Source organism: Pleurodeles waltl, chromosome 11 (genome assembly GCF_031143425.1).
Source record: "Pleurodeles waltl isolate 20211129_DDA chromosome 11, aPleWal1.hap1.20221129, whole genome shotgun sequence".
Lineage (NCBI taxonomy): Eukaryota > Metazoa > Chordata > Amphibia > Caudata > Salamandridae > Pleurodeles > Pleurodeles waltl.
Window position 1 is genome coordinate 355,395,989 of NC_090450.1, and position 1,153,433 is coordinate 356,549,421.

General features: G+C 46.9%; 1 protein-coding gene and 1 long non-coding RNA gene across 2 annotated transcripts; one reads left to right on the top strand and one right to left on the bottom strand.

Annotated features, from left to right (window-relative positions):
* Positions 1-55,607: 55,607 nt before the first annotated feature.
* AGXT (alanine--glyoxylate aminotransferase) lies at positions 55,608-935,461 on the bottom strand. Its single transcript, XM_069213665.1, has 11 exons — positions 934,778-935,461; positions 830,413-830,605; positions 754,362-754,426; positions 479,281-479,381; positions 462,265-462,335; positions 388,934-389,018; positions 359,417-359,512; positions 219,765-219,834; positions 219,358-219,453; positions 218,494-218,622; positions 55,608-55,930 (listed from the first exon to the last, which is right to left on the bottom strand). The coding sequence occupies exons 1-11, from the start codon at positions 935,030-935,032 to the stop codon at positions 55,823-55,825; spliced, it is 1,269 nt and encodes a 422-aa protein (XP_069069766.1). The 5' UTR covers positions 935,033-935,461; the 3' UTR covers positions 55,608-55,822.
* Positions 140,689-174,649, top strand: LOC138266620 (uncharacterized). Its single transcript, XR_011199579.1, has 3 exons — positions 140,689-140,869; positions 159,944-160,082; positions 172,567-174,649. It is a non-coding gene; the product is annotated as an uncharacterized lncRNA (long non-coding RNA).
* Positions 935,462-1,153,433: the final 217,972 nt, after the last annotated feature.

Below are 1,153,433 nucleotides of genomic sequence, written 5' to 3' on the forward strand. Positions count from 1 at the left end.
GCTTGTGGTGTGATCTGTTGTGCTTGAGTTTGTCTTTGCGTGTCTTGTCTGTTGACTTAGGTGCATGCTTGTCTGATTGTGTGCTTGGGATGGGTGGGGGGAGACGGCTCAGGGACTGGTTACAGGTAGTTGGAGGGGAGGGGGACGGAAGAACACTAGCTGCCATCAAAGAGGAGCCATGAGCCTGAAATGATCTCTGTAGGCCAGACAAGCCAACATGAATGCCCTCCAGGTAGGCAATGCATTGCTGCATTTGGGATGTAGCCTCTGGTTAGCATTCACTACGGTTGACTGCCCTACAGAGATGGATCTCAGGAGGTCAATAGCCTCCTCAGTGAGAGGAGCAGGGATGACTGGGGCAGGGGCTGAGGTGCCTGGGGCGAAGGAGAAGCCCACCCTCCTGGGTGAGTGGGTACGGGTAACTGGGTGGGGGGCTTCTGGGAGGGTGGTGCTGGAACAGGGGGTGGCGGAAGATGGTGTAGTTGGGGTGGTCCCAGAGGGGTCTGCCACCACCAGGGAGGTCCCATCGGAGGAGGAATCAGAGTCAGTAGTATCGGCTCCTGTCTTCTCTGTGGTGCTTCACTCGCCCTCCAACCCACTAGTCTCCTCGGCATCAGTGGACACTGCCTCCTGGGTCCCGGGGGCTTCAACTCCCCCTATTGCCGGTGCCCCTGCTCCTTCGCCAGATTATACTAATGCACACAAGGACAGAAGAAGAAAAGGAGGAGGGTAGGGGAGAAAGCTAGGGAGCACAGGGTCAATTTCAACAATAACAGCACATATAGCATACACAGCAAAATGACTCACTGGTAGATAACACTATGCAGTGACAAGCACAATACCACACCATTGCCTGGGATCAACAGCTGTAAAGAACTCAGAAGAAACTACTATCTGAACACCTACTGTGACTCCCTAATCCATGTCTGCCTGATGACAAAGGCACAGCTACACTTACTCCGTGATATTGTCTGCACAACTTGTATTTGCCAGGTCACACCACATAGGCAGTGGATATCAGAGCGTCACTCCAACAGTGGTGAGTCAGGATGTAGGCCCTTACTGAAGCCGAAATTTCAGCAAATGACTGATACTAATTGTACATGACAATCACTATAGCAGTGCAGACAAATAGAAAAATACCATTAACGGCATACCAAGGCATACACTATTACCTTGGCATCCAAAGATCATGCCAGGCATTAGAAAACAAATGTACACAGTGAGTACACATCCCCTTGTGGCTGCTGTGCTGCCCTCAACACCCATTCAACTCTGGGTTGGCCACAGCCAATATGCGGGCCATTAGGGGGGTCAGGGTCTGACAGTCACCCCTTTCTGGTTGGGGGACTTCCCCAGCTAGGCCTCCGTGGTCTCCGGTTCTCCCGCCTCTTTCTGCAGTGGGTGCTCCACTGGCTATGGACCCCCAGGGTCCGCACGTCCTTGGCAACGGCACGTCATAACCCTTTCTTCAGATGGGCTCTGACCTGCATAGGAAACACAGACAGAAGGACAACATTAACTACAAACTACATAATGTTCCAGCAATGGACTACATACTACATTGATCCCATAATCATCTTACACATCACTCGTACCTCTGTGTCCATATTGCTTACAGCAAACAACACTCCCTAAATCGCACACTGCATGCGCACACATCCATCAACATACAGCCATGTTGCATCCAAAATACATAAAACGTGCTCACCTGTTGATCTGAACGCACATTCAACTGTCCATACAGGGATAGGACCCCATCCACAAGCTTCTCCAGTTATTCAGATGTGAAGGCTAGGGCCCTATACCCTGTAGCACAGGCAATTGTGGGTTCCAGACACAGGACACAGCAGCTCACGCAGTGGAGTTCTTGATAGGGTGAAGTCAGGAGACCAGTGATCTGGACTCCTGAAAATGGAGGTTACGACCGCACTGGTAATAACCGTCACCGCCGGCAGCGATCTTCATTGGCCCCTGCGCTCCATAGACTTCAATAGTAACCAATGAGGAGTTATACGGTGGTTCAGACCACCCTCTGCCATGACGTCAAACGCTGGTGGAGTGAGGTCACTTCCACCTGTACTCTCCATGCAGGGCAGGCGGCTGCCATTTCCTGAGGATTGCAATCATGTTAGACAAAATAATGTGCATCATAGGTCTTGATGGTACACACCAAGGCAATTACTATATGTCATCATATTACATTGCTGAGAGAAACTGGCTCTTCAAAGAGAGCTCATTCCAGTGCACAGCTTGCAGAAGAATAGTTGACAAAACATGTAAAATGTGATGGTAGTTATCACGTCTCACAACTGCGACATCTGTGTAGCAGTATGACAGATTGATCAGAATGTACGGTATCAGAAGTCCATTTGCATGTAGAGTTTACCAGAGCAGATCCCAGTCACTGGTTGGCTGAAATGTATGAGACAGCTCTATTAACTGTGATTTTGTATGTTCCCATCCTTCCTGCTATCACACACTTACTATGTTTTGTGTGTACAGATATCAACTACTGCGGAGGAGGAGGCATGCACCAGTGTACAGACTCCTAGTTGACTTGGCTACACTGAAGGATCACCATATACTACTCACCTATCGTCTGGAGAGAGCCACAATCACTGAACTGTGTCAACAATTGGAACAATCTCACTCCTGCTCTTTGTAGTCCTACTGCTATTCCCCCTACAGTACACTTGCTGTCAGTGCTCCAGTTCCCGGACAGTGGATCATTTCAAGTGACAGTGGGCTTGGCTGCAGGTATGTCACAGCTGATGTTTTCTAATGTGCTGAGTAGAGTTTTGACAGACTTGCTGAAACACATGAGCAGCTATATTACATTCCCCCAAAATGATGATTTGCCCACTGTTAAGGCTGCTGTCTATTCAATAGGACATATTCCAGATGTAATTGGGGCCATTGACGGGACCCATTTTGCTTTGGCTCCTCCCAGGATAAATGAGCAGGTGTTCCGAAACAGAAAAAGTTACCATTCTATAAATGTGCAGATGGTGTGCCTTGCTGATCAGTATATTTCCTACCTTACTGCCAAGTTTCCAGGATCTGTACATGATGCCTAAGTTATGAGGAACAGCAGTGTCCTACAGATGATGGCACAACAACAGAAAGAGTCTGCCTCACTGGTGAGCTTGATGTTTCACACAATTTATGATACAGTATGTTACCTGGAGTTGTCCCCTGTGCTATTGTACACATGTAATGTGAGTTTTTCACTATTTCCAGGTGACTCAGGCCACCCACACCTATCTTGGCTGTTGACACCAGTGAGGAATCCGTGGACAGGGCAGATAATCGATACAATGAGGCACATGGATGGACCAGAAGCATTGTTAAAAGAACTTTTGGGCTACTGAAAGCCAGGTTCAGGTGCCACCATATTTCAGGTGGATCCCTACTCTACTCCCCTGGAAAAGTCTGCCAGATTGTAGTGGCCTGCTGCATGCTCCACAAGTTGGCCCTCAGACGACATGTGCCAGTCCTGTGGGGGGGGGGGGGACAATGCACCTATGGCAGCAGAGGAAACTGATGACAATGATGGAGATGGGGGAGGAGAATGTGGACAACAGGATACATCTTATAAACTAATACTTTAAATGACAGTCAGGTAAGACTGTGGTTCTGTCCATACCACCATGTCAATGAAGAGCTGTGTGGCAGCTATGATGTACAAACTCTAATGTGTGTAATCTGTACCCTGACACTGTTCCATCTGTGGTAAGTTGTGCCAGTGGTATGATGATTAGGAAAAAGCTGATTCAGCCTTTGGACTGTGTCAGCTGTTTAGCAGTGTCAGATACATGCCCATGACAAACTGTGTCTTCATTCCATACCGTACTATGCAGGGTGGTTCTTCTGCTGCTTAGGGAGGGTTCCTGGTGGTCTGTGAGTCCTGTAGCAGGTCCTCCTGTCCACTAGCTGCAGCAGATGTGGAGGGCTGGTTAGTACACCGGCTAGTGGAAGGGGCCCACTGGTGTGTTGTGTACTCATGCATGATGGTAGCCATATCACTGAGCACCCCTGCAATGGAGGCCATGGTGGCATTGTAGGCCTGCAACTGCTGCATGACCTCCTGATGGTTTTCCTCCTGCAGCCTCTGGTTCTCCTGCAAGATGGTAAGTACCTGGCCCATCCTGTCCTGGGATTTCTGGTATGCTCCGAGGACATGTGACAGTGCCTCCTGGGCAGTCGGTTTCCTGGGCCGGCCCACCCCTTGGCACACAGATATCCTCCCACTGGCCCTGATCCCCCTGTGCCTGTGTCCCCTGAACTGTGTGCCCACTCCCACTGACACCAGGACCATCTTCGTCTTGCCTGGGAGGTGTTGCCTCCGGTCCCTGTACAGGTGGGCAAACTGTTGATTGACGGTCCTGGGGACAGAGGTTTGGGGATATTGGGTGGCTGCTGCTGTTGTGGTATCCATTGTGGGATGTTCTGGGGTGGACTGGGTATTGCTGGTAGTGGTGTCTGACTGACCACTGGTACCAGATGGGCTAGGGAGATCTTCTCGATCCAGACTTCCAGAGCAGCTGTCAATCCTGGGGCCTTCTTCTGGGTTGACGTGGCATATGCAGCCGGCTGACATTGACTAAGATACCTGTGGAAATGTATGATAGTTTTATAGGTTTCCCTATGCGATGGGTGATGAGTTTTCCACCTTTTGTTTGTGATTGGTGGTGCTTCATGCTGACCATGCATTACTCAGGTGTGTGACTGATGACCTTGGAGAGGTGTGCTCTCAGTGAGTTGGGCATGCAGGGGAGAATTGTTGAGGGTGGTTATCGGGGTGGTTCTAGGTTTGGGATGGAGTGGGTTGAATAGAGATAGGGTGACAGAGAGACGTGCCATGCAGGTGTACGAGGTGTTGGAGAAGTAATGGTGACTTACCAGTGTCTAGCCCTCCAGTTATTCCAGTTAGGCCCTCAGGATGCAGGACAGCCAAGATCGTTTCCTCTCATGTTGTCAATTGTGGGGGAGGTGGTGTGAGTCCACCGCCAGTCTTCATGATGGCAATGTGGTGCCTGGATGCCATTGCACATACCTTCCCCCGTAGGTGGTTCCACCTCTTCCTTATGTCGTCACTTGTGGGTGGATAGGTTCCACTGAGTTCACCTTGTCTGCGATTCTCCTCCACAGCTCCATCTTCCTGACAATGGGGATCTGCTGGACCTGTGCACCGAACAGTTGTGGCTCTACCGTAACGATTTCGTCTACCATGACCCGCAACTCCTCATCAGTGAAACAGGGGTTCGTTTGTGGGGACATGCCGATTGTGTGGTTGGTGTAATGTGTGTGTTTTTCAGAGGGGATTATGATTGGTGGGGGTGCAGGGTGTTTGAGTATGTTGGATGCTGTGACGTACTGACTGAGTGCAGTGGTATTGTGCGTGTTTGTTGTAGTGGTATGATGTGTGGTTGTGGTGTGCGAATCGTGTAGGGGTATAGGTGGCTGTGGTTTGTGTGTGCAGTTCTGGAGATATGTGGGCTGGCAACGTGTTGCAGATTTTAGGCTTTTGCAAAGAATTGTAGGTTGTGTGGGGGTGTGTTTTATAATGCTGTTGATGGGTGTGTACGGTGTGTGAATGTGTGTCCGGTGTGGGATTTTAAGTTTTGCCAATGTTGGCTTCTCTTGTTGTGGAGTGTTCAAATCAACTGTGGCGGTCTGCACCGCCAATGGGTTGCTGCTGTTGAGGGACCGCTGTGGTGATTCGTGGTCTGTAACTTGGAGGCCTGTTTATTGTAGGCGTGCAGTGTGGGTGGTGTGACCAACATGATACAGAGGGTGGATTTCCACCTCCGCGGCGGTCATTTGGAGGCCGTCAACACGGCGGTCTTCAGTAAAGACCGCCAAAGTCAAAATGAGGGCCTTTTATCTTGAGATTCTTGAATCATTTCTGTGTGGGTGTAAAGTAAACAAGTTGTGTGTGTGTTATTGTGATTTTTGTAGCAGGTTCGTAATACCAGTCATCTGATTCGATGAGGGGAGTCAAGGGAAGGAAAGGGAGAGGGGTGTCAAAATCTCCCCTTAGATGCTAGTTACTCACCTGTAGCCTGTTATCCCTATTTCTAACCAGTTGACACCTCCCCCACCTTAACCATTAGGCAGTGTTGTGCTCCTCCTCTTCCCTAAAATGAATGAATTCAAGAGGTAGGGCGTCCAACTTCTGTGCATTGTCAGTGTCTATCATTTAGCATGCCTCCATGTTTGTCCATCATTTTACCTCAGGCCTCAATTTCTCTATTGGGCTGGCAGCCTTTCACTGAATATGCAAGCTATGCTTGGCTAATAGTTAACCTAGATCCATAAATTTGGTAGTTGTTCTCAAATATGAGCCCTTGAGCAGAAACAGGCATTAATAGAGGTCAGTGGCAGTTTTTAAGTAACTATTGAAATTTATGAACAATTTAATTTTTGTGAACTCTTAGCATGACTGCACTTGTTCGACAAAATTACCTCCTCCTCCTTATCTGGCAGATTGATGATGTGTATTTTATTCATATTTGTAATAGTTTTTACATGCTACACAATGTATAAAATTGTTGCTGCGTACAATGCATACCTACTTTACTTGCAATGTTTGCACCAAAATGAGTTAATTTCACATCCGTATGTTATGAGAGTCACTGGTCAGAGGGTGGAGTGTAAGGCTATTCAGATTTAACCACCAGCTCCATCTTGACCACTGTCTCCATTTTGTGTTTAACTTAGCTTCATACACCGTCACCATCAGGTATTTTTCAGTGCACAGCTTGTGCAACATGTTTTTGCTCTCTTTCTAACCAAGGCAGGGACATAACACTGAGTGAGGGAAAGACAAGGATGTACCAGAGAATGTTTATGGTACGGCAGGGAACGGTTCGGTCTTGGGAGCGCCCCTTGGGATGTGGCCAATTTCTAACATGCTCTTTCAACACGGACTGGTACAGCCAGCGTTTGAACAACAACTTACAATATGGGAGGGGGTCGTTTCTAGAATTCTCCTCTCCAGTTTGTTTAACCCCTTCGCTGCCAGGCCTTTTCCTCCTCCTGTGCCAGGCCTTTTTTTGCCTATTTGGGGCAGTTCGCGCTTAGGCCCTCATAACTTTTTGTCCACATAAGCTAACCAAGCCAAATTTGCGTCCTTTTTTTCCAACATCCTAGGGATTCTAGAGGTACCCAGACTTTGTGGGTTCCCCTGAAGGAGGCCAAGAAATTGGCCAAAATACAGTGAAAATTTTGTTTATTTTCAAAAAGAATTGGAAAAAGTGGCTGCAGAAGAAGGCTTGTGGTTTTTCCCCTGAAAATGGCATCAACAAAGGGTTTGAAGTGCTAAACTCAGCAGCTTCCCAGCTTTCAGGAACAGGCAGACTTGAATCAGAAAACCCAATTTTTCAACACAATTTTGGCATTTTACTGGGGCATACCCCATTTTTGCAATTTTTTGTGCTTTCAGCCTCCTTCCAGTCAGTGACAGAAATGGGCATGAAACCAATGCTGGATCCCAGAAACCTAAACATTTCTGAAAAGTAGACGGAATTCTGAATTCAGCAAGGGGTCATTTGTGTAGATCCTACAAGGGTTTCCTACAGAAAATAACAGCTGAAAAAGAAAAATATTGAAATTGAGGTGAAAAACCATCAATTTTTCTCTACGTTTTACTCTGTAACTTTTCCCTGCAATGTCAGATTATCGAAAGCAATATACCGTTACATCTGGTGGACGCCTCTGGTTGCGGGGATATATAGGGCTTGTAGGTTCATCAAGAACCCGAGGAACCCAGAGCCAATAAATGAGCTGCACCCTGCAGTGCGTTTTCATTCTATACCGGGTATACAGCAATTCATTTGCTGAAATATAAAGAGTAAAAAACTGCTATCAAGAAAACCTTTTTATTTCCAAAAAGGGCACAAGATAAGGTGTTGAGGAGCAGTGGTTATTTGCACATCTCTGAATTTCGGGGTGACCATACTAGCATGTGAATTACAGGGCATTTCTCAAAAAGATGTCTTTTTTACACACTCTCCTATATTTGGAAGGAAAAAATGTAGAGAAAGACAAGGGGCAATAGCACTTGTTTTGCTAATCTATGTTCCCCCAAGTCTCCTGATGAAAATGATACCTCACTTGTGTGGGTAGGCCTAGCGCCCGCGACAGGAAACGCCCCAAAGTGCAACGTGGACACATTCAAATTTTTGGAAGAAAACAGAGGTGTTTTTTGCGAAGTGCCTACCTGTAGATTTTGGCCTCTAGCTCAGCCGGCACCTAGGGAAACCTACCAAACCTGTGCATTTCTGAAAACTAAAGACCTAGGGAAATCCAAGGAGGGGTGACTTGCGGGGCTCGGACCAGGTTCTGTTACCCAGAATCCTTTGCAAACCTCAAAATTTGGCTAAAAAAACACATGTTCCTCACATTTCTGTGGCAGAAAGTTCTGGAATCTGAGAGGAGCCACAAATTTCCTTCCACCCAGCGTTCCCCCAAGTCTCCCGATAAAAATGATACCTCACTTGTGTGGGTAGGCCTAGCGCCCGCGACAGGAAACGCCCCAAAGTGCAACGTGGACACATTCAAATTTTGGGAAGAAAACAGAGGTGTTTTTTGCGAAGTGCCTACCTGTAGATTTTGGCCTCTAGCTCAGCCGGCACCTAGGGAAACCTACCAAACCTGTGCATTTCTGAAAACTAGAGACCTAGGGGAATCCAAGGAGGGGTGACTTGCGGGGCTCGGACCAGGTTCTGTTACCTAGAATCCTTTGCAAACCTCAAAGTTTGGCTAAAAAAACACCCTTTCCTCTCATTTCGGTGACAGAAAGTTCTGGAATCTGAGAGGAGCCACAAATCTCCTTCCACCCTGCGTTCCCCCAAGTCTCCCGATAAAAATGATACCTCACTTGTGTGGGTGGGCCAGGTGCCTGCAACAGAATAAGGCCCAAAACTTGAAGAGATAGAAGGGATAGCACAGCGAGTTTATAAGGGCATATTCTTTTATACATCTTTAGATGGACTCTGCTTTGGGGACCCACATAAGTGAGGTGTCATTTTACTTGGGAGACTGAGGGGAAAACTGGGGAGTAGGAATTTTGTGCTGGAGCGGTGATCCTATTAAGAAAAGTCAGGAAAATATACTTTTTTATGCAAATTTTGAGGTTTACAGAGGAGTCTGTGTAAGAAAATGTTGGGGGAGCAACGCAATCCACACCTCCCTGGACTCCTTGGGGTGTCTAGTTTTAAAAAATGTCTGGGTTTTGTAGGTTTCCCTAGATGAAGGCCGCACCCAGGACCAAAAACATAGGTGGGCCCTCCCCCCCAAAAACAGGTATTTTTGTAATATATCATATTGATGTGTGCACATACGTCCGTGATGTGCCAAACACTAAAATTGTGAAAAGAAACACACTTAGGTTATGTGAAGAAGACCCCTCACCCACCAACCAAGTTGGTGGCATGCTTCATCATCGGGGTCCCACCCGAGGCACCTAGTGTGTCACAGGTGTGCTGCGACGCCTGATTACAGCGGAGCAGGTTTTGTCATTTTTACCACACATACTGGTTGGATTTGGCACGAGGGTGAGTGATGGTTCAGTGGATCAAATTTTATTAACAAGAGATTTCACAAAAATGAAATGCACTGCTAATAAATGAAAGGCAAAAAACTGAACCAATGACTCACAGCTCGTGAGATGTAAAGCCGCGACAAGGCACCAACCGCTTTACAGTCCATTCACACACCTTTCATACATGACACGCACAAGACGATTCACACAGCCAGCCACGGGCCTAGCACATTACAACACTCACATCGACAGACCACGCCACTCAAGGGCCCATCACTTACATACGCCCACATGCCTGATACAAGAATCACACCAGCTGATGGGAGTGTGGACTGCCGTTTGGCTGGCACCGCCAGCCAAGCGCCACCCCACGCACACCGCCAGCCAAGCGCCACCCCACGCACACCGCCAGCCAAGCGCCACCCCACGCACACTGCCAGCCAAGCGCCACCCCACACACACCGCCAGCCAAGCGCCACCCCACGCACACTGCCAGCCAAGCGCCACCCCACGCACACCGCCAGCCAAGCGCCACCCCACGCACACTGCCAGCCAAGCGCCACCCCACACACACTGCCAGCCAAGCGCCACCCCACGCACACCGCCAGCCAAGCGCCACCCCACGCACACCGCCAGCCAAGCGCCACCCCACGCACACCGCCAGCCAAGCGCCACCCCACGCACACCACCATCACTTTTTGTGTTTATAAACAACAAAGAAACCACTAATTATAAAATAAGCACAAAACTACAAACACAAAAGCTCTAACTAAATACATGACAGAGATGCCAACCGTGAAACATATGAAAATATAAAACAGACAGCTTACGCTCAAGGTATTTCCCAGATTTTATTTTTGGTATGGTAACTTCTGTAACAGCCGGGCACACACAGCCCAGGCTTTGAAGGGCATTCGGGGCAGTACATCCGGCTGTCCCTCCGGATTAATCTCCGGGCACATACTCTACATTTCTTTGTGGGCATGTCTTTTTTGGGAGTGGGAGGAATGTGATGTGGAAAGTGCCGATCTTTCAATCTAGCCACATCCTCCACCACTTCTACTCTAGGAACTCTTGCCGGTTCCACCACAATAAGGCTTTCTATCACCGACTCCTGAAATTTAACAAATGTCATCCTTGACTCAGGTGAACAATCCTTGTATACAATAAAGGCATTAAAAGTTTGCCAAATGAAATAAATGTAGGGCCAACTTTTTATACCACACATAAGACTTACGAAGAGCAGTGTAAGGTTCCAACCTCTGATCTACTCTATCAACACCACCCATGTGCCTATTGTAGTCCAAAATGCACGCAGGTTTGCGCACTTCCGCAACCTGACCCCAAACAGCCACAGGGGAAGTACTCTCATCATGGATGGTCGATGGCATGTACACATCCCTCCTGTCTGAAAATTTCAGAGCTAGCAGCTCATTATTCCGCAAGGCACTGCACTGTCCCCTCTCAAGTTTTTTTACAGACAAGCTCCCTTGGATAGCCTTTCCAGTTAGAACGGATTGTGCCACAAGCAACAGTGTCCACCCTAAACAACTCCTTGAACAACTGCACTCCAGTGTAGAAATTATCTACGTACAAATGGTGACCTTTGTTAAACAGCCGTCTAGCAAGTTCCCACACAATTTTTTCACTAACTCCAAAAGTGGCCGGACAACCAGGAGGGTCAATACTGGAATCCCTACCAGTGTAGACCCGGAAATTATACACATATCCTGTACTGCTTTCTGACAGCAGATACAATTTAATCCCATACCGTGCCCTCTTACTAGGAATGTACTGCTTAAAAACTAAACGCCCCTTGAAAAGGACCAAAGACTCGTCCACCCTTATCTCTTTGCCTGGAACATAGACCTCTGAAAACCGATCCACAAAATGATCAAGGACAGGCCTAATCTTAAAAAGGCAGTCACAATCAGGGTGATCTCGTGGCAAGGCTAAAGCATTCTCTGCAAAATGCAGCATACGAAGAAGAAGCAAATACCGATTATGTGTCATAGTTGCAGGAAATATAGCAGTTTCCATCAAGGGACTAGTAGACCAATAAGAAGCCAGTGACGGCTTCCTGATCAACCCCATCAAAAAAGACAAACCTAAAAACCTTTTAATCTCTTCCAGATATGTGGGAACCCACTGAGTAGCTCTAGACTGAGGCTTAAGTCTGGCAGCGTTGTCCCGCAAATATTGCTCTGCATACACATTTGTCTGCTCCACAATCTCTTCCAAAAATACATCGTCCATAAACAAGTGAAAGAAATGGACAGTCAAAAAGTTTTCCGTATTAACTCTACACCCTGGGAGACCAGTAAATGCAGGTAACTGTGGCTGCTCCATGTTTGGGGCAATCCAGGTGTCAGGTCTTCCAATGGGAAACCCTTCAGCCCCAGGCTGCTGCACTCTTGGCACATCAATGTCCTCCTCTAACACAGGCCCTTCATCTGCACTGAGAGTAGCTTCCTCATCAGAAGAATACTCTCGGACAGAAAACTCACTTCCAGAATCTCCTGCTTCCTCCTCTGCCTCAGATGCAGAGTCAGTGTCGTAATCATGGTCTGAAGACGACTCAAAGAGCATGCGAACAACCTGCTGAGCGGTCACTTTGCGGCTAGCCATGATGCCAACAACAACTAGCACTAAAATAAGTAATAAACAAAGTGTAGCTTTATCACAAAGAGTTATGTACTACAAAAAACTATACCACTCAGTTGCCTGAAATAGCTACTCACCAAGCAACTGCTCTGCACAGACACAGCAATCACCAATGATATCCCACTAAAAAGAAAAAAGCAAAAAGCAAATTAGACATATGACAACACAAACATCACTGTGCTCAAATCTAAGGACAATGTCAAACACACAATACTGCATTTAGTACACCACCTACAAACATGTCATTCATGCATGTCAACAATACTCCTTTGGAGTAAATTGCTTTCACTTACCTAAAACATGCAACTATTCAAACCGCAGGACAACTACTGCCAAAACCGCAAAGATCCACAGCAAAGGAAGTAAAAGCGTTGAACTAGAAGAAAAAGAAGAAATAAATTGTTATAATCACAAATACAAATACTTTGCCAGTTGACAAACACCCCACCACCAAGACACCACCAAGAACTTAGAAGTTGTCCCTGGTACCTAAGTGGATCCTGCCCCCCTCGGGGGTAGATGGGCGTAAAAAAATTGGCCAATCTGCCCCCAAGGGGGGCAGAAATGGGCAACACCTCTGTGCCCCCTTTTAGGGGGCAACCCTTCCCAAAGGGGGCACCCTCAGCACAACACAACACAAAACAAAACAAAAAAATCCCTGCCGTATTGGTGGTTCTGCCCTCCTTGGGGGCATATGGGCCTACAAAATTAGGGGCAGAGATGGCCAATATGAATTTTCCCCACCTTAGGGAGGCGACCGTTGCCCAAGGGGTGCCCCCAAACACACACCACACACACACACACCACACAATCCCTGGCGCCTAGTGTGCTTCCAACCCCCCCGGGGGCCAGATCGTCCAAAGAATGGCTGGTTTGCCATTGTGGGGGCCGAAACAGAAAAAAAAAAATAGCTCCCAGGGGAGCGACCCTTGCCCAAGGGGTTGCCCCCAAAATAAACAATAAAAACAAAGTCCTTGGTGTCTAAAAATTGGCAATCTGCCCCCGGGGGGGGGGGGGAGGCGAAATACAAAAAAAATAGCCCCCCAGTGGGGCACCCCTTGCCCAAGGGGTCGCCCCCCCAAAAAACTTTACAATAAAAATATATCCCTGGTGTCTAGTGGTTTTCGCCCCCCCCAGGGGTAGATCCGCCGGGGGGGGGGGGCGAAATACAAAAAAGGCCCAAGGGGTCGCCCCCAAAATAAACAAAAAAGAAAATCCCTGGTGTCCTAGTGGAGATTCCTGCCCGCGATCGTGGAGCAGGAATCTTGTGAAAACAGGCACAGGGGGAAAGGAAAAACCCTTTCCTTTCCCCCGTGTCTGTTTTCACCACCCCCTGCCCCCCAAAAATGGAAAGGACTCACCTTTTGGGTCCTTCTCCGAAGACGTGCTGGAAGCAAATGGCTTCCAGCACGCCCGGCAACACTAGATGACGTCAGCGCGGATTGCCGTGGGGGGGGGCGGGGGTGGAAGGGGAAGGTCTTCCCCTTCCATCCCCGCCTGGGGGGGGGGGTGCACGGGGGGCGCGCTAGCGCTCCTCCAAGTTCCCCTGTGCCATGGACGAGATTATCTCGTTCAAGGCACAGGGGAACTGTAGCCTTGGACGAGATCATCTCGTCCAAGGCATAGAAGCGGTTAAGGTATTTAAGAGGGAAACTTGATGAATGGGCTTAGATCGAACTCATTCCAAGAGGGGGACGCCTCATTATGCAATTGGCGGTAACGGATTCACCATGCTGGTGATGGTGGATGGAGCGCCGCAAAGCTGGCGGTGCAGACCGCCATATTACCACCACGGTGGTCAACCCACTGAAATCTAGGCAGTTTGCCGACAGTACCGCCAGTGCAGCCAGACCGCTGCAGATGGTAGTTGCCATCCCCAGGCCACTGCACAGCCCACCCTAATACAACACTGCAGACTGCCATGTCTTCCGGGTCGGGACGCCCGCCAACCAAAGCCTGGTGGAAACAGCAAGTACAAAAGGACACACTCACCTATAGGGATGCAGACGAGACCACAGAGGCCATGGATTGCCACCTTGAAATCTTCCTAGTGCTCTTCCTCGCCTTTCTCTATGACCGCTGAAGCCGATGCCATTGGTGAGTACAACTACAGAGCACACAAAGGGGGTAGGGGAGAGTGACACACACACACAACATGAAAACCATGCGCTAACTACAGCGTGCACACACCTGCACACACGCAACACAATACCCGTACTGAGATACACACACACACAGAACACAGCCACGCCAAACACACACGTCACATACACACACCCCAGATCACAACTACACAACCACACCAATATCACCAACAACCTCAGACACACAAACCAATACAAAGGCACAACACTCCATACAATGCCCAAATACAAGAAAGAACAGTGAATCTGAATGAAAAATAATGCCTAGAAATGCACATTTAACAGCACATGATAGATAGATGGAAACTCATCAGAGAACAAAAATACTTGACAACTGTATGTGAAGTAAAACAACAGGAATCCTGTATTGAAAACATATGCAAACAGATGGCAAATGCAGATGAACAAGGTCATTAAGCATCAAGACCCGAAGGCCAGTCCAAAGTTTTATGGGCACAACTCTACCTGTCAAAGGCCCCAACTTGACTCCTGACAGCTTAATGGCCTCCACAAGGCAGGGGCATTAATGGGGTAGACAGGCACCTCAAGGGTCTGTGGGTGGGGGTTTGGGAGGGGAGTCCTTGGGCTTTGGCTTGGGAGGGGGCGTTTCACCCTTGCTCCTGACGGAGGGGCAGGGGCTTTAGAACCATGTTTTGGGGCAGCTTTCATCTTGGGGACAGGGGACGGCTTCTTCATGGGGGGCGGGGCATCAGATGTAGAAGGGGATCAGGGGGACTTGGAGGTGGAGGGACTTGGCTTGGGGAGAGAACCATGTGTAGGAAAGTACCATCTTCCTTGGCATGTTATCCCCATTTTTCACATGTATGCCAGTATGTTTTTACCTGTCTCACTGGGATCCTGCTGGTTAGGAACCCAGTGCTCATAATTTATGGTCTAATGTGTATGCCTGTATAGTGCCTAACTGTGTCACTGAGGCTCTGCTAACCAGAACCTCAGTGCTTATGCTCTCTCTGCTTTTAAATTTGTCACTGTAGGCCAGTGACTTAATTTACTAATTTCAATTGGCATACTGGACCCCCTTATAAGTCCCTAGTATATGGTACCTAGGTACCCAGGGCATTGGGGTTCCAGGAGATCCATATGGTCTGCAGCATTTCTTTTGCACCCATAGGGAGCTCGGACAAACCCTTACACAGGACTGCCATTGCAGCCTACATGAAATAACGCACATGTTATTTCACAGCCATTTTCACTGCACTTAAGTTACTTAAAAGTCACCTATATGTCTAACCTTCACCTGCTGAAGGTTAGGTGCAAAGTTACTAAGTGAGAGGGCACCCTTGCACTAGCAAAGGTGCCCCACATAGTTTAGGGCCCTTTCCCCGGACTTTGTGAGTTGGGGGACACCATTACACGCGTGCACTACATATAGGTCAATACCTATATGTAGCTTCACAATGGTAACTCCGAATATGGCCATGTAACATGTCTAAGATCATGGAATTGTCCCCCCATTCCAAATCTGGTATTGGGGAGCCAATTCCATGCATCCTGGGGGCTCCACCATGGACCCCTAGTACTGCCAAACCAGCTCTGTTAGGCTTGCACTGCAGCAACAACTGCTGCCACCTCACAGAAAGGGTTCTGCCCTACTGGCAGTCCAGTCCCAGGAAGGCAGAACAAAGCATTTCCAGTGAGAGCAGGGTGTTACACCCTCTCCCTTTGGAAATAGGTGTTACAGGCTGGGGAGGTGTAGCCTCCCCCAGCATCTGGAAATGCTTTGAAGGGCACAGATGGTGCCCTCCTTGCATAAACCCTTCTACACCGGTTCAGGGACTCCTTCTCCCCTGCTCTGGCACAAAACTGGACAAAGGAAAGAGGAGTGACGACTCCCCTGTCCATCACCACCCCAGGGGTGGTGCCTAGAGCTCCTCCAATGTGTCTCAGACTTCAGCCATCTTGCTTTGCAATGTGTGGGGGCACTCTGGAGGGTGCTGAGTGGCCAGTACCAGCAGGTGACGCCAGAGACCCCTCCTGATAAGTCCTTAGTTGATAAGGTAGCCAATCCCCCTCTCAGGGCTATTTAGGGTCCCTCCTATGGGTTCTCTTCAGATTCTGCTTGCAAGTTTCCTTCAGGAATCCTCTGTAACAAATTCAGACTCTTCTGACCTCGGATCAACCGCAGCCTGCTCCAAGAAACACTAACTGCAACAAAGTGTCTACAAGAGACACTCTTCCTCAGCAACCTCAGCTCCAAGTCAGCAACTGCAACAGTTTCCACAGAGTGCATACTCTGGGATTCCCTGTCTTCATCCTGCACCAGAAGGACCGAAGAAATCTCCCGCGGAGTGACGGAGTCACTCGCCTGCTCTAAGCAGGCACCTTCCAAGACGACGACCAGTACCATGGGACTCCTCTCACAGCAACGAGCGTGTTCTTAAGGACACAGAGGGTGGACATCATCAACATCGACTGTCCTGAGGTCCTGCTGACGCAATTTGGAGGAGATAAGACCTTGCCTTCCCCCAGAGCGACGGTACCCCTGTGTACTGTGTCTTCTTCACCTCCTGAGGCCTCTGTGCACTCTTTGCAAAATTCCTTTGTGAACAGCCTGGTCCAGGTCCCCAGCACTCCATCCTGTGATGCACAACTCGCTGATGGTTCTCCGGCGGCATGGGACCTTCTTTTGTTGTGCTGCATCAACCGTGTTGTGCACCTCCTTTGAACCCAGATCCTGCGACTCCTGGGGGTGCTGGCTGGTATCCTGAGGGCTCTCTAAAGTGATGAGAGCCCCCTCTTCTTCCCCACACAGAGTTGAGGCCCCCAGGTCCCTCCTGGGTCCAGCTAGCGCCATTTTGATGCACAACACACTTTTGCCATAGCCAAGGCTTGTTGGTGACTTCCAACACGAAATCTCATCTGCAACGATCTTCAAGCCGTGGGACATCCTTTGCATCATGCAGAAACCCACTGGCATCTTCATAGGGTGCAAATCTGCAGTCTTCGACTAACCATGGACTCTTCTTTTGCACCCTCTTCTGGGTTAGCGGTGGCTCCTGTCCTTCCTGGAACTTCTTTCGACTTCTGGACTTGGTCCCCTTCCTTTGCAGGTCTTCGGGTCCATAAATCCAGCAGTCGTTCTTTGCAGACTTGGTTGGCTGCTGCAAAATCCCCAAAACGAGGTGTAGTGTATCCTAAGGAAACTTGCAGTACTTTACTCCTGCTTTTCTGGGCTCTGGGGTGGGGTTATTTACTTACCTTTACTGTACTCTTACTCTTCCAGTGATTCAGCACACACTACACTTGTCTAGGGGAGAATTTGTGATTCACATTCCACTTTTAGTATATGGTTTGTGTTGCCCCTAGACCTATTTTCTCCCATTGTATTCTAAAGGATTTCCTATTGTTTGCATTGTTTTATGGCTATTTACTTGTCTAATTTTGGTGTCTAGTGTCTATATTGTGTATAATACTTACCTCCAGAAGGAGTATTGTTTCTAAGATATTTTTCATACTGTGTCACCCAAATAAATACCTTTATTTTTGGTAACACTGAGTATTGTCTTTGCTTGTGTATAAGTACTGTGTAACTGTAAGTGGTATTGCATGAGCTTTGCATGTCTCCTAGTTCAGCCTAAGCTGCTCCTCTATAGCTACCTCCATCAGCCTAAGCTGCTAGAACACTGACTACATTTCACTAATAAGGGATAACTGGACCTGGTATAAAGGGTAAGTGTCGTAGTTTGGACTCTTGCTTTGGGCAAGACTGCAGGTTCGAGGATGACAGTACTTATGTTTGTAGGTGACTATGCCTGTCCTACAACAAGTTGCAACTGTAGTCCCAACCATTCCAGCTCACTAGCAGTACCACATCTAAAACCCAAACAGTTAAAGGTGATTTGTGGCAGCCTTTACGCATGGACTCAGAAGTATGACATCTCAGGGAATGTTGTAATTAAACGGAGATTACCCCTTTCTCACAGATATATCATGTCTCAACCAAACACAGGCAATAACGAAGGTGCAGTAATGTTTTAATAGTTTTTATTTAATACAGTCTGCAATCTGTGGTAAATCACATGGGCTGCACTGAACCGGATAATGAACAGTGCAAGAAACAGAATTGTAAAGACAAGGGTCATGATTATAAAGACCCCCACCATCTTGCAATACATAAAGAGATATCAAGTGTGTGATATGTTCTAATACCCTACCATAAGAGGCCTAACCTTCTACCTAGAAGAGAACTGGGTATGTTAAACCTAATCTGCCAATGCCATATCCCTGGAAGGAGCCCCCAACACTTGTTACCTTGGAATGAGGTCTTGTGCTCAGACTCCAAAGGAATACGAAGTCGGGGTCAGCGTCAAGGTGACGTGCAGCATCGATATCAGCGATGGTATCTGGTCGGAATCCCTCTGATTATCTGTCTCAAGTGTGATGCATTTATACAGATCTACTTGGAACCCTGATGTAGGTTGTTCCAAAACAATAGATAACACAGCATGCTTGGGACGGTAATTTCTAATGTGAGCACCTACAGTTTGTCTTTGTCGCAGGAGTTGACGCCTTAGCGCGGTGACACTGATAACATAAATCTAAACAAAATGGCCTAACTATAAACAAGGCAGCCATCTTAGAAGAATTAATTAAATAAATGGTCTAAGACTGAGCAAGCTAAGTAGGTGAAAAGTCACTAGGTGACGGGGGCACGAATCTGCAAGCCAAAAGCTAAGCTAACTCCTATTACCCCATTAAAAAAGACTAGGATTCACTACATAGGTATCCAAGGTACCCACTACAAACCAGCCCAGCCTCTTACACCATGACGGCGAGGGGCAACACGGTGTGGGACAAGGTTAGGGAACAGGTCAAGGCTGGCAAGGAAAAGCTTAGGAACAAGGGGGATGGATTGGGAAACAGGTTTGGGAGTGGAGGTAGAGGGAGTGATTGTAGGATGTGTAGGTGTGCTGGATATGGGTGCAGATGTATGCAGAGTATGTATGTGTGAGGTGGAGGAATGTTGAGTGTCTGAGTGCAGGCGTTTATGTGTCCTTGGAGAAGGGGGGAAGAGAGGGTGGGAGTGGGACAGACAGGTTGTGTGGCTGAATGTTGGGGTGCTGTCTGCATGTAAGATGGGTGTGCTGCATGTGTGAGTGATGGTGGTTGTGGTGAGTGCAGATGTGGTCCATAGGGTGCATGTATGAGTGTCTGCTGTTGTGGTGACTGACTGCAAACTGGTTACAGGGACTGGGAGTGTGGAGGCAGTGCTGGCAGGTTTGAGTGGTGTTGTGACAGCAAGGGAGGAGGTGCTGGGGAGACAGGGGAGGTATTGGCTGATGTTGTTTCTGTATGTGTCTGTTGAGTGTGTGTGTATGCTTGTGATGTGATTTGTGGTGCTTGAGTTTGTCTTTGCATACCTTGTCTGTTGATTTGGGTGAGTGCTTGTCTGTATGTATGGCTTGGCTGGGAGAGGGCTTTGGGATGGGGCACATGTAGCAGGAGGGAGGACTACTAGGGACACTGGCTGCCATCAATGAAAAGGCCAGAGCCTGAAATGATCTCTGTAGGCCAGTCAAGGCACTGTGAATGCCCTCCAGGTAGGCATTAGCCTGCTGCATCTGGGATGCCAGGCCTTGGATGGCATTCACGATAGTTGACTGACCTACAGAGATGGCCCTCAGGAGGTCAATAGTCTCAGCATTGAGGGAAGCAGGGCTGACTGGGGCAGGGGCAGAGGTGCCTACAGCTAAGGAGGTGCCCACCTTCCTGGGTGAGCGGGCACGGGCAACTGGGTGTGGAGCTACTGGGAGGGCTGTGCTGGTAACGTGGGTGGTGGTCGAGAATGGTGCTGGGATGGTCCCAGAAGGTGCTGCCACCACCAGGGAGCTTCCATCCAAGGAGGAATCTGTATTATCTACAGTCTCCCCCCGTGGTGCTACCCTCCATCCCACGGGTCCCCTCGGGTTTGGTGGTCTCTGCCTCCTGGGTCCCGTAGGCTGCAGCCTGCCCACTTGCTGGTGCTCTTACTCCTTCGTCTGCTGATGCTAATGCACGCAAGCATAGGATTGTACAAAAAGAAGGGGAGGGGGTGAAAAAGATGGGAGCATAGGGTCAATACAAATACCCTTTGCACAATTGTACAAATCAACAACATGACTCTTTTGAAATTCCTGAATGCACCCTCTTCAACGTCATTAGACATATCTACACACCTACTGTACATACACTCTTATGTATATACTCAATTATGAAACATCTACAATAACACTCAGGTACTACTCTACATTGTCATGGCTCTTGTTTACAGAATTATTACTGTGAGAATTCATCCAATAAGTGACATTTGTACATTGTCATACCTACTGGTGTCACCCATAATGGGCATGAATAGATGAGTACTGGAACCAACTTAGGATCCTGTATTTATCCCTGTCATGTCCTGCAATACGCACCACAGAAGGTGTGCCAGATTGTGGTGGCCTGCTGCATGCTCTACAATCTGGCACTAAGGAGGAACATCCCATTGCTGGAGTAGGTAGGAGTAGGGGACAATCCAGTGGCAGAGGAGGGAGGACACATGAGTGACGAAGATGGGGATAAGGAGGATGTAGGCACAAGGACAGACCTCATCCAACAGTACTTCAGCTAAGCTTCTGGTAGGTACTTCTCTACATTTGACATGTCACATGTTGGTGTACAGATTGGGCGTACTTCATTTTCTATCCCTGATATCAGTAGGTGTTGACCCTATTTGGGTTTCAGATGAGTGTATACAGGAGTGGTCTGACAAGTAGGTCTACAGTGCCACTTTGATGTTAGCTAGTCCATCTGTCTGGATTACATATAGTTCTGACATCCTATCTACTTCTTCACACATTTGTGACTTCTCCATTCTGGAATCAGATGTTCATTTGCATATGATTAACTTGTCTCATTGTACCTGAACAGGGTTGTGGTCATGGGTGCAATAGCACTGGATTGTCTATCAGTGTGTGGACCTACAGTGTGAATCGTTTAACCATCATGATGTATAGGTACATACTGTTGGCAACAGTGAAAATAATGTGTGATGAACATTCTGTGCTATCACTTGCAGATGTACTATGGATGATGTTTCACCACTCTTCCCAGTCTGCCACATGAGGACCCAGGGTTGTGTGGACACTGACTGTGCTGCAGGAAGCCATATGACAGCATGATACATACATGTCTTCAATGTGTTTTAGGACTCAATTTCTGTGATATGTCACACATTTTTTGCACTATTACAATGAGTAAACACATAGCACCAAAACACGTGTGTAAGTGCATTTATTGTGTATACCAAAGGGTGGATAGGGTGCAAAGCAGTGGGGCCATGGTGATCGATTCCATCACTCTGTCAGGCCCAACAGTTGGTAGTATAGGTCCAGTATCCTTGTGGCATTAGGAAATGAGGCTATGGCAGTAGGAAGTCAACAAGGTCTCCCAGTGGCACACAAGGAAGGCAGTTCTTGAGAGGCTAATTTTCTGGCAGTGGGGTTGGTCTTGGCTTCTGTCCCTGCAAGATGTCTGGGTCCGGGGCCACGTTTGTGTGGGGGTTCCTCAGCAACAGGGGTTGGCTCAGTGGTGGCTTGTGAGTCTTCAGGCATGACCATCATCCCACTAGCTGCAGCAGATGTAGAGGGCTGGTCAGTCGGTTGGCTAGTGGAAGGGGCCTGGTGGTGGGTGGAGGACTCATGCAGGATTGTGACGAGCTCCTGCATCAAGCCTTTCATGGAGGCCATGGTGGCATTGAGGGCATGCTACTCCTGCATGGCCTTCTGGTGGTACTCCCTCTGCTGTCTGAGGTTTTCCCCTAACAAGTCTAATAACTGGCCCATCCTGGGATTGGTTGTATGCTCCCAGGACTTGTGCTATAGCCTCTTGGGCATGTGGCTCTCTGGATTGCCCGACCCTGTGACCCCTAGGCGCACTCTCACTGGCCGTAGCTCCCTGTACCTGTGTCTCCGGCATGGTGTGCCCACTCCCACTTACACCAGGACCTTCATCGTCTTAAGTGGTGGGTGCTGACCCAGGTGCCTGTACAGGTGGGCACACTGTAGATTGACATGGCTTTGAGACACTGGTGTGGGGGCATTGGACGACAGGTGTTGTAGTGCCAGAGGTTGAGGTTGTGGGGGGCTCCATGGTGTCCTGGGTGAGACTGGTGGAAGTGGACTGCCTAGTGAGCCTGGATGGTCCAGGTAGGTCTTCTAGTTCCAGACATGCTGTGTCGCTGTCATCACTGGGGTCCTCATCAGGTCGGGACTGGCTGTAAGTGGCAATGGTTGTCTGACGATTTTCTCAGTGGCACCTGTGGATGAAAGGGATTGTTGTTCGCATCTACCTGATGTACTTTACAGGGACTGCAAGCTGAGTGCTATATGTGATGCTTCAGGTGTAGTTGTGCCAGGGGAATGTGCATCGTTAGGTGGCTACAGGGTGACGCACTGTGGGAGTCATAGTGCTTTATGCTGTACATGCATTGGGTGCATTTGAGAGTGTGGACTTCGGGATTGGTGTTAGTGGGGTAGAGTGGGCATGCAGGGGATAGAGATGCATGCATTACAGGTATACTTCATATAAGGGGACTATAGGTGACTTACCAGTTTCCAATCCCCTGGGGATTCCACTGAGACCCTCAGGGTGCAGGATCACTGAGACCTTCTCCTCCCATGATATGAGCTCCAGGGGAGGAGGTAGGGGCCCACCTCCAGTCTTCATGAGGGCAATTTGGTGTCTGGATGCTGTGGAGCGAACCTTCCCCCTCAGGTCGTTCCACCTCATGCGTATGTCGTCCTTTGTGCGTGGGTGGCTTCCCACTGAGTTCACCTTGTCGACGATCCTCTGCCATAACTCCATCTTCTTTGCCATTGACATTTGCTGAACTTGTGCCCCAAAAGCTCTGACTCGACCCTGATGACTTCGTCCACCATTGTCCTTAATTCGTCATCAGTGAAACAGGTGTTCTTTTTGTGGGACATGGTCAGTGTGATGTGTGTGTGAGTGTTAATTGTTTAAGTGAAGTGTGTTGCGTGAGAGGTGTGCAGGTAGCATGGATGTGCAATGCATGTCAGTTGTTTGCCGTGGCAAGAGGTTGTGGGTTGTGTGTGTGTGTTTTATAGGGGGAGATGTAGTCTGTGTATGTGTTTCAGGTGTGGACTATTCGAATTGGCCTGTGTGGTGTTGTGTTGCAGTGGAGGTTCAATCTTGGCCACTGTGGTCCAGTCAACCAATGGATTACCACTTTGCTGATTATTCGGTCATATTAGGGGGCGCGCCCTTGTTCTGGCTTGGCGGTGTGGGGGGTGGCTCCACATCTGTGCTGTGGTCGTTCGGTCGGACGTGTTGGTTTTGTGGCAGTGTTCTGGCGATTTTGTTTTTGTGTGTCGTAATTGGGTGGGCGGATTGCAGCCGCCACTGCAGTCTTTTGGCGGCTGCCAGCACGGCAGTCTTCAGGAAAGACCGCCAATGTAATAATGAGGGCCTAAGAGTGCTGACTTGTTCGCATTCCTTTCATTTAGTCTTGTCTCAGTCTGAGGTAATGCAAAAAACTTTGGCATAGTCGGAAAGAGTGGGAAAGGTTGAAAAGGGTAAAATTTAAAAGTGAAGTATGTTTGGCAAGAAGTCAAAAGCAGCATCGCAAACCATTTCTAAAATTGCACAGGAGATTCCAGGGTAGATTAAAGAACCTTGTAATGTCTTAGCAACTGAATGGTCTTGTTTTTCGGGACTTTCTTAATCCTGGGACGAATGCCTTGGGGACACAGAGGCCCAAGATGTACTGCTATGTTTGAAAAAAGTACCTTTTGAATGTAGTGGTAATTTATCTATTTTAGGGCAGCGAGCATGGATACTGCTCTCTGCCTATAGAAAAATGCATGAGAAATGCTAGCAGTTAGATTAGGGGAATCTGCAAATAGAAAGACAGTTTGTTGAAACTCAAAATACTGTAACTATGTTGTCTTGTCAGACTAAGCTGTTGCAAGATAAGGCCAATAATTATCAGTCCTTGGCAGAGAAAGCTGCCGTTAATGTTGCCCAGAACAAATTGTGAAAATGCAGAGGCAGAATAAATCAAAAGAAAGTTAATTTAGTAATTGCCAGTGCAGGATGAAACTAGGATCCAGATTTATGTGAGACCACTGATTTTTCAAATTCCAGTGATGAAGAGGTTAAAAAAGGTGGGGGCCAGTGTGAGCCAAATGAGCAGAACGTGGTTCGTGCACAGCCCATATTTAGATGAAAAATACAGGGCACTCCACAGAATACTAGAGGAATTGAAATGCATTCTTTAGAAGATTATACTCAGCAAGAAGTTGATGATATTATGGACCGATTTAAACAGAAAGGTGGGGAAGCACTGCTTACATGGATGGTGAGGTTATTTGACACCGGTGCTCCAGGGTAACATTAGATTCGGGAGATTCAAGGAAGTTTTGTACTCTTAGCAGAGGCCCCTTAGTACAAGAGCAATTCAGGAGTTATGCGAATCAAGGAGCGACCAATTTATTACAATTGGCAGTCATGGAATGTAATAAGAAATACCATACTGAATTAGACAGGCCACCAAATAATAAGCATTGGTGCACATTAAGAGATGCCATTCAAAGAATTAAGGAAAAAAATATGAAAACTGCTATTCTATTAGACGAAGGTCACAATTTGTTAAAGACTCCACTGACCATTTCAATATGAAACAAAATTAATCGTCTCCCCCCTCCAGCTTACAAGCAGGTGATAATGACTCCTAATTAATCAGACAGGGCAGAGAATAAAAGAGGTTCGTGAGCTAAGAGATCTTGGTGATTGGAATAAACCAGGGAGAGCCTCCAGATAGCAGGGTTGCACAGACAACAACAGAGACATGTTTATGGCATTACTGAAGGATGGTATCACCAAGGAGCAGACTGATGGGATAGATACCAAAAGCCTGTGGGAAATGTACCGTAAAAAGGCCTGGACCAAAAAGAAGGTAGCAGGTGGGTTCACAGGCAAGATAATAAACGTGCAACTCAGTCAGTCACAGAAGCAGGAGGATGAAAAGGAAAGGGAAAGAAATGTCTCTTCACAAGGAAAAGAGGAGGAAGGTTGGGACAGCGAGGGGTTAACTGTTGGAAGAAGAGAAGGAGTAAAGCCTGCTCACAGATATGAAAACATATATCCAGATCTGACTTGGGCAAAAGTTGACAGGTTTCAGTCTGACTAGGAAACTGGGCAGGCTCCAGTACAGGGATGGGCTCCCAACGATATCAGACCACATGCTGATTTAGAAATGCACTGGAAACACAAAAATTTGAACAGAGTCCGAGCACTAGTTGACACCGGAGAGGAGGCCTCTTTAATTTATGTCAATCCCAAGAAATTTACCGGTCAGCACTATACCATTACAGGGTGAGGTGGAAAACACACTCCTGCCGTGCAGACTATAGTTCGAATGAAAATAGGAAGAACGCCAAAAAGAGAATAAACTGTTTTGATTGTGCCTCTTTTGGAGTACATACTGGGAATTGACATTTTAAAAGGAATTACTTTGTAGCTGGATGATGGTTGTTATCAATTTGGATCAAAGAGGTACATTTCAGTGGCAGCTAGGAGGATGGGTTATCTGAGTATACCCCCAGTGAAGGTATCCCTAGCAACCAAAGTAATATGCCTAAAGCAATATGAATCCCAGGAGGACATGATAAAATAAGGAAAACTATTCAAGACATGATTGAGGTTGGTGTAATAGCTCCAACCACCACTGAATGGAACAATCCCCTTTGGCCCATGTGTCGACCTGATGGACGCTATAGAATGACTATTGATTACCGTGAGCTGAATAAATATATATCCCCATTGACAGCTGCAGTCCCCGACACCATCACTTTGATTGAAAGAATACAGAAACATAAAGGGACATGGTATGCAACTATTGATATTGCAATGCTTTATTTTCGATACCATTGGCCCCTGAGTGTCAAGACTAATTTGCTTTCTCATATTCTGGCAGACAATTCAGACTGTTATTTTTACCTATGGGGCATGTACATAGCCTTACCATCTGTCACAGGCTGGTGGCAGAACACCTTGATGAAGTATCTGTCATTCCAGGAGTGCAATTGACCCATTACATTGATGCAATGATAGTTCAAGGAGGGACACAGGAACAGGTGCTGCCAGACTCCGACGTTGGCGCGGTTTCAATCACATGTTTTCTGAGGATAAACTATGTTCTTGTTCCATTCTGTCTATACACAAATGGTTCTCCTCCCGTCCCCTTTGTGGCAAGGTTCATTGGCCAGGGGGGAGCACCAGGTGGTGGCTTAATTGGACTCACCCTTCACACACTGTACCTGGGACTACATATCCCAGCAACCCTCAATGTTAGCCATTTTTAGGGTGTGGCTCTTCTATATAAACCAGCCACACCCAATCTCCAGTGCACACTATTCTGGAGCCTTCATTGAGCGGACTTAGTTTCCAGACTCTGCTTGAAGAACTACTAACGAGTGTTCAAACTCGTTTACAGTGAGCCCGTTCCATTGGGGTTTTTCCCTAATGGTGTTTATTTCAGTTACTAAGCAACTGTAATAGTTGCGATCTCATCTCCGACCTCCGGAGTTGAGAAATTGCATGTTTACTTAGCGAGTGGCTTTCTTTAACCGGCAACATTGTTTGGAATGTTAACTTTAATACGATGTATCCAAATAGCTGTCGCTTTGCCAAAAATAACATTTGTTCTTGCTAATTGATGTTTTGGATCGTTCGTACTGTTTGTTTAACACACGTTAAAGAGAATAAGAGAAATTATTTTGTAATTGTTTTCTTTTGCAGCATATCGTTCGTTTTTTGTAAACACAAAAAAAAAAAAGAGTGGACTTTAATTCAGAACTATTTTCTTGTGATATTAACCCTTGATTTCCTGGTTTCTATTTTTGGGATTTACTATTTCTCCTGAGTTTCTGAGCTTCTGGCATATGCTCTCTGGTACATTCTTGTGTTGGCTTGGAGTGCCAATTGCTTTAGATTTCCAAGTGAGAATAGGGAGCTTTAGTTTATTTAATATGTTTGATGGAAAACATATTTACAATTTTATATTGTCTGATTTATAAGCACTATGATTGTTGTTCTATTGCGTGTCTAACCTTTTTCCTTTTAGATCTCCCTCCTGGCTGTTCCTAGCCTAAATCCCTTCCCCCCGCCTGGCCGCTCCAGTCATCAGTGCTATTACAGCATACGGAGTTGGTGCTGCCTGGAGGTGGGCCTCTAATCATCAACGCACAGACTCCGAGGAATTGGGCCTTGACTGCAGCCTCAGTTGGAGAGGGTTGTGGAACTCTTGCAGAGCAAAGGGTGGACGAATAATCCAGATAAGATGCAGGGACCCTCTCAAAATGTCAAGTTTTTAGGGATTCAGTGGAATCAAGGACGTAGAGAGGTATTGCCAAAGGCAAAACAAAAGATTTTAGAGTTTCACTCCCTGCACTAAGCAAGAGACACAGCAATTCATCGGATTGCATGGTTTTTGGAGACAGCATATTCCTCGTTTGAGTCAGATCCTAGCCCCTTTGAACAAAGTGACATGAAAGAAGCATGAGTTTGAATGGGGTGAATAGCAGCAGTGTGCGTATGATTTGGCAAAGGAGGCATTTCAACATGCTTTAGACTTGTGGCCAGTACAAGGAGACATTGAGTTGCATGTAACCGTTCAGGAGCAATATGCAAATTGGAACATGTGGCAAAAACAGGGAAGAACGAGGGTGCCCCAGGGTTTCTGGACTAACAAAGTTACCTGAGGCTGGGGAGCGATACAGTTCCTTTGAGAAACAATTACTTGCATGCTATTGGGCTCTAGTGGATACTGAGCAAATGACCCTACGTCATGATGTGATTTTGAGACCTGAGATTCCAATAAAGCAGTGGGTGATGAGTTCACCTAAAACGCACTGCATAGGACATGCACAAGAAGCTAGAATCATATGATGGAAATGGTACATACAGGACAGGGCTCGAGCGGGAACAGCAGGCACAGCCGCTCTACATGAACAGGTGTCACAAGCCCCTGTGGAGGATGAGGAGAGGGTGTAGGAGGTACCACAGATACAAGAGACACCAGTGAGATGGGGTGAGCTATTTGAATCCTTGTCCCCTGAAGATGGGAAGCATGTATGGTTTACGGATGGTTCAGCCAAATATGTAGGGGCTAAAAGACATTGGAAGGTAATCTCATATAACTCAGTCACCAAAAATCTGTTGACCACTACAGGAGAAGGGAAGAGTAGTCAATGTGCAGAATTGTATGCTGTGTATCAAGCTTTGAAGCAGGAATTGCCTAGAACTTGTCCCATTTATACTGATTCGTGGTCTACCACCAATGAGTTAGCCACCTGGCTTCCCACATGGCATGAACATAACTGGCAAATACATTCAAAGGAGGTGTAGAGCAAAGAATTGTGGTAGGAGGTTTAGGAAATGCTTGAGAAAAGTACTGTTACTGTGTGTCATGTAGATGCCCACTGTCCCACCATTTCACTAGAACGATGGTTCAATTCTTTTGCAGATGACAAAGCCGAACTTTCAGAGGCAGAGGTGACAACAACGAATTCTGACTTGGTGGGGATGGCTAAATGGGTGCACAAAAAAATGTGGACACCTGGGAGAGAAAGCCACTTACAGGTGGGCAGAGATTAGAGGGATGCACAGTCCCATAGATTTGATAAAAACTGTAATCATGCAATGTCCTATTTGTCAACACACACAACAGAGATCTGTCCTGCAAACTGTCAGAGGTCAGTTGGAGAGATGGATGTTACTGGGGCTGATATGGCAAATTGACTACATTGGGCACTACCGACTAGTCGCAGGTGTCAATACGCTTGCACAGTAGTGGACACCTATTTTGGTTACCTGATTGCTGTTATTTGTAAACGTGCCAGAAGCATAATACCATCAAGACTCTGGACCTGTTAATGTTATATTATGAAGTGCAACTCCAGGTCCAGAGTTACAACGGGTCACCCTTAAAAGGGGTACATGATTTCTGTTTACAACACAACATTGAGCGGATATATCACATTCCTTATTAACCACAAGCTGCATGACTGATTGAGAGAATGAACGGCTTGCTGGAAGCTCAATTACGAAAATTATCAGATGGAACTTTGAAAAACTGGAGAGAGAGCATTTAAATGAAGCCCTCCAAATTCTGAACAATAGACACTAACAAATGCTTAGACACCCCTTATGAGGATGTTAACCCCTGCATTGCTCATACAACCCCATGGGGCCACCAACACCATTAGGTATTGGGAAATAAAATCCGTGGCCTCAGCTCCTTACCGAGCCACACCAGAATCTGCAAGTCTTGACCTACATGCTTTAAAAGCTTACACATTCAAATCAAGAGACATGACACTTTGTGAAACAGGTGTTGTAAAAAAAATTCCCTGGGAGCATTTCAGATTGATTCCTTCTAGATCCGGGTTGGCACTCAAAGGTATTCACGTCTTAGGGAGTGTGATTGATGCAGACTACCAAGGAGAAAGGAGATTATTCTTTTCAATAGTGGAGACACTGATTTGATTCTACAAACAGGAGACAGAATTGCACAAATTATAATTATCCCTGAGTATGGAGGAATAATGAGAAAGGGGACTGCCCCAGCCCTTCTTACAGTACGTGGGGAGGGAGGTTTTGGTCCAACTGAAAAAACCCTTGTGCTAAGGTGTGGGTGGAATCCTCAAATCACCCTCTGAACCAGCAGACGTTATAGCTAAGAGCCCAGGTAATGTTCTCCTAATCATGAAACCAGGAAAGGAATGGTGGGAACATATCCCAGCTGACAAATGTTTTTTGTGAGAATGATCATACTTATCTCTTTTACAGATCATACTACAAGGTGTCTATGCGCTGACTGTGCTGTGTGGTCTCCTTTCGGGCATGTGCATGTGGGGTCAGGAGGGACCACACACCCCCAATTTCAACCTGATCAACCACATCGAGCGACACCTGTACTGCTCTTCACTGAGAATATTCGGACTCACTTGGCATGAGTCATACTCAACAGTTCAGACTTTTGCACTGAATCTATGAACAGTGAATGTTCTATTTACATGCTTGATTGCAATACCCACACCTGCAAGTGTCCTACTGGATATTTTCCAATGCCACCAACCAGGATGGAGATGTTCAGAAACACGAGTGATATCCCATTTTAGCCCCTGAGAAGTGGGAAACTCTCACTCAGATAATTGTCTAAAATATCACCAACAGTGACATCTGTTACCACATGTCCTGTATCCTTATGATGTGGGAAAATGCCTTCAACTGCGCCTAGAGGCAAAAACACAGTCTTCTCAAGAGATGCCATTGGAACACCAAACTCTATGTTCTTATCGAACAGATAAACACTTCGAAAACGTGAGCAACAAGATGGCTTGCCTTCACATTGTGACCGCCGCTAGTCACATTGAGCATGTTAAATTACCGGTGGGCTGGCTCTTTTCGTGTGGAGATATCACTTTCACCTACTTTCCCGCTAATATAACTGGTTGACCATGTACCTTTACACGATTAGGACTGATAATGTTTCCATTTCATTCTGTACATACTCATCATTCAATAGAAGCTATTCAATTAGGTGAAGATTGTGATGCCTAAATTAAATTATTGTCCCAAGCAGAATATATAAGCTTGAGTCTTTCTACTGTAGGGGTGCCTTGCTTAGCCGTTTGTAATACTCAAATGATTAATACGTTTGCATGCTTAATAGTTAAGAATATCTATCACACTTTTATTGCTTTATCAGAATTTTTACTAGATATGCGTGGTACTAGAAAAGCCTCATTGCAAAACATACCTGCTATTGATTACTTATTCTTAAAGCATGGTCACAGGTGCTCTGAATTTGAAGGCATGTGTTGCTTCAATTTGTCAGACCACTCTAAATCCATCCAGTCCCATATTCATACTTTACACTAATTGGAGAAAGGAGTAAAACAAGATGTGGATAAAGGGTGGTGGGATTGGTTACTCCAGTGGTAGCCCGATTTCAGACAATTACATAATGTCTTGGGTGGGATACTCGTGGTAATTTCTATAGTTATAACGTTGTGTTGCTGTGTACAATGCATACCTAATTTACTTGCAATGTTTGGACCAAAATGAGTTAATTTCACATCGAATGTTAGGAGAGTCACTGGTCAGAGGGTGAAGTGCAATGCTATTCGTATCTAACCACCAGCTCCATCTTGACCACTGACTCCATTTTGTGTTTAAATTGGAGAGGCCCAGAGTAAAGTAGAGTAAAATACAGTGGTGCGGAGTAGATTGACGTAGAGTGCAGTGGCATAGAGTGCATTGGCTTTGAGTAAGTTGGTGTAGAGTGCATTGACATATAGTGCAGTGATGTAGAGTGGCGTAGAGTGCAGTGCCGTAGAGTAGAGTGGTGCAGAGTGAAGTACAATGGCATAGAGTAGATTGTTTCAGAGTAGTGTGAAGTGGCATAGAGTTGAGTGGTTCAGGTTAGAGTGGAGTGGTGCAGGGTAGAGGGCAGAGGTGGAGAGTAGAGTGGTGTAGAGTAGAGTGGTGTAGAGTGGCATAGAGTGCAGTGACGTGGAGTGCAGAGGCATGGAGCGCGGTAGTGCAGAATAGTTTAGAGTGGTGTGGAGTGATGCAGTGGAGTAGAGTGCAGTAGAATGGTGTAGAGTTGAGTGGTGCAAAGTAAAAGGCAGTGGCATAGGTGTTTGCAGAGAAGAGTGGTGCAGTAAGAGGTGGCACAGAGTATAGTGGTGCAGAGGAGAATAGAGTGGCATAGAGTTCAGTGATGTAGCGCACAATGGTTTAGGGTGCAGTGGTACCGAGTAGAGTGGTGTTGAGTTCAGTGGCAAAGAGTGCAGTTTTGAAGAGTATAGTGTCGCACAGTGCAGTGGCATAGAGTAGTGCATTGTAAACAGCACAGTTTAAGTGGTACAGTGTAGAGTGGCTCAGTGTAGAGTGATGTAGAGTAACGTGTCCAGGGTAGAACAGAGTGGCGTAGAGTGAAGTTACATAGGAAGCAATGGTATAGAGTGGCATATTGCAGTGGAGTGCAGTGGTGCAGAGTGGGGTAGTTGTAAGTAGAGTGGCCAATGTCGAGACGGGCCCACTCACCTGAAAAGCAGGATGCCTGCAGGGGCGATGGTATGCCCCTGACCTCCTGGTGCTTCCTGGTAGACACTCAAACCCCGGCAGGTGTCCCAGAAGGAAAGGGGGAGTGGAAGAGAAAGACAAAACACTGCCACGTCTTGCTGGTCCAGCCAGGCACCCTGTATATCACATATAACTTTCCTGCATGCATAAGGTTAAACTAAAAGGAACAAAAACAATCCAAGAAATACAAATGTCCATTCGGGGTTTAAACAGTTAGGGTGGCACTGTTTGGATTGGTTTCACTGTGTGAGTGAAAAACCCTTCAAAAGCAAATTCCTCAAACCTGAAGCACAGGCATAAATTACACAATTAAAATCCAAGAGTTATGCTAATAGAGAAAGAAATGTTACGTAAATGCTCTTTTAAAATTGCACTGTCACTTTTGTAAGACTTGATCTCAAGCAGATTTCCTGAAGCACATTTAGGCAAGTAACTACAATAATAATGTAGAATGTTCAGAAATGCATTTGTCTCTTCAAGATAAGCACTCTGCCAAAATACGAGGTCTGAAATACACCAGCTGTTCTAGGAAAGGGCGGCACTCAAAGAACAAACTCCCTGGGGAATACTAGTCACTTATCTGCATTCTTTTCTGGAGTGCTGGAGGAATGCCTGGTGTCAGCTGGTACAGGACTGAAGAAAGGAATTGCCTCAAAAGTCCTGAATACGAGGATGACAGCAGGGGCTGGACTGCCAAATCAGATGATGAGCTCAGGAAGCAAAACAAAGCCAAGCAGGGAGGCATGCTTCACTCTGCTATTTATAGCCAATCAGGAAAGCAGTTGAGTTTCCACATGTGGATGAGTCACCACACCCAATTAGAAGCACCTGTCTACACCACATCCAACTAGAAGAACATGTCTACACCTGCTCACATTAGCAAACAAGCATTGTTAAAACAAGCATTGGTAAAACCAATTGTGTAACACAGCACATTATGTTTACTTAGAAACATGAAGGTTTAACCAAGAACAGAGATATGATTTAACCCTAATCCCTGGGGATGCTGACATAACGCAGGAGGTACCTTGGGGATTCCTGACAGTCCTCCCCACCAAGGACCCTCTCAAAGGGCGGGGCTTGGAAGGGTGCAGGAAATGGAATTTTTTAGTGAGACGTGGAGCATGAACTATGGACGTGGGTTCCCAGGAATTGTCGTCAGGCCCATAGCCTTTCCAAGCCAATAAATAGTGTAGAACACCACGGATGTGCCTGGAGTCAAGAATTTTGGCCACTTCAATTTCCCATTGCCCTGGTACTTTTACCGGGGGAGGTGGTGGGGCATCGCGGGTAGCAGGAGAATAGGGGTGGAGTAACAACACATGAAACACAGGGTGTACCTTGAAATCATCTGGCAGTGTCAGTTCTACTACCACAGGATTGATGATTTTGGCAATAGGAAAGGGGCCTAGAAATCGGGGGTTTAATTTTCTGGATCGTGCAAGATAGAGATTTTTTTATAAGAGCCACACCTGATCTCCTATCTGATAAGACAGCAGGTCTCCTTCTTTTGTCTGCTTGTTTTTTTACTTGAGCTTGGTAGAGTTTTAAATGGTGTTGTACTTGTTTTTGAATCTCCTGTGACTGTTTATGGTGTTTCTGTACTGATGGGACTCCTGCAGATGTTTGGGACCCAGTTATAGGTAGCATTCTTGGGAGCAGTCCAAACAAACAGTAAAATGGGGATACTCCTGTAGCCATGTAGACACTGTTATATACAAATTCAACAAGAGGTAAAGCCTTATCCCACTCAGTAGACCATGTGTCAATGTAACATCTCAGGATTTGGTCCAGTGATTGGTTGGCACATTCTGTCAGCCCATCTATTTGTGGATGATATGCAGATCAGAAACAATAGTGGTGGGCAACCCATGAAGCCGTACAATGTGTTGGACAAACAAACCAGAGTTTGGAAGCCCTACCGACGCATTTTAATGGAACAAAATGAGCCATTTTAGTTAGGTAAACAACAACCACCCATATGACAGTGTGTCAATTGGAAGCTGGGAGATCAGAAATAAAATCCATACTTATGGTATGCCATGGGGTCACCGGAATTGGCATGGGAAGTAACTATCCTGTGGCTGGAGTATGTGGGGGTTTAGCCCGAACACAGGTGGAACAAGTCTGGACGTAGCTTCTGACATCCTGCACAAGTGTGGGCCACCAAAACCATCTTTGACAGAGATCTAACATATTTTTCTCACCTGGGTGACCTGCAAGGACAAAATCATGTCCCCAATGCAACACTGTATCCCGTAATTCTTTGGTAGGGACGTACAACTGAACAGCATGGTATAGTAAACCCTCTTTTTCATACACATCAGTTGAACAGGAAACCTTGCGTTGGCCTACCCGTATTTTCTCAAGGAACTCTTGGGAAGTGCACACAGTCACAATTTTTTCTGGGGGTATAATGCTTCTGACCTGTTCTAGCGCAACATCAGAGGAGAAACCCATCCTAGACAACATGTCTGCCTTTTGTTGTGTAGTACCAGGCCTATAGGTGATTATGAAGTCAAACTCATTAAAGAATTGAAGCCAGCGTAATTGACAAGGTGTCAGGGCCTTGGTTGCTTGAAAACACTGTCAATTACAGTGATCTGTGTAAATAGCACGGTGTGTCTAGCTCCTAATAGGTGGTGATACCATTCCTGGAAGGCAAGCTTGATGGCCAGAAGTTCCCACACCGCCACTGTGTAATTTTGCTCTGCGGGTAGCAATTTCTTTGAGAAGTAAGCTACTGGATGGAAATGCCCAGACTCAGGATCTCGTTAGGACAAGACACCACCCACTGCCATTTGGGAAGCATCTGCTTACACGAAAAATGGCTGAGCCGGGTCGGGATGATGGAGAATGGATACTTCAGTGAAGGTGTTTTTAAGATGTTGGAAGGCTTTCTTGGCTTCTGCATCCCTGAGGAACTTAACCCCCTTTCGTAGGAGATGAGTTATGGGAGTCAGCACGGTAGAAAAGTGGGGTACAAATCTCTGCTAAAAATTTGCGAAGCCCAAAAACTGTTGCACTTCCTTGATGGATTTTGGGGCTACCCAATCCAGGATGGCCTGTACCTTGGACCTGTCCATGGAAATTCCATCGGGAGTGATCACATATCCCAGGAATTCTACAGTTGTGGCATGGAAAACACATTTTTCCAGCTTGAGGAAGAGATGATGCTCACAAAGCCGTTGTAAAACCGCTCTTACATGCCCTATATGTTCCTCAATGGAAGACGAATATATCAAAATGTCGTCTATGTATACCACTACACAGATAACCAGAAACTCCTGCAGCACTTCATTGATGAAAAATTGAAACGCTACAGGAACATTACACAACCTGAAGGGCATCATTGTGTACTCTAAGAGTCCGAATTTAGGGCCAGATGTACGAAACAAAAAAATTGCGAGTTGCATTTTGCGAGTCAATGCGACTCGCAAAATGCGACTCGCAAATTGGTATGCCAGGAAAGAAACCGGTCCGATTTAGCGACTCGCATCCGGACTCGCAACGCTGTGTGCGAGTCCGCAGATTGCGAGGTCGCTGTTTGCGAGTGTGCAAAAAACGAACTCGCAATTAGCGAGTTGGTGTCGCAAATTGCGAGTTCCCTCAAAATTGCTTGCAGGTGCAGCAGAACACTCCAGAAAGCACACCAAAACACTCTGGAAACACTTCCTGGCACATGATGATGACATCACAGCCAGGAAGTTAACAAATACACCTGGGAGGAGGCTGGACCACACCCTTTTACAACTGCCAGTCTGCACACTGAGCTAGCTGCAGCAGCCATGGAGGGAACCCCCCGAAAAAGGAAAATTAAATTCTCAGAGAGGGAGCTTGAGGTGCTGACCGAAGAATGTTGTCAGCACCATGATGAGCTCTTTGGGAGAGCTGCCCTCACTGTTCCAGAGGCCACCAAAAGAAAAATCTGGCAGGAAATGCAGGAGAAAATCAATGCCCTGGGGGTGAGCCACAGGACAATTGAGGACATAAGGAAGAGGTGGTATGACCTCCGCTCCCGGACCAAGGAGAGGGTTGCAGAAAGGCTCCGGGAGATGAGAGGCACTGGAGGGGGACCATCATCTGTGCCACCACCCACACCCCTTGAAGACAGGATTGAGCAAACCTTTGAGCCGGAGGCAGTGTGTGGATTTGGGGACCTGGACACTTCACAGCCCAGCACATCAACCGGTGAGTACCATGTGATAAGCCTGTACCCCTATCAATGTCATACCCCCACCCACCATGTACACATGTGCATGCACAACCAAATTAGCTCCATTTCAGGGTAGAAAAAGCCAGAATGATGCATTATGGGAAATGTAGTCCAATAGGCAGTGCATAGGCAAATGTTTATTAGGAATTGTGCAACAGATACTAGACACTGACAGTGTGTTCCCCATGTCCCACAGGTCTCCAGCAAGACACCCCCTACACCCCAAGCACCCAGGCCCAGGAGGACACCCCAGGACCCTCCAGCACCCCCACATGCACAGTCAGCAGCATTCCTGCAGTTGTTACGCCTGCTGCAACAGCAACGCCAGGACCTGCCCCAGCAACAGCCAGGGAGGATACAGGTGCGAGGACAGGGCAGCCACCACTGCGCAGGCGTCGCAGGGCAAGAGCGTCTGATATCCGGAATCATCCTCCAACCAGCAGTGAGGCACATCTGCTGCGGGGTCAGCGCCTGCAAAACACAACATTGGGCAGGATCAGTGGGGTGCTGCACCGCATTGAAAGACAAAACCAGGCAAGCATGCGGCACCTCAACAGGCGGATGGACCTGATGTGCCAGAACAGTGGGGACATTGCCTCTGCCATCAGGGAACTGGCGGCCGGACTGCTGGGTCAGGCAGAGGCTGGGCGGCGCAGGGATAGGCAGATTATGTTAAGACTGGACAGGATGGCCACATCAATCGGCAGGCTAGCCATCAACACAACAGGCCTGTCGAGGAGGACAGTTGGCCTGCAAATTGAGATGGGCCATTTTGCTGGGGATGTTGCCAGGGGCCTGGGACGTCTCACACATATCATTGAACTAATGGAGACACGTGAGATGTCCAGGGCCACCGGGGAAACACCCCAAGATAGTGAAGAGGGCTCCACAGTGAGCAGTGTATCTGCCACTGACAGTAGGGTGCTAAGGAGTGGGAGGCAGAGCACCATAGATGCGGCTGGGACCAGCCAGGCTGGCAGGAGGGGCAGGAGAAGTTAGCCAACAGCCCGGACAAACAAATGTGGCACATGGCCTTAATGTGCCACATGAGTGGTTGGCATTTCCCTGCCCATGGACAATTGAATCCTGTATATAGTTCATCCATTACATTATTAAAACTGTTATTTCTCTTCCACTTAACAAAAGGAGTGTCTGGTTAATGGGTGAGTATGGTGGGAGTTTACACGTACCGTCCAAAATATTGCGTTGCGATGTGTTCCCGTCTCAGTCTGCCTTGATTAGCTAGACTGCTATCCCCATGATGGCGGTGTGGTTGTTCTTGCTCTTCCTCATCAGGATCTGGGTCTGCAGGGGTGAGAGGTAGCCCACGTCTGGTGGCTATGTTGTGGAGGATGGCGCATGCGACCATAATTTTGAAGGCGGTAATGGGGGTGTATTGGAGGGCGCCTCCGCTGCGGTGGAGGCATCGGAATCTTGCCTTCAGGAGTCCCAAGGTGCGCTCGATCAGGTTCCTGGTCCTCTTATGCGCACTGTTGTATTGCCTCTCTGATTCATTGCTGGGTGTTAAAAATGGAGTCATGATCCATGGCCTTAGAGCATATGCACTGTCACCTGTTGGGCACAAAAGTACACTGTTAGTAAGTCCAGATAGTCGTGCACAGTGACCTGTGTGTGTGTCTGCAAGGTGTATGCAGCTCTACCTAGGAGGTATCCGTCTCCAAACTCCCCACGTTCCAGGCGTTGATGGATCCCACTATGTCTAAAAATGTAGGAGTCATGGGTACTGCCTGGAAACTTAGCTACGATGTCCGTGATGACGTAATGGGCATCACAAACAACCTGTATGTTGAGTGAGTGGGTACACTTTCTGTTGCGAAAAATATGTTCCAGATTAGCGGGGGGCATATTTGAATGTGTGTCCCATCTACACATCCAATGACCTGGGGGAAGTGGGCAATGCGGTAAAAGTCCAGCTTCGTGCTGTTAATTTCTGCCTCATTCCTTGGTAAGTATATGAACTGAGACCTGTGCGCTACTAAGGCATCTAGGAATGCCCTGAGGAACCTTGACACTGCACTTTGGGATACCCCACCTGCCACGGCAATGACCCCCGATAGCTCCCTGATGCCAAGAGGTGCAGTGCGCATAGTACTTGCACATGCGTAGGGATGGCGCAGCCACGCAGGGTCTTGTGTTCTAGCTGTGGTTTTAGTAAATCTATTAATTCTAGAATGGCAGCGCTGCTAAGGCGGTATTTAGCATAGATCTCCTCTTCAGTTTGCTGGAAAAGGGTCTGCCTTGTTCTATATATCTTCTCCTGTCTGTGGCCCCTCCTCCTCCTCTGCTGGGCTGCGTAGACTCTCCTCCTCACTGCTATCAGGTATATGTCCGCCATCTTGAGTGACCCAGATGCCTTCTGGGTCTCCTTTTATACTTTGGTAATGGTTACCACCTGCTCTGAGTTAGTGGTAAATGCGACTTGCAAACTGGGTTTTTTGCGACTAGTCGCAATTTGCGAGTTGCAATTGCATAAGCTTTGCGAGTCGCAAATTGCGACACGCACATTGCGGGTCGCAAAAGGGGGTCGCAACGGGTGCGACTCGCAAACGGGGCACATCGCTTTTTGCGAGTCGGAAATGGGCTTTTTGCATCCCATTTCCGATTTTGCACTGTCGCAAATTGCGATTCTGCCCGTTTGCGAGTCGCAAACCTTTGCTACATCTGGCCCTTAGTCCAGAACGCCGTCTTCCACTCATCCCCCTTCATCACTCGGATCAAGTGGTAGGCACCCCGGAGGTCGAGTTTAGTATAGTCGACTGACGTACCTGATCTAAAAGTACCAGGATCAACGGCAGTGGATACTGATTTTTTATGGTCACTTTGTTCACTGCACGATAACCTATACAGGCGAGCAGCTCGCGATTCTTCTTGTGCACGAAGAACAAAGATGACGATACTGGTGACGTTGAATGATGAATGAAACCCTTAGCAAATAGATCATCCAGGTAGTCTAGCAGGTATCGATTCTCAGGCTCAAAAAGAGCATACACTCTACTACATGGTAGCATCGCCCCTGGAATCAAGTCTATACGACATTCGTATGACCTATTTGGCGGCAGCTGGGTGGCCTTCTGTTCACTAAAGACATCATGGAAGTCTTTATACGGTGCAGGAATGACCAGTGTGTCATCCCGCTTGATAGCCATTCTATGTGTGGACCCACAATGCAAGGGTGTCACTAGTAATGGTTTGTCTTGGTAATAGGAGTGCCTGCAATGTTTAGAGTCTAATGTCACTGTCCTTGCTGCCCAGTCAATTTTGGGATTGTGTAACTGAAGCCAGGGTATCCCCAAAATGGCACCAAATACTGGGGTATCTATGAGGTCAAAATGAATTTGTTCTGTATGGTTGTTTGCACAAAGCATAGACAAAAGTGTTGTTTGATAAACGATAAGCCTGGAGGACAATTCTGAGCCATCCACGGCTCTGACTGGTTCAGGGACGTCTTTTCTGACAGGCGTAATATTTAGGGTTTTAGCAAACCCAAGTCTAAAAAGTTTCCGGTAGCCCCAGAGTCAAGCAATATGCGAATGACTTTACGAACCTTTGGGGACAACACTAACGTCACAATAAGAGTTAGATGTCGAGGTACTGGACTGTTGGTATTAGCCAGAAGATGTGAGAACATGTTGAAAGAAGCGTTCAATAAAATGGTCTCAGAAGTTATCGAGCCAGTTTGTTTCCGGCTGGTCAGGAAGAGAGAATTCAGGCCCTGTTACAGCTCCGATGGCTTTCTTTGGAGCAGTAGGCTTGTTAGGACATTCCTGCGCAAAATACCCTGCCTTACCGCAGTTTAAACACAGTTTCAATTTTTTCCTACGTTCTTTCTCTTACTTAGATAGTGTGCCCCACACACTGCCAATTTGCATGGGCTCAGGTGGATCATGAGTGGGAATGGTGCACTCCTTGTGTGTCACCCCAGAATTTTTCTCCCTTATGTTCACTCAAGCGATGATCCAGTCGTACCACCAGGTCAATGAACTCGGAACACTCTGTTGGAGATTCCCCAATTTTGGGCTAGATCATCCTTGAGATCGTCCTGAAGGCCACAATATAAGAGGGAGGTCCTCTTCTCCTCTGGCCACTCAGTCTCTGCCACCAACCGATTGAAAGAGATCATATAGGACAGTAGATCCTTGTTTCCCTGGCACAAATTCAGCAACTCATTGTCACTGGCTTGCACGAAGAGATGTTTGGCGAACAGTTTCCGCAAGGCTTCCTTGAACCAGTTGAAATCATACAGTATAGGGTCATTGCGCTCCACCAGCGTAATAGACCAATTAGCTGCATTGCCTCCCAAATAAGAGATAATAAAAGCTACCTTTGCAGCATCGTTGGGGAATGCAGCTGCCAGACACAAAAACTATAGCTGGCTATGAAAAATGTTGAACTTGGCACTATCTCCAAAAAACCTTTCTGGAGGAGCTAAGGGCACAGGGGTTGGTGTTGTGACCATTACCTGAATGGGTTGTGTGGTGGAAGTCGTTGGGCCTGAATTGGATCTAGGAACATGATTAGACAGGTCAAACCGAGGGGCCTGTAGTACTGGAGATCTTTGTTTTAGTTTGACTCCTCCCAGGGGGTGTCTTGTGGTTTATAATGCTGTAGTTCAGTGTGCAACTCCAGGCTCTCTTGCTTTAAGGAAAGAACTTCCTTCTGTAATCCCGCTAGGGCCCTAGATAAATCTAATAAAGATGGAGCATCCTGATCAGCTGGTAAAGTCTGTGCTAAAACTTTGAAAGCACCCATTGAGGAATCCATCGCCCAGGCAGCCCTGTATGTTGTGGCTTGGCTTTATGTTGAGACAGGGCCACTCACCTGAAAAGCAGGATGACTGCAGGGGCGATGGTATGCCCCTGACCTCCTGGAACACCTCTCGGTGCTTCCTGGTGGACACACAAACCCCGGCAGGTGTCCCAAAAGGAAAGGGGGAGTGGAAGAGAAAGAGACAAAACACTGCCACGTCTTGCCGGTCCAGCCAGGCAACCTGTATCTTCGGGGGCAGGTTGTTGTTGACAGTTATAGTAAAGTTAGTGCACTCAACTTCCTTGAAACTGAATCTCTCTTTCTGATAGGGGCACAGGAGCGGTAGAAGAACACCTGGATGCTCCAGCACTTTTCTTGGATAATAATAACTGTTGACACAATTATTAACACTGCATTGCCAAAAACCCAAACTGAGTACCATAACAATAAGTACTGCGACACTAGGGCTAGCTTCACAGAGATGCACTGTTGCACACTACAATTAGAACTGTGGTTGCACTTATCATGCACATGAAAGACAAACAAGGGCATTAACCATATCACATATAAAACTTTCCTGCATGCATAGGGTTAAACTAAAAGGAACAAAAACAATCCAAGAAATACAAATGTCCACTCTGAGTTTAAACAGTTAGGGTGGCACAGTTTGGCTTGGTTTCACTTTATGTGTAAAAAACCCTTCAAAAGCAAATTCCTCAAACCTGAAACACAGGCATGAATGACAATTTTAAAAAAAGTCACGGAAATGCTCTTTCAAAATTGCACTGTCACTTTTTGTAATACTGGAGCTCAAGCAGATTTCCTGAAGCACGTTAAGGCAAGTAACTACAATAATAATGTAGAATGTTCAGAAATGCATTTGCCTCTTCAAGATAAGCACTCTGCCAAAATATGAGGTCTGAAATACACCAGCTGTTCTGGGAAAGCGCGGTGCTCAAAGAACAAACTCCCTGGAGAATACTAGTCACTTATCTGCAGTCTTTTCTGGAGTGCTGGAGGAATGCCTGGTGTCAGCTGGTACAGGACTGAAGAAAGGAATTGCCTCAAAAGTCCTGAATACGAGGATGACAGCAGGGGCTGGACTGCCAAATCAGATGCTGAGCTCAGGAAGCAAAACAAAGCCAAGCAGGGAGGCATGCTTCACTCTGCTATTTATAGCCAATCAGGAAAGCAGTTGCGTTTCCACATGGGGATGAGTCACCACACCCAATTAGAAGCACATGTCTACACAACAGCCAATTAGAAGAACATGTCTACACCTGCTCACATTAGTAAACAAGCATTGGTAAAACAAGCATTGATAAAACCAATGGTGTAACACAGCACATTATAACACCGCCAACAGCCCTACGGTAAAAAAAATGGAATCATGACCACAGCGGAAACCGCCAACACAGACAGCCACTTTAACACTCCGACCGCCATGACGATAGCGACAAACACCGCAACGGTGACCGCCAACAGCCAGGTAGAAGACAATGTACCGTCCACTCCATTACAACCCGCCCATCCGCCAGCTTTTCCGGGGCAGTCCCAACGCCATCAAAAGCACAGTGGAAACAGCACTCCGAAGGGAAATGACTCACCTCTCGACACTCAAGGAAGAACCAGGACGCCATGGAGCCCGAGCTGCAGGCGTTCCCCATGCTGGTGTATCTTCTCATACACCAGGAGCATGAACGCTATCGACAACGACCACTGTGATTACTGCACCTAGCACACAAGGGAGGGGGGGAGGAAAAAGAGAGTGACATACACACGCAAAACGCAACACCCCCACCCACAACACTATACACACAAACACATGCAACAACATGACATGTACACCCCGTAACCCTCAGGAATAACACAAGGACAAAAGGAATGGAGTCAAATGAGTGTAATATTAGTAATTTTGAGAAATACTTTCATAAAGAAAAAAACAACATGTATAATATATACAATACTTACAAAAGGCGGGACACTGCCCACTCAAAAATTGTCCGTACCTCAGCTGGAAGATGGTACAACGCCACTGCTCCTGGAGGGGGCTCCATGCCCACTGCTTTGTCCTGTGGAGTGCAAGGTCACAGTCTCTCAAGTGGTTTGTTTGCCTACTGCTTGTTCCTGGAGAGTGCAAAGCCACAGTCTCTCAAGTGGGTGGTTTGCCCACTGCTTGTTCCTGTGGAGTGCAAAGCCAAAGTCTCTGAAGTGGGTGGTTTGCCCACTGCTTGCTCCTGGGGAGGGCAAGGCCACAGTCTCTCAAGTGGATGCCTCCTTCCACTGGTTCTGGAGGGGGTATTGTGCCCAGTGTGCTTCATCCTGGCAAGGAGGGGCTGAGTGGATGCCTTCTTCTACTGGTTCTGTAGGGGGCATTGTGCCCAGTGTGCTTCATCCTGGCAAGGAGGGGCTGAGTGGAAGCCTTCTTCCACTGGTTCTGGAGGGGGCCTTGTGCCCAGTGATGCAGATGTTTTGGAGTGCAAGGTCACAGTCTCTCACCTGGGTGTCACAACGACAGCTTTTGCAGGGGCCAGGACGCACTGCAGCCCATGTGGTCACTACAGAATGCTCTCCAGCGGTGACGGCTGCTCACTGTATGCCAGTTGCGCTGCAGGTGATGGTGCTGGCAGTGGTGGTGGCCTTCACCTGCAGCCTCGGGCAGCTGCCCACTGGGGCTGCTGTTGCTGGCAGTGGTGCTGCTTGCGGCGGTGCTGGCCGCGGTGCAGGTGGCGGGGCTCACCGCGGTGCAGATGGCAGTGCTGGCTGCTGTGCAGGTGTCGATACTGGCAGTTGTGGTGGTAGACTCCAGCCCTTCACCTGCAGTCTTGGACGGCTGCCCACTGGGGCTGCTTCTGCTGGCAGTGGTGCAGCTTGTAGCGGGGCAGGTGGCGGTGCTGGCCGCAGTGCAGGTGGCGATACTGGCGGTTGTGGTGGTAGCCTCCAGGCCTTCACCTGCAGCCTAGGACGGCTGCAGTGCCATGTCTGGTGTTCTGTGCCTCTTCCTGCCCTTGGCAGATGGTGGTGCCTCCTTGCTTCTGCCAGCTGGGGTCTTAGACTTTGCCTTGCTGGCTGGTTGTGCTTCCTTCCCCTTACTGGATGCTGTCCCCTTCTTGCCCTTGCCAGGTGGCGGACCCTTCTTGGACTTGGCAGGTGTTGTGGCACACTGTCTGGGCTGACGGGTGCCTCCTTGGAGCCTCTCACAACTGCAGGAACCACAGCGGCCGTGTACTGAGAGGCTGAGGTGCCTGGCTGGGTTCTGGCCACCCAGGCCCGAGGTGAAAAATGGGGTTAGGGGTAGGGAAGAGGTCAATGTTGGTGAGGAAAAGCTTCTTAGAGACACTGGGGCAGGAAGAGGGTGAAGGTTTGGGAGTGGAGGAAGAGGGAGTGGTTGAAGGAGGTGTCAGTCTGCTGTGTTTGGGTGCAGGTGCATGAGCTGGATGCTGTTGTGAGGTGGATGGCTGTTGGGTGGGTGTGTTCTTGCATTTGTGTACTTTGGGAGGAGGGGTTACGGAAGCAGTGGGAGAGGACACAGGGGACGTGGGCATGGATGTGGGGGTGGTGACTGCCAGTGAGGGGCGTGTAGTGATAGGCGTGCTGGTGATGGAGGTAGTGGATGAGGAAGTAGTGCATGGAGGTGTGAGTAGAGACGCTACTGGGAGGGGGGTGGCGAGGAGGAGGAGGGGGACACAGTGGAGGCAGTGGATGTTGGTGTGTCTTCATGTGGATGGTGCTTGTGTGAGTGCCTGTGAGATGAAGTGTGGTGCTTGTGTTTGCCTGAACCACTTCTTTGTGTTGACTTGGGCGATTGCTTGTCTGAAGGTATGCTTGGGATAGGTTGGGGTTGAGGGGATTGGGACTGGGTAGAGGAAGTTGGAGGGGAGAGGCTGGAGACCAGCACAATGGCTGCCATCAGTGCGGAGGCCAGAGCCTTAAATGCTCTCTGTTGGGCCGCCACGCCAGAGTGAATGTACTCTAGGTATGCATTTATTTGTTGCAAATGCCCTGCAACACCCTGGATGGCATTCAGTATGGTTGACTGCCCAACAGTGAGGGATCTCAGGAGGTCAATAGCCTCCTCACTGAGGGCAGCTGGGCCTGAGGTGCTTGGGGTGAAGGAGGTGCCCACCCTCTTGGGTGAGCAGGCATGGGAAACACGTTGAGGGGCTGCTGGGAGGGCAGTTCTGGTACGGGGTGGCGGCTGAACCTGTTGTTGGGGTGGGCACAGAGTTGTCCGCCACCGCCATGGAGCTTCCATTGAAGGAGGAGTCGGTAGTGTCCCCTCCTGTCTCCGCCGAGGTGCTCCCCTCGACCTCCGTCCCACTGGTGCCCTCACTGTTGGTGGATTTGGCCTCCGGGCCCATGTGGGATGCAGCTCCCTCCGTCGCCGGTGCCTCTGCCAGATGATGCTAACGCACACAAGGACAGGGTAACAAAACAAGAAGGGGGGGAAGAGGCAGAGGATATACTTGGTCAATGCCAGCAACAACACTACCGTTGGCGTACACAACACACAGGTATCAGCCCTATGCACTAGGCCATGCACTACCAGTTACAAAACTAGTCACCAGCCCATGGGGTACATTGTCTAACGCTATTAGCTGCACACCTGAAACCCACAGGACCCTGCCCAGTAGTAGAAGCCCACTACCTCTATTGGGGTTGGAGTGCTTCAGAGCCTGCCCAACAAGGGACCTACCCTGCCATGTTTGCCCTGGCCTAGGGGCACCCACAGCCTACATCGCCCACCCAGGGAAAACCTTAATGTGCGCAAAGTCATGATTATGAATCTGTACTCACTCCCTTGTGGCTGCTGTAATGCCTTCAAGCGCCCATCCAACTCCGGATAGGCCACCGCCAAGATGCGGAACATCAAGGGGGTCAGGGTACGACGGGCACCCCTTCCTTGTTGGGAGGCCAGCCCCAGCTGGGCCTCCGCCGTCTTCCTTTCCCAGCACGCAGGTCCTCCCACTGTTTGCAGCAGTTGGTGCTCTGCCTGTCAAAGACCGTCAGGGTCCGCACCTCCTTGGCGATGGCATGCCAAATACCCCTTTTCTGATGGGCGCTGACCTGCAGAAAATTATGCATAGAAAGAGGGATTATTCATACCGTCCGGACTGGTACACTCATGGTCCACAATATCCCTCCCATCCCCTTACGCACAGACATTGACCACCAGACATGCAGCACTCTGCCCAGGACCCCTCAGCCCCCCCTACACGAGGCTTACACACACAGCAATCCATACATTCAAGGCCCACGCATCATGCTCAGTGTGCTCACCTGTTTGACTGGAGGACTACAGAGTAAAGTGTACTGTCTCTCCAACTCCTTCGAAGTGAAGGCAGTGGCCCTTTCCCCAGACACTCGAGCCATTGTCGCTTCCAGACACAGGTCACAGTAGCACTTGCAGTGTAGGTCCTCTCCTGTTTAAGGTCAGGTAGCAAGTGAGTGAACAGATAGAAAATGGCGGTCATATCCATGGCGGTGCGTACCGTTACTGCCGGCGTACATCACCATTGGCTCCTGGAACCCACAGGGCCCAATGATAACCAATGCGAAGTTGCGTGGCGGTCCTCGACAGCCGACCGCAACGGCGCACAATGCCAGCAGAATTACCTCATTTCCACTTGTCTCTCCTCACAGGTGAGGCAGCTGTCATTTCAGGGGGGGCACAGGTCATGGCACCTAACTGCACCACAGTAGACATTGGCACATCAACTGACTGTCGAATTCACATACTGTTTCTGTAAGGAAGAAATGCATTTTTATTTTCACATATGTGTGAATATGACCCTCTGCTCACCGTTTTTCACCCTAGAGTTCAACCGCTGAGGATGAATAGGAGATGGAGACATCCCCCAGTGTACAGACCCCTGGTGGACCTGGTGACTATGGATGACAGGCACATTATCCTGACCTACAGACTTGATAGGGCCACAAACCAAGAACTGTGTGCCCAATTGGAGCCAGACCTAATTTCAGTGACCTGCCACCCCACAGGTATCCCCCCTCTAGTGCAGGTCCTGTCAGTGCTCCATTTATTGGCAAATGGTTCCTTCCAAGTGACAGTGGCCATGGCATCAGGTAATGTTCTCCAACGTGTTGACCAGAGTGTTGTCTGCCCTGCTGAAACACATGCGCAGCTACATCGTAGTCCCCCAGGTGGAGGATTTGGCCACAGAGAAGGCTGACTTTTATGCCCTGGGACATATCCCCAACCTCATTGGTGCCATTGATGGTACACATATAGCATTTGTGCCCCCCGGAGAAATGAACAAGTGTTCAGGAATAGAAAAAGATTTCACTCTCTGAATGTGCAGATGGTGTGTTTGGCGGACCAGTACATCTCCCATGTCAATGCCAAGTATCCTGGCTCTGTGCATGATGACTTTACCTTGAGGAATAGCAGCATTCCATATGTGATATCTCAACCAATTCCAGAGGCACTGGGTGTGTCTAATAGGTGAGCCCATGGTCCCCACCCAGTTGATGTCGGTACATGGGTGTGGGTTAGGCCCTAAGGGGGAGTGTGTGGCTAACAGGTATCCCTTGAATATTTGCAGGTGACTCTGGTTACACCAACCTCTCATGACCCCAGTGAGGAATGCCAGGACAAGGGCAGAGGAACGTTACAATGAGGCACATGGGCAAAAAAGAGGATAATTGAGAGAACCTTTGGCCTCCTGAAGGCCAGATTCTGGTGCCTCCATCTGATAGGTGGATCCCTGTACTACTCACCCAAGAAGGTGTGCCGGATCATTGTTGCATGTTGCACAACCTGGCCTTGAGACGCCAGGTGCCTTTTCTGCAGGAGGATGAGCCTGGAGATAGTCATGTGGCAGCGTCGGAGCCTGTAGACAGTGACAAAGAGGAGGCAGAGGAAGAAGATGTGGACACCAGAAGTACACTCATTCAACAGTACTTCCAGTGACACACGGGTAAGACACTGTAACTTCACCTTCCCTTGCAGGTTTGTGTTTGACATTGAACATGGCAGCCTGATTTCCCTATTTTTATGCCCACTTACTGTACCCTTTGGCATCTCTATTTTCAGATCTCTGTGCCCCACTCTGGCTCCTGGTGTGTTTACTGCTGCCCAGTACAGGTTATACCTAAGTTAATATTACAGTAGATTAGAAGTGCAATATTTACAGTTTGTGAAACGAAGACATTTGTCAAAAAATTGACAGACTCCATACTTGAATTTGTTCAAAAGGTGTTTATTTAGGTGCTAATAAGTGGAGGGTGTATTGCAATGGGCTGGGTTGCTGATGGAGGAAAGTCCAGGGTAGACTCCAGTCTATTTGTATCACATGTGCATTGTCCAAGGGGGCATAGGAATTGGAGAAATGGCAGTTCAAGGTGGACAGTGTGACAGAAGGGTGACAATCAGGAAGAGTCTTATTTCCTGGCTGGGGTCTTGGCAATGTCCTCTGGCTTCTGCCTGGATCGCAGGGACCGTTTGCGGGGTGGTTCTCCTTCTGCAGGGGGAGGGGTGCTGGTGGCCTGTTGGTCCAGTGGCGGGGCCTCCTGTCTGTTAGTGCCGGCGGAGGTAGAGGGCTGTTCTTCGATGTGGATAGTGTCAGGGGCCCGTTGGTGTGCCACTGTCTCCCTCATGGTGTTCGCCATATCTGCCAGCACCCCTGCAATGGTGACCAGTGTGGTGTGGATGTCTTTCAGGTCCTCCCTGCTCCTCAGGTACTGTCCCTCCTTCAACCTCTGGGTCTCCTGCAACTTGTACAGTATCTGTTCCATGGTCTCCTGGGAATGATGGTATGCTCCCAAGATCCCTGCCAGTGCATCGTGGAGAGTGGGTTCCCTGGGTCTGTCCTCCCCCGTCACGCAGCAGTCCTCCCAGCTTCCCTGTTGTCCTGTGCCTCTGTCCCCTGAACCGTGCAGCCACTGACCCCAAGTCCCTGATCGTCCTGTGTTTGTGGGGTTGCCTAGGGTCCCTGTAGTGGTGGACACTGCTGATTGACGTGTCCTGGGAACAGAGGTCTGGGCCAGTTGGATGGGTGCTGTGGTGGTGTTTCCAGAGGGGGGGGGGAGCCTCTGTGGTGGTTTGGGACTGTGGCAGGGTCACCGACTGTCCAGAGGTCCCTGATGGGCCAGGTTGGTCATCGTGATCCAGGCATGCAGAGCTGCTGTCATCACTGTGGGCCTATTCTGTAGGTCGACTGGATGTGGCTGGCACCTCCTCTCCAGTGATGTTGAGTGGGGGTCCTGTGGGGATGTAAATGCAGTGTTATTGTATCTGCGTGTGCCTTCTTGTGCATGGATAGGTTTCTATCTATGGTTGTTATTAGCAAGGCAGCTTTGGCTTGTGTGAGTTGTGCTTGGTTTGGCTGACTGATTGTCACTAGTGTGCATGCTGTGGTGATGGGTGTCCATGCAGGTCTGTGATGGGGGTCCATGCATTGGTGTTGCATGCAGGGCTTGGTATTGGGATGGGTGGGTTGTGATGGTGGGGTATATGTGAGGTGGTGGTGTGATGGGGTGAGGGTAGGGGTAGGAGTTTGTGATGGCATGCAGGTAGGATAGGGGATATAGTAGTAAAGATTTAATTTGACCAGAGTCCAGTCCTCCTGCTTCTCCTGCGTGGCCCTCGGGATGCATGATCACCAAGACTTGCTCCTCCCATGTTGTTAGTTGTGGGGGAGGAGGTGAGGGTCCACCGCCAGTCCTCTGTACAGCTATCTGGTGTCTTGCAACCACAGAACGCACCTTCCCCCGTAGGTCGTTCCACCTCTTCCTGATGTCATCCCTTGTTCTTGGGTGCTGTCCCATGGCGTTGACCCTGTCCACAACTCTCCGCCATAGCTCCATCTTCCTAGCAATGGACGTCTGCTGCACCTGTGATCCGAATAGCTGTGGCTCTACCCGGATGAATTCCTCCACCATGACCCTTAGCTCCTCCTCTGAGAACCTGGGGTGTCTTTGTGGTGCCATGGGTGTAGTGTGAGTGGTATGTGTGAGGGTGTGTGGGGTGATGTGCTGGGGTGTGTGCTGTGAGGTGCGTGGATGGTGTATGGGTGATGGTGTTATGTGGCTCAAATTCAGTGGGTGCTCCTGCCTTGTCTCTCTCTCTCAGTTGGCAATTATTTTTTCGCTGTAAGGGGTTGTGGGTATTGTGGGGGTGTGTTTTATAGTGGTGTGAGTGTGTGGGTGTGGTGTGTGTATGTGTATGTGTCAGGTGTGTGTAGTTTGAATTGTCCAATGTGGTGTAGTTTTGTATGTGTGTTTATGTGTATTTTGAGTGCAGCGGTCTGTACTGCCAATGGTTTACTGCGGTTGAATGTCCGCTGCGGTGATTCGTGGGTCATGATGCTGTGGGTGTATTTCTGTTGGGTTTTGCTACTGCCAGTTTATCACGGACCTTTGGGCTGGCGGGCTTGTGTGTGTGTCTGCATAGTGGCGGATTTCTATGTGTGGGTCATAATACCTGTAGCGGTATACCGCCGCGGTCACGGTATGTTGGCGGCCGTCAGTACGGCGGTAAGCGGCATTTACCGCCAATGTTGTAATGAGGGCCAATGTTTACTTAGAAACATGAAAGTTTAACCAAGAACAGAGATATGATTTAACCCTAATCCCTGGGAATGCTGACAGATAACGCATGAGGCACCTTGGGGATTCCTGACAGCCAATAGTGCAGTCTTGCATAATAGAGTGGCACAGAGTGCAGTGACATACAGTAGAGTGGGCCAGAGTAGAAGACAGTGGCATCGAGTAGATTGATCAGAGTATAGTGAAGTGGCATAAAGTAGAGTGGTTCAGGGGAAAGTAGAGCGGTGCAGGTTAGAGTGCTGTGGTGTAAAGTACAGTGGTGTAAAGTGCAGTGGCACAGAGTGCAGTGGTGCAGAATAGATTAAAATGGTGTGGAGTGATGTAGAGTAATATAGAGTACAGTGGCATTGAGTGCAGTGGCGTAGAGTGCTACAGAGTAGAGTGGCATAAAGTGGGAGTAGTGTAGAATCAAGTAGAGTGGCACTGAGTGCAGTGTCAGAGTAGGTTTTTTTCAGATTAGAGTGAAGTGGCATAGAGTGGAGTGGCTCAGGCAAACACAAGCACCACACATCATCCCACAGGCATTCACACAAGCACCATCCAGATGCAGACATACCAACATTCACTGTGTACCCATCCTCCTCCTCGTCCACCTCCCTCCCAGTCGCATCTACACTCACACCCGCATGAACTACATCCACACCCACTGCCTCCATCACGCCTATCAGTACACGCCCCTCACTGGCAGTCACCACCCCCATATCCATGCACACGTCCCCTGTGTCCTCTCCCACTGTGTCTGTGCCCCCTCCTCCCAAATTACCTAAACACAAGCACTCAGACACCCAACAGCCATCCACCTCACAACAGCATCCAGCCCATGCACCTGCACCCAAACACAGCAGACACCTCCTACAATCACTCCCTTTTCCTCCACTCCCAAACCTTCACCCTCTTCCCACCCCAGTGTCCCTAAGAAGCTTTTCCTCTCCACCCTTGACCTTTTCCCTACCCCTACCCCCCGTCCTTCACTTCGGACCAGGGTGGGCAGAACCCAGGCCAGCAACTCAGCCACCTAGTCCATGGCCACTGTAGTTTTGGCAGCTCCTGAGGGGTGTGAGAGGCTCCAAGGAGACACCCATCAGCAATGGCAGTGTGCCTGCACCAGCTGGCAAGGGCAAAGGGCCTGCCCCTCCAGGCAAAAGGGACAGGAGGCCTGGTGCTGTGACAGGATCTGAGCTCCCACCACCAACCCTGGCGCTTCAGCCATCCAAAGCTGTAGAGGAAGGGCTGGAGCCTCCCCCCACCACTGGCAGCACTGCCACCTGCACCGCCATCAGCACCACTGGCAGCAGCAGCAGCACCATTGGCAGCAGCCATCCGAGGCTGCAGGGGAAGGGCCGGAACCTCCCCCCACCACTGGCAGCACCGACACTGCCACCACTGGGCAGCCATCACCGCCAGCGGATAGACTGTAGTCCTGCCTCCATGGAGTGTTATGGATCCTGCCCACTGCTAATCTTGTGGGTATGACACACAGGTGAGAGACTGTGACCTTGCCTCCCCAAGTGTTGCATCACAGGGCACAAAGCCCTCTCCAGAACCAGTGGAAGAAGGCATCCACTCACCCCCTCCTTGCCAGGATGCAACTCCCTGGGCACAAGAACACCTCCAGAACCAGTGAAAGAAGGCATCCACTCACCCCCTCCTTGCCAGGATGAAGCACACTGGGCACAAGGCCCCCTCCAGAACCAGTGGAAGAAGGCACCCACTCACCCCCTCCTTGCTAGGATGTAGCTCACCTGGCACAAGCCCCCCTCCAGTACCAGTGGAAGAAGGCATTCACTCACCCCCTCCTTGACAGGATGAAGCACACTGGGCACAAGGCCCCCTCCAGAACCAGTGGAAGAAGGCACCCACTCAACCCCTCCTTGCTAGGATGTAGCTCACCTGGCACAAGCCCCCTCCAGTACCAGTGGAAGAAGGCATTCACTCACCCCCTCCTTGACAGGATGAAGCACACTGGGCACAATGCCCCCTCCAGAATCAGTGGAAGAAGGCATCCACTCACCCCCTCTTTGCCAGGATGAAGCACACTGGGCACAAGGCCCCCTCCAGAACCAGTGGAAGAAGGCATCTATTTGAGACTATGGCCTCGCACTCCCCATGACCAAGATGACCAAGCAGTGGGCAAACCACCCACTAGGTAGACTGTGGCTTTGCACTCCCCAGGACCAAGCAGTGGGCAAACCACCCGCTAGACAGACTGTGGCCTTGCACTCCCCAGGACATCGCACAGGGCATGTAGCCCTCTCCAGGACCAGTCGTGTTGTACCATCTTCCGGCTGAGGTTCCCCGCCCATTCCCCTTCCCCCTGAGGTGCCTGTGTATTTTCGACCTGATGCCTCAGCAGTGTTCTCTCCGTGTTGATGCAGGAGTCAGGTGGGGCCTTGGCCTATGTGATGTGGCCCTGTAGCCCACGGACATTTTGGACTGGGCAGTGTCCCTCCATTTGTATATCTGTAAATACTGTTTTGAATTTTGGGGACGCATTTCTAGTTTTTTTAATCTTATTACACTCACTTAAATCACTTCCTTTTGTCCTTGCATTATTACCGAGGGGTACGAGATATGTAATGTTGTTGCATCTGTTTGAGTGTATGGTGTTGGGGGTGTTGCATGTGTGTATCACTCTTTTTCCTCCCCCTTCCCTTGTGTGCTAGGCGGCAGTACTCACTGTGGACGTCGTTGCTGGGGTTGGTATTCCTGGTGTAAGAGGAGGTAAACCAACATGGGGGAAGATCTGCAGTTCGGGCTCCATGGCGTTGTGGTTCTTCCTTTAGTCTCCAGAGGTGAGTCCTTTGCCTTCTGTGTACTGTTTCAGGCTTGCTTTTGTTGTCGTTGGTATCACCCCGAAAAGGTGGCAGATAGGCCAGTCATAATAGAGTGGGCGTATATTGTCTTCCGCCTGGTTGTTGGCGGTTACCGCTGCGGTGCTTGTTACTACCGCTGTGGTGGTCAGTGTGTTAAAGTGGCTGTCTGTGTTGGCGGTTTCCACCGTGGTCATAATTCAATTTTTTTTACCCCTGGCTTGTTGGCGGTATCACTGCCGCTTTATCACCAACCGCCTGGGCTGTAATGAGGGCCTATGTTTTGACTTAGGCAGGATGCTTAAGCCCGTAGTGTAAATAACATGGTTATTTCTGGGCTCTTGTTTGTAGTGTTCTAGAAAGCGATAATCTGTGCTGATTAAGTTTTTATGGCACAGTGCTACTGCACGTGTTGCACATACTACACCTCCTCCCTGCAGGCCTGTTTTAAGGAGTTTGTTAGAGCCTGGTAAACTGGAGCACAGGAAGGACATGAGCAGGCTCCATGGGGAGAGTAATCTGCATTCCTCTTGCTTTCCTATAGACGCTCTCACTTTGAAGTCACAGGAAGAAAAGTAAACAACAAGCTATCTCGAAAGAAGGAGCCTGACATTTGACTTTTGTGTTTAAATGCACAGCAAATGTGTCAAGGTAAGACTGTGTTTTAAAGGCCTGTTTACAGAAAGTGAGATCTCGGAAGGATGCAGTAATCTAGGTTTAGGCAAGGGCAGGGAAAAACTCAAGCTGGACAGCCTAGAGCAAATAGAGACAGCAAATAGAAAGCAAGGAAATGTGAGTTACAAATCACAAAGCCAATGGTAAGCAATTGGCAGAATGCATTCCCAGGGAATCTTTCTGAATGTCTCCAAGATGTCTTCAGCAAATCAGACAGCTGCAATGTATGGTAGGCTTCAACCTAAAAATGACACAGAGATAGCATACCCAAATCAGGGACCCAGACTCAAATGAACAGCAAGAATGCATTCATGGAGGAGGTTGAGGGTCACATCCTAATCAATCCCCATTATACTTCGACCCTGGGCTTTTTAGCTCATCTTCTAGGGTACTGAACAAACCATTTTGAATTTTGGAAGGAAGCTCTTAATGTCTTTAAGAGAATGTTTCATATAACTATCCTCTTGTTTCATACATATGTGCTGCCAAGTTAGCCAACATACTATTCCTTTAAAATGTGTGAGGGGCAAACTACTGGCAGTGGCACTGTGTACAGCTGCACAAACTATCACTGCAAGGTGAGGGAAACAACCTACAAATGTCAGTGAGTACTTACATAGATAATTAGGACTAGTGGGAATGAAGAAAATAAAATGATTGTGTAACTAAAAAAAGAATCTCCTGTTGTGGTGGACTGATCAAACATAGTTTGTCATATCCAATACTGTTTAAATAATAATGTCTTTCCTCATTGCTCTATGGTATAGGAGAGTGTATGTGTCATTGGTGACAAATACAAATTAGAAAATTTGATGCAAAGAAAAGGATTCAAGAAATTGGTAGCAGTGATTTGTATCTGATAACACCCTCAGAATTCAAGTCATTGGTTAACACAAAAGTTTCTTGTGAACCAGAATGAAATATTCTTCTCCCGCTGCTTCTGTGTCTACTACCCACAGTTACAAAGCATAGAGTGAACTTTCTTTTGCTGTGAGATAAAAACTAAATTTGGTCACCTTAGCACCAGAGCAGGAAAAACTCAAAGACACATCATGAACACTTCATGTGATATTTTATTGCAGCAAATCTTATACATTTATCACCATAATTAAGCACCCTAGCCGCCACTGCACACATTAGAATTAGATGAGGGGTTGGGAGATGCAAGGAGCCTCAAGTTGGAAGAACAAGATAGGGCAAGGTAAAGCAAGCTTTTCAAAGAGGTAATGGTGATCAGAGCCAAAGATGGAACAGTGATGAGATGGTTCTTTCAGATCTTGTTCTTGTGACACTGCTGCAGGGCATCTTTTAGGGCTACAAGGACCAGGTCCACATTTGCTTTGGTGGAGTTGTAACCCATTAGTCCTATTCGTAATACCTGTAAGATGAGAACAAGAGAAAATTGTGTATCTCTGAGATATTGGTGAAATGTTACAATTTCAATTTTATCAATACCTCAAAATCATTCAAGAATATAAAGGCTACACATTTGGTTTTATACAAAACATCAGATTTCTTGCTGGCATTACTTTGTTGATCAATGAGCCAATGTTTTTAGTGTAATTGCTATTGTTGCTGGACATTCAAAGAGGACCCTCTTCTGCTCCCCTTCGTGTTCCCTGTCTACAACTCTACTCGTATACTTTACCTATGGTACTATTACTCCCTACCTGAGCCCCATTCCTTTTCTATGGGACTCTTGATGAGATGATTTTTTACATGTACATAATTGAGTGAGTTATTTGCAGGCAGATTTCAGGAAGCACGATATTGAAATGTGTGCCTCCCCTTCTGGGCGTGGAGAACCTCCCAGCCATTTTATGTTCATATGACTTTATGGGGCCAATAAATGGTCTTATTCTTCACCTGGGCAGCACTTAAAAGTGGCTGCTTTCATCACTTTTGGCTCGCTGTTTATGCATAATCTCCCCTCCGACGAATTGATAAACAAATGGCAATGAGGCAAGTGCATAGTGTTAACATGCCTCTACACTACAGTGTAAGAAGCACACAACTGGAAGGCTGGGCATGGTCAAAAGGCAGGGCCGGCTTTAGCGCTGGTTGCGCGGCAGTCTTTTTGGCGCCCCCACCCCATGACCACCTCCCAGATTCCCTCACTGCCACCCGGCAAATGTGCCCCTCATCTATCCATAGCCCCTCTCTCGCATACATTAATTTGTTTTAAAGCGCTTGAAAAGGCTGGCTTTACTAATCCACTCAGCTATCCACATAAAATATAGTTCTGTTCTTTGCAGCAGGAACATTAACCCTCTGCGCTACTTTATGGCGAGTCAAAAACTGACGCTAGACAAAACTCCCATTTCTCTCTCCAGCAGGAACATTAATCACAAGAGGTATCGACATTTTAATTGCTTCCTGAAGGCTGGACACACAAGGAATGTTTGATCAGGTGCTATTAGATCGCAAGTTATTGCTAAACACAGCGCCCCCCCTGAGGTCAGAGCCCCCAATCCAGGCCAGCATCCGGTGCGGCCGTACCACTCGCACTGCCCTAAAGTCGGCCCAGTCCGAATGTATAAATAAACTGTGGAGTGCCCACTTGGGGTCACTCGGCACATAGCAGCAACCAGTGTCCATGCTCTCCGTAGAGCACGCTGCTCGGCGCAGCTGCAGTAGGCCTCACCTTAGCCCAGCAGACGATTTCACACTGGCGATGAGGCAGACTTTTACCCTGCATGCTGGGTCATCCTTGTCTCCTTGCTGCCTCTGGCTGAGACATATGCAGCAACAAGAACTGCTGCTGATTACTGTGGCCATGAGCCAGTGCGTGGCTACTGCCCCCTACCTGCAGGCATGTGGAACACTGCCTGGACCCCCCCCAACACTGTGTCAACCCTGTGAGCCTCTCCTCACCACTCCTATTCCCAGTCACTCGGCGAGTGGTGAAATCAGCAAGGCCTGGCAATCTGTGGCAAAGCAGCTCCACCTAGCAGCTGGAAAGCACAATACATCCTGGCCTGGAGGCCGTCGAGAGAGCACATGGCTCACTGTGTGCTCAGGAGGACTCAAGCTTGTTTGCTCTACGTGCGGTGGATCTTTGTGGCCTAGGCTGTGGAGTCCTCATAGCGTAACACCTGGCTGCTAGCAGAAAGGAGCACTTGTGGGCTGCTCGGAAGAAAGGACTTTATGCAGGCCTGCGAAGCAGAAGCAGACAGAAACAACCAAGGAAATAAAGAAAAGATACATAACAAAATAACTGAGAAAAAGGGGCATAGTGAAGTGTAAAAACAAAAGCTGGGATGAAAAAAAAGAAAAAATATAATTAAAGGAGAGAACCGAGAACAAGCAAAGGGAAACGCAAAAGACACCATCTCATCACTGTCCAGGTGCAGTGCCCATTAACACCACAATCCCTCATCATCTTCACACAAGTGTACACCCGTTAGACTGCGCCACCACCTGCACTCTAGCACTATGTCCTGCGACAGAGCCAGAACCGCACCACTCGAGGTAGACCCACATGAGTTGAGAACATGGTGATATATCAGCTTGTTTCGTCGAGCTCAAGCTGATGGTAGCTTGTGTGGTGATCTAGCTTTGAAAACCAGCGGGCCTTGTAGAAGTCTGCAACTATCTAATCAATGGTAGGAGTGACGTGGCGTTTGTGGCATCTTTTCTGCTGCTGAAGTTTTTCAGGACCACATTTGGGAGGTCCTGTCTGTGCTAGGTGGCATGCTCAAACATCCTGATCTACTCCAACATCCTGGAAGATCACCACACAAGGTTGAGGGCTATACTGAAAAGGCTGGCTGATAGTAGCGGACCCTCCACAGCAGAAATCCTTCTACATAAATGTCATCAAATTCTTTGGATACCACTTCTAAAGTAGTGGTTTGCAAGTCGACCCGAAGAAAGTAGAAGCCATCAAAATGGCTGCTGTGCCCCACATGCATCGGAGGTCAGAAGTTTTCTTGGGATTGCCATGTACTGAGGGTGATTCATTCCCAGTATAGCCACCCTGTCTGAAACGTGACCACCCATGGGAGTGGGGCCATAGAGACGACTGAGCATTCAGATGTGTGAAGGAAGTGCTCCTGGACAGGGAGGGATGTAGAGTGCCACACGGCTTCTACAGTACATTGTAAAAAAAGTACAGAACTGGAGGGCTGAGTGTGGCCCGAAGGTATAAATAACACATGTAGTGACTGCTTTGGGTCATTCATCATATACCAGCAACCAGTACCTCTGTCGACCATATAGTATGCTGTACAGCGCAGCCGCAGGTCTCACCTTAGCCCAGCAGGCCATTTCACAGCAAGGATTACTAATCTAGATTTCCACTGGCCCCCTTTTTCCGCTTGTTGACTCATGCACTACATCAATGCTCAGGAGCCCCCGCTCTGAGATGTTTATTAATATATGCTTTCATGAGCGCTACGGTGCGCATAACTGGTGTCTCCTTGACTACGTGTTTGAAACAATAAGATCACTTGTGACTTAAACACAAACTTTTCTTGCTGGCCTTTATCTCCTGGTTCCACCAATCCCTGCCACCAGCAGCACTTCACACATAAGCTTACATAAATATCTCACAAGTACAATTACGACCACCGCCTAACCCCACGACCAAGGACCTTGGCCACAGATGTGCCAGGGCTGCGGTCAGAATAGTACAGGAACGCAGTCTCAAGTGAAACTGGCTCAATTTAGTAATTAAATCCAGTTCAAAATTTTAGTTGGTCAATATTTCTGGAAGGTCCAGATTTTAGCTCTTTGTATTATAGTCTGTGTGTTTGCACAAGTTTTTCTTGGAGTCGCATGTTTTGATATGCAACATTACGTAATCTCCACCAGCCTATCTCATTAACCATTCACCTGAAACCACATAGCTTCTGTAGGAGGCTGGCCCTCTAGGTAGTGTGTAAACCTAGGCACACTATGCAGGGGTGCAGGATACCACATGTTGGTTTCCAGAGGTAAAAATTAGACCACCTAATGCTCCAATTTTTATCGTAGCTGGTGGAGCAGTTAGGCTAATCCAGGAGATGTGCTAAGTATTTGCTGTACGCACAAATCTAATCATGCACCACACACACACAATGAATAACTCAGGACCAGAATTTATAAAAATATTTCAGACTTTAATATACATTTTAAGACCAAGATCTTTAAGATACGTTAAGTACATTTTGAGATATGACTTTTCAAAGTATTAATAAAGTTAGTCTTTCTGTGCGTAATTATGCACCATTGGGATCAACGCACAGTCACTTTTAAAAATGCATTAAAAATCGCACAGTTGATTTACCAGTCTCTTCTTTTGCAGGATGGTTGCAGCAGTCGATGGGCACCTTGTGCCAGCTAGAGAGGCTCAGGCGGCTCCGGGTTCTGGCAGGAGCAGCGTTGGAAAGTCTCTTGGCACAGGGCCACCTGGAGGGACCACTTGGAAAAAGAGCTGGTTTGCAGAGTTAAAGATGGTGCCTTGGGGTCGCCCTGGGCTGTTGAGGTCGTGAGGTCGCAAGGGGTTGGGGACCTGGGGCACACAGCAGATCCCATGATGCACGGCTCAGGGCAGCCGGTTGCAGGGTGATTTGAAGGTCTTGGATGCTGTGCGCAAAGGGAGCTGGAGGTAAGTGTTCTTCCGTAGGCCTTGTAGGACATCGAGGGCGCTCTGGTGGAAGGTCCAGGGTGTCAATGAAGTCCCTTAACTGGGGCTTCCTCCTGGTCCAGTTGCAGTTCTGGGTGAGCTGTTTTTGGGGTTGTCCAATGAGCACTGACCAGTACCTGGGGTATTGACACAACTCGGCCACGGGAGGGCGCTGAGTCACCAAAGTTGGCACAATTGCAGGTCTCGTCTGGGCTGTTGTTGGTGTATTGTTGAGTTTGGCTGCAACTTCTGGTTGTGGAGATATTGTCCGGTCGGTGAAGTGTCCCTCACCGCTTTGCAGGTTCCTTTGGTTTGAGTGGTGCCTCCACTCAGGAGGGAGATCTCAGGCTATTTGCAAAGCCTAGAGGTCCTCAGAGTCTTTTGAGGAGGGCCCAGTGGTCAGCTCCTGCCCAGCAGCGATTGTTGGGACTCTGGTGCAGCAAGCAGGGGTCTTGGAGCCTCTTCTGGTGCAGCAGGTCCTCTGTTCTCATCCTGTCGGGTTCTTTAGTGCTATCTTCTTTTCTTCCAGATGAATCTAGTTTCTTGGCCTAGGGAAGCCCACTTGTAGGAGGCTGGCCTGGCTTGCAGTGGGTACCAGAGGTACTTACCCCTTGTGCCAGGTCCAGTTATCCCTTACTAGTGTAGAAGAGGTGTTTCTAGCAGCTTAGGCTGATAGAAGGTAGCTATGGCAAAGCAGCTTTGGCTTAACTAGGAGACATGTAAAGCTCCTACTATACCACTGGTGTCATATGCACAATATCATAAGAAAGCACAATACACAGAAGTACTAAAAATAAAGATACTTTATTTTTATGACAATATGCCAAAAGTATCTCAGTGAGTACCCTCAGTATGAGGATAAGTTATATACACAAGATATATGTACACAAACCAAAATTATGCAGGTAATAGCAAGAAAAGTAATGCAAGCAGTGTAAGGTTACAATAGATTGCAATAGGAGCACATAGGTATAGGTGCAACACAAACCATATACTCCAAAAGTGGAATGCGAACCACGACTGGACCCCAAACCTATGTGAGCTTGTAGAGGGTCGCTGGGACTGTAAGAAAACAGTGAGGGTTAGAAAAATAGCCCACCCCAAGACCCTGAAAGGTAGGTGTAAAGTGCACCTACTACCCCCAGAGAGCACAGAAGTCGTGATAGGGGGATGCTGCAGGAAGAACAAACACCAGCAATGCACCAACAGTGGATTTCTGGACCTGAGTATCTGTAAGACAAGGGGACCAAGTCCAATAGTTGCGACAGTGTTGAGTGGGCAGGAGCCCAGGAAATGTCAGCTGAGGGTGCAAGGAAGCTGCCACCTGTTGGAAGAAGCTTGGAATTCTGCAAGAAAGAAGAGAGCTAGGGACTTCTCCTTTGGAAAACTGATGTACCATGTCGTGATGAAGCTTGCAGAGGTGTTCCCATGCAGAAAGACCGTAAACAAGCCTTGCTAGCTGCAAGGGTCGCGGTAGAGGTTTTTGGGTGGTGCTGTGGCCCAGGAGGGACCAGGATGTCGCCACTTGGATGAGGAGACAGAAGGGGCCCCCAGCAACTTAGGGAGCCCTCACAGAAGCAGGCAGCCCCCACAGAAGTACCTGAACAGGAGCTTGGAAGAAAAGTGACCCGGAGTCCACCCCAAGTCACAAAAGGGAGTCCCACGACACCGGAGGACAACTCAGAAGGTTGTGCACTGCAGGAAGGAGTGTCGGGGACCCAGGCTTGGCTGTGCATGAAGGAAATCCTGGAAGAGTGCACAAGATCCGGAGCAGCTGCAAATCACGCGGTACCCAGCAATGCAGTCTAGCGTGGGGAGACAAGGACTTACCTCCACCAAACTTGGACTGAAGAGTCACTGGACTGTGGGAGTCACTTGGACAGAGTTGCTGAGTTCCAGGGACCACGCTCATTGTCCTGAGAGGGGACCCAGAGGACCAGTGATGCAGTCTTTTGGTGCCTGCGGTTGCAGGGGGAAGATTCCGTCGACCCACTGGAGATTTCTTCAGAGCTCCTGGTGCAGGGAGGAAGCAGGCTACCCCCAGAGCATGCACCACCTGGAAATAGTCGAGAAAGCCGGCAGGATGAATCGATACAAGGTTGCTAGTAGTCGTCTTGCTACTTTGTTGCGGTTTTGCAGGCGTCCTGAGCAGTCAGTGGTCGATCCTTTGGTAGAAGGTGAAGAGGGAGATGCAGAGGAACTCTGGTGAGCTCTTGCATTTGTTATCTGGGGAGATTCCCAAAGCAGAGACCCTAAATAGCCAGAAAAAAGAGGTTTGGCTGCCTTGGAAGGAGGATTGGCTACCAAGAGAGTTAAGAGCCTATCAGAAGGAGCCTCTGACGTCACCTGCTGGCACTGGCAACTCAGAGCAGTCCAGTGTGCCACACTGGAGGAGCAAGGGGCACCTCCCCTGGGAGGTGCAGGTCAGGGGAGTGGTCACTCCCCTTTCCTTTGTCCATTTTCGCGCCAGAGCAGGTCTGGGGGATCCCTAAACCGGTGTAGACTGGCTTATGCAGAGAAGGGCACCATCTGTGCCCATCAAAGCATTTCCAGAGGCTGGGGGAGGCTACTCTTCCCCAGCCTTCACACCTATTTCCAAAGGGAGAGGGTGCCTCTCTCAGAGGAAATCCTTTGTTCTGCCTTACTGGGCTGCCTGGACCCCAGGAGGGCAGAAACCTGTCTGAGGGGTTGGCAGCAGCAGCAGCTGCAGTGGAGACCCCCGGAAAGGCAGTTTGGCAGTACCCGGGTTCTGTGCTAGAGACCCGGGGGATCATGGAATTGTCCCCCCAATGCCAGAATGGCATTGGGGTGACAATTCCATGATCTTAGACATGCCCACACACTAAGTAACTTTGCACCCAACCTTCACCAGGTGAAGGTTAGACATATAGGTGACTTATAAGTTACCTAAGTGCAGTGGTAAATGGCTGTGAAATTATGTGGACGTTGTTTCACGCAGGCTGCAATGGCAGGCCTGTGTAAGAATTGTCAGAGCTCCCTATGGGTGGCAAAAGAAATGCTGCAGCTCATAGGGATCTCCTGGAACCCCAATACCCTGGGTACCTCAGTACCATATACTAGGGAATTATATGGGTGTACCAGTATGCCAATGTGAATTGGTAAATCTGGTCACTAGCCTGTTAGTGATACATTAGGAAAGCAGAAAGAGCATAACCACTGAGGTTCTGGTTAGCAGAGCCTCAGTGAGACAGTTAGGCATCACACAGGGAACACATACAGGGCACATACTTATGAGCACTGGGGCCCTGCCTGGCAGGGTCCCAGTGACACAGACTAAAACAACATATATACAGTGAAATATGGGGGTAACATGCCAGGCAAGATGGTACTTTCCTACACCACTAAATACTGAATTTAGTGGGCGTTTTAGGGGAAACCTGGTAGCATCCAATGGGACACTTTCCCTTGCGTGGCTATATCCACTACAGTGACCACTTCCTGTGGGAAGGGTCACTTCCCTAAACATCATTGGCTATTTTCCTGCCATCTAACATGGAGGAAAATGAAATGAAGGGTCCACTTCGCCTGCAAATGCCCAGGGGTGGTGCATGCTCAGTGAGGCCACTCCTACCCTTTGTCTGGTTTCCTGCCTTTGCTCTTGCCAAAGGATGGGATTTGCAAAGGGGGAAGCCATCTGCTGCTAGCAGCAGACCTGGGGGTTTGAGTTTCTGGGGCAGTAGCCCTTTGAAGCTCACCACCAGGGTGTTGCACATTCCTGAGGGAGGGGGTGTTAGCTCCTCCGCCCAGGAAGGGCATTGTTTTACAAACTTGAGAGCCAGGGCTCTCCCTCTGGAAGTGGCAGGCTGGATAGAACCAGTCAGCAACTATGCCAGTTAGGTTAGCTTTTGCAGGGGGCACCTCTAAGGTGACCCCTGGGTACATTTAGGGTTAAATCCAATACTGGTACCACTTTGGATTTAACATTCTGGGTTGTTTGATACCCAACAACTCAGGGTGCATAGTGGCCATCATGTAGCTGGAGAACTCCTGTTTGACCAATTTCCAGGCCATGTACTTAAAATGGCTGCTCTGTTCACTGTAGGAAAGTAACCTCTTTCTAGCTTGGTTACGCCCACTTTTGGCGTGTTTGTCAGTGTGTTTGACTATGTCTACTGGGATCCTGCGAATCAGGACCCCAGTAGTTATGCTCTCTCCCTTAAATTTGGTTGTCACATACTGTTAACACAGTATTTCATAGACAATTGGCATACTGATGTCTCCTTATAAGTCCCTAGTATATGGTACCCAGGGCATTGGAGTTCCAGGGGATGCTTATGGGCTGCAGCATATCCTTTGCCATCCATAGGGAGCCCATGAACAGGGTTCTGCAGGACTGCCATTGCAGACTGTGTGAAAAGGTGCATGCACCCTTTCACTGCCATTTACCCTGCACCAGGGGCCAGATGTACCAAAGTATTTTACCCATTTTGTGTCTATGGGAAATAGCTTTAGTACATATGGCCCCAGGTCACTTATAAGTCACCCCTATAGCAAGCCTTCCAGCCCTGAGGGCAGGGTGCGGAGTACCTGTGTGTGAGGGCACCCCTGCACTGGCAGAGGTACTCCCACCACCTTCAGGACCCTTTTTCCAGACTTCGTGAGTGTGGGGACACCATTTTACGCGTGTACTGGACATAGACCACTATCTATGTCCAGCTACATAACGGAAACTCTGAACATAGGCATGTTTGGTATCAAACATGTTGGAATCATATCCCAAGGCTTTTGCAAGTATTGGTTTTATGATTCCATGCACTCTGGGGGCTCCTTAGAAGACCCCCAGTAATGCAATTACAGCCTTCTGAGGTTTTCCAGGCAGCCCCAGCTGCTGCCACCTCACAGACAGGTTTCTGCCCTCCTGTTTGAAAAGGCTTGAGCACAGGAAGGCAGAACAAAAGGATTTCCTTTGGGAGTGTTACACCCTCTCCGTTTGGAAATAGGTGTTACAGGCATGGGAGGGGTATCCTCCCCAAGCCACTGGAAATGCCTTGAAGGGCACATTTGGTGCCCTCCTTGCATAAGCCAGTCTACACCGGATTAGGGACCCTCAGTCCCTACTCTGGCGTGAAATTGGTCAAAGGAAAGGAGAGTGGCCACCTGCCGTCCATCACCACCCCAGGAGTGGTGCTCAGAGCTCCACCAGAGGGTCCCTGGGTTTTGCCATCTTGGATTCCAAGTTGGCAGGGAACTCTGGGAGCATCTGAGTGGCCAGTGCCAGAAGGTGATGTCACAGCCCTCCCCTGATAGGTGCTCAACTGTTTAGGTGACCAATGCCCCTTTCAGGGATATTTAGGGTCTCTCCTTTGGGTGGTTCTTCAGATTCGGATTGCAAGACTCCAGCAGGAATCCTCTGCATCCCCCACTTGTACTTCTCACCAAAGAAACTGCATCTGGACCCTCCAAGAACTCTACAAACTGCAAAGCAAAGACGCCTTCTGCAGCATTGCATCTTCAGCTCTGCCAGCAACTGTTTCCCAGTTGTGCATCCTCAGAGGACAGCCTGTCTTCAGCATGCACCACAAGAGTGAAGGAATCTCCCTTGGGGTGAAGGAGCCACTCCCCTGCTTCAGCAGGCACCTACTGCAATGACGACCGGCTGCATGGATCCCCTCTCCTGCTGGGCTGAGTTGCTCCTGCATCACAGGTGGTGGACTGAAGTGGTCCTGACGTCCTACTATCTAACTTTGGTTGGGGTAGAAGCTTGCCTCCCCACGCAAGACAGTACCCCAATGCACTGTGCGTTTTGTAGTTGCTAAGGCTTGGTGGCATCCTTCCATTACATTTTTCATGCATCTTGCAGCTCTGGCCCTCAGCACTATCCTGCAATGCGCATCTTCCTGAGTGGTTCTCCAGTGGCGTGTTAGCCTGTGTCGTAGTGCTGCATGGGCCTCTTCTTGCACCTCCTTTGTCCCTGTGCTGTGGAACTTGTGTGCATGCTGCCTGGTCTTCTGTGGGCTCTCTGAGTTGCTGAGAGCTCTCTCTGACTCCCCCTCCTGGGTAGAGTCCACCAGGTCCCTCCTGGTCCCGGGCAGCGCCATTTTCCGCTAACCACGGACTTTGTGTGTGCCAAGGCTTGTTGGCAGACTCCAGCGACGCAAACCAGACTGCAGTCCTCCATCCCCCATGCGACATCATCTGCTCCAACCAGGAACCTGACTCTGTCTTCTTGGGTGCAGTACTGACTGTTCTTCATCGTTTTTTTTTTCTTTTGCACCTTCATCCGGGTTAGCAGGGGGTCCTGTTCTCCCTGGACTCTTCTGTGCTTCTTGGACTTGGTCCCCTTCTTCCACAGGTCTTCAGGTCCAGGAATCTATTGTTGGTTTCTTGTAGTCTCTTCTGGTTCTTGCATAATCTTCTTTCTCGTGTTTGTGTGTTCTGGGAAAGTTACTATGTTTTACTCCTGCTTTCCTGTGCACTGGGGTGTGTTCTAGTACTTACCTTTGGTGTTTTCTAGTACTCTCAGTGACTCATCTACACAGTACACTTGCCTAGGTGGGAAACCGACATTCGCATTGCACTTTCTTAGTATGTAGTTTGTGTTCCCCCCCCAGGCCCATTTCTAACCATTGTGATTTTCACTAATTGCACTGTTTTCTAACTGTTTTTATGCCTATGTCTGCATACTAGTGTGTGTAATTTGGGTATTACTTACCTCCTAAGGGCATATGGTCTCTATAGTATTTTTGGTATTTGTGTGACCAAAATAAAGTACATTTATTTTTGTTACAATTAGTGTTTTCTTTCATGTGTGTGAGTACTGCGTGACTGCAGTCGTATTGCATGAGCTTTGCATGTCTCCTAGATAAGCTATGGCTGCTCAGCTACAGCTACCCTCTAGAGAGCCTGGCTTCTAGACACTGCATACATTTCACTAGTAAGGGATAACTCAACCTGGTATACGGTGTAAGTACCATAGGTACCCACTACAAACCAGGCCAGACTCTTATATTCACTCACTATGTCCCAGGTTTGGCAGGGACACAGTGGGGGCATATTGCTCATGCAATCATGCCCTCACATATAGTATGGTGCACCCTGCCTTAGGGCTGTAAGGCCTATCAGAGGGGTGACTTACCCATAACATATGCAGTGTAGCGTAGACAAGGCACACAGGGAGTGTGCCATGTTGAGTTGGTCTTTTTAGGTGTGCCCCAGTACACTCAGCCTGCAATGGCAGTGCTGGGTGAATATAGGTGCAGGGCCCTAGAGGGTGGCACAATCAGTGCTGCTGCTCTCAGGGGCCTACCCTTAATATTCTTGCCCAGGGGCCTGGGGTACATGTTTACTAGGGACTTACAGTGATATGTAAGAATGTATCCAATTGTGCCAAGCATCACAACAGATGTAGGGAAAGAGCTCCAGCCCAGGGTACTTGATTAGCAGGGTCCCTGTGCAGTACAACTTCTAGGACACAACATCAGGCACAAAGAGGGGGATAACCATGCAAAAAGAGGCCTCCTCTCACAGCCTCCACCATTGATCACACCTAACTGGTATTAATATATCACAAAGTGTCTGGAGTAAATGAAGGCAATTCTTTTCTTGAGAGCACATGACTATTCACTATAACCAACAATAACCACTATATTAAACATTAAACTTGGGTCCCAGGTTGCGTGCTACTCACAGTAAAGCAATTAAACGATCAGAGGGAGTAAGCAATATATAAATACAAATACAATTATAGTTACAATTGCAGTTGTGTTCTATCTGACGATCAAAGGCTCAAAACTGGTATGGTGTCAATGAATCTGACCAGTGACGACTGGAGAACTTGGCTATCACGCGGAGGTAAAAGTTGTTGAGACAAATTGATGAATGTACCAATATACGTTACATTGGGATCCACTATTTTCTTTCATTTACTGGTTCCAGTGATTGTAATCTGGATCATTAAGATTTATGTTCTATTCATATTTATGACCGAGTCTCTTTTGGTGACTTAAAAGTTCTTCGATGAATCTTAGAGTTGCATTTACAAGGGGCATTTTTCAATCTGTTTTCTATGATGTTGTAAATGTAAATTAATTGGGAAGGCAGCGTGAAGAACATAGAGGCAAACTAAAAGGGACATATGTAAGGTACAAAGCAATAGATAAGTTATACTTAAGTTGTGTCAGTAAATGCATAACGCAGGACTAGGAGATTAGACGTGGCGAGGAAATAGTTACAAATAATCAGCAAAAGTAAAGTGTTCTAAAAACATATCTACTGTTTTATTATTTTTTTTCATTTGTGAAACAAACTTCAATCAATTAATGTAAAGTTACCAAGCAATTGATCACATAAAAATAAACAATACATTCTCTCTAATAAAAACATGTGGCTGGTGCATCCAGCTATTCGAGAAATTCAAAACAGTTAACTGGTCAAGGATGTTCACTAAGTGTAAAAAATATGTCTGGTAATCTAGAATAAGAGAGTTGCAGATGACAAGAATGTGCACAAAAATCTCAGGTTTTGTTCGACAAACTCAAATTATAGGATCATACCGAAAAACCCTCCACTTGCTGATCTTATCTGATGTTGTATTATGGAAGAAGCAAAAAAAGCATCAAAATATTATTTTCTAGCTACCAAACAAATCATCACATCACTCAGCAAACGTTCCATTTCTTGATATGATATGAAGATTTAAAGTTTAGATAGCATGGATCAGCACATGAAGATGGTGATTCAAAAGCAGTCACAGGTTACAGCAGTCACCCTTGGATTGAAAATATTGTAAATCATATGTTAAGCTTCTGGCCAACATGAGCCAAATAAAGAATAATAAAAAAGCAACCCCATTATGTTTGGTTAGCTAACATTGAAGTCAAGATTAAGGAGTGTCAGGTGCTGGTTGAATAATCAAATAATTATTGTGGAAAAGTGGAGTAATATGCATGGATGCTAGTTAGGCTTCACTATGTAATACTCTCACAATACCCCGAAGATGGTCCTTGGATTCACAATAATAAATCTTTAGCTCATTCCTGGTAGTGTGGCAAACAGCAGTCAGTCTTTGGTAGAGGAACATATGTTAAGCATTTCAGAGTACCAACATGGCCGATAAGTAATTCAAATGAAATCCAACATCAATTTATAAAAGTAAAGCAGATCTTTATATTAATTTAGACACCAAAACAAAGTAAGTCAGATACATATAACCGGAGTTATAGAATTTCAAGTGAAAAATAATTCAATATTGTTCAAGCTATGAAACTTTCACCGTTGTGGTCAATGGAAAAAATCACTAGTGCTACTCGTCTACTTGCTGGGTGAATTAAGAGGAAGCCACTTGTATTTAAGGTCATGCATGTCCCAGGACCAAACTGCGACAGTCAGACAAATGTTATCTGGCTCATGGGGCCCAGTTGCAGAGATGTCCTGGCTCTCCTTGGTGCTGAACGCGGGAGCCACGGGTGCTGAAAAATTGTACCTGTGATACTGGGTCACTTGCAGGTTGAGTTTGTGGTAGCCCCCTGGGGGTTATGTTTGTGTGGGCCCCTGTTCCAGGACTCACCAGACAGAACTCCAACTAGCTCAAGAGTCTCGTGTGCAGTGGTTTCCTTGGTGCTGAATAGGAGCTGTGGTTGCTGGCTTTACCACTTTGGCGGTGCAGGCATAGAAGCGTTTGCAAAAACTCAACAACGGAACCACTGGTGAAGTCAGATGCAGGTGCTGCAGTGTGCCCTCGGGTTGCAGTGTTGACCAGACTGGCCACCAACAAGCCTTGGAAAAGGTAAGGTGAAGGAAAAGCTATCTTCTCTTCCGGCGTCCTGGAAAACAGTTGCCAGCTGGGACTTGGTGGAGATCTGGACTATACTTCACGCAATATATTGGACCACCTTCTTTTTGTCAATCCCTCAGAGGGCCCGATGGCCAGCACTTCAATTCTGGTAGGTGCTTTTACCTGTGGAGGAGTTGCATACAAGCAGATCCAGAAAGATTACTGTAGGAGGCTGGCCTGGCTTGTAGTGGGTACCTTGTGGTAGTTACACCTTGTGCCAGGTCCAGTTATCCCTTATTGGTAGATTAGTAGTGTTCTAGCAGCTTAGGCTGCTAGAGGTAGCTATAGCAGAGCAGCTTAGGCTGAACTAGGAGACATGCAAAGCTCCTACTATACCACTTATATCACATAGCACTATATCATAAGAAAACACAATACTCAGAGTTACTAAAAATAAAGGTACTTTATTTTTGATATAATATGCTAAAAGTATCTCAGAGGATATACTCCCTTAGAGGTAAGTAATATACACAAAATATACACACAAACCAAAATCAGGTAAGTAAAACACTTAGAAAAGTAGTGCAAACACTGTAGAACACAATAGAATGCAATAGGAGAAAATAGGCCTAGGGGCAACACAAACCATATACTCCTAAAGTGGAATGCGAACCACGAATGGTCCCCAGGCCTAGTGTAGTGTGCAGAGGGTTGCTGGGAGTGTAAGAAAACACTAAGGGTGTCCAAGGTACCCCACCCCAAGACCCTGGAAAGTAGGAGTAAAGTTACCCTACTACCCCAGAAAGACAGTAAAGTAGGGGATTCTGCAAAGGCAACAACTGACTGCAAAGCACTGAAGACGGATTCCTGGACCTGAGGACCCGTAAAGGAAGGGGACCAAGTCCAAGAGTCACGCAAGTGCCCGGAGGGGGGGGGGGGCAGGAGCCCACTAAACCCCGGATGAAGGTGCAAAAGTGCTGCATCCAGGTGGAAGAAGCCAAATATTCTGCAACAAGGGAAGGTGCCATGAACTTCTCCTTTGGTCAGAAGATGTCTCACGGCATGCTGGAGGATGGAGAGTTTTTTTCCATGCAGAAACACCACAAACAAGCCTTGCTAGCTGCAAGAGCCACGGTTGAAGATTTTGGGTGCTGCCAGGGCTCAGGAAGGACCAGGAGGTCGCACCTTGGAGGAGGAGACAGAGGGGGAGCTCAGCAACAGAGAGCCCATGCAGAAGCAGGCAGCACCCTCAGAAACACCTGAACAGGCATTCAGAAAATCTGAGTACAGCGGTCATCTCAGCACAACAAAAGAGGGTCCCACGAAGTCGGAGTCCAACTCAGCAAGTTGGGCACTGCAGGACAGAGTTCTGGGGACCTGGGCTGTGCTGTGCACGAAGGAAGTCTTGCAAAAGTACACAGAAGCCCTAGCAGCTGCAGATCACGCAGTACACAGGATTACTGTCTGGCGTGGGGAGGCAAGGACTTACCTCCACCAAATTTGGACAGAAGGACCACTGGACTGTCGGGTGACTTGGATCCAGCTCCTGTGTTCCAGGGACCAAGCTCGTCAAGATGAGAGGGGACCCAGAGGATCGGTGATGCATAAGTTTGGTGCCTGTTTTGGCAGGGGGAAGATTCCGTCGACCCACAGGAGATTTCTTCTTGGCTTCCAGTGCAGGGTGAAGGCTGACAGCCCTCAGAGCATGCACCACCAGGAAACAGTTGAGAAAGCCGACAGGATTAGGCGCTACAATGTTGCTGGTAGTCTTCTTGCTACTTTGTTGCGGTTTTGTAGGCGTCCTGGAGCAGTCAGTGGTCGATCCTTTGCAGAAGTTGGCGAGAAGTGCAGAGGAACTCTGGTGAGCTCTTGCATTCATTGTCTGAAGAGAAACCCACTGGAGAGACCCTAAATAGCCCACAGAGGAGGATTGGCTACTTAACCAGGTAAGAGCCTATCAGGAGGGGTCTCTGACATCACCCACTGGCATTGGCCACTCAGAGGTCTCCATTGTGCTATCACACCTCTGCATTCAAGATGGCAGAGGTCTGGGACACATTGGAGGAGCACTGGGCACCACCCCTGGGGTGGTGATGGACAGGGGAGTGGTCACTACCCTTTTCTATTGTCCAGTTTCGCACTAGACCAGGGGCCGGGGGCTCCCTGAACTGGTGTAGACTGGTTTATGCAAGGAGGGCACCATCTGTGCCCTTGAAAGCATTCCCAGAGGCCAGGAGAGGCTACTCCTCTCAGGCCCTTGACACTTATTTCCAAAGGGAGAGAGTGTAACACCCTCTCTCAGAGGAAATCCTTTGTCCTGCCTTCCTGGGACTGGGCTGCCCAGGCCCCAGGGGGGCAGAAACCTGTCTGAGGGTTGGCAGCAGCGGTAGCTGCAGAGAAAGCCCCAGAGAGCTAGTTTGGCAGTACCCGGGGTCCATGCTGGAGCCCCAGGGATGCATGGGATTGTCACCAGAATGGTATTGGGGGGACAAGTCCATGATCTTAGACATGTTACATGGCCATGTTCGGAGTTACCATTGTGAAGTTACACATAGGTATTGACCTATATTAAGTTCACGCCTGTAATGGTGTCCCCGCACTCACAAAGTCCAGGGAAATTGCCCTGAACAATGCGGGGGCACCTTGGCTAGTGTCAGGGTGCCCTCACACTTAGTAACTCTGCACCTAACCTTCACTAAGTGAGGGTTAGACATATAGGTGACTGATAAGTTACTTAAGAGCAGTGAAAAATGGCTGTGAAATAACATGGACGTTATTTCACTCAGGCTGCAGTGGCAGTCCTGTGTAATAATGGTCTGTGCTCCCTATGGGTGGCAAAAGAAATGCTGCAGCCCATAGGGATCTCCTGGAACCCCAATACCCCGGGTACCTAGGTACCATATACTAGGGAATTAAGGGTGTTCCAGTGTGCCAATGTGAATTGGTGAAATTGGTCACTAGCCTGTTAGTGACAATTTGGAAAGCAGAGAGAGCATAACCACTGAGGTTCTGGTTAGCAGAGCTTCAGTGATACAGTTAGGCGCCACACAGGGAACACATACAGGGCACACTTTATGAGCACTGGGGTCCTGGCTAGCAGGATCCTAGTGACACAGGCGAAAACAAACATACATACAAGTAAAAATGGAGGTAACATGCCAGGCAAGATGGTACTTTCATACAGTTACCACTGGTCTGAGGTATCATACCTTTTGTTTGGCATATTTCTGTTGTCATCGATGCAGGTCTCCTTCTGTCCTTTCTTCGCAAGCTGTTGCAGATCTGAGGTCCTGGTGCCAGGGGGGGGCCCTTAAAACCTAGGTTTAGATGTGTTAGGGTGTGGGTGCAAGTATCCAATGGACTAGTAGCACCACAGGTAATCTGCTGGTGAGGTGACCACATCCAGTGAATTGTGGCATATTTCTACCCACAACACTATTTTGCACTTTTCAATATGGAAGAAAGCGTCCACAACTGTACAGACCAGGTAGCCCATCCTAGAGGTGTGGCAAGCTTTCTGAGGGTGTATGCCTCCTGACTAACTAAGTTTCCTGCCTGCCCAGGTGCAAATGTTCCTTGGAGCAGGAGAATGGCTTTGTCCTCCACTGGGGACAGCCTGGTTGCGTGTCAGAGAAGTGTGCCCTTGAAGCTCACTGCCTTGATGTGCTTCTTCACTAAGCTTCCTAGGAGGGAGGGAGATGTGCCCTCCTTACCATCTGGGCCTTTGTCCTGACTCTTAGGAGTGTTCACACTCTGACCAGTGGTCAGAATACTGTCTTGGTATCCTCAGCTACAAGCTGGTGGCCAGCGCACAGTAAAACTGGAGCAACTAGGTGGGAAACCTCTAAGGTTGCCACCTGGGTGCATGCCTCATTTCCCTTGACACAGGATTTGTGTCAGGGGTGAGAAGGCATGTTTGATACCAAACATGACCCATTTTGGCAGTACCATAATGGAGCTGGTGACCTCTGGTTTTCCCAGGTGCCAGCCCATGTTATCCTATGGACCGCTTTAACTTATAGTAGCCTTTGATGGAAAATGCAACTATAGCGACATAAGCGTGCCCTTACATAGCCACACCTTTAATATAACACACCCTGCCTTCTGGGCTTAGGAGGCCTTTCTTAAAGGTGACTGACATATATTAAAGATAGTGCTTTGGCCGTGCCACGCATGGTATGGGTACAGTCAAGTTTGAGTAGTTCACACTGCTCCTGCAGTCTGCAATGGCAGGTCTGCTGTCAGTAGTTTACTTGGGTCATTCAGGGTGGCACAGACAGTGCTCAGGCCCTGGTGACCCCTTTAACAACCATGCCCTGGATAACACTGGTATCATATACTAGGGACTTATAAGGGGGTTTAAAGTGATTGCAAAATATGGGTGCCAATTTACATATAGCAATTTAGGGAGAGAACACTGGCACGGAGGCCTGGTTAGCAGGCTCCCGTGCAATTTCAGATTCATAATCAACAGAATTGTAGGAAAGTGCCATTTATGGATGGTCACTCCCACACTTTTTGCTGTAGATGCTAATTGACAGTAATCTTCAGAGCAAGAACCCATCAAGAAGTCAAGCCAATTTCTAGTCTTATGTGTTGCAAGCTTCTAGAATTTGAACTCCCAAGATGTTTTGCCAGGTTAGGCCCTTTGTAAAATTAATTGTGAAGATGAAATCTGGAAATTGTGCACCTTGAGGTTAGTCGTGGGATAAAGATAGATAAGTATGCCTTTTTGAATAAGAACCAATGAACAGACACTATGATAAAAATTACAGTTATCCAATGTACCAGCCATTCAGTGTAATGATTTTTTCTTTCATTCGATAAGCGGTCTCCAGTTGAGTCTGTTATCCATTAGATTTCCCAGGTATCAAATAATTGGTACAAAAGTAAACTTTATCTTGGCAAACGATAAGATGTAAGTTTTACTTAGATTGGCTTTGAGATCATTAACACATTAAAAGACTACCTTGCAAGCTTACAGTAGTGTGATCATGTAAAAAGACATCATTTCCGTAATAAAGAGCTCTGAAGCATTGGTTAGGAGGGAAAAAAATAAATAAAGAGCCAAAGCATTTCTCTGGTGAACACAAGATTGACAGTAGAATTTAGCACATTTCAGCTAATTGTTTCACGGTTTAAGAGATGTACATGTGTCTATGTGTAATTCTGGTATTAGATAAAAACAGGTTCACACATTATTAAACATTGTATGCCACAAATGAGATTTGTTAAAACAGTCAAAAGCCAGGAAAGTGTCAATACATGCGTATTAAAGCTGTGGCTGCATCAACAAGGGTGAAAACTAAACACTGTCATTGATGAGACTATCAAGTACTGCATTTACCATAATGCAATAGGGAGAACTAGGGACAAACTGGCATGTGAGGCAGTGTGCTCCCTTCCTCCTGTTTTTGATAAGGCTCCCTTGTGCTAGTGAGTTGACGAGCTCTGGTTGATGCACCGGCACTCACTGAGTGGTACAGTGACCGGAGAAGACTGAGCAGCATTTCCAGCACCCCCAAAATGACTTCTTGGGGCGTGGCCAAGATGGCAGCAGCTGCGTCCCCACAATAGTCTTTGCCCAGCAGTGGAACCAGGGCCACTCAGTCATTCACCTAGTGGCACCCTCACCAGACAGTCCTCGGATGGGAGCGACCATGCCTTCAGTTAAAAGGGCGCTCCTGGACTCTTTATGGTGTAGGATGGAGAGACTGGGCCGGGAGCTGCTGCTCTTAAGATGGCAGCCACTGCTCTGATGGCAGGTTCGGAGACCCACAGAAGAGATGGACATCCTTGACTTCCCCCGCAGCAGCTTGCCCTACGTTGGTCCTGCCCACACCACACTGAACTCACTGTGTCTGGCTGAGGAGCATCACTGCAACTTGGCCCCTCCAGGACAGAACAGGCCCTGACCAGAGAGCTTGCACCCACCCTGCTGCACAGCCATCCAGTCCTGCAGCCTCAGGCCCTCTACAGCTTCCAAGGGTGATGGACCCGCCTATCATTGAGGCCTTCAGTGACACCAGAGAAGGGCCTAGCATTCTGCAGAGCAGATAGTGCATTTGAAGGCTTCCCCAGTCGAATACCTGGGGTGAGTTGGCCAGTGGAGCTGGGAGCCCATTGACGCAAGATAACAAACACTTTCCTACCCCGCATCAACCCCACCCACACCTCATCTGCCTCACACTGCCTGGCTGTGCCGCTGCCATCCCATCCCGACCTTTCCAAGGGGCAGATAATTAGGCTGCACTGCGCCCATCCCTCTGCACTTCTACCTCTCTTTACTGCTTGGGAATCCCTGCAACGACCATGTGTGTGAAGTTCTCCTTCCCTTAGGGTTCCCTCTGACAGCAGTGACTGTTATGGCACACTGCTGAGCACTCATCACACAGGACCTTGCACACAGGCCATCTGGACAGGCAGTAGTGCCCAAGCGACATGACGTCGGACATTTGGCTAACCACATCGCTCAGAGGTACAACAACACAGCCACTCTGCATCTGAGGAACTTTCCACTGCAGAGAACCCCCACCCACCCTGAAGGGTACGTGATCCTCCCCAACAACAGGGGAGACTAAGCACGTAGCACACATGTGCCCCCCGGCTTTATGGACCTAAATTGCATGGCAATCCTATGCTCAGAAGAACATGACGAGATGAAATGAGGGCTAGGATTGAAAGAATGCAACCTTAAAGACATGCTTACCCGCCTCACTGGCATGCCCGCAGATAACAACCATCTGGCCCACCATGGCCCTGCCACCAGGCCCAACAGTAATGATGAGGTGCCTTGTAGGAAAGTACCATCTTGCCTGGCATGTTACCCCCATATTTCACTGTATATATGTTGTTTTAGTGTATGTGTCACTGGGACCCTGCCAGCCAGGGCCCGAGTGCTCATAAGTGTGCCCTGTATGTGTTCCCTGTGTAATGACTAACTGTCTCACTGAGGCTCTGCTAACCAGAACCTCAGTGGTTATGCTCTCTGTGCTTTCCAAATTGTCACTAACAGGCTAGTGACCAATTTCACCAATTCACATTGGCATACTGGAACACCCTTATAATTCCCTAGTGTAGGAGGCTGGACTGGCTTGTAGTGAATACCAAGGGGTACTTACACCTTGCACCAGGCCCAGATATCCCTTATTAGTGTCTAGCAGCTTAGGCTGATAGATAATGGTAGCTTAGCAGAGCAGCTTAGGCTGAACTAGGAGACGAGTGAAGCTCCTACAGTACCACTAGTGTCATATGCACAATATCATAAGAAAACAGAATACACAGATATACTAAAAATAAAGGTACTTTATTTTTATGACAATATGCCAAAGTATCTCAGTGAGTACGCTCAGTATGAGTATAGCAAATATACACAAGATATATGTACACAAAACAAAAAATATGCAGTATAGTATTAGATAACAGTGCAAACAATGTATAGTTACAATAGGATGCAATGGGGACACATAGGGATAGGGGCAACACAAGCCATATACTCCAAAAGTGGAATGCGAACCACGAATGGACCCCAAACCTATGTGACCTTGTAGAGGGTCGCTGGGACTGTAAGAAAACAGTGAGGGTTAGAAAAATAGCCCACCCCAAGACCCTGAAAAGTGAGTGCAAAGTGCACTAAAGTTCCCCAAAGAGCACAGAAGTCGTGATAGGGGAATTCTGCAGGAAAGACCAACACTAGCAATGCAACAACTATGGATTTCCAGACTGGAGTACCTGTAGAACAAGGGGACCAAGTCCAAAAGTCACGATCAAGTCGAGAGTGGGCAGATGCCCAGGAAATCCCAGCTGTGGGTGCAAAGAAGCTGCTACTGGACAGTAGAAGCTGAGGATTCTGCAGGAACGACAAGGGCTAGAAACTTCCCCTTTGGAGGATGGATGTCCCATGCCGTGGAGAGTCGTGCAGAAGTGTTTTCCTGAAGAAAGACCGCAAACAAGCCTTGCTAGCTGAAAGTCATGCGGTTAGGGTTTTTGGATGCTGCTGTGGCCCAGGAGGGACCAGGATGTCGCCAATTGCGTCAGGGGACAGAAGGGGCGCCCAGCAAGACAAGGAGCCCTCTCAGAAGCAGGCAGCACCCGCAGAAGTGCCGGAACAGGCACTACGAAGAGGAGTGAAACGGTGCTCACCCGAAGTTGCACAAAGGAGTCCCACGCCGCCGGAGGACAACTCAGGAGGTCGTGCAATGCAGGTTAGAGTGCCGTGGACCCAGGCTTGGCTGTGCACAAAGGATTCCCTCGGAAAGTGCACAGGAGCCGGAGTAGCTGCAAAAGACGCGGTTCCCAGCAATGCAGTCTGGCGTGGGGAGGCAAGGACTTACCTCCACCAAACTTGGACTGAAGAGTCACTGGACTGTGGGAGTCACTTGGACAGAGTTGCTGGATTCAAGGGACCTCGCTCGTCGTGCTGAGAGGAGACCCAGGGGACCGGTGATGCAGTTCTTTGGTGCCTGCGGTTGCAGGGTGACGATTCCGTCGACCCACCGGAGATTTCTTCTGAGCTTCTAGTGCAGAGAGGAGGCAGACTACCCCCACAGCATGCACCACCAGGAAAACAGTCAATAAGGCGGCATGATCAGCGTTACAGAGTTGCAGTAGTCGTCTTCGCTACTTTGTTGCAGTTTTGCAGGCTTCCAGCGCGGTCAGCAGTCGATTCCTTGGCAGAAGGTGAAGAGAGAGAAGCAGAGGAACTCTGATGAGCTCTTGCATTTTTATCTAAGGAAATCCCCAAAGCAGAGACCCTAAATAGCCAGAAAAGAGGGTTTGTCTACTTAGGAGAGAGGATAGGCTAGCAACACCTGAAGGAGCCTATCAGAAGGAGTCTCTGACGTCACCTGCTGGCACTGGCCACTCAGAGCAGTCCAGTGTGCCAGCAGCACCTCTGTTTCCAAGATGGCAGAGGTCTGGAGCACACTGGAGGAGCTCTGGGCACCTCCCAGGGGAGGTGCAGGTCAGGGGAGTGGTCACTCCCCTTTCGTTTGTCCAGTTTCGCATCAGAGCAGGGCTGGGGGATCCCTGAACCGGTGTAGACTGGCTTATGCAGAAATGGGCACCATCTGTGCCCATGAAAGCACTTCCAGAGGCTGGGGGAGGCTACTGCTCCCCTGACTTAACACCTTTTTCCAAAGGGAGAGGGTGTAACACCCTCTCTCTGAGGAAGTCCTTTGTTCTGCCATCCTGGGCCAAGCCTGGCTGGACCCCAGGAGGGCAGAAACCTGTCTGAGGGGTTGGCAGCAGCAGCAGCTGTAGTGAAACCCCGGGAAAAGCAGTTTGGCAGTACCCGGGTCTGAGCTACAGACCCGTGGGATCATGGGATTGTGCCAATAATGCCAGGATGGCATAGAGGGGGCAATTCCATGATCATAGACATGTTACATGGCCATATTCGAAGTTACCATTGTGAAGCTACACATAGGTATTGACCTATGTGTAGTGCACGCGTGTAATGGTGTCCCCGCACTCACAAAGTCCGGGGAATTTGCCCTGAACACTGTGGGGGCACCTTGGGTAGTGCCAGGGTGCCCACACACTAAGTAACTTTGCACCTAACCTTTACCAGGTAAAGGTTAGACATATAGGTGACTTATAAGTTACTTAAGTGCAGTGGTAAATGGCTGTGAAATAACGTGGACGTTATTTCACTCAGGCTGCAGTGGCAGGCCTGTGTAAGAATTGTCAGAGCTCCCTATGGGTGGCAAAAGAAATGCTGCAGCCCATAGGGATCTCCTGGAACCCACAGGGGCCAAAGGCATGGACATAACAGACTATGGGGGTAATTATGACCACAGTGGTTGGTGTAATAGTGGCGATAGTACCGCCAACAGGATGGCAGTACATACCGCCATTTTATGACATTGGGGGTTTGGCTTTGCCACACCAACTGCCACGGCGGCTGTCACTAGGCCACCTACAGCCATGGCTTTCGTGGCTTCCATACTGCCACGAAAACCATGACGGTAGGCACTATCAGTGACAGGGAATTCCTTGCCTGTCACTGATAGGGGCCTTCCCCGCCCCCCTCCCCAGGTTTCCCCACCCCCCCCAACCTCTCTAGACCTCCCCCTTCAAACACGCACCTTCATTCACACATGCATACACACACCCATTCTCACATTCAAGCATGCATGCAAACATCCATTCACACACACATCCACACACACTTACATACAAGCACACCCACACATACACACAACTGACACACTCACACATCCATACATGCGCACACACACACACACAACACGCACACACCCACATACACGCACAGACATACACACACACCCCCCCCACACACAACACCCCCCCACCCCCTCGCATGTCGGGGCACCCGACTTCCTGCTTGCAGGGGGTCGTCCGGCAGGACAGGGCACTGCTGCCAGCAGAACACTGCCAGGCCGTATCATGGATCATGATACGGCCTGCACGGTGGTCTACTGGCGTGGCACTGCTGCTAGCAGCAGCACCACCTTACCGCCATCCGCCGGCATGACCACAGCCGGATTTCCCCCATCCTCATGGTGGAAAATCGGCTGTGGTCATAATCCGGCTGACGGCTGTTAGACGCGGCGACGGTCTTTTGGCGGCCATCGCCACAGCTGTATGTGGTTCATACTGCCATTGTCATAATGAGGGCCTATGTGTAAGTGTTGTTCCACCAGATAATAGGCGCTGATGCCGGAGCATCCATAAAACTGGATTGCATGCACACACAGAGTCAGCTGTGCACCTAAAGAAAGCATACCTCCACAGACATTTTAACCTGAGTCCATGACTTCTAGCTTAACAAACAAATCCTACACCTGGTGTGAGACGCTCACCCTGTTCACTTCAAGGGGCACAAACTGGCACTTTACTAGAACCTTATTGCTTTAACAGTTCATAAGCATAGGGGTTTACAGCCAGTCACAGAATTTCTCAGAAACAAAGGCCCCCCCAATCCGCTTCATTTTCCGCTGGGGCAACAAATTCCATCAAGTCTGCACACTCAAGGAGGTTCATCTCCTCCTGAACCTTCGAGACAACACCCTGAACTCAGTGATCAGGAAACCTCGAGGACCTGCTGACCGGAGGTGGCACTGGATCAGAGACATTCTGCAGGGCTTGCGTCTGAGCCCCACAACCACAGCCCTAGAGTGACAAGACATCATCACCAGCTTAATGGGAGATTCAGACCGAGTTGAGATGGCCTGATCCTAAGTGGACCAACAGATGGACCTTCCACTTCCTTTCAACCACTTCTTGACCCACCAAGGCTCTGGTGGTGGTAGGGGAGCGAGGGACCTTGTGCACCACTCCTGATGTGGACAGACCCACCGCAGACCTTTACTTACTTTCCAGACATTTCTCCTTATTGCCAATGTGTTTTCATTTTCAAAGTTGTTATATGTTGATGTTTTACATAACGGGCAAAGAGGGAATGTACTCACCATCTTCTGAGCCATTTTGGCCCTCAAAGCACCATAGGCTCCACACAACAGGCCTTCTTAATCCGCAGGCTTGCTAGAGGTCTCCTGCAACTTATTACATTGAGATGCACTGACAGAAGCACTTTCATCCAAACACACACATGACCATTACGATAGTCAGCCTCAATGTACGAGGTCCTTATAATCCCACCAAATGGAAGGGTGTGCTTTGCATGTGGGAGCAGATTGAGTGGGGGAGGGTCTCCACCACAGTGTCACCAAGCAACAACTAGGAGTGATTTATCAAGCAAGCAGCTCAAGATATCCTTAAGTCACACTTTAGTCACCCAGTCCGGCTATCCTCAGTGGTGGTGACCTTAACATAGTCATGAATAATCAGACCAATTGGGACAGTGATTTAGCCAAACAGGTGCTTTTTCCAAAGAGTGAAGAGACTGGCTACAAGAGGTGGGGCTGGGTGGTCTCTGGAGACAGGCACAGCCAAACACCAGGAACTACACATACTATTCTTCTGCCCATAAAACACCCACATTGACCATTTGCTTAGCTCTCTGACAACTCAATCTATAGTCCAAAAGCTTTCCTTTGAACCCATATCATTATCGGATCATAATCTGCTGGCCCTCACCATCCAAACCAGGGTCGCTGCAGGCCCCTCCTGACTATAGAGGCTACAAGACACCCTCTTCCACGACCCCGAGACAGCCGAAAACCTGAAGTGCTCCACGACCGACCTTATGACCATCAGTGATACTGGGGAAGTATTTGTGGTTACCCTATGGGAGACACTGAAGGTGGTGATGAGGGGGGAACACATTGTTACCTCCGCAGCCAGCAATAAAATCCATAAGGCAAAGAAAACAGAATTAGAAGGATGGGTCAAAGAATTAGAAATGATACACCAACAGGATCTGGAGACAGCTGGAAGCTGCACGGTCACAATGGTGTCCACTGTACGTAGACAGAGCAAAATATGCCCCATTATGAATCCAATGCACAATGTACACGGGGGAGTCAGATGTGGAAGAGTACTTTCCCACAGACTACGTGCCAAATGACAGGCTGAGGAGATCAAGACCCTTTGGGGACCAGACAGCACAAAGGCAACGAGAGACTCACACATTGCAGCATTCTTTGGGGACGTTTATAAACACCTCTACAGTACCCAGACCCTCAGTGAGGCTGATAGCATCACATACTTTTATTGTATGCCATAACTGAGATTTGTAAAAACAGTCAAAGGCTTGGGACAAGTCAATAAATATATAATAGGGCAGCGGCGTACTAGGACCAAATAGCTTATCACACATGATTGCCAAGGCCATTGAAATACGAATGACAGTGTAATCCTTGGATTTTATTTTTAGCAAATAGCATTGGTGTGGGGGTAAGTGCAGAAAGTAGTTGATCATTTTTAGAGTAAAAATGTGGAATTATAAAGGTTTCTGGATCCATGTAAAATATAGCATGGAAGCAGTTGGCCAAGAAGGCATATGTGTTCTTAGCAAATCGCTGTTAAACCCATCAGGACCCCAAAAAAATGGTAGGATTACAAGGCACAGTTATGTTAATTATCTTATGAAGAGAAACTACAATACTATCTTTAAGTGAGCAAGAAAGGTTGTTGAAATAAAAATGTCTTGTTGTTGGTAAAGGCCACAGTATATTAGATCCAAGTTGGTGAATGTTAGAAATGGGGTCTCTGGTTGGCAGTCAGTTTACACTCTGTCCACGCTAGGATACTCTCACTCTAGTCAGGGTAAGAGAGTCACACACCTAAGATAACCCCTGCTCACCCCCTTGGTGGCTTGGCACAAGCAGTCAGGCTTCTCTCAGAAGCAATGTGTAAAGTATTAGTACAAAAACACCCAGTAAAACAGTGGAAAAACCACAAAAGGACTCCACACCAGTTTAGAAAAATAGCCAATATTTATCTAAATCAAACAAGACCAAAACAACAAAAATCCAACATAACAAAGTAAAGATATCAAATGTTTAAAGTAATCCATAATTATCAATGGATATTTTGTTTTAGAACAAAGTACCTGGATTGCGTAAAAATAAAGCAGTGAGTCTGCATCAGAAAAGCAAGCGATGTATCGATTCCTTACTCGCAGTGAGGCCGTGCATCGATGCTTTCTCTGCCGGGTAAGCGATGCATTGACTCTTTCCTAGAAGGGAAGGGATGCGTTGATTTCTGGACAAGCAGCCTCGGGTCTGTGCGATGATATGGAAGATTTGAGGCCCAGGGACGATGCGTGGAAAAGCCAGATGCACAGCAGTGATGAATCTGCACTGAGCTGGCAATGCATTGATTTCTCCGGTGCTGCGTTGATTTTTCAGCTGTGGTGCAGGTGCTGCATTGATTTTTCTGCCGCTGCGCTCCAGTGTGTGAATTTTCACTCTGGTTCTGCCAGGCCTCTCCTTCCAGGGACCCAGGGCCTGAATGTGGCACCACTTGGCAAGTCAGGGGGGTTTCAGCAAGAGAGTCGACGTGCTGGCAGATGAAATCTTTGGTGTCCCTGAGACTTCTTAACAAGAGGCAAGCTTAGTCCAAGCCCTGGGAAAAACATCACAAGCAGGATACACGTAAAAGTCCAGTCTTTGTCCTCTCCAGGGCTGGAGCAGCAACTGCAGGCCAACCCAGCAAAGGGGCAGTACTCCTCCTCACAGCTCTTCAGCTCTTCTTGGCAGAGGTTCCTCTTGATCCAGAAGTGTTCTCAAATTGTGGGGTCAGCAGTCCAATACTTATACTCATTTCTGCCTTTGAAGTAGGTAAACCTCAAAGGAAAGTCTTTATAGTGCACAAGACCCTGCCTCTTCCTTGCCCTGCCCCAACCACCCACTATATTGTGTGAGGGCAGGCACAGCCCTTCCAAGTACAGGTGTCAGCTCCTCCCTCCCACTCTAGCCCAAGAAGACCAATGAGGATATGCAGGATACACCTCAGCTCCCTTTGTGTTACTGTCTAGAGTGAATACACAAACAGCCCAACTTTTAGTCTGACCCGGCCAAGCAGAAGCACAGAATGGTTAAGCAAGAAAATGTCCACTTTGTAAAAGTGCCATTTTCAAACTCACAATTTAAAAAACAACTTTACCAAAAGATGTATTTTTAAATAGTGAGTTCAGAGACCCTAACCTCCACATCTCTATCTGCGCCAAATGGGAAACTGCACTTAAGACATCTCAAGGCAGTCCCCTTGTTATCCTATGGGAGAAATAAGTCTTGCAGTAGAGAAAAACAAATTTAGCGGTATTTCACTATCAGGACATGCAAAACACATTAGTACATGTTCTACCTTTTAAATAAATGAACCCTGCCCATGGGGGTACCTAGGGCCTACCTTAGAGGTGCCTTCCATGTACTAAAAGGGAAGGTTTGGGCCGGGCAAGTGGGTACACTTGCCAGGTCGAATTGGCAGTTTAAAACTGCACACACAGACACTGCAAATGCAGGTCTGAGACAGTTTTACATGACTACTCATGTGGGTGGCACAGTCAGTGCTGCAGGCCCACTAGTAGCATTTGATTTATAGACCCTCCAAACACACGGTGCATTATACTAGGGACTTGATATTAAGTGAAATCTGCAAATCATGGATAACCAATCATAATCACAATTTACACAGGGAGCACTTGCACTTTAGCACTGGTCAGCAGTGTAAAGTGCACACAGTCAAAAATACAGGAAACCGAGGCAAAAAGACAGGGGAAACTACGCCAAGGATGCCAGGTCTAACAGTGGAGGATTTTATTTTCTAGCATCTGCTTACTTTCTTCACTGGATTGATTACCAGCCCACAAGATTCCTAGCAATCCCATGATACTTGAGAAGCCCATTTTGTTTAGACTTTCATATTGTATTTGATTGGATGTTCATCACTTGTTTGGCTATGTTGATATGCTGTGGATAGACCATAGTGCTAATGGAACCATAAAATCTACTGCAGTGAAGCAGGGGGCCTGATCTAGAGTTTAGTGGATGCATACAGGCTGTCAAAAAATCATCTATTCACCCATCCACAACAATGGGAGGTCTGTCCATCCTTTTTAGAGCATGGCAGGCTGATCTCAGCTGCCTGCTGCCTCTGTTGCATTTTTCTTACTTCATCCATAATGGTATACCCTATACACAGCCGAGAGGGTGACAGAAAGTCAATACTCTGACAGCCATATTTAAAGTATAATTTTGGTCAATGAAGACATGGCAGTTGATCCTTCACACCTGTGCTGGAGGTAAAGGAGAAAAACTAGCCAAACCCTGCCCACAACATCCACACAACCTACTCAATCAACATGTCCCTGCTACTCTGAGCCCAACAAGATAAAAGGTAATTACAATTGTTTACATGATTTTAAATTAATTGTGTTAAGTACTAATGTTACTACATTTATGTTTGTGTACACCAAAGTATATATAAGAATTTACCCTGTTTCCCTGTTGGCCACATGCCTCTTACTACATACCCACATAACTAATGACCTGACACGATTTTAATAACCCCTCAAAATCCATAAATGGATAGACCGTTTATAAAAATGCACAAGCTCAGACACATATAATACTAACACTTGCTAACTAAATTATTTTCATTTTTTTTAAAGAAAGTGATGTGTGATAGTAATACCTCCAAACTTAAGTTTTAGAATAAATAATACAACTTTGAAGAGGCTACTCTTGATCCCAGTTAGCACACTAACCTCACACTCCAAAATCATTTGATTCAACCATGTATCCAAAGTACATATTACCACAACTCACTCATTGGAATGTTACATTTTTAAATTTTACACATAACAACAAGGACAGGACACACATACACATGCCATAAATTGTATTCATATACTCAACCTAGTGTTGGTATACTTAAACTTTAGCATGTACTGTATAAGAAATTGATCACCTGAAGGTAGTCCTATATTTTACCCCCCAAATGAATAAAGTACAATGTAGCCACCCCCACTGTGAATGTCACATGCACCAGCCCCTTACAACACTGTTCACAGTTCCTTTAACTGATATGCAAAAGTTAATGAGCTACATCTCCCATGATGCAATACATAGGAAATAAGACCTGAAAATGGATGTAAATGATTAACAATGTACATATTGAAATACAAAATCTCATACAAACATTACACTTTCATTAATCAAAATCTAGAAGTAAACAGCTGGCACGAAAAGTTAAAGATTAACTTTTGTAATATTTTTTTTTTTATAAAAAGACAACAAAAATCTTCTTCCTACGAGTCATTAAATGTATTAACAAAAAGATAAATAACTAGAAGTCCAGAGATTGGGCAAAATAAACAGTGTTCTATTACAATCTGCCACAAAATATAATGTACTCATAATAAGGTGGATGGGAGCAGGGGGGGAGAGGTGCTGCAAATACTGCCTGCAGGATGGGAGCATGGAAAGAAATGCCTAGGGTAAAGTGGCCACAAGTGTATTTACAAACTGGGTGCTGGCTGGGAACCTGGGGTAAAGTAGGGATTGTGCTGATGGTAGTGGTGGCTACAGGTGCAGATATGACATTTAGGGGGTCATTACAACATTGGTGGTAAAAGCCGCTTACCGCCGTACAGAAGACCGCCAACACACTGCCGGGGAATTCCGCCACGGTCATTATGACCCACAGGTCGGAATCTGCCAAAATTTAAATACTCACACAAGTCCGCCACACCAAAGTTCAGTGATAAACTGGCGAAAACAAAACCTCCACAGTCACGCCAACAGGAATACGCCCACACTATCATGACCCACGAATGACCGCAGCGATCTTTCAAACTCGGTATTCCATTGGCGGTACACACCGCCGCGCTCAAAATACACACACTCTTACAAAACACATCCACATTGGACAATTCCAAATACACACACCTGATACACATACACACACACCATTCCCACACACCCTATACAATATAAAACACACGCCCACATCACCCACAAACCCCTACAACAACAACAACTGCGACTGAAGGCCACAGAGAGACACCACCATCTACAAACGAGCATCCACAGGCACTCAACACCATCACCCACATAACATCCACGCACCTCACAAAACACACCACTAAATATCACCCCACACATCACAACACACACCAACCCACACCACCCCATGGCAAGGCACAGACACCCCAGGTTCTCTGAGGAGGAGCTCAGGGTCATGGTGGAGGAAATCATCCGGGTTGAGCCACAGCTATTCGGATCACAGGTGCAGGACACCTCCATAACTGGGAAGATGGAGCTATGGCGAAGAATCGTGGACAGGGTCAATGCAGTGGGACAGGACCCAAGAAATAGTGATGACATCAGGAAGAGGTGGAACAACCTACGGGGAAGGTGCGTTCCGTGGTTTCAAGACACCACATCGCGGTACAGAGGACTGGCGGCGGACCCCCACCTCCTCCCCCACAACTAACAACATGGGAGGAGCAGGTCTTGGCTATTCTGCATCCTGAGGGCCTCGCAGGAGTAGCTGGAGGAATGGACTCTGGTAAGTCAAATCTTCACTACTATATCCCCACCCCACCTGCATGCCATCACATACCCCCACCCTCGCCCTCACCCCCATCACTCCTACTCCTCACAAAATGTCCCAATATCACAAACCACCCATCCCAACACCAAGCCCTGCATGCAACACCAAAGCATGGACACCCATCACCAAAGCATATCCACTACAGATACCCATACAAACCCCTAAACCATCATCACACAAGGTCCCACACAGGAATGCAAGCACTGGGGTACACGGTCAACCACCCATTGCACACCACGGCACACACAGATGCAATAATCATGCTTTTACACCCCTGCAGGACCCCTACCCAACGTCACCGGACAGGAGGTTCCAGACATGTTCACACCAACAACAGAAGAGGCCCACAGTGATGACAGCAGCTCTGTCCAACAGCAGCTCTGTCCAACAGCAGCTCTGTCCAACTGGATCTACACGACCAGCCCGGCCCATCTGGGACCTCAGGACAGTCGGTTCCCCTCACACAGTCACAGGCCACCACAGAGCTTCCCCTCTCTGGAAACACCAGCACAGCACCCACCCAGCGGGCCCATACTTCTGTGCCCAGGACAAGTCAATCAGAAGTGTGTCCACCACTACAGGGAACCCAGGCTAACCCACCACCCCAACAACAACAGGGACCTGGTGGCAGTGGGCACACCGTTCAGGGGACAGAGGCCCAGGGAAACAGGGGAACTGGGAGGGCTGCTGTGCGACAGGGGGGGGGGGAAAAGAGGACAGGCCCAGGGAACCCACTCTCCACGAGGCCCTCTCCAACATCATGGGAGCCTACCATCATTCCCAGGAGACGATGGCAACGATACTGGCCAAGTTTCAGGAGACCCAGCGGCTGCTGGAGGAACAGTATTTGGGCTTCAGGGAGGAACTAAAATCAATCAATTCCACCCTGTGCACCATTGTAGGGGTGCTGAAGGAAGTACTCAACACCAGGAGGGACACTGTGGCACAACAAGGGGCCCCTGACACTAGCCTGGACGATGAACTGCCCACCACCTCCGCCTGCGCTAGTGGACAGGAGGCACCGCCACAGGACCACCACACCAGCACCCCACCCCCTGCAGAGGGAGAACCACCCCGCAAACGGTCCCCGAGATCCAGGAGAAAGACAGAGAACGATGCCAAGACCCCGCCAAGAAATAAGACCACCCCGATTGTCATCCTTCTGTCCCACCTTGTCACCCTGTCCATCCTAAAACTGCCCCAGCTCTACTTCCTATGCCCCTTTGGACAATGCACCTGTGAGACTAATAGCTTGGACTCTGCCATGGACATTCCTCCACCATCACCCCTCACCATTTTACAACCCACTCCAATATGGAGCACTTAAATAAACACCCTTAAAGCACAAAACAATCTGGAGTCGGTCTGTGATTTCGAATTTGTGTATTAGCAATTACAGCGACAAAATGCTCTTTCAAATGCAATGTTAACATACCTATGTCACACAGCTCTAGTCCATGAGGAAACAAAATAGATGTCACACAGTGGGACCCACATCTGTGAAATCGTAAGGGAAAGTGACAACTCAGTGACCATACACTGGGTGAAAAGGACAGACAGTAGAGAGGTAGTAGTTTTTAAAGTACATGTAGCAGGAAGGTTTTTCTTCATACCTGTGTCTCACTGGAAGTATTGCAGGATCACAGAGTTCCTGTTGATGTCCTCTTCTTCTGCTTCCTCGTCTTCACTGTCCACAGGCTCCACAGCTGCCACAACACCTCCATCTGGGACCATCCTCCTGCAGAAAAGGCACCTGTCGTCGCAAAGCCAAGTTGTGAAGCATACAGCAGGCCACGATGATCTGGCACACCTTCTTTGGTGAGTAGAATAGGGATCCACCTGTCAAATGGAGGCACCAGAACCTGTCCTTCAGGAGGCTGAAGGTCCGCTCTATAACCCTCCTAGTTCGCCCATGGGCCTCATTGTAGCATTCCTCTGGCTTGTCCTGGGATTCCTCACTGGGGTCAGTAGCCATGACAGGTTGGGGTAGCCAGAGTCACCTACAAATGGCGAGGGACAACTGTTAGACACACACTAACTCTTAGGGACATCCCCAGAACCAGACAACTGTTCCCACTGATTTGGGTCCAGGTGCTCACCTAAGAGCCACACATGGTGCCTCTGTAGTTGCCCCATCACATAAGGGATGCTGTTATTCCACAGGATGTAAGCGTCATGCACTGAGCCAGGGAATTTTGCATTAACATGGGAGATGTACTGGTCTGCCAAACACACCATCTGCACATTCATCGAATGTTAACTCTTCTGGTTTCTGTACACCTGTTCACTCCTGTGGTGGGACCAAGGCCACATGTGTCCCATCAATGGCACCTATGATGTTAGGGATATGTCCCAGGGCATAGAAGTCACCTTTCACTGTAGGCAATTCATCCACCTGAGGGAAAACGATGTAGCTCCGCATGTGTTTCAGCAGGGCAGACAGCACTCTGGACAACACGTTGGAAAACATAGACTGGGACATCCCTGATGCTATGGCCACTGTTGTTTGAAAAGACCCACTTGTTAGGAAATGGAGTACTGACAGCACCTGCACTTGAGGGGGGGATTCCTGCGGGATGGCGGATAGCTGACATCAGGTCTGGCTCCAACTGGCACACAGTTCCTGGATTGTGGGATGATCAAGCCTGTGGGTGATGATCACATGTCTTTCCTCCATTGTCGACAGGTCCACCAGCGGTCTGTACACCGGAGGATGCCGCCATCTCCTCACATACCCCAGCAGACAGTGCCTATGGAAGAGAACAGCAAGCACAGAGTCAACCAACTCTGAGGTACTTAAACACAGCTTACTCCGAAAACTATTCATAAACCGAATTTTGCCTGTATGAGTGTTTGGCCAAGGCCTAGGTATGTGTGACGCAGTCAAAAATAAAGCCATGTGGGCCATTTTCTCACTGTTCAATCACTCGATACCTGATCTTCGACAGGAGAGGACCTACACTGCAAGTGCTGCTGTGACCTCAGTCTGGGAGAGACAATGGCTCGTGCGTCTGGGGAAAGGGCCCCTGCCTTCAGCACGAAGGAGTTGGAGAAACTCGTGGATGGGGTCCTCCCCCAGTACACGCTACTCTACGGTCCTTCAGACAAACAGGTAAGTACACAGGGAGCATGTTGTATGGACTATGCCTGTGTGGAGTGGGGTGGATGAAAGATTAAGGGGGGGGAGAATGAGGCGTGCATGAAACAACGGTAAGTGCATGTGCCACATGGCAAGGGTAGGGATGCGGGCCAATGACTGACGGTGCAGTTGGTAATAACTTCTCTTTTTCCCCCTGTACAATTCATGTAGGTGAGCGCCCACCAGAAGAAGCATATTTGGCGTGCCATCGCCAAGGACGTCCGGACCCTGGGGGTTTATCACAGACGGAGCACCCACTGCTGGAGAAGATGGGAGGACATTCGTTGCTGGAGCAAGAAGACGGTGGAGGCCCAGCTGGGGATGGCCTCCCAACATGGGAGGGGTGCCAGTCGCACCATGACCCCCCTGATATTCAGGATCCTGGCGGTGGCGTACCCGGAGTTGGATGGGTGCTTGAGGGCACCACAGCAGCAACAAGGGGGTGAGTACACTCTCATTCTGCCGATTCAGAGCGCAGTGGAGGGGTCTGGGTGGGGGAGGTGGACTGTGGGTTTCCCTAGGCCAGGGCGAGTGTGCTAGTTAAGTCCCCTTTTTCAGGCAGACCCTGTGGCACCCCACCCCACCTGGGTATAGTGTCAACTACACCTAGTCAGGCTCCTGTGACATCCATGTGTGCAGATATCGGCCATAGCCTTGTAGGTCATGTCCCAGGGATTGAATAGTAAACCCCAATTGCGCGGCGTAGTGCAGGGGGCTTCTGTGTGTCGTGTCCGCCAATGGTAGCGGTAATGCATGCACTCAACATGTCTTTCTTCTGTCTTCCCCCCCCCCCTTTTTTGTGGTCTCCCTGTACATGTGTGCCTTAGCATTATCAGGTGGAGGAGCAGTGGCACTGGAGCAGGAGGGAGCTGCATCGCACATGGCCCTGGAGGGCGACACTATGGAGTCAGATTTCACCAGTGGGACGGATGGCGAGGGGAGCTCCACAGCGGGGACAGGAGCGGACACCAGTGACATGGACTCATCCTTTGATGGGAGCTCCCTTGTGGTGGCGGCCCAATCTGTGCCCCGCATCTACAGGTACAGCCGCCACCCCCCCCCCAGCACCGCCCTCCCAGCAGCCCCTCAGCCTTTGCCCCGTGCCCGCTCACCCAGGAGGGTGGGCATCTCCTTCGCCCCAGACACCTCAGCCCCTGCCCCAGTCACCCCTGCTGCCCTCAGTGAGGAAGCCATTGACCTCCACAGGTCCCTCACTGTTGGGCAGTCTACCATTTTGAATGCCATCCAGGGTGTAGAAAGGCAGTTGCAACAAACCAATGCATTCCTGGAGGGCATTCATTCTGGTCAGGCGGCCCTTCAGCAAGCTTTTCAGACCCTGGCCTCAGCACTGATGGCAGCCATTGTCCCTGTCGCTAGCCTCCCCCCTCCAACTTCCTTCACCCAGACACAATCCCCTGTACCTCAGCCTACCCCAAGCACACCATCAGACCAGCATGCACACACCTCAACACACAAAGGAAGCTCAGGCAAACATAAGCACCACACATCCCACAGGCACTTGTGGGACTGAAAATTCTGGACCCGTGTTATAAACATCGTCGTATCACAACGATTTTGGTATCAGCAGACCGAGAATGATTAGAATAGTATGCACAAGTATTGTATTCATATTCGGGTGACGAAATCACCCGAATATCAGTGTTTCTGTCCTGAACCCTCGTGTTCCATTTAAACAACAGCCATTTTATGATTGCCCTCACATAGGCCAATGTCTAATGCTGAAAACGAGTCTGAAGGACACGTACATCTTTGCTGACTCCTCTGTGACCTGGGCAAGCTAACTCCACTGCCTGAAGCCAAACCTGTTCGGCCAGTTTCTTTCCCAGTGGCCGAATGAGATTAGTATCAAGGCACAACACATCATAAACCTTTCATCACACACAAACCATGCCTAATCTTACACACACCTGTCCCTGTTTCTTTCTTTAGGACTTGCTTTACAAGGAGGAGGTGCCAGTTTATATTGGGGGTCCGTCGATATCTGATGAAAGTACTAAGCCTTGCCGGGTAATTGATTGAGGGCTGGACAAACTGAAATATGGGCTTGTCATCATAACCCTGCTATTTCTTTGTAGTGAAAATATGTGAATGGTCAACTGTAAAATAAGGAATGTTTGCCTAAAGCATAATATTTTGTATAAAAGAGAAGGTTAGCTTTGCAAAGGGAGCAGTCTCCTGAGAATATACACCGTGTTGTACTTCTAGGATACCGGTTACCGGCTGCAGCCAATAAACAAGATCTTTGACTTACCAAGAAGACTGTGTTTCTGTAGTCTGAAACAGGAAGGACTCGAAGTCTTAGGGTGTGTTCCCTGGCACCACTGGGTTCTGAAAAACCCAGTACTTCAGTTGGCGCCCAACGTGGGCCGATTTCAGCAGTACCAGTCCAAGCCAGAGGTTCGTGAGGAGCTTCGTGTGAAAATTCTGGAGGAAGGCCGCCACTTCATCGACCCCTGTATGTCGACGTGGTCCGAAAGTCTTTGCTGTGAGGTTCCCTGCTCCCCGACGGCTACGAAGGACTGCTGCCCTGACTATCGCCCTGTTTTGGACCCTTGATGATTTGGTAGAGCGAAACGATAAATGAGTCTTCTGGTGACGTCATCGATACCTCAGTTAAGTATAAGTGGAGCGTCTCCCAGTCCTTAGTTTGGTTCTTAGTTTGGTATCCCCTTGGGATCTTTGATTTGGAACTTGCAAGTACCAAAGCCAAGGGAGTCGTGTATTCACGAGACTATCGTGTTCGATAATCCTTTGAAGTTTGAAGCTAGACTAGAGAGCGAAGATGCCTGGTCTTAGCAGATATGGAAATTTGTTTTGTCTTGGTTATAATAGGGATTCCCGATTGGAGGACTCGTGTCCGGTTCCTCCGATTGGAACTCCAACCTATGAACTATATGTGAAACATGGCATAGGCCCCATCATATATAATGAAGTATGGATCCGATACACCAGGAAAGATGGAGTTTTAAAATGGCCCCAATATGGTAGTTTTGACACAGATTCTGAATAATCTGGAGGTTAAACTTTTTAAGAAGAAAGCCCGGCCGGCGATGTTTGACTCTTTCCGCCTATGGCGTAAGGAAGCCAAACAGAAGGAAATTAAATTAGCAAAGAGAAATAAGAGGGAAGAGGGTATCTCGATAATGCAAGCTGCCATACACTTTAAAGATGATGAAGAACAGATGAATGAGTAGTTGCACAGGCAACGTAAATTGGTGAGCGATAAATGTAATCCAGTTTTTCCGCTTCTTCAGCAAGATGCAGCAAAAGAACTTGAGAAAGATCCTTTAATGTCACACTTGTTGAGTTCGCCACCCCCTTATGCGCAGAATGCTACAGCACCCCCGCAACCTTTAGCTGTGCAACCTCCGGTTATTTTGCCTCAGGTTCTTCCACAGCCGCCAGCTCCTCTTTAGTTGGTTCCTACTACTATGGCGCAGCTCCTTCAAGGGCCGCCGACTTCGCTATCTGCTCCATCTGTACCTCCTGCGACTTTATGTACTACATCGACTGCCTCTTCTGGTGTTCTTCCTGATACTGCCTCTGCGTCTGCTTCTGCGTCTGCCTTGCCTCCCTCGGTTTTTCCTCCTGTTCTTTCATCAACTTCTCCTTCTGTCAGACAGAGAATGACAGATACTGTTGCCAGCCTTATATTTCCTCTCTTTGGGTCGGCTGGTGTGACCCCAGATTCGGAGCGTAAGCAGTCGCGTAGTCAACTGCCTAATTCTCAAGAGAGAGAAATGTTTGACCGTATGGCGCGTAAATGGGTTGTTTACCCTTTAAGATACAATGTAGAGTCTGTTATGGATGTCTTCCGCCAATGGGAAGCACCGAAACAAAGATACGTTTTTGAGAAAATGTGTGCTTTCCTTTGTGAGGAATTAGAGGATAATGATTTGGAAACAAATCCGCCTGATTTGTGCCGTGTACGGTTTGAGTTTGCAAAGGGCACGATTGTGGGTTCGGATGTTGAGACAGCAGTTGCGACGTTGTTGTCCTTTAGGAATAAGGATCCTTCTCAGTCATTGTTCCAACATGACTCCTCTGTTAAAAAAAAAAAGGGGCGACAGTACCCAATGAGAGAAGTCCCTCCGGTATGGAAGGACGCCGTTGCGGCTGATGTTGCTAATCAAATTGATGCTGTCCCAGCTCATTTTCAGCGTGTTTGGGTACATGTTCCGTGGAAGCGAGCTGAAGTTTTAGCCCTTAAGCAGACTTTGCCTGATCCCCATAAAAACCCTGCAGGGTATTATAAGGAATTATCACAGACTGCAGACTCATGCATTATGAATTTAGCCGACATAGACATGTTATTTGGGAATGTTGTTCCACAGCCTTTGTGGGGATTGATTCGCCATACAGATCATGCACAAGAGTTAGGTGACTCATGGGCTAATATTAGTGCTGCAAATGATAGACAAGTTGGTGGTGCCAAGCCTGAGCCTTTGGTAGCAGAACTGCCTGCTAGGATCATTACTTACATGAAGACTTTAATGCCTGCGATGCATGTGAATTGGGATAAATTGTCTGCGTGTAAGCAGAAGAAAGATGAAACAGTGTCTGATTTCTTCACCAGGTTTGAGGAAACGTTTATCGACCACCGTGGTCAAGATATGAGTACAGAAGGTGGTCAACGGTTGTTCGTCGACAAGTTTGTGCACAATTTGCTTGCCGAGCTGTGTAAGAAACTGAAGGATTCAGAGAGTTCTTGGGCCGTTTCCTCTTCAGCACAAATGTTGGCTACTGCACAGTACTACGAAAATAGGGATAAAGATGAGAAGGATAGAGCAGACAAGAAAACTAAAGAATTAAAGACGAAGGTTCTTTTACAACAGGCGTATCCGCCACGTGGTGGTCAGAGTAACTATCAGCAACCTCAACAGTTCCAGAGAAACTTGCAAAGGTTCGAGTTTTCTCAACCACGTGTTCCTGTAGGTCCCAATCAGTGTTCATATTGTAAAGAAGAGGGTCATTTCAAGTATAGTTGTCCTATTTTGTTACAGCGTACGAATGGTGCTTCTGGCGCAAGAGGTCGAGGTGTTCAACAAGCTCCTAGAGGTAGAGGACGTGGAAGTTTTCCCCAGAACACGCGTTCCTTTCCGTCTCAAAACTCAATGAATAGTTTTGACCAGCAACATAACGCGTCTGGTAGAACGGCTCAGTACTATGCTGACGACTACTATGCAGAAGATGAGAACTTGGAAGGTAATAATTGCTAGGACAGCCATAGACGAAGAGAGGGAGTTTTTTTAGTTCCAGTAGATCAGAATGGACCTTATGTTAAGGTGATTACCTCAGGTGTGTCGGAGCCTTTTCTGTTGGATACTGGTGCTACAAAGAGTTCTATTATGCACTCAAAACTCCCTGGCGCACCTTTGTCTGGCGAGATGAATGTTTCAGTAGGTTTTTCTGGCGCCCCGGTTAGGAACCCGATTTCTAGTCCTATGTCCCTTTCTGTTGGACCTTGTGAATTGGAAGCACCCCTTATTCTGACGACAGGTTGTGGTGAAAACTTGTTAGGATTGGATTTGTTGAAAAGATTGTATGCAACATTATATTGTTCTCCTTCGGGAGTACAACTTACACTGGGTAGGAAAATGGTCTCTCCAATGTATTTGTCGAAGGATAAACTTCCGACCGAATTGTTGTTTCTTCCTGATACCATTTGGGCTACTGGTCCTAATGACGTGGGTCTGTTGGAAATACCGCCTTATGTTGTGACATTGAAAGCCAATGTTAAATTACCACGCATTCAACAATACAAGATCTCTAGTGAAGGTGAAAAGGCATTGCTAGCGATCATTTATGATTTAATTGAAAAAGATGTAATTGAAGAGACAAGAGGCAACGTTTGTAATAGTCCTGTTTTGCCTGTTTTTAAACGTACTGACCCCTCTAAGCCACCTGTTTACAGGCTCGTGATTGATCTTAGAGAGGTAAATAAAATAGTTGTGCCACAGTTTCCAGTTGTTCCTAATATCACTGCCCTATTGACTATGATTCCAGCTTCCGCCACCTGGTTCTCGGTGACTGACTTAAAGAATGCTTTCTTCAGCATCCCAATTGCAGAGAAGAGCAGGGATATTTTTGGATTCAGTTTAGGAGGCCGAAGTTTCCGCTTCAAACGCGCTCCTCAAGGATACTGTGAAAGTCCATCAATATATAGTCAGGCTTTAAAAACACAGCTTGATGCAATTGTTTTACCTGACGGCGCTACCCTTATTCAGTACATTGATGATTTGCTAGTCGCTACAGATACTGAAGAGATTTGTAAAGAAGCCACCTTTTTGTTGTTGCGTCATTTGTCTGATTTACATCACAAAGAGTCCCTTTCAAAACTGCAATATTGTCGACAAGAAGTGACCTACTTAGGTCATCTCTTATCGAAGGAGGGTAGGAAACTGACCTCAGAAAGAATTCAGGCAATTGCAAAATTGAGTGTGCCAAGGACACAGAGAGAAGTACGTACTTTCTTGGGCATTTCATCATACTGCAGACAATGGATACCGAATTTTTCTTTGCTGGCCAAACCTTTGGTAGCATTGACCTATAAAGATACACCAAACCCCGTTCCGTGGTCTGAAGATTGTCAGAAAAGTTTTTCCGAATTGCGTAATGCATTGTGTTCGGTACCCCCGACTACAGTAAGCCCTTTACACTGTATGTCCATGAGAAAGAGGGTTGTGCATTGTCAGTGCTGACACAGTCCTTTGGAGACAAGCAGCGCCCATGCGCATATTTTTCGTCAACTTTGGATCCGGTAGCTAAAGCATTGCCGAGTTGCTTGAGAGCCACAGCGTCAGCAGCTGTTTCTATTCGACAGTCTGCTGGGTTAGTGATGAATAATATGTTGATTGTGATGGTTCCACATGCAGTGGACACGTTGTTAAACAGGACCAAGACACAGCATTTAACTAGTGCTCGATTGTCAGGTTACGTGTTGACACTGTTAGCGAGTCATGTGCACATAAAGAGGTGCAATATGTTGAATCCAGCCACGTTATTGCCGATTTCAGTAGAGACAGATGATGTTGAACAACATGATTGTTTTCTTAGGACAGAAGAAGAAACGAAAGGGAGAGTAGATCTTAAAGATACTCCTCTTGTAAAGTGTGATGGTACCTTATGGGTGGATGGTTCATGCTTCAAGCTTCCGAATGGTGATACGACTGCAGCATATGCTGTCACAACTTTGCATACGATTGTTGAAGCTGCACGTATACCACATAATTCAGCTCAAGCAGCAGAGCAGATTGCACTTACGAGAGCGTGTGTGTTATCGAAAGGAATGAAAGTGACCATATATACCGACAGCCAGTATGCGTTTGGTGTGGCCCATAGTTTTGGACGATTGTGGAAAGAACGTGGGTTCCTGACTTCGCATGGAGCTAAAATTCAGCATGGTCAGTTGGTGAATGAGCTTCTTGAGTCACTGACCTTGCCATTACAAGTTGCGATTGTGTAATGCAGTGCACACTAGAAGGTTACTGATGTTGTCGGTTGTGGCAATGCATTTGCTGACGAAATCGCAAAAGAAACAGCAAAAGATGTGATGAATCGAATGTATGTTGCAGGCCCCGCAAGATGGGTTGGTGACGTTGGAATATGTGAAGATACGATAGAGGGTGAGAAGTCTCTTCAAGCTGAAGCTTCAGAGAAAGAGTTGTGCGTGTGGAAAGAAAGTACGGGTAAATTGGATGAAAATGGTTGTTGGGTTGACTTGTCAGAACATCAGCGATGGTTGTTACCCGATGCGTATGTGCTTGCAGTGGTGACAATGGCTCATGGAATGGCCCATATCAGTGTGAAAGGGATTTGTAAGTTGTTGGCTCCAGTATGGCAAAATGCTGGAATTCCTAAATGTGTAGAGAATGTGGTCAAGAATTGCATGGTGTGTCTGAAATACAATCCTGGTAGGGGAACCCCAACTCCAGCTGGTCATTTTGCGCCTCCAACGTATCCGTTCGAGGTTTTGCAGCTAGATTTCATCCACATGGAAAGGTGCAACAATCTGAAATACGTACTCGTTGTTGTTTGTGCTTTTTCAAGATGGGTAGAAGCATATCCCTTAAAAGACAACACTGCCTTATCCACAGCTAAAGCCCTTGCTAAAGAATTCTTCCCTAGGTCTGGAATGCCGAGAATGGTCTGGAGTGATAATGGGAGTGAATTTGTGGGTCGAGTGATGAAAAAAGTATGTGAAGGGCTAGGTATCCAGCAAAAATTCCACGCTGCAAATCACCCCTAATCAGCTGGACTAGTAGAGTGCTATAATGGCACGCTAAAACTGAAGTTGGCAAAGATACAAGCGAGCTCTGGTCTTAAATGGCCTGACGCTCTGCCTTTAGCACTCCTATCAAAAAGAATGACTGTGCATTCACGAGTGGGACCTAGTCCCTATGAAATTGTGTTCGGCTGCCCGGCCAACATATGGGGAGTGCCAAGACCAACAAAATTCAGTGAGATCGAACACCCTGTACTGCTTGATTATTTGTATTAATTGACGGCTAAATTGCGTGTTCTACACCAACAGGTTCACGATATTCTGCCTCAGGTCTCTGAAGCTCCAGGACATCTTATCGATCCTGGATCATGGGTGCTGGTCAAAAACTTCCAGCGGACAAAGAATGACCAGCCCCGTTGGACCGGCCCCTACCTCGTCCTTCTCTCAACAAGATCAGCTGTTCGAGTGGAAGGGAAAAAGAACTGGATCCACGGCATACACTGCAAGAGGGTCCCTTTTCCTCTACCGTACGACCGGTGGGTCCAGGAGGGGATCGCTGACTCTGAGACTGAGACTGTGCCTCGTTTTTTGCCATTTAGCGATGCACGTGTAAAAGGAACAATTTCTGAACGAGAAAGTGACAATAATTTGCAAGAAGCTGTGCCACCGTCAATTCGATTGAACACTACAGAGCCTGAACTCTTGTTCCATAACCAGACAGTACCTGGAAAAAGCCGTTATAATTTGAGACCAAGAACTAAGGACAAATAATTTTTTTCCCGTTCCTTTGCTATTTTTTTAAAGTGCGGCTCTCTCATCTGAGAAACTTTCTTATTTTTGTTTTTTTTCTTTTCGAACCACCATCCGGGTTCAGCTGTAGGGTCGTGGTTGCCCAAGTCTTTGGAGTGCAGCTGAAGACGTTAGGTCGATAGTTCTGGTCGGTCTAAGGGAGTTGCCCTGGACTGACAAAAGCATTCCCTAGCATAGAACACCCTACCACCACGAGCAGCAATTAGAGAGGATGGAGTTTTTCAAGAATGAGACCTGCCAGACAGATGGACTTTAAAGCCAGAATGTGTATAATAATGACAAAGAAACGATTTTTGATATTATGTATTTTCATGTTGCTTAGTGTAATGACGTTTTTAATAGGATATGTTTTATTCTCTTTTCAAGTGACATTTGCACCCATTACACAGCCCATACCTCCTTCTACTGTTTCCTCGCATTCTTTTCACCCTCTGCCTGAACACAAGTCTGCCAGAAGATTAGAATTTGTCAACAATTCATTCATTCAGCTTCTACACCAACACCAATTAGTAGTGAACACAACTAACTGTTGGGTGTGTGGTCTTATGCCTCATACTACTGATAAAGGTATCCCTTATCTGGTCCTGCTTTTCAGCCATAATGGTTGTGTATGGGCATATAGAACGGTGTTCATATACGCGTATGAAGCCAACCCCCTACGTTCTGTGAAAGATAATCCTAAGAATAGTGCTCTAGCTAAGGGTATAGTAGATATGATTAGGGAAGATATTTCCTATGAGACTATCCCGAGAGATGAGACACTAGCATATATTGGATGGAACATAACAGGATATGGAGTTACTCTGAGTGGGAACCAGCGAGCAAAGAGATCCTCCCCGATTTGGACTGTACCCCATCAGGGTCACCTATGTCTGCAAGGTAATGGCAAGAATCCCAGAGCTCAGTTAGGGAAAAGTATCTGCACTGAAACATATGTTTTTGCGTCCCAGACTTCTCCTTCGTTCTTAGCAGCTAAGGGTACCTATTTCATCTGCCATAATAGAGCCTATACATGGTTGCCCCCTGACTTCTCAGGCACATGTTTTGTTTCGTTCCTGTTACCTCCCACCTACACGGCCGCAGCAGATTACCATAAGACAAGGATAGTTAGAGGTGTCATAAGTAAAGAAGACACTACAGGACAAGAATTTGGAGATTTCGTAAAGAGTTTTCTGCCGTTTTGGGGTCCTATGGTTAACAGCAGGAACATAAGGCAATTGACAAAGGTGGTTGAATCCACGGTAGTTGAAACCGCCGGTGCCCTTGGTAATTTGACTGCTGAGCTCCAGTCGGATCGCCTTATGACTCTTCAGAACAGGGTCGCATTAGACGTCATACTTGCAGACCGAGGTGGGGTATGTAAAGTGATCCAATCAAGTTGCTGTGTTTTCATCCCAGATAACGCTCCGACAGTCTACCAGGCCATTTCCAAACTGCATAAGATCTCCGAGTCTATTCACGTGGATAAAGGAGATTGGTCATTGATGGGGTGGTTCTGGGAGCTGATATCCGCCTGGGGATGGAAGACTCTGGTAGTCATTGGGATGATCTTAGCCATTCTTTTCCTGTCCTGTCTGTGTGTACAGTGTGCTCCTGCAATATGTGGCCTCTGTGCTACGTCGTGTGTAAGGAAACCTGTATCAAGGGACGAGCTAAGTAATAGGATGATGCTACAGCAACATCTCAACGACTTTATGAATATAGACCTGGACTCAGATTAGCGTGAGTATAGGTTATTGCCTATGGAAGGGCAAAAGGAGGGTCTGTGGTACTGAAAATTCTGGACCCGTGTTATAAACATCGTCGTATCACAACGATTTTGGTATCAGCAGACCGAGAATGATTAGAATAGTATGCACAAGTATTGTATTCATATTCGGGTGACGAAATCACCCGAATATCAGTGTTTCCGTCCTGAACCCTCGTGTTCCATTTAAACGACAGCCATTTTATGATTGCGCTCACATAGGCCAATGTCTAATGCTGAAAACGAGTCTGAAGGACACGTACATCTTTGCTGACTCCTCTGTGACCTGGGCAAGCTGACTCCACTGCCTGAAGCCAAACCTGTTCGGACAGTTTCTTTCCCAGTGGCCGAATGAGATTAGTATCAAGGCACAACACATCATAAACCTTTCATCACACACAAACCATGCCTAATCTTACACACACCTGTCCCTGTTTCTTTCTTTATGACTTTCTTTACAAGGAGGAGGTGCCCATTTATATTGGGGGTCCGTCGATATCTGATGAAAGTACTAAGCCTTGCCGGGTAATTGATTGAGGGCTGGACAAACTGAAATATGGGCTTGTCATCATAACCCTGCTATTTCTTTGTAGTGAAAATATGTGAATGGTCAACTGTAAAATAAGGAATGTTTGCCTAAAGCATAATATTTTGTATAAAAGAGAAGGTTAGCTTTGCAAAGGGAGCAGTCTCCTGAGAATATACACCGTGTTGTACTTCTAGGATACCTGTTACTGGCTGCAGCCAATAAACAAGATCTTTGACTTCACCAAGAAGACTGTGTTTATGTAGTCTGAAACAGGAAGGACTCGAAGTCTTAGGGTGTGTTCCCTGGCACCACTGGGTTCTGAAAAACCCAGTACTTCACACTCACGCAAGCATCACACACATGCAGACATAGCAACATCCACTGCCTCCACTGTGTCCCCCTCCTCCTAGTCTCCCTCCTCCCTCCCAGTCTCGTCTCCACTCACACCTGCATGCACTACATCTACAGCCACTACTTCCATCACCAGCACACCCCGCTCACTTGCAGTCATCGCCCCCACTACCATTCACACATCCCCTGTGTCCTCTCCCAGTGTGTCTGTGACGCCACCTCCCAAGGTACACAAACACAGGCACACACCCACCCAAAAGCCATCCACCTCACGACAGCCTCCAGCGCATGCACCTTCACCCAAAGTCACCAAACGTACACCTCCTACAACCACAAACTCTTCCTCCACTCCCAAACCCCCTCCAGCTACCCGTCCCAGTGTTCCTAAGAAACTTTTCCTGTCCACCCTTGACCTCTATCCCTCACCTCCCCTACCCTGTCAGTCACCTAGGGCCCGACTCTCCAGGTCCCAAACTAGCACCTCAGCCACAACATCGACAGGACCAGTGGTGCCAGTAGTCACCGGATTCTGGAGTGCACCAGGCAGCAGAGCAGCCAGTGTGGCAAGGAGCCACAGCACGGACAGTCCCCCACCTGTCAAGCATCAAAAGTTGTCCAGTGCCCGGCGGGAGAGGGGGAAGACAACAGCCAGCAAAGCCACTCCCAGGGGTAGGGGTGGGAGTGTGGAGTCAGCTGCAACACCTTCCAAGGTGGGGAAGGGGCACAAGAAACCCGGCAAAACTGGGAAGATCAGCACGGCGGAGAAGACCGCCATCAGCCCCACTGGCCCAGACAGGACCACCAGCAGCCCGCTGCCCAGGAGGTGACCGCCAGCAGGAGCCCCGCTGCCCAGGAGGTGACCGCCAGCAGGAGCCCCGCTGCCCAGGAGGCGACCGCCAGCAGGAGCCCCGCTGCCCAGGAGGCGACCGCCAGCAGGAGCCCCGCTGCCCAGGAGGTGACCGCCAGCAGGAGCCCCGCTGCCCAGGAGGCGACCGCCAGCAGGAGCCCCGCTGCCCAGGAGGCGACCGCCAGCAGGAGCCCCGCTGCCCAGGAGGCGACCGCCAGCAGGAGCCCCGCTGCCCAGACAGGACCGCCAGCAGCCCCGCTGGCCCAGACAGGACCGCCAGCAGCCTCGCTGGCCCAGACAGGGCCGCCAGCATCAGCCCCGCTGCCCAGGAGGCGACCGCCAGCAGCTGAAGCGCTGCCAAGGACAACGCCGCCACAATCACTGCTGCCAAAGACACCACCGCCACAAGCACAGCAGGCCCATGAGCGCAAAAAGCACTGATGCTACTGAGGCCGCCACGAGCAGTATGAAGCACTCTGGGCACCAAGCCCCCTCCAAAACCAGTGGAGAGATACATCCACTAGCTCTGTCCTTGGCAGGTTAAAGCACTCTGGGCACCGAGCCCCCTCCAGAACCAGTGGAGTATCACATCCACTACCTCTGTCCTTGGCAGGATGAAGCACTCTGGGCACCAAGCCCCCTCCAGAACCAGTGGAGAGATACATCCACTACCTCTGTCCTTGGCAGAATGAAGCACACTGGGCACCAAGCCCCCTCCAGAACCAGTGGAGACTGTTATCCACTTGAGAGACTGTGGCTTTGCACTCCCCAGGATCGAACAGTGGGCAACCTACCCACTGTAGAGACATGTGAGACTGTGGCTTTGCACTCCCCAGGATTGAACAGTAGGCATGGGGCCCCCTCGTGGATTTGTCGTCATGCACTCAACCGGCTGAGGTGCCCCCCTTTCCCTTCCCCCTGAGGTGTCTGTTTTATTTCTATCTGATGCCACTGCAGTGTTCTCTCCGTCATGTTCGGGTATGTTGTGTGGGCCCAGTGGTCAACAGACTTTAAGGGTGGAATACCCTGGACTAATATTCTTGGTGTATATATTTGTAAATAGTGTATGTATATTATTTGACTACTGAATTTTAATATATTAAAATTGCTCAGCTCATTTCCTTTTGTCTTTGCATTCTTCCGGGGGGGTTGAGGGGTGTAACTGTAAAGTATCATGCTGTATTAGTGTGTGTGTTGTCGTGGGTGGGGGTGTTGCGTGTGTGTCACAGTTTTTTCCCTCCCTTGTGTCGTAGGTGCAGTACTCACTGTGGTCTTCGCCGCCGGCATTCATGCTCCTGGTAGAGGAACAAGAAGATAAAGGCTGGTAAAATGTGGAGCTAGTGTTCCATGGCGTCCTGGTTCCTCGTGGGGTGTGGCGAGGGGAGCCTTTTCCCTTCGAAGTCCTGTTCCCACCGTGTTTTTGTTTGTGGTGAATCCGCCCCGGAAAAGGTGGCGGTTTGGTAGGTTGTGATACTGTGGGTGGTACATTGTCTCCCGCCTGTCTGTTGGCGGTGACCGCCGCGCTGTTTGTTTGTACCGCAGTGGCGGTCGGAGTGTTAAAGTGGCGGTCTTTGTTGGCGGTTTCCGCCACGGTCGTAATTCCATTTTTTTTTACCGCCGGCCTGTTGGCGGTCTTACCGCCGCTGTAACACCGACCGCCAGGGTTGTAATGACCACCTTTGTCTTTAGCTGGTTGATGCCCTAAACCATCCTCGTCTTACTCTTGCCTGATTTGCACTTCTCCTTATGAGGGAAGAATTCCTTCTTACCCTATCTTGTTGAGACTTTGCTGTCCTATCCTGGCTGACGGCGAATCGACCGATGTCCTGTGGACGAAGACTGACTCTGTATGCTGACCCACTATGGAGGGTAAGTATATGATAATGAAATTGTAATTGTCTGTTTGCCTTTTCTTTTTAGGTACCAACTGCACTTTTGACAGAGACCATAGTTAGATGTTTTCTAAATTTGTGTTACTAAATTGTTTTGCATGAAGCCCAACATGCTGATGCCAATTAGACGTTAGTTAAGGAATTCACTAATATTGGGTGCAAATAGACAAATGACTGAATCTTTGCTTTGTTGTATGCTGTATTCATGGTACTCTGCTAAAGTTGATTCATGTTGACATCGTGCTTTGTTCTGATGTTCCTGATTTTTGCTTTGATAAAGTCTTATTCAAGTTGCCGTATTATAATTCTTTTGATGTGCTTATTGGTATTGAGACTAATAAACATGACATTAGAATTGTAACTAATAGGGAATAAATAGCTAAACCTTTATTAGTTTTGTGTGATCATTCATTGGCTGGAAAGTCATGGTGGTTTAGTCTTATTGGAGGGTATTGGCAAAGCGAATCGATTAGTTATTGCGAATACTGAAGAAGTGATTGATCTTTTGATTGAAATGCCAAGTAGCTATCTCATCTTAAGGAGTCCCCAATCAGCGTCAAAAGGTTCATTGGCCTGAAACGAGTCCCCGTGTAAATAAATCAGCTAGGACGAGACGCGTTAGCAGTTCTGGTAGCAGAGGACGGTTCCGGCCCTTTGAGGCCCTAAGACGAGGGACCATTGTTTTAGAAATGTTTTTGCGACAATGCAAATTGGAAAGATAATGTTCCCCTAAATCCCAAATGACTTTCCCGGGACCCCGGAGCCTGCCGAAGTGAGTTGGGTATGTTCTTGGTGTTCTAGTGATAGTGTGAGTGAAGTAGGGTTCGCGCTTGCACAGCTTATGCATACCGCAGGTGAATTGTGAAGTTTATGAGGATTTGTAGGCCAGGTAATGTTTTAGTAGGAGTGTGCGTACTCCGCAGTATGAGAGTAGGTAAGTCGGCGAACTTCATGTGAGTGTGGTGCTTTGTGCTAAAAAATTGTCCACGTGGTTGTTCGTGACGTACAGACCCTGCGTGGTCTAAGACTCCGAAGTATATTAATGAGTGTATGAGGCACATGGTTTATGTTGTAATTTGCGCAGTTTAATAGGTCAATCGGGCTTGGTTGATGAGTCGAATTTGAGTCAAAGTGAGTGAATGAAAACTTCGATGGAGATTTGGTGAGCTCTAAAGTGCACTAGGACAAACCATTGACAAGTCGAGAGTAGAATTTGCGGGTCAAATTTTGCTTGCGAGTGCGGGATCTGAGAAGGAGAGAGTAACGGCCGAGGCTTAAAGTGAAATCTCTGTAAAGTTCTGAAACAATTGTGTTACCCTTCCTGTAGTAAACCGGCAAATTTTAGTTTTTGGTGCTTGCAATATGTTGCATTAGTTTTGTGCGGATCGAGGGTGAGGGAGACAAGCCGCAAGACTTTGTCAGCCCCAGTGTGTGTGAGTGTGACGCCATTGGAGCCGTGCTTGGATAGGTCGATCAGTGAGACGGGTCGCGCACGGATTGGTAGCCATCCGTGAGAGGCAATTGGTTGAGAAGGTGGGCGAAGGGTGTTCTGGGAATTAAAGTCACTCCCTGATTCAGTTATAAATTAAATAAAAGACGCAAAAATTAAGTTCTTCAAGGCTCTAAGGAGCACTTCGAGGGGAGATGTGTACATTACCACGAATGTGGGGGAGCCTACACCGCCAGAGAATACTCCGGCTTATGCCGTAATGGAGGAGAAGGGAGTCGCGACATGTCTTTGGCTAAAGCAATGGTGCAAATTAACAGAAAAAGATAGGAGTTTAGCGTTTCCAGAGAAAGAGTCATTCAACATAATGATCTTAGAGAATTTGCGCAAGGTGTTAAATGAGCAAAAGCCACCTCTGAGACCAGCACAGTTTGAGGCTTTAGTGATTTGGGAACTGATGGCCATATGACAGCAGCAACAAAAATTTGAGAGGAGAATGAGGAAGGCAGAAAAGACACTAGCAGGGGCTAGATGGGATAGTGAACACAGAATGTGAAGAAGGGAGATAATAGACGGATCAGGATGTTCCCGGCAATAACTCAGGAAGCAGACACGCAAGGAAGAAAGGCCACTTGTAAAACAGATAAGGGTTCTAGCAAGGAAAAGGAGACTAAAAGGTCTTGGGCAGATGCAGATGGCTCAGATGATGATGAGTTCCTTAATCAGTTGTCACATGATCTTCCACCGCCCCATGCCATGGATGACAATAGACCAAGTACTAGTGCAGGTCCTATTAACTCAACACAGAGCCAGGGAACAGCGAATACGGCACAGGTAAATACAGTTGCGACACCAGCTCCAGTTCAGAATAGTGTCAGTGTGTCTGCTGCTCCAGAGATGCAGACGCAGTTGCCGCCACCACCAGTTCAGAGGCTCTACCCTGATGTCCCAATGTTAGAAACAACTACGAGCTTGATGGTGTTGCCTGATTAGACATATACGAGGCCCAAGTTAGTGCAGATTGAGCCAACTCCACTTTTACTGCCGCACCAAAAGATGGTTCCGAGTTACACTTCGGTCACAGGACCGCAGTTAGCTACGGCACGAATAATGAATCAGAATATGGGAGCCAACGTTCCACAGGTTGTGGGAAATAAGCCGGCACCAGCCGCCATATCCTTACCCATCACAGTTGGTCCACCAGTACCATTGTACGCGCAGTACAAGCCTAGCGTGTGTGATCAGGGAGTGATGACCCAGGGCATGACAAGAGGAGGGTTTGTAGGGAGCTCTCAAGGGATGACTCCAGTGGAACAGATGGAAAAGAGGTCGAGGTCCCTGTTAGACTTCAGTCCGATAGGGGTTCCTCCAGATGCCATGAGACACTCAGGTTTGGGACTGCTAACTGCAGATCTCAAGTGCAAATGTGCCACAAACATCAGTAATGCAGATTGGGAATCTATCTTTGCAAGGTCTAAATGCGCAACAACTGAATGAATGGTTAGACAAGTTAAATTCACCATACATTACCCCTGCAACAGCAGAGCAGTCGGAAAGAGAAGAGTACCTGAATTGTGTGAGGTTGGGCATGGAAGCAGCTGAACTAGTTGAAGGAAGCATGGGAGTGAACAGACTAGAGTCTTATACTGAGGCATAATTGAAGTATTTGTGCCCGAAAATAACTAAAGAAGTGAGCAAAGTGCATCAGAGGTTGGCAAACCTAGCAGACAAATATGGCATAGACTTAGACAATCCTGAGCATCTGAAGAGGAGCTACAGGTTAGACTTCAAGCCAAAGGATTTTGATCACATGAGGTCTACTGGGATGAAGGCACACCTCAAAGAAATACTGCAGAGCGCCAAGGTTGGGGAGCTTCAGAAAAGTGGGAAGGCAGATGGGCAAAGAAAAGAGATAAAAGAAAGAGTGATTGCTCGGAGCCGCAGCAGGCGAAACCAGCACTGGATACTAGTACAATAAAAATGCTACCCATGAGAGAAACAGCTGGAGGGGTTCTTGTTCATGTACCATGGTCTAGAGGTGACATTCTGTCATTTACAAATGACTTTCCCAGGTTGAGGGCGAAGCCAATAGAGTGGTATCAGCAGAAAGACAGGTTTGTGAAGCTTGCGAAGTGTCTCTGGGAAGACCTGAATACCCTGTTTGAGATCATTGTTCCTGCTGATTTGTGGCTCGAGTGCAAGAGAAGTATTGATTGGCCAACCGCAGAAACGGCAAGGGACAGGGTTACGGAGCACCATCTCTGGATGTAATGAAGTACTATTATAAGGTGATTGAGTTTTTGAAGCAGAAGGTGTTGCCGCAGAATATTGATTGGCAAAAGATTGTTCAAACGGTACTGGAAGCTAAAGAGTCGATACATGCCTACTATGAGAGGTTGTTCAAGGCGTTCAAGCATTACAGAGGTCATAGAGCCGAAAGACATGAATCACCTAGTGTTCAGATTTGTTGAGGGATTGAGACCAGAGATTAGCCAGATGATTAAGAATCATTTGATCTGTTGGCAAGCAAAGCCGATTGATGAGGTGTTGCAGTATGCGAAATACTGTAGTGACGAGATTGAGTTGAAGCAGAGAAAGTTGAAGGAGAAAGTGATGGTGATGCAAATTAAGGCATCACAAGCAGGGATGCAGGGAAATGGAGTACAACAGATGGTGCAACAGCCGCAAGGAAACGGGATGTTTCAGGCGCAAGCAAGAGGCAGAGGTCGAGGAGGTTTTGTGAACCGTGGTCCAGATTTGAATACCGTTACAGTTAAGAATGATGTACAGGGGATGAAGAAGGTGTTACCATGTCAGCGTGCGGGGGGGGGTCGGACACTGGAAGCGGGAGTGCCCGATGATGGTGCAGAAGGGTGTTGTTCAACAAAGCAAGGATCTCAATGCATTCCAAAATATTAAAAGGACCAAGAATGAGGGGTCCAAATCTGAACTTTCAGAATCACATGGCTCAGATGCAGGGTCTTCAACCCATGCAACAAGTGCAGATGCCACGTGTACAACCAGTACAGATGCAGCAGATGCAACAGCAGATTCCCATGGTACCCAGACAGCAAATGCAGTTGCCCTTAGCACCAATGGGAGAGCAACAGGCGATGCTTCCTCAACAGGTCACAGGTCAAGGAATGAGTCAAAAGAACACAGTACAACAGTTCCCATTGCGTGGTGAGAATGGAATAAACGATGACTGGTCAGATGAGTTCAGATAATGAGTGTAGACTTTCAGCCTCCCTAGAAGTAGACCAGAGAGGGCCCTATGTGCAAGGGAAAGTGATGGGTCACAAGGTCTCATTTTTGGTCGACACAGGAGCTACTCGCTCTACCGTCAGACGTGCAGAGGTTCCGAAATTGCCCCTTTCGGGACGTACAATAAAGGTAGTAGGAGTAGCAAACCAGCTCCTGACTAACCCAATTACAGATCCGGTTCAGGTTGAGATTGGTACCTTCCAGGGACTGCACAGATTAGTGGTTTGCGACTCAAGTCTGGTGTCCCTACTGGGAAGAGACTTACTGTGCAAGACAAGGTGTTCTATCACTTGTTCCAATGAAGGGATAAAGGTGCAGACAAACAGTGACGATGAAGGGGATGATGGTCAGATCTCAGAGCCTGAGATGGAGACAACAGATGAGGAGTACCACCTGATAAGCTTCTTCCCAATGTTCACCGTGACTGATTTGCCCGCAGACCTGCATAGGACCGTCAAAGAGAAAGAGTGGGACTTGACAGGAAAGGAAGTGGGACTGATAAAAAGAGTAGAACCAGTCAAAGTCGATGTGAAGCCAAATGCCGTGTTCCCCCAAGTACCTCAGTGCCACATGGCGCAGGCTGCCCTCATACAGGTAACGCAGATAATTGCAGACTTTGTGAAGTAAGGGGTCCTGAAGGAAGTGATGAGCAGCCCATGTAATTCACCTATAATGGGACTGAGGAAGCCTTGTAGGAAAGTTAGAATAGTTCAAGACTTGAGAAAGATCAATGACATAGTGGTGAAGTGTTGCCAAATCCAGCTGTGATTATGTTTCAGGTCCCATGTGACTCAGAGTAGTTCACAGTTGTGGATTTGTCCCAAGCATTCTTTTCTGTGCCTCTTCACGAGGACAGTCAATTTCTCTTCAGTTTTAAGTTCTTGAACAAGGTTTACAGTTGGGGTCGAATCCCTCAAGGGTTTTCGGAGTCACTTTCAATCTTCAATCAGATCCTGAAGAAAGACTTGGAGTCATTGGAATTGCCTTTCCAATTGACACTAGTGCAGTAAATTGATAACTTGTTAATTGTATCTAAAACGAGAGATGATTGCAAGTACGATACTATTGCCTTACTGAAGCACTTGGGAAAGAATGGGCATAAGGTGTCCCGAAAGAAGTTGCAATACTGCCAGAAAGAGGTAAAATACCTAGGTCATCTAATTGAGAAGGGGTCGAGGAAAATATCCAAGGAAAGAGTGACCGCCATATTACAGATGAGTCCCCCAACGACACAGAGACGTTAGGATGTTTCTGGGAATGGTGGCCTACCGTCATCAGTGGATCCCTAATTTCTCAATTATCTCCGAGCCGCTGGTGAGACTGACGGTTAAAGAAGTTAAGGATGGCCCAGATGCTGTAACTATGTCCGAGAAGGAGATGAAGGCATTCATTGAGTTGAGGGAGTGTATGTGCAGGGCTCCAGCTTTATGTATGCCTGAGTACACGAAGCCTTTTGTCCTGTTTTGTCATGAACGTGATGCTTGTTCCTTGTCTGTCCTGACACAGGTCCATGGAGGTGCAAACCGACCAGTAGCATATTTTTCAGCTACTTTGGACCCAGTCGCAGCAGCCTTACCGGGTTGTCTGCGTGCCGTTGCAGCAGTGGGTCAAAGCTTCACACAGTGTGAAGGCATAGTGATGGGACATCCTTTAACAGTTATGGTCCCACATTCAGTCTAAATTTTATTGACCCAGATCAAAACTCAGCACATGACAAATGCCAGATTGACGAAATATGAAACTATTATATTGGGGTCACCAAATGTGTCACTGAAAAGATGTACTGTGTTGGACCCGGCAACTTTGCTTCCAAATGAAAATACAGAAGTTGAGGATGCCGATGATGTAGAACACGATTGTCTTGAGGTAACCAAACTGTGCACCAAACCGAGACCTGACATTCGAGATACCCAATTGGAAGAAAATGATTACATTATCCTTGTTGATGGCTCGTGTTTAAGAGATTCAGTAGGAGTACTGAGACCCGGATACGCTGTGTGTACCATCACTGGCATCCTAGAAGCCTCTTGGATTAAAAGAGTATACTCTGCTCAGGTGGCTGAATTGGTTACTCTTACCAGGGCATGCCATGCCATGCCGCTGACAAACTGAAGGTAACTATCTATACTGACAGCAGATACGGATTTGGAAATGTCCATGATTTTGGCCAATTATAGTCACAAAGGGGTTTCCTGACCTCCTCTGGTTCTTCAGTGAAAAACGGTGAGAGAATTAAGGAGTTGTTGCACGCGATTCAGTTACCTCTTGAAATTGCCGTGGTAAAATGCAGTGCTCATGTGAAGTCACAAGATTTTGTTTCAATGGGAAATGGATATGCGGATCAAGTCGCAAGGTTTTGGGCATTGAACTGTGTATCGTTAAAGGATCAGTGGGAATTGTTACCTGAAACAGAAAATGAGACATGCACAGGTTACGCATTAAGGGTGGTTGACACGTTGGAGGAATTACGTTTGCTGCAGGGTCGTGCCAGCAGAGAGGAGAAACGCTCTTGGGTTAAGATGAAATGTGTACAAAGACGAGATGATTTGTGGGTTTCAGATGGGGGGGAAAATGGTTTTGCCAAACAGTCTTCTGTCACAGTTTGTAAGGTTCTACCATGGACATATTGCGAGAGATGCCATGATCAGGTTGTTCAAGATTGATTGGTTCAACCCGAAGTTCAGACAAGCCGCAGAAGTGATTTGTCACAGGTGCATTATCTGTCAACAGATGAATGTGGAGAAAGGGACAGTGGTGAATTTGAGCCACATTGGGAGAGCAGGAGGACCATTTAGCAAAATGCAATTGGATTTTATTGAGATGCCTGTGTGTGGAGGTCTGAGATAGGTGTTGGTGATTGTGTGCATCTTCAGTCACTGGATCAAAGCTTACCCTACACGCAAAAATGACAGTCTTACAGTAGCAAACCTGCTGCTTAGGGAATTGATTCCACGTTTCGGGTTTCCGATCTCTTTAGAATCGGATAGGGGAAGTCACTTCAACAATGAGGTGGTTAAGCTCTTGTGTGCAGCATTGAACAGAAGTTGCATTGTAGTTACCGCCCTGAAGCCTCAGGATTAGTGAAGCAGATGAATGGTACCCTTAAGTCGAGAATGGCAAAAATGTACGCAGCTACAAATTTGAAATGGCCTGATGCGTTGCCCTTAGTGTTAATTTTTATGAGAAACACACCCAACAAGAAAACAGGACTGTCTCCTCATGAAATTCTCATGGGCCGAGCTACGAGCCTGCCCGCAGTGCCTGCAAATGCTCTTGTGAATATCACAGATGATATGGTGTTGGACTTCTGCAAGGGCCTGGTTGATGTGGTCCGCTCTTTCTCTCACCAGGTGGAAGCCACCACATTGCCACCGATAAGTGATCCAGGTCACAACCTGAAAGCTGGTGACTGGGTTGTCATCAAGAAACACGTGAGGAAGTCGTGTTTGGAGCCACGTTGGAAGGGGCCATATCAAGTAATACTGACAACTACTACTGCTGTGAATTGTGCGGGAATTCCAAACTGGATCCATGCCAGTCACACAAATAAGGTGACATGTCCAACTGACGAGGAACTTGAATTGTCGAAAGTAACAGCAGAAAAGGAAGTCTCAGGGCCAGAGTGTAATCAAAGGGGAACTGAGACAGAAGGAGAGCCCATTGAGGACGGCTTGGTCACTTCAGTAAGAGACGAGACCCAAAGGGGTGAGTGTGAGCCTATCTCAACTGAGGCGCCAGGAGGACCGACACAAAGAGAGGTTCTCCCAGAAGCAGACGGATATGGATTTGAAGTAGAGCCACTGACAGACCCAGAAGGAGAGGGAGTTGAGGCAGAAGAAAGTCAGAGTGCCCGGACTCCTCCTGAGCCGCTTGCAGGTCCATCAAGAGAAAATGCCATAGAAACAGAGGAGGGCAACGAGCTGCCACCAGGAAGATCAAAGACCAAGGAGACACTGAAAGGAGATAAGTGGCCAGAATCGCAAGTGACAAAAGGAAAGGTGGTTGTTGATGAGACAATTGAAGAAGAGGTCGATACAACAAGGAAGGAGGCCTAGAGCGAAGGAGAGTTGCAAGGTGACCGCAAATTGAAAAGAAAAAGAGTAGCAAATAGAAGGCATGCATGTCCTGAATGGGTGTATGCAACATCAGCTGAGTGGCAACAAGAATACTTAGCATTCTGTTTTCATAGAGAAGTCCCAGGTCAATACTATAGTACCTGAGTTTGGCTACAAAGAAAAAGGATTGTGTTAAGTTGAAATTGAGCTAAAAGAAGCTGAGAAAAGAGACTGATAAGTTACCGGATGTGACACTGTTAACCTGAATTGACCTTCTGAAAACTGATTGTGACAGGCTGCTAACCGAATTGACAAGGATCCTGGGAGTGAATGAAAATCTGTAAATACTTGTCAAAGAGAGACTTTGCTTAGCTTTGCCAAAAAAAAAAAGCAGAAAAGGAGAAAAAAAAGTTTTAAACCATCCTCAGTTGGTTGTTTACACTTAGAGCATTCTGCTTTCTGATTCTTTACAGATCATGCCTAGCACGGGAGATGATACTGGGGGAAGTAGGCGTTGGAAATATTTGGGTTTTGCTTTGGGCGTTGTATGTGTGATATTCATTATAGCTTTGTTTGTGGAAATGCGATTGGTGGATGAGAATGAAACTAACAATGCTACAATTCCTGAGACGGCTATACTAACACCTTGGGAGAGGTTTGAGCAAGATACTAGGTATTTGCATGAAGGCACTAATACAAAGGGAGAACTGTCTACTAATGTTTTCTATTGCTTGCTGAGTGAACATGTTGATACCATGGATGCAAAAGCTTGTTATGTGTGTACGCAGATTCCTGTTTCAGTGCAAGAGGGAGTTACCTATCATAGTCTAACCTTAACCTATGGGATAAACTGTAGTTCGTTACTAACCTGGTTCTATAACCAGGAAGAAATACAATATTTCTACTCCAATCACGACCTTGTGTTCTCTTATGTGCCTATCATAGAAGATTTGAATAGCGTAGCGAAATATTATGCTATAAAGTTAGTCAAGGGGTTCTTTGAAACAACGTCGACAATTAGTACATCTTATGCACACTGCAATAATTTGACTTGCTTGCTTACATCTGAAGAGAAAAACTTTCTAGATCACACTGAAGATAGAAGGAAGGTTTTGAAGGGGAAACTAGAGAAAGGCTTGCAGCAACAATCCTTTATTAATAGTGGAAGTTACAGTGGAGTTAGGTAACAAGGGAAATTAGCTTTAGATGCACTACATGTAGGTAAGCTTTGCATAACACGGCCTAAGTCATATTATGACAATGTGTTTGTGGGAACGAGTGAATGTAAGCATGTGTTTTTGTTTCAGAATAAGTGGACGTTCATGTTAAATGGACAGGATCCAGCGATCCCTGGGTCTATTATAATTGTGGACTTAATGCTTATTACCGTCTTCCACAGGGATGGTATGGGACATGTTATTTTCCCAAAGATATATCAGCTAGAAGACTTGAAGAAGTTTTCGAAGGTTCCTGAATTACTTCGTACTAGACACAAGAGAGAGACTGCTGCTGGTGTAGTAGGAGACATATTTGGAGCAATAATTCCTCCAGTGGGAGTTATCTTGAACTCCATAAAGATTCGAAAGTGGTCTACTATTGTGGATAACATTCTGACAAATTTCACAGGAGCTATACTCCTGATGGATACTGAACTTGCTGCGGAGAGGGCTAGGACTCTTCAAAACAGGCTTGCTTTAGACATTCCTTTAGCAAAATATGCTTAATGAGCATCACTGCTGTGCCTACATACCTGACAATAGTAATGAGATTAGAAGTATGCTTACTAACCTAACAAGAGATAGCACTGATTTGAAAGAATTAAAAGAACCAGGTGTTTGGGAAAAGGTTGGAAAGGGACTTGCTAAAGTGGGAAAGCTGGTTTAGTAATATTTGGCATGGCATATTGGCAAAAATAATACAGGGAATATTGATTGTTTTGGCTTATGGTTATCATGCAAAATTAGTAAAATAATTAAAGCAAAATTGACAAAACATAATGCGAGGAGGGAAGAAAAGAAAAGGGAGAACATGTTCAGAGCAAAATATGTAAAGGCAAAACCAAGGGAAGAAATTGAGATGACCAAATTTAGGAAATGAAAATGTTATGAAATAAAGGATTTGTGTGATGACAAGAGTCATCAGAGGAGGGATTGTTGGAGTGTAGCTTTTATATTCAATATTAATATGAAAAGCTTGCAAAATAATGTATAAAAGATGCTGAATAGAAAACATGGTAGGATAAAAATGAACGCACACATTTGAAAGTGGCCACCAATGTATACGATGATTAATTAAACTAATAGTGAATTAATAATGTACGATTTTGTATTAACATTAAAAGTTATATGTTAAGGGTTTGCCAAATTAATCACTAGGCCTTAGTTAGCAAGGGTCTGGGCCTAGCGGCTGGTCTCACATTAAATGTGTTTTTCTAACGTTTGAAACTGTACTTTTTCAGAAGCTAGAGATGTGTGTGTAACCGTAGTAAATTCTTTCTCATGAGAGCCGACTTGCTCAAGGAGACATTCTTGATGAATGCAACAGTGTAATTCGCAACAGGTACAAGGTCGTCTAAATTGATAAAGATAATGGAACTACTGACTGGAGCAACGAGTGTAACTTTTCTTACCTGAAATTCTACCCGCTGAAGTCTTCAATCACAGGAACCAATAAACTGCATGAGAACTGCCTTAGGTGAAAATTCTAATAAGGTGATCAACGGATTATTGGACAGAGATAACGATGCACCAAATATTGCCCAATTGGAAATTAGGAACCTGTTAGACAAGATTAATATAATGACGTGACACCAGGAGAAATTGGCATTCTTCCTCACCACTTTGATGCCATTTTTGAGACATTACTCGCCTTCACCCTGCCACTCTTGAAGCCGTTATTCTTCTTAGCTATCCTAAGAGACTTTGGCCCTCATTACAACATTGGCGGTAAAAGCCGCTTACCGCCGTGCAGAAGACCGCCAACACACCGCCGCGGAATTCCGCCACAGCTATTATGACCCACAGCTCGGAATCCGCCAAAATTCAGACACCCACACAAGTCCGCCACACCAAAGGTCAGTGATAAACTGGCAAAAACAAAACCTCCACCGTCACGCCAACAGAAATACGGCCACACTATCACGATCCACGAATCCACACGGCGGTCTTTCAACCGCGGTATTCCATTGGCGGTACACACTGCCGCGCTCAAAATACACACACATCTCCAAAACACAGCCACATAGGACAATTCGAAATACACACACCTGATACACATACACACACCACTCCCACACACTCAATACAATATAAAACACACACCCGCATCACCCACAAACCCTTAAGACAACAAATCATGAACGAAAGCCTGTAGAGACACCATCAACAACACTAGCATCCACAGGCACACAACACCATCACCCACATAACTTCCACGCACCTCACACAACACACCACTGCATATCAGCACACTTATCACCCCACACACATCACCCACACCACCCCATGGCATGGCAAAGACACCCCAGGTTCTCGGAGGAGGAACTTAGGGTCATGGTGGAGGAAATTGTCCGGGTAGAGCCACAGCTATTCGGATCACAGGTGCAGCACACCTCCATTGCTAGGAAGATGGAGCTATGGCGAAGAATAGTGGACAGGGTAAACACAGTGGGACAGCACCCAAGAAATAGGGAGGACATCAGGAAGAGGTGGAACGACCTACGGAGGAAGGTGCGTTTCGTGGTCTCCAGACACCACCTGGCGGTTCAGTGGACTGGCGGCGGACCCCCACCTCCTCCCCCACAACTAACATGGGAGGAGCAGGTCTTGCCGATTCTCCATCCTGAGGGCCTCGCAGGAGTAGGTGGAGGAATGGACTCTGGTAAGTCAAATCTTAACTATTACATCCCCCACCCTACCTGCATACCAGCACATACCCCCACCCTCACCCCCATCACTCTAACTCCTCACAAATGTCCCAACATCACAAACCACACATCCTAACACCAAGCCTTGCATGCAACAACAAAGCATGGACACCCATCACTAAAGCATGCCCACTGCACATACCCATAAACCCCCCTAAACCACCATCACACAAGGTCCCACACAGGAATGCTAGCACTGGAGTACACGGTAACCCACCCATTGCACACCTTGACACACACAGATGCAATAATCATGCTTTTATACCCCTGCAGGACCCCTACCCAATGTCACCGTACAGGAGGGTCCACACATGTCCACACCACCAACAGAAGAGGCCCACAGTGATGACAGCACCTCTGTCCCACTGGATCTAGATGACCAGCCCGGCCCATCGGCGACCTCGGGACAGTCGGTTCCCCACACCCAGTCACAGGCCACTACAGAGCTTCCCCCCTCTGGAAACACCAGCACAGCACCCACCCAGCGGGCCCATACCTCCGTCCCCAGGACACGTCAATCAGCAGTGTGTCCACCACTACAGGGAACCCAGGCCAACCCACCACCCCAACAACAGGGACCTGGGGGCAGTGGTAGTGGGCACACAGTCAAGGGGACGGAGGCCCAGGAACACAGGGGAACTGGGAGGGCTGCTGTGCGACAGGGGGCGGACAGGCCCAGGAAACCCACTCTCCACGAGGCCCTCTCCTCCATCATGGGAGCCTACCACCATTCCCAGGAGACAATGGCAACTGTACTGGCCAAGTTTCAGGAGACTCAGCGCTTCCAGGAGGAACAGTATATGGGCTTCAGGGAGGAACTCAGAACCATCAATTCCACCCTGGGCACCATCGTAGCGGTGCTGAAGGAAGTACTCAACACCAGGAGGGACACTGTGGCACTACAAGGGGCCCCTGACCCTAGCCTGGACAATGAACTGCCCACCACCTCCGACGGCACTAGTGGACAGGAGGACCCGCCACAGGACCACCACACCAGCACCCCACCCTCTGCAGAGGGAGAACCACCTCGCAAACGGTCCCTGAGATCCAGGACAAAGACAGAGAACAATGCCAAGACCCCTGCCAAGAAATGAGACCACCCTGATTGTCATCCTACAGTCCCACTTTATCACCCTGTCCATCCTTAAACTGCCCCAGCTCCACTTCCTATGCCCATTTGGGCAATGCACCTGTCAAACTAATAGACTGGACTCTGCCATGAACATTCCTCTGCCATCACCCCTCACCATTTTACAACCCCCTCCAATATTGAGCATTTAAATAAACACCCTTAAAGCACAAAACAATCTGGAGTCCGTCTGTGATTTCGGAATACTGTAATAGCAATAACTGTGGCAAAAAGCTCTTTCAATTGTAATGGCAACATACCTATGTCACACAGCTCTAGTCCATGAGGTATCAAAGCAGATGTCACACAGTGGGACCAACATCTGTGAAATCGTAAGGGAAAGTGACAACTCAGTGACCATACACTGGGTGAAAACGACAGACGGTAGAGAGGTAGTAGTGTTTAAGTACATGTAGTAGGCAGGTCTGTATTCTTACCTATGTCTCACTGGAAATATTGCTGGATCACTGAGTCCCTGTTGTCCATGTCTTCTTCCTCTGCTTCCTCGTCTTCACTGTCCACATGCTCCACAGCTGCAACAACACCGCCATCTGGACCATCCTCCTGCAGAAAAGGCACCTGTCGTCGCAAAACCAAGGTGTGAAGCATACAGCAGGCCACGATAATCTGGCACACCTTCTTTGGTGAGTAGAATAGGGAACCACCTGTCATATGGAGGCACCTGAACCTGGCCTTCAGGAGGCCGAAGGTCCGCTCGATCACCCTCCTAGTTCGCCCATGGGCTTCATTGTAGTGTTCCTCTGCCTTTGTCCTGGGATTCCTCCTTGGGGTCAGTAGCCATGACAGGTTGGGGTAGCCAGAGTCACCTGCAAATGGTAAGGGACAACTGTTAGACACACACTAACCTGTGGGATATCCACAGACCCAGACAACCATTCCCAATGACTAGCTCCCAGGTGCCCACCTAATAGCCACACACAGTGCCTCTGGAGCAGGAATTTAAGCGTCATGCACTGAGCCAGGGACCATGGCATTCTCTTGGGAGATGTACTGGTCTGCCAAACATACCATCTGTACATACATCGAATTATAACTCTTCCGGTTTCTGTACACCTGTTCACTCCTGTGGTGGGGGGGGGGTACCAAAGCCACATGTGTCCCTTCAATGGCACCTATGATGTTGGGGATATGTCCCAGGGCATAGAAATCACCTTTCACTGTAGGCAAATCCTCCACCTGAGGGAAAACGATGTAGCTCTGCATGTGTTTCAGCAGGGCAGACAACACTCTGGACAACACGTTGGAAAACATAGGCTGGGACATCCCTGATGCTATGGCCACTGTTGTGTGAAATGACCCACTTGCAAGGAAATGGAGCACTGACAGCACCTGCACTTGAGGGGGGATTCATGTGGGATGGCGGATAGCTGACATCAGGTCTGGCTCCAACTGAGTACACAGTTCCTGGATTGTGGCACGGTCAAGCCTGTATGCGATTATCACATGTCTTTCCTCCATTGTCGACAGGTCCACCAACGGTCGGTACACCGGAGGATGCCGCCATCTCCTCACATGTCCCAGCGGACGGTGCCTATGAAGGACAACAGCGAGCACAGAGTCAAACTACTCAGAGGCATGTACCCACAGCATACACAGCACACCATTCATAATCAAAAAGTGGCCTGTATGTGTGTTGAGTCTAGGCCTAGGTATGTGTGACGCAGTTAAAAATGAAGCCATGTGGGTCCCTGAAATGGCGCTGCCTGACCTCTAAAGTGGGACAATTGGATGTGCGGTAACTGCGCTGGCGTTGTACACCATCGCGGTAGGCGGTCGAAGACCCCGGAGCAATGCTGCATTGATTAACATTGGACCCTATGGGTCCCAGGAGCCAATGATGATGTACGCCAGCGGTGACTGTACGCACCGCCGCGGACGCGACTGACATTTTCTATCTGTTCAATCACTCGATACCTGATCTTCGACAGGAGAGGACCTACACTGCAAGTACTGCTGTGACCTCGGTCTGGAAGAGACAATGGCTCGAGTGTCTGGGGAAAGGGCCCCTGCCTTCACATCGGAGGAGTTGGAGAAACTCGTGGACGGGTTCCTCCCCCAGTACACGCTACTCTACGGTCCTCCAGACAAACAGGTAAGTACACTGGGAGAATGATGTATGGGCTATGCCTGTGTGGAGAGGGGTGGATGTAAGAAGGAAGGGGGAGAGTGCGGCGTGCATGAAACGACGGTGAGTGCATGTGCCACATGGCAAGGGTAGGGATGGGGGCCAAGCACTTTGACGGTGCAGTTGGTAATAACTTTCTCTTCTCCCTGTACAAATCGTGTAGGTCAGCGCCCACAAGAAAAAAGATATTTGGCGTGCCATCGCCAAGGACGTCCGGACCCTGGGGGTCTACCACAGACGGAGCACCCACTGCCGGAAAAGATGGGAGGGCATTCGCTGCTGGAGCAAGAAGACGGCGGAGGCTCAGCTGGGGATGGCCTCCTAACGTGGGAGGGGTGCCCGTCGCACCATGACCCCCCTGATGTTCAGGATCGTGGCGGTGGCATACCCAGAGTTGGATGGGCGCTTGAGGGCATCACAGCAGCAACAAGGGGGTGAGTACACTCGCATTCTGCTGACTTTGCGCGCAGTGGAGGGGTCTGGGTGGGGGAGGTGGGCTGTGGGTTTCCCTAGGCCAGGGCGAGTTCCGTAGGCAAGGTCCCTCCGTAAGGCAGGCCATGTTGCACCCCAGCCCACCTCTGTAGAGTGCCAAGTACACCTAGTCATGCCCCTGTGTCATCTATTTGTGCAGATGTCGTCCATAGCCTTGTAGGCCATTTCCCAGGAATTGAACAGTGGAGCCCAAGAGCACGGCATAGTGCAGGGGGCTTCTGTGTCTGTCGTGTCCGCCAACGGTAGCAGTAATGCATGCACTCAACATGTCTTTCTTCTGTCGTCCCCCCTCTTTTTGTGGTCTCCCTGTTCTTGTGTGCATTAGCATCATCGGGCGGAGGAGCAGTGGCACCCGGAGCACCAGGGGGCTGCATCCCACATGGCCATGGAGGGCCACACTACGGAATCTGACTTCACCAGTGGGACGGAGGGCGAGGGGAGCTCCACGGAGGGGACAGGAGCTGAGACCAGCGACACGGACTCGTCCTCTGATGGGAGCTCCCTTGTGGTGGCGGCAACATCTGTGCCACCCCCATCTACAGGTACAGCCGCCACCCCCCCTTCCAGCACCGCCCTCCCAGCAGCCCCTCAGCCTTCGCCCCGTGCCCGCTCACCCGGGAGGGTGGGCATCACCTTCTCCACAGGCACCTCAGGCCCTGCCCCAGTCACCCCTTCTGCCGTCCGTGAGGAGGCCATTGACCTCCTCAGGTCCCTCACTGTTGGGCAGTCTACCATTTTGAATGCCATCCAGGGTGTAGAAAGGCAGTTGCAACAAACCAATGCATTCTTGGAGGGCATTCATTCTGGTCAGGTGGCCCTTCAGGGAGCTTTTCATACTCTGGCCTCAGCACTGATGGCAGCCATTGTCCCTGTGTCTAGCCTCCCCCCTCCAACTTCCTCCACCCCGACCCAATCCCCTGTACCTCAGCCTATCCCAAGCACACCATCAGACCAGCATGCACACACCTCAACACACAAAGGAAGCTCAGGCAAACATTAGCACCACACATCCCACAGGCATCTCACGCAAGCATCACACACATGCAGACATAGCAACATCCACTGCCTACACGGTGCCCCCCTCCTCCTCGTCTCCCTCCTCCCTCCCTGTCTCGTCTACACTCACACCTGCATGCACTACCTCTACAGCCACTAAGTCCCTCTCCAGCACACCCACCACCACACCCCGCTTACGTGCAGTCACCACCCCCACTACCATTCACACATTCCCTGTGTCCTCTCCCAGTGTGTCTGTGACGCCCCCTCCGAAGATACACAAACGCAGGCACACACCCACCCAACAGCCATCCACCTCACGACAGCCTCCAGCGCATGCACCTTCACCCAAAGTCAGCAAACGAACACCTCCTACAACCAAAATCTCTTCCTCCACTCCCAAACCCCCTCCAGCTACCCGTCCCAGTGTGTCCAAAAAAACTTTCCTTGTCCAACCTTGACCTCTTTCCCACACCTCCCGCATCCCGTCCGTCTCCTAGGTCCCGAACTAGCACCTCAGCCACAACACCTCCGGGACCAGTGGTGCCTGTAGTCACCGGAATCTGGAGTGCACCGGCCACCAGGGCAGCCAGTGTGGCACGGAGCCACAGCACAGACAGTCCCCCATCTGTGAAGCATCAGAAATTGGCCAGTGCCCAGCGGGAGAGGGGGAAGACTCCAGCCACCAAAGCCGCTCCCAGGGGTACAGATGGGAGCATGGAGTCAGCTGCGACACCTTCCAAGGTGGAGAAGGGGCACAAGAAGGTCAGCAAGTCTGGGAAGAGCAGCACGGCGGAGAAGTCCAGCACCAGCCCAGCTGCCCAGGAGGCCACTGCCAGCAAAAGCCCCGCTGAGCCATGAAGGAACCACCAGCACAGGCCCCGCTGAGCCATGAAGGAACTGCCAGCACAAGCGCCACTGGGCCATGAAGGCCCGCCAGCACAAGCCCGGCTGGGCCATGAAGGCCCGCCAGCACAAGCCCGGCTGGGCCATGAAGGCCCGCCAGCACAAGCCCGGCTGGGCCATGAAGGCCCGCCAGCACAAGCCCGGCTGGGCCATGAAGGCCCGCCAGCACAAGCCCGGCTGGGCCATGAAGGACCGCCAGCACAAGCCCGGCTGGGCCATGAAGGACCGCCAGCACAAGCCCGGCTGGGCCATGAAGGACCGCCAGCAGCTGAGTCACTGCAATGGAGACTGCTGTCTCAAGCACCGCTGAACAGGGTACCGCCATCTCAAGCACCGCTGAACAGGGCACCGCCATCTCAAGCACCGCTGAACAGGGCACCGCCATCTCAAGCACAGCTGAACAGGGCACCGCCATCTCAAGCACCGCTGAACAGGGCACCGCCGCCTCAAGCACCGCTGAACAGGGCACCGCCGCCTCAAGCACCGCTGAACAGGGCACCGCCGCCTCAAGCACCGCTGAACAGGGCACCGCCGCCTCAAGCACCGCTGGCCCATGAGCCCCAAGGGCACTGACGCTACTGAGTCCGTCACGGGCAGAATGAAGCACTCTGGGCACCATGCCCCCTCCAGAACCAGTGGAGAGATCCATCTACTACCTCTGTCCTTAGCAGGATGAAGCACTCTGGGCACCATGCCCCCTCCAGAACCAGTGGAGAGATCCATCCACTACCTCTGTCCTTAGCAGGATGAAGCACTCTGGGCACCATGCCCACTCCAGAACCAGTGGAGACTGTTATCCACTTGAGAGACTGTGGCTTTGCACTCCCCAGGATGGAGCAGTGGGCAAACCTCCCACTGTATAGACTTGTGAGACTGTGGCTTTGCACTCCTCAGGATGGAACAGTGAGCAACCCACTCACTGTAGAGACGAGAGACTCTGGCTTTGCACTCCCCAGGATTGTACAGTGGGCATGTGGCCCCCTCGTGGATTTGGCATCGTGCACTCAACCCGCTGAGGTGCCCCCCCTTTCCCTCCCCTGAGGTGCCTGTTTTGTTGCTCTCTGATGCCCCTGCAGGTGTTCTCTCCGTCATGGTCGGGGATCTCGTGTGGACCTCGCCCATACCGTGTGGGCCCAGTGTTCCATGGACTTAATTGGAGCACTACCTGGACTACTATGCATTGTATATATTTTGTAAATGGTGTATATATATATTTTTGCCTACTTAATTTTAATATATTACAATGGTTACACTCATTTTCTATTGTCTTTGAATTCTTCCGGGGGGGGGGGGTTGGAGGGTGTAACTGTGATGTATCAATATGCATTAGTGTGTGTGTTGTAGTGGGTGGGGGTGGGGGTGTTGCGTGTTTATGACCCTGTTTTTTCCCTCCCCCCTCCCCTGTGTCATAGGTGCAGTACTCACCGTGGTCTTTGCCGCCGGCGTTCGTGCTCCTGGTAGAGGAGCAGGAAGACTATCGCAGGGAGAATTTGGAGTTCCGGGTCCATGGTGTCTTCGTTCCTCGTGGGGTGTGTAGAGGTGAGCGTTTTCCCTTCGGAATTCCTGTTTCCACTGTGTTATCCGCAGTGAATCCGCCCCAGAAAAAGTGGCGGATTGGTGGGTTGTAATAGTGTGGGCGGTACATTGTCTCCTGCCTGTCTGTTGGTGGTGACCGCCGCGCTGTTTGTTTGTACTGCCGTGGCAGTCGGAGTGTTAAAGTGGCTGTCTTTGTTGGCGGTTTCCACCACGGTCATAATTGCAAATTTTTTACCGCCGGCCTGTTGGCGGTCTTACCGCCACTTTAACACCGTCCACCAGGGTTGTATTGGCCACCTTTGTCTTTAGCTGGTTGATGCCCTAAACCATCCTCGTCTTACCCTTGCCTGATTTGCACTTCTCCTCCTTATGAGGAAAGAATTCCTTCTTACCCTATCTTGTTGAGACTTTGCTGTCCTATCCTGGCTGATGGCGAATCAACCGATGTCCTGAGGACGAAGACTGACTCTGTATGCTGACCCACTATGGAGGGTATGTATATGATAATGAAATTGTAATTGTCTGTTTGCCTTTTCTTTTTAGGTACCAACTGCACTTTTGACAGAGACCATAGTTAGATGTTTTCTAAATTTGTGTTACTAAATTGTTTTGCATGAAGCCCAACATGCTGATGCCAATTAGAGGTTAGTTAAGGAATTCACTAATATTGGGTGCAAATAGACAAATGACTGAATCTTTGCTTTGTTGAATACTGTATTCATGATACTCTGCTAAAGTTGATTCATGTTGACATTGTGCTTTGTTCTGATGTTCCTGATTTTTGCTTTGATAAAGTCTTATTCAAGTTGCCATATTATAATGCTTTTGATGTGCTTATTGGCATTGAGACTAATAAACATGACATTAGAATTGTAACTAATAGGGAATAAATAGCTAAACCTTTATTAGTTTTCTGTGATCATTCATTGGCTGGAAAGTCATGGTGGTTTAGTCTTATTGGAGGGTATTGGCAAAGCAAATCGATTAGTTATTGCGAATACTGATGAAGTGATTGATCTTTTGATTGAAATGCCAAATAGCTATCTCGTCTTAAGGAGTCCCCAATCAGGGTCAAAAGGATCATTGGCCTGAAACGAGTCCCCGTGTAAATAAATCAGCTAGGACAGGACGCGTTAGCACTAGTGCGCTGACAGACGCATTTAAGTGAAGAGACCTTTGGATAAGGGTTCTGTGCTAGCAGTGTTGCATACGCTGGTGATTTTAGATGGTGTATTCACGGTCAGATACGCACAAATTTATGGATAGCAGTTGTGCAGGTGATGGTTACTAGACTGTTGCTTTCACCAACCACTCATGGGAGTTCATGCTTTTTGGAGTGTGTGATGAGCACTTTTGAAGATCACTGTGCCAATGCTTCCTAACTTGTAAAGAAGTTCTGTTTTCTGTCTTTTTTTGTACAAATTTTGGATCCTTTGAAGGTGAACAGGGCTCTATATAGACTCAGTGGTACTTCTGACACCGGTGTGTGTGTATATATATATACACACACACACACAAAGATTTAGATGGATGGGTATATAAGCATTATGTTTTATTATTGTTCAATTGGTACCTCTATCTTTCTATGTCTTGGACTGCGTTACAGCCACTTTGTGTTTAAATAACGCAGGAAGATTGGAGTTCGGTGGTGAATCCACTGCATTTTTATGTTATAAGTATTTTATTTTATATATACGTATGTCTTCATCTGTTGATTTATATCTTGTATTGTGTTCTTTATGAGAAACTTTATATATGTTGAAGGGTAAGATTGTGTAAGACAAAAATAAATTGAGAAAAGTGTCCTAGACAAAAAAAATGAATAATTTCCAGTGACTAATTTAGGTTTTCACTGATGTGATATTTTATATATTTTTCCCCATTGTTTGAAATGTATTTCGAATGAAGTGTGTATTTACACAAGTGGCTGAATTAATTTTGTATCAAAGCTTTTGCCAGACTATGATGTGCTAATTAGGCCAAAATAGAATTAACTTGCATATGACACATATTGGTTTATATCCTTTGCAGTGGTTCACACAGTAAATAGATTGGTTTGTGTATTAGGTATACTGAATCTTCCTAATATATTGATTTATTTTAAAAGCAAAGTGTTGTGTTAGTTTAGTGCACTTGTGTATGCAGACTAAACAATGGCATAAGAAAATAGAGGGGGCAGATTTATTATAATTTCACACAGCGTAGCACAGCAAGACAGCATGATCTGCTGCAGAAAATGAAGAGGGCAGAAATGCACAATATCTATCAAAATATTGTCCTGCTCTCACTGCGCTGGCACACTGAGTGCTGCCTAGCACTAATGCAGGCACCCTTCCGCCATTGTGCAAGGGTACCTGCAATGCAGGCAGGATTGTTTTTGTGCAGAAAGGAACTCCTTCCTGCACAAAAACAAAGCTTATTGGAGTTTTCTTCTTTCTAAGGGTGCTGCATAGTGCAGCACACTTAGAAAGAGAAAACAGTGATCAGAAATGAAGACATTGCTCCTTCTTGCAACTTTATTGGGAAGGTGCACAATTTTGACATGTTCCCAATTTTACCAGTCTTGGCAAATCTGGGTGTAGGAAAGTGTCCGTTTTGGATGGTCACCCCCACACATAGATGCTGTTGCTTATGACTCTGAAAGTGCACTGGAGCCTGTTAACCAGACCCCAGTGGCAGTTTTCTTTCCCTATATTGGTATATGTGAATTTGCATCCCCAAAGGGCAAGCACTTTAACCCCCCCCCTTGTAAGTTCCTAGTATATGGGACCAGTGGTACCCCGGGCATGGATGTTAAAGGGGTCACCAGTACCTGAAGCAGTGTTTGTGCCACCCTGAGTGACCCAAATAAACTACTGAAAGCAGGCCTACCTCTGACGACTGCAGGAGCAGTATAAACTGCTCAAGCCTGACTGTGCCCACACCATGTGTTTGGATCTGAAGGAGGTCACACCTTCCTCTCTCCCAGGAAGGTACAGGGAGTGACATTTCAAGGCAGTGAGCTTCAAACAGCCCAGTGCCTCTGATATGCAAACAGGCTGTCCCCCAGTGGAGGACAAAGCCATTCCCCTGCCCCCTTGCTTATTCCCCACCAGGCAGGTGGGAAACTTATTCAGGAGGCGTACATCCCCAGAGGGATAGCACACCTCTAGGGTGGGTTAGTTGCGGAGGCTAGTAGCCCATTGGCTACTTGCACCCACACCCTGAACGCCCCTGAAGCTAGGGTTTAAGGGGCACCCCTGGCACTGGAACCTCAGATCTGCAACAACTTGCAAAGAAAGGACAAGAGAAAACCAGCATCAATGACAACAAGAACCTGCACAAACCAAAGGCATCACACCTTGAACATGTGGCAACTTTCCTGAAACTGCTCAACTATGGCTTGTCCTAGGCCAAAGACCAATTCCAGCAGCAAGAGGGAACCCTTTGTGAACCAAAGGCAAGACTAGACTCCCTTTGACTAGTGGCACTGGTCCCCTGCCCATTGCAGGTAAAAATCAAATACCAGAACAAAAGAAGCGCAAGCCACAGGGCCCTCCAAGGATCACCCAAAAGCAGATGGTCCAGTGCATTGTGGGAAGTGTAGTCCAACTCTCCACCAAGTTACAGCCAGTTAACGTTTTCCCCAGGACCTCAGGAAGGAGAGATAGCTTCTCCTCCACCTTACCACTGCCAAGGCTTCATCATCATCATTTTATTGCATGATTACTTAAAATATCTGCAAACAAAGGAAGTTTTACAAGAGACAGAGCAAATGTACATTAAATGCTCTCCGAGAGGCAATCTCCTGGGTATGGGTTCATTAAATAATTTGTTTCAAAGAGTAAAAAGCCTGGACTGGTTGCCTTTCTTAGATGCGGAGTCAAAAAACAAAAACAACAAAAAAAGATGAGTTTTTGGAGTAAAGATGAAGGGCCCTTTGTGCGGGCTGACAATTTAGCTTGAAGCTGCTTGATTAACACTACCCGAATTTGGCCAGATTGGCAGGCTCCTTTAAAACGAAAACCATGGATATAGCCTCTGTGCAAGTTCTTAGATTATGACGGAAAAAAAAGAGAACTTAAGAGGGAGTGACGTGCATTCATTAGGGCCGGACAACAGCACAATAGGTGGGTAAAGGTTTCAGATTTGTATTCACTAAGTCTTCAACTCCTGATGATGGTAATGGAGTTCCATTTCTGGTTTAGCTCTTTTGTCCACAGGCCGAGCAATCTTGCGAAAGCAATTTGTGTCATGCAGGATTTCCTAATGGGGTGAGTAAGATATGGCTGTGGTGCCAAAATCTGTGTGATGTTATTATAAGAAGCAGCTAGTGCTTCTTGCTCGGAAGTCTTGTTTATTCTTTCCAAATTGCGTGCCTGGAAAAGTGTTTTTATCTGTCTTTTCAACACAGATTTGATTGCGATGTGTGATTAGGCCAGCCTGATCAGTTCTACTTGATCAATTTGGAGACTGGGTAAGGCTGCAGTTAAGTATTGTGACCAGGGGTTTGTACTTGTGTCACAGATGTAGCAGAGGACTGACTTCAAGGTGTTAGGTGGGTCTATGACTATCCTGTGGTAGTATTTCAGGCAGGCCCCCATCAGGGCTCAATACTGGCCCTCCAGACCAAATTCCAGCCTATCAGGTGGTTCCTTATATACTGTGGTAACTTAAAAACTCTTCTGTAGGTTTTGACTTGGAGCTTTTCTATCAGTGCGGCGGATTGGCCAGGGAATGCTTTGTGACCATAATTAATTGCCGGGAGGAAAGTGGCTTCGAGAGTTTGAAGCATTAATTCTGCTGAGGGGCTTTCTACTGAGTTATTGAGCTGGCATATTCTAGTTATTATATAGTCGGCCTAGGTTTTTCGATGTTGAAGGTGGTCTTTGGGCCTTCCCTTCGCTGAGAGACAGACTCCCAGATAGTTGTACACATCCATGTTCCTGACGGTGAGTGGCCCCAGTTTACAGCGAAAATGCTGATATTTCAGTGACCCACTGAAAATTATTACTTTAGTTTTAGTAGCGTTTGCCTTCATTTTATTTGCCAAGTTGTAGCTGTAAAATGCTGTTAGTGCTTTTTGTAGGTCGACTTTAGAGTGATCCAGCAGGACAATGTCATACGCGTGTTACAGGTAGGTGACCTTTTGATTACCAATTTTTGGTGAAATCAGATTAGCTTGTTTTAGTGCCTGTGACATTTCTGCAGTGTAGAGGTTGAATAAAAGCAGTGCCAAAGCACAGCCTTGTTTTAACCCGTTGGTAGTAGGAATCTCCTTGGTGACTGTAGTGGGTGACAGCTTGACACTTACCCAGATGGATGTATATAACAGTGTTATTGCCCTTAAACGCTTGTTTGAAATCCCCCAGTTTTTTAGCCTGTTCTATAACAGATTCCTGTCAACGGTGATAAATGCAGCGGAGTAATCTACGAAGCATGTGAAAAGTGTGGGGGAGATTTTTTTGCCACGGCCTCATGAGCTAGAAAAGAAAAGGCTACAATGTTATCCCTAGTCGCAGAATTCACCCTGAAACCAGTTTGAGTTAGTGGCACTAACTCTTTGGCCTCTGCCCAGCTTTGCAGTTCTTCCAAAAGGACTGAGGCAAATCCTTTTGCTTCAATGTCCAGGAGTGCGATAAGGTGATAATTGGCTGGGTCTTGCCTGTCCCCCTTTTTGTAAATGGGGTGTAATAAGGAGCCTCTCCAGTTCGGTGGTACTTTCAGGGAGTCAAGGCAGGAGCAATACAGTTCAGAGAGTATTGGTGACCAGAGCTTCAGGTCTTCCTTCAATCAATCAATCAATCAAGAATTTATGAAGCGCGCTATGTACCCGACAGGGTTTCGAGGCGCTGGGGGGGGAGGGCGCTGCTAGCGTTCGAAGAGCCATGTCTTGAGGAGTCTCCTGAAGGTGAGGAGGTCCTGGGTCTGGCGTAGTGAGGTGGGGAGAGAGTTCCAGGTCTTGGTGGCGAGGAAGGAGAAGGATCTGCCGCCAGAGGTCTTGCGCTGGATTCGGGGGACGATGGCGAGGGCGAGGTTGGCCGAGCGGAGTGGACGTGTGGGGACGTAGATGTATGCAGGGATTCAGTTTGGACTGGGAGCCCCCCGACGACCTTGTTCTGTGCAGAATGATGGCAATCTCCCCTTGAGAGGGAGCGAGTCCCATGGCTGTTTGATGTTCGTTAATACCCGGTTTCTCCTCCGATTGTGCCTGGGAGAGTTGGTCAGTGCATAGAGTGTTTTTACATGTTCTGCCCAAGAAGCTTTGTTTATGGCATTGTGTCGTTGGTCTCTCTGGCTAATCTTGTTTTTGATGTATCTCCGTAGTTCACCATGATTGTGTTTTCTTGTCAAAGAGTAGATGTGAACAGAATCCTTTTCCGTTTGTTGGCGCTTTGTGGACCAAATCAGCTCCTTGTGTTGTTTAGTGTATTTCTGAAGTTTTGCTACTAGTTCTTTTTTAGGTCAAGCGTTAGCGTTCGGCCTGCTGTATACTAAAGTATACATTAGAGTGAGTTCCAGCGTTTTAATTTGTTAGTTGCAATGTCCTTCAAAAATCCTTGCTTGCTAATGGTCAGTTCTGCCTCTTTGTCCAGCCTTTTTTCACTTCGGGAGCAGCACAAAGTACTGTGTAATTACGCTATGTCTTGTATCTCTTCTGTAAAGGATTTTTTTGGGGCATTTGCCTGTTTCACCTAAACAGTGTGGGTGCTTGTTCAGTCCCTCCTCCCCACCAGCTCCCTCTGCAAACATAATAAAAACAGAGGGGGGCTTTTCCAGGGCCAGCTCGCTCTCGCTCTCTTCCTCTTGTTATTTTCAGTCTGTCTGGCAATAAAAGTCCAGTCAGTAATTTACAACGCTAACTCGAGCAAACATGACCCTATTGCATTCCAAATGCTTGTTTATATTAACAGGGGATTTTAAGCTCTTTTGTGTTTTACCCTCTTCATAGACCTATGCTAAGACCGCTTCATCTTGTTCTGCGCCAGAAGTCGGAATCACGTTGAACTTTCACTTTTTATGGCTGTGCCAGGTTTGTCCTTGTAGAATGTCACCCAGTCAGTCATTCGCAATCTTTACTTCTAGTGAGGCGAGGCGTGTAGCTTGCTGGGATTCGAAGGTTTTCACGCAGTACAAATGTTTTAGTTTTTCTGTAGTCGTGGTACTTAGGAAGAATCTCATATCCAGCGATTGTATTTTCCAGACCTGTGTTCCTGGACCCTATGTCCGCACTCCAGAATGTGAAGTTAGGCATTTTCAGCAGCTATAATATGTAAAATTGGTGTGGTACTCAGCTATGCAGATTTGAACATTCAAACTTACACCATTCTTTAAAAACTTAGTGTAATGGCATTTTTATTTTGTTACATTCGCACCCATATTTACACTGTACGTGCAATTGTATGTCTTTATCAGGTGCACATATTTTTGTAGCCTAAATATTATTTCTTTCTAAAATGTCAATTTTTATGCCCATACTGTTTGCAGGATAATAAAAACATTCACAACTTGCTCTGAATTGTCAGCCAGCCGACCGAATACTTTAAACTCTTTGTGCAACTGCTTTTTTGTGATTTACGTTTGCACGCATATTTTGCAAGCGTAAACATTACTTCTTTCAGACTTGTACATAACCTTAACCTTTGCAGTACAACATAAGTTATTTCTCACCCAAAAAATTATTATGTGACTTGTTTTTTTCAGCATACCTCCGGTTTCATTTAGTTGAGACATGGGGACCATTCAGTATCTACGTACCACCGTCAGTGTTTCCAAGATGTGTGAGCCATATCCCGTAGTGGATGCATTCAATTCCTATTCCTCTCTCCTCATGTGCAAGCTTCACAGGTCCCTGTGTCTATTATGCGAGGCTGCGCAAGAGCTTCCACAAACGTTTCCGTTTAAAAACGAAACGCTCTTCTGTTCACCACTTGTTTCTCGCCTTCGCTCGTCTTGCTTCCCCTGTTTTCCTGCCACCATCCTGCTTGCTTTTTCACGATACTTTTATCTATCGCCTTCATGCACATAAAATATTTTTACATTTTACAAAAGAAAGTATTCAGGCTAATCAAGGCCGGCTTTAGCTCTGGTGGCGCCCAGTGCGACAGCCTTCTTTGGCTCCTCCACCCCATCACCACCTTCTCCTCCAAATTACCTCACTTCCACCTTTCAGCAGTCAATCCCCCTCCTCTCGCCATAGTCTCTCTCTGACATACATTTCCATTTTAGGATGAGCGCGCAAGCGCTTTAACCTGTTGTAAGTATTGTGGGCTTTTAACCATGCCCATCACTTTCATTCGTTCCTGGGCCTGCCTTTCAAAAATCACTTGTTATCCCTTCCTTTTAGTGTTCTTTTACTGCTTCAAAAGATTTCCAAGTATTCGCCTATCTTCCTAGCCCTATCCTTAACTCACAGCTTTTTTTCTGCTAGACTCACTTCTTTCACATTTCTGGAACACACGTTTCTACAATTTTACTCCTTCATATTTTAATCTACGACTGCCTCAGATTATATATGCCTTTACGCACCCTCACCCTTTTCTCTTCTGCTCTTTTGCTTGTATTCACAAATTTTTCTTCATGTTTTTAACTCCTTTAAATGTTAGCACAGCTGCCCTTGCATTTCCTCAGTCCTTTATGTTTTCATATCCGGTCTTTCCCTGACTTCTTCAATGCATACCCATTCCGTCGCTACTTCCAGTCTGCGACTTGCTTGTTGATATCATCACCTGCTCATCCTGGGCTGGGCCCAATTCACAAAGGATCTTACCACATGTACAGTTACGAATGGTGTGGATTTTCTGCATGGCGCACTCTCTGCAGCAGAAGAGCTGCACTCATAACTTTACGTGCTGCAAGTCCCTTTGTGAATCAAGCCTTTACTTACGCCTGTTGTGCTCCTCAAGACTGCCAGTAGCTCAAGCCTGGACTTATTTGTAAATTTCAGTCGTCCATTTACACTTCACTCAGCCCTTGTGTAATGAAACTATTTAAATAATTTGCTTAGTGTTTCACTGCATCACCCCTCCAGTGACTCTTCTACTTTTTCTTGCTCTTTCAGTCATTATGACTCTCACTTAGATTCACCCCTCACACACTACTGCACCAGTATTTTATTCTCTTTTCTCTTCCTTTTTCACAATTTAATTGTTTCATAATCTGTGTTTTTGCATGCATTCCAATACTTCAGTATCATTTCTAACATTGGGCATGTTTGTAGTTGGGTAACATTAGAAATTTTAGCCTCATGAAGTCAACTAAAGATTCTGATTTCATCTATCAACATGAGCCTACAGAGGAAGAAGGTAAATGGAAGTGCTTTAGTTATATGCAGGGCCACTGGAATTATATGGCAGGAAAAAATGAAATTATGAGGCAGGGTTGACCAATTTGTGTGGCAAGAAAAGTCCAGTTATGAATTTACAATGCCAATAGCTCTAACTCCAGCAAATGCGAGACCTATAGCATTGTAAAAGCTTGTTTTATTATGGGGTTGCTCTCTTTTTGTTGAATAATCTTCTCAAATGTGCCAAGATTCGACTCACTCTCTCCTATGGAATCGTGACGAGGAGTTTTTGTTAAACATCGTTGGGGAATGTTGGAAGATCCTGCATGTTGCAGGAGATCGTTGGTTATATCTGCCCATTTAGATCAGAGTGAATCACTAGTCAGTTACAACAGAGTCAGACCATTGGCGCTTGACCACAAGTTATATGCTTGTGATGCAATGGGTCCTCATTTTATTTGTCTGATTTGTGATTCTTCTTCCCCCTAAGGAATTTCAATTGATTTATATGTTTCCAGGCGAGCTGCGTGCATCTCTCTGCTTGCTATGAGAGGAAGATGGCCACTTGCCTTTAGTATTGGAATTTCAAAAGATGTTAGATAGTTAATAGCTTCCTCACTGGAGGAGATATAGGCCCTCATTCAGCCGTCCGCCAAGATCGGACCGCCGGGCGGCCGCACCCCCGCCGCGGCCATTTGGAGAACCCCACTGGGCCGGCAGGCGGAAACCTAGTTTCTGCCCGCCGGCCCAGCGGAGATCTCGGCTGCAACACAGGAGCCGGCTCCAAATGGAGCCGGCGGTGTTGCGGCCGTGCGACGGGTGCAGTTGCACCCGTCGCGCTTTTCACTGTCTGCTATGCAGACAGTGAAAAGCTGCACGGGGCCCCTGCACTGCCCTTGCCAGTGGCATGGGCAGTGCAGGGGCCCCGCGACTCCCTGTACCGCCAGCCTTTTCCTGGCGGTTTAAACCGCCAGGAAAATGCTGGCGGTAGGGGGGACTCGTAATCCCCTGGGCAGCGCTGCCCTGGCGGATTACTACCGTCGGGGCCATTGTGGCAGGAAACCGCTGGCCCCGGCGGTGCAACCGGTCGTAATGACCTGGGAAGCACCGCCAGCCTGTTGGCGGTGCTTCCGTCATAACAGCCCTGGCGGTCTTGTACCACCAGAGTTGTAATGACCCCCATAGTCTAAGGTACTCTTATTCTGGAAAGGTTTTGGAAACTGTTGGGCAGAGGCACTAACTTTTTGGGAATGCTGAATAGAGACGAGGCCATGTTTTTTTAAAGAATTGTTTAAGTTGGTGGCTGGCAGCACATTCCGGACAGACCGAGTCCACTCTTGTTCCTAATGATCTTAAGTTAAAATCTCCGCAGATTATGATGTTAAAGCCGATTTGATAGTAGACTAGTCTATCCAGTGTGTCAACTAGTTGTGTCATACTTTCTGCTTTTGCTTGGCCAAATATGTTAAAGTAGAGGTTGATTAAGATAAATTTTGACTTGTGGGCTTTTGATGTCAAGATTTCCAATCTTATTATTTGTAGCATTTGGTTAGTGGTAGGTACTATACTAACTAGAAAATCTAAATTGATATTTAAATAGATCAATAGGCCTCCCGAAAATGTTTTTTTTTTTTTTTTTTTTTTTTTAGCAGTCTGTTGTATTTCATGGAAACTAGGATAACCAATGAACAGGTTAACCAAGTTTTTTGTAGGCATAATATATCCCCATTTGTTAAGTGTTGTTGTGATTTAGGAGTCTCTTTAGGCCCGCGACATTCCAAGAGATGTTTAAATGATATTCGCTGGTCTCTGGTTGACTATTCTTGTTAGGCATAGTGTTGGGTTGTTCTGTTTGATGTGTTGGTGCTCCAGTTTGGGCTACTCGCATTCCTGTAATCAAAAGACACTTTTCTGATGCTGCTCTTTGGGGTAGGATAGATACAGGATATAGAGAGTTTGGTATAACACTCATCTGCCTTATGATGGCAATTGAGCCATTGGTTCTATCTTTATGCCCCATTCCTGCAGATATTGTTTGTTTATCAGTACCGTATCGGCTGGAGCCGGAGATCCTAGGGTCATTTTAGTGGCTTCACAATGGTTACTGTGCTCAGGCAACACCTTAAATGCTATTCTCACAATATTGTAAGGCTTGTTGGTGGGCAGTCTGGTCATCACCACCTTTACTCAATGCTGCATCCCAATGGCCCACCACAACACCTGCATCTGACATCTCCAGTGACTCAGTTGTCGAGTTTCTGCATCTGTTTCCTAGCCTGCACTGCCACAATGGCAAAGCCAGCAACCGCTGCTCCTGTTCAGCACCAAGGATAGCCATGTACACCTCTGTACCCGAGGCGCCCAAGCTAAGTGGAGTTTTTCTGCTTGGTGAATCCTAAACCAGGGGCCCAGACAAGCTTAACCCCCAGTGGGCTTCCATACTCTACCTGCAAGTGACCGAGTGTCACAAGTACTATTTTTCAGCACCGCTGCTCCGCATTCAGCACAAACGACTGCCAGGACACCTCTGCACCTGGGTCCCATGAGCCAGGTAAAATTGGTCTGACTGTTGCAGCTTGGACCTGGCACCCGCACAACCTTAACTACAAGTGGGCTCTTCTGAACTCACCCTGCATGAAACCGAGTATCAGTAGTGATTTTCCCTATTGACCACAATAGCCAAAGTTTGACTGCTAGAACTGCATTGAATTATTTTTCACTTGAAAATCCATAACTCCAGTTATATATCTGACTTACTTTGCATTAATATAAAAATCTGCTTTATTTTTATAAATTGGTATAGGATTTCTTTTGAGATGTGTCAAATACTCATTGTCCATGTTGGTACTCTGAAATGCTTAACACATATTCCTCTAGTAAAGCCTGACTGCTCTTTGCCATTATTGTGAATCCAAGTACCATCTTTTGTGTATTGTGAAAGCATTACATAGTGAGGACTAACTAGCATCACTGCAAACTACGCTACTTTCCTACACTGGGAACAAATCAAAATATATGGGTGGATGCATGAGAACACCCTTGCTCCACCCATGTAACAAGGCCCAGGACAGAGTAGCGCAAGACAGCAACTTAAGGATTGTGTTGCGCTTGTGTTACCTTCCATGACGGAAGGGCTACACTATCCTATGATAAATCATGACCTGGGTTTGATTGAGGGGGTTGAAAACCCTTCTCAACCAATAACCACAATACTTGTCAAATCAAACCACAAAGTCACTAAATTAACCTGTGCTTAACCCTCTGGTACCTTGTCAGGCTTAACCTAGAAGCTGTGTACTACGTATTCATGCAGAACACAAACAGTAATAAAATGAAAACACAACACAAGAGATAGATCACACCAATCAAGAATGAAAGAGTAAAAACCTAATAAATAAAATGAGACTAAAACAATAAAGATCCAACCAATAGAACTCCTGATAACCAATTTTAATGAGGTAATAAAAAAATGCGCCACGAGGCAGAAAATGGTAGCTGTGGGTATCTGGTTGTGCTAGACCAGGCCAAAGTCACAAGTTCAGGCCAACCACAATAGAGTGCAGGCCAAATACAGGGACAAGGTTAGTCCTGCTGAGACAGTTATCTTCTCAAAATCCGGCATGCAGAATTCAAAACATCAGGATATCATAGGAGGAGCACAAACTAAGCCAGCCGAAGGTCTAGGACCTGGGTAGGCACCTCTTGGGGACCGAAAACTCACTCCAGCAAAGGCCAGCAGTGCTCAGACAGTTCCAGTTGCAGGTCCACACAAGTTAGCTGGGCAGTTGCAGGGAGACCTTAGGAGTTTGTTGTGTCTCTGTAGCTCAGACCAGGAGGTTAGCCAGCTGATATGGTTCTCCAAATTTCATGTGGATCTTTACATTGTAACACATTCTGTTATGGCTTTTTATACAACATCATATTGCATTCTAGGCATTGTAGTTTCCCCCTTTGGATTACCATCCTAAATAAAGTGTTTTAAATTGGTAATTTTTACGACAGGGCCAGAAAGCTCAAGTGGATAATATCAATCAATACGTTGTTGTGATTATGCAATATTGTGATTAGGAAATACTTTTTAATATGTAAAATAAGTAACATGTTTGTATAATGTGTACTTGTATGGGTTTTGCTGAAATAAAACTATTGACTGACTGGCAAAAGGTCTCAAACTTAACACGGCCACTTAGCAACTACGATAACGGACTTAACTCACTAGTGTCGTGCACGCAGTCAGAGTTTCTTGCAGGTGAAAGACAAGTTAATGATTGTTGCTTCATAAAGTAATTCACTTAACACCTACTCATAGGCCTGCAAGACAACAGGTCTGATTTTCAAACTAGCAAATGTAACTGGAGAAACGTTGGCTTTCATAGGTTCCCTAGCATACATTTTTCAGCCAGGATCCTACAGGTACACATTCTCCACTGAGTGCCGAATTAACAGGCAATGAGTTACTGTAAGTATGCTTTTTTTCCACAAAAAGATAAGTCTATGAAATCACTTCCACTTTGATGCATCTTGCTTAATTCACTGTCTCAAGTCTGCCTACATGATGGAGGTGTAAATTTAGAGTTTTATATACGCTCAAAATGCACTACTAACGTTTGATAAAACGTACAACTTTGTGTTTGTCCACTATACTGGGAGGGAACTCCCATGTGACCAGCTATTTTCATGTCACATATAGGCCAGTGTGAATTTCCTGTTAAAATGGCATAATCTGGGGAATTCCCAGTATTCCTCTAATATGACACAGAAATTAATACTCTTGACAGAACTACCGAAACGACCAGAATGTGACTGTCTGTCATTCACAGCACTTGTGTTTTTGCACTTTTAAGCACAAAATTTGTCCTCGCGCCCAAAATGGACACAAGGATGCTGTTCACACTAAAAATATAGAGCTAAATGCCGGTTTAGCATTTTGCATTATTTTGTGAATTTTTTAGAATTTCACACAATTACACAAAAGCTTATTCCACACTCATTTGGCTACTGTAAATCTATCTGGCATGAAGGTATTCTACAGTAGTGAATCATTTATATGTCCTTAAAAATCTGCTGACTGAGATTCTGTGAATCAAAATCTATCACTTGTGGTGGCAGATGCAACGTTTTACGTGTGCAATTTTGACTAGCATCAACAGATTATTATTTTTTTTTAATTATGTGCCTTATTTTTAGGTCGAGCGTTAGCGTTCGACGTGTTGTATACTTGTACTGTGAAGAAAAGCTATTTGATTTGTTAGTTGCAGTGTCCTTCAAAAATCCTTGCTTGCTAGTAGTCAGGTCTACCTCTTTGTCCTGCCTTTTCCACATTAGGAGCAGCACAAAGTACTGTGTAATTACGCTATGTCCTGTTTATCTCTTCTGTAAGGGACTTTTTTTTTTGGCATTTGCCTGTTTCACCTCAACAGTGTGGGTGCTTTTTCAGTCCCTCCTCCCCACCAGCTCCCTCTGTAAACATAATAAAAACAGAGGGGGGCTTTTCCAGGGCCAGCTCCCTCTCCTTCTCTTCCTCTTGTTATTTTCAGTCTGTGTGGCAATAAAAGTTCAGTCAGTAATTTGCAACCTAAGAGCTCTAACTCGAGCAAACACACACGAGCGCTCTCCATGTTTTCATTTGTACTGCAGTTTCTGTAAACAGTGCTGCAAATCATATCTGGTCTCCGCTGCTCCTCGTTCTTTTTTGTTGTTTTAAATCTGAGGTTACGAGACAGCTAAATCTGTTTAACATTTATTATTTGAGCGCTGTTTTGTGAACAGGCTCCATGAGTCACCTGGCCTGTGTTCTCGTCACGTTCGCGTCACGTCCCACAGCCCGTCACTCAGTCCATCTCCTCCATTGCTCTGAGCACTGCTGTCCCAATCCTGTGCCGCCGCAGACTGCCCTTTGTTGACTATGTCGATGGAACCCAACCTAGCTACAAATAAGGCTTTCTTACATGGCCTAGAAGTTCCCCTAGCCGTGTTTCCATTTGTTCAGGGGCTTTCAGTCTGCACCCGAGGTGCTCTGCTGTATGTAGTCCTGGCTGTTCTTGACACATTACTTTTCCTCTCCTGCCCTCTTGTGGCCACTACCGAGAATATCACCTTTAAAATATAAGAGAATTGAGTGGCCTGCACTAGGAAGGAGCTGTTCACAGGCTGAGGGGAGGAATCGAGAGGATGCGGTGTCGGGACATGTCTGCGGCCTGAGGAGAGTGAAAGAATTGACGACAGTGCTGTGCTCCCACTCCCGTTCCATATGAGGAAAGTGAAAAAGTAAGATTTGCGATACATCGTGCCTCTCTCTTTCCCGGCCTGTGTCTGGTGAAGTGGCAGTTATTAAAAGTTTTCATTTTTAAGCTTCTGGACTTTGATTCGAATCCACCTTTATTTGCCGGAATGCTAATTGTAGCGCCCACACCTATATGGCAACCCACTTCTTTATCTGCTTTTCTCTCAAGTTCTCTGGCTATCTGAGCTTCTGCCCTCAGCAATATTAGCTTTCTTTTTACTCGATTTGCATCTTTTCACTCTCCAGCATATATATCGTAGAAATGTATACTACTTCATGCTCTCGACACGGCCACAAAGTACTCGGATTGAGATCAGTTTCCTGGGACGTCATTTCAGTGCATGCTTGAAAGGTTGTGGGGCTATGACTATGCCTAGTTTAGTGCGCGAGGATCGATCTGTGACGTGTTCCAGTCATGAATTTGCACACTGGTCGCTTTATGAGCGTGGGTTGTTGTAGAAAAGTATAAGAATAGCTGAACCCTCCCATGCACGTATCTACCATCTTTTTTAAAAATGGTCTGTGCAATAAAATATGTGAAGGGAAAAAGCCAAATAAGGATCTCGAGAAATACCGGAGGAGCATGTCAGTTATTCTTTTGCAAGAATCGAGTTCGAGAGCTGGGCCATCTTGAGCGAGGAAGAGCTCCCACAAGTGGAACACTTTTGAAGAAAGGAATGGTCAAGCGTAGAGCCAACCTAGAAACTAATGGTCCAATTTGGCAGTAGATGTAAGTTTACGCTGAGGGAAGAGTGGTCCAGTTTTCTGGGCGGATCTTTGCGTGTCGTACATCATTTTAATGGTGCTATGTACAGCCACAAGCAGCCAGGATGTAGATTGGAAGGCAAGCGAGCCGTGATTCCAGATCCAGGAGCTGTCTGGCAGCTGCGTTCTGAATTCTCTTTAGCACGTGAAGCAGGTAGAGAGGGACTACGAGATATGTAGTCAGTTGTGTAGCTGAGAGAGAAAAGCACTGAGGGTGTGGTTGTCTGAATTTATAAAATATCGAGTGTAAATGATTATTTAACACAGGAATCACATGAGGTGCAATGTTCATTTGTTTACTTGGTTTGCTCTGCAAGAGAGATTTTGGAGTGCATGGTCACGTCTGAATTCCTTACTTACGTGGAGAAGATTTGAAGTGTACTTAGCTTTGTGACCAGACGGAGAGGGGGTGCTAACTGGGTCGTTTCCTGCCTGTGAGTATGTCAGGTCCATGCCCTTTATACTCACCCTTCTCAGGTCTGCTCTCTTTCACTCTGCCTTCCACTCCCTCCCCTCAAGTAGTTTCAAGTCTCTCTGCTTCCTCTCAACCTGCTGCCACCCTGTGTCTGTGCCCTGCCTCTGCCCATCCTGTTCTGCCCCTGCCACTTTGTCAGCTACTTCTCCTCCACTTCCCTACTGTAACTGCCCATCCTCTCGTCAATAGATTCTACTTTCCTCGCCCTGTCTCCCCTCAACATTTCCTGCACCAAGAACTTTTTTCTTACATGCCCGTATCCAGTGGTGTGGGAACAGTTTTTAAAGTGGGGGTTTTGCCATTAAAGTTATAGCCCTGAAGTCACAGGGATGGTAAAATATTCAAAGCATCATATAAAAGAAATCACACAAAAAACAAGTTTAGCAAATGTGCCACTCCCATTCAGCAGGAGAGTGGTAAGGGTGTGGTATGTAGCAGGAAGTGCATTTCGGAACACTGGTGAGGTAGCACACTGACATTTACAGACAGAACATCTTCTGTCTTCTTTACATAGACACACAGTTTTACTGGTTAGTCTATGTAGCTCAAAAACGAAACTGAATGGAAATCAGGTTTCAGCATATATATTTATCATATGCACATCACCAAATAAAGCGTCTTAAATTGTTTTAATCAGATGAAAATAATTGTTTCTATCACTCTTCAGAATGACAAAAAATGCTTTATTTGTACTTTGCAAATTAATATAATTTGAAACATAGGTATGGTTCATTTCCCAATCCTTAAATGCTGCTGTGTGTTAGAAAAATGACATGCTACAGCCTTTCCTTTCCTGTAACCTAGCAGCAGGATTGTCACCTAGATCACTTTTCCCAGATCCTCTCACTTTGTTGTCATAGAATTAAAAAGTACGCCCCAGTTTCCAAATAAACAGCCAATGAGGAACATAATATTTAAAGGCACCTTTAATGCCTATTTATCTTCTGAACTCCAGGTTGATTAGATCAGGGGGTGCTACAGTACTCCTTCTTCCAGCGCCTATGGTCTTATCACCTCCACCAACTCTTCTTTCATCCTGCACACCATTCGCCTGATTTTTCTGCTTCTGCTCCTTCTTCCTATCTCTCACCCAGACAGGTCCAGGTCTCCATTTTACCCCTGAACAGTTCCTGCTTTTGCTGGGTCTCTTCTGCCTGCTTCTCCCCTCTTGCCCAAACTGTTCCTCCTGTGACTGCTTCTCTCCTGCTGCCTCCCCAGCAGGGCCTTAATTCACAATTCAACAGTGTTTCCAAAATGATACCTTCCAACACCTTTCAGAGTTAGAATGTAGAGTATATTATTCCAATAGAGCATTTCCCCCCCATACCATTGTGACTTGTACCAGGGATATACCGCATGTCTCTGCAGCCTCTGCGTTTTGGGCGGCCCCACACAGATGCTGCATTAGTTTTTATGTGGAACATGTTACACATTTACCCTACACCATCTAATAAAAGTACACATGATGAGACGGCGTAATCTTGGATATCAACAGTCAATTCACAACACTGGTTAATAATTCATTGTTCACAGTATACAGCACAGTGGGTTGCCAAGAGCCAGGCCGTCCTGTACTAACACGGCTTGTATTCGAGGGGAAGGAAGAAAATAAAATGATTATACTAGCCTGAAACCTGTTTTGCGTATCACTGGCCCTTGGGCAGGTCACAATTCCACGGTTCAAAAAGCACAAACATCTTAAGATACTCTGCCGTCAGGTGTTTTATCTATCTAGAGATATTAGGTCCTTTTATTTGCAAGCTTGGTTTTTATTTTTCATCTTTTTTAAAGTCTACTTAGTGTGTTGATATTTTTCAAATTAACAGGCTTAACTGTCCCGGAAGTTAATGCGATGTTACATCCAATTATGTCCACGGGGTCCAGCAGGAATGTAATATAACTTCAGTTACACTGTAGTACGAACAAAAGACCATGATAGCCCTATTCAGCTGGCGTCACTCAATTTTTATCCCTGCCATATTTTTTTCTTTTGTCCCCTGAAGCTATCTGTACGTTTTCATTAGGTTCAGATTAGAAGCGTGCAAGCACTGCTTTTTGACCTGTTGTAATCTGTTCTGTGGGCTTTAACTACACCCTTCTCACGCCCATCACTTCCATTCGTTCCTGGGCCTGCATTAAAAAAATCCCTTGATGTAATTGGTAAATGCTTTACGTTGGTCCTGCCTTGAGGCTGTTGTGTTACACCTTGCAGACTGACCCTATTACATGGATTATTGCATGATTGGCGATATACTTTAGTGAGGGTGAACTACTTATTTCTTTTGTGTCTCTCTCCTTCGCGCTCCATGGCAGTTATGGTGCTTTGAAGTTTAATTGAACGCGAACAGAGTAAACTCGATTACTGGTATTGGAGCACTCGTCACATTGTTCACACTGTTACCTAATCAGAGCCATTTCAATTTTGTTTTTGTCCCTTCCCTCCACACTCCATGGCTATTAAAAATTCCTTGTTATTTCTAAATGCTTTACATGAAAAAAAAAAAAAAAAAAAAAAAAAACACAGAAATCCTCAACTCGGTTCTTCCTGCACAGCAGGAGAGCCGATACTACAATATTCTCTGCACTCAGGAAACTCACCCCATAATGCTTTGCAGGGCACTCCTTTCATAATTTTGTTTGTTGCTCATAACTCACAGAGTGGTGGTCCTACAACAGCGGGGCCACCACTAAGCCATTCAGCACTACGTGTTCTTTCTGTCTAGCTCATCTTCTGGGTCCCCACACCAGGTTGCCATGGACCCCAAAATGATAACCCCTCCCACCATGCAGTGTCTTTTTATGCTTAGGTCTAGAACTTTTGTTTTACAGGTGGGAGTAGTTTGTGTTTTAAAAGTCTTGTTTTTAATAATGTTCTAATAGGTTTTAAAATGTGTACACTCTCTAGGGGCTAAATATATGGTTACACTGCATTCCGTTCTGCCATTCTCGTTTCTTGTGGATGTGCTCTCTAGGGGCTGACTATATGTTTACATTACCATGTTTCTTACAAATGTTTTTTTTATTGTGGTGCCCTATAGGGGCTTTTCTGAGCATTACAGCCAAGATACTACAATATTCACTGCACTCAGAAGCTCCTAACTCAACTTGTGGTGGTCCTAGGACAATGGGACCACCTTCAAAACGTTCATCACAACGTGCTCTTTCTATCTAGATCATCTCTGGGTCCCCACACTAGGTGAGTGAGGACCCCAAAATAATAAGCCATCCCACTATTCAGCATCTTTTTATCCTTTCTTATGGTTTGGACTTTTGTTTTTCAGATCGGAGTAGTTTGTGTTTTAAGGGCATTGGTTGCTCCAGTAGGCCTGCTAGTATTTTTAGTTATATGCAAGGACACTGGAATTAGGTGGCAAGAAAAGTCCAGTTATGCATTGCAAATGCTAGCAATTTCAGTGAAAAGTGTGAACATTAAACTGTGCATAAGAAATGGTGTGTATGCATATTGTCATGTTATACTCTGATAATGTTAATGATGCATATGCAAACACATACAAAAACCTAAGACTTTCCTTTCCCAATTATGTATACGCATCAATTAGTGGCTGCATATATAAAATAAACTGGCGTGCACACATGAAGGCATGATATATAAATATTCTGCTCTGCTTTGCTGCCTTAATGTATCTTGGTCAGACCCAAAACATTTTGGTTCATGTGCACAATCAAGGGTTTTAGACTGCAGAAGCCTTGTTTTGGTCAGGAGAGGCTCCCCACACCCCGCATCTCCTCATGTCTGCCTCCGTGCCCTGACCCTGCCCTCACTGCGAGTTCAAGGCCCTCCACCACCCGCAGGCACCCACCTGTTGCCTCATCCCTGGTGTCTAGTGGTTGCCATAGATATTGTGTGTCTATCCTGTAATCTGTCTTTTGCTTTTTCGTGCCGTTTTTCATGCCGTTTATCCTTTTTGTGCCATTATTTGCTCTCTGCCTCTCTCCCCTGTTTTTTATGCCTTTTTCTTTGTTTATTGCCTTTTTTTTTTTTTAGCTCTTTTTCAGCTTTTTGCGCTTTCCCCTTTCCCGCCGCTGCGTCCCCTACGGCCCGCCCCCCTCGTGCCCCCATTTGCCCACCGCTCCTGCCTCCCAGCTGCTCCTCCCTCCCACCTCCCCTTCTTCACAGACGCGCTGGAGGCAAGCCCGTCTGCGCCCGTCCGCGCCTGGACCGTGCCCAGCGCCAGACCCCCTGGGCCCACACGCTCCCCATGCCGCCACACGCCATTACAACGCCGAAGAACTCCACGTTCTCAACCCTGGCCGCCACACCGCCTGCGTCCAGGCCTCCCCGAGGCACACCCATTGACCCTTCTGCTGCCGGATGTGCAACTTCACCTGCACCCAAGCCACCAAGCACCACAATAGCTCCACCCACAACCACCTCAGCTGCATCCTCCTCAACACCTGCTCCGTCCACAAGCACACCGTCGAACTCTGGGACCTTCTCACCTCGACCTCCCCAGACATCCCCTTCCTCACCGAAACCTGGATGAACCCCTCCTCGGAACCAGACATCGCCATAGCCATCCCGGAAGGCTACTAGATTACTGACAGAGACCGCACCAACAAACCGGGAGGAGTCGCCGCCATAGTCCACAGGAGCACCATCAGGATCTCAACCAACACCCATGACACCATCGATGCTGCAGAACACTTGCACTTACAGATTCACGTCAACACCAACACCACCCACCGAGGAACCCTTGTCTACAGACCCCAGGCCCCCGACCACTGTTCTGCTACGCCATCGCCGACACAGTCAGCATCCACGCCCTCGCCTCTACAGACTACATGCTCCTCAGCGACCTGAATTTCCACCTAGAGAACACCAAAGACAGCAACACCTCAGCCTTGATCGACAACCTCTGTCTCAAACAACTCGTCACAATGTCCACCCACTCAGCCGGCCACACGCTCGACCCCATCTTCTCCGCCAGCAGCCACATCACCTTCACTCACACCACCGAACTCCACAGGACTGACCACTACTGTGTCCACTTCACCTTCCAGAAACCCACCGCTCACCACCACCTGCAACAGACCCTCGCCGTAGGTGGAGCAAGATCTCAGAGGACCAGCTGATCTCCACCCTTGCCCATGCCCCGCCACCCAGCACCAGTGACCAACACCGCCGCCCTCAACCTCAACCAATGGCTAGACGACTGCGCCAACACCCTCGCTCCACTTAGGAAACCACCCAACACCCGCACCAGCACGAAAGCACCCTGGTTCACCGCCGACCTTCAGGCCTCCAAGTGGGAGTGCTGGAAAATCGACAAGATTTGGTGCCACGAACAAACAGAGAGCAACCACGCCGCTCTCAAGACAGCCATCCACAAGCATCACCAGCTCATCTGGACTACCAAAAGATAATTCTACAAAGACCGAATCGACAACAACACGCATGACAGCAAGGAACTCTTCAGCATCATCAAATAACTTGCCAACCCCAAGTACTGCTCCATCGCCCCCCCACCCTCTCGCAGGACCTCTGCGACTCCCTTGCCACCTTTTTTCACTGCAAGATCACAGATATCCACTGCAGCTTTGCCTCCCCGATCCCCACGACCACCGCGGCCTACACTAACCCCAACGCACCCATCTACACCAACCTCCTGAGCGCCTGGACCCACACCAAAAACGAGGATACCACCAAGACCATGAGCACCATCCACTCCAGATCACCCGCCGACCCCTGCCCTCACCATGTCTTCAACAAAGCCAGCCAAATCATCGCCTCCCAACTCCGCACTATCATCAACACCTCCTTCGAGGCCGCCACCTTCCCGGTGAGCTGGAAACACACCGAAGTCAACACCCTACTCAAAAAAAAGCAAGGCAGACCCCGAAGACCTCAAGAATTATTGGCCCATCTCCCTCCTTCCCTTCCCAGCGAAGGTCGTCGAGAAGATAGTTAACAGCCAACTATCCTGCTTCCTGGAGGACAACAGCCTGCTCGACATCTCCCAATCCAGCTTCCGCAAGAACCACAGCACCGCAACCGCTCTCACCACCGCAACAGACGACATCAGGATCATGCTCGACAAAGGCGAAATCCTCCTTGACCTCTCGGCAGCCTTCGATACTGTGTCACCACACACAAGGCCCTAGACTGGATCACATCCTTCCTTTCCGGCAGAACTGAGCCCCCCTCTCTCCGTTCCCGTCGAAAGCCACCAATACCATTTGCGGAGTCCCCCAAGCATCCTCTCTCAGCCCAATCCTTTTTAACGTCTACATGGTGCCGCTCACCAGCATCGTCCGATCCCACGCCCTCAATATAGTCTCCTTCGCGGACGACACCCAACTGATCCTCTCACTCACTAAGGACCCCACCACCACCAAGACCAGTCTCCACAACAGACTTAATGCCATTGCCAAATTGATAGAGATAAGCCGCCTCAAACTGAACTCTGATAAGACGGAGATCCTCGTCCTCGGGTCCAACCGATCAGCATGGGATGACCCCTGGTAGCCTGCCACACAAGGAACTGCACCAACTCCCACCACCCACGCACGCAACCTCCGCTTCATACTGGACTCATCACTCACCATGACCCAGCAAGTCAATGACATCTCATCCTCATGTTTCAACACCCTTCGCATGCTTCGCAAGACCTTCAGATTGATCCCCATCGAAACCATAAGAACAGTCACCCACGCCCTCGTCAGCAGCAGACTAGACTACGGCAACGCACTCTACGCAGGAACACTGGCCAAGCTCCAGAGGAAACTTCAGCGCATTCAGAACGCCTCCGCACATCTCATACTCAATCTCCCACGCTCACAAGGCTCTCCACGATGCAGGCCCGGCCTACCTCAATGAGCGTCTCAACTTCCACGTTTCCACCTGCCAGCTCCGCTCACCTCACCCTCGCCACCGTCCCCAGCATCAACCGTACCACAGCCGGCGGCAGATCCTTATCCCACCTCACTGCCAAAACCTGGAACTCCCGCCCCGTCAACCTACGTCTGACCCAGGACCTCCTGACCTTCAGGAAACGCCTCATGACCTGGCTATTCGAGCAGTAGCTTCACCCCCCACGTGCCTTGAGACCCTAACGGGTGAGTAGCGCGCTTAACAAATGTTTGATTGATTGATTGCGTGAGCTCTACAATGAACTGTCATTCAGAGTTTAGTTTGTCTATAGTACATTGGTTTGGCTCAGTAGATTTTAAGAGGCGAAAGGATGGTTCAGGAGGACTCTTTAGGAAATAAAAAAAACACTTATCTGTGGACAACAAATAATTTAAAGAAAACATGTCAGTGCAGTTATCTCAAGGCTCAGGAGCAAGTGTTTTCCTTGACCGGGAGTTTCTTCTCTGAGGACTTTGGAACACTGAGCCACTTGCCTCCAAAAGCCTCCTGACCGCTCCTCATTTCTCTTAAAATATGCTGACTCAAACCAGTATCTTGCAGATTCAAATCAAACTTTGAATGATCAAGTGTACTCTGGTGCCCACACAAGGCAAAGTTTCTGCAGTCAAACAGTGCACACTTAAAACATGACAATATGCATACACTGCATAGCTGCCAGGTTTACAGTTTGCCTATGTGTGACACTTCTTAGTTCGCGTATGCTTATTATGTGAGACATTTCATTTCCTTATATGTGACACTTTGAGTGACACTTTATTTGATATAGAACAAAGCAGTTTGCTCATGTAATAATATACATTTTGTGCATAATAGCACTTTTGGAGTACGCCTCAAACTAAATCTGTTTCTGAGGATTCCAGCTGATAAAAACAAAGCAATACGGAAGAAGACTATCCTGATTTAGAGGAAACATTGCAAACCCCAAGTGCATCAGGACACCACAAGAATGCATGACATGAAGACAAGTGAAATATTGCCGCTTTCAAGTACAACTTGCAAGTTTATAGTTAATAAAAGAGCAACACTTTCAATGCACTCTCAGTTAATTTTCCTTCAAAAAACTGTTTAGTAAAAACTTGAAGAAGAACCATACCCCTTCGGCAGGTAACACTGCTTTTAGACAATTCGAGACAGAAAGAAGCTAGTGGTCTCATAACAAGTAGACACAATTATGGCATTGCAAATAGGGCTGGGTGGAGTTTGCGAGCTGAACTCCACAAAGTGTTGAAAAGCTCTTCTGTGCTTCACGGAGTTCCGTGAGCGGTGGAGTTTGGGTATGTTACGGTGTGTTTCAGTGCCAGGAGATTCTCCTGTGCTGTAAAATTAGCAGAAATGGCATCACGTGGAGTGCCAGAGGGTGCTAAGTTCTTTCTGCTGCTCAAGTAGATTTTCAACTCAAGCAGCAGCTTCCTAAACACGAGTGGCAGCTTTTTCAATGCGAGCAGTAGTGGCCTGCTGTGACTGCCCGCATTCAGAAATCTTGCTTGCACGCTCCAACTTACAGATTCCTCTTGCTCACCAAAATAACAATGGCGAGCCATGCAAGAAAAAAAAAAAAAAAAAAAAAAAAAAAAAACCTCTGCTTCATGCCAATTCGCTGACTTTTTCAGAACTCTGAGCTCTGCTTGTAGCGGTCAAAACTAAACAAACTGCCAGTGGAGCAGAATTGTTAGCCCACCGTGCTGTTTGCATACAATGAATTAATCAATTTTTGATATGAGTATAGGGGCTATAATGTAAATGCTTCATGTGCCTGAACAGTATATTTTTCTCTCCCACCCTTCTATCCTACCTTCTGTTTCGCAGTGTTAATAAGGAGGAGTCAACAAGCTATGTTGAAGTCCCAGTTCAAAAGCGCTCCTTCCCTGAACCCTTTTACCAGCTTTTCAAAGCACCTATGTTTCCCTCTGTTGCACGGGGTGAAATGTCTAGCAGCCAGCACCGCACTGTGTGAGGTGGACATCAGTGAATGGGAGCTTCTGAAGGCTGTGAAAGGCCCGGAGGCAGCACTAGTCTGCACACTCCAACTGAGAGACAAGGGGGCAAAAAGACACAGATAGACTGTGTCTAAAGCCCAACTTCAAAGATACAGTAACAGACACAGATGTACAGACACCGGGTTTTAGAGACGGTGGGGGGGGATAAAGACATGAGTAGAGTACCACTACGATTTAAGAGATACGTGGCAGAAAGGCACAGGGAATTCACTCCAAAACGTAGGGACACAGACATGGGGCATAAGGGTATGGGTGAATTGGCACTAATTACAAACAAGGATCAGCAAGAAAGAAACTGAAAATGAGAGAGACCGAAAACAGAGTGAAAGGATTAAAAAAATTAATGTAACCTTGTGTAACGTAACTGGTGCTCAGGTAAGTGCATGAATACTTGTGGTTCAGGGTTGTGCTACAAAAAACTGCAAAAATAAATCTCTACCTTCCACGATGACAATGCCTGTATGCCTCACTTAACCCCTTGGTTGCCAAGGATGTAACAGTTACGTCCTTGGCTGCAGCACTGTGGTGCCAAGGACGTAATCGTTACATCCTAGGACTGGCTCATGGGGGGAGCCTAACCCCCTTCCCCCAGGGCAGGGATGGAAGGGGAATCGCTTCCTCAGCCCCCGTGATGTCATCGCTCAGAGGCCACCCCCCATCGCGATGGAAGCTCAGCTTCCAGCGCAATCGGAAGAGAAATGCAAAGCACTTCTCTTCCAATCGGGGGATGGGGGCGGCACAGAGACATGAAAGGAAAGAAAAGGCATTTCCTTTGATGTCTCTGAGCATTTCTGGAGCCTGATCGTGAAGTGATCGGGCTGCAGAAATGCCCACTAAGCACCAGGGATTTTTTTATTTTTTTGTATTTATGTATAACGGGAGCGGCACCTTTGGCAAGGGCTGCTTCCCAGGAGGGCAATTCATTATCAGACCTCCCCCTGGAAGCAGATCAGCCTATTTCAGTTAGGCCTATCTGCGCCCCCCCGGGGCAGAACCCACTAGATACCAGGGGTAATTTTTTCAGTTTTTTTACATGTGGGGAGTGACCCCTTAGGCAAGGATCGCTCCCCTGGGGACAAATTGTTTTTATGCCATTTCTGCTTATTTGTCCCACAGTTGGGCAGAACCACTAGACCCCAGTTTTTTTTTTTTTTTACATCCGTTTCACGCAAGGGGAGCGGCCCCTTAGGCATGGGTTGCTCCCCTGGGGGTCAAATTTATTTTAGGCCATTTCGGCTTCCCATGGGGGCTGATCAGCCTATTTTAATTAGGCCGATATGCTCCCAAGGGGGGCTGAAACCACTGGGCACCAGATATATATTTTTTTTTTAACCAGCTGGGGAGCGACCCCTTAAGCAAGGGATTCAGAAAGCCCAGCAAAGACCAGGGAATAATAAAAAAAAAAAAAAAAAAAGAGGGTGGGGGTATGGACATATCCCCACCCCAAATAAATGGGGACAAAGTTGTTCTGCCCACCGGTGTGCAGATGGGGCAATTACCCCTGATCCACTTCCCCGGGTGGGGGGCAGAAAGCCTACTAGAAGCCAGGGAAATGAAAAAAAAAAAAAAATAGTGGGGTGGTGGCTACCAACCAGTAGGGGCATGGTTATGCCCCACCCCAACTAAAGGGGGTAAGAGTCTGACAGCTTCCCCCCCTCCTCACACTAAAAGATCTTATCCCAATGGCAAGCAAGATGACATTTGATTATTTTGGGTTTGGTTTTACATTTGGGCCATGAGAGCTTGTCTAACTCTCAGTCGTCTCACTTGGAACGGTGAGGGCTGCACTTTTTGGACTTTGGGCCGCTGCCATGTATAAAAAAATAAAATAAAATAAAAAAAATCTACGAGACCTAGACTCATCTGAAAACTAAACATCTGGGTGAGTCCAGGGTGGTGTGCTTCACATGCACCCCGCATCATTTGCCTACCGAAAATTCCTGCAAAACTCCACTTTTGCTTGAAATCACACATTTTCCCCCACATTTTTGTGGCGGAACCTTCCGGAATCCAAAAAATTCCTAACACCCAGCATTGTTGCATCTATACCGATAAAAATTCTGCCCCACTTGTCAGCCTGAAAATGTTTTTTCTCAAACTGCCCTTTTGAACCCACTTTGGTTCCGCCTCAATTTCAACATGTTTTTGGCTCTTCCCTGTCACAAGCACTTGGCCCACCTACACAAGTGAGGTATCATTTTTATCGGGAGACTCAGGGAAACGTTTCGTGGTAGGAAATTTGTACCGGTGCGGTGAGCCCATGGAGAAATGTGGTTTTTAAGCTAAATTTGAGGTTTGCTAAGGATTCTGGGTAAGAAAACACTGGGTTATCCATGCAGGTCACACCTCCCTGAACTCTCTCTGATGTCTAGTTTTCAGAAATGTCTGGGTTTCCTAGGTTTCCCTAGATGGCTGCTGAGCCCGTGATAAAAAACGTAGGTACATCATCCTCCCCTCACCCCCGCAAAAACAGGTAGTTTTGTATTTGATAATTTTGATGTGTCCACGTAGTCTTTTGGGGGCATGTGTGTCAGTGAGCACTAGGCCTACCGACACGAGTGAGGTACCATTTTTATGGGGAGACCTGGGGGAATGCTGGGTGGGAGGAAGTTTGTGGCTCCACTCAGATCTCAGATTCCAGAACTTTGCAGCACTGAAATGTGAGGAAAGTTCTTTTGTCAAATTTTGAGGTGTGTGAAGGATTCTGGGTAACAGAACCTGGTTAGAGCACCACAAGTTACCCCATGCTGGGTTCCCCTAGATGTCTAGTTTTCAGAAATGTCCAGGTTTGCTAGGTTTCCCTAGATGCCGGATGAGCTAGAGGCCAAAACCACAGCTAGGCACTTTGCAAAAAAACAGGTCGGGTTTCTTTGGGGAAATGTGATGTGTCCATGTTGTGTTTTGGGGCATTTCCTGTCATAGGCACTAAGCCTACCCACACCAGTGAGGTACCATTTTTATCGGGAGACTTGGGGGAATGCTGGGTGGAAGGAAATGTGTGGCTCCTCTCAGATTCCAGAACTTTCTATCACCGAAATGTGAGGAAAAAGTTTTTTTTTTTCCTTCAAATTTTGAGGTTTGTAAAGGATTCTGGGTAACAGAACCTAGTGAAAGCCCCACAAGTGACCCTATCATGGATTCCCTTAGGTGTCTGGCTTTAAAAAATGCATAGGTTTGGTAGGTTTCCCTAGGTGCCGTCTGAGCTAGAGGCCAAAATCCACAGCTAGTCACTTTCCCAAAAAAACGTTAGATTTCAATGTAAAAACGTGATGGGTCCATGTTGCTTTTCCTGTCACGGGCATTAGGCCTACCCACACAAGTGAGGTACCATTTTTATCAGGAGACTTGGGGGAACACAGGATAGAAGAAAAAGTATTATTGACCCTTGTCTTGCTCTAATTTTTTTCCTTCCAAATGTAAGACAGTGTGTAAAAAAGACATCTATTTGAGAAATGCCATGTAATTCACATGCTAGTATGGGGACCCCAGAATTCAGAGATGTGCAAATAACCACTGCTTCTCAACACCTTATCTTGTGCCCATTGTGGAAATACAAAGGTTTTCTTGATACCTATTTTTCACTCTTTATATTTCACCAAATGAATTGCTGTATACCTTGTATACAATGAAATCCCATTGCAAGGTGCAGCTCACTTATTGGCTCTGGGTACCTAGGGTTCTTGGTGAACCTACAAGCCCTATATATCTCCGCAACCAGAAGAGTCCAGCAGATGTAAAGGTATATTGCTTTAAAAAAATCTGCCATAGCTGTAAAAAGTTACAGAAGAAAACATGGACAGAAATGGCTCTTTATTTCACCTCAATTTCAATATTATTTTATTTTGGCTGTTATTTTCTGCAGGAAAATCTTGAAGGATCTTTCCGAATGACCCCTTGCTGAATTCAGAATTGTGTCTACTTTTCAGAAATGTTTAGCTATCTGGGATCCAGCATTGGTTTCACACCCATTTCTTGCACCAACTGGAAGGAGGCTGAAAGCACAAAACATAGTAACAATTGGGTATGTCCCACTAAAAAGACCAAAAATGTGGTTTTCTGATTCAAGTTTGCCTGTTCCTGAAAGCTGGGAAGATGGTGATTGTAGCACAGCAAACCCTTTGTTGATTCCATTTTGAGGGAAAAAACACATGCTTTCTTCTGCAGCTCTTTTTTCCCCATTTTGTTTTTAAAAAACTACATTTTAGCTGTATTTTGGCTAATTTCTTGGTCTCTTTCAGGGGAACACACAAACTCTGGGTACTTCAAGAATCCCTAGGATGTTGGAAAAAAAAAAAAAAGGAGGCAAATTTGGTGTGGGTAGCTTATGTGGACAGTAAGTTATGAGGGTCTAAGCATGATCTGTCCCAAATAGCCAAAAAAAAGGCCTGGCACCTGAGGGTTGAAAGGCCTGGCAGTGAAGGGATTAAACAGCATATAGGGGCATATTTAAGAGGCCCTAAGGCCACCAGCGCGTCACTTTAGTGATGCTCCAGTGGCGCTATGCCCTGCGCCATACTTTCAAGGTGGCGTTAAGTCACTTTTTGTGGCTTAACGCTACCTTGTAAATACAGCCCCTTCACACGCAGCCCTTTGTGTGAAAGGGTGTGCAATTGGTGTTGCTGTGGGTGTGCCACAGCAACATCCATTGCATTTTGACACTGCCTCAGATTTGAGATTGGGGTGGCGTTAGCGAGGCACAGCAAGGAGAAATACTTTTATTCCTCCTCGTTCTTTGCTTTTTTCTATGTGTGCTGCATTCTGCAAATGCCAGAAATGATTGTTTTGTTTGAGAAGGTGTCCCTTCTTGCTCATAAACAATCATTTCAAAATGACGCTTCTGCACCGGTGTGTGCTGCAAAATGCAGCACACACAGAAGTGCCAAATCTCCATTAGTGATTGTTTATGTGTGGGAAGGTGACCCTTGCGGCACATAAACAATCAAACCCCTCAACATAGACATCCTTGCACCATGGCGCGAGGATCACTGCATTGGCGCAGGCAGCTTTATTTTGCGCCAGCTCCGAGGACAACGCAGGGTGTGCCATATTCAATTAAATACGGCGCATACCTGCATTGTGAAAATGATGAGGCACGCCGCTGCCAATTTTGGCGCAGCATTGCACTCAGTCATTTTCTTTTAAAAATGGGCCATAGTGTGTTGTGCTCTGCACCACGTCGGGCGGTGTTTGCACTGTAATTCCATTTCCGAATATGTTAGACAGCCCAGCGAGGTGTGCCGGTGCTCCCCCCCCCCCCCCACTTGCAGTGTCCCAAAAAAACAACCAAAGCAGGCTTCTGTTTGTTCATTGGTGACGCCACTAGTTGCTGAATCAATGTGATCAGGGGAAGCCCTTTATTCATAGCTCAGTTTTCTTAAAGAAACGTGACATTCACATTAGCAGCTGCGCCAGAGGGTGGAGTGTATTAGCCTGAGTTGGCGACTTCAGATCTGGGGGATCTAGGTTCGAACCTCGGCGTTGGCTCAAAATCCTGTTATTCTGGGCAAATCACTTAATCTCCCCGTGCCTACAATTCAGCTCCTTCAGACCCTCACCTGTGACTTGCTGTGCTTTACAAATCATGGATTTATTTTAAATAAAGTATCAACTGATTCAGTGTCACCATAGCAATGCGAGTGAGGCATAGGCGGCTCCATAAATAATTGCCTGGCACTACCAGTAGTAACCGAGCACGCTGGGTTAATTTTAGTCATTTACATGCAGCACCTCATGATTGCACAAAAAGTATGAGCTGCTAATCTATTTTAGTACGGTGATGCCCACATCTGCACTAAAATGTGTTAGTCTAACACCTGAAGTGAGGTATTTAGCAGGGCTTATGAACAGTTTTATCTAACATGTTTAATTTTAATTGCAACCAGTGAAAACAAGGGAGTTGATTTTTAAGACTTCTATGAATGCCATTGCAACAAGGACAAGTAGAAAGTTGTTAGATCTTGATTCACAGAATTTCAGTTTGCATATTTTCATGGGCATAGGCATGATTCACTACTGCAGAATATTTTCATGCTAGATTTATTTTCAGTGGCCATATCTCTCTGAAATCTGTGTAATTCGTTTTTGCATAATTGTGTGAAATACTAAATCGCTCAAAATATGCAAACTATGAAACCAGCATTTAACCCTATATTTTTGTGCAAGATGCGTTTTTGTGCTAACTTTGGATGATAGCACCCATTTCATGCTAAAAAAAAATAAAAAAATAAAAAAAATGCAGGCATCCTTTCACCATGATGCAAGGATGCCAGAGTTGTAGGCATGATTGTTTTTGTGCAGGAAGGGACATTTCCCTGCACAAAACAGTCCTGAGAGGCATTTTTCTCCTTCTATTTGTGCTGCTAAGAAACTATAACCCTCTGCCCCGGGGCCTCCATCCCTCAGCCTAAATATTTAATTTGTTAAATCTTGGCCCCAGGGATCTCATCCCCTGGGGCACAGCCTAAACATTTATTTTTTGGGGCTGCAAAACTTTGCCCCTAGGACCCCACCCCCTGAGCCCAGCCAAAGCATTCAATATTTGGGGGGGGGGGGGGAGGAGGGCCCGCGTGGCCACTCTCCCCACCCCATCCCCCCAAGCAGGGCCAAACATTACATTTTGTATGGGGAGAGGGGGCGAATGGCCCCTGGGGCCCAGCCATGTGACCTGGTTGCCCCCCCAGAGCACCCAGTCACAATGACCTTGGGGGAGCCTGGGGGCCCCCATGGTCCCATTTGGCTCCCTGCTTGAGCCAGCATTGCTGTCAAAGAGAGGGAGCTACTAAAGCAGCTCACCTACTGTGAGAGCAATTGTTTCTTCTGTCTCCCTACCTGCATCTTCGCAGGCAGAGAAACAGAGGAAACCTCTGCTCATAGCAATGGAGAGCTGTTTGACACAACAAACTGAGTTTTTGCCCTGGCAGTGTCCTTCTGGGACCCCCACACCAGAGCTGAGGGGGCAGGATTTCTCTACACTGGCCCCCTTCTTTTCTTTTTACACTTTTTTTTTAGGGACTCAGCTGAAGCGGAGTCTCAAGATGGCTGCCTACACTTCCTGGTTGAAGTGTTGGCAGCCAATCGGAGCTGTGCATTTCCCTGCAAGAGCTCGACATGGCCCTAAATATACAAATTTATTGTCCCTTTAATATCTCAAAAACTACCGGACAGATTTACACCCAACAAGCGAAAAAGCATAATCTGTGTACCAAAAGCTAACTTTCTTCCAAATTTGGTGTAATTCCACCCAGTGGTTCGGTCTGTGGTCGTGCCTAATGATCCTATGGGAAATTAACGTGGGAAATGGAACTTTTTTGACCATCCCTTTTTCTCTGCCCCACTTGACGGATCACCCCGAAACTTTTTGTGCACAACAAGAATCACGGGGGCACCTTTTCTGGAAAATTTCATGAAGATTCATTGAACAGTGTCAAAGATATAGGCAAGTCAAAAAACGCTTGTGTATGGAAACATGGTTCTAACTATAACTACTTAGTGGCAACCACCACTAGGTATATATATATATATATATATATATATATATATATATATATATATATATATATATATATATATACACACACACACATATACATATATACACACACACATATATATATATATACATACACACACACACACACATACACACACACACATACACACACATGGGTCTCTGAGTGGGTCTGAGAGGCTGCATGAGTCTCGCATGCGCCCCCCCCCTCCCAGGGACAATTTCTGCTTTCTGCCCGGGGACTCCATCTCCTGGGGCCTGGCCATAAATAAATGGAGGAGGGGCCACACAGTTCCCTCTCCGGGCCGTTGTTTTGCCCTGGGGACCCAAATAGAAGGTGGAGTAGTGACCTGAATTACAGGCGCACCAGCACCCTGACTAAATCCAGCTTCACCATACTGCGCATAATCCTCTTCTGATGACTCCCAGCCCCCCCCCCCGGTTCAAACCGGATATAGAAGGAGATGCATTGGTTGCCCCATTTAAAGCATCGACTCAGTGTCAACACCTTAGTCTCCTTCTGTAAATTGCCAATCATGTGAGCTAGCTCAGATAGGGTGATCTCACATGTCTCCATTTCATTCGGGTGAAAATTGTATGTGGGCTTGTCATTCTGTCAGATTTCAGGCTACTAACTTTTTGCAGGAATGAGATGGACACAAAGTAGTACCCCACTTCCCTGTGAATCAAGCAGACCATACAAATGGTCAAGCCTGACCCACCGGGGAGAAGGGACGAAGCTTGATCAAGGCAGACACCAGCCTTCCACCTGACGACATTGGGGTTGCCTGTACAGCTTCTAGAAAATAAATAACATGACTTTAGAGTTTGAACATTCATGATTGTTTTTTATTTTTTATAATAATGTGACCCATTCCTGCATTACCGAATGTCCCTTCCTCCTTAGTTAGTAGGTGGTTCCTATTGGCTGAATTTGCCATATCTATGCAACAGAACTCAGAACTGTTAATTTATTTGAGCTCTTACAAGGAAACATACACTATAAATATAAGTAGGGATCATAAGCCACTAGACTGTAGGAATCTTAAGCTGAATACTATCTTAAAAACAGTCCTTTTGGAAAACATTATCACAAGATCATAGTTAATGGTTAATACCATTCATAGTTTTCCATCAATGTGCATCTCCTGGTATTATCACTGTTTAACAAACTTAATACTATTCATCAAACTATACATCAATAATATGTTACTCCTTGTATTGTCAATGTTTGTCAGTTCATCAGACCTTGAGTAAATAAGAAGGTATTTATTTTCCTTTGTGTTTAGAAAAAACAAAAGATAGTTGAATTCACCAGTTCCATCAACATTAAAAAAGCCGCTTTTATACTTTATCACAAGTTGGAATAATGTTACCCAGATTGAAGAGATTGCCACATTAATGCGATGTTCCCTTGTTCAGAAACAAGTACTACGAGGGAACGGTAAACCCAACGCCAGAGGATGAACCCACCACAATCCAGAAGGGATGGAAGACACCAAGCGCTCGGGACAAAGGAAGAAGCAGAAGACAGGAAGAGGATGCCAAGAGGTAAGAGCAGGTGAGTATAGTGGGGGAAATGCACAAACGATGAGCAAGCATCCCGGTGCAGCATGCAGCCTTAAAGGGACTGCACAGTCGGGACACTGCGCAAGTGGCACGCCCAACAGTGTCGTAGCTGTGTGCTCTTACTTGGTGGGAGCTTTGACAGCTCCCGCCAAGTCAGAACAAAACACTCTGCTTTCAGCGGGTGAGAGCTGTCAAAGTGCTCTTCCCCAGTGCAATCAGAGGTTACATATCTTTCCCTGCCTGCAGAGATGCGGGGCAGGCAGGTAAAGAGATGAAACAATTGCTAGGTCCTAACTAGAACTACCTACTGGCAACTGCCAGTAGGATATATATATAAAATGTTTAATGAGTTGGGTGAGGGCAGTCTTCATGTCGAAGAGGATCCAATCTTAAATCTTGCCAACTCTAATATATACCACTTGATTTGAATCAGCCCAGTAATTTTAGACCTAAATCATTTTTTCTCACTTCCTTACCCCATGCCGCCATTGATGTGTTTAAGAAGGCGATACTTAAAGAACTGAGAATTTTGAAATGGGTGAGGTCAATTGGGCCCTACAATGTATCCAAATAACACTATTTAGCACTAAAGGTACTTGAGAATAATCCAGGCGTAGTGATTAAGCCATCAGATAGGGGGGGGGGGTGTTGTGATTCAATCTAAACAGTACCTTTCCTGAGGTTTTCAGCAATTTCGTGATGTGACATGTTATGAACTCAGCAGTAAAAGTGAGGTATATCAGTTGAATATGACATACTATGATACATTGATGGAGTGGCAACAAATGGGACGAGTACTCATTGTAGGACTGGACAGAGTAGTACGAATCACACACAATCAGTGTGAGGTGTCCTGGATCCGTATGTTCCAGTGCCAAGATAAGAGCTTTAAGCTCTGCCAGCTGAGCGGTGCAGTCGCTCAGGGTCTGCGTGTAGGTATTCTGAGGGTGGAATATACCTCCTTCATCACTCCACTCACCGCTGTGCAAGTGGCTGAGTATTGATGTTTTGTACCTATAGTTTGTTGTACTGAGCTATCAGTGTAAATGACAGTCTAGTATCTGTCAAGTGGCAAGATGTTCATATTGGAGAAATTATTGTGTTTGAAGTTTTGGGTCAAAGATGTAATCAACATCAATGGTAGTCAGAGACGTTGCCCATTGAATCCAACATTGATGTAATGCTTTAGCGTTAGGAATGCTCGCTTTGGTGACAGCCTGTGAGGCTGGCACTGGGAAAATGACGACAATGCGTTTCCCTTCGGCAAGTGGCCTCTCCTTAATGACAGCCATCTGTACAGCAGTTCGAATTTTTTCTGTGGGTGCAAAGCGTTGTTCTGAGTTGGAGTATAAATGTGATTTTTATGCTATGGGCACTGTGTCGCCCTCCTTAAAGGTGAACCCAATGGCACCGGCAATTATTCTGATGACCAAATTTGTTTTGTTGTCACGTGTGTAAGTGTTTTGCTTGTAGCATGTCTTGCTGCAATCCTCTAAGGATGCACGTGTGTTCACCTGTCCAGTGTCGGCTTGTGAAATCTGGGTGAATTAAATCAAAGAGTTGTTTAATGCGTTGTGCATAATCAGGAATGTATGTTCTGCCAAAGTTAAAGAAACTAAGTAAATACTGCAGTTTCTTGATCATGTTTTTGGTTACAATTGAGCATAATTTTCTAAAAACTGCAGGGCCAGTCTCTTGCCCTCATTTGATAGCTCGTATCCTAGGAACAATACACTGAGAAAGGCTTTTTTAGTTTTCTAAAATTAAATTTGTAGCCAATGGCTGTGAATCCTAGAGTGCTCCGATCGACTCTGGCATGAAGTATGTTGGGGTCGTCATCTGTAAGATAGATGTTATCCACATAGGACAATGCCTCAGGATCAATATCATGCAATATTGATGTTACACAGGCAGAGAATAACCCTGGGCTGTTCTTATAGCCCTGGGACAAACCTGTTCTTGTGAGCTAACTGAGAATGCACTCAGGTCCTGACTTTCATATGTTAAGTTTTGGCAGAAGAAACCATTGGAAATATACAAGGTTGTTTTGTACTTTTTTTTTTTTTTTTTACACACTATGTTGTTAATTAGTGGGTGCTGTGTGAATTTTGTATTGTGTAGTGCGTGCTTTGTTGTTTAGGTGTCTTTGATCTAAGACTATTCTATATGAATGGTCTGGTTTTGCAGTGGGTAATAACAGGTTATTCATTGCAGAGACACAGGGCTCTATTACTCTCTGGTACTGGAGTTGAGTGAGGATCTCTCTCACTGGAGCTTTAGCCTCATGTTTAACAGGGTATTGGGGCTGAGGTTGTGGGGTAGATCTAATAGGTATTATATGGTAGAGAGAATCGTTATCTTACCCTAAGTGGTTGCGGTATAATGCAGGTGCTTGCCCCAAAGCCCAGTTAACCGCGTAGAGTTCTTTTACCACCTCCGGAACAAGATCTGAGAACGAAGGTAAAATTACATCTTCCCCATGTTGGAGCTTATGGACTTGTTCGGGTGGCCAGTCTCTTTCTGCTAATAGGATATCAGAATTATGTTTTTCCCACAAAATTACAATTTATAGTGTGCTCTAGGTCTCCCTCAATTTGGATATTTAAATCATAGACCATGTTGGGTGGGAGAACGTGCCCATCCACAGTCTTGACTGTAAGACAGCTAGTTGCTGTTGCATCCAGATGATCTTTCAGACTCTGGTGACATATCTTGACTTCTGCTGTGCTGTCCAGCAGGGTCACTGCTCACTTCTTGTTCATCAGCAATGTTCTCAAGTTTGCTGGCATGTTTAATTGAAATTGCTTTCGTCTTTTTCTTTTTGAATTGTGTCTTTTGTTGTGGGGGTTTGTCTTCTTTCTTGTCCGAAGACCACTGTAAGTCTTTCTTCTGTTTCATGTAGTCAGGGTGTTGCTCTGACCGTCCCACTCTCACTACGTCTATCTGGTGTGTCCTGAAAGGAACTAGGTCAGGAGCCTTTAAAGTTTCCCTATTTCTGAGATGATATCTCCTTTCGGAGTTCTCCAGATGCGGAGAGTCTGCTCTCTGACTTTGTCTGTCTTTATTTGGTTTTTGTTTATCCCAGGATTTTTTTTTTTTAAACCCTCTTGTTCTTGTTTAGTAACATCCTTAGGGGTGGTACTTTGAATTTCAGACTTTTTTGGCTTGACTCCCAAACTATCCTGTCCTATACTAGTATAGGTGTTGCAAATACTTTTCGGTGGTTGATGCTCCTGTTCCAGCTGTGGAATCTCCCGGATCCGCCGGTGTGTAGCCAACGCTACTGCTTCCCCTTTAATGTTACTTACTATTATTGAGGAGACTGTGTCGAAGTTGCGCATCAGTTTCATCCCCAAATCTAAGGCTGGAGCAGCCCCATGCCCATTTTTTATTTTTTTAGCACTTCCAGTAAATTGGCAAGTGTTGGGGTGCCATGTGTGGTAGTGTAAATTGCAGCAAAGACTGTACCCCATGTGGTGTAGTTATCCACTGAGGGGACCATTCCAAATGGCAAGCACATTGTTAAAATTCCATGTTTATCTTAGGGTACTATATGAGAAAACATTACTTCCAGCTGGTTAGTTTTTTGTGCTATCCAGAATGGAATCTTCTCGCATTCCGTGGCTGCTTTCCCCATGATAGAATTGACTGTTTGTGGGTTAATCCCAGTAACAGCCAATTGGTGACGTTTATAGTCCACATAGCGAATTGTACTAAACGTCTAAAGGTGTACTAGCTCATTATAAAATGAGCGTACATCAGCCATTTGCATTGCCTGTATGCCAGGATGTGGTGTGTATGTGGCAAACATGGTCCAGGTTGGACCGTCATTACTTAACGGACCTAATCTCATGGGTTGTATTACATGTGATCGGGCACCACTGAACCAATTTTGATATTCTTTATGAGAAAGCGGTATCTCTAAATACCAGTAAGCTTAGAACCGCTGCGGTACGTTCACTATTTTATATGTGTGAATTGTATGTGTTCTGTTATCTTCCTTTGAAAAGGTAGCCCAGGAATAGAATGTTTCTGTTTGGTAAGTTTCATGAGTTTCCACGATAAATGAGAAATCCCCACCCTCATCTGTTAAGCTGTGGGCTTCCAGGTGTTGTTTTAATGAGTGTCTGACATTCTCTGAAATGTCTATGGCGTTAGCCATATTGAATGATGGGTGCAGAGATGGAACACCAAATGGGGAGAAAATCCTTTTACGAGTTCAAGCTTGAAAAACCTACAGCCTAGTTAGGTGCTACCTATTCAGCTGAGGAGGATTATCCCTAAGACCACGGACGTCTCTGTATATTGGTACGTAGGGTACCTGCTGTGTGCGAGACAGAGATACTCAGGATATCTGTAAATGAGTACCAAAACACCATTGTTGGTGGCCATGTTGTAGTTGGACTCTCGCTCCTAGGTGAGACTGCTGGTTTATGAATGACAGCACTTTTATTTGTAGATGACTGAGTCACTCCTACGGCAAGTCGCAACTATCTGGCCAACCCTCCCAGCTCACAAGCAGTACCTCACCAAAAACCCAAACAGTAAAAGGTGATTTGTCAACCTTACTCATGGACTTTAGATTGCGACATCTCAGGGAAGTCGTGGTGGAACGGAAGTTATCCTTCTGTCACGTTAGTAATAAGTCTCAGTCACACTCAGGCAATAAAGGAGATGCAGGGAAGTTTTCAATATATTTATTGAAAGGACTCCAATCTATGGTAAAATGCATGAGCTGCAATGATTATGATAACGTACAATAAAAGAAGCATAATTGTGAAGATGAGAGTTGTGAATGCAAAGACTCTCACCATCTTGCAATAAACATGAAATGTAAAACTCCTAGCAAAGAAAACCTGATCTGTAACCTAATGAGAGCTAGGTATGATAAACCTAATCTGCCAGTACCATGTCCATGAGAAATATTCCCCAACCCTCATTACATTGGAATGAGGTAGCTAGGTCAGAGTTCGTGGTGACACGAAGCGGAGTTCTGCAGCAAGGTGATATGCAGTGTAGATGGCATCTGGAAGGACTCCCTGTAATGACCTTCCCTGTGTGAGATGTATTTATACAGATCATGTAGGACCCCTGACGCAGGTATGTTCCCAAACAATTGATAAGGAGGCAGACCTGTGGCGGCATTTATGTAAACAATCCCCAACAATTGTACATTATGTTCCTGTCATGTGTAAGTGAGAAAGGGACATGATGTGAATATCCATGTATATTACTTGATCATGATAATGCAAATCAAATCATTTCTATAACTATAAACTATGGCAGCCAGCTTAAAAGAAATAATAAAATAAATGGGTTAAAATGGAGCACGCTAAGTAGGTTAAAAGTCACTAGGTGACAGGGGCACAGGCCTGCAAGCCAAAGGGCTAAGCTAATCTCCTGAGTCCCTATAAAAACTAAATTGGATTTGCCACAAGGCTTTGTTTGATGTTGTGATGGTTAAGTCAGATACGGGAAGGAGAGTGCTTCACAATCTGCCGACCTGGTTGGTCCATTTTGCCCTCAGTGTCAGGGTCGGGGTAGTTTGGGGAGTGGGTCAGAGAGAGGAGGGTGAGGGTTTCGGAGGGTGGCAGGGGTGGGCAAAGGGGGGGGGGGGGAACAACAGAGCATTTACAATTACAATGGGTGGGAGGTGCTGGGGGAATGGTTAGTAAGGTGGAACAGTCCTGTAAAAATCTTCAGGAAGTGTGGAAAGCACCTGACCCTATGGATCTTCTTCTGCTCTTGGCTATAGGGGTCTGGTTTAATGTGTAGAGACATCATGGCTTTTTACCATGGAACGATGGGTAGCAATATTCTGATATGCACGATTAATATTTGTGGTCTGAATGATAAGGCGAAGGGACGGAGGACGGCATTAGGTTTAAGGCTGATGAAACCGGATATCCTATCTATCCGAGAAACGCATATCCCCTGAGGTAAAAGATCTTTTTGCAGACCTGGGGTTTTCACTTCTGGCTTGCACTTGCCAGGGTCTAGGATCCAAGGGGGGGGTAGCCGTTTTAGCTAGACAGACTAACTGCTCAGTGATTTGGAGCACTGCAGACAAAGCCGCCAGGTGTGGGTCATCCTGGAGTGTTGTGTTAGGTGGAGTGGGGGTGGAGGATTCACATTATGCTCGGTATATGGGTCTAACCTGGATGGGGATGATGCTTTTAATTTCCTAAATGTTGAATTAGCCTCTTGGCTACCGCTGCTTGTTTTGTGTGGTGATCTTAATATACACTTAGAGATTAAGAAAGAACTAGCAGGGGCCCAAGTGTATACTGGTAGGAAACTTCTGGTACTAAGGGCACGGACTAGTGGACATGTGGGACAAACATATGGATCCCAACCCAGGATATACTTTTTCTCAACTCCACACAACAAATTGGTGTGGTTCGATTATTTTTTTGTCCCTTCTACGCTTTGTCATCAGGCAACAGTCAAGAGATTCCCTAGGGCTCTATCGGATCATAACCCATTGGTATTGGAACTTTTGGACAGCGGCTTCAGCAGATCTTGCAATTACTTGTCCTTTGATAGGAAATTGCTGTGTGATGCAGACAATGTCGCTTATATGTGTGCCTGGATAGGAGAGTTTTTGGCCATCAACAGAAATACAACGGCGGATCAGGTGGTTTGGGACGCCTTCAAATCAGCTATTGGGGGGGGGGGAAACACAGAGTTATTCCTTATTTCAGCAAAAGGAGAAGCACAAGGAGATCCAACGTCTCTACGCCGCCTTGTCATTGGCAGAGGAGCAGCAAACTAAGTTAATAGTCAGGAACTTGGATTGTAGGAAAATTAAACAGGGGATTGCAGTTTTAAGATAATAAAATAATAATAATCTATTGCTTTTTCGGAAGGAAACGGCTGCCTAATTTGAGTGCTACGAGTTTGGGGGAAAATGTGGGGTAGTTATTGGCATTATGTATCAGGCAGAAGGAGGATGTAAAAGGGATAGAGGTGATGCAGCACTCTGATGGGCATATAGTTGGGTCTCCTGCTCAAATAACAATGGCCTTGGATTATCATCGAGGAATATACTTAGAAGGGGGGGGTCTCATTCCTCACTGGGAGTATGATGGCATGTTAAAGGGAATTGACAAAATAAACTTTCTCTGGGTGTTAGGGGTGCACTGGAGGTCTCAGTGGATGAAATTGAAGGTGCAATCAAGTCTCTATCCATTGGCAAAGCTACTGGCCCTTATAACATACCTTCAGAATTCTATGACTTTTTTTTTTGCAGGAGATAAAACTGGGTTTATTGTCAACTTTCTTAAATGCCCAGGCAGGAAACATCCCTCTCTCTTGGGAGGAAATGACTATTGTTATATTTAAGAAAGGGAAACCCCCTCTAAATCCAGGGCCCTATTGACCAATATCATTATTAAACTGTGATGCTAAGGTTCACTCTAAAGTTTTAGCTAATCGTCTATGTAGGGTATTTGCATCTTTGATTTCACATCAACAGCATGGTTTTGTTCCATCCCGGGGTGCCATAGATCATATTCGGAGGTCAATTACATTATTTGATATTACTGATGTTACTAAAACAGAAAGGAGTCTGATATTTAAATGATGAAAAAATGTTTGATCTGGTCTCCGCTATTTATGGGCAGTCCTTGAGTGGCAGCGCTTTGGATCAGGTAATATCCAGGCTATTAAGGCACTATATGAAACCCCCACAGCCAATCTCCGTATCATGGGTCACAAGTTGGATAAGATTTTGATCACAAGAGAAACCAGTCAGGGATGCCCTTGGTCTCCGCTATTATTTGCCCTCTATATGAACCCCTCCATCTCTCTGCTAGAAAGGAGCTTCTGAAATCTTTCTGTTTTTGTGAATTCAGTCAATAATATAGGGGTGATAACTACTAATCCCTCTGAGGCTGTAAAAGGAGCTAGAGAAATAATATGAATCTTTTCGGAAATACTCTTGGTATAAGCTTAATGTGACAAAACACATTGGCCTCACACCCCCAACTCTAATGTGACGATCTGTCACCTTCACTGTTACGCTACCATTTAAAAAAAAAAAACGTTTTCCTTTACCCTTTACAGGCTAATCTGTACAAAGGGCACTTGTTTTGGGGACTCTAGATGAGTGGAGGAAGCTGTGTATTTGGGAGTATGAATTACATCAAAGATAGATCACTTGGTTAATTGGAATTTGGCTCCCCTCCTAACTCAGACTGCGCAAACCCTTAGGAGAATTGATGACATATGTTTGCCATTGGTAGGGAGAGGTCATCTCTTGAAAATTATAAGCTTGCCCAAGCTCTTGTATCTATTCAGTGCAAATCCACTGGAATTTAGCAGGAGATGGTTGGCGAAGTTTGAGTGTGTATGTTGCAGTTTTATTTGGGAGTTCAAGAAGCCCGACTACGTTTATGGTGTTGCCTAGGGTTTGCTGGGGCTGGGCTGCCCTAAACTTAAAATTATATTATTGGGCCTCTGTCCTTCAACTTTTGGGCGTACTGGTCATGGGTAGACAAGGGAACCTGCCAATAGCTGAATCTCTGTCAATTTATGAGCTAATTATGGGTCTGGGCGTCAAGGGCGGGCTCAAAAGAAATGTCAATCCCAGCTATTACAAGAAAACAAAATTTAAGGTATTGCAAGGGACACGTAAGGTGCGGCGACTGGTTAAAAGATCAATTGGGCTACAGAAATGTGATTATTATACAATCTCTGCGGGTCCCCTGCATTACCAAAGATTTTTCATAATGAGTAGGGAAACGGTGGGCACAGAATGGTGTCACAGTGGTTGGGAATCTCTTTGAGGAAGGTAAAATGTCCTCCTTTACTGACCTCCAAGAAATGTTTGATATGGGCAGGGTGGATTTTTTTCAAATTTCTCCAGATTTGAATTTTTTTTAATAGGTTGGATCAAACTCAGTTTTCACACGATGAGGCTCCGCTGGTTGATGCAGTGGATGAAAAGGCAAGGATTGGGACACTATATTCATTATTATTGGAAGGACTGCAGGATGATTTGGAGACTCCAAATTCCAAGTGGGGAAGTAGACTTGGGACATAAGTGCTATTTCAACAGGAGTCATTAGGTCTTGGCAGTGGAGTATTGATCACAGTAGGGCTACAGAGTCGGCATTATAAAACAATATTTGATCTTTACTACACATCAGTTGAACTGTATAAGTGGGGTAGGAGACCTGACAGTAAATGTTACCGCTGTGGAGCCGACCAAGTGGATATTGTGCATATGTATTTCGCATGTCCAACCATTGCTCTTTTTTTAACATGCCATTAGCTCTTTTATAGGTGTGATTGTAGGGGAACAGATGCAAATAGCAGCTTCAATTATGTTATTAGGGATAGTCAAGGATTTATCTGCCACAAAGATTTTGTATTAAAAAAAAATGTTATTTTGTATTTCTCGCAATGTCAGTGGCTCGTATGTGCATTGTATCAGATTGGCTAAAACCTGATCTCTCTACATTTGTGGAATGGAGGTCTAGATTACTATCAATCTATTATCTGGAGATCAAATTGTATAAAGGTAAGGGGCAGAGGGCTCAGAAAAGGGGGACTCAGAGTTGGTCTTCCGTCACTAGGTGGCTGGATGGTATGCAGTAGGGGAACCCAGGGGTTCTGATGTCCGGGCGTGCTTGAAATAGTTAAGGATTATATTTTGTTTGGTTTTGTGCTCAGATAAATACCCTTAGCAATTGAGGTAAATATTTGTGTGTTTTGTTTTTGTCATTCTAGCCATGTCCTTCTCTGTCGCTTACTGTGTATACTGAGAGTCAAAAGAGTCACTTTCTATTTATGTGGCAAAGATTGTCTCTACAAATCTGTGATAGTAGTTAACAAGCAGGATATGCTATTTATGTAATGTATTACTCTTTCCCCTCTGAAATAAATAAAATAAAGAAAATAAATGCTCCCCCTGCAGTCCCAGATAGCCTAAAGGGTAAAGGAAACTTTTTTTTTTTTTTTTTAATGGTAGCGTAACAGTGAAGGTGACAGATCGTCACCATTAGAGTTGGGGGTGTGAGGCCAGCTTTAGTCATTTTCCTCTTAATTTCTTTTCAACTGCAAATATTTAGGGCTCATACTGAAATGTGATCTTACTATTTCAAATTGAGAAATATATTTTTGCACAAATTGAAAATAAAAACATATATCATTCGAAGCATATCATACATCAAAGCCTAAAAAAACTCTATTTCTCTCCCTCTCACTGTCTTTCTCAATCTTTGTCCCACTCACATACCCACTCAGACCCTTACACACCCTCTTACAGACCCACTCAGACCCTCATGCACCCACTCACAGACCCACTCACACCCTCATGCACCCACTCATAGACCTGCGCAGGCACTTGCGCACCCACTAAGACACTGATGCACACACACTCACACCCAGACAAAGCCTCTCACAGCCACTCTCACCCCAGATACACCCTCTTCCACCTATTCTCACACTCAGAGAGACAGGCTGCAGCCATCTGCCACTATGCAGGGCCAATGGACCGTGTGCAGAGTAGGGCTGACTGGTTAGAAGGGCAGGTCTTAGGGGCTAGTTGCATTCCAGGCCTTGCGTGAAACCCCTGCTGCGTACGGGCGAAGAACGTGCACGGTGCAAGGTTGGGTGAGTGTAGGGGGTTGTCCTCTGGGCTGACCGCAGGCCAGGCCCCGTTGCCAACCATTGTCGCACATGGCCAAACGCTGTGCGTGGCGGTGTTTGAATTAATATATAGTAATGAAAATTACTATATGTAAAAAAAAAAAAAAAATGAAGGTTACAGGGACATTACAGTTAGGAAATAGAATTTTAAAAAACATTGAAATTCACATAAAAAAACAGTTACAGGGACGGTATAGTAAGGCTCATATTTTAAATGTACCAAACCATGGAAATTCACCAGTTATAGTTTGTTATCTCAAGTAACTATAACTCGTTCCCTAAGTTAACTATAACTCGGGCCCTCTCCATACACTGCTAATTACCCCTCGAATTACGGCACTCATGACATCTTTGATAATATCATTGATAATGTCACTGTAATATTTGCAGTAACATTTTTGATGAAAAAACTGTGCATGGCGTTAACTATAACGTCCCAGTAACCTTCTAAGTGAATGAATATATATATGATCTGTCAAGCGGAGGGCCAAGAAAAAGAGTGATTAAAAAATATGCTAATTTCCATAGGAGCTTTGAACATGACTACAGCCCAAACTGCTGGACAGAATTACACCAATTTTGGCAGAAAGCTAGATTTTGTTCTGCAGATTGTGCTTTTGCGATATTAAAGGGAAAATAAGTGTGTAAATGTCTATATCTAGGGCCATGGATCCTTCAAAATGACTTTGTGAATAATAAGAGTTCATGCAGAGAGCTGCAGAGCTCTGATTGGGTGCCATCTCTTCAAACCAGTAAAGTGTTGACAGCTGTCTTGGGACTCGGCTTCAGCTGAGTCCCTGAACAAAAGGGGCTGGGGTAGGTACACCCTGACCCCTTAGCTCTGGTGCTGGCATCCCAGAGGGACCCCACCAGGGAAGAAAAGCAATAAAAAATAAATAAAAAAAAGTTGCAGCAAATTCACACTGCTCCTGTGTTTTTAATAAAGCCCCCGAGTGGGCCTGTTCCTGGGGGCATGTCAAAATAAGGGTGTGCACTGGGCCCCCCTATGGGGCTTGCTGATGCCCCGGTGACCACCACCTCCCCGGTGCTTTAAGTGCTTTAATGACCATGAATGCAGGGGCCCCATGTGCCCCCCGTAGCCCCAGGGACTGCTACCTTGCCAGGGCTTTAATCATATTTAAGGGGGATGCGGGCCTGGGAACTACCACCTCCCCAGGGCTTTAAACAAAATGAATATGGGGGGGGGGCACGTTGCCCTCCGCAGCCCTGGGGACCTCCACCTCCCTGCGGCTGAATTTAAAATAGCAAGGGGGTCCATCATAACCCCCAGCCGTGGGGACCACCACTCAGGGCCAGCTCTTGCTATGTCCTGGGGGTGCCCCGCCCAGGGACATGGCTGTTTGCTTGGAGGGCAATGACGGCTCCCACCAAGCAAAAGCAAACAAACTCTGCTTTCTGCAAGCAGGAGCTGTTTTGAAAGTGGAGTTCATCAGTGAAGTCTTTTCCCCCCTCACACTCTGTGGTTTGAGTGTCATAGCTAAGTCTGGACAGTGCACAGTAAGAAGTCACCCCGGTCTAGTGGTCAAGGTCTCAAACCTGCACACTGAAAGTTAAGGGTTCCAGTCTAGGTAAGTCTGCGGTCATTTCCTGCTTTAGTTTCTTTCAACTATAAATATTTAAGTTACATACTGAAAGGTGATCCCACTCTTTTTAATTGACAAAAACATTTTTCTTTTCAATTTGTCCAGAAATATTTCTCTAAGTGTATCATTCATCAAAGTCTAAAACAATTCTCTCTCTGTTTCTCTCGCTCTGTTTCTCTCTCTCTCTCCCTCACTCTTTCCCTCACTCTTTCTCAGGGTTGGGTGCTTCAGAGTCGTTGATCAGTAAATGACATGAAGCCGTCTCACAAGGGAATGCTTCCAAAACAGAAATACTCATGTGGCGATTGGAAAAATTATAACCCGCACCAGGCCTGATGATCTGGGGCTATCGCCTAAACTGTCTAAGGAAATAACACACCTAGGAATTACCATGGACTCCAAGTTAACAAGGAATGGTCAAGTGGACAAGTTAGCAAGATCAAGGTTCATCACCATGAAAACATCTTCCCCGATCTCAAATTTCCACACAAAGTGCAGGCTGCTATCACTCTTATACTATCTAAACTGGAACACACCAATGGCCTCGACCATGGATCATCTCTATCAACTATGAAATCAATACAACGCATTCAGAGCTGCCAGACTACTCCTACATGTAAAGCCATTTGCCCACATCTCCCCTGCCTTCAGGGCCCTACATTGGTTACTGGTTGCCGAAGATCCCCCTTCAGGCTGCTTTATATCGCCCACAAATCAGTACATGGAACTGGACTGTTTTTCATCAGGAATAAAATCACCAAATACATTCAACAAAGAAACTTCCGCTCAAGATTGGCATCCCGCGTCAAAACACCACCATACAAGAAAAAAAACAATAAGTGGTACGTCCTTCTCTGTTCAAGCTGCCTAACAATGGAATTCATTACCCCCAAATATGAGATCTACGGATAACTATTGTATCTACAGAAGAATACTCAAGAGTTGGCTCTTTCCTACATAACCACCATACTCAAACAGCAATGGACTGCATATCCCCATGTATATAAACATGTTATAATTTGATGGTGTATATATATGTATTTCTTTGTACAAATATGTATAACTATTTTATCTTAAAATATATACATACTCTTTAGGCTTGTTTAATCAATGTAGTAGTCAGTCAAAAATCTTTATTTGACAATTGCCATAAAAGTACAAACAAAATCGCATTTTACAGGACTACAGAATGAAAAATAATTTAAAACACAACTCAGATACCATATAATAAATTACCTAAACAGCCCAAATTCATCTAATCCAAATTCCCTTTTACAGACAGGAGAGAGATATACTAAGTATGGTTTGATGCCACTTAAAGATGTGCAAATGTACGATAATTCTTATCAAAACATTGACTGATATCAAATACATTAAAATGTTATACCTAAAATATAATAGAAATCCTTGGTCCATGTAAAATCACAAAAACTGTCTTAAGCATTTCAAATTTAAACAGAAATATAAGAAATAGCATAAAATGATTTACAAAATGTTAATACCGATTCCTAATAGTAATAGAGGATCTAATAAAATTTAATACATGATAACAAATTTGAATTTCTGTCAGTTTCTGAAAATATAACAGAGCTTCCTTGTAGTGAATGGGTCTTAGTGTACGTAAAATAGGTAGAATAAAAACATTTCTAGGGGTGGCATAAAGAGAACAAAAAAGATTTTTTTTTTAAAGTAAGTAAATCAATGTAAATATTACTTCAGTTAAATGTATATATGTAGGTGTATGTCTCTATGTGTGTGATTATATATATATTATGTATGTATATATGTGTGTGGATATATATATATATTAGTGTATATTATTCTACACTTGACATGTTCATTGGTCATTATATAGTTTCTATATAAGGTGATTGATTAGATGCTTATCAGTCTCTGATTTATACATGGTCTGTTTTGTGGTAGCCCCCCGCCCCGGGCGTTTCTTCCCCCCCCCCCCGGCTGCGTGTGCGTGGTACCTTCGATGTCATATAGACGTTGTTGCTCACTTTATCTGTTCTGTCAGTGCTCATCATAATCACAGTGTTCTGCTTTGGTTGATAGTTGTGGGACTGAAATGCACTGCCCAAATTGTATAGTGGTTGGCGCCACTAACCGATGTGCCTATTATGTTGATGATGGACTTGACCCTGTCTAATACTATAAATGGTTATTTCCTTATGCTTACTAGGTCAATGCACAATACGTGCACTTGGGTGGGGACCTCAATTGGGTACAGCTGTTGGATGGTCGACCGACAGTATATCTCCTTCAATGTTATATGTTATGATGTGCATGGTTATACGAGTCCCTTTCTATGCATAAATAAACAAGTAAAAAAAATATTAACTTGTCTTTTTATGTACAAACATTTCACTATTGAGGCGAGATAAAATGTTATAAAAGTACACAAAAAATTAACTTCAAATACTGTAATTCTTGAAAGTCTGTTTATAAGACACAACTTTAAATCCCAATATATTATATTCCTTACACACTTATTCCTTTAATTAAGTAATCATGTATCTGTATATATTTAATAATCTAATCCTACTGTACAACAGGGGAAACATTTCTCTCTTGAAAGCTCTACTCTGTCTGACCATCACCAGGTACCTCTATCAATCTATCCTGTGTCTCTACTCTGACTTATCCCATACCCATTCTACTACTTTGGTCTCCAAAATACCCCTTCCCAGACTCTTCCCTCCTCTGCCCTTCCTGGCTCACCCCAAACCTCAGTTTACAACTGTGATCTCCCAAACACCTTGTAGGAAAGTACCCTTCTTTTGCCATGGTTACCCCCCATATTCTGCCTGATGTCAGTGTGCTTGACTGTGTTCACTGGGATCCGGCCAGCCAGGGCCCCAGTGATTATGCTCTCTCTCCTCTAAATTTGGTTGTTGCATACTGGCAACCCAGTATTTCACCCTCAATTGGCATACTGGTGCCCCCTTATAAGTCCCTAGTATGTAGTACCCAGGGCATTGGAGTTTCAGGGGATCCCTATGGGCTGCAGCATATATTTTGCCACCCATAGGGAGCCCATGCTAAGGCTTCTGCAAGACTTCCATTGCACCCTTTTACTGCCATTTACACTGCACCAGGTCACTTATAAGACACCCCTAAGGCAGGCCCTCCATCACTGAGGGCAGGGTGCGGAGTACCTGTGTGTGAGGGCACCTCGGCACTAGCAGAGGTGCCCCCACGAATTCCAGGACCATTTTTCCATACTTCGTGAGTGTGGGGATGCCATTTTATGCGTGTACTGGACATAGGTCACACCTTATATCCAGATACAAAAAGATGGTAAATCAGAAAATAGGCATGTTTGGTATCAAACCTGTTGAAATCATACCCCGAGGTTTTTGCAAACCTGAGTTTTTTCAGGCAGCCCCAGCTGCTGCCACCTCACAAACAGGTTTCTTCCCTCCTGTTGCTTGAAAAGCTTGAGCCTAGGAGGGCAGAACAAAGGATTTCCTTTGGAAGAGAGGTGTTACACCCTCTTTGGAAATAGGTGTTACAGGCTTGGGAGGGATAGCCTCCCCAAGCCATTGGAAATGCTTTGAAGGGCACATTTGGTGCCCTCCTTGCATAATCAAGTATACACAGGTTCAGGGACCCCCCAGTCTCTGCTCTGGTGCAAAACCTGACAAAGGGAAAGGGAGTGACCACCCCCCCTGTCCATCACCACCCCAGGAGTGGTGCTCAGACCTCCTCGAGAGAATCCCTGGGTTTTGCCATCTTGGATTCCAAGTTGGCAGGGAACTCTGGGAGCATCGGAGTGGCCAGTGCCAACAGGTGACATCAGAGCCCTCCCATGATAGGTGCTTTCCTGGTTAGGTGACCAATCTCTCTTTTAGGGCTATTTAGGGTCTCTCCTTTGGGTGGTTCTTCAGATTCAGATTGCAAGACTCCAGCAGGAATCCTCTGCACTCTCCACTTTGACTTCTCACTGAAGAAACTGCATCTGGACCCACCAGGAACTCTACAAGCTGCAACAAAGAAGCAAGACTCCTTCTGCAACATTGTATCTTCAGCTCCTGCTAGCAACAGCCCGTCTTTAGCCTGCATGAGAAGAGCAAAGGAATCTCTCTTGTGGTTAAAGAGTCACCCCCGCTTCAGCAGGCACAGACTGCAATGACCACTGGTTGTGTGGATCCCCTCTCCTGCTGAGCTGCGTGGATCCTGCATCACGGGTGGTGGACTGAAGTGGTCCGGACAGTCCCCTCTTAACTGTCCAACTTTGGTGGAGGTAAGAGCCTGTCTCCTGACACAAGACCTTACCCCTGTGCACTGCGTGTTGTGCAGCTGCCTAGGCTTGTTGGCATCCTTCCTCCAAGTCTTTCATGCATCTTGTAGCTCTGGCCCTAGCACTCTATCCTGCGATGCACAGCTTCCTGAGTGGTTCTCAAGCTGCATGGGAGCCTTTGTTGTAGTGCTGCGTGGGCCTCTTCTGCAACTTTCTTGTTTCCATCCTGTGGGACTCCTGTGTGCGCTGTCTGGTCTTCTGTGGGCTTTCTGAGTTTTTGAGAGCCCCCTCTGACACCCCTTCTTGGGTAGAGTCCACTTGGTCCCTCCTGGTCCCAGGCAGTGCCATTTCCCGCTAACAGCGAGCTTTACGTGTGCCAAGGCTTGTTGGCGGACTCCAGTGACGCAAACCTGACTACAATCCTCCATACAGCGTGGGACATCTTGGGTACAGTGCTGACTTCTTCACCAGTGGTTCTCCTTTTGCACCTTCTTCCGGGTTAGCAGGGGCTCCTGTTCTTCCTGGACTCTTCTGTGCTTCTTGGACTTGGTTCCCTTCTTCCACAGGTCCTCTGGTCCAGGAATCCACTGTTGGTATCTTGCAGTCTCTTCTGGTTCTTGCATAATCCTTCTTTTCATTTCTGTGTGTTTTCTAGGAAACTTACTGTGATTTACTCCTGCTTTCCTGGCCACTGGGGTGGGTTGTAATACTTACCTTTGGTGTTTTCTAGTACTCCCAGCGCCCCTCTACACACTACACTTGCCTAGGTGGGTAGTGTTCCCCCAGGCCCATTTCTAACTATTGTGATTTTCACTAATTGCACTGTTCTCTAACTGTGTTTATGTCTATTTCTGCATACTAGTGGATATAATTTGTGTATTACTTACCTCCTAAGTACTAGAGTATAGTCTCTATGGTATTTTTGGTATTTGTGTCACCAAAATAAGTACCTTTATTTTTGTAACACTGAGTATTTTCTTTCATGTGTGTGAGTACTGTGTGACTCCAGTGGTATTGCATGAGCTTTGCATGTCTCCTAGATAAGAATTGGCTGCTCAGCTAAAGCTACCTCTAGAGAGCCTGGCTTCTAGACACTGCCTACATTTCGCTAATAAGGAATAATTGGACCTGTTATAATGTGTAAGTACCATAGGTACCCAGGCCAGCCTTCTACACACCTCTACTAAATTCTCCATCATTTATAATTCCTTTGACTCATCCAAAACCCCATTTGTAGGAGGCTGGCCTGGCTTATAGTGGCTACCTGATGGTACTTACACCTTGTGCCAGGTCCATTTATCCCTTATTAGTAGATTAGTAGTGTTCTAGCATCTTAGGCCGATAGAGGTAGCTATAGCAGAGCAGCTTAGGCTGAACTAGGAGACATGCAAAGCTCCTACTATACCACTTATATATTATAGCACTATATCACAAGAAACACAATACTCAGAGTTACTAAAAATAAAGGTACTTTATTTTAGTGCCAATGTGCCATAAATATCTCAGAGGATATACTCCCTTAGGAGGTAAGCAAAATACACAAAATATACACACAAACTAAAATCAGGTAAGTAAACAGTTAGAAAAATAGTGCAAACACTGTAGAATGCAATAGGCCTAGGGGCAATACAAACCATATACTCTGAAATTGGAATGCAAACCACAAATGGACCCCTAGGCTAGTGTAGTGTGTAGAGGGTCACTGGGAGTGTAAGAAAACACTAAGGGTGTCCAAGATACCCCACCCCAAGACCCTGAAAAGTAGGAGTAAAGTGATACTACTTCCCCAGAAACACACTAAACTTGTGATAGAGGATTCTGCAAAGACCGCACTGACTGCAAAGCACTGAAGGCAGATTCCTGGACCTGAGGACCTGCAAAGGAAGGGGACCAAGTCCAAGAGTCATGAGTGTCTAGGGGGGCAGGAGCCCACTAATCCCTGGATGAAGGTGCAAAATGGCTGCCTCTGGATGGAAGATGCTGAAGATTCTACAACAACGAAAGGTGCTAGGAACTTCTCCTTTGTGCAGAAGATGTCCCACGGAGTGCTGGAGGATGCAGCAGTTTCTTTGGAGAAAGACCGCAAACAAGCCTTGCTAGCTGCAAAGTTCGCGGTTGAAGAAAAAGGGTGCTGCCCGGGCACAGGAAGGACCAGGAGGTCGCAACTTGGGAGAGGAAACAGAGGGGGCCCTCAACAACACAGAGAGCCCACGCACAAGAAGGCTGCACCCACAGAAGTCCTTGAACACGGGTTCAAGAAGACTGAGCACGGCGTTCGTCTCAGCACTACAAAAGAGGGTCCCACGAATCCGGTGATCAACTCAGCGAGTTGAGCAATGGAGGACGGAGTGCTGGGGACCTGGGCTAGGCTTTGCACAAAGAATTCCATGCAAAAGCACACAGGAGCCCTAGCAGATGCAGTTCAAGCGGTGCACAGGATTACTGTCTGGAGAGGGGAGGCAAGGACTTACCTCCTCCAAATTTGGACAGAAGGACCGCTGGACAGTCTGGGTCACTTGGGTCCACCACCTGTGTTCCAGGGGCCACGCTCGTCAGGATGAGAGGGGTCCCAGAGTATCAGTGACGCTGAAGTTTGGTGCCTGCTGGAGCAGGGGGAAGATTCTGTCGACCCACAGGAGATTTCTTCTTGGCTTCCAGTGCAGGGTGACGGCAGACAGCTTCCAGAGGATGCACCAGCAGGAAACAGTTGAGAAAGCCGGGAGGATTAGGCGCTACAATGTCATTGGTAGTGATGACGCAGAAATAAAGGGTTTACATTTATTAACGCTTAAACGTAGTGCTGCAATAATCAAGAGTGACTTTAACCGAACTAATAAAGATTGTACGGGGACAAAATGTGCCCTCAGAGTAGTTTGCCAACATTTATAAGCGTGCTTTATGTAATGTGATGTATTAGAAGTGCACTAATCCGACATAATCATAAACGTGTGCTATGATTTGCTTGTTTGAAATGTTTTAGCTTAGCATTACTTTAATGGAGGCTTCGGCCTAGTTGCCTGGTCTCACGATTTAGATGCTCGTATTTTTCCAATGTGCTTATAAACGTGTATTTCTGCTTGAAGCTGTACTTTTCCACTGAGATCGTTCACATGCTTATCTTAAGGTTTCGTGCCAGCCTGGCATTTTTCTCTTAGCTCCAAGGTCAATCTGCAGGTGCGGACAATGGAAGCTCTGAAAATGAGTTAATTGGTATAAAATGTTGCAACTTACGTACCCGTCTCCAAGGATAATGTATGCTTAAGTAAAAGCTTGAGAACTGTTGTTTTTGATTGGATAATTTGAAGCCAACCTATGAACCCTCCAATGGAAGACCCTACTGGATTTGAACTGTTGTCTATTTAAACCAGGTGCACGAGAAGAAAGTAGCCATTGAAGCCATTAAAGCCATTGAAGCCATTATTGCCGTTACCCGCCATTTTGCAGCTAATATGGCCCACCTTGCTGCGACGCCATTTTGAGAGACTTTGATTCTTTCTCTAATCGAGAGAAAGAGACTTAAATGATTCTTACCCTAGAGATTTTAAACTTTGATTTATCCCTTTGCATGAAGTAGTAGTTTATTTTGCCGCCGTGAGGCAACTGCCCCGTCCACCCCTGCCCCTTTGCCCCGTCCCATGCTGATCGAGAAACGGTACCTGTGAGACGAAGACTTCCTTGAATGCTGATTCTAATTGGTAAATATGAAAGGACATTGTACAATTGCATTGTGTTTCTTTTAGGTAACCAACTGCTGATTTTTGATAAGAGCCCTAGTTAGGAGTTTTTTTCTAAATTAATGTTGCTAAATTGTTTTTGCATGAAGTCCCACATGCCGATGCTAATTTGAGGTTAGATGAGGATTCCTTTTGTTGCACGATGCAATTTGAGACCTTGTTATGCTGACTAAATGTATGCAATTAGCTCATTACAGATTATAGTTTTAGTGATTTGCATTGCCATCATCGAATGCCTTGTTATTCAAATGCTGCATAGACTGCACTTGTTTCGTCGTTATGGACAGCTATTAATGTTCATCTACGTTTATCATTTGGTGTTGAGACACATCTATATTGTGCTAGCTTTGTTAATATAGGGAAATAAATTCATTAACTTTGAATAAACTGGTGTGGTTATTCATGACCGGAAGGTCATGGTTCGCCGAAATGTATTCTGGATTAATTGTTAAGTGTTATGTTGATCAGGGCATTGCTTATGTTCGTTATTGATTATTGACTACATTAAATTGACTGATCTCGGGTGAAGAGAGTCCCACTTAGCCAAAAGATTCATCGGCCTAAAGAGCGTCCAAAATACAGGTAAATTATTAGTACGGAACGCTCTATCAGTAGATGGTAGCAGAGGACGGTTTAGACTTTTGGGACCCTACTCGAAACATACATGGTGTTGAATTAACGGTTTCGACTTTTGAGATCCCACTCGAGAAGTTGAATTAGATTTTCTTGGGTAAAACAGATTGAGAAAATGATGATGGGCTAAGTCCACCGCGACTTTCCCGGGATCTCGGAGCTTGCGAATGAAGAGAATGGAGGTGTGAGATCAGCGTTGGTGGTACTAGTGATGGTATGAGTGAAGTTAGGATTTTGCGCTTGCACAGCTTATTGCCGCAGATTGTGTGAAAAGGTTGCGAGGATTTTAGAGAATAGCGGAGGTGCGACTCCGAGTGTAGGAGTAGGGAAGTCGTCGAACTTCATAGAAATAGCGGAGGTGCGACTCCGAGTGTGAGAGTAGGGAAGTCGTCGAACTTCATGTGCATGTGGCGCTTCGTGCATAAAAAGGTCCACGTGGTTGTTGTTGTTGAGACGGGCCCTGCGAGGTCAAGAGACTCCGGAGTATGTTGAAAAGTGTATGAGACACTTGTTTATGTTGTGGTCTGGTCGGTTTAGTAGGTTGATCGGGCGTGGTCAACGAGTCGGTACGTGTGTTAAGGAAGTGAAAGAAACTTCGACTTCGGGCTTTGACAAATTCTAAGTGCACTAGAATAGATCACTGACAAGTTGAGAGCAGTCTGCGGGTCAGATTTTGCTTGCGAAAGTGGGGACCGAGAAAGATGGAATAACTGCCGAGGCTAGTGAAAAATCCCTAAGGTCCTGAAGCAATTGTGTTACCCCTCCTGTAGTAAACCGACAGATCTGTTTTATATTTTTGGTAGCTCGCGATACATGCCAGAAGTTGTTACGAGAGGAGCTGAGTGAAGGAGGACTAGCCGCGAGGCTTTGTCAGCCGCAGTGTGTGTGAGTGTGACGTCACTAGGAGCCGCGCTGTGATAGGTTGGTTGTAGAGAAGGGTCGCGCACGGATTGGACGCAGTCCGTGGGGCTCGATTGGAAGGGGAAAGGCAAGCGAAGAGTATTCCGGGAATTAAAAGTCACTCATTGATTACAAACTTTGTGAAATAAAAAGACTAGAAAATGAAATTTTTTAAAGCATTAAAGAGTGCGATGAAGGGGGAGTCTTACATTAAAGCGAGCGTAGGAGAGGAGACGCCGCCCGAAGGTACACCAGCTTACATTGTAATGGAGGAAAAGGGGGTAGCTCCGTGTCTTTGGCTAAAGCAATGGCACAAGCTGACAGAGAAACATGGGAGCGTAGCGTTCCCGGTCCATGGGACATTCAATATAAGGATCCTAGAGAATTTGAGATTCGCGATGTACGACATGAAGGTACCTCCAAGGCCAGCACAGTTTGAGGCTCTAGCAAATTGGGAACTAATGGCTAGACAGCAGCAGCAAAATAAGTTCGAGACTAGGATAAGGAAGGTAGAAAAGACACTAGCGGACGCTAGGTGGGATAATGCACAGAAGGTGTGGAGGTCAGATGTATTGCAGGGGATAAAATTGTTTCCCGCAATTACTAAGGAAGAAGAGGAGACAGGTAAGAAAGCTACCTGTAAGACAAACAGGAGGTGTTCCAAGGATAGAGAGGAAGAGGAAAAGTTGAGAAGAGGAGTCAGAGGATGAGGAGTTAATAATGCAATTGCTGAACGACCGTCCACCACCTTATGCAGAGAGTGGACAAGGTCCAAGTACCAGTTCTGCCCCTCCGGCACCGGTACAGAACAGTGAAACTCAGAGTTCAGGAGCATCATCGGGATCTAAGGACCCGAGTTTAATGTTCACCCCGCAGATACCGCAGGTTAGGAGAATATATCCAGATGTGCCCATATTGAAACCAGCAGAAAATTATCAGCCGCAGGTCCCAAGGTACTACAGCAGTGACAACAGTACGGGAATGATTCTAGATCCAACCGTAATGGGAGGACAGAATGGTCACAACCCAACACTGGCACAAGCTGAATCAACCCAGTTTTTGATGCCTCAAAAGCAGATGCAGGGGGGAAACGCACATGCTCAGATGACGGGGAGTCAGATGGGCATGCCGGCAATGATGACCCATAGTGTGGGAATGAACTTGTCTCAGAACATGGGGAATGGACAGAACCCAGATTTGATATCACTACCCATTACTGTAGGTCCACCGGAACCTTTGTACAGTCAGCCTAACTTAGGTATGAGCGGTCAGGGATCAATGCTGCAGAATGGGACAGAAAGGAGGTGCATAGAAAACACTCCAGGGATAACTCCGATAGCGGCTCAGCCGACTGGATCTGGGTCCTTGATGGAGTTTAGTCCCATATGTGCTCAGTAAACACTGGTGAGGTCGAGTCCCCCACTGATGATACCGCTATCATCGAACACTGAAAAGTTGCTGCAACCATCAATGGCAGTCGATGTGAATGCTACACTGATGGGGTTGAATGCGCAACAGCTGACACAGTGGTTCAACAGTCTGAATTCCACACAAAGCTCAGCCAGTGGGAAGGGGGAAGATTATCTGAATAGGGTCAGGTTGAACATGGAAGCACAAGAGTTGGTGGAAGGGACTATGGGTGTGAATAGATTAGAGTCCTACTCGGAAGAAGAGCTGAGGTATCTATGTCCCAGGATTACGAGAGAAGTGAACAAGGTACATAGAAGCTTGCAAGAAATAGCTGACAAAAACGGGGTTGATATAGACAAGACGAAACACTTGAGCAGGAGCTACAGGTTGGATTTTGGGACCACAGATTTTGAACACATGAGGTCAGCAGGCATGAAGGCGCACCTTAGGGAATTGTTGCAGAGTGCGCAAGTGTGGAGGTGCTTAGACAAATGGGAAAGCAGATGGGTAAAGAGAAAGGAAAAGAGGAAAGACAGTGTCCCAGAGCTCAACGAGAAAAGACCACAGAGTAGTGATGCAGTAACCATGTTACCAATGAGGGAGACAGCAGGGGGAAAATTAATACATGTACCATGGCACAGAAGCGACATTCAGTCTTTTACGGATGATTTCCCCAAACTGAGAGAGAAACCGATTGAATGGTATCAACAGACTGATAGGTTTGTGAAGCTTGCAAAATGTCTCTGGGAAGACCTGAACACTCTCTTTGAGATTGTGGTTCCGGCAGACTTGTGGGAGGATTGCAAAAGAGCTGTAGGTTGGCCGACAAGTGAACCAGAGAGAGACAGGGATACGGGTGCACCATCACCTATGGTGATGAGCCTGTACTACAAGGTGATTGAGCATTTGAAGACGAAGGTTGCCGCGAAAAATGTGGATTGGCAGAAGATCGATCGAACTGCCCAAGAGGCTATAGAGTCGATCCATAGTTACTATGAGAGGTTGTTGAAGGCGTTCAAGAACTACAGTGGCACGGAAACAATAGAGGCGAAGGACATGCTTCATTTTGTGTTTAGATTTGTGGAAGGGCTGAGACCAGAGATAAGTCAGATGATAAAGTCGCATTTGATTTGTTGGCAGTCGAAACCTATTGATGAGGTGTTGAATTATGCGAAATACTGTAGTGACGAAATTGAAGTGAAACAGAAAAAGTTGAAAGAGAAAGTGATGATGATGCAGCTTAAAGCAGCTCAGACAGGTCTGCAAGGGTTGCAAGGGTTGCAAGGGTTCCAACAACAGGTACCGCAGCCGCAGTTGCAGGGAAATATGATGTTTCAGCCACAGGCGAGAGGCAGAGGCAGAGGAGGTTTTGTGAATAATGGTCCGGATTTGAACACTGTTGTGACTCCGAATGGTGTGCAGGCATTGAAAAAGGTGATGCCGTGTCACGTGTGCGGAATTGTCGGTCATTGGAAACGCGAGTGCCCGATGGTGGTGCAGGAAGGTGCAGGTGTTGGTCAGCAAAACAATGATGTCAATGCATTTCAGACAATGAGGGGACCGAAAATGAGAGGTCCAAACCCAAATTTTCAGACCATAAATCAGCTGCAGGGATTACAGCCCATGCAGCCGCAGCAGATGCAGATGCCCCGTATGCAGATGACGCAAATGCAGCCAATGCAACAGCAGTTTCCCATGGTACCTAATCAGCAAATGCAAATACCTTTGGCACCAATGAGTCAGCAGCAAGTGATGGTTCCTCCACAGGTCTCGGGTCAGGTAATGAATACAAATGGCACCGTACAACAGTTCCCATTACACAGTGAGAGTGGAATAAACAATGTATGGGAGAGTGAAAGTTCAGGAGAGGAAGGAGATTGTGTGCTTGCAGCATCCTTGGAAGTTGATCAAAAGGGTCCGTACGTGGAGGGAAGAGTAATGGGTCATCGTGTCTCATTTTTGGTTGACACAGGAGCCACACGTTCAACTGTTAAGAGCATTGAAGTACCAAATTTGCCACTCTCAGGGAGAACAGTTCAAGTGGTGGGAGTAGCAAACAGGCACCTGACAAACCCAATTACAGATCCGGTACCAGTCAGCATTGCTAACTATCAAGGGTTACATAAATTTGTGGTATGTGACTCAAGCCCGATAGCACTGTTAGGGAGAGACCTATTGTGCAAATTGGGTTGTTCGATTATGTGTTCGAACGATGGAATAAAAATTCAGACGAGCAGTGATGGGGAAGAAGAGGACAGTGTAGAGGGGGATGAGATGGAAACTGTCGATGAAGAGTATCCTCTGATTTGTCTTTTCCCGATGATAACTGAAGAAGATATTCCATCTGAATTACGGGAAACAGTCGGAAAGGAAGTGTGGGATATGACAGGGAAAGAGGTGGGATTGATGAAAGGAGTGGAACCAGTGAAAGTGACTGTAAAGCCCAATGCAACCTTTCCCCAGACGCCACAATACCACATGGCACAAGACACCCTCATGAAAGTTGCCCAACTCATTGATGAATTTGTAAAGCAGGGAGTACTGAAAGAAGTGTTAAGCAGTCCATGTAATTCACCAATCATGGGACTAATAAAGCCGAGTGGAAAGGTCCGAATTGTACAGGACTTGAGGAAAATAAATGACATCATAATTAAATGTTGCCCTGTCGTACCAAATCCAGCTGTGATAATGTTTCAAGTCCCTTGCGATGCCGAGTGGTTCTCAGTCATCGACTTGTCACAAGCATTCTTTTCGGTGCCTCTTCATGAGGACAGTCAATTTCTCTTTTGTTTCAAATTCTTAGACAGAGTGTACAGTTGGTGTCGAATTCCTCAAGGGTTTTCTGAGTCACCGTCAATATTCAATCAGATTCTAAAGAAAGACTTGGAAGCATTAGAATTGCCATTCGAGTCAACCCTAGTACAGTACATCGATGACTTACTGATTGCATCAAAGACAGAAAGTGGCTGCACAGCCGATACCATCGCTCTGTTGAACCATTTGGGAAGGAATGGACACAAGGTGTCTCCTTCCAAATTGCAGTTCTGTCAGAAGAAAGTGAAATACTTGGGTCACCAGATAGAGAAAGGGTCACGGAGAATAATGAAGGAAAGAATAACGAGTGTACTTCAAATGAGTCCACCAAAGACAAGGAGGGAGGTGAGGAAGTTTTTGGGAATGGTAAGCTACTGTCGTCAGTGGATTCCCAACTTCTCAACTCTAGCAAAGCCTTTACTGAAGCTGACCCAGAAGGATGCCTTGGATCAAATTGAGCTGAAAGGGGATGAGATGGATGCTTTTATCGAATTGAAAGAATGCATGTGCAGGGCTCCAGCTTTAGGTATGCCTGATAACACAAAGCCTTTCACATTGTTTTGTCATGAACGTGATGCATGTTCTTTGTCTGTCTTGACTCAAGCCCATGGTGGCATAAACAGACCAGTAGCGTATTTTTCAGCTACTTTGGATCCGGTCGCAGCAGCACTTCCAGGGTGTTTGCGCGCTGTAGCAGCAGTTGGTATCAGCCTCACTCAGAGTGAAGGAATAGTGATGGGACACCCAGTAACAGTCATGGTCCCTCACTCAGTTGAGATACTTTTGACCCGCTCCCGAACGCAACACATGACTGGAGCAAGACTCACAAGGTATGAAACGATAATTCTGGGCTCACCGAATGTGCAGCTGAAAAGGTGCACTACGCTGAATCCAGCAACCTTGCTTCCCGGTGAAAATGCTGAAGTTGAGAACGCTGAAGACGTCGAGCATGACTGCCTTCAGGTGACTGAATTTTGCACAAAACCTCGACCTGACATTAAGGATACTAAGCTCGATGAAAATGACCAAATTGTTTTCGTTGATGGTTCATGTCTAAGAGATGGGATGGGAATTTTGAAAGCAGGATATGCTGTATGTACTGTAACAGGTGTCTTGGAAGCGTCCTGGCTTCAAGGAGTCTATTCTGCACAAGTAGCAGAACTTGTAGCCCTTACAAGAGCATGTCAACTGTCTGCATTGATGAAAGTCACCATTTACACTGATAGTCAGTACGGGTTTGGAATTGTGCACGACTTTGGACAACTATGGTCACAGAGAGGTTTCCTGACTTCTTCAGGATCCCCAGTGAAAAACGGGGAGAGAATAAGGGAATTGTTACACGCCATTCAAATGCCAGCCGAAGTTGCAGTGGTAAAGTGTAGTGCTCATACAAAAGGACAGGACTATGTTTCTCTGGGAAATGCATATGCGGATCAAGTCGCAAGATTTTGTGCCTTGAACTGTATATTACTCAGAGATGAATGGAATTCGATAAGTGAACCAGAACTCGAACCAGCTGAAGCATTTGCCTTGAAGGTCGTAGATACAATGGATGAACTAAAAGCGTTACAGAATAACGTCAGGGAGGATGAAAGAGATTCCTGGATTAAGTCACAATGTATAAGGAGACCAGATGAGTTATGGGTTTCAAATGAGGGAAAATTTGTTTTGCCAAATGGTCTCTTATCGCAGCTAGTGCGGTTCTATCATGGGCAGGCTCACCTAGGGAGAGATGCTATGATAAGATTGTTCAAAACTGATTGGTTTAACCCCAGATTTCGTCAAGCTGCAGAAGCAGTTTGCCATCGATGTGTCATTTGTCAGCAGATGAACCCAGGGAAGGGAACGGTTGTGAACGCGAGCCACATTGGTAGGGCGAGCGGCCCATTTAGTAGAATGCAGATGGACTTCATTGAGATGCCTGTGCATGGAGGTCTGAAGTATGTGTTGGTGATTGTGTGCATTTTTAGTCACTGGATTGAGGCATACCCCACACGTAGAAATGACAGCCTTACAGTTGCAAAACTATTGTTGAGGGAGTTGATACCACGTTTTTGATTCCCGATCTCTTTAGAATCAGATAGGGGAAGTCACTTCAATAACGAGGTGATAAAGTTACTTTGCGCATTGATTGAACAATGCTATTCACACAGCAAAACTAAATACTACACAGCATGATAAGAGCATAATATAGAGTTATGATCAGTTGTATCCAACAGTCAAGCACCACACCCTGCTTCTCCTAATGTCTCTCAGTTCCGCTATGGTTGAGTTATTTCTACAGTTCAACTCTATATGGAGTGGGTGTGTTCATCAAAGGTGCAGAGTACGCAAAGCAGTCTCCCTTGTTAAGGGAGCAACTCAGTTCAATGCCTTTTTCAACCTTTTGTTTAAAAGTCTTACACAGTCTGGCAGTCTAAATTGTGTGTCAGTCTATGTCTACTGATGTATATCAAGACTGCATTTACCTGCTGCTGGTTGAGTTACAATTCAGTCTATGGCCGGAGCAGGACATGCACCTACAGTTGCAGTGCTGATCTTTTGTTCAGGTCAGGGTTTGTGGAGCAGACTCACTGGAAAGTTCTGTGCTCTCTTTCCAATCTTTGGCCAATGATGCCTTCATGGCTGGCTGCAGAGATGTGGTCAGATTTAGCCTCCCAGCCCAATTTTCTTCAAGATGATGTCTCTTTGGCTGTGCACCATTCAGACTGATCCAACTTTCCTGCTTTGGCAGTGATGCAGCTTTTCTTTTAACTGCTGGCAGGAGGGAACAATATCTCAAGCTTACAGGAGGCTACATGGTAAGAGAAGAATCCAAGCTCTAGTACAATGTTGATACTGTTCACTTGGGAACTGCACAGAGACTGGGAGTATCCCTTGACAGCACAGGTCTCACCTGGGACACTTTCTTTGTTCATCAGCTTCTTTTGGGTTATACACATACCAGCAACATGTTGTGCTCCTCTCCTACGGATAGTCTCTCCTCTTGAAGGTCCAAGAATACTTCTTCCCTCTCTCAGGAAGCAGGCAGGCTTTTAGGTTCTTTAGGCAGATCCACAGTCTTCCGTAGGAAAGTGTATACTTCAGGTGATATCCTCTCACCTCAAGGAGACAGGCAGACAACAACCTTGGTTATACAAGAGCTCGAGTATTTTGCGGAACACACTCTTTGTTGGTAGTTTGTGTCCTGCTTTTACACACAATTTCAAGACAGTGGACATGGGCCCACTATCCAAGTTTTCAGAACCTGTTTTAGTTTGTTCTTGTAAAAATGTAAATTTCATGCAGCTCATTAGACAACGCCTATGTGGTACGTGATGGCTTTCGCAGCAGGTAGCGTGGCGTAAACGTAAACCGAGCCTTTGTGTCAACTCTACAAGGTTTTTTTTCCACACCAGTGAGTGACAAGAGTGAACTTAGTTCAGTGCCACAGCACTGAATGTGAAAGGCAGGTTAATGTTTCCTCGCAGAACTCCACACAATACATAATTTAGGTGGTGTCAATGCTTTTGGGTTACTAACAGGGAGCACTGTAATTCAGGATCATTAGAAACTGAATATTTATAGGAAAATAGCTATTTTAAAATGCTGCGGTCTGGTGCTCATAGCAATGGCAACATCACAGAAGATAAAAAGCAGCTAAGCTTTTCAAATAACGGTGAAAACAGGGAAAATCATAACATCACAATTTATGGCCCTTAACACCCTCACTGTGCTATCTCTAAGTGCTATGCTAGTTCTAGCAGATGAATTAAAAACAGGCCTGAGTTTTGGAGGTGTTGGGCATACCTGAACAAGAGGGTTTGTTGTCTGTTTGGAATAGCCTACTGGCTATTTCAAGCACAGGGCCGAAAGCTAGGAGATTGCATCCGTGCGAGAAAACAATCCTGGCACCCGTTAAGAGGCATTACAGAGTAATAGTCTTGCAAGAGGCTTCTTCTGTAGTGATGGAATCTGGTGCTGTGCTCATCTGAATCTACTTCAGTGACCTGGGTGAAGTTTCTCTTCTACGTAGTCAATTGGTAGTCATTATTGATTGTGTCCTATCTAAGATATAATTTCCAACATTTAGTTAGGAATGTCTTGACATAATAATTTACATCACTGGATGTACTAATAAGATAGAAATACATCAATAAATACTACATTGTTTGGGTTATGGTAATGTGACATTGAAAAAGGCATCTGTCACAGACTGATGTTGCACTGGGATATTTGTCTATGTTATTGACAGGAGACTATGGCAGATTTAGAGGCCAAAGAATGTGAAATATTTACAGTTCCTCAGGAAGATAAAGACCATCCTGTTTTAGACCTAGGAAGTTAAAGACCGACATTACTAGACAGGGCTATGACAAAATGGATTCTCAGCCTGCACAAGATGGAGTTTGCATTTATGTGTTCAAGAACCTAAAACTAAAATAAAGAAGCCTAAAAGCATGTGATTAAAATAAATAAAATGATAGAATTTTCGAAGGAATAGTCATACGATTTATGACATTCCTGGAACATTTTCTAAACTAGTCCCTAAATTATCACAAATGGGCTTTTGATTGTTCTTGTTTATCAGACAAATCCATTATACAGTAACAGAATATAAGCACATGCTAGAAACGTGCATATGATGATCTAGCAATTCATTACTTGTTATATGTTGAATAACACATGTCTCCAAACTGAAATAAAAAAGGGGTCTCTGTGCTGGAAGAAATGATCCTTACAAAAGGAGCGATATGGCTGGCTCCAATGCAAAGTATCCAAAATGTGGATAAAATAATAAAGTGTCAGATATCTGAACCTGGCTGTTACCAGCCTTCCCAAGTCAGTAATTAGTGACAGACTAAAAGACAGGCCTTGCTTAAAAAAACTTCTCATTTTGAACAACAGACACTTCAGTCCCACCTTCTACCATCTACCAAATTGCGAGGTTGGGAAGGACTTTAACAGCCCTTTGCTAACAAATCCTTCATTGAATTTTAATGGGAACTCCTGTTTCCATCCTCCATCATTTAATATTTGGGTCTTCACTCTCCAGCTACAGGAATGCAGGCAATACCCTTCCACTGCCTGTGGAAGTTGCCCTTACATTCCATCCTGTATGTGCCATGTTAAACCATGGGCATCCAAAATGGACCCCACTGTCCATGGTACTCATTCCAACAACACACACTCCTAATACTGTCCATGTTCCTCACACTCACTGCACACAAATGCATTCAACATGATCATAGGATGTCAGCACAAGATTCAATATTTCACATAGTAGCAGAACTTTACATTAGAGAGCTCAGTAAACTACAGTCTCACTGACACAGAGAGAACGGTCAGGTCATACTTCAGATTCACAAAATACGGTATGCTGCCACCAATACTTTTTTTGATACACCTAGGGCATTGGCTGTAGTCCATTGTCTGCTCCCACGATGCGCTTGCTGTGCCGCTCCAGATCTCAGAACAATGTCTGTACCCCACTTTACCAGGGACAGGCCTAGGCCTCACCTTACACAGTGCATTAGGGTCATACCAGGGCAATAATAAAAAATTAAAAGCTACACATTTCTACATTATGTTTGTAGAAGTTGATAGGCACCCACCCCTCTGTGACTTAATTGCACCGAGAACGTCTCTAAATGCAAAAAAGTGATCACAACTTCTAATATGAGCAACAGTGTTTTATTAGCATTAACCTTTGGGTATAGTTTCTTTGAATGCAAATCTGAGTGAGGGGTGCACATAAATGCCTGAAAAGTGGGAATACCAATTATCTTCCCGAAAGTGGACCTTTGGAATATTAAGTGAAAGTCTGTTGCAGTTTAACACAATTCACCAGAAAAAAAGGCCCCACAGAAGGTTATCATCTGTTGGAGGGATTCCAAGTTTCCTTTTTACCATTTTAACTTCTTTTGGGTCAGATCTTTGTATGCCCATATTAGCTTCCTGAATGTTAATATGGTTAATAATCTTATCCCTTTTCATTTTAAATATTAAATTGAACTTCTTTTCGTGTCACTCCTTATCATACCACCCTGCACCAACACTTTTCTTAGATGGTTCTACATTTGTGTGTGATGTGTGAAAGGAGAATGTATTCATATCATGATCTGGGTGTGGATCTCAACCACCTCCGATGTTGGACCAGATAATGGAATCACTCAAGTAAAGGTGTTGCATTAGAGAATATAATTGGCAGAGTCGGACCCAAATCAATGATACTCCAATGGAGAAGTCTGTAATTATTAGGCATGGCTGCATGCATCTCTGTGCACATAAAGAGGTATAGACAGTGCCTGTGATACTCTCAAGGTATCAATTGCTTTTAATTTTTGGATCGACTGCCATAGTCCTCTTGAGGAGTTAGAGCTCCACAATGTTTAAAAGGAAATTAATGTGGCTTCCTAAACTTTGTGCTCAATAAGTGGGGAAGGAGGAGGTGTCAAAAACTGTTCTACCCTTACAGTCCCTGACTCCATACTCTGTTCTAGTTTTGCAAAATAAATCTTCGTACTGTGCAAGTTGAGCAAAGATGTCATTGCTGATTGTAATTGCACAGCATACTGCAATGAACAACTATTTATTCCACTTCATTGGGTGTAAAACATTTTTGTTTATTACATTTTTTAACAGTCAACTTAACATATGGATCACAGACTATACAGGACCAAACTATTTATTTACAAATTCCTTTTTCCTGCTAGATTCCATCCTTGTAATGGTAATACTTTGCATTCTACTCTATTTAACCTAATTGTATTTTGTATTTGTACTTCTATCAAAGCTTTGAATAATATAAATCTGAGAGCTCATTTTAAAGTCTATCTCTGAACAGTAACTTAATAATGAATCGTGTATAAAGCCTCAGAACTCTAGGCGTTGGTGACCAGCCTAATTTTACATGGAATAAATGTCACTTTTTCACGATTGTGGTTAGATTACACGTAAAACCAGTCCCTGCTTGATCCCATGCACTTTTCTTTCTTTTAAACAGTCCTCCAACATCATGCTTTTAGTCACATCTAAGCAGTCCGTTTATCTACTACAAGCAAACATAGCAAATACTCAGTTAAATGTTGTTGAATAAGTGAAATCTTGGACCCTTACCTGAAATACTATTTATTGAAGGTCTCCCTCTCAGATGCAAATGTCATACTGAGGATGGGAGGTTGGTTCAATGAAACACACCTGAGGTTTTAGGAACCTGAAACCTATTTCAGGACAAGCCTGAGAGAGACTTCAGAGGTTACTCTAAAAATATAGGTTAACTATACAAAGGTGTACTTACGTGAAAACGTGGTTGCCCTGCTTGGTGTGTTAACCAAATTAGGAGTGCCTAAGGAGGCGGTCTCAGATAGGGGCACAAATTTTGTCTGCCTATCTGAAAGCAATGTGGGATAAGTGTGGTGTTACCTATAAGTTCACCACCCCTTATTAGCCCCAAACCAGTGGTCTGGTGGAGAGTTTTAACAAGCCCCTGAAAGGCAGGATACTGGGTTTGTCTGTCAAACTGAGGAGGAGATGGGATGTTCTCCTTCCATGCCTGATGTTTGCATACAGGGAGGTGCCACAAAAGGGAGTTGGCTTTACTGTTTGGGCACCCTGTAAGGGGCCTGTTGTGTTTGGTGAGAGAGTCTCGGGAGAAGTCTCTCAAATAGTCCAAGCAGAATGTGCTTGATTATGTGCTGGGCCTGTGTTCACACATGTCTGAGTACACGAAGAAGGCAAGCAGCAACCTGGAGGCCAGACAAGAACTCAAGAAGCTCTGGCATGCCCAGAAGGCTATCATGCCTGAATATCACCCAGGTCAGCTGGGGTTCTGGAGCATTTGGCTCCTAGGGCATTTCAGTCCAAATAGACTGGACTCTATCCACTTTTGGAGAAGAAGGGTGAGGTCACCTACCTGGTAGACCTTGACATCCCCAGGAATCCTCACAGGATCCTGCACGTGAACAGACTAAAACCCCACCAGGACAGGGCAGACATAACCATGCTTATGGTCACAGATGAGGGAAAGGAAGAGGAGAGTGAACCTCTGCCAGACCTCCTATCCAACAATGCATAGGATGGGTCAGTTGAGGGGGTAGTACTCTCTCTCCCCAGTTGACAGACCAGCAGCAGAAAGACTGCAGGCAAGTTCTGGAGAAGCTTGCTGGACTGTTCTCTCTGACCCCTGGACCCAGCAATTGGTGTGTACATGATCTTGACACTGGTGACAGCTTACCTGTCAAACATAATTTGTACAAGTTGTCAGATCAGGTCAAGGCCAACATCAAAGCTGAGGTAGCTAAGATGTTGGAGTTAAAGGTAATTGAGCCCTCTGAAAGTCCCTGGGCCAGTTCAGTGGTACTGGTACCCAAACCTAATCCCCAAGGTGGGAAAAAGGAGCTAAGATTGTGTGTGGACTACAGAGGTCTAAATGCAGTCACTAAGACTGACACTCACCCTATATCTAGAGCGGATGACCTCATTGACATGTTGGGGGCTGCTAAGTTCCTGAGTACATTTGACCTGACCTCAGGATACTGGCAGATTGCCTAAGTCCAGGAGCAAAGGAGAGGTCAGCATTTCCCACCCCTGAGGGCAACTTTCAGTTCAAGGTGATGCCCTTTGGGTTGAAAAATACCCCTGCCACCTTCCAACGATTGGTGAACAGGGTCTGGCTTGAAATCTTTTTGTGTAGCTATCTGGATGATATAGATGTAACCAGCTCCACTTGGGAGAATCGCCTGGTCCATCTTGAATAAAAAGTGCTTCAGGCCCTGATCCAGACAGGCCTGACTATCAAGGCAAGCAAGTGCCAGAAAGGGCAGAGTTCAGTGGTGCACCTGGGCCACCTTTTGGCGGAGGCCATGCATAGCCTCTCCAGCTCAAGATCTAGACTATCCTGGATTATGAGGCTCCTAAAACCCAGATTTAGGTCAGGGTCTTTCTTGGCCTGACTGGGAATTACAGGAGGTTTGTTCAGAATTAGGGGACCATTGTGGCTCCTCTGACAGAACTCACCTCAAAGAAACAGCCCAAGAAGGTCTTTTGGACCCCAAAGTTTAAGAATGCCTTTGACACTCTGAAAAAGGCTATGTTTTCAGCATCGGTTCTACTTGCCCCTGACTACAGTAAAGAGCTTATAGTGCAGACAGATGCTGCAGAAGAAGTGATTGGGGCAGTGTTGGCACAAGTGAATGAAGGGGGCCAGGATCAGCCAGTTGCCTTCATCAGCAGGTGATTACTCCCCAGAGAGTAAAAGTGAAGTGCCATTGAGAGGGAGGCCTGTTAGAAATGGGGTCTCTAGTTGGCAGAGGTATACGCCCTTGTTCAAGTAGGGACCACAATCCTAGTCAGGGTAAGTCACAACACAATTCAAATTATCCTGTGCCCACCCTCTGGCAGCTTGGAACTAAGCAGTCAGTCTTAAATTTGAAGGCAATATGTAAAGTATTTGTGCAATAAATCATACAGTAACGCACTGAAAACACCCAAAAAAATACACCACACAGGTTTAGAAAAATAGATAGGATTTATCTGAAGAAAATAAGGTCAAACAACAAAAATCCAATAAGCACAAGTTGAAATATCACTTTTAAAATGTTTAAAAGCGTCTTAATCCTTAGAAATTAACAGTTGTTTCTTTGCTACACACATCACCTGGGTTGGGTCAAAAATAACTACGCACGGGGACCACAAAGGAGGAGATATGTGGAAAAATAAGGTGTTACGTCAATTTTTCTGGAGTGGCACAGGCATGCACCATTTCTTTCCATGCTGGAAGGGTTTGTGCCTTTTTTCAGGCGCACCGTCTTGGTTCCTCACTGCGATGAGGGATATTTTGATGCCCAGGGCCGATGCTTTTAAAATCCTTGATGCGCTGGTAGAAGGAGCAGAGGCTGAGTCGATCCGGTAGGAGATGCATCAAATTTTCTGTCGCAAGGCAGGCACTGCGTCGAATTCTCCATCAGGAAGTCGGTGCTGTGTCGTTCTGGTCAGCGGTGCGGCGATTTCCCAGCTGCAAAGCAGGCTTTGCATTTATTTCTGCAGGTGTTGCATCGATTTTCGATGCATGAGGAGTTTCTTGAAGAGTTGAAGTCTTAGTTGGCCCTGAGACTTCAGAAACAGGAGGAGAGCTCAATCCAAGCACTTGAAGAGCACTTCAGGGGGAAGGCAGAGTCCTTCCAGCAGAGTCAAATGACAGCAGGGCGGCAGGACAACTAGCAGGGCAGCAGTCCTTTTCAGCAAAGCAGTCCAGGTGAGTCCTTTGGTCAGCCAGGCAGTTACTCTGACAGAGTGCAGGTGTACGTCCAGAATTGTCTGATTTGGTGGGGGTCAGAGACTCTTTGTATACCCAAAACTGCCTTTGAAGTGTGTGTGGGGGGGGGGGACTTCAAAGAGTGGTTTTGAAGTGCACAAGTTCCCCTTTCAGCCCAGTCCTGTCTGCCAGGTTCCATGTGTGTGTGTGTGTGTGTGTGGGGGGGGGGTAATCAGTCCTTTATGTGAGGGCAGGCCACGGGCCTTTGTAATTTAAGTGTGAGTCTCTCCACCCTTCCTGCCTAGGAAGACCCATTCAGTATGCAGATGTGACTGAGTGTCCTGTGTTTATGTTTGTCTGGGTGGAATGCACAAGGGGAGCTGTCAACCAGCACAGACCAGACATAGATTTGAGACAGGCTGTAAGGCGCTGATGGCAGTAAGTGCAGAGAAATGCCCACTGTCTAAAAGTGGCATTTCTAAAATATTAATGTTAAATCCAACTTCACCACTAAGCAGGATTTTCTATTACTAGTCTGGTAATACCAAACAAGACATGGCTACTCCTTCCAGATCAGAATCTACAATTGGAGAGTATAGAAGGGCAGTTCTAATGCTAGTCTATGAGAGGAGCAGGCCTCACAGTAGTGGAACATGAATTTAGAAGTATTACACTACCAGGACATGTAAAACACATAAGTACATGTACTGCTTCTTACCTACATAGCACCCTGCCCTATGAGTCACCTAAGATCTACCTCAGTGGTGACTTGTATGCAAAATAGGGGGGAGTTTAAGGATTTCAATACAAAGAAGGGACAGGGAGATTACTGGTCCAGTGTATGGTCTCCCAAAGTAAACTGTTATATAGAAAGGTACACTGTTCCAAAAAACAATTAATAAATGCAGGGGAGGGGCGTGTCAGGGATATCTATGATATCAGGAGAGCCCTCAAGCACCCAAAGGGTGACAAGTCTCATCACTGGGCTATCTCCTCGTTAGACCGGTGCTGCAATGTCTGGCGGACCTCCCCAGCAATGGGGGTGGTGCTAAACCGAAGGCAATTTGCCAGAAGGAGTTCTGAAATGAATACTAACTCAGTGGGAAGACAATGTGTAAGTGTGTAGGAGAGTGAAAGAATTAAAATTAGCTCTGTGCCTCTAACATCACTTTAATGTATCAGGGAAGAGGCGTAGGCCAAGATTAAAAATATCCAGAGTATTGGTGGGGATAATGTCCCACTGAACTCTATGGGGAAGAAAAGGTAGAGTGCCTAATCCTGCTAATTTTCGGTCAACATGTTTTGCGTCTTCTATGGGTCACTAAATGATCCCCCGACGCTTCGTCAGGACCCGGAAAACTACTTCTCCTATTTAAATCAAAAATTACTAGAGAGTGTCACTTACAAAACCGCAGACAAGTTGTCAGTGTCAGTTGGTCAATCAGTCGCCCATCCCATATTCGAGATTGAGCATCCTAGGACCGCGCTAGTCACAATCAAGGAGGTAATATTCTGTCACTCCTTAGTTGAGTAGGGAACCTGCCTGTGAGCCGCGCGCCTGAAAGTACTTTTAAATGCCAAGTCAAAGTGGCAGTGAAACTGCAGACACAGGCTTTGCAATGGCCGGCATGAGACATGGTTAAGGGGCTACTAATTTTGTGGGGTGCACAATCAGTGCTACAGGCCCACTAGTAGCATTTAATTTACAGCATTTAATTTACAGGCCCTGGGCACAGATAGTGCACTTTACTAGGGGCTTACAGGTAAATTAAATGTGCCAATTGTGTAGGAACCAATGTTACCATGTTTAGGGGAGAGAGCCTGTGCACTTTAGCACTGGACAGGAGTGGTAAGGTGTGCAGAGTCCTAAACCCACCACAAACAGTGTCTGAAAGGTGGAATGAGGCAGCCAAAAAGTAGGGGAATGACCACCCTAAGGTTGTCAGGTCTTACAAGGCCTTTTTTGGGGTCTGGTCCCTGAAGAATTTGAGGCCATACCTGTTTGGCACTCACTTCCATATTCAAAATGACCACAGACCTCTCAGGTGGCTCATGCAGATGAAAGGCGAGAACCCAAAACTGTTACGGTGGTCCATTTCCCTACACAGGATGGACTTCACAGTGGAACATTGACCTGAAAGTGCCCATGCCAACCCAGATAGCCTTTCCAGGTTTTTCCACTTAGCTGATGAAGACTACCAGAGTGTAGGTTAGTACCCATCACCTTTCATCGGGGGGCAGTGTAGAAAAGTCCTCCTTCTACCTCGGATCACCCCCAAACATTTGAGACAGATACTGGTGGTTGCTGACTCTTGGCTGTGCCCTGGGTGCTCTGTGTAAAGTGGATATGAGAATTAGGCTCATTATAATTGGAAGTCTCAACCTACCTATAGATCCCTAGTATATGGTAGGGCGTGTAGGTTTAGGGACCCCAGCATAGGTAGTGTACCCATAGGTGCACTGCTGAGGTCCCCAGTGTCATTTTAAATGCAGGTCTGCCTGCTGGCTGCTTTTGAACTAAAGTTACATGTAAATTCGAGTTTGGAATTAAAAATACTTCCAAAGTCTTAAACCTGATTTTTACACATAAGTCACCCCTAAGGTGTGTCCTACGTGCCCCTAGGGCTGGGTGCTATGTAACTATAAGCATAGACCTTATAAAAGTAAACCCTGGTGAGGAAAAATAGCCACATTTGTGTTTCCCTCACTGTTAGTGAATGGGCTCCGTAGGGTTAAATGGGGAGACTTTATTTTGAATTAATAAAGTCCCAAAAGGAGCTAACTATATCATGTTTGGTATCGAATCTATTGTTATAATAAATCCAACAACTTTTCATTGTTGAATGTAATATTACTAGATCAGGGAAAGAGTTTCAGAACTCTGCCTGAAAGTTGCCAACTTTAGATCTGTAGTGCCCTTCTGTGATTGGCCAGCCAGGTTGCCTTGATGAGGTGTGAATAGGCCTGGGCTGAAGACAGACAGTGACTGGGGAGGACATCTCCCTCAGCAGATGGTGAAACAGGATGGGGAGAGCAGCCAAACTGATTTTCAAAGGAGGGAAGGACATTTGGAGCAGCTCAGGACATCCCCCATTTCCTGCAAATCCAGAAAACCAGGTGCCCCCTTGATTAGATTAGGAGAGGGCAGGAAAGGGGTGCGTTAAGGAATTTTAGTCGCACCAGTGGGTGGACTCAGCCAGAGCGAACGTCCAAAATTCAGATTCTGCCATTTTGGATTTTCAAAGAATGTTGCTCCCTGGGATTGATTTTTGCCACACTTCACAGGAAGTGGTCATCCAAAAGGGTGGTGGCCTGTCTGATTGGACATTCCCCCCCCACCCCCCTTCTTTTCACCCCAGGAGCAAAGCGTATTGTTAGGTGTAGGTACTTACCTGCCCTTACCAATAATCCATTTTCCAACACACCTCTTCTGTGCTTCATTCATTTTTCTCTAAACACCTACTCCCAGCTGCCTCACATATGTTTCACCTATGCATCAACATTATTTTGATAGGATAATATGTGCTTTTACCCAGGTTGATACTAGAACATTCTGCACAACAGCACTTACACTGATATCGGTCATATCGACCTATTGCACAAAACCACTTATACACTGAGACAGGCAACTCTGAATCAGTAAATAAACCTATGCTGCATTAAAGGTAGGTTAGACGTACTAACACTAACATAAAGTAGTGTGTCGGTATGACTATTTTTATTTTTTTATTTTTTTACTACAGTTAATCCTATGCAGGCACTAGAACTATCTGTCATTCCCATAGGTCCTCCTCTACCACAATGGAAATTGATGGTGGTCTCTTTGAAGAAATAAGCATTGGCAATGCTGGTAGATCTGGCTTATAAAGAAAAGTGACCCCTCAGTCATTGATCTGTTAAGGCACTCAGTAAGTCTCCATGCCTGCATTTTGCCACTCATTCTTGTGCCTTTTATTCCACCAATTAACACGATATTGCAGTCCACTGCTTACACATCCACAATAAAGCACAAACAAATCCAGCAAGAGATGCAGTATCATTTCAAAAAAGAAAAGTAGAAAAAAGATATCCTGCTGCCAGTTAAACATGGTGGACATATAGGGCCTAATTCATAAAAAAAACCTCCACAGTCATTGCAGGGGTCCCGCACTCATGGCAGGACCTCTGTACAGCAGTTTTCAATTGTGGAAGTCCCACCACAAGTGCGGGACCCTGCCACAACTGCAGGGCCTCCACCCCGACTGTGGGGGCCTTTTGTGAATTAGGCCCTTACTTGCAGTAACACACAAAACTAAACACAGCAGCCGGTGGCTACCTTGCAATGGTATTGTACAAAATGTTTTATTGCTTTTATGTTCTAGCACAGCTTGCCATGCTTAGAATGAATGAATGTGGCTATGATGCAATAGTAAAATAACGATACACTAGTGACAAAACCATTCCATGATGGACACCTGGTTTAGAGGCTGTAGCTGTAAGAGGCTGGCCTGGCTTATAGTGGGTACCTGATGGTACTTACACCTTGTGCCAGGTCCAGTTTTCCCTTATTAGTAGATTAGTAGTGTTCTAGCAGCTCAGGCTGATAGAGGTAGCTATAGCAGAGAAGCTTAGGCTGAACTACGAGACATGCAAAGCTCCTACTATACCACTTATATCATACAGCACTATATCATAAGAAACACAATACTCAGAGTTACTAAAAATAAAGGTACTTTATTTTAGTGACAATATGCCAAAAGTATCTCAGAGGATATACTCCCTTAGGAGGTAAGTAAAATACACAAAATATACAAACAGACCAAAATCAGGTAAGTAAACAGTTAGAAAAGTAGTGCAAACACTGTAGAACACAATAGAATGCAATAGGAAACAATAGGCCTGGGGGCAACCTAAATCATATACTCCAAAAGTGGAATGCGAACCACGAATGGACCCCATGCCTAGTGTAGTGTGTAGAGGGTCTCTGGGAGTGTAAGAAAACACTAAGGGTGTCCAAGATACCCCAACCCAAGACCCTGAATAGTAGGAGTAAAGTTACCTTACTACCCCAGAAAGACAGTAAAGTCGAGATAGGGGATTCTGCAAGGGCAACAACTGACTGCAAAGCACTGAGGACGGATTCCTGGACCTGAGGACCTGCAAAGGAAGGGGATCAAGTCCAAGAGTCACGCAAGTGTCCAGGGGGAGCAAGTGCCCAATAAACTGCAGATGAAGGTGCAAAAGGGCTGCCTCCGGGTGGAAGAAGCCAAAGATTCTGCAACAACGGAAGGTGCCAGGAACTTCTCCTTTGGTCAGAAGATGTCCCATGGCGTGATGGAGGATGCATAGTTGTTTCCACACAGAAAGACTGCAAACAAGCCTTGCTAGCTGCAAGAGTCACGGTTGAAGATAATGAGCGCTGCCATGGCCCAGGAAGGACCAGGAGGTCGCCCCTTGGAGGAGGAGACAGAGGGTGCGCTCAGCAACAGAGAGCCCACGCACAAGCAGGCAGCACCCACAGAAGCACTTGAACAGGCGTTCAAGAAATCTGAGCATGGCGGTCGTCTCAACACAACAAAAGAGGGTTGCACGAAGCCGGTGGTCAACTCAGAGAGTTGAGCAATGCAGGACGGAGTGCTGGGGACCTGGACTGGGCTGTGCTGTGCACGAAGGAATCCTTGCAAAAGTGCACAGAAGCCCTAGCAGCTGCAGATCACTCAGTACACCGGATTACTGTCTGGCGTGGGGCGGAAAGGACTTACCTCCACCAAATTTTGACAGAAGGACCACTGGGCTGTCAGGATCACTTGGATCCAGCTCTTGTGTTCCAGGGACCATGCTCATCAAGATGAGGGGACACAGAGGACCGGTGATGCAGAAGTTTGGTGCCTGCGGTAGCAGGGGGAAGATTCCGTCGACCCACAGGAGATTTCTTCTTAGCTTCCAGTGAAGGGTGAAGGCAGACAGCCCTCAGAGCATGCACCACCAGGAAACAGTCGAGAAAGCCGGCAGGATTAGGCGCTACAATGTTGCTGGTAGTCTTCTTGCTACTTTGTTGTGGTTATGCAGGCGTCCTGAGCAGTCAGCGGTCGATCCTTGGCAGACGTTGAAGAGAGAAGTGCAGAGGATCTCTGGTGAGCTCTTGCATTCGTTATCTGACAAGGAACCCACAGGAAAGACCCTAAATAGCCCTCAGAGGAGGATTGCCTACCTAACCAGGTAAGAGCCTATCAGGAGGGGTCTCTGACGTCACCTGCTGGCACTGGCCACTCAGAGGCCTCCATTGTGCCCTCACACCTTTGCATTCAAGATGGCAGAGGTTTGGGACACACGGGAGGAGCTCTGGGCACCAGCCCTGGGATGGTGATGGACAGGGGAGTGGTCACTCCCCTTTCCTTTGTCCAGTTTTGCACCAGAGCAGTGGCTGGGGGATCCCTAAACTGGTGCAATATGGTTTATGCAAGGAGGGCACCATCTGTGCCCTTCAAAGCATTCCCAGAGGCCAGGAGAGGCTACTCCTCTTAGGCCCCTAACATCTATTTCCAAAGGGAGAGGGTGTAACACCCTCTCTCAGAGGAAATCCTTTGTTCTGCCTTCCTGGGACTGGGCTGCCCAGACCCCAGGAGGGCAGAAACCTGTCTGAGGGTTGGCAGCAGCAGTAGCTGCAGAGAAAACCCCAGAGAGTTAGTTTGGCAGTACCTGGGGTCCATGCTGGAGCCCAATTGATGCATGGTATTGGCACACCAATACCAGATATGGCTTAGGGGGACAATTCCATGATCTTAGACATGTTACATGGCCATGTTCGGAGTTACCATTGTGAAGCTACATATAAGTATTGACCTATATGTAGTGCACGCGTGTAATGGTGTCCCCGCACTCACAAAGTCTGGGGAAAGGGCCCTGAACATTGTGGGGGCACCTTGACTAGTGCCAGGGTGCCCTCACACTTAGTAACTTTGCACCTTACCTTCACTAGGTGAGCGTTAGATATAAAAATGACTTAGAAGTTACTTAAGTGAAATGTAAAATGGCTGTGAAATAACGTGCATGTTATTTAACTCAGGCTGCACTGGCAGTCCTGTGTAAGAATTGTCTGAGCTCCCTATGGGTGGCAAAATAAATGCTGCAGCCCATAGGGATCTCCTGGAACCCCAATACCCTGGGTACCTAGGTACCACATACCAGGGAATTATAAGGGTGTTCCAGTGTGCCAATTAGAATTGGTGAAAATAGTCGCTAGCCTGCAGTGACAATTTTAAAAGCAGAGAGAGCATCATCACGGAGGTTCTGGTTAGCGGAGCCTCAGTGATACTAGGCACCACACAGGGAACACACACACAGGCCACAAATTATGAGCACTGGGGTCCTGGCAAGCAGGATCCCAGTGACACAGGCAAAAACAAACTGACACACAAGTAAAAATGGGGGTAACATGCCAGGCAAGATGGTACTTTCCTACAGTAGCATGCGGTGCACTGCAGATTAAATGAAAGGCAAGCAAGGGGACTTTGCATTACCTGGGAAGCTCTAGTGTGTTCTCACATTGAAAATAAGAGGAAGGGAATAAACTAAATGAAAATGGATCCATGAAAAGTGTATGGGAAAATAAAGTACTGGCCAACCAGCCCTGGCACTGATCACATGTGAGCAGACAAATTCTGTCACACACGGGGGAATAGAGTTAATGGCTGAAGTGGCCTTACCCATTGCCCCACACTCTATTCTATCAAATACTGAAGCAGAGTTCTTCAGCTAATGGCTCTGTTACTCTATGTGTGACGTCATTTATCTGATCACCTGTGCAAATCCATCTGAAAATGAATGTGTTTTAGTTCATAATAAAGAGATCAGGCCTATGGTATTGGGCATAACCATTCCCAATGAACGAATCAGGCCCATAATCTGTATCAGTGGTTTGACATCATAACCAATTCAGAACTGCTGAGCACCACACGTACTTTTTGCATCATAGTACAAAGGTATCTGCGTGAGTAGCATAGATTGTGTACTGGAAGGGTGCAATTACTACTCGTAGACTGCCTTTAAAACTTTTCCTACTTCGGATGTGTGCTGTACAGGCAGCACACATGCAAAGTGGGAAAGGTAAGGAGGAATAAGAGCATTCCTCCTCTTTAACACCTGCTTTCAAGTGTCGTTAATTTTTGGAGCAAAACCTTTTATACTATTGTTAGTAAATAATGGTTTTCAATTAAAAACTGAGTGGTTGCACAGGAACGCCAATGTACCATTCATGGAAGACCCCCTTGACGCAGAGTAATGCAAAGCAGTGCTTCATGCTGGTCTGACTTTTATATATATATTTTTTTTTTTTTTACAAACTAAAGCAAGTGCAAATTTGCATTGGTTTGTAAATCCTGAAAACAATTTAAGAATGTTGTATCTGGTCTGCGTTATAACAGTAATGCAAATCCGACGTAAATACTTTGCAAATGTGGCCCCTATTGTAGTGATTATACACATTTCCATAAGACACATACTGGGTATTAAGTGATTAAATGCCAAATATGTGCAAAAATGCAGTGATCAAAAGGATATAAAATCCCTCATGGAGGGGCTAATAGAAACTATTGGAGTACAAAATTTCTATTGCCACAGTTTGCTCGAGTAGGTCACCAACAACCAAAGCCTTGCTTACTACCGTAATGTTTGAGACTACATGTAAAAAACATACACTATGGAAAAAACTTTAGGCAGGTAACAACAATCCACTGTTATAAACTTATTAACGTTAACAAATGTTTTTCACAATAAGTGGTCAGGCCTATTGGTCAGGCCTATTGGTTTTGTCATAAATTTGAATAGTTTCAAAGTCTTTGAAATACTTTTTTTCCAGTTACTAATACAATAATCATAAAAGCACAAAAAAGATACCAATACATTTCATAATATATCTTAAAATACAAAAAAATTATAAATACAAAAATGATTCTGTAACCTATGAAAACATCAGACACTTGTGATAATGAACTGAGTCCTTTAGGAAGTTGCAAACTCTGCTACACACAACCGGTGATGAAAATCTTTGCAAAAAAAATAAGACCACTTTCATTTAAGCCCATATTCTTTATAATTGGTATTATGGAATTTTTAGAAATAGCCAGCGGCGGCTGGCTTATTTACATAGGGCGGGGGCAGGAGTGAGGAACAATAATAATACAATTTTAAAAAACACCATTTACCTTAGAACGGACGTCCAGCATGAAAGAAGCATCTGGATTGGTGGAAGCGGCCTCTCGGTGCTCACAAGAGCACTGGAGGCCTGTTCTTTCTCTAACCCAGATGTCTTAAGACAGCTGGGTTGGAGATGTTTAATGTGTGCATGTCTAGCTGCCCATCACAAGACGGCCGGACAAAGGGACATGAGCACTTTAAACAACTGCAGAGCTCCCTGATGCCACTCGGTAGCAATTGCCCACCCCCTTCCTGACACTCAGTTCAGGATGGGGTGCTGAAAAATAAAATGGTAATAAAGAAAGTTTATTACCATTTTATTTTTCTGCCTGGGGGCATTTTTCTTAGCGGGGCAACACTCCTCTGCTCTCGTGGAGGGGCCGCCCCTGAAAAAAGCTCTACACAACTTACTAAAATAAAATTAAATAAAATTAAGAAAACTCTGTGGTGAACTTTTGTTGGTTGAAAGGCACATAGATGCTGTATTAAATTGCTTCAGAGGGAAGCTTTGTTGCCAACGAATAGAGTCCAGTTTTACCCTGGAAAATTCCCAGCAATTAATGACCAGATCAAAACATAGTTCCTATTCGTTAGAGGTTTTAAATATTTCATATTTTCTGGTCCTTGGCTTACTAAACTCACATTCAGTTCTCTTCATGCTCAGTGCCACCAAAAAAGGCTGTCTGACTCCGGTTTTGTAGGTGATAGTAAATTTCTAGGGCATTTTGAATAACTATGTCCCACCCAGGCTGTTCAAACTGGGCATGCTATAGGAAATCCGGAGAGTCTTCCTGCCCAATTTGTAGGAAAGACTGTCCGGTATTATAGCTCTGTTCAGGGTAGCATGGTCATTACTCCGAGCGGAGCACCATGGCAGCAAGGGCTCTAGAATGAGAAGATCCTCCACATAATCTATGCCTAGTTCTCCGTGAATTGCATAACTTGCAGCACTGTGAGGGACAAGTAGGAGTCGTGTCAGTAAGTGGGTTTCCTCAGCCTGGAGGCTACTCACTTCCTTGGTGCCCCAATGGCCCGACTAAAGCATAACACGGTCAAACACATAGCTGTAAATTGCTAAGTGTGGTGCTGATAGGTTTACCACCTATATTATCAGCCAGCTTAAAAAAAAGTCTAGAGATTGGGTGAAACTGTGTGTCCTGATCAATAAGCAGGGATCCTAGGTACAAGCTCCATCTAAGGTTACTCCTAAATTCAAGAAATGGTACACCCATCCTTCTTGACTGATGGTCCTTGATTGCGAAAGTCTGCGGTTTCAGGTTTTTGCAGATGCAAATCATAAACAAGGTTGTAGACAAGTTGATTGTAAATTTTATGGAAGGACTGAATCTTGCAAAGGCGTGGATCAGTTTCTTCAGGCCATTGGGGGGTCTTCGTGATCAAAACCGCGTCATTGGTATAAAGAAGGACTGGCAGGGTCTATTTATGAACTAAAGGCATTTTAAGAACATACTGGATGAGTCGAGTTTCTAAGTCGATAATATATCACAAAAACAGTATTGGTGCAAGTAAGCACTGTTGTTGAACTCCACGGACTAAGGAGAAAGAGTTAGAGAACTCACTATTCTCTCGAAATCGGACTTTAGCTTCAAGGTTATACTGCAAAACTCAAAGCAAGTCAACCAAGACTCTTTCTTGGGGCCAGATGTAGCACACAGTTTACACATCGCAAACAGCGAATTTCGCTGTTTGCAACGTGCAAATTGCACTTGGCAATGCACAAAACCCCTTTTGCGATTCGGTAACCTGATTACCTAATCGCAAAATGGGTTTGTGAGTCACAATTAGGAAGGGGAGTCCCCTTCCTAATTGCGAGTCGCAGTGCAATGCCAGATTGCTTTGTAATCGCGAACGCGGTCGCAAAGCAATCGCAGTTAGCACCCGTTTCAAATGGGTGCTAACCCATTCGCAAAAGGGAAGGGGTCCCCATGGGACCCCTTGCTCTTTGGAAATGGCATTGAAAACATTTTTCCAGAGCAGGCACTGGTCCTACGGACCACTGCCTGCTCTGAAAAAATGAAACGAAAACATTTCATTTTTTAGTTTTGTAATGCAGCTCGTTTTCCCTCTAAGGAAAACGGGCTGCATTACAAAACAAAACTGCTTTATTTAAAAGCAGTCACAGACATGGCGGTCTGCTGTCTCCAGCAGGCCACCATCCCTGTGAGTGGCGCGAGTCTCAAGGGGGTCGCAAATTGTGACCCACCTCATTAATATTAATGAAGTGGGCCTTTGCGACCCCCTTGCGAGACGCAGATGGGGTCAGGGACACCATCCTACATTCTGAATTGCGACTCGCAAATTGCAAGTCGCTCTGACTCGCAATTTGCGGGTCGCAATTCAGAATCTACTTACATCTGGCCCTAAATGTTTAGCAAGCAGGATGGACCAAAGTGTTGACCTATTTACACTGTCCAAGTTGCAAAACAGCTCCATAAAGGACAGATAAACGGGACAAGATTTAGCTATGGTGTATTTGCTAATTATCAAACGAAGATTCAAACATTATTCAAGTGCCCAAATGCCCTTCTGGAATCTGTATTGGCAGTATAGGCCATTCTTCAGGCCAATCCATCAGCCTATCCAGCACAACCGTACCGTGCTTAACAAAGGGCTTGACTTTTGGTAAAGACAGTGTGATGCTTAATAGATTGTGAGCTCTGTACAGGTTAGGCCTAACAACTACCTCTTTGACATAGATACATTTCTTGAAATAAAAATGTAGTCAATTGTGGAATTAGATCTGTAGCCCACTTATGTTAGAAGATGTGAGAAGCATTGCATGAATCACTACCCACCAAATAATTCTACAAGCCCCAGTCTCCCTCTTCCTAACCTCAACCCCCCGTCCCCCCCCCCTCCTACACCCCCCCCCAGAGATCTGGGTGATCTTCCTTTTCTCCGTGTCACAACATATTAAACATCCTAGTGATTCTAAAAAGGTACCCAGAGTTTTTGGGTTCCCCTGGAAGAGACCAGGAAATTAGCCAAAATACAGCTATAATCTTGTTCTTTTTTTCAGAAAAATTGGAAAAAGGGGCTGCGGAAGATAGCATGTGTTTTTTTTTTTTTTTTCCCTGAAAATGGCATCAACAAAGGGTTTGCGGTGCTAAAAATCACCATCTTCCCAGCTTTCAGGAACAGGCAGACTTGAATCAGAAAATCAAATTTTTCAACACAGTTCTGGCATTTTACTGGGACATACCCCATTTTTACTATTTTTTGTGCTTTCGGCCTCCTTCCAGTTAGTGACAAAAATGGCTGTGAAACCAAAGCTGGTTCCCGGACAGCTAAACATTTCTGAAAAGTAGACAAAATTCTGAATTCAGCAAGGGGTTATTTGTGTACATCCTTTAAGGTTTTCCTACAGAAATTAACAGCTAATATAAAATAATATTGAAATTGATGTGGAAAAAAAAAAAAAGATCCATTTCTGCCCATGTTTTCCCGCTATGGCAGATTTTTGAAAGCAATATATTGTTACGTCTGCTGGACTCTTCTGGTTGCGGGGATATATAGGGCTTCTAAGTTCATCAAAAACCCTAGGTACCCAGAGCCAATAAATAAGCTGCACCTTGCAATGGGTTTTTCTTGTATACCGCAATTCATTTGGTGAAATATAAACAGTCAAAAATGGCTATCAAGGAAACCTTTGTATTTCCGAAATGGGCACAAGTTAAGGTGGTGAGAAGCAGTGGTTATTTGCACATCTCTGCATTCCAGGGTCCCCATACTAGCATGTGAATTACAGAGACTTTCTCAAATAGACTTCTTTTTTTACACACTGTCTTACATTTGGAAGGAAAAAATGTAGAGAAAGGCAAGGGGCAATAACACTTGTTCTTCTATTCTGTGTTCCCCCACTAGTCTCCTGATAAAAATGGTACCTTACTTGTGTGGGTAGGCTTGCTGCCCGCGTCAGGAAACACAACACGGACACATCACATTTATACATTGAAATCTGACGTGTTTTTTTTGGAAAGTGCCTAGCTTTGGATTTTGGCCTCTAGCTCAGCCGGCACATAGGGAAACCTACCAAACCTGTGCATTTTTTTTAAACTAGACACCTAGGGTAACCCAGGATGGGGTGACTTGTGGGGCTCTTACCAGGTTCTGTTACCCAGAACCCTTTGCAAACCTCAACAATTGGCAAAACATTTTTTTTAAAAACAAAATACTTTTCCCTCAGATTTCAGTGCTGCAAAGTTCTGGAATCTGAGAGGAGCCACAAACTTCCTTCCACCCAGCATTCCCCAAAGTCTCCCGATAAAAATGTTACCTCACTTGTGTGGGTAGGCCGAGTGCCCGTGTCAGGAATGGATCACACAACTGTCAATGTTAATCCTTACATGAGGGCAAGTGTCGACCCTGGTGTGATCCATTCCTGTTGCAGGCACTAGGTACAGGCACTCAAGTGGGTTAGCGTTTTTATTGGAACAGGTGGGTAAACACTAGATGGTAGGAATTTTGTGTATCTTGACATATTCCTGTAGTTTGTGTGACAGAAATGCAAGAAAAAATAGTTTATAGTCAACATTTCACCTTTGCAGGGTATTTTGGGTAAGAAAACTTTGGGGAATGCGCACAAGTCACACTTCAGTGGACTCCGCCGGGTGTCTAGTTTCCATAAATGTCTGGGTTTGGTAGGTTTTCCTATATGGCCGCCAAGCCCGGGACCAAAAACGCAAGTGCCTGCCTCACAAAACCAGGTTGTTTTGTGCTAGATAATTTTGATGTCTCCACAATATGGATTTGGGCGGAGGAATTTGGGGATGAACTAAATTGGTGAGCTCCAAGAGAGCACTCTCTCTGTGCTTGCCACCACATGCACCTGCTCTCTGGGTTGGGATAACCCACTATTGTCCCACTGCACAGACTGTGCTTTTGAAGGGACAGCAGTACTGTCCTCATCACCTCCCTCAGAATCACTGGAAGAGAAGTTGTCGGAAATATCACTCCCAGAGTCTGCGCCATTGTCCTATCCCTCGGATGCCGTCTCAGCATCTGCTGTCTCAGTCTCTGATCCTACGTCAGAGCTGTCATCTATATCCTGAGTTAGGGCTTGAGCTGCAGTCATCCAACAAAACGCCATCTCTGCTACTGGCTAAATTCTCGCTGTAAAAGACTAGCCTACATAGACAGTGACAAGTGTGTGTGTGTGTGTGTGTGTGTGTGTTGCATGCATCAGTAAAGGTCAGTCACCTTATCTTCCCTCAATCAGCATGCTCTCTCAAGACACACAAAAAAAGACACACTATTACTTCACCTTGTCACATACCAATCGTCAGTCTTCAGCGCCTCTGGTGCCAGTCAACATTAATTATTGGTGCTCCCACACCTATGACCTCCTCCTCGGATTCCCTCACTTCCACCCAGCAAAAGCGCCCTTCATCTCTCCATAGCGCCCCTCACACATACATTTCATTTGCATTATAGCGCAGGTAATGGCTGGCTTTACTAATCCACTCAGCTATTCCCATAAAATACAGATTTGATCTTTGCAGTAGGCATATAAACCTTCTGCGCTACTTTATAGCATCAAAACTACCACTAGACAAAAGTCAGATCCTTTTGTAGCAAACATAATCACAAGAGTTACTTGACTTATTGCTGCATAAAAGCTACAGTTAAAATGCGTCAGTTGATTGAAGTATGTGCATTGCTTTGAAGACACAAGCTGCAACTGCAAGAGAACTGGTGGCGAATATATATGTGTTCTATGGCATGTGTAGCTGCAGATACACATGCTATGCATATATTCCCCCATCTAGTGTTGGGACCGGAGTGTTACAAGTTGTTTTTCTTCTAAGAAGTCTTTTTTTTTTTTTTTTTCCTCTCGAGTCACGGGATCGAGTGACTCCTCTCAGTAATAGTGCGCCTGGGCATCGACTCCTTTGTTAGATTGTTTTCTTTACACTGCCTGGTTCAGAAGTGTTTCCTCTCACTCCAGGACTTTCGATTCTGAAACTTTATATTATTTTGCCGTCTGTATTGTTTTGATCGCATTTCCATCTGTAATCAAGCCGATAGTACTGTCAGAAACAAGAAAATGCCCTTTCGGGCGCTCGCACCCTACTTGGGCCTGTTCAGTTCTACCATGCCATACCCTGATGGATCGGACTCCATTCAGATTCCGTCCTCAATGCCACGTGTAATTCCCTTACACCGATCAGCACGTGGTATGTAATCTTTGCCTTTCTTCAGAACATCGAGAGGAAGATTGTAAAGCTGGTCGGTCATTCCGGTCAAAAAAGACACTGCGTGACTGGAGAGCAAGAAGACTCGAGATGGAGTCGAAGCATACAGAGTCCACGGACACCTTAGAGGAGGAGCAGGCAAAGACAGCTGTTTCAGTTCAGGACACAGACTCCAAAGCAGATTCGGATGAAGACAGCCAACCGATCACTGCGGCTCAGCATGTGAGTACACCGTCCCCTACGCCCACTACCAAAAGACCTATTAAGGCCTTGGGTGCACCACTGCCAGAAAGCCATGGTTCCACTCAAAAGAAAATGGTCGGTGACCAACCTTTGGGTTTGGCGCCGAAAAAAGCCAAGTCACCCCATCAACAGGCCACGCCTGTTTCGATGCCGGAGCCGAGTAAACACATTAAAAGCTCCACCTCCGAGCTGAGCCAACGCCCACACTCTTCGGAGCCGGCTTCAGAGCCGAAATCACAGGCTGTATCTCTGGGACCGAAAAAATGTGGTACCATTGGAGCCGGAAAAAATCCTTCTATCCAGAAGAGACCAGACTTTTGAGCTGTTTAAAACACAGTTCAAAGACAATTACTGAACAATCCTCCAAAGGCGTTAAAACATCTGAATATCTCTGATATCCAGCCAATTCTGGAGATTATGAACAGTAGACAAAGAAGGATACATATCTATAAGGAGACGGGCAAAGTTATTGCTTCACCTCCTTCACAAACCAAGAGAAAGCTGGTGTTTCAAGAGACTCTTGATAATGCTCCACCACCAGCAAAGATATTTAAAAGAAAGGAGAAGCCATCACCTTTATAGCTTTCTCTACCACATTCGCCACAGCTTTTTCTCTCCACCACCATTGCCCTCGCCAACACATTCTCATACATATTGACATGGAGATACAGTGGACCCCTGGGACTTATGTGACCCAGATCTCTATCCGTCCAAACCTTCACCACCAGAGGATATTACACTCAGGTCATTTCTAGGGCAGCTGCATACCATGGAGTTCAAATGCATGCTGAACCTTTGATGGAGGATTTTCTTTTTAACACATTGTCCTCCATTCACTTACTCTACTAGTGTTTACCAATGCCGCCTGGTATGCTTAGACATGCTGATGACATATTTAAGGAACCTGTCAAGGCTAGGGTTTTAACCCCAAGAGTAGATCAAAAATACAAGCCTACGCCAACTGACCCAGTTTACATCACACAACTGGTACCACCAGACTATTGTAGTCAGTGCTGCAAGGAAAATAGCCAATAGCCAAATCTTCAGGGGATACACCTCCCCCTGATAAGGAAGCAGAAAGTTTGATGTGGCTGGTAAAAGGGTGGCTACACAAGCAGCTAACCAATGGTGTATTGCCAATTCCCAAGCCCTTTTAGCAAGGTATGACAAGGCACAGTGGGATGAAATGTAATAATTCTTGCAATATTTACTTAAAGACATCAGAAAAAGAGCACAACAAATTGCTTAAGAGGGACAAGCAATCAGCAATAATCAAGTTAGATCTGCCCTCGATGCAGCCGATACTGAAGCTAGAAGTATCAACACTAGCATAACAATTCGTAGATATGCATGGGTAAGATCCTCCGGGTTTAAACCTGAAATACAGCAGGCAGTGCTTAACATGCCCTTTGATAGTGAGCATCTATTCGGACCTGAAGTTGACAACTATTGAAAAACTCAGGAAAGACTGACACTGCAAAAGCCATAGGAGCCCTATATACCACACCTTACCAGGGTTCCTTTTGCAAACACCAGTTTAGGGGAGGTTTCAAACCCCAAACTACAGAGGATTTCACCTCACAGCCTAAACAAACCCAGCAGTATTATCCAAGAGGATAATTTAGAGGCTCTTACAGAGGCCAACACTTTAGAGCCAGAGGGAAATGTCATACCTCAGTGTGTCACCACTCCCCCAAAACAATGACTTACTCAACATCCCCCAATTCCACACATCTCCTGTGGGAGGAAGACTGCAACAATTCCACTCCCACTGGCAAAACATCACCACAGACCAGTGGGTGCTTTCAATTATCCGCAATGGTTACTGCCTAGAACTCCTTTCCACTTCACCAAACATTCCCCCTCGCTCTCACACTCTCCCCAAAACACAACGTTCTGCTAAAGTAGTAGGTACAATCTATTACTAAAAGAAGCAATAGAAACAGTTCCAATGTCACAACAGGGAACAGGGGTATATTCACTATATTTCCTGATACCAAAAAAGGATGGTACTCTCAGACCCATTGTGGATCTCAGACCTCTAAATCAATATATCCTATCAGAACATTTTCACATGGTCACTCTGCAGGACGTAATTCCCCCAATACAAAAACAAGATCACATGACTGCCTTAGATCTCAAAGATGCTCACTTTCATATTCCCATACATCCAGCTCATCGCAAATACCTAAGATTTGCAATAGCAGGCAAACACTACCATTTCAAGGTACTTCCCTTCAGCATAATAACAGCTCCAAGGGTTTTCACAAAATGCCTAGCTGTAGTAGCAGCTCACCTCAGAAGACAACACATACATGTCTTTCCTTATCTAGATGATTGGCTAATAAAATCAAGCAATATTATACAATGCCAACAACACACAATAGATATCCTACACACATTAGGGTTCACAATCAATTACCAAAAATCACATCTTCAACCAGCACCGGTTCAACTTTACCTAGGTGCTATTCTCAATACCCAAAAAGCTTTAGCCTACCCAAATCCACAATGCATACAGGCTTTTCAAAACCTCATATCACAGATACAGCCCAATCAAAGTTACACAGTAAGATTTATCATGAAACTATTGGGAATGATGGCATCATGCATAGCAATAGTACTGCATGCAAGACTAAACATGAGACCACTGCAACAGTGTCTCTCACAACAATGGTCTCAAGCACAGGATCAATTACAGGCTCTCGTGTTGCTAGACCGCCAAACTCCATAATCTCTACAATGGTGGAATCACAGCAACTTAATAAAAGAGCGGTCACTTCGAGACCCTGTGACTCAGACCATAATAACAACAGATGCGTCAATGACAGGTTGGGGAGCTGATCTCAACAACCTAACCATACAAGGGGAATGGAATTCAGCGCAATTAACTTATCACATAAACCATTTAGAATTGTTAGCTGTGTTTCTCGCCCTAAAAGCTTTTCAACCTCTACTCAGGCACAAAACAGTCTTAATAAAAACAGACAATATGACAACAATATATTATCTGAAGAAACAGGGAGGAACACATTCATCTCAATTGTCCCTTCTTGCCCAAACAATATGGAAATGGGCAATTCACAATCAGATTTACTTGCTAGCTGAGTACATCCCAGGGATACACAACCAGCTAGCAGGCCTACTAAGCAGGATGCAGCAACAAATACATGAATGGGAAATTCACTCTCAGGCACTTCAACAGTTCTTTCAAATGTGGGGAACACCAGACATAGACCTTTTCGCAACAAGCGAAAATGCAAAATGCCAAAACTTCGCATCCAGACACCAACACCCTCTGTCCAAGGGTAATGCTCTATGCATCAACTGGTCAGGGATATTTGCTTATGCTTCCCCCCCCCCCTCTCCCATTAAGTCTATTTCTACTCAACAAACTGCGTCACACCTCTCAGCATTATACTCATATCTCCCAAGTCGGCACGACAACACTGGTACACAACACTCCTAGATCGGTCAGTAGTACCCCATCTCAAACTTCCAAACAAACACAGAACAAAGGTCAGATCAGGCATCCCAATCCCAGTGTTCTCAACTTAGCGATTTGGCTCCTGAAGTCAGAGTTTGGATATTTGCACCTTCCATTGGAAAGTATGAGAGTTCTAAAACAAGCACGTAAACTTACAACTAGGCAATGCTTTGCTAACAAATGGAAACTGTTTGTTAACTGCTGTCAGCCCAAAAATATAGACCCACTTAAAGCATCAATATAAGATATTGGATGCTACCTTCTTCATTTTCAAAAAGCAAATTTAACTTTTTCCTCCATTAAAATTAATCTCAGTGATATATCTGCGTACTTACAAACCATACAACATACTTCTCTCTTCAGAGTTCCTGTCATAAAGCCTTTATGGAAGGACTTAAATGTATTATGCCACCAAGAACCCCACCAATTCCTGCACAGAGTCTCAATATTGTACTCACAAGATTAGTGGGACCACCATTTGAGCCCATGCATTCATGTGATATTCAATTTCTCACTTGAAAAGTTGCTTTCTTAGTAGCAATTACTTCATTAAGAAGAGTAGTGAAATACAAGCATTCACTCTAGAGGAACTATTTTTCCAAGTACACAAACATAAAGTTCTCAATTTTTGAGACGCAGAGGTCACAAAGGGTCGGGGGGGACACAGAAGCTCTTCTGTGTCTCCCATGGGTATTTAAATGAAAAAAAAATCCTCCTGTGCAACACACCAGAGGATTTTTTTAACCCCCTCCCTGGTGTCGAAGTGGGAAGACTTTGGTTGGCTCAAAACACCACAGCTTGACTGCTTTTCTCACACACTGCTGACCTTAACTATTGCTCCAGAGTTAGGAGAGCTAGAGAGGGTGGCGGTCATTTTGTGCCTTGGCTCCCTATCTCTGGAATTCCCTCCCTCTCTCCTAGAAAAATCTAGAATCACCTTCTCTTCAGAAATCTCTTAAAGCTTTGCTTTTTTCTGTCTAGCCCTTCTTTTTAACTCTTTCTTTATAGGCAGCCACAGCTCACGTGTTTTTGGGGTCTAGCGCAGGGAAGCGCTTTGGGGCAGCTACGCACTTTACAAATCATTTAACATAGAATAACATGTTAATCCAACTGCTTGTAGCATACCTTTTCAAAGGATATATGATGGAACAATGCATGCAAGAACCATATGTGCCTGAACAACGCAGTCGGAACAACGACCATGTTGTTACCAAGAATGCCTGTACCACGCATGCATTTACAATGATTTTTTGTTGTAAAAACATGCCTAGTAAAGGCATATGTGGGAACAACATGTGTGGTTCTAGCTTGCCACCCCCCCCCGCCCTAAGGCCAAAAGTACCCCACCCCTAAAACTACCCCTGCCCCTAAAAACAAAAGTACCCTAACCCACCCCCACCCAGAGCCCTAAAACCTTCCCTGACCCCCCAACCCTAAAAACAACCCCCACCCCGCCCCTAAAAACAAAACTACCCCAACCCCTGAAAACAAAACTACCCCAATCCTCCTGCCCCTAAAAACAAAACTACCCGACCACCCCACCCCTAACTACAAAACTACCCTGACACACTTCACCCACTCTATGCCCTGAACCCTTCCCTGACCCCCCACCCACCCTAAAAACAACTGACCCCCAACCTGCCCCTAAAAAACAAACTACCTTGTTCCCCCACCCCTAAAAACCAAACCACGACCCCCCCACCTCCGCCTCTAGCCCTTAATCCACCCCAGCCCTAAAAACTACCCAACCCTGCCCTAACCCCACTTACCTGACCAAACTACCCCGATCCCCCCCACCCACCCCTGAAAACCAAACTACTCCCCCACCCTAAGCCCTTAATCCACCCCACCCCTAAAATCTACCCCAACCCTGCCCCAACCCTACTTACCTAACCAAACTACCCAGATCCTCTCACCCCTAAAAACCAAACTACCCTGACCCCCAGCCCTTAATCCACCCTATCCCTAAAAACGATCCCAACCCCACTAACCTGACCGAGCTACACAGATCCCACCACCCCTGCCTCATAAAACCAAACTACCCCGATCTCGCCCCTAAAAACCAGACTACCCCGCCCCCCAAGCCCTCAATCAACCCCAACCCTAAAAACTACCCTTAACCCTGCCCCAATCCCACTTACCTGACCAAACTACCCCGATCCGCCACCCTCACCCCTAAAAAACAAACTACGTCGATTCCCCCCAGCTCCTAAAAACCAAACTTTCACGATTCTCCCCCCAGACTCTAACAACCAAACTACCCTGACCACCCAACCCCACTTACCTGACCGTGCCCTCTCCTGATCCACTCTGCTTTTTCTCTGCCTTAACCACGCATATGCATAGATGTGTGGCTAAGGCAGAGAAAAAGCCATGCGTTGTTCCGGCAAGCGATGTTACACTTACATTGTACTTGACATTGTTCCGGCGTCGTGGTTCAGGAAGTTTCACGAGAATAAACAGATAAGGCATGTATTTTAGATCATTGGATTACCATTACCACCATAACAAACACGTCTGCTTTATTAATCGTGAGCTTTCCCACAAGGCAAAGGGTGCAATACGGGCTCTCCTTTCAGTGTTACTTGTGATAGCTCTTTTTGTGTTTTTACACCGAAGGTTTAGTGACACCTGTGTTATCAAGCCAGACCTAAAAAAGTATGCATGGCAATCAAAAACTTAATGAGTCCACTGGAAAAATAAGTTAATGGATTGTCCATATCAAAGAGTGCGAACTTCCTGGCTACTAGACTAGGTATCCTGAAGTTTGTGGTAATGAAAATAAATCTATATCAAGGAAACTGGGATGAGGAAAAGGTCTGCAAGACGGACCTTGTGAGGTATAAGGACTGCAATCATATGCGCAGCTTGCAAAATTTCACTCTTTCACGAGGTAGTCCCAGACACATTTACTTATGAATGTGCCAATGAGCGGGTTGCATGGCTGGTGAAATGTCTCGGGATTAACGTATAATTAATTACCTCTATCCCGTTCTGTCTCCTCCCTCAAGGTTTTTCACGATCCCCTTCATTGTTTCAATCTTTCCTACCTTTCCTGCAGAGGGTCCCAGGCCTCCTGCGATTTCAATGCTGTAGTTCTTCATTAGAAAGGCTGTGATGTCCTTCCATTCATATCCCTGTGGTACTTCTACCGTAGTCACAGTGGGGAGCCGTATTGCCTACAATGACAAAGGGATACCTCAGACAAGAAGAGGGAACACATAAATAGATGCTAATGTGTCACACACTACACATATGAAGATTTCTGGACTAGAAACTGAGTCAGTCATGTGTTCTTTTCTAGTGTCTTTCTTGCACGTAGATGAAAGAAGCAAGAGGAGGAGATATGATCTATCGGACAGTGCCGCCGACTTTGGAACTGGGGAACCAGGTTACAGTGCCGGAGACGGGTAAGCATTCTAGCATTCTGTGATTGTGGGCAAATCATACTGTTCGTGCCTAAAAAAATAATAATAATAAAAATCTGACCTTGTGTAATGTAGCAAGGTGCTCATGCGAAGCGCAAAGCGCTCTATTGCTCAAGGACCAAGTGGGCGCTAAATACATTTGCAAAAAAAAAAAAAAATAACCTATAATGAATGTGCAGCAGGAAATGTACCTTTTCCTGTGAAAAAAAACAGATGGGGCTGGAATCATGTTCTTACTTTCTTAAAAGAAGTCTATTAAAGACAGTCTCGGCATAGTACGGCTTATGCAAATTGAATCCAAAGGGAAAAGACTTTGTCACCGTGTCATATTGTGCAGCCGTGCATTGTAAGGGAAGTTCGGAAAACGCCAGCATTCACAACAGTAGTTCGCTTCCTGTGAACTCTTCAGAATTCCAGGCAGCACTCAGGTGCTCATGTGCTGGCTCTAACTCATCCTTCACCTCCATCCACTCTGGCCAATTTTACCTCATCTTTTACGTACAACTTCAGGCCCAGTTTCTCTAGGCCCTCGTAAAGGTAAAGCGCGTTCTCCTTGTGAAGCTTCCAGGAATTCTCCAGGCCCTTAAAGAGACAAAGGAGCAGGTTACATAGATGGTGAAGTTCGCTAGCTCAAATACCAAACACCAAGAAAAACAGGTCATCAGGGAGAGTTATAGGGAAACTATTATGTGAATAATATACCGTAACACAAACAAAAGCTGAATATATACTGCTCCCATTGTGACTTTATCATCTGCCTTTTCTCACTCCTTTTCAGCTTTTTTTCCCATCATTCCTATTCTCTTTCATAAATTTAGCATATTTATCCTCCCATCTTACTTCCCCTCATATTTCCTGCACGCTCTTCCACCACATTTTCAGATAAAGCTCACCTGCTCAGCTAGCATTGCCAATCCCTCTCTCAGACTGAAGAAGTTCGTAATGGGGCCAGTGTGGTGATACCTGTAAAGATACAGTGGACGTGAATGCAGGGTGGTTGTGATCTGTTTCTGCAGCAATAGCTACAACAACAAAGATATGCTAGAGTTCTACACATGGTGTGTGATAATTCTGCATCTCTTTCCACCACTACTGATCACAGAATCGCTTGTGACTTTAGAGAGAAGTCAACTGCCCATCTTGCACCCCATTACCCTGATCACCAAATTCCTTTTCGATGTTTCAGAGAAGCCAACTGCCTATTTTCTGGCCCATTACCATGAAGGAGACCGAAAGAGATGGCACCTGTGAACCCGTGCCTCTCCTTCCCCCTTTGTCCGGGCTCCTTTGTCAAGTATCCTTCACCCACCATCGGCCATCCAATCCCTTTCCTCCATGTGCTTTGGCCAATCCCATTTCTTCCCTTTCCACCTTCGGTTTCTTGCCCTGCCCCTCACTGCACGTCCTTTGTGCCATGACACTTCGCCATCCAGTTCCGCTTTTCTATTTTCAACAACCTTCATGCCCAGTGTCCCAATATCTCTTCTCTCCTGCTTCCAGTCTTCATGCCACTTTTACCTCTACTTTCTACATTCTATCCCCTCTCTTGCTCGGTCTGTGTCACTTCTTTATTTGTCAACTTTTTCCCACATCGCAGTTTCTGTTCCATATCTTCTGATTTCAGAATAGTGACTCAAGGCTCCCCTTTCATCTTTTCCCACTTCTCATGCACCCTCTGCCCTGATCAGCTACACACCATTTACCCACTTGCAATTTGCTTTCAATCTCTTTTTCCTTCTTCACCATAGTTAAGACAATTTTAACTGTTTAATTGTGACTATCTCATTGTTTTTATTTTGTAACTTTTACGATGCCCTCTTTTTGTTTCTTTTTTTACAAGTTGTTGTGAAATACTCTATTTCATTTTTTAATGATGTTACCTTTGCAAAATCCCAATAGTCCCTTCACGCCTAACCCTTCACTGTTTACTTTGAAGCCTTTGATCCTTCACTCCTGAAACCTTCACCCTTTGCGTCTAAATGCTTCCGCCTTCACAGTTCCCCCAAACCCCTCATCTGTAGACCCTTCACACTTAAACCCTTCACCATTTACCCGTAAACTCTTCATCCTTAAACCCTTCACCTATACATCCCTCACACTTCACCTCTAAACCCTTAATCCTCCACCCATCCTCCGCCTTCAGCCCTCACCATTTCACTTTTCGCCCCTAAACATTTCACTCCTGAGCAATTCACTGTTGCACCCATTGCCATCGATCCTTAAACCATTACCATTCTCTCTTGAACCATTCATGTCCAAACCCTTCACCCCTAAATCGGTTGTCCTTCACAACAAATCTCCTAGCTCTTCACCCTTGAACCCTTCACCATTCACCATTCACTACTTAAACCTTCAGCCCTAACACCTAATCCTTCACTGGTAAATAATTCACCCATAGCCCTTTACCCCATAATACTTAACATTTCACCCCTAAACCATGCCCCTTCACCTCTAAACCCTTGACCCTTAAACACTTTACCCTTCAACTGAAACCTTTCACTCCTAAACCCTTCTCTTTTGACACACAACCCCTAAAACCTTCTCCCATCACCCTAACATACTTCTTTTTTTCACACTTAAATCATTCATCCATAAACCAGTCACCCATCATTCCTCCTCACTTCTCAGCTTTACATCCTTGACCCCTAAGGCTTTCACTTTTCATCCTTCACTCTTAAACATTTTGCCCTTAAATACTTCACTGTTCCCGCTCACCATTGATCCTTAAACCAATCACTCTTATATCCTAAACCATTCATTATGCATGCCTAAACCCTTAACCCCTCAAATACCTTACAATTCACTGTTAAACTCTTGGCTGCCCCCCCCAAAAAAAGCCTTCAGCATTCACTTCTTAACCCTTCACCTCTCACCCCCAAAAAACCTTGATCTTTCATCCCTAAACCCTTCCCTTTTTGAAAATATTTTTTATTGGGTTTTTGCATGCAAAGAGCCATAGCAAGGACATTAACAAGGACAATATTCTCAATGATAACAGTAGTTACAATACAACAGACATAACAGTTGCAAAAGTCACAGGCATAAGCTTTGTAAGATGTAGTAGGGAACAGGGTGAATGTGAGGAGAGTGAAAGGATGAGTCAAGAGCGGGGTAGGGGGAATCTATGGGCCCAGGTAACAGGTTGGGCTGGGAGGAGAATCAGTTGATTGGATGGAGGACACATATGAACATGTCTCCCTAAGCCCTTCACCCTTTAACTCTTCATCCTTAAATGCTTGACCTTTCACCTTTCACCTTTAAACTATTCACCTTTAAACCCTTTACCCTTAAACTAAAACCCCTTTGCCTATAAACAGTTCATCCATAAAACCCTTTATTCCCAGGTAAACTCTAAACCCTTTGCCCATCACCCTAAAATACATCAGCCTCCACACTTAAATCCTTCATTCCTTAACCCTTCATTAATCATCCTAACTATTAAACACATTGGCCTTAAACCCTTCACCCTTGACCTCTAAAACCTTAGCCCTTCACCCCTACGCCCTTCCTCCTTTGCCATTCATTCTTTAACTATTCACTTCTAAATCCTTCACTCCCCCACCTTTACTCTCTTCATCTTAACCATTTCTATCTAAAATTATTCATCCTTCACTATTGATCCTTAGGCCCTCACTCTTCTCTTTTAAACCCTTCCCCATTCATGCCTAATGCCTTCACTCCTAAACCCTTCAAGATTCACCTCGCAATTCTTCACCACTGATCCTAAACTCGTGCATTACAACAAAAAAAAAATACTTTATAGAAAAAGCAATCAGACATGGTGGTCTGCTGATCCCAGCAGGCCATCATCCCTGTGATTGCAGCCATTCACAATGGGTCGCAAGTTGCGACCAGCTTCAAGCTCAAAGGCAAGCTGACACTAATCGACCGACCTGAGCAAAAACACTTCTAGGGCCGAACAAGCTTTTACTGGTTCAGTTGACAGATCAGCAAGTTACAGAGATAATCAAATCAAGACCCTGGGAGAAGAGAACAAAGTGTTGCAGACGCTGGTCAAAACAAAGTTTAATATTCAACAGGGCATTTGCTTCTGTGTGCAGGTGGAAATTCACAACAACCCTAGCAATGTCTTAGAACCACCTCTTGCCTCCCGTGTCAGCTCCTCCAGTGACAGCTCACACTCAAAACAGATATGTAAGGTGATTGCATAACTGGCTGAAAGCCTTAACTGATCCTGAAACCTATGAACCCGACCCTGGCCCTGACAGGAGCAAACTGGTTGATCTGGCTAATTGCTCGAACCGCATTTCAACCCTGTACGAAGAGGATCTAGCAATATCAGAATCATACTTCTTTACTAATCTCAAAGGGCACACATTAGAGGTAAAACGAAAGTAAAAAGCACTCCAAGAAAGCCACACGTATCATTCACCACGTGCTCAACAACTCAGGCGAAGCCAATTCTATTCTTAATGGCTTCAATGTATTGATCTTTGGATGCTACATCGGGGCCTTAATATGCTAGTCATCCAAACTAGACATCCAGACAATGATACTTCAAGAAACGGTTAGGCTTCTAGCCAGCATAACAGAAGAATCAACAAGCTAGGGACAAATACTCTTTTCTTAAAACAAGTTCCAAAATTGTCACCGGGGCTTAGCGAGGACCATGAGTCTAGGGCCAATAAGGTAATTCACTGGTTACGACACCAACAAAACTGTTTATCGGTCATACGTTCAGATATCCGCAATACCAAGCGGTGGTGTCCTTCTGGGTCAACTCACGATATAATCTCAATCGAGTTTCATGACAGAACCTTGGTTGAGAGTCTCATCTTGTTTAATAAGCGAACCCATCACCTTATGGAACAAAGGTGGGTATGTATCACCCTAGAGACAGTATTGGAAGCGGAAGGCCAGCCACAAGTTTCCAGTCACTCATGTCACAACGCTATCACCAACCAGCTTAGATGTTGCGTCCCTACCCAGCTCAGCCCTGTATGACTGGCAACAGCCCAGGAAGCAACCCTAGGGGTTAACCAAGAGGAACCCAGTCTGCTGGTTTCCGATGGATCTTCCAACAAAGAGTTGATTCCTGAGAAGTCCAACTCGCAGACATCAAACTCTGTTTCTGAGGGAAAAGACCTATCAATTATGACATGGAATCTAGCCGGCCTTGGGAAGAAATTAGATGATATTGACTGGTGTTCATACATAAATACCCAAGACATATGCCTCTTTCAAGAAACATGGGCTGAGGAGAAGATTACCATAGATGGGTTCCTTTCTTTCAACATGGCTGCCCAACCTTCTACAAAATTGACGGGTTGAGCAAAAGGAGGACTTTTGATGCTAATAAACAAAAATGTGCAGTGAACATAAGATTCTAAAATTTGATAGTCCAGATTTGATGGGGTTACAAATTACGTTCCAACAGAGTTTCAATATAATCTTTATCAATGTTTATGCCCGATCGGTCCCTCGAGGGGCCGAGTCCCCGATTTTAAACCAGCTACTTGATTTCTTAGATACCCTACAACCAACCTTTTATCTGATAATAGCTGGGGATGTAAATTGTACCTTCGAGCCCTCTGTGATACTAACTGGTCTCACAGAGGATGAAGACCAAACATGGGGGATTCCACAGCTGACTAGCGATTGTTTTTGTTGTAATTCCTGTGTAGCTACCCAAATGGCATCTCTCTGTTTGAAGCATGGTCTCAGGGCATGTAATGGCCGTATGCCCTCTGACCTGGACACTGCACCCACCTTCAAACAAGGTTCAATCACAAGCGTAATTGACTATTTTTTAGTGGATGTGAGACTATGGCCCTTCCTGAAAGATATGAAGGTGGACGTCAGATGTGAAAGTGATCATTATCCCTTGTTACTTTCTATGTCAGGGGATGTTTTTGGTAGGACCTCGAATAACCAAACTACCACAGTTCCTACTCCCACCTTGAACATCTCATCTACGAAGGTCATGTGGACAAAGGTCCAGTCGAATCCTTATTTGTTACGCGAGATTTACCTGGCTTTTATAGATAATTTGGCCCTATATCACGATTGTGACTTTAATGACATTCCACTCTTATCTATACACGAAAATATGATCACAAGACTACAACGCATTTTCCACAAAAAGGTTGGGGTAAGATATCAAGGAGGCACTTCTAGCTCATGGTTTGATGAATCCTGCCACAGGGCTAAGATGGGACTAAAAAGCGCCCTTGTGGAAGGGACCCAAGGGGAAATACAACTAGCTAGACGCATCTATAAAGAATCCATTACCTGAGCTAAAAAAACCTGGGAAGAAACAATTTGGCAGGAGTTGTTGGACGCTACCCAATCCAACAATAACAAATTGTTAGGCAAGCGAGAGAAAGAGGGTAGGTCTGCTGTAAAAAAAAAATCTCATACAGCCAGAAAGATGGGTTGACATTTTTTTAAGTCTATATGATAAAATTGAGACCCCTACGATCTCCGCCACAGGGGAAGCGGGCCAAGACCCCCTCCCTATCTTGGTCGCGCATCCTGGTCTAGCTCACCTTGAAGGGGGTTTACAGGACTCTAAGGGCCACATCCGCTTCACCATTAAAGAAACTGCCGAGGCCATTGGCTCATTAAAACTCGGGAAAGCTCCAGGCCCAGACAAGATCTTTACTCTTCCGAGCCAACAGTTTGGACCTGGTACATTAATACGCTTTCTAACAAAATCACTGAAGGGGGGCAGATCCCTACGACATGGAAGGGTGCTGAAATCATACCCATTCACAAAAAGGGTAACATAAACCTCCCGACAAATTATAGACCAATCAGTCTGATTGACAATATAAAAAAAAAAAATTGCCAAGCAACTTCTAGGCAGATTAACTCACTGGGCCACAGACCAGCACATCCTTTCTCCCCTTCAAGCTGGATTTCGATCGAGGATCAGCACAGTAGACCAGGTCTTTAGACTGGCTGTGCTGTACTGGAAATATACAGCCCTTGCAAAACAACCGTTATACATTGCTTTTGTCGACTTGAGATCAGCTTTTGACTTAGTTCCAAGGGAAAAGCTGTGGGAGGTGCTACAAAAAATAGAGACTCCAGACAACTTAATCCAACTCCTGAAGCGGCTGCATGAGGACACATGTGCGCAAGTGAGATGGGGCAACCTAGGCGAGCTAACGGACAAAATCCCCATAAATAGGGGTGTTCGCCAGGGTTGTGTGTTGGCACCGTTTTTATTCTCTATTTTTATTAACGAGGTGGTACAGGTTTTAATGACATGCCAGAATGACGCCCCTACCCTATGCGCCCACAAAATCCTGATTCTTCTCTTTGCAGATGACTCCCTTCTTATCTCTAAATCTCCTATGGGCCTTCAAATTCTTGTCAACAGATTCAACTCTTTTTGTCGAGATTACGGCTTAGAGTTGAATCACAAGAAAACTAAGTTAATGGCGCTCCGTTCAGGAGTGCGAAAGAAATTTACCATTCACTTAGAAGGGATCCTCCTGGATAAGGTTTGCTCCATAGATTATCTGGGTGTAAGACTCACTGACAAGCTGAATTGGGAAGAACAGGTCAACAAAAGCGTGGGCCGTCTGCAGCACAGTGCAGCATCCATCCTGCGCTTCTATAGTGGTACGTCAGTAAAAACAGTCTCCCTGGCAATCAAGACTTATATTGCCAGAGCACAGGGTGCTGCTGCCTATGGAGCCGAGGTTTGGGGCTTCACCGACTGCAACAGGCTAACCGTTGGCGAGAACAGTTTTACGAGGTCCCTATGTGCCTGTCCCCCTAGCACTCCACTGATACCATTGTTTTTAGATTTGGGCCTGAGACGCATAGCCGACTTAATCATTTTAAGACGACTCCTAAATTGGATAAGGCTATGGACTGTTCCAGAATTAGACGTTTACAAGACCTCACTCCAAAACCTGTTAAAGTGCTCCAACTCAATCACTATTCCCTGGGTTAAACATGCATCTAGATGGTTCAATAAACTAGGACTCTGTCACTTTTGGGAGAAACCCCATAAATTAGAAAAGGCCCACTCCAATGTACTGAAGCGTGTTTACTGGTCCTATGTATGCAATGATTACATTACCCATAGAGCTTATGGTTCCTTAACAAATCTTTTCATAGATTTTAAGTGGTATCCACAATTCGAACCGTATCTAGATAATATTCCTGACATCTTGGGCGAAAGTTTATATGCCAGATTCCACTTTGGGTCGCTGCCGCTGAAGTCATTGGTGTACAGATGGGACAAAAAAAAAAACAGATACAGATATATGCCCTGTCTGCGGCATAAAACCTGAAACAGTTGAACATTTTATGTTCTTTTGCCCTGCTTATTCTCTTCCCAGGTCTAAGTGGATCCGTAACATTTGTCGTGAAATGGGGATAAGAGACTGTGCTTCTGCCTTGAGGATTTTAAAAAGCCACCACTCTATGATTTTAACACATGCTGTCAGTAAGTATTTACAAGCAGCATGGCGTACACGCAACTCCATTATTAAGACTGTTTTTTAATTACGAGTGGTCTATATTCTACTTTTACAGAACTGTAGGGGGGTTTTACAGCTGCATTGTGTATTGTTGAGGAATTTTTTTGAACTGTATTCTATGTATTTATTTCATACACTACCAGGATATTTTATATTATTATTATTATATATTCGCTTTGATGATCAATGATCGAATAAAGCACATGTCAAATCAACATTCTTTAAGATGTGGTGGTGCAATCTATTTTAAGGCAACAAACAAAATCAGAGAACTGCAACCGCTCAGCAATTCTGTTAGAATGTATAATGTTACAGCTCATCCAATTACCATGCAGGTGCATTTAACATGCATGCCTTAACCATGCACAGTTAGTATGTATATTCAATATTTTTTAAGTAACTTAATTTTGGGGGGACAGGGAAATCCCCTAAACTCTCTGTCTATTAATCTTTTATTTAGTTTTTGGGGGAAACACGCTAAAACTCCCCGTGTACTTCTAATCCACCTTTACTGCTACCCACTCTAAAACCTAAAATTACCCTTACTTCCTTTACCACTACCCTCCCACAAACCCTAAATTACCCTACCTCTGTTTACTACTGCGCACCCTAAAATTACCCTTAATTCCTTGTACCACTGCCCACCCTAAACCCTACATTTACCCTTACCTCCCTTTACTACTACACAGCCCAAACCCTAAAACAACCCTTACCTGCCTTCACTACTGCCCACTCCCTAAATAGTAAATTTACTGTTGTCTTCCTTTACTACTACCCGCACCTAAACCCTTGTTTTAAATAACAATAAATAACATCATAATTCTGATGTTTAAATATAAATCTACTTACTTACTGAAGTGGTAAAGGCATGTGTGGTAAAGACACAAATACTTACCTGTGTAGCACTTAAATTCATGTTAAAGGCTGAACTGTAAAGGCATTGCATGGTAAAGACATCATTATAAAGACTGTCCCTTATAGCTAAACTGGTTGAAGTTCCTTCAGTGATTTTTATCGTTAACAACAGATTGCTAAAAACAATACCAAGAAGGAGAATGAAGACTGCTGGCCTCTTCCACTGGTAGACATCTTTTCACCAAAGGGCTCATTAAACATCTCAGGATTTGACAGCAGGTAGTAAACAAAGATTTGCAATGCAATAGGTCTTGCATGTGCTCGACTTAGAGCTATTAGCGTTGTAAAGTCCTAACTGGACTTCTGTTGCCACATAAAATGAAAAATAAAAGTAATACAGTTTTACATAAGCAACCTGATTTAAAGCACCACATCATGAGCGTGAAGGAGCACACAAAATGAAACAGAAATTTGCTCACAGTTAAACGTATCGGCAAATGTGCAGCAAGATCGCACTGCATAAGAAATAAAAAGTAGTCCAGAAACCATGATGAAAACATGGAGCCTTGTATGTTTCCAGCAGTTGGCCGGTGCACTTGAGGAGAGCTAAACACCGAAAAAAGCATGATGCATGCATGCCTTTCACAAATAAAAATCAAGCGTTTTTTAAAGGGCAAGCCCACAAACTAACAAAACCGATGGCCGTGGTGGTGGGTGTGGTTAAAAGCCCACAGAGAGATTATAGCAACGGTATCAGGCCTAGATATACTTAATTGTCCAGATTTAATACAATTTTGTGCCGGGGTTGTCACTTTTGTATCGCAGTCCCGAAACAATATTCATTTTGGCACTTACTAAGCCATGCAAAGTCAATTTGTGTGGCCTGCCATGGTTTAGTAACTGCAAAGTAACCGAACACAACATATAGCGCTGCCATTCGTTACTTTTGCAGGAGGTAGACTTTACATGAGTGGAGCATAGACATTCCTGTGCATCCATCGATGTACTTTGACACAAACCCAGATTCACAACGAACTAGTAAACCTGGGTTTGCAGCACACATAGTAAGAGGAATATTCCACCAAGGATTGTTTTTGTTTAGGAATGTATCCCTTCCTGCACAAAAACATCAATCTTACCTGTAACATGGGCATCCTTGCACCATGGTGCAAGGGTGCCTGCATTAGTGCTAGGAAGCTACACGTACCCCACCAGCATAGAGGGAGCTGAGTAGCTCCATATATTGATAAATATGGCACTGTTCAGTACTCTTCTATGTAGCACAGCAACCTGCCTAGCTTCGCCTAGTTGAGTGAACTATTGGTAAAAATGCCCTTTGCATCTCTAACTGGGTTCCCCAGAAAGGTCTAACCTCTGAGCCCAGTGGTGTAACATAAGCCTTGCAGCACCCGCGGTACCGGGAGGCTCCAGCGACCCCCTCAGCACAGTACTCTGGCCTTAGAGCTCCTTTGTGTGTCCGGCGGGAGCCCAATACTGTGCTGTCGGGGGGTGGGGCAATGCTCAAGTTTCGTTATGCCACTGTCTGAGCCACGGTAGGCTAAGAAGCGGTTGACACTGAAAAGGTCAAGGCTATACATGATCAAAGCCTTTAAGGCCAAGAAAAAGCTTACGATGCAAGACAAAAGGGAAATGAGTGATGCCTTACACTGGTAAGGCTCAAAAAGTCCAATGTTATGTTAATCGCCTTGTGTTTAAAAACCATAACCTAGGGCTTCTACGCAATGACCGCTGCATACTTACAAAAACAAGGTGATGACAAGACACCAAAGCTATGCTTCAGGCCCAATCATCCAGGTGATGATATGCAAAGCAGCGCAAACTGATGCCTCGAGGGAGAATATAGTGTGATTTGTTGGAACTGAATGATTGCCTCTGGCACCACGCTGAGAAAGGAAGTCCTGGAGGATCAAAAATGCTTTATGATGACCTAAAATGGGGCAATATTCTTCGGGTAATGAAGTCCTTTGCTCAGTTGGACCAGATGTTGCAAGATGGCCTAGAATGGAGTTTCATGAAGACAACCAAAGGTGCTTTGGGAGAGCCACCTGAGACAGTATGGTCTACAAGCACATTGGTGAGGAAAACGCTGACCCAGGAAGTTTCCTTCTTTAAATGGGATGCCAAAGTCACCTCACACCAACAAATAACTACATTACATCATCTTATCACCAAATGAGCCTGGACCAGAGCAAAACAAAATTGCAAGCCCGAGTCACGTGCAGAGCAATATCTGGTGCTCCAGCAAATGCTCTCTTAAAGGAAGAGTGGTCTGAACTAAAAGTCAACTTTTAAGCCGCGAATGGCAGAAAATAGTAAATTATGGCACTAGCAGGGGGTAAAAACCTGCACATACAGGATGACTGGAATTGGGTAGCTCCAGCCTTAGCAAGACCTTAAGGCAAATTCTGCTAGGAATTATCCCCAAATAAAATAGCCAACTGGGACTGCTTCTCAGAGCCTAGTATTATTGCTGCAGCGATCCTACAACCACTTGCCAACTAATTAAGTTGCAATGTAGAAGGTCTGAAACAGAAAACTAAGGATGGATTTATTAAAATCTACAACGTGTTGTTTCCAGGAGGCCTGGGATGCAGAAAATACCCCAATGCACGGTTACTTATCTTTCTTTGTTGCAAATTATTGTGACAAAACAGAAGTCCTGATATTCAGCAACAAGAACTCACCCTTGGACTCCACCTGGTGGCCCACAGAACTACGCCCCACGCCAGCAAAAACATGGGCATCATCCCCGACACCTACCTCACCATCAGATCAACACCATCACTTCATATCCTCCGCATGCTCAGAAAATCATCATACAGCTTCCTCCTGATGCCAGAAAGACCATCACCCAGGCCCTCATCACAAGCAGGCTGCATTTCAGCAAAGCCCTATACTGTGTCATCTCCACACACCTGCTGCAAAAGCTGCAAACCATCCACAATGCCACCGCCAGACTCGTACTCAACCTCCTTCACTGTGCACACATCATATCTCACCTCCAACAACATCACTGGCTTCCCATTCAGAAACACCACCAGTTCAAGATGCTCACCCATGCCTACAAGGCACTACACAACCTGGATCCCACCTACCTCAACCACTGACTACATTTTCACCAACCAACCAAGAACCTCCGCTCTGCCTCACTCGCGTTTGACAACTACCCCTATATCCATAGAAGCAAAACAGGAGGCAAGGAGTTCTCTTAATTGGTGGCCAAATCCTGGAATGGCCCTCCCCCAGCATATCAGGAAAGCCTCATCTCTTATGGAGTTACACATGAAACTGAAACTCTGGCTGTTAAACTGAACCTTCTTGCATTGATTGCTTCTACTCACCACCTGGATACCCTTACGGGTTACAAGTTTGCGCTATAAAAAAAAAAAAAAGTATCTCCCTCCCTCCCTCTCTCTCTCTCTTTCAATCTTGTTCTCCCACTCACACACCCTCTCAGACACTTATACATCCACTCACAGACCCATTCAGACACTCACACACCCACTTGCAGCCCTCTCAGACACTTGTGCACCCAGTCCGACCCTCACACTCCCACTCACAGACCCACTGACACCCTCAAGCACCCCCTCACACACCAGTGCACACACTGACACACACAGTAAAACACTGATGTACACATTTTTACACTCAGACAGCCACTCTCACCCCCAGATACACCCTTTCACACCTACACACCAAGAGAGGCTGCGGCCAACACAAGCCATGCACGGCCAAAGGGCCATGTACACCATGGGGTTGGGTAAATGGGGGGGGGGGGGGGGTTGGCTGCAGGCCAGGTCTTGCGGGCAACCTCTGCTGCGCACCGGTGAAAGCCATGCATGGTGCAAGGTTGGGTGCTTATAGGGGGTTGGCCCCAGGGCCCGGCCCTTGCCTACACGCACAGCCAAAGGCTATGCACGGCGGTGGTTGGATTAACGTATAGTAATAAAAATTACAATACATTTTTTAAAAAGAAAATTCACTGAAAAAAGCAAAAGGTTACAGGTATATTATAGTTTTGAAATAGAATTTAAAAACAAAACAGAAATTCACTTGACGTTATAGTTAGGCTCCCATTTTAAACATACAAAACCATAGAAATTCACCAGTTAGAGTTACCTCAAGTAACTATAAATCATGCCCTAAGGTAACTCACGCCCTTGCCATGCACTGCTAATCACCCCAAACATTTCAGCACTCATGACATCTTTGATAACATCATTGATAATATCAATGCAATATTTGCAGTTAAAAAAATTACGAGAAAACTGTTCATTGCGGGGGCACAAGTTATAGTTACCTTAGGGCACGAGTTACAGTTACTTGAGGTAACTCTAACTCGTGAATTTCTATGGTTATGTACATTTAAAATGTGAGCCTAACTACAACGTCCCTGTAACATTAGGTTTTTTTAAATTTAATTTCAGTTTTTTATTTCCATTTCCTAACTAGAACATCCCTGTAACCTTTGTTTTTTTAGTGTTTTCATTGAATCAGTGAATATATATATGTTCAATGGCATGTGTAGCTGCAGATACACATGCTATGCATATGTCTGCCATCTAGTGTTGGGCTCGGAGTGTTACAAGTTGTTTTTCTTCGAAGAAGTGTTTGAGTCACGGGATCGAGTGACTCCTCCTCTTCGGCTCCATTGCACATGGGCATCGCCTCCATGTTAGATTGTTTTCTTTCCGCCATCGGGTTCGGACAGGTTTCCTTTCGCTCCGATATTTCGATTCGGAAAAGCTTGAAAACTCTTAATTTCTCGTCGGTATTGTTTTGATCGCTTTACACCTTCGTTCGACACTTCTGTACCGTCAAAACTAACATCTTTACTCGCCCTTTGGGGTGCTCGCGCATGCCCAATTCGGGCCTGGTCGCGCCGACCGCGTGGAAGCCTCATGGATCGGACTCCATTCTGATATCGGTGCCACACTAAATTCCCTTACACGGACAAACACCTCGTCTGTAATCTCTGCCTTTCCCCCGACCATCGGGAAGAAAATTGCGAGGCCTGCAGATCCTTCCGGTCAAAAAAAAAAAGAGACACTCCAGGACAGAAGAGCATGGAGACTCAAGATGGCATCAAAAAGTACCGAACATCGAAGAGGAAGAAATCATGCTGACCGCAGTCTTCGTTCGAGGATCCGACTTTGACCAGGATTCTGATGAGGACAGACCGGTCCTGGCAGGACAGCACGTGCGTACACCTGCCCCTGTGTCATCTAAGCCCACACATAAGGCCTTGGGGACGCCACTGCCAGAAGGCCATAGCTCGACCCAAAAGAAAACGGTTGGTGACCAACCCACCAGCTCGGCACCGAAGAAGGCCACCGCTCCGAAGCCATCGAACTCGTGCCGAAGCTCCATCTCCAAACCGAGCAAACTCCGCTCTTCCGAGACTATATCTCAAAAATAATTTTCAGAGCCGAGACCATCCTCAACCCCATCTTTTTCGATACCGAAGAAGCCAGCTTCAGAGCTGAAAAAACCTAGTTATACTGAGGAGCATGGACTTTCAAAAGCACTTCGAGAAAGCCAAAAAATCTACTGAGGAGAACTCACAAATGCAACCAATCATGGAAGCAATGGATGAAAGGCAAGCCAGGATTCGTATCCATAAAGAAACTGGCAGAATTTTAACTGCATCTCCTCTAAAACCAAAAAGGAAATTAGCCTTTCAAGAGGAATTGGACACTACACAGCCTCCAGCTAAAGTGCCAAAAACACAGAAGAGACCTCCACCTCCTCAATTTTCTCTTCCTCAGTCTCCTCCTCACTCTCCACATCTACATATCTCTCCTCCTATCAGTCCTACACCTATGCAGTCACCATCGCACTCATTTTATTCGCAGGAGGACAATGTGGATCCATGGGATCTTTATGATCCAGACCCCATTCCAGACAATAACCCAGATTGCTATCCCTCTAAGCCTTCACCACCAGAGGATAGTACAGGCTATACTCAAGTAATAGCTAGGGCGGCAACATATCATAATGTCACCATGCATACTGAGCCATTAGAGGATGATTTCTTATTTAATACACTCTCCTCCACGCACGCAACATATCAGTCGCTTCCTATGTTCCCCGGCATGCTAAAACATGCTGACCAAATATTTAGCGAGCCTATAAAGGCAAGAATAATTACTCCTAGATTGGAGAAGAAATATAAGCCACCTCCTTCAGATCCTGTCTATATTACCCAACAACTACCTCCATACTCCGTAGTGGTAAGCGCTGCCAGGAAGAGGGCGAACTCGCAGTCGTCAGGTGATGCATCCCCACCAGACAAAGAGAGTAGAAGTTTGATGCTGCAGAGAAGAGGGTGGCATCTCAGGCAGCCAATCGATGGAGAATAGCCAATTCACAGGCGTTGTTGGCTAGATATGATAGGGCCCACTGGGACGATATAATCCAGCATCTCCCTAAAGAACAGCAAAAAAGTGCACATCAGATAGTGGAGGAAGGGCAAGCCATCACTAACAATCAAATTAGGTTGGCCCTAGACTCTGCAGATACAGCAGCCAGCCAGAACCATCAACACTGCTGTAACCATAAGGAGACATGCATGGCTTGGGTCCTCAGGATTCAAACCTGAAATCCAACAGGCAGTGTTGAATAGGTCTTTCAACCAAAAACAGCTTTTCGGCCCAGAGGTCGACACTGCTATAGAAAAAATGCAGAAGGATTCAGACACCGCAAAAGCCATGGGTGCACTATACACCACACAATACAGGTGATCCTTTTGTAAACCCCAGGCTCCCGGGGAGGAGGGATGGCTCAAGTGAATCTGCAGCGGAACATGCCACGAACAGATGTACACTGGGTAAGTGACATTTTCCGTTCAATGGCATGTGTAGCTTCAGATACACATGCTATACATAGACTACAAAGCAGTTCTCCCCTTATAAGGAGTGGTTAGCCTGTCGGAGTTGACATTGTTTGAAATAGTGTTCTTAGTACAGCCTGTCCTACTGTGGCTTGTTGTGTTGCTAACACATCTACACAGTAATGCTTGGTAAATGTATGGGGTGTTGACCAAGTGGCTGCTTTACAGATTTCTGTCATTGGTATATTTCCTAGAAATGCCACTGGTGCTCCTTTCTTCCTGGTGGAATGTGCTTTTGGTGTTACTAATAGCGGTCTTTTAGCCTTTAGGTAACCGGTTTGGATGCACTTTATAGCATGTGAGGAACATGCCATGATGAACAGATGTACACTGGGCAAGTGACATTATATATATATATATATATATATATATATATATATATATATATATATATATATATATATATATATATATATATATATATATATTTATTTTCCATTAGCAAGGACATCTCTTGTCTTTATACTCTATCACTCCTACCTTACCCTCTGCGGGAAAACAATCTAACATGAAGTCGATGCCCATGCGCAATGGAGCCGAAGAGGAGGGGTCACTCGATCCCGTGACTCAAAAACACTCCTTCGAAGAAAACCAACTTGTACCACTCCGAGCCCAACACTAGATGGCAGACGTATGCATAGCATGTGAATCTGCAGCGGAACATGCCATGAACAGATGTACCCTGGGTAAGTGACATTTTATATATATATATATATATATATATATATATATATATATATATATATATTTTTTTTTTTTTTATTTCACTGAAAAAAACAAAGGTTACAGGAATGTTATAGTTAGGAAATAGAATTTTTAAAAACACATAGAAATTCACTTAAAAAAAAAAAAAAAAAAAAAAAAAAGTTACAGGGACGTTATAGTTAGACTAATTTCAAGTAACTATAACTTGTGCCCTAAGGGAGCTACAACACGCACCCCTGCCATGCAAAGTTTTCTCCTCAATAGTTTTACTGCAACTATTACACTGATATTTCAATGAACAAGTCATATATACCAAAATAGATGCTGCTATTAATGTAAAGGATATTGTTGGATGGTATGACTTGGGCAAGTTTGGTGTGATGCTACGTCCAGGAACTCACTGTCTGATTTTATGGAGATGTGTCGCTAAAGCCTGTGGAGATTTAGCAAACTAATGTTGAGAGGGTGATTGAGAAGTATGGTACTGTATTTGCTGATAAAGTAGATTATGTGAAAGGAGTCACAAATTATATTAAGCTCAAGAATTAAGCTATTCCAGTACAACACAACACAAAGGGGCAGATTTATGAAAAGTGGCAGTGCACCTAGTGCAGCGCCACTTTTCTTGCACCCCTTAACAACTCAAACGCTACCATGTGTGCGCTGTATATAATATATGGTGCACCATGGCGGTAGGTAGGGAACTAGCGTCAGAATTTTTAATGCTAGTTCAGCGCTTTAGAGGATTAGCCTCAAACATTTTGGCACTAATCCTGCAAAGCACCCAAAGGCCCATTGAAACTAATGGGAGCCTCCTTTTAACGCCTGCTCCGAGCAGGCGTTAAAATCCCAGTAAAAATGAAGCAAAGAAATCTGTTAGATTCTTTGCTCCATTTTTATGACCCCCTTAACGGGGTAATGCCCCCTTTGCATATATTATCGCTGGCACAGGCATAATGTAGCACAAAGGGTTACAAAGTGGCGCAATGCATGCATTGCTCCACTTTGTAAATGGGACATGCCTTTTTTGGCCTTCTAACGCCCCATTAGCGTAAAAAAATGACACTAATGAGGCGGTGGGATGGCACTAGACCCTCTTAAATCTGGGCCGAAGTGTGTATGGTACTGTTAGGAGTACGTCATCAGCTCAAGCAACATTTGGATGCACTATGTGCAGAAGGAGTCATTCAGCCAAACTAATAGTTAGGAGTGGATTTCGGCTGTGATCATAGCTTTGAAGAAGAATGGGGATTTGCATCTCTGTACTTATTTGACATCATTAAATAAGAATATTGTAGTTAACTGACAACCTTTGCCAAGAATACAGGAGTTACTTGCTGCTGTTAATGGAGCCAAATATTGTCCTTTTATTGATCTCAAGTCAGTGTACCATCAGCTGGTTTTGGAAGAAGAACCAAGAGACTTGACAGCTTTCATTATTTCGTCAGAGTGTTGCAAAAACATGTGAAGAACATGGTATGTTTGTGGTTGTGTTCTTCAGTCTCTTGAAAGTAGAGGAATGACTAAAATGAGTAAAAGTAACTGCAAGTTTCTTGTAAAATAAATTGATTGCTTGGGCCATAGGATTACGAGTGAAGGTATCCTTCAAAAAACAGATCTGGTCAGTGCAATAACTAATGCTATCAAACTGTATGACAAAAAGAGTCGTTGAGGTCTTTCTTAGGATTAGGTAATATTATGCAAGATCTGTACAAGGTTAAACATTTTTTGTGGAGCCATTGCAAGAACTTTTGAGGAAAGGTGTAACTTTTGTCTGGATTCAAAAATATAATGATGCTTTTTAAAGGGTCACATCTTTGATTGTACATGCTCCAGCTCTTAAAACCTTTGATCCTGGTGGGAAGTCTTCTGTAGATGTTAGTTCAGTTGGCGTGGGAGATGTTTTTAGTCAAGCCTTCAGGAGGTAAGGAAGGAGTAGTCTCTTATTTCCAGAGCTTTAGGAGGTGCAGAATTTTGTGGGACAGATTGTGCTGCTTACGGATCATAAACCTTTGGTTTATATGATGGATGGTGTCGGATCTGGAAAAGCTTCTTAGAGGCAGGTGAAGCTTCTCGCAAGGTTGCAAGAATTTAACTTTGAAATAGAACAGCTATCTGGAGGCAATAATGAGACGGCTAACTGTTTATCTAGATTGCCTCAGAAAATTAATCAAAATTAAGCCGTTTTGGATCAACATGAGCGAGTTGTTGCTGTTGTGGATTTCTTGGACATATTCTGTTTGAATCTGAGTGGTTGAGGACTTTTAAGGATGCTGAGCAGATGTTAAAAATAAAGAAGTACCTTGGGAAGGGATAGCCACCTAATAGAATTTTGGGAACAGGATTGCAGAGTTGTGTCCACGTGTGTGAGTGTGGAGAGTAGTATTTTGTTAAGACATGATTTGTTCGTGCTACCATTGGGTCTTAGGCACAAACTGATTGATCTGGCTCACTATGGCATCCTGGTATGTCTAGTATTAAAGAACTGCTCAAACTTTATTATTGGTGGTCAGGCATGGATGTGGCTGTTGATGGATTCATGGATGTGTGTTCTGTCTTTGTGAGATCAGATAAACATTTGGAAGTTTCTTGTGAACCATCCAATTCCCAAGATGTGCCATATAAACTGTGGGAGAAAGTTTCTATTGATTTTATTTCTGGTCCATAAAATGTTTTGGGACAGAAAGAGAGGTTTTTGATTGTGCTGAATGACCATTTTTCCAAATAGATCTATTACACTTTTGTGAGTAATCCCACAGCAGATGAGGTAATTAAGTTTTTGGACGAAACCTTTCAGACTGAGGAATTTCCTAAAATATTGATGTGTGATAATGGGGTGCAATTTGTCTCATCCAAAATGTTGCATTACCTAGAAAAGTGTGGTATCAAAGCTGAAAGGTGTCCTTTATATTGTCCTAGGGCCAATGGGCAAGTTGAAGGACCAAATAGATTTTTGAGAGAGGGCATACAGGTTGATTTGACAAATAAAATGTTACAGTATTTCTCAAAGAGAAACTCTGGAGTTATCATATTACTCCACACTCAGCGCCAGGTGTTTCCTCATTTTTTAATGAGAGGGAGGGAAAGTCATACCTTCATGACTTTGTTTTCTTTTGTAATTCTATTACTAAGAGTGATGAGTTTGGTGATGTTGTAAAAAGGGTCAAAATAATCTGAGTGCAAAGCTAGTTAGCAGACAAGAATATCAAGATGAAGTGCATCAGTTTAAACCCAAAATGGTTCAATAAGGAGATTGGGAGCATATTTCTAAATGGAGTGTGGATTACAAGGGTGCATCGAAGTTCTCAACACCTGTACATGTAGATCAAATGTCAGGAAGTGCAGTGTTACTACACAAAAGGGGTTGGTGGAATAAGTGCTGTATTGTGGTTCTTAATCCAGGTCAGAAGTTGTTCAGAGAGAAAAGTATTGATGGGTTACATTTTAATGATGTGTGTATGCCTGGTGAGTGTATGATTAGTTCTTGTTAATTAGGGAATTTGGCTAGTGATGGTAATACACTACCAGTAGATGAGGAAGCTTCTTTAGTTCAATCACTGGGTACTGTGAAAATATCTTTGGCAAAGTCACAACATATGGGTTTGACAATGATGAAGGAAGTGGTTTCCCCAGATGTTCCTTGTGAAAAGGATGATGTTTCCACAGATGTTCCATGTGAGAGACAGTCAAAAGAGATATTAAATTACCTGAGAAATTGAAGGATTACGTGTTGAAATGAATGGTGACTGGGATTTTGGTTTAGAGTTTATTTCACTTTTTGTGACTTGGTTAGCACCAATTTGAAATTGGTGCAAACTGCGATTGTTTTGTGACCGGATTCACAGTCACAAAACAATCCTACATCGCACCACGACTCGCAATGAGGAAGGGAATGCCCCTGCCTAATTGCGACTCGCAAACCTATTTTGCGATTCAGTAGATATATTACCGAATCGCAAAATAGGGTCTGTACATACCAAAAATATTTTTTTTTCTTTTCGCAAACAGTCCTTTGCGACAAGAAAAAAAAGCTATGTACATGTGGCCCTTAGTTTGGCGGACAGGTTACTCTTTCGCAAACATGGCAGAGCAGCATACCCATCAAATTGTTAGTCCACCCCCTTGTTTAGAGACAGACTGACCTTTAGTATCCCTTTGAATGAGCACCCATTGGCTCCACTGATGGAATACCTCCTCCAGTGGCCCAATGCAGTAGGGGCCTTCAGAGGAAGGACATTACGCCTCCAGCTCTATTTAGTTTAGATGGCGTAATGGGTTTTTCCTCTGTCTGTCACCACCTGGAAAAACCTGGAGGTGAGGGATAGGCAAAAAAATATTGAGCCTCAAATCATGGATTAAAATTCCCAGGGTGTGGGAGTCATTCATTATGTGTTTCGGAGTTTGTTTCTCAAAAACAAAAACTTGTAAAGGCTGTTAAAATTGATTGTAGATGCCCACTAGAGATTTAGTACATTGAAAGCAACCTCTGCTGAACCGATGGAGTACCCTCGGTATGGAGGAGGTAATGTCCTCCTCCATCCTGATAGACACTACTCTGTCCATCAAATGCTAAATCAGGCCACTAATCTTATAAATCACTGGCCTGATTATGCAAAACAGGTTAATAATTGAAGCTGGGGTGAGAATGTCCTCTGCTTGGTGTAAAGCCTTGTCTGCTGCACTGTCTGCTCACTATGATATCTTGTATCTCGTTTTTTGGCTTTTGGCACCAGCCATTGGGGGGAAGTGGAGCACCAGGCTTATTCTCCATAGTGGCAGATATCTGCTGTCCCTGTCAGTTCATACATGTAGCACGGTGGGGAGTTGCATGCTGTGTTTTTATAACTAGACCTTTCTATCTATGTTGCAAGAGAAGGAGCCTACTGGTCCACTCATGTTAAATTCAGCGAGTACAGATGAATTCGGACCCCAATGGCTAGATGCAGAGTGTGTGGATGTTACATATGATAAGTGTCTTACACACCAAATGATTGTCTGAATGAACCAGAGTGGCTAAGGCCTGCAGGTTCCATTTTAGGTGTCTCTGACCTGTCTCACTCAATGCACAAGATGGAGGTGAGGTTACTGATCTAGACTGTGGAAGATTATTGCTCACAATCCAGAAACAGGGGGGAGAGAATCAAATTACCAAAGAGAAACAGTCTCCTCTTTCATCATTTCAGTATCTGGATTAATTCCTTTTAATGCAGAAGGCTGCTGATTGGTTTTCCTGAAACTGCTGGTTAATGGATGGTACCAGAAAAGAGTGGGGCTACTGTCCCTGTTGTCAGAGTGTGAAGGTTCCTTTATAAGGGGGCCAGGCTTTTGTCTCTCTTCCTGATCAATGTCAGGTTTGCCTGTTATTAGTCTGGTGCAGACTGTTCATACCTCTTTGTGTCTCTATTGTGGAAGCCTGAAGATCCCCCTGCCATGTGGAACATTGCACTAGAAAAAAAGGCTGAGGCTAGAAGACAGCCTGAGAAGGACACATAAATGGAACCAACTCAAACAGATTCTGTAAGGGCAAACAAAGTATACACATCCCCTGTCAGGCATCCCTGCCTAAAAGTAGGAACTGTTGACCCACTTATTGCTCTAGTTGAAGGTTCTCTCTCTCTCTCCCCAAGGAGCGGGTGCTCCACAAACTACCCAGAGACGACTGTGCAATGAGTAGTTGTGTCTGCCTAACAGCCAGTCTCCCAGAGGTGGAGGGGCAGCACCTGTGGTCCGATTTGGAGGAAGATCGGTCTTCCCTGTCTCGGATTGCCTGGAGAGTTCTGCATGGAAGAAGGGGGAAGAAGCAAGCCATCCCTGCAAGAGCTGACAATTAGTGTGGACTTAAGTGTTAACCATCTGTCCACCAGAGACTCGTGAGAAGCATGACTGTTGTGCTCCTGACTCAAGCCAGTCACTAGGGCAGACATGGAGGATCCAAAGCACTGTAGCAGTGTGTCCAAGCGATTCCCCTCACCCTGTCACCTATGCAATTGTAACCTTGTTTTGGAGTGGTCTGCACTGTTAAAGAAGGAGATGACACTGGATTGTGGCACTTGCTTGAGTGCCTCGAGTAACCCTGCTGACTCATCCCTGACACTTGTCCAGATGTGTTGGAGCAGTGTGTGCTACTGAAGAAGAGGCCTGTGAAACCACTGCAGGCACCCAAGTTTGCCTTGCAGACTCAGACTGTGGCTAGTCCCTGGCGCTTGTCAGATGTATCAGAAGTATGCCCATGCGGACCATGTGGCTGAAAGTGAAAGCTGCTTCTTTAAGGCATTTTGCAACATGTGTCAAAATATCAGAATGGGTGCCTGTGGTGCTATCCCTAAGTGTACCCTATAGAATCCAGCTGCCACTGTCCAGAAGAGCTTAATAGTCATCTAGTCACCAACCCCAGATCTGTCTGGAAAAGGACTGTACCACCCCCGGGAAGCACCAGTGATGAGTTCAAGACTCATTTGTTCAGAAGAAAGAGGCCTGCCTGTGATCAAGTGCCCTCCTGCTGCCAACAAAATCAACCCAGCAGAGGGCCGCAGCCTGAAGACAAAGGCACACAGCAGCTGCATCCATGACAATGTAGTGTGTCCTACTCCTGCTTGTTCAGGGTGAAGTAGCTGCCTCCCTGACTGTAGCCTTTAAATTTCCTCCCAAGTAAGGCAGGGTTACTAGCTTACAGTGATAAAGGCCAACGGAAGGCTTACCTTGGCCCCCCAAAAAATAAAAAAATAAAAATGGGTGAATAAGTGAGTCCTATTATGGCCTGAAGACTGGTAACTGGTGGGAAAACTCTGCACCTTCACTACTACTCACTCCAGTGTGCCCTAATATAAGGTAGGGGTAGATGGAGCCAGATTGAGTAGGGATACAGCCTAAATTATTAGTTCTTTCCTTCATACCCCTGGTATTTGATATTTTATATATTGAGATTAACTATGTACTACATATGCTATCTTATCAAAAAGAAGCACTGGACATTCATGTTATTGCATTGTTGGGTGTCTAGTGTATGCACACCTAATCCTCCCTGAGAAGTCGGTGACTGCTTGCCATCGCTACCACTGAGAGTCAAGTGCTGATTGGATTGTACGTGAACCAGTTTGCACAACCCATACCTTACAATTCACATGGTGCCATTGCGTGTCACACAATATTGGCTCCTATCACATGGTCACCTGTGTCACACAGTCTACACGCAATTAGCTGGAAGCCCCTGCAAAGACCAAGTTCCTAGCTAATTATTAGGAGGCGCTGCTGAGCGGATATCCATTTAGAGATGTGAAACCACACCAGGACATTGGGGGCAGTCTAAAAAGCTTGGTTTTTTGGTATTGCCTTATGATGTGTTTTTTTGGGGGAGTAGATGGCGGGTTGATAGGTGGTGAATTCAAAAGTGCCTCTGGCCTCTGCTCAGCACTGATATACATTTCACAAGTTTGCAGGTCTGAGAACCACAGTAGGATGGAGCTCAGACATCAGAGGCAAATTACATAATTCTCCACAGCAGTGGCCTAATCTCACCTGCTTGCCCTGTGGCCCTCTGCATGGGGTCTGCCAAGCGATATAAGTGGTGTGAGATCTTACAAAGGCCAGATCAACTTGCAGCAAGAAAGAATTAAGTCCAAACTTTAAAACCTTACCTTCCTGTCCTTAAAGTGATTGAGGGATCATTGTATGAATAGAGGATTCACAGGAGCAAGAATATCAAGGCTTGGATGGGTTATGTTGGAAGCCATTTGGAGAAACAGTTGGAGCGAAAAGAAATAGCTGAACTGTGGGAGGGTACCAGGATAGGAACTCCGGGAGGGAGTGCTGTACAGCCAGGATCTCCAAGCCACTTAGCTCAGTATTTGCTTAGACAAACACCATGTGTACACCAAGGTTTGCTTTCCCACAATTCCTCTTGTCATTGCCACTGATTTCTAGGGTACTGTTGTCATTACCTCCAGGAGTGATTCCCTTGAGAGTGTTAGGTCTATCTTGAGACATGAAAAACTTACAGTTGGCTCTCAATAACGCTAAGCCTGGGGAAGAGGACAAGGCCAGGGAGCTTGGTAGAAAGAAGTGACGTAGTATGGGTTGAAAACAAATGAGATGAGGAATTCTCCACACACGTATTCCAAACTGGAGGATATGGGCAGGGAATTTCCAAAGATCCAAAGGGGGACAAAAAGGGAATTCTATGTTAAGAACAGAGGTAGGAAAGGGGATTGAGGGAAGGTTCTTCCAAGCCCAGGGTGATATCTTTTTTTAAAATGTCACATGGAGGGGCTTTAAAGGAGAGACTGTAAGGTAAAAGCCCTGTACCAGCGGCAATCATCATAGCAAGTGTATTGACGATGGAGGAAGAGATCCTTGAGGGCCCTATTGCACTTCACCTAGTTGGTATAATTTGGGAGAGGGACCCAGATGTTCTGAATCATATTCACCCGAACATGATGGTGTTTGTTCTGGAAACTAGCATCAGTGGGAGGAATGTTCCAGACATAAGGGATAGGGGGTCTTATACAGCTATGGTTGAGACAATATGATTGAAATGAAGCATCTCAAACCAAAGACGATTCTGGCTGGTGCCAATGGCACAAATGTCCCAGCTGGTGGTGAAGACATCGAGTGTCCAATTGACTGAGTCAAAGTGGAATTCAGTGGTAGGTGGGCCAATGTTGATGAAGGGCTGAGAGAGAAGCACGGTGCTGGTTATTTCTAGGCAATGATTTGATTGCCCCTGTTTTAGTACTAGGACCAGAAACCTGCTTGGCTTAGACCACATTAGTTGTGCTAACCACAGCACAGGCTGCATATCAGTCTCAGGATGAGACTGGGACCATTCCCAGTTTGCAGAGACATGGGCAAGGTAGTCAGCAGATCAGGGCAGATTCAGAGAAGGTAGTGGCAGTGTGATCCACTGCCACTGCTCCAGACAGAGAGGTGAGTGAGTTACCTAAAGCAGAATATGTGTTGGAGTCTGGGTCACTGCCAGAGCTACAAGGTTTGTTAGCTGCTGGAGGTCCTAGCCAATAAATGTCTCCTAGGCACAAGTTTAGTGCTCTACTCTTGTGGGACTTCAGAAAGAAGACCAGGTGCAGGTCACCAAAGGAGTGGTAGAAAGAAATTATGTTGGCATGTAGGGTGGCCTGTTATATAGTGAGCCAATGAATCATGATCCAGGTATCAACAAAAGACCTGTGGTTCTACTAGTGCAGTAGAACTTCCTGTTGTCAATGGCCCATGAAGTGCTCCTGGAAGAAATATTTGGACATTAGAAAGACCCAGGATAGGCTAGAAGCTCTGTTCTTCTGGCCAGGGATGTGTAGGGATATAGAGAGGTTCTGTAGGACCTGTTTCAATTGTCAACGGAGTGGTGAATCAGTAGGTAAGGCCAAGTACCATTAGTGCATTTATCAGTTGCAGGTGTTACATCTTAGTGGATACACTAGATATTTTTGATCCGTTTGACCCAGCCTCTGCATGAGGCAACAAGTATATCTTTGTTGTGGTGGACCATGCCACCAGGAATCCCAAAGCAGTACTTCCAAGGATGACTGCAAAAGGAGTAGCACGGCTTCTTGTATGACTCTTTTGTAGGGTTGTATTTCCAAAGACAGTGATTTCTAACTGGGAACCAATTTTATCCCCTGTAAGAGAGAGGTGGGAGAACTCTGGTGTGACATACCACTTTACCATGGCCTATCAACCACCAACCAATGAGTTAGGATAGAGGTTTACCAAGACCCTAAAGGGCATGTTGGGGACCCTACCAGAGAACTTCAGGACAAAGTGGGATCTTTACTGGCCATGTCTCCTGTTCTCTTACTGGGAGATACCCAGAAGAGAGTAGGGTTCAGCTCATTTGAGAATATGCTTGGGCACCCAGTGCAGGCACTACAGACTCTGATTAGGGTAGGGTAGGAAGAAACTCCTGAGTCACCTCAGAAGGATGTAGTGGACTATGTAGGTGGTCTCCAAAAGCTGATAGTGTAATACATGAGTCAGGCAAAGTAAAAACTTCAGGCGAGCCAAGAGCTGATGAAGGATTCTTATGAACAGAAAACCATGCTACCAGGATATTAGAATGGTCCGGGGGGGGTGTTGGTGCGTAAGCTCATTTGTTCCAGAGCTTTGTAGATTAAATGATGTGGACCATACAAGAAGTGCAGAAAGTGCCAGATGTGAACTATTTCATGGACACAGATTCCACGGGAAAACCCAGAAGGGTATCCCATGTGAACCACCTAAAGTTGTTCTTCTGGAGAGATTACCTGGTGAAAATCAGGACTGTGGCAGAGGAAGTTAAGGAAGACAATGGGCCTCTTCCTGATTTGCTGTATAGTGACATGAAAGATGGATCTATGGAAGGGGCCTCTTATCCACAAAATGATTATTTTTAGTAGGCATGGGTAAAATTTCAATTACACCAATGTAATTCGTGTAATTTTCACATTACAAAATTCCAGAAATCACACTATTATGCACCTTGTGTATTACACACCAATCTTTGGAAACAAAATGACAATGAATGGCATCAATTACAGTAAACATTTACCACAACTGCACAGGAACAAAAGAGCCCAAGTGGCTGTTGTTCATAGTGCTTTTGTTTAAAAGAATCACTAAGATATATCGTAAAATGACAGATATACATTTTGTCTCATTACTCATAATTTACTTTTAATGACTTAGAAGCAAATTATATGAATTTCGCACACACCTATTTTTTAGGACTCACTGGTTACTTCCGGAACTTTGTAGCTAACTATGGGATGATAGAGAACCCCTTTACAGCTTTGAGATCCGAGGACCAGCCCAAGAAGATGATCTTGACTGGTGAGCGTCAGAAAGCTTTTGAGAAACTGAAAAGAGCACCAAGCAATAGACCTGTACTGAGGGCCCCTAACTACCTTCAACCCTTCTTTGCACAAACGAAGACAAGGATGTTGGAGCAATAATGGCTCAAACCGATGACAATGGGAGAGGTAATCCAGTGCCTATCTCACTCCAATGCCTAAATTTTTACCGTGAAGCATAAGGATTGAATGAACCATAGTAATGTAGAAGGACTTTCTGTTTCTACTGGTCCGATATCTGTACTTCTTCAATGGTATGATGTGATTCTCAGTAGTCTGATGTAGGAGAGGCGCATGTCTGAATGGGAATGCTCCCTACATGATGTTCAGTGATGTTACCTGCTCTGTGTGCCCACCTGCAATTATCTGATATTCCAGTATTTGGATTTTGGCTCCAGCATCATGCTAATCTAGCATGTGTGAAAATCTAAATTTCGTTAGTAGCATTCTCCTACACACCTATGCATTACAGTATTACTGTTTGTGCTTATGACTCCGAATATGCCAACTTTTTATAATCAAGGATGGATGTTGCTTTTCAGTAATTTTCAGCTTCAAGTAGCTTAGGTATACTTGTATAAAATTCGATGTATTTTGGCTTCTATGCTCCAACTGACTTTCTACAGAGAGCCCTTGTTAGTTGAAATGAACAAATGTTTGTAATCATTTTGCCATGCTGCTATTTTGCATTAAACTGTAGTAGGCTTCTTGTGCGGTGTATTAGTTTTAACAAATGGCGTGTTGGCTGAGAAACACCTCAAGCAACAGAAAAAAGAGGAGCACTGAACTGAGATCCACTTGACGACCACAGGTGTAAGAGATAAAGGAGAAATTTCTCCAGGGGATATGGAGTGGAGAACAGCCCAGTGCTGGACCTGGTGAATTGGCTAGATGTATGAGCACAAACCGGACCAGAACTTTAGGTAAAGTTTAACTGCTTTGCCGTTTGCTTTTTGCTTACTTAAAGGATTTCTAGAGCAAGAGGGTTCTAGAAATAGAGTAGCAATGGTAAAAATAGGCAGGAGTCCCAAGACCCAGTGGACAGTCCTTTGAAGGCTGAATATGTGAGAAGAGACTCTGTGGTCTAGCAACCCGACCCCTTCTCAGGCCCCTCTGGGTGTTGACTGAAGGTTCATCCAATGCAAGGAGATCTTTGGGTGTGAGTGAACAATGCCTCCCTCCCTCCCTCCCTCCTTCTATGGCAGCATTTAGAAGAAATTATACCCGAAAGGAATCCTATCCCATTTTTTGTTTCTTTTTATACCTACTTCTATAGGATGACCTGCAAGCCCTTTCCCTGCTACCCAAGTTTGAGTGAACTATATGGAATGGCGATGGGGACCAGTTAATCTAAGTTTATCAATCTCCGATTGAAAAGGACTCCTGTGCTAAAATTTAAGAAAGTAGATGGCACTCATTAAAGAAGACAGGAAGACGTCCTGGTAACTCTGGTATAGAAAGGTTAGCTAACTTGCAAGAGGAACAGATTCTGAGCAATGGCCACTCTTCTTACAATAGCAAAAGAAGGAACACAAAATGTAAACATGAATCCTATGTCCGGACTATGAAAGATACTTAAGAAAAATTAGAATACTAAATTAGCCATTTAAGGAAGAGTTAGTGTTTGTGCTCCAAATGTTCTGCCTTCTCACTGAAAACCACAAGAGGGAGAAAGAGCGAGGACTCAAAAGGAGGAGGATTTGATGGACATGTTCCCCATGTCAGCTGGGGCAGCTGGTAATGCACTTGGTAACAGAGCAGCACTCGCGGGACCCCAGTGGGCAAAGCACAATAATATAACGTGCAAGCGATAGCTGCAGTGCAATCGGTTGGCAGTACAGCACCTAGGTAGGAGGTTGATATCAGTTCTGTGGATCAGTACACTTGCACCGCAGGGCTGAGATACGCACGAGAACGAAGTTCCACTATTACCTTAGAGATCTCGAGACAAACTGAAGGACAGCTGTCTAAAGATGTCCTCCCTCTCCCCATCCAAGTGATGTCCATGATGGGAATCCATCCTCTTTCATTCTTCTCCCTTAGAGAGACTGCCCTGAGGCTAGGGTAGAGTTGTGGGCCGCGGCCCCTGAAACCTTATTTAGTGAGCTTCAAGTAACAGTTCCCCAAAATTTGAGAAATGGCTAGTCAGGTCCGAGGCGAACTAGCTGCATTTGAAATATAACATTTTCGGAGGCAAGATAAGTCGCTCAGATGCACGAGAGTGTCCGCACTGAAAAGTATTCACTATTCCGTCATTTCGCGTTTCAGCCACCACAAATCGCCTTGTTGACATGAAACGAACGCCATCCTAGTAGTGTATTTTAAAGAGAATCGCTTCCTGAGTGAAAGTAAATATGAAAGACAAACTGTTTTATGAATGCAAATAACTAAAACAATCGTGAGTAATTTCAATAAAGGTTGCTCTCATAATTTCCATATTTCTCAAATACAACCACACTGAAAAATTCATTGTATTAATGAAATTATCTACTTTAGAAATTAATGCATTTTAAATTCGTTAATCTTTAATTCGGCTTTACATCGGCTGTTGCTATAGAAGCAAATAACATTATGTAAAAAGTGATAAAATCATTAAAACATTCAAATCTATAAAATAGTGACACAAAAGATATTTAGAAAGGCACAAAAACATAGCACGAGGGCGGCGTCATGTAAATTGAAAAAAAAAAAAACTAATATTAATTTCAGAGTTCCAAGACATATTTGTATACTATAGCATATGTCTATAGTTCATTCGAAGAAGCACTATAAAATGTGTGCGATATTAGGAACTGCAGGGTACAACATACGATCACACAAGCCTTGAGCACTAGTCGTTGAGCATGGACTGGGCGATCATCTTTTCTCTATGTCTCCACATGTATGTAAGAAAGTGGGAAATAGCAAATACTATTGGTTGAGCAGCGTCTCCCTTACGTATCCTAGTTGCAATTGTGTGGTTCTTGATACCCAGATTGCGGCACAATGGCAACATCTATTTCTTCCTGTATGCATGATATTGAGGACACAAATAAAGAACATGATCTACAGGCACAAGGGAGTTCAGGTCAAAGTCGGCGATGACATCAGGACATTACCACTTTGCAGCTAAAGACCGGAGTGGCAAGGTCCTGATGTGGAACTTAAAATAGAGAAATCTGGTGGCCGGGGGCTCAATTGCATCCATGTACTCTTCCAGGCAATAGTTGTTTTTAAATTCCAAAAAGGTCAAGATAACTATCCCTCAAACCTGTGGAATTTACCATCTACATGTCCAATACAACTCCTTAAGCATGGACTTAGAAGTGCCACAAGACGTTTCTGTGTGGGCCCACATATTTCTGCATCCAATCTCTTCAAGACAGCTTCGGATGTACCCAAACCATGGGATCCTGGTAGCCTGAGTACATTTTAAGATTTCTTCCTGGCCCATACGAAAGGGCAGTAGGTCCACTGAGGGCTAGATCCTTCCCCAATACAGTAAGAGTCTAAAGGGGCAGATTTAAGAGCCCCTTGTGCCATATTATTTCCACATTAGCATCATCTTTTTGACGCTAATGTGGCGATATTATTGCAAAAATTGCACCACTTTGTAAATCTTGCGCCACATTATGTCTGCACCAGGCATAATGTATGCAAGGGGGTGTTACCCCATTAGGAGGGCTAAAAAAATGGTGCAAAGAAATCTAAAAGATTTATTTGCTTTATTTTTTTCAGCATTTTTAATGCCTGCTCAGAGCAGACGTTAAAAGGCGGCACACCATTATTTATAATGGGCCCCTATGACCTGGTCAGGGTTAGCGCCACATTTTGGAGCTAACCCTGAACAGTACATCAATAGCGTCAAAGATTGTAATGCTGTTGGCCCCTTCCCTGCGCCATGGTGCAATGTATTCTAAATACAGCACACACATGGTGGCGGTGGAGGGGCGCTAAGGGGTGCAAGAAAGGTGGCGCTGCACTGGGTGCAGCGCCACATTTCTTAAATCTCACCCTAAACAGTTTTCCATCAATTCCATATTGTTGACATTGTGTCCATCAAGCTCCCCACCACACAGAGACCGCCCCCCCCAAGAGCTTGCAAGTTGTAAATTTGCAATGCAGGTGTCACCAGGCTCAAGATTGATCCCTTAGCATTTTAAATATCAGTTATAATAAATCAAATAACACCCAGATTGGGCTGTGTTTTCTGACCGATATTTATAATCATTCAACAAATTATCATCATTGTTTACTTTTTCTTACATTAATGAAACACTCCCTGTAGGAAAGTACCATCTTGCCTGGCATGTTACCCCCATATTTCACTGTATATATGTTGTTTTAGTTGTATGTGTCACTGGGACCCTGCCAGCCAGGGCCCCAGTGCTCATAATTGTGCCCTGTATGTGTTCCCTGTGTGATGACTAACTGTCTCACTGAGGCTCTGCTAACCAGAACCTCAGTAGTTATACTCTCTCTTTGATTTCCAAATTGTCACTAACAGGCTAGTGACCAATTTCACCAATTCACATTGGCATACTGGAACACCCTTATAATTCCCTAGTATATGGTACTGAGGTACCCAGGGTATTGGGGTCCCAGGAGATCCCTATGGGCTGCAGCATTTCTTTTGCCACCCATAGGGAGCTCTGACAATTCTTACACAGGCCTGTCACTGCAGCCTGAGTGAAATAACGTCCACGTTATTTCACAGCCATTTACCACTGCACTTAAGTAACTTATAAGTCACCTATATGTCTAACCTTTACCTGGTAAAGGTTGGGTGCAAAGTTACTTAGTGTGTGGGCACCCTGGCACTAGCCAAGGTGCCCCCACATCGTTCAGGGCAAATTCCCCGGACTTTGTGAGTGCGGGGACACCATTACACGCGTGCACTATACATAGGTCACTACCTATGTATAGCGTCACAATGGTAACTCGGAACATGGCCATGTAACATGTCTAAGATCATGGAATTGTCACCCCAATGTCATTCTGGTATTGGGGAGACAATTCCATGATCCCCCGAGTCTCTAGCACAGACCCGGGTACTGACAAACTACCTTTCCCGGGGTTTCACTGCAGCTGCCGCTAACCCCTCAGACAGGTTTCTGCCCTCCTGGTGTCCAGCCAGGCTTGGCCCAGGAAGGCAGAACAAAGGACTTCCTCTGAGAGAGGGTGTTACACCCTCTCCCTCAGGAAAAAGGTGTCAGGGCTGGGGAGGAGTAGCCTCCCCCAGCCTCTGGAAATGCTTTGATGGGCACAGATGGTGCCCATCTCTGCATAAACCAGTCTACACCAGTTCAGGGATCCCCCAGCCCTGCTCTGGCGCGAAACTGGACAAAGGAAAGGGGAGTGACCACTCCCCTGACCTGCACCTCCCCTGGGAGGTGCCCAGAGCTCCTCCAGTGTGCTCCAGACCTCTGCCATCTTGGAAACAGAGGTGCTGCTGGCACACTGGTCTGCTCGGAGTGGCCAGTGCCAGCAGGTGACGTCAGAGACTCCTTCTGATAGGCTCTTACCTGTGTTGCTAGCCTAGCCTCCTTCCTAAGTAGCCAAACCTCCTTTTCTGGCTATTTAGGGTCTCTGCTTTGGGGAATTCTTTAGATAACGAATGCAAGTGCTCATAAGAGTTCCTCTGCATCTCTCTCTTCACCTTCTGCCAAGGAATCGACCGCTGACTGCTCTGGACGCCTGCAAAACCGCAACAAAGTAGCAAAGACGACTACTGCAACCTTGTATTGCTGATCCGGCCGCCTTCAACTGTTTTCCTAGTGGTGCATGCTGTGGGGGTAGTCTGCCTCCTCTCTTCACTAGAAGCACGGAAGAAATCTCCTGTGGGTCGACGGAAACTTCCCCCTGCAACCGCAGGCACCAAAAGACTGCATCACCGGTCCTCTGGGTCCCCTCTCAGCATGACGAGCATGGTCCCTGGAACTCTGCAACTCTGTCCAAGTGACTCCCACAGTCCAGTGACTCTTCAGTCCAAGTTTGGTGGAGGTAAGTCCTTGCCTCACCACGCTAGACTACATTGCTGGGTAACGCGTGATTTGCAGCTGCTCCGGCTCCTGTGCACTCTTCCAGGATTTCCTTTGTGCACAGCCAAGCCTGGGTCCCCGACACTCTAACCTGCAGTGCACAACATCCTGAGTTGTCCTCCGGCGTCGTGGGACCTTCTTTTGTGACTTCGGGTGAGCTCTGGTTCACTCTTCTTCGTAGTGCCTGTTCCGGTACTTCTGCGGGTGCTGCTTGCTTCTGTGAGGGCTCCCTATCTTGCTGGGCGCCTCCTCATGCAATTGGCGACATCCTGGTCCCTCCTGGGCCACAGCAGCATCCAAAAACCCTAACCGCGACCCTTGCAGCTAGCAAGGCTTGTTTGCGGTCTTTCTGCGTGGGAACACCTCTGCAAGCTTCTTCACAACGTGGGACATCCATCCTCCAAAGGGGAAGTTCCTAGTCCTCTTCATTCTTGCAGATACCGTAGCTTCTAGCATCCAGTGGCAGCTTCTTTGCAACCTCAGCTGGCATTTCCTGGGCATCTGCCCACTCCCGACTTGATCGTGACTCTTGGACTTGGTCCCCTTGTTCAACAGGTACCCTCGTCCGGATATCCATCGTTGTTGCATTGCTGGTGTTGGTCTTCCTTGCAGAATTCCCCTATCACGACTTCTGTGCTCTCTGGGGAACTTAGGTGCACTTTACACCTACTTTTCAGGGTCTTGGGGTGGGCTATTTTTCTAACCCTCACTGTTTTCTTACAGTCCCAGCGACCCTCTACAAGCTCACACAGGTTTGGGGTCCATACGTTATTCGCATTCCACTTTTGGAGTATATGGTTTGTGTTGCCCCTATACCTATGTGCTCTCATTGCAATCTATTGTGACTGTACGTTGCTTGCATTGCTTTCTATTGCTATTACAGCATAATTTTGGTCTTGTGTACATATATCTTGTGTATATTTGCTATCCTCATACTGAGGGTACTCACTGAGATATTTTTGGCATATTGTCATAAAAATAAAGTACCTTTATTTTTAGTATATCTGTGTATTGTGTTTTCTTATGATATTGTGCATATGACACCAGTGGTATAGTGGGAGCTTTACACGTCTCCTAGTTCAGCCTAAGCTGCTCTGCTAAGCTACCCTTTTCTATCAGCCTAAGCTGCTAGACACCTCTTCTACACTAATAAGGGATAACTGGACCTGGTGCAGTGTGGAAATACCCTTTGGTACCACTACAAACCAGGCCTGCCTCCTACACTCCCATATCAGAATTCTTGCCCTGGTGGGCCTATGGTGCCCGTTTTCTGTTTTAATGTAACAACTTTGCTTATATATCTACCATGGCATGTGTTACTAAAACCAAGAATTTCTTAGCCACTGTTAGAAAGGATTTGTTTTATAACAACCATTGTTATCTTACTACTGGCTATCATAGTTGACGGGATCTTTGGGTCTCACAGGTGGGTAAATAAATCATCTTCCATACTGAGACGCTCCTGTGCCCAGGTGTTAAGTTCCAAAATGTGACAGAACTCTAGTCTACTTAACTGTCTCTCTGTTACTGCACCTAGGGTTCTCGGGCACTGAGTCAATGGTGAAATATTTCAAGTCACGATCATCAATAGTATGCACTTCCTAAAAATGATGCGTTACTTGGTAACCTTTTTTAAATGTTTTTTTATGGCTCCCACATGCTGATATATTCTTGTGTGGGCTTGTAAAATCATACTGCCCACGTACATTTTGAGATAAGGGTACATGAGGATATATACTACAAACTCACTTTTACAATGCAAAGCTTATCATACCCTGAATGGCTTTTTAGTAAGTGGTAAAACGACTTCTGTTGTATCAATGCCAAATTAGCATCCCTTACATTTATGGCATTTTTTAGAGTCACTGTTACTCAGCTACATTTTTCGTTCGGTCACTTCTGGACTTCTAAATTCATGGTTCATAGATTTCGCTCTCCTGAAGGTGGTAAGTGGCCTGTTGTAGACTTTTCGTTACCACTGGCTGGGTCACTTCTGATAAGGTGTCAATATTTAGACAAAATCCTATTAGTGCCACCCTGGTCCTCGCTATGCTCAGTGATCGATACTCCTGCTCCTTAGTCTTAAATGTAGTTTAATTTAAGCTTTATTCAACAATTAAGTCATAAAAGCACACAAAATGATAAAATAGATCAGGACAGAAATAGTCAAACATTCAAATATTAAAACCAGGACATCACAACATAAGTATAAACAGCAAAGATAATAGAACAATCAAAATATACTTTCCAAATATGAAGACCAAGACATCACAAAGAAAAAAAGAATAACCCATCAAAAATCAAGAATGAAAATAACCCAAAGTGGTTTGATCATAAATACAACTCCAGATAACATTAATTACAGAACATGAATTAAAACAGTGGGATGCACTAAGGACCCTGCCTCTAGTAACCCAGATCCACCCCAAGAATTTTGCAACAGCACGAACATAAGTGAGATTGGGGTCAGACTTAAGGATCTTCAGAGCTGAGCAGCTACTTCGGGTGCCCAGTAGCGCACAAAGTGGCTTAATCCATTTTGACCGCACTGACGTGTCACCTGGACAAGCAAAAAATACATGGCCAACTGATTCTATGAAGATGGTGCAAGTTGGGCTTAAAAGGTTGCTATTTGAAACCCATTTGGCAGGAAATGTCCTCCGAGGAAGGGTGTCAACTCTGAACTGAAAACAGTTTTCTACCTAAAGGGACAGTGATAGCGTTCCACTAGGGTTCAAAGTAGCTTTTATTTTTAAAATCTAAAAAGTTCCCAGTTAAGGAAAGACTAACAGCTGTTTGAGCCTCAGTTTTCCTGACCCAAAGCTAGTAGTGTTTTTTGATCATCAAAGAAGAATAGCCAACTGCTAAAGAAGGCTTTTCCCCATAAGGACTGAAGCCCGATAGTTATTAATATTTTTTTTTTATTGTCGAAGCCAATAGACTGTATTATACGTATCAGCCTCAAAGACATCTTGCCGGGCTAATCTATAAGGAGCCATTTCAGGTTGGGACCACAACCTTGGCCAAAACAATAAAGGGTGAAGTCTCGCTTTGTCAGCAACTGTTCTCCTTCCCAAATTGAGCATTAAAGGCACCAAAGGTGTACTAGCAAGAAGACGAGTCAGGGTCCACAAAAATGTATTCTCTGCATGTGTAAGAGGAGCAAGATTAGCAAACCACCCACAGCTCCGAGCCATACAAAGCAGTCCTAACTGCTCCTGCTTTATAAATCTGTAGGGCTGGAGTAAGGGGTTTCAAAAAAGACGAACTGTGATCTTTATTTATGTCACCCGCAGTCTGCTTGTCCTTTAGAGTCATTAAATCAATTTGAGGCTTCCAAGCCGATTCGATGATAGAGTAACACCCAGATAAGTAAATGTGTTTACCCTTTCCAAACAGGCACCCCCAGCTCAAGTCTTCCCTTAATCGTTTTTTGTTTGTTAAGAAACATGAACTTAGTTTTTGCACAATTAGGGCCAGATGTAGGAACCGGTTTGCATGTCGCAAACTGCGAAAAAACGCAGTTTGCGCCATGCAAAACGGCCATCGCGATGCTGATTCACATTTTGCGAGTCGGTACCGAATCCGACTCGCAAATAGGAAGGGGTGTTCCCTTCCTATATGCGACTTGCACCGCAATGCAGAATTGCTTTGTGACCGCGAAAGCGGTCGCAAAGCAATTCGCAGTTAACACCCACTTGAAGTGGGTGTTAACTCATTCGCATTCATGGGTCCATGGGACCCCTTCCCCTTTGTGAATGTCACTAAAAATAATTATGGACCACTGCCTACTCTGAAAAATGTAAACCAAATGGTTTAATTATTTTTTTTCATTAATATTCATGAGGTGGGTCTTTGCAACCCCATAGCGAGTCGCAGAAGGTGTCTGAGCCACCTTTCTGCATACAATTTTGCGAGTTGCAAATTGCGAGTCACTCTGACTCGCAATTTGCAACTCGCAAAATTTTCTTTTGCCACATCTGGCCCTTAATCTCAAGGCCTCGGGCCATACAAAATTCCTCAAAGCGAGACAACAAACTGAAGGCCACTAGGCGTTTTAGAAAGGTTAGTGCATCTGACCTTATTTGGTCAATTAACATTAATTTATAAGGTGACGCGTTAGAGGTTCAATGGACCTTTTGACTGTGCTTCGAGCAGTTTCCACCATAAGGATTACTACCAATACAAATCAATAGCCATAACAATCAATAACATCAATAATCTTGGGAGTCAGTAATTTCCTCTCACCATGACCTCTCGACTAGGAATACCGACACCTTTATGTAAAAGTTAGAATGTTTATTTCCCTATATTAACAATGCTAATATCACGTAACTTAGTCTCAAAATCAAATGAAAACCGTACAGAAACAATACTGGCTGACCAAATCTTCTAAAGAATCGCAATTGAATCAAGGATTGGACCACAACACATTCTTAGGTTACAGTACAAATCAATAGCAAACATAATTGAGCAAGAGAAATGGCATACATTTAGAAATCAGCAAAGAAAAGACTTCAACTGTTAATACATGTAGCAAATGACATCAGTGAGTATCCTAACTAACCTTCAAATTGGAATAGCATGTTTGGGCTTCATGCAAAATAATTTCAGTCAACACAAATTTGGAAAAAACATCTAACTATGGTTCTATCAAAATTAGTGATTGGTACCTAGGGACAAAAGCAAATAGACATAACAATCAGTAACATAGTCTTATACCTTGCCTCAGTATGGTTCAGCAAGCTGTGTCTGTATTCGTCTACTGGACATCTGTTCGGTCAGCAAAGCATTGGAATTCAGTAATAATTCAATATAGAAAATGTCTCTTCATGCAGTTCAGAAAGAATAATAACTATCTTCTCAGGACGATTACGAAAGTACGTGGAGAATGGCCTAATAGATTCTCTCCTTGGTGCAATCTGGCTAAGTTAGATTCCCTAAAACCACTTCACATGTTGCTATTGGTCAAAGAATCATACGTTTATGGTTAGTCCAATGAAAATAGAACCTCAAATCTAAGAATTTACTAGACCATTTTTCACATGTCGATGATTAGCTCCTCTTCTCCAGTTTCCATTGTTGGGCTTGTCAGGTAACAACATTGTAACAGCTTATCCTCCAGCCAGTGCATCCATTGTCTGCTCCTGGAAATGTCGCCTTTACACACACTAAATTATACAAAGTATCCTTAGCTAGTACAACATATTCTAGCAAGCAGTTCTCATGGGAAAGAATTCTAGCTACTAACATTCAGTCAATGCAATGGAAAATCACAATTTAATTCTCTAAAAAGCCATTTTATAATTAGTCTAAGCAATGCAACTTGACATGAGGCAGTGCAACTAGGCCAGAGACCTCGCTAAATTAAGGACTATTACTAATAAAGCAAATAGAAAATACATGACCGTTAATATGACATACTACTACCTTAATCCAAACATAAGCTCGAAATTTTACATTAATAAGCTGTTAATAGGTACACTTCGTGATTATTGATGGTCACTCAAATAGGCACATTTTCAAACGTGTGTATTATTTTTCTACGTTAACTCATTTTCTATGCAGATTTAACACTCGGAATACATGAATATTCATTAGCAAAATTTCAGCGTTAACAGAAATTAGGAGAGCATCATCCACAAATAAGAGAATGGGTGTCTTTATACCTGCCAACATAGATCATCTGAAGGGACACAAGAAAGCAAAAGAACAACATCATTAAGGAATAGGGAAACTAGAGTTATAGCCAGGACACAGCCTTGGCGCACCCCCTTTAGTATTGGAAAACAATCCTTCAACTCCCCTTGCCCACCCCAAGGAACCTGGGCCTAATTGCCCTTGTGTAAACAGATTGAAACTGTCCTGAAACTTGCCCATATCTAAAAGTACCTGCCAGAGTTTGTTCTAAGGAACCAGGTCGAACTCTGGTTTGAGATCAATGAAGGCAACACAAAGCTGCCTCTGCAAATCTTCACCATCCTCTAAAGCAGGAGCAAGAATCGAAAGACCTGATCTATGGTTCTTTATTATGAAACCCAGCTTGGTAGGGTGACAAACATCATTGGCCATTCCTCGATCCTACCCAAAAAAAAGCTGTGGAAAAAAACAAACAAAAAAAAACTTTGTGGGCACACTCAATTAGACTGATTGGTTGGTAATGACACAGCAGAGATTTGTCCCCTTTCTTGTATATGGGGATGATTTCTGCTCCCTTCCAGGAATCTGGTATGGGAGCCCCTTCAAAAATAGCATTGTGAGAAAGTAGCCTCTTTCTAGCGGTTACCCCCCACTTCTGGCCTGTTTGTGAGTGCATGTCAGTGTGTTTTTACTGTGTCACTGGGATCCTGCTAGCCAGGACCCCAGTGCTCATAGCTTGTGGCCTAATGTATGTGTTGTCAGTAGTGCTTAACTGTGTCACTGAGGCTCTGCTAATCAGAACCTCAGTACTTATGCTCTCTCTGCTTTTAAATTTGTCACTGTAGGCTAGTGACTTCATCTACAAATTTCATTTGGCATACTAGACCCCCCTTATAAGTCCCTAGTATATGGTACCTAGGTACCCAGGGTACTGGGGTTCCAGGAGATCCATATGAGTTGCAGCATTTCTTTTGCCACCCATAGGGAGCTCAGACATACCCTCACACAGGCCTGCCATTGCAGCCTGCGTGAAAACACACACACATTATTTCACAGCCATTTTCACTGCACTTAAGTCACCTATATGTCTAACCGTCACTTGCTGAAGGTTAGGTGCAAAGTTACTAAGTGTGAGGGCACCCTTGCACTAGCAAGGGTGCCCCCACATAATTCAGGGCCATTTCCCTGAACTTTGTGAGTGCAGGGACACCATTGCATGCGTGTACTACATATAGGTCAATACCTATATGCAGCTTTACAATGGTAACTCCGAATAGGGCCATGTAACATGTCTAAGATCATGGAATTGTCCCCCATTCCAAATCTGGTATTGGGGAGCCAATTCCATGCATCCTCGGGGCTCCACCATGGGCCCCCAGTACTGCCAAACCAGCTCTCTGAGGCTTGCTCTGCAGCTACAGCCACCCCACAGGCAGAGTTCTGCACTCCTGGGATCTGGGCAGACCGGTCCCAGGAAGGCAGAGCAAAGCATTTCCTCTGAGAGCAGGGTGTTCCACCCTCTTCCTTTGGAAATAGGTGTTACATGCTGGGGAGGGGTAGCCTCTCCAAGCCTCTGGAAATGCTTTGAAGGGCACAGATGGTGCCCTCCTTGCATAAACCAGTCCACACCAGTTCAGGGACCCCTTCTACCCTGCTCTGGTGTGAAACTGGACAAAGGAAAGGCGAGTGACCACTCCCCTGTCCATCACCACCCCAGGAGTGGTGCCCAGAGCTCCGCCAGTGTGTCCCAGACTTCAGCCATCTTGTTTTGCAAGGTGTGGGGGCACTCTGGAGGCCTCTGAGTGGCCAGTGCCAGCAGGTGACGTCTGAGACCCCTCCTGATAGGTCCATACCTGATAAGGTAGCCAATCCCTGTCTCAGGGCTAGTTAGGGTCTCTCCTGTGGGTTCTCTTCAGATTCTGCTTGCAAGTTTCCTTCAGGAATCCTCTGCAACAACTTCCGACCTCTGATCAACTGCAGCCTGCTCCAAGAAATGCTGTAAATGCAATATAGTGTCTACAAGAGACACTTTTCTTCAGCAACCTCTGCTCCAAGTCAGCAACTGCAACAGTTTTCATGGTGTGCACACTCTGAGGACTCCCTGTCTTCATCCTGCACCAAAAGGACCAAAGAAATCTCCAGTGGAGTGACGAAGTCACTCCCCTGCTCCAAGCAAGCACCTTCCAAGATGATGACCAGTACCCTGGGACTTCTCTCACAGAGACGAGCGTGCTCCTAAGGACACAGAGGGTGGACATCATCAACATAGACTGTCCTGAGGTCCTTCTGATGCAATTTGGAGGAGGTAAGACTTTGCCTTCCCTGAGAGCGATGGTACCCCTGTGTACTGTGTCTTCTTCGCCTCCTTAGGCCTCTGTGCATTCTTTGCAAAATTCCTTCATGCACAGCCTGGCCCAGGTCCCCATCACTCCATCCTGTGACGCTCAACTCGCTGAGTTGTTCTCCGGTGGCGTGGGACCTTCTTTTGTTGTGCTGCATCAACCACGTTTTGCACCTCCTTTGTACCTGGATCCTGCAGCTTTTGGGGGTGCTGGCTGGCATCCTGAGGGCTCTCTAAAGTGCTGAGAAACCCCTCTTTCCTCCTCACACAGATTTGAGGCCCTCAGGGCCCTCCTTGGTCCATCCAGCGCCATTTTGATGCAGAATGCTTTTTTGTCGTAGCCAAGGCTTGTTGGTGACTTCCAACACAAAATCACACCTGCAACGCCATGGGAAATCTTTTGCATCATGCAGGAACCCAGTGGCATCTTCCTAGGGTGCATTCCTGCAGTCTTCAACTAACCAGGGACTCTTCTTTTGCACCCTCTTCTGGGTTGGCAGGGGCTCCTGTCCTTCCTGGAACTTCTTTCGACTTCTGGGCTTGGTTCCCTTCCTTTGCAGATCTTCAGGTCCAATACTCCAGCAATTGTTCTTTGCAGACTTGGTTGGCTGCTGTGTAAATCCCAAAACCGAGGTGTAGTGTGTCCTAAGGAAACTTGCAGTACTTACTCCTGTTTTTCTGGGCTCTGGGGTGGGGTAATTTACTTACCTTTACTGTATTCTTACTCTCCCAGTGATTCTGCACACACCACACTTGTCTAGGGGGGGAATTCGTGATTCGCGTTCCACTTTCTTAGTATATGGTTTGTGTTGCCCCTAGACCTATTTTCTCCCATTGCATTCTATAGGATTTTCTACTGTTTGCATTGTTCTATGACTATTTATTTGTCTAATTTTTGTGTCTAGTGTATATATTGTGTATAATACTTTCCTCCAGAAGGAGTATTGTCTCTAAAATATTTTTGGTACGGTGTCACCCAAATAAATACTTTTATTTTTGGTAACACTCAGTATTGACTTTACTTGTGTATAAGTACTGTGTAACTATAAGTGGTATTGCATGAGCTTTGAAACTCTCCTAGTTTAGCCTAAGCTGCTCCGCTATAGCTACCTCTATCAGCCTAAGCTGCTAGAACTACTATATTTCACTAATAAAGGGATAACTGGACCTGGTATAAGGTGTAAGTACCCAAGGTACCCGCTACAAGCCAGTCCAGCCTCCTACAAGCATTTGCCAGAATAAGAAAATACCCAGAACAATTTGGCCTATTGTGTAAGAAAAGATCAGTTTGTATGCCATCTAGGCTATGGGCCCTACCTCTGGGTATAGCATCCAGAGCTAACTAAGCATCTGCAAGTTCAAAAAGGGACGCTAATGGGCCAGTGACATTGTCAGTAAGAGTACAACAACTTAACCCCTTGCTGGAAACGGAAGAATGATTAGATTAAAGCAGATAAATATTCCACCCAAGTGTTGGGAGCAATGTGACCATGTGGGGTAGAGTGAGAACCCTGCCTCCCCCCAATTAACCAAAGCCCAGATTTTTAAATGAGTCTTTTGATTAACATGTTGACTTCAAGTCCTGCCACCTTTGTTGATCCCATTCTCTTTTAGCTTGTGTTTGCGCCTGTTTACACAACTTCCTAACTATGTGGACCTGCAAAGTATCTTTAGGTTTTAGCGCTTCTCCTGATTACCTGCAAAAAAACCTACACTCCTTATTGTACCAAATATTCGTTATATTAGAAAGCTTTCATCGATTGGTATGTGTAACTGTAAAATGAAGAAGGATTTTCCGAAAAAGATTGTTATGAAACCCAATAACAACCAAATCACCTCTTGATGTGGGAGATCCCTCAGTCATATCGGCCAAGCAAAGCTGAAGATCAATGCCGATTGCATTTAGGAGATAAGGAGACTCAATAACTTAGGACCACTTAAAACAGCGTGTATCGTTACTAAAATATAAGTCCCTAGTACTAGCTGTAATTTGGTGACTAAAATCCAGTTTGTGTCAAAGTGCATTTATAGTGAGGCAGAGGGGATTCTGGTTGCTTTTGACCCTGGACTCAATGATCAAGTCATTGAGTAGCAGCCACAGGTGAAGATCAATTAGAATATGGTCAATAAGACTAGGATAAGTTGAATTATTGAAAGGGCAAGCCCCAATCCTGTCAGATTTAGATCTTCCATTCACAGATGTCACCCAGTGTTCTAGGGACACAGGGCTTGATTACGAGTATGGGAGTCCTAAGACTGCCATTGCAGTCAGACCACCAAAAGACCAATGCCAGGATCTGGGATCCCGACGCATTGGCAGTGGGGAAAGCCATGGTCAACCATGGCAATGCTGATGTCGGCACTGTCATGCTGATCATGACTTGCCTTTCCACCGGCCTTTTCACATTTAAAATAAAATACAACACTTATCTAAGGCTTCGCATCTTCCTCTGTGTTCTTCTGCTCTCCAATAGAGGAATAGCTCCCCTAACTGATCTGCACACTGCTCTCATGCTGTTAAGCAGCATGAGAGCAGTGCTTGGATTGAATGGAGCAGCCTTGCTGGATGCTTATTCAGGCCCCAAAGGCTTGTGCTTGGTATCCATCCAGCTATCTTAATAGAGCTGAGTGGAGAGTGTGCATGTCACTTTGGCCGGCGCAAAACAGCCAGCCAAAGTGACATGCACATTTTGGAGCGTCCAGGCACTGCTCCAGTCCTCTGCTACAAGCAGTAGAAGACATGGCCAGTATGTTCCTGGGTTGGTGCGCACTGCACCAGTAAAAATAAAATGGCAATAAAATCTTTTCATTGTCATTCAATTTTTTCCTGTGCTGCTTACAGTGGGCGGGGGTGACGCTACCCCGCAATCAAGAAAAAAACACTGCTGCTGTATTGTTGGTCCTGCCATCAGACTGCCAAAGTCCTAATCGAGCCCAAAGATTTTAACTGAAGAGCAGCCTCAGTCCACTTAGGTTTCAGGGGTAAATCAAGATGTGGAATACACCAGATGTCATCCTTTTCAGCCTCCACAATGCCATAATTCCTATCCAATGGCTCAAAGGTGGTATTCAAATCCCCTGCGAGTATAATAAAGGATTCCCCATGGTATTTCCACAGGGATTCTTCAAGAGTTGCCATAGTAGAGGATCTAAGTCCTCCCCTAACCCCTCTGGCATAAACATTGTAAACATGAATGAGACTTCAATGGTCTATCTTTATTTGAACAGCAAGGATATCAGGGGAATCTACATAAAGCTGTTTGGATTCAGCTAAATCTGGATTTAAATATTAAAGTATTAGGGCACCGGCTGGTCTACCTACAGGAACACATCTAGCTAGCTTAAAGAAGTTCACACAGTCAGACTTGAAGAGTGGATGAGGGGACCAGGTTTCCTGTAATGAACAGATGTCATGTGCCTCTATAAAATTATTCCACTCCTAAGAAACTATTTTAGTTTAAATACCAGCAACATTCTAAGAAACAATTAAAACTATAATTATATCATGCACATGGGCAGGCAAAGAAGGTACACCCCCTGATGTCAGAACCTCATCATTGGAAATAACATTGGCATGAGTAATAGAACTTTGATGTAAAGAACAAGAATTTGGGCCACAACATCCAATTATAGACAAATTATCAAAAAGGTAGACAGGCTTGCCTCAAACAGTCATAAGTCATAAGCTGGAGCGTAGTCTGCTATGCACTGATCAGATAAGCCTGACAACAAATAGAATCTGCTGCAATTTTAATTTCTATTTGTTAAGCAATTGCATTCATCAAGGACTTGCCATGCAATTTGTAGAGAAGATGCCCCGTCCTCAGAATGTTGAGGCTCATAGGGCCTAAATTTGAATCGAATATTTGTGTTGAACAAGATTGAAGTCCACAAATCAAATGCCACCAAGTTCTCCACTAGGTCCCTAGCGGAAAGGATCAACTCAATAGTGTTGTGAATGGAATCAATTTGTGGAAGCCTGATTGTACCAAGAATATCCTCTCTTATGCTGGAACGACAACCTCTCTCCCTCCAAAGCCAATGAATAGTTTAATTTATGTTGGGTTTGGGTACATTTAGGAACATTACCCCCCAAAAAATCAAGCTCTTACACTGAGAGAAAAAAAGAGCACTGCTTGTGACTGACAGATTTTTAAAGGTGCTTCGATGTGCCTTATTTGACCAGAATCTGCCTTATAATCAGTTTGAGGATACACAGAACGCATGGGATGTGTGAGGCATGTACAGGAGGTTCCAGCCTGGTAGAATCCCATACCCTCACCCTATTAACTTGTTCTTATTGTTTAGGCATAGATCTATGATCTTTCAGGTGGGGAGGTTTATCAGGCTCCAAGGATTTGCAACTCTCACTCGAAAGCTGATTCTCAAAGCAGTGTGGGATACTGGATTCACAACCAGTAGTGGTCCTTTTACCTTGCATCAATTTATTCATCAAATCTAAAAGTTGCACTACCATAGTTTTGAGTCCTCCCACCTCCTCTCTTAGTTCTCCAATCTGTTGGACTAGATTGATTGATTCATCAGCTGCTAGAGGCGGCATAGTTTGTACTGAGTGGGACCCTACATTAGGGAGCGTCTGAGATAGGAGCTGTGTCAATTGGGTAAGGGGGAGAACACGATTATTGCAAGGGATTGAATATGAATGTGCAAAATCATTCTTATCACTTGAAGCAATGTCTGAGTATAAAACATGGAGTTGTTTGAGTTGAAGGTAATCCACTCACTTTAATTTTTTTAGAATGACCTTTAAAATAACTGGGTATACTCTGAGTCAGAGAGGTGCACTTACTAGACAACCCAGCAGTTACATTAGCTTCCTGAAGAAAAGTTGTCTTAGGGATTGCACCCGCATTACTAGAAAGGGTAATTTGATCAGTCCATTTCTCAGTAGCTGTATCTGGGCCCATAATAGTCTCTACTTCCTCTATCAGGAGATCAATCGCCTTCAATGTGCAATTACCAACAATGGAAGTGTTTTTACATTGCCTATCGGTACCATGAACTACATCTTACGCTTTCCTTTTACCCATGGTTGAATAGAATATGACTAAGTCGCTTCAGAGAAAGTATACAAGGCACCAAATGCCAATGATAGAAAGGCAGCAGAAGCAAAACTACATGGCAAACACACAAGTGCAATGGCATAGAGAGTCATCGAATAAAATCACAAATTGCCTTAAGACCCCACAACTTTGGCAGAAAATAATTAAGAACTTACAGAATAATTTGTCTCAATAAATACCTTTGTGGTCCAAACTCTAGAAAACAGCCAAGATGGGCGTGGAGGGCATGCCCTTGGCCTCGGCTTTGCCCGGTCGCATCCCGTGCTGCCGGGCTGCAGCACGCCTGATAATAGTGATGGCGAAACACGCCTCAGGTGTGGTAGTGCAGAGGATTGTGGGCCTTGTAGTCCCCAATAACAGCAGGAGCGCCACAGCGACTGGTCCCAGCAAGTGGCTTGTCCAGTTATAACAGGGCTGTACAGATCTGTGCAGCAGGTGCCGTAGCCAGGTTCCAACAGGCTAGGTAATTCTGTTCCAGGCTCTTTGTGGCAGCAGATAGTCATGCCCCAGGTCTCACCGCGAGGTGGGGATCCCACAGTCAAACGCAGCCCCAATATATGGGACTGCAGAGCACCTGATATACTGTATCACTGGTGAAACACGCCTCAGTTGTGGTGGTGCAGAGGATTGTGAGACTTGTAGTCTCCAACAGCAGGAACGTCCACAGCAGCTAGTCCCAGCAAGAGCCTTGTTCAATTATAACAGGACTGTACAGATCCGCATAGCAGGTGCATTAGCCAGGTATCAACAGCTTGGGCTATTTTGTTCCAGGTTCTTCATGGCAGCAGATAGTCTCTCTCCAGGTCTCACCCTGAGGCAGGGATTCCAGAGTCAAATGCAGCCCTCAATAAATGGGACTGCAGCACGCCTGATATATTGCTGGTGAAACACGCCATAGGTGTGTGGTGCAGAGGATTGTGGGACTTGTAGTCCCCATCAGCGGTAATGTCCACAGCAGCTGGTCCCAGCAAGTGCCTTGTCCATTTATAACAGGACTGTATAGATCTATGCAGTAGGTGCCTTAGCCAGGTCCCAACAGGCTGGGCAATTCCATTCCGGGCTCTTCGTGGCAGCAGATATTCACGTCGCAGGTCTCACCCCAAGACAGGGATCACACAGTCAAACATGAAAAAAAGTTTCTCACAATTGATCAAACTGCTTTTTTTTTTGCTTCTCCTCTTGAGTGATTTCCTGACTGTATCCTCTCTGTTGGAAACATTGTGGTGATTCATCCTGCACCCTATGCAATTCAACACTATCATTGCAAATTCACTTCATTCTCAAATGATCTGCAGATGGTGTGCTACATTTTAGGTTATGAGGGTGGAGACTGGACGCATGTAAATAGTGTTCCCCGCTGTTGGTTTCCTGTATAATTTTGTCTGAAACCTACCATTATGTACATACAGAGACAGATCTAAAAAATGAACCTCATGAGCACTGATATCACTAATGAACTTCAAATTTATATCATTGATGTTAATTATGTTTACAAATTCTGTAGCGCTTTCGATAGACCCCTCTCCATATGATATTAAATCATGTATAAAACAGGTCAATAATACCACATGAAATTGCCATTTTGTGCCACATTGGTTATGTAGCACCTGCTCCTCCCACCAGCCCATATGCATGTAGAACAGCTAGGGCCAAAGCAGGGGCCCACTGCTGTATCTCTGACCTTTCTGAAGACCTTTTTTGTCAAACATTAAATACTTATTGCACAGACACAATTTAATAATGCTCAATAACATTTTAGCATGTTTCCACATTGATATTGGTCTTGCACTGAAATTCTCCACAGCTCTCAGTTCATCTTCATACATGGTACTAGTGTACAAGAAACAACGTCCAATGTCATTAGTAGAAAGTCACACTCCTACGGTATCAAATATCTGTTTCTGGAAATCATGTGTGTCCTGGGTACATGAAGGCAAGCTCCTTACATAGTTCCTCTTGAAATAGTCCACATACTTGGACATGTTTTCAAAGGTGCTCACAATGGCTTTTTGTAAGTACTTAGGAAAAAATATTCTTCCTGGGGCAATAGGCCTTTGTTAAGTCATTTCATCAACGCCAAATGGTATTGAATTTTTACTTGGTTTATCTCCACTCTTGAGGATTCCATATAACATGATGCATCATTCAACTGGTGATATGCATCATTTTATTTTCAAAATGCAGAAGCCAAAGCCCAACATTGTCTCCTTTGTCCGATTCTTGAATTACCACATTGGATCGTTTCTTTAAATTATTCATGAGAGCCATGTTTTGCTTCTACTTGATGGAAATTTTAGTTCTCCTATTTAAGTTATCGTTTTATTGCTGTTTCAGGTCTCGTATGACCATATTCGAGAATATGTCCAAGTAATAGCGTTGCAGTACTGGCATAAATGTCGAAATAGTTTTGGACTCTGTCAAAACGTGACTTAAAACATGTAATCCCATAACATCTATCAGTTCTGTTTCTCATGACCTCTATACCCAATGGTTCCTTCTCCAGTTGGTGCAAGGCCATTATTAACTTGACATCTGACACCTGCAGATTAGATTGATTACTTGAGGACACACTCGCTTCTTGTTTGGCTCCAGAATGCTGTATTGCATAACACTTTCTGAGCTTAGGTTTCGTAATGAATTTAAACATGTCATTTTTCATCTGTCTGTAATTAAAAGTTGCAGTTGGACAATAACAAATATATACACCCAGTTGAGCATATGGGAACCAGTTATTGGGGCAGGTGGTGCTGGGTGTGCTGAGAGAAAGACTTATGGAAAAGTGCCAGGGCCGAGAGCGGGCCTTGAGAATGATGGGGCACTGAATACTGCAAATGATGCCTTATTGACTGCAATTGCACAAACATGCCTCATGAAAATTGACTGTACTAAGATCTTGGCCTGCAAACAAAATAAGAGTAAGGCACCAGCTGATTGTTTGGACAGACTTAAGAATGTGTTTGAAAGGTATTCGTGCATTTTCTGTCTGACAAATATAGCTCCGGAAGCTGTAGGAGTTGCTTTTACACAGTGATTAATACAGGGTATTAAGAGTCAACTAACCACCATATGTACCGGATGGCAAACTAAGAAGTTGGGTGAACTGGTGATAGTCGCTAACCAATGCAAGCATCATAGGAGAAAAATAAAATGTTGGCTCGAAATTTATGTTTTTTAAACTTCACCATATGAGGAGGGTAATAAAAGGGATGCAATGAGTAGTACCACAAAGTGGGTTGGCAGATGAGGGCAGAGAAGTGGAAGAATTGGGAGAGGACCGGAAGGTGCCCAAGTACTAGGAGGTTCATGTTTTACTGATGGTCAGTTGAGGTATTGGAAAGTCATTTGTTCCAGTACTGACTCTAATGTAGCAGGACTCCTTAAACAACCTGGATATCAGCACATGACAAAAAACCTTTACCCTAAATATTAGGACAGCCATAAAGGTTCTGAATTGTGTTATTAATACCCTTATACTGGAAACCAGCAAAATGATGGATTGCCTTATGTGGAAGGGCAGTACTATCCTGAGAAAGAATGTTGCCTTTGTGATTTGTGATGAGGACTAATTTGTCCAGAAAGAATGAGGTGTATGGAGGTACCACGAACAGTGTGTGGAGCATGCTCACTCACCTGGCCAGTGTTACAGCATTGAGGAAGTATCCTGATGGTAAGTAGATGAAGTGAACAGCTGTGAATGGGTTTGAAAGAAGTGAACATCTAGTAGATTTCAACCAGGTTAAGATCCCACTGTGACCTGACAAAGGGTGTTGATGGAAACATGTGGAGCAGCCCGTTCAAAAAAACCCATCACAGCAGGTGACAAAGGAGAATGGCTGATTAAGTAAATGTAGAGAAGAGGCCAATGAGTCAAGAGGTAAACTTTAATAATTGCCATAGCAAGGCCTTGCAGGGCTAAAAACAAAAAAGGAAAACATCCTATAGTTGCACATTCATGGGTTGGATGTATCAAGAGAAACATCAGGAAACAAACAACGTCTACCTTTTTGTACAAACAGATTTGGTTGATGGATGCCTGGCTTCCAAGATGACACCAACAACTTCAAGAGAAAGATCAAAAGCCATTAACTTCTGCTGTTCAATCGCCACACATAGAGATCCAGATTCTACAGACTGAATGCAAAATCCAACCTTTCTGTAATAAATGTAGGTCTTCCTGAAGGGGGAGCAAATATGGAGGGTGTGTTCAAGTGCAGAAATTCCTGATAAACAATCACCCTGCCCAGTCTGGGGCCGTTAGGATGACTAGGACTTGTGTTTTCTTGATCTTTTTTAGTACACTAGGCAGGAGAGGTAGGGGTGGAAAAGCCTAGAGGAGTTCAGATCCCCAGTCCACGAAGAAGCTATCTTTGAGGGAGAGCAATCTTGGGAACTCCAACAGGCAAACATTTTGACACTACCCCTTCTCTGCAGTTGAAAATAGATCAATCCAGGGTTCTCCCTACTGCTGAAATGTGCCCTGTTCCACCCCCAAATGTAATTGCCATTAATGATTTGCTAGACAGAGTTGGCTGAGTTTATTTGTCCTAGTATTTAAAGATCCTACCAGGGGCTGCGCAATCAGGAAGCTGTCCTGTGAGTTTAGCCACAAAGCAAATTGGCACAGGACCCACAACTCCACTCTGCCCTATTTGTTGCAATACCACCTTGGTGGTTGTGTTGTCCATGAAAACCTGCACCTATTTTCTCATGATGGTTGGGAGGAATGCCTTCTGTGCCAAATGATTTGTTCATAGATCCTACAAGTTGATGTGGAGGTGAGCTTCCACTACAGACCAGCACCCTCTGATCTCCACCTCTCCCAAATGTCCTTCCCAGCCGCAAATCATCTGGAACAAGTATTAGTGCTGGGTGGGGTAGGGAAAGGTAACTGCTGATAATGCAATTGCAGTCGAGCAACCACCACTGCAGGTCTTTCACAGTCTCCTTTGACACCTTTATGGACTCTGAAAGGTCCCCTTGGTGGTGAGCCCACTAGGAATTCAGATGCCACTAGGTGAGGCACCTAGCGTGGTCCACAAGCACAAAGCAGGAGGCCAAAAGGCTCAAAAGTCTCAAATCTGTGCTCACTATGACCCAGGTAAAGGATTTAAACATCAGGATCAAAACCCGAATGTCCTGGACATTTCAAGGTGTAGGGATGGCTCAGAAGTGCATTGAATTCACTAATGCTCCAATGTAAGGGAGCCTTTGTGAAGGAGGCAGGTGTGACTTTGGCAGAGTGATGGAAAAGCCCAACAATGTCAGTAGAGCAGCTATCGTCTTGAGGTGACTTATGACTGTTTGAGGCAAGCCTACCTTTAGTAGCAAATCGTTGCAGTTTGGGAAGACTGGCATTCCTAACCTCCACACGTGTGCTATAATCACTGCCATCACCTTTGTGAACACCGTGGTGTGCTAGTAAGGCCAAAGGGGTGCTTGAAGAGTTGGAAGTGTTCTTGGCCTGCCTGATACCACAGTTAACGTCCATGGGACTGGAGGACGAGAATGTATAAATATGCATCTTGCAAGCCCAGTGCTACAGTCACCTGGATCCAGGGCAGACTGCACTTGGGCCAGAGTGAACATCTTGAACTTGACCTTCCGGGGAAGAAGTTCAGAGGGCGCACATCAATCATAGGGTAGAAGCCTCCATCCATTTTTGGCATTAGGGAATAACAGTAGTAATAGAAAGTCCCAATCTGTGATGTCGGCACCCTATCTATAGGTTCCTTGATCAAGAGAGTCAGAACTTCTCCTTGGAGTATGGACAAGTAGTCAGGTCAGTGTCATCCCACCCCTAGTCTGCTGAGTGAAGGGCAAGGGCAAAGATATGGTTTTGCCCATGTGTTTTTCCCATTTGTCAACCAGTCACTGTTGGTGATAATCACAAAATTGTTTAAACGCTGTTATTTTGGGGCCCATATCTGCACACTGTCAGAAGAGAAATATCTACATTTGATGAAGAGAAGTATATCAGATAGATCGATTGCTAGCTCCAGATCCTCACCAGAAGATGCAGAAAGAAAGCAACTGATATCAGCTTGGGGGGTGATGCGTATTTGGGGACCCCAACATCATCTTCGAAGTAGGACAAATCTGATGTGGAGTTGCAAGATGCCACCTAACCACACATGAGGAAATTGCTAAAGAAGTTTCCAGTCTGGTGCCCTGGAAATTCACAAGTTGAGGAATCTGTGGTTAGAAGTCTCTATCGGAAAGTATGGTACTTGCATTACTGTGCAAGTGTTTGGGTTGTCCAGAGGAAGCAGACGAGGTTGCCATGTCTCCTATTGTAACAGATTTAATTTAACAGCTACCATCCACATTGTTTACGCAGGAGCTGACGATGTGGGATTCATCTCGATGGAACCTTCAAAGGTTGAAGGTCTACCCTTAAAGGAATCTACCAGAAATACCCCAGTTCCCATTAAAACCCCAGGAGGTGGATGGAATCTGCCCTTTAATAGCCAATTTGATTAAGCAAGTGATTGTAGTACATACTGTTAGTAGATGTAATACCCTGATTCTCCAGAAATACAAGATGGGGAAAGTCACAACAAGATCAAAAGACTATTGATAATGTGGTAATCCTAGGATTCCCTGCGGTCCCCAACCCTACCACCATCCTTACTTGCATCCTCACAAATTCCCAGTGGTTTTTGATGGTTGAACTCTGTTTCACTTTCTTCTCCATTCCTGTAATGAAGAGTCAGTATGTCATCTTGTTCACATTTAGAGGGTTCCATCTTTTATCAACTCAAGTCCCTGGAGAATTTACAGAGTCTCCCTCAATCGTTTCCCAGCAATAAAGAAGGATTTGGACACTTTAGTTACCCCCCAGGACTCTAATTCAATGTACAGATGATTTACTTTTGGCATATTTTACTCTAGATCACACCAAGGAGAATTCTGTCTCCTCACAGAATTGGCTTGTAAAGGACTCACGGCTTCAAAGGAAACATTTCAATTCTGTCTTCCCCAAGTGCAATACCTTGGCCAAGTAATCTCTTGACAAGCACCACTTCTCTTCAGAATGAGTTGAAGCCATCTGTGAGTTACCCTGTCCTGTAACTGTCTCAAAAGTATGTACCATCTTTGCCAGCGTAATGTAGACAGTGGATTCTGGGCTACACCAAAATGGCGTAACCTTTGCAAAAGTATGTTAAAAAAGATATCCCTTTTGAAAACCATTTACTTTGTATTGTTATGAATGAAGTGGATTCAAACTTGGAGTGATGGTAAAAAGTCATGTGGATCAGAAAAAGCACATAGCTATTACTTTAGTTCTATACCAAATCACGGCTGGGATCCCACCCACTATTTTTATCTTCTGTGGTAGCGGAAAATCTTTTTGTGGTTTCTGAAAACATTGTGTTGAGTTACCCATAACCTGCTTTGCCCATTCTGTAGTTGTACTCCTCCCCACTACAAAAAAAAACTGCATACCTCCACAGCCAGACTGTCTCAATAGGAAATAATGATGTGTCTGCTTCCCATACTGTTTTGACCCATTGTTCCGCTTTGATCCTGCTTCCCTAATGCCCACAGGTGAGGATGGAGATCCACATGACTGTGTCCTAGCCACTGCCCAGTACCACACCCTGTATCGATTTGACTAATGTGCCCGAGAAAAATTGGGTTGTTGGTTGACTGTGGTGTGAGTCCTGGTCAAGCAACAGCCACAATCCTTGGCAGGATGAACCACAAAAGTCACTAAATCAGCTTACGCTTAACCCTAGGTAGCTTGGCACAAAAACCAGTCAGGCTTAACTTGGGGCCAATGTATAAAGTATTTATGCAGCAAACAAACAGTAATAAAGTGAAAACACAACACAAGAAAAAGCCCAAACTAATTTAGAAAAATAGAGTAAAGTTTAAGAAATTATTTGACACCAAAACATCAAGCATCCAATCAGTAGAACTGGAGTTATATACATTTTTAATGTTTAAGGTTCAAAATAGCACCTAAAAGATAAAAGCTCTAACAGCGTACATTTGGTCGCACGAGACCGGGTCAAAGTTGAAAGTTAAGGTCGACAACGATGGAGAACGGTTCGAATATAAGAAGTGGATTGGGCCCATTCACTGCTTACCTACGGACTTATAAAAAGTTTGAGAGAAAAATGTCTGAATATGTTCAGCGGGGCAAGGGTGCAAAAATGTCCAGAGAGGTGGCTTCATCGTCGGAGGCCAGCAAACTTGCCCTTGGAGTCACTTCTGGTAGTCCTGGATTCTGGTGTAGATGCTGGGCTCAAAAGAAGGGCTGGCCTCTGAGGATTCAAGGCAGGCTCCGGACAGCAAAGCAGTCCTTCCAAGGTACAGCGTCACTCTTGCAGAGTGCACAGCAGGTCACAATAGCAGCCAGTCCTCTGAGAGTTCTTCCGCAGCTTCAGTAGTGAACTGAAGTAAGGGTCTGGGAGTCCTATTTTTATATCCTGGTGCCCTGCTACTAGGAAGTGGGAGAAGTTTCTGGAAAGATTCTTTGAAGTTCTTGACTTTCTTGACTCTCCTAGCTCCTTGCTGGCTGCAGTGACAGTACAGGGCCGTTAGGTCTTCTGTGAGGAGACAGGACGTAGCCTTTTCATGTGCAAGTGGGGCTGTGTTCAGCTCTGCCCCCCCCCCCAATCCTGTCAGTTGATGGCTCATTGAGGCTCAGTTAATCCCACTATTGTGTGACTAGGTGGGAGGAATTCACAAAGTCTAACACTCAGCTACACCCTCTCCTGTGACCCAAGGCAGTCTGCAGAAACAAAAGACTAAGGGCAGGAACATGCCAACTTCCTAAAAGTGGCATTTTCTAAATTGTAATCAAACATCTGACTTTACCATTAAAAATAGTTTATTATTGCAATTACAAAGGTACCAAACATTACATATCTACCTTCTTTCAGTTAGGGATCCAGCTTATTAAATGTAATACATAATCCCCAATGTTATCCTATGGGATCGGTAGGCCTCACAGTAGTGAAAAAATTAATTTGGGAGTTTTTCACTACCGGGACATGTACAACTTAAAAGTAGATGCCCAACTTTTTACTTACACGGCACCTGCCCTATAGGTTACCTAGGGCCTATCTTGGGGGTGACATATGTAATAAAAGGGTAATTAAGGCTTAGCAAGGGAGTTTAAATGCCAAGTCGACATGGCAGTATATACCACATTCAGGTTGCAATGGCCAGGCCTGGGATAAGTTTAGAGGCCTACCTAAATGGGTAGCACAATAAGTGCTGCGGGCCCACTAGTAGCATTTAATTTACAAGCCCTGGGTATGTGGTACACCACTCTACAAGGGACATACAAGTAAATTAAATATGCTATTTGTGTATAAACTAATTTGACCATGTTTTATGGAGAGAGCCTGAGCAGTTTAGCACTTTTTAGCAGTGGTAAAGTGCACAGAGTTCTAAGGCCAACAAAAAACAAACCGTGCAAAAAGTGGAGGGTAAAAGGAAAAAATGTTTGAGGGTGACCCAGCAGAGACAGCCAGATCAAACACACACCCCTCCAGCTTAAAGTCAAGGGAGATTAATCAATACCTTGATGGACGTCCTTGCTTAGGCAATAGAATATGATTAGTGGTCCTTTCCTGCAGATGTGCTGGTCAGTTCTACCCCCATTTGAATTTAGTTGGACCCCTCTGTCTACACACTCCTGAGCCACTGGACTGACCCATAGTGCACCCTTCTCCTCACCTGTGGACCCTATCTGTGCAGCACCTAATCCTAATTTACTCACAGATGCATCCCAGTAGGCAGACAGTACCACCGTGGCCAGCAAAATGATATGGCCCATTCCACCTCTTGGATCAGACTTCTGTGCCCAACCCAAGGAAAACTCTGCCCATAAAGACAGCTGTCAGTGTCAAGAGCCAGGCCCCAGTCCTTCTCGAGGTCTCTGACCTCTAAGGTTTCTCAGGGTGGGGGCAGTATCCCCAAGTGTCTTGTACCCTTTCTCCAGTCTACCTCCCACCAGTTAAAGGGTGGCATCCTGAAACTCATCCTTTCACCCAGGGTCTGTACCTTAGGCTGAACACGTTTCTGGCAAGCTAGGGCTTCCGGGGGAACCACTACCCCCTCAAGAGATACACACTCTGCCTGTGACAAGCAAGGTTCTGCTTGGCATTAGTCCCCAGCCTTCTGTCCCTGTGATAGTGCATGGACCCCCGGGGTCGGAACTGATCTCATCAGGGTCAGTCTTGGGGTGCTCTGTTCTCAGATCTGGCAACTCCTGACCCACAGGTCCTCTCACTGTCTCCTGTGGAGTGGTACCCTTAGAAAACAGAACTGGTTCTGGGGCCACCCCACCTAGCTATCCTGACACTGTTGAGCTCCTACCAGTGGACAGTCTCTTGGTATGGACCAGGTCCCTCTGCCTCCTTTGGTGGCAATCCAAGCACTGGGCTTGGAAATAGGGCACCCTGGCCTTTACCCACCATAGCCTCCCCTCCTTTTCTTAGAAGGGACATGAGACCCCTTTCCTTCCACACCATACTGGGACCTGTTTAGGACACTGTGGGGGTCATTCTGACCCTGGTGGTCATTGACCGCCAGGGCCAACGACCACGGAAGCACCGCCAACAGGCTGGCGGTGCTTCCTGGCCAATTCTGTCCGCGGCGGTAAAGCCGCGGTCAGAAAAGGAAAACCAGCGGTTTCCCACCGGTTTTCCCCTGGCCAAAGGAATCCTCCATGGGGGCGCTGCAAGCAGCGCCACCATGGGGATTCCGACCCCCTTCCCGCCAGCCTGTTCCTGGCGGTTTACACCGCCAGGAAGAGGCTGGCGGGAACGGGTGTCGTGGGGCCCCTGGGGGCTCCTGCACTGCCCATGCCACTGGCATGGGCAGTGCAGGGGCCCCCTAACAGGGCCCCAGCAAGATTTTCAGTGTCTGCTTGGCAGACACTGAAAATCGCGACGGGTGCCACTGCACCCGTCGCACCCCAGCAACTCCGCCGGCTCCATTCGGAGCCGGCTTCATCGTTGCTGGGTCTTTCCCGCTGGGCTGGCGGGCGGCCTTTTGGCGGTCGCCCGCCGGCCCAGCGGGAAAGTCAGAATGACCGCCTCGGTCATTTGACCGCGGTGCGGTCTTCTGGCGGTCTCTGCCCGGCGGGCGGCGCCCGCCGCCCGCCGGGTTCGGAGTGACCCCCTGTGTACTTTACCCTCACTCTGATGGTGGGAACCTGAGCTACCCTCATTAGGATCACTCCTTATTGCATTCCCAGACATTCTGGTACTCACCCAAAGGTCTGTTTCTTTTGCAAGCTTCCTGGGGTCAGAGAGCTTGCAGTCAACCAGGTGTTGGTGTAGCTCTGGAAAACAGTGAATTAACATGTGCTCTCTGGCAATCAAACTGTACAGCCCCTCATAGGTGTTCACCTCACTACTCCTCACCCAACCATCTACTGCCTTGGAATATTGGTCCACAAAATACCTCAAGACTGGTGAGACAGTTTCTGATTGCCCCTGAACCTCAATTTGTACTCCTCTGGGATGAATCCTTATTTCTTGATAAGGACCTCATTCATAGGGAATAGCTCATCCTGTCTTTCTTCAATAGGGCAAGTAGGGTGTCCATCTTATCATAAAGAACATGCCTACAAATGCTAGCTCCCCAATCCTTCTCAGGGATCATCTGCATCTCTAGAGCTACTTCATATGCCTCAAGCCACATGTCTGTGTCATCCCCACCTCAAAGTCATACACCAGGTCTTTGGGTATGTGGACTCATTGGCGTATTGCTGCAGGAATCTGACAGCTTCTTGCCCTGAAATTCTAGCTCCTTGAGACTGAGCTCATTGGCCAATCTCTTCTCTGTCATGGCCAGGTGTTTTTCTTCCAACGCTTGCTCAGGCTCCACCTTTTGCTTCTCTCCAGCCAGTTGGGCCAGCTGCAGCCTCACGACCCTCTCAGCCTGTCTGTCCTTCATCCCCTCAGGAGATAGGGTGTGTGAGGGGGACACTGCTTCCTGCACTGGATCCAGCAGGGGACTCCATCTTTTTGGGCTCTTCCCTCTCTTCTGGAGCCATTGCCAAATTATTTTCCTCCTCTCCCTTATCCTTCTCATGGCCATCACCCTCTTGGGGCCCTGATTCTGGACCAGGAGTAACCAGAGCTCTGCTTTCTCTAGCCCTAGAGCTGCAAAGTAGTCCTTCTCAGCCTTTACTTCCTCCTCATCCAGTACATTCTCCTCATCCCCCTCCTGTGCTGCAGCTTGCATTTTACAGACCTCCTCCCAGGCTTTAAGGGCTATATGGTACTCCAACTTTCAATATCCTTAGGGAGTCAAAATCCCCTCTCCCTGCACAACTTACTCAGCTCAGCCATGCTGTAGCTCTCAATGGCATTGATATCCATTTCCATCTTGGCAGGCAAGAGTCACAGGTACCAAAAATGTGAGGCAGGAATCAAATTTGGAAAAAGGAAAAATAAGGTCAATCAAGAACAATTTGAAAAAGGTCAACTCTGATGGCAAACTATTTATATGGGATATTTGTGTAACACAAATCACTGTATAGTACTGCACAAAAACAAGTCCTGATCCACATCGCTGAACACCAATGTGGGAAATTGGGTTGGCGGTTGACTGGTGTGTGAGCCCTGATCAAGCAACAGCACATTCCCTTGCAGGGTGAACCACAAAAAGTCACTAAATTAAGATGTGCATAACCCCGTGTAGCTTGACACAAAAGGCAGTCAGGCTTTACTTAGAGGCAATGTGTAAAGTATTTATGCAGCACACAAACAGTAATAACGTGAAAACACAACACAAGAGGAATCCCAAACCAATTTAGAAAAATAGAGTAAATTTTAATAAACTATTTGCCACCAAAACAACTAAAATCTAATAAGTAAAACTGGAATATGAATTTTGAAAGTTTAAGGTTCAAACTAGTACATAAAAGCACCAACCGTGGACATCTGGTTGCGCAAGACCTGATCAAAGTCAAACGTTAAGACCAACGGTGATGGAGCGCAGTTTGAATCCAAGAAGTGGATTGGTCCCAGTCTACGCTTACCTTCAGACTTAGACAATCTTTACAAGAAAAATGTCTGAGAAGATAGAAGTTCAGTGGGGCAAGGTTGCAGGAGTGTCCAAGGAGGGAGCTTGGTCTTCGAACGGCTGTGGAGCTTTTCAGACTTTCACTTTCAGACTTAGTTGCTGAAATGGAAGTTGAAAATCTCCACCGAGAAGAAGCGGGAGGCTGCAGATGAATACTGTGCCACTAGGTTGGATATCCCTTTGGCAAAGAACCACTGAAACGGATTTCCTACTGTGGAGAAGAACGTATCGGCAGATGTCACAAAGTCATTCCAACTGGTGATGCACCTTGGGTGGATAGGTGAGCAGGTTGGTCCAAGTCTCCTCCTGTTTCACAGAGCTCTTTTCTGACCGAAATGGAAGTCCTCAGTTTTGGAATTTGGACATCTGGGTACCTTTAACACCACAACCAAGGGGCCAAGAATGGATGGAGACCTCTTGGGGATTTCAGGGGTCACTTAGGCTAGGTCCAAGTGTAGGTTTAGGATGGTGGGAGCCCTCTAACCTGGAGGCCAGCTAACTAACCCCTGGAATCACTTCTGGTAGTCCTGGGTGCAGTTGTAGGTGCTGGCCTCAGCAGCAGGGCTGGCCTCTGAGGATTCAAGGCAGGCTCTAGGCAGCAAAGCAGTCCTTCCAGTTACATCAGCAGTATGGCACAGTACACAGTGGGTCACAGCAGCAGGCAGTCCCCAGAGTCCTTCCACAGATCTAGTAGTGAACCGAAGTGAGGGTCCGGGAGTCCTGTTTTTATATCCAGGTGCCCTGCTCCTAGAAGGTGGGAGACATTTCTTGTAAGGATTTTTAGAAGTTTGAAGCTGGCTGCAGTGGCAATACAGGGTTGTGACACAGCCTATTCAGGTGCAAGTGGGGCTGTGCTCAGCTCTGCCCCACCATCCTGCCAGTTGATGGCCCATTGAGGCTCAGCTACTCCCACTATTGTGTGACTGTCCGGCAGGCATTCAAAAAGTCTAACTGACAGCTACACTCAGTCTTGTGACCAAATATAGGTGGCAGGCACAAAGGGCTAAGAGCAGGAAAATGACAACTTCCTAAAAGTGGCATTTTCAAAACTGTAATAAAAAGCCCAACTTCACCATTAAAAGGGTTTATCATTACAATTCCATAGGTACCAAACATGACATATCTATTAGGAATCAATCCTTAGAGGTTAGGAATTAATCTTCTCAATCAGGAATTATATTTGAATAAATGTAATAATGAATTCCCAATGTTGTCCCATGGGAAGGGTAGGCCTCACCGTAGTGAAGAATGAACGTGGACGTTTTTCACTACCAGGACTTGTAAAAATTAAAAGTACTTGTCCAACCTTTTATTTACACAGCATCCTGCTACTACTTAGGGCCTACCGTAGGGGTGACGTACATGTAGTAAAAGGGGAGTTTAGGGCTTAGCAAAGGGGTTTAAATGCCAAGTCAACATGGCTGTGTGACACTGCATTCAAGGGACAAGTTTTGGAGGGCTACCTAAGTGGGTGACAGAATAAGTATTGCAGGCCTACTGGTAGCATTTAATTTACAGGCCCTGATTATACAGCACAGCACTCTACAAGGGGTTATAAATAAATTAAATTTGCCAATTGAGTATAAACCAATTTGACCATGTTTTAGGAAGAGAGCAAAAGCACTTTAGCACCGGTTAGCAGAGGTAAAGTGCACATAGTCCTTAGGCCAACAAAGACAAATTCAGCAAAAAGTGGAGGGTAAAAGACAGAAAGGTTTGGGGGTGACCCTGCGGGGAGGGTCAGGTCCAACAGAGCCTGTCAGCAACTGTGAACTAATGTATTTTGTCGATGGATCATGTCTCAGGAACGATGTCGGTATCGCAGTCACTGTTTATGATGGATGCACTCTATATCAAATTGTGGAGAGCTGCCATTTATCTACAATGAAGTCAGATCAAGTTGCAGTGCTTATTGATCTTACCTCAGCTTGTAGCGTAGCCAAAGAAAAAATCTTTACTGTATACAGAGACTTAAGGTATGCATTGGGATTGACGTGTAACTTTGGGCTCCTCTAAATGAAAAGAGTTTTCTTGACCTCAGCCATACTCCTATTATGAATGGGAAATATGTTAAAAACCTTTTAAATGCATTGCAGTTTCCAGAAAAGGTGGCAGTGGTGAAGTGGTGGTGAAGTGCGCTGCAAACAAGCCCTCTTAGGACTAGGCCTGGGCACAAGTTTAGTTACGCTGGTGTTATTGGTGTAATGTTGGTAATTGCGCATTACATAATTTAGGCATAATTACTGAGATTATGTCATAACCCCACATTGTGTTGCAAGACTGGAATTCAGGGAGAAATTGTACCTCGAGATATAGGGAAACAACTCATCAAAAACGCTAGCAGCATCTTTTTTAACATGGCGGGTCAACACAATCTCTTCAGGTAGATGTTTTATCGGAGAGGACCGTTCAGGTGATTTCAAAGTGATGAACTACAAACCAAAATGCAAGTGGTATCAATCTGAACATTAGCTGCATTTTAAGGCAGTCAGTCCACAAACATTTTTGAGGTAGATTTTTTACCTGAGAGGACTAGTTGGGTAATTTTTGAATGCCAAACTGCATTTCTGAAAGCAAGCTGCAGTGTTTGCACACGAGCGACAGGGAAATCAACTAAAATGTACATTTTTGTGTTAAATTTGTACCTGAATGAACCATTTGGGTAATATTTTAAAGCAAAAAAACATTTTTTTTCAAATACAAAGACAGTGACATAGGTACTGAGGGTACTGTACATGCGGTAGGAACTTCCTCTTCTTGTCCTTAAGACTCCCCCCTCTGCTTTGTTCATCCCTGGGCCATGTTGGATTTGTATTTTGGAAGGAAAGCATCACTCTCTTTTTGTCTGTAATCTCTGTTGCATTCAAGTTTGTTGTTTTGTGGGAAGGCATGCACCCCTATTTTTTTTGTTGTTTTGTTGGAAGGCATGCACCCCTTTTTTTGTTCTGTAGCTCTTAGCATTGTTGGTGGGTTGGGACCCATGTGGTATTAACTATTTTTCAGGGAAACTTTTTGTACATTTTTTGGATGGTGAAAACCGGGGATTAAATATCCTTTTTCTCAATTTTCTTGTGTGTTTTTTTTAATTTTGTACTGATTGTAGGAGGCTGGCCTGGCTTGTAGTGGGTACCAGAGGTACTTATACCTTGTGCCAGGTCCAGTTATCCCTTATTAGTGTAGAAGAGGTGTTTCTAGCAGCTTAGGCTGATAGAAGGTAGCTATAGCAGAGCAGCTTAGGCTGAACTAGGAGACATGCAAAGCTCCTACTATACCACTGGTGTCATATGCACAATATCATAAGAAAACACAATACACAGATATACTAAAAATAAAGGTACTTTATTTTTATGACAATATGCCAAAAGTATCTCAGTGAGTACCCTCAGTATGAGGATGCCAAATATACACAAGATATATGTACACAATACCAAAAGTATGCAGTAATAGCAAAAGGAAGTAATGCAAGCAGTGTAAAGTTACAATAGATTGCAATAGGACCACATAGGTATAGGGGCAACACAAACCATATACTCCAAAAGTGGAATGCGAACCACGAATGGACCCCAAACCTATGTGAGCATGTAGAGGGTTTCTGGGACTGTAAGAAAACAGTGAGGGTTAGAAAAATAGCTCACCCCAAGACCCTGTAAGGTAGGTGTAAAGTTCACCTACAACCCCCAGAGAGCACAGAAGTTGTGATAGGGGGATTCTGCAAGGAAAACCAACACCAGCAAAGCAACAACAGTGGATTTCTGGACCTGAGTACCTGTAAGGCAAGGGGACCAAGTCCAAGAGTCACGACAGTGTCGAGAGTGGGTAGGAGCCCAGGAAATGCCAGCTGAGGGTGCAAGGAAGCTGCCACCGGATGGAAGAAGCTTGGTGTTTTGCAAGAACGAAGAGGACTAGGAACTTCCCCTTTGGAGGATGGATGTCCCACGTCGTGAAGAAGCTTGCAGAGGTGTTCCCACGCAGAAAGACCACAAACAAGCCTTGCTAGCTGCAAGGGTTGCGGTTAGGGTTTTTGGATACTGCTGTGGCCCAGGAGGGACCAGGATGTCGCCACTTGGATGAGGAGACCGAGGGGGCGCCCAGCAAGTCAGGGAGTCCTCACAGAAGCAGGCAGCACCCGCAGAAGTACCGGAACAGACACTTAGAAGAGGAGTGAACTGGAGTCCATCCGAAGTCAGAAAAGGGAGTCCCACGACACCGGAGGACAACTCAGAAGGTTGTGCACTACAGGTAGAGTGTCGGGGACCCAGGCTTGGCTGTGCATGAAGGAAATCCTGGAAGAGTGCACAGGAGCCGGAGCAGCTGCGAATTATGCGGTACCCAGTAATGCAATCTAGCGTGGGGAGGCAAGGACTTACCTCCACCAAACTTGGACTGAAGAGTCACTGGACTGTGGGAGTCACTTGGACAGAGTTGCTGAGTTCCAGGGACCACGCTCGTTGTGCTGAGAGGGGACCCAGAGGACCGGTGATGCAGTCTTTTGTTGCCTGCGGTTGCAGGGGGAAGATTCCGTCGACCCACGGGAGATTTCTTCAGAGCTCCTGGTGCAAGAAGGAGGCAGGCTACCCCCGGGGCATGCACCACCAGGAAACAGGCGAGAAAGCCGGCAGGATGAAGCGTTACAAGGTTGCAGTGGTCGTCTTTGCTAATTTGTTGTGGTTTTGCAGGCGTCCTGAGCAGTCGGCAGTCGATCCTTTGGCAGAAGGTGAAGAGGGAGATGCAGAGGAAATCTGGTGAGCTCTTGCATTCGGTATCTGAAGAATTCCCCAAAGCAGAGACCCTAAATAACCAGAAAAGGAGGTTTGGCTACCTAGGAAGGAGGATTGGCTACTAAGAGAGATAAGAGCCTATTAGAAGGAGTCTCTGACGTCACCTGATGGCACTGGCCACTCAGAGCAGTCCAGTGTGCCAGCAACACCTCTGTTTCCAAGATGGCAGAGGTCTGGGGCACACTGGAGGAGCTCTGGGCACCTCCCCTGGGAGGTGCAGGTCAGGGGAGTGGTCACTCCCCTTTCCTTTGTCCAGTTTCGCGCCAGAGCAGGGCTGGGGGATCCCTAAACCGGTGTAGACTGGCTTATGCAGAGATGGGCAGCATCTGTGCCCATCAAAGCATTTCCAGAGGCTGGGGGAGGCTACTCCTCCCCAGCCTTCACACCTATTTCCAAGGGGAGAGGGTGTTACACCCTCTCTCAGAGGAAATCCTTTGTTCTGCCTTCCTGGGCCAGGGCTGCCTGGACCCCAGGAGGGCCGAAACCTGTCTGAGGGGTTGGCAGCAGCAGCAGCTGCAGTGGAGACCCCGAAAAGGCAGTTTGGCAGTACCCGGGTTCTGTGCTAGAGACCCGGGGAATCATGGAATTGTCTCCCCAATGCCAGAATGGCATTGGGGTGACAATTCCGTGGTCTTTGACATGTTACATGGCCATGTTCGGAGTTACCATTGTGAGGCTATACACAGGTAGTGACCTATGTATAGTGCACACGTTTAATGGTGTCCCCGCACTCAAAAAGTCTGGGGAATTTGCCCTGAATGATGTGGGAGCACCTTGGCTAGTGCCAGGGAGCCCACACACTAAGTAACTTTGCACCCAACCTTCACCAGGTGAAGGTTCGACATATAGGTGACTTATAAGTTACTTAAGTGCAGTGGTAAATGGCTGTGAAATAACGTGGACGTTATTTCACTCAGGCTGCACTGGCAGGCCTGTGTAAGATTTGTCAGATCTCCCTATGGGTGGCAAAATAAATGCTGCAGCCCATAGGGATCTCCTGGAACCCCAATACCCTGGGTACCTCAGTACCATATACTAGGGAATTATAAGGGTGTTCCAGTATGCCAATGTGAATTGGTGAAATTGGTCACTAGCCTGTTAGTGACAATTTGGAAAGCAGAGAGAGCATAACCACTGAGGTTCTGGTTAGCAGAGCCTCAGTGAGACAGTTAGTCATCACACAGGGAACACATACAGGGCACACTTATGAGCACTGGGGCCCTGCCTGGCAGGGTCCCAGTGACATATAGACTAACAAAACATATATACAGTGAAATATGGGGGTAACATGCCAGGCAAGATGGTACTTTCCTACACTGATTTGTTTCTTTTTTTCTGTGGTGATGTCGGTATACTGATTGGGGCTTAGTCAAACCTGCACTAGGCCTTTGATGTATTTTTGATATATTGTTCACATTCTCGCTTCTGCTGTACTATATGTTTTTTTTTTTTTTAAATAGAAACTTATGAATGGCTCTGTATTAAATACAAAAGGTAGGTTATTTTGTTCTCTGCATGTACCTGTTGATGGCTACTGCCCGAGTGGCACCTGGAGTCCAGGTCCATGTAGCCAGACATCTTCCTTTGTTTTCAGCTAACTTCTTCTCCATCTGTTTGGCCACTATTATTGTGAGTTTGTGTATATGTGACATGGTTGACATTTTGTGATTTATGTTTTCTCTGCAACATGTAAAATTGTTTTGGAGGGATGACTGATGTTACTTTGGGCTCGTTGTGGTTGAGGAATTGTTAAAGATATTTTGATTCACGTTTTTGGCATTGCTGTTTTAATGGTAGTAGGTAAAGGGCAGGCAGTTCTACGTGTGTACACAGACACATTTTGGTTAAATTATTTATATCTTTGTACTGATACAAGATGTTTGGGGGGTATGGAGGCGCTCCAGGCAGGACAGGGCAACCATGTTCTCTATTCTCCATGCCTAGGTCTTTGCTAGTCAAGTACAGTGGCCATTTTGTGTAGCCGGTATGTGTTGGCTGTAGACAGCCTAGTGCTGTTTGTTCTCCATGCCTCCTTGTTTGCTGGCCATGCGGTTGTGGCCGTTTTGTGTAGCAAATAGGCACAGTGGTGGGACGGGGTGACAGCAAGGGGATGTGGTCAAAGGCGTGGCTAAAAAAGCAAAATATTCTTTACGTTTTTTCAGTCTTTCACCTCTAGGGAACCACGACCCTCATCAAAACATTGGAGGTAAATCAAGCTTACTACCGCCAATATACTGCCGCAGTGGTGAATATCCGTTCGCCGTATTATGACACACACACACCAATCTGACAGAATACAGCCACATACACAAATCCGCCAGCCCAAAGGTCAGTTCTAAAGTGGCAGTCCCAACACCCATGCCGTTGCGCCAACAAAACTACGCCCACCACATTATGACCCACAAACCACCACGGTGGACATTCAACAGCGGTAAACCATTGGCCGTACATACTGCCACGCTCAGAATGGACACCCACATACAAAACAACACTACATTGGCCAATACCAAAAACACACACCTGACATTCATACACACACCACACACACACACACACACACAGCAGTATAAAACAAACACCCACAGTACCCACAACCCTTTACAAACCACAATTACTGCCAGGAGATTGACACAAACAGCACAGAGACAACTAGACACACACACCAGTTACGCTATCCCACAGCGTTTGTGTTTTGCTTTGCTTTTGACACACACCACTTACACCCATACATCCCTCACGTACCCCACATCACACACCCCACCATATTACTCAACACATTCTCACCAACACATACCACACTACACCCTTGTCCCCACAAAGGCACCCCAGTTTCGCTGATGAGGAGTTAAGGGTCATGGTGGAGGAAATTGTCAGGGTAGAGCCACAGCTGTTTTAGCACAGGTACACCAGATATCCATTGCCAGGAAGATGGAGCTACGGCGTAGAATCGTGGACAGGGTGAACACCATGGGAGAGCACCCAAGAACAAGGGACGACATCATGAAGAGGTGGAACGACCTACGGGGGAAGGTACATTACACAGCAGCAAGGCACCAGCTCGCCATACAGAGGACTGGCGGTGGACCCCCACCTCTTCCCCCACATTTCACAGCATGGGAGGAACAAGTCTTGGCATTACTGCATCCTGAGGGACTCACTAGAGTAGCCGGAGGACTGGACACTGGTAAGTCATCATTTACTAGTTATCACCCCCATACCTGCGTGCCATCTCACACCCTCACCCTGACTACCATCACTCCACTCCATCCCACACTCTGCACCTACACATATGACTAACCCCAATGCCAAGCCCTGCATGCCATACTAATGCATGGACAGCCCTCCCAGCCCTGCATGGACACCCATACCCAAAGCATGCACAGCATAGGGAAACTAACAATCACACAATACATCACCATACATAAGCAAAAGGTGGCAGGGCAACAGCAACAATGGAGGGGAAGCCAGGAATGTACAGTGTGTCACAGACATGAAGCATAATGCATCATTTACATCCTCACAGGTGTCCCAGCCAATCTCAGCGGAGAGGAGGTGCCACGACAAACCAGTCCCCCAGCAGAAGATGCCCCCAGTGATGACAGTAACTCTGGACTTCAGGACTCGGAACAACAACCTGGCCCATCAGGGACCACTGGACAGCCGGTCACCCAAGCCCACTCACAGTCCACCATTGAGCCTCCCCCATCAGCATCCAACACCACACCCACCCAGTGAACCCACACCTCTGTCCCCAGGACACGTCAATCAGCAGTGTGCCCACCTGTACAGGGACCTCAGGCCACACCTCATACCCAAAACAATCAGGGACCTGGGGTCAATGGCAGTGGGCACACCGTTCAGGGGACAGACGCACAGGCCAACTGGGACACTGGGAGCTCCGCTGTGTGCCGGGGGACGACAGGACCAGGGAACCGACTCTCCAGGAAGCACTCTCTGAGATCCTGGGAGCCTACCAACATTCCCAGGACACAATTGGCCAGATCCTTGACAACGTGCAGGAGAACAGGAGGCTACAGGAGGGACAGTATCAAGGGATCAGGGAGGACTTGCAGGCCATTAACACCACCTTGATCTCCATAGCAGGGGTGCTGGCAGACATGGCCAACATCACGAGGGAGGCAACAGCACACTAGCGGGCCCCTACCACTAGCCAGTCCATTGACCAGCCCTCCACTCCGCTGCAGCTAGTGGCCTGTGGGTCCTATGGCCCTGCCACATGACCCACAGGCCACCAGCACCCCTCCCCTTGCAGAAGGTGAACCACTTGGCAAACGTTCCCTGCACACCACACAGAAACCAAATACACTTGCCAAGACCACCAGCAGGAAATGAGACTCTCCTGATTGTCCCCCCTTATGTCCTACCCTGTCACCTTGTCCACTTTGAACTGCCTTTGCTCCCATTCCTTTGGCCCCTTGGACACTGCACCTGTGCTACAAACAGACTGGAACATTACCCTGGACCTTCCTCCATCATCACTCCATTCCATTGCACTTTTCCCTCAATTTCATAGCACTACAATATACACCATTGAACACAACTTGACTACTAGTATTTTATGTTTTGAAAATGTGCATTTATGGAAACAGTCACATCTAGTGCAAATGATCTGAACACGGTGAGAGCATAGAAAGAAGGACCTGTAGCTGTCTATAGTCAGCACATTAGTACACAGTTGTTATGTCACCAACATCTGTAAAATGACAAGCCATAGGTGATAGTAAGTTGAGATGCAAAGGAAGTAAATGCCATCATGCTACAGCCACACAGAATACACCAGTAGTCATAGGAATGGTCAGTTGTGTTGTCTCACCTGGAAGCATTGACGGATAACTGATGTTCTGTTGTCCTCATCCTCAGCCTCTACATCCTCACTGTTCTCAGGGTCTACTGCTGCCACAGGGGCATCTCCAGTCTCTTCCTCCTGCAGAAAGGGTACATGCTGTCTGAGGACCAGGTTGTGCAACATGCAGCATGCCACTACTATCTGGCAGACCTTCCCGGGTGAGTAGCACAGGGATCTACCTGTCAGATGGAGGCACCTGAACCTGGCCTTCAAGAGGCCGAAGGTCCTCTCGATGATCCTTCTGGTTCACCCATGTGCCTCATTATAACGTTCCTCTGCCCCTGTCCTCGCATTCCTCACAGGGGTCAGCAGCTGCGATAGGTTTAGGTAGCCAGAGTCACCTGCAAGTATTGAGGGATTACATTTAGCCTCACACAGTGCTATAGGGATGACACCTGAAGGTATACACTAACATACAGTGTGTGGGGACCAAAGCTCACCAATTAGCTACACCCTGTGCCTCTGTAGTTGGGTTATTACATTTGGGATGTTGATATTCTGCTAGTCTGCTAGGCACACCATTTGCACATTCAGTAAATGGAAACTCTTACGATTCTTGAACACCTGTTCATTCTGGCAGGGGTGGGGGGACAAACGCAATATGTGTTCCGCCAGTCGCACCAATAATATTGGAGATATGTCCCATTGCATATAATTCGTCCTTCACTGTGGCCAAATCTTCCAACTGTGGGAAAGAAATGTAGCTGCACATGTGTTTTACCAGGGCAGACAAACCTCTTGCCAGCACGATTGCGAACATTGGCTGTGACATTTCTGCTGGCAAGCCCACTGTCACTTGGAAAGACCCTGTTGCCAGGAAATGGAGCACTGATAGCACTTGCATAAGAGGGGGGATCCCAGTGGGATGACCGATAGCTTATATCAGGTCTGGCTCCAATTGGGCACACAGCTCAGTTATTGTGGCCCTCTCCAGTCTATAGCTGAGTATAATGTGCCTGTCCTCCTGTGTAGCCAAGTCCACAAGGGGTCTGTACACGCGGCTATGTCTTCACCTCCTATTCATCCGCACGGGTAGGTATCTAAAGGACACAAGAGTGAGTAGGCTGTCACAATTTGAACAATGGAAGCACAGCTTCAGTGTACATAGTGCATTTATGTTATGGGACAGTGGGAATGGTGAGGTATGTGCTAATCTAGGCTGTGACGCAGTTAATGTCGATATGACCGTTGTCCTCCCCCATGGAATGGTGACCGCCTGTCCTGTATGTAGGGACAGATGGAAGTGAGGTAAGTCCGCTGACTTTTGGCATCGTGGCTGAAGGCGGTCTTGCCCTGCCGTGCAATTCCTCATTGGATAATATGGGGCTCTATGGAGTACAGTAGTCAGTGGGGATCTGCCCCAGTGGTGACTGTGTACACCGCCGCGGACTTGACCGCCATTTTCTATCTGATTACTCACTTGTTTCCTGACCTTCAACAGGAGAACACCTAGACTGTGTGTGCTGGCGTGGCCTGTGTCTGGATCCTACCATGGCCTGTGTGACTGGGGTAAGGGCCCCTGCCTTCACTTCGGAGGAGTTGGAGCATTTAGTGGATGTGGTCCTACCCCAGTACGGACTGCTGTATGGGCCTCCAGACCAACAGGTGAGTACGCTTTGGGCACGATGTATGTGGGAAGGATGCATGGAGATGTGTGTGCAAGCATCGTGTCATTGGGGGGGGTGTCTTGTGGTGGTCTACATGGTGTGCGCCGGGCGATGTGTGTGCCAATGGTGATGAAAAAAGGAATTGGTGGGCAATTTGTGTGACAGGCTGGATTGTATGTGTAATGGTGTCCTCCTGTCTGTATTACCTCTGCAGGTCAGCGCCCATCAAAAGAAGGGATTATGGCATGCCATTGCCAAGGACGTGCGGACCGTGGGGGTCTATGACAGGCGGAGCACCCACCGTCGGAAACGGTGGGAGGACCTGAGACTCTGGGCACAGAAGACCGAGGAGGCCCAGCTGGGGATGGCCTCCCAACGAGGAAGGGGTGCCCGTCGGAACCTATCCCCCCTGATTGCCCACATACTTGCGGTGGCCTACCCAGATCTGTATGGGTGCTTGAGGGCATCACAGGAGCCACAAGGGTGTGAGTGCTGTGGGCATTATTAATAAATTTGGCAGGTGGGATGGGATCCGGGTGGTGGATGTGAGTTAGTTGTTGCCCCTTAGGCCAGGACATTGCGTGAGTCAACTCTAGGGTAATGGGTTTATGGCAAATGCAGGTAACCTAGCTTGTTATCATTCCATTTCAGTCAGGGCTTTGTGGGTCCCAGAAGGGGTGCAGTTGGTGGTGTGTGGCCCTCATCTTGCTGTTACATCTAGCCAAATCACTGGCAGTGCAATGCATAGTGCTCAAGCCTGATCCCTGGGTGTGACGGCGCTGTGTATGTCAACTGTGGTGTTGGTGCAGTAATTGACTTAGGCCCATATTTATACTTTTTTAGCACCGCATTTGCGTCATTTTTTGACGTAAAAACAGTGCAAACTTGCAAAATACAATTGTATTTTGTAACTTTGCGCCGTTTTTGCGTCAAAAAGCGGCGCAAATGCGGTGCTAAAAAAGTATAAATATGGGCCTTAGTGTTTCCTTTTTCTCCCCCCCCCTTTTTTATTCTGTCATCCTGTCCATGTGTGCATTAGCATCATCTGGCGAAGGAACAGGGGCACTGTCAACAGAACAAGCTGCATTCCACATGACCCAGGAGGCAGAGTCAATTGACGCCGAAGGACCCAGTGGGACGGAGGGTGAGGGGAGCATCACAGCGGAGACAGGGGGTGACAGCACAGACTCAGATACCTCCTCCGATGGAAGCTCCCTAGTGGTGGCAGACACCTCTGTGACCACCCCAGCTGCAGGTACAGCCACCACCCCCGTACCAGCACTGCCCTCCCAGTAGCCCCTCAGCAAGTCGCCTGTGCCTGCTCACCCAGTAGGGTGGCCATCTCCTTCGCCCCAGGCACCTCAGGCCCCTGCCCCAGTGAGCCCTGCTGCCCTGAGTCAGGAGGCTACTGACCTCCTGAGATCCATCTCTGCAGGGCAGTCAACCATTGTGAATGCCATCCAGTGGCTGGCATCCCAGATGCAGCAATGCAATGCATTCCTGGAGGGCATCCATGGTGGATTGGCGGCCCAACAGAGATCGATACAGGCTCTGGCCTCGTCTCTGATGGCAGTCATTGTCCCTGTTTCTAACGTTCCCCCTCCAACTACCACTTCCCAGTCCCAGTCTCCTCAACCCCAACCCATCCCATGCACACATACAGACAAGCATGCACACAAGGCAACACCCAAGGGTGGCACAGACAAACACAGCCACCACACTTCATCCCACAAGCACTCGTGCAAACACCAGACAGTTTCAGACACAACCACATCCACAGTCTCCCCCTCCTTCTCCTCCAACTCCCTCACAGTCACACTCACACCTGCATGCACTGCATCAACATCCATCACCAGCATCACCACACCAAGCAGCATACACACCTCACTAGCAGACACCTCCACAACATCCACGCATGTGTGCCTTGTGTCCTCTCCCAACCTGTCTGTCCCTCCTCCTAAAGGACACAAATGGAAGTACTCACACAGCCATCCACCTCACATCAGCATACTGACCATGCACCTGCACCAAAATCCAGCTGACATACACCCCCTACAACCACTCCCTCACCCTCCACTCCCATCCCTCCTCCCTCCTTCCACCCCACCATCCCTAAGAAGCTTTTCCTTACCCAACTCGACCTCTTCCCTCCCTCCACCCCATCCTGTCCGTAAAAGCAGGGTCTCAACAACCCAGCCCAGCACCTCAGTCAAATAGTCCACACGGACAGTGGTGGCACCACGTAGTCGTGGATGGCAAGTCAGTGAAGGATCCTACTCCCCCAGCCAAAAAGGTGAAGGATCCCACACCTCCTGTGATGAAGGGGAAGGAGCCTGCACCTCCTGCCAGGAAGGTTAAGGATTCCACTCCTCATGCCATGAAGGGGAGGAAGCGCTCAACTTCAGCAGAGGCTGTCAGTGTGACACCTTCACCACCACCAGTGGTCACGGGCTCCCACTGCCAGCTGAGGAAATGCATCCCTCACCAGCAGCCAATGCTGCCCAGGAGGCACCTTCACCTGCCTCCGCAGTTCAGCCCTCAGCTCTGAACAGCACAGTGAAGCCACCACCACCAGCGGAAGCCATGTTGGCCACTCTCCAGGGGCTTCTGTACGAGGGCCCCCCTCCAGAACCAGTGGGCAAGTCACCCACTCCAGAGACTGTGGCCTTGCACTCCCCAGGACAGAGAAATGGGCATGGAGCCACCTCCAGGACCAGTGGACTTGTTCCTGTATTCGGCTGAGGTTCCCCCCACCCCGCCATCCCCCTGAGGTGCCTGCCCACTTGCAATCTGTTGCCCCTGCAGAGTTCTATCCGGATGAAGTTAGGATTCGAGTTGGGCCTTGGACTGTGCCCTGTGGTCATGTGGGCGCTTAGTACATTGGACTGGGCAGTGGCCCTTTGTGTACATTTGTGCATATCTGTTTCACCTACAATTGGATCATGTATTAGCTGTTTCCATCAATACATTCTTATTTGTGCATTCTTGTTGTCCTTGCATTATTCTGCTGTGTATCGCATGCCATTGTTTTTCGTGTGCAGCTGGTTGTGTGTATGGTGCGCATGTGTGTCGGTGTGTGTCGTGCATGTGTGTGTCACTCTCGTTTTCCTCCCTCCCTCCCTTGTGTGCTAGGTGGCTGTACTCACCATTGTCGTCTTCGTCAGCGGTGGTGTTCCAGGTGGAGCATGACGTACAAGAGCATCGGGAAGACTTGCAGTTCCGGTTCCATGGCGGTGTTGTTCTTTCCTGTGTCTCTGATGAGGAGTCCTTTCTCTTCTGTGATGCGTTTCCGCCAGGCTTTTGATGGCGTTGGTACCGCCCCAGAAAACGTGGCGGATTGATGTGTCAAAATATGGTGGGTGGTACTTTGTCTTCTGCCTGGCTGTTGACTGCTACCGCTGTGGTGAGTGTTGTTTCCACCCTGGCGGTTGGTGTGGTACATTGGCTGTCTATGGGAGTTATCACCGCCATGGTCATAATTCAAGGGTAATTACCGCCAGCTTGTTTGCGGTACTACCGCCACTTTATCACTCACCGCCAGGGTCATAATGAGGGCCTAAATTTAGAATAGCACACAGCTCACGTGAAAATGAAATGCAATGTATGTTACTCAGTGGGAAATGCACTATTGTACATTATGAAACCTCTATTAGCTAATGGACTGTAGAACTCTGTGTGTGTAAACAGAGAGCTACAGAAATGAATTCTGGTTGGTGCAGTGGAGGATAGTGACTTGTGTATGCCTAGTCTAATGCTACAAGGTCCCAGTCTGTGACAGAAAGCACTGTGGACATGTAAGTCATTATTTTAAACTTGCATTACACACAGTATCAAGATAGGATATTATAAAAAGGTTTAAGATAAAAAAGTGCTTCCAAAATATAGATTTTAATGATACACAGACTGTCCGTAGTACAATTTATTTTATAACTATCTACACACTTCACAGCTTAGCTGGCATCTCCCTTGTAATATCTTTCAAAAAGAATAAATGTGTGTCAACAGGAAGCAATTGTTTTTATAACTATCTTTCCAAAGCACAGACTTCTCAGCTTAGCTGGCAGCTCCCTTACAATACTTCTTAAAAAGAATAAATCTGGGTCATTAGGAAGCTTCAAGTGAATTCCATCAATTAAAGCCATTACCAGCTTCCAAGCGCCCTTTACATTTGCAAATTAACCGGTTGCGCACATTTTACATTTCTTTCAGGCAAGCAGGCACCCTAGCAAGAAGGCTTGTTTAGCTGTTTGCGCCTCTCTTGGTTGCACAGCATAAGAGACTTCGGGCCAGATGTATCATGCATTTTTGCGGTCTCAAATGTCCTAATCGGGCTGTTCGCAACCACAAAAACGGATTTTGGTATGTATGAATTCAATTTGCGATTCGGTAACTTGTTACCGAATTGTAAATTTTAAATGCAACTACATACCGATTTGGTATTAGGAAAGGCTGTGTCAAGGGCGTCCCTTCCTAATACCGAATCACAGTGGTATGCAGGAATGTTTTGTGAGCGAAATGCAGTCGCAAAACATTCGCATGTTACCACCTACTTCAAGTAGGTGGTAACCCATTCGCAAACGGGAAGGGGTCCTCAAGGGACCCCTTTGTGAATGTATGCGAAAACATTTTGTAAGAGCAGGCAGTGGTCCTTTAAGGAAAACAGCCTGCATAAAAAAAAAGAAATTGCTTTATTTAAAAGCAATCACAGACCTGGGGGTCTGCTGAGCCCAGCAGGCCACCATCCTTGTGACTTTAGCGTTTCCTGTTAGGTCGTAAATTGCGACCAACCTCATGATTGTAAATGAGGTAGGTCGTTTTGCGACCTATTAGGAAATGCAAAATCAAACTCCATGAGTTTCATACATCTGAATAGCGATTCCATAATTGGTATTCGTAGGGACTTTTGTCTTTCCACAATAAGTTGGGGGACATTTTTTCTAAAATAAAAAAAGTATAGAAACGTTGTGCCCTCCATATTCCCCCCCCCCTTTTTGACTACTGATTACAATGAATACCCTTACATCTATTCAAATCAGAGGATATATTTGACTTGAGATTATCAACATAAACACTGTCACTAACATCCAAGAGGATACTTACCTCAACAAAACTAGGATAATATAATTATGTTCACGCTACCTCATTGCAGGCGTTACAGTTAATGAGAAGTACATTTATTTGTAACTATCTTTTTATCACACTGTAGACATCTTATTAGCTGTGAGTTTATTGCACTGCTTCTGTGCCACCAGTATTACAGTTCCGTAACAAAACGGCAAGTGTGGTTTAATGTCAGAAAAGACAGTCTATCACATAGTGCCTATAATGCTCGAGAGCTAACGCGAATTAGACTCAATAAGACCTGATCATCCTTTGCCGCTATATGTCCGCACCCTGGCTATCCAAAAAGACAGACTGTTACATAACATCAGCATGCCCGTCATGCACACCACCATGCATTGGATTTAGTGGGAATAGAATTCGATGTTAGGGCCGGAAGCTCTGATTATGCTTCTCTTTCTATGCTTTCATAAATTTCAGCAGCAAATAAGAAAGACATTTTTTATAAGAACTACAAATCCCATGAACCCACCTTAACACATGAACAACCATAGAGACCAGCCCTATAAACCCTTCATGAATAAACGTCTCTTCCTCTTTCTTTGCTGCTCCGCAGCCAGTTAAGCCCTTTTGCCTTAGTGTGATACCTATATATTTGTTATTGATAGTGTTTGTCTTTGTAATTGCGCGCTGCTTCTGCACCGCATATTTCCTTATTTTCTGGCTTGACAGACACTTCGGATGCGGCTTGCCGAGCGGGAGCTTCCTTTATGGGAGCAGGGACCGCATGGCCTTGCCGTGCAGTCCTATTTTTATGTTTCTAGGGGCAAGACATGTTTCGGAGTGCGGGCAAGCGTTTTCCTCTTTATTGAAAGATTAACGACTTGCGCGTCCCGCCTTTCCCCATCGCGACCAAACACAAGTGTGCCCCTGTGCCTACCTACCTCCCTGAAGGCACTTGCCCTATGGGGCTCTTCTTCCCCCACCCCCTTGCTCCCACTGAAAGCCCTGGCAGATTGACCTCAGAGTTGTAAACTTATTTCAGGCTTTGGCCTAGAGCTACTTCAGGTGCTCCCTCCACATTCTAACAACTTTGTTACACCTGAGTTGGGGTTCTATATTATAAGCTCCCCCTTTTAAGCCTCCCCCTTTTTTTCACAGTGGTGATCCTCATTTTACTCTGGGACAGATAGAGCAATCCTTTGCCAACCATGTATGACGAGTATCAAGAGGGGGATGAGAACTATTATTTCGAAGAAATGCACACTAGTTCGTTTGAACAAGATCTTGTGCAGGCGCTGGACGCAGGTGTGCACCAGACCGTTAACAATGCACTAGCTAAGGGTATAACCCCATTAAAGCATCACCTTTACGGGTTTGCTCAGCAACAAGGCTGACTTCCCGCCACCGGGGGCACCCTCTAAGGAAATTCACTCTGAAGCCTTCGAGAAACTAGAGTCTTTCTTTGGCTAATGAACACCCCTACAGTATGGCTGCAGAACCCCGTACAGATGGGTTAACGGATGATTCCTACGCTGCCTCATCTTGAAGTTCGTCCAAAGGCGACTCGCAACCACTGCGCAAATGCAAGGCAAAAACCCATCATACCTCTGCCAAGAAACAGGCAAAACGTTTGACTTTTGAACTGGGAGAAATTATCCATCACAGATCTACTGCTTGGATACCTCCCCCTGAAGTAACAGACTATGTGAAAGATCACATTAGACAGGAGTTCGATAAGGAGGTGCGCGTATGTTTACGGAATGCCCCAGACCGAATCTCTCCGACAAGGTAACAGAGATTCCGGAAGTAGATCCATCCATTGTGACTTATCTGAAGAAGTATACAAAAGACCCGTAGAAGGGAATCAATAGAGCGTGGAAATCCTGTCAAGATAAACTCCTAGACTTGCCATTCCCCTTGACAAAGATCCTGGAACTGGGGTATCAAGCTAAAGAATCTAACACTCCAGTAGATACGGAAACCCTTATTGGCTGGTCACAATGTGTGATTTGCCTGTTGGGCAATACCAACTGCGCTGTTTCAAATGAATGTCGCCATTCTATCCTGATGAAACTGGACCCTAAATTAGCAGATCTTGCATCCTCAGAAGAGGGCCCTGCAGCTCAGGGCCTTTTATTTGGAGCCCCATTTCTTAAAGAGCTGTCTAAATTTGTTGCCACCTTTTCCAGCTTGGATAACGCTCAGGGTTTGATAAAGAGAGCCCTTTGACCTCTTTTTTTCCCAGGCCGGACACTTCAGGGGGTGACCCTTCGGCCGCGGCTATCAGAATCCAACCAGACAGCTTCCAAGGCCACAGGGGTAGAGGTGGCTATCAAGACCAAGCCTCCACCTTCTACCCTTCAAGACGTCCTTCAGAGGCTGCTTTTGTAGAGGAAGGTTCAGGGGTACAGCTGCTGCCATCCAGGATTCCTCTCCTGCAGGTGAGAATTATTCAGTGGGAAGAGGTTTCTTTAGGGGGTCGCACTCAATGTTTCTTCCACAATTGGCAAAAACTCTCAAACGATCCTTGGGTATCAGAGTCCATTCTGGGATTCAAGATAGAATTCTTTCAGTCCCCCATCAACTATCTCCCCCATTTTTCCCACTCAGATCGGATTTTCATTAAAAAAGAAATTCATGCTCTTCTATCGAAGAAAGCAATAGAGGAAACAGATCTGCAATCCCGAGGGTTTGTGAGCCCCATTTTTCTGGTATACAAAAAATGTGGCAGCTCAAGATTGGTTCTCAGTTTGAAAGAATTCACCCAGTAGATTCTTTACCAAAATTTCAAAATGGAGGGGATCCATTTACTTCGGGACATCCTTCAGATAGGAGATTGGATGGTCCGTCTGGATCTGAAGGACGCGTACCTGTCCATTCCTATTTTTCCTCCCCACAGACACTTCCTCCAGTTTCTGTTGCAGGGAAGGATTTACGAATTCAAGGTTCTTCCCTTCGGTCTGTCGTCAGCTCTGTGGTGTTTCACGAAGCTGATGAGACCGGTGGTGGAATGTCTGAGAGCCAGAGGTGTTCATCTGATCATTTATCTGGACGACATAATAATTAAGTCCCAGTCTCTCCAAACGGTAATGCTTCACCTGGAATGGGCGATCTCTTTCCTTCAGGAGGTTTTGTTATCAACGTCCAAAAATCCATTCTAACCCCTTCACAATCTATAGATTTCCTAGGTTTTTTGGTGGATTCGCCTTTGGCTCAATTGATTCTTCCCCAAGTGAAGGGGAGGAACATCAAGAGAGAATTGAGACTAGCGATACCTGTATCCTTGAGGTCCCTGGCTCGTCTGGTGGGACTGCTAGCCTCTTCTATTCAGGCAATTTTTCCAGGCCTCCTCTTCAACATCTGAAGATCATGCACCTGAACAAGGGCTTGTCTTATTCCCAGTCAGTTCCCCTATCAGAAGAGGCGAGAATCAAAATCTCTTGGTGGTTAACTCACATGGAAGCATTGAACGGCAGGGCTCTCTTCCCCTGTTCTCCGGACGTAGTCATAGAGGCGGATGCCAGCCTATGGGGTTGGGGTGCTCATTGCAGCCAAATTTCCACCGGAGGTCGCTGGTCCCAGGAGGAGCTTTAGCTGCATATCAATTGCCTGGAACTCTTAGCGGGTTCCTTTGCAATTCACAGCTTCACAGCGGGCAAAGTGAAATGTTGCATTCTGCTCAGGATAGACAATGTTTCAGCGGTTTGGTATGTGAACAAATTGGGAGGAACATGTTCACATTTACTGACAGAGATTGCCAAAGACTTTTGGCATTATTGTCTTCAGAATCATATTTCGGTGACAGTGGAGTACCTTCCAGGTCAACGGAATGTGATAGCAGACTGAAACTCCCATCATTTGAGGGATGCCAGTGATTGGAGATTGCACTCTCGAGTTTTCAGAACTGTCATGCGGATGTGGGGTCCGTGCATGGTCGATCTTTTCGCTTCACGCCTGAACACCCAACTCCCGGCATTCTTCAGTTGGCACCCAGATCCGGAAGCGAGAGCGACGGATGCTTTCCTCCATGATTGGACTCCATTCCTCTCCTATGCATTTACTCCATTTGTAATGATTCCCAGGGTCCTAGCACATCTTCAGAGACAAGAAGCAGAAATGGTGTTGATCTCCCCATATTGGAGAGCCCAACCTTGGTTCCTCATCATTATTGAGCTGGCTTGTGCTCCTCCCAGTCTCTTGCCCTGGTGTTGGAACCTCCTTCTGGATCCTGTAGGATCTCCTCATCCTTTGATCCTATCAGGTCAACTGTCTCTACTAGCTTGGCGACTTTCAGGCAAAACTGGAGTCTCACAGGCCTATTGAGCAAAGCTCAGGAATTCATCAATCAATCCTGGGCCCCCAACACACATAAACGCTATGCCTCAGCTTGGAGACGCTGGTGTAGTTGGTATACTTCACGGGGATCAGATCCCTTTAATGCCGATTGCACCTTGATCTTGAATTTCCTAGCTTCTTTGGCCACCTCAGGGATGGCTTATAATTCTATTAACAATTCTCACTCAGCCATTTCTGCTGGTCATGTCTTCATTGACGGTAGATCTGTTGATCAGTTACCTGTTGTTTGTAAATTAATTCGGGCATTAGGATGTTAAACCCCCCTTTACCCAAATATTCAGCGCTTTGGGGCATTATTATTGATCTATGGTTTTTGGATACCTGGACTTCTAATAAATATCTCTCCAGGAAACAGCTTTCTGCTAAGCTTACCATCCTACTTTGTCTCATATCTTGTAAACGTGTGTCTGACGTTAAAGCTTTAGATTTGGCAGGGAGGCATTTCTCCCCTGAAGGTGTTTCGTTTGTCATATCTAGAAGAACTGAGTGCAATACCAGGTTAGTATCCTATTCAGCATTTCTAGATAATAGCAAGCTCTGTGTTGTACAATGCTTCAAGGATTATGAAGTAAGTACTGTTGAATTTCGGTCCGATATGTTGGGCCAACGGTTTATTTAGCTTCAGTAACCATTTTGACCAGTTTCTTAGGCAACTCTAGCTAGATGGGTGAAATGGATTTTGTCAGAAGCTGGCATTGATGTATTCAAATTTGGCACACATTATGTGAGAGGTGATATGGCATCAAAATCTTTTGCCCTTGGTTTAGACGACATTTTTGAGCGCAGCAGATTGGTCTTCTGATTCCATGTTTAAAAGGTTCTATTATAAACCTATTTTGGATGTGTCATCAATAGTAATGGCAAGACTTTAAAATAGCATAATCAGAGCCTCCGGTCCTGACATAGAATGAAAATTTTTCAAGCTATCACGTTTAGAATTTTTAATTCTATTAAGGACACGGAGGCGAGGATTATTCCACCCTTTGTTTGAAATTTCATCATTAGGTCTTTCATGATTCCTTGTATATATATTTGCATAATGATTGATGTGATTCTTACAATTTTTTTCCCACCCTCATATAAACATTGTATTATATATATAAAACAAAACAAAATGTGTGATTTAACTCTGTTTATTTGTACAGAAGACAGTGTTTATGGCTATATATTTTTTTCATTCTTGGTTTAGGTCAAGAGGACAAATGATTGACCTTTCATCGCCTGGATCTCTTCTTGGGATTTCTTCCTCTTCCATCTTGTTGATGAGATGTTCTTCATCCTGGTTCTGTAGTTTTGTTGTTTTTTCTGGATTTGAGCTTTATTTTGTGTGACACTTTAGGCATGAGTGCATTAACTGTGTCTATGTGAAAAGAAAAGAGGAAGAGACGTTTATTCATAAAGGTTTTATAGGGCTGGTCTCTATGGTTGGTCATGTGTTTTGGTGGGTTCATAGGATTTGTAGTTCTTATTAAAAAAGTATTTCTTATTGGCTGCTGAAATGTATTGAAGCATAGAAAGAGAAGCATAATCCTTGCCTCCGTGTCCTTAATGGAATTGAAAATTCTAAACGCGATAGCTAGAAAAGTTTTCAATGTCATTCCGACTGCACTCTGAGGCTTGACACGAATTGTAGGCAAAATCGTTGTCTGGTCCTTTGACAAAGTAAGTGTGTGTGGGGAGGGGGGAAGGGGGCGGGGAGACAAGGGTCTCCTCCAGCTTTAAAAATGCATGGACACTTTTTTCCAACACTAATGCTTCTTGCTCTAATAGAGTGTGATTTAAAGGACTACAGGTGCCTCGACCGCCATGGGACAATGAATACTCATTGATAGGGTAAGGACTATGAAGTGCAAGTGAGGCACGGGTGGATGGTTTTAACACTGAGCACCCTTTTAACACCGACTTTGCTTTGCAGTGCCAATTTTTATCACTATGCGTGAACTTGTATATCTACTCTTTATTTTTAACCTTTGTCCATTTTTAACAGTGAAGTGAAGAAGTCTAGGAGTGAAGTGGACTCTGGCGGGCTTAAATGTTCTCTCATGTCTGTGTGTATGTGTTTCCATGAAACTAAAGAGAAGCGGTACTACCACAATGAGTGCTGTATGCATTAATCATGAACAAACAGCATATTAGGGAGTACACTTGTGTATGAAGGAGCTGTACACAAGCGGGATCACAAACCCGATGAAAGGCTCGGACACCAGCTGTGGCCACTGACAAGCTGAACCATTTTTATCTCCAGGACAGAGGCCCCAATGTCCCGACCCCAGTGTCATGACATCTTTTGTTTTTAATATCCCACATGGAACCGATAATAAACTATTGATTTAAATATCGGTCCCACATCACGGATTTTGAACCTATACCAATCCCCTTGTCTCATTATTTACGGGAACTATCCCACCTTTGTCTAAGAGCTTACAGTCTTTTTAGGCAGATAACCCATTCACCCCCCTACATGACTGTCGGGCGAACCTTACAACCCAATGATGAAGCATGCCACCAAGGTTGTTGAATGAGAGTTTCTAAAAAAAATATGTCTCCAGACACACCTTTTTATTACTGGCATCCATTAAGGAATAACGATCTCAGATGGCAACCAGTTAACTTTTCACCGTGGTAGCCTGGTTGGTTTCTTGAGTTTTGGTTTAAGTATGCAGTTTTTCCGGTGTGCCCCACCCTCTCCTTCACCGTGAGTTTATTGGTAAGTAAATATAACCTTGCACATTATGTTGCTTTGCGATGGTCTCTGGATTTTCTGCTCACTCTGTTTGCGTTCAGTTTGCCTGAACGAGAAACCTGTGGCTACATCTCAAAGAATAACCTCGCTGTTTTTTTATGTCTGCCCTTTTACAGCCACCGTCAGCTGTAAAACCCTTTTGAAAACACCCTGCATGATGGTACTATTGGCCTAGGTAAGAAAAGAAGTTCTTCTAAGAAAGTGGAGTGGGTTGGCATTGACAGTTGGCACTACATATGTGACTGATACCTCTAGACTCCTAAAGTACTCTTTATTTAGTGGTCAATGCAGAGTAGGGTAGTAGAAGCAATTATTCTTGAGGGTGCTTCTCAAGTAACATGAAGACATTTAAGGGGGTGGGAGTGGTGAGGGTTGAGTATGTTCAGTCTTCCAACATTGATAGAAGGGTGGACTGAATTAGTGGACTGAAGGTGGTTGGTAAAGGTAGCCTGTTTAAGGAGCTCTAGCAAAGACATGTTACATGATGGGGATGGATACAGCTTGCTAAATTCCTTGTGATGGGACCAGATGTTGGGCTCAATCTTAGGAGTAGGTAGGTACTACATAGCTAGAGCTTCCTGTTTAAATTGACATAGATGATAATGTTAAAGATTAATGTAAGGTAAAACATATTTAAAAACATCAGTTATAATACATTTTTTATTATTAAAGAAAATCCATTCTCACCACCACCTGCAACCAGCCCACTCCCCCCAAACCCTGAAATACCCTTGATACACTACTGTTACCACCCATACCATCCACAACTGCCCCACCCGCTCCCGAAAACAACTAAACAAATCTAATCAGTCTACCCTTCCACAACTGGTAACACCCACAACAGACACCCCCCTCACCCCTATAACTTGAAAGTCTCTCTAATCTGTCCTGTCTCTCCAGGATATCCATCTGGGTGTCCCAATTCTGACTGAGGTTTTAGACCACCTTCTGTAAGAAGGCCTCCGTGTTCAAGGGGTTGAGTGGTTGGGCTGGTCTTGGGGTTGTTGATGGTGGTGGGAGACTTTGGCATCCACAGTGGCGTTGGCGCTGTGGTGGCCTCTGGTGTTCTGCCTGCTTGGCAGCTTTGGAGGTTATGTCTACCGCTGTCTTCTCCTCTTCCAGCATGAATAGCTGGCGGTAGATCACCTCTTAGGTTTACCACTTCACCAATTTTCTACCTTCACCACCAGTATTTGAATGTTTCGGTTGGTACAAAAATAAGCACATTCACCGAAAGCTGGTATTTTAAGCATTTATCTCTGTACATATTGCAAACAGCAAATGTAAATAGAAGGCACATTTAAATGTGTTCAGGAGCTGCATTAATGACCCATGACATAATTAAACTAAACAAAAACAGAAAAGAAATTAAACATACAATTTTGTTTAGAGTCCTAATTAGTATCATGTCCGGGCCTTTGCAGACTCTTAAAACAATAACAAATGGCCTATATTTTCCTATTTTACTCTTTTCTTTTGCTACTGTAGCCACGCCGCTGTCTCCCACTACTGGTGGTCCACTGCCACACTCTGGGACTCCATCATAGGGACAGCTGAATGGTCTGAGGAAAGAAGACAATATTTTGAAGCTCCGACTTGAAGAAAATGGAATGTAAAGTCAGACAGACGCACATTGTTGCTCGTTGTCTAGGGCCACTGGACTTTGTATGTGATTCTGTGTAGCAGGGTCTTTTCTTTGACACCAAGCCCACATACTTGTCTACTACTTGCAGTTTAATTAATCTAGGAGGACCACTTACATGTAAATGAACTGAATGAAATGTGTAACTAAGATTACTAAATTAATTCAGTTCACTTTATTTGAGCACAGATAAGAATCTGGTGAAAGTGAAATGTATAAATAAAATTACTAAGTTAATTCAGTTCCGTTTCTTTGAGCATTGATAAGTATCAGGTGAACGTGTCCTTTCATTAATTAAATTAACTTATTCATTTTGTTTACACATCTCATCCATTTGTGTACTATTTATATATATATAATATATACATGAGAAAACAAACTGGTCCTGCTTCTGGCGCGCTCTTTCATGCTGGTGCAGGTGTGAGGAATGGACCATTTCCTCTCATAAATCCAAGAACAGACAGTTGCAAGCAACTTCACCACCGCACTCAAGGAGGAAGTTATTTCTTTCTGTTGCAGTCAAGATTAAATCACCATCCTTCACCACCAATGCGTTTCGACCAACTGGTCTTGATCACAGTAAATTAGTCCTATCTCCATGTCCTCTTTTTTTAGTGTCTCTCATATGACCCCTATTAGTGCATTGTGGGACATGTAGTCTATTAAAAATAAATGAAATGTTGTACATTAAAAACCAAGCTCCCCACCACCACAAAACCTGCCCAACGCTACACAGATTATCTAAATTAATATGTGCAAAGAATATCACTATTAACAAAAATCATTATGTCCATTTCTATTCTGTTGGGACTGTTAACCTTACTTAATGCAATTACCTCTGTAATTCCTATATATACCTGATGATATATTGGTGCATTTATCTATTATTGTTTTCATACTTTCTCATATACATCCTAAATTTACCTCATTATCTCCTTGATATTTATCTAGAAATTATAAGGAAGGACCCAGAGGTGGGAAAGTTGGTGGGGGAAAAACCTATGGTTACCCATAAAAAAGTACCATCTCTACAGGACCTTTTGGTCAATAGTCACTTTGAGATCAAAGAACAGTCAAACTGGCTCTCGAGCCAAACAATTGGTTTTGTTTGCTGTAAGAAGTGCAAAGCATGCCGCATTGGGATTAACGTGAAGGAATTTGAGGACGCTGGTGGTAACAAGCTGAATATCAACAAAAAGATCACATGTAATTCCAACTATGTGGTATATGCGATTCAATGCACATGTGGTCTGCGTTATGTGGGCAGTACAATTTGTCCTTAAAAAAAACGCATTTTGGAACACATTAGAGCCGTGCAAAATAAGTACACAACCTATGCTAAACACCATATGACTCATGATGGAGCTAAATGGACAGACATGAGATTTTTTGGTATTGCGAGTGTAGATAGCAGTGAAAGGGGAGGAGACAGAGAGTTACAACTGAGACGTTTGGAGTCACAGTTCATAATACAGCTCAAAATCAAAAGCCTGAGGGGTCTGAATGGGGATGAAGAACTGCATTATCATCTGTAGGTTGAGGATATGTAACGCTCTTGCTAACAGTGATTAGATAAGATTACCTGTGGATGTGTAGATAGAGGACATTTATAGATAAATATCAAGGAGATAATGAGGTAAATTTAGGATGTATATGAGCTAGATAGAGGACATTTATAGATAAATATCAAGGAGATAATGAGGTAAATTTAGGATGTATATGAGAAAGTATGAAAACAATAATAGATCAATGCACCAATCTATCAACAGGTATCTATAGGAATTACAGAGGTAATTGCATTAAGTAAGGTTAACAGTCCCAACAGAATAGAAATGGACATAATGATAGTTGTTAACAGTGATATTCTTTGCACATATTAATTTAGATAATCTGTGTAGCGTTGGGCAGGTTTTGTGGTGGTGGGGAGCTTGGTTTTTAATGAAAAACATTTAATTTGGCCAGTACCGTTGCCATCGTCTCCTGGGCACCATTGTAGGGGTGCTGACGGACCTCGTGAACACCATCGTCTCGATGGCAACGGTACTGGCCAAGTTTCAGGAGACCTAGTGGCTGCAGGGGGAACAGTATTTGGGGTTCAGAGAGGAACTCAAATCCATCAATACCACCCTGGGCACCATTGTAGGGGTGCTGACGGACCTCGTGAACACCAGGAGGGACACTGTGGCACAACACGGGGCCCCTGACACTAGCCTGGGCGATGAACTGCCCACCACCTCCGCCGGTGCTAGTGGACAGGAGGCACCGCCACAGGACCACAACACCAGCACCCCACCCCCTGCAGATGGAGAACCACCCCTCAAGCGGTCCCTGAGATCCAGGACAAAGACAGAGAACAATGCCAAGACCCCCGCCAAGAAATGAGATCACCCTGATTGTCCTCCTTCTGTCCCACTTTGTCACCCTGTCCATCCTTAAACTGCCCTAGCTCCACTTCCTATGCCCCTTTGGACAATGCACCTGTGAGACTAATAGGCTGGACTCTGCCATGGACATTTCTCCACTATCACCCCTGACCATTTTACAACCCCCTCCACTATTTTGCACTTAAATAAACACCCTTAAATCACAAAACTATCTGGAGTCAGTCTGTGCTTTCACAATTGTGTATTTGCAATAACTGAGGGAAATAGCAATGTCCATTGTGTTGTCAACATACCTATGTCACACAGCTCTAGTCCATGAGGTAACATAGCAGAGGTCACACAGTGGGACTCACATCTGTGAAATCGAAAGGCAAAGTGACAAATCAGGGTCCATACACTGGGTGAAAGTGACAGACAGATGAGAGGTCGAACAATTTTATCAGATGTAGGAGGCAGTGATGTCTTCTTACCTGTGTCTCACTGGAAGTATTGATGGATCACTGTGTTTCTGTTGTCTATGTCCTCTTCTTCTGCCTCCTCTTCTTCACTGTCCACAGGCTCCACAGCTGCCACAACACCTCCTTCAGGACCATCCTCCTGCAGAAAAGGCACCTGTCATCGCAAAGCCAAGTTGTGCAGCATACAGAAGGCCACGATGATCTGGCACACCTTCTTTGGTGAGAAGTAGAGGGAACCACCTGTCATGTGGAGGCACCTGAACCTGGCCTTCAGGAGGCCAAAGGTCCTCTCTATAACCCTCCTAGTTCGCCATTGGGCCTCATTGTAGCGTTCCTCTGCCCTTGTCCTGGGATTCCTTCTGGGGTCAGTAGCCATGACAGGTTGGGGTAGCCAGAGTCACCTGCAAATGTCGAGGGACAACTGTTAGACACACACTACCCCTTAGGGACAACCCCAGACAACTATTCACACTGTATAGGGTCCATATCCTCACCTAATAGCCACACACAGTGCCCCTGGAGTTGCCCCATCAGATAAGGGATGCTGTTATTCCTCAGAATGTAAGCGTCATGCACTGAGCCAGGAAACCTGGAGTTCACATGGGAGATGTACTGATCAGCCAAACACACCATCTGCACATTCATTGAATGGTAACTCTTCCGGTTTCTGTACACCTGGGGGGGCCAAGGCCGCATGTGTCCCATCAATGGCACCTATGATGTTGGGGATATGTCCCAGGGCATAGAAGTTACCTTTCACTGTAGGCAAATCCTCCACCTGAGTGAAAACAATGTAGCTGCGCATGTGTTTCAGCAGGGCAGACAACACTCTGGACAACACGTTAGAGAACATTGGCTGGGACATGCCTGATGCAATGGCCACTATTGTTTGAAAGGACGCACTTGCCAGGAAATGGAGGGCTGACAGGACCTGCACTAGAGGGGGGATTCCTGTGGGATGGCGGATAGCTGACATCAGGTCTGGCTCCAACTGGGCACACAGTTCCTGGATTGTGGCACTATCAAGTCTGTAGGTGACTATTACATGTCGCTCTTCCATTTTCGACAGGTCCACCAGTGGTCTGTACACCAGAGGATGCCGCCATCTCCTCATCTGCGCCAGCGGACGTGCTCTATGGATGAGAACAGCGATCAGAGGGTCAGCCAACACTGAGTTACGAAATAAACAATTTTATTGCACACATTTGTCAATCCGCTATGTGCCTGTCATAGTTTGTATGCAAGGCCTACATTGGTGTGATGCATTTAAATTAATGCCATGTGTCCCCCTGAAATGGCGGCTGTCTGACCTGTAATGTGGGACGAGGGGATATGAGGTAACTGCGCTGGCATTGTACACCGTCGTGGTAGGCGGTCGAGGACCGCAGCGCAATCCTGCATTGGTTAACATTGGGCCCTATGGGTCCCAGGAGCCAATGACGATGTACGGCGGCGGTGACGGTACGCACCACCGTAAACGTGACCGCCATTTTCTGTCTGTTCACTCACTTGATACCTGATCTTCGATAGGAGAGGACCTACACTGCAAGTGCTGCTGTGACCTCAGTCTGGAAGCAACAATGGCTCAAGTGTATGGGGAAAGTGCCCCTGCCTTCACATCGGAGGAGTTGGAGAAGCTAGTGGATGGGGTCCTCCCCCAGTACACAGTACTCTACGGTCCTCCAGACAAACACTGTGAGCATGCTGTATGGGCAATGCCTGTTTGGAGTGGTGTGGATGGGAGATGGGGTGGAATGAGGCGTGCATGAAACGACGGTGAGTGGATGTGCGTCAGAGCAAGGGTGGGAACGTGGGCTAATGACTGTGACGGTCTGGATGGTTATAGTTTTTCCTTTTCCCCTGTACTATTCCTGTAGGTCAGCGCCCACCAGAAGAAGGATATTTGGCGTGCCATTGCCAAGGACGTCTGGGCCCTGGGGGTCCACCACAGACGGAGCACCCACTGCCGTAAAAGATGGGAGGACATTTACTGCTGGAGCAAGAAGACGGCGGAGGCCCAGCTGGGGATGGCCTCCCAACATGGGAGGGGTGCCCGTCGCACCATGACCCCCCTGATGTTCCGGATCCTGGCGGTGGCATATCCAGAGTTGGATGGGCTCTTGAGGGCATCACAGCAGCCACAAGGGGGTGAGTACACTCACATCCATCTGATTCAGCACGCATTGGAGGTGTCTGGGTGGGGGAGGTGGGCTGTGGGTTCCCCAAGGCTAGGGTGAGCCTTGTTGGCAAGGACCCTTTGTAAGGCAGGCTCAGTGGCACACCATCCCCACCAGTGCTAAGAGCCATCTACACCTAGTCAGGCTCCTGTGACTTGCATGTGTGCAGCAATCGGGCATAGGCCTTGTACCCCATGTCCCTGTGATCAATTAGGGAACTCAAAGTGCATGGCATAGTGCAGAGGGCTGCTGTGTCTGTAGTGTCCGCCAACGGTAGCGGTACTGCATGCACTGAACATGTCTTTCTACTTTCTTCGCCCCCCTCTTTGTGGTCTCCCTGTTCTTGTGTGCATTAGCATCATCAGGCGGAGGAGCTGTGCCACCAGAGCAGGAGGGAGCTGCATCCCACATGGCCCTGGAGGGCGAGACTACAGACTCAGAATTCACCAGTGGGACGGAGGGTGAGGGGAGCTCCATGGCGGGGACAGGAGCTGAGACCAGCGACACCGACTCCTCCTGTGATGGGAGCTCCCTTGTGGTGGCGGGCCCCTCTGTGCCCACCGCATCTACAGGTACAGCCGCCACCCCCTCTACCAGCACCGCCCTCCCAGCAGCCCCTCAGCGTGTGCCCCGTGGCCACTCGCCCAGGAGGGTGGGTATCTCCTTCGCCCCAGGCACCTCAGCCCCTGCCCCAGTCAGCCCTGCTGCCCTCACTGAGGAGGCCATTGACCTCCTCAGATCCCTCACTGTTGGGCAGTCTACCATTTTGAATGTCATCCAGGGTGTAGAGAGGCAGTTGCAATAGACAAATGCATACCTGGAGGGCATTCATTCTGGCCAGGCAGCCTAACAGCGAGCATTTCAGACTCTGACCTCAGCAATGATGGCAGCCATTGTCCCTATGTCCAACCCCTCCCCCTCCAACTTCCTCCACCCAGACCCAATCCCCAGTACCTCAGCCTATCCCAAGCACACCATCAGACCAGCATGCACACACCTCAACACACAAGGGTAGCTCTGGCAAACATAAGCACCACACATCCCACAGGCACTCACACAAGCATCATACCCATGCACACATACCAACATCCACTGCCTCCACTGTGTCCCCCTCCTCCACGTCTCCCTCCTCCCTCCCTGTCACGTCTCCACTCACACCTGCATGCACTACATCTTCAGCCACTACCTCCATCACCAGCACGCCCATCACCACACACCGCTCACGTGCACTCACCACCCTCACTACCATTCACATATCCCTGTGTCCTCTCCCAGTTTGTCTGTGAGCCTCCTCCCAAAGTACACAAACGCAGTCACACACCCACCCAACAGCCATCCACCTCATGACAGCCTCCAGCCCATGCACCTTCACCCAAAGTCAGCAAACGAACAGCTCCTACAACCACTACTTCTTCCTCCACTCCCAAACCCCCTCCATCTTCCCATCCCAGTGTGTATAAAAACCTTTTCCTGTCAAACCTTGACCTCTTCCCTTCACCTCCCCTACCACTTCCATCCCCTAGGGCCCGCCTTTCCAGGTCCCAACCCAGCACCTCAGCCACCACATCACCGGGAACAGTGGTGCCAGCAGTAACCGGCTTCTGGAGTGCGCTGAGCAGCAGAGCAGCCCAAAGAGCGAGGCCAAGGACATTCCCCCACCTCCAAAACAAATGAAGTTGCCAACAGCCCGGAGGGTGAAGGCTAAAACACCTGCCACCAAGGGCTCAGCCAGGACAACAGTTGGGAGTGGCAAGACAGCTGCACCACCATCCAAGGTAGGTACGGGCCAGAGAAAGAAAGGGAAGTCGCCGCCAACCTGCGCGGCGGACAAGACCGCCACCGGCACCGCCATATGCACTGCTGCCACGGGCACCGCCGCTCAGGACACCGCCGCCAGCAACACGCTCAGTGAGCCCACCACCAGCACCGCTGCTCAGGACACCGCAGCCAGCAGCACGCTCAGTGAGCCTCCCACCAGCACTGCCGTTCAGGACACTGCCGCCAGCAGCACGCTCAGTGAGCCCCCACCAGCACCGCTGCCGAATGAGCGCTGCAAGCACCGCCGCTACTGAGCCCGCCGTGAGCACCGCCATCGGCCATGCCACAGCCTGTGCCAGTGGCACCACCGCAGACATGGCTGCCATCCCCAGTGGTCATTCGTTCGAGGCTGGTGGTCAGTTCCAGGGGCCTGGACCGCTTCCATGTTACCCCACCGTCAGTGTCAGATCCACTACCTTAGTCCTTGGCAGGATGAAGCACTCTTGGCACCAAGCCCCCTCCAGAACCAGTGGAGTATCACATCCACTACCTCAGTCCTTGGCAGGATGAACCACTCTGGGCACAAAGCCCCCTCCAGAACCAGTGGAGAAAGGCATCCACTACCTCTGTCCTTGGCAGGATGAAGCACTTTGGGCACCAAACCCCCTCCAGAACCAGTGGAGTATCACATCTACTACATCAGTCCTTGGCAGGATGAAGCACTCTGGGCACCAGGCCCCCTCCAGAACCAGTGGAGAAAGGCATCCACTACCTCAGCCCTTGGCCGGATGAAGCACTCTGGGCACCAAGCCCCCTCCAGAACCAGTGGAGTATCATATCCACTACCTCAGTCCTTTGCAGGATGAAGCACTCTGGGCACCAGGCCCCCTCCAGAACCAGTGGAGAAAGGCATCCACTACCTCTGTCCTTGGCAGGATGAAGCACTCTGGTCACAAAGCCCCCTCCAGAACCAGTGGAGACTGTTATCCACTTGAGAGACTGTGGCTTTGCACTCCCCATGATGCAGCAGTGAGCAAACCACCCACTGGAGAGACTTGTGAGACTGTGGCTTTGCACTCCCCAGGATACCTCAATGGGCATGGAGCCCCCTCGTTGAGCTGGCGTCGTGCACTCATCTGGCTGAGGTGCCCCCCCTTCCCTTCCCCCTGAGGTGCCTGTTTTATTTCGATCTGATGCCCCTGCAGTGTTCTCTCCGTTTGGATAGGGTATTTAGTGTGGGCCTCGCCCATGCATTTTGGGCCCAGTGGTCCAGGGACTATGTAGGTGCAGTACATGGACTTGAATTCTTGGTGTACATATTTGTTAATAGTGTATATATATTTTTGAGTAATGAATTTTCCTGATTACAATCGTTCAACTCATTTCCTTTTGTCCTTGCGTTCTTCCAGGGGGGGGTTGGGTGGGGGCTAATGTAATGTTTCAGCATGCATTGGTGTGTGTGTTGTTGTGTGTGAGGGTGGGGGTGTTGCGTGTTGCATGTGTGTGTCGCTCTCTTTTTCCTCCCCCCTCCCCTGTGTCGGTGGTGCAGTACTCACTGTGGTCGTCACCGCCGTCGGTCGTGCTCCTAATAGAGGAGCAGGAAGACTATTGCAGGGAGAATTTTGAGTTCCGGCTCCATGTTGTCCTGGTTCCTCGTGGGGTGTGTAGAGGTGAGAGTTTTCCCTTCCAAGTCTTGTTTCCGTCGTGTTTTTGTTCGCGTTGAATCCGCCCCCGGAAAAGGTGGCGGATTGGCCTCTCATAATGGTGTGGGCGGTACATTGTCTTCCGCCTGTCTGTTGGCGGTGACCGCCATGATGTTTGTTTGTACCGCCATGGTGGTCGGAGTGTTAAAGTGGCTGTCTATGTTGGCGGTTTCCGCCATGGTCGTGATTCCATTTTTTTTTACCACCGGCCTGTTGGCGGTCTTACCGCCGCTTAACACCGACCACCAGGGTTGTAATGAGGGCCTATATGTCCTACCTTAACCATGCACTGCACACTGCCCTTGGGGCTACCTAGGGCCTACCTTAGGGGTGTCTGACATGTAAGAAAAGGGAAGGTTTAGGCCTGGCAAGTGGGTACACTTGCCAAGTTGAATTTACAGTTAAAACTGCACACACAGACACTGCAGTGGCAGGTCTGAGACATGATTACAGAGCTTCTTTTGTGGGTAGCACAACCAGTGCTGCAGGCCCACTAGTAGCATTTGACTTACAGGCCCTGGGCACCTCTAGTGCACTGTACTAGGGACTTACTAATAAATCAAATATGCCAATCATGGATAAGCCAATTACATACACATTTTGTAAAGGAGCACTTGCACTTTAGCACTGGTTAGCAGTGCAAGAGGATGTCCCACTTCTGCCTCAAGGTGTCTGAGAGGTCCATGATCATGCCTTTCAAGGTGCGGTTGAATCTCTCAACCAGACCATTACTTTAGGGGTGGTAAGGGGTGGTGAACTTGTAGGTTACCCCATACTCCTTCCACAGAGATTTCATATACGTGGATATGAAGTTGGTACCCCTATCAGATACCACTTCCTTGGGGAAACCTGTGCTGGTAAAAACCCCCATCAAAGCACGACCCACCACAAGAGAAGTGATTGATCTCAAATGAATGGCTTCTGGGTACCAGGTGGCGTGGGCCACCAAGACCAGGATGAACCTGTTGCCCATGGCTGTCTTGGGATCCAGAGGCCCCACAAAGTCAATGCCTACCCTCTCAAAGGGAGTACTGACAATAGGTAAAGGTTGGAGGGGGGCCTTACATTTCCCCCCACTCTTGACACTTGCCTTGCAAGTCTGACAAGACCTGCAATGTGCATCTGACTGCCTGCACATTAGGGGCCAGTAAACGTGGGTAACAAGCTTCTCAAAGGTCTTGTCCTGCCCCAAATGTCCTGCTAAAGGCACATCATGAGCCAACCCCAGTTGGAAGGCCCTGAAGCACTGGGGTACCACCAGCACACGGGCTGACCCAGGCTCAGGAACCTTAGGATCACTATACAGGAGGATATCCTCACAATAAATCAGGTGTGATCCTGGCTCCTTGCCAGCCGCCTGGTCTGCAGCCTGCTGCCACAAACCCTCCAGAGTAGGGCATGTCTTCTGTGCTGCACAGAATGCTACCCTGGTGGGGCCCCTTTCCTGCTGCCAATGCGACACCTCAGGGACCTCCCCAGTTCAGCCACCTGTTCCCCTGTAGGCTCCGGGGCGTCACCCTCAGGATCCGCCTCCTCCCAGACTGTGGGAACTTCTGGGGCCAGTTTCCCGCAGCCCCTGCCCTTCCTCTTTTTGGCAGTCCCCTGGGCTACTGTTTCAGGCTCCAGGGGCTCTTGATTACCCTGATGGGCTGCCGTTGACCAGGTGGATATGCATACCTACCCAGGCAGACCCAACATCTCCAAGTGAGACCTGTGTTCCACCTTCATTCAAGGGAAATCCTCCAGGTCATTGCCTAGCAAACAATCAACAGGCATGGTTGGACTCACAGCTACCTTCAAGGAACCGGAGACCCCCCTAATTCAAAGGGAACCTACGCCACTCTGCACAGGCGCTCTGAGTTGTCCACTGCAACTACTTGGTGAAGTACCCAGGGATCAATCTGCTCTTCAGACACCAGCGGACTCCTCACTGTAGTTACACTGGCTCCTGTGTCTCTCAGAGCCTCCACCCTCTGTCCATAAATGGTCACCCACTGCCTGTACTTCTTAGTGTTTTCAGGCACGAGGGTTCTCTGGACCATCTCACTGTCCCCTAGTGAGATAAGGGTCATCTCAGCTGGTTCCCACCCACCTGAAACCAACTCCTCCCCAAGCGCTACACTGGCCAGACCGTGGGACGGCGCACCAGTGGGTGCAGGTGTACTTTTGGGGCATTTGGGGTCCCCCCTCACATGCCCCATCTGGTCACATGCATAGCACTTACGTGCCGGACCACCTGCCACTGGCTTCCCTTTGGAGAACGATGGCATCTTTTCACTGGGGGGTTGGGAATCCTTGCCCTGGGAATCAGTTTGGGGCCCTTTTGAGAACTCTCCCTGTTTACCCCTACCTTTCCCCTTTCTTCTGAGAGGGACCGGCCCACCCTTGGCGTGGTCTCCCCCATACCTCTTTTGGACCCTGGTGCTCTCCCAGCAGTCCACTTGCTGTGCAAGCTTCCTGGAGTCATTCAGCTTGCTGTCAATCAGGTGCTGGTGCAGCTCTGGAAAACATAAACTGTACAAGTGCTCCCAAGCAATCAGATTGTAAAGCCCCTCATACGTAGTTACCTTACTGCCCTTTACCCAACCATCCAGTGACCTTCAATAAGAATCAACACATTCCAACCATGTTTAGGATTCTTTCTTCTTGTAGGATCTAAAGTTATCCTTGTACTGCTCAGGGGTGAGACCATACTTTGTGAGTAGGGCCTCCTTCATGCTAGAGTAGGTGAGATTCTGAGCATCCACTAGGGCAGTCCGTGTGTCCCTCCCCTCTGCCTCAAAGTGCTTCCACAGACCCACCCCCCAATGGGCTTCAGGGAGCAGACTCATACCCCTTAAACCACAAGTATGTTGTCCTCCCTTTTTTAATCCTTCACAAGATCTTTCGGAATGTGCATCCTCCTTTTAGGCTGCACTGTGATGTGGCTGCCACCATCCCTACTAGACTGGCTCCTCTGATCCAGATCCCTCAAGCTGAGCTCATGAGCCAACAGCAACTTTTTCTCTTCAATGGCCATCCTCATTTTTTCCAACTCCCTCTGGTGCTCCCTCTCTGCCTGTCTGTCCTGCAATTCCGCAGGGGTCAGACCCTTAGATGAGACACTGCTACCTGCCCTGGAGACCCTCTCCCTGGATATAACAGTCTCCCCCACAATACCATTGTGTATGGACTGCCCTTCCTCCTCATCATCCTCCTCATCTTCTGTGTGCCCTTCAGTGCTCTTGCCTGTCACCCAAGCCCTCAGCACCTTTTGCAGCTCCTCCTTCTTGGATGAGCTCTTAATGGAACAGTCAAAACTTTTAAAGAACTGCTTTAACTGAGCCTTGGTATAGCTTTCCAATTTCTCTGGGTCAAAAGCAGCTCCAACTGACGCATCTCTAGATTGGGACATGATGAAAAGTCAACAAAAGTGCAAAGTTCCAAAAAGTAGAAAACAAGTTCCCAAATGAATATCAGAAGTCAATCAAATATTACCATAAAAATGGATGTAGGGAAAAATCCAAGTAAAAGAGAAAAATCAAAAGATCTCCAAACAAGTAGTATGTGGTCACGTAGTGGTCTGCACTCAAAACAGTAGTGTACACTTAATCACTGTATGTCAAGTACAAATACAAGTACAAATACAAGTTCAAATCCCAACCGCTGATCACCAATGTTTGAAATGGGGTCTTTGGTTGGCAGTCAGGTTACCCCCTGTCCAAGCAAGAACCCTCACTCTCATCAGGGTAAAAGAGATTCACCCTCAGCTAACCCCTGCTTACCACCTTGGTAGCTTGGCAGAGCAGTAGGCTTAACTTCAGAGTGGTAGGTGCAACGTATTTGTACCAACACACACAGTAACTTAATGAAATCACTACAAAAGGACACAACGTAGGTTTAGAAAAATAGAACATATTTAGCTAAACAAAACAAGACCAAAATGACAAAAATCCACAATACACAAGTCAAGTTATCAATTAAAAAGCAAAAAGAGTCTTCGTGTAGTTTTAAACACACACTAACACTGTTAGCGTGAAAATGTACCTTGGGTGCGTCAAAAATAACCTCGCACGGGCGAGTGTGCGTCAAAAAGGGCTTGTGATGCGTCAGTTCCACTCACGAGCGAGACCTTGTGTCGTTTCTCCTTTTGTCGGGTCGGGCGTGTCGTTTCTTCTCTCCGCAGGAGAGCGATGCATCGATCTGGTCAGCACTCTCAGGTCCAGACAGGCCTTGCGTTGTTTTTACACGGCCAGCGGTCATGCGTCAGAAATCCAGCCGCACGATGATCTGAAAACCACGCGGCGCGGGTTGCGATCTCACCAGACTCCGTCAGCAATGCTGCGTGTTGTTTCTCCAGCTCTGTGCGTTGATTCTTTGGTTGCGTTGTAGGTGAGCGTCGATTTTCAGCCGCGAAGCCGTCGGCATATCTATTTTTCAGCCGCAGATTGAAGTTGCGTCAATCTTTTCCCCGAACGGCATTCTGTGTGTGGATTTCTTCCTCTTAGGCTGCCATCTTCTCCTTTCGGGGTCCCAACTGGATGGGCTCAACAGGGCAGAGTAGGAGTCTCTCCAGAGACTCCAGGTGCTGGCAGAGAGAAGTCTTTGCTCTCCCTGAGATTTCAAACAACAGGAGACAAGCTCTAAATCAAGCAATTGGAGATCTTCACAAGATGGAAGGCACACAAAGTCCAGTCTTTGCCCTCTTAATCCGGCAGAAGCAGCAACTGCAGGATAGCTCCACAAAACACAGTCACAAGCAGGGCAGCTCCCCTTCCTCAGCTCTTCAGCTCTTCTCCAGGCAGAGGTTTCTCTTGGTTTCCAAAAGTGTTCTAAAGTCTGTGGTTTGGGGTGCCCTTCTTATACCCAATTTCTCCTTTGAAGTAGGCCTACTTTAAAGTAAAATCTCTCTTGAATGTGAAATTCTGCCTTGACCAGGCCAGGCCCCAGACACCCCAGGGGGTTGGAGACTGCATTGTGTGAGGACAGGCACAGCCCTTTCAGGTGTAAGTGACCACTCCTCCCCTCCCTCCTAGCTCAGATGGCTCGTCGGGATATGTAGGCTACACCCCAGCTCCATTTGTGTCACTGTCTAGTATGAGGTGCAACCAGCCCAACTGTCAAACTGACCCAGACAGGGAATCCACAAACTGGCAGAGTCACATAAATGGTATAAGCAAGAAAATGCTTACTTTCTAAAAGTGGCATTTTCAAACACACAATCTTAAAATCAACTTTACTAAAAGATGTATTTCTAAATTGTGAGCTCAGAGACCCCAAACTCCACATGTCAATCTGCTCCCAAAGGGAATCTACACTTTAATCAGATTTAAGGGTAACCCCCCCCATGTTAACCTATAAGAGGGACAGGCCTTGCAACAGTGAAAAACTCATTCAGCTATATTTCACTGTCAGGACATATAAAACACATTACTATATGTCCTTCCTTAACCATACACTGCACCCTGCCCTTGGGGGCTACCTAGGGCCTACCTTAGGGGTGTCTGACATGTACAAAAGGAAGGTTTAGGCCTAGCAAGTGGATAAAAAACTGCACACACAGACACTGCAGTGGCAGGTCTGAGACATGATTACAGAGCTACTTATGTGGGTGGCACAACCAGTGCTGCAGGCCCACTAGTAGCATTTGATTTACAGGCCCTGGGCACCTCTAGTGCACTGTACCAAGGACTTATTAATAAATCAGATATGTCAATCATGGATAAGCCAATTACATACGCATTTTGTAAAGCAGCACTTGCACTTTAGCACTGGTTAGCAGTGGTAAAGTGCCTAGAGTAACAAAAACAGCAAAAACAGAGTCCAGCACACATCAACAACCTGGGAAACAGAGGCAAAAGGTTAAGGGAGACCACTCCAAGGATGAAAAGCCTAACACCAGTGATATCATAGAAGATGTCATGATTGATGGAATATGTGGGGTACGTAGCTGTGCATAGTTAGTTCTGCGTGGTGGGGGTACCAATCCCCCGCACGCAGCCAAAACTTCATCGTACACGGCCATGCCCGTGACCATGCCTTGTGGCCATCTCCCCAAAGGCAGCCATCCTGAGAGGGGAGCAGGCAGACCCCCTCCCCGGGCTGATTTTGGCCCCAGGGATCCCAGCCCTGGGGGGCCCATCAAAGTTTTTTAGGGGAAGGGTTAGGTGGCCCTTCTCTCCAGGCTGTATTTTGGCCCGGGACCCCATCTTCCAGGGTCTGGCTTTAATGGAAATGGGGAGGGGGCATGCAGCACCCCTTCCTAGGCCGATTTCTGTCCCGGTGACCCATCTCTTGTCACCCAGTCGTATTTAAAAGTGGGCACATGCCCGACCCCTTTGGGCCATATTTCAGCCCTTGGAACCCCATCTTCCTGGGCCTGCCTTATGTAGAAGGGGAAGGGGGCATGCAGATCCCCTCTCGAGGCCAGTATTGTCCCCGGCAACCCCATTCCTCGGGGCCTATCTTATTAATATTGGGGCGGGGGTTGCCCAGGGCCTGGCCGTTTTAAGAAGGGGAGGGGCACGCACCCCCCCTTAACAGGCCACTATTGGCCCAGGGGAACCCTGTCTCCCGGGGCCTGCCCAGTATATGAGGTTGGCACAAAGCCTCCCTCCCTGGGCCAATATTGGCCCTGAGGACCCCATCCCTGGGGCCTGTCCAGTAAATGATGGGTGCTTTGTATTCCACCTAGGACACCCACTGCTTCTTTTTTGGAGGCCGTGGGAGGAGCCCCAATGCCCTTGTGGCCCCTGCTGGCTCCCCATCTCCAGCGGGAGCCTGCATTGCCCTGCCTGCAGGGAGCAGCTATAAATGCTGCTCCCTGTGGGCAGAAGCAATTTTTTCATCTGTTTTCTGCCTGTTTCATAGCGGGCAGGGAAACAGATGAAAAGTCTGCTCCCAGGTTCCTAGAGCATTTTTAATGCTCCCACCTGCTGGAGTTATGGTTATTTTAGGGAATGAGTTATAGTTTCTTGAGATAACTAATAACAGGTGAATTCATATAGGTTTGTGCATATAAAATCTGAACTTAACTATAACATCCCTCTAACCTTTGTTCTTTAGTTATATATATATATATATATATATATATATATATATATATATATATATATATGAGGCTGGCCTGGTCTGTAGTGGGTACCTATGGAACTTACACATTATACCAGGTCCAGTTATCCCTTATAGGTGTAGGCAGTGTTGAGAAGCCAGGCTCGCTTGAGGTAGCTGTAGATGAGCAGCCAAGGCTTATCTAGGAGTCATGCAATACCACTGAAGTCACACAGTACTCACACACTTGAAAGAAAATAATCAGTGTTCCAAAAATAAAGGTACTTTATTTTGGTGACACACATACCAAAAATACCATTAAGACTGTACTCCCTTAGGAGGTAAGTAATAAACAAATTGGATACACTAGTATGCAGAAATAGGCATAAAACAGTTTGAAAACAGTGCAATTAGTGAAAATCACAATAGTTAGAAATGGGCCTAGGGGGAGCACACCCCAAAAGCTAAGAAAGTGGAATGCAAATGTTGGTCTCCCACCTAGGCAAGTGTAATGTGTAGAGGGGAGCTGGGAGTACTAGGATAGCCCAAAGGTAAGTACCACAACCCTAGTGACCAGGAAAGCAGGAGTAAATCACAGTAACTTTCCCAGAACAAACACAGAAATGAAAAGAAGGATTATGTAAAACCCAGAAGAGGCTGCAAGACACCAACAGTGGATTTGTGGACAAGAAGACCTGTGGAAGAAGGGGACTAAGTCCAAGAAGCACAGAAGAGTTCAGGAAGAGCAGGAGCCCCTGCTAACCCGGATGAAGGTGCAAAAGGTTAACCACCGGTAAAGAAGAAAAGTCAGCACTGCACCCAAGAAGACGGGTTCCTGGAGGGTGCAAGTGATGTCCCACTCCGGATGAAGGTTTGCAGTCGGGTTTGCATTGTCGGAGTCCCCCAGCAAGCCTTGGCGCACACAAAGCTTGAGGTTAGCGGAAAATGCCGCTTCCTGGTACCAGGAAGGACCAGGTGGACTCTACCCAGGAGGGGTAGTCAGAGGGGGCCCTCAGCATCATAGAGAGCCCACAGAACACCAGGCAGCACACACAGGAGTCTCACAGCATGGGGACAAGAAAGTTGCAGAAGAGGCCCACGCAGCACTACGACAAAGGCTCCTATGCCGCTGGAGAACCACTCAGGAAGCTGTGCCTCGCAGGATAGAGTGCTAGGGATGGGGGCTACAAGATGCACAAAGTACATGGAGGAAGGATTCCAACAAGCCTCGGCAGCTGCAAAAGACACGGTGCACGGGAACTGTCTTGCGTGGGGAGGCAGGTTCTTACCTCCACCAAGTGGGACAGCTGGAAGAGACGACCGGCGGACCTCTTCAGTTCAGCACCCATGATGCAGGATCCACGCAGCTCAGCAGGAGAGGGGATCCACGCAGCCAGTCGCCGTTGCAGTTGGTGCCTGTAGAAGCAGGGAAGTGACTCCTTCACCCCAAAGGAGATTCCTTCGCTCTTCTGATGCATGCTGAAGACGGGCTGTCCTCAGATGATGCACAACCGGGAAACTGTTGCAGTTGCTGGCAGGAGCTGGAGAGACAATGTTGCAGAAGGCGTCTTGCTTCTTTGTTGAAGCTCGTAGAGTTCCTGGAGGGTCCAGATGCAGTTTCTTCGGTGAGAAGTCGAAGTGGAGGATGTAGAGGATTCCCGCTGTCTTGCAATCCAAATCTGAGAAACCACCCAAAGAAGAGACCCTCAGTAGCCCTGAAAGGGGGATTGGTGGCCTAACCAGGTAAGCACCTATCAGGGGAGGGCTCTGACATCACTTGCTGGCACTGCCCACTCAGATGCTCCCAGAGTTCCCTGCCAACCTTGAAACCAACATGGCAAAACCCAGGAACCCTTTGGAGGAGCTCTGAGTACCACCCCTGTGGTGGTGATGGACAGAGGAGTGGTCACTCCCCTTTCCTATGTCCAGTTTCGCCCCAGAGCAGGGACTGCGGTCCCCGAACCGGTGTAGACTGGTTTATGCAAGGAGGGCACCAAATGTGCCGTTCAAAGCATTTCCAGTGGCTTGGGGAGGCTACCCCTCCCAAGCCTGTAACACCTATTTCCAACCTCTCTCCCAAAGGAAATCTTTTGTTCTGCCTTTGAGCATTTTAAGCAACAGGAGGGCAGAAACCTGTCTGTGAGGTGGCAGCAGCTTGGGCTGCCTTGAAACCCTCGGAAGGCTGAAATGGCAATACTGGGGGACCTCTAAGGAGCCCTCTAAGTGCATGGAATCATACAACAAATGCTTGCAAAAGCCTTGGGGTATGATTCCAACATGTTTGATACCAAACATGCCTACGTTCGGAGTTACCATTATGTAGCTGGACATAGGTAGTGACCTATGTCCAGTACACGTGCAAAATGGCATCCATGCACTCACAAAGTCCAGGAAAATGGTCCTGGAGTTTGTGGGGGCACCTCTGTTAGTGCAGGGGTGCCCTCACACACACGTACATTTCACCCTGCCCTCAGGGCTGAAAGGCCTGCTATAGGGGTGACTTATAAGTGACCAGGTGAGTGAAAATGGCAGTGAAAGTGTGTTTGCACCTTTTCACACAGGCTGCAATGGCAGTCCTGCAGAGCCCTTTGCATGGGCTCCCCAGGGGTGGCAAAAGATATGCTGCAGTACATAGGGATCTACGGAACCCCAATGCTCTGGGTACCTAGGTACTATATACTAGGGACCTATAAGGGGACACTAGTATGGCAATTGTGGGTGAAATACTGTGTACTGTGTTAACAGTAACCAACAACCACATTTAAGGGAGAGAGCAGTATCCCAGTAGACACAGTCAAACACACTGACAAACAGGCCAAAAGTGGGGGTAACCAAACTAGAAAGAGGCTACTTTCCTACAATATATATATTTATGGAGACATGTCAGTCCCATTTCACTTACAAGTACAGCGAGGAGAATAAAGAAGGACAAGTATTTAAAGCATTTGCAAGTGAGTGTTTCTCTTTATTTACTGGCATTTGAGAAAGGCAAGTCAGCCGAAACGCGTCATGTTGGAGGAAGCTGGGAATCCATAGAGTGCTCCTTTCGGCTACAAAGTGGAGCCTTTTTGTTTTGCTGTAATTACCGTGCATGCCATTTGCACGGAGGAGGCACCCATCCTTAAAGTGTTCAGCAATAGGAATGGCATTTGTGAAGGAATCTCTACGTTATTGCTGGAACCGCCATAGCCCGGAAAGACTCTAATATGCCTGCTGTTTGTTCAGGACATGACTACATGTTTTTGCGCTAGTTACAAAACTATCGCTTTCAGGTTTGAAGAGAAAATGATGTGGGCAAATAGATGGCTGGATGTATTGGCTCAGCTCATGTAATTTAAGAAGAGACACGCTCTTGCTTTAAATGTAGAATTAACATGGAGGCTTTAAACTTTGAAGCGCGCAAGTATAAAAGTGAATAACAATGTGCCCAGAACCACTTTGGCTTTTAAATCTACCGAAGATAAACTATGAACTGGGACTTTGAATATCAGATAAACATATGCTACTATGGCGACGCTTGCAACTATGTGATTTATGGAGACATGTCAGTCCCATTTCACTTACAAGTACAGGGAGGAGAATAAAGAAGGACAAGTATTTAAAGCATTTGCAAGTGAGTGTTTCTCTTTATTTACCAGCATTTGAGAAAGGCAAGTCAGCCGAAACGCGTCATGTTGGAGGAAGCTGGGAATCCATAGAGTGCTCCTTTCGGCTCCAAAGTGGAGCCTTTTTGTTTTGCTGTAATTACCGTGCATGCCATTTGCACGGAGGAGGCACCCATCCTTAAAGTGTTCAGCAATAGGAATGGCATTTGTGAAGGAATCTCTACGTTATTGCTGGAACCGCCATAGCCCGGAAAGACTCTAATATGCCTGCTGTTTGTTCAGGACATGACTACATGTTTTTGCGCTAGTTACAAAACTATCGCTTTCAGGTTTGAAGAGAAAATGATGTGGGCAAATAGATGGCTGGATGTATTGGCTCAGCTCATGTAATTTAAGAAGAGACACGCTCTTGCTTTAAATGTAGAATTAACATGGAGGCTTTAAACTTTGAAGTGCGCAAGTATAAAAGTGAATAACAATGTGCCCAGAACCACTTTGGCTTTTAAATCTACCGAAGATAAACTATGAACTGGGACTTTGAATATCAGATAAACATATGCTACTATGGCGACGCTTGCAACTATGTGATTTATGGAGACATGTCAGTCCCATTTCACTTACAAGTACAGCGAGGAGAATAAAGAAGGACAAGTATTTAAAGCATTTGCAAGTGAGTGTTTCTCTTTATTTACCGGCATTTGAGAAAGGCAAGTCAGCCGAAACGGGTCATGTTGGAGGAAGCTGGGAATCCATAGAGTGCTCCTTTCGGCTCTAAAGTGGAGCCTTTTTGTTTTGCTGTAATTACCATGCATGCCATTTGCACGGAGGAGGCACCCATCCTTAAAGTGTTCAGCAATAGGAATGGCATTTGTGAAGGAATATATATATATATATATATATATATATATATATATATATATATATATATAACAAAGGTTATAGGGGGATTATTGTGTTAAGAAATAAAAAATTTAAAAACCTTAGAAAAAACTCACATATGTTACAGGGACAATGTAGTTAGGTTCAGATTTTCCATGCACAAAATCATAGAAATTCCGCTTTTATAGATAGAGTTATTTCACCGTGAAGCTTCCTCTCATCCGCCAATGTAGAAAAATCAATAGTTCTGCAAAGTTTAGTGCAGATTCTTTAGATGGTGGCAAAGTTATTAGCGAATAAAATTACTATCTTGGGGAATCCTAACTATAACTGCATGTGTCTACCGCTACTCTGCTCTGTAATATATACATGCATGCATAATACTGGGTGTAATTTATTATATAAGCAATATATATATATACATATATATATATATATATATATATATACAAACAGCCTTCCAAACAGAAAGACGCCTCTGCCATATATATATTTAATCAATCCTTTGCACAAAGATGATGAACATAGGTGTGCACGTTTTGCAACAGAATGTCCTGTTCACTACATTTTTTGCAAATGAGTAGTGAAATATATAAGTGCAATTAAATTTAGCGCTATTCATAATCCTTCCTGAAAAGTAATAAAAATAACATTAAAAAGTTTAAACCATCAGTAGGGTGCCTCAACCTCAACTCCAAGCAGGTCCTGCTTTCGGTTTATCACATCAGCCCAGCAGTGCTTGGTCTGCCGCTGGGTCCATGCCACTCCGGTTAGCTGGTGCATTTTTACACCAAAATTTCCTTCAGAGGCTGTTGTATCTACCAAATAAATAGCCCTCCCCGGGCCTTCCTGCAGCTGCCAACATTAGTGGAGAAGGCACTGCACCAAACATATTAGTGCTGCCAACTCTTTCCCTGAATAAATGGGCCACAGCGTAAAGCCTTTGCAACGCCCTTGAGGTGGTGCTGACTGCCTTCGCCATAATAACTAAGTAATGGGTAGGACGGGTGAGAAACAAAATACAGCATATAAAAAAACAGACAGGTAGGATTTCAAAAATACAAAATTAAAGAACAGGGTTGGTCTAGGAAACACAGAAAGTGAAAATAAACGTAAGAGGTGCGTATGGGTGGGGTGGATGGAGGTAGGTGGGTGACAGCAATTATAGGTAGAAGCATGCTGGAACTTGCACAACGCAGCGTGCGTTCTCATGCTATTTTTGTAATGCAAAAAGGGTCCCCAGTGTAAGTTAATGACGTGAGATGCCGGTTATGCATCTTGCATAATTATACATTATATTTTTCGTAAATTTTAGGTAATTCTGTGCATTTACGCTACAGGGAATTATGTGAATGAAGCACACCGCTGCTCATGATAGTGTTTCAAGGGACAGTGCCCTTGCCGATTCAGGTGCTATGAATGCTGCATTGTCTAAAACTGCTAATGTTGCTAAGAGGTTATGAGAACATATCTATTTCCTGTTCCAACTTTAAAAGATGTATCTCAACTGCAGGAGCAAGCCTGTGTACATGAAAAGTAGTTCTGAATCAAGCAGAAATATAAATGATGACCTGAGGGGATGTGGAGAGGCAGCACTCAGTGTATGGTCACCCCGAAATTTATACTCCCTAACCTCGCTAATGCGCCAATCCACAGTGATAGGGATGGCACTGCCTCTGCAATCCATTGGAATGCACCCTTCTTTTCTTCTGTTGACTCGAGTTATTGCCAGCTGTAAAGATGAAGCGGAGAGCCATGCGGGCTCTCCGTGCTTAACAGCGTGCTCTGCGTGTCCGGGAGGGGCACGGAGCACGAGCCTATAAATAAAGAACGAACTGCGGTGACGCAGTTCCGAGTGTGGCAGCAACCAACAAGGTCTGTGTGTGGTTCTTCTTAGTGCTGCGCCACGTGTCTACAATGGCGACGAGTGGGATCCGTAACATCGCGTTAGCAGTCGTTACAAAATAAACAGGAAGGCATAGCGGTGATGAAAACGTACCTGAAACGTGGTGCAGTGTCAGCCAATAAAAAAAAAAAAACAAGTGGTGCGGTGTCGGCCGCGGTGAAGAGGCGAAGGCCGTCGGTGGAGCCCGATCGCTTCGTGCTGCCCATCGCGTCGGAAGAAGGAAAAAGGCAGCTCGGCTCCCCGGTCGGGATGCCTAATACGGTGAGCCCTGCCCCGCCCCCAGACGAGGATTGAGCCGTGGAGCGGATCGCTCCATCCAGCGCCCCGCCTCCAGGCGTGTGCTGGCTGCGGAGCAAACAGCTGATCGCTTGGCACGGCGCCCTGCCTTCGGGCGTGTGTTGTTGCCAAGAAATCAGCTGAAACTGACGCGCTGTAACTAACGCGTGTGTCCTCTCTGCAGAGCGCTCTGTCTATGAGCGTCTCTGTGTGGAGAGGACGAAGAAATTTGACTCGCGTCTTCCCCGAGGCTAAGAAAGCCTTCGTTAAGGAAGGGGAAGGCGCGTAAAAAAAAAAAAATCGGAACATAAAGACACAGACCAAAGGACTACAAAGGAGGGGGTGTGGCTGCCTGATGGGCCCCCAGAAGAAATACGAGCACAGATAATTCAAGGATGTCGGTCTAATGCTTTGAGAAAGCTCATTCTTCGGCAACAGGGCATGTCCCTTGATGATATTCTGATTCTGGCGAGGTCACATGAGTTGTCAGCTGTCCGAGCAGATGCCATGGCGGCAGTGAGAGGTCAGTCATTAGCGGCTGCATCGTCGATTCGTCCAGTCCAAGTCAAAGAGGAACAGGTAGATGCCGTCCAGACACGCCAGGCAACATCTCGTAAGCTGAACCCTGCTAAACCGGGTGAGAGAGCCTGTGGAAGCTGTGGCTATGAACATCGGCCAAACGCAGGGTGCCCGGCAAAAGGGCAATCGTGCAACCGCTGTGGTAAGCCGAATCATTTTGCGAAGATGTGTAGGTCCAGGAAGAACAAACCAACAGAACAGAAAGGAAGAGACATGAATGTTAGAGCTGTATCCAAAAGTGCGGATGAAGCAAGGGATCATGCGACAGCGAGTGGTTCGGTCTTGGAGGAAGATGAAGAAGAGGACATTTTTGTAATATCCTTTACAGGTGGTAAACCAGGAAAAAAGAGACCGCCACCCATGAGTGATGTTCACGTCAACGGCACACTGGTCTCTGTGCTCATTGACACAGGAGCGTCTGTCAATGTTATGGACGAAACCCTTTTCAAGAAGTTAGTACCTGCCCCGCCGATCACCTCGACAGCTACTAAAATATATAACTATGGGGGGAGAGACCCCCTTCCCCTCAAAGGAACCGTGGAAGTGGCTGTAAGCAGTGGAAGTAGATCAACAGAGGCAAAGTTTTATGTCGTGGCTGGGGATCGCGGCACATTGCTAGGATGTCACACGGCTGAAGAGTTGGAGCTGGTGTTCTTTGCGCGTCAGGTATATGACACTCAAGTGGAACGTCTTCTCCATGAATTCCCACAACTCTTTGAGGGGCTTGGACGTTTGAAGGGAAAACGCATCAAACTACACGTAGACCACAACGTGGTCCCTTTGGCTTTGCGGCATCGTCGGGTGCCATTTCATCTACGGCCGGTCGTTGAGAAGGAGTTACAGTTGTTGGAAGAACAAGGAGTCATCGAAAAAGTGGATGGGCCTACGCCCTGGGTATCACCGTTGGTGATAGCACCAAAACCGAAACAGCCGGGAGCAATTCGTCTCTGTGTTGACATGCGCTTACCAAATAAAGCTATCCGGAGAGAGAGACACATAACACCCACTATGGACGACATTATTGCGGATCTGACTGGGGCCCAGTGGTTTTCAAAGTTGGATCTCAATGCGGGGTATCATCAGTTAGAACTGGATCCGGGGAGCCGGAATATTACTACCTTCTCGACACATGTGGGATTAAGAAGGCACAAGAGACTAAGGGGGTCATTCTGACCCTGGCGGTCGGTGACCGCCAGGGTCACCGACCACGGGAGCACCGCCAACAGGCTGGCGGTGCTCCGAATGGCATTCTGACCGCGGCGGTTCAGCCGCGGTCAGAAAGGGTAAACCGGCGGTCTCCCGCCGGTTTACCACTGCCCTAGAGAATCCTCCATGGCGGCGGAGCGCGCTCCGCCGCCATGGGGATTCAGACACCCCCTACCGCCATCCTGTTCATGGCGGGAAACCCGCCATGAACAGGATGGCGGTAGGGGGTGCCGAGTGGGGCCCCTGGGGGCCCCTGCAGTGCCCATGCCAATGGCATGGGCACTGCAGGGGTCCCCGTAAGAGGGCCCCACAAAGTATTTCAGTGTCTGCAAAGCAGACACTGAAATACGCGACGGGTGCCCAAGGGGGGCAGAAATGGTCTAAATACAATTTGGCCCCCAGGGGAGCAACCCTTGCCTAATGGGTCGCTCCCCATCTCTAAAAAAACAGACAAACAAAAAAAAACCCACAAAGAAACATTTTGCCCTGGCGCCTAGAGGTTTCTGCCCCCCCAGGGGGCTGATCGGCCTAAGAACAATAGGCCGATCTGCCCACGGGGGGGCAGAAATGGCCTAAAATAAATTTGCCCCCACCCGGGGAGCGACCCTTGCCTACAAGGTCTCTCCTCTTGCGTGACGGCGCAAAAAAAAGATCCCTGGTGCCTAGTGGTTTCTGCCCCCCTTGGGGGCAGATTGACATAAAATCGGCCGATCTGCCCCCAAAGCGGGCAGAAATGGCCTAAATGCAATTTGCCCCTTCAGGGGAGCGACCCTTGCCTAAGGGGTCACTCCCCATCTCTAAAAAAACAAACAAACAAAAAAACAAAAAATTGCCCTGGTGCCTAGAGGTTTCTGCCCCCCCTGGGGGCAGATCGGCCTAATAACAATAGGCCGATCTGCCCCCAGGGGGGGCAGAAATGGCCTAAAATAAATTTGCCCCCACTCCACCCCCACCCGTGGAGCGACCCTTGCCTACAAGGTCGCTCCCCTTGCGTGACGGCGCAAAAAAAAGATCCCTGGTGCCTAGTGGTTTCTGCCCCCCTTGGGGGCAGATTGACCTAAAATCGGCCAATCGGGCTTCCCCTTCCATCCCTGACTTGGGGGGGTGGTTGGGGGGAACCCCAAAGAGGGAGCGCTAGCGCTCCCTCTGGGCTCTGTGACCAGGACATAGTGGTTACGTCCTGGGCACAGCAGCACTGTGCCTCAGGACGTAACCATTACGTCCTGGGCACAGAACCGGTTAAGGTGGGGATTGGGTCCTATGCACCAAAGGAAGACAGCACTAAACACTACATCCTGGCTAGCACATTAATGATCAGATCCTGCTCATCACCAACACAGCAGTCAAAAGGAGTGGTCTGAAGACTTAGACCCACTCTTCACATGCCAAGTAATTTGCTCCTTCCAGAGAGAAAGATGCTCCTTCCGCCACTTCGGGTCGGTGTCTGGATCTGTTATCGAAGCTGCTCCTGCTGACATACAGTCATCTGCCATTCGTTCAAGTTCTTCATGTCCACCTCTTTTGCCTACTCCACCTTCACCACATGATACAGCCCCTAGAGCCTCTGTTCATCACTAATTCGTCTAAGGTAAGCAGCCTCATCCTACTGAATACCCTGGTGGGCATCTGGTTGGTGGTGGGATCCATTCATACTGAAGAAGGGGGAAATATCCCAACCTGTACTGAATATTCCCTTGTGCAGAGCTGCTGCCCATCATGGGTAGCTCCTTTGTGTTGCTGCTGATTAAGTACAGACAATTATCACCCGCTAGGAGGACATGCATGTTCTGTTTTGCTTATCCTTGGCTGACTTTAAACTGTGCAGGCACTTGTTATCCAGGATGCTTTGTTCCAGCCACAAGGCACTTTGAAGGTCATCCTTTAGAATGGAAAGAGTTGGATGGGGCGGTTTCAACTACTTTTAGTTTCTTCTCTTCTTTAATTCCCATGTATGGAATGACTGAGGCTTTAGAAGCAATAAGAAGTGCAGAAATTATAGAAAAAATAGAAAATTGCACTGTCATAACTTTAGGCTTTGTGGTAGAACAGTCAATTGCCAAGGTGGTAATTCAAAATAGAAAGATCTTAGATTATGTTCTGGGGCCAGGCCAAAGTCAGGGTATGTGCATTTGTAGGGACTGAATGCTGTGCCATCTCCTCAACCAGGCCTCTAAAAATCTACTGGACCACTCTTGCTATAGCGAGAGAGATGTTTTCAGGTCGAGCTATTTTTAGGAACTACTGGTCCTTTCTGGATTGAACTTGAGCTAGAAAGGAACAGGTGTTCTGTTCATTCAGAAATGAATGAGCAATAAAGATGTCTTTGACTCTTGTTTTATCTTGACACATTTCTTGTTTGTTCAAGGACAGAGGTCAAATGTCCGTTTGTCTTTTTACTGAGTGCTGCTTGCCTTATCCTGAAAAATGGTGTTCACATTTGTTCTCTTACTACAGTGAGACGATTTTGTAATGTGAGCTTTCTGACAATCATTGTGAAACAAAAAGCTTTAGAATGTCAGTTTTTTTCATAACACACATTTAAATAGCGTGTAAATAAATAGTGCAAATATTTCGAAATATGTAAGGAATTCCAAAGGCACTTTTTTGTAATTCAGAAGTGTGATGCAAAGACTTAGATAGCAGCAAAACAAATCAGAACACTTTACTTGATGATGTCCAAATGCCAAGGATTTGCAGAAGCTGGATTTCCAAACATTACTGTTTGCACACTATATAGTTTTATCAGTAAAACCGCATGTCACTTGGACATTTTGTGGCTATTTTAATGTAAAATTTGCTGATTGGAAATGACAGTATGCTACCACTTCATGCTTTAGTTACATATTCATTAAAAGTGATAGTTTTGAACTATAATTAGAGAAACAGTCTTGCCAGATCCCAGTGACAATGCTGTTAATGTACTAAGAGCAGGGCCACTGGAATTATGCAGCAGTAGAGTTCCAAATTATGTGACAGTGTTGAGTAAATTATGTGGCAAGAAAAGGCATGTTATGTGGCATAATGCTGCACATGTCGCAATCATATTACTTCATTGTTTTGTCATTTTTAAACTTGGTAACACAACTGGGCACTGTGTGCACCTCATTAGTACCAATTTAACACCCAAATATAACAATAGGCAACAGAAAGGTGACAAGTCCAGCTTTGCAAAGGGCCTTTAACTGCACAGCAAGACATGTGGTCACATATTTAGTAACTTTTTAATCATTTGAACTAGAAACAACATCTTTTTGTTAGAATCAGTAGATTATGCTGCAGATAATGGATTATGCAGCAAATCTATAACTATACGAAAATTGCTGCAGCCACACAATCTTATAAATCCAGTGGCCCTGATTAAGAGGCAAGTCCGGGGTCATGTGTATCCTATATGTGGCTAGATATGTATTATATAGGTAGCAAATATTTAGTCTATTAAACAGGAGTTTTTTGTACAGCAGACGTGCTGCACTAACACATTTAAAAGTGCTATCATATGTGATAATGAAGAAAATAGCGGCTCAGTGAATTAAAATATTTGCCCGGATTACATGATTTAAAACCAGTTTATGGGTCAAGAGCGTTACAGTTAGGTAGTTAGGTCGAGGGCAACCCCATGTCTTATAAATGGGATGCTCCAGTCCCACACAAAAGTCCATTCCATTAGCCCACCCCTCGACCAATAGATCAGCCACGTCCTCCAGGCCTTTGCAATATCCTCTTGGCAACTATGAGGCCCAACCATAAGGGTGCCCTCTGACATCACTTGATCCCCATCTCATTTGTGACATGCAGCAGCACCAGTTTAGGATCCCTCGGTACATTCCAGCCCAACACTTCCTGCAGTTGTCCCAAAACTCCCTCCCAAAAGTGTGAGAGGACAGAGCATTACCAAAATGTATGAGACAAGTCCCCAGGAGAACTCCTGCACCACAAGCACCGCACTCTGGTATCGATCCCATACAATGAAGTCGGATCATGAGATAATATACACGTGGAACAATTTTAGTTGTATATATCTAAATTGTGAAACTATGACCGACTCTCTGGGCGCAGCCTGTGCTTCCCTCCAGTCATCGTCCTCGAGCTCTCCTAGTTCCTTCTCCCAATTCCTACGCACTGCCACCATTGGGTCAGATACATTCCACTGCAGCATCTTATATGTCTGTGACAATTTATGTTCGCTGATGTTCGTAAGGAGGAGCTTAACTTCTAATGGTAAGAACTCCGGAATATCTGTAGTCTCCTGAAAAACTGATGTTAGCACATGGCGAAGCTGCAGGTATCGAAAAAACTGCATTCGGTGCCAAGTGTACTCCTCCTGTAGCTCCTGAAAGGATTTCAGTATCCCATTGTGTAAAACATCACCCAGGGTCGAGATTCCAATAGTGTCCCATGCTGCAAAGCCCTGCAGGGCCACATCCCATGGAAGGTAGGTTCCCTGCCAGAGTGGAGTTTCCAGCTTCAGCCTATCTGTCCAGCCAATGACTTTCTTGGCTGTCACCCAAGCCTCCAGCACCACCCCAGTAGCAGGGGGCAGAGACCTCTGTGCGGCGCCCCCTTCAATCCCTTGCTCCTCCCTTCGAGGTCATAAGCTGGGTTTGTGAACCAAAACCACCATTCATTAATAATAAGAAGGTGGGCGGCCCAGTATTATAAGCGAACATCCGGTGTGGCTATGCCTCCCTCGAACACTGACGGCAGCACTTCTCCAGTGAGATGCGTGGTGCCCAGCCCCCCAAAGCAGTGGCCATAGATGTACATTAACCTTCATGAAAAAGGACTTGGCGGTCGGAAATGGGTGGTTTTGTAAGTGGTATAGGAGTCTCGGTAATGCAACAATCTTAAAGATGGACGAGTGTCTCAACAGAGACAGCAGGAGGGTTGTTAACAAACACTCCCAAGTATCGAAACCGAGCAGGTTGTATCGACAATCCCAACAACCATGGCATAGCAACCGGGCACGGGCTATTGGTTAGATCACAGACTTCCAGCGGTTAACACAGAGACCTGAATACATATCAAACACATCTACATGTGCAAAGCCCTAGGTCCGGACGAGGCCAGGCCATTCAGGTATTAAAGCACATCTTCCATGTAAAGGGAGATCCTATCACTCACTGCATCTTCCCTCTGAAAGCCCCTAAACGAAATGTCAACCCGCAACTGGGTCGCCAGTGGTTTAATCATGATCGCAAATAGCAATGGGGACAAGGGGCATCCCTGACGGTTGTCTCATAACTGGAAGCCACTGGAAGCTACTCAGAGACCATTCCTTCCACGTGTACCCTGGCCCCAAAGTCAGTGTACAAAAGGTGGATATAGCTGACAAAATTAGGGCCTCACCCAATCCGGTCAAGCAGAGTAAACATATAGGCCCAATCGACCGAGTCGAAGGCCTTTTGGAAGTCGACTGGCATCAAGGCTCTGTGCTCTCCCACTGGCACTTTCAAGGCTATTGCATTGTGCACCCGCCACAAGTTATGTCAAGTGGCTCTTCGCTGCACAAACCTGGACTGATCAGGATGAACCAGGTCTTCAATGACCGTCCCCAGGTGGTTGGCCAGTACCTTGGACCACACCTTCACTTCAGTGTTTAGTAGCAAAATGGGCCACAAGTACTCACACTGCGTGCTGTCCATGTCCGGCTTTGGCAGTACCACAGTATTGGCCGTATTGAGGTCTGGAGGCAGTTCACCCTTCTCTGAAGCCTTCTGGAAGATTTCCAGCATTGGCTGACCCACCTGTGGCCACACCAAGTGGCAATATTCAGGCAGAAACCCATTCGGCCCAGGTGCTCTACACAGCTGCAGCTGAGTCAGAACTACCCTCAATTTGTCACCGGTTAAGTTGGCCTCCTAGAATTCCCTGTCTTCCAGGGAGAGGCTGGGAACTTGCAAGTCGTGCACAAATTTATGCAGGTCAGCTTGCATACTCAAGGGGTCCACCTGATACAGGTTCTGATAGTAGACACCAAAGGTCTGAGCTGTTGGCTCACTACCCACCATCCACGACCTGTCATGTGAATGCATATAGGTCACAGCGGCAGCCACCATCCTGGTGGCTCAGAGCCAGTGGAGGTTCTTGCTGGCCGTGTCACCTCATTGATAAATCCTACTGTGCATAGCCTTCCAAGCTGCTCACGCCTCTTGCATTAGTTCTTGCTGGAGCAAGTGTCTGTGCATGCAGTGAGTCTCGTAAGGTATTCTGACCGGAGGCAGCATGTCTGCCCTCCAGGTCTAAAATACGCTCCTCCATATCCTGGACCTTATATGTCCTATAAAGGGAGCTTTCTGGGCCTCCCACAGCACTGCTGATGAGGGCACCGAGCCACGACTGCTGGTGAAAGATTGCTCACTTTGGTGCTGACACATGTCTTTAAAATCGTCCTACGGGAGGTACTATCTGACTAGTCTCCACCCAGCCCTCACACCTTTCTGACCCCAAGACAAAACCATCTCCACTGGCAAATGGTCAGACAAACCTCGTGCAAGATGCCTAATCGCCACCACCCTGGCAGGCATGAAAAAGTAATCCAACCTAGAGAAGCTTCGATGAACATCGGAATAGAAAGTATAGCCCCGTTCTGTCGGGTGATACACCCTCCACAATCAACCATATTCAAATTATGTATCAAAAGTTGTTAGGGTGGTGGGCCCTCCACCCCCTGTCCCAACCATGGAGTGATCCATGCCTACGTCATGCACCCCATTAAGATTCCCACCCAAAATTCATGAGGTCTCTGGTAGTTCTCTTACCAAATCTCCCAGTGTAGGCAAAAAGTCCTTTGTGAGCAGGGTCGGAGCATAAACGCATATTATGGAGATGGGTAGAACCTGAAGAGCTCTGGTAATTGCCACACAAAGGCCCAAGCTGTTCTGCCACACCTTAGAGACCACCATTGGAGTGCATTCCCTGATAAGAATAGACGTGCCCCTAGAGTCTCTATGAAAGCCTGAGTGATAGACATAGGAACCAAGATGTGACAGTTATTGCCCAGCAGGTGGTTTTCCTGGAGAAGGACAATGTCTGCCTCTGTTTTCATAGCTGTCTTGCTTACCGCCCCCTCTTAATCTTATCCAATAATCCATTTACATTCCATGACAGCACTTAAGGGTGGCCAGTCTGGTGGAAGCTGAGCCATTACTCCCCAGCGAGGAAGCATGCCTAAGCAATGTATCTGCCACCCTTGTAGATATGCAGTATGTCTATTCTGTACTTAATCACTTAAACAAAAGGGAAAAAACAAGTCCCCCAACAGTCCACCCGTCCCCCTTTCCCAACACCCACCCTATACTTTGCAAACTAGAAGTACCTTTCATGATGCGTTTAGGAACCTAGCCAACCGGGCTAACCTGTGATGTGTATCACCCCTACACCTGACCCTCCCTCTCCAACAAAACTCAACCCCAACACAGCGGAGAACATGGTTACCATAAGCCAGTTGCTCACACCCCCCACCACTGTGCAGATGAAAACATGAGGAGACAACACACACAGTACTCAGTCTTCTTGCCATGTGGTTGGCAGCGGCCCCTGCTCTGGGTCTATAGCATCTTTTCGGGATCCTGGACCAGCCAGCGAAGTGGCATGACTTTTTTTTCTCTCCAGTGACTGTGCACACCTCCCCCTCTACCTCGGACTTTGGTGCAGAGCTGTGTGCCATTCCCTCTGCACTCCACCTTTCGCGTCCCCTTGCGCCGAGGGTTGGAGAGACAGTCGAGGTGGTCGCTCTTCAATCCAATTCCATACCGCCTCTAGTATATAAAAAAATTATGATTTGCCTTAAAATAGAACCTTTAGGTGGACAGGGAATAGAAGCATGTATGTGAGGCCCATGGCTGTTAGTTTAGTTTTGGCCTTCAGGAAGGAGTGGTGCTGCTGTGGAACGTTCAACGTATAGTCTGGGAAAACCATCACAGGAGTGGATTGAAACAACAAAGGCTCTGTTTGTCGTGCCGCTCTGAGGTTGGTGTCCGTGTGGGCATAGTTCAACACTCTCACCATGAACGGCCTTAGTGGGGCTGCCACTGGCGACCTAGCCATCAGGGCCCTATGAGCTGGACCTCCCTTCTGGGTCCTCAGCTCTGGCTTCTAGTTGACTCACCAGCCGTTGTAGCATCACCAAGCCGTCTTCATGCAATTTGACTGTGTCCGGAGAGGCGGCTTTGCACTTTGGTGACTCTATGTGTGGTATTGCAGAGTTCCTGGCGGATCAATGCCAGATCCACCTTGAGTTCCCCATCTTGCCCTCCATGGTGACCTTAAGATCTTGAATAGCCTGCAGTATGGTCGACATCTGGATGGTGTCCTCTGTTGCGGGTGCCTCACCACATCGCTCTCACCTCACCCGCTGGAGTGCTGTGCTTAGCATATTGATCAATCTTCCGCTGAGCAGCCGTGGTTGAGGATTTAATACGACACCCTAACAACTCCATGGATGCACTATATGTACAATACAGAGCTCCATGGCTCATGTTTTCGCATATGTATCAGAAACTCTGATGCATCTGTGGCGCTAAACTCACGCATTGCTGGACTAGCATCCAAAAAATTATGCTACTGTAGCAATGCGAGGAAGGCTCCCACACAGAAAAGCCCTCTGCCAGTTTAATGCCTGCTCTGAGCACGCATTACAATTCTGATGCAGTGAAGTTGCAGAACGACGCCGTGAAATGTTGTAAATTTCACTGCATCAGTTCTGCATGGCTTTTCCCGAGGAACGCCCACCTTGCATACATTATACCTGGCACAGATATAATGTGACACAAGGCTTGACAAACTGATGCATTGGGCGCAATGCGTCAGTTTGTAAATGGGGAACACTGTAAAGCACTGTTTACGCCACTGTTGCGTCCCCAAAAAATTACACAGTGGTGGTGCAAAGTCCTTGTAAATGAGGCTCCAAGTCTTTACTAGTCTACCACTTCTTAGCAGCAGCAGGCCAGTGTTCAACTGGGTCCCTTGGCCCCAGTGCCTTGCATTGCTTGCAGGCCATGGGGTTCCGTCATATGTTGCAGCCCTCTCCCACTTGCCGTTGTGCGGTCTCGTCCTCCTCCCTCGTTTGCGCCAAGACCCGATCGCAGGCCACAAAGGAAATCAGTCCCAGCCACTGAGGTCGCGATCAGCCAAGGGACTTGACTCCTGACTTTAGGCCTGAGAGACCTAAAGCACTCCTCCCCCTCAGTGCAGCACAGTTGTGTTCCTAGCAGTGGCGTAGCATGGGGGGTACAGGGGGGGGCCGGCCGCACCGGGCGCAACATCTTGGAAGAGACTAAATCCACGGGTTAGGGGGCGCAAATTACTTGCCTTGCCCCGGGTTAGGGGGCGCAAATTACTTGCCTTGCCCCAGGTGCTGACAATCCACGCTACGCCACTGGTTCCTAGCCAGCCGCCGATGCACGGAATAACTGTGCCTGCCGGCCGATCGCTGGTCAAATGAAGCAGGCTCCTTGTGTGGTTTGTGTGCAGATCTGGATGGTCTGCAGGCTTGACCCGGCTGAAATACCCCGGGGGCAGCAGTACTGGATGAATGGCCTGCACGGTTGGCGGAGATCTAATACAGATCACCCGCCATGTTTCTCAGCATCTGCCTTAGCATTCTTGAGTAGAAAGATATCATAATGAGAGTGTAAAAAAGTTACGTTAGCTACAAAGTGCCCCTGATATACGTCCCAGTGGCATCTGGATGTTGCTGGAATAGGTTTTTGGCCCTTGGGGCATGAAAATATGTGAAATAAATATTGAAATTGTTCTAATTGTGGTTTTTAAATGTATACCTATTAGACTAGTACTGTGCATCATCCAAAGCTCTTGCAGAAAATAAAGGTATTGCCAATACTTTTACACATGCTTTTACAAGGACGATGAGTAAAGTGATAGCGAGGAGATAAAAAGTGAAGTGATGAAATGGTTCACTATTAAAATTTTATAGAATGGAATTTTGCCTTTCAGACTTCCGTTCTGTGCTTCCTCAGGAGAAAATCCTTCCACTTGCTCATTAAATAAGTTTTTGCTGAAAGTAACAAGTTTCTGTCATGTGGTTAAGCTCAGTTGACTTGTATTGAGAAAAACTCTACTTACACACACATTGGTCTACAGTCCTATGTATTTTAACTTTCATGCCCCAGCTGACCTTTTCTAGTGAGAGCGCCGGTCATTTGAAATAACAATTGTCTGAATATTCTAAACTCATTTTGCTGTGCTGCTTGGTATTTGGCATTAAACCTTAGTTGGACTTTAGGCTTCTCAACCTTTTGTGCTTTATTTTTAATACATGTGTGGAAGGCCTAGGCCTGTCTTTCACAAATGTCCGATGCTGGACCTGTCTTGTATCTAGAGTTGCACACCAGGTATACTCTCCATAGGGGCAGAGAACTATTGTTCCTGTCACAGGTTCCTTCATGTGGTGGCAGCATACCGTGTTTTTACAAATCGTAGCATGACCAGATCTTTTTATCTATCTCACAAGAGAGGAGGCGTACTTATGTAAAGTGCTGTGACTACAGGTGAACCCAGTTCCTAGCACTGAGATCACAGGCACCTGGATAAATGCATATTGCATGTGATAAGGGTGTTACACACAGAATGGCATTGGTCTGCAGGTACCATTTTGGAAGCCACTTGTCTGCTCAGGTGCACAAGATGTACATAAGGTTACTTTCCCAGACAGTGGAAGTATATTGCTGAAATTCATGACAGTGGAGGAAGAGAAGCGAGACAATAAAGTGGGGGAAGATGAGGCAAGCTTCCCTTAGAAATTTGGTGTGTAACATGCTTATCACATGGGGTTGTCCCAACATACGTAAAAACATAGATGATTTTCCCTTGAGATCGATTGAATTGTGCCTGAATTGTCTGACAGATCCTCTTAATAAGTATATAAATCAGTGGTTCCCAACCTGTGATCTGGGAATCCCTGGGGGTCCACAAAGCCTTGTAAGAAGGTCTGTGACTGCTTAGAAAATTAACCAATATTAACAGATTCATAAACTATATATAAATGAAGAGGTTAAAGGTACTATTGAACATTTGAGAACGTACTGTAAATGGCAAGCAATTTGAAATTGAAGCCAAAAAATTAAATTAGTATCCTCAGATTGATGTGTTGGAGCAGTGCAGGTGCATCAGACAGAATACAGTATGGGCTATGTGTGGCTTCCATTGAATTTAGAAAAGCTCAAACCTTGCTAATAAAGTTAGAACTTTAATTGTTTTATTTTATTTGTTTGCAAATTAAATAAAAATGTGTTCTCATTTATGTATGTGTTTGATTAATGTTTTTTTTCTGCATTCTATGTGTATTGTTTTGAAATCATAGACAATGTTTAGGCCTGGGTGCTTGGCTTCCAGTAATGACTCAGTGGGGGTCCCTGGATTCCAATAATGATTCAGTGGGGGTCCCCGGGTTCCAGTAATGATAAAGTGGTGGTGCACAGAATTCTAAAGGTTGGGAACCACTAATATAGATCATTTCCTTAAACCTTTGATTTATCAACAGTACTCATACGTGGAGGACGCTGTGCATATGATTTCGAAAATTAAAGTATAAAGGTTTGTTAAGGATAATGAATACCTTTAATGCTTGATGTTGAGGACGATACAACTATGGTGGTTAGCAAAATTCTGAGAGAGTCAGAGATACAGGTTCTGGATGTGGACTTTATAGTAAAAGGTGTGAACAGGATCCTCAAAAACAATATATTTTAATTCAAAGGTGATCTTCGTCTCCAACTAAAAGGCCACAGCAGTGGAGCCACTCGCACTCCTAGGCTGGCATGTTTTTATGTTGGCAAATTTGAAAAAAACTATCTCAAATAGGAAGCTCCATATTTTGAAAATATAAAACATTGGTCATGTTGTATTGATGATGTATTTTGTATTTGTAATAGACCAGAAACTTTATGAATGTATAACTTAATTGAATTTGTGAAACATCAATTTTAAACTCACTTCATCCAAAAGCAATAAAGCATGTGAATTTTTGGATACAAACATAAAAGTTGTTTCCAGGCGTTAGAAATGGGATCTCCGGTTGAAAATCAGTTTGCACTCTGTCCAAACAGGGACCCTCACTTTAGTCAGAGTAAAGGAGAAACACACCTGGCTAACCCCCGCTCACCCCCTTGATAGCTTCGCAGGAGCAGAAAGGCTTAATCCCAGAAGCAATGTCGAAAGTATTTGTACCAACCACGCAGTAATAAAGTGAAAACACTACAAAATGGACACCACACCAGTTTAGAATAATAGACAGTATTTATGTAAATCAAACAAGACCAAAAGGACAAAAATCCAACATACACAAGTCAAGAAATGAATTTAAAAAAGAATAAGAGTCTTAGGGCCTGATTCCGACCCCGGCGGTCAAGGACCGCCGGGGCCGTGGTTGGCGGGAGCACCGCCAACAGGCTGGCGGTGCCCCGCAGGGCATTCTGACCGCGGCGGGTTGGCCGCGGTCAGAACAGGAAAACCGGCGGTGTCCCACCGGTTTTCCGATGCCCTGAGGAATCCCCCATGGCGGCGCAGCTTGCTGCGCCGCCATGGGGGATTCCGACCCCCTCACCGCCATCCTGTTCCTGGCGGTCGGCGAACAGGATAGCGGTGAGGGGTGTCGTGGGGCCCCTGGGGGCCCCTGCAGTGCCCATGCCAATGGCATGGGCACTGCAGGGGCCCCCGTAAGCGGGCCCCACATAGAATTTCAGTGTCTGCATTGCAGACACTGAAATTCGCGACGGGTGCAACTGCACCCGTCGCACCCTTCCCACTACGCCGGCTCCATTCGGAGCCGGCGTCCTCGTGGGAAGGGGTTTCCCGCTGGGCTGGCGGGCGGCCTTCTGGCAGTCGCCCGCCAGCCCAGCGGGAAACACAGAATGGCCGCCGCGGTCTTTTGAACGCGGTGCGGTCATTCGGCGGTTCCCGCCAGGCGAGCGGCTCCCGCCGCCCGCTGGGGTCTGAATGACCCCCTTAATCCTTAGAAAACAGTGAGAATGCTGTTGTTACACAAAAGTACCTGGTTAGCGTCAAAAATAAAGCTGCAAGCATGCGTCGGAAAAGTCAGCGATGTGTGGATTCCTTACTCACAAGTGAGGGCATGCGTCATTTCCTTGTCGGGTTGGCGATGTGTTATTTTTCCTCCACTGCAAGACTGCGATGCATCGGTTTCCGGACGGGCACCTCGGTCTGGCAGGCTTTGCATCGATTTTTTGCACCCTGTGATGTTGCGTTGAAATCCGGTCGCATGGTGTCAGGAAACCGTGCTGTGTGGGGTTTGTGTTGTTATCAGCAGCCGCTGGCGTGTTTTGCACATAATTTCTCCAGCTGGGATGCGTCGATGTCCCAGCCTCGATTCAGGCGGAGCGTCAATTTCAGCTGCGAGGTGGCGTAGCGTCATTTATCAGCTGCATTGCAGATGGTGCATCAAAAATGTCCCCACCCGGCTGTCTTTGCGTGGATTTCAGTCTTTTTCCACTAGCTTCACCTTTCAAGGGTCCAGGGACTGGATGGGGCAACACTTGGCAGGGCAGGAGTCTCACCATAGAGTCCGTGTGCTGGCAGAGGAAGTCGTTGATGGCCCTGAGACTTCAACAACAGGAGGCAAGCTCGACTCAAGCCCTTGGAGATTCTTCTCAAGCCGGAATCCACAACAAAGTCCAGTCTTTGTCCGCTTTCACACGCAGAAGCAGCAACTGCACGGTAGCCCAACAAATCACAGTCACAGGCAGCACTTCTCTTCAGCTCTTCTCCTTGGCAGAGGTTCCTCTTGAATCCTTGAGGAAATCTGGTATTCAGGGGTTTTGGGTCCAATACATATGCCAATTTCTGCCTTGGAAGTAGGCAAACTTTGAAGGAAAGTCCCTGTTATTCACAAGATACTGCCTTGTCCAGGCCAGGCTCCCAGATTACACCAGGGGGTTGGAGACTGCATTGTAAGAGGGCAGACACAGCCCAGTCAGGTGTAAGTGACCACTGCTCCCTCCACTCTAGCACAGATGGCCCATCAGGATATGCCGGCTACGACCCAGTTCCCTTTGTCTCACTGTCTACAGGGAATTCACACCAGCCCAACTGTCAGCCTGACCCTCACAGGGAATCCACAAACAGGCACAGAGTCACAGAATGGTTTAAGCAACAAAATGCCCACTTTCTAAAAGTGGCATTTTCAAACAGACAATTTAAAAACCACCTTCACTAAAAGAGGTTTTTAAAATTGTGAGCTCAGATACCTCAAACTCCATATTTCTTTCTGCTCTGAAAGGGAATCTGCACTTTAATGATATTTAAAGGCAGCCCCTGTGTTAACCTATGAGAGAGCTAGGCCCTGCAACAGTGAAAGCTGAGTTTAGCAGTCTTTCACTGTTTGAACATGTAAAACACATCAGTACATGTCCCACCTTTAACATACACTGTGCCCTGCCCGTGGAGCTATGTAGGGCCTACCTTAAGGGTGCTTTACATGTAGAAAAAGGGAAGGTTTAGGCCTGGCAAGTGGGTACACTTGCCAGGTCGAATTGGTAGTTTAAAACTGCACACACAGATACTGCAGTGGCAGGTCTGAGCCATGTTTACAAGGCTACTCATGTGGGTGGCACAACCAGTGCTGTAGGCCCACTAGTAGCATTTGATTTACAGGCCATGGGCACCTCTAGTGCACTTTACTAGGGATTTACTAGTAAATCAAATATTCTAATCTGGAATAAGCCAATTACACATACAATGAACACAGGAGCACTTGCACTTTAGCACTGGTCAGCAGTGGTAAAGTGCCTTGAATAGCAAAAACAGAGTCCAGCACAGAGTCAAAACATAGCAAGCAGAGGCAAAAAAGACAGAGGAGACCATGCCAAGGATGCCCGGTCTAACATGGGGCATGTAGATTTGAATTATACTATTCAAGAAACCTACTGACAAAAGTATGTTTTCACACTACAATAGTGTCATCTGAAGAGCCAAAGCGAAAACATTCCATTTGGACAATTTTTAACAACAAGGAGAAATTGTACCACCAATAATGATTAAGACGAAAATTCAGAAGGTTTGAAGACTATACGTGAACAAGGTGTCGTAGTTTGGACTCTTGCTCTGAGCAAGACTGCTGGTTTAAGGATGAGAGTACTTTTGTTTGTAGGTGACTACGTCTTTCCTACAACAAGTCGCAACTGTTGTCCCAACCTTACCGGCTCACTAGCAGCAGCTCACCAGAAACACAATAGTAAAAGGTGATTTCTGGCAGCCGTTACTCATGGACTCGAAAATAAGATATCTCAGGGAGCGTCGTGGTTAAACGGAGATTACCCTTTTCTCACAGATATATCATGTCTCATAAAAACACAGGCAATGACACAGATGCAGTAAAGTTACAATATTTTGTATTTAACATAACTGCAATTTGCGATAAGTTGCATGGGCTGCATTGATTAGGATAATGAATAATGAAAGAAACAGAATTGTGAAGACAAGAGTCATTATTATAGAGACCCCCCACCATCTTGCAATATGTGGGAAAAATATATGAGATGTAATATGCCCTAATACCCTAATGTGAAAAGGCCTAAACTCCTACCTAAAGGAGACCTGGGTTTGTTAAACCTAATCTGCCAATGCCATGTCCATGAGAGGAGCCCCCAACCCTCAGTACCTTGGAATGAGGTCTCTATCTCAGACTCCGCAGGGACATGAAGACTGGGTCAGCGTCAAGACGACTACAGCATCGGTATCAGCGATGGTGGCAATGCCCTCTGGTCGGAATCCCTCTGATTATCTGTCTAAAGTGTGATGTATTTATACAGATCTATAAGGACCCCTGACGTAGGTCTGTTCCTAAAGAATAGATAACAGGCATGCTTGGGACGGCAATTAATATAAACAATCCCTCGAAAGTATAGAGAGGGAAAATCCCTAAGAGTGAACACCTACTGTTGGTTTGTCTTTGGTGTTTGATCTTGACGCCTTGACGCGGTGACACTGATAATGTTACCCATAACAAGTGGCCTATCTATAAACAAGGCAGCCATCTTAGAAGAAATAAATAATTAAATGGGCTAAGACAGAGCAACCTAAGTTGGTTAAAAGTCACTAGGTGACGGGGGCACGAGTCTGCAAGCCAGAGGCTAAGCTAACTCCTGTTATCCCATTAAAAACGAACTAGGATCACTACAAAGGTTACCTTCAGAGATTATCTTTACTTCAAGAGAGCAAAATATTATCACAAGGACAGTATGTTCACTCAAAATAAGACTAAAAAGGAAAACAACAGGATAGTTTTTGTCAGTAACCTTTCTAGTATAAGTAATAAAATGAACATTTTAATAAACTGTAATTGGAACATCTTGAATAGCGAAGATCACCCTATTTACCTTTAGAAGGAATACACATTTGAGGAGCAGGTTATTACATACCTGCAGAGTTGAGAAAGGCACCATTCAGCCTAGCATCCACCAGGCAAGGAGAGTAATACGCAACCATAGATGTGGGGATGCATATTTGCTCATGTTGTATGAGTTGTTCGGTGATCTCAGTAGAGTATCTCTCTAATCATATGACCAAATGCAGAAGCAAAAATATTGTCAATTTAAATATGTGTCCCTATAACAAAGTATACGTAGAAGGAACTGGACTTGAGTTACGTGTTATAGTGAATGTTCTGAATGTCAGCCATTGGAACAAAAAAAGTAGGGGTCAACTTGCTGAATCATTCTGTAAAACATAATCATGCACATTGTGACGCCAGGTTGTTTTAATTAGAGAGAACAGAAATTAAACATAGAGGAGATCATGTTAACGCTAAAAGAAGAACAAGAGAACAATTCCTTGTCCAAATTCAACTCTTAAGAGTTAGGATTGAATAGTAAGGAGGAGTAGGATTAGATTATTGATTGAGCATAAATGGGTGGGAGCACTCAGAGGCAAGAATAAAGGGAATTCCTCCTCTGTTACATGGTTGTGAGAGTTGTCACTTCTATTGAGGACCAATGTTTTTTTTTAGCACTGATAGTTTCTTATCAGCAAGGGCTAAAATGGAATATTTAGAGAACGATAGTCTTTCTTATTTATGTGATACCATTAATGAGGGACCCCTGAAACAACTGCTTTGGTGCTTGTTGGTATTTGTGATACTGTGTATTGAGTGAATTACTGAATATTAACTTGGTAATATTTAATTAAGATTATAGCGTTTACGTAAAATGTTGACCAGGAACTTTTGATTGTGTTCAATAGGAGACTTAATTTCAGTATCAAATACGTTCACATAAAAGATACAATGCCTGGAGTCAATATGGAGCATGACAGCTCCATAGGGACTATTTGAAAGCCCCGGCGAGAGATCTGATTTGATTCAGCAAATAGTTATCCATCTAATACTGACTAGCTGGCTGGACTATGAATCTTTTAGATATTGATAGGTTGTTGCAGGGTAGAGGATTACTTCTGACTAAAAAAGATTTATTGTTGAACTCACAACTCTGGAGTGAAATGAAGCTGATGGCAACAGGTGAAACCAGTGGTAATGGTAGTGATGTTACAACACTGGCAGATCAATATAATAGCATGTGTGCCCAGTTTAGGAATAGGTATAAGTTGTGACCCTCCGCATGAGTACTTTTTCTGTTCCTGCAGCTGTGTGAGCGTTAAACATTATCTCTGATGCGCTAGACCATTTAGTGAGTGTTGAGATTCTGAATGGGTACTGTTACAAGTAGTGAACATAAAAACTTGGGTTGTAATAGCAGTCCCCCTGTGAACTTACATGGCTGGGCCACATTTTTTGTGTGGTACCGGATGATACCCATTGGTTTGTTTGTTTGTTTTTAGAGTAAAAGTTTGATGAAAACACAGAGGTGGTGGTTTTTATGTCTGAGACTCAGCACAAGTAAACTAAATATTTCTCCTTATCGTATCACTGGAGGAGGAGAGTGCGATAAGGGAGAAGTTGGTGTAAGATTAGGCTTTAGTTAAGACAAATTAAATGGTGTTATTAAAAAGTTGCCCTCTGACACCTGATTTTTGGTTGATTTGTACTATGCATTCTTTTATAAATTATTTAGATAGATAGATTTTTGGAGATCCAAAGTCAAACATAGTATACAATACATATGAATTGGTAATGACTGAATGTAATAAAAAACATGGGTGTAATGATAACTCTACACATGCATTATACAGAATTATCATTAATCATACAATTGTTTCAAGTCTTGGAAGTGGCCTGTATTACATGCCTGGAATCAGTAATTGTAGTGAAAGACCTAGAAAAGGACATCAGTGGCATCAGCTGGAAATACATGTTTGCTGAGCGGAGAGACGCTAAAGGAAGTGGATATCTCTGCTATATGTGCCTCCTACAACCAGAGAGCGAACAGGTGGATTGATCTAGAAGCGGTGTTGTTATGTATCTTAGGGGTATACCCTAAGTCTAGAGGGTTAGATCCCCTATCTCTATGACACAAGGACTCAGTTCAGTGTACTATGTATGAGAAAAGCAGAACTGGTTTACTGCAATTCTACGCTCTTTCCTGTTTCACGGGGAAGAAATGCCTTTTGGTAAACAAAACAGTCCCTCTCTTAGGGACACAGTGGTATTCAGGAAATCAACTTTTCGTACTTGGAATGTCACACTCAAGCATATATACTAATAATGACACGATGTATGTTTATAAACATTTATTATAGTATTCTGCAAGTTAGTATGTGGGCTGTCACCACAAAACACGTGAAGCAGATTGCTATTATTAGGGTTACTATGAGAGTGAACACAGTAAACATTTCCACCATGTTTCCCAACCTCTATACTCTATTTATGCCACTACACTGAGAGCATAGAGTAAACTAAATTTGGCTGTTGTGGAGAACACGGACTGCCACCTTGCATAGCTTCAACACTGTGGGTCTTTGTGTTATAAGACTTTCAGCAAATGAGTAGGATGGGAGGAGGGAGAACTCTGTCAGCATAGATCAGCTGATTTGGCTTCTGCATGGGTGTCCAATTTTGGTTCCACACCAACTAGAAGTCTGAATCTGCCTTCTTTGTAGACAACTCTGGTGTGAAGACCTCTCTAATCTGATCTTAGTGTTTCTACAATAAACTGACCACTGCATAATCTAATAGGTTGTGAATGACAAGTGAGGCAGAAATGCAGTGGAAAAATCCAGCCAGAAACAGTATTCTTTGCATCCGTCACCTCTGTGCACATAGTGTGTAGCAGACAACCCTGAGCTATAGATATTGAGGACATCTTGGCCAGACTCAAGTCTCTTATTCTTTTGATAAATTAACAAGGAAACATTGCTCAAGCTGAATGCACCTTTGTGCCACGTAAACATGTAAATATCTCATTTAAAGCTGACAAAGGAGAATAACTAAAGTCAGACCAAAACTAAATTCATTTTAAAATGGAGTCGTGTTTAGAAATCTATATCAATGTCAGATCCAAGTGGTACAAAACAGGAACTGCCTACATGACTCACACAATAGAACCTTTGAGGGTTATTACGGGAAGAAAGAGTAAGAGCTTAGGTGTACGACTAAGGGCCAGATGTATCATGGAGGCCTTTTGTGATTCGGAAATAGCGATTTTTAAGAAATCGCTATTTCCGACTCGCAAAATGCCATGTATCACATTTGCGAATCGGTAATAGTGATTTCTTAAAAATCGCAAATGCTATTACCGAATCGCAAATTGCGATACCGGCCCCATTCGCACCTATGGCCCTGTTGGCTCATATCTGCAAATTTTTTGCATTTCCAAAATTGCGATTTCTTAACCAGAAATCGCAATTTTGGAAATGCAAAACCCCAGGGTGCTGGGGGCTTAAGGCCCCCTCTGCTGCACCCCAAAATTATTTTTTGGGACATGTAAGGTGCACACATGCCAAAAGGGCATGTATGCTTTACATATACATTTTAAAAAAGCATTTAAAATGCATTTTTACATTTTGCACATGGTTACCACCAGGTTCAACCTGGTGGTAAATAGCGATTCCTAAATGCCCAAATCGCATTTAGGAAAGACTTCATACATGTGCTAAGAAATCACAAATAAGGAATCCTTATTTGCGATTTCTTATTTAGAGAGTCGCAATTTACGACTCTCTAAACAGGGTCGCAATTTTAAGGCATTGCTATTTTAGTGATTCCTTAAAATTGCGTTCAGAATGTCTTTCATACATTCTGAACTTGCTTTTTGCATTCACAAACGGGCATTCGCACCGTTTGCGAATGCAAAAAAACTTGATACATCTAGCCCTAAAGGATGTAAATCTCATGATCTTGCTGTACGCTGATGATAATTTCATATACCTCAGTGCTGCAGAGTAAGGTTTTATCAGCCGGATCTAATAGAGGGAAATATGAGGATTGTTATTAGAGCATTTTAATGGTGTATAAACAGCTGGAAATCCCTACCCCTCTCAATCCAGGGTAGGATCCCCCTCATGGAAATGGTAATACTTCCACACTTAATATCCTATTTTTGAAATATCCCAGTGACTCTGCTCTGATCCTTTTACAAAGATACGGATGCAGTCATTATTGAGCCAATATGGCAGGATGGTTGCTACAGGGTGGCATACCATAAACTACACCTCCCTAGCGACAAGGGAGGATTTAGAGTTTTGGATTTAAAACTGCATTATATGACGACACAACTGCAGTGGACGCTCGATGGAAACCATCTACTTAACATGGGGGAGAACATTTATTAGGAAAAAGTCTGAAGTTGATAAGGATGGCCAATTTTAGCTAGGACAAATACCGGCAACATCGGCATATTCACCTGTGCTTTGGATCCAGGGACTCCCAGGCATGCAAAAAATAGATTGGAAGCATGCTATGGTAATATGGATTGCAGCTGAGGTGTAGCACCTAGGAAACTTCTTTGAGAGGGTCATTCTCAAACCGTTCTGAGAGCTGTTGGAGAAGTCTAAGGTGGCAGAGGGTCAATTTTTAACGTACAAAAAACAGTTGAAAAGATATAGGGGTATAGATTTTTTTTTTTTTCAGTTCTTTTCCCTCACTTTCCCTTTTAAAAAGCTTTGCAAAATAGTTTTTGTCTCTTGCTTTAAGTTATAATTAAAATGTTTTAAAGAAAAAAGACATTAAATTTGCCCACTGAACCCCCACCCCCGTGTTAACATAGACAGGTCTAGTCAGTGTTAACAATTTCAGTGGGTATTTCCCTAATGGAGAAATATGATTGCAAATAACTATCATTTTACTCTTTGTAATGTACAGCACATATCTGACATGTTGAGAATGCTGTTTTTCCATTGCAATTAACAGTCTTTCATCTGCATTCTCACACATCACGGATTCGTTTATCTCTGGCAGCAGTTGCTATTCTATAAACAACTTCCCTGCAACAGAATGCTTCTGTATATTATTTGCTTTCTGCATTCATCTGCAGATAGCATCGTCAAGGACTTTTGCATACCTTGAAGATATTTTCAACCTCTTCTGTTCATGGTGATAAGTACTCGTAGAATTATTCTGTTTCGTGTTTGATAATGAACATTCCGAAAGGGAACACATCGTCCATGGTGTTTGACGTAGCCTTTTTAAAGCTTCTGAATCTTTGCCTATCTATACCCTACACACCAGTTTAGTCTCTACAAAGGCAATAGTGGATTAGAAGGTCAAGTAATTACTGTCAGCTTTGGTTACATCACACGCAGAACTTTGGTGCAGTCCACCAGTTCCTGATCCATAGCCTTCCATGTGTCTAGAGAAAGCCAAGAGAACACTGGTGATCGGAAGCCACAGCACTTACTGTAGTTGAGACCATAGGAAATGCAGAAAACCTGATGATAGCAGTGTGGTGCAGTCCAACCCTCGGGGCTGCCAGCAGCTGATGGATTAAATCATGGTACTGAACTCCATCTCATTGTTTAGGGTCCTTAAAGTGATTTTGGTTGCTGTTTGCACTCTTTCCAGTAGTTATGTTGCCATTTGTGTCCAGTCCAATTCTACCCCTTGTCATTGGGTGCGGTCTATTGGTGTGTCCGTCAATGCCCCAGTTCTAGTTCCAGAGACCCTCCCCCAGAGCCAGGTCTGTCAGACACATTGGACAACTCATCCTACCACTTTGGGAGCTATCTGTCTCTTCATCAGGTCGTCCCAGTTTGTCACTAAGTCCTCCCATTCCGAGGCAACGGGGGTCTGGCAAACTCCCCTGGCCTCCTCCGCCTTTAAGACCTGCAGTTCAGCCCTGATCCATCTCGCAATATCACCTTTCCATTCAACCAGCGAGGGGTGGCTGGAGGCCTTCCAGCCCCTTGTGATCAGCCTTTTATAAAGAGCCAGAGTCAGGTCCAGGAATCGTCCCCTCATTTTCCCCCGCAGGGCACCAGCCTTGAGGCCCAGTAAGCACACAGCAGGCATTGACTGTAGTTCCGCCTCAAATAATTCTGACAAGACCGCCATCATCGCCCCCCAACCAGCCTGGAGTACCGGGCATCCCCACACCATGTGATCAAAGTCGGCTTCCTCATCACTACATCTGGGGCATGTCCTAGGGGTCCCCCCATATATACGGAACAGTCTGTGGGGAGTGAGGTTCGTCCTGTGTAGGTAGTTGTATTGGATGTATCTTAATCTCGTGTTGCATGAGATCGTCCGGGGACTAGCTAGTGCTCTGTTCCATTCTGCTTCAGACATGTCCCGCCCAATCGTTCTCGTCCATCTTTCTCTCAGTGAGTGTAGGGGGTCTAATGCTGCCTCAATCTGGGCTCGATATAGTTTAGCAACCAGATGGGGTTCCTCTCCTGAGGTCATCAGGAGATGTAACACCCCATGGACAGTGGGCTCCGCATTGATCGTATCCCAATGGTCCTTCAAGGTATGCACTAATTTCCTGTGGAGTAAAAACTGTCCCTGAGGAACTCCCCCCGATAGGTCAGTGAAGCTCTTTAGCACTCCCTCGTTGAACAGCCCCCCACTGTCACTACTCCTGCTCTTGTCCTCGGTCCCAGTCCCAGGCCCCCCTGCCTTTTCCCTCCCGGGTCCAGTGCGAGGGCCGATAACGGCAAGGACGGGGAGTATGGTGGGTCCACTCCAACCCTTCCCGTGCACCGTTTCCAACATTTCATTGCAACACTGCTCATTATGTTGTCCCCTAAGGGGGGAATCTTCCTACATTCGTGCTACAATCCGAGCTGTGTCTATCTCACCGTGGGCAGTACACAAATCGAGATGTCCCCTGCCCACTAGCCAACCAGCTACCCATTGTAGTTGAGATGCTAAATAATATGCCTCAAAGTCAGGGGCACCCAGTCCACCCATATGAGTCGGCCTACAGGTGGTCTTCAGTGCTGTGCGCCTACGTCCATCATCCCATATTAACTCCCTAAGAAAAGCGTTCAACTCATGAAACCACGCCGAGGGGACCAGTAGTGGTAAATTAGTGAAGTAGTAGAGTAGGCGAGGAAGCATAATCATTTTAGACAGCGCTACTCTGCCCATTATTGTTAACTTTAGTGAGCGGCAGAACCCAACCGAGGACCACAGGGATCGAAGTGCTTTGTCAAGATTACCATCCTGGAGATCACTTAGTTTGTGGAACATTTGAATGCCCAGATATTTGAAGGTCCGCTGGGCCCAGTTCATGTTCATTGGGCATTCTCCAGGGCGTGCCCCATCTGGTCGTATGGGAAATACGAATGTCTTTCCCCGGTTAAGGCAAAGCCCAGACAACGCTCCAAAGTCTTCCAGGATTTTCAGGACCCACGGAAGACCACTGCTCCCATCCCTCAAGTAAACAAGTATATTGTCGGTGTACAGAGAGACAATATGTTCGGTTGGTCCCCATTCAATTCCCCTACTTACACCTTCCCGCCGCAGTCGAGACGCCAGTGGTTCGATTGCCAGGGCAAATAATAATGGGGACAGGGGGCATCCCTGTCTGGTTCCCCGAAATACTGGGTATGCACTAGATATTGTTATGCCCGTCTTCACTCTTGCTAGCGGGAATGAATACAATAGGTCCACCCATTTTACCCAGCCCTCCCCAAGTCCCATTTTCAGCATCACGGCCCTTAGGAAGTCCCATCTGATCGAATCGAAGGCCTTCTCGAAGTCTACGGTGAGCAAGACCCCTGTTGGCGGCTTCAACTCGTTAGGCATATGCAGAACAGCGAAGATCCGCCTCAAATTCAGGGAGGTGTTACGACCAGGAACAAAGCCGTTCTGGTCCGCATGCACAAGTGTGGTCATGAGAGGGAGCAGCCAGCCAGCCATGATCTTACTAAGGATCTTAAAGTCGCTGTTTAGCATTGACAAAGGATGAACGTCCACTACCGATGCTTCTCTGGTGTTTGTCTTGGGGAGTGTCACCACCAAGGCCTCACGTAATGTACGTGGTAACTCCCCACTGTGTAACGCCTCCGTGTACATTTCCAAAAGTTGGGGGGCCAGTAGAGAATTATATTTTTTATAAAAATCCATGGGGAGACTGTCTGTACCAGGGGTCTTCCCGGGGGCTAGTTGCGCTATGGCCTCGCTTATCTCCTCCGCTGTCACTGGTCCCCCCAGGCTATCTCTCTCTTCAGGGTTCAGTGTTGGCAATGGGATTTGCTGTAAAAAATTATCAAAGGGCTCCATTCCCAGGTCGCTAGGTCTCCCATATAGCTGTGTATAATATTCCTTAAATGCATCATTTATGGGACCTGGACTGAGTCTGCGGAGTCCCCCCCCATCTAGTACACTCGTAATGGGCTCGCTGTACCCGCCTGGGCGCACCAGCCACGTCAATAGTCTCCCTGATATGCCCTCCTCCGATTGTAGGGATGCCAGATATTTTTGCCTGCTGTGGCACCTGATCTGCTCCTCAATCCAGGAGTGCTCTCTGCGGACCCGGTTTTATTTCTCATTCTCCTGAGCTATAAGGCCCTGTCTCGATTCCCCCTCATGCATGTCCTTCTCCAGGGTAGCCAATTCCCTTTCAAGTGTACGCTTCACCCCCACCGACTGCCCCAGACAGAAGCCCCTCGTCACCACCTTGAGTGTTTCCCATTCCGTGGCCCTAGAAGGGGTGGACCCGCCGTTTATCTCAATATATTCTGCCAGGTGGCAGCGCAGGGCCTCCCTGTATGCCTGATCCTCAAGTGCTGCGGGGGTTAATCTCCACAACGGTATGGGGGGTCTATCCTTCGATGCCCTCAGCGTCAGCAACAGGGGATTATGGTCAGATAAGGTGCGGGCCAGGTATTCAGAGCGTGTCATGTTACTCATAAGACCCGCTGTGCAAACCACTCTATCAATTCTGGTGTGCACTCGGTGGAGACCTGAGTAATCCGAGTAGTTCTTAACACCCGGGTGTTGCTCTCGCCAGACATCCATCAGCTCCCAAGTCTTTGGCTGTTTTATTTGCCACTGCCCTCTGCAGTGGCGGGGTTCACCTGTCCGCGTTTATGTCTAGTACTGCGTTGAAGACCCCCCCCAATTAATGATTCTCCAGTGCATTGGCGGGTAAGGTGACTCAATAAACCTGTCATGAAGGAGATCTGGTCCTGATTAGGGGCGTAAATGCAACTCAGGACTATCGTGGTACCATGTAGCCTCCCCTCCAGTATCACAAATCTGCCCTCCCGGTCTATGTTGGAAGCGTCTACCGTTAGAGGGACCCTTGCTCTGATCCAAATCAGTACCCCCCTTGCGAAAGCCGAGTACTCTGTGGCGAATACCTGTCCCCTCCATCTACGCCTCAGTTTTTCTCCCTCCCCCGATGCTAGATGGGTCTCCTGCAGCATTGCCACCTGTACTCCCCTTCTCTTTAGGTAGGAGAGAATTCTATGTCTCTTAGCGGGTGTGCCCATCCTCCTAACGTTCCATGTTCAGAGATTGTAGTCTGCCATCTCTGTATGTCAGTCTGGTAAAAGTGTCCCCGGCTCTCCCGGGCCTCGGATTCGTCCCTTCGCATATTCAGACTTTTGCTATAGTCGGACTTCACCACCCACTTTGCCATTTTAACTTGTAACTGTGTTCCCCAACTCCCAAACCCCAGGGCACCTCCCAAACTGTAGGTTGCCCAGTAACCTGTGCAACAGTGCAACTTGTTCAAACGTATGTCAGCAGTACTCGCCAGCCTGGTTAGGCAGGCGAGGTTCTGATCAGGGGGTTGGCCAGCTCCGGAGGGGCCTCTTGTTCTCACGTTGTGCCATATCTCCAGGGCCCTTTGCAATTTTGGATTAGCCCAGTTCGTTGGCCGTTTGCGGGGTCACCTTCGGGGCGCGAGCCGAGCACCCCGACTCTTCGGCAGAGGACACCAATGTGTCGCCCGACTCTTCCTCGGAGCCCCCCTGGGGGGACCCCTCTCCACCAATGCGGGCCGCCGCCTCCAGGGCCTCTTTCCTGCCCCTTTCTTTCTGCGTTTGTGTTGGTGCTAGCCGTGGGCGATCCCTGGGTCTCCGTCCCCCCGGGGCCCGGCGAGGCCCGCTCTCAGCCAGGCCCCCTCGTGCTGGTCACCCCGCTTGGGGTCCATGTGACTCCAGCCATTCCCATGCCTCCTCTGGGGATTGGAGGAACGTAGTCTTCCCTTCCAGCATCACTCTTAATCTGGCTGGATAGAGCAGCGAGTACTGGATCCCTTCCTCTCTTAAGGCCCTCTTGACTGCCAGAAATGAGGCGCGTTTGTTCTGAACCTCCATTGTAAAGTCTGGAAATAGTGTCACCTCCCCGTTTGCTATTTTAAACAGGCCAGACTCTCTGGCCTTCTGCAGGAGGATGTCTCTACCTCTATAGTGTAATAGTTTGGCGATCACAGCACGGGGAGGTCTACCAGGGGCAAGAGGCCTCGATGGCACCCGATGCGCGCGCTCCAGCGTGTAGAAGGGAGTCAGGGACCCAAGTGCAACTGTCGTGCTGAACCACTTCTCCAGAAATTCTATAATGTTCGTCCCCTCAGCCCCCTCAGGGAGGCCCACCACGCATACGTTGTTCCTCCTGTTCCTCCCTTCCGCGTCCTCAGCTCTCTTTTCAAGTCGTACCACTCTGTCAGCAAGGGAAGTCACTTCAGCCGCCAGGTCTTTCTGCTTCGGTACGATGTCCACCAACGTGGATTCCGTTTCTTTGACTCTGTCTACCAGTTTATGGTGGTCCGCTCTCAGTAGACCCACCTCAACCGCGACTTGGTTGATATCTCGTTGTAATGTTGACTTTGTGTCTTCTATCGCCCCTAGTATTTTATCAGTCAGCCAATCAAAATAACTTTATTCGGCGTTTTGCCATAAAAGTATACATACATACATAAAAGTCATCATAAAATACAGTACTTATAGCATTCATAAGAAGCAAATCTATTAAGTCTAAGCTTACCGCCCAAGCTTACTAAAACAGTATAAGATAATAAATACTTATAAAAGCGTATATAATGGTAAGACAATACAGTAATAAGACAATGCCTAATTTCTCTTAATAAATAGTCACATTACCAATTCATATCGATTTCTAATGGTGATAGCGAATTTAATAAAACTAAGAATAGAAATACACATTTGTTTGGATGAAAGGCTTTGAATGCCAGCCAATCCTTCTTTGTATGAAGAAGTGTGCAAGTTACGCAAAATGGGTAATAAAAAGGATTTCCTGGGAACTGAGTAAAGTTTACAAAATAAAATAAAGTGGCAAGTACTTTGTTTCGAAAAGTTATCACAAGGGCATGGCGGTAGTGTTTTTTCCCACACACATTTTATCGGGAACGCCACTCTAAAATGAATCAGATTAAAACTAAAAAGTACGAGTAAAAAATATAAAGAAGGGGTCGGGAACCAAACAAAATAAGGTTCTAGCAAGTCTGATGATAGGATTTGAATATATGAATTAAAAGAGCTCAATTTCTCTGCCACCTGGTATCTAAGATTCATAACATGCTCTTTATGTCAAAGTTTAACAATTTATTGCGCATTAGCTGGCAGGAGCTCTGGTTTAAAATACATATACTCCAAATCCAAGTTTCGGAAGCCATTGTGAACAAAATTTAGCCATGGGATTTTGTTACAGTTTGTTAGTGAAATACAATCATTTACGCAATCGTGTGTTAAAGTAGCCGCCGGATTTGACCATACTTTTATCCATAGCAGAAGTGGGGCAATATCTATCAAATCTATAATGTAGCGGATTCCCAGTTCCTCATGGCATAAAAAGTATTTTATCCAAGGTGTCTTGTACTTTAACTTGCGCTTGGTCCTGTGTGTCCGCTTCTTTGTGCTCCGGCGGCTCTGCGGGGTCCACTGTTCTGTTCCTGCGACGGCTCTTGGGGGACATCAGATGGATTGGGTGTCGCACCCCAGGGGCCCAGGCAGTGGGCTGAACGCTATTGTGAGTTCTTCTCCGTCCTTGCCACCGCACCCTGGTCTTAGTAGGCCGCTCGGTAGCCCCCAGTTGGCCCCAAGTAGGCTCCAGTCACCCCACGGGCCGCCTCTAGTCTCCGGTTGTAGAGCTGGGGGCTCTGCGCTTTCAGTTCGTGGCAAACTGCCACTCTTTTCAGCTCCGGTGGCCCTGACCGTTCCGCCGCAAACTGGGTGCCCAGGGCCCTTTAGTGCATTGTGGTCTTGGTTCGGACTCCCTTCCTCGTGGTATCTTAAGCACTTCTTCACTGTTCCCCCTGCAGCGCCAGCGTCACGACCAGGCACGCTCACTCACCCCTCGAGCTCCAGCATTTCCAGGCGCTCCATTCACAGCGCTGCTCACTTAGGGGCTGTTGGCGCCCTAGGATACTTGGGGCGGTCGGCGGGCTCCGCCCGTCAGGTAATCTGCCCTCTGTTTCCTTTGCAGTGCCGCCTCCTCACTCAACGTCTTTGCAGAGCCTTTCACTTTTTCGCTGGGTAAGTGCCGCCAGGGGGGGCCCAGCCCCACTTCGCCCCCACAGTCCAGCCTGCTCGCTGATCTGCTCCTGCCCCAAGCCGGGGTGCTCTTCCACCCGTATTGCGAGCCTTCAATGGGTCTGCAGGGGCACCCAGGGGCCCACCGGGGTCCTCCGCCAGCCGGGCCTCCCACTGCTCACTCTGCACTCGGGGGCTCCAGACCCACCCCCGCAGTCACAGCAGCCGGTCCGGCCCTACCTCGCGGCCGCGCCGCCTCCCTGGCGTCTCTGTGCCCCGCCCGGGCCAGGCATCGTATTCACGGGCCGGCGCCAATGCACACAGGGGCCGCACCCGCATCTGGCAGCAGCGCTGCTCCTCCGCTCTTCCAGGCAGGCACCCGGGCCCCCGCCGGCCGCCCCAGCACCTCCGAGGCAGCGGGGAGGCCCGGCCAGGGCCCCAGCCGCTTACAGGCCGCCCGTCCTCGCGGCGGCCCGGCACGCAACTCGAGGCCGCGGCTCCGATCGTGGAGGCAGGCCGCCAGCTCCCTCTCCGGCCGGCTGGCCCAAATCCACCAGAAACACTCTTCGGAGCCTGGGCAAGGGCCCAGCAGCTTCCTGGGCCAGCTCCCAGCCCAGCACTCCCGCTCGGGTCCGAATCGGCCCGGAGATGGCACGCTTCTTCTCGAATTTTATGTCGGCCCCTCCGGAGCGAGGGATTTAGGCGTGCGCCATCTCCGGACCCTTGGCCACGCCCCAAGATATAGGGAAATAGATAAGGATTTTCCCCCAGCTGATATCAGACTTGTTCACATTACAAACGCAGAAATAAAAATGTGGCAGTTCTCTGTAGGGGATTACTAAACGGCTTGAGGCAACCATTGACAGATTTCAAGGACACATGGCGATAGTAAAGGGAGAGAAATCATGGAGAGAATTCACAGTTGGGGATTGGGCCCTTGTGTTATGGCTTGAACCCAAAGTATCTAAAAACACACTCCTGAAATCAGTACAATTCAGCTACCCCCATATAATGTACCTTAAAACAAAGACAACAGCAAGAATGTAGGCAAGCCCCAATACGCCGTATATAAGATGCAGTCAAGTAGCAGTGGAATTTCAAAAGTGTAAAATTACTCAAAAGTGTAAGTTATCTTTTTGAATCAGGCAATATATGTATTCCGTCTGAGAGAGGAAGACACACATGAACCTGATCCACAAAGGTAACTTACAATTTTGAGTAAGTTTACACTTTTGAGCAAGGTTACTACTGCTTGGTATACACACACAGCACTTTTGTAGAAACTTAAACTTTGGAATAACTTACTGTTTTGTAGTAAGGCTAGCACTACATGTGACCAGCCACTGCTACTGCAGCACCCTCCCATAGAAAATATTAGAGGTGGGAATTTACTACTTTGGGGGTCATTCTGACCTTGGCGGTCCATGACCGCCATGGCGGAGTGCGGCGGTAGCACCGCCAACAGGCTGGCGGTGCTTCCTGGGCGATTCTGACCGCGGCGGTAAAGCTGCGGTCGGAAAAGGGAAGCCGGCGGTTTCCCACCGGTTTCCCGCTGGCCCAGGGAACCCGCCATGGCGGCGCTGCTTGCAGCACCGCCATGGGGATTCCGACCGCCTTCCCGCCAGCCTGTTTCTGGCGGTGTCCACCGCCGGAACCAGGATGGTGGGAACGGGTGCCGTGGGGCCCCTGGGGGCCCCTGCACTGCCCATGCCACTGGCATGGGCAGTGCAGGGGCCCCCTAACAGGGCCCCACAAAGATTTTCACTGTCTGCTTAGCAGACAGTGAAAATCGCGACGGGTGCCACTGCACCCGTCGCACCCCTTCAACTGCGCCGGCTCCATTCCGAGCCGGCTACATTGTTGAAGGGGCTGTCCCGCTGGGCCGGGCGGCGGTCTTCTGGCGGTCGGCCGCCGGCCGCGCGGGAAAGCCGGAATGGCCGCCGCGGTCTTTTGACCGCGGTGCGGTCTTTCGGCGGGAACTGCTTGGCGGGCGCCGACCGCCGACCGCCGACCGCCGACCGCCGCGGTCAGAATGACCGCCAAAATGTGTAAGTTAGTACAAGAGTGTAAGTTACTACAAACGCGCAGTTTGTGAATACATAAAAGCAGTAAACTTGCTCAAAAGTGTGATTTACTACAAAAGTGCAGTTTGTGGATAGCCCTCATAGTATGAGTTACAGGACTACTGGAGTACTAGAAAACTTGCTACAAAGTGCAGTTTGTGATCAGACAATTTATACAAGTTACTAAAAAATAATAAAGGCATGTTTGAAACCATAATTGTACCTACTAAGGCTGAGCCCTATTACATAAAAACCTGCAGATAAGAGATCTCCATATTAACACTGAGGGAACCAGGAGGAAAAACGCAGAATATGTCCTCCTACTCACAATAACACTACACAGAAGACCCTACTAATATGTTGCAATCCACAATATATGTCTAAAGTCTATGTCTATGTCTAAAGAGCATCAGTCCAGTATTGTTAATGGATGTGAGCTATCAGACGTCCAAAGAGACAGGTGCTCTCTGACAGGTATGTCTAACTCCTAACAATGCTTGTCTAACAAGCATAGCTCACTCAAGAAGGAGTGTGAGACATCTGACAGTTCTGTTTTTCTTCGAAAAGGGTATATTTTTGTGCACTACTTTTTGGGGCTAAAGAGATCTACAAGGTATGAGTCCCAATGATATTGAGACAAACATAACAGGTCAGTTGCTTCTAGATGGAAATGCACTGAGGGTTAGACGTAGAGGTGCTCTCTGGCGAATAACAGAAACATTTGATTAAAAACAAAAGGTCTCACATTCTTGACTTTCCATCACAGCCCCAGTAATTTGATAACCATCCCATGTCCACATAAAGAGAGGGGGGCTTTGTCTTTCTCCTGAAAATCTTCTTCCTGGTAAATAGAAAAGGCCAAGCATTAATTTGAATTGATGAAACAAAGTTCAGGTAAAGAACATAATATGGGATTACAGCAGTAATATGCTTCGCATGTGACAAAAGAGTAATAATGGGCTCATACATATTTCCTGCCGGGGATTTAAGTTCCTTCAGTCCTTGTGTCTCATTCACAACCTGGTTGGGAACCCTGTTCTAAAGTCATGGACTGCATTACTTTTCTCAAAAACCTTTTGTTACTTATAAGAACCGTGAGGCCTGCAACGCTCACAATCCCTCAGCATGCTTTTCCCCAGTTCCAAATTATAATCTCTGTCTTCAAATGCTGACTTGATTCCTTAGGGTTCGATACAAGGCATTTGCTGTAGTTTTGCATTGTGAATAAGGAAGAGCAAGGACTGGAAAATTTGAGGCCCAGATTTACTATAGGCTTGCGTTGTACTTGCATCACGCAAGATGACACAAGGCAATGCAAACCCTTAACTGGGATTTATTAAGCGACGCAAAGCTATCATGTGTGGCTCTGCACAGTGTAATAACTGCAAAGTAACGCAAGGCAACACATATCAGTGCCTTACATTATTCTGTGTTAAGGAGGCATTCCATGGACAGTATGGGTGTTCCATGCATCCACCCATGGAATTGAATCCCAGATGTATTAAGGTCAGTAAACCTGGGATTGTGTCAAAATGGTATACTTCTAAGACCCAGGTGTAACGAGGCGAAACATCTTTATTTCTCCTCGTTACTTTCTCTTACCATGTGTGCTGGATTCTGCAGCACACATCAAAGAGGAGTATGCTTTTACAGATTGACATAGAAAGAGGAAAATGCTTTTGCAGATTGTTTTTGTGAAGGAGCCTATTCTGTTCTTCACAAAAACAATCAATCTAATTAGCGCAGGCAACCTTTCGTCATAATCAGGATACAAGATTGCTGGCTTTGGCTCTATGAAGCACAGTGTGCACCAGCACAGGGAAATGGCAGAAATGGGTCCTATCTTTATAAATATGCCACATTTCTGCTCTCTCCCTGTCAGACAAAGCAACGCATGTTCCCTTGCTTATTTGCATTATGTGACTTTTTAGTAAATCTGGGCCTTAATTTCCGGAAAGCTATTTATTTCTTTCATCCTGCTATCGCTGTTTGTCCCACCCTGGCAAAGGAGATTTCCACGATGTCAGAGGTGAAGAAGCATTTTCAGAACAAATTACTTAATGTACCAGCGTTTTTTTGTGTCACAAACCCTGAATTTCACTAAATTACAGGCTTTGGATTTCAAAAAGCTGTAGGACAATCTACAAAATATATTTACTAAGTGTGAGAAGGACATTATTCCTGCAGATAACTTTTGTAGCTCATTTTAAATTGCAAATAGGAGAGAGTGTGAAAGGGCTGTCAGTTTATTTGCTGGTTGCAGTGGAATGTATGAAGGCTTTTAGGCCACAGTTGTGGATGCAAACTAATAAACAGTTACAGACACCTGACTTTGAATAGCACTAAAGTGGGAAAGGGAAGTTGTCCCTGTAGACAACATCCCATTTGGGGAATGCATACTTCTGTGTGCAAGGGTACAATTTTGACTTGAATGATTGGCTCTTGAATGGTTTCAAGGATTCAATGGGAAACCCTATAAGAATAAAAAGCTCTGGCAAGATAAGTTTCATCAGCACAATGACTTTCATACTAAAGGGAACTGTGCCGCTAACTTAGCAGCCAAAAGCTACAATTCAGACTGTCAGGGTAGCAGCTTTAACAGCTATCCGATGTAGATTGACACAGATATTTTTACAACCATACACACAGCCAAACAACACAAAAAGGCTTTCCTCCTACATAAACCTACACCCTTAATTCAGACAACACTCCTGTAGTTACTCTACCAGGAGTGGGAGACAAAATAAATCCTTAACCACTTCGCTGCCAGGCCTTTTCCCCCTCCTGTGCCAGGCCTTTTTTTGCCTATTTGGGGCAGTTCGCGCTTAGGCCTGCATAACTTTTTGTCCACATAAGCTAACCAAGCCAAATTTGCGTCCTTTTTTTCCAACATCCTAGGGATTCTGGAGGTACCCAGATTTTGTGGGTTCCCCTGAAAGAGGCCAAGAAATTGGCCAAAATACAGGGAAAATTTTGTTTTTTTCAAAAAAATTGGAAAAAGTGGCTGCAGAAGAAGGCTTGTGGTTTTTCCCCTGAAAATGGCATCAACAAAGGGTTTGCGGTGCTAAACTCAGCAGCTTCCCAGCTTTCAGGAACAGGCAGACTTGAATCCGAAAACCCAATTTTTCAACACAATTTTGGCATTTTACTGGGGCATACCCCATTTGTGCAATTTTTGGTGCTTTCAGCCTCCTTCCAGTCAGTGACAGGAATGGTCATGAAACCAATGCTGGATCCCAGAAACCTAAACATTTCTGAAAAGTAGACAAAATTCTGAATTCAGCAAGGGGTCATTTGTGTAGATCCTACAAGGGTTTCCTACAGAAAATAACAGCTGAAAAAGAAAAATATTGAAATTGAGGTGAAAAAAACATCAATTTTTCTCTACTTTTTACTCTGTAACTTTTCCCTGCAATGTCAGATTATCGAAAGCAATATACCGTTACGTCTGCTGGACTCCTCTGGTTGCGGGGATATATAGGGTTTGTAGGTTCATCAAGAACCCGAGGAACCCAGAGCCAATAAATGAGCTGCACCCTGCAGTGCGTTTTCATTCTATACCGGGTATACAGTAATTCATTTGCTGAAATATAAGGAGTAAAAAATAGCTATCAAGAAAACCTTTGCATTTCCAAAAAGGGCACAAGATAAGGTGTTGAGGAGCAGTGGTTATTTGCACATCTCTGAATTCCGGGGTGACCATAGTAGCACGTGAATTACACGGAATTTCTCAAATAGATGTCTTTTTTACACACACCCCTATATTTGGAAGGAATAAATGTAGAGAAAGACAAGGGGCAATAACACTTGTTTTGCTATTCTATGTTCCCCCAAGTCTCCCGATAAAAATGATACCTCACTTGTTTGGGTAGGCCTAGCGCCCGCGACAGGATATGCCCCAAAACACAACGTGGACACATCACAGAAAACAGAGCTGTTTTTAGCAAAGTGACTACCTGTAGGTTTTGGCCTCTAGCTCAGCCGCCACCTAGGGAAACCTACCAAACCTGTGCATTTCTGAAAACTAGAGACCTAGGGGAATCCAAGATGGGGTGACTTGTGTGGCTCGGACCAGGTTCTGTTACCCAGAATCCTTTGCAAACCTCAAAATTTGGCTAAAAAAACACATGTTCCTCACATTTCTGTGGCAGAAAGTTCTGGAATCTGAGAGGAGCCACAAATTTCCTTCCACCCAGCGTTCCCCCACGTCTCCTGATAAAAATGACACCTCACTTGCGTGGGTAGGCCTAGCGCCGGCGACAGGAAACACCCCAAAGCGCAACGTGGACACATCCTAAATTTTGGAAAAAAACAGAGGTGTTTTTTGCGAAGTGCCTACCAGTAGATTTTGGCCTCTAGCTCAGCCGGCACCTAGGGAAACCTACCAAACCTGTGCATTTCTGAAAACTAGAGACCTAGGGGAATCCAAGGAGGGGTGACTTGCGGGGCTCGGACCAGGTTCTGTTACCCAGAATCCTTTGCAAACCTCAAAATTTGGCTAAAAATACACATGTTACTCACATTTCTGTGGCAGAAAGTTCTGGAATCTGAGAGGAGCTACAAATTTCCTTCCACCCAGCGTTCCCCCAAGTCTCCCGATAAAAATGATACCTCACTTGTGTGGGTAGGCCTAGCGCCCGCGACAGGATATCCCCCAAAACACAACCTGGACACATCACAGAAAACAGAGCTGTTTTTAGCAAAGTGACTACCTGTAGATTTTGGCCTCTAGCTCAGCCGCCACCTAGGGAAACCTACCAAACCTGTGCATTTCTGAAAACTAGAGACCTAGGGGAATCCAAGGAGGGGTGACTTGTGTGGCTCGGACCAGGTTCGGTTACCCAGAATCCTTTGCAAACCTCAAAATTTGGCTAAAAAAACACATGTTCCTCACATTTCTGTGGCAGAAAGTTCTGGAATCTGAGAGGAGCCACAAATTTCCTCCCACCTAGCGTTCCCCCACGTCTCCCGATAAAAATGATACCTCACTTGTGTGGGAAGGCCTAGCGCCCGCGACAGGATATGCCCCAAAACACAACGTGGACATATCACAGAAAACAGAGCTGTTTTTAGCAAAGTGACTACCTGTAGATTTTGGCCTCTAGCTCAGCCGCCACCTAGGGAAACCTACCAAACCTGTGCATTTCTGAAAACTAGAGACCTAGGGGGATCCAAGGAGGGGTGACTTGCGGGGCTCGGACCAGGTTCTGTTACCCAGAATCCTTTGCAAACCTCAAAATTTGGCTAAAAAAACACATGTTCCTCACATTTCTGTGGCAGAAAGTTCTGGAATCTGAGAGGAGCCACGAATTTCCTTCCACCCAGCGTTCCCCCACGTCTCCCGATAAAAATGATACCTCACTTGTGTGGGTAGGCCTAGCGCCCGCAACAGGATATGCCCCAAAACACAATGTGGACATATCACAGAAAACAGAGCTGTTTTTAGCAAAGTGACTACCTGTAGATTTTGGCCTCTAGCTCAGCCGCCACCTAGGGAAACCTACCAAACCTGTGCATTTCTGAAAACTAGAGACCTAGGGGAATCCAAGGAGAGGTGACTTGTGTGGCTCGGACCAGGTTCGGTTACCCAGAATCCTTTGCAAACCTCAAAATTTGGCTAAAAAAACACATGTTCCTCACATTTCTGTGGCAGAAAGTTCTGGAATCTGAGAGGAGCCACAAATTTCCTTCCACCTAGCGTTCCCCCACGTCTCCCGATAAAAATGATACCTCACTTGTGTGGGTAGGCCTAGCGCCCGCGACAGGATATGCCCCAAAACACAACGTGGACATATCACAGAAAACAGAGCTGTTTTTAGCAAAGTGACTACCTGTAGATTTTGGCCTCTAGCTCAGCCGCCACCTAGGGAAACCTACCAAACCTGTGCATTTCTGAAAACTAGAGACCTAGGGGGATCCAAGGAGGGGTGACTTGCGGGGCTCGGACCAGGTTCTGTTACCCAGAATCCTTTGCAAACCTCAAAATTTGGCTAAAAAAACACATGTTCCTCACATTTCTGTGGCCGAAAGTTCTGGAATCTGATAGGAGCCACAAATTTCCTTCCACCCAGCGTTCCCCCACGTCTCCCGATAAAAATGATACCTCACTTGTGTGGGTAGGCCTAGCGCCCGCGACAGGATATGCCCCAAAACACAACGTGGACATATCACAGAAAACAGAGCTGTTTTTAGCAAAGTGACTACCTGTAGATTTTGGCCTCTAGCTCAGCCACCACATAGGGAAACCTACCAAACCTGTGCATTTCTGAAAACTAGAGACCTAGGGGAATCCAAGATGGGGTGACTTGTGTGGCTCGGACCAGGTTCTGTTACCCAGAATCCTTTGCAAACCTCAAAATTTGGCTAAAAAAACACATGTTCCTCACATTTCTGTGGCAGAAAGTTCTGGAATCTGAGAGGAGCCACAAATTTCCTTCCACCCAGCGTTCCCCCACGTCTCCCGATAAAAATGACACCTCACTTGCGTGGGTAGGCCTAGCGCCGGCGACAGGAAACACCCCAAAGCGCAACGTGGACACATCCTAAATTTTGGAAAAAAACAGAGGTGTTTTTTGCGAAGTGCCTACCAGTAGATTTTGGCCTCTAGCTCAGCCGGCACCTAGGGAAACCTACCAAACCTGTGCATTTCTGAAAACTAGAGACCTAGGGGAATCCAAGGAGGGGTGACTTGCGGGGCTCGGACCAGGTTCTGTTACCCAGAATCCTTTGCAAACCTCAAAATTTGGCTAAAAATACACATGTTACTCACATTTCTGTGGCAGAAAGTTCTGGAATCTGAGAGGAGCTACAAATTTCCTTCCACCCAGCGTTCCCCCAAGTCTCCCGATAAAAATGATACCTCACTTGTGTGGGTAGGCCTAGCGCCCGCGACAGGATATGCCCCAAAACACAACCTGGACACATCACAGAAAACAGAGCTGTTTTTAGCAAAGTGACTACCTGTAGATTTTGGCCTTTAGCTCAGCCGCCACCTAGGGAAACCTACCAAACCTGTGCATTTCTGAAAACTAGAGACCTAGGGGAATCCAAGGAGGGGTGACTTGTGTGGCTCGGACCAGGTTTGGTTACCCAGAATCCTTTGCAAACCTCAAAATTTGGCTAAAAAAACACATGTTCCTCACATTTCTGTGGCAGAAAGTTCTGGAATCTGAGAGGAGCCACAAATTTCCTTCCACCTAGCGTTCCCCCACGTATCCCGATAAAAATGATACCTCACTTGTGTGGGAAGGCCTAGCGCCCGCGACAGGATATGCCCCAAAACACAACGTGGACATATCACAGAAAACAGAGCTGTTTTTAGCAAAGTGACTACCTGTAGATTTTGGCCTCTAGCTCAGCCGCCACCTAGGGAAACCTACCAAACCTGTGCATTTCTGAAAACTAGAGACCTAGGGGGATCCAAGGAGGGGTGACTTGCGGGGCTCGGACCAGGTTCTGTTACCCAGAATCCTTTGCAAACCTCAAAATTTGGCTAAAAAAACACATGTTCCTCACATTTCTGTGGCAGAAAGTTCTGGAATCTGAGAGGAGCCACGAATTTCCTTCCACCCAGCGTTCCCCCACGTCTCCCGATAAAAATGATACCTCACTTGTGTGGGTAGGCCTAGCGCCCGCGACAGGATATGCCCCAAAACACAATGTGGACATATCACAGAAAACAGAGCTGTTTTTAGCAAAGTGACTACCTGTAGATTTTGGCCTCTAGCTCAGCCGCCACCTAGGGAAACCTACCAAACCTGTGCATTTCTGAAAACTAGAGACCTAGGGGAATCCAAGGAGGGGTGACTTGTGTGGCTCGGACCAGGTTCTGTTACCCAGAATCCTTTGCAAACCTCAAAATTTGGCTAAAAAAACACATGTTCCTCACATTTCTGTGGCAGAAAGTTCTGGAATCTGAGAGGAGCCACAAATTTCCTTCCACCCAGCGTTCCCCCACGTCTCCCGATAAAAATGATACCTCACTTGTGTGGGTAGGCCTAGCGCCCGCGACAGGATATGCCCCAAAACACAACGTGGACATATCACAGAAAACAGAGCTGTTTTTAGCAAAGTGACTACCTGTAGATTTTGGCCTCTAGCTCAGCCGCCACCTAGGGAAACCTACCAAACCTGTGCATTTCTGAAAACTAGAGACCTAGGGGAATCCAAGGAGAGGTGACTTGTGTGGCTCGGACCAGGTTCGGTTACCCAGAATCCTTTGCAAACCTCAAAATTTGGCTAAAAAAACACATGTTCCTCACATTTCTGTGGCAGAAAGTTCTGGAATCTGAGAGGAGCCACAAATTTCCTTCCACCTAGCGTTCCCCCACGTCTCCCGATAAAAATGATACCTCACTTGTGTGGGTAGGCCTAGCGCCCGCGACAGGATATGCCCCAAAACACAACGTGGACATATCACAGAAAACAGAGCTGTTTTTAGCAAAGTGACTACCTGTAGATTTTGGCCTCTAGCTCAGCCGCCACCTAGGGAAACCTACCAAACCTGTGCATTTCTGAAAACTAGAGACCTAGGGGGATCCAAGGAGGGGTGACTTGCGGGGCTCGGACCAGGTTCTGTTACCCAGAATCCTTTGCAAACCTCAAAATTTGGCTAAAAAAACACATGTTCCTCACATTTCTGTGGCAGAAAGTTCTGGAATCTGAGAGGAGCCACAAATTTCCTTCCACCCAGCGTTCCCCCACGTCTCCCGATAAAAATGATACCTCACTTGTGTGGGTAGGCCTAGCGCCCGCGACAGGATATGCCCCAAAACACAACGTGGACATATCACAGAAAACAGAGCTGTTTTTAGCAAAGTGACTACCTGTAGATTTTGGCCTCTAGCTCAGCCGCCACCTAGGGAAACCTACCAAACCTATGCATTTCTGAAAACTAGAGACCTAGGGGAATCCAAGGAGGGGTGACTTGTGTGGCTCGGACCAGGTTCTGTTACCCAGAATCCTTTGCAAACCTCAAAATTTGGCTAAAAAAACACATGTTCCTCACATTTCTGTGGCAGAAAGTTCTGGAATCTGAGAGGAGCCACAAATTTCCTTCCACCCAGCGTTCCCCCACGTCTCCCGATAAAAATGATACCTCACTTGTGTGGGTAGGCCTAGCGCCCGCGACAGGATATGCCCCAAAACACAACGTGGACATATCACAGAAAACAGAGCTGTTTTTAGCAAAGTGACTACCTGTAGATTTTGGCCTCTAGCTCAGCCACCACCTAGGGAAACCTACCAAACCTGTGCATTTCTGAAAACTAGAGACCTAGGGGAATCCAAGGAGGGGTGACTTGCGGGGCTCGGACCAGGTTCTGTTACCCAGAATCCTTTGCAAACCTCAAAATTTGGCTAAAAAAACACATGTCCCTCACATTTCTGTGGCAGAAAGTTCTGGAATCTGAGAGGAGCTACAAATTTCCTTCCACCCAGCGTTCCCCCAAGTCTCCCGATAAAAATGATACCTCACTTGCGTGGGTAGGCCTAGCGCCGGCGACAGGAAACACCCCAAAGCGCAACGTGGACACATCCTAAATTTTGGAAAAAAACAGAGGTGTTTTTTGCGAAGTGCCTACCTGTAGATTTTGGCCTCTAGCTCAGCCGGCACCTAGGGAAACCTACCAAACCTGTGCATTTCTGAAAACTAGAGACCTAGGGGAATCCAAGGAGGGGTGACTTGCGGGGCTCGGACCAGGTTCTGTTACCCAGAATCCTTTGCAAACCTCAAAATTTGGCTAAAAATACACATGTTACTCACATTTCTGTGGCAGAAAGTTCTGGAATCTGAGAGGAGCCACAAATTTCCTTCTACCCAGCGTTCCCCCAAGTCTCCCGATAAAAATGATACATCACTTGTGTGGGTAGGACTAGCGCCCACGAAAGGAAAGGGCCCAAAACACAACGTGGACACATCACATTTTTTTATAAAAAGCAGTGCCTACCTGTGGATTTTGGCCTGTAGCTCAGCCGACACCTGAGGAAACCTAGCAAACCAGTGCATTTTTGAAAACTAGAAACCCAGGGGAATCCAAGATGGGGTGACTTGCGGGGCTCTGACCAGGTTATGTTACCCAGAATCCTTTGCAAACATCAAAATTTGGCCCAAAAAACACTTTTTCCTCTCATTTCGGTGACAGAAAGTTCTGGAATCTGAGAGGAGCCACAAATTTCCTTCCACCCAGCGTTCCCCTAAGTCTCTCGATAAAAATGGTACATCACTTCTGTGGGTAGGCCTAGCGCCCACAAAAGGAAATGGCCCAAAACACAACGTGGACACAACATATTTTTTCACAGAAAACAGAGGTGTTTTTTGCAAGGTGCCTACCTGTGGTGTTTGGCCTGTAGCTCAGCCGGCCCCAGGGGGGGGGGGGCAGAAATGCCCTAAAATAAATTTGCCCCCCCCAACCCCCACCCTCCCCCGCCGGGAGCGACCCTTGCCTACGGGGTCGCTCCCCCTGCGTGACATTGGCGCCAAAAAACAAATCCCCGGTGCCTAGTGGTTTCTGCCCCCTTGGGGGCAGATTGACCTAAAATTGGCCAATCTGCCCCCAGGGGGGCAGAAATGGTCTAAATACAATTTGCCCCCCCAGGGGAGCGACCCTTGCCTGATGGGTCGCTCCCCATCTCTAAAAAAAGAAACAACAAAAAAAAAAACACAAAAAAAAAATTGCCCTGGCGCCTAGAGTGTTCTGCCCCCCCCCCCGGGGGGCAGTTCGGCCTAATAATAGGCCGAAAATGCCCTAAAATAAATTTGCCCCCCCAACCCCCACCCTCCCCCGCCGGGAGCGACCCTTGCCTACGGGGTCGCTCCCCCTGCGTGACATTGGCGCCAAAAAACAAATCCCCGGTGCCTAGTGGTTTCTGCCCCCTTGGGGGCAGATTGACCTAAAATTGGCCAATCTGCCCCCAGGGGGGCAGAAATGGTCTAAATACAATTTGCCCCCCCAGGGGAGCGACCCTTGCCTGATGGGTCGCTCCCCATCTCTAAAAAAAGAAACAACAAAAAAAAAAAACACAAAAAAAAAAATTGTCCTGGCGCCTAGAGTGTTCTGCCCCCCCCCCCCCCCGGGGGGCAGTTCGGCCTAATAATAGGGCGATCTGTCCCCCGGGGGGGCAGAAATGGCCTAAAAAAAATTTGCCCCCCCAACCCCCCCCCCCCCCCACCGGGAGCGACCCTTGCCTACGGGGTCGCTCCCCCTGCGTGACATTGGCGCCAAAAAACAAATCCCCGGTGCCTAGTGGTTTCTGCCCCCTTGGGTGCAGATTGACCTAAAATTGGCCAATCTGCCCCCAGGGGGGCAGAAATGGTCTAAATACAATTTGCCCCCCCAGGGGAGCGACCCTTGCCTGATGGGTCGCTCCCCATCTCTAAAAACAGAAACAACAACAAAAAAACACACAAAAAAAAAATTGCCCTGGCGCCTAGAGTGTTCTGCCCCCCCCCGGGGGCAGTTCGGCCTAATAATAGGCCGATCTGTCCCCCGGGGGGGCAGAAATGGCCTAAAATAAATTTGCCCCCCCAACCCCCACCCCCCGCCCCCCGGGAGCGACCCTTGCCTACAGGGTCGCTCCCCCTGCGTGACATTGGCGCCAAAAAACAAATCCCCGGTGCCTAGTGGTTTCTGCCCCCTTGGGGGCAGATTGACCTGAAATCGGCCAATCTGCCCCCAGGGGGGCAGAAATGGTCTAAATACAATTTGCCCCCCAGGGGAGCGACCCTTGCCTGATGGGTCGCTCCCCATCTCTAAAAAAAAGAAAGAACAAAAAAAAAAAACACCAAAAAAAAATTTGCCCTGGCGCCTAGAGGTTTCTTCCCCCCCTGGGGGCAGATCGGCCTAATAATAGGCCGATCTGCCCCCAGGGCGGGCAGAAATGGCCTAAAATAAATTGCCCTCCCCCCCAGGGAGCGACCCTTGCCTAAGGGGTCGCTCCCTTTGCGTGAAATTCACGCAAAGAAAAAACTCCCTGGTGTCTAGTGGTTTCTACCCCCCTTGGGGGCAGATTGGCCTCATCAAAATAGGCCAATCTGCCCCCAAGGGAGGCAGAAATGGTCAAAATATAATTTTCCCCCAAGGGGAGCGACCCTTGCCTAAGGGGTCGCTCCCCACCAAAAAAAAAAAATATGAAACAAAAAAAAAAAAATGGTCCCTGGTGCCTAGAGGTTTCTGCCCCCCCTGGGGGCAGATCGGCCTAGTAAGGCCGATCTGCCCCCAGGGGGGGCAGAAAAGGCCTTTTCAAAAAAATGCCCCCCCTGGGAGCGACCCTTGCCCAAGGGGTCGCTCCCTTTGGTCAATTTCAATGAAAAAAAAAAAAATCCCTGGTGTCTAGTGGGGTTTCAAAAGCCGGATTGCAAGCAATCCGGCTTTTGAAACCCTCGGAGGGACTTCAAAGGGAAGGAAATACTTTTCCTTCCCTTTGAAGCCCCTCCGGGCCTCCCAAGTGATTGAAAAAGAAATGCTTTTGCATTTCTTTTTCAATCGCGCTGGAAGCAGAGCTTCCAGCGCGACTAGGGAGGCCCCTGTGACAAATCAGCGCGCGCTCGCGCGCTGACGTCACAGGGGGGGGTGGGGGGGGTCGGGGGTGGAAGGGGAAGGGATTCCCCGGTCAGCCCTGACCTAGGGGGGTGGGGGGGCGGCCCTCGGGAGGAGCGCTAGCGCTTCTCCCGAGGGAAGCATTCAGGACGTAATAGTTACGTCCATGGCGCCACACGGGCGCTGCCATGGACGTAACCATTACGTCCGTGGCGGGGAAGGGGTTAAAGCTGTCCAGATTAAATGTAATCAAGAAACCACATGAAGGGTTTGCATCTTTCTATTCTGGGGTCAGTGCAACCATGGCAGTGCTACTGGTGGCATTGATTGTATCAACAGGCTTGAGACTATGTTACAAAATGTGGCCTTAGTCAACATATCAAACCATCTACCGTTAAGTGACCCTTGCTAACTCCCCTTACAGTCTCTAACACCCTTTTTCATGGTGATTTATTTTGACCATATCGACCCAATACATTCTGTTAACTGACATCAGTATATATTGGTAGCCTTTCATTCATGTTCTTGATTCATATGTGTGTGACAAAGAGAAATGCAAGTGCTTCAGCTATCGTAAAAGGTTTGCAGTGTCTGGTAGCAAAAGCATTTTGTTACTTTTACTCAGATAATGGTCCTGCATTCACCTCTAAGGCTTACAGGGTTACTATATCTGCTTTGGGAGTTTGTCTGCAGTGTAGCAGTCCGGTTAGAGCTGAGTCCAGCAGATTTGTTGAATGTGCTAACGGCATGATTAAGCAAGCCTTGACTGCTGGGGTAGTAAGTTCAGGTCTTAGTTGGTACTACTTTTTGTATGAAATAAAGAGACCATCAAAAAGCTTCCGCTATATGAGGATGTCTGTGGAGTTCCTACGTATTTGCCTGGCTTATATAATCTTGGAAAGATGACAGATGAAGACAAATTTTACCTGTCAAAATGTTTGAATGTCTTACAGAGAGTGCAAGAGGTCAAAGACATTGGCCCTCATCACGACATTGGCAGTAAATCAAGCTTACCGCCGTGGTGATGGCTGCCAACATACCGGCACGGAGGTGAACATCCGTTCGCCAAATTATGACACACACACCAATTCGACAGAATACTGCCACATGTACAAATCTGCCAGCCCAAAGGTCAGTGTTGAAGTGGTGGTACCAACACCCATACCGTTACGCCAACAAAACAATGCCCCCCACATCATGACCCACGAATCACCATGGCAGACATTCAATGGAGGTAAACCATTGGCGGTACAAACCTGCGCGCTCAGGATGGACACCCAAATACTAAAATACACAACATAGGCCAATACCAAAAACACACACCTGACAATAATACACACACCACACCCAAAGCACTATAAAACACACACCCACATTACCCACAACCCTTTATGAATACAAATTATTGCCACCAGACTAATACCAAGACCACTGCGACAAGTAGACACACAAAACATACACCCATACATCCCTCACACACCCCACTTCACACACCCAATCACAGTACCCAACACCCACACACCTACACACACCACACAACACCCATGTCCCCACCAAGGTACCCCTGTTTCACAGATGAGGAGTTGCGGGTCATGGTGGAGGAAATAGTAAGGGTAGAGCCACAGCTGTTTGGAGCACAGGTACATCAAATATCCATTGCCAGGAAGATGGAGCTATAGTGGAGAATCGTGGACAGGGTGAATGCTGTGGGACAGCATCCAAGAACAAAGGACGACATCAGGAAGAGGTAGAACGACCTAAGGGGGAAGTTACATTCCGTGGCAGCAAGGCACCAGCTCACCATACAGAGGACTGGAGGTGGACCCCCACCTCCTCCCTCACAGTTCACAGCATGGGAGGAGCAAGACTTGGCAATACTGCATCCTGAGGGACTCACTGGAGTTGCCGGAGGACAGGACACTGGTGAGTCAACATTTACTACTTATCACCCCCCATACCTGCATGCCATCTCACCCCCTCACCTTCATTCCCATCACTCCACTCCCTCTTACACAATGCACTTATACATATGAGTAACCCCAATGCCAAACCCTGCATGCTATACCAATGCATGGACAGCCCTCCAAGCCCTGCATGGACACCCATCACAAAAGCATGCACAGCATATGGGAACTAACAATCCCAAAAGACATCTCCATACACAAACAAAGGAGGCAGGGCAACAGCAACGATAGAGGGGAAGCTAGGGATGTACAATATGTCACAGACATGAAGCATTATACATCACTTACAACCCCACAGGTGCCCCAGCCAATGTCAGCTGAGAGGAGGTGCCACGACAAACCAGTCCCCCAACAGAAGATGCCACCAGTGATGACAGTAACTCTGGACTTCTGGATCCGGATGATCTAACTGGCCCATCAGAGACCACTGGTCAGTCGGTCACCCCAGCCCACTCACAGTCAACCATAGAGCCTCCCCCATCAGTATCTAACACCACAGCACCCACCCAGCATCTCCACACCTCTGTCCCCAGGACACGTCAATCAGCAGTGTACTCACCTGTACAGGGACCCCAGTCCACACCTCGCCCCCAAGACAATCAGGAACCTGGGCCCAGTGGCAGTAGGCACACCGGCACAGGGCAACAGGGACACTGGGAGGACCGCTGTGTGGTAGGGGGAGGACAGGCCCAGGGAACCGACTCTCCAGGAGGCACTCACCAAGATCCTGGGGGCCTACCAACAATCCCAGGACACGATGGGCCAGATCCTTACCAACATGCAGGAGAACAAACAGCTGCAGGAGGAACACCATCAGGAGATCACGGAGGACTTGCAAGCTCTCAAAACCACCATGATCTCCATAGCAGCGGTGCTGGCAGACATGGCCAACATCGACAGCACACCAGCGAGCCCCTACCACTAGCCAGTCTATTGAAGGTGAACCACCCCGCAAACGTTCCTTGCGACCCAGACAGAAGCCAGAGACACTTGCCAAGACTAAGACCACCACCAGGAAATGAGACTCTCCTGATTGTCCCCCTTGTGTCCCACCCTGTCACCTTGTCCACTTTGAACTGCCTTTGCTCCCCTTCCTATGCCCCCTTGGACACTGCCCCTTGTGCTACATACAGACTGGAACAATACCCTGGACGTTCCTCTACCATCACCCCATTCCTTTGCACTTTTCAGTCAATTATTTGCACTACAATAAACACCCTTGAACACAACTTGTGTGACAGTTTTTATGTGTTGAAAAAGTGCATTTATGGGAACTGTCACATCTAGTGCAAATGATCTGAACACTGAGATAGCATACAAATAATGACCTGTAGCTGTCTGTAGTAAACACATCAGGACCCTGTTGTCATATCACCAACATCTGTAAAAGCCATAGGTAACAGTAAGTTGAGATGCAAAGGAAGTGAATGCCTTAATGCTACAGCCACACAGATAAATCAATAGTCAGAGTAATGGTCAGTTCAACTGTCTCACCTGTGTGTCATTGGAAGTATTGACGTATAACTGATGTTCTGTTGTCTATATCCCCATCCTCTGCCTTCTCATCCTCACTGTCCTCAGGGTCCACTGCTGCAACAGGGTCATCTCCAGTCTCCTCCTCCTGCAGAAAAGGCACATGTCGTCTGAGGGCCAGGTTGTGCAACATGCAGCATGCCACTACTATTTGGCAGACCTTTTTGGGTGAGTAGCACAGGGTTTCCACCTGTCAGATGCAGGCATCTGAACCTGGCCTTCAGGATGCCGAAGGTCCTTTCAATTATTCTTCTGGTTCGCCCATGTGCATCATTATAACGGTTCTCAGTCCATGTCCTGGCATTCCTCACAGGGTTCAGGAGCCACAATAGGTTTGGGTAGCCAGAGTCACCTGCTAGTATTGAGGGACAAGCATTAGCCTTACACAATGCTATGGGGAGAATACTTGAAGGCATACACTGACATACAGTGGGTGAGGACTCTGACTCACTGTTGGAAATGGCCTTTCTGCAGGGTTATCCCCAGACTTTTTGCCTTCCTCCTTCCCTTTTTCTGACCTCATTTTTGCAGGCTTTAGGACTCTGTGCACTTTAACACTGCTAATCAGTGCTAAAGTGCCTATGCTCTCTCCTTAAAACATGGTAACATTGGATCATACCCAATTGGACTATTTAATTTACTTATAAGTCCCTAGTAGAGTGCACTATATGTGCCCAGGGCCTGAAGATTAAATGCTACTAGTGAGCCTGCAGCACTGATTGTGTCCCCCACTTAAGTAGCCCCTTAACTTTGTCTCAGGCCTGCCATTGCAAGGCCTGTGTGTGCAGTTTCACTGCGAATTTACTTGGCATTTAAAAGTACTTGCCAAGCCTGAAACTCCCCTTTTTCTACATATAAGACACCCCTAAGGCATGCCCTAGGTAACCCATAGGGCACGGTGCTGTGTAGGCAAAAGGCAGGACATGTACCTATGTAGTTTACATGTCCTGGTAGTGTAAAACTCCTAAATTCGTTTTTACACTACTGTGAGGCCTGCTTACTTCATAGGCTAACATTGGGGCTGCCCTCATACATTGTTTGAGCGGTAGCTGCTGATCTGAACGGAGTAGGAAGGTCATATTTAGTATGGCTAGAATGGTGATATAAAATCCTGCTGACTGGTGAAGTTGGATTTAGTATTACTATCTTAGAAATGCCACTCTTAGAAAGTGAGCATTTGTCTGCACTTAAATATTTCTGTGCCTTACAATCCACGTCTGGCTGGGTTTAGTTGACAGCTTCTTGTGCATTCACTCAGACACACCCCGAACACAGGATACTCAGCCTTACATGCATATATCAGCATTTTGAATGGGTCTTCCTGGGCTGGGAGGGTGGAGGGCCTGCTCTCACACAAAGGACTGCCACACACCCTACTGGAGCCCTGGCAGACAGGATTGAACTGAAAGGGGACCTGGTGCACTTCTAAGCCACTCTTTGAAGTCTTTGACCCTACCAACTTAGACACTTCTTGGAGTAGACACTACCTCACAGACACTTCCTGAAGAAGAAAACTGGAACCAGAACCTGCATCCTGCCAAGAAGAACTGCCTGGCTGCCCAAAGGACTCACCTGACTGCTTTCTGTGAAGGACTGCTGCCTTGCTGTTGCTCTGCTGCCTTGCTGCTCTCTGGCTGTGGTGAAGAAGTGCTCTCCAAGGGCTTGGATAGAGCTTGCCTCCTGTTCCTGAAGTTTCAGGACCAAAAAGACTTCTCTCTTGCAACTGGACTCCTTGTGTGGCAAAAATTAAATGCACAGCTTGCTAAAAATGACGCACAGCCTGCCTTGTGGTGAGAAATTCACTGCACGCCAAACCGGAACAACGCAGCGCAACTTCGCAAGGAGAAGATCGACGCGGCGCCTGCGTTGCGACAGGAACTTCGACGCACAGCCCACCGGATCGACGCACAGCTGACCTGGGATGACGCAGCCCGACTTCAAGAGGAGAATCGACGCAGCGCCTGCCATGCGGGAGAAAATTCCACGCAACGCCCACCGGATCGACGTAGCACTTGTGACTTCGCTCCGCAAGCCCAGGATTCCACGCACAGACCCCAGGGCATCTGTAAAACCCGCAACCTGAAGAGGATCCACGACCGAGCACCAGAAATTGATGCACAGCCGTCCCTGCGTGGAAACTAAATGATGCATCACTGTGTGCGGCCCGAGAAATCGACGCACACCCCTTTGTTTCCACGCTTCTCCTCCTCTGTGGCCCTTTTCAGAGATTTTTCACGCAAACCAGGAACTTTGTGCTTGAAAGGGACTTTGTTTAATTTAAAAAGACTTAAGACACTGTATATCACTTTTTAGTGATATCTCTACATTTACTTATTGCATCTTTGATCGTTTTGACCTGCAAGTATCCAGATAAATATTATATATTTTTCTAAACACTGTGGTGGTCATTCTGACCCTGGCGGTCTTTGACCGCCAGGGCGGAGGACCGCGGGAGCACCGCCGACAGGCCGGCGGTGCTCCAATGGGGATTCCGACCGCGGCGGTAAAGCCGCGGTCGGACCGGCACCACTGGCGGGGTCCCGCCAGTGTACCGCGGCCCCATTGAATCCTCCGCGGCGGCGCAGCTTGCTGCACCGCCGCGGGGATTCCGACCCCCCCTACCGCCATCCAGATCCCGGCGGTCGGACCGCCGAGATCCGGATGGCAGTAGGGGGGGTCGCGGGGCCCCTGGGGGCCCCTGCAGTGCCCATGCCACTGGCATGGGCATTGCAGGGGCCCCCGTAAGAGGGCCCCTACATGTATTTCACTGTCTGCTGCGCAGACAGTGAAATACGCGACGGGTGCAACTGCACCCGTCGCACAGCTTCCACTCCGCCGGCTCTATTCCGAGCCGGCTTCATCGTGGAAGCCTCTTTCCCGCTGGGCTGGCTGGCGGTCTGAAGGCGACCGCCCGCCAGCCCAGCGGGAAAGTCAGAATTACCGCCGCGGTCTTTCGACCGCGGAACGGTAACCTGACGGTGGGACTTTGGCGGGCGGCCTCCGCCGCCCGCCAAGGTCAGAATGAGGGCCTGTGTGGTGTGTTTTTGTGGTGCCTATTATGTGGTGTTATTGTATGATTCATTGCACAAATACTTTGTACATTGCCTTCTAAGCTAAGCCCGAATGCTCAGTGCCAGTTTGTGACTTACCCTGACTAGAGTGAGGGTCCTTGCTTGGACAGTGGGTAACCTGACTGCCAACCAAAGACCCCATTTCTAACACTTACCTATTAGCCACACCCTGTGCCTCTGTAGTTGGGCCATCAAATTTGGGATGCTGCTATTCCTCAGAACGAAGGCGTCATGCTCTGACCTAGGATACTTGGCAGGGACGTGGGAGATGTACCGGTCCACCAGACACAGCATTTGCACATTGAGTGGGTAGAAACTCTTCTGATTCCTGAACACCTGTTTATTGTGCCGGGGGAGAGGCGGGGACGGACAAACGCAATATGTGTACCGTCAATCGCCCCAATAATATTGGAAAAGCAATGTAGCTTCACATGTGTTTCACCAAGGAAGACAACACCCTTGCCAGCATGATTGAGAACATTGGCTGTGACATTCCTGCTGCCAAATCCACTGTCACTTGGAAAGAACCAGTTGTCAGGAAATGGAGCACTGATAGAACCTGCACAAGAGGGGGGATCCCAGAGGGATGACGTATAGCTGATATCAGGTTAGGTTCCAATTGGACATACAGCTCTGTGATTGTGGCTCTGTCCAGTCTATAGGTGAGTATTATGTGCCTGTCCTCCAGTGTAGCCAAGTCCACAAGGGGTCTGTACACGGGGGTTTGTCTCCTCCTCCTATTCATGCAAAGTGGTAGGTATCTAAGGGACACAAGAGTGAGCAGGCTCTCACAATTTGAACAATGGAACCGCCACCTCAGTGTGCATACAGCATTAATGTGATGGGACAATGGGAATGGCAATGTATGTGCAATTTTCGGCAATGACGCAGTTATGGAAGATCTGAATGTAGTCCACCACCATGAAATGGCGACCGCCTGTCTTGTATCTAGGGACAGGTGGAAGTGAGGTAACTCCGCCAACATTGGGCGTCATGGCGGAAGGCGGTCTTGCACCGCCGTGCAATTCCTCATTGGCTAATTTGGGGCTCTATGGAGTACAGTGGCCAATGGTGATCAGCGGTGACGGTGTACCCCGCTGTGGACGTGACTGCCATTTTCTGTCTATAACCTCACTTGATTCCTGACTTTCTACAGGACAACACCTACACTGTGTGTGCTGCTGTGACCTGTGTCTGGAACCTACCATGGCCCATGTGACCGGGGAAAGGGCCCCTGCCTTCACTTTGATGAAGCGCTTGGTGGATGGGGTCCTGCCCCAGTATGAACAGCTATATGAGCCTTGAGACCAACAAGTGAGTAGACCTTAGGCACAATGCATGTGGGAGGGTTGCATGAAGATGTGTGTGCAGGCATTGTGTCATTTGTGGAGGGGGGGTGTCAGGTGGCAGTGCACATTGTGTGCGCCGGGTGATGTGTGTGCCAATGGAGTTGGAAATGTGATTTGTAGGCCATATGTGTGACAGGCTGGATTGTACGTGTAATGCTGTTATCCTGTCTGTATTACCTCTGCAGGTCAGTGCCCATCAAAAGAAGGGATTGTGGCGTGCCATCGCCAAAGACGTGCGGACCCTGGGGGTATACAGCAGGCCGAGCACCCACTGCAGGAAACGGTGGGAGGACCGGAGCCTCTGGGAACGGAAGACCACGGAGGCCCAGCTGGGGATGGCCTCCCAACAAGGAAGGGGTACCCGTCGGAACCTGACCCCCCTGATGGACTTGCATACTGGCGGTGGCCTACCCAGAGCTGGATGGGCGCTGGAGGGCATCACAGCAGCCACAAGGGGTGAGTACAGTGGGCATTACTACAAAAATTGGTAGGTGGCATGAGTTCCGGGTGGTGGGTGTGAGTTAGTGGTTGCCCCTTAATGCCAGGACAGACATTGCAGCGTGATCCAGCTCAAGGGTAATGGGTGTATGGCAAATGCAGGTAACCTAGCTCATTTGCATTCCATGTCAGTCAGGGCTTTGTGGGTCCCAGGAGGGGTGCAGTTGGTGTTGTTTGGCCCTCATCTTGCTGTGGCACCTAGCCAATTCAGTGCCAGTGCAATGCGAAGTGCTCAAGCCTGATCCCTGTGTGTGATGGTGCTGTGTATGCCACCTGTGGTGTTGGTGCTGTAATTGACCCAGTGCTCCCTTTCTCTCCCCCCTTTTCTCCTTCTGTCATCCTGTTAATGTGTGCATTAGCATCTTCTGGTGGAGGAGCAGGGGCACCGGCGACAGAGGGAGCTGCATCCCACAGGACCCAGGAGACAGAGTCCACCAACGTCAAGGAAACCAGTGCGACAGAGGGCGAGGGGAGCACCACGGTGGAGACAGGAGGTGACAACACAGACTCTCATTCTCCCTCCAATGGAATGGTGGTGGCGGACACCACTGTGACCAACCCAGCTGCAGGTACAGCCGCCAGCCCCCGTACCAGCACCGCCCTCCCAGTAGCCCCTCAGCGAGTTGCCCGTGCCCGCTCACCCAGGAGGGTGGGCATCTCCTTCACCCCAGGCCCTGCCCCAGTGAGCCCTGCTGCCCTGAATGAGGAGGTTATTGACCTCCTGAGATCCATCTCTGTAGGGCAGTCAACCATTGCGAATGCCATCTAGGGGCTGGCATCCCAGATGCAGCAATGCAATGCATTCCTGGAGGGCATCAATGGTGGATTGGTGGCCCAACAGAGATTGATTCAGGCTCTGGTCTCCTCCCTGATGGCAGCTATTGTTCCTGTTCCTACAGTCCCCCATCCAACTACCACTTCCCAGTACCTGTCTCCTCAACCCCAACCCATCCCATGCACACATACAGACGAGCATGCACACAAGACATCACACAAGAGTGGCACAGTCACACACAGGCACTCACACAAACAACAGACAGTTGCACACACATCCACATCCACTGCCTTCACTGTTTCCCACTCCTCCTCCCTCACAGTCATGTCCACAGTCACACCTGCATGCACTGCTTAAACAGCCACCACCAGCATCACCACACCAAGCAGCACACACACCTCACTAGCAGACACCTCCACAACATCCATCCATGCGTCCCCTGTGTCCTCTCCCACCCTGTCTGCCCCCCAAAGGGCACAAATGCAGGCACTCAGACACCCAGAAGCCATCCTCCTCACATCAGCACACTGCCCATGCACCTTCACCTAAGTCCAGCAGACGTACTCCTCCAGCAACCACTCCCTCAACCTTCACTCCCATCCCTTCTTTTCCTTGCCCAACTCGACCTCTCCCCTCCCCCTGTCCTGCCTGTAAGTGCAGGGTCCCAACGACCCAGCCCAGGACCTCAGCCAAACAGTCCACGGGGACAGTGGAGGAACCTCCTAGTCATGGAGGAAAGACAGTGAAAGATCCCACTCCACCAGCAAGGAAAGGAAAGGATCCCACTCTACCAGCCAGGAGCGGTAAGGTTCCCACTCAACCACCAATGACAGCAGAGGGTCCCACTCAACCATCGATGACAGAAAAGGTTCCCACTCAACCACCAATGACAGAAGAGGTTCCCACTTAATCACCAGTGACAGTAATGGTTCCCACTCAACCACCAATGAAAGGCAAGACGCCCTCACCTCCAGCTGAGACACAGCAGCCTTCACCTCCATCAGAGGTTGCCCAGGAGACACCTCCCCACCAGAGACAATGCAGCCCTCACCTCCAGCAGAGGATGCCCAGGAGACACCTCCCCCTGCAGAGACAATGCAGCCCTCACCTCCAGCAGAGGCTGTCCAGCAGACACCTCACCCACCAGAGACACAGCAGCCCTCACCTCCAGCAGAGGGCATGTAGGCCACCCTCCAGGGACTGTTGCACTAGGAGCCCCCTCCAGAAGCAGTGGGCAAATTGGGAAATGGGCATGGAACCCCCTCAAGAAACAGTGGGCAAGTTCCCCACCTCAGAGACTGTGACCTTGCACTCCCCAGCATTGGGAAATGGGCATGGAGCCCCCTCCAGAAGCAGTGGGCAAGTTCCCGACTTCAGCTGAGGTGCCCCCCACCCCTTTTCCCCCCCTGAGATACCTGTCCACTTCCGAGATGTTGCCCCTGCACAGTTTTGTGCGGAGTTAGTCAGGATCAAGTTGGGGCTTGGACTGGGCACTGTGGCCATGTAGGCCTTATGTACTTTGAACTGGGCATTGGCCCTTGCTCGACAATTGTTCATGTATCTTTGCTCTAATATTGGTTCATATGGTGGCTGTTGCCATGCAATTACAATTTCAGTACTGCCGACCTGTAGTCCTTGTATTATTATGCTGTGTGTCCTGTGCTATTGGTTTATGTCTACAGCTGGTTGTGTGCATGGTGTGTGTGTGTCGTGTGTGTGTCGGTCACTCTCCTTTTACTCCCTCCCTCCCTTGTGTTCAAGGCTGCTGTACTCACCGTTGGCATAGAAGAGCATCGGGAAGACTTGAAGTTCCGGTTACATGGCGGCGTTGATCTTCTTTGTATCTCTGTTAGTGAGTGTTTGGTCTTCTGTGATGGGTCTCCGCCAGGCTTTTGATGGTGTTGGTAAAGCCCCGGAAATTGTGTTGGTTTACAGTGTCATGATATGGTGGGCGGTAGCTTGTCTTCTGCCTGGCTGTTGATGTCTACCACTGTGGTGTATGGTGTTGACGCCTTGGCGGTTGGTGTGGTACATTGGCAGTCTATGGGAGTTCTCACCACCATGGTCTTAATTTTGCAATAATTACAGCCAGCCTGTTGGCGGTATTACCGCCACTTTCACAGTTACCACAAATGTCATAATGCCCACCATTGAGTCTAATGTGAACCATTCTGAAACCACCACCATCTAAGAGAAGGTTGAAACTGTTCCTGACAGGTGGTTCTTTAAAGTAGGGGATCTAGTTGAAAAGGTCCACGACAAGCAAGCTTTTGACCCATCCTACAGACCACCTGTTAAAGTTCTTGAGGTAAAAACTAAACAGTCTGTCATGCTGCTTCCTTTGTCTGGTTCAAAGAGAAACAGACAGGTCTCCATCAACCATGTGAAAAAGCACTAGGTGGCCAATTCTGTACAGTAGACTATAGCAGACACCGAGAAGGATTCAGAGTGGAATCTCCCAGCCTATTCTTACTCTGAATTGATGAGAGCAGTAACAACACTAGCTTGAGTTTCCAGCCATAGATATTTGAGTGCACTGTTTCTCCAGCTTTACACAAAGCAATGAATTTCACAGATGAATCCAATGCTGTCATCCCTACATTTACATATGTTTCATGCAACTCCATGATTTTTAAGAAGTACCACCTGAGTCAACATCAATTGAAAATATGCCTTTTCTAGACCTAGTTTTTATGAACATGGCTCTGAACTTTACACAGAGGATAATCACTGCATTCCGAAGACACTCGGTGCCATAGACTGCTTTTTGATTATCATTGGTTTCATGACAGATACTTAATTCCACCTTTGTCCTATGTTTGGACCCTCTAGGAGTGTTTCTTTTCATTATGTGGCTATCAATGATGGTCACCGTTCTACTGTTACTGAACAGGCACTATGTCACTGAAAGAACGATTGCACAATCTGTGGTTCATAACCTCTGCTGGAGTGTGACCTTTATAATTAACATTAACATGAAAAGCTTGCAAAATAATGTATAAATGATGCTGAATAGAAAACGTGGTAGAATAAATATTAATGCACACGTTTGAAGTGTGCCCACGGGGAGTGGCCACCAAATGTATACGATGATTAATGAAACTGACTAATAATGAATTAACAATGTACTCATGTATGATTCTGTATTAGCACTATGAATTTTGTATTAAGGTTTTGCTGAATTAATCACTAAGGCCTTAGTTAGCAAGGGTCTGGGCCTAGTTGCCTGGGCTCATATTAACGGTGTTTTTCTAACGTGCAATGTGCTGTCTTCCTAAAGGGCGTGAAACTGTACTTTTCCAGAAGCTAGAGATGTGTGTGTAACCGTAGTAAATTCTTTCTCATGAGTCCCGACTTGCTCAAGGGGACATTCTTGCTGAATGCAACAGTGTAATTCGCAACAGGTACAAGGTCGCCTAAACTGGTAAAGACAATGGAGCTACTGACTGGAGCAACAAGTGTAACTTTCCTGACGTGACATTCTACCCGCTGAAGACGTCAATCCCAGGAGCCAATAAACTACTGTCTTAGGTGAAAATTCTAATAAGGTGATTAACGGATTATTGGACAGAGATAACGATGCACCAAATATTACCCAATTGGAAATTAGAGACTTGTTCGACAGATTCAATATAATGACGTGACACAAGGAGAAATCAGCCATTCTTGGCATTTTCTTCCTCGCCACTTTGACGCCATTACCTAGCCATTATGTGCCTTTACTGAGGGACACTCTTGCTGTGGTACCCTGCTTCAAGACTTTGTTGTTCTGATACCCTAAACCATCCTTATCCTCTCTTTGCCCTATAACGCACATCTCCTCCTTATGAGGGAAGCATTCCTTCACCCTATCTTGCTGAGACTTTGCTGTCCTGTCCTGGCTGATGGCGAATCGACCAATGTCCTGAGGACAAAGACTGACTATGTATGCTGACCCCTTACGGAGGGTAACTATATGATAATGAAATTGTAATTGTCTGTTTGCCTTTTCTTTCTAGGTACCAACTGCGCTTTTGACAGAGGCCATAGTTAGATGTTTTCTAAATGTATGTTACTAAATTGTTTTGCATGAAGCCCGACATGCTGATGCTAATTAGAGGTTAGTTAAGGAGTTCTCTAATATGGTGTGGAAATAGACAAATGACTAAATCTTTGCTTTGTTGAATACTGTACTAATGATACTCTGCTAAGGTTGATCCCTGTTGACATTGTGCTTTGTTCTGATGTTCCTGATTTTTGCTTTGATAAAGTCTTATTCAAGTTGCCATATTATAATGCTTTTATGTCTTATTGATATTGAGACTAATAAACATGACCTTAGAATTGTAACTAATAGGGAATAAATATTTTAACCTTTGTTAGCCTTGTGTGATTATTCATTGGCTGGAAAGTCATGGTGTTTTAGTCTTATTGGAGGGTATTGGAAAGGAGAATCGATTAGTTATTGTGAATACTGATGAAGTGATTGATCCATTTATTGAAATGCAAAATAGTTATCTCATCTTAAGGAGTCCCCAATCAGGGTCAAAAGGTTCATTGGCCTAAAATGAGTCCCTGTGACAGTAATTTACCTAGGTCAGGACGCGTTATCACCTCTAACCACATCAATCGTCCCACAGAGGTCGAAGAGGTCTCTATGCTGCAAACATCAAAGCTTATTCTGTGCCTGAGGGCATAGTTTGGGTGAAGGTTCGTTATCAAATTAAGGGACGTACTGAGAAATTGCAATTGCCATATGTTTTGAAAGTTTCAATGAATGATATTGTCATTTGTGGTTCTGTTTCAGATGCCGGGGTACAGAGACTGCACAATGAATGCTGCCTCATTTATAGGCATATGCCACTTTGAACAATAAGATCCTTATTTGTTATAAAGAAATGTGTTGTAATCATCACTATCCACACTATTACATACATATACCTAGGTATCCCAAGGAAACATCAATTACACACAATGGGAGCATTGTGAAGCTTCACTTTACAATAGTCATCCAAATTTCTTAAACAGATGTACCTACTTCATGAGTGAGAACAGGTCACATCCCCCATCTTCCTATTTTGTTTTACAAAGTCCACCACTACTTCAAAAGAATCTAATTAGAACTAACAAGCTGATTTATTCAAATTAATGTAGTCAGGATTTGGCTACCCAAGTATATGAGTATTGTGAAAAAAATCTTGAGGCGAAAAGCGTTTGGGGAACAAACGTTTGGCAATTTAAGCCAAAGAGGCTTTACTTCGAGCATACATTATTCCTAAAGAAATGTGTTTTTCTGATCATAACCATCTAGCAGTCTACCTGCTTTGGGATTTGGTACTATGAGGATCTTAAAAACCTTTTATGCCAAAAATTAATTTGGCCCTGTTTAATGGTTGGCATTCACAAATAAACATTTCTGATTCTGATATAAATGAACTGATGCATACTGGAACCCGTAATTCCACTCATTTCTCATCTGAAGGTTTAGTCTTATGGCACTATGGTTCCAATACCTGCATGCATCATTTTCTTTCCACTATCCATGGTCCTAAAGCGAATTGCCCTGATCCACGATGTAGGACAGATACACCAGTAATAGCCACCACCTACAGTGTGGGCAAACTGTGCCAATGATGATTAGCATATTCCAGGCTTCTGGCTGTGAAAGAACATTTACCTTCAATCAAAGAGAACATTAATTTTTCTGATTTTCTTCTGGGTCCCCATCCAATAAAGGTTTCATAGTGACAGGAATGTAGACCATTTGTAATGAATGGAATAAATATTTAGAAAAAGAAGCTGTAGTAGAATTAGGCAGATAGATCAAGAAAACAATTTTTTAAGTTATTTACAATGGCATGCATATGCTTTCTAAGAGAGTGTCCTCAGCCTTAGATCTTCTCAAAGGAGGCTTGGGTCTGTTAAAACATGGTCAGGCCTAGTTAAGAGCTATTATACAACTAAATTGGGCTTTACAAACACTCAGATCAAGTTTCATGGCATTGCATCCACATTCGATCAGGGCAAGACCGTCAGGTTTAAGGGACTGAAACTGACTCTTTCACATCCGAGGGGTGGCACCCAAACCCCTAATGCTGCTCTTGGTCAAAACTCTCACAGCTGTGCATCCCTTAATGATGGCCTCATGTTTGAGAAATCCTTACAAGAACCCTTTTACCAGAGAAGCCCTGACACATCTGAGGTAGACCCTCACAGTGGAGTGCCCTAAGACTCAGAGTTGGGGGGAGGGCAGGGCCTAAACCTGCACAAGTAGCCACTGGAAGATACAAACTCCTTATTTTACCACCTTTCCGCGGATCAGCATACTGGGGCTGGCGGAGGCAGTAAGCAATAGTTCCAGGGCTGGTATGCCTTTAATTCTGCAAACCTACTAACTTGCACGTTTTAAGGATTTTCACCAGCTCTTCTCTAATCTTTTCCCACAATGAGAAAGGTTGAAAATGTACTCCTGTCAATGGCAGAAGTAGAAGTTCTTCCAGGGTTGGGAAGAAAGTGGTTGGAGGGAAACTGAACTTGTAAATGCTCAATAGATTTTCACATGAGCAAATCTACACATGCACATTTGCTTGTGCTAAAATACAGTTCACAAATATTTTCAAGTAGTACAATTTCCTGGTCTACTTCTGTAAGTTGTGGTGAATTAATGAAAGCCACCAATTCAAAAACATATACCATAGGTGTACTTTCGTGACTCTCTTTAAGAATTGGGTCCTTAATTAGGTCTGGCGTTAACAAAGACATTTAGGGGGTCATTCTGACCTTGGCGGACGGCGGAGGCCGTCCGCCAAGGTACCGCCGTCAGAACACCGCACCGCCGTCGAAAGACCGCGGCGGTGATTCTGACATTTGCCCTGGGCTGGCGGGTGGCCGCCAAAAGACCGCCCGCCAGCCCAGGGCAAATCAACCTTCCCACTAGGATGCCGGCTCAGAATTGAGCCGGCGGAGTGGGAAGGTGCGACGGGTGCAGTTGCACCCGTCGCGTATTTCAGTGTCTGCTGGGCAGACACTGAAATACTTTTTGGGGCCCTCTTACGGGGGCCCCTGCCGTGCCCATGCGATTGGCATGGGCACGGCAGGGGCCCCCAGGGGCCCCGCGGCACCCCCTACCGCCATCCTGTTCATGGCGGGAGAGCCGCCATGAACAGGATGGCGGTAGGGGGTGTAACAATCCCCATGGCGGCGGAGCGCGCTCCGCCGCCATGGAGGATTCAGACGGGCAGCGGAAAGTGGCGGTACACCGCCGACTTTCCGTTTCTGGCCGCGGCTGAACCGCCGCGGTCAGAATGCCCAGCGGTGCACCGCCAGCCTGTTGGCGGTGCTACCGCCGACCTCCGCCATGGCGGTAATTACCGCCATGGTCAGAATGACCCCCTTAGTTTTTATTAAACTTCTATTTCTCGCTCTATCGGCTGGCTTTACTGTGAGTTATCGCCATTCTGCTCTTCCACAAGGAGCATATTGGCACACAAAGTAGTTTTGTTCAGTGCCATTAACTACTGTGGCAATCAGTGGTGTAACAAAACCAGGGGGAGCCCCCCTTCCAAGGGCAGGTGTGGTGCAAAAGGGGCACCCTGGAGGGGGGCTGCGGGCCTTTGTTAAGCCACTGGTGGCAATGTGTGCTTTTTGAGACCAAAACCGTTTTTTTCTTTTTGCCAGTGTTTGTTACAATGGTGAAGGCCTGGCAGCTCCCACAACTATAAAGCGTTACAAAAATGTTGTTGAGAATGGTTACACTGATTTTCCATTAGGAATATTTTTTGGAAATACAGGCATGCATCAACACATTTTACTAAATGACGTTTCAAAGAAATAGTACTGTAAAATTTCATAGTAACGAAATGTCTTTTTTCCTACTTGCATTTTTTTCTGAACATTTTATTTTGAAAGCAAATAAGCATCAGTCTTGCTTACAAGCTACTGCAAGCATTTGGTTCTGATCAGAGAGCATTCTAGGCGAATTATACTTAGCCTCATAGTATTAAACATTTCCAAAATATATGTACACTTTTTTATTTTTTTTACTGGAACCACTGTCAGTAGTGCATAGTGACCTTAAAACGTTTATTTACAGCGCTCACCCTAATAATGAAGGCTTTTCTCTAATGAGCCCTAAATACAAGTTTGAACAGCATTAACATATAGACACATGTTACCCTAACTGCAGACAGCTCCCTTCTCTGTAAACTGACAGCCAAAGGGTTTGTGCTGCAGGAGCATAGGCCAACTTGTCCCAAGGACAAAATAACGATGAAGACTTGTTGCCCTTGAACCCAAACAATATGTCCTAGGTGTCAGGCGATAGGAATTTCCACATCCATTACATAGTCCATTAAAAAACTGTTTTCACTTGTGTCCTGCTGATCACAGTGTTCCCAAAGTGGTTGGGAAGAACAGAATATGAGAAAATGAAAATATTACACACGGATCCATCCATTTAAGTCAATTAATTAAAGAATAAAGCCACTCGGTCACCCATTAATGCCTCCCCTATCAATCCCTCCATGTAGTAGGGGTGCACACTGCTGTTCTCACTTACTGGGCTTTCTCACTGAACGAAATGGGAGCTGTTCCAGGAGGAGCATTTAGTACCTTCTGAGATCCAGAGTATAAAATATCGATTTCTGTGTGAAAAAGATAAAACAGGTTTAGAACTTTTAAGCCATTAATCATGTTGAATATCAAAAGGAAAACGAATCCAAAGAAAGAAAAAAAACTGATAGCAATAACAATGAAACATAGTAAAATAAAAAACAATGGCAGGTGAGGAAATGGTCATGGAGTAAAAGTGTAGAGATATGTTAGAAGCTACTGGGCTTAAACATTTTTTAAAGGGCACACACCGTGTACCCCTTCTAAAAAAATGCAACTTGCAAGAACAAAAGGAGAAATCAGTTACTTTATTTTACTATAATCTTTTTTTTGTATAGCACTATCTCAGCCATGCGATGCTTGTCTAGCACTCACTCCTTCATGCACTGCTTCTTAGCTCTCAGGGAAATGTAATTGGGAAACAGGAAGAACAATGGAGCATGTTGTACATTTCAACTCATTCAAGGTCATACGCCTTGCGGAAGACATGTCAGATGATGTGATGTGCAAAATTTTCCACAAGGCCGGTTGAAACCGTTAAAGAGTACCAGGTCTTGTGGGTGCAAGGGTCTCGCTCCTACTCAATGTACGTCCTGAGGCTGCCTGCAGCCCTCTTGACATTTACATGCGGTCCCCTGGTCAACAGCAGCACTGTGCTGCTGTTTTGATAGACTGAGCTCTAAATAAATGTATGGTGTTAGCGCATCAAGTTTTTACCTCATTTAACTTCATGAATAGTGGAATGCCGGAGCTAAATTGATATTTTGCACCCTGTCTGTTCTGCACCGTCAGTTTCCTAAACTCAATGCACTTCATGACATTGACTGTAATAGCCTCTCCTTTTAGACTTATCGACCAGCAGTTTTAAATATATATGTTTAATTTTATGGTGAAGCATGTTTATGAGCTGTCTCCTTTTGAATGATTAGTATTTTTTTTAATAACCAATTTTATTTTGTTTAAACGTGAAAAAAGAAAAGAAAAACAAAAAAAACATGACAGTGAGTACATCATGATAGCATCATTGATTGAGGCAGGTCAATACAGTTCTTGTGATTGATAACACTCCTCCTCCCCAACCAGAACATGGCAACACTACTCAAAAATACAACCCCCGGTGTGCCCGCTATATCCCCCAGAATTTCTCATATTTTTGGGGGCAGCCACGTGCCTTATAGATTGGCTTTTCTAGTTGAGAGGACCAGTCCACCCCAGCTCGCCATTTTGAGATTGACGGCACCACCCGGCTTCTCCAGAGCTGTGCAATGTTTCTTTTGGCCACTAGGAATGCAACCTCCATGAATATTCGGTTAGCTCTTGGTCCCCCCAGCTCCTCCAGAAGGCCCAACAGCACCACCCTCACACTCAACCCCATGGAACGTCCAAGGATCTCAGAGATCTCCTACTACACCCCCACCGAGAATGGACGCATCCCCGAGCACTCCATGCTACATGCAGCATATGCGCCTCCAGATGACCACATCTCAGGCAGCCAGGGGGGTCTCCAGACATATTAGTTGCAGTTGCCATGGGGACAGGTATGTTATATGGAACTAATTTATCTGGATCATCCTCAACCTGCCGGAAATAGCCAGTTCCCTGGGAGCAAGGTGGGCCGCCCTCATCCAGCTCTCCCACCCTGGTTGTGCACCTGTCCCGCAGCCTGGCGAAGCCATCCGGTGCGTTAGTAAGCAAGGAACGATAGATCTGGGTACTGGCATCCTTCCTCAAGCGCCCCATCAACAGTTTCGCCTCAAACAGGCTATGATCAGGGAGGGTTAAGTTTAGTGGCAGGTGGGCATGCAGGGCATGGCACATCTGGAGGAAGCGAAAAAACTGGGTGTTGGATAGGATGTAATGCTCCCTCAGCTGCTGAAAGGACATCAGACTGTCATCAATTCAAACATCCCCCAGGGAGGAAATCCCAATGGTATCCCATTGCCTAAAACAATCCAACCGGGACACCTGCCCCAACCACGCGCCCTGCCACAAGGGCGTCAGCTTGGTGAGGCGCCGGTCCTAGCCCATCAACCGCAGGGCTGCCCTCCAACACCGCACCGTAACCCGTGTGCAATCGGGGGCCGCCTGGGGGACCGGACTGCCATACAGCAATCCCAACAGGCCCTCGAATCCGAGTTGGCAGAGCTCCAAGCAATAGGCTGGGTCATCCCATCCCCCAATAAACCACTCGTTGACCGGAACCAACTGGGCTGCAAAGTAATAGACGTAGAGGTGTGGCACTCCCAATCCATCCTCATAGGGAGATTTCCGTACGGAGCAGAAGGTCATGTGGTGGGGCCCTCCCCCCCATATAAAGGAGGTAAGCTTGGAAGTGAGGTACCGGAACCAGGTGCAGGACACTAAATAGGGAAAGTTTGTCAGGGCATACAAGTAGCGGGCAGGCAAATCATTTTGAAGATAGCGTTGCGACCCAATGGGTTCAGGGGCAATCGACTCCAGCGGGTCAGGTCCCCCATTAGAGTACAGGATAGGGGCTGGAAATTCAATTGCCATGCCAGATCCGGGAGCAGGGAGAGATGAACACTCAAGTATTAAAAGGCATTTCGCTTTACTGGGCTATTTGGGCACCACTCCTCTTCCCCCGCGGCTCCTCGCACTTCCACCAACAGTGACTTCCTGGAGTTCAAGCGCAGCCCGAGGCTTCACCATACAACTTCAGGAGCTCAAGACAACGGGGACCCGAGCTTTGAGGCCACCCCAGAAACACCAGGACATCATCCGCGTATTGGGACACTCGGTCCTCGTGGCCAGTCTCCCACCTCCAACCGTCAACAAGCGGATCACAGCAGAGAAGGCAAGTCAGCGATTCGATGGCTCGGGCAAACAGTAAGGGAAAGAGGGGGCAACCTGGACTTGTTCCCCGCCTATTCGGGAAGGGATCTGATAGAATACTATTGACCCACACCTGCACCGAAGGGTTGTGGTATAGAAGATGGACCATGTTCCTAAACTTCAGGCCAAAGCCCATTCATACCAGGACCTCCTCCAGGAAGTTCCAAGCCAGGGTCTCGAAAGCCTTGTGAAAGTCCACCAGGAGGAGCGTCATCCCGCCACCCTGCCTTTCCACCTGCGAAAGTGCCACCTGGACTTGCCATATACAGTGATGCGTGCTCCTGCCCGGCAAGAAACCACTGGTCAGGATCTGGTCAGGATGAACCAGATAGGGCAGTGTGAATGCCAGTTGGGTAGCCAAAACCTTCGCAAATATTTTAATGTCTGCATTGATCAGCGAAATGGGCCGATAGGATGAATATTGGTCTCGGGCAGGTTGCCCTTAGTTATGACCACGATCGTGGTGCAGTCTAGGCCCAGGGCGAAAGAACCCAGCTGAAGCGCCTCTTCATAGGCGTTCACCAAGGGAGGCACCAGGTGTGAGTGTAAGCTTTTGTAGTATTCAGCAGGATGCCCGTGAGGGCCTGGGATTGTCCTGGGTTGAAGAGTGGAGATGGCATCTCCCACCTCCTCCTCTGTCAAGGGTAGGTCCAATTTGCAGCCAAGGATGTTGGAAGGGAGGGCAGCGAAATATCCCTTAGAATGTGGTTTTCTTTATCCGCTATGTGCTGAGGGACCAGTGCATAGAGGTCCTCATATTAGGAGCCAAAGGTTTGCACGATTGCCAGCAGGTCCTCCCGTGTGGCGCCAGTCTGGCTTCTAATGAGTGGTACTACCCGGGCTGAGACATCACGAGTCGCCAGCCAATAAAGCAGTTTTCCAGTCTTATCACCCTTTGAGTCAATGCCTGGCAATATTGTCTATCCTCTGGAAGAGACACCTGCCGGAGTTCCGCATGCAGAAGCTCCAACTGTCTCCCCGGCTCTTCACCGTCTGGCTGCCGGGCTCGATGCTCCACATCTGGCATCTCGCCCTCCAGCACAGTTATCCACTGGGATTATTGGCCCTCCCACCGCCTCACATACCCCTTGATGATACCCCTCAAGGAGGGTTTGCTAGCCGCTCATACGGTCCCTGCAGAGGCCACTGACACCTTATTCTCCCTAAAGTAGTGCCCTAGTTCTTGGTTGATAAAATCAACACAAGCGGGGTCTTTCAAGGAAGCGCCACATTGGTCACATATTATGCGAGGGGGTGCCCCAACATTGGTCACATATTATGCGAGGGGGTGCCCCAACCCAAAAAGACTAGTGCGTGGTCCGAGATACCATGGGCAAGAATCTGCACTGAGGTCAAGGCTGAGGGTACCGCCCCTGGGGGTCAGTGTGGACCTTGTCCACCAGCATAGGCAGCGACCTTTGGAGCATGAGGGCCACCCCCCGGGAGCCCCTTAAGAAACCAGTGTGATACACCCGGTCGTGTCTGAAGCGACCGAGAATCAAACATTGGGTCCCCGCTAAGTGGGTCTCCTGCAGGAGAACAATTCCCGGGTGATACCTCCTGATATATCGCAAGACAGCGGTTCTCTTAATGAGGTCTAAGAGACCATTGACGATCCAGGAGAGTACCGCAGACATAGCACTGGTGTGTGGAATGGCACTAAACGTGACTCAGGGCCCGAGCTGCCGAACACTAGGACTACCATAATCACAGATGTGCAACCTGACCATTACTATTATGACAATATAAAACAGTTCCAGTCTCTAAGGCCACTGCCTGCCCCGGGCCCAGCAATCCAGCAGCTGGTAGGTATTCCGATCTAAGTCCCAGTCTCTGGGCCATCCCCCCTTGGCCTTGATCAGTCAGAGGGGCTTGCCATTTCCTCTGCTGATGCAAAAAGGGCAGGGGTGGCCACCAGGGTGGCATCCAAAGCTGTATCTGCCTGCAACTCGGGTGCTTGCTAGGTCTCTAGACTTTCTTTCCGCTTGCGACCTCCACAAGCGGGAGCGCTTCCTCCGTATTGGGCTGGGAGGGGGGCTCTACCTGGTGCTCCAGCACCTTCCCCTGCCCCCCCCCCCTGCGCTGTAAGCCTCAGGACATGTTTTCAGCAGCCCACTCCCAGGCCAGCTCTGGAGTATTAAAAAAATACGTATTAGATTGGAAGATTAATTTTAGAAACTCAGGAAAGAGTAACATGTAACGAAGATTCAGCACACTTAGGGGGTCATTCAGACCTTGGCGGACGGCGGAGGGGAGGTGGGGACCGTGTATTGATCCATTTTTGTCTGGGCCTGCGCGGGCGGCAATGGCCTATACTGGCCCATGACAAGGCCAACCGGCCACTCGGGCCACAGTGAAAGAGGACAGCAGTCCCAACGGCAGCCCTCATCTGCCCGCTGTAGTAGGCCTCAGCCCGGCCCGGCCCAGAGGACCACTCAGTCAGTCAGTCAGTCAGTCACAAAACTTTATTCGGCAAATGCCATAAAAGTACAGACAAAAACACAAATACCACACAATAATTACGTTACAGTAAATAGATAGAAGAATAAAATAGTACCATATCTAAAACATTACGTAAACATCCGGTCTAAAATCTCATAAAAGAAACAAATAAAACTCATAACATAAGAAAAATCACAATAACAGAATACAAAGATTAACTTACAATATTAAACTATACATACATATACATTTAAAATGAAATGAGCCTTTTCCTAATGCTTAAAGAAGCTGTAACAAAATCTAATACAAAATGACAAATTTGTCTATCTGGCAATCTCTGAAAATATATTAAAGCTTCCTTGTAATGGATGGGTCTAACAGAACGTAAAGTGGGTAAAATGCAAACCCCTCTAGGAGCAGCATAAAAAGGGCAAAAGAGAAAAAAGTGCAAAGTACTCTGGGTTGATCTAGAATCACAGGGACAAAGAGGTAAATCCCTTTTCCAAAAACATGGTTCAGGAAACGCTACTTTAAAATGAATTAAATTAAGTCTAAAAAGTGTTAAAAAAGAAAGTATCTTAAAACTGGAAAACCAGGTCAGATAAGGTTCAAGGCATGGGGCTGTCACAACCTGAGAATAGGAATCAAAGGATTTTAATTTCAGAGAACTGTAAAATCTCAGGTCTGATATGTACTCGGAGTAAGTAGCCTTCAGAACGGACCTAGAATTTATAGTTAATAGGTGAGGTTCATCAAACATATATCTAAGACCTAAATTCTCAAAAGAGTTTCGTAGAAACATAAGCCAGGGGATCCTATTTGAATTTTCCAATTGTAAGCATTCGGAAATACAATCTTGGACCAATTTTGCCATTGGGTTTAGCCAACATCTAATCCAAAGCAATAATGGCGCCAAAAAAACCCTATCCTCCAAAAAACACTGACCAAGTTCTTCGTGGCAGATGATATTTGCAGTACATTTTGGAACCAACAGTAATCTTCGCAAAAATTTATTTTCGACCCTCTGGAGAGATGGTACCTTTACACAGCCCCAGACGCCTGCTCCGTAGAGCACAGCTGCGGTACACTTAGAATTATACAGAGTTTTCATATGTGCGGGGGGTCTATGGCCTAGTTTATTAGAGAAGCGAAAGATCGCTTCGGTGTTCCTTATCAGCTGTTGGAGCTTAAAATTAATATGAGTCTTCCAGGACAGAGAGGAACTCAAATGCATGCCTAGGTAACAAAAATCTTTGACCTTAATAAGAGAATGCCCTCCCATAGTAAATTGTTTGGATTTTGTGTTACGTGGGCCACAGGTCATGACAAAAGTCTTGGGGTAATTGACCTTCAAATCGAGGCTCGACATAAACTCATAAAACATGTCCAATAAGCCCTGTAAGCCATTTGCAGTACGAGCAATTAAAACTGCATCATCCGCATATAATAAAACTGGAAGTAATCTTTGGCCCATCTTCGGTACATCCTTTGCTTGTTTAACCAAAAAATCATAGAGCCCATTTATATAAATCAAGAAAAGAAAAGGGGCTAAAATACATCCTTGCCTTACGCCCCTGGTTGACGGAATAGGAGGGGTTCTCTGCCCAGATGAGCCGACCTGAACAGAGACCGTTAGGTCTGTATGTAGACGTTTAATAAGCTCCAATAGAGCCGGGTCACACCCTAGAACTTCTAGGATTTGCCATAACTTGGATCTGTTAACCAAATCAAAGGCACTGGTTAGATCGATAAAAGCCATGTGGATGGACTCTTTCTTAACAGACACATATTTATTAAGTATCAATTGTAAGTTTAAAACTTGCTCAACTGTGCCCACACCGGGTCTAAAACCAAATTGGATGGGAGATAAAATCTGGGCATCTGTTACCCAATCTTCTAAACGGGACAAGATCACACTACCTAAAATCTTTGCCGTTGAATCAATAAGGGAGATTGGTCTGTAACAAGAGGGGTCTTGTCTATTACCTTTTTTAAAGATGGGAACAATAATAGCCGATTTCCATGAAGAGGGCACATTACTAGTTACCACGTTGTTCAACACATTTGTAACCAAAGGGCCCCAGAGCTCAATTTCTGATTTAAAAAGGTCGACAGGAACCCCATCGGGTCCAGGGGCCTTTCCCTGCCTTGATCTATCAATGGCACCTTTGACCTCATGGAGATCAAAAATAATATTTAGGGCCTTAAAGTTAAAATCTGGAGTAAAATGTGTAGCAGGAGTAACTGCCACATGCGAATTCTCATAAGTTTCAGAGCAGAAAACTTTCCTAAAATGATTTATCCAGACATCCTCAGTAATAAAACATTCATTGGCCAAAGAGTTCTTATCAGAAAAGTAAGGGTGATTTATCACTTTCCAGAATTTGGAAGTGTCCTTAAATTCAGATGCGGCCAAAAGATCGCTCCAAGCCCTGGACCTAATTTCGGATTTCCGTTTATCAAGGGCAACCTTATAGTCAGTCCTCGCTGATTTTACTAATTGACGTGCGGGAGGAACTGCTTTAAGAGCTTCTTTAAGTTTTTTATGGGCTAAAGAACACGCAGAATCAAACCATCTATGGACCACCGGCCCCTTCCCGGGCCTGTCCATCACCAGGGTGCGTGAAATATCACTACTTAAGGATTCGAATTCTCGCACAATACAGTCAGAGTCTGATTGCTGAGACAAACACGTATAAATCGTATCAGACCTACTTCTTACAATTTCTTGGTTAAACTTTTTAGGGTCAATTTTATCCCATTTTAAACGAATGCCACTATTTAAATTATAAACTGTAGCAGCACACAAATTTTTGTTCAAGGGTGCCTGATTTACTTTTAGGTCCAGTGTAATACTAAGAGGGTTGTGATCACTTGCACAATGAGGCGTAATCTTAAAATTTCTAATTAGATAAAAATCAGAAGAGCTGATAAGTATAAAATCAATGGTACTCCCCTTCAAATTCCCGGTGTAAGTGGGCGTATTACGGGCATCAGGGGCCAATTTCTCTGTAACGTGAACCAGATCAAATTTACAAATAAAAGAATTTAAGGCATCTCCTTCAGAGGTATGATTAAAATGAATTGGTGACTCTCTACCCTCAACAGGGAAGGCACACAAGTCCGTGTGTTCTTTACAGCATAAGGGAATGTTAAAATCACCCACCCAGAAAATAGTTAAATCACTAAACTGTAAAGCATGTGAGGAATCTATAAAATCCATTACCTCTTCCAGATGGGTCATAAGGAAGCCCCGAGGGATATTATTATAAAAGTTTAAAATTAGAATATCCTTTTGCCCGCTTATAGAGACGAGAACAACCATAAAATAAGGGGAAGACCAAATTAGGGACACATTTAAAAGCGGAAGATTTACAGAAACAAGTACTAAAAGGCCACCACTAGCTCTCCCCATGTGAGAACTCCGTGCCGGCTGGCAAAAAGAAGTAAAGCCATTCAAGAAAAACATATCTTTAGACCAAGTTTCCTGTAGACAAATTATATCATAAGAAGAAATGAAACTCTTCCAGTCCGAATTGTTAGTTTTAGATCGCAACCCTGCTACATTCCAACTGAGCAGAGGACCACTCAGTCATTCAGCTGCAGTCTCGGCGGTCCCCTGCGTCACCGTCTTACTAAGCCAGAGGAAGAAGCCACCAGGATGCAAGGCCCACCAGGCCGCTGTCCGTTGGGCACCACAGGCCCAAACACAAGGGGGGAAGGGAAGTGGGGGCCACCCCTCAGGCAAGGACCAGTATCCTGGGGAACCCCCCCTCACCACCACAAGTCAGTCTCCAAGCCCTCCCCCGGCTGCCAATCACAACCTTCAGGCCTGTCCCCCCTGCGACCAAAGAGGCCTTAGTCTGCAGGGCCCAAATGGTCTTCTTGCCGCTGTCCACCACCTCGTTGCTCAGGAGGGGGCCTCCCTCAAAGGCCCGGGCACCCTCTCAGCCTCCTCCTCTGCCATGCTGGTCACGGGGGGTCGCCACCTTCAGCACATCCCCTCCAGCCACCCCCCACCTCACCTCCAAGCTGCTGCTGCTCTGCTGTCCTCTCTCGCCCTCCTTCTCTCAGGGCATCTCACTCTGCCACCACTTGGGCCAGCCACGTTGGGAGGCCATCCCCAGCTTGGCCTTCGCCGCCTTCTTGCTCCAGCGGCGAAAGTCCTCCCATCTTTTCCGGCAGTGGGTGCTCCGTCTGTGGTAGACCCGGTAGTCCGACTTCCTTGGTGATGGCACGCCAGATGTCCTTCTTCTGGTGGGCACTGACCTACAGGAATTGTACAGGGGAAAAGAGAAGTAATTACCAACTGCACCGTCACAGTCATTGGCCCGCATCCCTACCTTTGCCATGACGCACATGCACTCACCGTCGTTTCATGCACGCCTCATTCTCACCCCCCTATCTTTCATCCACCCCACTCCACACAGGCACTGCCCATACAGCATGCTCACAGTATACTTACCTGTTTGTCTGGAGGACCGTAGAGTAGCGTGTACTGGGGGAGGACCCCATCCACGAGTTTCTCCAACTCCTCTGTGCTGAAAGCAGGGGCCCTTTCCCCAGACACACGAGCCATTGTCTCTTCCAGACTGAGGTCACAGCAGCACTTGCAGTGTAGGTCCTCTCCTGTCGAAGATCAGGTATCGAGTGATTGAACAGAGAGAAAATGGTGGTCACGTCCGCGGCAGTGCGTACCGTCACCGCCGGCGTACATCGTCATTGGCTCCTGGGACCCATAGGGTCCAATGTTAACCAATGCAGAATTGCGCAGCGATCTTCGACCGCCTACCGCGACGGTGTACAACGCCAGCGCAGTTACCGCATATCCCCTTGTCCCACCTTACAGGTAAGGCAGCCGCCATTTCAGTGGCCCACATGGCTTTATTTTTGACTGCGTCACACATAACTAGGCCTTGCCTAACCACTCATACAGGCAAATTTAAATTTATGAATATTTTCAGAGTAAGCTGTGTTTACGTACCTCAGAGTTGGTTGACTCTGTGCTCGCTGTTCTCCTCCATAGGCACCGTCCACTGGGGCATGTGAGGAGATGGCGGCATCCTCCGGTGTACAAACCGCTGGTGGACCTATCGACAATGGAGGAAAGACATGTGATCATCACCTACAGGCTTGATCGTGCCACAATCCAGGAACAGTGTGCCCAGTTGGAGTCAAACCTGATGTCAGCTATCCGCCATCCCATAGGAATCCCCCCTCAAGTGCAGGTGCTGTCAGTACTCCATTTCCTAGCAAGTGGGTCTTTTCAAACAACAGTGGCCATAGCATCAGGGATGTCCCAGCCTATGTTTTCCAACGTGTTGTCCAGAGTGTTGTCTTCCCTGCTGAAACACATGCAGAGCTACATTGTTTTCCCTCAGGTGGAGGATTTGCCTACAGTGAAAGGTGACTTCTATGCCCTGGGACATATCCCCAACATCATAGGTGCAATTGATGGGACACATGTGGCCTTAGTACCCCCCCCCGCAGGAGTGAACAGGTGTACAGAAACAGGAAGAGTTACCATTCAATGAATTTGCAAATGGTGTGTTTGGCATACCATTACATCTCCCATGTTAATGCAAAATTCCCTGGCTCAGTGCATGACGCTTACATCCTGCGGAATAGCAGCATCCCTTATGTGATGGGGCAACTACAGAGGCACCGGGTGTGGCTATTAGAAGAGCACCTGGACCCAAATCAGTGGGAATAGTTGTCTGGGTCTATGGATGTCCCTATGAGTTCATGTGTGTCTAACAGTTGCCCCTTGCCATTTGCTGGGGACTCTGGTTACCCCAACCTGTCATGGCTACTGACCCCAGTGAGGAATCCCAGGATAAGGGCAGAGGAACGCTACAATGAGGCCCATGGGCGAACTAGGAGGATTATAGAGCGGACCTTCGGCCTTCTGAAGGCCAGGTTCAGGTGCCTTCATATGACAGGTGGTTCCCTATTCTATTCACCAAAGAAGGTGTGCCAGATCATCGTGGCCTGCTGTATGCTTCACAACGTGGCTTTGCGACGACAGGTGCCTTTTCTGCAGGAGGATGGTCCAGATGGAGGTGTTGTGGCAGCTGTGGAGCCTGTAGACAGTGAAGACGAGGAAGCAGAAGAAGAGGACATCGACAACAGGAACACGGCAATCCTGCAATACTTACAGTGAGACACAGGTAAGACAAACCTGCCTGCTACATCTAATTAAGATCTACTACCTCTCTACTGTCTGTCATTTTCACCCAGTGTATGGCCACTGAGTTGTCCCTTTCCCTTACGGTTTCACAGATGTGGGTCCCACTGTGTGACATCTGCTTTCTTTCCTCATGGACTAGAGCTGTGTGACATAGGTATGTTGACATTACATTTGAAAGAGCATTTTGGAACTGTAATTGCTAATACACTATTTTGAAATCACAGACAGACTCCAGATTGTTTTGTGCTTTAAGGGAGTTTATTTTATTGAAGTGCTCAATATTGGAGGGGGTTGTAAAATGGACTGGGGTGATGGTGGAGGAATGTCCATGGCAGAGTCCAGTCTATTAGTCTCACAGGTGCATTGTCCAAAGGGGCATAGGAATTGGAGCTGGGGTAGAGGTGGGACAAATGGAAGACAATCAGGGTGGTGTCATTTCTTGGCGGGGGTCTTGGCATCGTTCCCTGTCTTTGTCCTGGATCTCAGGGACCGTTTGCGGGGTGATTCTCCCTCTGCAGGGGGTGGAGTGCTGGTGTGGTGGCCCTGTGGCGGTGCCTCCTGTCCACTAGCGCTGGCGGAGGTGGTGGGCAGTTCATCGTCCAGGCTAGTGTCAGGGTCCCCTTGTTGTTCCACAGTGTCCCTCCTGGTGTTGAGGAGTTCCATCAGCACCCCTACAATGGTGCCTAGGGTGGAATTTATGGATTTGAGTTCCTCCCTGAAGCCCAAATACTGTTCCTCCTGCAGCCGCGGGGTCTCCTGAAACTTGGCTAGTACCGTTGCCATCGTCTCCTGGGAATGGTGTTAGGCTCCCATGATGTTGGAGAGGGCCTCGTGGAGAGTGGGTTCCCTGGGCCTGTCCTCTCCCTGTCGCACAGCAGCCCTCCCAGTTCCCCTGTGTTCCTGTGCCTCTGTCCCCTGAACAGTGTGTCCACTGCCACTGCCCCCAGGTCCCTGGTGTTGTTGGGGTGGTGGGTTAGCCTGGGTTCCCTGTAGTGGTGAACACACTGCTGCTTGACGTGTCCTGGGGACAGAGGTATGGGCCCGCTGGGTGGGTGCTGTGCTGGTGTTTCCAGAGGGGGGGAAGCTCTGTAGTGGCCTGTGCCAGTGTGAGGGGAACCGACTGTCCCGAGGTCCCAGATGGGGTGGGCTGGTCATCTAGATCCAGTTGGACAGAGCTGCTATCATCACTGTGGGCCTCTTCTGTGGGTGGAGTGGACATGTCTGGACTTTCCTGTCCGGTGACGTTGGGTAGGGGTCCTGCAGGGGGGTAAAAGCATGATTATTGCATCTGTGTGTGCCATGGTGTGCAATGGGTGGGTGACTGTGTACCCCAGTGCTTGCATTCCTTTGTAGGACCTTGTGTGATGATGGTTTAGGGGGGTGTATGGGTATGTGCAGTGGGCATGCTTTGGTGATGGGTGTCCATGCTTTGGTGTTACATGCAGGGCTTGGTGTTGGGATGGGTGGTTTGTGATATTGGGACATTTGTGAGGAGTAGGAGTGATGGGGTGAGGGCGAGGGTGGGGGTATGTGATGGCATGCAGGTAGGGTGGGGGATTTAATAGTAAAGATTTGACTTACCAGAGTCCATTCCTCCAGCTACTCCTGCGAGGCCCTCAGAATGCAGAATAGCCAAGACCTGCTCCTCCCATGTTGTTAGTTGTGGGGGAGGAGGTGGGGGTCCACCGCCAGTCCTCTGTACCACGATGTGGTGTCTTGAGACCACGGAACGCACCTTCCCCCGTAGGTCGTTCCACCTCTTCCTGATGTCATCCCTATTTCTTGGGTGCTGTCCCACTGCGTTGACCCTGTCCACGATTCTTCGCCATAGCTCCATCTTCCTAGCTATGGAGGTGTGCTGCACCTGTGACTGGAATAGCTGTGGCTCTACCCAGATGATTTCCTCCACCATGACCTTGAGCTCCTCCTCAGAGAACCTGGGGTGTCTTTGCCGTGCCTCGGGGTGGTGTGGGTGATGTGTGGGGTGGTGTGTGTTATGATGTGTGGGGTGATATTTGGTGGTGTGTTGTGTGAGGTGCGTGGATGTTATGTGGGTGATGGTGTTGAGTGCCTGTGGATGCTCGTTTGTAGATGGTGGTGTCTCTCTCTAGCCTTCAGTCGCAATTGTGGTCATAAGGGTTTGTGTGTGATGTGGGTGTGTGTTTTATATTGTATTGGGTGTGTGGGAGTGGTGTGTGTATGTGTATCAGGTGTGTGTATTTCGAATTGTCCAATGTGGATGTGTTTTGTATATGTGTGTGTATTTTGAGCGAGGCGGAGTGTGTACCGCCAATGGAATACCGCGGTTGAAAGACCGCTGCATGGATTCATGGGTTCTGATAGTGTGGGCGTATTCCTGTTGGCGTCACGGTGGAGGATTTCTTATCGCCAGTTTATCACTGACCTTTGGTGTGGCGGACTTGTGTGGGTGTTTAGATTTTGGCGGACTCCGGCCTTTGGGTCATAATGACCGTGGCGGAATTCCGTGGCCGCGGCGGTGTGTTGGCGGTCTTCTGCACGGGGGTAAGCGGCTTTTACCGCCAGTGTTGTAATGAGCCCCAAAGTCTCTTCAAAATTGCAAAAAAAGTATATTTCATTAACATAAAGAAGCGTTTTACGTTAGTACATTAGATTATACCAGTGCACTGAGAAATGTTTTTTTAAAGGTGATAGTTTTAAAACATGAATTTAGAAACATTCATCCTCTTCCTCCAACAACAATGCCAATAGTGAACTAAGAGGCAAGCCATTTGTTATGTGCACCCTCTGGATGGCCCAAGTTGCATGAACAACATTATAGTTTATGAAATTGAACCCAAGAAGGTTCTCTACACCACACAACCTGAAGTCATGTATTCTGAGGTATTCTTATATGTGATAGTCAAAAGGAGGCAAAGTGAAATTGCCTAGAATCATATAATTTGGTCAAGTGGGGAAGCGGGTATTAGAACCAGGTTTTCTGGTTTTACATTGTGCAATTCACCCACTAGATCTACTTTCTTTGCTTCCTTACCTTAGTTTAGGGCAGACTAATATTTGGAGATTGTGTAGACAGGGGGTTCATAACTAATGGAGCACATTTGTCCCACATTTGATACTAATGAATTGAATTCAATAGATAGTCTGGTCTTTCTTTTTAGATCTGGCTTGATAGCACAGCTGTCGCCAGAACATATGTGATCAACACAAGATGATCTTTAAGAAGCACTACTGAGAGGGGGTTTGGCTTCATCCACATGTTGGCTGACCTGAGTACAGCATTTAATTGGGTGGAAGTTGTGTGCTTCCACCAAAATGAGTGCTTGCTGCAGTCCTTTTGGCTGCTAAAGGTTTTTTCTTCACTTAATATGGTTCACGTCATTCAAACGTAATGACTTGCCAGCGTGTAAGAGGAAATTACAACATTCCTATTAGTTGTAGAGTGCTTTCCTCTCACCTAAGATGTCCACCACTTTGAAAGGTAATACCACAGTGGCATTCATGGGAAACATCAAAGTGAGGTGAGTACTGTAGCATGGAAGGGAGTTAGGGCAGCAGGGTATACCTTAAGGGCAGCTGGAAGGTAACTTAATAAACGGTAAACAATAGTTGAGCCAGTAAACACCCCTACTTCAAAACATTCATTATAGTTATTTGCTGTGTTCTTACTTGGTCTCCATCATGTTAACTTGAGTGCACGTGTTGGAGAGAATTGCAACCAATAAAGACATAACATCATAGAGCATCCCCAAATTTGCCAGCTTTGATCAGAGGAAGCCAAGATCCATTGACCTAATGTCAACAAAGCATATATTTCGGGTGGTACACTGAGTCTGCACCCAACATCACCACTGCCGTCCTGGCAGGAAACAAGATCGCTCATCAAAATAACCAACACAAACCAGCAGGAGAAATCACAATAATCTTTACAAGGAACTAACAGCTGCACCACAGTCACTAAGAAGACAGCCCCCTACATGTAGTACCTCCACTTATAACTGTGAATCTCGACAACCTTCACCCTGAATGAAATCCTTGTCTACCGCCCACCAGGACCACAATCTAGTGTCACCAAAAACATCTTAGACTTCATAGCTCCTCTCACCATCGATTCAAATGCCTACATTCTTCTAGGAGACCTCAATTTCCACCTGTAGAAGCAGAACTACCCCAGCTCCATCGCAGTCCACGAAAGCCTTTGAAACCTCGGATTAGCTCAACCCATCACCGGACCAACCCACTCTGTGGGACAACCCTCGACCCTATCATCGCCATCTCCATCAACATCAATATCACTGCAACCTAACTTCTCACCTGGACTGACCACGCCATCACCCAATTCCAAATCATCATGCCTTGCCAAATGAAACCCGGCACCACCAGCCAAGCCAGACATAGCTGGAGCAGCATCGCAGAACCCAATTGGTCCTACACCCTGCACAAAAACCAGCCCAACCCCACCCATAACCTAAGCAGCTACATCCAACAACTCAACACATGGATCACAGAATGCACTGACTCCCTGGCATGCTGCAAAAACAACAACCAAAATAGAACCTGGAAATAGGCAATAGCTGACTCCACTCAACCAAACAACACTGCAAACAACTGGAGAGAAGATGGAGAATGAGCCACAATGAAACATACAAGGACAGCTTCAAAGTGGCACTGAGAAGCTACCACCGGCAGATCAGAGAAACCAAGAAGAAGGCCCTAGCAGAGACATCAAGAAGAATGCTCTAGCAGAGCACATAAAAACAGCACCAAAAAGTTACAAAGAGGTCTTTGTGATCATCAATGATTTAATTGTACAAGTATCTACCAGAAACAACATCATTCCCTCACCAGATTTATGCAACAACCTACCAGAATGCTTCAGCAACAAAATCAAAACCATCTACAACAATTTCTACTCTCAGCCGGACGCCACCAAACTTGCCTCCAGCCTACCCATCAAAACACTTGAAAACAGTTACCACAGAAGAGGCAGCCAGCACCATGAGAACCATCTGCTCCGGGGCCTCGACAGACCCCTGTCCCACCACATCTCCAACATGGGCACTTCCCCAATCAGAGAAGTACTCATCCGCATCCTGAACACCTCCATCATCACAGCTACATTCCAGGAGACCTGGAAACACAGCAGTAATTACAGTTCTAAAGAAACCTTCTGCAGACCCTGCCCACCTAGTAAACCACAGTCTTTTCTCCCTTCCTCCCTACCCTGCCAAGGTAATGGAGAAAATCATCAACAAGCAACTTGTGCACCACCTCACACATACCACCTCAATCAGATCACAGCACTGAAACTGCCCTCTTCGCAGCAACGGATGACCTTGACCGAGGAGAAACAGCAGCCCTCACCCTGCTCGACCTCTCAGAGGCCTTCAACATGGTCTCCCACTCCACCCTGATCAGAATATTTTTATTCGACGGGCATTCAAGCAACCACACTCATGGGCTCCTGCAACAAAAATAAACTTTGCCACCTGCATGATCGCAGTGACTTCCTGAATGAGATCCAGCTGCCTAAAGCTTAACACAGACAAGACCAAAGCAGTGATCTTCAGAAGGAAGACCTCTGTGTGGGACTTCACTTGGTGACCAGCAGACCTTGCCTCCTCCCCATCCCCCACAGCCCACGCCAGAAACCTAGGAATCATTCCCAACTACAAGTTTGACATGTCAGCCGACGTAAACGTGGTGACCTCCACCTGCTTCCACATCCTGAGGATGCCACAAAAAATCTTCATGTGCCTACCAGAGAACACCAGGAAAACAGTCATACAGACCCTGATAACCAGTAGACTCAAATTCCCGAATGCATTCTACGTGGGAATCACCCAACAGCCCCTGAACAGGCTCCAAATTGTAAAAAACGCTACAGAAGGTCTCATCCTCACTCTACCTCGTCCCACCCACACTTCTCTTCACACCACAGAAAGCTTTACTGGCTCCAAGTGCATTCTATTCAAAGTACTGACAAATGCAAAACACTACTCAACATAGGCTCTGTCTGTCGCAGTAGCCACATATACTTTTACCACCCCTCAAGACACCTCAACAGCCAGACTCTCATTAGCACATGTACCCTGCACACACAAAACAGAACTGGATGTTGCTCCTTCTCTCGCATCTCCCCGAACGCCTGGAATGACCTGCCTCAGCACATCTGAGCCTCTACATTGCTTCTTGAGTTCTGCAAGAAGCTGAAGACATGGCTGAACGAGTAATCTCACCTTGGGTGTCCACAGCTCACCTTGGGAGTCCAGAGCCCAGCGAAGCAGCAGGATACCCTCACGTATGATTAGTGTGCTAACTAAATTGGTTTAACATAACATATTGTGTTCACCTCGGTCACACAATGCATAATATAATTTCATGTAAAAATGTGGCAAACTGGGATTGACCTGGAAAAATCCTGCTTGCTCCCTGATTATTAATCTCACATTATCCTAACAATCTTCAGTAGCTTGTAGCAAAATGTGTGCAAACATTTTACGCCTTACTTCAAATGAAGAACTTAATTTACAAGAACAGGCATTCAGAATATCTCTCCCTTTCTTAAATATTAGGATTATCAGTGATCCTTGCTAATGGCAAATAGGATGGATGTCACTGAAAGCTTGAAATAAAAATATAAAAACTTTGCTTAATGGGTTATTTGTTTATAAAGCACAATACAAATCTGATCTGTGTCTCAATTTATCTGGTTTTAAACTGGAGATAACAATCTAAACTGCTACTTTGTTGAAACTAATACCTTTTGCAAATATTTCTTAAATTTTCTAAGCATTGACTGAAATCATGGCACTTTTCTCTCTAATGTCCAAAATTTCTTGGTGTTATTATTTTGTAATGCCTTGAACATTTTTCCCAGGCTTGTATTCGTGCCATCCTCTTTCTGTTAAGATACTCTTTCATCTGTATATTGCACTGCAGCTGAAGTGATCAATGCATTGCTGTTTTCAGTTTAATTTCTACCAAAACATTTTCTGCTATTCATTTCACCCTTCTTTCAAAAGTGCTTGACATTTGATGATTAAACTCTTCAGTCTGAACTGGTTTGTCATTAAGTTCATTAAGAACTAATGGCCAGTTTACTGTATCATCTTTATCATAAATTATGACTCCAAATTTTCAGTGCTTGATCTTCACACCGTCATGCACAAAGCCAAATTAATAATACATTTCAACTTTAGTTTAATCTTTAGATAATCACTCTCTTCCCATTTCAGAACTTTCAAAAGTAATTTGAATTTAAAGAACTGCCATGATTCCACAGACATATAATCATTGGGATGGTTGATATTACTCTTTATGCATGGTATAGTTGCTTGTTGGTACTTGTAAAAATGACTGTTAAACATATATGATCAGATATCATCCAAACAGTTGGAAAGTTCTGTCACAAGAGTGTTACATTAATTTATAGAATAAATTGGCCCAGTGACCAAGATTATTATGAAAAGAACTTTCATATTTCCTAATTAACTCTACTTTCAACAATGCAATATTCATGTACTAAAATCTCCACCTAAAACATTAAGGGCTCAAGATATTTACTTTTGAATAATGAATAGACATGTTGTATGTTTTACCATTATTATCCAGTAAGCATTGTTTCATATTAGCACTTGCTTCAAGGAAGGTCAAGGAAGGGAAATATAAGTTACTAAGGTCCTGACTCAGAGGTTAGGGAGCGGCTTACTCCATTACAGATGTGATAGATATCCTGTTTGCCTGACTACAAGTGAAGTACAATACATTCTGTGGCACTTGTGATAAAATGGATGGGATATTTGTCTTGGTTATGATGAAGTGTCGGTCCATCAACCTATAAATTCGGCACAATGATATTTAGGTCATCAACCAAAATGCAAAAGGGGCAAATTGGAATGATCCATTAGTCCTGTCAGTTTAAGTTGCTGGCTGGATGGATAAACAGAATGGGCAGTGGGGATAAGCCATGAAACAGTTGTTTCAAGTTGCTGCAGAAATACACTGGGTGGAGAAGGGCAACAGTGTTGTATATGGGCCTGGGCTGGCAGGGAGCAACCTAGGTTAGTGCCATCTGACCTCATCCACTATGCACAGACCACTGAGGGTTGAGCTGCTGAGCTGATCAGGCTTCAGTCTTCTGGGTGTGTAGGTAATCTTGAGAGGTTGTCCTCCATGAAGAGGCACTCCCTTGAGATGAACAGTCCCTGTCAAGGTAGAAACTCTTTACTTGAAACAACAGCTGAGGCTTGCCAAGCACTCCACCTCTAAACAGACCTAGTACACCAAATAATCAATGTATGATGCAGGCTATTCTGCCTGGAATGTCTCCTTCACGGCCCTGCCTTCTCTTCACGAAGGCAGGCTTGCAGAATGGCTGATAACTTAGGGCTGTGATGGCAGCCAGAATTCCAGCCCCTGGGGGGCAGGGCTGGACTGATAGAGACCTTTCAGGGCCTGGGAAGACCAAGCAGATGAGCCACAGGTCCTGTGAATCTGGGGGAAGGTCACTAGCCTTTCTTGCAATCTTTGAACACCGAGTGACAGATAGGGATGGTCAATCAAATGTATCCAATCTCCTCCTGGAGCCCTGGCTTTACCTCAGGTTTTAAATGATCCCTCATTGGACCTTCCAAGACAACCTACATATCAGGACATTCCATGCCTTCCAATGGCATGTGAACAGATGTTCAGGCACAGTGTGACCAGATGGCTAGGCTTAGAGGTTGGCCATTTGGTCTCACTCTGTGTTCTGAAACAACCAGGAGCAGAGGGCTCCGCAAGCTGGTAAGATGGAGCCAAGTATTGTCCTCGGGCCTGACTAGGCATGAGGGGCCTCTTGGAACTCTGACCCAGGGCCTGGTCTGAACTTTCATCCTGGGAAAAGCAGGGAAGCCTTCCATGGGCCTTAAGAACCTGGTCCTGGGCGCTTTGTGATATGGAGGGTGGTAGGCAAATGGAATCCATGCCTGCAGGTCTAGGGAACCTCTCCCCCAGACCTGCTGGAGCTCTGACCCTGGATCCAAACAGAGACTGTTAACATGGAGAGGCAGGAGAGACCTCCCAGGGCCTAAGGACTCTATTGTGGGCACTTTCTGAAATAGTGGCCTGGCAAAGGGAGCCCAGGACCATTGATTTGCACCTCTGGAGCAGTTGGAGATCTGCTCTGGGGCCCAATCAGAGCTTTTTAACCCAGAAAAGCAGAGAAACCCTCTCCCTACCTATGGAACCCTTTCCTGGGCACATTGTGACATAATGGGCTGATAAGTGGAGCCCACTTACCAGAGGCTTGTACCCTTGGGCCTGCTGGAGTTCTAATCCAGGGCACGATCGGAACTTTTTAAATCAGATACTTTCTGACACTATGGGCTGGTAAATGGAGCTAAAGACCTGGGGATTGAACTCCAGAGCATGTTGGAGCTCGGCTTATATACAGAGTTTGAGCTTTTTAACGGAGCAAAGCAATGGAGCCTTCCCTTGACCTGTGGCAACATGTGCTGGGCATTTTATGGGCAATTTGTGACGGGTGATCTGGCAACTTGATTCCAATATCAGGGTCTTCCACCCCCACAGCCTGCTGTGGGGACTTTCAGGGCTGGGTCATCATCAAGGTAATCTATGCATTCCAGTAGCTCACCATCTAGCCATCTGAGCACTAGTATGTGGTGGCTAGGGCCCTTGCATCATCCAGGGAGAGCAACCAGATAAAACGTGGCTCACCTGTGCCCTCTTCCTATTAATCTTGAGGACAGAGATAGAACACTTTATCCCTGAACCTGCTGTAGCTTTCCCCAAGGGCTCCCTGCCCACTAAGAGCGGAGCTTGAAAATCTGGTCACTGGGATGGGTTGGCCAGAGAACTTGCACTATTCAGGAGGACCAACCATTTGAAAAACAGGTCACTTGTAATCGCTCCCTACAAATCTGCAGCAATCAGTTCACACAGGTCACAAAAGGGAGACATTCGAGCAGATGTGTCCAACCTCCTGGGCCCCTGGCTGGGCTTGAAGCTTCAAATGAGCCCTAGTCTGGACTTTCAGTGCGCTCAGCCAACTGGAAACACCATGGGGTCCTGTTGGTGCTGGTGACCAGATGGCCAGACTTGAGGGCAGCATCTGGCTGTACCATGTCTTCTGAAAAGTTTCTGCTTGCTCTTTGAGTGGCCATTCATGTATAGGAACTCCATGGGCCAAGAGTGGGAGCCCGGGTTTGGTCTCAGGCCTACCCAGGCATGCTGGGCACAAGTAACACGGCAGAATGGTGAATGGAGCCAGGCCTGGGATCTGCTAGAGCTGTGACCTGGGGCCAGGTCTGAGCTTTCCAACCCATCCAGAGCAGAGATTGGCAAACTGGTCACTGGTATGTGGTGCCCAGGACCCTTGCAAACTGCAGAGAGACCAGATATAAAGTGGCTCGGCTGCAGCCTCTTCCTACTAATCCAGAACAAGCCCACTAGTGTTGCTTGCAATCTGGTCACACCAGGTGACAGCGGGGACATTAAAGCGCATATATCTTACTTCCCGGAGTCCTGGCTAAGCTTGGCATTTCATCAGGACTGAACAGGCATAATTTTGCACACCCCTAGATAAAACCCACTTGGTCTGGGTCTATCAGACCCAGTTGTAGTCCCCCAGCCTCCTTTTGAATTTTTAGTGAAATTCTTGACATTTTTATTTGAGGAGGGCTAGCAGCCTATGTGAAACATCAGTCCCTTGTTGTACCAGCCTTGGGAATAAGACTTTCCGCTGCCTAGATCATAGATCGGGTCAGTCATGTAGTCTGGATAAAGACATTGTAATAATCCACCAAATTCTATCCCAGTTGGGCAAAGAACATTTTGTAGAAGGCTATGAATATATGGACCTATGGATATATTCCTGTGGATAGCTTTCAACACCCCATTTATTTTCTCCAGGTCAGTAGAGCCCTACAATGTTTCTCTATTTTTTCAGAAAGGTGGCCGTGTGCATTGTGCAATGTAGAGTTAGACTTCTGCTTGGTCCTATGGACTCTTGACATACAGGGCTTTGTAATATTTTTGAATGATAACTGTTTTTTTCCTATATCGCCCAGTAGCCGCTTGGGCTTTGAATTGTAGCAATGTGCACTTGGGCCATTTGGTGTTTGCTCTTCAAGGCATTGCTCGCACCTTCATAAACTTTCTACCCTGTATGTAGTAGGCCTGTTTCTGCTTGATTCGGTCTATGCATTCTTAATTGACCACTAACCATGGCTAGTTTATTTTAAAAGGGAATTGTTTGTCGCTTGTTTGCAAATCTTTTATTTCCTTATGAGTTTGTTTTCTAAAAGTCTTCTTTCCCTTTCTTTCCATGGTTCCATGCTTATTGCAAACCTCCTTATTGTATCCATAGACCATTCCAGAACATATACCTAGGGCGGTATCTTGCTGGTCATTGGCTTTGAAGTATTCCCACATTTCTTTGCCATTTCTGCTTTGAGAAGGGAACTCCTTAACATGCTGGCTTTCATCTACCTTTGCCTATCTTTACTCGTTTCTGTTCCTACCTCCAACTCCACTTCCTAGTGGGTGTGGTTATAGAGGGATGTTTCTAATCTTTCCACTTCCTTAATTAAGTCTATTAACAATAAGGATGCAGCAAATAAAGGAATAATTTATATCAACATTTTGCGGAGTGCATTTGAGAAAGCAGAGTAAGCTCTCTCCTATGGGTGATTGTATCTCTATGTACCTACCAAATACAGGCCCATCAGCCTTGTATTGAATATCAAGGATGCACTACTCACATACAGGGCAGGTCGATGTGAACTACCTAGGTCTGGATCCAAAGCTGAATTGAAATCCCACCCCCCCCCCATCCAATGTCCTATGTCCATAAGTTTGACCTCTAACGTGCCAGCAATTAAAAGTTTCCTTCCATGTATTGAGCACGGACAAATTTAGAGTGTATGTTGCTCCCTTTGTTCTATGAATAAAACACCATTTGTCTGTTTTCACATTGAACTCTTCTCCACCTGTATGTTTTTGTATAAGCTAGCTATCCCTTCCCACTCTTAGTTGTGGCCTAATATTGGTGTGGGCAGAGCTTATCTTTCCTGCTGAATATGTCTTTTTGTATTATATGCATTTTTTCAATGAAAATAATGTTTGAATCATGTTTTCTTATGTAGCTCAATAATTGTTGCCTTTTATTCCTGAAGATCAGCCCCTTTACATTTAGGTAGAAGTTTAAGTGACAGGGGGAGGAGCCAAAATGGCGACCGTGTCAGACGCCTAATCTGGGAGCTCTGCCTCAGGCTCACGGTAATTATCCTGCGGGGCGCTCCCGGAGTGTAGTTAGGCGCTCAAGACGCTGTACTCGGATACCGGGTGCCGCCACAGTTTCAAGCGGCACTGAAAGTGAGGACAAGAGGACTAATCTTGTTGGAGGCGTGGATCGACCGGAGGCCGAGTGATCGAATGACGGCAGGAGCCAGCGGAGTCTGACACAGCGCTGGGTGGCGTGCTTCGGCGACTGCAGGGCGGCGGTGAGAGAGAGGTGGGGGGGCAAATCGCAGGGGGGGCTCCCATCGGGTGGAGCTGTGTCCCTACATGGCTTCTCCCTCTTCCCCGCCCCCTTCATCGAAGGCCGGCGGCTGCCGTGCCTGACGCAGCTCTCCTTAACCAGACGGGACTTCGGAGCGGGAACGGAGGAGTAGACACCCCGAGGCCGGGAGTCTGGCGGAGCTCGAGGGCGTCCCTGTTGTCTTGCAGGCTGGGTCCCAGCGCCGGAAGAACACCGCGCGCAGCCCTGCAGCAGGGATTAGACGTCTCGAGCAGCGGTAATGTGATGGAAACGGTGGCATGGGCGCGGCACTCCGGACCAGAAAGTGTTTACCCGTGGCCGGTGATGACGCCCATCTGTGTGCAGGGCAACCCCCTCCACACCACCAAAAATGTAACCCCCTCACCCCCACAGAGCAGCAACGACGACACCTTTGGCCTGAGTGGGGGGCTGATTGATCGAGAGGGGGGCCGGGCTCTCTCACCCCTTGACCCCCTCCTCCGGCCCCCACTTCCTGCTTCTGCCAGAGACTACACATGTGGGCCAGGGTGGGGCCCATTAAGGGTCGGCTGTGGTAACCCAGGGAGCCCTGAATTCCACCTTGCTGGAGGTGGCTGGGCACATTGAAGGAGAGGACACGCTCTGCCCCCAGAACATTCAATAATCAGCGACAGTGATCACTACCCATCGGCCCTCATCCCGCGCTGTCGCTGTCAGGCTTGACCGGGGGGGGTGACAGATGCACCCGGCCCGACCTCGGTGGAGAATCACAACGGAGGAGCGCTTTTGCATCAACGGGAGCCCCAGACTCTCAAGCAGCACATAACACACCGCCCTGCTCCTCGTGAACTGCCCAACAAGCACGCAAAATGGCTGGGAAGTCTAAAGCCGCAAAAAAACAGGAACGAAATGCGCCTGGACCGGCACCGAGTGACCAACAGCTACTTCCAACACTGCACTCACTGGAAAGCACACTGCAAGCCCACTCCACACAATTCGAAAAAGTACTTCAAGCGATCATGGACCGCCGCCCGCCAAAGTTCCCCCAACAGAATACCGCTACGCGGTCAGGAGACCGCCGCAGTTATTATGTGTTTCCCGCTGGGCTGGCGGGCGACCGCCAGAAGGCCGCCCGCCAGCCCAGTGGGAAACCCCTTCCCACGAGGAAGCCGGCACCGAATGGAGCCGGCGGAGTGGGAAGGGTGCGACGGGTGCAGTAGCACCCGTCGCGATTTTCAGTGTCTGCATGGCAGACACTGAAAATCTTGTAGGGGCCCTCTTACGGGGGCCCCTGCAGTGCCCATGCCATTGGCATGGGCACTGCAGGGGCCCCACGACACCCCTCACCGCCATCCTGTTCCTGGCGGGCAAAACCACCAGGAACAGGATGGCGGTGAGGGGGTCGGAATCCCCATGGCGGCGCAGCAAGCTGCACCGCCATGGAGGATTCCTCAGGGCAGCGGAAAACCGGCGGGAGACCGCCGGTTTTCCGTTTCTGACCGCGGCCATACCGCTGCGGTCAGAATGCCCTTGGGAGCACCGCCAGCCTGTTGGCGGTGCTCCCGCGGTCGTTGACCGCCAGGGTCAGAATGACCCCCTAAATCCTCTTTGGAAATTAGGATAGATACAGTAGCAAAAGACTTGAATCTGCTAAGAGTAGACCACCGCAATCTGGCGGAGAGAGTGAAGGCGACGGAAGATGCCTTAAATGAGACGGAACCTACAGTCCTGGACAATCAAAAACAAATGCAAAGATTGGATGCGGAGGTGAAGACCCGATGGCGTCGCGCTGAAGAAGCAGAAAGCAGATCCCGGCGCAACAATATCCGTTTCCTAGGGTTCCCTGAGAAACTATCAGAACAGAGCTCGGAAATATTCTTAGAGCAATGGCTAATTAAAGAAGTACTAAATGGATCCCCATCAAAGTTCTTCTCGGTTGAAAGGGCGCACAGAGTCCCGGGTAGACCGCCGTCCCCGGGCCAACCACCTAGGCCAATGATAGCAAGATTCTTCAACTACAGAGACCGCGATTTAATATTACAGCAATTTCGCAGCAAAGGCCCATTCCGACATGAAGATTCAGTGGTTAATGCATACCCAGACTTCACCCAAGAGGTACAGAAACAGCGTAACTCCTATGTAAAAATCAAACAACGCCTTAGAGAGCACAATATTAAATATGCCCTTCTATTCCCTGCTAAATTGAGAGTAATATCAAACGACCGCACCCATATATTCACCTCCTGTGAAGATGCCTGGACGTGGATGCATGTTAAAGGCTTCGCACAATCCCAGGGGGGAGGGAGGGGAGAGAGGATTGGCTCACCTCCTCATCGCGGAAGCGCCCCAAGGGTCAACTCATGGAAAAACAGGCAGCAGAAGAAAGGGCAAAAGTATTGAAAGAAACTCCCCTACATACACAAAACTCCTTTGAGGCACTCCGCATGGCCCCCTCGACCAACTCAGACTCCGACTCAACTAACTCGGACTCTACGTTAACAGAAGGGCTAGGGGGCCCGAAGCTCACCCCTAGAACCGCGGATGAACTGTGAACACTAGTAGCTAGATCAATTATCCACCTGAACCTCATGACAAGCCGTGGGGAGATAGTGGGGATTGTTTCTAGAACCAGCCCGGAACACGCCGCTGCTGCCTGCGAGTATCTTTTGGACAATTTACTCCTCTCTAGTATGATTATTGCCTAATGTTAAAGTGCATGCGGGCAGGTGGGGCCTACACTCCGGGAGCACCCATACATATACGCAGACCATGTCTGTGGAGGGATGTGAGCTCTGTATAAGAGCCACATCCGATAGCCAAAATAACTCTCCCACTGGTATTCGCATGGATACAGGTTTTCTTAAGTAGTAGTGTGTTATGTAGTTTAGCAAGCGTTTGTAGTTGCGCGAGGGTATTAGTAGGGGGGGAGGTGGGGAGACAGTTAAGTTGTATGCAATAGGTCAACCCAGATCAAAGGAATCACTGCTGCGGATGCTAGCCTTCATTTTATACCCTGTGGAGACGGTGGTGGCCCAGACTGGTGTTGCTACCCAGATTGGGTTTCATACAGGTACACATACAATGCTACATGTCTCAACACGCAAATCTTAATACACCTCAATATGAAATAGTCACTTGGAACGTGAGAGGACTGGGTACACCAAGCAAGAGAGCGCGGGTATATGCACATCTCAGACGCCAGAGAGTACACATCGCTATCCTACAAGAAACACATCTTCTGGAGTCTGACTTGCAGGAGATCTGTGGGAAATGGGGTGGGCAGTTAACAGGCACAACATACTCAGCCTTTGCTAGAGATGTGTTAATATGGATAGCAGGTGGCGTACCATTTACCCACACCTCGTACAAGATAGACCAGGGAGGCAGATATGTGGTAATAGAGGGGCTATTAGATGGGAGACAATTATCAATAATAGGGATCTACGCTCCCAACAATGCTCTAGCGGAATTTATGGGCACGCTCACTCCAGCACTATTGGTAAACCCTTCAGCCCCGGCCATATGGGGGGGCGACTTCAATAGTATACCAAATGCTGTGCTAGACAGATCAAACGCCCCCCGAAAGGAATAACAAACAGGAATGCCAGATGCTCCTTGTTGACCTGGGCAGGTGATATGAGGCTCTATGACATATGGCGCACGAAACATCCCCAACAGAGGGAATACTCATTTTACTCAATACCCCACAAAGTACACACTAGAATAGATATAATATGGGGGTCCCCAGACATTTGTGCATTGACCAATGAGACACTATTGGATAATTCGCCGCTCAGATTGACATTAAACTGGGGCAGGAAACGCCATTGGTACCCACCTGGCGATTACAAGTGGAAGCTCTCCAGGACCAAGCATTTGCAGAAGGCCTGAACACGACACTGAGACAGTACTGGGAAATTATTAAAAATTCCACAGACACAAGAGCAGCTGAGTGGGAAGCACATAAAGTGGTTATTAGAGGACAGTGTATCTCTTCCACATGGGGAGTAAGACGCGCCCTCCATGCAGAGATCAGCAAATTGGAAAAGGAATTGAGATTAATGGAAATTGCAGTAGCGCGAGGGGAGACTCCTCACACAGCGCTCAAGATGGCGCGCATACAATATAATGAAGCAGATTCTCGTCTCCGCCGACACAACCACAAATATAATTTGATGCGCCTGCAATCAGAGGGGGACAGATCGGGCAGACTGCTGGCGTGGCTCATTCGCGGGAACCGCCAGCAAGCTCCCATAGGGGCCATAAAACTAGCCGACGGCAAAATGGCTACTACGCAAGAAGAGATAAATGGGGCGTTTAGGGAATACTACATGAACCTTTACACCAAACGCACAGTGTGCACAGACGAACAACTCAAATCTTTTCTAGCAGGAACATAAATGGCGCACCTGTCACAGGCGAATGGGGAAATGCTGGAGGCTCCACTGGGAATGGAGGAACTGGATTTAGCGATGGGACAGATGCCCAGGAACAAAGCGCCAGGTATAGAAGGCCTCCCTAAAGAGTGTGACGCAAGGTTTTCGAAACACTTAAAGCCCCACTTGCTGAAATTGTTTGAGAAGGCATGGCGCCGTGAGTCATTGCCCCCAACACAGAGAGAGGCAATGATAGTGGTTCTCCCTAAGCAGGGGCGAGACCCCACAGAAGTTAAATCCTATAGGCCACTCTCACTCTTAAATCTCGATTGTAAAATCCTAGGCAAAATATTGGCTAACAGGTTGGCGCCCATCATGCATACTTTGAGTCACGAAGACCAAAACGGTTTCATCCCAAAACGCAATACCTTTATAAATATCCGTAGATTGCTGAGCGTAATAGGTGACACCCCCCCAGAAGCATGGGATGAAATGGGTCTTTCGCTAGATATTGAGAAAACTTTTGATACATTAGGGTGGGACTTTCTGTTCGCCACCAGGCGAAAAATGGGTATCGGCCCCAACCACATATGGTGGGTTCAGACATTGTATGCTAGTCCACAAGCCCGGGTGAAAACAGGAGGGGTCATATCTGAAAGCTTCCCGATCGCTAGAGGCACCAGGCAGGGATGCCCCCTATCCCCGTTGCTGTTCACTATAGCGATGGAACCACTAGCGTCTCGTCTACGGACAATGGGAAATAATTGGGGAATAGTCAGAAATGGGCTATAGCATGTTATATCATTATATGCAGACGACACTCTAATATACGTGCGAAGAGGGAGCGAGACAATACCCCTAGTAATCTCATTCCTGACTGAATTCGGGAAGATGTCGGGCCTGGCGGTAAACTGGGAAAAATCGTGTGTGTTCTCACCTACTATATGGTCCCAGATGAGGAAAGATAGGGCCCCAGTGGGACAATTGAAATGGTGCTTTGATACGTTTAAATATCTGGGGGTCTACATATATCATAGAACTGTGGACCTCAGAGATGGAAACTTGGGGAGAGCGCTGGCTTCTATGAAGGGCTTGCTGCGATTCTGGTGCAAACTACCATTGTCACCCCTGGGCAGAGTAGCAGTGGCAAATATGCTACTATTACCCCAACTGCTATACTACTTTGCGGCTCTGCCACTATTGATCCCCAAGAGTTTCTTCCGTGACCTGAACACTATCCTGCTGCAGCTAATATGGGGAGGTGTCAGAGCATGCGTCGCACTCACCACACTGCAGCACCCAACGAGTGCGGGTGGCCTGGGAGCCCCCAACTTCGAATTCTACTATGCTGCAGCACAGCTACAGTGGATATTAAACTGGATACATAGACCCACGCAGGCGGAGTCCGCGTGGGTGCAGGCCAGCCTACAGGGAGAACCCCTAATCACTTGGTTAACATATAAAATACCGAAAGGGACGTCTGCAAATCTGTTATTGCTGGTGGCACATTCATGTTGGAAGAGATACATCCAAAACGGCCACAGTTCGCTCCCCTATTCGCCGCTTATACCACTGGGGCTGATACCGGGGTGGGTAAACGCAGCTAAGACACACTCGCTATCGGCCTGGGCAGAGGCGGGTATAATGTCAGCAGGAGACTGCTTTGAAGAGGGAAAACTGATGTCATTTGAATCTATGCAAGCCCTTTCAGCAGTTAACCTAGGGCAATTTATAACATATTATGCCATATGTCACGCAATAAAAAAGGCATGGGAGGCGGGAGATCTACAACCAGCGATCTCCCCTACACTACACTACATGTTACAAAATGACACTCAAATAAAGGTAGTGTCAAACTTATATAAAACCCTGAATAAACTCCCCGAACCCAACCTGGAGAATATAAAGGAAAGATGGAATGCAGTTCTACCAAGCCCATTACTGCAAGAGGAATGGCTGAAAGTTTTACAGCATACACGGGGGGTATTGAGAAATCCCAGATTTCGCTATACACAATTCAACTATACACACCAAACGTACCTTTCACCAGCCAGGATTAAACGCATGTTCCCCGGCTCGGACCCAACCTGTCCTAGATGCAACGCCCCAATGGCACATTTCTGTCATATGGTCTGGGAATGCGCCCAAGTGAACAGGGATTGGAGTGGAATTGTAGAAGAGGTTTCAGAGGTGACAGGTCTGGCACTCACAGTAGATCCTAATTCCTGCCTGCTGGGCCTAAGACCGAGAGAAAAGAAACACAGGCACCTACATAAGTTCACAGACCTAGCATATGTGATGTACAAAAGATTGATAGCTATGAATTGGAAAGCACCCAAAGCGCCAGATTTGAAAATCTGGCACAACATGACATTGAGATGGGCCCGCACAGAATTTCTGGTACTACGTAAACTAGCAAGGGAGGGGCAACAACAACACACAGGGTGCGAAGTCTGGGAAATTATAGTAAGCAGACTGGAGGCCAAGAACGATGAAAGGCCGCCATGAACTCGACTAAGTATCAGCCTTGTGATAAATAGTCACGAACCCGACCACCTCTAATATAATCAAATAAGCCAGTCGAGATATATCACGAGGACTGAAAGTGCTTCTATTCCCACACCCTCAACCTGCCACAACATATAGCTGCTGACAAGAACTGAGCAAACAATTAGAATATGTGCAACTAGCACCTCCACATCACACATCATAGTCAGACATCAGTCCGGATCCTCCCACCACCACAAACAAAACGCACACCAGCAGGAAAGAGCATAACCAAGCCTACCACCCAGTACAGCAGTCATATACTTTCTGAGAATTATATCTAGACCTAAGTTAGGTTTTTATTGTTTGTTTGAATGCATATTCTATAACAGTATAATCATACTCTGTCACTGTAAATGCAAATTATGGAAAGCAGATCTGTATTGAAAATCAATTAAAAAAAAAAAAAAAATAAATAAAGAAGTTTAAGTGACATCCTAAGCGTTAATATGCATGTTCTCTTTAATGGCTCTTTGTGTTTTTTTCCTATCCTTTGGTACCACCAGCCTCCCTTTTACCTCTTACAAACACAACTGGGGCCAACTGGGTCATGCATGACCTCTAGAGTAACTTGCCTTCCCTCCCACCCCCAAAAAAGGAGAAGCCTCAACCAATCCTAATTTAATAGAGAAGATAAAAACTAGGGGAGTGTGAGATTTGTGACATTTGTAATTACCAAAATTATGACAACATTTCTCGAAATTAGATGTAATTATGTAAAATGCAAGTTTGTCATATTGGGCTACTTTTTAGGGCAAAATTAGTCTTCGCATACATTTTTGGCACAAGGACACAATTAATCAAAAGCACTGCAAAAATCAGCTACTCACTCTCTTGTTCCTGTGCGTTCACAGTAAATCTTTACCTAAAATCGCACATTCACTGTAAATGTTCATTGTGAATAGCACATAATTATTGAGTAGAGTAATTGTGCAATGTATAGAATTTGGGGTAACAAATGTTAACATGAAATTCCAGAAATTATGTGAATTCAACAGCATAATAAAAAATTTGCGTAGGCCTAATAACAATCGGGGTTACTGTAAGAAAGTGGGTATTGGTTGAGAGAGTTGAGAGCCCAACTTGAAAAATAAATACAGTCCTTGTCATAGTGAACCACAAACGTCACTATACAAACCTGTGCTTAACCCTCAGGTAGCATTGCACAAAAGCAGTCAGACTTAACTGAGATGATCTGTGTAAAGTCTTTATGCAGCACTCAAACAGTAATGAAGTTAAAACATAACACAAGAAAAATCCCAAACCAGTTTAGCCAAAAAAGTACATTTTAATAAATTAAATGACAAAAATCCAATAAGTACAACTGGAGTTATGATTTTTTTAAGTTTTAAGTAAAAATAGAGCCAAGATGCAGAAACCACCAATCGTGGTTCTTTGCTCACGGTGGACTAGGTAAAATTCAAAAGTTCAGGCCGACCATGATGGAGTGTGGATCAGATACAGGCACCAGGTTTATCCCAGTAGAAAGTTTATCTGCTTAGTCCAGTTTTGCTGCAAGAAGCCCTTGTTGATGTGGCCATCGACAGTAGGGCTGCAAGTTGGATCCAGAAAGGGGCTCATTGGCATTTGCGCAGCAATTTCCATTGCAAAGAGCTGGTCGAACATCCGAACTTTCAATTGACATTGAATCTAGGGTGGTTTCTGTCAATGTGAAGAGCTCCAGGCAGTGAATTTGGGGACTGTACCCAGGAAAGTGACTTCAGCAGTCAGATGCAGGTCCAGCAATAGCTTCAGTAAAGTCTGCTCGTGTTCATGAGGAGTCCAGGGACAGTTCTTTTCGATGCAAAGAGTCCAAAACCTCTGTTTTTTCATTTGCAGTTCTGTGCTTTCAGTTTTGGGGTTGGAGTACTACACTCTAACACCAGCCAAGCCTCCATGGCCTCGAGCGGCAGCTAGTGGGGGTTAGGACTCACCCAGCAGAGACCAGAAGCAGGGGTCAGGGGTCAAGCTGGTCCAGTTGGTACTGGCTCGTTGTATCCCTGTAACTCAAACAGGTTAGCCAACTGACCCTCTGAGTCTCTTCTGGGATCCTAGGTTCAAGGGACGCAGGTTCTGTCCTCCTTCAAGCTTCAGAGAGCAGGGCATTCTTTCTTCAGACCCTCCGCAGGTCCAGGACTGTTCAGATTTGACATTCTGATGGTACAGTTTTTAAACCCAGTGCTAGCCTGTGTGTGGGGGGGCACCCCATTTATCTCGCCTAAAACTGGTTCTAGTCAGTTCTTCCTTTTTCCCTGGCTTTGGCACAGATTTGGGCTGCATTTGCCAGTGACAGGGCAGTTATCTTCAGAAGTCAGGAAGGGGTTGGATACAGCCCTTAGGCTACTCTTTGAAGCTCAGAAAGGGAGTGATACAACTCCCAGGGCATCGTGCTCAGGAGAGGAACACCCTTTCACACATCCAAGACCCTTATGTCCATTGTCTAGAAAAACAGACATCAGACCACAAGAGCGTCATTGACAGTCATGAGACACTGGCAGAAATGCACATTTGGTTAAGGCAGAAAAATGCCAACTTTCTCTGGCATTTTTAAACTAGTAAAACAAGAAGGTAACAACATAGTATTACACTCATTAAAGAGAATTTTAAATTACAATTCAAATGAGTAGAAGAAATATTTCTCTATATGTTTCCAAATCGAAGTTATCACTTATTAAATGTAATAAGGTAACTCAGTGTTAGCCTATTGGGGAGCCTTGCAGCAGTAAAAAACGACTTTGGTTTTTTTTCACTGCCAAGACAACTTAAACATAAATTCAAATATCCTACTTTACCATGCACCATGCCCTATGAACCATTAGCACATATCCTTGGGAGTGTCTTATAGTTATTAAAACAGAAGGTTTAGGCCTGGCATAAGGTTTATTTTGCCAAGTTGAAATGCCAGTTTAAAAGTGCACTACAGGCAGCATTGGCGGATCGGAAATGTTTTACAGTGCTTCTTTAGTGGGTAGCACAGGTGCTGAAAACCACTTGTAGCATTTAATTTACTGGCCCTGGGTATATGAAGTAACAATTTCTAGGGACCTATTTGGAAAAAATAAATGTGCCAATTTGGGGTATACAAATATTACCATGTTTAAACTGGAGAGCACACTGTTTAGCAGCAGTAAAATATGTATAGGCTGAAAAGCCAATAAAAATGAGTTGAGCAAAGTTAAGTACAAATCTGAGATGGCTTTGTAGAAAGGGCCATGTCCAGCATTGAAGTGTTCATCCTACTTGACATATGCCTGGTCTTCACTTTCCTTTCCCCACCTAGCCAGAAAACCTCTATGTTCCTTATTTATGTTTCATAATCTTGCAAAGCCTATGTTCCTTTAGATTATGGATCTTCTCTTCTATCTGGTCCCCCATGGCCATGCTTCAACATTCTTCTTATGGTAATCTCATAGTTTCCAGGATTAGGGGATTTTCTTTCTCTTCAGCTTTATCCTTTCAGGTGGGTCTCTAATACTTTGCTGCCTGTCCACTATTTGCCAGATGTATCTAATGTCTTCCCTTTCAGGGGTGCTGTTGTTCTCACCCCTCTCCTTGTTGTTTTCTTCCAATTCCTGGAGGTTTTTGGCTTTCATAAGGTAAGAGGTCACCCTTTGCTGCCCTTCTATATGAAAATTACATGAAAAGGTTGTCCCCGTTGTTTTAGGAATTGTTGTTTTCTTAACAAAATCAGTGAGTGAGCAGGAGTAATTTTGTTATGTATGTGTGGTCTCTGACAGATCCTCCAACGGCTGGAGTTTATGTCCTTTGTAGATAATTTATTTGCTTTTTCTTGCCCTTTGCATCAGTGGACTCTTACTAGAGTGTCAAGTAGGGAGGTTTTTACAGAGACCCATCACTCTGTATGTACAGTCTAATTTGATGTGTGGTGCTTTTGGTAGACTAGTTTCTAGTGTCATGCTGTAGGCTTGTGACATATGACATAACACTCCAATCCGTATAGTGTTTCACCCGCCCAGTTTTTGAGGTGTTTTGTCTATAATTCTATGTTCTTTTCTTCAAATATTTGCAGCCTGTCCCACATATGTTCTTGTTCCTCTGATCTTCTGTCCCCTACATGTTCCAGACTTTCCAACCACCCTCTTGTTTTATCAGATATAGTCTTAGGGCCTCATTTACAAGGTTTTTGGTGCAGGGCAGCAAGCCATGGATTCTTGCTGTGCTGCCCTGCATGAAAAAAGAAAAGGGCAGGAATGAGCTGTATCTATGAGCTGTTACACAATGGGCAGCCATGCGTCAACACAGATACCCTTGCACCCTTAGATGATTGTTTTTGTGCAGGAAGGGACATCTTAATGCACAGAAACAATCATGAGGGGCATTTTCTATATGTGCAGAATACAGCACACATAGAAAAATGAGGAACAAGGATAAATAAAGGTATTTCTCCTCGTTGTGCCTCCCTTATGCCTCCCCTGGGGAGGCGTGGGCTTTTAATGCATTTCCAGGTTTACAAAATCTCGTAAATCTGGGAATGTGTCAAATGCCATGGGTGTTACGTGGGAGCATAGCAACACCACAGAATAAAATGATGGATGTAGTGTTGAAACGTTTCAAACACTCACCCCCAGTCAGAGATCTGGGTTTAATGCATTGTTATTTTGCTTGCCACGTCACCTTTGTTTGCACCCAGCCATTTACTAATCAGTCTTGCCCCTTCTACCCATGGGAACAATCCAGCCTGAACTGCCAAGCAAGGCCCTTTCTGGACCTAAAACAAGCATCCTGGGACTGGTTTCAGGGTGGCATGGGGTAGCATGTTCGCCATAAGTGGCCAGGGTATGCCCAGACATGGGTCCCTTGCTTGCTGTGGTTCTTGCTGGGTAGCTAAAGGTGACCTGTTCCACCAGACGTGAAGATCTCACAGATGGATTAGCTCCACACCCCTAACTCCCGTAAATCCAGGTTTTAGGAGACACTCCTGACACCAGCACCTCAGATTTGATCGACCAACTTCAAAGAAGAACAAGAAAGTCTGCATCACTGACAACCGGACTCTGCCCACTGTTCCAAAGCAAAAGAGGGAATCTCTGTTTTCTGATGCAACAGACTGGGAACTGCATAATCGTGCTTGGCTAAAGTTTGTCACTCCTGACCAGAGGGACACCTGTGGAAGCCAAAAGCACCATCAGTCTCCCTTAGATTAGTGGCACAATTCTCCTGCAAACTGCAGATAAAAACAGTCGCTGAATCTGATGTTACACCGGTCATCAAGCCCACTGTGGGATCTTCGAAAACCAGCTGGTCAAGTGTCTTCTGGGAGTCGTAGTCCAGTTTGCTTCCAATTTTCAGACTTCTACCTTATCCCTTAGACTCCAGCTACTTTCTAAAGGATTCCTGCACCCTTACTGCTGCCAAGGCTTGTTGGTCACCAGCCCATTGACTAACACCTTGATTAGATGCTGCAGGTGCAGTTCAGAGAGTACAACCTGCCTCAACATCTGCAGCCCAGCCCAGCTGAGATTTTGTATCTCCTTGTCAGCGTCATTGTGCCAGTGGTAAAACTGCTTTGTTGTAAGCCCAGTTCACCACCACAGACATCCCGGACTACTCTGCATCCAGACTACACGGACCTGGCCAAAGTGAACCGACTGTTGTTGGCTGGTCCTAGGGCCCACTCTAGCTTAACTCTGCAAGGGTTCCTCACAGCACAAGTAGCATCCCTGCCATTGACTTTAATGCGAGTCCTGTTCATCACTACAGACAGCCAGGACAACTTGGCACCCGAACAACATGGGCAAGGTAAAGCTGCTCTGACAGTAATGATCTGGTCCCAGGGACTGCACTGATTTAAACCTCCCAAGGGTTCCATGCAACTCGACCTTTAGGTGCATTTTTGCTATATATGACATATTCTCCATTGACTTCAATGCAACTTTAAATGCCATTTCTGCAGTGATTTTCTATTGCTACTATAATTGATATCTCCAGTTTTTCCTAACCAATACTTGTTCATTTTGGTGTCTAAATTTATATAAAAATAAGCTCTATTCTTATAAATTGTTGTCAGATTTCTTTTGAGTCATGTTAGTTACTTATTGTCCAAGTTTGTGCCATGAAATGCTTAACAAATGTTCCTCTAAGTAAAGCCTGGCTGCTCTTTGCCAAACCCATCGGCGGCTGCCGCAGATTTCAAAGGGAGGAGTGGGCGGGGGGGGGGGGGGGTGAAGAAGGGGACAGTGGGCAAATAAAATAATAATAATTTTTAAAAAACCTTAACTTTGCTGCTGCAGTTCCCTCCCTCCTCTTTCCTCAATGGTGTTGGTGTCCCAGCACAGGGTCCCCATGGAATCCTGGTGCTGCTCTTGTGCTGTACCTACCATGAGAGCAGCATCAGGGTTAGTCTGAGCGGCTTGGTCTGCAGCTCAGATAGAGAATGGGAGTCTGTGCAGCTTCTCCAACCCGGCTGTGCAACACAGCTGGGTTGGAGAATGCTGAGCGTGCACTGAGAGGATGAGATAGTTCTAGTTCATCAGTGTAATGAATTTCTGCTATTCTTCCATGGAGTTAAGTCCATTTTTTATGGAGTTGAATTTGTCAATCCACTTACACTCCAACCGTTAGAGGTTGTGCCCCATCTTGTCTCCTCTGGGTGATGGTATAGCCTTCTCGATGACTTGCCACTTTAAGTCATCTGCTGTGTGTTGTTGTGTAAGGTAATGTTGAACCAGTGGGGCAGTCTGACTGCCACAACAGATGCAGCTTCACTGTCGTCCAATCGGCATTTTTACTTGTTGGGTTGTCTGTCCGATGTAGATCAGATTACATGAGTACCAGACACAATAAATAACATTACTTGATGCACAATTAGTGTGGTCTTGGAAAGTGATCTTAATCGTGTCATTTGCAAAGACTTTTGAGTCGTGCGTAAATTGGCAAACAATGCATTGCCACATTTAAAATGGCCCGTGATAAGGTTAAGACCACATGAGGACAAAATTGTGTCTGGTGTTGTAGGGAGATTATAGTCAGCATGAATTAGATGATCCCTAATATTGTTGCCTTTCTTGCATGAAAAGACTAGAAGATCGGTAAAGACATCTATGCTTTTCAAGATGGACTAGTGTTTTTTTTAGTGTTTTAACAATGTTGTTGGTGTCTGGGCAATAAGTGGTTGCACAGGCAATGTTATCAGATGGAAGTTTGGCTCTTGTTTGTATTATGTCTTCCCATGAGCTAAACCAGGCCATTTTCATTGAGTTCTTGATGAGACTTTTGGGGTACACCCTACCCAGACGTTTTTCTACTGAGAATGGTCCCATCTTTGAAAAAAAACATTTTGAGAGTGCAGTTTCTGCATAGCCTACGAAATTGGCTATCTGGAAGGCCGTTTTTGAGTGACCTGTGGGTGGAAGCTACTATACTAAAGTAGAGTGTTGTGCCCGGTTGGTTTCCGGTACAGAGAAACTATGAGATGATTGTCTTTGTTCTTGATTTCCAAATGCAGAAATGGTAAAATCTGGCACTCAATGTTGTGAGTAAAGTTGAGGAAGGGCTGGCAGCTGTTGCTGTAGTCTATAAACAGTGTCAAGAGGTTAGAAGGACTTTCCCATTGTTTCATCGTGGGGGTGGAGAGGGACTCCAACCCCCAGCATCTCCTGTGGCAGAGCCCTTGATTGACCCTGAGTGACCAGAGACGCTACAAAAAGGACACGCATGACAGACGTGATGCAGGACTATGCTTCTTTGTGGGGATGCTGAGGGATTCCAACCCCCAGTATCTCCCACGGTGGACACCTTGAATGAACCTGAGCACCCAGAGGCGCTCTAAAAGAAGTCGCCTGACACGCGACATGAGACACTGTTTCATTGTGGGGGCGGGGTGGGACTCCAACCACCAATATCTCTCGCGGCGGAGGCCTTGATTGACCCTGAGCGCCCGGAGGTGCTACAAAAATAACATGCCTAACCCGCGGGACGCGACAGGGATGCACACGGGTGAAGACCGGGGCTAGAGTGGGCCCGTCTTTGCCCAGAAGAGGCTGGGCTGGGCACCCACCTTTTAACTGCATCTAGCTGGGCTGCTGTAGCAAGTGACTTTAGAACATTGCTTATACTTTATTAAATCCATTTTCCCTTTGGGTTGTGGCTGGTCAAGGCAGAATAACTTATTAGGCTACCAAACGTGAAGCTACTAGTCAATTTGTTGGTCAAAATGGGGAAGTGTAATTTCGTAGCACCAGCTGATAAATTTATGGCCAACAACACATTGGATGGGTTTTTACAGAAGGCAGGTGGTGCACTGGACAAGGAAATTGAGTCTGCTTAAAGGCATCTTTCAATTTTAACTCCTACTCAGACACCCTCAGGGTCTGATTCCGCTCAAACTACGGCTTTATGTAGTAAGGTTCTGTTCGACCTGACAGCATTAGGGTGTGTGAGGCAGTGACATCTTCTTACCTGTGTCTCACTGGAAGTATTGCTGGATAATGTTGTTTCTGTTGTCGATATCCTCTTCTTCGGCCTCTTCTTCACTGTCCACAGGCTCCACAGCTGCCACAAGACCTCCTTCTGGACCATCCTCCTGCAGAAAAGGCACCTGTCGTCGCAAAGCCAGGTTGTGCAGCATACAGCAGGCCAGGATGATCTGGCACACCTTCTTTGGTGAGTAGTAGAGAGAACCACCTGTCATATGGAGGCACCGGAACCTGGCCTTCAGGAGGCCGAAGGTCCTTTCCATCACTCTCCTAGTTCGCCCATGTGCCTCATTGTAGCGTTCCTCTGCCCTTGTCCTGGGATTTTTCACAGGGGTCAGTAGCCATGACAGGTTGGGGTACCCAGAGTCACCTGCAAATGTCGAGGGACAACGGTTAGACACACACTAACCCTTAGGGACAACCCCAGACAACTATTCACAGGGTATAGGGTCCTTGTCCTCACCTATTAGCTCCACACGGTGCCTCTGGAGTTGCCCCATCACATAAGGGATGCTGCTATTCCTCAGAATGTAAGCGTCATGCACTGATCCAGGAAACTTGGCATTCACATGGGAGATGTACTGGTCGGCCAAACACACCATCTGCACAGTCATAGAATGGTAGCTCTTCCGGTTTCTGTACACCTGTTCACCCCTGCGGGGAGTACCAAGGCCGCATGTGTCCCATCAATGGTACCTATGATGTTGGGGATATGTCCCTGGGCATAGAAGTCACCTTTCACTGTAGGCAAATCCTCCACCTGATGGAACACGATGTAGCTGCGCATGTGTTTCAGTAGGGCAGACAACACGTTTGAGAACATAGGCTGGGACATCCCTGATGCAATGGCTACTGTAGTTTGAAAAGACCCACTTGCCAGGAAATGGAGTACTGACAGGACCTGCACTAGAGGGGGGATCCTTGTTGGATGGCGGATTGCTGACATCAGGTCTGGCTCCAACTGGGAACACGGTTCCAGGATTGTTGCACGATCAAGTCTGTAGGTGACTATTACATGTCTCTCTTCCATTGTCGACAGGTTCACCAGTGGTCTGTACACCGGAGGATGCCGCCATCTCATCACCTGCCCCAGCGGACGTGCCCTATGGATGAGAACAGCGAGCAGAGAGCACTGAGGTATTACAAAAAGTCATTAGCACACATTTGTCAATCTGCAATGTGCCTGTTACTGTGTGTATGCAAGACCTAGATAGGTGTGACACAGTTATTGTTAATGCCATGTGACCCCCTGAAATGGCGGCTGCCTGACCTGTAAGGTGGGACAAGGGGATATGAGGTAACTGCGGTGGCGTTCTACACCGTCGCGGTAGGCGTTCGAAGACCACAGCGCAATCCTGCATTGGTTAGCATTGGACCCTATGGGTCTGAGGAGCCAATGACGATGTACGCTGGTGGTGACGGTACGCACCGCCGAGGACGTGACCGCCATTTTCTGTCTGTTCACTCACTTGATACCTGACCTTCGACAAGAGAGGACCTACACTGCAAGTGCTGCTGTGATCTCAGTCTGGAAGCAACAATGGCTCATGTGTCTGGGGAAAGGGCACCTGCCTTCACTTCAGAGGAGTTGGAGAGGTTATTGGATGGGGTCCTCCCCCAGTACACGCTACTCTATGGTCCTCCAGACAAACAGGTGAGTACATTGTGAGCATGCTGCATGGGCAATGCCTGTTTGGAGTGTTGTGGATGGAAGATACATGGGGGGGACTGAGCCCTGAAAGCGGACGGTGAGTGTATGTGCGTCAGGGCAAGGGTGGGAACGTGGGCCAATGACTGTGACAGTCCGGACGGTTAAAGTTTTTCCTTTTCCCCTGTACTATTCCTCTAGGTCAGCGCCCAACAGAAGAAGGATATTTGGCGTGCCATCGCCAAGGACGTCCGGACCCTGGGGGTCCACCACAGACAGAGCACCCACTGCCGGAAAAGATGGGAGTACATTCGCCGCTGGAACAAGAAGACGGCGGAGGCCCAGCTGGGGATGGCCTCCCAACGTGGGAGGGGTGCCTGTTGCACCATGACCCCCCTGATGTTCCGGATCCTGGCGGTGGCGTATCCGGAGTTGGATGGGCCCTTGAGGGCATCACAGCAGCCACAAGGGGGTGAGCACTGTCACATCCATCTGACTCTGTGCGCATTACGAGGTGTCTGGGTGGGGGACGTGGGCAGTGGGTTCCCCTTAGGCCAGGGCAAGCTTTTTAGGCAAAGTCGCTTTGTGAGGCAGGCTATGTGGCACCCCAACCCCACCAGTGGTAAGAGCCATCTACATCTAGTCAGGCTCCTGTGACTTCCATGTGTGCAGCAATCGGGCATGGGCCTTGTACCCCATGGCCCTGTGAATAATCTAGGAACTATAAGTGCATGGCGTAGTGCAGAGGGCTGCTGTGTCTGTAGTGTCTGCCAACGGCAGTGGTATTGCATGCACTGAACATGTCTTTCTTCTGTCTCCCCCCCCCTTTTTGTGACCTCCCTGTTCTTGTGTGAAATAGCATCATCAGGCGGAGAAGCAGTGGCACCGGAGCAGGAGGGAGCTGCATCCCACTTGGCCATGGAGGGCCAGACAATGGCGTCTGAAGCCACCAGTGGGACGGAGGGCGAAGGGAGCTCCACGGCGGGGACAGGAGCAGAGACCAGCGACAGCCACTCCTCCTCTGATGGGAGCTCCCTTGCAGTGGCGGGCACCTCTGTGCCCCCCACATCAACAGGTATAGCCGCCACCCCCCCACCAGCACTGCCCTCCCAGCAGCCCCTCAGCGTGTGTCCCTTGGCCGCTCACCCAGGAGGGTGGGCATCTCCTTCGCCCTAGACACCTCAGGCCCTGCCCCAGTCAGCCTTGCTGCCCTCAGTGAGGAGGCTATTGACCTCCTGAGATCCCTCACTGTTGGTCAATCAACCATTCTGAATACCATCCAGGGTGTCGAGAGGCATTTGCAACAAACAAATGCATACCTGGAGGGCATTCACTCTGGCGTGGCAGCCCAACAGAAAGCATTTCAGGCTCTGGCCTCAGCACTTATGGCAGCCATTGGCCCTGTGTCCAGCCACCCCCCTCCAACCTCCTCCACCCAGACCCAATCCCTTGTACCTCAGCCTATCCCAAGGACACCATCAGACCAGCATGCACATACCTCAACACTCAAGGGTGGCTCAGACAAACATAAGCACCACACGTCCCACAGGCACTCACACAAGCATCATACCCATGCAGACATACCAACATCCACTGCCTCCACTGTGCCCCCCACCTCCACGTCCTCCTCCTCCCTCCCTGTCTTGTCTCCACTCACACCTGCATGCACTACATCTTCAGCCACTACCTCCATCACAAGCACGCCCATCACCACACACCGCTCATGTGCACTCACCACCCCACTACCATTCACACATCCCCTGTGTCCTCTCCCAGTGTGTCTGCGAGCCCTCCTCCCAAAGTACACAAACGCAGGCACACACCCACCCAACAGCCATCCACCTCACAACAGCCTTCAGCACATGCACCTTCACCCAAATTCAGCAAACGTACACCTCCCACAACCACTACCTCTTCCTCCACTCCCAAACCCCCTCCATCTACCCGTCCCAGTGTGTCTAAAAAACTTTTCCTGGTTAATATTCACCTCTTCCCTACACCTCCCCCCCGTCCTTCCCCTAGGGCCAGGCTTTCCAGGTCCCAGCCCAGCACCTCAGCCACCACACCACCAGGCACAGTGGTGCCAGCAACTGCGGGCTATTGGAGTGCGCCAACCAACAGGGCTGCCAGTGTGCCACGGAGCGAAGGCAAGGACATTCCACCACCTGCAAAAGTTAAAAAGTTGCTCACATCCCGGAGGGAAAAGCAGAAAACACCTGCCACCAAGGGCTCAGGGAAAACGAAAGGGGATGGTGGCAAGACAGCAGCGCCACCATCCATGGTGGGGAAGGGCCAGAAAATAAAGGGCAGGTCAGGAGAGGGCATGGTGGCACTGACAATTGGACCAGTGTCACACCTTCAGTCCACACCGACGCCAACCTGTACGGCGGAGAAGACTGCCACCTGCACCGCCACCTGCACCGCCACCAGCACCGCTGTCATTGAGCCCGCCACCAGCACCACAGCCAATGAGCCCGCCACCAGCATCGCAGTCACTGAGGCCGCCACCAGCACCGCTGCCACAGAGCCCGCCGCAAGCACCACCGCCACAGAGCCCGCCGCCAGCACCAATGCCACAGAGGCCACAGCCAGCACCACCGCCACGGAGACCGCCAACAGCACCGATGCCACAGAGGCCGCCGCCAGCACCACCGCCACAGAGCCCGCCGCCAGCACCGATGTCACAGAGGCTGCCGCCAGCACCGCCGTGACTGACCCCGCCGCAAGCACCGCCAGCGGCCCTGCAACATCCTGAGCCTGTGGCACCACCGCAGACATGGCTGCCATCCCCAGAGGTCAGTCGTCCGAGGCTGGTGGTCACTTCCAGGAGCCTGGCCAGCTTCCATGATGCACGACTTTCAGTGGAGAAAGGCATCCACTACCTCAGTCCTTGGCAGGATGAAGCACTCTGGGCACAATGCCCCCTCCAGAACCAGTGGAGACTGTTATCCACTTGAGAGACTGTGGCTTTGCATTCCCCAGGATAAAGCAGTGGGCAAACCACCCACTGGAGAGACTTGAGAGACTGGCTTTGCACTCCCCAGGATAAAGCAGTGGGCAAACCACCCACTGGGGAGACTTGAGAGACTGTGGCTTTGCACTCCCCAGGATAAAGCAGTGGGCAAACCACCCACTGGAGAGACTTGAGAGACTGTGGCTTTGCACTCCCCAGGATAAAGCAGTGGGCAAACCACCCACTGGAGAGACTTGAGAGACTGTGGCTTTGCACTCCCCAGGATAAAGCAGTGGGCAACCCACCCACTGGAGAGACTTGTGAGACTGTGGCTTAGCACTCCCCAGGACACAGCAGTGGGCATGGAGCCCCCTCGTGGAGCAGTGGCGTCGTGCATTCATCAGGCTGAGGTGCCCCCCCTTCCCCTCCCACTGAGGTGCCTGTTTCATTTCGATCTGATGCCCTGCAGTGTTCTCTCCGTTTGAAGTCTGGTGTCATGTGTGGGCCTCGCCCATGCATTTTGGGACTCTGATCCACGGATGATGTTTGAGTAATATCCGGACTTGTGTAGTTGGTGTACATATTTGTATTTACTGAATTTTGAAATTTCACTATCTGATTTTTATTGATTACATTCGTTCACATCAATTCCTTTTGTCCTTGCGTTATTGAAGGGGGGGATGATATGTAATGTTGCTGCATGTATTTGTGAGTATGGTGTTGTGGGTGAGTGTGGGGGTGGGGGTGTTGCGTGTTGCATGTTTGTGTCACTCTCTTATCCCCCCCCCTGTGTTGTAGATGCAGTACTCACCGTGGTCGTCGCCGCCATCTTTGGTGCTCCTGATAGAGGAGCAGGAAGACCATCGTAGGGAGTATCTAGAGTCCTGGTTCCTCGTGGGGTGTGGAGAGGTGAGTGTTTTCCCTTCCAAGTCCTGTTTCTGCCGTGTTTTTGTTCACGTTGGTTCCGCCCCAGAAAAGTTGGCGGATTGCCGGGTTGTGATAGGGTGGGTGGTATTTTGTCTTCCGCCTGTCTGTTGGCGGTGACCGCCACGCTGTTTGTTTGTACCGCCGTGGCAGTCGGAGTTTTAAAGTGGCTGTCTATGTTGGTGGTTTCCGCCATGGTCATGATTCCATTTTTTTTTCCGCCGGCCTGTTGGCGGTATTACTGCCGCTTTAACACCGTCCACCAGGGTTGTAATGAGGGCCAGAGTGTCTATGGTATTTTGGTATTTGTGTCACCACAATAAAGTGCCTTTATTTTTGCAACACTGAGTATTTTCTTTCATGTGTGTGAGTACTGTGTGACTTCAGTGGTATTGAAAGGAGCTTTGCGTGTCTCCTAGATAAGCCTTGGCTGCTTATCCACAGCTACCTCTAGAGAGCCTGGCTTCTAAACACTGCCTACACTACACTAGTTAGGGATAGCTGAACCTGATATAAGATGTAAGTACCATAGGCACCCACTACACACCAGGCCAGCCTCCTACATTGGTGGTGCCGAGGTGGGATAAGTACTTGCAATTGCCTTATCACTCTGTCACCTGGTGTTTTTCACAGGAAAGATCACTCAGACAATACATAGTACCTAGTGCAGGAATCTAGGGCCAGATGTAGCAAATTTGGAAATTGCGACTTGCAATTTGCGAGTCGGAGCGACTCGCAAATTGCAAGTCGCAATTTCCAATGCAGAACGGTGTCTCAGACACCGTCTGCGACTCGCTATGGGGTCGCAATGACCCACCTCATTAATATTAATGAGGTGGGTCGCAAATTGCGGCCCCATAGCGAGTCTAGGCACTCGCAAACATGGAGGCCTGCTGTCCTCAGCAGACCTCCATGTTCGTGACTGCTTTATCAATAAAGCAGTTTTTTTTTTTTAAGTGAGGCCCGTTTTCCTTAAAGGAAAACGAGCTGCACTTTAAAAAAAAAACGAAACCTTTAGTTTCGGTATTTTTTCAGGGCAGGTACCTGGACCACTACCTGCCCTGGTATAATTTTGGGTCCATTCACAAAGTGGAAGGGGTCTCACCCAATTTGCGAGTGGGTTACCATCCACTTGAAGTGGATGGTAACTGCGATACCCTTTGCGACCGCATATGCGGTCGCAAATGGTATTGCATTCCACTCCGAATCGCAAATAGGAAGGGAACACCCCTTCCTATTTGCGATTCTGAAATGCATATTGCGAGTCAGTCCCGACTCGCAATATGCATTTCTGCATAGGGAAATGCGTTTAGCGAGTCGCAAACGGCAATTTTTGCCGTTTGCGACTTGCTAAACGTTTCCTGCATCTGGCCCCTAGTCTCTAAACTTCGTTCTGAGAGACTAGAGGTTAGGTAGGTTAGGTACACCATACAACATCCTAACATACACCATGTCTGCAGCTGGACCTAGCTCTGAGGTAATGGACTCTCCTTATGAGGGCATGACCTTCAAGGAATTGACTGGGCTGTGCTCAGAGAGGATGTTAGACATGGGGAAGAATCCTAACAAGAGTCTACTTTTGAGCCTCCTTCTTCAGGATGGCCAAGAACATGCTGGAAGCCAGGAGTAGGAGAAAGAGGATACTCTTCTAGGCCCAGGGGAGGGTTCTTCAATGGATCTTGTTCCCAGCAGACCAACTAGGGTAGCTGGTAGTGGGAGGGGAAGTCACTCAGGTGGGGCTCCCTTTACACCCTAGGACAAGTAGCTAGGGTCACTAAGACTAGGGAAAGATCCACTTCTGCCCACTCTCATGTCACTTCAGTGTCTGAGGGGTCACACTGCACAATTCCAGGAGATGACTCTATAGATAGAGAGCTCAGAAAGCTGGGGCTGGAGGATGCCAGGATGAGGCTGCAGCAGCAATAGCTAGCCCTAGATAGGGAGGGCTTGGCAGTGGAGAGGGTGAGGCAGGGGTTGGGGTTAGCACCCCATGTGGCAGCAGCAACAGTCCCAGAGTTTATAGAGTCAGTTAGGACTCCATAGATTCCAGACACTTGCACAAAATTGTTCCCTCATACAAGGTGGGAGATGACATCTATAAGTGGCTTTCTGCGTTTGAGAGGGCCTGCAAAGTCCAGAGGGTCCCTCAAAGGCAGTGGGCTACTATTCTCTGGTTGTCCTTCTCTGAGAAAGAGAGGGATAGACTTCTCACTGTCAGAGAAGAAGATGCAGACAATTGCACTAGGGAGACAAGAAAATAGGCCTCAAAGGATTGACTAAAGCTTTAGAAGGATGGTTACATGGCAGCAAAGTGTCTGACTATGAGGGCTTGTATAATCTGTTACTGAGAGATCATATTTTGAATAATTGTGTGTCTTACTTGTTGCACCAGTACTTGGTAGACTCAGATCTGACCTCTCCCCAAGAATTGGGAAAGAGTGAGCAGAAAAGCTCATAGAGGCGGTGACAAGGACAAGAAGAAGGATGGTAAGTCTAATGACAAAGGTGGGGACAAAGATAAAAGTAAAGAGTCTTCATCAGGCCCACAAAACTCTTCTGGGGGTCTGTTTAAATCCTCTTCTCGTCACAATCAGAATAAAAAGCCTTGGTGCTATATTTGTAGAAACAAAGGCCATAGGGCAGGAGACTGCTCTTGCCCTAAGAAATGCACCAAACGTCCCTCCACCACTACCCTCACTGTTACAACTAGTGCCCTTAGCAATAGCAGTGGTGGTGGGAAAACTAATAATACAAATAGTCAGTCCAAGGTTGTAGCAGGGCTCATTCTGGGAAATGTGGTGGGGGTTGGTTTAGTTAGGGAAACCACTGAGGCTGTTTTAGTCTCTGATGGTGGCATTGACCTTGTCACCCTTATTGCTTGTCCCCTTAATATGGATAAGTGCAAGCAACAACCCCTAATAAATGGTGTTCAGGTTGAGGCCTACAGGGATATAGGTGCCAGTTTCACCTTAGTGACTGAAAAAAGGGGTGGCCCCTCCCTGAGCAATACCTACTTGGTCATCAGTACCAAGTGACTGACGCCCACAACAATACTGTGACTCACTCCATGGCTGTTGTTGGTCTCAACTGGGGGGAGGGGTTTTACTGGTCCTAAAACATTGTAGTGTCCACAGACCTACCTGTAGAGTGTCGGCTAGGGAATGACTTGGAGACTTCAGCTTGGGCTAAAGTAGAGTTGGAGGCCCATGCAGCCATGCTGGGCATATCTTTGCTTTAACAAGGGCTCAGGCCAAAAAGCAAAGGGAAAAGAGAAACTTGGATCCTGAAAATATGGATCAAGAGCTTCCAGAAAGCAGGGCTAGGAAGGGTAAGAAATTATCCCCTATCCTCCCTCCACTGATGATTCCCCCTTTGAGGAAAAGGAATCAACTCCTTGGACAGAACTTACACCTGAAGAACTTCAGGGAGGAGTTAATTGTGGCACAGCAGACTTGCCCCACATTTGAGGGTTTGAGACAGCACGCTGTCAAAGAAGAAGCAGGGAATGTCAGTGGCACCCACAGGGTGTACTGGGAAAAGAGTCTCATGTATTCAGAAGCAAGGGAACCCAAACCTGATGTCACCAAAAGATTAGTCATCCCTCTGCAATACAGAGAGTTTTTGTTGACATTGGCACATGACATTCCCCTTGCTGGACACCTGGGGCAAAGGAAAACATGGGACAGACTGGTCCCTCACTTTCACTGGCCTCACATGTCAGAAGAAACAAAGGAGTTTTGTCGCTTCTGTTTCACTTTGGCAAGACAGGTGGTACTCCAAAGGCCCCCTTAAACCCACTACCAGTGGTTGGGGTACCATTTGAAAGGGTAGGGGTTAACATTGTTGGCACCTTGGCCCTCCCACAGCTTCTGGAAACAGATTCATACTGGTGGACCATGCCATCGGTATCTAGAAGCCTTACCTCTTAGGACCACTACAGCTCCTGCCAAAGCCCTACTGGGAATCTTTTCCAGAGTGGGTTTCCCGAAAGAAGTTGTATAAGACAGGGGTAGCAACTTCATGTCTGCATACGTGTGTACCTGTGCTGTGGGACTCCTTTGTCCTAGATATACTGCTCCCAGAAGAAGATGGATAGTGCCCCTTAGTAAATAATGTATCTGTAACTGAGCATGTCTGCCTACAGAATATGCAAGAGCAATCCCTCATTGATGATAGTGATAGCATTGTCTAAAATTGTATACGCAGCTTGGACCATCAGGCATAAAGAACTCTTGGCACTAGTCTACAGCTTTATAGAAATACTGTAATTTTCATTCAAGTCACACAAGCTTTATTCGGTCTAATTAAACCATCAAAGCAATAACTTACAACAGTAAAACCATGATCTATTCACAATAAATATATATTAACAAGATTTAAAAGTAAATAATGAGGATAAGATAAAGATAAAATGAGAGATCTGCGAATGTACAAAGGAGAAAAAATAGATATAAATCTTCACATGTGTCTATCATCCTATATATGAGGGGGAAATGACAGAATTCCTTTTTGTTGGCTGCCTTGACATCCTCATCAATAATTTTATAAAAAATTCAATGAGTAAAACTGTTGGATTAAATAAATTAGTATCAAGGTTCAATTAATAACAAATCACTGTGATCTTTTAAAAAATGTGCACGTATATGCCAAGTGGACGCAAGGAACTTGCTGACCGCACAAGTTAGGAAGGAGGAGCAATCTCTCAACATCAACCTTAGGGCATCTTTGCACGTTCTCAACCCCATATTCCTGCAAGCGGGGCGGAGCCATTTCCGCCGGGCAGTGCTGTAGGCAGGACAAATAAACATAAAGTGCACTACGGTTTCCACAAAACCGTTACAAGTTGGACATTGATTAGATAGCGGGGTAGAGCACCATGAACTGGAAAAGGACTTCAGAGGGAGGCATCCATACCGGAACCGAACATACAAGCTTTTACTTAGTTGATCAGTAATTAAATCCAAGAAGGGTTTGAAGTGGGGAAACCACTTGTAATCAAGAAATTGAGACGTCAGCCTACCATGTGAAGTACATAACAGATATTTTTCCCTAACATGGGACCAATAAACTGATTTTAAGTGGTCCTTGTGAACCCTCCTTAGATTATTAGGCTGGCTCCAGAAATCACTGAGTCCCAAGGTATGGAACCATTCCGAAATGTACTTGAACCAAGGGATAGAAAGTATGTTTGGTCTATCCAATAAGTCTTGCAAAGACTGCTTGTATATGACTAATTCAGGGGTAGTCCAGATGCGAACCCAGAAAGTTAAAGGCCTTAAAGCTATTACATCAGAAATGTGGGGGAACCCTAGGTCCAAAACCACTGGAACCAAGGGCGTGCTACGAGGACATGCCAAGAGCGATCTTACAAAATTATTTTCCCCCACAGATAACTTGCTAGTTTTGGAACAACCCCAGACCTCAGCACCATAGACCGCGGCACTCTGAGCCTTGGCTAGATACATTTTAATAGCTGGGGAAACAACTTTCATGGTATTAGACATTTGGAAACGCAAAATTGCCCCTGACCTGTGTGCTAAGAGAGCTAGGCTTTTTCCTACCTGGGCCTGCCAGTTCATATCATTGCTGATTCTCACCCCTAAATAATCAATGGAGCATACCTTGCTCAGAGGAACCTTGTTATATAAGATGTTACATCGTTTTGTGCAACCAAGACCGAAGATCATAAGTTTTGTTTTACTAGAATTAAGTTCCAATCCATGGTCTGCACAAAACACACCGAACCTATCCAGGAGGACCTGGAGGCCCATAGGTGTTTTAGAGATCAGGAGGGAGTCATCAGCAAATAAAAGAATAGGAACTTTTGAATTGTTCAATGAAGGGGCATCGTTTTGACAATCTGTTACAACTTGCACCACTTCATTAATGAACAGCGAAAAAAGAGTAGGTGCCAGGACACAGCCTGGCGTACCCCCGCCTGATATTAATGCGATCAGTAAGTTCCCCCTGACTACTCCATCTTACTCGAGCATAAGTGTTCTTGTGCAATCTTTGAATTAGGTGCACCAAATTCATCGGGACGCCAATTTTCTTTAGGACTTCCCACAATTTCTGTCTTGGAACAAGATCGAAAGCGGACTTTAGGTCAACAAAAGCAACATACAAGTTTTGTTTGGCCAAAGTAACGTATTTCCAGAGTAACAGAAAAAATCTAAAAATGTGGTCCATAGTGCTAATTCTTGAACGAAAACCAGCCTGGAGGGGAGATAGGACCTGATTGGCTTGGAACCAGTCCATTAGCCTGTCTAGGACTTGCTTAGAGCAAATCTTTTGAAGATTATCAATGAGGCTAATTGGGCGGTAATTGACGGGCAGTCCCACATCTCCTTTTTTATAAATAGGGATAATTTCAGCCCGAGCCACGAGTCCGGAATGAGGCCACCTGCTGCGATGGCGTTTGATAAAGTATTAATATACCACGCCCAAATAACGGGTTCTGACGTAAACAGGTCCCCCGGTATCTTATCAGGACCAGGAGCCTTAGCGGGTTTCAGAGAACTAATAGCTGCTGTGGTTTCAACAATTGTAAAAACGATGTTCTCCGTAGGACCTTCGATAAGAGGTCTGCGTTCGACACCCCTATGGTCCTCATGGTCCTGTTGCACGGATGAAACATAAATTTCGGAAAAATGAGCCACCCATCTTTCAGGCTGAATATGAAGATTTGGAGTAGCATTACCCTCTCTATGCCTGTGGGTCAACAACCTCCAAAAGGAGCCCTCGTCTCGATTTTCGACTGCCACCAGCAGCTTCTGCCAGATCTTGAATTCCCAATTTTTCTTCGCTAGGTCCAGGGCCTTAGTGTAGCTAGATCTAGCGGCCCTGATCTCCTCCTGTGAGTGCTTATGGAGGGCCAATTTAAGATTGAGCCTAGCAAGGTCGCAATCTTTATTGAACCATTCTCTGGATCAGATAGTATCAGGAGTATGCTTAACAGTGGTTTCTTTATAAAAAAAAATCTGTAGAATGTTTATCAATTCAACATGGATTTTCAGGATTGGAAGACTATTGACCTCTTGCTTTTCAAGACCGGAGAACAGCTGTAAAAAGGAAGAATACATTTGTTTGACCAAGAGTGGATTAGATGTAACCTTTGGCCAACTAACACGAGTTTGCCTGGAGTTCAGAGAAGGGATCGGAACATCGGTGGTCTCTAGGTGTTGTGTTCTCCCAAAAGCTTTGCTGGATAAAGTAAGACATAGGGGGTGGTGATCGCTATCATGGCGGGGTTCCACCTTCATGTCCAGAGTGTTTGACCAAAGCCTGATGTCGACAAAAAAATAATCAATAGTGCTGGAAGAACACCCCTGCTTAAAAGTGGGGGCACGATTTAGATCAGATCTAGTCCGACTATTGCATTCCCTGAGTCCACAGCGTAGGCAAAGGGAGGCCATCTGTGTAGCAGCACAAGAACCGATGCTAAGAAAATCGTTCTTCACTTGGGGAATACCCCAAGATTCATCTTCTTCAGTTGTTAGATTACCTACAAGGTTCTTGGATACAAAGGAACAGTTTATATCACCCCCTATCACCAGATGGTTAGAAGGATGCAAAAGTTCCATATGCTCAGCTAGCTGAGCAAGTACCCTTGATTCCATACTGGGGGGGGGGGACCTTGCGTACATATTGACCAGAGTCACTATAAAACCATGCTGAAATGTGAGTCTAACACCCAATAAATCTAACGAATTAAGGGATAGTGCAGAGTGGTCGCATTGCAGTTTCTTATTCACTAAAATCATGAGCCCACCCATAGGCCTACCAAAGCCTCCAGAGGCAGGCTGAGCTGCGACAAAATAAGTTATGAACCCCTCAACATGTATTATCTCTTCCGCCCAGGTTTCCTGAAAGAGGCATAAATCTTGCTTAGAGATAAGGTCGACCCATCCAGGATCTCATAACTTTTTCTTTATTCCAGCCACATTCCAAGACATAGGTGGTCATTACAACCCTGGCGGACAGTGTTAAAGCTGCGGTAATCCCGCAAACAGGCCGGCGGACAAAAAAAGTGAATTACGAGCCTGGCGGAAACTGCCAACTAAGACAGCCACTTTAACACATCGCCCGCCACGGCGGTACAGACAAACAGCGCGGCGGTCACCGCCAACAGACAGGCGGAAGACAATGTACCGCCCACACTATCACAACACACCAATCCGCCACCTTTTCCGGGGCGGATTCACCGTGGATAAAAACACGGCGGAAACAGCTTGTGCTATGGGAAAACACTCACCTCAACACATCCCACGAGGAACGAGGACACCATGGAGCCGGAACTACAAATCTTACCTGCCCTTGCATTCCTGCTCATCTACGACCAACAGCGACGTAGGCGCAGAACATACCGGTGAGTACAGCACCTACGACACGGGGGAGGGGGGAGGCAAAAGTTACGGGGACACCCACCAAACACCCCCATCAAACACCCCCACCCTCGCATATTACAACATACACACCAATGCATTCACAAAAATCACAGTAACAACCCACAATCCCCCCGGAAGAATGCAAAGACAAAGCGAATAGCGGTCAAACTTTGTATTGTGCCAATATACTACTCATTAAAAAATAAACGGATATATATATCACGAAATCTGTCAAAAATAAATGTACAATACAAGAAGTAGTGCAGAGATTTACACAACAATGTCCGTGCACCAACAGTCCAAAAATGCATGGGCCACGCCCGCAATAGATACCTGACCAAAATCCGAGAGAACACTGCCGGGGCATCAGATAGAAACAATACAGGCACCTCAGGGGGAAGGGAAGGGGGGGCACCTCAGCCAGATGAATGCGAAGCCAGATCCACGACGGGGCTCCATGCCCATTGATGTATCCTGGGGAGTGCAAAGCCACAGTCTCTCAAGTCTCTACAGTGGGTGGGTGGGTGGGTTGCCCACTGTTCAATCCTGGGGAGTGTAAAGCCACAGTCTCTCAAGTCTCTACAGTGGGTGGTTTGCCCACTGCCTTATCCTGGGGAGTGCAAAGCCACAGTCTCTCAAGTCTCTCCAGTGGGTTGTTTGCCCACTGCTTTATCCTGGGGAGTGCAAAGCCACAGTCTCTCAACTCTCTACAGTGGGTGGCTTGCCCACTGTTACATCCTGGGGAGTGCAAAGACACATCTTCGCAAGTAGATGCAGTTCTCTACTGGTACTGGGTGGGACTGGTGCCCAGACTGGATGAGTCTCCCCGTAAAAGTACATGTCCTGTCACAGTCCCAGATGCACATGGGAGAACGATGCCTGATGTGCCGGACTATTCATACCCACACGGTCTTTGCCCTGTTCAGCGGTGCTTTGCCATGACGGTCTTTGCCCTGTTCAGCGGTCTTAGCCATGGCGGTCTTTGCCCTGTTCAGCTGTCTTCACCATGGCAGTCTTGGCCTTGTTCAGCGGTGCTTAGCCATGGCGGTCTTTGCCCTGTTCATCGGTCTTCACCATGGCGGTCTTTGCCCTGTTCAGCGGTCTTCACCATGGCAGTCTTGGCCTTGTTCAGCGGTCTTCACCATGGCAGTCTTGGCCTTGTTCAGCAGTCTTCACCATGGCGGTCTTTGCCCTGTTCAGCGGTGCTTTGCCATGTCGGTTCTGGTACGGATATTGGTGTGTGGCATTACGATCTCCACACTGGACATTGGTGTGTGGCATGACGAACTCCACACTGGACATTGGTGTGTGGCATGACGAACTCCACACTGGACATTGGTGTGTGGCATGACGATCTCCACACTGGACATTGGTGTGTGGCATGACGAACTCCACACTGGACATTGGTGTGTGACATGACGAACTCCATACTGGACATTGGTGTGTGGCATGACGAAGTCCACACTGGACGTTGGTGTGTGGCTTGACGTTCCATCATTGCCCAGCGGGGCTGTGGGTTTCTGGACCCTCATGGGCTGTGACTCCGGCGGTGGCGGTGGTCTCCTGACCAGTAATGATACTTGGGCTCTCCTGGGCTATGACTCTGGCGGTGGTCTCCTGACCAGTTATGATACTTGAGCCCTCCTGGGCTATGACTCTGGCGGTGGTCTCCTGACCAGTTACGATACTTGAGCCCTCCTGGGCTATGACTCTGGCGGTGGTCTCCTGACCAGTGACAATACTTGAGCCCTCCTGGGCTATGACTCTGGCGGTGGTCTCCTGACCAGTTACGATACTTGAGCCCTCCTGGGCTGTGACTCCGGCGGTGGCGGTGGTCTCCTGACCAGTAACGATACTTGGGCCCTCCTGGGCTATGACTCTGGCGGTGGTCTCCTGACCAGTGACGATACTTGAGCCCTCCTGGGCTATGACTCTGGCGGTGGTCTCCTGACCAGTTACGATACTTGAGCCCTCCTGGGCTGTGACTCCGGCGGTGGCGGTGGTCTCCTGACCAGTAACGATACTTGGGCCCTCCTGGGCTATGACTCTGGCGGTGGTCTCCTGACCAGTGACGATACTTGAGCCCTCCTGGGCTATGACTCTGGCGGTGGTCTCCTGACCAGTTACAATACTTGAGCCCTCCTGGGCTATGACTCCGGCGGTGGTCTCTGGACCAGTTACGATACTTGAGCCCTCCTGGGCTATGACTCTGGCGGTGGTCTCCTGACCAGTAACGACGGTGCTGGCGGTTGTATCTGTACCTCCGGAAATGATGGCGCACTTCTCCGCGGTGAAACTCACAACAGGTTGGGGAGACTTCCTCGGGACCTTCTCCTCCTTCTTTTGAGTTACAGATGACTCACCAATCGCCTTGGATCCCATTTCACTGTTTGTCCCACCAGGAGTCTTGACACAGTCCCGTCGTCCACTCTCCAATTTCGGAGCCTTTACAGGGGGTGGGCTGACAGTGCCTTGGCTCCGGGTCCTACTGCCTGCCCTGGTGGACGGGGCACTCCAAAAACCTGGTACACGCACCACTGGTACTGGAGGCTTTTTGGCTGAGGCGCTACGACGGGACTGATGAATTGGAGAGGGAGGTGGGGGCAAAAAGGTCAATTTGACATAGGGACAGTTTCTGACGTACACTGGGATGGGTAGCTGGAGGGGCTCTGGGAGTGGAGGAAGAGGAGGTGGTTGTAGGAGGTGTCACTTTAGCTGTTTTGGGTGCAGGTGCAGGTACTGGAGGCTGTCGTGAGGTGGATGGATGTTGGGTGAGTGATTGCCGGCGTTTGTGTACTTTGGGAGGGGGCGTCACAGACACACTGGGAGAGGCACAGGGGACATGTAAATGGCAGTGGAGGTGGTGAGTGCAGGTGAGCGGCTTGTGGTGCTGGGTGTCCTGGTGCGAGTCCTAGTGCCTGTAGATGTGGTGCATGCAGGTGTGTGTGTAGACGAGACTGGGAGGGAGGAGGGAGAAGAGGAGGAGGGGGACACAGTGGAGACAGTGGATGTTGCAGTGTCTGTATGGGTCTGATGCTTGTGTGAGTGCCTGTGGTGTGTGTGGTGCCTATGTTTGCTTGAGCTACTTGTGTGTGTTGACTTGTGTGCATGCTGGTCTGTAGGTGTGCTTGGGATGGGCTGGGGTACGGGGGATTGGGTCTGGGTGGAGGAAGTTGGAGGGGGGAGGCTGGACACAGGGACAATGGCTGCAATCAGTGCTGAGGCCAGAGATTGCAGGGTTCGCTGAAGGACAGCCTGACCAGAATGAATGCCTTCCAGGAATGCATTACCGTGTGTCAACTCTTGTTCTACACCCTGGATGGCATTCACAGTGGTAGACTGCCCAACAGTGAGTGACCTGAGGAGGTCAATGGCCTCCTCACTGAGGGCAGCTGGGGTGACTGGGGCAGGGCCTGAGGTGCCTGGGGCGAAGGTGATGCCCACCCTCCTGGGTGAGCGGGCATGGGGCGAACGCTGAGGGGCTGCTGGGAGGGCGGTGCTGGTAGGGGAGATGGCGGCTGTACCTGTAGAAGTGGGGCGCACAGATGGTGCCGCCACCACAGGGGAGCTCCCATCGGCGGACGAGTCCGTGTCGCTGTTTGGTGATCCTGTGGCCGACGTGAAGCTCCCCTTGCCCTCCGTCCCACTGGTGAATTCAGAGTCTGTGGTGTGGCTCCTCGTGCTCCGGTGCCACTGTACCTCCGTCTGTTGATGCTGATGTACAGAAGGACAGGGAGAGCAGAAAAAGGGTGGAGACAGAAGAAAGAGAGTTTTAGTGCATGGCATACCGCTACCGTTGGCGGACAAGACAAACGCAGCAGCCCTCTGCAGTACGCCGTTCTCCTGCCCTCTGCACATGCAATTTCTGGGATATGGCCTACATGGCAATGGTAGAAATCTGCCCACATGGATGGCAAAGGGGCAACTATACATCAATTTGCCATTTTTTTGAGCTGGGGTAGAGTGCCACATGGCCTACATAACGGAGGGGCCTTGCCTACCTAACTCGCCCTGGCCTAGGGACACCCACAGCCCACCACCCCCACCCAGACAGCTCCACTGCACGCAAAGTCCATAGGATGAGGTTGTACTCACCCGCTTGTGTCTGCTGTGATGTCCTTAAGCGCCCATCCAACTCCGGGTAGGCCACCGCCAGGATCCGGAAAATAAGGGGGGTCATGGTGCGACGGGCACCCCTCCCACGTTGGGAGGCCATCCCCAGCTGAGCTTCCACCGCCTTCTTGCTGCAGCGGCGAATGTTCTCCCATCTCTTCCGGCAGTGGGTGCCCCGTCTCTGGTGGGCCCCCAGGGTCCAGACTTCCGTGGCGATGGCACGCCAAATGTCCCTCTTCTGGTGGGCGCTGACCTACATGACATGCACAAGGAAAGAGGAACAGTCATTACCTACAGCACCGTCGTTGTAATTGGCCCCCTCCCAACTCTATCCCTGTGGCCCATTCATCCCCATGCATGACTGTTCTATGTACTCTGCCCCCTTCCCTCATCCACCCATCCCTCTCCACCCAGGCCTAGCCCATACAACGTGCTCCCTGTGTACTAACCTGTTGGTCTGGAGGACCGTAGAGTAGCGTATACTGGGGGAGGACCCCATCCAAAAGTTTCTCCAACTCCTGTGCAGTGAAGGCAGGGGCCCTTTCCTCAGACGCAGCAGCCATCGTCGCTTCCAGACCGAGGTCACAGCAGCACTAGCAGTGTAGGTCCTCTCCTGTCGAAGGTCAGGTATCTAGTGATTGAACAGATAGAAAATGGCGGTGACGTCCGCGGCTGTGCGCATCATCACCGCCAGCGCACCTGTTCATTGGCTCCTGGGACCCATAGGGTCCAATGTTAACCAATGCAGCATTGCGCCGTGCTCTACGACCGCCTACCACGACGGTGTGTAAAACGCCAGCGCAGTTACCCCACAATTCCAATGTCCCAGTTTAGAGGTCAGGCAGCCTCCATTTCAGGGGCCCACATGGCTTCAATTACTACTGCGTCACACATACCGAGGCCTACACTCAAAACCTTTCCCGGATGGGTTAATTGTCTGTTGTAGTCTTGTGTGTGACTGTGGGTACATACCTGGAGGAATGCTGACAGTTTCTTCGCTGTTGTCCTTCTTAGGCACCGTCAGTTGGGACATATTGGAAGATGGCGGAATCCGCCGGTGTACCGACCGCTGGTGGACCTGTTGACAATGGAAGAGTGACATGTCATCGTGACCTACCGGTTTGACCGTGCCACAATCCAGGAACTATGTAGCCAGTTGGAGCCAGACCTGATGTCACCAATCCACCATCCGACTGGAATCCCCCCTGACGTGCAGGTGCTGTCAGTGCTCCATTTCCTTGCAAGTGGGTCTTTTCAGACAACAGTGGCCATGGCATCAGGGATGTCCCAGCCTATGTTTTCCAACGTGTTGTCCAGAGTTTTGTCTGCCCTGCTGAAACACGTAAGGAGATACATCATTTTCCCTGAGGTGGCGGATTTGCCTACAGTGAAAGGTGACTTCTATGCCCTTGGACATATCCCCAACGTCATAGGTGCCATTGATGGGACCCATGTAGCTCTGGTTCCCCCCGCAGGAATGAACAGGTGTACAGGAACAGGAAGAGTTATCATTCCATGAATGTCCAGATGGTCTGTTTGGCAGACCAGTACATCTCTCAGGTAAATGCAATGTTCCCTGGCTCAGTGCATGACGCCTACATCCTGCGGAATAGCAGCATCCCTGATATGATGGGGAAACTCCAGAGGCACCTGTGTGTGGCTATTGGAGGACTCTGGTTACCCCAACCTGTCCTGGCTAGTGACCCCAGTGAGGAATCCCAGGACCAGGGCAGTGGAACGGTACAATGAGGCCCATGGGCAGACTAGGAGGGTGATCGAGCGGACCTTCGGCCTCCTGAAGGCCAGGTTCAGGTGCCTCCATATGACAGGTGGGTCCCTATTCTACTCACCGAAGAAGGTGTGCGACATCATCATCGCCTGCTCCATGCTCCATAACTTGGCATTGCGACGCCAGGTGCCTTTTCTGCAGGAGGATGATCCAGATGACGGTGTTGTTGCAGCGGTTGAGCCTGTGGACAGTGATGAGGATGAAGCTGATGAAGATGAAAACGACAACAGGGAGTCAGTCATACAGCAATATTTTCAATGAGACACAGGTGAGTACAATTTCATGTTTCACATTATATTACATTTCACACGTCTACCTCTATCCTGTACCTACATATCACTCCCTATTTGGTAACTGAGTTGTCCCCTTCCATTTCAGTTTCAGTAATGTGGTAACCTACGTGTCAACAGCTTGCACCCTTGAAAGGCTTGTGATGTGTGACATTGGTATGTTGACCTTCCAATGGGTAACCTTTTTTAACACTGTAATTGACAATACAAAGTTCACAATCATTGACTGACTCCAATATTATTGAGGTTTCAAGGGTGTTTATTGAAGTGCATAAAAATGTAGGGGGGTTGTGAAATGAGGAGAGGTCATGGTGGAAGAATGTCCATGGCAGAGTCCAGTCTATTAGTCTCACAGGTACATTGCACATCTGGCCATTGGAAGTGGAGCTGGGGCAGTTCCGATTTGGACAGGGTAACAAAGTTGTACAGTGGGGGGACAATCAGGGTGGTCTTATTTCCTGGCAGGGGTCTTGCCATCTTGCTCTGTCCTGTTCCTGGATCTCAGGGCCCGCTTTCGTGGTGGTTGTCCGTCTGCAGGGGGTGGGGTGCTGGTGTGTTGGTCCTGTGGCGGGGCGTCCTGTCCACTAGCGCCGGCAGAGGTAGTGGGCATTTCATCGTCCTGGCTAGTGTCAGGGGCCCCTTGGAGTGCCACGGTGTCCCTCAAGGTCTTTTGAATGTCCGTCAGCACCCCTACGATGATGCCCAGGGTGGAGCCGATGGTCCTGAGCTCCTCCCTGAACCCCAAATACTGCTCCTCCTGCAGACGCAGGGTCTCCTGCAACTTGTCCAGGACCGTTGCCATCGTCTCCTGGGAGTGGTGGTATGCTCCCATGATGGAGGATAGGGCCTCGTTGAGAGTAGGTTCCCTTGGCCTGTCCTCCCTCTGTCGCACAGCAGCCCTCCCAGTTCCCCGGTGTTCCTGTGCCTCCGTCCCCTGGACCGTGTGCCCACTACCACTGCCCCCAGGTCCCTGTTGTTGTTGGGGTGGTGGGTTACCCTGGGCGCCCTGTAGTGGTGGACACACCGCTGATTGACCTGTCCTGGGTAGGGAGGTATGGGCCCGCTGGGTGGGTGCTGTGCTGGGGTTACCAGAGGGTGTAAGCTCGGTGTTGGGCTGTGGCTGGGCAAGGGGAACCGACTGTCCTGAGGCCCACGATGGTCCGGGCTGGTCATCAAGATCCAGTAGGGCAGAGCTGCTGTCGTCACTGTGGGCCTCTTCTGGGGGTGGAGTGGTGTTGTCTGGACCCTCTGGTGTGGTGACGTTCCTTTGGGTTCCTGCGGGGGTATAAGTACATGATTATTGCATGTGTGTGTTTCATGGTGTGCAATGGTTGGGTGTGCGTGAACCCCAGTGCAGGCATTCCTGTGTGGCGGCTTGTGTGGTGATGTTTGGGGGGTGTTGTGGGTATGTGCAGTGGGCATGCTTTAGTGATGGGTGTCCATGCTTAGTTGTGTCATGCAGGGCTTGGTGTTGGGATGGGTGGTTGGTGTTATGGGTAGATTAGTGAGGAGTTAGGGTGATAGGGGAGGATGTGAGGGTGGGGGTGTGTGATAGCATGCAGGTAGGGTGGGGGATATGATAGTGAAGATTTGACTTACCAGTGTCCGTTCCTCCGACTCCTGCGAGGCCCTCAGGATGCAGGATGGACAAGACTTGCTCCTCCCATTTTGTTAGTTGTGGGGGAGGAGGTGGAGGTCCGCCGCCAGTCCGCTGTACCGCAATGTGGTGCCTGGATACCATGGAACGCACCTTCCCCCGTAGGTCGTTCCACCTCTTCCTGATGTCCTCCATATTTCTTGGGTGCTGTCCCACAGCGTTGACCCTGTCGACTATTCTTTGCCATAGCTCCATCTTCCTGGCTATGGATGTGTACTGTACCTGTGAGCCAAATAGCTGTGGCTCTACCCTGATGATTTCCTCGACCATGACCCTGAGCTCCTCCTCGGAGAAGCGGGGGTGTCTTTGGCGTGACATGGGGTGGTGTGTGTGATGTGTGGGGTGGTGTATGTGTTGATGAGTGTGGTGAGTGTAGTGGTATGTGGTGTTTTGTGCGTGGATGTTGTGTGGGTGATGGTGTAGTGTGCCTCTGTGTGATGGTGTTATCTATTCTGTGCTGTCTCTCTCTGGCCTTCGTCTCTAATTTGTGGTCGTAGGGGTTTGTGGGTGATGTGGGTGTGTGTTTTATATTGTGTTGGGTGTGGTGTGTGTATGTGTATCAGGTGTGTGTATTTGGAATTGTCCAATGTGGCGGTGTTTTGGAGATGTGTGTGTATTTTGAGCGCGGCGGTGTGTACCGCCAATGGAATCCCGCGGTTGAAAGACCGCTGCGTGGATTCGTGGGTCGTAATAGCATGGGCGTGTTTCTGTTGGCGTGGAGGTGGAGGATTTGTTTCCGCATATTTATCGCTGACCTTTGGTGTGGCGGACTTGTGTGGGTGTCTGAATTTCGATGGAATCCGTGATGTGTGTCATAATAGCTGTGGCGGTCTCCCGCCGCCGCCCTGGTGTATTGGCGGTCTTCTGTACGGCGGTAAGCGGCTTTTACCGCCAATGTTGTAATGACCCCCATAATGTTAAGTACAGAGGGCACAAGTGTGGGCCTAACTCATTCTATTTTTCGATTGCTCTGCTTTCATGTGGAATATTTTTGCCCTATATTAGGGATTTTTAAAGAAGGTCTATGGTTATAATACTAGCTTAGGGATGTTTTTCACTCTGGAAATCTTTTGCATTTTTTAAACTGTCTTTTATATATTGGATTTATTGTTTTTTCTTTTATTGTGTGTGAGGATGAAATTATTTATTTCAATCAATCAATAAACTTTGAACTTTTACTTTCCCAGATCATGAAAATGTAATCGATGTAACATTTCCAGCAGTGGATATTGCTTTGGAAGGTGTTCTGATCACTAGTCACAAAGTCGAGCTTGAATTTGCCCACATAAAGATTAGCTAAACTTGGAGCAATAATGGCTCCCATGGATGTACCAGAACATTGTTGGTAGTAGTCTTTGCCAAACATAAAGTAGGTAGTTGTCATAGCAATCTCCAATAATTCTACAATGAAGGTAGTGGAACATGAAATGGGGCAGGCCGCCTATCAAGCACTTGTCTAATGCCCTCTAGGCTTTCCTTCTGGGGAATGTTTGTATACAATGACTCTATGTCAAGGGTCACTAGTAGTTCTAGTGATGGATCAAAGTCCAAACTTCAATAAGGTTGATCATGACCAAACTGTCTTTTACATACATGTCTAAGAGTGGTACAAAATCTTTGATAAAAATGTTTAAGTATTCCCCTATAGACTCAAGGAGGGACTCACATCCTGATAGTATGGGCCTGCCTGGAGGTTTTTTTGCATCTTTAATAATTTTAGGCAGCGTGTACAGGACTGGTGTCCTAGGGGAGTTTTTATTTAGATCCTCAATTTCTTGTTGTGTCAAGAACCCTTGTTCAAGGCCACAAGTGGTGGTTTCAAGGATTTTCAACCTGATTTGTGGGAGTGGGTTGGTAGGGAGTTTCTTCTAATGGTTATGATTACTCAGTTGCATCATGACTTCGGCATTGTAAGCCTCTTTGTCTTGTATAACAATGCCACCCCTCTTGTCTGCAGGTTTGATTACAATGGAATCATCAATCCTCAGTTTGTGAAGTGACACCCCCTGTCCAGGAGATGTTGTAGGGAGTATAGGTTCCTACTGTTCTGAAGTCATTAATATCATCAAGCACTACTCTCTCAACCACAAGTGTTTCTGGGGATATCATTGTGTTCGGGGGAAAGAAGGTAGATGTAGGCCTGAGTGGTGTTGCTGAGGAGGGAGAATTTTTCCTATCTAAGAAAAAGTATTTCAGTCTGATTCTCCTGTTATGACAAATGATAACCCTTTACTCAATAGGGTGATTTCATCTGAGAAAAGTGGATGGTGTGATAAATTAGCGATGGAAATACACTGTAAGGTAGCTGAAGCAGGAGTAGGGACTTTCATGTGTCTTCTGATATGGTCAGTGTCCTATGAGGTAAAGGATTCCCTATTGTTTGTTTTTCTTGTCTTACTGTCCCTCTGGGCCTCATTTGTAATATCTTCTGCATGTTTGGCGATGCCCCGGATGCTGATTCCATGATCTTTCTCAGTTCCCTCTTTTCCCTCTGTCTTGCTGAGAGAACCCTAAAAAATGATTGGGGCTTCGGTTGCCTGAGTCACTGCTAGTACCTTCCCCTGGGTCTTATCAAAAGTGTGTTATATATTAATTCCAGACAGATAACTTCTGTTGTATGAACATTTTCTTTTAACATGAGTTCCATTTGAATGCCTGTTCCAAGTTTAAGAATTGTTGGGGCAGGAGTCGCTGAAGCCACCCAGCCTGAAGGAGCAAATCTGTTCTGATGGAGTTACCCACAGGGTATCAGATCTGTCCTGAAGATATTAAACAAAGCCAGAGGAAAAGCTCCACAATATCAGACGTAAGCAGAAGGAGCAATTCATTCTATATGGATCTTTTGCACCTTCAAAATCAGCTCCGAAGACGAGAAAGAGCTGGCAGTTGAGGTTGAGCACTGTGACTCCAAACAGACCCAGGAACAGGGTTGTTTCCTTGAGGAACAACAGGGCTTCTCCTTCCTATGGAGCTTTAAGATTTTCTTGTAGAAACACCTATTAGGATTTAATTTCCTCTTAGGAAACTTATCTGTAGTGGAAGAGGTACGCTGAGACATGTTCCTGTGGGTCTTGGACAAAAATCATTTGGCCTCGTTCTCCAACAGTCTTTAAGTTATCAGGGAACAAGGGTGACATGATGCGGAGACACCACAAGCAGATGTCATGTCCCATGTTTAAAATGATGATGGGATTGCCAAGGTTTCTCTACACTTTATAGAGCTTTGCACATGACATTCCCACATCATTCTTTGACAATATTCAGGACAATCTCTGCAGCTTTCTTTGGGAATATAAGTCACATGCCGCAGAATCCTAGTCGGAGCCAAGACACCACAATCAGATGTCATGAGGACTCAATAAAGATATCCACTTGAGGCACTTACAACAGGGCTTAAAACCTGAAACCTTCACTGGAAACTGTCCTAGTCACTGTCATATCTGGAGAATTTTTGTAGGTCATGCACTGAGCGAGAGCTCCAGACCATGTTGATGAGGCGAGGAAAACAGGAACTAGCATCAGCACTCAGATTAGTGCCTGTTTCACTCCACAATGTCATATCTAATCTAGTGGATGGAGTTGCAGCAGAATCTGCATGGCACTTCCTAGTGGTGCTGAGAGCGATTACTGGAGGAAAAGGCTTTCCAAACCAGCCTTTTACCTTGGAGACTATTTGTTAGAAATGGGGTTGCTGCTTGGCTAGGGTATGCACCTCAGCCAGGCAGAACCTTCCCACTCTAGTCAGGGCAAGGGAGTTACACTTCAAAGATAACCCCTGCTCACCCCCTTGGTAGCTTGGCGCGAGCAGTGAGGCCTATCCCAGAGGCAATGTGTAAAGCATTGCACAACACACACAAAACATGTGATGCAATATCCCCACCACAAAGGAAACACAATGCCAGATTATATGAAAATATACTGTATTGTACACATCGCAATTATTAGACCAAGCATCACATATTGGTACTATCCTGCCACCTTAGCAGTTGTCAGAACGTCACACAAGCGTCTGCCCCTCTGACAGAGTATGGATTCCCCCAGGCCAGAAATGGTCTCACCAAGGTCATTCCTGGGGGGCTCTGCTCTCAGAACTGACCCCTAACCCTCCAGATTCTCCACTGGGGCCCGCAGCCCCCTCTCAACCCTACGCCTGGATTTCTACCTCCTCCACTCTGGAGTGAGACTACCAGACAACGGAACTGGCGGAATGCTATCACCAGCCACCCACCCAAGTTCTACTGGCCAAGTGGAATCCCTCTGAGCAGCTGGCCCTATGGTGCAGGCTAGGCTCCCATCCTGGCGTCCACTCATGGAACCAACCAAGCTGTAAGACCTGGTCTCTGACATCTTGGGACACACCCCACCCCCACTCCCTCTCCTCCGAGACAAGACATGGGATCCCGAACCCCTCTCATTACACTGGGACCTACCTGGGACACAAACCTTTCCTACCACACCTGGTTGGGAAACACCTAGACCACTCTCATTAGGAACACCCCCTAATGCCACACCAGACCCTCTGGTACACAACCAGAGGTCCGACTCCTTCGCAAGCTCCCTGGGGTCAGAGAGCTCACATGCTGACAAATGTTGGCGTAACTCTGAAAAACAACAACAAAGCAGGTGCTCTCTGACAATCAGATTAAACAGCCCTTCAAAATTGTTTACTGTGCTACCCTTCACCCATCCATGTAGTGCAATGCAACAATCCTCCACAAACTCCTCCCAAGACTGGTAGGACAGTTTCTTACCGCCCCTGAACCTCTTTCTGTATTCCTCAGGGGAAAAAACATACTTCACAATCAGTGCGTTCTTAACAGTGGAGTACCCCTCCCTATCACTCTCTTCTAGAGTCAGTAGGGCATCCCTCCCCTCCTCAGGAATAAAGCTCCCTAGGCCAGTCCCCCAATCCTTCGCAGGAATCCTGCACTCTACCAAAGCCCTCTCATATTCCTTTAACCACTGACATATGTCACTCCCCCCTCTTGGAACCTAGGTTACAGAACTATGGGTATGTGAGGGACATCTTTGCTACAGCACTCTACATTGCTGGACTCCACCTGCAGCGCTGGTGAGTCCAGAACCTTCAGATTGTGCTCTAGAGCGAGTCTTTCTCTGGAAAAGGCCCTCTCTGCCATCGTCTCCTGTACAAAGGCCTTCTCTACCTCAGCCCTTCTCTCCTCAGCAGCTTGGTACGCTAACTGCAACTTCAGGTCCCTCTCTTCCCGCCTATCTCTTAGCTCATCAGGTGTTAAGGAATGAGAGGTAGCCCTGCTTCTTACACTGGACCCAGCAACGGACTCCCTATCACTGGGGCCTTCCGTGTCAACTGGCGTCCCCACCCGGTCATTCTCACCCTCCTGATCAGTCTCTCTACCATTCTCTAGGGATGAGGTCTGGGAGCCCCCCATTGGGAGCCCTCCCTACACTCAGGATCATCTGGGTACCCCTAATCCTGCCACCTTAGCAGTTGTCAGAACGTTACTCATTAGTTACTCTGCAAACTAGCAGTAGTCACATATAACACACAGGTTACTCAGTATTCTGCAACATAAGCAGTGGTCAGGAAACACGTTATTACACCACAACACTTGTCATAAGAATATCCTAAAACACCCATAGTAGGAACATTAGACAACATAGGGCAAGTCATATAAAAAAATACATATCAGCAAATCATGTACATAAAAGGAACAGTTACATACATATGTAAACATCATCAAGCAGGTAGGCAATATATATACTCCAGTCTGTAGAAGAACTAAGGATATATCTTATTTCCTAAGAAATACCTGGTGTTGGTGGTGCAGGCACCTCTAGTGCCTAGGAGAGCATGAGGGGGCCACACAGTGCTCCTGGGGAAGAGGGGCGATAGGCACCCTCTCCTTGCAGAAAATGCGCCCCTCCGGGGACCTGCGATTTGGTTGGAGGCCTACCTCGGCCTCCTCACACCCTCCTACAAAGGTGGGGGCCAGGCAGGGGCAAACACTATCAGGGGCGAACAGAAGGGGACCTCCGCTGAGGTCTCCCTTCTTGGTTAAAAAAATGCCCGCTTTGTTTTCAGAACAACAGAGCGTCCTTCTCCTATTGCAGAGACTGGGGAAGGGGGCGCTCCCTGCGCCTTCCCCAAGTCCTGCGAGGTTGGGGGCAGCTGCCCTCGTCCCCGGTGCGGCTGCCGGTGCAGAGCAGGGAGAGGCCGCGCCTCTCTCCCACGTGCTGGGCTCGTCTCTGGAGCTGCTCCTGTGCCTCCCGGGTTGCGGTGATCCCCTTGACAACAGGGGAGCCGGCCTGTACCCTGGGGGCACTACTTGGATCGTCGGGTCCCCAGGGGCACTGAGAGGAGCACGCCGGCTCCTCTCCTTCTCCTTAAGTGCCCCGGGGGTTAAAACACAGCACGCTCTGACGCACTCGAGTGAGTGAAAGGCCCGGATGCGGCACTGAGGTTTCTGGGTAGCACGAGGTGCGCTTTGAAAAGCGCTTTAGCTCTTCACTTTGGCCCGGCTGCAACGTGATTTCCTTGAGTTGTGGAGCGCTTCCAAGCGCTGTAAGGACCACAGGGAAGTGTCTCAGAGCAGACACCATTGAGCGCCCCTCCTGGTGCACAGCACCATTTTAATGATGCACCTTCCAGGCGGTAGGAAGCACAAATGAAGCACTCCTCATGCTCGCTGCAGTTGCAGGGGTCAGGGGCCACAGCACCCTGCCCCTGGGGGGACAAAGCTTCAAAGAAAAGGCCACCAGGGGGACAGGGTCCAACAACAGGCCAGCGCAAAGAGGATGCAAGCAAATGGTAGTCCTTTACAGTGACCAGGCAGGTCACAGGTCAGCACAGCAGCAGCAGTCCATTGCGGTCCCAAGTGAGTCATTCCAGGCTTCTGTGTCCCGTTCCAAGATGATTCAAAGAGTCTCCAAATTGTGGGGAAAATTCCCCTGTACTTATACTCAGTCCTTACAATGTTTTGCAATGGTAGGGAGAGGAGGTTCCAGCCAGTTACAACTGGTTCTGGGAGTGCCCCCTCTCTCCTTCAGCACAGGCTCCAACCATCAGTGGGGGGTTAACTACCCTATTGTGTGAGGCCAGGGCACAGCCTTTACAAATGTAGGTGTGCCCCGCCTCTCCCTTCTCTCAGCCCAGGAAGACTATTCAGTATGCAGATGCACCTCTGTGACACCTCCACCCTCCCTGTGTACAGGCTGTCTGAAAAGTATGCACAAAGCCCCAACTGTCACTCTGCCCAGACGTGGTTTGGAGTTAAGCTGCAAAACACCAGTCATAAGCACAGATAAATGTGCACTTTCTAGAAATGGCATTTCTGTAATAGTAATAAAAAATACACCCACACCAGTAAGCAGCATTTATTATCACCATCACAACCATACCAAACACGCCTACGCTACCCCTCATAAATCAGAAAATATCCCTTACACATAAGGCAGGGCATTTCTAATGCAATCCTATGAGAAGGCAGCACTCACAGCAGTGAGACACCAAGGTAGGCTGTTTGTCACTACCAGGACAGGCCACGCAACCTGGCGCATGTCCTGCCTTCTACATACATGGCACCCTGCCCATAGGGCTAGCTAGGGCGTACCTTTGGGGTGACTTACATGTAGTAAAAGGGGAGTTCTGGGCCTGGCAAGTAAATTTAGATGCCAGGTCCCTGTGGCAGAAAACTGTGCACACAGGCCCTGCGCTAGCAGGCCAGAGACAGGATTGAAAGTCTACTTCAGTGGGCGGCGCAAGCAGCGCTGCAGGCCCACTAGTAGTATTTAATTTACAGGCCCTGGGTATAGAGATACCACTGTACAAGGGACTGATAGGTAAATTAAATGTGCCAAATAGGTATAAGCCAATCATACCAACTTTAGATGGGAGAGCACCTGCACTTTAGCACTAGTCAGCAGTGATAAAGTGCTCAGAGTCCTAGAGCCAACAGCGAGAGGTCAGAAAAACCAGGAGGAAGGAGGCAAAAAGACTGGGGATGACCCTGCGTAAGGAAAAAAGTCCAACACTATTGTCTCAGTGAAGAATATGAAGGACGAAGTATCACTCAGAAGTGTTATTATGTAACACTTTCCACAGAAGATACAAGTGGCCTTACTTCACCGCTCCTGTTTGGAGCCAGCATCGTCCTGGTCTGCTTTAAGAGCCATCACCTTGCCAAGAGTCTTTGTCTATACTGCACCTAGGAAATGACATTTGAAAGGAAACCACCTTAAATGAATGCCAAAGCCATCAACAGTGTAGCTGCATTTTCCTGTCCTGAAAATGGCTACAACAGTGGGTCTCTGTCCACCCGTTTTGTACAGTTCCAAGTTCTTCTTGACCAAGAAAGGGAGTGCTCTGCGAATACTCGGAGAGGTGTTGTGAGACCAAGGCTGGCATCTGCATGACAGACAGTCTCCCAAAGTATGCATAACTTGCTTAAGAGAATATGGGTCTGTCTAGCGCCTACATGCCTGTCTGTTCAGAGCAGAAAGGAGACCAATTGGCTTTGTAAGTGGAGGAGACTGTCCAGGAGGAGAGGCCCACCTGTATTTATGGTATGTGAAAGGCCCAGAAGAAGCTGACAGTCAAGTGGGATCGTTGTCAGTACTGAAATGAGAGATGAGATGAGGGGCCATCCAGTCTCCCAGAATGTGATTAATCTGCCAGCTGTATAAAGAAACTTTCAGCTAAACAACAGCATGCAATCTGACATCCCTGGAGTGTGTCTGTAAGAATGGTGCTCCTGTTACCAATGTGTGAAGTATTGCCCGAGCAGCAGTCATCACTGCTGAAATGTAAGACTGGCCTCGGCCTGGAGGCTGCAACTACTGAAGATAAGCACTCATCAATCCAACTGTCATGCTGATTATCTCAGTGGCCTGAGTCAGGACCGCATGTGTCACCGCGGTCGAGTGACATTAGATGAGCGTACCATCTATCACCAGCCAAACTGCTTTTCTGCTGAGCAGATAAAGCAAGACCTAACCTCAAAAGACTGAAAGGCTGCTTCCTAGTCCTGCCATAGGACGATAACTTTGTCACTGACAGCTTTTAGGGCTTAAGAATCATTTTACAAGACGTGTCAACATTTTATTGAGCTTGCAAATATGCCTAATCTTGCTTAAAGCAAATAACGGTTATGTCACCACAGGTATTTGTGGATGCTGCAGAGCTAGTAAAACAGCACTCTTGAGGGTGTAGTACTTAGTTAAGATCCCATGGGTGAGATTGTTAACATTATAAACAAATCCTCCATCTAGTTGTGTAGTATTTAGTTTCACTGTGAGTTTAATGTAATATATTTTCTTAAAATAAGCACTGGGCTCGACTGTTAATTATTGTTTAATTATTGTGTCTGTTTGACTGGGTTCGAAGTCTTTGCACTCCTTACTACGTCTCTGAGGAGACGTTGACTGCTCACCCTATCTACCCTGACAGTCAAATATGGAAAGGGTTTATTTTCACAGTTCCCACAGCCATAGTTAGATGGACTCCAGGACATCAGTGGCAAACGATATCAGCCACCACAGCTGTGGCCCAGTAACCCATTTTTGCACTTTGGTCCTCCAAAGAAGGTCTGAAAGGGCCTCTGTTTGAAGACAGATGTTACCAGTTTAAATTGTGCACTAATCTCTGGTACTTGTTTAACAGACATATGAGACAATATAGTCAAAACACACAGCAAAAATCCAGAATGTAGGTGTCCATTGAGAGCAACAAACATTGGAAACATGCAAAGAAGGGGGAATTCCATGCAAGATATTACAGCTCAGCTGGCATCAGGTAATTCATATGACAAACTTTCAGAATACACTAATAACATTAGAGGACAATAATGATAGATATTTTCAGGGAACACACAAAAGATTTCTCAGTTTCCTGTTTACATGTACTGGTGGAAGGGAATCTTCATCATGAAAAAAACACATCAAACATTTTAGGAAGATAAACAGACTTAAAAATTTGGAATATTTGGAAAATATAATATTGTGATACACTACCAGTAAAAGCATGACTTACGGATAACTATACATGCCCTATGTTGGAAAATGACCCTCTCTGAAGTGTCACCCCAAATATATTTGCCTCTCTCCTCCTCTTTTTCTGGCCTAATGTTTGTTGACTTTCGGACTGTAGTCACTTTACCAGTGCTAACCAGTGCTAAAGTGCATGTGCTCTCTCCCTAAACGTGGTAACATTGGCTCATGACCAATTTGCATATTTAATTTCCTTGTAAATCCCTAGTAAAGTGCACTACATGTGCCCAGGGCCTGTAAATTAAATGCTACTAGTGGGCCTGCAGCACTGATAGTGCCACCCACAGACGTGGCCCCTTAACCATCTCTCAGGCCTGCCATTGCAAGGCCTGTGTGTGTGGAGTTGCACTACCACTTTGACTTGGCATTTAAAACTACCTGTCAAGCTTTAAACTCCCCCTTTATTACATATGTCACCCCTAAAGTAGGCCCTAGGTAGCCCACAGGACAGGGTGCTATGTACATAAAAAGCAGGACATGTACTTGTAGGTTTTACATGTCCTGGTAATGAAAAACACTCAGCCATTTTTCACTACTTTGAAGCCTGTTTCCCTCATGCCATAATTGGGAATTCCCTTATATACCTTTAAGTGGTAATTTCTGACCTGAGAGGAGTGACATTGTCATGTTTGATATGATAAGAATGGTAGTGAGAATTCCTGCTTACTGGTGAAGTTAGATTTAACATTACTATTTTAGAAATGCCACTTTTAGAAAGTAGGCATTTATCATCACTTACTGCTCTCTGTGCCTTACAGCCTGTCTCCAATCCACATCTGGTCTGACAGCTTCCCTTGACAGCTTCCCTTGTGCATTTCACCCAGACAGTCATAAACACAGGACACTCAGCTGGATCTGCATTTATCTGCATACTGATGAGTCTTCCTAGGCAGGAAGGGTGGAGGAGGTACTCACTTACACTTCATAGGCTAGTGGCCTGACCTCACACATATAGAACTGATAGCCCCCCACAGATCTCCTGGCAGACAAGACTGGGTTGAAAGGGGAACTGCTGCACTTCAAATAATCGCTCTTTGAAATTGTCTCTGCTTTAGAGGCACATTTGGGTATATATACTGAGTTTGTGACCCCATTAAAATCAGATACTTCTGGACCTATAACTGGACTCTGTCAGAGAGACTGCTGTGCTCACCAAAGGACTCATCTGGACTGTTTTTCTGGAAGGACTGCTCTTCTGCTTGTTGCCCTGCTCCCTGACACAGCGGGAAGTACTTTGCCTTTCCTCACAAGTGATTTCCAAGGGCTTGGACTGAGCTTGACTCCAGATTGATGCGGCGCCTGTTTCACCTTCACACGGCATTTTGGATTTTCCATGCATGATCCCTGAGCATCAAAATATCCCCACACCGCTGTGCTGTAAGGAGCCATGGCTGTGCACCCAGAAATTGCCGCATCACCTTGCGTGCAAGGATTGAATTGACGCATCACCTCTACCTCGCCATAAAAATTAACACACCACTTTACTTTCCAACACATCACCTCTGCGGCACTCTGCGTTGTTATTTTTGACACATCCCTGGTACTTTGTGCTAAAAAGACACATCCATTGATCCCTATGAACTAAGACTTACCTAAACCTCTAAAAACTTATACCTGAACTTGTGCATATTGGATTTCATGTCATTTTGGTCTTATTTTATTCAGATAAGTATTACATATTTTTTCTAAACTGGTGTGGAGTGCTTTTTGTGGTGTTTTGATTGTGTTACTGTATGAGTTGTTGCACAAATACTTTACACATTGTCTTTTAAGTTAAGCGTGCCTGCTGTGTGCCAAGCTACCGGAATGTGAGCACAGGATAATTTATGTTGTGTTGTTACTTACCCTGACTAGGATTGTGGTCCCTACTTGTCAGGGTGCATACCTCTGTCAACTAGAGACCCAATTTGTAACACTCTACTATAATATAAATACCATAATAAATGCCCTAAAAATATTCACTACTAGATGCCCTGCTACAATCTACTAAAATATTAGGCTTGACTGAGGGACTCCACTTTCTTATGTTCTTATTTTTTACAGTATTAGTAGACAGCACTCTCATGGTAGCATCCGCTTGTCTGCCAAATCAGGAAGAGGCTCTGTCTCCTATGCTAATATGCAATATGAGTAATACAATTTTTACCCTGCTGGTCCATGAAAATCGGAACTCCTCCTAAAGACGCCACAGAGTCCACCAACAGCAAGCAGTCATATCTGGAAGAAAAGAGAAAAAATGGAAAAGCTAAAATTGGAGACGAAGATGCCCTGCCATCTGCAGTCACCATTTATTGTGAAGAAGCCCCCCTGGGATTAAAGACTGACTGAAATCTCAAGATGATCTCAAGATGATCTTCTCAATAATGCATTCACTTTCTCATTTAGTCTATGCTTCGTCATGGCTGGCAAGGGGACATGTCTTAAAAAAAAGTGTTTACCAAGTTCAGTGATATCGTCAATGAGAGAAAAATTGAATGGTCATAGTCAAAACACTGAATCAATCTGTGTATACCAGTACGGCATAAAATAGGTAAATCCATACTGTGCATTGCCTAAGTACTTTCTACATCCAATTTCAGTCAGATGATTTCTCTATCCCTTCTTGCTCTCTGCACCTACATTGTTCATTCATCAATCTGTTCCTTGCTCTGTATTCCTCTTAGCCCTTCTTTGCTCTCTACTGATGCGTCACCTATCCATCTATTCTTTCCTTACTCTCTTACCTTGCACGGTCCATTATCTGTTTCTGCCATTTTCTCATCCCATATTACCTAGCCATCTATCCTTCATTGATTTCTATCCCTTCATTCTATATCGATCTGAGCCTTCCTTGGCCCCTGAGGCATCATCTATCCAACTGTTCCTTCCCTTCTCTGTACTATTGCATGATCAATGCAGCTATTCATTTCTGCTCACTGCCCTTGCGTTATGTTTCGATCTATTCCTTCTTTTCTTTCTTCATTCTTATCTTGAGCATTCGTCTACCCATTTATTAATGTCTGTATTTGTCGACCGTCCTTTACCCTTCACCGTCCAGTGGTATAGCTCTTTGCTACTATGTACACTCACAATATCCATCCGATTAGCCATTTATTGCTGTATAACCAAACTTCAACTATCCATTACCCATACATTGTCCATCCAATCGGCTTCTTTGCTACAGTCGCCTTCATTTAGCCACTCATTGCTCTGCAGCCCCATATCATCTTTAAATCGATCCACTGCCTCTATCTGACCTTCTACCCGCCTATTGAAAATGTCTACAAGTTGAACTGAAGAGGTGAGCAAGCGAGACACAGTGGACAAGTAGCCCCAATCCCCTATCTCCCCTTAGAGACGATGGGAACAGGTTTCCCTAAGGAAGTCAGGACCGCCAAAGCTGTGCATGTAAAAAAACAAAATGTTTTGCACTTTCTCAAGCTCGCCTATCTACTGATTTTCCAACTTTGTGTAACCCTGGTAACATGCCCCGTTGATTGCAGTGTTCTCTACCCTTTCCTGTCCTGTCTGGGTTCAGCTATTATTGAACCACTTGCTGGGAGGCCAGACAGGTTCCAGTAATAATGGCTTTGGATACCCCAAAATATTTCCGAAAAGGATTTGAATGTGGTTCCGGGAGCCTACTAACTTTGACTTTAGTCCCCTCATCTCTACCTTTATTTCTCACTTCTATACAACTCCGCCCTCCATTGTTCCTCATTTGACTAGAAAGGGCACCCCATAGCTTCTTGTTATTAAACAGTGACAGACCAGTTCTCAAGGCCTGTGGAACTCAAGGGCAATTGGGCAAACCATTCGGCACATTTTTCTATTGTCTTGTGAATCACGTGAACCCGATACTACTACAAACTAACTGAACTGCAAGAAACATCCGCTTTTGAGCCTTTCACTTTACGGAGGCAGCATGGTTGTACATCCAAGACTTACTCTTAGAGTTTTAGGGGCAGATTGTCTAATTTCACTTAGTATACTTATCATTTACATTCAATATAACATACTGGCAATGTCATTTATGGGAAAATATGGTTTTATTTGTGGTAAGAAAGATGCCCAGTGGCCTCTTTAAATTAAATGGCCTTACTTATTATTCTGACGATGTCAGAGATTATTCTATCTGGCTCAAGACCTACTGTATTCACTTGTCCTGCAAATACAATCTTGAGAGGTGACATCTACACCAGTGTAGCTTTTTTTTCCCTAGGAGCATTCGGCGTGGAACCCAGCTTTCCCAGTCCCATAGAGGTCAGGGAACGCACATAGTTTGTTTATCTGGACATAGACAGGGGCCATGTAGTTTGGGCACCGGTAGTGCTTGGCTCTCACGTGACAGCTGGACTAAAGCTCTGGGCCAAAGTTAGGAAAATGACAGGCAGATTATTTCCTTCTCATTTTCAGGTTGCAGCAACAGAAGAGTCGTTTCTATAGTCCTCTTTTATGCTCCATTGTCCTTCAGGAAAGACAACTACAGTTTCCAGCCTCCTATCACAGCCTTTCTCTGCACAGGTGTACTTTGCTGTTATAAGTAGAAAGGTGCACTCTCAGAGGCAAAATTATCAATCAAAGCTCAGCAAGCCACCTTGTTGCGCTGCATGAAAGGGCAGGATTCAACATTGCATCATGCCCCAAGGGTGCCTGTGTTGTGGGCAGGATTGTTTTTGTGGAAGAAAGGACATCTGCCTGCACAATACAATGCAGAGAGGCATTTTCCTCCTTCTAGCAGCACACATAGACAAGCATTTGCAATGCAATTTGTCTCACATTTGCGAGAGTTAGAGCCATTGGTGTTGTTAATGACAATGGCCCTCATTACAACCCTGGCGGACGGTGTTAAAGGTGCGGCAATACCGCAAACAGGCTGGCGGACAAAAAAAGGAAATTATGACCCTGGCGGAAACCGCCAACAAAGACAGCCACTTTAACACACCGTCCGCCACGGCGGTACAGACAAGCAGCGACAGGCGGAAGACAATGTACCGCCCACACTATTACAACCTACCAATCCGCCACCTTTTCCGGGGCGGATTCACCGTGGATAAAAACACGGTGGAAACAGTTACTGCAATGGGAAAATGCTCACCTGAACACATCTCACGAGGAACAAGGACTCCATGGAGCCCGAATTACACATTCTTCTGGCCCTTGTATTCCTACTCATCTACGAAGACCAACGCCGGCGCAGCCGAAGACAACGGTGAGTACTGCACCTACGACATAGGGGAGGGGGGAGGCAAAAGTTGGGGACACACACACGAAACACCCCCACCTCCTCCCCCACCCTCGCATATTACAACACACACACCAATGCATGTCCAAAAACCACAGTAACAACCCACAATCCATCCGAAAGAATGTAAAGACAAAACAAAATCAGTTCAAACATTGTAATGTATCAATACACATGTTTAAAAAATATACAGATATATCATAAAATCAGTCAGAAATATATACATTACGAGATGTAGTGCAGATATGCACATATCAATGTCCGTGCACCACTAGTCCAAAAATGCATGGGCGAGGCCGGCAGTAGATACCTGTCCATAATCGGAGAGAACACTGCCGGGGCATCAGATAGAAATACTACAGGCACCTCAGGGGGAAGGGAAGGGGGGCACCTCAGCCGGATGATTGCAAAGCCAGATCCACAACGGGGCTCCATGCCCACTGATGTATACCGGGGAGTGCAAAGCCACAGTCTCTCAAGTCTCTACAGGGGGTGGGTTGCCCACTCTACCATCCTGGGGAGTGCAAAGCCACAGTCTCTCAAGTCTCTACAGTGGATGGGTTGCCCACTATACCATCCTGGGGAGTGCAAAGCCACAGTCTCACAAGTCTCGACTTGGGTTGGGTTGCCCACTGTACCATCCTGGGGAGTGCAAAGCCACAGTCTCTCAAGTTTCTACAGTGGGTGGGTTGCCCACTGGACCATCCTGGGGCGTGCAAAGCCCCAAATTTGCAAGTAGATAACAGCCGCCACTGGCTCTGGAGGGGGACTGGTGCCCAGACTGGATTAGTCTGCCCTTGAAAGTTCCTGTCCCGTCACTGTCCCAGCCTTTACAGGGGGTGGGCTGCCAGTGCCTTGGCTCTGGGTCATACTGCCTGCCCTGGTGGCCGGTGCACTCCACAATCCTTGAACAGGCACCACTGGTATTGGAGGCTTTTTCGATGAGGCGCTACGACGGGACTGATGAATTGGAGGGGGGGTGGGGGCAAAAAGGTCAACTTTACAGAGGGCCAGTTTCTGACGAACACTGGGATGGGTAGTTGGAGGGGGCCTGGGAGTGGAGGAAGAGGAGGTGGTTGTAGGAGGTGTCACTTTAGGTGTTTTGGATGCAGGTGCAGGTACTGGAGGCTGTTGTGAGGTGGATGGATCTTGGGTGTGTGGGTGCTTGCGTTTGTGTACTTTTGGAGGGGGCGTCACAGACACACTGGGAGAGGACACAGGGGACGTGTAAATGGGAGTGGAGGTGGTGAGTGCAGGTGAGCGGGAAGTGGTGCTGGGTGTTCTGGTGCGAGTCCTGGTGTCTGTAGATGTAGTGCATGCAGGTGAGAGTGTAGACGACACTGGGAGGGAGGAGGGAGAAGAGGAGGAGGGGGACACAGTGGAGGCAGTGGATGTTGCTGTGTCTACATGTGTGTGATGCTTGCGTGAGTGCCTGTGGGTTGTGTGGTGCCTATGTTTGCTTGAGCTTCCCTTGTGTGTTGACTTGTGTGCATGCTGGTCTGTAGGTGTGCTTGGGATGGGCTGGGCTACAGGGGATTGGGTCTAGGTGGAGGAGGTTGGAGGGGGGGAGGCTAGACACAGGGACAATGGCTGCCATCAGTGCTGAGGCCAGAGTTTGCAGGGTTCGCTGAAGGGCAGCCTGACCAGAATGAATGCCCTCCAGGAATGCATTACCGTGTTGCAACTCTCTTTCTACACCCTGGATGGCATTCACAATGGTAGACTGCCCAACAGTGAGTGACCTGAGGAGGTCAATGGCCTCCTCACTGAGGGCAGCAGGGGTGACGGGGCAGGGCCTGAGGTGCCTGGGGCGAAGGTGATGCCCACCCTCCTGGGTGAGTGGGCACGGGGCGAACGCTGAGGGGCTGCAGGGAGGGCGGTGCTGGTAGGGGATGTGGCGGCTGTACCTGTAGAAGTGGGGCGCACAGATGGTGCCGCCACCACAAGGGAGCTCACATCGGCGGACGAGTCCGTGTCGCTGCTTGGTGATCCGGTGGCCGACATGAAGCTCCCCTCGCCCTCCGTCCCACTGGTGTATTCTGAGTCCGTGGTGTGGCCCTCCAGGGCCATGTGGGATGCAGCTCCCTCGTGCTCCGGTGCCACTGTACCTCCGCCTGATGATGCTGATGGACAAAAGAACAGCGAAAGCACAAAAAGGGGGGGGAAGACAGAAGAAGAACAGGTTGAGTGCATGGCATACCGCTACCGTTGGCGGACAAGACAGACACAGCAGCCGCCTGCACTACGCCGTGCTCCTGGCCTCTGCAGATGCAATTCCTGGGATCTGGCCTATATGGCTATGGTGGACATCTGCACACATGGATGCCACAGGGGCATATATACCTGTACTTGGCACTCTACTGCGGTGGTGTAGAGTGCCACATGGGCTGCATTACAGAGGGGCCTAGTCTACGTATTTCTGCCTGGCCTAGGTACACCCACAGGCCTCCTCCCCCACCCAGACCCCTCCACTGCGCGCAAAGTTAGCTGAATGAGAGTGTACTCACCCCCTTGTGTCTGCTGTGATGCCCTCAAGCGCCCATCCAACTCAGGGTAGGCCACCGCCAGGATCCGGAACATCAGGGGGGTCGTGGTGCGACGGGCACCCCTCCAACGTTGGGAGGCCATCCCCAGCTGAGCCACCGCCGTCTTCTTGCTGCAGCGGCGAATGTCCTCCCATCTTTTACGGCAGTGGGTGCCCCATCTCTGGTGGGCACCCAGGGTCCGGACGTCCTTGGCGATGGCACGCCAAATGTCCCTCTTCTGGTGGGCGCTGACCTACATGACATGCACAAGGGAAGACAAAAAGTCATTACCAACTGCACCGTCGATGTGAGTGGCCCCCCTCCCTACTCTAGCCATGTGGCCCATTCATTCACATGCATTAATGATCCCTGAACTCTGGCCCCTTCCCTCTTACAACCAGCCCTCTCCACCCAGGCTTAGCCCATACAACGTGCTCCCTGTGTACTAACCTGTTGGTCTGGAGGACCGTAGAGTAGCGTGTACTGGGGGAGGACCCCGTCTACCAGTTTCTCCAACTCCTGAGCATTGAAGGCAGGGGCCCTTTCCCCAGACGCAGCAGCCATTGTCTCTTCCCGACCGAGGTCACAGCAGCACTTGCAGTGTAGGTCCTCTCCTTTCGAAGATCAGGTATCTAATGATTGAACAGATAGAAAATGGCGGTGACGTCCGCGGCGGTGACGTCCATGGCGGTGCGTATCATCACCGTCGGCGCACCTGTTCATTGGTTCCTGGGACCCATAGGGCCCTATGTTAACCAATGCAGCATTGCGCCGCGGTCTACAACCGCCTACCGCGACGGTCTGCAACGCCAGCGCAGTTACCCCACAATCCCATTGTCCCAGTTTAGAGGTCAGACAGCCGCCATTTCAGGGGCCCACATGGCTTCATTTACTTCTGCGTCACACATAGCCAGGCCTACACTCAACACACATACAGGAAGGGTTTTGTGTTTGCTGTAGTCTTCTGTGTAACTGTGTAACTGTGGGTACATACCTGGAAAAAATTTGACTTTATCGTCGCTGTTGACAATTGAGAAGATGGCGGAATCCTCCGGTGTACCGACCGCTGGTGGACCTGTTGACAATGGAAGAGCGACATGTAATCGTCACCTACAGGTTTGACCGTGCCACAATCCAGGAACTATATACCCAGTTGGAGCCAGACCTAATGTCACCAATCCGCCATCCCTCTGAAATCCCCCCCTGACGTGCAGGTGCTGTCAGTGCTCCATTTCCTTGCAAGTGGGTCTTTTCAGACAACAGTGGCCATGGCATCAGGGATGTCCCAGCCTATGTTTTCCAACGTCTTGTCCAGAGTGTTGTCTGCCCTGCTGAAACACGTAAGGAGATACATCATTTTCCCTGAGGTGGAAGATTTGGCTACAGTCAAAGCTGACTTCTATGCCCTTGGACATATCCCCAACATCATAGGTGCCATTGATGGGACCCATGTAGCTCTGGTCCCCCCCGCAGGAGTGAACAGGTGTACAGGAACAGGAAGAGTTATCATTCCATGAATGTACAGATGGTCTGTTTGGCAGACCAGTACATCTCCCAGGTTAATGCTATGTTCCCTGGCTCAGTGCATGACGCCTACATCCTGCGGAATAGCAGCATCCCTGATATGATGGGTCAACTCCAGAGGCACCGTGTGTGGCTATTAGGGGACTCTGGTTACCCCAACCTGTCCTGGCTATTGACCCCAGTGAGGAATCCCAGGACCAGGGCAGAGGAACGCTACAATGAGGCCCATGGGCGGACTAGGAGGGTGATCGAATGCACCTTCGGCCTCCTTAAGGCCAGGTTCAGGTGCCTCCATATGACAGGTGGTTCCCTCTACTACTCACCTAAGAAGGTGTGCCAGATCATCATCGCCTGCTCGATGCTTCATAATTTGGCTTTGCGACGCCAGGTGCATTTTCTGCAGGAGGATGGTCCAGATGACGGTGTTGTGGCAGCTGTGGAGCCTGTGGAGCCTGTGGACAATGATGAGGAGGAAGCTGAGGAAGAAGACAACGACAACAGGGAGTCAGTCATACAGCAATATTTCCAGTGACACAAAGGTGAGAACATTTTCATTTTTACCATTACATTCACTGTCACACGTCCTCCTCTATCCTGTGTGTTATTTCATGGGATTATTTAGTAATTGAGTTGTTTATTTCCATTACGGTTTCACAGGTGTGGTTACCAACGTGTGTCATCTACTTGCATCCTTCAAGTACTTGTGATGTGTGACATTGGTATGTTGCCTTTACACCTCACAACGCATTTTGACACTGTCATAGATATTACATTTTACCAAATCATAGACTGACTCCAGATTGTTTTGTGATGGCGGAGGAATGTCCATGGCAGAGTCCAGTCTATTAGACTCACAGGTGCACTGCCCATATGGGCATAGGAAGTGGAGCTGGGGCAGTTCAAGTATGGACAGGGTAACAAAGTGGGACAGTGGGGGGACAATCAGAGTGGTCTCATTTCCTGGCGGGGGTCTTGCCATCTTGCTCTATCCTGTTCCTGGCTCTCAGGGACCGCTTGCGTGGTGGTTGTCCGTCTGCAGGGGGTGGGGTGCTGGTGTGGTGGTCCTCTGGCGGGGCGTCCTGTCCACTAGCGCCGGCGGCGGTGGTGGGCAGTTCATCGTCCTGGCTAGTGTCAGGGGCCCCTTGGAGTGCCACGGTGTCCCTCAGGGTTTGCTGTACGTCCTTCAGCACCCCTACGATGGTGCCCAAGGCGGAGCTGATGGTCCTGAGCTCCTCCCTGAACCCCAAATACTGGTCCTCCTGCAGGCGCTGGGTCTCCTGAAACTTGACCAGGACCGTCGCCATAGTCCCCTGGGAGTGGTGGTATGGTCCCATGATGGAGGAGAGGGCCTCATGGAGAGTGGGTTCCCTGGGCCTGTCCGCCCCCTGTCGCACAGCAGCCCTCCCAGTTCCCCTGTGTTCCTGTGCCGCCGTCCCCTGGACCGTGTGCCCACTACCTCTGCCCTCAGGTCCCTGTTGTTGTTGAGGTGGTGGGTTACCCTGGGTTCCCTGTAGTGGTGGACACACTGCTGATTGACCTGTCCTGGGTAGGGAGGTTTGGGCCCGCTGGGTGGGTGCTGTGCTGGTGTTACCAGAGGGTGGAAGGTCAGTGATGGGCTGTGCCTGTGCAAGGGGAACCGACTGTCCCGAGGCCCACGATGGTCCGGGCTGGTCATCAGGCTCCAGTAGGGCAGAGCTTCTATTGTCACTGTGGGCCTCTTCTGTGGGTGGAGTGGTGTTGTCGGGACCCTCTGGTGTGGTGACGGTCCTTCGTGATCCTGCAGGGGCATAAGAGCATGATTATTGCATGTGTGTGTGTGATGGTGTGCAATGGGTGGGTGTTTGTGTACCCCAGTGCAAGCATTCCTGTGTGGGGGCTTGTGTGATGATGGTTAGGGGGTTGTTATGGGTATGTGCAGTGGGCATGCTTAGGTGATGGGTGTCCATGCTTAGTTGTGTCATGCAGGGCTTGTTGTTGGGATGTGTAGTTTGTGTTATTAGTACATTAGGGAGGAGTTTGGGTGATAGGGGAGGGTGTGAGGGTGGGGGGGTGTGATAGCATGCAGGTAGGGTGGGGGATATGATAGTTAAGATTTGACTTACCAGTGTCCCATCCTCCACCGACTCCTCCGAGGCCCTCAGGATGCATGATGGTCAAGACTTGCTCCTCCCATGTTGTTAGTTGTGGGGGAGGAGGTGGGGGTCCGCCACCAGTCCGCTGAACCTCGATGTTGTGCCTGGAGACCGTTGAACGCACCTTCCCCCGTAGGTCGTTCCACCTCTTCCTGATGTCCTCCCTATTTCTTGGATGCTGTCCCACAGCGTTGACCCTGTCGACTATTCTGCGCCATAGCTCCATCTTCCTTGCTATGGATGTGTTCTGCACCTGTGAGCCAAATAGCTGTGGCTCTACCCGGACAATTTCCTCCACCATGACCCTGAGCTCCTCCTCGGAAAAGCGGGGGTGTCTTTGGCGTGCCATGGGGTGGTGTGTGTGATGTGTGGGGCGGTGTGAGTGTGGTGATGTGTAGTGGTGTGTGGTGTTTTGTGCGTTGATGTTGTGTGGGTGATGGTGTTGTGTGCCTCTGTATGGTGGGGTTGTCTTTGATGTGCTGTCTCTCTGGACTTCGTCTACAGTTCTGGTCGTAGGGGTTTGTGTGTGATGTGGGTGTGTGTTTTATATTGTAATGGGTGTGTGGGAGTGGTGTGTGTATGTGTATCAGGTGTGTGTATTTTCCTAGCTTCCCTAGCAGGCCTAACTTACAGATCTGTTAATAATTATAGATCCTCTATTTCGGCTGGTCACATTCCAGTCTCAGGTAAACCGATTGGTGAACACTTTGTAGTTTGCAAATTGATGAGAGGTATTTGACTTGCCAAACCTCCTCTTCCTTGTTACTCGTCTCTTTGGGATGTTAACATAGTTCTTTTGTTTATTTCTTCTTGGCCCGATAATAGATTTTTGTCACGTAAACAACTTTCGGCCAAGCTTACCTTGCATCTGTGTCTAATATCTTGTAAAAGAGTATTGGATGTTAGAGCTCTGGATCTAGCAGGAAGGATTTTTTCTCCTTCCGGAGTTTCCTTTTCTATTTTCAGACGCACTAAGACCGGTACCTCTTCAGTTTCCTATCCAGCCTATCCAGCCTTTCCTCATAACCCCAAACTTTGTGTAGTTCAGTGTTTAAAAGCCTAAGAGGCGGCTACAGAAGAGATCAGGAGAGACCCCGGGGGTCAACTTTTGATTGTTCTTCAGAAACCTTTCAACCCTGTCTCGTCTGCTACTTTAGCAAGATGGATTAGATGGATTCTGGCTGAAGCTGGTATTGACGTTTCCATCTTCGGAGCTCATTCTGTTCACGGAGCTATGGCTTTGAAATCCTTCTCCTTGGGAGGTAGGTTAGAAGATATTGTGAGAGCAGCGGACTGGTCTGCAGAGTCGACATTCAAGACCTTCTATTACAAACCCATATCAGATATAGCATCAGTGGTGGTAAGTCAGCTTTGAACTAGCATAATTGGAGCCTCCAGTCCTGAAATAGAATAAAAACAATTCTAGCTGACGTGTCAAGAATTTTCAGTTCTATTAAGGACACGGAGGCGAGGATTATCCCATCCGGATTACAGGAATAAACTATAATTTAAGAGTTGAGTATCTCAATTTATTTATATTTGTAGTCCTGTTTATTGCATTTCCTCCCATTGCATATATTTAGCTATGATGTTGATTGCTATGATATTGCCGTAGTCTATGACTGGTTATGTTTCTTTTTTCTTAGGTTTTGACCAGAAACAATTATGTTTTGGACACTCGCTGGAATTCTGAGATGTTTCTCTCCTGAATTTCTTGTTCTTATTTAGTCTTTTGGACCTTTGGATTTTACCACTTTGGAGCCATTACTTTATAGACTTTTCCTGTTGACTTTGTTGGTTCAGCATTTGCAAAGAAAGAGGAAATTCCTTATCCTCGCATGGTTATATAGGTTTACAGTCTCTATGATAATGATGTGATACATTGAATGTTGGGATATGTTTTGCTTTGTGATACTCTCTTTTGATTGGCTGCTGTGTGTAATAAAGCATAGAAAGAGAAGCATAATCTGAGCCTCCGGTCCTGAAATAGAATTCCAAATCACAAACATGTCAGAAGCCTCTGAAGGCCACGCCTGTTCCTTCGCATATACGAATACTCGTTCTGTGTTTAAGCTGGCACTGCATCCTCCTCTGTGATTGGTCAAAATTTGAAGAAGGCGTGGACAGTAGCTGTCATCCGCCTTCTCCCTGGAGGTCACACCTGCGTGCTGATAGTAATGATCGGCGGCGCCGGTTGAAAGTGGGGATCCAACTTTTGCGTGCGGCCTGGGCGCGAGTGGAGGTGGTGAGTGCGAGGCATTTCTGAAATCCGACAGAGAGCAGTGCGGCTGCTGACTGCGTCGCTCAGTCCGCTCTCACCTGTTACATTTATATTAGTGGGAACGCCAGCCCCGCTTGACAGAACTGTGTTGGTGTCTTTGTCCAAATTACAACCTTTCACTCCAGAGCTAAAGGATATTAACAAGCACTCAGTAGAGCCCCCAGAATGAGTTGAGGGAGGGCGGTGTAGGCTCTGATTGGCCCAAGTTAATCGTTCTCTCATTGGCTCAGGCAGGTGTCAACCTGGGAATCCCACTGTGATTGGTTGGAATGGCAGCAGCTGTAATAGCTGCCCTAAGACACGAAGAATTCAGTGAGCCCAGCGTCTTTAAATCATAAATAAATAAAATAAAAGGCATGCTTGAATACTTATAACTTTGAGCACCTGTTGGCTTCATTAGTGACACTGTGGGTGCATGGGGGCTCAGGGAAACAAGGGAGAGTGGGAGGAGCATGCAGTACATGGGAGAAGGCTAAGCTTCACTGAGTCCAAACTGGGGTGACGTGGCAAGCAAAATAACAATGGATTAAACCCAGATCTGTGACTGGGGGTGAATGTTTGAAAAGTTTCAACACTCCGTCCATCATTTTATTTTGTGATTTTGCTTTGTGCGCCCTAAGTGGCTAGGGTATGCCCAGACGTGGGTCCCTTGCTTGCTACACCACTGGATTCAAGCTAGCCTGGCTGATGAAGGGTGATACCCTGAAACCGGTCCCAGGATGCTTGAATCCTGTCCAGGGAGGACCTGGCTTGGCAGTTCGGGCTGGACTGCTCCCATTGGGAGCAGGTTCAAGACTGATTTGCATATAGCTGGGTCCAAACTGGGGTGACGTGGCAAGCAAAATAACGATAGATTAAACCCAGATCTGTGACTGGGGGTGAGTGTTTGAAAAGTTTCAACACTCTGTCCATCATTTTATTTTGTGATTTTGCTTTGTGCGCCCTAAGTGGCTAGGGTATGCCCAGACGTCGGTCCCTTGCTTGCTACGTCACTGGATTCAAGCTAGCCTGGCTGATGAAGGGTGATACCCTGAAACCGGTCCAAGTTGCTTGAATCCTGTACAGGGAGGACCTGCCTTGGCAGTTCGGGCTGGACTGCTCCCAGTGAGAGCAGGGTCAAGACTGATTTGCATATAGCTGGGTCCAAACTGGGGTGATGTGGCAAGCGAAATAATGATGGATTAAACCCAGATCTGTGACTGGAGGTGAGTGTCTGAAAAGTTTCAACACTCAGTCCATCATGTTATTTTGTGATTTTACTTTGTGCACCCTAAGTGGCTAGGGTATGCCCAGACATGGGTCCCTTGCTTGCTAGGCCACTGGATTCAAGCTAGCCTGGCTGATGAAGGGGGATACCCTGAAACCGGTCCCAGGATGCTTGAATCGTGTCCAGGGAGGACCTGGCTTGGCAGTTCAGGCAGGACTGCTCCCATTGGGAGCAGGGTCAAGACTGATTTGCATATAGCTGGGTCCAAACTGGGGTGACGTGGCAAGCAAAATACCAATGGATTAAACCCAGATCTGTGACTGGGGATGAGTGTTTGAAAAGTTTCAACACTCTATCCATCTTTTTATTTTATTTTGTGATTTGTTTTAAGCTTCACTGAATACAAGCAGGAAAGAAAAAAAAGTCCCCTAAAGAAGAGATAAACAGGTCAAAACATAATTATACAGTAGGTGGATCCTGCTCACAAGAGAAAAATGAGGGACTACCAGGCATGACTGACCACTAGCAAGGAAGGATTTTTAAATGAAACTGAAACAAGCAAATGAAATGGCTTTAAGCCCACTGAAGATGCATACTAAAGTATTCTTGGGGTTGTATGCTTACGCTCAACCTAAAAAAGGAAACAAACTAGGAGAAATAAATATATTTCTCCTTGTTACCCCTCACCTGGGGAGGCATAGCATTTTGACGCATTCCCAGATCTACCACTAATGGCAAATCTGGGAATGCTCCAAAATCCATGGGTGGACGCGTGGGAACACCCACTTTCCACCCATGGCACACATCCCTGCTGTAGACCAACACAAGGCAGCAATTTGCACTGCCTTGGGTTACTCTAGATTTATCAAGCCATGCAGGGCCACACAAGGTGACCTTGTATGGCTTGCTAAATGTCACTTAGGTTTTGCGTCCCCCTAGCGCCCCCTTGCAAGGCACAAGGGTGACCCAAAACCTTGATAAATATGGGCCTCAGTTTCTAAAGTTAGAATGCAGTTACACCTCAACAACCCCAACCAAGCCCTGTGCATGTTGTATAGGCTCCTGATTTCATTCATGTCCCTAAAACCCATGCAAGATGGGCCTGATGGTGTACACCTTGCACAGATTCTACACATAGACAGTATCACATTATTTTCACGCTCTAACAGTCTAATATCACCATAAGCCTTTCCCAGCTGAGCTTCTGGTAGCCACTATGGGAACCCTTGTGAATGCAAACCTGGACTCCCTCGATGTCTTGTGTGTTAGCTTTCCTAAATACAACCTTGACTGCTAACAACAGATTTAAAACACTGATAACCAGCTTCTTACCAGCCATAAGAGAAGAAATCCAGGAGCAAACAACCTGAAAAGTTCTCTTTCACTATTCCCTAGAAATAGAATCCATCCCAAGGTCCTTGCCAGGGCGAATTAAAACCTTTAGAGGCCCCAAGCACTAAAAAGATTTTGGTGACCCCATATATTTTTAATTCAAAATATAAACAATAATAAACCATGAAATAACCTTTTACTTTTTTTTTTATGAACCAACACGTACAGTAAGATGGAAAATAAGGTTTCTTTTTGTATACTTACACTTTATTTATATTTGAAAAGTTTTCTCCTACATATTGTAATTGCAAAGTCTTTGATTAGATCCTCAAACCTAATCTTACATAACATATCCGCTTCTTACTGCTTAGTTGTTCTGTTTGGATTTTTAATATACTTCAACCGAGAAAATGAAAGCTCAGTTGAGCAATTAGTGAATATTAATGTTAAAAATATAGGAAAGCCAATGTCTACATTTGGAAAATCACACTCAATATTTACTTTTACACTTATTTTATAAAGTTCAGCATGACTGAATCTTGTTTTTACATTTTTTGCTGCACTGAACTTATGACGCACATATGAGCGAAACTGCTGAAACTCAGCTGATAAATTAGTGTTCAAGTCCTCTGGGTAAGCATCAATCAGCTTTTGACAACACTGAGAATACCTTTCAATTTTAGTAGATGATGAAGTGCCGTTTTGTAGCACATCACTTAGAAGAGAAAATCTCTCTGCTATTTCTTTGTATATCTCTCCTCTTCTTCTCATCTCAGTTTCACGTTTGTCAAAAATTGTGTAAAATGTGGTGGTACAAAATTTATCCCTGACATTCAGATATACTTCTGGTGCAGCATCTCCATCACTGGGTAGCTTCTTTCTGATACATTTACAAGTTTGAGCTGCGTTGTAATCAACATCTGGTTGCATTTCCTTTGTAGCTGCTTCATATCTTTCAAATTCATCTTGTGAAGTGCAGTTGGTCAGATATGGTCCATACAGATCTGCACGTTTTTAAGTTCACATAATGTGGCAGTTATCAGATTCTAAATGTATATCATTGCCCTCTATTATTACTATTTTATTATTATTTCTATTATTGTATGTATATGTACATGCATTTTTTTCATTTATTGAGTCACCTTTTTGTAGAACCTTGTTCAGCTGCACCATTTGCAGTTTTGCACCATATTGTCCTTGGTAAATCCAGCAATGGAAAATGTCTTCCATTGATGCCCTAAGCACATGCTTATTTTGCTTAGTGGTTAATTCAGCCTTGGTCCTTGCCTTAAGGAGAAGAGCCGCTGAGACCACGCGCACGTGATAAGCTACACATGATACACTGTGCAGCATAATTACAGCCTACACACCAAATTGCAATATCTGCTTCACTAGCAGACTCTGACTCTTCACTACTGCTTCCAGATCATAGAACCTCAAGTAGATGATTGTAATTTATAGAACCCCAAATGGAATAAGTCACATTCTTATGAGTTCTTGACAGCCCCATCACCTGCAGAAAACTCCTGAATCGCTATTCTCCTCAAGCAACCGCTAGTCACCTGATTGACTCCTCCCAACCAACTAACTAGAGCCTAGGAACCAGGGCTGGTCTGAGACCCAAAAGCAGCCGAGGCAAAAATGCTCAAACTAGCTCAGCTCCTTTTTTGTCCTCATGCAGTCTATCTCTCTCTCTATCCATACATTCTCTCTCACTACTCTTTATTTTCTCTCTTCTCCCTCTCTGATCTCTTTCTCTCAACATCACTGTCTCTTCCTCTCTTTCCCTCTTTCTTGAGGCCTTCCTGTGCTTGCTGCAATTAACTTCAGTGAGCTGGAGAAAGAGACAGAGACACTAGGAGCAGCCTTGGGCTTTCAAAACTGGCCTTCAAGGGCTCCAGACCACATGGGGAAATGCCCAGTGGAATAAAAAGCCTATCCGTCCCTGGTAGAATTGATGTTGTTTTCAGTGTGGATCTTTCAAATCACACAAATAAATACATATATACATTACTGGAAAGGCTCATCAGTCAGATGGCAATACTTCCTGGTTGCTCTCTGGTGTACCTACATTCTCTGCCCAGTTTATTTGGTATGAAAACGTTTCCTACATATGAGAGTTCAATCTCTCTCTCTTCATACTTTGGGTACCACAAATATTTTTAAGTCTCAACTTCAGCCAACTTGGCAGACTTATTGTTTCCAATAACATACACTTAGAGTGGGCTTTTCTTCAGGTACATGCTCCGGATTGGATGCCTCTGTTGTCTATCTTAGTTTTCTGTTCTTGATTCACTGGCTCTCCTCCCTTTCTTGTGTTTATCCACCCAGGAGCATTTCAATCTTCAGTGTTCTGACTGAATGATTTTTATCCCTATACTGCATGCTTAAAGGCAGTCTTTTTATTTTAGGTTTAGTGCTTCATAAGAGTGCATGTATTTCCCATCTCTCTCTGTTTTTTTTTTCCATCCCCTTCCTCCATTCCCCCATGCTTCTCATCCCACTCCCCATCCTACTCCGTGTGTTCAAATTAATAGTTTTTACATTGTTTCCCAAGTCCTTTGGACTGTCTTTTGTTCCCTCCCCTGCTCCCCTACTCCCTGATGCTGCTTGCCTCACTCCCCTTCCCACTCATAATCTAACTCCACATTTTAAGATTTTTAAAATGTTTATCTGCTTTTTAGGATGGGCTTAAAACTGCAAAAAGTTTCACGTTCGCTCGTCCCCTTTGTTACACTTCATGTTCACTACTTTTGACTTTTTCATTTTAATTTACCATTCTAACTTGCCCTCCCATCATCTTATAATGTTAAATAAAAAATGGCTGCCTGTGTGACGATGTATGCATACATGTATTTTGCCCTTTAGATTTGAGAAATGTATTATTGCTTATGCTTGTTGAGAAAAGAATAGAAGTTACACTTGGGTGATACTGACCGATGACAGAGGTTGCCTAGTCCATCAAGAGGTTGTGCAACGCCGCTAGAAGACTCCCCGTGAGTGATGAAGAAGAGTACAGGTTTATGCTTTGCCAGACCCTGCAACAAGAGAGACTGTGAGAAAAGGAGACTGAAGATTTGGGACAGAGAACGGATATCAGTTTGAGTGCAATGTTTAAAGAAAGAAACATAGAGAGAGATTTGTATGGCAAATCCCAGCAAACATGAACACAATCACAAAGCATTTTTCATGCGAATGACAAAATTTAGCGACCCAAACAAGAAGAAATTTACCAGTAGTTATTGACCCCCTTTTAGAGAGGCCTGCCTTAGTTGATAAAGTGCATTTTAACGTGCTGTTAATTTTAGAGTATGCATTGCGCTATTCTGAGTTTTTAATTTAACCACTAAAGTTAAAATAGAGTGCTCCTCGGAGAAAGTTCCCATGTCCATATATTTTGCCAGAACTTCGTTCTGTGCTGAAACCCTTGCAAAATGGCTGTTGGATGAACCTAAAACGTGAAAGTAGCACATTGGTCCTCGAATCCCGAAGGGAAGCCAAATTTCATCCCTCAAAAGGATATAATTGAACAAACAGTGAATCAAAATAGGAATCATATACATAGCCTGTTGTAGTGTTGTGAGACTATGGCCCTCATTACGAAGCTGACGGTCCGAAGACTCCCAGGGCCACGGTGGGGGTCTCACCGATGACGGGACGACAGTGAAGACCGCCAAAATACGAGTTTAGCGTTTTGGCCTAAACCAAACCGCTGATACTCCGCCCATCCTGCCGCTTTTCCATGGTCCGCTGGGCTGGAGGTGAGCACCTCCGGCCTGGTGTACGGCGTAATACTGATAGTGGTATTACGACAAGGAAGACCGCAAGCATTTTTCTGGCAGTGCGACTGCCAGAAAAAGCTGGCATTCTTGTATCCTGGTGACAGGAACCTGCATTCCTGTTGCGGGGATACTCCTGCACACATTCTGGCGGTGCGACCGCCAGAAAAAGCTGGCATTCTTGTATCCCAGTGACAGGAAGCTGCACACACGTCCTCATACCCGCACACATGCACCCACATACTCCCACACACAAACGCACCCCCACTCACCCACACACTCACGTCATACACCCCATTCACACTAACATACATACACATACACCACACTAACGCACTCATTCACTCTCCGTCCCCCTCTCCAGCGCTTACATACATTCACACCCCTTCTCCTCCCTGCACCACATACATGCACTCACCCCTTCCATCTGCTCAATTACACTCCCGCACTCAATTGCTCACACTCGCACACACGCACTAACCCCCACCCAATCCACTTACACACATGTACACCCTACCCCAATCCACTTACACACACGCACCCCCACCCCAATCCAAAAAGACTCACACCTCCCCCTCATCCGATCCACAATCACTCTCACATGCAGACACGCACCCACAAACACACCCCGTCCTCCCACATTCATGACATTCACAAATGCACTCGCAAATGCACATGCCCCCCCGTAGGATGATCCACTTACCTCATCTGTCGAGGAGGTTGTCCAGGAAGGAACGGGTCCCGACACTTCCACCGCCGGCAGTGCCCGCCCTCAGAACACCACCGCACAGGTCGGAATACTTTGTGCATGGTGTATGAGGCTGGCCTGCTTTGTAGTGGGTACATTGGGTACTTACACCTTATCCCTGGTCCAGTTATCCCTTATTAGTGAAGTAGTAGTGTTCTAGCAGCTTAGGCTGATAGAGGCAGCTATAGCAGAGCAGAGAAGGCTGAACTAGGAGACATGCAAAGCTCATGCAATACCACTTATAGTTACACAGTACTTGTACACAACTAAAGACAATACTCAGTGTTACCTAAAATAAAGGTATTTATTTGGATGACACAGTACCAAAAATATCTTAGAGACAATACTCCTTCTGGAGGTAAGTATTATACACAATATATACACTAGACACCAACATTGGACAAGTAAATAGTCAGAACAATGCAAACAATAGGAAATGTTATAGAGTGCAATGGGAGAAAATAGGTCTAGGGGCAACAGAAACCATATACTAAGAAAGTGGAATGCGAATCACAAATTCCCCCCTAGACAAGTGTAGTGTGTGCAGAATCGCTGGGAGAGTAAGAATACAGTAAAGGTAAGTAAATTAACCTACCCCAGAGCCCAGAAAAGCAGGAGTAAAGAACTGCAAGTTTCCTTAGGACACACTACACCTCGTGATTAGGATTTTGCAGTAACCAACCAAGTCTGCAAACAACAACTGCTGGATTCCTGGACCTGAAGACCAGCAAACGAAGGGGACCAAGTCCAGAAGTCAAGAGAGGTTCCAGGAAGGGCAGGAGCCCCTGTCAACCCAGAAGAGGGCGCAAAAGAAGAGTCCCCGGTTAGTCAAAGACTGCAGAAATGCACCCTAGGAAGATGCAAGTGGGTTCCTGCATGATGCAAAGGATGTCCCACGATGTGAAGATGGATGCAGACGTGATTTCGTGTTGGAGGTCGCCAACAAGCCTTGGTTACGGCAAAAGTGTGTTTTGCATCAAAATGGCACTGGATGGACCCAGGAGGGACCTGGGGGCCTTAACTCTGTGTCAGCACTTTAAAGAGCCCTCAGGATGCCAGATAGCACCCACCGGAGTCCCAGGACACAGGGACAAAGGAGGTGCAAAACACGGTTGGTGCAGCTCAACAAAGGAAGGTCCACTCCACCGGAGAACAACTCAGCAAGTTGAGCATTGCAGGATGGAGTGCTGGCGACATAGGCCAGACTGTGCATGAAGGAATTTTGCAAATAGTGCACAGAGGCCTCAGGAGGTGAAGAAGACACAGTACACAGGGGTTACGTCAATCTCAGGGAAGGCAAGGTCTTCCCACCTCCAACTTGCGTCAGCAGGACCACAGGACAGTCTATGTCGATGGGGTCCAACCTCTATGTCCTTAGGAGCATGCTCGTTGCTGTGAGAGGCGTCCAAGGGTACCGGTCATTGTCTTTGAAGGTGCCTGCTGGAGCAGCGGAGTGACTCCGTCACCCCACGGGAGATTTCTCCGGTCCTTCTGGTGCAGGATGAAGACAGGGAGTCCTCAGAGCGTGCACACCATGGAAACTGTTGCAGTTGCTGGCTGGAGCTAAAGTTGCAGAGGAAAAGTATCCCTTGTGGATAATTTGTTGCTGTTACAGCGGTTTCTGGAGCAGGCTGCGGTTGATCCGAGGTCAGAGGATGAAGTAGTAGTTGCAGAGAATTCCTGAAGGAAACTTGCATGCAGAATCTGAAGAAAACCCACAGGAGAGACCCTAAATAGCCCTGAGAGGGGGATTGGCTACCTTATCAGGCAGGGTCTCTGATGTCACCTGCTGGCACTGGCCACTCAGAGGCTTCCAAAGTGCCCCCACACCTCGCAAAGCAAGATGGCTGAAGTCTGGGACACACTGTAGGAGCTCTGGGCACTACCCCTAGGGTGGTGATGGACAGGGGAGTGGTCACTCCCCTTTCCTTTATGCAGTTTCATGCCAGAGCAGGGGACAAGGGGTCCCTTAACTGGTGTAGACTGGCTTATGCAAGTAGGGCACCATCTGTGCCCTTCAAAGTATTTCCAGAGACTGGGGGAGGCTACCCCTCCCCAACCTGTAACACCTATTTCCAAAGGGAGAGGGTGTAACACCCTGCTCTCAGAGGAAATGCTTTGCTCTGCCTTCCTGGGACTGGGCTGCCCAGACCCCATGAGGGCAGAACCCTGTCTGTGAGGTGGCAGCAGCTGTAGCTGCAGTGCAAGCCTCAGAGAGCTGGTTTGGGAATACTGGGGGTCCATAGTGGTGCCCCCAGGATGCATGGAATTGGCTCCCCAATACCAGATTTGGAATGGGGGTACAATTCCATGATCTTAGACATTGTGCATGGCCATACTCGGAGTTACTATTGTGAAGATACATATAGGTATTGACCTATGTGTAGTGCACACGTGTAATGGCGTCCCCGCACTCACAAAGTCCTGGGAAATGGCCCTGCAAGGGTGCACTCACACTTAGTAACTTTGCACCTAACCTTCAGCAAGTGAAGGTTAGACATATAGGTGACTTATAAGTTACTTAAGTGCAGGGAAAATGGCTGTGAAATCACATGTGCATTATTCCACGCAGGCTGCAATGGCAGGCCTGTGCAAGGGTTTGTCTGAGCTCCCTATGGGTGGCAAAAGAAATGCTGTGGCCCATATGGATCTCCTGGAACCCCAATGACCTGGGTAACTGGGTACCACATACTAGGGACTTATATGTGGGTTCCAGTGTGCAAATTGAATTGGTAAATTAAGTCACTAGCCTACAGTGACAAATTTAAAAGCAGAGAGAGCATAAGCACTGAGGTTCTGGTTAGCAGAGCCTCAGTGACACAGTCAAGCACTATACAGACACACACATTAGGCCATAAACTATGAGCACTGGGGTCCTGACCAGCAGGATCCCAGTGAGACAGGCAAAAACATACTGACGTACAGGTAAAAATGGGGGTAACAAGCCAAGGAAGATGGTACTTTCCTACACGAGGTCCTTTTGGTGTGGCGGTGCCGGCAGTGGAGCAGCCTCTTCACCGCCGACCGCTAGCACGTCTGGTGTTGGAATTCCAAAATCAGTCGTAATATGGTGGTCTTTCAGTGCCTGCAGTTGCGCTGGCCTTACGAAAAGACCGCCAAAGTCGTAATGACGGCCTATGTGTAATAGGACCCTTGTGGTTCTAGGAAAACTCAATAGAGGAATTACGTAACCTGCTGGGAGGTGTCAAGGTGTGATTATTAATGCTTATGACATGATCTGAGTGCGGTGTATGATCGTATGCTGAGGAATAAAGATGCCTGTTACAGAGCTGCGTGTGTGGCATGGTCAGTTACATGTTCCTGGCCTGGGGAAGATGGTATAGCTGACAACTGTGTCCTGAAAAACAGAGACTACCCTCCCTGAGAGTTTGCAACAACACAGCAGCCTACCAGAGTCCATTTATAAGGCTGAAAGAAAAAATATTGTGATGCGCCAACGCACAGGGCCATCATCGATGTAAGTGAAATGCTAAAGGCTGTGTCAACCAGGTATGATGCAAAAAGCGAAATGCAAAAATGATCAAGTGCAAGAAAAAAGAACTGTTATTCACTATTAAGAAAGAAGAGGACACTTTACGACCTCAGATCGAGCATGATGACCGAAGTGCGAGCACACAGCCAGTGCTTGTAGAGGTTATCGATCCAGGTTAACAGTGGCCATCATGGAACAGCAACAGTGGTAGAAATGAGTGTGAAGTACGATGCAACTGTTTTTTTAAACCACCACTGCCATTTGACACCGCCAAAAAGCAAAATATTGGTGACATACCCACCGCATAGATAGAGATATTCAATGGCTTCATATATGCCCTTGATGAAGTTGATGACAAGAAAATCATGAAGCATTTAAAGAACCTTGCCAGTGATGCAGTAAAGGAAGTGCTGAAGAAAATCTCACAAACTGATGTAACTTCGTGCCATCAGATCAAAGAAGCTCTGGGTTTCAAGTTCAATTCATTGCCAAATGTTGACTATGAAAAGTACATTTTCAGTAAAGAAAACAAGCTGGTGAAACGATGGATGAGTTGGTTGAACGGCTTGATGTGCTTATGAAGCACTGAAAGTTTAGTGAATTTGATGATGACAAAGCCATATACCTCTGTCATAAGATGCTTGTTGGGAGAGACGCTCAGTATAGAGAAAATATTAATGGCATCAAGAGCAGATGAAAGAGCAGATCGACAAGCTGCTGATATGGAAGCTGGAATAGTGAAAAATTAATCAGCGTTGTTTATGAAAAGCAAGCACTGGTACAATGTAGATGCACACCAGTTGAAGTCTTCAAAGAAGAAAAAGGTGTGTTTCTGATATGGGTTTTCATTACCCCATCGAGGAAGATGTCCAGCCATTGGACAGACATGCAGAGGATGCGGGAAAGAAAACCACTTCATAATGGTTCGCAAAGTGAAGGAGAAACCAAATACGTCACCGTGAGAAGAGAAAATGGATGCCAGAAGTGTTCAAGCCAAGCCCTCAATGCCAAAAAGCAACACCAGTTATGACAAGTGGAAGCCAGACAAAGTCGATCATCATCAAGCTCATCCTTCAAAGGCTCTCCAATGTCATTATCAAGCGCCAGTGAAAATGGATGTGGGATGATGATGATGACCGGAGAGCAACAGGCGAATGTCGGTTTAACTACTTGCAGGGAAAAACAAAAGGCAAAGGCCAACCATCAAGCAAAACAACTGAATTCATTTGGACACTGCCTCACAATAAAAGTCACCAGTTGCCCCATATCCTTTATCATAGACAGTGGTGCGTCCATGAACATCATGCCAGTTGAGAAGTTTAATTGCCTGCCTACTCTGCCATGCCTCGAACCGTCAAACACGAAGGTATACATGTGGGCTGCTTCTAAACCGTTGCAGAGTCAAGGGTAATTCATAGCAACAACGCGACTTAAAGCAGTATCATTGCAGGCTCCAACTCACGTTCTTCAAGGAACTTCGTCAAGTGCATGCCTACTTAGTTTTGACATTACTGCTGACATGGGACTGATAGCTCTCAATTACAACCTTCACACTCAATCTGAAATTGTTAGTCAGTTTCTGTCATTATTTTGTGGCCTAGGAACACTCAAGACAATGAAGGTGTGACTTCACATTAATGAGGACTTTCACCCTGTTGGACAGAAGCACCGTCGAGACACTTTTCACTTGCAAGAAGCTGTTGAGAAAGAAATAAAAACACTGGGGAAGCATGGCTTCACAGAGCACTCCACTAGTCCTGTGCTATGGTTTTCGCCCATACTGGTGGTACCAAAAAAGGACAGTGGAGGTGCAGTGCGTGTCTGTGTTGATATGTGCCACGCCAACAAAGCACACACAGCAGACGTGATCTTGCAACTGAATGGTGTCAAAGTCTTCTCCTGTCTTGACTTGAACAAAGGATACTCTCAACTCAAGTTGGAAGAGAACTGCACTGCACTACTTTTTCGACTCATGTCGGTCTGTTTAGATATAAAAGTTTTGGAGTGTCGTCAGCTGCTGAAATATTTCAGGATGTTGTATAAATCAGCCTGTTTATTTCCAGTGATAACATACAGGTATTTGAAGCAAAGCAAATGGAACATGACAAGGCTCTTACACAGGTTATGTATACTTTTGATTTAAAAAGGAGGTGAGATACAGTGTCTTGAAACTGTGTGCGCTAGGACCCTTGCGGTTCTAGGCAGACTCAATATAGGAATTACATAACATGATGGGAGGTGTTAAGGTGTGGTACCTAATACTTTTGATGTGATCTGAGTGCAGTATGTGTTCGTACACTGAGGAATAAAGACATCTGTTACAGAGCTCCATGTGGTGAATGGTCATTTACATGCTCCCGGGTTGGAGAGGTTGCTACACCCGTGATTGTTATTAAAACCTGGGGCAATTGTATTTGTAAAGGCTCAACATTGGTCATCTCTAGCCTAGATGATCATGGCAAAGGCCTCATTCTTATGCCAGTGACCTAAACTTCCATTGCCCAAGTCCTCTAACTTGTGGTGCTCTTATTCTCCCAACAAAATACCACTGTAAACACAACATTGTGCTTGGCTAGCTGGTGATTTAATTGCTCTCAGACCATTCTTTGTAACCCAGTAGTAAGACATTTCTTTTACACGTGGATAAAACCTGTTCTGGAACTGTATTGATGTAACAGCTTTGCATGCATATTAAATTGGATCACAGTGCCACAAAAATCACTGCTTTATAATGCTAAATGTAATCTTTTCTGTCTGCTACCATTAGAAAACAAGCATCGACAAAGCCAAAAAATACACATGTAAGTTACAAGGCTCCTTCAATGATTCCCTGTGTGGATGAATATGAGCATTGGATGAATGAGTGAGTGAGCGAAATTCATTGATAATACAGTGAATCTATGGATAGGTGGTGAGATGAAAAGGTTAATGAATGAATGAGAAGGTAAGGAAAATATATGGAAGCAATCTAGGTTAGTCAGACTGGGGCATAGAGGAACCGTCGTAGGAGAAGGGGCAGTGCGTATGTGAGTGTTTCAGGGCATTGATGGAAAAGTAAATGGATGGATGTTTGAATGGCTAGATGAATTGGTGAGTACATGAATTTTTGGAGGGGCAGTGGCAGTGTTGGGCATGACACAGTATACCCACTGGAGCCACCTCTCCCAACTTCCTGCAGGAGGTAATGTTACAGTTACAAGACAATATCTATTCTTTGGTATAGCCGCAACAATGATTGGATGCCAGCCTATGAAGCTCGAAATGCAGACAATAAACTGCTGTCTGTGGTGTTTATGGCAGTCACTGGAGGTCTTACAGTTGCAGTGACACAGGAGACATGGGTTTGTACACCAAGGTTCTGTGATGTTATCAGAAGTTGGAGTTGTGCAGTGACTGCACTCAGCAGTTCATAAACTGCAAGGAAGTCCACTGGCAGGTGGGGATTATGCAGTGCAGGCAGGGGTTATGTGTCATTCTGTACCATGATCCAGAGGTTTACATGGGTCGTGCTTTGCCACTACTGTGGTACAAAAAGACCACATACTCTCCATTGTGACAGATGCATGTGGTGGCCCTACTTCCAGAAGATGCAGTAAAGTCTTTGTTAAAACTGTGGACTGGCCGGATACAAAGGAGCTCCGGGATTGCTGTTGTGCAGCCAGAACTTTACACAAGTGTTTCCCAACTATCAAAAGGAGCTAGGTGGAACCAACAGTTACTGGTTGTGAATAAGCACAGCAGAACCTGCAGTCACAATCTGCACCAAAACAGGTACTCTGTGTGTGAACTGCAGCTGGGACAAGACAGAGCAACAAGAATGAGTCCAAGATCAACACCTCACTCTATTAGCATGGTGCAAAACATGGCAAGTACACTGACAATCTCAATGCAACTTCACTTTACTAGAGTGGTGCAGATGACATCAAAGGCATCAAAGGCATTAGGAGCAGCTCAGTACCCAGGGACTTATTTACAGGCCAATTGGCGCCACAGGGAAAGGCAGAAATGTGCTGTATCTCCCCCTGTACTGGCGCACAATGTACTTCCTTGTGCCAACTCAGGCATCCTTTCTTCCAACGCAGGCACCTTTGCACCATGGTGTAAGGATGCCTGGTTCACAGGCAGTATTATTTCAGTGCAGGAAGGGACACCTTCCTGCACAATAATAATCTATGGAGGTTTTTTCCTCTTTCTGTGTGTGCTACAGAATGTATTATTTATTTCATTATTTCTTTTACCACTTTGCAATTGCCTACATTTTATAATAGATGTTTTGCTTTTTGTTTTCAGTGCCATTCTGAGAAGGCGTCATTATCAGTGATGTACATAGGTATTGTCATCATGTCCTTTTCACTCTTACGTTTGACAGGAAAACTGTGCGCACTTGTTAGGGACTGTTTATATAATTGCGAACACAAGTCTTCTACATTATCATTTGTTTAGATAGATACCTGCATCAGGGATCCTACATGAGCTGTATAAATACACCTCACACAGACCAGGTCATTAGAGGGATTCCTTCTAGATGCCATCTATGCTGCATGTCACCTTGCCGCACAACTCTGTGTGTCTTCACAAAATCTGACCTAGAGACCTCATTCCAAGGTAAAGAGGGATGGGGGGGCCGCTTCTCATTGACATGGTACTGGCAGATTGGGGTTTATCACACATAACACATAACTCTTGTTAGGGTAGAGATTAGGCTTTCTTTGCTAGGAATTGCATATCTTATGTTTATTGCAATGTGGTGGGGGTTTTCATATTCACAACTCTCATCTTCACCATTTTGCTTTCATTATTGCTCACTATCCTAATCATTGCATTTCATGCATCTTACCGTAGATTGCAGTCTTTTCAATAGACACATTGAAAACTCTCCTGCACCTCCTTCATTACCTATGTGTGTATGAGACTTCTTGCTAACAAGAGAAAAGGGTAACTTCTGTTCCACTACGACTCCCCTGAGAAGTTGCATCTAGAGTCCAGGTGTAAGAATGCCAGAAATCACCTTCACTATCTAAATTTGGTGAGGTACTTCATGTGAGCCAGGAGGGATCGGGCGACAGTTGCAACTTATTGTAGAAGTGACTCAGTCACCTACAAACAGAAGTTCTGTTGCCCCTAAACCAGCAGCCTCACTAAGGAGCAAGAGTCCAACTACGACATGAAGCCATGAAACATAGGGGGTCATTATGACCCTGACGGAAGGAGGGGAAGCGACGGTAAGACCGCCAACAGGTCGGCGGTATTTTTTTTGTATTATGACCATGGCGGTTACCGCCATGGTCATCCGCCGGTTCTCCGTTCCGCCCGCCGGGCTGGAGACCAGGGTCTCCAGCCCGGCGGCCGTCACTATACCGCCGGCAGTATTTTGACCCGGCTTACCGGCATGGATTTAATGCAGTTTGAAACCGCCATGAAATCCATGGTGGTAAGCACTATCAGTGCCAGGGAATTCCTTCCCTGGCACTGATAGGGGTCTCCTCCACTCCCCACACCCATCCCGACTCCCTCCCCTACCCCCCCACCACCCCTGCCACCCCCCAAAGGTGGCATGACCCCCCTCCCCACCCCGACCCCCAACATAACATCACTCATACGCACACGACACACACGCAGGCACCACCAACAGACATACACGCACACACACCGACATACATGCAAACATCCACACACACAGTCAGACACGCACATCCACATTCAAACATACACACACACATCCATACAGACATACCTACAGACATACACGCACTCATTCCCAAACACACAACACCCCCGCAAGCATACACGCACTCACATACCCCCTCTACATACACACACACACACACACCCCCATGCACGCACACAACACACAACAACTCCCCACCCCCCCTCCCCTCACGGACGATCGACTTACCTGGTCCGACAATCCTCCGGGAGGGGACGGGAGCCATGGGGGCTGCTCCGCCGACCCCACACCGCCAACAGAACACCGCCACACCGAATCACAGGACGTGATTCGCTGGGCGGGGTTCTGTTGGCGTGGTGGTGGAGGTGGAGCAACCTCCACTTCCCCGCCGCCCGCCAGTATGGCTGTTGGCAGCTCTCCGTCCGTAAAAGGACGGAGAGCTGCCAAAGGTCATAATAGGGCGAGCGGCAAACCGCCACCACTGGTGGTCTTCCGCACGGCGGTCCCTCGGCGGTCTTGGAAAAAGACCGCTGAGGTCAAAATGACCCCCATAGTGTTTTCTGACTAATTTAACGATATCCTGAGTATCTCTGTCCCACACACAGCAGGTACCCCAAGTACCATTATACGGAAACGTCTGTGGTCTTAGGGGTAATCTTCGTCAGCTGAAATGGAGCACCTATCTGGGCTGTAGGTTGTTCAAACTTGATTCTTAAAAAGGATTTTCCCCATTTGGTGTTCCTTCTCTGTACTCACTATTCAACATGGGTAATGCCATAGACATTCCAGCAAATGTCAGACACCCAATAACACAACATCTAATAGCACATGGCTTAACAGATGAGGGTGGGGATATCACATTTATAGTGGAAGCTCACGAGGCTTATCAAAAAGAAACATTCTATTCATGGATTACCTTTCCTGAGGAAGGCAATACAACATACACATTTCACACGCATGAAATGGCGAAGGTACCACAACAATACCAAGCTTATCAGAATCTAGAGATACCACTTTCTTATCAAGAACATCAAAATTGGTTCAATGCTGCCTTACCACATGTAATACAACCTGTGAGATTAGGTCGCTTAGGTAATGACAGACCAATGTGGCCCAAGTTTGCCATGTACACACCACAGCCTGGTGTACAAAACATGCAGGCCATTGATCTTCTCAACATCTATAATGAGCTAGTAGCACTAGACAGATGTCTTGTTCAGTTCATAATGCGAACATTGAACAGTAACTGAGTGCGGGGGCACCAGCTGGACACTAATTGGCCATTACTGGGATTAACCCACAAACACTACATTCTGTCATGGGCAAGGCGCCCACAGAACTTGAGAAAATTCCATTCTGGATAGCACAAAAAACAAACCAGCAGGAAGCTGTGTTTCCCCAAACAGGACCCCAAGATAAACATAGAATTCTTACAATGTGCTTGCCAATCGGAATGGTTCCCTCAGTGGATGACTGCACTACATGGGGTACAGACTTTGCTGGAATTTACACTACCACACATGGTACCCCAACACTTGCTAACTTACGGGAAGTGTTAAATGCAAATTCAGAATGAACACGTGGCTGCACCTGCCTTGGATTTGGGGATGAAACTGATGCACAACTTCAACATAGTCTCCTCAATAATACTCAGTGACATTAAAGGGGAAGCGATAGCGTTGGCTATACCCCAGCGGCTCCGGGAGATTCCACAGTTAGAACAGGAGTGTCAACTATAGAAAATTATTTCCGAAACCTATACAGGTATAGGATGGGATAGTTTGTGAGTCAAGCCGAAAAAACTTGAGATTCAGAGTACCACCTCTAAGGACAGGATTAAACAAGCACAAGAGAGTTCTAAAAAATGTGAGGATTAACAAAAACAAAATAAAGACAGAAGAAGTCAGAAAGGAGACTCTCTGGAGAGCTCAGAAAGGAAATATAATCTCAGAATTAGAGAAACCTTAAAGACTCCTGACAGCTATACTGATGCATGTCCCTCTTGTTCCTTCCAGGACACGCCGGATAAACGGAGTGAGAGAGTAAGCCGATCAGAGCAACACACTGACTACTAGAAGCAGAGAAAAGACTTACAGCGATCCTCAGACAAAAAAGAGGATGGATCTCCCCAACAGAATCCCCAATTTAAAAAGAAAAAGGTGGCTGCTATAACTACAAAACATGATCCTGCAATTCATCAAATAAAACAATTTGCACCAGTAAAATACAGTTCAGACTTAGGGCTCAGTTGAAGAATATGCTTTTTAATCCATCCATCTTGGATTAAAAAGCATATTCGTCCACTGAGCCCCAAATCCGGGCTTTATTTTACTGGTGCTACTTGCTTGATTTGATGAATTACAGGATCTTGCTCTGGGTGGTACCTTGTTGTTACATATGTGGGAGATTTCTCCCAACTTGCAGCATGTAGTTGGTAGGCCATTGCTGTCACCAGTACCACAGACCACTGCCTGCTCTGAAAAAATCAAAAGAAAACTTTTCATTTTTGTTTTCAAAATGCATTCCATTTTCCTTTAAGAAAAACGGGCTGCATTTAAAAAAAAGTACTGCTTCATTTAAAAGCAGTCACATACATGGTGGTCTGCTGACACCAGCAGGCCACCATCCCTGTGAGTGCCGCCATTCCCAATGGGGTCGCAAATTGCAAACTACCTCATGAATATTCATGAGGTAAGTCATTTGCGACCCCATTGCAAATTGCAAACAGTGTCATTGACACTATTGTTCATCCGGTTTTGCGACTCGAGAAGAGCAGTATTTAATAACACACAATGGGAATATTATTCAACTCCACCTGTGGGGAGCCCCAAAACATATGTAGATACATTTGTATATTTCTCTTGGTATGACGCTACAAATGCAGAGTCTTATTGTTTTAAATTAGCACCTTCTAAAATGCGGAAAATGTTGCTAACTGACACCAAATTAATTGATCCAGATTCCTTTGTTTCCCGGCTTGCTATTGAAGGTTATGAATACTGGAAGAACACTATTGATGTGAAGAGTGTATGGGGAATACAAGATTGGCAAATTCAGGGTAGGGAGGCTTTGTTTAGAGCATACCTTATTCCTGTACAAATGATATTTTTAAATGGCACAGTTTAGCAAACATCTTCCTTAGGGTTAGCAAAAATAAAAGAAATGAACAAGCTTGTATCCTCACACCAACAAAATTCACCAATTGGCAAAAATATTTAAAAGTCACCGAAGATGCCATCTATGCTGCACATCACCTTGCTACAGAACTCAGCATTTGTGTCGTCACAGAGTCTGACCTAGACACCTCGTTCCAAGGTAACGAGGGATGGGGGAGCTTCTCATGGACATGGTACTGACAGATTATGGTTTATCACACCTAGCTCTTGTTAGGGTAGAGATTAGGCTTTCTTTGTTAGGAATTGCATATGCTTATTGCAATATGGTGTGGGTTTTCATATTCACAACTCTCAGCTTCATGATTTTGCTTTTATTATTGCTCATTATCCTAATCATCGCAATTCATCCATCTTACCGTAGATTGCAGTCTTTTCAATAAATATATTGAAAACTCTCCGGCATCTCCTTCATTGATTATGTGTGTATTAGATATATTGCTAACAAGAGAAAAGGGTAACTTCCGTTCCACCACAACTCCCCTGAGAAGTCCCTTCTAGAGTCCATGCGTAAGGCTGGCAGAAATCACCTTCACTATCTAAGTTTGATGAGGTACTGCGCGTGAGCCAGGAGAGTTGGGCCGACAGTTGTGACTTGTTGTAGGAGTGACTCAGTTGCCTACAAACAGAAGTGCTCTCACCCCTAAACAACTATTCTTGCTAAAGGACGAGAGTCCAGCTATGACAGATCAAGGAGAATAATGTAATATCTGAATTCCAAGCAGGATTCAGAAGCTGTATCAGCATGCTTGACCAGATTTTTCAATTCAGTTGTCTTTTCTGGAAAACTGTTGCGGTCAACAGGGACTGACTATTTGTCACATTTGTTGACTTTCACACAGCTTTCAATTTAGTCCCATGGGCAATATTCTGGTCTGTTCTAGATAAGAGGGCCTCCCGCCCCACCTATTGGCAACCTTTGTCTCGCTTTGTGAGAACAACATGCAAGGGTCAGATGGGCGGAGCAGGGGCAACTAATCGACCCTATAAGAATTTTGCGGCTGTCAGGCAGGGTTGTGTCTTGGCCACCACAATATTTTCCTTATACATAAATGATGGAATGGCTGGATAAAGATGGTTGTGACTCACAAAAAGCGGTAGGCAAGAGAGTCCCCACCTTACTATTTGCAGATGACATTCTACTGAACTCTAAATCACTCAAGGGTCTACAGCAGCTCCTGAATGATTGTAGTGACTTTTGCAAGGAGCGTGGGTTAGATCTTAGTAGCTCTAAAACACAATATATGGTATCCAGTCTTGCAAAACGTAAAAACTACAGATGTAAGTTGTATGCTAACAGGTTTCTAACTTTGATTATCTAGGGATAAGGCTAACACCTAGCCAGGATTGGTCTATGTAGATTCAAACATTGCACTGCTCTTTGCTACACTATACTGCAATATTGTTAATGATTTTGATTAAAACTCAAAGAGAGATACTCCAGCCATTGAAATCTACTGTGTGAAGGCTTTGGGAGCTGTAGTGTATGGCTCCAAGATTTGGGCTCATGCTAATAGTAATATTCTAACATCAGCAGAAAGTAATTTCATTCCGTCCCTCTTTGCACTCCCAAACAGTTGGCCTCAGAATACATTAGACCTTGATATCACATTTCGAAAAATCTCCTGGAAAGCTGAGCATAGACTCTTGCTCTACTGGCATAGGCTTTGGTCTTCGATCGGTTTAGGAGATGATCTTCTGGCTATACCTGGTGCCCATAAAATTCTATGGTTAACACATTTTAGAGCCACAGATAGGATGTTGGGACTGGAAAAGTTCTGGGCAAGCCCAGAGGAACGGAGCTCTAGCTCTTCAATGAATAATAAATCAGCCTACTGGGAGTATGTATCTGTAAAAACTGTTCGTAGTAATAGAGGCACCTTCACTACAGAATTTACTAACTTTAAAATGCTCCCTGTGTTTGAAAAAGCAATTGATAAAATGATGCTCCCTTTGGCTGGGAAATTATTTTTACAATTCAGGCAACATACTCTTCCTATCAGGGCCTTTTGTATCAAGAGGGCCACTGCACAACATGTGGCGATGAGTGTCCAGCATGTAGAGAGCCATCAGAGACTATACCCTATATTTTATATTTTTGCCCTGCTGATGACCTCCAGAGGACAAAATGTTTACTGCCCTTGTGCAGGCATTTGGGAACCAGGAGGTATTCAGAGGCACTTGGGCCCATATATAAAAAAATGTGGTGCATCATTTATGATACGGCGCACCATGGCGCACTTTAGGTAACTAGCATCAGAAATGTTGATGCTAGTTTGGTGCTTTGCAGGATTAGCGCCAAAAATGTTGACTCTAATCCTGCAATGTAAAAGAAGGCCCCTTGATGACGATGGGTGTCTGCCTTAGGCAGGTGTTAAAAATGACACTAAAAATTGTGCAGTGAAATCTCATAGATTCCACTGCACCATTTTTCTGGGCCTCCGAATGCCTGAACACCCCCACTTGCATACGTTATGCATGGATTGCACCAGTTTGGAAATATGGCATGGCATTCTTGCCATTCTAACACCACATTAGCATTAAAACAATGATGCTAATGTGGCACTAGGGCCTACATAATTATGGCCCTTAGTATGTTAAGAACGGATAGCTTCAGGCCGGTGGTATTTGTTGTAGCAAGATACCTCTTGATTGCCTGGATCTGGCACGCAAAGTGCATCCGAGCAAGTAAATAGGAACAGTCACAATAAATATGTGAATGGACTTTGTTGAGTTTATCGCTCTTTTATTCCAAACATTGCCCCACCTTTCGTATACAGCCCAAAATATATTTTAAACATTTTATTATTTATGTTTTAGTGATTATATTTTTAACACTAGTTGTGATCTTTCAACTTTTCAGGCATGTCCTTACCTTAATCTATTGGTATTCTGCTATATGTTGGAGAAGAGATTGAACACAAAATTGAACTTTAATACTTGGTGGTCCATTTTTCCTTTTGCACATTTTCAGGTCTGCAGACTTAGGGGGTCATTACAACTTTGCCGGGCGGCAACCGCTGTCCGCCAAGTTGTAACCGCCGTGCGGCGCCAATGCGGCTGCACTCATGCGGTGCCCATTTTGACATCCCTGCTGGGCCGGCGGGCGGAAACCAAGTTTCCGCCCGCCGGCTCAGCTGGGATGTGGGCCGCAACATGGGAGCCGGCTCCACACCGTTGCTTAGCAGACAGTGAAAAGCTGCATGGGGCCCTGTCAGGGGGCCCCTGCACTGCCCATGCCAGTGGCATAGGCAGTGCAGGGGCCCCCAGGGGCCCCACAACTCCCCTTTCCGACAGCCTTTTCCTGGCGGTTCAAACCGCCAGGAAAAGGCTGGCGGTCGGGGACTCGTAATCCCCTGGGCAGCGCTGCTAGCAGCGCTGCCCAGGCGGATTATCACCACCGGGGCAAATGTGTCAAAATACCGCCGGCCCCGGCGGTGTGACCGCTGCGCTTATGCCGCAGTCGTAATGTGCCAGGAAGCACCGCCAGCCTGTGGGCGGTGCTTCCATAATTTTAGCCCTGGCGGTCACGTACCGCCAGGGTCAAAATGACTTTCTTAATATTCTGGGTTTATATGTGTGTATTAGAAAAATAAGATACTTTGTATACATTAAATTCTGTTCTCTTAGTATGCTACTTTTTAGGTGGGTGGCTTGTTAAGTCCCTAGGTACACTGCTGTGCTGGTCTTATGTGATTTGAGTGTAGCCATTGTAAAATATATTTAGGCTTTGTATGTTGTGCTACAGAGAAAAGGGGAACCTGCATGATATCCTGTATGAAATATCATGGATCCAAAAGTACAATATTTGTATCTTGAGATCATTGATCTGTATGGTATTTATCAATATTGATTAGATAGTTTTACTTTGTTTTGTATCAGCATTTTATTGATCCTTGATTGATCGAAACAAAGTTTGATGATGATGATTTAGGCGGTCATTACAACATTGGCGGTAAAAGCCGCTTACCGCCGTGTAGAAGACCGCCAACACACCGCCGCAGCGGCGGAATTCCGCCACAGCTATTATGACCCACATCTCGGAACCCACCAAAATTCAGACACCCACAGAAGTCTGCCACACCAAAGGTCAGTGATAAACTGGCGATAACAAAACCTCCACCGTCACGCCAACAGAAATACGCCCACACTATCACATAACACGAATCCATGCGGCAGTCTTTCAACCGGGGTATTCCATTGGCGGTACATACTGCCGGGCTCAAAATACACACACTTCTACAAAACATCCCCACATTGGACGATTCAAAATACACACACCTGAGACACATACACACACCACTCCCACACACCTGTTACAATATAAAACCCACACCCACATCACCCACAAACCCCCACGACAAAAAATTCAGAAAGAAGGCCAGAGAGAGACACCACCAGCAAGTACAACAGCATCCACAGGCACATAACACCATCACCCACACAACTTCCACGCACCTCACACAACACACCACTACATATCACCACACTTATCACCACACACTCACCCCACACATCACCTACACCACCCCATGGCACGTCAAAGACACCCCAGGTTCTCGGAGGACGAGCTCAGGGTCATGGTGGAGGAAATCGTACGGGTAGAGGCACAGCTATTCAGAGCACAGGTGCAGCACACCTCAATTGCAAGGAAGATGGAGCTATGGCGAAGAATAGTGGACAGGGTCAACGCAGTGGGACAACACCCAAGAAATCGGGAGGACATCAGGAAAAGGTGGAACGACCTACGAGGGAAGGTGCGTTCCGTGGTCTCAAGACACCACCTGGCGGTTCAGCGGACTGGGGGTGGACCCCCACCTCCTCACCCACAACTAACAACATGGGAGGAGCAGGTCTTGGCGATTCTGCATCCTGAGGGCCTCGCAGGAGTAGGTGGAGGAATGGACTCTGGTAAGTCAAAGCTTTACTATTACATCCCCCACCCTACCTGCATGCTATCACATACCCCCACCCTCGCCCTCACCCCCATCACTCCAACTCCTCACACATGTCCCAATATCACAAACCACCCATCCCAACACCAAGCCCTGCATGCAACACCAAAGCATGGACACCCATCACCAAAGCATGCCCACTGCACATAGCCATACACCCCCTAAACCATTATCACAGAAGGTCCCACACAAGAATGGAAGCACTGGGGTACAGGGTGACCCACCCATTGCACACCATGGCACACACAGATGCAATAATCATTCCTTTCCACCCCTGCAGGACCCCTACCCAACGTCACCAGACAGGAGGGTCCAGACATGTCCACTCCACCCACAGAAGAGGCCCACAGTGATGACAGCAGCTCTGTCCAACTGGATCTAGATGACAAGCCCGGACCATCGGGGACCTCTGGACAGTCGGTTCCCCTCACACAGGCACAGGCCACCACAGACCTTCCCCCCTCTGGAAAAACCAGCACAGCACCCATCCAGCGGGCCCATACCTCCGTCCCCAGGACACGTCAATCAGCTATGTGTCCACCACTAAAGGGAACCCAGGATAACCCACCACCCCAACAACAACAGGGACCTGGGGGCAGTGGGCACACAGTCCAGGGGACGAAGGCCCAGGAACACAGGGGAACTGGGAGGGCTGCTGTGCGACAGGGGGCGGACAGGCCAAGTGAACCCACTCTCCACGAGGCCCTCTCCTCCATCATGGGAGCATACAACCACTCCCAGGAGACGATGGCAACGGTACTGGCCAAGTTTCAGGAGACCCAGCTCATGCAGGAAGAACAGTATATGGGCTTCAGGGAGGAACTCAGAACCATCAGCTCCACCCTGGGCACCATCGTAGGAGTGCTGAAGGAAGTACTCAACACCAGGAGGGACACTGTGGCACTACAAGGGGCCCCTGACACTAGCATGGACGATGAACTGCCCATCACCTCCGCCGGCACTAGTGGACAGGACGCCCCGCCACAGGACCACCACACCAGCACCCCACCCCCTGCAGACGGAGAACCACCCCGCAAACGGTCCCTGAGATCCAGGAACAAGACAGAGAACGATGCCAAGACCGCCGCCAAGAAATGAGACCACCCTGATTGTCATCCTACTGTCCCACTTTGTCACCCTGTCCATAATTAAACTGCCCCAGCTCCACTTCCTATGCCCATATGGGCAATGCACCTGTGAGACTAATAGACTGGACTCTGCCATGGACACTCCTCCGCCATCACCCCTCACCATTTAACTTCCCCCTCCAATATTTTGCATTTAAATAAACACACCTAAAGCACAAAATGATCTGGAGTCTGTCTGTGATTTTGAAATAGTGTAATTGCAATTACAGTGACAAAATGTTTTTGAAATAGTAATGTCAACATACCTATGTCACACAGCTCTAGTCCATGAGGAATTTAAGCAGATGTCACACAGTGGGGCCCATATCTGTGAAACCGTAAGGGAAAGTGACAACTCAGTGACCATACACTGGGTGAAAATGACAGACAGGAGAGAGGTAGTAGTGTACATGTAGTAGGCAGGATTGTATTCTTACCTGTGTTTCACTGGAAATATTGCTGGATCACTGAGTCCCTGTTCTGCATGTCTTCTTCCTCTGCTTCATCCTCATCACTGTCCACAGGCTCCACAGCTGCCACAACACCGCCAACTGGACCATCCTCCTGCAGAAAAGGCACCTGTCGTCGCAAAGCCAAGTTGTGAAGCATACAGCAGGCCACGATGATCTGGCACACCTTCTTTGGTGAGTAGAATAGGGATCCACCTGTCATGTGGAGGCACCTGAACCTGGCCTTCAGGAGGCCGAAGGTCCGATCGATCACCCTCCTAGTTCGCCCATGGGCCTCATTGTAGCGTTCCTCTGCCCTGGTCCTGGGATTCCTCACTGGGGTCAGTAGCCATGACAGGTTGGGGTAACCAGAGTCACCTGCAAATGGCGAGGGACAACTGTTAGACACACACTAACCTGTAGGGATATACCCAGACAACCATTCCCACTGTCTTGCTTCCAGGGGCTCACCTAATAGCCACACACGGTGCCTCTGGAGTTTACCCATCACATAAGGGATGCTGCAATTCCGCAGGATGTAGGCGTCATGCACTGAGCCAGGGAACATGGCATTCACATTGGAGATGTACTGGTCGGCCAAACATACCATCTGTACATTCATAGAATGATAACTCTTCCGGTTTCTGTACACCTGTTCACTACTGTGTGGGGGAGACCAAAGCCACATGGGTCCCATAAATGGCACCTATGATTCTGGGGATATGTCCCAGGGCATAGAAATCACCTTTCACTGTAGGCAAATCCTCCACCTGAGGGAAAACGATGTAGCTCTGCATGTGTTTCAGAAGGGCAGACAACAGTCTGGACAATACGTTGGAAAACATAGGCTGGGACATCCCTGATGCCATGGCCACAGTTGTTTGAAAAGACCCACTTGCAAGGAAATGGAGCACTGACAGCACGTGCACTTGAGGGGGGATTCCTGTGGGATGGCGGATTGCTGCCATCAGGTCTGGCTCCAACTGGGTACACAGTTCCTGGATTGTGGCACGGTCAAACCTGTAGGTGATTATCAAATGTCGCTCCTCCATTGTCGACAGGTCCACCAGCGGTCAGTACACTGGAGGATGCCGCCATCTCCTCACATGTCCCAGCGGACGGTGCCTATGAAGGACAACAGCGAACTCAGAGGTACGTACCCACAGTTTACACAGAACACCAAACATACACAAAAGGTGGCCTGTATGTGTGTTGAGACAAGGCCTAGGTATGTGTGACGCAGTTGAAAATAAGGCCATGTGGGCCCCTGAAATGGCGGCTGCCTGACCTCTAAAGTGGGACAAAGGGATGTGACGTAACTGCGCTGGCGTTGTACACCGTCGTGGTAGGTGGTCGGAGACCGCGGCGCAATGCTGCATTGGTTAACATTGGACCCTATGGGTCCCAGGAGCCAATGATGATGTACGCCGGCGGTGATGGTACGCACTGCCGCGGACGTGACTGCCATTTTCTATCTGTGCAATCACTCAATACCTGATCTTCGACAGGAGAGGACCTACACTGCAAGTGCTGCTGTGACCTCGGTCTGGAAGAGACAATGGCTCGTGCGTCTGGGGAAAGGGCCCCTGCCTTCACATCGGAGGAGTTGGAGAAGCTCATGGATGGGGTCCTCCCCCAGTACACGCTACTCTACGGTCCTCCAGACAAACAGGTAAGTACACAGGGAATATGTTGTATGGGCTACGCCTGTGTGGAGAGGGCTGGATGTAAGAAGGAAGGGGGCAGAGTGCTGCTTGCGTGAAAGACGGTGAATGCATGTGCCAAATGGCAAGGGTAGGGATGGGGGCCAATCACTTTGACAGTGCAGTTGGTAATGACTTCTCTTCTTCCCCTGTACATTTCATATAGGTCTGCGCCCACCAGAAGAAAGATATTTGGTGTGCCATCACCAAGGACGTCCGGACCCTGGGGGTCTATCACAGACAGAGCACCCACTGCCGGAAAAGATGGGAGGACATTCGCCGCTGGAGCAAGAAGACGGCGGAGGCTCAGCTGGGGATGGCCTCCCAACGTGGGAGGGGTGCCCTCGCACCATGACCCCCCTGATGTTCAGGATCCTGGCGGTGGCCTACCCGGAGTTGGATGGGCGCTTGAGGGCATCACAGCAGACACAAGGGGGTGAGCACACTCTCACTCTGCTGACTTTGCGCGCAGTGGAGGTGTCTGGGTGGGGGAGGAGGGCTGTGGGTTTCCCTAGGCCAGGGCGAGTTCCGTAGGCAAGGCCCCTCCGTAATGCAGGCCATGTGGCACCCCAGCCCACCTCTGTAGAGTGCCAAGTACAGCTATTCATGCCCCTGTGTCATCTATGTGTGCAGATGTCGTCCATAGGCTTGTAGGCCATTTCCCAGTAATTGAACAGTGGAGCCCAAGAGCGCGGCGTAGTGCAGGGGGCTTCTGTGTCTGTCTTGTCCGCCAACGGTAGAGGTAATCCATGCACTCAACATGTCTTTCTTCTGTCGTCCCCCCCCCTTTTTGTGTTCTCCCTGTTCTTGTGTGCATTAGCATCATCAGGCGGAGGAGCAGTGGCACCGGAGCACGAAGGAGCTGCATCCCACATGGCCTTGGAGGGCGAGACTATGCACTCAGAATTCACCAGTGGGACGGAGGGCAAGGGGAGCTTCACGGCGGGGACAGGAGCTGACACCAGCAACACGGACACGTCCTCTGATGGGAGCTCCCTTGTGGTGGCGGCAACATCTGTGCCCCCGCCTCTACAGGTACAGCCGCCACCCCCCCTACCAGCACCGCCCTCCCAGCAGCCCCTCTGCCTTCGCCCCGTGCCCGCTCACCCAGGAGGGTGGGCATCACCTTCGCCCCAGGCACCTCAGCCCCTGCCCCTGTCACCCCTGCTGCCCTCAGTGAGGAGGCCATGACCTCCTCAGGTCCCTCACTGTTGGGCCGTCTACCATTTTGAATGCCAGCCAGGGTGTAGAAAGGCAGTTGCAACAAACTAATGCATTCCTGGAGGGGATTCATTCTGGTCAGGCGGCCCTTCACCGAGCTTTTCAAACTCTGGCCTCAGCACTGATGGCAGCCATTGTCCCCGTCTCTAGCCTCCCCCCTCCAACTTCCTCAGCCCAGACCCAATCCCCTGTACCTCTGCCTATCCCAAGCACACCATCAGACCAACCTGCACACACCTCACCACACAAGGGAAGCTCAGGAAAACATAAACACCACACATCCCACAGGCACTCACGCAAGCAACACACACATGCAGACACACCAACATCCACTGCCTCCACTGTGTCCCCCTCCTCGTTGTCTCCCTCCTTCCTCCCAGTCTCGTCTACACTCACACCTGCATGCACTACCTCTACAGCCACTACGTCCCTCACCAGCACACCCACCAGCACACCCCGCTTACGTGCAGTCACCACCCCCACTACCATTCACACGTCCCCTGTGTCCTCTCCCAGTGTGTCTGTGACGCCCCCTCCCAAGGTACACAAACTCAGCCACACACCCACCCAACAGCCATCCACCTCACGGCAGCCTCCAGCGCATGCACCTGCACACCTCCTACTACCACCACCTCTTCCTCCACTCCCAAACCCCCCCAGCTACCCGTCCCAGTGTGTCCCAAAAACTTTTCCTGTCCACCCTTGACCTCTTTCCCACACCTCCCCATCCATCTCATAGGTCCCGAAGTAGCACCTCAGCGACATATCTCCGGGACCAGTGGTGCCTGTAGTCACCGGTATGTGGAGTGCACCGGCCACCAGGACAGCCAGTGTGGCACGGAGCCACAGCACAGCCAGTCCCCCACCTGTGAAGCATCAGAAGTTGGCCAGTGCCCGGCAGGAGAGGGGGAAGACTCCAGCCACCAGTGTGGAGTCAGCTGTGACACCTCCCAAGGTGGGGAAGGGCCACAAGAAAGTCGGCAAGTCTGGGAAGAGTTACACGGCGGAGAAGACCGCCATCATCCCGCTGTCCAGGAGGCCACCACCAGCCCCAGCCCAGCTGCCCAGGAGGCCACTGCCAGCCCCAGCCCAGCTGCCCAGGAGGCCACCGCCAGCCCCAGCCCAGCTGCCCAGGAGGCCACTGCCAGCCCCAGCCCAGCTGCCCAGGAGGCCACCACCAGCCCCAGCCCAGCTGCCCAGAAGGGCACCGCCAGCCCCATCCCAGCTGCCCAGGAGGGCACCGCCAGCCCCAGCCCAGCTGCCCAGGAGGCCACAGCCAGCCCCAGCCCAGCTGCCCAGGAGGTCACCGCAAGCCCCATCCCAGCTGCCCAGGAGGGCACCGCCAGCCCCAGCCCAGCTGCCCAGGAGGCCACAGCCAGCCCCAGCCCAGCTGCCCAGGAGGTCACCGCAAGCCCCATCCCACCTGCCCAGAAGGGCACCGCAAGCCCCATCCCAGCTGCCCAGGAGGGCAACGCCAGCCCCAGCCAAGCTGCCCAGGAGGTCACAGCCAGCCCCAGCCCAGCTGCCCAGGAGGCCACCGCCAGCCCCAGCCCAGCTGATCTGTGAAGGACCGCCAGCACAAGCCCCGCTGGGCCATGAAGGACTGCCAGCACAAGCACCGCTGAACAGGGCACCGCCAGCACAAGCACCGCTGGGCCATGAAGGACCGCCAGCACAAGCCCTGCTTGGCCATGAAGGACCGCCAACTCAAGCACCGCCAAACAGGGCACCGCCAGCACAAGCACTGCTGGGCCATGAAGGACCGCCAGCACAAGCACCGCTGAACAGGGCACCGCCAGAATTGCTGGGCCATGAATGACCGCCAACTCAAGTACCGCTGAACAGGGCACCGCCAGCACAAGCACCGATGGGCCATGAAGGACCGCCAGCACAAGCACCGCTGAACGGGGCACCACAAGCACCGCTGGGCCATGAAGGACCGCCAACTCAAGTACCGCTGAACAGGGCACCGCCAGCACAAGCACCGATGGGCCATGAAGGACCGCCAGCACAAGCACCGCTGGGCCATGAAGGACCGCCAACTCAGGCACCGCTGAACAGGGCACCGCCAGCACAAGCACAGCTGGGCCATGAAGGACCGCCAGCACAAACCCCGCTTGGCCATGAAGGACCGCCAACTCAAGCACCGCTAAACAGGGCACCGCCAGCACAAGCACCGCTGGGCCATGAAGGACAGCCAGCACAAGCACTGCTGAACTGGGCACCCCCAGCACGAGCACTGCTGGGCCATGAAGGACCGCCAACTCAAGCACCGCTGAACAGGGCACCGCCAGCACAAGCACTGCTGGGCCATGAAGGACCGCCAGCACAAGCACCGCTGAACGGGGCACCGCCAGCACAAGCACCGCTGGGCCATGAAGGACTGCCAGCACAAGCACCGCTGGACCATGAAGGACCGCCAACTCAAGCACCGCTGAACAGGGCACCGCCAGCACAAGCCCCGCTGGGCCATAAAGGACCGCCAACTCAGGCAGCGCTGAACAGGGCACCGCCAGCACAAGCACCACTGGGCCATGAAGGACCGCCAGCACAAGCCCCGCTGGGCCATGAAGGACCGCCAACTCAAGCACCACTGAACAGGGCGCCGCCAGCACAAGCACCGCTGGGCCATGAAGGACCGCCAGCACAAGCCCCGCTGGGCCATGAAGGACCGCCAGCGCAAGCACGGCTGGGCCATGATGGACCGCCAACTGAAGCACCGCTGAACAGGGCACCACCAGCACAAGCACCGCTGGGCCATGAAGGACCGCCAGCACAAGCCCCGCTGGGCCATGAAGGACCGCCAACTCAAGCACCGCTGAACAGGGCACCGCCAGCACAAGCACCGCTGGGCCATGAAGGACCGCCAACTCAAGCACAGCTGAACAGGGCACCGCCAGCACAAGCACCGCTGGGCCATGAAGGACCACCAACTCAAGCACAGCTAGCCCATGAGCGGCAGGGGCACTGACGCAACTGGGTCCGTCACGGGGTGAGTGATGCACTCTGGGCACCAGTCCCCCTCCAGAACCAGTGGAGAGGTCCATCCACTACCTCTGTCCTTCACAGGATGAAGCACTCTGGGCACCAGTCCCCTTCCAGAACCAGTGGAGACATCCATCCACTACCTCAGTACTTGGCAGGATGAAGCACTCTGGGTACCAGTCCCCCTCCAGAACCAGTGGAGACTGTTATCCACTTGAGAGACTGTGGCTTTGCACTCCCCAGGATATGGCAGTGGGCAACCCACCCACTGTAGAGACTTGAGAGACTGTGACAGTGGCTTTGCACTCCCCAGGATTGAACAGTGGGCAAGCCACCCACTGTAGAGACTTGAGAGACTGTGGCTTTGCACTCCCCAGGATTGAACAGTGGGCAAACCACCCACTGTAGAGACTTGAGCGACTGTGGCTTTGCACTCCCCAGGATTGAACAGTGGGCAAACCACCCACTGTAGAGACTTGAGAGACTGTGGCTTTGCACTCCCCAGGATTAAACAGTGGGCAAACCACCCACTGTAGAGACTTGAGAGACTGTGGCTTTGCACTCCCCAGGATTGAACAGTGGGCAAATCACCCACTGTAGAGACTTGAGAGACTGTGGCTTTGCACTCCCCAGGATTGAACAGTGGGCAAACCACCCACTGTAGAGACTTGAGAGACTGTGGCTTTGCACTCCCCAGGATTAAACAGTGGGCAACCCACCCACTGTAGAGACTTGAGAGACTGTGGCTTTGCACTCCCCAGGATTAAACAGTGGGCATTGAGCCCCCTTGTGGATCTGGCGTTGTACACTCATCCAGCTGAGGTGCCCCCCCTTCCCTTCCCCCTGAGGTGCCTGTTGTATTTCTATCTGATGCCCCTGCAGTGTTCTCTCTGTTTTGATCGGGTATCGAGTGTGGGCCTCACCCATGCATTTTGGGCCCAGTGGTCCACGGACTATAAATGGTGCAATACCTGGACTTGTATTATTGGTGTATATATTTGTTTATGGTGTATAGATATTTTGGAGTTCTGGATTCTAATAGATTACAATCGTTACAATCATTTCCTTTTGTCTTTGCATTCTTCCGGGGGGTTGGGGGGTGTAACTGTAATGTATCAACATGTATTAGTGTGTGTGTTGTAGTGGGTTGGGGTGGGGGTGTTGCGTGTGTGTGTCCCTGTTTTTTGCCTCCCCCCTCCCCTGTGTCATAGGTGCAGTACTCACCGTGGTCTTCGCCGCCGGCGTTCGTGCTCCTGGTAGAGGAGCAGGAAGACTATCGCAGGTAGAATTTGGAGTTTCGGTTCCATGGTGTCCTCGTTCCTTGTGGGGTATGTAGAGGTAAGCGTTTTTTCCTTCGGGATTCCTGTTTCCACCGTGTTTTTATCCGTGGTGAATCCACCCCGGAAAAGGTGGCGGATTGGCCTGTCATAATAGTGTGGGCGGTACATTGTTTCCCCCATGTCTGTTGGCAGTTGGAGTGTTAAAGTTTGGCGGTTTCCGCCACGGTCGTCAATTCAATTTTTAGGGAAAGTTTGTCATTTAATTTGAACAAATCCTGGCCAAAGTATTTGAGTGCATTCTGCATAAGAGATCTATCAAAGCTGTGTCAGTACTCATCCCCTCCATGACATCCCATAGTTTGAAACTATGTAGTGTGTCAGAAGCACAGAGGAGATCAATAAGGGCCGAAAGAATGCTCCCTCTCCTAGCCTTGGCATACTTCCATATTATGAGGTGGGGGTTGAGGCACTGCCCAACAGTACCTAGCCTGGGGCGAAAGCTGAACTGCACATCGGACAGAACCTGATTCTCCTCTTCCCAAGCCTCCAGTCTGGAAACTAGTATTCTACCAAGAATCTTGATTCTGCTATCTATTAGAGAGATTAGGCAATAACAGCTTGGGATATTCCTATCCCCTTTTTTAAAGATGGGTATGGCAACTGCCTCCTTCCAAAATGGCACTGATGGGCCTCCTATAGTGCTATTTTCATGTTTGTTATCAGAGGGGCCCAAATGGTATATTATTCTCATGATTTTAAAGAGAGGATAATATTGATTACAACTATGATGTCTTAAAACTGACTTAAGAGAAGAGCAGCACCTCGATCATAAGGTACTACATCATTATTGGCAGAATCTAACACCAAACAAACTGGGTCAAAGAGTTTGGTGAAATGCTTAACCCAAGTTTGGGATAAGGGACTCAATCTTTGGCCTTTTATAATCTGTAAAGAAGGAGGGGTTGACTACTTTCCAAAAATCCGCACTCTCTTTAAATTTCCCTGCTACTTCTAGGTCCTCTCAGGCTTTCAGTCTGATCGCCACTTTCCTGAACTCTAGTGTTTTCTTGTAGACCTGTTTAGCAGAAAGAATATCACTAATGCAGCTCCCAATTACATGAAACTCTACCAGCAAAAGTGTAACATCTGAGGACAGAATCATAAAATCAATGGTGTTGCAACTTCTGTTACCTTTATATGTCGGAAATGACATCGAAAATATTGTAGTAAAAGTTATTCAATAGTTAATTAAATGTTTCAGCAATCCTAAAAAGCAGCGTTTGTTGAAAATGGGTGCATTGAATTTTGTTAACAACAAGAGTGGTCAATTTTACATAATTTAGAGTGGCCAGTCCTCCTTTAGCTCTGTTTATACTTTAAGGAATTGCTGTGGTGCACAAAGAGTCATAACTAAAAATGATCAGTGTCACAAGTTTCTTGACAGCAAATTGCATCTTAATTGTTCACCAAGGATAGCCAATCTCAATTAAACACGTTTTGGGCAAATATCTGCAACATTTTATGAGAGCACCATGATATAATGGTTAGTGCCAGAATTGTTAATGGAAGATGTAACTGCTAGACTCACTAATGGGACTTGTAGGATAGGGTCCTCCAATAAATCCTCTAGAGTTCCCGTATGATGTAAAGACTTGGTGGAACAGAGTCAGCCAATCAGTTCATCTGCTCCATTGAGGCAGGATCTTCATAGTTGCTCCTTGTTTCAATGCTAAATACCTATCAGCAACTGGATTTGTTAATTGCGGCAGCCGTAGGGAAAGTTTCAGTGGTCATACACTTGGTCTATAAAAATAATATGGTGGCTGGGCTTTAATGGTGCCAGGATTGAAGGCATTGAATAAAAGATCTTATTATAAAATGACATTTCTATTATCACACAGTCCCCTGGAGATTTCTTTACACGATTACCAACCCAGGGAGTTCTTCTGACTGAAAGAATTTCTGCCAATAGATCATATGCTCTCTCTGAATTCTTATTAAGCAGTGTGGTGACATTAGAGCAAGATGATCTTCCTTCTTCACTACCGTCACTGTAATGTACAATGTGCATCCTGGGGGCTGCTGGGGTAGGCGCTGGATGTCTGATTTAAAACTCTTTTCACATATCTGGATATTGAAGGTAGGCAAGCCTGGTCCCGTTGGTGGTGAAAGAGAGGGTATGGCGCAAATAAGTCATTGATATACTTTCCTTGCTGGAAGCTGAGCAGATGGGCTTGGATCTACTGACACAAGACAAAAAGGATAAGGACAAGAGAGAAAGACGCAAGCCCAGAATAGAGAGGTCCATCAAAAACTGGCTGCATGCCTTTCGCATGCTTGCATGCGTGTTTGTGGAAACATTTCTGCACAGTGCGGCAGTGCTGATGTTATATGAGCAAAACATCCACGCAGCACAAGTACCAGGAGACACTTGGTTAAAATATGATGAAGACTTCAGGGCGAAGATGCAGACGTGGCCCCTCATAGATAGGGACAACCAAGATGTTGCATGGTTCACTGAACTCAGTGTCACTGCAAGGGACTGGGTGGAGACACATGAGCAGTCCTTTTGAGTATACAAGGGCAAGAGTAGGTCAGTGTGGTACCAGCAGGGTAGCCGAAGCAAATACTACCGGGGCAAGCAAGCAAGATCACAGCCAGCGAATTGCTTAAAATTTGAAAAGAGAAAATGCAGATAGGGCTACCTTGCAAATTCAAACATGCATGCATTTATTGCGGGGAGAGCACCCCTCCAACAAATTCATGAAAGGGTGTAGTGAGAAGAAGGTCCCCCTCAAAAAGTGTTGCGGTTCAGAGGAAAGATAAACAGGAGGGCACTGGGCTAGCACCCAAACTCCAATACATAATACAACTACTCAACTAACATTACAGATAGGATGACGCACATCTACTAGCAGAGGGCTTCAGGAACATATTTGTTATACCCTACAAAGGGCCTTTAGCGGGGAGGCTCCGCAACAAACTCAAGTCGATGGCAGATGACACGGAAGTGGAAAGGTGAAAAGTGGTGAAGGAGTTTGAGCTGGGCAGCATGGCCGGCCCATTCCAACAGCCTCCACTTGGGGACTTCATGGTCTAAGAAGGAACCAGGCCAGTTCAGGCTAATTTATCAATTGTCCTACATTGAGGGAAGGTCAGTAGATTATGGGCTACATCAGGAGCTCAGTCTCTTATGCCACACTGGACGAGGCTGAAGACTTGGTGAGGACGAAAGGGAGGAGAGCCCTAATGGCAAAGGTGGACATACAATCTTGCTTTTCTCTTGCTACCGGCACATCCTGACATTGATTATCTATGGGGCTTCCAGTTAGATGGAGACGTCTACTATGACAAGTGCCTGCCCATGGGCTGTGCTATATCATGCCCATACTTTCAAACCTTTATTAGGTTCTTGGAGTGGGCACTGGGGAAGAGGTGCCCAGAAGGGGGGAGACTGCACTACCTAGATGACTTCCTCTATGTGGGCGCGCCACACACAGAATAGTGCAAAGCATTGTTAGAGCACTTCAAAGCCCTGGAGGAGCAGCTCAGCATGCCACAGGCGCATGAGAAGAGAGAGGGTCCCACAACTCACTTGACATTCCGAGAGATAGAGATAGATTCCAAGGAAAGAGTAAGCAAGCTCCCAGCCCAGAAATTGGCAGACCCGAAGAGAGAAATCGAGGGGCTGTTTGCTAAGAAAAAGGCTACCCTCAAGGAAGTGCATTATTAGGAAAACTCAACTTTACTGCCAAGGTGATCCTGGCTAGGCACACATTCGCACAGCGATTGAGGTGGCTGACTAAGGCCTTACACAAAAGAATCATAGGGTCAGGCTGACAGTGGGGGTCATGAGGGACCTGTAGCAGTGGTAGAACTTCCTCAGCGCTTTCAATGGGACCCTGGTGTGGTGGGCACCATGGATGACAGCGGGGCAACTGAACCGGCACACACATGCAGCAGGTAGTGAGGGGTTCATGCCATCCTGGGATAGCTTGGTGTGTAGTGACGTGGCTCCAGAAATGGCACGAGGCACAATTGACAAGGAATTTGATCCTGCTTCAACTATTCCCCATTGTGGTGATGTTCTCATTGTGGTAGTTCAGACAAGTGACACTGTGGTTGGACAACCATGCGGTGGTACAGGCAATTAACCTGGGAACGGCACGTTGCACAAAAGTGTTAGTGCTGCTCCAGCGCTTAATAGATTGCCAACTGAAGGAGTGTTGGACCTGACCCTTTCTACAGGGTCATCCCCAAACTTTTTACCTTCCTCCTTCCCTTTTTTCTGAATTTGTCGATGTCAAATTTAGGACTCTGGGCACCCTAACACTCAACGACAATAAATTCTCCAGACTATGCGGATTGGAACCAACGCATCACCTTCCCATTGCATCATTAATGTCGACACAGCCCCCCATCCAAGGTACTTTTCAGCAGACCCTTCGTGGGTCCTGTAACCAGCCTGCATTTTAGGATCTGACTTACTCTGACTAGACTTGTGAACCCAACTTGGACAGGGTGCATACTTCTGCCAACTAGAGATCAAATTTCTAACACTGGCTATCAGTGGCGAGGTTTGGACTTGTGTTTATGCAGTACCTTACAGTAATTTGGTGTACAATCACACCCACATCTAGACCATTTTGAGTCAATTGTCTCCAATCTCCTTTGGCATTTTTCACTCTATCTAATTGGCATTTTTTCAATTTTTCAATTCTCCCTGATTGCCATTTTTTCCTGTCTCTGATTGGAGGCCCCACAGCTCCACCTCTACCTGCAAACCTGGATTTTAAGTTGGCCAAGCTAGAGCAGTATACAGTGACCCTACTCAAGGATTTTGGAAGGCGCTTGGGGTTTCTAACAAAGGCTTCACCGAGAAGCTGGAGCAGCAAAAGGTGCTTAGGACCTGGAAAGAAGGTAGGTATGCAGGTCATGAGATCCCTGAGGAGGATGATGTGGAAATTGAAGATGATAAGGAGCTGGACCTGGATTCAGTGGAGAAGCTGGGACTTCATGTGAGCCAGTAAGATAAAACTTTGCAAGGAGCAGTGATTCATCCTAGGCCAGGAAGCAGGCATTTTATCAAGAGGCCTGTCCCCAGAGGTGCTGGAGGACAGGAGGGAGGGGAGAAAGTGAAAGATGGAGATGGCTAAGCTCTAATTGGCCATGGAGGAAAAGAAAATGATGTTGACTCAGGAGCTGAGCCTGAAAGAGATGGACATCAAAGCCAGGAGGGCTGAGTCCATCCAGGATGGTGGCAGCATTTCTTCAGTGCCCTCTGACAAAGGAGTCCACATACTCAAGGGTCTGGTGTCTGGCTTTGTGATAGGAGATGACATGGAGAGATGGTTTGAGGTCTAGGAGATTTTTCTACAGATACATAGGGTCCCTGAGGAGGATTGGGGAGCAAGGCTGTGGAGGCACATTCCTAGTGAGGGGAGGGTCACTCTACTGGCCCTAGAAGAGAGAGACAGGATGAGGTTTCACCATCGTGAAGGTGGCTCTAATCAGGAAGTTTGGTCTGACACCAGAAAAGTACATGCAGAAGTTCAGGGACAGTCAGAAACTAACCCACCAGACCTAGGTGGATTGAGAGGATTCCTTTTGCAAGGCACTGGATGGTCGGGTGAAGGGCAGTGAGGTATATGTTTACCAGGGGCTGTCTAACTTTATTGCAAAGGGGTACATGTTCAGTCCTTGTTTTCCAGATCAGCACCAACAACTTGTTGAAAGTAAGCTTTCTGACCCCAGGGAGCTTTCTACGGAGGTGGACCACTGGGTCAGGACCTGGGCCCACAAGATGGTGCCTGGTAGTGACCCCAAGAAGTGGGGTTCTGATTCCCTGCAGCAGAGTGAAGGGAAAGTCAAGGGAGACACACACAATTCCCAGAGTAGGGGTGAGTAAAGGGTTCTCATGCCCCTTCTGAGAAAAAGGAGGAGGTTCTGGTGGGTGGTGGCCCAGGGTGCCCCATTTCCAACCCCACTGCTTTGAATGTTCTCAGCTAGGACACAAGCAGGAGAACTCTGTCCAAAGAAACTACCCATTGGTGGGCCTTCTACGGGGTGACCAATGTTGCCGTAGGGGTAAGTAGCCCCCAGGGGCAGGTCATAGATCATGCTGTGATCCCCCTTAGTTGGGAGGTAGACTCAGGGGGTAAGTTGGTGATCCTTTAGAGTGGGAGCCATCACTTCAACCAGGTGACAGTGAGTGGGGTCCCAGTCACTGCTCTGAGGGACACCGTGGCTTGCCATACCATGATAGTGGAATAGTAGAAAGGTAGTTTCCCCAGAGCAGTAAAAAGGTCTGGTGTGTAGGGTGACGTCAGACCATGGGCAGGACTTCTTCTACCCTATGGTCCTGGTACCACTAAAGTGGGGCGAAGACGTGGCCCAGAGGAGGGTCATAGTTAGCCCCCAGATGCCCATAGACTGCCTTCTGGGAAATTAATTGCCCCTGATATCAAGGGAACTGGGATGGGTGGCCACCACAGGAACCCTAACAGTTCAGTTTTCTTTGGTTACCACTCCCAAGCGGAGGATACAGGACCACAGATGGAGGAGCAGAGTAAGAGAGAACCCGCTCATGTCTCCTGTTCAGCCACAGGGTGCGGACCCTAGACTGAATGGCCAGTTTCAGGATACCACCCCTTAACTGGTAGGGTCGAGTGGAAAAAGGGTGCAAGGCATCTGAGGCTACTGCCCCCACTCTGAGAAACCACAGAGGTCAGAGACTCCTGGATGGCTTGGGGACTGGTTGTTGATGCTTACAGCTGTCAATGGCCGTTGTTGGTTGTTGTCCTTGTGGACTGAGTTTTCCCTGGGTTGGGGACAAAAGTCAGACCCACGGGGTGGAATGGGCCACATCATGTTTTTGGCCATGGTGGTACTGTCTTCCTTAAGGTAAAATTAGGTGCTGCGTAGATGGGGTCCACAGGTGTGGAGAAAGAGTCCTCCTGTGGAAGGGTATGGACAGAGGGATCTAACTGAATTCAGAGAGGCATAGAACTGACACATGCCCCTGCAGTAGTGGGCCATTGTCCATGTTCTATCGCACTTAGTGGGGAAGTCCATCAAGATATTGATTAGTCTACCCTGAATTTGGGCTAGAGGGTGGTTGTGTTGGACCTAGCCCTTTATCCAGGGCCATCCCTAAACTTTCTGCTTTCCTCCTTCCCTTGTTGCTGAATTCGGTTTTGTTGGCTTTAAGACTCTGAGCACCTAAAGTGCATGCATTCTTCTCTTAAAACATGGTAACGTCGGCTTATCCACAATTGGAGTATTTATTTACTTATAAGTTCCTAGTAAAGAACATGACCTATAAACTATAAACTACTGGTGATCCTGAAGCAGAGGTCATGCCACCCACTTCAATGGCCCTTTAAACATAACTCAGGGTGCAGTTTTAAACTACCATGTTAACCTGGCAAGTTAACCCTCTTGCCAGGCCAAAATCTTCCTTTTAAAACATACAAGTCACCCTTAAGGTAGACCCTGAGCAGCCCCAACGGTAGGGTGCAGTGTATTTCAAAAGTTAGACATGTACTTTTAATGTTTACATGTCCACGTAGTGAAAAACTCTTAAATTCATTTTTCACTACTGCTAGGCCTATCTCTTCCGTAGGTTAACATTTGGGTTACCTTGATGCAGTTTTTAAGTGCAATGGCCAATTGGGAAAAGATAGAAATTTGGAGTTTGGTGTCTCTGGACTCGCAATTTAAAATTATAACTTATGGTGAAGTCGGATTTTGAATATTCAAATTGTAATTCTGAAAATACCAATTTTAGAAAGTTGGCATTTTCTTACTTTAACCATGCAGTCCCTCTCCCTGCCTCTGAATACATATCTGGTGTCCCACGAGCACTGCCTGCTCTGAAAAAAATGAAAAGAAAACTTTTCATTTTTGTTTTCAAAATGTATTCCGTTTTCCTTTGAGAAAAACGGCGGCATTTAAAAAGAAAATACTGCTTCATTTAAAAGCAGTCACAGACATGGTGGTCTGCTGACCCGAGCAGGCCACCATCCCTGTGAGTGCCGCCATTCCCAACGGGGTCGCAAATTGCGACCTACCTCATGAATATTCATGAGGTAGGTCATTTGCGACCCCCATTGCGAATTGCAAACAGTGTCATTGACACTGTTGTTCATCCGGTTTTGCGACTCGCTGATGAATACTGGAAGAACACTATTGATGTGAAGAGTGTATGGGGAATACGAGATTGGCAAATTCAGGGTAGGGAGGCTTTGTTTAGAGCATACCTTATTCCTGTACAAATGATATTTTTAAATGGCACAGTTCAGCAAACATCCTCCTTGGAGTTAGCAAAAATAAAAGAAATGAACAAGCCTGTATCCCCACACCAACAAAATTCACCAATTGGCAAAAATATTTAAACGTCACTGAAGATGCCATCTATGCTGCACATCACCTTGCTACAGAACTCAGCATTTGTGTCGTCACAGAGTCTGACCTAGACACCTTGTTTCATGGTAACAAGGGATGGGGGGAGCTTCTCATGGACATGGTACTGACAGATTATGGTTTATCACACCTAGCTCTTGTTAGGGTAGAGATTACGCTTTCTTTGTTAGGAATTGCATATGCTTATTGCAATATGGTGTGGGTTTTCATATTCACAACTCTCAGCTTCATGATTTTGCTTTTAGTATTGCTCATTATCCTAATCATCGCAATTCATCCATCTTACCGTAGATTGCAGTCTTTTCAATAAATATATTGAAAACTCTCCTGCATCTCCTTCATTGCCTATGTGTGTATTAGATATATTGCTAACAAGAGAAAAGGGTAACTTCCGTTCCACCACAACTCCCCTGAGAAGTCCCATCTAGAATCCATGCTCTGCCAGAGTAAGGCTGCCAGAAATCACCTTCACTATCTAAGTTAGGTGAGGTACTGCTCGTGAGCCAGGAGAGTTGGGCCGACAGTTGTGACTTGTTGTAGGAGTGACTAAGTCGCCTACAAACAGAAGTGCTCTCACCCCTAAACCACTAGTCTTGCTAAAGGACGAGAGTTCAGCTATGACAGATCGAGGAGAATAATATAATATCCGAATTTCAATCAGGATTCAGAAGCTGTATCAGCATGCTCGACCAGATTTTTCAATTCAGTTGTCTTTTTTGGAAAACTGTTGCAGTCAACAGGGACTGACTACTTGTCACATTTGTTGACTTCACACAGCTTTCAATTTAGTCCCATGGGCAATATCCTGGTCTGTTCTAGATAAGAGGGCATCCCACCCCACCTTTTGGCAACCTTTGTCTGGCTTTGTGAAAACAACATGCAAGGGTCAGATGGGCGGAGCAGGGGCAACTAATCAACCCTATCAGAATTTTGCGGTGGTCAGGCAGGGTTGTGTCTTGGCCACCACAATATTTTCCTTATACATAAATGATGGAATGGAATGGCTGGATAAAGATGGTTGTGACTCACCAAAAGCGGTAGGCAAGAGAGTCCCCACCTTACTATTTGCAGATGACATTCTACTGATCTCTAAATCACTCAAGGGTATACAGCAGCTCCTGAACGATTTTAGTGACTTTTGCAAGGAGTCTGGGTTAGAGCTTAATAGCTCTAAAACACAATATATGGTATCCAGTCTTGCAAAACGTAAAAACTACAGATGTAAGTTGTATGCTAACAGGTTTCTAAGGAGATGATCTTCTGGCTATACCTGGTGCCCATAAAATTCCATGGTTAACACATTTTAGAGCCACAGATAGGATGTTGGGACTGGAGAAGTTCTGGGCAAGCCCAGAGGAATGGAGCTCTAGCTCTTCAATGAATAGTAAATCAGCCTACTGGGAGTATGCATCTGTAAAAACTGTTCGTAGTAATAGAGGCACCTTCACTACAGAATTTACTAACTTTAAAATGCTCCCTGTGTATGAAAAAGCAATTGATAAAATTATGCCCCCTTTGGCTGGGAAATTATTTTTACAATTCAGGCAACATACTCTTCCTATCAGGGCCTTTTGCATCAAGTGGGCCACTGCACAACATGTGGCAATGAGTGCCCAGCATGTAGAGTGCTATCAGAGACTATATCCTATATTTTATATTTTTGCCCTGCTGATGACCTCCAGAGGACAAAATGGTTACTGCCCTTGTGCAGGAATTTGGGAACCAGGAGGTATTCGGAGGCACTTAGGCCCATATATATAAAAATGTGGTGCATCATTTATGATACGGCGCATCATGGTGCACTTTAGGGAACTAGAATCAGAAATGTTGATGCTAGTTTTGTGCTTTGCAGGATTAGCGCCAAAAATGTTGACTCTAATCCTGCAAAGTAAAAGGAGGCCCATTGATAACAATGGGAGTCTGCCTTAGGCAGGTGTTACAAATGACACTAAAAATTGTGCAGTGAAATCTCATAGATTCCACTGCACCATTTTTCTGGGCCTCCGAATGCCTGAACACCCCCACTTGCATATATTATGCATGGATTGCACCAGTTTGGAAATATGGCATGGCATTCTTGCCATTCTAACACCACATTAGCATAAAAAAAAATGATGCTAATGCAGCACTAGGGCCTTCATAATTATGGCCCTTAGTATGTTAAGAATGGATAGCTTCAGGCCGGTGGTATTTGCTGTAGCAAGATACCTCTTGATTGCCTGGATCTGGCACACGAAGTGCATCCGAGCAAGTAAATAGGGACAGTCACAATAACTATGTGAATGGACTTGGTTGAGTTTATCGCTCTTTTATACCAAATATTGCCCCACCTTTCATAGACAACCCAAAATATATTTTAAACATTTTATTATTTATGTTTTAGTGATTGTATTTTTAACACTAGTTGTGATCTTTTAATTTTTCAGGCATGTCCTTACCTTAATCTATTGGCGTTCTGCTATATGTTGGAAAAGAGATTGAACACAAAATTGAACTTTAATGCTTGGTGGCCCATTTTTCCTTTTGCACATTTTCAGGTCTGCAAACTTAATATTCTGGGTTTATATGTGTGTATTAGAAAAATAAGATACTTTGTATACATTAAATTCTGTTCCCTTAGTATACTACTTTTTATGTGGGTGGCTTGCTAAGTCCCTAGGTACACCGTTGTGCTGGTCTTCTGTGATTTGAGTGTAGCCATTGTAAAATATATTTAGGCTTTGTATGTTGTGCTACGGAGAATAGGGGAACCTGCATGATATCCTGTATGAAATATCATGTATCCAAAAGTACAATATTTGTATCTTGAGATCTTTGATCTGTATGGTATTTATCAATATTGATTAGATAGTTTTACTTTTTTTTGTATCAGGATTTTTTTGATCCTTGATTAATCGAAACAAAGTTTGATGATGGTGATTTAGTGTTTTTTGTCCAAATTGCATGAATGATTTAGTTAAATTGGTCTTAAGACCCAAGTCATACATGAAAGTACTAAAAGCATCTAAAAGAATTTTGGACCCCTTTGTGGTTCAGTATAAAATTACCAGAACCAGACTGTCCTCTAGCTGAGGCATGTCTTTTCCTGTCAGACACAGGTAACTTTTCAAACTATGTATGTAGAAAAGGGAGCTATCACACAGCCCTGTTGGGCCCCAAGAGTGGATTTAATTTTTAGGGAAAGTTTGCCATTTAATTTAAACAAATCCTGGCCAAAGTATTCCAGTGCATTCTGCATAAGAGATCTATCAAAGCTGTGTCAGCACTCATCCCCTCCATGACATGCCATAGTTTGGAACTATGTAGTGTGTCAGAAGCACAGGGGAGATCAATAAGGGCCAAAAGTATGCTCCCTCTCCTGGCCTTGACATATTTCCATATTAGGTTGAAGCACTGCTCAATAGTACCTATCCTGGGACGAAAGCTGAACTGCACATCGGACAGAACCTGATTCTCCTCTTCCCAAGCCTCCAGTCTGGAAACTAGTATTCTACCACAAATCTTGAGTGTGCTATCTATTAGAGAGATTAGGCAATAACAACTTGGGATATTCCTATCCCCTCTTTAAAAGATGGGTATGGCAACTGCCTCCTTCCAAAATGGCACTGATGTGCCTCCTATAGTGCTATTTTCATGTTTGTTATCAGAGGGGCCCAAATGGTATATTATTCTTAACTAAATCCATAGGGACACCGTTTGGTCTTGATGCTTTTAAAGAGAGGATAATATTGATTGCAACTATGATGTCTTAAAACTGACTTAATAGAAGAGCAGCACCTCAATCATAAGGTACTACATCATTATTGGCAGAATCTAACACCAAACAAACTGAGTCAAAGAGTTTGGTGAAATGCTTAACCCAAGTTTGGGATAAGGGACTCAATCTTTGGCCTTTTATAATCTGTAAAGAAGGGGGGGTTGACTACTTTCCAAAAATCTCTTTAAATTTCCCTGCTACTTCTAGGTCCTCCCAGGCTTTCAGTCTGATCTCTACTTTCCTGAACTCCAGTGTTTTCTTGTAGACATGTTTAGCAGAAAGAATATCACTAATGCAGCTCCCAATTACATGAAACTCTACCAGCAAAAGTGTAACATCGGAGGACAGAATCATAAAATCAATGGTGCTGCAACTTCTGTTACCTTTATATGTCGGGAGAAATATTGTGTTAGAAGATCTACATGCAAAAACTGAATTCCTGGACATTAGAATCCTATTTAAAGGTTTTCTGCATGGGATATGGCTAAAGTGCACCATCTTTATCCCCTCTATATTCAGTAAACCACATGATAGAGTAGTATCTAGATTGCATAAGCAAATGTTAAAATCTCCTACCCATAGGACTAAGATCTCTTTTCATGCTTATGCTGGAATTCAGCTAAATGAACTTCAAAATCCTCAATTACCTGGGTGGAAATGACATCGAAAATATTGTAGTAAAAATTATACAATAGTTAATTAAATGTTTCAGCAATCCTAAAAAGCAGCGTTTGTAGAAAAGGGGTGCAATGAATTTTGTTAACAAGAGTGGTCAATTTTACATAATTTAGAGTGGCCAGTCCTCCTTTAGAACTGTTTATACTTTAAGGAATTGCTGTGGTGCACAAAGAGTAATAACTAAAAAGGATCAGTGTCACAAGTGTCTTGAGAGCAAATTGCATCTTAATCGTTCATCAAGGATAGCCAATCTCAATTAAACAGTTTTGGGCGAATATCTGCAACATTTTATGATGTTGTTCTCCCTGTCTCTGAATACATATCTGGTGTGGGTGACAGCTGGGCTTTCTGCTTTCCCTCTAGACAGTCACACACAAAGGGAGGTGGGTTGTGACATTTACATCCTGGTGGCTCATCACCAGGCTGATGGGCTTCCTGGGATAGACAGGAGGGAGGAGCTGACACTAGTTTTTTTGTTGTTGTTATATAGAACAATATCAAACAGAAACATCTGAGAGGTCATAGACATGGATCATGACCAAATACAAAATAAGTAACATTAGAATCTTCCATCCAACTGCCCCATATGCTCTGAGGAGGCAATCAACGTCATAAATCACAATTATTTTCCAAAACGCATCAATGCGACCCCTCGATGTGTGGAAGAAACAAAATACAGATGACCTCATCAGCGGGAAGTGCACAGCAGTGAGCAAAAGAGACAGAAATAGAGAAAAGGAAGATGGTAGAGCAGAAGAAGTGAGAGAAGATAGGAAACGTGTAGCGATCAGAGCATCAAACATATGAAGCCAGAGATGAAGTAGTGCAGCAGAGGGTTATAACTATTGCGTAAGTCCTGAGGGCGCTAAGGTTGTGAAGCTGTCGGTGTACAGGTCTCTAAAAAGGAGCGCAGAGGGGCCCATATATCTTGCGGGCGTGATCCCTCCGGTATCAGGTCCCAGTAAATCATTAATTGGTCCTGACAATACGAAGCATCATGCAGCCATTCCAAACAGCGGGGAGTCTGTCGCCTCCCCCAACACATTGCAACCCTATGCTTTGCCAGCAGCAGCTGCAGCAATCCGATCAGTCTCCCTTGGCAGCAGGGAGTCTCTCAACACACCCCAAGAGGGCAAGTCTGGGAGTATGCGGTAGCTGAGTCCCAGTCATCTCCTTAATTGCCTGCAGCACCTCTAACCAGTCCGCACTCAGCATCGGGCAGCTCCATGCCAGATGCATGAAGTCCACATCAGAGGACATGTATCTCTCACAATACGCCTCAGTCCAGAGGCCCATTTTCTTCAGCCGAAGAGGCATGTAATATAGACAATGCAAAAAATTGAAATGAATGAGACGCAGTCTGTAATTAGGGAACAGCCCTCGCATATGCCGAGGCGGCCCGACCAGCAACCTCAGTAATCTGTCCGGCCACATGACATCGCTCTCATGCGCCAATTCGGGTAGGCAACGAATAGGGTGGAGCCAGAAATGCGCAATATGTGCCTGAGCACACTGGTAGTATAATGCAAGATCAGGGGCCGCCAGCCCACCATGGTCAAATGGAAGTGTCAGTTGTCAGTTGTTCCCATGAAATCCTAGGTTGCCGGCCTGCCCAGGCCAGAGTCACAAGGGCGGCTCTAAGTGGTTAAAAAAAACTAGCGGTAAGAACCAGAGGCAAATTAATAAATTGGTATAGAAATGTTGGCAGAATAACCATTTTGCTATTGCAATGCACCCCGTCAGCGAAAGCAGAAGTGAACGCCACCCTTCTACCTTTTCTTCCAGCCACATCATGGCCTTAGCATAATTAGCTGGCCGCAGCGTTTCCACATCCCTACTTAGCCATATACCTTGATATTGCACCGGTCCGTCAGCCCAGCAAAGGGGATATCGAGAGGGGAACTGTACTGTGACCTCAGAGAGGGCAACACCACAGATTTGGACGAGTTGATAGCGATCCCCGAAATCCAACCAAAGCCCAGAATCTCATCCAGTAAAACATCAAGGTGCAGCTTCAGATCGCGAACATAGAGGGCGACATTGTCCGCATACATGGAGGTCAATATTGGGTGCTGCCAGAAAGCCAATCCCTTATGATTATGATGCTGACTTAAGTGAGCCGCAAGCGGTTCCATTGCAATGGTAAAAAGTAACAGAGAAAGCAGGCACCCCTGACGAGTACCTCTAGCAATCGTGATTGGGTCAGAGATGACACTGTTGACCCTCAACCGGGCGAACGTCGGCAAGTACAACAGACAAATCAGCTGAATAAACCGAAAGCTCAACCCCAACCGAGCAAGCGGTGCAAACATATAATGCCATACCAGAGAGTCGAAGACCTTCGTGACATCTAAAAAACCCACCGCTGCTGCGCTATCGTCAGGTCGAATCACACTTAATATTGCAAAGAACGTTCAGAGGTTATATAGGGTGGAGCGCCCTGGCACAAAGCCCGACTGATCCCACAGCACCAAAGAAGGAAGCAGAGGTTCTAAACAAGCAGAAATAATCTTCACCAGGCTCTTACTATGCAATATTGATCAATGAGAAAAGGCCTATAGGAATCACAGCAGCACGGATCTTTCCTGGGCTTCACAATTGTCACAAGGAGAGCCTCACGCAGCAAGGGTAGAAGGAGCCAGTTCTCTAGAGCCTTCGCATAAACCTCTAAGAGACGAGGAGGTAATATATCAGCATATTCCTTATAGAAGGCCGGAGTAAGACCATCCAGCCCCGGTGCTTTATCCCCGGGTAAACTGCGTATTGCCTGGACAACATCGTCCACCGAAAAGGGGACATCTAAATACTGCCTATGCGTATTCTCAAACCACAGAAGGCTTATATCCTCGAACTAGTCAGCGGCAGCCTCCGGGTGCACCCCGGGGGTGCAGCATATAGAGCTGAATAAAAATCAGTAAGGATATGCGTGATGTACCTGTGCGGCGCACACCAGACGCGTCATTCAGCTCCACAATATCATTACCAGTCCACGGCTTGCGGAGCATTGTGGCCAACGTAGGGCCAGCTCTGCAGCTCTGTCACCCTCACCATATCACCTTGCTACAGCGTGCTTCCCCAAGAAGCATACCTCATGCAAGGCAGCCTCCTCAAACTGTGTCAACTGCTCCCTTAAGGCCGCCAAAAGGTCCTCCGACCAGTTACAAATTAAGCATTTTTCAAGATCAGCAATCTGGGCCTCTAGTTCAGCCAGCTCGCGCTGGGACATCTTCAGCACACCATGCTGCTTGGAGAGACAAATCCCACTGATCACTACCTTAAAGGCCTCCCATGCAGTGCCAGCGGAGGCCACCGACCCCCGGTTCTCAGCGAAGTAACGAAGTATAGCGCCACGGACCTCATCCCTGAATACCCGATCCCGGAGCACGCCATGAGGAGGACGCCACTAGAAAGCACCACAAGGCCCACCCGGAACAGCTAACTCCAACATGACCAGCGAATGGTCCGACAAAGTACAGGACTTATGCTCAATGGCGGTCGTCCAAAGCTCCACATCCCTGGTGCCAAGCCATCTATCTATGCAGGACCAGCTGCCATGCACATAGTTGACACAGGTGCCCTCCATGGTAGTCCTGTGTGGCTTCCATAAATCCACCAAGGTCCCCTTCTCCATCACCCACTTCAGAGCTCTAGCAGCCACCACATGTTGGGGTCTAGCGCGGCGCTCGTGATCTAACTCAAAGTCCAATACCACATTAAAGTCACCACCCCACGACAGGGACCCTGGGCCCAGTGAGTCGATGAGTTGCCCCACCTCCCCAAAGAATTCCAGGTCGTCCATGTTTGGGCCATATAGCGCTACCAACCTACACGGCCTATCAAGCAGCGTACCACTCAGCATAACACAGCAGCCATTAGGATCTACCAGTACCCTCGCAGTGCGCCACGGAAGTCCTTTTCAGATCAGAATCGCCACACCTCTCACATAGTGCGAATACAGTGCAGTGTGCCACTCACCAATCCAGCCAGCCTTCAGTCTGTGCTTAGTGGCCTCCACCAGCATGCAGATGTCCACAGCATGTCCTTGCATATAAGCAGATATCAAAAGCATCCTACGTACGTCATTCTACCTGTGAACATTCCAGGTAAGACAACACACATACGTCACATTTCCTTGCGCCACAACAATGCCTTATGAGAACATACATCACCCCCCAACATCACAAACAAGGCTACCACGGCTAGCAGTAGTAGGCATAAGCACAGAAGAGAAGAAACAGAGAAAGTAAACCAAGCATAGAGCAATCCCAGCCCCCACCCACGCTGACCCCCCAAACGGGCCAGAGCTATAACCCCTCCCATCACCAATGCATTTCCCCCAACAAGACAGCAAACAATATAAATGGACTCATCCAGTGGGGCATCGACAAGGCCATCCGTACCCATCCCAGGCGGGATGAAAGGGCAGGGGGACCAGCAAATAAAGGAACAGATACCAGAACCTCCCGCCCCAGCCACAACCACCAATAAATCAACAGAGCACACTGCCCCAGATATAGTCACAGGACCTGGGCAGAACAAGAATAAATTCAGTCATTGTCACTCAGCGACCCATCGTCACCACCAGCAGCCCGCGGGCTTCCCAAAGGCGCCTTCATAAGGATAGATTTAGCAAATTTCCTGGCCAGTTTCGGATCAGTGAAGAAATGTAACTTGCCCCTATGTTGGACCTGCAGCTTAGCCGGGTAGGAGAGGGAGTATTTTGCTTCCGTGTACGCTAAACCGGCAAAAATGCCTTGCGAGCAGCCTGCACCCCGGGATCATAGTCCTGGAAGATATTCAGTTCCACGCCATTGTACATTATAGGCCAGCGCTCCCTGACCAGACGAAGAACAGTGTCCCTGTCTCTGTAATTCAGCTAATGCACAATAATAGGGTGCGCAGTGGGTCCAGGGGAGGCCGCGGTCCCAGAGATCTGTGGGCCCTCTCCACCACCACACCAGCACTTGAGAGAGCTCGCCCGGGAGGATTGCAGACAGCATGGTCTCAACATAGTCTTCCATGCACCCATAGCCGTCGACTCAGGGAGGCCCAGAATGCAAATGTTATTTGGGCCGGACCAGGCCTCAAGCTCCTAATTTTTTTTCTGAATCACCTCCAGCATGTTCTCCATACGCAACAGCTGCTCACCATCACCACGCCGACCATCTTCCACATCCGAGGTACGGGAATCCAGCTGCTCAAAACGTGAGTCATGACCATCCACTCTTTCTTTTAAGTGATCCATTTGCTCCGTCAAATGATCAAGTTTAGCATCGATACCGGCCAGGCTGTGCTTGAGGTCCAAAAACATAGCCTTCACGGAGGTCGCAGAAGTTGCCTCCTCAGGCAGCGCATCATCCATCAGCCGGCCGAGCCGCTTTTCTTTTTCCCGAAAGAGAGCTTAGCTTGCTTCCGTTCAGCCTTCCCCATCCCTGAACAGCCGATCAGAAAGGCAACCAGAGGGGCATCACCGCACCTCAGCAGCAGGTAAGCGACCAGCGAAGGGCCACAAGAAAACAATGGGCTCAATCAAGAGACCCCTCTCACAGGTCCCTCACCTCGGAACCAGGCGGGGGGGAAGGAGAGTGAACGGCAAGTCTCAAAGCCAAGCCAGCAGCAAGCACCGCTCAGCCAGGCACAGTCACAAAAGGTAGCCCAGCCCAGCCTCAAGCAGGAGCAATCCTTAGGCCCCCCCCGACCCGCCCAGCACCGCCAACTGCCCCATGGGGCAGCAGCGATAGGGTCACAAGGGGGCAGCCAGAAAGAAAAAAAATGGAGGAGGTCTATAAAAAAGAAAGCACACCCCGTATATCACACAGGGGCCCCCTGGTGGGAAAGAGTCAATAGGCACCCCAGGGCACCGGCACAATGAAAAATAATGAAAGGAGGCCATAAGCCGTGGCAATTCAGCACCTTTGCGGGAGCCTGCGGCCCGACCCAACCGCCGACTGGACCCAGCAGGGACAACAACGTGGCACCACCGTCAACAAGACTAGGGGGCCACTGTATGTCCCGGGCCCCCTTGCACCGAAAAAATACTGAAAACAAGGTGGAAAAAGGCCTTCCGCAGGAAGGGGGAGCCACCCCCCTGTGCCAGCACAGAACCGCGGCCCCCGGGGCCCGAACAAGCCACCGGGAGGCCGATGCAGCAAGGGGGAGCTGCCCCCCCGCGGCTCCGGCTCCAGCAGCTCCCGACCGCAGAGCCGGCTAGAGCTGCAGGGGCTCACGCGCTCCTCGCGCGCCAACTAGGCCCCTGAACAAGACCAGCAGCAGGCGCGCTCCACCAGCGCGCATATAGACAAAGGCATCAGCCTGCAGCCTCCCCAGGCCCTCCGACGCCGTCACAGGCGTTGTAGGCAGGGTGGGAGGCTGTAAAAAGAGGAGAAATACCACGTTCTTGGTCCCCCGCCGGCAGAGCCTCACGGTGTGGTGGCCATCTTGCTTGACGCCCGTGCCACGCCCCAAGGAACAGACACTTGCACCTGAATAGGGATGTGCCTCTTCCCACACAAATAGCTGTATAACCCCTTGTAGAGTGTCTAGAGCCAGGTAAGGAAGGGCAGAGACCTTGTACATTTCAAAGAACTCTCTTTCAAGTCTCCCCCACTTCAAAGGCGCAACTGGGTATAAGTACTGGCCCCCAAATCCCATCAAATGAGTACACTTTTGGGTTTGAGGACGTTTTGCCAGGAAGAAGGACTGCTGTGCTGCCAGGAGGTACCTCCATTCTGCTGAACTGCTTTGCTGTGTTGGGCTGCTGCCTGTTGCATCTTGCCTGGGAGCGAGAAGGGTTGGACTTAACCCTTAACACCCTCACAAGAACTAAGAGACTCCAAGGGCTTGCTGGCTTACCTCCTGTTCTGAAATCTCAGGGCCCTCAAAGACTTCCTTCAACTCTGCTGTAGCTGCTGAACTCTACCAGTGTAAATCCTGTACTGGCAAGAGGGGCCAATCCAATCCCAAGCCTTGAAAGGGGACTCTACATTGCCACTGCCGCTGAGGTCGAGGACTCTACCTCGGGGAACGCGCCACTCAGGACCGATGCATTACCATGAGCCCTGGGCCATCACCTTCACTGTATGATTTGACAATGAGGTATCGTCTTCATCACAGAGGGTTTGTCTCTGCACTTCGAGGGCAACTTAGACGGCTGCACGTGTCGACAATGATGCATTCCCTGGACAGAGTGGATCGGAACCAATGCATTGCCTTCGCATTGCCTCCTTGACGTAGACAAAGCCCTCAATCCACTGTAGTTTTCAGCGGTTCCTGTGTGGGTCCTGTAGCCAGCCTGCCCTCCACTGCGGTTGGCCTTAGCTTTGGATCTACCCCAGTCTAGTGCAATCGTAAGTAGCCTTCTAGCCCTTTTGATTTCTAAGCACTCTACTGGAGTTTATTTTTAAAAATTCATATCTTGAGTTGTACTAATTGGATTTTTGTCAATCTGGTCTTGTTTTACTCCAATAATTTTTTTCTATTTTTGAAACTAGTGTGGAGCCTTTTCGTAGTATTTTCACTGTACATGTTGCACAAATACTTTACATATTGCCTTATAAATTAATCCTGACCACTCTGTGCCAAGTTACCAGAGGGTGAGCACAGGTTAATTAGGGTGTGTATCTAACTTACCCTGACTAGGCTTGTGGTCCCTACTTGGACAGGGTACATACCTCTGCAAACTATAGACCCATTTTCTAACAAGGCGAATATAGCAGTAGGGAAAAGACATGTATCAGAAAGTAACAACTACATCACTGACTCTCTCTCTCACTTTCAGATGACTCTCCTACTGACTGAGCTGTGGACATAGTGGAGGTGATCTAAGGGGTCCCAGGGCCCTGTCACCCAAAACCACGGCCACCTACGTTAAGTGTCTTGAGCGCTTTGCGAGAGCAACGGAGGTGGAGGCCCATGCATGCAGCAGCAGCAAGGTGGAGGAATTCATACATTGGGTCTTTACACAGGGCAGATCCAGAACTTCGACACAAGCACCCCTAAGTGCAGTGACCTACCCCTCAGAGCTGTACAGTGGGGTGGACTCAACAACCTTATTTTATTGCCTCACAGCCATGAAGGGTTGGGGCCATATGCAACCACCAGGCCTACAACTGACATTGCAAAACTGAAAGCAATACTTCTGGTCCTTTCGGATATATGTAAGTCCAAGAAGGAAGTCCCTTTGATCAGACTGTGTTTGGCTTGATATTCTTTGGGGCATACAGAATTAGCAAGCTAACAGCACTATCCAGGGTTAACCCAGGAAAAGCCTGTATCTGGCGGGAGAACCTTTACTTAGGGGAAACCTCCCTAGTCCTACACCTAAGAAAGGTGGGGCAAACATGTGGTAAGAGTACCCCACATTGAGTGATCACTGCCCATTATGCATCACCCAATGCTACCTGTAAGACAGGATGCACAGATGCCCCCTCTACTCATACATTAGAATGGCAGATTTCTCAGCAGATTCCAGTTTAACGCTGTGCTTCGCCAAACGCTAGCAAGGGCGAGCCTCTCACCATCAGGCTTTGAATCTCACTCCTTTTGCATAGGGGCAGCATGACTTTGGCAGCACATGGCATGTTTGAGGATGGGATCAAGTGAATTTGGAGGGGGAAATCCAGAGCCTTTAAAGCGTACATTAGGCTGGCATTGACCTAATTCAGAACTGATCTAATCCTTCACCACAGGGAACAGACCTAGAAAATGAACAGTGTGGATAGTAGAACATTCATACATCACAAGGGCTTAAAGGTGGACTAGCACACAGCAGCTGTATGGGGGCATGTGGCTACAAGACATCAAAGTGGTATGGCTGGGCAAACCGGGAATTAAATGGAACCAGCTCCTCCTGGTGGTACGGGACACATGTTAGGCACATGGTAACACCAATGCCATTATGATTCACTTGGGGGTAATGAACTTGTGGCCTTGGGAAACAAAACCCTGTTAACAACAATGCAGGCCGACCTGACCACCATCATACGACTACTGTGCCCTGCTGATGCAATATGGCCAGAGGTGATGGTACCGTATGAATGGAGGTTGGTCATAAGCCAGAGGTGGTAGAAAAATCAAGAAGAACGCTGAACAGTGTAATGAGCAAGTTCTGTTAAAGAATGGGATGGGAATTTGTCAGGCATGGTCTTATCAACTTACTGATGCAAGGGTATTATGCAGAAGTCAAGATGTAGCTATCCAACGTGGGCGTTGACATTTTCCTCTTGGACATTGTGGGTGTGCTAGAGCTGCTGAACTTCTGATATTTAGTGGAGGGAGCTGATGAAGGTTGTTAAACCCCTGCCAGTGTGACAGGAGAGACAACAATTTGAAATAAATATCAGCACTCAAGGACATAAAAGAACAATTGCTCGTATGAGGTTTTTGGAATGCTTCATGGCAGGGACACTCAAGGGCAAACGAAAGGATAGGAAATGGTCAGCACAGGGTGGACACAGCACTTGCAGTCCAGTCCAGGCCTGGCCATGGGCCATGAACGCCAGACATCCAGTAGCAAGCAAAGCCTTCAGACTGCCAATGCAGCTGATATGATTTATGACAAACATAAAAAGTGATATGATGACTGTGACAAAGATGGATTGCAAGTCCTGAGATGTAATGATGCAATTAAATAATGATGTGCATTGTATGGACAATCATATGTGGCATGCATTACACTAAAATGTAGAAATGGACAGAGCTGAGCTTATTTATGATCAATGCTATTGTGATAAATTGTGTACCAGCTTTGAGGAATGTTAATAAAGCTGCGACGTTCTTGCACCAGAAAGGACTGAGTCTCCATGATTAATAGTAAATGATTTAAGGGTAAAGGTAAGAGGGCCACTTGGAAGCACGCACAGCTGAAGGGGGAGGGGGGTTTAAACGAAGGACCCCCTTAGCTTGGTCTGCCAGCTCCTACCCGAAAATGTGTGGTGACATTATCTTTCCCATGCTTCGTGAAATCCAGTCGGTGTCAGACAGTTTTGATTTCTCAGTAACTTGCTTCTCCTTCAAAGCAGATAGTCATAATGTCCCCAGTCACAGCACACATCAAGGGCCATATTTAGGACCCTGGTTAAGTCACTCTTGCACCACGCAACTCCTAAGGCAGGTTTATGAAGCCATGCAAGGCCACCTTAAGGTGACCTTGCGTGGCTTCATAAATCTAGAGTGGCACAACGCAGCAAAAATCATTGTGTTGTGTTACTCTGCCCTGGGAATGCATTCCATGGGCATTGATTGCATGGGTGTTTCCATGCTACTCCCATGGATTCTGACACACTTTCAGATATACAAGAAGTTGTAAACCTGAGAATGCGCCAAAATGTTATGCCTTCCCAGGTGAGGGGGTGTTCTGCAGCACATATAGAAAGAAGAAAAAGCCTCCATGGATTCTTTTTGTGCAGGAAGGAGTCCTTTCTTGCACAGAAACAATTCTGTCTGCAAAACAGGCATTCTTGCACCATGGTACAAGTGTGCCTTAGTCAGTGCTAGGCATCCCATTGTGCGCCAGCACAGGGGGAGAGGACAGAAATGTGCTGTATCTTGTGCATACAGCACATTTCTGCCCGCTCCCTGTGGCGCAGGTCAGTGCAGCAACCTTACTACGCTGCCCTGCCCCACGGGGCTTGTAAATAAGCCCCCAAATGTTCTGTGCTTATTGTGAAAGACAAGCAATTTGAATCACTTGGATTGTGTCCAGTGTTGTTGTGCTCCTCGCTATGCGATGTGTAAGGTGAGCCGAATGATTTGTCTTCTGCCAACCGTCATCAAGTAAGAAACACAGTCCTTGATACACGAATATGATAGCACTCGCCATACACTTATGTCCCCACCTGACTAAGCGATATCAAAACTGCCCCACCGACATTGACTTCGTGAAAAACTTACCGTCTCAACAGCTTCTGGGAAAGGATTGATGAGGGGTCTCATTGGCCATGTGTAGGAAAGTACCATCTTCCTTGGCATGTTACCCCCATTTTTACCTGTATGTCAGTATGTTTTTGCCTGTCTCACTGGGATCCTGCTGGTCAGGACCCCAGTGCTCATAATTTATGGCCTAATGTGTATGCCTGTGTAGTGCCTAACTGTGTCACTGAGACTCTGCTAACTAGAACCTCAGTGCTTATGCTCTCTCTGCTTTTAAATTTGTTACTGTAGGCCAGTGACTTCATTTATCAATTTCAATTGGCATACTGGGCCCCCCTTATGAGTCTCTAGTATATGGTACCTAAGGGTTCCAGGAGATCCATATGGGCTGCAGCATTTCTGTTGCCACCCATGGGGAGCTCAGACAAACCCTTGCGCAGGCCTGCCATTGCAGCCTGTCTGAAATAACGCATAAGTTATTTCACGGCCATTTTCACTGCACTTAAGTAACTTATAAGTCACCTATATGTCTTTTCCGAAGGTTAGGTGCAAAGTTACTAAGTGTGAGGGCACCCTTGCACTAGCAAAGGTGCCCCCACAGAGTTCAGGGCCATTTCCCCAGACTTTGTGAGTGCGGGGACACGATTACACAAGTGCACTACATATAGGTCAATACCTATATGTAGCTTCACAATGGTAACTCAGAATATGGCCATGTAACATGTCTAAGATCAGGGAATTGTCCCCCATTCCAAATTTGGTATTGGGGAGCCAATTCCATGCATCCTGGGGGCTCCACCATGGACCCCCAGTACTGCCAAACGAGCTCTCTGAGGCTTGCACTGCAGCTACATCTGCTGCCACCTCACCGACAGGGTTTTGCCCTCCTGGGGTCTGGGCAGCCCAGTCCCAGGAAGGCAGAACAAAGCATTTCCTCTGAGAGCAGGGTGTTACACACTCTCCCTTTATGAATAGTTGTTACAGGCTAGGGAGGGGTAGCCTCCCCCAGTCCCTGGAAATGCTTTGAAGGGCACAGATGGTGCCCTCCTTGCATAAACCCCTTCTCCCCTGCTCTGGTGCGAACCTGGACAAAGGAAAGGGGAGTGACCACTCCGCTGTCCATCACCACCCCAGGGGTGGTGCCCAGAAATGCTCCAGTGTGTCCCAAACTTCAGCCATCTTGCTTTGCAAGGTGTGGGGGCACTCTGGAGGCCTCTGAGTGGCCAGTGCCAAGGTAGCCAATTCCCCTCTCAGGGCTATTTAGGGTCTCTCCTGTGCGTTCTCCTCAGATTCTGCTTGCAAGTTTCCTTCAGGAATCCTTTGCAACAACTTCAGACTCTTCTGACTTCAGATCAACACCAGCCTGCTGCAAGAAATGATGTAACTGCAACAAAGTGTCTACGAGAGACACTTTTCTTCAGCAACCTCAGCTCCAAGTCAGCAACTACAACAGTTTCCATAGTGTGCACACTCTGGGAACTCCCTGTCTTCATCCTGCACCAGAAGGACCGAAGAAGTCTCCTGTGGAATGATGGAGTCACTCCCCTGCTCCAAACAGGCACCTTCCAAGACGAAGACCGGTACCCTGGGACTCCTCTCACAATGACGAGCATGCTCCTAAGGACACAGAGGGTGGACATCATTGACATAGACTGTCCTGAGGTCCTGCTGACGCAATTTCGAGGAGCTAAGACCTTTCCTTCCCTGAGAGCAATGGTACTCCTGTGTACTACGTCTTCTTCACCTGAGGCCTCTGTGCACTCTTTGCAAAATTACTTCATGCACAGCCTGGCTCAGGTCACCAGCAATCTATCCTGCAACGCTCAACTCGCTGAGTTGTTCTCTGGCGGCGTGGGACCTTCTTTTGTTGTGCTGCATCAACCGTGTTTTGCACTTCCTTTGTCCCCATGTCCTGGGACCTTTGGGGGTGCTAGCTGGCATCCTGAGGGCTCTCTAAAGTGCTGAGAGCCCCCCCCCCCTTCTTCCTCACACATAGTTGAGCCCCCAGGTCCCTCCTGGGTCCATCCAGCGCCATTTTGATGCAAAATGCACTTTTGTCGTAGCCAAGGCTTGTTGGTGACTTCCAACATAAAATCCCATCTGCAACGATCTTCACGCCATGGGACATCTTTTGCACCATACAGGAACCTGCTGACATCTTCCTAGGGTGCATTTCTGCAGTCTTCGACCAACCGTGGACTCTTCTTTTGCATCTTCTTCTGGGTCGGCAGGGGCTCCTGTCCTTCCTGGAACTTCTTTCGACTTCTGGACTTGGTCCCCTTCCTTTGCAGGCCTTCAGGACCAGGAATCCAGCAGTTGTTCTTTGCAGACTTGGTTGGCTGCTGCAAAATCCCAAGCACGAGGAGTAGTGTGTCCTAAGGAAAATTGCAGTACTTTACTCCTGCTTTTCTGGGCTCTGGGGTGGGGTAATTTACTGACCTTTAATGTATTCTTACTCTCCCAGCGATTCTGCACACACTACACTTGTCTAGGGGGGAATTCATGATTCACATTCCACTTTCTTAGTATATGGTTTGTGTTGCCCCAGACCTATTTTCTTCCATTGTATTCTATAGCATTTTCTATTTTTTGCCTTGTTCTATGACCATTTACTTGTCTAAGTATGGTGTCTAGTGTATATATTGTGTATAATACTTACCTCCAGAAGGAGTATTGTCTCTAAGACATTTTTGGTATTGTGTCACCCAAATAAATATCTTTATTTTTGGGAACACTGAGTATTGTCTTTTCTTGTGTATAAGTACTGTGTAACTATAAGTGGTATTGCAGGAGCTTTGCATGTCTCCTAGTTCAGCCTAAGCTGCTCTGCTATAGCTACCTCTATCATCCTAAGCTGCTAGAACACTACTACATTTCACTGATAACTAACTATAAACCAGGCCAGCCTCCTACACCATGCACCCTTTAATGCCAAAGTCCTCTGGGTGGGGCTAGCTGTGGCCCATTTTTAGGTCGAGCCTAGGCAGTGCGCATGTACTGTCTGCAAGATGTGCTGTATTCAATCTGTGGGCTTTAACCGTGCCCACTCTTGCCATTCGTACTTTGTTGTGCTTGTCAAAAATGCTTCCTTTATTTTTGGCACATTTTTATAATTGTTCCTCCTTTGTGTGCTTAGTTCCCTCCAAGGCAATTTCACTAAAAGAGCATTTTTGTTGGCCATCACACTATGTTCATTTTTCCTCCTGTTACAGTATGGGATGGCCCCTTCTCCCTGCTGCCGTCTGGTTTAATTTTTGCCTTTAATCCCAGCTGTGATCCTTTAGAACAAAGCAGGGTTACTTTTGCTTATGTTGCATATCAACATTATTTTTCACTTAAGAGAGAATGAAAGCTGTGTGACTGTGATGTTCTGAGACTTATTTATTCTGGTATCCATACACATGCACAAACACGTAACGAGACCCGTTTTCAATTGAGCCGCAGACAAAAAAGCCGCCAGTGCAGGTCTCACACCTCTACGTTTTCTCTGAGAGGGTCTTTCCTTGCTGAATACTGCTGGTGTGCAGGCAGGATCACTGTTTCAGAAAAGGAGAGTTATTGAAATACCTCTTCAAAGACTTTCCAAATAAATTAACATCAAGAGCTCAGATACCACAGAAACCAGCTTTTTATCTGGCAGCTGCATTGAGCCATCAGGAGCATCACAGATGCTATTTATCTCATTACTTCAAAATGTTTTACCTCTCAATTTTTTTAAAACTTTTATTTATTTATTATTATTTGTCAGGGTTAGAGAGTAGCTTTGCTGAGTAATTCTTTTGTAATTTGCATGAGCTTTGTTGATTTCATGTGCTGTTCATAATGCAGGAGATTTGACCATGTCTGATTGGAGCACTGCAATCTATAATCTTTCCCAGCTATGTTTTAACATTGTTTTGTTTCAATCCAAGGTCACCAGGCCCAACTGAGCCATTTTGCCACGCTTCTAAAATTGGCCTGGATTTGAGTGCTATCAGTGATTTTTGCATTGAAATGTTGTGTGAATTTTTGTTGCTTGAATGTTTCTGCACATGGTCAGCTGCTATGGTGCAGTCTAGTTTTTCAAGATTTTTGGTCGTTCTGAGCCAAATCATATTGTCATTGAATGTGTTTCTTTGGGGGTGCTCCCAGGAATTGATAGCTGACATTTTGCGTGGTTCTTTTATGTTGTTCAGTTCAATGTTTAGATTTTTAATTGCATTTGGTTATGGCATCTGTTCTCTGGTCCCGTCAGTTATTCCTCATTCTAAGTCCTCTAGACAATGCTGAAACTTGCTTCCCTGGTCCCATTGGTAATTTCTTATTCCAAGTCCTCTGGGCAGTGCTGCTAGCTTCTTCTCTGGTCCCAGTGGCAATTCCGCATTCAAAGTCCTCCAAACAATACTAGAGCTGCTTCTCTGGTCCCAGTGGTAATTCCTCACTCTTTCTCCTCTAGATAGTGCTGCAGCTGCTTCTCTGGTCACAGGGGTAATTCTTCATACTGAGTCCTCTAGACAATACTGGATGCTGCTTCACCGGTCCCATCAGTAATTTCTCACCCTTAGCCCTCTAGACAGTGCTGCTAGGTGCTTCTCTCATTCAGTGGTAATTCCTCATTCTTAGTCCTCTAGGAAGTGCTGCAAGCTGCATCTCTGGTCCCGTCAGTAATTCCTCATTCTAAATCTTCTAGACAATGCTACAATCTGCTTCTTTGGACCCGTCGGCAATTACTCATTCTAAGCCCACTAGACAGTGCTGCTAGGTGCTTCTTTGGCCCCAGTGGAAATTCCTCATTCTTAGCTGTGTAGACAATGCTGCAGCTGAATCTCTGGTCCCAGTGGTAATTCCTCATTCTTTGTTATCTAGGGAGTGCTGCTAGCTGCTTCTCTGTTCCAGTCAGTAATTCCTCATTCTGAGTCCTCTAGACACTGCTGCAGCTGCTTCTCCGGTCTCAGTGGTAATTCCTCATTCCAAGTCCTCTAGGGCAGTGCTGCTGCCTGCTTCTCTGGTCTCGACAGTGATTCCACATTCTTCGTTGTAGGAGGCTGGCCTGGCTTATAGTGGGTACCTAATGGTACTTACACCTTGTGCCAGGTTCAGTTATCCCTTATTGGTAGATTAGTAGTGTTCTAGCAGCTTAGGCTGATAGAGGTAGCTATAGCAGAGCAGCTTAGGCTTAACTAGGAGACATGCAAAGCTCATACTATACCACTTATATCATATAGCACTATATCACAAGAAACACAATGCTCAGTTACTAAAAAGAAAGGTACTTTATTTTAGTGACAATATGCCAAAAGTATCTCAGAGGATATACTCCCTTAGGAGGTAAGTTAAATACTCAAAATATACACACAAACCAAAATCAGGTAAGTAAAACTCTTAGAAAAGTAGTGCAAACACTATAGAACACAATAGAATGCAGAGTTGTTTCCACGCAGAAAGACTGCAAACAAGCTGTGCTAGCTGCAAGAGTCGCAGTTGAAGATTTTGGGTGCTGCCAGGGCCCAGGAAGGATCAGGAGGTCGCCCCTTGGAGGAGGAGACAGAGGGGCCGCTCAGCAACAGAGAGAGCCCACACAGAAGCAAGCAGCACTTGCAGAAGTACCTGAACAGGCGCTCAAGAAATCTGAGCATGGCGGTCATCTCAGCACAACAAAAGAGGGTCCCACGAAGTTGGAGGTCAACTCAGTGAGTTGGGCAATGCAGGACGGAGTGCTGGGGACCTGGGCTGGGCTGTGCTGTGCACAAAGGAAGTCTTGCAAAAGTGCACAGAAGCCCTAGAAGCTGAAGATCACGCAGTACACAGGATTACTGTCTGGCGTGGGGAGGCAAGGACTTACCTCCACCAAATTTGGGCAGAAGGACCACTGGACTGTCGTGGTCACTTGGATCCAGCTCCTGTGTTCCAGGGACCATGCTCGTCAAGAGGAGAGGGGACCCAGGGGACCAGTGATACAGAAGTTTGGTGCCTGCGTTAGCAGGTGGAAGATTCCATCGACCCACGGGAGATTTCTTCTTGGCTTCCAGTGCAGTGTGAAGGCAGACAGCCCTCAGAACATGCACCAACAGGAAACAGTCGAGAAAGCTGGCAGGATTAGGCGCTACAATGTTGCTGGTAGTCATCTTGGGACTTTGTTGCAGTTTTGCAGGCATCCTGGAGCAGTCAGCGGTCAATCCTTGGCAGAAGTTGAAAAGAGAAGTGCAGAGGAACTCTGGTGAGCTCTTGCATTCGTTATCTGAAGGGAAACCCACAGGAGAGACCCTAAATAGCCCTCAGAGGAGGATTGACTACCTAACCAGGTAAGAGCCTATCAGGAGGGGTCTCTGACGTCACCTGCTGGCACTGGCCCTGCATGGGATTGGCACCCCAATACCGGATTTGGCTTGGGGGGGGGACAATTCCATGATCTTAGACATGTTACATTCTGCCACCGCTGTTCCACTTGGAGTTGCCCAACATCTCTGTCGGCCCGAAGAGCCCAATATAAGTGTGTAATCAGTTTTCAACCACCACCAAACCGCAGCAGAGTAACCAGCATCTGCAACAGAGCACGGGCCTCAGGGAACGACGGCCAGAATTGGTGAGCCATGGCTGCTGTCTCTGCATACTGTAAAAACTTACACTGACTCAACCCAAACACGTCAAAAGCTTCCTGTATGGCTATGAAGTGATTGGCAGGATATAAGTCAGAGAGCATAATGCAGGCACCCCCTTGCCATTTCTCCACAGATATCACTTGAGCTATCTGGGTGAATGGACGAATAATCCATATGTCCAGGTTAGGTGCAAAGGGTGTCCTCCGTATCACCTGTCAGATCTCACAGACCCACAAATGGCAGGTCAGGCTGATCACGTGGGGCAAGGTGTGTGGGACATCCCTGCCCTCATGAAAAGTTCTCCCAGTTGGTGGTCATCATGGGATCCATCCAATAGCGGCTGCTCCCAGTTATCGTCCCCTGTCCAACCAGTAAATTGCATGCTGGAGATGCACGGCCAGGTGGTAAAGTTCCAGAATCCGGAACTTTTAGGCCTCCCCTACTCCATTCCCTCCAGAGTACGGTGAGTCCAACCCTCAGGCACTTCCTAGCCCATAATAGTTGGAAGATAAGCTTGTCTAAGTCTTTAAACACTCGCCGGGGGATCTCTATTCCACAGAGCACACACACTGTTACGTTTCCTGTCCCAATGTGTCTTTTTCTCAGGTGCAGTGAAGGGTGATTTTTCTAACTAGGTGAGTTCCGCCTTTTCCAACGCTATAGTTTTTTCTAAGGCCCAGTGAAGTGGACATGCAAACACACCTCAGGACCACTTTGAGCGCCTCCCATTCAACCGCTCTGGAACTTGTGGTGTCCCAGTTGGTAGCAATGTATTGATCCTGGGCATCCCTCAGGGTGTTGAGGAAAGTTGGATCCGGCAGTGCGTCTACCGGAGCAGCTGAAGAGGCACCCTGGGCTAGAACTGACCAGTGGAATATCATATGAGCAATGGGGAGTGGTTAGAAATGTACCTTCCTAAGTATGTGGAGCCAAGAATGCGGTGCATGGCTGAAGACAGGATAAAAAAGAAATCTAGGTGGCTGTGTGTTAAATGCTGGTGTATAGTAGGAGTGCTCATGGTAATGGGGATACCGAAGCCTTCAGACATCCACCAATCCCAGTCCCTTTATAGTTGGCCCAGGACCACCAACATCTTGGGCTTTGTCAATGGTCATGGGGGGAGTCCTATCCAAGTCTCATTTGGGGGGCAATTGAAGTCTCCTACTAGGAAGAGCTCCAATCCCACAGGAAGCTCAGCAGTCATTAGTACCCTCCCAAAGAAAGTTCCCTCGTCAATATTGGGGGTGCAAGTTTTAAGTAGGAGCAGGTCATGTCCATCTAGGGTCCCCCTCACAATAACAAAACACAATACACAATAACAGTGTCCAGGTGTGTCTTGGTCAGCTTTAACGAGGTACCCAGAGCCACCCAAATTAGTGACTCCCTGGCATAGCCCTAATAGGATGTGGCATAAAGTTGTCCACGCCATTTGTGGCGCAGTACCTGGATGTAGTCATCCCAAATATGTATTTCTTGAAGGAACACTGTCAACACCAGAGCAGTACGTGCTCTATTGGCGACAAAAATGCAAAAACACAGCACTCTCAAAACAAAGTAATTTATGCATTCTGCTGATATGTTGTGGTTTAACCTTTTGCATTGCAGAGTTCAATCCTGAAAACATATTTTTAATATGCTTACAAATACTGTTCCTTTGCAATGTATTGCTGCAGGTTTTCAAAGTGTGTTAGGGTGCGGCCCCTTTCCAGGGCCTTCCAGAGACTTTCCCTGCAACATGCCTGGGCGTGGTTCTGGGCTGGGTCAAGACTCTATAAAAGAGAGCCAGCCCAACTCCTAGTGCTCACTATTCAGAGGTCCCGGTGCAGAGCAGCAGCTTCTACCTGAGCTCCTGTCCCGGCAGCCTATTTGGATCTTCCAGTCTTCTGCCCTAATCCTTCATGGGTGATCATTGTTCCAGGCGGTAAGACGGTGGTTGGACTGTCCCGACACCGTTATTTAGAATTTTCATATTCTTGGTTTAAATTCTTAAATGAGTAACAGATTACTTGCGCGCTACCATTTCTTGACATTTATATGGTAGTTTACAAATAGGCAAGACGCGCAATTTATTTCATAAAGGTTTGACTTTGTTATTCATTGCGCGCTACCATTTCTTGACATTTACATGGTGGCTTAAGACTCGGCAAGACGTGCAATTCGTTTTATCGTGTTTAAACATTGTTGTCCATTGCGCGCTACTATTTCTTGACATTTACATGATGTTTTACAAATTGGCAAGACGCACAACTCGTTTCATGAGCATTTAACTTTGTTGTTCATTGCGCGCTACTATTTCTTGACATTTGCATGGTGGCTTAAGAGTCGGCATAAGAAGCGCGATTCGCTTTATTGTACTTTGATCTTGTTATTTATTGTGAGCTGTTATTCCTTGACATTTACATCGTGTTTTACGAATCGGCAAGACGCGCGATTCGATTAATGATGATTTGACTTTGATATTCATTGCATGCTACCATTTCTTGGTATTTTACATGGTAACACTCGAATTGGCAAGACGCACGATTCTCTCCTCGAGTTTAATTCATGTTGTTTATTGTATGCCACTATTCTAAGATATTTATTATGTAATATTCGAGTTGACAAGTTATGTGATTTGTTTCCTGAATCCATATTGTGTTATTTATGGTGCACAATCCTTTTATGGTGTTTAATTATATGTATATATATATATATATATATATATATATATATATATATATATATATATATATCTGCAATATGCGCAATTTGTGTTGAAACATTTTAAGAGTACACAGAAGGCCAGAGTTTCTAGATGCAATATTGTATGGTCCTAGTATACATTCTCAAAACAGGATTTATATGACTGGTTTAAAATTTAGTCAGAATGTTTTTTCTGATTCTCATGTAAAGCAAAGTACTTGAATAGGAAAGTTTTCATTTAATTCATCTTGATTCCCCTACAGGTATCCGGCCATCTTGAAACTTAGTCATTTTAAACTTAACTCTTAGATTGTTCATGTTTTCAGAGTGACTAGGCTTAGAATCATAGTCTAGTATTCATTTCAGGAGATATAATTTTCATATTGTGTGTTCTAACCTTTTTCTTACTACACGTCTCCTTCCCAGCTGTTCCCTTCCTAATCCCCTCTTCCCCTCTTGAACTCTCTCAGTCTCTGTGATTTATCTATCAGAGTCTTGGAGCTGTTCAGTGGTGGACGTGTTGGGAACGTGCACAGACCCCGAGGATCTGGTGACTCTGACAGAATAGTGAGCCCACAAATTATTATCCTCCTGGCTTGTGTATGTTCTCAGCATGGCCACGCTAGACGAGTTAGTCAAGGCTATCACCCAGCTCCAAGCAGAGGTGGTATCATCCAAAGAATTGACAACTAGCTAAGCATAGAGAGCTAGTCAGTTGCAAAATAAGGTAGAGAAGAAGGAACAAAGTCCCACAGGTGTGTCTTGGCCAGGTACTTCTTCTCAGGCTTCTGGAAGTAATCCGATTTCCCTAAATGTTCCTTCTGGTATTCCTTTAGCTCCCCCAGAACGTTTCTCAGGTGACCCTTTGAAAGCGCAATCTTTCCTGGTTCAAGTGGAACTACACTTCACCTGCAGACCAAATACTTTTCCCGATGCCCAGTCCAAAGTAGCTTTCTTGTTATCATATCTGTCTGGGGATGCAGCTACTTGGGCAATTCCTCTTGTGCGTAAAAATAGTCCCTTGTTGTATAACTGAAGAAATTTTGTTCGTGAATTTGAGAGAGTTTTTGATCGTAGAACTGTAACACAGTCAGCAGATCGTGAATTATTAGATTTACGCCAAGGAAATCAAGACCTAGGTGGTCATTACAACATTGGTGGTAAAAGCCGCTTACCGCTGAGCAGAACTCAGCCAACATAACGCCGCGGCTGCGGAATTCCGCCACAGCTATTATGACCCACATCTCGAAATCCGACAAAATTCAGACACCCACACAAGTCCGCCACACAAAAGGTCAGTGATAAACTGGCTAAAACAAAACCTCCACCGTCACGCCAACAGAAATACGCCCACACTATCACGACACACGAATCCACGTGGCGGTCTTTCAACTGCGGTATTCCATTGACGGTACACACCGCCACGCTCAAAATACACACACATATCCAAAACACAGCCACATTGGACAATTCGAAATACACACACCTGATACACATACACACACCACTCCCATACACCCATTACAATATAAAACACACACCCACATCACCCACAAACCCCTACGACCATAAATTCTGAAAGAAGGCCAGAGAGAGACACCACCATCCACAAACTAGCATCCACAGGCACTCAACACCATCACTCACACAACTTCCACGCACAAAACACCACACACCACTACATATCACCACACTTATCACCACACACACCACCCCACACATCACCTACACCACCCCATGGCACGGCAAAGACACCCCAGGTTCTCTGAGGAGGAACTCAGGGTCATGGTGGAGGAAATTGTCCGGGTAGAGCCACAGCTATTTGGAGCACAGGTGCAGCACACATCAATTGCAAGGAAGATGGAGCTATGGAGAAGAATAGTCGACAGGGTCAACGCAGTTGGACAACACCCAAGAAATCGGGACGACATGAGGAAGAGGTGGAACGACCTATGGGGAAGGTGCGTTCCGTGGTCTCAAGACACCACTTGGCAGTTCAGCGGACTGGCGGCGGAACCCCACCTTCTCCCCCACAACTAACAACATGGGAGGAGCAGGTCTTGGCGATTCTGCATCCTGAGGGCCCCGCAGGAGTCGGTGGAGGAATGGACTCTGGTAAGCCAAATCTTTACTACTATATCCCCCACCCTTCCTGCATGCCATCACAAACTCCTACCCGTACCCTCACCCTCATCACTCCACCAACTCACATATACCCCACTATCACAAACCACCAATCCCAACACCAAGCCCTGCATGCAACCCCAACGCATGGACACCCATCACTAAAGTATGCCCACTGCACATACCCATACAACCCCCTAAACCATCATCACAGAAGTACCCACATAGGAATGCAAGCACTGGGGTACACCGGTCACCCACCCATTGCCCACCATGACACACACAGATGCAATAATACGTCTACATGGCCCCCCTCGCACAACTGGCCCGCCAGCACAACCTCAGCATCCTCTCCTACGCCGACGACACCCAGCTCGTCCTCTCCCTGACCAAAGATCCTCACACCGCCAAAGCCAACCTTCACGAGGGACTGAAATCCATTGCGAATGGATGAGCAACAGCCGCCTAAAACTTAACTCCGACAAGATGGAAGTCCTCATCCTCGGGCGCACCCCCTCGGCCTGAAACGACTCGTGGTGGCCCACCGCCCTGGGCCCTCCACCCACCCCAGCCAACCACGCACGAAATCTCGGCTTCATCCTCGACTCCGCCCTCACCATGTCCAAACAGGTCAACGCAGTCTCATCCTCCTGTTTTAACACCCTCCGTATGCTCCGCAGGATCTTCAAGTGGATTCCAACAGGAACCAGAAAGACGGTAACCCAAGCCCTCGTCAGTAGCAGACTCGACTACGGCAACGCACTCTACACAGGCATCCCAACAAAAGACATCAAACGACTCCAATGCATCCAGAACGCATCCGCCCGCCTGATCCTCAACATACCCCGCCGATGCCACATTTCCCCTCACCTGAGGGACCTCCACTGGCTCCCCGTGGACAAGAGGATCACCTTTAAACTCCTCACCCACGCACACAAGGCTCTACACGACACCGGACCCACCTACCTGAACACCAGACTCAACTTCTACGTTCCCTCACGTCAACTACGCTCTGCCAACCTTGCCCTCGCCATCGTCCCCCCGAATCCAGCGCAAGACCTCTGGCGGCAGATCCTTCTCCTACCTCACCGCCAAGACCTGGAACGCACTCCCAACCTCACTACGCCAGACCCAGGACCTCCTCACCTTCAGGAGACTCCTCAAGACATGGCTCTTCGAACGATAGCAGCACCCCCCTCCCCCCCTAGCGCCTCGAAACCCTAACGAGTACATAGCGCGCTTTATAAATTATTGATTGATTGATTGAATAATTAAGCTTTTATACCCCTGCAGGACCACTACCCAACGTCACCAGACAGGAGGGTCCAGACATCTCCACCCCACCCACAGCAGAGGCCCACAGTGATGACAGCAGCTCTGTCCAACTGGATCCAGATGACCAGCCCGGACCATCGTGGGCGTCGGGACAGGCAGTTCCCCTCGCACAGGCACAGGCCACCACAGACCTTCCACCCTCTGGTAACACCAGCACAGCACCCACCCAGCGGGCCCATACCTCCGTACCCAGGACACGTCAATCAGCTGTGTGTCCACCACTACAGGGAACCCATGATAACCCACCACCCCAACAACAGGGACCTGGGAGCAGTGGCAGTGGGCACACGGTCCAGGGGACGGGAGACCAGGAACACAGGGGAACTGGGAGGGCTGCTGTGCGACAGGGGGCGGACAGGCCAAGGGAACCCACTCTCCATGAGACCCTCTCCTCCATCATGGGAGCATACCACCACTGCCAGGAGACGATGGCAACGGTCCTGGACAAGTTTCAGGAGACCCAGCGCATGCAGGAGGAACAGTATCTGGGGTTCAGGGAGGAACTCAGAACCATCAGCTCCGCCCTGGGCACCATCGTAGGGGTGCTGAAGGAAATACTAAACACCAGGAGGGACACTGTGGCACTCCAAGGGGCCCCTGACACTAGCATGGACGATGAACTGCCCACAACCTCCGCCGGCGCTAGTGGACAGGAGGCACCGGCATAGGATCACCACACCAGCACCCCACCCCCTGCAGATGGAGAACCACCCCACAAGCGGTCCCTGAGATCCAGGAACAAGACAGAGCACGATGCCAAGACCCCGCCAAGAAAAGAGACCACCCTGATTGTCAACCCACTGTCCCACTTTGTCACCCTGTCCATATTGGAACTGCCCCAGCTCCACTTCCTATGCCCATATGGGCAATGCACCTATGAGACAAATAGACTGGAGTCTGCCATAGACACTCCTCCGCCATCACCCCTCACCATTTAACTTCCCCCTCCAATATATTTTTTTAAATAAACACACCTAAAGCACTAAGATCTGGAGTCTGTCTGAGATTTTGTAATAGTGTATTTGCAATTACAGTGACAAAATTTCCAGGAATGAGTAATGTCAACATACCTATGTCACACAGCTCTAGTCCATGAGGAATCTAAGCGGATGACACACGTTGGGACCCACACCTGTGAAACCGTAAGGGAAAGTGACAACTCAGTGACCATACACTGGGTGAAATCGACAGACAGGATAGAGGTAGAAGTGTAAAAGTACTTGTAGTAGGCAGGAATGTATTCTCACCTGTGTTTCACTGGAAATATTGCTGGATGACTGAGTCCCTGTTGTCAATGTCTTCTTCCTCTGCTTCCTCCTCATCTCTGTCCACAGGCTCCACAGCTGCCACAACACCGCCATCTGGTCCATCCTCCTGCAGAAAAGGCACCTGTCGCCGCAAAGCCAAATTATGAAGCATACAGCAGGCCACCATGATCTGACACACCTTCTTTGGTGAGTAGAATAGGGATCCACCTGTCATATGGAGGCACCTAAACCTGGCCTTCAGGAGGCCGAAGGTGCGTTCGATCACCCTCCTAGTCTGCCCGTGGGCCTCATTGTAGCATTCCCCTGCCCTGGTCCTGGGATTCCTCACTGGGGTCAGTAGCCATGACAGGTTGGGGTAACCAGAGTCCCCTAATAGCCACACCCAGTGCCTCTGTAGTTGACCCATCACACAAGGGATGCAGCTATTCCAGATGATGTAGGCGTCATGCACTGAGCCAGAGAACATGGCATTCACATGGGACATGTACTGGTCTGCCAAACATACCATCTGTACATTCATGGAATGATAACTCTTCCGGTTCCTGTACACCTGTTCACTCCTGTGGGGGAGGGACCAAAGCCTTATGGGTCCCATCAATGGCACCTATGATGTTGGGGATATGTCCAAGGGCATAGAAGTCACCTTTCACTGTAGGCAAGTCTTCCACCTGAGGGAGAACGATGTAGCTCCGCAATTGTTTCAGCAGGGCAGACAACACTCTGGGCAACACGTTGGAAAACATTGGCTGGGACATCCCTGATGCCATGGCCACATTGGTTTGAAAAGAGCCACTTGCTAGGAAATGGAGCACTGATAGCACCTTGAGGGGGGATTCCTGTGGGATGGCGGATTGCTGACATCAGGTCTGGCTCCAACTGGCTACACAGTTCCTGGATTGTGGCACGGTCAAACCTGTAGGTGATGATCAAATGTCTTTCCTCCATTGTCGACAGGTCCACCAGCGGTCAGTACACCGGAGGATTCCGCCATCTCCTCACATGTCCCAGCGGACGGTGCCTATGAAGGACAACAGCGAGCACAGAGTCAAACAACTCAGAGGTATGTACCCACAGTATGCACAGAACACCAATCATACACAAAATGTGGCCTGTATGTGTGTGAGAGTAGGCCTAGGTATGTGTGACGCAGTTGGTAATTAGGCCATGTGGGCCCCTGAAATGGCAGCTGCCTGACCTCTAAAGCGGGACAATGGGATGTGAGGTAACTGCGCTGGCGTTGTACACTGTTGTGGTAGGCGGTCGAAGACCGCGGCGCAATGCTGCATTGGTTAACATTGGACCCTATGGGTCCCAGGAGCCAATGACGATGTACTTCGGCGGTGATGGTACGGACCGCCACGGACGTGACAGCCCCGGACGTGACCGCCATTTTCTAACTGTTTAATCACTCGATACCTGATCTTCGACAGGAGAGGACCTACACTGCAAGTGCTGCTGTGACCTCGGTCTGGAAGAGACAATGGCTCGTGCGTCTGGGGAAAGGGCCCCTGCTTCCACTGCAGAGGAGTTGGAGAAGCTCGTCGACGGGGTCCTCCCCCAGTACACGCTACTCTACGATCCTCCAGACCAACAGGTAAGCACACATGGAGCATGTTGTATGGGCTATGCCTGTGTGGAGAGGGCTGGTTGTAAGAAGGAAGGGGGCAGAGTTCTGAGTGCATGAAAGACGGTGAATGCATGTGCCACATGGCAAGGGTAGGGATGGGGGCCACTCACTTTGACGGTGCAGTTGGTAATGACTTATCTTCTTCCCCTGTATATTTCATGTAGGTCAGCGCCCACCAGAAGAAGGATATTTGGCGTGCCGTCGCCAAGGACGTCCGGACCCTGGGGGTCCACCACAGACGGAGCACCCACTGCCGGAAGAGATGGGAGGACATTCGCCGCTGGAGCAAAAAGATGGCGGAGGCTCAGCTGGGGATGGCCTCCCAACGTGGGAGGGGTGCCCGTCGAACCATGACCCCCCTGATGTTCAGGATCCTGGCGGTGGCCTACCCTGAATTGGATGGGCGCTTGAGGGCATCACAGCAGACACAAGGGGGTGAGTACACTATCATTCAGCTGACTTTGCGCGCAGTGAAGGTGTCTGGGTGGGGGAGGAGGGCTGTGGGTTCCCCTAGGCCAGGGCGAGTTCCGTAGGCTAGGCCCATTCATAAGGCATGGCCCGGTGGCCCCCCACCCCACCTCTGTAGAGTGCCTGATACAGCTATTCATGCCCCCAGGGTCATCTATGTGTGCAGATGTCGTCCATAGCCTTGTAGGTCATTTCCCAGGAATTGCACTGTAGAGCCCAACAGCGTGACGTAGTGCAGGGGGCTGCTGTGTCTGTATTGTCCGCCAACTGTCTTTCTTCTGTCCCCCCCCCTTTTTTTTCGGTCTCCCCGTTCTTGTGTGCATTAGCATCATGAGGCGGAGGTACAGTGGCACCGGAGCACAAGGGAGCTGCATCCCACATGGGCATGGAGGCCCACACTACGGACTCAGAATACACCAGTGGGACGGAGGGCGAGGGGAGCACCATGGCGGTCACAGGATCTGCAACCATCGACACAGACTCGTCCTCCGATGGAAGCTCCCTTGTGGTGGCGGCAACATCTTTGCCCCCCACTTCAACAGGTACAGCCGCCACCCCCCCCTACCAGCACCGCCCTCCCAGCAGCCCCTAAGCGTGTGCCAGGTGCCCGCTCACTCAGGAGGGTGGGCATCACCTTCGCCCCAGGCACCTCAACCCCTGCCACCTCTGCTGCCCTCAGTGAGGAGGCCATTGACCTCCTCAGGTCACTCACTGTTGGGCAGTCTACCATTTTGAATGCCATCCAGGGTGTAGAAAGGGAGTTGCAACACACAAATTCATTCTGGTCAGGCTGCCCTTCATCGAACCCTTCAAACTCTGGCCTCAGCACTGATGGCAGCCATTGTCCCTATGTCTAGCCTCCCTCCTCCTACTTCCTCCACCCAGACCCAATCCCCTATACCTCTGCCTATCCCAAGCACACCATCAGACCAGCCTGCACACACCTCACCAAACAAGGGAAGCTCTGGCAAACATAAGCACCATACATCCCACAGGCTCTCACGCAAGCATCACACACATGCAGACACACCAACATCCACTGCCTCCCCTGTGTCCCCCTCCTCGTCGCCTCCCTCCTCCCTCCCAGTCTCGTCTACACACACACCTGCATGCACTACCTCTACAGCCACTACGTCCCTCTCCAGCACACCCACCACCACACCCCGCTCACGTGCAGTCACCACCCCCACTACCATTCACACGTCCCCTGTGTCCTCTTCCAGTGTGTCTGTGACGCCCCCTCCCAAGATACACAAACGCAGGCACACACCCACCCAACAACCATCCACCTCACGACAGCCTCCAGCGCATGCACCTGCACCCAAATCCACAAAAGTTACACCTCCTACAACCACCACCTCTTCCTCCACTCCCAAACCCCCTCCAGCTACCCGTCCCAGTGTGTCCAAACAACTTTTCCTGTCCCCCCTTAACCTATTTCCCACCACTCCCCCCCCTCTAACTCATAGGTCCCGTACTAGCACCTAAGCCAAAAAATCTGCGGGACCAGTGGTGCCTGTTGTTACAGGTATGTGGAGTGCACCGCCACCAGGCCAGCCAGTCTGTCACGGAGCCACAGCACAGCCAGTCCCCCCCTCTGAAGCACCAGAAGTTTGACAGTGCCCGGCGGGAGAGGGGGAAGACTCCAGCCAGCCAAGCCGCTCACAGGGGTCTCGGGGGGAGTGTGGACTCGACTGTGACTCCTCCCAAGGTGGGGAAGGGGCAGAAGAAACCTGCAAAGTCAGTGAGGAGCAGCAAGGCAGAGAAGACCGCCATCATCCCTGCTGGCCAAGAGGCCACCGCCAGCCCCATTGTCGCTGCCCAGGAGGCCACCGCCAGCCCCATCGTCGCTGCCCAGGAGGCCACCGCCAGCCCCATCGTCGCTGCCCAGGAGGCCACCGCAAGTCCCATCGTCGCTGGCCAGGAGGCCACCGCCAGCCCCATCGTTGCTACCCAGGAGGGCCCCGCAAGCCACAACCAAGCTGCCCAGGAGGGCCCCGGCAGCCACAACCCAGCTGCCCAGGAGGGCCCCACAAGCCACAGCCCAGCTGCCCAGGAGGGCCCTGCAAGCCACAGCCCAGCTGACCCATGAAGGACCGCCAGCCACAGCCCAGCTGGGCAATGACGGACCGCCACTGCAAGGATCGCTGAACAGGGCAAAGACCGCCATGGCAAGCACCGCTGAACAAGGCAAGCACCGCTGAACAGGGCAGAGACTGCCAACTCAAGCACCGCTGAACAGGGCAAAGACCGCCATGGCAAGCACCGCTGAACAGGGCAGAGACTGCCAACTCAAGCACCGCTGAACAGGGCAGAGACCGCCATGGCAAGCACAGCTGAACAGGGCAAGCACCGCTGAACAGGGCATAGACTGCCAACTCACGCACCACTGAACAGGGCAAAGACCGCCATGGCAAGCACCGCTAGCCCATTAGCGGCAGGGGCAGTGACACAACTGGGACCGTCACGGGGTGAGTGCGGCACTCTGGGCATCAGTCCTCCTCCAGAACCTGTGGAGACATGCATCCACTACCTCTGTCCTGCACAGGATGAAGCTCCCTGGGCACCAGTCCCCCTCCAGAACCAGTGGAGACATGCATCCACTACCTCTGTCCTGCCCAGGATGAAGCACTCTGGGCACCAGTCCCCCTCCAGAACCAGTGGAGACATCCATTCACTACCTCTGTCCCGCACGGGATGAAGCACTCTGGGCACCAGTCCCCCTCCAGAACCAGTGGAGACATGCATCCACTACCTCTGTCCTTCACAGGATGAAGCACTCTGGGCACCAGCTCCCCTCCAGAACCAGTGGAGACATCCATCCACTACCTCTGTCCTTCACAGGATGAAGCACTCTGGGCACAAAGCCTCCTCCAGAACCAGTGGAGAAAGGCATCCACTCCGTCTGTCCTTCTCAGGATGAAGCACTCTGGGCACCAGTCCCCCTTCAGAACCAGTGGAGACTGTTATCCACTTGAGAGACTGTGGCTTTGCACTCCCCAGGATGGTACAGTGGGCAAACCACCCACTGTAGAGACTTGAGAGACTGTGGCTTTGCACTCCCCAGGATGGTACAGTGGGCAAACCACCCACTGTAGAGACTTGAGAGACTGTGGCTTTGCACTCCCCAGGATTGATCAATGGGCATTGAGGCCCCTCGTGGATCTTGCGTCGTGCACTCATCGGCTGAGGTACCCCCCCTTCCCTTCCCCCTGAGGTGCCTGTTGTATTTCTATCTGATGCCCCTGCAGTGTTCTCTCCGTCATGTTCGGGTATCTTGTGTGGGCCTCGCCCGTGCATTTTGGGCCCAGTGGTCCACGGACTATGAATGATGCAAAACCTGGACTACTAATCGTGGTATGTATTTTGTTTATAGTTTATATATATATGTATATTTTTGCTTACTGATTTTTGATATATTACAATAGTTACACTCATTTCCTTTTGTCTTTGCATTCTTCCGGGGGGGGTTGGGGGGTGTTACTGTAATGTATAGATATGCATTGGTGTGTGTGTTGTAGTGGTTGAGGGTCGGGGTGGGGGTTGGGGTGTTGAGTGTGTGCGTCCCTGTTTTTTGCCTCCCCCCGCCGACTTTGGTGATCCTCATAGAAGAGCAGGAAGACTAGCGCTGGGAGAATATGAAGTTCCGGCTCCATGCTGTCCTCCTTCCTCGTGGAGTGTGTAGAGGTGAGCGTTTTTCATTCGAAATGCCTGTTTCCGCCGTGTTTTTATCTGCGTTGTATCCGCCCCGGAAAAGGTGGCGGATTGGCCTGTCATGATAGTGTGGGCGGTACATTGTCTCCCGCCTGTCTGTTGGCGGTGACCGCCAAGCTGTTTGTCTGTACCTCCATGGCGGTCTGAGTGTTAAAGTGGCTGTCTTTGTTGGCGGTTTCCACCATGGTCATAATTGCAAAAATGTTACCGCTGGCCTGTTGGCGGTCTTACCGCCACTTTAACACCGTCCGCCAGGGTTGTAATGACCCCCCTAGTGTCATAGTTATCCAACTTTAACCGGCTGGTTGCCAAGACATCCTGGCCTGAAGAAAAACAAGCAGTCTTGTTTTACAAGGGACTCAAAGAGGAATTAAAAGATATCTTAGCGCAAATCGATCCACAACCTACATACTGTCAAGAATTAATAAATCTTGTCTTGAGACTTGATCATCGTTTAGCAGAACGTAAAGGAACGCGCAAAAAGACTGACAAATATTCATGGCGCTTTCATGATAACAGAGACTCAAGAACTCCGAAAGAAAGAACGCCGGAACGGATGGAAATTGGAACCATCAGAAGACCTTTGACCAAAGATGAAAAGGACTTCCGCAGAAAAAATGGACAATGTCTTTATTGTGGGCGAAAAGGTCATTTTGCCAAAGATTGTCCAATCAAACCAAAGACCAAGCAAGGTCCAGTTCAGAAGGTAGCAGGTAATGCACCAGTTGAGTTGGAAAACTAAAACACCTGAGATGTAGAGAAGGGTTGCTCTTGGGTGTCACCATGGACCCTTCACAATCTAGACATCTTAAACTGGAAATAAGAGTTCAGGTCAAGAAAAAGATCTATTTCAAAAAAGCTCTAGTCGATTCTGGGGCTACTGGGAATTTTGTTGATGTTCAATTGGTTTGTGCATGGGGGATCCCATGTATTGAAAAGAAGACCCCAGAAATCATCCAGGCAGTCGATGGAAAACTCTTGACTGGAGGTCCGATAACTCTTCAGACTATCTCCTTGCCGATGATTTGTGAAGATAAGATTCAAAGAAAGAAACATAAAGAGAAAATCATCCTTGACGTGATCCATGCTCCCCAATATGGGATTATCCTCTGCTTGCCATGGTTAACTCATCACAATCCAGAGATCAATTGGGCAGAACCAAAAATCGTGTTCTCATCTGCGCTATGTAACGAACAATGTCTCCAAAAGATTCAAGTACCAAAACGTTGCAACTCTTACATAGCTACTGCTGCGGAGAAAGAAATTCAGCTGCCCAAACAGTATTCATCTTACAAAGATGTATTTGATGAGAAAGGAGCAGAGACTCTACCTCCTCATATATCTTATGACTGTCAAATTGATCTAGCCGCAGGTGCGATACTTCCCAACTGTTGTGTATATGCCCTGTCAGAACATGAAAATCAACATTTACGAAAATACCTAGATACATTTTTGGAGAATGGCTTCATTCGCCCCTCTAAGTCTCCTGCAGCTTCGCTTTTGTTTTTTGTTCCAAAAGCTAATGGAGAACTTCGAACTTGCATCGACTATATGGGTTTGAACAAAGTCACCATCAAGAATGAATATCCTTTGCCCCTAATTCCGGTCTTATTGGAACAAGTAAAGAAAGCAAAAATCTACACGAAGCTTGACCTTTGAGGTGCTTATCATTTGGTCAGAATGAGAGAGGGTGACGAATGGAAAACAGCGTTCAAGACAAGATATGGCCTTTTTTAATACACCGTCATGCCTTTTGGTCTGTGTAATGCTCCAGCAGCATTTCAATTTTTCTTGAATGACGTTCTTATAGAGTACCTCGACATATTTGCCACAGTCTACATCGATGACATTTTGATCAACTCAGACAATGAAAACGAACATGTCCAACATGTCAAGAAAATTCTTGCAGCCCTTCGAAAACACCATTTATATTGCAAACTAACCAAGTGTGAGTTTCATGTTACCACAGTTGAGTTTTTAGGGGTTATTCTTACCCCTCAAGGTATGGTGATGGCAGAAAAGAAAGTAAAAGCCGTATCTGATTGGCCCACCCCAAAGACTGTTCGTGATGTACAATGTTTCCTGGGGTTTGCTAATTTTTACCAGAGGTTCATAAATCATTTCTCCCAGACAGTGGCTCCAATCACTAAGCTACTAAGAAAGAAAGAAAAGTTTGTATGGTCCCCAGAAGTTGATCAAGCCTTCTCGACTTTGAAGGAAGCTTTCTCCACTGCCCCAGTCTTGACTCATCCTGATGCGAATCAACCTTTCTTAGTGGAAGCTGATGCTTCATATGTAGCAATAGGAGCCGTCTTATCACAACGAAATAGAGACACTGGTCAACTTCATCCTGTAGCTTATATGTCTCGGAAGTTGAACGAAGCCGAACAGAACTATGTCATTGCTGAAAAAGAGCTTCTGGCGATTCGTGACGCCTTTAAAAAATGGAGACATCATTTGTTGGGTGCCAAATACACTGTTACAGTATATACTGATCATCGTAATCTTCAATTCATGAGTTCCGCCAGACTTTTGACCCCTCGGCAATTACGCTGGATGCTGTTTTTGCCGAATTTGATTTTGTGGTAACCTTCCGGCCTGGTAAAGATAATCGCAAGGCTGACTCCTTGGACCATCAAGAGTCTACCACGTTGCCTGCATTTCAAGGCTCCAGAGCTATCATTGCTGCTGACAAGGTCCTATGTATCATAAAAACTGAAGATTTCTTTGAAGAAATTCGCAACTCTTTCACTGTTGAAAAATGGCAAACATGGGCCCAAGCAGATCCCAAAAGGTCAATCAAGCAAGGTTTACCCTTTCATGACGCTCGTTTGTTCATACCCACTACCAAACTTCGCAAGATAGTGTTTCATTGGTTGCATGTTATACCTACGGCAGGTCACCCAGGTACTCCTAAAACTCTTGAACTAATCCAACGCTATTTTTGGTGGCCTACCCTAACAAAAGATGTAAAAGCAATGGTAAACAGCTGTGAAGTTTCTCCTTGCATTAAAACAAGTCATTCAAAACCAAAAGGGTTGTTACATCCACTTCCAACCCCAAGTCGTCCATGAGAGCACATTTCTTTAGACTTTATTACTGGTCTGCCAGTGGTTTAACAGCATTCAGTAATTCTGGTGGTAGTAGATAGTCTCACGAAATATGGACATTTCATCGCCTGTAAAAAGTTGCCCACTCCTAGTGAATTGGCAACTATTTTACTGAACAGAGTGGTTCGTTATAATGGACTGCCAAAGGTTTTTCTCTCCAATCGGGGGTCACAATTTTCCTCCAATTTCTGGAAGACATGGTGTAATACACTCCAAGTGACATCTATGCTATCTACCAGTCACCATCCTCAAACAGATGGTCAAACGGAGAGACTAAATCAGACTTTGAAACAATACCTACGTGCCTACGCTGAAAAGGCACTTCATTCTTGGACATCTATGCTCTGGTTAGCTAAGTTAGCTTACAATAACTCATTCCACACTTCTATTGGTGTTACACCCTTTTTTGGTTTATTTGGCTAGCATCCTGACACCTTGCCCATCACAATTCCTCAAGAAAGTTCTCTTACTCCAGCTGTGTCAGAAACCATTCAGCATTTACATCAAACCCAGAAACTGATTCAACAGCATTTAGAAAAAGCCAAACAAAAATATAAAAGGCATTATGAGAATAAAAATTGTGAGGGACCGCAATATCAACCAGGTGACAAAGTGTGGCTTTCCACAAAACATATAGACTTCAAGAAGAAGCACATGTTTAACCCTAAATTCATAGGTCCTTATACTGTCCTTCAGCAAATCAATCAGGTGACCTATAAACTACAATTGCCCAGATCTTTACGGATTCATCCGGTGTTCCACACTTCCCTCTTGAGAAAGGCAGTCCAAAAGGTCCACCCTCATCCAGCTCCTGTTCTAGTACAAGGGGAAGAAGAATATGAAGTCAAGAAAGTGTTGGATTCTAAACTGAGAGGGCGTAATCTATGGTACTTAATCTCATGGAAAGGTTATGATCCTGAAAGTAACTCATGGGTTTCCACATCTGATGTTCATGCTCCAGTACTTGTGAGACGCTTTCATCGTCTTAATCCAAGCAAACCAGGCCCTAGAGTGCGTCTGGGAGAGGGGAGTACTGTCAACACCAGAGCAGTACGCGCTCTATTGGCGACAAAAATGCAGAAACACAGCACTCTCAAAACAAAGTCATTTATGCATTCTGCTGATATGTTGTGGTTTAACCTTTTGCATTGCAGAGTTCAATCCTAAAAACATATTTTTAATATGCTTACAAATACTGTTCCTTTGCAATGTATTGCTGCAGGTTTTCACAGTGTGTTAGGGTGTGGCCCCTTTCCCGGGCCTTCCAGAGACTTTCCCTGCAACATGCCTGGGCGTGGTTCTGGGCTGGGTCAAGACTCTATAAAAGAGAGCCATCCCAACTCCCAGTGCTCACTATTCAGAGGTCCCGGTGCAGAGCAGCAGCTTCTTCCTGAGCTCCTATCCCGGCTGCCTATTTGGATCTTCCAGTCTTCTACCCTAATCCTTCATTGGTGATCATTGTTCCAGGCGGTAAGACGGTGGTTGGACTGTCCCGACACCGTTATTTAGAATTTTCATATTCTTGGTTTAAATTCTTAAATGAGTAACAGATTACTTGCGCGCTACCATTTCTTGACATTTATATGGTAGTTTACAAATAGGCAAGACGATTTATTTCATAAAGGTTTGACTTTGTTATTCATTGCGCACTACTATTTCTTGACATTTACAAGATGTTTTACGAATTGTCAAGACGCACAACTCGTTTCATGAGCATTTAACTTTGTTGTTCATTGTGCGCTACCATTTCTTGACATTTGCATGGTGGCTTAAGAATCGGCAAAAGAAGCGCGATTCGCTTCATTGTACTTTGATCTTGTTATTTATTGTGAGCTGTTATTCCTTGACATTTACATCTTGTTTTACGAATCAGCAAGACGGGCGATTCGATTAATGATGATTTAACTTTGATATTCATTGCGTGCTACCATTTCTTGGTATTTTACATAGTTACACTCAAATTGGCAAGAGGCACGATTCTCTCCTCGAGTTTAATTTATGTTGTTTATTGTATGCCACTATTCTAAGATATTTATTATGTAATATTCGAGTTGACAAGTTATGTGATTTGTTTCCTGAATCCATATTGTGTTATTCATGGTGCACAAACCTTTTATGGTGTTTACTATATATATAGATATATCTGCAATATGCGCAATTTGTGTTGAAACATTTTAAGAGTACACAGAAGGGCAGAGTTTCTAGATGCAATATTGTATGGTCCTAGTATACATTCTCAAAACAAGATTTATATGACTGGTTTAAAATTTAGTCAGAATGTTTTTTCTGATTCTCATGTAAAGTAAAGTACTTGAATAAGAAAGTTTTCATTTAATTCATCTTGATTCCCCTACAGGTATCCGGCCATCTTGAAACTTAGTCATTTTAAACTTAACTCTTAGATTGTTCATGTTTTCAGAGTGACTAGGCTTAGAATCATAGTCTAGTATTGATTTCAGGAGATATAATTTTCATATTGTGTGTTCTAACCTTTTTCTTATTACAGGTCTCCTTCCCAGCTGTTCCCTTCCTAATCCCCTGTTCCCCTCTTGAACTCTCTCAGTCTCTGTGATTTATCTATCAGAGTCTTGGAGCTGTTCAGTGGTGGACGTGTTGGGAACGTGCACAGACCCCGAGGATCTGGTGACTCTGACAAACACCATTTGTCCCTCATACCTTTCAATATAAGCATGGTCTCTATTTTGGTTAATCGGGTGATTACGTTCCAGGTCAGAAACTTATATGATGTGAGTGTAGGGGCCGTCACAGAAATGAGTTTGTTAGTGTGTATAACATGGAGAGCACATATGGCCCCTGTCTCTCTTGTAGTGGCACATATGTAAAGAAGCCTTCCAGTTGAACTGTAAATTGTGATGGAACACTTTCCAACTTAAACCCTCCCTGAAACCCACACATAAGCAGACCATAATGAGTCCCATGACATAACCCCCCCTCATCAGGGCCCCTCCACCCTCCCCAAACACCTTTCTACAAAAAAAACAAAGACTACAAAACTCAACAATGTCAAGGTGACATTTTGAGCCCAGGCAACCGTAGCTCCTCAAGTCTGACAACCCACTAGGCTGACTGGAGGGCTGCTGGACTGCCTGGGGATCCAGAGTAGTACCTCTGCAGCGATATCACTAGACGTTGTCTGACGACACTTGTCTCCTGCGACCACCAGATCTCTCTCCTCTTCTTACACCATGGGGAAGGGGAACAAGATGGCTCAAACCAAGAAAATCGACCATTATATGGTCCCTACCAAAGCTAGGCGGACTCTGTCCAGGGGAGCACCTCAATCCACCCGGGGCGGCACACTCGCTGGAGACTACCAAAATCCTAACGGCTATACAATGTACCTAGAGTGGGGTCCCAGGTGTTTCCCGCTGTGAAGCATCATACCAAAATAGCCAGTCATTTTCAACCCATGATCCAATTCAAGGGGTGGAAAGAGGGAGCAATAGGAGTGAAAACCACAATAAGGGTGCCAGAAACATTCCATCAGATTGTGAGGGGTACACCAAAGCAGGAGCCAGACAGACCTAGCAGGGCCCAGAGCGACAATGTTGTATCCCCTTAGTCAAAGTCTCATATGCATCTTCTGGCTCATTCAGAGTTTGTGGGGGTAATCATTCCGCCCCAGTGCTATTGCTCAACATGTCTAGTAGTTCACAAGTTTTGTGTTAACACTGTAGGCTCTTTGGTGTGGAGTGTGCCGTCCAGACAGACCAGGATACGACCCCCTGTCTCACTCCTTGGGAGACAAGGGGCCTGAGGCTTCGATCTCTTCCTAGCAAAGCGGCGGAGGCCCTGCTCTCTCACCCCTGCCATCCCATTGACCGGGCACCCCCACTCACACCTTGCACATCCATCCTGGCATCAGCTTCCTGTGCAGACTCAAAAAAGTGATCTGTGCCATTATGCTGGACTCAGAGTTTGGCGAGGTACAATAGACTGTATTTCATGTTGTAATCTTGCAAGCATTGCTTGACCGGTAGGAACTTATTTCAGAGAGTTTGAACCCACCTTGTGCAGGCTGAGAGAATGAGGATTGGCCTGTCCTCAAATCGTGGAGTGGTGTGGGGTCGCACTTGTTGGTGCGGCTCCACCGCCAAAACACGATGCTCTCATTCAATGGAGAAGAAATCGGATAGGTGGCTTGGTTTAAGGGTATTCACAAACCATCTCTCCAAGAAGAGTTCTGCAGAAGCACATCTCTGCTCTGTCGGGAAAGCCAATCAGACGGCTGTTATTGCACCAAGATCGACCCTCTGTGTCCTTAAGTCTGTCTTCCATATACGACGTGCTGAATTTGAGGCCAGTCACAGTGGCTTGGAGTGTCTTTATCTCTTTTTGCATAGTGACTATGTTGTCTTCAGTCTCCGTCACTCTGACAGCTACTTTATGCAGATTAATCCGAAGGTGGTTGACGTCTATAGCTATGACATCCATTTTATGTTCCAGGGCTTCCCTTGTGCCTTGTATAGGCGTTAGGATTTTGGTAGTCTCCAGCGAGTGTGCCGCCCCGGGTGGATTCAGGTGCTCCCCCGGACAGAGTCTGCCTGGCTTTGGTAGGGACCATATAATGGTTGATTTTCTTGGTTTGAGCCATCTTGTGCTCCTTCCCCATGGTGTAAGGAGAGGAGAGAGATCTGGTGGTCGCAGGAGACAAGTGTCGTCAGAAAACGTCCGGTGATATCGCTGCAGAGGTACTACTCAGATGGATCCCCAGGCTGTCCAGCAGCCCTCCAGTCAGCCCAGCAGTGCCACACAGCTTGAGGCAACCAACTACAAAGACTAAAGGTGGCCTCAGTGAAGGTAGCACATCAGAGATGTGATGCCAATGATCCTTGCCCCACTGGGGATGCAGCCATGGTTCACAATACTCTCTGTACCACAGGAATGCTGACCTTGGGCAGCTGCTCCAAGCAGACTGTAGAGCCCTCAATAGTAAATTGTAGGTATGTCACTGCAGCTATAGACAGGAGGCTCCCCCAGGAAGAGACCCCAAGGATCCCGCAATGTGGTGCTGGGATACCACCCTACTTGGCGGCAAATCTCAAGACAGCTGAGGGCCACTTCTGTGCATGTGGTCCTGCCGGCAAGTCACAGCTGGTCCCAATGTCCACCCGGTGTTGCGAGCAAGCAGGCAAAAGCACCTCCCCTCTGTAGTTCAATTGTAGTGCATCCCAGGGTAGGAGTACTCAGTGGGCCACTTAGGGTTAGCTGCGGGAGCCAAAATTTCACCAACACATACCTTGCACCCTGTGGGGGTCCCCCTCGGTTTACTCAACAAGAATCAGGCGTCGACTTAGGTCTCCAGCTTACCCACTGCGTCATCAGCTGCAGCGCCGGTCTCTATGATGCACCACGGGCCGGCCAAAGGAAGGCCATAAGAGGAGGAGAAGCCACTGATCCAATATCCATGTGGTCTCAGCGGGTCGCCTAAGGCAGTCAACCCCAGTCCCCTCACCAGCGGGGCACAGAGTGGGAGTGAGGAGGCATTAGGGGCCCTCAACACCCAGGCAGCACCAGCAGCAGCTATGGCAGCCACCCTGGAGCTATAGGAGCCACAGATTGTCGAGGCAGAGGAGGAGCCGCCACCTCAATGCCTACACCCCTGCTGTCGGAACTCTAGGTGCCGTCTAGTCATGGCCTCCCTTCAGGCAAGAGGGATGAGGCTGGCAAAGGCCCAAGCAGTGCACACACCACTGCCAGGCAGCCCCTGACCTCATCGGGCTTCCTGTTGCCGGGAGTCACAAGATAGAGGCCCTGGCCGCCCAGTCTAAGCAACAGGGACACTTCTGGGCTTCTTGCAATCACCCGATGTTGGGGAGCAGGAAACCGGTATTAGATCCAACTTCATGTGGTCAGATCATGCAGGATGGCACAGGAGACAGTACTTCACGACGGGAGTGCAGTGAGGATGCGTCTACGCCACCATCTTGCCAGCCACGTCCCCTTGCCTACTGCACTTGTGTAAGTTCACTTATGTTGTGAACCACGACTGCCTCCAGTTCAGGGCTTTATTAAACTGTCCCAAAAATGTCTGACTCTTTCTTGGGGACAGCTCCTAAGTGGATACAACAAAGTACCTTGTGGATATCATAGAAGGGGCCTCACCCTTCCCAGCTAAAGATCTTTGAAGATCCTTTCCCTGACCACCATCAGATAGATAGTTTGCCACTGATGTGAAGTTTTTGCTCTTTCTATTACCTCATAAACCTTCATATGGAATATGGAAGCTTTTCTCAAAGTCTGCCAGGAGAGTGGCTGCCTCATCTGTTTTATGGTATTGATTCAGTAGCTGCCTTAATCTCATTTCACTGCTAGGGGTGCGAACTATGCTAAAACAGCTTTCCAAATTCATATAGGTTTGCTAAAAGGTTCTTTGTTATACTAACCTGGACATGCAGATGGCATGTTCTGAGCTATTATTTGTTGTACGCTTGTCGGCTGGTTCCTGATTTGATTTCCTCATATTCTGCAAGAGATTGGACTGCCCTGCAAGAGCTACAGGTGTGCCAGAGTTTGCAGGCTAGTCTCGAAAAACATTCTCATTTGCCAAAACACAAGCATATCTCTTTTGCCCCAAAGAACCCTCTTTTCTGCTGTATGTTTCTGTCTATTGAATAGAAATGGTTTGTTTCTATCACTTTGGGCTTTATAGAAGCTGTGCCAAGTCAAAATAGTTTATCTGGTCTGCTGTCTGTCAGAACCCTATTCAGAGGGCCACTGGGCAGGCACTGGTCACCGGGCCCAACCTTGGGGGTTGAGGCCTTTTACTTCTGATGTCCCAGGCCTAATGTGGATCCTGAACATGTGGTTCAAGTGCCACTTCAGCACACGTCGATCAGTCTAAGGCTTCTTGAGGGGGAGATAGACAGAGGGGAGTGAACACAGGTGCACAACTCAAAATAAATGCAGCAGCTATGAATGATTGCCCAGTGACTTGCTTTTATTGAAAAAAGGGAGTATTTATGTACAACCACAAAGTAATATATGATATTCACAAACAATGCACCCTGTTCCCTGAGTTCAAGACTCTAGTTTGTCATAGGTGGGTCCCCGAGCCCCACTTCCCTCAAGCTAGCAGTAGTGGTTATTCCCCATTCAGTATATGATACATTTGGGTTAAGCCCTACTAGTAGTGTCAGAAGTCCCACTCAGGTGAATTAAAGTCAAAAGTGCTCTAGTGCTGAAGAGCTATCTGGCAACCGTTTCCCTTGGGGCTGGACCTGGGGTGGGAATGGTGTCATTCTCATTGCTCCTCCAACATGGGAAAATTATTCCCCTCTTCTCACAGGAAGTAAGGCTGGGGAGGGATTCCTGGTGCCTGCCCTCCTCAGTCAAGGCACCAGCCTGCTGTGATCACCACAGCAGCTTCTCTTTTCCAATGATGATCTCAACCAGGTTAAGTTTCTCTCTTGGTCCTAGTGGCCCCGTCTGGCATATGGGGTCACCACTTCTTAACTGTACACAAGTTCCATCCTGATCCGTCTCTTCATGGTGCCCCCCCCCCCACCACATCCACTACACACAGGCCACAGCCTGCATGGCTTGGCAATACGTTTCATGGCAGCCCCACCTGGCATTGAGGGTCACTGCACAATTGCTATGGACAGTTCAGGATGACAATACTCTTTCAGGTGGCACCACTTGGCATACAGAGTCTCCAACTTCACACTGCACACAGATTCTGACCCATTTGATGCAGTAACTATCACGGCTTGCTTCATGGCCGTCTTCCTCTGGCAGCAGTTTTCTCCCCACACCTCCCTAAGGGTACCCACTTGTCAAGATTTCCCGTTGGACCTTGTTTCCTCCAATGCTCTGCTGTTCTTCACAGGGCCCAGTTTTTTTGGCAAGCAGGCAGGTGCTGGTGCCCCAGAAACCAGGGTAGGTGGTCTTCGAGCACCCATCTGGGAGACTAGTAGGCCTGGCCCCCAATGATGGTCACAGGCAGAACTCATGCAGAAGTTCTCCTCCTCATACAACCCAACTGACTCTTGATAGTTGACAGTCTCAAGCTCCCCTTCCTGTATTCTGTTTCCAGACACCAAATTTGATTGATAATCTGAGTCTTTGAAGTGTAAGTTGGGAGTCTGCTTTCATTTGAAGAGCTCACTCCTCTACCCTCTCGTCCTCCAGAAGGTAGCCTGTAACAGCAGGAGCGACTCCAAAACTGATAGCCCCACATCACATTCCAAGGGAGTGTCTGGAAGTTCAGACCTGGATGTCAGCCACTGTGAGATGTGTATCAAAATATTACTACGTGGCCTCAGCACTAAATGTTATGATTCTGTCATCAGCCCCATCGCCAGGCCCCTTCCTTGTGACCTTTCTGTGAATCAAAGAGCACCCTTTGAAGTGTACTGGAGATCATGGCTTTCCCTTTCTCCAATGTGTCCCGCCCAGCCTACAGGAATACAGCAATGTACAAACCTGTCTGAAGGGATTCCTCTAACTCCTCTCCTCATTCTTCATCATGCAGCCCTGGGTCTCCTAAGCTAGAACTTACAGGTTGGCATATATCCTACAATTCAAAGGCACAAATACACCCAGCACATGCATACTGCATTCATGCACCACACAACTCTACATCCTTCATGTCTTCTCATATTGAAGCCATGTATCTCCCTCATACATCCTTGTGCCTTGTGACTTATAAATTCATATAACAACAGATCCACTTTACATTATGAGGAACTATTCGATAATCATGTATACCACGATCATGAATGCATCCAGTCATCAGAGATAGGTTTGTCGGGCCAATTGACTTAGAACTCATGAGTGGTTGACCTGATGTTCCTCTTATGTAACTGGAAGCAGCGAGGCTGCTGTGTAATTGGTGCTCCCAGAACCTGTGCCACCTGCCATGATCTTGTGGGATCTGTGTGTCGTAGCTCTGCTTCCTGTGTTGTGTCTGCCTGTAAAATTGTGCCCCCTGTTCGAAGGCCTTTGTGAACCTGTGAGAGTGCTATGGGGCTCCTGTCCCACCTGGGCTCCTTTGCCTTTGGTCTGTCCTGCCAGATAGATGCTGGAGTTAGCCTGTGCCACAGTACTGCTCCCCCAGCTATAACATCATCTGTTTGATTGACCAAGTGGCACCAAGATATTTTAATCATTGTAATATAATGGCATTGGTTTGCTCACCATTGGGTATGGGTACCTTATGGTGGATCCTGTTGCTGCCATGCTAGCTTCAGATGTCAGGACCCTTGCCTCCTTTTTTGCCTACTTTTTGAACGGTTACCCCTGCTTTCCTACTCTCATCTGGCATGGCTTTTCTCGTCTCACTCCAACTCTTGTTCCCCCCTCCTGGGGCTGGCTATCTCACTCATGGATGAGATGTTTTGTTTGTCCCACTGCTCGCAATATAGATCTGTTGCATCAATCAGTCCTTCCTGTGCCTATTGCTAGCCACCTTTGCTAGCTTGATGAATTGTATAATGTCCTCCACTATTTCTCTGTTTTCTATTGAACACCTGTGCAGTAGACATTTAATCATTTCTGTCAGGTTTGTTGGGATTAAATTCAGTGTAGTTATACCAGGACAGTATAACAATCACTGATTAGGATGACTTGTCCTGATGATAATCATGAAACAAATGGTGCAAGATTTGTTTAAATTGGTGCAAGAGGAAGGGAAAATCCAAAAACAGAAGAATTGACAAATGGAAGTCTAAGAAACAAATGTATAAGTTTGGAGAAAATAAAGAAAGCAGAACTTTCCACATGGTGGGATAGAACCACCTTGAGAAGTCATGTAGATAGTAGAAGAATTTATAGAGGGCTGCAAATATTGATTTTTCTGACTTTTGATGACCTTAAGGATGACCTTCTTAAAGAATGGGACACATTTGTATGATACTTTGTTTCATACCCTTATCAAGGATTATGAAAGGAAGGTGAGCAAATTGAAAGAACAAACACAATTGTTTGAAAAAGAGATTAGAGAAATGAATTTAAAAAAAGACAACAGAAAAGAACTACAGTATTTTGAGTGAGGTAATCAAGGCAACACAGATTTCCCTGAAAGAGAGGAAATTGAGTAAAAGTAGGAGAGGAGAGTGGGACTATGCTAATGGGAGGGTCTTTACCTTTGCTAAAAGGTTTGATGATCTCCCACCCAAGAGAGAAGGAATGTAAGTTGGCAAGACAACAAAATCTGACTCTATTTCATACAGTAGTTCTAAGCTTTCAACAATAGATGTACCAGGGCCAAGCAGTGTGGCCACTCTTAGATCTCTTTTTTTCTGAGGAAGTCAACAGAATAAGGATAGGCATGTGAAAAGGCAGAGTAAATCCAGGACAGGTAAAAGAGCAGGGGGGCTGACTTGAAACCAATTGAGGAACCTAAATTGAGAATATATGGGAAGTTTGATATTGATAAATAGAAAGAAAATTCCATGACACCTCAGTTCATTCATTTGTCTCAACGGGTATTGAATGATGATGAAATGAAGGTACTATCTAAGGAATTAGTATTGTGTCCTTCTAACACTTGTGACTATGCAGAATTAACAATAAAGTTATTCCAATTTGTTAGAAGATTGAAACTGAAACGCCTTTTTGAGACTTTTGAGAGAAAAAGGTATTAAATCTGGTATTGAATTTCAAAGGTCAGAGTTGTCAACAGCGGATGTACTAGATGTCCATACTCTGTATACAATAAGTGATAAATATATGACAGAAATATCAAGGAACTATGTGAGATGTTGGAAGAAGAAGTTAACTATAATTGTGATAGTCAGCTACATTTTTCCTCTAAACTCATATATTGTGGTGACCGGTTTTCTAGTATTGAGATATATTTACTGAGAAGGTAATGAATGATATACATAGATTAGAAGACAAGAAATTGAGACAGAACAATCCTGATTGGTGTAGTACCAAAGAGAATCTAACACCTGAAGAGCAGAGAGCCTTGAATATATACTCTGATTCCTCCATTGTGATACGAGAAACAGATAAAGGCGGATATCTAGTTGTAATGTAGACATAGGATTATGAGAAGGAAATTAAAAGACCACTGGTTGACATCCAGTGTTATAGGAAGATGAAAACAAATCCTATGACTTGTGTTAATATTTTGATCTTTGAGAAACTGAATACTTGGAAAGAGATAAACCTAATAAGTGAAATGGAATATGAATATATTGGGGTAGATAATCTCTGATTTGCTTCAATTTATTTAGTGCCTAAGGTTTGTAAACCTGGTATTTTCCTTTCAGGACACCCTATTATTTCAGGTGCTGGAAGTACCACTGAACATATCTATGAATATGTGGATCGATTTTTGAAAGCTTTTGTCATGAATTTACCCCCGTACACCAGGGACACTATGAATGTATTGAAAAAGCTGGAAGACATGATCTGGGATCAGTTCATGATGTTTGCGTCTGTACAGCTGCATCTGAAAAGAGCTTAGATTAAAGGCATTAGAATATCTTCTGGCATCTCAGAGTGCCAGCCTTCATGATCATTCCAAAATGTTGATTGATCTAGCAAATCTGATATTAGCTAATGACTATTTTATGTTTGATGCAGAATGGAATCAACAATTTCAGGGTACGGCTTAGTGGCGGTTCCTCCTTTAGGGCGGAGGAGCGGATCCCCGCCTGCTGCGAGCACAGCTGCTGCAGCAAACTTGACTTTTGTGACGTGGTCATCAATGACATGTCCATTTGAGGTGTGCTGTGTCTCTCTCGAGGTCGGGGGCAGGGTTATTCCTGCTGCTGATTGGCAACAAGAATGACTTGCCTTAAGCTTGAAGTGGGCATGTCGGATTGGCCGGGTGTCTTGCCACGGCCAGTTTGACATGCACACTTCAGACCAGCACCTAGGTCAGCTCTCAGACAGCCGGGTAGACTGCAGGCACAGGCTCCTATTATGAAAGGGAGCGCTGTGTTAGCCTGCTCAGACCAATCGTGGCTGTGCTTACATTCTGAAAACGGCATGAGACCAGCTCTACAATTGCCATATTTGTTTAACACTTCATTTCTGAGGCTCCGAGGTTTCTGTTGACACCAATCCAAATGGTGGTCCCAGAGAGGAGACGCGAAACCGACATCAGTAGGTGCTTTTGTTTTGTTTTTATTTATTTATTTAAACAAAGATGCGGCCAAAACTGTCTGCTGGTGAGAAAATTCTCACCTGTTGGTCAATGCCTCCTATGCCTCCTATGAAGAACCACTGGAGAAAAGGCATGTTGAAGGGTTGAATAACAGAAAATGACTCCCATTTGTGAAAGGAGCATGGCAAAAGTAAAATTTTCGGACTGTTAGTGATTTGACGGGGAAGACATGTACAACAGGACCTTTACCCCAGCACATTAATAGTTACCAGTATTATCACAGGCTACTGTCACTGTCTGGTCTGCAAATTAACTATTTTAATTATTATTTCTGTAAATGCTTACACTTGGGCTTTACAGCTTCTCTCCAAAAACAAATGCAGCTGCAAGGCGGAAACGTTCAAAGTTCATTTGTTTAAAACTGCTTGAGCTTCAATTGGTGTTATTATAGAGGTACAGATGATGTCTGTACCTACTTAGACTGCTCATCTAGATTCTAAAATCAGGCAGAGGGGAGACACCCTTGCATCTCAGGCCCATCCACCCAATCATATAGCATTGATTAGACACAATTCAATCACAGTATGATAAACAGCTTCATGCGGTGCGACTTTGTGATGCCGAGGCACAGATGAAAGCAAAAAGTGCTTCGAACGGAATGGGACTAAAAAGGGGCGCAAGTGGCACTTTTGTTTGCGTATTACTTAATAAACTGGCCCCATCAACTACAGGAACCATGCTTACAGACAGCTTATTCCACAGAGTTGCTGTTCTCACTGGAAATATGAATATGCTGTCTTTACGGTAAGCGTTAAAACTTCAATGGGCTCCGTTTTCATTACACAAAGAAGTCTTTTTTGTATGTTAACCTGCTTATGATTTTTCTAATTGACTGCTTTTTATGGTGGCATGAACCGAGCACTGGTAATATGAATTCTGTCAGTATTTACAATGGCGGATGCCTGATGCTGTACTTTAGACAGGACACATTGGGTACATTTGAAAGTGCTGAGAAAGATTATAATTACATATTTTCTTTTTATTTATGTATTTGATGCTAAACAACAAAATCGGTCTATAGGTCAGGTTGCTGCCTACAGATCAATACACAATTAGTCCAATTTTCTCCTCTTCGCTTTGTGTGACCTTGTGCAACTCGCTTCATCATGCAGGAGGGGGGTATAGGGCAGCACTGTATGCACAAGGCAACAGAGCCAATAGTTTTAATAATTTGGACTAGATCCCTTTCAACCAATTACGGCTCTGCTGAATCTGCTGGAATGTATTTCATGAATGTAACTTTTGAGTATTGGATTTCAATTGTGGTTTACGTAGGTAATGCCTGCTTTGTTGCACCAGCTTTTGAGTTCAGATTTGCTGGTGTTTGATGTCACATAGCAAGGACCTTGTGTCTCACACATCTGGAAGGAAGGCTGAAAATGAATTGAGATGGAGATATTGGCTTGCGTGTCATTTTTCTTCAAGCCATTACTTGTTACAGCATGTGCCTGCTTACATATTGATGTGTACCAGTGAAATGCAGAGACAAGGGGAACAGGGCTATGGGATTGTTCCCATTAGCCGTGAGCCCTGAGACCTAAGGCTGCTGGTTCACCCCACCACTTTTACATATCAATAGCTGCTACTGGTACAGATATAGGGTCAATATTTGCCCTCACTTATGCCAAACCTCTAAATGGGGTGGTTTGAGAGGGGGCATGCCTGGACTCCAGTGACCTGAGAATAGTCCCAATATATACATTTATGGGGCCGCTTTATTGACGATATTTTAAGCATTTAGACAGGATCTGATTCACAACTGATGGCTCATGTGGTCTTAACTATAATAACTATAAAGTACAGTTCAGAATGTACCATCATAAGACTAGAATTATATTATTAGATGTGGAACTATTAATTGTTGGAGACAGAATTCATAGTACATTATGTAGGAAACCCACTACCACTAACAACAACTTGGGAGCAGATAGTTCACATCTCCATTCAATTCTTAAGAGTATTCCATATGGAGAAATGGTCAGAAATAGATGGAACTGTAGTGTGGATGATAACTTTAAGGATGACATCCAAGATTTAAAAACTTGATCAAGAGTTAGAGGGTATAATCGTACTCTATTGCAACAAGCTGAAGTGAGAATTTACATGGTGGACAGGAGCTCTACTTGGAAGCCAAAAAAAGAGGAGTAGCAATAAAAAAAGGATAGCATTAGTCACTACTTTTAATGATGAACACAATGCAATATATAGGATGTCATCTAAACACTTGCCATTATTACCAGGGGGACCAGGTCTTGGAGATAAAGGCCCTCATTATGACATTGGCGGTAAATCCCGCTTACCGCCACTCTGATGGGCTCCAAAGTAACACCACGGAGGTGGATTCCCGTTCACCATATTATGACGCACACACACCAAACCCATAGAATACAGCCACATACACAAATCCGCCAGCCCAAAGGTCAGTGATAAAGTGGCGGTACCAAAACCCATACCGTTATGCCAACAAAAAAATGCCCATCACATTATGACCTACGAATCACCATGGCGGACATTCAATGACGGTAAACCATTGGTGGTACATACTGCCACGCCCAGAATGGACATCCACATACAAAACACCACCACATTGGCCAATACGAATAATACACGCCTGACACCCATACACACACCACACACACCCACAGCACTATGAAACACACACCCACATTACCCACAAACCTTTATAAACAACAATTACTGGCAGGAGACTGAGAACAGGAGCACAGAGATAACTAGACACACACGCCACATATACCCATACACCCCTCACACACTCCACATCCCACACCCCACCACATTACTCAACACACCCTCACCAACACACATCACACAACACCCATGGCACCACAAAGGCACCCCAGTTTCACTGAGGAGGAGTTAAGGGTCATGGTGGAGGAAATTGTCAGGGTAGAGCCACAGCTCTTTGGAGGAAAGGTACAGCAGATATCTCTAGCAAGGAAGATGGAGCTATGGTGGAGAATTGTGGACAGGGTCAACGCCGTGGGACAGCACCCAAGAACAAGGGACGACATCAGGAAGAGGTGGAACAACCTATGGGGGAAGGCACATTCCATAGCATCCAGGCACCAGCTCGTCATACAGAAGACTGGCGGTGGACCCCCACCTCCTCCCCTATAGCTCACAGCATGGGAGGAGCAAGAACTGGCATTACTGCATCCGGAGGGACTCGCTGGAGTAGCCGGAGGACTGGACACTGGTAAGTCAACACTTACCACTTCTCACCCCCCTACCTGTATGCCATCACACCCCCTCACCCTCACTCCCATAACTCCACTACATCCCACACACTGCACCTACATATATGACTAGCCACAATGTCCATCCCTGCATGCCACACCAATGCATGGACACCCCTCCCAGCTCTTCATGGACACCCATCACTAAAGCATGTATAGCATAGCAAAACTAACATAACCACAATGTATCACCATACACAAGCAAGAACTTGCAGGGCAACACCAACCACAAAGGGGAAGCTATGGAAGTACAAATGTCATACACTAGAAGCATAATACATCACTTACATCTCCACAGGTACCCCAGCCAATGTAAGTGGAGAAGAGGCACCACCACTATCCAGTCTCCCAACAGAAGAGGCCCCTAGTGATGACAGTAACTCTGGACTTTTGGATCTGGAGGACCTACCTGGCCCATCAAGGACCACTGGACAGCCAGTCACCCAAGCCCACTCACAGACCACAACAAAGCCTTCCCCAACAGGAACCAACACCACAGCACCCACCCAGCGTACCTACACCTCTGTCCCCAGGACACGTCAATCAGCAGTGTGCCCACCTGTACTGGGACTCCAGGCCACACCTCGCCCCCAAGACAATCAGGGACCTGGGGTGAGTGGCAGTGGCACACCGTTCAGGGGACAGAGGCACAGGCCAACAGGGACACTGGGAGGACTGATGTGCGCCAGGGGGAGGACAGGACCAGGGAACCGACTCTCCAGGAGGCACTCTCCGAGATCCTAGGAGCCTACCAAGTACTAGTATTTCATGTATTGCAAATTTGTATTGATTGAAACAGCTACATCCATTGCACATTAACAGTACATAGTGAGAGCATAGAATGAATGACCTGTTGCTGGCTGTTGTGCTCACATCACAACATTGTTCTCATATCACCAATATCTGTAAAATGATAATCCATAGGTGACAGTAAGTAGAAGACACAAGTGGGTAATGCCAGCATGCCAATGCCACACATAATTCACCAATAGTCATAGAAATGTGAAGTTGCACTGTCTCACCTGTGTGTCATTGGAAGTACTGACAGATCAGTAATGTTCTGTCATCCACATCCTCATCCGCTGCTTCCTCATCCTCACTGTCCTCAGGGTCCACTGCTGACACAGGGGCATCTCCAGTCTCCTCCTCCTGCAGAAAAGGTGCATGCTGTCTGAGGGCCAGCACATCACACAACACCCATGGCACCACAAAGGCACCCCAGTTTCACTGAGGAGGAGTTAAGGGTCATGGTGGAGGAAATTGTCAGGGTAGAGCCACAGCTCTTTGGAGGAAAGGTACAGCAGATATCTCTAGCAAGGAAGATGGAGCTATGGTGGAGAATTGTGGACAGGGTCAACGCCGTGGGACAGCACCCAAGAACAAGGGACGACATCAGGAAGAGGTGGAACAACCTATGGGGGAAGGCACATTCCATAGCATCCAGGCACCAGCTCGTCATACAGAAGACTGGCGGTGGACCCCCACCTCCTCCCCTATAGCTCACAGCATGGGAGGAGCAAGTACTGGCATTACTGCATCCGGAGGGACTCGCTGGAGTAGCCGGAGGACTGGACACTGGTAAGTCAACACTTACCACTTCTCACCCCCCTACCTGTATGCCATCACACCCCCTCACCCTCACTCCCATAACTCCACTACATCCCACACACTGCACCTACATATATGACTAGCCACAATGTCCAGCCCTGCATGCCACACCAATGCATGGACACCCCTCCCAGCTCTTCATGGACACCCATCACTAAAGCATGTATAGCATAGCAAAACTAACATAACCACAATATATCACCATACACAAGCAAGAACTTGCAGGGCAACACCAACCACAGAGGGGAAGCTATGGAAGTAGAAATGTCATACACTAGAAGCATAATACATCACTTACATATCCACAGGTTCCCCAGCCAATGTAAGTGGAGAAGAGGCACCACCACTATCCAGTCTCCCAACAGAAGAGGCCCCTAGTGATGACAGTAACTCTGGACTTTTGGATCTGGAGGACCTACCTGGCCCATCAAGGACCACTGGACAGCCAGTCACCCAAGCCCACTCACAGACCACAACAAAGCCTCCCCCAACAGGAACCAACACCACAGCACCCACCCAGCGTACCTACACCTCTGTCCCCAGGACACGTCAATCAGCAGTGTGCCCACCTGTACTGGGACTCCAGGCCACACCTCGCCCCCAAGACAATCAGGGACCTGGGGTGAGTGGCAGTGGCACACCGTTCAGGGGACAGAGGCACAGGCCAACAGGGACACTGGGAGGACTGATGTGCGCCAGGGGGAGGACAGGACCAGGGAACCGACTCTCCAGGAGGCACTCTCCGAGATCCTAGGAGCCTACCAAGTACTAGTATTTCATGTATTGCAAATTTGTATTGATTGAAACAGCTACATCCATTGCACATTAACAGTACATAGTGAGAGCATAGAATGAATGACCTGTTGCAGGCTGTTGAGCTCACACCACAACATTGTTCTCATATCACCAATATCTGTAAAATGATAATCCATAGGTGACAGTAAGTAGAAGACACAAGTGGGTAATGCCAGCATGCCAATGCCACACATAATTCACCAATAGTCATAGAAATGTGAAGTTGCACTGTCTCACCTGTGTGTCATTGGAAGTACTGACAGATCAGTAATGTTCTGTCATCCACATCCTCATCCGCTGCTTCCTCATCCTCACTGTCCTCAGGGTCCACTGCTGACACAGGGGCATCTCCAGTCTCCTCCTCCTGCAGAAAAGGTGCATGCTGTCTGAGGGCCAGCACATCACACAACACCCATGGCACCACAAAGGCACCCCAGTTTCACTGAGGAGGAGTTAAGGGTCATGGTGGAGGAAATTGTCAGGGTAGAGCCACAGCTCTTTGGAGGAAAGGTACCGCAGATATCTCTAGCAAGGAAGATGGAGCTATGGTGGAGAATTGTGGACAGGGTCAACGCCGTGGGACAGCACCCAAGAACAAGGGACGACATCAGGAAGAGGTGGAACAACCAATGGGGGAAGGCACATTCCATAGCATCCAGGCACCAGCTCGTCATACAGAAGACTGGCGGTGGACCCCCACCTCCTCCCCTATAGCTCACAGCATGGGAGGAGCAAGTACTGGCATTACTGCATCCGGAGGGACTCGCTGGAGTAGCCGGAGGACTGGACACTGGTAAGTCAACACTTACCACTTCTCACCCCCCTACCTGTATGCCATCACACCCCCTCACCCTCACTCCCATAACTCCACTACATCCCACACACTGCACCTACATATATGACTAGCCACAATGTCCAGCCCTGCATGCCACACCAATGCATGGACACCCCTCCCAGCTCTTCATGGACACCCATCACTAAAGCATGTATAGCATAGCAAAACTAACATAACCACAATATATCACCATACACAAGCAAGAACTTGCAGGGCAACACCAACCACAGAGGGGAAGCTATGGAAGTACAAATGTCATACACTAGAAGCATAATACATCACTTACATCTCCACAGGTACCCGAGCCAATGTAAGTGGAGAAGAGGCACCACCACTATCCAGTCTCCCAACAGAAGAGGCCCCTAGTGATGACAGTAACTCTGGACTTTTGGATCTGGAGGACCTACCTGGCCCATCAAGGACCACTGGACAGCCAGTCACCCAAGCCCACTCACAGACCACAACAAAGCCTCCCCCAACAGGAACCAACACCACAGCACCCACCCAGCGTACCTACACCTCTGTCCCCAGGACACGTCAATCAGCAGTGTGCCCACCTGTACTGGGACTCCAGGCCACACCTCGCCCCCAAGACAATCAGGGACCTGGGGTGAGTGGCAGTGGCACACCGTTCAGGGGACAGAGGCACAGGCCAACAGGGACACTGGGAGGACTGATGTGCGCCAGGGGGAGGACAGGACCAGGGAACCGACTCTCCAGGAGGCACTCTCCGAGATCCTAGGAGCCTACCAAGTACTAGTATTTCATGTATTGCAAATTTGTATTGATTGAAACAGCTACATCCATTGCACATTAACAGTACATAGTGAGAGCATAGAATGAATGACCTGTTGCTGGCTGTTGTGCTCACACCACAACATTGTTCTCATATCACCAATATCTGTAAAATGATAATCCATAGGTGACAGTAAGTAGAAGACACAAGTGGGTAATGCCAGCATGCCAATGCCACACATAATTCACCAATAGTCATAGAAATGTGAAGTTGCACTGTCTCACCTGTGTGTCATTGGAAGTTTCTGACAGATCAGTAATGTTCTGTCATCCACATCCTCATCCGCTGCTTCCTCATCCTCACTGTCCTCAGGGTCCACTGCTGACACAGGGGCATCTCCAGTCTCCTCCTCCTGCAGAAAAGGTGCATGCTGTCTGAGGGCCAGCACATCACACAACACCCATGGCACCACAAAGGCACCCCAGTTTCACTGAGGAGGAGTTAAGGGTCATGGTGGAGGAAATTGTCAGGGTAGAGCCACAGCTCTTTGGAGGAAAGGTACAGCAGATATCTCTAGCAAGGAAGATGGAGCTATGGTGGAGAATTGTGGACAGGGTCAACGCCGTGGGACAGCACCCAAGAACAAGGGACGACATCAGGAAGAGGTGGAACAACCTATGGGGGAAGGCACATTCCATAGCATCCAGGCACCAGCTCGTCATACAGAAGACTGGCGGTGGACCCCCACCTCCTCCCCTATAGCTCACAGCATGGGAGGAGCAAGTACTGGCATTACTGCATCCGGAGGGACTCGCTGGAGTAGCCGGAGGACTGGACACTGGTAAGTCAACACTTACCACTTCTCACCCCCCTACCTGTATGCCATCACACCCCCTCACCCTCACTCCCATAACTCCACTACATCCCACACACTGCACCTACATATATGACTAGCCACAATGTCCAGCCCTGCATGCCACACCAATGCATGGACACCCCTCCCAGCTCTTCATGGACACCCATCACTAAAGCATGTATAGCATAGCAAAACTAACATAACCACAATATATCACCATACACAAGCAAGAACTTGCAGGGCAACACCAACCACAGAGGGGAAGCTATGGAAGTACAAATGTCATACACTAGAAGCATAATACATCACTTACATCTCCACAGGTACCCGAGCCAATGTAAGTGGAGAAGAGGCACCACCACTATCCAGTCTCCCAACAGAAGAGGCCCCTAGTGATGACAGTAACTCTGGACTTTTGGATCTGGAGGACCTACCTGGCCCATCAAGGACCACTGGACAGCCAGTCACCCAAGCCCACTCACAGACCACAACAAAGCCTCCCCCAACAGGAACCAACACCACAGCACCCACCCAGCGTACCTACACCTCTGTCCCCAGGACACGTCAATCAGCAGTGTGCCCACCTGTACTGGGACTCCAGGCCACACCTCGCCCCCAAGACAATCAGGGACCTGGGGTGAGTGGCAGTGGCACACCGTTCAGGGGACAGAGGCACAGGCCAACAGGGACACTGGGAGGACTGATGTGCGCCAGGGGGAGGACAGGACCAGGGAACCGACTCTCCAGGAGACACTCTCCGAGATCCTAGGAGCCTACCAAGTACTAGTATTTCATGTATTGCAAATTTGTATTGATTGAAACAGCTACATCCATTGCACATTAACAGTACATAGTGAGAGCATAGAATGAATGACCTGTTGCTGGCTGTTGTGCTCACATCACAACATTGTTCTCATATCACCAATATCTGTAAAATGATAATCCATAGGTGACAGTAAGTAGAAGACACAAGTGGGTAATGCCAGCATGCCAATGCCACACATAATTCACCAATAGTCATAGAAATGTGAAGTTGCACTGTCTCACCTGTGTGTCATTGGAAGTTTCTGACAGATCAGTAATGTTCTGTCATCCACATCCTCATCCGCTGCTTCCTCATCCTCACTGTCCTCAGGGTCCACTGCTGACACAGGGGCATCTCCAGTCTCCTCCTCCTGCAGAAAAGGTGCATGCTGTCTGAGGGCCAGCACATCACACAACACCCATGGCACCACAAAGGCACCCCAGTTTCACTGAGGAGGAGTTAAGGGTCATGGTGGAGGAAATTGTCAGGGTAGAGCCACAGCTCTTTGGAGGAAAGGTACAGCAGATATCTCTAGCAAGGAAGATGGAGCTATGGTGGAGAATTGTGGACAGGGTCAACGCCGTGGGACAGCACCCAAGAACAAGGGACGACATCAGGAAGAGGTGGAACAACCTATGGGGGAAGGCACATTCCATAGCATCCAGGCACCAGCTCGTCATACAGAAGACTGGCGGTGGACCCCCACCTCCTCCCCTATAGCTCACAGCATGGGAGGAGCAAGTACTGGCATTACTGCATCCGGAGGGACTCGCTGGAGTAGCCGGAGGACTGGACACTGGTAAGTCAACACTTACCACTTCTCACCCCCCTACCTGTATGCCATCACACCCCCTCACCCTCACTCCCATAACTCCACTACATCCCACACACTGCACCTACATATATGACTAGCCACAATGTCCAGCCCTGCATGCCACACCAATGCATGGACACCCCTCCCAGCTCTTCATGGACACCCATCACTAAAGCATGTATAGCATAGCAAAACTAACATAACCACAATATATCACCATACACAAGCAAGAACTTGCAGGGCAACACCAACCACAGAGGGGAAGCTATGGAAGTACAAATGTCATACACTAGAAGCATAATACATCACTTACATCTCCACAGGTACCCGAGCCAATGTAAGTGGAGAAGAGGCACCACCACTATCCAGTCTCCCAACAGAAGAGGCCCCTAGTGATGACAGTAACTCTGGACTTTTGGATCTGGAGGACCTACCTGGCCCATCAAGGACCACTGGACAGCCAGTCACCCAAGCCCACTCACAGACCACAACAAAGCCTCCCCCAACAGGAACCAACACCACAGCACCCACCCAGCGTACCTACACCTCTGTCCCCAGGACACGTCAATCAGCAGTGTGCCCACCTGTACTGGGACTCCAGGCCACACCTCGCCCCCAAGACAATCAGGGACCTGGGGTGAGTGGCAGTGGCACACCGTTCAGGGGACAGAGGCACAGGCCAACAGGGACACTGGGAGGACTGATGTGCGCCAGGGGGAGGACAGGACCAGGGAACCGACTCTCCAGGAGGCACTCTCCGAGATCCTAGGAGCCTACCAAGTACTAGTATTTCATGTATTGCAAATTTGTATTGATTGAAACAGCTACATCCATTGCACATTAACAGTACATAGTGAGAGCATAGAATGAATGACCTGTTGCTGGCTGTTGTGCTCACATCACAACATTGTTCTCATATCACCAATATCTGTAAAATGATAATCCATAGGTGACAGTAAGTAGAAGACACAAGTGGGTAATGCCAGCATGCCAATGCCACACATAATTCACCAATAGTCATAGAAATGTGAAGTTGCACTGTCTCACCTGTGTGTCATTGGAAGTACTGACAGATCAGTAATGTTCTGTCATCCACATCCTCATCCGCTGCTTCCTCATCCTCACTGTCCTCAGGGTCCACTGCTGACACAGGGGCATCTCCAGTCTCCTCCTCCTGCAGAAAAGGTGCATGCTGTCTGAGGGCCAGGTTGTGCAAAATGCAGCATGCCACTACTATCTGGCAGACCTTCTCGGGTGAGCAGCACAGGGATCCGCCTGTCAGATGGAGGCACCTGAACCTGGCCTTCAGGAGGCCGAAGGTCCTCTCAATTATCATTCTGGTTCGCCCATGTGCCTCATTATAACGTTCTTCAGCCCCTGTCCTGGCATTCCTCACAGGGGTCAGCAGCCACGATAGATTTGGGTAGCCAGAGTCACCTGCAAGTATTGAGGGACAACATTTAACCACACACTATCCTATTTGGCTAACAGCAGAGGCATACACCAACATACACTGGGTGGGGACCAAGGCTCACCTATAAGCCACGCCCTTTGCCTCTGTAGTTGGGACATGACATTTGGGATGCTGCTATTCCTCAGGACAAAGGCATCATGCACCGACCCAGGATATTTAGCATCGACGTAGGAGATGTACTGGTCTACCAGTCACACCATCTGCACATTCATGGAGTGGAAACTCTCACGATTCCTGTACACCTGTTCCTTCTGGCGGGGGGACAAACGCAATATGCGTATCATCAGTCACCCCAATAATATTGGGGATGTGTCCGATTGCATAAAATCCGGCCTTCACAGTGGCCAAATCTTCCACCTGGGGGAAAGCAATGGATCTGCACACGTGTTTTACTGGGCGGACAAGCACGATTGAGAACATTGGCTGTGAAATTCCTGCTGTCAAGCCCACTGTCACTTGGAAAGAACCTGTTGCAAGGAAATGGAGCACTGATAGAACCTGCACAAGAGGAGGATCCCAGTCGGATGACGGATAGATGATATCAGGTCAGACTCCAACTAGGCACACAGCTCTGTTATTGTGGCCCTGTCCAATCTATAGGTGAGTATTATGTGCCTGTCCTCCATTGTAGCTAGGTCCACCAGGGGTCTGTACACAGGGGTATTTCTCCATCTCCTAATCATCTTCAGCTGTAGGAATCTAAGGGACACAAGAGTGAGTAGACTGTCACATTTTGAACAACTATACCACAACAGCAGCCTACATCCTGCAAACATGTTTTGGGACAGTGTAATGTAAAAGTATGTGCCTATTTATCCTGTGACACAGAAATTATCGATAGGCCTGTTCCCCTCCCCCCCCCCGAAATGGCGACCGCCTATCCTGTGTGGAAGGACAGGTGGAAGTGACATATTTCCGCCGCCGTGTAATTCCTCATTGGATTATTTTGGGCCCTATGGGGTACAGTGGCCAATGGGGATCTACGCCGGCGGTGACGGTGTACACTGGCGCCGACCTGACCGCCATTTTTTAATCTCAATCCTTACCTGTTTCCTGACCTTCTACAGGAGAAGACCTCCAGTGCATGTGCTGCTGTGACCTGTGTCCCGAACCTACCATGGCCCGTGTGACTGGGGAAAGGGCCCCAGCCCTACGGAGGAGTTGGAGCGACTGGTGGATGTAGTCCTACCCCAGTACGGACTGCTGTATGGGCCTCCAGACCAACAGGTGAGTACACTGTGGGCACAATGCATGTGGCATAAATGCATGGATATGTGTGTGAAGGCATTGTGTAAGGGTGGGTGGGGGGATTGTCTGTTGGCGGTGTACATATTGTGAGCTGGCCTATGTGTGTTGCAATGGTGATGGGATCGGGTATGGTGGGCCATGTGTGTGACAGTCTGGACTGTTTGTATAATGGAGTTCTCCTATATGTATCACCTCTGCAGGTCAGTGCCCATCAAAAGAAGGGATTATGGCGTGCCATCTCCAAGGACGTGCACACCCTGTGGGTCTATGGAAGGCGGAGCACCCAATTTCGGAAACGGTGGGAGTACCTGAGATGCTGGGCAGGGAAGACCGTGGAGGCCCAGCTGGGGATGGCCTCCCAACGAGGAAGCGGTGCCCGTCAGACCCCGACCCCCCTGATGGCCCGCATACTGGCAGTGGCCTACCCTGAGCTGGATGGGCACTTGAGGGAATCACAGCAGCCACAAGGGGGTGAGTACAGTGGGTATCATTACAACTTATGGCTGGTGGGGTGGTATCCGGGTGGTGGTTGTGTGTTAGTGGGTGCCCTTAAGGCCAGGCCAGACATAGCAGCGTATGTCCTCAGAAGGGTAATGGTTGCATTGCAAATACAGGTAACCTAGCTTGTTAGTATTCACTTCTAGGCAGGGCTGCATGGGTCCCAGGTTAGCTTCAGTTGGCGGTGTGTGCCCTTCCTCATGCCTTGGTGACTAGCCAATTCACTGGAAGTGCAATGCATAGTACGTAGGCCTGTTCTCTGTGTGTGAGGCTGCTGTGTACGCCAACGGTGGTGTTGGTGCAGTCATTGACCCAGTGCATCCTTTGTCTCTCTCTCTCTTTCTTGTTTTGTCATCTTGTCCTTGTGTGCATTAGCATCATCTGGCAGAGGAGCAGGGCAGTGGCGACAGAGGGAGCTGCATCCCACAGGACCCTGGGGGCAGAGTCCACGAATGCCGAGGGAACAAGTCAGATGGAGGGCGAGGGGAGCACCACAAGGAGACTGGGGAGGACAACGCTGACTCTGATTCCTCCTCCGATGGGAGCTCACTGGTGGTGGAAGACACCTCTGAGACCACCCCAGCTGCATGTACAGTCGCCACCCCCGGCACTGCCCTCCCACTCGCTTCTTAGCGAGTTGCCCGGGCCCGCTCACCCAGACAGGTTGGCATCTCCTTCGCCCCCAGCATCTCAGGACCTGCCCCAGTGAACCCTGCTGCCCTGAGTGAGGAGGCTATTGACCGCCTGAGATCCATCTCTGTAGGGTAGTCAACCATTGTGAATGCCATCCAGGGGCTGGCATCCCAGATGCAGCAATGCAATGCATTCCTGGTGGGCATTCATGGCGGTTTGGCAGCCCAAAAGAGATCGATTGAGGCTCTGGCCTCCTCTCTGATGGCAGCCATTGTCCCTGTTTCTACCGTCCCCTCTCCAGTTTCCACTTCCCAGTCCGATTCTCCTCAACCCCAACCCATCCCAAGCACACAGACAGACGAGCATGCACACAAGGCAACACCCAAGAGTGGCACAGGCAAACACAAGCACCACACTTCGTCCCACAGGCACTCACAAAAACACCATACCATTGCAGACACGAAAACATCCACAGCCTCCACTGTCTCCTCCTCCTCGCCCTCCTCCACCCCCCTCCCAGTCACATCCACACACACACCTGCATGCACTACATCAACATCCACTACCAGCATCACCACACCAAGCAGAACACACACCTCACTGGCAGACACCTCCACAACAGCCATGCACGCATCCTCTTTGTCCTCTCCCACCGTGGCTGATCCCCCTCCTTCTAAAGGACACAAACTCAAGCAATCAGACACCCAACAGCCATCCACCTCACATCAGCATACAGCCCATGCACCTGCACCCAAATCCAGCAGACATACGCCTCCAACAAACACTCACTCATCCTCCACTCCCATTACTCCCATTACTCCTCCCTCCTCCCACCCCAACGTCCCTAAAAAGCTTTTCCTTGCCCAAATTGACCTCTTCCCTACCCTTCCCCCGTCCTGCCCGTATGGGCAGGGTTCCATGGACACAGCCCAGCACCACAGCCAAACAGTCCACGGGGACAGTGGTGGCACCACCTACTCGTGCTGGTAAGGATACCAGACCTACAACACTGAATGTAAAGGAGCCAGCACCACCAGGGATGAAAGGGAAGAGTCCTGCACCAGCTGTGAGGAAGAGGAAGGGGCCTGCACCAGTTGTGAGGAAAGGGAAGGAGCTAGCACCAGCTGTGGAGACGGGGAAGGAGCCTGCACTAGCTGTGAGGAAGAGTAAGCGGCCTGCACCAGCTGTGAGGAAGGGGAAGTAGCCAGCTCCAGCTGTGAGGAAGGGGAAGGAGCGAGCACCAGCTGTGGAGAAGGGGAAGGAGCCTGCACAACCAGGCAGAGAGGAGAAGAGCCCATCCACACCAGCCAGGAAGGGTAAGGGATCCCCGACCCATGAACAGGAGGAGAAGAGGCACTCAGCGGATGGTGGCTGCACATTCACAGGTGGCCCCCACTGCCAACTGTGAATGTGTAGCCATCAGTGAGTGCAGGGACTGCCCAGGAGCCTCCTCCAACCACCACCACAGTGCAGCCATCACCGCCGGTGGACGCCATGTAGTCCACCCTCCAGGGGCTACTGTGAGGGCTGCCCCCTCTAGAACCAGTAAGCAAGTCACCCACTCCAGAGACTGTGGCCTTGTACTCCCCAGCAGAGAAAAATGGGCATGCTGCTCCCTCCAGAACCAGTGGGAAAGACACTCACTCCAGAGACTGTGGCTTTGCACTCCCTGTAACAAAGCAATGGGCATGTTGCCCCCTCCAGAACCAGTGGGAAAGAAACCCACTCCAGAGACTGTGGCCTTGCACTCCCCAGGACAAACCAATGGGCATGTTGCCCTCTCCAGAACCAGTGGGCAATTCACCCACTCCAGAGACTGTGGCCTTGCACTCCCCAGCAGAGATAAATGAATGGCATGTTGCCCCCTCCAAAACCAGTAGAAAAGACACCCACTCCAGAGACTGTGACCTTGCACTCCCCAGGACAAAGCAATGGGCAAGTTGCCCCCTCCTGAACCAGTGGGAAAGACACCCACTCCAGAGACTGGCGTTGCACTCCCCAGGACAAAGCAATGGGCATGTTGATCCCTCCAGAACCAGTGGGAAAGACACCCACTCCAGAGACTGTGGCCTTGCACTCCCCAGGACAAACCAATGGGCATGTTGCCCTCTCCAGAACCAGTGGGCAAGTCACCCACTCCAGAGACTGTGGCCTTGCACTCCCCAGCAGAGAGAAATGAATGGCATGTTGCCCCCTCCAAAACCAGTAGAAAAGACACCCACTCCAGAGACTGTGACCTTGCACTCCCCAGGACAAAGCAATGGGCAAGTTGCCCCCTCCTGAACCAGTGGGAAAGACACCCACTCCAGAGACTGTGGCCTTGCACTCCCCAGGACAAAGCAATGGGTATGTTGTCCCCTCCAGAATCAGTGGGCTTGTTCCTGCATCCGGCTGAGGTGCCCCACCCCCTCCCCCTGAGGTGCCTGCCTATTTGCAAACTGATGACCCTGCAGTGTACTATCCGGATGTGGTCAGGACTCGAGTTGGGCCTTAGACTGTGCCCTGTGGCCATGTGGGCCCTTTGAACTTTGGACTGGGCAGTGTTCCTTTGTGTACATGTGTATATATCTGTTTCATTGACAAATCCAAATTATTAATTTTGATATTGGTCTGATTCTATTTCAGGACCAGAGGCGAGAATTATGCCTTCTTTCTTCCTTTATTTCTCAACAGCAGCTTCAACTTAACAATAACAAAACTACATCCCGCAAGAAACAAAGGTAGAAAAATATAGTTCTGATGATTCCCCGCTAGGGCCATTCAATGACATCCGGGTCGCTGCCTTCATGATGTCCTCTTTCTTTCCTGCTCGGACAGCAGTTAAGTACATTTTTTCCTTCTCTCTGGTGTATTTGTTTTTTCTCCTGTTTTTCTACCTTACAGGGGGCTCCCTGTAGCCCTAAATGGCCGCGGGTGCATGTCTCGGTGCCCCGATTGCGGCCCGAATTAGTCTCGGGACCGCCTGAGTGCAGTGTGGCGTTCTTGCTGCTAGGGGGCCATTTTGTGAAAACGTGCGCATGTCAGTTTTATTTTTGTAGGATCTGACAGCTCGCGCTCGCGTTTTCTTGAGCGCTGGTTTCCCCAAGCCGACTGGAAGCAGTACGCCCACAGCTTGTGGGTCTGTATTGCAGTTCACAGTGCCTGAGGCAGTTGCGTTTTTTATTATTTAACCCCTGATGCTTACCGAGCGTATTCGGTCATTGGCGCTTGATGCCTCTCACTGCCTCAGGGTGGGGCCCAGCCCAGGCGTTAATAATTATAATTATATTGTCCATTTACAATCAGGGCGCCGGGCCCAAGAAGGGGGTACTGTGTGAGTTGTGCTTTGCACATTGAAATCTGCTACGTGGTAGCTCAATTATTGCCTTTGACAGTTTAATATTGTTGTTTCTCTGGAAACAGCCAATACATGGCGCAAGAGTATGTTGAGGAGGAATCCCTTCAGGTCCTCCCGATAGATGACGAAGCGGTAGACGCCTCTATTGACCAGGCAGTGGCAGCGGCGATGGAACCCTTCGAGCACCGCTTACTTGAGTTGGCCAGCGCTTGCCTCATTCATTAAGGGGCCGCTTTGTATAATTCCTCCCCGGGGTTCCTCTGGCAAAAGGCACGCCTAAAAAACGTAAGGCAGACAGATCTGTGGATTTGAACTACTTTGAGTCCTTCAAAAAGGCCTTCATTGTGCCTTAGCCTTCCGCGGAGGACAGTCCTCAAGATCTGCCTGAACACCTCCTATCTGATGATGCCGACTCTCGGACGAAGCAGGGCCATTCCACCCTTGGCGCCCTTCGTCCCTGGAGGACTTGAAGGCCCAAGACAACATGCTGGACCCCGACGATTTTATTCATCTGTGCTCTTCGGAGTGGTTTCCTTCGGACAAGGTGTCCAAGTACTTTGCCGGCCACCTCCGCAAGCTTCTGGATAAAGAGGTCAGGGCCTGTCTCAAGGCAGAATGTCCGCGTCCGGCCCTCCCAGGGAAGGTAGTGCTCACTCCCGAGCTCGACCCGTGCATGGCCACTTTTCTCGAGAAGTACTTCAAGGACCCAAGAAAAGGGATTGTCAGGTCATAGCACTCGTGCCAGGATAAACTGCGAGATGTCAGTGGCCCACTTACAAAAATCCTGGACTTAGCGGAAGAGGCTATGGCCTCGAATTCTCCCATTTCCCCAGAGGTCCTCTCGGGTTGGACCCAGAAGGCAATTATTTTCTTTGACAATGCCAACTGCGCCCTCTCCACAGAGAGGAGGCGCTCCTTCCTCCTGAAGGCAGACCTGAAATTGGGCGTTTTGACATCCACGGAGGCGGGCTTAGCGGCTCCAGGGGGACTCTTCGGTGAGCCTTTTATCAAGGAGTTGGGCAAGTTTGTTGCGACGTTCACCTCAGTCGATAAATCACAGACCTCAATTAAGAAGATCTTCAACCCCAAAATATTCATCGGGCCGGTCGTGGCAGAGGGTGCTCGGCCAGCCACTTCTTCATCCAGAGCCCTCCCAAGAGTTTTCGGCACCTGCAAGAGTTGCCCGCCCAAGGTGAATTCTTCAACTCCCGCAGACCCTACAGGGGTTGGGTTCGAGAGGATCCTCCAGGCCACAGCTTCAGGCCCAGCCAGGTAAGGTTTCCCACTTCTTCCCCCTTAGATCTGGGAGGCAGGCTGGCAAGGTTCAAACACAATTGGGTTAAGCTCACTTCCGACGCATGGGTCTTACAAACCATTCAGGGCTTCCACATTGAGTTCTATAGTACTCCGGTGCAGCCGTCGCCCCACGTCCACTTCATTTTACAGATGACTAAGCTGCCTTAATAGACAAGGAAGTGGCAGATCTTCTGGAAAAGAGGGCCATAGCCCTGACTCGACGACACTCCAGAGTTTTTTTTTTAGCAATCTCTTTCTGATGGAGAAACGAGACGGAGGGCAGCGCCCGGTGATCAACTTCAGGGAGTTCAATGGCTGGCTTGTATACTGCCATTTCAAGATGGAAGGTATCCATCTTCTTTGGGATCTTCTGCGGCCCAACAACTGGATGGTCCGTCTGGATTTGCAGGATGACTATCTTTTGATCCCGATATTTCCCCCCATTGCAGATTCCTGCAATTTCGATGGAGGCACTAGGTCTTTGAGTTCAGAACCCTACCTTTCGGCCTGTCCTCAGCTCCTTGGTGTTTTACCAAGTTCCTCAAGCCTGTGAAGGAGGCTTTGAGAGCTTAGGGTTTTCGCCTGATAGAGTACTTTGACTCGACGACTCCCCAGAGGTTTTTTTGAGCAATCTCTTTCTGGTGGAGAAATGAGACAGAGGGCAGCGCCCAGTGATCAACCTCAGGGAGTTCAATGGCTGGCTTGTATACTGCCATTTCAAGATGGAAGGTATCCATCTTCTTCGGGATCTTCTGCGGCCCAGTGACTGGATGGTCCATCTGGATTTGCAGGTTGACTATCTGTCGATCCCGATATTCCCCCCCCCCATTGCAGATTCCTGCAATTTCGATGGAGGCACCAAGTCTATGAGTTCAGAACCCTACCTTTCAGGCTGTCCTCAGCTTCTTGGTGTTTTACCAAGTCCTCAAGCTCATGAAGGAGGCTTTGAGAGCTCAGGGTTTTCGCCTCATAGTGTACTTGGACGATATCCTTTTAATGGACCAATGATCACATCGCCTGTCAGACCAACTTCGAGTGGCAGTCACCTTGCTGGAAGACCTGGGTTTTGTCATCAACAGACGCAAGTTCCTGTTAGTCCCTGCCCATCAGACTACATCTCTGGGTTTCCGGATAGAGTCGTTGGCAAAATCCTTGAGCCTCCCGGCACGGAAGATTGCCAAGAACCATTGGGAAATCTTGAAGACCGTGGCAAAAACCTCCACTTCCCTGTGGCAGATTGCCAGGATAGTAGGCTTACTGTTTTCGTCCATCCAGGCAATCTTTCCGGGGCCTCTTCAGTACAAGGCCCTTCAGCATCTGAAAGCCTTTTATTTATGCAGGGGACTCCAGTACTCAGAGAGGGTTCCCCTCACTGACGAGGTCGTGGACGAGATGAACTGGTGGCTGTTGCACATGGAGGCCTGGAACGGCCGGGCTATTTTCGGTTCCGACCCTGATCTGGTGATTGAATCGGATGCCAGCAAGGCAGGTTGGGACGCGCATTGCAGGGCCTCTTGCACAGGTGGAAGATGGTCTGACGAAGAACGGGCATTGCATATCAACTGCCTGGAGCTCATGGCGGGTGATTTAGCGATAAAATGCTGGACGAAGGACGGCATTTGCTGCTCAGTCCTCTTGAAGATGGACAATCGGTCAGCTGTCAGATATTTCAACAAATTGGGCGGCTCAGGATCCAAAATGTTGGCCAATTTAGCCAGACCTATGGGAGTTTTGCCTCAGCAAGAATATCTCAGTTACAGTGGAGTACCTGCCGGGAACTTCCAATTCTGTGGCGGAGTGGTACTCCAGACAGTGGTCGGACTCCAGTCTATGGCGCTTAGACAAGGCGATTTTCAATCGCCTGAATTTCCAGTGGGGTCTCTTCTCAATAGACCTTTTTACATATAGGCTAGATCAACAGACACCATGCTTCTTCATTTGAAAGCCGGATCCTCTGGCGATAGCAACAGATGCCTTTCTCCAGGACTGGTCGAAGGAGCAAGAGTACACATTTCCTCCCTTTGTGATGACCACACGGTTGACAGCACAAGTGCGCAGGCAAGAAGCCAAGGTGGTTCTGAACACTCCGCCCTGGAGGTCACAAGTTTGGTTTCCAGTTCTTCTGGAACTTTCCTGGGATTCTCCAATCCTCCTACCCCACATTCCGCATCTCCTTCAAGATCCACAGGCTGCCTATCACCCTTTGGTGATGTGCGGCCAGATGCCGCTCATGGCCTGGAAGATTTCAGGCAATGCTGGAGAGTCCCAGGCTTATCGGAAGAAGCTGAGTGCTTGTTGGCAGCGGCATGGGCCAACGGAACAAACAAAAAATATCGATCAGCCTGGTTTAGATGGCTACGTTGGTGTGTACAAAACCACCAAGATCCCATGGGGTGCCAGGTGGTCCCCATCCTGAATTTCTTGGCTTCCCTGGCATCCAGGGGTTTGGCCTACAGAACTGTGAATTCTTACAGTTTGCAATCTCAGTGGGTCATTTCCCTCTGGAGGGTTCCCCAGTTGGGGAACATCCCCTGGTTTGCAAGCTGATGAGGGGTATACCTCTGTCTTTACCACCGGGGCTTTGGTACTCGGCTCTGTGGGATGTGAATCTGGTTCTCAAACTTCTCCTTTCATGGCAAAGAAATGAATACTTATCCCGAAAGGAATTATCGGGCAAGTTAGCCATGCTTTTGTGCTTGGTCTCATGTCGTCAGGTATTGGACGTGAGGGACCTGGAAATTTCGGGCTGCTCCTTCACTTCAGATGGGGTGAAGTTCACTATTTCCAGACGTACAAACACCACCTCAAGGGTGGTTTCTTATCCATCCTTTGAGGGCTTCCCCAAGCTCTGCATTGTGCATTGCCTTAAAGCTTACGAGATAATGATGGAAAAGTTCAGACCTCCTGGGGAGAGACAGTTGCTTATCTCTTTTAAGAAGCCTCATAGGGCAGTGTCATCGCTCACTATCCCGAGATGGGTACGATGGATCATGGAGGAGGCGCAAATTAATACCGCAATCTTTGGGGCTCATTCGGTACGAGGAGTGATAGCTTTGAAAGCGTTTCGCCTGGGTGCCCGCTTGGAAGATATTATCAATGCGGCCGACTGATCTTCGGTCTCTATGTTCAAACGTTTTTTTTTAAACCAGTATTGGAAATGGATTTGTTGGTTGTGAATAAGCTTTGAACGGGCATAATCCCTGTCTCCGGTCCTGAAATAGAATGAAAAATTTCCTAGTCCAATTCTATTAAGGACACGGAGGCGAGGATTATTCCCACCGTGGCTTTCTTTAAACCCAGTACCCAACCCTTCACTTGTACTTTTCTGAAGGAGTGCTATCTGCAACATAAGGTCTAAGTAATCTTTACGTTTTTTCTACGAAGGGCATGTCTTAACGGATCGGAAGTCATACAAAGTTAGCAATGTGTTCATGCTGTGTACCTGTTTCTGCTTACGATTCTATGGGGGGGGACTTTGGCCCTCATTTCAACATTGGCGGGCGGCCAATGCAGCCGCACTCCCACAGAGGCCATTTGGAGATCCCCGCTGGGCCGGCGGGCGGAATCCAGGTTTCCGCCCGCCGGCCCAGCAGGGATCTCGGGCGCAATACGGGAGCCGGCTCCAAATGGAGCCGGCAGTGTTGCGACAGAGCGACGGGTGCAGTTGCACCCGTCACGCTTTTCACTGTCTGCGTAGCAGACAGTGAAAAGCTCCATGGTGCTGTGGCAGGGGGCCCGCGCCCCCCATTCCGCCAGCCTTTTCATGGTGGTTCATACCGCCATGAAAAGGCTGGCGGGAGGGGGACTCGTAATCCCCTGGGCAGCGCTGCAGGCAGCGCTGCCCTGGGGGATTACAACTGCCGGGACCAAAGTGGCGGGAAACCTCCGGTCGTAATTCCATGGAAAGCACCGCCAGCCTGTTGGTGGTGCTTCCGACAGAACAGCCTTGGCGGTCTTTGACCGCCAGGGTTGTAATGAGGGCCTTTGTCTTCATAAGAATGCAATTTTTTCTGTTAGCTTGGTCTTCATTGGCATTAGATTACTAGTTTTCTCTTTGTTTAGCAGGGAACAAAGGGTCCAAACAAGAATGATGGAAGCGGAGCCCTAAATTTCTACTCGCAGTCAAGAAAGAGGACATCACAAAGGCAGCGACCCGGATGTCATTGAATGGCCCCAGCGGGAAATCATGGGAACTGTAGTTTTTCTCCCGTTGTTTCTTGGGAGATGTTGTTTTGTTATTGTTAAGTTGAAGCTGCTATTGAGAAATAAAGGAAGAACAAAGGCATAATCCTCGCCTCCGTGTCCTTAATAGAAGTGAAACTTTCCTTTATGTTTACTTGAAAATTTTTCATTACAATCACTTTCGTCAATTCCTGTTATTCTGCTGTTTTTCGGGGACAAATTAATTTTCGTGTGCAGCTGGTTGTGTGTATGGTGTGTGTGTGCCGGGTGTGTGTGGTGCGTGTGTGTGTCACTCTCGTTTTCCTCCCTCCCTCCTTTTGGTGCTAGGCAGCTGTACTCACTGTCGTCGTCTTTGTCGGCGTTGGTGTTCCAGGTGGAATATAACGTAGAAGATCATCGGGAAAGCTTGTAGTTGGGTTCCATCATGGTGTGGTTCTTCCCTGTGTCTCCAATCATGAGTCCTTTCACTTCTGAGCTCTGTTTCTGCCAGGTTTTTATTGGCGTTGGTACCGCCCGGAAAAGGTGGAGGTTTCCTGTGTCAAAATATGGTGGGCGGTATTTTGTCTTCCGCCTGGCTGTTGGCGACTCCCGCCGTGGTGGCTGTTGTTACCGCCAGCCTGTTGGCAGTATTACCTCCAGCCTGTTGACGATATTACCGCCACTTTATCACCTACCGCCAGGGTTGTCATGAGGGCCATAGTTGCTAAGAGGCCCCTCATCGTTTATAGAGAGGCAAAACTATTAGGGATTGAATAACCAGTAATTCTCTGACATCCAGGGGTTTGATGGAGTGGAGGGCATCAATTGACCAAAGGTTTTTTATATCTGTATGGATTGTAACATGTGTAAAACAATTTAAATATCATTCAGTAAGACAATATTATATTGATCAATTAATTAGGTATAACAGCATTTTTTTGGATATGTAATTATATGTAGTTGCCAAAAGATATATGTGAGTAACTACAAAAGATATTTAAAAAGACACCTACACAAGAGCATTACGAAGCAATAAAAATGGTGATGCAAGATATCCAACAGCATTACAGTGAACTGCTGATAAGCTGCAGTTCACTTTCCATGGTTACAAAAATAGAGAAAGGACAACGTGGAGGTTATAATGAACTATTCTTGAGACAATGTGAAGCCAGATGAATCAGTAAGCTAGAAGCTTTAGAACATGGATTGAACATTGAAGACTGAGTTATACTTCTCTCTCTAAACTGAAACACTTCCTTGATTAATTATTAGGTGATTATTGGAATAAACACATTCCACATTGTTTTGGGATGTTGAAAAGACTGATATGGACAAATACTATACATTAGGCCTAGTTTAATTGTCTAGGTTTATGTTGTTGGAATAAACATTTCTCATTTCCAATCATGTTATTTAGGGATGTTTATCATCAATAGGGCTTTTTACAATAGTTTTTCTAATGTATAGGTATATTTTCTTGACTACATTCTGGCTACACTAGGTGAATAGTGAAAGAAATACCGTCCATTTTTATCCTTTTTAGTTCGGGATGTTGAAAGATATCAAATCGAAATCGAACTTTGTGGTGTTATGGCCTTTTCTACTTGGGTATGAGGACCCAGAGCTCTAGTGTTAGGAGATATAAGTAACATCATTCAGGTCTGGGGGAGGTAATATCTCCCTTAGGGGACTGGAAGTCATTCTAAGATGGTGCAACTTAGAACGCAGCAGGAAACTTGCTGATACCGTAACAAGTTTGCATTGGAGTTGACAGAGTTGGATGATGATATAATTTAGACCAATTCCTAGTTTAATTCATTTTATGACTACTTCTAATATGATATAATCATCTGAATGGTCAGACTTTAATCATGTTGTTAATTGATGGGACACTCAAATATGGTGGCCCAGAGAAACGTACTAAGAGTCATTGCTCTAGGTGTTCCGTGACCACTAGGCAATTAAGATTGCTGTGAAACAGGGTTCTCAACAAGATGTCTGTTTATGATATAATTAAGAAAGATTGCTTTTTAATTACAGGTAATGGTTGGTCAACTTCGAGTGATATAATACATTTAAAATATTGATGTTTTTCAGTTTGCATTTATGTAAAGATCTGATTTAAAGATGGGGTTTACAATTGACAACTAAAATAGCTCTTGTGTCATTTGTGTGATACACACTTCGCAGTTTAGATAATAGAGCGTGTACTGTTTGTGTAATATTTACTTAACTGTTTTAGATAAACTGCATTGGTGAAAGTGTGTTTGTCTAATTAGGAACTGTGAGGGGGTGTGGAGCCTCGTGTAGGAAACCGTCTTTCCTCTTCCTGTTTCCGGTTGTAGTTTTCAGAGGACGATGTGCTGGCCGGGAGTTAGGACTCAGGAGCCAGAAGCCATTGGTCGTGGCCCCATAGGCAGTGGACTGGTGTTCACTGGTGCTTAGCTGGGGCCCTGGAGTGGTGGCGGCTGGTACGATGCTTGGAGTTTCTCAGAGTGGGAGCGGGTGCTGGTGAGTACTGGAGCATTGATGTGGTGCATAGGCTTTCCCTTCAAAAACACTGGTACCTGAACATTGTATATAGGGATTTCAACTCATGCATCCATGCGCCACGTATTGTTCATCTCTTCGAAAGCCCCCTTAAGCTTCACAAACTGACATAGTTAATAACTTTAAATGGCAGGAGAGCCATATTATATGACACTGAAACCGAGGACCCTTTGAGCGTGCTCGTGCACCTCCCCAGCCCAAGGCGATGGAAACACAGATTACAGTGGTGGAGGAGCAGGGGGTGAGGCGGCGCTCAATATTGTGTTGAGACGGTGGTGCTTGTATGCCGGCCGGCCAGTTATACTCTCTATTGGCCTTCTGTCTCCTGACCAAGTGGATTTGATTATTTATTACTATCATTACTCCGACTCAGGGTCCCAGGAAAGGATGTGGTCATGACCTTAAAGAAACTCCGCACTGGACATCTGCTGCCTGGAAGGCCTTGCGTAAAAACTAGATCTAACCCTCTCTGAAATTGCCAGTTATTTTCTTTCTGGGAAAAAGGTAATTCTTTTCAGAGTAAGTTACAGCATGACTCCTCCATGGGTCTGTCTGAGGGCCTGGAGTTAAGTGATCTTTTGTCCAAAATAGCCCTAAAAGACGGCACCCTTGTGGAGAAAAGTTCAGGCAGGAATATAGAGGAGTCAGTCATTCTGTTATCTTCAACAGCAATCACAGAGCACAATCAGAGATCCCAGACTTCCCAAAGTTTGGGTGGAACTCAGCCTCCTCTTTCCTTGCCCTCTCTCCATCTGTTCCTTGATAACCCCTCTTCATGGGACCAGCTTATGGCAGCACCTCAAGTCCTTGGTCCTCAGATAAAGGGGGTGAATTCGTTGACTACTGGTGTGCAAGACTTTATGCTGACGAATCTGCATCTGAATTTTTGCAGTAGTCATGCGCGTCCAGTAAAGGGCCACTCCTCGCCCTCTGGGGGGCCTTTGTCGGCACATCCTTCCACAGGTCTTCATTTGTTTAATGGATCTACATCTGTACAAGTATCGGTATACTCTCACTTGTCTGTGAGTCCAGTCCAAGACCCAAGTGAAGTTTTGCCTAATCAAACGCTAGACCAGGAGGTCAGGTTATCTGCCGCCTTGATCAGTCTGGAAAATCTGCTCTTGTCAATTCTAAAACTCTTGGAGAAATTTGTAGGTGGATCAGATTATATTCTGGAATCTGTGATGGCTATCCTGAAGGAGCTGACCAAAGACATTAAAAATTGGTGTTTACCCCTACAGTTCTTAGAGGCACGGTCAACATCAATGTGGCTATTAAAAAGTCAGGCCCCTCCTGGTGAGGGCCTCAGAATTGAGGCAACTACACAAACCTCTCAACCCATAGCAGTAATAAGCAACGCAAGAGAAGGTCCTTGCAGGAGAGTCCGGTGAACTTTATCAGAGTTATTTTTGATCCACCCCAAGGAATCCTATAATCAGTCCACTCACGATATATTTCCAATCTTTAAAATGTCATCTAATCCTAAGAAGGGCCTGTGAGAAGGTAGCCTCTTTCTAGCCTTGTTACCCCCACTTTTGGCCTGTTTGTGAGTGTATGTCAGGGTGTTTGTCACTGTTTTCACTGTCTCACTGAGATCCTGATAGCCAGGCCTCGGTGCTCATAGTGAAAACACTATGTTTTCAGTATGTTTGTTATGTGTCACTGGGATCCTGCTGGTCAGGACCCCAGTGCTCATAGGTTTGTGGCCTATATGTATGTGTCACTGGGACCCTGTCACACAGGGCCCCAGTGCTCATAGGTGTGCATGTATATGTTCCCTGTGTGGTGCCTAACTGTTTCACTGAGGCTCTGCTAACCAGAACCTCAGTGGTTATGCTCTCTCATTACTTTCAAATTGTCACTAACAGGCTAGTGACCAATTTTACCAATTTACATTGGCTTACTGGAACACCCTTATAATTCCCTAGTATATGGTACTGAGGTACCCAGAGTATTGGGGTTCCAGGAGATCCCTATGGGCTGCAGCATTTCTTTTGCCACCCATAGGGAGCTCTGACAATTCTTACACAGGCCTGCCACTGCAGCCTGAGTGAAATAACGTCCACGTTATTTCACAGCCATTTTACACTGCACTTAAGTAACTTATAAGTCACCTATATGTCTAACCTTTACCTGGTAAAGGTTAGGTGCAAAGTTACTTAGTGTGTGGGCACCCTGGCACTAGCCAAGGTGCCCCCACATTGTTCAGAGCCAATTCCCTGAACTTTGTGAGTGCGGGGACACCATTACACGCGTGCACTACATATAGGTCACTACCTATATGTAGCTTCACAATGGTAACTCCGAATATGGCCATGTAACATGTCTATGATCATGGAATTGCCCCCTCTATGCCATCCTGGCATAGTTGGCACAATCCCATGATCCCAGTGGTCTGTAGCACAGACCCTGGTACTGCCAAACTGCCCTTCCTGGGGTTTCACTGCAGCTGCTGCTGCTGCCAACCCCTCAGACAGGCATCTGCCCTCCTGGGGTCCAGCCAGGCCTGGCCCAGGATGGAAGAACAAAGAACTTCCTCTGAGAGAGGGTGTGACACCCTCTCCCTTTGGAAAATGGTGTGAAGGCAGGGGAGGAGTAGCCTCCCCCAACCTCTGGAAATGCTTTGTTGGGCACAGAGGTGCCCAATTCTGCATAAGCCAGTCTACACCGGTTCAGGGACCCCTTAGCCCCTGCTCTGGCGCGAAACTGGACAAAGGAAAGGGGAGTGACCACTCCCCTGACCTGCACCTCCCCTGGGAGGTGTCCAGAGCTCCTCCAGTGTGCTCCAGACCTCTGCCATCTTGGAAACAGAGGTGCTGCTGGCACACTGGACTGCTCTGAGTGGCCAGTGCCACCAGGTGACGTCAGAGACTCCTGCTGATAGGCTCCTTCAGGTGTTAGTAGCCTATCCTCTCTCCTAGGTAGCCAAACCCTCTTTTCTGGCTATTTAGGGTCTCTGTCTCTGGGGAAACTTTAGATAACGAATGCATGAGCTCAGCCGAGTTCCTCTGCATCTCTCTCTTCACCTTCTGATAAGGAATCGACTGCTGACCGCGCTGAAAGCCTGCAAACCTGCAACATAGTAGCAAAGACGACTACTGCAACTCTGTAACGCTGATCCTGCCACCTTCTCGACTGTTTTCCTGCTTGTGCATGCTGTGGGGGTAGTCTGCCTCCTCTCTGCACCAGAAGCTCCGACGAAATCTCCCGTGGGTCGACGGAATCTTCCCCCTGCAACCGCAGGCACCAAAAAGCTGCATTACCGGTCCCTTGGGTCTCCTCTCAGCACGACGAGCGAGGTCCCTCGAATCCAGCAACTCTGTCCAAGTGACCCCCACAGTCCAGTGACTCTTCAGTCCAAGTTTGGTGGAGGTAAGTCCTTGCCTCACCTCGTTGGGCTGCATTGCTGGGAACCGCGACTTTGCAGCTACTCCGGCCCCTGTGCACTTCCGGCGGAAATCCTTTGTGCACAGCCAAGCCTGGGTCCACGGCACTCTAACCTGCATTGCACGACTTTCTAAGTCCGGCGACGTGGGACTCCTTTGTGCAACTTCGGCGAGCACCGTTTCACGCATCCTCGTAGTGCCTGTTTCTGGCACTTCTCCGGGTGCTACCTGCTTCTGTGAGGGCTCTTTGTCTTGCTCGACGTCCCCTCTCTCTTCAGGTCCAATTTGCGACCTCCTGGTCCCTCCTGGGCCCCAGCAGCGTCCAAAAACGCCAAACGCACGATTTGCAGCTAGCAAGGCTTGTTGGCGTTCTTTCGGCGGGAAAACACTTCTGCACGACTCTCCACGGCGAGAGGGATCCGTCCACCAAAGGGGAAGTCTCTAGCCCTTTTCGTTCCTGCAGAAACCTCAGCTTCTTCTGTCCAGTAGAAGCTTCTTTGCACCCGCAGCTGGCATTTCCTGGGCATCTGCCCATCTCCGACTTGCTTGTGACTTTTGGACTTGGTCCCCTTGTTCCACAGGTACCCTAGATTGGAAATCCACAGTTGTTGCATTGCTGGTTTGTGTCTTTCCTGCATTATTCCTCTAACACGACTACTTTGTCCTTAGGGGAACTTTAGTGCACTTTGCACTCACTTTTCAGGGTCTTGGGGAGGGTTATTTTGCTAACTCTCACTATTTTCTAATAGTCCCAGCGACCCTCTACAAGGTCACATAGGTTTGGGGTCCATTCGTGGTTCGCATTCCACTTTTGGAGTATATGGTTTGTGTTGCCCCTATCCCTATGTTTCCCCATTGCATCCTATTGTAACTATACATTGTTTGCACTGTTTTCTAAGACTATACTGCATATTTTTGCTATTGTGTATATATATCTTGTGTATATTTCCTATCCTCTCACTGAGGGTACACTCTAAGATACTTTGGCATATTGTCATAAAAATAAAGTACCTTTATTTTTAGTATAACTGTGTATTGTGTTTTCTTATGATATTGTGCATATGACACTAAGTGGTACTGTAGTAGCTTCACAGGTCTCCTAGTTCAGCCTAAGCTGCTCTGCTAAGCTACCATTATCTATCAGCCTAAGCTGCTAGACACCCTATACACTAATAAGGGATAACTGGGCCTGGTGCAAGGTGCAGGTACCCCTTGGTACTCAGTACAAACCAGTCCAGCCTCCTACAGGGCCTCTCGGATTCACAACGTCTGTTGCAAGGAGAGGAAGGAAAACATGAGGAAAATAAGAAAAATAAGAGGAAGAACTTAAAAAAAGAGACAAATCAGATAAATCGGAAAAAGTAACTCAAAGGTTTACTAAAAAAGGCAGAAGAAAAGTACACTTTCCTGAGATAAGTGACTCTTCCTAAGTTCGACCGGAGTCTGTAAACTTGATCACTCAACCTACTTTGACGCCTCGCCCTGTATCAGGGTTTACTCTTTCATCTTTGCTATCCCCTGGGAGGGATCCCACTCCTACCTTCCTTCTCAGATGGTTTCCTGTTTTGAATCCAACAGCTCTAGTATTTTTGCTCCTGAGGCCTTTGGAAGACTTTAAGGATACCCCATCACCGGAAGGCCCCCCTGTGGTGGAACATTATGGGCCCTCCCTTACACTAGACTTTTTTCCAATCTTTGATGGTGACTTAATTTTGAACAGATCTACCATGTTAAACTGTTTTTCAGATTCTAGCATATTGAAGTCAATCCAAAGTGAAGATATTGCTTTGGTTTCATTATTGGATTCTTGTGTGGGTTGTAAATCAAGGATTACATTTTGCTGCAAGAGGGTAATGAACCTGGTCCTACAAAATGCTGATTTGTCAGAATATTGATGTGATTCCTCTTCTAGGTCTCAGTAATACTGAGATGGGTGATAGGAGGGCCGGGGAAATGCCCTCAGATAGATTTACAGACAGTTATTTAGATTATGAGGCCTTTAATCAGCCGAGCGATTATGAGACCAGGATCAGGGTGGATACACAGGCCCTTAAAATCTCATTAGTGGGGAAAGATAGAAAGGTGTCTCTGCGAGAGATACAGGCTGGCCCTGATCAAAGTGTTTCCGATTTGGATAGGTGGAGCTAGCTACAGGGAATCTTGGGACAGGCACGGGGGTCCAGACACCCATCCATCCTCCTTAACTAGCGCAGGCCTAAACATTATCTCTTGGAATATAGCAGGGGTAAAATTTGCGAAGGAAAAATTATTGGCCCTTAACCCTCTAAAATCTGATGTGATTTGCCTGCAGGAGTCATGGCATGATGAAGATCTAATGTGGGATGATTATTATGTCATTTATTGTAAGGCTTCCCCCTTGAGGAGGGTGCATGCAAAGGGAGGTGTGGCCTGCTTGCTATCAACCAGACTTAAATGGAATTTTGAATGTTTTAAAGACCCCAGTGGCCTTTTTATGGCCTTATCTATACAGTTGCAAAATAATTCCTCTCTGCTATTGGTAAATGCGTACATCCTGCCTGACGCGGCCTATGATGCCTTGCTACAAAAGGTCTTTCTGTATATAACAAAGCCTCAGTAAGTGAGTCACCCTCTTCTATAGCCCTGGTAGGTGACCTAAATTGCAAGATGTCTAATCATGTCGCATCGCAGGTTCGCGAGGTTGAGAGAGACAACCTTACAAATTCTTGCTGGCTCCTTCCCCTGATTGATTAGAATGAATAAAAGAGGAAAACCTTTGCTTAAGCTCCTCATGGTAAGCTACTGTATTCTTGCGAATTGGAGATCCCCATCTGATTCCCCTGCCTCTTTTACGCAGATGGCTCCAGGGGGAAAGGCAATTCAAGACTATGTGATATTGGGGTATTGTGACTATTTCTTGCTAGTTGACCTAAAGATTATAAACACATCGCTTAGTGATCATAATCCTATCCTCTTCACATTAGAAATGAACCTGTTAACGACGGGGACCTGGGAGTTGGATGGGGAAACTCCTGACTTTGAAAAAAAGAAAGAAAGAACCCAGTGGGAACCCAGAAGGATGTTAGGTGTGAGGGAGTCACTGGAATTGGTGGTGGTAACTTTGGATACCTTGAAGGGGAATTAACTGCAAAATGTTATGAAATTTATGAATCAGTTGCTAACCAACGCCCCTCTGAAAGTCCCTAAAAGTGCCCAGGGGAATATACCACGTCCCCTACTCCCCTTAAATAGAGAAATAAATAGGTTGGTTTGGGTGCAGTATTTAGACTATTCTCCTGTAAGAAACACTAGGGTGGCTCTATTAAAAAGGAGAAGAAAGCGTATGAAGTTATGTTTGGCGAGAAATGCCTACAATAAGCTTTGGATTCACCTTAGAGAAGTAAAGGGGCAAACTAGGTGTTTTTGGGCCCTGGTCAGGGAGGGGTGTGGAGCTAGATTTCAGTTACCTCTAGTGCCATATCTGTAGGAGGCTGGCCTAGTTTGTACTGGATATCTTGGGTACTTACACGTTATACCAGGTCCAGTTATCCCTTATTAGTGAAGTAGTAGTGTTCTAGCAGCTTAGGCTGATTGAGGTAGCTATAGCAGAGCAGCTTAGGCTGAACTAGGAGACATGCAAAGCTCATGCAATTCCACTTATAGTTACACAGTACTTATACACAAGTAAAGACAATACTCAGTGTTACCTAAAATAAAGGAATTTCATGTTGGAAGCTGCCAACAAGCCTTGGCTACAACAAAAGTGTGTTTTTCATCAAAATGGCTCAATGGACCCAGGAGGGATCTGGGGACCTCAACTCTGTGTGAGGAGGAAGAGGGGTCACTCAGCACTTTAGAGAGCCCTCAGGATGCCAGCCAGCACCCCCAGAAGCTGCAGGATCCGGGTTCAAACGATGTGAAAAACACGGTTGATGCAGCACAACAAAAGAAGGCCCCACGCCGCCGGAGAACAACTCAGAGAGTTGAGCGTCGCAGGGTGGATTGCTGGTGACCTGGGCCAGGCTGTGCATGAAGGAATTTTGCAAAGAGTGCACAGAGGTCTCAAGAGGCGAAGAAGACACAATACACAGGGGTACCGTCGTTCTCGGGTAAGGCAAGGTCTTACCTCCTCCAAATTACGTCAGCAGGACCTCAGGACAGTCTATGTCGATGATGTCCACCCTCTGTGTCCTTAGGAGCATGCTCTTCGCCATGAGAGGAGTCCCAGGGTACCGGTCGTCGCCTTGGAAGTTGCCTGCTTGGAGCAGGGGAGTGACTCTGTCACTCCACAGGAGATTTCTTCAGTCCTTCTGGTGCAGGATAAAGACAGGGAGTTCCAGAGCATGCACACTGTGGAAACTGTTGCAGTTGCTGACTTGGATCTGAGGTTGCTGAAGAAATGTTTCTCTTGTAGAGACTTTGTTGTAGTTACAGCGTTTCTTGGAGCAGGCTGCGGTTGATCCGAGGTCAGAAGAGTCTGAAGTTGTTGCAGAGGATTCCTGAAGGAAACTTGCAAGCAGAATCTCAAGAGAACCCAGAGGAGAGACCCTAAATAGCCCTGAGAGGGGGATTGGCTACCTTATCAGGTATGGACCTATCAAGAGGGGTCTCTGACGTTACCTGCTGGCACTGGCCACTTAGAGCCCTCCAGAGTGCCCCCACACCTTGCAAAGCAAGATGGCTGAAGTCTGGGACACACTGGAGGAGCTTTGGGCACCACCCCCGGGGTGGTGATGGACAGGGGAGTGGTCACTTCCCTTTCCTTTGTCCAGTTTCACACCAGAGCAGGGGAGAAGGGGTCTCTGAACCGGTGTAGACTGGTTTATGCAAGGAGGGCACCATCTTTGCCCTTCAACGCATTTCCAGAGGCTGGGGAGGCTACCCATCCCCAGCCTGTAACACCTATTTCCAAAGGGAGAAGGTGTAACACCCTGCTCTCAGAGGAAATGTTTTGTTCTACCTTCCTGGGACTGGGCTGCCCATAATCCAGGAGGGCAGAACCCTGTCTGTGAGGTGGCAACAGCTGTAGCTGCAGTGCAAGCCTCAGAGAGCTGGTTTGGCTGTACAGGGGGTCCATGGTGGAGCCCCCAGGATGCATGGAATTGGCTCCCCAATACCAGATTTGGAATGGAGGGACAATTCCATGATCTTAGACATGTTACATGGCCATATTCGGAGTTACCATTGTGAAGCTACATATAGGTATCGACCTATGTAGTGCACGCGGGTAATGGTGTCCCCGCACTCACAAAGTCCGGGAAAATGGCCCTGAACTATGTGGGGGCACCTTGGCTAGTGCAAGGGTGCCCTCACGCTTAGTTTCTTTGCACCTATCCGAGTGACACAGTAAAAACACACTGACACACACTCACAAACAGGCCAAAAGTTGGGGTAACCATGCTAGAAAGAGGCTACTTTCTCACAATATTTCCTGCCCGGTGGTCTGAATTTATTGCCTCCCTGTATGCTCCAAACAGGGTGACATCTTTCTGCCCACTTAGGAGCAAGGAGTCGTATCCTATATCTTTTCCGTCAGTGAAAGAGATAGAGCAAGTTCTTGGCTCTAAGTGGTATTCGGCTGCATTGGGTCCTGATAATGTTCCCATTTCCGTAATAAAACAAGACAGTGGTCTTTAGAGTAGGATCTTATTTGTGATGTTTCGTAGGTGCTTCCTCTTACGAAGTGTTCCTCCCTCATGGACTTGTAGCATCAGTAAACCTCTATTTAAGAAGGGCGACCGCAACTCCCCGGCTAACTATAGATTGATCACCCTCCTAGATGCAGTTTGGAACATTTTTGCTAAATGTGTGCTTTCTAGACTTACTGAGTGGGCAAAGGAGAATAACATTATCCCCCGGGAGCAAACGGGGTTTAGGCGCAATCATGGTACAAATGATAACATCACATTGTTACAACTTATCACAGAAAAATATGTGGTCACCCTAGCATTTATTTATACCTTTGTGCTGAGCCCGACCTTCAGGATGCAGTTCTGCAACAAATATAGAAGAGACCGGGTGGCACGCTACAGTAGCAAGCCCTGACCATACTAGTGGACGCCTAGCGGCGGGAGAAAAATAGAAGGATCAACAAGTCTTTCGGGTCACAGTCGGGTGAGTCCAGCACTTATGTTGATAATTGAAATATAATCTGCTTTTTATCTTTTCATTGACACCAGTGCAATTGCTGTTTCTTCTCTAAAATATGTGGCTATTGCATGGTATGTATCCACAGTCTTGCTAGACTAAGCATGCCTCCACAGGCCCTCTTCGTTTGTTGATCACAGCCTAATATAACTCTGAAGTTCTTTTTTGCAGTAGAACCCTCCTGATATCATAAATGCTGAAAATGAAAATATTTTTAGAAAAGCAGTATCAAAGCAGTAAAAAATCACATTGGACCTTACAGCTCATATTTAATGATTCTAAATGGTAAGTCTTAATTACAATGATGGATCATTGTGTGTCTTAATTACAATGATGGATCATTTGTGTGGCAATTTCCAGTTCCATTGAGAACTGCTTTTTGATAGCATGAAATATGATACAACATTGTGCAGCTTTGCCAAGTGTCAAACATCAGGGGTTACACTAACACATTCCGGGGTTAGTTCCCACATTACCACAAAGTTCCAGAATGCTCAGGCAAATCAGCTAACATGGCAGACAGTGTATTGTCTGGATTTCTTACTGGTAATCTTCATTACTCCGGTTCTGTCTTTCTTGTCCCAGTGCTTACAAAATGAGGTTTACCTCATGCATAGTTATTACCTCCAAACTGTTTTTTTCTGTCAATTACGATGAACCCTGCACTTCCATTAAACACCCCTCCTCTTGGATCATTTCCTGAATCTTTAATAAAGCCCATTTATTCATATAAGAAGGACCAATAAAAGGGAGGGAGGGTTGTAAGTGTTGGGACGAAGAAGAGGGAATCATAGTATTGAAGGTTACCAGAAAGTAATTGAGCCATTACCTCCTCATCCCTTTTCTCCTCCCAATCCTTACATTGTGAGGTTATGCCCAAGTTTAGGCCTTCTTATCATAATCATAACAAGGGAAATAATAGAATAAAATGTACTGGAAGCATGTCACCAATTTATTATTGAAAACAAGAAAAACACCAGATTATATCAAGAAAACAATGGCAGAAGCAAAAAAATACATTCTCCTAATGACTGCCAACAATTACACAGAGCTCTGGGGAGCACCTTTACAAAGAATTCCAGAATCAAAACTCAGTTCACTACCTTGAGCTAAATTAAGCCTATAATGAGAATTAATTGTGTGTGTGTGGGGGGGCAAAGTCACAGCACAACAGAGGTCCACAATTGAAACGTCAGCCAATTCTGGCTCAGAACAGGCCATGCCCCTAGGTGTGAGAGCTAACATATTATCTGGAAATTCTCTCCCTGCATTTTTATAAGCTAGGGAAATCACATACTTGATCCACCAGGGAGAAGTTGATTTTAAGGACTTACAGCCCTTGTTTGGATTGGTAAACAAACTGATTTCCTAAGCTCAGAGAATCTTTCGAGATAGATGTAGCAAAAGTTCTTACTATCAAAGGATGACAAAGACAATTCTACCGAATCAGATTCCAGGAGAGAAGGAAGAACGACATCCTGAGTTCTAATAAGGAAAATATTAATTTTAGGAAGGAAACTGGGACACAGAGACAAAACTGTTCTATCCGCAAACATTTTCAAGTATGGATATCAGCAGTGGGGTAAACCTAATACCAATATCTTCTGGCAGAGGGGATAACAATCAAGAAAAAAAAACCTTAAGAGTTAAAATCTTTTCAAAAGTTTTCTCTATGGGCCCAAAAGGAGCACCTTGCAACAAATACAAAACCAAAGAAAGTTCCCCAGCAGGAGGATAGAAACTTTTAACCTTAAGGTCTAATCAAGAGAAATACCTTAAAAACCCTTGAGACGAAATCCTCAAATGTAGAAGGGCCACTCCAATGGGCTCTTAACGCTCAAATAGCAGACCACTGAAATTCAAGGCACAATTTTATTAAAACCTTCCTGAAGAAATTCCTAAATATTTTTTAGAGGACATTGTTAGGGAGACAATGCTTTTGATTTACACCACTTCACCCAGGGATGATTGTGATATCTGTTGGTTGATTTCTTCCTAGAGGCCTGGATAGAAATGGAGACAGGTAAAGAAAGGCTCTTCCTTGGAAGACCCTCTGTTTCAACGGTGAGAGATAAGTTAGAGTTGGAGATGTCAAGGGAAGAATCCTTTCTGAAGAAGGGAAACCAAGTCCTCCACATCCGGAATGGGACTAACAGGAGGACATCCATCCCCTCCTTCTAAAGTTTGAGTAGAGAGTGGATTTGTTACTGTCCTGAATTGCAGGTTTATGAAATATTTATTTCTTTGGTCGTGCGGTGCTATTTTATATCCACTGTCCCTAAATTGTAGTCATTTAATCATGTGAAGCGGTGTGTGCATATGGACGCATGAGTTTGCATTTTAGACACAAACATTATAGATGGACACAGATAATCTTATATTTCCCATGTGGACCAAAGGACATACTTCAGACAGTGTGTAAATGTATTAAAGAGTTTCAGATGGCATTTGTAGTTGTTCTTATCTGCCTTTTTGAAAAGCCGTTTTTGTACACTTCAATGGGGCAAATACACTGTGGAAAGTGCATCCATTGCAGAACACATTTGGTGTTGTTCTTTTTTGGGTATCCTTTTTTGGCATGCATCCCTCGATATGTAGGAGGGCGCTTGAGGTGTAAAATCTTTGTGCTGTGTAGCAAGCATATACAAGTGTAGTGCTGGCCTTCGTGGGTTAGAGTGGGCACTATGGGTTTCATTAGAGGTACCAAAAGGTAGAAAATGGAAAACTCATTGCGTGTACCAGTCTCAGCACAGCTGCTGAGGATCACACATAGACAGAACGTCTGAATGATTTAATATGCCCCAACCAAAGAATAAATATGGGGCAGAGGGTGAGTGGGACATACTTGCATAAAAAAGAAGACGTCTAAGAGTAACATAGGAAGTGCATCAACCCAAAATGGCTGCCAAGGACTACATCTGCTGGTCACCTTGAAAGAGCAAGCTTTCATTACCTCAATTATTTGATGCAGTCACTGCAGAAATCTTGTGTGTAACCAGAGAGAAACAAAAGTGACTCTTGCCTGTTTATTAGTCCTCTGGGTCAGTTTTTACTGTTAATTTCCCTGCAGCAAGCTCAAATCCATGAGTGACTCAATTTGCAAACATGGACCACATTTTAGCTTCCTAAATCACTATGCGGGCCACTTTTATCTTGATACCCAGGTCTATTTTCTGTACCAGTCCGATCTTGATCCAGCGGGTTCCTTCTATCAGTCCTTCATTGCCTTAAAACACAACCCCTTCTCGTGCTGTTCTTCTCTGGTTTTTCCATCCTCATCCCATATGACGTGGACACTCCTCATCGGGGTGAAGAACTCCACCCATAAAAAATATAGGCCTGTCCTATATTTTTCTGTGCGGAGCTCTTCACTTGAGCCTGCTTCATTGTAAGGGGGGCATCACCAGGCCTTTCACCAAGAGATAGCTCTAGCCATTAATGCATGTTTCTCTTGTCTGGCTTCACCACTAACACTGAAGCCTACCTGCTGCTTCTGAACAGCTATATTAACAAACACTTAAAGCATTACAGGGAGAAGAGAGAAGGGGGGCAGCGAGGCCAAGAACAACTTAACAGAGAAGGGGGGTGGAGTCAAAGAGGTCACCTGTGGAGACCTCTTAGGTTTTCCGGATCCATGGTTAAGTAGCACACCAACTCCAGGATTTTATTCTATGTATTGTGGCGTTACTAGTTCTTTTCATCCCATTATTATATCAGAACAACAAATCCCAGAGCTCAAAGAAAAATACTGAACTGGTTGAGCTACCAAACGTTAACCTGGGAAACTTGAGAGCTCTACCCATTATATGGTTCCTACTAACATAATAGGACTGCATATTATGGCAACAGAACTTCAGATGTAGAGGGCTAAATTTATCCACTTCATCAGGAGCTGTCAGTCTGATTCCTGGCTAGCTCACAGTGCCTTAACTACACCACTAACGTTACCGGGGGGAAGGCGATTGTGGCACCCTAAATATGACACTATGATTCCCAAGGAAGTAGTAGAAAGGGATCACACCCTCTTGTTGTATTACTTATGCATGCCCAGGCGAAACCACAAGAGAGATGTGAGATAAGATTTTAATACAAAGAGAATGCACTGCAATAATTAGGCAGATGAAACAAAGCAAAGTAACCAGCCTTATGAACATGTTAAAGAGAATGAATGATCTAACCATGCTAAATGATTTCTAGATGTTCCTACCTAACCCTAAGCCTATACCAGTGGTCTTCAAATGTTTTAATGCCTTGCCCCCCCAGTGGAAAAAAAATAATCAGTCCCCCCCCTCCAAATTTTTCACCAAGATTCTATTAAATTGGCAATATTTAAATATGTGTAGACGTAGTTAAACATTGCAGTTAAGTTCTGTTACTGTTGTAAAAATGCAGTCAATTACATGATGCCAAACATACTATTTTGGCCCGGCAGGCCTCACTAACATGTTAAAGTATCCACAATGGGATTATTGGAGGTGGGGGGTTTGAAGAGTATTTGGAGTCCATTCCCTTTTAACACATACTCCCAACTTGGATATAAATGACGAAACATGTTAGTGATGGCCAATTACAGAGCAGTTTAGTACTGCTCATTTTTTTCAGCTTAGAACAAAGCCATGTTATAAGCATAATGTTTCTTTTGGCCAGAGCCTGGTGCCCTCCTCTTGGATCACTTGAGGCCCCCCTGAAGCCTCCTGGCCTAAACTGAAAGCATACTAGATGTAAACTCTGCCTTTGCCCGATCTAAGAGGTTAGCCTTAGCCCTGGTCCTGTGGAACAGCATCAGGAGTCAGCCTATTGTATGGATGGGAACCCTTTCGGTAAGCTATAAGATTAGCACCAGCAGAACTGCATGTCAAACACAGCATTCACCCCAGGACGGTTGTGGCTGAAGTGCCCTTCTGCCCTTTCAGGGTCAGTGCATTGTTTATATAATCTGTGTTAGAAGTGCAGCTCTGATGCAATGATATGTCTAGATTTTAGAAGCTGTTTCCGAATGGGCAACACAAGCACTAGTATATTGTGTACTGTGTTCTTAGCCTTGAACAGAATGCACTGATTATATGTTGACAAAAGGCTAACTAACAGAAGCTGCTCTTAAAATATATTCTTAAAATAAAAACATGCAAGCAAAGTGTGCAAAATGTCACTGCTAAAAGGGATGCTGGTAAAACTTTTTAAATATGAACTATAAAACAAAGCTAACATTGGGGAACTAACTGCTTACATTGCACTTAACTTCCATTGTAAAGTGGTGTACTAAGGAGAGCGGGCTATGGGGTGGGTGCTGCCACTTAAAAGATACACGCTTGCGTATGGCATGGAGTTCCTTAGTCTGCTGATTTTCACTTGGGGCTAGGCTATACTTAGCTTGATGGGAGAAGAGGGATGCTGAGGAGAGGAGGCTGGGGGATTGGGATAGGGCTGCCTCTAGAAAGATCCTGTCTATAATACTACCCTACTGCTGAGTCTCATTTGGGCCTAGGCTATGTCTTCTGGTACTTAATTACCTGCATCTACAGTTCCTGATGTTTGTGCTTCCACGTGGTTGATATTTTGTCATGTTGTGACACTTGGAGACAGTTTTAGCTTTACAACTAGCACATTGCTTATATATATATATAATAACAATGAAAAAACAAAGGTAAGGCTAAGTTATAGTTAGGAAACCTTTATTTATTCTCTCTATACAAACTCAACTTAAACTACACAATGCTTAACAATTCTAAAGTAAAGTGCCTTCATGATGCAGTGCTTATACTCCTTGATATTACATCACTGAGACTATGTAAATTCATAGCATCAATAACAACACTTATTATGACATCACAAATTACATAATTTGTGAGAACAGTGAACATGGAAGAGTGGTCAGTTATAGTCAATTTAGCTTTTGAGTTGATGACACTGTACATGGAGGTGCACAAGTTATAGTAATTTAAAGGTGGTGCATAAATTATAAATTTAAAGTATAACTATACCTTTAGAATTTCTAATTTTTTGTGTAGTTTAAGTTTGGTTTGTGCAGAAATAATAAATAAAATTATAGTAATTTGAAGGTGTTGTGTTAATCATACATTCAAGTCATAACTATGATTTTTGCATTTCTAATCTTTCTGTAATTTAAGTTAGGTTTGTATAGAAAGAATAAATAAAGTTTTCCAAACTATAACTTGTAGGAGGCTGGACTGGCTTGTAGTGAGTACCAAGGGGTACTTGCACCTTGCACCAGGCCCAGTTATCCCTTATTAGTGTATAGGGTGTCTAGCAGCTTAGGCTGATAGATAATGGTAGCTTAGCAGAGCAGCTTAGGCTGAACTAGGAGACGTGTGAAGCTACTACAGTACCACTTAGTGTCATATGCACAATATCATAAGAAAACACAATACACAGTTATACTAAAAATAAAGGTACTTTATTTTTATGACAATATGCCAAAGTATCTTAGAGTGTACCCTCAGTGAGAGGATAGCAAATATACACAAGATATATATACACAATAGCAAAAATATGCAGTATAGTCTTAGAAAACAGTGCAAACAATGTATAGTTACAATAGGATGCAATGGGGAAACATAGGGATAGGGGCAACACAAACCATATACTCCAAAAGTGGAATGCGAACCACGAATGGACCCCAAACCTATGTGACCTTGTAGAGGGTCGCTGGGACTATTAGAAAATAGTGAGAGTTAGAAAAATAACCCTCCCCAAGACCCTGAAAAGTGAGTGCAAAGTGCACTAAAGTTCCCCTAAGGACAAAGAAGTCGTGTTAGAGGAATAATGCAGGAAAGACACAAACCAACAATGCAACAACTGTGGATTTCCAATCTAGGGTACCTGTGGAACAAGGGGACCAAGTCCAAAAGTCACAAGCAAGTCGGAGATGGGCAAATGCCCAGGAAATGCCAGCTGTGGGTGCAAAGAAGCTTCTACTGGACAGAAGAAGCTGAGGTTTCTGCAGGAACGAAAAGGGCTAGAGACTTCCCCTTTGGTGGACGGATCCCTCTCGCCGTGGAGAGTCGTGCAGAAGTGTTTTCCCGCCGAAAGAACGCCAACAAGCCTTGCTAGCTGCAAATCGTGCGGTTAGCGTTTTTGGACGCTGCTGTGGCCCTGGAGGGACCAGGAGGTCGCAAATTGGACCAGGAGAGAGAAGGGACGTCGAGCAAAACAAGGAGCCCTCTCAGCAGCAGGTAGCACCCGGAGAAGTGCCAGAAACAGGCACTACGAGGATGCGTGAAACGGTGCTCACCCGAAGTCGCACAAAGGAGTCCCACGTCGCCGGAGACCAACTTAGAAAGTCGTGCAATGCAGGTTAGAGTGCCGTGGACCCAGGCTTGGCTGTGCACAAAGGATTTCCGCCGGACGTGCACAGGGGCCGGAGTAGCTGCAAAAGTCGCGTTTCCCAGCAATGCAGCCCAGCGAGGTGAGGCAAGGACTTACCTCCACCAAACTTGGACTGAAGAGTCACTGGACTGTGGGGGTCACTTGGACAGAGTCGCTGGATTCGAGGGACCTCGCTCGTTGTGCTGAGAGGAGACCCAAGGGACCGGTGATGCAGCTTTTTGGTGCCTGTGGTTGCAGGGGGAAGATTCCGTCGACCCACGGGAGATTTCTTCGGAGCTTCTGGTGCAGAGAGGAGGCAGACTACCCCCACAGCATGCACAAGCAGGAAAACAGTCGAGAAGGCGGCAGGATCAGCGTTACAGAGTTGCAGTAGTCATCTTAGCTACTTTGTTGCAGGTTTGCAGGCTTCCAGCGCGGTCAGCAGTCGATTCCTTGGCAGAAGGTGAAGAGAGAGATGCAGAGGAACTCGGATGAGCTCTTGCATTCGTTATCTAAGGAATCCCAAGAGACAGAGACCCTAAATAGCCAGAAAAGAGGGTTTGGCTACTTAGGAGAGAGGATAGGCTAGCAACACCTGAAGGAGCCTATCACAAGGAGTCTCTGACGTCACCTGGTGGCACTGGCCACTCAGAGCAGTCCAGTGTGCCAGCAGCACCTCTGTTTCCAAGATGGCAGAGGTCTGGAGCACACTGGAGGAGCTCTGGACACCTCCCAGGGGAGGTGCAGGTCAGGGGAGTGGTCACTCCCCTTTCCTTTGTCCAGTTCACGCCAGAGCAGGGCTAAGGGGTCCCTGAACCGGTGTAGACTGGCTTATGCAGAATTGGGCACCTCTGTGCCCAACAAAGCATTTCCAGAGGCTGGGGGAGGCTACTGCTCCCCTGCCTTCACACCATTTTCCAAAGGGAGAGGGTGTAACACCCTCTCTCAGAGGAAGTCCTTTGTTCTGCCATCCTGGGCCAGGCCTGGCTGGACCCCAGGAGGGCAGCTGCCTGTCTGAGGGGCTGGCAGCAGCAGCAGCTGCAGTGAAACCCCAGGAAGGGCAGTTTGGCAGTACCAGGGTCTGTGCTACAGACCACTGGGATCATGGGATTGTGCCAACTATGCCAGGATGGTATAGAGGGGGCAATTCCATGATCATAGACATGTTACATGGCCATATTCGGAGTTACCATTGTGAAGCTCCATATAGGTAGTGACCTATATGTAGTGCACGCGTGTAATGGTGTCCCTGCACTCACAAAGTTCAGGGAATTGGCTCTGAACAATGTGGGGGCACCTTGGCTAGTGCCAGGGTGCCCTCACACTAAGTAACTTTGTACCTAACCTTTACCAGGTAAAGGTTAGACATATAGGTGACTTATAAGTTACTTAAGTGCAGTGTAAAATGGCTGTGAAATAACGTGGACGTTATTTCACTCAGGCTGCAGTGGCAGGCCTGTGTAAGAATTGTCAGAGCTCCCTATGGGTGGCAAAAGAAATGCTGCAGCCCATAGGGATCTCCTGGAACCCCAATACCCTGGGTACCTCAGTACCATATACTAGGGAATTATAAGGCTGTTCCAGTAAGCCAATGTAAATTGGTAAAATTGGTCACTAGCCTGTTAGTGACAATTTGAAATAAATGAGAGAGCATAACTACTGAGGTTCTGGTTAGCAGAGCCTCAGTGAGGCAGTTAGGCACCACACAGGGAACACATACATATAGGCCACAAACTTATGAGCACTGGGGTCCTGACTAGCAGGGTCCCAGTGACACATAACAAACATACTGAAAACATGGGGTTTTCACTATGAGCACTGGGCCCTGGCTAGCAGGATCCCAGTGAGACAGTGAAAATACCCTGACATACACTCACAAACAGGCCAAAAGTGGGGGTAACAAGGCTAGAAAGAGGCTACTTTCTCACACAACCCCCCCCCCCCCCAAACGAAGGACAATAAGGCTAACCTTGGCCAGTTGAGACTTTATTGTCTAAGTGGTGATAAGTAGAGAGTAGCTCTGCAATAGACTGGTTACTCCCTTTATCATCCACTTTATGGTTACTTCCCTGTGGGGATGTAAACCACCCTGTTTGAAGTTTTTTAGCTAAGCAACAATGTGAAGATGTATTTTCAGAGTTTCTATCAGTAAGTTTTGGTTTAGAGCAGTGGGAATTGTCCACTGAACCTATTTGTAGTGATGGAAATGCCAGACAGGGATGCTGTCTCAGAAAAGCCATAGCTGGGCAAAAACTTTGTCCATATGGCTGGAAGAGAGAACAGGGATGCTGTTTCTCTTGAGTTGGAGCAGGGCAGGGATGCTGTCCTATGAGCTCCACACTAGGGCAGGGATGCTGTCCTAAGTGTTGTGAGGCAGTGCAGGGTTTCTGCACTAAAGTTTCTCTGGGAGGGTTGGAGGGATGCTCCATGTTAACTAAAATGGTGCTCTTTTTCTCACCAATGTTAGTTATCCCACAGAGAGGTACTTCTACCTCAGGGAGTCCAGCTTTGCCAGCTGATGATTCCCTTGGAACAGGTGCCACCCCAGGAGAGGTTTCTCCCACCACAGGAATGCTATCCTGAATGGTAGGGTGGTTAGGGGATACTGTGATACCCTTTTTACCTGTTGATGGAGAGGGATCCTGAGTTTTCAGGCCTTCTCTCCTTTGCTTTTTCATTTCAGTAGAAATGAGAGGGAACAATTCCTCTGGGATGCCCAGCATGGCTGCATGGGCATAAAACTCTACATCAGCCCAACCTGAGGCCTCTAGGTCATTACCTAAGAGACAGTCTACAGGTAAGCTAGGTGATACCACCACCTGCTTAGGGCCAGTAACTCCACCCCAACTAAACTGAATTATAGCTAAGGGAAGAAACTTAGTGGAGTTATGGACATCAATAATCTTATACTGTTGTCCAATGATGTGTTGTTCAGGAGGCACTAGGTTTTCAGTCACCAAAGTGATACTGGCACCTGTGTCCCTGTAGGCCAAGGCCTCAACACCATTTATTGAAACTGTCTTCCTGTACTTATCCATTGTAAGGGGACAAGCAGCCAGTGTGGCAAGGCCAATGCCACTAGGTGTGACAGAAACTGTCTTGGGACTGACTACCCCAGTTTCTATGATGGACCCATAAGTGAACCCAACTACACCCTTTGCTTGACTGTTGCCAGCAGTCCCACCACTAGTACCACTACTGCTAGGGGCACTAGAGCTTGATGTATTAGTGGTGGTAGGCTCAGGGGGTTTACCTGGACAGGACTTATCCCCTGGCCTATGGCCTCTATTTTTACACACAAAGCACCAAGGCTTTTTAATGTGTGTGGGTTGAGAAGAAGAGGAAGAGTTAGTTTTATCCCCACCCTCTGAAGAGTGTTTAAGATTTGAAGTGGGATCTTTGGTTTTACCCTTATCCCCATGCTTATCTTGAGATTTTTCACCATCTTTCTTCTTATTGCCATCTTTGTCACCCCCTGTATGAACTTTTCTGTTCACCCTTGTTCTGACCCATTTGTCTGCCTTCTTTCCCAATTCTTGGGGAGAGGTCAGATCAGAGTCCACCAAGTACTGGTGCAACAAATCAGACACACAATTATTAAGAATATGCTCTCTCAGGATCAAGTTATACAGGCTGTCATAATCAGTAACTTTACTGCCATGTAACCACCCCTCCAAGGCCTTCACTGAATGGTCAATGAAATCAACCCAGTCTTGTGAAGACTCCTTTTTGGTCTCTCTGAACTTTATCCTGTATTGTTCAGTGGTTAAGCCATAACCATCCAGGAGTGCATTCTTAAGAACTTGGAAATTATTAGCATCATTTTCTTTCACAGTAAGGAGCCTATCCCTACCTTTTCCACTAAATGATAGCCATAGGATAGCAGCCCACTGCCTTTGAGGGACATCCTGTACAACACAGGCCCTCTCAAGTGCAGCAAACCACTTGTTAATGTCATCCCCCTCCTTATAAGGGGGAACTATCTTGTGCAGATTCCTGGAATCATGCTCTTTTGCAGGATGACTATGGGGAATACTGCTGCTGCCACCATGGGTTTCTAAACCCAGTTTCTGTCTCTCCTTCTCTACTTCTAAAGTCTGTCTATCCAAATCCAGCTGTTGCTTCTTGAGCTTCAGTCTGGTTTGTTCCACTCTCAATCTATTGAGCTCCCTTTCTAACAATCTGTCATCAGGGTGGGTGGGAGGGACATGCCTTGAAACAGAAGTATGGTGAGAATGGACAGAAGGAGACCTGTCCCTTACAGAGGCCACCCTAACAGCTTGACTAACAGAAACATCGCTACCAGTATGGTGAGAATAAATGCTTTTGCTATGATGTGAGACAACACTATTTGTATGGTGTGGCTCATCATCATTACCAACTATGCTAGACTGTCTAGTAATGGGCAGGCTAGGAAGTTTCTTTCCTGAATCTTTTCCTGGGGGAGTCCCTGGATCAGATTGAGAACCATTAGCTACTTTTTCAACAGATGGGGCACTTCTAGCCTTATCCTGTTCTCTAAGCATGTTAAGTAACAGTTCCAAGAAAGGATTCTTCCCTACACTCAAACCTCTCTCTACACAGACACTCCTTGCTCCTTTCCAGCTAAGGTGGTCATATGCAAGTTTGGACAGATCAACATTTTGGCCTGTGCCAGACATTTTTTTAGAGAGAGTTAAAGTGATAGAAAAAGAGAAAAAAGTTTGTCAGAGCTTTTAGAAAGACAGAGAAAAAAACTTTTAAAACTTTTTAGAACTTTTTAGAAAGTTTAGAAGTACTTTTCAGCACTTAGAATAGAGTGAAAAGAGGAAATGCAAAACCTTTTGGCTATGTGTATATACACTGACCTTGTTTTGTATATTTTTCTCCTATGAAAAGTACAATGACAAGAGTGGTAAGTAGTCTCAAAGCACTTATCCCACTGCTGCACAACCAATGTAGGAGGCTGGACTGGCTTGTAGTGAGTACCAAGGGGTACTTGCACCTTGCACCAGGCCCAGTTATCCCTTATTAGTGTATAGGGTGTCTAGCAGCTTAGGCTGATAGATAATGGTAGCTTAGCAGAGCAGCTTAGGCTGAACTAGGAGACGTGTGAAGCTACTACAGTACCACTTAGTGTCATATGCACAATATCATAAGAAAACACAATACACAGTTATACTAAAAATAAAGATACTTTATTTTTATGACAATATGCCAAAGTATCTTAGAGTGTACCCTCAGTGAGAGGATAGCAAATATACACAAGATATATATACACAATAGCAAAAATATGCAGTATAGTCTTAGAAAACAGTGCAAACAATGTATTGTTACAATAGGATGCAATGGGGAAACATAGGGATGGGGCAACACAAACCATATACTCCAAAAGTGGAATGCGAACCACGAATGGACCCCAAACCTATGTGACCTTGTAGAGGGTCGCTGGGACTATTAGAAAATAGTGAGAGTTAGAAAAATAACCCTCCCCAAGACCCTGAAAAGTGAGTGCAAAGTGCTCTAAAGTTCCCCTAAGGACAAAGAAGTCGTGTTAGAGGAATAATGCAGGAAAGACACAAACCAACAATGCAACAACTGTGGATTTCCAATCTAGGGTACCTGTGGAACAAGGGGACCAAGTCCAAAAGTCACAAGCAAGTCGGAGATGGGCAAATGCCCAGGAAATGCCAGCTGTGGGTGCAAAGAAGCTTCTACTGGACAAAAGAAGCTGAGGTTTCTGCAGGAACGAAAAGGGCTAGAGACTTCCCCTTTGGTGGACGGATCCCTCTCGCCGTGGAGAGTCGTGCAGAAGTGTTTTCCCGCCGAAAGAACGCCAACAAGCCTTGCTAGCTGCAAATCGTGCAGTTAGCGTTTTTGGACGCTGCTGTGGCCCTGGAGGGACCAGGAGGTCGCAAATTGGACCAGGAGAGAGAGGGGACGTCGAGCAAGACAAGGAGCCCTCTCAGCAGCAGGTAGCACCCGGAGAAGTGCCAGAAACAGGCACTACGAGGATGCGTGAAACGGTGCTCACCCGAAGTCGCACAAAGGAGTCCCACGTCGTCGGAGACCAACTTAGAAAGTCGTGCAATGCAGGTTAGAGTGCCGTGGACCCAGGCTTGGCTGTGCACAAAGGATTTCCGCTGGAAGTGCACAGGGGCCGGAGTAGCTGCAAAAGTCGCGTTTCCCAGCAATGCAGCCCAGCGAGGTGAGGCAAGGACTTACCTCCACCAAACTTGGACTGAAGAGTCACTGGACTGTGGGGGTCACTTGGACAGAGTCGCTGGATTCGAGGGACCTCGCTCGTCGTGCTGAGAGGAGACCCAAGGGACCGGTGATGCAGCTTTTTGGTGCCTGCGGTTGCAGGGGGAAGATTCCGTCGACCCACGGGAGATTTCTTCGGAGCTTCTGGTGCAGAGAGGAGGCAGACTACCCCCACAGCATGCACAAGCAGGAAAACAGTCGAGAAGGCGGCAGGATCAGCGTTACAGAGTTGCAGTAGTCGTCTTAGCTACTTTGTTGCAGGTTTGCAGGCTTCCAGCGCGGTCAGCAGTCGATTCCTTGGCAGAAGGTGAAGAGAGAGATGCAGAGGAACTCGGATGAGCTCTTGCATTCGTTATCTAAGGAATCCCAAGAGACAGAGACCCTAAATAGCCAGAAAAGAGGGTTTGGCTACTTAGGAGAGAGGATAGGCTAGCAACACCTGAAGGAGCCTATCACAAGGAGTCTCTGACGTCACCTGGTGGCACTGGCCACTCAGAGCAGTCCAGTGTGCCAGCAGCACCTCTGTTTCCAAGATGGCAGAGGTCTGGAGCACACTGGAGGAGCTCTGGACACCTCCCAGGGGAGGTGCAGGTCAGGGGAGTGGTCACTCCCCTTTCCTTTGTCCAGTTCACGCCAGAGCAGGGCTAAGGGGTCCCTGAACCGGTGTAGACTGGCTTATGCAGAATTGGGCACCTCTGTGCCCAACAAAGCATTTCCAGAGGCTGGGGGAGGCTACTGCTCCCCTGCCTTCACACCATTTTCCAAAGGGAGAGGGTGTAACACCCTCACTCAGAGGAAGTCCTTTGTTCTGCCATCCTGGGCCAGGCCTGGCTGGACCCCAGGAGGGCAGCTGCCTGTCTGAGGGGCTGGCAGCAGCAGCAGCTGCAGTGAAACCCCAGGAAGGGCAGTTTGGCAGTACCAGGGTCTGTGCTACAGATCACTGGGATCATGGGATTGTGCCAACTATGCCAGGATGGTATAGAGGGGGCAATTCCATGATCATAGACATGTTACATGGCCATATTCGGAGTTACCATTGTGAAGCTCCATATAGGTAGTGACCTATATGTAGTGCACGCGTGTAATGGTGTCCCCGCACTCACAAAGTTCAGGGAATTGGCTCTGAACAATGTGGGGGCACCTTGGCTAGTGCCAGGGTGCCCTCACACTAAGTAACTTTGCACCTAACCTTTACCAGGTAAAGGTTAGACATATAGGTGACTTATAAGTTACTTAAGTGCAGTGTAAAATGGCTGTGAAATAACGTGGACGTTATTTCACTCAGGCTGCAGTGGCAGGCCTGTGCAAGAATTGTCAGAGCTCCCTATGGGTGGCAAAAGAAATGCTGCAGCCCATAGGGATCTCCTGGAACCCCAATACCCTGGGTACCTCAGTACCATATACTAGGGAATTATAAGGCTGTTCCAGTAAGCCAATGTAAATTGGTAAAATTGGTCACTAGCCTGTTAGTGACAATTTGAAATAAATGAGAGAGCATAACCACTGAGGTTCTGGTTAGCAGAGCCTCAGTGAGACAGTTAGGCACCACACAGGGAACACATACATATAGGCCACAAACTTATGAGCACTGGGGTCCTGACTAGCAGGGTCCCAGTGACACATAACAAACATACTGAAAACATGGGGTTTTCACTATGAGCACTGGGCCCTGGCTAGCAGGATCCCAGTGAGACAGTGAAAATACCCTGACATACACTCACAAACAGGCCAAAAGTGGGGGTAACAAGGCTAGAAAGAGGCTACTTTCTCACATAACTTATTCTTAATCTGTGTTTTTTTATTTGAATCTGAATGTTGTTTATTTTTTAATGAAAATTTGTTGCAAATCATAGAGTCAAGTGTCATCAAGTGTAGTGTCGTTAAGTTGAGTGTCATGGATTATGGTGGATGAGAGTGTTGTAGAGTGTAGTGTTGTGCATTGGAGTGTCATAGAGTGGAGTACAGTGGAGTTGCACAGCATAAGGTAGAGTAAAGTGTTAAACAGTGGAGTGGTGCCGTGACTCATACAATGGAATTGAGTATGGCAGAGACCAGTGGCTTGTTGTATAGTGGAGTGGCTTGTTGTGCAGTAGATTAGACTGTCATACAGTGGAGTGTTGCAGACTGGAATGCCATGGAGTGGAGTGTCGTAGAGTGGCACAGAGTGGAGTAAAGCATTATAGAGTGGAGTGACAGGAAGTGGAGTAGAGAGTGGTAGAGTGGAGTGTCGTACAGTTGAGTGGCGTAGAGCCTCATACAAGGTACATATAACGTGGAATGTCATAGAGTGATGTGTTGTACAGTGGAGTGTGGTAAAGCGTTGTACAGTCTAGTAGAGTGGCCTTGAGAGGAGGGATATACATTGGAGTAAAGTCTTCTAGAGTGGAGTGGTGTAGAGTGAAGTGGTGTGTGGCAGAGTGCAGTAGAGTGTTATAGAGTGAGTGAAGTGTTGTGCAGTGGAGTAGAGTGGTGTGTAGTGGAGTGGCATACGGTGGAGTAAAGTTTTTTAGAGTGGAGTGGTGTAGAGTGAAGTGGTGTGTGATAGAGTACAGTAAAGTGTCATAGAGTGAATGTGCTATCATATAGTGGAGTAGAGTGGTGTTGAGTGGAAGTGTATACAGTGGATTAGAGTCTTCTACGGTGGAGTGCAATAAAATGAAGTTGTGTGTCGTAAAGCACAGTTGTGTCATAGAGTGGAGTAGACTGTTGTAGATTGGAGTTGCGTACAATGTAGTATTATACAGTGGTGTGTGGTTCGGGGAGTGTCACTGAGTGGATTGATGTCAAGATAAGTGTTGCATTCAGACATAAAGTGGAGTAGAGTATTGCAGAAGGGAGAGGCACAGATTACAGTAGGGTCTTCCAGAGTAGATTGGCACAGAGTAAAGTGGCATGTCGTAGAGTGGAACATCATGCATTGTAGTGTTGTATAGTGGTGTGTCATTTAGAAGAGTGTTATTGAGTGGAGTGTTGTCGGGTAGAATGTCTTAGATTGGCATAGAGTGTAGCTGAGTGTTGTAGAATGGAGTTGCATACAGTCCAGTAGAGTGCTGTACGGTGGAGCTGCATAGAATGGAGTATTGTGTAGTGCAGTGGAGTGGCATAGAGTGTCATAGAGTTGACTGGCATAGAGTGGCATAAAGTAGAGTAGCATACAGTGGAGCAATGGGGTATAGTGCAGTAAAATAGAGTACTGTATTATTGAGTAGAGTCGGGTAAAGTGGGGTGGAGTAGCATACAGAGAGTTGTGCTGAGTGTTATAGAGTGGAGTTGAATATCAAACTGATATAGAGTGGGGTAAGTGCTTTGCAGTGGAGCATAGTGTTGTACATGAAGTGTGAGGGCATAGAATGGAGTAGAGTGTCATAGAGTGTAGTAGAGTCTTGTAGAGCGGAGTTGCATAGAGTAGAGTGTCATAGAGTAGAGGCTGTAGAATGAATTGTCAAACAGTGGAATAATATAAAGAAAAGTGTTGTACAATGAAGTAGAGTGGCGTGGAGTTGAGTAGTGTTGAAACGTGGAATGGACTAAAGTGTGATAGGGTGGATTACCATGTTGTAGAGTACAGTGGCATGGAGTGGATAACAGTGGGGTGGCATATTACACAGTGGAGTAAAGTGTCATAAAGTGGAGTGGTGTGCCATTGAGTGGAATAGAGTGTTGAGAGTGAAGTGTCATGGAGTAGAGTGTGGTAGAGTGTGTTAGAGTGATGTGGCATACAGAGTGTCATAGAGTTGAGTGGCATAGAATAGCATAGAGTGTAGTGGCGTAGAGTGGACGAGTGAAGTAGAGTATTGTGTCATAGAGTAGAGTGTAGTAAACTGGGGTGGAGTGGTTTAGAGGGAGCAGTGTAAAATGCCATAGAGTGTAGTAGAATCTTGTACAGTGCCGTGGAGTGCAGTGTCATACAATGACATAGGCTGGCGTAGACTGTTGTACAGTAGAGTGCTATGTAGTGGAGTATAGGGTGGTAGAGAGGAAGGTCATGTAGTGGAGTGGTTTAGAGTGGAAAAATGTAGAGTGTAGTGTCGTAGACTGGAGTGGAATAGAGTGGAGAGCTGTAGAGTGTTGTGGCGCACAATGGAATAGCATATAGTGGAGTGTGGTAGACTCGAGTGATGTAGAGTGGAGTAGCTTTCATTAAGTGGCAAAGAGTGGAGTGGCTTGCGGGGTACTATAGAGTGGTGTGACATAGTCTAGAGTACCATAGAGTGGAGTAGTGTGTCGTAGAGTAGGGCAGAGTGACACAGAGAGGAATAATGTAGAGTGGAGGGGTGTACAGTGGAGTAACGTAGACTAGAGCCAAGTACAATGGAATAGTGTAGAGTGGCATACAGTAGAGCGACTTAGAGTGGAGGGGCATACAGTAGAATAGTGTAGAGTGGGTGGTGTGTAGTGGAGTGGTGTAGAGTATAATAGTATAAAGTGGAGTGTTGTAGACTAGAGTGGCATAGAGTGGAGTGGTGTCGAGTGTAGTGGGTTTGACTGGAGTGGCACACAGCGGGATAGAGTACAGTAGAGTGGCACGGAGTAGAGTGGCACACACTGGAGTAGCTTATAGTGGAGTGCGGTAGACTGGAGTGGTGTAGAGTGAAGTACTGTGTCGAAGAGTAGAGTGGAGTGACAGAGTGGAATAAGGTAGAATGAAATGGCGTAGAGTGCAGAGGCGTACAGGGGAGTGGTATAGAGTGGAGTCACATACAGTGAAATAGTTTGGAGTGAAGTTACGTACAGTAAAATAGCATAGAGTGAGTGGTGTGTCATGGAGTGGAGTGCCGTAGAGTTGAGTGTTGTAGGGTGGAGTAGAGTGTCTTAGAGTTGAAGTACACACAGTGGAATATCATACAGTAAAGAGGTTTACAGTGGAGTGGAGTAGACTGGAGTGGCGTAGACTGGAGTGGCACTGAGTGTAATAGAGTAGACTGGAGTGTCGTAGATCGGAGTGGCATACAGGGAGGTGGCATACAGTGTAGTGGTGTAGAGTCTAGTGGCGTAGAGTAGAGTGGCATAGATTAGAGTAGTATAGACTTGAGTGGCATACACTGGAATAGTATATAGTGGAGTGTGGTAGACTGGAGTGGGGTAAAGGGGAGAAGAGTGGAGTAGAGTAGAGTGAAGTGGCATATAGAGGAATGGAGTGTCTTAGAGCAGAGTGGAGTGCTCTAGAGTGGAGTGGCGTACTCTGGAGTGGCACAGAGTGAAGTAGTGTGTCGTAGAGCAGAGTGACATAGAGAGGAATAATGTAGAGTGGAGTGGAACAGATTGAAGTCACCCACAGTGGGCTAGTGTGGAGTGGAGTGACATAGAGTAGAGTGGCTTAGAATGGCTTGGCATGCAGCAAAACAACATAGAGTGGAGTGTCCTGTCATGGAGTAGAGTTGAGTAGTGTGGACTGGAGTGGCATTGAGCGGAGTAGTGTGTCTTAAAGTAGAGTGGGGTGACATATAGTGTAGTGAATCCTAGTTTGTTTTAATGGGAAACATGAGTTAGCTTAGCCTTTGGCTTGCAGACTTATGCCCCCGTCACCTAGTGACTTTTACCCTACTTAGCTTGCTCTGTTTTAGCACATTTATTTAATTATATCTTTTAAGATGGCTGCCTTGTTTTTAGTTAGGCCTATGTTTTAGTTTCACGTTATCCGTGCCACCGCGCTAAGCTGTCAATATCAAGCAACAAAGATAAACAAACTGTAGGTGTTCACTTTAGGTACTTTCCCTCTTCACACCTTTGAGGGAATTGTTTATATAAATTACCGTCCCAAGCATGTATTGTTATGTATTGTTTGGGAACAGACCTACGTCAGGGGTCCGAGCAAATCTGTATAAATGCACCTCACTGAGACAGATAGTCAGAGGGATTTCAACCAGATGCCATCGCCGCTATTGATGCTGCACATCGCCTTGACTCTGACCCAGTCTTCGTGTCCCTACGGAGTCTGAGCTAGAGACCTCATTCCAAGGTAACAAGGTTTGGGGGGCTCTTCTCATGGACATGGCATTGGCAGATTAGGTTTAACACACCTAGCTCTCTTTTAGGTTAGAGATTAGGTTCACATTATTAGGGTATTAGGACATATATTATATCTCATGTCAGTTCATGTTATTGCAAGATGCCGAGTGTCTTTGTATTAATGACTCTTGTCTTTACCATTCTGTTTCTTGCACTGCTCATTATCCTAAGCATTGCAGCCTATGCAACTTATCATCGATTTGCAGTTTTGTTAAATAAAACCTATTGAAACCTTACTGCATCATCTTCATTGCCTGGGTTTGATTGAGACATGTTGTTGATGTGAGAAAGGGGTAATCTCCATTTAACCACGACACTCCCTGAGATGTCACACTCTTGAGCCCATGCGTAAAGCCTACCACAAATCACCTTTTACTGTTTGGGTTTTTGGTGAGGCGCTGCTTTTGAGCTGGGAGTGTTGGGATGACAGTTGTTACTTGTTGTAGGATAGTCTCCTACAAACATAAGTACTGTCATCCTCAAACCAGCAGTCTTGCTGTAGGAAAGTACCATCTTTCTTGGCATGCTACCCCCAATTTCTACCTGTTTGTCAGTATGTTTTGCCTGTCTCACTGGGATCCTGCTAGCCAGGACCCCAGTGCTCATAGTTTGTGGCCTATATGTGTTGTCAGTATGCTTGACTGTGTCACTGAAGTTCTGCTAACCAGTACTCATGTGCTTATACTCTCTCTGCTTACCAAATTTGTCACTATAGTTTAGTGACTCCATATTCCAATTCTGATTGGCACACTGGACCCCCCTTATAAGTCCCTAGTATATGGTACCTAGGTACCCAGGGAATTGGGGTTCTAGGAGATCCTTATGGGCTGCAGCTTTTCTTTTGCCACCCATAAGGAGCTCATAAAAACCTTTCTTCAGGACTTCCACTGCAGCCTGAGTGAAATAGTGCACACACCCATTTTCACTGCACTTAAGTAACTTATAAGTCACCTATATGTCTAACCTTCATTTACTGAAGGCTATATGCAAAGTTACTGTGCGTGACGGCACCCTTGCACTAGCAAAGGTGCCCCCACGTTGTCCAGGGCCAATTCCCCGGACTTCATGAGTGCGGGGACACCATTATAAGCTGTCAATACATATATGTAGCTTCACAATGGTAACTCTGAATATGGCCATGTGAGGTGTCTAAGATCATGGAATTGTCCGCCCAATCCAAATCTGGTATTGGGGGCCAATCCCGTGCAGCCTGGGGGCTCCACCATGGACCCCCAGTACTGCCTATCCAGCTCTCTGAGGTTTCCACTGCAGCCCCAGCTGCTGCCACCTCACAGACGGTTTCTGCCCTCCTGGGGACTGAGCAGCCCAATCCCAGGAAGGAAGAACAATGCATTTCCTTTGGGAGGAGGGTGTTACCCCCTCTCCCTTTGAAAATATGTGTTACAGGCTGTAGGAAGGAAGCCTCTTTCTAGCCTTGTTACCCCCACTTTTGGCCTGTTTGTGAGTATGTGTCAGAGTGTTCTACTGTCTCACTGGGATCCTGCTAGCCAGGACCCCAGTGCTCTTAGTGAAGACCATATTTGTCAGTGTGTTTTATATGTCTCACTGGGACCCTGCTAGCCAGGACCCCAGTGCTCATAGTTTGTGGGCTGTATGTGTATCCCTGTGTAGTGCCTAACTGTGTCACTGAGGCTCTGCTAATCAGACCCTCAGTGCTTATGCTCTCTCTACCTTTAAAATTGTCACTATAGGCCAGTGACCATTTTCACCAATTCTGATTGGCACACTGGAACACCCTTGTAATTCCCTAGTATATGGTACCTGGGTACCCAGGGTATTGGGGTTCCAGGGAATCCCTACTGGCTGCAGCATTTCTTTTGCCACCCATAGGGAGCTCAGACAGTTCTTACACAGGACTGCCACTGCAGCCTGAGTGAAATAACGTCCATGGTATTTCACAGCCATTTTACACTGCACTTAAGTAACTTATAAGTCACCTATATGTCTTACCCTCACTTGGTGAAGGTTAGGTGCAAAGTTACTAAGTGTGAGGGCACCCTGGCAATAGCCAAGGTGTCCCCACATAGTTCAGGGCAATTTTCCTGGACTTTGAGAGTGCGGGGACACCATTACACGTGTGCACTACATATAGGTCAATACCTATATGTAGCTTCACAATGGTAACTCCGAATATGGCCATGTAAGATGTCTAAATTTATGGAATTGTCCTCCATGCCAAATCTGGGATTGGGGTGCCAATCCCATGCATCCTCGGGCTCCAGCATGGACCCTGGATACTGCCACACCAGCTCTATGAGGTTTTCACTGCAGCTACTGCTGCTGCCAACCCACAGGCAGGCTTCTGCCCTCCTGGGGTCTGGGCAGCCCATCCCAGGAAGGCAGAACAAAGGATTTCCTCTGAGAGAGGGTGTTACATCCTCTCCCTTTGGAAATAGGTGTGAAGGGCTGGGGAGGAGTTGCCTCCCCCAGCCTCTGGAAATGTTTTGAAGGGCACAGATGGTGCCCTCCTTGCATAAGCCAGTCTACACTGGTTCAGGGATCCCCCAGCCCCTGCTCTGGCGCGAAACTGGACAAAGGAAAGGGGAGTGACCACTCCCCTGTCCACCACCACCCCAGGGGTGGTGCCCAGAGCTCCTCCAGTGTGTCCCAGACCTCTTCCATATTGAATGCAGAGGTGTGAGGGCACAATGGAGGTACTTACCTGACTAGGTGGCCAATCCTCCTCTGAGGGCTATTTAGGGTCTCTCCTGTGGGCTTCTCTTCAGATAACGAATGCAAGAGCTCACCAGAGTTCCTCTGAAGCTCCCTCTTCGACTTCTGCCAAGGATCAACCGCTGACTGCTCCAGGACGCTTTGAAAACTGCAACAAAGTAGCTAGAAGACTACCAGCGACATTGCAGCGCCTAATCCTGCCGACTTTCTCGACTGTTTCTTGGTGGTGTATGCTCTGGGGACTGTCTGCCTTCACCCTGCACTGGAAGCCAAGAAGAAATCTCCGGTGGGTCGACTGACTCTTCCCCCTGCTAACGCAGGCACCAAACTTTTGCTTCACCGGTCCTCTGGGTCCCCTCTCATTTTGACAAGCGTAGTCCCTGGGACACAGAATCTGGATCTATGTGACCCCGACAGTCCAGTGGTCCATCTGTCCAAATTTGGTGCAGGTAAGTCCTTGCCTCCCCACACCAGACAGTAATCCTGTGCACTGCGTGAACTGCAGCTGCTAGGGCTTCTGTGCACTTTGCAAGTAATCCTTCATGCACAGCACAGCCCAGCCCAGGTCCCCAGCACTCCGTCCTGCATTGCTCAACTCGCTGAGTTGACCACCGGCTTCATGGGACCCTCCTTTGTAGTGTTGAAACGACCACCATGCTCAGTTTCTTGAACCTGTGTTCAAGTACTTCTGCAGGTGCTGCCTGCTTCTGCATGGGCTCTCTGTGTTGCTGAGCGCCTCCTCTGTCTCCTCCTCCAAGGGGTGACCAAGGGGTGACCTCCTGGTCCTTCCTGGGCCCAGGCAGCACCCATTTTCTTCAACCGTGACCTTTGCAGCTAGCAAGGCTTGTTTGCAGTCTTTCTGCGCGGAAACTGGGGTTTAGTGGGCTCTTGGCCCCCCTGGACACTTTCGTGACTCTTGGACTTGGTCCCCTTCCTTTACAGGTCCTCAGGTCCAGGAATCCGTCTTCAGTGGTTTGCAGTCTGTTGTGGTCTTTGCAGAATCTCCTATCACAACTTTAGTGTGTTTCTGGGGAAGTAGGGTAACTTTACTCCTACTTTTCAGGGTCTTGGGCTGGGGTATCGTGGCCTGTTGGCTGGCAGGTCTTTGGATGAACCCTCCCCAGAGTCTTCAGGGCCCTCCCCTGATTCTTTCTGGGTACCCCCCTCCTCTACCTCCTGATCCTGGGATTGGCCAGGCTGGTTCTGGTCACTTTCTAGGAGAAGGCTAAGGAGAAGATCTTTGGTAGGGTTCTTACCAATGCTTAAACCTCTTTCTATTCAGAGACCCCTCAAACGTTTAAACTACCATATGTTGCCTGAACAACTGTGGGAGTGAGCTCTACGGCAGACATAGTTGTAAGAAAGGGTTTTAGGACAGAGAGAAAAACGTTTTAGAAACTTTTAAAGAATAGAGAAAAACTTTTCAAACTTTTCAAAACTTTTCAAAACTTTTTAGAAAGAAAGTTAAACTGTTTAGGTTAACTGTGTATATTTTGTAAGTATTTGGAATATGTTTTTCATATGAAAATCACCAATGACAAAGTAGTAAAGCAGTTACAAGTACTTATCCCATCGCTGCTGCCAATGTAGGAGGCTGGCCTGGCTTATAGTGGGTACCTGATGGGACTTACACCTTGTGCCAGGTCCAGTTATCCCTTATTAGTAGATTAGTAGTGTTCTAGCAGCTTAGGCTGATAGAGGTAGCTATAGCAGAGCAGCTTCGGCTGAACTAGGAGACATGCAAAGCTCCTACTATACCACTTATATCATATAGCACTATGGGGGTCATTCTGACTCCCGCCGGCCGCGGTGCCGGCGGGAGCCGCCAGAATACCGCTGCGTGGTCAGAAGACCGCCGCGGTTATTCTGTGTTTCCCGCTGGGCGGGTGGGCGACTGCCAGAAGGCCGCCCGCCCGCCCAGCGGGAAACCCCTTTCCACGAGGATGCTGGCTCCGAATGGAGCCGGCGGAGTGGAAAGGGTGCGACGGGTGCAGTTGCACCCGTCGCGAATTTCAGTGTCTGCTATGCAGACACTGAAATTCTCAGTGGGGCCCTGTTACGGGGGCCCCTGCAGTGCCCATGCCATTGGCATGGGCACTGCAGGGGCCCCCAGGGGCCCCATGACACCCCATACCGCCATCTTGATCCTGGCAGCCAAAGCCGCCAGGAACAGAATGGCGGTATGGGGGTCGGAATCCCCATGGCGGCGCAGCAAGCTGCGCCGCCATGGAGGATTCCCCAGGGCAGCGGAAAACCGGCGGTACACTGCCGGTTTTCCGTTTCTGACCACGGCTGTACCGCCGCGGTCAGAATGCCCTTGGGAGCACTGCCAGCCTGTTGGCGGTGCTCCCGCGGTCCCCGGCCCTGGCGGAATGACCACCTATATCATAAGAAACACAATACTCAGAGTTACTAAAAATAAAGGTACTTTATTTTAGTGACAATATGCCAAAAGTATCTCAGAGGATATATTCCCTTAGGAGGTAAGTAAAATACACAAAAAATACACACAGACCAAAATCAGGTAAGTAAACAGCTAGAAAAGTAGTGCAAACACTGTAGAGCACAATAGAATGTAATAGGAGACAATAGGCCTAGTGGCAACACAAACCATACACTCCAAAAGTGGAATGCGAACCACTTAGGGACCCCAGGCCTAGTGTATTGTGTAGAGGGTTGCTGGGAGTGTAAGAAAACACTAAGGGTGTCCAAGATACCCCACATCAAGACCCTGAAAAGTAGGAGTAAAGTTACCCTACTACCCCAGAAAGACAGTAAAGTCGAGATAGGGGATTCTGCAAAGACAACAACTGACTGCAGAGCACTGAAGATGGATTCCTGGACCTGAGGACCTGTAAAGGAAGGGGACCAAGTCCAAGAGTCACGCAAGTGTCTGGGGGGGCAGGAGCCCACTAAACCCCAATGAAGGTGCAAAAAGGCTGCCGCCGGGTGGAAGAAGCCGAAGATTCTGCAACAACGGAAGGAGCCAGGAATTTCTCCTATGGTCAGAAGATGGCCCACGGCATGCTGGAGGATGCAGAGTTGTTTCCACGCAGAAAGACCGTAAACAAGCCTTGCTAGCTGCAAGAGTCGCGATTGAGGATGTTGGGTGCTGCCAGGGCCCAGGAAGGACCAGGAGGTCGCCCCTTGGAGGAGGAGACAGAGGGGGCGCTCAGCAACACAGTGAGCCCACGCAGAAGCAGGCAGCACCCGCAGAAGCACCTGAACAGGGGTTGAAAAGGTCTGAGCACGACGGTCGACTCAGCACAACAAAAGGGGGTTCCACGAAGTTGGACTCCAACTCAGCGAGTTGGGCAATGCAGGACGGAGTGCTGGGGACATGGGCTAGACTGTGCACGAAGGAAGTCTTGCAAAAGTGCACAGAAGCCCTAGCAGCTGCAGTTCACGCAGTATACAGGATTACTGTCTGGCGTGGGGAGGCAATGACTTACCTCCACCAAATTTGGACAGAAGGGCCACTGGACTGTCGGGGACACTTGGATCCAGCTCCTGTGTTCCAGGGACCACGCTCGCCAAGATGAGAGGGGACCCAGAGGACTGGTGATGCAGAAGTTTGGTGCCTGCGTTAGCAGGGGGAAGATTCCGTCGACCCACAGGAGATTTCTTCTTGGCTTCCAGTGCAGGGTGAAGGCAGGCAGCCCTCAGAGCATGCACCACCAGGAAACAGTCGAGAAAGCCGTCAGGATGAGGTGCTACAATGTCGCTGGTAGGCTTCTTGCTACTTTGTTGCGGTCTTGCAGGCGTCCTGGAGCAGTCAGTGGTCGATCCTTGGCAGAAGTTGAAGAGAGAAGTGCAGAGGAACTCTGGTGAGCTCTTGCATTCGTTATCTGGTGAGAAACCCACAGGAGAGACCCTAAATAGCCCTCAGAGGAGTATTGGCTACAGAGAAAGGTAAGCACCTATCAGGAGGGGTCTTTGACGTCACCTGCTGGCACTGGCCACTCAGAGGTGTCCATTGTGCCCTCACACCTCTGCATCCAAGATGGCAGAGATCTGGGACACACTGGAGGAGCTCTGGGCACCTCCCCTTGGAGGTGCTGGTCAGGGGAGTAGTCACTCCCCTTTCCTTTGTCCAGTTTTGCACCAGAGCAGGGCTGGGGGGATCCCTGAACCGGTGTAGACTGGCTTATGCAACGAGGGCACCATTTGTGCCCTTCAAAGCATTTCCAGAGGCCAGGAGAGGCTACTCCTCTCAGGCCCTTAACACCTATTTGCAAAGGGAGACGGTGTAACACCCTCTGTCAGAGGAAATCCTTTGTTCTGATTTCCTGGGACTGGGCTACTCAGGTCCCAGGGGGCCAGAAACCTGTCTGAGGGTTGGCAGTAGCAGTAGCTGCAGAGAAAACCCCAGAAAGTTAGTTTGGCAGTACCGGGCTCTATGCTGGAGCCCCGGGGATGCATGGAATTATGGTATTGGGGGACAATTCCATGATCCTAGACATGTTACATGGCCATGTTCGGAGGTACCATGGTGACGCTACATGTAGGTATTGACCTATATGTAGTGCACGTGTGTAATGGTGTCCCCGCACTCACAAAGTCTGGGGAATTTGCCCTGAACAATGTGGGGGCACCTTGGCTAGTGCCAGGGTGCCCTCACACTAAGTAATTTTGCACCTAACCTTCACTAAATGAGGGTTAGACATACAGGTGACCTATAAGTTACTTAAGTGCAGTGTAAAATGGCTGTGAAATAATGTGGACGTTATTTCACTCAGTCTGCAGTGGCAGTCCTGTGTAAGAAGTGTCTGAGCTCCCTATGGGTGGCAAAAGAAATGCTGGAGCCCATAGGGATCTCCTGGAACCCCAATACCCTGGGTACCTAGGTACCATATACTAGGGAATTATAAGGGTGTTCCAGTGTGCCAATAAGAATTGGTAAAATTAGTCACTAACCTGCAGTGACAATTTTAAAAGCAGAGAGAGCCTAAACACTGAGGTTCTGATTAGCAGAGCCTCAGTGATACAGTTAGGCACCACACAGGGAACACATACAGGGCACACTTTATGAGCACTGTGGTCCTGGCTAGCAGGATCCCAGTGACACAGGCAAAAACAAACATACATATAAGTAAAAAATGGGGGTAAAATGCCAGGCAAGATGGTACTTTCCTACAGGTATCTTGGACACCCTTAGTGTTTTCTTACACTCCCAGCGACCCTATACACACTACACAGAGGTCAGCGACCTCTGACCTGTTTTAGGTCTAGAGCTCGCCCCCCACGTCCGCAGCACCAACCTGCTGTCTCCTGCCTCTGACCCCCGCCCACGCTGCTGCTAGCGTGTTCGAGGCCCTCCTCCACCCGCAGGCATCCTCCTGTGCCTCATCCCTGGTGTCTAGTGGGCTCTAGTAAGCTTCACTTGACCCGTGTGCCGCTTTCCGCCGTCCTGTAAGTGTTTTTCTCATTTTTCAGCACCTTGCCTCCTTGCGCTTCTGCCCCCGTCGTGCCCCTTCTGTTTGTGCCACTTTTCGCCGTCCTGTAAGTGCGTTTTTACTGTTTTCAAGCGCCTCGCCTCCTGCGCATCTGCCCCCGTTGTGCCCCTCTGATTGCTGTTTCCCCGATTGTATACTGTGCCATTAGTGTATTTCTGTGACTGTTTTCAAATTGTGACTGTTTTTAAAATTGTGCCGACTTTTTTGTGCCTTATTTTTCTTGTTTTTGCCCCTTGTGCGCTCCCCCTTGCTCTCCGCTCCCTGCCGCTGCCTCCCTGCGGCCCCGCCCCCCTCACGCCCCCATTCGCCGCTCCCTCCCGCCTCCCGCCTCCCAGCTGCTCCTCCCTCCCCCCTCCCTTCTTAATGGCTGGCGCTGCGCGTCGCGAGTGAGCGACCTCTGACCTGTTTTAGGTCTAGAGCTCGCCCCCCACGTCCGCAGCACCAACCTGCTGTCTCCTGCCTCTGACCCCCGCCCACGCTGCTGCTAGCGTGTTCGAGGCCCTCCTCTACCCTCAGGCATCCTCCTGCGCCTTATCCCTGGTGTCTAGTGGGTTCTAGTAAGCTTCACTTGACCCGTGTGCCGCTTTCTGCCGTCCTGTAAGGGTTTTTCTAATTTTTCAGCGCCTTGCCTCCTTGCGCTTCTGCCCCGTCGTGCCCCTTCTGTTTGTGCCACTTTTCGCCGTCCTGTAAGTGCGTTTTTACTGTTTTCAAGTGCCTCGCCTCCTGCGCATCTGCCCCCGTTGTGCCCCTCTGATTGCTGTTTCCCCGATTGTATACTGTGCCATTAGTGTATTTCTGTGACTGTTTTCAAATTGTGACTGTTTTTAAAATTGTGCCTGACTTTTTTGTGCCTTGTTTTTCGTGTTTTCGCCCCTTGTGCGCTCCCCCTTGCTCTCCGCTCCCTGCCGCTGCCTCCCTGCGGCCCCGCCCCCCTCACGCCCCCATTCGCCGCTCCCTCCCGCCTCCCGCCTCCCAGCTGCTCCTCCCTCCCCCCTCCCTTCTTAATGGCTGGCGCTGCGCGTCGCGAGTGAGCGACCTCTGACCTGTTTTAGGTCTAGAGCTCGCCCCCCACGTCCGCAGCACCAACCTGCTGTCTCCTGCCTCTGACCCCCGCCCACGCTGCTGCTAGCGTGTTCGAGGCCCTCCTCCACCCGCAGGCATCCTCCTGCGCCTCATCCCAAGTGTCTAGTGGGCTCTAGTAAGCTTCACTTGACCCGTGTGCCGCTTTCCGCCGTCCTGTAAGTGTTTTTCTCATTTTTCAGCGCCTTGCCTCCTTGCGCTTCTGCCCCCGTCGTGCCCCTTCTGTTTGTGCCACTTTTCGCCGTCCTGTAAGTGCGTTTTTACTGTTTTCAAGCGCCTCGCCTCCTGCGCATCTGCCCCCGTTGTGCCCCTCTGATTGCTGTTTCCACGATTGTATACTGTGCCATTCGTGTATTTCTGTGACTGTTTTCAAATTGTGACTGTTTTTAAAATTGTGCCCGACTTTTTTGTGCCTTGTTTTTCGTGTTTTCGCCCCTTGTGCGCTCCCCCTTGCTCTCCGCTCCCTGCCGCTGCCTCCCTGCGGCCCCGCCCCCCTCGCGCCCCCATTCGCCGCTCCCTCCCGCCTCCCAGCTGCTCCTCCCTCCCCCCTCCCTTCTTAATGGGTGGCGCTGGGCATCCGCGCAGCGGGCGCGCCGCTGGCGCGCCAGAGGCAAGCCCGTCCGCGCCTGGACCGCGCCCAGCGCCACCCCCCCTGGTCCTCACGCCCCCGCACCTCCTGCTTCCGATACTCGGCCCGCGAACTCCTCGCCCTCAACCCTGGCCCCTCCACAGAGTGCTTCCTGGCCACCCCGAAGCACACCAAATTGTGACTGTTTTTAAAATTGTGCCCGACTTTTTTGTGCCTTGTTTTTCGTGTTTTCGCCCCTTGTGCGCTCCCCCTTGCTCTCCGCTCCCTGCCGCTGCCTCCCTGCGGCCCAGCCCCCCTCGCGCCCCCATTCGCCGCTCCCTCCCGCCTCCCAGCTGCTCCTCCCTCCCCCCTCCCTTCTTAATGGGTGGCGCTGCGCATCCGCGCAGGGGGCGCCCCAGAGGCAAGCCCGTCCGCGCCTGGACCGCGCCCAGCGCCACCCCCCCTGGTCCTCACGCCCCCCGCACCTCCTGCTTCCGATACTCGGCCCGCGAACTCCTCGCCCTCAACCCTGGCCCCTCCGCAGAGTGCTTCCTGGCCACCCCGAAGCACACCAAAGGACCTTTTTCGTGCCGCACCTGCAACTTCTCCTGCAACAGAACAACGAAGCCAGCAACAACCAACACAAACCACCTGCACTGCATCCACCTCAACACACGCTCCGCACGAAAACACGCCATCGAGCTCTGGGACTTGCTCGACACCACCGCTCCAGACGTGGCCTTCCTGACCGAAACCTGGTGGAACGACTCTTCGGCCCCTGACATCGCCATCGCCATACCTCACGGATACAAGATCACCAGAAGAGATCGCACCAACGGAATCGGCGGAGGGATAGCCATCGCCCACAAATCTACCCTCAAGATCCACACCCACACGAACGACACCCTCAAGACAGCCGAACACCTCCACTTCCAGATTCACACGGACCCCAACACTACCCTCAGAGGAACCCTCATATACCGCCCTCCAGGACCAAGAGCCCCCTTCAGCGACACCGTCTCCGACCTCGCAAGCACCCACGCCCTCGCCTCTCCAGACTACATCCTCCTGGGAGATCTAAACTTCCACCTGGAAAACAACAACGACGCCAACACCGCATCACTGACCACCAACCTCCTCAACCTCGGACTCCGTCAACTGGTCAACACTCCCACCCACATCGCCGGACACACGCTTGACCCACTCTTCACCTCAAGCAACCACATCTCTTTCAGCCACACCTCCGAACTCCACTGGACCGACCATCACTGTGTCCACTTCACCTTCAAGAAAACACCGAACACCACCGCATCCCTCTACCGCCTCACCGCCGCTGGGGAAAAGTCACCGAAGACCAACTAACCAGCACACTCGCCAAATACCCACCGACCCGAGCACCGCCGCCATCAACCTCCATCAATGGATCCTCAACTGCGCCAACACCTCAGCCCCACTCAAGAAACCCACCGCCAACCAAGAAAAGAAAAACCAGCCTGGTTCACAGACGAACTGACCACCTCCAAACGCACCTGCCAGAAACTCAAGAATAAATGGATCTTCGAGCGCACACCCGACAACCTTGCTACCCTCAAGGACGCCAACCGTGAACACCACCAACGGATCCGACTCGCCAATCGCGCCCACTTCACAGAACGCCTCAACAACAACGCCCACGACTGCAAAGAACTCTTCTGCATCGTGAAGGAACTCTCCAACCCTAACGCCAACGTCAACGACGTCCCTCCCTCCCAGAAACTCTGCGACGACCTCTCCACCTTCTTCCACCAGAAAATCGCAGCCATCCACGACAGCTTCAACACCGCACCTCCGTCAGACCCCACCCCGACGACTCCTCCCACGCCTGCCGCCTCACCACCTGGACCCAAGTAGACGACGCCGAAACCCTAACAACCATGAATTCCATCCACTCAGGCTCTCCCACGGACCCGTGCCCACATCACGTATTCAGCAAAGCCGACGCCACCAACGCCCCCAAACTCCGCAAGATCATCAACCTCTCCTTCAACACCGCCACCTTCCCGGACAGCTGGAAGCACGCAGAAATCCAACCCCTCCTCAAGAAACCCAAGGCTGACCCCAACGATCTCAAAAACTTCCGACCGATCTCTCTCCTCCCTTTTCCAGCGAAAGTCATCGAGAAGATCGTCAACGCACAGCTCGCCCACTTCCTAGAAGACAACTCCATCCTAGACCCCTCACAATCTGGATTCAGACGAAACCACAGCACTGAGACCGCACTCCTCGCCGCCACAGATGACATCAGACAACAAATGGACAACGGCGAAACCTCAGCCCTCATCCTCCTCGACCTATCAGCCGCTTTCGACACAGTCTGCCACTGCACCCTGCTAACCCGTCTCCACGAAGCCGGCATCCAAGACAAAGCCCTCAACTGGATTTCATCCTTCCTCTCCGACAGAACCCAGAGAGTCCGACTCTCACCCTTCCGCTCCAAAGCCACCAACCTCATCTGCGGCGTCCCCCAAGGCTCCTCTCTTAGCCCAACGTTGTTCAACGTCTACATGGCCCCCCTCGCACAACTGGCCCGTCAACACAACCTTAGCATCATCTCCTACGCCGACGACACCCAGCTCGTCCTCTCCCTGACCAAAGATCCGCTCACCGCCAAAACCAACCTCCACGAGGGACTAAAATCCATCGCCGAGTGGATGAGCAACAGCCGCCTGAAGCTCAACTCCGACAAGACGGAAGTCCTCATCCTCGGACGCACCCCCTCGGCCTGGAACGACTCCTGGTGGCCCACCGCCCTCGGACCCCCACCCACCCCAGCCAGCCACGCACGAAACCTTGGCTTCGTCCTCGACTCTGCTCTCACCATGTCCAAACAGATCAACGCCGTCTCCTCTTCTTGTTTCAACACCCTCCGCATGCTCCGCAGGATCTTCAAGTGGATTCCAACAGGAACCAGGAAGACGGTGACTCAAGCCCTCGTCAGTAGCAGACTTGACTACGGCAACGCACTCTACACAGGCATCCCAACGAAAGACATCAAACGACTCCAACGCATCCAGAACGCATCCGCCCGCCTGATCCTCGACATACCCCGCCGATGTCACATCTCCCCCCACCTGAAGGACCTCCACTGGCTCCCTGTGGAAAAAAGGATCACCTTCAAACTCCTCACCCACGCACACAAGGCACTACACAACACCGGACCCACCTACCTGAACACCAGACTCAACTTCTACGTCCCCACACGTCAACTCCGCTCTGCCAACCTCGCCCTCGCCATCGTCCCCCGAATCCAGCGCAAGACCTCTGGTGGCAGATCCTTCTCCTTCCTCGCCGCCAAGACCTGGAACTCTCTCCCCACCTCACTACGCCAGACCCAGGACCTCCTCACCTTCAGGAGACTCCTCAAGACATGGCTCTTCGAACGCTAGCAGCACCCCCCGCCCCCTCCCCAGCGCCTCGAAACCCTGTCGGGTACATAGAGCGCTTTATAAATTCACTGATTGATTGACACTAGGCCTGGGGTCCCTAAGTGGTTCGCATTCAACTTTCTTAGTATATGGTTTGTGTTGCCCCTAGGCCTATTGCATCCTATTGTTTTCTACAATGTTTGCACTACTTTTCTAACTGATTTTGGTTTGTGTGCAAATTTTGTGTATTTTACTTACCTCCTAAGGGAGTATATCCTCTGAGATATTTTTGGCACATTGTCACTAAAATAAAGTACTTTTATTTTTACTAACTCTGACTATTGTGATTCTTATGATATAGTGCTAGATGATATACGTGGTATAGTAGGAGCTTTGCATGTCTCCTAGATCAGCCTAAGCTGCTCTGCTATAGCTACCTCTATCAGCCCAAGCTGCTAGAACACTACTAATCTACTAATAAGGGATAACTGGACCTGGCACAAGGTGTAAGTACCATCAGGTACCCACTATAAGCCAGGCCAGCCTCCTACACAGGCTTGGGAGGGGTACCCTCCCAGAACCTTTGGAAATGCTTTGAAGGGCACAAACTGTGCCCTCCTTCTATAATCCAGTCTACACCAGTTCAAGGACCCCAAGCCCTGCTCTGGCACAAAACCGGACAAAGGAAAAGGGAGTGGCCACTCCCCTGTCCATCACCACCCCAGGGGTGGTGCCTAGAGCTCCTCCAGAGTGTCCCTGGAGTTAGCCATTTTGGGTTCCAAGATGTGGGGACCCTCTGGAGACCTCTGAGTGGCCAGTGCCAGCAAGTGACGTCAGAGACCCCTCCTGATAGGTGCCTACCTGGGTAAGTAGCCAATCCCCCCTCTGGGCCATTTAGGGTCTCGGCTCTGGGTGTTTCCTCAAATTCGGTTTGCAAGACTTCTCCAGGACTCCTCTGCATCCTCTGCTTCAGCTTCTGACTGTCGGATCAACCGCAGACTGTTCCAGGAACCGCTGTAACTGCAACAAAGTATCCAGGAAGGCTACTGTGACCTGCAACTTCAGCTCCAACCAGCAATTGCAAGAGTTTCCAAGGTGTGCACACTCTGAGGACTGCCTGTCTTCATCCTGCACCAGAAGAACCAGAGGAATCTCCAGTGGAGTGACAGAGTCACTTCCCTGCTTCAGCAGGCACCCTTCTGCGATGACAACCGGTACTCTGGGACTCCTCTCCTGGTGACGAGCATGATCCCTAGAACACAGGTGGTGGTCTGAAGTGACCCAGTCTGTCCGAAGGTCCAGCTGTCCAAATTTGGTGGAGGTAAGAGCTTGCCTCCCCGTGCTGCAACAGCAACAGTACCCCTGTGCACTGTGTCTTCTGCAGCTCCTTGGTCTTCTGTGCACTTCTTTCAAGATTCCTTTGTGCACAGCGTAGCCCAGGTCCCCGGCACTCTATCCTGTGACACTCAACTCTCTGAGTTGTTCTCTGGCGGCGTGGGACCTTCCATTGTAGTGCTGCAACAACCGCTTTTTGCAGGTTCTTTGTCCCTGTGTCCTGGGACTCCCATGGCTGCTCCCTGGTCTTCTGAGGGCTCTCTAAAGTGCTGAGAGCCCTCTTTGTCTCCTCAGTCTGAGTTGAGATCCCAAGGTCCCTCCTGGGCCCGAGGAGCGCCATTTTGACGCACACCACAAACTTGCTTGAACCAAGACTTGTTGGAGGAATCTAGTGCCAAAAACTGCCTGCATCCAATGACTCGACGTAGGACATCTCCTGCATCAAGCAGGAACCCCCAGCTATCTTCATTGGTGCAAGTCTGCACATTTCTTCCAACCAGAGAATCTACTTTTGCACCTTCTTGCAGGTTGGCAGGGGCTCCTGTTCCTCCTGGACTCTTCTTCGACTTCTGGACTTGGTCTCCTCTCTTCACAGGTCTTCAAGTCCAGGAATCCATTGTTGGTTTCTTGCAGTCTGGCTTGGTCCTTGCAAAATCCGTTATCACGACTTGTAGTGTGTTCTGAGGAAACTTGCTGTACTTTACTCCTGTTTTACTGGGCTCTGGGGTGGGATATTTTACTTACCTTTGGTGTTTTCTTACACTCCCAGCGCCCCTCTACACTCTACAGATATCTACAGGGGAATTTGTGATTCCACTTTTTTAGTATATGGTTTATGTTGCCCCTAGGCGTAAGCTGCTAGAACACTACTAAATTTCACTAATAAGGGATAAGTGGACCTGGTATAAGGTGTAAGTACGTTAGGTACCCACTACAAACCAGGCCAGCCTCCTACACTTGCCTAGAGCAAGAGTCAAACTACGACATGGCGACACCAACAATGGTGTTTAGGCACTAATTTACGGACACCCCGACTGTCACTGTCTCACATAAAACAGGTACCATAAGTGTCATTCTACGTAGATGACCACGGTCTTGTGGAAGATCCTCCTCAGCTGAACAGGTACCGCCAAATAAGGGCTGTAAGTTGTTCAAGCTTGAACTCATAAAAGTACTTTTTCTCCCCATTTGGCTTTCCATCTCTTATACCCATTTCACAATATGGCTAACGCCATAGACATCCCTGAGAATGGAAGACAAGCATTCCCATTACACCTATTAGCGCATGGCTTGATAGATGAGGGCGGGGATGTTACATTCATAGTAGAAGCTAGTGAAGCCTACCAAACAGAAACATTCTACTCTTGGGTCACCTTTCCTGAGGAAGACCAAAGATCATTCACATTCCACATATATAGAATTGCAAACGTACCTCAACGGTACCAAGCACACCACTATCTTGAAATCCCGATTACTTATCAGGAACATCAGAACTGGTTTAATGGTGCCCTACCACGCGTAATACAACCCGTGAGATTAGGTCCCTTAGGTAATGACAGACCAACGTGGCCTATGTTTGCCACATACATACCTCACCCAGGTGTACAAAACATGCAGGCAGCAGACCTGCGAACCTTATACATTGAGCTAGTAACACTTTACATACGACTTGTTCAGTTCCTTATGCAAACTCTGAACACTACACCAGCACGTCCAGCACCACCAGCACTACCAATTGGCTACTGGGATTAATCCTCAAACAGTACATACTATCATGGGTAAAGTACCCACAGAAAGAAAAAAAGTTCAGTTCTGGATAGCCCAGAAAACAAATCAGCTGGATTATGTGTTCCTGCATACGGACCTCAGGAAAAGCATAGAATTCTCACCATGTGCTTGCCCTTCGAGATGGTTCCCTCGGTGGATGACAGCGCCACATGGGGTACAGTCTTCGCTGCAATATACACTACCACACATGGTACCACGACACTTGCCAATTTACTGGAACTGTTCAAACAAATTCAGAACGAGTAGGGGGCTGCACTAGCCCTAGATCTGGTGATGAAATTAATGCGTAACTTTGACGCAGTCTCCTCAGTCATACTCAGTAACATTAACCCCTTCGCTGCCAGGCCTTTTCCCCCTCAGGTGCCATGCCTTTTTTTGGCTATTTGGGGCAGTTCATGCTTAAACCCTCATAACGTTTTGTCCGCATAAGCTACCCACGCAAAATTTGCGTCCTTTTTTTCCAACAACCTAGGGATTCTAGAGATACCCAGAGTTTGTAGGTTCTCCTGAAGGAGACAAAGAAATTTGCCAAAATACAGTGAAAATGTCATTTTTTTCAAAATAATGGGAAAAAAGGGCTGCAGAAGAAGGCTTGTGGTTTTGTCCCAGAAAATGACATCAACAAACTGTTTGCGGTGCTAAAATCACCACCTTCCAAGCTTTCAGGAACAGGCAGACCTGAATCAGAAAACCACATTTTTCAACACAGTTTTGGCATTTTACTGGGACATACCCCATTTTTACTATTTTTTGTGCTTTCAGCCTCCTTCCAGTTAGTGACAGAAATTGGTATGAAACCAATGCTGGATCCCGGAAAGCTAAACATTTCTGAAAATAGACAAAATTCTGAATTCAGCAAGGGGTCATTTGTGTAGATCCGACAAGGTTTTCCTGCAGACAATAACAGCTGAAATACAACAAAAATATTGAAATTGAGATAAAAAAAACTGCAATTATTCCCCAAGTTTTACTCTGTAACTTTTTTCCTGTGATGTCAGATTTTTTAAAGCAATATACTGTTATGTCTGCTGGACTCTTCTGGTTGTGGGGATATATAGGGATTGTAGGTTTATCAAGAACCCTAGGTACCCAGAGCCAATAAAGGAGCTGCACCTTGCAATGGGTTTTTAATTCTACACTGGGTATACAGCAATTCATTTGCTGAAATATAAAGAGTGAAAAATAGGTATCAAGAATACCTTTGTATTTCCAAAATGGGGACAAGATAAGGTGTTGCGAAGCAGTGGTTATTTGCCCATCTCTGAATTCCGGGGTGCCCATACTAGTAGGTGAATTACAGGGCATTTCTCAAATAGTAGTCTTTTTTATACAGTGTCTTATATTTGGAAGGAAAAATATAGAGAAAGACAAGAGGTAAGAACACTTGTTCTGCTTTCTGTGTTCCCCCAAGTCTCCCGATAAAAATGATACCTCACTTGCATGGGTAGGTCTAATGCCTGCGACAGGAAAAGCAACATGGACACATCACATTTTTACATTGAAAACAGAGCTGTTTTTTGCAAAATGCTTAGCTGTGGATTTTGGCCTCTAGCTCAGCCGGCACCCAGGGAAACCTACCAAACCTGTGCATTTTTGAAAACCGGACACCTAGGGGAATCCAGGATGGGGTGACTTGTGGGGCTCTCACCAGGTTCTTTTACCCAGAATCCTTTTCAAACCTCAAAATTTGGCCAAAAAAAACACTTTTTCTTCACATTTCGGTGACAGAAAGTTCTGGAATATGAGAGGAGCCACAAATGTCCTTCCACGCATTGTTCCCCCAAGACTCCCGATAAAAATGGTACCTCACTTGTGTGGGTAGGCCTAGTGCCCGTGAAAGGAAATGCCCCAAAACACTATGTGGACATATCAAAATTATCAAATATAAAACAACTTGTTTTGGCGGGGACACCAGCGTTTTTAGTCCTGGGCTCAGCAGCCATATAGGGAAACCCACCAAACCCAAATATTTCTGAAAACTAGACAACCGAGGGAATCCAGGAAGGGGTGACTTGCGTGGATCCCCCAGTGTTTTCTTACCCAGACTCCTATGCAAACCTAAAAGTTAGCTAAAAAATCACATTGTTCCCACATTTCTGTGTGGGATTACTGCACCTGGACAAATTTCCTACCACCCAACGTTCCCCTCAGTCTCCCGGTAAAAATGATACCTCACTTCTGTAGGTGGGCAAAGTGCCTCTGACAGAAAAGAGCCACAAACATGTTGAATTTGAGGGGGATCCAAAGCGGGTCCAAAAGGGCAGTTTGAAAAAATACTTTTTTAGTATTAAATACAAGTGTGGATTCCTGCAGATTCCGGAAGGTTCCATCACAAAAATGTGGGAAAAATGTGTGATTTCCAGCAAAGTTGGAGGTTTGCAGGGCATTGTGGGTAGAAAATGGTGCGAGTGCATGTGAAGCACACCACTCTGGACTCACCCAGAATTTTATTTTTTCAGATGTGTCTAGGTCTTGTGGATTTTTTTACATGGCAGCTTCCTAAAGTCCAAAAAGTTCAGCCCTCACCATTCCAAGTGGGACGATTTTGTGTTAGACAAGCTCTAATGGTCCAAATGTAAAAGCAAAACCCAAAATCATCAAATGTCCTCATGCTTGCCGTGGGATAAGATGTTTTAGTGTGCGGGGGACAGCTGAAAGACTGTTGGGGTGGAGGCATAACCATACCCATACTGGTTGGTAGCCACAACCCTACTATTTTTTATTTTTTTGAATTCCCTGGCATCTAGTAGGCTTTCTGCCCCCCCCCGGAGAGTGTATCTGAGGTAATTGCCCCATCTGCCCACCGGTGGGCAGAACAACTTTGCCCCCATTTATTTGGGGTGGGGGTATGGCCATACCCCCACCCTTTAAAAAAAAAAAAAAACTTCCCTGGTCTCTGGTGGGCTTTCTGCCACCCTGGGGAGCATATGGGCCTTCCAAAAATGGGCCAATCTGATATGGCCAACAGTAATGTGCCCCCATGGGGAGTGGCCCTTGCCCAAGAGGCTGCCCCCCCAAAAAAAAAACACACACATACACACACACCAATCCCTGGTGCCTAAGTGGTTTCTGCCTCCTGGGGGTAGATCGGCCTAATAGAAATAGGCCAATCTGCCTAAGGGGTCGCTCCCCTTGCGTGAGATTGCCGCAAAAAACAATCCCTAGTTTCAAGTGGTTTCTGCCCCCCTTGGGGGCAGATTGGCGGAATAACAATAGTCTGATCTGCACCCAAGGGGGGCAGAAATGGCCTAGAGTTCATTTTGCCCCCAGGGGAGCGACCCTTGCCTAAGGGGTCGCTCAACACATATATTAAAAAAAGATATCCCTGGTGCCTAGATCGGCCTAATTACAATAGGCCTAAAACAAATTTGCCTCCCAGGGGAGCAGCCCTTGCCTAAGGAGTTGCACCCCTCACGTGAAACTGACGACAAAAAAAAAATCCCTGGTGTCTAGTGGTTTCTGCGCCCCTTGGGGGCAGATTGGCCGAATAAAAATAGGCCAATCTGCCCCCAGGGGGGCAGAAAGGCCTAAAAATATTTTGCCTTCCCCCCCGGGAGGGTCCCTTGCCCAAGGGGCCGCTCCCCTTATGTATAAATATAAAAAAAATCCCTAGTGTCTAGTGGCATTTCTGCCCCCCTTGGGGGCAGATTGGTCTAATAAAAATGGCCTAAAGACAGTTTGTCCCCCAGGGGAACATCCCTGGCCTAAGGGGTCGCTCCCCACATTTAAAAAAAAATAATAATAATAATATATCCCTGGTGTCTAGGGGTTTCTGCTCCCCCTGGGAGCAGATCGGCCTAATTAGGTTAGGCCGATCTGCCCCCAGGGGAGCAGAAAAGGCCTAAAAATAATTTGCCCCCCTGGGGAGCGGCCTTGCCCAAGGGGCCGCTCCCCTTATGACATAAACAAACAATTAAAAAAATTCCCTGGTGTCTAGTGGCATTTCTGCTGCCCGATCACATTGTGGTCGGGCAGCAGAAATGCTCAGAGAGACATGAAAGGAGAGGATAGGTGTTTCTTTTCCTTTCATGCCTCTTTCGCACTTTCCACGTGATCGGAAGAGAAATGAATTTGCATTTCTCCTCTGATCCACACGGAGGGGTAGACCTCGGATGACATCAGTGCGCGATCGCGCGCTGATATCATCAGATGCCACATGAGGGTCAGGGGGGGAGGGGTTGGAAGGGGAAGCAATTCCCCTTCCATCCCTGCCTAGAGGAGGGGGGTGCTTGCCCATTGGGGGAGTGCTAGCGCTCCCCCAGGGGCCCATAGCAGGGCGAGCTGGTCTCATCCTCGGCACCGGGCAACCGTTGCCAAGGGCGATACCAGCTCATCCTGGGCACCCAAGGGGTTGAAGAGGAAGTGATAGCACTGGCTATACGCCAGCACCTCCAAGAGATTCCACATTTGGACCAGGAGAAACAGCTACTGAAAATCATTTCCGACACCTATACCAGTATAGGACGGGATAGTTTGGGAGCTGAGCCGAAGAAGCTTGAAATACAGAGTACCACCCCTAAGGAAGGTACTAAACAACCACAGGAGCGTTCTAAGAAGCGCTGGGATAAACAAAAACAATTTAAAGATCGGTGAAATCAGAGAACTGATTCTTCACACCCAGAGAACTCCGACAGGAGATATACTCTCAGAAATAGAGAAAATATAAAGGCTCCTGACTGATTCACATCCCTCTCGTTCCTTTCAGGACACATAAGATAGACGTAGCGAGAGAGGGGGCTGTCCTGATCGACGTCCTGAATACGTGAAACAGAAGAAAGACTCACCACTGTCTTCAGACAAAAAAGAAGATAAGTCCCCACAACAAAAGCCACAGTTTAAAAAAGAAAAAGGTGGCAGCACTGTCAATTAAAAATGGCAGTATACTTGAGAACATTGCTGAAGAACAAGACGTGGGCAGTGACACTGTTAGACAGCGCAGCAGAGCTCACGATATGTCGCCAGAGTCTGAAAGATCATCTAGATACAACAGCAACTAGCGATTTCTTTGCATTTAAGACTGCGGATGGGTGCGTTCTCCCACCCGACAGGGTTTATGATTTAAATATTTAAATTGAGGGAGACGTAGAGCGCACCATTGGTGTGATTTTTTGGGATGAACTTAGTTGTGATATCCTGCTGGCTGAAATGGACTGGCCACCTGAGCACATCCGTAAGCTCCCACATGGGGAAGATGTAATTTTGCCTTCTTTCTCGGATCTTGTTCCGGAGGTGGTAAAACAAGCCTACGCTGTCAATTTGGATTGTACCGCAATCATGTTGGTTGGGACAAGGATTCTCATTATCATGAGATACTTATCAAGTCTACACCCCAGCCTCAGCCACAACATCATGTTAAACACAAAGCAAAAGCGCCAGTGAGGGAGATCCTCACTCAGCTCGAGTATCAGGGAGTAATTGAGCCCTTTGTCTCTACAATGAATAACCTGTTATTCCCAGTGGCTAAATCAGACCATTCCTACAGAATAGGCTTATATTACAGACACTTAAACAGTTATACACGTACATACACTATACAGAATTCACATAGCACAGCACTAATTAATAACATAGTGCTCAAAAAATACAAAACAACCTTGGATATCTCAAATGTTTTTTTCTGCCACAACTTAGCACACTTAAGTTGGGACCTGAGTGCATTCTCATTTGTCTCAAAAAAACAATTTTGTTGTTTGCCCCAAGGCTACAAGAACAGCCCTAGTATGTTCTCAGCCAGTGTAACATCAATATTACATGATATTGATTCTGAGGCATTGTCACACGTGAATGACATCTATTTCACAGATGACGACCTCAACATTCATCTTGCCAGGGACGATAGGTTCATTTTAGGATACGCTGCCCTTGGCTACAAATTTTATTTTAGGAAAACTAAAATAGCCTTTCTCATCGTATTGTTCCTGGGATACGAACTATCGAACAAGAAGAGCTCGGCCTCACTATTTCTAAAAAATGTGCTCAACTCCACCCACCCAACATTCTCAAGAAACTACAGCCTTTACTTGTTTCATTGATTTTGGCAGAATATACATTCCTGACTATGCGCAATGTATCAAGCCACACTGTGACTTAATACGCCCTGCTTTTTCTAGCAGACACTGGACAGTTAAACACACACTCATTCCTAGGGAATTGCAACAGGACATGCTAGAAGCAAAACACTTGCACACCTGTGACAGCAAAACAAATTTGGTCATCAGAATAATTGCTGGTGCCATTGGATTCACTTATGTCACATTTAACGAAGGTGACACAGTGCCCATAGCATATAAATCACATTTATATTCCAATGCAGAACAACGTTTTACACCTACAAAAAACATTCTAACTGCAGTTCAGATGGCTGTCATTAAGGAGAGGCCACTTGCCCAAGGGAAACGCATCATTGTTGTTACCCCGATGCCAGCCTTAGAGCCTGTCACCAAAGCAAGCATTCTTAACGCTAAAGCATTACATCCACGCTGAATTCAGTGGGCAACCTCCCTGACTGCGACCAATGTGGACTACATCTTTGAGCCAAAACTTCAGACACAAGAATTTCTCCAATACAAACAGGAGTACCCCGCTCCTCTAGATATTTCGCCACTTGACACACATCATGCTGTCATTTACACTGATAGTTCAGCACAACCAGCTGTAGGTACCAAACATCAATATTCAGCCGCTGGCGCAGCTGTGAGCGGAGTGATGAAGGATGGAGTTTTCCATCCTCACAATACCTACATGCAGACCTTAGGGGACGGCACAGCTCATCTGGCTGAATTTAAAGCCCTTATATTAGTGCTAGAACACACAGAGCCAGGATTACTGACTTTGATTGTCTGTGACTCATACTACTGCGTCCAGTCCTAAAATGATTACCTAAATAATTGGAAGCTGAATGGGTTCAGAGATTCCAAAGAGAACACCATAAAACACAGACCTCTGTGGGGGAGGGTGGCTGATCTGAAGTATAAGCTTCCTTGTGTCTATCTAGTACATACATTGGGCCACCAACGTATAGGAGTACATGTTATCGGCAACACTTTGGCTGATGAAGCGGCCAAATCTTCAGTAGCTATGACTTCTGTGGCTGCAGTGACTCGTTCTCAGATGAGACTGGATAATGACATTTTGAATGCCGTGAAGGCTTCGGCAAAAGGCAAGTCTCTCCCAAAGGCATACCCTATAAAATATTCTTACCACATCAGTGCACAGAATGTTGCCTACGCAACAATTCCAGGGGTTGGAGATCGAGCAATCCCCAGGCAAGACCAGTGATCAGATCTCATAAAAGCAGCACATGAGGGTGTCGCCTCTGCTCATGCTAGGTATCATGGCCACAGTATCACTCCTACAGAAACGCTTCTGGTGTCTCGGTCTATACAAACAGACTAAACAATATGTCCTTTTTTGTGACTGTTGCCAGCAAATTAACATCCAACATCAAACTGCCACCGCAGACATCCCTCTTAGTGTCCATTAAGCCACTACAATGTGTGTACCTGGTCCATTGCAGTCCCCTTCAACCTGATGGTGCATACAAATACATCTTAGTCGCTGTAGATTCATGTTCTAGATTCCTGTGGGTATTGCCACATCGGTCGGCTGACGCTCAAACTGTTATAAAAGACTTGCTGATCTTTATCGGTACGTATGCAATTGCATTATTCCATTCAGACCAGGACCCTGCATTTGCCTCTAAGGCATTCAGGGACACCATGGGCACGATGGGTGTTGAACTCCATTACTCCTCACCATACCATCCCGAGGGAAATTTGGTTGTGGAGAGAAGGAATCGTGATCTAAAGCAGTCCTTAACAGCTAGAGTATTAGGTTCTGGCCGCAGTTGGCTACACCACCTATATGGGGTCCAGAGAGCACTGAATAATCTGCCAAGATGGTCCTTGGGGGGACGCACTCCCTATGAGGTTCTCTTTGTGATACATATGTATGTCCCAGATCTTGATGGCCCTGGTTTGATGGCAGCAAATACACATTTTGATATAAATGAACATCTCACTGTCTTACAGGAGCTTCAGCAATTTAATGATAATAACTCATTCGCTAGTGCTTCCACTTTAGGAATAAGGGATTTGCCAACAACTTCCACTGGCTGGATTCCTAAAGTCGGGGATCTGGTTCGTGAGAGGGTTGCTGTGAAGAAGGAATTCGGTCCATCCTACAGAGCACCGGTCCCAGCCCTGGGAGTACAAGGTAGCAGAACTGTAATCTTACCACTGTTGCCTGGTTCCAAAGCAAACCGATTCATTTCCATTGATTACATCAAACTTCACTATGTCACCGATCCTGCACAGTAGACCCAGAGGTCCCTTGGGTGGTTCCCGATCCCCTCTCACTACCCAACAGGACATACCTCTTCAAAGCAGAAATAACAACATTACTTCTGAGTACACCATTATGTCCAACAATGCTACAAATACTTCCTCGACCGTGGGGAGGGTGGAAAATTAACTTTTGCTGATTCCAGTTACCACTTCAAGGACAGCACCTGTCCAAGATTTGGCTGTTTTCTACATCAACACTACACAAACTGATGTCACCGTCTACTATGGGCCTCTACGCGAAGTGGATCCATCTACCGATAATTCACCTGCTCCTGCGCTTGCAGAGACTGCTTCTGGTTACTTCATCGACATTAATGACTTTTCTTCAGACTCATCCACTCCTGTGATTGAAAATGTTTCAAAGACACGTAAGCTGTACTTCTGGCTTAAAAATAACTATTTAATTCACCCATGGAACTATTTATTGTTCTGTTTGACATTTTTTGCATTGTTTCTATGGATTGGTTTTATGACTGTTTTCTTTTTACTTATAAATAGTCATTACCTTCCTGAACGCTCCTTTGTTGAGCCTGTGGATGAAGTCTTACCTCCATATCATTCCTCGCATAAGGTCCAAAGAGACTTGTCCCTAGTGAACATTTCAGCTGTACCTATTCCTGATGGGATTGTGTGGGACAACATTCTATTTGATATACACGGGCCTACTGAGGTCATTCAAATTCAATATGTCTTAAAAATTTCTATGACTGATGTAATTACACCTGGTGTTGATTGGGATGTCCAGACAGTTGATTTTATGTTAACTGAAATGAAGGACTATTCAGTATTTGAAAGTGATGATGGATATACAAGTACAAAGAATTATGGGGAAATGTTCTGCTATAAGAACTGGGGACATTACTACCTGCACCGTGCTACTACACACAGACCAGTACTTAACTACACTCAGTGGGAACACTGTTCAAAACGTTATTCCGATAAATTCACTTATTTTTATGGGCATGACACAAAACATCCAGAGTCATATCATTTCAAATTACCTCCTTCAAAAATTAGGAAGATTTTGCTAACTAATAGAAAACTGATTTATTCAGATTCCTTTGTTTCCCATCTTGCAGTTGAAGGTTACGAATACTGGAGGAACATTATTGATTTAAAGAGTATATGGGGAACACAAGATTGGCAAATACAGGGTGGGGAAGCTTTATTTAGAGCATGCCTGACTCCTGTACAAATGATCTTTCTAAATGATATCATTCAACAGATATCGTGTCTAGGGTTAGCAAAAAATAAAAGAAATGAACACGCCCAGTATCCCCACACCCGCAAAGTTTAATAATTGGCAGTACTTCCTGAATGTCACCGAGGAAGAACTGGATGCAAAGGTTCAGGCTGGTACCTAAAACTCTTCACTTTCCAGTCCCGGCAGGTGGTTAATTTGACCAGTAGACACCAATGGATGTCAAGGCACGTTTTGTGAATTCCTCAGTTGGTTTCAAGATTAGCCAGCCAGAACCTCCCTTTTTCTCTGGTCAACACAAGGGTATAGTTACAATATACAGTGTGGGTAAACTGTGCCAACAATGGGTACAGTCTAACACGTTAACCACAGTTAAAGAACACCTTAATACTCTTTCTGAGGATATAGGCTTACAGGACTTCTTGTTAGGTCCTAGGAAGCCGTGCTCTAAAAGATTAATCTATGCTATTTATAATGAGATTTGGAAGCTTTCTGAGATAGAAGCTGCTGCGCGCTTAAGGCAAATAGATAAGGAAAACCTAGAAAAAGCTTTAGCTGTTGTTGATAATTGCATGAATACTCTGTCTAACAGGATTTATTCCCTGACGAACATTGTGTCGTCTGCGATAGATATCATTCAGATGGACATGTCCCTTTTATATCATGGGCAAAGTCAGCTACATTCCATCATGCAGTTGGGTTGGACGTTACAGATTTGACATTACAGATTACAAAATGGCCGAGTTCCATGGAAGTACATTAACGGTAGTGAATGGTTCACCACCTTTAATTTACCAAGGATACAACAGACAATGGCTAGAAGGGAAGCAAGTTTCACCATGCTTCATATAGAAAGGTTAGAAAAGTTGCCTTTCACGGTTGCAGAGAGTCCTTCAACTGTATGGATCCTACATGGCATCATTTATCTGCCCATTTACAAGTTTCGTTTTTTGAAATGCCTGAAACATCTTGCCGTGGGAAGGTACGAGCGACTGGGCGATAGCTATATTAAAGAAGAGTGGGAGTTGCCCTTTAAATACAAATGTCTGAACGGCGAAACAGAAGTCTCTCTCAGCAGAAGCGAAAGTGAGACTGCTATTAGTCATTCAATGATCTGCAAGCAGGTGTCCCTTCATGGCCTTTGCAATGCGGGGGTCGCAAACTTGGCCTGTTTTCTGAAGGGTACTCCCGTCCCCTTGATTCAACCAGCATTTCATGTACTTTCGAATGGAAGTTATGTGGTGCTGAGAGACCAAAGCTGTTGTGGTATGTGACCAGGAATTGCCTACGTAATTTCAGTCTCTAAGGTTGTTACGTGTTGTGGACAAGTTTTATTACTCCCCACTCCAGAGATAAAAGTATTGGAAATGTGGTCTCACATTGATACTGCTAATGTAAATTATGACAAGCTGAGCAGACTAAAGGCGCTACTGTTCCAAAAACAAGTCTAGTTGACATCGGCTAGAGAGAAGTATGCTCTCCAGATTGCGAGATCATCAGCCAAGATACAATCCCTGTTAAATACCAACTTCCCCAGGCACTTTGGAGAGTTGGTATACATAATTTTTAACATCTTGAGTACTACTGGGATTATCCACTTCTTTAAGTCTGTTGGGTCTGGATTTGTGTCCATCTTCCAGAATGTCTTCGGAGTCATTCCATCAGCCATCCATTCAGTCTTCTCAAGTGTGTTTGGCAGCTTTCCTATAATTTTGGCATTGATTGGCGGAATACTGCTGCTATTTCTTCTGATTCGCAATGGCTGTGTCTTTCCAGCTACGCAAAGCAATGGAGTAATTTCCACCAGCTCAACTGTGCCGTGAACGCATGATTCAGGTCTTTAATGCTCCGTCGCTGGAGGAATTGGAGCGTGATTGGTCATTGACATTCCAACTTCTCCTATAGTGCGTGAAACCTGTCTTTCGCTGAGTATGGTGCCTCTTCGAACAATTGCCTACAGTGTGTCTTGCTGTTATGCCAGTGCCTCCTGTGGACCAAGCACTGCTGATGTCCGAGATGAGGGTTCATTCACGGTCATGCCCCTTGAGACTAAGGCTGAATCACAAGGCCACTTATGAGCCACCCTTGGTGAATGATTTGGCTCTTTTTTGCGCTGTGGAGAGTTCCACTCCTGCAGGTGGACCTGCACAGGAGTCTACTATGCACTACTGCTCTGTGGATCCGTCTGCCTATCCTGTGATCGATCTAACTTTTGACGATGTGGCCTCTTTTCTGAGGTCCTTTCCATTCGATGGCTTTGAAGATGCTCTTCAAGATCATGACTATTGTTAGAAAGATTTGATGATTGGCTTATAACACCAAATTCAAAGTTTTCAATTATTGCCCTTACTTTGGCCTGCTGTGCTTGTCATGGTCGACATTACATCTCTTTGTATTTTTTTTAGCCATTTGGTTTTTAACATGTTTTAAATGTGATTTATTGCTAGTTTTTAGGCTTTTAGCTTTTAGTCCAGAGCACTTTTTAGCATTGGATTCATTCTCCTTCAGTGGCGTCACTACTATGGTGTCATACAGCAATGGGGCTGTGTAGTGAATCCTAGTTTGTTTTAATGGGAAATAGGAGTAAGCTTAGCCTTTGGCTTGCAGAATCGTGCCCCCATCACCTAGTGACTTTTACCCTACTTAGCTTGCTCTGTTTTAGCACATTTATTTAATTATGGGGATCATTATGACCCTGGCGGTATTATGACCGCCAGGGCCAAAACGATGGGAGCACCGCCAACAGGCTGGAGGTGCCTCCCTGCGTATTTGGACCGCGGCGGTATACTGCCATTTTAGCCCCAGCGGTGCTAATCCGCCAGGGCAGCGCTGCAAGCAGTGCTGCCCTGGGGATTATGACTCCCCTACTGCCAGCCTGTTTCTGGCAGTTTGCACCGCCAGGAAGAGGCTGGCGGTAAGGGGACTCAGGGGGCCCCTGGAGGCCCCTGCACTGCCCAGGCACTTGGCATGGGAAGTGCAGGGGCCCCCAGGCAGAGCCCCGTCGTGCATTTCATTGCCCGAATTTCAGTTTGCACCGCCAGGAAGAGGCTGGCGGTAAGGGGACTCAGGGGGCCCCTGGGGGCCCCTGCACTGCCCAGGCACTTGGCATGGGAAGTGCAGGGGCCCCCAGGCAGAGCCCCGTCGCGCATTTAATTGCCCGAATTTCAGGCAGTGAAATGCGCGACGGGTGCTATTGCACCCGTCGCACATCAGCATTGCCGCCGGCTCAATTACGAGCCCGGCAGCAATGTGGATGTGACATTTCCGCTGGGCCAGCGGAAATGTCAAAATAGGGAGCCAGCCATACCGCCAGCAATGCCAGGAAGAGGCTGGCGGTAAGGGGACTCAGGGGGCCCCTGGGGGCCCCTGCACTGCCCATGCACTTGGCATGGGCAGTGCAGGGGCCCCCAGGCAGAGCCTCGTTGCGCATTTCATTGCCCGAATTTCGGGCAGTGAAATGCGCGACTGGTGCTACTGCACCCGTCGCACATCAGCACTGCCGCCGGCTCAATTACGAGCCGGCGGCAATGTTGATGTGACATTTCCGCTGGCCCAGCGGAAATGTCAAAATAGGGAGCCAGCCATACCGCCAGCAATGGCGGTATTCTGGCGCCCGCAACCTTGGCGGTCTGCCATGCAGACCACCGAGGTTGTAATGACCCCCTATATCTTTTAAGATGGCTGCCTTGGTTTTATTTAGGACTATGTTTTCTTTTCACGTTATCAGTACCACCGCGCTAAGGTGTCATTATCAAGCGACAACCATAAACAAACGGTAGGTGTTCACATTAGGTATTTTCCCTCTTCACGCCTTCGACAGAATTATTTATATAAGTTACTATCCCGAGCATGTCTTGTTATCTATTGTTCGGAAACAGACCTACATCAGGGGTCCGAGCAGATCTGTATAAATGCACCTCACTTAGACAGATAGTCAGAGGGATTCCGACCAGATGCCATTGCTGCTATCGATGCTGCACATCGCCTTGACGTTGACCCAGTCTTCGTGTTCCTACGGAGTCTGAGCTAGAGACCTCATTCCAAGGTAACAAGGGTTGAGGGCTCTTCTCATGGCATTGGCAGATTAGGTTTAACACACCTAGCTCTCTTTTAGGTTATTAGTGTATTAGGACATATATTGTGTCTCATGTCACTTCATGTCATTGCAAGATGGTGCGGGTCTTTGTGTTAATGACTCTTGTCTTTACCATTCTGTTTCTTGCAATGCTCATGATCCTAATCATTGCAGCCCATGCAACTTATCGTAGATTGCAGTTTTGTTGAATAAAACCTATTGAAACCTTACTGCATCTCCTTCATTGCCTGTGTTTCATTGAGACATGTTGTTCATGTGAGAAAGGGGTAATCTCCGTTTAACCACAACACTCCCTGAGATGTCACACTCTTGAGTCCATGCGTTAAGGCTGCCACAACTCACCTTTTACTGTTTGGGTTTCTGGTGAGGTGCTGCTTTTGAGCTGGGAGGGTTGGGATGACAGTTGTGACTTGTTGTAGGATAGGCATAGTTGCCTACAAACATAAGTACTGTCATCCTTAAACCAACAGTCTTGCCTAGAGCAAGAGTCAAACTACCACAATAGTGGAGTGAAGTACAGTAAAATATCATACAGTGAAGTGACTTACAGTGGAGTGGTGTATAGTGGAATAACGTTGAGTGCAGTGGCGTAGAGTGGAGGGCAGTGGTGTGGTGTGACACTGAGTGGAGTGGCATCGAGTGGAGAGGCATTGAGTGGAGTGTCGTAGAGTGGAATAACATAGAGTGGAATAGTGTAGACTGGAGTGGTATAGAGTAGAGTGGAGTGGCATGTCCTAGAGTGGAGTGGCATTTGTTAGACTGGAGTGTTGTGTTGTACAGTGGAGTGGAGTGGCATGTCATAGAGTGAAGTAGTGTGGAGTGTCATAAAGTGAAGTGAGAAGAGGGGGTGGTGCATTGTACAATAGAATGTCTTACATAAGAGTGGCATGACGTGGTGTGGCATCGAGTGCAGTGACGTGCATAGAGTGGAGTGACGTTTCACAGAGTGGGGTAACATGTCATAGAGTGTAGTGGAGTGGCATGACGTGGTGTGGCATCGAGTGCAGTGACGTGCATAGAGTGGAGTGACGTTTCACAGAGTGGGGTAACATGTCATAGAGTGTAGTGGAGTGGCATGTTGTGTCATAGGTAGGGTGAAAATGGCTGAATTTATTTAGATGAACTGTGCCAGAAATATAGAATATGGGTTTGTTGGACTTTTTCCCTTATGCAGGGTCATCCCCAATCTTTTTGCCTCCTGCCTCCTATTTTATCTGACCTGTTTTTGTTGGCTTTAGAACTCTGAGCACATTACCACTGCTAACAAATGCCAAAGTGCACATGCTCTTTGTGTAAATTGTATTATTGATTGGTTTATTCATGATTGGCATATTTGATTTACTAGTAAGTCCCTAGTGCAGTGCACTAGAGGTGCCCAGGGCCTGTAAATCAAATGCTACTAGTGGGCCTGCAGCACTGGTTGTGCCACCCACATTAGTAGCTCTATAAACATGGCTCAGACCTGCCACTGCAGTGTATGTATGTGCAGCTTTAAACTGCCAATTCGACTTGGCAGGTGTACCCACTTGCCAGGCCTAAACCTTCCCTTTTCTTACATGAATGACACCCCTAAGGTAGGCCCTAGGTAGCCCCATGGGCAGGGTGCAGTGTATGTTTAAGGTAGGACATATACTAATGTATTGTATATGTCCTAACAGTGAAATACTGCCAAATTCGGTTTTCACTGTTGCAACACCAATCCCTCTCATTGGTTAACATAGGGGCTGCCTTTAAATATGATTAAAGTGTAGATTCCCTTTGGGAGCGGGTAGAAATGTGGAGTTTGGGGTCTCTGAGCTCACAATTTAAAAATACATCTTTTAGTAAAGTTGATTTTGAGATTGTGTGTTTGAAAATGCCACTTTTAGAAAGTGAGCATTTTCTTGCTTATACCATTTCTGTGACTCTGCCTGTTTGTGGATTCCCTGTCTGGGTCAGTTAGACAGTTGGGCTGGTTGCACCTCACACTAGACAGTGACACAAAGGGAGATGGGATGTAGCCTGCATATCCTGATGAACCATCTGTGATAGGAGAGAGGGTAGGAGTGGTCACTCACACCTGAAAGGGCTGTGCCTACCCTCACACAATGCAGTCTCCAACCCCCTGGTGTGTGTCTGGAGCCTGACCTGGGCAAGGCAGGAGTTCACAAAAAAGAGAGACTTTTCCTTGAAGTAAGCCTACTTCAAAGGGCAAAATGGGTATAAGAGGGGCACCCGAAGCCACAGACTTTAGATCACTTCTAGAAATCAAGAGGAACCTCTGCCTGGAGAAGAGCTGAGGAAGAAGAGCTGTCCTGCCTGTGACTGTGCTTTGTGGAGCTATCCTGCAGTTGCTGCTTCTGCCTGTGTAAGGGGACAAAGACTGGACTTTGTTGTGCATTCCTGCTTGTGAAGAACTCTCCAAGGGCTTGAAACTGAGCTTGCCTCTTGTTTTTGAAGTCTCAGGGCCATCAAAGACTTCCCCTGCCAGCATCTGGACTCTCTGCGAGACTCTTGTCCTGCCAAGTGATGCCCTATCTAGTTCCTGGGGAATTTAAAGGTGAAGCTGGCAGACCAAGGTTGGAAATCCACACACAGACCGTCGCGCTGGGAAATTTTCGATGCAACCTCCTGAGAGCGACTGAAATTGACGCTTCGCCTGCATCGCGGCTGGCAAATCAACTGACGCAGCTGGAGAAACGATGCGCGGAATCGCTGACGGAGGCTGCAACGATGCAACATTGCTGTGTGCGGAAAAACAACGCAAGCCTGCCCAAACATGCGGTGTTTTGTCCGGATCAAAGCATCTCTCTCCTGCGGGGAAAGAAACAACGCATGCCGATTGGACCGGAGAAGGAGAAACAACGCACGACCTCGCATGCGGGTGAGAAATCAATGCACCACTAACCTTTTTTGACGCACACTAGCCTGTGCATGTTATCAGTGACGCTACCCAGGTACTTTTCAACGCTAACAGTGTTAACATTGTTTTCTCAAGGATTTAAGTCTCTTTTTGCTTTAATTAATAACTTGACTTGGATTGTTTTTGTTTTGGTCTTGTTTTGTTTAGATAAATATTCTCTATTTTTCTAAACCTGTGTTGTGTCATTTTATAGTGTTTTCATTAAGTTACTGTGTGTGTTGGTACAAATACGTTACACCTAGCACTCTGAAGTTAAAGCTGCCTGCTCGTGCCAAGCTACCAACGGGGTGAGCGGGGGTTAGCTGAAGGCGATTCTCTTTTACCCTGACTAGAGTGAGGGTCCTTGCTTGGACAGGGGGTAACCTGACTGCCAATCAAAGACCCCATTTCTAACAGGGGTATAAAGAAATCTTTTGGTAGCATACATAAAGTGTTTCAGTAGTTTTAAATTGATTCACAAAGTTAAACTTACACTTTTGTATAAGAGTACTATTGTTTGCTATTCTCAAAGGCAGAAACAGTTAGTGATATATTGAACTGCGATATACCACAACAATGTCATGGTATACCTCAGTACATGCCAAAGACAAAACAGTAATTTGATTGCATAGTGGCTGCCCTTGTAAAAGTTAAAGGCAGCCATATTGTTTAGGTCCCACTTTAGCTGTGTTCTGGCTTTTAGTGTAAATATAGTGTCCTACTGTTCTTTATGTGTATAGGAAGGGATAAGTCACTTTATCTAAGTGTATACTAGTAACTAAAACATTTATTTTTTACTTTATATATTTTAAGTAAAAGTTTGCTTAGTACCGTTGTACTACCATACTGTGTAGACTGCAGTTAATCTGAGTCGTAGGTTTTAATGGTAAATAGTAGTAGTAGTACAAAGACTTTATTCGACTTTCAGCAAGTCATAAAAGTAACAATATTTTACATTTTAATATACAATAAATACAATAAATGGGCTAAAATCTTAATGATTTACAATAATAAAAGATCTAAAATAGTTCAAGTTATGTTGCTACCCCCATGCGCTTTCTTGTGGTTAATACGGAGCATAAAAAATTGGCCAAGGTTCCGCACATCTCAATGGATGATAGTACCTGGAGGCTGGCGTACGCAGTACGACACTGAGGGAGATTGATTAGCCTTAAGAGAGGGACTACTAGGCGCTTTCTTTGCTTGGCGTACAGTTTGCAAAATAAAACCACATGGATTGTGGTTTGTAGTGCCTTTGCATCACATGGGCAGGCCTTCAAGGTGGTGCTCCAATCATTCGTGGTTGGGAAGGTCACTAAACGGTGGAATGTATCCAGCCTCAGTCTGGTGAGCACAAAATGATGGCGGGGAAATAGTAATAGTAAATGGTAATGGTAAATATAGTGTAGTACAGTATGTACAGTACAGTAAATATAGTGTAGTACCATATGTTTTTAAATTTAACATATTTTTAAACAATTTTTTAACTCCAACCTACTAGACTAAGGGCCTTATTACCAGTCTGGTGGTCTTAAGACTGCCAGACTCGCTGTGGCGAGCAGACCGCCGCACTCCTGGCCGACTGACTGTCAGATTAGGACGCTGGTGGTTGGACTGCCATGGGTCCACCGCCACAAACAGTAACATGGTAATTGACAGGGTGGTGGCGGTCTGAGTTGTGGTCAGCCACGGTGGCACTGAGTTCAGTGCTGCCGTACTGATCACTAATCCGCTTTCTGCAAGCCTTTTCATGGCGGGTCCCTACCATGAAAAGGGTGGTGGAAAGCGAGTGTTGGGGGCCTTAGCAGGGCATGGCCAATGCAGGGACCCTTCTGCCAGCACCCTTGGAATGCACACTGTCTGCACTGCAGCTAGTGTGCATTCCCAGGGTGCTGGTGTTTCCATGACATTGACCTCGGCTCTCGTAAGGCTCCCAATTCTGTGGCACTGTTTCTGCTTATCTGACCTGTAGAAACGTCATAATATGATGTTTCTGCCAGTCACCCTGGTGGAAACATTGTAATACGACTGGGGGAAAGCTGACGGTATGACTGCAGCCTCCTTCCCGTGACTTTGGAGGTTGGCTCAGTCCGACCACAAATGTCGTAATCAGGCCCTATATTTCCCCCTAAGACCCAGAATGCAGATTAAGAGCGTGATTTAGATTTTGGTGGATAGGTAACTCCATCGCAATAGTGACAGATATCCCGTCTGCCAAAATATAAATCCCATAGGAAATAATGGGATTTATATTTCGACGGGTAGCCCTTTCCACCACCGTTGCGATGGAGTAACCCGTCCGTCTAAATCTAAATAAGGCCCTAAATCTGGTATAAACAATATTTTGCCCTTCTGAAATTGAAAGTGCAAACTATAGGCCATGTTTAGTGTGATTTCTTAGTTGTAAGTGGAAAATATAGTATAAAAGAGTGTTATTAAAAATGTGTACATATTTAAAAAAAAAAATGTTTTTTTAAGTACACTGCACTGCACTATATTTCACCTTAAACCCAGAACACACACTAACTGTAAAATGCAAAAAAATTATAACAACACTGTATTACACTATGGGCCTGATTACAACTTTGGAGGAGGTGTTAATCCGCCCCAAAAGTGACGGTAAAGTGACGGATATACCACAAGCCGTATTATGAGCCCATTATATCCTATGGAACTCGTAATATGGCTGGTGGTATATCTGTCACATTTGGGACAGATTTACACCTCCTCCAAAGTTGTAATCAGGCCCTATATTTCCGCTAAATATAATGTAGTAGTGTTTTTAAAATTATTTCAGAATATATAATTTTTAAAAAATGTTTTAATTGGCGCAGTAGTTTCTAGGTAGTACTGCGGTACACCATAAACCTTTTTTTAATAAATTGATTATGTTAAAATATTAAAAATACCCATCATTGTGAAATATGGTGTAGAACAGTGTTTTTCTTTTTTTCTACTTTTTCACATTTTTAAAGTACAGTGGAACTTTTTAGATGGTACTGCGGTACTCTGTAAACTTTTGAAAAAAATATTTAGAAACATATAAATAATCTTCCCTACCTATTACCACTTTAATAATGAAATAGAAAAAGACCCTTCCTTTTCATGCCATAATCTATATACCTGCCAAATTTCATGAAAATTTGCTTAGCCATCTTGTTGCTACGTCTGTCTAGAAAAGTACATGGTAAACACATTGGTGGAAAAACACGTTTTGGGACCCTACTCCTTTTTTCCTTGTATTCAGTTAATGAATCACTGCAAATCTTTGCATCATATGCCAAGGTAGAAAAAGCAAGAGGTCTGCAAAGAGTCATGGACATTCGTCATATGGTGGAGCAGCAATCAGAGGAATTCCTGTCTCTGGGAATCCTAACAGGAGTAAGTTTAAAGTATTTATTATAAAAAATAAGGAGCACGGTTCAACCTCATGGTCTTTGTTGCTGCTATTTGTCCTTCTTCAGTGTCCACAATTATATACCATTCCAGGTCTGCCAATAATGGTGCATTCTGGAAACTTATAGTGTATTACAATAAAACAAGACCCATTTAAAAAAAAAACCTGCTTAGAACAGCAATAGTGCTACAAATTAAAGAGCTGGGACACACAAGTGCTTTGGTAAGGGATAGAAGGAATCTTTCACACTGCGCTTTCCAATGTGTTTGGTAAAAAATAAATTCACTTCACGTTTTATTGTAATGTACACGGCAGTTCGCAGAATGCACCATTATTGGCAGATCTGAAAAAACCCAAATGTTAGGGTCATTATAATGTTATAGTTAGGTGACACTGTAAGTTTAATAATACCATATTAAGCAAACAAAACCAGTGAAATTCACCAGTATTAGTTATCTCAACTAAGTCTAGCTTGTCACCTAAACTAACTTACTCATGCCCCGCCATGCACAGTGTTGTCATCAATAATGTTATTTCAGATGCTACAGTGGTATTACCAAGGATGTAATAGAATATGTCACATGTGAGGCATTTGGGAAACATCCTAAACAAGGCAGCCTAAGCCACGCAAACGTTTGCCGCGCAAGTGGAACAACGCTTGCCTAAACAACGACTGCCTTTTTCTCTGCCTTAACCACACATTTGCCTAAACTACGAATATGCATGGTTAAGGCGAGAAAAGGCAGAGAGTGGTGTAGTGGTGTGGAGATAAAAGCAGGAAGGATAAGGAGAGGACGGGGTGAGGTAAGTGGGGTTAGGGCAGGATTTGGGGTAGTTTTTAGGGGTGGGGCAGATGTAGGTCTTAGGGTGGGTGGGGGGTCAGGGTAGTTTATCTTTTAGGGGCAGGGTGGGGGGTCAGGATAGTTTATTTTTTAGGGCTTTGGTTGGGCAAGGGGTCGGACTAGTTGAATATTTAGAGCTTAGGGTGGTTGAGGGGCCAGGGTAGTTTATTTTTTATTGGCAGGGTGAGGGGGTGTGAGTAGTTTATTTTTTAGATGGGGAGGAAGGTTTAAGGAAGGGCAGGAGAAGGGTAGAGGGGAAAGGAGGAAGGATTAGGAGAGGACGCAGTGAGGTAAGTGGGTCTGGAGCAGTGTTTAGGGATGTTTTTTAAAAGTGGATTTAGGGCTTAGAGTGTGTGGGGGTGTTGGGTAGTTTTTTTTTTAAGGTGGGGGTCAGGGTAGTTTATTTTTAGGGCTGAGGGTGGGTGGGCGCTCGGGTTGTTTAGTTATTAGAGATGGGGGAAGGTGTGAGGGCTCAGGGTGAGTGGGGGTGTCAGGATAGTTTACTTTTTAAAGGCAGGAAGGGGTGGAGAAGGGCAGAGAGGAGAGGAGGAAGGATCGGGAGAGGACGATGTGAGAAAAGTGGGGCTGGAGCAGGGTTTGGGGTAGTTTTTAGCGGTGGGGTGGATATAGGTCTTAGGGTGGGTGGGGGTTGGGGTAGTTTATTTTTTAAGGGTGGGGGTTGGGGGAGTTTATTCTTTAGGGCTTAGGGTGGGTGGGGGGTCAGGGTAGTTTAGTTATTAAGGGTGGAGGAAGGTTTTGTGGCTCAGGGTGGGTAGGGGGGTCTTGGGGTAGTTTATTTTTTAGGGGCGGGGTGGAGGTTGGGGTAGTTTATTTTTTAGTGCTTAGGGAGAGTGGGGTGTCGGGTTAGTTTAGTTATTAGGGGTGGGGAAAGGTTTTAGAGCTCAGGGCACGTGGGGAGTTTCGGGGAAGTTTAGTATTTAGGGGTGGGGAGGTTTTACGGCGCAGGGTGATTAGGGGATCGGGTATTTTTTTTAGGGGCCAGGATTTTTTTTGGGGGGGGGTTAGGAGTGGGGTAGTTTTGGGCCTCAGGGAGGGTGAGAGGGTTGGGGTCGTTTTTTAGGTTAAGAGAGGAGGTTGTATAACACAACCCCACATGCCGTTTCCACATATTCTTTTACTAAGCATACTTTTACAATGAAATTCATGTGAAGGCATGCGTGGTAAAGGCATGCGTGGAAATGGCGCAGTTGTGGTTTCTGACCGCGTTGTTAAAGCATGCATGGTTCCGACATGCGTGGTTGTGTCATACAACCAGCAGCATTTAGCAGTGCATGACAAGAGTGCAAATTATAGTTAATTTAGAGCATGAGTAATAGTTACTTGAGAAAACTATAACAGGTAAATTTCAGTAGTTTTGCTCAATTAAATTAGTATGTTTTAACTGACATTTTCATGCAAATATAACTTCCCTTTAACCTTTGTTTTTTTCCATTGAATTTGTAGGGCTTTTTGAAATGTGAACTAACATGCTATTAAAATTCCTAAACATAAAATCACTTTAATCTTTGTTTTTTCAGTGAATTTCTATGATTCTTTTAACATAAAGTAGGAGGTCCTTCATCATGCACAGTGTGGGGTTGGGCACATGACCTGGCCTGCGGCTAGGCTCTGCATCCACCCCCACTGACCCAAATGGCTATTTTATGTAACAATATAAGGCGTATCATCTTAGGTGAGACAGACCTTCTAACTTTGTCAAAGTATTAAAATAACAAAATATAAAAAGTGATGGGCCTATAGGCTTTATCAAGGAGACAGCACATCAACATATGACCTACTGGTGTTGTCAAAAAGTCCAAAATAATTATAACCAAGAAACAGCCTTTACAACACAGGCATTACCATGCAATGCCTTTATCACCCATCATTTACCACACACTGCTTTTACAATGAATATATCTTTACCACCCATACCAAATCTCCACCATGACTCTCCCAAATGTGTTTAGTGATTACATACGTCATGTCTTTATTTTGCACTGCTCTAAGATGATGCAATATTCGGAGTGTCAGTTTGTTAATAGTATTGACTATAAATTGTTTACCATGCCTACATTCCTTACCATATACAACATATGGGGTGTCACAGTTAATCCAATCATTAATCTTAAACATTCTGCCATTCTGCGATTTAAAGGTACTGGCACTTCATGCATATTGCCATACCTTGCCCTTTTGACATCGCCAGAAACCTTTTTGTTGCTGGTATAACCAGTTTGTTGTCTTTGTTGTAACCAACTCTCCAAAGAAACTACCTGTTAAATACTGTCCTATAGATATGTTTTTCCTATATGTCACCATAGGATGATCTAGTAACGTTTGTCTCATGGTTGCATCCAGTTTAGGAATTTGCCAGTGTTTTTGGAGTGACCATTTACGTAGATTACTTGAGGCATCTTACTCCATGATGTACCGGCTGATCTGGCCCTGTTCCTTGATCCTTCTAGCAGAATGCTTTGGAACCAACATTCATAAACAGCGGCATTATGTTTGGATACAGAGTTGGATCATGAGTCCACCCCTGTGCATACTGATTTACAAAAAAATGTTGCAGTAGAAAGGCTGGAACACCCTTGTACTGGAATTAACAAGGACGCGCTGGTCAGAGAACAAGTGGAGTCTTCGAAAGTGGACCCCGGAACGGGTGAGTGCGAGTAAGCCATGCGCTGTGGAAATCCTGCAACAGGGGTAGCGGACGCACGCCGGATGAGATGATAAATGTGTCATGCCGGCTGAACAGCACTGGTAATACGGAAAGAAGAAATCATTTGGTAATGGTGGTAGCCAGAGACGGAAAAAGACACAACGCAGCTGAGAAGTTATTTGTTAAAGTTGATGGGAACATGGCAACCACCAATGAGCAACATGGAGGGGAATCCGAAAATTTATTGAAAAGTAAACAACAATTGTGGAATGATTTATGGCGGAAGTCTAAGAATGACCAATCTAACCCTTGTTCTAACCCTTCAGAAGTATGTTGACTGTGTAGTTCCAACTTGTACCAACCTGGATCCTAAAATGTTGGATGAGTGGGCAACAAACAAACATACATGCTCCATGAATATGTTAAGAATTCTGATTAAATATGCCTGGAAGGAACGAGAGCTATTATTTGGGGGAAATTGATAAAATCATGATATATCTGCGAGAGAAGTGTGGTAAAGAGGAATTTGTAAAGGAGATGACTAAAATGGAGACAAGTTTGGAGATGGTTGCGGAGGAATAAAACACAAAAAAACATTATAAGTTTGTACAGGATCAGCTAGACTATGAGAGAGGACAAATATTAACATTTTCTAACAAAATATGATCAGATGAGGAACGAACAAAGGAATGCGGGGTTAGATATGAAGGAAGATTAACCCAGAGAGAAATTTAGCAAACTCAAGGAAGGAAATGACAGTGGAAAAGGCTGGATGTAATAAGAGTGAGAAGAGTGAAAGTGATGTCTCAGTGTTATCTGAATCAGCTGGAGTGGAAGCTGGAATTTTAAAGGAATTCAACCTCCTTGCACAGGGAAGATTTGCAATCCAGCAAGAAAAATAAGGAAATCACAGAGGTTGGGGAGGAAGAGGAGTTTACAAAAGAGGATCAAGTAGAAGTTACAGAAACAGCCCGGTGGGAGTACAAACAAGGGGCAAAACTAGATTAAAGTAATGGATAAGAAGACAGTAGTAAATCTTTCTAATACTTCTCTGACTGAGTCTAAAAGGGAAGTTCTGTCCTTGGGGTTGTCGTTGTGTCCTACTGTAAAAAATGAATTATACACAGAGTAGGATTGATCTGTATCAGTTTGTAAGAAAATTGAAATTAAGAAAACGGTATGAAACTAGAGTAGGTGAGCAGATTGTAGAAAAGAGAGGTCAACCTTCGACACTGACAATCAGTGATATTGAGGTACTTCATACTTTGTGTGAGTTGGATGAACCAATTGAGGCAGTTCCCGACCCTTATTTAAATCTGGTGGATGCACATATTGAGGTTGGTCTGAGCTCTTCTAATAGTTTTAAGCCAAAATCTGGTTTTATTTTACCACCAGTGGTGAATGATGCTATCAATGTGTTTGATAGGGGAGTAGTGAAGGGTCTGAAGAAATTAAGATGTGGAGGGATGACAAAGTGGGATAATTTGGAAGCCAGACATAGAGAGGCTATTGTTTCACCAAATCAGAATAAAGAGATAGTGATAAAAAATTAGACAAAGTGGGCAATGTAGTTATTTGGCCCCAAGATATGTCTCTACAGGAGGGATACAGACAGTTGCATGATGGTATGAGTTATGCGAAATCCATTAAGGAAAAGGTATTACATTTAAACCAGATGTATTATGATAAGTTACTAGATTGTAAAGAGCAGGATGTAATTGAATGGGATGAATATCTATTTTTGAAATGTGAATGTCACAAGATGCCAGCACTGTATTTTCTTCCCAAATTGCATAAAAATGTAATAGTGCCCCCAGGTAGACCTATTGTGTCATCTAGAGGTAGTTTGTTGGAGAATACCTCTAAATGTGTGGACTTTTCTATACGTTTTAGGATGCTGGCCTGGCCTTTAGTGGGTACCAGATGGTACTTACACCTTGTGCCAGGTCCAGTTATCCCTTATTAGTAGATTAGTAGTGTTCTAGCTGATAGAGGTAGCTATAGCAGAGCAGCTTAGGCTGAACTAAGAGATATGCAAAGCTCCTACTATACCACTTATATCATATAGCACTATATCACAAGAATCACAATACTCAGAGTTACTAAAAATAAAGGTACTTTATTTTAGTGACAATGTGCCAAGAATATCTCAGAGGATATACTCCCTTAGGAGGTAAGTAAAATACACAAAATATACACAAACCAAAATCAGGTAAGTAAACAGTTAGAAAAGTAGTGCAAACACTGTAGAATACAATAGGATGCAATAGGCCTAGGGGCAACACAAACCATATACTAAGAAAGTGGAATGCAAACCACTTAGGGACCCCAGACCTAGTGTAGTGTGTAGAGGGTCGATGGATGGGAGTGTAACAAAACACTAAGGGTGTCCAAGATACCCGACCCCAAGACCCTGAAAAGTAGGAGTAAAGTTACCCTACTTCCCCAGAAACACACTAAAGTCGTATTAGGAGATTCTGCAAAGACCACAACTGACTGCAAAGCACTGAAGACAGATTCCTGGACCTGAGGACCTGTAAAGGAAGGGGACCAAGTCAAAGAGTCACGAAAGTGTCCAGGGGGGGCAGGAGCCCACTAAACCCCGGATGAAGGTGCAAATGGCTGCCTCCAGGTGGAAGAAGCTGAGGATTCTACAACAACAGAAGATGCCAGGAACTTCTCCTTTGCACAGAAGATGTCCCACAGTGTGCTGGTGGATGAAGAGTTGTTTCCACACAGAAAGACAACAAACAAGCCTTGCTAGCTGCAAAGGTCACGGTTGAAGAAAATGGGTGCTGCCTGAGCCCAGGAAGGACCAGGAGGTAGCCCCTTGGAGGAGGAGACAGAGGGGGTGGCTCAGCAATACAAAGAGCCCCCGCAGAAGAAGGCAGCACCTGCAGAAGAACTTGAACACGGGTTCAAGAAAACTAAGCACAGCCGTCACCTCAACACTACATAGGAGGGTCCCACAAAGCCGCTGGTCAACTTAGCGAGTTGAGCAATGCAAGACGGAGTACTGGGGACCTGAGCTGTGCTGTGCATGAAGGATTCCTTGCAAAAGTGCAGAGAAGCCCTAGCAGCTGCAGTTCACGCAGTACACAGGATTACTCTCTGGCGTGGGGATGAAAGGACTAACCTCCACCAAATTTGGACAGATGGACCACTGGACTGTTTGGGTCACTTGGATCCAGCTCCTGTGTTCCAAGGACCACGCTTGTCACGATGAGAGAGGACCCGGAGGGCTGGTAAAGTAGAAGTTTGGTGCCTGCATTAGCAGGGGGAAGATTCTGTCGACCCACTGGAGATTTCTTCTTGGCTTCCAGTGCAGGGTGAAGGCACACAGCCTCCAGAGCATGCACCACCAAGAAACAGTTGAGAAAGCCAGCAGGATTAGGCGCTACAATGTCGCTGGTAGTCTTCTTGCTACTTTGTTGCAGGTTTGCAGGCGTCCTGGAGCAGTCAGCGGTCGATCCTTGGCAGAAGTTGAAGAGAGAGATGCAGAGGAACTCTAGCGAATTCTTGCAAGTCGTTATCTGAAGAGAAGCCCACAGGAGAGACCCTAAATAGCCCTCAGAGGAGGATTGGCCACCTAGTCAGGTAAGCACCTTTCAGGAGGGGTCTTTGATGTCACCTGCTGGCACTGGCCACTCAGAGGCCTCCATTGTGCCCTCACACCTCTATTCAAGATGGCAGAGGTCTGGGACACACTGGGTGAGCTCTGGGCACCACCCCTGGGGTGGTGATGGACAGGGGAGTGGCCACTCCCCTTTCATTTGTCCAGTTGCACACCAGAGCAGGGGCTAGGGGATCCCTGAACCGGTGTAGACTGGGTTATGCAAGGAGGGCATCATCTGTGCCCTTCAAAGCATTTCCAGAGGCTGGGGAGGATACTCCTCCCCAGCCCTTAAAACCTATTTCCAAAGGGAGAGGGTGTAACACCCTTTCTCAGAGGAAATTCTTTGTTCTGCCTGCGTGGGACTGGGCTGCCCAGACCCCAGGAGGGCAGAAGCCTGTCTGTGGGTTGGCATGAAAAAATCGTTAAATTAGAGTAGTACAAGTTGATTGGTATAGTTCAAGAAGGCCATCATTAAGACCTTAATTGGTATCTGCAAAGTATACGTGAAGAAGAATGAAGTATACATTTACATTGAGAAGAATGCATGTTTAAAAAATGTGCCCACTAGGGCAGGAATATGTGCTGTATTACAGCCTGGGAATATGTATTAAGATTAATTTGATTTAACCATTTTATGTAAATTTTGTAACAAAATCATGCAGAACTGGAAATAAATATGAATATCTAGGGTTTAATGTTGTGAAAAATCAGCAGCGCGTGTTTTTTAAGAAGGCCTACCATTTAGGTAGTGACGGACATCGTGAATTGTATGTCCTCCGTTTCTGTTTATGTTTTGCACATTGGGGTTTTTCAACAAGAGAGGAAATTGCATAAAAAAATGTTTACCTGTGATCAAGGAGACTGGGTCTCTGAAACACATTGGGTTTGTGCCGCACTGTTGCTTAATAAAAGTTTTGGCATTTTGAGATATAGTGGTCTCTACTGCTTTTTCTGGTGGACGCTTTGATATGTGAGAACGTTAAGGGAAAGCTGTTTTGGAGGAGAAATTAGGGGAGTCGCTACGCCGGTGAGACCTACCGCGTTGCTGGCACAGGATAGAAACAGCATTATGTTTGTATGCATATATATATATATATACAAATAGATTTATATATATATATATATTTAAAAGAGTTTCTCCTGTCAAGATATCTTAGGGCACACTTTTTCCTTTTGTTTGGCGGTGCTGGTTTCTCGGCTGGGGACGCCGAATTAAATCAACAAAAGATTATTTCCTTTTCTTTCTTATCCAGAAAAGACATAAACCACACTCAGAAGTCACTCTGCTGGCATATATTTATTTAAGAAAATGCTTGTTCTGGCAGTGAACAGCTCTAAGCGTTTCAGCCTCACTGATCTTGTTCACAAGCATGATATATATATATTGTGTGAAAACTTGACTGATTGCAGAAGTCCCCAAGATTTTGCCCCCATTTTTATTTTTTTGCTGGTGTTTTCCTGACTCTGAGGGTGCCCTGGGCACAGCTAAACAGTCCCGGGGCCTATGATCTGATTAAAATGTTTATGCAAATTAGGCTAATTATAATTGGCAGTATCAACCTACCTATAAGCCCCTAGTATATTGTAGGGCTTGTAGGATTAGGGACCCCAGCATAGGTAGTGCACCCATAGGTGCACTGCTGAGGGGCCCGTGTCATTTTAAAGGCAGGCCTGCCTTGCTGGCTGCTTTTAAATTAAAGTTACCTCCAAATTCGACTTTGGAATTAAAAGTACTTCCAAATTCTTAAACAACCTTATTCTTACTTATAAGTCACCCCTAAGGTGTGCCCTAAGTTACCCCAGGGTTGGGTGCGGTATAACTATAAGGAGGGACCTTATAACATATGTTTTATAAGCCCTGGTGAAGAAAAATAGCCAAATAATGTTTTCCCTCATAGTACTGAATAGGCTCTATAGGCTAAAATGGGGAAACTTTATTTTAAATAATAAAGGTGGTCATTCTGACCTCGGCGGTAAAAGGCGCCTATCGCCGGTCAGAAATCCTCCATAATTCCGCTGCGGTCGCGGTAATCCGCCACGGTCATTCTGACCCGCAGCAGCCAAACCTCCGAAAATCCGACAGCCACAACAGACCGCCAGACCAGCGGTCGGCGGAAAAGTGGAGGTGACCAAACCTCCACCGTCACGCCAACAGAAATACGCCCATGCCATTACGACCCACGAATCCACGCGGCGGTCTTTCAAACGCGGTTTTCCATTGGCGGTACACACCACCGCGGTCAGAATACACACAAACGAACAATACTCAGCCACATTGGACGATTTGAATTCCACACACCTGATACACATACACACACCACTCCCACACACACAATACAATATAAAACACACACCAACATCACCCACAAACCCCTTCGACCAAAATCCAAAAAGAAGCACTGAGAGACACAGCAGCGATCACAGAACACCATCACACAGAGGCACACTACACCATCACCCACACAATATCCACACACAAAACAACACACACCACCACACTCAACACACTTAACTACACATACTCCACCCCACACATCATACACACCACTCCATGGCACCCCAAAGACACCCCCGCTTCTCAGACGAAGAACTCAGGGTCATGGTGGAGGAAATCGTTCGGGTAGAGCCCCAGCTCTTCGGCACACAGGTCCAATACACCAGCATTGCCCGGAGGACGGAGCTATGGCAGAGGATTGTCGACAGGGTCAACGCTGAGGGAGAGCACCCCAGAAATCGGGAAGACATCAGGAACCGATGGAACGACCTACGGGGGAAGGTGCGTTCCATGGTATCCAGGCACAACATCGCCGTGCAGAAGACTGGCGGAGGACCCCCACCTCAACCCCCACAATTTACAACATGGGAGGAGGAAGTCTTGAACATCCTGCATCCTGACGGCCTCGCAGGAGTCGGCGGAGGAATGGATTCTGGTAAGTTGAAGCTTCAATACTGCTTCCCCCCCACCTGCATGCCAAATCATACCCCAACCCTCACCCCCATCCTCGAACCCCACCCTCACCCCCACCCCCATCCTCACCCCCACCCTCACCCCCACCACCAACCTCACCCCCACCACCATCCTCACCCCCAGCACACCTATTCCCTGCCAATGTCTCACCATCACAACCCACACATCCCAAAACCTAGGCCTGCATGCGTCCACTAAGCATGGACACCCATCACCAAAGCATGCCCAATGCATATACACATCCCCCCCACAAGCCACCCTCACCAAAGCCCCCACACACGAATGCCAGCACTTGGGGACACGGGAACCCACAGATACACCCATATGGCACACATTGAAACTATAACCATACCTCTATACCCCTGCAGGACCCGACCGCCAACACACCGCCACGGAGGGCCCAGAATTCTCCACACCCCCCACCCAAGAGGCCGTCAGCGATGACAGCAGCTCTGTCGACCTGGACACTGATGACCAGCCCGGACCATCGGGGACCTCTGGACAGTCGGTTCCCCTCACACAGGCACAGGCCACTACAGACCCAAACCCCTCTGGGAACACCAGCACAGCTCCCACCCAGCGGGCCCATGCCTCTGTCTCCAGGGCGCGTCAATCTGCGGTGTGTCTACCACTACAGGGCACCCAGGATAACCCACCACCCCAACAACAACAGGGACCTGGGGGCAGTGGTAGTGGCACACCGGCCAGGGGGCAGAGGCCCAGGGAAACAGGGCAACTCGGAGGGCAGCTGTGCGACAGGGGGGGGACGGGCCCAGGGAACTCACTCTCCACGAGGCCCTCACCACCATCATGGGAGCATACAACCGCTCCCAGGAGACGATGGCGACTGCAGGAGAAGAACCACCCCACAAGAGGGCCCTGAGATCTCGCAAGAAGACAGAGTAGGATGTCAAGACCCCCGCCAGCAAAGGATACCACCTGATGTCATCCCACTGTCCCACATTGTCACCCTGTCCATCCTTGAACTGCCCATGCTCCATCTCTCCACAGGCCTATGGACAATGCACCTGTGTGACTGTTACTCTGGACTCTGCCATGGACATTCCTTCACCATAGCCCCCACCCACTTGAAACCACCCATCCCATTTTGAGCACTGAAATAAACACCTATTTTGCACAAAACTATCTGGAGTCTGGCTGTGATTTCAAAATATTGTAATTGACATGACAGTGCAAATATGTCCTTGTACATAGTGAAGTCAACAAACAGCTGCCACAAAGCTGTAGTCCATGGGGAAACGAAGCACAGGACTCGTAGTGGGGACCCCAGATCTGAAATAGGGAGGGAAAAGCCACAACTCAGTCATCATACACTGGGGCAAATAGACAGGCAGCAGAGATGCAGGAGAGTAGTTTACATTTACTAAATTATGTTTGAATTGTTACCTGTGTCCTATTGGAAGAACTGTGCAATGATTCTGTCCCTGTTGTCTGTTTCATCCCCGTCGTCTTCCTCCTCTTCACTCTCCACAGGTTCCACAGCTGCCACAACACCACCATCTGGACCATCCTCCTGCAGGAAAGGCACCTGGCGGCGCAAAGCCAGGTTGTGAAGCATGCAGCAGGCCACGATGATGTGACACACCTTCTTAGGTGAGTACATTAGGGATCCACCTGTCATATGCAGGCACCGAAACCTGGCCTTTAGGAGGCCGAAGGTGCGTTCGATCACCCTCCTAGTACGCCCATGGGCCTCATTGTACCGTTCCTCTGCCCTGGTCCGGGGATTCCTTACTGGGGTCAGTAGCCACGACAGGTTGGGGTACCCAGAGTCCCCCAATAGCCATACACGGTGTCTCTCTAGCTGTTCCATCACGTAAGGGATGCTGCTATTCCTTAGGATGTAGGCGTCATGCACTGACCCAGGGAATTTGGCATTTACATGCCAGATGTACTGGTCAGCCAAACACACCACCTGGATGTTCATGGAATGGTAACTTTTTCTGTTCCTGTACACCTGCTCCCTGTCTCTTGGGGGAACCAAAGCCACATGGGTCCCATCAATGGCACCAATGACGTTGGGAATATGTCCAAGGGCATAGAAATCACCCTTCACTGTAGCCAATTCGCCCACCTCAGGGAAAAGGATGTAGCTCCTCATGTATTTCATCAGGGCAGACAACACTCTGGATAACACCTTCGAAAACATGGGCTGAGACATCCCAGAAGCAATTCCCACTGTTGTCTGAAATGACCCACTTGCCAAGAAATGGAGTACTGACAGGACCTGCACCAGAGGGGGAATCCCTGTGGGTTGGCGGATGGGGGATATCAGGTCGGGCTCCAGCTGGGCACACAGTTCATGTATAGTGGCACGGTCAAGCCGGTAGGTCAGGATAATGTGGCGTGCTTCCATTGTCGACAGGTCCACCAGCGGCCTGTACACGGGAGGATTCATCCGTCTCCTCGCCAAACCCAGCGGACGGTGCCTTGGAAGGACAACATGGAGCACACAGTCAAGCAACCCACAGGTACGTACTCACAGCTTGCACAGTAAACGATTCTCTATGCAGTGAATGGCGTGTCTGAGTGGCTATGCAAGGCCTAGGCCTGTGTGACGCAGTTGAAATTGAGCCATGTGGACCCTCGAAATGGCGGCCGCCTGACCTGTGAAGTGTGACAATGGGATGTGAGGTCAATGCGCTGGCGTGGCACACCGCGGCGGTCGGCGGTCGAAGACCGCGGCGCGAAGCCGCATTGGTTAACATTGAAGCCTATGGGTTTCAGGAGCCAATGGCGAAGGGCGCCGGCGGTGGCGGTACGCACCGCCGCGGTACGCACCGCCGCGGGCGTGACCGCCATTTTCTATCTACTTATTCACTCGCGACTTGAACTTTCACAGGAGAGGACCTATACTGCAAGTGTTGCTGTGACCTCGGTCTGGAAGGGACAATGGCTGCTGCGCCTGGGGAAAGGGCCCCTGCCTTCACTGGAGAAGAGTTGGAGAAACTTGTAGATGGGGTCCTCCCCCAGTATGCGCTACTCTACGGTCCTCCAGACCAACAAGTGAGTTTAATTCAATATGGATTTGGGGCCACTGGCTGGCTTGGGGGCCTGGCGGGGGGCCTGGCGGGGATGGGGGGCATGTTGGGCCTGGCGGGGGGGCCTGGCGGGGATGGGGGGCATGTTGGGCCTGGCGGGGGGCCTGGCGGGGATGGGGGGCATGTTGGGCCTGGCGGGGGGCCTGGCGGGGGGCCTGGCGGGGATGGGGGGCATGTTGGGCCTGGCGGGGGGCCTGGCGGGGATGGGGGGCATGTTGGGCCTGCCGGGGGGCCTGGCGGGGATGGGGGCATGTTGGGCCTGGCGGGGGGGCCTGGCGGGGGGCCTGGCGGGGATGGGGGGCATGTTGGGCCTGGCGGGGATCGGGGGCATGTTGGGCCTGGTGGGGGGCCTGGCGGGGGGCCTGGCGGGGATGGGGGGCATGTTGGGCCTGGCGGGGGGCCTGGCGGGGATGGGGGGCATGTTGGGCCTGGCGGGGGGGGCCTGGCGGGGGGCCTGGCGGGGATGGGGGGCATGTTGGGCCTGGCGGGGATGGGGGGCATGTTGGGCCTGGCGGGGGGCCTGGCGGGGGGCCTGGCGGGGATGGGGGGCATGTTGGGCCTGGCGGGGGGGCCTGGCGGGGATGGGGGGCATGTTGGGCCTGGCGGGGGGCCTGGCGGGGGCCTGGCGGGGATGGGGGGCATGTTGGGCCTGGCGGGGGGGCCTGGCGGGGATGGGGGGCATGTTGGGCCTGGCGGGGATGGGGGGCATGTTGGGCCTGGCAGGGGGGCCTGGCGGGGATGGGGGGCATGTTGGGCCTGGCGGGGGGCCTGGCGGGGGGCCTGGCGGGGATGGGGGGCATGTTGGGCCTGGCGGGGGGGCCTGGCGGGGATGGGGGGCATGTTGTGCCTGGCGGGGGGCCTGGCGGGGATGGGGGGCGTTGGGCCACTGGCAACGAAAATGCAGACAAACTTGAACGTGGTATTTCTCCCTCCCTGTACGTGTCACATAGGTCCGCGCCCATGAGAAGATCGGGATTTGGCGTGCCATCGCCAAGGAAGTCCGGACCCTGGGGGTCCACCATCGACGGGGCACCCACTGCCGCAAGAGGTGGGAGGACATCCGCCGCGGGACCAAGAAGACCGCCGAGTCTCTGCTGGGGATGGCCTCCCAACGTAGGCGGGGTGCCTGCCGTCAACTGACCCCCCTGATGTTCCGGATCCTGGCGGTGGCCTACCCTGATTTGGATGGGCGCGTGAGGGCAGCACAGCAGACACAAGGGGGTGAGTACAAGCATAATCTACTCTGTTGTCGCGCAGTGGAGGTGTCTGGGTGGGGGAGGAGGGCTGTGGGTCCCCCTAGGCCAGGGCGATATCTGTAGGCTGGGCACCCCCGTAAGCCCCTGTGTCCCCAGCCACCACCCTCAGTAGTGTGCCAGTACAGCCATCCCTGGGCAGTGTCATCCATGGGTGCAGTTGTCAACTCTAGGCGTGTAGGGCATGTTCCACGGAATGCGTAGCGGACCCCAAGTGCGCAACTTAGTGCAGGGGGCATCTGTGTCTGTCATGTCCGCTAACTGTACCGGTGATCCATGTACTCAAAATCTCTTTATTTCTCTCTCCCCCCCCCTTTTTGTTTGTCTTTCTGTGCTTGTGTGCATCAGCATCATCAGGCGGAGGAGAAGTGGCATCGGGGCAGGAGGGAGCTGCATCTCACATGGCCCAGGAGGGCCATGCCACAGAGTCTGACTGGACCAGTGAGACAGAGGGCGAGGGGAGCTCCACAACGGGGACGACTGGACCCTGCAGCGACACGGACACGTCCTCGGAAGGGAGCTCCCTTGCGGGGGTGGCACCATCCGTGCCCCCGCCATTACAGGTACAGCCGCCACCCAGCGCACCATCTCCGCCCTCCCAGCAGCCCCTCAGCGTTCGCCCCGTGCCCGCTCTGCCAGGAAGCCGGGCATCTCCTTCGCCCCAGGCACCTCAGGCCCTGCCCCTGTTACCCCCGCTGCCCTCAGTGAGGAGGTCATTGACCTCCTCCGAACGCTCATTGTTGGGCAGACTACCCTTTTGAATGCCATCCAGGGGGTGGAGAGGGAGGTTCATCGCAGCAATGCGTACCTGGAGGGCATTCATTCGGGTCAGGCTGCCCATCAGCGATCGTTCCAGGCTCTGGCCTCAGCACTGACGGCAGCCATTGTCCCTGTCTCCTGCCTCCCTCTACTAACTCCCTCCTCCCAGTCTCCTGTTCCTCTGCCTGTCCCACCCACACCATCAGACCAGCCTGCACACACCTCAACACCCAAGAGCAGCTCATCCAAACATAAGCACCACAGATCACGCAGACATTCACACAAGCAACATTCCGATGCAGACATGCCAACAGTCACTACCACCTCTGTGACCCCCACCTCCTCGTCTCCCTCCTCCCTCCCTGTGACGTCTACACTCACACCTTCATTCACCTCACCATCAGCCAGTGTTTCCATCACCAGCACACCCTCCAGTACAGTCTGCACACGTGCAGTCACCACCCCCACTGCCATTTACACGTCCCCTGTGTCCTCTCCCACTGTGTCTGTCACCCCCTCTTCCACACCACACAAACGCAGCCACCCACCCACCCAACAGCCATCCACCTCACGACAGCCTCCCGCTCCTGCACCTGCACCCAAAGACAGCAAACTTGTCTCGCCTACAACCACATCCTCTCCCTCCACTCCCATACCCACTGTACCTACCACTATCCATTGTCCCAAGAAAATCTATCTCTCTACTGCTACCTTCTTTCCTGACCCTGAGCCCCCCCCTCCTTCTCGTCGGGGTAAGAAGAGCACCTCAGCCACCACCAGCCCTGCAGCCCCCTTGACAAGGGTGCAGGGGTATTGGAGCCCACCAGCCCGCAGGTCTGGATCTTCGCCCAGCAGCAAGGGGACAGCCAGCCCACCCCCTGGGAAGAGGAGCAGAAGGCGGAAGGGCCGCCGCAGGAGCCCGGGTTCTATATCCCCCCAGGACACTAGCCAGCCACCGTCAACAGCCACAGCTCCAAAGGGAGGAAAGGGCCACAGACTCCCGACTAAGGAGGGCAAGGGCAGCAAGGCGGAGAAGTCAGGCAGCAGGCCTGCTGCCCATGGAGGACCAGTCACAGCTGCCCAGGAGGAGCCCGCAACCCCCATAGCCGCTGCCCAGGGAGGAACCGTCACAGCTGCCCAGGGAGAGCCCACCACCCCCATAGCCGCTGCCCAGGGAGGACCCAGCCCAGCTGGCCAGGAGGGCCCCACCACCCACAGCCCAGGTGGGCATTGAAGGAGCACCATCCCCGCTGCCCAGGAGGGCACCACCAGGCAATGAGCAGTTGGCCATAGAATGGCCGCCGTCTCCAGCACCGCTCCGCTGGGGACCGCCGTCTCAAGAACCGCTGAACTGGGCCCTTCAAGGCAAGAACCGCTGAACTGGGCCCTTCAAGGCAAGAACCGCTGAACTGGGCCCCGCCGTCTCCAGCACCGCTCCGCTGGGGACCGCCGTCTCAAGAACCGCTGAACTGGGCCCTTCAAGGCAAGAACCGCTGAACTGGGCCCTTCAAGGCAAGAACCGCTGAACTGGGCCCTTCAAGGCAAGAACCGCTGAACTGGGCCCCGCCGTCTCCAGCACCGCTCCGCTGGGGACCGCCGTCTCAAGAACCGCTGAACTGGGCCCTTCAAGGCAAGAACCGCTGAACTGGGCCCTTCAAGGCAAGAACCGCTGAACTGGGCCCTTCAAGGCAAGAACCGCTGAACTGGGCCCCGCCGTCTCCAGCACCGCTCCGCTGGGGACCGCCGTCTCAAGAACCGCTGAACTGGGCCCTTCAAGGCAAGAACCGCTGAACTGGGCCCTTCAAGGCAAGAACCGCTGAACTGGGCCCCGCCGTCTCCAGCACCGCTCCGCTGGGGACCACCGTCTCAAGAACCGCTGAACTGGGCCCTTCAAGGCAAGAACCGCTGAACTGGGCCCTTCAAGGCAAGAACCGCTGAACTGGGCCCGCCGTCTCCAGCACCGCTCCGCTGGGGACCGCCGTCTCAAGAACCGCTGAACTGGGCCCTTCAAGGCAAGAACCGCTGAACTGGGCCCCACCGTCTCCAGCACCGCCGTCTCAAGAACCGCTGAACTGGGCCCTTCAAGGCAAGAACCGCTGAACTGGGCCCTTCAAGGCAAGAACCGCTGAACTGGGCCCGCCGTCTCCAGCACCGCTCCGCTGGGGACCGCCGTCTCAAGAACCGCTGAACTGGGCCCTTCAAGGCAAGAACCGCTGAACTGGGCCCTTCAAGGCAAGAACCGCTGAACTGGGCCCTTCAAGGCAAGAACCGCTGAACTGGGCCCTTCAAGGCAAGAACCGCTGAACTGGGCCCCGCCGTCTCCAGCACCGCTCCGCTGGGGACCGCCGTCTCAAGAACCGCTGAACTGGGCCCTTCAAGGCAAGAACCGCTGGCCCTTTGGCAGACGTGGCAGGGCAGGATCTGTCTCGGGCAGGGCTGCAGGATGTCCTCTGGCCAACATGCCTCCTCCAGTGGCAGTGGAGTCTGTTATGGACTGTATGGACTGTGGCTTTGCACTCCCCAGGATGGCCCAGTGGGCAGGCCACCCACTGTATGGACTGTATGGACTGTGGCTTTGCACTCCCCAGGATGGCCCAGTGGGCAGGCCACCCACTGTATGGACTGTATGGACTGTGGCTTTGCACTCCCCAGGATGGCCCAGTGGGCAGGCCACCCACGGTATGGACTGTATGGACTGTGGCTTTGCACTCCCCAGGATGGCCCAGTGGGCAGGCCACCCACGGTATGGACTGTATGGACTGTGGCTTTGCACTCCCCAGGATGGCCCAGTGGGCAGGCCACCCACGGTATGGACTGTATGGACTGTGGCTTTGCACTCCCCAGGATGGCCCAGTGGGCAGGCCACCCACGGTATGGACTGTATGGACTGTGGCTTTGCACTCCCCAGGATGGCCCAGTGGGCAGGCCACCCACTGTATGGACTGTATGGACTGTGGCTTTGCACTCCCCAGGATGGGCCAGTGGTCATGGAGTCCCCTCGTGGATCTGGCGTCGTGTACTCAAGTGGCTGAGGTGCCCCCCCTTCCCTTCCCCCTGAGGTGCCTGTCCTTTTTTCTTTCTGATGCCCCTGCAGTGTTCTCTCCGTGGAGTTCTTGTCGTGGGACTGGGCCTTGCCCCTTTGCTCAGGACCCCCGTGGTCCACGGACAGTGGTTGGACTACATATAGTAGATGTATATATTTTGTACATAGTTTATTTATTTATTTGGATTACTGCTGTCCATTTTTCAATATATCTGCCCGTTTAAGATCTCTTCTTTTGGTCTTTGCATTATTTCGGAGGGGGGGGTTTGTGGGTTGTGACAGTGATCTGTGGGAATGCATTGATGTGTGTGTTGTAGTGGGTGTGGGTGGGTGGGTGTGTGCCGGTAATCTTTTCCCTCCCCTGTGTCGTAGGTGCAGTACTCACCGATGTCTTCCGCGCCGCCGGGCGTGCTCCTGGTACAGGAGCAAGTATAGGAGTGCGGGGATGACCTGTAACTCGGGTTCCATACTGCCGGAATCTCGCGTGGAGTATGTGGAGGTGAGCGTTTTCCCGTTCGTAGTCTGTTTCCGCCGTGTTTTTATCGGCGGTGCTCCCGCCCCGGAAAAGGTGGCGGATTGGTGGGTCGTGATAGGGTGGGCGTTACATTATCTGCCGCCTGGCTGTTGGCGGTGACCGCCGCGCTGTTTGTTTGTTCCGCCGTGGCGGTCGGAGTGTTAATGCGGCGGGCTGTGTTGGCGGTTCCCGCCAGGGTCAGAATTGCATATTTTGGACCGCCGGCCTGTTGGCGGGTTGGCCGCCGCTTTATCACCGACCGCCAGGGTCAGAATGAGGGCCAAAGTCTCCAAATGAGCTAGATACATCAAGTGTGGTATCAAACTTATTGTCATAATAAATTCAACTACTTCAGGGAAAGTTTTAGAACTCTACCTGAAAGTTGCCAACTTAAGCTCTGTAGTTCCCTTCTCTGATTGGCCATCCTCTGGCAGGCTGCCATGATGAGGTGTGAATTGGCCTGGCTGAAGACAAAGGAAGTGCCTGGGGGAGGAGATCTGCGTCAGCAGATGCTGAAACAGTATGGGGGGAGAACAGCCAAACTGGTCTTCAAAGGAGGAAAGGACATTTGGAGCAGCTCAGGGCCTTCCCCATTTCCTACAAATCCAGACAGCTAGATGCCCAGCTGATTAGAGTAGGAGAGGGCTGGAGAGGGGTGTTATTAGACCTGACAGCCTTAGGGTGGTCACCCCTAACTTTTTGCCTGCCTCCCTCCACTTTTTAGATACTGTTTTTGCTGGTTTTAAGACTCTGATCACTTTACCACTGCTAACCAGTGCAAAAGTGCATATGCTCTCTCCCTTTAAACATGATAACATTGGATCATACCCAATTGGATTTTTTAATGTACTTCTAAGTGCCTAGTGAAGTGCACTATATGTGCCCAGGGCCTGTAGATTAACTACTAGTGGGCCTGCAGCACTGATTGTGCCACCCACTTAAGTAGCTCCTTAACCATGTCTCGGGCCTGTCATTGCATGGCCTGTGTATGCAGTTTCACTGCCAATTTGACTTGGCATTTAAAAGTACTTGCCAAGCCTAAAACACCCCCTTTTCTACATACAAGTCGCCCCCAAGGTATGCCCTAGGTAACCCATAGGGCAGGATGCTGTGTAGGCTGAAGGCAGGACATGTACCTGTGCAGTTTACATGCCCTGGTAGTGTAAAACTCCTAAATGCATGTTTACACTGCTGTGAGGCCTGCTCCCTTCATAGGCTAACATTGGGGCTTCCCTCATATATTGTTTGAGTGGTAGCTGCTGATCTGAAAGGAGTAGGAAGGTCATATATAGTATGACCAGAATAGTAATACAAAATCCTGCTGACTGGTGCAGTTGGATTTAATATTACTATTTTAGAAATGCCACTTTTAGAAAGTGGGCATTTCTCTGCACTTAAATCCTTGTGTGCCTTACAGTCCACGTCTGGCTGGTTTCAGTTGATAGCTCCCTTGTGCATTCACTCAGACAAACCCCAAATACAGGATGCTCAGCCTTACTTGCATACATCTGCATTGACTCTGGCAGACAGGATTGAACTGAAAGGGGACCTTGTGCACTTCTAAGCCACTCTTTGAAGTGTCCCCCACTTCAGAGGCACATTTGGCTATTTAAACAGGGCCTCTGCCCCTACCAACTCAGACACTTCCTGGAGAAGAGAACTTGAACCAGAACCTGCATACTGCCAAGAAGAACTGCCTGGCTGCCCAAAGGACTCACCTGACTGTTTTCTGTGAAGGACTGCTGCTTTGCTGTTGACCTGCTGCTTTGCTGCTCTCTGGCTGTGGTAAGAAGTGCTCTCCAAGGGCTTGGGTAGAGCTTGCCTCCTGTTCCCTGAAGTTTCAGGACCAAAAAGACTTCACCTCTATAAGAAGGACTCCTTGTGTGGTGAAAATCGATGCACAGCCTGCCAGAAACGACACACAGCCTGCACCACGGTGAAATATTCACTGCAAGCCGAACCGTAACGATGCAGCCTGCCTTGGCAACAAGGACTTCGATACAGCGCCAGCATAGTGACCCGAAATGCGACGCACGGCCCACTGGATCGATGCACAGCCGAGCCTGAATGACTCAGCCCGACTTCTAGAGAGGAATCGACACAGTGCCTGCCGTGCGGTAGAAATTTTCACGCAATGCCCACCCGATCGACGCAGCCCCTATGACTTTGGTTCTATCCTTGCCGGAAATCCACACATCGTCCCCGGGGCATCCGAAAACCCGCAACCTGAAGAGGATCCATGACCGAGCGCCGGAAATCAACGCACAGCCATCCCTGCGTGAAAACTAAATGACGCATCACCATGTGCGGCCCGAGAAATCGACGCACACCTCCTTGTTTTCCACGCATCTCCTCCTGTGTGGTTCCTTGCTGAGATTTTGAATGCAAACCAGGTGCTTTGTGCTTGAAAGAGACATGTATTGCTTTTAAAAGACTAAAGAGACTTTATATCACTTTTACAGTACTTACAGATACTTATTGCATTTTAATCGTTTTGACCTGCATCTTATCAAATACATATTTTTCTAAACACTGTGTGGTGTATTTTTGTGGTGCTATACTGTGTTATTGCATGATTTATTGCATAAATACTTTACACATTGCCTTCTAAGTTAAGCCTGACTGCTCAGTGCCAGGCTACAGGATAATTTGGATTGTGTGTGACTTACCCTGACTAGAGTGAAGGTCCTTGTTTGGACAGGGGGTAACCTGACTGCCAACCAAAGACCCCATTTCTAACAGGTGTGTTAAAAAACTTAGTCACACCAACAATGTTGCTCCCTGGGATTGATATTTGCCACACTTCTCAGGTAGTGGCCATCCAGGAAGATGATGGCCTGCCTCTGATTGGACAGTTGCCCCCTGCTTTCTACCCGAGGAGCAAGGATAAATGTGTCAAAGGTGCACCCACACCTCAGATCCTTACAAGGAACAATGACAGAAGAAGAAGGACTGCCCTGCTGGACTCCTGACCTGCAATTGGACACTGCACTCTGAAGGGCTACACCAGCTGCACACTTGGGCTTCACCACGAAAAGGACTTTGCTTATCTTCAACTGCTTCAGGAATGGACTCCCTGTAAGCTACAGGTACAATGGAGCTGCCCAGAGTCCCCTGAATCAAGTCCTGTAAGAAGAGACCAGCTGACCAGTGTCGAGGGGCCATTTGAGGATTCTGACCAAGTGCATTCTGTGAATTGCAGTTCCAATTCCCAAGGAGCAACTTAGAGCTTCTGGAACCTTGGATCAAGTTGTGGACACTTCAAGGACCCAAAAAGTAGCTCTAGAAGAAGATCTAGTAGTTTGGAGACATTTGGAGCAACTGTTGTAAACAGCTCCAGAAGTTGAAGAGATGCATTGTAGGAGTTGTAGTCCCAGACCCCAAGAGGCAAACCAGATCTTCAGAGCCCTTGGCTGGTGCTGTGGATCACTTTCCTGTATCAAGAAGCACTTCTGAAAGTACGTGCAACAGTGTTACATCGTGGGACGTCTGAACTCTGGACTTTTTCCCTGTCCAGTGTGACCTTAATTAACCCTTTGAGAGTTATATGCTTTTAAGTGCTAGAATTACTTTCAATCTTTAACAATTCATGTGTCTGTTTCCTTATATTGGATTTTTGTAATTTTAGTGTAATTTTAAAGATAAAAATATGATCTATTTTTATAAATTGGTGTTGGATTTTTATTGTGTTTTATGTTTTACTTGGTATTTACTGTTTTGTGATTTCTAAATACTTTACACACCTGTCTCCTAAATTAAGCCTAACTGCGCGTTGCCAAGCTACCAAGGGTTGAGCTGGGATTAATTTATTGAGACATAACTGGACCTAGTGGGGGTTAGTGGCCTATTGCTAAGTGCAGGTACTTATGTGCCCTCACCAATAGTCCACTTTCCAAAATTTTTAGTGGCAGCTATGGGATCGAGCGCTTGTGTTAAATATCACACTACAGTTTTAAGTGAAATAATTTGAAAATCTTCTAAATTGACTTAGAGAAAAAGTATTTTAGATTTTTCAAATTTGGACCATTTTTTTTAATTACTTTATTTTTGATTTTTCTAAATTCTTCTGATTAATTGGTGCCAAAGTTTTTAAGTCACACAAAACGTAAGAGAGACCATGGAGCATGAGCTTGATCTGGCTAGCATACTCGCACTCACTGAGGCTGAGCTTAGGGTGTTGTGCAGAAAGAGGGGATTGCCTGCCGCAAACAACCTTAAGAATACTGTGATGATCAAGTCCCTTGAAGCCTGGGTAGTGCAGATGGAGGCAGAGAAAGCTTCAGAGGCAGGAAAGGAGAAGGAAGATGTTCTCTCCAACCTCCAGGAAGAGGAGAATGATTGCATTATTGTGATTTCAGCAGCTAGGGCCCCATCCAGAGCTAGTGAGAGGGGAGGGCCTGTGGCATCAAACCAAGAGGAAGCAGAATTGGACCTCAGGGAAAGGGAATTTGAGACCCAGGTAGCCCTCACAGCTTTGGAGGCTGGGAAGTTGTCCCTAGAGAAGAAGTGGGCAAAGACTGAGCAAAGAGATGGTGGCAGCAACAGAGAAGTCGAGGTGTCTATTGGTGGTGGGTTTTGTCCCAGACTACCCAAGTTGGTTGTTCCTGCTTATGTGGAGGGGATGACATAGACAAATGGTTAGAGGCTTTGAAAGGGCTCTCTAGATGAGAAGGGCTAAGTCCCAAGATTGGGATTTACTTCTATAGGAGTTGGTCCCAATATCTGGGAGGGATAGGATCCTGACCCTAGTGGGGGAGAAATAAGATACCTATTGCAGTATGAAGAGGTGTTTAACCAAGACATTTGGTCTGACCCCAGAGGAGTACAGAGAGATGTTCAGGGACATCCAGAAGGTCAATACCGAGTCTTGGGTTGACTTTCTAGATACCTCACTTACGGGAATGGAGGGCTGGATACAAGGGAACAAAGAAAATACCTATGAGGGGTTATACAATTTGATCATGAGGGAGCACATCCTGACCAATTATATCCAAGAGAGATTACACCAGCATCTAGTGGACTCTAAGCTGACCAACAGAGCTGAGGGAGGCAGCTGATGAGTGGTTGAAAACCAGGGTGGTTGTCAAGTCCCGGGGGGAAGACTTCAAGATAGGGGGGTTAGGTCCCTAAAAACCTAAAGAGAGAGGTGATAAGCCTACCACAGAGACTCCCTCTGTAACCTAGATCCCTAAGAAGGGTGAAAGTAAATCCCGCTCCCCCTCTGACAAGCAGAGGCAGGGAGACCGAGGGTTACAGAAGCTCTTGGACAACAAGGCCTGCTTTGACTGTCAGCAGACAGGTCACTTCAGAGGAGATGCAGCCTGTCCGAAAGAGGTTGTTAGCACTGGGCTGTCCAGTGTTGCCATAGAGGAGGAGTCCTTAGATGATGAGGTCCTCATAGCAGTGTGCTGGGAGACAGGTCCAGATGGTAAGCTGGTGATCCTTGAGGGTAGGAGAAGGCACTTACACCCCATTCAGGTGAATGGGATCCCTACTACTGGCCTGAGAGACACATGTGCCAGTCACACTATAGTGAGTGACCAGTTGTTGTCCCCAGACATGTATGTCCCAGAGGAGACAAGGAGAGTCAGGATAGCCACAGGTGAGGTCACCATCAAACTTGTACCCATAGTGTCTCTAGTGAGGGAGGGTATCCCTGTCTGGTTTAGGATGGTGGTCAGAAGTACAAACCAAAGATAACCCCCGCTCACCCCCTTGGTAGCTTGGCATGAGCAGTCAGGCTTCTCCCAGAGGCAATGTGTATAGCAATAACACAACACACACAAAACACGTGATGTGCTATCCTCACAACACCAAGTTATATAAAATAAATTGTATTGTACGCAACCTTATTAGACCAAACACAACATGTCAGTAATACCCTGCTACACACGCAGTTGTCAGAACATTACTCAGTTATTGGTACTCTGCAAAGGTCAGCAGTAGTCACATGAAACACATAGGTTACTGGTTATTCTGTAACATAAGTAGTAGTCAGGAAAACAATATCATTAGGAATGCACATATCATGGAAAACACATGTCACAATAAAGGTCAAACATCATCATGAATGTAGATAGGATAAAACATCACTAAACATGCTCATTACAGAAAGTGAGGGGGAAGCACCCACCTCCTCCTTTCCAGTGGGGAGATCTCTCCCCATTATCCACCAATGCCCAAGTTGCCCCCGGAGGCCACAACCGACTCTCACGGGGGAGGGGGGACAGGAAAGGGTCTCTGTGACCTACAAGTGCATGGAGCTCACACGCTCCTCCTGCTGCGACCTGGGAAGAAGGATTTACCCTCAACTCCCTGGGTCCTGCTCATGGGGTGCACCGTCCTCAGATGGGGGTCACCGTACAATTCTCTCTCCATTGGACGGGGCCTCCGCTGAAGCTTCTTCGCTCCCCGTGAGTGAAACAGAGGCACATGCAGCCTCTCGTACCTCGTGGGACTACGCGTCTCCCCGAGTGTAATGCTCTTGAGATGTAGGCCCTGGGGGGCACAGCGAACTGAAGGGACCTCCGATGAGGTTCCCTTCTATCCTGCTACCGATCTTCCACACACCCGATCTGGTGCGCAATCACCCCTGGCTGCATCGGTTATCTTGCAACAAATGGTGCCAGCCTGTGCCCTCGGGCACACTCGGGCACACTCCTGCACGCTCCTGTGCCCTTGGGGCCCCAATGATGGACGCGGCTCAGCCTCCTGCAGATTTCGGCGACCTGCCCAGTTCATGGTGGTGAAGAGCTCAGAACGCAGTTCTCTTGGACAAAGTGAAGTGCTCAGAATGCACTTGGGTTCCCAGAATAAGGCGCTCAGAATGCACTTCTCCATTGAAAGTGAAGCGCTAAAGACACTCTTGGATTCCTCAAAATAAAGTTCTCATAATGCACTTCTGCTCCACAAAATAAAGCGCTCTGATCAGCCGCCATGAAGCTCCCTTCCTGCATCACTTCGGTACAGGGAAAAGTTGCAGGAGAACAGGGAGGCAGGGGGGCACACCACTCAGTCACTGGAGACAGTGAGAGGGAGCCCAGAGTGGCAGGGCCCAAGCGAATAGGCTAGCACAAAGGGTTGCAGGCAGTGGCAGTTCCTCCTAGTGACCCAGCAGGTCACAGGGCAGCATCACAGCAGCAGTCCAAGGTGGTTCCTGGCAAGGCCCTCCAACAGCATCCTGTGTTCATTTCAGTAGCCCAAGAATGTTTCTCCTCACATGGGGAAATGCCCCCTGTACTTATACTCAGTTTTGCACAAGCTTGCACAAAAAGTTGGAGAAGAAGTTCCAACCAGCTCCAACTGGTTCTACGAGTATCCCCTCTCTCCTTCAGCACAGGCTCCAGACATCAGTTGGGTGTAAACAAGCTCTTTGTTTGAGGCCAGGGCACAGCCTTTACAAATGTAGGTGTGCCCTGCCTCTCCTCATCTCAGCCCAGGAAGGCCATTCAGTATGCATATGCACCTCTGTGAAACCTCTACCCTCGCTGTGTACAGGCTATCTGGAAAGTATGCACAAAGCTCAGCTGTCACTCTGCCCCAGACATGGATTGGAGTCAAGCTGCAAAACATCAAAGTTATAGACACAGCAAAGTGCTTAATTTCTGGAAGTGGCATTTGTATAATGGTAATAAAAAATCTACATACACCAGTAAGCGGCATTTCTCACTACCATTACATCCATACCAAACATGCCTATGCTCCCCCTCAAAGATCAGACAATACCCTCTAGTCATAAGGCAGGGCATTTCCAATGCAATCGTATGAGCAAGACTGCACTCACAGCAGTGAGGAACTAAGTAGGCCGTTTGTAACTACTAGGGCAGGCCACACTACTAGGCACATGTCCTGCCTTCTACATACATAGCACCCTGCCCATAGGGCTAGCTAGGGCCTACCTTAGGGGTGACTTACATGTTAGGGGTGTTCCAGGCCTGGCAAGTAAATTTAGATGCCAGATCCCTGTGGCAGTAACCTGGACATGCAGGCCTTGTGCTAGCAGGCCTGAGACAGGTTTCAAAGGCTACTTCTGTGGGTGGTGCAAGCTGTGCTATAGGCCCACTAGTAGCATTTAATTTACAGGCCATGGGTATAGAGGTACCGCCGTACAAGGGACTTACAGGTAAAGTAAATGTGCCAATCAGTTGTAAGCCAATCATACCAAGTTTAGAAGGGAGAGCACCTGCACTTTAGCACTGATCAGCAGTGATAAAGTGCTCAGAGTCCTGGAGCCAACAACAAGAGGTCAGATAAAAAAGGAGGAGGAAGGCAAAACATTTGGGGATGACCCTGCCAAAGGTCAAATGTATATATATATATATATATAACTTAATGGTGATAATCAGTAGACCAATAGGTAGTTATAAGTAAGACCTACCTTCCATTGGAAAAGCGTTATTGTTTTACCTGTAACTTTGGCGCAGTTTGACAGATCTTCACAAAATTAAAAGGGTTGGGGTCCCAAAACGTGTTGTCCCCGTGCAATGTCTCATAGGTGTCTTAGACATGGCTATGAACTGAACCACTGGACGGAATTATACCAAATTTGTTAGAAAGCTAGTTCTTGCTCCAGAAAGAGGCTTTTAAATTATTCACGGGAAATCCGTTCAGTACTTTTGGAGTTATTAAAGGAAAAGTAAATGTAGCTATCTAGGGACACAGACCCTTCTGCAGGTCTAGGGGAAAAGCAAGGACCTATTTGGATGGCCGCAACCTGGGTGGTAAGTCGTGCCTGCCATTTTCTTTTATACATCGGGTCTGGGGGAGGGAAAAAAACAATATAAAAAATTCACAAAAGGGGTCAGGATGCAAATATACAGACCCCATGGGAGAGATGGAGGGGTCCATGAGGGACCCCACGTGACCATAAATTGCTTTATTTTTCTTTTTTACTAATCTACTGGTCTACCCCAGTGCTCAGCGTGGCCACCCCTGTGCATACTTGTTAAGATTCAGCGGATCTAAAAAGCAATTAAAAAAAAAACACCCCCTCACACACCAAAACCCACTGCACATGGACGAAGGCTGTGCACAGTGTGGGGTTGGGCGAATGCGGGCCAGGCCCTGTGGCCAATCCTCAGCCATTCATGGCAGTGGTTATGTTAATGTGCGGTATTGAGATATGACGTTACGTTAATTAAAACATACAAATTCACTGAAAAAACAAATGTTACAGGGACATTATCATTAGTCATATACAACAAGTCTCTTCTGAGTTGAAACTCGTTGGTGTTTGTTGACCTGGATTAAATACTGTTATTCTTTTGGAGAAATTAAGTGCAGTGGTTTATTTTTCTTGGATTATGTATTTATACATATACACATATATATTTCTGTATATATATGTGTATATATATATATATATATATATATATATATATATATATATATATATATATATATATAAATAAATATGTTTATATATGTATATGTGTATATGTGTGTGTGTGTATATATATATTGATATCTATCTATATATATATATATATATACATATATATATATCATCCACCAAAAGACTGTGTTTATTCATTTATTTCAACAGGTATGCATCCACCATATTTACCTCCACCAACGCTTTTCGACTAACAAGTCTTGCTCACGGTTTGTATGTGCATTTACTGTCTCTACTACTTATACTGTTCCTTGTGCGCCCATTAGAAGGCATTCTGGGACTTGTAGTGTTACAGTCAAAATGTTAAAGACATGATTCACCACCATGGCTAGAATTATACCTGAAGGCAACTTATTCACTTTGCATGCAAGCATATAAAATTATGTACTTTGTTCCCATATTGGGGTGATCTGCTACATATCGTTTCATTATTTTTTCAGATTCTGGTGTATTCACAGACCTATTGCAAAGTATAATGGCTACTACAGTCATATAAGCATGCTCTCATGTTTACATATGTGACTCTTCCTTAATCGTTAATCCTAACTGGTGTAGTATCCCAAGTTTGCCATCACATAATTAATCTAGTTTTGGAGACATATTGTCCAAACCACGGGAGTAATGCTTACATATAATTTTTGACATTAAAGTTACTCATTACATATATGGGACTATCATCCTCCTCAGCATACTGTGTCAACACCTTGTGGGCTCAGTGCCCTTCGCGCTGCTATGCTTAGCACAATATACTACATGTGTGCCACTCACCAGAGTATTTAATGAAGGAATCAGGTGCCTGTAGTTATTTGCTCAATCCAAGCATGTGGCCTGTAATCAAGGACAAGATGTCTGAAACGCGTAAGGCCTGGGAAATGTAAAGAATTATTTGAAGGTGACTGGTTTTGCTGCTTTCTGAAATAAAATGCAAACTGCAACCTGTTGGGAGTGCGCTTTTTGTCCAGGGACAACTTTGTTTTGTACATGATTGACGGCATGTCCAGCCGTGAAGGCAGCACCACTGCAGATAGAAAGCAGGTCTGTGTGACTTTACTATATCGTCATTCACTGGAGCAACAGGATGGAACAATTTCAGTAAAACTCGGTAACTGTGCTTTGAATTATCCTACTAAAGTTTTCAAAATGTATTTTAATGTGTGTTTGGCAAGAACAACCTACTAAGGCAAAGATGTATATCTACTAAAGATGCAATATAAATGTGCTGGACTACTTTTACCAAAATGCAATGTGCAACTAACCAGAATATTTAATGAAGGAATCAGGTGCCTACAATTATTTGCTCAATCTAAGCATGTGGACTGTGATCAAGGACAAGATGTCTGAATTGCGTAAGGCCTGGGAAATTTAAAGAATTCTTTAAAGGTGACTGGTTTTGGTGTTTTCCTAAATAAAATGCAAACTGCAACCTGTTGGGAGTGCGCTTTTTGTCCGAGGACAGCTTTGTGTTGTACATGATTGACGGCCTGTCCAGTCGTGAAAGCAGCACCACTGCAGATAGAAAGCAGGTCTGTGTGACTTTACTATATCGTCATAGACTGGAGCAACAAGATGTTACAATTGCAACAAAACTCGGTAACTGTGCTTTGAATTCGCCTACTAAAGTTTTCAAAATGTATTTTAATGTGTGTTTGGCACGAGCAACCTACTAAGGCAAAGATGTATATCTACTAAAGATACAATATAAACATGCAGGACTACCTTTACCAAAATGCAATGTGCAACTCACCAGAGTATTTAATGGAGGAATCAGGTGCCTGCAATTATTTGCTCAATCCAAGCATGTGGCCTGTGATCAAGGACGAGATGTCTGAAACGCGTAAGGCCTGGGAAATGTAAAGAATTCTTTGAAGGTGACTGGTTTTGCTGCTTTCTGAAACAAAATGCAAACTGCAACCTGTTGGGAGTGCGCTTTTTCTCCGGGGACAATTTTGTTTTGTATATACACACAAATGCATTTCAACTCCGAAGAGTCTTGTTCATGGGTGGGGAGTCCTTTTCAGTATTCATTAAACACTGCTACCACAGTGAGCCCATAATGAAGCATTCTGGGACATGTAGTGTGACAAACTTAAAATACAAACCAATGGACAATCAAGAAAGTTAAACTTAAATGCCATAATAAATCCAACCAAATAGATGTAACCATATATTAATCCAATAATATAATCTTTTGCACTATACGATCTAATTAGAAACAATTGCAATGTATTTTCGGATCAAAGAAAAATGTTTTACGTTATCCATCAAACCACAAATCAGCCACTTATGTGTCTTGTTCATATATATATAGTTCACATTGTGTATATATCCTTCAATATGACCATAAGCATAAACAGTAATATCACACATCTCTCATATTTGAAATCACCTCTCTTCCCTGAAAAAAAAAAAAACTCATACTAATGGGGATGTGTTCCTTTTGCCATTAATAAGTGACTATATAATTCACTGATCCAACATCTACATATCATTAACTGTTCTCTGAGAGGTAATCTTCACAATTTTCTGTAACATCACACGCCTCTCACATTTCAAATCATCTTGATTCCCTGGGATGAAATCTCTTGATAATGGGGATGTATTACTCTTGCCATTTGTAAGTGACTGTACAGTTCCTCATCTTCATTCAATCCATGAGGTATCTTAGTCCTGAACCTTATAATCAATTGTGACTCCAACCGTCTTAATTGTATCAATCTGTCCCCACCTTTTTCATTTCTACCAATACTTACTATTCCAAAACAGACTTGATCATAGCATAGTTTGTGTCCTTATTTTGTACCGTTCTAATATGATCCAGTTTACATTTTTTAAAGGATATGTGGTACTTCCTATATATCTCAATTCAGAGTAACATTCAATTGTATACACCACATATGTAGTATCACATGTAAGTCTCTCATTATTGCTTATTTTTTTGCCTCTGAAATCCTGGGACTCCATTATGTTCCTCTATACGCAGCACACTTTACACTTGTGACAACATATGAAACCTTTCCCTTCTTCACTTAACCGATTTGAGGTCTTTTTAATTGAAAGTGGCTTCTCACCAAATGATCTCTTAGTGATGGTGCTTTCCTATAAGTAATACTGGGTTTATCTCCCAATATGTTTCCAAATGTCCGGATCTTTTTTTAATACATTCCAATATTTGTTCAGAATATTCCAGATTAATTTATTCTCTTTGTTATATGTCAAGATCATTCTGATACTTGTCTGTTCTTTATCCTTTTTCTCTCTATGACAGGATTTATTGACCACTGTTTGAGCCCTTGTCAGAGATCTGGCTCTTTTCTCACCTTGTTCGATATCTCTGTGGTCAAGTCTGACAGGAAGACCGCTGTGGTGGTGGCCACCAAAAGACCGCCAAGTCGACGGTCAAATGACTGCCGTATTACGAGTCACAACATGAACACTGCCAAAAAACAGCTAATTTACCGAAACCGCCAGGACACGGGAGGACGGAAAAAGTGTCTGTTCCACCACCGGCACCGCCAACCTGACAAAAATCCTCCAATCAAATTACGATCCACAAATCATGCAGCAATACTTCCATGGCGGAAAACCATTGACGGTGCGAACCGAGGTGGACTCAGCTCACTTCAGTCAGAACACAACACCACATTGGATAGTTTGAATACCCCACACCTGACCACCTTAACCCACCCCAATTAACATCCACGCATTACACCTCTGTACAAATCACCTATTCCCCCTCTATGGCATGCTTATCTCCACTGAACTCCTCTGGCCTCAAAGTCCTTGGAAATGGCATGTTAGCTGCTGCCTAATCATATCACTACAACTCCCAGAATGCAACATACCATCATTGTGAAAACATGGAGTGTGCACAAGATATCACGTCATGCATGTATAACTAATTTACCATCTATACCATCTTGACTGTACTAGTGTGGAACAGTACATAGCAATGACAGCAATGCTATGGCTCACTCACACCTGCATCCCAGGCAAAACACAACTATAGCTGTGTGATCACTAATAATGGCCATAGATTAAAGATCCCAAGCTAATAATGTTTTCGCCTGGTTTGGAAAGCCAGTTGGCTGAGTCGATGCACACACAGTACATCCAGATACAGGTCAATGTCCCTTGCTTACTTACATGCTATGTTCCTACAAGGAAACCATAGTGCATTGTACAGCTCTAATTTGTGCCATCCAGCATGCCTGACTGGTCACTAGGTAACAGAGGTGAAAAGTCATGTCCACAATTAGACAATATCAGATGCCGTCAGCAGAACAATCACTACTAACCTAGTCTTAAATCTCTTTACAAGGAGTGTGGAAATCAAGTCACAGAGTTGTATTTACAACTAAGGTATGCTGTGCAGCAGCTGTCAATGTCATTGCTGGGCATCATGTTAAGGCACTGTCTGCATCTCACACAAAAGCAACAATATACACATTTTAACGTGAACTCTGTGTATCTCTTCCTCCATAGGCAACCTTGCCATTGCCACCATGGAGAGGACACCAGAGACTGTCACTCTCCCTCTGGATAAAGGCCCCAGTGAGGACAACACCCTTGGATGCCTGGACACTGACGAACAACCTGGCTTATCTGGGACACCTAGTCCGTCAACGACTCTCTGCCTCACCCTACCCACATCAACTCCTTCCAGCCCTATTACATCACAGGCAAACATTCGCCCCCAAACCTGTGCCCAAGAACTGTAAAAATGTTTGTGTGCCCCACAGTACAAGTACCTGAGTCTAACCTTGCCACCCCTGACAATGATGGACCTGCAATCACTGGGAGTGGGCACACTGTGCCAAGAGCACAGGCACGTGGGGCTAGGGTGCGTGGGAGGCATGCTGTAGGCCAGAGAATGGGGCCTTCAAGGGACACAAATGACCAGGAAACCATCTCCCAAGTTTTGGGACCCTACCACAGTTCCCAGGGCATGATGGAGAAAGTCATCACCATGTTGGGGTGAATTCAAATGCTCCAGAGGGACCACTGCCAGGAAGTCATGGTACAGTTGCAGTCACAAACTGCCCACCTGGCTTCCATTGTGGCGGTGCTGAGGGACTTCCAGTAGCAATGAAATATCAGCCCCTTCTACATCTACGACTGCTAGTGGAATGTAGGCCCTGGCAGAGAAAAGGCATGCCTCAGACACCCCTCCCTCTGTAGCTGAAGAACCCCCCGCAAATGTGGATGTCCAGCCAGACATCCAGCAAGAGCAGATGCCAAGACCAAACCCACTGACAAGAAGTGAGCCTCTCCTGAACTGTTCCCCTGCACACACTGTTGACTGTTTTGAGACCTAATTCAATTTTTCCATGATACAAGGGCACTAGACTTGTTATTCGACCGGTGTAGCAGCTACCCAGATGATGTCACCCACCATGATTCCACCCATCACTTATTTTTCATTTAATTCCTTTTATAGTCACAGATATTCTTTTTATATGCACAATAAATCAAGCTTTAACACAGGTCCTGTTAATGTGTCTTCTATCATTCATGTATCAAAGCCATGCATGCCAACTCTGGTCTGATTATGTGCCTCTGTATTGTACACCCATTGGAATGGACAGCAAACGGGAACACCATCAGCAGGAGACTCATTTCAACAGAAATGAAACAGGACTGGTTTCCAATAAGTTGATATTTAGTTCTATACACATGGAGCATGACTGAGAGTAGCATCAGGATGTATGCTAAGGTGTCACACATTGCCAAAACACAGGATACAGAAGTCAGAGTCATGCTACACTTAATACAAGGCAGGAGCCACACTGATAGGTCCTCTGTATCACCTGATATAGCCTCATCATTTACCCATGTCATAGCTTCAAAATCAAATATCTCATGGAACATACATAGATCTTTATTGAACTATTCAGTCCTGAAACCTTTCACTTACATTGGCCCCATACCTGTAGGATTGTCACTCACCTATGTCAGTCTACAGTGACATGCACCTTTGTCTGCAAAGTATGAACACATTGACAGCTAGGTCCAATGGAGTTCACAAACAACTAAACCCATTAGGATGCGAGAACCTATGTTACAACATTTACACATGAGCCAGACACATCTCCAGACACAATTTACACCATTTGACAACCTCCTGTACTCAACAGATGAAAGAAATGGGAAAACACTTTTCCACCCCAGCGTATAGACGGTATAAAAATCTCGATTACACCCCACTTACACAACACAAATATCACCTGGTTTCAGTCATGTCCACTTCTCATGTCTGTCAGCAATTCCCATCTGCTTCTGCCACTGTTCTACATTAGCCAAGGTTGCAGAGCCAAGCAGGATCTAGGGCAATCTGTGTGTGAAAGGGTAAGGGGATAGGCTATAGCACAATACAATCCGCGCATCAGAGAGGGCATGTCCAAACTGTAAATATGCATCTGCTGTTACAATATATGTGTAGGAGGCTGGCCTGGCTTATAGTGGGTACCTAATGGTACTTACACCTTGTGCCAGGTCCAGTTATCCCTTATTAGTAGATTAGTAGTGTTCTAGCAGCTTAGGTTGATAGAGGTAGCTATAGCAGAGCAGCTTAGGCTGAACTAGGAGACATGCAAAGCTCCTACTATACCACTTATGTCATATAGCACTATATCATAAGAAAACACAATACTCAGAGTTACTAAAACATAAGGTACTTTATTTTAGTGACAATATGCCAAAAGTATCTTAGAGGATATACTCCCTTAGTAGGTAAGTAATATACACAAAATATACGCACAGACCAAAATCAGGTAAGTAAACAGTTAGAAAAGTAGTGCAAACACTGTAAAACACAATAGAATGCAATAGGAGACAATAAGCCTAGAGACAACACAAACCATACACTCCAAAAGTGGAATGTGAACCACGAATGGACCCCAGGCCTAGTGTAGTGCGTAGAGGGTTGCTGGGAGTGTAAGAAAACACCAAGGGTGTCCAAGATACCCCACCCCAAGACCCTGAAAAGTAGGAGTAAAGTTAACCTACTACCCCAGAAAGACAGTAAAGTCGAGATAGGGGATTCTGCAAAGATGACAACTGACTGCAAAGCACTGAAGACGGATTCCTGGACCTGAGGACCTGCAAAGGAAGAGGACCAAGTCCAAGAGTCATGCAAGTGTCCAAGGGGGGCAGGAGCCCACTAAACCCCAGATTAAGGTGCAAAAGGGCTGCCTCCAGGTGGAAAAAGCCAAAGATTCTGCAAGAACAGAAGGTGCTAGGAACTTCTCCTTTAGTCAGAAGATGTCCCACGGCGTACTGGAGGATGCAGAGCTGTTTCCACACAGAAAGACCGCAAACAAGCCTTGCTAGCTGCAAGAGTTCCAGTTGAGGATTTTGGGTGCTGCCATGGCCTAGGAAGGACCAGGACGTCGCCCCTTGGAGGAGGAGACAGAGGGGGTGCTCAGCAAAACAGAGAGCCCATGCAGAAGCAGGCAGCACCCGCAGAAGCACCTGAACAGGCATTCAGAAAATCAGAGCACGGCGGTCGTCTCAGCACCACAAAAGGGAGTCCCACGAAGTTGGAGTCCTACTCATCGAGCTGGGCAATGCAGGACGGAGTGCTGGGGACCTGGTCTGTGCTGTGCACAAAGGAAGTCTTGCAAAAGTGCACAGAAGCCCTAGCAGCTGCAGTTCACGCAGTACACAGGATTACTGTCTGGCGGGAGGGAGCCAAGGACTTACCTCCACCAAATTTGGACAGAAGGGCCACTGGACTGTCGGGGTCACTTGGATCCAGCTCCTGTATTCCAGGGACCACGCTCATCAAGATGAGAAGGGACCCAGAGGACTGGTGATGCAGAAGTTTGGTGCCTGTGTTAGCAGGGGGAAGATTCCGTCGACCCACAGGAGATTTCTTCTTGGCTTCCAAGGCAGACAGTCCTCAGAGCATGCACCACCAGGAAACAGTTGAGAAAGCCGGCAGGATGAGGCGCTACAATGTTGCTGGTAGTCTTCTTACTACTTTGTTGCGGTTTTGCAGGCGTCCTGGAGCAGTCAGCAGTCGATCCTTGGCAGACGTTGAAGAGAGAAGTGCAGAGGAACTCTGGTGAGCTCTTGCATTCGTTATCTGAAGAGAAACCCACAGTAGAGACCCTAAATAGCCCTCAGAGGAGGATTGGCTAACTAACCAGGTAAGAGCCTATCAGGAGGGGTCTCTGACGTCACCTGCTGGCACTGGCCACTAAGAGGTATCCATTGTGCCCTCACACCTCTGCATTCAAGATGGCAGAGGTCTGGGACACACTGGAGGAGCTCTGGGCACCACCCCTGGGGTGGTGATGGACAGAGGAGCTCCCTGAACCGGTGTAGACTGGCTTATGCAAGGAGGGCACCATCTGTGCCCTTCAAAGCATTTCCAGAGACTGGGGGAGGCTACTCCTCCCCAGCCCTTAACACCTATTTCCAAAGGAAGAGGGTGTAACACCCTCTTTCAGAGGAAATCCTTTGTTCTGCCTTCCTGGGACTGGGCTGCCCACACCCCAGGAGGGCAGAAACATGTCTGAGGGTTGGCAGCAGCGGTAGCTGCTGAGAAAACTCCAGAGAGTTAGTTTGGCAGTACCCGGGGTCCATGCTGGAGCCCTGGGGATTCATGGAATTGTCCCCCCAATACCACAATGGTTTTGGGGTGACAATTCCATGATCCTAAACATGTTACATGGCCATGTTCAGAGTTACCATTGTGAAGCTACACATAGGTATTGACCTATATGTAATTCACACGTTTAATGGTGCCCCCGCACTCACAAAGTCTGGGGAATTTGCCCTGAACAATGTGGGGGCACCTTGGCTAGTGCCAGGGTGCCCTCACACTAAGTAACTTTGCACCTAACCTTCACTAAGTGAGGGTTAGACATATAGGTGACTTATAAGTTACTTAAGTGCAGTGAAAAAATGGCTGTGAAATAACGTGAACGTTATTTCACTCAGGCTGCAGTAGCAGTCCTGTGTAAGAATTGTCTGAGCTCTCTATGGGTGGCAAAAGAAATGCTGCAGCCCATAGGGATCTCCTGGAACCCCAATACCCTGGGTACCCAGGTACCATATACTAGGGAATTATAAGGGTGTTCCAGTGTGCTAATCAGAATTGGTAAAATTAGTCACTAGCCTGCAGTGACCATTTTAAAAGCAGAGAGAGCATAAACACTGAGGTTCTGGTTAGCAGAGCCTCAGTGATAGAGTTAGGCACCTCACAGGGAACACATATAGCCTACAAACATATGAGCACTGGGGTCCTGGCTAGCAGGATCCCAGTGAGACAGTAAAAACACCCTGACATATACTCACAAACAGGCCAAAAGTGGGGTTAACAAGGCTAGAAAGAGGCTACCTTCCTACAACATGATATTCTAGACCACTTTGTCCTGTACACAATGCAAGCCTTCAGTCTGAATTCACAACACACTGATAGGCATTGGAGCTCACTACACACCCACAGATGATGCAATAAAAGAGGTGACATGCTACCCATCAACATATGCTTGCACATTTACATCAGAACAATATGTCAACTTCACATACCTGTTAGTCAGTTGAAGTACTGATTGATGAGATCTGCCCTAGAGTCTCCTGCTTTATCTTCCTCTGGCTCCTCATCAACTGGCATTTCTGCATTTCCACCCATAGGTACTGCTGCCTCCCCTTCAACTGGTATTAATGGGATCTGATGTCTCAGGGCAAGATTGTGGACCATGCAGCAGGCAACTATAATTTGACATACCTTGGTGGGTGAGTAGAGGAGGGCTCCTCCTGATAAGTCCAAGCACCTAAATCATGCCTTCAGTAGCCCTTGATGTTGTTGGGTACCCCACTAGTGTCAACAGCCAAAGACAGTTTGGATAGCCAGAGTCACTTGTGAACAAAATGGTAGAACAACACAAACATTGTGATGGCAGGAAACATACATTACAAACACACATTCCAATTACAACTTACCAACTAGCCAGGCCTCTCTGTGTAGGGTCTTCTCAGCAGTAGGGCATTGCTGTTCCGCATGATAAAGGATTCCTGGACTGATCCTGGATACTTTGATGTGACTTGTGAAATGTACTGGTCTGTCAGACACACCATCTGAACGTTGATGAAGTGGTAGTTTTTTCTGTTCCTATATACCTGCTCATTGGCACTGGGGGGAGCTAAGGCTACATTGGTGCCATAAATGGCTCCAATCTCATGTGGAAAATGTCCCATTTCATAAAACACTGCCTTCACATAGGCCAAATCATCTTTTTGTCAAAACCTGAAGTAGTTGTCCAGGTGTTTCAACAATGCACACAGTACATCCTTCAAAACCAGACTGAACATGGGTTGAGACATCCCTGTAGTGAGAGCCACTGTATTCTGAAAGGAGCCAGTGGCCAGGAAGTGTAGCACTGACAGAACTTGAACGATGGGAGGTATGATATAGGGATTGTGAATGGCAGGCAACATATCTGCTCCAAAGGATCCCAAAGACCCATGATAGTAGGAAGATTCAGACGATATGTCTGAATAACATGTCTTTCCTCCATGGTGTGCAGGTCTACTAGTGGACGGTATACTGATGGTCATCTTCCTCTCCTCATGGCAGGGATTGTGAATGGCAGGCAACATATCTGCTCCAAAGGATCCCAAAGACCCATGATAGTAGGAAGATTCAGACGATATGTCTGAATAACATGTCTTTCCTCCATGGTGTGCAGGTCTACTAGTGGACGGTATACTGATGGTCATCTTCCTCTCCTCATGGCAGGGTGACAATGTGTAAACATGTAAACAGAGTATGTGACATGTAGCATGATCACATCAAGTAAAGCATCACAATTTGCTCACACATAACAGATGTCTAGGACAGCTACTGCCTCTGACATATACAGTGCAGCACATAGCTATGCATCCAATTACACCCTCCTCAATCCACATCGCCTCAACTAAATAAGAGATTCCACTTAATAATTCCCCTGTTACTGTGCATATTTGTAAGATGAATCATTTAGACATGTGTCACACATATATTGGGACATTATCGACAATTTCAAAACACTGAGGAACCTCTGAGGAGTTGAACATTACTGTCAACACATGTCCTCCAACAACACTGCCTTGACAGCACAGATGCACAAAGGTCACCTAGACATGAGGGCGGGACCAACAGATGTACTGCACAATATGGGGCATAGTTAATGATGCAGATTATTTTACACTTCCATACTTGAAATGTGTTCAAAATGGCAGCCGCCTGACCTACTATAGTGGACATGTGGAAGAGACCTAAGTCCACTGGCAGAAGTCGTCATGGCGGTAGGAGGCCACAACTGCAGTGTAATTTGTCATTGAGACACATTGCTGCCTTTGACGAACTTGGGCCAGTGGCGATGTCCACCAGAGGTGATGGTCATGTACGTAGCGGGAGTGGCTGCCATCTTATGCAGCTTGCCCACTTGACTCCTGACAGTGTTGCCAGCAAGATCTCCACGACCTGAGCTGCTGCTTACTGCCTCTGGGAGCAATCATGCCACGTCCTGCAAGTGATATGGCCCCCGCCTTCACCCCTGAAGAGTTGTAGAAGTTAGCGAAGGAAGTCCTACTCCTGTATGAACATCTATATGGTGCACCAGAAGAGCGTGTGTGTCCAATGTGTGATAGGTGTGGTGAATTAAGGTGTACCGTTTATGTAGACAAGTGAAGGTGTTGATGAATGCAGATGGTATTTTGTGAAGGAGCGTGACCTGAGAGGATGGGATTTTGTGACTACTTGCTGTTACTGATGTGTGCTGTCCACTACTTCTTATGGGTGTCTTCCATGTGGGTATGATTTTATCCTTTTGTTTGTGTCATCCATGCAGGTTCAACTCCCATCAGATGAACGGAATCTGGTGTGCCATTGCCAAGCAAGTGTGGACCCTGGGGGTCCACAGCTGGGGGAGCACCCACTGAAGGAAGCGGTAGGAGGACCTTAGATGCTGGGCCCAGAAGACTGCAGAGGCCCAGCTGGGTTATACTCTCAGTGAGGAAGGGGTGCCCGTCAGACCTTGACCCCCCTAATGGCCCACATTTTGGCGGTAGCCTACCCTGAGGTGGATGGGCGTTTGAATACAGCACAGCAGCCACATGGGGGTAAGTACTGGCAGAACCCATGTACTATCCTCTGATAGTTTACTGTATGCTGTATATTTATTTCAGCTGTGAGGATGTTGTAGGTGCTACAGGTATGTTGACTACTGGGGATACGTGCAACTAACAGAGGAGTTTCCCATTCAGAAAGGTGTTAGACAAGGTTGCGTGTTGGCCCCCACACTTTTCCTTCTATATATAAATGCTTGCATTCCTTACCTATATTACTGTGATAATGATGCTCCTAAAGTGGGTGGGTCAAAGATACCCTGTTTGCTGATGACACTCCATTATTATCACAAACAGCGTCTGGATTGTCTAAGCTCTTGGAGAAATTTCTGGGGTTCTGTAGAGACCATGGCTTGCAAATAAAACAAGAAAAGTCATCGATAAAATAACCACATATAAAAACAATAAAATCCAACACAGGGGAGACAAAGAAGAGACATCAACAGTAGTCTATTGTAGTTAAACTGTCCCAATTTAAGTAGATTTAGGCCAATCAATTTCTGTCCCCAGTCCTTGTTTGATTCCGGCCTACTCCTATGGGTCCAGTAGTGTCATATAGCGTTGACGCGTTTCGGTGGTCTTTTCAGTCCTTTCACCACCTTCTTCAGGACTAATAAATACGTTCCCCACACTTATTGAACCAGACCTAAATGGGCCAGCAAAAAAATATATAATTCTTAGATTCCTTTATTGTTAGATTGATCATTTGAGAGATTGATTATTTGAGCGTGTGGGGTGATTGGATTTTCTTTCCCTTGGGGGAGTTTTATTGTTTCACTGTGCTACGGTGCCCTGTCCTCCTGGGGATATCAGAGATAGGAGGGCCCTCTCTCTCTTGACTTGCAAATAAATAAAACCAAAACCAAATATGTGTTTTTTGGTGACAGAAAGCACAGAGTGAAGGAAACCATATCACTAGATTGTAAGATTTTCAAATGAGTACCGGAATTTGATTACCTGGGAGTTAGATTAGAGAATTCCCATAAATGGAAGGGTCAACTGTTAAGGTGTATCATGTTGTTAAGACAAAAGGCAAGGGGAATCTTAAGATTTGCTGAAAGATCTTCAAACTTTCCCATTGCGCCAGTGATAGAAATATACAAAGGTCAAGCCAGAGGGGGAGCTTTCTACTGTGAAGAGCTATGGGGTCATGGTCAATTGCATGATATGGTAAGAACAGAGAATCATTTTTGTAAAACTTTGTTAGAGATTCCATTGAGCTCACCCATGCTCCCTATCTGTTTGGATTTGAGCTAGCAATCTATTGCAGATATTGCTGTAATGAGGCTGTTGCAGTACTGGATCAGGGCCTGGTCTACAGATGAACTAGAACTATATACAGCATGGCTAAGGGGGCTCCTTGGGACCTTGACAGTTGAGAAAATTGTGTGGTGCAGTTATATAAAAAATAGCTTCACTAAATTAGGTTTAGGTTCCTATTGGTTGGACCCTTTGCACCTCCCTAAAAAAATGCTCTACAGAGCCTGAAGGATGCATATTGGGCAAGTGTGCAAATGGCCGAATTAGAATCTGCTCCATCTGGTAGCTTGCCGGATAGTTTCTTATCAGTCAAGTGCTTTTATGAATTTGAACACTATTTTGATATTATCTTACAGCCCTTAGCAGGTGCACTTTATATTATATTTAGCATTGGATCCTTACCCTTGCTTGATTTTACCTCTAGAAGGAAGCAGAATGATGGATTAACAGATGTGTGCCCTATGGGATGCAAGACTCAAGATAACATCATCCATGTATTATTTTATTGTCCTGTGTATAACACGCAGAGGGCCTGTTGGATTAGATCCCTCTGCAATTGGCTGGGTCTTAGAGATCATCATTCATCCCTCAGGATTTACAGAACTAGCACCCATGGTACTGTTGTGTGCACTGTAGCAAAGTTTTTAGCAGCGATTGAACACATTAGAGCAAGATCCTTCAGTACCAAGGAACAATTTTAAAACCAGAGGGCTCAAAATGGACTTTGGAATATTCAAATTTTTGTATATTTTAACATATTGGGGGTCATTCTGACCTTGGCGGTAAAAGGCCTATACCGCCGGTCAGAACTCCGCCATACTACCGCCGCGGCCGTGGTAAACCGCCACGGTCATTCTGACCACCAACTGTGAATCCGCCAAAAACCCGACATCCAAGGAAGGCCGCCTCATCAGCGGGCCGCGGAAAACTGGAGATGACCAAACCTCCACCGCCACGCCAACACAAACACGCCCATGCCATTCTGACCCACGAATCCACGCGGCGGTCTTTCAACCGCGGTATTCCATTGGCGGTACACACCGCCGCGCTCAAAATACACACACACCTCCAAAACACTGCCACATTGGACAATTTGAAATACACACACCTGATACACATACCAACAACACTCCCACACATCCATACAACTATAAAACACACACCCACATCACCCACAAACCCCTACGACCGAAGATCAGAGACGAAGGAGAGAGAGACACATCACAGAATAGAGAGCTACATCACACAGAGGCACACTACACCATCACACACACCACATAGAAGCACAAAGCACCACACACCAACACACTCATCACCATATACACCACCCCACACCTCATCCACACCACCCCATGGCAACCCAAAGGCACCCACGCTTTTCGGACCAAGAACTCCGGGTCATGGTTGAGGAAATCATAAGAGTTGAACCCCAGCTCTTCGGCTCACAGGTGCAGCACACCACTATAGCCAGGAAGGCGGAGCTATGGCAGCGGATCGTGGACAGGGTCAACGCAGTGGGACAGCATCCCAGAAATCGAGACGACATCCGCAAACGCTGGAACGACTTAAGGGGAAAGGTGCGCTCGATGGTCTCGCAACACAACATCGCAGTGCAGAAGACTGGCGGGGGACCCCCACCCACTCCACCCGAATTCACAGCATGGGAGCAAGAGGTACTAAACATCCTGCATCCTGATGGCCTCGCTGGAGTACACGGAGGAATGGACTCTGGTAAGTACAATCTCAACTACTTCACCCCCCCAGCATGCTAACCCCCACCACCACCCTCACCCCCAACCCCCCATCACACATCCTCCCTGAGAATGTCTCTCCAGCACAACCCACCCAACACCAACCCCTGCATGCCACCACAAACTATGGACACCCATCACCTAAGCATGACCACTGCACATACCCCCCCCCAAAACACCCCCACAACACCTCCCCCAAGGGAATGACAGCACTGGGGGACAAGGGCACCCATAAATGGCACGCAATAGCACACACAGAAACAATAACCATGCTCTCTTACCCCATGCAGGACCCGAACGCCAACACACCGGCCAGGAGGGTCCAGAAATGTCCATCCCCCCCCGGAAGAGGCCCCCAGTGATGACAGCAGCTCTGTCGACCTGGAACCTGATGACCAGCCCGGACCATCGGGGACCTCTGGACAGTCGGTTCCCCACACACAGGCCACAGCAGACCCAACCCCCTCTGGGAACAACAGCACAGCTCCCACCCAGCGGGCCCATGCCTCTGTCTCTAGGACAGGTCAATCAGCGGTGTGTCTGCCACTACAGGGCACCCAGGCTAACCCACCACCCCAACAACAACAGGGACCTGGGGGCAGTGGTAGTGGGCACACCGTCCAGGGGACAGAGGCCGGGGGAAACAGGGCAACTCGGAGGGCTGCTGTGCGACAGGGGGGGGAGGAGAGGCCCAGGGAACCCACTCTCCAAGAGGCCCTCACCACCATCATGGCAGCCTACCACCACTCCCAAGAGACAATGGCGACGGTACTGGCCAGGTTCCAGGAGATCCAGGCACAGCAGGAGGAACGCTACATGGGGTTCACCAATCAACTCACCAACATCTCTACCGCTATGGGGAGCATAGTCCAGGCCCTCAACCGGATAGAAGACACGTTGCGGGACCATGTGGCACCACACAGGGCCCCTGTCACTAGCCAGGAACAGCCTACCACCTCCGCCGGCGCTAGTGGACAGGAGGCCCCACCACAACGACAGGCCACCAGAACCCCACCTCCTGCTGAAGAACAACCACCCCGCAAGAGGAGCCTGAGATCAAAAAAATCGACAGAGTAGGATGTCAAGACCCCCGCCAGCATGAGATACCCCCTGAAGTCATCCCACTGTCCCACATTGCCACCCTGTCCAACCTTGAACTGCCCCAGCTCCATCCTTCGACAGGCATATGGACAATGCACCTGTGAGACTGAGAACTGGACTGTGCCATGGCCATTACTCCACCCCCACCCATCACCGTGTTTATATCATGTACCATTATCTAGCACAAAAAACAAATCACTCAATGCACTGAAATCAAACAGGAGTCAGGCTGTATTATTTACAAATGTATAACACATTACCGATCAATTATGTTCTGTTAACTTTGTGCTGAACACATACCGAGATCAATAAGCATCAGTCCATGGGCTAACCAAGCAGAAGTCACCCAGTGGGTCATACAGCACTGAAAAGGGAAGGGAAAATCAAACATCAGTTCAAAAGAACTGGGGGGTCATAGACAAAGTTGAGAAGCAGGAGGCTTTCAGGAAAAGTAAAATGGCGTGGGTGATTCTTACCTGTGTGCTACTGAAAATACTGTTGGATAACTCTGTCCCTGTTGTCTGTGTCGTCCTCTGAGTCTTCCTCCTCTTCACTCTCCACAGGCTCCACAGCTGCAACAACACCACCATCTGGACCATCCTCCTGCAGGAAAGGCACCTGACGTCGCAATGCCAGATTGTGAAGCATACAGCAGGCCACGATGATCTGGCACACCTTCTTTGGTGAGTACATCAGGGATCCCCCTGTCATATGCAGGCACCTAAACCTGGCCTTCAGGAGGCCAAAGGTCCTTTCTATGATCCTCCTAGTTCGCCCATGGGCCTCATTGTACCGTTCCTCAGCCCTGGTCCGGGGATTCCTCACTGGGGTCAATAGCCAAGGCAGGTTGGGGTAACCAGAGTCACCTATTAGCCACACACGTTGTCTCTGTAGCTGTTCCATCACATAAGGGATGCTGCTATTACGCATCACATACGCGTCATGCACTGACCCAGGGAACATGGCATTCACATGGGAGATGTACTGGTCAGCCAAACAGACCACCTGGACGTTCATAGAATGGTAACTTTTCCTGTTTCTGTACACCTGCTCATCGTCTTTTGGGGGGACTAAGGCTACATGGGTCCCATCAATGGCACCAATTATGTTGGGAATATGTCCAAGGGCATAAAAATCACCCTTCACAGTGGCCAAATCAACCTCCTCAGGGAATATGATGTAAGTCCGCATGTGTTTCGTCAGGGCAGACAACACTCTAGACAAAACTTTTGAAAACATAGGCTGAGACATTCCAGATGAAATGGCCACTGTTGTCTGGAATGAGCCACTTGCAAGAAAATGGAGTACTGACAGAACCTGCACCAGAGGGGGAATTCCTGTGGGTTGGAGGATGGGGGACATCAGGGCTGGCTCCAGCTGGGCACACAGTTCATGGATAGTGGCACGGTCAAGTCGGTATCGTAGTATGATGTGGCGTTCTTGCATTGTCGACAGGTCCACCAGCGGTCGGTACACGCGAGGATTCATCCTTCTCCTCGCAAGTCCCAGCGGACGGTGCCTAGGAATGACAACATGGAGCACAGAGTCAAGCTAATCACTGGTACGTTCACCACAGCTTGCATAGCACACGGTTATCTATGTTTTGAAAGGCGTGTATGTGTGGCAATGCAAGGCCTAGGCCTGTGTGTCGCAGTAGAAATTATGCCATGTGGGCCCTTGAAATGGCGGCTGCCTGACCTGTGAAGTGGGACAATGGGATGTGAGGTCAATGCGCTGGCGGAGCACACCGTGGCGGTAGGCGGTCGAAGACCGCTACACGGAGCCGCATTGGTTAACATTGAAGCCTATGGGTTTCAGGAGCCAATGACGAGGTGCGCCGGCGGTAGCGGTACGCACCGCCGCGGGCGTGACCGCCATTTTCTATCTGCCTAATCACTCGAGACCTGATCATCCACAGGAGAGGACCTATACTGCAAGTGCTGCTGTGACCTCGGTCTGGAAGTGACAATGGCTGCTGCGACTGGGGAAAGGGCCACTGCCTTCACGTCTGAAGAGTTGGAGAAGCTCGTGGATGGGGTCCTCCCCCAGTATGCGTTACTCTACGGTCCTCCAGACCAACAGGTAAGTACACCGGGTGCACATGGAATGGGCAATGCCTGTGTGGAGTGGGGTGGATGTAAGTTGGTGGGGTGGGGGGCGAATGAGGAGTGCAACGCACGACAGACGAGAGCATGTGCCATATGGCAAGGTTGGGGAGGGGGGGCCAATCACATCTAACATGCAGTAAGTTGATGAATGTTTCCTTCCCACCCTGTACATGTCACATAGGTCAGCGCCCATCAGAAAGTCGAGATTTGGCGTGCCATCGCCAAGGAAGTCCGGGCCCTGGGGGTCCACGTCAGACGGGGCACCCACTGCCGCAAGAGGTGGGAGGACATCCGCCGCGGAACCAGGAAGACCGCCGAGTCACTGCTGGGGATGGCCTCCCAACCTAGGAGGGGTGCCAGTCGTACCCTGACCCCCCTGATGTCCCGGATCCTGGCGGTGGCCTACCCTGATTTGGATGGGCGCTTGAGAGCATCACAGCAGACACAAGGGGGTGAGTATCAGCACATTCTGCTATCTTTCTGCGCAGTGGAGGCGTCTGGGTGGGGGAGGAGGGTTGTGGGTGACATTAGGCCAGGGCGCTTTCTGTAGTGTAGTCCTCTCCCTTAGGCATGGCCCTGTGCTCCCGGCCCCCACCTCTGTAGGGTGACAAGTACAGCTATTGATGGTCCAGCCTCACACATGTGCGCGTTTGTCTTCTCTTGACCTGTTGTCTTAGTCAGAAGTACTGAGTAGTGTACCCCGAATGCGCGGCTTAGTGCATGAGGCTCCTGTGTCTGTCCTCTCCGCCAACGGTGTTGACATTGCATGCACTCAACCTGGTCTTCTTTTTTCTCCCCCCACCCTTCTTCTTCATCTTCTTGTGCATGTGTGCATTAGCATCATCAGGCGGAGGAGATTTGGCATCGGAGCACGAGGGAGCTGCAAGTCACAAGGCCCCGGTGGGCCCAGGAACAGACACTGAGGGCACCAGTGATCCGGAGGGCGAGGGGAGCACCACAACGGGGACCGGTGGTGAGAGCAGCGACACAGACACGTCCTCGGATGGGTGCTCCCTAGCGGTGGCGGCAACATCCGGGCCCCCCGCCTCTACAGGTACAGCCACCCAGCGCACCAGCCCCGCCCTCCCTGCAGCCCCTCAGCCTACGCTCCGTGCCCGCTCGCCCAGGAAGGCGGGCGTCTCCTTCGCCCCAGGCACCTCAGCCCCTGCCCCTGTCACCCCTGCTGCCCTCAGTGCGGAGCTCATTGACCTTGTGAGGACGCTCATTGTTGGGCAGACTACCCTTTTGAATGCCATCCAGGGGGTAGAAAGGGAGGTGCATCGGAGCAATGCCTACCTGGAGGGCATTCATTCGGGTCAGGCTGCCCATCAACGATCGTTCACTGCTCTGGCCTCAGCACTGACGGCAGCCATTGTCCCTGTTTCCAGCCTCCCTCTTCTGACTGCCTCCAGCCTGTCTCTGTCTCCTGTTCCTCAGCCTATCCCATCCACACCATCTGACCAGCCTGCACACACCTCAACACACCTCAACACCCAAGGGCAGCTCATCCAGACACAAGCACCACAGATCCCACAAACACTCACCCAAGCAACACCCAGATGCAGACATTCCAACAGTTACTGCCACCCCTGTGTCCCCCTCCTCCTCGTCTCCCTCCTCCCTCCCTGTGACGTCTACACTCACACCTGCATGCACACCAACATCAGCCAGTGCTTCCATCACCACCACACCCTCCTGTACAGTCCGCACGCGTGCAGTCACCACCCCCACTGCCATTTTCATGTCCCCTGTGTCCTCTCCCACTGTGTCTGTCACCCCCTCTTCCAAGACACACAAACGCAGGCAGCCACCCACCCAACAGCCATCCACCTCACGACAGCCTACAGCACCAGCACCTTCACCCAATGACAGTACACCTGACTCTCCTACAACCACATCCTCTTCCTCCACTCCCATCACCACTTCTCCTACCCTTTACCTTGGCCCTAAAAAACTTTTCCTGGCTAATCTTGACCTCTTTCCCTCCGATGACCTACCCCCTCCATCTGCAAAGAGTCCCAAGAGCACCACAGCCACCACCAGCCCAGCTTCGGGTGTCACTGTTGTGCATGGGTTCTGGAGTCCACCCTTTGCCAGCAGTGACACCTCAATCAGCAGCAAGGACACATCCAGCCCCCCCCCCCGGCAAGAGGACCAGGAAACACAAGGGCCGCCGTGCGAGGACTGACACGGCTGCCCCCAAGGAGCAAAGTTCGCCCACTTCACCAGCCACATCATCTAGGGGAGGCAAGGGCCCGAGAGCCCCATCTAAGGAGCGTAAGGGCAGCAGGGCGGAGAAGTCAGGCAGCAGGAGCGCGGAGCAGGTGGGCCCCACATGCCACATCCCAGCTGGAAAGGAGGACACCAAAGGGCCCAGGACTCCGTCCCCGAAGGGTCCAGAAGCATCACGGTCGGAGGGCGACTGAGCAGGGAGTCCAGGCCAGGTCTGGCTCCCTTGACCTACTGGATGTGCACCGCTGAACAGGGCCCGCCGTGCAGAAGAGGACCGCTGAACAGGGCCCGCCGTGAAGATAGGCACCGCTGAACAGGGCCCACCGTGCAGAAGAGCACCGCTGAACAGGGCCCGCCGTGCAGAAGAGCACCGCTGAACAGGGCCCGCCGTGCAGAAGAGGACCGCTCCGCTGGGCCCCGCCGTGAAGATAGGCACCGCTGAACAGGGCCCGCCGTGAAGATAGGCACCGCTGAACAGGGCCCGCCGTGCAGGAAAGCACCGCTGAACAGGGCCCGCCGTGCAGAAGAGGACCGCTCCGCTGGGCCCCGCCGTGAAGATAGGCACCGCTGAACAGGGCCCGCCGTGAAGTTAGGCACCGCTGAACAGGGCCCGCCGTGCAGAAGAGCACCGCTGAACAGGGCCCGCCGTGCAGAAGAGGACCGCTCCGCTGGGCCCCGCCGTGAAGATAGGCACCGCTGAACAGGGCCCGCCGTGAAGATAGGCACCGCTGAACAGGGCCCGCCGTGCAGAAGAGGACCGCTCCGCTGGGCCCCGCCGTGAAGATAGGCACCGCTGAACAGGGCCCGCCGTGAAGATAGGCACCGCTGAACAGGGCCCGCCTTGCAGAAGAGGACCGCTCTGCTGGGCCCTTCATCTCAAGCACCGCTCCGCTGGGCCCTTCATCTCAAGCACCGCTCCGCTGGGCCCCGCCGTGAAGATAGGCACCGCTGAACAGGGCCCGCCGTGAAGATAGGCACCGCTGAACAGGGCCCGCCGTGCAGAAGAGCACCGCTGAACAGGGCCCGCCGTGCAGAAGAGGACCCCTCCGCTGGGCCCCGCCGTGAAGATAGGCACCGCTGAACAGGGCCCGCCGTGAAGATAGGCACCGCTGAACAGGGCCCGCCGTGCAGAAGAGGACCGCTCCGCTGGGCCCTTCATCTCAAGCACCGCTCCGCTGGGCCCTTCATCTCAAGCACCGCTCCGCTGGGCCCGCCGTCTCAAGCACCGCTCCGCTGGGCCCTTCATCTTAAGCACCGCTCCGCTGGGCCCCGCCGTCTCAAGCACCGCTCCGCTGGGCCCTTCATCTCAAGCACCGCTCCGCTGGGCCCCGCCGTCTCAAGCACCGCTCCGCTGGGCCCTTCCTGTCAAGCACCGCTCCGCTGGGCCCCGCCGTCTCAAGCACCGCTCCGCTGGGCCCCGCCGTCTCAAGCACCGCTCCGCTGGGTCCCGCCGTCTCAAGCACCGCTCCGCTGGGCCCTTCATCTCAAGCACCGCTCCGCTGGGCCCCGCCGTCTCAAGCACCGCTCCGCTGGGCCCGCCGTCTCAAGCACCGCTCCGCTGGGCCCTTCATCTCAAGCACCGCTCCGCTGGGCCCCGCCGTCTCAAGCACCGCTCCGCTGGGCCCTTCATCTCAAGCACCGCTCCGCTGGGCCCCGCCGTCTCAAGCACCGCTCTGCTGGGCCCTTCATCTCAAGCACCGCTCCGCTGGGCACCACCGTCTCAAGCACCGCTCCGCTGGGCCCTTCCTGTCAAGCACTGTTTATGGTTCACTGTGCCCACCATGCCTCCTCCTTGAGCAGTGGAGACTGTCATCCACCAGATGGACTGTGGCTTTGCACTCCCCAGGATGGTACAGTGGGCAAGCCACCCACTGTAGAGACTTGAGAGACTGTGGCTTTGCACTCCCCAGGATGGTGAAGTGGGCAAGCCACCCACTGTAGAGACTTGTGAGACTGTGGCTTTGCACTCCCCAGGATGGTACAGTGGGCAACCCACCCACTGTAGAGACTTGAGAGACTGTGGCTTTGCACTCCCCAGGATGGTACAGTGGGCAAGCCACCCACTGTAGAGACTTGAGAGACTGTGGCTTTGCACTCCCCAGGATGGTACAGTGGGCAAGCCACCCACTGTAGAGACTTGAGATACTGTGGCTTTGCACTCCCCAGGATGGTAAAGTGGGCAACCCACCCACTGTAGAGACTTGAGAGACTGTGGCTTTGCACTCCCCAGGATACATCAATGGGCATGGTGGCCCCTTCGTGGATCTGGCGTCGTGGACTCATGTGGCTGTGGTGCCTCCCCCTTCCCTTCCCCCTGAGGTGCCTGTAGTTTTTTCATCAGATGCCCCTGCAGTGTTCTCTCCATAGGACACAGGTCTCCTGTGTGGGCTTTGCCCTTGTGTCGCTACACTGTAGCCCACGGACTATTCCATTTAACTCTCATGTACAGGACTAATTGCCTCGCTTCTCCATGGCAGTGTATATAGTATCATTTTGTTATGGATATTTTGCATAGTTGACTGCTCCATATCAGAGTCTATTTTTTATATAAAATTTTCGTCCCAATTTAATTCTGTCTGTGCATTTTTAAAGGGGGGTTTGGGTGGTGTCACTGTGCATTGTTGCTCTGCATTAGTGTGTACATAGTTTGGGGGGGTGGGGGTCGCATATGTGTGTGCCGTGAGCTTCACTCCTCCCCCCTCCCGTGTGTCGTAGGTGCAGTACTCACCGTTGTCGTCTGCGCCGGCGTTCGTACTCGTGGTAGATGAGAAGGTAGACGAGAGCAGGTAGGATGTTTAATTCGGGTTCCATGCTGTCCTCCTTCCTCGTGGAGTGTGTTTTGGTGCGTGTTTTCCCGTTCGTAGTCTGTTTCCGCCGTGTTTTTATCGGCGGGGCTCCCGCCCCGGAAAAGGTGGCGGATTGGTGAGTTGTGATACTGTGGGCGGTACATTGTCTGCCGCCTGCCTGTTGCCGGTGACCGCCACGCTGTTTGTCTGCACCGCCGCGGCGGTCGGAGTGTTAATGTGGCGGGCTGTGTTGGCGGTTCCCGGCAGGGTCAGAATTCCATTTTTTCGACCGCCGGCCTGTTGGCGGGTTGGCCTCCGCTTTATCACCGACCGCCAGGGTTAGAATCACCCCCATTGTATATACTTTCACATTTTATTAAGTTTTTAATCCCACAAGGAAATGGGAGTATGCATGTCATCATATTTTAATTCTTGATGGTTTTACTTTTGTTTTTAATTCTACCTTTTATGATTCAAATGAATTGAAATAAAGGATGATGATGTACAATACATGGTACTCGAATAGCCAATATGCAGACACAGATGTGGCCATTGTAATGTCCATGGAAAATGTTGATCACCTGTATGTAGCAAATTGTATGATTGCATGTGGAGATTCACATGTGACTGAGTCATAGGTGTGACTCTACTCAGCCATATATGATTCTTCCCTGCTGTGTCATCCTTCCCACCTAGTGTCCCAAGACCATTCATCCAAATGATAGGTCTTTTTGGTCTAAGGTGTCTGACCACTCCTATTTCACAGGATCTTCTCTATGTGCAACATTGGGTCTGACAGATGAGCTACAGGACCAAGTATCATGTGTCCTGAAATATTTGTACACTGCATGTGAGGCTGTCACCCTAATCTGGCTTTTTTATGGTCAACTTAGTACTGTCCCTATGAGGTTTGTGGAGGTGTCCCCATCTTCATGTCATATTCACACAATGGGAATTGTGACGTTTGCTAAGGGTGGACATCCTACAATGTGGAACTCATGTAGTCCATTAGATCTTCACATTTCATAGTATATCACTGACATGTTTGCAAATTAACTTGTATCCTAATGTGTATGTTGTGGAGAAGGCAAGTGGCTAGGTTGCTTATCCTTCAGCCCATGTGTATTGTACATTCTAGATAGGCCAATGCCTAACCTATAAGAGTGCAACATAGAGTATTTGCTGCCTACATCATGTGTCAATTGATACTTTGTTTCTGATTATATATATCTTTTTTGCACTACTCTTCCTGGACTTTCTTTAGCTGATCTGAGGCTGTTTGGACAGTTATGGTTATGGTCATGCTAATTTCTGCCTGACTTTATGGGGTACCAGATGTTTCATATCACATACACCTGTAGGTGTTGTGTGATATGTTGGTTGTAAGTGATATTGCTTTCTTCTAGGTGGATGTGTCATTCATGGGTACACTAGTTATCAGTTGTGTAAGTGTTAACTGTGTACTTAGGTAGTGAGAATCACATGTCAGGACAGATGTTAGTGATGTAGGTGTACTTATGTTATCACGTAGTGGCTTCTATTCAGCATGTCTGGTGGAATGAGATAAGCCCTTCAAGCATAATGTATGGTGTCCATAGTTTAGTTGCAGTAACTATGCTCCCTGTGGTTGTCTGTGGATGTATCCTGTATGCTAGGTAGCCCAAAATTGCAGGACATAGAGTTGGTGTATATGTGACTATGCATCTGATTAGTGGGCGCAGAAACGCTTGATTAATCTGTAGCTAGTCTCTAGATAGATGTTTCCCAGACATGTACTGTGATTTAGTGATACCTAATGTATGGAAGTGACACATGTAGTGTATTCCTCAGAAAATGATGCCATTGTGTAAGTAATGTCCGGAATCTTCAGTGAAGCATGTGATTGGAAGTCAAGATGCTGTGTCATATGTGAAGTGTGATGACTTACCTTTCCTGGAACATGACGCCTGGTGATGGACTGGGCAAGTGTGGAGTCAGAGTAGGCATGATATTGTGGTATCAGCCCCCTGCATTCCCTTAGATTGATGTTATGATGGACAGTGATTAGTTGTATGGGGATACATGTCTTGGTTTAGCCAATCCATCATGTGTATGGTGCTTCTGAGTAACAGGTGATTTGATGGGATGGTCAAGTAGTGGTCAGATGGTTGGCTTATGTTGTCGGTGAGACTGTTGTCAAATTGGAAAGTTGGACATATCTTCTTGTGACATGATGTAGGTTAGGAAGGGTATTTGACTGGGCCTTTCCTAGTAGGCGATATATAGCTACTGTTGTGCATGTTGTAATTTTTGTGTGTGTGAAGAATGTGATGACCCTTTCTCTCTCTCTGTTTGTGTGCATCATCATCAGCAGACAAAGAAGACGGTGCACAGACAAGTGGGGAAGCTTCTGGCCATGGGGCCTGGAATGCTGAGACCAAGACAGTGAGGGACCCAGTGGCCCAGAGGGTGAGGGGAGTGCCACGGTGGAGACAAGATCAATCTCATCATCCTCGTAATCCTCCTCCAGTGGACACTATGTGGTGGTGACAGACACATCTGGGTCTACCCTAACATCATCTTTGTCTGCCACCGCCCTTTCTACCACCGCCCTCCCTGTAGCTCCCCATCCCAGTTGGCCATGCCCGCTCACCCATGAGGGTAGGTATCTCCTTTGCCGCAGGCACTTCTGCCCCTGCCCCTGTTAGCCCTGCTGCCCTCAGTGAGGAGGCTATTGACCTCCTGAGGACGATCTCTCTGGGTCAGTCGACATTCTTGAATGCCATCCGGGGAAACTCAAGTCCAATGTGTTCCTGGAGGGTATTCAACCTACAGAGATCCTTTCAGGCTCTGTCCTCCACACTGATGGCAGGCAGTCACCCTTTGTCTTCTGTCCTCCTTCCATCTTCCTTTCTCCAATCCCAAACCCCTCCTTTCTGCCCCAGCCAAAGCACACAAACAGACAATCATGCATACACGTCAACATCCAAGGGTGGGTCAGACAAACCACAAGATACACCACCGGCATGAACACAAACAACATACATCTGCAGACACAGCAACAGTCACAACCTGCCCTGATACCCCCACCACCCCCAGCATCACAGACAGGACACCAGACACACCTGCAGTCAACACTGCATCATTCACAGATCCAGCCACCTATCTTACCCACAGTCAGCACAACAGCAGACCCTCAGACATCTACCCCAGTCACCATATCCACAGACACCACAACCATTGACACGCCTACATACAGAACATCCACAGACAGAATAGTCACCACCCCAACAGACACTCACCCACCCACCACAGCATACCCCAGCACCTCCAGCCCCTATCAGTCCCGGACACATAAGCACCCTCACTCACTTACCCAACAGATACCCACCACCTACAAGCATACCTCACGACACCCACACTGACATATCAAACAACCACTCCCTCACCCTCCACTCCCAAACCCCCTTCTGATGACCATCCCTGTGTGTCAAAAAAAGTGTTCATTTCATGTTTTCACCATTTCCCTACTCCTCTTCCCCGCGTGAGACCCCTAAATGCTCAATTTCCCTCCTCAGGCCTATCCCTTTCACCTCCAAGACCTCCACTGCACCCTATGCATGTAACCATGCCCCTCCCAAGAGTACCCAATGCTCCCCTATGCCTAGGCCTAAACCCCCCCAAACCCAAAGTTCCCCCTCCCAAAGCCCCCTAAACCCAAACCCAAAGGTCCCCCTCCCAAACTAAAGCCCAAACCCCCCCCCCACCCCCACGATCACTGAGGTGCCTGTCTGCCCCCTTGATGCCCCTACCTGTGGAGGTTACATGGCAGTCAGGGCTCAAGTTGGGGGCACACACAATTGCATTGTGTACATGTTGCACATTGTATTTTTGGACTGGCTTCTGGCCTTGCAAGGTTTTAAATATGTATTCATTATTAATAGATTTGGGCCAACCAGTTGTTGGTTTCGAAGTTACATCTTTGTCCTGCATTTATTTTGTTAGGCCATATCTGTTCCTGCCTGACATTGTTTGTGTCTGCATATTTGTGTGTAAGTGGTGATTGTGCTACCTGTTTTGTCTGGGCAGCATGTGAGGTTGTGTGCAGTGCATTTGTCCCACAATTATGGGTGTGTGTTGTGTGATGGGTATGTGTATGTCAGAGACATGTTGTTGTGATGGTATTGAGCTGTGTTTGTGTTGACATGTGTTTGTTGTAGTGCTGTGTGCTTTTGTGGGCTTGGACGGTGTGCATTTGTGAGTGTGGTGAATGGTATGTCAGATACGTTGCGATGTGCGTTTGTCAGAGTATGTCGAATGCTGCGTTGTATGGTTGTGTAATAGTGTGTGTTCTTTCCTTGTTGGTAGTACGTTGTGTTGTATGTGTGGTTTGTCAATGGTCAGTGCCTGTTGTGGGTGCTTGGCTATGCTTTGATGGTGTTGCGGTTGTGGTGCTGTGGTGTCGTTTGGTGTTGTTGTGTATTGCTGTATGTGACTGTGCCAATGCTGTATTTGGGGGGGGGTAGGTGCATGTTATTGATGTGTGTGTGTGGTGGCTGTAGTGTGTGTACTGTGTTTGTACATGTGTGTATGTGGCTATCTGTGAGTGTGCATGTCAATGTGTAGTCATTTGTGTGTGTCGCGGTCGCCTCCATTCCTGATTGGTTTGTGGTGTGTGAGTAGGTACTTTGACATTTTACAACAGTGACAGGTAAGTGTGTGTACTCCCAGTAACTGCTGTCGTCGCTGATTCTGTAGTCGTTGGGTGAGCAGGAGCAGCGGAAAGATGTATAGTTCTGTCTCCAGGGCTCCTCCAGCCCAGTATGGCTTCCTGAAGGTGAGTGTCTCCTTTTCTATAGTTGGTTTCCTCCTGGGTCTCCGTGGTGGTGTGACCGCAGCGGAAACATTGGCAGTGGGCAACCGTGTAATCTGTCCAGAGGAAAGATGGTATCCGCCGGCCTGCAATTGGATACCGTCATCTTTGGCGGCTTGACCGCACTGGTGGTGCTGGCAGTGGTTTGGCTGTATTCTGTTGTGAATACTGCCATGGTCATAATTTGGCGGTCTTCTCCGCCAGCTTGTTGGCGGTATGAATGCCAACCTTGCAGTCCTCAGACCTCCAAACTCATAATGAGGTGCTATATCTGTATCCCCTTTACAGGAATCTCTTTTTGTTTCCTCAAATTTTGCTTCCATTTCCTTTTTCAATCGAGCAATTGCATTTCTGCCTGAAGAATTCACCATATGGAATACTTCTTTTTAATGAATTGTAATGGAAACTGGAACCATGCAAGATACTGTTAGTTGGTCTTGATTATCAATGTTATGTAGTCTGTATCTTATTGTCCTCTATATATATGCTCTCATATCCAAACATTGGATTTGAGTGGTACTTATATTGCATGTGAATTGAAACCCACCCTCATTGTTCTTCAGTCTCTCAAAACATTTCTTGAATTCCATTTCCATTCCATTCCAAAAAGGAAACAAGTCATCTATGAAATGCAGCCAAATTACTATTTTCTCCATGTGTTCCTCATTCCCCTCTCCCCAAGCTATATGTTTTTCCCACCAACCAATCGTAAGTTAGCGTAGCTTAGAGAGAAGGAAACTCCCATAGCTGTCCTGCATATTTGAGAGTACATTTAATGGTTAAAGATAAATATATTGTTTTTCAGACATAATTCAATCATTTGCAGTAGAATTTCTGAATGTCTTAGTTCTTGGATATTTCTCTGTTGCAAAACATATTTGACAATTTTGAGGCCCAATTTATGAATGATACATGTGTATAATTAAACCATGTCTATGGTGACCAGCAAGAATCCTTCCTGCCACCCCGCGTCTGCTAATATCCTGAGGAAGTCACTAGTATCCTTCAAATACAAACTCAAAGTGACCACAATTGGGGCCAGGATGTGGCCCACTTATGTTGATATGTTTTTGTTTAAGGAGCCACAGCTAGATATTATGGGGGTCATTACGACCTCAGCGGTCTTTTCGCAAGACCGCCGAGGTACCGCCATGCTGAAGACTGCCAGTGGTGGTGGTCTTCCGCGCCGCGTATTATGACCGCTGGCAGGCTGCCGTCCTTTCTCGTACGGAAAGCCTCCAGCAGCCATACTGGCGGACGGCGGGAAAATGGAGGTTACTCAACATCCACCGCCACGTCAACAGAACACCGCCCAATGAATCACGTCCCATGATTCGGTGTGGCAGTGTTCTGGTGACGGTGTTCTGGTGGCAGAGCTGCACCCATGGATCCCGTCCCCTCCCGGAGGATCAACTGACAAGGTAAGTTGATCGTCCGTTAGGGAAAGGGGGTGGGGGGTGTTGTGTGTTGTGTGCGTGCATGGGGGTGTGCGTGTGAGAGTGTAGAGGGGGTGAGTGAGTGTATGCGTGCGGGGGGGTGTTGTGTGTATGGGAAAGTGTGCGGGTCGGACAGTGTGCATGTCTGTTTGTATGTGTGCGGGTATATGTTGTCGGGGTGAATGTGTGCGTGGAGGGGTGTGTATATGTGCATGTTGGGGGATGTGCGTGTAGGGGTGTGTATATATGCATGTTGGGGTGTGTGCGTGTAGGGGTGTGTATATGTGCATGTTCAGGGTCGGGGTGGGGAGCGGGGTTGTGCCACCTCTGGGGGGTGGCAGGAGGGTGGGGGTGTGGGGGGAGGATTCGTGGGGGGTAGCAGGGGTGGGGGAGACCCCTATCAGTGCCAGGGAAGGAATTCCCAAGCACCCGAGCTCCATGGCGATATGCAGGGTCCTGATACCATCAGTGGTCTAGTGACGACCGCCGGGCTGGAGACCGCAATCTTCAGCCCAGCGGTCTTCACTGCCATGGCGGTCGGAATGGTGAAGTGGCGGATGACTGCGGCGGTAACCGCTGCAGTCATAATTCAATTTTTTTTTCCGCCGGCCTGTTTGCGGTCTTACTGCCGCTTTACCACCGACCGCCAGGGTCGTAATGACCCCCTATATGTCTACCAGGGTTTTGTGTCAAGAGGTACATGGTAGGAATTATTGGGCTCTCATTCTTAAGGTGTAAGACTTCATCATCATTCAGTAGTCCCTCAGTGTGCCATTTGTTGACAGTTTTCGATAATTAGCAGCAACATTCAATTGGCGAAGTGCTTCCTCCAAATACTCTTGTTTTTCTATGATTACTACATTGCCCCCTTTGTCCTCAGATTTAATCTCCAAGCTTTGAATTGTCATCAAGTCTTTGAGAGCTTGTTGTTCCTTCAATGTAAGATTCTCCTTTTTATTTTTCTGTTTAATCTCCAACTTTTCCAAATTGGTCATTGCTAAATCATGGAAAATGTCTGATATGAGGATAGAATTTAGATTTAGGTATTAAATCCATATGTCTACGTCCCTCTGTTTCTATCTCCAGTTCTTCAAGCACCTGTGTTTCAGATAGCTTGTCACTTTCCAGTTTGCACATCAAATCATATGCAACTTTAATATCCGATTTTTGTTCCATGGTCAGTTCTGTGAATGGAATATTAGGATTTTCCCTCGTTTGTTCTTTGTGATCTAGGTTGGGAAAGAACTTGACTCATTTCAGTTTGCATACAAATTTATATAGATCAATCTGTGTTTTTACATAGTTGAAGTGTTTCTCAGGGCGGAATGTTAAGCCCTCGTTTAAGAGCCTAGTTTCATATTCAGTTAGTTGATGTTTTGAAAGATTGATTATCAAGTTTCCATCTTGTCTCCTGTCCGTTGGCTCCATTATTTCTTCTGTCTGTTGCGCAGCAGATAGCCGCTTGTTTTTTCCAGACCTCCTTCTTGTTTTTTGGCATCTTTTTGGTCGGTTATGCAGCCTTTTCCATGTCCAATCCTCGACCCTTGCCTCTTCCTCATGGTGTCCTTTGATCAATGTGGAGCAGTTTCATTTCGTCTGAAAAAGTAGTTCTTCCAGCTGGTAATGATTTTCCTTCCCCTTCACTCAAATCTGTATCTAATCCACTCATGGTTTCATTTGGGGACTCATTAACCACAATCTGACTAGTCTGCTCTTGTTGTTTGAGTATGTCTAATATTTTCGCAAATGTGAGAATTTTTCCAGTACTGTAATCTGTTTAGTCTCTTTTAAAATGTATTTGTTTTCGTTCTTCTACCTGCTTTTCATGTTTCTCGAGATTGCATTTCTTTCCTTAATTTCTTATTTTCTTTCTCTTGTTTCAGGGACAGGATCTTGGCTTCTATCTCCCTCACACATTTCTGGATTTCCTGAGTGTCTTTTTTAGCATATTTTATAATGATGCACATCATATTTTTACAACACTCCATACTGTTACCCCCCTCATCTTCCAGCATTTCTGGTTTGGTGTCTGGATGATTTGGTAATGTAAAGATCCTTAATCCTCCCGAGTCTCTTCCAACTTCTATATTCCATCAATGTAATAATCTTCAGCTCTTCTTTATTTCCTTCCTTATTAGACTTTCCAGTTGAATGTATAAATGTTTTAAATTACATTCCTCTCTGTTCAGGTCCGAATTAGAACTCTTTTTATCACTATCTGTATCTTTCACATCTTTATTAAATAGTATCGCTGCCCTCTGCGTCTGTCTCACCATGCTGGCCTCAATGTTAACTAGCAACAAAGTACCCAATATCCTTGATACTTTCCACAGACCTAAGTAGGCGTTGTCATACTGCCGCCACTTACCAATAGTGTTTAGGTGTTGCTTTCTCTCTCCCAATACCCTGGATGATCACAGTTCTCCTGATTCGTATCGGAATACACTTTTTCCTTCCTGGATTGCATCAACATCGACCCACCCTTTATGGAGGCACCCTCCTTACCTGAGGAAGCTTCCCCATTTGGGCAGCATCTTTCGACCCTGCTTCTTCAGTGTAGTCCTCGGTCTTAGGAAACCAGTGAGGCAGTAATCGCTATGGTAACAGGAACTTTTGTTCCTTCACATTTAGTTAATTCAGGGCCAGTTTAGCATTTGAGCCATTTCTCTCCTATCGTTTCACGTGATATTGCTCCTCCACTTTCTTCGCAAGTTCTGTTTGGGTCAATGATGGGCGTCACAGCAGTTATTGATAAAATAAACAAGGCAGTCCTTTACAGTGTGTACTCCTCAGGCTGGTGTTCGGGTGTTATAACTATAACTGCTGAATTTCTATGTTTTTTATGTCCGGGTAAAATGTCAACCTAACTATAAATTTCACCTCCCCAGGGCTTTTCATTTAAATTAAGGGGTCCCTACAGCCTTCCCGCAGCCGCATGGACCACCACAACCCAGAGCCTAAAAAAAATAATGAAGGGGATCCATCACGGACCCCCGTGGACCACCACCTACCCAAGGCAAAATTAATGGATGGAGGGGGGCCGTGCGGTCACCCTTGTGGAGCCAGTAATGGCCCTGGGGATCATTGCCTCAGTGTCGGCTTCTGCTATGTCCTGAGGTGCCCAACCCTCGGGGGAAATAGCTGTTTGCTCTGACTTGGCAGGAGCTTTGACAGTTCCTGCAAAGTCTGACGAAATTGAACTTCGCTCCAAGCAAACGATCGCTGTGAAACAGCTCTCACTTGCTGGGAGCGGAGATTTCCTGTTTTCCTGCTTGCAGACATGCGGGCAAGGAAGCATAGAAAACTATTGCTCTCCCAGACAGGGAGTTGCACGTTTAGCAGCTCCCTGTCTGTGACAGCAATGCAGGCTCCTGCTGGAGGCAGGAAGTCGGCTGGGACCAGGGAGGCCTTGAGGCTCCCCCTGTGGTCTCCAACGATGGTGACTGGCATCCCTGGAGGGGACCCAGGTGACATGGCCAGGCTCCAGGGGATGGGGTACCCTTGGAGAAAATCTGCCAGGGAGGGGGGCCATGTGGCCAATTCCCCGACGGGGTTGGGTGGTTATACGGGGGGTGGCAGCAGGACCTGTGTAGGAGGCAGGCTTTCTATATTGTCTACAAAAAAGGTGTGCACCGCACAGAGAGTATAAACTACCCCATTTTGGTATCCAGAGGTAAAAAGCAGATCATCCAATGCTCTGTGTTTGTGGTAGTGTGGGCGAACAGTTAGGCTTATCTTGGAGATGTGCTAAGCATTTATTGTACTCTAACATTATCAATAAATGTGGAGAACCAATCTGAAGAATACCTTGAGACCAATTTACAAAAATACTTCACATTTTTATAAAAAATTTCAGATCAAGATCATCAATATACGGTAAGTACTTCTTTTGTTATGATTTTTCAAAGTTTAGCAAAAATAGTATTTTTGTGCATAATTACGCACCAGAAAAATGAATGGGAAAACCTTTAAAAATGCATATAAAATCAGGCAATGCTTTCACCAGTGTCACCTGTTTTTTGGTCAAGGTCTTCAAGATGTCTTGTGGGCCGGCAAAAGAAATTCGGGCAGTTCCTGGTTCAAGCGGAAGCAGCTGCCGAATGTCTTGGAGCTGGTGTACAACACAGAAAGGGACTACTTGGAAACCCACTGCACAGGTAGACTTAAAGATGCACCAGGGGATCCCCTTGGAGTGTAGAGGTTGCAAGGGGTTAAGGACCCCTAGAGCACAGCTGGTTTTCTAATGCAGGGACCAGAGAGGCCAGATGCAGTGCAGATAGGTCAGCCAGGGGTCATAAGTCAGGGAGTCTTTGCAGCCAGATACAGGTCACTTTGAGAGTGGATTGCAGGTCAGAAAGGCCACTCTGGGGTGTGATTGTTGGGTGTTGTGAAGTCCCTTGCCTGGTGCTTGCTTCTGGTCCTTGGAGAGTCCGGTATAGACTTTTATTCTGGGTGTCTGATGTTGGGGTTACTGTATCACCGGCAACAGTATGTCTTAGCCACTGGAGGTTGCAGTGCCACCAAACTTGGCACACTGACAGGGTTCGTCCTCAGGGTCTGTCAGGTGGAGTTTGGTCTAGCTGCTGGGTCTGGTTAGTTGGTCAGCAGCCAGTCAGTGGTCCCGAAATCACAAGCCGGAGTGTTTGCTGTGGCTTGGCTGCAGCTTCAAAGCTGCAGATAAGCTACTGCAAACAGCTATGTCCCGGGGGTGGGAACCCTGGGACATAGCAGGAGCTGGTCCTAGAGGGATGGCGGTCACCAGGGCCATCAGTGGCTCCACGAGAGGGGTTGTGTGGCTCCCCTCCATCATAGAAGATACCCGAAGATTTAGGGGGTCCAAAACGGATTCCCTTTACATTATTTTGTATTAGCCCTGGGTGGTGGTGATCCCGGGGCTGCGGGGGGCCTGAGCAGCCCCCTCACCCAAATTCTTAAATGCTGCAGGGGGTGGGGGTCCCCGGGGTGCGGAGTGGCAGTGCAGCCTCCCCCACTCATATTTCATTATTCGCCCTGGGAAGGTGGTGGTCCCTGGGACTGTAGGGGGCAGGAGGTCCCGCCAATTAAAAGCAAAAGACTTGGCCCACCCAGAGGCTTATTTTTACAGAGGATTTGCAACCCCATTGTGAATTCATGGTAAAACAAAAATATATGCTTTTTGGCTCTGGGAGGGTCCCTCTGGAACTCCAGCTCCAGAGCTAACGGGTCGGGGTGTCTCTACCCTGGCCCCCTGTTTCAGCATTTTTTGTGGGACTCGGCTCAAACCAAGTCCCAAGATGGCTGCAGACACTTCCTGGTTTGAAGTGTTGGCAGAGCTGTGCATTTCCCTGCACAAGCTTGTCAATTTTCGTGAAGTCGTTGTCATCAAAGATATACAAATTTGGATTTCTTTTAATTTCTCAAAAACAACTGAATGGATTTACACCAAGTAAGCAAAAGAGTAATCTGCATGCTGAAAGCTAGCTTTCTAACAAATGTGGTGCAATTATGTACAGTGGCTCGGGCTGTAGTCATGTCTAAAGATCCTATAGGAATTAACATGGGAAACACAACTTTTTTGACCCCTGTTTTTTTCAGCTCCCGCTTGATGGATCACCCCGAAACTTTCTGTGTGAAACAGGAATCAGCAGGGCACTTTTTGGGAAATTTTTGTGAATATCCGTCAAATGGTGTCAAAGATATAGGCAAGTCAAAAAACACTTTTTCTATGGAAACTAGGTCCTAACTATAACTATCTTCTTGTGATCGTCAGTAGGTTTTATATATATATTCACTTAAAAAACCAAAGGTTACAGGGACATTATTGTTAGGCTCACATTCTAAACGTAGAAAACCATAGAAATTCACCAGTTATCGTTACAGTTACCTCAAGTAACTATAACTTGTGCCTTGAGGTAACTATAACTCGCTCCTGTGCCATGCACTGTTTTTTCATCAAACATTTTACTGCAAATATTACATTGATATTATCAATGATGCTGTCAAAGATGTCATGAGTGCCGTAATTTGTGGGTTAATTAGCAGTGCATGGTGAGGGCGCGAGTTATAGTTACCTTAGTGCACGAGTCATAATTATTTGTGGTAACTATAACTATAACTGGTGAATTTCTATGGTTTTGTACATGTAAAATGTGAGCCTTACGTGAGCCTTCCTGTAATCTTTTTTTTAAGTGTATTTCTATGTTTTTTAATTCTATCTCCTAACTATAATGTCCCTGTAACCTTTGTTTTTTTCAGTGAATTTGGCCCTCAGCACTTTAGAAAGCACTCAGGATGCCAACCATCACCCCCAGGAGTCGCAGGATCTGGGTTCAAAGGAGGTGCAAAATGCGATTGATGCTGCACAATAAAAGAAGGTCCCATGCCGCCGGAGAACAACTCAGTGAGTTGAGCATCGCAGGATGGAGTGCTGGGAACGTGGACCATGCTGTGCACGAAGGAATTTTGCAAATAGTGGACAGAGGCCTCAGGAGGCGAAGAAGACGCTGTGCACAGGGGTACTGTCGCTCTTGGGGAAAGCAAGGTCTTACCTCCTCCAAATTGCATCAGCAGGACCTCAGGACAGTCTATGTCAATGATGTCCACCCTCTGTGTCCTTAGGACATGCTCGTCTCTCGGAGAGGAGTCCCAGGGTACCGGTCGTCGTTTTGGAAGGTGCCTGATTGGAGCAAGGGAGTGACTCCGTCACTCCATGTGAGATTTCTTTGGTCTTTCTGCTGCAGGATGAAGACAGGGAGTCCCCAGAGCGTGCACACCATGGAAACTGTTGCAGTTGCTGACTTGGAGCTGAGGTTGCAGGAGAAAAGTGTCTCTTGTAGACACTTTGCTGCAGTTACAGTGTTTCTTGGAGCAGGCTGCAGTTGATCAGAGGTCAGAAGAGTCTGAAGCTGTTGCAGAGGATTCCTGAATGAAACGTGCAAGCAGAATCTGAAGAGAACCCACAGGAGGGACCCTAAATAGCCCTGAGAGGGGGATTGGCTACCTTATCAGCTAAGGGCCTATCAGGAGGGGTCTCTGACGTCACCTGCTGGTACTGGCCACTCAGAGGACTCCAGAGTGCCCCCACACCTTGCAAAGCAAGATGGCCGAAGTCTGGGACACACTGTAGAAGCTCTGGGCACCACCCCTGGAGTGGTGATGGACAGGGGAGCGGTCACTCCCCTTTCCTTTGTCCAGTTTCGCACCAGAGCAGGGGAGAATGGGTCTCTGAACCGGTGTAGACTGGCTTATGCATGGAGGGCACCATCTGTGCCCTTCAAAGCATTTCCAGAGGCTCGGGAAGGCTACCCCTCCCCAGCCTGTAACACGTATTTCCAAAGGAAGAGGGCGTAGCACCCTGCTCTCAGAGGAAATGATTTGTTCTGCCTTCCTGGGAGTGGGCAGCCAAACCCCTGGAGTGCAGAACCCTGTCTGTGAGGTGGCAGCAGCTGTAACTGCAGTGCAATCCTCAGAGAGCTGGCTTGCAGTACTGGGGGTCCATGGTGGAGCCCCCAGGATGCATGGAATTGGCTCCCTAATACCAGATTTGGAACAGGGGCACAATTCCATGATCTTAGATAGGTTACAAGGCAATATTCGGAGGTGCCATTGTGAAGCTGCATATACGTATTGACCTATATGTAGTGCACACGTGTAATGGTGCCCCTGCACTCACAGAGTCCGGGGAAATGGCCCTGATCTATGTGGGGGCACCTTTGCTAGTGCAAAGGTGCCCTCACTCCTAGTAACTTTGCACCTAGCCTTCAGCAAGTGAAGGTTAGACATATAGGTGACTTATAAGTTACTTAAGTGCAGTGAAAATGGCTGTGAAATAACGTGTGCATTGTTTCACGCAGGCTGCAATGGCAGGCCTGTGCAAGGGTTTGTCTGAGCTCCCTATGGGTGGCAAAAGAAATGCTGCAGCCCATATGTATCTCCTGGAACCCCAATGCCCTGGGTACCCAGGTACCATATACTAGGGATGGGGGGGCCCAGTGTGCCAATTGAAATTGGTAAATGAAGTCACTAGCCAATAGTGACAAATTTAAAAGCAGAGAGGGCATAAGCACTGAGGTTCTGGTTAGCAGAGCCTCAGTGACACAGTCAAGCACAACTGACAACACATACATTAGGCCACATATTATGAGCACTGGGTTCCTGGCTGGCAGGGTCCCAATGAGACAGGCAAAACATACTGACATATTGTTTTTTTATCTATGAGCACTGGGGTCCTGGCTTGCAGGATCCCAGTGACACAGTAAAAACACACTGACACACACTCATAAACAGGCCAATAGTTGAGGTAACCATGCTAGAAAGAGGCTACTTTCCTACACCTGTTCTTAATGTTATATGTTATTGTTTGGGGTTCTCTTATTTAGTTAATATAGGTAAGTTAGTTTAATGTAGGTAGTTTTAGACCATAGTTCTTCAGTATTAGGGTGGTGGGCATCAATGCGATAGTGGGGTGTTGATGTGTTAGGTCAATGGACCATGTTAAAAATAAATTAACTTAAATTAAAATTTTTGGGGAAAAAATACAAACAAATATATATTTGTTTAGCATATATGTATAGTTAATCAATGTTCAGCTTTAGCCATTGTTGTCTTTGTCAATGGATGTTGTTGGACTTTTTTCCTTATGCAGGGTCATCCCCAATCTATTTGCCTCCTGCCTCCTATTTTTTCTGACCTGTTTTTGTTGGCTTTAGAACTCTGAGCACTTTACCACTGCTAACCAATGCTAAAGTGCATATGCTCTCTGTGTAAATTGTATTGTTGATTGGTTTATCCATGATTGGCATAGTTGATTTACTGGTAGTAGTATAGTGCACTAGAGATGCCCAGGGCCTGTAAATCAAATGCTACTAGTGGCCTGCAGCAACGGTTGTGCCACCCACATTAGTAGCCCTGTAATCATGTCTCAGACCTGCCACTGCAGTGTCTGTGTATGCAGCTTTTAACTGCCAATTCGACTTGGCAAGTGTACCCCCTTTCCAGGCCTAAACCTTTCCTTTCTTTCATTACATGTAAGACACCCTTAAGGTAGGCCCTAGGTAGCCCCATGGGCAGGGTGCAGTGTATGTTTAAGGTAGGACATATACTGATGTGTTTTATATGTCCTAACAATGAAACACTGCCAAATTCGTTTTTCACTGTTGCAAGGCCTACCCGTCTCATAGGTTAACATGGGGGCTGCCTTTAAATATGATTAAAGCGTAGATTCCCTTTGGGAGCGGATAGACATGTGGAGCTTGGGGTCTCTGAAATCACAATGTAAAAATACATCTTTTAGTAAAGTTGGTTTTGAGATTGTGTGTTTGAAAATGCCACTTTTAGAAAGTGGCCATTTTCTTGCTTAATCCATTCTGTGACTCCGCCTGTTTGTGGATTCCCTGTCTGGGTCGGTTTGACAGTTGGGCTGTTTGCACCTCTCTCTAGACATTGACACAAAGGGAGCTGGGGGGTAGCCTGCATATCCTGATAAGCCATCTGTGCTAGGAGGGAGGGGAGGAATGGTTACTTACATCCTGAAAGGGGTGTGCCTGCCCTCACACAATGCAGCCTCCAACCCCCTAGTGTGTGTCTGGGGCCTGGCCTGGGCAAGACAGGATTTCACAAACAAGAGAGACTTTCCTTTGAAGTAAGCCTACTTCAAAGGCCAAAATGGGTTTAAGAAGGGCACCCAAAGCCACAGACTTTACATCACCTCTGGACATCAAGAGGAACCTCTTCCTGGAGAAGAGCTGAAGTGCTGAGGAGATGTGCTGCCCTGCCTGTGACTGTGCTTTGTGGATCTATCCTGCAGTTGCTGCTTCTGCCTGTGCAAGTGGACAAAGACTGGACTTTGTTGTCTATTCCTGCTTGTGAAGAAATCTCCAAGAGCTTGTCCTGAGCTTGCCTCCTGTTGTTGAAGTCCCAGGGCCATCAAAGACTTCTCCTGCCAGCATCTGGACTCTCTGCTGAGACTCCTGCCCTGCTAAGTGGTGCCCTATCCAGTTCCTGGGGCCTTGAAAGGTGAAGCTGGCAGACCAAGAATGAAAATCCACGCACAACCCGCTGTGCCGGGAAAATATTGACCCACCTTCCGAGATGCGGCTGAAAAACGGCACGGCACCGGATTCGCAGAAGAAATCGACGTTCCACCGGCATTGCAGCTGGAAGATCGACGTATGCAGCTGGAGAAGCGACGCGCAGCACCCGCTGATGGAAGCTGATTACGCGCAACCCACATTGAGCGGTTTTGCTGATACCCTGCGGCAGGATATTTGACGCAAACCTTGCTGGGTGTGGAAAAGCGACGCAACGCCTGCCCAGACCTGAGTGCTGCCCGGATCGATGCATCGCTCTCCTGCAGAGAGGAAAAACAACACACGGCGACCCGCCAAGAGAAACGACGCAAGGTCTCACTTGCGGGTGAGAAATCGACACATCGCTAACCTTTTTTGACGCACACTCGCCCGTGCATGTTATTTTGACGCTACCCAGGGACATTTCAACGCTAACAGTGTTTCTACAGTTTTCTCAAAGATTTAAGACCCTTTCTTGCTTTTTAATTAATAACTTGACTTGTGTATGTTGGATTTTTGTTGTTTTGGTCTTGTTTTGTTTAGATAAATATTTCCTATGTTTCTAAACCTGGGTTGTGTCATTTTGTAGTGTTTTCACTGAGTTACTGTGTGTGTTGGTACAAATAATTTACACCTAGACTCTGAAGTTAAGCCTGCCTGCTTGTGCCAAGCTACCAAGGGGGTGAGGGGGGGTTAACTGAGGGTGATTCTCCTTTACCCTGAATAGAGTTAGGGTCCTTGCTTGGACAGGGGGTAACTTGACTGCCAACCAAAGATCCCATTTCTAACAGATGTGATTAAGGGGGGTGGAGGGGTTGATGTTCAATTGTGGCGTTTGATGTTTAGAATAGGTTAGGGTAAGCTAAGATAGTTGTAGTTATAAGATAAAATAAGTTAAGAGAGGTTAGCATAGTTTAGTTAGGCATTATCATTAATGTGTTACTTGAAGAAAAAAAAATGTTAAATAAATATTGTTGTACCATACAGTTTCCTCTTCAGCACGTCTATTGTTTTGGTGATAGCATGTCTATTCAGTTAAATTTTGGTACCATCCATTAACCTGAGCAACAGTACATTGTGACATATTTAACAATGTGTCTCACCTGTCCTGACCTTCCTGTCAGGTTGCCAATAGTTTGACATCAGCTAGTGAAGACACATTTCTGGAAGGTACATGGCTCTCTGGTTGTGGATGGATAAACATCCTGACACAAGTATTTTAATGTAAACTTAGTGTGGTTTGAAGTTATGTGATTGGCACTGACAATAGATTATTTGTCAGTGGATTCCCCCTACATCAAGGATTTGGGAGAGGGTCACTCATGTCTGGCCCTCACAATCTTACACATGCATCATGTCATTGTCATATGGATAGTGTGATGTAACAAACAGACTTGACTCGCCTATCCACAAGTGTGTTTTTTTTGGTCAGGTGTGACGATACATGCATGCTACAAGACACATGCCATGCTTGGATGGCTCATGTATTACTTAGTTTTCCTCATAGGTCTCATTGACCGTTATCATGTTGCAGTCAGTATATGTGGTATTGTTCCAGACACATTGACACACATCTCCCTTCGGTAGGTACTCAGTGGCATATGTGCAATACAATGGAACCACCATACCGTTATTTATTTTGACAAAACTGTGGTAATGATTTCTTTCACAAATGTGATAACGGCAACTGTGGCACTGTGGCTGCCACAACACAAATTTACATGAGTAGTTCCCTTGCAGCAGGATGATGTGGTTGAGGGGCATTAAATGGGCAGTGATTTGACCAAACCCAAGCTAAATTAATGAAGTTTAACATAGCATCAGCCATACCATGATCCCAAAACCTGAGGCAATGGATAATGTATTGACAGCAGCCCAGGGCTGTGGTTTGCATGGCACATTTGCGGGTAAAACAATTCTTGCTTCATAAATTGACTTCCACTTGGTGTGCCCAGTTTTCCTACATACACGAGGAATACAAACATACATAGGGACATTTGTCATTCTGAAAAGGACACCTTCCTGCACGCTGCAGGCCTGCCACACATTGCAGCATGGTGCAAGGATGTCAGCATTGGTGCTGGGCTGTAGATCATACACATTAGCTACTGTAGGCACACACTTTGCTCTACTTCATAAGTCACCACCTTGCACTTCGTGTAAGACACACCTCAGTACATTTACTTCACTTATAGAAATGCACAGCTTTATTCTATGTACATAGACCTCACATTGTTTCAACATCACATGATGCATTCTGTTCAAATACTTTCAACCTCTGACAGAGCAACATGTATGTATTTGCTATTATGAGGTATTCATTCAGTTCAACGCACAGGCAATAGACCCCATGAAAGATCCCAATTCATTTGATGCCCAATGAGATACAAGAGGTAGGGAAGCATGTAACCAGACATGTGTGGAACAGGAGTGGTTCAGTCAGGAGGTGGTCACATTGCCATTAGGTAGGATGGGGCACATTGACAGTTCATAGATCTGATTGGTCAACAGTGGGTAAGAGAAGTGGGAACGTAGAATGTTTTAGCGACACTTGCACAATCTTATACACAGAGCTAAAGAGCAACTATCCAAGGGCCACAGACTGTAGCTACAGGATGTCTTACGAGTGATAATTGTTTCTTCCACACCTTCATCCTCGGATGTTTGAGGCCCCCCTGTGCCAGGGATTGTGCTGGAGTTGATGTTGAGGGAGGCAGACACTCATGAGGGGCAGAAGAAGTGGAATCGTAGGACCCAGGAGATGAAATCTGTGGGAAGATGTGAGGCATCACTGCAGCAAGGAGGAACTGATGGCTTCTCAGCGTAGCAGCAACATTACGGTGGTAGGCAGCCACGTACTCCTTGATGGACACCAGCTCCTGCTGCATGGACTGCATGACATTGAGCATTTCCCCCAGCCTCTTTACAAACTTGCTGGTGCCACTTTGGTAGGGAATTTGTTTGTGTCTCTGCCTAAGGACGCAGGCGATTTAGGCCGGGGACTGCTTATGTCCATGAAGCAGGAAGTGGGTGCCTCTGATGGCAGCTGATTTGTTCCTATTGGGACTGAGGCACCTCTGTACTTAGCTAAGCTGCCTGTAATGGTCTCCATCTCCACCCACACATTTTGAGCCAGCTCGCGCTGGACTCCTACCTTTTGATTTTGAAAAACTATGTCAGGGTCCTGGGAGTTCAGGGGTGTGTGTGAGCTGGCAAGTGGTGTGTGTGCTCTGCTCGGTGAGTCATCTGGAGGCCCCACAACTCTGTGTGTCCTCCTTGCAACCGGAGATGGTGACCAGATTGAACCCAGAATCTGCTGGATGGTGTTTGGATTGATGGTTGCTAGCTGATTATCAAGATCATCTTGCAAGTACAGGACCGGTAGTTAGCCAGGAGGAATTTCTTCAGTCTCTGCAAAGAGAGGCAAGTATGTCACTGTTGTCCTGCACTAACTATCCTATTTAGTCCCAAGTTGAAAGTTTAATTGTTCCCAATTTTGATGGCACTGAGCCACCCATTAAGTCTACAATTCACAGGCACCTGGCTGCACACAGCGCTACAAGGACATGAATTTGGATAACCCTTTGTTGACAAATCATGTAACCTCTCAGTTATGCAGCTTTTCATTCGCATCTACATGTGACCCATTTTGTGCCGTACATTGCATAGCATTTGGATGCCATGGGTGTTGTTTGTGGTGTGCTTATGCAAGATACATGGAATCATGGCGAATCTGTTGCATTGCCAGATCTGCATTTTGGGACTGTGTCCGATCCCTATGCCAACCCATTTATGTTGTAGAAGCAATGCATGGGGGGTTGTAGTCAAAGTGCATCCTCCATGTGCTCTATTGTTTTGTGTGCATTATCCTGCACCATCCATAGTAAGATGCACCCAACTTGTGTGTATGTGTCCATACAAGGAGGTGTCACTTCATGCCTCAAAGGGACCATCCCCTCAACACAGGCCCCCTTGCAGTATGTTGCTGATGTGTCGGCATAGGCACATTGCAAAAAGATATGCAGCAGCCCAAGTGGTAAGGAATGTAGAGCCCCATCAGTTGTGTGCAAGTTACATTGGTGCCCCAGTGGTACGGACAGGCCTTTCCCAGCTCTTGGTGCCCCCCATTGCACAACATGCCTAGTCCATGTTGCCCATTGAGAGTCAGAAATGGAAAGATTTTACAGTTGTCATAGTGAAGGTAGTGGAGTGATGGTAGTGAGGTGACCGGTGCATATGGGGGGGTAGCGGGGTCAGTGGACATTACATGCATTGATGTTAAGCCATCAGTGTGCCCCCATGCAACCCATTAGCATGCATACAGTGTCTCCAAAGTGCCTCCCACCTTATGTTATTTGTGGGTTACAACATTCCTCCCCACTGCTCCTCATCTTGTGTTTGTTGTGGCTTCTGAATTGATGCAATGTCCTGTCCTGACTCCTTCCACCACCTCATTGGAGATGACCGCTGCCACCATCTTCTCCAGCTCATCCAGCTGCTCCCGGAGTGCAGGGCTTCCACATCTAGTCTGCAGTGCTGTCTCTCTGTTGCTGGCCAGTTTCTCTTTAGTTCTGTACTTAAAATCGTGCCAGCGCTTCTTACAATCTGCCACAGTTCTTCTGATCTCTGCCACACTGTTGACCTTATCAACTATGGTCTGCCAAATGGGCTCCTTCCTACCTATTGGCAATTTAGTGGTGACAATGAACTGGTGTTGATGCTCTGTCACCTCTGTAATCAGGATTTTTTTCCTCCTGACTGAACATACACTTCCTCTTCCTTTTCAACTTCTCCTGTGAGTCTGCATGGACATCTTGGCTGGTACCTGGCTCATTGGGTGTCTATGGGGTCTCTCCTGTTAAAAACACTCCTAGTTCTTAGTTTCAGGCTTCTGATTGGTGTTTTTGCTAGTTTTTTTCTGGATGGTTTTAGCTGAAAAGTGACTGCATTATGATTAGCGTCACATAATGTGCTCCAAATCAGGTTAGCACCACTTTTCCGGCAATAGCGCCATTGTTTTTGTGACACGCCGCTTATGTTAGCGCCATTTTTTGTGGCACTAAACTTTCCTTACTGCCATGTAGCGCCATATTATAAATTTGGCACATACATAGCACAAGAAAATGTTGTAGGGCAGCATTATTTTTTTTTGCCACAAGACTGCAATGGAAAAGTTTTGCACTATTTCTTGTAAATCTGGGCCTATGTTTCACTGTGTCTATGTAGCTTTATACCCAGCTCTAAAACACACATGCCCCTTTGGCTAGTAGTTAGTGTATTTGCCTCACACAATGCACCATGTTCAACTTAGTCCTAAGTCAAACATACATACAACACACAGGTTGTACTAAGCCTTTTTTATTTACATGGGCAAATAATTAGGAGGTTCACAGGAACAGTTCATAGGACAACAACCCCAAAAGATGTATAGAGGCAGTGGATGTCCAGACAGAGTCCATTGGGGAAACATGTCATGGGACATTTGGAGGAGAGGAGGGCTTCAGTGAGGATGGGACCACATCGCCATGAGGGTAGATTGGCCACATTGACAGTCCACAAATGTGTGAGGTCAACAGGAGGAGAATGAAATTTAGGTCAGTGGCAATTGATTTGACACTCTCACATTCATAAGCACACGGGAAAGTGGAAACTGGGTATGTGGCACAGAGAAATGCTACACAGCGCTTTTGTGGGTGAAAGAGGTGCAATCCACATCTTGCTCCTTTGATGTGTGTGGTGCCTCCTGTGAGAAGGTGCTGGAATAGAGGGAGACACACACACATCAGGGGCTGAAGATGTGGATCCCGTGTCCACATCAGCATTTCTCTGTGCCAACACTTAAGGCAGAATAGCAGCATGGAGGATCTGCTGGTTTTGCAACACAGCAGCAATGTCAAGGTGGTAAGCAGCCATGGTAGTAATGAAAGAGTCCTGCTTCCACTCCATGGACTCCAATATGGTTCTGATTGCACCCAGCTGGTTGGCAATCTTCCTGGTGCCACTTTGGCAGGGCATATGTTCATGCTTCTGCCTCATGACACCAGCGATGACAGCCAGGGACTGCTGGAGGCCATGGAGCAGAGAGTACATGCCTCTTATGGCTGCAGAGTTGTCCTTATTGGGGCTAAGGCACCTGTGGACTCCCTCAAAGGTTTCCACCATGGTCTCCATCCTCACCCGCTCCTGATCTGCCAGCTCCCACTGGACTCTTATCACAGTCTGTTGGAATAGTATATGTGTGCAAAGCAGACAGTGAAAATCTGTATGGGGCCCTGTTAGGGGGACCTGCACTGCCCATGCCAGTGGCATGGGCAGTGCAGGGGCCCCCAGGGGCCCCACGACACCCGTTCCCGCCATCCTGGTTCTGGCGGTGAAAACCGCCAGAAACAGGCTGGCGGGAAGGGGGTCGGAATCCCCATGGCGGCGCTGCTTGGAGGATTCCCTGGGCCAGGGGAAAACCGGCGGGAAACCGCCGGTTCCCCTTTTCTGACCGCGGCTTTACCGCTGCGATCAGAATAGCCCAGGAAGCACCGCCAGCCTGTTGGCGGTGCTTCCGCTGCCCTCCGCCCTGGCGGTCACAGACCGCCAGGGTTGGAATGAGGGCCTGTGTCTCTTAGGGATGGGCCCTGTCGTACTAGGTAGATCACAAACACTGAAATTCGTCCCATTTCATCATGATCAGATTTGGTTATCTGCAGTGTGGCACACATCATTTGACTCAGGCCCACGTCATTGTATGTGTACATACCTCCTCTGTTTATTGACTTTTCGGCCCTGGGACACAAGTTAGTTCCACACAGTGATGCTACAGAGATTATACATTTACTCTCATGTGCCTACAACACATAATTTAGGCGTGACCATATCCAATGGAGCTACATGTTGGGTTGTTATTGAGGGCTATGGGTCAGGCATCACCCCACATGGAAGTAGTGCTGGAAATAGTGGCAAGTACCTACCTATGTTTCCCACATCACTAGGCCCACCCACTTTAGCTTCAGACTTTCCATGACTTTTGTCGTTTGTGGTGGCTAAGTAGTACTTACTATCCTGTGTCAGGTCCCTGTTCTACATTCTCCAATTTATACATATGGCACTGTGAAACACTGTTATATCAGACTCCCTCTTGGCACATGCTACATCTTCCCTCAGGTCCACATGACATGAGGGATGCAGTATCCCAATGGGCTATTCTCTGCCATCCCTACCCAGCTGTGACATAAGTGGGGCACAGTCAGGCACAGAAGTGCATGTGTATTGGTAAGTCTACCTTGCAGTACACATGTCCATCCTCACATCCCTGGTTTGCACAGTCTCCCCATTCACACCAACTGGTAGTTTTACATGCACAGAGAGTGCCTACAATGCACAGCACTAGTAGAGACCACCAGGCCCACACATTATCATTAGTTTGGTCACACATGGTCCTCTGGTGTGTATCTCTTGTATTCTCCCCCCAACACCCAGTCCAAGTTAGTAGATAGGAGTAGTTCAGGTAGTCCATATTGTGTGCTCTCACCCTGCACACCAGGTCAGCTGGGTGAAATATAGGGGGTCATTCCGACCTCGGCGGTCTTTTCTTCAGACCGCCGAGGCCGGGGGAGACAGAATACCGCCATTGCCGGCGGTATTCATGCCTCCCTATTCCGACATTTCCGCTGGGCCAGCGGAAATGGCACATCAACATTGCCGCCGGCTCGTAATAGAGCCGGCGGCAATGTTGATGTGCAGCGGGTGTAGTAGAAATTCGGGCAGTGAAATGCGCGATGGGGCTATGCCTGGGGGCCCCTGCACTGCCCATGCCAAGTGCATGGGCAGTGCAGGGGCCCCCAGCGGCACCCCCAGTCCCCTTACCGCCAGCCTTTCAATGGCGGTGTTTACCGCCACGGACAGGCTGGCGGTCGGGGACTCATAATCCCCAGGGCAGCGGTGCTTGCACCGCTGCCCTGGGGATTATGCCCGCCAGGCGGAAGCCTGGCGGGAAAGTGGAGGGGCCGGCGGTCTGACCGTGGCTTTTCCGCCACAGTCAGAATTGCTGGCGGAACACCGCCAGCCTGTTGGCGGTGTTACCGCCAACATACCGCCGGCCGCCAGGGTCGGAATGACCCCCATAGTGCCATGCAGGGTACTACAGATGTGACTCTGGCCATGTCCCTATGTGTAGATACTTCCCATGGCCCACACCTGCCCTCCCTTTCAGATGAGTGGTTTCTCCTCTGGCATGCCCATTCTATTCCAAGGATTTACAGTCTAGATTAGTGTGCCTGGGCCCAAGTGAGACTGAGTACCTTCATGACTGTGCAGGGTAGCTGTTAGACCTGACAGCGTTAGGGTGGTTGCCCCTAACTTTTTGCCTCCCTCCCTCCACTTTTTGGATACTGTTTTTACTGGTTTAAGGACTCTGCGCACTTTACCACTGCTAACCAGTGCTAAACTGCTTATGCCCTCTACCTTAATACATGGTTGCATTGGTTAATACCCAATTGGCTTATTTAATTTACTTATAAGTCCCTAGAAAAGTGCACTATATGTGCCTAGGGCCTGTAGATTAAATGCTACTAGTTGGCCTGCAGCACTGATTGTGCCACCAACTTAAGTAACCCCTTAACCTTCTCTCAGGCCAGCCACTGCAAGGCCTATGTGTGCAGCTTCACTGCCAATTCAACTTGGCGTTTAAAAGTACTTGCCAAGCCTAAAACTCCCCTTTTTCTACATATAAGTCACCCCTAAGTTAGGCCCTAGGAAACCCATAGGGCAGGGTGCTGTGTAGACAAAAGGCAGGGCATGTACCTGTGTGGTTTACATGTCCTGGTAGTGTAAAACCCCTAAATTCATTTTACCCTACTGTGAGGCCTACTCCTTTCATAGGCTAACATTAGGGTTACCCTCATATACTGTTTGAGTGGTAGCTCCTGATCTGAAAGGAGTAACAAGGTCATATTCAGAATGGCCAGAATGGTAATACAAAACCCTACTGACTGGTGAAGTTGGATTTAATATTAGTATTTTAGAAATGTCACTTTTAGAAATTGAACATTTTTCTTCACTTACATCCTTCTGTGCCTGACAATCGATGTCTGGCTGGCTTAGTTGACACCTCCTTTGTGCATTCACTCAGACAAACCCAAAACACAGGATGCTCAGCCACACTTGCATACATCTGCATATTGAATGGGTCTTCCTGGGCTGCGAGGGTGGAGGGCCTGACACTTACATGTCAAAGGACATTAGCCTGGCCTCACACAAAGGACTGCCACACCCCCTACTGAGACCCTGGCAGACAGGATAGAACTGAAAGGGGACCTTGTGCACGTCTAAGCCACTCTTTGAAGTCTCCCCACTTCAAAGGCACATTTGGGTATTTAAGCAGGGTCTCTGACCCTACCAACTCGGCTTTACCACGCATGCCTTTACAACAAATTTTGTTGTAAAAGCATGCCTAGTAAAGGCATGTGTGGAAACGGCATGGGAAACGGCATGCGTGGTTCTTTTATGCAACCCCCAACCCACCCTGAGGCCTTAAACTACCACCACCCTAATACCTAAACTACCCTGACCCCCACCTGCCATGAGCCCTAAAAAAAAAAAACTATCCCAACCCCGACCCCCAACCCGCCCTAAATCCGCCCCAAAAAACTACCCAACCCCTCACCCCTCCCCCATAAAAAACTAAACTACCCCGACACCCACTCCCTACCTGCCCTGAACCCTAATAAAAACCTATTTGAGTCTCCAACCCCGCTCCTAAAAACAAAACTACCCCGACCACCTCACCCGTTATGAGCCCTAAAATAAACTACCCTGACCCCCAACCGTGCCTCTAAAACCTAAACTACCCTGAGACCCCCACCCATCCTGAGTCCTAAAACCTTCCCCAATAAGTAAACTATCCTGACCCCCTACCCACCCTAAGCATTAAAAAAAAATAATCCCAACCCCTAAAACATAATAATCCCACCCCCCACCCGCCCTGAGCCCTAACAAAAACAACCCTGACCCCCGACCCCTGCCCCTAAAAACGAAAGTACCCTGACATCCTCCACCCACCCTAAGCCCTAAATCCACCCCACTGCTAAAAACTACCCACCAACCCTGCCCCAACCCCACTTACCTCACCATGTCCTCTCCCAATCCTTCCTGCTCTTCTTTCCTCCCTCCTCCTGCCCGTCCTTAAACCTTCTCCCACCACTCTAAAAATAAACTACCCCCACCCCACAACCTAAGCCCTAAATAAAAAAAATACCCAAACGCCACACCCCGCCCCTTAAAAGGAAAATAGCCCCTCGACCGCCCACCTACCCCAAACCCTTATACCATCCGCTGACCCTGCCCCAGCCTGACTTACCTCACTGCATCCTCTCTCGAACAAAGCATGGCTTTTTCTGTGCCTTAACCATGCATATGCGTAGTTAGCGCATGTGTGGTTAAGGCACAGAAAAAAACATGCATTGTTCCAGCAAGTGTGGTTACGCTTGCGTGGGAAATGTCTGCATCATTAAGGATGCGTGGTTCAGGACATTTCCCCACTGCAAGTGCCAGTAAACAAAGAAAGGTAATGCTGCACTCCACGCATTGAAGGGAGGAAAGTGACAGAGCTGGACTGAGCTATGCAAATTGTAACGGGTTAGTGTGAATTACATTTATTTAATGTTTAATCGTAGATGAGCCAGCATACTATCCTTTGGCCTGCAGACAGTGCGGTGGAGCTGCCTGTGCCTTATGACATTACCAGGTTGCCACATTGCCCCTCATTGCAACTTACTGTGTGGGTCTTGTTGTTCATTATAGGCAGTACTTTCATGTCCCGGGACTCCTGCCACCAACTCCTCTAGGATGACGGCTGCCCCCATCTCCTCCAAAGCATCCAGCTCCTCCAGGGGTGCCGGGCTTCCATTTCCAGCCTGCAATGCTGCCTGAGGTTGCTGACCAGTTTCTCCTTTGTCCTGCTCTTGCAGTCATGCCAACGCTTTTTGCAGTCACTCACTGACCTCCTGTCTTCTGCCACACTGTTGACCTTGTCCACAATGGACTGCCATATGGACTCTTCCCTCCCTAATGGCAATTTTGAGGTGACGAGGTACTGGTGTTGATGCTCATTCACCTCAGTGATCAGGAAGTTATTCTCCTCCTCTCTGAACTTACTCTTCCTCTTCCCCTAGGAGTCTGTCTGGACATCTTGGTTGGTACTGGGGTCTCCGGGGTTGTTGTCCTGGACTCTGCTGTCTTCCCTATCCTCCATGGCTGCTTCAGGAGAGTGTTCCTTTTCCCCCCCGATGCGGAGTTTGTTTTCCTTTTTTTTTACACATTTGGTTCCCAAAAGTGATGCTAGGATGGCTTGCCTTTCTTTACCTGACACTAATTACCCCACATCTGTTTAGCACCAGATTTCCTAACCATGCAGCGCACAGGTCTGCATCACTTTTTATTTGACACTGTCTGGCTCTTTACGCCATGGTCGGCTGTATTGTAAATATGACTCTTCCATGGGGTAAGAATCTGTCATACATCAGCATTACATTATTTGACGCATCGCTGCGTTGCACCAGCCATGCGTCATTTCTTGTAAATATGCCCCTTATTTTGTTCATTGTACTTGCCTTCTTCATTTATGACTTTTGGTGTAAGCGACATTGTGACATATACCTACAGTTACCAGAATTGCTTCTTTAAAAATGATACCTTGTTGGACTATTGTTGATTTAAACCCATTAGAATGTTTATCACCCACTTTCATGCCTTGCTTTTAGGCAGCCTGTCAGAACATGTTGGGGCAGATCTATGGAAAGTGGCGCTGCACTGAGTGCAGCGCCACTTTCCCTGCACCCCTTAGCACCCCCCTACCTCCACCAAGTGTACGCCATGTTAAAATGCAGCTCACCATAGCGCAGGGTAGGGGGCAATAGCGTTATTTCTCATGACGTTATTGATGTACTCTGCAGGAGCAGCACCAAAATACTGGGGCTACTCCTGCAGAGTACCTAGGGTCCCATTCTAAAGAATGGAAGCCTCCTTTTAAGGCCTGCTCTTGAGCAAGTTAAAGTTATTAGCATTGTAAATTCCTAACTGGACTTTTCTTGCCACATAAATTGAAAATTAAAAGTAAAACAGTACCATAAGCAAGCTGATTCAAAGCGCCACGGCCGCCATGAGAGTGCAAGAGAGACGCAAAAAGGAAAAGGAGTTTGCTCACAGTCAAACTTATCAGCAAACATGCAAAAATGCCCCAGGGAGGGACTAATGTAAAGCATCTACCAATGATAACAAAGGATTTTTGAAAGGCAAGCCCATGAGCCAGTGATAGTGATGGGCATACAGTGGGCATGGTTAAAAGCCCACAGATAGATTACAACAGACCAGAGAGTTTGCAAGCGCAACCTAAAAAATTTACATATGAACATAATACGTCTCCTGTCAAAGGATTACTGAACTGTAGTGAGCCTATTTACTTGTCAGACCAGAAGTCCTTGACATCATGATTTGTCACGCAATACATTTTTCCTGCTTAAAAGACTACGGGGGTCATTTTGACCCTGGTGGTCCGAGACCGCAAGGGCTAAAATGACGGAAGCACCGCCAACAGGCTGGCGGTGCTTCCTGCCCTATCACGACCGCGGCGGAAGCGCTGCGGTCGCACCGCCGGGGCCGGCGGTTTCCCGCCGTTTTAGCCCCGGCGGTGCTAATCCGCCAGGGCAGCGTTGCCCTGGGGATTATGACACCCCTACCGCCAGCCTGTTTCTGGCGGTTTGCACCGCCAGGAAGAGGCTGGCGGTAAGGGGTGTCCTGGGGCCCCTGGGGGCCCCTGCACTGCCCATGCCACTGGCATGGGCAGTGCAGGGGCCCCCTAACAGGGCCCCGGCCAGCTTTTCACTGTCTGCATAGCAGACAGTGAAAAGCGCGACGGGTGCAACTGCACCCGTCGCACGGCCGCAACACCGCCGGCTCCATCAGGAGCCGGCTCCTATGTTGCGGCCTCATTCCCGCGTGGCCGGCGGGAATGTCATAATGGGGGCCGCGGGAGTGCGGCCGCATTGGCGGCCGCACAGCGGTTACTGCCTGGCGGGCGGCGGTCGTAATGACCCCCTACATGTCATTTTGAGGACTTTACTTACTCACCTGTAGAGTACTCAGCTGTCCTAAGGGGGGGTCTACCCAAAACAAAATCACACTTGTCCATAAATGTGATCCCAAAGAACGGTCCATTTATCCAATCCATAGAGCCTTGTGCCCAATCAGTAAAACCTTGATTTGCAGTGATTAATTCATGTATGAACAGATTGTTGAGTTAAAATACAGGCCATTTGTGCTATGTAATGTTTTGTAATGATTTATACCACACTCATTGTAAAGCCTTGAGGTGCTTGTATGCAGCACACAGCAAAAATGCTGCCTCTTGGTGCATAATTTCAGGTGCTTGTTTAAAAAAAATGTCAAGGTCTTTAACATTTCATTATGGCCCTGTATGTAATACTTGAGTGCAGAGCATCCCTGTTGGGCCCACAATATTTTGGTACAATGACAGGCTTTTGTCTTGGCGCGCGGCCACACTCCCTATGTTTCTCTTTGTATTTGTGTTCTGATGCAGACTCCATACAGTTTGTGAACTTTGGTGTGGTGTTTGTGAGGTAACACACCATTGCAGACTGGAAATGCCTCCAAGCTGTGAGTAACCAGGAGAGGCATGGCCAGGTTTAGGGAACACACCAATGTTGGTATTCTGACATCTTTCAAGCCCACAAAAGTTAACCCAAAGCCCCTTTATCTGCATACCCCAGAGTAAGGTTCACATGCATCAAGCCACACAAAACGGCTGTTACTCACACCAAATACACCCAAGGAGCCATCGCTTTCACCAAACCAATGTAAAGAGCTGCAAGACAATATGCTTTATACTTAAGGAAACACACATGTATACGATCCTGAAGTGGTTTTTGCTAATTTATTTTCTCATTTATGTTGGAAGATGTCATACTTGAAATATGTTTTTTCTCCATGGCTTCCATTTTTTAACATCTGAAGTGATTTTGTGTTTATTTTGTTTGAGACCATTGACAACAGAGGCCTGTACTGGTTTATGAAATACCCCTCAGAGCTTTAATACAATGCAGGATCGGTGCAAGGTTCCTCGTGCAATGCCCAGCACAGCCAGTGATGCCAAGTGCTGCCTGGCATTGGATTGACTCTATGCCAGACCTAGACCAGACCTTTACCCTTTTAAAGCCACAAAAAGGTAGTATAATGCAAGTACGGGGGCTTATGGAATCATATGATGGAGCATGGCACTACCTGGAGGTCACATGTCACTGGATGACCCGTACCTGACACTAGAACAGGGCAGATCAGATGGTGCTGCGATGGTGTGAGGCATGTGTCACTTTTTGAGAACCTATGGAACTATACAAGGCATGGCACAGAAGTATGTGGCTCTATAGGAACATGTACCATTTTTTGGGCACATGTGACACTCTCTTACCACATGACAAAGTAAGTGGACAAGTGGAAATATTTGCAGGCATATGGCATTGTACAGTGGTACATTATGTCACTCATGCAAAGAAAAAGTGCACATGACACGGATAGAAAATGGTCTTGAAAGGATGCATTAAGTCATAGTTTTATAGCATTTTCTTTCACAAGAAGAAAATAAAATATTTACATTTCGTCTGTACAGCGCTTGCGCCCACCAATTACTTACCTTTACTTCCCTAGCTCCCTTGCCACTCTCATTTCCTTACTTCTTATTGGACAGGGCCTGCTCCTCGCCTTTGAGTTCACCCGCAGGTTTCATGTGTGTCCCTGCCATTGAGCATGGACCAAGTACAACTTCCTGTAGAGGTACTTTTTAAAATTTTGTAGTGTAGAACTCCATCAGAGTGCATCGTTTTGCAGACTGTCTCTAAATCCTGCTTTTGTTGTTTGCTTTGGCCCTCCCACCACCAACCTCTCATCTCTGCTTGCTTCCTCTGACCTCCTGTTGTTTGCTCCATCCATAGATCCCCCTTCCCCACTGACACCTTCACATTCTGTGTCCTGTGCCCCAACACTTCAATCCCTCTATTCTTGCTCTATAGTCACTACTCACTCCACTCCTTCTCTCTGTTTTCTTTGTGTGGTCTGGCCTGTCTCCTCTTTGCCCCATTTCTGATTTGCCATCTCTTCTATATCCATTCTAGCAATGCTCCTTCCTGCCCCATTCAATGCCTCTCTGCTCCCTCCCCTGTACCCAGGCTCTTTTCTGCCTGTCATCTAGCACTCATCAGCTCTCTCACTACAGTATCCAAGAGCTGGTCTATTCTCTCTTCCCCTTCTCTCTTGGCACTCAGTCCCATCCCTTAGTCACACAACCCTGGAGCAGATGTCAAACCATATGCACCTGAAGGCAATCCTAAGAACCCTCATTTGTGATACAGCCCTTGAGGTTCTTGCAGCCATTTACAAGCTTTTACAACAGCCGCCGTTGTAAACATGGGCCTAAAGACAGTATGCTCATTCAAATCAGCTGCCATTACTTGGGCATCTTGCTTACAGCACACATAGTTGTTGGAAGTAGAGGTACAGGGATGTGATAACACCCCCAAAATATCAAAATAATCATGATGGAGTTCAGTAGATGGATGAACACAAAAGAAGCCTTTAAATGTTGTTTTCATCTTGCCACATTCGCTGTGCATTCAAATACAGATCAAAAGTCAGGTTATGTTTTCTGTCAAATTGCTACTTATTCTTTTAACAGGCATATTGATATTTTCTTTTTCTGGCTGTTGGCATTTTGTTAAGTAAACTATTTGACAATCTTGCTGGGGCACCTTGAATCTGTAAAGAAAAGCTAATTTTTTTCTGCACACAGCAAAATGCACTTTATTTGGTCATGCACAATTACTTGTTTAATAAATATCCATGAAACTTGTATTATGCACATTATTTGTTTGTGTGAAACATAGGTTTATCAGTGAAATTGCATGTTTGGGTAAATTTAGTGAGCGTTTCAATGGGAACTGTACTGCCTGTAATTGAGGGTGTGCTAGTGCTACCACACCATGATGCAGACATATGTGAATTAGTGGTTTCCAAAGCATACAAGTAGCTACATAATACCAAACATTAACCATTCTCCTGCTGAATAGATGTGGCTCATTTCCTGCACTTGTTCTCAGTGTGATGCTTGAATTTTCCACAGCGCTAATGACTTCATTGACGTAACCTTGTTAGGAGCTGTCCTAGACTAGCCTAGAGCAGGCAAGTACACAGAGTGCATGTAGGGCATAGAGGAACAGGCATTTATCTGCTATTAATTCTGCCTCAAAATATTTGAATGTTATGTGCTGAAGGAACAGCTAAAAAATGTTATCATATGTTGTATCCGATGCTGCAGAAAAGTGTACGTATGGGCCCACCCCTTGCTGGAGAGTGTTTGGTATAGCTTGGGATGTCTACTAAGTATAGTGTGCTCTTAAACAAATAAAGTGGGTGTTTTTAGATAAGGAATGACGCTCACTACTGTCACACCCAATTGTCATACGACACCCAAATGTTCAACGGTGCTCCTGGAAGGGAAGAAAAACACCCCACTTCCCCAAGATTCCAAATTGAACAACTTAAATACAAATGTCCAAGGCACTCGCATACAAAATAAAGTTCATATCCAAAGTTTCATAAGTAGCACAATTTCTTTGTATTTATTGCATAGTTCTTCTTCAATGTCGTCACAAATTAGCCCAGCCAACACGTGTTTCGTCATGTGACCAATCCTCGCTTTAACTTCATCAAGGCTGACATAACGTCACTGAATTACACAACCACAAGTAATATGTGAGTGTGCTCCCCAGTGTTCACATAATACTCCAAAATACCATAGTTGTCCATTTTTGTGTGTCATTAGTTAATGCAACTACTAATATCAATGTCAAAAATAGAAGAAAAAAAAAAAAATTAAAAGGAAAAAATGGTGGGCAGTGAACCATACCATTAATACCATATGATCTCTCATAAAAAAATAAACACAACAAGTCAATGTGTAGTGCTCGCCACCCTACGTGCTGCATCCATAAAGGTATGGCACCCACTACACCAACTTAGTGTACCCCCCAGATATAGTGCATTGAAGTAATCACAAGTATAAAGTCAAAGTTGGACTTGCCTCCGCTAAACCAAAAAGATCGAAAATTCCAACAATTTCAAAATTCTTGGTGTTATCTCTTGTCAAATCTCTTCCAAAATCCTGTGATACGCCAACACTCCAAAGATCGGTGTGGCTCCTATATGTAGTATCTATCAAAAAAATTTCAAGTATTGAGATACTGTAAACAAAGCATGAATATCTATCTTAACAAATATATATCTAGAGTCTGAGAATGACAGACAAACCACCTGAGTTCCTCATAAAGTAATAATATGCTATCTTTAACCATTGCCCGCATTAATTAGTCTCAATAGGCCATTCCATGCACCTAAAGTATCTGAAAGACCGAAGTAAACAAAACAGCATGGTGCCACTATCTGCCTGGAAGTAACCGATACACTGTAATAGGTCTATTGAAGCCAAAGTCCCATATAACGGTCATTCAAAAAACAAGTATTAAACAAATTTCCCCCATGTTCTAAAAATGCGATATCTCTGGCTACTCAAAATGTAACCAACTAAATGTCACCCCTCTGTATTCCATTGTAATGTATCATGACCACACTCACCACAATGGCGGCATAAGTATCACCATATTCTTCCAACTCGAACGGTGTGTACGCGTTAGTGTCCGTACACCCTCATTAACCTCAGTGTGAATATACGTCTGTAAGCATAACAGTAGAAAGCGGACTAACCAAAAACCCAACGTCCACCATTAAGTAGTCCATAACACTTCGTTATCGTGAGACGATAGGTACTCTCAAAGTGAGTACTAATTGAAGAAAGACTGGCTTATGATCATACCTCTAAATTCTGAAACGTGGTACAAAGGTTGGGCTTATCTGAATAACCGCATGAATTTTATCATAATTTTCAAAACAAAATGGCGTGTATTCGTAAATATCCATGACCCTCATTAACATCGGGTAATCTTGATCACATTGGTGCAACAACCTAAAGAGCGGACTAAACGATCATCCCGCATCCGCCATTAAAGTAGGCTGTAGCCCTACTAAGAATTATTAAATTCACTCTCAACATTATCTAGGACCAACCCTAACATTATTCAAATAGGCTATGCAAAAGCAAACTACGATATATGAAAAAAACAGAGAAAAAAATAATAATAATTAAGTTTAATAAATCAATGGTAATTCATTCAGAAGATAGGATACCCCCCTACATGGAAGCAGCATGTGTAGGGCCACTCTGTGAATAAAATCTGTTTCAATCACACTTACTAACAATTGGCAATCCAAAAAGCAAATGTTAATAACAAAGTCTTCAGAGTCTATGCACATAAAGTGTAGTGCACATTGTCCCCCACTGTAATCATTCACCCAAATGGTACCATATTTCCTTTAGTCTCCCAGAAAAAATTCCATCTCATGATTGGTATTCAAACCCTCCTCAACCGTTCTGAGTCTCAATAACTAAATACATTTTCTTCTTTTGAGACGTAGTTCCCTATTGCCACCTCGAGGGTCTTGTGGTATTTGTTCCAGACCAAAGAACTGGAAATTCTTGGTCTGTCCTTGCGCCGTACATTGTCTCATGTGCAAGGCTACAGGACACCTGACATCATCCTGTCTTACAGCCCTATAATGTTCACTGATCCTTAATTTCAGAGTTCTAATTGTACTCCCCAGATACATTCGATCACAACTGCATACAATCACATAAACCACATATTTATTTACTATTGCAAGTAATATTTGATTGAATCTGAAATTTTTCTCCTCTACTATTGTTAAAAGAACAGATACCAGTTTTTGCCCATCTGCACATGCCGCAGTGCCCACATTTAAAAAAAACCTTTATTCTTGATAGTTAACCAGTCATTAGGGAGAACTGTCCTCTGGTAACTTGGACAAAGTATATTCTTTAAACTTCTACCCCTATGATATGTAAGGCGTACATCCATTATGCTTACAGGCGTATAATCACACTGAGGTTAATGTTCTTTGGTCTGGAACAAATATCACAAGACCCTCGAGGTGGCAATAGGGAACTACGTCTCAGAAGAAGAAAATGTATTTGGTTATTGAGACTCAGAACGGTTGAGGAGGGTTTGAATACCAATCATGAGATGGAATTTTTTTCTGGGAGACTAAAGGAAATATGGTACCATTTGGGTGAATGATTACAGTGGGGTGCAATGTGCACTACACTTTATGAGCACTGACACTGAAGACTTTGTTATTAACATTTGCTTTTTTTTACCGATTGTTAGTATGTGTGATTGAAACTGATTTTATTCATAGAGGGGCCCTACACGTGCTGCTTCCATGTAGGGGAGTATTCTATTTTCTGAATGTATTACCAATGATTTATTAAACTGAATTAAACAAAATTCTCTAGTTTTCTCATATATCTTAGTTTGCTTTTGCATAGCCTATTTGAATAATGTTAGGGTTGATCCTAAATAATGGTGAGAGTGAATGGAATAATTCTTAGTAGGGCTACAGCCTACTTTAATGGCGGACGCGGATGATCGTTTAATCCACTCCTTAGGTTGTTGCAACAATGCGATCAAGATTACCCGATGTTAATGAGGGTCATGGATATTTACGCATACACGCCGTTTTGTTTTGGAAATTATGATAAAATTCATGTGGTTATTCAGATAAGCGTGACCTTTGTACCTCGTTTCGGAATTTAGAGGTATGATCATAAGCCAGTCTTTCTTTGATTAGTACTCACTTTGAGACTACCTATCGTCTCACGATAACGAAGTGTTATGGACTACTTAATGGCGGACGTTGGGTTTTTGGTTAGTCCGCTTTCTACTGTTATGCTTACAGGCGTATATTCACACTGAGGTTAACGAGGGTGTACAGACACAAACGCCTACACGCCGTTTGAGTTGAAAGATATGGTGATAGTTATGCCGCCATTGAGGTGAGCGTGGTCATGATACATAACAATGGAATACAGAGGGGTGACATTTAGTTGGATACATTTTGAGTAGACAGAGATTTCGCATTTTTAGAGCATGAGGGAAATGAGTTTAATACTTATTCTTTGAATGACCGTTATATGGGACTTTGGCTTCATTAGACCTATTACAGCATATCGGTCACGTCCAGGCAGATAGTGGCACCACGCTGTTTTGTTTACATCGATCTTTCGGATACTATACAATAAGTAGATTTGACTTTAGGTGCATGGAATGGCCTATTGAGACTAATTAATGCGGGCGATTGTTAAAGATAGCATATTATTACTTTATGAGGAACTCGGGTGGTTTGTCTGTCATTCTCAGACTCTAGATACATATTTGTTAAGATAGATATTCATGCTTTGTTTACAGTATCTCAATACTTGATTTTTTGGGATAGATACTACATATAGGAGCCACACCGATCTTTGGAGTGTTGGCATATCACAGGATTTTGGAAGAGATTTGACAAGAGATAACACCAAGAATTTTGAAATTGTTGGAATTTTTGATCTTCTTTCGTTTAGCGGAAGCAAGTCCAACTTTGACTTTGTACTTGGGATTACTTCAATGCACTATATCTGGGGGGTACACTAAGTTGGTGAAGTGCGTGCAATACCTTAATGGATGCAGCATGTGAGGTGGCAAACACTACACGTTGACTTGTTGTGTTTATTTTTTTATGAGAGATCATATAGTATTAATGGTATGATTCACTACCCACCATTTTTTCCTTTTATTTTTCTTTTCTTCTTTTTTCTTCTATTCTTGACATTGATATTAGTAGTTGCATTAACTAATGACACACAAAAATGGACAACTATGGTATTTTGGAGTATTATGTGAGCACTGGGGAGCACACTCACATATTACTGTGGTTGTGTAATTCAGTGACATTATGTGATAGTTAACTTAAAATTAACTAATAGTATGCTCTTGCCTGCACTTGTGAGGCAGACAGCATTAGCAAAAAATACTTTTCAGGTTGGTTAAAGATGTGTCTGTGAATTTGGAAGTGTGCAGGCTCATCCCAGAAAGCTTGTACGGGCTGTGTTAGGTATAACACCTCTTTATGGTGCAGTTCACTTTGGGGGATAAATGCTCCTTGATGTAAAGTGTAGCAGATTGTGTTAATGTTGGCTACACATGTTGCATGTTGGTCTGTAACCAAGCACTAATGCCAGTTTGATATGTTTAAGGCTAATCACAATGTTAATCTGTTTAAAAATAAATTTGCATTGCTGTTATACACTTGGCCTAGGATACTGCATTTATCAGTTGTCTCTCCACAGCCCGTATGGCTAACAATGCTCATTGACAAACATGCTGTTTTAAAAGCTGGTTTTAGAAATTTGTTATTTTCCATTCAAAAGTAAGCAGAACACTGGCCTGCCTGAGCTAAATGTTATTAACCTGTTTGGGTAATATTCAAAAATGTTATTTATGTCCTCAACGTAGTGGTTTAAAGATTGTATAAAACTGGAATAAACCCTGTACACTTCACAACCTTGGCAGATTATTGATTCAACATGTTCAGGGTGTTTACTGTTTCTGCTGTTTATCCAATGGACCCTAGTTTCAAAGTTTATGTCATATTTTAATAAACCACAGGCAGCAGATAGTTGAATGACAGGCAGCAGAGAGGAATCTATCAGAGAGGTTTTCTACTGGCACCAGAGAAAATCAGCAAATAGCCAATTAACAGTAACAAAAGAGGCACTCAGCATGAAGGTTGTCTGCAGGTCCGAGAGGAACTCAGCAGCCAATTTATGAAGGTGCACCATTTAGGAAATCTTCCAAAAGGTTTTTACAGGTGCTAAAAAGGAACTTGATGTATAGTTGCAAGCACATATAACAAGTGATAGACAAATAAAAAAGTACTGCTATTTGTGTCTACTTGACAACATTTCTTGTTAGTATATTTATGGTATTTAAAGTAATACTTGTTGGTGTTTTCTATTTAGTGACCATTCAAAATAGAGTTTGCGTTTTCTTTGTCCGGTTCATTGTGTTTGTTGCCAAAATGAACACAGTTGACATTTTACTCACAAAACCATTTTTGGAAATGACACACAAAGATAAACTTCGGGGGAAAGCATTAGGACCGGATAAACCCAAATAAACATTAAACAGTCTTCAAAAGACCGTGATAAAGGTAACACTGACAAGGTTTACACAAGCATGGCTTGATAAAATAGAGTGGATTACTGCCAGCACTTCTAAATATGCCTTGTTCTTTTCCCTTGCTTGCTGTTTGGGGGTGACGTAAGCTGGACAGGAGCAGGAGTTACTGACCAAAAACATCTGGCAGAAAGGATAAAGAGACATGAGTCGAGTGAATCCCACTTGACTGACATATTAAAGTTTTCTTTATTTGGAAAATCAAATATTGCACTGCAGTTAAATGAAGCCTGTCACAAAGCAGTAATCAACCATAATGAGGAGGCTGATAAGAACTTTTATATATCATCAAAATTGATTGTAAGAAATTTTATGGAGCCTTGGAATTGGCATTGCGGGCCATGAAGATACAGAAGATTAATTAAATCCAGGTGTCTTCTGAGGGCTGGTTGAATGTGTGTCCAGTTTAGACAGCACAATAGAATCACACTTGAAAAGTGAGACTTAAGACGTTCCAGAATGAGTTGCTCGATTGTATGCTGGATGTAACTAGAGAAAATGATGTACAGCAATTGAGAAGCAGTGATTACCTGGCTATCCAGGCTGATGACAACTGATGTCTCTGCCAAGATGCAGTCAGTATTTGTTTCCAGATACACAGACGACAATTCCAAGATAGTGGAAAGATTAAATTGCTTTTCATATCTTAAAGATTTCTCTGCAGACACAATTGCAACAGCTATTCCTAATTAACTTAACCTTATTTTCCCAGAGCGGTCTGATAAAGACAAGTTAATTTCTCAGAGCTATGATGGCATCAGTGTCCTGCGTGGTACCTCTGGTGGGGTTAAAAATTAAATCGGGGATGTGTACCTAAATGCACACTGTTTACACTGCTATGCCCACAAACTAAATTTCATCATGGAGCAGGCTGCATCTAAAATATCCAGAATCAGAATTTTCTTTAATGAGTTGGGTGGCATTTCTGCTTTGTTTACCCATTCCCACCACGGACTGAAGTTCTTGAACAGATAGTGGCAAGAAGTATACCAAAAGGGTCTGCAGCTTACTGGAACTTCATCATTTGAGTTGTCATTATAACTCATGAACCCAGAGAGGAGCTTGTAGCATGCATGAAATCTGTTGGAGAAAACAGTACATTTTATGTTGTTTCTGTTTGTGAAGCAAGGGGTTTTACCAGAACTCTGGAAGACAGGGAGTTTCTTTTTTTTTTGTTCCTCAGAATAATGCCCCATGTTGATATGTTGTACAATCAGTTGCAAAAGTGAGAGGTTGATAATGCATCTGTACAAAGAACCACTTCTGACTTTTTGTTAAGCATCAACAAGGTACGGGAAGCCATTGACAATTTGGACTTTAAGTTGCCACACAATTCTCAATTTACAAACTATAAACTACAGATAAGTACATTGATACCGGAGGCAAAATAGGTATGTGACGTTATTGTGGTTCATGCCAGGGAGCACTTTGCATTTACAAGGCATCCCATCAGTGCAATACTACTCCATAGTGATCTGTTTCAAAGACATGGCAAATGTTTTCCTCCTGCAGCACTCCATGAAATGGTGTAAGCATATCCAATGCTGAACAAGTCAAAATTGCGCACTGAACTTTCAGTCCTGTAAGAAAGACTGGACTTTCACCAGGCTACAGGCAGTGCCATGGCCTTATATATATTTTCATATCAAAACAACTTACCGAAATCGTTTTCTTAGACGCTTAAGTTATTGCAAATTGTCATTACAACACCCATGACAACATCAGAAGCTGAAAGATGTTTTTCCACACTATAGAGGATAAAAACGTTTTTAGGAAACACAATGACACAAGCATGATTAAATGCATTGACCATGCTGTCAATGGAAAAAGAGCTAATAAATCCTATTCCAGAATTTAAAAAAAAACTATTGAAAAGTTTGCTCAAATTAAAAAATTGTGTGCAAAACTTCTGTAAAAATAAAAGCCATGGAAATTCACATAGTATTTTCAATCATTGTTCCCAGGGAATATATTATTGTTTTATTTTACATTGTAACATTAAAGAATATTGCAGGAACCTTGTATGAAAGTTCCTGCACCATGTGTTCCCTGTATGTTGCAGTCCTTGCATCACGTGAGAGGAATTCAGACCTACTTATCCTTACAAAGCCACATAAGCATGGTGCTGTTTCATGGTGTTAGTTAATGGACCTCCCTGAAGTTGTTTTTCCACGTTCCCCAGCAAATATGGCCTAGTTTCTTAAACAACCCGAACTCCGGCAAGCTCTGCACTAGCTTACAAACTTGAGCCAGGGACTGTAACCGTGTACTTTCCATGATATATTTAAAGATGGTGCACATTGGGTAACAATCAGTCTTGTAAGAGAATACAGGATTATATGTATTAGTCTGATCTTTCCTGAAGGCATTGTGGTCTTAGGACACTGGAGTGAATGTGCTAATAATCTTTCTAACTCTAGAGTAATGGACTTCATTACTGAAAGGACATGGCTTAATATCCTTACAGAGACATGGCAACTAAATTTGTCAGTTGGGTAAACACTCTGGACCAATACCTACATTTTACTGCCACTATTTCCAACGAGGAAGTAGCTCTCTTGGACCTCTGCATTATCCTGAAGAACGGGGTCCTACATTCCTCTATCTTTCATAAACAGATAGATAAGAACAGCCTACTGTTATTTGACAGTCACCACCCAAACCCTGAGCACCAACTTACCTTTTGGCCAGTTTGTGCGATTGAGGCACAACTGTAGTGACATCTCTGATTTTTATACACATTCTGACACTCTGAGCCAAAAATTGAGGGACCAACACTATCAAATGAAGGTAATCTCCCAGGCAAAAAAGAGAGCCCAGAACATACACAGAGAAATATTATTGACTGATTCCCCTAAAAAACAACAGACCAGACTCACCTGTTTTACAACTTTCACGCCCCTGAGTAATCGTATCAAAAAGATTATCAGCAAGAGATAGTCTATACTGAGTAGTTCTGGAGAATCTCTGGAATGCCCATTGTTTGCATTCAAAAGAACTCTGAATATCGGAGATTTGATTGTACACACCAGACCGAGACAAAAAACAACCCCAGATATTGTTGTAAAATAAACCTGGTTAGGGGTAACCATCCTTGTGGAGGTTGCAATGTCTGTCCCCTATCAATGAATACCACGGAAATCAATTTGGTTGAGGCCAAAATGTGGTATCTAAACAGACATACGAATTGCGGCACCAAGAACTGTATCTATATGATTCAATGCCCCTGGGACCTTCCCTACATAGGAATAACCACCAGGATGGCTAAGATACGGATTAATGAACACCAAAACACTATCAGATGCCAATGAGCTTCAACAAAACTAACTATCCATTACATTGAACAGAATCACATGCCTGAAGACACAAAATGGGTCATACTGGAGACTGTGATTGATAATAGGAAGTGTGTAAAGAGGCTGTTTGAGAAAGAGCAACAATGGGTGTACAACCTTGAGACTCACGTTAGGGGCCTCAATGATGAGATTCCTTGGTCAGAGTTGATATGACACTAGCCAGAGATTCCATTGTTGCACTTTTTTAGGGCACAAGTAGCCCCAAATATATTGATTCCTTAGGCTCTTACAAATTTGTTGACTCCTTAGGCTTTTACTAAAGATTCCTTGTGATCTTGTTGATACAAATACACGATGAGGCAATAATATATGCCTTAAGATTCACTCTAATATCATGGGACAGTTTTTGATATGACTTGTACAATACACCAAGATAGCCACTACTTTTACATAATTTTTTCTAACTAACCATGAGTCGCTACTGACATATAGCCTCACATATGTTGATTCCCTTGGCACTTACCAAATTGTTGATTCCTTAGGCTCTTACAAAATATTCCTAGGGATTCTGTGGATTCATATATTTGATTATATTGAGATAGATTCTAATTTTATGGGACCAGTTTTTGCATGATCTGTACACTATACCAAGATGGCCACCATTCTTACACAAACATTTCCATATGACCATAATTCAACACTCCAAGATGGCCGTCGCCATTCCAGAGTGCTTTAATAGTCCCATTTCTATTTTCTCTTTCTGCCGGCCGTCCATTGAAAAAGCACTGCTCCCCGTACGGCATTACCTCAGGGATGGCGGAGCTTGGTAGGTGCTACTGAGTACGCGGGTCCACAGACAAGTAAGAACACCTCTGTAGATTCTATGGCCCCCATTTGCGGGCCGTGGCTTCTCTTGGAATCCCTTCCTGCATAGGCTTACGGCCTCTCCGGAGATTGATTTATAGACCACAATTAGGTGGCTTTGTTTGTTTCCCTATTACCGCAGCTGACTCCTTCTCACCAGTAGCAGCCAGCGGATTTAAGGCAAATTGACACTATAAGTGCGACTACTTTTGTGTTTGCATTTTCATTTCGTCCATTGGTGGGGGCTGTCAATGTATTTCACAATAATGTGTTTTTTTATACTTATTGCTTATCCCTTCTTTCTAATATATATTATTTACGACTATTAGTTGGTGGGAGCTGTCATTTACATGTTAGCTTATTTGATAATTACCGTTCCTGTTTGGCAGCAGCAATAACCTTGATAAATAATATTCTATATCATCATATCACTTGGTGGGAGCTGTCATATATTTGGGACACCATAAAAATACATTGTCCATATGCCTGTGACAGCTCATCTTTCAGCTGATTAACGGATTGCTGTATTCACACTGATGGCATATCAGATATTTACCTGCTGTTTACAAAAATTCTTAATAGGTGTTCAGAACTATTTAGACACACAATGGCAATATCTCTTTCCCTTTACTTAATATATACAGATTAATATATTTGTTGGACCATGTATGCCGATTGTTATCCCTGTTGAGCCCATCCTTTAGTTCGAGGATGGTAAGCGATGACTTCATTACAACATTATGTTATTGGAGTGACTTATAAATATCCACATATCTCACACCTCTTGAGAGCACTACTAGATGGTTCCACTATAGTGCCTGATTTCCACCGGCACTCATTGAACTGCACCGTGTGTTGTCATACTATTGTGTGATTAATACCTTTTTTATTTCTATCCTTAGGTTCCTGTTCTATATCATATATTATTATCCAAATACCACATAGTCCAACATGACAGTGAGGATTAGGTATGACTTTTTTCTAGGTCCTGATGAATTGCACTTAGATCCCTATGACTAGCACAGCGAGAAACATGTTGACCATTCCATGATAGGCAGTGCACGGACTTCCAACACTGTCCTCTGTGAGCCAATCCCTAGAGGATAAGGTATTTGACACACAACACCATATATGAGTTGGGAAATATAGTCATTACTCTTACTTTCCCATCACCTGATTTGTTTTTAACCTTGACAGGGGTTCACATTTTCAATAAAGAACCATCATTTGGTTCCACTAGTCAATTTTAACAGTTTACTTTTACCAATTACACATTATTGCATTCACTACCGGCAAAGATTTCTAAAATATCTCTGGCAAAAAGCCCCCATGAGGGGCCCGTCAGGCATTGCAGTGCCGACCTGACGAGGAGCAAAGCCTGATGATGAAGCATGTCACCGAAAGGTGTGTGAGGGCTCTTGTTCCCAATTTTGAACACTCACATGGACCTACTGACTCCTCCCCAAATGACTAGATAGGAACCACACTTATCGTGGAGCTGTGCATCCTACCTTTTGTCAATTAATATCCTTACATATTGAAGAGTAGACTTGACTATTTAGTACTATTGGTTATCTTTAGACCTGGGCATGATGGGTTAACTCAAAGTTGATCACTCAACACCAAACTAACAAATGTTAACATTTTCAAATGGCGGCACTTCCTGTTGATCAAATCCATTTGTTTAGCAGCACCCGATTCTTATCCCCATCTTCAGTCGTGCAAAAGCAATAAAAGTGTACTTACATTTTCATCCAAGGCGTCTGAGTATTGGCACATTTATGATTGATAAAAGATGATATAAAATTTTTTAGACATTTGGACATGTAGAATTATCTACTAGTAAGTTTTTGTGATGGCTCGATGGGTGTAGGATAATCTAAATTTATAAATGCACACAACCTTATAACAGTATTATTTCTTCTTCACACTAAACATATTCAATTTCATTATTTATTCTTGTGACTTTTCTAAAGTACTTATAACCTAGGGCCTTATCATAGATGTAGAAAGTATTTAACGTTAAATTATAAAAAAAAATAGTTTTTGAGCAATTAAACCTTCGCTACACAATGGTTTTGATTGTCTATTTCTCAAAAAATGAATTTTTAAAGCATTTAACCATACCTTTTTGTTCAAATGTAAGTATATATTAAGTATTCTGATTTACTCATTGGCCAACTGGCTTTGGAGTGATGTATACTTACTTTTTGCTTTTCAACTGTAAGCCTGCCCTGCTCAAAGTTTGGGTGGCTTTCTAAAAAACATACATATTTTTTTAATGTCTATTTCTTATCTTGTGTAGCCAATTATATAATACGAAGATTTCTTTCACCTACTGTGTACTCAGCTTTGACCAGGCGACTCAGAAAAGAAACAAACAGGTAGGAAAACATATGCATGAAGATATTTTATCCGCTGCCATGTTTTTTCTGTGTTTTTAGTTGACTCAAGTTGCCTTTCTGCATGTTCTTGGTTTTGGATATGTAAAAACTAACCAATATATCTTTCCGTGGAACAAGTAGGCCTTGAATCTGTTGGACCAACCTCAGAGCCATTTTATCTCTTGCATTCACTGGCTCAGTAGGCCACTGCTGCCTATTTATGCAACAACATTAACTTTGTGATTAGACCCTGCCTATCCTATTATCCTCAGCGTATCAGCCTGATGTATTCACATGGAGGTCAGAGAACTCATTTTCCAAACATTTTATGAGGGCGAAACCAATCACAAAGCTTCTCGCCCACTGCACTCATTCCTAAAGAAGGAAGTTTGGCTTTCACACTAAACCAGGAAAGTTCCAGGATACTTTAAAAGTTTTAGTACAAAAGCCTATGAGGCTATTGCTTTTTGATCTTTTTATTTTAAAACATTTTGGTGGAAAAAGGGTAATTTTACACCATGGTTTGTTAAAAAAGATTTGCTTGGTAAATGGTGACCAGTCTCCCAAAAAATGCTGTGTCACCCGAAGTGAACCCCACCACCCCCACGGAAAGTGAAGCAGACAGGCGCTGATGCACGCTTACCAATGACAGGAACAAAATAAGAATGACAATGAAGCCAACCAATGCTAAGAGCCCCTTTTTGAGGATTTTTTTTTTTAAACACAATGCAAGCAACAGCACATGTACTGTCTCAGGCGAGACATAAAAAGTAATGGCCTGATGTCCTGGGCCCTGAAGTGAGGTTTTTGCAGCAGGAATTTGCTAAAAAGGAAGACAAAAGCTCTCCCAACCCTGTGCAATCAGTTGCTCCGCATGACATTTGACGCAATGAAGTGCCATCAATGCTGCTGCTTGTGAGCACCGTTGGCACACAACACCAAAACACAGCAGTGCCTATTCCATGGGACCCAGGAGGGAGGCCGGATTCAGGTTTAACGGCAACTGCCATATAACTAGTATACAGCAGGCTCTCGCTCAGTGTCATTCCCGTATGTTGTGTATGTCTTAACTTACACACACAATAAACTCTGATTTTTTCGTGAATTCCTCTAACAACCTTTAGTCATAGGAAAAGCCTACATGCCGTAGTGGATTATGTCATAAGAACAATATATAGAGTACCTCTTTGCCGGGTCGTACTTCACGCAGCACTGTCACTATTAACGCAAGCCTGAAGCAATTGCTGGACGTTGTTTGTTCTACTGTAAATGTTTTGTGGAACAAATCTTTCGGTTAGTCATTCCAGTGACTTTCCTGACCTTAAGTTTTCAAAATAGAACATGCAGTTTCGGCTCCGCTGATAACAACAAATCAATCGACTGTACTCAAAACAGAGGAGCTAGTTGGGATGCAGTTTTAGCAAGAGGAAAGCAAGTGTTTGTTTAAAAAAAAAAAAAACACGTGATTTTGCAAAGAAAATGCCTCTCTTAGGTTAACCAATATTTATAGTTGATAGTTTTAAAAGGCGCATACGTGCCTTACCGGCTGGTTGTATACAGATCCTTCTCATATAGAGAAAGCTGGTTTTGCTACAGATGAGACATAATGGAGTAAATGTGACGTAAGTCACTACGAAAAGGGTCCTAACAAAGGAATTTAAAAGTTCACCATAACAAAACAGAGAGAAAGACGAAGAAAACAAGGCGATGGAAGGAACAGCGAGAGGGAAGTGAGAAATGAGAATGGGAGGTGGAGGGCATACTTTTGAGAAGTCGCTGCTGGGTTAAGCCAGTCCCGTCCATGAAACAATCTGAAGATCTATCACTCACCTGCTCTACCTCCTCAAGGGTGAAGCTTTCTCCCGGAGACTTCACCAAGCGATGTACAACGGCACCTAAGGAGACACGATAAATGAGAACACTTGTCAGGTAACTGGAATAGATGATGCAAGGCCTCATCAACTACCAAATTCCACACATAGTGTTAGGCACTTATATTTATGACACTGTCACTTTTACACTTACTCTAAAAAATCTGTGGTCCAGAAAAACTGAAGGTTTGTATAAGTGATCACACGGTGTGCATCAGTGGGCATACGGCAGCGTCTATCAACGTTTCATCACTAAAGGGGTAGAAGCTGACAGTCTTGGTTCACCCCCCAAAACTGCTTTGAGCCGTAAATTGCCAATCCCAGTTAATTAATGCTAGGTGAGAATGTCTGCAGAACAACACAAACACCCTTAGCTGTTGGTACAAAGCCACATCAACTCTTGGAGCATGACACGGCTTTGCGCCAAAACCCTACACACTGGTGGACCTGGCGGGCAGCAGCTGAAGCAGATTGTATGATGGAACCACGCATGCGGCAACCACGCATGCCTGAACAACGTGGTCGGAACAACGACCGTGTTGTTTCCACGCATACCTTTACCACGCATGTCTTTACAGCGATTTTTCATTGTAAAGGCATGTGTGGAGACGGCATGTGTGGTTGTCGCATGCCACCCCCCACCCTAAAAACAGAAGTACCCTGACCCCCTGCCCTTAAAAACGACCCCAATACCCCCCACACACCCTGAGCCCTAAAACTGCCCCACCCCTAAAAATAAAACTACCCAACCCCTAAAAACAATATTACCCCGACTCCCCCACCCTCACCCCTAAAAACCCGACCCCGCCTGCCCTGAATACAAAATTACCCCAACCCCCTAAAAACCTGACCCCTACCTGCCCTAAATACAAAATTACCCGACCCCCCACGCCTAAAAAATAACCCCCACCCTGCATACAAAATTCCCCGACCCTCCACCCCATTAACCCACCCACCACCCACCCTAAATACAAAATTACCCTAACCCCTCACCCCTGCCCCTAAAAACCTGTCCCCCCACCTGCCCTAAATACAAAATTACCCCATCCCCCACCCCTAAAAATCCGACCCTCCCACCTGCCCCGAATACAAAATTACCCCAACCCACGCCTCACCCCTAAAAACCGACACCCGCCCTAAATACAAAATTGCCCCAACCCCCCACCCGCCCTAAATACAAAATTACCCCAACCTCCACCCCTAAAAACCTGACCCCCCTCACCTGCCCTAAATACAAAATTACCCGACCCCACCCCTAAAAACCTGCCCCCCACCCGCCCTAAAAACATAATTACCCCAACCTTCCAAATACAAAATTACCGTGATCGCCCACCCTGACCCTAAAAACTCAAACCCCCCACCCACCCTAAATACAAAATACCCTGCCCCTAAAAACCTGACCCACCCACCCCCTAAATACAAAATTACACCGACCCCCTACCCATAAAAACCATAGTACCCACCCCCGAACCCCACCCCTTAAAAAAAATTAAATAACCTAACCGCCCCAACCCCTTCACCCCTGCCCAACCCATAAAAACTACCCCCAACCCTGCCCCAGCCCCAGTTGCCTGACTGCGTCCTCTCCCGATGGATCTTCCTTTTTCTCTGCCTTAACCACGCATGTGCGTTGTTCAGCACATGCGTGGTTCAGGCAGAGAAAAAGGCCTTTGTTGTTCAGGCAAGCGTTGTTCAGCTTGCGTGAACAACGTAGGTGTGGTTCCAGACGAGTTGTTCTGGATCTTTCCCGCTGCAGCATGTTGTTGCAGCACTTGTTCAGTGCAGGGTGCGCCAAAGTTTGGGTCACAAATGTGCTAGGGAAGAGGTGTGAAAGGACATTATTTTTCCTTCAAGACATTTTCTCCAGACGTGTATAATTGATGCCCCTCCATTGTTCTGATAAGCAATGTGTTTTACTGGTTTCCCAAAGAGCGGTAATGTTAGTCCTTTTGAAATGATGTGCCTTCCTTTTAATCTGAAAGGCTATTTTTGTAGTCCAGCCTGTGGCGTTGGCCCTCGGTAGTGGGCACCACACAGATAACAGGACACCCACCAGCAATGACACAACACACTAGTGAATGATGTACCGCCTAGAGAACCACGCAATGCAAGGCGCGTACCTGTATTTAAACACTCGGCTGCATCATCTGCCCACGTGTCCATAAGTAGATACATTGTATAGGAGAGCCTGAGTGGCTCTCTATATACCTCCAAGGCTTTACTCGGACAAACAAACCCCAACTGGAAAACAGCCCAATGGGAGCCAACTGTAAATAAACAACTAACTCAGGGGAAGGGTCAGCAGGAAAAGGAAGAGCTGGAGCGAAAGAGGGAGTCCATCAAAATCTGAATATTCGGCCATGACCTCAACACGCAAAATCTGAGTCCTTGGCTGGGGGCAGGATTAGGTTGTAGGTGATACTTCTCACTACGGCCTCCTCGGTCAGCCACTCGCCTTGCATCTGGGTCCGGCTCAGAGACTAGACTCAGGCCTTGGCCACTCCTCAGCGTCTTATTTTCCACCATCTCATGGCCTGCCCCGTCGTCCACTTCCTCAGCATCAGCAGGAGTGCCTTCATCTGACCCTTCCACAGGCTTGAACCAGGACACATTTTGAGTGACCCGCTGATCTCCCCTCTGGACAGTCACCATGGTCCCTCGCATGTCAACCACTTTCCACAGACTGGTTTCATGGGTAGTTCTGAATTTCCATCCTGTATATCTGTCCTTGACCACAACAGTGTCCCCCACTCGCATGTCTGGGCACCTGGTTTGTCGCCGGGCACTGGCCTTCTGATTGGTCCTCCTTCTCCTTTCCTGAGCACTTTCTGGATCAAACTCATCGGGCCTCCACCGGGGGTCAGAATGAATGCAGTCTTGGGGGAGTTGTTTAAACATTAACACCGCTGGGGTGCACCCCGTAGTGCTATGGGAGTTTTTGCCGGTAAGCTCTCAGAAACTGTTGCATGCACCCCTCCAGGTCTTCCCCTTGCTCTACACCTATCCTCAGGGCTCTGTTCACGGTTCGCATGAAACTTTCCACATCGCCGTTAGCCTGCGGCCAGTGCAGGGTGATGCATCGAAGACATACAGCTAAACGGTCAAAATAGACTTTGAAGTCTTGCCCATGAAAGGGCGGGCCATTCACAGTCCTTATCTCCTTGGGAAGACCGAACAGTGCAAATGTCTTTTCCAACACAGGTTGTACAGTCTCGGAACCAACTCTACTACCGGGATCTTCGAGTGAGAGTCCATTAGAACTAGTGTCAGCTTCCTATCCAGGAAACTGCCAAAATCCATGCTGACCATGGACAGGTGCTGGGCGCATCGGTGATCGCTGGTGCGGTAGGCTGCTCAATAGCGGTGATAGCGCAAGGGTGGCACCTACCCACTCGCTCATCAACCAGGGAGTCCATGCCAGGGAACCACACCTTACTTCGAAGGCAGCGCCTTGGTGGCCTTGATGGGCCAGCTCAATCACTTGGTCCCACAGGCAGCCGGGAATTCCCAACTTCTGGCCGTGTAAGCTTAGACCATCAGTCCCTACGGACAGTTCGTCCCGCACCTTCCACAAGACCTGCGTGGCTGCATGTTCATCTGGGTCCAGATACCTTACACCCTCCAGGAACCGCTTCCACTGTCGTCACTCCAGAGCTTCCTTAGCCCGGCTTATGACCAAGTCTTTGTGGAAGGCTTCAGCTGTCTCCGGCAGTGTGAGAGCCACCGGGTAAGCGGCTTGCACCACCATCCTCACAAAACTCTCCATTCCTTTCCCTTCATCTCCTAGTGCTCCTTGCGACAGGGGTATGGCAGGGTGCTGTAAAAGGTAATCCGCAGGGTTGTTCATCCCCAGGTGGTAGATAACCTTGAACTGATAGGGCTGCAATAGGATGGCCCACCTTTCAATCCTTGGGGGAGCCAATCGCGTCATCCCCGCAAACATCGAGTCTAAGGGCTTGTATTCAGTGGCAATTTGGAATTCCTGTCCCTATAGATAAAGGTGAAAATGCTGGCATGCCCAGCGAATGGCCAACATCTCAATCTCAACCTGTGCATATCGAGTCTCGATTGATGACAGGGCCCGGCGTGCATATGCCATGAGCACTCACTCCTGATCCTGCTGCTTCTGGAGTAACATAGCACCCAATCCAACGGGACTGGCGTCCACCAACACCTCAGTCCTCTTTCCTGGGTGGAAATAGGCCATGGTAGCCTTATCCAGCAATGCCCCTTTTATGGCTCTGAAGGCCTCATCCGCCTCACGGCTCCAGTTCCACTGAGCCTTGGCCCTGGTACGTTGTCTCAATGGTTCCGCCATGGTTGCCAGCTGAGGGATGAACCTGCCACAGTACGTGGCCATGCCAAGAAAGCTGCGTACCTCCATGGCATTCCGTGGCACTTGTGCAAGCTGTATGGCGTCTGCCTTCTTGGGGTCCAACTGTAACCCTTCGCGTGAAAATATATATCCGAAAAAGTCAATTGAGTTTCCGTGGAACACACACTTTTTCTTATGAAGCGTGAGACCCACGTCTGAGAGTCATTGGAGCTTTGCATGCAGTCTGAGATGGTGATCCTCCAGAGTCTTGTAGAAGATGAGAATATCGTTGCTGAGGTTAAGTACTCCGCTGGCCGGACAGCGTCTCCCTTATGGCATTTTGAAATACCCTGGCGACGGAAGACACACCAAAGCTCAGTCTTTTAAACCGCCTCAGCCTCACACATGCATAGAGAATGTGGTAATGTTCCTGCTTTCCGGATCTAGTTCCAGCTGATGATATCCGGAATTTAGATCCAATTTTTAAAAAAACACTGGGCTCCATTCAGATCCGCCACAATGTCGTCCATGGTAAGTGTAAAATTCCTTTCCCTGTTTATGGCCCGATTGGGCAGCCTCATGTCGACACAGACAGATGGCGCCAGGCTGCTTGGGTTTAGGAGCTATTACCAGTGGCGGCACCCATGGAGTGGGGCCCGTTATCTTCTCTATCACCCCCTGATCCTCCAGTGCCTGCAACTCCTTCTCCACAGCTGGCCGGAAGTGGAATGGAACCCTTCGGTGTCGCAGCGAGGTGGGTGTCACTGCCAGATCAATATGTAGCTTGAACTGTTTCCCCTTGAGCTTTCCGAGCCCCTGAAACAGTTGAGGAAAATCGTTCAGCACGATGTCGCGTGGGCCTCATGGACCTGTTGTGCAAAGAAGACTAGCTCAATGTCTTCAGCCGTGTGGCACCCCAGGAGGGTCCCACGGTCCCCTTCAGCAACATGGAACTTGACATTGGTCGAGGGGACCTGGCTGGTGACATTCACTTCGATGGCTCCCCTCAAGGGTAGGGGGTCACGCCCATCATAGGTATATATCTTTGTGGTGCAGGGCGTTAGCAATGGTCATGGTGACAGCTGGTCATATAGGATATCGTCCATCATGTAGACTGACGCATCAGTGTCGATCAGTACCACAGCGGTGGTGCCCTGGATGTCCACCATGCACATGGGGTGGACGCCACTTCTGTTGTTTTCCACCTATGAAGGAGATGACAAAGAGGTCCTCCTCCTCATTCTCGGGATACCACTTGTTTCCTCCTTCCCCTGTGCCACCACCCTCACTCGCCTGCTCCTCTGGCATCAGTTGTCTTACTGCCGCTGTCTCTGGCACCGCCGTTTGTTTGAATCAGCCTCCCCTTGGCGAAGTGATTAGCTCTCCCACACTTGTTGCAGCTTTTCCCCTTCTCGGGGCACACACCAGGTGTCCTGTGTTCCAGCCCAGAGCTGCTACAGTCCCTTCCGCCAGGGCCTCGGGGGTCGTTGCAGAAGCTGTGGCTCCGGATGTGTTTGCAAGGCATCTACCTGCTCCTGTTTTACGGTCACCGAGCTGGGCACTGTGGATGCAGCCCCAGAATGTCCTCGTGCCGCGGCCATGTCATCAGCCCGACTGGCCGAGAGTTCGTGGGAGCGCACCAGGATCAAGATTTCATCTAGCGTGATGCCAGGCTGTCACAGTATGAGTTTTCACAGCATGTTGGAACAGCACATTTGGATGACCTGCGCTCTTATCTCTTCGTGCTGGTTGAGGCCTACGCAGGTGCTGGCCAGCTTCCACAACTTGGTGTAGAACATGTCCACTGATTCAGTTTGCTGTGCCTGGGAAAGTCTGAACCTCTCGTAATCAGGATTCAGCTGGGGGTCAAAATACGTGTTCAGGGCTGTGACTGCCACATTGAAATCATCAGCCGCTCCTGTGTTGGGAAGTGTGCCGAAAATTCAGCTCATCCCCTCCCATGTGCAACATGAGCGACCGTCGCACAGCACAATCAGTTTCCCTTGTGGCACAAAAATAGTTGTCCAGTCTGCCAAGCCAATGGCACCTCCTTGGTGCTGCCGTGGCAGGGTATGCCAGTTGACTAAAGGGGGGTAGTGCGGCTACTGATGAATGGGCCCCTGAAGGGTGGTGGTGGTGGCTGTTGATCACGGTGCTGCTAGGAGGAACTCATTGTGCTGTGAATGTACTGTTGGTCTGCAGTGCACCCCTGCACTCTTCCACTGGTTCACCTGGTAAGTGTAGATGCTGCTGTCACCACTTCTTTAATTTGTTGTCTCTCTTTTCTTTTTTTTTTTTCTTTTCACAGCTGGCCACCACACCTATTCTTTTGCAAGCCCAACCGTTTCTTTTATGCAGTCTCTTGTTTAGCGACGGTATGGCCCCTGTTTGGGTTGGTGTTCACTTTGTGGCCGCTCACCTTGATAAAACACAAAACACTAGGATTCTTAGAACTGCAGCCTCCTGGTGTCCCCGGGCAGACTTGTGCTGAGTGTCGTGCAGGCCTTGTCTTTCGGAGCAGTCCGTGTGTACTTTCAGACTGCGGGCAGATGTCAGGCTCGCCCTGGAAAGCCTCTGGATGGGGCAGGGGCCTTTTCCTCTACACTGCCGGCCACAGCTCCAATGACGCACCTCAATCTCCTCTTTGAGGGCGGGTCTGCGGTGGGCGGGATCCCACCTCTTATAGAGAGCCGTCCACTCCTCCGGTTCTCTTCGCGGGCGGACGTGTCAGCTCTCAGGCAAGACCGCAACCGCTTGCGGCCCGGGCCTCAGCTCCGCCAGCACCCCAGTCGGACGGTGGGCCCACCTGCCATGTGGCACTGTCTTTATCCGGCAATAACACCCAGTGGGGGGAGTGCAACATAAAGCACGCCACGGGTTGCTGCACCACTGTGGTCCAGTTGCTCTTTGTCGCCAATGTGGCATGGCCCGTGGTCATTAGGGCCATGCAGATAACAGGACACGCACAAGTAATGACACGACACACTAGTGAATGGTGTTCCGCCTAGAGAACTGCGCAATGCACGGTGCGTACCTTCATTTAAACACTCTACTGCATCATCCACCCACGTGTCCATAAGTAGATACATTCTACAGGGGAGCCCGAGCTGCTCTCTACATAGCCCACTGGGCTGTTTAACCCGTAATTGCATACAGAAGCGAGCATTGTCAAAACCAGTAGGTCTAGCTTCTGGGCCCTATTGGCTTTGCCAATGTGTCTTAGCTATACTGTGCATAATGGTGTAAATGCAGCTAATTCAAGCAAGCATTTGAAATCCAATGGGTCTTGCATTTGCTTGAGTTAGAACTATTGGCGTTGTAAATTCATAGCTGGACTTTTTTTTGCCACATACATTGGTCAACCCTGCTTCATAATTTAGTCTTTTCCTGCCACATAATTCCAGTGGCCCTTCATATAACTAAAGCACTTCCATTAACCTTCTTCCAATATCGCAAAATGCCGGAGAAGGGCATGCTGTGTCCAAGAGAAAAGGCGTCTAGTCACCTGCTCACACTACTCGTGGGTATTTCATAGCATTAATTGTAATTGTATTTATAGTGCTTACAAAGAACCACAATGGTGCTAATTTCACCTGGTTTCTAACACCATGTTGGGCGGTTGCCATGGATCTGGTGGGATACAGGAGGCAGAATAATAACACAGAATAAATGCAACAACACCGACAAAGTGTGGGGCAGGCAACAACATGGACAGAGGGTGGGGGCAAGCAGCAACATTTACAGCAGGAGAAGGGCAGGCAAACAACAACACGGAGGGGGACAAAAACAAAAAGGGTAAGAGAGAGCGACATGGAAGCCAGTGAGAGAAGCACATTAAGCGGACTACCTGGAAACACATGCCATCCTATGGAGTGCTTCAACAAAAAACACATACCACAAAGTGGCAAAAATAAAGCTTTGTGTGTGAATACGAAGAGAAATGCTGTGTTCCTAAATGGGCCCAAACTAAAAAATGCAATGTAAAAGACAGGAGTGTGAAGGCAGTTGCTGCCACTGCACAAATTGGACAGTATGTGTGAGTAAAAAAGCTGTTCATGTTTTCCTTTGGCTACAAAAAGGAGTCGTTTTTTATCGAGAGTAGAAATTATAGAGAAATATGAAGGTGCCAACAAATTTATATTTTTTCCATGTCCTCAAAGCATTTAATCGACATTACCTCCCATGCTGCTTTTGCCTTGATTCATTTCATGTGAGAGTCAGCAAGCCTCCTAGACACCGTCCCAACAAAGACCTTTCTTATTTAAGGTCCTTCCACCCTCCCTATGTCCTTTTTTCATTGTGTCTCTTCGGACACATTCCTCTTGGGTGGCTGTGAAACAACAACTCCAGCAATGGCATTCTGGATTTCTGAGAAACTGCTTTGCAGGGCTAACATCTTATAGTATGAGCCTGACGCTTAGAATGCTGAATGCCAACTCCCTGGCTCCGCAGCCCTGGCAAGCACCACGCATCAGGGGTCAGACTAAAACAATTTAGTGCTGGTCTGCATCACTGCACTAAAATGCATTAGTCATGCATTATAGCCCCCCCAACCACCCAGGACGAGGCGCACACTAAATAAGGCAGTTCAATAATAACCAGCGAGCTAAAATTAGCTTGCTCTGCAGCCTGCCACTGCATTGCCCACAGCCAAAATTTGTCTCACATCTGGCCAAGGTACCACCTCATGAGCTGTGCAGGACTTGGCACAAGTTACAAATCATGTCTTGGACCCTCAGGAGATTCGTCAATGCTGTTGGTTAACTCTGTGACAAAGTGGAAGAGTTAGAGGGAAAAGAGAAACAGAACAGAAAAGAGTTACAAGAGGGGGAAGAGAGACAACTGAAGGAGTGAGGAGAAAGGCAGTGAGAGAGACAAAGGTAGGAGGGCTGGAAGTAAGAGAAGACAATAGACTAAAGGAGAGGGTAAGATTGAACAAGGGAAGTGGGTGGACAAGGAGAGGGCAGGAGGGGAAAGAGAAAGGGGAAGAGGGGCGGAATGGGAGGAAATGAAAGAACGAGCCAAGGAGTATTGACATGAGGAAGAGGGGAGAGATCATCATAAAACCTACCTACTGCAAAGTACATTATCTAACATGAAGATCACAGATTTGTATTTTATATAGATAGGTCAGTGGGCTACTGTTTATGACACCAAGATCATTTTGTAACTTCCAGTTCATGAGCTGCAATCCTTCTAGTATAGCACAGTGACCTATTTACTAGTATCCAAGACCAGTATGCAAACTGGAAGTCGTTGGTGTAGGTCCTTATTTTGTTTTTCAGTCTGTCATTCTATGATTGCAAAGAAGGGCTCCTTTGGGAATTAATAAAATTTTGTTAGCACAGACAACCTCAATCCCTGCGTCACCTTTTATATGCTGACTTAGGGCCTTATTTAGATATTTGCAGACAGGCTACTCTGTCACAATAGTGAAGGATATCCCATACGCTGAAATCTAAATCCCATTGTATCTTATGGAATTTAAGTTTCGGGGGAACTGGATAACCATCACTTTTGTGACTGTGATACCCCTCCAACAATATCTAAATCAGGCCCTTTGTGTTTCTCCCTACCATACACTCCTAACAAATAGGCCCAGATTTATCAAAGGATTGCTTTGCCTTTGTGTCACACAAGGTGATTCAAGGGCAACATAGTCCTTAAAAAATATTTACCAAGCCATACAAAGCCACCTTGGATAACCACGCGTGGCCTGGGTTAATCTGGAGCAATGCTAAATGTTGCAAGTTGCTGCCTTGCATTACTCTGCCTTGCGTAGGCGTTACATGGTTGGAGCTTGGGTGTTTCCGCACATCCACCCATGCATTTTAGAGCATTTCCTTATTTACCAAGACAAGAAAACCTGGGGATGCGTCAAAATGCTATGTCTTCCCGATAGAGGGGCAACAAGGAGAAATATATGTATTTCTCTTGGTTGCTTCTTCTTTCTAAGTGTGCTGCATTCTGCAGCCCTACATTGGAATGAGTAGTGTTATAAAAAACAAAATAAAAATAAATTAGTAGGTGCCACTTAAATAATTATTAGTGTATTTACTCATATATATACAAGTAAAGATTACATTCTTACAGTGCATGCACATCTCTTACAAAGGGGAGTTAACAAAGTCAAAAAGCTGCCCCCCAAGTCATAGTTTCTCTAAAGTAGTAGTGCAGTGATAAGCTATGTGCCTTTGTTTTCTTCCATTGCATTTGCATCTTGGTGTTACACTTCAGATGGCTCCCAGACAGGATGATACTTGAACAAAAGAAGTGCAGCAGACCCTGTAAATCCGACCTTTATTTTGGGTCCAGCTGAAAGTGATAATGAGAAAGCTCCTTGCTGGGTCAGGTTGCTGCACCGAACAGACCATTTCTGCTTGCACCACCCATTGCTGCTGTCAACACTGACAATTACAGGAACAACACTACTTTGAACCATCACACTCCTACAATTGTAACAATTCCGACTATTTCAGACCCTTAAACCTATAAAAATGTATTTGGCAGCAGGTATTAGTTGTTTTTAATGTATATTGTGATCAGTGCCACCATGTGGCAGACTGCCATAAGTGCCGGTATTGACAATTAAGAGCCGTGCAGAGAACTGGAAGCCACTGGTGCAAATTAAGCACTGCCCATAGTGCCACCCCAGTAGGGGACCCTTCAGCTTCTCTGTGAGGTGCTGTGTCTCTCTCTAAAGCAACTGCAGTGTGCAGCATGCTCAGAGAGGACTCCCACTGACCCCGAAATGAAGAAAAACTAAATAACAATTTGTTTTTCTTCATTCGCAGCATAGCAGACAGCTGACAGGAGTGGATTGGGACCTTTCATAGAGAATGTCCTCAACGGAACACTGCTCCTCTGAAAGGGAATGCGGCAGCACAGAAAAAACTGGGACAGATGTAAGTAAGATTTTCACCCTTCCCAGAGAAAAATACAGGCCCTCCGTTCACTTTTTAATATTCTGCAAAGGCCCCAACATAATTCCTAAGTAGAACAATATATAAAATTGCCTATATTTAGCTTACTGTGGCCTTTCTTTGTTTCTTTACTTAAATTATCAGTTGGCTCATTAGGGTAGCTCTAAAGCACATTTCACAATGTTTCCTTCTTACTTTAATTGTTTAAAGTATGTTCTGATTAGGGTAATAAAATATGGCTTTTAGGTGATTTTTGCTAATTTTTGTATTGCAGGGACAATATCAGCAATACAGTATCCGTACCTCTGTCTATCTATCTATCTATCTATCTATCTATCTATCTATCTATCTATCTATCTATCTATCTATCTATCAATCCCCACATGCGTGTAGAGGTTTGTTAAGAATGTATTAATCTGGCTTTCTATGCATAAATCTATACATGTATATTTAGATATCAATAATCACATACATAATACAAAATCAGATTTAAACATTTTAACAAACTACTGATTTGTAATGTAAAATAGTTGGACAAATAGTGTGAGGCAAGGTGCAGAGTTTCCTTTTTCTGTATCATCTCCTGATATGTTCAGCAGCTGTGCTTCTGGAGGCACAAGGGAGAGGAGGAAAAATAGCACAGGCGACAGACTACATATTATGTTATATGAGTTTGTATAGCATATTGTCATCTATTAGTTTATCCAGCACTCCGCAGGTGTGTGAGGTTAATCTCAGCGCAGGGAGCCAGATCATTAACTTCTTGCATAATTCAAGAAGAGAGAAGCAGGCTCTGACGAGGGGCTCCACGCCGCTCCTGACTCAAATATTGCAGGGGCATAGGTTGATCATTTCTCACATTTATATGCTGGGTCATATGTGGTAGAACACTTGATTTCACCTATGAGTTTGTATGGAATGGAGTATAGAGATGTTTCACCAGATACAAGGGTAGCAGAGTTGTCTCCTACTCTTGAGTATCATCAGGCTGAGTCTGTGTCAATCGCTGAAGTTCTTTCAGCCCGTGACCAAATCGCCCCTGGGTTGGTAAAAGTTTCCAGAGATTTGCTTAAAATGTTTAATAGTTCCGTAATGCTATACTGCCCGGATTTCCCATTCCATCCAGGTGGGCTAGAATAAGCCAATTATAGACCAATTAGTCTCATAAATTCTACACAAAAGGTGTTCATCAGAATTATCTTAAATAGGCTACATGATTGGATGATGTATACAGATGTTCTTACCCCACTGCAAGCAGGTTTTAGTGATGGTAGGGAACTACAGACCAGGTCTTCTGATTGTAAATGTTGTATTGAATGTATGTAACATTGAGGGTGGCTGGCTTTATGTCATTTTTGTTGACCTCCAAGCTGCCTTTTGATCTTGTGCCCAGAGGATCCTTATGGAAGGTCTGGGTGAAAATGGGGGTCGCTGCTTATCTACTAGAGATGATAGTTTGGCTTCACTCAAACATTTTTGCACAGGTTAGGTGTGGCCCCAGATCAAGTTAACCGAGCTCATTCTGTTAAAATAGGGCGTAAGGCAAGGATGTGCGTTGGCCCCTACCCTTTTCCTTCTTTATATCAATGATTTAGTTTCCTATTTGATGAACTGTGGGGGTAGCGTCCCATCTCTTGCAAGGGTTGTGATCTCTGCACTTTTGTTTGCAGACGACACCCTACTTCTATCCAGATCACCCATAGGTCTTCCGACACTTCTGAATGGCTTTGGGTTTTTTGTAGACAGTGGGCCTTGAGATCAGTCTCAGCAAAACCAAGTACATGGTCTCTAACCCTTGTCCCTCCAATCACCTGAATCCAACCCTTAACGGGAAAAGGTTTGAATAGCTCCTAGTGTTTGATTTCCTGGGGATTACATTGACAGAGCAATTTGATTGGTCACCTCAGGTCGAGGAATGCAAACTTAAGTTAGAACAGTACTGTGGGGCCATTTCAAGTGTTCAAAGATCCTCTGTGTTTTGACCTATCTTCCCTGCTCTGGGGATTGTGGTTCTAAAAATTCTGGACCCATGTAATTTACTTTGCCACATCAGTACGATTTTAGTATCAAAAGACCGATAATGACTAGTACACTAAGCATGAGCATTTTCGCTCAATTCCAGCAGCGTTTTCACCTCGAAATCGCCATTTTCGTCCTGCACTCGTGGCTCCCATTTTATACACGGCAGCCATTTTTAAAAGTTGCCCTCACATAGGCTTATAATACAGTCAGATTTGATTCCAAGGACACGTACACCTTGATTTACTTTTCTCTGACCTGGGCAAGCTGGAACCATTGCCTCAGGCCAAACCTGTTTGGTCAGTCCCTCTCCCAGTGGCCGAATCAGATAGCATCAAGGCGCACCATGCCATAAAACCCTTATTATCGCTCACACACCCTGCCTAATCTTGCTCACACCTGCACCTGCTCTTTTCTTCTTCTTACTTTATGAGGGGGAGGTGCCCGTTTTTATTGGGGGTCCACACTTATCTGATGTAAAATACTAGGCCTTGCCGGGTAATTTATTATGGGTTGGATGACATGAAATATGAGGTTTCATCATGACACTGTTTTTTCCTTTGTAGTGAAAACATGTGAATGACCAACCAAAATGTCAAGAATGTTTGCCTGAAGCTTAAAAAACTGTATATAAGGAAACCTGACTTTGCATTGAAACACAGTCTCCTGAGAACATACAAACCGTGCTGTTGTACATCTAGGACGCTTGTTACTTGGTTGCAGCCAATAAATTCGATCTTTGACTTCACCCAGAAGACTCTGAGTTTCTCTGGTCTGAATCAGGAAAGTACCCGAGGTCTTTGGGTGTACCCTGGCACCACTGGGTTACCGGATCAGTACCGGTTCTGAAAAACCCAGTACCTCAGTTGGCGCCCAACGTGGTGCGATACCAGCGGTACCGGTCCAAGCCTGAGATCCGTGAGGAGCTTCGTGTGAAAATTCTGGAGGAAGGCTGCCACTTCATCGACCCCTGCATGTCGACGTGGTCCGAAAGTCTTTGCTGCGAGGTTCCCCGCTTCCCGACGGCTACGAAGGACTGCTGCCCTGGCTATCGCCCTGATTTGGACCCTTGATGTTTGGTAGAGCAAAACGATAAGACGAGTCTTCTGGTGACGTCATCGATATTTTCAGTTAAGTATAAGTGGAGCGTCTCCCAGTCCTTAGTTGGACACTTGGTTTGGTCCTTAGTTGGACATTTGGTTTGGTATCCCTTCGGGATCACTTTGATTTGGAACTTGCAAGTACCAAAGCCGAAGGACTCGTGTATTCACGAGACTATCGTAAACGATAATCCTTTGAAGTTTGAAGCTAGACTAGTGAGCGAAGATGCCTGGTCTTAGCAGACTTGGAAATTTGTTTTGTCTTGGTTGTAAAAGGGACTCCCGGTTGGAGGACTCATGTCCGGTTCCTCCGATTGGAACTCCAACCTATGAACTATATGTGAAGCACGGAGTGGGCCCCATCACGTTTAATAAAGTATGGGTCCGCTATTCTTGGAAATAAATGTCTGTGAGGCTGTTTTTGCAGTTTTTTGGAACACTATTGAGAAAAGTTTTCTTTTCTCTTGTAAATATGACTTACAACTAGGATCTGCAAACGGTTCTGTAAGTAAATTGCGACGGCGCTATTTATGAAAAATGGCTAAAGCGTGCTGTATTGTGTGTCCTGAGTGTTTTCTGTTTATATCTGAAATGAGCTCAATGTGTGTTTGTGGGTCTTCTTGATGTTTTCAGTTTGTTAAGTAAAATGTTGGTTAATTAATATTAAGTAGAAACTTAGAAAAAATCCAGAAATGAACCATGTGATGTGCTAACATAGCTATATGTTGCTCTTTAATTTATAGAATGAGCAATTGTGCACATATACAAAACTGCCGTTAAATGCTTAATAAATTAGAAAACACATTCAATAGATATAAATAGGGCCCCCCCAAAAAAAGAAATTATCTATTTTTGCAAAAACAAATAAAAAATTACAGCATTTTTCTTAGATGCATTGTATTAGATGTTCACAGGCAAACTTTTCAGCTGCAGTATATTTGATAGGAATGTTCAATTCAGCCAGCACTTTCCCAGTTAAACACGGGTGGAATTTTGCATAACCTTCCTTTTAAATGAAAGTGGCGCAAAAATGTGACGCATTTCAAGTTAGGCTTATGCGCTTAGGCTTGTGAGTTAATGTATCCCAAATAATAGGCAAGGGATGCAGCTTGCTTTTATATGTGGAATTATCACAAAAAAAAGAATAATTGGGTTTAAAAAAAAGAAAGAAAATTATTAATTATGGAAAAATTATTTAAAAAATAAGTGCCTTTCAAAATCGTTTTTTAATATTTATAAAGCTTAATACCTATACTATGACCTCCTAGCATTAAAATTTAATTTAAGTTATGTTGCACCGCTAAAATGACATTTGTATGTGCAATTTTCCCTTGGCGCAGGAGCAAACAAGCTCATTTCTATAAAGTATAAGTTAATATTTTCAATGGCTGACTCATGGATTGTGTAAAAGACATTCTGGTAATGCATATTATGCAAGAAAATTGTAGGATACTGATTTTTAATGCCTAAAATATCAAAGTCGATTTTGGGCAAAAGCACTGTTTAAACTGCATTTTCTTTCATTCAGAGTACTTTTTAAAGTGTCTCAGGCTTCAGTAAATGCATACATTTAGGTTTGATATATATTTGCAGGTTGTGCCTTCTTATGATTCAATGAGTCAATGTGCCAGTACAAAGGCTTGTTTTAATATCGAGGTTGAAGGTTCTAACTTCAGCTGGGCCTACTGAGAAGTTCATTCATTCGAGGTTGATGAAATATGTACCATTGCATGGGATTGCAACAAGCATTTATTCTAACAACTGGTATGTGTGTTATTAAGGTTTGTGAATTATTCACAGTAAATGTAGTTTAATAATCTGGAAATAGAGAGAATTTTTTTTTAGCGCCTAAAAAGGAATTTTTTTTTTTTTTTTAAATAGAGTGAATTATTGCAGGTTAGAAGGAAAACAGGAAGGCCTACTGTCTTTGACAGATTCAGAGTGGCAGAAGCTAGGAGAGCTACAGAGGCTGGCTCAAGTCACGCTGCTGAGATGCTATCTTTAGTTTTCCCATAAACAATGGAGGAGGCTGTCATGTTGACACTTGTGACCTTTTAAATTAGGGCCTTGTCTCTGTGAAATGCAGAATGACCCTACGGGCCTCTAAAAGTGGGATTTCTGGTTTCTCCAGAAGAACATCAATACAATTAAAGAACTTAATTCCAAAGGGAAAATATAAAAAAAAGGGGTTTCTTCGAAAATCCCAACATCATGTTAAATGCTCTGCAGAACTGATACATTTGTGTCTCCGCTCTAAAAAAATAAAATGATGCCTGCTAGTTGCTTTTATTTGACAGAAAACGAAGTGTTGCATTAAGTCTTAGTCAGAAAATAAGATGCAGCCCTTTTCTAACATTTTGAAGGCTACATGCCTTAATGAGAACGATTTACCAATTAAGACTTATTTTTCACAGTGGAAATTGTAGGTGCCAAATTAATATGGAGTGTCAGTGTAACAATTTTTACTTTTAGAAAGGTAAAACTAAGGTGGCTTGATGTTGCGAAGTAACTGACAAGAGGGTAACAGTTAAGTAATGGAAATTTATTTTCGTGTATTTGGTCCTATCATGAATTGTTCTTGCTGGTCCTGTATGTTAGAAGAGAAACAGTAAAGTTATATTTGACAGCAGATTTCCATTGCCTGGTGATCTACTGTCAAAAGGAGGGTAAGGATTTTAAACCTGACAAATTAAACAGGCCCAAATATTGGGTTTTGGCCTGCAGGTTTACAGTGCATAAAGTACATGACATGGTGTTGTGTGTCACCGCTTATTCACACATGCTATTGTTTTGTCTATGCTTTTTGTGCTTGATACACAGCAAGTATATCTGATAGCTTGACGTTTTGTGCGTTTTTATTATTTTTTCTTTGATTTTTTTTAGCATGTTTGTTGCTGCTTTTGATACTATTACAAGCTCCCCTTTGTTGTGAAGGGATGGTCATGACGATGCCCATCGCTACGCAACAGTTGGTTGAACTTGTTCTGGTTACTAAATTCCACAGATAATGATATTTCATGCTGTGAACATAAGAGACAACACTTCACCAGTGCATGTCTATTTGGCTATAATGGTATTGAAGGAAAATAAAAAGAGATATACAGGATCAAAGTGTGTCACCTGCAGTTAGTCACGTTACTGCCCCTTCCCTTAAAGGAACAGGTAGCCCTACATTTATGTAGCCTTGATTGGACCTAAGGATGAAATTATAGATCTGTGACTCAAGGTGGCCTAATTTCTATATTACATTAGTTAATGATGTTCTGTTTCCTAAGTAGCATATGGCTTTTGTTCCTTAAAAGAAAACCAGGTTTTCATTTTTTCCTGAAGAAGGAACTGAAACATTAGCTAGGAGTACCGTATATGGTGTAGTCACCAACGGTAGAGTTAAAATTTGTGTAACTTTGGACTTTGTGTATCACCCGTACTCTCGGTGTTGTGTCACATGCCTGACTATCACCCAAATAATTTTTTTGTTCTTCCTCTAGATTTTTTCTTTTGTTACTTCCCCTGACCAATGTCGCATCATGCTTAGTTATTGGGATTTTAGCTATGTCCTAGTCCCATTTCTCTTTTTCAAATTCCTTTCACCAGTCAGACCTTTTATTATTATTGATGTATTGTTCAGGTTCACATTTCCAGACTGCAGTGATGTACCAGGGACCCCCATGTTACGTATAATTCCCTTTGGTATGACCAGACTGGTTTTCAAGAATTTGCCTTAGGCCTGCTTCAATGTTTTCCAGCCTGACTGTCAGGGTAGCGATAGACTGGTTAACTGACTCAATATTATAGTAAGACAAGTTTTCCATCTCAATAGGAGATATCTTATGGTTACCTTTTTGAACATGACGAATTTTCAATGTCTATTTTAATTTGGTTTTCGGTTCCCTTCTGTTCCTGCTACCTTTTTTTTTTTTTGGTGGGATCAGATGTGTCCTAATCATGCAAATATCAGGACCCTCTAGTTCTTGTCTTTTTGTTTGCACATTTGACTATTAGCCTGTGTATTGCATAGTGCACCTGATGCACAGTTTTTAAAGGAAGGTTTCTACATGCCCCTGATAATCGGTATCATGTGATTTCTCTATTGAGATGTTCTAAGATAAGGAGGAACACCTAGACTTAATCATTGAGGAAAATATTTGTTTACCCCATTAGACAATGCCACTGTGTGAGGAAATCCATTCAGATAGAATTCTCATGTAGCTATAGATGGCAGAGAATAATGGAGAGAACCCAATTAAAGATGCTAGAGACCCTGTTTTGCCCTTCTGCCTTTGTCTTTGTATTTTATGCCCATGGTGTATGGCTACTCCTTTGAAGATTGCAGACCACCTGCTTGCAGTCCCCTTGTTAAAAACCATGAACTGTTTTTGTACTAAATTGAAGGGAACTAACAACTGTAGCACATTTCCTACGTCACTAGATTCTGCGGGTATCAAGTCATAATAACCTGCCGGACATTGATTTAAGCCTAATTCCCATCAGTGACAGCTACAGATGAAAGACGGACGTTTTGGCCCTACAGTCTCAGCACCCAGAAAGTAGCAAAGCTGGACAGCGATCGCCAGCGCATGGTATCGTACTTGCTCCATCAGACGGCGTTGGACATCACAAAACCAAAGTTTCAGTGTAAAAGAGCTAAAGAGAAGGATTCCTGTTGTTGATGGCAGAGCTGTTTTGAGGTTTCATTTCTCTACCTGTCATGTGCTGGTAACCTCTGACAGTGTGCAATCCCTTGAGCCCCTTGGCCTGAGTTTTGGCCACACACACCCTTTTCTTTGCTCCAACGGAAGAAGGGCAGTGCACCGGAGATTTCAAGTTTGGAAAAAGGCACTATATTGTGGTGCCCATGAAAGAGCAGCTTGAGCGTCCTCTGACACTAAATAATGAGTGTTGGAGTCTGAAAGTGCTGCTGAGCTTGAGCTATTTCCCAATTAATGGTGCTTGGGTCTGCACGAGATGATTTGTGCCCTTGATCAATGAAGAGCACATTGTTTGTAGTGTCTGCCACAGAGGAGAGACACTGGTGCATTGCTTTAAGACATTGAGACTTTCGAGTGAGCTGTGGGTGTTTGCCAGGAGGGCACTCCAACTAAGCAGTACTTTTCTCACGAAGAGGCCTGAATTGAGAGGCCCATGCGAAAGAAAACAACAAAAGAAAATTTGATGGACAATAGAAGCCTGCCAGAGAGGCTTTTTGAACGGACTCTGGGCATAGTTGGTTTCACAAGAGGTTTCCGTGTGATTGTATAGACTAGGTGTTAGGAGACTGATTGTTTTGCTGGCATTGTTTTAAAGTACTATTATGTTTAGCAAAAGCAGAATAAAGTCCATTTTCTGTGGAAAGAGTACCCCCCTTTCACCTTAGAGCATTGATGAGAGTCACCACTGTTCCACCTGAACATACCAAAATTACTGAAATGCAGAGGAGCCCTAAAAATGTTACTAGATCATTTTAGGATTTGCTTTTTGGTTAGGGTTGTGAAAAATTATTATTTCATTTGTAATAGTGGTCACTACTTTCTCCCGTTGTCTATATGTTCTTAATAACGTGTTTTCTAGTGTCTTTTAAACATGACGTTGTCATTTATGGGTGGGATTGTTTTTCTCTACTCAATTTACTTCTGCACCCACTTCCCAACCTATGTCTTTTCCTACTATTGTTTCTTTGCACTCTCTTCACCCTTTTCCTGAACATGAGCAGGTTAGAAGGTCAGAATTCGTAAGCAATTCTTTTGTACAGCTTCTGCATCAACACTAGTTAGTAGTGAACATCACTAATTGTTGGGTGTGTGATCTTATGCCACCTACTGCAGATAGAGGTATTCCTTACTTTGTCCTGCCATATGTGGCCTCTGTGTTACATCATGCATAAGGAAACCTGCACCAAGAGACGAGCTAAATACTAGGATGATGTTACAGCAACATCTCAACGACTTAAGAAACATAGACCTGGACTCAGATTAGCATGAGAATAGGTTTATTGCCTATGTAAGGGCAAAAGGAGGGTTTGTGGTTCTAAAAATTCTGGACCCATGTAATTTACTTTGCCACAGCAGTACGATTTTAGTATCAAAAGACCGATAATGACTAGTACACGAAGCATGAGCATTTTCGCTCAATTCCAGCAGCGTTTTCACCTCGAAATCGCCATTTTCGTCCTGAACTCGTGGCTCCCATTTTATACACGGCAGCCATTTTAAAAAGTTGCCCTCACATAGGCTTATAATACAGTCAGGTTTGATTCCAAGGACACGTACACCTTGATTGACTTTTCTCTGACCTGGGCAAGCTGGAACCATTGCCTCAGGCCAAACCTGTTTGGTCAGTCCCTCTCCCAGTGGCCGAATCAGATAGCATCAAGGCACACCATGCCATAAAACCCTTATTATCGCTCACACACCCTGCCTAATCTTGCTCGCACCTGCTCTTTTCTTCTTCTTACTTTACGAGGGGGAGGTGCCCGTTTTTATTGGGGGTCCACACTTATCTGATGTAAAATACTAGGCCTTGCCGGGTAATTTATTATGGGTTGGATGACATTAAATATGAGGTTTCATCATGACACTGTTTTTTCCTTTGTAGTGAAAACATGTGAATGACCAACCAAAATGTCAAGAATGTTTGCCTGAAGCTTAAAAAACTGTATATAAGGAAACCTGACTTTGCATTGAAACACAGTCTCCTGAGAACATACAAACCGTGCTGTTGTACTTCTAGGACGCTTGTTACTTGGTTGCAGCCAATAAATTCGATCTTTGACTTCACCTAGAAGACTCTGAGTTTCTGTGGTCTGAATCAGGAAAGTACCCGAGGTCGTTGGGTGTACCCTGGCACCACTGTGTTACCGGATCAGTACCGGTTCTGAAAAACCCAGTACCTCAGGATGTACAAGTGTCGGGTGTTGGGTGCCTCCCTGTGTGGCGGTGAATTATGGGGCTACTTAGCTGTTAATTCCCTTGCTTTAGCTGAGAATCGATTTATAAGGATTCTCAATAATCTACCGGCTAGTGCTCCCCTGCTTCCACTGCGGCTTAGCTACGACTTGAGGAAAATTAATGATGTGGTGAGACTTCAAATGTTGTTGTTCTGATGGAGATTGTGGACTTTTCCTGAATTAATCTTATTCCACTGGGCTTTTATTGAGGTGATGGGGCAGCTGGGGCTAATAAGATTTCCTGCATTAGGACTGTGAGACACTGTTTAAACCAGATAGGGCTTGGCGGCCTCTCTTTTAGCCCTAATGATCCTACTTTCATCTCCAAACTGGCTTTAAAAAGAGCATATTGGTACTTTGAAGATCAGCAGGACTTGGGCCTCTCCAGTGTTGGAAACATTACAGCTTCCTTATTGGAGTTTAAAATGGAGTACTCCCTAGAATCCTTTCTGGATGAGGTTGAGCCACCTTTCCCCAGAACGCTGTACATTAAGTTTCGCATTCCGATTCTACCTCTCTGTTCCTTCACTACTGTACGTGGGTGCTCTACTGTGGTTTCATCAACTGCTTGTCCTTTCTGCGTAGATGAAGTGGAGATGGCTGAGCATGTTCTATTGTTTTGTCCAGCATACTATAAGTGCAGAAAGAAGTGAATACTATGATTGTGCCGTAATCTGGGGTTTAGGCACTACAAAGTTGCTTTTAGAATTTGTAAGAGTGCCACCAGGAGGTGCATTGTTTTTTAAGTTTCTAGGTTTTCATTGTGTATGTGGAGGCTTAGGGGGAAAACGATGGTAACTGGATAATCCAAACTCTTTTAATGTTTTTATTTGTTTTAAATTGCTTTTAATTGAATTACTATTTTTGTGTGAGATGTAATATTTGTAGCTTTCATGTTTTTTTATGCCCTGTGCCGAAATAAAGATATTCTTGACTTGACTTGACATAGAGTAAGTATAGGATGAGATGGAGAGGCCAAACATAAGGAAATGGAGCTGAGCTTTTAATATGAGGAATAGCTGCCAAGGTTTCAGATTGCTATGTGTGACATTTTCAAATTTCAGTGTAATTATGAGTGACATTTCAATGACTATGAGTGACAGTTTCTCACAAGCAAAATCAAGCAATAAAGACGAGGGAAACATATAAATATCAGAAATGACACCCATTTAAGCAATAAGAAACTCTAAAAAGATCTGCAAAGCTCATAGACATGGCTGCTGTTCTCAGTAACAGTCAGGCTGGCCAGAAGATAATCTGATTGGTCTCATTCATGATTGTGCACCAGCAAAAGCAAATTTCATAGCATAGCAAATCAGTGCAGGTGATTATAAAGTTCAGGCACTTACTTTCAGGAGACGAGCAGAGGCGGCACTGTGGTAGCAGAGGGGCACCGTGCCAGCTGCCCACTACAGCTGGAGATTGAGTCAACCAACTCCACCGCAGCATATTCTGGCACAACTGCCTCACTAGTGTCAGTGCTCCAGGTGGGCTGCTGAATCACTCTGGCAGCCTGCTCTGCACTGGTTCACACTTGCAGCAGCAGCACTGATGTGGTCGGGTCTGAGTCAGTCTGTCCGGTGTGCGGGATCAAATTTAATACCACAGCAGCCCTGAAAGTGCCAACCAGCTCCCTCTGCTACAGGTTTCCAGGCAGCAGGTCACGATGGTGAGTGAGCTGCCACTGGTGAGGGTTGGGTGAGCCTCATAGGGTCCAGTCTGCCCATGAGATCCATTCCACTGTTGGCCTGTGGTGGTGCGAGCGGCTTGCATGATTTTCAGCTGTGCTGTCATTGCTTACACACACTGCAGCAGTCAGTTACTAATTTGATATGTCAACCGCTCATGGCATGGTCAAAATGACAGGCTCAAGACCCTAATAAAGTGAGTCTGACAAATTCACTGACAGACTCACACACTGTCCATAGTACCCATTGGGCACTGACAGTGACTCCTCCTGACATCAGATTTATGCCGCTTGGTGTCAGGTGTTGTGTTACATTGTAGTACAGTAGCTAGCTAGCAGATGAGGCATCCCACAAGCCTGCTGAGAGCAGAGCGCACTGCACACTGACTCTGCACAGTTTCCAGTATGGTGTATTACAGCAGCGCTCCAGCTTAACAGCTGAGAGGCTCTCTAATGCGTGACTTGCATTTCAGTACGGTGATGCGGACCACCACACTGAAATATGCCACTCTAATGCCTGATGCATCGTAATTGGCAGGGCTGATGAAGGTGAGAAAAAGTAGGAAGAACATAAAGATGAGTGAGCGGGATGATGCGAAGGAAAGTGAAAGCATATGAGGAAGGAGAGACAGTGAAAGAAAGGCAGGAGATGAGGAATACAGGTAGGAGCTGTGAGACCTGTGGCCACAGTGGTGCGCTGGGTGCACTCATGGTGCTCAGAGGGACAAGGGACACACTAACTAAATGATGCCATGCCAACCTGTACACAACTCCCTGTATGCCACTCTACACCACTTTACTCCACTCTTTGACACTTCACCACTCCATTCTGTGGCATACTATTCCATTCTATGACGCTCTATCCCACTCTACACCACTCCACAACTCTCCACTCCACTCTACACCCATCTACTCTATGTCCTTTCACTTTGCTCCACTACACTCCATTCCCTCCATGACACTCAATGGCATTCCACTCTACACCTCTCTATGCCACTCCACAACACTGTTCCCTACTCCATGCCATTCCGCTCTACTCCACTTCATGACACTTTATGCCACATCACAACACTCTACACCACTCCATTACACTCCATGACACTCCACTCTATGCCAATTCAGTCTGCTAAATTCCATTCCACTCCATGCCACTCTATGCCACTAACTTTTAGCCATGCAGAACAACAGCCATGCTGGTGTATAACATGGCTAAACACATTGGCAAAGCCAGTAGCTCTTGCACACGCGAGAGCGATTGGCTTTGCCAATGCTTGTTTCTTTTTGCAGCTAATGTATCACAGAAATGACTGATGATGTCATGTGGATGCAGGCAGAAAAGATGAAGTACTTCTATAGAGTGGTTGGTAACTGAGAGGATATGGGCATCATGTTAGGCCACTGATAAGCAGGAGATATGCCCGGACTAATTTACAAAAAAAAAGTTTAAAGTAGAGTTTTAGAGTAATTAGTGCTGGAGACAGTTCTTGGGATAATAATAAATACTGGTACTGGTATACTAGAGGTAATTCTTGGCAAATAATGCGTTAGTGAAAAAAATGCTGGAGCTGGCATATGGCATACTTGAGAAAATTCATGGCATGGGGATCTTTGGCAAAATGTTGGCACTAGCACATTGGAGGGACTTATTGTCAATAGGGAGGTCAACTGCGGCAAATTAGAGGAGGACAAACATTAGCAAATGCTGGCCCTGACATGCTCCAGTAATTTTTGACATGAGTCACCCTTGGTATATGGACCGAACTTGTGACAAAATTCTGTCTCTTGTACGTAATATTTGGCCTACGCGGGCACGCATGACAAAATGCTGCTGGCACAGTGGGGATTGTTTTTGGCATATGGGGGCACCTATTACCTCATTTTGAAAAAATGTGGTTCTACTCCTGGAAGAGTTAGATTTTATTGATTTACCACATAATGAAAAGACTTGAATATTTAAGGATTGTACTTTCAGACTGTATGACTTTTTAACAAATGTATGTGAAAGTTGAGCTTTAAGATGCGCTGTTAAACCACATAAAAAAAAAACATTTTTGTGGTGCAGGACCCTCTGAACGCTGTTAAAACAAGTATGGCTCACTTTCCTGACCCACTTGCTAGGATTTCAGGGTTCGTATTGTACTCCAGAACTTTAAAAGATCATGTCAGTGCTGTAATATAGGGGTACCTAAAACAGACATTTATCCATTCTTTGCTGTTATATTAATCATACAGTTAGCAAGGAACTTCTGCAGTGTAACTTATTGTGTTTTTGTCAGGGTTAAGATCATGTGAGATGACCTTGGAAAATTCTAGTTAAGAGGTAATTTGTTGTCAATACAAGCGTTGTCATTAAGGTCAAAGATAGTGCGATGTCCCTTCCGTTACCCCTGTCATTTTGATGAATCAATGTCCATGATCTTTACTGAAAATGGATTATGCTTACCCTTTGTCAGTCTATGAAGATACTCTTAACCTTCCTCTGGCTTTCTCCCCAGGTTATGTGACAACCCTTTCCACCAACCATTAACATCTATACCTTTTGTTTTGACTCTATAACCAGGAGTTACTTACAGAGCTCTTTCTGCATTTCTCTCTACCCCATCCTTCTGTGGCCAATTCACAAAGGTAAACTTGACCAAAAGTCTATGTTTATGACATTTGACACTCACAAAGGTAAGTTATGAATAGTATCTTTACCTCTGCACTCAGGGCAGAGTTTCCACACTCAGGTCGGAGTTCCTGCACTCAGGGCGGAGTTTCTGCACTCAGGGTGGAGACTCCACACTCAGGGTGGAATCTCCTCACTTGGAGTGGAGATTTCGTACTTGGGCCGGAACACAGAAATCTCTAGATGTACATCCAAAATAGCTTATAATACATCACTGACAATATGAAATAGGTACATGTAGGAACTGGGCAGTTGCAGTTGCATATGTGGATGTGTAGTGTGTACTGCAGTAGCAAATATTCTGTCAAAAACACACACCATTCCAAGAATGTTGAAGAACGTCATAAATTCAGTAAAACATCTCTACAGTTTCACATGTAACCCACAATCATGGGTCATCTAAAGTCTTCCACAAACAGTCAAATTGTGTATGTAACAGACCACTTTAAATCTAAGTGTCACTTATTTTTACACCCATATCTACAAAGCCACGCAAAGAACACATAGAAAGAGGAAAACTCCTCCTGTGATTGTTTTTGTGCAGAACGGTGCCCCTTTCTGCACAAAAACAATCATCCCCGCAATGCAGGCACCCTTGTACCATGGTGCACCTTGGTGCACCTTGCACTCAAGAACAGAGAGTCCACTCTGAGTGCGGAGTCTCTGCCCGAGTGCAGAAACTGTGTCCAAGTGCAGATGTAAAGATACTACTCATAACTTACCATTGTGAATCCCAGAAGGAATAAACTTAGACTTTTGGTCTAGGTTTACTTTTGTGAATTAGGCCTTCTATCTCTTAGGATAACCATGCAATCAAACTCCAATCAAACTTCCCCTGCTCCAGCATCCTGGTGCATCTCAAACCACAGTGACTACATTGAGCTGCTTTCCTCACCCTGACTCCTTACTCTATTTAAGCCATCAAACTTAAATCCATTTGCTACACTAAAGCCTTCTCATGACTAGTCTTCCTTTTCGAAGTCTTGTCCACAGACAGCTTTAGCTGTCTGGTAAGAGCTCATGTCATCACACAACACACCACACAACATGCACAAACAAATTCAAACAGATACTGAAAGGGGCTTTTGGACAGTCTCATTCAGTCTTGGGCTACTGTGGGTCACATGGCTTTAGGCATAGGCTTTGCCATCAGTGTTGATTTCAGCTGTGGCTTTTCCCGAATTTAACCACTGAGAAAGTAATTCAAACACAGTTATACATACATTGACATTTTGACTTTATTTTTTAATTATTTTTCCTTTTTTTAAAAAAAAATGGGATGGTCCTCTACCACTCACATTCTTCTCCATATACTGGAGCCCTGCCCTCACTTCACCTATTGCTCACTCGTCCATTTGTTTCTGGTGCTGCCAGACCCATCAAGCTCCCTGTTTCTTTACACAATATGCCATTTTCTGGAGGGCCTGCCAGTCCAAAATGCTCCAAGGCTGCTCACTCTCCTTAGTGTACTCTTGGGCACTTTATTTATTGTTTTAATTTTCTTGAGATCCTAGGATGCCACTAAACTGCACTGGTTCCCACTGCATTCTGCCTTCAAAAGCCAGTACCACCCAACCAACAAATTATAGAGGACTGTGCCGAATGAGGAGCATCTTCACAACAGTGTGACACTAGTGTACTCAGTCCCTTTCTGAGGCTGTGGAGCGGCATAGCTTTTTAGGTTCACAGTATAGGAAAAGCAAGGGACTAGCATGTTAGAATTTATCACACTGGTTCCATTACTAATGGACACATTCAAACTTGGCCAGAATGTTGCCACAATGAAGTGGATTCAGTGGTGGGAGAGGACAATCCTCACTTCTGATTCTGTGCTGTGCAATGTCTAAGGATGAACACTAGAACCAGCCAACATTTTATTTCTATAAGATACAGTACAAACCAATCAACCTGGTGAGTAATCCAACAAGGAACCTTTTAACCCAGAAAAACAGTGGCACAGCTGTGGCTCTTTTTGAACTGCCTTAATTCTCTGCACTCCAGCTACTATGCTCCATCTTTCTAGATAAGTGGCACTTGGACACTCAGTGATGACGGCACAGTAGTTACCCATGCAGGCGCTACTTACAATTTACTGTTGGTAACTGGTGGCGATTTTCTTATGATTTAACAGTTTGTGTCTGATAGAGACTTCTGCTGCATATTCCTTACCTTTGAATTCTCCCCAGGAGTCAGAGTAGCTTCGGAAGATTTTTGTGAGAAGTACCCCTGCGTGCTGGTAGGTAGCATTGATTGGCTCTGTGTCTATCAGCAGCGTCGTCCATGCCAAAAATGATGTTTCATGTCCTTTATATGTGCCACGCAGGTGTGCCACTATCAGTTCTTTTCTTTCTGCGCCAGCCAGCGCTGATCTGAAGAGAGCTACCACTCAGTCAATTTTTGACTGACCTTTTTTGACTTTTTGTAATTTTCTCCTGGTGTGTTGAGGGATGTCTTCTAGGAAGACAGGATTCAAGCCCTGCAGATCCTGTCTTAAGGCAATGTCTGTGATGGATCCACACCTCATGTGCTTGTGGTGTTTGGAGCACGAGCACAACTTGAAGTCGTGCTCCGAGTGTCAAGCCACGCATCTTAATGCTTTGAGAGAGCATTCCCTAAAGCTGATGACGTGTTAGCCCAGCCTTCAACGCCACGCTAGTTGAGGCCTCAATGGAGAGGAAGGTCTCAGGACTGGTCACTGAGTCCAAAATCTTCGTCATCTCATTCAAATTCCTCAGGTCATCAGGTAAGTCGCGACACAAGAAAAAATCCAGAACGTCAACGCGCTCTTCAACTTCTCCTCATCTGTCGGCTGGCAAGATGAGGGAGATTTGACTCTGTAGGCTTTGTTCTGTGGAACCTGTTCCTGGGCTGACTCCGTGTCTCCCTGAGTTTCCGGGAGCCGGAGCAACACCTGCCGAACTTCAAGAGTTTAATGAGGCTATGCGCCTCATTTTAGGGCAGCCCGACCCTCCTGAGATGCCTTTGGACCCCACAGGTTTGGAGGGGGCCCCTTCAGGACCTTGCTGGCAGCTCCGGCTAGGGCGCTGAGGGGCTCTAAGAGAATCAGTCCCGGATCCAGGCCAGCACCGGTTGTACCTCCTCAACCTTCACCATCACTCCCAGCGCCATCCGTGCCCACAGGTGGCGCCATCCCCTTTGTAGTTCCCGGCTCTGACTTGGAGCCGGATGGGCATCGCATGATGCTGACTCCGGCGCTGGCAGATGCTTTGCCTCCTTGTCTGGATCCTGAGCCTTATTTCTCTGGGTTAGGCCTTGGGGATGAATGGAAGGGGTCATCTGGCCGTTTAGAATACCAGCCTTATGAATCTAAAATGGACTGCCGTGAATACTTGGGTGAAGTCAGCGGACACCCCTCCAGATACATTTGTCCCTTCTCTGTGATGAACCTATGGCTCTCTTTGCCAAAGGAGCCATAGAGAGGGTTCCAGTGCCAGAAGTAGGCTGTGGTTGATATTCCTGCTACTTTCTAGTCTCCAAAAAGGATAAGGGCCTTCACCCTATCCTAGACCATTGATCCTTTAATCTCTTCCTCAAGAAGGAGAAGCTCAAGATGCTCACATTGGCTAAGGACTTATCTGCCCTAGACCCCAGAGCCTGGATAGTAGCGTTAGACTTGCAGGACGCTTATTTAAAAATCTTTGCCCTGCCTGCCCACAGGCGTTACGGCTCTCTTTGCCAAAGGAGCCATAGAGAGGGTTCCAGTGTCAGAAGCAGGCTGTGGTTGCTATACATGCTGCTTTCTAGTCTCTAAAAAAGACAAGGGACTTCGCCCTATCCTAAACCATCAATCCCTTAATCTCTTCCTCAAGAAGGAGAAGTTCAAGATGCTCACGTTGACTAAGGGCTTCTCTGCCCTAGACCCTGGAGACTGAATGGTAGCTTTGGGCTTGCAGCACACTTATTTACAAATCCCTGCCATGCCTGCCCACAGACGTTACGCAGGTCACATTAGACCACAAGCGCTTTCAGTTCACATGCTCCTCTTTAGCCTTACCAACGCCCCTCGGGTTGTCATCAAGGTCATGGCGCTCATTGCAGCTCATCTGCGGGGAACAGGGGTTTAATTCTTTCCCTATCTCGATGACTGGCTGTTGAAAGAGGGCTGGTCCCAGGCTGTCAGCCACCATCTCCGGACTGCAGCAGACCTCCTGAATTCATGGGGGTGCATTATAAGCATGCTGAACTCACACCTCACTCCCTCTCAGATGCTTCATTTCATCTAAGCTGTTCTGGACACAGTGCAGTTTCAGGCTTATCTTCCTGAATGGCGAGTCCAGGACATCCGGGATATGATACCGATGTTTCAGTCTCTTTCCTGGATTTTGGTGAGACTGACTGTGAGGCTGTTAGGACTCATGGTCTCCTACATCCTGCTGTGACCCATGCCAGGTGGCTTATACGGGCTCTGCAGTGGGATGTGAAGTTTCAGTGGGTGCAGCATAAGGGGAATTTCTCCGACATGGTCTGGGTCTCAGAGGGAACTACGCAAGATTTGAAGTGGTGGTTAACTAACTGTGATTGGACCAGAGGCCAATCCCTCTCCCTTCCCCAACCAGATCTGACAGTAGTGACATAGTGACAGATGCATCACTCCTGAGATGGGGCTACCATCTGGGAGTGGTGGGGTCAGAGTGATGTGGTCCCTGGCAGAAAAGGTACTCCACGTCCACATGCTGGAGCTCTGTTGTAGGAAGTTGGCTCTGTATGCACTATTTCAAAGTAAGGAATAGTATGCACAGAGTCCAAGAGTTCCCCTTAGAGGTAAGATAGTGGCAAAAAGAGATAATACTAATGCTCTATTTTGTGGTAGTGTGGTCGAGCAGTAGGCTTATCAAAGGAGTAGTGTTAAGCATTTGTTGTACACATACAGGCAATAAATGAGGAACACACACTCAAAGACAATTCCAGGCCAATACGTTTTTGTATAGAAAAATATCTTTTCTTAGTTTATTTTAAGAACCACTTGTTCAAGATTTACATGTAATACTTCAAATGAAAGGTATTGCAGGTAGGTACTTTAGGAACTTTGAATTAGCAAAATAGCATGTACAGTTTTCACATAAATCACATATAGCTATTTTAAAACTAGACACTGCAATTTTCAACAGTTCCTGGGGGGAGTAAGAGTTTGTTAGTTTTTGCAGGTAAGTAAACCACCTACGGGGTTCAAGTTTGGGTCCATGGTAGCCCACTGTTGGGGGTTCAGAGCAACCCCAAAGTTACCGCACCAGCAGCGCAGGGCCGGTCAGGTGCAGAGGTCAAAGTGGTGCCCAAAACGCATAGGCTTCAATGGAGAAGGGGGTGCCCCGGTTCCAGTCTGCCAGCAGGTAAATATCCGCGTTTTCGGAGGGCAGACCAGGGGGGTTTTGTAGGGCACCGGGGGGGACACAAGTCCACACAGAAAGTACACCCTCAGCAGCACGGGGGCGGCCGGGTGCAGTGTGCAAACACGCGTCGGGTTTTCAATAGGTTTCAATGGGAGACCAAGGGGTCTCTTCAGCAATGCAGGCAGGCAAGGGGGGGGGCTCCTCGGGGTAGCCACCACCTGGGCAAGGGAGGGGCCTCCTGGGGGTCACTCCTGCACTGGAGTTCGGATCCTTCAGGTCCTGGGGGCTGCGGGTGCAGAGTCTTTACCAGGCGTCGGATCTTAGGAGCAGGCAGTCGCGGTCAGGGGGGAGCCTCGGGATTCCCTCTGCAGGCGTCGCTGTGGGGGCTCAGGGGGGGGCAACTCTGGCTACTCACGGTCTCGTAGTCGCCGGGGAGTCCTCCCTGACGTGATTGTTCTCCACAAGTCGAGCCGGGGGCGTCGGGTGCAGAGTGTCAAGTCTCACGCTTCCGGCGGGAAACGCAAGTTGTTTCAAAGTTGCTTCTTTGTTTCAAAGTTGCAGTCTTGGGTGAACAGGGCCGCTGTCCTCAGGAGTTCTTGGTCCTTCTAGATGCAGGGCAGTCCTCTGGGGATTCAGAGGTCGCTGGTCCCTGGGGAGAGCGTCACTGGAGCAGTGTCTTTAGAAGGGGGGAGACAGGCCGGTAGAGCTGGGGCCAAAGCAGTTGGTGTCTCCGTCTTCTCTGCAGGGTTTTTCAGCTTAGCAGTCCTCTTCTTCTTAGGTTGAAGGAATCTGAGTTCCGGGTTCTGGGGAGCCCTTAAATACTAAATGTAAGGGCGTGTTTACGTCTGGGGGGTTAGTAGCCAATGGCTACTAGCCCTGAGGGTGGGTACACCCTCTTTGTGCCTTCTGAGGGGAGGGGGGCACATTCCTATCCCTATTGGGGGAATCCTCCATCTGCAAGATGGAGGATTTCTAAAAGTCAGAGTCACCTCAGCTCAGGACACCTTAGGGGCTGTCCTGACTGGCCAGTGACTCCTCCTTGTTTTTCTCATTATCTCCTCCGGCCTTGCTGCCAAAAGTGGGGCCGTGGCCGGAGGGGGCGGGCAACTCCACTAGCTGGAGTGCCCTGGGGTGCTGTAACAAAGGGGGTGAGCCATTGAGGCTCACCGCCAGGTGTTACAGTTCCTGCAGGGGGAGGTGATAAGCATCTCCACCCAGTATAGGCTTTGTTACTAGCCACAGACAAAGACCCTCTCCCCATGTGGCCAGCAACATTTCTGGTGTGTGGCAGGCTGCTAAAACTAGTCAGCCTACACGGATAGTCGGTTAAGGTTTCAGGGGGCACCTCTAAGGTGCCCTCTGGGGTGTATGTTACAATAAAATGTACACTGGCATCAGTGTGCATTTATTGTGCTGAGAAGTTTGATACCAAACTTCACAGTTTTCAGTGTAGCCATTATGGTGCTGTGGAGTTTGTGCATGACAGACTCCCAGACCATATACACTTATGGCTACCCTACACTTACAATGTCTAAGGTTTTGTTTAGACACTGTAGGGGCACAGTGCTCATGCACTGGTGCCCTCACCTATGGTATAGCGCACCCTGCTTTAGGGCTGTAGGGCCTGCTAGAGGGGTGACTTATCTATACTGCATAGGCAGTGTGAGGTTGGCATGGCACCCTGAGGGGAGTGCCATGTCGACTTACTCGTTTTGTCCTCACTAGCACACACAAGCTGGCAAGCAGTGTGTCTGTGCTGAGAGAGGGGTCCCCAGGGTGGCATAAGACATGCTGCATCCCTTAGAGACCTTCCCTGGCATCAGGGCCCTTGGTACCAGGGGTACCAGTCACAAGGGACTTACCTGGATGCCAGGGTGTGCCAATTGTGGAAACAAAAGTACAGGTTAGGGAAAGAACACTGGTGCTGGGGCCTGGTTAGCAGGCCTCAGCACACTTTCAAATCAAAACTTAGCAGCAGCAAAGGCAAAAAGTCAGGGGGTAACCATGCCAAAGAGGCATTTCCTTACATCTGTGCAATATGGCTGTCATTAAAAGCCTTTCTTCCCTCTATCAAGTGAAAGGTGGTGCAGGTGTTCACGGACAACCCCAGGGTGTCTCCTGCATCATCTGTCACGGTTAAATCATATCTCTATTCTTTGTGGAACTCTTCATTCTTTACCTATTCAAATTGTAATGTTTAATACAATTGGTTTTGTCAATGCTTGTTTTACCAATGCTTGTTTGTTTTTATCAGTGCTTGTTTTTTGTTGGTTTGCAAAGCTTGTTTACTGATGGGAGTAGGTGTGAACATGTGCCCCCAGTGCTTCTGATTCAGTGTGGTGATGTTGTTTTGTCCATCGTTAGGAGACCTCCGCGATTGCCTCCCATTACACGTGGACTCCCAACTGCTTTCGTGATTGGCTAAAAATAGCTGAGTGAAGTGTGCCTCCCTGTTTGGCTTTGTTTTGCTTCCTCATTGCTGTGTCGGATTCAACAGTCCAATCACTCCTGTCAGTCATGGCTTCATGACTTTTCAGCAAGTCTCTTCTTCAGAACTGCATAAGTTGATGCCAGTCTTTCCTACAGCATGTCGGAACTGAAAGCTGAGTGAAGCGCATTCTCCAGGGTTTTTTTCTCTGAGCACTGTGCTTTTCTTTGAACAGCTGTTAGGTGACTAAGCCTCTTATTTTCCACAGCGCTTTTCTTGAAATGACAGTTACATGTATGAATGTTCTCCATGAGTAGAGTGCTTCAGCGCATTCCTAGAAAAAAGGGTGACAGTATAAATTTAAAAATGCAATTACATGACTTTTCGTTCTCTGCCAGCATTGTGCTTGATTTTAAACTGTTGCATATGTGCCAGTACATTATTGCTGGTTATATTTCCTCCTTGTAAGGTTTTCCACGCACAGTGAAATTGAACAGTTCTGTGCAATCCTTACTTCCCATATCCAGAGTGAACATTTGAATTTTTGGTTGGTTTTGTTTTTCTTTGCTTAACATTAACCCTGTGCACACAGAGAGTTTTCCTTGGTATTATTTGTGCCTTCACATATCTTATCGTGGCATGCAAAGTGCAAGCACATTTCCTATTATGGTATGCAGGGTCCGGCTAAAGGAGATTGAATGCAAGAACCCCAACCCAACTACTACACTGACAAAAGAACCTGCACTCCCGAAGATACTGGGTGCCCAGCTGTACCTAGTGGTAAGGCGTAGCAGTGTTTGTCTCTTTCTCTTCTAATCCCCCTTCCCTTTTGGGACACCTGCCGGATCTCCTGTATCAAGGCAGCAATTCCGAGAGGTGTTTCAGGAGGTTGCAGGGCATACCATTGCCTCAGCTTTTCAGGTGAGTGGCCACACCACGACAACCACCATGTGGTACTGCAACAAGCAGGGCAGGGTGGGGTTGTGGACCCTTTGTCAGGAGGCTTTGCGCCCTGGACGTACCTGGAACAGAAAGGTATATCCTTTGTGGTTAAACATCTGGCAGGCTCTCTGTAAGTCAGAGGGGACAAACACATCCGCGAATTACTAGAGGATCACGAATGGCATCTCCATCCAGAGGTGGTGCAAGGTCTCTTTCAGCAGTGAGGAGAGATTTAGTTAGATCTGTTCACCTCCACAAGAACACGCAATGTCAGCAGTTTTTTCCATTGGAGTTTCCAATGTAGCAATTGCTCGGAGATGTTTTTTGATCTCAAATGGAATTCAGGCCAACTGCACGTCTTTCCACCAATACCACTCTTGCCCAGAGTTTTCAAAAAGCTCAATAACAACCAGGCTTAAGTCATCCTTGTGGCTCCAGACTCGGCACTAAGAGTCTGATATCCTAAGCTCCTGATCATGTCCAGCGATTCTCCAATCAGACTGCACCTTTGGCAGGATCTTCTGTTGCAGCAGCAGGGGAGGATTCTTCACCCAAATCTGTCCACTCTCTGTCTTCTTGCGTGGAGATAAAGCGGCTGAAGTTGACAACTTTTGAGCCTCCTCCCGAAGTCTGTAGTGTAATCTTGGCAGCCAAGCGTTCCTCCACCAAAACAGTGTATGCCTGTCATTGGAAGAAATTTGTGGCATGGCGCACAAACAAGTCTGTTGACCCGTTTCTGCCCTCTCTCTGAGGTCTTATTGTTCATTCCTTCCCTTGCCCAGCAGGGCTCTTCTTTGGGTGCTCTTAAGGGATATTTGCCTCCTATTTCTGCTTTTTTGTGGTTGCCTGATCAACCTTCATTTTTTAAGGCTTCTACTGTACATAGGTTCATCAAAGGTCTTACTCATCTGTTTCTTCCTTCCACATTCATTATGCCCTAATTGAATCTGAATTTGGTTCTGACGTTTTTGATAGACGCTCCTTTCGAGTCTGTTCAGAATTGTCCTCACAGGTTTCTCACGTTGAAAACAGCCTTCCTTGTGGCAATTACATCTGCCCGCATAGTGAGTGAGCTGCAGGCCTTATCATCTGAGCCGCCCTACTTTTTAATCTATCCTGACAAAGTGGTGCTTTGCACTAGGGCCTCTTTTATGCCAAAAGTAGTGACACCCTTTTGTGTAGGCCAATACATCACCTTGCCTGCTTTTTACACAAGCCCACATCCTTTTAAGGAAGAGAAGAGTCTCCACGGCCTAGACCCAAAAAGAGCTTCGGTGTTCCAACTTGATCGTACAAAAGATTTCCTGGTGGATGACTAACTCTTTGTAGGTTATGTGGGTGGGAACAATGGTCGGGCAGTGCAGAAGCGGACCGTCTCAAGATGGGTTGTACTCTGCATTAAGATCTGCTGCGCTCTGGCCAAAAAGCAACACCCTGAGAGTTTGCATGCTCATTTCACCAGAGCTAAAGCTACAACCACTGCATTGGCACAAGGAGATCCAGTCCTTCACATCTGTCAGGTGGCAACATGGGCATCTCTGCACGCATTCACCAAAAACTACTGCCTGGACAGTCAGGTCTGTGAAGATCGGCACTTTGCTCATTCGGTCCTGCAGGACTTTCTTGTTTGAACTTGGTTCGAAGACCCCCCCCCCTGGGATGGTATTGCCTGGGTATGTATTCAAGGGTAAGGACTCTGCAGTTAAAAGTTTCCATCGGATGGACAAGTTCCTTACCTTCTGTAACACATTATCTGGTAGAGACTATATCTAGCTGCATATTCCTTTCTGGTCCACCCATCTTTCCTGCTCTGCATACTGAATTCTGTGGGCAGGGACTCCCCTTTTAGGGCCTTAGTTTTGACACATCAATAGTCAGTATTGTTCAAGGCTCTGCGCTTCCGGCATTGAAAGTCATTAAAAGAAACTGACGTCAGTGTGCCTGGGTGGTTCCTATATAGGACCTGTGATGCCTTTCTGGTGCATACAATGCTGACGACGCACGTGGAGCCAATCAACGCCACCTACCGGTGCACAGGGGTACTGCTTACAGATATCTATGAGATCCAGTCTGACATATGGGGAGAAGTCAATGGTAAGGAATCTGTAACTAGATATAGTGCCTCATTATGACTTTGGCGGTCTTTTTGAAAGACCGCCAAAGACATGGGCGCCAGTAGACCACCAGTGCTGGCGGTCTTTCGCCCATCATATTACGAGTACTGCAGGATTTCCGACACATTTTGGGTGGAAATCCTGCAGTAGTCATAAATATTTTATTCGGTCATCGATGACCATCAACATGCAAATTGCAAATATTACATTCAGTGTGGCTACAGTAAAAATAAAGTAAAAAAAAGTTTTAAAATATAGTGCTTCTAAAGGGTAGAGGATTTTACTTAATTATCACAAATTGGAGTGCCCCTGCCCCTATGCCTTGTTAGAACACTTTTCCCCATTACCAACAATCCAATAAAAGTGCATTAAATTGTGCAGGGCTTATCGACAAATACAGATACATATGTTTAAAAATTCTGCTTTATAATTAAACTTTTGATGCTAAAAATTTCCAATGTCTACACCAAAATGACAATAAAAATCTACTGACCGAGAATACAATTGACTGAGTTGTGTCATATTTTAAAATTCTTAAGGCTTGCAAGTAATGTGTTAACCCAAGATGCAAAAATATTAGGCAGATCCATTTCCTACGCAACTCACTGTGCTCTAGTCATGCAAATAAAATGTGGGCTTCAGTCTTGTTTGCTAAGCTACATGCTGGGCACAAACTCAGTGTAATACCCCGATGCCACCTACTAGTAAGGGAACATAGAGGGAGTGTACCAATCCAAAATTGGATGTACAAGCTTTTAGCAAGGGCAGGAGTGATCTTATCAAAGAATGAATCAAAGCATGGGTACAACTTTATCTCCAAGAACCTACATGTCATAGGGCCATGGGTATCTGGCAAAACTTGTCTCTCATTCATGTACTCCCAGTATCGATTTTTTAATACCAGGATATCAGATTTGAGCAAGCAGTCAGGTTCATCCCAGAAACTGTCTAGTTTCAGACTTCTAAACCAGTGGCGCACTGACTTCACCCAGGAAATACGGTCAATATTAGCTTGAATAATCAGATCCCTTAAAGAGTCCCTATAATGGCTCAGTTCATTTGTGGTCCATAAGCAAACCCAGTAGGCCAATGCCCTTAAAGCTGCCAAGTTTGCTATTCTACGTAAGTTTAAGTCTTAAAAAAGCGGGGTCAGTGGAGTTCTTGCAGGTAACTTTAAAAGTTTCCTAATAAATGTATTTTCTGCCGTAGTTAGACCCTCTACTTTTTGGTGTCCCCACAATTCAGCACCAAATAAGGCAGCTCCTAGTGCCTTAGCTTGATAAACAGCTAGGGCAGGAGAAACCTGGTGTAAGGTGGTAGTGTGGTTAGTCCTTATAATAGCGTTTGAACTGTGCTCAATTGCTAGTGAAGACTTTGTTAAATTGTTAAATGGGGCTGCCATTTTAGTTCACTGGTTAGTTTGGCCCCAAGATAATCTAAGGATTTAACCCTCTCCAATACTTCGTTGCCCACTATAATTGGCCTGGTCATAGTTCCCCTTTATCCTAAAATCATATATTTAGTCTTCACTACATTTAGCTCCAGTCCTCTAGAATTGCAAAAGGTCATACATTTGTTAATGTGGACCTGGAGTCCCACTGGTGATTTTGATATTAGTAGGGAGTCATCAGCAAAGGGTAATGTAGGAATTTTTACATTGCTCACTGGGGGGAGTCATTTTCGCAATCAAGGTGTTCCTTCACCACATTGTTCATAAAAAGCATAAATAGTGTTGGGGCAAGTACACACCCTTGGCGTACACCATGTCCAATGGCAAACTTATCAGTCAGTTCTCCCCTTTTGCCCCATCGCACCTGTGCATAGTTCTTCGAGTATAATCTAATAATCAGTGAAAGCAAATTTAGAGGGACTCCCATTTTCAGCAATACCTGCCACAACGTAGTGCATGGGATAGAATCGAAAGCAGCCTTAAGATCTACAAAGGCTACATAAAGTGACTGTCTTGCTAATAGCACATATTTCCATGACAAACCCACCAACCTGAAGACCTGATCTGTAGTATTAGTTTTTGGGTGAAAGCCTGCCTGCAATGGGGTCAAAGTTTTTCATCTGCGACCCACAGTAGCAATTTCTCTAGGATTTGTCTAGCAAAATTTTCTGGAGATTGTCGATGAGATTTATTGGTCTGTCATTCGAGGGGCAGCTGGCATCACCTTTTTTTATAGATCGGGATGATCTCAGCACCCCTCCAGGACTCAGGCATATCCACACCGCTAGAGATTGCATTAGATAGTAAATTTATATAGCTACTCAAGACTAGTATCTCAGATCTTTATAGGTCACTTGGTATTTTGTCTGGACTTGATGCTTTAGCGCACTTCAGGGTTTTAATCGCTCTAACTGTATTTGCTATACTGAACACTACTGGGCTCATCTCTCCCTTCACTTCCAGACCACTTACAGTCCCCCCTGGGAATACCTCACTTTCATTACATTCACAGTCGGGAGTAACCTCAGGAGCATAGAAAGTAGTAAAGTGAGAGACCCAGGTGTTGGGGTTTATATGATAATGAAGAGGGTTTGTGTCGTCTGACCCTGCTGTAGCTACCAACTTCCAAAAGGCCCTTGTGTCTCTCCTTACTGCCGCTTTTACTGTAGCATATCATGCCATATTTGGTCATCCCTCTTTTTTTTGCAATGTGGAGAGCTCTGCCATAGTCTCATCTAGAGTCTGTTATTCCCATTCTGTCTCCTTTGTTTAAGACCTGTATCAGGTGGGCTTTTGTGGTTTTGCAATCTGTGTTAAACCAACTGGAGGTTTTGCCCCTTCCCTCCTTCCCACTGTTATCCCTGTAAAACAATTCCTTCAATTTGCTAAATAGCTGGTTATGCACATTTAAAATTGGGATATCTGGGGTTTGATGACCCTCGTATCCAGAAAGATTGAATACAAAGAGATCGTAGATCTTTGGATACGTGCTCTGGTCAGACGTCATAGCAGGCCAGGATACATAACGGCTGTTACCGGCCACTATGGGCTCAGGTCCCATCATCTTAAAAGGGTTGTTTACTTTCCTCACTTTATCCCCAGATAACGTTAATAACAAATGATTATGGCCACAATCCAAGCGATTGTTGACTGTCATATCTCCTAGAAGGCCCCACAACCTCACATCTAGTAAAATATAGAAAATAACACTTGTGTATTTGCGGCCGTAGATCATTCTCAAGCCCCAACTAACCATCAGGGACACTATTTTAAGGGCAGGGGCTGAATAATTTCTGCAGTATTTCCCATTTATAGGGGGAATATTCCACAGTTCATCCTCAGTGACAGTGACCTCTTTCAAGAATGAGGAAGGCTCAAAAGTAATGTTAAAATCCCCCGCCAATATGATCTTTACATCAGTATTAATTTTCCCTAGTAACTCCTCTAATAGTTGAGGCCTTGTTGCTCCCGGTTCCCTGTCGTGCATAAATATTAATAAAAGGAACGCGTACGGCAGAGGGGAAAGTTATATTAATGCCCAACATATCAGGTGAATTTACATGCACAATCTTGCGAAGGCTGGGTAAATGATTCCTTAGCAATATCAGCAGACCACCACTTGCCCTTCCAAACTTACGGGGTGGTTTAGCATCTATACTGTAAGAAATAAAGCCATTGATGAGTATTTTTTCTGTGGCCCAATTCTGTTGGAACATACAGATGTCACGGTTCTCTATGTAGGATAGCCATTCAGTGTAAAGTAATTTGTGTCTGATTCCAGCTAAATTACCTGACAGCAGTGTAAGCTTACTCTTGGAGGTGACTTTTGTTCCTCTTCTCAAATTACTACCCAAATTAAAAACAGCCTGTTGTGATTGTAGCTTTATTGGCTATTCTAGTCAAGTGAGACTGTCAGTGGTGCTTTGTGAGGCAACCCCTTGTGGTGCAGCTATAGGATTCGTAGTAGAATTTGTGGTCTTCAAAAAGTACTAGAGCTCCTATATCTACTCTTGGCTTACTGTCAATAATGCCAAAGCAGTCACTGGGACAATCAACAGAGTCAAATCCTTCCTCAGGCAGGTTCTCAATGTTATTTCTTTTTATCATAGGGCTGGGTGAACAGGGAGTGGCTTCAGGATCAACCCCTGTACACAGTCAATCCACTCTATCAAGGTAAGCAAACTAGTGGGGTAGGATACTTGATGCATGGTTAAACTGTTCCTGTTGTGGAAACAATGTGACAACCCCTTAGCATTTTCCTCTGGGCCTAGTCTTCAGAGGGAGCAGTTTCTAGGCATTTGCTGATGGTTTACTTTCTCTTAGTTGGCAAGTCGTTGCTCAAAGCTTATGAGATTGTTGACCAGGGTACTAGATCTCAGATCCACTGTGATGTAATCATTAGTTTCCTGATCTGGTGAAAATCTCTTTGTGTGTATGATGTCCGACCTAATTACAGACAAGCAACTACGTTGATTCCTAAACCAAAATATGACTTTGTTGATCAGGGATTCAGTGTTCTCATAAGATCCCCCTTTTAGTTTGGGTTCTTGGGTTAAATAGATCATATCTGCATGATTGTTAGTTGACCTTTAAAGAATTCTTTTAATCGAGGCATGATGTTCCTCTAAATAAGAATTTCAGGGCTCTAAACATTGTTTTGGGTTTATGCAGTCTAAGGAATTCCTATTTGCCTGGTAACCATTGGTACTTAGGTTACCAATGGAATTGGTGCAATCTTTGGCCCACTCAGCAGAATGTGAGTGATCTTATTTATTTATTGTCACAGGAGCCAACCCAGGGTTATGGCTAGTGCCTGGGGAGAGGGCCTCCTGAATTCTCCTCAGGGCTAATGCCTTACTGTTGGAATCATTACAGCTGCCCGACATGGACACCTGCACTCTTCCAGTTTTACTGTCAAGTTGCCCATCCTTTTGGCGAGTATAGCGACCAGTGATTTAAGTTCATGAAGTTCTTGCTGTAGAGTTGCACAACACTTAGTGGATTCTTTTGATGCCTTTTGAAGTTCATTCTCATCGCTAAGGGGTGTGTTTATACTGTCCGGAACGGCCAAAGCTGAAAACCTGTTTGAACAGGGTATTGTCTTGTTAATTATTACAGTTGGGGAGAGAGGAATGCTGGGCAGGGCTTTATCGATGTTAAGAACTTCGGCTACTTCAGTTGCTTTTGTTAGATCACAGGGGATTTTGGCACTGGGCAATAATGGGGCTTCAGCACTAGCTGAGGCGCACTTTGCGGAGTTCCTTAGTTTAATGAACATACCAGGGACCTTGCTTCGAGCCCCACTCCTTATCCCTTTGATCGATTCGCCATTTAACAGTGATTCACCATCCCCAATAAGGTTGTCAATGTCTAAAAGAGTGTCTACATCAACACTCAAGATAGGCCTCCGTGTTTTAAGCCGCGTTAGCTTCTTCAATTTTTAGCGCTACTCGCTGGTGGGTCTTTATCCCCAGCCTTGCATTTGCCCAAGGTTACCACCCCATGTAGGATGCTGGCCTGATTTATAGCGGGTACCTTGGGTAATTGCACCTTATACCAGGTCCAGTTAGCCCTTATTAGTGAAGTAGTAGTGTTCTAGCAGCTTAGGCTGATAGAGGTAGCTATAGCAGAGCAGCTTAGGCTGAACTAGGAGACATGCAAAGCTCATGCAATACCACTCATAGTTACACAGTACTTATACACAAGCAAAGACAATACTCAGTGTTACCAAAAATAAACTTATTTATTTGGGTGACACAGTACCAAAAATATCTTAGAGACAATACTCCTTCTGGAGGTAAATATTATACACATTATATACACTATACACCAAAATTAGACAAGTAAATAGTCATAGAACAATGCAAACAATAGGAAATACTATAGAATGCAAAGGGAGAAAATAGGTCTAGGGGCAACACAAACCATTTACTAAGAAAGCAGAATGCGAATCACAAATTACCCCCTAGACAGGTTTAGTGTGTGCAGAATCGCTGGGAGAGTAAGAATACAGTAAAGGTAAGTAAATTACCCCACCCCAGAACCCAGAAAAGCAGGAGTAAAGTACTGCAAGTTTCTTTAGGACACACTACACCTCATGATTGGGATTTTGCAGTAATCAACCAAGTCTGAAAACAAAAACTGCTGGATTTCTGGACCTGAAGACCTGCAAAAGAAGGGGACCAAGTCCAGAAGTTGAAAGAAGGAAGGACAGGAGCCCCAGACAACCCAGAAGAGGGTGCAAAAGAAGAGTCCCTGGTTAGTAGAAGACTGCAGGAATGCACCCTAGGAAGATGCCAGCGGGTTCCTGCATAATGCAAAGGATGTCGCACAACATGAAGATCGTTGCAGATGTGATTTTGTGCTGGAAGTCGCCAACAAACCTTGGTTAGGACAAAAGTGTGTTTTGTGTCAAAATGGCGCTGGATGGACCCAGGAGGTACCTGGGTACTCAGAACTTTAGAGAGCCCTCAGGCTGCCAGCCAGCACCCCCGGGAGTTCCATGACATGAGGACAAAGGAGGTGCAAAATGCGGTTGATGCAGCACAACAAAGGAAGGTCAGTGAGTTGAGCGTCACAGGATGGAATGCTGGGGAACTGTGCCAGGCTGTGCATGAAGGAATTATGCAAATAGTGGAAAGAGGCCTCAGGAGGGGAAGAAGACGCAGTGCACAACGATACTGTCGTTCTGGGGGAAGGCAAGGTCTTACGTCCTCCAAATTCCATCAGCAGGACCTCAGGACAGTCTATGTCGATGATGTCCACCCTCTGTATCCTTAGGAGCATGCTTGTCACTGTGGGAGGAGTCCAAGGGTACCAGTCGTCATCTTCGAAGGTGCCTGCTTGAGCAGGGGAGAGACTCCGTCACCCCACAGGAGATTTCTTTGGTCCTTCTGGTGCAGGATGAAGACAGAGAGTCCCCCGGAGCGTGCACACCATGGAAACTGTTTACAGTTGCTGACTTGGAGCTGAGGTTCCAGACGAAAATTATCCCTTGTGGATACTTTGGTGCTGTTACAGCGGTTCCTGGAGCAGGCTGCGGTTGATCTGAGGTCAGAGGATGATGAAGTAGTTATAGAGGATTCCTGAAGGAAACAAGCAGAATCTGAAGAGAACCCACAGGAAAGACCCTAAATAGCCCTGAGAGGGGAATTGGCTACCTTATCAGGTAAGGACCTATCAGGAGGGGTCTCTGATGTCACCTGCTGGCTCTGGTCCCTCAGAGCCCTCCAGAGTGCTCCCACACCTTGTAAAGCAAGGTGGCTGAAGTCTGGGAAACACTGGAGGAGCTCTGGGCACCACCCCTAGGGTGGTGATGGACAGTGGAGCGATCAGTCCAGTTTCACGCCAGAGCAGGGGACAAGGGGTCCCTGAACCGGTGTAGACTGGCTTATGCAAGGAGGGCACCATCTATGCCCTTCAAAGCATTCCCAGAGGCCTCCCCAGGCTGTAACACCTATATCCAAACGGAGAGGGTGTAACACCCTGCTCTCAGAGGAAATGTTTTGCTCTGCCTTCCTGGGACTGAGCTGCTCAGACCCCGGGGGGGGGCAGAACCCTGTCTGTGAGATGGCAGCAGCTGTAGCTGCAGTGCAAGCCTCAGAGAGCTGGTTTGGCAGCACTGGAGGTCCAAGGTGGAGCCCCCAGGATGCATGGGATTGGCTCCTCAATACCAGATTTGGAATGGGGGGACAATTCCATGATCTTAGACATGTTACATGGCCATATTCGGAGTTACCATTGTGAAGCTACATATAGGTATTGACCTATATGTAGTGCACGCATGTAATGGCATCCCTGGACTCACAAAGTCCCGGGAAATGGCCTTGAACTATGTGGGGGCACCTTTACTAGTACAAGGGTGCCCTCACACTTAGTAACTTTGCACCTAACCTTCAGCAAGTGAAGGTTAGACATATAGGTGACTTATAAGTTACTTAAGTGCAGTGAAAATGGTTGTGAAATAATGTGTGCCTTATTTCACGCAGGCTGCAATGGCAGGCCTGTGGAAGGGTTTGTCTGAGCTCCCTATAGGTGGCAAAAGAAATGCTGCAGCCCATAAGGATCTCCTGGAACCCCAATGCCCTGGGTACCTAGGTACCATCTACTAAGGACTTATAAGGGGGGGTCCAGTGTGCCAATTGAAATTGGTAAATCAAGTCACTAGCCTATAGTGACAAATTTAAAAGCAGAGAGAGCATAAGCACTGAGGTTCTGTTTAGCAGAGCCTCAGTGACACAGTTAAGCACTACTGACAACACATACATTAGGCCACAAACTATGAGCACTGGGGTCCTGGCTAGCAGGATCCCAGTGAGACAGGCAAAACACACTGACATACAGGTTTTTATCTATGAGCACTGAGGTCCTGGCTAGCAGGATCCGAGTGACACAGTAAAAACTCACTGACACACACTCACAAACAGGCCAAAAGTGGGGGAAACCAGGCTAGAAAGAGGGCTACTTTCTCACACCCCATGCCCGTGTAACTCAGCTCTTGCATGAATGACTACCTTGTTATGTAGCTTTGAAGCCCTGTAACCACCTCACGCTGGAGAGCTCTAATTTCTTAAATAAGGAATTACATTCAGGCTCCCCCCAGGAGTTCAAAGTAGTCACACAATCGAGTGAAAGTATCCTGGACCTTGAGCCAAGGGATTAAGAGAGTAGGCCCAGCCCAGTCTAGCACAGGCGTGGACAGGTGAAGACGGGCCCAGTCTTGGCCAGGGCAGTGTTGATTATAAAGCACCTCTGAGCGCGAAAACGGCAGTGGGCGTCTCCCCTTGCCGCACTGTCTTGTGGTCAGGGTAGTACGACCCCCACCTGAGCTGATCTCCGATAGTGCTGCATAGCGGTAGTGCAGCATTGATTATAAAGTGCCTCTGGGCGTGAGAATGGCAGTGGTCGTCTCCCCTTGCCTCACTGTCTTGTGGTCGGGGTAGTACGAACCCCCCCATGCTGATCTCCAAGAGTCCCATGCAGAATTGATTATAAAGCACCTCCGGACCCTAGAATGGCAGTGGGCGTCTCCCCTTACTGCACTGTCTTGATGTTTGGGTAGTGCAACCCTCCTGAGCTGATCTCCGAGAGTCCCCCACAGCAGGAGCTCAGCATTGATTATGAAGCACCTCCAGGCGAGAATGGCAGTGGGCATCTCCCTTTGCCACACTGTTTTGAGGTTGGGGTAGTGCGAACCCCTCCCCCCACTGATCTGATCCTTGAGAGTCCTGTGCAGCAGGGATGCAGCATTGAATAGAAAGTGCCTCCGGGCGCAAGAATGCCAGTGGGCGTCTCCCCTTGCTGCACTGTCTTGTGGTCGGGGTAGTGTGACCTCCCCCAGAGCTGATCTCCGAGAGTCCTGCAGTAGTCGTGCTGGCGGGCGGAGGCGCATGGGCGGTTCCACCACCGGCCCGCCCCGCCAGAAGGTCTCCACCAGCTGTATTACCTGAAATATGGCCTGGTGGTGTACTGGTGGCGGGGCGCAGCCAGAGGTAGAAGCGCCAGTTCGCGCTCCCTCCTGAACGACCTCTTCGTCGGATAAGGTAAGTCGCATCCGACAGGGGAGGGGAGTGGGAAGGTGAGAGGGGGTGTTGTGTGTGCTTGTGTGAGTGTGTGTTTGTCTGCATGTGTGTATATGTGTGTGTTTATATGGGTGTGTGCATGCGTGGTTGAATGCCAGTATGAATGTTAAAGTGAATGCATGTATGAGTGCTGAAGTGAATGCGTTTATCAGTGTTGCAGTGAATGCATGTATGGATGCATGTGAGTAAATACATGTATGTCAGTGTTGGTGAATGAGTGTATGGGGGGTCTGTGTATGTGTGCATGTATGTAGGGAGGGAAGTGGGGGGTGGCAGATGGGGGAGTGTACCTGAAGAGGGGGTGGGGGGCGCTGTTCCTGAAAGGGGGGTAGGGTATGGGGGTGCTGTACCTGAAGGGGGGGTTCTGTAATGGAGGCGGGTGGTATTGTGCTTGCTGGTGGGGGGAGAGTCGTCTGCCGGTAACAGGGAAGAAATTCCCTGTTACCGGTAGCCTTTCTGCCAGGGTTTTCATGACGGTGCTACAGCGCGGAGACCCTGATGGAAAGCCGGCTCAAAATACTGCCGGCGGTCTTCATTCGACTTGGTGGTTTGAGCTGGGATGTGGCGGGTTGGCAGAGGCCAAACCAACACACTCATAATGTGGCGGTCTTCACAGCCAGCCCGTAGGCGGTGAGACTGCCACTGTTGCCCTGGCCGTCAGTAGACCACCAGGGTCATAATGAGGGCCATAGTCTCTACCAAATAAAGCATTACCAAAGGTAAGTAACTTGTTCTTTAATATCAGCATTTTTTAATAGTAAACATTTTCTTTAGTTTCTCTGTATAGAACTGAACATGCTTGGTACTCAAGTGAAAAATACAGTAACCACTACAAAATTAACGTTCAGTTGACATGATTCACAATCCAAACCATAGTAATCCCACCACTCACCCACATTTTCGAGTACTGTTGGGGACAGTGCCGTGCAATGCATAAAAATTCTTCCTATTTTGCACTCCAGGCCGAACCTGCCTGCCATTCCTCCTAAGTAGGCAGGTCGGGTAGTTTACTCTTTGTGGCTATGACCCTCTCTACAATCATCATTTCAATCCCCACCAAGATACAATCTCCTCTGGAGACCCCTATATCTTCCAACATACTCAAGAGTGCCACCCTTGCTGAAGTCTCCACAGTCTTCCCCACAATATGAGAGTTGCAGATATTCTTCTCAAATAGGTCACAATCTGCAGACAGCCCCATACCACATGAAAAAAGTCTCCCTCTCCCTCAGAGCAGCGGAAGCATGTTGGTGCAGCAATAATGTTAATATTGAAATCAACATGTGCACATGCAAATGTATTTACTGTGTATTATTTACGTTCGATTTAATCACAGCCGAATCATCAACTTCAAATGCTTTTTCTATTGTTTTCTTGTGTCGTGTGAAAATAGTTCCTTTATGGAAACCATGTACACTGACTAGGATTCTGAGCGATTGTGAAGCACCTCCAAAGCACAGCTTGGTAAACGTATCTAATTATCTTACAGATAACTGAACGTCTGAAGGATGGTTAGAAAGCCTTCATTGTATCTTGGCATGAAAATATAATGACTTTGCTTCATCTGTTTGTATCTTAACCTGATTGGTTCCCCTCAGGGAACATCATGTGTAGGTGTAATAGAATGCTTGAAAGATATAATATAAATTAATGTAATGTACATGAGAACTCCGAAGTTTTCATCCGACTCCTCAGAGAGAACTTACTTCTTCTTTATATACAAGCAGATGCTTGCTATTGACTTTCAGAGGCTTTCTGGCTGATCCCTTTGTACTGACTTCTACCTAAACATCCTTGATTACCTTTAGCTTATTAGTGCAGAGTGGTCCCTTTATGGGACAACTGATTTGCCTAGTGTATATAAGGCAACTTTATAACAGTGTGGTAGTAGTAGTAGTAGTAGTAGTAGTAGTAGTAGCTTTATTTCGGTATGAAAAAAATGACCATAAAAGCACATAGACAATTACATAAATTCAGCTAGAAATATAATAAGAGAAAGGAAAATCATAAAATCTCACACTACTAAACAAGCGATAAATATATCAATTCTAACGGATAAAAACCTGATTTAAAAAATGGAATATAATATAATAAGAACATTTTAAAACTGAGATAAACAATATTAAAAATCATGACTGCGAAATCACAACACATCACATGTTCTCAGCTGAGAGCTGGTTGTCATAGGTCATCACTTAGATATTAGCTTTCGATTTACAATCCTTGGCTCATAACAGAGATAATACTATGTATCATGATTAGTGTTTCAAACATTTGCCTCTGTTGGGCCAGATTGCCTCCAGAAATGTTGCCACCGCACATGCCACATTGCCATAAGCATTTGATTTCAAAATCCTAAGGGCTAATATCCCACTCCTAAAGCCCATGGAACTGCGCAATGGTTTAAGCCAACGTGCTCTCTGCTTCGAGTAGGCAGGGCAACAGAATAAAACGAGAGCTGTATGTTCAACAGCCCCACATCCCATCGGGCATAAGTCATTGTCCGAGGCAGGAATTTACCATTTACAAGTAAAAGAGCAAAGTGGTAGTGTTCCCATCCTGAATCTAATGTAAAGTGCACGTGCTAAGGGAGATACAATCAAGTCCATAAAATGCTCAAATTCATAATGACATTTCAAAGATAAAAAGCTGTCAGTTAAACTAAGCGAGGGAACCTCTGCTCGTTTTTTCACTTGAACACTCAACCAATATGCATCCTTCAGAATCTGTGCAGCATTTTTTGGGAAGTGAATAGGGTATGACCAAAAATCCCCCAACCCAAGATTGAAGAAAGGTTCTCTAACATAACTGCACCTGGCTTTCTTTGAGGCTTCCTACTCATCAGGGCACTAAGCCCAACTCTGTATGGGCCAAAAATGTCCAAGGACCATATCCTGATCCAGTGCATCAATGGCCTTAGGGCAGCAATATGAGAAATAGGGCCTAAGGTGGTTTGCATTAATAACAAAGTATCATCAGCAAACAGCAGGCAAGGAATCCTCATCCCCTCCATTTTGGGTGCATCACTAACACAGTCCATTAGGTGGGGGATACAGGCGTTGATAAACAATAGAAAGAGTGTGGAGGCCAACACACATCCCTGCCTCACTCCTCTGCGTATCGCAATCTCGCCTGTTAATTCCCCTTTTGTCCCCAATCTAATTCTAGCATAGCTCCCAGAATACAGCTCTTTGATAAGATTTAACAAGTGGCCTGGCACTCCAGCTTTATTCATAACTTCCCAAAGTTTACTACGTGGGACCAGATCAAAGGCAGACCTAAGATCAACAAATGCAACATAAAGTTTCCTAGCCTCCAGGTCCACCAATTTCCATTTATTTGTGAGAAAGCGAAAAGCCTGGTCAACTGTGCTGATCATCTGCCTAAAGCCTGCCTGTAAGTGACTCAGTGCTTGGTTATCATTCACCCATTCCTTGAGCCTGCTCAATACCTGGTAGCAAATTTTTTTTGTAAATTGTCCAAGAGACTAATTGGTCGATAATTTCCTGGTACGCCCCTCTCGCCTTTTTTATAAATAGTAACAATAATGCTTCCTTCCAGGTTTTAGGATAGATCCCACTAGCCAAAACAGCATTTGACAGCTTGTTAATATAGGAACCCCGGTAGACAAGATCAGATTTAAACATGTCCACGGTATACCATCCAACCCAGGGGCTTTGCCAGATTTTTGAGCCTTAATAGCAATCACAGTTTCCTTAAGAGAAAACGGGGTGAAGCTAGATGTAGATGGAAGCTCTTTGCTGGGTTCATTGTCAAGGACATGGAGAGAGGCAGGCTCACAGCTATACAACATTGATCAGGGGAGATGTGGCAATCCGGTTTCAAATTTTCGCAACACCCCTTTCTGGCGACGAGGGTTCAAAAACAGTAAAAATCTTTGTCCCTTGCCGCTTTCAATAGCTCCTGCCAAGATGTTTCTTCCCATTGTTGTTTACTAATCTTAATTGCAGATGCGTATTCACGCCTAGCATAACTTATCTCGGTTCTATCTTTTAGTTTTATTGCTGTTAAAAGGTTACTTTTAGCGCGCTTACATATCTTACCAAACCACCTATTATGCGGATTTGCTCCCACACGTTTAATCGCACCACAAGATCTAACAAATACTCTCTCATAGCAAGGAAAAAAACCCTCATGCAAGTCCATTACTTCATTCGAGGAGCATGTGGAGGAACTAGGGGGTAATTGGTGAATTGAAATTAAATTGCAGTATTTTTCCCATCATATGTTTGAGTTTCTAAATGACCCCCATTTCAAGGTACGCTTATTAGAGGATACCTCTAGGGAAGAAGAAACGTCATGAAATGATTGCGCATCTTTTTTGTTGAAGAGCTGCCTGTCGTATATTACCAAAATGGGGGCATGATCACTATTATATTGATCCCCCACCTTGAGATCTTTGATAATATGCCATAGTCTTACATCAATAAGTACAAGATCGAGAGTGCTGCTATAGGACCCTCTAAAATACGTAGGTTTGGCTGGGACATCCGATGTAAATCAACCATTCCCTGGGCGAAGACCATGGGTTAATATAAGATCTATGACCTGCAGGGCCCTGACATTGGATTTTGGCTGCTTTCGCTGGAATTTATACAGTGGAATATTCCCTATCACATCCTCTAGGTGTGCGATTTCTGATAACGCAGAGTTAGGTTCCAGGCACACATTAAAGTCACCAGCTATGATGATATAATGGGTCATGCGATTCTCCAGGACAAGGGCATTCAAAATCTGGATGGTTTGGGACATTTTGTTTGGCTGGTCTGGCCTATTGTAGACATTGACAGGGGGTAGCAGTAAGCCTTGATTTGTCTGAATAGACAAGGGCAATATATCAGGCGACTCCACATGCACTTCTTTGACTTTCACCACCTCTGATATTCTTATCCAAGTGATAAGCCCTCCAGCTGCTTTGCCAGCAGAGGACCGCCTAGATACCTTACAAAAAAAACAATACCCCTGTCTATATATATTTGCTATCGCCCCAGTTTCCTGAAACAGACATATACTGAATTTATCTATATACATCCCCCAATCAACATCATCTGTTTTATTTCTAATTCCCGCCACATTCCATGTTAAAGGTTTTGATGTTGATATCTCATGGGCCCTAGAGCTCTTTGAAGGGAGACTCTGTATAAGTTGTGATTTAAGTGTAATATCTTTAGATGACAAAGCCAAACGCTTCTGGAAGGAAGGGTCTAAATTCACAGCTCTGGTTACATTTATGTTGATTTTAGAAATAGATGAGTTACTATCTTTAGAAAGTGGGAGTCAATCTTTATCTGGAACGGCACCTGTTCGACCTAGGACACATGGACTGGACCTCCTTTCCATACAAACAGATTTCTTAATTTGTAACTCGTCTGATAGGCGCCCTCCCATAGACTCGTATCTTTGATTTTGGGACTTTACTGATGAGCCCCTCCCACCGTATGAGAACTAGTGTTTGTGCATAAGGGCACGGGGTCCGCAAAACATTATTCTCAGGATAAGTGCTACAAACACAAATACTTGACGCATTTTGCATAGGATGGCGAACTTCCATAGATAGCAATCCCGTTACCAGGCTTGGAGTGGCTAACGTTAGCTTATTATAGTCACATTGGTCTGCCTTTTCAATAAAACGTTTGGCCGAGATTGTGTCCGAATAAATAATAGAGCCACATTGTCTAGTATGTCTTAAACAATGTGCAACCTTATTTATCAGGGATGGGTTATCTTCCCGTGACTTTGGGTATAAGGGGGTACCTTACACATGTAAAGTGAATGGTTCTCATTAGGATGGATAGAAGATGTTTGAGTAACCATAGAGTCCCACATCATTTTTACATGCGATTGTTGCCTGGGTAAAACTTTGAAATGGTCCTTAGAATACCTTGAGCCAAGGGGCTTGTCCAGGGAGACTCTTGTGTCATATTCTGGCCAAGAAGAGGCTCTAAGGATAGGTGCATTTACACCAAATCCTGGTTGCAGAGAGGCAGGGATATTAATAGTCGGAGGTTCTTCTTTTTGTGCGAATACAGTGGCATCCATTGGGCTAGTTGAGCGCAAGGTGTTTAGTACTGCTGTTAGTACTTGCTTTAGTTCCCTCACCTCTTCGTGTAAGCCCAGTATGAGAGAGACCACCTCCTCCTGAGAAGGAACCAAAGGAGGTAGATGTTCTGGAGATCGAGAGTTTGAATGTAGATCCCCTTGCTCACACATTTGGGCCTGTAAGTCCAATGGCAAGAAGCAATTTGAACATGGGATGTTATGTACAGCCACGCTGTGTGGCAAGAGGTCACCTGGAATTGAGTGTGCCATGCCCCGTCCCTTAGGATCTGTGTTCAAACCATCAGGTTGAGATATGGAGATGAGCAAAGGGTCTTCATTTGAAGAGACATTTCCTCTGGAAGGGGGATTTGTGGTCAAAAAGGGGATAAGAGTACCAGTTTTCAATCCTTTTGGTGGAAGCTTCTCTTTTTTATTCAAAATAGATTCTACCTCCTCTATCAGGGTATCAATTTCGTTAGATACACAATTTGAGAAGGCATATGATGATTGATGAAGCTTCGGTAGTTTGGGTTGCACTAGGCCCACCACAGGACTTCCTTTCCCCTTGCACTTCCCCATTGCAAAGGAATGTCACCTTACACCCACTGAATGTCAAACAGGAGCCCCCCAACAATCCTACCTTAAAGCCAAGGGGGTGGCCCAGCCCAGCCTCGCACGGGCTCAGAGGGGAATGGACGGGCCCGCCCTTGGCCCGGGCTTTGCCCGGGGCGTTACGCACGCCACCCACGCTGCAGGATGCTCTAGCGTGTTTAAGGCGCTCGACTCGTGGCTCCGCCCCCTCCAACCTCACGGGGCAATTGGGTCAGGAAGTCCCCTTCTGGTCTCTGCCGCGTTTGTGAACCCGCGCTGCAGGATGCTCTAGCGCGTTTAAGGTGCTCAACTCGTGGCTCCGTCCCCTCCAACCTCACGGGGCACTTGGGACTTGAAGTCCCTTTCTGGACTCTGCGCGTTGGTGAACCCGCGCTGCGGGATGCTCTAGCACGTTTAAGGCGCTCGACTCGTGGCTCCGCCCCCTCCAATCTCACAGGGCACTTGGGACATGAAGTCCCCTTCTGGTCTCTGCCGTGTTGGTGAACCCGTGCTGCGGGATGCTCTAGCGCGTTTAAGGTGCTTGACTCGTGGCTCCGCCCCCTACAACCTCACGGGGCACTTGGGACAGGAAGTCCCCTTCTGGTCTCTGCCGCGTTGGTGAACCTGCGCTGCGGGATGCTCTAGTGCGTTTCAGGCGCTCAACTCGTGGCTGCGCCCCCTCCAACATCACAGGGCACTTGGGACAGGAAGTCCCCTTCTGGTCTCTGTGGTTTTTATTTTTTTATGACTTTGAATTACTTTGAATATATTGACATGCATTAATGTATTTTCTAATGAGTTACAACTAATTTTGATGACTGAGTTTGTAACTTTGAAAATCTTTCAATAAACCTTCATGGTTTTGCAAGGTAGTCACCCCTCTGTCTTCCTTGTGAAGTTAAATGTATTTCATGTTTTTGAAATGTATTGATTTTAATGTCTAGCTGCAGTTATAACAAAAGTTTCATTGCAGGACAATATTTGAAGTAAAACTTACACCACAATTTGCACAGAGCAAGGCACCCCATCATTACTGAAACAACTTTAGCATGCAGGTCAAACTGCTTAACATGCCATGACCTATGACATTACATTTGCATGGCACAACAGTGCTTGTACTAGGCAGGATGGCTACTCTGCACACATTGGGCCGTATTTACAAACCCCTAGTGCTGCCTTAGCACTGCCATAGCGTAATTATTTTTATAGAAGAAAACCAAGGCACATCCCAAGAAGTTGTAATGTTCCAGTTTTATTCCTCGTGTTGTCTTTGGATAAGATCAATGGCCTGTGGCCTAAGCTGACATCTTGGAGCCAGAGTCGAAGATGGAAACAGAAATCCTTATTCAAATGGACAGCAGTCCAAAAAATATACAACAGCCGACACGTGTTTCGTCTGGATAAACTTTATCAAGGCTGTGGATATACGCAAAGAAATAAAATGTCAAAAATTAGAAAATATTTTTTTTTTCTAAAAGAAAAGAAGTTTGCTACTAGAGAAAAGAGACGTATACGTGAAATAAGAAAAAGGAAGCCCGATTACTAGTCATGAGTGTGTGACCCAAACATAGAGATGCTGTGGTAACTCTCAATATTAATTTGTGATATGAATCACCCAAAACAGTGTTCGAAAAAAAGGAAGTGATGAGAAGTAGATGTGTCCGAAAGAAAGTGAAAAGAGAAAACCAGAGCCAGGGAATTAAAAATTCTTTAGAGAGAGATAATTCGAAAAGAGCAAAAAGGAATTGGAAACAATACATACACCCACAGTACTAATGTGATGCCATGGGGTAGAAATATGTCTCAGATGTTGAAACACCAAGAGAAAGACATGTCCCATTGGAGGCTTCAGTGTAGAAGACAAGGAAAAGAAACGAAAAGTATAGTCAATTGACAGATCCAATAAAAGAGCGACATACCTATATTGAGGATAATATCTCGATATTCCAAATTGCTAGAGACAAATTAATGTCGTATGGTATGGAAAAGCGGTCAAAGAAGGAAAAACATGAGGACCATGGTAAGCCTGGGAAATGAAAAAGAAAGCATAAAGCTGGTAAGGGTGGTCCGTGACAGCCAACTAGAGCCTCTGATTTAGTTATTTTGTGAAACATATAATGGTTGGGGCATCATAGATTATAGTGTAATAAATTAAGTGTAATTCATGTGGTGATCATAACCCAGGGGGTTAAAGTGCAGATCACCAAAATGAAAGGTATATTTAATACAGTAGTTAATGATATGAAGCCGAAATACGGCAAGACTAGAAAAGTAAAAAACCCGTAAATAAAGAGCGTTACGTTTAAGTGGTTTCTAATGTAACAAAGACTGTATGGAATGCCAAAAACAATTACAGGCAATGTGTAAAGTCAACAACAAGACTCAAAATGAGAGTCAGGCTAAATCATATGTTTAGAGTGAAAGCTAAACGAGATTATCGGCGATGTGTAATAGCCGCAGAGCTCCCATAAGGTGCCGGCATATCCCGCCGCACTGCCAACCTATAAATGGCCATACCTTGAGTATCTTCAAGCGTTTCCCTCTACGTCGTGTTGACGGCGCTGCAAATAGTAATTGCGCGCCGAAGGTGAAATCCCTCTATTTAGAGCCGAATTGGGAGTGGAAATAAAAAGAGGACTACCAAACTAGAGCTGTAATTAATTGTGATGGAATACGGGCGCCATATTGGAATGTCAATGAGAAATGTAAAGCGAAAGAAGACGGAAATAAGAGTGATACCCACTGTATAAAGAAAAAGGAATATTAAGAGTTACTATAGAAGTCATAATATCATGTGGGAACCAATAATTATTTTCCGAGAGAATACAGAGACCACAACTAACAAGAATGTTACAATGAAACCGTCTATAGGTAAACCTATTTGTGAATTAAAAGACGCTGGTGCATAATGACAGTAACATGCAACATGGAATATTGGAAATGCAACCATGTAACATACAAAGATTGTATAGGAAGACAAAGTGTTTACAGTACACCAAAAAAAACAATGAAACTTATAAACATTACCACAAGACATTGCATGTTAAGTCAGGAAATTGCGAGGGATTGGAGGGACAATCCGATATCATTGCACATGACATATGATTTAAAATATCAAGTGTACTAGACATGGAAAAGTAATGCAGATTATGATGGCAAATTTAGAGATGCAACACATGCTATAGAAAGACATGCAAGTACTTATCCGAGTTTAAGCCCATCTCCACTGCTCGTAATTTTATAATCCACCTGCTTTCCAATTGCCTTAGCTGAAGAGTTTTGTTGCCACCCCTAGGGCAGCCGCCCAGAGTGGCAATCCCAAAAGTGTGTACATTGAGCCTCTCCTGTAATGGATGTTGCTTGTTAAAATGAGCTGCAAGAGGGTAATCAGTGTTGTTGTTTCTGATTGCCCTGATGTGCTCCTGTAATCTTTCCTTGAATGGTCTGATGGTACTTCCAATGTATATTTTCTTACAAATGCAGACGATACAGTATACGATGTATTTAGTGTTACAGTTCATGAACTGTTTAATAGTGTGTGTAACATTGGTGTTATGCATGAACTTTTTGGTTTTGTCTTGTACATATTCACAGATATTACAATGTCCACATTTGTAGAAACCCAGTGGTGGTGGGGGAAGCCAATTGCCTTTGGTGATAGTAGGCAGGAAGCTATGGCAAAGTTGGTCCCTCAAGGTGCGACCTCTGCGGTAGGTCATGTCAGGTTGTGTCCGGAGACTCTTTTCCAGTATTGAATCGGATGTAAGGATTTTCCAATGTTTTCTTAGGATTTTGAAAATGTCAGCGCTTGCACAGCTGTAAGTAGTTATAAAGGATGGTGGCTTTCTTGTGCCATCCTGTCTATGCGGTTTTTTAGAAAGTAACGTAGTTCTGTTGACTTTCATGATTCGATCATGCGTATCACTAAGCAATTTATTGGGGTATCCGCGTTTAGCAAAGCGGTGTTCCAAGATTTTCAGTTGTGTCCTAAATTCTTGGTCCTCCTGACAGTTCCGTCTGACTCTGGTGGCCTCCCCATATGGGATAGCTCTGATTTGTGAGTGTGGATGTGAGCTGCTGGCATGAAGGAGCGAGTTAGTTGCCGTTGGTTTCCTATATAGTTTAGAGAGAATACAAGTATCTTTGATGTACAGGGTTAGATCAAGGAAATCCACAGAGCTAATGCTGGAATGACTAGTGAACTGTATGTTATAACAGTTGTTGTTTAAGTACTGTATGAATGTGTCTAATGTGTTGGAGTCACCAGACCAGAAAAGAAGAACATCATCAATGTAGCGACCCCAGTAAATGATGTGTTGTGTAAGTTCTGGTGGGCCGCTCCTCCATAAATGATGGTGTTCGTAGTAACCCATGTAGAGGTTTGCAAAAGATGGTGAAAATTTAGCTCCCATGGCTACACCCTGTTTCTGTCTGTACCAGGTGCCTTCATGCAGGAAGATATTATTGTCCATGGTAAGCTCGATTAGATCCATTAACATATAGGAGTGTTATAAAAAACTTGCATCCCTCTTGTCCAAGAAGTATTGTATGGCCAACATACCCTTGTCTTTAGGTATACAGGTGTATAGAGAGGTGACATCTAATGTTGCAAGGATGTGGCCACTTGTCCATTCAAAGTCAGCGGTGATGCTGAGGAGATGGGAAGTATCCCTAATGTACGAGGGTAAATTGCATACGAAGGGTTGTAGATAGGTGTCAATGTATTCAGAAAGTTTTTCTGTGGGGGAATTAATACCAGAGATAATAGGTCTCCCAGGAGGGAAAGTAGCCTGTTTGTGTATCTTTGGGAGAGTATATATACATGGAAAACTGGGTGTGGGATTGTATAGATATTTGTACTCTAGATCCGTGAGAAGACCCCTGTCTCTCCAGTGACAGAGCTTTGTCTCAATAGCCTTAGTAATCATTACAATGGGGTTGTTCTGTAATTTACAATAGGCGTGTGGGTCTTCCAATTGTCTCTCAATTTCTCTGATGTAGTCCGACCGATTCATAATGACTATATTGCCGCCTTTGTCGGCCTCTTTTAGTACTACGTCCTCATTAAGTTGCAGGGTGTGTAAGGCCCTGTGCTCCTGTGGGGTCAAGTTATGTGTAAGAATTTTACGTCCCAATGTATATTAGTCTTCCAGATGATAAAGTTCCTTAGTGACCAGTTTTTGGAAAACGTCAATTGAATTGTCTGGTGGTAATAGTGGAATAAATTTGGAGGAAGGTCTGAGACCACTGTCACAGGTTGCTGAGTGAGTCATGCCTAGGTCAGCCAAAATATCTTCACAAGTGGGTGTTGTGTTAATATGACTGTTATCTTCTAAGGAAAGAAGAGTTTGTATGTCCTTAAGATTGTCAATGGACAGATCATAGGGCGTGATGTTTGCCCCATCATTTCCAGTGTGTATATGCTTAAGGTCAAAATGTTTCAAGAGTTTGCACTTCCGCACAAATTTAAAAAGATCGATATGGATTTGTGTGAAGTCAGGAAAAGACATGGTTACAAAGCCTAGACCCTTATTGAGAACACTCAATTGGTCGCTGTTAAGTGTGGTGTTGGACAAATTCATGACACAGAGATCTTCATTGTGAGTCAGGTCTATATCTAAGTCTTCAGATTGCGGGCTAACGATCTTGTGGTGACCCTGGTTGTGTTGGTTGCCGGTTCGGGCAATCTTTCTTTGGCCCCTTCTGGTTCTCTTGTGTGTGTTATGGAAGCCATTTTGTTGAGTTTTTGTCCTCTGCGAAATCTTTCCATTTCCAACAAAAAAGTAGATTTATTGCTGGAAGTGGTTGCCTGTTGTGGTGGGACACTATTGCTATCATCACTTGCGAGACTGGAGCAACTAGATAAGTCAGTGTCGCTGGCGGTAACATTGGAAAAACCAGCTGAGGAGGCTGTGGTAGTCCTATTGTCTGATCTTTCACTGTTGAGGTTATCAAATTTGCGGGCATATGTGAAGACCCTGCCCTTAGCATAGTCGTTTGCATCTCGTCTCAATTTGTGTAATTTTTTCTCTTTTATGTATTCCTGATGTTTTTGGAGTACACTACTTAAGATGTTGTAATTTTTGTCTATGGCCTCTGTGAGATTGGTGTCCTGAATCTCCTTTTCTAATTTTTTTATGTCTGTTAGTAATCGTTCTCTTTTATCCTTGGCGTCCCTGATCAGTATATCCATAATGCCAAGGGAGGAATTGATCAGTCGTTGTTCCCATTCTTGTAATAAGACGGGGTTGAGATCCCCAAAAGAAGGGAAAAGGATGACACGAAGCCCCCTTGGGATTTGTTTGATTTGTATGTATTTTTCAAGAATGGTGAAATCCCACCATCTTGAAAGCTCCTGCTTTTTTAATCGTTCCAATCTTATAAATTTAATCCTAAGTCCCTCTTTGGTATTGCTCATATTAGGGTCATGAGTGATCATATTCGTGTTTGCGTTGAATAGTTCTTCTAATAAGGCTTCCCTATTGTCATTGAAAGTTGACATTTTTACGATTTGACAGTACAAAATAGTATTATTAATGTGTACACAATATACAATATAATTGATACAGACAATTTGAATAAATATAATCAATGTTTAGCTAAGGGTGCAGCTCCGAGACACAGGGTAAACAAATACATATAGGCAAAAAGTGGCTGTGTACAGGAGAGAGCGCACTTTGCAAATTTAAGCTACTGTTCATTTGCAAAGTCCATGATGGCGTGAAACGATAGGGGGAGTGCTCGAAATGGTATGCACCCAGCCACAGAGTGCGTAAACTGTCACCCCGATGGGGTTACAGTTGTAATGTGCATAGAAGAAAACCAAGGCACATCCCAAGAAGTTGTAATGTTCCAGTTTTATTCCTCGTGTTGTCTTTGGATAAGAACAATGGCCTGTGGCCTAAGCTGACATCTTGGAGCCAGAGTCGAAGATGGAAACAGAAATCCTTATTCAAATGGACAGCAGTCCAAAAAATATACAACAGCCGACACGTGTTTCGTCTGGATAGACTTTATCAAGGCTGTGGATATACGCAAAGAAATAAAATGTCAAAAATTAGAAAATAATTTTTTTTTCTAAAAGAAAAGAAGTTTGCTACTAGAGAAAAGAGACGTATACGTGAAATAAGAAAAAGGAAGCCCGATTACTAGTCATGAGTGTGTGACCCAAACATAGAGATGCTGTGGTAACTCTCAATATTAATTTGTGATATGAATCACCCAAAACAGTGTTCGAAAAAAAGGAAGTGATGAGAAGTAGATGTGTCCGAAAGAAAGTGAAAAGAGAAAACCAGAGTCAGGGAATGAAAAATTCTTTAGAGAGAGATAATTCGAAAAGAGCAAAAAGGAATTGGAAACAATACATACACCCACAGTACTAATGTGATGCCATGGGGTAGAAATATGTCTCAGATGTTGAAACACCAAGAGAAAGACATGTCCCATTGGAGGCTTCAGTGTAGAAGACAAGGAAAAGAAACGAAAAGTATAGTCAATTGACAGATCCAATAAAAGAGCGACATACCTATATTGAGGATAATATCTCGATATTCCAAATTGCTAGAGACAAATTAATGTCGTATGGTATGGAAAAGCGGTCAAAGAAGGAAAAACATGAGGACCATGGTAAGCCTGGGAAATGAAAAAGAAAGCATAAAGCTGGTAAGGGCGATCCGTGACAGCCAAGTAGAGCCTCTGATTTAGTTATTTTGTGAAACATATAATGGTTGGGGCATCATAGATTATAGTGTAATAAATTAAGTGTAATTCATGTGGTGATCATAACCCGGGGGGTTAAAGTGCAGATCACCGAAATGAAAGGTATATTTAATACAGTAGTTAATGATATGAAGCTGAAATACGGCAAGACTAGAAAAGTAAAAAACCCGTAAATAAAGAGCGTTACGTTTACGTGTGTTCTAATGTAACAAAGACTGTATGGAGTGCCAAAAACAATTACAGGCAATGTGTAAAGTCAACAACAAGACTCAAAATGAGAGTCAGGCTGAATCGTATGTTTAGAGTGAAAGCTAAACGAGATTATCGGCGATGTGTAATAGCCGCAGAGCTCCCATAAGGTGCCGGCATATCCCGCCGCACTGCCAATCTATAAATGCCCATACCTCGAGTATCTTCAAGCGTTTCCCTCTACGTCGTGTTGACGGCGCTGCAAATAGTAATTGCGCGCTGAAGGTGAAATCCCTCTATTTAGAGCCGAATTGGGAGTGGAAATAAAAAGAGGACTACCAAACTAGAGCTGTAATTAATTGTGATGGAATACGGGCGCCATATTGGAATGTCAATGAGAAAAGTAAAGCGAAAGAAGACGGAAATAAGAGTGATACCCACTGTATAAAGAAAAAGGAATATTAAGAGTTACTATAGAAGTCATAATATCATGTGGGAACCAATAATTATTTTCCGAGAGAATACAGAGACCACAACTAACAAGAATGTTACAATGAAACAGTCTATAGGTTTTATAATCCACCTGCTTTCCAATTGCCTTAGCTGAAGAGTTTTGTTGCCACCCCTAGGGCAGCCGCCCAGAGTGGCAATCCCAAAAGTGTGTACAAAAGTAAAAAACCCGTAAATAAAGAGCGTTACGTTTACATTAGGGATACTTCCCATCTCCTCAGCATCACCGCTGACTTTGAATGGACAAGTGGTCACATCCTTGCAACATTAGATGTCACCTCTCTATACACCTGTATACCTAAAGACAAGGGTATGTTGGCCATACAATACTTCTTGGACAAGAGGGATGCAAGTTTTTTACAACACTCCTATATGTTAATGGATCTAATCGAGCTTACCATGGACAATAATATCTTCCTGCATGAAGGCACCTGGTACAGACAGAAACAGGGTGTAGCCATGGGAGCTAAATTTTCACCATCTTTTGCAAACCTCTACATGGGTTACTACGAACACCATCATTTATGGAGGAGCGGCCCACCAGAACTTACACAACACATCATTTACTGGGGTCGCTACATTGATGATGTTCTTCTTTTCTGGTCTGGTGACTCCAACACATTAGACACATTCATACAGTACTTAAACAACAACTGTTATAACATACAGTTCACTAGTCATTCCAGCATTAGCTCTGTGGATTTCCTTGATCTAACCCTGTACATCAAAGATACTTGTATTCTCTCTAAACTATATAGGAAACCAACGGCAACTAACTCGCTCCTTCATGCCAGCAGCTCACATCCACACTCACAAATCAGAGCTATCCCATATGGGGAGGCCACCAGAGTCAGACGGAACTGTCAGGAGGACCAAGAATTTAGGAAACAACTGAAAATCTTAGAACACCGCTTTGCTAAACGCGGATACCCCAATAAATTGCTTAGTGATACGCATGATCGAATCATGAAAGTCAACAGAACTACGTTACTTTCTAAAAAAACGCATAGACAGGATGGCACAAGAAAGCCACCATCCTTTATAACTACTTACAGCTGTGCAAGCGCTGACATTTTCAAAATCCTAAGAAAACATTGGAAGATCCTTACATCCGATTCAATACTGGAGAAGAGTCTCCGGACACAACCTGACATGACCTACCGCAGAGGTCGCACCTCGAGGGACCAACTTTGCCATAGTTTCCTGCCTACTATCACCAAAGGCAATTGGCTTCCCCCACCACCACTGGGTTTCTACAAATGTGGACATTGTAATATCTGTGAATATGTACAAGACAAAACCAAAAAGTTCATGCATAACACCAATGTTACACACACTATTAAACAGTTCATGAACTGTAACACTAAATACATCGTATACTGTATCGTCTGCATTTGTAAGAAAATATACATTGGAAGTACCATCAGACCATTCAAGGAAAGATTACAGGAGCACATCAGGGCAATCAGAAACAACAACACTGATTACCCTCTTGCAGCTCATTTTAACAAGCAACATCCATTACAGGAGAGGCTCAATGTACACACTTTTGGGATTGCCACTCTGGGCGGCTGCCCTAGGGGTGGCAACAAAACTCTTCAGCTAAGGCAATTGGAAAGCAGGTGGATTATAAAATTACGAGCAGTGGAGATGGGCTTAAACTCGGATAAGGACTTGCATGTCTTTCTATAGCATGTGTTGCATCTCTAAATTTGCCATCATAATCTGCATTACTTTTCCATGTCTAGCACACTTGATATTTTAAATCATATGTCATGTGCAATGATATCGGATTGTCCTTCCAATCCCTCGCAATTTCCTGACTTAACATGCAATGTCTTGTGGTAATGTTTATAAGTTTCATTGGTTTTTTTGGTGTACTGTAAACACTTTGTCTTCCTATACAATCTTTGTATGTTACATGGTTGCATTTCCAATATTCCATGTTGCATGTTACTGTCATTATGCACCAGCGTCTTTTAATTCACAAATAGGTTTACCTATAGACTGTTTCATTGTAACATTCTTGTTAGTTGTGGTCTCTGTATTCTCTCGGAAAATAATTATTGGTTCCCACATGATATTATGACTTCTATAGTAACTCTTAATATTCCTTTTTCTTTATACAGTGGGTATCACTCTTATTTCCGTCTTCTTTCGCTTTACTTTTCTCATTGACATTCCAATATGGCGCCCGTATTCCATCACAATTAATTACAGCTCTAGTTTGGTAGTCCTCTTTTTATTTCCACTCCCAATTCGGCTCTAAATAGAGGGATTTCACCTTCAGCGCGCAATTACTATTTGCAGCGCCGTCAACACGACGTAGAGGGAAACGCTTGAAGATACTCGAGGTATGGGCATTTATAGATTGGCAGTGCGGCGGGATATGCCGGCACCTTATGGGAGCTCTGCGGCTATTACACATCGCCGATAATCTCGTTTAGTTTTCACTCTAAACATACGATTCAGCCTGACTCTCATTTTGAGTCTTGTTGTTGACTTTACACATTGCCTGTAATTGTTTTTGGCACTCCATACAGTCTTTGTTACATTAGAACACACGTAAACGTAACGCTCTTTATTTACGGGTTTTTTACTTTTCTAGTCTTGCCGTATTTCGGCTTCATATCATTAACTACTGTATTAAATATACCTTTCATTTCGGTGATCTGCACTTTAACCCCCCGGGTTATGATCACCACATGAATTACACTTAATTTATTACACTATAATCTATGATGCCCCAACCATTATATGTTTCACAAAATAACTAAATCAGAGGCTCTACTTGGCTGTCACGGACCGCCCTTACCAGCTTTATGCTTTCTTTTTCATTTCCCAGGCTTACCATGGTCCTCATGTTTTTCCTTCTTTGACCGCTTTTCCATACCATACGACATTAATTTGTCTCTAGCAATTTGGAATTTCGAGATATTATCCTCAATATAGGTATGTCGCTCTTTTATTGGATCTGTCAATTGACTATACTTTTCGTTTCTTTTCCTTGTCTTCTACACTGAAGCCTCCAATGGGACATGTCTTTCTCTTGGTGTTTCAACATCTGAGACATATTTCTACCCCATGGCATCACATTAGTACTGTGGGTGTATGTATTGTTTCCAATTCCTTTTTGCTCTTTTCGAATTATCTCTCTCTAAAGAATTTTTCATTCCCTGGCTCTGGTTTTCTCTTTTCACTTTCTTTCGGACACATCTACTTCTCATCACTTCCTATTTTTCGAACACTGTTTTGGGTGATTCATATCACAAATTAATATTGAGAGTTACCACAGCATCTCTATGTTTGGGTCACACACTCATGACTAGTAATCGGGCTTCCTTTTTCTTATTTCACGTATACGTCTCTTTTCTCTAGTAGCAAACTTCTTTTCTTTTAGAAAAAAAAATTATTTTCTAATTTTTTACATTTTATTTCTTTGCGTATATCCACAGCCTTGATAAAGTCTATCCAGACGAAACACGTGTCGGCTGTTGTATATTTTTTGGACTGCTGTCCATTTGAATAAGGATTTCTGTTTCCATCTTCGACTCTGGCTCCAAGATGTCAGCTTAGGCCACAGGCCATTGTTCTTATCCAAAGACAACACGAGGAATAAAACTGGAACATTACAACTTCTTGGGATGTGCCTTGGTTTTCTTCTATGCACATTACAACTGTAACCCCATCGGGGTGACAGTTTACGCACTCTGTGGCTGGGTGCATACCATTTCGAGCACTCCCCCTATCGTTTCACGCCATCATGGACTTTGCAAATGAACAGTAGCTTATATTTGGAAAGTGCGCTCTCTCCTGTACACAGCCACTTTTTGCCTGTATGTAATTATTTTTATGCTAAGGTGGCGCTTAGGTGGCTTTACACCCACACCACATTTACAAAGTGGCGCAATATATGCATTGCACCACTTTGTAACGTCTCGTGCCACATTATGCCTGTGCCAGTCATAATGTATGCAAGGGGGACGTTCCCACGCAGGGAAGCCTGAAAAAAACACGCAGTGAAATTTACAAGATTTCACGTCTCCATTTTTTCTGTCATTTTTTACCTTTGCTCAGAGCAGGCATTAAACTGATGCACCCATTAAAATCAATGGGCCTCTCTGTGCTTTGCTGCTCCAGCGTCAAGAATTTTGACGCCAGTGCAGCAAAGCGCCACAACAGTGTCAAAAATGTTGACGCTGTTGTGGTAATGACCGCCATGGTGCACCATATTGTTAATTACAGTGCAACCACTGTGTTGTTAGGTGGGGAAGGGCGACGCAAGTAAAATGACCCATCGGGAGCGATGCGCCACTTTCTTGTAAATATGCCCCATTGTATGTGCTGTATCCTGTTTGTGATGCACGGTCTGTTATCCTAGTGTTTTTGTGAATCGATGAAAGAGAAAGTACTGTATGTTTTTTTAATCACATCCATTTGCATGATTAGACATATGTATATTAAATTCCATGTATTGAGGTACAATAGGTAAATGTACCCAATTATTACCACACCTGGAACACAAGCATGTGAGTCTTTTTTTACTTGACTTGTGACAACTGGAAACAAAGTGATCGGTTAAGATTAGTTCACTACCCTTATATTAGGAAATACTAGGCTAATAACAATTTTTCACAAGTCACATTTCGTATGTGTTCTTTTCTATAGATTACTTATCTGAAGTAAAGATTTTCACTTATTCTCTAAGATTTCACCGTCCTTTGATTTGGAAGACAGTCCATCATATGAAGTTACTCTGATTGCCTGCTGGTGAAGACCATCTGATCTCCTTAAGTTTAATTAATGCCACCGTTTTTTATCAAATGCTAGGCAGAGAAAGAGGATTTAAAATGCGTGGAACTATAAGCACTGTAGGAAAATGCCCTTTTGTGTGGTTACACCTACTTTCTGCTAGATATTACTGTTGCTTTCAGCACTTTGCACTCCAGGTCACTGCTGTCCAGCACCCAATGTATTTGCTTTAACCCCCTAAAACATGTGAATTAGCTATACTCTTAAATGGCATATTTAACCTACATATATCTCCATAGTTTATGGTAAACAGTGTACCCAGGGCGTAGCAGGAGTAGCAGTGCAAACCATGACCTCAGACTTAACATTGTAGCCTGCTGTGGAAGTTTAAAGCTGCAAATTCAACCTGTCAAAATAACCCTTTTCACAGGCCTAAACTCTCATTTTAAATATTTATGTCAAACTTAAGTAAGTCTTTATGCCTAATAAGGCACAGTGTATGGTATTTAAAAGAATAACAGGTAAAACACGTCCTTACAGTGACAAGGCACCAAAAGCTATTTTCACTGTAGCTGGGTGTAGTTATTCCATAGAAAAGCACTGGGATACAATATTAAATTTAATAATGGTATCTCCACCTAGAACCAACTGCAATGTTCAATCTTGGACTTATTCCAATATTTATTACCAGCCCAATTCATCATCAAAATAACGTTATTCGTTATAAGTTATGCCTTAAAAGTATATAAGAACATAATTACATATATCAGCCAATCAATAAAAACAGAATTCATCAGCATTTTTAAGAGTCAATAAAAAGATTGAATACAAGTTATTGCATCAATTAATAGATCAAAAGTTCAACCCTAACCAGTACATATTAAAAAAATAGAATAGACATACTCACTGTTAAAGTCAGATTTGTAATAAATATTTTTACAAAAGGCACTTTTAAAAAGTCAACTTTTACGTGCCTAAAGCCTGTAGAAGAACATTTGCGTGAGCTTCCAACTGTCACAATGGGGCTGGATAGCTCCTTGATGAGGTGTGAGCTTGCTTGCAGAGCTGAGACAAAGCTCTTGGGTTGGGGAGGTATTCTGATCCTCTGACAGGACGACCATCTGGGCAGTACCCGGAAACTTAATTAACTGTTACTCTGTTAGAGGCAGATGTAGCTAACACCCGGGCCAGCCCCCACCTTTGTCCCTGTATTCAGCAAGACACCAATCCCAGTGGGAGAGGAGCTGCCCCCACAACTGGTTTTGAGTAACCACAGAGGAGGGGCCGTTCATTTCCCTGGCCACACATCTAGTACGGGCACAGGAGCTCTGAACAGGGACAGAATAGCTCTGCCATGTTGGTTTTATGTACTGTGCATTGTGTGTAGTGGGGCACATAGGAAATGTGAAAAGGTGGGCAGGGTACCCCTGGGGAACATTTCCCTATTGGTTAGGGAAGGCCTGGAAGTCACTTCCACCCCCCACAGGCTAGTGCCAGGCTTAATGTGGCATGTGTGTAAGTGTGGCACTTGTGGTTAGCCTCTTCAGAAGACCCCTGGACCTGTGGAAGACAGAAAAAGTACTTCACCTGCTGTTGGACCTGTGAACAGACCTGAAAAGGTGAACCTGCTCCCACATGTACCCAGGAAAAAGAAATTGACTCCAAGGGTCAGTTGGCTGACATCCTGTTAAGCGACAGGAATGCAACATGCTAATAGAAGCCTTTTTCCTGAAGAGCCCAGCTGACCAGTTCCAATTGGACCCACCCTGTACCCTGCTGGTTGTTTCTGCTGGAGTGATTCTCCTGAAGTCCTTTGACCCTTGGCTGTGTCAAGTGTATGCATTGTAACATGCTGAAAAAACAGGGATGTAGAATCTTTTTTGCTTCAAATACTTGTGGAAAATCAGGACAAACCTGCAAAATCAATGCAACAAAGGTGTGATGCCACTGTGCCAAAGAGGGAGATTTCTCTTGCTCTGATCTTTTCTGAAGCAGCAAATCTTTTTCAGCTGGATGTTGCAGAGAGGCTAACCGGCCTCATGGAGCCCTCTCCAACTAAAATCTTCAGTCTTGCACTGCTGAAGGGATCTGAGCTCCACAAATGTGACTAAGTCTGAAGGTAGAAACCTTCACTGGACGAAGGTGCCAAAATGATCCAGCCAGCGAGAGACCTTGGGCAAAAATGTTTCATCCCTCCCACTGTGAGTTTTCCTGCCAAAAGTCAACAGATTTACCAGGACCTTATCCAACTGCTATCTGGCCTTGTGAACACCTTTTTAGCCACAGCCTCCTGCCTTGCCCCACTGATAATTTTTGTCCTTTGTTTCAAAGACTAAGGTGGTCATTACGACCCTGGCGGTCTGAGACCGCCAGGGCTAAAGTGGCGTCCGTACCGCCAACTGGCTGGCGGTACGGAGACCCATATTTTGACCGCGGCGGTAGCGCCGCGGTCACAGCGCCGGGGCCGGCGGTTTCCCACCGTTTTAGCCCCGGCGGTGATAATCCGCCAGGGCAGCACTGCCCTGGGGATTATGAATTCCCTACTGCCAGCCTGTTTCTGGCGGTTTGCACCACCAGGAAGAGGCTGGCGGTAAGGGGAGTCCTGGGGCCCCTTGGGGCCCCTGCACTGCCCATGCCACTGGCATGGGCAGTGCAGGGGCCTCCTAACAGGGCCCGTGCAGCTTTTCACTGTCTGCATAGCAGACAGTGAAAAGCGCGACGGGTGCTACTGCACCCGTCGCACGGCCGCAACACCGCCGGCTCCATTAGGAGCCGGCTCCTATGTTGCGGCCGCATCCCCGCGAGGCCGGCGGGCATAAACTAGGTTTGCGCCCGCCGGCCCAGCGGGGATGTTGTAATGGGGACTGCGGGAGTGCGGCTGCATTACATGTTGTAATGACCCCCTAAGTCAGAAGGTAAAACTTACGACTGGGACAAACCTGGTTTCTGTACCCAACCATTGTTTGTAGGAAAGTAGCCTGGTTACCCCCACTTTTGGCCTATTTGTGAGTGTGTGTCAATGTGTTTTTACTGTGTCACTGGAATCCTGCTATCCAGGACCCCATTGCTCATAGATAAAAACCTATATGTTAGTGTGTTTTGCCTGTCTCACTGGGATCCTGCTAGCCAGGACCCCAGTGCTCATAGTTTGTGGCCTAATGTGTATGCCTGTGTAGTGCCTAACTGTGTCACTGAGGCTCTGCTAATCAGAACCTCAGTGCTTATGCTCTCTGCTTTTAAATTTGTCACTGTAGGCCAGTGACTACATTTACCAATTTCAATTGGCATAATGGACCCCCTTATAAGTCCCTAGTATATGGTACCTAGGTACCCAGGGCATTGGGGTTCCAGGAGATCCATATGCACCACTGCTTTTCTTTTGCCACCCATAGGGAGTTCAGACAAACCCTCAGATAGGACTGCCTTTGCAACCTGCGTGAAATAGTGCACACACTATTTCACAGCCATTTTCACTGCACTTAAGAGACTTATAAGTCACCTATAGGTCTAACCTTCACTTGATGAAGGTTAGGTGCAAAGTTACTAAGTGTGAGGACACCCCTGCACTAGCAAAGGTGCCCCCACATAGTTCAGGGCCATTTCCCCGGACTTTGTGTTTGCGGGGACACCATTACACGCATAGTACCTCCGAATATGGCCATGTAACCTGTCTAAGATCATGGAATTGTCCCCCCATTCCAAATTTGGTATTGGGGAGCCAATCCCATGCATCCTGGGGGCTCCACCATGGACCCCCAGTACTGCCAAACCAGCTCTCTGAGGCTTGCACTGCAGCTACAGCTGCTGCCACCTCACAGACAGGGTCCGTCCCCCTGGGGTCTAGGCAGCCCAGTCCCAGGAAGGCAGACCAAAGCATTTCCTCTGAGAGCAGGGTGTTACACTCTTTCCCTTTTGAAATAGGTGTTACAGGCTGGGGAGGGGTAGCCTCTCCCAGCCTCTGGGAATGTTTTGAAGGGCACAGATGGTGTCCTCCTTGCATAAACCAGTCTACACCGGTTAAAGGACCCCTTCTCCCCTGCTTTGACGGGAAATTGGACAAAGGAAAGGGGAGTCACCACTCCCCTGTCCATCACCACCCCGGGGTGGTGCCCTGAGCTCCACCAGTGTGTCCCAGACTTCAGCCATCTAGCTTTGCAAGGTGTGTGGGCACTCTGGAGGGCTTTGAGTGGCCAGTGCCAGCAGGTGACATCAGAGACCACTCCTGATAGGTCCATACCTGATAAGGTAGCCAATCCCCCTCTCAGGGCTATTTAGGGTCTCTGCTGTGGGTTCTCTTCAGATTCTGCTTGCACGTTTCCTTCAGGAATCCTCTGCAACAACTTCCACATCCTCTGACCTCAGATCAACAGCAGCCTGCTCCAAGAAATGCTGTAACTGCAACAAAGTGTCTACAAGAGACACCTTTCTTCAGCAACCTCAGCTCCAAGTCAGCAACTGCAACAGTTTCCATGGTGTGCATGCTCTGGGGACTTCCTGTCTTCATCCTGCACCAGAAGAACCAAAGGACTCTCCAGTGGAGTGACAGAGTCACTCCCCTGCTCCAAGCAGGCACCTTCCAAGGTGACGTTCGGTACCCTGAGACTCCTCTCACGGTGACAAGCGTGCTCCTAAGGACACAGAGGGTGGACATCATCGACAAAGACTGTCCTGAGGTCCTGCTGACGCAATTGGGAGGAGGTAAGACCTTGCCTTCCCTGAGAACCATGGTATCCCTGTGTTTTGTGTCTTCTTCGCCTCCTAAGGCCTCTGTGCACTCTTTGCAAAATTTCTTCAGGCATAACCTGGCCCAGGTCCCCAGCACTCCACCCCGTGATGCTCAACTCGCTGAGTTGTTCTAGGGCGGTGTGGGACCTTCTTTTGTTGTGCTGCATCAACTGCATTTTGCACCTCCTTTGAACCCAGATTCTGTGGCTTCTGGGGATGCTGGCTGGCATCCTGAGGGCTCTTTAAATTGCTGAGAGCCCCATCTTCCTCCTCACACAGAGTTGAGGCCCCAAGATCCCCCCTGGGTCCAATCAGTGCCATTTTAATGAAAAATGCACTTTTGTTGTAGCCAAGGCTTGTTGGCGCCTTCCAACAAGAAATCTCATCTGCAATGATCTTCACGCCACGGGCATCTTTTGCATCATGCAGGAACCCGCTGGCATCTTCCTAGGGTGCATTTCTGCAGTCTTCAACTAACAGAGGACTCTTCTTTTGCACCCTCTTCTGGGTTGGCAGGGGCTCCTGTCCTTCCTGGAACTTTTTTCGACTTCTGGACTGGGTCCCCTTCCTTTGCAGGTCTTCAGGTCCAATAATCCAGCAATTGCTCTTTGCAGACATGGCTGGCTGCTGCACAATCCCAACAACGAGGTGTAGTGTGTCCTAAGGAAACTTGCAGTACTTTACTCCTGCTTTTCTGGGCTCTGTGGCGGGGTAATTTACTTACCTTTACTGTATTCTTACTCTCCCAGCGATTCTGCAGACACTACAATTGTCTAGGGGGGAATTTGTGATTCACATTCCACTTTTTTAGTATATGGTTTGTGTTGCCACTATACCTATTTTCTCCGATTGCATTCTATAGGATGTCCTACTGTTTGTATTGTTCTATGACTATTTACTTGTTTGGATATCTAGTATATATATTGTGTATAATACTTACCTCCAGAAGGAGCATTGTCTCTAAGATATTTTTGGTACTGTGTCACCCAAATAAATACCTTTATTTTTGGTAACACTGAGTATTGTCTTTACTTGTGTATAAGTGCTGTGTAACTATAAGTGGTATTGCATGAGCTTTCCATGTCTCCTAGTTCAGCCTAAGGTGCTCTGCCATAGCTACCTCTATCAGCCTAAGCTGCTAGAACACTACCACATTCACTAACAATGGATAACTGGACCTGGTGTAAGGTGCAAGTACCCAAGGTACCCACTACAAACCAGGCCAGCCTCCTACAGTGTTCTATCATGGTTGGCCTAAATTGGCACGTAGCTCCCAGTCAAGTACACCCAGATGGCCGGATTTGGCACTTAATGCTTTTTGTCACTATTTTCATTTGAAACTTTAAAAATTCATATCTCTAGAAACTCTTATTTGGTGTCATTGTGTTCATTAAATTTCTATTGGTTTTTATAAATTGTAGTGGATTTTTATTGCATTGTGTTTTTGATTTTTTAACTATTCGGGTGCTTTTAAATGCTTTCTACATTTTCTTACATTTGGCCACAGCTACCAGGGGTTGAGTTCAAGTTTACATTACTGAAATATTTACTGGATGTTATACTTTTCATCCTTGGCGTGGTCTCCCTTAACATTTTGCCTCTGTTTCCCAAGTTGTTGATGTGTGCTAGACTCTGTTTTTACTGTTTTTGTTACTCTGGGCACTTTACCACTGCTAACCAGTGTTAAAGTGCAAGTGCTCCTTTACAAAATGTGTATGTAACTGGTTCATCCATGATTGGCATATTTGATTTACTAGTAAGTCCCTATTACAGTGCACTAGAGATGCCAAGGGCCAGTAAACCAAATGCTACTAGTGGGCCTGCAGCACTGTTTGTGCCACCCACGTATGTAGCTCTGTAATCATGTCTCAGACCTGCCACTACAGTGTCTGTGTGTGTAGTTTTAACTGTAAATTCGACGTGGCAAGTGTATCCACTTGCCAGGCCTAAATCTTCCCTTTTCTTACATGTAAGGCACCCCTAAGGTAGGCCCTAGGTATCCCCAAGGGCAGGGGGCAGTGTATGGTTAAGGTAGGACATATAGTAATGTGTTTTATATTTCCTGACAGTGAAATATTGTTAAATGCGTTTTTCACTGTTGCAAGGCCTGTCCCTCTCATAGGTTAACATGGGGGCTACCTTTAAATATGATTTAACATAGACATAGACATGTGAAGTTTGGGGTCTCTGAGCTCACAATTTAAAAACACGTTTTTTACTAAAGTTAATTTTAAGATTGTGTGTTTGAAAATGCCACTTTAAGAAAGTGAGCATTTTCTTTATTAAACCATTTCTGTGACTCTGCTTGTTTGTGGATTCCCTGTCTGGGTCAGTTTGACAGTTGGGCTGGTTGCACCTCACACTAGACAGTGACACAAAGGGAGCTGGGGTGTAGTTTGCATTTCCCGATAAGCCATCTGTGCTAGGAGGGAGGGGAGGAGTGGTCACTCACACCTGAAAGGGCTGTGCCTGCCCTCATGCAATGCAGTCTCCAACCCCCTGGTGAGTGTCTGGGGCCTGGCCTGGGCAAAGCAGGATTTCACAATCAAGACAGACTTTGCTTTAAAGTAGGCCTACTTCAAAGGAAAACATGGGTATAAGAAGAGCACCCAAAACCACAGACTTTAGAACACTTCTGGAAGCCAAGAGGAACCTCTGCTTGGAGAAGAGGTGAAGAGCTGAGGAAGTAGAGCTGCCCTGCCTGTGACTGTGCTTTGTGGAGCTATCCTGCAGTTGCTGCTTCTGCCTGTGCTAGAGGACAAAGACTGGACTTGGTGTGCCTTCCATCTTGTGAAGAACTCTCCAAGGGCTTGTTTTATTGCTTGGCTCCTATTGTTTGAAGTCTCAGGGACAGCAAAGACTTCTCTCTGCCAGCACCTGGAGTCTCTGGAGAAACTCCTACTCTGCCAAGTGGTGCCCATCCAGTTCCTGGGACCCTGAAAGGAGAAGCTGGCAGCCTACCAGTGAGAAATCCACACATGCACCGCCGTGCGAGGAAAAGGTCGACGCGACTCTGATCTGCTGCTGAAAAATCGATGTGCTGCCAGCTTCATGGCTGAAAATCGGCACTCGTCTGCAACGCAACCCGAAGATCGATGTCTGGGGCTGGGGAAACGACGCACAGCATCGCTGACGGAGGCTGTGTGGTTTTCGTTTCATCGTGCGGCTGGATTTCCGACACAAACACTGCTGGGCATGTAAAAACGATGCAAGGCCTGCCTGAATCCGAGAGTGCTGACCGGATCAACGCATCACTCTCCTGCGGAGAGAAGAAACGACGCACGCTGACCCGACGAAAGGAGGAACAATGCAAGGTCTCGCTTGTGAGTGAAATTAATGCATTGCAAACCCTTTTTGACACACACTCGCCCATGCGCGGTTATTTTTAACGCGCCCAAGGTACATTTTCACACTAACAGCGTTAGTGTGTGTTTAAAATTACATGAGGACTCTTTTTGCATTTTTAGTGATAACTTGACTTGTGAATTGTGGATTTTTGTTGTTTTGGTCTTGTTTTGTTTAGATAAATATTCACTATTTTTCTAAACGTGTGTTGTGTCATTTTGTAGTGTTTTCATTTAGTTGCTGTGTGTGTTGGTACAAATACTTTACACCTAGCACGCTGAAGTTAAGCCTACTGTTCGTGTCAAGCTACCAAGGGGGTGAGCAGGTGTTAGCTGAGGGTGATTCTCTTTTACCCTGACTAGAGTGAGGGTCCTTGCTTGGACAGGGGTAACCTGACTGCCAACCAAAGACCCCATTTCTAACACTGGACCAAACAAGAATAGTGAGAGTATTACTTGCTGTTTAGTATCATCCACCCCAATTTATAATCTTTTAAGGAAATAATAGCAAAGCCAATAGGTCTGGCATATGGGTGTTTCCAACCATGTAGTCACTCATCCATCCAGCCATATGCTCAACTTCACATCATTTATGGACTTAGTCACCTATCTTTGCACTCATACATCCATTCCTCCGCTCATGAAATTGTTCTTCCATTCACTCATGCACCCATACTCAATAACACAAATTGATCAGTTTTAAGTCAGACCTGTTGGCATTGCTGATTATTATCTTTTTTATATTTACATTTCCCTTCCAACATGGTTGTCCATCTTGTTGAACTAGTTTAGTAAATAATGCAAAAATAATTTCAGGTGCACCAACGTGCATGCTTCGTGATTAGTATATGTGCATGCATCAGAACATGTGCCCATTGCGTACCTGCATAGTGGCATTTTCAAATAGTTTGTCTTACCATTCCACAGTGGCTGACATATATGCATGCATAAGAGTTTTCACAGCATTTGTGAATTGTGATATAGGCATACTAGTGCACACAAGCATTGGCAAAGCCAATATGTCCTCATTCGACTTTTAAGGTTTACAACTGTTTTACAGAGTTTTCAAAAGGAAAGATAATGAAACATATAAACCTCTCACCTACATCCATGGGCTGGTGAGGCAGAATAAGAGTATAGATGAACCTAAGAAAGGAAATGGAAAGAGGAGGCTAGTAGGAGTGTAGAAAGGAAGTTGAGTTGTCAAGGGGAAAGTAGTAGGGATCTACTCAACAACTCCTAGTGTTGAGATATGTGATGTCTGCAGGCCATAGGTTGGAGACTCCAAACAAGGACATCTCAATGCCATGTTTCCTCTGTGTAAGGCAGAGTACTCGTAGGTAAGCTGGACCTGAACTCCTGAGGTTGGAAAGGTATACAGGGTCTTCATGTCTTGTCAAATTGTGGCAATTTGCATTCCACCACCGTTAGCCTCTCCATGCCCAGGAGTCCTCAATTTATGCTGCCAATCCAGTTTTGTCTGTTCTTTATTGGTTCCTCATTTAGACAGTATAACTTGTTTCGCTGCACAGAGGGCAAGAGTAATAGCTCATCCCCTCGCCGATCACAAGGGGGCCCATTCGACTTTTAAAGGTGGGCTTGTTAAACTTCCCTTCTAAGTGCTGTTCTGTTCTTTTGACCCTTATGAAGGCTACCTTTCACCATGGAGCTTCTACTGCCATATTTAAGCTCTACTCACTACTACAAAACATTCATACACCATCACGCTCCAATTTCATTCCACTCCCTAGTCTCATGGATGGTAGTCTTTACATATGTGGCCAGTTTAAGGACTTTTCCTCCATTAGTCAAAGCATGTTTTGCTGCCCCTTCCAATCCAACAAAGAGGCAATTTGATGTTTTGAAGGGAAGTCATATATCACCCAGCAGGTGGGTGTGCACAGAGCTGCCTGGTCTTATACTCTGACCTAAATTCATTAAGTTCTTTCCATCCTTTCTTTTGTAGATCCTCTTTCAGTGGGGTCCTCATAACCCAAGAAGCCTCCTTATTTATCTTTGCAAAGCTCCTCTTTGTGAAACGTCTTACAAAGGCAAACTTCTACTGCATACTTTTGCTCTCATCTTTGAGCCAGTTCACTTACCAATCCTCTCACAGATGTCAGCTGCCCTTTCACCCCAGATGCCCTTCACTGCAATAAGCACAGTCTCGCCAGGTTCAAGAGAATTGAAGAAAGCTGCTTCCATTGCACAGTGCCCAGAACCACTGATTGCCAGGGTGAGCGAATTGCGGGTCTGGAAGGCATACTGGATCCCAAGTTTGATGTCGTCCATGATCTGAAGGGAGAACAGAGGTGTCAGATGTGTGAGTGGTTATATTTCACATTTCACAAAACAGGTGCAGTGGGCTATGTGGTAACTAGCAAATACTCATACCTTGGACTAAAACCAATGATAACGGTTGAGATGAGTACCAAACACTATCTTTACCCCATACTTTAGGAGGCTGGCTCACTATGTAGTGTGCACAACTAGGGGCACTGTGCAGAGGGTAAAGGGCAACCACACATTGGTTTACAGAGGTAAAAACTAGACCACCTAATGCTCTAATTTTTATAGTAGCTTGGTTGAGCAGTCAGGCCAATCTTGGAGATATGCAAAGCATTTGTTGTATTCACAGTATTGATAAAGCAAGACACCCACTTAAAAGAATAACTCAAGACCAATTCACAAAGATACTTCAGATTTTTATACAATTTTTAAGACCAAGATCATCAAAATCGGATAAGTACTTTTTATGTTATGAATTTTCAAAGTTTATTAAATGTCTCAGTTCTGTTTGTAATTATGCACCATAGGAATCAATTGAAAAATACTTTAGAAATGGATATAAAATCAGGCAATGCGTTTGCCAATGTCTCTTCTTGATTGTAGGTCGAGCTCATCGGTGAGCCCTGTTGACCAGTGGGAGAAGTTTGGGCGACTTCCAGTTTCAGCAGGATCAACTGCAGAAAGTCTTTTGAGCTGGTGCGAGGCCACTGTGGGAGACCACGTGGAAGAGCACTGCATAGGTGGACACGAGGTGAGTCTGGTGGGTCCCCTTGGCGTGTCAAGGTTGCAAGAGGTAGGGGACCCTTAGAACACAGCTGGATCTTTGGTGCAAGGCACAGGACGGCCAGGTGCAAAGCGAATCAGTGAGCCAAGAGCTGTGCACAGAGGTGCTTTGGAAGCAGGAAGTAGGTCACTTTGAGGGTCACTTGCAGGTCAGCAGGGTCATTCTGGTGGGAGGTCCTGATGCTTTCTGAACTCCCTTGACTGGGGCTTCCTCATGATCCTTTTTCAGTCCGGAGTGGACTGTCCTTCTTGGTGTCCAATGTCGGGGGGCCAGTACCCCGGGCTATGTGCACCGTTCAGTCACTAGAGGTTGCATTATCACTAAACGTGGCACACTTTCAGGATTTATCTTCTGGTTTCATTGGGTGAAATTTGGCCAAGCTGTGGCATCTGTTTCCTTGGTCAGCAGCTAATCTGTTAACTAGACTTCATTGGTCTTTGGTGCAAAAGAGTGGTGCCATCAATCTGAAGGGAGATCTTAGGTAATTTTCAGAAGAGCTGAGGTCCTATGGGGGTTTTCAGAGTCTGTCCCATGTCTGAGCAACCCCCAGTGGTGATTATCGAGTCCTGGGTGCAGCAGGCAGGGTTTGGCACCTTTTTCTTTGTTGTAACAGAAGTTTAGTTCTCGAGCCTTGGGTCTTCTTTGTTGCTGGTCTTCTTGTATCCTTGGAATCTAAATCTCTGTTCTAGGGGTGCCCACTAAATACTATATTTAATGGGTGCCCACTAAATACTATATTTAGTGGGTGCCCACTAAATACTATACTTAGTGGGTGTTTAGGGGGTACCTAGTGTTGGCTAATTGGCCATCTGCCTTAGGGTGGCTACACCCACTAAATGACTACTTCCTGTGGGCGAAGGTCACTTCCATATCCCTGATTGGCTGCTTTTCTACCATGCAAGATGGAGGAAAATGAAATGGAGGGTTCACCTTGCATGCAACACCTTAGGGGTGGTGCAAGTGGGGGCTGGCCACTCCTGCTGTCCTTCGTGTGTTTTTCCCCTGATGCTCTCACCAAAAGTTGGGGTTTGCAATGGAACAGCCATCTGCTGCTAGCAGCAGGCCTGGGGGTCGAGATTCAAAGGTGGTAAGCTCTATGAAGCTCGCTAGTAGTGCAGTGCACATTCCTGAGGATGGAGGTGTGACTCCTCCACCCGGAAGGGCTTTGTTCTGGGAACCGGAGAGCTGAAGCTCTCACCCTAGGGTTCCAGAATCTTGTCTGGTGGTCACAGGCTGGTTCTGACCGGCCAGCAACCACACCAGGGTTAGTTCGCTTTGCAGGGGTCACCTCTAAGGTGGCCCCTGGATACATTTTGCAATAAACCAATACTGGTACCAGTTGAATTTATCATTCCTGGTTGTTTGATACCAAACATCCCAGGGTTCAGAGTGGCCATCAAATAGCTCTGAAAGTCGTACTGACCAGTATCCAGCACATGCATTTAAAATGGCTGTCCTGTTAACTTACTATGTCCCAGGTTTGGCAAGGACACAGTGGAGCATATTGCTCATGCATCTATGCCCACACATGCATTATAGTGCACCATGTCTTAGGACTGGAAAGCCTGCCAGAGGGGTGGCTTATCTATATTGCATGCAGGGTGTAGTGGACAGGGCACACAGGCTGTGTGTCATGTCAAGATTGCATTTTAGGATTGCACCAGGATACTCAGCCTACAATGGCAATGCTGGGTGCACTTGGATTCATGGTCCATGATTGTGGCACAATCTGTGCTGGTGCCCTCGGGGGCCTACCCTTAGTACCCCATGCCCTGGGCATCTGAGTACCATTTACTAGGGACTTATAGTGGCAGCTAAAGATGTTGCCAATTGTATCAATACCTTTGCAATTTTAGGGAAAGAATACTTCCACTGGGGACCCAGTTAGTAGGATCCCAGAGCACTCCAGTCCAAGTTGCATCCAGAAACCAGCCAAAAAGTGTGTGTGGAGGGTGGGTACTGCAACAGGGTGACCATTTCCCACACTTACTATACCTAAAGACTCTTAGACCTAGATTTACTATTATTTGAAGCAATGCAGCGCAGCAAAACCACTCGCTGTGCTACAGCAGCTGTGGAGAGCACAAATGTCCCATATATGCTAATACATGGTACATTCTTGCCCTCTCTGCACCATGTCCTAAACTGGGTATCATGTCCTACCTAGTTTAGGACAAAGGAGTTCCTGAGGGGCCCTGGAATGGTCGCAAGAGTTTGCTGGCAATATCCCATGAGGCACTGGTGTATCTCCTCAAAAGGCACACCACATTCAAAGAGTACAACGCCATGCTAGCTGGGGAAAACATGTTCTTTTCAAAGGCATTGCTATCATTTGATTACCTTTCTGTGGGGTTTATAGCCATTATGACTGATTTCACTTATGCATGTGGATGTTTGAAACACAAGACCTTCAGACATTTTGATTCTTGCAAAAATATCAGCGTCAAAAAGGGCTGTTCTGTGCTATCTGGCTACAGGTAAGCTGACAACAGTGCTTAATTTTAGACTGTGGTTTCCAATGCTTGGCACCAGCACTTAATTGTCAACATTGGCACTGAATGCAATCTGCTGCATGTTGGCGCTTTTTGTCTTTTTGTGACACAAACAGTTGCTTAATAATCCAACATACATTAAAATGACTAACCTAACATTTACACCCAAACCAATCTTATAGCTTTGGGTGGCCTGTAATAGTCTGAATCATCACACATGTAGGAGTTTAATAGTTAGTGATTGTGTGGATACTGTCATTGCCAGTGCTGGCAAGTGAAATGGGGGGGCAAGCTGCAGTGGCCTCCTCACAAGTGCCCTGTCGTTTATGTTTTTGACAAATTAAGCACTGGCTGACAGGAGGGGCTATGCATGGGTTACTCCAACTTGTTATGACGCGGCAAGCGCCGCGGCCGCGGGCTCGGGTTGCCGCAGCGCGGCACGTGCATTCTGCCGCGGCCGGCGCCCGGATCGCGGAGAGCGCCGCGGCCGGCGCTCGGGTCGCGGTGGGCGCCGCGGCCGACGTCCGGGTCGCGGGGGTTGCCGCGGCCCAGACAAGAGCCATGGAGGCTCCAGGCAGCCAGTCTAGGGGTCGCGGCGCTCGCCGCTGGCCCTATTTCAAGTTCTGCCGTAAGGGCAGAAGCGGCAGAGCCTGAGACCCCGAAGGGGGTTTCAGGCATGGCCGCATTTAGCGCAGTATGCGCATAACATCTATTTTTTCTTGCATGTCTAGTACCTGCCAATCACTTACCGATGTTATCAGAACAAACCGAACCCTTACACTTGAGGAACTTTATACTTGTCTCTTTTCCTCTCAGCATGCTGACCACTTCCTCTCTACCCAGCATGCATTGTTTTACGCACATACCTAATTCACTATTGTTATCTCTTCCCCAATCCAAGATGGCGGTGTTCTACTTCCTGTTTCCTGTCCAGGGGTATATAAGGGGATTCCAACTGCCTGTTCATTGCGTTGCAACACTCCTTGGTGATAGTCACGCTCCTATTTGATATCCTTCTGCGAATCTTGTCTGTTCCTGATCTGCCTTGTTTTCCTGCCTTCCTGATCTACGGTCCTAATACCCCGGTGTCCTCCTTTTCGTTTCAGGGAGTTCCTGTGGAGGTTTTTTACCCTACTGGGGTTTTTCCTCTGGGACTCCTTCTGGAGGGCACGGACTGTAGTGGTTCGCTCATACCAAACAGCACCGTGGCTACCGGAAGGGGTCGCCCCTACCTCGGCCAGAGCAGAACCCGTTGGAACAAGGACCGTTCCCCTACACCTCTCAGCTGCGAGGGTAAGACCATTGAAAACCGCGACAGATTGCAACGCCCAAAATTCCAGTTGCAGTCCGGAACTATGGATAACCCAGTGGCAAACACAGAACCTACTAACCAGGACCTACTGGCGACGATACAACAACAGGCTCAAGAACTCCAGCAACTACGTACTGAGAATACTGTTTATCGACAAGCCTTTGCCTCCAGGACCACAGATGTCCCTGCAGTAGCCGCCTCTACGCCTCGATTTTCCGGGGATCCCACCTCATTAAAAGATTTCCTGGATGCCTTAACGGTGTACTTTGCCTTTCGCCCCTCGCAATTTGTACAAGATAAGACCAAGGTGGGGTATTTGATTAGTGCCTTAGCAGGACCAGCCTTGGCCTGGGCCACACCTCTAGTAACCAGAAACGATCCCTGTCTATCTAATTATTCCACCTTTATCACTACTTTCAAACAGATGTTTGAACGCCCTGGACTCGAGGTGTCAGCAGAAGAGGCTCTTTGCGAAGTCCAACAAGGGAGTCAAGATGTATTACAATACATCACCCGTTTCAGACAATTAGCTGCAGAGACAACCTGGGTGGAACGTACCTTGGTGACACTCTTCCGTAGAGGTCTAAGAGAGGACATCAAAGATGAACTAGTACATTCTGCCAGGATAGAAAACCTTAAAGGGTTGATGGACCAGGCACTAACGATAGAGTATCGGTTGAATGAACGAAGAATGGAGAAAAAGAAGAGTCGTTTGCCTTCTCACTCATTACCATCTCGTCCCTTCGCCCATCGTTCCGAGGAAGTCCGCCCTGAATCCAAAGGGAATATCGAGGAAGAGCGCATGCAGATTGACACAGCTCGCGGACCTCTATCCGCCAGTGAAAGGGAACATAGACGCAGGAAGGGGCTTTGCCTATATTGTGGTGCAGCTGGTCACCTAATTCGCGCCTGCCCCATTCGTCCAACCAAGCCCTTGGGAAACGCCAACTCCCGTCCCCAGTAAGAAGGGTGAGGACGGGATATCGTGATATAACTTCTATTTGCTCTTCCAGGGAGGAAGGAACAGCTCTTTTTCTCTTACTAGTTACCCTCCGTTTAACTGATGGCCGCGAAGCAAGAACTTTGGCTTTATTGGACTGCGGAGCCAGTGGCCTTTATTTAGATGAAACCTGGGCCAAAGAACGACAGATAACACAAATACCCAAAGACATACCAGAACAGGTACATACCGTTGATGGGTCGCTCTTGGCCTCTGGGCCTGTACAATACACCACCCCTACTTTCTGTTTACAGTTCGGTAAACATCAGGAAATTCTCTCGTTTGACTTAATCTCATCACCACACCATGTCATGATCCTGGGAATTCCATGGCTTACACGGCACAATCCTTACATCAACTGGGAAACAAAAACCATTTTGTTATCCTCCCATTTTTGTCAACACCATTGCAATCTGGCCGGGGATTATTGGTCCCCAAAAAGTCTCTCAACAGCACCTTCTCAGGTGGGAAGATCCATTAATGTCCTACAGGGAGTTCCCAGACAGTATCAGGACTATATCGATGTATTCCAGAAGCCAGAAAGACCTGAATTGCCACCCCACAGAGAATACGACTGTGCCATTTCTTTAGAGCCAGACACTGTAGTTCCTTTTGGGCGGATGTACTCCCTCACTGAACCAGAGAAACAAATTTTGAAGGAGTACCTAGATGAGAATCTACAAAGTGGGTTAATAACTCCCTCCTCTTCACCCGCCGGGGCTCCTCTTTTCTTTGTACCAAAGAAAACCAAAGATCTGCGTCCCTGTATCGATTTCAGAGGGTTAAACAGGATCACTATCAAAGACCGGTATCCGTTACCCCTCATCAAAGACATCTTAGAAGCAGTCAGAGGAGCCAAGAGATTCACCAAGCTGGATCTCCGAGGAGCCTATCATCTACTAAGAATCAGAGAAGGTGATGAGTGGAAGACCGCCTTTAGAACACCTTTTGGTCACTACGAATATAGAGTAATGCCCTTCGGACTCACTAATGCCCCATCCATCTTTCAAAGATTCATGGATTCTATCTTTTCTGATCTTTTGCAACAAACAGTGGTAGTGTATCTTGACGATATCCTAATTTATTCGGTTCATACAGAGGAACATTCCAAGCACGTCCGCCAAGTCTTAGAGAGACTCCGACAACATCATTTGTTCTGTAAGCCTGAAAAGTGTGAATTTGATCAGATAGAAGTAAAATATTTGGGGTACTGTATAGACCAAACCGGAGTTGCCATGGACTCAGACAAAGTACACGCAATATTGGATTGGCCATCTCCTTTTTCCATAAGGAGACTCAATGTTTTCTGGGACTAGCCAACTTCTACCGACAGTTCATAGCAGACTTTGCCCAGAGAACCAGCTTCATTACCCAAACCCTCAAAAAAGAGCACCTAAAGAAAGGTTTTTGTTGGACACCAGGCGCTGAGTCAGCTTTTCAGGACTTAAAGAAAGCCTTTATTCAAGCCCCTATTCTTCGACACCCAGACACCAGCAAACAATTCATTCTTGTCACAGACGCCTCAGAAAGGGCCATTGGGGCTGCCTTGTTACAAAAACAAGACGATGATGACCTAGAACACCCTGTATTTTATCTATCACACATTCTATCTGATTCTGAGCGAAACTATTCCGTACTAGATCGCGAATTACTCGCCTTAAAGGTCGCGTGCACCGAATGGAGACACTTTTTGATGGGATCCAAGGAGCCCTTCGAAGCCCGGACCGATCACAGAAATCTACAGTGCTTAAGAAATTTCCAGTGCCAAAACAGCCGGCAGGCTCGATGGGCCTTCTTCTTCAGCCAATATGATTTCTATATCACCTACATCCCTGGTTCTCAGAACATTCTGGCGGATGCCCTGCCCCGACGTTATCCTGGGTGCGGTGATTCTGCGGTTCAAAACTTATTTGACAACAATAAAATCATAGGGGTAGCACAGACCTTTTTAGATCAAGTCAAGTCTGAATATGCCTGTCTACACGAAACAGAACTAAAAAGGTTACGTCCACAGTTGCACATAGATCATGACTACTATTATCATGATAAGGCCCTGTTTTTACCCACAAAAACAGTGCAAATCGAAGCTTTACGCATGTGCCATGATTCCCCCATTGCAGGTCATCGAGGAATGAAAGCGACTCAAGATCTTTTGCTTCGCTCTTTCTGGTGGCCGACTCTCAAGGCTGACACTGAGGCATATGTGTTATCCTGTCCTACATGTGCTCAAGCCAAGACACCCCGAACCAGACCTGTGGGGTTACTCCGCCCATTACCTGTTCCCCCAGGCCCATGGCATACCATATCCACGATTTTATGTGCGCATTACCTTCCTCAATGGGAAACCACGTCATAATGGTAACTGTGGACTCCTTCACCAAGATGGCCCACTTCACAGCCTTGAGAAAGTTACCTACGGCAAAGGAGTTAAGTCAGGTCTTTACTCAAGAAATATTCAGGCTACATGGGCTACCCCAAGTTATTATATCAGACAGGGGTCCTCAATATATCTCCCGTTTCTGGAATCAATTCTGCAAGATCTTGGGGATCCAGGTAGCCTTATCATCCGGGTTCCACCCTCAAACCAATGGACAAACGGAACGACTCAATCAGGGTCTCGAACAGTACTTACGTAGCTTCTGTAACGCTACACAAAGTAATTGGGCTCCCTACTTACCGCTTGCAGAATTCTCCTATAATAACTCTCTACACAGTGCCTCTAAACTCTCTCCTTTCTATGGCTCCTATGGTTTCCATCCCAGGGCTTTCCCAACTCCCCTGAGAGACAACTCCAATCTTCCCGCCATCTCCTCCTTCGTTCGACAGCTACGGGGTATACAGCGAATTATCCATTCCAACCTTGTGTCCACCAAGTCCCGCATGAAGAAAATGGCAGATAGGAGACGCTGTGCGGCTCCTCCGTATCAGGTCCATGATAAGGTCTGGCTCTCCTCTAGATTCCTACCTCTCCGACTCACCCAAAACAAATTCAAACCCCGCTTTTACGGTCCCTTTCTCATTCTCAAGAAAATCAACCCAGTGTCTATGCGTCTTCGCCTACCTCGGACATGGAAGATCCACCCTGTAGTCCATGTCTCGCAACTGAAACCTTACCGTCCTGATCTTTTTCATAGGCAGTTGCCCTGTCCCCCTCCTCTGTTGGTTGACAATGTGCCTGAGTACGAAGTTCAAGAGATCTGTGACTCTCGGTTTTTTCATGGGCGCCTTCAATACCTTATTCATTGGAAGGGATACCCTTTGAGTGAATGTTCCTGGGAGGATGCCTCGTCAGTCCATGCTCCTCTGTTGCTCCGCCGCTTTTTTCGGCTCTTCCCTCACAAACCTGGGGCCTCGGGGGGGGCATACTGTTATGACGCGGCAAGTGCCGCGGCCGCGGGCTCGGGTTGCCGCGGCGTGGCACGTGCATTCTGCCGCGGCCGGCGCCCGGATCGCGGAGAGCGCCGCGGCCGACGTCCGGGTCGCGGAGGTTGCCGCGGCCCAGACAAGAGCCATGGAGGCTCCAGGCAGCCAGTCTAGGGGTCGCGGCGCTCGCCGCTGGCCCTATTTCAAGTTCTGCCGTAAGGGCAGAAGCGGCAGAGCATGAGACCCCGAAGGGGGTTTCAGGCATGGCCGCATTTAGCGCAGTTTGCGCATAACATCTATTTTTTCTTGCATGTCTAGTACCTGCCAATCACTTACCGATGTTATCAGAACAAACCGAACCCTTACACTTGAGGAACTTTATACTTGTCTCTTTTCCTCTCAGCATGCTGACCACTTCCTCTCTACCCAGCATGCATTGTTTTACGCACATACCTAATTCACTATTGTTATCTCTTCCCCAATCCAAGATGGCGGTGTTCTACTTCCTGTTTCCTGTTTCCTGTCCAGGGGTATATAAGGGATTCCAACTGCCTGTTCATTGCGTTGCAAAACTCCTTGGTGATAGTCACGCTCCTATTTGATATCCTTCTGCGAATCTTGTCTGTTCCTGATCTGCCTTGTTTTCCTGCCTTCCTGATCTACGGTCCTAATACCCCGGTGTCCTCCTTTTCGTTTCAGGGAGTTCCTGTGGAGGTTTTTTACCCTACTGGGGTTTTTCCTCTGGGACTCCTTCTGGAGGGCACGGACTATAGTGGTTCGCTCATACCAAACAGCACCGTGGCTACCGGAAGGGGTCGCCCCTACCTCAGCCAGAGCAGAACCCGTCGGAACAAGGACCGTTCCCCTACACCTCTCAGCTGCGAGGGTAAGACCATTGAAAACCGCGACACAACTATTCATGAGAGCATCCATAATGTCTTCATTATATTATAACAGTAACTCCGATGAAGTTGGACCTGGTTGAAGAATTTTAGTCAGTAAACTGGCTTTGATTTCCAGAGTAGGCAATTGCAAGACTAGTGCTTCTATTGCTTTTAGCAGAACTACAACAAAAGAGGCAATTTCTTCTACTGGTGCACCAGGTCTCTGACTCTCGAGAGGTGTCTAGCCCTTTGGCATATTCACAGTTCTTCATCAGTGTAATGAGGAGGAAGCACATTTCCTGTCTCCTTATACAGATGACACACAAATCATAGTGTCCATAACAGCTAAAGGGGAGAAAGAGGCCAAACATTTCAGGAAGTGTATGGCTCATATTGTGAGCTGGATGAAGAATAACTGTTTGAAATGAAACTCAGATAAAACTGAGGTACTCTTTGGGAATGATGCCACCTACTGGGATTCTGCTTCGTGGCCATCTAACTTAGGCTCACTTTCCTCTCCAGTACAAAAAGCAAGAAATCTGGGAGTTATTTTTGACAGGAAATTATGTTTTGTCTGATCAAGTCAATCAAATCAAATAATTTCTTCCTGCTTTTTTCTACTTGGAATAAAAAAAAAAAATCTTCCCTTAAATTTCTGTAGATCTTCAAAACACTGTCATTGTGGCATTAGCCACCTCAAAAATTGACTACTACAATACCTTATACTTAGGTTCACATCAACAGTTATTACATGACCTTCAGTCACCTCAAAATACAGCCGCCAGGCCTGCTCTTGAAAATTCTGAAATTGGCATCTGTTTCTTAGTCCATTCAAAGCCTTCATTTGCTCCCAGTCCAGGAAAGGATAAATTTTAAAGCTCTTTGGGCCTCATTTACAAGGCCCTAACGGCACACTGTGCCTGCAGAGCATATTTTTTTTACAAGGCCACCTTGTGTGGCTTTTCATGGCCTTGTAAATATGGACCCCTTTCACACATAACACTGCTTGAAAGGGGCAATCCATGGGTGTTGCTTGAGGTGTTCCCACGCAACACCCATGGAACCCAAAGGAATCTGACACATTCCCAGATTTACAAGTCTGCAAATGTGTCAGATTCCTACACCACCTCAGGGGTAGCGTAAGAATGATGCAACAGGGAGAAATATCTTTATTTCTCTCTGTTTTATCCTCTTCTCTTTCTGTGTGTGCTGCATTCTGCAGCTCATATATAAAGAGGAAAACACCTCTTATGATTGTTTTGTGCAGGAGGGTGTTCCTTCCTGTACAAAAACAATCATCCCCGCAAAACAATCATCCCTGCAATGCAGGCATCCTTGCACCATGGCAGCAATTTCTGCACTAGCGCAGGGGGAGAGGACAGAAATGCACCGTATCTTGCAGACACAGTGCATTTCTGCCCTTTCCCTGTGGTGCAGGGTAGTGCAGCCTGCTCTGCCCTGCACCACAGGCCTCGTGAATGAAGCCCTCCATCAGACAACTCCTGAATACTTTCAGAAGATGTCAATTTGGCACATTCCTGGCCGTACACTAAGATCCGGCTCAGCTAAATTAGTTGTTGTTCCCAAAATAAAGAAGGTGAGATGGGGCAACAGGAGCTTTTCTCTCTGTGCCTCTAAACTATGGAACTCCCTGCCCTGGACACTGATATCCCAATCCAACCTTCTTCTCTTTAGAAAAGTGCTAAAAACAAAGTTATTTTCCCAGGCCTCCAATTAAATATTATTAGCCTTTGTATTTGGGTCGGGAACATTATCGCCAAGACGCCCTTGGGCATTCGCTTTCTATATAAGCTGGCTACTTACTTACTTACTTATAATCATCAAGTTCATGAGGGACATTGGGTATGCCCTGGACTGCATAGGAGGTCAGGGCGAATAAGGTGTTTATCCTCTGACAGTACTGTGATCGAGGGCAAGGCCACGACTGAAGGTATGGATGTAAAACTACTGATTGTGTCTTGGTCATTTCATTGCATGACACATGCCTGGTGTGGCTGATGTTGGTTCAGGGTCCGAAACCTACATTGCAACTGAATCATGTGCTGGCATCAGCAAAGTCAGCATCGGTGCTGGCATGGAAGGCTTTAGTGGATGCCTGGAGGCTCTTTCGGATGTTCCTGAAAATGAGTTCAAACAGGGCAGTCAGGGAAGGACCAGTCAGTCGAGGTCCAATTGGGTTTGGGGGAGTGGGGGAATTGTGGCTCCCTCAGGCGCAAGATACACCAGAGAAAGACAATACTGTCTGGAAATTTGCATAATGGCCTCCTTGAAGGCTGCTATCTCCTGTAGAGTAGGCAATGGCTTGGAGAATTCAGTGTACACTGGTGCCAAATGTTGAGCTGGCTCAAAGTCAGAAGAAACCGGACACTTTTAGTGATGCCCTTATGACTTATTGTTAGACTTTGAGCTATAGAATGAGGACGAGTCATGCTTGGGTGAATCGCACTAATGGCACATTTTTTTTTCTGACTTATTTAAAGATGTTTAGCGGGAAAGTGAGTTTGCATGGGACCAATCTTGTAGCCAAGAACGTCCCAGAGTTTGGAGTATGAACAGGACCTCTGTTTCAATTGTTTTCTCTTCTTATACTCACATTATAAAGCTTTGCCTTCTGCGCCCTGACTCCCATCGGGTGCATAAGGGTGCATGTATCGCATGATTTTGAGTCATGGACGGAATCTCAGCACCATAGCTACACTTTGTGCTGTTTTGTGTCTCACACCAGTTTCCTGCAGTTGTGGCACAGCTTGAATTACATTATTTTCAGTGAAACCATCTTCCCTGGAACACTGTCATTGACAACGTCTGGAGGCATCGGAAAGCTGACAAGTTGAGAGCAAAATGTTTGATCTGAAATGTGGGTGCCAAAGGATTAAGTAAATTATGTGAAGTTGTAGGATGGCACCTGTATTCGGATCCACTGTCACTTTTGGTGCGGTTGCAAGTCACCGTTGATCAATACGGCTCCACCTACCAATGCACAGAGAGCACTGTTAACAAAAACCTCCAGATCAAGTCTGGCACATGGCAATATTTTAAGACTCTTCTATTACAAGTAAAGATCAGAATGGGTGAAAACAGATAGAAAAGGCTTTCAAAGGGAGGTTAGGGAGAACTAAAAGTATTGAACCAAGAACACTGGGGGATAGGCAGGCAACATAGGTCTACCCTTGGCTTTTCAGACGGGTGGTGCTCTCCATAGTCCAGTAGGGTGAGGGATGGTAAGTTAGAAGCAAGGTGGAGCTTAGGCCAAGGGTTTTATCTCAGACCTGGTCATCCCCTTAGTGCTGAGACATCTTGCAGACTCAAACAGAGAGAGAGATTTTGTTGAGGTAGATGATGTTTCTACAGGGAGTGCAGAATTATTAGGCAAATGAGTATTTTGACCACATCATCCTCTTTATGCATGTTGTCTTACTCCAAGCTGTATAGGCTCGAAAGCCTACTACCAATTAAGCATATTAGGTGATGTGCATCTCTGTAATGAGAAGGGGTGTGGTCTAATGACATCAACACCCTATATCAGGTGTGCATAATTATTAGGCAACTTAACAAAAAACAAATATACACCCATTTCAATTATTTATTATTACCAGTGAAACCAATATAACATCTCAACATTCACAAATATACATTTCTGACATTCAAAAACAAAACAAAAACAAATCAGTGACCAATATAGCCACCTTTCTTTGCAAGGACACTCAAAAGCCTGCCATCCATGGATTCTGTCAGTGTTTTGATCTGTTCACCATCAACATGCGTGCAGCAGCAACCACAGCCTCCCAGACACTGTTCAGAGAGGTGTACTGTTTTCCCTCCTTGTAAATCTCACATTTGATGATGGACCACAGGTTCTCAATGGGGTTCAGATCAGGTGAACAAGGAGGCCATGTCTTTAGATTTCCTTCTTTTATACCCTTTCTTGCCAGCCACGCTGTGGAGTACTTGGACGCGTGTGATGGAGCATTGTCCTGCATGAAAATCATGTTTTTCTTGAAGGATGCAGACTTCTTCCTGTACCACTGCTTGAAGAAGGTGTCTTCCAGGAACTGGCAGTAGGACTGGGAGTTGAGCTTGACTCCATCCTCAACCCGAAAAGGCCCCACAAGCTCATCTTTGATGATACCAGCCTAAACCAGTACTCCACCTCCACCTTGCTGGCGTCTGAGTCGGACTGGAGCTCTCTGCCCTTTACCAATCCAGCCACGGGCCCATCCATCTGGCCCATCAAGACTCACTCTCATTTCATCAGTCCATAAACCTTAGAAAAATCAGTCTTGAGATATTTCTTGGCCCAGTCTTGACCTTTCAGCTTGTGTGTCTTGTTCAGTGGTGGTCGTCTTTCAGCCTTTCTTACCTTGGCCATGTCTCTGAGTATTGCACACCTTGTGCTTTTGGGCACTCCAGTGATGTTGCAGCTCTGAAATATGGCCAAACTGGTGGCAAGTGGCATCGTGGCAGCTGCACGCTTGACTTTTCTCAGTTCATGGGCAGTTATTTTGCGCCTTGGTTTTTCCACACGCTTCTTGCGACCCTGTTGACTATTTTGAATGAAACGCTTGATTGTTCGATGATCACGCTTCAGAAGCTTTGCAATTTTAAGAGTGCTGCATCCCTCTGCAAGATATCTCACTATTTTTGACTTTTCTGAGCCTGTCAAGTCCTTCTTTTGACCCATTTTGCCAAAGGAAAGGAAGTTGCCTAATAATTATGCACACCTGATATAGGGTGTTGATGTCATTAGACCACACCCCTTCTCATTACAGAGATGCACATCACCTAATATGCTTAATTGGTAGTAGGCTTTCGAGCCTATACAGCTTGGAGTAAGACAACATGCATAAAGAGGATGATGTGGTCAAAATACTCATTTGCCTAATAATTCTGCACTCCCTGTAGTGTGATATTGGGGTTGCTAGCTATTAATAAATTTGACTGTGGAAGATGTTTGATGTTGTTGGAGCAGGATGATATGACAGATCTAGTTAAGTGTGGGGTTTTGAGTAGCTTTCGGAAGCATTGGCGGTATGGCTGCTGTCTTAGAATGATTAGGGAAGTATTCAATGAGTGTATTGGTGCATCCCATCCTTAATTCAGGACGTGACTAGCTGCGGAGGTGCACTGATCAGGGTGAATACCTCCAAAAGACCCTCAATACCAGCAAAAAGTTACTGATAAACATATATTTAGTGATTACCAGGCACTCATCCAACTAGTCACTAACAATTAGAAAGATTCACAGTAAATAATCAATATTTCATCACTTAATACTGTATTTATTATAATTATTTTTCAGTCCATATATATGCCCAAGTGGCATCCACTACGATCCTATGATTTCATAAAAAGTCCATCAAAATTCCATTAGTTACTCATCCAAATCCAAGTCATATTGACTCCACATCCGCAATTTGCGACTCTCTAAACAGGGTCGCAATTTTAAAGAATCGCTATTTTAGCGATTCCTTAAAATTGCTTTCAGAATGCCTTTAATACATTCTGAAATGGCTTTTTGCATTCGCAAACGGGCATTCGCACCGTTTGCGAATGCAAAAAGCCTTCATACATCTGGCCCTATGTGCTTTATCCTGCAACATTCACTACAATACATAAGTTGGCATTTTTCTTTTAAAATCATCAAGTATTCATTCTTACATTGTCTCCGGTATTTTAGTCATTGCACAGCATGGTCAGCACCAACCAGCAATTTTGAACATTTAGCGTTAGTAATTATCAACATTTGTTTCTGTGTGGAATTTTGAACACTGAACACACTGCTTTATATGTCGGGTTTCTGATTATAGTCACAATCACAGCAGAGTAATGGGTTCTTTAACACTCTTTAATGGTTGCTTCCTGGTCGTCTGGGGGCAGAGGGGAACTCCAACCTCCAGGATTCTCTGCAGTTGACCGCCATCTCCCCAGCAACGCGGACGCTTTAAAGTGTACCGCGCATCACGTGGCTGCTCTTCCTGGTCATCTGGGGGCAGAGCCCGCGTTGCGCGGGCCGCGCCCAGGCAAAGCCCGGGCCAAGGGCGGGCCCGTCTGCGCCCGTCAGAGACCATTTGAGGCCGGGCTGGGCTCCCCCTCTGGGCCCTAAGGTATGGTCCTGGGTTCTCTTTGTATTTGCGACTTTTAAAGTATTATTTTTACCAGTGCAGAGGCCTTTATTTATAATGGGGAAGTGTAAGACGAGGGGCAGTCCTGAACTGGGCCCTGCTAAATTGAAAATTTCGAAACCTAACAAAGTCACGCAACCCCACACAAATTGTGTGTCCAAAGAGATTGACAATCTGATAGAAGAAGTGGAACTGATCCTCAACAAAAAAGAGAGAAATGTACGGAAGAGGCTGAAATCGGGTACACTTATCACGTTTTTAACAGCTGGGTCTTATACCTCCTCTGATGTCCAATCTATTAGTGCCCCTCCTCAGGCACTTGCCCCTCAAAGCCTCTCTCGGAATGTTAGTCTCCCCACATATGCCGTATCTAACTCCAATTCTGAAGTCTTAAAATCTGACGCAATCATTCATGGGATCTCTTGTTCCAACTGCTTTTCTATATTGGAATCGCAAGACTCTGATAATGTCCAACAGATTCTCTCGGTGCTATTGCTCCCTGTATGTGACCCCCCTAGAGAAGACCTATTAGCACTGGTGACTAGCTTAAAGAGTGAAGTAGGTGAGCTGAAGCTTTTAATGTCTGAGGTTCTTAAGCTTCTTAAGAAGAACGACTCACCTCCTTCTTGCAAACCCAGGTTAATTCCCTTGTTAACTAATCATCTTCCTGCTTCCGGGCCTCTGCCAACTGGTCTGTTGTTAAACTCTGAGGTTTTTTAGGTTCCAAACAAAGGACTTATTATAATAGGCCTGCTGCGCCCCTTTCTGAAAAGGTTATGCCTCCTGTTCATCATGCAGACTTGAAATGGGACACTAAATTAGCACCCGGTCAGAGCCCTCACATGAACAATGACATCTGTATTTACATGTGCAATGTCCCTCCGCTTCCAACAAAATCGCGGGATGATAAACTTTCACTTATCAACAAGGTTTCATATTGGATTCGCCATGACAGAGGCTGTGGTTCAATTATCCATGCTGACATTGTGTCGGCTTAACGGTTAAGTGGCACATCCGGTGGGCGGGACACTGTAAAACTTAATCTTACAAGTCCCCATCTGGTGACGGGCCTGTTGCATATGTATGTATGAGGAAGGAACATGATATCTATCTTAGCGACAGTGGCCCCGTTTCGGGATATACGAGGCCGAATCTTCCATCACACATGACTATGCTGGTACTGAACAATGTTACAGGACACTATGCCTCCACCAGACCAACATCTGGCCTAGCTACTATGATTGATATGGGTTCTGCTCTCAAAGGTATTAATGTATGTGAACTTGAGCTTCAGGGGGCCACTTCAGATGTTGACTGACTACGCTCTTCTAGATTTTGCAACTCTAGCATTAGATTTGACTTATCGGCCCCATTATATTCAAAAAATTAATTAAGCCCAGGAGTTGCACTTTCATGGGAATTTCAATCTGCTTCCATTACCAACCTCAAATCTGCACTTCATGATGAGCATGCCAATAGCTACCATCTAGATGTTACATCTAGCGAACCCAACCGTTCCACTGGACACTCAACTGGGAAGCTTCTGTCCTGGAATGTGGCTGGCATCAACAGCAAACTAGCCGACTCTGAACGGGGGGTTTATGTTGATGATTTTAACATTTGTATGTTTCAGGAAACATGGGCCATGCACAGTGTGTATAATCAGGGGTACTGGTCCTTTATTAAAAAAGCTATCCAGTCTCCTGCAGGCAGGGCAATAGGGGGATTATGTACCTGGGTAAAGATGACAGAGGTGGGTGAAGTAAAGGAGATACATGTAGATTCTCCTGACATTTTAGCTATAGCAATTCAGCCAAATCTAGGCATCCCTGTCCTGTGTATAAACATCTACAATAGACCAGGCCCCTCCAACCAACGGTCTGCCACCATAGATCTCCTGAACACTATAATTTTAGACCTCTGCCCCAAATATCGCATCATTATTGCAGGTGATCTTAATGCGCCAATCAAACTTAACTCTGCTTTTATTGAGGCTACACAGACTGAAGATGAAGCATGGAATATTCCTTCTCTCCTAACCCAGCCAGTTTCATCCACTGTTTGCAGCAGGGTTCTGCAGATAACAGATCTCATAATACTTCATGGCCTTCGTATTGGTAACGGCCGCTTTCCAGCTGACATCCCTGCTAGGCCAACCTTTTTTAGGGGATTTTATAGTAGTACCCTGGATTATATTCTCTTGGATTTAAGGGTATGACATTATATAATAGATGTGAAAGTGGGTCATCCGTGTACCAGTGACCATGCGCCTCTCCAAATTGTATGACAGAATCCTTCTATCAGGAGCTGTGTCTTTCCCTGCTCCCAAATTTCCTGGCATCTTGAAGCTATCTAGCAATAGGCGCACAGTGAGATGGGATTCTTTTCAGAGGTCTAATAAGCTACGGGACAAACTCCGTGTACTAGTTTCTAAACATCAGCTTTTTGACGACCATCTCTCACTAACTCCTTTGGAAGTCATGTCCTCTCACTCAGACCTCTTTGCTGCTCTCAAGGAGCTGTTTTCCAAATCTGTTAGGAATCCAAGCAACCCTTTTTTTCAATCTAGCAGCAAGTGGTTTGATAAGAGGTGCAGAGAGGCTAAAAGTACCCCAATTAAAGTGTTAAGATCTAAAGCTAGGGAAGACATTGTTAGGGCAAGAAGAAATTATGTCTCCATATGTAAGATGTGTAAACTCAAGCATGAGGAGAGACTATGGGGTGAACTGGCTGAGGCTGCAAGGGCCCATGATTCCAAACGCTTCTGGTTCCTGGTTGCTCGTAGCAACCAAATTCAAACACTGAAGCCAGAGTGCTACATTGCCCCTGATATCTGGCTCTCTCACTTTAAGGAGCTGTATGGTTCTACATCTGACCTTGATGCCATCAGCTCTGGAGAGACGTCGCTACTCCATTCATCAGCGATTTCTTTGCCTCCCTTCACACTAAAAGAAACTGAGTTGGCAATCATCGCTCAAAAAACAGGGAAGGTTCTTGGTTCAGACGGAATCCCCTCAGATATGTATAAAGCAGATATGAATAACTGGACCCCGTATGTAAACAGGATTTTGAATGCTGTTTTGACTAACAGGTCCTATCCTGATTCTTGGAAGGAAGCAATCATTGTGCCAATATACAAGAAAGGGGAGAGAGGTCTACCAGGGAATTATAGACCCATCAGCCTATTAGATAACTTACAAAAAATATTTTGTTATCAGCTATTAAGTAGGTTGAAGAAATGGATAGCAAACAATCAGGCACTAAGTCACCTCCAGGCAGGGTTCAGAGACAAGGTCAGCACTATCGATCAGGCTTTCCGTTTTACCACCATAAAGTGGAAAACTGTAGATGTGGACTCAGGCCATCTTTTTGTGGCATTTGTAGACCTGAAATCCACTTTCGACCTTGTCCAACGCCACAAATGTGGGAAGTTATGAGCAAAGCAGGGGTTCCCTGCTCTATGTTAAACATAATTAGATATCTTTATACTGGCAGAAGATTCCATGTCTTCTATTTGCTGACCACACTTTGCTAATATCCCAAACAGCTATAGGCCTCTCAAACTTGCTTACAAGGTTTATGGATTTCTGCAAAGACCATGGTCTGGAAATTAACTCATTAAAAACGAAATACATGGTGTTTGGAGATAAAAAGCATAAGATGAGAAGACCTGTTTGCTTAGACGGTGCTACATTGGAAAGATTGGGCACTTTTGATTATCTAGGCCTCAAACTATAAGATTCACATAAATGGCATGCCCACCTTCAGAAATCAACAATGTGTCTGAAACAAAGGGCGGGTAGTATTGTGAGATTTGCAGCCAGATCCCCCAGATTTGCTTTGACTCCTGCAATATATAAATCTCAAGCCGAGGGGGGGCTTTATTTGGAGCTGAGTTATGGGGCCACTGCAATCTGGAGGATTTGGTAAGGGCGGAAAACTTGTTTTTAAAGATGCTGTTAAGAGTTCCTTCAAGTACCCCTTCTTTGCCCATCCGAATGGACTTAAATCTTCTCCCAATTAACCAGATTGCCACCCTAGGGCCACTGTTGTTCTGGATTCATTTATGGTCATTAGACGCTCTTATTCCATTTAGATGTGGGTTGACCAACTTGGTGGGCACTAACTTTACTACTAGAATTAAGTGGTGTGCCTATGTTGAAGGGTCCTTATCTCATCTTGATTTGGGGTCCTATTGGAAGGATCCTTCCTCTATTCCTAAAAATGCAGCTCAGATTTTGAAGGACGCATTTTGGCTTAATGTCCAAACTGTGCAACTGGCCGAAGTCTCGCCCTCTTCTATGACCGACAGTTTTCTCCAAATCAAATGCCATTACGAGTTCGAGCACTACATGGATGCAGTACTCTCTCCATTTGCGCGTGCCCTCTATACTAGATTTAGAATAGGGTCTCGTCCTCTGCGCACCCTAACCTATAAATGGTCTAACACAAACAACAGGTCCAAGTTATATCTGATAGGCTGTGAGAATGAAGAGACTGCTACCTACCTACTATGTTCTTTTTCAATGTCCTGCATATCGCAAACAGAGGGCACTCTGGATTATCCCTCTAGGCAAACAAATGGGCTTTAGGAATTATTAACCTGCTCTGAGAGTAATCAAGTCAGACTCATCTGTGCAAATTGTGTGCCCTTTGGCAAACGTTTCATGGAAACATTTTTAGCTACTGTTTTATTCTGTTTTAAACTTCCTTGATTTTTGAACCTGATTCCAATTTTACTTGTTTTTATCCCTATTTTATTTTCTGGATTGTTTTGTACTGTACTTTTACGGTATGTTTTTACTGAAATAAAGTGATAAAGTAAAAGTAATAGTTGCTTTATAAGCAAGTTTCTGCTAAATAAATATGCATCTCTTGATTCATGCACACAAGAGGGGGGAAGTAGGGTCAAAAAAGCGACTCTTCCCAATTGACTTCCAACTGGAATCTTTGCTCTAGGTGAGAGGAAAAACATGTGGCATGAATTATGTCAAATTTGGCATAGGAGTAAAGCTTTATTCACAGAGTGCATTTTCTTGGATAGACATTAGTGTTATAAAAATGGGTTTGGTGGGTTTGAAGAGTTATAAAGTTAGAGATATCTTGAATATTAGTCCACAAATTGTTCTCAAACCTGGGGTCAAGGACAGTTCGTAGACCCAAATTAACCAAATAAGTAGATCTTGTTGGTTGTGGGAGTTTTTCCCTCCATTGAGTCCAGGTCTACAGACAAAATTCGGTGCAGGTACTTGGAGCCTCTGATTGGCTAGCCGAAAGAGAAGTTTTCTGCTTGAATGGACATGGTCCTTGGACCTGAAAAATATTATGAAAGACCAAATAAGGGAGCAGAATGACTATATTCTGGCCCCCTAGGCCATAGAGGGGGAAACAAATGGCCTCCCATAGATCTTTTTTTTTTTATTGTTCATTTTGTGGGGGGATCTGCACACCCCATGAGAGATTCACAGACACCAACAGATGCACACCTTCTGGGTCAGTGGTCAATAGTCTGCAGTCCTAGCACTATGATTTTGGACTATTAAATGGATTTGTGAGTTGGATCCTCTTTAATGGTTCGCTGTCCTGGTATTGGGTTTGGACTATGGATCACGGAGTCAAAGTGTCTCTAAATACTTGGTACCAAGACTGTGGAGTGTGGTCACCATTTGAACCATGGACTACCAACACATTTAGGGGCAGTATACATTTTAAATAAAAACGCATACCACCCTAATAAATGCACTATAAAGATCTGCCCTGCCATCAAATGCAATTTTTAGATGACTGTCCATAGTAAGCTCAACTTCTTTTTAATGCACCAGATCCACTGTCTCAAACCCACATCCAAAGACTTGTAGCATGCCTTGCAACAAGTTCCAGACTTCCTCTATAGTCAAAAGAACCGGTAGCACCTTCTACAGAATTGTTTTTTTGCAACTATGCTACATTGTTTATTTGCAAGAAACAAAACAAATCATACAGTGAATGAGTCCCAGGCTCACAGTATATGTCCCCAGGAAATAATATATGCGAGTATCTATACATGAGAGTTATATCACACATGTCAGGGTAGACATCAATTAAAGAGACCACATTAGAAGTGAGATACTGTAATACTTACACAAAACCAATTAGCCAAATCTTAATATGGCACACTTAGCATTGACACATTTGGTTGTCACATTATTCATGAAGAAACAGAATGGTCAAACAAGTCATCCTTCATTATTCTTACTAACATCAGAATATGAGTCATCTTCATCATTACATTTATTGAGAAGTTGTCCCCATGCCATTATCTCTTCCACTGCCCCCTCATCAGTACGCAGGAAACGCAAATGTTGTTTCTTTACTGCTCCTCACTCTAGTAATTCTCTTAGCTATTAGTCTAACAACGGTTTCCTGGACCCCAACCACACTATGGCTACTCTCTGTTTATTCAATAAAAGAGCTAGCTGTGTGAGCTTGTAGGGGATCTTCTGGCCATTGGGTCAGGCCACTATTCCCAATAGGCAAGCCACCGGAGTCAGAGAAATCATTAACCTGGTGGCCTGCTCTATCCTGGAACCACTGCTCTCCAAAACCACTGGACCGCAACACACTGCCAAGTCAAGTGTAAAAAAGTAGCATCTTCCTTCCCACATTGCTTACAACAAGCTCCCTAGGTGGGACCCACTCCATTTAGTTTGTAAGGAGTCACATAGGTAGAATGCAAAAAGCTGAAATGTAGCAATTTTAACCTGTTATTGCAAGAGACAATGCTCACCAATTTTAGGGCATGTGTCCAGTCAGTGCTGGAGATCGAGCCCAGTTCCAGCTCCCAGGCTTGGCGCACCTCATAAGCATGTCCCCCCGAGAGCCTTATAAAGCAAGTTAATCCAGCTCCGCCCCTCTCCCCATTGAAGGAGGTCCCTAGCACCTCTGATACATGCGACGCAGCAGGAAAGTCACACCACACCTCCTGTGCAACACTTTCTAGTTTAGCATAATGCAGAAAGTGACCTACTCCAAATATATTGTAGGCCTCCTGAAATGAAATGAATAGCTCCTCAGGATACAAATTGCCTTGCAACTGATAGTCCCCCGCTCTCATTGCTCCATAGACATATTGTCATCTATAGCCAGAAATGGTGCAAGGTCCCAAATTCACAATTCTCTGTCAAAGGGAGCTTTACAGAACACCCTCCTCGCCACTTGTTCTGACCAAATGTGAAGCGGGGTATTCCGATCGTCCACTTCATCAAGAATCAAACTAACATGTCTTCACAAAGCTTGCCCCAGATCAGCCGTTTATCCAAGGTACCTGCCTCGGCCAACCACTTTGCGATATGTTGCAAATGTGCTGCATAACAGTACAATTGTAGGTCTGTGACTGCCAATGCCCGTCCTCCAGACTCCTCTGGAGCGTAGATAACGCCACCCTGCTGCGGCACTCCACCCAAATCAAGGAAATCAACAGGCTACCCAATCTGCGAAAGAGCTGAGTCTTAAGTGGAAGCAATGAGTTCTGGACCAGATCAAAACATTGCGGGAGGAATACCATTTTCATGATGGCTGCCCTACCTATTACCGAAATTCCAAAACACAACTGAGTGCTCAAGGCCTGTCACCACCCTATCTACATTGAGGCGCTCTTGAGCTGCATCTGTGTGGGTAACCCAAATACCCAGATATCAAAACCCCTCTGTTTTCCAGCAAAGACTGACATCTGGTAGCTGATCTAATGACTTCCCTTAGAGCATCTCTAAAGGGAACATGAGTGACTTCAGGGTATTAACCCTGAGACTAGAAGCATTTCCAAAAGCTGTTAACACATTCATCAACAAGCATACCGACAGGAGAGCTAAGGTACACCAATGCATCGTCAGCATATAGGGATACCAAGTGGGTAGAATCCCCCACATGAATTCCCCCACATGAATCCCCCACATGAATTGCTCATGGAGCAACAGGGCAAGAGGCTCAATCGCCAACGCAAAAAGGAATGGTGATAAGGGACACCCAGTCATCAGAAAGCTCATCAACCTGAACTCAAATGGAAGGGTCAGTGTACCAGAACCGCATCTAAACACAGAATCTGGGTCTGAACCCCATAACCTTCAAAACAGCTATCAGATACCACCATTTGACAGTATTAAATGCCTTTTCTATTTCCAGGGATACCAGTGCCATCTCATTCACAGCTCCTGAGGTTTCATGTAAAACATAAGCAAGTTGACACGGATCAAAAGCTGTACTGTGTGCCGTTATAAAGCCGCATTGGTCTTCCTGGACCAAGTCGCGTATAACACCTCTCAGTCTAGTAGGCAGGATCTTGCATAATATTTTGATATCTGAGTTGAACATAGTGAGTGACCTATACGAAGAGGGATCCACAGAGTTGCCACCCAGCCCATAGTCTCTGGAAGTACACCTTTTTCCTGTGCCTCGAGGAAGACCTCCAATAAAATCTTACTATGCCCAGCGGAGTATGACTGATAAAACTCAACAAGGAAGCAATCGCCACTTAGAGCTTTGGACCCATTAGAAGCCTTTACAGCAACCCCCCTTCCTCCAAGGATATGTCCTCCTCCAGTACCTGCACATGATTGGGCCCCAACTGAGGTAACCCCAGGCTCTCTAAAAGTCATCTAACTCTACCTCTGGGCTAACCAGGCCAGCCCGATACATGGCTTGGAAGTGAACCACCATAATGGGCAGGATGTCCTGCCAGCTGGTAACCACCACACCAGCAGCATTTCTAAGGTATAATATAGGAGAAGGGTTCCACTTCTGGTCGGGGCATCCAGGCCAACAACTGGCCCAATTTGTATCCCTCCCTGTGCAGTCACTGATGATATGTTTTAAAAGTCATCTTGTCATGCACTTCCCAACACTTATGAATCTATCTATGCAGTCTCAAGTGTTCTCTATGCACATCAGCTGAGTGCGTTTCCATTTTTTGTCTAGCAGCCAGATGTTTCTTCAACACCTTAAGCTTCGCCTCCAGCTGCCTGCGAACTCCACAGACAGTACCCATGCATTTCTCTCTGATAACTTCCTTCAACGCCTCCATCTCAACAGCCCTAGTATTCATAGTACTCCAATTCACCTCCAGATAATCAGTCAGAGATAGCTAATTCTGCCTGACATGATGAAGAGACAGTGTTGTCCCATGTTATTCCTGGTGAGGCCCTGACTGGAGAGGCCGAAACGCATCGACACCTTCATTTCCCAGCGAGATTGGGTTCCTTAAGGGTATTCAACCCCACAGACCACTGGGCTTACACCAATAGGAATCCTAAGAAGAAATAGATAAGGTTCGTCAAGTGTTTGTTACACGAACCTTACATCATCGCATTCAAGCGGATTACTTCTACAAAGAGTCTTAATAACCACCATCTCTTCTTCAAGAGACAAATCTGGTTGACAGCCCCTAGACGCCAAATCATCTGCAGCCCAACGATTTCCATGTTTAGGTGCGCTCTAAATCAGCTCATGGCTTTTGATGTGTAATATGTATGTAATGTTTGTGTTATGTGTAGTCGGACTTTAGACATTTCAGTTATTTAAAGTATCTCACAATGCACTGTTTACCCAAGATAATGTATAATAAATAAATTTTGGTAAGTTATTCTACCACAGAGAAAGTATTGATTACTCTTTCTCTTGTAATTTTGATTATGTATCCCTACCTTTTGACCAACTCTGTATTGTAGTATGATGGCCGGGTCAGTCAAAAGGACAGGAGGCATACGCTAAGATCAGACCCCACCGAAGCAGCCCCCCGATGCATTCTAAGGGACATGATCAGAGACAAACCACCCTATGTGTGTCACTGCCTCCAATTGTGAGTGATCCAGATCTCTCAGTAGAAAGCGATCCAGGCGACTACATGTCTTGTGCGTTTTAGAGTGGCAAATGTACTCACATTCCTCTGGGTGCAGCACACTCCAACCATCCAAAAGCCCCAGATTGTGCTTGACCATAGTGAGGGGGCCTACCTGTAGGAGGCTGGCCTGGTTTGTAGTGGGTACCTTGGGTACTTGCACCTCATACCAGGTCCAGTTATCCCTCATTAGTGAAATGTAGTAGTGTTCTAGCAGCTTAGGCTTATAGAGGTAGCTATAGCAGAGCAGGTTAGGCTGAACTAGGAAACATGAAAAGCTCATGCAATACCACTTACAGTTACACAGTACTTATACACAAGTAAAGACAATACTCAGTGTTACCAAAAATAAAGGTAGTTTATTTCGGTGACACAGTTTCAAAAATATCTTAGAGGCTATACTCCTTCTGGAGGTAAGTATTCTACACAATATATACACTAGACACCAACATAAGGCAAGTAATTAGGCATAGGATAGTGCAAACAATAGGAAATGCTATAGAATGCAATGGAAGAAAATGGGTCTAGGGGCAACAAAAACCATATACTAAGAAAGTGGAATGCGAATTGCGAATTCCCCCCAGACAAGTGTAGTGTGTGCAGAATCACTAGGAGAGTAAAAATACAGTAAAGGTAAGTAAAGTACCCCACCCCAGAGCCCAGAAAAGCAGGAGTAAAGTACTGCAAGCTTCCTTGGGACACACTACACCTCGTGATTGGAATTATTGCACGAACCAACCAAGTCTGCAAACAACAAACAGTGGATTCCTGGCCCTGAAGACTGGTAAAAGAAGGAGACCAAGTCTAGAGGTCGAAAGAAGTTCCAAGAAGGACAGGAGCCCCTGCCAACCCAGAAGAGGGTGCAAAAGAAAAGTCCCTTCTTCGACGAAGACTGCAGAAGTGCACCCTAGGCAGATGCCAGCAGGTTCCTGCATGATGCAAAGGATGTCCCACGTCATGAGGTTGAATGCAGGTGAGATTTGGCGCTGATTCCTCCAACAAGCCTTGGTCCGGGCAAAGTTGCGTTTTGCATCAACTAGCGCTATCTGGACCCAGGAGGGACCTGGGTGCCTCAACTATGTGTGAGGAGGAAGAGGGGGCTCTAAGCACTTCAGAGAGCCCTCAGAGCACCAGATAGCACCCACGGGAGTCCCAGGACACGGGGACAAAGGAGGTGCAAAATGCGGTTTGTGCAGCACTACAAACGAAGGTCCCATGCCACCGGAGAATAACTCTGCGAGTTGAGCATCATAGGATAGAGTGCTGGGGACCTGGGCCAGGCTATGCACGAAGGAATTTTGCAAATAGTGCACAGAGGCCTCAGGAGGTGAAGAAGACGTGGTGCACAGGGGTGTTGCCGTTCTGCGGGAAGGCAAGGTCTTACCTCCTCCAAATTGCGACAGCAAGACCTCTGTGTCAATGGAGTCCACCCTCTGTGTTCCAAGGAGCACGCTCGTCGCCAGGATAGGAAACCAAGAGAACCGGTCGTTGACTTAGAAGGTGCTTCCGTGAGCAGGGGAGTGACTCCGTCACCCCAAGGGAGATTTCTCCGGTCCTACTGGTGCAGGGTGAAGACAGGGAGTACTCAGAGCGTGCACACCATGGAAACTGTTGCAATTGCTGGCTGGAGCTGAAGTTGCAGAATAAAAGTATCACTTGTGGATACTTTGTTGCTGTTACAGAAGTTCCTGGAGCAGGCTGTGGTTGATCCGAGGTCTGAGGATGAAGTAGTAGTTGCAGAGGATTCCTGCTGGAAACTTGCAAGTAGAATCTGAAGAGAACCCACAGGAGAGACCCTAAATAGCCTTGAGAGCGGGATTGGCTACCTTATCAGGTAAGGACCTATCAGGAGGGGTTTCTGACATCACCTGCTGATACTGGCCACTCAGAGCCCTCCAGAGTGCCTCTACACCTTGCAAAGCAAGAAGGCTGAGGTCTGGGACACACAGGAGGAGCTCAGGGCACCACCCTTGGGGTGGTGATGGACAGGGGTGTAGTCACTCCCCTTTCCTTTGTCCAGTTTCGCGCCAGAGCAGGGAATGGGGGTCCCTGAACCGGCGTAGTCCGGCTTATGCAAGGAGGGCACCATCTGTGCCCTTCAAAGCATTTCCAGAGGCTGGGGGAGGCTACCCCTCCCCAGCCCGTTGCACCTATTTCCAAAGGGAGAGGGTGTAACACCCTCCTCCCAAAGGAAATGCTTTGTTCTGCCTTCCTGGGACTGAGCTGTTCAGACCCCAGGAGGTCAGAACCCTGTCTGTGAGGTGGCAGCAGCTGTAGCTGCTGTGCAAGCCTCAGAGAGCTGATTTGGCAGTACTGGGAGTCCATAGTGAAGCCCCCAGGATGCAATGAATTGGCTTCCCAATACCAGATTTGGAATGAGGGGACAATTCCATGATCTTAGACACCGTACATGGCCATATTCGGAGTTACCATTGTGAAGCTATATAGGTATTGACCTATATGTAGTGAATGCGAGTACTCACAAAGTCCCGGGAATTGGCCCTGAACTATGTGGGGGCACCTTTGCTAGTGCAAGGGTGCCCTCACACTTACTAACTTTGCACCTAAACTTCAGTAAATGAAGGTTAGACATATAGGTAATACCACTGACCTGGTCAGTGCATTGCTCTGCCTCCCATGGCTCCACCCTCTAAGTAGAGCCCTTTCCCTGGCTCCTCTGGACTCCTGACCCCTGTCAGGAGTTCTAGGCCCTCCTCCATCCACAGGCTTCTAACTGCACCTCATCCCTGGTGTCTAGTAGGAGAGCTCTGCTTTCCTACTAGGCTACCTTCTGCCTCTCTCCTCCTTTTGCTTTGCTCTCTGCTTCACTGCTGTCCTTTAGTGTTTGTTTTCCTCATTTCTCTCTCACTCCGCTCTCTCTCTCTCACTTTAACTTTCCTCCTCTCTCTGTCCCCTACCGCTGCTGCACCCACGGCCCTGCTCCTTTTCCGGTTCTGCCCCCTTTTTGGCTCTGCTTCCTTTTCACAACGTTTTTCGTCCCCTCCCGCCTCCCAGCTGTCCTCTCCTCTCCTCCACCTCCCTATTTAAGTGCGGCTGCTGCGTGGTAGGCTGAGCAATACCAGTGACCTGGTCAGTGCGTTGCTCTGCCTCCCGTGGCTCCACTCTCCAAGTAGAGCCCTTTACCTGGCTCCTTTGAACTCCTGATCCCAGTCAGAAGTTCGAGGACCTCCTCCACCTGCAGGCATCTGCCTGCGCCCCATCCCTGGTGTCTAGTGGGTGAGCTCTGCTTTCCTACTAGGCTACCTTCTGCTTCTCTCCTCCTTTTGCTTTGCTTTGCTTTGCTCTCTGTTCCACTACGGTTCCTTAGTGCTCCTTTTCCTCGTTTCTCTCTCACTCCACTCTCTCTCTCTCTCACTTTCACTCTCCCCCTCTCTCTCTCCCCCGCCGCTGCTGTCCCGCGGCCTTCCCCTTTTTCAGCTCTGCCTCCTTTTTTGGCTCTTCCCCCTTTTTGCGCTGTTTTCTGTCCCCTCCCGCCACCCAGCTGTCCTCCCCCCCCCCACCGCCCTAGTTAATGGTGGCTGCTGCGTAGCCACGCAGCGGACACGCTGCTGGCGTGCCAAAGGCAAGCCCGTCTGCGCCTGGACCGCGCCCAGCTCCAGATCCCCTGGCTCCCGTCCCCCCCACCACCGCCATGCACGTCTTCACTACGACGTCCCCACCCTCCGCTCCCTCAACACTAGCCACTCTCCCGCCTGCCTTCAAGCCTCCCTGCAGATCACCCGCGGACTTTCTCCTGCCAGAACTGCACCTTCACCAGCCTCCACGCCAATGACCCACCAAGGCAGGATGCAACCATCTTTGATGTATCCTCCTCAACACCCGCTCTTTCCACAAGCATGCAGTAGAGCTATGGAATCTACTCGACCCATGCCTCCCCAGGTGTCTCATTCCTGACCGAGACCTGGATGAACCCCTCCACAGTGCCTGACATCGCCATAGCTGACCCGGACGGCTACAAGGTCACCCGCAGCGACTGCTCCAACAAAACAGGAGAGGGCATCTCCATCAGCCACAAGAACACCCTCAGGATCACGAGCAACACCGAAGACACCCTCAGCTCTGCCAAAGTCCTGCACTTCCAAATCCACACTGACCCAAACACCACCCTCCGGGGGACCCTCGTCTACAGGCCACCCGACCCACAACAGCAGTTCAGCGACTCCATTACCGACATCATCAGCATGCATGCTCTTGCATCCAATGACTGCATACTCCTAGGAGACTTAAACTTCCACCTCGACAACACCAATGACAACAACACCGCCACCCTGCTTGACAACCTCTCTAACCTCGACCTCAAACAGCTCATCGCGACACCAACCCTCTGCGCAGGACACACACTAAACCCTATTTTCTCCGCCAGCAATCACGTCTCTTTCAGCCACACCACCGAACTCCACTGGATAGACCACCGCTGCATCCACTTCTCGTTCAAGAAACCCACAACACAATACCACCCACAACGGATCCCCCACCGCATTTGGAACAAGGTCACCAAAGACCAACTTACTGCTACCCTCTCCCAGAACCCACCCATCGACTTCACCGACACTGATGCAGCTGCCAGCAACTTCAGTCAATGGGTCAACACCTGTGCCAATACTCTCGCCCCATTCAAGAATCCCTCCAACAGATGCACTGACAGAAAGGCCTTCTGGTTTAACGCCGACCTCCACGAATCTAAGCAAAGCTGCCAAAAACTCGAAAGAAAGTGGGGCCAAGATCAGACTTTGGACAACCACAAAGCCTTCAAAAACGCCATCCGCAGACACCACCAACTCATCCGAGCAGCCAAAAGAACCACCTTCAAAGACCGAATCAACAACAATGCACATCGCCATGAGGAGCTCTTCAACGTCATGAAGGAGCTCTCCAACCCCAGCTCCAGCGTCAACGACATCCCGGCATCCCAAGACCTCTGCGACTCCCTAGCTTCCTACTTCCACCGCAAGATTTCAGACATCCACAACAACTTCAGCACCCAGACCCCCCGGCAACCACCAACACCACAGATTCACCTCCGACCAACCTCCTCCTCTCCTGGACCCCCATCAACGACAACATTGAAATCATGAACACAATCCACTCTGGCTCTCCATCTGACCCCTGCCCTCACCACATCCTCAATAAATCAAGCTCCGTCATCGCACCCCAACTACGGAAGATCATCAACAGCGCCTTCCAGTCTGCCACCTTCCCAGAGAGCAGGAAACACGCCAAGATCAACGCCCTCCTCAAAAAAAAACAAGGCAGACCCAAAGGACCTCGAGAACGTCTGGCCTATCTCCCTGCTCCCCTTCCTGGCAAAAGTAATTGAGAAGGCCGTCAACAAACAACTAACCTGCTTCCTAGAGGAGAACCGCACCCTGGACCCTTCCCAATCAGGATTCCACATCAACCACAGCACCAAAACCGCCCTCATCGCTGCCACCGACAACATCAGAACCATACTGGACAGTGGCGAAACCGTGGCACTCATCGTCCTGGACTTCTTGGCCGCGTTAAACACCGTCTGCCACCACACCCTACACTCACACCTCAGCAATGCTGGAATCCGCGACAGAGCCCCCGGACTGGGTCACCTCCTTTCTCACCGGCAGAACCCAGAGAGTCCATCTCCCCCATTCCGTTCAGAGGCCACCGCAACATCATCTGCGGCATACCCCAGGGTTCGTTCCTCAGCCCGACCCTCTCCAACGTCTACATGGCCCTGTTCGCTAACATCGCCCGATCCCACAACCTCAACATCATCTCATATGCCAACGACACCCAGCTGATCCTCTCCCTCCCCAAGGACTCCGCAAAGACCTACCTCCAAGAAGGAATGAAGGCCATCGCCGAATGGATGAAGAGCAGCTGCCTCAAACTCAATTCCGACAAGACGTAAGTCTTCATCTTCGGCTCCACCCCCTCCACATGGGATGACTCCTGGTGGCCTGCCACTCTCGTAACCGCTCCGACTCCCACAGACGACGCATGCAACCTAGGATTCATCCTGGACCCCTCACTATCCATGACTCAGGAAGTCAACTCCATCTCCTCCTCCTACTTCAACACCCTCTCCATGCTTCAAAAGATCTACAAATGGATACCCACCGCACCAGAAGAACAGTCACCCAAGCCCTCGTAAGCAGCAAACTGGACTAAGGCAATGCCCTATACGCAGGAACCATGGCCAAACTCTAGAAGAGGCTGTAAAGCATCCAGAACGCCCCTGCATGCCTCATCCTGGTCACAGACCACCTGAAAAACCTGCACTGGCTCCCAGTCAACAAGAGAATCACCTTCAAACTCCTCGCCCACGCTCACAAAGCACTGCATAACACTGGACAAGAATACCTCAACAGACGACGCTGCTTCTATACCCTGACCTGGCGCTCCGCCAACCTCGCCCTTGCAACCGTCCCACACGTCCGCAGAACTACAACCAGAGGTAGATCATTCGCGCACCTCACCGCCAAAATGTTTCCTCCCACCTGCACCAGACCAAAGACCTCCTTACCTTCAGGAAACATCTCAAGACCTGGCTGTTCAAGCTGTAGCAGCACCTCCTCCCCACCTTAAACACCTCCCCTCCTCCGCGCCTTGAGACCCTCACGGGTGAGTAGTGCGCTTTACAAATCATTGATTGATTGATTGATTAGGTGACTTATAAGTTACTTAAGTGCAGTACAAATGGCTGTGAAATAGTGTGTGCACTATTTCACACAGGCTGCAATGACAGGCCTGTGGAAGGGTTTGTCTGAGCTCCTTATGGGTGGCAAAAGAAATGCTGCAGCCCATAAGGCTCTCCTGGAACCCCAAGGCCCTGGGGTACCTAGGTAACATATACTAGGGACTTATATGGGGGGTCCAGTGTCCCAATTTAAATAGGTAAATGAAGACACTAGCCTATAGTGACAAATTTAAAAGCAGAGACAGCATAAGCATTGAGGTTCTGGTTAGCAGAGTCTCATTGACACAGTCAATCACTACTGACAACAGACACATTAGGGCATAAATTATGAGCACTGGGGTCCTGACCAGCAGGATCCCAGTGAAACAGGCAAACACATACTGACATACAGGTGAAAATGGGGGTAACATGCCAAGAAAGATGGTACTTTCCTACAGTTGGCTCATGAGTTAAGTTTGAGGGAGCTGGATCAAAGGAGCCAGAAGGGCCGAGATGGTGGCAGCAGTACCTCAGTGCAGCCTGAGAGGAAGGCACATATTCCTAAAGATCTGTTGAAGGATTACAAGAGGTAGGATGACATCTATCTGTGGTTCAAGGGGTATGAGTCTGCTCTCCACATGAACATCGTCCCTGAAGCACCGTGGGGGGTGGGTCTGTGGAAGCACTTTGAGGTGGAGGTGGGGGGACACTCTGACATCTTTAGGAGATCCTCAGGGGCTCAGCTACTCTACCTACCATGAAGGACGCCCTACTTACCAGTTATGGTCTTACTCCTGAGCAGTATAAGGAAAACTTTAGATCCTATAAAAAAATAATTCCCAAACTTGGTTGGACTGTGTAGACTCTTTTTGCAGGTCACTGGATGGTTGGGTGAAGGGCAGTAAGGTAACAACTTATGAGGGGCTTTACAACTTAATTGCTTGGGAGCACTTGTACAGTTTTGTTTTCCAGAGCTGCACCAGCACCTAATTTACAGCAAGCTGACTGACCCCAGAAAGCTTGCTGAGGAAGCTGACCGTTGGGAAAGCACCAGGGTCCAGAAGAGGTATGGGGTAGACCATGCCAAGGGTGGGCAGGTTCCCCATCAGAAGGAGTTCCCCATACACTTCACCAAGTAGTTACGGTAGACAGATCAGAGCTCCTGTGCTGAGTGGTGCAGGTTCCCCTTGAGTTGGGGGGGTGGGTTTCGGGTTCCTTGAGGGTTGCTGTGAGTCCAACCATGTCTGTAGATTGTTTGCTTAGCAATGACCTGGAGGATTCCCCTTGAAAGGAGGTGGTACACAGGTCTCACTTGGAGATATTGGGTCTGCCTGGGGGGTTGTGTGTTTCTACCCGATCAATGCCAGCCTGTCAGGGTGATCAGGAGGCCCTGGAGCCTGAAAGAGTGGCCCAGATATCTGCCAGAAGGAGAAAGAGAACTTGCATAGGAAACCAGCTCCAGAAGTTTCCACAGACCCAGGAGGAGTCTGAACCTGAGGGGGACACCCTGGAGCCCACAGGGGAACAGGTGACTGAACTGGGGGAGGTTCCTGAGCTGACTCAGTGGCAGCAGGAAGGGGTACCCACCAGAGAAGCATTCTGTGAAGCACAGAAATCATGCCCTACTCTGGAGGGCTTGTGACAGCAGGCTGCAGACCAGAGGTCTGGCAAAGAGTGTGAATTACACTAGATCTACTGGGAGGACGGCCTCCTACATAGCGAGCCTATGGTTGCTGAGCCCGGGGCAGCCCGTGTGCTAGTGGTATCCCAGTGCTTAAGAGCCTTCCTACTAGCATTTGAGAGGCTTGTCGCCCACTTTTACTGGCCCCAAAAGCGCAGGCAATCAGATGCGCACTGTAGGTCTTGCCAAACTTATCAGGCAAATGGCAAGAGTGGGGGGAAATGTAAGGCTCCCCTCCAACCTTTTCCTGTTGTCAGCACCCCCTTTGAAAAGGTTGGTACTGACATTGTGGGATGCCTTGATCCCAAGACAGCCATGGGAAACAGGTTTATCCTGGTCTTGGTGGACCATGTCACCAGGTAGCCAGAAGCCATTCCTTTGATCTACCACTGCCCCTGTGGTAGGACGTGCCTTTATGGGGGGTTTTACTCGAATGGGGTTCCCCAAAGAGATGGTAACTGATAGGGGTATCAACTTCATATCTACATATAAGAAGTCTCTGTGGAAGGCGTGTGGGATAACCTTTAAGTTTACCACTCCTTACCATCCTCAGGGAAACGGTCTGGTTGAAAGATTCAGCTGCACCTTGAAGGGCATGATTATGGGCCTATCAGAGCCCTTGAGGCGCACAAAATACACCGAAGCGGACTCACGACTCCGTCGACAGGATCACAAATATCATCTGATGTGCTTACAAACAGAGGGAGACAGATCGGGGAGGCTGCTGGCGTGGCTCCTTCATCAGAACCGACAGCAGACCCCCATAGGCACTATACGGCTAGATGGGGGCAGAATGGTCAATACTCAAGAAGAGATTAATGGGGCATCCAAGGAATACTACACAAACATCTATACTAGACGCATAGAATGTACTGCCCAACAACTGGTTCCATTACCAACCTCAAATCTGCACTTCATGATGAGCATGCCAATAGCTACCATCTAGATGTTACATCTAGCGAACCCAACCGTTCCACTGGACACTCAACTGGGAAGCTTCTGTCCTGGAATGTGGCTGGCATCAACAGCAAACTAGCCGACTCTGAACGGGGGGTTTATGTTGATGATTTTAACATTTGTATGTTTCAGGAAACATGGGCCATGCACAGTGTGTATAATCAGGGGTACTGGTCCTTTATTAAAAAAGCTATCCAGTCTCCTGCAGGCAGGGCAATAGGGGGATTATGTACCTGGGTAAAGATGACAGAGGTGGGTGAAGTAAAGGAGATACATGTAGATTCTCCTGACATTTTAGCTATAGCAATTCAGCCAAATCTAGGCATCCCTGTCCTGTGTATAAACATCTACAATAGACCAGGCCCCTCCAACCAACGGTCTGCCACCATAGATCTCCTGAACACTATAATTTTAGACCTCTGCCCCAAATATCGCATCATTATTGCAGGTGATCTTAATGCGCCAATCAAACTTAACTCTGCTTTTATTGAGGCTACACAGACTGAAGATGAAGCATGGAATATTCCTTCTCTCCTAACCCAGCCAGTTTCATCCACTGTTTGCAGCAGGGTTCTGCAGATAACAGATCTCATAATACTTCATGGCCTTCGTATTGGTAACGGCCGCTTTCCAGCTGACATCCCTGCTAGGCCAACCTTTTTTAGGGGATTTTATAGTAGTACCCTGGATTATATTCTCTTGGATTTAAGGGTATGACATTATATAATAGATGTGAAAGTGGGTCATCCGTGTACCAGTGACCATGCGCCTCTCCAAATTGTATGACAGAATCCTTCTATCAGGAGCTGTGTCTTTCCCTGCTCCCAAATTTCCTGGCGTCTTGAAGCTATCTAGCAATAGGCGCACAGTGAGATGGGATTCTTTTCAGAGGTCTAATAAGCTACGGGACAAACTCCGTGTACTAGTTTCTAAACATCAGCTTTTTGACGACCATCTCTCACTAACTCCTTTGGAAGTCATGTCCTCTCACTCAGACCTCTTTGCTGCTCTCAAGGAGCTGTTTTCCAAATCTGTTAGGAATCCAAGCAACCCTTTTTTTCAATCTAGCAGCAAGTGGTTTGATAAGAGGTGCAGAGAGGCTAAAAGTACCCCAATTAAAGTGTTAAGATCTAAAGCTAGGGAAGACATTGTTAGGGCAAGAAGAAATTATGTCTCCATATGTAAGATGTGTAAACTCAAGCATGAGGAGAGACTATGGGGTGAACTGGCTGAGGCTGCAAGGGCCCATGATTCCAAACGCTTCTGGTTCCTGGTTGCTCGTAGCAACCAAATTCAAACACTGAAGCCAGAGTGCTACATTGCCCCTGATATCTGGCTCTCTCACTTTAAGGAGCTGTATGGTTCTACATCTGACCTTGATGCCATCAGCTCTGGAGAGACGTCGCTACTCCATTCATCAGCGATTTCTTTGCCTCCCTTCACACTAAAAGAAACTGAGTTGGCAATCATCGCTCAAAAAACAGGGAAGGTTCTTGGTTCAGACGGAATCCCCTCAGATATGTATAAAGCAGATATGAATAACTGGACCCCGTATGTAAACAGGATTTTGAATGCTGTTTTGACTAACAGGTCCTATCCTGATTCTTGGAAGGAAGCAATCATTGTGCCAATATACAAGAAAGGGGAGAGAGGTCTACCGGGGAATTATAGACCCATCAGCCTATTAGATAACTTACAAAAAATATTTTGTTATCAGCTATTAAGTAGGTTGAAGAAATGGATAGCAAACAATCAGGCACTAAGTCACCTCCAGGCAGGGTTCAGAGACAAGGTCAGCACTATCGATCAGGCTTTCCGTTTTACCACCATAAAGTGGAAAACTGTAGATGTGGACTCAGGCCATCTTTTTGTGGCATTTGTAGACCTGAAATCCACTTTCGACCTTGTCCAACGCCACAAATGTGGGAAGTTATGAGCAAAGCAGGGGTTCCCTGCTCTATGTTAAACATAATTAGATATCTTTATACTGGCAGAAGATTCCATGTCTTCTATTTGCTGACCACACTTTGCTAATATCCCAAACAGCTATAGGCCTCTCAAACTTGCTTACAAGGTTTATGGATTTCTGCAAAGACCATGGTCTGGAAATTAACTCATTAAAAACGAAATACATGGTGTTTGGAGATAAAAAGCATAAGATGAGAAGACCTGTTTGCTTAGACGGTGCTACATTGGAAAGATTGGGCACTTTTGATTATCTAGGCCTCAAACTATAAGATTCACATAAATGGCATGCCCACCTTCAGAAATCAACAATGTGTCTGAAACAAAGGGCGGGTAGTATTGTGAGATTTGCAGCCAGATCCCCCAGATTTGCTTTGACTCCTGCAATATATAAATCTCAAGCCGAGGGGGGGCTTTATTTGGAGCTGAGTTATGGGGCCACTGCAATCTGGAGGATTTGGTAAGGGCGGAAAACTTGTTTTTAAAGATGCTGTTAAGAGTTCCTTCAAGTACCCCTTCTTTGCCCATCCGAATGGACTTAAATCTTCTCCCAATTAACCAGATTGCCACCCTAGGGCCACTGTTGTTCTGGATTCATTTATGGTCATTAGACGCTCTTATTCCATTTAGATGTGGGTTGACCAACTTGGTGGGCACTAACTTTACTACTAGAATTAAGTGGTGTGCCTATGTTGAAGGGTCCTTATCTCATCTTGATTTGGGGTCCTATTGGAAGGATCCTTCCTCTATTCCTAAAAATGCCGCTCAGATTTTGAAGGACGCATTTTGGCTTAATGTCCAAACTGTGCAACTGGCCGAAGTCTCGCCCTCTTCTATGACCGACAGTTTTCTCCAAATCAAATGCCATTACGAGTTCGAGCACTACATGGATGCAGTACTCTCTCCATTTGCGCGTGCCCTCTATACTAGATTTAGAATAGGGTCTCGTCCTCTGCGCACCCTAACCTATAAATGGTCTAACACAAACAACAGGTCCAAGTTATATCTGATAGGCTGTGAGAATGAAGAGACTGCTACCTACCTACTATGTTCTTTTTCAATGTCCTGCATATCGCAAACAGAGGGCACTCTGGATTATCCCTCTAGGCAAACAAATGGGCTTTAGGAATTATTAACCTGCTCTGAGAGTAATCAAGTCAGACTCATCTGTGCAAATTGTGTGCCCTTTGGCAAACGTTTCATGGAAACATTTTTAGCTACTGTTTTATTCTGTTTTAAACTTCCTTGATTTTTGAACCTGATTCCAATTTTACTTGTTTTTATCCCTATTTTATTTTCTGGATTGTTTTGTACTGTACTTTTACGGTATGTTTTTACTGAAATAAAGTGATAAAGTAAAAGTAATAGTTGCTTTATAAGCAAGTTTCTGCTAAATAAATATGCATCTCTTGATTCATGCACACAAGAGGGGGGAAGTAGGGTCAAAAAAGCGACTCTTCCCAATTGACTTCCAACTGGAATCTTTGCTCTAGGTGAGAGGAAAAACATGTGGCATGAATTATGTCAAATTTGGCATAGGAGTAAAGCTTTATTCACAGAGTGCATTTTCTTGGATAGACATTAGTGTTATAAAAATGGGTTTGGTGGGTTTGAAGAGTTATAAAGTTAGAGATATCTTGAATATTAGTCCACAAATTGTTCTCAAACCTGGGGTCAAGGACAGTTCGTAGACCCAAATTAACCAAATAAGTAGATCTTGTTGGTTGTGGGAGTTTTTCCCTCCATTGAGTCCAGGTCTACAGACAAAATTCGGTGCAGGTACTTGGAGCCTCTGATTGGCTAGCCGAAAGAGAAGTTTTCTGCTTGAATGGACATGGTCCTTGGACCTGAAAAATATTATGAAAGACCAAATAAGGGAGCAGAATGACTATATTCTGGCCCCCTAGGCCATAGAGGGGGAAACAAATGGCCTCCCATAGATCTTTTTTTTTTTATTGTTCATTTTGTGGGGGGATCTGCACACCCCATGAGAGATTCACAGACACCAACAGATGCACACCTTCTGGGTCAGTGGTCAATAGTCTGCAGTCCTAGCACTATGATTTTGGACTATTAAATGGATTTGTGAGTTGGATCCTCTTTAATGGTTCGCTGTCCTGGTATTGGGTTTGGACTATGGATCACGGAGTCAAAGTGTCTCTAAATACTTGGTACCAAGACTGTGGAGTGTGGTCACCATTTGAACCATGGACTACCAACACATTTAGGGGCAGTATACATTTTAAATAAAAACGCATACCACCCTAATAAATGCACTATAAAGATCTGCCCTGCCATCAAATGCAATTTTTAGATGACTGTCCATAGTAAGCTCAACTTCTTTTTAATGCACCAGATCCACTGTCTCAAACCCACATCCAAAGACTTGTAGCATGCCTTGCAACAAGTTCCAGACTTCCTCTATAGTCAAAAGAACCGGTAGCACCTTCTACAGAATAGTTTTTTTGCAACTATGCTACATTGTTTATTTGCAAGAAACAAAACAAATCATACAGTGAATGAGTCCCAGGCTCACAGTATATGTCCCCAGGAAATAATATATGCGAGTATCTATACATGAGAGTTATATCACACATGTCAGGGTAGACATCAATTAAAGAGACCACATTAGAAGTGAGATACTGTAATACTTACACAAAACCAATTAGCCAAATCTTAATATGGCACACTTAGCATTGACACATTTGGTTGTCACATTATTCATGAAGAAACAGAATGGTCAAACAAGTCATCCTTCATTATTCTTACTAACATCAGAATATGAGTCATCTTCATCATTACATTTATTGAGAAGTTGTCCCCATGCCATTATCTCTTCCACTGCCCCCTCATCAGTACGCAGGAAACGCAAATGTTGTTTCTTTACTGCTCCTCACTCTAGTAATTCTCTTAGCTATTAGTCTAACAACGGTTTCCTGGACCCCAACCACACTATGGCTACTCTCTGTTTATTCAATAAAAGAGCTAGCTGTGTGAGCTTGTAGGGGATCTTCTGGCCATTGGGTCAGGCCACTATTCCCAATAGGCAAGCCACCGGAGTCAGAGAAATCATTAACCTGGTGGCCTGCTCTATCCTGGAACCACTGCTCTCCAAAACCACTGGACCGCAACACACTGCCAAGTCAAGTGTAAAAAAGTAGCATCTTCCTTCCCACATTGCTTACAACAAGCTCCCTAGGTGGGACCCACTCCATTTAGTTTGTAAGGAGTCACATAGGTAGAATGCAAAAAGCTGAAATGTAGCAATTTTAACCTGTTATTGCAAGAGACAATGCTCACCAATTTTAGGGCATGTGTCCAGTCAGTGCTGGAGATCGAGCCCAGTTCCAGCTCCCAGGCTTGGCGCACCTCATAAGCATGTCCCCCCGAGAGCCTTATAAAGCAAGTTAATCCAGCTCCGCCCCTCTCCCCATTGAAGGAGGTCCCTAGCACCTCTGATACATGCGACGCAGCAGGAAAGTCACACCACACCTCCTGTGCAACACTTTCTAGTTTAGCATAATGCAGAAAGTGACCTACTCCAAATATATTGTAGGCCTCCTGAAATGAAATGAATAGCTCCTCAGGATACAAATTGCCTTGCAACTGATAGTCCCCCGCTCTCATTGCTCCATAGACATATTGTCATCTATAGCCAGAAATGGTGCAAGGTCCCAAATTCACAATTCTCTGTCAAAGGGAGCTTTACAGAACACCCTCCTCGCCACTTGTTCTGACCAAATGTGAAGCGGGGTATTCCGATCGTCCACTTCATCAAGAATCAAACTAACATGTCTTCACAAAGCTTGCCCCAGATCAGCCGTTTATCCAAGGTACCTGCCTCGGCCAACCACTTTGCGATATGTTGCAAATGTGCTGCATAACAGTACAATTGTAGGTCTGTGACTGCCAATGCCCGTCCTCCAGACTCCTCTGGAGCGTAGATAACGCCACCCTGCTGCGGCACTCCACCCAAATCAAGGAAATCAACAGGCTACCCAATCTGCGAAAGAGCTGAGTCTTAAGTGGAAGCAATGAGTTCTGGACCAGATCAAAACATTGCGGGAGGAATACCATTTTCATGATGGCTGCCCTACCTATTACCGAAATTCCAAAACACAACTGAGTGCTCAAGGCCTGTCACCACCCTATCTACATTGAGGCGCTCTTGAGCTGCATCTGTGTGGGTAACCCAAATACCCAGATATCAAAACCCCTCTGTTTTCCAGCAAAGACTGACATCTGGTAGCTGATCTAATGACTTCCCTTAGAGCATCTCTAAAGGGAACATGAGTGACTTCAGGGTATTAACCCTGAGACTAGAAGCATTTCCAAAAGCTGTTAACACATTCATCAACAAGCATACCGACAGGAGAGCTAAGGTACACCAATGCATCGTCAGCATATAGGGATACCAAGTGGGTAGAATCCCCCACATGAATTCCCCCACATGAATCCCCCACATGAATTGCTCATGGAGCAACAGGGCAAGAGGCTCAATCGCCAACGCAAAAAGGAATGGTGATAAGGGACACCCAGTCATCAGAAAGCTCATCAACCTGAACTCAAATGGAAGGGTCAGTGTACCAGAACCGCATCTAAACACAGAATCTGGGTCTGAACCCCATAACCTTCAAAACAGCTATCAGATACCACCATTTGACAGTATTAAATGCCTTTTCTATTTCCAGGGATACCAGTGCCATCTCATTCACAGCTCCTGAGGTTTCATGTAAAACATAAGCAAGTTGACACGGATCAAAAGCTGTACTGTGTGCCGTTATAAAGCCGCATTGGTCTTCCTGGACCAAGTCGCGTATAACACCTCTCAGTCTAGTAGGCAGGATCTTGCATAATATTTTGATATCTGAGTTGAACATAGTGAGTGACCTATACGAAGAGGGATCCACAGAGTTGCCACCCAGCCCATAGTCTCTGGAAGTACACCTTTTTCCTGTGCCTCGAGGAAGACCTCCAATAAAATCTTACTATGCCCAGCGGAGTATGACTGATAAAACTCAACAAGGAAGCAATTGCCACTTAGAGCTTTGGACCCATTAGAAGCCTTTACAGCAACCCCCCTTCCTCCAAGGATATGTCCTCCTCCAGTACCTGCACATGATTGGGCCCCAACTGAGGTAACCCCAGGCTCTCTAAAAGTCATCTAACTCTACCTCTGGGCTAACCAGGCCAGCCCGATACATGGCTTGGAAGTGAACCACCATAATGGGCAGGATGTCCTGCCAGCTGGTAACCACCACACCAGCAGCATTTCTAAGGTATAATATAGGAGAAGGGTTCCACTTCTGGTCGGGGCATCCAGGCCAACAACTGGCCCAATTTGTATCCCTCCCTGTGCAGTCACTGATGATATGTTTTAAAAGTCATCTTGTCATGCACTTCCCAACACTTATGAATCTATCTATGCAGTCTCAAGTGTTCTCTATGCACATCAGCTGAGTGCGTTTCCATTTTTTGTCTAGCAGCCAGATGTTTCTTCAACACCTTAAGCTTCGCCTCCAGCTGCCTGCGAACTCCACAGACAGTACCCATGCATTTCTCTCTGATAACTTCCTTCAACGCCTCCATCTCAACAGCCCTAGTATTCATAGTACTCCAATTCACCTCCAGATAATCAGTCAGAGATAGCTAATTCTGCCTGACATGATGAAGAGACAGTGTTGTCCCATGTTATTCCTGGTGAGGCCCTGACTGGAGAGGCCGAAACGCATCGACACCTTCATTTCCCAGCGAGATTGGGTTCCTTAAGGGTATTCAACCCCACAGACCACTGGGCTTACACCAATAGGAATCCTAAGAAGAAATAGATAAGGTTTGTCAAGTGTTTGTTACACGAACCTTACATCATCGCATTCAAGCGGATTACTTCTACAAAGAGTCTTAATAACCACCATCTCTTCTTCAAGAGACAAATCTGGTTGACAGCCCCTAGACGCCAAATCATCTGCAGCCCAACGATTTCCATGTTTAGGTGCGCTCTAAATCAGCTCATGGCTTTTGATGTGTAATATGTATGTAATGTTTGTGTTATGTGTAGTCGGACTTTAGACATTTCAGTTATTTAAAGTATCTCACAATGCACTGTTTACCCAAGATAATGTATAATAAATAAATTTTGGTAAGTTATTCTACCACAGAGAAAGTATTGATTACTCTTTCTCTTGTAATTTTGATTATGTATCCCTACCTTTTGACCAACTCTGTATTGTAGTATGATGGCCGGGTCAGTCAAAAGGACAGGAGGCATACGCTAAGATCAGACCCCACCGAAGCAGCCCCCCGATGCATTCTAAGGGACATGATCAGAGACAAACCACCCTATGTGTGTCACTGCCTCCAATTGTGAGTGATCCAGATCTCTCAGTAGAAAGCGATCCAGGCGACTACATGTCTTGTGCGTTTTAGAGTGGCAAATGTACTCACATTCCTCTGGGTGCAGCACACTCCAACCATCCAAAAGCCCCAGATTGTGCTTGACCATAGTGAGGGGGCCTACCTGTAGGAGGCTGGCCTGGTTTGTAGTGGGTACCTTGGGTACTTGCACCTCATACCAGGTCCAGTTATCCCTCATTAGTGAAATGTAGTAGTGTTCTAGCAGCTTAGGCTTATAGAGGTAGCTATAGCAGAGCAGGTTAGGCTGAACTAGGAAACATGAAAAGCTCATGCAATACCACTTACAGTTACACAGTACTTATACACAAGTAAAGACAATACTCAGTGTTACCAAAAATAAAGGTAGTTTATTTCGGTGACACAGTTTCAAAAATATCTTAGAGGCTATACTCCTTCTGGAGGTAAGTATTCTACACAATATATACACTAGACACCAACATAAGGCAAGTAATTAGGCATAGGATAGTGCAAACAATAGGAAATGCTATAGAATGCAATGGAAGAAAATGGGTCTAGGGGCAACAAAAACCATATACTAAGAAAGTGGAATGCGAATTGCGAATTCCCCCCAGACAAGTGTAGTGTGTGCAGAATCACTAGGAGAGTAAAAATACAGTAAAGGTAAGTAAAGTACCCCACCCCAGAGCCCAGAAAAGCAGGAGTAAAGTACTGCAAGCTTCCTTGGGACACACTACACCTCGTGATTGAAATTATTGCACGAACCAACCAAGTCTGCAAACAACAAACAGTGGATTCCTGGCCCTGAAGACTGGTAAAAGAAGGAGACCAAGTCTAGAGGTCGAAAGAAGTTCCAAGAAGGACAGGAGCCCCTGCCAACCCAGAAGAGGGTGCAAAAGAAAAGTCCCTTCTTGGACGAAGACTGCAGAAGTGCACCCTAGGCAGATGCCAGCAGGTTCCTGCATGATGCAAAGGATGTCCCACGTCATGAGGTTGAATGCAGGTGAGATTTGGCGCTGATTCCTCCAACAAGCCTTGGTCCTGGCAAAGTTGCGTTTTGCATCAACTAGCGCTATCTGGACCCAGGAGGGACCTGGGTGCCTCAACTATGTGTGAGGAGGAAGAGGGGGCTCTAAGCACTTCAGAGAGCCCTCAGAGCACCAGATAGCACCCACGGGAGTCCCAGGACACGGGGACAAAGGAGGTGCAAAATGCGGTTTGTGCAGCACTACAAACGAAGGTCCTATGCCACCGGAGAATAACTCTGCGAGTTGAGCATCATAGGATAGAGTGCTGGGGACCTGGGCCAGGCTATGCACGAAGGAATTTTGCAAATAGTGCACAGAGGCCTCAGGAGGTGAAGAAGACGTGGTGCACAGGGGTGTTGCCGTTCTGCGGGAAGGCAAGGTCTTACCTCCTCCAAATTGCGACAGCAAGACCTCTGTGTCAATGGAGTCCACCCTCTGTGTTCCAAGGAGCACGCTCGTCGCCAGGATAGGAAACCAAGAGAACCGGTCGTTGACTTAGAAGGTGCTTCCGTGAGCAGGGGAGTGACTCCGTCACCCCAAGGGAGATTTCTCCGGTCCTACTGGTGCAGGGTGAAGACAGGGAGTACTCAGAGCGTGCACACCATGGAAACTGTTGCAATTGCTGGCTGGAGCTGAAGTTGCAGAATAAAAGTATCACTTGTGGATACTTTGTTGCTGTTACAGAAGTTCCTGGAGCAGGCTGTGGTTGATCCGAGGTCTGAGGATGAAGTAGTAGTTGCAGAGGATTCCTGCTGGAAACTTGCAAGTAGAATCTGAAGAGAACCCACAGGAGAGACCCTAAATAGCCTTGAGAGCGGGATTGGCTACCTTATCAGGTAAGGACCTATCAGGAGGGGTTTCTGACATCACCTGCTGATACTGGCCACTCAGAGCCCTCCAGAGTGCCTCTACACCTTGCAAAGCAAGAAGGCTGAGGTCTGGGACACACAGGAGGAGCTCAGGGCACCACCCTTGGGGTGGTGATGGACAGGGTTGTAGTCACTCCCCTTTCCTTTGTCCAGTTTCGCGCCAGAGCAGGGAATGGGGGTCCCTGAACCGGCGTAGTCCGGCTTATGCAAGGAGGGCACCATCTGTGCCCTTCAAAGCATTTCCAGAGGCTGGGGGAGGCTACCCCTCCCCAGCCCGTTGCACCTATTTCCAAAGGGAGAGGGTGTAACACCCTCCTCCCAAAGGAAATGCTTTGTTCTGCCTTCCTGGGACTGAGCTGTTCAGACCCCAGGAGGTCAGAACCCTGTCTGTGAGGTGGCAGCAGCTGTAGCTGCTGTGCAAGCCTCAGAGAGCTGATTTGGCAGTACTGGGAGTCCATAGTGAAGCCCCCAGGATGCAATGAATTGGCTTCCCAATACCAGATTTGGAATGAGGGGACAATTCCATGATCTTAGACACCGTACATGGCCATATTCGGAGTTACCATTGTGAAGCTATATAGGTATTGACCTATATGTAGTGAATGCGAGTACTCACAAAGTCCCGGGAATTGGCCCTGAACTATGTGGGGGCACCTTTGCTAGTGCAAAGGTGCCCTCACACTTACTAACTTTGCACCTAAACTTCAGTAAATGAAGGTTAGACATATAGGTAATACCACTGACCTGGTCAGTGCATTGCTCTGCCTCCCATGGCTCCACCCTCTAAGTAGAGCCCTTTCCCTGGCTCCTCTGGACTCCTGACCCCTGTCAGGAGTTCTAGGCCCTCCTCCATCCACAGGCTTCTAACTGCACCTCATCCCTGGTGTCTAGTAGGAGAGCTCTGCTTTCCTACTAGGCTACCTTCTGCCTCTCTCCTCCTTTTGCTTTGCTCTCTGCTTCACTGCTGTCCTTTAGTGTTTGTTTTCCTCATTTCTCTCTCACTCCGCTCTCTCTCTCTCACTTTAACTTTCCTCCTCTCTCTGTCCCCTACCGCTGCTGCACCCACGGCCCTGCTCCTTTTCCGGTTCTGCCCCCTTTTTGGCTCTGCTTCCTTTTCACAACGTTTTTCGTCCCCTCCCGCCTCCCAGCTGTCCTCTCCTCTCCTCCACCTCCCTATTTAAGTGCGGCTGCTGCGTGGTAGGCTGAGCAATACCAGTGACCTGGTCAGTGCGTTGCTCTGCCTCCCGTGGCTCCACTCTCCAAGTAGAGCCCTTTACCTGGCTCCTTTGAACTCCTGATCCCAGTCAGAAGTTCGAGGACCTCCTCCACCTGCAGGCATCTGCCTGCGCCCCATCCCTGGTGTCTAGTGGGTGAGCTCTGCTTTCCTACTAGGCTACCTTCTGCTTCTCTCCTCCTTTTGCTTTGCTTTGCTTTGCTCTCTGTTCCACTACGGTTCCTTAGTGCTCCTTTTCCTCGTTTCTCTCTCACTCCACTCTCTCTCTCTCTCACTTTCACTCTCCCCCTCTCTCTCTCCCCCGCCGCTGCTGTCCCGCGGCCTTCCCCTTTTTCAGCTCTGCCTCCTTTTTTGGCTCTTCCCCCTTTTTGCGCTGTTTTCTGTCCCCTCCCGCCACCCAGCTGTCCTCCCCCCCCCCACCGCCCTAGTTAATGGTGGCTGCTGCGTAGCCACGCAGCGGACACGCTGCTGGCGTGCCAAAGGCAAGCCCGTCTGCGCCTGGACCGCGCCCAGCTCCAGATCCCCTGGCTCCCGTCCCCCCCACCACCGCCATGCACGTCTTCACTGCGACGTCCCCACCCTCCGCTCCCTCAACACTAGCCACTCTCCCGCCTGCCTTCAAGCCTCCCTGCAGATCACCCGCGGACTTTCTCCTGCCAGAACTGCACCTTCACCAGCCTCCACGCCAATGACCCACCAAGGCAGGATGCAACCATCTCTGATGTATCCTCCTCAACACCCGCTCTTTCCACAAGCATGCAGTAGAGCTATGGAATCTACTCGACCCATGCCTCCCCAGGTGTCTCATTCCTGACCGAGACCTGGATGAACCCCTCCACAGTGCCTGACATCGCCATAGCTGACCCGAACGGCTACAAGGTCACCCGCAGCGACTGCTCCAACAAAACAGGAGAGGGCATCTCCATCAGCCACAAGAACACCCTCAGGATCACGAGCAACACCGAAGACACCCTCAGCTCTGCCAAAGTCCTGCACTTCCAAATCCACACTGACCCAAACACCACCCTCCGGGGGACCCTCGTCTACAGGCCACCCGACCCACAACAGCAGTTCAGCGACTCCATTACCGACATCATCAGCATGCATGCTCTTGCATCCAATGACTGCATACTCCTAGGAGACTTAAACTTCCACCTCGACAACACCAATGACAACAACACCGCCACCCTGCTTGACAACCTCTCTAACCTCGACCTCAAACAGCTCATCGCGACACCAACCCTCTGCGCAGGACACACACTAAACCCTATTTTCTCCGCCAGCAATCACGTCTCTTTCAGCCACACCACCGAACTCCACTGGATAGACCACCGCTGCATCCACTTCTCGTTCAAGAAACCCACAACACAATACCACCCACAACGGATCCCCCACCGCATTTGGAACAAGGTCACCAAAGACCAACTTACTGCTACCCTCTCCCAGAACCCACCCATCGACTTCACCGACACTGATGCAGCTGCCAGCAACTTCAGTCAATGGGTCAACACCTGTGCCAATACTCTCGCCCCATTCAAGAATCCCTCCAACAGATGCACTGACAGAAAGGCCTTCTGGTTTAACGCCGACCTCCACGAATCTAAGCAAAGCTGCCAAAAACTCGAAAGAAAGTGGGGCCAAGATCAGACTTTGGACAACCACATAGCCTTCAAAAACGCCATCCGCAGACACCACCAACTCATCCGAGCAGCCAAAAGAACCACCTTCAAAGACCGAATCAACAACAATGCACATCGCCATGAGGAGCTCTTCAACGTCATGAAGGAGCTCTCCAACCCCAGCTCCAGCGTCAACGACATCCCGGCATCCCAAGACCTCTGCGACTCCCTAGCTTCCTACTTCCACCGCAAGATTTCAGACATCCACAACAACTTCAGCACCCAGACCCCCCGGCAACCACCAACACCACAGATTCACCTCCGACCAACCTCCTCCTCTCCTGGACCCCCTCCTTTAAGAATGGAACAATTGGAGTTAGCTTTAACGCAGATGCCTAAAAACAAGGCACCAGGAATAGATGGCTTGCCAATAGAATATTACACCACTTGCTCGAAATACTTAAAACCTCATTTGTTGAAAGTATTTGAGGAGGCATGGACTTGTAAGCTATTGCCTCCAACACAGAGAGAGGCAATGATAGTGGTTCTCCCTAAGCAAGGTCGTGACCCCACAGACATTAAATCATACAGACCACTCTCGCTTTTTAATCTTGATTATAAAATCCTAGGTAAAATACTGGCTAATAGGATAGCTCCCATTATACACACCTTAATACATAAGGACCAGAATGGAGTTATTCCAAAACATAATACGTTCCTAAACATCCGCAGGTTGTTGAGTGTTATGGGAGATACCCCCCGGATGCGCATGATGACGTGGTATTATCATTAGATATTGAAAAGGCATTTGATACTTTAGGATGGGACTTCCTGTTTGCCACAATGCAGGGTATGGGATTTGGCCCCCACTACATACAATGGGTACAGACATTGTACGCCAATCCCCAAGCTAGGGTGAAAACGGGAGGTGTTATTTCCGACAGTTTCCCGATTAGCAGAGGCACAAGACAGGGATGCCCTCTATCTTCCTTATTATTTGCTATCGCGATGGAGCTACTAGCGACTCGATTCCGAGCAATGAAAGAAACAATGGGGAATATTTAGGAGTGGATCACACCATATAATATCAGTATATGCAGATGATGCCTTGATATACGTGCGGAAGGAATGTGAGGTGATACCGTCAGTGATCTCCCTATTGACTGAATACGGGAAAATATCAGGATTGGTGGTAAATTGGGAAAAATCATGTGTGTTTCCACTGTCTGAATGGCCTCCGGAGAGAAGAGAGTCTGCCCCCAGAGGACGCCTGAGGTGGTGTTTCGACACATTCAAATACCTAGGGATTTACATTTACCACAAAACCGTGGATCTCAGAGATGGGAACTTAGGGCGCGCACTAATTTCTATGAAAGGGTCACTGCGTTTCTGGTGCACATTGCCATTATCACCTCTGGGCAGAGTGGCAGTGGCGAACATGCTGCTATTATCCCAGCTTTTATAGTACTTTGCGGCATTACCAGTCAAAGGCCCTCATTCCGACCCTGGCGGTTTCAAACCGCCAGGGTGGAGGGCAGAGGATGCACCGCCAACATGCTGGCAGTGCTTCCCGGGCCATTCTGACCGTGGCGGAAAAGCCGCGGTCAGAAAAGGGGAACCAGCGGTTTCCCGCCGGTTTTCCCCTGGACCAGGGATGGATTCCGACCCCCTTCCCCTCAGCCTGGCGGGAACGGGTGTCGTGGGGCCCCTGGGGGCCCCTGCACTGCCCATGCCACTGGCATGGGCAGTGCAGGGGCCCCCTCACTGGGCCCCACAAAGATTTTCAGTGTCTGCTTTGCAGACGCTGAAAATCGCGACGGGTGCCACTGCACCCGTCGCACCCCTGCAAATCCGCCGGCTCCATTCGGAGCCGGCTTCCTCTTTGCAGGGGCTTTCCCGCTGGGCCGGCGGGCGATCTTTTGGAGATCGCCCGCCGGCCCAGCGGGAAAGTTGTAATGACCCCCGCGGTCATTTGACCGCGGTGCGGTCTTTTGGTGGTTTTCGCCCGGCTGGCGGCGCCCCCCGCCGCCGGGGTCGGAATGACCCCCAAAGTCCCTAAAAGTTTTTTCCGGGAATTGAACTCAGTTCTACTGAAGCTTATATGGGGTGGGGGCAGGACACGAGTAGCACTTACCACACTGCAATGTCCAATTAACGAGGGAGGTCTGGGCGCCCCCAGTTTTGAACTCTATTTTGCTGCCGCACAGTTACAGTGGATACTGAACTGGATACACAGACCCACACTGGTAGAATCCGCATGGGTGATAACGCAGTTGCATGGAGTACCACTGATTACATGGCTAATGAACAAAACAGCGAAAAGGGCACCTGACAATTTATTAATGGTAGCAGCACACGAGTGTTGGAAGAGATACATACAAAAAGATCGCAGAGTATGCCCCTACTCTCCGCTTATCCCCCTGGGACTGATGCCTGGTTGGGCGAACATGACTGGAACACACTCGCTTACAGCTTGGACAGAGGCGGGTATTCTGACGCTAGGAGATTGCTTCGAGGAGGGGAGATTAATGTCATTTGAATCCATACAAGCCCTCACATCAGTGAACCCAGGATATTTTATAGCTTATTATGCCATATGTCACTTAATTAAAAAGACATGGATGGCAGGTGACCAAGAACCAGAGACCTCCTCCACACTACATCATATGCTGCAATATGATTATCAAATAAAAGTTGTAACGAATTTATATAAAATTCTGAACAAATCTCCCGAACCTAAACTGGAGAATGTAAGAGAAAGATGGAATATAGTACTGTCGACTCCGATATCGCAGGAGGACTGGTCGAAAGCACTACACCATACTCGTGGGGTATTGAGAAGTCCTAGATTTCGCTACACTCAATTCAACTACACACACCAGACATACTTATCACCAGCTAGGCTCAAACTGATGTTTCCTGGATTGGACCCAGTCTGCCCTCGATGCAATGCCCCACTGGCGCACTTTTACCACATGGTCTGGGAGTGTGCTCAGGTGAAAGGGGAGTGGAATGGAGTGGTAGAGGAAGTTTCAGAATTGACGGCTCATACATTTGTAGTAGACCCCAAATCCGGTCTGTTGGGGGTGAGAACGAGAGAAAAGAAACATAGACATTTACATAAGTTTGCAAATTTAGCGTACGTAATGTATAAAAGACTGATACCTATGAATTGGAAAGCGCCTAGAGCACCAGATTTGAAAGCATGGAGTGCCCTGACTCTGCGCTGGACCCACACAGAATACCAGGTATTATGAAAATTATCAGAGAAGGGCCAACTACACACAGGATGCGAAACTTGGGAAACATTAGTAACTAAACTAGAGGCTAAAAATGATGAGCGACCACCATGAACTGGACAATATCATAGAACCAGGGATAAGACAGACCCTGACCACTTCTAATATCACACTGGAGATAGACGCACAAGCGCTATTAATACACAAGCAAGAGCAGACTCACACCGATTCCACAACCAGCGGAGGAGATATGGAGTAATACATGCGGGGAGGCAGGCAAATTAGTGACATGCCAGAGGAGAGTACAGGTTGAGTAAATAACAAGAGTCATGAATCACAATACAGTCGCACCATACACCAAAACAGATACCAATCCAGGAGCCCCTACCATCACAAACATAATATGTAACATGAGGGAAGAACGTTGTCAAGTTGTTGAAGTGTTGAATTGTTAAAAAATACCTAAGTTGTTTTTGAATGTAATATGTTATTGCGGATCAATCAAATCCTACTATTGAATGAACAGAATTATTGTATCAATGATCTGCATCGAAAATGTAATAAAACGTTAAAAAATAAATAAATAATCAAAGCCCTAGAGGCGTAAGTGGGACGTCCTGTTGCTATGCCTTCTGTTCGCCTACAGGGATGTGCCACAAAAGGGTCTTGTATTTAGCCATTTTGAGTTGTTGTATGGCCACCCTGTGAGGGGACCTTTGAGTCTGGTTAGGGAAGGCTTGGAGATGGCCTTCAGTAAGCCTCCCCTGAATTTATGTCAACTTGTGGTGAACTTGCGGACTCCTAGGAACCACTTGAGAGTTCTACATGTCAACCGCCTCAAGCCCCACTTTGAGAGGACAGAGGTGACTCTGCTCTTGGCAACAGATGATGGGGTGGAAGAAGAGAGTGAGCCTCTTTGTGACCTCCTGTCTGCCAAAGAGAAAGATGGATCAGTAGAGGGTATGAACCTCTCCCCCTCGCTGACTCTAGAGCAACAGAAGGACTGCCGCCAAGCGTTGCAACAACTTTCAGCATCGGGACAAAAGAAGCACCTCTTAATGAGTTATATAAGGTGAGAATTACCACCTTCACCTTTAGCTCTCAGTTGCCACTTCTGGGGTAAAGATGACCCTCTAGAGCCAATCATTTGTCAAGGTATTTATACTCTTCCATTCTCTCTATTTGTTGGGTTGGGAGATACCATTTTGCTCTTACTTTATTTTCTTATCTATTACCCTTACTTCATTTTTTTTAGGTTTATTATCCATACTGTTTTTTGTAGACTGTTCTGATAGCACATTTATAAGTCTTTGTAAACCTACTTTTGTTTAACTGATCAGAAGTTCATCATCTGCGTATCGCAGATTCGATAACAGACACTCTCCAAGTTTTAAGTTTTAAGTGCATGAGAGTTAACAGCCTCAAGGTCAGAAGTCAGGTAGACTAAAAAAAGGTTGAATCACTGGGAGCCAAAACACAGCTGTGCTTCAGAACAAGAAAGTATTGATATTGGGGGAGGTGCAAGAACTATCACCAATGTTTATTGTCACTCATGAGTTGCTGTAACAAATGTGGATGACCCTTAACAATGGTGGTGGTATATCCAATTGGATCAACTTTTCTTTTTAGTAACTCTGAGTATTGTGATTCTTATGATATAGTGCTATATGATATAAGTGGTATAGTAGGAGCTTTGCATGTCTCCTAGTTCAACAGCTGCTCTGCTATAGCTACCTTTATCAGCCTAAGCTGCTAGAACACTACTAATCTACTAATAAGGGATAACTGGACCTGGCGCAAGGTGTAAGTACCATCAGGTACCCATTATAAGCCAGGCCAGCCTCCTACATTGGTGGTGCAGCGGTGGTATAGGTACTTGTAACTGCTGTACCACTTTGTTATTGGTGCTTTTCATAAGAAAAACATATACCAAATACTTAACAATATACACAGTTAACCTAAACAGTTTAACTTTCTTTCTACAAACTTTCTAAAAAGTTCCAGAAACGTTTTCAAAAGTTTATAAAAGTTTTTCTCTTTTCTCTAAAAGTTTCTAAACTTTTTTCTCTCTGTCTTAAACCCTTTTTAACAATCATGTCTGCAGTAGAACTTACTCACACAGTTGTCCAGGCAACCTATGGTAGTTTAAACTTTAAATGTTTGAGGGGTCTCTGCATATAAAGAGGTTTAAGCATTGGTAAGAACCCTACCAAATATCTTCTCCTTAGCCTTCTCCTAGAAAGTGACCAGAACCAGTCTGGCCCATCCAAGGATCAGGAGGTAGAGGAGGGGGGTACCCAGCAAGACTCAGAGAAGTCCCCTGAGGATGCTGGGGAGGGTTCATCCAAAGACCTGCCAGCTAACAGGCCTCCTAGTGACACTGGTAGTGGGAGGTGGTCACACACTAGTAGGGTACCTTTCACTCCAAAGGGCAAGGTTACTCGAGTCCAGCAAGTTAGAGACAGGTCACACTCTGCCAATTCCCACATTTCTTCTGTGTCTCAGAATTCCCAAGACTCCCACCCTGAGGATAACACTATGGAAAGGGAACCCAGAAAGCTGAGGTTGGAAGAGGCCAGGCTGAAGCTAAGACAGCAGCAGCTGGCCTTAGACAGGGAATCTCTAGATGGAGAGGGAAAGACAGAGGTTGGGTTAGGTCCCCATGGTGGTAGCAGCAGTGTTTTTGATAGAAATCCTGTAAGAGAACAAGATTCCAGAAACCTGCATAAGAAAGTCCCCCCTTACAAGGAGGGGGATGGCATTAACACGTGGTTTGCTGCACTTGAGAGTGCTCGTATGGTACAGTTGGTCCCTCGAAGGCAGTGGGCTGCTATCTTGTGGCTATCTTTCACTGGTAAGGGTAGGGATAGGCTCCTTACTGTCAGAGAAAGTGATGCTAATAATTACAAAGTTTTGAGGATACACTCTTGGATGGATTTGGCTTAACCACTGAGCAATACAGGATAAAGTTCAGAGATACCAGGAAAGAGTCCTCTCAAGACTGGACAGACTTTGTGGACTGTTCAGTGAAGGCCTTGGAGGGTTGTTTACACGGAAGTAAGGTGACTGACTATGAAAGCCTGTATAATCTAATCTTGAGAGAGCATATTTTGAACAATTGTGTGTCTGATTTGTTGCACCAGTACTTGGTAGACTCAGATCTGACCTCTCCCCAAGAATTGGGAAAGAAGGCAGACAAAGTGGTCAGAACAAGAGTGAACAGAAAAGTTCATACAGGGGGTAACAAGGATGGCAAGAAGAAGGATGGTAAGTCTTCTGACAAGGGTGGGGACAAAGATAAAAAAACATTGTGAGTCTTCATCAGGCCCACAAAAATCCTCTGGGGGTGGTGGGTCCAAATCCAATCAAAAGACGCCATGGTGTTATTTATGTAAAAGTAAAGGCCATGGGCAAGTGATTCCACTTGCCCAAGAAAAACACCAAGGCTCCCACTACCACAACCCCAACTGCAACCTCTAGTGCCCCTAGTTATAGCAGTGGTGGTGGGAAGTCTACTACAAATAGCCAATCCAAGGGTGTAGCTGGGCTCACCGTTGGTAGTGTAGTTGGGGTTGGTCTTGTTAGGGAGACCACAGAGGCTGTTTTAGTCTCTGAAGGTGGTATGGACTTTGCCACCTTGGTTGCGTGTCCCCTTAGTATGGGTAAGTACAAGCAACTTTCCCTAATAAATGGTGTTGAGGTTGAGGGATACAGGTGCCAGTGTCACTATGGTGATTGAGAAACTGGTCCACCCTGATCAACACCTACTTGGTCAGCAGTACCAACTGACTGATGCTCATAACAACACTCTTAGCCACCCCATGGCTTTTGTGAATCTCAACTGGGGGGAGAGCGGGTTACTGGTCCAAAGAAAGTTGTGGTAGCCACTGATTTACCTGTAGATTGCTTACTAGGCAATGATTTGGAACCATCAGCTTGGACTGAAGTGGAGTTGGTGGCTCATGCAGCAATGCTGGGCATTCATGGGCATATCTTTGCTTTGACAAGGGCTCAGGCCAAAAAGCAAAGAGGACAGGGAAACTTGGATCCTGGAACAATGGACCAAGTGCTCCTAAAAGCTAGGGGTAGAAAGGGTAAATCCTTGTCCACTATCCCTCCCTCGCCAAAAGATGCCCCTTTTGAGGAAGAGGAATCCTCTCCCTGTGCAGAACCTACACCAGATGAGCTGGCAGCAGACACTGCTGAGCTTTTGGGTGCATGGGGGCCTGCTAGGGCAGAGCTGAGTGTGGCACAGCAGACCTGTCCCACACTAGAGGGTTTGAGACAGCAAACTGTCAAACAGTAGAATGGGGATGTCACTGATAGCCATAAGGTGAATTGGGAAGACAACCTCCTTTATACTGAGTCAAAGGACCCTAAACCTGGAGCTGCCAGGAGATTGGTTATCTCTTTGCAGTATAGGGAGTTTCTTATGACCTTGGCACATGACATTCCTTTGGCTGGGCATTTGGGCCAGAGTAAAACTTGGGACAGGCTTGTTCCATTGTTTCACTGGCCTCAAGCCAGTGGCAAGTCTGGTGACACACCTAAGGCCCCCTTAATTCCGCTTCCTGTGGTTGGAGTGCCCTTTGAAAGGGTAGGAGTTGACATAGTTGGCCTCCTTGACCCTCCAACAACTTCAGGCAATAGGTTTATCCTGGTGGTAGTGGACCATGCCACTAGGTATCCTGAAGCAATTCCCTTAAGGACCACTAAAGCTCCTGCAGTGGCAAAGGCCCTCCTGGGAATCTTTTCCAGAGGGGGCTTCCCTAAGGAAGTGGTGTCAGACAGAGGTAGTAACGTCATGTCTGCATACCTCCAAGCTATGTGGAAAAAGTGTGGTGTAACTTATAAGTTCACTACTCCTTATCATTCACAGACAAATGGTGTGTTTGAGAGGTTTAATAAAACTCTCAAAGGTGTGATTATGGGACTCCCTGAAAAACTCAGGAGATGGGATGTCCTGTTGCCATGCCTCCTTTTTGCTTACAGGGAGGTACCCCAAAAAGGAGTGGGCTTTAGCCGCTTTGAACTCCTCTTTGGGCACCCTGTGATAGCTCCCCTTGCACTTGTGAAGAAGGGTTGGGAACAACCTTTAAAAACTCCAAAGCAAGACATTGTGGACTATGTACTTGGCCTAAGATCCAGAATGGCTGAGTACATGAAAAAGGCCGGTAAAAACCTTCAGGCCAGCCATGAGCTCCAAAAGCAAAGGCATGACCAGAAGGCTGTCCTGACCCAGTACCACCCAGGACAGAAGGTGTGGGTATTGGAACCTGTGGCCCCAAGAGCACTCCAGGACAAATGGAGTAGAGCCAATCTCATTGTAGAGAACAAGGGTGAGGTTACCTACTTGATAGACCTGGGCACTGCCAAGAGTCCCCTTAGGGTGCTCCATGTCAATCGCCTAAAACCCTACTATGACAGGGCTGACTTAACCCTGCTCATGACAACTGATGAGGGACAGGAAGAAGAGGGTAACCCTCTCCCTGATCTCTTCTTCTTCTCTTCTCCACCACTGAAGCTGATGGATTAGTGGAGGGAGTGGTGCTTGCAGATTGCCTTACTGCTGAGCAGAAGGATAACTGTGATAACTGTGTAAATCTCCTAGGCCAATTTTCTGACTTTTTCTCACTGATACCAGGTACCACTACCTTGTGAGAGCACACAATCAACACTGGAGACAGTTTTCCTGTCAAAAGTAAGATTTATAGGCAGCCTGGCCATGTCGGGGATTGCATAAAACAAGAGGTCCAGAAAATGTTGGACTTAGGAGTGATTGACCCTTCAGAAAGCCCATGGGCTAGCCCAGTGGTGCTTGTCCCAAAACCTCACAGTAAGGATGGTAAAAGAGAAATTAGGTTTTGTGTTGACTATAGAGGACTCAATCAAGTAACCAAAACTGATGCTCACCCTATCCCCAGGGCAGATGAGCTAATAGATACACTGGCTTCTGCCAAGTATTTGAGCACTTTTGATTTAACTGCAGGGTATTGGCAGATTAACCTATCAGAAGATGCTAAACCTAAAATTGCATTTTCCACGATTGGAGGGCACTATCATTTCACTGTGATGCCCTTTAGTTTGCAAAATGCACCTGCCACTTTTCAGAGGTTGATGAACACAGTCCTGCAAGGTTTGGAAGCTTTTAGTGCAGCATATCTAGATGACATAGCTGTCTTTAGCTCCACCTGGGATGAGCACCTGGTCCACCTATGGAAAGTTTTGGAGGCCCTGCAAAAGGCGGGCCTCATTATCAAGGTTTCAAAGTGCCAGATAGGGCAAGGAAAAGTGGTTTATCTGGGCCACCTGGTAGGTGGGGAACAGATAGCACCATTGCAGGGGAAGATCCAGACCATTATGGAATGGGCTCCCCCTACAACTCAAACCTACGTGAGAGCCTTCTTAGGCCTCACAGGGTACTAGAGGAGGTTCATTAAGAACTATGGCTCCATGGCAGCTCCTCTTAATGACCTCACTAGTAAGAAGATGCCTAAAAAGGTATTGTGGACAGCTAGCTGTCAAAAGACTTTTGATGAGCTCAAACAGGTTATGTGCTCTGCGCCTGTCCTAAAACGTCCTTGCTACTCCGAGAAGTTCATAGTCCAGACTGATGCTTCTGAATTAGGGGTTGGGGCAGTGCTATCACAGCTTAACACTGAGGGCCAGGATCAATCTGCTACTTTTACCAGCAGAAGGTTGACCCCTCCAGAAAAGCATTGGTCTGCCATAGAGAGGAAGGCCTTTGCTGTGGTCTGGGCACTGAAAAAGTTGAGACCATACTTGTTTGGTACCCACTTTATTAATCAGACAGACCACAACCCTCTATTAGGCTTAAACAAATGAAAGATGAAAACCCTAAATTGTTGAGGTGGTCCATCTCCCTACAGGTAATGGACTATACAGTGGAACATAGACCTGGGAGTACCCACTCCAATGCAGATGGACCCTCCAGATATTTCCACTTAGACAATGAAGACTCATCTGGGCAAGGTTAGCCTTATTGTCCCTTGTTTGGGTGGGGGGTTGTGTAGGAAAGTACCATCTTGCCTGGCATGTTACCCCTATTTTTACGTGTGTATCAGTTTGTTTTTGCCTGTCTCACTGGGATCCTGCTAGCCAGGACCCCAGTGCTCATAGTTTGTGGCCTGAATGTGTTCTCTGTGTGGTGCCTAACTGTGTCACTCAGGCTCTGCTAACCAGAACCTCAGTGCTTATGCTCTCTCTCTGTCTTTAAACTTGTCACTGCAGGCTAGTGACCATTGTTACCAATTCTGATTGGCACACTGGAACACCCATATAATTCCCTAGTATATGGTACCTAGGTACCCAGGTATTGGGGTTCCAGAAGATCCCTATGGGCTGCAGCATTTCTTTTGCCAACCATAGGGAGCTCAGACCATTCTTACACAGGACTGCCACTGCAGCCTGAGTGAAATAACGTCCACATTATTTCACAGCCATTTTACAATGCACTTAAGTAACTTATAAGTCACCTATATGTCTAACCCTCACCTAGTGAGCTCCCTGGACTCTTCTGTGCTTCTTGGAGTTGGTCCCCTTCTTCGACAGGTCTTCAAGTCCAGGAATCCACTGTTGGTGTCTTGCAGCCTCTTCTAGTTCTTGCATTATCTTCTTTCTCGGGTTCTTGTGTGTTCTAGGAAAATAACTGTGATTTACTCCTGGTTTCCTCATGTGCTCGGTGCAATTGACTGTACCCATGTTTGGATCGTACCACCTGCAGCAACAGAGCACCTATTCCGGAACCGAAAGTGCACGCATTACATTAATGTGGAGGCCATAGTTGACCACCAGGGATAGTTCACTAACATCTTGGCCAAGTATCCTGGGAGTGTCCATAACTCATTCATATTCTGCCACCACACGATCAATCAGCGCTTCCAGGACGGACAATATGGCAATGTCCTTCTTGTTGGTAAGTCCATAAACTTAGCAATATACACACAGCACAACAACCCTTTAGGATACACAAAACATACACCACTATGTTGACACATGGGCAGGAGGACACTTAGGTGTGACACTGGTAGTTATGTTGTACATCCTGATGCAATGGGATACACACCTCTGGACAAATGACAACTGCCACAAACATTAGCTGCCACTCTAGAGCAACAAGGGACAAATGTCAAAGCCCACAGTGACAATGAGATGGCCTGCACTGGAAGTACAACTTGGAAGATGAACCATTTACAATTACAATAGCCCACATAGTCAATCCAACACCCTCCCAAGCAGTATGTAGCGTGGAAGGAGTATGCAATGCGTGTTGTGTGTTGCAGCAGGTCTGACACCATGAGACACATAGCATGATGATGCTGAGTCACATATAGGTGACACGGAAATACTGAGGCAGTCCCAACATCACACATAATGGGGTGCCGTTGCCAGGTAGCAATAAGGAAGTGGATTGTGCTCTGAACCCATATTGATGCAATACTAATGCAAACTGCACACTGCTGCACACACTGAAAAAGCCAGTTGTCCATCAAAATAGCAATTGTACAGGGAGATGGCCATTCCTGCAAAGATACATCTACCTCCACAAGGCAGTTAGCCAGTTTACCTGGAGCAAGTTTGGTAGTGTAGGTGCCCGGTTGCACATGAGCCACTGGCAGAGGGAACAATAAAGGTTTGCCTAGAACCAAGTCACACATGGGACAATTGTACACTGTCAATACTGAACACCTCAGTGCTGCCAACTTATGGAGATGTGTTGTGCATTGTCACCTAGCCAAATCAAAGGGCCTCACTGTTGCATTTCAACTGCAGTGACATATGTCTTAATGGATGGGATATCCAGGCCATGTAGTGCAACCATGTTACCACCACATCGGAATCTATTGTGTGTGTGGAAATATCATGTCCCCTCCGGTGAAAGCACACTAAAACATGTTGGACACTGCACAACGCATGGTACATACATATCGACCAACACTTTGGAAACAAAATCATAGATCCCAGGTCAGTGAGCCAAACACAAGTTGTCAAGTCAAACAACCCACTGCAGAAAAAACCGCACAGACGCCCTGGATCTCACACAATACCACAAACACATATGAGTCACAGACGACACAAGATATCAACTGCCGTGCTACATGACATTCCTGTTGCAAGCACTAACAAAATACTCATTCCTATAATCTTTTGCTGCGGATCAGGGTTACGGGATCCAGCCAAGGATTATGACCCCATTCCCCAACCCAAGCACAGCAGCAGAGCGCACCTATATTGAGGCACATCGAAGGACAAGCACCATTGTGCAAAGGACATTTGGCATCCTGAAGTCCAGATTCAGGTGGCTGGACATCACAGGAGGCAGCCTCCCATATGCCCCACACTTTGTGTGCAACATTATACTTACCCGTGCTATCCTGCACAACATTTGTGTGAGGATGTAGGAGGATGTCCTGGTTTGTATTGGGTACCTTGGGTACTTACATCAGGTCCAGTTATCCTTTATTAGTGAAATGTAATAGTGTTCTAGCAGCTTAGGCTGATAGATGTAGCTATAGCAGAGCAGCTTAGGCTGAACTAGGAGACATGCAAAGCTCCTGCAATACCACTTATAGCCACACAGTACTTATACACAAGTAAAGACAATACTCAGTGTTAACAAAAATAAAGGTATTTATTTGGGTGACACAGTACCAAAAATATCTTAGAGACAATACTCCTTCTGGAGGTAAGTATTATACACAATGTGTACACTAGACACCAAAATTAGACAAGTAAATAGTCATAGAACAATGCAAACAGTAGGAAATGCTATGGAATGCAATGGGAGAAAATAGGTCTAGGGGCAACACAAACCATATACTAAGAAAGTGGAATGCAAATCACGAATTCCCCCCTAGACAAGTGTAGTGTGTGCAGAATCGTTGGGAGAGTAAGAATACAGTAAAGGTAAGTAAATTACCCCACCCAAGAGCCCAAAAAAGCAGGAGTAAAGTACTGCAAGTTTCCTTAGGACACACTACACCTCGTGATTCGGAATCTGCAGCAGCCAACCAAGTCTGCAAAGAACAACTGCTGGATTCCTGGACCTGAAGACCAGCAAAGGAAGGGGACCAAGTCCAGAAGTCGAAAGAAGTTCCAGGAAGGACAGGAGCCCCTGCCAACCCAAACTGCTGAAATGCACCCTAGAAAGATGCCAGCGGGTTGCTGCATGATGCAAAAGATGTCCCACGGTGAGAAGATTTTTGCAGATGTTATTTCGTGCTGGAAGTCGCCAACAAGCCTTGGCTAAGACAAAAGTGCATTTTGCATCAAAATGGTGCTAAATGGACCCAGGAGGGACCTGGGGGCCTCAACTCTATGTGAGGAGGAAGAGGGGGCTCTCAGCACTTTAGAGAGCCCTCCGGATGCCAGCCAGCATCCCCGGAGGTCCCAGGACATGGGGACAAACAAGGTGCAAAATACGGCTGATGCAGCACAACAAAGGAAGGTCCCATGCTGCCGGAGAACAACTCAGTGAGTTGAGCGTCACAGGATGGATTGCTGGGGACCTGGGCCAGGCTACGCAGGAATGAATTTTGCAAAGAGTGCACAGAGGCCTCAGGAGGTGAAGAAGACGCAGTACACAGGGGTACCATCGGTCTCAGGGAAGGCAAGTTCTTACTTCCTCCAAATTGCATCAGCAGGACCTCAGGACAGTCTATGTTGATGATGTCCACCCTCTGTGTACTTAGGAGCATGTTCGTCGCTGTGAGAGGAGTCCCAGGGTACAGGTCATCATCTTGGAAGGTGCCTGCTAGGAGCAGAGGAATGACTCCGTCACTCCACGGGAGATTTCTTCGGTCCTTCTGGTGCAGGATGAAGACAGGGAGTCCCCAGAGCCTGCACACTGTGGAAACTGTTGCAGTTGCTGACTTGGAGCTGAGGTTGCTGAAGAAAAGTGCCTCTTGTAGACACTGTGTTGCAGTTGCAGCGTTTCTTGGAGCAGGCTGCAGTTGATTCGAGGTCAGAAGAGTCTGAAGTTGTTGCAGAGGATTCCTGAAGGAAACTTGCAAGCAGAATCTGAAGAGAACCCACAGGAGAGAACCTGAGTAGCCCCGAGAGGGGGATTGGCTACCTTATCAGCTAAGGAACTATCAGGAGGGGTCTCTGACGTGACCTGCTGGTATTGGCCACTCAGAGGCCTCCAGAGTGCCCCCACACCTTGCAAAGCAAGATTACTGAAATCTGGGACACACTGGAGGAGCTCTGGGCACCACCCCTGGGATGGTGATGGACAGGGGAGTGGTCACTCCCCTTTCCTTTGTCCAGTTTCCCGCCAGAGCAGGGGAGAAGGCGTCCCTCAACCGGTGTAGACTGGTTTATGACCATCTGTGCCCTTCAAAGCATTTCCAGAGGCTGGGAGAGGCTACCCCTCCCCAGCCCGTAACACCTATTTCCAAAGGGAGAGGGTGTAACACCCTGCTCTCAGAGGAAATGCTTTGTTCTGCCTTCCTGGGACTGGGCTACCCAGACCTCCGGAGGGCAGCACTCTGTCTGTGAGGTGGCAGCAGCTGTAGCTGCAGTGCAAGCCTCAGAGAGCTGGTTTGGTAGTATTGGGGGTCCATGGTGGAGCCCCCAGGATGCAAGGAATTGGCTCCCCAATACCAAATTTGGAATGAGGGACAATTCTATGATCTAAGACATGTTACATGGCCATATTCGGAGTTACCATTGTGAAGCTACATATAGGTATTGACCTATATGTATTCCACGCGTGTAATGGTGTCCCCGCACTCAGAAACTCCGGGGAAATGGCCATGAACTATGTGAGGGCACCTTTGATTGTGCAAGGGTGCCCTCACACTTAGCACCTAACCTTAAGCAAGTGAAGGTTAGACTTATAGATGACTTATAAGTTACTTAAGTGCAGTGAAAATGGCTGTGAAATAACGTGTGCGTTATTGCATGCAGGCTGCCATGGCAGGCCAGTGCAAGGGTTTGTCTGAGCTCACTATGGGTGGCAAAAGAAATGCTGCAGCCCATATGGATCTCCTGGAACCCCAATGCCCTGGGTACCTAGGTACCATATACTAGGGACTTTTAAGGGGGTTCTGGTACGCCAATTGAAATTGGTAAATGAGGTAACTGGCCTACAGTGACAAATTTAAAAGCAGAGAGAGCATATGCACTGAGGTTCTGGTTAGCAGAGCCTCAGTGACACAGTTAGGCACTACACAGGCATACACATTAGGCCCTAAATTATGAGCACTGGGGTCCTGATCAGCAGGATCCCAGTGAGACAGGAAAAAACATACTGACATACAGGTCAAAATGAGGGTAACATGCCAAGAAAGATGGTACTTTCCTACACAACCCCCCCAAACGAGGGACAATAAGGCTTACCTTGCCCAGATGAGTCTTCACTGTCTAAGTGGAAATATCTGGAGAGTCCATCTGCATTGGAGTGGGTGCTCCCAGGTCTATGTTTAACTGTATAGTTCATTCCCTGTAGGGAGATGGACCACGTCAACAATTTTGGGTTTTCACCTTTCATTTGTTTAAGCCATAATAGAGGTTTGTGGTCTGTCTGAACAATGAAGTAAGTCCCAAACAAGTAGGGTCTCAGCTTCTTCAGTGCCCAAACCACAGCAAAGGCCTCCCACTCTATGGCAGACCAGCGCTTTTCTATAGGGTTCAACCTCCTTCTAATAAATGCAACAAGTTGATCCGGGCCCTCTGAGTTAAGTTGTGATAGTACAGCCCCTACCCATAATTCAGAAGCATCTGCTCGGTCAATTAATTTTTGGGAGTAGTTTGGGCTCTTCAAGACAGGTGCAGAGCACATTGCCTGATTAAGCTACTCAAAAGCTTTCTGACAGCTAGCTGTCCACAATACCTTTATAGGCATTTTCTTACTGGTGAGGTCATTAAAAGGTGCTGCAGTGGAGCCATAATTCTTAATGAGCCTCCTGTAATACCCAGTGAGACCTAAGAAAGCTCTGACCTGGGTCTGAGTAGTAGGGGGAGCCCAGTCCATAATGGTCTGAATCTTCCCCTGAAGTTGTGCACTCTGTTCCCCACCTACCAGGTGGCCCAGATAAACCACTTTCCCCTACCCTATCTGGCACTTTGAAGCCCTGATAGTTAGGCCTGCCTTTTGCAGGGCCTCCAATAATTTCCAGAGGTGGACGAGGTGTTCCTCCCAGGTGGAGCTAAAGACAGCAATATTGTCTAAATATGCTGCACTAAAAGCTTCCGAACCTTGTAGGACTGTATTCACCAACCTCTGAAAAGTGGCAGGTGCATTTTTCAAACCAAAGGGCTTCACTGTGAAGTGATAATGGTCTCCTATTGTAGTAAATACAGTTTTTGCTTTAGCATCTTCTGACATTTTGATCTGCCAATACCCTGTGGTCAAGTCAAAAGTGCTTAGATACTTGGCAGATGCCAGTGTATCTACTAGCTCATCTGCCCTGGGTATAGGGTGAGCATCTGTTTTTGTTACAGCATTGAGACCTCTATAGTACACACAAAACTACATTTCTCTCTTTCCTTCTTTGCTATGTGGTTTGGGGACAAGCACCACTGGGCTGGCCCAGGGGCTATCTGAAGGCTCAATCATTCCAAAGTCTAACATTTTCTGAACCTCTGCTTTTATGCAATCTCTGACATGTGCAGGTTGCCTGTATATTTTACTTTTGACAGGTAAACTGTCTCCAGGGTCAATTGTATGTTCACACCGAGTAGTTGTGCCAGGTGTGAGTGAGAAGAGTTCAGAAAACTGATCAATGATATATTTATAGTCTTCCTTCTGCTCAGCAGTAAGGCAGTCTGCCAGAACCACTCCCTCCACTAAACCATCAGTTTCAGTGGTGGAGAGGAGATCAGGGAGAGGTTCACTCTCTTCTTCCTGTCCCTCATCTGTAGCCAGGAGCAGGGCCAAGTCAGCCCTATCATAGTAAGGCTTTAGGCGATTGACATGAAGAACCCTAAGGGGGCTTCTGGCAGTGCCCAGGTCCACCAAGTAGGTGACCTCACCTATTTTCTCCACAATTAGACGGGGTCCACTCCGTTTGTCCTGGAGTGCTCTTGGGGCCACATGCTCCAATACCCACACCTTCTGTCCTGGGTGGTACTCTGCCATGACAGCCTTCTGGTCATACCATTGTTTTTGGAGCTCTTGGCTGGCCTGAAGGTTTTTGATTACCTTTTTCATGTACTCAGCCATCCTACTTCTCAGGCCAAGTACATAGTTCACTATGTCCTGTTTTGGAGATTTTAAAGGTTGTTCCCAACCCTCCTTAATAAGAGCAAGTGGACCCCTAACAGGGTGACAAAGAGTTCAAAGGGGCTGTAGCCCACTCCTTTTTGGGGTACCTCCCTGTAGGCAAATAGGAGGCATGGTAATAGGACATCCAATCTCCTTCTGAGTTTTTCAGAGAGTCCCATAATCATACCTTTGAGAGTTTTATTAAACCTCTCAACCAGTCCATTAGTTTGTGGATGATAAGGGGTGGGAACTTGTATGTAACACCACATTCCTTTCATATTGCTTTTAGGTATGCAGACATGACGTTACTAGCTCTGTCTGACACGACTTCCCTAGGGAAGCCCACTCTGGAAAAGGTTCCCAGGAGGGCCTTTGCCACTGCAGGAGCTGTAGTGGTCCTTAAGGGGTTAGCTTCTGGGTACCTTGTGGCATCGTCTACCACCAGAAGGATAAACCTATTGCTAGAAGCTGTTGGAGGATCAAGGGGTCAACAATATCAACCCCTACCCTTTCAAAGGGCACCCCAACCACTGGTAGTGGCATTAAGGGGGTCTTTGGGGTGCCACCATCTTGCCACTGGCTTGGCAGGTGACACAGGAGCGACAAAACTCCTCTGTGTCTTCTGACATATGGGGCCAGTAAAAATGTGGAACAAGTCTGTCCCATGTTTTACTCTGGCCTAAATGCCCAGCTAATGGGATGTCAATGTTCCAGAGTTAGGAGGAATTCCCCGTACTGAAGGAGGATGACCAGTCTCCTGGTGGCACCAGGTTTAGGGTCCCTTGCTTAAGGATAAATGAGATTAGTCTTCCAGTAAACTCTGTGTGAGTCAGTGACATCACCATTTTGCTGCTTGACAGCTTGCTGTCTGAGGCCCTCCAATGTGGGACAGGTTTGCTGTGCCACATTCAGCTCTTCCCTTGCAGGTCCCCCTGCACCCAAAAGCTCAGCTATATAAGCATCCAGCTCCTCTGGTGTAGGTTCTGTACAGGGAGAGAATTCCTCTTCCTCAAAAGAGGAATCATCTGTTGAGGGAGGGATAATGGACAATGGTTTGCCCTTCCTACCCCTAGTTTTTGGGAGCACTTGGTCCATTGTTCCAGGATCCAGGTTTCCCTGTCCTCTTTGCTTCTTGGCCTGAGCCCTGGTAAGAGCAAAGATATGCCCAGGCATGCCCAGCATTGCTGCACGGGCCTCCAACTCCACTTCACCCCAAGCTGAAGTCTCCAAATCATTGCCTAGCAGACATTCTACAGGTAAATCAGTGGCTACCACAACTTTTTTTGGACAGGTAACCCTCCCACCCCCTAGTTGAGATTCACAACAGCCATGGGGTTGCTTACAGTGTTGCTATGTGCATCTGTCACTTGGTACTGGTGACCAAGTATGTGTTGCTCAGGGGCAAACAGTTTGTCCACCACCATGGTGACACTGGTACCTGTGTCCCTGTAGGTGTCAACTTGAACACCATTAATCAAGGGTAGTTGCTTGTACTTATCCATATTTAGGGGACAAGCTACTCAAGTGGCTAGGTCAATGCCGCCATCAGAGACTAAAACAACCTCAGTGATCTCTCTAACTAGATCAACCCCAACTACATTACCAATGGTGAGCCCAGCTACACCCTTTGACTGGCTATTAGTAGTGTTCTTCCCACCACCACTGCTATTACTAGGGGCACTAGTGGTTGCAGTTGGGGTTGTGGTGGTGGGAGTTTTGGTGTTTTTCTTTGGACAATGAGGATCAGTTGCCCAGTGGCCTTTTGCTTTACACATATAACACCATGGTTTCTTATCTTTGTTAGAAGAGAATTTGGACCCACCACCCCCAGAGGATTTTTGTGGGCCTGATGAAGACTCTGATGATTTTTTATCTTTGTCCCCGCCCTTGTCATGTCACTTACCATCCTTCTTCTTGCCATCCTTGTCACCCCCTTTATGATCTTTTCCGCTCACCCTTGTTCTGACCCATTTGTCTGCCTTCTTTTCCAATTCTTGGGGAGAGGTCAGATCTGAGTCCACAAGATACTGATGCAACAAGTCAGACACACAATTATTCAAGATATGCTCTTTCAGAATCAAATTATATAGGCTTTCACAATCAGTCACCTTACTGCCATGTAACCAACCTGCTAGGGCCTTCACAAAACAGTCTACAAAGTCTGCCCAGTCCTGTGATGACTCCTTACTGGTCTCTCTGAAATTAAGTCTATACTGTTCAGTGGTTAAGCCCAGACCATCCAAGAGTGCATTTTTAAGAACCTGGTAAATATCTGCATCATCCTCTCTGACAATAAGAAGTCTGTCTCTACCTTTGCTAGAGAAGGATAACCAAAGGATAGCAGCCCACTGTACATGAGGGACCCTCTGAACTTTACAGGCCCTCTCAAGTGCAGCAAACCACTTGTTGATGTCATTACCATCCTTGTAAGGAGGGACAACTTTGTGCAGATTCCTAGAATCAAATGAGGGTTCTCTAACATTTGTATTCCTAAAACTGCTGCTGCCACCATGGGGAACTAACCCCAAACCCTGCCTCTCTTTCTCCACAGCCAAGAATTCCCTGTCTAAGGCCAACTGCTACAGCATTAGCTATAGTCTGGCCTCCTCTAACCTCAGCTTTCTGAGTTCCCTATCTAGGGACTGGTCCTCAGGGTTAGAATTATGTGAAGCCTCTGAAACAGAGGTAAGATGAGAGTGTGCAGAGGCAGACCTATCTCTCACAGGGGCCACTCTAGTGACCTGCCCTCTAGGGGTGAAGGTAGTCCTATTTGAGTGTCAACCCTTCCCACCACCAGTTATACTAGGGAGCTTGTTGACAGATAGGTCTGTGAAAGGACTCTCCCCAGGATTGTCATCTTGCTCCTCTGAGCACTCCTGGTTGGAGTCATCCTCTACCTCTTCCCCTGTCTTATCAGGACCAGTGCTGAGTCCCTCGTCATCCTGGAGGAGACGATTTAAGAGGGAATCGATATTAGCGTTCTTCCCAATCCCTAAACTTTTTTCAATAAAAGACCCCTCAAACTTTTAAAGTTTAGATTTTCATAGGTAGTCTTGACAACTCTAGGGGGAGCTTCTATAGAAGACATATTGAAAGAAAAAGGTTTAGGAAAGTGAGTAAAAAGTTAGTAGAATAACAGAGCTAACTTTTTAGAGAAAAGAGAAAACTTTTCAGAACTTTGTAAAAGGTTTGCAAAGTTTGAAGAACTTTTAAGAAAGTTAGAAAAATGTTTCTAGGTATATATTATATATGCTCTAAGTACTGGAGCACGCTTTCCCTGTGAAAAACACAGGTAACAAAGTGGTAAAGCAATAACAAGTATTTATCCCACCGCTGCACCACCAATGCAGGAGGCTGGCCTGGTTTGTAGTGGGTACCTTGGGTACTTACACTTTATACCAGGTCCAGTTATGCCTTATTAGTGAAATGTAGTAGTGTTCTAGCTGCTTAGGCTGATAGAGGTAGCTATAGCAGAACAGCTTAGGCTGAACTAGGAGACATGCAAAGCTCATGCAATACCACTTATAGTTACACAGTACTTATACACAAGTAAAGACAATACTCAGTGTTACCAAAAATAAAGGTATTTATTTGGGTGACACAGTACCAAAAATATCTTATTGACAATACTCCTTCTGGAGGTAAGTATTATACACAATATATACACTAGATACCAAAAATTAGACAAGTAAATAGTAATAGAACAATGCAAACAATAGGAAATGCTACAGAATGCAAAGGGAGAAAATGGGTCTAGAGGCAACACAAACCATATACTAAGAAAGTGGAATGCGAATCACGAATACCCCACTAGACAAGTGTAGTGTGTGCAGAATTGCTGGGAGAGTAAGAATACAGTAAATGTAAGTAAATTACCCCACCCCAGAGCCCAGAAAAGCAGGAGTAAAGTACTGCAAGTTTCCTTAGGACACACTACACATTGTGATTGGGATTTTGCAGCAGCCAACCAAGTCTGCAAAGAACAACTGCTGGATTCCTGGGCCTGAAGACCTACAAAGGAAGGGAACCAAGTCCAGAAGTCGAAAGAAGTTCCAGGAAGGACAGGAGCCCCTGCCAACCCAAAAGAGGGTGCAACAGAAGAGTCTATGGTCAGTCGAAGACTGCAGAAATGCACTCTAGGAAGATGCCAGCGGGTTCCTGCATGATGCAAAGGATGTTCCAAGGCATGAAGATCGTTGCAGGCATGATTTCCTGTTGGAAGTCGCCAACAAGCCTTGGCTACGACAAAAGTGCATTTTGTGTCAAAATGGCGCTGGATGGACCCAGGAGGGACCTGGGGGCCTCAACTTTGTGCGAAGAGGAAGAGGTGGCTCTCAGCACGTTATAGAGCCCTCAGGATGCCAGTGAGCACCCCCGGAGTTCCCAGGACACGGGGACAACGGAGGTGTAAAATGCGGTTGATGCAGCACAACAAAGGAAGGTCCACGCCCCCGGAGAACAACTCAGAGAGTTGACCGTCACAGGATTGAGTGCTGGGGACATGGGCAAGGCTGTGCATGAAGGAATTTTGCAAAGAGAGCACAGAGGCCTCAGGAGGTGAAGAAGACGCAGTACACAGGGGTACCGTCGCTCTTAGGGAAGGCAAGGTCTTACTTCCTCCAAATTGCATCAGAAGGACCTCTTGACAGTCTATGTTGATGATGTCCACCCTCTGTGTCCTTAGGAGCACGCTCGTTGCCGTGAGAGGAGTCCTAGGGTACCGGTCGTCATCTTGGAAGGTGCCTGCTTGGAGCTGGGAGTTACTCCGTCTCTCCACGGGAGATTTCTTCGGTCCTTCTGGTGCAGGATGAACACAGGGAGTCCCTAGAGCATGCACACTATGGAAAGTGTTGCAGTTTCTGACTTGGAGCTGAGGTTGCTGAAGAAAAGTGTCTCTTGTAGACACTTTGTTGCAGTTACAGCGTTTCTTGGAGCAGGTTGCGGTTGATCCGAAGTCAGAAGAGTCTAAAGTTATTGCAGAGGGTTCCTGAAGGAAACTTGCAAGCAGAATCTGAAGAGAACCCACAGGAGAGACCCTAAATAGCCCTGAGAGGGGGATTGGCTACCCTATCAGGTAAGGACCTATCTGGAGGGGTCTCTGACATCACCTGCTGGCACTGGCCACTCACAGCCCTCCAGAGTGTCCCCACACCTTGCAAAGCAAGATGGCAGAGGTCTGGGACACACTGGAGGAGCTCTGGGCACCTCCTCTGGGAGGTGCTGGTCAGGGGAGTGGTCACTCCCCTTTCCTTTGTCCAGTTTCACGCCAGAGCAGGGCTGGGGGGATCCCTGAAACGGTGTAGACTGGCTTATGCAAGGAGGGCACCATCTGTGCCCTTCAAAGCATTTCCAGAGGCCAGGAGAGGCAACCCCTCTCAGGCCCTTCACACCTATTTCCAAAGGGAGAGGGTGTAACACCCTCTCTCAGAGGAAATCCTTTGTTTTGCCTTGGACCAGGCTGCCCAGGCCCCAGGGGGACAGAAACCTGTCTGAGGAGTTGGCAGCAGCGGTGCTGCTGAGGAGACCCCGGAAAGCTAGTTGGCAGTACTCTGGCTCTATGCTGGAGACCCAGGGATGCATGGAATTGTCCCCCCCAATACCAGAATAGTATTGGGGTGACAATTCCATGATCCTAGAAATGTTACATGGCGATGTTGGGAGTTACCCTTGTGACGCCACATATAGGTATTGACCTATATGTAGTGCACACGTGTAATGGTGTCCCCACACTCACAAAGTCCGGGAGATTTGCCCTGAACAATGTGGGGGCACCTTAGCTAGTGCCAGGGTGCCCACACACTAAGTAACTTTGCACCTACCTTCACTAAGTGAGGGTTACACATATAGGTGACTTATAAGTTACTTAAGTGCAGTGTAAAATGGCTGTGAAATAACGTGGACGTTATTTCACTCAGGCTGCAGTGGCAGTCCTGTGTAAGAATTGTCTGAGCTCCCTATGGGTGGCAAAAGAAATGCTGCAGCCTATAGGGATCTCCTGGAACCCCAATACCCTGGGTACCTAGGTACCATATATTAGGGAATTATAAGGGTGTTCCAATGTGCCAATCAGAATTGGTAAGATTAGTCACTAGCCTGCAGTGACAATTTTAAAAGCAGAGAGAGCATAAACACTGAGGTTCTGGTTAGCAGAGCCTCAGTGATACAGTTAGGCACCACACAGGGAACACATATAGGGCATACTTTATGAGCACTGGGGTCCTGGCTAGCAGGATCCCAGTGACACAGGCAAAGACAAACATACATACAGTAAAAATGGGGGTAACATGCCAGGCAAGATGGTACTTTCTTACAACCCCTTTGAATTGTCTATGACATTTGTTGTAAGAACAATTAAGATGTTGAATTAGCTTGAGGACAGGTCTGTATAAGATGTTCGTGGAGTCATGTAGGGAAACAGCAAGAGCTAAGTTAAAATGTCAGAAGGGTAGTAGGACACTCGGGAACAGCAGGAGACACTCCATGGTCCAAGACATTCGTATCAAGAGGCATTTCTGGGACCAATCCAAATGACAAACTGACCCTTCATGTTTTGTGGAGAATACAAAGGCTTGGAGGTCCCACGTGCAAATAACAGCTGGCTGAGCCAACTACCAGTGTAGCATTAAACTAATGTCAGTGATAGCTTCCATGATATAACCATTCTAGTCTTGCCTCCCTCTTCCACCAAATGAAATGTATCTTGAGCTACTCCCTGAAGGCTTAGAGGTGAGGTGTGGTTTGACTTACTGCAAATAGATGTCTGGACAGTCTTGGCTTATATTAGTGGGGATACAGAGCCCCTAGCAACAAACCATGGCATGCATGCCAATAGGAACAGGTCAGTGAGGATCGATTAATGCTTAGTGTCAGGATGACAGACCCTTGCTTGTGTCTTTCCTCAGGTAATAATGCAGGAAGTCTGATAACAACAGCCACAGGGTGTACGTTGGCACAGCTATGTTCAATTACAAGATGGCTACTGCCTTCCAGTAGGTTTAGCAGTCACATTCTTGTTTCAGCGAAACAGTGTATGTCACAGCAGACATCATAGATTTTGTGCTGTTCTGAGATCACCTGATGATGGTAGGAGAGGGCAGAGTATGCGCTGAGTTCCTCTTCAAACCGGCCAGTCCTTAATCTCCTTCCCCAGCACAGTTAGTCTCATGTGTCTGACACCCATCAGAAGAAGCAAATCCTGTGGTTTACTCAGTTCTGCCGTAGACCGGACACCAGAAGGCAGAGGGCATCTTTCTGGCTGAACAGGAGTCAGCAAGCCAGCATTGCAGTTGTTCAGTGAATCCACTGTCACAGTTAATCGTGTTTACCCCTTCAATTGGGTTAGCGCTCCACACTCTCACCTAAATATGTAATGGTGGGATGGGGTGGGTACAGCACTTATGGATTTTGCTGTAGGAGTGAGAAGTTTCAGGATCAGAGAGCACATTATTTATCTCCCCATTGATTCATGCATCCCCAGGATGACAGAGGGAGTAATTTTAGCTGTTTCTATGGCTAGGCATTTCTCAAGGTGCTGGCATTCAATGTGGACCACTAAGGGGAAGAAGGCATGTTGCTCAAGGCCAAGCCCCAAATTCATTACACAATATTTCAATAATATCACTAGAACAATACATACATTTACAGTAGGAATGTTGCAATCCCAAATGGTTAATGGCAGTGACACAACCTCGAAAGTGAAGGCACAATACATTAGCAGTGCATTTATAAGGCTTTTGGATGATTAAGCAATCACAAAAATACACTGATTGTGATTGCTTAAATGACTATGATCACAGCAGAGTAAAATCGAAGATTGTAACTTTCCTGCCAAAATTAAGAAATTCTGTAATCAGTTTGTCACCTTCACTCTGTGCGAAGGTAGGCCCTTATTTTGAATTTGGTGGGCGGCGGAGGTGGCCCGGCAAACTCTGCAGGACAGAAATTTGTAATTCAGGCAGTGAAAAGCACAATGGAGCTGTCCATGGGGCCCCTGCACTGCCCATGCCAAGTGCATGGGCAGTGCAAAGGACCCATTGGGCCCCCGGCATCCCTTCTCCGCCAGCCTTTGCAGGCTGAGTGGAACTGCCATGCAAAAGCTGGCAGGGGGGGGCTTGTAATCCCCAGGGCAGCGGATTAAGACCGCCGACACCGCCAAGCTGTTGACCGCTGGCAACCTGGCGGGCCCGTGGTCGAACCCGGGCAGCTCCGCAATGGTCATAATGTGGAGGAGGGACCGCTGCTTTGGCAGCAGTACGACTGCCACCGCAAGTCTGGCGGTCTGGGACGCATAATAAGGGCCTTAATGTTTGCTAACACCAAAACTAAAGTGAAAATATAGCAAGCACAATGGCAATCAGCAATCCAGTAAACCTCGTAAACTGCGTAACAAAGGCAAAAGTGTATCTGAGATCTGGAAGTCATAAGATGTAAATCTATCCCCTAAGTTTAGGGTTAGTGCTGTACATCTAAATGGGTTGTTGTGCTTCCTTGATTTCCTAGTCGCTCCAGTTCAGATTCCTTCAGGCCCGGGGGACCAGCCTTGCTGAAGAAGAGGGGCAGATCGTAGTCTGACGCTTAGCTAATAGTGTAAGCCCATAGGCACACATTCCTAGCACAAGATCACACCAAACTCTCTCAGTAAGACTAATCTGCACTGCCTATTGAACATTTGTAATTCAGAACCCCTGGTCTTCTTAAGATTTTTATCAGGCTGTCTGCCACACAGCCCAATATATCTTTCAGCTTGTAAATGACAATGCATGATTATCTCATAAGGAATCAGTCCACACAAGACATCCAGCAATATCACTACTGTATCAACGGCACAACTATCTCTCTTGCATTCCCACTGGGTTTTATGTTATCCTCTTCTATCCGCTTATGACATCTATATGACCTCTCTCAGTGAGGTTTTGAAAAGAATAAGGGGTGAAGCTATGACGTTTTCATTGTATGCCAAACTCAAACTTGTTTTTGAGTCATAAAACTGGGCTTACTGTTTTGTGCTCACACTTAAACCGAGGCATTAACCTCATATTAAGAACTGCCCCCCCATTTTCATTCTCTACAAATACATAATTGTAGGAAAGTACCCTCTTTTTGGCATGTTACCCCCAATTTCTGCCTGATGTCAGTGTGTTTTGACTGTGTCACTGGGATCCTGCTAGTCAGAACCTCAGTGCTTATGGTTTTTGGCCTGCGTGTCAGTATGTTTCACTGTTTTTTAAAGTATGCTTGACTGTGTCACTGGAGTGCTGCTAACCAGGACCCAAGTGCTCATGCTCTCTCTGTTTCTAAATTAATCACTACATAGTGGTAACTCAGTATGTCACCCCAAATTGGCATAATGGTCACCCCCTATAGGTCCCTAGTATATGGTACCTAGATACCCGGGGCACTGGGGTTCCAGGAGATCCCTACGGGCTTCAGCATTACTTTTGCCACCCATGGGGAGCCCATGCAAAGGCTTCTACAGGACTGCCATTGCAGCCTGTGTGAAATAGTGCATGAACTATTTCACAGCCATTTTCACTGCAGCAGGTCACTTATAAGTCACCTATATATCAGGTCTTCCAGCCCTGAAGGCTGGGTGCAAAGTACCTGGGTGTTAACGCACCCTTGCACTAGCACAGGTACCCCCACGTCATCCAGGCCCATTTTCCCGGACTTCATGAGTGCAGGGACGCCATTTTAAGTGTGCACTGCACATAGGTCAATACCTATGTATAGCTTCACAATGGTAACTCCGAATTGGCCAAGTAAGGTGTCTAACAACTGGGAATAGTAGCTCAATACTGATTCCAGTATTGGTTGCACAATCCCATGCACTCTGGCGGCTCCACTGTGGACCCTCAGTACTGCCATACCAGCCTTCTGAGGTTTTCACTGCAGCCCCAGGTGCTGCCACCTCACAGACAGGGTTCTGCCCCCCTGGAGTCTGGGCAGCCCATTGCCAGGAAGGCAGAACAAAGCATTTCCTCTGAGAGCAGGGTGTTACACCCTCTCCCTTTGGAAATAGGTGTTACAGGCTTTGGAGAGGTAGCCTCCCCCAGCCTCTGGAAATGCTTTGAAGGGCACAAATGGTGCCTTCCTTGCATCAACCAGTCTATACCAGTTTAGGAACCCCTTCTCCCCTGCTCTGGTGCGCAACTGGACAAAGGAAAGGGGAGTGACCACTCCCCTGCCCATCACCACCCCAGGGGTGGTGCCCAGAGCTCCTCCAATGTGTCCCAGACTTCAGCCATCTTGCTTTGCAAGGTGTGGGGGCACTCCAGAGGCCTCTGAGTGGCCAGTGCCAGCAGGTGACGTCAGAGACCCCTCCTGATAGGTCCTTAGCTGATGAGGTAACCAATCCCCCTCTCAGGGCTATTTAGGGTCTCTCCTGTGGGCTCTCTTCAGATTCTGCTTGCAAGTTTCCTTCAGGAATCCTCTGCAACAACTTCAGACTCTTCTGACCTCGGATCAACTGCAGCCTGCACCAAGAAACGCTGTAACTGCAACAAAGTGTCTACAAGAGACACTTTTCTTCAGCAACCTCAGCTCTCAGTCAGCAACTGCAACAGTTTCCACGGTGTGCACGCTCTGGGGACTCCCTGTCTTCACCCTGCACCAGAAGGACCGAAGACATCTCCCATGGAGTGACGGAGTCACTCCCCTGCTCCAAGCAGGCACCTTCCAAGATGACAACCGGTACCCTAGGACTCCTCACACAGCGACAAATGTGCTCCTGAGGACACAGAGGGTGAACATCATCGACATAGACTGTCATGAGGTCCTGCTGACGCAATTTGGAGGAGGTAAGACCTTGCCATTCCTGAGAACGACAGTACACCTGTGTACTGTGTCTTCTTCACCTCCTGAGGCCTCTGTGCACTCTTTGCAAAATTCCTTAGTGCGCAGCCTGGCCCAGGTCCCCAGTACTCCATTCTGCGACGCTCAACTCACTGAGTTGTTCTCCAGCGGCGTGGGACCTTCTTTAGTTGTGCTGCATCAACAGAGTTTTGAACCTCCTTTGTCCCTGGATCCTTAGACCTCCGGGACTGCTGGCTGGCATCCTGAGGGCTCTCTAAAGTGCTGAGAGCCCCTCTTCCTCCTCATACAGAGTTGAGGCTCCCAGGCCCCTCCTGGGTCCATCCAGTGCTATTTTGACGCAAAATGCGCTTTTGTCATAGCCAAGGCTTGTTGGCAACTTCCAACACGTAATTATGTCTGCAACAATCTTCATGCTGTGGGACATCTTTTGCATCATGCAGGAACCCACTGGCATCTTCCTAAGGTGCATTTCTTTGGTCTTCGACTAACTTTAGACTCTTCTTTTGCACCCTCTTCTGGGTTGGTAGGGGCTCCTGTCCTTCCTGGAACTTCTTACGACTTCTGAACTTGCTCCCCTTTCTTTGCAGGTCTTCAGGTCCAGGAATCCAGCAGTTGTTCTTTGCAGACTTGGTTGGCTGCTGCAAAATCCCAATCACGAGGTGTAGTGTGTCCTAAGGAAACTTGCAGTACTTTACTCCTGCTTTTCTGGGCTCTGGGGTGGGGTAATTCACTTACCTTTACTGTATTCCTACTCTTCCAGGGATTCTGTACACACTACACGTGTCTAGGGGGGAATTTGTGATTCGCATTCCACTTTCTTAGGATATGGTTTGTGTTGCCCCAGACCCATTTTCTTCCTTTGCATTCTATAGGATTTCCTACTATTTGCATTGTTCTATGACTATTTACTTATCTAATTTTGGTTTCTAGTGTATATATTGTGTATAATGCTTACCTCCAGAAGGAGTATTGTTTCCAAGATATTTTTGGTACTGTGTCACCCAAATAAATACCTTTATTTTTAGTAACACTAAGTATTGTCTTTACTTGTGTATAAGTACTGGGTAACCTTAAGTGGTATTGCAGGAGCTTTGCATGTCTCTTAGTTCAGCCTAAGCTGCTCTGCTATAGCTACCTCTATCAGCCTAAGCTGCTAGAACACTACTACATTTCACTAATAAGGGATAACTGGACCTGGTATAAGGTGTAAGTACCCAAGGAACCCACTACAAACCAGGCCAGCCTCCTACACTTCCACATTGTCGGTCTTCTCTTGCATCTACAGATGGTATGGGAGAGTAGGGCCAGGTCGTTTGCAAAGGCCAGGTCATCAAGCTGTGTCCAAGATGTCCATTGGATCTAATTTTTTCTCCTTTCTGTGGATGTCTTCATGATCCAGTCTGTGGCCAGCAGGAGAAAAGGCGAGAGCAAAGAAGCCTGGCAGACTCCTGTCCTCATTTGGAAGACTTCAAAACACAAGGGGGGGAAAAAAAGGGAGAATTGGGCGGTCCAGTGTACGTTCTCCCAATAATATGCAAATATAAAGTGGTACACTGTTCCGAATAAGAGGAAAGAAAAGGAGTCCTGAAATTCAGGAGCAATGGTCCTCACACACCTTGGTTGGTGTCATGCTTCATCATCGGACAGCTCCTCGTCAGACCGGCGCTGCAATGTCTGACGGGCACCCCCCGAGGGGGGGCTCTTTGCCGGAGATCTTTTTATATAGTCGATGATGCCGTGGGACCTAATATGGATCTGAGAAAAGAACAAATCCACAAGAGAGAGAAAGATAAGGATAAAATTGGCTCAAATCCCTCACTCAATGATTTATTGTTTGCTATTGGGAGATGGTCAAAAATAAAAAAATGTAGGGAGTGGAAACAGAGGTAATGCTCGGACACTCACACAAAACATTTAAGAAAAGAGGATGGTGGAAATAATCCACTCCTCATTAGTATGCGGTCGACATGTTTCGCGTCTGTGATGGTCCAACAGGATCCAGTGACGCTTCTTCAGGACCTACTAAATCAAGAAATCACTCTCAAAATATCAATATACCTATACTCCTGCTGACTATCGTACACAGTCAAGGCGTCATCAGTCACTTACTGAGGTCAAGCCGGACTGGCTTCTCTTTCCTACTAGTCACCCTAAATCAGGGGAAAAAAGGGCTCAAATTAGCGCTGTAAAAAATCACTCCATCAGTACTAGAGAGTGATAGATTTGTGATGAAGAAAACAAATTGTGACAAACTGTGCAACACTCAGTGACCAGGTGGGTGCAAAGCAAGCCATGCTAATAACACATAGGGAGGCTTACCCTCTTTACTGAAAGAACAGGTTCCATGGGATCACGCTGGCCTCTTGCCTGGCTTACCGAAAATCTGATTGGTAAGAAACAATATATATACCGAATGGGGGACCACATGTTATAGTCCAGCATTAGTCTAAGGGATATTCCGCAAAGTAGCTGGGTAACGGTAGACCATAGCGCGGAAACAAAATTCAAAAGTAATACTTCACAACTGTGTGTAAGTATCTCATAAACACACACAAATAACAATATCCACACAGCAGAAAAAGATAATGCATAGTTTATTACTGGTACGTCACCCTTAGAAACGAATATGAAGTAGGGTGTTCAGTACAACCATATTTAGGTAGAGAAAAATATGATCGTTTACTCTAATAGGTAATGCGATGTGGCACACAACAAAGTAATTCGCCCATGCGAGGAAAATGAAGTTACGGCACCGATACATCTAAGAATGGTATACACATTCTGAAATTCACCTCTTGAAAGTAAGGCGTCTCATTTGGCCAAAAGTAGAGTACATAACAGAACCGGGTACGAGGAGAACAAATTGCTCATTTTTATATCACTCGCCCTGAAAGAAAACGTCCCATAGACTTGTGGATACAGGCACCGTCTATCAAGATTGAGTACGTCTTCAAAGACACTCGAAAGAATCTATCGAGAGAGGCTGGGTCAGGGCACTTACTTTTCAAGTAGCCGAAGTCCTCCGTAGCACCTACCCTGGGGTTCGCGGTCCCGGATGTGGTCGTAGCCCAGGGACCGGCGAGTTTAAATATAACGCGTGATAGGCGCGTATGTCTTAATTAGGGGAATCGGTATCCTAGCAACCTCCTAGTGAGTTGCAACCATATCTGGAAATAGACGATGGACTATAAAAACGAGGTGGTGAGAAACCCTCGTTCGTGTCGGCCATCTTAAAATGGTAAAAGGCCACTAATAGTGAGCCTAGTCTGCAGTGATTGACCAGACATCGAACAGGTCATTTAGAAATGCCAATGATATCGATCGTGGCATTCATCAAATCACACAGTCTGATAATTTTGTACATCGTATGGTGAAAAACGGAGGTGACAAAGTTGAAGACTGACATGAAAGGTGTCGTCATAGGGAATCTATCCAAACAAAAAAGGGTATATATAGGGGGGTTACGTAGTCAGAATGAACATACTGTCTATTTGGATAGGTGGAACCAAGGGATGTCATCATTGAGTCCCTGACGGTGGGTATTCAAACGATACACCCAGCGTTGTTCCAATTCAAAAAGTGAATGTGTGCCTGTCGAGTTACAAGTCTGTAGCACCACCCACCACATGTCATCTGGTGTATGTTTAAGTTCAATGAAATGGATGCTGAGTTTGGTAGTGGCGCGTCCACATCGGATATTACTCCGATGTTCATTTATCCTGATTTTCACAGGTCGTGTAGTCATCCCTACGTATCGTAGCTCACACGGGCAAGTAATCAAATACACACAATTCCGAGTGTTGCAGTTAGTGTGTTTCCTCAATTGCCAAGTGAGGAAGGGTTCAAGGTCTAGAGTGTCTATACGTTTGGTGAGTGAACAGATGTTGCAATTTCCACACGGAAAATGGCCCACGACTGGGGGAAGGTCCCATAAAGTCCTCTGTCTAGGAGGGGTGATGGTAGGTTTTGGTCGAGTATGTACCAACATGTCTTTAATGTTTTCTTTCCTCTTATTCGGAACAGTGTACCACTTTATATTTGCTCATTTGGAAGACTTCTATGAGTTGTCCTCCATTGACTATCCTGCAGGTCATTCCCTCATAAGAGTTCCTAGTGATTCTTACAAGTTTATCTGGCATACTATAGTGACAGAAGTTTCCAAAGGGTCTCTTTGTCCAACACTATTGAACGCCTTCATAGTCGCTGAAGTTGACATAGAGGGGGGAGTTCCATTCCTTTGACTGCTCAAAGATGATGTGCAGTGTTGCAAGCTGGTCTGTGCAGCGTCTATCTTTGTGGAAGCCAGTTTGCTGGTCTTGCAACTGAGCATTAATTTGTTCCTTCATTCTGTTTAGGATGACTCTGTTGAAGACTTTGCCTGGGGTTGCAATATATTCCTCTGAGTGTGTGCAGTTACTCAGATCACTTTCCTTGATGAGATATCCCTCCTTCTAGTCAGATGGCTTACTTTCCACTTCCCAGATCTTTCCAAACATGGGATAGAGCTTGTTTACTGATGTTTCAATGTCTGCCTTCAGTGCGTCTCCAAGAATGTTGTTACGTCCTGCTGCTTTCCCATTTCTCACATTTCTCACGTTTTATCGCTTTTCGTGTTTCTTACTTGGTTGGTGGTCTGCTGCAGTTGATTGGCAACTCTTTGTCAGCTGGCTGCATGTCTGCTGGAGACTGTAGAACAAGCTGGTTCAGTAGTCCTTTAAAGTGATCCACTTATCTTCATTATTGGCCTTCGTTAAACTTTACCTATAATTTTCTTCTCAGCTTTGTCTTTAGCAGGGCTTTCTGGCTCGCAAAATCCACGAGAGACTTTCCTTGTTATGTTGTAGACTTTTCCAGGATTCATGGATTGGTGCTTCCTGGGCTTCTGAGGGAAGAACATCGATTAATCTTTGCTTCCTTGTTGGTTTTGGTATATTCGCCTTGAGCTTTAGTTTTTTTCTGCTCTTGTTCCTTTAGTGTTGACTGCAGGTTTCTCTTCCTTTCTCTCTTGAATTTTGTGGAGAGTTTCGCAGGAGATCCATTCTTTTTGCAGGTGTTTCTTGAGACCCATTACCTCCAGGTTGATGTCACTGTTTCTTTGATCATCTTCCACTGACTTTCTACTACATCTCTGTTGTCTTCTAGTTCTTGCAGGACTTGAAACTTGTTCCTGAGAATGACTGAGTATTAACTTCATTTCTTTGAATCTTTGAGGAGGGTGATGTTATTTCGCTGGTGCTGGTTTGTCAGTTCCATCCACATTGTCTTCAGCTTTAACGTTAACCTGCCCACCAAAGGTTTCTGCCACATCCTGTCCTTCAACTTAACATACTATTATTATGTTGATGACAAAGAGAAACTAGACACTCAATATTGTGCAACATGAGTCCTTCTATGGGCATCATACACAACACCAAAGCTCTTTCAACATAGACAACACTTTGAATCCACACTGCCACCCACACACATAAACACGTTTCCCCATCACCACAGGAAGTGACATTACTGGTTTCCTGCCTAGGGCATCCTGCACTCCTCTCTCTTCCCAGGACCTACTTAATGACAGCTGTCACACAGATGTGCAGCAGATGCACACATCAGGTGCTACTTGCTTGCCAAAGACTCACCAGTGTCAATCCCATCATGCTCCATGCCTTGAATTAATTCAGTGCCAGGAACCCTGGTTCCCTCCCTCCCTCTTGCTACTCGGCTAAGCTCTTCTTTGGTCTCAGTTTAGCCAGCAATCACTCTACTGCTGGCACACCGCTGCACCACACAACAGGAAAGGAGCTCTCACATGTGCCTTCTGAGAGTTCTCTTGCACTCTGCCATACCTGAGACCCACCACTCCTATGCTAACAGCACTCCACTCACTCACACTCACAAACCAGCCACTTGCTCACACAAACACAGACAAAACACCAGCCACACAACATGCTGCACTCTCAAACATGCTCTTCAAACCTGCTGTTTCATCAAACACGCCACAGAGATATGGGTCCTACTCCACACCATGCACCAGACCTGCTTTCCTCCCGGAAACATGGCTAAAACCATCCTCTTTACTGGACATTGCTGAGGCCATCCCCACCGGCTACAAGATTGCCAGTCATGACTGTCAGCACAAGACCAGAGGTGGAGTCACAAACATTTTGTAACATACCGTTAGCTACACCACCTACACAGACACCCCCACCAGCTACATGGAACACATGACATTAAAGATACATATCACAGCCAACTTCTCCCTGGTGGAACACTCGACTACAGACCACCAGAACCTCACACCAATTTCATCAGCGACATCATGGACTTCCTCGCATCCCTCATCATCAATGCCAACACCTTCACCCTCTACAGAGACCTAAACTTTCACCTAGAAGACTGTACTGACCCAAACTCTACAGCCCCTCTAGAAATCTTTGCAAAATGTGGTCTCATCTAGCATGTAACTGAACCCACCAACACCTCCTTCCAGACACCTTTTTGACTCAATTGTCTCCTTCATCAGCAACATCACAGTCGACAGGCTAACAACTCTGTTCTGGAAAAACTACACCTTCATCAGTTTCAGCATTCCCAACCCGCACCATCACAGACCTACCACCACTGGAAACATACTGGCCTGAGCACACCAGTAATAGCCCAAAGTTATCAAGAACCTTAACAGCTGGATCACTACACATCTGATTTCCTGGCTCCCTCTCAGCTGCAACCCAAGAGCCCGACCACAGGCCAGTTAGTACACAGGGGAACTCAGGCTGGCAAAGTGACACTGCAAACAACTGGAGCACAAATGAAGAACAAGTCAAACACCACAGATAAATACATCTTCAAATCAGTCCTAAGACACTACCACCAAACAACACAAAATACCAAGCGCACAGCTCTTGCAGATCGCATCAACGCTGGTACTAACACCAGCAAGCAAATCTTCACCATCATCAAAGACTTCACTGTGCCTACTGCCGCCTCCAGCAACAGCAGCCCTTCGCAAGACCTTCACAATGAGCTTTTTGAATTCTGCTGCTACTAGATTGCCTCATTTATAGTATCTTTGACCCTCAACTGAACCTCGTCAGTTTCTCAACTCCCCATCATGGCCAAAGAACAAACCCTGACCTCTTGGTCTGCCCACCACCACCGAAATTGCTGCTACCATGAAGACCTTCTACTCGGAAGTCCCATCTGACCCCTGCCCCCACGACGCTTTTACCAAAGGACTCCTACTGATCAGAAAAGTGCCAACAGGCCCGGCGGTAATAAATATGAAATTATGACCACAGCGGAAACCGCTCAGACAGACAGCCACTTTAACACACCGACTGCCAGGGCGAAACCAACAGGCACCACAGCGGTAACCACCAACAGCCAGGCGGAAGACAATGTACCGCCCACAGTAATATGACACACCTATCCGCCACCTTTTCTGGGTTGTTACCAACGACATCAAAAGCCTGGAGGAAACACTGCACAGAAGGGAAACGACGCACCTCTGGAGACTCAGGGAAGGACCACGCTGCCATGGAGCCCGAGCTGCATGTGTTCCCCATGCTCATCTACCTTCTCCTCCATTACGAACACCAACGCCGGCGAAGACAACCACGGTGAGTACAGTCATCTAGCACACAAGGGAGGGGGGAGAAAAAGAGAGTGACACACACACGCAACACCCCCACCTCCAAAACCACACACACACACAAAGATGCAGTAACATAACATATACACCCTTACCCCTCAGGAATAATGCAAGGGCAACTACTATAGTGTAAAAAGGCTGTAATAAGATAAATATAGGTGAGATACGTGCATCCAAATAAAAAAGTATATACAGATTTACAATGCAAGGGACACTGCCCAGTCCTCAATGTCAGTGGGCCACAGGGCCACATCACAAAGTCCAGGGCCCAACCTCACTCCTGCAACAACACAGAGAGAACACTGCAGGGGCATCAGGCCAAAAATAGACAGGCACCTCAGGGGGATGGGGAATGGGGGGGGGGCACGTCAGCCGGAAGATGGTACAATGCCACTGGTCCTGGAGGGGGCAACATGCCCTATGCTCTGTCCTGGGGAGTGCAAGGCCACAGTCTCTCAAGTGGGTGATTTGCCCACTGCTTGGTCCTGGGGAGTGCAAGGCCACAGTCTCTCAAGTGGATGATTTTCCCACTGGTTCTGGAGAGGACTTTGTTCCCAGTGAGCTTTATCCTGGAAAGGATAGGGTGAGTGGATGGCTTCTCCACTGGTTCTGGAGGGGGCATTGTGCCCAACGAGCTTCATCCTGGGAAGGATGGGGTGAGTGGATGGCTTCTCCACTGGTTCTGGAGGGGGCACTGTGCCCAGCGAGCTTCATCCTGGGAAGAATGGGGTGAGTGGATGGCATCTCCACTGGTTCTGGATGGGGCAACAGGCCCTGTGATGCCGATCTTGGGGAGTGGAAGGTCACAGTCTCTCACCTAGGTGTCAGACCCACAGGATTTGCTGGGGCCAAGCCGCACTACAGCCCATGGACGCAGGACTACACACTGTCCACCGGCAGTGACGGCTGCTCAGTGGTGGCAGTGACGGTGCTGGCTCCAATCCTTCCCCTGCAGCTTCGGACAGCTGCCCACTGGGGCTGCTGCTGCTGGCAGTGGTGCTGGTGGTGGTGCTCGCAGTGGTAGGGGAGGCTCCAGCCCTTACCTTGCAGCCTCGGACGGCTGCCCACTGGGGTTGGGGCTGCTGCTGCTGGCAGTGGTGCTGGTGGTGGTGCTGGCAGTGCTGGGTGTGGGCTCCAGCCCTTCCCCTGCAGCCTCAGATGGCTGAACCACCATGGTTAGTGGTGGGGGAACCGACTGAGTCCCAGAACCAGGCCTCTTTTCCTTTTTGCCTGCTGGTGCATGCCCCTTGCCCTTCCTGCCAGCAGCTGGGGATGGCTCCTTGCTCCTTTTGGTAGCTGCTGGGGACTGCTTCTTGCCCTTCCTCTCAGCAGCCGGGGATTGCTCCTTCTCCTTCCTTTTACCAGCTGGGGGTGCATCCTTGCCCTTCCTTTTTGCAGCTGGGGGTGCCTCCTTGCCCTTCCCTGCAGCAGCTGGGGGTGCCTCCTTGCCCTTCCTTGCAACACTTAGTGCAGGCACCCTATCAGTGTGGCTGCCTGGTGCACAGGATCCTCTCCCACCTGGTGTAGTTGTAGACACTACTGTGCCCCTGGACTGGGTGACTGAGGTGCTTGCCTGGGTTTTGACCACTGTGGCCTGACGTGAGGGACGGGGGGGAGTTCTAGGAAAGAGGTCAATGTTGGCGAGGAAAAGCTTCTTAAGGACATTGGGGCAGGAAGAGGGAGATGGTTTGGGAGTGGTTGTAGGAGGTTTCAGTCTGCTGTGTTTGGGTGCAGGTGCATGGGCTGGATGCTGTTGTGAGGTGGATGACTGTTGGGTGTCTGAGTGCTTGCGTTTCTGTACTTTGGGAGGAAGGGGCACACACACAGTGGGAGAAGACACAGGGGATGTGTGCATGGAAGTGGGGGTGGTGACTGCCAGTGAGGGGTGTGTGCTGTTAGGTGTGCTGGTGATGGGGGTACAGGATGAGGATTTAGTGCATGCAGGTGTGAGTGTAGACGCAACTAGGAGGGAGGTGGAGGACAAGGAGGAGGGGACCACAATGGATGCAGTGGATGTTGGTATGTCTGCATCTGGATGGTGTTTGTGTGAGTGCCTGTGGGATGAAGTCTGGTGCTTGTGTTTGCCATGTCCACTCTTGTGTGTTGTCCTGGGTGCATGATCGTCTGCCTGTTTGCTTGGGATAGGTTGGGGTTGAGAGGAATGGGATTGGGTAGAGGAAGATGGAGGGGGGGCTAGAAACAGGAACAATGACTGCCATCAGAGAGGAGGCCAGAACCTGGATTGATCTATGTTGGGCCGTCATGCTAGTGTGAATTTCCTCCAGGAATGCATTTGTCTGTTGCATTTGTGCTGCCAGCCCCTGGATGGCATTCACAATGGTTGACTGCCCAACAGAGATGGATCGCAAGAGGTCAATAGCCTCCTCAATCAGGGCAGCAGGGCTAACTGGGGCTGGGCCTGAGGTGCCTGGGGCGAAGAAGATGCCCACCCTCCTGGGTGAGCGGGCACAGGAAACTCGCTGAGGGGCTGCTGGGAGGGCAGTGCTGGTACCAGGGTGGCAGCTGTACCTGTAGCTGGGGTGGGCACAGAGGTGTCCGCCACCACCAGGGAGCTTCCATTGGAGGAGGAATCTGTGTCTGAACTGTGCCGTGGTGCTCCTCTTGCCCTCCGTCCCTCTGGTGCCCTCACCATCGGTGGATTCGGCATCCTGGGTCCTGTGGGATGCAGCTCCCTCCGTCGCCGGTGTCTCTGCTCCTCTGCCAAATGATGCTAATGCACATAAGGACAGGGTGGCAAAACAAACAGGGAGGGGAAGAGACAAAGGATGCACTTGGTCAATGGTGTCAACAAAAAAACAGATAAGACCACAGCACTCAAAACGTATATGGTTACAAACACATATGCGAAGTCTGATGTGAGAAGTCCGTTGGTGAATAGTACAGTACTCTTCTTTGTGTTCCAGAAAGATTTTTATTTGGATCAATAGTTGGATTAATTATAGGTCATGTGTAGTAATAGCCTTTGGAAATTGTATGTTTTCAAGCACAGCCAACATGTGTTTTGTCACACAGTGACTTTTTCAAGGCTGTAAAAGACATAGTATACATAAGTTTTAACTTAGTGTCAGTACACAGAAAATAGAAATGAAAAAAGGAAAAAATATTATAAACATATAAAAATCTTTTTAGATATGAGAGGGCTCAGACATGACAAAGGTGGCTAGATGTGTGGTAGTGGAATGGTGTGCATTCAAGAACTGTGAATTATAGTGTATGTGGAGAAAGGTAGATAAAGTAAAGGAGTAAAGTAACTCAAAATGTCAGTGTTGTATAGCTAGAGACACCCAAGGTATTCAGAGAGAGCAGCAAAAAATCAACAACACCACCGTTGGCGAACACGACACACACACACACAGGGAACAGCCCTTCGCACTATGCAATGCACTACCAGTCACAATGCTAGTCACCAGGCCATGGATAGGGACATCCAATTGCAGCATACCTGAGACCCACAGACCCCTGCCCAGTAGTGGATGCCTACTAGCTTGGTAGGAGCTATTTTACATCAGAACCCTGCCCAACATGGGTCCTACTCTGCAAAGTCAGGACTGGCCTAGGGGCAGCCACAGGCCCACATCCCCCACCCGGATACCACCCCACCAGGTACAAGTTGTATATTGGGGCACTGTACTCACCCTGTTGTGGCTGCTGTGATGCCCCCAAGCGCCCATCCAACTCCGGATAGTCCACCGTCAGTATGCAGGCCATCGGGGGGCCAGGGTTCGATGGGCACCCCTTCCTTGTTGGGAGGCCATCCCCAGCTGGGCCTCTGCTGTCTTCTGTGCCCAGCGTCTCAGGTACTCCCACTGTTTGCGACAGTGGGTGCTCCGCCTGCCAATGACCCCCAGGGTCCGCACTTCCTTGGCGATAGCATGCCATATACCCTTTTTCTGATGGGCACTGACCTGAAGGGAAATGGACACAGGGAATGGTACTAGTCCAACAGTCCTGCCTGTTACGCTCATGACCCACCATGCCCCTTCCCATCCCCATTAGCACAGATATGGCCCACCATACATGCTGCATGCTGCCCACAGCCCATCCAACACACACAACCCTACATGAGGCCTTCACACACAGCACTACATGCATTCACGCCCCATGCATCGTACTCACGGTGTACTCACCTGTTGGTCTGGAGGCCCATACAGCAATCGGTACTGGGGTAGGACCCCATCCACCAGTCTCTCCAACTCTGCTGAGGTGAAGGCAGGGGCACTTTCCCCAGTGACACGAGCCATGGTCAGTTCCAGACACAGGTCACAGCAGCACATGCAGTGTAGGTCCTCTCCTTTTGAAGGTCAGGTAGCAAGTGAGTGAACAGATAGAAAATGGTGGTGACGTCCGCCTCAGTGCATACCGTGATCGCCGGCGTACATCACCATTGGCCACTGTACCCCATAGAGCCCAATGTTAACCAATGAGGAGTTGCACAGCGGTTTTTGACCGCCTCCCGCAATTGCGCCCAACGTCAGCGGAATTACCTCATTCCCACGTGTCCCTCCAAACAGGACAGGCAGTTGCCATTTCAGGGGGGTGCAGGCCATGGCTCCTAACTGTGTCACAGTACACATATGCACCATTTGGACTTCTTCAACAAAATACTGTTACAATCACAACATGCATTGAAGTGTAATGGTTGGAAATAAGAGATACTGACTAGCTGCTCACCATTTTGCCCCATAGATTGCAACCGCTGTGGATGAATAGGAGATGGAGACATACCCCAGTGTACAGACCTCTGGTGGAATTGGCAACAATGGAGGACAGGCACATTATCCTCACCTATAGACTGGACAGGGCCACAATCACAGAGCTGTGTGCCCAATTGGAGCCTGACCTAATCTCTGCTATCCGTCACCCCACTGGGATCCCCCCTCTTGTGCAAGTGCTATCAATGCTCCATTTCCTGGCAACTAGCTCCTTCCAAATGACAGTGGGCTTGGCAGCAGGAATTTCTCAGCCAATGTTCTCAATACTGCTGACCAGAGTGATGTCTGCCCTAATTAAACACATGCGCGGCTACATCGTTTTCCTCCAGGTGGGGGATTTGGCCACAGTAAAAGCTGATTTCTATGCAATGGGACATATCCCTAACCTTATTGGGGCAACTGATGGTACACATATTGCATTTGCCCCCCCTCCAACCGGAGAAATGAACAGGTATTCAGAAATCGAAAGAGCTTTCACTCCATGAATGTGCAGATGGTGTGCCTGGCGGACCAGTACATCTCCCACGTCAATGCAAAATATCCTGGGTCTGTGCATGATGCCTTTATCCTAAGGAACAGCAGCATCCCATATGTGATGGCTCAACTCCAGAGTCACAGGGTGTGGCTAATAGGTAAGCCCTGGTTCCCACCCAGTATATGTTGGTGTATGGGTATGGTGTGGGCCCTAAGGGTTGGTGTGTGCCTAACAGTTGTCCCGCGATATTTGCAGGTGACTCAGGTTACCCCAACCTCTCATGGCTACTGACCCCTGTGAGGAATCCCAGGACAAGGGCAGAGGAACGTTACTATGAGGCACATGGGCGAACAAGGAGAATTATAGAGAGGACCTTTGGCCTCCTTAAAGCCAGGTTTTGTTGCCTCCATCTAACAGGTGGATCCCTGTACTACTCACCCAAGAAGGTCTGCGAGATAATCGTGGCATGCTGTATGTTGCACAACCTTGCCTTAGATCGCCAGGTGCCTTTTTTACAGGAGGATGAGGCTGGAGATGGCCGTGTGGCAGCAGTGGATCGTGTGGACAGTAAAGATGAGGAGGCAGAGGATGAGGATAAGGACAACAGAAGTGCAATAATTTGTCAATACTTCCAATGACACACAGGTAAGACAGTGTAACTTCACATTTAATTGACAGTTTTGTGTTTGACATTGGCTGGTTTCCTACTTCTATGGCTACTCACTCTACCCTTTGGCATCTCTATTTGTAGATATGTTTGCCCCTACTATCGCTCCTGGTGTATTGACTGCAGCCAACTAGAGGTCATTCCTATGTATACATTCCTGTACAGTTGATTTTCAATGTTTAAACCTTGTTAAATGAATACATACTTAAATCATTTGACTTACTCCATACTTGTATTTGTTTAAAGGGTGTTTATTTAAGTGCTAAGAAGTAGAGGGGGATGTGCAATGGGATGGGGTGATAGTGTAGGAAGAACTATGTTAGAGTCCAGTCTATTTGTGTCACATGTGCCTTGTCCATGGGGGCATAGGAAGGGGAGCAATGGCAGTTCAAAGTGGACAGGGTGACAGAGTGGGACAACAGGGTGACAACAAGGAGTGTCCTATTTCCTGGTGGGGGTCTTGGCAATAGTCTCTGGCTTCTGCCTGGATCGCAGGGAATGATTGTGGGGTGGTTCTCCCTCTGCAGGGGGAGGAGTGCTGGTGGCCTGTTGGTCCTGTGGCGGGGCCTCCTGCACACTAGCGGCAGCGAAGGTGGAGGGCTTTTCATCAGTTTGTCTAGTGGCAGAGGCCTGGTGGGGTGCCACTGCCTCCCTCATAGTGTTGGCCATGTCTGCCAGCACCCCTGCAATGGAGACCAGGGTGGTGTTCATGTCGTTCAAGTCCTCCCTGATCCCCAGGTACTGTCCCTCCTGCAGCTTCATGTTCTCCTGCAACTTGTCCAGTATCTGGCCCAGCGTATCCTGGGAATGTTGATATGCTCCTAGGATCGCGGTGAGTGCCTCCTGGAGAGTCAGGTCCCTGGGCCTGTCCTCTACCTGTCGCACAGCAGTCCTTCCAGCTTCCCTGTTGTCCTGTGCCTCTGTCCCCTGAACCGTGTGCCCACTGACCCCAGGTCCCTGATCGTCCTGTGTTTGTGGGGTGGCCTGGGGTCCCTGTAGTAGTGGACAGACTGCTGATTGACGTGTCCTGGGGACAGAGGTATGGGACGGCTGGGTGGGTGTGTTGTGGTGTTTCCTTAGGGGGGAGGTTCTGTGGTGGTGTGAGAGTGTGCCTGGGTAACCGACTGTCTGGATATCACTGATGGGCCAGGTTGGTTATCCAGATCCAGGCAAGCAGAGCTGCTGTCATCACTGTGGGTCTCTTCTGGGGGGGACTGCATGTTGCTGGCACCTCTTCTCCAGTGACATTGGCTGGGGGACCTGTGGGGATGTAAATGCAGTGTTATTGTTTCTGCGTGTGACATCATGTGCATGGGTGTGTTGCCCTGTATGGTTGTTGTTGCACTGGCAGATTTGACTTTGTGTGAGTTGTTATTTGGTGGGCTAGGTGATTCTCTCCAGTGTGCATGCAGTGGTGATACGTGTCCATGCAGGTCTGTGAGGGGTGTCCATGCATTGGTGTTACATGCAGGGTTTGGTATTGGGATGAGTGGGTTGTGATGGTGGTGTATGTGGAAGGCGGTGAAGTGATGGGAGTGAGGGTGAGGGTGGGAATTTGTGATGGCATGCAGGTTGGGGGGGTGATAGTAATAGAGATTTGACTTACCAGAGTCCAGTCCCCCTCCTACTCCTGCCAGGCCATCAGGATGCATGATTGCCAAGACTTGCTCCTCCCATGTTGCTAGTTGTGGGGGAGGAGTTGGGGGTCCACCGCCAGTCCTCTGTACAGCTAGTTGATGTCTTGCTGCTGTGGAACGCACCTTCCGCCATAGGTCGATCCACCTCTTCTTGATGTCATCCCTTGTTCTTGGGTGGTGTCCCATGGCATTGACCCTGTCCACGATTCCCCGCCATAGTTCCATCTTCCTAGCAATGGATGTCTGCTGCAGCTGTGATCAAAATAGCTGTGGCTCTACCCAGATGATTTCCTCCACCATGACCCTTAGCTCCTACTCAGAGAATCTGGGGTGTTCTTGTGGTGCCATGGGTGTAGTGTGAGTGGTGTGGGTGATGTGTTGGGGTGTTTGCTGTAAGGTGCATGTGTGGTGTATAGGTGATGGTGGTATGAGGCTCTGGTTGTGTGAGTGTTGTCTCTCTCTGTTGGGAATTGTTTGTAATGGTAAAGGGTTGGGGTAATGTGGGTGTGTGTTTTATAGTGGTATGTGTGTGTATGGGTGTCAGGTGTGTGTAATTTGAATTGTCCAATGTGGTGTAGTTTTTTTTTAGTGTGTGTATTTTGAGTGCGGTGGTATGTACCACCAATGGTTTACCGCCATTGAATGTCCACCACGGTGATTTGTGGGTCAAAATGCTGTGGGCGTAGTTCTGCTGGCGTAAAGGTGTGGGTTTTGCTACTGCCAGTTTATCACTGACCTGTGGGCTGGCGGACTTGTGTGTGTGGCTGAATAGTGACGGATTGGTATGTGTGTGTCATAATATGTTTTACAGTTATCCACTGCGGCAGTGTTATGTTGGCGGCAGTCTGCATGGAGGTAAGCAGGATTTACCGCCAATGTCATAATGAGGGCCTTAGTATATAGAAAGGATTGGGCTCAGCTTGCCTGGAAGAGAACTAGGGACTTGTTAGTCCTTATTTTCAACACTTCCAAAAGAATAGCCGACTCAATTACTATCCAGATCAACTTGACAGAGAGTACACTAAAAACTACGGCATCATTGTCAGCCTTTAAAAGTAGGTTAGCAGAAATTACCACTGAGCTGAACGAAACAAAGAAATATTTAACACAACAAAAGATTACCAAACTTCAGAAGGTTATAAATAAGTTCAGCAAGGAAAAGGTATACCCCGATATTAAAGAGGACTATGAGGCTGACACTCAATCATGTTCTTCCGAGGAATCAACTTCCTCTTTTAAGAAACCACATACTTATAGTAGTAGCTCCTCCTCAGATAGTTGGAGCACTAATAATGGTATACCACAGCCCTACTATACTCTACCTCAACTTTCGATACACCACCCTCTATCATGGCAGTCTCCATACCCTTTCTATCATCCTCATCCCATGTTGCCCTACATGCCTTTCTTAAGCCGGGGCAGAGGAAGAGGCAGGCACAGCGGAAGAGGCAGACATGTACACTGGGCAAGGGAAAAATCTCAGATGGTGACCAGGAGCCAGGGCAAACACCAACCAATGAACACTTAGTGGTAATCTATTTTCTAGACCCCTCTCTATGGATGAAATCAATGCTTTGAACAAATGCCTGGGCTTTGTGCCCACCTCTAAAGAAGATTTCTTTCAGCTAAATTGCAAACTTTCCCAATTTTTCCGAAAAATTGGGCTACATTTATTTTTCAAGGACAAACCTGGTGAACCTCCGAAGGAGGATTCTGGACTCAGAAAACTATCCTCCTTTGTTCCCCCATCATCATCCATGCCATGTGAGTTACTTGCATTTGAAAAGGCAGGCATGACTGATGTTGCTAAATTACGCCCTTTACATTCTTTTTTTAACATTTGCACCCAAGAGAGAATTGCTCTGCAAACCCTGGCATTAGACCAGACTATTGTCATAAAACCAGCAGATAACGGTGGGGCAATTGTGATTATGGATTCACAGGAATACAGACAGAAGTGTCTACGTCTCTTGAGTGACTTTGTGTGCTACTCCCCTATCTCAAGGGATCCTACAGAGAGACTTCAAACTCAGATAAGGTCCATGATTCATGAAGCACTAACCAATACTTGGATATCTCCTAGGAGGCTGAGTTACTTCTATTCATCATCATTATTAGCTTTATTTCGGTAAATATAAATACCATAAAAGCACATCACATAAAAAAGGAACGGCAAGCTACATGATAAACAATTTAAGTCATAAAAGATTAAAAAGGAGAGAAAAAAGAAGAGAGAAATATTTACACATAAACAGTTCCCTACTGGAAAATCGCACCTTATAGTTATATGTAAAAACACATTGTGGGTAAAAGAATAAAATACAAGCCTGGTAAACCTTATCAGATAAAAAGGATGTTTCTATTTAAAAAGTATCTAAGAACAAAACGAGATAAAAACATCAGGTAGGGAATACGTCTGAACCAATAAAAGTAATATGTGCATACAATGATAAGTCCATCAATTGTTGCTTGCCACATTCATTGTTAAATTTCCCTCTGCTTTTTTGAGCGTGTTCAGTCTGATACGCCAGATTGAATCTAAATATTTTGACAAACAACAAACCACTAAAACCGATGAATCAGATTTAAAAATTCTCAAAGCTAGCGAGCAGTTTTTAAAACCCTTACTTCTGCACAGAGGAATAATCCAACGGGCTCTTTGTTTGGAGTATGCGGGGCATTGGAAGAGAATATGAGTTACTGATTCTTCTCTGGCACAGCCCATCGGACACATCTTAGATGAACAACTAAAATTAGACCATTTATATGTGAGGGAACGCAAAGGAAGGGAGCCCACCCTGAATCTGATGTATAATGAACGAGCAAACGGAGAAGATACTATATCCATATATTGGGCAAATTCATAATGGCATTTAAAATATAGAAAGTTTCCCGTCATGGATGATGGCGAGACAGCGGACAATTGGGAAAGTTGAGCGTGGAGCCAGAAATCATCCTTTAGTGTCTGGGTTGCGTTCTTAGGGATAGATAATGGTTCCTTCCAATAGGACCCCAAACCAAGAAGCAAGAGGGTCCTTTCTACATATGCACACCACTTGATTTTGGAGCTAGTGTTGTTGGCCATCAAGTTAACTAGCGCACATCTATAATGGACGAGAGAATCTGTTGACCATAAGCGAATCCAGTACAACAGGGGCTTGAGTGCAACAATCTGGCTGATAGAAAGGAGATTTAGGTCCATGCGTATTGGGAGCAGTGGGGTACTGGAAGGAACTCTTAGCAGTGACCTTAAAAAAGAGTTCTCCACTTTAATCAAATCATCTAGGCAACAGTGGCCCCACAGTTCAGCTCCATAAATTGCTCCCCCTCTTGCTTGTAGTTTATAAATTTCTACTGCGGGCGTCATGGCAAAGCTAGGAGATCTAGCTGCAAATCTTGCAATGCCACTTGCTCGCTGTTGCAATCGTAAAGTTGCCTTCTGGATGTGGCGCTGCCACTTGTGCGAGTCTTCTAATTTCAGGCCTAAATAATCAAAGTCGCTGACTCTTTCCAGCGCGGCACCCTCTAAATAAATAGGTCGTCTCATTCTGCCTTTCTTATCGCCAAACACCATGCACTTGGTTTTTAATCGGTTAATTTCAAGCCCATAATCATTGCAATAGTCAATGAATCTTGAAAGCAGGGTTGAAAGGCCTGTGGCTGTTTGAGATACCAGCAGGGTGTCATCGGCAAAAAGAAGGCAGGGGATCTTCTGCCCTCCTATTTTAGGCGAGTCGTTAGAGCACTCCATAAGATAAGGGATGCATGCGTTTATGAAGAGAAGGAATAAGGTAGGGGCAAGAACGCAACCTTGTCTTACACCTCGGGCAGTAAGGAATTTTTCTGTTAATTCACCTTGTGGGCCCCATCTAATTCTACCATAGTTGCCAGTGTAAAGATCCCTGATAATGTTTAAAATAGAGCACGGGACTCCTATTTTAGACAGAACTTCCCACAGTTTGAGAGTTACTTCTATTGTTTGCCCAAGATTCACAAGGGTAGACTACCACCTCCGGGGCGTCCAATAGTCTCAGGCATAGGATCTCTATTGGAACCCCTGTCCACCTTCTATGATCACGTATTACAATCTATTGTGAAAGAGTCTTCAACATATTTGAGAGACAATAAAGATATCCTTAACTTGATCAAATCCATCAATGCTACTGAGGAGGTTCAAGCACTTATAAGCCTTGATGTGGAAGCCTTATATACTAGCATCCCCCAGGAAGCAACACTACAGGTAGTGGAAAATGCCCTCACAAACAGGCCTTGGACTTCATCCACTCCTGTTAATTTTGTGATGCAGTGTGCTACCATAACCTTGACAGAATTTTTTTTCAATTTGAGGACCAGCTGTATCACCAAATACACGGTACATCAATGGGGAGTACTTTTGCTCCCAGTCTGGCCTGTCTGTATATGTATGATTTTGGACAACGTTATATATTACAGAGTACAAACCCTTTCTCCAACAATATTCGATTATGGCGTCATTTTATTGACAACATTTTGATCGTTTGGCAAGGTCAAACACAACATGTCAACTCTTTCACTACGTGGATTAACGGACTTAACCCTTTCTTGAAATTTACCTCTACTGTCTCCATTAATCAAATTTCCTTTTTCGACTTAATGATCACTATTAGTCAGGGTAAGCTCGAGACCAGCACATTTCAGAAGACAACAGAGCGCAACAGTCTATTGCTATACGAGAGTCACCACCCAAAAGCAATATGGGATAATTGACCATATGTGCAGTTCTTGCAACTCTGTCGCAATTGCAGTAATGTCTTATCTTTTGATGCACAAGCCAATTAACTCTCGGCCAAATTGCACGACAGACATTATCCTCATCATGTTATAAATACAGTAAAGAAGCGAGCTCGGAACAACCATAGAGAGGCACTATTGACAACTGAAGCAAAGGCCACTGACACCCATCTGACATGTTTCACCACGTACACTCCACTTTCTAATACCCTAAAAAAATTAATTATCAAGAGGTGGTCTACTCTCAATAGTGGTGGGCTATCCATTCCTAAGCCTCTATTTGCCTTTAAGAGAACATCTAATATAAAGCATCTGGTAATCCACACTCACCCTACATGACCCACACAGCATATAGAAAGACCACACTTTGGAACTCCACTCCCATATCAGGGCATTTTCCATGCGGCAATTGTAATGTTTGTCCCCTTACTAAACAAACTGACATTTTGGATCTTGAGCCAATTGGTACATGGCGCCTTCTGAAACACACTAATTGTAACACTTGCAATTGTATTTACATGATTACCTGTCCCTGTGACCTCAGGTATATAGGTACGACCACAAGACCTGTCAAGGTTAGGATTCATGAGCACCGAAGTAACATCAGATGCGGTCGCTGAACTACAAAATTGAGCATTCACTATCTTGATGCTAAACACACCACTGAGGATATCTGGTGGGTAGTCTTGGACTCTCCCAAACATCTACCAAATGGACCTTGCTGGAAAGGGAACAACGTGGAGTGTTTAAACTAGGCACACACATCCACGGACTGAATGATGATATTCCGTGGATGAGTTTCCATACTAATACTTGAGTGGGATGATGTTATTCGGTCCCATTTAATGTGCATGGACTGTGTTCCACATACATTATAAGCATTTTTCTGGTAGTATTTATATATGACTAGCTTCCATTTCCATGAAATAGCCCTCCTCTTACATTTCACAATCTGGTCCTTCTTTCAACGAGTGGGTTATCCTTTTTAGACTTATAACTCTGTTTTATTTAGATTTCAGAAGATATTTTGGGAGCTTTTTTGAATATGGATTCTTCATGTTTACATTCATAACATTGTCCTCCCGCACTCACATTTAGCACACTGTGACTTTATTTTAGCCATTGCACTGTTTTTATAAAGGGAATTTACTCTTGTGGTCTACCTCTTTGTTGTCCAACGTGTAAACGGACCCTCTTGATTCCGAGAGGGTCCTGTTTCTATTTTTAGTCCGATGGGTACTTTTGAGCTTTTTTTGATTTGTCCATCTTCTATGTCCCTGAACTGGTGATGTGAGCTTTCCCGGACTGCCCAATCAGCGACTAGTGACACCGATTGGTGCATATAACTGGAGACCGTCCTACTTTACCAGACCGACGCATACCTTCCGCATTATTCGGGAACGCATCCTCTGGGTAGGTCTTCAAGCTGGGCCTGACGTGACATAATGTAAGTACAACCGCTCTCTCTGAGTATTTTACACTTATTTTTTGAATGACAAGATTTAATGTTAATTACATTCTGTACTCCACACTTTGACTAAAGCTACCGGCAGAGCGTGTACTGTCTACTAAACTTAAGGTCCTGCCCGGGGTCTTATCGTTTTATCTTCCCTCCACATGTGGATGGGTGAGTCAATTATTCAAATATGACGGCTCGCTCGGAGCGTCTGATGTCTACTTGTGGTTCGGCATTACCGAACGTGATGTTATCTGTAGAGTACACTATGCGCATAGATTTAAGACCAATTACAGAGGGAGGTGATCACTCTTCCTGGCCTGATACTTTTGGTATCGACTACACAAGTGGGAATACAGTTGGGATACTATCTGATATGAATAATATTGGCCAGTTGCTCACATACTCCTTTTTCACTATTTTTTTCAGACTTTCCATGGACATTCTTTACAGGCACTGTTGAATGAGGGTTCTGTATCTTACAGCACATCACCTCATCAATAGAGAACACATTTACAGTACATGTATTACCCTCAGATGTACATCAAACACTGTTCTCTTGACCCTTCCTCTGATTCAGGGTGCAACACGTGTATAACAATGTAAAAAAAAAAAATATATGGTTTTTCTACATCTGTTCAGATATCACACCAGTCCTATGGTACGCTTGTTCCTATGAAGCCTTATCCTTACTCAGCTAAAGCAGTGTTTTAGCCTTATCTTAACACATTGAACACTGAGTGCCACATCACCATCAAGATTATTTGTCTTTTGTGAATATGTGTTTGATCCCAAATTGAGGTTGATCTTTTTAATGTGTTTCTTTTTCTCCACCGGCTTCTTTTTCACATTAAACATTTCATTTAGAAACTTACTATAAATAAGTGACTTTTTGTTTTTGCACAGACATCTCTAGACACACTGAAGTCTCTATAAATAGCCTAGGAGAAGTGTTTTGTTTTTGTTATTTGGTCCTGATGAAGCGCCACTAGATCCATATGGACTTTCTAGGTGAAAAACATGTTGACCTGTGGTGACGCTTCCTTCACCATGTTTTGTTGGCAGGGTGGTTGAGCATTATCTCTGTTTCACTCCCTAACACCTTTTTTAACCTTGACCGAGACCCTTCGTCGATCAATAAATTGTGAGTTTTTGGAGGGTTCTTGAGCCAATTTTATCCTCTTCTTCTCTCTCATATCTTTTTCTGTGTGTGGGATTGAATTCATTCCTACTCTCTCTAAACCACGGCACGGATCTCCAGTTATGGTCTCTGGCAGAGAGCCCCCTTGTGGTGGGCCGTCAGACTTTGCAGCGCCGGTCTGACGAGGAGCAAGCCCTTTGATGAAGCATGACATCCATCGGATGTGTGAGGGCATTTGCTTCTAGATATAGAAGTGCCAACGTCTTCCTCACACACAAAATCAAGATCCTCACCGACGCTGACAGCATGCAACTCGTACTATTCCTCTCAAATAAGACTGCCAACAGATGAAACAAGTTCACCAACTGTATTACTGTAATAAGTAATTGGATGAAAGCCAACTGTCTCAAGCTCAGCACCGACAAGACAGAAGTAGTGATCTTCAGCAATAACCTCTCATCATGGGACTCTAAATAGTGGCCAGCCAAACTCAAACCAACACCCAGAACCCATGCCAGGAACCTTGGAAGAATCATTAACAGCAAACTGGACATGACCGCGCATTAGCAGGGCTGCACACACACACACACACACTCAAGACCAGTGACATTTAACACAACAAAAAACCCTATTTGGTCATCAAGACTGGACCCAAAACACTTTCAACATAGGCCATGCTTTGGTCTGACACTCTACAAACCATACCCATCTCTGCTATATAAACATAAGTAATGCTACTCCACACTGTTCCACTCCAGGTTCATACACAGCTGACTGACTACATTTGGAAAGTACTTACTTCCCCAAGGAGTCTCTTAGTGGTGAGTTTAAAAGTGCCTAGCAAAATAGATAAGCATTTAGATTTTCTCTTAAGCTCAATAGTGAGGTACAGGGCTTAATATCTAGTGGTAATGAGTTCCACATCCTTAACAAGGCCTTATAGGTTAGTCAGTCAAATAGTATATTTTGGTTTAAAACCTTGAAAACACATAGGGGCTGATTTAAGAAAAGTGGCACTGCACCTAGTGTAGCGCCACTTCCTTGTGCCCGTAGCGTCCCCCTTCCGCCACCATGTGAGTTCCGTATTTAAAATAGGGTAGGTGCAGGGTAGGAGGCAATAGAGTCAGAACTCCTGACGCTATCGATGTACTCTGCAGGAGTAGTGCCAAAAGTTTGGAGCTACTCCTGCAGAGTACATAGGGGCCAATTGTATTCAGAGGCATGCCCCATTTTAGTGCCTGCTCTGAGCAGGCGTTAAAGTGCCGAAAAGAATGGCGCAAAGAAATCTCTTAGATCTCCTTGCACCATTTCTTTGGCCCCCCTAACGCCTCCCTTGCACACATTATGCCTGGGGCAGGCATTACGTGGTGCAAAGGTTTACAAAGTTGCGCAATGGATGCATTGCGCCACTGTGTAAATATGGCACGTGTAAAAAAGCCACTTTAGTGCCGCTAAGCATCAACAAAATGACGCTATGGCAGTGCTAAGGTGGAGCTAGGGCCGGTTAAATCAGACCCACAGTACTTAAAATTTGTTTAGCATATCTGGAAAATAAATCTCAAACAAGCACAATTAAAGGAAACACTCAAAAGATATCAGAATTTCCAATATAAATATTAAAAGAGAAACACATAAAACTGCAGAACCTAAAAGTCTTTCCAATTACAAATCATCTACATAAATTAGAATACGATGGGAGTTTTGCGTTAAGCCAAGGAAAACCTGTGCTTGGTACCATAAATTACCATTTCCATCTTGGATTGTACTGAGCTGTTAATCAGTGGGATTCATCCACCTTATAAAACCTCTAGTAATTGCTCAACATCATTAGCACGTAAAGTATTGTTAGAGAACCAGGTATATCTATATTTAGGACAGAGAGCAGCCACTAGATTCTCCTACTTAGGAGGACAGGAGAATCAATTAATAGTCTCAATGTAAATGAAGAAAACTTTCAGCGTGTGACGGCCACTGATTGTTTGTTTTTCAGTTACACGCTCCCACTTTGGAGGTTTGTTTTTGAAAATCAAACAGATACCCAGCAGGGCAAAAACGATATGCTGCCTGCTTGATATATTGCACTGAGCCTGCAGTGAAGGCGCTGACTGGGCAACTCCAGTGGAGGCTTAGAGAACTCCACTAGGCATGCTTGAATCCCTAAATATTATGTGCACTCCATAGGCATTGGAAGTAGAGTTTCAGGGGGTGCTACAGCACCCCTGTAAATACCCTGCTAGAGTTCAGAAGTTGAATGAGCAAGATTGATTCCCTTACATTTTAGACTGATTCACAAAGGTAAACTTACACGTTTGGTCTAAACTTAGACCAAAAGTCTAAGTTTATGACTTTGGGAATTCACCAAGGGCATTTTGAATACTATCTTTAGGTCCGCACCCGGGTCACAAATGAGAACTTAAAGATAGTGCTCGTAAATGCCCTTTGCGAATTACCAAAGTCGTAAACTTAGACCAAATGTCTAAGATTACCTTTGTGAATTGGGCCCTCTCTGTTTATCATGTCACACTTGCAGTGCTGTGTATGTCTTCTGATAAACTTGCCCTTATTAGGTAACTGGTGTTTACTTTTATTTCTATGACTGCAAAGTAACGGGATTTTGTAAAAGTGACCTAGGTGGCAATTTGCAGGGTGCAGGAAGTGAAAAGAAAGTAGTAAGGTGTCAGTCTTTTTATAATATACAGCAATAATTAAATACCTGTAAATCGACTCCACATATTTCCAAATATATTAGTAATTAGGAAAGAACATTTTTGTAATTCTGAAGTCTGCAATTTTAATACACTTAAAACAAATCAAGACACTTTACTTGATGATGGGCAAATGATACATATACTCTGAGCCCCAATATCCACACATTATCATTTCAGTGCTACATAGTTATACCAGTAAATGGCACATCTATTCAAAGTCAATGGCCATGTCAACAGAAATTGTGCTGTTGGAAAATGACAGTACTCTACCACACCATTGCTCCAAATTCACCACCGACTACATGCCCTACCAATACCACACCCCTGAGGAATGGGCGTCACAGATTTGCTACACTTGTTTTGGGGTGAATTTTGGCTTTTTCACAATTCTTTTGAATTTATTGTTATACCATTAATGGCAGCACCACTGGTGCAGTCCACCAACAAATGTATAGAGAACATAGCTTCTGCTGGCAGGCCAGAAAGGAACACAGCAGGGGTTACTAAGGCCTGTAGTGTCCAAATTCCAAACATATCTCGACAATAACGACCTTTTCAAGCATATTATCCCGCTTGGGACAATTTGATATAAACCAGAGGGCTTTAAAATAACTTAATGGGTAGAGGATGTGCTGCAGTGATATGTGCATAACATCCTAGTCAATCATTTTGAATCCCACTTTTTTCCATCTGAGTTAATTGAAAAGGGCATAAATGAGCTGGATCGTGCCAGTTCTATTATTTAAGCTATAAGAAATAATTATTTGTTGAGTCTGTAACATCTTATTTTCCTTTCAACTTGTTCATTTTTATGGCTTGGATTGATAGTGCAGCTGTTGCTAGATAATTATTTGAGCATTACTAGAGAGGGACTTTGGCTCTGCCCAAACATTGGGAGTTGGGAGTACATGTTTTTGAATGGGCAGAAGTTGTATGCTTCCACAAAAAAAGTGGTTGCCCTACACCCAGCTATGATAATTTTGTTTATTTATCCAGCTGCCTGAGCTTGAACGTTCAGGGGCAGATACATGAAATTGTAATGATATAAAAGTGTCTATAATAACTAGATAATTGTTGTTGTTTTTCTCTGGCAGCAGCACAGATGGGAAGAGGACTGTCACTTTCATTTACAGCAATATTATTCTACAGTTCTTTGCTTCCACCCAAATACATATTAATTCCCATGAAATTGACTTGTAATGCTTTACATTAACATACAACATTCTTTCAAAGCCAGACCTATTGGCATTACCAATTCTTGTTCTGTCTTCTGTTTGTTATTTCTCATTTATGTGTTTTTCTCTCTCTTTCTCGTTGACAATATCAGAAGAGATCAAATAAGCGCTGGTGGCCCCCACTGCCAAACAGCAGCCTAAATGAAGCATTGCCTGAGCTAGTTTGTTTTTTGGCCATTGCAATCCAAAATTCATGTCTGGTTGAATTGCTTAATTTATTTACAGCAGTTTTTGATACAGTGCAATCTGTACAAGAAACGTTTCAGGATGCTTTGCAAGTATCAATACTAGCACAGTGAGAACACAAAAAGGCTATGAGGCAGGTGTAAGATATAAATCAAGGTATCAATGCAGTATGGCTGTTCCTAAATGAAAAGGATCCCCCCCCCCTACTCCCCATGCACTGTTTTGTGAACCCGGAGAAAACCCAACAATGAAGAAAGGTTTTCAAATATAACCGGGATGCATGCAATTAGGTTTTTTTTTACAAGTAGTATACTCAGTTCCTGTTGACTGTATCATTATATTGTCACACAAACTATATTTCACAGAAAAGTATACTATTAGTAACCTTTCTGATATGTCCTTACATCCAAGGCAGCTGACAGAGAATAATGTTTTGAATAGAATATGTTGCATGTTTATAATGGTATTTCCTAACCAAGCTTTCTGTATGAATTTGTGCTGGATGTCAAAGGTGCACGAAAGTGCAACCTAGTTTACCTATATTGGACAGTTTGGTCAATCTTCTCGCATAATGTGTTCCTTCATTGCAGTGTAATTGCAGGGAGCCTATTTATGTCCCAGACCATGCATCTCTTCTCCAGGTTTCACAAACCTTTTTGTGAATGGTTGGATGGTGAACGCAAAAAACTTTTAGTGAGTGAAAGAATGGATGCATGAGTGCAAAGATAATTGACAAATTATTTGTATGATGACTTATTAAATGCCTAAACTCACCAGTAACCTAAGTGGCACTTTCAGTTAAAAGCGAGACCTATTGGCATTGCCTATGCTTATTTGATTCCTCATATTTCACAATACCAAAATGGAAAATAAAAAAAAATCGGCATTTTTCTTCCATGTATTTATCCACACAGCAGCATCAACATAAAATAATATCAAGCCACCCCAGGTGCATGCTATATTGTATTACTGTTACACAGGTGCCTAACACCTTGGCGCATCTTACCTGGAATATCTCAGGGTGCATGTGTCCGATCAATGGCCTTCCTCCGGCTGCCTGGATACGTGGGGGGACATTTGAGGGCCCGGGTCCCAACATTAGCCTCTGAGGGACTGCGAGCGGCTGCAGTAGTGCAGAGGGGACAGCCACTTGAAGCGGAGGAAAGGAAGACATGGCCCTGGGACAGTGCAAAACAGAGCTCACGAAGTTAGCTGTTGTCTGCTGGAGCAAGGAACGAGTGGCACTCATTGCTCTCTGCATCCTTAAATTCTAAAAGAAAAAAAATCTTGGGACGAGGACAGCTCTGATTACACGGTTACCCTTTGTCCCAGCAAAGTATCTTATCTCAATTTGTGGCACCTATCTCGTTTTTGTGGTCTTTTGAGCAACTCTTCGGCCGTTAAACTCTTGCTGATGCCTCACAGAGACAGCTAACAGAAATAAGTTACCTATTCCCTTTTTACCGACGTTCTCGGTACTGCCTTCGACTACAGTCCTAAAGAAAAGCTAACGACAATGAAATGCAAGTATGCAACTAGCAACGATCAAAGCTGATCATCTGTATTTCTTTGGCTCATTATTCTAACCGAATTGTAACGTACATCGTACGAATTTGAACGTCTATTTCGCGCTGTCTTTAATCTTGAATGCCCTCCTGGCTGCCAAGGTGTCTTCTACTAAAAACGTAGTTCAACGACCGAGCTAGCTATGCCTCAGAATGCACAACATCTCCGTCCCTGTTACTTGACACTGGTGGGAAAAGAGGCATCTGGGTTTCTTTTCCCTATCTGAGAAGGTCAGGGTACGATATGTGGTGCTAGCTGCTTCTACACTCAAAGGTGCGCTACGTAAATATTCCCACTCTCTTGCTCCCAGTTTCCCCCCTTCGTCATTCTATATGTGAAAACCAGATTAGAAAAGGCTTCTGGCGCTTCGCTATGGATGGGACGCCTACTAAGTCAGCCTTTACTGAAATACTTCCTTTTGCTCGATCTCTGAAACTGAAATTTGGGGCTTTAAACCTTGCATATTGACTGTCGGCTGATCTGTTATGGCTACAAATCAAATATTTCTTGGAAATAGGAGGCGTTGTTGTTGACAGAAGACCATATTGATCAGTACGAGGCCCACCCCTCCCCACCTAGGTTGTTCTCCAAAAAGCAGATAATATTATTTGTATAAAGCCTTGCCTCGTCAGCAGGTGAACGTTGAATGTCAAGTTTTTCTCTCTTTTACGTGGGCGGGCACACAATCTGAATACATGGATCCTCCTGGTTCATGCAATAAAGGGAGAACTCAGTGGTGTAATGTTTGATGGCGAACATCGGTAGTATGCAAGAGGTTGTAAAGTTAGGTGTCCCGATGGATGGTGTCTCCAAGAAGCAAAATACCTCTACTTGGTGTTATTTTGTCCAGCAGGAATAGTGCAAAAGGTTTTCAGGAATGTAGGCAAAATGGAACGTTGGCTACTAGCACACTTCCTGCAGTGGCATGACACAACTGAAGGGGGCTCCCCTGCAAAGAACATAGAGGGGGCTGTAGGAAGGTGCCTTTCTTCTAGCATAGTTACCCCTATTTCTGGTCAGTTTGTCAGTGTTTGTCAGTGTGTTTTTACTGTCTCACTTGGGATCCTTCTTGTCAGGACCCCAATGCTCATAGTTTGTGGCCTATATGTCAGAATGTGTTGCTGTGTTGTCAGTATGCTCTACTGTGTCACTGGAGTTTTGCTAACCAGAACTCCAGTGCTCACGCTCTCTCTGTGTACCAATTTTGTCATTATAGTCTGGTGACTCTATATTCCAATCCAGATTGGCACACTGGCCCCCCCCCCCCTTATAAGTCCCTAGTAAATGGAACCCAGGCAACCAGGGCAATGGGGTTCCAGGAGATCCTTATGGGCTGCAGCATTTCTTTTGCCACCCATAAGGAGCTCAGACAAACCTTTCTTCAGGACTGCCACTGCAGCCTGAGTGAAATAGTGCACACACTATTTCACAGCTATTTTCACTGCACTAGGTAACTTATAAGTCACCTATATGTCTAACCTTCAGTTCCTGAAGGCTAGGTGCAAAGTTACTGTGTGATAAGGCACCCTTGCACTAGCAACGGTACCCCCATGTTGTCCAGGACCAATTTCCCGGACTTCGTGAGTGTGGGGACACCATTATAAGCGTGCACTTTATTTATCACAATATATTTATGTAGCTTCACAATGGTAACTCAGAATATGGCCATGTGAGGTGTCTAAGATTGGGAAATTGAACCCCCAATCCAAATCTGGTATTGGGGGGCCAATTCCATGCACCCTGGGGGCTCCACCAAGGACCCCAGTACTGCCAAACCAGCTCTCAGGGGTTTCCACTGCAGCCCCAGCTGCTGCTACCTCACATACTGGTTTCTGCCCTCCTGGGGATTGAGCAGCTCAATCCCAGGAAAGCAGAACAATGCATTTCCTTTATGAGAGGGGTGTTACACCCTCTCCCATTGGAAATAGGTGTTACAGGCATGGTAGGGGTAGCCTCCCAGAGCCTCTGCAAATGCTTTGAAAGGCACAAACGGTGCCTTCCTTGCATAATCCAGTCTATACCGGTTCAGGGACCCCCAGTCCCTGCTCTGGCATGAAACTGGACAAAGGAAAGGGGAGTGACCACTCCCCTGTCCATCACTGTAGGAGACTAGGAGACACCTTATATCAGGCCCAGTTATCCCTTTTTTTTTAAAGATCTCTTTTATTGCTTTATAATTGCATGAAAACGCATACAGAACAAAATAACTTCCCATCTTTTTATAACCCCCCCTCCCCCTCCCTCTCCCCTTCCGCACTTTCCATCAATTATACAGAGATATTTGTTCGGTTCACAAATGAGTCGCTTATTTGGTCTCTTGTACGATCTTCAATTAAGATAACTTGGTCAACTATACATTATCTGATTCTGATAAATTTGCCTCTGCATCGGAGTTGGAAATGTCAGGTGTTCTAAAAGTGTCCAGTACCGTGTCCCAATATTGAGCATTGTCTCTAGTTCCTAGGCCCCTGAGTGTTTCCCTAAGTAATACTGTCCCTTCAGTTTCTGCCCATTTGATTAATGCATTTCTTAATCGATTTATCTATGGGCCCTTCGAATCTTTCCAGTGTGAAGTTATTTCTCTCCTTGCTAGTATCAGAGCCAGGTCTATGAATCGATTTGTGATTTTATGCTTGCTGGGGCGGGGGAAATCTCCCAAAACCGCCACCATGGCTGATCGGGATAATGTTCTGCCCGTGCAAGTGGAGAGTGCCTCAAATATCCCCGTCCAGTAGTCCCCGATTAACTCCAGAGCATGTGCAACAACCCTACTGCTATTTCTGCACACCGAGGGCAGCTGGCGTCTTCTACACCATTGTCGCATGGGCTCTCATTATTCTAAATGAGACTACTGGATTTCTAGGCGGCAGGATCGATAACGGTGTGGGGGACTGAGTCTGACCCACGTGTAAAGAACTCTGTCACCCTAAATCTGGTTTTTGCTCCGGCTACCTAGCAGTGCCTCATTTTTCCCATGAGGAAGGAATGATTTGGCAGCCGAGCGCATGACATCTTTGGAACTTCTCAGGGAAGTCGTGGTCACTCAGATCCAAACCAACTCTCTTATTTCCAATATGATCTCATATACAAATGACAAAGACAGTATAAGTTTTATATAATATTTTAATAAAACGACTGTATTTTAGATACTAAGGCGTGAGCCGCAATAACCAGAACGATACAACACAGTAGGATTGAAATAGTCACCAGGAGAGTAAAACATAAGAACAAAGCAATCATATTGTCTAACAGTTTCTACTCTCCCTTTGCTTGTTCTATTTAGAGCACAGCATGTTAAGCTTCTAGCTTGCCTGTCAGAATCACTGTGAAGACATCAGACCTCATACCTGAGCAAAGACCTGTGATCTTGGTTCAGCATCTGCAACGAGGCAGTCAGCGTCTAGTTGTGGTTCTCTGGTCGGAATCTCCCTCTTGCGTGTATTGGGACAAGGAAGTGATTTTATAACTAACATGTCATTTTGATCACAAAATGTCCCTACGCAGGAATGCCAAGTCTAAACTCCTACCACGTCTATCGGCAATGTACCAGACTGTATCCTTGACTGAAGCACAGAGTAAATATGTTATGGAGAACTCCAGTGCTGAAGTAGGCAAAACAGTGTGATATGAATAACAAAACAACACCGTAGAACTGGCTATTCGAAAAATAACAGTACGAAGCCTAATAAAAAGCATGTAGAGCAAAGTGCACAGAGGCTCTAAGCTGTCAGCAAATGAATAAAATATATTCAGGGCAAAGTGCACAAAGGCCTAAAGCCTGAAGCTAAAGCGCAACAAATACGTAAAACTGACCACACTACACCATAAATCTTTGATATCATATATGGGGTTAAGTAAGCTCTGTGATAAACATATATGTTTATTAATTTGAACCTGGCATTTCTGGAAACTGTATATATGTGTGTGGTTATTCTGGTCCACTGTGTGTCATCTATTGTAGTATCTAGTTCCCCCTGCCATTTGGTCTTAAGTTTATTTAAGGGAAGACATATGCTGGCTAGTAGAGATGAATATATCCCTGATATCAATTTCCCTTGGTCTCCTATAGTGCATATTTGGTCACAGGTGTTATGTCTGGGGGGTTCTTCTAGTCCTGTGCCCCATTGTTTACGAAGAGACCTAGCAATTGCGTTAAAGGTTAGGAACAGCCCTGATGGTATCTGGAACCTTTCCTGCAGTTCTGCATAAGTGCACATTTTCCCATTATTATATAGAGCCCCTATGGTGTCGATCTGGAGTGCCATGAATTGGGTGATACCCCTTATCACATGGTTTCCTGTGACGGTTCCTATACAGATCAGTGGGGCCTCTGGCGAGTACGGTGTTCTGGTATGTGTTCGTTTTAGGTATTGTTCCCAGCAGTGACGTGATGCTTCCCATTCTATCGGAAGTGGTTTATTCTGTTTCTTGGGGTTTAGTAGAATGCCCAGAATTCTATCACGGGGGTAGTGGAGAAGAGCTCTCAGTGCCTCCCCCACTGGGGGTGCTCTGATGAATCGTACCAGCCATTGGAATTGGCTCGCCCAGTGGTATAATTCAAAGTCAGGAACAGCCAAACCACCTTCTGCTGTTGGTCTCTGGAGGGTGCGCAATGCTATCCTTTGTCTGTTGGTTCCCCATATAAATTCTGTTATCAAGGACTAAATTGTTTTAAATACCACCCTCGGCATAGTGAGTGGGATGGTTGCGAAGTAATATAACATTCTAGGTAATACTATCATCTTAATCAGTGCAACTCTCCCAGTGACCGCCAGCGGAAGAGTTTGCCAGAATATCATGCTGTTTTTAATACTCCTAATCGTGCTCTGAATGTCCCCTTCTAGTAAATCCTCAGCGGAGTGATAGATATTGACCCCTAGATATTTGAATGTGGATGGGGACCATGGGAGACCCCTATTATTCATTGTTTTTTCGATACCCCTAGTAGCTGGAAAAATGGTCGACTTCCCCCAGTTTATCCGGAGCCCAGATGCAGCCCCAAAGTTGTCTAACATTGTCATTGCCCCTGGTAGATCGGTCTCTGCATTCCGGAGGAAGAGTAACATGTCGTCCGCATAGAGAGCAATATGATGCGTCCATGCGTTGATTGTAATGCCTTCGTAGAACCTCTGGGACCTAGCTGATTGGGTGAGAGGCTCTACTGCCAACGCAAAAAGCAAAGGTGATAGCGGGCAGCCCTGTCTTGTACCCCTACCTATGGCAAAGGAAGGGGATATTTATACGGCCAGTGCGCACTCTCGCTGTGGGGTTAGTGTAGAGAAGCCTCGTCCATTTGACAAACCCTTCTCCTAGTCCCAGCTGCAGCATCACTCGTTCTAGGTAGTCCCATCGTAGTCTATCAAAAGCTTTCTCGACATCTATCGAGATGATTACTGCTCTATTTGCGTCAGAGGGCAGGGCAAGAAGGAGTGAAATCAATCAACTGATATTTTGGGCGGTGCTTCGCTTTGGGATGAATCCCGATTGGTCCTGATGGATTAATGAGGACATGTATGGTAGAAGTCTGTTAGCTAGTATCCTGCTTAGTATTTTATAATCTAAGTTCAACATTGATAGTGGGCGGTACGATCGAACTTCTGTAGGGGGTTTGGTGGATTTCAGAAGGGGAATCATTATGGCCTCTGTAGTGGAAGGAGGCAAGCTGTTGTTATTCCATGCCTCTGCATATAAGATGCTGAGCTGGGAGGTTAATGAGTCCGGATACGTAAGATAGAACTCCAAAGGGAGACCATCTGCTCCCGGTACCTTGCCCCTTGCCATACTCTGAATTGCAGTCTTTATTTCTGTAAGCGATATGGGGGTCTCCAGGGCTATTCTATCTTCCCCTTGTAATGCCGGGAGGTTGAGGTTCCCCAGATCTTGTAATTGAGCATCGCTGAGTACTTCGGTGGGGGGGCATATAGCTCTGAATAATATTTAAGAAAGGTGGCATTGATCTCCTTCTGTCCATATACTTTAACACCCGGGGTGGTCTCTAACTCCACTACTATAGTTTGATGTTGGGGCGGTTTGGCCAGCCAGGCCAGTAGGGCACCTGCTCTGTCGCCCTCTGTATGTTGCTTTTGCAAGAATTGTTTGTAATCGAAGCAAGATAATCTAGTGTTAGTTTCTATTATTCTAGCCCTTGTCTCTTCTAGTTGTATTGAGAGGTCGGGTTGTGTTGGGTGCTTACGTTCGAGATCCCTAAGGGAGTTCTCGAGATCGGTTAGTTCTATCTCTAGCACCTTCCGTACTCCCACAGTTGTGCTAATACAATATCCCCTGATCACTGTTTTAAAGTAATCCCATTCGACAGACCTGGACGAGGCAGTCCCAGCATTGTTCTCGAAGAATTCCATAATTTGCGTGCCCAGTTGGGCTCTAAAAGCCTCGTCTTCAAGTGACTCTGCTCTCAGACGCCAAGTGGGAATCAAAGGTCTCTCGCCGCACCAGGCCAAAGAAATCATTAAGGGATTATGATCTGAGATGGTGCGGCCAAGATACTCGGCCTTCGCCACCACAGACTGCACCTCTGGAGATGCCAAAAAGGTGTTCAGTCGTACATGCAGGTCGTGAACTGTTGAATAGAAAGAGTATTCTCTATTGGAGGGATTGAGTTTGCGCCAACAATCCGTTAATTGCCAGTGTTTTTGCCACTGCTGGAAGTGCAGTGCTGTTTTATGGGTTACGGATTGTGACAATGGTGGGTGCGATCTATCCATTGCGGTATCCATTACACAATTAAAGTCTCCTCCTATTAACGTAGTATTAGTGAGAAGCGTGCTCATGATCAGTGATAATTTGTCTAGGAATCTTCCCTGATCGTGATTTGGGGCGTATAGTCCCGTAAGAGTTACCTCTCTCCTGTCCAATCTACCAGAAATCACTACGTATCTCCCCTCAGTGTCGATCAAGGTATGGAGAACCTGTAATGGGACGCCTGGTCTGATCCATATCAACACTCCCCTTGCAAACGCTGAGTGGGTAGTGGCAAATATTTGTCCCCTCCAGCGCTTTTTCAAGGCCTCGATCTCCTGCTCCAACAAGTGAGTTTCTTGTAAGATAGCTATGTGCACTCCCCTTCGTTTAAGATATCTGTGAACCTTGTACCTCTTGGACATGTTATTTAGTCCCCTGACATTCCATGTGATTATCTTGTATTCTGTGGTCATAGTTTAAGGAGGGGTGTAGAGGTAGTCCGCTAACACTGCCCTATTACTACTACTGGCCATACCTATTGAATTTCGTAATCTAAGGTGTGAACCGTTTGGACTGCGAGATAGATGTGCCTGATAATCCCTGAAAACAACACAACCAAAATCAAACCCCCTTTGTAACTCCCTCTCCCCAGGACCGGTACCTACAACTCTCCCCGTCCAAACCATTACAACTATTGTAATCTTAATTATTAACCTATTGGAGGGAGGCGCGCCAGAGACCAAGAGGCAGCATCCAACGTGGATGACTTCAACCATTGCTGACAAAGCTTCCCCACACTGTATGTAGTTATAATATCAGCATGTTCTGGTGAAACGTAACGAGGGTCTGCCCTACTAGTCCTGAACCCCCCTGAAGAGGTGACAAAACGTTGATGACACACATTAGTGTCTACAGGCCATAATAACCACCCGCCTGGATGTAACAATGAAATGTTAAGCGTACCATTCTGGACCCAATGTGTAAATTCACTAAAGGTAGCATTCACATAATGCTGCCAATCTCTCAATTTAGAAGGGACAGGCATACTAGGCAAAGTCAACTCCCTAATTGTCGCTAAGCCCAAACAGCTAGTCTGTTGTACTGTACTGTGTCATTGAGGAAAATCATCTGCACAGGGATAATACATGCTCTAAATAACGTGTCCCTGCCTCGAATTTGCCAATTTTTTGAACCCCAAACACTTTTCAAATCAACAGTTTTAAACCAGTATTCATACCCCTCGACCGAAAGTTTAGATACAAACAAATTTGAATACAGTAATTTAGTATCGGTCAATAACATTTGCTTATTGGAATACGGTGCAACTTTAAAATAGTAAGACTTAGCATTTCCTTGATCATGCCCAGAAAAATATGCAAATTTATCTTAATACGTTTTCGAACTCCCTTGTGGAGGAGTCGAGCAATGTTCCCATTGCACATAATTAAATATGGACTTAGGGCTACTAGCTTTATGAATAAAATGGTGTCCATTATAGTTGTAGCAAAACATGTCACCATGATTATCTCTAAATTGGTAAGCATCTTCATCGTCATAGACAGTATAATATTGCAAATCCGTTAGCATAGAAACTACTGTCTTCACATCCCAATCATCAGAAACAATGCCAGGTATAACAATATCATTCATTGATAATTTGAGGACATACGGTATTTGAATCAATTCAGTGGGACCATATATATCAAACATTACTTTATCCCACACAATCCCATCCGGAATTGGTATAGCAGAAATGTTTACTGGGGACAAGTCTCTTTGAACCATATGAGACGAAAAATGCGGTTTTAACACAGTCTCCACGTGCTCAATGTCAGATCGATCAGGAAGAAAATGACCATGTATTATCAGAAAAAAAGTAACCACAAATCCCAACCATAATAAAAGAGTCATCACGGCCAAAAACAGCCACAAATAGTTCCAAGGAAAAACAAAATATATGCGTTTAAGCCAATGCAGCATCCGACGTGGACCGTGGACAGAAGACATTGAGGACGAGGAGCCGGACACATCATTATCAGCGTTGTTGAAGCAGCCAGAGGCAGTTCTAGCAAAAGAGGCAACTGTGAACAAAGAAGCAGATGGAGGCTCTCGCCTTGGCACGCTATAAACCACATGTTCAGAAACATCAGTAGAACGTACAGCAAGTTGATCAAAAGATTCCATATTAATCGTCGTCGGTGGAACAATCGCAAGATCATCATCCACCCTCCCCAAGCTCGGAGAGGAAACAGTGTTGGTGAAAATCACCTGCAGCGGGACTTCTTCCCCAGTAGTGAGAGGGATTCCGGAACTACTGGGTGTCCCTCTTGGTCTGCTGTGCAGAATCGGCCACATGTTGTAACTTGACATTTTCAATGGAAACAAAGCGATTTCCTTTGGCCCCTCGCAGCGGCGGTAAAATCACAGTTCTCGTGCCGCTTACCTCCAACACAGGGACAGGTGCTCGATAAGAAGGACCAAATTCCTTTTTAACTGCGACCTTTTCACGCACTAGATCCCCAATCCTTGGTATCCAACCAGTAGGTGTTACTGGCTCATCCTTAATTCCTGAGGAGGCAGCACTGGCAGAAGAGTTATCTTCACAGAATTGTTGTAAATCCTGCAAAACAGTGACACGATCATTTATGTCAAAGGGCGTATCTGCCGCCTCCACACCAGGACCATCTAGATCAGGAACATGCATTTGTGTTCCAAACAGGCACTCATATGAAGTACGACCCCCCAGTGACCTTCTAGGCAAGTTATTAAGTGCTCTCTGTACTCCATATAGGTGGGATAGCCAACCACGACCCGTACCTATAACCCTGGCCATTAAGGATTGCTTTAAATCACGATTTAAACGCTCCACAACAGAATTTCCCTCGGGATGAAATGGAGACGAGAATTGGAGTTGGACCCCCAACGAAGCCATGGTGTCCCTGAATGCCTTAGAGGCAAAAGCAGGGCCCTGGTCCGAATGAAAAGCCGCAACTGCAAATGTATCGACAAAGATGCGCAAATCTTTAATAACAGTTCGAGCGTCAGCCGAGCGTTGTGGCCACACCCACACAAATCTGGAGCACGAATCTACAGCAACCAATATATATTTGTATGCACTATCTGGTGTCAGCGGACCACAATGATCCAAGTACACACACTGTAAAGGTTTATTTGAAATCAGAAGGGGCGTCTGCTGCGGGCGTCTAGCCGACGACGCTTTAATTTGTTGACAAACGTCACAACAAAGGACATATTGCTTCGTCTCTTTATAGAGACCAGGCCACCAGTAACGAGCCTGTAAAAGTGAAATCGTGGCAGCCACCCCAGCATGTGCAGAAGCCACCCCCTCATGTGCTGCAGAAATTAATCGAGGTCTCTCAATTGTATTGGGAATTTCACGTACACCAATGCCTGGAATTGTAACAGTAGCATTCAGCGCACCATTCAAGCAGTAACTATATTTAGAAGGAAATCCTTTAGGAAAGGGCGTGCCATCAGCCGTAGCCTTTATGGCAGCCGAAATTTCTGTGTCTGGTTTGGAACTCGAACGAGTCACTGCGGCCACAGTGGCGACAGCCACTGCCGATTTCGCGGCTTCATCAGCCAAAGTATTCCCAGCAACGTGTATTCCAACGCGCTGGTGTCCAAGTGTATGCACAACATGGACGTTAGGAAGCGTTTCCTTCAGATCCGCAACCTTACCCCACAACATTTTATGTTTAATGGTGTTGCCTTTAGAATCTCTGAACCCATTCATCTTCCAATAGTGTAAATATTCATTGAAAGACTGCACACAGTAGTAGGAGTCACAGACCAGCAAGGTTAAAATCGCCTGATCCGCGTGCTCCAACGCTAACAATAGAGGTTTGAGCTCAGCCAGCTGTGCCGTGCAATCTCCCAAGGTTTTAGTATAAGTATGTCGGGGGCAGAACACTTCCCCCTCCATAGTGCCGCTCACCACTGCACATGCAGCAGAATACTGTTGTTTAGTCCCAACCGCTGGTTGCGCAGAGCCATCGGTATACACGACCACTTGATATTGGTCAATAGGCAACGTACCAGCAGGAACAGGGTATTCCATCTCATATTGAAGAAATTCTTGAGTCTGCAGTTTAGGGTCAAATACATAATCTACATCAGAGGCTGTCAAAGACGTAGCCCATTGTATCCATCACGGGTGTAAAGCTTTCGAATTAGGAACACTCGCTTTTGTAACAGCCTCTAAGGCCGGAATCGGGGAAACGACAATGATGCGTTGGCCCTGGACAAGCGGTCTTTCTTTAATCACAGCCATCTGTACTGCAGTGAGTATTTTCTCAGTCTGTGCAAATCGTTGTTCTGCAGCAGAATACAAGTGGGACTTGTATGCAATCAGGACTGTCTCACCCTCATTAAAGGTGACATACGTAAACCCAACAGCCCCAGGTATCACCCTGATGACTAAATGTGTCTTATTGTCCCGTGTGTGTAAGTGTTTAACTGCTAAGAGATCAGTCTGTAACTCTCGTAGTATGTGTGTATGCTCAATCGTCCAAAATTTACTCGAAAAATTCGGGCGAATCAATTCGTATAAGGGTTTTATACGCGTAGCATAATCAGGAATGTAAGTTCTGCCAAAATTCAGAAACCCCAACAACGACTGGAGCTTCCGAACCGTATTAGGAGGCTGCAATAAAGCACATTTCTCCAAAAAATGTGGCGCTAAGCTCTTGCCCTCACTCGACAACTCATATCCCAGGAAAATGACACTGAGGAAGGCAATCTTTGATTTCTTAAAATTAAACTTATAGCCAATATCAGCAAACCCCACAACAATGCGCGATACACGCCTTAGATGTTGCAGAATCTCATCGTCTGTCAGATATATGTCATCAACATATGATAACGCTTCAGGGTCGAACTCGTGCAGCATTTCAGTTACACGAGCCGAAAACAGTCCTGGGCTATTCTTATACCCCTGAGGCAAACGACAAAACATTTTCTGAGAGCCAAACGCACTGAAACTGGTATAGTCCCGACTTTTGGGCGCTATATTCTGGCAGAAAAATCCATTTGAGATATCTAATGTAGTTTTTTTTTTTTTACGCACTATATTATTCATAAGCGCTGCGCTATGTGAATTCTGTATTGCATATGTGCGTGTATGACTATTCAAATGTCTATAATCCACCACTATCCTATATGAATGGTCCGGTTTAGCAACCGGAAATAAGGGATTATTCATCGGCGAGACACAGGGCTCAATTACACCCTGGTACTCCAATTGTGTAAGAATTTTCCTAACCGATGCCCTTGCTTCAAATTTAATAGGATAGTGCGGTTGTGGCTGAGGTTCGCCCTTTATCGGAATTACGTGATAAGGCGATTGTCTGTCCCACCCCACGTTATTTCTATACAAGGCAGGAGCCTGTGCTAGAGCCCATGATTTACTATAGGACTCCGCTAGTTCTCTCGGAACAAGTGGTGAGAAGGAAGGTGTAATAACCTCCTCCCCAACCGGACAGTCGCGAACAAAGTCAGGTGGCCAATCCTGTTCGGCCAGCAGAACATCATATGATTTTACCACATGGTCCCAAAAAATGGCGTTTATAATACGGTCAATGTCCCCTTCCAATCGCAGAGTCACTTCATATACTCTATCAGGATCAGAGACTCGCATATCTGCCGTCTCGACTTGTATAAAGTCATCAGTTGCTTTCACCTCCAGATGCTCTAGAAGACTCCGGCGAACTATTGTGACCTCTGCCGCGCTAACGCCCATGTCTTGTTCGTCAAGAGAACTCTCTTCTTGAGCGGCATGTCTAACTGAGATTGATGCCACTTTCTTCTTTTTAAATTGCTGTTTTTGTTGCAGCGGTTTCTCTTCTTGTTTAATAGAAACCTCCGCCGAGCGTTGTGAATCCTGTCTCGGTTTCACGTACTCCGTCCTCCGCTCTGACCGCCCACCTCTCTCACTTCTCTTTTCCGAGGAGTCCTGAAAGGAACGAGATTGGCGTGTATCAGTATATTGATATCTATCAGGCGTCTTCAAAGTATCCCTATTCCGGAGATTATACTTATTCTGTGGGGTCTCCGGTTGCGGAGACTGCCCACCATCTTTTTTAGGTGTTTGCTGTTTCTTTTCCCAGCGCTTTTTTGAACCCTCAGGTTGTTGCTGTTTAGCATTATCTTTATTATTTTTACCCTGTAACTGGGGTTTCTGTGGTCTAGCACCTAGGCTATCTCAACCAATACTAGAATATGTTTCCGCTATTATTCTCGGATGTTCCCGCTCCTGATTAAGCAGCGGAACATCCCGAAGACGCATTCGCACCGCTAGTGCTACTGCCTCTCCTTTGAGATTACTCAAAATAATAGAAGAAACTGTGGCAAAATTGCCCAGCAACTGCATGCCCAAATCTAAGGCAGGGGCAGCCCCATATTCATCTTGAATTTGTTTAAGCACGTCCGGTAAATTAGCTAATGTCGGTGTACCATGTGCCGTAGTGTAGAGCGCGGCAAACACCGTGCCCCAGGTATTACAAAGGTCCACTGGAGGAACCATCCCATACGGCAAACACATCGTCCAAATTCTATGTTTATCCTGAGGTCCCGTATGGGGAAATACTGCTTCCAGCGTATTCATTTTCTGCGCCAGCCAAAATAGAGTCTCCTCTCGTTTAGCCGGTACCTTACCCATAACTGAGTGTACAGTGGCCGGATTAATACCTGGAACCACTGCCTGTGGGTGCGCTGGAGCAGCACGCGCTGCGTTAGTATTTAGTGTCTGCATTACAAACTGAACTAATCGTCTATATGTAGCCGTTAAGTCTGTATATAAACGACGAACTTCAACCACTGCCAATTGAGCAACCGCAGGATGAGGTGTATACGTAGCCAATAAAGGCCAGGTAGGACCATCATTACTGAGTGGACCTAACCTAACTTGTGCAACTGTGTGTGGGAGGGCACCATCAAGCCAATTATGGTGTTCTTGATAAGATAGAGGTATTTATAAGTACCCCCATCCACTGCTGGAAATCCGACCCAAGAATAAAAAAGTTCCGTTCTATAGGCTGCATGGGCGTCCACCACAAAAGTGACTGGACCCCCCTGGACCGTCAGTCCATGTGCCAACAGATATCCTGTGAGTGGTTGACGCATATTGATTGCTATATTCACTACATTAGGATTCGCCATTTATAAAAAATAGCTCCAGGTCAGAGAAGGCACACCAATATCGGGGTTTTCCTTTCAAAGTTCAAGCTTGAACAACCAACCACTAAGCAATAGAAAGCACCTATCCTGTGGCGGCGGAAAGCCTCAGCACCACGGACGTCTCCGTATACGGAACCGAGGAGTCAAAATATATATGAGACCAAGAGAGTCAGTCGGACCTAAACATCAGAGCCAGACCAAACGTTGGCGGCGCCATGTAGCGTGGGCTCTCATTATTCTAAATGAGACTACTGGATTTCTAGGTGGCAGGATCGATAACGGTGTGGGGGATTGAGTCTGACCCACGTGTAAAGAACTCTGTCACCCTAAATCCTGTTAATGCTCCGGCTAACTAGCAGTGCCTAATTTTTCCCATGAGGAAGGAATGATTTGGCAGCCGAGCGCATGACATCTTTGGAACTTCTCAGGGAAGTTGTGGTCACTCAGATCCAAACCAACTCTCTTATTTCCAATATGATCTCATATACAAATGACAAAGACAGTATAAGTTTGATATAATATTTTAATAAAACGACTGTATTTTAGATATTAAGGCGTGAGCCGCAATAACCAGAACGATACAACACAGTAAGATTGAAATAGTCACCAGGAGAGTAAAACATAAGAACAAAGCTATCATATTGTCTAACAGTTTCTACTCTCCCTTTACTTGTTCTATTTAGAGCACAGCATGTTAAGCTTCTAGCTTGCCTGTCAGAATCACTGTGAAGACATCAGACCTCATACCTGAGCAAAGACCTGTGATCTTGGTTCAGCATCTGCAACGAGGCAGTCAGCGTCTAGTTGTGGTACCCTGGTCGGAATCTCCCTCTTGCGTGTATTGGGACAAGGAAGTGATTTTATAACTAACATGTCATCGTGATCACAAAATGTCCCTACGCAGGAATGCCAAGTCTAAACTCCTACCACGTCTATCGGCAATGTACCAGACTGTATCCTTGACTGAAGCACAGAGTAAATATGTTATGGAGAACTCCAGTGCTGAAGTAGGCAAAACAGTGTGATATGAATAACAAAACAACACCGTAGAACTGGCTATTCGAAAAATAACAGTACGAAGCCTAATAAAAAGCATGTAGAGCAAAGTGCACAGAGGCTCTAAGCTGTCAGCAAATGAATAAAATATATTCAGGGCAAAGTGCACAAAGGCCTAAAGCCTGAAGCTAAAGCGCAACGAATACGTAAAACTGACCACACTACACCATAAATCTTTGATATCATATATGGGGTTAAGTAAGCTCTGTGGTAAACATATATGTTTATTAATTTGAACCTGGCATTTCTGGAAACTGTATATATGTGTGTGGTTATTCTGGTCCACTGTGTGTCATCCTTTGTAGTATCTAGTTCCCCCTGCCATTTGGTCTTAAGTTTATTTAAGGGAAGACATATGCTGGCTAGTAGAGATGAATATATCCCTGATATCAATTTCCCTTGGTCTCCTATAGTGCATATTTGGTCACAGGTGTTATGTCTGGGGGGTTCTTCTAGTCCTGTGCCCCATTGTTTACGAAGAGACCTAGCAATTGCGTTAAAGGTTAGGAACAGCCCTGATGGTATCTGGAACCTTTTCTGCAGTTCTGCATAAGTGCACATTTTCCCATTATTATATAGAGCCCCTATGGTGTCGATCTGGAGTGCCATGAATTGGGTGATACCCCTTATCACATGGTTTTCTGTGACGGTTCCTATACAGATCAGGGGGGCCTCTGGCGAGTACGGTGTTCTGGTATGTGTTCGTTTTAGGTATTGTTCCCAGCAGTGACGTGATGCTTCCCATTCTATCGGAAGTAGTTTATTCTGTTTCTTGGGGTTTAGTAGGATGCCCAGAATTCTATCACGGGGGCAGTGGAGAAGAGCTCTCAGTGCCTCCCCCACTGGGGGTGCTCTGATGAATCGTGCCAGCCATTGGAATTGGCTCGCCCAGTAGTGTAATTTTAAAGTCAGGAACAGCCAAACCACCTTCTGCTGTTGGTCTCTGGAGGGTGCGCAATGATATCCTTTGTCTGTTGGTTCCCCATATAAATCCTGTTATCAAGGACGAAATTGTTTTAAATACCACCCTCGGTATAGTGAGTGGGATGGTTGCGAAGTAATATAACATTCTAGGCAATACTATCATCTTAATCAGTGCAACTCTCCCAGTGACCGCCAGCGGAAGAGTTTGCCAGAATATCATGCTGTTTTTAATACTCCTAATCGTGCTCTGAATGTTCCCTTCTAGTAAATCCTCAGCGGAGTGATAGATATTGACCCCTAGATATTTGAATGTGGATGGGGACCATGGGAGACCCCTATTATTCATTGGTTTTTCGATACCCCTAGTAGCTGGAAAAATGGTCGACTTCCCCAGTTTATCCGGAGCCCAGATGCAGCCCCAAAGTTGTCTAACATTGTCATTGCCCCTGGTAGATCGGTCTCTGCATTCCGGAGGAAGAGTAACATGTCGTCCGCATAGAGAGCAATATGATGCGTCCATGCGTTGATTGTAATGCCTTCGTAGAACCTCTGGGACCTAGCTGATTGGGCGAGAGGCTCTACTGCCAACGCAAAAAGCAAAGGTGATAGCGGGCAGCCCTGTCTTGTACCCCTACCTATGGCAAAGGAAGGGGATATTTATACGGCCAGTGCGCACTCTCGCTGTGGGGTTAGTGTAGAGAAGCCTCGTCCATTTGACAAACCCTTCTCCTAGTCCCAGCTGCAGCATCACTCGTTCTAGGTAGTCCCATCGTAGTCTATCAAAAGCTTTCTCGACATCTATCGAGATGATTACTGCTCTATTTGCGTCAGAGGGCAGGGCATGAAGGAGTGAAATCAATCAACGGATATTTTGGCCGGTGCTTCGCTTTGGGATGAATCCCGATTGGTCCTGATGGATTAATGAGGACATGTATGGTAGAAGTCTGTTAGCTAGTACCCTGCTTAGTATTTTATAATCTAAGTTCAACATTGATAGTGGGCGGTACGATCGAACTTCTGTAGGGGGTTTGGTGGGTTTCAGAAGGGGAATCATTATGGCCTCTGTAGTGGAAGGAGGCAAGCTGTTGTTATTCCATGCCTCTGCATATAAGATGCTGAGCTGGGAGGTTAATGAGTCCGGATACGTAAGATAGAACTCCAAAGGGAGACCATCTGCTCCCGGTACCTTGCCCCTTGCCATACTCTGAATTGCAGTCTTTATTTCTGTAAGCGATATGGGGGTCTCCAGGGCTATTCTATCTTCCCCTTGTAATGCCGGGAGGTTGAGGTTCCCCAGATCTTGTAATTGAGCATCGCTGAGTACTTCGGTGGGGGGGCATATAGCTCTGAATAATATTTAAGAAAGGTGGCATTGATCTCCTTCTGTCCATATACTTTAATACCCGGGGTGGTCTCTAACTCCACTACTATAGTTTGATGTTGGGGCGGTTTGGCCAGCCAGGCCAGTAGGGCACCTGCTCTGTCGCCCTCTGTATGTTGCTTTTGCAAGAATTGTTTGTAATCGAAGCAAGATAATCTAGTGTTAGTTTCTATTATTCTAGCCCTTGTCTCTTCTAGTTGTATTGAGAGGTCGGGTTGTGTTGGGTGCTTACGTTCGAGATCCCTAAGGGAGTTCTCGAGATCGGTTAGTTCTATCTCTAGCACCTTCCGTACTCCCACAGTTGTGCTAATACAATATCCCCTGATCACTGTTTTAAAGGAATCCCATTCGACAGACCTGGACGAGGCAGTCCCAGCATTGTTCTCGAAGAATTCCGTAATTTGCGTGCCCAGTTGGGCTCTAAAAGCCTCGTCTTCAAGTGACTCTGCTCTCAGACGCCAAGTGGGAATCAAAGGTCTCTCGCCGCACCAGGCCAAAGAAATCATTAAGGGATTATGATCTGAGATGGTGCGGCCAAGATACTCGGCCTTCGCCACCACAGACTGCACCTCTGGAGACGCCAAAAAGATGTCCAGTCGTACATGCAGGTCGTGAATTGTTGAATAGAAAGAGTATTCTCTATTGGAGGGATTGAGTTTGCGCCAACAATCCGTTAATTGCCAGTGTTTTTGCCACTGCTGGAAGTGCAGTGCTGTTTTATGGGTTACGGATTGTGACAATGGTGGGTGCGATCTATCCATTGCGGTATCCATTACACAATTAAAGTCTCCTCCTATTAACGTAGTATTAGTGAGAAGCGTGCTCATGATCAGTGATAATTTGTCTAGGAATCTTCCCTGTTCGTGATTTGGGGCGTATAGTCCCGTAAGAGTTACCTCTCTCCCGTCCAATCTACCAGAAATCACTACGTATCTCCCCTCAGTGTCGATCAAGGTATGGAGAACCTGTAATGGGACGCCTGGTCTGATCCATATCAACACTCCCCTTGCAAACGCTGAGTGGGTAGTGGCAAATATTTGTCCCCTTCAGCGCTTTTTCAAGGCCTCGATCTCCTGCTCCAACAAGTGAGTTTCTTGTAAGATAGCTATGTGCACTCCCCTTCGTTTAAGATATCTGTGAACCTTGTACCTCTTGGACATGTTATTTAGTCCCCTGACATTCCATGTGATTATCTTGTATTCTGTGGTCATAGTTTAAGGAGGGGTGTAGAGGTAGTCTGCTAACACCGCCCTATTACTACTACTGGCCATACCTATTGAATTTCGTAATCTAAGGTGTGAACCGTTTGGACTGCGAGATAGATGTGCCTGATAATCCCTGAAAACAACACAACCAAAATCAAACCCCCTTTGTAACTCCCTCTCCCAGGACCGGTACCTACAACTCTCCCCGTCCAAACCATTAAAACTATTGTAATCTTAATTATTAACCTATTGGAGGGAGGAGCGCCAGAGACCAAGAGGCAGCGCCCCAGACCCTTCCCCAGGCCCGATCATGTGTAATGTGCCGGTTAAGAAATGACTTCTAGATTCCTATCGCTATATATTCACGGTTGGGTTCTATCAATATCCCTAAAAAGATTGAGGTTCCCCCACAATTGTCCGCTCACTTGCCAACTCGTTCTTTTAGTGAGGTCAAATAATTTCGTCCGCCGTTCCTGGGGTGATCAAAGGCAAGCCGACGAGAGTGTCCTGTGAGGATATTGAGGAATGTTCGCAGTTTGAGCCAGCGTCTGATGCAGCATCTGGTGTCCGGTGTGTATGGAAGTCTCCCCCGCTTAACGCTGCTGCTGTTTCCACCGCATCACGCATCTCCTGTTGTGACTGTCGTTTCGATGGAGCCGCTTCTGTGGTCTTCTTCCGTGATCTGCTACGTTTCTTCCCGGGGTTTCGGAATGTCCTGTCGCGGGTTGCTCTACAGTGAATGTTCAGCGATTCAAGCCATTCCATCGCCAGCTGAGGTGTGAGAAAAAAATGAGTTCTGTTATCGTATTCCACTCGGAGTTTTGCCGGAAAAAGCATGGCATATTTTATACCATGCTCCCGCATGGTTTGTTTTACTGCGATGTAGGATGCCCTTTGCGTCTGTGTTTCTCTCGTAAAGTCTGGAAATATCATAACCTTTTGGCCGTCAATTTGAATCTCTCCTAGCTGGCGGGAATGTGACAGTACGTAGTCTCTATCTTTGTGGTGGAGTAATCTAGCGATTATTGGCCGTGGCCTGACTCCCGGTGGGGGCGGTCCGCCAGGGATCCTGTGGGCTCGTTCCACTGCAAAAAATGGTGAGAAGCCCTTTGATGCTATTGTGTTCTTAAGCCACTGTTCCAGGAATACTTCTGTATTAGCTGCGGAGGCCTCTGCCCCCTCCGGGACCCCCACTAATCTGATATTGTTCCGTCGGGCTCTGTTTTCTGCATCCTCTGTCCTTGCCTCCAATGTTTTCAGCCGGGTGGTCAGGTCTTTAATTTCTGAGGATGTGTCTTTGTGCGCCTCTAGTACCCCTGTCAGGGTAGTCTCATGCAAACCCACTGTTTCCTTTAGTTTACGGTGGTCGTCTCGCAAAAGGGAAAGATCTGCGGTGAGGTTATCGATTTTACGCTCAAGCGCTTCCCGGGACTCTTTAATGGCCAGCAGCACAGTGTCCAGAGTTGTTTCTTGTTGTTCGTGCCCCGTATGCGATTCTCTGGCGGGCGTTGGGGGTGGATTCTCAGTGTGCGAGGAGTCCCCCGCTGGTGATTTGTCTTGTTTTTTTGGTTTTACCATTGTAACAGGTCTCAAATACTTCTCATCAATCTTTGAAACCTTTAGTCGTTATTATGGCAGGGTTTAAGCTTTGGGCCTAGATTGTGGCACTACGCTGCGTTCGCTGATGTTCCGCTTCGTACTGTTACTCTCGTCATTATTGGCAAAAGTGTCCTTTGCACCCTTCAATGAATGGTGTGGGGGATCTCACCTCCACGGGACCTTCGTATCCTCTCAGCTGAGGTTCGTGGCTGTAGCTGGCTCCCTGTTCTGTCACGGTCGCCATTTTGTATCGCGGCAGCGGCAAAATTGTCAGGGTTTTTTTTTCGGGCGATCACTGCCCCAAAGTGGAGCGCCGCGGTTCCTACTTGTGCTATAGGTTCTCCGATCGCTTCACCTACAGTTTTTCCGGTCGTTATTATGGCAGGATTTAAGCTTCGGGCCTGGATTGCGGCTTGGGGGCGCCACCCTACGCCGCATTTGCTGATGTTCCGCTTCGTAGTGTTGTACTCTCCATTGCGAAGGTGTCTGAGCCCCTTGTGTCCCTCGACGGATGGCGCGAGGGTCCTCACCTCCACGAGACTTTCTCAGCAGTGAGCTCACTGTTCTGCCATTTTGGGTTGCGGCAGCCGCGAAGTTTTCGGGGGGGAGTTTTCCGGGCGATCTCTGCTCCAGGGTGGAACACCACGGTTCCTACTTGTGCTGTGTATTCTCCGATTGCTTCTCTTAAATCCCCAAGACCTCCGGTTGTCACTATGTCAGGATTTAAACTTCGGGTTTGGAATGTGGCCCGAAGTCGCCACACTATGCCGCATTTGTTGGTGTTCCGCTTCGTACTGTTGCCCTCGTTGTTTGTGGCGAAAGTGTCTGAGCTCTCCGCGCCCTCCAAGGAATGGTGTGGGGGCCCCCACCTCTATGGGACCTTCGTATCCTCTCAGCTGCGGGCCGCGGCTGCAACGGGTTCACTGCTCTGTCGCGGCCGCCATTTTGGGTCACGGCAGCCGCAAAGTTGTTGGGGGGAGTTTTCCGGGTAAACTCTGCCCCAAAGTGGATCGCTGCGGTCTCTACTCGTGCTGTATGTTCTCCGATCACTTCTCTTCAGTTTTTAAGACCTCCGGTCGTAATTATGACAGGATTTAAGCTTCGGGCCTGGTTTATGGTCCGGGAGCGCCGCTCTACGCGTGCAGCTCCATTGGTCCCAGGCCACGCCCCCCCAGGCCCAGTTATCCCTTATTAGTTAAATGTAGTAGTATTCTAGCAGCTTAGGCTGATAGAGGTAGCTATAGCAAAGCAGCTTAGGCTGAACTAGGAGACCTGCAAAGCTCATGCGATACCACTTATAGTTACACAGTACTTATACACAAGTAAAGACAATACTTAGTGTTACCAAAAAGAAAGGTAGTTTATTTGGGTGACACAGTACCAAAAATATCTCAGAGGTAAGTATTAAACACAATATATACACTAGACACCAAAATAAGGTAAGTAATTAGACATAGGATAGTGCACACAATAGGAAATGCTATAGGGAGAAAATAGGTCTAGGGGCAACACAAACCATATTCTAAGAAAGTGGAATGCAAATCACAAATTCCCCCCTATACAAGTGTAGTGTGTGCAGAATCACTAGGAGAGTAAGCATACAGTAAGGTTAAGTAAATTACCAGAGCCTAGAAACGCAGGAGTAAAGTACTGCAAGTTTCCTTAGGACACACTACACTTTGTGATTGGAAGTATTGCAAGAACTAACCAAGTCTGCAAACAACAGTGGATTCCTGGACCTGAAGACCTGCAAAAGAAGGAGACCAAGTCCAGAAGTTGAAAGAAGTTTAAAGAAGGACAGGAGCCCCTGCCAACCCAGAAGAGGGTGCAAGGGAAGAGTCCCCGGTTGGACGAAGACTGCAGAAATGCATCCTAGGAAGATGCCAGGGTGTTCCTGCATGGTGCAAAGGATGTCCCACATCGTGAAGTTGGATGCAGGCAAGTTTTCACCCTGGATTCCTCCAACAAGCCCTGGCTCCGGCAAAGTTGCGTTTTGCATCAACTAGGCACTATCTGGACACAGGGGAGACCTGGGGGCCTCAACTCTGTGTGAGGAGGAAGAAGAAGCTCTCAGCACTTCAGAGAGCCCTCAGAGAACCAGATAGCTCCCACGGGAGTCCCAGGACACGGGGACAAAGGAGGTGCAAAATGTGGTTGGTGCAGCACTACACAGAAAGGTCCCACGCCGCCGGAGAACAACTCTGTGAGTTGAGCGTCGCAGGATAGAGTGCCGGGGACCTGGACCAGGCTGTGGATGAAGGGATTTTGCAAATAGTACACAGAGGCCTCAGGAGGTGAAGAAGACGTGGTGCACAGGGGTACTGTCGTTCTGGGGGGAAGGCAAGGTCTTACCTCCTCCAAATTGTGACAGCAGAACCTCAGGACAGTCTGTGTCGATGGGGTCCCCCCTCTGTGTTCCAAGGAGCAAGCTCGTCATTGTGAGAGGAGTCCAAGAGAACCGGTCATTGACTTAAAAGGTACCTGTGTGAGCAGGGGAGTGACTCCGTCACCCCACAGGAGATTTCTTCTGTCCTGGTGCAGGGTGAAGACAGGGAGTCCTCACAGCATGCACACAGTGGAAACTGTTGCAGTTGCTGGCTGGAGCTGAAGTTGCAGATGAAAAGTTTCCCTTGTGGATACTTTGTTGGTGTTACAGCAGTTCCTGGAGCAGGCTGCGGTTGATCCGAGGTCAGATGATGAAGTAGAAGTTGCAGAGGATTCCTGCTGGAAACCTGCAAGTAGAATCTAAGGAGAACCCACAGGAGAGACCCTAAATAGCCCTGAGAGGGGGATTGGCTACCTTATCAGGTAAGGACCTATTAGGAGGGGTCTCTGACGTCACCTGCTGGCCCTGGCCACTCAGAGCCCTCCAGAGTGCTCCCACACCTTCTAAAGCAAAATGGCTGAAGTCTGGGACACACTCTTGAGGAGCTCTGGACACCACCCCTGGGGTGGTGATGGACAGGGGAGTGGTCACTCCCCTTTCCATTGTCCAGTTTCATGCCAGAGCAGGGGGCAAGTGGTCGCTGAACTGGTGTAGACTTGATTATGCAAGGAGGACACCATCTGTGCCCTTCAAAACATTTCCAGAGGCTGGGGGAGGCTACCCCTCCCCAGCCTGTAACACCTATTTTCAAAGGGAGAGGGTGTAACACCCTGCTCCCAAAGGAAATGCTTTGTTCTGCCCTCCTGGGACTAAGCTGCTCAGACCCCAGGAGGGCAGAACCCTGTCTGTGAGGTGGCAGCAGCTGTAGCCGTAGTGCAAGCCTCAGAGAGCTGGTTTGGCAGTACTGGGGGTCCACAGTGAAGTCCTAGAATGCATGGAATTGGTTCCCCAATACCAGATTTGGAATGGGGGGACAATTCCATGACCGGAGACACCTTACATGGCCATATTCGGCATCCCCGCACTCACAAAGTCCCGGGAAATGGCCCTGAACTATGTGGGGGCACCTCTGCTTGTGCAAGGGTGCCCTCACACTTAGTAACTTTGCACCTAACCTTCTGCAAGTGAAGGTTAGACATGTAGGTGACTTATAAGTTACTTAAGTGCAGTGAAAATGGCTGTGATATAATGTGTGCACTATTTCACGCAGGCTTCAATGGCAGGCCTGTGGAAGGGTTTGTCTGAGCTCCTTATGGGTGGCAAAAGAAATGCTGCAGCCCATAAGGATCTCCTGAAACCTCAATGCCCTGGGTACCTAGGTACCGTATACTAGGGACTTATAAGGGAAGTCCAGTGTGCCAATTGAAATTGGTAAATGAAGTCACTAGCCTACAGTGACAAATTTAAAAACAGAGAGAGCATAAGCACTGAGGTTCTGGTTAGCAGAGCCTCAGTGAGACAGTCAAGCACTACTGCCAACACACACATTGGGCCACACACTATGACCACTGGGGACCTGGCTAGCAGGATCCCAGTGGGATAGGCAAAACACAGTGACTTATAGGTTTTTATCTATGTGCACTGGTGTCCTGGCTAGCAGGATCCCAGTGACACAATAAAAACACACTGACACACACTCACAAACAGGCAAAAAGTGGGGGTAACCATGCTAGAAAGAGGCTACTTTCTCACAATCACCACACCAGGGGTGGTGCCCAGTGCTCCTCCAGAGTGTCCCTTGCATTAGCCATCTTGGATTCCAAGGTGTGGAGACCCTCTGGGAGCATCTGAGTGGCCAGTGCCAAAAGGTGACGTCAGAGACTCCTCCTTATAGATGCATACCTGGGTAGGTGGCCAATACCCCCATCAGGGCTATATAGAGATTCTCCTCTGGGTGTTTCCTCAGATTTGGTTTGCAAGACTCCACCAGGACTCCTCTGCATCTTCTGCGTCAGCTTCTGACCGTCAGCTCAACCGCAGAATGCTCCAGGAACCGTTGTAAATGCAACAAAGTATCCAGGAAGGATACTGTGACCTGAAACTTCAGCTCCAGCCAGCAACTGCAACAGTTTCCAGGTTGTGCACGCTCTGAGGACTGCCTGTCTTCATTCTGCACTAGAAGAACCAAATGAATCTCCCGTTGAGTGACAGAGTCACTTCCCTGCTTCAGCAGGCACCTTGCTGCAATGACGACTGGTACTCTGGGACTCCTCTCCCTCGATGAGTGTGACCCCTGGAACACAGGTGGTGGACCAAAGTGATCCTGACTCTTCAAAGGTCCAGCTGTTCAAATTTGGTGGAGGTAAGGGTTTGCCTCCCCGTGCCAGGCAGTACCCCTGTGCATTGCGTCCTCTGAAGCTCCTTGGGCTTCTGTGCATTTCTTCTGAAAGTTCTTAGTGTACAGCGTAGCCCAGGTCACCAGCACTCCATCCTGAGATGCTCAGCTCCCCAGGTTGTTCTCCGGCGGCGTGGGATCCCTTTGTGTAGTGCTGCGACGACCGCACTTTGCAGCTCCTTTGTCCCTGAGTTATGGGACTCCCGTGGGTCCTGCCTGGTCTTCTGAGGGCTCTCTGAAGTGCTGAGAGCCCCCCTCTGTCTCTTCGGCCCGAGTTGAGACCCCCAGGTCCTTCCTGGGTCCGGGCAGCTCCTGTATGACACAAAACGTGTTCTTGCGTGTACCAAGGATTTTTGCAGACTCCAGCGACGCAAACAGCCTGCATCCAACGACTCAACTTGGGACATCTATTGCACTAAGCAGGAACCCGCAGCTGTCTTCTTTGGTGCATTTGTGTACTTTTATTTCAACTGGAGAATCCACTTTTGCACCTTCTTCCAGGTGGGCAGGGGCTCCTGTTCTTTCTGGACTCTTCATCGACTTCTGGACTTTGGGCCAAATGTATCAAAGGGTTTTACCCATTCTGTGCCTATGGGTAAATTTGTTTGTACACATGGCCCCTGGTGTCCTCTCTCCACAGGTCTTCAGGTCCAGGAATCCATCAGTGGTTTCTTGCAGTCTTGCTTGGTCTTCGCAAAATCCTTTATCATGACTTCTAGTGTGTTCTGAGGAAACTTGCTATACTTTACTCCTGTTTCCTGGGCTCAGGGGTGGGGTGTAGGAGGCTGGCCTGGCTTATATTGGGTACCCTGTGGTACTTACACCCTGTACCAGGTCCAGTTAGACCTTATTAGTAGAACAGAGGTGTTTCTAGCAGCTTAGACTGACAGAAGGTAGCTATGGCAAAGCAGCTTAGGCTGAACTAGGAGACATGCAAAGCTCCTACTATATCACTTATATCATGTGCACAATATCAAAGGAAAACACAATACTTAGAGTTACTGAAAATAAAGGTACTTTATTTTTATGACAGTATGCCACAAGTATCTCAGTAAGTACCATCAGTAAGAAGGTAATTAATATACACAAGTTATATGTACACAAACCCAAAACAGGTAAGTAATAGTAAGAAAAGTAATGCAAACAGTGTAGAATTACAATAAGATGCAATAGGTGAACATAGGTCTAGGGGCAACACAAACCATATACTCCAAAAGTGGAATGCGAATCATGAATGGACCCGAGACCTATGGGAGCTTGTAGAGGGTCGCTGGGACTGTAAGAAAACAGTCAGGGTGTCCAAGATACCCCACCCCAAGACCCTGAAAAGTAGGAGTAAAGTACACCTACTACCCCAAAAGAGCACAATAGTCGTGATAGGGGGATTTTGCAAGAACAGCAAACACCAGCAAGGCACTGAAGGTGGATTCCTGGACCTGAGGACCTACAAGGGAAGGGGACCAAGTCCAAGAGTCGCAATAGTGTCCGAGGGGGCAGGAGCCCAGAAAACCCCGGATGAAGGTGCAAGGAAGCTGCCTCTGGGTGGAAGAAGCTTGGAGTTCTGCAACCACGAAGAGGACTAGGAACTTCTCCTTTGGAAGGAAGATGTCCCACATCGCGATGAAGGTTGCAGAAGTGTTCCCACACAGAAATACTACAAACAAGCCTTGCTAGCTGCAAGGGTCACAGTAGAGGTTTTTGGGTGCTGCTGGGGACCAGGAAGGACCAGGATGTCGCCCCTTGGAGGAGGGGAAAGAGGGGGCACTCAGCAACTCAAAGAGCCCCCACAGAAGCAGGCAGGAGCTGCAGAAGTACCCGAACAGGCACTTGGAAGATTTGCGAACCAGAGCTGGCTCAGACTCACAAAGGAGGGTCCCACGACGCCGGATGCCAACTCAGAGGGTTGAACACTGCAGGACGGAGTGCTGGGGACCCAGGCTAGGCTGTGCATGAAGGAAATCCTGGAAGAGTGCACAGAAGCCGGAGCAGCTGCAAATCACGCAGTACACAGGTTTGAAGTCTAGCGTGGGGAGGCAAGGACATATCTCCACCAAACTTGGACTGAAGGATCACTGGACTGTGGGGGTCACTTGGATAGAGTTTCTGTGTTCCAGGGACCACGCTCATCAGAATGAGAGGGGACCAAGAGGACCGGTGATGAAGTCTTTTGGTGCCTGCGTTAGCAGGGGGAAGATTCCGTCGACCCACAAGAGATTTCTTCTTGGCTTCCAGTGCAGGGTGAAGGCAGGTGACCCCCAGAGCATGCACCACCAGGAAACAGTCGAGAAAGCCGTCAGGATGAGGCGCTACAATGTTGCTGGCAGTCGTCTTGCTACTTTGTTGCGGTTTTGCAGGCGTCCTGGAGCAGTCAGCGGTCGATCGTTGGTAGAAGTCGAAGAAGGAGATGGAGAGGAACTCTGGTGAGCTCTTGCATTCGTTATCTGAAGAATTCCCCAGAGGAGAGACCCTAAATAGCCAGAAAAGGAGGTTTGGCTACCAAGAAAGGAGGATTGGCTACCAAGAGAGGTAAGAGCCTTTCAGAGGGGGTCTCTGACGTCACCTGCTGGCACTTGCCACTCAGAGCAGTCCTGTGCCCCCAACACCTCTGTTTCCAAGGTGGCAGAGGTCTGGGACACACTGGAGGAGCTCTGGGCACCTCACCTGGAAGGTACTGGTTAGGGGAGTGGTCACTCCCCTTTCCTTTGTCCAGTTTTGCACCAGAGCAGGGCTGGGGGGTCCCTGAACCGGTGTAGACTGGCTTATGCAGAGATGGGCACCATCTGTGCCCATCAAAGCATTTCCAGAGGTTGGGGGAGGCTACTCCTCCCCAGCCCTTCACACCTATTTCCAAAGGGAGAGGGTGTAACACCCTCTCTCAGAGGAAATCCTTTGTTCTGCCTTCCTAGGCTGGGGATGCCCAGACCCCAAGAGGGCAGAATCCTGTCTGAGGGGTTGGCAGCAGCGGCAGCTGCAGTGGAAACCCCGGAAAGGCAGTCTGGCAGTACCCAGGTTCTGTGCTAGAGACCCGGGGGATCATGGAATTGTCCCCCCAATACCAGAATGGTATTGGGGTGACAATTCCATATACCAGAATGGTATTGGGGTGACAATTCCATGATCTTAGACATGTTACATGGCCATGTTCGGAGTTACCATTGTGACGCTTTACAAAGATAGTGACCTATGTATAGTGCACACGTGTAATGGTGTCCCGCACTCACAAAGTTTGGGGAATTTGCCCTGAACAATGTGGGGGCACCTTGGCTAGTGTCAGGGTGCCCACACACTAAGTAACTTGGCACCCAACCTTCACTAAGTGATGGTTAGACATATAGGTGACTTATAAGGTACTTATGTGCAGTGAAAAATGGCTGTGAAAAAACGTGGATGTAATTTCACTCAGGCTGCAGTGGCAGTCCTGTGTAAGAATTGTCTGAGCTCCCTATGGGTGGCAAAATAAATGCTGCAGCCCATAGGGATCTCCTGGAACCCCAATACCCTGGGTACCTAAGTACCATATACAAGGGAATTATATGGGTGTACCAGTGTGTCAATGAGAATTGGTAAATTTAGTCACTAGCCTGCAGTGACAAATTAGAAAGCAGAGAGAGCATAAACACTGAGGTTCTGGTTGGCAGAGCCTCAGTGGTACAGTTAGTCACCACACAGGGAACATATATAGGCCACAAACTTATGAGCACTGGGGTCCTGGCTAGCAGGATCCCAGTGACACAGGCAAAGACAAACATACATACAGTAAAAATGGGGGTAACATGCCAGGCAAGATGGTACTTTCTTACAACCCCTTTGAATTGTCTATGACATTTGTTGTAAGAACAATTAAGATGTTGAATTAGCTTGAGGACAGGTCTGTATAAGATGTTCGTGGAGTCATGTAGGGAAACAGCAAGAGCTAAGTTAAAATGTCAGAAGGGTAGTAGGACACTCGGGAACAGCAGGAGACACTCCATGGTCCAAGACATTCGTATCAAGAGGCATTTCTGGGACCAATCCAAATGACAAACTGACCCTTCATGTTTTGTGGAGAATACAAAGGCTTGGAGGTCCCACGTGCAAATAACAGCTGGCTGAGCCAACTACCAGTGTAGCATTAAACTAATGTCAGTGATAGCTTCCATGATATAACCATTCTAGTCTTGCCTCCCTCTTCCACCAAATGAAATGTATCTTGAGCTACTCCCTGAAGGCTTAGAGGTGAGGTGTGGTTTGACTTACTGCAAATAGATGTCTGGACAGTCTTGGCTTATATTAGTGGGGATACAGAGCCCCTAGCAACAAACCATGGCATGCATGCCAATAGGAACAGGTCAGTGAGGATCGATTAATGCTTAGTGTCAGGATGACAGACCCTTGCTTGTGTCTTTCCTCAGGTAATAATGCAGGAAGTCTGATAACAACAGCCACAGGGTGTACGTTGGCACAGCTATGTTCAATTACAAGATGGCTACTGCCTTCCAGTAGGTTTAGCAGTCACATTCTTGTTTCAGCGAAACAGTGTATGTCACAGCAGACATCATAGATTTTGTGCTGTTCTGAGATCACCTGATGATGGTAGGAGAGGGCAGAGTATGCGCTGAGTTCCTCTTCAAACCGGCCAGTCCTTAATCTCCTTCCCCAGCACAGTTAGTCTCATGTGTCTGACACCCATCAGAAGAAGCAAATCCTGTGGTTTACTCAGTTCTGCCGTAGACCGGACACCAGAAGGCAGAGGGCATCTTTCTGGCTGAACGGGAGTCAGCAAGCCAGCATTGCAGTTGTTCAGTGAATCCACTGTCACAATTAATCGCGTTTACCCCTTCAATTGGGTTAGCGCTCCACACTCTCACCTAAATATGTAATGGTGGGATGGGGTGGGTACAGCACTTATGGATTTTGCTGTAGGAGTGAGAAGTTTCAGGATCATGGCCATGTAACATGTCTAAGATCATTGAATTGTCACCCCAATGCCATTCTGGCATTGGGGGGACAATTCCATGATCCCCCGGGTCTCTAGCACAGAACCCGGGTACTGCCAAACTGCCTTTCTGGGGTCTTCACTGCAGCTGCTGCCAACCCTTCAGACAGGTTTCTGCCCTCCTGGGGTCCAGGCAGCCCTGGCCCAGGAAGGCAGAACAAAGGATTTCCTCTGAGAGAGGGTGTAACACCCTCTCCCTTTGGAAATAGGTGTGAAGGCTGGGGAGGAGTAGCCTCCCCCAGCCTCTGGAAATGCTTTGATGGGCACAGATGGTGCCATCTCTGCATAAGACAGTCTACACCGGTTAGGGATCCCCCAGCCCTGCTCTGGTGCACAACTGGACAAAGGAAAGGGGAGTGACCACTCCCCTGACCTGCACCTCCCAGAGGAGGTGCCCAGAGCTCCTCCATTGTGTCCCAGACCTCCGCCATCTTGGAAACAGAGGTGTCTGTGGCACACTGGACTGCTCCAGTGGGTCGATGGAATCTTCCCCCTGCAGCCGCAGGCACTAAAAGACTGCATCACTTCGTGCACAGACAAGCCGTGCACAGACAAGCCTGGGTCCCCGACACTCCTTACTGCAGTGCACAACCTTCTGAGTTGTCCTCCGGCGTCTTGGGACTCCCTTTTGTGACTTCGGGTGGACTCCGGTTCACTCTTCTTCTAAGTGCCTGTTCAGGTACTTCTGCGGGTGCTGCCTGCTTCTGTGAGGGCTCCCTGACTTGCTGGGTGCCCCCTCTGTCTCCTCCTCCAAGTGGCGACATCCTGGTCCCTCCTGGGCCACAGCAGCACCCAAAAACCCTAACCGCGACTCTTGCAGCTAGCAAGGTTTGTTTGCGATCTTTCTGCATGGGAACACCTCTGCAAGCTTCATTGCGACGTGGGGCATTCATCCTCCAAAGGGGAAGTTCCTAGTCCTCTTCTTTCTTGCAGAACTCCAAGCTTCTTCCAACAGGTGGCAGCTTCCTTGCACCCTCAGCTGGCATTTCCTGGGCTCCTGCCCACTCTCGACACTGTTGCGACTATTGGACTTGGTCACCTTGTCTTACATGTACTCAGGTCCGGAAATCCACTGGTGTTGCATTGTTGGTGTTTGTTCTTCCTGCAGAATTCCCCTATCACGACTTCTGTGCTCTCTGGGGGTAGTAGGTGCACTTTACACCTACCTTTCAGGGTCTTGGGGTGGGCTATTTTTCTAACCCTCACTGTTTTCTTCCAGTCCCAGTGACCCTCCATAAGCTCACATAGGTTTGGATCCATTTGTGGTTCGCATTCCACTTTTGGAGTATATGGTTTGTGTTTGCTCCTATACCTGTGTGCTCCTATTGCAATCTATTGTAACTTTACATTGCTTGCATTACTTTCCTTGATATTATCTGCATAATTTTGGTTTGTGTACATATATCTTGTGTATATAACTTATTCTCATACTGAGGGTACTCACTGAAATACTTTTGGCATATTGTCATAAAAATAAAGGACCTTTATTTTTAGTACTTCTGTGTATTGTGTTTTCTTATGATATTGTGCATATGACACCAGTGGTATAGTAGGAGCTTTACATGTCTCCTAGTTCAGCCTAAGCTGCTTTGCCATAGCTACCTTCTATCAGTCTTAGCTGCTAGAAACACCTCTTCTACACTAAGGGATAACTGGACCTGGCACAAGGTGTAAGTACCTCTGGTACCCACTACAAGCCAGGCCAGCCTCCTACATTGGTTGTGCAGCGGTGGGATAAGTACTTGTAACTACTTACCACTTTGTCATTGTGTACTTTTCATAAGAGAATAATATACAAAACAAGTTCAGTGTATGTACACCTAACCAAAAAGTTTTGCTTTTCTCCTCTTAAACTTTTTACTAAGTTCTGAAAAGTTCTCTAAAACTTCTAAAAGTTTCCAAAAAGTTAGAAAAAGTTTTTTTCTCTGTTCTTTAAAAAGTTCTGAAACTTTTTATTTCTTCTCACTGTCTCTAAACCTTCTTCTATCATGGCTGATGTAGAGTCTGCTCTTAAAATGGTCAATACTACTTATGACAATTTGAATTACAAGAGCCTAAGGAGTCTCTGCTTAGATAGAGGTTTAGTGATAGGAAAGAACCCCACAAAAGAGTTTCTATATAACATGCTTATTGTGAATGATGAGTCCCTAGGAGGCACTTTAAATGAGAGGTTAATAGATGGCTCCCATTCTGACTCAGGGGATCTCCTTGAGGGAGGTGGGGAGGGTTCTGTTCCAAATCTGCCCCATAGCAGGCCACCTAGTAATGCTGGTAGCAATGGAGGCTCCCATCATAGTAGGGGTGTCTTTATTCCTGGAGGCCAGGTTAGTAGAATCCAGTCAGTTAGGGACAGATCTCCCTCTGTTGTTTCCAATTTATCTTCTGTGTCCAAGCATTCCCAACCCACCCACCCTGAAGACAACATGTTAGAAAGGGAACTTAAAAAGTTGAGAGTGGAAGAGACCAGACTGAAGCTTAGACAGCAACAGCTGGCCTTAGACAGGGAATCCCTAGACCTGGAGAAGGAGAGACAGAGATTGGGGTTTGAACCACATGGTGGCAGCAATAGCAGTATTCCTGATAGTAATCCTGTTAGAGAGCATGATTCCATGAATCTGCACAAGATAGTCCCCCCTTACAAGGAGGGGGATGACATCAACAAGTGGGTTGCTGCACTTGAGAGGGCCTGTATGGTACAGGGGGTCCCTCAAAGGCAGTGGGCTGCTATATTGTGACTATCTTTCAATGGAAAGGGTAGGGATAGCTTCCTTACTGTTAGAGAAGGTGATGCTAACAATTTTGCAGTTCTGAAGGATGCACTCTTGGATGGATTTGGCTTAACCACTGAACAATACAGGATTACGTTCAGAGACACCAGAAAAGAGTCCTCGCAAGACTGGATAGACTTTGTTGTCTGTTCAGTGAAGGCCTTGGAGGGGTGGTTACATGGCAGTAAAGTTTCTGACTATGAAAGCCTGTATAATCTTATTCTGAGAGAGCATATTCTGAATAACTGTGTGTCTGACTTGTTACACCAATATCTAGTGGACTCAGATCTGACCTCTCCCCAAGAATTGGGAAAGAAGGCAGACAAATGGGTCAGAACAAGAGTGAACAGAAAAGTTTATACAGGGGGTGACAAGGATGGTAAGTCTTCTGACAAGGGTGGGGACAAAAGTAAAACTGAGTCTTCATCAGGCCCACAAAATTCCTCTGGTGGGGGTGGTGGGTCCAAATCCTCTTCAAATCAAGTTAAAAAGCCTTGGTGTTATTTGTGTAAAGTTAAAGGCCATTGGACAACTGATGCCAGTTGTCCAAAGTAAAACACCAAACCTCCCACTACTATAACCCCTACTGCAAATTCTAGTGCCCCTAGTAATAGCAGTGGTGGTGGGAGCAAACCTACTAATAGCCAATCCAAGGGATTAGCTGGGCTCACTTTTGGTAATTTAGTTGGGGTTGGTCTTGTTAGGGAGACCACAGAGGCTGTGTTAGTCTCTGAAGGTGCCATTGATTTGGCCACCTTGGTTGCTTGTCCCCTTAATATGGATAAGTACAAGCAACTTCCCCTAATAAATGGTGTTGAGGTTCAGGCCTACAGGGACACAGGTGCCAGTGTTACCATGGTGATGGAGAAACTGGTACACCCTGAACAACACCTACTTGGTCACCAGTACCAAGTGACAGACGCTCATAACAACACTCTTAGCCACCCCATGGCTGTTGTGAATCTCAACTGGGGGGGGGGGGTTTACTGGTCCAAAGAAAGTTGTGGTTGCCTCAGATTTACCTGTAGACTGTCTACTAGGGAACGATTTAAAGACATCAGCTTGGGCAGAAGTGGAGTTGGAGGCTCATGCAGCAATGCTGGGCATTCCTGGGCATATTTTTGCTTTGACAAGGGCTCAGGCCAAAAAGCAAAAAGGACAGGGTAACTTGGATCCTGGAACAATGGACCAAGTGCTCCCTAAAGCTAGGGGTAGCAAGGGTAAATCCCTACCCACTATCCCTCCCTCTACAGATGATTCTCCTTCTAAGGAAGAAGAATTTCCTCCCTGTGCAGAACCTTCACCAGATGAGCTGGCAGCACACACTGCTGAGCTGTTGGGTGGCGGGGGGCCTTCCAGGGAAGAGCTGAGTGTGGCACAGCAATCCTGTCCCACATTAGAGGGTCTCAGACAGCAAGCTGTCAAGCAGCAAAATGGGGATGTCAGTGACTCACATAGAGTTTACTGGGAGGACAACCTCTTGTACACAGAGGCAAGGGACCCAAAACCTGGAGCAGCCAGGAGATTCGTCATTCCCTTGAAGTACAGAGAGTTCCTCCTAACTCTGGCACATGACATTCCTTTGGCTGGGCATTTGGGCCAGATCAAAACATGGGAAAGGCTTGTCCCCCTGTTTCACTGGCCTAGGATGTCAGAGGACACAAAAGATTTTTGTGAGTCTTGCGTGACATGCCAAGCCAGTGGCAAGACTGGTGGCACACCAAAGGCTCCCCTTATTCTACTACCTGTGGTTGGGGTCCCCGTTGAAAGGGTAGGGGTTGACATAGTTGGCCCCCTTGACCCTCCTACTGCTTCAGGCAATAGGTTTATCTTGGTGGTTGTGGACCATGCCACCAGATATCCTGAAGCAATTCCTCTAAGGACCACTACAGCTCCTGCAGTGGCAAAAGCCCTCCTGGGAATCTTTTACAGGGTGGTTTTCCCAAAAGAGGTTGTATCAGACAGGGGTAGCAACTTTATGTCTGTATACTTGAAAGCTACGTGGAAGGAATGTGGTGTAACCTACAAATTCACAACACCTTATCATCCACAGACTAATGGACTGGTAGAGAGCTTTAATAAAACTCTCAAAGGTGTGATAATGGGACTCCCTGAAAAACGCAGGAGGAGATGGGATGTCCTGTTACCTTGCCTCCTTTTTGCTTACAAGGAGGTACCCCAGAAAGGAGTGGGCTTCAGCCCCTTTGAACTCCTCTTTGGACACCCTGTAAGAGGGCCACTAACACTTGTGAAGGAGGGTTGGGAACAACCTTTAAAAGCCCCCAAACAGGATATAGTGGACTATGTACTTGGCCTAAGATCCAGAATGGCTGAGTACATGAAAAAGGCCAGTAAAAACCTTCAGGCAAGCCAAGAGCTCCAGAAGCAATGCCATGATCAGAAGGCTGTTCTGATCCAGTACCAACCAGGACAGAAGGTGTGGGTATCGGAGCCTGTGGCCCCAAGAGCACTCCAGGACAAATGGAGTGGACCCCATCTAATTGTTGAGAAAAAGGGCAAGGTCACCTATTTAGTTGACCTAGGCACTGCCAGGAGTCCCCTTAGGGTGATTCATGTCAACCGCCTAAAACCCTACTATGACAGGGCTGATCTCACCCTGCTTATGGCAACAGATGAAGGACAGGAAGAAGAGAGTGACCCTCTCCCTGATCTCTTCTCCTCCACTGAAGAGGATGCTTTAGTGGAGGGAGTAGTGTTAGCAGATTGTCTGACTGCAGAACAGAAAGACAACTGCATAAATCTCCTTGGACAATTTTCTGAACTCTTTTCAACAGTACAAGGCACCACATCTTGGTGTGAACACACAATTCATACTGGAGACAGCATGCCTGTCAAAAGTAAAATCTATAGGCAGCTTGACCATGTCAGGGACTGCATAAAACAAGAGGTTCAGAAAATGCTTGATCTAGGAGTGGTTGAACCTTCTGAAAGCCCATGGGCGAGTCCTGTTGTGCTTGTACCAAAGCCTCACTCAAAAGATGGAAAAAGGGAGATGAGGTTTTGTGTAGACTACAGAGGTCTCAATCAGGTAACAAAAACTGATGCTCACCCTATACCCAGGGCAGATGAGCTCATAGATACACCGGCATCTGCCAAGCATCTAAGCACCTTTGATTTGACTGCAGGGTATTGGCAGATCAATTTGGCTGAGGATGCTAAACCTAAAACTGCATTTTCAACTATAGGAGGGTACTACCAATTTACAGTGATGCCCTTTGGTTTGAAAAATGCACCTGCCACTTTTCAGAGGTTGGTGAACACAGTCCTGCAAGGGTTGGAGGCTTTTAGTGCAGCATATCTAGATGATATAGCTGTCTTTAGCTCCACCTCGGATGAGCACCTGGTCCACCTTTGGAAGGTTTTGGAGGCCCTGCAAAAGGCAGGCCTCACTATCAAGGCCTCAAAGTGCCAGATAGGGCAGGGAAAGGTGGTTTATCTGGGACACCTGGTAGGTGGAGAACAGATTGCACCACTTCAGGGGAAAATCCAGACAATCATGGATTGGGTTCCCCCTACAACACAGTCCCAGGTGAGGGCCTTCTTAGGCCTCACTGGGTATTACAGGAGATTCATTAAATACTATGGCTCGATAGCAGCCCCTCTTAATGATCTCACTAGTAAGAAGATGCCTAAAAAGGTATTGTGGACAGCTAGCTGTCAGAAAGCTTTTGAGGAGCTCAAACAGGCCATGTGCTCTGCACCTGTCCTAAAAAGCCCATGTTACTCCATGAAATTCATTGTTCAAATTGATGCATCTGAATTAGGGGTAGGGGCAGTCTTATCACAACTGAATTCTGAGGGCCAGGATCAACCAGTTGTTTTTATCAGCAGAAGGTTGATCCCTAGAGAAAAGCGTTGGTCTGCCATTGAGAGGGAGGCCTTTGCTGTGGTCTGGGCACTGAAAAAGTTGAGGCTATACCTGCTTGGCACTCACTTTATTGTTCAGACAGACCACAAACCTCTACTTTGGCTAAAACAAATGAAAGGTGAAAATCCTAAATTGTTGAGGTGGTCCATATCTCTACAGGGAATGGACTCTACAGTGGAACATAGACCTGGGAGTACCCACTCCAATGCAGATGGACTCTTCAGATATTTCCACTTAGACAATGAAGACTCATCAGGTCATGGCTAGTCTTATTGTCCTTCGCTTGGGGGGGGAGTTGTATAGGAAAGTACCATCTTGCCTGGCATGTTACCCCCATATTTCACTGTATATATGTTGTTTTAGTCTATGTGTCACTGGGACCCTGCCAGGCAGGGCCCCAGTGCTCATAAGTATGTGCCCTGTATGTGTTCCCTGTGTGATGACTAACTGTCTCACAGAGGCTCTGCTAACCAGAACCTCAGTGGTTATGCTCTCTCTGCATTCCAAATTTGTCACTAACAGGCTAGTGACTAAATTTACCAATTCACATTGGCATACTGGTACACCCATATAATTCCCTAGTATATGGTACTGAGGTACCCAGGGTATTGGGGTTCCAGGAGATCCCTATGGGCTGCAGCATTTCTTTTGCCACCCATAGGGAGCTCAGACAATTCTTACACAGGCCTGCCAGTGCAGCCTGAGTGAAATAACATCCATGTTATTTCACAGCCATTTACCACTGCACTTAAGTAACTTAAAAGTCACCTATATGTCTAACCTTCACCTGGTGAATGTTGGGTGCAAAGTTACTTAGTGTGTGGGCACCCTGGCACTAGCCAAGGTGCCCCCACATCGTTCAGGGCAAATTCCCCGGACTTTGTGAGTGCGGGGACACCATTACACGTGTGCACTATACATAGGTCACTACCTATGTACAGCGTCACAATGGTAACTCCGAAAATGGCCATGTAACATGTCTAAAATCATGGAATTGTCCCCCCAATGCCATTCTGGCATTGGGGGGACAATTCCATGATCTCCCGGTCTCTAGCACAGAATCCGGGTACTGCCGAACTGCCTTTCTGGGGTCTCCACTGCAGCTGCTGCCAACCTCTCAGACAGGTTTCTGCCCTCCTGGGGTCCAGGCAGCCCTGGCCCAGGAATGCAGAAGAAAGGATTTCCTCTGAGAGAGGGTGTAACATCTTCTCCCTTTGGAAATAAGTGTGAAGGCTGGGGAGGAGTAGCCTCCCCCAGCCTCTGGAAATGCTTTGATGGGCACAGATGGTGCCCACCTCTGCATGAGCCAGTCTACACCGGTTTAGGGATCCCCCAGCCCTGCTCTGGCACAAAACTGGACAAAGGAAAGGGGAGTGACCACTCCCCTGACCTGCACCTCCCAGAGGAGGTGCCCAGAGCTCCTTCAGTGTGTCCCAGACCTCTGCCATCTTGGAAACAGAGGTGTCTGTGGCACACTGGACTGCTCTGAGTGGCCAGTGCCAGCAGATGACATCAGAGGCTCATTCTGATAGGCTCTTACCTCTCTTGGTAGCCAATCCTCCTTCCTAGGTAGCCAAACCTCTTTTTCTGGCTATTTAGGGTCTCTGCTTTGGGAATCTCACCAGATAAGGAATGCAAGAGCTCACCATAGTTCCTCTGCATCTCCCTCTTCACCTTCTGCCAAAGGATCGACCGCTGACTGCTCAGAACGTCTGCAAAACCGCAACAAAGTAGCAAGACGACTACTAGCAACCTTGTATCGCTTCATCCTGCCGGCTTTCTCGACTGTTTCCAGGTGGTGCATGCTCTGGGGGTAGCCTGCCTCCTCTCTGCACCAGGAGCTCTGAAGAAATCTCCCATGGGTCGACGGAATCTTCCCCCTGCAACGGCAGGCACCAAAAGACTGCATCACTGGTCCTTTGGGTCCCCTCTCAGCACGACGAGCGTGGTCCCTGGAACTCAGCAACTCTGTCCAAGTGACTCCCACAGTCCAGTGACTCTTCAGTCCAAGTTTGGTGGAGGTAAGTCCTTGCCTCCCCACGCTAGACTGCATTGCTGTGTACCAGGTGATTTGCAGCTGCTCTGGGTCCTGTGCACTCTTCCAGGATTTCCTTCATGCACAGCCAAGCCTGGGTCCCCGACACTCCTTCCTGCAGGGCACAACCTTCTGAGTTGTCCTCCGGCGTCGTGGGACTCCCTTTTGTGACTTCGGGTGGACTCCGGTTCACTTTTCTTCTAAGTGTCTGTTCAGGTACTTCTGCGGGTGTTGCCTGCTTCTGTGAGGGCTCCCTGACTTGCTGGGCGCCCCCTCTGTCTCCTCCTCCAAGTGGCGACATCCTGGGCCCTCCTGGGCCACAGCAGCACCCAAAAACCCTAACCGCGACCCTTGCAGCTAGCAAGGCTTGTTTGTGGTTTTTCTGCGTGGGAACACCTCTGCAAGCTTCATCGCGACGTGGGACATCCATCCTCCAAAGGGGAAGTTCCTAGTCCTCTTCTTTCTTGCAGAACTCCAAGCTTCTTCCAACAGGTGGCAGCTTCCTTGCACCCTCAGCTGGCATTTCCTGGGCTCCTGCCACTCTCGACACTGTCACGACTATTGGACTTGGTCCCCTTGTCTTACAGGTACTCAGGTCCGGAAATCCACTGTTGTTGCATTGCTGGTGTTTGTTCTTCCTGCAGAATCCCCCTATCACGACTTCTGTGCTCTCTGGGGGTAGTAGGTGCAGTTTACACCTACCTTTCAGGGTCTTGGGGTGGGCTATTTTTCTAACCCTCACTGTTTTCTTACAGTCCCAGTGACCCTCTACAAGGTCACATAGGTTTGGGGTTCATTCGCGGTTCGCATTCCACTTTTGGAGTATATGGTTTGTGTTGCCCCTATACCTATCTGCTTCTATTGCAATCTACTGTAACTTTACATTGCTTGCATTACTTTCCTTGCTATTATCTGCATAATTTTGGTTTATGTACATATATCTTGTGTATATAACTTATCCTCATACTGAGGGTACTCACTGAGATACTTTTGGCATATTGTCATAAAAACAAAGTACCTTTATTTTTAGTACTTCTGTGTATTGTGTTTTCTTATGATATTGTGCATATGACACCAGTGGTATAGTAGGAGCTTTACATGTCTCCTAGATCAGCCTAAGCTGCTTTGCCATACTACCTTCTATCAGCCTTAGCTGCTAGAAACACCTCTTCTACACTAATAAGGGATAACTGGACCTGGCACAAGGTGTAAGTAGCTCTGGTACCCAATACAAGCCAGGCCAGCCTCCTACACTCTATCACTACCAGCATCACTAGGTGCCCTGCTAGGGGGCAGACCCTTGTCAGAACCCTCCCCAGCTTCTCCAGGGAACTCCTCTGAATCAGACTGGGAAGCTTCTCCCTTTTCTAACCTCTCATTTGATGGGCCAGACTGGTTCTAGTCATCAACAACAAGCATGTTAAAAAGATACTCTTTTGTAGGGTTCTTTCCTATATTTAAACCTCTATCCAGGCAGAGACCCCTTAAACTCTTGTAGTTCAAACTCTCATAGGTTGCATTAACAGTTTTAAGAGTGGAATCTACAACAGATATGATAGTAAAAAGTTTAAGGATAGTGAGAAAAGAGAAAAAGTTTTAGAACTTTTGAAGGCACAGAGAAAACACTTTTTCTAACTTTTAGAAAACTTTTAGAAATGTTAAGAAACTTTTCAGAAAAAGTTTTAGGATAGAAAAGCAAACTTTTGGGGTTAACTGTACATACACTGAACTGTTTGGCATATGATTCTCTTATGAAAAGTACAAAATGACAAAGTGATAAAGCAGTTGCAAGTACTTATCCCACCGCTGCACCACCAATGTAGGAGGCTGGCCTGGCTTATAGTGGGCACCCTGTGGTACTTACACCCTGTGCCAGGTCCAGTTATCCCTTATTAGTAGAATATAGGTGTTTCTAGCAGATTAGGCTGATAGAAGGTAGCTATGGCAAAGCAGCTTAGGCTGAACTATGAGACATGCAAAGCTCCTACTATACCACTTATATAATGTGCACAATATCAAAGGAAAACACAATACTCAGAGTTACTAAAAATAAAGGTACTTTATTTTTATGACAATATGCCACAAGTATCTCAGTGAGTACCCTCAGTAAGAAGGTAAGTAATATACACAAGTTATATGTACACAAACCCAAAACAGGTAAGTAATAGTATGAAAAGTAATGAAAACAGTGTAGAATTACAATAAGATGCAATAGGTGAACATAGGTCTATGGGCAACACAAACCATATACTCCAAAAGTGGAATGCGAATCACGAATGGACCCCAGACCTATGGGAACTTGTAGAGGGTTGCTGGGACTGTAAGAAAACAGTCAGGGTGTCCAAGATACCCCACCCAAGACCCTGAAAAGTAGGAGTAAAGTACACCTACTACCCCAAAAGAGCACAATAGTCGTGTTAGGGGGATTCTGCAAGAACAACAAACACCAGCAAGGCACTGAAGGTGGATTCCTGGACCTGAGGACCTGCAAGGCAAGGGGACCAAGTCCAAGGGTCGCAGTAATGTCCGGGGGGGGCAGGAGCCCAGAAAACCCCAGATTAAGGTGCAAGGAAGCTGCCTCTGGGTGGAAGAAGCTTGGAGTTCTGCAACAACAAAGAGGACTAGGAACTTCTCCTTTGGATGGAAGATGTCCCGCGTCGCGATGAAGGTTGCAGAAGTGTTCCCACGCAGAAATACTGCAAACAAGCCTTGTCAGCTGCAAGGATCACAGTAGAGGTTTTTGGGTGCTGCTGGGGCCCAGGAAGGACCAGGATGTTGCCCCTTGGAGGAGGAGACAGAGGCGGTGCTCAGCAACTCAGAGAGCCCCCACAGAAGCATGCAGCCCCCGCAGAAGTACCCAAACAGGCACTTGGAAGATTTGTGAACTGGAGCTGGCTCAGAGTCACAAAGGAGGGTACCACGATGCCAGAGGCCAACTCAGAGGGTTGAATACTGCAGGATGGAGTGCTAGGGACCCAGGCTAGGCTGTGCACAAAGGAAATTCTGGAAGAGTGCACAGAAGCCGGAGCAGCTGCAAATCACCCAGTACACAGGTTTGCAGTCTAGCGTGGGGAGGCAAGGACTTACCTCCACCAAACTTGGACTGAAGGATCACTGGACTGTGGGAGTCACTTGGATAGAGTTCCTGTGTTCCAGTGACCACGCTCGTCAGGATGAGAGGGGACCCAGAGGACTGGTGATGCAGTTTTTTGGTGCCTGCGTTAGCAGGGGGAAGATTCCGTGGACCCACTGGAGATTTCTTCTTGGCTTCCAGTGCAGGGTGAAGGCAGGTGACCCCCAGAGCATGCACCACCAGGAAACAGTCGAGAAAGCCGGCAGGATGAGACGCTACAATTTTGCTGGTAGTCGTCTTGCTACTTTGTTGTGGTTTTGGGGGCGTCCTGGAACAGTCAGCTGTCGATCCTTGGTTGAAGTCGAAGAGGGAGATGCAGAGGAACTCTGGTGAGCTCTTGCATTCGTTATCTAAAGAATTCCCCAGAGGAGAGACCCTAAATAGCCAGAAAAGGAGGTTTGGCTACCAAGAAAGGAAGATTGGCTACCAAGAGAGGTAACAGCCTATCAGAGAGGGTCTCTGACGTCATCTGCTGGCACTGGCCACTCAGAGCAGTCCAGTGTGCCCCCAACACCTCTGTTTCCAGGATGGCAGAGGTCTGGGACACACTGGAGGAGCGCTCTGGGCACCTCCCCTGGGAGGTACTGGTCAGGGGAGTGGTCACTCCCCTTTCCTTTGTCCAGTTTCGTGCCAGAGCAGGGCTGGGGGATCCCTGACTGGCTCATGTGTAGACTGGCTTATGCAGAGATGGGCACCATCTGTGCCCATCAAAGCATTTCCAGAGGCTGGGGGAGGCTACTCCTACCCAGCCCTTCACACCTATTTCCAAAGGGAGAGGGTGTAACACCCTCTCTCAGAGGAAATCCTTTGTTCTGCCTTCCTGGGCTGGTGCTGCCCAGACCCCAGGAGGGCAAAATCCTGTCTGAGGGGTTGGCAGCAGCGGCAGCTGCAGTGGAAACCCCGGAAAGGCAGTTTGGCAGTACCTGGGTTCTGTGCTAGAGACCCGGGGGATCATGGAATTGTCCCCCCAGTACCAGAATGGTATTGGGGTGACAATTCCATGATCTTAGACATGTTACATGGCCATGTTCGGAGTTACCATTGTGACGCTATACATAGGTAGTGACCTATGTATAGTGCAAGTGTGTAATGGTGTCCCCGCACTCACAAAGTTCGGGGACTTTGCCCTGAACAATGTGGGGGCACCTTGGCTAGTGCCAGGGTGCCCACACACTAAGTAACTTTGCACCCAACCTTCACTAAGTGAGGGTTAGACATATAGGTGACTTATAAGGTACTTATGTGCAGTGAAAACTGGCTGTGAAATAACATGGACGTAATTTCACTCAGGCTGCAGTGGCAGTCCTGTGTATGAATTGTCTGAGCTCCCTATGGCTGGCTAGCAGGATCCCAGTGACACATAACAAACACACTGACAACCTAGGGTTTTCACTATGAACACTGGACCCTGGCTAGGAGGATCCCAGTGAGACAGTTAAAACAGCCTGACATATACTCACAAACAGGCCAAAAGTGGGGGTAACAAGGCTAGAAGAGGCTACCTTCCTACATGGGGTATTTTACTTACCTTCGGTGTTTTCGTTCACTCCCAGTGCCTCTCTACACACTACACTTGCCTAGGGGGAATTCAACATTCACATTCCACTATTTTAATACATAGTTTGTGTTGGCCCCTAGTCCTATTGCCTACTTTGTTGGTGTTACAGCGGTTCCTGGAGCAGGCTGTGGTTGACCCGAGGTCAGAGGATGAAGTAGTAGTTGCAGAGGATTCCTGCTGGAAACTTGCAAGTAGAATCTCAGGAGAACCCACAGGAGAGACCCTAAACAGCCCTGAGAGGGGGGATTGGTCACCTTATCAGGTAAGGACCTATTAGGAGGGGTCTCTGACGTCACCTGCTGGCACTGGACACTCAGAGCCCTCCAGAGTGCCCCCATACCTTCTAAAGCAAGATGGCTGAAGTCTGGGACACACTGGAGGAGCTCTGGACACCACCCCTAGGGTGGTGATGGACAGGGGAGTCGTCACTCCCCTTTCCATTGTCCAGTTTCACGCCAGAGCAGGGGACAAGTGGTCCCTGAACCGGTGTAAACTTGCATATGCAAGGAGGACACCATCTGTGCCCTTCAAAACATTTCCAGAGGCTGGGGGAGGCTACCCCTCCCTATCCTGTAACACCTATTTTCAAAGGGGAAGGGTGTAACACCCTGCTCCCAAAGGAAATGCTTTGTTCTGCCTTCCTGGGACCAAGCTGCTCAGACCCCAGGAGGGCAGAACCCTGTCTGTGAGGTGGCAGCAGCTGTAGCTGCAGTGCAAGCCTCAGAGAGCTAGTTTGGCAGTACTGGGGGTCCACAGTGGAGCCCCATGATGCATAGAATTGGCTCTCCAATACCAGATTTGGAATGGGGACAATTCCATGACCTTAGACACCTTACATGGCTATATTCAGAGTTATCATTGTGAAACTACATATAGGTATTGACCAATATGTAGGTGGCACATGTAGTGGTGTCCCCGCACACACAAAGTCCCGGGAAATGGCTCTGAACTATGTGGGGGCACCTCTGCTAGTGCAAGGGTGCCCTCACACTTAGTAACTTTGCACCTAACCTTCAGCAAGTGAAGGTTAGGCATATAGGTGACTTATAAGTTACTTAAGTGCAGTGAAAAAGGCTGTGAAATAATGTGTGCACTATTTCACGCAGGCTTTAATGGCAGGCCTGTGGAAAGGTTTGCCTGAGCGCCTTTATACGTGGCAAAAGAAATTCTGCAGCCCATAAGGATCTCCTGCCTGGGGTACCTAGGTACCGTATACTAGGGACTTATAAGGGAAGTCCAGTGTGCCAATTGTAATTGGTAAATGAAGTCACTAGCCTACAGTGACAAATTTAAAAGCAGAGAGAGCATAAGCACTGAGGTTCTGGTTAGCAGAGCCTCAGTGAGACAGTCAAGCACTACTGACAACACACACATTAGGCCACAAACTATGAGCACTGGTGTCCCCGCTAGCAGGATCCCAGTGACACAGTAAATACACACTGACACACACACACACAAACAGGCCAAAAGTGGGGGTAACCATGCTAGAAAGAGGCTACTTTCTCACAATCACCACACCAGGGGTGGTGCCCAGAGCTCCTACAGAGTGTCCCTGACGTTAGCCATCTTAAATTCCAAGGTGTGGAGATTCTCTGGGAGCATCTGAGTGGCCAGTGCCAGAAGGTGACGTCAGAGACTCCTCCTGATAGATGCATATCTGGGTAGGTAGCCAATCCCCCTATCAGGGCTATTTAGGGACACTCCTCTGGGTGTTTCCTCAGATTTGGTTTGCAAGTGTCCACCAGGACTCCTCTGCATCTTCTACTTCAGCTTCTGACCATCAGATCAACCGCAGAATGCTCCAGGAACCGCTGTAACTGCAACAAAGTATCTAGGAAGGCTACTGTGACCTGCAACTTCAACTCCAGCCAGCAACTGCAACAGTTTCCAGGTTGTGCATGCTCTGGGGACTGCCTGTCTTCATTCTGCACCAGAAGAACTAAAGGCATCTCCTGTTGAGTGACGGAGTCACATCCCTGCTTCAGCAGGCACCTTGCTGCAATGACGACTGGTACTCTGGGACTCCTCTCCCGTCGACGAGTGTGACCCCTGGAACACAGGTGGTGGACCGAAGTGATCCTGACTCTTCAAAGGTCCAGCTGTCCAAATTTGGTGGAGGTAAGGGTTTGCCTCCCAGTGCCAGGCAGTACCCCTGTGCATCATGTCCTCTGAAGCTCCTTGGGCTTCTGTGCATTTCTTCTGAAAGTTCTTAGTGTACAGTGTAGCCCAGGTACCCAGCACTCCATCCTGAGATGCTCAGCTCCCCAGGTTGTTCTCCGGCGGCGTGGGATCCCTTTGTGTAGTGCTGCGACAACCGCACTTTGCAACTCCTTTGTCCCTGTGTTATGGGACTCCCGTGGGTGCTGCCTGGTCTTCTGAGGGCTCTCTGAACTGCTGAGAGCCCCCTCTGTCTCCTCGGTCCGAGTTGAGACCCCCAGGTCCTTCCTGGGTCCAGGCAGCTCCTCTTTGACGCAAATAGCGTTCTTGCGTGTGCCAAGGCATGTTGGCAGAATCTAGCAATGCAAACAGACTGCATCCAATGACTCAACTTGGGACATCTCTTGCACCAAGCAGGAACCCACATCTGTCTTCTTTGGTGCATTTGTGTACTTTTCTCTCAACTGGAGAATCCACTTTTGCACCTTCTTCCAGGTGGGCAGGGGCTCCTGTTCTTTCTGGACTTTTCATCGACGTCTGGACTTGGGGCCAAATGTATCAAAGGGTTTTACCAATTCTGTGTCTATAGGAAAATTTGTTCGTGCTGGTCTCCTCTCTCCACAGGTCTTCAGGTCCAGGAATCCATCATTGGTTTCTTGCAGTCTTGCTTGGTCTTTGCAAAATCCTTTATCATGACTTCTAGTGTGTTCTGAGGAAACTTGCTGTACTTTACTCCTGTTTCCTGGGCTCAGGGGTGGGGTATTTTAGTTACCTTTGGTGCTTTCTTTCACTCCCAGTGTCCCTCTACACATTACACTTGCCTAGAGGAATTCGACATTCGCATTCCACTATTTTAGTACATAGTTTGTGTTGCCTCTAGGCCTATTGCAACCTGTTGTGTTTTTCACTGCTTGCATTATGTTCTTACTGTGTACTTACCACCAGTAGGAGTATTGCCTCTAAGATATTTTTGGCCTTGTGTCACTAAAATAAAGTACCTTTATTTTTGGTAACACTGACTATTGTCTTTTATTGTGTATACGTACTGTGTGACCATAGTGGTATTGCAAGAGCTTTGCATGTCTCCTAGTTCAGCCTTGGCTGCTGTGCTACAGCTACCTCTAGACAGCCTAAGCTGCTAGACACTGCCTACATTTCTCTAAGGTGGATCACTGGACCTGGTATGAGGTGTAAGTACCTCTGTTACTCACTACAAACCATGCAAGCTTCTCACAGGGGCTCTCCTCCAGACTGACTCGGGCCACATGCAGTGCTGAGGGGACCCCCCTGTAGCTCGCCCCCTCTCACCGCACCGTGGGGGTTGTGGGGGCCTTTGTTACACCACTGGCTTCTTGTACTCTAAAAAAAGGCACATTTTAGAGGTTTTTTCTTTACTAATTTGTCTCTGTTCGCCTAAGGGAAATGTTGACTGTGCAGTCCAGAAATTGTGTAATAAGGGCTCTCCCCCAAAGAGCCACTGTTAGACCATGTAGGAGGCTGGACTGACTTGTAGTGAGTACCAAGGTGTACTTGCACCTTGCACCAGGCCCAGTTATCCCTTATTAGTGTATAGGGTGTCTAGCAGCTTAGGCTGATAGATAATGGTAGCTTAGCAGAGCAGCTTAGGCTGAACTAGGAGACGTGTGAAGCTACTACAGTACCACCTAGTGTCATATGCACAATATCATAAGAAAACACAATACACAGTTATACTAAAAATAAAGGTACTTTATTTTTATGACAATATGCCAAAGTATCTTAGAGTGTACCCTCAGTGAGAGGATAGGAAATATACACAAGATATATATACACAATAGCAAAAATGTGCAGTATAGTCTTAGAAAACAGTGCAAACAATGTATAGTTACAATAGGATGCAATGGGGAAACATAGGGATAGGGGCAACACAAACCATATACTCCAAAAGTGGAATGCGAACCACGAATGGACCCCAAACCTATGTGACCTTGTAGAGGGTCGCTGGGACTATTAGAAAATAGTGAGAGTTAGAAAAATAACCCTCCCCAAGACCCTGAAAAGTGAGTGCAAAGTGCACTAAAGTTCCCCTAAGGACAAAGAAGTCGTGTTAGAGGAATAATGCAGGAAAGACACAAACCAGCAATGCAACAACTGTGGATTTCCAATCTAGGGTACCTGTGGAACAAGGGGACCAAGTCCAAAAGTCACAAGCAAGTCAGAGATGGGCAGATGCCCAGGAAATGCCAGCTGCGGGTGCAAAGAAGCTTCTACTGGACAGAAGAAGCTGAGGTTTCTGCAGGAACGAAAAGGGCTCGAGGCTTCCCCTTTGGTGGACGGATCCCTCTCGCCTTGGAGAGTCGTCCAGAAGTATTTTCCCGCCAAAAGGACGCCAACAAGCCTTGCTAGTTGCAAATCATGCGTTTGGCGTTTTTGGACGCTGCTGGGGCCCAGGAGGGACCAGGAGGTCGCAAATTGGACCTGAAGAGAGAAGGGACGTCGAGCAAGACATAGAGCCCTCACTGAAGCAGGTAGCACCCGGAGAAGTGCCAGAAACAGGCACTACGAGGATGCATGAAACGGTGCTCGCCGAAGTTGCACAAAGGAGTCCCACGTCGCCGGAGACCAACTTAGAAAGTCGTGCAATGCAGGTTAGAGTGCCGTGGACCCAGGCTTGGCTGTGCACAAAGGATTTCCGCCGGAAGTGCACAGGGGCCGGAGTAGCTGCAAAAGTCGCGGTTCCCAGCAATGCAGCCCAGCGAGGTGAGGCAAGGACTTACCTCCACCAAACTTGGACTGAAGAGTCACTGGACTGTGGGGGTCACTTGGACAGAGTCGCTGGATACGAGGGACCTCGCTCGTCATGCTGAGAGGAGACCCAAGGGACCGGTAATGCAGCTTTTTGGTGCCTGCGGTTGCAGGGGGAAGATTCCGTCGACCCACGGGAGATTTCTTCGGAGCTTCTGGTGCAGAGAGGAGGCAGACTACCCCCACAGCATGCACAAGCAGGAAAACAGTCGAGAAGGCGGCAGGATCAGCGTTACAGAGTTGCAGTAGTCGTCTTTGCTACTATGTTGCAGGTTTGCAGGCTTCCAGCGCGGTCAGCAGTCGATTCCTTATCAGAAGGTGAAGAGAGAGATGCAGAGGAACTCGGATGAGCTCTTGCATTTGTTATCTAAAGTTTCCCCAGAGACAGAGACCCTAAATAGCCAGAAAAGAGGGTTTGGCTACTTAGGAGAGAGGATAGGCTAGCAACACCTGAAGGAGCCTATCACAAGGAGTCTCTGACGTCACCTGGTGGCACTGGCCACTCAGAGCAGTCCAGTGTGCCAGCAGCACCTCTGTTTCCAAGATGGCAGAGGTCTGGAGCACACTGGAGGAGCTCTGGACACCTCCCAGGGGAGGTGCAGGTCAGGGGAGTGGTCATTCCCCTTTCCTTTGTCCAGTTTCGCGCCAGAGCAAGGCTAAGGGGTCCCCTGAACCGGTGTAGACTGGTTTATGCAGAATTGGGCACATCTGTGCCCAACAAAGCATTTCCAGAGGCTGGGGGAGGCTACTCCTCCCCTGCCTTCACACCATTTTCCAAAGGGAGAGGGTGTCACACCCTCTCTCAGAGGAAGTTCTTTGTTCTGCCATCCTGGGCCAGTCCTGGCTGGACCCTAGGAGGGCAGATGCCTGTCCGAGGGGTTGGCAACAGCAGCAGCTGCAGTGAAACCCCAGGAAGGGCAGTTTGGCAGTACCAGGGTCTGTGCTACAGACCACTGGGATCATGGGATTGTGCCAACTATGCTAGGATGGCATAGAGGGGGCAATTCCATGATCATAGACATGTTACATGGCCATATTCGGAGTTACCATTGTGAAGCTACATATAGGTAGTGACCTATATGTAGTGCACGCGTGTAATGGTGTCCCCGCACTCACAAAGTTCAGGGAATTGGCTCTGAACAATGTGGGGGCACCTTGGCTAGTGCCAGGGTGCCCTCACACTAAGTAACTTTGCACCTAACCTTTACCAGGTAAAGGTTAGACATATAGGTGACTTATAAGTTACTTAAGTGCAGTGTAAAATGGCTGTGAAATAACGTGGACGTTATTTCACTCAGGCTGCAGTGGCAGGCCTGTGTAAGAATTGTCAGAGCTCCCTATGGGTGGCAAAAGAAATGCTGCAGCCCATAGGGATCTCCTGGAACCCCAATACCCTGGGTACCTCAGTACCATATACTAGGGAATTATAAGGGTGTTCCAGTAAGCCAATGTAAATTGGTAAAATTGGTCACTAGCCTGTTAGTGACAATTTTGAAAGAAATGAGAGAGCATAACCACTGAGGTTCTGGTTAGCAGAGCCTCAGTGAGACAGTTAGGCACTACACAGGGAACACATACATATAGGCCACAAACTTATGAGCACTGGGGTCCTGACTAGCAGGGTCCCAGTGACACATAACAAACATACTGAAAACATAGGGTTTTCACTATGAGCACTGGGCCCTGGCTAGCAGGATCCCAGTGAGACAGTGAAAACACCCTGACATACACTCACAAACAGGCCAAAAGTGGGGGTAACAAGGCTAGAAAGAGGCTACTTTCTCACACAACCCCCCCCAAACGAAGGACAATAAGGCTAACCTTGGCCAGTTGGGACTTTATTGTCTAAGTGGTGATAAGTAGAGAGTAGCTCTGCAATAGACTGGTTACTCCCTTTATCATCCACTATATGGTTACTTCCCTGTGGGGATGTAAACCACCCTGTTTGAAGTTTTTTAGCTAAGCAACAATGTGAAGATGTATTTTCAGAGTTTCTATCAGTAAGTTTTAGTTTAGAGCAGTGGGAATTGTCCACTGAACCTATTTGTAATGATGGAAATGCCAGACAGGGATGCTGTCTCAATAAAGCCATAGCTTGGCAAAAACTTTGTCCATATGGCTGGAAGAGAGAACAGGGATGCTGTTTCTCTTTAGTTGGAGCAGGGCAGGGATGCTGTCCTATGAGCTCCACACTAGGGCAGGGATGCTGTCCTAAGTGTTGTGAGGCAGTGCAGGGTTTCTGCACTAAAGTTTCTCTGGGAGGGTTGGAGGGATGCTCCATGTTAACTAAAATTGTGCTCTTTTTCTCACCAATGTTAGTTATCCCACAGAGAGGTACTTCTACCTCAGGGAGTCCAGCTTTGCCAGCTGATGATTCCCTTGGAACAGGTGCCACCCCAGGAGAGGTTTCTCCCACCACAGGAATGGTATCCTGAATGGTAGGGTGGTTAGGGGATACTGTGATACCCTTTTTACCTGTTGATGGAGAGGGATCCTGAGTTTTCAGGCCTTCTCTCCTTTGCTTTTTCATTTCAGTAGAAATGAGAGGGAACAATTCCTCAGGGATGCCCAGCATGGCTGCATGGGCATAAAACTCTACATCAGCCCAACCTGAGGCCTCTAGGTCATTACCTAAGAGACAGTCTACAGGTAAGCTAGGTGATATCACCACCTGCTTAGGGCCAGTAACTCCACCCCAACTAAACTGAATTATAGCTAAGGGAAGAAACTTAGTGGAGTTATGGACATCAATAATCTTATACTGTTGTCCAATGATGTGTTGATCAGGGTGCACTAGGTTTTCAGTCACCAAAGTGATACTGGCACCTGTGTCCCTGTAGGCCAAGGCCTCAACACCATTTATTGAAACTGTCTGCCTGTACTTATCCATTGTAAGGGGACAAGCAGCCAGTGTGGCAAGGCCAATGCCACTAGGTGTGACAGAAACTGTCTTGGGACTGACTACCCCAGTTTCTACTATGGACCCAAAAGTGAACCCAACTACACCCTTAACTTGACTGTTGCCAGCAGTCCCACCACTAGTACCACTACTGCTAGGGGCACTAGAGCTTGATGTATTAGTGGTGGTAGGCTCAGGGGGTTTACCTGGACAGGACTTATCCCCTGGCCTCTGTTTTTACACACAAAGCACCAAGGCTTTTTAATGTGTGCAGGTTGGGAAGAAGAGGAAGAATTTGTTTTATCCCCACCCTCTGAAGAGTGTTTAAGATTTGAAGTGGGATCTTTGGTTTTACCCTTATCCCCATGCTTATCTTGAGATTTTTCACCATCTTTCTTCTTATTGCCATCTTTGTCACCCCCTGTATGAACTTTTCTGTTCACCCTTGTTCTGACCCATTTGTCTGCCTTCTTTCCCAATTCTTGGGGAGAGGTCAGATCAGAGTCTACCAGGTACTGGTGCAACAAATCAGACACACAATTATTAAGTATATGCTCTCTCAGGATTGTGTTATACAGGCTTTCATAATCAGTAACTTTACTGCCATGTAACCACCCCTCCAAGGCCTTCACTGAATGGTCAATGAAATCAACCCAGTCTTGTGAAGACTCCTTTTTGGTCTCTGTGAACTTTATCCTGTATTGTTCAGTGGTTAAGCCATAACCATCCAGGAGTGCATTCTTAAGAACTGTAAAATTATTGGCATCACTTTCTTTCACAGTAAGGAGCCTATCCCTACCTTTTCCACTAAATGATAGCCATAGGATAGCAGCCCACTGCCTTTGAGGGACATCCTGTACAACACAGGTCCTCTCAAGTGCAGCAAACCACTTGTTAATGTCATCCCCCTCCTTATAAGGGGGAACTATCTTGTGCAGATTCCTGGAATCATGCTCTTTTGTAGGATGACTATGGGGAATACTGCTGCTGCCACCATGGGTTTCTAAACCCAACTTCTGTCTTTCCTTCTCTAGTTCAAAAGACTGTCTATCCAAATCCAGCTGTTGCTTTTTAAGCTTCAGTCTGGTTTGTTCCACCCTCAACTTATTGAGTTCCCTCTCTAACATTCTGTCATCAGGGTTGGTGGGAGGGACATTCCTAGATACAGAGGTATGATGGGAATGAACAGAAGGAGACCTGTCCCTTACAGAACCCACCCTAACAGCTTGGCTAACAGAACCATTACTACCAGTATGGTGAGAATAAATGCTTCTGTTATGATGTGAGACAACACTATTTGTATGGTGTGGCTCATCATCATTACCAACTATGCTAGACTGTCTAGTAATGGGCAGGCTAGGAAGTTTCTTTCCTGAATCTTTTCCTGGGGGAGTCCCTGAATCAGATTGGGAACTATTAGGTACTTTTTCAACAGATGAGGCACCTATGGCCTTATCCTGTTCTCTAAGCATGTTAAGTAACAGTTCCAAAGGAAGGATTCTTCCCTACACTCAAACCTCTCTCTATACAGAGACTCCTTGCTCTTTTCCAGCTAAGGTTGTCATATGCAAGTTTGGACAGATCAACATTTTGGCCTGTGCCAGACATTTTTAGAGAGAGTTAAAGTGATAGTAAAAGATAAAAAGTTTGTCAGAGCTTTTAGAAAGACAGAGAAAAAAACTTTTAAAACTTTTTAGAACTTTTTAGAAAGTTAGAAGTACTTTTCAGCACTTAGAAAAGAGTGAAAAGAGGAAATGCAAAACTTTTTGGCTATGTGTATATACACTGACCTTGTTTTGTATATTTTTCTCTTATGAAAAGTACAATGACAAGAGTGGTAAGTAGTCTCAAAGCACTTATCCCACCGCTGCACAACCAATGTAGGAGGCTGGACTGGCTTGTAGTGAGTACCAAGGGGTACTTGCACCTTGCACCAGGCCCAGTTATCCCTTATTAGTGTATAGGGTGTCTAGCAGCTTAGGCTGATAGATAATGGTAGCTTAGCAGAGCAGCTTAGGCTGAACTAGGAGAAGTGTGAAGCTACTACAGTACCACCTAGTGTCATATGCACAATATCATAAGAAAACACAATACACAGTTATACTAAAAATAAAGGTACTTTATTTTTATGACAATATGCCAAAGTATCTTAGAGTGTACCCTCAGTGAGAGGATAGGAAATATACACAAGATATATATACACAATAGCAAAAATGTGCAGTATAGTCTTAGAAAACAGTGCAAACAATGTATAGTTACAATAGGATGCAATGGGGAAACATAGGGATAGGGGCAACACAAACCATATACTCCAGAAGTGGAATGCGAACCACGAATGGACCCCAAACCTATGTGACCTTGTAGAGGGTCGCTGGGACTATTAGAAAATAGTGAGAGTTAGAAAAATAACCCTCCCCAAGACCCTGAAAAGTGAGTGCAAAGTGCACTAAAGTTCCCCTAAGGACAAAGAAGTCGTGTTAGAGGAATAATGCAGGAAAGACACAAACCAGCAATGCAACAACTGTGGATTTCCAATCTAGGGTACCTGTGGAACAAGGGGACCAAGTCCAAAAGTCACAAGCAAGTCGGAGATGGGCAGATGCCCAGGAAATGCCAGCTGCGGGTGCAAAGAAGCTTCTACTGGACAGAAGAAGCTGAGGTTTCTGCAGGAAGGAAAAGGGCTAGAGGCTTCCCCTTTGGTGGACGGATCCCTCTTGCCTTGGAGAGTCGTGCAAAAGTGTTTTCCCGCCGAAAGGACGCCAACAAGCCTTGCTAGTCGTAAATCGTGTGTTTAGCGTTTTTGGACGCTGCTGGGGCCCAGGAGGGACCAGGAGGTCGCAAATTGGACCTGAAGAGAGAGGGGATGTCGAGCAAGACAAAGAGCCCTCACTGAAGCAGGTAGAACCCGGAGAAGTGCCAGAAACAGGCACTACAAGGATGCATGAAACGGTGCTCACCGAAGTTGCACAAAGGAGTCCCACGTCGCCGGAGACCAACTTAGAAAGTCGTGCAATGCAGGTTAGAGTGCCGTGGACCCAGGCTTGGATGTGTACAAAGGATTTCCGCCGGAAGTGCACAGGGGCCGGAGTAGCTGCAAAAGTCGCGGTTCCCAGCAATGCAGCCCAGCGAGGTGAGGCAAGGACTTACCTCCACCAAACTTGGACTGAAGAGTCACTGGGTTGTGGGGGTCACTTGGACAGAGTCGCTGGATTCGAGGGACCTCGCTCGTCGTGCTGAGAGGAGACCGAAGGGACCGGTAATGCAGATTTTTGGTGCCTGCGGTTGCAGGGGGAAGATTCCGTCGACCCACGGGAGATTTCTTCGGAGATTCTGGTGCAGAGAGGAGGCAGACTACCCCCACAGCATGCACAAGCAGGAAAACAGTCGAGAAGGCGGCAGGATCAGCGTTACAGAGTTGCAGTAGTCGTCTTTGCTACTATGTTGCAGGTTTGCAGGCTTCCAGCGCGGTCAGCAGTTGATTCCTTATCAGAAGGTGAAGAGAGAGATGCAGAGGAACTCGGATGAGCTCTTGCATTCGTTATCTAAAGTTTCCCCAGAGACAGAGACCCTAAATAGCCAGAAAAGAGGGTTTGGCTACTTAGGAGAGAGGATAGGCTAGCAACACCTGAAGGAGCCTATCACAAGGAGTCTCTGACGTCACCTGGTGGCACTGGCCACTCAGAGCAGTCCAGTGTGCCAGCAGCACCTCTGTTTCCAAGATGGCAGAGGTCTGGAGCACACTGGAGGAGCTCTGGACACCTCCCAGGGGAGGTGCAGGTCAGGGGAGTGGTCATTCCCCTTTCCTTTGTCCAGTTTCGCGCCAGAGCAGGGCTAAGGGGTCCCCTGAACCGGTGTAGACTGGCTTATGCAGAATTGGGCACATCTGTGCCCAACAAAGCATTTCCAGAGGCTGGGGGAGGCTACTCCTCCCCTGCCTTCACACCATTTTCCAAAGGGAGAGGGTGTCACACCCTCTCTCAGAGGAAGTTCTTTGTTCTGCCATCCTGGGCCAGGCCTGGCTGGACCCCAGGAGGGCAGATGCCTGTCTGAGGGGTTGGCAGCAGCAGCAGCTGCAGTGAAACCCCAGGAAGGGCAGTTTGGCAGTACCAGGGTCTGTGCTACAGACCACTGGGATCATGGGATTGTGCCAACTATGCTAGGATGGCATAGAGGGGGCAATTCCATGATCATAGACATGTTACATGGCCATATTCGGAGTTACCATTGTGAAGCTACATATAGGTAGTGACCTATATGTAGTGCACGCGTGTAATGGTGTCCCCGGACTCACAAAGTTCAGGGAATTGGCTCTGAACAATATGGGGGCACCTTGGCTAGTGCCAGGGTGCCCTCACACTAAGTAACTTTGCACCTAACCTTTACCAGGTAAAGGTTAGACATATAGGTGACTTATAAGTTACTTAAGTGCAGTGTAAAATGGCTGTGAAATAACGTGGACGTTATTTCACTCAGGCTGCAGTGGCAGGCCTGTGTAAGAATTGTCAGAGCTCCCTATGGGTGGCAAAAGAAATGCTGCAGCCCATAGGTATCTCCTGGAACCCCAATACCCTGGGTACCTCAGTACAATATACTAGGGAATTATAAGGGTGTTCCAGTATGCCAATGTAAATTGGTAAAATTGGTCACTAGCCTGTTAGTGACAATTTTGAAAGAAATGAGAGAGCATAACCACTGAGGTTCTGGTTAGCAGAGCCGCAGTGAGACAGTTAGGCACTACACAGGGAACACATACATATAGGCCACAAACTTATGAGCACTGGGGTCCTGACTAGCAGGGTCCCAGTGACACATAACAAACATACTGAAAACATAGGGTTTTCACTATGAGCACTGGGCCCTGGCTAGCAGGATCCCAGTGAGACAGTGAAAACACCCTGACATACACTCACAAACAGGCCAAAAGTGGGGGTAACAAGGCTAGAAAGAGGCTACTTTCTCACAGACCATGTTTGCGGGAGCCACAGGGCAAGTAGGGGCCAGGGTCGGCTCCTTTGCTATGGCAAAGGAGCACGCCCCACTGGCTGAGCCAGAAGCAGAAAAATAAAACTATAGTTTACTATTGTTTTATTTTATTTTGTTTCTTGCACCCTGAACAGAAGCACAAAGAGGAGTGAGCTTTCTGCACCTGGCTATTATCAGCCACACTAAACAGTGATCAGGGGAAAGAGAAAAGGCTGGCCTCACGGAAAGGGACCCTTTTCATCCTTTACCCCAGCAGTTACAAAACGGCAGTGCTACAGTGTAGGAGGCTGGACTGGCTTGTAGTGAGTACCAAGGGGTACTTACACCTTGCACCAGGCCCAGGTATCCCTTATTAGTGTATAGGGGTGTCTAGCAGTTTAGGCTGATAGAAAATGGTAGCTTAGCAGAGCAGCTTAGGGTGAACGAGGAGACGAGTGAAGCTCCTACAGTACCACTAGTGTCATATGCACAATATCATAAGAAAACACAATACACAGATATACTAAAAATAAAGGTACTTTATTTTTATGACAATATGCCAAAAGTATCTCAGTGAGTACCCTCAGTATGAGGATAGCAAATATACACAAGATATATGTACACAATACCAAAAATATGCAGTATAGTATTAGAAAACAGTGCAAACAATGTATAGTTACAATAGGATGCAATGGGGACACATAGGGATAGGGGCAACACAAACCATATACTCCAAAAGTGGAATGCAAACCACGAATGGACCCCAAGCCTATGTGACCTTGTAGAGGGTCGCTGGGACTGTAAGAAAACAGTGAGGGTTAGAAAAATAGCCCACCCCAAGACCCTGAAAAGTGAGTGCAAAGTGCACTAAAGTTCCCCAAAGAGCACAGAAGTCGTGATAGGGGAATTCTGCAGGAAAGACACAGACCAGCAATGCAACAATGATGGATTTCCAAACGAGGGTACCTGTGGAACAAGGGGACCAAGTCCAAAAGTCACAAGCAAGTCGGAGATGGGCAGATGCCCAGGAAATGCCAGCTGTGGGTGCAAAGAAGCTGCTGCTGGACAGTAGAAGCTGAGGATTCTGCAGGAACGACAAGGGCTAGAAACTTTCCTTTGGAGGATGGATGCCCCACGCCGTGGAGAGTTGTGCAGAAGTGTTTTTCTGAAGAAAGACCGCAAACAAGTCTTGCTAGCTGCAAGTCGTGCGGTTAGGGTTTTTTGGATGCTGCTGTCGCCCAGGAGGGACCAGGATGTCGCCAATTGCGTCAGGGGATAGAGGGGGCGCCCAGCAGGACGCGGAGCCCTCTCAGAAGCAGACAGCACCCGCAGAAGTGCCGGAACAGGCACTATGAAGAGGAGTGAAACAGTAATCACCCGAAGTTACACAAAGGACTCCCACGTCGCCGGAGGACAACTCAGGAGGTCGTGCAATGCAGGTTAGAGTGCCGTGGACCCAGGCTTGGCTGTGCACAAAGGATTTCCGCCGGAAGTGCACAGAGGCCGGAGTAGCTGCAAAAGTCGCGGTTCCCAGCAATACAGTCTGGCGTGGGGAGGCAAGGACTTACCTCCACCAAACTTGGACTGAAGAGTCACTGGACTGTGGGAGTCACTAGGACAGAGTTGCTGGATTCAAGGGACCTCGCTCGTCGTGCTGAGAGGAGACCCAGGGTACCGGAGATGCAGTTCTTTGGTGCCTGCGGTTGCAGGGGGACGATTCCGTCGGCCCACAGGAGATTTCTTCGGAGCTTCTAGTGCAGAGAGGAGGCAGACTACCCCCACAGCATGCACCACCAGGAAAGCAGTCGAGAAGGCGGCAGGATCAGCGTTACAGAGTTGCAGTAGTCGTCTTCGCTACTTTGTTGCAGTTTTGAAGGCTTCCAGCTCGGTCAGCAGTCGATTCCTTGGCAGAGGGTGAAGAGAGAGATGCAGAGGAACTCTGATGAGCTCTTGCATTCGTTATCTAAGGAAATCCCCAAAGCAGAGACCCTAAATAGCCAGAAAAGAGGGTTTGGCTACTTAGGAGAGAAGATAGGCTAGCAACACCTGAAGGAGCCTATCAGAAGGAGTCTCTGACGTCACCTGCTGGCCCTGGCCACTCAGAGCAGTCCAGTGTGCCAGCAGCACCTCTGTTTCCAAGATGGCAGCGGTCTGGAGCACACTGGAGGAGCTCTGGGCACCTCCCAGGGGAGGTGCAGGTCAGGGGAGTGGTCACTCCCCTTTCCTTTGTCCAGTTTCGCGCCAGAGCAGGGCTGAGGGGTCCCTGAACCGGTGTAGACTGGCTTATGCAGAAATGGGCACAATCTGGGCCCATGAAAGCATTTCCAGAGGCTGGGGGAGGCTACTCCTCCCCTGCCTGAACACCTTTTTCCAAAGGGAGAGGGTGTAACACCCTCTCTCTGAGGAAGTCCTTTGTTCTGCCTTCCTGAGCCAAGCCTGGCTGGACCCCAGGAGGGCAGAAACCTGTCTGAGGGGTTGGCAGCAGCAGCAGCTGCAGTGAAACCCCTGAAAAGGCAGTTTGGCAGTACCCGGGTCTGTGCTACAGACCCGTGGGATCATGGGATTGTACCAACAATGCCAGGATGGCATAGAGGGGGCAATTCCATGATCTTAGACATGTTACATGGCCATATTCGGAGTTACCATTGTGAAGCTACACATAGGTAGTGACCTATATGTAGTGCACGCGTGTAATGGTGTCCCCGCACTCACAAAGTCCGGGGAATTGGCCCTGAACAATGTGGGGGCACCTTGGCTAGTGCCAGGGTGCCCACACACTAAGTAACTTAGCACCCAACCTTTACCAGGTAAAGGTTAGACATATAGGTGACTTATAAGTTACTTAAGTGCAGTGTAAAATGGCTGTGAAATAACGTGGACGTTATTTCACTCAGGCTGCAGTGGCAGGCCTGTGTAAGAATTGTCAGAGCTCCCTATGGGTGGCAAAAGAAATGCTGCAGCCCATAGGGATCTCCTGGAACCCCAATACCCTGGGTACCTCAGTACCATATACTAGGGAATTATAAGGGTGTTCCAGTATGCCAATGTAAATTGGTGAAATTGGTCACTAGCCTGTTAGTGACAATTTGAAAGAAATGAGAGAGCCTAACCACTGAGGTTCTGGTTAGCAGAGCCTCAGTGAGACAGTTAGGCATCACACAGGGAACACATACCTATAGGTCACAAACTTACGAGCACTGGGGTCCTGGCTAGCAGGGTCCCAGTGACACATAACAAACATACTGAAAACATAGGGTTTCTACTATGAGCACTGGGTCCTGGCTAGCAGGATACCAGTGAGACAGTGAAAACACCCTGACATACACTCACAAACAGGCCAAAAGTGGGGGTAACAAGGCTAGAAAGAGGCTACTTTCTCACATACAGGAAAACTAGTCAGAACTTATTGCAGCCAATGTTACATTCCTAAAGGAGCTTTTCTCATTCTTCTCACTTTATTTTCTAGGTCTCCTCCCTCCAACATCAGAAATGTCAGCAATACACTTCCACTGTCCACTATCTTCAAAAGTAACCACACCTCTGGCTTGCACATAGGAACAGGCCAAGGGTATTCAGTATAGAACCTGCAGACCTCCATTACCCTGACCTACTCATACAAACAATGCATGTGTCATACAAACTACATACACAAACTGATGGAAATGAGGTCTCTAGTTGGTAGTGGTTTGCACCCTGTCCACGTAGGGACCCTCACTCTTGTCAGGGTAAGAGAGCCACACAGCTAAGATAACCCCTGCTCGCCCCCTTGGTAGCTTGGCTCAAGCAGTCTGGCTCATCTCAGAGGCAATGCGTAAAGTATTTGTACATAGACACAGTTACACAGTGAATACACCACAAAAGAACTTCACACCAGTTTAGAAAAATAGCTAACATTTATCTGAGTAAAACAGGACCAATATGACAAAAATTCAACATATACGAGCAAACTTTTTAAAGATTAAATGCAATAGTAGTTCCTTGAAATCAAGGAAGTGCTTGACTGAGGCAAAGAGCCTGCGATGCGTCAAAAACAAAGACAATGTGGGCTGCAGGGGAGGTGATGCATCAAAAGAGCCAGAGTTGCATCAGTTTCTTACTGTTGCAGAGCAGGTGATGCATTGGTTCCTTACTGCTAGGCAGTGGAGATGATGTTTTGGTTCTTTACTGCCACAGGGGAGGTGATGCATAGTTTGTGGAACAAAGCGTCAGTTCCTTACTGCGGTGCATTGTTGATAAAGAAGATGGTGCCCAGGCATGATGTATCAGTGACGGATCAGAAGTCAACACTCGATGCATCAATGTCACAGTGATGCAGCATGCATTGCATGGGAGTTAGGGTGCTCTGTCACAGACTTCAGTGATGCAGTGCTCAAAACTCCTGCAGTGGTGGTTCTTCTGGCACACTGTGATGGAAAGCTGTGGCCTGCGTTGAACACCATGGTAGTTGCATCAAGCAGGGACCACAGTCTGGTGTGGGCAGCAGCGATGCGTCAAATCCTTCCAGTGATGCATTGGTTCAAAGTGACGCAGTGAGTCGATACATGGACTTTCTTCTTGTAGCACAAAAATACTCCTTCAAGTGCCTAGAACTAGATGTGGCATCACTTGACAGTACAGGACTCGCAACAGAGGAGCCCTGGTGCTGGCAGATGAAGTCTTTGATGTCCCTGAGGCAAGCTCAACTCAACCCCTGGAGAATCTTGGAAAGCAGGATGTGGAAAGCAAAGTCCAGTCTTTTCACTCCCAGGACAGCAGCAGCAAGCAGCTCGTCAACACAACAAAGCAACAGGCAGGGTGGCAGTCCCTGCCAGCATCCAGCTCTTCTTCCTGGCAGAATATCCTCAGTCCAGAAGTGCTCTAACTGGGTGGGGTCAAATGTCCAGTACTTATACCCATTTCTGTCCTTGAAGTAGGCAAACTTCAAGGGAATTCTTTGCAGTGCACAGGACACTGCCTTTCCCTGCAATGGCCCCAGACATACTCCAGGGTGTTGGAGGTTGCTGTTTGTGAGGACAGGTGCAGCGCTTTGCAGGTGCCAGCTCATCTCACTAATCTAGCTCAGAAAGACCCATCAGGATGGTGATGGGCCATCAGGATATGCAGGGTACACCACAGCTCCCTTTGTGTGACTATATAGAGTTAATGCACAAACAGCCCAACTGTCATTCTGACCCAGACGTGTATTCCACAGAGAGGCAGACACACAGAATGGTTAAGCAAGAAAATGCCCACTTTCTAAAAGTGCATTTTGAAACTTACAATTCAAATAACAACTTCACTAAAATTGTATCTCTAAATTCTGAGTTCGGCGACCCCACACTCCTTATCTCTATCTGCTTCCAAGGGAAATTCCACTTAAAAGATATTTCTAGGCAATCCTCGTGTTACCCTATAGGAGAGCTTGTTCTTAAATGATTTACCAGTATTTCACTCTCAGGACATGTAAATCACACCAGTGTGTGTCCTACCTTTTAAATACACTGCACCCTGCCCAAGGGGCTGCTGTGGCCCCACTTTAGGGGTGACGTATATGTAGCAAAATGGAAGATTTGGGTCTGGCAAGTGGGTGCACTTGGAGAGTTGAATTGGCAGTTTAAAACTGCCCACACAGACACTGCAGTGGCAGGTCTGAGACATGTTTATACGGCTACTCATGTGGGTTGTACAATCAGTATTACAGGCCCACTAGTACCATTTGATATACAGGCCCTGGGCACGCATGGTGCACTGTACTAGAGACTGACTAGTAAATCAAATATGCCAAACATGGGGAAACCAATCACCAATACATTTTATATTGAGCGCATATGCACTTTAGCACTGGTTATCAATGGTAAAGTGCCCAGAGTCCTTAGTCTACAAAGACAGGTCGGGAACAATAGGAGCAAGAAGGCAAAGAGTTTGTGGATAACCCAGAAAAAGGGGCCAGTTCCAACACAAACACATTCAATATACACGTGGGATGTTAGTGCTAACATTTGAGTTTGTTTATAGAGGTAGAAATTTCCGCCAGTTGGCCAAGTAGCACAGATAAGATGGACACAACTATTGATTCTCAAAACATGGGAAGCTGCCATTACCACTCTACATGATAAACCCATGGCATGCTTGGTGCACTATTCCAAGTCACATGACAGGTCCAGCATTTCACATATGTCAAGGGACAGGCTTAGGCCTGTCTGCACACACTAGATTTGTAGGCAGCTAGGGCAAAAATCAAAAAAGGATACCAGACACTTGCAGATGGGCACTCAGGGCAGGGAACATAAATGTACACAAATCAGGTCATTCCCATACCAACAACCACAGACCACAATTCTGTTGGCCTGGTTCACAAAGGTAAACTTACACTTTGTTCAAGTTTACTCTTTTTCGCTATTCACAAGCAAATGATTTAATAGTAACTGTAAGACTGAAGAGACTCCACAGTTGGGGCAGAGAATTCCACACATAAAAAGATAGGACAGGCCTATCTTTTTATGTGCGGAGTTCTCTTTCCCACTGTGGCATCTCCACAGTCATAATGTTACAATTAAGTTGTTTGTGAATACCGAAAAAAAAGAAATACACAAAAGTGTAAGTTTCCCTTTGTGAATCTGTCCCTCTGTGTCAACGCTGTTTTATTTGGGGATGAGCAAGGGTATGAGTGTGATCAGTACTCACAGGGGGTAAACATATCAGGGATCAATCTTTAGGGGGTTAGGGGCATTCATACCTTCCCAACAAGGTAACGGATCCCTATTGGCTCCAATATATACAGAATACTGTATAATTTATAGTATAGAAGTCTACTACATGGCTTTGGCACTCCCCTACCCAGTATTTTGTTTCTGAGCTGCCTTTCTTGACTTTTACCATCACTGAGTTCGCTAGAGATATTCAGTGATTTTACTCCACTTGTTGTATAGCCATTTTTAGTCATGTTTTTTAGACATGTTATTTTAGCAACTGGGCATACCGCCTGTGCACTTTAGCCTAGTTATGTTTTATTCAGTTTCATTTTATTATTGTGGCATAGGCCACATTTGCGCTGCTGTTTTATTTTCTTTATCTAGTTGTTTTTTCACCTAGTAAAGCATTGTGTTTCTAGCTAGACGTTCATATGCTTTCCTCAAGTTTGCAGCCAGATAGAGTTGCCGGCAAAGTGGTATGCTGTGTCTCTAATATACATAGAAACATGCATGTCCTTATGTGGGGACATTTTCTCAGAACATCAGCTGTTTTATTATAAAAACACTTCTTTGTCCCATACACATTAGAGGAAGATTCCAGCTAGATGACCACAAGCGCATGCTGATTGCTGATTGCCTTCACTGCTGCTGCTTGCTTAGACTACCAGACCCCTGGCCTACATGGGGATGGTGTCTTTCTCCACAACAGGTTTCCTTGCTCAGGTATGGGGGATGATGTCTTCCCAGGGGGAACCTGAAAGGCAGATCAGTGTTTTTCACGCTGTGCTCTGTCATAGCTTTGTTAGGAACCACATATATTACTCCTAGTGACAGTATGGTGGGACTTTTCCTGTTCACTCTTCTTGTCACCATTTTGCTTCTAGCATGTTTTATCATCCTAGTTATTGCAATTCATGCCATTTTAGCTAAGATGTAGCTAATTCAATAAACCTTATAGAACCATTTTCTGCCTCTGTTTGTCTTTCCATGTATGAGACTAATGCAACTGAGAGAAAAGGATGGGATCTGATCGACCACGATTTCCCTGAGGAGTCATTTCTGTCATGCGCCTGGTTGCCACAATCATCCCTGTTTTTGGGCAGAGATGAGGCACTGCTAGTTAGCCAGAAAACTGGATTAGGCCGACAGTTGTCACATGGTATGGGATTGGACCCAGTTCCCCACATATCAGTTGATTCTGGCCCCCAAATCCAGCATCCTCATTAGGATAATGAGAGCCTACACGACATAGTGCCACCAACGTTTGGTCAGGCACTAATTTTCAGATCCTCCTGAGTATCTCTGTCTCACTATGTGCTAAAGCCACCTCAATACTATAAACAAAGATGTCTGTGGTATTGAGGATTTCCTCCTCAGCTAGGTACTTATCCAGTCTGTAGGTTGTTCAAGCTTGAACCTTAAAGACCTTACCTCTGAACAGGTACATTTACCATTGCGAACCCACAACGGGTAGCAATTGCAGTAAACATGCAACAACCCCTCACTGCTCATTTGCTAGAAAATGGCTTTACAGCCCAGGGGAGTCCTATAACATTTGTAGTTGAGGCTCATCCAGCCTACAGAACCAAAATATTTTATTCTTGTGTCACTTTTCCAGCAGTTGATGGGAACGCTAATACATTTCATCACTTCACACCTGCTAACATACCTGCACAGTAAACAGCTTATGCATACTTAGAGATACCTTTATCTTATCAAGACCATAATAACTGGCTTGATGGCACACTACCACATAAAATATTACACGTTAGGTTAGGTCCTCTGAGCAATGATGGTCCTACTTGTCCTTTATTGGCCACATATACACCGCCTCCTGATGCAACAACCTTGGCGGTAGCTGAGGTTCACCACTTATATGCTGAACTTACAGCAATATATAGACTGTTAGTACAGTTTGTGATGCAGACAGTAAATACTAACTGTTAGAAATGTTTTTTTTGGTTGGCAGTCAGGTTACCCCCTGTCCAAGCAAAAGCCCTCACTCTAGTCAGGGTAAGTCACACACAATCCAAGATTATCCTGTGCCCACCTTCTGGTAGCTTGGCACGAGCAGTCAGGCTTAACTTAGAAGGCAATGTGTAAAGTATTTGTGCAATAAATCATACAATACCACCATATAGCACCACAAAAATACACCACACAGTGTTTAGAAAAATATATAATATTTATCAGGATAATTGTAGGTCAAAATGAATAAAGTTGCAATGTGAATTTGTAGAGATATCACTGGAAGGGGGCACAATTGCAGTGGTAACACCATCCACAGATAGTGACAAATCCTCTGAGGGGCCATTTTCTGGCTCCTCTTCCTCATCATCCTCTTCTAAATGGGCTTCTGCCCAGGCCCTCAGCGCCACTTGAAAGTCCTCCTTTTTGGAGGCCCCTTGGGTGGGTACCCTCATTGCCCTGCAGAATCCTTTTAGTTGTTTGACCGTATATGTATCCAACAGGACTAGGTCAAAGTCTCCTATCTGAGACCCAGTCAGAGACATGTTGAGTGAGGATTTAGTTTTTGAAAATTGTCAGGAAAAAAACGAATTTGCAAAAAGAGATAAAAATCAAGTTGACCTTCAACTGTGGGTACGTAGTGAAATACTTAGCTACTGTATGTCACTGCACAAATACAAGTCCTATCCTCACCGCTGATCACCAATGTTAGAAATGGGGTTTTTGGTTGGCAGTCAGGTTACCCCCTGTCCAAGCAAAAGCCTTCACTCTAGTCAGGGTAAGTCACACACAATCCAAGATTATCCTGTGCCCACCCTCTGGTAGCTTGGCACGAGCACTCAGGCTTAACTTAGAAGGCAATGTGTAAAGTATTTGTGCAATAAATCATACAATACCACCATATAGCACCACAAAAATACACCACACAGTGTTTAGAAAAATATATAATATTTATCAGGATAATTGTAGGTCAAAACGAATAAAGTTGCAATGTGAATTTGTAGAGATATCACTGGAAAGTGATATAAAGTGTCTTAAGTCTGTAAAAAGCAAACAAAGGGGGTGATTCTTACCTTGGCGGGCGGCGGAGCCAAAGTACCCCCGCCAGAACACCGCACCGCGGTCGTAAGACCGCTGCAGTGATTCTGGGTTTTCCACTGGGCTGGCGGGCGACTGCCAAAAGGCTGCCCGCCAGCCCAGTGGAAAACAACCTTCCCACGAGGACGCCGGCTCCGAATGGAGCCGGCGGAGTGGGAAGGTGCGATGGGTGCAGTTGCACCCGTCGCGAATTTCTGTGTCTGCTGAGCAGACACTGAAATTCTTTGTGGGGCCCCCAGGGGCCCCACAACACCCCATACCGCCATCCTGTTCCTGGCGGCTCCCCATGGCGGCGCAGCGAGCTGCGCCGCCATGGAGGATTCTTTTGGGCAGCGGAAAACCGGCGGGAGACCGCCGGTTTTCCTTCTCTGACCGCGGCCAAACCGCCGCGGTCAGAATGCCCTGCGGGGAACCGCCAGCCTGTTGGCGATGCTCCCGCCAACCCTGGCCCCCGGGGTCAGAATGACCCCCAAAGTCTCTTTCAAGCACAAAGTACCTGGTTTGGAGTGGAAAATCTTCTCAGAGGGCCACAGAAGAAGAGATACGTGGAAAAAGGGTGTGTACGTCGATTTCTCCCCAGCACACACAGACTTGCGTCGTTATTTTTCACGCGGGGAAGTTGTGCGTCATTTTCTGGCGCGCGGACAGTCTCTTTCTGTGGATCGCGGGGATTACCAGATGTCCCGGGTCTGTGCGTGGATTTTCCTGCTTGTTTTCCGGCTGCGCGTCGAAATTACGATCTCACGGCAGGCGTCGCATCGATTTCTCCTCTAGAGGTCGGGCGGCGTTGTCCTTGCGAAGCCGTGCGTCGAAGTTCCGGTCGTCCCGAGGGCGTCGCGTCGATCAGCGTCGGTGTGCGGCATTTTCCTCGCCGCGGAACAAGCTGTGCGTCGAAATTTTCGCCGCACGGAGCATCCAAGTGAAAAAGAGAAGTCTTTTTGGTCCTGAGACTTCAGGGAACAGGAGGCAAGCTCTATCCAAGCCCTTGGAGAGCACTTTCACAGCCAGACAGGAGTTCAGCAAGGCAGCAGGCCAACAGCAAGGCAGCAGTCCTTTGTAGAAAGCAGACAGGTGAGTCCTTTGAGCAGCCAGGCAGTTCTTCTTGTCAGGATGTAGTTTCTGGTTCAGGTTTCTTCTCCAGCAAGTGTCTCATGAGGTAGGGCAGAGGCCCTGTTTTATACCCAAATGTGTCTTTGAAGTGGGGGAGACTTCAAAGAGTGGCTAAGAAGTGCACAAGGTCCCCTTTCAGTTCAATCCTGTCTGCCAGGGTCCCAGTAGGGGGTGTGGCAGTCCTTTGTGTGAGAGCAGGCCCTCCACCCTCCCAGCCCAGGAAGACCCATTCAAAATGCAGATGTATGCAAGTGAGGCTGAGTACCCTGTGTTTGGGGTGTGTCTGAGTGAATGCACAAGGAGCTGTCAACTAAGCCCATCAGACTTGGATTGTAAGGCACAGAAAGATTTAGGTGCAAAGAAATGCTCACTTTCTAAAAGTGGCATTTCTAGAATAGTAATATTAAATCCAACTTCACCAGTCAGCAGGATTTTATATTACCATTCTGGCCATACTAAATATGACCTTCCTACTCCTTTCAGATCAGCAGCTACCACTTCAATACTGTATGAGCGCAGCCCCAATGTTAGCCTATGAAGGGAGCAGGCCTCACAGTAGTGCAAAAACGAATTTAGGAGTTTTACACTACCAGGACATGTAAACTACACAGGTACATGTCCTGCCTTTCACCCACACAGCACCCTGCTCTAGGGGTTACCTAGGGCACACATTAGAGGTGACTTATATGTGGAGAAAGGGGAGGTTTAGGCTTGGCAAGTACTTTTAAATGCCAAGTCGAGGTGACAGTGAAACTGCACACACAGGCCTTGCAATGGCAGGCCTGAGACAAGGAAAAGGGGCTACTTAAGTGGGTGGCACAACCAGTGCTGCAGGCCCACTAGTAGCATTTAATCTACCGGCCCTATGCACATAGAGAGCACATTACTAGGGACTTATAAGTAAATTAATAGTCTAATCAGGTATGATTCAAGATTACCATGTTTTAAGGGAGAGAGCATATGCACTTTAGCACTGGTTAGCAGTGGTAAAGTGTGCAGAGTCTAAAAGCCAGCAAAAACAGTGTCAAAAAAGTGGAGGGAGGCAGGCAAAAAATTAGGGGTGACCACCCTAAGGCTGTCATGTCTAACACTAACCCAGCACGTGCTGCCCCAGTGCAACCACATGTAGTCACGCCAGGCATTAATCCTGTGCTGTTCATTCAATCATGGAATAGGCACCCACCAAACAGGAGGAGATTCCGTTTTGGATAGCTCATATAATAAAATGTGCTGGACGCAGTCAAATATTTAAACAAGCATTTGCAATTCAATTGGTCTCGCATTTGCAAGAGTTAGAGCTATTGGCGCTGTAAATGCATAATTTGACTTTTCTTGCCACATAAGTTGGTCAACCCTGTCGCACAATGTGATCCTCTCCTGCCATATAATTCCAGTGTCCCTGCATATAACTAAAGCCCCTCAATTTCTCTGCCTGCAGCAAAAAATGAACATGTTGCCATTTAGCATCCTAATTTAAATCTGCTGTGCTAATTACAAAAGAAGACCGTTTTCGCCGCCCCACCATCAGAGTTGCTGCTGACTAACACAATTCTAAAAAAAAAAAAAAAAAAGCAAACAAGTAGTATCCGCTTTTTATTAAATGAGTATAATATACCAAACCCGTATTATAAAAATGAAATGGTTTATAATATTTGGTGAATAGTGCACTACGTAAAGCTGTGCCGTTTTCTCCAAATTAAAATATGCTTTTAGAAAGTACACATTTGACAAGGTGTGGATTTCTCTGTACACTCATCACCAAACAAGAAACAAGGCGGCCACTTGAACATGGCTTGCTTTTTGGTAAAGTCGAGAAGCCACGCTGACCATACATTTTTCCCTTTAAGCTTAGTGTATTCTTTAAATGCACACAGCTCTGACAAGCTGTTGCAGACATCGAACAGCTAGAGGAGATGAATGATTAAAATACCAGTGACCAGCAGTGACTATCTGCCATAAAGGGAAGTTGCAATTCACTCATATTATCTGGATAGTGTTGTTTGCCTTGGAATGAATATCTCCACTTCCAAGATGGCCGCCACTCCTACCCGTGGGCTGGGACTGGTGAGCACTAGTTAGACGTGGGACTGGAATGTCCTTGGCCCTAGGTGAGTCACCTGTCTGATCTCCATATCTCCTGATGTTATCAGGAACCTCACGAAGACTCAACGCCCCATGAACCCACTTAATAAAATGTTGAGTGGACTCTGTAAGTAAACATTTCCTTGTGGAGATGTACAAGCTACTTTCTTTAAGTTTTGATTTTTTTATTTAGCTTTAAAGTATTACGTGGAGTGCCTGGACTCCACTGCACAGTATTATTAAAGGACAAAGGGGGTCATTACAACATTGGTGGTAAAAGCCGCTTACCGCCATCCAGAAGACCGCCAACATACCGCCGTGGCTGCGGAATTCAACCACAGCTATTATGACCCACAGCTCGGAATCCGCCAAAATCTAGACACCCACACAAGTCCGCCACACCAAAGGTCAGTGATAAACTGGCGATAACAAAACCGACACCGTCACACCAACAGGAATACGCCCACACTATCACGACCCATGAATCCACGCGGCGGTCTTTCAACCGCGGTATTCCATTGGCAGTACACACCACCGCGCTCAAAATACACACACATATACAAAACACCACCACATTGGACAATTCCAAATACACACACCTGATACACATACACACACCACTCCCACACACCCAATACAATATAAGACACACACCCACATCACCCACAAACCCCTACGACAACAATTGCGAAGAAGGCCAGAGAGAGACAGCACAAGAAACGACACTAGCATCCACAGGCACCCAACACCATCACTCACACAACATCCACGCACCTCACACAACACACCTCTAAATATCACCCCACACATCACAACCCACACCACCCCACACATCACCCACACCACCCCATGGCACCGCAAAGACACCCCAGGTTTTCTGAGGAGGAGCTCAGGGTCATGGTGAAGGAAATTATCCAGGTAGAGCCACAGCTATTCGGATTACAGGTGCAGCACACCACCATAGCTAGGAAGATGGAGCTATGGCAAAGAATCGTGGACAGGGTCAACGCAGTGGGACAGCACCCAAGAACTAGGGATGACATCAGGAAGAGGTGGAACGACCTACGGGGGAAGGTGCGTTCCGTGGTCTCAAGACACCAGATTGTGGTTCAGAGGACTGGCGGCGGACCCCCACCTCCTCTCCCAGAACTTACAACATGGGAGGAGCTGGTCTTGGCTATACTGCATCCTGAGGGCCTCGCAGGAGTAGCTGGAGGAATGGACTCAGGTAAGTCAAACCTTAAACTACCATATTCCAGTTCAGGGGACAGAGGCACAGGAAAACAGGGACACTGGGAGGACTGCTGTGCGACGGGGAGGACAGGCCCAGGGAACCCACCCTCCACAATGCACTCTCCAACATCATGGGAGCTTACCATCATTCCCAGGAGACGTTGGCAACGGTACTGGCCAAGTTTCAGGAGACCCAGCGGCTGCAGGAGGAACACTACCTTGGGATCAGGGAGGACTTTAAGTCCATTAACAACACCCTGGTCACCATTGCAGGAGTATAGCAATGTCAATTTACTTGTGCACATACCGATGTAACACAGCTGTAGGCCTGGAGGAAATATAGCAGAGGGCAGAAAGTGGGACCCACATCTGTGAAATGGAAAGGAAAAGTGACAAGTCAGGGTCCATACACTGAGTGAAAAAGACAGACTTATGCTAGCTCCAGAAATTGTATGAGATGTAGGAGGCAGTGACATCTTCTTACCTGTGTCTCACTGGAAGTATTGCATGATTATGTTGTTTCGGTTGTCGATATCCTCTTCCTCTGCCTCCTCTTCTTCACTGTCCACAGGCTCCACAGCTGCCACAAGACCACCAGCTGGCCCATCCTCCTGCAGAAAAGGCACCTGCCGTCACAAAGCCAGGTTGTGCAGCATACAGCAGGCCATGATTATCTGGCACACCTTCTTTGGTGAGTAGTAGAGGGAGCCACCTGTCATATGGAAGCACCGGAATCTGGCCTTCAGGAGGCCGAAGGTTCGTTCAATCACCCTCCTAGTTCTCCCATGTGCCTCATTGTAGCGTTCCTCTGCCCTTGTCCTGGGATTCCTCACTGGGGTCAGTAGCCATGACAGGTTGGGGTAACCAGAGTCACCTTCAAATATTGAGGGACAGCTGTTAGACACACACTAACCCTTAGGGACAACCCCATACCCAGACACCTATTCACAATGTATTGGGTCCTTGGCCTCACCTATTAGCCACACACGGTGCCTCTTGAGTTGCCCGATCACATAAGGGATGCTGCTATTCCTCATAATGTAAGCGTCATGCACTGAGCCAGGAAACCTGGAAGCGACGATGGCTCATGTGTCTGGGGAAAGGGCCCCTGCCTTCACTTCGGATGTGTTGAAGAAACTAGTGGATGGGGTCCTCCCCCAGTACACGCAACTGTACGGTCCTCCAGCCAAACAGGTGAGTACACTGTGAGCATGCTGCATGGGCAATACCTGTTTTGAGTGAGGTGGATGGAAGATACATGGGAGGGCTGAGGCCTGCATGTGCAGAGGGTGAGTGTATGTGCGTCGGGCAAGGGTGGGAACAGGGGGCAATGAGTATGACGGTCTGAACGGGTAAGTAATTTCCTTTCCCCTGTACAATTCCTCTAGGTCAGCGCCCACCAGAAGAAGGGTATTTGGAGTGCCATCTCCAAGGACGTCCGGACCCTGGGGGTCCACCACAGACGGAGCACCCACTGCCAGAAAAGATGGGAGGACCTGCGCCGCTGGAGCAAGAAGATGGCGGAGGCCCAGCTGGGGATGGCCTCCCAACGTGGGAGGGGTGCCTGTCGCACCATGACCCCTGTGATGTTCCGGATCCTGGCGGTGGCCTATCCGGAGTTGGATGGGCATCACAGCAGCCACAAAGGGGTGAGTACACTCTCATTCAGCTGACTTTGCATGCATTACGAGGTGTTTGGGCGGGGGAGGTGGCCAGTGGGTTCTCCTAGGCCAGGGCGATCTTGGTAGGCAAGGTCCCTTGGGAGGCAGGCTATGTGGCACCGCAACCCCGCTAGTGGTTAGAGCCATCTCCATCTAGTGAGGCTCCTGTAACTTCCAGGTGTGCAGCAATTGGGCCTAGGCCTCGTAGCCCATGGGCATGTGATTAATCTAGGAACTATAAGTGCATGGCGTAGTGCAGAGGGCTGCTCAATGTCTGTTGTGTCCGCCAACGGTAGTGGTGTTGCATGCACTGAACATGTCTTTCTTCTGTCCCCCCTGCCTTTTTGTGGTCTCCCTTTTCTTGTGTGCAATAGCATCATCAGGCAGAGGAGCATTGGCACCGGAGCAGGAGGGAGCTGCATCTCACTTGGTCCTGGAGGGTGAAGCTACGGAGTCTGAAGCCACCAGTGGGATGGAGGGCGAAGGGAGCTCCACGGCGGGAACAGGAGCAGAGACCAGCGACAGTGGCTCCTCCTCTGATGGGAACTCCCCTGCGGTGGCGGGCCCCTCTGTGCCCACCGCCTCAACAGGTACAACCGCCACCCCCCCCTCCCAGCACCGCCCTCCCAGCAGCCCCTCAGCGTGTGTCCCGTGCCCGCTCACCCAGGAGGGTGGGCATCTCCTTCGCCCCAGGCACCTCAGGCCCTGCCCCAGTCAGCCCTCCTGCCCTCAGTGAGGAGGCTATTGACCTGAGATCCCTCACTGTTGGGCAGTCTACCATTCTGAATGCCATCCAGGGTGTTGAGAGGCATTTGCAACAAACAAATGCATACCTGGAGGGCATTCATTCTGGCCAGGCAGCCCAACAGAGAGCATTTCAGGCTCTAGCCTCAGCACTGATGGCAGCCATTATCCCTGTGTCCAGCCTCCCCCCTCCAACTCCACCACCCAGACCCAATCCCCTGTACCTCAGCCTATCCCAAGCACACCATCAGACCAGCATGCACACACATCAACACACAAGAGTGACTCAGGCAAACATAAGCACCACAATTCCCATAGGCACTCACACAAGCACCATACCCATGCACACATACCAACATCCACTTCCTCCACTGTGTCCCCCTCCTTCCCTCCCAGTCTCATCTCCACTCACACCTGTATGCACTACATCCTCAGCCCCTACCTCCATCACCAGCATGCCCATCACCACACACCGCTCACGTGCACTCACCACCCCCACTACCATTCACACATCCCCAGTGTCCTCTACCAGTGTGTCTGTGAGCCCTCCTCCCAATGTACACAAAAGCAGGCACACACCCACCCAACAGCCATCCACCTCACAACAGCCTACAGCCTACAGCCTACAGCCTATGCACCTTCACCCAAATTCAGCAGACGTACACCTCCTACAACCACTACCTCTTCCTCCACTCCCAAACCCCCTCCATGTACCTGTCCCAGTGTGTCTAAAAAACTTTTCCTGGCAAACCTTGACCTCTTCCCTTGACCTCCTCCACCCCTTCCGTCCCCTAGGGCCAGGCTTTCCAGGTCCCAGCCCAGCACCTCAGCCACCACATCCCCAGGCAGAGTGGTGCCAGCAACTGCGGGGTCATGGAGTGCGCCAACCATCAGGGCTGCCAGTGTGCCACGTAGCGAGGGCAAGGACTTTCCGCCGCCTGCCAAGGTGAAAAACGTGCCCACATCCCGGAGGGAGAAGCCGAAAACACCAGCCACCAAGGGGTCAGCAAAAACTAAAAGGGATAGTGGCAAGACAACTGCGCCACCATCAAAGGTGGGGAAGGGCCAAAAACTGAAGGGCAGGTCAGGGGAGGGCATGGTGGCACAGCCTCAGGGACCAGTGTCACACCTTCTGTCCACATCCAAGCCAACCTGTACGGCGGCGAACAACGCCACCTGCACCGCCTCCGGCAAGTCTACAGCTACTGTGACAGTCCCCAGCCTCTTCCCCGGTGGGCAGCCACCCAAGGCTGCAGGAGACATCCTGCTTTCTCCCTCAGCAGGTGCTGATACATGCCCTGCCGCTACAGACCTGCCGCTGGCACCACCACCACAGACCCTGCCACCAGCACCGCTGCCACAGACCCCGCAGCCAGCACCGCCACCAGAGATCCCGCAGCCAGCATCGTCACGACGGACCCCACATCCAGCACCGCCACGACAGACACCGCAGACAGCACCGCCACAACAGACACCGCCGCAAGCACCTCCAGCGGCCCGCGACGTCCTCGGGCAGTGGCACCACTGCAGACATGCTTACCATCCCCAGTGGTCAGTTGCGTCAGTCGCCAGTCGCTGGTGGTGAGTTCCAGGACCCTGGGCAGCTTCCATGAAGCATTACTGTCATCACTGTTGTCACCTGCAGGTGGAATGCGAAGCCGCAGCAGTGTGGGGTATGCCGCTGCCTCCATGGCATATCATGCTACCTGTACCTCGGCAGTCTCGTGGCACACACACCCAGGTGAGGGAATTGTACCGGCCACACTGCACGTGGAGCACTCTGGGCACCAGGCACCCTCCAGAACCAGTGGAGAAAGGCATCCACTACCTGAGTCCTTGGCAGGATGAAGCACTCTGGGCACAAAGCCCCCTCCAGAACCAGTAGAGTAAGACATGCACTACCTGAGTCCTTGGCAGGATGAAGCACTCTGGGCACAAAGCCCCCTCCACAACCAGTGGAGTAAGGCATCCACTACCTCAGTCCTTGGCAGGATGAAGCACTCTGGGCACAAAGCCCCCTCCAGAACCAGTTGAGAAAGGCATCCACTCACCCTATCCTTGGCAGGATGATGCACTCTGAGCACAAAGCCCCCTCCAGAACTAGTGGAGAAAGGCATCCACTTGAGAGACTGTGACTTTGCACTCCCCAGGATAAAGCAGTGGGCAACCCACCCACTGGAAAGACTTGAGAGACTGTGGCTTTGCACTCCCCAGGATAAAGCAGTGGGCAAACCACACACTGGAGAGACTTGAGAGTCTGTGGCTTTGCACTCTCCAGGATAAAGCAGTGGGCAAACCACCCACTGGAATGACTGTGGCTTTGCACTCCCCAGGATAATGCAGTGGGCAACCCACCCACTGGAGAGACTTGAGAGACTGTGGCTTTGCACTCTCCGGGATAAAGCAGTGGGCAAACCACCCACTGGAGAGACTTGAGAGACTGTGGCTTTGCGCTCCCCAGGATAAAGCAGTGGGCAACCCACCCACTTGAGAGACTTGAGAGAATGTGGCTTTGCACTCCCCAGGATACATTGATGGGCATGGAGCCCCCTTGTGCAGTTGTGTTATGCGTTCATCTGGCTGAGGTGCCCCCCTCCCCCTGAGATGCCTGTTTCATTTCGATCTGATGCCCCTCCAGTGTTCTCTCCATTTCCAGTTAGGTATCTAGTGTGGGCTTCGCCCATGCATTTTGGGCCCAGTGGTCCATGGACAATGATTGGTGCACTATCCGGACTTGTGTAGTTGGTGTACATAATTGCGTTTACTGGATTTTGAACTTTGATAATGAAATTTCACATGATTACATTCGTTCAAATCAATTCCTTTTGTCTTTGCGTTCTTCCAGGGGGTGGGGGGGGGGTGTATGTGTACTGTTGCTGCATGTATTTGTGTGTATGGTGTTGTGGGTGATGGTGGGGTGTTGCGTGTTGCGTGTGTGTGTCACTCTGTTTTCCCTCCCCCTCCCCTGTGTTGTAGGTGCAGTACTCACTGTGGTTGTTGCTGCTCCTGATAGAAGAGAAGGAAGACCAGCATCGGCAGTATCTGCAATTCGGGCTCCATGACGTCCTGGTTCCTCGTGGGGTGTGGAGAGGTGAGTGTTTTCCCTTCGGTGTACTGTTTCCTCTGTGTTTTTGTTCGTGTTGTTCCGCCCTGGAAAAGGTGGCGGATAGGCATCTTGTGATAGGGTGGGCGGTACATTGTCTTCCGCCTGTCTGTTGGCGGTTACCGCCGCGCTGTGTGTTTGTACCGCCGTGGTGGTCGGAGTGTTAAAGTGGCTGTCTATGGTGGCGGTTTCTGCCACGGTCATAATCCCATTTTTTTCCGCCGGCCTGTTTGCAGTATTACCGCCGCTTTAACACCGACCACCAGGGTTGTAATAAGGGCCTTTGTCTCCATTGATAATGTCAAGATACACCATATGGCCGATCCTTCACAGCAGACCTAGTGTACTCCTGGGTAGTGACCGAATCCCCTCGCTATGTGTCACCAAAACATTTGGGGCATTGTGAAAACATAGTGTGGGAAAATTAAGCCAGCAATACTTACAAAGTTCCTCACTAGATGCTGTAAAAGAACACCTCAGTCTCCTGTGAAATAACACAGATTTACAAGATTTTCTGTTAGGCCCCAGAAGGCAATATAAAAAGCGCGTCTTAAACACAATTTACAATGACATTTGGGAACTTTCACAAGAAGCCGCAGCCTGGTTAAGGCAAATAGACCAGGAAAATTTACAGAAAGCATTAGCTGTTGTAAATAATTGAATGAACATCTTGTCTGACCTCATACACATTCTTAACAACATTTCTACTTCGGCAATAGATATTGTGCAGACTGACATGTTATCTTTACACCATGGACAGAGTCAATTGAGATCAAATATGCAGCTAGGTTGGACACTACAGAAATTGAAAAAGTGGTCGCATTCCATGTCACTTTGTCAAAGTGTGAGACCTGTTTGTCGCATTTAATCTAATGCGACAACAACAAATAATGGCTAAGAAAGAAGAAACTTATATTATGCTTAACATCGAAAAGTTAGAAAAGTTGCCTTTTGGCAGAAATACCATCTGCAGTCTTGTTAATTTAAAGGGTTATCAATCTCCCTATTTCAACACTCCAATTCACATCCTGCTTGAAACACATTTCTGTAAGCAGTTATGAAAAGCTTGGAGATAGTTACATTCATGAGGTGTGGGAGCTATTCTTTTCCTTCAAATGTTTCAATGGTGAGAAAGAAGTCTTCCTTAGCAGAAGCTAATGTAAGACTTCTGTAAGCCATTCAATGGTTTGCAAGCAGCTTTCCTTGCACAGGGCATGCAATGCTTCTGCAGCAAATTTAGCTTATGACCTTAAGAATGTTTCAGTCCCCTTAATTCGACCAGTGTTCCAGGTGCTCTCTAATGGAAGTTATGTTCTTCTTAATAGTGAGAGCTGTTGCAAAATGCAACTCAGATTTGCCTATGTGGTTTGGTCTCCCTAATTGTAACTTGTTGCTGGAACGTTCTTTTCCCCTCTACGCAGTGGATGAAAGTAGCAGACATCTGGCCTCACACTGCTACTTCTAATGTAAATTTTGACAAGCTGAGCAGACTAAAAGCTCTATTATTTCAAAAACATGTAGCGCTGACATCTCCACGTAAGACCTACACGCTTCAAGTGGCAAGGTCATCTGCGGAAATACAATCCCTTTTAAACACCAACTTTCGGAAACTCTTTGGAGAACTTGTGGGACAAATATTTAATGCGTCCAATACTGCTGGAAATGTACACTTTTGGTTGTAGGTTCTGGGTTTGTCAGCACCTTCACATCTATAGTTGGTTTAATACCTTCAGCCATACACTCAATGTTTTCAGGTGTATTCGAGGGATTCCCAATTACTTTGGCTTTAATTGCCAGCATTCTGCTGTTGCTATTTTTAATTGGCAATGGCTGCCCCATCTCCACAAGGAGGACTGATGGTGCTTCCAACAGCGCAGCTGTGTCGTGAACGCATGATGTAGTATTTTTGGAGCACCACTCCTATAAGAACTGGAGTGCAACTGGTCTTTGTCATTCATACCGGTACTGAACTGTGTGCAGCCTGTGCTTCGTTGCCTTTGGTACCTCTTCAAATGTGCACTACAACTGTGTCTAGATGCGGTGCTTACTTTCACTGGACGCTGATCTGTTGATGTTCTCAATGAGAAGTCATTACCAGACATGTGCATTGAGGGTGTGTTTGCTACGGAAAGCCTCCTACGAGCTACCATTTGTGGATCAAGTGGCTCTGGGCACTTTAACTCTGCCACTACACGGGATTCTGCAGCCTCAACTGGAGCTGAGGTCTTAGAACACAAGTGCTCTTTGGTTTTCCTTGGCACTGATTTGGTTACTTTAGCATCTGCCAAATTGGGATCTTTCCTTGATTCTATTGTCCTGGATATAATTGGCAATTCTCAAAATGACACTGACTTTAAAATTTGATATTCAGCCTTTTTAATACTAAAATGTTTTTTTTTAATTTATAGTTTTTAATTTGGCCTGCTTCTGGTATGCTTGCCTGTCAACTTGGACATCAATATATATATGTATTTTAATCGTTTTTGATGCCTTGATGTTTTAGGCTCACCACTAACACTTTGAACTAACAAGGGGAGGGTGTGGCGAGGCCTGTTTAGCAGCTTTTTAAGGGCACGTTATTTTACCCATAGGCCAGCACCTGTGCCCTTTGGTCTAGAAACAATTAATTTTTTTCATTTTATTTTTTGAGCAGAAGCTTTTCTTTGCGGGTATGCTTTAGTTTTCTTTATCCTGTACACTCTAAGCAGAAGAATTGTTTTCAGTCTTTTTATTCTGACATTCTCGTCCTGTGCTTTGCTCAAGGCTGTCACCAATAAGTTGTCGGCACAAAGCGTTCTACCATGGTCTTTGCCACTTCACAGAAACATGTGTATTTTCACGTGAGGGCATCTTTCCTAGAAAACCAGTTGTTTTATTATAAAGCAGCCCTTTTCCCCCTATACATTAACGGGATGGTTCTAGCCAAAAGATTTGCCACCTCATTTTGTCATTGCAGCTGTCTGCGGAGACCTCCTATGTTCTAATCATATGGGAGAGGCCTCTCAGGAGACTTGCCACTACCACATTCAGGTATAGGGGATAGTGTCATCCTGGGGACCCTGAAGGGTGGATTAGGCTACCACTGGCGTGCTTTAGTAGTATTTTAGTGGAGTAGGTAGGAATTCCAACACCTTGCATTCTGACAATATGGTGGGCATGTTTCTATGTTGTACTTTCCTTGTCACCGTATTTTTATTATCATGTTTTATCATCCTAATCATTGCAGTTCATGCTATGTTATCTTGAACACACTTGTTTCGATAAATCATATTGAAGCACTTTCTGCTTCTATTTGTCTTTGAATATGTGAGACGAATGCAACTGAGAGAAAAGGATGACATCTGTTCCACCACGAAATCAGAATGTCATGTGCAAGGCTGTCACAAATCACCGCCATGTCTAAGTGCCAGTGAGGTATTGCTAGCTGGCCGAAAGCGTTACGCCGACAGTTGTCACACAGCTGTGGAACTGGGCTCAAATCCCCACATCCTAGTGGTGCAGCTGACAGAATCCAGCAGTCCCATTGATACAATGGGAACCATCATGCCACCTCTTTGTAAAATACTAAAACCTTTTGAGCCTTTAACTGCTTTTGAAAATTCTTGAACTGTGTCCTGCCCAGATTTTGATACTGGCGCCAAGTTCCTCAGTAACCTGGATACCAAGTCTTGTGAAGGGATTCTCATTGTTTAGATGGCATAGTTTGGAGCTTGGGGACTTTGGTACTGGAAACTGAACAGCTGCCTACCCTGAGCCACTGACACACAAGGCCTGGTATAGCTCAGCAAGGTTGATATATTCTATCAATTTTGTCCAGCAGTTTTGTTAAATTGAGTGGACAATAAGTAAAAATAATTGTTGCTATTGGAAAGTTATTTATTTAGATCACTATCCTTTTGCCCATTGGAGTTTACACCATCTGCCCTGGAGGGGAAGGAAGCCTTTCATCGCAGGCTTTGACTAGAGGCAAGCCTGGTTGCATATCATCTGGAACTACAGGCATTCCATCTTCTCCAATAAAGAGATAACCCCCATCAATGGAATAACGCCAATAAGGACAAGTGAAAAATTGGTTGTCCCAAACCAACTCCAGAACGTGAGAGCTCTACCCTGGTCTCCTTTTTGGCAATAGCTGTTGGAGTTATTTCAAAATAAATTTACCTGGTAGAGAGGTGGTTAGCCTTTGACAATAATGGCCCCATGTTAAGCTCATTGTGAAGACAAGACCTTGCTCCCTTTGGGGTGGTTTACTGGCTCTCAGACTTCTAATGTAATTACTTTAGAGGTGTAGTAAGGTACTAACTGCAGAGGCCTTAATCCAATGCATAAGACTAGACAGCGGAGGGGAATTGATAATGAGTGCTCAGGGCTAACAGGGTAAATGGTCAGCCTACTTCACTGCCCTCCCTTAATCTCCCTCTGGAAGCCTGCCAATATATGGCAATTTTAGCTAACATTCCAGGGCTCCCACCTTCCAAAGTGGAAACAACATCCAAGTTAAAGAACCAAGTAGGTGACTGGCTAACCAGACATTTTGATTTTAATGTTGCTATGACAACATCACATTAGTGAGGTGGGTGGCCTAGGTAGGTCCCACACCCAAAAGATGTTAGGGTTAAAGTGCTCTAGGCTGGTCAGAAATCTTCTGTCACATGTAGGTCCATGTAGGCCCTAGTTGTCACAGGGCTGATCAAGTCCAATTACTATCCTTGTCCTTTTTCACATCCACCTACAGCATGTCAATAGAATTCTGTCCACACAAAACCGTTTTCAACTTCTTTCTGACATGAATCAATTGGATTGACAAAGCAAAAAGGAGGCTATGCAAGGAGACACACCCAGTCTAAACATCCAGACTTGAACTATTATCCAGATAGGTAAAGAGAATGTAGCAGGGATAGGGTTAAGGGAGGGTATAATTCCAGCACATACTCATAAACAGGGCTCTCCACAGTCAATATGATATGCAGAAATATAAGTCTTGCCTCTAAAAATAGAGGAGGAGGATTGGTTATCCTATATTAAGTATTAAATCATCTTGTTGTAACAGACCTGGGCGCAGGAGCACACAAAGTGTGAAGGATATTCTAGCAAAAGCCTGCCTGCACTCTCTTCCACTCCATTCAGAGTTAGGGGGACTGGCAACACTGTTTAAGGTTTCTCTGGTGACAGGTCATAATGGAATCCACATTTTGTGGATTATCTGGTGTAGACTACCTATTTGTCTACTTATAAAATTGTACAGTAATGTACACTCTAGAGATAAGAAGCACAGTATAGAAACATTGTTTGAAGCTATTAAGAGAAATGGAGTCTGTTAGCCTGTAAGGTTTTAACTTACTTCTTGAGCGTGCTTTCAATGCCAAACTTGGATCTAGAGCTATGCTCTTGGACCCCTCTTTCAGGGAAATGAAGGTACCAAGATATTTGCCATGGATACCAAGGGGGCTCAGCTGTACAGGTACCTGTCCAATTTTAATCTCTGTAATATAGCTGAGACTTTTAAGAAATCAGAGAATTCACTATTGACCCATGGAGGCCAGAGACATGAGACTATACTAAATTATATTTTTCTCACCCTCTCATTATCGTTATTTATTCAGTCCGGGTAAACTTTGGGGAGCAGTTTCAGTGACCATACCCCAAATGTGCTAATGCTAAATTTACTTGGCAAAGCATAAAGGGCTCCAAAGAGGAGGGAACATGACGGTCCACTAGACGCGCAGACCACGGTCTCCGCCCTCTGCTCTACTGCCGGCTCGCCCACCGTGGGGATGGTCTCCCGTCTGCACCAGCCCGCTCCTCACCTGAAAACGCCTGCATCGGATGGGTGCCCCAAGGCAAGGGGATTCCCCAGAAGCGGGCTGCGGCTTTGACGAGTTGCTCCTCGTTGCTCGTCGCTTCATTGCTCCCCCGTGCTGGTTTCAGGCTGCCTGGTCGATCTGCTGGCACAGAGGGGTGACGGCTCGGCTGTGTTTCCAGGGCGGCTGGGGCAGAGTCAGCATAAGCTTGTTCCTGGCTCTGCCTTGGCTGAAACAGGATTTGCGAGGGGAGCTATTGCCAGAGCTCCCTCACACATGTGATTGCAGTGAGGATTCTCAGCAGTACCAGGCCATCGAGCATCAACACTTCTGCATGACCCCTAGGCGCCCATCAGGGCCTGGGGCCAGGACACGGCTGCAGGGGCAGAAGTTACCTTAATCTAAGCCCGGTTTGGACCACCCGGGTTCCCCGTTAGCCTCAACTTCACTACCTCCGGGTACAGGTATAAGGAATAAGCGCGCTGCTAAAGGTAAATCTTCCAAGTTATCATTGTTACCACCCCCACTTTGCGAGGGAGGGGTATTTCTCCAAAACAATCAAGCCCCATTGACTAAAAGCACTGCAAGACTTACTACTAGGAGAGTTAAAATCACCTCCTCACTCAGGTCTTTTTTTAAGGTACAAGACCAGTCCAGTCTTCAACAGAGTGTGCCTACCTTTCCGGTAAATACGGTTTCCAAAATGGCAGGAGTATCTTCTACCCCGTCGGTCTTATTACATAGCCCCGTCACGCAGGATATAGGACAAGGTACGGTTGGGGGGGTCTCTATATTAGCGCAGGAAGTGGAGATTGAACGAAGCGGCCTAACCCATAGGGATTCCATGCTTCAGTCATTATTTCAAGAGATGAGATACAAATTTGCTGTATCTGAATCTAACCAATCTAAAATTCAGGGGCTATGTGATGGTCTTGATGCAAAAATTACAAACTTGACAGAGATATTAGGGGGTATGGAGTCCTCTATTGGTGTACTGCAGGCAGAAGTGGAGTCGAACAGTCATGAGGTCCAAGCTTTAAAACGAAGCGAGAAAGAACAAAAAAGAAACTAGAATCCTTGAAGAGTCACTGCAGGTGGAATAATCTCAGATTCTTGAATATTCCAGAAGGTGTGGAAGGGGACAAAATTAAAGGGCTCATAATATCCTTGATTAAAGAACATATCCCAACTGTAGCCTCCCTTGACCTGGACTCGGAAATTCAGAGAGTCCACCAGGACCCTCTTAAGAGAAACCCTACCAAGGTCAAACCCAGGAAGGTGCTGGTTAATTTTGCTTCTTATCGAGTGAAAGAGCTGATCCTTACAGAAGATCTCAAAGTTCAGGGCTTCAGGCATGAGGGTTGGACCTTTCTAATAGGATCCGATATGTCTATGGCAACGCTAGATCGACGATGGGAGCTGGGGAAGTACATGCAGGAGTTTAAGACTCTGGGTGCTACTTCACAACTGAGGTTCCCCGCCACCCTGAAGGTAATGTGGAGAAATGAAATGTACAATATGAGAGACCCCCAAGAAGCTAAGGTACTGGTCGAACAGATAAAAGAGGGGAGCTAGCGGGCTGCGGAGGGCCGGGGCTCAAGGGCAGTATGAACCACCAAACATGGTCCAGAGGAGGGTTCCCTAGGGAGGGTCAAGGGAAGGGTAGTTATGGGGTGTCACATAGTAAAATGACCTGGTTAAGGTTGAACTGGGTGGGGAGCAGATGGGGAAAAAAAGAAAAATTGAAGTCCTCACATGGTTATATAATTTTTGGGGCTGGACTAGAGACAGATATCTGGATTGGAACAGGATAACTGGGCCCGACGTCACTATTAACCTTAAAATCCTTACCTGGAATGTAAATGGTCTTAGAGGAAGCAGCAGAAGAAGGAGAATTCTTGAGTTTTCAGGATTATCTGACAGTCAGATCATCCTTTTCCAAGAGACACACTTAAGATATGAGGAGTGGATGAATATCCTTAAGACTCAAAGGTGGATCCCCCACTTTGCCTGCACTAATCAATCTTGCAATGTGAAAGGGGTAGCAATTATTGTAAAGAACAAGGTTCGAGGTCACCTGACAGATGTAAGTGCTGACCCTAGGGGGAGATCGGTCTTGGCAAATATTAAGTTAGAAGGGGTCAAATACACCTTGATGTCTTATTATGGTCCTAACATGGATGACCCTGGCACACTTAGGGACCTCTATGAGCAACTGTCTGGAAGAGCTCAGAATTTGATAATAATTGGAGGAGACTTTAATGTTTTGCTTAATCCTACACTAGATAGGTCTACCCCCAGACCAACTGCCAATACAACCAAAATGAGAACTTGCCTCCGTAATCTAATGGAAAATGTTGGCCTAATTGACCCTTGGTGAATCAAAATGGGGCAGACAAAGAAGTTTACTTTCTGGAACAAAAAATATGGTCACGCTTCTAGAATTGACTTTTTTTTTATAGATGCAAGACTTTGAAATAACTTAGCTGAAGCCTCGCACCAGCTGAGTCATCTCTCGGATCACGCGGCTGTGCAGCTGGTTATAACTCTTTCTGCTCCTCCTGCACGTTCCAGATGGACACTGGACAGATCTCTCTTGGGGGAGAAAGAGATCATTCTAAATTTGAAAAGGGATTCTAAGGAGTTCTTTGAGATCAATATAGGCTCTGCATCGATAGCCACAGTTTGGGAAACATATAAGGCCTTTATTCAAGGAAAATTGATCAGTGACGTTTCCATCAGGGCTAAGAGAACTAAAGCCATAGTAGAGACCCTTGAGGGTAAACTTTGCAACTTGCAAGCCCGGATGGTTATGTCCCAGGACGCAACAATACATGTAGGCTTACAGCACCAAATTCAAGAAGTCAACAATTTACTTAGGGTCTTGGAAACAATTGTGAAGAGTAAATGGGAAGCCAGTAAATTGGCACATATTGAGTACGGCGAAAGTTGCAGTAGGTTATTAGCCTGGAAGACTAGGTCTGGCAATGTTAGGAATACGATTAAAGGCATAATGATAGCTGAGTTTGGCAGAACTTCCTCAGATGATCAAGATATCTCAGGAGAATTTGTCAAGTTTTTTTCGGAATTATATAGGGAGGACACAGTTGCCTCAACAGAAGCGATTGAAAATTGGCTGAGGGGAGATATTCTCCCCAGGCTAGAACCAGATAAGTACCAGACCCTCAATCAATGTTTTCATCACAGCGAACTGGATAATGTTATTGCAGGGTTGAAAAATGGGAAGGCTCCAGGCCCAGACGGAATACCAGCTGAAGTATATAAACTCCTGAAAGAAGAACTTGTGCCAGTCTTGACTAGGTTGATGAATTCAATCCTTAATGAGTCTTCCCCGGTTCTGACCCGAAATAGTGATTTGGGCTGTTAAGAAATGCAAAACGGCTTTGTACGTCTGGCCTTTAGCCACAAGGGACTTAGGATAGGCTGGAGGACAGTAAATATGTTGCTACTCTTTAATAACATTATGAGTGCTAACATATTTTAGTTAAAACCTATCTGATATACGATAATAAATATGGACAATCGATTATTGAAACCTTTGTCGTGGTAGGACATTTATTTAAGAATGCATTGCTGGTCCCTGCTAGAAACAACCCACCACAGCTTCCTTGACAAGGCCTGTAGGATGGCTAATAAATCACTGCAATTAGCTTTAAAAAGAAATGCCATGGAACAAGAAATTATTCGGAGCTGCAGAAGCACCTATAAACATTCTAAAGAACAGGAGAAGGAAGCATGGAGAAATCTGGCTAACTCCTGCTCTTTAAAAGACACTTGTTTATTTTGGAAAATTGTGAATTCTTCTGAACTACAGATCGGTGAGTCAGTTGACCTAGACATCAACATTGAGGCCCAGGTTTGGGTAGAACACGTTAAGACCATCTATTATCTGGTGGACTACTTAGCGCCAGATGCTAATATATCCCCAACCACATACCCTCTTCTTATTATGTTTGAGCTGCAGAGGTGACCAGTGCAACTTTAGAGGGCCCCTTGGGCAAGGCCCAGGGCCCTGATAAAGTTCCTATTGATCTATATAAATGCAATCTAGAATTTGTGGCACCTACGATCACTAATTGTATGGCCTCAACCTGTACTACAAAAAAAACTCCCTCATGACAAACTAATGTTATTGTTCTAGTGTTTAAAAAAGGTAATAAGCAAGGTTACAGACCAATTTCTCTTTTGGATTTAGGGGTTAAAGTGGTTGGCTGAGGTGTACTACATAGGAATCAGAAATGTCTGGAAGATACAAATGTGCTATCAGAGGTACAATCTGGATCCAGAACTGGCTTGGCACACTTAAGTGAAGCTTTTACCCCTTCGCTGCCAGGCCTTTCCCCCCTCAGGTGCCAGGTCTTTTTTTGGCTATTTGAGGCTGTTCACGCTTAGGCTCTCATAACTTTTTGTCCACATAAGCTACCCATACCAAAATTGCTTCCTTTTTGTTAAGCATCCCAGGGATTCTAGAGTTACCCAGAGTTTGTGGGCTTCCCTGGAGGAGACCAAGAAATTAGACAAAATACAGCAAAAATGTCATTAAAAAAATTGGAAAAGGGCTAAAGCTTGTGTTTTTGCCTCTGAAAATGACATCAGCAAAGGGTTTGTGGTGTTAAAATCACCATCTTCCCAGCTTTCAGGAACAGGCAGACTTGAATCAGAAAACCCAATTTTTCAACACAATTTTGACACTTTACTGGAACATACCCGATTTTTTTAAAAAATTGTGCTTTCAGCCTCCTTCCAGTTAGTACCAGAAATGGATGTGAATCCAATGCTGAATCCCAGACATCTAAATATTTCTGAAAAGTAGACAAAATTCTGCATTTAGCAAGGGGTCATTTGGTAGATCCTTCAAGGTCTTCCTACAGAAAGTAACAGCTGAAATAAAAACAATATTGAAACGGAGGTGAAAAAAGAGCCACTTCTGACCATGTTTTCTCCTATAACTTTTTCCAGCTATGGTAGATTTTTTAAAGCAATATACCGTTACATCTGCTGGACTCTTCTGGTTGCGGGATATATAGGGCTTGTAGGTTCATCAAGAACCCTAGGTACCCAGAGCCAATAAAAAGGGCTGCACCTTGCAATGGGTTTTCATTGTATACCGGGGGTACAGCAATTCATTTGGTGAAATATAAGGAGTAAAAAATAGGTTATAAAGTAAACCTTTGTATTTCCGAAATGAGCACAAGTTAACCAGTGGTTATTTGCACATCTCTTAATTCCGGGGTCCCCATACTAGCATGTGAATTACAGGGCATTTCTCAAATAGACGTCTTTTTTACACACCGTCTTAAATTTGGAAGGAAAACATGTGGAGAAAGACAAGAGGCAATAACACTTGTTCTGCTATTCTGTGTTCCCCCAAGTCTCCCAATAAAAATGGTACCTCATGCCTGCAACAGGAAACGCAACATGAACACATCACATTTTATATTGAAATCTGATGTGGGAACGTGCCTAGCTGTGGTTTTTGACCTCTAGCTCAGTCGGCACCTAGTGAAACCTACCAAACCTGTGTATTTCTGAAAACTAGACACCTAAGGAAATCTAGGATCGGGTGACTTGTGGGGCTCTTTCCAGGTTCTGTTACCCAGAATCCTTAGCTAACCTAAAAATTTGGCAAAAAACACTTTTCCCTCAAATTTCGGTGATAGAAAGTTCTAGAGTCAGAGAGGAGCCACAAATTCCCTTCCTCCCAGCATTTCCCCAAGTCTCCTGATAGAAATGGTACCTCACTTGTGTGGGTAGGCCTAATGCCCGCGACAGGAAATTGCAAAGTGCTTAGCTGTGGATTTTGGCCTCTAGCTCATCCGGCACCTAGGAAATCCTAGCAAACCTGGACATTTCTAAAAACTAGACACCTAGGGGAACCCAGAAAGTGTAACTTGTGGCACTCTCACCAGGTTCTGTTACCCAGAATCCTTAGTAAACCTCGAAATTTGGCAAAAAAAACACTTTTTGCTCACATTTCGGTGCTGCAAAGTTCTGGAATCTAAGGGAAGCTATAAACTTCCTTCCACCCAGAATTCCTTTAAGACTCCAGATAAAAATGGTACTTCACTTGTGTTGGTAGGCCTAGTGCCCGCGACAAGAAATGCCCCAAAACACAACATCTAATTTTTATATTGACAACTGATGTTTTTTTCGGAAAGTGCCTAGCTGTGGATTTTGGTCTCTAGCTCAGCCGTCACCTAGAAAAACCTACCAAACCTGTGCTTTTTAAAAAACTAGACACCTAGCGGAAACCAGGATGTGTAAACTTGTAGTGCTCTCACCAGTTCTGTTACCCAGAATCCTTTACAAACCTCAACATTTTGCAAAAAAACAAAGTTTCATCACATTTCGGTGATAGAAAGTTCCGGAATCTAAGAGGAGCCACAAATTTCCTTCTACCCAGCACTCCCCCAAGTCTCCCATAAAAATGGAACCTCACTTGTGTGGGTAGACCTAGCGCCAGCGACAGGAAATGCCCAAACACACTACGTGGACACATCAAAATTACCAAATACAAAACTAACTGTATTTGCGGGGGTGGGGGCACTTGCGTTTTTGGTCCTGGGCTTAGTAGCCATCTAGATAAACCTACCAAACCCAGGCATTTCTGAAAACTAGACACCCGAGGGAGTCCAAGGAGGTGTGACTTGCGTGGATCCCCAGTGTTTTCTTACACAGAATCCTCAGCAAACCTCAAATTTAACTAAAACAATGACGTTTCCCACATTTCTGTGTGGGATCACCGCACCAGTACAAATTTCCTACCACCCAACGTTCCCCTCAGTCTCCCAATAACAATGATACCTCACTTGTTTAGGTAGGCCAAGTGCCTGTGACAGGAAAGAGCCAAAAACATGTCGAAAATGAGGGGGAACCAAAGCAGCTCCAAAACGGCAGTTTGAAAAAAAAAGTTTTCAGGCAGACAAGTGGGGCACAATTTTTATTGGTATAGATGTGACAATGCTGTGTGGTAGGAATTTTGTGGATTCCTGCAGATTCTGGAAGGTTCCCCACAAAAATGTGGGGAAAAGTGTGATTTCAAGCAAAGTTGGAGGTTTGCAGGGCATTGTGGGTAGGAAAATGGTGCAGGGTGCATGTGGAGTACACCATCCTGGACTCACCCAGATGTTTAATTTTCAAATGTGTCTAGGTCTCGTAGATTTTTCTACATGGCAGCGTCCCAAAGTCCAAAAAGTACAGCCCTCACCATTCCATTAGGGATGATTTTGAGATTTAGATAAGTTTGCATGGCCCAAATGTAAAACAAAACCCCAAAGACTATTACCCCCTTTAGTTGGGGTGGGGGCATAACCATGCCCAAACTGGTTGGTGTCCACCATCCCACTATTATTTTTTTTTTATTCCCTGGCATCTAGCAGGCTTTCTGCCCCCCCCCCCCCGGGGAATGGATCGAGGGTAATTGCCCCATCTGCCCACCGGTGAGCAGGACAACTTTGTCCCCATTTATTTGGGGTGGGGGCATGGCCATACCACCACCCTCTTCTTTGGAAGAAGAATTCTTCCCTGGTCTCAACTACGCTTTCTGCCCTCCTTGGGGGCAGTTGTGCCTTCAGAAATAGGCTGATCTGCCCCCAAGGGGGGGCAGGAATGGACAAGAGTAATGTGCCCCCATGGGGAGCGACCCTTGCCTGAGGGGCTGCCCCCCCATAAAACCACACACACACACACCAATCCCTGGTGCCTAAGTGGGTTCTGCCCCAGGGGGCAGATTGGCCTAATAGAAATAGGCCGATCTCCACCCAAGGGGGCAGAAATGGCCTAAAATAAAATTGCTCTCCAATGGAGCGACCCTTGCCTAAGTGGTCACTCCCCATTTATAAAAAAATAAGAATAAAAATCCCTGGTGCCTATTGGTTTCGGCCCCCCTTGGGGGCAGATTGGCCTAATTAAAATAGGCTGATCTACCCCCAAGAAGGGCAGAAAGGGCCTAAAATTAATGTGCTCCCCAGGGGAGCGACCCTTTCCTTAGTGGTCGCTCCCCTTTTGTGAAATTGTTGCAAAAAAAAATCCCTGGCGTCTAGTGGTTTCTGCCCTCCTTAGGAGCAGATTGGCCTAAAAAAATAGGCTGATCTGCCCCCAAAGGGGGCTGAAATGGCCTAAAGTAAATGTAGCCCCTTGCCTAAGGTGTTGCTCCCCTCCTGCAAAAAAAAACAAGAATAGTAAATTATCCCTGGTGTTTTCTGTCCCTCTTGGGATCACATGGGCCTAATTAATATAGGGGGATCTGTCCCCAAGGGGGGCAGAAATGGCCTACAAATATTTTGCCCCCCTGGGTATCAACACTTGCCTAAGGGGTCACTCCCCTTATAACATTAGACAAACAAAACAAAAATACCACCATGGGCCTGGTGCAGGACGTAACGGTTACGTCCTCGGCTCCTGAGCGGTGCTGCTGACGACGCAACTGTTACGTCCAAGGCATCGAAGGGGTTAACCACCACTTGATAGCTAGCAAATACATGGTAGTTAAACAAAGTCAGTTGTTTTTTTCATTTATGGACTACTGCAGTGCCATTGATCGAGTCAGTAGGTCAAAGCTTTGGGCTATCCTGCCTAGTATGGACTGGGATACGGCTTTTGTCGACTTTTTATGCACCTTACATAATGAGGTTACGGCTTCAGTACAATACTGGTTGGGGGGAGTGTAGAGCTTAATTTTCTCTAGAGCGATGAAACCATCAGGGCTGCATCTATTGCATAAATACTGTTATTATTGTATATAAATTATCATAATTCCTTTTTATTTTGCATTGTAAGGACATGCCAATGGTGCGACTAAGATTGTTCCTGTTTTAATGTATGCTAATGATGCTATTTCAATGTCCAAAAACCTCAACAGTCTTAAATAATTAATTGAAGGTTTTTGTAACCTCCATGGTCTATTTAGATCTGGAAACTAACTTCAGTATAACATTTTATATGGAGTGTGGCAAAATCAACATTAAGACCAGACCTATCTTTATTAAGTGTAAGAACGTTAAGAAGGTGGACCAGTTTCCCTACATAGGTCTTACATTAGCCTCCCTCACCTCATGGGCTCATTACCTATTGATAAGGTGTCTGAATGTCTGAAATTTAATCAAGCTGTAGATGCTATTTTTAGGTTTGCTTGGAAGATGAGGAACAAGCGTGTCCGGCCCCTTTCTGGGGTGTATAATTGTACTTGCAGGTAAAGGAAAATCACTTTTGTTGGTGGCCTGAGGGTTATCACCCAACAGTATGCTATTCTAACTAAATGAAGAATTAGTCCTGGACTATATGACGGACATAATAAAACTAGCCTTAATGCTATTATGGGTATTTATATGGTCTAATGCTCATGCTTCCTTAAACTGCCTCAATATAGATCAGTGGTTCCCAACCTTTTGACTCCTGAGGACCCCCACTGAATCACTACTGGAAGTCTGGGACCCCCAAGAAATTTGTACAATTTAAATTTCAAGCATCAAAAACAGTAATTTGCAAAAAATACACAAACAAGTACACACCAAACAAATACTCGAATTACTAAAGATATAATTACTTTATATTTTTTTAAAAAATGCAAAATTCGAAACATTTTAATGGACAGGTTGGTGCTGCATCTCTGTGATCAACTTTCCAATGTTTGATTTTATTTAGGACAGCTGACTCCTCAGGTCAAATTGTACATTTCCTTAGCGATTTCCGTTTTTTTTGTACATAAGATCTGAAAAAGCTTTTTTACATGTGTGTTGGGAAAGGAAGTAAGGGTCTCTCATCTCTCCATAGCCTCTCTGTCACATGTAATTGATTTGCTTTATAGCACCTCTCATACCAGTGTAGGGTGTCAGAGCACTTTACAGGTGTAGGAGGCTGGCCTGGCTTGTAGTGGGTACCAAAGGTACTTACACCTTGTGCCAGGTCCAGTTATCCCTTATTAGTGTAGAAGAGGTGTTTCTAGCAGCTTAGGCTGATAGAAGGTAGCTATAGCAGAGCAGCTTAGGCTGAACTAGGAGACATGTAATGCTCCTACTATACCACTGGGGTCATATGCACAATATCATAAGAAAACACAATACACAGATATACTAAAAATAAAGGTACTTTATTTTTATGACAATATGCCAAAAGTATCTCAGTGAGTACCCTCAGTATGAGGATGCCAAATATACACAAGATATATGTTCACAATACCAAAAATATGCAGTAATAGCAAAAGGAAGTAATGCAAGCAGTGTAAAGTTACAATAGATTGCAATAGGAGCACATAGGTATAGGGGCAACACAAACCATAGACTCCAAAAGTGGAATGCGAACCACAAATGGATCCCAAACCTATGTGAGCTTGTAGAGGTTCGCTGGGACTGTAAGAAAACAGTGAGGGTTAGAAAATTAGCCCACCCCAAGACCCTGTAAGGTAGGTGTAAAGTGCACCTACAACCCCCAGAGAGCACAGAGGTCGTGATAGGGGGATTCTGCAAGGAAAACCAACACCAGCAATGCAACAACAGTGGATTTCCAGACCTGAGTACCTGTAAGTCCAAGAGTCGCGACAGTGTCGAGAGTGGGCAGGAGCCCAGGAAGTGCCAGCTGAGGGTGTAAGGAAGCTGCCACCGGATGGAAGAAGCTTGGTGTTTTGCAAGAACGAAGAGGACTAGGAACTTCCCCTTTGGAGGATGGATGTCCCACGCCGTGAAGAAGCTTGCAGAGGTGTTCCCATGCAGAAAGACCGCAAACAAGCCTTGCTAGCTGCAAGGGTCGCAGTTAGGGTTTTTGGATGCTGCTGTGGCCCAGATGGGACCAGGATGTCGCCACCTGGATGAGGAGACAGAGGGGGCACCCAGCAATTCAGGAAGCCCTCACAGAAGCAGGCAGCACCCGCAGAAGTACCGGCACAGGCACTTAGAAGAGTGAACCGGAGTCCACCCGAAGTCAGAAAAGGGAGTCCCACGACGCCGGAGGACAACTCAGAAGGTTGTGCACTGCAGGTTAGAGTGTCGGGGACCCAGGCTTGGCTGTGCATGAAGGAAATCCTGGAAGAGTGCACAGGAGCCGGAGCAGCTGCAAATCACGCGGTACCCAGCAATGCAGTCTAGCATGGGGAGGCAAGGACTTACCTCCACCAAACTTGGACTGAAGAGTTACTGGACTGTGGGAGTCACTTGGACAGAGTTTCTGAGTTCCAGGGACCACGCTCGTCGTGCTGAGAGGGGACCCAGAGGACCTGTGATGCAGTCTTTTGTTGGCTGCGGTTGCAGGGGGAAGATTCAGTCGACCCCCAGGAGATTTCTTCAGAGCTCCTGGTGCAAGAAGGAGGCAGGCTACCCCCAGAGCATGCACCACCAGGAAACAGTCGAGAAAGCCGGCAGGATGAAGCGATACAAGGTTGCAGTAGTCGTCTTTGCTACTTTGTTGCGGTTTTGCAGGCGTCCTGAGCAGTCAGCGGTCGATCCTTTGGCAGAAGGTGAAGAGGAAGATGCAGAGGAACTCTGGTGAGCTCTTGCATTCGGTATCTGAAGAATTCCCCAAAGCAGAGACCCTAAATAGCCAGAAAAGGAGGTTTGGCTACCTAGGAAGGAGGATAGGCTAGTAAGAAAGGTAAGAGCCTATCAGAAGGAGTCTCTGACGTCACCTGATGGCACTGGCCACTCAGAGCAGTCCAGTGTGCCAGCAACACCTCTGTTTCCAAGATGGCAGAGGTCTGGGGCACACTGGAGGAGCTCTGGGCACCTCCCCTGGGAGGTGCAGGTCAGGGGAGTGGTCACTCCCCTTTCCTTTGTCCAGTTTCGCGCCAGAGCAGGGCTGGGGGATCCCTAAACCGGTGTAGACTGGCTTATGCAGAGATGGGCATCCTCTGTGCCCTTCAAATCATTTCCAGAGGCTGGGGGAGGCTACTCCTCCCCAGCCATCACACCTATTTCCAAAGGGAGAGGGTGTCACACCCTCTCTCAGAGGAAATCCATTGTTCTGCCTTCCTGGGCCAGGGATGCCTGGACCCCAGGAGGGCATAAACCTGTCTGAGGGGTTGGCAGCAGCAGCAGCTGCAGTGGAGACCCCGGAAAGGCAGTTTGGCAGTACCCGGGTTCTGTACTAGAGACCCGGGGAATCATGGAATTGTCTCAATTGACAATTCCATGATCTTAGACATGTTACATGGCCATGTTCGGAGTTACCATTGTGTCGCTATACATAGGTAGTGACCTATGTATAGTGCACGCGTGTAATGGTGTCCCCGCACTCACAGAGTCTGGGGAATTTGCCCTGAACGATGTGGGGGCACCTTGGCTAGTGCCAGGGTGCCCACACACTAAGTAACTTTGCACCCAACCTTCACCAGGTGACTTATAAGTTATTTAAGTACAGTGGTAAATGGCTGTGAAATAACGTGGACGTTATTTCACTCAGGCTGCACTGGCAGGCCTGTGTAAGATTTGTCAGATCTCCCTATGGGTGGCAAAAGAAATGCTGCAGCCCATAGGGATCTCCTGGAACCCCAATACCCTGGGTACCTCAGTACCATATACTAGGGAATTATAAGGGTGTTCTTGAGACTCTTGGTTGCTGGGGGACCGGGACGCTTCCCCCTGATTGGCTGCACGCCGCTTCCTGCCCTTACTTCAAGGCGCGCCCCTTGCGGGACGCGGAGAGACTCTTGGTTGCTGGGGGACCGGGACGCTTCCCCCGATTGGCCGCACGCCACTTCCTGCCCTTACTTCAAGGCGCGCCCCTCGCGGGACGCGGAGAGACTCTTGGTTGCCGGGGGACCGGGACGCTTCCCCCTGATTGGCTGCACGCCGCTTCCTGCCCATACTTCAAGGCGCGCCCCTCGCGGGACGCGGAGAGACTCTTGGTTGCCGGGGGACCGGGACGCTTCCCCCTGATTGGCCGCACGCCGCTTCCTGCCCTTACTTCAAGGCGTGCCCCTCGCGGGAAGCGCGCGGGCTTGCGCCCGGATGAAGACCGGGCCAAAATGGGCCTGTCTACGCCCGTCAACGGCTGATTGAGGCTGGGCCTACTTTCTTTCATCTGCTGCCTCATACGCCAAGTAAGACCTAAAGCATTCAAATTTGTTGGCACCTTGTAGCCGTTACTTCCCCGGTTCCATGGGGAAGAGAAAAGCTGCCGATCCCCTGGATCCTTTGACTGATCGCAAAAAGCAGAGAAAGCGTTCTGCTAAACCAGTTATTAAGCCCAAAAAACCTTTTGAAGAGATTGATTTGTTATTTGAAGAGGTCGAGGAGATACTAAATTGTACAACCAGTCAAAATGGTGCCCCACCTTTAAAAAACGCTTTAGTCCACCCTGGGAGGATTCAAGATTTTTTTTATAAAAAAGATAAAGGATCCAGGCCTGGATCCAGCATTGATCAATAGTGGAGTGACTCCATTAACAAGACACCATTTACTTACTTCCCCCTCTAATGACCTAATAAATACGGCAAATGATTCTTCGCACAGGTGTGGGTCTCCTCAAGTGGAAACAGAGGGAAGCACTCCTATTCCAACCATACCACTGAGTCCTGTGATCAAACTGATCCCAAATATACCCTGTAGAAACCGGTTTGAGGTCTTAGCTGCGGAGGATGAAATACTCAGAGCTTCCGATCCCACTGTAGACGATCGCAATAAAGAGGTTCTCCCTCGCACCCCAGTCCCAGTTCCTCCTCCTCTCTTAATGCATCCCCCCACTGAGCCTAATGTCTCCCTTATACTCCAGAGAGTGGAAGAAGTCAGGTCTTTGGTGTTACAATTGGCAAAATGCTTGCAGGAGAGACCAGAGTGTGGATGCAAATGCCATCTAAGAAACGACGGGGCGAACGGAGGTCACATAGTGACTGATCGAACTCCACCTACCTGGCGTGCACAGGGGGGTCAGGCCATTGATTACCAAAAGAAAAAGACACACCGGGCTGGTACAGACGTGAATGCAACATGCTCTAAAGATAACCTCATACAGGAGTACCAAGTTAGTAAAAAGCCATAAGATGAGGGGGATACTATGAAAAACCACACTGCCCCCAACAGCCGCCCCCTAGATTTCCCAAATTATTTGTCAACTAAGAGCTGCAAAGAGACTAATAATCCCCTATCTAAGAGGACCTATGTCTCATCCAATGTCAGTGACTTACCTGCTCCCAAATCTTCCCTCGGTTCCTTCAGTGCCACTCCCTATCAGAGAATTCCTTGTGACCCAGCCATATTGTCAAACACCCAATGCCCTAAGCCCAGGACAAATACTCTTTTCCTAAAACAAGTCCCGAAACTGTTGCCGGGGCTTAGCGAGGACCATGAGTCTAGGGTCAACAAGGTAACTCACTGGCTACGACACCAATGAAACTGTTTATCGGTCATACGTTCAGATATCCGCAATGCCAAACGGTGGTGCCCTTCAGGGTCGATCCACGATGTAATCTCAATCGAGTTTCATGATAGAACCTTGGTCGAGAGTCTTATTGTGTTCAATGACCGTACCCGTCATCTTATGGAACGAAGGAGGGGATGCATCACTTTAGAGACAGTATTGGAGACTGAAGGCCAGACACAAGTTTCCAGCCATTCATGTCGTAATGCTATAAGTAACCAGCTTAGGTGTGGTGATTCTATCCAGCCCAACCCTGTATGACTGGCAACAGCCCAGGAAGCAACCCTAGGGGTTGACCCAGAGGAACCCAGTATGATGGTTTTTGATGGATCTACTGATAAAGAGTTGATTCCTGAGAAGTCCAACTCTCAGACATTAAGTTCTGTTTCTGAGGGAAAAGGCCTATCAATCATGACATGGAATCTAGCCGGCCTTGGGAGGAAATTAGATGATATTGACTGGTGTTCATACATAAATACCCAAGATATATGCCTCTTTCAAGAAACATGGCCTGAGGAGAAGATTACCATAGATGGGTTCCTTTCGTTTAACATGGCTGCCCAACCATCTACAAAACTGACTGGTCAAGCAAAAAGAGGTCTTCTGATGCTATTAAACAAAAATGTGCAATGCGTATTCAAGATTTGAATATTTGACAGTCCAGATTTGATGGGGTTACAAATCACGTTACAACAGAGTTTTAATATAATTTTTATCAATGTTTACGCCCGATCAGTACCTTGAGGAGTTGAGTCTCAGATTCTAAAACAGTTACTTGACTTCTTAGATACCCTACAACCAACTTCTTATCTGATAATAGCTGGGGATGTAAATTGTACCTTTGAACCCTCTGTGATACTAACTGGTCTCACAGAGGAAGAAGATCAAACATGGGGGATTCCACAGCTGACTAGCGACTGTTTTTGTTTTAATTCTTGTGTAGCTACCCAACTGGCATTCCTCTGTCTGAAGCATGGCCTTAGGGCATGTAATGGCCGCATGCCCTCTGACCTGGATACTGCACCCACTTTCAAACGAGGTTTAACCACAAGTGTAATTGATTACTTTCTAGTGGATGTGAGGTTGTGGCCCTTCCTGAAAGATATGAAGGTGGATGCTAGATGTGAAAGTGATCATTTTCCCCTGATACTTTCTATGTCAGGGGATGTTTTTGATAGAACCTCGAATAACCAAACTACCATGGTCCCCACTCCCACCTTGAATAATTCATCTACGAAGTTCAGGTGGCCAAAGGTCCAGTCGAATCCTTATTTGTTACGCAAGATTTACCTGGCTTTTATAGATAATTTGGCCCCATATCACGACTGTGACCTCAATGACATCCCACTCTTATCCATACATGAAAATATGATCATAAGACTACAACGTATTTTCTACAAGAAGGCTGGGGTAAGACACCAAGGAGGCACCTCCAGTTCATGGTTTGACGAATCCTGCCATAGGGCCAAGACAGGACTAAAAAGCACCCTCATGGAAGGGGCCTATGGGGAAATACAACTAGCCAGACGCACTTATAAAGAATCCATCACCCGAGCCAAAAAAACCTGGGAAGAAACAATTTGGCAGGAGTTGTTGGATGCTACCCAATCCAACAACAGCAAACTGTTCTGGGAACTGTTAGGCAAGCGAGAGAAAGAGGGTAGGACTGGTGTTAGCAACCATATACAGCCAGAAAGATGGGTTGAACATTTTTTAAGCTTATATGATAAAATTGAGACCCCTACGATCTCCACCACAGGGGAAGCGGGCCAAGACCCCCTCCCCATCTCGGATGTGCTTCCTGGTCTAGCTCCCCTCGAAGGGGGTCTACAGGACCCTAAGGGCCACATCCGCTTCACTATTAAAGAAACTGCCGAGGCTATTCGTTCATTAAAACTTGGAAAAGCTCCAGGCCCAGACAAAATTCCAGGGGACCTCTACTCTTCTGAGCCAGCAGTTTGGACCTGGTACATTAATACACTTTCTAATAAAATCACTGAAGGGGGGCAGATCCCTATGAAATGGAAGGGTGCCGAAATCATTCCTATTCACAAAAAGGTAACGCAAACCTCCCGACAAATTATAGACCAATCAGTCTGATTGACAATCTTCCAAAAATATTTGCCAAGCAACTTCTAGGCAGATTAACTCATTGGGCCACAGACCAGCAGATCCTTTCTCCCCTTCAAGCTGGATTTCGATCGAGGATCAGCACAGTAGACCAGGTTTTTAGACTGCCCGTGCTGTACTGGAAATACACAGCCCTTGCAAAACAACCGTTATATATCGCTTTTGTTGATTTGAGATCAGCCTTTGACTTAGTTCAGAGGGAAAAGCTGTGGGAGGTGTTACATAAAATAGGGACTCCAGTCAACTTAATTCAACTTCTGAAGCGGCTGCATGAGGATACATATGCGCAAGTGAGATGGGGCAACCTAGGCGAACTAACTGACAAAATCCCCATAAATAGGGGTGTTCGCCGGGGTTGTGTGTTGGCACCATTTTTATTCTCTATTTTCATTAACAAGGTGGTACAGGTTTTAATGACATGCCAGAATGACGCCCCTACCCTATGCGCCCAAAAAATCCAGATTCTTCTTTTTGCAGACGACTCCCTTCTTATTTCTAAATCTCCTATGGGCCTCCAAACTCTTATCAATAGATTCAACTCTTTCTGTCAAGATTACAGCTTAGAGTTGAATCATAAGAAAACTAAGTTAATGGCACTCCGTTCAGGAGTGCAGAAGAAATGCACCATTCACTTAGAAGGGAACCTTCTGGATAAGGTTTGTTCCATAGATTATCTGGGTGTAAGGCTCACTGATATTTTGAATTGGGTAGAACAGGTCAATAAAAGCGTGGGCCGTTTGCAGCATAGTGCACCATCTATCCTGCTTTTCTATAGGGGTACAACAGCAAAAACTGTCTCCCCGGCAATCAAGATTAATATTGCCAGAGCACAGGGTGCTGCTGCCTACGGTGTGGAGGTCTGGGGCTTTTTGGACTGCAATAGGCTAACCATTGGTGAGAATAGCTTTGCGAGGTCTCTATGTGCTTGTTCTCCAAGCACTCCACTGATACCGTTGTTTTTACATCTGGGCCTGAGACGTATAGCTGATTTAATCATTTTAAGACCACTTTTATATTGGATAAGGCTATGGACTGTACCAGAATTGGATGTTTATAAGACCTCACTCCAAGATCTGTTAAAGTGTTCCAACTCAACCCCTATTCCCTGGGTCAAACATGTATCTAGATGGTTTAATAAACTAGGACTCAGAGACTTTTGGGAAAAACCCCATAAACTGGAAAAAGCCCACTCCAATGTATTGAAGCGTGTATACTGGTCCTATGTATGTAACGATTATATTACCCACAGAGCCTATGGTTGCTTAACAAATCTCTTCATAGATTTTAAGTGGTATCCACAATTTGAACCATATCTAGATACTATTCCCGACATTTTAGGCAAAAGCTTATATGCCAGATTCCGCTTTGGGTCGCTGCCGCTGAAGTCATTGGTGGGCAGATGGGGTACAAAAACAGTTACAGATATATGCCCTGCCTGCGGCGTAACACCTGAAACAGTTGAACATTTTATGTTCTTTTGCCCCGCTTACTCCCTTCCTAGGTCTAAGTGGATTTGTAAAATCTGCCGTGAAATGGGGATAAGAGACTGCTTCTGCCTTGAGGATTTTAAAAAGTCACCACTCTAAGATTTTAATACACGCTGTCAGCAAGTATTTACTGGCAGCATGGCGTATACGCAATTCCGTTATCAGGACTGTGTCTTAATCACAAGTGGTCTATATTTTTATTTCTTAAAGAATTGTAGGGGGGGTTTGTAGCTGCATTGTGTACTGCTGAGGAATTTTTTAACTGAATTGTATTTTATATATTTATGTTTATATGCTACCTAGGATTTTATCATTATTATTCTATATTCGCTTTGATGATCGATTGATCGAATAAAGCATGTGTCAAATCAAGGGTGTTCCAGTATGCCAGTGTGAATTGGTGAAATTGGTCACTAGCCTGTTAGTGACAATTTGGAAAGCAGAGAGAGCATAACCACTGAGGTTCTGGTTAGCAGAGCCTCAGTGAGACAGTTAGTCATCACGCAGGGAACACATACAGGGCACACTTATGAGCACTGGGGTCCTGCCTGGCAGGGTCCCAGTGACACATAGACTAAAACAACATATATACAGTGAAATATGGGGGTAACATGCCAGGCAAGATGGTACTTTCCTACAACAGGGGACTTCAATTTGTAGGATTCACATGTCATCCATACTGGGAGGTATTTTCTAAGAGTGCTTGTTCTAGAGAAGCACAAACTCACGATTCAGAACGTAACACAGTGGTTAGAGTTGACTTAAATGATAAGAATGTATTTCTATGCAAGCAAACCTTTTTTAGCAGAATAAGGATAATGAAAGACTGGGAAAAACATAACTTAATAATTTGTGCCATGCAGTTGCATGCAGCTCTTTGATGGCAGTTAATAGCTCACTGTGCTAGATTAATGTGAGAAAGCATCCTCTTTCTAGCATGGTTACCCCCACTTTTGGCCTGTTTGTGAGTGTGTGTCAGTGTGTTTTTACTGTGTCACTGGGATCCTGCTAACCAGGACCCCAGTGCTTATAGTTTGTGGCCTAGAGTGTATGCCTGTGTAGTGCCTGAGTCACTGAGGCACTGAGGCTCTGCTAATCAGAACCTCAGTGCTTATGCTCTCTCTGCTTTAAAATTTGTCACTGTAGGCTAGTGACTACATTTACCAATTTCAATTGGCATACTGGACCGCCCTTATAAGTCCCTAGTATATGGTACCTAGGTACCCAGGGCATTGGGGTTCCAGGAGATCCAAATGGGCTGCAGCATTTCTTTTGCCACTCATAGGGAGCTCAGACAAACCCTTACACAGGACTGCCATTGCAGTCTGCGTGAAATAGTGCACACACTATTTCACAGCCATTTTCACTGCTCTTAAGTAACTTATAAGTCACCTGTATGTCTAACCTTTACTTGCTGAAGGTTAGGTGCAAAGGTACTAAGTGTGAGGGCACCTTTGCACTAGCAAAGGTGGCCCCACATAGTTCAGGGCCATTTCCCTGGACTTTGTGAGTGCGGGGACACCATTACACGTGTGCACTACACATAGGTCAACACCTATATGTAGCATCACAATGGTAACTCCGAATATAGCCATGTAACATGTCTAAGATCATGGAATTGTGCCCCCATTCCAAATTTGGTATTGCGGAGCCAATTCCATGCATCCCGGGGTCTCCACCATGGACCCCCAGTACTGCCAAACTAGCTCTCTGAGGCTTGCACTGCAGCTACAGTTGCTACCACCTCACAGACAGGGTTCTGCCCCCCTGGGGTCTGGCCAGCCCAGTCCCAGGAAGGCAGAACAAAGCATTTCCTCTGAGAGCAGGGTGTTACATCCTCTCCCTTTGGAAATAGGTGTTACAGGCTGGGGAGGGGTAGCCTCCACCAGCCTCTGGAAATGCTTTGAAGGGCACAGATGGTGCCCTCCTTGCATAAACCAGTCAACACCGGTTCAGTGACCCCTTCTCCCCTGCTCTGGCGGGAAAATGGACAAAGGAAAGGGGAGTGACCACTCCCCTGTCCATCACCACCCCAGGCGTGGTGCCCAGAGCTGCTCCATTGTGTCCCAGACTTCAGGCATCTTGCTTTGCAAGGTGTGGGAGCACTCTAGAGGGCTCTGAGTGGGCAGTGCAAGCAGGTGACATCAGAGGCCCCTCCTGATAGGTCCATACCTGATAGGGTAGCCAATCCCCTTCTTAGGGCTATTTAGGGTGTCTCCTGTGGGTTCTCTTCAGATTCTGCTTGCAAGTTTCCTTCAGGAATCCTCTGCAACAACTTCAGCATCCTCTGACCTCAGATCAACCGCAGCCTGCTCCAAGAAACGCTGTAACTGCAACAAAGTGTCTACAAGAGACACTTTTCTTCAGCAACCTCAGCTCCAAGTCAGCAACAGCAACAGTTTCCATGGTGTGCATGCTCTGGGGACTCCCTGTCTTCATCCTGCACCAGAAGAACCAAAGAAATCTCCCGTGAAGTGATGGCGTCACTCCCCTGCTTCAAGCAGGCACCTTCCAAGGTGACAACCGGTACCCTGGGACTCCTCTCAGGGTGACGAGCATGCTCCTAAGGACACAGAGGGTGAACATCATCGACATAGACTGTCATGAGGTCCTGCTGACGCACTTTGGAAGAGGTAAGATCTTGCGTTCCCGAGAACTACGGTACCCCTGTGTATTGTGTCTTCTTTGCCTCCTGAGGCCTCTGTGCAGACTTTGCAAATTTCATTCATGCACAGCCTGGCCCAGGTCCCCAGCACTCCACCCTGTGATGCTCAACTCACTGAGTTGTTCTCCGGTGGCGTGGGACCTTCTTTTGTTGTGCTGCATCAACTGCATTTCGCACCTCCTTTGAACCCAGATCCTGCGGCTTCTGGGGGTGCTGGCCGGCATCCTGAGGGCTCTCTAAGGTCCTGAGAGCCTTCTCCTCCTCCTCACACAGAGGTGAGGCCTCCAGGTCCCTCCAGGGTCCATCCAGCACCATTTTGATGAAAAACACACTTTTGCCGTAGCCAAGGCTTGTTGGCGCCTTCCAACACGAAATCTCATCTGCAACAATCTTCACGCCGTGCGACATATTTTGCATCATGCAAGAACCCGCTGGTGTCTTCCTAGGGTGCATTTCTGCAGTCTTCAACTAATCAGGGACTCTTCTTTTGCACCCTCTTCTGGGTTGGTCAGGGGCTCCTGTCCTTCCTGGAACTTCTTTTGACTTCTGGACTTGGTCCCCTTCCTTTGCAGGTCTTCAGGTCCAATAATCCAGCAATTGTTCTTTGCAGACTTGGTTGGCTGCTGCAAAATCCCCAAAACAAGGTGTTTTTCTGGGCTCTGGGATGGGGTAATTTACTTACCTTTACTGTATTCTTACTCTCCCAGCGATTCTGCACACACTACACTTGTCTAGGGGGGAATTCGTGATTCACATTCCACTTTTGTAGTATATGATTTGTGTTGCCTTTAGACCTATTTTCTCCCATTGAACTCTATAGGATTTCCTACTGTTTGCAGTGTTCTATGACTATTTACTTGTCTAATTTTGGTGTCTAGTGTATATATTGTTTATAATACTTACCTCCAGAAGGAGTATTGTCTCTGAGATATTTTTGGTACTGTGTCACCCAAATAAATACCTTTATTTTTGGTAACACTGAGTATTGTCTTGTGTAAAAGTACTGTGTAACTATAAGTGGTATTGCAGGAGCTTTGCACGTCTCCTAGTTCAGCCTAAGCTGGTCTGCTATAGCTACCTTTATCAGCCTAAGCTGCTAGAACAGTACTACATTTCACTAATAAGGGATAACATGACCTGGTGTAAGGTGTAACTACCCAGGGTTCCCACTACAAACCAGGCCAGCATCCTACAATTATGATTGTAATCCCCTCTCTCCAGCAGTTACATTAATCACCAGAGTTATCTTGACGCTTATATTTTTGCCCGAAAGCTACTGGTTGTACAAGGAACTTTGCAATGCTTTAACAACTGCTGCACAAATAAAGTAATAAATATAAAAACATGCAGTGAGAGGCCCCAGCTGGAAAAGTGCCTACCTGCCGGCCCAGGCTTGTGTTCCGCCTGGGAATGTTTCACGGACCCCTGTGCGCACACGGACCACAGGTTGGAAACCACTGTTATGATTTTCAAGCCTGTGACGTTGGCCATAAGATACCATGGTTACAGTATATTAAAACCACAGTCGACACTCTAGGAAATCTAGATTTATTTAATAGTCCTCACCAGCTCTCATGGGGGAAAAAACATGATTAGGTAGAGGTTTGGTGCCCATGGTACAGGATCCAGGGAGGAGGAGGAGCGGAAGAAACCATTAATGTGTGAGTATGTTATAATTTAATGAACTTATAGCCATACTTGAGTCTTGCTACAAATCTGTTTGAGAGAGAGTGCTTACAAGATTCTGCTTAGGCTCTATTTGTAGCCTTTTTTATTTCCCCTCCAAGGGCATTGTGATTAAACTGCTACACTAACATGCCAATGTGATGAATCCCCCCCTCAAACCTTTTTTTCTGCACATTTTATAAACATCTTACTAGACATTTGTAATCCCTGTGCTTGAGAACAATGAGGTTTTTAACTGTAAGCCTGCACTTTATTTTGTTAAAGATGTGAAGTACACTGCTTGTATGTCAAGCTACTGTGAGAACTTTAAAGTCAGCAATATACTTTTGAATCATACTAAGTTTATTATAGGTGAAGCTACCTCTATTATAATGCACGCGGTTGCTTCAGGCAATGGTTTTCTTTTTGTATTAAAGTTTTACTGCCATTTTTCTTACCTTTAAATGAAACTCCTTTTCGTCTTCAAAGATATAGGGGGTCATTCCGACCCCCGCGAATGGAGGAAGCACCGCCAAAAGGCTGGCGGTGCTTCCCTGCCCATTCTGACCGCAGCGGTAAAGCCGCGGTCAGAAAACCGGGTCTGGCGGTTTCCCACCGGATTTTCCCCGGCTGGGCAAATCCGCCAGGGCAGCGCTGCAAGCAGCGCTGCCCAGGGGATTCTGACCCCCTTCCCGCCAGCCTGTTTCTGGCGGTTTACACCGCCAGAAAGAGGCTGGCAGGAACGGGTGTCCTGGGGCCCCTGGGGGCCCCTGCATTGCCCATGCCACTGGCATGGGCAGTGCAGGGGCCCCCTAACAGGGCCCCAGCCTGCTTTTCACTGTCTGCCTAGCAGACAGTGAAAAGCGTGACGGGTGCAACTGCACCCGTCGCACACCTGCACCACCGCCGGCTCCATTCGGAGCCGACTTCAATGTTGCAGGCCCCCTTCCCGCTGGGCCGGCGGGCGCTATCATTGTTAGCGCCCGCTGGTCCAGCGGGAAGGTCGGAATGCCGCAGCGGTCTTTTGACCGCAGAGCGGTCAAATGGCGGTTCCCGCCAGGCGGGCGGCGCCTGCCGCCGGCGGGGACAGAATGACCCCCATAGTACTAGCTGATATCCTAAACCCTACCACCTCCTAGGGTACACACTAACTGCTCTACTTCATTATCCTTTGAGCCTCAAGTGCCCAAAGGACTAGCTGCGTTATCCAGTTGAAAGTATTATTGCACAGAGAAATCAGTCATAAAAAGGATTGTAGTACTTAATATCAATTATATTTTGTCGACAATATTGTGGTAAATTGATATCCCCTACTCAATATATCATACATCCACTAACAAAAGCATCCACTGTAGAGCTAGAAATTGTGAAACTTGCCAATCTGTTGAAACTTAAAGGACGAAAGTTGGAGGTCACCAAGCTAACCACTGCCTACATCACAGTTACCACTGGAATGTGCTATAATGCAGTCTTATATCCTCAATGATATTATTTTCACTTTAACACATTGGTGCAGAAAAAAAGCCAGGGGCAGTGGTACCCATAGCAAGTCATCAGATGACTGCCTCCACTGTCACAATAAAAGAAAGTGTTTGGAACAGAACCCACAACAACCCACATATCTATTTAAAAAAGGAGCCTACCAGAGCCATGATGGACTATGCATTGTATTCATATATTTGTGGGGAAGTGAAATCTTTAGTTGTCAAACTATTCTTTTGAACACTACCAACGGACTGCAATTCAAGACAATAGTATACCACAAAGTAGTGGCCCTTGAGAGGGATCTCAGAGGAGTCACAGACTGGCAAAACCCCTAGCATGGAAGCTTTTTAAACATCAACTGGCTTGGGCACAGCAAGCCTCCCTGGCCACCGAGGAACTTCTAGTGGGCGTGGAATCTTGAGTGTCCTCACTGAGACATCTACCAGCATGCCTTAAAGGGCTACTGACTATAAACATACAAAGGAGGAATCCTGTAAGTTTCCAAGGGATACCCCATAGGGCTCACACCCTTCTGGCAGTGCAGGTTTCTTTCATCATTGTAAGAGATAATCAAGTGTTCGGCATCCAATCTAGACACCCTGTGCCAAAGGATCCTAATTCAGGAACAATTTAAGAGGAGGCAGTGCAATAGAGGACTGAATGCCTAAAGCTTAATACTCAGAACAATTGATCAAGAGCACTGGGAGAACCAAAGGACCCTAGCAGTATCCCCTGGTTGACCACGTAGGGACAGGGGACTCTCTTTGGAGGTCACAGGAGATCCATGACTCATTCTAGCTGGAAGCTCCCAGCTATGTGTCTGGACCCCTAGGCAAACTAGCTCCTTGTCTCTCAGTGAAGGGAATAAATAGACTCTCAATGGTTACCCTTTCGGAAGAGGGCACTATCACTACAAAGTAGGAGTGTCTGTGTCTAGGGAGATACCAGAGTACCATAGCATTCTTGGATGTGTGGCACATCCTAGAATGAGTGCTATGGGAGAGGGAAGCTTTTCTCAGCTTTTGCCTTTTGTTAAGGGTAAGTAAAAAAACGGAACAGGAGCACTTAGAGTCTGGGTCTGTTCTGGTTCTTGCAGGAAAAAAACATTGTTCCCCAGGACAAAAAAAAAGCTGACCCATCTAACGGAGGTATATGTCACTAGTAAGAATTCACATGGTAGTCACATGGAAGAAGCAGGAAGAGGAAGCAGCACGGGAGCCACAGCCACTGAAGCCACGGAAAGGCAGAATTATTGAGGCTACTACGTGGAATGTGCAAATATACATCGCACACCCCCATGAGGTCGGGTAAACTCGGGGGATGGTCTCCACAGCTCTCTCAAAGAGGAAACGAGCCACGACAACTGTCCTGCAGAAGAAACAAACAAGACAAGCGTGACAGATATCCGTCCGCCGTATTAGGATCTGCATAGGCAATAATGGGATTGTAATACAGTAGAAGGGATATCCATCATATTTGTGATGGAGTAACCCCTCTGCCAAGCTCTAAAACAGGCCCTAAATCTAAACTGCAACCTACAGAGGTGCCCTTAATAAACCTTATGGCTCGGGCATAGAGGAGAAGTCAGAGAAGCCAGGGAGTCGCTAGACTTCCTCTAGCAAGGTCACCATGGGTCCTACTACTAACGAGCCCAACATTTGCACAAAACAGCCCAAAATCTACTCAAAGTTCAGCATTCTGAAGGATGCGGGCTCAGCCCTATTTTCGAGCAACAAAGGGCTTACGGGGCTGCAGACTCCCTCATTATCCTTACTATCAGTGGTGACTACCAGTATTACTGAAGTGATTTCAAGACAGCCGCCCATGCCTTGAACCACTTCACCACAGCATAAGTCCTCTTCCAAGTCACCAATAAACTGCCCTCTGTGCATTTGCCCCAAACAACTGTGTCTGGGCTTCCATCTGACAGTACCTGTGACCTCAGCAATGAGAATCACAGGAGCACTCCCCACACTCAACTGCACAGTGGGGAGCATGGATCCTTTTGACCGAGGCGGGTGGCTCAGTCCATCTCATCAATGCAGAAAACTCCGGCAATGATCAAAATTCTTCCTGCCCACTTGGGGGGTCAGGGGCCCAGGCCACAGCAGCCCACAAAGATGTGGAAGAAAAGGAGCACGGGTACTTTTGTACTTAAGAACCCCAGAATAGGAAGAAATGCTGGCAGCTTACTCACAGGACCTCCAACAATCACCTGGGCCCCTCGGCCGCCCACATTTCAAGGCAAAGAGGCAGAGCCAAGTTGAGAAAAACCACCACCCCTGGAGAGTATTTGGATGTCCCTCCTGAATAGAGTACAACTATCTGTGGAGGCTCTGCAGTACTAGTTAAACAAGATGGACATCCAGCTTTCACTCCTTAACACTCTGGCCATTTTTGTGGCTGGCATTGATGATAAACTAGGGGAAATACATTTTCTCTTTAAAAGAGTACAGTCAGACACTACATCTACACAAATCAACTGCTCCTGTACAAATATCATAGACAAGCTATCAACTCTCCCCATGATGCTTAACAACCTTATCACAGATTTCGAATATAATTCAACCTCACAAGGGGGCTTGCCAACTGAGCTGCAACCACCAAACTCCAAGTCACCAACCTACCAAGGGCACACATGCCCTCTTCCAACCAATGAATGGTGCAGAGGGAATGAAATGTCTAGTATTGCGGAAGGGGCATGTGCTGCAAGCCCCATGGTTTCGTGCAGTTTAAACCCAGATCCACATAGCAGTGGAACCATAGGTAACGCATTGGATCCTGCTTAATTCGAGAAGCTGGCAGGCACAGTCGACACACACTCTTGCACAGATACAGCCACAAATATAAGAAACAATGGCAAGTATAGATGGTCACAAAGGAGGAGGAGACAAAATGAAATACTTGCTGCCCAAGAGGGAATATGCCCCTTATTTTGTATAGCAGCAAGACAATATGGGACAGCCTTCCAAGTCCACCTAGAGCAAGAACAAACTTCCCCCTCAATAGACGCTTTAGTGGTTGAAGACCCATCTATGGAAGAGGTCAGTGCTGGGTCTCCAGAGATCAACCCCTTGGCTACATCACCCTCACAGTCACTCTTGGCCAATTTTCACTCTGGAAGCATGATGGAATTACCAACAGAGCTGGCAGTTACCACCACTTGCTACACCGAGCCTCCATCCTCATCTCAAAAGAGCACGCATGAGAACACAATGGAGGCATCCCCTACGAACAACATCTTGACAAGTGGCAAGCAGCAGCAGCACACAGGCAATGAGCCTTGTCCATCAACAAGAGACATTGAGCCCATAACAGAACTACGCACAGGGTATGAACCTCTATCACCCACTTATACGGGCCAGAGGAGTGCATCTAGGATTGATCTTGGAAGAGATGGAAAACCAAGACCATGACATATAACAACAGCACACAACGACCTCTGGCATGGTTCTGGGGAGGTACCTGAACTGAAAACATGGAAGAGTACAAATATTTAGGGATCAATATTGATAAAAATGTCTCTCTCATTGCCCAGAAAGAAGCAATCAAGAGAAAAGGTTTGGCTATGACTTTAAGACTCAAAACCTCAAAAGGAAATCTGAAGGGTCTTCACTGGCACCCTTTCTTTGAGTAGTACAAGCTAAACTTCTGCAGACAATTGCATACGGGACCGAACTACTAACAGGCAGAGACACTAGAGTATTGGGCAACTTAACGGCGTGCTGGTATAGAATCATCTTTTCACTTCTGTTTTTTACCTCACCCGCATAGATTCGGCTGAGGTTTGGCCTGCTAAAGCAGACCATGGCCAGGTAGGGAACCTATTTAATATGCTGTAACAAAATCAGGAAAGTGGAGCCCAACACAATGAATTATCTCCCATGGAAGGAGCTGCAGGATTTGGACCTGTTGTGGAGGCTGGCCTGGTTTGTAGTGGGTACCTAAGGTACTTACACCTTATACCAGGTCCAGTTATCCCTTATTAATTAAATTTAGACAATGTATAGAAGCCAGGCTCTCTAGGGGAAGTGTTGAAAAGCAGCCAAGGCCTACCTAGGGAACATGCAAAGCTCATGCAAAACCACTGTAGTTACACAGTACTCATACACATGAAAGAAAATACTCTGAGTTACAAAAATATAGGTACTTTATTTTGGTGACACAAATGCCAAAATTAACATAGACACTATACTCACTTAGGAGGTAAGTAAAACACAAATTATATACACTGGTATGCAGAAATAGCTGTAAAACAGTTAGAAAACAGTGCAGTAGTGAAAATCACAATAGTTAGAAATGGGCTTAAGGGGGAACACAAACCATATACTAAGACAGTGGAATGAGAAAGTCAGTTTCCCACCCACCCCAGAGCCCAGGAAAGCAGGAGCAAATCACAGTGACTTTCCTAGAACACACAAGAACACGAGAAAGAAGATAGTGCAAGAACCAGAAGAGACTGCAAGACACCAACGATGGATTCCTTGACCTTAATACCTGTGGAAGAAGGGGACCAAGTCCAAGAAGCACTGAAGAGTCCAGGGAGAACAGGAGCCCCTGCTAACCCGGATGAAGGTGCAAAAGAAGAACCACGGTGAAGAACAACAGTCAGTACTGCACCCAAGAAGAGAGATGCTGGTTCCTGGTTGGTGCAGAAGATGTCCCACACCAGATGGATGATTGCAGACTGGTTTGCGTCACTGGATTCAGCTAACAAGCCTTGGCACAGGGAAAGCTCGCGGTTAGAGGAAAATGGCACTGCCTGGGACCAGGAGGAACCTGGTGGACGCTACCCAGGAGGAGGAGTCAGAGGGGGCTGTCAGAAACTCAGAGAACCCTCAGAAGACCAGGCAGCATGCACAGGAGTCCCATAGCACGGAAACAAAGAAGGTGCAAAAGGAGGCCCATGCAGCACTACGATAAAGGCTCCCACGCTGCTGAAGAACCACACAGGAAGCTGTGCATCACAGGAGAGAGTGCTGGGGGCTGGAGCTGCACAGTGCACGAAGAACTTTGTGGAAGTATGCCAACAAGCCTTGGCAACTGCAAAACATGTGGTGCACAGTTGTACTGTCTTGCGTGGGGAGGCAAGTTCTTATCTCCACCAAAGTTGGACAGTACGACGTCAGGACCGTCGGAACCACTTCAGTCTAACCACCCATGGTGCTGTATCGTCACACTTTCTTTCAGGAGAGGGGACCCAAGCCACCGGTCGTCGCTGCAGAGGGGTGCCTGCTGAAGCAGGGGAGTGACTCATTCACTCCAAGGGATATTCCTTTGTTCTTCTGGTGCAGGCTGAAGACAGGCTGTCCTCTGAGGATGCATGACCGGGAAACAATTGCAGTTGCTGGCAGGAGCTGCAGATACAATGTTGCAAAAGTTGTCTTTGCTTCTTTGTTGCAGTTGTAGAGTTCCTGGAGGGTCCAGATGCAGTTTCTTCGGTAAGAAGGTGAAGTAGAGGATGCAGAGGATCCACCTGGTCTGCTCTTGTGAAGCGCTGTTGAGCGAATGGAGGCAGCTGCTAAAAGTCCCCTTTAATCAAAGAGGACGAGCAGCCAAGAAGGGTCACAATACATCTTTGAATTTTAGAAAACACAAAATGAAAGGAGATCACACACTTAACAAAGCACCCGGTAAACAGAAATACACATAGCAGGCACAAAACAAAAACAAAATAATCATCTGCCAAATCTAACTTCTCCTCAGAACATACACAAGTCTTACTTAAAATACATTGCAACATGCCACCAATGCATCCACCTCAACACCACCATGAAATGTACAGCAAATAAACAACACAGCCAGAGCAACCTGCATTCTAACATACCACCAAACAACTCAGAATTAGGTTGGCTGTACCATGTATTAAGATGTATCAACAGAGCACTAACCCACCAAATCATAGGCAACATCCCAAGTGTCTACTATCAGAACCAAGAACAACCAAAACAATGTCCATCACCAGTAAATTACCAATATCAACACTCCACAGTATCCCCTGACACCCTCTTCCCCCACTGACAAGGAAAAGCATAAACAAGCTCAACAAAGTCTTCAGAAAATATAGAAAACACATGCCCAACACATTCCATTGCTGGTTGGCTGGTTCCTTGTAAGCTTTGTGTGTGATTACTAGGAGGTGAGACTTAGTTCTGATTGTGGATCCTGGCAACCCCATAAAAATGTTCAGTTTGAGGTGGTCCAGTACCCTGAGCCAGACAGCAAACCTCTTTTGTATGGCGTGTCTATCTGGCCAGTAGAACCTTGACACACTGGAACGTCCTGGGCAGGTGCAGTTCAAAATGCATACACAAGGTGCACAGAATCCTAGACTTCTCACCTTGTGGAAAAAATCCTCAGAGGTTTCAGGGTTTTCTGCAGAGGATGTTCTTAACCCAGGAACATAAGGCAGGGTATCTCATGACAATCCAGACTTTCTAGGAGAATTTTCCCATGGGGCAAACAAATGTCACCTAGTGAAGGAGTAATATTGGAACATTCTGATTAATGAGAGACGTAGCATTGGGATGAAAGGCATTCATCACTTCGAAGATCTAAGCCATGCTGCCCTGTGTATTTTTTTAAGGACTTTCCTGTACTGTTCCTCTACTAAACATGATAATCTGTGAGTACTCTGGAGTTTGTTCATATGTTTAATTTGCTCTTAGTCTAGTGTAGGATGGCTGACAGAGGGCTATCTAAAGTGAACCTTCAATGTGAAGGTTGCTACTGCCTCCTTAGCCTAAGCTAGCATTAGGCTGGTGTTGGTGGCAGTGTGATCTTAGCACATGGTGCTTTTCCCCATCTCTATGGGGAGAATCCAACTGCCTTTTCCTGATAAATGTTACTTAGGGGTCATTACAACCCTGGCGGTCGGTGTTAAAGCTGCGGTAAGACCGTTAGAAGGCAGAGGCGGCCAGCAGCACCACAGACTCGGGGCAGGAGCCCTGTAAATTTTTTTCGCGCTCCCGCATCCGCGGGAAGCGCGTCAGAAGGAGGAGTCGGCCAGCAGCACCACTGACTCGGGGCAGGAGCACTTTAAATTTGTTTCGAGCTCCCGCAACCGCGGGACGCGCGCGGGCGGCGCCCGTTAGAGGCTGGGCTGGGCCACCCCTCTGTCCTCTCCAGTGAAAGGTTGACTATTGTATATTCACTATATATTGGGGATCATTTTGGAGCCTTCTTAGTGAGTCTTAGTGGTTTTTTTAATATTTTCAATTTTTTAGTCCGTTTTGTTTGTTATTTCATTATTATAACATTCTGCTAATATGGGCAGGAAAAGAGGTCCGTTAACTGGCCCCATGGGAGGGGGTGGTGGCAGCAGTAGACAGGGAAGTGGTACCACCACATTGGACTCCTTCATTGCAAGAGCTGTCGGGGTTGTAACAAAGGAGATTGATCTGGCAGAAAGGAAGTTATCAATGGAACTGGAGGACTGGCGTCTGGCCCCAATAGATAGTGGTCCTCGTGAGGTTGTGGATGTGGAGGTGACTTATCCGGCGGGAGACCAAGGTACTGCTATGGTTGCTGCTGAACCTGCTCAAATTGAGCAAATAGAGACTATAGAGGGTTCTGGTGGCCAAGGCCCTTCCAGAAGAAGCAAAAGACTTTTATTATCTTCACCCCCGGCCTGCCCCCTGGATAAATGCAGCCCCCCCCGAGGAAAAAAAAAGCCTTAAAGAAATTGATTCCCAAATCGAAAACATCCCCCTTGGAATTCCCTAAGGGTACGAGTAGTGACCCTGCACCTTGCCAGCAGCTGGGTTGTGATGTTACTATTTTTTTGTCAAAATTTCGTGAAATGATCCTGGAGATTTTATCCCCCGTTGTGGCGAAACTATCGGCCATAGAAAAGTCAGTTTCTCTGATATCTGTGCAAGGTATTCAGGGGAGGCATTGTATTGGTGGATGTGTGGACCCGCCCAGACGATCTCATCCTTGTGAGGAGTTGCTCCTGCCGGAGGATGCAGCAGGGCCATTGGGGCCTCTGGGCAAATCATCTCAGCTATTGGTTAATTCTGGAAATTCTGGGGGACAGGGCGCTCATGCTGAGATTGCACCGGCTGCACCGACTTCTTTATTAAGAGCGGATAGGACTGTCAATAGGCCTAGCTGTAGTAGGCAGCCTGATCCTGATTTTGTGGTAACGGGGGGGCTGACCAACAGCTGGTTGGGAATAATAATCTGAATCTCCAGACAGCCAGGCCTGAATTGACCTGTTTGGATCTCCCCCCAGCTTGTGCCCCTTATGTGGTGGTATTAACGAATGTACCTGCTCTTACCCCTGGGGTTACTGAGTCCACGGCTCAACTCATAAAAAAGGCTGGATATTGGTTGAGTAAGAATTGTGATTTCTCATGTAAGGATTTCAACGATATTCTGTTTGCCAGAAGAATTGGATGGGTTGGACCCAAAAATAAGGTGGGGGATGATGATTGTATTATTATAAATGTCAGATACCCAGCCTTGAGTCAAAGGCTCCTTTCTACCTACCTCACTGCTGTATTTAGACCTGGTACACTTGGCATGGTCCCTTTGGGTTATTTTTATGACCACATGCAATTGAGTGCCGGGGTTTTTTCGGGCTTTGGTAGGTTTCCCCCCCTGGGTCAGAATAGTCACCAGGCAACCAGCAGAAGAATTGTCACTAACAGTAATCTATCCTTGGAAGGGGTGGATTGACAATGCGCCAAGACCCTGGCTATACGGGAAGAGGTGCCCCCACAGTGTAAAGTTATCTCATGGAATATTGCGGGCTATGATGCTAAGTTATCCGATAAGGCGTGGATTAGGTGTGTGACGAATTTTGATGTGATCATGCTTCAGGAAACCTGGTCAGAGGGGTTGTCTGTGTGGAATGGGTACATCAGATTTGCAATTCCAGCTGTGAAGTCTCTTGGTGGCCGCTCAAAAGGTGGCTTGGTTACCCTAATTCGCCTCTCTAAGATAGTGGGTGCATTTCAAATTAACTGCAATCACCAAGGTATATCGCTGGTATGGGTAATTTTCTCTAATAATTTTAATATTTTACTGGTTAACTTTTATAATGCTGTATGGGATATGGGATGGCAAATTGGGGCCCTGTTTTCCGTTCTTCAGGTTTTGAAATACAGAATGGAGGAGATGGGGTTAGAATTCTGTGCTATTGTCTCTGGAGACTTTAATGCTAAGCTGGGGAGGCTCAGTACTGTGGTTAATCCCTTTATTCTTGACTGTGAGGATTATTCAGTGGACGGTCTGCAGGACGCCAGAGGCAGGGTTCTAATCAAGGAACTCAGGAAGCTGGGTCTTCTGAATGTGTGTGATATAGAAGCCGCAGGCACTCATCAACTCCCAACTTATGTGGGAAGAGGATTTGAATCCACTATTGACTATATCTTTATATCTCCACCTATGAAAGACCTGGTGACTGGGGGAGAGGTGATGGGGGAGAGTTTCAGTGATCACAATCCCCTTATAGTATCCTTTAAACTCCCTGGGGCCCTACGTAATTTAGGGCGAGGTAGGCCGGTAGTAGTGGAGATAAAGGACCAGGGTAGGCAGCTTGGGTGGAAGCAAGTGGATTCCCTAAAAATTGTTGAAAGGGTGGTGGGGAAAAATTTACATCTATTTATGGACACACTCTTGATGGAGGCCCCTAATCCTAAAACTGTTATGAATGCAATAACAATAGTAAATGCAGCAGTGAGAGACTGCCTTTTTTCAGTAAGCAGCCAACCTAGTAAACGTAATTGTGGTTGGTATGACAAGATCTGCTATGATGCAAGGGCAAACCTGAAGATGGCCACTAAGAAACATCCTAGAGATTGGGTCCTCGTAAAAGAAGCTAGAATGAAATACAAGAGGGCCCTGAGGGATAGCAAGATTAAACATAAAGATAAAGCCTGGGAAGAGTTAGAACGTGCCATAGCTCTGAAGGATCCTGGCCTGTTTTGGAGAGTGGTAAATAGAGGTTCCTTTGGAACAGACACATCTGAGGGCCTTGGCTGTAACATCGCCCCGGAAGATTTTGTAGTATCTTTGAGGGTTCTCCCCTAAGAAATAATCAGGAAAATGAGTATGAGATGGCTCCCAACCTAGCAATTAGGTTTTCGCTCCAGGAGGTTATGGATGCGATACAGAGTAGTGCATGCAATAAAGCCCCGGGCACGGATTCGATCCCTATGGACCTGTATAAAGCAAACCCCCAGTTACGGGCACCTGTTCTCTTAAATATCCTTAATGCAGCAGTTACTGTGGGTATCCCTGCCTCTTGGAGACTGGCATGTATTGTCCCAGTGTTTAAAAAGGGCGACCAAAATGATCCTAAGTCCTACCGCCCTATTTCTCTACTGGACTCTTCGGTGAAGATTTTAGGACGGATTATTTTAAGGCGCCTGGAGTCCTGGATGATAGGGAATGATATCTTAAGCCGGGATCAGTATGGTTTCAGGGAAGGCCTTGGCACGCGAGATCAATGTCTTAATCTATTGATGCTGATCGGTAAATACACGCAGGCTAGGAAATGTACGCTCTATCTTGCTTTTATGGATCTTAGCTGTGCCTTTGATAAGGTGAACCGGTCTATATTATGGGAAAGATTAAATCAGCTAGGGCTGGATCCTAATATTGTAGAGTTGCTCCGATACTTACATTCTGGGACGATTGCTAATGTTAGGGTGGGGACGAATGGGGAATGCTCAGAGGCCTTTAAGCTTTCAAGGGGTGTGCGCCAGGGGTGTGTTCTGGCTCCTACTTTGTTCCTTCTATATACAAATGGATTGTCTGATTTTCTGATGAAACATTGTAGGGATGTTCCAAAGGTGAATGGTACTGATATCCCTGTACTAACGTACGCGGATGACGCAGTCCTTATGGCCCGTACTATGAATGGTCTCCGGGAATCAGTTAGAGCTTATGCCTCCTTTACGTCAGCTTTGGGTTTAGAAGTCAATTTTAAGAAATCTCATTTTATGGTGTGTGGAAGACCCCTGAGTAGGGTGGGGGAGGTAAGGGTGGAGGATCAAATTATTAGTAGGGTCCATGAGTTTCCATATCTAGGGATTATTTTTGATGAGAAACGATATTGGAAACCTTGTATTGCCAGAAGGGGTGCGCTTTTTCATGCAGTAGTTGGCACAACTTTTGACTTTGCTGTAAGGGTAGGTAGTAAACCCATCAAGCCCTTGCTTGAAATTTATAGGCAGAAATGCCTCCCCGTCCTGCTGTATGGTGCTGCACTTTGGGGGTATAGGGACTCCCGAGCCCTTACGGTGGAAGAAAATCGGTTCTGTAGAAGGCTATTGGGAGTTGGACAAAATATCCCTGGTTTCAGCCTTCACTTGGAGCTGGAGCTTGAGTTTGTCCAGGACACCATTCAGTTGGCTCCCCTTCTGCTATGGATTTCAATTTGGACTAATGAGCATGCCACTCTGAATAGGGATATCTTAAAGGATTGTCTGGCTTGTGACAATGTAAAGAATATTCCCTGGCTGATGCACATAAGGAAGATGGCTCATGTTTTGGGCCGGCCTGATTTAGTTGATTATCTGAAGGCCTGACCAGGTGTGATAAGAAATGGGTTAAGGAGAATTTTTTAAAAATCCAGAAGAACAGGAGGGAGGGGGAGGCCTTAGGGAAAAAATCGATCAGGGATTTCATTATGCTAAAGATGTGGGTAGGACCTGAGCGCTATCTCTTAGAGATTAAGGATGTGAGGTAAAGGTCTCTCATAACCCGTTTCCGTTTGGGGATCATTAGAAGTAATTTGTGTTTCCCGTTAGGTCAGTATGGGGACAAATGTATTAGACCCTGCCCCTGTGATGAGGTGTCCCAACAGACCTTGCCCCATTTTACTTTGTTTTGTGTTTTTTATGCACCATTCAGAACTCGTTTTCTATTACCTCTCCTAAAGCCCAAGGGTTTTGTGCAATATCGTCCGGCTTTTATGTGGCTGCAGATGGCCTCAGATGTATTGGTGTGGAAGGGGCTGGGATCATTCCTGAAGGGAGCTATTACTTGGCGTAACAATGTAGAGTTTTTAGAATGAATCCTTCTATTTTATTGTTTTTACGTATGTGGTTATATATGTTTTTATTCCTGATGGGTGTTCTTATTATTTATGGTTCTATTGCTAATTTTAACAAATGTATTGAAGATTATTTATTGTAATGGATGAATTTTTTCATACCGAATAAAAGTTATTATTATAAGACCGTCAACAGGCCGACGGTAAAAAAAAATGGAATTACGACAGTGGCGGAAACCGCCAAAATAGACAGCCACTTTAACACTCCGACCACCACGGCGGTACAAACAAACACAGCGGCGGTCACCGCCAACAGACAGGCGGAGGACAATGTACCGCCCACAGAATTACAACCCACCAATCCGTCACCTTTTCCCAGGCGGATTCACCGCAAACCAAAACTAGGCGGAAACAAGACTTCAAAGGGAAAATGCTCACCTCTACACACCCCACGAGGAACCAGGATGCCATGGAACCAGAGCTCCAGATTTTTTCAGCCTTTATCTTCCTGCTCCTCTACCTGGAGCACGAATGCCGGTGGGGAAGACCACGGTGAGTACTGCACCTACGACACGGGGGAGGGAAAAAACAGTGTCTCACACACACACAACACCCCCACCCTCACCCACTACAACACACACGCTAATACATCTTGATACATCACAGTTACACCCCCCAGGCCCCCCTGGAAGAATGCAAGGACAAAAGGAAATGAGTCGAATTATTGTGATATATTCAATTACATACATCAAAAATATTTACAAATATATACATTTATACTATATGCAATTAAATACACCAAGAACACAAGTCCAAGGGAGTCCACCATCATAGTCCGTGGATCACTGGACACAAAAGGCATGGGCGAGGCCCACACAAGATACCCAAACAAGACGAAGAGAACACTGCAGGGGCATCAGGGGGAAGGGAAAGGGTGGGCACCTCAGCCGATTGAGTGCACGATGCCAAATCCACGAGGGGGCCCCATGCCCACTGTTCAATCCTGGGGAGTGCAAAGCCACAGTCTCTCAAGTCTCTACAGTGGGTGGCTTGCCCACTGCTATATCCTGGGGAGTGCAAAGCCACAGGCTCTCAAGTCTCTGCAGTGGGTGGTTTGCCCACTGCTATATCCTGGGGAGTGCAAAGCCACAGTCTCTCAAGTCTCTACAGTGGGTGGTTTGCCCACTGCTATATCCTGGGGAGTGCAAAGCCACAGTCTCTCAAGTCTCTACAATGGGTGTTTTGCCCACTGCTATATCCTGGGGGGTGCAAAGCCACAGTCTCTCAAGTGGATGTCAATCTCCACTGGTTCTGGAGGGGGTTTGTGCCCAGAGTGCTTCATCCTGCCAAGGACAGAGGTAGTGGATAACAGTCTCCACTGGTTCTGGAGGGGGCTTTGTGCCCAGAGTGCTTCATCCTGCCAAGGACTGAGGTAGTGGATGTCAATCTCCACTGGTTCTGGAAGGGGCTTTGTGCCCAGAGTGCTTCATCCTGCTCGTGGCGGCCTCAGTAGCGTCAGAGCTTTTGGCGCTCATGGGCCTGCGGTGCTTGTGGCGGCGGTGTCTTTGGCAGCGGTGTTTGTGGCAGCGGTGTCCTTGGCAGCGGTGCTTGTGGCGGTGGTGTCCTTGGCAGCAGTGCTTGTGGCGACGGTGTCCTTGGCAGGGGTGCTTGTGGCGGCGGTGTCCTTGGCAGCGATTCAGCTGCTGGCGGTCCTGTCTGTGGCAGTGGGGCTGCTGGCGGTCGCCTCCTGGGCAATGGCGCGCTGCTGGCGGTCCTGTCTGGGGCAGTGGGGCTGCTGGCGGTCGCCTCCTGGGCAACGGGGCTGCTGCTGGCGGTCCTGTCTGGGGCAGTGTGGCTGCTGGCGGTCGCCTCCTGGGCAGGGGGGCTGCTGCTGGCATCCTGTCTGGGGAAGTGTGGGTGGGGTATTGGTGTGGTTGTCCTGTGGCGGTGCCTCCTGTCCACTAGCGCCGGCGGAGGTGGTGGACAGTTCATCGTCCAGGCTAGTGTCAGGGGCCCCTTGTTGTGCCACAGTGTCCCTCCTGGTGTTGAGGACTTCCTTTAGCACCCCTACGATGGTGCCCAGGGTGGAATTGATGGATTTGAGTTCCTCCCTGAAGCCCAAATATTGTTCCTTCTGCAGCCGCTGGGTCTCCTGAAACTTGGCCTGTAAAGTTGCCATTGTCTCCTGGGAATGGTGGTAGGCTCCCATGATGTTGGAGAAGGCCTCGTGGGGAGTGGGTTCCCTGGGCCTGTCCTACCCCTGTCGCACAGCAGCCCTCCCAGTTCCCTTGTTTCCCTGGGCCTCTGACCCCTGAAACAGTGTGCCCACTGCCACTGCCCCCAGGTCCCTGTTGTTGTTGGGGTGGTGGGTTAGCCTGGGTTCCCTGTAGTGGTGAACACACTGCTGATTGACGTGTCCTAGGGACAGAGGTATGGGCCCGCTGGGTGGGTGCTGTGCTGGTGTTTCCAGAGGGGGGAAGCTCTGTGGTGGCATGTGACAGTGTCAGGAGAACCGACTGTCCCGAGGTCCTAGATGGGCCGGGCTGGTCGTCTAGATCCAGTTGGGCAGAACTGCTGTCATCACTGTGGGCCTCTTCTGTTGGTGGTGTGGACATGTCTGGACCCTCCTGTCCGGTGACGTTGGGCAGGGGTCCTGCAGGGGTGTAAAAGCATGATTATTGCATCTGTGTGTGCCATGGTGTGCAATGGGTGGGTGACTGTGTACCCCAGTGCTTGCATTCCTGTGTGGGACCTTGTGTGATGATGGTTTAGGGGGGTGTATGGGTATGTGCAGTGGCCATGCTTTGGTGATGGGTGTCCATGCTTTGTTGTTGCATGCAGGGCTTGGTGTTGGGATGGGTGGTTTGTGATATTGGGACATTTGTGAAGAGTTGGAGTGATGGGTTGAAGACGAGGATGGGGGTATGTGATGGCATACAGGTAGGGTGTGGGATATAGTAGTAAAGATTTGACTTACCAGAGTCCATTCCTCCAGCTACTCCTGCAAGGCCCTCAGGATGCAGAATAGCCAAGACTTGCTCCTCCCATGTTGTGAGTTGTGGGGGAGGAGGTGGGGGTCCGCCGCCAGTCCTCTGAACGAAAAGGTGGCGTCTTGAGACCACAGAACGCACCTTCCCCCGTAGGTCGTTCCACCTATACCTGATGTCATCCCTATTTCTTGGGTGCTGTCCCACTGCGTTGACCCTGTCCACTATTCTTCGCCATAGCTCCATCATCCTAGCTATGGAGGTGTGCTGCACCTGTGCTCCGAATAGCTGTGGCTCTACCCGGATGATTTCCTCCACCATGACCCTAAGCTCCTCCTCAGAAAACCTGGGGTGTCTTTGCCGTGCCATGGGGTGGTGTGGGTGATGTGTGGGTTGGTGTGTGTTGTGATGTGTGGGGTGATATTTAGTGGTGAGTTGTGTGAAGTGCGTGGATGTTATGTGGGTGATGGTGTTGAGTGCCTGTGGATGCTCGTTTGTAGATGGTGGTGTCTCTCTCTGGCCTTCTGTCGCTATTGTTGTTGTAGGGGTTTGTGGGTGATGTGGGTGTGTGTTTTATATTGTATTGGGTGTGTGGGAGTGGTGTGTGTATGTGTATCAGGTGTGTGTATTTCGAATTGTCCAATGTGGATGTGTTTTGTAAATGTGTGTGTATTTTGAGCGCGGCGGTGTGTACCACCAATGGAATTCCGCGGTTGAATGACCGCCGCGTGGATTCGTGTGTCGTGATAGTGTGGGCGTATTCCTGTTGGCGTAAAGTTGGAGGTTTTGTTTTCACCAGTTTATCACTGGCCTTTGGTGTGGCGGACTTGTGTGGGTGTCTAAATTTTGGCGGATTCCGAGCTGTGGGTCATAATGACCGTGGCGGAATTCCGCGGCCACGGCGGTGTGTTGGCGGTCTTCTGCACAGTGGTAAGCGGCTTTTACCACTAATGTTGTAATGACCCCCATAGTCCTTCATACAGGGGTCACTTGCTCATCCTTCTGTGAGTAGTTTGTACGGTTTGTCAGTCATTTATTTACAGTAACTGGTGCCCAATGGCATACTGTTTGTTTGGGTGACCTTCTAGACTGTGTCAGTCTCGGATAGCAAGGCTTCTTATTCTTCCCATTTGTTCTGAACCTACTTCATGTAAATGGTTTTGCCTTTTGAGCAGATGGTTGCCATACTCTTCCCTTTGTTTAGAGTAGGTTTTCCATGCTCTGATGAATCTCAACCTTCTCCCCTTTTACTGTGGTGCTGTCTGACACCTAACAACAGTGCTTTTCTGCTGAACTTCGTCTGAGAGCAATCGGTAGCCAAAGCCTCACAGTTTAAAGTGATGTGACATTAGACTATTTGCTCTAGAAAATTGAAAAACAATGAAGAAGATGCCATTCATTACCCATGACTGCTAGAAGTACTTGAATTTTTATAAGAAATTTCGGTTCAGGCTTCCTCTCTGTGCCACTATAGTCACACCTCTGTTTCGACTTCCAGGGATCCCTGTTCACTAGCATATAGCAAATGTATAACCAATAACTGAATGTCTGATGGACTTCTATGTTTATTAAAAAAAACTCTTGAAATCTGCATTCGCCTTAATTATTTGTGAGACAACAGATCTCTTAATTGTATGTACTTTCTTGCTGAGATGTACCAGATAGAACTGTGGTGGCAGATAATGTAGAGGGCCATAATAAATCGACCAGGATGAAAACCACAGTGCAAAAGAAAGGAGATTATCCTAAGGCATCAAGAAAGGAGTTGTTGTATGCTAGCTCAGCTAAGGAGGCCCAGAATGTTTAATCCTTTGTAGCATAAGAAAACACTACAAGTATTACAGTAACAACTGATTCCGCCTTCCCGTCTTTCCATCCTACTGAGTCTGATAATATGCAGAGTTCAAATTCATAATAACGAGGATATTGCAATGACATATTACATAACTTAGCTATGAACTGGTATCCTTTATTGACAATAATATCCCCCGGAAGCCCGTGTGACCTTTCTCGAGGGTTTAGAAATCGTTGCGTTAGTTCAGGAGCAGTTGGTAACTGGATCATGGTTACAATATGTTCCAGTTTTGTAAAGTGATCAACCACCACTAAAAGTGTTGTAAATCCTTGTGAATGGGACAGATGCAAAGTTCATGGAAATATTGGCCAGGGACGAGAGGGAGTTGACAAAGGTTGAAGAACGCTATAGATCTTTAATAATCACTTTTTACTTGGATGCAAGAGACACATACATTGATAAAAAAGAGTGATATCGATTCCAATAGCAGGACACTGAACGTTTTGCAAAGAAAGCACGTTTCAAAGTGCTTCTTATTCTCATATGACCAGCTGCTGTAGATTCATGTATGCAAGAAAAACTTTTTTTTAAAATAATTTCTGTTCAGGTACAAAAAGACAGTTATTATCAAACAATAATTGTTTCTCCATTCTCTGATCTGAGCATCTCGTATCTATTGTTCTCCACTGAGGTTACACTCAGATTCCTGAACATGGTGAAGAAATGACTAATTCCTGGACGTTTGCAGCTGTGAAATGAGAATCAAAAGTGGACTGTCTGATTCTTTTTATTTTTCACCCTTTAGAGGATATGAGAGAGCGTCACCTTTTCCTGTCCCCTTCCCAGGCACTTGAAATCTCATGGTGAAATCTCAAAAAAGGCTGTCTTACATTTTTTGCATTGCTACATCTCATTGGTTTCAAAAAGCTCATATTGTTTAGTCTGTCCACACTGTCACTTTGAGCTTTGCTGTAGTGGCTAGCAAGTCTCTGTGCTAAAAGAATAGTTTCTATTGTGGATGAGTGAGTACGAGAGAAGAATGTTACAGGATGTAAGCCTTCATTTTCCTGGCGTTTCTGAGATAATATGGGTCCTGTAGCACACGCCAAGATATCCATTTTCAGTATTAAGCGAAGATTACAATCAGGATGGCATAGAACACTGGTTCCCAACCTTTTGACTTCTGTGGACCCCCACTTTATCAGTACTGGAACCCGGGGACCCCCATTGAATCATTGTTGGAATCCGGGGACCCCCCCCAAATGAGTCATTAGTGAAAGCTGTGGGACCTCGTATGTTAATATTATAAAATTTTCTATGCAGTCTCGGACCCCCTGAGGAGACTTCGGTGACCCCCAGGGGTCCCTGGACCACAGGTTGGGAACCACTGGTGTAGAACAAGAGTGGATGTGAACAGTATGTGTAGATGAATAAATGCTTTTTCTTGAACGGATCTCCATTTAAATTTGATGCCTGCTTTTGTGAGATGAATTATTAGTTGTACAATCCTAGAAAAGTAGGAGATTAATTGTCCGTAGTAATTAAATCTTAGAAATGTTTGGTTTTCTTTGGTCATAAATTAGAAATCCTATGGAAATTAATTCTGATTTCTCTAATTTACATTTTTGAAGCTTGACATTTAAAGCATCTTTTCGGAGTTGAGTGAATACTTCTCTCATGTGTTGATTGTTCTATCAAAGAATGTGAGAACACCAAGGCCCATATTTATAAACAATGTCGCACAACTGTTCTAACGCAGTTGTAAGTAATTTTTTTTAACAACGGCTAATGCCATTCCCTAACGCCATTTGTTTGCCATATTTATAAAATGGCGCACGATTGCGCTAAGGAATGGCTAGTACCACAAAAAAAGAGGCTAGCCGGTGAGGGTTGGCACTAGGGGAAATGGCACTAGTGGGGTTAGAAATGATGTTAGGCCTGTTAGCGGCAAAATATCTGCCGCTAGTCAGCCTAGAGTCATTTTTGACGCACAAGCAGCCAACAAATGTCTCCTGTCTAAATATAGACAGGAGTCATACCCCCTAGCCCAGTGCCCACCACAGGAGACCAACGTCCCCTGGGCAAGCCCTACATACCCAATGCCAGGCAGGGGACAAATGTAAGGGTCCTCCAATGGAAAATCACACAGATTCACTTACCTGCAACTTACCTGGGATGGGCTCCCTTCTCCTGCAGTGTCCCTGTGGTGTGGGTAGTGGTGATGCTGGGGGTTGAGGTGGGCATCTTTGTGCCCATTACCATGGTGTTTCCCAATGGAAAAGGGCCTACCTGCACATTAACGTCTGGTCTGACCAGGTGTTTAATAATGGCGCTAAGTGGGCTTAGTGGCATTATTTAGATTCCCTCTCCCACTTGTGCGTCGTTTAAGCGTTTGGTGTTAGATATGGCGCTGGGGGGCAAGTGTCATTTTGAGGAAGGAAACACCTACCTTGCATCTAATTAACGCAAGGTGGTTTGCTGCTACCTAAAAATGTCGCTAACTCCTAAATTATGATGCAAGATGGGTCTAGCATCAAAATATAAATATGGAGTTAAGTGAACAACGCTTTAGTGGCAAAATAAATGGTGCTAAGTCGACTCTAACATTCCATAAATATGGGCCGAAGATTTTTCACTCTTTGCATTGTGCTACTTTTATGCACCTTATTGCATTCCATTAATTTGTGTATTTGTAGGCACATTTCTCATTTATAGACGTTTTTCATTTAGGATTAATTGCACATATTTGTTATATAATGTTTTCATCATGATTGATTTATAGTGCACCAATTGCTCCTATGTCAGATTTCAGTGTGAATTATTAAGCATAATAAAGTATAGTGAATTTAATAACTGTGCAAGAGAACTCAAATGTTCATTCTTACATTTTACATCACTGTTCACCCGCTCTTGTCTTTTTATAGTAACAGCAAGAGGATATCTAAGTCTGAAACAAAGGTTGTGGTGTGTCCAAGATGGCAACCAGACTAGTCACATAACTGTGAGCTACACCCCACCACCAGGAATAATCCTGTTTTTTTGGTCCATTACCCCTCCCGTAAGACTGATGGTAGAAGGGTTATTGATGATCCACCTGGGAGGCTGGTCTGGCAGTTGGTCACGTTACAGAGGAGGTGACTTGGGCTGGTATTTAGCACCCAATGGCCCAGGGAGAAAATGGGAGCTCTTGGCAGGGACCGACACAAAGGGCCATCTGCTCTGGAGGTAGGTCAAGTGGGGTGTTTGTGTTGTGCCAGGCACCCACAAAAAAAGACTGAGCTGGAAGGTGAGAGGAGCCTATGCCTAATGTTGGAAGCAGCCTGTGGTGCAAGGTGTTGCTCGTATTTGCCAATTTCATCCTGGTCAGCGGTGTGGCACACTGCAGCTTTGGTGCAGTGCAACAGGTGGCCTTTTGTTAGGGTGGGGCATCTTGGCAAGCCACAGCACAACCCCTGCAGGTGGGGGAATCCTCCTAGGAGCCGCAGTACACAGCAGTCCACAACAGTCCACAGCACGCTGACCTTTGGATGCAGATGACTAGTGCGAGCTGACATTGCTGAAGGGCATGCCATTCCCCTCCTTCCAGTAACGGAGATGTACTGCGGGGCAGACTGGGTTGACACTGCATTGAATAAACTACCTGAACAATGCCCACAGACACCTGGATTGCAGGGGCTCTGTGAGACCCCAGTGATCCACCTGTCCATGTTGAATCACAGCATTTGTGGATTTCCCGGTACGGGACCTGTGACACTCCATTAACTATTCAGAATGTAGGCCGAGCTGAAGGCCTAGCCCCCAATACTTCAGAGTCTGCTCTAAAAAGGCCTCACACATTGGTAGGGTTAAACCCAAAGGTAGCAAGATGGGAGATGGAGTGCCACCAACCACACAGATGCTGGCGAGCCCAACCCCAATGCCCCCAACAACCACTTTGGAACGGATACTCCAAGACCACAAGAAAAATTTACAGAACTGTTGACAACAGTGAGCAGTTTAAAACCTTTCCTGGTACCCAAGCTTTACCCAATAATGGTTGATGTTGTTTTTTTAGGGAAGACCATAAAAAGCTGAAAGAAAGGGTGAGCACCAACGACTCAGCATTGGTGACTCTATACCCCCGGGTGGCCACATTACAAACACAACTCAAGACACAGCAGTAGAAAGTCAGTACATTACGCTTAAGGGTGGATGACGCTGAGGGTTGCTTTTGATGGAATAACATTTGAGTTTTGGGTTCCCAAAGATAGTAGAGGGCCCAGTACACAGGGTACCCGGCAGACCTCCCTCATAGGCTGTGCCCAAAGTTCAATGGTGGTGAGGCTATTCGGCTTCAGAGACAGGGACACTATTTTGCAAATAGCCAGAGCCAAGGGCCATGGACTTTAGAAAACAACACAGTCACAATATTTCCAGACTACACAGTGGATGCAAAAAAACAGCACAAATTATTTTACGCAGTGAAAAAGCGGCTCTGCCTCCTTAAGATTAAATATGCACCTGGTGAAACTGAAAATCATGGATGGGGCTAAAGCTCTGATCTTCCCTTTCCTGAAGGAGGGGTTGCACTGGTTAGAGACAAAAGCAGAAGCAGCCCCTCAGTCTTCTGTGGATGCCAAAGAGGAGTGGAGGATCCACAGAAGCCGGTGTAGCTCCAACAGCATATTCCATGTCAAAGGAACAAGTCAGCATTGAGAGGGTTAAGGTGATAGCCTAGATCAAACAGACTGGAGCGTCAGGAACTGACATCTGAGATTCCAACCTGGACACATTGGAGTCACACAATTGAGCTGAGATGCCAGAGATCATGGAGCAGCTGAGGAGGGGGTGCATACTACTCTAAGGTGATGGCAGATCTACTGGTGGGCCCATAATGCACATTGCATCCTTTTTACATGCTCAAATATGCAGTCATACAGTCTACTCACCATTAAGTCTCGGTGAGGTGGGCATCTGATCATTCCTCAGAATGACTGGGGAGGGATATATTTTCAGAAACTGAAAGGTGGGACTGCTGGACTGTATATCCAGTGGAATATTGTGGACCCCCCCAAGATTCAGAATAGTTATCACTTGTTTGCCAGATCATTGTGGTTGATGTCATGGGCTGGGGTGTGGGATTTGTTGTGATTTGTTCAAACTGTTTGTTTTCTGTTCAATGTGCATGCACAATTGTCCTCTCTGCAATATAGGCCATTATGCTATACCCACTACACCTTAGATAACTCACCCTGTGGGGTTTGTGCTGAGGGCTACACAGCATGTCTACCTGGAAGTCAACAGTATCCTATAACAGGGTATAACCAAATTAACGATATGACGACACAAGACAACTGTGTGCTGACAAGGAATGTGAGGGGTTTTGGCACAGATGTAGAATGGTATAGGATCCACATGCACCTGACACAGCGTCACATACAGTGTGCATGCCCCCAGGAGACTCATTTGAAATCGTGGGAATTAAGTAAAGTACACAAGAGAGCAGCATACTGCACCAGGTACTGAGGATTTCTCAGGGACTTTCTGATATGGGCTGTCCCAGGACTCTCGTACACCATGGAGCACCTGCGGATTGACTCAGAGGCATGAAACATGATTTTGGAGGGCACTCTTGATGAGGTACCCCTAACATTGGTGCCACTAAATATGTACCAAATGTGGGATAATGTTTAATTCTTGCCTCATTCTCATTGGCACTTCTATACTCTCCATTGTCCACAGTGGTGTGGTGCAGGGATTTTAATTGTGTACCAGATCTGGTGTGGGATATATTGATGCTGCTGATCATGGGGGCCCAGTCTGCGGCTAACACTTACAACAATGGGTTCACAACCTACAAGTGGTGGACATCTGGCGGGCACCCACAAGAGAGGGAGTACTCCCACTACTCTGCACTACATGCATTGCACACCGGAATTGACATGGTGTTCTGCAGCGCAACCATGACACATAAGTTCCTAATTATGGAATATCTGGGACGTACACAATCAAATCACAATCTATTGATGTCCATCCTCTCACGGAGACAACTGTGCCTACAAATACCTTCCTGGTGCCTGCAGCCTGTGGCCATGAGTAACGTGGCATTCAGTGGACACATAGGGTAAACTGTAGGCCAAAATTTCACAAGTAACTAAAGATCAGCTGCTAATAAAGTGCTGGAGTGGGCTGCATTTCAAGTTGTACTGAGGGGAGTGTGCATGAATTGGGGGAATGCGCAGAGAGATTGAATGAGGAGGGATTGGGTTGGAAGACCAGATAAAAACAGCAGAGGGTGCCTGCGTTGTTAACCAAGACCTAAGACACACACCGGCTGACCTTAAAAAAGAAGATATGGACGTCCTTAACCACTTATCAAAGATGGAGTATAAGGTGTATATAAAAAAGGTAGATAAAGCGTAAAGTTTGTTGGCTTGGTTTCTGAAAGTGGAAGCCCCCCATCTCACTACTGGGGTTATTCTCATCGGAAAAGGATTGGTGGTTAGCGCTCAGTCAGAAATTATAAGGTTATCAAGAAGTACTATAGGGCCCTGTACAGAGATGACATGAGAGTAGAAACCTCTGCAGCCCTGAACTATCTTGGGTGTATTGAGATCCCCACTATTAACCCCATACAGAATCACAAATTAGAACCCCCCATGACCCTCTGGGAAATCAAATTAGCTCTTCAGGGGATTACAAGGGGCAAGACATCTGGCGCAAATACATTCCCAATTGAGGTTTTTGCAGCCTACCAAACCCATCTTTCTCCTTAACTACTGACGGTATATGAAAAGGCAAAGGAACAGGACATATTGTCTTATGCTATGAGAAAAACACTGATAGTGGTGCTCCCAAAACCAGAATGTGACCAGCCAGATGTAACATCCTACATAATTCTACATAGCCTTTGGTATCCTCGGAAGGAAATACTTTCAAGTCATGCTGGGTAAATTGGGCATAGGGCTAGAGTTTTGACGGTAGATATTGTTATTGTATAAGCTACCAATGATGCTTGTACAATCTCAGATCCAATATCAATAGAAAGGGGTACCAGACAGGGGTGTTCCCTCTTCCCAATATTATTTGCACTAGTCATGGAGCCACTTGCAAGCACTGTCCCAAATTGGGGTACTTTCTTAGAAAGGCATCCTCAAATACTACCTTTATACACTCGAAGATGCATTGATATATCTCAGAAAGGACCCTACTTTACTGTTGGACATAATGCACCTGTTGGATAAGTTTGGCAAGGTGTCCAGAGATTGCATCAATTGGGACAAGTTGTGCCTGGCCCCACAGCTCCGGTTATCTGAGCGACAGCAATGGGATCTGCCTAGGATACAACTACAGTGGAAGCTGGACACTATTAAATACCTAGGAGTGCAAATATATCACACTGAATGTGATCTCATTAACAGCAACCTGGGACAGGCACTGACCTTGATCAGATGATCCCGGCCTTTCTCGCTTCGGTTGCCACTATCCCCAGTTGGCAGGATCTTGATGGCAAAAAATGTTAGTACTCCATAGCCTCCCTTATTATATTGCACAACAACCAGTCATACTTAAGAGGCCATTTTGCACTCACCTGCAGCAGCTATCCATTGCACTCGTAAGGGGTAACAGGAGACAAAGGGTGGTCATCATATGCTGTATGCCCCATTACATGCGGGAGGCCTGGGGTCTCCCAACTATGAACTCCACTAAGCAGCTGCACAACTCCAGTGGCTGATGCATTGTTTGGAAGGGATGCCAAACCCCAAATGTTCTATGGTCCATGCTGAATTAAGGGTACACCTGCTATTGGACTAGTTCTTAGGTACACCACCTTTGAGTGGCATTCAAAATGTGTTGTTGAGAGTAGCTGCATGGTGCAGGAAGAGGTACACACATGGAGGCAAGAGAATAAAACCTTATGTTCCAAACTCTCCGCTTTGGGCTATACCACGATGTAGTTAGTTGATGCTAATACACCACTCAGATGGGTGGACAGCTGTTGAGATTATGGTGTGGGTGGACCTAGTAGAGAATATGAAGTTATGGCCAATCAAGTCCCTGATGATTATGTATGACCTATGGCTGGGACAGTTCCTTTTATAATCTGCTGTATGTGGGGTAATGGGACAGACATGGGGAGTGGAACACGTTTTGCCTGACTCTGGAGCAACTAGAGATGGTCCGGAACACCAAACAGACAAAACAGATTATAACATGATGATATCAGTCCCTATTGCAGAGTACCTCTAAAGGTTCTCAGGCTCTTAATGATTGGTGGGAATGTGCACTAGGGGCTGATATAATGGTGACCTCATGGGTTTGCTGCTTGGATGCGGTCAAAACAGTATCCAGAAATGTGAGGTTCTTTTTCACCCAATTCAGTTATACACACCATACCTATTTAACTCGGACCAGATTAGGGAAAATGTACCAGATGCTCAGTTCATTTGTCCCAGATGCACCATGGAGGGAGCAAATTTTGTACGTATGGTATGAGTATGTCATAATAGCCATGTTTTGGGCAGTGGTGACACAATGCATTTCTGCAGCAACTGTTTCTGTCTCACCTCTGAACCTGTTTCTGTGCCTCCTGGATGAGCAACCGATCACTAAATGGATGAAACATCTGGTATGCTTTCAGAGCTTAGCCATGGTGCTATCAAAGTTCCTTATAGCCATGACCTGGAAATCCAACACGTGTCCAGCCCTGGAACTTTGGTGCAAAGATGTGGAGAGATGGGCAGGGACGGGGATTTGCGAGCTAGCGATGGGACATACCAACTCCTTAACCAATGGGACAATTATCTGGCCAAAATGGAAGAACATCGGATCCGCACCCTGCAGCTCCTGCAGTTGCTGACTTGGAGCTGAGGTTGCTGAAGAAAAGTGTCTCTTGTAGACACTTTGTTGCAGTTACAGCATTTCTTGGAGCAGTCTGCAGTTGATCCGAGGTCAGAAGAGTCTGAAGTTGTTGCAGAGGATTCCTGAAGGAAACTTGCAAGCAGAATCTGAAGAGAACCCACAGGAGAGACCCTAAATAGCCCTGAGAGGGAGATTAGCTACCTTATCAGGTATGGACCTATCAGGAGGGGTCTCTGATGTCACCTGCTGGCACTGGCCACTCAGGTCCCTCCAGAGTGCCCCCACACCTTGGAAAGCAAGATGGCTGAAGTCTTTTCACACTGGAGGAGCTCTGGGCACCACCCCTGGGGTGGTGATGGACAGGGGAGTCGTCACTCCCCTTTCCTTTGTCCATTTTCTCACCAGAGCAGGGGAGAAGGGGTCTCTAAACTGGTGTAGACTGGTTTATGCAAGGAGGGCACCATCTGTGCCCTTCAAAGAATGTCCAGAGGCTGGGGGAGGCTACCCCTCCCCAGCCTGTAACACCTATTTCCAAAGGGAGAGGGTGTAACACCCAGCTCCTAGAGGAGATGCTTAGTTCTTTCTTCCTGGGACTGGGCTGCCCAGATCCCAGGAGGGCAGAACCCTGTCTGTGAGGTGGCAGCAGCTGTAGCTGCGGTGCAAGCCTCAGAGAGCCTGGTTTGGCAGTACTGGGGGTCCATGGGGGAGTCCCCAGGATGCATCGAATTGGCTCCCCAATACCAGATTTGGAATGGGGGAACAATTCCATGATCTTAGACATGTTACATGGCCATATTCAGAGTTACCATTGTGAAGCTACGTATAGGTATTCACCTATATGTAGTGCACGCGTGTAATGGCATCCCCGCACTCACAAAGTCAGGGGAAATGGCTATTGCAAGGGTGCCCTCACACTTAGTAACTTTGCACCTAATCTTCACCAAGTGAAGGTTAGACATGTAGGTGACTTATAGGTTACTTAAGTGCAGTGAAAATGGCTGTGAAATAGTGTGTGCACTATTTCACGCAGGCTGCAGTGGCAGTTCTGTGTAATCGTTTGTCTGAGCTCCCTATTTGTGGCAAAAGAAATGCTGCAGCCCTTATGGATCTCGTGGAACCCCAATGCCCTGGGTACTAGGTACCATATACTAGAGACTTACCAGGGGGGTCCAGTATGCCAATTGAAATTGGTAAATGTAGTCACTGACCTACAGTGACAAATTTAAAAGAAGAGGGAGCATAAGCAGTGAGGTTCTGATTAGCAGAGCCTCAGTGACACAGTTAGGTACTACACAGGCATACACATTAGGCCACAAACTATGCGCACTGGGGTCATGGCTAGCAAGATCCCAGTGAGACAGTCAAAAGACAATGACACATAGGTTTTTTATCTATTAGCACTGGGGTCCTGGCTAGCAGGATCCCAGTGACACAGCAAAAACACACTTACACACACTCACAAACAGGCCAAAAGTGGGGGTAACCATGCTAGAAAGAGGCTACTTCCCTACAATAATTGTTGTAGGGCCCACACTTAGTCTTCAATTTAGTTTGCGTTTTAGCTTGACATCTTTTTTTAATGGTGACTTTTTACATATTTTTCAATAACACGAGAATATGTTGCATATGCATTTCTTCTTGGTAGGCATTGGCGCCCTGTAATCTGCACACTTAGTCGAAGGTCGTAAAATCAGAATGTGATGCCCTTGTTTTGTTTTACTGTGCTTGTTAGGGGACAACCCGTTTATGCTAGACAGACCAAAGAAGCTGTTATACACCTCTGTCACAGTGCGATACGGACAGTATTTTATTATATAAACAACATACATGCCACACTTGGTGAGAAAAGCACTTCTTGATGGGATTATCATGGAACCACTGTGAACTGTGTCGCAGCCCTGCTGACCCTGACCCTCATCCTGCAAAGGACGATAGCCTATACACTAAGACCAGCATCCTGACAACTAAGAGCAAGATTTGGGGGTTAGACTATCCAAATCGATCTGCCAGATGGTACTCCTCCTATGATCTCTTTAGTATTGTATTAGTAACAGATAGGTAACATTATTAACAATTAATATGGTTGAATTTTTCGTATTTTTCACCATTCTAATAATGCAGATTACAGTAATGTGTCCCTTCTGAAGGGGTGGGTGGTCATCTCTGCTCCCCTGGCAGAGCTAACGGGGTTTTTGGTACTTTGCCCTCTGCTTTGTCAACCAAAAACTCTGCCATCCCAGGCAGCGGAGTGGAGCTCACCAAGTATACACTGCAGCCCAGTTATGGGCCACACAGTGCAAGTGCCGACAGTCTGTACTTGCGCAGTGTGGCCCATAACTGGGCTGCCGTGCGCATCGATGATGGAGCTTTTCGCCGGCGCCATCTCAGCAGCTCTGGATCCAGGTCTCCTTCTGTCAACAGTCAGGGCCTGGCCCAGGAGCAGGGGACAGAGGGTTGCAAAGCGTCAGGCCACTGAGAACGAGGATGCCCTGGGAGGACCCAGGTAAGTCCTCATTTTTTTCTTGGTGCACACACTGGTGCACAAGAGGCCTGAAACGGCAGCTCTCACTGCCTACGGTTCTGGCCTGAAAGCACATTCAAAGATGGCCGACATTTTTTCTGGGAAAGTATGTGTTTTGATAGTCCTTTGTTTATTTTATAACGTGAGTGAAAAAAGATGGTGGTGGTCTTCAAATAATTGAATCGGGTATGTGTAACAAACTGTGATCAAGGCGCATCAGCTCCGAAACGCATAAGGTTTTCTCAAAATAAATACATTGGTGCTGAATACGTCTCAGTACATTGTGGTGTTGAACGCAAAGAAGTTTATGCGTTTTCCAACCGATGTGTTTCTTTGGATTAATTAGGGTTCGCTACCCTGCCGAGTCATGCCGCAAGTAAGAGGCCAGATTCCAGCGACCTGTTACCAGTGGTTTTAGATAAATATATATATATATATATATATATATATATATATATATATATATATATATATATATATATATATATATGTATATTGACTTGGAAAACCAAAGCAAATGTTACAGGAACATTATAGTAAGGCTCACATTTTAAATGTGCAAAACCATAGAAATTCATCAGTTATAGTTAGAGTTATCTCAAGTAACTATAACTCGTGCCCCTGCCATGCACTGCTCATTACCCCACAAATTATGGCACTCATGACATCTTTGATAACATCATTGATAATAGCTCTGTGATATTTACAGTAAACTTTTTGATGAAAAAACTGTGCATAGCGGGGGCGTGAATTATAGTTACCTTAGAGCACAAGTTATAGTTACTTGAGATAACTCAAACTGGTGAATTTCTCTGGATTTGTATGTTTAAAATGTGAGCCTAACTACAACGTCACGGTAACCTTTGTTTTTTAAGTGATTTTCTATGTTTTTTTTTAATTCTATTTCCTAATTACAACGACCCTGTAACCTTTGCTTTTTTTCAAATATGTATTTTTTTTTTTAACATCAAGGTTCGTGACTCTGTTGGGACATTACACGGGGGCCACGCAGAGTGCAGCAACAAAGTCACAATTTCTCAATCATGAAAAAAAGGTGTTTTCACCTTTTTAAACTTATAATGAATCCTTCAGCAACCTATTCATTCCACCTTTGGAGTCAGAGTACCTCTACTCTGACTCCTTGCATTCTTCTTTCCTGAGAAATCCATCCCCCAGGACCACTGTCGGTCGATAAAATGGCAGCTGCAACTTTCTAAAAAACTTGAGGCCAGCCAATCACACTGCTCCTTGTGGTTAGTGGATTTGTGGCACTCCACGTAGGAGTCGCGATAGATCCACGTCCCTATATATACAAATTTAGGCCCATATCTATACTCTCTTTGCGCCAGATTTGCGCCATTTTATTTTTACGCAAATTCGGTGCAAACTGAACTTCATATTTATACTTTGGCACTAGACCCGTCTAGCGCCAAAGTCACGGAGTTTGAGTCATTTTTTGGACGTGAAAACCTACCTTGCGCTTATGACATGCAAGGTAGGCGTTCCCATGCAAAAAATGACTCTAAGGCATGTGCACCTTATTTATCCTCCCGTGTCATTTTGACGCACAGGAGAAGACGGGCCTTAACAAATGGCATCCAGCTGGATTTGCACCATTTTTTAACGCCTGGGACAGGGCAGGCGTTAAGGGACCTGTGGACTAAATTCCATGGTCCCCGACAACAGGTGCCCTTCCCTACCCCCAGGGACACCCCATGCCTACGGTAAGTAGAGGTGAGTAATCTTTTCCTTTTTTTTTTAGGTGGCATAGGGGGGCCTAACTGGGGCCCCCCCTACATGCCACTGTGCCCAATGGCCATGCCCAGGGGACAGAAGTCCCCTGGGCATGGCCATTGGGCAGGAGGGCATGACTCCTGTCTTTTCGAATTTCCATGTGGGTCGTGCGTCAAAAAATGTCCCTCATCAGGTTAGAGTAATTTTTTTTTACTCTGACCTGACTTGCACCATTCTTTGACGGACAACCCCCAGTCTTTCCCACGCCTCCGCTTCCCGGTTAGAGTCATTTATTTTGACGCTAACCAGGCCGCTGCACCTGCTACCGTCATTCCTTAAATATGACTCCCGGCTGGCCCATAGGAATAGCGGTAGCCGGCGTTAAACTTTTGGCGCAGGTTTGTGTCAAAAAGTATAACTATGGGCCTAGTTCTCCAGATAATTTCTCAAAATCTACTCAACTGCATGAAAATACACCACAACAAATAAAGGTCCCTTTCTGGACCAAGACCTACCTTGCTGCCAAATTTGGTGGTATTCCGACCAGTAGTTGTAGTGCTATCGCTGTCCAAAATCCATATTGGAAAATGAATGGGCAAAAAGTGTTTTGGGACCACCCCTTTTTCTTGTCCCCCTCCAGACAGATCACCCCAAATCTTTCCAGAAAGCAGCTCAAATGAGAGTCATATTGTCTTGGAAAATTACGTGAATATTCATCAAGTGCAGCCAAAGTTATTAGCAAAACAAAAAAATGTCTTACTTGGTCCTAACTATAACTTACTAGTGGCAACCGCCATTAGGTAAGGTATATATATATATATATATATATATACATACACACACACACATGTATGACAAAAATTATTATATCATGTATATCAATATATGTTATATGTAATAAATGTGCACATTCAGCTATATTGTACATGTAATATACTTATAATTGTAATTGTAAATGTAATTGTATTTATATAGCTCTTACTACCCCTGATGAGGCATCAAAGTGCTTTTCGGCGAGTAGCATGCTACTCCGGAACCCAAAAGTATTAGTGATGGATTAGTATGGGGGAATATGATACAATTGTATACGGAGGTATGATTTAATTTGAGCAGAGGACATGAGTCTGTTAGTTGAATAGAATAGAACAAGGGAGGTATAGAGAAGGGAAGAATCCAGAAGTGTTACCTGAAAGATCATAGTAGAAAGATGAAGTTAGGGATGAGTAAAGAAGGGATGGAGGAGGGAAGAGTCTGTAGAAAGGGATTGGGGAGATCATAGTAGTAAAATGGGGTTTGGGATGTCTTAAAGGAGAGATGAGGGAAAATTTAGTAGGGTTGTTGGGGAGATTATAGTAGTAAACTGAGGTTTGGGTGAGCCAGAAGGGGTAGAGGAGGAAAGAGTCTAGGAAGGGGGTATTTTGGAGATTATAGTAGTAGAAGAGGTTTGGCATGTGTCAGAGAGTATAGATAGAGAATAGAATGCTACAGGTATAGGGTGATGGTGAGACAGAGTAAAGCTATTGAGGAAGTATTTTTTTCCTCTTTTACAGTTGAGCTTTAGTAATAAATATATAGATATATTATTACATAGTAAGTGAATATATGTGTTAGGAAAATAAAATATTGAGATATATATATATATATATATATTCATGCACACACCTACACAACCAATACATAAGTATATATATTTCACCATTTGTGAAATATATATTTGTATAATATATGCATGTGTATTTATAATATAGGTATATTTACATATTTAGATACATTTAACCTCTTAGCTGCTGGGCTTTTCCCAATCCCCCACCCCCCCAGTGCTGAGCCCTTTTTTTTGCTATTTGGGGTAGTTTACGCTTAGGCCTTCATAACTTTTTGTCCACTTAAGCTATCCATGCCAAATTTGCGTCCAACATTCTAGGGATTCTAGGGGTACCCAGAGTTTGTGGTTTCCCCTGGAGGAGACCAAGAAATTAGCCAAAAGAGAGCAAAAATTGTTTTTTTTTGTTTTTTTTAATTGGAAAAAAGGGAAGCCGAAGAAGGCTTGTGGTTTTTCCCCTGAAAATGGAATCAACAAAGGGTTTGCGGTGCTAAAATCACCAGCTTTCAGGAAAAGGCAGATTTGAATCAGAAAACCACATTTTTCAACACAATTTTGGCATTTTTCTGAGACATACCCCATTTTTACTATTTTTTGTGCTTTCAGCCTCCTTCCAGTTAGTGACAGAAATGGGTGTGAAACCTATGCTGGATCCAAAAAAGCTAAATGTTTTTGAAAAATAAACAAAATTTTGAATTCAGCAAAGGTTCATTTGTGTAGATCCTACAAGGTTTTCCTTCAGAAAATAACATCTGAAATAAAAAAATATTGAAATTGAGCTGAAAACAACAGCCATTTTTATTTATGTTTTACTCTGTAACTTTTTCCTGCAATGTCAGATTTTTTAAAGCTATATACCGTTATGTCTGCTGGACTCTTCTGGTTGTGGGGATATATAGGGCTTGTAGGTTCATCAAGAACCCTAGGTACCCAGAGCCAATAAATGAGCTGCACCCTGCAGTGGGTTTTCATTGTATACACAGCAATTCATTTGATGAAATATAAAGAGTGAAAAATAGGTATCAAGAAAACCTTTGTATTTCCAAAATGGGCACAAGATAAGGTGTTGAGAAGCAGTGGTTATTTGCACATCTCTGAATTCCGGGGTGCCCATACTAGCATGTGAATTACAGGGCATTTCTCAAATAGACGTCTTTTTTACACACTCTCTTATATTTGGAAGGAAAAAATGTAGAGAAAGACAAGGGGCAATAACACTTGTTTTGCTATTCTATGTTCCCCCAAGTCTCCCGATAAAAATGGTACCTCACTTGTGTGGGTAGGCCTAGTGCCCGCGACAGGAAATGCCCCAAAACACAATTTGGACACATCACATTCTCTCGAAGAAAACAGAGGTGTTTTTTGTAAAGTGCCTACCTGTGGATTTTGGCCTCTTGCTCAGCCGGCAACTAGGGAAACCTAGCAAACCTGTGCATTTGTGAAAACTAGAGACCTAGGGGAATCCAAGATGGGGTGACTTGTGGGGCTCTCACCAGGTTCTGTTACCCAGAATCCTTTGCAAACCTCAGAATTTGGCTAAAAAACACATTTTCTGCACATTTCAGTGACAGGGAATTCTGGAATCTATGAGCCGCCTCAAATTTCCTTCCACCCAGCGTTCCCCCAAGTCTCCCGATAAAAATGGTACCTCACTTGTGTGGGTAGGCCTAGTGCCCGCGACAGGAAATGCCCCAAAACACAATTTGGACACATTTTCTCAAAGAAAGCAGAGGTTTATTTTGCAAAGTGCCTAACTGTGGATTTTGGCCTCTAGCTCAGCCGGCAAATAGGGAAACCTAAAAAACCAGTGCATTTCTGAAAACTAGAGACCTAGGGTTCTGTTACCCAGAATCCTTTGCAAACCTCAACATTTGACTAAAAAAACACTTTTTCCTCTCATTTTGGTGACAGAGAGTTCTGGAATCTGAGAGGAGCCACAAATTTCCTTCCACCCAGCGTTCCCCCAACTGTCCCGATAAAAATGGTACCTCACTTGTGTGTGTAGGCCTAGTGCCTGCTACAGGAAATGCCCCAAAACACAAAGTGGACACATCACATTTTCTCAAAGAAAACAGAGGTGTTTTTTTGCAAAGTGCCTACCTGTGGATTTTAGCCTCTTGCTCAGCCGGCACCTGGGGAAACCTACCAAACCAGTGCATTTTGAAAACTAGAGACATAGGGGAATCCAAGATGGGGTGACCTGTGGGGCTCTCACCAGTTTCTGTTACACAGAATCCTTTGCAAACCTCAAAATTTTGCTAAAAAAAACACTTTTTCTGCACATTTCGGTGACAGAGAGTTCTGGAATCTGAGAGGGGCCACAAATTTCCTTCCACCCAGCGTTCCCCCAAGTGTCCCGATAAAAATGGTACCTCGCTTGTGTGGGTAGGTCTAGTGCCCGCAACAGGAAATCCCCCAAAACACAAAGTGGACACATCACATTTTCTCAAAGAAAACAGAGGTGTTTTTTTGCAAAGTGACTACCTGTGGATTTTGGCCTCTTGCTCAGCCGGCACCTACGGGAACCTACCAAACCTGGTCATTTGTGAAAACTAGAGACCTAGGGCAATCCAAGATGGGGTGACTTGTGGGGCTCTCACCAGGTTCTGTTACCCAGAATCTTTTGCAAACCTCAAAATGTTGCTAAAAAACACTTTTTCCTCACATTTTGGTGACAGAAAGTTCTCGAATCTGAGAGGAGCCACAAATGTTCTTCCACCCAGCGTTCCCTCAAGTCTCCCGATAAAAATGATAGCTCACTTGTGTGGGTAGGCCTTGTGCCCGTATAGGCCTAGTGCCCGCGGCAGTAAATGCCCCATGACACAAAGTGGACACATCACATTTTCTCAAAGAAAACAGAGGTGTTTTTTGTAAAGTGCCTACCTGTGGATTTTGGCCTCCTCCTCAGCCGGCACCTATGGAAACCGAGCAAACCTGTGCATTTGTGAAAACTGGAGACCTAGGAGAATCCAAGATGGGGTGACTTGTGGGGCTCTCACCAAGTTCTGTTACCTAGAATCCTTTGTAAACCTCCAAATTTGGCAAAACAAGACACATTTTCTGCACATTTCGGTGACAGAGAGTTCTGGAATCTGAGATGAGCCACAAATTTCCTTCCACCGAGCGTTCCCTCAAGTCTCCCGATAAAAATGATACCTCACTTGTGTGGGTAGGCCTTGTGCCCGCGACAGGAAAAGCCCCAAAACACAACGTGGACAATCACATATTTCCACAAAAAAACAGAGGTGTTTTTTGCAAAGTGCCTACCTGTGGATTTTGGCCTCTTGCTCAGCCGGCACCTAGGGAAACCTACCAAACCTGTGCATTTTTGAAAATTAGAGACCTAGGGGAATCCAAGATGGGGTGACTTGTGGGGCTCTCACCAGGTTCTGTTACCCAGAATCCTTTGCAAACCTCAAAATTTGGCTAAAAAAACACTTTTTCTGCACATTTCGGTGACAGAGTTCTGGAATCGGAGAGGAGCCACAAATTTCCTTCCACCCAGCGTTCCCCTAAGTGTCCCGATAAAAATGGTACCTCACTTGTGTGGGTAGGCCTAGTGCCCGCGACAGGAAATGCCCCATGACACAAAGTGGACACATCACACTTTCTCAAAGAAAACAGAGGTGTTTTTTGCAAAGTGCCTACCTGTGGATTTTGGCCTCTTGCTCAGCCGGCACCTAGGGAAACCTAGCAAACCTGTGCATTTTTGAAAACTAGAGACTTAGGGGAATCCAAGATGGGGTGACTTGTGAAGCTCACACCAGGTTCTGTTACCCAGAATCCTTTGCAAACCTCAAAATTTGGCTAAGACAACACGTTTTCTGCACATTTCGGTGACAGAGAGTTCTGGAATCTGAGAGGAGCCACAAATTTCCTTCCACCCAGCGTTCCTTCAAGTCTCCCGATAAAAATGATATCTCACTTGTGTGGGTAGGCCTTGTGCTCGTGACAGGAAAAGCCCCAAAACACAACGTGGACAATCACATTTTTCCACAGAAAACTGAGGTGTTTTTTGCAAAGTGCTTACCTGTGGATTTTGGCCTCTTGCTCAGCCGGCACCTAGGGAAAGCTACCAAAACAGTGTATTTTTGAAAACTAGAGACCTAGGGGAATCCAAGATGGGGTGACTTGTGGGGCTATCACCAGGTTCTGTTACCCAGAATCCTTTGCAAACCTCAAAATTTGGCTACAAAAAACACTTTTTCATCACATTTCGGTGACAGAGAGTTCTGGAATCTGAGAGAAACCACAAATTTCCTTCCACCCAGCGTTCCCCCAATTGTCCCGATAAAAATGGTACCTCGCTTGTGTGGGTAGGTCTAGTGCCCGCAACAGGAAATCCCCCAAAACACAAAGTGGACACATCACATTTTCTCAAAGAAAACAGAGGTGTTTTTTTGCAAAGTGCCTACCTGTGGATTTTGGCCTCTTGCTCATCCGGCACCTACGGGAACCTACCAAACCTGTGCATTTGTGAAAACTAGAGACCTAGGGCAATCCAAGATGGGGTGACTTGTGGGGCTCTCACCAGGTTCTGTTACACAGAATCTTTTGCAACCTCAAAATGTTGCTAAAAAACACTTTTTCCTCACATTTTGGTGACAGAAAGTTCTCGAATCTGAGAGGAGCCACAAATGTTCTTCCACCCAGCGTTCCCTCAAGTCTCCCGATAAAAATGATAGCTCACTTGTGTGGGTAGGCCTTGTGCCCGTATAGGCCTAGTGCCCGCGGCAGTAAATGCCCCATGGCACAAAGTGGACACATCACATTTTCTCAAAGAAAACAGAGGTGTTTTTTGTAAAGTGCCTACCTGTGGATTTTGGCCTCCTCCTCAGCCGGCACCTATGGAAACCTAGCAAACCTGTGCATTTGTGAAAACTGGAGACCTAGGAGAATCCAAGATGGGGTGACTTGTGGGGCTCTCACCAAGTTCTGTTACCTAGAATCCTTTGTAAACCTCCAAATTTGGCAAAACAAGACACATTTTCTGCACATTTCGGTGACAGAGAGTTCTGGAATCTGAGAGGAGCCACAAATTTCCTTCCACCCAGCGTTCCCTCAAGTCTCCCGATAAAAATGATACCTCACTTGTGTGGGTAGGCCTTGTGCCCGCGACAGGAAAAGCCCCAAAACACAACGTGGACAATCACATATTTCCACAAAAAAACAGAGGTGTTTTTTGCAAAGTGCCTACCTGTGGATTTTGGCCTCTTGCTCAGCCGGCACCTAGGGAAACCTACCAAACCTGTGCATTTTTGAATATTAGAGACCTAGGGGAATCCAAGATGGGGTGACTTGTGGGGCTCTCACCAGGTTCTGTTACCCAGAATCCTTTGCAAACCTCAAAATTTGGCTAAAAAAACACTTTTTCTGCACATTTCGGTGACAGAGTTCTGGAATCTGAGAGGAGCCACCAATTTCCTTCCACCCAGCGTTCCCCTAAGTGTCCAGATAAAAATGGTACCTCACTTGTGTGGGTAGGCCTAGTGCCCGCGACAGGAAATGCCCCATGACACAAAGTGGACACATCACACTTTCTCAAAGAAAACAGAGGTGTTTTTTGCAAAGTGCCTACCTGTGGATTTTGGCCTCTTGCTCAGCCGGCACCTAGGGAAACCTAGCAAACCTGTGCATTTTTGAAAACTAGAGACTTAGGGGAATCCAAGATGGGGTGACTTGTGAAGCTCACACCAGGTTCTGTTACCCAGAATCCTTTGCAAACCTCAAAATTTGGCTAAGACAACACATTTTCTGCACATTTCGGTGATAGAGAGTTCTGGAATCTGAGAGGAGCCACAAATTTCCTTCCACCCAGCGTTCCTTTAAGTCTCCCGATAAAAATGATATCTCACTTGTGTGGGTAGGCCTTGTGCTCGTGACAGGAAAAGCCCCAAAACACAACGTGGACAATCACATTTTTCCACAGAAAACAGAGGTGTTTTTTGCAAAGTGCTTACCTGTGGATTTTGGCCTCTTGCTCAGCCGGCACCTAGGGAAACCTACCAAAACAGTGTATTTTTTAAAACTAGAGACCTAGGGGAATCCAAGATGGGGTGACTTGTGGGGCTATCACCAGGTTCTGTTACCCAAAATCCTTTGCAAACCTCAAAATTTGGCTAAAAAAACACTTTTTCGGCACATTTTGGTGACAGAGAGTTCTGGAATCTGAGAGGAGCCATAAATTTCCTTCCACCCAGCGTTCCCCCAAGTGTCCCGATAAAAATGGTACCTCACTTGTGTAGGTAGGCCTAGTGCCCGCGACAGGAAATGCCCCATGACACAAAGTGGACACATCACATTTTCTCAAAGAAAACAGAGGTGTTTTTTGCAAAGTGCCCACCTGTGGATTTTGGCCTCTTGCTCAGCTGGCACCTAGGGAAACCTAGCAAACCTGTGCATTTTTGAAAACTAGAGACCTAGGGGAATCCAAGATGGGGTGACTTGTGGGGCTCTCACCAGGTTCTGTTACCCAGAATCCTTTGCAAACCTCAAAATTTGGCTAAGACAACACGTTTTCTGCACATTTCGGTGACAGAGAGTTCTGGAATCTGAGAGGAGCCATAAATTTCCTTCCACCCAGCATTCCCCCAAGTGTCCCGATAAAAATGGTACCTCACTTGTGTGGGTAGGCCTTGTGCCCGCGACAGGAAAAGCCCCAAAACACAACGTGGACAATCACATTTTTCCACAGAAAACAGAGGTGTTTTTTGCAAAGTGCTTACCTGTGGATTTTGGCCTCTTGCTCAGCCGGCACCTAGGGAAACCTACCAAACCAGTGTATTTTTGAAAACTAGAGACCTAGGGGAATCCAAGATGGGGTGACTTGTGGGGCTATCACCAGGTTCTGTTACCCAGAATCCTTTGCAAACCTCAAAATGTGGCTAAAAAACACTTTTTTGGCACATTTTGGTGACAGAGAGTTCTGGAATCTGAGAGGAGCCATAAATTTCCTTCCACCCAGCGTTCCCCCAAGTGTCCCGATAAAAATGGTACCTCACTTGTGCAGGTAGGCCTACTGCCCGCGACAGGAAATGCCCCATGACACAAAGTGGACACATCGCATTTTCTCAAAGAAAACAGAGGTGTTTTTTGCAAAGTGCCTACCTGTGGATTTTGGCCTCTTGCTCAGCTGGCACCTAGGGAAACCTAGCAAACCTGTGCATTTTTGAAAACTAGAGACCTAGGGGAATCCAAGATGGGGTGACTTGTGGGGCTCTCACCAGGTTCTGTTACCCAGAATCCTTTGCAAACCTCAAAATTTGGCTAAGACAACACGTTTTCTGCACATTTCGGTGACAGAGAGTTCTGGAATCTGAGAGGAGCCACAAATTTCCTTCCACCCAGCGTTCCTTCAAGTCTCCCGATAAAAATGATATCTCACTTGTGTGGGTAGGCCTTGTGCCCGCGACAGGAAAAGCCCCAAAACACAACGTGGACAATCACATTTTTCCACAGAAAACAGAGGTGTTTTTTGCAAAGTGCTTACCTGTGGATTTTGGCCTCTTGCTTGGCCGGCACCTAGGGAAACCTACCAAACCAGTGTATTTTTGAAAACTAGAGACCTAGGGGAATCCAAGATGGGGTGACTTGTGGGGCTATCACCAGGTTCTGTTACCCAGAATCCTTTGCAAACCTCAAAATTTGGCTAAGACAACACGTTTTCTGCACATTTCGGTGACAGAGAGTTCTGGAATCTGAGAGGAGCCACAAATTTCCTTCCACCCAGCGTTCCTTCAAGTCTCCCGATAAAAATGGTACCTCACTTGTTTAGGTAGGCCTAGTGCCCGCGACAGGAAGTGCCCCATGACACAAAGTGGACACATCACATTTTCTCAAAGAAAACAGAGGTGTTTTTTGCAAAGTGCCTACCTGTGGATTTTGGTCTCTTGCTCAGCTGGCACCTAGGGAAACCTAGTAAACCTGTGCATTTTTGAAAACTAGAGACCTAGGGGAATCCAAGATGGGGTGACTTGTGGGGCTTTCAACAGGGTCTGTTACCCAGAATCCTTTGCAAACCTAAACATTTGGCTAAGACAACACGTTTTCTGCACATTTCGGTGACAGAGAGTTCTGGAATCTGAGAGGAGCCACAAATTTCCTTCCACCCAGCGTTCCCTCAAGTCTCCCGATAAAAATGATATCTCACTTGTGTGGGTAGGCCTTGTGCCCGCGACAGGAAAAGCCCTAAAACACAACGTGGACACATCACATTTTTCCACAGAAAACAGAGGTGTTTTTTGCAAAGTGCCTACCTGTGGATTTTGGCCTCTAGTTCAGCCGGCACCAAGGGAAACCTAGCAAACCTGTGCATTTTGGAAAACTAGAGATCTAGGGGAATCCAAGATAGGGTGACTTGTGGGGCTCTCACCAGGTTCTGTTACCCAGAATCCTTTGCAAACCTCAAAATTTGTCTAAAAAAACACTTTTTCTGCACATATTGGTGACAGAGTTCTGGAATCTGAGAGGAGCCACAAATTTCCTTCCACCCAGCGTTCCCCCAAGTGTCCCGATAAAAATAGTACCTCACTTGTGTGGGTAGACCTAGTGCCCCTGACAGGAAATGCCCCAAAAAACAAAGTGGACACATCACATTTTCTCAAAGAAAACAGAGGTGTTTTTTGCAAAGTGCCTACCTCTGGATTTTGGCCTCTAGTTCAGCCGGCACCAAGGGAAACCTAGCAAACCTGTGCATTTTGGAAAACTAGAGATCTAGGGGAATCCAAGATGGGGGTGACGTGTGAAGCTCACACCAGGTTCTGTTACCCAGAATCCTTTGCAAAGCTCAAAATTTGGCTAAAAAAACACTTTTTCGGCACATTTTGGTGACAGAGAGTTCTGGAATCTGAGAGGAGCCATAAATTTCCTTCCACCCAGCGTTCCCCCAAGTGTCCCGATAAAAATGGTACCTCACTTGTGTAGGTAGGCCTAGTGCCCGCGACAGGAAATGCCCCATGACACAAAGTGGACACATCACATTTTCTCAAAGAAAACAGAGGTGTTTTTTGCAAAGTGCCTACCTGTGGATTTTGGCTTATTGCTCAGCTGGCACCTAGGGAAACCTAGCAAACCTGTGCATTTTTTAAAACTAGAGACCTAGGGGAATCCAAGATGGGGTGACTTGTGGGGCTCTCACCAGGTTCTGTTACCCAGAATCCTTTGCAAACCTAAAAATTTGGCTAAGACAACACGTTTTCTGCACATTTCGGTGACAGAGAGTTCTGGAATCTGAGAGGAGCCACAAATTTCCTTCCACCCAGCGTTCCCTCAAGTCTCCCGATAAAAATGATATCTCACTTGTGTGGGTAGGCCTTGTGCCCGCGACAGGAAAAGCCCTAAAACACAACGTGGACACATCACATTTTTCCACAGAAAACAGAGGTGTTTTTTGCGAAGTGCCTACCTGTGGATTTTGGCCTCTAGTTCAGCCGGCACCAAGGGAAACTTAGCAAACCTGTGCATTTTGGAAAACTAGACATCTAGGGGAATCCAAGATAGGGTGACTTGTGGGGCTCTCACCAGGTTCTGTTACCCAGAATCCTTTGCAAACCTAAAAATTTGGCTAAGACAACACGTTTTCTGCACATTTTGGTGACAGAGAGTTCTGGAATCTGAGAGGAGCCACAAATTTCCTTCCACCCAGCGTTCCCCCAAGTGTCCCGATAAAAATGGTACCTCACTTGTGTGGGTAGGCCTAGTGCCCGCGACAGGAAATGCCTCATGACACAAAGTGGACACATCACACTTTCTCAAAGAAAACAGAGGTGTTTTTTGCAAAGTGCCTACCTGTGGATTTTGGCCTCTAGTTCAGCCGGCACCAAGGGAAACCTACCAAACCAGTGTATTTTTGAAAACTAGAGACCTAGGGGAATCCAAGATGGGGTGACTTGTGGGGCTCTCACCAGGTTCTGTTACCCAGAATCCTTTGCAAACCTAAACATTTGGCTAAGACAACACGTTTTCTGCACATTTTGGTGACAGACAGTTCTGGAATCTGAGAGGAGCCACACATTTCCTTCCACCAAGCGTTCCCTCAAGTCTCCTGATCAAAATGATACCTCACTTGTGTGGGTAGGCCTTGTGCCCGCGACAGGAAAAGCCCCAAAACACAACGTGGACAATCACATTTTTCCACAGAAAACAGAGGTGTTTTTTGCAAAGTGCCTACCTGTGGATTTTGGTCTCTTGCTCAGCCGGCACCTAGGGAAACCTACCAAACCAGTGTATTTTTGAAAACTAGAGACCTAGGGGAATCCAAGATGGGGTGACTTGTGGGGCTATCACCAGGTTCTGTTACCCAGAATCGTTTGCAAACCTCAAAATTTGGCTAAAAAAACACTTTTTCGGCACATTTTGGTGACAGAGAGTTCTGGAATCTGAGAGGAGCCATAAATTTCCTTCCACCCAGCGTTCCCCCAAGTGTCCCGATAAAAATGGTACCTCACTTGTGTAGGTAGGCCTAGTGCCCGCGACAGGAAATGCCCCATGACACAAAGTGGACACATCACATTTTCTCAAAGAAAACAGAGGTGTTTTTTGCAAAGTGCCTACCTGTGGATTTTGGCTTATTGCTCAGCTGGCACCTAGGGAAACCTAGCAAACCTGTGCATTTTTTAAAACTAGAGACCTAGGGGAATCCAAGATGGGGTGACTTGTGGGGCTCTCACCAGGTTCTGTTACCCAGAATCCTTTGCAAACCTAAAAATTTGGCTAAGACAACACGTTTTCTGCACATTTCGGTGACAGAGAGTTGTGGAATCTGAGAGGAGCCACAAATTTCCTTCCACCAAGCGTTCCCTCAAGTCTCCTGATAAAAATGATACCTCACTTGTGTGGGTAGGCCTTGTGCCCGCGACAGGAAAAGCCCCAAAACACAACGTGGACAATCACATTTTTCCACAGAAAACAGAGGTGTTTTTTGCAAAGTGCCTACCTGTGGATTTTGGCCTCTTGCTCAGCCGGCACCTAGGGAAACCTACCAAACCAGTGTATTTTTGAAAACTAGAGACCTAGGGGAATCCAAGATGGGGTGACTTGTGGGGCTATCACCAGGTTCTGTTACCCAGAATCCTTTGCAAACCTCAAAATCTGGCTAAAAAAACATTTTTTCGGCACATTTTGGTGACAGAGAGTTCTGGAATCTGAGAGGAGCCATAAATTTCCTTCCACCCAGCGTTCCCCCAAGTGTCCCGATAAAAATGGTACCTCACTTGTGTAGGTAGGCCTAGTGCCCGCGACAGGAAATGCCCCATGACACAAAGTGGACACATCACATTTTCTCAAAGAAAACAGAGGTGTTTTTTGCAAAGTGCCTACCTGTGGATTTTGGCTTATTGCTCAGCTGGCACCTAGGGAAACCTAGCAAACCTGTGCATTTTTTAAAACTAGAGACCTAGGGGAATCCAAGATGGGGTGACTTGTGGGGCTCTCACCAGGTTCTGTTACCCAGAATCCTTTGCAAACCTAAAAATTTGGCTAAGACAACACGTTTTCTGCACATTTCGGTGACAGAGAGTTCTGGAATCTGAGAGGAGCCACAAATTTCCTTCCACCCAGCGTTCCCTCAAGTCTCCCGATAAAAATGATATCTCACTTGTGTGGGTAGGCCTTGTGCCCGCGACAGGAAAAGCCCTAAAACACAACGTGGACACATCACATTTTTCCACAGAAAACAGAGGTGTTTTTTGCGAAGTGCCTACCTGTGGATTTTGGCCTCTAGTTCAGCCGGCACCAAGGGAAACCTAGCAAACCTGTGCATTTTGGAAAACTAGACATCTAGGGGAATCCAAGATAGGGTGACTTGTGGGGCTCTCACCAGGTTCTGTTACCCAGAATCCTTTGCAAACCTAAAAATTTGGCTAAGACAACACGTTTTCTGCACATTTTGGTGACAGAGAGTTCTGGAATCTGATAGGAGCCACAAATTTCCTTCCACCCAGCGTTCCCCCAAGTGTCCCGATAAAAATGGTACCTCACTTGTGTGGGTAGGCCTAGTGCCCGCGACAGGAAATGCCTCATGACACAAAGTGGACACATCACACTTTCTCAAAGAAAACAGAGGTGTTTTTTGCAAAGTGCCTACCTGTGGATTTTGGCCTCTAGTTCAGCCGGCACCAAGGGAAACCTACCAAACCAGTGTATTTTTGAAAACTAGAGACCTAGGGGAATCCAAGATGGGGTGACTTGTGGGGCTCTCACCAGGTTCTGTTACCCAGAATCCTTTGCAAACCTAAACATTTGGCTAAGACAACACGTTTTCTGCACATTTTGGTGACAGACAGTTCTGGAATCTGAGAGGAGCCACACATTTCCTTCCACCAAGCGTTCCCTCAAGTCTCCTGATCAAAATGATACCTCACTTGTGTGGGTAGGCCTTGTGCCCGCGACAGGAAAAGCCCCAAAACACAACGTGGACAATCACATTTTTCCACAGAAAACAGAGGTGTTTTTTGCAAAGTGCCTACCTGTGGATTTTGGTCTCTTGCTCAGCCGGCACCTAGGGAAACCTACCAAACCAGTGTATTTTTGAAAACTAGAGACCTAGGGGAATCCAAGATGGGGTGACTTGTGGGGCTATCACCAGGTTCTGTTACCCAGAATCGTTTGCAAACCTCAAAATTTGGCTAAAAAAACACTTTTTCGGCACATTTTGGTGACAGAGAGTTCTGGAATCTGAGAGGAGCCATAAATTTCCTTCCACCCAGCGTTCCCCCAAGTGTCCCGATAAAAATGGTACCTCACTTGTGTAGGTAGGCCTAGTGCCCGCGACAGGAAATGCCCCATGACACATCACATTTTCTCAAAGAAAACAGAGGTGTTTTTTGCAAAGTGCCTACCTGTGGATTTTGGCTTATTGCTCAGCTGGCACCTAGGGAAACCTAGCAAACCTGTGCATTTTTTAAAACTAGAGACCTAGGGGAATCCAAGATGGGGTGACTTGTGGGGCTCTCACCAGGTTCTGTTACCCAGAATCCTTTGCAAACCTAAAAATTTGGCCAAGACAACACGTTTTCTGCACATTTCGGTGACAGAGAGTTCTGGAATCTGAGAGGAGCCACAAATTTCCTTCCACCCAGCGTTCCCTCAAGTCTCCCGATAAAAATGATATCTCACTTGTGTGGGTAGGCCTAGTGCCCGCGACAGGAAATGCCTCATGACACAAAGTGGACACATCACACTTTCTCAAAGAAAACAGAGGTGTTTTTTGCAAAGTGCCTACCTGTGGATTTTGGCCTCTAGTTCAGCCGGCACAAAGGGAAACCTACCAAACCAGTGTATTTTTGAAAACTAGAGACCTAGGGGAATCCAAGATGGGGTGACTTGTGGAGCTCTCACCAGGTTCTGTTACCCAGAATCCTTTGCAAACCTAAACATTTGGCTAAAACAACACGTTTTCTGCACATTTTGGTGACAGACAGTTCTGGAATCTGAGAGGAGCCACAAATTTCCTTCCACCAAGCGTTCCCTCAAGTCTCCTGATCAAAATGATACCTCACTTGTGTGGGTAGGCCTTGTGCCCGCGACAGGAAAAGCCCCAAAACACAACGTGGACAATCACATTTTTCCACAAAAAACAGAGGTGTTTTTTGCAAAGTGCCTACCTGTGGATTTTGGCCTCTTACTCAGCCGGCACCTAGGGAAACCTACCAAACCTGTGCATTTTTTAAAACTGGAGACCTAGGGGAATCCAAGATGGGGTGACTTGTGGGGCTCTCACCAGGTTCTGTTACCCAGAATCCTTTGCAAACCTCAAAATTTTGCTAAAAAAACACTTTTTCGGTACATTTTGGTGACAGAGAGTTCTGGAATCTGAGAGGAGCCACAAATTTCCTTCCACCCAGCGTTCCCCCAAGAGTCCCGATAAAAATGGTACCTAACTTGTGTGGGTAGGCCTAGTGCCTGCGACAGGAAATGCCCCAAAACACAAAGTGGACACATCACATTTTCTTAAAGAAAAGAAGGGTGTTTTTTTGCAAAGTGCCTACCTGTGGATTTTGGCCTCTTGCTCAGCCGGCACCTACGGGAACCTACCAAACCAGTGCATTTTTTAAAACTAGAGACCTAGGGCAATTCAAGATGGGGTGACTTGCGGGGCTCTCACCAGGTTCTGTTACCCAGAATCCATTGCAAACCCTTAAAGTTTTGCTAAAAAAACACTTTTTCCTCACATTTTGGTGACAGAAAGTTCTGGAATCTGAGAGGAGCTACAAATTTTCTTCCACGCAGCGTTCTCTCAAGTCTCCCGATAAAAATGATAGCTCACTTGTGTGGGTAGGCCTTGTGCCAGTATAGGCTTAGTGCCAGCAGCAGAAAATGCCCCATGACACAAAGTGGACACATCACACTTTCTCAAAGAAAACAGAGGTGTTTTTTGTAAAGTGCCTACCTGTGGATTTTGGCCTCTTCCTCAGCCGGCACCTAGGGAAACCTAGCAAACCTGAGCATTTGTGAAAACTAGAGACCTAGGGGAATCCAAGATGGGGTGACTTGTGGGGCTCTCACCAGGTTCTGTTACCCAGAATCCTTTGCAAACCTCAAAATTTTGCTAAACAAAACACTTTTTCCATACATTTTGGTGACAGAGAGTTCTGGAATCTGAGAGGAGCCACAAATTTCCTTCCACCCAGCGTTCCCCAAGTGTCCCGATAAAAATGGTACCTCACTTGTGTGGTTAGGCCTTGTGCCCGCGAAAGGAAAAGCCCCAAAACACAACGTGGACAATCACATTTTTCCACAAAAAACAGAGGTGTTTTTTGCAAAGTGCCTACCTGTGGATTTTGGCCTCTTGCTCAGCTGGCACCTAGGGAAACCTACCAAACCTGTTCATTTTTTAAAACTAGAGACCTAGGGGAATCCAAGATGGGGTGACTTGTGGGGCTCTCACCAGGTTCTGTTACCCAGAATCCTTTGGAAACCAAAACATTTGGCTAAGACAACACGTTTTCTGCACATTTCGGTGACAGAGAGTTCTGGAATCTGAGAGGAGTCACAAATTTGCTTCCACCCAGCGTTCCCTCAAGTCTCCCGATAAAAATGATATCTCACTTGTGTGGGTAGGCCTTGTGCCCGCGACAGGAAAAGCCCTAAAACACAACGTGGACAATCACATTTTTCCACAGAAAACAGAGGTGTTTTTTGCAAAGTGCCTACCTGTGGATTTTGGCCTCTTACTCAGCCGGCACCTAGGGAAACCTACCAAACCTGTGCATTTTTTAAAACTGGAGACCTAGGGGAATCCAAGATGGGGTGACTTGTGGGGCTCTCACCAGGTTCTGTTACCCAGAATCCTTTGCAAACCTCAAAATTTGGCTAAAAAAACACTTTTTCGGCACATTTTGGTGACAGAGAGTTCTGGAATCTGAGAGGAGCCACAAATTTCCTTCCACCCAGCGTTCCCCCAAGAGTCCCGATAAAAATGGTACCTAACTTGTGTGGGTAGGCCTAGTGCCTGCGACAGGAAATGCCCAAAAACACAAAGTGGACACATCACATTTTCTTAAAGAAAAGAAGGGTGTTTTTTTGCAAAGTGCCTACCTGTGGATTTTGGCCTCTTGCTCAGCCGGCACCTACGGGAACCTACCAAACCAGTGCATTTTTTAAAACTAGAGACCTAGGGCAATTCAAGATGGGGTGACTTGCGGGGCTCTCACCAGGTTCTGTTACCCAGAATCCATTGCAAACCCTTAAAGTTTTGCTAAAAAAACACTTTTTCCTCACATTTTGGGGACAGAAAGTTCTGGAATCTGAGAGGAGCCACAAATTTTCTTCCACGCAGCGTTCTCTCAAGTCTCCCGATAAAAATGATAGCTCACTTGTGTGGGTAGGCCTTGTGCCAGTATAGGCTTAGTGCCCGCGGCAGAAAATGCCCCATGACACAAAGTGGACACATCACACTTTCTCAAAGAAAACAGAGGTGTTTTTTGTAAAGTGCCTACCTGTGGATTTTGGCCTCTTCCTCAGCCGGCACCTAGGGAAACCTAGCAAACCTGAGCATTTGTGAAAACTAGAGACCTAGGGGAATCCAAGATGGGGTGACTTGTGGGGCTCTCACCAGGTTCTGTTACCCAGAATCCTTTGCAAACCTCAAAATTTTGCTAAACAAAATACTTTTTCCATACATTTTGGTGACAGAGAGTTCTGGAATCTGAGAGGAGCCACAAATTTCCTTCCACCCAGCGTTCCCCAAGTGTCCCGATAAAAATGGTACCTCACTTGTGTGGTTAGGCCTTGTGCCCGCGAAAGGAAAAGCCCCAAAACACAACGTGGACAATCACATTTTTCCACAAAAACAGAGGTGTTTTTTGCAAAGTGCCTACCTGTGGATTTTGGCCTCTTGCTCAGCTGGCACCTAGGGAAACCTACCAAACCTGTGCATTTTTGAAAACTAGAGACCTAGGGGAATCCAAGATGGGGTGACTTGTGGGGCTCTCACCAGGTTCTGTTACCCAGAATCCTTTGCAAACCAAAACATTTGGCTAAGACAACACGTTTTCTGCACATTTCGGTGACAGAGAGTTCTGGAATCTGAGAGGAGTCACAAATTTGCTTCCACCCAGCGTTCCCTCAAGTCTTCCGATAAAAATTATATCTCACTTGTGTGGGTAGGCCTTGTGCCCGCAACAGGAAAAGCCCTAAAACACAACGTGGACAATCACATTTTTCCACAGAAAACAGAGGTGCTTTTTGCAAAGTGCCTACCTGTGGATTTTGGCCTCTTGCTCTACCGGCACCTAGGGAAACCTACCAAACCAGTGTATTTTTGAAAACTAGAGACCTAGGGGAATCCAAGATGGGGTGACTTGTGGGGCTCTCACCAGGTTCTGTTACCCAGAATTCTTTGCAAACCTAAACATTTGGCTAAGACAACACGTTTTCTGCACATTTCGGTGACAGAGAGTTCTGGAATCTGAGAGGAGCCACAAATTTCCTTCCACCAAGCGTTCCCTCAAGTCTCCTGATAAAAATGATACCTCACTTGTGTGGGTAGGCCTTGTGCCCGTGACAGGAAAAGCCCCAAAACACAACGTGGACAATCACATTTTTCCACAAAAAACTGAGGTGTTTTTTGCAAAGTGCCTACCTGTGGATTTTGGCCTCTTACTCAGCCGGCACCTAGGGAAACCTACCAAACCTGTGCATTTTTGAAAACTAGAGACCTAGGGGAATCCAAGATGGGGTGAATTGTGGGGCTCTCACCAGGTTCTGTTACCCAGAATCCTTTGCAAACCTCAAAATTTGGCTAAAAAAACACTTTTTCAGCACATTTTGGTGACAGAGAGTTCTGGAATCTGAGAGGAGCCACAAATTTCCTTCCACCCAGCGTTCCCCCAAGAGTCCCGATAAAAATGGTACCTAACTTGTGTGGGTAGGCCTAGTGCCTGCGACAGGAAATGCCCCAAAACACAAAGTGGACACATCACATTTTCTTAAAGAAAAGAAGGGTGTTTTTTTGCAAAGTGCCTACCTGTGGATTTTGGCCTCTTGCTCAGCCGGCACCTACGGGAACCTACCAAACCAGTGCATTTTTTAAAACTAGAGACCTAGGGCAATTCAAGATGGGGTGACTTGCGGGGCTCTCACCAGGTTCTGTTACCCAGAATCCATTGCAAACCCTTAAAGTTTTGCTAAAAAAACACTTTTTCCTCACATTTTGGTGACAGAAAGTTCTGGAATCTGAGAGGAGCTACAAATTTTCTTCCACGCAGCGTTCTCTCAAGTCTCCCGATAAAAATGATAGCTCACTTGTGTGGGTAGGCCTTGTGCCAGTATAGGCTTAGTGCCAGCAGCAGAAAATGCCCCATGACACAAAGTGGACACATCACACTTTCTCAAAGAAAACAGAGGTGTTTTTTGTAAAGTGCCTACCTGTGGATTTTGGCCTCTTCCTCAGCCGGCACCTAGGGAAACCTAGCAAACCTGAGCATTTGTGAAAACTAGAGACCTAGGGGAATCCAAGATGGGGTGACTTGTGGGGCTCTCACCAGGTTCTGTTACCCAGAATCCTTTGCAAACCTCAAAATTTTGCTAAACAAAACACTTTTTCCATACATTTTGGTGACAGAGAGTTCTGGAATCTGAGAGGAGCCACAAATTTCCTTCCACCCAGCGTTCCCCAAGTGTCCCGATAAAAATGGTACCTCACTTGTGTGGTTAGGCCTTGTGCCCGCGAAAGGAAAAGCCCCAAAACACAACGTGGACAATCACATTTTTCCACAAAAACAGAGGTGTTTTTTGCAAAGTGCCTACCTGTGGATTTTGGCCTCTTGCTCAGCTGGCACCTAGGGAAACCTACCAAACCTGTGCATTTTTGAAAACTAGAGACCTAGGGGAATCCAAGATGGGGTGACTTGTGGGGCTCTCACCAGGTTCTGTTACCCAGAATCCTTTGCAAACCAAAACATTTGGCTAAGACAACACGTTTTCTGCACATTTCGGTGACAGAGAGTTCTGGAATCTGAGAGGAGTCACAAATTTGCTTCCACCCAGCGTTCCCTCAAGTCTTCCGATAAAAATGATATCTCACTTGTGTGGGTAGGCCTTGTGCCCGCAACAGGAAAAGCCCTAAAACACAACGTGGACAATCACATTTTTCCACAGAAAACAGAGGTGCTTTTTGCAAAGTGCCTACCTGTGGATTTTGGCCTCTTGCTCTACCGGCACCTAGGGAAACCTACCAAACCAGTGTATTTTTGAAAACTAGAGACCTAGGGGAAATCAAGATGGGGTGACTTGTGGGGCTCTCACCAGGTTCTGTTACCCAGAATTCTTTGCAAACCTAAACATTTGGCTAAGACAACACGTTTTCTGCACATTTCGGTGACAGAGAGTTCTGGAATCTGAGAGGAGCCACAAATTTCCTTCCACCAAGCGTTCCCTCAAGTCTCCTGATAAAAATGATACCTCACTTGTGTGGGTAGGCCTTGTGCCCGTGACAGGAAAAGCCCCAAAACACAACGTGGACAATCACATTTTTCCACAAAAAACTGAGGTGTTTTTTGCAAAGTGCCTACCTGTGGATTTTGGCCTCTTACTCAGCCGGCACCTAGGGAAACCTACCAAACCTGTGCATTTTTGAAAACTAGAGACCTAGGGGAATCCAAGATGGGGTGAATTGTGGGGCTCTCACCAGGTTCTGTTACCCAGAATCCTTTGCAAACCTCAAAATTTGGCTAAAAAAACACTTTTTCAGCACATTTTGGTGACAGAGAGTTCTGGAATCTGAGAGGAGCCACAAATTTCCTTCCACCCAGCGTTCCCCCAAGAGTCCCGATAAAAATGGTACCTAACTTGTGTGGGTAGGCCTAGTGCCTGCGACAGGAAATGCCCCAAAACACAAAGTGGACACATCACATTTTCTTAAAGAAAAGAAGGGTGTTTTTTTGCAAAGTGCCTACCTGTGGATTTTGGCCTCTTGCTCAGCCGGCACCTACGGGAACCTACCAAACCAGTGCATTTTTTAAAACTAGAGACCTAGGGCAATTCAAGATGGGGTGACTTGCGGGGCTCTCACCAGGTTCTGTTACCCAGAATCCATTGCAAACCCTTAAAGTTTTGCTAAAAAAACACTTTTTCCTCACATTTTGGTGACAGAAAGTTCTGGAATCTGAGAGGAGCTACAAATTTTCTTCCACGCAGCGTTCTCTCAAGTCTCCCGATAAAAATGATAGCTCACTTGTGTGGGTAGGCCTTGTGCCAGTATAGGCTTAGTGCCAGCAGCAGAAAATGCCCCATGACACAAAGTGGACACATCACACTTTCTCAAAGAAAACAGAGGTGTTTTTTGTAAAGTGCCTACCTGTGGATTTTGGCCTCTTCCTCAGCCGGCACCTAGGGAAACCTAGCAAACCTGAGCATTTGTGAAAACTAGAGACCTAGGGGAATCCAAGATGGGGTGACTTGTGGGGCTCTCACCAGGTTCTGTTACCCAGAATCCTTTGCAAACCTCAAAATTTTGCTAAACAAAACACTTTTTCCATACATTTTGGTGACAGAGAGTTCTGGAATCTGAGAGGAGCCACAAATTTCCTTCCACCCAGCGTTCCCCAAGTGTCCCGATAAAAATGGTACCTCACTTGTGTGGTTAGGCCTTGTGCCCGCGAAAGGAAAAGCCCCAAAACACAACGTGGACAATCACATTTTTCCACAAAAAACAGAGGTGTTTTTTGCAAAGTGCCTACCTGTGGATTTTGGCCTCTTGCTCAGCTGGCACCTAGGGAAACCTACCAAACCTGTTCATTTTTTAAAACTAGAGACCTAGGGGAATCCAAGATGGGGTGACTTGTGGGGCTCTCACCAGGTTCTGTTACCCAGAATCCTTTGGAAACCAAAACATTTGGCTAAGACAACACGTTTTCTGCACATTTCGGTGACAGAGAGTTCTGGAATCTGAGAGGAGTCACAAATTTGCTTCCACCCAGCGTTCCCTCAAGTCTCCCGATAAAAATGATATCTCACTTGTGTGGGTAGGCCTTGTGCCCGCGACAGGAAAAGCCCTAAAACACAACGTGGACAATCACATTTTTCCACAGAAAACAGAGGTGTTTTTTGCAAAGTGCCTACCTGTGGATTTTGGCCTCTTACTCAGCCGGCACCTAGGGAAACCTACCAAACCTGTGCATTTTTTAAAACTGGAGACCTAGGGGAATCCAAGATGGGGTGACTTGTGGGGCTCTCACCAGGTTCTGTTACCCAGAATCCTTTGCAAACCTCAAAATTTGGCTAAAAAAACACTTTTTCGGCACATTTTGGTGACAGAGAGTTCTGGAATCTGAGAGGAGCCACAAATTTCCTTCCACCCAGCGTTCCCCCAAGAGTCCCGATAAAAATGGTACCTAACTTGTGTGGGTAGGCCTAGTGCCTGCGACAGGAAATGCCCAAAAACACAAAGTGGACACATCACATTTTCTTAAAGAAAAGAAGGGTGTTTTTTTGCAAAGTGCCTACCTGTGGATTTTGGCCTCTTGCTCAGCCGGCACCTACGGGAACCTACCAAACCAGTGCATTTTTTAAAACTAGAGACCTAGGGCAATTCAAGATGGGGTGACTTGCGGGGCTCTCACCAGGTTCTGTTACCCAGAATCCATTGCAAACCCTTAAAGTTTTGCTAAAAAAACACTTTTTCCTCACATTTTGGGGACAGAAAGTTCTGGAATCTGAGAGGAGCCACAAATTTTCTTCCACGCAGCGTTCTCTCAAGTCTCCCGATAAAAATGATAGCTCACTTGTGTGGGTAGGCCTTGTGCCAGTATAGGCTTAGTGCCCGCGGCAGAAAATGCCCCATGACACAAAGTGGACACATCACACTTTCTCAAAGAAAACAGAGGTGTTTTTTGTAAAGTGCCTACCTGTGGATTTTGGCCTCTTCCTCAGCCGGCACCTAGGGAAACCTAGCAAACCTGAGCATTTGTGAAAACTAGAGACCTAGGGGAATCCAAGATGGGGTGACTTGTGGGGCTCTCACCAGGTTCTGTTACCCAGAATCCTTTGCAAACCTCAAAATTTTGCTAAACAAAATACTTTTTCCATACATTTTGGTGACAGAGAGTTCTGGAATCTGAGAGGAGCCACAAATTTCCTTCCACCCAGCGTTTCCCAAGTGTCCCGATAAAAATGGTACCTCACTTGTGTGGTTAGGCCTTGTGCCCGCGAAAGGAAAAGCCCCAAAACACAACGTGGACAATCACATTTTTCCACAAAAAACAGAGGTGTTTTTTGCAAAGTGCCTACCTGTGGATTTTGGCCTCTTGCTCAGCTGGCACCTAGGGAAACCTACCAAACCTGTGCATTTTTGAAAACTAGAGACCTAGGGGAATCCAAGATGGGGTGACTTGTGGGGCTCTCACCAGGTTCTGTTACCCAGAATCCTTTGCAAACCAAAACATTTGGCTAAGACAACACGTTTTCTGCACATTTCGGTGACAGAGAGTTCTGGAATCTGAGAGGAGTCACAAATTTGCTTCCACCCAGCGTTCCCTCAAGTCTTCCGATAAAAATGATATCTCACTTGTGTGGGTAGGCCTTGTGCCCGCGACAGGAAAAGCCCTAAAACACAACGTGGACAATCACATTTTTCCACAGAAAACAGAGGTGTTTTTTGCAAAGTGCCTACCTGTGGATTTTGGCCTCTTGCTCTACCGGCACCTAGGGAAACCTACCAAACCAGTGTATTTTTGAAAACTAGAGACCTAGGGGAATCCAAGATGGGGTGACTTGTGGGGCTCTCACCAGGTTCTGTTACCCAGAATTCTTTGCAAACCTAAACATTTGGCTAAGACAACACGTTTTCTGTACATTTCGGTGACAGAGAGTTCTGGAATCTGAGAGGAGCCACAAATTTCCTTCCACCAAGCGTTCCCTCAAGTCTCCTGATAAAAATGATACCTCACTTGTGTGGGTAGGCCTTGTGCCCGTGACAGGAAAAGCCCCAAAACACAACGTGGACAATCACATTTTTCCACAAAAAACTGAGGTGTTTTTTGCAAAGTGCCTACCTGTGGATTTTGGCCTCTTACTCAGCCGGCACCTAGGGAAACCTACCAAACCTGTGCATTTTTGAAAACTAGAGACCTAGGGGAATCCAAGATGGGGTGAATTGTGGGGCTCTCACCAGGTTCTGTTACCCAGAATCCTTTGCAAACCTCAAAATTTGGCTAAAAAAACACTTTTTCAGCACATTTTGGTGACAGAGAGTTCTGGAATCTGAGAGGAGCCACAAATTTCCTTCCACCCAGCGTTCCCCCAAGCGTCCCGATAAAAATGGTACCTCACTTGTGTGGGTAGGCCTAGTGCCCGCGACAGGAAATGCCTCATGACACAAAGTGGACACATCACACTTTCTCAAAGAAAACAGAGGTGCTTTTTGCAAAGTGCCTACCTGTGGATTTTGGCCTCTTGCTCAGCCGGCACCTAGGGAAACCTAGCAAACCTGTGCATTTTTGAAAACTAGAGACTTAGGGGAATCCAAGATGGGGTGACTTGTGAAGCGCACACCAGGTTCTGTTACCCAGAATCCTTTGCAAACCTCAAAATTTGGCTAAGACAACACATTTTCTGCACATTTCGGTGACAGAGAGTTCTGGAATCTGAGAGGAGCCACAAACTTCCTTCCACCCAGCGTTCCCTCAAGTCTCCCGATAAAAATGATATCTCACTTGTGTGGGTAGGCCTTGTGCCCGCGACAGGAAAAGCCCCAAAACACAACGTGGACAATCACATTTTTCCACTGAAAACAGAGGTGTTTTTTGCAAAGTGCTTACATGTGGATTTTGGCCTCTTGCTCAGCCGGCACCTAGGGAAACCTACCAAACCAGTGTATTTTTGAAAACTAGAGACCTAGGGGAATCAAAGATGGTGTGACTTGTGGGGCTATCACCAGGTTCTGTTACCCAGAATCCTTTGCAAACCTCAACATTTGGCTAAATAAACACTTTTTCAGCACATTTTGGTGACAGAGAGTTCTGGAATCTGAGAGGAGCCATACATTTCCTTCCACCCAGCGTTCACCCAAGTGTCCCGATAAAAATGGTACCTCACTTGTGTAGGTAGGCCTAGTGCCCGCGACAGGAAATGCCCCATGACACAAAGTGGACACATCACATTTTCTCAAAGAAAACAGGTGTTTTTTGAAAAGGGCCTACCTGTGGATTTTGGCTTCTTGCTCAGCTGGCACCTAGGGAAACCTAGCAAACCTGTGAATTTTTGAAAACTAGAGACCTAGGGGAATCCAAGGAGGGGTGACTTGTGGGGCTCTCACCAGGTTCTGTTACCCAGAATCCTTTGCAAACCTAAAAAGTTGGCTAAGACAACACGTTTTCTGCACATTTCGGTGACAGAGAGTTCTGGAAACTGAGAGGAGCCACAAATTTCCTTCCACCCAGCGTTCCCTCAAGTCTCCCGATAAAAATGATATCTCACTTGTGTGGGTAGGCCTTGTGCCCGCAACAGGAAAAGCCCTAAAACACAACGTGGACAATCACATTTTTCCACAGAAAACAGAGGTGTTTTTTGCAAAGTGCCTACCTGTGGATTTTGGCCTCTTGCTCAGCCGGCACCTAGGGAAACCTACCAAACCAGTGTATTTTTGAAAACTAGAGACCTATGGGAATCCAAGATGGGGTGACTTGTGGGGCTATCACCAGGTTCTGTTACCCAGAATCCTTTGCAAACCTCAAAATTTGGCTAAAAAAAACACTTTTTCCACACATTTTGGTGACAGAGAGTTCTGGAATCTGAGAGGAGCCATAAATATCCTTCCACACAGCGTTCCCCCAAGTGTCCCGATAAAAATGGTACCTCACTTGTGTGGGTAGGCCTAGTACCTGCGACAGGAAATGCCCCACGACACAAAGTGGACATATCACATTTTCTCAAAGAAAACAGAAGTGTGTTTTGCAAAGTGCCTACCTTTGGATTTTGGCCTCATGCTCAGCCGGCACCTATGGAAACCTACCAAACCTGTGCATTTTTGAAAACTAGAGACCTAGGGGAATCCAAGATGGGGTGACTTGTGGGGCTCTCACCAGGTTCTGTTACCCAGCATCCTTGGCAAACCTCAAAATTTGGCTAACAAAACACTTTTTCCGCACATTTCGCTGACAGAGAGTTCTGGAATCTGAGAGGAGCCGCAAATTTCCTTCCACCCAGCTTTCCTTCAAGTCTCCCGATAAAAATGATACCTCACTTGTGTGGGTAGGCCTGTGCCCGCGACAGGAAAAGCCCCAAAACACAACGTGGACACATCACATTTTTCCACAGAAAACAGAGGTGTTTTTTGCAAAGTGCCTACCTGTGGATTTTGGCCTCTAGTTCAGCCGGCACCAAGGGAAACCTAGCAAACCTGTGCATTTTGGAAAACTAGAGATCTAGGGGAATCCAAGATAGGGTGACTTGTGGGGCTCTCACCAGGTTCTGTTACCCAGAATCCTTTGCAATCCTCAAAATTTGTCTAAAAAAATACTTTTTCCGCACATTTCGGTGACAGAGTTCTGGAATCTGAGAGGAGCCACAAATTTCCTTCCACCCAGCGTTCCCCCAAGTGTCCCGATAAAAATAGTACCTCACTTTTGTGGGTAGGCCTAGTGCCCCTGACAGGAAATGCCCCAAAACACAAAGTGGACGCATCACATTTTCTCAAAGAAAACAGAGGTGTTTTTTGCAAAGTGCCTACCTCTGGATTTTGTCCTCTAGCTCAGCCGGAACCTAGGGAAACCTACCAAACCTGTGCATTTTTGAAAACTAGAGGCTTAGGGGAATCCAAGATGGGGTGACGTGTGGAGCTCACACCAGGTTCTGTTACCCAGAATCCTTTGCAAACCTCAAAATTTGGCTAAAAAAACACTTTTTCCTCACATTTCGGTGACAGAGAGTTCTGGAATCTGAGAGGAACCACAAATTTCCTTCCACCCAGTGTTCCCCCAAGAGTCCCGATAAAAATGGCACCTAACTTGTGTGGGTAGGCCTAGTGCCCGCGACAGGAAATGCCCCAAAACACAAAGTGGACACATCACATTTTCTCAAAGAAAACAGGGGTGTTTTTTTGCAAAGTGCCTACATGTGGATTTTGGCCTCTTGCTCAGCCGGCACCTACGGGAACCTACCAAACCAGTGCATTTTTTAAAACTAGAGACCTAGGGCAATCCAAGATGGGGTGACTTGCGGGGCTCTCACCAGGTTCTGTTACCCAGAATCCTTTGCAAAAGCTTAAAGTTTTGCTAAAAAAACACTTTTTCCTCACATTTTGGTGACAGAAAGTTCTGGAATCTGAGAGGAGCCACAAATTTTCTTCCACGCAGCGTTCCCTCAAGTCTCCCGATAAAAATTATAGCTCACTTGTGTGGGTAGGCCTTGTGCCTGTATAGGCTTAGTGCCCGCGGCAGAAAATGCCCCATGACACAAAGTGGACACATCACACTTTGTCCAAGAAAACAGAGGTGTTTTTTGTAAAGTGCCTACCTGTGGATTTTGGCCTCTTCCTCAGCCGGCACCTAGGGAAACCTAGCAAACCAGTGTATTTTTGAAAACTAGAGACCTAGGGGAATCCAAGATGGGGTGACTTGTGGGGCTATCACCAGGTTCTGTTACCCAGAATCCTTTGCAAACCTAAAAAGTTGGCTAAGACAACACGTTTTCTGCACATTTCGGTGACAGAAAGTTCTGGAATCTGAGAGGAGCCACAAATTTCCTTCCACCCAGCGTTCCCTCAAGTCTCCCGATAAAAATGATATCTCAATTGTGTGGGTAGGCCTTGTGCCCGCGACAGGAAAAGCCCTAAAACACAACGTGGACAATCACATTTTTCCACGGAAAACAGAGGTGTTTTTTGCAAAGTGCCTACCTGTGGATTTTGGCCTCTTGCTCAGCCGGCACCTAGGGAAACCTACCAAACCAGTGTATTTTTGAAAACTAGAGACCTAGGGGAATCCAAGATGGGGTGACTTGTGGGGCTATCACCAGGTTCTGTTACCCTGAATCCTTTGCAAACCTAAAAAGTTGGCAAAGACAACACATTTTCTGCACATTTCGGTGACAGAGAGTTCTGGAATCTGAGAGGAGCCATAAATTTTCTTCCACCCAGCGTTCCCTCAAGTCTCCCGATAAAAATGATATCTCACTTGTGTGGGTAGGCCTTGTGCCCGCGACAGGAAAAGCCCTAAAACACAACGTGGACAATCACATTTTTCCACAGAAAACAGAGGTGTTTTTTGCAAAGTGCCTACCTGTGGATTTTGGCCTCTTGCTCAGCCGGCACCTAGGGAAACCTACCAAACCAGTGTATTTTTAAAAACTAGAGACCTAGGGGAATCCAAGATGGGGTGACTTGTGGGGCTATCACCAGGTTCTGTTACCCAGAATCCTTTGCAAACCTCAAAATTTGGCTAAAAAAAACACTTTTTCCACACATTTTGGTGACAGAGAGTTCTGGAATCTGAGAGGAGCCATAAATATCCTTCCACCCAGCGTTCCCCCAAGTGTCCCGATAAAAATGGTACCTCACTTGTGTGGGTAGGCCTAGTACCTGCGACAGGAAAGGCCCCACGACACAAAGTGGACATATCACATTTTCTCAAAGAAAACAGAACTGTTTTTTGCAAAGTGCCTACCTTTGGATTTTGGCCTCTTGCTCAGCCGGCACCTATGGAAACCTACCAAACCCGTGCATTTTTTAAAACTAGAGACCTAGGGGAATCCAAGATGGGGTGACTTGTGGGGCTCTCACCAGGTTCTGTTACCCAGCATCCTTGGCAAACCTCAAAATGTGGCTAACAAAACACTTTTTCCGCACATTTCGCTGACAGAGAGTTCTGGAATCTGAGAGGAGCCACAAATTTCCTTCCACCCAGCTTTCCCTCAAGTCTCCCTATAAAAATGATACCTCACTTGTGTGGGTAGGCCTGTGCCCGCGACAGGAAAAGCCCCAAAATACAACGTGGACACATCACATTTTTCCACAGAAAACAGAGGTGTTTTTTGCAAAGTGCCTACCTGTGGATTTTGGCCTCTAGTTCAGCCGGCACCAAGGGAAACCTAGCAAACCTGTGCATTTTGGAAAACTAGAGATCTAGGGGAATCCAAGATAGGGTGACTTGTGGGGCTCTCACCAGGTTCTGTTACCCAGAATCCTTTGCAAACCTCAAAATTTGTCTAAAAAAACACTTTTTCCGCACATTTCGGTGACAGAGTTCTGGAATCTGAGAGGAGCCACAAATTTCCTTCCACCCAGCATTCCCCCAAGTGTCCCGATAAAAATAGTACCTCACTTGTGTGGGTAGGCCTAGTGCCCCTGACAGGAAATGCCCCAAAACACAAAGTGGACACATCACATTTTCTCAAAGAAAACAGAGGTGTTTTTTGCAAAGTGCCTACCTCTGGATTTTGTCCTCTAGCTCAGCCGGAACCTAGGGAAACCTACCAAACCTGTGCATTTTAGAAAACTAGAGGCTTAGGGGAATCCCAGATGGGGTGACGTGTGAAGCTCACACCAGGTTCTGTTACCCAGAATCCTTTGCAAACCTCAAAATTTGGCTAAAAAAACACTTTTTCCTCACATTTCGGTGACAGAGAGTTCTGGAATCTAAGAGGAACCACAAATTTCCTTCCACCCAGTGTTCCCCCAAGAGTCCCGATAAAAATGGTACCTAACTTGTGTGGGTAGGCCTAGTGCCCGCAACAGGAAATTCCCCAAAACACAAAGTGGACACATCACATTTTCTCAAAGAAAACAGGGGTGTTTTTTTGCAAAGTGCCTACATGTGGATTTTGGCCTCTTGCTCAGCCGGCACCTACGGGAACCTACCAAACCAGTGCATTTTTTAAAACTAGAGACCTAGGGCAATCCAAGATGGGGTGACTTGCGGGGCTCTCACCAGGTTCTGTTACCCAGAATCCTTTGCAAACCCTTAAAGTTTTGCTAAAAAAACACTTTTTCCTCACATTTTGGTGACAGAAAGTTCTGGAATCTGAGAGGAGCCACAAATTTTCTTCCACGCAGCGTTCCCTCAAGTCTCCCGATAAAAATGATAGCTCACTTGTGTGGGTAGGCCTTGTGCCCGTATAGGCCTAGTGCCCGCGGCAGAAAATGCCCCATGACACAAAGTGGACACATCACACTTTGTCCAAGAAAACAGAGGTGTTTTTTGTAAAGTGCCTACCTGTGGATTTTGGCCTCTTCCTCAGCCGGCACCTAGGGAAACCTAGCAAACCAGTGTATTTTTGTAAACTAGAGACCTGGGGGAATCCAAGATGGGGTGACTTGTGGGGCTATCACCAGGTTCTGTTACCCAGAATCCTTTGCAAACCTAAAAAGTTGGCTAAGACAACACGTTTTCTGCACATTTCGGTGACAGAAAGTTCTGGAATCTGAGAGGAGCCACAAATTTCCTTCCACCCAGCGTTCCCTCAAGTCTCCCGATAAAAATGATATCTCACTTGTGTGGGTAGGCCTTGTGCCCGCGACAGGAAAAGCCCTAAAACACAATGTGGACAATCACATTTTTCCACAGAAAACAGAGGTGTTTTTTGCAAAGTGCCTACCTGTGGATTTTGGCCTCTTGCTCAGCCGGCACCTAGGGAAACCTACCAAACCAGTGTATTTTTTAAAACTAGAGACCTAGGGGAATCCAAGATGGGGTGACTTGTGGGGCTATCACCAGGTTCTGTTACCCAGAATCCTTTGCAAACCTCAAAATTTGGCTAAAAAAAACACTTTTTCCACACATTTTGGTGACAGAGAGTTCTGGAATCTGAGAGGAGCCATAAATATCCTTCCACCCAGCGTTCCCCCAAGTGTCCCGATAAAAATGGTACCTCACTTGTGTGGGTAGGCCTAGTACCTGCGACAGGAAATGCCCCACGACACAAAGTGGACTTATCACATTTTCTCAAAGAAAACAGAAGTGTTTTTTGCAAAGTGCCTACCTTTGGATTTTGGCCTCTTGCTCAGCCGGCACCTATGGAAACCTACCAAACCTGTGCATTTTTTAAAACTAGAGACCTAGGGGAATCCAAGATGGGGTGACTTGTGGGGCTCTCACCAGGTTCTGTTACCCAGCATCCTTGGCAAACCTCAAAATGTGGCTAACAAAACACATTTTCCGCACATTTCGCTGACAGAGAGTTCTGGAATCTGAGAGGAGCCACAAATTTCTTTCCACCCAGCTTTCCCTCAAGTCTCCCGATAAAAATGATACCTCACTTGTGTGGGTAGGCCTGTGCCCGCGACAGGAAAAGCCCCAAAATAAAACGTGGACACATCACATTTTTCCACAGAAAACAGAGGTGTTTTTTGCAAAGTGCCTACCTGTGGATTTTGGCCTCTAGTTTAGCCGGCACCAAGGGAAACCTAGCAAACCTGTGTATTTTGGAAAACTAGAGATCTAGGGGAATCCAAGATAGGGTGACTTGTGGGGCTCTCACCAGGTTCTGTTACCCAGAATCCTTTGCAAACCTCAAAATTTGTCTAAAAAAACACTTTTTCCGCACATTTCGGTGACAGAGTTCTGGAATCTGAGAGGAGCCACAAATTTCCTTCCACCCAGCGTTCCCCCAAGTGTCCCGATAAAAATAGTACCTCACTTGTGTGGGTAGGCCTAGTGCCCCTGACAGGAAATGCCCCAAAACACAAAGTGGACACATCACATTTTCTCAAAGAAAACTGAGGTGTTTTTTGCAAAGTGCCTACCTCTGGATTTTGTCCTCTAGCTCAGCCGGAACCTAGGGAAACCTACCAAACCTGTGCATTTTTGAAAACTAGAGGCTTAGGGGAATCCAAGATGGGGTGACGTGTGAAGCTCACACCAGGTTCTGTTACCCAGAATCCTTTGCAAACCTCAAAATTTGGCTAAAAAAACACTTTTTCCTCACATTTCGGTGACAGATAGTTCTGGAATCTGAGAGGAACCACAAATTTCCTTCCACCCAGTGTTCCCCCAAGAGTACCGATAAAAATGGCACCTAACTTGTGTGGGTAGGCCTAGTGCCCGCGACAGGAAATGCCCCAAAACACAAAGTGGACACATCACATTTTCTCAAAGAAAACAGGGGTGTTTTTTTTGCAAAGTGCCTATATTTGGATTTTGGCGTCTTGCTCAGCCGGCACCTACGGGAACCTACCAAACCAGTGCATTTTTTAAAACTAGAGACCTAGGGCAATCCAAGATGGGGTGACTTGCGGGGCTCTCACCAGGTTCTGTTACCCAGAATCCTTTGCAAACCCTTAAAGTTTTGCTAAAAAAACACTTTTTCCTCACATTTTGGTGACAGAAAGTTCTGGAATCTGAGAGGAGCCACAAATTTTCTTCCACGCAGCGTTCCCTCAAGTCTCCCGATAAAAATGATAGCTCACTTGTGTGGGTAGGCCTTGTGCCGTATAGGCCTAGTGCCCGCGGCAGAAAATGCCCCATGACACAAAGTGGACACATCACACTTTCTCAAAGAAAACAGAGGTGTTTTTTGTAAAGTGCCTACCTGTGGATTTTGGCCTCTTCCTCAGCCGGCACCTAGGGAAACCTAGCAAACCTGAGCATTTGTGAAAACTAGAGACCTAGGGGAATCCAAGATGGGGTGACTTGTGGGGCTCTCACCAGGTTCTGTTTCCCAGAAAACTTTGCAAACCTCAAAATTTTGCTAAAAAACACTTTTTCCTCACATTTTGGTGACAGAAAGTTCTGGAATCACGAGGAGCCACAAATGTTCTCCACCCAGCGTTCCCTCAAGTCTCCCGATAAAAATGATAGCTCACTTGTGTGGTTAGGCCTTGTGCCCGTATAGGCCTAGTGCCCGCGGCAGGAAATGCCCCGTGACACAAAGTGGACACATCACATTTTCTCAAAGAAAACAGAGGTGTTTTTTGTAAAGTGCCTACCTGTGGATTTTGGCCTCCTCCTCAGCCGGCACCTAGGGAAACCTAGCAAACCTGTGCATTTGTGAAAACTAGAGACCTAGGGGAATCCAAGATGGGGTGACTTGTGGGGCTCTCATCAGGTTCTGTTAACCAGAATCCTTTGCAAACCTCAAAATTTGTATAAAAAAACACTTTTTCCGCACATTTCGGTGACAGAGTTCTGGAATCTGAGAGGAGCCACAAATTTCCTTCCACCCAGCGTTCCCCCAAGTGTCCCGATAAAAATAGTACCTCACTTGTGTGAGTAGGCCTAGTGCCCCTGACAGGAAATGCCCCAAAACACAAAGTGGACACATCACATTTTCTCAAAGAAAACAGAGGTGTTTTTTGCAAAGTGCCTACCTCTGGATTTTGTCCTCTAGCTCAGCCGGAACCTAGGGAAACCTACCAAACCTGTGCATTTTTGAAAACTAGAGGCTTAGGGGAATCCAAGATGGGGTGACGTGTGAAGCTCTCACCAGGTTCTGTTTCCCAGAAAACTTTGCAAACCTCAAAATTTTGCTAAAAAACACTTTTTCCTCACATTTTGGTGACAGAAAGTTCTGGAATCACGAGGAGCCACAAATGTTCTCCACCCAGCGTTCCCTCAAGTCTCCCGATAAAAATGATAGCTCACTTGTGTGGTTAGGCCTTGTGCCCGTATAGGCCTAGTGCCCGCGGCAGGAAATGCCCCGTGACACAAAGTGGACACATCACATTTTCTCAAAGAAAACAGAGGTGTTTTTTGTAAAGTGCCTACCTGTGGATTTTGGCCTCCTCCTCAGCCGGCACCTAGGGAAACCTAGCAAACCTGTGCATTTGTGAAAACTAGAGACCTAGGGGAATCCAAGATGGGGTGACTTGTGGGGCTCTCACCAGGTTCTGTTAACCAGAATCCTTTGCAAACCTCAAAATTTGTATAAAAAAACACTTTTTCCGCACATTTCGGTGACAGAGTTCTGGAATCTGAGAGGAGCCACAAATTTCCTTCCACCCAGCGTTCCCCCAAGTGTCCCGATAAAAATAGTACCTCACTTGTGTGAGTAGGCCTAGTGCCCCTGACAGGAAATGCCCCAAAACACAAAGTGGACACATCACATTTTCTCAAAGAAAACAGAGGTGTTTTTTGCAAAGTGCCTACCTCTGGATTTTGTCCTCTAGCTCAGCCGGAACCTAGGGAAACCTACCAAACCTGTGCATTTTTTAAAACTAGAGGCTTAGGGGAATCCAAGATGGGGTGACGTGTGAAGCTCACACCAGGTTCTGTTACCCAGAATCCTTTGCAAACCTCAAAATTTGGCTAAAAAAACACTTTTTCCTCACATTTCGGTGACAGAGAGTTCTGGAATCTGAGAGGAACCACAAATTTCCTTCCACCCAGCGTTCCCCCAAGTGCCTTGATAAAAATGGTACCTAACTTGTGTGGGTAGGCCTAGTGCCCGCGACAGGAAATGCCCCAAAACACAAAGTGGACACATCACATTTTCTCAAAGAAAACAGGGGTGTTTTTTTGCAAAGTGCCTACATGTGGATTTTGGCCTCTTGCTCAGCCGGCACATACGGGAACCTACCAAACAAGTGCATTTTTTAAAACTACAGAACTAGGGCAATCCAAGATGGGGTGACTTGCGGGGCTCTCACCAGGTTCTGTTACCCAGAATCCTTTGCAAACCCTTAAAGTTTTGTTAAAAAAACACTTTTTCCTCAAATTTTGGTGACAGAAAGTTCTGGAATCTGAGAGGAGCCACAAATTTCTTCCACGCAGCGTTCCCTCAAGTCTCCCGATAAAAATGATAGCTCACTTGTGTGGGTAGGCCTTGTGCCCGTATAGGCCTAGTGCCCGCGGCAGAAAATGCCCCATGACACAAAGTGGACACATCACACTTTCTCAAAGAAAACAGAGGTGTTTTTTGTAAAGTGCCTACCTGTGGATTTTGGCCTCTTCCTCAGCCGGCACCTAGGGAAACCTAGCAAACCTGAGCATTTGTGAAAACTAGAGACCTAGGGGAATCCAAGATGGGGTGACTTGTGGGGCTCTCACCAGGTTCTGTTACCCAGAAAACTTTGCAAACCTCAAAATTTTGCTAAAAAACACTTTTTCCTCACATTTTGGTGACAGAAAGTTCTCGAATCTGAGAGGAGCCACAAATTTTCTGCCACCCAGCGTTCCCTCAAGTCTCCCGATGAAAATGATAGCTCACTTGTGTGGGTAGGCCTTGTGCCCGCGGCAGGAAATGCCCCATGACACAAAGTGGACACATCACATTTTCTCAAAGAAAACAGAGGTGTTTTTTGTAAAGTGCCTACCTGTGGATTTTGGCCTCCTCCTCAGCCGGCACCTAGGGAAACCTAGCAAACCTGTGCATTTGTGAAAACTATAGACCTAGGGGAATCCAAGATGGGGTGACTTGTGGGGCCCACACCAGGTTCTATTACCCAGAATCCTTTGCAAACCTCAAAATTTGGCTAAAAAAAAACACTTTTTCCACACATTTTGGTGACAGAGAGTTCTGGAATCTGAGAGGAGCCACAAATTTCCTTCCACCCAGCGTTCCCCAAGTGTCCCGATAAAAATGGTACCTCACTTGTGTGGGTAGGCCTTGTGCCCGCGACAGGAAAAGCCCCAAAACACAACGTGGACAATCACATTTTTCCACAAAAAACAGAGGTGTTTTTTGCAAAGTGCCTACCTGTGGATTTTGGCCTCTTGCTCAGCTGGCACCTAGGGAAACCTACCAAACCTGTGCATTTTTGAAAACTAGAGACCTAGGGGAATCCAAGATGGGGTGACTTGTGGGGCTATCACCAGGTTCTGTTACCCAGAATCCTTTGCAAACCTAAACATTTGGCTAAGACAACACGTTTTCTGCACATTTCGGTGACAGAGAGTTCTGGAATCTGAGAGGAGTCACAAATTTCCTTCCACCGAGCGTTCCCTCAAGTCTCCCGATAAAAATGATATCTCACTTGTGTGGGTAGGCCTTGTGCCCGCGACAGGAAAAGCCCTAAAACACAACGTGGACAATCACATTGTTCCACAGAAAACAGAGGTGTTTTTTGCAAAGTGCCTACCTGTGGATTTTGGCCTTTTGCTCAGCCGGCACCTAGGGAAACCTACCAAACCAGTGTATTTTTAAAAACCAGAGACCTAGGGGAATCCAAGATGGGGTGAATTGTGGGGCTATCACCAGGTTCTTTTACCCAGAATCCTTTGCAAACCTCAAAATTTGGCTAAAAAAAACACTTTTTCCACACATTTTGGTGACAGAGAGTTCTGGAATCTGAGCGGAGCCACAAATTTCCTTCCACCCAGCGTTCCCCCAAGTGTCCCGATAAAAATGGTACCTCACTTGTGTGGGTAGGCCTAGAGCCCGCGGCAGGAAATGCCCATGACACAAAGTGGACACATCACATTTTCTCAAAGAAAACAGAAGTGTTTCTTGCAAAGTGCCTACCTGTGGATTTTGGCCTCTTGCTCAGCCGGCACCTATGGAAACCTATCAAACCTGTGCATTTTTGAAAACTAGAGACCTAGGGGAATCCAAGATGGGGTGACTTATGGGGCTCTCATCAGGTTCTGTTACCCAGAATCCTTCGCAAACCTCAAAATGTGGCTAACAAAACATTTTTTCCGCACATTTTGGTGACAGAGAATTCTGGAATCTATTAGCAGCCACAAATTTCCTTCCACCCAGCGTTCCCCCAAGTGCCTTGATAAAAATGGTACCTCACTTGTGTGGGGAGGCCTAGTGCCCGCGACAGGAAATGCCCCAAAACACAAAGTGGACATATCACATTTTCTCAAACAAAGCAGAGGTTTATTTTGCAAAGTGCCTAACTGTGGATTTTGGCCTCTAGCTCAGCCGGCACCTAGGGAAACCTAAAAAAACAGTGCATTTCTGAAAACTAGAGACCTAGGGTTCTGTAACCCAGAATCCTTTGCAAACCTCAACATTTGACTAAAAAACACTTTTTCCTCTCATTTTGGTGACAGAGAGTTCTGGAATCAGAGAGGAGCCACAAATTTCCTTTCACCCAGCGTTCCCCCAAGTGTCCCGATAAAAATGGTACCTCACATGTGTGTGTAGGCCTAGTGCCCGCGACAGGAAATGCCCCAAAACACAAAGTGGACACATCACATTTTCTCAAAGAAAACAGAGGTGTTTTTTTGCAAAGTGCCTACCTGTGGATTTTGGCCTCTTGCTCAGCCGGCACCTAGGGAAACCTACCAAACCAGTGCATTTTTTAAAACTAGAGACCTAGGGGAATCCAAGATGGGGTGACTTGTGGGGCTCTCACCAGGTTCTGTTATCCAGAATCCTTTGAAAACCTCAAAATTTTGCTTAAAAAAACACTTTTTCCACACATTTCGGTGACAGAGAGTTCTGGAATCTGAGAGGGGCCACAAATTTCTTTCCACCCAGCGTTCCCCAACTGTCCCGATAAAAATAGTACCTCACTTGTGTGGGTAGGCCTAGTACCCGCGACAGGAAATGCCCCAAATACAAAGTGGATATATCACATTTTTTCAAAGAAAGCACAGGTGTTTTTTGCAAAGTGCCTACCTGTGGATTTTGGCCTCTAGCTCAGCCGGCGCCTAGGAAAACCTACCAAACCAGTGCATTTTTGAAACCTAGAGACATAGGGGAATCCAAGATGAGGTGAGTTTTGGGGCTCTCACCAGGGTCTGTTACCCAGAATCTTTTGCAAACCTCAAACTTTGGCTAAAAAAACACTTTTTCATCACATTTCGGTGACAGAGAGTTCTGGAATCTGAGAGAAACCACAAATTTCCTTCCACCCAGCGTTCCCCCAAGTGTCCCGATAAAAATGGTACCTCGCTTGTGTGGGTAGGTCTAGTGCCCGCGACAGGAAATGCCCCAAAACTCAAAGTGGACACATCACATTTTCTCAAAGAAAACAGAGGTGTTTTTTTGCAAAGTACCTACCTGTGGATTTTGGCCTCTTGCTCAGCCGGCACCTACGGGAACCTACCAAACCTGTGCATTTGTGAAAACTAGAGACCTAGGGCAATCCAAGATGGGGTGACTTGTGGGGCTCTCACCAGGTTCTGTTACCCAGAATCCTTTGCAAACCTCAAAATTTTGCTAAAAAACACTTTTTCCTCACATTTTGGTGACAGAAAGTTCTGGAATCTGAGAGGAGCCACAAATTCTCTTCCACCCAGCGTTCCCTCAAGTCTCCCGATAAAAATGATAGCTCACTTGTGTGGGTAGGCCTTGTGCCCGAATAGGCCTAGTGCCCGCGGCAGGAAATGCCCCATGACACAAAGTGGACACATCACATTTTCTCAAAGAAAACAGAGGTGTCTACCTGGGGATTTTGGCCTCCTCCTCAGCCGGCGCCTATGGAAACCTAGCAAACCTGTGCATTTGTGAAAACTAGAGACCTAGGGGAGTCCAAGATGGGGTGACTTGTGGGGCTCTCACCAAGTTCTGTTACCCAGAATCCTTTGTAAACCTCCAAATTTGGCAAAAAAAAACAAATTTTCTGCACATTTCGGTGACAGAGAGTTCTGGAATCTGAGAGGAGCCACAAATTTCCTTCCACCCAGCGTTCCCTCAAGTCTCCTGATAAAAATTATACCTCACTTGTGTGGGTAGGCCTTGTGCCCGCGACAGGAAAAGCCCCAAAACACAACGTGGACAATCACATTTTTCCACAAAAAACAAACGTGTTTTTTGCAAAGTGCCTACCTGTGGATTTTGGCCTCTTGCTCAGCCGGCACCTAGGGAAACCTAGCAAACCTGTGCATTTTTGACAACTAGAGACCTAGGGGAATCCAAGATGGAGTGACTTGTGGGGCTCTCACCAGGTTCTGTTACCCAGAATCCTTTGCAAACCAAAAAATTTGGCTAAGACAACACGTTTTCTGCACATTTCGGTGACAGAGAGTTCTGGAATCTGAGAGGAGCCACAAATTTCCTTCAACCCAGCGTTCCCTCAAGTCTCCCGATAAAAATGATATCTCACTTGTGTGGGTAAGCCTTGTGCCCGCGATAGGAAAAGCCCTAAAACACAACGTGGACAATCACATTTTTCCACAGAAAACAGAGATGGTTTTTGCAAAGTGCCTACCTGTGGATTGTGGCCTCTAGTTCAGCCGGCACCAAGGGAAACCTAGCAAACCTGTGCATTTTGGAAAACTAGAGATCTAGGGGAATCCAAGATAGGGTGACTTGTGGGGCTCTCACCAGGTTCTGTTACCCAGAATCCTTTGCAAACCTCAAAATTTGTCTAAAAAAACACTTTTTCCGCACATTTCGGTGACAGAGAGTTCTGGAATCTGAGAGGAGCCACAAATTTCCTTCCACCCAGCGTTCCCCCAAGTGTCCCGATAAAAATAGTACCTCACTTGTGTGGGTAGGCCTAGTGCCCCTGACAGGAAATGCCCCAAAACACAAAGTGGACACATCACATTTTCCAAAAGAAAACAGAGGTGTTTTTTGCAAAGTGCCAACCTCTGGATTTTGTCCTTTAGCTCAGCCGGCACCTAGGGAAACCTACCAAACCTCTGCATTTTTTAAAACTAGAGGCTTAGGGGAATCCAAGATGGGGTGACGTGTGAAGCTCACACCAGGTTCTGTTACCCCGAATCCTTTGCAAACCTCAAAATTTGGCTAAAAAAACACTTTTTCCTCACATTTCGGTGACAGAGAGTTCTGGAATCTGAGAGGAACCACAAATTTCCTTCCACCCAGCGTTCCCCCAAGAGTCCCGATAAAAATGGTACATAACTTGTGTGGGTAGGCCTAGTGCCCGCGACAGGAAATGCCCCAAAACACAAAGTGGACACATCACATTTTCTCAAAGAAAACGGGGGTGTTTTTTTGCAAAGTGCCTACCTGTGGATTTTGGCCTCTTGCTCAGCCGGCACCTACGGGAACCTACCAAACCAGTCCATTTTTTAAAACTAGAGACCTAGGGCAATCCAAGATGGGGTGACTTGCGGGGCTCTCACCAGGTTCTGTTACCCAGAATCCCTTGCAAACCCTTAAAGTTTTGCTAAAAAAACACTTGTTCCTCTTATTTTGGTGACAGAAAGTTCTGGAATCTGAGAAGAGCCACAATTTTTTTCCACCCAGCGTTCCCTCAAGTCTCCCGATAAAAATGATAGCTCACTTGTGTGGGTAGACCTTGTGCCCGTAGAGGCCTAGTGGCCGCGGCAGAAAATGCCCCATGACACAAAGTGGACACATCACACTTCCTCAAAGAAAACAGAGGTTTTTTTTGTAAAGTGCCTACCTGTGGATTTTGGCCTCTTCCTCAGCCGGCACCTAGGGAAACCTAGCAGACCTGAGCATTTGTGAAAACTAGAGACCTAGGGCAATCCAAGATGGGGTGACTTGTGGGGCTCTCACCAGGTTCTTTTACCCAGAATTCTTTGCAAACCTCAAAAGTTTGCTAAAAAACACTTTTTCCTCACATTTTGGTGACAGAAAGTTCTGGAATCTGAGAGGAGCCACAAATTTTCTTCCACCCAGCGTTCCCTCAAGTCTCCCGATAAAAATGATAGCTCACTTGTGTGGGTAGGCCTTGTGCCCGTATAGGCCTAGTGCCCGCGGCAGGAAATGCCCCATGACACAAAGTGGACACATCACATTTTCTCAAAGAAAACAGAGGTGTTTTTTGCAAAGTGCCTACCTGTGGATTTTGGCCTCTTGCTCAGCCGGCACATAGGGAAACCTACCAAACCTGTGCATTTTTTAAAACTAGAGGCCTAGGGGAATCCAAGATGGGGTGATTTGTGGGGCTCTCACCAGGTTCTGTTACCCAGAATCCTTTGCAAACCTAAACATTTGGCTAAGACAATATGTTTTCTGCACATTTCGGTGACAGAGAGTTCTGGAATCTGAGAGGAGCCACGAATTTCCTTCCACCCAGCGTTCCCGCAAGTCTCCCGATAAAAATGATACCTCACTTGTGTGGGTAGGCCTTGTGCCCGCGACAGGAAAAGCCCCAAAACACAACGTGGACAATCACATTTTTCCAAAAAAAACAGAGGTGTTCTTTGCAAAGTGCCTACCTGTGGATTTTGGCATCTTGCTCAGCCGGGACCTAGGGAAACCTACCAAACCTGTGCATTTTTGAAAACTAGAGACGTAAGGGGAATCCAAGATGGGGTGACTTGTGGGGCTCTCACCAGGTTCTGTTACCCAGAATCCTTTGCAAACCTCAAAATTTGGCAAAAAAAACCCTTTTTCGGCACATTTTGGTGACAGAGAGTTCTGGAATCTGAGAGGAGCCACAAATTTCCTTCCACCCAGCATTCCCCCAAGTGTCCCGATAAAAATGGTACCTCACTTGTGTGGGTAGGCCTAGTGCCCGCGACAGGAAATGCTCCATGACACAAAGTGGACACTTCACACTTTCTCAAAGAAAACAGAGGTGTTTTTTGCAAAGTGCCTACCTGTGGATTTTGGCCTCTTGCTCAGCTGGCACCTAGGGAAACCTACCAAACCTGTGCATTTTTTAAAACTAGAGACCTAGGGGAATCCAAGATGGGGTGACTTGTGGGGCTCTCACCAGGTTCTGTTACCCAGAATCCTTTGCAAACCTAAACATTTGGCTAAGACAACACGTTTTCTGCACATTTCGGTGACAGATAGTTCTGGAATCTGAGAGGAGTCACAAATTTCCTTCCACCCAGCGTTCCCTCAAGTCTCCCGATAAAAATGATATCTCACTTGTGTGGGTAGGCCTTGTGCCCGCGACAGGAAAAGCCCTAAAACACAACGTGGACAATCACATTTTTCCACAGAAAACAGAGGTGTTTTTTGCAAAGTGCCTACCTGTGGATTTTGGCCTCTTGCTCAGCCGGCACCTAGGGAAACCTAACAAACCAGTGTATTTTTGAAAACTAGAGACCTAGGGGAATCCAAGATGGGGTGACTTGTGGGGCTATCACCAGGTTCTGTTACCCAGAATCCTTTGCAAACCTATAAATTTGGCAAAAAAAACACTTTTTCCACACATTTTGGTGACACAGAGTTCTGGAATCTGAGAGGGGCCACAAATTTCCTTCCACCCAGCATTCCCCCAACTGTCCTGATAAAAATAGTACCTCACTTGTGTGGGTAGGCCTAGTACCCGCGACAGGAAATGCCCCAAAACACAAAGTGGATATATCACATTTTCTCAAAGAAAGCAGAGGTGTTTTTTGCAAAGTGCCTACCTGTGGATTTTGGCCTTTAGCTCAGCCGGCGCCTAGGAAAACCTACCAAAGCAGTGCATTTTTGAAACCTAGAGACATAGGGGAATCCAAGATGAGGTGACTTGTGGGGCTCTCACCAGGGTCTGTTACCCAGAATCCTTTGCAAACCTCAAAATTTGGCTAAAAAAACACTTTTTCATCACATTTCGGTGACAGAGAGTTCTGGAATCTGAGAGAAACCACAAATTTCCTTCCACCCAGCGTTCCCCCAAGTGTCCCGATAAAAATGGTACCTCGCTTGTGTGGGTAGGTCTAGTGCCCGCGACAGGAAATGCCCCAAAACTCAAAGTGGACACATCACATTTTCTCAAAGAAAACAGAGGTGTTTTTTTGCAAAGTACCTACCTGTGGATTTTGGCCTCTTGCTCAGGCGGCACCTACGGGAACCTACCAAACCAGTGCATTTGTGAAAACTAGAGACCTAGGGCAATCCAAGATGGGGTGACTTGTGGGGCTCTCACCAGGTTCTGTTACCCAGAATCCTTTGCAAACCTCAAAATTTTGCTAACAAACACTTTTTCCTCACATTTTGGTGACAGAAAGTTCTAGAATCTGAGAGGAGCCACAAATTTCCTTCCACCCAGCGTTCCCTCAAGTCTCCCGATAAAAATGATAGCTCACTTGTGTGGGTAGGCCTTGTGCCCGTATAGGCCTAGTGCCCGTGGCAGGAAATGCCCCATGACACAAAGTGGACACATCACATTTTCTCAAAGAAAACAGAGGTGTTTTTTGTAAAGTGCCTACCTGGGGATTTTGGCCTCCTCTTCAGCCGGCACCTAGGGAAACCTAGCAAACCTGTGCATTTGTGAAAACTAGAGGCCTAGGGGAATCCAAGATGGGGTGACTTGTGGGGCTCTCACCAAGTTCTGTTACCCAGAATCCTTTGTAAACCTCCAAATTTGGCAAAAAAAACACATTTTCTGCACATTTCGGTGACAGAGAGTTCTGGAATCTGAGAGGAGCCACAAATTTCCTTCCACCCAGCGTTCCCTCAAGTCTCCTGATAAAAATCATACCTCACGTGTGTGGGTAGGCCTTGTGCCCACGACAGGAAAAGCCCCAAAACACAACGTGGACAATCACATTTTTCCACAAAAAACAGAGGTGTTTTTTGTAACGTGCCTACCTGTGGATTTTGGCCTCTTGCTCAACCAGCACCTAGGGAAACCTACCAAACCTGTGCATTTTTTAAAATTAGAGACCTAGGGGAATCCAAGATGGGGTGACTTGTGGGGCTCTCACCAGGTTCTGTTACCCAGAATCCTTTGCAAACCTCAAAATTTGGCTAAAAAAACACTTTTTCTGCACATTTCGGTGACAGAGTTCTGGAATCTGAGAGGAGCCACAAATTTCCTTCCACCCAGCGTTCCCTCAAGTGTCCCGATAAAAATGGTACCTCACTTGTGTGGGTAGGCCTAGTGCCCGTGACAGGAAATGCCCCATGACACAAAGTGGACACATCACACTTTCTCAAAGAAAACAGAGGTGTTTTTTGCAAAGTGCCTACCTCTGGATTTTGGCCTCTTGCTCAGCCGGCACCTAGGGAAACCTAGCAAACCTGTGCATTTTTGAAAACTAGAGACTTAGGGGAATCCAAGATGGGGTGACTTGTGAAGCTCACACCAGGTTGTGTTACCCAGAATCCTTTGCAAACCTCAACTTTTGGCTAAGACAACATGTTTTCTGCACATTTCGGTGACAGAGAGTTCTGGAATCTGAGAGGAGCCACAAATTTCCTTCCACCCAGCGTTCCTTCAAGTCTCCCGATAAAAATGATATCTCACTTGTGTGGGTAGGCCTTGTGCCCGCGACAGGAAAAGCCACAAAACACAACGTGGACAATTACATTTTTCCACAGTAAACAGAGGTGTTTTTTGCAAAGTGCTTACCTGTGGATTTTGGCCTCTTGCTCAGCCGGCACCTAGGGAAACCTACCAAACCAGTGTATTTTTGAAAACTAGAGACCTAGGGGAATCCAAGATGGGGTGACTTGTGGGGCTATCACCAGGTTCTGTTACCCAGAATCCTTTGCAAAGCTCAAAATTTGGCTAAAAAAACACTTTTTCGGCACATTTTGGTGACAGAGAGTTCTGGAATCTGAGAAGAGCCATAAATTTCCTTCCACCCAGCGTTCCCCCAAGTGTCCCGATAAAAATGGTACCTCACTTGTGTGGGTAGGCCTAGTGCCTCATGACACAAAGTGGACACATCACACTTTCTCAAAGAAAACAGAGGTGTTTTTTGCAAAGTGCCTACCTGTGGATTTTGGCCTCTTGCTCAGCTGGCACCTAGGGAAACCTAGCAAACCTGTGCATTTTTGAAAACTAGAGACCAAGGGGAATCCAAGATGGGGTGACTTGTGGGGCTATCACCAGGTTCTGTTACCCAGAATCCTTTGCAAACCTATACATTTGGCTAAGACAACACGTTTTCTGCACATTTCGGTGACAGAGAGTTCTGGAATCTGAGAGGAGCCACAAATTTCCTTCCACCCAGCGTTCCCTCAAGTCTCCCGATAAAAATGATATCTCACTTATGTGGGTAGGCCTTGTGCCCGCGACAGGAAAAGTCCTAGAACACAACGTGGACAATCACATTTTCTCAAAGAAAACAGAGGTGTTTTTTGCAAAGTGCCTACCTGTGGATTTTGGCCTCTTGCTCAGCTGGCACATAGGGAAACCTACCAAACCTGTGCATTTTTTAAAACTAGAGACCTAGGGGAATCCAAGATGGGGTGACTTGTGGGGCTCTCACCAGGTTCTGTTACCCAGAATCCTTTGCAAACCTAAACATTTGGCTAAGACAACACGTTTTCTGCACATTTCGGTGACAGAGAGTTCTGGAATCTGAGAGGAGCCACAAATTTCCTTCCACCCAGCGTTCCCTCAAGTCTCCCGATAAAAATGATACCTCACTTGTGTGGGTAGGCCTTGTGCCCACGACAGGAAAAGCCCCAAAACACAACGTGGACAATCACATTTTTCCACAAAAAACAGAGGTGTTCTTTGCAAAGTGCCTACCTGTGGATTTTGGCCTCTTGCTCAGCCGGGACCTAGGGAAACCTACCAAACCTGTGCATTTCTTAAAACTAGAGACCTAGGGGAATCCAAGATGGGGTGACTTGTGGGGCTCTCACCAGGTTCTGTTACCCAGAATCCTTTGCAAACCTCAAAATTTGGCTAAAAAAACACTTTTTCGGCACATTTTGGTGACAGAGAGTTCTGGAATCTGAGAGGAGACACAAATTTCCTTCCACCCAGCGTTCCCCCAAGTGTCCCGATAAAAATGGTACCTCACTTGTGTGGGTAGGCCTAGTGCCCGCGACAGGAAATGCCCATGACACAAAGTGGACACATCACACTTTCTCAAAGAAAACAGAGGTGTTTTTTGCAAAGTGCCTACCTGTGGATTTTGGCCTCTTGCTCAGCTGGCACCTAGGGAAACCTACCAAACCTGTGCATTTTTGAAAACTAGAGACCTAGGGGAATCCAAGATGGGGTGACTTGTGGGGCTCTCACCAGGTTCTGTTACCCAGAATCCTTTGCAAACCTCAAAATTTGGCTAAAAAAACACTTTTTCTGCACATTTCGGTGACAGAGTTCTGGAATCTGAGAGGAGCCACAAATTTCCTTCCACCCAGCGTTCCCTCAAGTGTCCCGATAAAAATGGTACCTCACTTGTGTGGGTAGGCCTAGTGCCCGTGACAGGAAATGCCCCATGACACAAAGTGGACACATCACACTTTCTCAAAGAAAACAGAGGTGTTTTTTGCAAAGTGCCTACCTCTGGATTTTGGCCTCTTGCTCAGCCGGCACCTAGGGAAACCTAGCAAACCTGTGCATTTTTGAAAACTAGAGACTTAGGGGAATCCAAGATGGGGTGACTTGTGAAGCTCACACCAGGTTGTGTTACCCAGAATCCTTTGCAAACCTCAACTTTTGGCTAAGACAACATGTTTTCTGCACATTTCGGTGACAGAGAGTTCTGGAATCTGAGAGGAGCCACAAATTTCCTTCCACCCAGCGTTCCTTCAAGTCTCCCGATAAAAATGATATCTCACTTGTGTGGGTAGGCCTTGTGCCCGCGACAGGAAAAGCCACAAAACACAACGTGGACAATTACATTTTTCCACAGTAAACAGAGGTGTTTTTTGCAAAGTGCTTACCTGTGGATTTTGGCCTCTTGCTCAGCCGGCACCTAGGGAAACCTACCAAACCAGTGTATTTTTGAAAACTAGAGACCTAGGGGAATCCAAGATGGGGTGACTTGTGGGGCTATCACCAGGTTCTGTTACCCAGAATCCTTTGCAAAGCTCAAAATTTGGCTAAAAAAACACTTTTTCGGCACATTTTGGTGACAGAGAGTTCTGGAATCTGAGAGGAGCCATAAATGTCCTTCCACCCAGCGTTCCCCCAAGTGTCCCGATAAAAATGGTACCTCACTTGTGTGGGTAGGCCTAGTGCCTCATGACACAAAGTGGACACATCACACTTTCTCAAAGAAAACAGAGGTGTTTTTTGCAAAGTGCCTACCTGTGGATTTTGGCCTCTTGCTCAGCTGGCACCTAGGGAAACCTAGCAAACCTGTGCATTTTTGAAAACTAGAGACCAAGGGGAATCCAAGATGGGGTGACTTGTGGGGCTATCACCAGGTTCTGTTACCCAGAATCCTTTGCAAACCTATAAATTTGGCTAAGACAACACGTTTTCTGCACATTTCGGTGACAGAGAGTTCTGGAATCTGAGAGGAGCCACAAATTTCCTTCCACCCAGCGTTCCCTCAAGTCTCCCGATAAAAATGATATCTCACTTATGTGGGTAGGCCTTGTGCCCGCGACAGGAAAAGCCCTAGAACACAACGTGGACAATCACATTTTCTCAAAGAAAACAGAGGTGTTTTTTGCAAAGTGCCTACCTGTGGATTTTGGCCTCTTGCTCAGCTGGCACATAGGGAAACCTACCAAACCTGTGCATTTTTTAAAACTAGAGACCTAGGGGAATCCAAGATGGGGTGACTTGTGGGGCTCTCACCAGGTTCTGTTACCCAGAATCCTTTGCAAACCTAAACATTTGGCTAAGACAACACGTTTTCTGCACATTTCGGTGACAGAGAGTTCTGGAATCTGAGAGGAGCCACAAATTTCCTTCCACCCAGCGTTCCCTCAAGTCTCCCGATAAAAATGATACCTCACTTGTGTGGGTAGGCCTTGTGCCCACGACAGGAAAAGCCCCAAAACACAACGTGGACAATCACATTTTTCCACAAAAAACAGAGGTGTTCTTTGCAAAGTGCCTACCTGTGGATTTTGGCCTCTTGCTCAGCCGGGACCTAGGGAAACCTACCAAACCTGTGCATTTCTTAAAACTAGAGACCTAGGGGAATCCAAGATGGGGTGACTTGTGGGGCTCTCACCAGGTTCTGTTACCCAGAATCCTTTGCAAACCTCAAAATTTGGCTAAAAAAACACTTTTTCGGCACATTTTGGTGACAGAGAGTTCTGGAATCTGAGAGGAGACACAAATTTCCTTCCACCCAGCGTTCCCCCAAGTGTCCCGATAAAAATGGTACCTCACTTGTGTGGGTAGGCCTAGTGCCCGCGACAGGAAATGCCCATGACACAAAGTGGACACATCACACTTTCTCAAAGAAAACAGAGGTGTTTTTTGCAAAGTGCCTACCTGTGGATTTTGGCCTCTTGCTCAGCTGGCACCCAGGGAAACCTACCAAACCTGTGCATTTTTGAAAACTAGAGACCTAGGGGAATCCAAGATGGGGTGACTTGTGGGGCTCTCACCAGGTTCTGTTACCCAGAATCCTTTGCAAACCTAAACATTTGGCTAAGACAACACGTTTTCTGCACATTTCGGTGACAGAGAGTTCTGGAATCTGAGAGGAGTCACAAATTTCGTTCCACCCAGTGTTCCCTCAAGTCTCCCGATAAAAATGATATCTCACTTGTGTGGGTAGGCCTTGTGCCCGCGACAGGAAAAGCCCTAAAACACAACGTGGACAATCACATTTTTCCACAGAAACCAGAGGTGTTTTTTGCAAAGTGCCTACCTGTGGATTTTGGCCTCCTGCTCAGCTGGCACCTAGGGAAACCTAACAAACCAATGTATTTTTGAAAACTAGAGACCTAGGGGAATCCAAGATGGGGTGACTTGTGGGGCTATCACCAGGTTCTGTTACCCAGAATCCTTTGCAAACCTATAAATTTGGCTAAAAAAAACACTTTTTCCACACATTTTGGTGACACAGAGTTCTGGAATCTGAGAGGAGCCATAAATTTCCATCCACCCAGCGTTCCCCCAAGTGTCCCGATAAAAATGGAACCTCACCTGTGTGGGTAGGCCTAGTGCCCGCGGCAGGAAATGCCCCATGACACAAAGTGGACACATCACATTTTCTCAAAGAAAACAGAGTTGTTTTTTGCAAAGTGCCTACCTGTGGATTTTGGCCTCTTGCTCAGCCGGCAAATAGGGAAACCTACCAAACCTGTGCATTTTTTAAAACTAGAGACCTAGGGGAATCCAAGATGGGGTGACTTGTGGGGCTCTCACCAGGTTCTGTTACCCAGAATCCTTTGCACACCTAAACATTTGGCTAAGACAACACGTTTTCTGCACATTTCGGTGACAGAGAGTTCTGGAATCTGAGAGGAGCCACAAATTTCCTTCCACCCAGCGTTCCCTCAAGTCTCCCGATAAAAATGATACCTCACTTGTGTGGGTAGGCCTTGTGCCCGCGACAGGAAAAGCCCCAAAACACAACGTGGACAATCACATTTTTCCACAAAAAACAGAGGTGTTCTTTGCAAAGTGCCTACCTGTGGATTTTGGCCTCTTGCTCAGCCGGAACCTAGGGAAACCTACCAAACCTGTGCATTTTTGAAAACTAGAGACTTAGGGGAATCCAAGATGGGGGGACTTGTGGGGCTCTCACCAGGTTCTGTTACCCAGAATCCTTTGCAAACCTCAAAATTTGGCTAAAAAAACACTTTTTCAGCACATTTTGGTGACAGAGAGTTCTGGAATCTGAGAGGAGCCACAAATTTCCTTCCACCCAGCGTTCCCCCAAGTGTCCCGATAAAAATGGTACCTCACTTGTGTGGGTAGGCCTAGTGCCCGCGACAGGAAATGCCCCAAAACACAAAGTGGACACATCACATTTTCTCAAAGAAAACAGGGGTGTTTTTTTGCAAAGTGCCTACATGTGGATTTTGGCCTCTTGCTCAGCCGGCACATACGGGAACCTACCAATCAAGTGCATTTTTTAAAACTACAGAACTAGTGCAATCCAAGATGGGGTGACTTGCGGGGCTCTCACCAGGTTCTGTTACCCAGAATCCTTTGCAAACCCTTAAAGTTTTGCTAAAAAAACACTTTTTCCTCAAATTTTGGTGACAGAAAGTTCTGGAATCTGAGAGGAGCCACAAATTTCTTCCACGCAGCGTTCCCTCAAGTCTCCCGATAAAAATGATAGCTCACTTGTGTGGGTAGGCCTTGTGCCCGTATAGGCCTAGTGCCCGCGGCAGAAAATGCCCCATGACACAAAGTGGACACATCACACTTTCTCAAAGAAAACAGAGGTGTTTTTTGTAAAGTGCCTACCTGTGGATTTTGGACTCTTCCTCAGCCGGCACCTAGGGAAACCTAGCAAACCTGAGCATTTGTGAAAACTAGAGACCTAGGGGAATCCAAGATGGGGTGACTTGTGGGGCTCTCACCAGGTTCTGTTACCCAGAAAACTTTGCAAACCTCAAAATTTTGCTAAAAAACACTTTTTCCTCACATTTTGGTGACAGAAAGTTCTCGAATCTGAGAGGAGCCACAAATTTTCTGCCACCCAGCGTTCCCTCAAGTCTCCCGATGAAAATGATAGCTCACTTGTGTGGGTAGGCCTTGTGCCCGCGGCAGGAAATGCCCCATGACACAAAGTGGACACATCACATTTTCTCAAAGAAAACAGAGGTGTTTTTTGTAAAGTGCCTACCTGTGGATTTTGGCCTCCTCCTCAGCCGGCACCTAGGGAAACCTAGCAAACCTGTGCATTTGTGAAAACTATAGACCTAGGGGAATCCAAGATGGGGTGACTTGTGGGGCCCTCACCAGGTTCTGTTACCCAGAATCCTTTGCAAACCTCAAAATTTGGCTAAAAAAAAACACTTTTTCCACACATTTTGGTGACAGAGAGTTCTGGAATCTGAGAGGAGTCACAAATTTCCTTCCACCCAGCGTTCCCCAAGTGTCCCGATAAAAATGGTACCTCACTTGTGTGGGTAGGCCTTGTGCCCGCGACAGGAAAAGCCCCAAAACACAACGTGGACAATCACATTTTTCCACAAAAAACAGAGGTGTTTTTTGCAAAGTGCCTACCTGTGGATTTTGGCCTCTTGCTCAGCTGGCACCTAGGGAAACCTACCAAACCTGTGCATTTTTGAAAACTAGAGACCTAGGGGAATCCAAGATGGGGTGACTTGTGGGGCTATCACCAGGTTCTGTTACCCAGAATCCTTTGCAAACCTAAACATTTGGCTAAGACAACACGTTTTCTGCACATTTCGGTGACAGAGAGTTCTGGAATCTGAGAGGAGTCACAAATTTCCTTCCACCGAGCGTTCCCTCAAGTCTCCCGATAAAAATGATATCTCACTTGTGTGGGTAGGCCTTGTGCCCGCGACAGGAAAAGCCCTAAAACACAACGTGGACAATCACATTGTTCCACAGAAAACAGAGGTGTTTTTTGCAAAGTGCCTACCTGTGGATTTTGGCCTTTTGCTCAGCCGGCACCTAGGGAAACCTACCAAACCAGTGTATTTTTAAAAACCAGAGACCTAGGGGAATCCAAAATGGGGTGACTTGTGGGGCTATCACCAGGTTCTTTTACCCAGAATCCTTTGCAAACCTCAAAATTTGGCTAAAAAAAACACTTTTTCCTCACATTTTGGTGACAGAGAGTTCTGGAATCTGAGCGGAGCCACAAATTTCCTTCCACCCAGCGTTCCCCCAAGTGTCCCGATAAAAATGGTACCTCACTTGTGTGGGTAGGCCTAGAGCCCGCGACAGGAAATGCCCATGACACAAAGTGGACACATCACATTTTCTCAAAGAAAACAGAAGTGTTTCTTGCAAAGTGCCTACCTGTGGATTTTGGCCTCTTGCTCAGCCGGCACCTATGGAAACCTACCAAACCTGTGCATTTTTGAAAACTAGAGACCTAGGGGAATCCAAGATGGGGTGACTTATGGGGCTCTCACCAGGTTCTGTTACCCAGAATCCTTCGCAAACCTCAAAATGTGGCTAACAAAACATTTTTTCCGCACATTTTGGTGACAGAGAATTCTGGAATCTATTAGCAGCCACAAATTTCCTTCCACCCAGCGTTCCCCCAAGTGCCTTGATAAAAATGGTACCTCACTTGTGTGGGGAGGCCTAGTGCCCGCGACAGGAAATGCCCCAAAACACAAAGTGGACATATCACATTTTCTCAAACAAAGCAGAGGTTTATTTTGCAAAGTGCCTAACTGTGGATTTTGGCCTCTAGCTCAGCCGGCACCTAGGGAAACCTAAAAAAACAGTGCATTTCTGAAAACTAGAGACCTAGGGTTCTGTAACCCAGAATCCTTTGCAAACCTCAACATTTGACTAAAAAACACTTTTTCCTCTCATTTTGGTGACAGAGAGTTCTGGAATCTGAGAGGAGTCACAAATTTCCTTCCACCCAGCGTTCCCCAAGTGTCCCGATAAAAATGGTACCTCACTTGTGTGGGTAGGCCTTGTGCCCGCGACAGGAAAAGCCCCAAAACACAACGTGGACAATCACATTTTTCCACAAAAAACAGAGGTGTTTTTTGCAAAGTGCCTACCTGTGGATTTTGGCCTCTTGCTCAGCTGGCACCTAGGGAAACCTACCAAACCTGTGCATTTTTGAAAACTAGAGACCTAGGGGAATCCAAGATGGGGTGACTTGTGGGGCTATCACCAGGTTCTGTTACCCAGAATCCTTTGCAAACCTAAACATTTGGCTAAGACAACACGTTTTCTGCACATTTCGGTGACAGAGAGTTCTGGAATCTGAGAGGAGTCACAAATTTCCTTCCACCGAGCGTTCCCTCAAGTCTCCCGATAAAAATGATATCTCACTTGTGTGGGTAGGCCTTGTGCCCGCGACAGGAAAAGCCCTAAAACACAACGTGGACAATCACATTGTTCCACAGAAAACAGAGGTGTTTTTTGCAAAGTGCCTACCTGGGGATTTTTGCCTTTTGCTCAGCCGGCACCTAGGGAAACCTACCAAACCAGTGTATTTTTAAAAACCAGAGACCTAGGGGAATCCAAAATGGGGTGACTTGTGGGGCTATCACCAGGTTCTTTTACCCAGAATCCTTTGCAAACCTCAAAATTTGGCTAAAAAAAACACTTTTTCCACACATTTTGGTGACAGAGAGTTCTGGAATCTGAGCGGAGCCACAAATTTCCTTCCACCCAGCGTTCCCCCAAGTGTCCCGATAAAAATGGTACCTCACTTGTGTGGGTAGGCCTAGAGCCCGCGACAGGAAATGCCCATGACACAAAGTGGACACATCACATTTTCTCAAAGAAAACAGAAGTGTTTCTTGCAAAGTGCCTACCTGTGGATTTTGGCCTCTTGCTCAGCCGGCACCTATGGAAACCTACCAAACCTGTGCATTTTTGATAACTAGAGACCTAGGGGAATCCAAGATGGGGTGACTTATGGGGCTCTCACCAGGTTCTGTTACCCAGAATCCTTCGCAAACCTCAAAATGTGGCTAACAAAACATTTTTTCCGCACATTTTGGTGACAGAGAATTCTGGAATCTATTAGCAGCCACAAATTTCCTTCCACCCAGCGTTCCCCCAAGTGCCTTGATAAAAATGGTACCTCACTTGTGTGGGGAGGCCTAGTGCCCGCGACAGGAAATGCCCCAAAACACAAAGTGGACATATCACATTTTCTCAAACAAAGAAGAGGTTTATTTTGCAAAGTGCCTAACTGTGGATTTTGGCCTCTAGCTCAGCCGGCACCTTGGGAAACCTAAAAAAACAGTGCATTTCTGAAAACTAGAGACCTAGGGTTCTGTAACCCAGAATCCTTTGCAAACCTCAACATTTGACTAAAAAACACTTTTTCCTCTCATTTAGGTGACAGAGAGTTCTGGAATCAGAGAGGAGCCACAAATTTCCTTCCACCCAGCGTTCCCCCAAGTGTCCCGATAAAAATTGTACCTCGCTTGTGTGTGTAGGCCTAGTGCCCGCGACAGGAAATGCCCCAAAACACAAAGTGGACACATCACATTTTCTCAAAGAAAACAGAGGTGTTTTTTTGCAAAGTGCCTACCTGTGGATTTTGGCCTCTTGCTCAGCCGGCACCTAGGGAAACCTACCAAACCAGTGCATTTTTTAAAACTAGAGACCTAGGGGAATCCAAGATGGGGTGACTTGTGGGGCTCTCACCAGGTTCTGTTATCCAGAATCCTTTGCAAACCTCAAAATTTTGCTTAAAAAAACACTTTTTCCACACATTTCGGTGACAGAGAGTTCTGGAATCTGAGAGGGGCCACAAATTTCTTTCCACCCAGCGTTCCCCAACTGTCCCGATAAAAATAGTACCTCACTTGTGTGGGTAGGCCTAGTACCCGCGACAGGAAATGCCCCAAATACAAAGTGGATATATCACATTTTTTCAAAGAAAGCAGAGGTGTTTTTTGCAAAGACCTACCTGTGGATTTTGGCCTCTAGCTCAGCCGGCGCCTAGGAAAACCTACCAAACCAGTGCATTTTTGAAACCTAGAGACATAGGGGAATCCAAGATGAGGTGAGTTTTGGGGCTCTCACCAGGGTCTGTTACCCAGAATCTTTTGCAAACCTCAAAATTTGGCTAAAAAAACACTTTTTCATCACATTTCGGTGACAGAGAGTTCTGGAATCTGAGAGAAACCACAAATTTCCTTCCACCCAGCGTTCCCCCAAGTGTCCCGATAAAAATGGTACCTCGCTTGTGTGGGTAGGTCTAGTGCCCGCGACAGGAAATGCCCCAAAACTCAAAGTGGACACATCACATTTTCTCAAAGAAAACAGAGGTGTTTTTTTGCAAAGTACCTACCTGTGGATTTTGGCCTCTTGCTCAGCCGGCATCTACGGGAACCTACCAAACCTGTGCATTTGTGAAAACTAGAGACCTAGGGCAATCCAAGATGGGGTGACTTGTGGGGCTCTCACCAGGTTCTGTTACCCAGAATCCTTTGCAAACCTCAAAATTTTGCTAAAAAACACTTTTTCCTCACATTTTGGTGACAGAAAGTTCTGGAATCTGAGAGGAGCCACAAATTCTCTTCCACCCAGCGTTCCCTCAAGTCTCCCGATAAAAATGATAGCTCACTTGTGTGGGTAGGCCTTGTGCCCGAATAGGCCTAGTGCCCGCGGCAGGAAATGCCCCATGACACAAAGTGGACACATCACATTTTCTCAAAGAAAACAGAGGTGTCTACCTGGGGATTTTGGCCTCCTCCTCAGCCGGCGCCTAGGGAAACCTAGCAAACCTGTGCATTTGTGAAAACTAGAGACCTAGGGGAGTCCAAGATGGGGTGACTTGTGGGGCTCTCACCAAGTTCTGTTACCCAGAATCCTTTGTAAACCTCCAAATTTGGCAAAAAAAAACAAATTTTCTGCACATTTCGGTGACAGAGAGTTCTGGAATCTGAGAGGAGCCACAAATTTCCTTCCACCCAGCGTTCCCTCAAGTCTCCTGATAAAAATTATACCTCACTTGTGTGGGTAGGCCTTGTGCCCGCGACAGGAAAAGCCCCAAAACACAACGTGGACAATCACATTTTTCCACAAAAAACAAACGTGTTTTTTGCAAAGTGCCTACCTGTGGATTTTGGCCTCTTGCTCAGCCGGCACCTATGGAAACCTAGCAAACCTGTGCATTTTTGAAAACTAGAGACCTAGGGGAATCCAAGATGGGGTGACTTGTGGGGCTCTCACCAGGTTCTGTTACCCAGAATCCTTTGCAAACCAAAAAATTTGGCTAAGACAACACGTTTTCTGCACATTTCGGTGACAGAGAGTTCTGGAATCTGAGAGGAGCCACAAATTTCCTTCAACCCAGCGTTCCCTCAAGTCTCCCGATAAAAATGATATCTCACTTGTGTGGGTAAGCCTTGTGCCCGCGATAGGAAAAGCCCTAAAACACAACGTGGACAATCACATTTTTCCACAGAAAACAGAGATGGTTTTTGCAAAGTGCCTACCTGTGGATTGTGGCCTCTAGTTCAGCCGGCACCAAGGGAAACCTAGCAAACCTGTGCATTTTGGAAAACTAGAGATCTAGGGGAATCCAAGATAGGGTGACTTGTGGGGCTCTCACCAGGTTCTGTTACCCAGAATCCTTTGCAAACCTCAAAATTTGTCTAAAAAAACACTTTTTCCGCACATTTCGGTGACAGAGAGTTCTGGAATCTGAGAGGAGCCACAAATTTCCTTCCACCCAGCGTTCCCCCAAGTGTCCCGATAAAAATAGTACCTCACTTGTGTGGGTAGGCCTAGTGCCCCTGACAGGAAATGCCCCAAAACACAAAGTGGACACATCACATTTTCCAAAAGAAAACAGAGGTGTTTTTTGCAAAGTGCCAACCTCTGGATTTTGTCCTTTAGCTCAGCCGGCACCTAGGGAAACCTACCAAACCTCTGCATTTTTTAAAACTAGAGGCTTAGGGGAATCCAAGATGGGGTGACGTGTGAAGCTCACACCAGGTTCTGTTACCCCGAATCCTTTGCAAACCTCAAAATTTGGCTAAAAAAACACTTTTTCCTCACATTTCGGTGACAGAGAGTTCTGGAATCTGAGAGGAGCCACAAATTTCCTTCCACCCAGCGTTCCCTCAAGTCTCCCGATAAAAATGATACCTCACTTGTGTGGGTAGGCCTTGTGCCCACGACAGGAAAAGCCCCAAAACACAACGTGGACAATCACATTTTTCCACAAAAAACAGAGGTGTTCTTTGCAAAGTGCCTACCTGTGGATTTTGGCCTCTTGCTCAGCCGGGACCTAGGGAAACCTACCAAACCTGTGCATTTTTTAAAACTAGAGACCTAGGGGAATCCAAGATGGGGTGACTTGTGGGGCTCTCACCAGGTTCTGTTACCCAGAATCCTTTGCAAACCTCAAAATTTGGCTAAAAAAACACTTTTTCGGCACATTTTGGTGAAAGAGAGTTCTGGAATCTGAGAGGAGACACAAATTTCCTTCCACCCAGCGTTCCCCCAAGTGTCCCGATAAAAATGGTACCTCACTTGTGTGGGTAGGCCTAGTGCCCGCGACAGGAAATGCCCCATGACACAAAGTGGACACATCACACTTTCTCAAAGAAAACAGAGGTGTTTTTTGCAAAGTGCCTACCTGTGGATTTTGGCCTCTTGCTCAGCTGGCACCTAGGGAAACCTACCAAACCTGTGCATTTTTGAAAACTAGAGACCTAGGGGAATCCAAGATGGGGTGACTTGTGGGGCTCTCACCAGGTTCTGTTACCCAGAATCCTTTGCAAACCTAAACATTTGGCTAAGACAACACGTTTTCTGCACATTTCGGTGACAGAGAGTTCTGGAATCTGAGAGGAGTCACAAATTTCCTTCCACCCAGTGTTCCCTCAAGTCTCCCGATAAAAATGATATCTCACTTGAGTGGGTAGGCCTTGTGCCCGCGACAGGAAAAGCCCTAAAACACAACGTGGACAATCACATTTTTCCACAGAAACCAGAGGTGTTTTTTGCAAAGTGCCTACCTGTGGATTTTGGCCTCCTGCTCAGCCGGCACCTAGGGAAACCTAACAAACCAATGTATTTTTGAAAACTAGAGACCTAGGGGAATCCAAGATGGGGTGACTTGTGGGGCTATCACCAGGTTCTGTTACCCAGAATCCTTTGCAAACCTATAAATTTGGCTAAAAAAAACACTTTTTCCACACATTTTGGTGACACAGAGTTCTGGAATCTGAGAGGAGCCATAAATTTCCATCCACCCAGCGTTCCCCCAAGTGTCCCGATAAAAATGGAACCTCACCTGTGTGGGTAGGCCTAGTGCCCGCGGCAGGAAATGCCCCATGACACAAAGTGGACACATCACATTTTCTCAAAGAAAACAGAGTTGTTTTTTGCAAAGTGCCTACCTGTGGATTTTGGCCTCTTGCTCAGCCGGCAAATAGGGAAACCTACCAAACCTGTGCATTTTTTAAAACTAGAGACCTAGGGGAATCCAAGATGGGGTGACTTGTGGGGCTCTCACCAGGTTCTGTTACCCAGAATCCTTTGCACACCTAAACATTTGGCTAAGACAACACGTTTTCTGCACATTTCGGTGACAGAGAGTTCTGGAATCTGAGAGGAGCCACAAATTTCCTTCCACCCAGCGTTCCCTCAAGTCTCCCGATAAAAATGATACCTCACTTGTGTGGGTAGGCCTTGTGCCCGCGACAGGAAAAGCCCCAAAACACAACGTGGACAATCACATTTTTCCACAAAAAACAGAGGTGTTCTTTGCAAAGTGCCTACCTGTGGATTTTGGCCTCTTGCTCAGCCGGGACCTAGGGAAACCTACCAAACCTGTGCATTTTTGAAAACTAGAGACTTAGGGGAATCCAAGATGGGGGGACTTGTGGGGCTCTCACCAGGTTCTGTTACCCAGAATCCTTTGCAAACCTCAAAATTTGGCTAAAAAAACACTTTTTCAGCACATTTTGGTGACAGAGAGTTCTGGAATCTGAGAGGAGCCACAAATTTCCTTCCACCCAGCGTTCCCCCAAGTGTCCCGATAAAAATGGTACCTCACTTGTGTGGGTAGGCCTAGTGCCCGCGACAGGAAATGCCCCAAAACACAAAGTGGACACATCACATTTTCTCAAAGAAAACAGGGGTGTTTTTTTGCAAAGTGCCTACATGTGGATTTTGGCCTCTTGCTCAGCCGGCACATACGGGAACCTACCAAACAAGTGCATTTTTTAAAACTACAGAACTAGGGCAATCCAAGATGGGGTGACTTGCGGGGCTCTCACCAGGTTCTGTTACCCAGAATCCTTTGCAAACCCTTAAAGTTTTGCTAAAAAAACACTTTTTCCTCAAATTTTGGTGACAGAAAGTTCTGGAATCTGAGAGGAGCCACAAATTTCTTCCACGCAGCGTTCCCTCAAGTCTCCCGATAAAAATGATAGCTCACTTGTGTGGGTAGGCCTTGTGCCCGTATAGGCCTAGTGCCCGCGGCAGAAAATGCCCCATGACACAAAGTGGACACATCACACTTTCTCAAAGAAAACAGAGGTGTTTTTTGTAAAGTGCCTACCTGTGGATTTTGGCCTCTTCCTCAGCCGGCACCTAGGGAAACCTAGCAAACCTGAGCATTTGTGAAAACTAGAGACCTAGGGGAATCCAAGATGGGGTGACTTGTGGGGCTCTCACCAGGTTCTGTTACCCAGAAAACTTTGCAAACCTCAAAATTTTGCTAAAAAACATTTTTTCCTCACATTTTGGTGACAGAAAGTTCTCGAATCTGAGAGGAGCCACAAATTTTCTGCCACCCAGCGTTCCCTCAAGTCTCCCGATGAAAATGATAGCTCACTTGTGTGGGTAGGCCTTGTGCCCGCGGCAGGAAATGCCCCATGACACAAAGTGGACACATCACATTTTCTCAAAGAAAACAGAGGTGTTTTTTGTAAAGTGCCTACCTGTGGATTTTGGCCTCCTCCTCAGCCGGCACCTAGGGAAACCTAGCAAACCTGTGCATTTGTGAAAACTATAGACCTAGGGGAATCCAAGATGGGGTGACTTGTGGGGCCCTCACCAGGTTCTGTTACCCAGAATCCTTTGCAAACCTCAAAATTTGGCTAAAAAAAAACACTTTTTCCACACATTTTGGTGACAGAGAGTTCTGGAATCTGAGAGGAGCCACAAATTTCCTTCCACCCAGCGTTCCCCAAGTGTCCCGATAAAAATGGTACCTCACTTGTGTGGGTAGGCCTTGTGCCCGCGACAGGAAAAGCCCCAAAACACAACGTGGACAATCACATTGTTCCACAGAAAACAGAGGTGTTTTTTGCAAAGTGCCTACCTGTGGATTTTGGCCTTTTGCTCAGCCGGCACCTAGGGAAACCTACCAAACCAGTGTATTTTTAAAAACCAGAGACCTAGGGGAATCCAAGATGGGGTGACTTGTGGGGCTATCACCAGGTTCTTTTACCCAGAATCCTTTGCAAACCTCAAAATTTGGCTAAAAAAAACACTTTTTCCACACATTTTGGTGACAGAGAGTTCTGGAATCTGAGCGGAGCCACAAATTTCCTTCCACCCAGCGTTCCCCCAAGTGTCCCGATAAAAATGGTACCTCACTTGTGTGGGTAGGCCTAGAGCCCGCGACAGGAAATGCCCATGACACAAAGTGGACACATCACATTTTCTCAAAGAAAACAGAAGTGTTTCTTGCAAAGTGCCTACCTGTGGATTTTGGCCTCTTGCTCAGCCGGCACCTATGGAAACCTACCAAACCTGTGCATTTTTGAAAACTAGAGACCTAGGGGAATCCAAGATGGGGTGACTTATGGGGCTCTCACCAGGTTCTGTTACCCAGAATCCTTCGCAAACCTCAAAATGTGGCTAACAAAACATTTTTTCCGCACATTTTGGTGACAGAGAATTCTGGAATCTATTAGCAGCCACAAATTTCCTTCCACCCAGCGTTCCCCCAAGTGCCTTGATAAAAATGGTACCTCACTTGTGTGGGGAGGCCTAGTGCCCGCGACAGGAAATGCCCCAAAACACAAAGTGGACATATCACATTTTCTCAAACAAAGCAGAGGTTTATTTTGCAAAGTGCCTAACTGTGGATTTTGGCCTCTAGCTCAGCCGGCACCTAGGGAAACCTAAAAAAACAGTGCATTTCTGAAAACTAGAGACCTAGAGTTCTGTAACCCAGAATCCTTTGCAAACCTCAACATTTGACTAAAAAACACTTTTTCCTCTCATTTTGGTGACAGAGAGTTCTGGAATCAGAGAGGAGCCACAAATTTCCTTCCACCCAGCATTCCCCCAAGTGTCCCGATAAAAATGGTACCTCACTTGTGTGTGTAGGCCTAGTGCCCGCGACAGGAAATGCCCCAAAACACAAAGTGGACACATCACATTTTCTCAAAGAAAACAGAGGTGTTTTTTTGCAAAGTGCCTACCTGTGGATTTTGGCCTCTTGCTCAGCCGGCACCTAGGGAAACCTACCAAACCAGTGCATTTTTTAAAACTAGAGACCTAGGGGAATCCAAGATGGGGTGACTTGTGGGGCTCTCACCAGGTTCTGTTACCCAGAATCCTTTGCAAACCTAAATATTTGGCTAAGACAACACGTTTTCTGCACATTTCGGTGACAGATAGTTCTGGAATCTGAGAGGAGTCACAAATTTCCTTCCACCCAGCGTTCCCTCAAGTCTCCCGATAAAAATGATATCTCACTTGTGTGGGTAGGCCTTGTGCCCGAGACAGGAAAAGCCCTAAAACACAACGTGGACAATCACATTTTTCCACAGAAAACAGAGGTGTTTTTTGCAAAGTGCCTACCTGTGGATTTTGGCCTCTTGCTCAGCCGGCACCTAGGGAAACCTAACAAACCAGTGTATTTTTGAAAACTAGAGACCTAGGGGAATCCAAGATGGGGTGACTTGTGGGGCTATCACCAGGTTCTGTTACCCAGAATCCTTTGCAAACCTCAAAATGTGTCTAAAAAAACACTTTTTCCGCACATTTCGGTGACAGAGAGTTCTGGAATCTGAGAGGAGCCACAAATTTCCTTCCACCCAGCGTTCCCCCAAGTGTCCCGATAAAAATAGTACCTCACTTGTGTGGGTAGGCCTAGTGCCCCTGACAGGAAATGCCCCAAAACACAAAGTGGACACATCACATTTTCCAAAAGAAAACAGAGGTGTTTTTTGCAAAGTGCCAACCTCTGGATTTTGTCCTTTAGCTCAGCCGGCACCTAGGGAAACCTACCAAACCTCTGCATTTTTTAAAACTAGAGGCTTAGGGGAATCCAAGATGGGGTGACGTGTGAAGCTCACACCAGGTTCTGTTACCCCGAATCCTTTGCAAACCTCAAAATTTGGCTAAAAAAACACTTTTTCCTCACATTTCGGTGACAGAGAGTTCTGGAATCTGAGAGGAACCACAAATTTCCTTCCACCCAGCGTTCCCCCAAGAGTCCCGATAAAAATGGTACCTAACTTGTGTGGGTAGGCCTAGTGCCCGCGACAGGAAATGCCACAAAACACAAAGGGGACACATCACATTTTCTCAAAGAAAACGGGGGTGTTTTTTTGCAAAGTGCCTACCTGTGGATTTTGGCCTCTTGCTCAGCCGGCACCTACGGGAACCTACCAAACCAGTCCATTTTTTAAAACTAGAGACCTAGGGCAATCCAAGATGGGGTGACTTGCGGGGCTCTCACCAGGTTCTGTTACCCAGAATCCCTTGCAAACCCTTAAAGTTTTGCTAAAAAAACACTTTTTCCTCATATTTTGGTGACAGAAAGTTCTGGAATCTGAGAAGAGCCACAATTTTCTTCCACCCAGCGTTCCCTCAAGTCTCCCGATAAAAATGATAGCTCACTTGTGTGGGTAGACCTTGTGCCCGTATAGGCCTAGTGGCCGCGGCAGAAAATGCCCCATGACACAAAGTGGACACATCACACTTCCTCAAAGAAAACAGAGGTTTTTTTTGTAAAGTGCCTACCTGTGGATTTTGGCCTCTTCCTCAGCCGGCACCTAGGGAAACCTAGCAGACCTGAGCATTTGTGAAAACTAGAGACCTAGGGGAATCCAAGATGGGGTGACTTGTGGGGCTCTCACCAGGTTCTGTTACCCAGAATTCTTTGCAAACCTCAAAAGTTTGCTAAAAAACACTTTTTCCTCACATTTTGGTGACAGAAAGTTCTGGAATCTGAGAGGAGCCACAAATTTTCTTCCACCCAGCGTTCCCTCAAGTCTCCCGATAAAAATGATAGCTCACTTGTGTGGGTAGGCCTTGTGCCCGTATAGGCCTAGTGCCCGCGGCAGGAAATGCCCCATGACACAAAGTGGACACATCACATTTTCTCAAAGAAAACAGAGGTGTTTTTTGCAAAGTGCCTACCTGTGGATTTTGGCCTCTTGCTCAGCCGGCAGATAGGGAAACCTACCAAACCTGTGCATTTTTTTAAACTAGAGGCCTAGGGGAATCCAAGATGGGGTGATTTGTGGGGCTCTCACCAGGTTCTGTTACCCAGAATCCTTTGCAAACCTAAACATTTGGCTAAGACAATATGTTTTCTGCACATTTCGGTGACAGAGAGTTCTGGAATCTGAGAGGAGCCACGAATTTCCTTCCACCCAGCGTTCCCTCAAGTCTCCCGATAAAAATGATACCTCACTTGTGTGGGTAGGCCTTGTGCCCGCGACAGGAAAAGCCCCAAAACACAACGTGGACAATCACATTTTTCCACAAAAAACAGAGGTGTTCTTTGCAAAGTGCATACCTGTGGATTTTGGCATCTTGCTCAGCCGGGACCTAGGGAAACCTACCAAACCTGTGCATTTTTGAAAACTAGAGACGTAGGGGAATCCAAGATGGGGTGACTTGTGGGGCTCTCACCAGGTTCTGTTACCCAGAATCCTTTGCAAACCTCAAAATTTGGCAAAAAAAACCCTTTTTCGGCACATTTTGGTGACAGAGAGTTCTGGAATCTGAGAGGAGCCACAAATTTCCTTCCACCCAGCATTCCCCCAAGTGTCCCGATAAAAATGGTACCTCACTTGTGTGGGTAGGCCTAGTGCCCGCGACAGGAAATGCTCCATGACACAAAGTGGACACTTCACACTTTCTCAAAGAAAACAGAGGTGTTTTTTGCAAAGTGCCTACCTGTGGATTTTGGCCTCTTGCTCAGCTGGCACCTAGGGAAACCTACCAAACCTGTGCATTTTTGAAAACTAGAGACCTAGGGGAATCCAAGATGGGGTGACTTGTGGGGCTCTCACCAGGTTCTGTTACCCAGAATCCTTTGCAAACCTATAAATTTGGCTAAAAAAAACACTTTTTCCACACATTTTGGTGACACAGAGTTCTGGAATCTGAGAGGAGCCATAAATTTCCATCCACCCAGCGTTCCCCCAAGTGTCCCGATAAAAATGGAACCTCACCTGTGTGGGTAGGCCTAGTGCCCGCGGCAGGAAATGCCCCATGACACAAAGTGGACACATCACATTTTCTCAAAGAAAACAGAGTTGTTTTTTGCAAAGTGCCTACCTGTGGATTTTGGCCTCTTGCTCAGCCGGCAAATAGGGAAACCTACCAAACCTGTGCATTTTTTAAAACTAGAGACCTAGGGGAATCCAAGATGGGGTGACTTGTGGGGCTCTCACCAGGTTCTGTTACCCAGAATCCTTTGCAAACCTAAATATTTGGCTAAGACAACACGTTTTCTGCACATTTCGGTGACAGATAGTTCTGGAATCTGAGAGGAGTCACAAATTTCCTTCCACCCAGCGTTCCCTCAAGTCTCCCGATAAAAATGATATCTCACTTGTGTGGGTAGGCCTTGTGCCCGCGACAGGAAAAGCCCTAAAACACAACGTGGACAATCACATTTTTCCACAGAAAACAGAGGTGTTTTTTGCAAAGTGCCTACCTGTGGATTTTGGCCTCTTGCTCAGCCGGCACCTAGGGAAACCTAACAAACCAGTGTATTTTTGAAAACTAGAGACCTAGGGGAATCCAAGATGGGGTGACTTGTGGGGCTATCACCAGGTTCTGTTACCCAGAATCCTTTGCAAACCTATAAATTTGACAAAAAAAACACTTTTTCCACACATTTTGGTGACACAGAGTTCTGGAATCTGAGAGGGGCCACAAATTTCCTTCCACCCAGCATTCCCCCAACTGTCCCGATAAAAATAGTACCTCACTTGTGTGGGTAGGCCTAGTACCCGCGACAGGAAATGCCCCAAAACACAAAGTGGATATATCACATTTTCTCAAAGAAAGCAGAGGTGTTTTTTGCAAAGTGCCTACCTGTGGATTTTGGCCTTTAGCTCAGCCGGCGCCTAGGAAAACCTACCAAAGCAGTGCATTTTTGAAACCTAGAGACATAGGGGAATCCAAGATGAGGTGACTTGTGGGGCTCTCACCAGGGTCTGTTACCCAGAATCCTTTGCAAACCTCAAAATTTGGCTAAAAAAACACTTTTTCATCACATTTCGGTGACAGAGAGTTCTGGAATCTGAGAGAAACCACAAATTTCCTTCCACCCAGCGTTCCCCCAAGTGTCCCGATAAAAATGGTACCTCGCTTGTGTGGGTAGGTCTAGTGCCCGCGACAGGAAATGCCCCAAAACTCAAAGTGGACACATCACATTTTCTCAAAGAAAACAGAGGTGTTTTTTTGCAAAGTACCTACCTGTGGATTTTGGCCTCTTGCTCAGCCGGCACCTACGGGAACCTACCAAACCAGTGCATTTGTGAAAACTAGAGACCTAGGGCAATCCAAGATGGGGTGACTTGTGGGGCTCTCACCAGGTTCTGTTACCCAGAATCCTTTGCAAACCTCAAAATTTTGCTAAAAAACACTTTTTCCTCACATTTTGGTGACAGAAAGTTCTAGAATCTGAGAGGAGCCACAAATTTCCTTCCACCCAGCGTTCCCTCAAGTCTCCCGATAAAAATGATAGCTCACTTGTGTGGGTAGGCCTTGTGCCCGTATAGGCCTAGTGCCCGTGGCAGGAAATGCCCCATGACACAAAGTGGACACATCACATTTTCTCAAAGAAAACAGAGGTGTTTTTTGTAAAGTGCCTACCTGGGGATTTTGGCCTCCTCCTCAGCGGGCACCTAGGGAAACCTAGCAAACCTGTGCATTTGTGAAAACTAGAGGCCTAGGGGAATCCAAGATGGGGTGACTTGTGGGGCTCTCACCAAGTTCTGTTACCCAGAATCCTTTGTAAACCTCCAAATTTGGCAAAAAAAACACATTTTCTGCACATTTCGGTGACAGAGAGTTCTGGAATCTGAGAGGAGCCACAAATTTCCTTCCACCCAGCGTTCCCTCAAGTCTCCTGATAAAAATGATACCTCACGTGTGTGGGTAGGCCTTGTGCCCACGACAGGAAAAGCCCCAAAACACAACGTGGACAATCACATTTTTCCACAAAAAACAGAGGTGTTTTTTGTAACGTGCCTACCTGTGGATTTTGGCCTCTTGCTCAACCAGCACCTAGGGAAACCTACCAAACCTGTGCATTTTTTAAAATTAGAGACCTAGGGGAATCCAAGATGGGGTGACTTGTGGGGCTCTCACCAGGTTCTGTTACCCAGAATCCTTTGCAAACCTCAAAATTTGGCTAAAAAAACACTTTTTCTGCACATTTCGGTGACAGAGTTCTGGAATCTGAGAGGAGCCACAAATTTCCTTCCACCCAGCGTTCCCTCAAGTGTCCCGATAAAAATGGTACCTCACTTGTGTGGGTAGGCCTAGTGCCCGTGACAGGAAATGCCCCATGACACAAAGTGGACACATCACACTTTCTCAAAGAAAACAGAGGTGTTTTTTGCAAAGTGCCTACCTCTGGATTTTGGCCTCTTGCTCAGCCGGCACCTAGGGAAACCTAGCAAACCTGTGCATTTTTGAAAACTAGAGACTTAGGGGAATCCAAGATGGGGTGACTTGTGAAGCTCACACCAGGTTGTGTTACCCAGAATCCTTTGCAAACCTCAACTTTTGGCTAAGACAACATGTTTTCTGCACATTTCGGTGACAGAGAGTTCTGGAATCTGAGAGGAGCCACAAATTTCCTTCCACCCAGCGTTCCTTCAAGTCTCCCGATAAAAATGATATCTCACTTGTGTGGGTAGGCCTTGTGCCCGCGACAGGAAAAGCCACAAAACACAACGTGGACAATTACATTTTTCCACAGTAAACAGAGGTGTTTTTTGCAAAGTGCTTACCTGTGGATTTTGGCCTCTTGCTCAGCCGGCACCTAGGGAAACCTACCAAACCAGTGTATTTTTGAAAACTAGAGACCTAGGGGAATCCAAGATGGGGTGACTTGTGGGGCTATCACCAGGTTCTGTTACCCAGAATCCTTTGCAAAGCTAAAAATTTGGCTAAAAAAACACTTTTTCAGCACATTTTGGTGACAGAGAGTTCTGGAATCTGAGAGGAGCCATAAATTTCCTTCCACCCAGCGTTCCCCCAAGTGTCCCGATAAAAATGGTACCTCACTTGTGTGGGTAGGCCTAGTGCCCGCGACAGGAAATGCCTCATGACACAAAGTGGACACATCACACTTTCTCAAAGAAAACAGAGGTGTTTTTTGCAAAGTGCCTACCTGTGGATTTTGGCCTCTTGCTCAGCTGGCACCTAGGGAAACCTAGCAAACCTGTGCATTTTTGAAAACTAGAGACCAAGGGGAATCCAAGATGGGGTGACTTGTGGGGCTATCACCAGGTTCTGTTACCCAGAATCCTTTGCAAACCTATAAATTTGGCTAAGACAACACGTTTTCTGCACATTTCGGTGACAGAGAGTTCTGGAATCTGAGAGGAGCCACAAATTTCCTTCCACCCAGCGTTCCCTCAAGTCTCCCGATAAAAATGATATCTCACTTATGTGGGTAGGCCTTGTGCCCGCGACAGGAAAAGCCCTAGAACACAACGTGGACAATCACATTTTTTCAAAGAAAACAGAGGTGTTTTTTGCAAAGTGCCTACCTGTGGATTTTGGCCTCTTGCTCAGCTGGCACATAGGGAAACCTACCAAACCTGTGCATTTTTTAAAACTAGAGACCTAGGGGAATCCAAGATGGGGTGACTTGTGGGGCTCTCACCAGGTTCTGTTACCCAGAATCCTTTGCAAACCTAAATATTTGGCTAAGACAACACGTTTTCTGCACATTTCGGTGACAGAGAGTTCTGGAATCTGAGAGGAGCCACAAATTTCCTTCCACCCAGCGTTCCCTCAAGTCTCCCGATAAAAATGATACCTCACTTGTGTGGGTAGGCCTTGTGCCCACGACAGGAAAAGCCCCAAAACACAACGTGGACAATCACATTTTTCCACAAAAAACAGAGGTGTTCTTTGCAAAGTGCCTACCTGTGGATTTTGGCCTCTTGCTCAGCCGGGACCTAGGGAAACCTACCAAACCTGTGCATTTTTTAAAACTAGAGACCTAGGGGAATCCAAGATGGGGTGACTTGTGGGGCTCTCACCAGGTTCTGTTACCCAGAATCCTTTGCAAACCTCAAAATTTGGCTAAAAAAACACTTTTTCAGCACATTTTGGTGACAGAGAGTTCTGGAATCTGAGAGGAGACACAAATTTCCTTCCACCCAGCGTTCCCCCAAGTGTCCCGATAAAAATGGTACCTCACTTGTGTGGGTAGGCCTAGTGCCCGCGACAGGAAATGCCCCATGACACAAAGTGGACACATCACACTTTCTCAAAGAAAACAGAGGTGTTTTTTGCAAAGTGCCTACCTGTGGATTTTGGCCTCTTGCTCAGCTGGCACCTAGGGAAACCTACCAAACCTGTGCATTTTTGAAAACTAGAGACCTAGGGGAATCCAAGATGGGGTGACTTGTGGGGCTCTCACCAGGTTCTGTTACCCAGAATCCTTTGCAAACCTAAACATTTGGCTAAGACAACACGTTTTCTGCACATTTCGGTGACAGAGAGTTCTGGAATCTGAGAGGAGTCACAAATTTCCTTCCACCCAGTGTTCCCTCAAGTCTCCCGATAAAAATGATATCTCACTTGTGTGGGTAGGCCTTGTGCCCGCGACAGGAAAAGCCCTAAAACACAACGTGGACAATCACATTTTTCCACAGAAACCAGAGGTGTTTTTTGCAAAGTGCCTACCTGTGGATTTTGGCCTCCTGCTCAGCCGGCACCTAGGGAAACCTAACAAACCAATGTATTTTTGAAAACTAGAGACCTAGGGGAATCCAAGATGGGGTGACTTGTGGGGCTATCACCAGGTTCTGTTACCCAGAATCCTTTGCAAACCTATAAATTTGGCTAAAAAAAACACTTTTTCCACACATTTTGGTGACACAGAGTTCTGGAATCTGAGAGGAGCCATAAATTTCCATCCACCCAGCGTTCCCCCAAGTGTCCCGATAAAAATGGAACCTCACCTGTGTGGGTAGGCCTAGTGCCCGCGGCAGGAAATGCCCCATGACACAAAGTGGACACATCACATTTTCTCAAAGAAAACAGAGTTGTTTTTTGCAAAGTGCCTACCTGTGGATTTTGGCCTCTTGCTCAGCCGGCAAATAGGGAAACCTACCAAACCTGTGCATTTTTTAAAACTAGAGACCTAGGGGAATCCAAGATGGGGTGACTTGTGGGGCTCTCACCAGGTTCTGTTACCCAGAATCCTTTGCACACCTAAACATTTGGCTAAGACAACACGTTTTCTGCACATTTCGGTGACAGAGAGTTCTGGAATCTGAGAGGAGCCACAAATTTCCTTCCACCCAGCGTTCCCTCAAGTCTCCCGATAAAAATGATACCTCACTTGTGTGGGTAGGCCTTGTGCCCGCGACAGGAAAAGCCCCAAAACACAACGTGGACAATCACATTTTTCCACAAAAAACAGAGGTGTTCTTTGCAAAGTGCCTACCTGTGGATTTTGGCCTCTTGCTCAGCCGGGACCTAGGGAAACCTACCAAACCTGTGCATTTTTGAAAACTAGAGACTTAGGGGAATCCAAGATGGGGGGACTTGTGGGGCTCTCACCAGGTTCTGTTACCCAGAATCCTTTGCAAACCTCAAAATTTGGCTAAAAAAACACTTTTTCAGCACATTTTGGTGACAGAGAGTTCTGGAATCTGAGAGGAGCCACAAATTTCCTTCCACCCAGCGTTCCCCCAAGTGTCCCGATAAAAATGGTACCTCACTTGTGTGGGTAGGCCTAGTGCCCGCGACAGGAAATGCCCCATGACACAAAGTGGACACATCACACTTTCTCAAAGAAAACAAAGGTGTTTTTTGCAAAGTGCCTACCTGTGGATTTTGGCCTCTTGCTCAGCTGGCACCTAGGGAAACCTACCAAACCTGTGCATTTTTGAAAACTAGAGACCTAGGGGAATCCAAGATGGGGTGACTTGTGGGGCTCTCACCAGGTTCTGTTACCCAGAATCCTTTGCAAACCTAAACATTTGGCTAATACAACACGTTTTCTGTACATTTCGGTGACAGAGAGTTCTGGAATCTGAGAGGAGTCACAAATTTCCTTCCACCCAGCGTTCCCTCAAGTCTCCCGATAAAAATGATATCTCACTTGTGTGGGTAGGCCTTGTGCCCGCGAGAGGAAAAGCCCTAAAACACAACGTGGACAATCACATTTTTCCACAGAAAACAGAGGTGTTTTTTGCAAAGTGCCTACCTGTGGATTTTTGCCTCTTGCTCAGCCGGCACCTAGGGAAACCTACCAAACCAGTATATTTTTGAAAACTAGAGACCTAGGGGAATCCAAGATGGGGTGACTTGTGGGGCTATCACCAGGTTCTGTTACCCAGAATCCTTTGCAAACCTCAAAATTTGGCTAAAAAAAACACTTTTTCCACACATTTTGGTGACAGAGAGTTCTGCAATCTGAGAGGAGCCATAAATTTCCTTCCACCCAGCGTTCCCCCAATTGTCCCGATAAAAATGGTACCTCACTTGTGTGGGTAGGCCTAGTGCCCGCGACAGGAGATGCCCATGACACAAAGTGGACACATCACATTTTCTCAAAGAAAACAGAAGTGTTTTTTGCAAAGTGCCTATCTGTGGATTTTGGCCTCTTGCTCAGCCGGCACCTATGGAAACCTACCAAACCTGTGCATTTTTTAAAACTAGAGACCTAGGGGAATCCAAGATAGGGTGACTTATGGGGCTCTCACCAGGTACTGTTACCCAGAATCCTTGGCAAACCTCAAAATTTGGCTAACAAAACACTTTTTCCGCACATTTTGGTGACAGAGAATTCTGGAATCTAGGAGCAGCCACAAATTTCCTTCCACCCAGCGTTCCCCCAAGTGCCTTGATAAAAATGGTACCTCACTTGTGTGGGTAGGCCTAGTGCCCGCGACAGGAAATGCCCCAAAACACAAAGTGGACATATCACATTTTCTCAAAGAAAGCAGAGGTTTATTTTGCAAAGTGCCTAACTGTGGATTTTGGGCTCTAGCTCAGCCGGCACCTAGGGAAACCTAAAAAACCAGTGCATTTCTGAAAACTAGAGACCTAGGGTTCTGTTACCCAGAATCCTTTGCAAATCTCAACATTTGACTAAAAAAACACTTTTTCCTCTCATTTTGGTGACAGAGAGTTCTGGAATCGGAGAGGTGCCACAAATTCCCTTCCACCCAGCGTTCCCTCAACTGTCCCGATAAAAATGGTACCTCACTTGTGTGTGGGTCTAGTGCCCGCGACAGGAAATGCCCCAAAACACAAAGTGGACACATCACATTTTCTCAAAGAAAACAGAGGTGTTTTTTTGCAAAGTGCCAACCTGTGGATTTTGGCCTCTTGCTCAGCCGGCACCTAGGGAAACCTACCAAACCAGTGCATTTTTTAAAACTAGAGACCTAGGGGAATCCAAGATGGGGTGACTTGTGGGGCTCTCACCAGGTTCTGTTACCCAGAATCCTTTGCAAACCTCAAAATTTTGCTAAAAAAAACACCTTTTCCGCACATTTCGGTGACAGAGAGTTCTGGAATCTGAGAGGGGCCACAAATTTCCTTCCACCCAGCGTTCCCCCAACTGTCCCGATAAAAATAATACCTCACTGGTGTGGGTAGGCCTAGTACCCGCGACAGGAAATGCCCCAAAACACAAAGTGGATATATCACATTTTCTCAAAGAAAGCAGAGGTGTTTTTTGCAAAGTGCCTACCTGTGGATTTTGGCCTCTAGCTCAGCCGGCGCCTAGGAAAACCTACCAAACCAGTGCATTTTTTAAACCTAGAGACATAGGGGAATCCAAGATGAGGTGACTTGTGGGGCTCTCACCAGGGTCTGTTACCCAGAATCCTTTGCAAACCTCAAAATTTGGCTAAAAAAACACTTTTTCATCACATTTCGGTGACAGAGAGTTCTGGAATCTGAGAGAAACCACAAATTTCCTTCCACCCAGCGTTCCCCCAAGTGTCCCGATAAAAATGGTACCTCGCTTGTGTGGGTAGGTCTAGTGCCCGCGACAGGAAATGCCCCAAAACTCAAAGTGGACACATCACATTTTCTCAAAGAAAACAGAGGTGTTTTTTTGCAAAGTACCTACCTGTGGATTTTGGCCTCTTGCTCAGCTGGCACCTACGGGAACCTACCAAACCTGTGCATTTGTGAAAACTAGAGACCTAGGGCAATCCAAGATGGGGTGACTTGTGGGGCTCTCACCAGGTTCTGTTACCCAGAATCCTTTGCAAACCTCAAACTTTTTCTAAAAAACACTTTTTCCTCACATTTTGGTGACAGAAAGTTCTGGAATCTGAGAGGAGCCACAAATTTTCTTCCACCCAGCGTTCCCTCAAGTCTCCCGATAAAAATGATAGCTCACTTGTGTGGGTAGGCCTTGTGCCCGTATAGGCCTAGTGCCCGCAGCAGGAAATGCCCCATGACACAAAGTGGACACATCACATTTTCTCAAAGAAAACAGAGGTGTTTTTTGTAAAGTGCCTACCTGTGGATTTTGGCCTCTTGCTCAACCAGCACCTAGGGAAACCTACCAAACCTGTGCATTTTTTAAAATTAGAGACCTAGGGGAATCCAAGATGGGGTGACTTGTGGGGCTCTCACCAGGTTCTGTTACCCAGAATCCTTTGCAAACCTCAAAATTTGGCTAAAAAAACACTTTTTCTGCACATTTCGGTGACAGAGTTCTGGAATCTGAGAGGAGCCACAAATTTCCTTCCACCCAGCATTCCCTCAAGTGTCCCGATAAAAATGGTACCTCACTTGTGTGGGTAGGCCTAGTGCCCGTGACAGGAAATGCCCCATGACACAAAGTGGACACATCACACTTTCTCAAAGAAAACAGAGGTGTTTTTTGCAAAGTGCCTACCTGTGGATTTTGGCCTCTTGCTCAGCTGGCACCTAGGGAAACCTAGCAAACCTGTGCATTTTTGAAAACTAGAGACTTAGGGGAATCCAAGATGGGGTGACTTGTGAAGCTCACACCAGGTTGTGTTACCCAGAATCCTTTGCAAACCTCAACTTTTGGCTAAGACAACATGTTTTCTGCATATTTCGGTGACAGAGAGTTCTGGAATCTGAGAGGAGCCACAAATTTCCTTCCACCCAGCGTTCCTTCAAGTCTCCCGATAAAAATGATATCTCACTTGTGTGGGTAGGCCTTGTGCCCGCGACAGGAAAAGCCCCAAAACACAACGTGGACAATTACATTTTTCCACAGTAAACAGAGGTGTTTTTTGGAAAGTGCTTACCTGTGGATTTTGGCCTCTTGCTCAGCCGGCACCTAGGGAAACCTACCAAACCAGTGTATTTTTGAAAACTAGAGACCTAGGGGAATCCAAGATGGGGTGACTTGAGGGCTATCACCAGGTTCTGTTACCCAGAATCCTTTGCAAAGCTCAAAATTTGGCTAAAAAAACACTTTTTCGGCACATTTTGGTGACACAGAGTTCTGGAATCTGAGAGGAGCCATAAATTTCCTTCCACCTAGCGTTCCCCCAAGTGTCCCGATAAAAATGGTACCTCACTTGTGTAGGTAGGCCTAGTGCCCGCGACAGGAAATGCCCCATGACACAAAGTGGACACATCACATTTTCTCAAAGAAAACAGAGGTGTTTTTTGCAAAGTGCCTACCTGTGGATTTTGGCCTCTTGCTCAGCTGGCACCTAGGGAAACCTAGCAAACCTGTGCATTTTTGAAAACTAGAGACCTAGGGGAATCCAAGATGGGGTGACTTGTGGGGCTATCACCAGGTTCTGTTACCCAGAATCCTTTGCAAACCTAAAAATTTGGCTAAGACAACACGTTTTCTGCACATTTCGGTGACAGAGAGTTCTGGAATCTGAAAGGAGCCACAAATTTCCTTCCACCGAGCGTTCCCTCAAGTCTCCCGATAAAAATAATATCTCACTTGTGTGGGTAGGCCTTGTGCCCGCGACAGGAAAAGCCCTAAAACACAACGTGGACAATCACATTTTCTCAAAGAAAACAGAGGTGTTTTTTGCAAAGTGCCTACCTGTGGATTTTGGCCTCTTGCTCAGCTGGAACATAGGGAAACCTACCAAACCTGTGCATTTTTTAAAACTAGAGACCTAGGGGAATCCAAGATGGGGTGACTTGTGGGGCTCTCACCAGGTTCTGTTACCCAGAATCCTTTGCAAACCTCAACATTTGGCTAAGACAACACGTTTTCTGCACATTTCGGTGACAGAGAGTTCTGGAATCTGAGAGGAGCCACAAATTTCCTTCCACCCAGCGTTCCCTCAAGTCTCCCGATAAAAATTATACCTCACTTGTGTGGGTAGGCCTTGTGCCCGCGACAGGAAAAGCCCCAAAACACAACGTGGACAATCACATTTTTCCACAAAAAACAGAGGTGTTCTTTGCAAAGTGCCTACCTGTGGATTTTGGCCTCTTGCTCAGCCAGGACCTAGGGAAACCTACCAAACCTGTGCATTTTTGAAAACTAGAGACCTAGGGGAATCCAAGATGGGGTGACTTGTGGGGCTCTCACCAGGTTCTGTTACCCAGAATCCTTTGCAAACCTCAAAATTTGGCTAAAAAAACACTTTTTCGGCACATTTTGGTGACAGAGAGTTCTAGAATCTGAGAGGAGCCACAAATTTCCTTCCACCCAGCGTTCCCCAAAGTGTCCCGATAAAAATGGTACCTCACTTGTGTGGGTAGGCCTAGTGCCCGCGACAGGAAATGCCCCATGACACAAAGTGGACACATCACACTTTCTCAAAGAATACAGAGGTGTTTTTTGCAAAGTGCCTACCTGTGGATTTTGGCCTCTTGCTCAGCTGGCACCTAGGGAAACCTACCAAACCTGTGCATTTTTGAAAACTAGAGACCTAGGGGAATCCAAGATGGGGTGACTTGTGTGGCTCTCACCAGTTTCTGTTACCCAGAATCCTTTGCAAACCTAAACATTTGGCTAAGACAACACATTTTCTGCACATTTCGGTGACAGAGAGTTCTGGAATCTGAGAGGAGTCACAAATTTCCTTCCACCCAGCGTTCCCTCAAGTCTCCCGATAAAAATGATATCTCACTTGTGTGGGTAGGCCTTGTGCCCGCGACAGGCAAAGCCCTAAAACACAACGTGGACAATCACATTTTTCCACAGAAAACAGAGGTTTTTTGCAAAGTGCCTACCTGTGGATTTTGGCCTCTTGCATAGCCGGCACCTAGGGAAACCTACCAAACCAGTGTATTTTTGAAAACTAGAGACTTAGGGGAATCCAAGATGGGGTGACTTGTGAAGCTCACACCAGGTTGTGTTACTCAGAATCCTTTGCAAACCTCAACTTTTGGCTAAGACAACATGTTTTCTGCACATTTCGGTGACAGAGAGTTCTGGAATCTGAGAGGAGCCATAAATTTCCTTCCACCTAGCGTTCCCCCAAGTGTCCCGATAAAAATGGTACCTCACTTGTGTAGGTAGGCCTAGTGCCCGCGACAGGAAATGCCCCATGACACAAAGTGGACACATCACATTTTCTCAAAGAAAACAGAGGTGTTTTTTGCAAAGTGCCTACCTGTGGATTTTGGCCTCTTGCTCAGCTGGCACCTAGGGAAACCTAGCAAACCTGTGCATTTTTTAAAACTAGAGACCTAGGGGAATCCAAGATGGGGTGACTTGTGGGGCTATCACCAGGTTCTGTTACCCAGAATCCTTTGCAAACCTAAAAATTTGGCTAAGACAACACGTTTTCTGCACATTTCGGTGACAGAGAGTTCTGGAATCTGAAAGGAGCCACAAATTTCCTTCCACCGAGCGTTCCCTCAAGTCTCCCGATAAAAATGATATCTCACTTGTGTGGGTAGGCCTTGTGCCCGCGACAGGAAAAGCCCTAAAACACAACGTGGACAATCACATTTTCTCAAAGAAAACAGAGGTGTTTTTTGCAAAGTGCCTACCTGTGGATTTTGGCCTCTTGCTCAGCTGGAACATAGGGAAACCTACCAAACCTGTGCATTTTTTAAAACTAGAGACCTAGGGGAATCCAAGATGGGGTGACTTGTGGGGCTCTCACCAGGTTCTGTTACCCAGAATCCTTTGCAAACCTCAACATTTGGCTAAGACAACACGTTTTCTGCACATTTCGGTGACAGAGAGTTCTGGAATCTGAGAGGAGCCACAAATTTCCTTCCACCCAGCGTTCCCTCAAGTCTCCCGATAAAAATTATACCTCACTTGTGTGGGTAGGCCTTGTGCCCGCGACAGGAAAAGCCCCAAAACACAACGTGGACAATCACATTTTTCCACAAAAAACAGAGGTGTTCTTTGCAAAGTGCCTACCTGTGGATTTTGGCCTCTTGCTCAGCCAGGACCTAGGGAAACCTACCAAACCTGTGCATTTTTGAAAACTAGAGACCTAGGGGAATCCAAGATGGGGTGACTTGTGGGGCTCTCACCAGGTTCTGTTACCCAGAATCCTTTGCAAACCTCAAAATTTGGCTAAAAAAACACTTTTTCGGCACATTTTGGTGACAGAGAGTTCTAGAATCTGAGAGGAGCCACAAATTTCCTTCCACCCAGCGTTCCCCAAAGTGTCCCGATAAAAATGGTACCTCACTTGTGTGGGTAGGCCTAGTGCCCGCGACAGGAAATGCCCCATGACACAAAGTGGACACATCACACTTTCTCAAAGAATACAGAGGTGTTTTTTGCAAAGTGCCTACCTGTGGATTTTGGCCTCTTGCTCAGCTGGCACCTAGGGAAACCTACCAAACCTGTGCATTTTTTAAAACTAGAGACCTAGGGGAATCCAAGATGGGGTGACTTGTGTGGCTCTCACCAGTTTCTGTTACCCAGAATCCTTTGCAAACCTAAACATTTGGCTAAGACAACACATTTTCTGCACATTTCGGTGACAGAGAGTTCTGGAATCTGAGAGGAGTCACAAATTTCCTTCCACCCAGCGTTCCCTCAAGTCTCCCGATAAAAATGATATCTCACTTGTGTGGGTAGGCCTTGTGCCCGCGACAGGCAAAGCCCTAAAACACAACGTGGACAATCACATTTTTCCACAGAAAACAGAGGTTTTTTGCAAAGTGCCTACCTGTGGATTTTGGCCTCTTGCTTAGCCGGCACCTAGGGAAACCTACCAAACCAGTGTATTTTTGAAAACTAGAGACTTAGGGGAATCCAAGATGGGGTGACTTGTGAAGCTCACACCAGGTTGTGTTACTCAGAATCCTTTGCAAACCTCAACTTTTGGCTAAGACAACATGTTTTCTGCACATTTCGGTGACAGAGAGTTCTGGAATCTGAGAGGAGCCACAAATTTCCTTCCACCCAGCGTTCCTTCAAGTCTCCCGATAAAAATGATATCTCACTTGTGTGGGTAGGCCTTGTGCCCGCGACAGGAAAAGCCCCAAAACACAACATGGACAATTACATTTTTCCACAGTAAACAGAGGTGTTTTTTGCAAAGTGCTTACCTGTGGATTTTGGCCTCTTGCTCAGCCAGCACCTAGGGAAACCTACCAAACCAGTGTATTTTTGAAAACTAGAGACCTAGGGGAATCCAAGATGGGGTGACTTGTGGGGCTATCACCAGGTTCTGTTACCCAGAATCCTTTGCAAAGCTCAAAATTTGGCTAAAAAAACACTTTTTCGGCACATTTTGGTGACAGAGAGTTCTGGAATCTGAGAGGAGCCATAAATTTCCTTCCACTCAGCGTTCCCCCAAGTGTCCCGATAAAAATGGTACCTCACTTGTGTAGGTAGGCCTAGTGCCCGCGACAGGAAATGCCCCATGACACAAAGTGGACACATCACATTTTCTCAAAGAAAACAGAGGTGTTTTTTGCAAAGTGCCTACCTGTGGATTTTGGCCTCTTGCTCAGCCGGGACCTAGGGAAACCTACCAAACCTGTGCATTTTTTAAAACTAGAGACCTAGGGGAATCCAAGATGGGTTGACTTGTGGGGCTCTCACCAGGTTCTGTTACCCAGAATCCTTTGCAAACCTCAAAATTTGGCTAAAAAAACACTTTTTCAGCACATTTTGGTGACAGAGAGTTCTGGAATCTGAGAGGAGCCACAAATTTCCTTCCACCCAGCGTTCCCCCAAGTGTCCCGATAAAAATGGTACCTCACTTGTGTGGGTAGGCCTAGTGCCCGCGACAGGAAATGCCCCATGACACAAAGTGGACACATCACACTTTCTCAAAGAAAACAGAGGTGTTTTTTGCAAAGTGCCTACCTGTGGATTTTGGCCTCTTGCTCAGCTGGCACCTAGGGAAACCTACCAAACCTGTGCATTTTTGAAAACTAGAGACCTAGGGGAATCCAAGATGGGGTGACTTGTGGGGCTCTCACCAGGTTCTGTTACCCAGAATCCTTTGCAAACCTAAACATTTGGCTAAGACAACACGTTTTCTGCACATTTCGGTGACAGAGAGTTCTGGAATCTGAGAGGAGTCACAAATTTCCTTCCACCCAGTGTTCCCTCAAGTCTCCCGATAAAAATGATATCTCACTTGTGTGGGTAGGCCTTGTGCCCGCGACAGGAAAAGCCCTAAAACACAACGTGGACAATCACATTTTTCCACAGAAACCAGAGGTGTTTTTTGCAAAGTGCCTACCTGTGGATTTTGGCCTCCTGCTCAGCCGGCACCTAGGGAAACCTAACAAACCAATGTATTTTTGAAAACTAGAGACCTAGGGGAATCCAAGATGGGGTGACTTGTGGGGCTATCACCAGGTTCTGTTACCCAGAATCCTTTGCAAACCTATAAATTTGGCTAAAAAAAACACTTTTTCCACACATTTTGGTGACACAGAGTTCTGGAATCTGAGAGGAGCCATAAATTTCCATCCACCCAGCGTTCCCCCAAGTGTCCCGATAAAAATGGAACCTCACCTGTGTGGGTAGGCCTAGTGCCCGCGGCAGGAAATGCCCCATGACACAAAGTGGACACATCACATTTTCTCAAAGAAAACAGAGTTGTTTTTTGCAAAGTGCCTACCTGTGGATTTTGGCCTCTTGCTCAGCCGGCAAATAGGGAAACCTACCAAACCTGTGCATTTTTTAAAACTAGAGACCTAGGGGAATCCAAGATGGGGTGACTTGTGGGGCTCTCACCAGGTTCTGTTACCCAGAATCCTTTGCACACCTAAACATTTGGCTAAGACAACACGTTTTCTGCACATTTCGGTGACAGAGAGTTCTGGAATCTGAGAGGAGCCACAAATTTCCTTCCACCCAGCGTTCCCTCAAGTCTCCCGATAAAAATGATACCTCACTTGTGTGGGTAGGCCTTGTGCCCGCGACAGGAAAAGCCCCAAAACACAACGTGGACAATCACATTTTTCCACAAAAAACAGAGGTGTTCTTTGCAAAGTGCCTACCTGTGGATTTTGGCCTCTTGCTCAGCCGGGACCTAGGGAAACCTACCAAACCTGTGCATTTTTGAAAACTAGAGACTTAGGGGAATCCAAGATGGGGGGACTTGTGGGGCTCTCACCAGGTTCTGTTACCCAGAATCCTTTGCAAACCTCAAAATTTGGCTAAAAAAACACTTTTTCAGCACATTTTGGTGACAGAGAGTTCTGGAATCTGAGAGGAGCCACAAATTTCCTTCCACCCAGCGTTCCCCCAAGTGTCCCGATAAAAATGGTACCTCACTTGTGTGGGTAGGCCTAGTGCCCGCGACAGGAAATGCCCCATGACACAAAGTGGACACATCACACTTTCTCAAAGAAAACAGAGGTGTTTTTTGCAAAGTGCCTACCTGTGGATTTTGGCCTCTTGCTCAGCTGGAACCTAGGGAAACCTACCAAACCTGTGCATTTTTGAAAACTAGAGACCTAGGGGAATCCAAGATGGGGTGACTTGTGGGGCTCTCACCAGGTTCTGTTACCCAGAATCCTTTGCAAACCTAAACATTTGGCTAATACAACACGTTTTCTGTACATTTCGGTGACAGAGAGTTCTGGAATCTGAGAGGAGTCACAAATTTCCTTCCACCCAGCGTTCCCTCAAGTCTCCCGATAAAAATGATATCTCACTTGTGTGGGTAGGCCTTGTGCCCGCGACAGGAAAAGCCCTAAAACACAACGTGGACAATCACATTTTTCCACAGAAAACAGAGGTGTTTTTTGCAAAGTGCCTACCTGTGGATTTTTGCCTCTTGCTCAGCCGGCACCTAGGGAAACCTACCAAACCAGTATATTTTTGAAAACTAGAGACCTAGGGGAATCCAAGATGGGGTGACTTGTGGGGCTATCACCAGGTTCTGTTACCCAGAATCCTTTGCAAACCTCAAAATTTGGCTAAAAAAAACACTTTTTCCACACATTTTGGTGACAGAGAGTTCTGGAATCTGAGAGGAGCCATAAATTTCCTTCCACCCAGCGTTCCCCCAATTGTCCCGATAAAAATGGTACCTCACTTGTGTGGGTAGGCCTAGTGCCCGCGACAGGAGATGCCCATGACACAAAGTGGACACATCACATTTTCTCAAAGAAAACAGAAGTGTTTTTTGCAAAGTGCCTATCTGTGGATTTTGGCCTCTTGCTCAGCCGGCACCTATGGAAACCTACCAAACCTGTGCATTTTTTAAAACTAGAGACCTAGGGGAATCCAAGATAGGGTGACTTATGGGGCTCTCACCAGGTACTGTTACCCAGAATCCTTGGCAAACCTCAAAATTTGGCTAACAAAACACTTTTTCCGCACATTTTGGTGACAGAGAATTCTGGAATCTAGGAGCAGCCACAAATTTCCTTCCACCCAGCGTTCCCCCAAGTGCCTTGATAAAAATGGTACCTCACTTGTGTGGGTAGGCCTAGTGCCCGCGACAGGAAATGCCCCAAAACACAAAGTGGACATATCACATTTTCTCAAAGAAAGCAGAGGTTTATTTTGCAAAGTGCCTAACTGTGGATTTTGGGCTCTAGCTCAGCCGGCACCTAGGGAAACCTAAAAAACCAGTGCATTTCTGAAAACTAGAGACCTAGGGTTCTGTTACCCAGAATCCTTTGCAAATCTCAACATTTGACTAAAAAAACACTTTTTCCTCTCATTTTGGTGACAGAGAGTTCTGGAATCGGAGAGGTGCCACAAATTCCCTTCCACCCAGCGTTCCCTCAACTGTCCCGATAAAAATGGTACCTCACTTGTGTGTGGGTCTAGTGCCCGCGACAGGAAATGCCCCAAAACACAAAGTGGACACATCACATTTTCTCAAAGAAAACAGAGGTGTTTTTTTGCAAAGTGCCAACCTGTGGATTTTGGCCTCTTGCTCAGCCGGCACCTAGGGAAACCTACCAAACCAGTGCATTTTTTAAAACTAGAGACCTAGGGGAATCCAAGATGGGGTGACTTGTGGGGCTCTCACCAGGTTCTGTTACCCAGAATCCTTTGCAAACCTCAAAATTTTGCTAAAAAAAACACCTTTTCCGCACATTTCGGTGACAGAGAGTTCTGGAATCTGAGAGGGGCCACAAATTTCCTTCCACCCAGCGTTCCCCCAACTGTCCCGATAAAAATAATACCTCACTGGTGTGGGTAGGCCTAGTACCCGCGACAGGAAATGCCCCAAAACACAAAGTGGATATATCACATTTTCTCAAAGAAAGCAGAGGTGTTTTTTGCAAAGTGCCTACCTGTGGATTTTGGCCTCTAGCTCAGCCGGCGCCTAGGAAAACCTACCAAACCAGTGCATTTTTTAAACCTAGAGACATAGGGGAATCCAAGATGAGGTGACTTGTGGGGCTCTCACCAGGGTCTGTTACCCAGAATCCTTTGCAAACCTCAAAATTTGGCTAAAAAAACACTTTTTCATCACATTTCGGTGACAGAGAGTTCTGGAATCTTAGAGAAACCACAAATTTCCTTCCACCCAGCGTTCCCCCAAGTGTCCCGATAAAAATGGTACCTCGCTTGTGTGGGTAGGTCTAGTGCCCGCGACAGGAAATGCCCCAAAACTCAAAGTGGACACATCACATTTTCTCAAAGAAAACAGAGGTGTTTTTTTGCAAAGTACCTACCTGTGGATTTTGGCCTCTTGCTCAGCTGGCACCTACGGGAACCTACCAAACCTGTGCATTTGTGAAAACTAGAGACCTAGGGCAATCCAAGATGGGGTGACTTGTGGGGCTCTCACCAGGTTCTGTTACCCAGAATCCTTTGCAAACCTCAAACTTTTTCTAAAAAACACTTTTTCCTCACATTTTGGTGACAGAAAGTTCTGGAATCTGAGAGGAGCCACAAATTTTCTTCCACCCAGCGTTCCCTCAAGTCTCCCGATAAAAATGATAGCTCACTTGTGTGGGTAGGCCTTGTGCCCGTATAGGCCTAGTGCCCGCAGCAGGAAATGCCCCATGACACAAAGTGGACACATCACATTTTCTCAAAGAAAACAGAGGTGTTTTTTGTAAAGTGCCTACCTGTGGATTTTGGCCTCTTGCTCAACCAGCACCTAGGGAAACCTACCAAACCTGTGCATTTTTTAAAATTAGAGACCTAGGGGAATCCAAGATGGGGTGACTTGTGGGGCTCTCACCAGGTTCTGTTACCCAGAATCCTTTGCAAACCTCAAAATTTGGCTAAAAAAACACTTTTTCTGCACATTTCGGTGACAGAGTTCTGGAATCTGAGAGGAGCCACAAATTTCCTTCCACCCAGCATTCCCTCAAGTGTCCCGATAAAAATGGTACCTCACTTGTGTGGGTAGGCCTAGTGCCCGTGACAGGAAATGCCCCATGACACAAAGTGGACACATCACACTTTCTCAAAGAAAACAGAGGTGTTTTTTGCAAAGTGCCTACCTGTGGATTTTGGCCTCTTGCTCAGCTGGCACCTAGGGAAACCTAGCAAACCTGTGCATTTTTGAAAACTAGAGACTTAGGGGAATCCAAGATGGGATGACTTGTGAAGCTCACACCAGGTTCTGTTACCCAGAATCCTTTGCAAACCTCAACTTTTGGCTAAGACAACACGTTTTCTGCACATTTCGGTGACAGAGAGTTCTGGAATCTGAGAGGAGCCACAAATTTCCTTCCACCCAGCGTTCCTTCAAGTCTCCCGATAAAAATGATATCTCACTTGTGTGGGTAGGCCTTGTGCCCGCGACAGGAAAAGCCCCAAAACACAACGTGGACAATTACATTTTTCCACAGTAAACAGAGGTGTTTTTTGCAAAGTGCTTACCTGTGGATTTTGGCCTCTTGCTCAGCCGGCACCTAGGGAAACCTACCAAACCAGTGTATTTTTGAAAACTAGAGACCTAGGGGAATCCAAGATGGGGTGACTTGTGGGGCTATCACCAGGTTCTGTTACCCAGAATCCTTTGCAAAGCTCAAAATTTGGCTAAAAAAACACTTTTTCGGCACATTTTGGTGACAGAGAGTTCTGGAATCTGAGAGGAGCCATAAATTTCCTTCCACCCAGCGTTCCCCCAAGTGTCCCGATAAAAATGGTACCTCACTTGTGTAGGTAGGCCTAGTGCCCGCGACAGGAAATGCCCCATGACACAAAGTGGACACATCACATTTTCTCAAAGAAAACAGAGGTGTTTTTT

Coding starts and splice junctions, on each gene's coding strand:
- AGXT (XM_069213665.1), bottom strand. CDS start 935,032: ATGCAGAGAGCAATGAGTGCCACTCGTTCCTTGCTCCAGCAGACAACA. Junction 479,382..754,361: donor CCCTTGAGGAGGTAGAGCAG/GTGAGTGATAGA, acceptor CTCTTGTTGCAG/GGTCTGGCAAAGCATAAACC. Junction 389,019..462,264: donor GATTTTCATGGACCAGCAGG/GTAAAAATTGTA, acceptor TTTTTCACACAG/AAATCGATATTTTATACTCT.